Genomic DNA, 1,055,286 nt, shown 5'->3' on the forward strand with positions numbered 1-1,055,286 from the left:
GACTACAGTCCGTGGGGGTCACAAAGAGCTGGACATGACTGAGCAACTAAGCACAGCACAGCATGACCCCCTAAGGTTTAAGCCTGTTCTGGTAGGAAAAAAAAACTTGTATACTACTTTTCAGAACTATCATTTAGTAAACTAAATACTCAACATCTAACTGCAATATTATATATATATACTTAGATATCTAAAATTTGAGAAGTACAGAGACCCTACAATTAGCAATAGAAATAGGATTCAAACAGAGCTTTGCTGTTACCGTTACCAGGTACCTTTTATATCATAGGGTCTCAGTATTAAGACATTACTATTCAAGTACCTGTACTTAGGAAGGATGATTTGGGGATAGTCTAAAATCATAATTTCTCTGAAACTGCTAGCATTAATACAAATGAGCAAGTCTGAGACTTTGTGTCTAATGCATTAAGGTTTTTCTTAATGGAACAGAACTAAGTTTTTCTCTGTGACAAGGGACCTAGTCCTGTTTTAGTACTCCACAACCACTCATAAGTACAAAACTAACAAATCCTTAACTCATCTCTCCAACAGGAAGAAGAAGCTCTGACATCCATTTTCAGAACAACACGGCTAGCATTTCTAGCAAGGGTCCCTTGATTCTACTCCAAGCCATTCAAGACTCTTCAGAAAAGCTCCACAAATATTCAAGTGAGTGGAAGGAGAATATCTGAACCACTGGTCAAACCAAAGCTATTTGTACATCCCTACTTAATTCCTTACTGGTTTGGTCAATATGAACCTCAAAAGGAATTACCTAGTTTTCTCCCCCTATAGCTCAAGACTAGCAGTCTTTATTAGGATGTAACATCACTTGGCTTCAGCATACTAACCTACGTTTCCATCCTGCAGGGTCTCCTGTAGACTCTCAAGCTTTGTGGGTGGCTGGCCTATCTGGAATCTTAATCGTTGGAGCCTTGTTCATGTCCTACCTGGCCATTAGGAAATGGAGATGAGTTGCTCAGCCCAAATGTGTTAATAAAACCAGATTGCACTACTAGTCTCCTCAGCTCCTCATTTGACAAGTAATCTCTTTAGCTCATCTGCTGTTGGCCTCCCCTCCTTCCAACTTGTAATCTCTTCAGCCCTTCCATCTTCTGAATAGAACATTTCAGTAGAATTTCCTAGTTGGTTAACAACTCAAGCAGAACCTACAAAAATCTCAGGCTTAGCAGACATATTTACAAGCTTATGAGGGTGTAAGACAGAACTCTTCCAGAAAACCAAACTGAGGAAGAACTAGTTTAGACTAGTCATGAATCTCCTAGACCATCAGTATTCTGACTTCAGTATGCATCAGGGTCAAAGGAGAGTTGGTATAAACAGATTACTATCCCCACTCCCAGACTTTGACATCTTCAAAGAAGTTTAAAGACTATTTGTCTTATCTGTTGTGCCTTAAAATCTCCCTAAACTGCAGTGGCCTAACATTAATCATTAAGTGGGTCTGGGCTGAGGCTTATGAACTTGCATTTGTAAACATTCCTCAGGTGATACTTAGCTTTCTAGTCAAGCATCACACTTCAAAAACTAATGTCTAGGACAATGCCTAAAAAGCAGCATCAGGTCATGGATTGATCAATTGGAAGTAACTTGCTCAAAAGAGGCTTTGGTTTGAGCTAGAACCAACAAGTAATTTCCCAGTTTAGTTCTTAAGATGAATAGAAAAAGGGGAAAATGAATTATTGTGACTTCTCTATGTAGACATCCTACCCAAAGGACTCCTACAACTCAGCAGTCCCCAACCTTTATTTTTAATTGGAGGATAATTACTTTATAATGTTGTGTTGGTTTCTGCCATACATCAACATGAGTCAGCCGTAGGTATAATATGTCCCCTCCCTTCCAGCCCCCACCCCATCCCACCTCTCTAGGTTGTCACAGAGCACTGGTTTGAGCTCCTTGTGTCGTACAGCAAATTCCCTCTGGCTATCTATTTTACATACAGCCATGTATGTTCCAATGCTACTCATTTTGTCCCACCCTCTCCTTACCCCATTGTGTTCCCAAGTTTCTGTTGTGTCTATATTGCTGCCCTGCAAACAGATTCATCAGTACCATTTTTCCAGATTCTGTATAAAAAATACAATGTTTCTCTTCTTTTTTTACTTCACTCTGTATTTAGTTCAGTAGCTCAGTTGTATCTGATTCTTTGTGACCCCATGGACTGCAGCATGCCAGGCTTCCCTCTCCATTACCAACTCCCAGATGTTGCTCAAACTCATGCCCATCAAGTCAGTGATAGCATCCAACCATCTCATCTTCTGCCATCCCCTTCTCCTCCTTCCTGCAATCTTTCCCAGCATCAGGGTCTTCTCCATGAGTCAGTTTTTCTCATACGGTAGCCAGAGTACTGGAGCTTCAGCTTCAGCATCAATCCTTCCAGTGAATATTCAGGGTTGATTTTCTTTAGAATTGACTGGTTTGATCTCCCTGCAGTCCAAGGGACTCTCAAGAGTCTTCTCCAACACCATAGTTCAAAAGCATCAATTCATTGATGCTCAGCTTTCCTTATAGTCCAACTATCACATCCATACATGACTACTGGAAAAACCATAGCTTTGACTAGATGGACCTTTGTTGGCAAAGTAATGTCTCTGCTTTTTAATATGCTGTCTAGGTTGGTCATAATTTTGCTTCCAAGGAGCAAGCATCTTTTAATTTCATGGCTACAGTCACCATCTGCAGTGATTTTGGAGCCCACACAGGTTCTGTATCTTTAACGTTTTTGGTACCAGAGACCATTTCAACGAAAGAATTTTTCCACAGACTGGCATCAGGGGATTATTTTGAGATGATTCAAGGGCATTATGTTTATTGTTTATTGTGCACTTTATTTCTGTTACATCAGTTCCAACTCACATCACCAGGTATTAGATCCTAGAGGTTGGGGATCCCTGCTGTAACTAACACTGCTGGCCAAAGTCTGTGGATCTCCTCTCTTCCCAGAGGAAGGCTCTGAAAGTATGCCTCCATTAAATAAGATGCCACCACTTATCTTCCTGGAGCAACTTCCAGGTCTTTTTGAAGTATGTTGTTGATGAGCACTGGAGTTGTTTCTAGCCTGGGGTGGTTGGTAATAAAGCTGCTATGAACATTGGGGAATTCATCTTTCAGTGTCCTATGTTTTTGCCTTTTCATACTGTTCATGGGGTTCTCAAGGCAAGAATACTGAAGTGGTTTGCCATTCACTTCTCCAGTGGACACATTTCATCAGAAGAGGTGGCAAGAATACACAGAACTGTACAAAAAGATCTTCATGACCCAGATAATCACAATGGAGTGATCTCTCACCTAGAGCGAGAAATCCTGGAATGTGAGGTCAAGTGGGCCTTAGGAAGCATCACTACGAACAAAGCTAGGGGAGGTAATGGAATTCCAATTGGGCTATTTCAAATCCTAAAAGATGATGCTGTGAAAGTGCTGCACTCAATATGCCAGCAAATTTGGAAAACTCAGCAGTGGCCACAGGACTGAAAAAGGTCAGTTTTCATTCCAATCCCAAAGAAAGGCAATGCCAAAGAATCTTCAAACTACTGCACAATTGCACCCATCTCACATGCTAGTAAAATAATGCTCAAAATTCTCCAAGACAGGCTTCAGCAATACATGAACCGTGAAATTCCAGATGTTCAAGCTGGTTTTAGAAAAAGCAGAGGAACCAGAGATCAAATTGCCAACATCTGCTGGATCATGGAAAAAGCAAGAGAGTTCCAGAAAAACATCTCTTTCTGCTTTATTGACTATGCCAAAGCCTTTGACTGTGTGGATCACAATAAACTGTGGAAAATTCTGAAAGAGATGGGAATACCAGACCACCTGACCTGCCTCTTGAGAAATCTGTATGCAGGTCAGGAAGCAACAGTTAGAACTGGACATGGAACAACAGACTGGTTCCAAATAGGAAAAGGAGTACATCAAGGCTGTATATTGTCACCCTCCTTATTTAACTTCTATGCAGAGTACATCATGAGAAACGCTGGGCTGGAAGAAGCACAAGCTGGAATCAAGATTGCTGGGAGAAATATCAATAACCTCACCTATACAGATGACACCACCCTTATGGCAGAAAGTGAAGAACTAAAGAGCCTCCTGATGAAAGTGAAAGAGGAGAGTGAAAAAGTTTTCTTAAAGCCCAACATTCAGAACACTAAGATCATGGCATCTGGTCCCATCACTTCATGGCAAATAGATGGAGAAACAGTGGAAACAGTGTCAGACTTTATTTTTGGGGGGCTCCAAAATCACTGCAGAGGGTGAATGGAGCCATAAAATTAAAAGACACTTGCTCCTTGGAAGAAAAGTTATGATCAACGTAGACAGCATATTTAAAAGCAGAGATATTACTTTCCCAACAAAGGTCCATCTAGTCAAGGCTATGGTTTTTCCAGGGGTCATGTATGGATGTGAGATTTGGACTGTGAAGAAAGCTGAGGCCAAAGAACTGATGTTTTTGAACAGTGGTGTTGCAGAAGACTCTTGAGAGTCCTTTGAACTACAAAGAGATCCAACCAGTCCATCCTAAAGGAGACCAGTCCTAGGTGTTCATTGGAAGGACTGATGCTGAGGCTGAAACTCCAGTACTTTGGCCACCTGATGTGAAGAGCTGACTCATTTGAAAAGAATCTGATGCTGGGAAAGATTGAAGGCAGAAGGAGAAGGAGACAACAGAGGATGAGATGGTTGTATGGTATCACTGACTGGATGGGCCTGTGTTTGAATAAACTCCGGGAGTGGTGATGGACAGGGAGGTCTGGTGTGCTGCAGCCCATGAGTTTACAAAGAGTTGGACACGACTGAGCAACTGAACTAACTGATGAACATTGGTAGCCAAACTTCTTCTTTTGTACAACAACTTTGTACCATTTCCTGCTTGGAATCAGAATGGCCTTGTGTGACAATTACCATGGTAAACATTATGGTACTGCTGGCACTGGGTTATAAGAGATGTCACAGCTTCTGCCTTGGATCACTTCCTCTGGACAAGCTAGCCACAGTAAGGATGCTGAAGCTGCCCTGTGGAGCGGGTCTGTGGCTCCCTGGCTAACAGCCATGTCAGTGAACCTCCAGTGGTAGTCCCCATCTAATCAAAACCTTAGGAAAGACTACACCAGAACCACCCAGCTGAACCATTTCTGAATACCTGCTCCACCACAGCTGATGAAAGATTACTGTTGTTATGCCATCACAGTTTGGGATTTTAAGATAACTAAGACAAAGTCTGGAGAAGGCAATGGCACCCCACTCCAGAACTCTTGCCTGGAAAATCCCATGGACGGAGGAGCCTGGTAGGCTGCAGTCCATGGGGTCGGGAAGAGTTGGACACTACTGAGCGACTTCACTTTCACTTTTCACTTTTCACTTTCATGCATTGGAGAAGGAAATGGCAACCCACTCCAGTGTTCTTACCTGGAGAATCCCAGGGACGGGGGAGCCTGGTGGGCTGCCATCTATGGGGTCGCACAGAGTTGGACACAACTGAAGCGACTTAGCAGCAGCAGCAGCAAGACAAAGACTTTCAACTTCTTAGATGTAATGTCATCTCTTGAATACCAAGGAGCAGAAGTGTTCAAAGCGTATTAACTTTATAAGCAACTGCCAAACCATTTTCCAAAGTATTTCTAATGTCTTTACATTCTTACTAGGTTTCTAAAGAGTTCTAATAGTTCTAAATCCCTTAAGGATAGGCTTAAGATTCACTCCCAACTTCTTGTTGGGAGGGAAAATTTGGTAGAGTCAGGTATTGGCTCCTCCTTAGCTTTTACCTACTTCAACCTATGGGGGCCCAGACGTGTCTCACTTCCTCTCTGTCATCACTCAAGTTTTTGACACTGCAAGTTTAACTGCATATTTTGTTAAGACTGTTTCCTCTTCTTCAGTGTTTGCAAGCTGAGGGGGTGGGGGGTTGCTGCTTGTGTCTAAATGGCCAACAAGCAAGGGAGCTTTTAAGCCAATGAGATATACTAGAATTCACAAAAATTGCACAGCTGAGCGACAAAATTAATACCTTCAGTTGTACAGATGAAGATCTACTGGTCATCAACCATTTAGAGACTAAAGAATTAGGAAGTTTCCTTCATTTTCCAGGGGGACAGTTTTCTTAGGGTGAGTCTAAGAAAACCCAAAGCAGCTGGCAGCAGGCTGAAAACAATATCTTGACAACAGATCAGATCAGATCAGTCGCTCAGTCGTGTCCAACTCTTTGCAACCCCATGAATCCCAGCACGCCAGGCCTCCCTGTCCATCACCAACTCCCGGAGTTCACCCAGACTCATGTCCATCAAGTCAGTGATGCCATCCAGCCATCTCATCCTCTGGCATCCCCTTCTCCTCTTGCTCCCAATCCCTCCCAGCATCAGAGTCTTTTCCAATGAGTCAACTCTTCCCATGAGGTGGCCAAAGTACTGGAGTTTCAGCTTTAGCATCATTCCTTCCAAAGAAATCCCAGGGCTGATCTCCTTCAGAATGGACTGGTTGGATCTCCTTGCAGTCCAAGGGACTCTCAAGAGTCTTCTCCAACACCACAGTTCAAAAGCATCAATTCTTTGGCGCTCAGCCTTCTTCACAGTCCAACTCTCACATCCATACATGACCACAGGAAAAACCAGAGCCTTGACTAGATGAACCTTTGTTGGCAAAGTAATGTCTCTGCTTTTGAATATGCTATCTGGGTTGGTCATAACTTTCATTCCAAGGAGTAAGCGTCTTTTAATTTCAAGGCTGCAGTCACTATCTGTAGTGATTTTTGAGCCCAGAAAAATAAAGTCTGACACTGTTTCCACTGTTTCCCCATCTATTTACCATGAAGTGATGAGACCGGATGCCATGATCTTCATTTTCTGAATGTTGAGCTTTAAGCCAACTTTGTCACTCTCCACTTTCACTTTCATCAAGAGGCTTTTTAGTTCCTCTTCACTTTCTGCCAGAAGGGTGGTGTCATCTGCATATCTGAGGTTATTGACATTTCTCCCGGCAATCTTGATTCCAGCTTGTGTTTCTTCCAGTCCAGCATTTCTCATGATGTACTCTGCATAGAAGTTAAATAAGGAGGGTGACAATATACAGCCTTGATGTACTCCTTTTCCTATTTGGAACCAGTCTGTGGTTCCATGTCCAGTTCTAACTGTTGCTTCCTGACCTGCATACAGATTTCTCAAGAGGCAGGTCAGGTGGTCTGGTATTCCCATCTCTTTCAGAATTTTCCACACTTTGTGATCCACACAGTCAAAGGCTTTGGAATAGTCAATAAAGCAGAAATAGATGCTTTTCTGGAACTCTCTTGCTTTTTCCATGATCCAGCAGATGTTGGCAATTTGATCTCTGATTCCTCTGCCTTTTCTAAAACCAGCTTGAACATCAGGAAGTTCATGGTTCACATACTGCTGAAGCCTGGCTTGGAAAATTTTGAGCATTACTTTACTAGCATGTGAGATGAGTGCAATTGTGTGGTAGTTTGAGCATTTTTTGGCACTGCCTTTCTTTGGGATTGGAATGTAAACTGACAGTCCCATAAATTGAAACATGATTTTATGTTCATGTGTCAGGAAGCATTTAACAGGAGGCTTCCTGTGTGCTGTTTTGGATCTATCATGAATCCTCTGTTCCTTATTAATTCCTGAATATTCAGGGATTAAGAGGGGTGGCAAACTGCTCCCGGGGCTGAGGAATGCATGAATTTCCTTCATTAGTTTTTCCATACAGTGATAAGTACCTATTTATGACCCTCTTCCTTTTTATGAACCATACGGTAAAAGTGATTATTTACAACCCTCTCTTTTTGATATGGATTGCCTTATGTTTCCTTGATAATTTGTAAGTCTGGACTTTTGATCTTTATCTTTGCTGAAAATAGCTACCTTGTAAGACAGTATATACAGTGTCAGACTTTATTTTTTTGGGCTCCAAAATCACTGCAGATGGTGACTGCAGCCATGAAATTAAAAGACGCTTATTCCTTGGAAGGAAAGTTATGACCAACCTAGATAGCATGTTCAAAAGCAGAGACATTACTTTGCCAACAAAGGTTCGTCTAGTCAAGGCTATGGTTTTTCCTGTGGTCATGTATGGATGTGAGAGTTGGACTGTGAAGAAGGCTGAGCACTGAAGAATTGATGCTTTTGAACTGTGGTGTTGGAGAAGACTCTTGAGAGTCCCTTGGACTGCAAGGAGATCCAACCAGTCCATTCTGAAGGAGATCAGCCCTGGGATTTCTTTGGAAGGAATGATGCTAAAGCTGAAACTCCAGTACTTTGGCCACCTCATGCAAAGAGTTGACTCTTTGGCAAAGACTCTGATGCTGGGAGAGATTGGGGGAAGGAGGAGAAGGGGCGCCAGAGGATGAGATGGCTGGATGGCATCACTGACTCGATGGACATGAGTCTGGGTGAACTCCGGGAGTTGGTGATGGACAGGGAGGCCTGGCATGCTGTGATTCATGGGGTTGCAAAGAGTTGGACACGACTGAGTGACTGAACTGAACTGAAAAGAAGACAGTATATATACCCACACTATGTTGAATAAAACACCCTTGTTCCATCAGATCTTGGGTGCCTGTGTCTTTCTTTCTTTCTCTCTCTCTCTCTCCGGCTATTTCTCTGGAGCATACAAACCCGTCGTGCTGACTCTCCTGCCTGGGCTTCTAAGACCCCCTCAAGAAGGCACACTGTGCCTTCTTGACCCCCTCAGGAGGGTGCCCAGTGCCTTCGTGAGCGACGCAAGCTCTGTGTCAAGAGCTTTATTGGTTTTCTGCTTAAATCAAAGAATATCAGCCTCTTTCTCTGTCTCTTTTACTTTCTTATTATCAACTCTGGACCACCAGGTTCTGGTCCATTAAAAGACCTCAACATTCATGTTCTTAATATTCAGTGAAATAAGCTCCCTTTCATACTAGGGATTGACAGTAGAGGACTGTATTTTAGCAAACAGGAAACTTATGGATGTGTCCTGGGAACAGGAGAAGCAATAGGAAACCAGAAGTTCGATATCACAGTAGCTATTCAGGTGGAATCCTGTGATTTTTAATAGAGAATATCAGCCTTCTGCTACTTCCATCTTCACCCAGAATATTTAGAACAGGATATGGCATGACTGTTTGCCAGACATTTAATCTCTACAGATTCAACTGTCTCACTTCTGAAATAAGGACTAAATTATTTCTTTCTACCTTTGAATTCTTCATTCTTAGAATATTCTTGCTAAGTCACTTCAGTCGTATCCGACTTTGTGCGACCCCATAGACGGCAGCCCACTAGGTTCCCCGTCCCTGGGATTCTCCAGGCAAGAACACTGGAGTGGGTTGCCATTTCCTTCTCCAATTAAGAATATTCTTAATCTCCAATAATTTTCCATTGGTCCTTATTCCTAGCTCTTCCTTGGAAATTCTACTTCCCTGATTCCTTGCTCAAAATTTTCATGCTGTGAGCTGGTGATGTGCTTTTGTCTTTTAGACCATAGTATACTTCTGTCTTCTGAAAGCTAAAATTTAGCTTTTATTTAATATTAATAAAAGTCTCTGCATGCCTTACTGCAATAGCCATAGGCCAGAGGGAGCAGAAATTAAATAGTTCTACCACTTACCAACTTCTCACTTTTCCCAAGAAGTATTGCTTTTTCATCCTTGCTAATTTGAGACTGAAGACATTGCCACAGAAAAATAAATCACCTTCAAGCACACCCCAGTAGCCCAGTTCAGGTGTTGAAAAGTGGCCAAATCAAGTGAAGGCTCTCATTTTAAGCAAAGTGATTAGGAAGGGAGGGGGCAGAGAAGAAAGGACTGACTATACAAAGATTTATGGCTGTAAAATAAATAGGTTTCAATGAAATTGGATAAAAAATGTTATATATACAGAATTTTGTCTTTTCATCTCAGTAAAGGGTTGGATCATAATAGCTGCTTCTTCAAGTGTACCAGGTGTTCTTATTATGTGCCTGGTCAGTTAATTTGTCCCCTCATAGCATAGAAATGCTGCTGTCTCAGAAGGCTGAATTTGTTTTACATGTGTCAGAAAAACCTATGAGGTTAGTTTCAAATAAGGCATCCACTTTTTACCCTTGGCCTTATTGTCCTCTGTGGGATAAATGGTAGGAATTAGGGGACAAGGAGTGGATGGAGACCAGGAAAATGAGAGAGGTGCCAACCTATGGAGAGAGACCCACATGTCCCCCAGCCACAGATTCCTCACCATGGTGAAGGTATACATGAGAAGCAGTCCTGAGACTGAGGAGGTGGTTGTTGGGAAGTCTGGTTCCTGTTGCCAGTGGCCTTCATGGCTGGTTGTGCTACCTAGACTTCATCAAATTCAGACTTTCATCCAAAAAATTCCCTTGTCCTTGTCCAGGACAAAAGCCCTGGCACAGACCAGGAACTGAATGAATCACACCAAACTATGTCATAATTTAACCAGATTTAAAGAAGTCTTGAAAATTCCCAGAAATTGGATGGCCAGATTTTAACGAGAACACACTGATCTCCCAGCACAAAACTCCTGACCTGGCAGGCCTATTAGGGCATGCAGACTGTCTGCCTCTTCGGCAGCCCCTGGTGGTTCACAGAAATGACAAAAGCTTCATGATAACTAAGGACTGTCCCTTTGCACATACTTAAATGTCTTTATCTTGTGATAATTAGGAAAGCCACAGACTTCAGATTTCTCATTAAAACACTCACAACTCTTTTCTCCCCTTGAGGAAAAGTACTTAAGCAAGAAATAAAATTGCCACAACAAAACAAAACAAAAACACAAATCCAATGGCAACTGTATCATGTTTCTCTCTTCAGAATCCTAGCCTTCGGTTCTCATAGTTTAAAAGCTTTCAGTTCAGTTCAGTCGCTGAATCATGTCTGACTCTTTGCAACCCCATGAATCACAGCATGCCAGGCCTCCTTGTCCATCACCAACTCCCAGAGTTCACCCAAACCCATGTCCATCGAGTCAGTGATGCCATCCAGCCATCTCATCCTCCATCGTCCCCTTCTCCTCCTGCCCCCAATCCCTCCCAGCATCAGAGTCTTTTCCAATGAGTCAACTCTTCACATGAGGTGGCCAAAGTATTGGGGTTTCAGCTCAGCATCAGTCCTTCCAACGAATATCCAGGACTGATCTCCTTTAGGATGGACTGGTTGGATCTCCTTGCAGTCCAAGGGACTCTCAAGAGTCTTCTCCAATACCACAGCTAAAACGCATCAATTCTTCACCGCTTAGCTTTCTTCACAGTCCAACTCTCACATCTACATGACAACTGGCAAAACCAGAGCCTTGACTAGATGGACCTTTGTTGGCAAAGTAATGTCTCTGCTTTTGAATATGCTATCTAGGTTGGTCATAACTTTCCTTCCAAGGGGTTAGTGTCTTTTAATTTCATGGCTGCAATCACCATCTTCTGTGATTTTGGAGCCCCCCAAAATAAAGTCTGACACTGTTACCACTGTTTCCCCATCTATTTCACATGAAGTGATGGGACCAGATGCCATGATCTTAGCATGATTTTTCAGGATTTGAAATAGCTCAACAGGAATTCCATCACCTCCACTAGCTTTAGTGACATATAACTCACATTCAATTCATCCATTTAAATTGTATGATTATTCAGTGGTGTTTTTTTTGGATATTCAGAGCTGTGTAACTATCACTACACTCAATTTTAGGAAATTTTATTCATCATCCTCAAAGAAACCCTATTAGAAGTCACTGCCAATTCCCACCTCTCCCCAGTCCCTGATATCCACTATCTATCTCTGTAGATCTGCCTGATTTGGAGCATCTCACATAAATGAAAGCATATAATATGTGGGCTTTTATGACTGACTTATTTCATTGCATGATGTTTTCAAGATTGATTTATGCTACGAGGTGTGTCTGTACTTCAATCTTTTTTGGGTTGGATAATCACGATGGTGTGATCACTCACCTAGAGCCAGGCATCCTGGAATGTGAAGTCAGGTGGGCCTTAGGAAGCATCACTATGAACAAAGCTAGTGGAGGTGATGGAATTCCAGTTGAGCTATTTCAAATCCTGAAAGATGATGCTGTGAAAGTGCTGCACTCAATATGCCAGCAAATTTGGAAAACTCAGCAGTGGCCACAGGACTGAAAAAGGTCAGTTTTCATTCCAATCCCAAAGAAAGGCAAGCCAAAGAATGCTCAAACTACTGCACAATTGCACTCATCTCACACGCTAGTAAAGTAATGCTCAAAATTCTCCAAGCCAGGCTTCAGCAGTACATGAACTGTGAACTACTAGATGTTCAAGCTGGTTTTAGAAAAGTCAGAGGAACCAGAGATCAAATTGCCAACATCAGCTGAATCATGGAAAAAGCAAGAGAGTTCCAGAAAAACATCTATTTCTGCTTTATTGACTATGCCAAAGCCTTTGACTGTGTGGATCACAATAAACTGTGGAAAATTCTGAAAGAGATGTGATGGGAATACCAGACCATCTGACCTGCCTCTTGAGAAACCTGTATGCAGGTCACGAAGCAACAGTTAGAACTGGACATGGAACAACAGACTGGTTCCAAATAGGAAAAGGAGTACGTCAGATCAGATCAGTTGCTCAGTCTTGTCCGACTCTTCTCGACCCCATGAATTGCAGCACGCCAGGCCTCCCAGTCCATCACCAACTCCCGGAGTTCACTCAGACTCACCTCCATTGAGTCAGTGATGCCATCCAGCCATCTCATCCTCTGGCGTCCCCTTCTCCTCTTGCCCCCAATCCCTCCCAGCATCAGAGTCTTTTCCAATGAGTCAACTCTTCTCATGAGGTGGCCAAAGTACTGGAGTTTCAGCCTTAGCATCATTGCTTCCAAAGAAATCCCAGGGCTGATCTCCTTCAGAATGGACTGGTTGGGTCTCCTGGCAGTCCAAGGGACTCTCAAGAGTCTTCTCCAACACCACAGTTCAAAAGCATCAATTCTTTGGTGCTCAGCCTTCTTCACAGTCCAACTCTCACATCCATACATGACCACAGGAAAAACCAGAGCCTTGACTAGACGGACCTTTGTTGGCAAAGTAATGTCTCTGCTTTTGAATATGCTATCTAGGTTGGTCATTACTTTCCTTCCAAGGAGTAAGCTTCTTTTCATTTCATGGCTGCAGTCACCATCTGTAGTGATTTTGGAGCCCAGAAAAATAAAGTCTGACACTGTTTCCACTGTTTCCTCATCTATTTACCATGAAGTGATGGGATCAGATGCCATGATCTTAGTGTTCTAAATGTTGAGCTTTAAGCCAACTTTGTCACTCTCCACTTTCACTTTCATCAAGAGGCTTTTTAGTTCTTCTTCACTTTCTGTCATAAGGGTGGTGTCATCTGCATATCTGAGGTTATTGATATTTCTCCCAGCAATCTTGATTCCAGCTTGTGTTTCTTCCAGTCCAGCGTTTCTCATGATGTATTCTGCATATAAGTTAAATACGCAGGGTGACAATATATAGCCTTGACGAACTCCTTTTCCTATTTGGAACCAGTCTGTTGTTCCATGTCCAGTTCTAACTGTTGCTCCCTGACCCACATACAAATTTCTCAAGAGGCAGGTCAGGTGGCCTGGTATTCCCATGTCTTTCAGAATTTTCTACAGTTTATTGTGATCCACACAGTCAAAGGCTTTGGTATAGTCAATAAAGCAGAAATAGATGTTTTTCTGAAACTCTCTTGCTTTTTCCATGATGCAGCGGATGTTGGCAATTTGATCTCTGGTTCCTCTGCCTTTTCTAAAACCAGCTTGAACATCAGGAAGTTCACGGTTCACATATTACTGAAGCCTGTCTTGGAGAATTTTGAGCATTATTTTACTAGAGTGTGAGATGAGTGCAATTGTGCGGTAGTTTGAACATTCTTTGGCATTGTCTTTCTTTGGGATTGGAATGAAAACTGACCTTTTCCAGTTCTGTGGCCACTGCTGAGTTTTCCAAGGCTGTATATTGTCACCCTGCTTATTTAACTTATATGCAGAGTACATCATGAGAAACGCTGGGCTGGAGGAACACAAGCTGATATCAAGATTGCCGGGAGAACTATCAATAACCTCAGATATGCGGATGACACCACCCTTATGGCAGAAAGTGAAGCAGAAGTAAAGAACCTCTTGATGAAAGTGTAAGAGGAGAGTGACAAAGTTGGCTTAAAGCTCAACATTCAGAAAACTAAGAGTGTGGCATCTGGTCCCATCACTTCATGGCAAATAGATGGGGAAACAGTGGAAACAGCGGCTGACTTTATTTTTCTGGGCTCCAAAATCACTGCAGATGGTGATTGCAGCCATGAAATTAAAAGACGCTTACTCCTTGGAAGGAAAGTTATGACCAACGTAGACAGCATATTTAAAAGCAGAGACATTGTTTTGCCAACAAAGGTCCATCTAATCAAGGCTATGGTTTTCCAGTGATCATGTACAAATGTGAGAGTTGGAATATAAAGAAAGCTGAGCGCCAAAGAATTGATACTTTTGAACTGTGGTGTTGGAGAAGACTCTTGAGAGTCCCTTGGACTGCAAGGATATCCAACCAGTCCATCCTAAAGGAGATCAGTCCTGGGTATTCATTGGAAGGATTGATGTTGAAGCTGAAACTCCAGTACTTTGGCCACCTGATGTAAAGAGCTGACTCATTTGAAAAGACCCTGATGCTGGGAAAGATTGAGGGCAGGAGGAGAGGGGGACAACAGAGGATGAGATGGTTGGTAGGCATCACTGACTCGATGACATGGGTTTGGGTAAACTCCAGGAGTTGGTGATAGACAGGGAGGCCTGGTGGGCTGCGTTTCATGGGGTCACAAAGAATCGGACACGACAGAGTCACTGAAGTGAACTGAATGTCCCATTGTTACTTTTTGTGTGTCCATTTATCATAGGCACTTGGGTTATTTCTACCTTTGATTATTAAGAGTAATACTGCTACAAAATTGTATACAAGTCGTTGTTTGAACATATGTTTCTCTCTAGGTTATAGACCCAGGAGTAGAATTTCTGGGTCATGCAGTAACTCTGTGTTTAAAATTTTGAGAAACTTTGGAACCACTTTTTAAATTGTTCCACCATTTGACATTCCCGCCAACAATGTATAAGTGTCCCAATTTCTCTGCATCTTCACCAACACTTACTATTTGTCTTTTTGTCTCATATTGCAAAGTAAGATGAAAATGATTTTTAAACATGGAAAAAGGGAAAATAAAGGCACCCATAGTTCTACCAGTAAAAGTACTAATATGTATGACCAAATTAGAAAAATTCAAACTGTGTAGAAAAGCACAAATAAAAGGTACTCCCATTCCCTATCCCAGTCACTCCCGCTGAAAGTGAGTATGTCAGGCCAGAAGAAAGAAGCCTCGTGTGTACATGGTATACTTTTTATTTGGTATGTTTGATTTTGTTGTTGTTGTTCAGGCACTTAGTAATGCCTGACTCTTTGAAACCCCATGTAGTGCAACACACCAGGCCTCCCTGTCCTGCACCATCTCCTGGAGCTTGCCCAAACTCATATCCATTGAGTTGGTGATGTCAGCCCCTTCTCCTCCTGCCTTCAATGTTTCCCAGCATCAGGGTCTTTTCTAATGAGTGGACTCTTTGCATCAGGTGGCCAAAGTATTGGAACTTCAGCTTCATCATCAGTACTTCAAATGAATATTCAGGAATGATTTCGTTTGGGATCGACTGGTTTGATCTCCTTGCAGTCCAAGGGACTCTCAATAGTCTTCTCTAACACAACAGTTCAAAAGCATCAATTCTCTGGTGCTCAGCTTTCTTTATGGTCGGAGTCTCAAATCCATACATGACTACTGCAAAAACCATTGCTTTGACTAGAAGGACCTTTTCTGGCAAAGTAATGTCTCTGCTTTTTAATACACTATCTGGCTTTTCTTCCAAGGAGGAAGCATCTTTGAATTTCACGGATGCAGTCACCATATGCAGTGGTTTTGGAGCCCCCCAAAATAAAGTCTCTCTGTTTCCATTGTTTCCCCATCTATTTGCCATAAAGTGATGGGACTGGATGCCATGATCTTAGTTTACTGAATGTTGAGATTTAAGCCAACTTTTTCACCCTCCTCTTTCACTTTCATCAACAGGCTCTTTAGTTCTTCTTCGCTTTCTGCCATAAGCGGGGTGCCATCTGCATATTTGAGGTTATTGATATTTCTCCCAGCAATCTTGATTCCAGTGTGTGCTTCATCCATATGGCATTTCATATGAAGTACTCTGCATATAAGTTAAATAAGCAGGGTGACAATATACAACCTTGACATACTCCTTTCCCAATTTGGAACCAGTCTATTGTTCCATGTCCAGTTCTAACTGTTGTTTCTTGACCTGCATACAGCTTTCTCAGGAGGTAAGTAAGGTGGTCTGGTATTCCCATCTCTTTAAGAATTTTCCACAGTTTGTTGTAATGGACACAGTCAACCAGGACTTTCCTGGTGGCTCAGATGATAAAGCGTCTGTCTAAAATGCAAGAGATGAGGGTTTGATCCATGGGTCAGGAAGATCCCCTGGAGAAGGAAATGGAACCCACTCCAGTACCACTGACTGGAAAATCCCATGAACAGAGGAGCATGGTGGGCTACAGTCCATGGGATCACAAAGAGTCGGACACTACTGAGTGACTTCACTCACACAGTCAAAGGCTTTGATGTACTCAATAAAGCAGAAATAAATGTTTTTCTGGAACTCTCTTGCTTTTTCAAGGATCCAATGGATGTTGGCAATTTGATCTCTGGTGTCTCTGCCTTTTTGAAATCCAGCTTGAATATCTGGAATTTCACAGTTCATGTACTGTAGAACCTGGCTTAGAGAATTTTGAGCATTACTTTGCAAGTGTGTGACATGATTGCAATTGTGCAGTAGTTTGAACATTCTTTGGCATTGCCTTTCTTTGGGATTGGAATGAAAACTGACCTTTTCCAGTCCTGTGGCCACTGCTGAGTTTTCCAAATTTTCTGGCATACTGAGTGCAGTACTTTCACAGCATCATCTTTCAGGATTTGAAATAGCTCAACTGGAATTCCATCACCTCCACTAGCTTTGTTCGTAGTGATGCTTTCGAAGACCCACTTGACTTCACATTCCAGGATGTCAGGCTCAGTGTCAGGTCAGTGATCACACCATCATGGTTTTCTGGGTCATGAAGATCTTTTTTGTATAGTTCTGTGTATTCTTGCCACCTCTTCTTAATATCTTCTGCTTCTGTTAGGTCCATACCATTTCTGTCCTTTATTGTGCCCATCTTTGCATGAAATATTTCCTTGGTATCTCTAATTTTCTTGAAGAGATCTCTAGTCTTTCCCATTCTATTGTTTTCCTCTATTTCTTTGCATTGATAGCTGAGGAAGGCTTTTTTATCTCTCTTAGTTATTCTTTAGAACTCTGCACTCAAATGGGTATATCATTCCTTTTCTCCTTTGTCTTTAGCTTCTCTTCTTTTCTCAGCTACTTGTAAGCCCTCCTCAGACAATCATTTTGCCTTTTTGCATTTCTTTTTCTTGGGGATGGTCTTGATCCCTGCCTCCTATACAATGTCACAAACCTCCATCCATAGTTATTCAGACATTCTGTCTATCAGATTGAGTCCCTTGAATCTATTTCTCACTTCCACTGTATAGTCATAAGGAATTTGACTTAGGTCATACCTGAATGATCTAGTGGTTTTCCCTACTTTCTTCAATTTAACTCTGAATTTGGCAATAAGGAATTCATGATCAGGGCTACAGTCAACTCCCAGTCTTGTTTTTACTGACTGTATAGAGCTTCTCCAGCTTTGGCTGTAAAGAATATAATCAATCTGATTTTGGTGTTAGCCGTCTGGTGATGTCCTTGTGTAGAATCTTTTCTTGTGTTGTTGGAAGAGGGTGTTTGCTATGACCAATGCATTCTCTTGGCAAAACTCTGTTAGCCTTTGCCCTGCTTCATTTTGTACTCCAAGGCCAAACTTGTCTGTTACTCCAGGTATATCTTGACTTTCTATTTTTGCACTTCAGCCCCCTATAATGAAAAGGTCATTTTTGAGGGTGTTAGTTCTAGAAAGTTTTGTAGGTCTTTATAGAACCATTCACCTTCGGCTTCTTCAGCATTACTGGTCAGGGCATAGATTTGGATTTCTGTGATATTGAATGTTTTGCCTTGGAAACAAACAGAGATCATTCTGTCATTTTTGAGATTTCACCCAAGAACTGCATTTCAGACTTTTGTTGACTATGAGGGCTACTCCATTTCTTCTAAAGGATTCTTACCCCCGGTAGTAGATATAATGGTCATCTGAGTTAAATTCGCCCATTCCAGTCCACTTTAGTTCACTGATTACTAAAATGTCAATGTTCACTCTTACTATCTCCAGTTTGACCACTCCCTATTTACCTTAATTCATGGACCTAACATTCCAAGTTCCTATGCAATATTGTTCTTTACAGCATCAGACTTTACTTCCATCACCAGTCTCATCCACAGCTGGGCATTGTTTTTGCTTTGGCTCTGGGTCTTCATTCTTTCTGGGGTTATTTCTCCACTCTTCTCCAGTGGCATATTGGGCACCTACCAACCTGGGGAGTTCATCTTTCAGTGTCCTATCTTTTTGCCTTTTATATTTTTCATGGGGTTCTCAATGCAAGAATACTTAAGTGGGTTGCCATTCCCTTCTCCAGTGGGCCACAGTTTGTCAGAACTCTCCACCCTATGAACCTTTTGTGGACAAAGTATTGTCTGTGCTTTTTAATACACTGTCTAGGTTTGTCATAGCTTTTGTTCAGGAGCAAGTGTCTTTTAATTTCATGGTTGCAGTCACCATCTGCAGTGATTTTGGAGCTCATGAAAATAAGTCTGTCACTGTTTCAATTGTTTCCCCATCTATTTGCCATGAAGTGATGGGACCAGATGCCATGGTCTTTATTTTTTGAATATTGAGTTTTAAGCCAGATTTTTCACTCTTCTCTTTTACCTTCATCAAGAGGCTTGTTAGTTCTTCACTTTCTGCCATAAGGGTTGTGTCATCTGCATAACTGAGGTTATTGATATTTTTCTATGCAATCTTGATTCCAGCCTGGCATTTCACAGGATGTACTCTGCATTTATGTTAAATAAGCAGGGTGACATATACAGCCTTGATGTATTATTTCCCCATTTTGAATCTGTCCACTACTCCTTGTCTGATTCTAACTTGCTTTTTGACCTGTATACATGTTTCACAGAAGGCGGATAAGGTGGTCTGGTATTCTCAACTCTGTAAGAATTTTCCACAGTTTGTTGTGATTCTCAGAGTCAAAGGCTTTAGCACAGTGAAGCTGAAATAGATGTTTTTCTGAAATTCTGCTTTTTTTTTTTTATGATCCAATGGATGTTGGCAATTTGATCTCTGGTTCCTCTGCCTTTTCTAAATCTAACTTGAACATCTTTAAGTTCTTGGTTCACATACTGTTGAAGCTTAGCTTAGAGAATTTTGAGCATTACTTTGCTAGCATGTGAAATGAGTGCAATCTGTGGTAGTTTGAACAGTCTTTGGCATTGCTCTTCTTTGGGATTTGTGTGAAAACTGACCTTTTCCAGTCCCATGGCCACTGCTGAGTTTTCCAAATTTTCTGGCATATTGAATGCCACACTTTCACAGCATCACCGTCTAGGATTTGAAATAGCTCATGTGGATTTCCATCACCTCCTCTAGCTATGCAGTTATATACCTGTATATGGTATCACTGTCATCTCTTGCTATACGTATATGTCATCCGTCTCTTGTCCAGAAGGCCTGTAGCCTCCAAAGAATAAGGACGTGTCGGCTCAGGATAAGCAGCCAGGCTTCAGGAGTCCTGGAGGGCATAGCGGTGCCTTCTCCCTTTGTGTCTTCCCTTGGGCTCATCAAAGTATTCTGCATGTAAGAAAAAACATTTCTACAAGCTGGCTTTTTATTTAACTGTGGCAGGAAGAAGACCCTAGTGTATGTGTTGGCTTTCTTTTTCTGCTGAGCCTCCTAAAGTAAAGCCCAAGGGGTGGGGAAGCTGAGCCAGGGTCAGTGGTCCTCTTATGTGCCTGCATTGTACTCTGCACTAGGCGATTAGATCAGGCTCCATGCTTTTGATAATGCCTGCATGCTCTCAACCATATCTCCTTCAAATAGATTTTCCTGCAAGCATGCTGTTTCTGGCATTTGCTGTTGCCCAGGAAGCTACAGGGACAGGTGATAGGAAAGCATTCATAATTAAGTTTATTCATAATGATGGCTAGGGAAGAAGCTTTCTGTCAAAGGCACATTTAAATTCGATGAGTCAACCCTTTTTGCAATTACCATGCAGAAAAGCTTAATATAATCTATTGAATTGGCCTCTGTAAGATGACACAGAAACCCTTAGACACCTCCGGGATGACTCGATGCCCTTGGTGTGGGACAATCAACTTAATGTTCTGTGTTTCCTGGGAATGAACTTTCCCTCATTTCACCCCATAGTCTACATTATAAGATTCCCTACGCTGTCAAGAACCATCTTCTTTTAGGCAAAATATGGAAACAATTGAAATAGTGTAGCACAATGAAAGTACTTCCCCAGCTCAGATATGATAAAAAAAAAAATTAGTAGAATATATTAATGGAAAAGTGGAAAAAGCATAAAAGCAGTGGTATTTAAATATTATGATTGTAATAAATATTTATTTCATGCTAATGATGCATTGCATAAAATAAAAGACAAAATGAGATGCAGAATTAATCATGTGTCTACCCTGGTGATCTTAGCTAAGTGAAAAGTTATTCTATGAAACAGATGATGTGGAAAGGAAAAGATTAATTTGTGCATTTTAACCTCTGAAATAAGTGTTTAGGAAGCATAAGATAATAAAAAAGTTTAGCATATATAACATTCCAGACACTGTGTGAGCAATTTCCATGGATTATATAATGCTTACAATGCCTAAGAAGTATATGTTTAATAAATGATGATGACCATGTGATAATGGGGCTTCCAAGGTGTCACTACTGGTAAAGAAACTGCCTACCAATGCAGAAGAAGCAAGAGATTGGGGTGTGACCCCTGAGTTGGGAAGATCCCCTGGAGGAAGAAATGGCAATCCACTCTAGTATTCTTGCCTGGAAAATTCCATGCACAGAGGAGCCTGGCAGTTACAATCCAAGGGTCACAAAGAGTCAGACACTACTGAGCAACCGAGCACATGGTAATAGTAATGATAATGTTAATATAGAGAATATCTACCATTTTGTGTGCACTGTGCTAAGCTCATTAAATATATCATTATATTTAGTTCTCATAACTCTTTTCTACATATTGATGTAGTTTGTGATATCACAGTTGTTAAATATATAGACACAGACAAAAATAGCAAAACTTTCTATTTCTAGTATGCTGCTGCTGCTGCTACTGCTTTAAGTCACTTCAGTCATGTCCAATTCTGTGCGACCCCATAGACAGCAGCCCACCAGGATCCCCCGTCCCTGGGATTCTCCAGGCAAGAACACTGGAGTGGGTTGCCATTGCCTTCTCCAATGCATGAAAGTGAAAAGTGAAAGTGGACCTGAGCAAGATGGCGGAGGAGTAGGACAGGGAGAACACTTTCTCCCCCACAAATTCATCAAAAGAGCATTTAAATGTCGAGTAAATTCCACAAAACAACTTCTGAATGCCGGCAGAGGACATCAGGCACCCAAAAAAGCAACCCAACTCTTCAAAAGGAGAGCGACTGAACAAGTGAGCCTAAAAAAAAAAAAAGTGTCCTCCACCGTCCCCTTTGTGTCAGGGCGGAAACCAGACACTGAAGAGACAGACCAGCAAACAGAATAAGTTATAACAGAGGGAAACGCCTTGGAAGCTACAGAGAGAAATACAGCTCCACCCACCAGAACACAGACACAAGCTTTCCTAACCAGGAAACCTTGACAAGCCACCTGTACAAACCCACACACAGCGAGGAAATGCCACAATAAAGAGAACTCCACAAACTGCTAGAATACAGAAAGGACACCCCAAACTCAGCAATTTAAACAAGATGAAGAGACAGAGGAATACCCAGCAGATAAAGGAACAGGATAAATGCCCACCAAACCAAAAAAAAAGAGGAAGAGATAGGGAATCTACCTGATAAAGAATTCCAAATAATGATAGTGAAATTGATCCAAAATCTTGACATTAAAATGGAATCACAGATAAATAGCCTAGAGACAAGTATTGAAAAGATGCAAGAAAGGTTTAACAAGGACCTAGAAGAAATAAAAATGAGTCAATATATAATGAATAATGCAATAAATGAAATTAAAAACACTCTGGAGGCAACAAATAGCAGAATAACAGAGGCAGAAGATAGGATTAGTGAATTAGAAGATAGAATGGTAGAAATAAATGAATCAGAGAGGATAAAAGAAAAACGAATTAAAAGAAATGAGGACTATCTCAGAGACCTCCAGGACAATATTAAACGCTACAACATTCTAATCATAGGGGTTCCAGAAGAAGAAGACAAAAAGAAAGACCATGAGAAAATACTTGAAGAGATAATAGTTGAAAACTTCCCTAAAATGGGGAAGGAAATAATCACCCAAGTCCAGAAACCCAGAGAGTCCCAAACAGGATAAAACCAAGGCGAAACACCCCAAGACACATATTAATCAAATTAACAAAGATCAAACACAAAGAACAAATATTAAAAGCAACAAGGGAAAAACAACAAATAACACACAAGGGAATTCCCATAAGGATAACAGCTGATCTTTCAATAGAAACTCTTCAAGCCAGGAGGGAATGGCAAGACATACTTAAAATGATGAAAGAAAATAACCTATAGCCCAGATTATTGTACCCAGCAAGGATCTCATTCAAGTATGAAGGAGAAATCAAAAGCTTTTCAGACAAGCAAAAGCTGAGAGAATTCTGCACCACCAAACCAGCTCTCCAACAAATACTAAAGGATATTCTCTAGACAGGAAACACAAAAACGGTGTATAAATTCGAACCCCAAACAATAAAGTAAATGGCAACGGGATCACACTTACCAGTAATTACCTTAAACGTAAATGGGTTGAATGCCCCAACCAAAAGACAAAGACTGGCTGAATGGATACAAAAACAAGACCCCTACATATGTTGTCTACAAGAGACCCACCTCAAAACAGGGGACACATGCAGACTGAAAGTGAAGGGCTGGAAAAAGATTTTCCATGCAAATAGGGACCAAAAGAAAGCAGGAGTAGCAATATTCATATCAGATAAAATAGACTTTAAAACAAAGGCTGTGAAAAGGGACAAAGAAGGTCACTACATAATGATCAAAGGATCAATCCAAGAAGAAGATATAACAATTATAAATATATATGCACCCAACATGGGAGCACTGCAATATGTAAGACAAATGCTAACAAGTATGAAAGGAGAAAATTAACAATAACACAATAATAGTGGGAGACTTTAATACCCCACTCACACCTATGGATAGATCAACTAAACAGAAAATTAACAAGGAAACACAAACTTTAAATGATACAATAGACCAGTTAGACCTAATTGATATCTATAGGACATTTCATCCCAAAACAATGAATTTCACCTTTTTCTCAAGTGCACATGGAACCTTCTCCAGGATAGATCACATCCTGGGCCATAAAGCTAGCCTTGGTAAATTCAAAAAAATAGAAATCATTCCAAGCATCTTTTCTGACCACAATGCAGTAAGATTAGATCTCAATTACAGGAGAAAAACTATTAAAAATTCCAACATATGGAGGCTGAACAACACGCTGCTGGATAACCAACAAATCACAGAAGAAATCAAAAAAGAAATCAAAATTTGCATAGAAACGAATGAAAATGAAAACACAACAACCCAAAACCTGTGGGACACGGAAAAAGCAGTCCTAAGGGGAAAGTTCATAGCAATACAGGCACACCTCAGAAACAACAAAAAAAAGTCAAATAAATAACCTAACTCTATACCTAAAGCAACTAGAAAAGGAAGAAATGAAGAACCCCAGGGTTAGTAGAAGGAAAGAAATCTTAAAAATTAGAGCAGAAATAAATGCAAAAGAAACAAAAGAGACCATAGCAAAAATCAACAAAACCAAAAGCTGGTTCTTTGAAAGGATAAATAAAATTGACAAACCATTAACCAGACTCATCAAGAAACAAAGGGAGAAAAATCAAATCAATAAAATTAGAAATGAAAATGGAGAGATCACAACAGACAACACAGAAATACAAAGGATCATAAGAGACTACTATCAACAATTATATGCCAATAAAATGGACAACGTGGAAGAAATGGACAAATTCTTAGAAAAGTACAACTTTCCAAAACTGGACCAGGAAGAAATAGAAAATCTTAACAGACCCATCACAAGCACGGAAATTGAAACTGTAATCAAAAATCTTCCAGCAAACAAAAGCCCAGGTCCAGACGGCTTCACAGCTGAATTCTACCAAAAATTTAGAGAAGAACTAACACCTATCCTGCTCAAACTCTTCCAGAAAATTGCAGAGGAAGGTAAACTTCCAAACTCATTCTATGAGGCTACCATCACCCTAATACCAAAACCTGACAAAGATCCCACAAAAAAAGAAGACTACAGGCCAATATCACTGATGAACATAGATGCAAAAATCCTTAACAAAATTCTAGCAATCAGAATCCAACAACACATTAAAAAGATCATACACCATGACCAAGTGGGCTTTATCCCAGGGATGCAAGGATTCTTCAATATCCACAAATCAATTAATGTAATACACCACATTAACAAATTGAAAAATAAAAACCATATGATGATCTCAATAGATGCAGAGAAAGCCTTTGACAAAATTCAACATCCATTTATGATAAAAACTCTCCAGAAAGCAGGAATATAAGGAACATACCTCAACATAATAAAAGCTATATATGACAAACCCACAGCAAACATTATCCTCAATGGTGAAAAATTAAAGCATTTCCTCTAAAGTCAGGAACAAGACAAGGGTGCCCACTTTCACCATTACTATTCAACATAGTTTTGGAAGTTTTGGCCACAGCAATCAGAGCAGAAAAAGAAATAAAAGGAATCCAAATTGGAAAAGAAGAAGTAAAACTCTCATTGTTTGCAGATAACATGATCCTCTACATAGAAAACCCTAAAGACTCCACCAGAAAATTACTAGAACTAATCAATGACTATAGTAAAGTTGCAGGATATAAAATCAACACACAGAAATCCCTTGCATTCCTATACACTAATAATGAGAAAACAGAAAGAGAAATTAAGGAAACAATTCCATTCACCATTGCAATGGAAAGAATAAAATACTTAGGAATATATCTACCTAAAGAAACTAAAGACCTATATATAGAAAACTATAAAACACTGGTGAAAGAAATCAAAGAGGACACTAATAGATGGAGAAATATACCGTGTTCATGGATTGGAAGAATCAATATAGTGAAAATGAGTATACTACACAAAGCAGTCTATAGATTCAATGCAATCCCTATCAAGCTACCAACAGTATTCTTCACAGAGCTAGAACAAATAATTTCACAATTTGTATAGAAATACAAAAAACCTTGAATAGCCAAAGCAATCTTGGGAAAGAAGAATGGAACTGGAGGAATCAACCTACCTGACTTCAGGCTCTACTACAAAGCCACAGTTATCAAGACAGTATGGTACTGGCACAAAGACAGAAATATAGATCAATGGAACAAAATAGAAAGCCCAGAGATAAATCCACACACATATGGACACCTTATCTTTGACAAAGGACAAAGGCAAGAATATACAATGGATTAAAGACAATCTCTTTAACAAGTGGTACTGGGAAATCTGGTCAACCACTTGTAAAAGAATGAAACTAGACCACTTTCTAACACCATACACAAAAATAAACTCAAAATGGATTAAAGATCTCAACGTAAGACCAGAAACTATAAAACTCTTAGAGGAGAACATAGGCAAAACACTCTCTGACATACATCACAGCAGGATCCTCTATGACCCACCTCCCAGAATACTGGAAATAAAAGCAAAAATAAACAAATGGGACCTAATTAACCTTAAAAGCTTCTGCACATCAAAGGAAACTATTAGTAAGGTGAAAAGACAGCCTTCAGAATGGGAGAAAATAATAGCAAATGAAGCAACGGACAAACAACTAATCTCAAAAATATACAAGCAACTCCTACAGCTCAACTCCAGAAAAATAAATGACCCAATCAAAAAATGGGCCAAAGAACTAAATAGACATTTCTCCAAAGAAGACATACAGATGGCTAACAAACACATGAAAAGATGTTCAACATCACTCATTATCAGAGAAATGCAAATTGAAACCACTATGAGGTACCATTTCACACCAGTCAGAATGGCTGCGATCCAAAAGTCTACAAGTAATAAATGGTGGAGAGGGTGTGGAGAAAAGGGAACCCTCTTACACTGTTGGTGGGAATGCAAACTAGTACAGCCACTATGGAGAACAGTGTGGAGATTCCTTAAAAAACTGGAAATAGAACTGCCTTATGATCCAGCAATCCCACTGCTGGGCATACACACTGAGGAAACCAGAAGGGAAAGAGACACGTGTACCCCAGTGTTCATCGCAGCACTGTTTATAATAGCCAGGACATGGAAGCAACCTAGATGTCCATCAGCAGATGAATGGATAAGAAAGCTGTGGTACATATACACAATGGAGTATTACTCAGCCATTAAAAAGAATACATTTGAATCAGTTCTAATGAGGTGGATGAAACTGGAGCCTATTATACAGAGTGAAGTAAGCCAGAAGGAAAAACACCAATACAGTATACTAACGCATATATATGGAATTTAGAAAGATGGTAACAATAATCCTGTGTACGAGACAGCAAAAGAGACACTGATGTATAGAACAGTCTTATAGACTCTGTGGGAGAGGGAGAGGGTGGGAAGATTTGGGAGAATGGCATTGAAACATGTAAAATATCATGTATGAAACGAGTTGCCAGTCCAGGTTCGATGCACGATACTGGATGCTTGGGGCTAGTGCACTAGGACAACCCAGAGGGATGGTATGGGGAGGAAGGTGGGAGGAGGGTCTAGGATGGGGAACACATGTATACCTGTGGCGGATTCATTTTGATATTTGACAAAACTAATACAATTATGTAAAGTTTAAAAATAAAATTTTAAAAAATAAAGAAAGAAAGAAAAGTGAAAGTGAAGTCACTTAGTCGTGCCTGACTCTTAGCGACCCCATGGACTGCAGCCTACCAGGCTCCTCTGTCCATGAGATTTTCCAGGCAAGAGTACTGGAGTGGGTTGCCATTGCCTTCTCCTCTAGTATGCTATATCCTACAAAAGAGAAAAACTTTTACTTATCTACACAAAGGTCTCTTTTTAATTTATCATGGGAGGTTTACAAAGATTGTTTTGGTTTCTCATCCATCTGAATGAGAGACACACTCATTTGTGAAAGCAAAAGTAAAATTCATTGCTCACCTATATTTTCTTAAACACTCTGTGCTGGGCTCTGTGTGAGGGAGATACTAAGGATCAGAACTCAGTGTCTAAAGAACAAAAACATATTATATGTGATACAGAGATAGAGACAAGAAAGGGCATTGACTATGGCCACATACAGGTACCAAAGTATGAAGACATTGTGTAAGCCTGGGGTGTCTCTTCCACCAGCCATGAGGAGAGTTTAAATGCAAATTTATTGAAATAAAATTAAAAATACAGTTCCTCATTTATACTAGCCACCTTTCCAGTGCACAAAGCACACCTCCCTCCTCACCACTGGGCTGGGTATATAGCCTAAGCTAAAAGAAATGATCTCATTCTTCTGGACAGGGACAGTTATGGGGTCATTGTTTGACTCAGGAAGGGTCACTTTTCCATGACTGATCCAGGTGCACACAGACAGTTGTTTTGTCTTCGGAGAGCAGAAGCTCTGAGAATCATATTAGCCTAAATCTACTACAGGCCATCACTACAACCAAGTGGAGAGAACGTGACAGAGAACTCCGTCAAATCTAAAAAGAGCAGAGAAAGGAAGAGGGAGGAGGCGGAAGAGAAGGAAGAAGTGAGAAGAAGCTTTAAAGTGATTTTTGTTTGTACTTCTGGGCTCACCTGTACATGAAGTGCCAGCCTCATAAACAATCTGCTTCCACTTTGCTGGAAGGAGTCTAAGTTAGTTTACTTCATTTTCAGCCAAAGGACTTGGCTGAAATTCATTTTCTCCACATCCTGAAGCCAACTAAGTACAGGGAAGAAAATTAGCTGATAATGTAGTTTATACCAAGTTGTAAGTTACTCACAGCTCAGTGTTCCATCTGCTCACTAAAATGTCAGATTTTTGAAAGGACCCTGAAGAGTTGATGCCCTCTTTCCATAGTACTCTATATTACCTGCTTTTTCTTTCTTTTCTTCATACTCTCTTTTCCATTAGGAATTAGTTTTTTAGAGCAGTTTAGATTTATATAAAAATTGTGGAGAAAGTATCAAGAATACCCCTATACTCCCTCCCTCCCCAACAATTTCCCCACTTATTAACATCTTGTATTAGTGTGGTGCATTTATTGCAATTGATGAACACATATTGATATATTATTATTAACTTCATGACAAATAGATGGGGAAAAAGTGAAAACAGTGTCAGATTTCATTTTCTCAGGCTCCAAAATCACTGTGGACATTGACTGCAGCCACAAACTTAAAAGACACTTGCTCCTTGCAAGAAAAGTTATGACAAACATAGATATTGTATTAAAAAGCAGAGACATCACTCTGTCAACAAAAGTTACATCTAGTCAAAGCTATGGTTTTTCCAGTAGTTGTGTATGGATGTGAGAGTTGGACCATAAAGAAGGCTGAGCACTGAAGAATTGATGCCTTCAAACTGTGGTGCTGGAGAAAACTCCTGTAAGTCCCTTGGACAGCAAGGAGCTCAAATCAGTCAATCCTAAAGGAAATCAACCCTGTATATTCATTGAAATGATTGGTGCTGAAGCTGAAGCTCCCATACTTTGGCCACCTAATGTGAAGAGCCAACTCTTTGGAAAAGACCCTGATGCTGGGAAAGATTGAGGGCAAGAGGAGAAGGGGGTTACAGAGGATGAGATGGTTGGATGGAATCACTGACTCAACGGACATGAGTTTGAGCAAACTCAGGGAGATGGTGAGGGACAAGGAAGCCTGGCGTGCTGCAGTCCATGGGGTTGGAAAGAGTCAGAAATGACTTAGCAACTGAACAATAACAATGATAATTTACGTTAGGGCTTCCCAGGTAGCACAGTGGTAAAGAATTCACCTGCCGACTCAGGACACCCAAAGGACTCAGGTTTGATCCCTGGGTGGGGAGGATCCCCTGGAGGAGGTTCATGGGGTTGCAAAGAATCAGACATGACTGGGTGACTGAGCACACACACATAATTTATATTATGGTTCACTCTTATTGTTCTACATTCTAAGGATTTTGACAAATGCATGATATTGTGTATCCACCATTATAAGATCACACAGAATTAATTTCACAGCCCTAAAAATCCCTTGCTTCACTTATTCATCCCTTTCTTCACTCAAATCCCTGGTAACCAGTGATCTTTTTACTGTCTCCATAGTTTTGCTTCTCCAGGATGTCATGTGGTTGAAGTCATGAAGTACAAAGAGTTTTCATATTGGTTTCCTTCACATAGTAATATTCATTAAAGTTTCCCCATGTCTTCTCATGGCTTGGTAGTGCCTGTTTTAATCACTGAATAATATTCCATTGTCTGGATGTATCACAGTTTCTTTATCCATCCAGCTACTAAAGAACATCTTCTAAAGCTGCTGTAGATATATGACCTCTTTCTGTTATGGCTGCCTATCCTATTTTGAAAGCTGCTTCTCTTATTTGAAGAGCAACTCAGATGTCAGCTGCTTGACAAAAATTTCCCAGCTCCCCTGGATGATATAAATCACAGCAAATCTACTTATAGCATTTCTTACATGCTTCTATAATAACTCTATTATCATATTATTGGATAGTTTCTTTGTCTCTACTCTTTACCAAGTGATCTCTTTTGTGATGTCTTACTCTCTACTCAATTACTTAGTCTTTACTTCAGTTTCCTTGTCTGTAAAATAAAAATTGTCAGAATTAAATACATAGTTATAATATATACATTATATATATCTATACATTTTGAATATATATTTAGAATAATGTCTGACACACAATGTACACTATATAGGTCTTCCCTGTAGCTCAAATGGTAAAGAATCTGCCGGGTTTGATCAGACTTGGCAGACCCAGGTTTGATCTGACCCCAGTTTGATCCCTGGGTTGGGAAGATACTCTGGACAAGGGCATGACAACCCATTCCAGTATTCTTGCCTGGAGACTCCCATGGACAGAGGAGCCTGGCAGGCTGTAGTCCGTGGGATCACAAAGAGTTGGACACTACTGACCGACTAACATGACTACATACACTATATAAATTTTATTTCATTTATTTTTCACTACACTTGGGGCATGCAGGATCATGATTCCATGACCAGAATTGAGTCTGTGTCCACTGCAGTGGAAGCCCAGAATCTTAACCACTGGACCACAGGAAAGTCCCTACAATATATAAATTTTAACTGCTACTAGAGCAACCATCAGAGAAAGCAATGGCAACCCACTCCAGTACTCTTGCCTGGAAAATCCCATGGACAGAAGAACCTGGTAGGCTGCAGTCTGTGGGGTCGCTGAGAGTCAGACACGACTGAGCGACTTCCCTTTCCCTTTTCACTTTCTTGCATTGGAGAAGGAAATGGCAACCCACTCCAGTGTTCTTGCCTGGAGAATCCCAGGGACAGGTGGGCTGCCGTCTATAGGGTCGCACAGAGTCGGACACCACTGAAGCTACTTAGCAGCAGCAGTAGCAGCAGAGCAACCATCGGAGAAGGCAATGGCAACCCACTCCAGTCCTCTTGCCTGGAAAATCCCATGGACAGAGGAGCCTGGTAGGCTGCAGTCCATGGGGTCGCTGAGTCAGACATGACTGAGCAACTTCACTTTCACTTTTCACTTTCATGCATTGGAGAAAGAAATGGCAACCTACTCCAGCGTTCTTGCCTGGAGAATCCCAGGGATGGCGGAGCCTTGTGGGCTGCCATCTATGGGGTCGCACAGAGCTGGACAAGACTGACACGACTTAGCAGCAGCAGCAGAGCAACCATATCAGTTCACTTCAGTCACTCAGTCGTGTCTGACACTTTGGTACCCCATGGACTGCAGCACACCAAGTCTCCCTGTCCATCACCAACTCCTGGAGCATGCTCAAACACATGTGGTCATGCCACATGTGCCACATGGATGGCCATGCCATCCAACCATCTCATCCTCTGTTGTCCCCTTCTCCTCCTGCCTTCAATTTTTCTCAGCATCAGGGTCTTTTCCAATGAATCAGGCTATTTTCTTCACATCAGGTGGCCAAAGTATTGGAGCTTGAGCTTTAGCATCAGTCCTTCCAATGAACATTCAGGACTGATTTCCTTTAGGACTGACTGATTTGATCTCCTTGCAATCCAAGGGACCCGGAACTCTCCAACAACACAGTTCAAAAGCATCAATTCTTTGGTGCTCAGCTTTCTTTATAGTCCACATCTCACATGAATACATGACTACTGGAAAAACCATAGCTTTAACTAGACAGACCTTTCTCAGCAATGTAATGTCTTTGATTCTTAATATGCTGTCTAGGTTGGTCATGACTTTTCTTCCAAGGAGCAAGTGTCTTTTAATTTTGTGGCTGCAGTCACCATCTGCAGTGATTTTGGAGCCCAAGAAAATAAAGTCTCTCACTGATTCCATTGTTTCCCCATAAATTTGCCATGAAATAATGATCTTAGTTTTTTGAATGTTGAGTTTTCAAACAGCTTTCGCGCTCGTCTTTCAATTTCATCAAGAGGCTCTTTAGTTCCTCTTCACTTTCTGCTATAAGGGTGGTGTCATCTGAATATCTGAGGTTATTGATATTTCTCCTGGCAATTTTGATTCCAGTGCATGCTTCATCCAGCTTGGCATTTCACATGATGTACTCTGCCTATGAGTTAAATAAGCAGGGTGACAATATACAGCCTTGACCTACTCCTTTCCCAATTTGAAACCAATCCATTGTTCCATGTCTCTTTCTAACTGTTGCCTCTTGACCTGCTACAGATTTCTTAGGAGGCAGGTATGGTGGTCTGGTATTCCCATATCTTTAAGAATTTTCCACATTTTCTTGTGATCCACACAGTCAAAGGCTTTGTCATAGTCAATAAAGCAGAAATAGATGTTTTTCTGGAACTCTCTTGCTTTTTGGATGATCCAACAGATGTTGGCAATTTGATCTCTGGTTCCTCTGTCTTTTCTAAATCCAGCTTGAACATCTAAAGTTCACAGTTCACAAACTGTTGAAGCCTGGCTTGGAGAATTTTGACCATTACTTTGCTAGTGTGTGAGATGAGTGCAATTGTGCAGTAGTCTGAACATTCTTTGGCATTGCCTTTCTTTGTGATTGGAATGAAAACTGACCTTTTCCAGTCCTATGGCCACTGCTGAGTTTTCCAAATTTGCTAGCATATTAAGTGCAGCACTTTCACAGCATCATCTTTAAGGACTTGAAATAGCTCAACTGGAATTTCATTACCTTCACTAGCTTTGTTAATAGTGATGCTTCCTACAACCCACTTGACTTCGCATACCAGGATGTCTGGCTCCAGGTGAGTGATCATACCATCAGGGTTATCTGGGTCATGAAGATTTTTTTTGTATAGTTCTTCTGTGTATTCTTGCCACTTCTTCTTAATATCTTCTGCTTCTGTTAGGTCCATACCATTTCTGTCCTTTATCGAGCCCATCTTTGCATGAAATGTTCCCTTGGTATCTCTAATTTTCTTGAAGAGATCTCTAGTCTTTCCCATTCTATTGTTTTCCTCTATTTCTTTGCATTGATAGCTGAGGAAGACTTTTTTTTATCTCTCTTAGTTATTCTTTAGAACTCTGCACTCAAATGGGTATATCATTCCTTTTCTCCTTTGTCTTTAGCTTCTCTTCTTTTCTCAGCTATTTGTAAGGTCTCCTCAGACAATTATTTTGCCTTTTTGCATTTCTTTTATTGGGGATGGTCTTGATCCCTGCCTCCTGTACAGTGTCATGAACCTCTGTCCATAGTTCTTCAAGCACTCTATCAGATCTAATCCCTTGAATCTATTTCTCACTTCTACTGTATAATCATAAGGGATTTGATTTAGGTCATACCTGAATGATCTAGTGGTTCATTACTGTTCAGTCACTGTCAAATGCTCTTGGCCAGTACCAATTTGTAGTTGACAAGCAAGTGAAAATTTGTAGTTGACAGTGTTAATCCCAATCTCCTAGTTCATCCCTCCCTGCTTTCCCCTTTGGTAACCATAATCTTGTTTTCTATGTCTGTGCTTCTATTTCTGTTTGGTAAATAAGTTCATTTGTATCTCTATTTTTTGGATCCTGCATATAAGTGCAGAGAAGGAAATGGCAACCCACTCCAGTACTCTTGCCTGGAAACTCCCATGGACAGAGGAGCATGGTAGGCTGCAGTCCATGGGGTTGCTAAGGGTCAGACATGACTGAGCGACTTCACTTTCACTTTTCACTTTCATGCATTGGAGAAAGAAATGGCACCCCACTCCAGTACTCTTGCCTGGAAACTCCCATGGACAGAGGAGCCTGGTAGGCTATGGTCCATGGGGTCGCTAAGGGTCAGACACGACTGAGTGACTTTACTTCACTTTTCAGTTTAATGCATTGGAGAAAGAAATGGCAACCCACTGCAGTGTTCTTTCCTGGAGAATCCCAGGGACGGGGGAGCCTGGTGGGCTACCATCTATAGGATTGCACAGAGTTGGACACGACTGAAGTGACTTAGCAGCAGCAGCATATAAGTGAAGCCGTATGATATTTATTTCTATGTTGACTTACTTCACTTAGTATAATAATCTTTAGGTCCATCTATGTTGCTGCAAATGGCATTGTTTCATTCTTTTTTATGGCTGAGTAGTATTCCATTGTGTATACGTACCACATCTTTTTTATCCATTCATCTTTTTTACCACATCTTTTTTATGATGGACATTTAAGTTGTTTCCATACATTGGCTTCTATTAATAGTGCTTCTGTGAACACTGGGGAGCATGTATCTTTTTGAATTAGAGGTTTTTTTTTTTTCTAGCTATATGCCCAGGAGTGGGATTGCTGGATACAGTAACTCTGTTTTTAGTTTTTTAAGGGATAGCTATTTCTAAGGGTTGTTGTGGAGTTAAAGGAGGAAGCACCAGGCAGAGAGATGGCCACAAGTTCCCTTTCTTTTCCTTGTTCACCTGATTTGCCAGGACAGGAAGATTCTGAGGATGCAAATATAGCTCTTGCTTCTAAGAACCCACTCATTAGTCCAGCTGGGTTTCCAAATGTACCTCTGCCTCATTCACAGCTGACTTTCCTTAAGGTTTGCTGCTGCTGCAGCTGCTGCTGCTGCTGCTAAGTCGCTTCAGTCGAGTCCAACTCTTAGCGACCCCATGGACTGCAGCCTACCAGGCTCCTCTGTCCATGGGATTTTCCAGGCAAAAGTACTGGAGTGGGGTGCCATTGCCTTCTCCATAAAGCTTAGATATAACCAATTCTCAAAAGTTGAGTCAAAGATTAAAATTTTAGAAAGATTAAATTCCTTTGAGCCAGAATAGCATTTGAAACTTACTTTATAAATGAGTTTGATTCCTCAGTAGTGACAGTCTCTCCATCCTCCTTCCCTCCCACAGTTCAGTAGATGATGTCTAACTATCTGATCTTGCGAAGTTATTAAATATACATTTGCTAAAGTCATTCCCTTCTACCCCGACTCTCTCTGGAGATTTTATCCTAATTACCGACTTGCTTTCCTTCATTAGACTATGATTGGTTTGTGAATTTTTTGTTTTGCTAACATGTCTAAGTAACTGGAGGGCTCTGGGAATTTTGTGCCTGGATGTCAGTTGTTTTTTTCCTCTTTCCCTCCAAAGGGATGAATTGCAAATACCTGCCACCTCTTCTCAGCCTTCATGGATTGGGCCCAAAGTCAACCAGCAGTCTTATCAGTGACAAGGTTTGTGCCATGCAGCAATGTTGCCTGCACCTAGATAGGGGAGATGAAGGAGAACACCAGGTTTGCCAATCTGTAGCTCAGATCATGCTTTGTTCTTTAGTAGGAAGTACCTGTGAGCACTTGAGACTCCTGCCCTCAACTGTTCTCTTCATGCTGGTTCTCAGGGATCAGCAGGCTGCTCTGAGAATGGACCTTTGGAGGGGGTACACTTGAGCAAGCAGGTAGAAGAGGGGTCACAACTATAGTTGGTCTCAATGAGCATTTTGGAACTTCATAAGCAATTTGTGCCTTGGCCTGGGTTCTCCTGAAAGCAAAGACTGAGACAACATCCTCTGGCCAGGCAGTTTGCTTGTTGGCAGGGCATAGAAACCGAGGAAGAGGAGCAAGGGACCAAGAGGAGAGAAACAAAAAGATCAAGAGGTGATGCATGAGGGTGTTGCCATGTTAGCAACTATTCCGACAGATGGGCTCCATGTCCTGGAATTATCTGAGGAGCTTTCTGACATGTGACTCCAAGCTTTCTCCCGGGGTGTAAGAAAAGACATTATTTATCCATTGGCTCTGATTTCCCTGTCAGTCAAGGTGGGGTCCCTTAGGACAAAACTCCTTGAGTTGTACTTTTGAGCAGCACATGCATGAGTAACCCCAAAGGTGATGGGAAACCTCAGGCATGGCCCACTGTAGCCCCAGAGAAACCGAGGAAGGAGACAAGGGATGCACAGCACCAGCCAGACCCAGCACTGTTGGGGCAGCAGTCCAGAGCTGGCTAAAGGCCTATATGGAAGTACAAGGATCCCACTAGTCCTTTTAATTTTCTACTCTCAATCTCATTTCACAAATGGCACAATGCTTTCTCAAATCCTGTATCTGATGCTACTCATTTCCAACTGAAGGTTAGAAGGCAAATTAAAGGTGATTCCCAGCACTGTTTAATGATACTCTGGGTGCTGTCAATTATTTTGAAGCACATTGTAAAACTCTCCAAAATAATTCAAATCTGCATATTAACATACCCTAGAATATATTTCAGAGGAGTATTGAGGTGGGAAGGGCTGCATATTGTTAAGTCAAGCTGTGGTGAGATGTCCCTGCTCATAAAGCTTTAGAAGAGCTTAAAGAGCAACACTCATCTTGACACTGGAGCTGAGTGACTTCAAGTCCTCAAAGGTGTAGGCGGTGATGATTCAGGATGTATTCAGCAAAATAATTTCCTCCAATAATAGAGGAAACCATTGTCTGATCCTGAAGTGTCTCAAATGTGATTCAAATGGAGCATCTTTATATCTTTTCAGTGTAACAAAAAGTAAATTAGAGTATAAATTTAAATGTGCAAAGTCCTAGAGAGCAGGGAGTTGATTTATATACTTATCACATTGTGACTAATCATGTATTTGAAGGGCATGGGGAAATTATGCTAAGACAGGCAGGATGCAAAGGCCAGGGTGTCCTCAGAAGTCAATTACTTGAGTCTGGTTCAAAATCACATCATGGTAACTGACAGCAGGAGGTTTCTATTCAGATCTGTAGGGAAACCATGACCTTCACCATTTAAGTTAAGGAAAGAACACTGTGCATTACCCTGAGGAGAAACACCAGTCCTCTAGCTGGTAGAAAGGTGAGCTACTGGGCTCACATGGCTGTAGTCTTTGACTGTGATTTCTCATTCTGAGGATGTTTTCAGGAAGAAAGCATGACATTGGGACAGCATGGCAGGATATTTGCCTAAAGAGTGGGTCTAAAGCCTTAAAACATACATATATTTCAAGCGTGTTACAATTTTTGGAGAACAGGCCTTTTGGAATTTGTCTCTGCTATTTCTAATCCAGAGCAATGGGAATTTGGGCAAAGTCACTATCCCAGACATTACTGTGGAGTATCAGTGGAGGCATGAGAAAGAGAAAGGGGGAAGGGAGATCCAATGAGAGAATGTTCCAGTGAAGTAAGTTGGTATGGGTTAAAGATAATGTTGGAGACAGGATAGAAACTAGGAAGGACCGTTTATAAGACTAGTCATCTTTAGACTGTGTGGGAAGTGAAGACAAAATATTTTGAGAGGGACAGACAAAGTCAAGGCATTAAGAAACAATGGCAATTTATGAAGTTGATTTTAGAGGCTGAAGCAATATATTGGAAAGGTTATGTTAAAGGCACATTGGTATGAGTGAGGGATTTAGCTGCAAGCTATGGATATATTTGGCTGCAACTCAATAAAAATTATTAAGGATAAGAAAAGAAAGCCATGACTTGACTCTTCTGTTCCAATAATGACTGAAAAGTTTAACCTTTGCAGTTCTGGAATTGAAGACACAGCAAAAGTGCAAGGCTGAGCTTGACACTAACACAAAGAGATGGGGAAGGAGAGAGAGGAAGAGAAAGAGCAATGCTCTGGAAGGCATCCACATGAAAGCAGCCTGCCAATGTATTTATAAATGTGATCAACTTCCTTCTCTAAATTCTCATCAAGGCAGATTAAAACATTTTTAATGTAAGATACTTTATAATTGGCTTGGGAAAATTAGGTGGAAGGCAAATGCAAATCAGATAGGAGACAAATTCCAATTAAAGAACACAAGAGAAACTTTTAGATGTGATCAGCTTCCAGTAAGCAAATGAAATGATAAATGAACAGAAAAGATCATAATCTTTCTCTTAAATGCCAAAGGAAAGTGTCATCTTGAGGTTTATCCAATTTATTACAATCCCATGGTGAAGATTGCTATAATGCAGAAATCCTTGCCACAATTATATTCTGCAGTATTCTAAACTACTGAAATAACTGAAAACACTAAAGAGAATTCAATGTATTTGATTTACCACACCCCTAAAGCATGGATGCAGAATATTAACAAATATGATAAAGACTAATAATATTTGCTGAGCATTGTTCAGACACACAGTAATGTTGGGTGCTTTATCTCATTTAATTCTCCTGACAATGCAATGAGGTATGAAACTGTTATCCTCATTCTACAAGGGGAAAAACTGAGATGTAAAAGAGTTAGAAAATGTGCCATATTTGGTTTTGTTCAACCCTGTATTCATAGTACCTCCTAGCCTAGTGACTGGCAAATAAAGAAAGGCATTTAGTAACTATAAGTGATGAGTGAATGGATGAAAAAATGAATTGGTGATGCCTAAACTCATATCCTGAGCTGCCTAAGGCCAAATCTTTAAGAGTTCTACTTTATTGTTTATTACTAATAAGACTGTGAAATACAGTTTGAAATTAGTTTTATAATATTAATAACCTTCAGCAACCACCAAGACAAGTAAATCACATCCTTTCTTTGGCATTTTGATGGCTAATCTGATGGGATATCTACCAAAACAATTTAAACACCCCTGGAGAGAGTAGACAAAAGTTGCAATTTAGCCCTTTCTTCATTTTCCAAACCCAAAATTTATCCCTAATTTCAGGGTAGGCTAAAAAAAAATTCCAAAAAAATAAAATGTACATTAACAAAAAAGTGAAGTAGCTGCCAAAAAACACCTATCCTCACAAGTAAACTCCAAAGTATTCAATAATCAGGTAGATTATTAGAGCCTAAAAAGAGAGAGAGAGAGTTAGAGGGAAAGAGGGAAGGAAGGAAAGAGAGAGAAAAAGAGAAATCCTGCTTACAGGAGACAACAGTGAAGACCTTTCAGAGAAGTTTCAAAATACTGAGAAGAACAAAATCAAAGTTGTGCAACATAGGTGATCCATGTCATGTTCACCACAGCAAAGAGAAACCTTGTCCCACATTCACTTGTGAATCTCCTTCAATTCAGTAATCGATTGTCTCAACCTGATGCAACATGATTGTACAATAATTATATTAGGAGCAGAACACGCTGTGCTGATTCAAACTAGCAGCAGCATCAAACACATCCAGCAAGAGTGTTTTGCTGATGCTCCTCACTTGTTTCCTCTGTTAGTGATGCCCAGGGACACATCCAGCCTGAAAATTGGTGCTAATATAAAAGCTGAGTATGTTTAGCTCGATTCAATTGCTTTTTCCTGGCTCTGATTATACCTTGCCTTCTCCAGTGGTATTAATTAGGTTGCAAAGTTACACTGCCATGGCTGAAACAATTTCAGTATGATGGAAAGTTCCGCCAGAATCTTGATCCAGCATAAAAAGTTGGGTCTGACAGTGAAAGGCCCCCCAGATCCAAAGCCTCAGTGAGATTAAACCAAGGCCCATTCAGTTGGGTGCTATGCAAGGAAGTCAGAAGACTTAAGTCAGTCGAAAAGTACTTTTGTAAAGGTGGAGCATAAAATTCCTCTCACAGCACCAACTCAAGAGGCAAACATTCATGTAACAAACACTTACTGAAAAGCTGTAACTTACGGAAAATTGTTCTAGGCAATGCTGAATAACAGCAGAGTAAGGCAGCAATGCTGACTTTCAAGAGTTCACCATCTAATAAAACAAAAGAGATTTGCTTTTTAAAAAAGCATTTCAGTAAAGTGATATTTATTTATTTTATTTTATTTTTTAACTTTACAATATTGTATTGGTTGTTTCTTGTGGGCTATCATGATCATCTTCACTGGAAAACAAATAAAAACACCAAATGAGATACAAAAGCTGATTTTGATTTAAAAAATTTTTATTAAAGCACAACATACTTAGAGAAAAATGTGCTAATAACTACATAGTTGAATAAGCACAGAGTGACACAGCAACCTCCCAGATCAGCAAATGTAGTCCTGTGTACATTGCAAAAGCCAGCCTGTGCTCTTTCTTAGCCACAAGCCACCTCTTCTTCCCTCAAGTGGACTTTAAAACCATAGGTTACTTTTGTATATTTGTTATGCCGTATTTATTGCTTTTGGATCTGACTTCTTTCATTCCACTGTGAGATTCATCCATATTGTTGCTTGTGTGGTAGCTCATTCATTTGCATTGGTGTATAGTAGGTCATTGCATAAATATGGCATATCAGTATAGAGTTTGCTCACTGAATTATTGAGGGGTATTCTCCTACTGTATGGTCAGGCCACTCAAGGTGGCTGTTCTCTTGATTTCTGCACATCCCTGGCAGACCAATGTCTGCTTCACCTATACCTACTCACCTGACTGAACTTCCTAATCAGTAAATGCCTACCTACCTACTTATCCCAGCTGTTGATTGTTCTTGTCAAAGGGGTGTTGAAGGGTGAGCACCTCTGATGGTTTCCCTGGTAACTGATGACCCAGCTTGATATCAATACCACCTGTAATTGGCAATCTCCCCTTCCCCCTGGAGCAGAGATTGCTGTACTGTCCTGCCTTCTGTGTCCTTCCTGCTGTCTGCCACACACAGTGGGGTATTGCTCCAAGATCCTGCTTCAGACTGTCGAGCTCCCCCTACTCATTAAAGCAGTGACATCTCTGTCACTGACTGGGTTCTTTCTTCAGTCTTGAGGTTGGTTGAGCACAGGACTCGCGGTCCTCCAGTTGAAGCCCAAGAGCTGGTGGACCAGCCAGGAGACGGAAGAAACTCCTGTGAGCGCCAAGATGTTGAGAAGTAAGGATGGGAATGAAAAGTTACAGGGGTCTCCACTAACATTTGGGGCCTGAAAGTTTGCAGGGATTAGCCCAGAGTGACTGTCCACTAATATGTGGGACCCCCAAAGTTACAGGAATAACTGCAGTGTGGCCGTCCAATAACGTGGTGCCAAAAAGTTCCAGCGAAAATGATGTAAAAGGGAAAGTCGATCAGTTGTGTCTGACTCTTTGCAACCACATGGACTCACCAGAATACTGAAGTGGGTAACCTTTCCCTTCTCCATGAGATCTTCCCAACCCAGGGATTGTACCCAGGTCTCCCACATTGCAGGCGGATTCTTTACCAGCTGAGCCACAAGGGAAGCCCAACAGTTCCAGAGGTGATCCCAAAAGTTGCCGGGGTAACCCCAGGGTGGCTGTCCATTAGTATGGGGGCCCTGTGGTGGCTGTCCTTGATAAGCGGGGGCTGCCAAGAGATTTAAAGAGCAGCATTACCCTAATGTCTCTGCTGTTGAATCAAAGTGAGCCTTTTTATATTTGGTTAAGCTAGATTCTATGGGGAATGGGTCTTTCTTTTCTTGTGCTTTTGAGATGTAAATGATCCACCTGGGCTCTCAGAAACTTTAATCAAATGTGATCTCTAAAAGTGAGGGGAAAAGAACTTCTAGGTAAACTCTATAGGAATGATTGTTTGGGGGACTGTCTATCTAAAATCATCTCTCCAGATTTTGGTAACTTGAAATGAAACTAAGTTGAAATGAAGAGAATTCATTGACTATCTGTATCATTTCAAGTAGAATAAAATATTGGAACATTAATTGCTGGGCAGTCTGTTTACCTACCTTATCTTCTTGGGAGAGTTAGACTAAAGCATAAGTTTTCCAATCAGGAAGTGCTGGTATGACAGTTTAAATCACTTACTTCTTGGTTTTTGCCTGAGATTAAAAATTTTAAGGGTTATAAGATTATAACCAGTCATAATTCTGGTTATTATAACTAAGTTTCTTTATTAAGTAAATTGTAATCAGGTATTTAATTCTGATGCTTTTGCAAATGTGCTTCATCTTCAAGAAGATTCATATGAAGGACCTTTGACCAGTATGGGTCTTCAGATTATGCCTCTGAACTGGGTAAAAAATTTTAAAGTCCTAATGGAAAACCTGATGCCTTCATAAAAAGTTAACAAAAGGATTGTTTACCGAGTGAACTGGTGAATACGGTTATAATTTGTATGGTTTTAGTCTGGAGTGTTACTGATTTTGTTCTGTGTTCTCCTCTTCCCATCAAGTTAATTGTGATTTACAGCAATTTGATAAATCACACCTGTGAGTAGCATTGAAACTTTTTTTTTTCTCTCTCTCTCTGCCTGGTCCCTACATAGATTTGAGACTCTTGTGTTCTGAGCAGCCTCATCAGGTAAGTACGAATGAATGTTTCCTGACACGTACAGAAATCTTGATATTTTGGAGAACTCCAGAGGTGAACCTGATGGCAGGCCTTTGGCATTGCTTTCCTGGCCTCCAGAGCCCTTTGGGGAATTCAGTCTGAGATTCCTTCTGAAGAATTCCTCCACAACCAGTTGGAGCCAATTGACCAGGCATGTTTTAAAGACAAATTAGCCTTAATTTGCTGTGTTTGGTAGACAGTAAGGTAGTTTTAGAGAGGAAAGTATTGTTTCAGTGGATATTAAATTCTGGTTTTGTTCATTGAGATCTTTATTTATGAAAGTTTCTGCATTACCATATTTTTACCCTGGAGGGGAAAAGTAACTAATAAAGCTGTCAGAGTATAACTGCTCATGATGTGTGACATGACTTGCTTTTTGTCTGCTGTTAAAAGTACATGTACAATGCTTGTGTGACAATTGGCTATATATGATAAGATGCATGATCACCATATCTGATTAGTTTTCCCCAGTATGGATGAGTAGGAAAATATAAAGGAGGCCTAGTACTGAGGGACATGAGCTATACCCGGGGCAGGCAGCTGAACCATCCCAGCTTCCAGGGACAAATATTTTGATCATCAGTGCTTTCTATTAAATTCAGTTCAGTTCAGTTCAGTCGCTCAGTCATGTCCGACTCTTTGCAACCCCATGAATCGCAGCACACCAGGCCTCCCTGTCCAGCACCAACTCCTGGAGTTCACTCAAACTCACGTCCATCGAGTCAGTGATGCCATCCAGCCATCTCATCCTCTGGCGTCCCCTTCTCCGCCTGCCCCCAATCCCTCCCAGCATCAGAGTCTTTTCCAATGAGTCAGCTCTTCTCATGAGGTGGCCAAAGTACTGGAGTTTCAGCTTCAGCATCATTCCTTCCAAAGAAATCCCAGGGCTGATCTCCTTCAGAATGGACTGCTTGGATCTCCTTACAGTCCAAGGGACTCTCAAGAGTCTTCTCCAACACCACGGTTCAAAAGCATCAATTCTTCGGCACTCAGCCTTCTTCACAGTCCAACTCTCACATCCATACATGACCACAGGAAAAACCATAGCCTTGACTAGACGAATCTTTGTTGGCAAGGTAATGTCTCTGCTTTTGCATATGCTGTCTAGATTGGTCATAACTTTTCTTCCAAGGAGTAAGCATCTTTTAATTTCATGGCTGCAGTCACCATCTACAGTGATTTTGGAGTCCAGAAAAATTAAGTCTGACACTGTTTCCACTGTTTCCCCATCTATTTCCCATGAAGTGGTGGGACCAAATGCCATGATCTTCGTTTTCTGAATGTTGAGCTTTAAGCCAACTTTTACACTCTCCCCTTTCACTTTCATCAAGAGGCTTTTGACTTCCTCTTCACTTTCTGCCATAAGGATTGTGTCATCTGCATTTCTGAAGTTATTGATATTTCTCCCAGCAATCTTGATTCCAGCTTGTGCTTCTTCCAGTCCAGCATTTCTCATGATGTACTCTGCATATAAGTTTAAAAAGCAGGGTGACAATATACAACCTTGACGTACTCCTTTTCCTATTTGGAACCAGTCTGTTCCAGTTCTAACTGTTGCTTCCTGACCTGCATACAGATTTCTCAAGAGGCAGGTCAGGTGGTCTGGTATTCCCATCTCTTTCAGAATTTTCCACAGTTTATTGTGATCCACACAGTCAAAGGCTTTGGCATAGTCAATAAAGCAGAAAGAGATATTTTTCTAGAACTCTTTTGCTTTTTCCACGATCCAGCAGATGTTGGCAATTTGATCTCTGGTTCCTCTGCCTTTTCTAAAACCAGCTTAAACATCAGGAAGTTCACGGTTCACATATTGCTGAAGCCTGGCTTGGAGAATTTTGAGCATTACTTTACTAGCATGTGAGATGAGTGCAATTGTGTGGTAGTTTGAGCATTCTTTGGCATTGCCTTTCTTTGGGATTGGAATGGAAACTGACCTTTTCCAGTCCTGTGGCCACTGCTGAGTTTTCCAAATTTGCTGGCATATTGAGTGCAGCACTTTCACAGCATCATCTTTCAGGATTTGAAGTAGCTCAACTGGAATTCCATCACCTCCACTAGCTTTGTTAATAGTGATGCTTTCTAAGGTCCACTTGACTTCACATTCCAGGATGTCTGGCTCTAGGTCAGTGATCACACCATCGTGATTATCTGGGTCGTGAAGATCTTTTTTGTACAGTTCTTCTGTGTATTTCTGACACCTGTTCTTAATATCTTCTGCTTCTGTGAGGTCCATACCATTTCTGTCCTTTATCGAGCCCATCTTTGCATGAAATGTTCCCTTGGTATCTCTCATTTTCTTGAAGAGCTCTCTAGTCTTTCCCATTCTGTTGTTTTCCTCTATTTCTTTGCATTGATCACTGAAGAAGGCTTTCTTATCTCTTCTTGCTACGTTTGGAACTCTGCATTCAGATGCTTATATCTTTCCTTTTCTCCTTTGCTTTTCGCTTCTCTTCTCTTCACAGCTATTTTCAAAAGGGGAAATGATGGGAAAATCTGCATATATTGAGGTATAGGGAAGTCAGAAGGCTTGTGCATTATTTAAGTTAAATTTTAGTGATCAGAGCAGCCTATTTAGACATGCACTGTGCATATACTTTGTCCACTAAGGAAGGGAATGCATTTGAAAGTCAAAACTTAATAGTTCTGGTTTCAGACATTGATGGTAAAACAAGATGGACATTGCAGTTGTGATTGTTTGTTTTTGACTTGATTCACTGTCTTTATTTTTTAATCAAAGTACAATTGATTGACAATGTTGTGCTAGTTTCAAGTCTACTGCAAAGTGATTCAGTTATATAAATAAACTTTTGCAGGTTTTTTTTTTTCCTTTATAGGTCATTATAGTTCCTGTGCTATACAGTAGGTCCTTGTTGGTAATCTATTTTATATATGGTAGTGTGTATATGTTAATCATAAACTCTTAATTTATCCCTCCCCACTTTCTCATTTGGTAACCATACATTTGCTTTCTATGTCTGTGGGTCTTTTTCTGTTTTTAACATTAAGTTCTTTTGTATTTTTTTTTTTTTTTTAAAGATTCCACAAAAAAGTGTTTTCATGTGATATCAATTTTTGTCTTTCTGGCTTAGTACACTAATCTCTAGGTCTGTTCATGTTGCTGAAAATGACATTATTTCATTCTTTCTTATGGCTGAGTAATATTCTATTGTTTACATATGTCACATCTCCTTTTTCTATTCCTCTGTCAATGAACATTTAGGTTACTTCTATGTCTTGGCTGTTGTAAATCTTGCAGCAATGAACATTGAGGTGCGTGTATCTTTTTATTGGGATATAAGTACTTTACAGTATTGTGTCTGTTGTACAACATCGTGAATTGGCCATATGTATACATATATCCTCTCCCTCTTAAGCCTCCCTCCCACTCTTTCATTGCACCTGTCTAGGTCATCACAGAGCAACAAGCTAAGTTCCCTGTGCTATATACAGCAGCTTCCCGAGAGCTATCTGTTTTACACGTGGTAGTCGGAGAAGGCAATGGCACCCCACTCCAGTACTCTTGCCTGGAAAATCCCATGGACGGAGGGGCCTGGTAGGCTGCAATCCATGGGGTCGCTAGGAGTCGGATACGACTGAGCGACCTCACTTTCACTTTTCACTTTCATGCATTGGAGAAGGAAATGGCAACCCACTCCAGCGTTCTTGCCTGGAGAATCCCAGGGAAGGGGAGCCTGGTGGGCTGCCGTCTATGGGGTCGCACAGAGTCGGATACGACTGAAGCGACTTAGCAGCAGCAGCAGCAGTGTATACTCTCTCAATTCATTGCCCCCATCCCCTCTGTGTCCACAAGTCCATTTTCTACGTCTCTGCCTCTATTCCTGCTCTGTAAAAGGTTCAGTACCATTTTTCTAGATTCTATATGTATGCATTCATATACAATATTTATTTTATATAATATTTTTTCTCTTTTTGACTTCACTCAATATGACGGGCTCTAGATTCATTCACATCACTTTGCCTCAATTTCATTCCTTTTTATGGCTGAGTGATATTCCATTGTATATGTGCACCACACCTTTTTTATCCATTTTATCTGTCAGTGGACATCTAGGTTGATTCCATGTCCTGGCTGTTGTAAGTTTTGGTACAGTGAACATTGGGATACGTGTGTCTTTTTGAGTTATGGTTTTCTCAGGATATATGCCTAGTAGTGGGATTGCTGGGTCATTCTTTGTTTAGTTTTTTAAGGAACACCCAGACTGTTCTTCACAGTGGCTGTACCAAAGTACATTCTGATGAACAGTGTAATAGGATTCCCTTCTCTCCACTCCATATCCAATATGTATTATTTGTAGATTTTTTGATGATCGATGGCTGTTCTGGCTGGTGTGAAGTGATACCTCATTGTAGTTTTGATTTGCATTTCTCTAACAATTAGTGATGTCGAGCACTTTTTCATGTGCCTCTTGGCCATTTGTCTGTCTTCTTTGGAGAGATATCTATTTAGGTCTTCCATCCAGTTTTTGATTGGATTGTTTGTTGTTTTGATATTGAGCTCCATGAACTGTATATTTTGTAGATTAATCCTTTGTCTGTTGCTTCATTTGCAAATATTTTCTCCCATTCTGAGGGTTGTCTTTTTGTCTTGTTTATGGTTTCTTTGTTGGGCAAAAGCTTGTAAGTTTAACTAGGTCTTAATTATTATTTTTTGTTTTTGTTTCATTATTTTAGTAGCTGAATTACAAAACATCTTGCTGTGACTTATGTCAGAGAGTGTTTTTCCTATGTTTTCCTCTAAGAATTTTATACCATTTGGTCTTATATTTAGGTCTTTAATCCATTTTGAGTTTATTTTTGTGTATGGTGTTATGTAGTATTCTAGTTTCATTCTTTGACATATAGCTGTCCATGTAGCTGTCCAGATTTCCCAGCACCACCTACTGAAGAGGCTGTCTTTTTTCTGTTTTATAGTCTTGCTTCCTTTATCACGCGTAGATTGTGACCATAGGTGTGTGGGTTTATCTCTGGGCTTTCTATCCTGTACCATTGGTGTATACTTCTGTTTTTGTGCCAGTACCATTCTGTTTTGATTAGTGTAGTTTTATAGTATGGTTTGAAGACAGGAAGCCCGATTCCTTCTGCTCCATTTTTCTTTCTCAAGATTGCTTTGTCTATTTGGGATCTTTTGTATTTCCATACAAAGTAAAAAACATTTTTTTTCTAGTTCTGTGAAAAATGCCATTGGGGATTTAATAGGAATTGCACTGAATCTGTAGATTGCCTTGGGTAGTATAGTCATTTTGACAACATTAATTTTTCCAATCCAAGAACATGGTATATTTTCCCATCTGTTTGTGTCATCTCCGATTTCTTTCATCAGTGTCTTACAGTTTTCAGAGTGCAGTTTTGCCTCCTTAGGTAGGTTTGTGCCTAGGTATTTTATTCTTTTTGATGTGATGGTAAACAGGATTATTTCCTTAATTTTTCTTTCTATTCTTTGTATCATAAGTGTATGGAAATGCAACAGATTTCTGCATATTAATTCTGTATCCTGCAAACTTACTGAATTCATAAGCTTTGGAATTCATCCAAAACTCTAGAATCTTTGGGTTCTTTTATTTCTTCTCTTATTGCTGTGGCTCAGACATGCACAACTATGTTTACTGGAAGTGGTGAGAGTGGGCATCCCTGTCTCATTCCTGATCTTAGAGGAAATGCTTTCAGCTTTTCACCATGGAGTATGATGTTACCTGTGGATTTGTCATATGTTGTCTTTATTATGTTGAAGTAGGTTCCCTCTTTGCTCACTTTCTGAAAAGTTTTTATCATAAATGGGTGTTGAATTCTATCAAAAGATTTTCCTGCATCTATTGAGATGATCAAAATTTTTTTAACTCTGTTGAAGTGGTATATCACACTGACTGATTTGTGGATGGTGATACCATCCAACCATCTAATCCTCTGTTTTCCCCTTCACCTCCTGCAATCAGTCTTTCCCAGCATCAGGGTCTTTTCCAATGAGTCAGGGTCTTTTCTTCACATCAGGTAGCCAAAGTATTGGAGCTTCAGCTTTAGCATCAGTCCTTCTGATGAATATTCAGGATTGATTTCCTTTAGGATTGATTGATTTGATCTCCTTGCAGTCCAAGGGACTCTCAAGAGCCTTCTCCAACACCACAGTTCAAAAGCATCAGTTCTTTGGGATTCAGCCTTCTTTTCAGTCCAACTCTCACATCCATACATGATCACTGGAAAAACCATTGCTTTGACTAGATGGACCTTTGTTGGCAAAGTAATGTCTCTGCTTTTTAACATGCTGTCTAAGTTGGTCATAGCTTTTCTTCCAAGGAGCAAGCATCATTTAATTTCATGGCTGCAGTCACCATCTGCTGTAATTTTGAAGCCCAAGAAAATAAAGTCTGTCCCTGTTTCTATTGTTTCCCCATCTATTTCCCATGAAGTGATGGGACCAGAAGACATAATCTTAGTTTTTTGAATGTTGAGTTTTAAACCAACTTTTTCACTTTCCTCTTTCACCCTCATCAAGAGGCTCTTTAGTTGGAAAGTGAAAGTGAAGTAGCTCAGTTGTGTCTGACTCTTTGCGACCCCATGGACTATAGCCTACCACACTCCTCTGTCCATGGGATTCTCCAGGCAAGAGTACTGGAATGGGTTGCCATTTCCTTCTCCAGAGGATTTTCCCGATGCAGGGATCAAACCCAGGTCTCCAACATTGTAGGCAGACACTTTACCGTCTGAGCCACCAGGGAAGCTGGACTTGATACTAGTTACCCAAGTAAGAAATCTACCTCCAATAAAAGTCAAAGTAGGTGAGCACATCCTGATATTTCTGCCACTAGCTTTGATGACCCCAGAGAGAGCCACAGTCACTCCTCACCTCCCCAGGAGACCATCAAGCAGATAGATCTGATGCAGGCTCCTAGGAAGTCACCACTTTAGACTTGAGTCTCGTCACACTTGAGACCTTGTATATGCCCTCCAAGTGTGGAGTCTCTATTCTTCTCAGTTCAGTGAAGCTCTTGCATTCAAGCCCTGATGGCTTTCAAAACCAAATGCTGTGAGGGCTCCTCCTTCCAATGCCTGACCCCAAAGCTGGAAGTCTTGACATGGGGTTTAGAACTCTGTAAGAGAACTTATGCAATATTATTATTCTCCACTTTGTAGGTCACCCACTTGGTGAAGGGTGGTGTGGGATTTGATTGTATTGTGAGTGCACCCCTCCTGCCATCTCATTGAGGTTTCTTCTTGGTATTTGGATGTGGTATTATTAGTTCCAGTCTTTTTTTAATCAGTATTGTTCAGCAATTAATTGTAATTTTTTGATGTATTCCTGGGAGGAGGTGAGCTCAAGGTCCTTTTACTTTGCCATCATGTCTCCAATCTAGTAGATGTGAATTTTTTGGACACATTGTCTTGTATAAGTGAAAAATTGGGTTTTCTATACTATATTGCCGGAGAAGACAATGGCACCCCACTCCAGTACTCTTGCCTGGAAAATCCCATGGACAGAGGAGCCTGGTAGGCTGCAGTCCATGGGGTCACTAGGAGTCAGACACGACTGAGTGACTTCACTTTCACTTGTCACTTTCAGTTCCATGCATTGGAGAAGGAAATGGCAACCCCCACCCCAGTGTTCTTGCCTGGAGAATCCCAGGGATGGGGGAGCCTGGTGGGCTGCTGTCTATGGGGTCGCACAGAGTTGGACACGACAAGCGACTTAGCAGCAGCAGCAGCATACTATATTGCAGACCTCCTCAAAACCACAAGGAGCTGTGATACTATCTCGGAATGCAATTACTGCTTGTATTTTGCTTAATTGTCATGATCTCCCCTGTGTTGTGCCTGTTAGATGTCTTACATTTCGTCTCTGGCAGGAGGGAGGAAATCTATCTGGGGACTGAGTAGCAACACTGGTCTCACTACAGTGAGTCTAATTGCTGGGTCTACAGCGAGATGCTGTAATCCTCTGGACTTCCATGAAAAATTGACCTGGCTAATGACTATGTGAGGAAGCTGACCATGGGAGGAAAAAACCCTCACCATCTACCTGTCCACATGGCAATACATCAGAAAGATTCCTGTTGGTAGGCGTTTCTCTACAGCTGACAGCACATAGCACCCATGGGCTATGCAGTGTGGAATGGACTAGACTGACTTCTGGACACACCAGTCCAACTAGTGGGATTAACTGTTTTTGTTGTTGTTTAGAAGGACCTAATCAGTCCACCCCTAATGGCATGCAGCATAACTTGGGGTGGCAGACTGTGACTGCTGACTTGTGCCTAGGCCACCAGAATGTTTCTTTTGGAACCAGGGCCTTCTTCTCCCCACGGGGGTGGCTCTGCCCAACCAGTGCCTGCTTCACCTACACCCTACTCACATGAATGAACTTCCTGTGTACTTGCCCTCAGCCCCAGCTAAAGATTGCCCTTATGAAAGGGGCAGTGAGGGGTGTGCCCCTCAGCTAATCTCTTTGGTAACTGATGAGCCAGTTCAGTTTAGTCACTCAGTCGTGTCCGACTCTTTGCGACCCCATGAATCCCAGCACACCAGGCCTCCCTGTCCATCACCAACTCCTGGAGTTCACTTAGACTCACGTCCATTGAGTCAGTGATGCCATCCAGCCATCTCATCCTCTGTCGTCCCCTTCTCCTCTTGCCCCAATCCCTCCCAGCATCAGAGTCATTTCCAATGAGTCAATTCTTTGCATAAGGTGGCCAAAGTACTGGAGTTTCAGCTTCAGCATCATTCCTTCCAAAGAAATCCCAGGGCTGATCTCCTTTAGAATGGACTGGTTGGATCTCCTTGCAGTCCAAGGGACTCTCAAGAGTCTTCTCCAACACCACAGTTCAAAAGCATCAATTCTTTGGCGCTCAGCCTTCTTCACAGTCCAACCCTCACATCCATACATGACCACAGGAAAAACCAGAGCCTTGACTAGACGGGCCTTTGTTGGCAAAGTAATGTCTCTGCTTTTGAATATGCTATCTAGGTTGGTCATAACTTTCCTTCCAAGGAGTAAGCGTCTTTTAATTTCATGGCTGCAGTCACCATCTGCAGTGATTTTGGAGCCCCCAAAAATAAAGTCTGACACTGTTTCCACTGTTTCCCCATCTATTTCCCATGAAGTGATGGGACGAGATGCCATGATCTTTGTTTTCTGAATGTTGAGCTTTAAGCCAACTTTTTCACTCTCCACTTTCACTTTCATCAAGAGGCTTTTTAGTTCCTCTTCACTTTCTGCCATAAGCCAACCTGACATCATTTCCCTGCATAAATGGCAATCTACCCTGCACCAGGAGCAAAGACTACCTCCATACCCTGCCCAGCATGTGCCACACACGAAAGGGTATTGTTCCAGGGCCTTACGTGTAAATCTCCCCATCCATTAAACCATTGACATTTCTCTTGCTGACTACAGACTCTTTGTTTGGTTTTGAAGCTGGGGATGCACAGGGCTTAGTCCTTAGTCATGCGTAGTTCAGCCCAATACCCACAGTGCTTAGCTATTATGGAAAATTTTTCTATGAAAATTATTATACTTTTTGGTGTACATATGTCACAATTGGATGAATACCAAGCAGTGGGATTTCTGGTTCACATAGTATGTATCTGATTACCCTTAGTAGATATCACTACACAGAAAATTATCTTATTAAACACCCTTTATTAATTAGCAAGAACGTAAAGAATAGTCAAGGGACAAAGTTTCCTCCCTCCCATCCTTCTGTCCTCCTCCTTCCCTTCCTTAATAATTCAGCCTAAAAACCAGTAGGTGGGGCATCTGACAGGAAATGGCAATGGTAGCAACCTGGTCTGTGGTGTAGGAATCTCAGAGGAGTGAGGAGCGCAGCTTCATGGGAGAGTGAGAGTGAACATGGAGGGGAAGCCAGGAGAGGGCTGCTGAGGGATGAGAAGGGTGTCCAGATTGGAGGGAAGTGACAGAGCTGGTGGCAACAGTGACTGGGTATGGGTGGCTGCACAGTAAGAGCAGCCCAGTGAAGATATCAAAGGCTGAGTGAGATATGGAGAAGGGACTAGATGCAGAATGATGTGGAAAAGGCAGTTTAGTTACACAGATGGAGTAATGGTCCAGTGAGTAAACTTGTTCAAGATAAAGGGATCCAGGTTTCTAACTATTGGAGAAAGGAGTTACAAATATGGAACAGGAGAAACTAGATTGAACTCTACGGTGTTGAATTGGACTTGGAGATATCAGTGTATATGGTCTCAATACATAGAAATAGATATAAAATAGATATAGATGTAAGTGTGTATATATGGAAACATACATATTCCTCAGCTCAGTGCCCTGTGACTAGGAATAATTTTATATCTTCTTTGTCTCTCTGGGTGCCTTTTATTTTTTCTTGCCTAGTTTTCTTAGCCAGGACCTCTTAAATAAATAGAATAGAATAAATAGAATAAATTTTGAATAGAAATGGTGAGAGCAGATTTTTGTTATTGTTCCTGATGTTAGAGGGAAAGACTTTCACCAATAATTATGATATTAGATGGATTTTTTATTTGTTTTTTGGTAGATGCTATTATCAGGTTGAGGAAATTTCTCTCTTTCTTGTCTGTTGAAAGTCTTTATCATGAAAGGGTATTGGGTTTTGTTAAGTATTGTTTTTTTTTTTTTGCCTCTATTGAGATGATCATGTATATTTTGTGCTTTAATCAGTTAAAAAATTAACTCTCTATTTTCAGTCTTTTTTCCCTTTGTTTTATTTTGGGTAATTTTGTTTTGTTTTGTTTTGTTTTTTACTATTTCTTCAAGTTCACTTTTCTCAGGCATTCCAAACTTCTGTTAAAGTGTTAATCCCATCTCACATAACTGTCATCTCAGATACTGTGCTGTTGTATTATTTTCTCTCTACTAGTATTTGTTTTCTATTACTATCATAACAAATTACCACAAATGTGGCATCTCGAACCAACAGTCACTTATTACATCACAGTTCTATAGGTCAGAAGTCTGTGCCCCATGTGACTTGGTTAATTCTGTGCTTTGTGTCGTATAAGGCTGAACTCAAGGTGGCAGCAAGGCCGTGTTCCTTTCTGGAGGCTCTGGGGATGAACACATGTCCAGGCTCATTCAGGTCATTGGCAGGAAGTTCTGTGCTGCTGTAGATCAGAACTTCCTGTTCCCTCGCTTGAGTGATTCTCGGCTTCTAGAGGCTACCCACATCCCCTGTCCCCTGTCCCCTTTCCTCCATATTTAAAGCTAGCAACAGTGGTTGAAGTTCCTATCACACTTTCAATCTCTCTAACATTGCCTTCTGACTCATGTCTTTTTTGCCTTCAGCCTGAGAAATTTTTTTTCAGGTACTTCCTTCCCTAGCTTCAGAGTTTTCTCACTTGTGTTGATCTCTACTCAGCTGAATATGAGAAGGGTACCCTCCACACACTTGTAGAGCTCTCCATTTCTCCCTCTTTCTGTACGTTTCTTTTTATCTGCTTCTCCTTCCACAGAACACCAACCAACTTTGGCCTCCCCAGAGTCCTAGCAATGTCTTGTTAACTTGGACAAGGTGTGGTGGTGGTTGTTTCAAGTAAGAGAAATTAACCAACATTACCTTAAATAGTGGATTGATATTTACTTTGAAATGAGATACAAAAAAACTTAAATTTTTATCACATAATTTTTAAATTGAGGTATAATATACATATAGTAAAATGACAAATCTTAAAAATATAAGTTGATGAATTTTTACATATGTATATGCCTATATAACCACAACCATGATCAAGTTATAGAACAATTTCAGTATCTTTTAATATGCCTGTTTCACAACTCTGTTTCCTTTTGCTACACATAAGATAGCTGTCTGCCCAATTTTAAATTTTGTTTTTATTTTATATTATTATATATTTATAATATTGTTTTAATTTCAGGTATACAGAAAATAGATTGTTATACATACGTCCATTATTTTTTCATATTCTTTTCCCATATAGGTGATTACAGATTATTGAGTAGAGTTTCCTGTGCTATACAGTAAGTCCCTGTTGATTATCTATTTTTTATATAGTTGTGTGTGTATATGCTAATCCTAAACTCTTTAATTTTCCCTCTCCCTACCTTTCTCTTCATAATCATGTTTGTTTCTAAGTCTGTCTGTCTGTTTCTATTTTGTAGATAAGTTCTATTGTATCATTTTTTTAGATTCCACATGTAAGTGATAACTATATTTGTCTTTCTCTGACTTACTACACTTAGTACAATAAACTCTGGGTCCAACCATGTTACTGCAATGGAATTATTTCATTCTTTACTATGGCTGAGTAACATCTCATTGTATATATGTCATACATCTTCTTTATCCATTCCTCTGTTGAATTTAAGCTACTTCCATGTCTTGGATATTGTAAACGGTGCAGCAGTGACCACTGAGGTGAATGTATCTTTTTGATATTATTATAGCTTTCTGCAGATAATATGCCCAGGAGTGGGATCATATGGTAGTTCTATTTTAATTTTCTTAAGGAACCTCCATACTGTTCTCCATAATAGTTGTACCAATTTACATTCCCACCAATAGTGTAGGAGGATTCTTTTTTCTCCACACCTTCTCCAACATTTATGTTTGTGGGCATTTTGATAACGGCCATTCTGACTGGTATGAGGTAATCGTGCCTCATTGTAGTTTTGATTTCCTTTCCTCTAATAATTAGTGAGGTTGAACATCTTTTCATGTGCTATTTGACCATCTGGATGTCTTTTGACAAATGTCTATTTTTATTGTTTTTTTTTTTTTTTCTATATTGAGCTACATGAGTTGCTTAAATATTTTGGTGATCAATCCCTTGTTAGTCACATGCTTTACAAATATTTTCTCCCATTCTGTAGGTTGTCCCTTCATTTTGCTTATGCTTTCTTTTGCTATGCAAAAGCTTGTAAGTTTAATGAGGTCCTGTTTGGTTATTTTTGTTTTTGTTTTCATTATTCTAGAAAATGGATCCAAAAAGATATTACTGTGACTTATGTTTCTCTAAAGGTTTCATAGTATCTGGTCTTACATTTAGGTCTTTAATCCCTTTTGAATTTATTTTTGTGTATGGTGTTGGAGAATGTTCTGATTTCATTCTTTTACATGAAGCTATCCATTTTTCTCAGCGCCACTTATTGAAGAGACGTTCTGTTTTCCATTGTGTGTTCTTGCCTCCTTTATTGTAGATTAGGTGACCAAAGGTGCATGGGCTTATCTCTGGACTTTCTATCCTATTCCATATCCTGTTACTCTATATGTCTATTTTTGTGCTAGTGGCATATTGTTTTGTAGTATAGTCTGAATTCAGGGAGCCTGATTCCTCCAGGTCCTTTTTTCTTTCCCTGGGTTGCTTAGGCTATTTGGGGTTTTTGTGTTTCCATATAAATTAAAAAATTTTTTTGTTCTAGTACTGTGAAAAATCCTATTGGTGATTTGATAGGAATTGCATTGAATCTGTAGATTGCCTTGGGTAGTATAGTCATTTTGACAATATTAATTTTTGTAATCCAAGAGTGTGGTATATTTTTCCATCTGTTTGTGTCATCTTTGATTTCTCTCATCAGTATCTTACAGTTTTCAGAATACAAGTTTTTGCCTCCCTAGGTACTCTATGCCTAAGTATTTGAACTTTCCAATGTTATGATAAATGGGATTGTTTCCTTAATTTATCTTTCTGATCTTTTCTTGTGAATGTATAGACATGTAATAGATTTCTGTATATTGATTTTTTATCCTGCAACCTTGCTGAATTCATTTATGGGCTCTAGCAGTTTCCTGGAGAAGGCAATGGCACCCCACTCCAGTACTCTTGCCTGGAAAATCCCACCATGGGGTCGCTAGGAGTCGGACACGACTAAGCGACTTCCCTTTCACTTTTCACTTTCATGCATTGGAGAAGGAAATGGCAACCCACTCCAGTGTTCTTGCCTGGAGAATCCCAGGGACGGGGAAGCCTGGTGGGCTGCCGTCTATGGGGTTGCACAGAGTCGGACAGGACTGAAGTGACTTAGCAGCAGCAGTTTCCAGTAGCATCTTTAGAATCTTCTATGTATAGTATCATGTCATCTACAAACAGTGACAGTTTTGCTTCTTGTTTTCCAATTTAGATTTTTTAATTTATTTTTCTTCTCTGTGTGGCTGTGGCTCGGACATACAAAACTATATTGCATGTACCAAGAGTAGACATCCTTTTCTTTTTCCTGATCATAGAGGAAATGCTTTCAGCTTTTCACCATCGAGTATGATGTTAGCTGTGGATTTGTCATATGTTGCCTTTATTATGTTGAGGTAGGTTCTCCTTATACACACTTTCTGAGGATATTTAACAAATGATGTTGATGTATATTTATGGCTGATTCATGTTGATGTATGGCAGAAACTAACACAATATTGTAAAGCAATTATCCTCTGATTAAAAATAAATTTATTTAAAGAACACTTTTTCTGTATCCGTTGAGATGATCATACGGTTTTTTTCACTCAATTTGTTTTTTTTTTTTTTTTTCCACTCAATTTGTTAAAAGCTTTTCTGCATCTATTGAAATGATCATATGGCTTTTGCTCTTCAATTTATTGATTTGGTGTATAACACTGACTGATCTACTTGATCATGGTGTATGATCCTTTTAATGTATTATTAGATTCAGTTCACTCATATTTTGTTGAGGACTTTTGTGTCTGTATTCATCAGTGATATTGGGCTGTAATTTTCTTTTTTTGTGGTATTATTTTGGTACCAATACAAATACTAGACTTTGGTATCAAGGTGATGGTGATTTTGGTATCAGGGTGATTGATGGTGGGCTAATAGAATGTATTTGGAAGTAGTGTTCCTTCTTCAATTTTTTGGAATAGTTTCAGAAGGATAGGTGTGAACACTTCTCTAAATATTTGGTAGAATTCACCTGTGAAGCCATCTGGTCCTGGATTTTGCTTAGGGGTTTTAAAATCACAGATTCATTTTCAGTGCATGCCATTGGTCTGTTTATATTTCCTGTTTCTTCCTGGTTTAGTCTTGGGAGATTGTATCTTTCTAACAGGTTGTACATTTTATTGATGTATAGTTGCTTGTAGTAATCTCTTATGATCCCTTGTATTTCTGTGATGCCAATTATAACTTCTTTTTATTTCTAATTTATTGATTTGAGTTCTCTCCCTTTTTTCTTGATGAATCTGAGTAAAGGTTTATCAGTTTTGTTTATCTTTTCAGTGAACCAGCTTTTAGTTTCATTGATCTTTTCTATTGTGTTCTTCATCTCTGTTTCACTTATTTCTGCTTTGATTTTCATGATTTCTTTCCTTCCTCTCAGTTTAGGGGCTTTTTGTTCTTCTCTCTAGTTGGTTTTAAGTGTAAGTTTAGGGTGTTTAAGGTTTTTTTTTCCCCCCTTAGGTAATATTGTATCTCTATTAACATCCCTATTATAACTGCTTTTGCTGTGTCCCATAGGTTTTCGATTGTTGTAGTTTTTCCACCTATCTTTCAGTATTTTTTAATTTCCTCTTTGATTTCTCGATTGTTTAGTAGCATATTGTTTAGCCTTGCATGTCTGTCCCTTTTTGCAGTTTTTCTGGTAGTTGGTTTCTGACTTCACAGTATGGTGTAAGAAGATGCTTGATTTGATTTCAATATTCTTAAATTTACCAAAGCTTGCTTTGTGGCCCAGCAAACCACAAGTGATCTGTCTTGGAGAATATTCCATGTGCACTTGAATGTATATTCTGCTGTTTTTGGATGGAATGCTCTATAAATATCAATTAAGTTCATTGGTCTAATGTGTCATTTAAGTCCCGATTTCCTCTCTGGATGATCTGTCCATTGATGTAAGTGGGATGTTAAAGTCTCCCATTATTATTGTGTTACTATCAATTTCCCCTTTTATGATGATTACAAGTGCTTTATATATTGAGTTCCTCCTGTGTAGGATGCATATATTTATTTTATTTTATTTTATTTTGGTTTGCATAAACTTTATTATTTTTTTTCACTTTTTTGTTTTTTAACTTTACAATATTTTATTGGTTTTGCCATACATCGACACGCATCCACCACAGGTGTACACGTGTTCCCCATCCTGAACCCCCCTCCCATCTCCCTCCCCATACCATCCCTCTGGGTCATCCCAGTGCACCAGCCCCAAGTTTCCTGTATCCTGCATCAAACCTGGACTGGTGATTAGTTTCTTATATGATATTATACATGTTTAATGCCATTCTCCCAAATCATCCCCCATCTCCCTCTCCCACAGAGTCCAAAAGACTGTTATATACATCTGTGTCTCTTTTCAAGAAACAAAGGGATGGATGCATATATTTATAATTGATATATCTTTTTCTTGTATTGATCTCTTGATTATTATATAATGTTCTTCTCTGTCCCTTGTAACAGTCTTTATTTTAAAGTCTATTTTGTCTGTAATGAGTGTTTCTGCCTCAGCTTTGTTTTGATTTGTATTTACATGGAATAACTTTTTTCATCCCATCACTTCCAGTTCGTATGTGTTCCTAGATCTGAAGTGGGTCTCTTGTAGAGAGCCTATGTTCAGGCCATTTTTTTGTATCCATTTAGTTGGTCTGTGTCATTTGGTTGGAGCTTTTAATTCATTTCTGTTCAAGGTAATTATCGATGTGTATGTTCTTACTTGTATCTTGTTACTTGTTTTGCATACATTTTGGTAAGTCTTTTTATTTCCCTTCCTCTTTTATTCTCCTGTGATTTGGTGGTATCTTTAGTGTTGTATTTAGATTGCTTTTTATTTTCTTTATGTGTATCTATTGTAGATTTTTGATCTGCAAGTGCATGAGGTTTTGATATAACTGTATATCTACAAGATTGCTCTAAGTTTCTGGTCTTTAGTTTCAAATGCATTTTCAGTATCCTATTTGTACCCTGTTCTCATGATTTCTGGTTAAGGTGTCGTATTTGTGTATGGATGATTTTCTACCATTACGTATGGTATGCCTTTACTGGTGAGCTTTCCCATTTCATAATTTTCTAGTTTCTAGTTGTGGCCTTTTCTCTTTTGCCAAGAGAAGTTCCTTTAGTATCTGTTGTAAAACTGACATGGTACTAAATTCTCTTAGCTTTTGCCTGTATGTAAGGCTTTTGTTTTCTCTATCAAATCTGAACAAGAGCCTTGCTGAGTAGAGTATTCTTGGTTATAAGCTTTTCCCTTTTATTACTTTATATATATCTTGCCACTCCCTTCTTGCCTACAAACATAGCTGATAGTCTTATGGGGAATCTCTTGTATGTTACTTGTTGCTTTTCCTTTGTTGGTTTTAATATTTTTTCTGTCTTTAATTTTTGTCTATTTGAGTAGTATGTGCCTTATTGTGTTCCTCCTTGTGTTTATCCTTACTGGCACTCTGTGCTTCCTATAATTTAGTTGAGTGTTTCCTTTGCCATGTTAGGGAATTTTTTGGCTCTTATCTCTTTAAGTATTTTCTCAGGCCCTTTCTCTCTCTCCTCCTTCTAGGACTCCAATAATGTGAATGTTGGTGCATGTAATATTGTTCCAGAGGTCTCTTAGACCATCTTCATTTTTTTTTTTTCATTCTTCTTTCTTTATTCTGTTCCATGGCAGTGTTTTCCACTACTCTTGTCTTTCGTCTCACTTACTCGTTATTCAACTTCATTTATTCTGCTATTGATTCCTTCCAAAGTACTTTTCAGTTATTATGTTGTTCATCTCTGTTTGCTCTTTAAAGCTTCTATTTCTATTAAACATTTCTTGTGTCTTCTCAGTCTGTACCTCCATTCTTTTTCTGAGATCTTGGATCATCTTTTCTATTGTCTTTACCCTGAATTCTTTTTCAGGTAGATTGCCTATATCCACTTCACTTAGCTGTTCTTACAGGGTTTTATATTGTTCCCTCTTCTGTAACATGTCTCTGCCACCTCCTTTTGTCTAACTTTCTGTGTTTGTGATCTCTGTTCCTTAGGCTGCAGGACTGTAATTCTTCCTGGTTCTGGTGTCTGCTTCCTGATGGGTTAGATTGGTCCAGGGGCTTGTGCAGGCTTTCTCTTATGATGGACTGGTGCATGCCCACTGGTGGGTGGAGCTGGGTCTTGTCCTTCTGGTGGGCAGAGCTGTGTCTAAGGGTGTGTCTGTAGGCAGCTGTGGGCTCGGGATGACTTTAGGCATTGTGTCTGCTGGTGGGTGGGACTGTGTTCCTGCTCTATTGATTGATTGGACTGAGGCATCCTAGCACTTGAGCCTGTAGGCTGTTGGGTGGGGCCTGGTCTCTGTGTCAAAACTACCACCTCCAGGAGAGCTGATGCTAGAGAGTTTCCCCTGGGGTGTCCACCAGCAGTGTCCTGCAGTGAATGTAGAAGACCCTTGCCTTCCCAGGAGACCCTGAAAGACCTGAAGATAGTTCTGATCCAGGCCCCTATGGAGTCATTACTTTGCCCTGGGTCCCATTGCACATGAAACCTTGTGTGTGCCCTCCAAGTGTGGAGTCTCTGTTTCCCTCTATCCTGTGGATCTCCTGCTCTCAATCCCTGTTGGCATTCAAAGCCAAATGCTCTGGGGGTTCCTCCTCCTGATGCCAGAACCCCAGGCTGGTGAGCCTGAGAGGCTCAGAACTGTCACTCCTGTGGGAGAACCTCTGTGATATAATTATTTTCCAGTCTGTGGGTTGCCAACCCACCAGGGGATTGGAATGTATCCTGAATACTGCCCTCCTACTATCTTTTCATGGCATGACTTCTTGTTTGAGTGTACAATATCTTATTTGGTAGGTTCAAATCTTTTTTGTTGATGATTGTTCAGCAGTCGTGAATTTTGATGTGCTCCTGAGAGGAGGTGAGCTCAAGTCCTTCTACTTCACCATCTTGTCTCTTGTCTAAAATTTTAAATTCTTCTAGATAATTCCCTGACACTAAAAACCCTTGAACATTAGTTTGAGAAATGCTGATCTCTAGGAACAAATTCAAAGTTCATTACCTCAGGACAGTTATGGATTGAGTTGTTTCTCTAGCTCCCCATCTCTAACCTCAGAATGTGGTCTTAGTTGAAGAGAGTCTTTGTAGTGGTAATCAAGTTAAACTGAGGTCATTGGGGTGGGCCCTAATCCAATGTGACTGATTGCCTTATAAAAACAAGAAATATAGCCAAAGACACACACCCAGGGAGAATGCCACATAAAGGTTAGAGTTGCTTTGCCACAGTCAAGGATCTCCAAAGGCTTCCAGAAAACATCAGAATCTAGGAGAAAGGCATAGGACAGATCTCCCTTACAGCATCCTCTAGAACTGAGACAATAAATTTGTTTAAGCCACTCAATTTGTGGTGCTTTGTAACAGAACATAATATGAATAAACTGGGCTTCACTCATAGCTCAGTCAGTGAAGAATCTTCCTGCAATGCAGGAGAACCCTGATTCAATTCCTGGGTTAGGAAGATTCCCTGGAGAAGGAAATGGCAACCCACTCCAGTATTCTTGCCTGGAGAATCCTATGGACAGAGGAGACTTGCAGGCTATAGCCCATGAGGTCACAAGAGTTGGACATGACTTAGTGACTAACCCACAAGGCATTCAATATGTTTCTAAATCAACAAACTATAAATATGTCCATTTTCTACAAATTAATTGATAATTTAACAAAATTATAACCAAAACCTCAAAGGAAATGTTTTGGAACTTGAGAAAATGATTTAAAGTGGTATCTGAAAAGAATTAAAGCATTAGAAATATAGGGAGGTTAGAGAAAAATAAATTATGATAGAGGGCTGACTTTATTATTATTAAAACATACTTTAAAGTTTTAGTAATTAAAATACGGTGCTAAGGTAGAATTTGTTCAAATACTTATTATTGCCAGTAACAGAAAGCTACTTCAAATTAGTTTAAACAGTAATGTCATTGTTTAATATAAATGAAAAGATGAATGGCAGGCTTCCTGTGATGGTTTAATTTAGAAGCTCATGATGACATCCAGGATTACAGCTCTGTTTCCCTGTTATTCTCTCTTCTGCCTTTCTCCTTCTGTCAACTTTATTTTCAGACTGTCTTCTATACAGTAGTAAAATGAATATCTGACCTGCTAAAGCTTAATGCTTGTCATTCAAATCCAACAGGATAGATAGATTGATACATACATATAACTATCAAAAAAGAAAGTCCCAAGATTACTGCTTTTAACCACCTACCCTGTAACAATCACACAGTCAGTGATATAATTACTTCATTGCTGACTCTCTTTGAACTATATGAAAAAGTTCTTAGGCAATGAGAATTAGAATCAGAACAAAAGGACACTTGAAAATAATAGGGAAGAAACAAAGTTTGTTAGAATTCACTAGTGAAATCACCTTTGAAGGAATGTTTTTAATGACAAATTCAATTACTTTGGTAGATTAAGGGCTTACTGACATTTTCAATTCATCTTTTCAATGTGGTATAGTGTTTTTCAGGAATCTGTCCATTTCATTTTAGAAAAAGGCTAAATTATCAAATTTATTGCTCTACAGTTGTTAATGTTCATTATGTGTTTAATATCTGTAGTATCTTTAATGATATCTTCTCTTTTATTCCTGAAATCAATAAGTTGTGCTTTTATTTTCATGCTCAAGTAATAATACTGTAGATTTGTCAACCTTTTTATTCTTTTCAAGAACCAATTTTGACTTCATTAATCTTTTCTATTTTTCTGTTTTCATTTTGTTGATTTTAGCTCTTGTCTGTCTTATTTCATTTACTTTGGATTTAGTTCTCTTTTTTAAATTCTAGCTTCAAATATAGAAACCTGCACAATTGATTTTAAACTTCTCCTTTTTACTAATAAAAGAATTTTAAGCTAAACATTTAACTACATTCCATAAACTTTGTTCAACTTTAATTATCATCTTTTCTTGAAATACTCTGTAATTTCTTTTTTCCTTTTAAAAGTTTTAATTTCAGCTATTAAAAGGGGAGCAGGACTAAAAAAGAGGGAGCCGCACTAACAACAAAAAAGAGAAAGTAGTAAAGTCCTTATGTTAATAATTTTGGTCCCTGGTCACTAGTTCCTAACTGGCTTTTAGTCTTTGATTTTTATATTAGGCTTGGGAAGAAAGGGGTCATCAATCCCATCTCCTCATCTTCCTCCCAACTTAGAGCTTTAACCAAGACCTTGCTGTTTCCTCTTTTCACCATGGTTCCTTATCCAGTACTACAGCCAAAGAAAACATTCAAAGCAAGTGATCACTGATTGACTTCCATCTGAACCTTAAACCTGAATGGATTCAGTCGTCCTAGGAAGCTAACACTCCTTACCCTTTCTGGTTCTCCCTCAGAAGAGCGATGTGTGTGCACGCTGTTGCCTCAGTCATGACTGACTCTGCGTTTGTGGTCTCTGTAGCCTGCCAGGCCCTTCTGTCCATGGGATTCTCTAGGCAAGAATACTGGAGTGGGTTGCCATTTCTTTCTTCAGGCAGAAGAGCAATAGGAACCCTAGAAAAACCAAGCATGAAATTTACATGAAATAGTAAATATACAATCTAAATATTCCCTTTTACAACCACAGAGAATGAAGTAGAAACAAACTATCAGAATTACAGAAAAAATAGACTATTTTAGATTTGCTTAATTATTCAGAAGTTTAAAGCACCGAATTTTACAATTATGAATACACTGAATTGATTAAAATTTTTTCCTTGACCTTGGAAAATCTTTAGATTTAGGAGTGCTGATTATCTCCTGTGAAATCTCATTTCATTATTTCGGGAAAGTTTATAATATAAAATCCCTTTCTTCGAATTGTATTTTTCAGTTCTTAGCATTTACTTTGAGTTTTAGAATTCTGTCATTAAGCATCAGGTAAAGTAATCTAGTCTTAGCCAGTTTAAATGACATCATCAATGTAGATTAAATGTGTATCACTAATAAGTGTTAGAGCTGGGGCTGGAATCCAGGTCTCTTGACTCCTAGGCTACTGCTTTTACACACTACGCTTGAGGACCAGTACATCATAACATCATCAAGTAATCTTAGGCTCTCAGGGGCCTCAAGATCATGTAAACTCCTTAAATTATAATCCGTGAACCACTTGTATCAAAACACTGTGCATTGGCAGAGATTGGGTGCTGATTTTAAAAGCAGATTCCCTGACCTTATCAGACCTTCCAAATCAGAAGGGTATGGCTGAGGAATTTGATAGATTTGTAAACTTATAGCGGAGAAGGCAATGGCACCCCACTCCAGTACTCTTGCCTGGAAAATCCCATGGACAGAGGAGGCTGGTAGGCTTCAGTCCATGGGGTCACTAAGAGTCGAACACGACTAAGCAACTTCACTTTCACTTTTCACTTTCATGCTTTGGAGAAGGAAATGGCAACCCACTCCAGTGTTCTTGCCTGGAGAATCCCAGGGATGGGGAAGTCTGGTGGGCTGCCATCTATGGGGTCGCACAGAGTCGGACACGACTGAAGTGACTTAGCAGCAGCAGCAGTAAACTTACAGATTCTCAGATGATTGTTATGTACCTATATTGAGCATACTTTTCTAGGAATGCTGAAAAATTACAGTCTCTACTTAAAATCTTCTCATAAGGGCTTCCCTGGTGGCTCAGTGATAAAGAATCCACCTGCCAATGCAGGAGATACAGGTTCGATCCCTGATCCAGAAAGATCCTACATGCCTCTGCACCACAACTGTTGAGCCTGTGCTCGAGAGCCCAGGAGCCACAACTATTGAGCCCACATGCTGCAAATACTGAAGACCACGTGCCCTAGAGTCCATGGTCTGCAACAAGAGTAGCCCCCAATCACCACAAGTAGAGAAAAGCCCCCGCAGCAATGTAGACCCAGCACAGGCAAAAATAAAAAAATTTTTTTAAATTCTCACAGGAAGCACTTTACTTCTAAAACTATCATAGCCCACTGTTGGGGAAAAGCATTAAAAAGCCATTGGAAAGATGAACAAAATCCCTGTTTTTATTACTTCTAACAGTTGGTTCTAGCTTCTTGAAACAAAACAGAATAGATTTTTTTTCCCCCTGGAACTTAAAATTTTCAAATTCAGTAAACAGACTCTCTGTACTTTCATTCAAGTAATCGATCATACCATTCTCTTTGTTGGAGAAAATGGAAGTAAATTAAATGTTAAGAAAATTTTGTTCTCTTTCTGGACCTGCTAGCATTATGCCACATTTCCCTAAGATTTGAAGCTATTTTTTCTCATTCATTTTTGATTATTATATATTTCAAATGTATAACATTCCAACAAAAAAGTTACAGGATGGACACTTGTATCAGACCCAGATCTCATCTGCTTCCTTGGATCTCTTCCATGCCACCTACTTCCTGGCCTCCAGCCACTGGCTATCCCTTAGCCTCCCCCACCAGACAATTTTGTTCACGTTCTTGTGGTTCTACTGCCTGGGGCTGTAGCACCCAGAGAATGTTGGCTCCTTTTCCTACTTACAAACTTGGACCACCCTCCCATTGAGAGTATGGATCTGTTGCCCAGAGTGTCCTCTTAGAGGAACCCTGGTGATTCAGTGGAGCAGGTGTTAGGAGGAGCTGATATGTCCCAGGCTGAACTCTGACCAAGGAGGACAGGGGATAGAAGAAAAGTAATGGATTCACTGCCTGCTCTATATTCTCTCATCAACTATTACAAGACAAAATTTCCTTTACAGAATGTCTTGTGAAGTCCTGGTGGGCCAACTACACAGCACCTGCCCAGCTGCTCTCTTGCTCTTTGTGACTCATGGCAGAGTGGAGCCAGCGCATACATGGATTGATGCATTGCTGCGCAGCCGTCCTTTACCCACTCTTACTGCTTGATTGCCCCAATAAAACATAATCACTTAATATCCTTGTCTCAAGCTACATTCTAAGACAATACCATGTTGGTGCAAGCCAAGATAAACAAGAAATAGTTCCTTTCATAATATTGTACCTTAATGAATGATAGTGTGTATAGCATTTTGCCTCTGCTCATTTAAACTGAACTTTCATGACAATTTCATATGCAGACAGTCACTTCACGATTTATACTTTTTAAGCAAAATGATAGAGTTTCTATCATTTACCTCACCGGTGAGAAAACTTCTTGAATAATTGTGTTTCTTCTGTATATAATAAATGATGAATAAGCTGTCAATCTATACATTTTTATTAATTTACATCTTGCCAAACCTTCTGCTCAATTCATCTTTTTAAATTTTATTGAAGTATAGTTGATTTACAATGTGTTAATTTCGACTGTACAGCAAATGATTCAGTTACACATATATATGCATTCTTTCTCATATTCTTTTCCATTATGGTTTATCAAAGGATATGGAATATGGTCTCCTGTGCTATACAGTAGAACTTTGTTATTGATTCAATATATAATATTTTGCACCTGTTAATCCCAAACTACCCCCTTTAAGGATCACTGCCTTGTTGTGGCAAAGGGGCTTGCATAACTCAATGAAACTATGGGAATAGAGGGATAGGGAAGCCTAGCGTGCTGCAGTCCATTGGATTGCAAAGAGTTGGACAGGATTGGGCTACTGACCAGCAATAACAACAATCCCAAACACCAAATCCATCCCTGTCTTACCCATCCTCCTCCAACCACATGTGTGTTCTCTGTTAATCTGTTTCTGTTTCACAGGTAAGTTTATTTGTGCAATGTTTTAAATTCTACCTGTAAATGATATCATATGACATTTGTCTTTCTAACTTACTTAGTACATTAATCTCTAGGTCCTTCCATGTTGCTGCAAATGGCATTATTTTATCTTTTTTATGGCTGAGTAATATTCCATTGTATATATGTACCACATCTTCATCTTCTTTATCCATTCATCTGTTAATGGACATTTATGTTGCTTCCAAGTCTTGGCTATTATAAATTGTGCTGCAGTGAACATTGGGGTACATGTATCTTTGTGAATGATGGTTTTCTCTGGATATATGCCCAGAAGTGGGATTGCTAGAGTCTAATGGCAACTCTATATTTAGTTTTTTGAGGAATCTCCATGCTGTTTTCCACAGCAGGGGCACCAATTACATTCCCACCAACAGTGTAGGAGGATTCCTTTTTCTCCACACCCTCTCCAGCATTTGTGATTTGTAGACTTTTAAATGATGGCCATTTTGACCAGTGTGAAATGGTGCCTCATATTAGGTTTGATTTTCATTTCTCTAATAACTAGTGATGTTGAGCATCTTTTCATATGCCTGTTGGCCATGTATATGTTTTCTTTGGAGAAATGTCTATTTCAGTCTTCTGCCCATTTTTCAATTGGGTTGTTTGTTTTTCTGTGGTGTCCTATGAGCTGTTTATTTATTTTGAAAATTAAGCCCTTATTGGTTGCATCATTTGCAAATATTTCCCCCCATTCTGTAGGTTGTCTTTTCGTTTTGTTTATGGTTTCCTTTGCTATGCAAAAGCTTTTAAGTTTGATTGTTTCTCATTTGTTTATTTTTGCTTTTATTTTTATTGACTTGGTAGAATGACCTCAGAAAATATTGGTACGATTGTCAGAGAATGTTTTGCCTATGATGTCTTCTAGCAGTTTTATGGTATCATATTTTATGTTTAAGTCTCTAAGCTATTTTGAATTTATTCTTGTACATGGTGTAAGAGTGTTTTCTAGCTTCATTGATTTACATGCAGCTGTCCAACTTTCCCAGAACCACTTGCTGAACAGACTCCTTTTCTCATATTGAACTGTTTTGGTTGCTGTAGATTTGTAGTATTGTCTGAAGTCTAGGAAAGTTATTCCTTCTGCCTGGTTATCCCCTACCCCTCAGGATTACTTTGGCAATTCTAGATATTTGTTCTAGTTCTTTGAAAAATGTCATGCGGTAATCTAATAAGGCTGGCATTAAATCTTTAGGTTGCTTTGTATAGTATTGCCATTTTAATAATATTAATGTACTTTCTATTTCTTTGAATCAACTTAGTTTCCTTTATTAATGTTTTATACTTCTAAGCATATGTCTTTCACCTCCTTGGTGAAGTTTATTCCTAAGCATTTTTTGATGAAATTTGCAAAGGGATTGTTTACATTCCCTTTTTGATATTTTGTTTTCAGTATAAAATTTTCTTTTTTGATAATCTCTTTGTCTGATTTGGGTATCAGGGAGATGGTGGCTTCTTAGACTGTCTCTGGGAGTGTTCCTTCCTCTTTAGTCTCTTGGAAGAGTTTGAGAAGGATGGGTATGGGTTCTTCTTTGTGTGCTTGGTGTAATCTGTGTACCAAACATTGTATGTGAAGCTATCTGGCCCTAGACTTTTGTTTGTAGAGAGGTTTTGGGGTTTTTTTGTTTTGTTTTTTTTTTTTTTTAATAACAGATTCTATTTCACTGCTAGTGACCAGTCTATTCAAATTATCTGTTTCTTCTTGACTCAGTGTTGGTGGGTTGTGTTTCTAGAAACTTGTCCATTTCTTCTATCTTGTCCAATTAGTTAGTATATAATTATTGATAATATTCTCTTATGGTGTTTTGTATTTCTGTAATATTGGTTGTTATGCTTCCTTTCTCATTTCTTATTTTGTTTATTGGGGCCCTCTCTTTTCTTCTTGATGAGTCTGGCCAGAGGCTTGTCAATTTTGTTTACCCTTTCATAGAACCACCTCGTAGTTTTACCATTTTTTTCTATTTTTTAATCTTTTATTTATTTCTTCTCTGATCTTCATTATTTTCTTCCACCTGCTGACTTTTGATCTTTTAAAATTCTTTTAGGTGGTATGTTAGGTTGTTTATTTGAGAGTTTTGTTGTTCTTGAAGAAAGTCTATACTGCTATGAACTTTCTTCTATGAACTGCTTTTGTTGCATCCCATAGATTTTTGTATGGTTGTGTTTTTATTGTCACTTGTATCAAAATACTTTTAAATTTCCTCTTTGATTTCACTGTTGACCCATTAATTTTTTCACAGGATGTTGTTTATGGTCCTCGTGGTCATGTTTTTCTCATTTTTTTTTTCTGTGGTTGATTTCTAGTTTTATGCCATTGTGGTTAGAAAAGATGCTTTAAATAATTTCTATACTCTTAAATTTGTTGAGTCTTGTTTCTGTGCCCTTATATATGGTCAGTCCTAGAGAATGTTCCATGTGCACTTGAAAAGAATGTTTGTTCTAGTTTTTTTGGGGATGTAAGATCCTGAAAGTACCAATTAAGTCTAACTGTCCTATTGTATTATTTAGGATCTCCATTGCCTTACTGATTCACTGTCTTGAAAAATCTGTCCATTGATGTGAGTGGGGTGTTAAAATATCCTACTATTTTGTATTCCCATCAATTTCTTCCTTTATGTCTGTTAGTATTTGTTTTATATATATGGATGTTCTTATATTGGGTACGTATATGTTGACAAGTATAATATGCTCTTCTTGTATTGATCCTTTTAACACATTATTGACCAGAGACATATTAATATGTCTTTTGCTATCCAAATGCTATTGACTAGAGGGTCACCCTGCTTATTTAACTTATATTCAGAGTACATCATGAGAAACGCTGGGCTGGAAGAAGCCAAGCTGGAATCAAGATTGCTGGGAGAAATATCAATAACCTCAGATATGCAGATGACACCACCCTTATGGTAAAAAGTGAAGAGGAACTAAAAAGCCTCTTGATGAAAGTGAAAGAAGAGAGTGAAAAATTTGGCTTAAAGCTCAACATTCAGAAAACTAAGATCATGGCATCTGGTCCCATCACTTCATGGGAAACAGATGGGGAAACAGTGGAAACAGTGTCAGACTTTATTTTGGGGGGCTCCAAAATCATTGCAGATGGTGACTGCAGACATGAAATTAAAAGACGCTTACTCCTTGGAAGGAAAGTTATGACCAACCTAGATAGCATATTGAAAAGCTGAGATATTATTTTGCCAACAAAGGTCCATCTAGTCAAGGCTATGGTTTTTCCTGTGGTCATGTATGGATGTGAGAGTTGGACTGTGAAGAAAGCTGAGTGCCAAAGAATGGATGCTTTTGAACTGTGGTGTTGGAGAAGACTCTTGAGAGTCCCTTGGACTGCAAGGAGATCCAACCAGTCCATTCTGAAGGAGATCAGTCCTGGGTGTTCATTGGAAGGACTGATGCTGAAGCTGAAACTCCAATACTTTGGCCACCTCATGCGAAGAGTTGACTCATTGGAAAAGACTCTGATGCTGGGAGGGATTGGGGGCAGGAGGAGAAGGGGACGATAGAGGATAAGATGGCTGGACGGCATCACCAACTCGATGGACGTGAGTCTGAGTGAACTCCGGGAGTTGGTGATGGACAGGGAGGCCTGGCGTGCTGTAAATCATGGGGTTGCAAAGAGTTGGACATGACTGAGTGACTGAACTGAACTGAGAGGATTTCAATATTCACTTACATAACAAATGGCTGGCCACAGACATTAGTTTCTGCAAAAATCCCCCAGTCAATAATGTGTTAACATTATATAGTATCTTGCTTTATGTTTCCTTATGGCCTATGTTTTAAAGTCTATTTTGTATGAATATTGTGACCCCCTACTTTCTTATCATTTCCATTTACATGAAATATCTTTTTTAAACCTCAGTTTCATTCTGTGTGTGTCCATTGCCCTAAGTGGGCCTCTTATGCACAGCATATTGTAGGCTTTTGTTGTTGTTGTTGCTGTTAACCAATCTGTCACTCTGTCTTTTAATTGGAGCATTGAGTCCACTGACATTTAAGGAAGTTATTGATAGATTTGTATTTATTGCCACTTAAATCTCTCTTTTTTTTTCCCATTGACTTTGTATATCTTCTTTTTTCCTTCCTTTTTGTTTTTCCCTTTATGGTTTTGTTTTCTTCTATACTATGCTTGCATTCTCTTCTTTTGTTTTTTTGTGAATCTGTTTTATGTTGTTGATTTGTGATTATCCTATTTTTCAAGTATGTTAACCCATTGCTGCATTTACTTGCTTTAAGCTGATAGTCATATAGGTTCAAACACATACTAAAAAAAAAGTATACATTTCTTACTGTCCTCCCCAACATTTTATACTTTTGATGTCCTTCTTTGCATCTTCATGCTTTTCTTTTTGCTGTTCATTTTGGTTATCATCACTTTTACAATTTTTTTATTTTAATTTTTTAATCTGTGTACTGTCTTATTTAAGTGATTTACTTATTCACTCTATTTCTTAAACATTCTTACTTATTTTCTATTTTTTTCATTTCTTTTAGGATATCTTTAGTATCTCTGTAGTCTTTATTTTTTGCTTGTCAGAGAAATTCTTCCTCCTTCTGTTGTAAATGATAAGCTTGCTGAGTAGAGTATTCTAGGTTGCACATTTTTCCCTTTCAGGATTTTGAATATATCTTGCCATTCCCTTCTGGCATGCAATGTTTCTGTAGAGAAACCAACTGACAGCCTTATGGTGGTTACCTTGTAGTTAACTCTGATTTCTATTGTTGGACTTATAAAACTATGTTGAAAAAAAAGTGGAGAGTGGACATCCTTGTCTTCTTTCTGATCTTAGAGGAAAGGCTTTTAGTTTTTCACCACTGAGAATGGATTTATCATATATGGCCTTCATTATGTTGAAGTAGTTTCCCTCTATGCCCACTTTCTGGAGAATTTTTATCGTAAATGGGCATTGAATTTTGTAAAAATCTTTTTACACATTTTTTTCAGATGATCATATGATTTCTAGTCTTTAATTTATTAATGTGGTGTATCATCGATTGATTTGTGGATGTTGAAAAGCCCTGTCCTTGCTGGGCTACATCACTTTGTATCATGGTGTATGATACTTTTAATGTATTTTTGGATTTGGTTTGCTAATATTTTGTTTCAGATTTTTGCATCTGTGCTCATCAGCGATATTGGCCTGCAATTTGTGTGTGTGTGTGAGATATCTTTGGTTTTGGTGTCAGGTTGTTGGTGGCTTCATAGAATGAGCTTAGGGGTGTTACTTCCTCTGCAGGTTTTTGAAATAGTTTGAGAAGAGTAGGAGTTAACTCTCCTCTCACTGTTTAGTATAATAGAATTTGCCTATGAAGCCATCTGGTCCTGAACTTTGTTTGTTGGAAGTTTTTTAAATCACAGTTTTAATTTTAGTACTTGTGATCTATCTGTTCGTATGTTCTGTTTCTTCCTGGTTTAGTCTTGAAAGGTTGTACCTTCTAAGAATTTGTCTATTTCTTCTTGTTTGTCCATTTTATTGGCATTTAATTGCTTGTAGTAGTCTCTTATGATCCTTTGTATTTCCGTGATGTAAGTTGTATTTTCTCCTTTTCCATTTCTAATTTTATTGATTTAAGTTCTCTCACTTTTTTTTCTTAATGAGTCTGGATAAACATCAATTTTGTTTATCTTCTCAGAGAAGCAGCTTTTAGTTTCATTGATCTTTTCTATTGTTTTCTTCATCTCTATTTCATTTATTTCTGCTCTGATCTTTATGATTTCTTTCCTTTTACTAACTTTGGGTTGTGTTTGTTCTTCTTTCTCTAATCACTTGAGGTATAAGGTATTTACTTGATATTTTTCTGGTTTCTTGAGGTAAGGTTGTATTGCTATAAACTTCCCCCTCAGAACTATTTTTGCTGTGTCCCATAGGTTTTAGATTCTTGTGTTTTTGTTCATTTGTCTCAAGGTATTTTTTATTTCCTCTTTGAGTTCTTCAGTGATCCATTGGTTGTTTAGTAACATTGTTTATACTTCATGGGTTTGTGATTTTTACCATTTTTCCCCTATAATTGATTTCTAATGTCATAGAGTTGTGGTTGGAGAAGCTACCTGATATTACTTCAGTTTTCCTAAATTTACTGAGACTTGACTTGATTTGTCACTCAAGATGTGATCTAACCTGAAGAATGTTCCATATGCTCTTGAGTAGAAAAGTGTATTTTGTTACTTTTGGATGGATTGTCCTATAAATATCAATTAAGAATACAACACTGTTAAGTAATTATCCTCCAATTATTTATTGATAATAAAAATATCAATTAAGTCTGTCTGGTCTAATGTGTCTTTTACAGCTTTCATTTCCTTATTGACCTTCTGTTTGGATATCTGTCCATTGGTGTAAGTGGTTGTTAAGTCCCCCATTTTTTTCCCCTTTTATGGCTCTTCAGTTCAGTTCAGTTCAGTTCAGTCGCTCAGTTGTGTCCAACTCTTTGTGACCCCATGATTCGCAGCACGCCAGACGCCCCTGTCCATCACCAACTCCTGGAGTTCACTCAGACTCATGTCCATCGAGTCAGTGATGCCATCCAGCCATCTCATCCTCTGGCGTCCCCTTCTCCTCCTTCCCCCAATCCCTCCCAGCATCAGAGTCTTTTCCAATGAGTCAACTCTTCCCATGAGGTGGCCAAAGTACTGGAGTTTCAGCCTTAGCATCATTCCTTCCAAAGAAACCCCAGGGCTGATCTCCTTCAGAATGGACTGGTTGGATCTCCTTGCAGTCCAAGGGACTCTCAAGAGTCTTCTCCAACACCACAGTTCAAAAGCATCAATTCTTTGGCGCTCAGCTTTCTTCACAGTCCAACTCTCACATCCATACATGACCACTGGAAAAACCATAGCCTTGACTAGATGGACCTTTGTTGGCAAAGTAATGTCTCTGCTTTTCAATATGCTATCTAGGTTGGTCATAATATGTTGAGGTGCTTCTATGTTGAATGCATGTATATTTATAACTACTATGTCTCCTTCTTAGATTGATCCCTTGGTCATTAGGTAGTGTCCTTTCTTGTCTCTTATTAAAATCTTTAAAGTCTATTTTGTCTGATATAAGCATTGCTACTCAAGCTTTATCTTGATTTCCATTTGTATGGAATATGTTTTTCTATACCATTGCTTTCAGTCAGTATGTGTCTCTAGGTTTCAAGCTGATCTCTTATTAGAAAGAGCATATATACAGGTCTTTTGTATCCATTCAGCTAGTCACTATCTTTTGGTGGAGCATTTAATTCATTTACATTTAAGGTAGCTATCAATATGTATGTTCCTATTGCATTGTTTTCAGTGTTTGGGGTTTGTTTTTGTAGCTGTTTCTCATCTCTTTTTGTTCTCTTGTATTTTGATGACTAGTGTTATGTTTGGGTTGCTTTTTCTTTTGTGTGCATGTGTCTCTTGTACTTTTTGGTTTGCATTTCCCATGAGGTTTTGGTAAAGCAGTCTATACATATGCAAGATTGTTTCAAGTTGCTGGTCTCTTAATTTCAAATGCAATTCTCATTTCCTGCATTGTACTCTCCTCAAGGTTGCTGGTTTTGATATCATATTTATGCATGGATGGTTTCCCACTTTTACTGTATGTTTACCTTTAACAGTGAGCTTTCCCATTTGTTATTTTTTATTTCTAGTTATGGCCTCTTTTTTTCCCCCTTCCTAGAGAAGTTTTTTAACATTTTCTGTAAAGCTGGTTTGATGGTGCTGAATTCTCTTAGGTTTGGGTTTTCTGTAAAACTTTTGATTTCTCCATTGAAGCTGAATGAAAGACTTGCTGTGTAGAGTATTCTTGGTTGTAGATTTTTCTGTTTCATCACTTTAAAGATATCATGCCACTTCCTTCTGCCTGCAGAATTTCTGCTGAAAAATCAGCTGATAACATTATAGAGATTCCCTTGTATGTTATTTGTTGCTTTAAAAAATGTACTTATTTTTGGTTGTGTTGGGTGTTTGTTGCTGCATGCGGGCTTTCTCTGGTTGTGGTGAGTAGAGGCTACTCTGTGCTGCAGTGCACAGGCTTGTCATTGAGGTGGCTTTTCTTGTTGTGGACACGGACTCTAGGCACATGAACTTCAGTAGTTGCAGTATGGGGGCTCAGTAGTTGTGCCTTGTGGGCCCTAGAGCTCGAGGGCTTCAGTCGTGGCGCAAAGGCTCAGTTATTGCAGCTTGTGGGCTCTAGAGCCTGGGCTCAGTTGTGGTACTTGGGTTCAGTTGCCCCACAGCATGTGGAATCTTCCTGGACTGGGGATCAAATCTGTGCCCCATGAACCCACATCCCCTGCGTTGCAGGCAGATTCTTATTCAGTGTACCACCAGGAAAGTTCTCTTGTTGGTTTCAGTCTTTTGCTTTGTATTTAATTTTTGTTAGTTTGATTAATTTGTGTCTCAGCATGTTCCTCCTTGGCTCAGATGATAAAGAATTGCTTGCAATGCAGCAAACCTGGGTTTGGTCCTGGGTTGGGAAGATCCCCTGGAGAAGGGAATGGCTACCTGCTCCAGTATTCTTGCCTGGAAAATCCCATGGACAGATGAGCCTGGCGGGCTACAGTCCATGGGGTCACAAAGAGTTGGACACAACTGAGTGACTAACACTTTCGCTTTCATCTTCCTACTTAGATTTATCCTGTATGGGACTCTCTGTACTTCCTGGACTTGAGTGACTGTTTACTTTTCCATGTTAGGGAAGTTTTTGACTAAAATCTCTTCAAAGATTTTCTTAGACCCTTTCTGTTTCTCTTCTGGGCCTGCTATGAGTTGAATGTTGATACATTTAATGCTGTCCGAGGGGTCTCTGATACTGTCCTCATTTCATTCTCTTTTCTTTATTCTTTAATGCAGCAGCGATTTCTACCATCTTGTCCTCCAGCTCACTTATCCATTCTTTGGCTTCAATTATTCTGCTATTGATTCCCTAGAGTATATTTTTCACTTCATTTATTTTACTGTTCATCTCCGTTTTTTCTGTGTTTCTTCTCGGTCTTTGATAAATGTTTCTTACATCATCTTCATCAGTGCCTCCATTTTTTTTCTCCAAGACCTTGAATCATCTTTACTGCCATTGCTCTGAATTCTTTTTTCAGATAGATTGTGTTTCCTCTTGATTTAGTTCTTGTAGGTTTTTATCTTGCTCTGTTATCTGTAACATATTTCCCTGTTGACTCATTTTGTCTAACATACTGTGTTTGTGGTCTTTCTTCCACAGGCTGCAGGATTGTAGTTCCCCTTGCTTCTGGTATCTGCCCCCCCCCCAACCCCGGTGGTTGAGATTGGTCCAGAGGCTTGTGCTGTAGCCCCTTGATAGGGGGTTTGACTGATGTGGTGACCAGAGCCTGCCCTGGATATTGAGCAGGACCTTCCCTTTGCTCTATGGTTGTCACCACCATGTCAGGGGTAGGTCTGCTCCCTAGTTGCTGATCTGTTTCTTAGCTGTGTTTCTGATTTTCAGTGCAAGGTGGGCAGGATTGGAGCACTCCCACTGGGAGAGATGTCACTGAGTATTCCTCTTCTGAAGCTGTTCTCCTGGGAATGTACTCTGTTGAGTCCCCTTTGCCCACCGTGCAGGCTCACAGAGTACTTGTTGGCACTGCTCTTGGTCTCACCTTAACTCTGAGTATGCTGGCAGTTGGCCCTGGTAATTCTCAGATGTTATTTTCACCAGGCCTCCGGGGCAGATCCAATGTATTCAAGCCCCAGGACTGCAGTACCCAGGCACCTGGGTCTGCTATGGGAGCTATGGAGGTAGCTCAGACTCTAGCTTGATCCAACCCTCACATGTAGATCCCCACAGCTGCTAAAGCCAGGCACATCTCAGCAGCAGGAACACCTGTCCATTTAGATGTTCTGCAGGTGCTGAATTTAAAAAACTGTCAGCAGAGCTGTAACTCTGCAGTTCACACAGCCATAAGGAAAATTTTTAACTCTTCTTTAGTCACAGGGCTCCTGGGGCTCAGCTGTGGTTTCAGCCCACCTCTGTGTGTGTTCCTTCCACTGGAGTCTGCTCTATAGGTTGCCAGAGCGCACAGGCTGTCAGGTAGGAGGAGGCTAAGGCAGTAATCAGAGCCAGTGGGTCACCCCGGTGGGAAGATGCTGGCAGTAGTAATTGGAACCCATGAGCCTGTCAGTCTAGAGGGAGCCGAAGCAGTGATCGTGAAGCAGGTCACCAGGTAGGAGGGGAGGGGCCAAGAGGTGATGATAGGGGCATGCTAGCCAGTTCCAAAAGGAGACTCCCTCCCTCAGTGCCCTTGCTGGCACATAAGGAGAGAGAGATCGCATTGGTGGCCCCACTTTTTGCACATCACTCAACAATGGCACCTTGCTTCTGTGTCAGTCTATGCTTCCTCCACAAGCATTCCTGGCTGCAGAGCTCCTCACTCCCATCCCCTCAGGCCGCCCCCTCGCTGCCAGCGGCCTTCCCCTCCGCAGGTCTGCTCTCCACACCCCACGTGGCAGCACCCAGCTGCCGTGTGCACCAGACGACACCCAGCTCAGTTTGAAGCACACAGAGCTGTAGCGCGGACTACCTGTGTAGGTCTCACTCTGTCCTGACTGCCACAGACAGGTGGCTGTGCTCTCTGCCAAGGTCCTGATGCTCCCCTTCTGTCCTAGCTGATCTCTCTGCTTGTGAGGGGGTGTCACCCAATGCAGGACCCTTTCCTCACCTTCAGTGTCCCTCCAGGGATGCAGGTTCCATCCTGCTTCTCCTCTTCCTTTTCCCTTCTTCATTCTGTCCTACCAGGTTATTTGGGGGTCTTTCTCATCCTTTTCAATGTCCAGGGTTCTCTGCTAGTGTTCAGCAGGTGCTCTGTGAAAATTGTTCCCTTTGTAGATGTATTCTTGATGACTTGTGAGGAGAGATGAACTCCCCACCCTCCTGCTCCTCTGCCGTCTTGAGGATCTCATGTCAGCTTTTATAATTAGTTATCATACAAGTTAACATTCTCATTACATTTAAAGAGCACTGACTTTGACAAAAGCCAGGTCTTAGCCAGTATGTCACCTAGCTGTGTAAACTCAGACAAGTTGCACCTTTCTGAACCATAATTTTCTCATCATGAACGAGGAGCTGTGGCCACGCATGCTTTCCTGCCAGACACTCATACAAGATTCTGAGAGCAAGACGGAGATCAGGGAGGACAGTAAGTATCCAAATTCTTCAGCACAAACTGGTTATTTAAGAGGTGGACTGGGGTATTGGGAGGAAAAAAGGAAAATAGTGACTATGGATACTCAGCTTTGGCTCCATGAAGTTTCTTTGTCCTTTTTGAATAAGAGTTTCAGGTTCTGAAGAGGCTCACTCATGCACTTGGCCTCTTCCGGCCATCCAAGGTCCACTGTGCCCTGTGAAGATTCGGGGAGAAGGGTAGCTTGAATTCTAGAGCGGTGCACCCGACTAGTGCCCCCTTTAGTTCTACTGTGGTGGAAGTGCTGAGAAGGACCTAACTCGGCCCTTGCACTTGGGCAGTACTTAATCAGAGGGGGACCTTTCTCTCTGTGTTTTTAGAAGAATAAAATCTCCCAACTGACTCTGAATGGGGCCCGTTTCTTAGCTGGGAACCAGCAAAATCCAGTTTCCATATTCTGAAATCACCATCTGGACTTGTCATAATTAGGTACTTAATGAGCTCACTGGTTTTGCCATTCACCAAAATGTGAGGATAGGAAAGGTCTACCATAAGTCATTTCAAAGGAGCTGAGCTTAGCCCCATTTCAGGTGCAACCCTGATTCTCAGGAGGGCTATGGATAAAAGCTATGACCCAGAGGGATGGTATGGGGAGGGAGGTGGGAGGGGGGTTCAGGATGGGGAACACGTGTACACCCGTGGCAGATGCATGTTGATGTATGGCAAAACCAATACAATATGGTAAAGTAAAAAAAATAATAAAAAACAAACAAACAAAGAATATGTAAAGTAAAAAAAAAAAAAAAGCTATGTCCAAGTTTATGATGTCATTTTTTATTGGAAGATAATTGCTTTACAGTGTTGTGGTGGTCTTTGCCATACATCAGTGGGAATCAGTCATTACTGTGTGTGTGTGTGTATGTGTGTGTATCCCCTCCCTCTTAAGCGTCCTCTCCCCGAGCCCCCATTACACCCCTCTGGGTCTTCACAGAGCACCTGGCTGGACTCCCTGTATTGTACAGGAGCTTCCCAGTAGTTGTCTGTTTTACACATGATGTTACATATATGTCAGTGCTACTTTCTCAATTCATCCTAGCCTGTGATATCTCTTAATAGAGTTTAGCCAGGATTGTATTTATTTTTCTTTCTTTTTTAATTGTAATATTGTTTTCAAGTGTACAGCAGAGTGTTCAGATATATATAGATAGGTAGATATAGATATATATGTGCTTCCCTGGTGGCTCAGCAGTAAAGAGCCTGCCTACCAATGCAGGAAACATAGGTTTGATCTCTGGGTAGGGAAGATCCCCTGGAGAAGGAAGTGGCAACCCACTCCGGTATTCTTGCCTGGGAAATCCCATGGACAGGAGCCTGGCAGGCTACAGTCCATGGGGTTGCAAGAGTTGGACACAACTAAGCAACTGAGTGTGCACACACATACACATATAATTCTTATTAAAAAGTATTGATCATAGTTCCCTGAACTATCCAGTAGGTCCTACTTGGCTATCTATTTTAAATATAGTAGTGTGTTTATGTTAATCCCAAACTTCCAATTAATTGCTCCTACCCTCTTTCCCTTTTGGTAGTCATAAGTATGTTTTCTATGTCTATGGATCTATTTCTCTTTGGATATTAAGTACATTTGTATCTTAGAAAAATAAAAGGTTCCACATATAAGTGATAACCTATAATATCTGTTTTTCTCTCTGGCTTACTTAATATGGTAATTTCTAGGCCCATCCATGTTGCTGCAAATGGCATTATTTCATTCTTTTTTATTGCTGAGTAATATTCCCTTGTATATATGTGCCACATCTTTAACTATTCACCTGTTGATGGACACTTTTTAGGTTGTTTTCATGTCTTGGCTAAGGTAAATAGTGCGGTAGTAAACACTGGAGTATGTATCTTTTTGTGTGGTTTTCTCCAGGTATATGTCCAGGAGTGGGATTGCAGGATCATATTGTAGTTGCATTTTTAGTTTATCAAGGAACCTCCATTGTGTTCTCCAATTGCTGTACTAATTCGCATTCCCACCAAGATTGTAGGTGGGTTCATTTTTCTCCACACTCTCTCTAGTATTTGTTATTTGTAGCCTTTCTATAATGGCCATTCTGACCAGTGTAAGGTGATACCTCACTGTAAGTTTGATTTGCGTTACTCTAATAATTAGCAATGTTGAGCATCTTTTCATGTGCCTTTTCACTATCTTTATGTCTTCTTTGGAGCAATGTCTATATAGGTCTTCTGCACATTTTTTCATTGGATTTTTTTTTAATTGAGCTGAATAACTGTATATTTTGGAGATTATCCCATGTCGGTCACATCATTTGCAAATATTTTATTCCATTGCATATGTTGTCTTTTTGTTTTGTTTATGGCTTCCTTTGCTGTGCAAAACTTATACGCTTAATTAGGTCCTATTTATTTTTTGAAAGAAATCAAAAAGATGACACAAATATATGGAAAGATATAGTGTTCTTATGCTGGAAGAATCTATATTGTCAAAATGACTAAAGTGCCCATGGCAATCTACAGATTTGATGCAATCCCTATCAAATCATCAGTGCCATTTCTCACAGAATGAGGACAAAAAAAAAATTTTTATAGAAACACAAAAAGACCCCAAATAGCCAAAGCAATCATAAGAAAGAAAAATGGAGCTGGAAGAATCAGGATCCCTAAATTCAGACTATGCTACAAAGCTACATTATTCAAAATATTACCAAACTGGTGTAAATAAAAAAACAGAAATATAGATCAGTGGAATAGGATAGAAAGCCAGAAATAAACCCACATATCTATGATCAATTAATCTACAACAAAGGAGGCAAGAATATACAGTGGAGAAAAGAGTCTCTTTAATAAGTGGTGCTCCAAAAACTGCACAGCTACATGTAAAATAATGAAATTAGAACATTCTCAATCACCATGCACAAAAATAAACCCGAAATGGATTAAAGATGTAGATATAAGACCAGATACTACAAAACTCCTAGAGGAAAGCTTAGGGTTCTTTTTAAAGTAGATTTGACCTTTCTCCTTTTCCCACTGATTAAGTCCTCCAGCTAGCATGGAGGTGGTAGCAAATGATTAGGGCAGTAGAGATTTGTTATATGACCTTAGCCACAAAAGAGGGGCGATTATCACTTTGTAAAAACTGTAAGGTCTGAACTGAGGAATTATTTTCTTTCCTAATGCCATTATTACTTCCTGAGCTCTCTGGGTCCATGTTGGAAAGGCTTCACCAACCTATTAACACTTTGACAACCAGGAAGTATTTCTATCTCTGAGGATGGCATCTGTGAAAAGTCTATTTGTCAGTTTTCTACCAGATAAATTCCTCTTCTTTGGAAGGACTGGAGGAAGGGTGGAGACCTAAGCTTTCCCCCTGGGTTGTTATGGTAGTATATATTACAGGCCTTTGTGATTTCTGAGACAGTCTGAGAAAGCCTATGCTGGAAAAACTTCTTCCACCAGGTTAGTGAAATCACCCCTCCCCAGATGAGAGGAGTCATAGAATGCCTTTAAAATTGTCCACTGTAATGCTCTGGGCAGCATTATTGTTTGTTCCTCAGTCCACCTTTCACTGGGGCCATTTTGTATCCCCTAGTTCTGGCCTCGGAGAAGGCAATGGCACCCCACTCCAGTACTCTTGCCTGGAAAATCCCATGGACGTAGGAGCCTGGTGGGCTGCAGTCCATGGGGTCGCTGAGGGTCAGACACGACTGAGCGACTTCACTTTCACTTTTCACGTTCATGCATTGGAGAAGGAAATGGCAACCCACTCCAGTGTTCTTGCCTGGAGAATCCCAGGGACGGGGGAGCCTGGTGGGCTGCTGTCTATGGGGTCGCACAGAGTCGGACATGACTAAAGCGACTTAGCAGCAGCAGCAGCAGCAGTTCTGGCCTACTTCATTTCCTCGTTTGTATGCTGGGCTGGTGAAAGCAGGTTAGTACATGAAGGAGTAAGTGGCCCAAGTTGAAGGGATTTTAAGAGCTGCTCTCTACTGTCTTGTCGGCCAGGTTATTTCCTGACACTGTAATTTTCCCTTCTGGCGTCTCTTACAGTGGATAACTGCCACTTTCTTAGGGTCTTGTTCTGCCTCTAGGAGGTCTATGCGAACTCCTGGCAGTGCCGGAGGGGAGAGCCCCGTGCAGTCAGAGTCCCCTATGTTTTCAGATGGCAGCATGAGCATGTAACACAAAAAATGCAGACTTAAAATTTGTCTAATGTTGATCCTCTTGTCTTTTCCTAGGTTTGGAGCTAAAACTTGAGCTATAAACTTGGGTTTGTGTGTGTGTGTGTGTATGCGCGCGCCAAGGTTTGAGGTGGCAGGGCATCAGTCTCTGTGAGCTTGTAGAAATCTATTCTGGCATACCTGGATTTCCGGATGCCATCATGTATGTAGCTAACTTCCATCAATACACCAGAGAGCATCAGGGTCCTCCAGGGGCTGGTCCCTAAGATCAGGTCTGCTGGAATATTGTTCGATGGTCTCAGTACAAGAATGAGACAGCTCCTCTGGGCTTTCTACTTGCAAAAATATAGCTGGATTTAAGGCATGTCGTACTGTAAGGGTCACCTCACAAGAGTCAAGAAGGAGGGCTTGATATTTTGTGAGGCAGCCTCCAGTCAGCCCTGTTGTCCTTCAATGTCTAATATTCCCTGTACCTGTGTAGGGTGGAAACCTCAGGGCTTGACCCTCTTGTGGCCTCTTCAACTAGCATAGCTGTGGCTGCTATGACTCTCAGACAGCCTGGCCATCTGGGGGCCCCTGGGCCCAGTTCCTTGGAGAGATGCTACTGGCCATGGAATTGGCCCTCTTTTGGGTGAGAATTCTCAGTGTTATTCTGCTTTGAAGTCAATAGAGGGCTTGTTAAGATCTGGGATCCCTAGGGCTGGGCCACTAGTCAGGGATGTCTTAATATAATCAAATGTTCTTTTATAAATTCCTTGTCCAATCTAGAGGTTCTATGTCTTGTCCCTTCAAGGCCTTATGGTGGATTTTGTTTTTATTTTTTGACTGTGCTGGGTCTTCATTTTGGGATGCGGGCTTCTCTAGTTGTGGAGCATAGCAGTATGTGGGATCTTAGTTCCCTGACCAGGGATTGAACTCAGGTCCTCTGCATTGGGAGTGAGGAGTGTTGTCCACTGGACCACCAGGAAAATACCCTCATACAATGGTTTTTCCTTGAGACCAAATCCAGGGATCCAAATCTTATAAAACCCAGCCATTCCTAAGAAGGGTCTAAGCTGTTTCTTTTTTTGTGGTGATTGTAAATGGACGATTGCTTCCTTATGCTTCCTTATGCTGGGTTGTAAGGGTGCACTTCCCTGGGCTTAGAACATGTCCCAGTGAGGTGACTGTCTGGGGGAAAGTTTGGGCTTTTAGTGGGGATACTTATGCCCCTTGGAGCCCAGAAAATTGAGGATACAGAATACAGTGTGTTGGCTCAGAGGGCAAAGTGTCTGCCTGCAATGCAGGAGACCTAGGTTCGATCCCTGGGTCGGGAAGATCCCCTGGAGAAGGAAATGGCAACCCACTCCAGTATTCTTGCCTGGAGAATCCCACAGATGGAGGAGCCTGGTAGGCTACAGTCCATGGGGTTGCAGAGAGTCGGACAGGACTGAGCGACTTCACTTTACACTTTACACAGTGTTTTAGTCTGAAGCTTTCTTTGAAGGGCTACAGATAAGGAGGTTATCTACATATGGTGATAATGGCCCTGTATCTAACTTTCAGTCAGTTCAGTTCAGTCACTCAGTCCTGTCTGACTCTGCGACCCCATGAATCGCAGCACGCCAGGCCTCCCTGTCCATCACCAACTCCCGGAGTTCACTCAGACTCATGTCCATCGAGTCAGTGATGCCATCCAGCCATCTCATCTTCTGTCATCCCCTTCTTCTTCTTCCCCCAATCCCTCCCAGCATCAGAGTCTTTTCCAATGAGTCAGCCCTTCGCATGAGGTGGCCAAAGGACTGGAGTTTCAGCTTTAGCATCATTCCTTCCAAAGAAATCCCAGGGCTGATCTCCTTCAGAATGGATTGGTTGGTCTCCTGGCAGTCCAAGGGACTCTCAAGAGTCTTCTCCAACACCACAGTTCAAAAGCATCAATTCTTTGGCACTCAGCTATTGCATAGGAACATGAAATGTCAGGTCCATGAATCAAGGCAAATTGGAAGTGGTCAAACAAGAGATGGCAAGAGTGAATGTTGACATTCTAGGAATCAGCGAACTCAAATGGACTGGAATGGGTGAATTTAACTCAGATGACCATTATATCTACTACTGTGGGCAGGAATCCCTCAGAAGAAATGGAGTAGCCATCATGGTCAACAAAAGAGTCCATAATGCAGTACTTGGATGCAATCTCAAAAACGACAGAATGATCTCTGTTCGTTTCCAAGGCAAACCATTCAATACCACAGTAATCCAAGTCTATGCCCCAACCAGTAACGCTGAAGAAGCTGAAGTTGAACGGTTCTATGAAGACCTACAAGACCTTTTAGAACTAACACCCAAAAAAGATGTCCTTTTCATAATAGGGGACTGGAATGCAAAAGTAGGAAGTCAAGAAACACCTGGAGTAACAGGCAAATTTGACCTTGGAATACGGAATGAAGCAGGGCAAAGACTAATAGAGTTTTGCCAAGAAAATGCACTGGTCATAGCAAACACCCTCTTCCAACAACACAAGAGAAGACTCTACACATGGACATCACCAGGTGGTCAACACTGAAATCAGATTGATTATATTCTTTGCAGTCAAAGATGGAGAAGCTCTATACAGTCAACAAAAACAAGACCAGGAGCTGACTGTGGCTTAGATCATGTATCTAACTTTAGCTCCCTTAATTCCAAGACCTTGCCAGGCAGGTGTGGACAATCCTGGAATCCATGAGGAAGGACATTATAGGTATATTGTTGGGTTTCATCAGTGTCTGTGTCAGTCCATTCAAAAGAAAAAAAGGGGGTACTTTCCTGGTAGTCTTGTGATTGAGAATCTGCCTTCCAATGCAGGGGACATAGGTTTGATCCCAGATCCTGGTCCAGAAACTAAGATCCCACATGCCAAGGGGCAACTAAGCCCATGTGCCACAACTGCTGATTGCCACAACTGCTGAGCCTGTGTGCTCTAGAGCCCAAGCTCTACAACAAGAGAAGCCATCACACTGAGAAGCCTGCTCACCACAACTCGAGAGTATCCCTTCCCCTGCTGCAACTAATGAAAGCCTGCATGCAGCAAGAGCCCGTGTACTATAACGAAGACCCAGCACAGCCAAAAATCAATAAAATTAAAAAAAATTACATGTGGACTTTCCTGATGGTCCAGAAATTAAGACTCTGCACTTCAAAATGCAAGGGGGAAGAGCTTGATCCCTCCCTGATCAAGGACTAAGATCTCAAGTGTTGCAAGGTGTGGCCAAAAAAGAAAAAGAGTATTGAGAATCAGGGTAAGCTGGCATGCAGAATGCATCTTTACGAGCAAGGACTGTAAACCAGGGTGTATCCTTGGGTATCTGAGTAGGGTTGTATTTGGAGTGGGAACAACTGGATGAAGAGGAATTATAGCTTCACTCAAGATTCAGAGATCTTGAACCATTCTTTATTCCCCACTAGGTTTGAGGACAGGTAGATTGACATGGCACCAAAAGCCTATATTTGATCAATTTTGAGATCAGGGTTGAAGGCCTTGTCAAGCTGCTGGTTCTATGGAATATTGGTGCCTGGAAGAGAAGTTACTAGTTTTTTTCAAGGTGCTTTTTATAGGGATGACAAACTTAAACATCCCTGGGATTCTCTGATCCCAGTTTTTCAATTTCTTGGGGAATATTTTGGGGTGGACTGTCCATGTCTTGTATAATCCATAGCACAGAGAAAAACATTTCTTGCTTCTGGTTTTCATGGAGAGTTAGAGTCACCCTCAGGCTGAGAGAAAGTCCCTTCCTAATAGTGGGCTGGGACATTCAGGCATGACAAGAACTTGTGAGTTATAAGGGTCTTTCACCACGCACAAGATAGAGGGGTAATGAAATGTTTTAGCTTTTATCTTCCTCCTACCCCAACAATAGAACAGGTTTTGGGAGCAAGGGGTCCAGTGTGAGAAGTCAGGATAGAGTATGTGGCTCCTCTGTCCCCTGGAAACTGGATAGGCTTACCTGCCATTTCAGTGTTGTTCTTTCGCTAAGCTGTGTCCGATTCTTTGCAATCCCATGGACTACAGCATGCCATGCTTCCCTGTCCTTAACTATCTCCTGGAGTTTGCTCAAACTCATGTCCAGTGAGTTGATGATGCCATCCATCCATCTCATCCTCTGTTTCCCCCTTCTCCTCCTGCCCTCAGTCTTTCCCAGCATCAGGGTCTTTTCTAGTGATTTCACTCTTCGCATCAGATGGTCAAAGTATTGGAGCTTCAGCTTCAGCATCAGTCCTTCCAATGAATATTCAGGGTTGATTTCCTTTAATATATACTGGTTTGATATCCTTTCAGTCCAGGGGACTCTCAAGAGTCTTCTTCAGCACTACAGTTCAAAAACATCCATTTTTTGGTGCTCTGCCTTCTTTATGGTCCAACTCTCACATCATACATGATTACTGGAAAAACCATAGCTTTGACTAGCTGGACCTTTGTCAGCAGAATGATATCTCTGCTTTTTAATATGCTGTCTAGGTTTATCATAGCTTTTCTTCCAAGGAGTAAGTGTCTTTTAATTTCATGGCTGCAGTCACTATCTGCACAGATTTTGGAGCCCAAGAAAATGTCACTGTTTCATATTTTCCCCATCTATTTGCCATGAAGTGATGGAACTGGATGCCATGATCTTAGTTTTTTGAATGTTGAGTTTTAAGCCAGCTTTTTCACTCTTCTCTTTCACCTTTATCACATTCTTCAGTTCCTCTTCCCTTTCTTCCATTAGAATGGTATTATCTGCATATCTGAGGTTGTTGATATTTCTCTCAGCAATCTTAATTCCAGTTTGTGATTCATCAGTCCCAGCATTTTTCATGATGTATTCTACATATAAATTAAATAAATGAGCAGGGTGACAATATGCACCCTTTTTTGTTTTGATGGCTGCTGTCATTCCTTTCATATGTCACACTGTACCTTCCTTTACTCCTCAGCCTGGTCTCTCTTGTTAGAGATGGTGAAGGCTGTATCAGTAAGAAGGTTACAAGGCATTTGGTGCCCCATAGCAAACTTCTGAAGCTTCCTACTGATGTTAGGGGCTGATTTGCTAATGAAGTGAGTTGCAAATACAGGGTATCCCTCAAAAGTGTCTGGGTCTACATCTGTACAGTTTCTGATGGCATCTCCCAGTGAGGCCTGAAATAGGGTTGGATTTTCATCTTGATCTCTTTAACTTTAGCATGGTTAACAGGTTTAGTTATGCATCATTTCTTCCCTTCCATGAAGCAAAAGATCATATGGTCCCTTCTCATGATTCCAGGCAGCCTGGCGGATAGTCTTATTGGGATCCATCAGAGGCACTGCTGTCATGCCCACAGGGCACTGGTGAGGTTGGGTGACATGTCATCCATAAGCATATGTTTGAACCTGTTCCCAAATATAGGTCTTTCCTCTGGCACAGCAGTGGGAAGGGACAATATCTAGGTCCTCCAGGTAACATCAAAGGATAGAGTTAGTCCCCGGAATTTGCCAGTGAGCCAGCTGGGGTCCTCTGAGAATCAGCCTAAAAGACTGCTGCACTGGTTGAGGTTGAACAGAGAAAAAAGGGGTGTTCAGTTCAGTTCAGTCACTCAGTCATGTCCGACTCTTTGCAATCCCATGAATCACAGCGCGCCAGGTCTCCCTGCCCATTACCAACTCCCGGAGCTCACTCAGACTCAGGTCCTCGAGTCAGTGATACCATCCAGCCATCTCATCCTCTGTCGCCCCCTTCTCCTGCCCCCAGTCCCTCCCAGCATCAGAGTCTTTTCCAATGAGTCAACTCTTCACGTGAGGTGGCCAAAGTACTGGAGTTTCAGTTTTAGCATCATTCCTTCCAAAGAAATCCCAGGGCTGATCTCCTTCAGAATGGACTGCTTGGATCTCCTGGCAGTCCAAGGGACTCTCAAGAGTCTTCTCCAATACCACCATTCAAAAGCATCAATTCTTCAGCACTCAGCCTTCTTCACAGTCCAATTCTCACATCCATACATGACCACAGGAAAAACCATAGACTTGACTAGAACAACCTTTGTTGGCAAAGTAACGTCTCTGCTTTTGAATATGCTATCTAGGTTGGTCATAACTTTCCTTCCAAGGAGTAAGCGTCTTTTAATTTCATGGCTGCAGTCACCATCTGCAGTGATTTTGGATCCCCAAAAAATAAAGTCTGACACTGTTTCTACTGTTTCCCCATCTATTTCCCATGAAGTGATGGGACCAGATGCCATGATCTTCATTTTCTGAATGTTGAGTTTTAAGCCAACTTTTTCACTCTCCACTTTCACTTTCCTCAAGAGGCTTTTTAGTTCCTCTTCACTTTTTACCGTAAGGGTGGTGTCATCTGCATATCTGAGGTTATTGATATTTCTCCCAGCAATCTTGATTCCAGCTTGTGCTTCTTCCAGCCAAGAGTTTCTCATGATGTACTCTGCATATAAGTTAAATAAGCAGGGTGACAATATACAGCCTTGATGTACTCCTTTTCCTATTTGGAACCAGTGTGTTGTTCCATGTCCAGTTCTAACTGTTGCTTCCTGACCTGCATACAGATTTCTCAAGAGGCAGGTCAGGTGGTCTGGTATTCCCATCTCTTTCAGAATTTTCCACAGTTTATTGTGATCCACACAGTCAAAGGCTTTGGCATATTCAATAAAGCAGAAATAGATGTTTTTCTGGAACTCTCTTGATTTTTCGATGATCCAGTGGATGTTGGCAATTTGGTCTCTGGTTCCTCTGCCTTTTCTAAAACCAGCTTGAACAACTGGAATTTCATGGTTCATGTATTGCTGAAGCTTGGCTTGGAGAAGTTTGAGCATTACTTTACTAGCGTGTGAGATGAGTGCAGTTGCGCAGTTGAGGTTGGACAGAGAAAAAAGGAGTGTAGTCCTTGGGAATTCCCTGAGGCCCACCTGCTGCTTCCTGAAGGGGGCAGGGAAGCCCTGGCTGCACTTTGGTTTCCAAAGAGTAAACAGGCTTATAAGGCAGGGAGGATATGAAAATGGTGAAAGAGTGCTAAGGTCTTCTGTCTGGGGCTCGTGTTCCTCTGGAGATGCCACTAGAGAGGGCTTTTTTGCAGCATTCAGTGGTCCCAACTGGTAGAGGGTCCATCTAACATAAGACTTGCAGAGCTCTGAGTTCTCTCTTAGGGCTATAAAAGCCTGAATATAGAAAGTTCTGTCTGTTTCCCCTTCCTTTTACCATAGATGTCTAACTGTAGGGTGATATTATAATTGAGGCTTTCATTTTCTGGCCAGGCTTCATCATCTTCAAGATTATAAATTCAGCCAAGCTATGTTACAAAAGAAAGTGAGCTTTTCTTATTTTAAAGAATCTAGATAAAACTTGTCCCAGGGACTCAGAACTACCTGAGGGGTGAGTCCTTGGGGATGGAGGAAGTGTTTCCCATTGCTCCTTCAGGAAGAGGGGGCTCCCGTAACAGAGAGGAGCACTAACATTAGGAGATCCAGAGGGCATTTTTGAAGACAGGATTGGCTCCAGATATCCCCATCCACTTAGTCCTGTTGACACTGGCCGCAGCAGGGCTTAGCTTCTCCCCCATGTGGTGGTCCTACTGGCCCCAGCATCCTGGGGTCTGTGTCCTACCCTGGCACCTTCAGTATCCAAGATGAGTGACCTTCCTGAAGACTTCTCTATACTGGATCCTATGGCCATTTATTAACCTCTGTGTTCTGGGGTATGTTCTAGAATTGTTGTTGCTGTTCCATTGCCCAGTCATGTCCAACTCTTTGCAACCCTATGGACTGCTGCACACCAGGCCTCCTTGTCCCTCACTATGTCCTGAAGTTTGCCCAAGTTCACTTCCATTGCATTGGTGATGCCATCCAGCCATCTCATCCTCTGATGCCCTCTTCTCCTTCTGTCCTCAATCTTTCCCAGCATCAGGGACTTTTCCAGTGAGTCAGCTATTCAAAAAGATGACCAAAATATTGGAACTTTAGCTTCAGCATCAGTCCTTCCAATGAGTATTCAGGGTTGATTTCCTTTAAGATTGACTGGTTTGATCTCCTTGCTGTCCAAGGGACTTTCAGGAATTTTCTCCAGCACCACAGTTTGAAGGCATCAATTGTTTGGTGTTCTGCCTTCTTAATGGTCCAGCTTTCACAACCATGCATGACCACTGGGAAGACCATAGCCTTGACTATATGTACCTTTGTTGGCAGAGTAATGTCTCTGCTTTTCAACACCCTGTCTAGGTTTGTCTTAGCTTTCCTGCCAAGAAGCAATCATCTTCTGATTTCATGGCTGCAGTCACTGTCCACAGTGATTTTAGAGCCCAAGAAGAGGAAATCTGTCACTATTTCCACCTTTTACCCTTCTATTTGCCATGAAGTAATGGAGCTGGATGCCATGATCTTGGATTTTTTAATATTTAGTTTTGAGCCAGTTCTTTCACCCTCCTCCTTCACCCTTATCAAGAGGCTCTTTAGTTTCTCTTTGCTTTCTGCCATTAGAGTGGTATCATCTACATATCTGAAGTTGTTGATGTTTCTCCCTCCTATCTTGATTCCAGCTCAAGATAGGAGCTCATCCAGCCCAGCATTTCTCATGATGTGCTCAGCATATTAGGTTAAACAAACAGGGGGACAGCAGACAGCCCTGTCGTGCTTCTTTCTGGATCTTGAACCAATCAGTTGTTATATACAGGGTTCTAACTGTTGCTTCTTGACCTGCATACCTGTTTCTCAGGAGACAGATAAGATGGTCTGTCATTCCCATCTCTTTAAGAGCTTTTCACAATTTCTCATGATCCACACAGTCAAAGGCTTCAGCATAGTCAATGAAACAGAGGTAGATGTTTTTCTGGAATTCCCTAACTTACTCTATGATCCAGAAATGTTGGCAATTTGATCTCTGGTTCCTTTTCCTTTTTGAAACCCAACTTAGACATCTGAAAGTTCTTGGTTCTCAAGTCTAGCATGTAAGATTTTATGCATGACCTTACTAGCATGGGAGATGAGTGCAATTGTCCGATGGTTTGCACATTCTTTGGTACTACCCTTCTTGGGAACTGACCTTTTCCAGTCCTGTGGCCACTGCTGGGTCTTCCAGATTTTCTGACATACTGAATGCAACATCTCAATGGCATCATCCTTTAGCACTTGAATAGTTCTACTTGAAAGTCCATCGCATCCACTAGCTTTATTAACAGCAGTGCTTCCTAAGGCGTACTTGACTTCACTCTCCAGAATACCTGGCTCTGGTGGCTGACCTCACCATTGTAGCAATTGGTGCATTTGGATCTCTTTTATACAGTTCTTCCATGTATCCTTTCCATCTTTTTTTGATCTCTTCAGTGTCTACTAGGTCTCTACTGTTGCTGTCCTTTATTGTGCCCATCTTTGGGAGAAATGTTCCCTTGATATCTCCAATTTTCCTGAAGAGATCTCTAGTCTTTCCCCTTCTGTTGTTTCCCCTTCTTCTAGAATAGACATCCTCATAGTTCTAGGACCTATTTAGATCCCAGCTTTTTTCCCAGAAGAGTGGCAAATTTCTGGAAATTGGCCATTAAAGCAGATGGTTTGTGAAAAAGCCTCTCTTTTCCCTTCCCTTTTGTGGGAGGCACCCCTGGACGTCAGTGCCACCCTTTCACCACCCCCTCTCACAAGCACTCTGTCTAGCTGGTGGTGGGGCTGGACACAGGCAGGAGATATCATGGTCCAAGGTGGAGGTACTGTGTCTGCACGTAGGGGTATGAAGAGCCCAACATCCCTGCAAGAACACTCCCCAAAACACTCCCAATTATATGACCCTGGGGAGGTCAGCATGGCAAATGTCACTGCCCAGGCATGTATCCCTGGGGTATAACCATGTATGGACCCTACGCTGGCACACACTGCCCTGTCCCAGCAGTGTGAGGTGGATGGCACTGGGGCAGGGACAGACCCCCATCACCTGGTGGACCACAGAGAAGGCTGGCTGAACACAGGGTGGCTTGCAGAAGCCAGTGGCAAAGGATGGCGGCCCAGATGCAGTCCCACCACCATGGGGCAGGACTGCCCCCCTTCCCAGCACCAGGGGTTTTGCACACAGACTACCCACTGGACAAAAGAGCTCCTGAAGGGCTGCAGTGTGAACTCTCTTACACTCTAAAGTTGCATTTGTATTTCCACACAGTCGCACCTGATGACAGTTAAATGGTGGATGAGGCAAATCCAGAGGGTCAGGCTCCTATGGTTTAGGTCCTTAACTACCTGTGACAATGGTTGGAAACCTTCCTGACATGCCTTGCACATAATGAGAGGTATAAGACCCAGTGAACTCCAGGAGTTGGTGATGGACAGGGAGGCCTGGCGTGCTGCGATTCATGGGGTCGCAAAGAGTCGGACACGACTGAGCGACTGAACTGAACTGAAGACCTAGTGGCAAGGTTAGAAAATGCCTGGTAGATTTTTTCCCCATTTCCAGTGCAGTAAGGCATGAAATAAGAGTGGAAGTAAGAGTGAGATAGGGACACAGAGAGAAGACAAGGATGTTCAGGCATAGGTGAACCAGGAATAAGCTGCAGGGAGGAGGCAGTGTTATGCTTTTTACTGTGTGCCTAAAACCGTTGTGTGGAAACTGCCTTGGGGTTGTGTGGACAGACCCATCGTCTCTCTAATACGTCCCATGACCCAGTCATCTGGATCAGAGTGTTCCATTGATGAGTTCCCTGATGGTTTTAAATGCTTGATTCACGCCTGCATCTTTGCAGCAACAGGTCTGAAAATGGGAAATTAGAAAGTGAGGGGCAGGGAGAGGGGTAGGATGGTGGGAGGTAGGGAGGAGAAATGAATGAATGGCAGGAAGTAAGACAGCACCTGTCAAGTGCAAGGAAGGCAAGAGGCTAGTTTCTTGTCTCGCAGAAAGAATTCAGAGACAAAACAGGCAGGTCAAGAAAGTAAAGCGAGGATTAATTTACATGATAGTATGCCCTCAAGGAGGACTTCCCTGGTGGCTCTGACAGTAGTGTCTGCCTACAACGTGGGACACCCGTGTTTGATCCCTGGGTTGGGAAGATGCTCTGGAGAAGGAAATGGCAACCCACTCCAGTACTCTTGCCTGGAAAATCCCATGAATGGCGGAGTGTGGTAGGCTACAGTCCATGGGGTCACAAAGAGTCGGAAATGACTGAGTGACTTCACTTCACTTAATGCCCTCAGGGGGCTTCCCAGGTGGATCAGTGGCCAATGCAGGAGCCACAGGAGATGCGAGTTCAATCCCTGGGTCAGGAATTTCACCTAGAGGAGGAAATGGCAACCCACTCTAGTATTCTTGCCTAGAGAATCCCATGGACAGAGGAGCCTGGCAGGCTGCAGTCCATAGAGTCGCAGAGAGTCAGACGTGACTGAGCATGCACGCACATCTCTCAAGCGGAGAGCAGGCTGGCTCAGCTGAGTGGCTGCCATGTTTCTCTGGCAAACTGGTTATGTGGGGCATAGAAATGAAGAAGTGGACTATTCATTTGGGAGGGAGGGTTTTGGGGTTTGTTTTTACTGATTTTCATTCCAGCTCCATCTGCCTGAGGGGAGGAAGGATTTTTGTTTTATTTGACCTTGATCGGAAGTGTCATGGCATTGGTGCATGATGGTGCATGCTTTTATCTGCGAGGCTAATTTTATTGTAATAAAGGCATAGTGAACAAAAGGTTGTATTTGGGCACTGGAAATTCCTGCCTTTTCCTACCTTTCTTTGTCTGCCTTCAGGACACTCAGGACAGGCCACACACCCCAAAATGTATGGTTTCCTGTCATTCTGGAAGTTCCTGCTTTTCATCTACCTAAGGATACTTGTTGTTTATAAGATGTGGGGTTTCCTGCCCTTTGGCCCATGGCCCCCTATTCTCTGCTTGTGGCTAGCTAAGTGCTTGCTTTGGCACTACGACTGTTTATTTTATGGAGTAGGATCAAGAGATGTTTCCCAAAGAAAAAGAGTGGTGGGAGGAGTAGATAGGAAAGGGAGAAAATGTTGCGAGTGCAAGTGGAGATGTGAAGGTATGATATTACAGCACTCTTTGCGATTTTTTGAATATTTGAAAATTTCTAAAGAGATTACATTTCTTGAGTTTGAGTCAGGTAGCCCTGAGTTTAATCAGAGAAACAGAGAGTCCCAGTGTGTTTGTAATTCACGCAACATTTCCTGGGAGAATTAATAATAACGCCAAGGAAGAAAAGCCACCCTCCCTCCCTTTGAGGCCTTGAGAAGGGAATAGAGAGATGCCCTCCTCTAAAGGTAGGCCACTGACACCACCAGTGACAGTTTCTAAAGTGAACGACTCAACTACTCTCCTCTTCTTCCAAGACTGATGCCAAGAGGCCACTAGTGGGAGGAAGCTTCGTTTCCTGAATTTAGCCTCTTTCTCTGATTCTCCCTGAGTACTTGTCTGTCACCTGCTAGGGTTCTAAAGCCAGGAGCAGTCAACCAGGGGAATCTACAAGAATCTGCAGTATCCAGGTAACAGCTAGGAATTTGTTCACTCACCTCTCACTTGTACTGTTGTTTCATGTAAACACTGACTTTGGCAAAAACAAAAGATCTGAATCTATCAGATTTTATATCCCAGAAAAACATTTATTCCTCTCCACTGTGTACTTCCTCTGAAGTGTTTTGTGGCAAAGGAAACGTGGTCTTGGATGTCTCGCAGAGCTGATGTCATTTATTTTATCCAAATTCCTCAATACATGGGGTCACCTCCTAAGCAGGATTGGGGATGGAGACAGTACAAATTGACTCCTTCTGTTTAATGAAAATGTTACTGAGAGGTTTAGTATGAGCTTCTCCAGAATGTGTCACTTTGATGTGTGAATTACTTTGAGCTAAAGTCAACCAAGCCTCAAAATACACAGGAAGAGCTTTTTTACCTTCCCCTTAAGAGTCTAAAAGAATTCATATTGAAGACCTGGTCTAGGAAGAGAACTGACGCCAGGCATAACTATAAAGAGTGTGGGCCAGTGTGGGAAGCTGGAGGTAGCCTGGCAGGACCCGTTTGTTCAGTCCCCTTTGTGTCCCATTGCCTATACCTAGTGTGACAATCCATAGTTTATCAAATATTTATGCACCAAATATTTGCTCTTCCCACTTTCCTGTGAATTAGTTTCTTTCCCTTTGAGAGCCCAGACCCCTCCACACCCCTTCTGAGCTCAGGAAGGTATATAAGCCTCAACTGCCTTTCGTGTCTTTTGTGAGGCTCATATACATACAAAGTTTGTTTTTTCTCCTGTGAATCTGTCTTACGTCAATGTAACAGCCAAAGAACCTAGAAAGGAAGAAGGGCAAAGTTTTCCTCCCTTACAATATCAGAAAAGAAATGCAAAATCTAAGTACTATAGCTCTGATGTCTATGAGAGCTCCAATGAGCTGAAAAATGACAGTTGATACCCAGCACCATGCTTCCTACACGGCAAATGTTCAATGAACAATTGAATGTTGAATACATCACTAACTTGTGGGCCAGTCCTCTTTCAGATTAAGACAGAAAATGAATCCCTGGTTACAGTGTGGAAACAAATTTGCCCTGAACAAGGAAGAGCTGTCTAAAATGAAAGAAAGCTGGATAAAAATTAAACTAACTTGGGAGACGATGGCATCCAGTCCCATCACTTCATGGCAAATAGATGGGGAAACAGTGGAAACAGTGGCTGACTTTATTTTTCTGGGCTCCAAAATCACTGCAGATTGGTGACTGCAACCATGAAATTAAAAGACACTTACTCCTTGGAAGGAAAGTGATCACCAACCTAGACAGCATATTGAAAAGCAGAGACATGACTTTGTCAACAAAGGTCCGTCAGGTCAAGGCTATAGTTTTTCCTGTGGTTATGTATGGAAGTGAGAGTTGGACTGTGAAGAGAGCTGAGTGCCGAAGAATTGATGCTTTTGAACTGTGGTGCTGGAGAAGACTCTTGAGAGTCCCTTGGACTGCAAGGAGATCCAACCAGTCCATCCTAAAGGAGATCAGTCCTGGGTGTTCATTGGAAGGACTGATGTTGAAGCTGAAACTCCAATACTTTGGCCACCTGATGCAAAGAGCTGACTCATTTGAAAAGACCCTGATGCAGGGAAAGATTGAGGGCAGGAGGAGAAGGGGACGACAGAGGATAAGATGGTTGGATGGCATCACTGACTCAATGGACATGGGTTTGGGTGGACACCGGGAGTTGGTGATGGACAGGGAGGCCTGGTGTGCCGTGGTTCATGGGGTCATAAAGAATTGAACACGACTGAGCAACTGAACTGAACTGATTTTTCTGTCATTGGTGATTTCTAAGAAATCTGGATGACCCCAAAATAAAGACATGATGGGGATGGGGATAGGTGATTCAAAATGCTTGACAGCTCTGAGGTTCCATAATCGTATGTGATGAGAACCTGCTTAGTTACAGGGAAGTATGATGGGCTTTAAGGCAGTGTTCAGATTGCCCTAGACACACTCAACTGAAAGTTCAAGGCTTTTAGGATGAATCCCAGTTTATAAGTGAAATGGAAAAAGAAGAAGGTGAGAAAGTTAGTTAAATAGTTTAATCAGAGCAGTTTTACAATTCTAAAATTAACAAGCAGACTTGTAATAAAAGAGCGCCAATATTTGCAAAATGACCTTGCTTCCATTCTGAATCTTTTTATTTGTAAAGATTCACATCACATTTAAAAGGACTCAAAATGGAGTGATTGATATTATCATCCATGTTTTTTGATGCAACTGGTGAAATCCCTGAATGGATATTGCTTCAGCTTTGATATTAAAAAAATGGCCTGAAAAGAAGTCCTTAATCCACAACTGATCACAGGTGGCTGAAAAGAAAGAGAAAAACCCAAAACTACTGTCAAGTTCATAATGTATCATATGTGGATGACACTGGCTCCAAATACACAATTAAGCCCACAACACTTTATTACTATGAATATAATTATCATGAAAATTCTCTCACGTGGATCAATTTGCTTCTGAAAGTTTTCTTGGTTTGTTTAAACTTGCATAATAAACATGCAATAAATTATTTCTTTTGAAAGTGTATTTTTTGCAGTCTTTTTGTTTTCATACAAAGATTTCATAAAGTTGCAATATTGCATCAGAGCATTACCAAAATAAGAGCAGGAGCACAGGGGGAGGGGAAGTGGGAATTTGGATGAATGAGAAGAACCTCCTCTCGTCCTGAGACAGGCCACCCGTCTTTTTCAAAAGGTGCACACAAACTGCTTTTCTTACCCTCCCCCACCGAAGAAAAGCATGAAAAAAAAAAAAAAAAAACCCTCACAAAAGTCAATCTAACTAAGAAAAAAAGTCGACATAAAGAAAATAAAGATTTTTTTTTTCATGCACATATCTTCTGCATAGCTCAACCCACATATAGTAAGGCACTATTTCCCTTCGTAACTGGTGTCCACAGCAATCTGTTAAGTGCTACAGTGCTCTGTGACCATTAGAGAGTTCCTTTCCAGATGGTGAAATAAAGAGGCTGAATGAGTGTGGCTGCCACGCTTCCCTGTGAATGTCCAGAGTGCAAGCAGATTTCCAGGAGTCTCAGAAGGAAATCTGTCTGTATAATAATGATTGAGAATCTCCAGAATGTTTTTCTTTTCAAAATTCCTATTTTTTCTGTGTATGAATTTAGATTATTCTTCAAGAAAATACCCTAGGTGGGGGGAAAAGCAGAGTCAGGTCTTCAGAAACACAGCTCCCAACGCTGGCAGTTCACAACATCAGCAAGATGTTTCCAAGAGAACAGAGAGAGACAGTCTAGAAACAGAAGGACAGAGACAAAGAGAGAGAGTGTGTGTGTGCATGTGTGTGTGTTTTGGTTTTTGGAGGTGATCTGGGACTGAGATTAATTTAGCTGGTCTTCATACTGTTTCCGGAAACAGTCTCCGGCTGGGAAAAATTCCCAGCACCTTTCTTGATACATCTTCCAAACATAAGATTCCTGTAAAAGTAAAGGCAATGTGTTAACAACATGTCTTTCCTTAGGATCTGTGTGTTACCACAAAATACAAGATAAAGAGAAACTCAAATTTGTTATTATATATATCACAAAGTATCATGGTGTATTACATATAGTTATATTAACTAGAGAGTCTCAGATTCATTTAGATGATGCCTAAATACTCCAGGTTGTTTCTACTAATAATGGATCTTCATCCTGACCATAATAATGATAAAAAACTATTTGTGATATATGATTTTGAGAATTCCTTAAAATTAGTATTATTAATTTCACCATTCAAACTATTAACAACAGGAGGTGAATATTTGAAGAGGGAGAATTTCAAATAGCTTGATCAGAACCTTAAACATGTCATATGCAATTATTTCTTTTTATTATTTTTTTTTACTTGAAATATAGTTGATTTACAGTGTTGAGACAGTTTCAGGTGAATAGCAAAGTGACTCAGTTACACACACACACATATACGTGTGTGCATATATATGTCTGTGTATTGTTTCCAGATTCATTTCCCTTATAGGTTATTAGAAAATATTGAGTATAGTTCCCTGTGCTGCACAGTAGTTTTGATTGTTTTACATATGGTAGTGTGTAGATGTTTACTCTTGCCTGGAAAATCCCATGGATGGAGGAGCCTGGTAGGCTGCAGTCCATGGGGTCGCTAAGAGTCGGACATGACAGCGACTTCCTTTTCACTTTTCACTTTCATGCATTGGAGAAGGAAATGGCAACCCACTCCAGTGTTCTTGCCTGGAGAATCCCAGGGGTGGGGGAGCCTGGTGGGCTTCCGTCTATGGGGTCACACAGAGTCGGACACGACTGAAGCGACTTAGCAGCAGCAGCAGCAGCAGTGTGTATATGTTAATCCCGAACTCCTAATTTATCCTTCACCCCTCTCCCCCTTTGGTAACTATAGATATGTTTTCTATGTATGTGGGTCAATTTCTGTTTTATATATAAATTTATATCATTTTTATAGATTCCACATTTAAGAGATACCATATGATATTTGTTCTTCTCTTTCTGACTTCACTTAGTATGATAATCTCTAGGTTCATCCATGTTGCTGCAGATGGCATTATTTCATTTTTTATGGCTGAGTAATATTCCATTGTGTTTGTATGTGTGTGATACACATACAAAGGTTGTTTTCATTCTTGGCTATTGTAAATAGTGCTGTAATGAACACTGGGGTGCATGTATTTTGTCAAATGAATGGTTCTCTCCAGATAATGCCCAGGAGTAGAATTGCTGGATCACAGAGTAGCTCTAGTTTTAGTATTTTAAGAAACCCCCATACTGTTCTCCATCGTGGCTGGACCCATTTACAATCCCAACAACAGGGAAGGAGGGTTCCTTTGTCTCCACGCCCTCCTAGCATTTATTATTTGTAGACTTTCTGATCAGAGTCATTCTCACCAGTATGAGGTGATACCTCCAATGAGGTATCATTGACTTGCATTTCTCTAATACTTAGCGATGTTGGGCATTTTTCACGTGCTTTTTATGGCTATCTGTATGTCCTCTCTAGAGAAATGTCTATTTGGGTCTTCTGCCCATTCTTTGATTGGGTTGTTTGTGTTTTTTGGAAATTAATCCCTTGCTGGTTGCATCATTTGCAAATATTTTCTCCCAGTCCACAGGTCATTTATTCATTTTGTTTATGGATCCTCTGCTGTCCAAAAATTTAATTAAATTCAACTTATTTATTTTTGTTTTTACTTCCATTACACTAGGAAGCTGATCCAAAAAGACATTGCTGCAATTTATATCAAAGATTGTTTGGCCCATTTCCTCCCCTAGAGATTTACAATGTCAGGTCTTAGATTTAGGTCTTGAATCCATTTTAGGTTTATTTTTGTGTGTAGTGTTAATGTTCTAATTTCATTCTTTGACATGGAGCTCTCCAGTTTTCCCAGCACCACTTATTGAAGAGAATGTCTTTCTCCATTATGTATAGTGCCTTTCTGTAGATTAATTGACCATAGGTATGTGGACTCATTGGAAAAGACTCTGATGCTGGGAGGGATTGGGGACAAGAGGACAAGCGGACGACAGAGGATCAGATGGCTGGATGGCATCACTGACTCGATGGACATGAACTCCGGGAGTTGGTGATGGACAGGGAGGCCTGGCGTGCTGCAGTTCATGGGGTCACAAAGAGTCAGACACGACTGAGCGACTGATCTGATCTGATGTGGGTTTATCTCTGTGTTTTCTATCTTGTTCCATTGGTCTGTATTTCTATTCTTGCACCAGTAGCACTGTTTTATTGTAGCTTTGCAGTATAATCTGAATTCAGGGAGTCTGGTTCCTTGAATTCCATCTTTTTGTCTCCAGATTGCTTTGACTATGCAGGGTCTTTTGTGTTTTCACACAAATTAAACATTTTATTGTTTTAGTTCTTTGAAAAATGCCACTGATAATTTCAGAGGGATTACGTTGAATCTGTAGATTGCCTTGGGTGGTGTAGTCATTTTGACAATACTGATTCTTTCAATCCAAGAACATGATACATCTTTTCATCTGTTTGTGTCATCTGTCTTTCATCAGCATCTCATAGTTTTTAGAATAAAGGTCTTTGCCTCCTTAGGTGGGTTTATTCCTAGCTACTTTTATTCTTTTTGATGCAATGGTAAATGGAGTTGTTTCCTTTTATTTTTTGTCTTTATGAAATTTTTATTTTTCTTTATTATAGCTGATTTACAGGATTGTGTTAGATTCTGCTGTACAGCAAAGTGAGTCAGTTTTACATATGCTCTGTGTGCTCAGTAGCATCTGACTCTTTTGCTACCCCGTGAATGCCCGCCAGGCTCCTCTGTCCATGGGATTATCCCAGCAAGAATACTGGAGTGGGTTGCCATTTCCTCCTCTAGGGGATCTTCCCAATCCAGGATCGAAGCTGTATCTCTTACATCTCCTGCATTGGCAGTCAGACTCTTTACCACTGAGCCACTGGGGAAGCTCTCATTTTACATATACATATATTCATTCTTTTTAGATTCCTTTCCCATGTATATTAGAGAGTTTCAGGTAGACTTCCCTGTGCTATACAGTATTTGTTGATTATCTATTTCATTTATAGTAATGTATATATATCAATCCCAATCCCAATCTCACAATTTATCCCACCCCCCTTCTCCCTACTTGGTAGGCAGATTGTTCTCTACATTTGTGATAGTATTTCTATTTTGTAAATACTTTCATTTGTACCATTCTTTAGGTTCCATATATAAGTGATATCATATGTTTGTCTTTCTCTGGCATACTTCACTCAGTATGACAATCTTTAGGGCCATCCATGTTGCTGCGAATGTCATTATTTCATTATTTTTTAAATAGCTGAGTAATATTCCATTGTATGTATGTACCACATCTCCTTTATCCATTCCTCTGTAGACGGACATTTAGGCTGCTTCCATGTCCTGATGATTGAGACAGTACTGCAATGAACACTGGGGTACATGAATGTTTTCGAGTTAGGTTTTCTCTGCATATGTGCCCAGGCAATGGATTGCTGGATCATACGGTAGATGCATTTTTAGTTTTTTAAAGAAACATCCATAGTGTTCTGTACAACGGCTATACTAATTTACATTCCCATCAGTGTAGGAGGGTTCTATTTCTGAACACCCTCTCCCACATTTGTTATTTGAAGATTTTTTGATGGCTGTTCCGAATGGTGTGAGGTAATACCTTGTTGTAGTTTTGATTTGCATTTCTCTATTAATTAGTGATGTTGATCATGTTTTCAAGAACCTCGTGGGCATCTTATATGTTTTCTTTGGAGAAATGTCTGTTTAGATCTGCCACCCATTTTTTGATTAGGCTTTTTTCCCTTTAGTTTGAACTTCATGAGCTGAATCCCAGGGACAGGGGAGCCTGGTGGGCTGCCGTCTATGGGGTCGCACAGAGTCAGACACGACTGAAGCAACTTAGCAGCAGCAGCAGCAGCATGAGCTGTTTGTGTATTTAGGAGATTACTCCCTTGTCAGTTGCTTCATTTGCAAATAGTTTTTCCCATTCTGTGGGTTACCTTTTCATTTTTATTATGGTTTCCTTTGCTGTGCAAAAGCTTTTAAGATTAATTAGGTCCTGTTTATTTTTGTTACGCTAGGAGGAGGACCAAAAAATGCTTTCTGTGATTTTTGTCAGCAAGTGTTGTTCCTGTGTTTCCCTCTAAGGGTTTTTACAGTATCTGGCCTTACATGTAGATTTTTAATCCACTTTGAGTTTATTTTTATGTGTGGTGTTTTAATTTCATTCAATGGTAAAGAGTTTTAATTTCATTCTTTTGCATGGAGCTGTTCAGTTTTCCCAGCACCACTTATTGAAGAGACTTTTCTCCACTGTATATTTTTGCCTCCTTTGTCATAGATTAGGTGAGCATAGGTGCATAGTGTTTTGTTTTTTAATTGGAATATAGCTGCTTTACAATGTTGTGTTAGTTTCTACTGTACAGCAAAGTGCATCAGCTATATATACCTCTTTTTTGGATTTCCCTCCCATTTAATTTGCCACAGAGCACTGAGTGGAGTTCCCTCTGCTAAACAGTAGGGTCTCATTAGATATAACTAATTTAACTAATTTTATACATAGTATCAGTGGAGTGAGAAATAGATGGGGAAACAGTGGAAACAGTGTCAGACTTTATTTTTCTGGGCTCCAAAATCACTGCAGATGGTGACTACACCCATGAAATTAAAAGACGCTTACTCCTTGGAAGGAAAGTCATAACCAACCTAGATAGCATATTCAAAAGCAGAGACATTACTTTGCCAACAAAGGTTCGTCTAGTCAAGGCTATGGTTTTTCCAGTGGTCATGTATGGATGTGAGAGTTGGACTGTGAAGAAGGCTGAGCGCCGAAGAATTGATGCTTTTGAACTGTGGTGTTGGAGAAGACTCTTGAGAGTCCCTTGGACTGCAAGGAGATCCAACCAGTCCATTCTGAAGGAGATCAGCCCTGGGTGTTCTTTGGAAGCAATGATGCTAAAGCTGAAACTCCAGTACTTTGGCCACCTCATGCGAAGAGTTGATTCATTGGAAAAGACTTTGATGCTGGGAGGGATTGAGGGCAAGAGGAGAAGGGGAGGATAGAGGATGAGATGGCTGGATGGCATCACTGACTCGATGGACGTGAGTCTGAGTGAACTCCGGGAGTTGGTGATGGACAGGGAGGCCTGGCGTGCTGTAATTCATGGAGTCTCAAAGAGTCGGACACGACTGAGCGACTGATCTGATCTGATCTGATCAGTGGAGTATATATGTCAATCCCAAGCTCCCAATTCATCCTACGCCCCCTTTCACCTTTGGTGTCCATATTTATTCTCTGTATCTGTGTCTCTATTTCTGCTTTGTAAATAAGATCATTGATATCATTTTTTTCAGATTCCGTATATATGCATTAATATGTATTTGTTCTTCTCTTTCTGACTTACCTTACTCTGCATTGACAGTCTCTAGGTCCATCCGTGTCTCTACAAATGACCCAGTTTCATTCCTTTCTATGGCTGAGTAATATTCCATTGTATATACATTACCACATCTTCTTTATCCATTCCTCTGCTGATGGACATTTGGTGTCCTGTCTATTATAAATAGTGCTGCAGTGAACATTTGGGGTACATGTATCTTTCCGAATTATGGCTTTCTCTGGGTATATGCCCAGTAATGAGATTACTGGGTCACATGGAAGTTCTACTTTTAGTTTTTAAGGAGCCTCCATACTGTTCTCCACAGTGGCTGTATCAATTTATATTCCCACCAACACTGCAAGAGGGTTCTCTTTTTCCTACACCCTCTCCATCATTTATTGTTTATAGATTTTTTTGATGATGGCCATTCTGATTGGTGTGAGGTTATGCCTCATCATAGTTTTGAATTGCATTTCGCTAATAATTAGTGATGTTCAGCATCCTTTCTTGCGTTTGCTGGCCATCTGTATGTCTTTGAGAAATGTCTATTTAGGTCTTATGTCAATTTTTTGATTGGGTGTTTTTTAAAAAAATATATTGAGCTGAATGAGCCGCTTGTATATTTTAGAGATTAATCCTTTGTCAGTTGCTTTGTTTTCAAATGTTTTCTCCCATTCTGAGAGTTATCTTTCCATCTTGTTTATAGTTTTCTTTGCTGTGCAAAAGGTTTTGTGTTTAATTAGGTCTCATTTGTTTATTTTTGTTTTTATTTTCATTACTCTAGGAGGTGGATCAGAAAGGATCTGCTGCAATTTATGTCAAAGAGTGTTCTGTTTATGTTTTCCTCTAAGAGTTTTATAGTTTCTGGTCTTACATTCTTTAACTTTATTATAGCTGATTTACAATATTCTGTTAGGTTCTGCTGTACAGCAAAGTGAGTCAGTTTTGTATATGCTCCATGTGCTCAGTAGCATCTGACTCTTTTGCTACCTACCCCATGAATGCCTGCCAAGCTCCCCTTTCCATGGAATTTCCCACGGAAGAATCCTGGAGTGAGTTGCCATTTCCTTCTCCAGGGGATCTTCCTGACCCAGGGATTGAACCCGTGTCTCCTGCATTGCAAGCAGGTTCTTCACCACTGAGCCACCAGGGAAGCCCTTTGTACCGGCCGCACACTGTTTATTGTCGCTTTGTAGTACAATCTGAAGTCAGGGAGCCTGATTCTTCCAGTTCCATTTTTCTTTTTCAAGATTGCTTTGGCTATTTGGGGGTCTTCTGTGTTTCCATACAAATTGTAACATTTTTTTTTCTAGTTCTGTGAAAAATGCTATTGGTAATTAGATAGCGATTGCACTGAATCTGAAGATTGCTCTGGGTAGTACAGTCAATTGCACAATATTGCTTCTTCCAATCCAAGAAAAAGGTATATCTCTATTTGAGTCATCTTTAATGTCTTTTATCAATATCTTATAGTTTTCTGCATGCAGCTCTTTTACCTTCTTAAGTAGATTTATTCCTAGGTATTTTATTCTTTTTGATGTAATGGTAAATGTGACTGTTTCCTTAATTTCTATTTCTTACCTTTCTTTGTTAGTGTATAAGACTGGAATAGATTTCTTTGCACTAATTTTGTATCCTGCAAGTTTACCAAATTCATTGATGAGCTCTAGTAGTTTTCTGGAAGCAACTTTGGAATTTTCTATGCATAGTATCAGGTCATCTGCAAACAGTAACAGTTTTATGTCTTTTCCAATTTGGATTCATTTTATTTTTTTTTCTTCACTGATTGCCATGGCTGCTGCTGCTGCTGCTGCTGCTAAGTCACTTTAGTTGTGTCCGACTCTGTGCGACCCCAGAGACTGCAGCCCACCAGGCTCCCCCGTCTCTGGGATTCTCCAGGCAAGAACACTGGAGTGGGGTGCCATTTCCTTCTCCAATGCATGAAAGTGAAAAGTGAAAGTGAAGTCGCTCAGTCGTGTCCGACTCTTTGCGACCCCATGGACTGCAGCCTACCAGGCTCCTGTGTTCATGGGATTTTCCAGGGAGACTACTGGAGTGGGGTGCCATTGCCTTCTCTGGATTGTCATGGCTAGGACTTCCAAATCTATGTTGAATAAAAGTGGAGAGAGTGGATATCTTTATCTTCATGATGTTAGAGGAAATAGTTTTTCACCACAGAGAATGATGTTTGCTGTGTTTGTTGTATACGGCCTTTATTATGTTGAGGTACATTTCCCCTATGCCCACTTTCTGGGGAGTTTTTTTTTTTTTATCATAAATGAGTGTTGAATTTTGTCAAAAGATTTTTCTACATCTATTGAGATGATTACATGGTTTCTGTTCTTAAATCTGTTAATGTAGTGTATCACACGGACTGCTTTGTGGATACTGAAAACCCTCTGGCATCACTGGGATAAATCCCTTTTGATCATGGTGTATGATCCTTTTAATGTATTGTTGGATTCAGTTTGCTAGTGTTTTGCTGAGAATTTTTGCATCTATGTTATCAGTGATACTGGCCTGTAATTTCCTTTTTTGTTCTATCTTTGAATGGTTTTGGTATCAGGGTGATTGTGTCCTTATAGAAGGCGCTTGAGACTGTTCCTTCCTATGTAGTTTTTTTTTTTTTTTTTTTGAATAGTTTGAGAAGAATAGGTATTAACTCTTCTGTAAATGTTAGATAGAATTTGCCTGTGAAGCCATCTTGTCTTGGACTTTTGTTTATTAGAAGTTTTTGAATCACAGTTTTAATTTCAGTACTTGTGACTTATCTGTTCATATTTTCTATGTCTTCCTAGTCCAAGCTTGGAAGGTTTTACTTTTCTAAGAATTTGTCCATTTCTTCTAAATGGACATTTTATTGGTATAAAGTTGCTTGTAGTAGTCTCTTGTGATCCTTTGTATTTCTATGGTGTCAGTTATAAGTTCTCCTTTTTTCATTTCTAATTTTACTGATTTGAGTTCTCTCCCTTTTTTTCTTGATGAATCTCCCTAAAGGTTCATCAGTTTTGTTTATTTTCTCAAAGAAGCAGCTTTTAGTTTCATTGATTTTTGCTATTGTTTTCATCATCTCTTTTTCATTAAATTCTGCTCTGGTCATTATGATTTCTTTCCTTCCTCTAACTTATTGTTCATCTGTTCTTCTTCCTTGGGTTGCTTTAGGTATAATGCTAGGTTCTTATTTCAGATTTTTGTTTCCTGAGGTAAGATTTTATTGCTATAAACCTCCCTCCTAGAATTGTTTCTGCTCCATCCCCTAGGTTTTGGATTGTCTTGTTTTCATTTGTCTCCAGTATGTTTTTATTCCTTCTTTGATCCATTGGTTGTTTAGTACAGTACTGTTAGTTTTCATGTGTTTTTGTCTTTTACAGTTATATTCATATAATTTATTTTTATCTCATAACCTTGTTGTCAGAAAAGATGCTTGATACTATTTCAATTTTTTTAAATTTACCAAATTTGTGCCACAAATTTCTTTGTGGCACAGAATGTGATCTATCCTGGAGAATATTCCATGTGCACATAAAAAGAATGTGTTTTCTGCTGCTTTTGGATGAAATACTCATAGTACCAATGAACTACATCTGGTCTAACATTTCATATAAGGCCTATGTTTCCTTATTGATTTTTGGTCTGGATGAGCTGTCAATTGATGTAAGTGGGATATTACAATTATTGTCTTACTGCCATTTTCTCCTTTTATGTCTGTTAACATTTACCTTCTATACTGAGGTGCTCCCATGTTGGGTGCACGGATATTTATAATTGTTATATCTTCTCGATTGTTCCCTTGATCATAGGTAGTGTCTTGTCTCTTGTAACAGTCTCTATTTTAAAGTCTATTTAGTCTGATGTAAGTATTGCTACTCCAGCTTTCTTTTGATTTTCATTTGCATGGCATTTTCCATCCCCTCATTTTCAGTCTATATGTGTCCCAATTTCTCAAGTGGGTCTCTTGTAGACAACCTATATAGGCATCTTGTTTTTGTATCCATTCAGCTAGTCTGTCTTGGTTGGAGCATTTAACCCATTTATAGTCATGTCAGACTCTTTGCAACCCTATGGATTGTAGCCTGCCAGGCTCCTCTGTGGGATCCTCCAGGCAAGAATACTAGAGTGGGTTGCCATTACCTTCTCTAAGGGATCTTCCCATCCCAGGGATTGAACCCGAGTCTCTCATGTCTCCTGCATTGGCAGGCGGGTTCTTTACCACTAATGCCGCCTGGGAAGCCCCATTGATATGGCATTCTTATTACCACTTTGTTAATTGTTTTGAGTTTATTTTCTTCCTTTCCTCTTTCGTTCTCTTTGATTTGATGATCATCTTTAGTGTTGTGTTTGGATTCTATTTTCTGTGTGTGTGTATCAGTTATAGATTTCTGATGTGCAGTTGGCATGGGATTTTGATATAGCAGTCTTTGTGTGTACTTGATTAAATTGCTGATCTCTTAATTTCAAATATCCTGCATTTGTACTCTCTTCCTCCCACAATTACTGACTTATATGTCCTATATGTGTGAGAAGTATTTCCTACCTTTATTATATGTTTGCCTTATTTGTGAGCTTTCCCATTTTGTAATTTTCTTGTTTCTAGTTTTGGCCTTTTCTTTTCCACCTAGAGAAGTTCTTTTAGCATCTATTATAAAGCTGGTTTGGTGGTGCTGAATTCTTTTAGTTTTTGCTTGTCTGTAAAGCTTTGGTTTCTCTCCATCAAATCTGAATGAGAACCTTTCTGTGTAGAGTATTCTTGATTGTAGGGTTTTACTTATCATCACTTTCAATATATCACACCACTCCCTTCTGGCCTGAAGAGTTTCTGCTGAGAAATCAGCTGTTAGTACTATTATATAGAACCCTTTTAATTTGTTGGTTTCCCCTTGTTTCTTTTAATATTCTCCTGCCTCCTGAGGAGACCCTCCAAAACTAGCATGTAGGTCTGGCCCCGGCTCCGATGAAGTCACTGCTCTTGCCTTGGGTCTGATGCACATGAGACCTTGGGTGCACCCACCAGCAATGGTGTCTGTTTTTTCCAGTTCTTTGGATCTCCTGCACTCAGTCCCTGCTGGCCTTCAAAGTCAAGTGCTCTGGGGGCTCTTCTTTCTGATGCCAGACCCTCAGGCTAGGAAACCTGACATCAGCTCAGAAGTCTCACTCCTGTGAGAGAACTTCTGTGATATAATTGTTCTCCAGTTCCCATGTGGGTTGCCCACCTAGGGGTTATGGTATTTAATTATATTGCAAGTGCCCCCTTTATACTACTGTGGTTTCTTCTTTGTCTTTGGACACAGAATATCTTTTTTGGTGGGTTCCAGGCTTTTCCATCAGTGGTTGTTTGGCAGTTAGTTGTGATTTTGGTGTGCTCCTGAGAGGAAGTGAGCTCAGGGTCCTTCTTCTCTGCCATCTTGTTCCAGGATATGCAATTATCTTCAAATGACAGTAATACTGTTGGATGAAGTTCACTTGACATAATCTGCTATCTTATTAAGCAATCAAGTACATTATAATTATCAAAACCCAAGCTCGGCATTTTCAGCTAATAAATGTTCAATTCTAATTTTACTTTTTTCTACTATGGCAATCTTTGTATACTCATCCAGAACAAAAGGGATTTTTATACTAAGATACCATGACCAATATCTGAGAGTAATTCTGATATTAATGTTTAATGTACACGTTTATTCCAGCAAGCAGAGATTCTTTTATCAATGTTTTCAGATAATGTAGCTCAGTGTTTACGTACCTGGCCTGTGTGCTCTGTTTCATCTTTGTTTATGAGATACATCAGAAAAAACCTACAGATACAGAGAGAGTAATCAGAAACGGATTGTATGGAAATAGCATAAACAGATACCTCTGATCTTGCTATGGGCTAACTCTTTATGGCAGAGCATAGAAATGTGTCAAACATGCAGGGCAAAAAAAAAAAAAAAAAAAACAAGAAATGCCATGGGGACCAAAAGCTTATCTTCTTTTAAAATATTTTTTCAAAAGAGCTAAAATGTATGCACTGGTCAAGTTATACTTCTTGGGAGCTGCTTTATGCCAGGTTTAGTGCCAGACCCTGCCTGCAACTATATCCTATTTATTCACTTATGAGGCAGGAACTGCAATCCTCATTTGAAAATCAAGGATTAAAAAGGTTAAATAACTTGTCTAATGTCGCATACTTTTGAATCCCAAAGTCCACTTCAATGCTCTTCTGTATCTCTTCTTTTAGATATTAAAATCAGGTTAGAAACAGATTAAGAATTAATATTGTACCAAAGTACAGTTTCTGGCTAGTCTTGAGTAATAGCTAAATTTTTATGTATTAAAAAAATGTAACTTTTATCTGGGTTTTCTAACAGTGCCTAAAGAGCTCTGTATTTTCTCAGAAAAGAAAAATGAAGATTCACATATCTCTAAGGAGCAGATGGAACATTCCTGTTCGAAATAAGAAACACAGACAAAGCTCTCTGAGAGACTTGGTACACATTTTGCGCATCCTTTCCACCTTTTCATTTCATGTTCTAGAAGGTATCATTCACATGGAGCATTGCAACTTCATTTCCTAAGTTAACCTACTCTTGAGGAAAAAGAACCACTAGCTGTGGGTGTTTCCCTCCAGGAGGCTTATAAGAAGTCTGAGGCCGGTGGTAATGAGAGGGGTTCTCTCTCGTTTCTCCAGCTTGCTGAGTTGAGGGATGCCTGGGTATCAGGAGGGGTAGGGGAGTGAGTCAGGTATACTCACAGATAATTGGCCAAGTTGTGTTCCTGTAAAGTGTGGGTTTCAAAGCCATGTGGCACGGTGTCAAAGTAATCATTGCCTATCCCACAGATGAAGCACTTGGTCTAGAAGACAAAGGCAAATATTCAAAGGTCAGAGTTGAGAAAGGAAAACATAACTCACCACTCGGGGGCAATTACTTGATTTACTCAGTCTACATAGAAGATCATCCCAGAAGGCCGCACCAAGTACTTGAATACCAGTTTAACCGCTGTCACAACTATGTCTTACTGTGGCATTTCAGTGACATAGGAACCAGCAGAAAGAAGCAACAGAGGCAGAAAGAGTACAGGGTGATGATGGCTGAAAAGCAATGTCTTCTTTTTTTTCTCCAGCCTGAGTGAGCACACCCAGGCTTGGTGATCACTCTTGTTTATGACACTGGCTCAAGTTTATGACACTGGCTCTAGCTAGGCATGACTAAATGTGTCCTCAGTTGAAAACACAAAATTGGTACCTATCCTAGCCATGTCTGATGACCAAGCTGGGTGGGCAGAGGACACCAAACCAAATACCAAACTATGAGGTATAGAATCAACAAGTCAGAGAGGGTCCACCACGTGCCAAGTACACAACCAGGGGCCATGTACTGGGATGACAATCTGCTCTAGAAATAGGATGCCTTCTCTCCCCGCTTCTCCCATCCCATCCATCTCTCTCTTCACTTGCTAGGTCTGCCATCTGCAGGCCCAAAACCCAGGGAGAAGCAGGCTTTCCATTTTACCATTAGCACTGCCTATGTATCAACTCAAATGAATTCAATAACTATTGTCCTCATGCAGCTCCAGATGCTCATCATCCCTGCAAATCAGAAGCTATTTTGTACCACTAGAGGCATGTTTATGATGCCCTAGATGCTAGAATCAAGATTATTAAGATATTTTATAATTCTCTTTGCTTTACTGATCAACAACTGCTGATGACAGAAAGGCTCCATTCAGAGGTCCAGTCTTGGACACCATTCAGTGTCTCTTATATAAATAGGTTCTCACTTATCAGCTTTCCCCAGGAACCTGCCCTTCCTCTGTTACCTCCCTTGGTCACTCTGTGTTTAACTGAGCCACCATGCTTCTTTCTAGAGGCTCATGTCAGAACCTCAGTATCATTTCTGCTTGCTCCAAAGTTCATCCTCTGCATATGGCCAATCACCAAGTTCTTTTCATGCCAGCTCCAAAGTGCTCCTTGAGTCCATCTGGTTCCCACCTCCTCAGTGGCACTTCTTTAGCAAGAGCTTCATCATCTCCTACCTAGAAAATGCTGACAGCTGCTTCCCTGTTCCTGGTCATGCCTTCATTCCCTTTTTAATTGATATTTTTTTTTATTGTAAATCTGATCACGTCACTGCCCTGCTTAAAATCCTTTTCTGTTTCCTAGCTTGTAAGTTATACTGTAAATTTCTCAAATGCGTTTTTAGGCTCTTAATTAGTTGGCCTTCCTTGCTAGTCCCATTATTAGAATGTAATACTTCATCCTGCACCAATTATGCTTCCAAGGGAAAAATCTGCATATCAAATTCCCGAAAACCAGTGTCTTGGTATATAGAACCTCAGGCAGTGACATCTCACAGAATCCAGGGGGCCTAGTGGGGCACATAGTAGGGGTGAGAAGGTTCCCTAAACTATCCTGCGCACTCTCTCACATCCACATCTCTGCAATCATCAGGCCTCCGTTTGTGCATCTCTTCTTTTAAGAACTTCCCTGATTATCCAAGATGAAATGAGACACAAGCCTCAAGGACCCCAGTACTCAGGGTTTCCTCCTATAAGTGCTCATCACACTGCTCTGTGATTGCCTGTTTACTAATCTGTCCATGAATCCGTCATTTAGAATGGATGGTCTTCCCACTCCTGGAGGGGTGGATGCTGCCATATTACTGTCTGTATGTATCTGGAGCCCACCACCTTGCTCAACTACATGTATTGCCTGAACCAAAAACAGGCCAATGAAGTTACACATTTTTCATGTTCCTCCCCCTTCCTCCCACTGCCATAATTCTTTGATAAAGGCAGTGAAGACAGAGTGTCCACAACAAAAATGTAGAGTGAGAAACAGACTTACCTCCATGTCTTCTTTGACCTGTTCCTGTTGGTCTCTTAGTTCCCCAAAAGCATCGATGATTAAACCTAGTGTTAAATAAAGACAGGATTTAATCTTTAGCAACCAGAAAATGATTATGAAATTTACAGCCCCTTGGCTAATCCTCCTAAGGGACAGGACCATGTACAGCTACTCTGGGAAATCTACACACTGGATACTCCTACGAAGGCAGTAGCGTTATCTCCTTGGGGTGGGGGGCAGAAATACATGCAGTTACCAGGCCACACACTATCCAAAAAGGGGTTTAAAAACGAAGCAACAGAGCAGGGAAACCTTTGGTTACCTTGGCATCGATAAATGGTATGTTCATGCGAAGAAAGAGCAATTGAGATTTATGGTCATAAAGTATAGAAAATCCCACCAATGAGTTTTCAAGTGCTAATTTGCAAGTCAAACATGTTTAATTCATTGTGAGGAATTTGCCCCAAATCTTTTTTTTTTCCCCACAAATTCCTTATCGATAATCTCCCCATAACGTTATTAACTGTGGCAATCAGCCAACTAATGGCTTCCTTCTGCTCTGTCCCATTTTCTCCTGTGACTTGCCTGACTGTACACTGTCTTCCAAGTGTTTTAAGACTGCCTTCTTATAAAACACATTATTGTTGCACTCAAGAAGGACATAAAGGAAAGAAAGACATAAAGGGGAAGATCATAAATCCTTTAAATGTGTTCCTGTGCTTTACTAAAAAAAAAAGGTACCATATTTGACTGTGGAATTTAGAGGATAATGTGTCATTTATAGACATTTAATTCAAGGTAGGAAATACATAAGCAGAAAAAGACAACATGAATGATTTTTCTAAGGGGAAAAAAAGTTACCTTGGAATAAAAGGAGGGGAGAAAAACCACCCAGTCCAAGTTACATTGGGGTGAAAGAAAAAACGAGGGGGTCAACATGGTGCTGTGGTGGCATGTGAGGGGTTGGTCTCCAGCCCTGTGGGTTTGGATTCCCAACACTTTGCAGCTGGGCACTTCAGTTGAGTTACTTGACTTACTATGGCTCAGTTTCTTCAAAGATGAAGAACTCTGCTCATGGGGCACATGGAACAGACATCATTTTTAGAGAAATATTTTCTATAATCCATGGCTTAGAGCTTTATATAATTTCAAAGATGTTTGGAATATAATAGACCCAAAGATGTTCAATGGCTCGCCCACTGTTAGTTGTAAAGGATGTCAGTGGCAGGGCTGGAAATCAGACCCAGGAAAGTGCTCTTTCCATTATGTTATTTGAAAGGAGTTCAAAGAAACTTGTATTCATCTCTTCCCCAACCCCCAGACCAAGGTCCACTACTCTTTGTTTTTCCCTCTACAGATTTCCAATGAAGAAACACTGAAAGGAAAAGTTCTATTTGGCTTTTCTAGGGAACACTTGAGGAGAAGGCAATGGCACCCCACTCCAGTACTCTTGCCTAGAGAATCCCATGGATGAAGGAGCCTGGTAGGCTGCAGTCCATGGGGTCATTAAGATCGGACACGACTGAGCGACTTCACTTCACTTTTCACTTTCATGCATTGGAGAAGGAAATGGCAACCCACTCCAGTATTCTTGCCTGGAGAATCCCAGGGATGGGGGAGCCTGGTGGGCTGCCGTCTATGGGGTCACACAGAGTTGGACACAACTGAAGCGACTTAGCAGCAGCAGCAGCAGGAAACACTTGACAGTCTTACCCTATCTGTAATGTCAGCTTCAACAATAAGTAGGTCAGATTCTAGATCTTCTTGACATTCAGTGAGCTTACCTTGTATTATGGCCAAGAGAATGACAATTACAAAAAAGAAGAAGGTGATGTCAAAGATGATTCGATATATCTCATACTCATCACCAGCTGGATCTTCGATTTCATCACCGATACCCCCTCCAGCACGTACTCCAACATACATGTGGAACATATAGCACTGGAAAAGAAAGGAATGGCATCACCGCCTGGAGGATCATTGCCCATTTTTATACTCAGCACACCTAAGGTTCTCTCTAGCTCCTAATCTTCACACTGGAAATGATGAGAATCTTTGCCTTCTACATCATCTCTTTTTGCCTCAATATTTGTAATTGTGATGCAAACACTTGACTTTGCTGTCTTTTAAACAAAACTCTGTACTGCATTCTCTGCTTAGCATCTGCTGATACACTTTGCAGGAAATGCATCTGGCATTAAGATCATACTAGGGGGCACAAAACTATATTTAATTGCAGTGTTCAATTTTTTTTGAGCATAACAGACAAAGGAATGGGGAAGTAAAAGTCCAACGTATAACTGAATAGAATGTTAGAAATAAAACAAGGAAAAAAATCAGACTTATCATCCCCTCATCTATCATATGTGAAACATAATGCAAAAAGGTTTTTAATTTCTAGAATAAAGAAAAATGAGAGAGGCAGGGAAGAAACAGCATCTCATCATTAACACTGAAATTTTAAAGTAACCAACAATATGTACTGCTGCAAATGTCACTGCGAAAAAAAGGTGTAGCAAAATATTTGGGGCAGGGTTTCTCAGCCTCATCACTATTAACATTTCAGACCAGATAATTCTTGGTTGTGGGGTTCCCCCCCCTATATTTCTGGTCATTTCTTCTCAGCCCCGTCGGCCACTTCTTCCTCATCTCCCTATCTCTTCATAAATTAATCCTCAGGATTGGGTTCTCTGACTTCTTTTTTTTTTTTTCTTTTAGGACATTCCCTTAGGAAACTTTTCTAGTTTCATACTTAAGCATCATCTGTGGTAATTATAAAATATTTCTGTTTACACCTCAGGTCTCTTTCCTGAATCCCAGACTTGTATCTCCAACTTATTTTTCATTTGATGTTTTATGATCTCATTTCATTATAATTAGTCCCATTATAAGAAGAATTACTTGGGTTGCTTCTTTGTCATCTTGCATCTTGCATGAGTGCTCAGTCGTGTCCAATTCTTTGTGACCCCAGGGACTGTAGCCTACCAGGCTCCTCTGTCCATGGGATTTCCCAGGAAAGAATACTGGAGTGGGTTGCCATTTGCTTCTCCAGGGCATCTTCCTGAGCCAGGGATCAAACCCATGTTCTTGCATTTCTTGCACTGGCAGGCAGATTCTTTATCACTGGCACCCTGGGGAGCCTTCTATCATCAGTGCCTAAATAATGTTCAGCACATGATAGGCCCTTAAAACTCACTCGGGATGACTGAAGAGTGAAAAATTATGACTAGTCAGTTGTTTCCTGGAGAACAGCTCAGATACACCTCAAATTCTCAAGTAGTTTTACAGAGCACCAAATTCAAGCAAAGAATACAAGATAACACCAAAATGCTCATACAGATAGCCTGATGAGACCAGTGGTGTCTAAACTTAATTCCACATCCACATCTCCCAGAGGTTTAAACATTCCGAATTCCTAGTATCACCTACTGAATTAGTCTCTGGAAGTAAGATTTGAAGACACTTTATTTTTTTCTTTTTTTAATTTTTTTTTTTTTTCTAATTTTATTTTATTTTTAAACTTAACATAATTGTATTAGTTTTGCCAAATATCAAAATGAATCCGCCACAGGTATACATGTGTTCCCCATCCCGAACCCTCCTCCCTCCTCCCTCCCCATACCATCCCTCTGGGCCGTCCCAGTGCACCAGCCCCAAGCATCCAGCATCGTGCATCGAACCTGGACTGGCAACTCGTTTCCTACGTGATATTTCACATGTTTCAATGCCACTCTCCCAAATCTTCCCACCCTCTCCCTCTCCCACAGAGTCCATAAGACTGTTCTATACATCAGTGTCTCTTTTGCTGTCTCGTGCATTGAAGACACTTTAAAAAAGCCTCTGGGGAGATGCTCCAAGAGGTTCCTCAGTGTGGGTGAGTGAATATGCCCTGGATGTGAGAAACAGGCCCAGGCCATCTTGGCTGTGTGTTCAGATGTACATGTATTTCTTCTAAGTTGATTAAAGTGGTTTTGGAACTATCAAGTACCTCAAAGAAATGTACTTCACTGAATAATTGTCAATCATGCATAAAAAAGAAAGAACTGTTTTTGGTGCAGTGAAGGAAAGGCTTGCAAAAACAATTGTTTTCCAAATTCCGAGTGGCCTTTCAGTTGTTCATTTTGGTTAAACTGTCAAGAGATCTCCTATTGTTGTTCAGTTGCTCAGTTGTGTCCGACTCTTTGCGACCCCATGGACTGCAGCACACCAGGCTTCCCTGTTGTTCACCAACTCCTGGAGCTTGCTCAAACTCAGAACTCAAGTCTATATTGATGGAAGACCACACACAATTTGCATTCTTGATGGTAGTGGTCCTGTATATAATGAATAGATAACTGAAAACCTGGATGACCCAGAGAAAGAAGAAGGAAGCTTCTTCAATGATTTTTGAAATCTACATGACAAATTTTAACCTCCTTTGAAAAGGATGTTCAATGCCTTTTTGGAATAAGGCAGTATTTTCCACAGTCAAGCTGCTGCCTGGCCAAATTCACCAACAGGGATGTTATTAAAGAATGTCTTCATTGGACTGTAGGTTTTAGAACACAAAGTAACTGACTCCTTTAGAGTTTAGGTTTAGAACACAAGAGCATTGATACGGTTGTCAAGACAAGGAACTGTAATTAAGGTGGGGGGAGAACAAGATGGCAGAGGAGTAGGTAGACATGGAGTACATCTCTCTCCACAGATACATCAGGAATACACCTTCGGACACAGAAGTGCATGCAGAACACCAGCTGAGAGCAGAGGAGGAATACCTGACCAGTGGAAAAGAATATATACAGCCACGCAAAACTCAGTAGGATGAAGGAACTAGGGGGAAAAACAGGAGTGTTAGTAGGATTGGACCTGCCCTTGGCGGGTGGAGGAACTGAAGCAGGGGGTCCAATCCCCACATCAGGGCAATTGTCTGAGTCAGAGGAGAAACATTTAAGGTTGAGAGTGAAACAGCTAATCTGTGGCAGCCTAAATGGAATGAAACTCACACAGTCCTTGCTGCAGCCATACATACCCTGGACAGGAACACTGGTCCCCTGGAAGGCACAGTGGCTGGGAGGTGGAGTTTAGGGATTGTGGAGCAATCCCAGTGGTAGGGCTGCTGTTGACCACGGAGAGATGGATTGAGGGGATGTGAGGGAGGAGATCAGGGTAGGAAATGCCGGTGGAGGAAAGCCAGGCAGCCATGGAAGCAAGGGGATACTGCTGAGTCATGCATAGGGGGTGGAACCGTCACCATAGCTTCTCTCCCCACAGGCTAGCACCAGCAGCTGAACAATAGAGAGGTTAGCCCATCAATTGCCTGATGCACTGAACTACAGAGCAGGACTCCACCCAGGGTGCCCCTTTAAGTTCCTGATGCTCCGTTCTACAGAGCAGGACCCCAGCCAGGGGGGCCCCCCTCTATATGCCAATGCGCCGAACAACAGAGAAGGACCCCAGGCAAGGGAGCCTTCTAAGCAGCTGAATGCGCAGAGCTACAGAGAGACTGGTCAAAGAGGCCTTCTGATTGCCAGCTACAAGAGGCTCAAAAAAGACTGATAGGGCCATAACTCCCGCAGGGGAGGCAGTCCATGTCCCTGCACACTTGGTGCCCCCAGGGTCCCCACAAGCCACGCTCAACTCTCACTGGGGCAGAGCTGCCACAGGCAAAAATGTCTTGCATCTAAGCCTGCAGGGTCACTTTGGTCATGTCTGACTTTTTGTGACCCTGTAGACTGTGGCCTGCCAGGCTTCTCTGTCAGGGAGGGGGGTTCTCCAGGCAAGAATACTGGAGCGTATTGGCCAATACTGGTTGCCATACCCTTCTAGAGCACTATATTTCCTGCTGACCTAGCTTCCAATCCCCCTGAGTACCTGGTGCTGCCAGAACCTGTGTGACCCAAGCAGCTGCACCATCTCTACATCTGGCCCCCACAGGGGCAAACACATGTCCTCCAGGGCAGCCTCAGGAGCAAAGCCCAGTGGATGACTCACATGTAGAGGTAAAAATAAAACCACAATTGAAACCAAGGGGCAGTGTGGTTAAGGAAGAAGATCCAAAACTTTCCCACCAGCTGTACAAGCTGCAGAATAAATCCACAAGATCAACTAGGCAGACTCTGTGTCCAAGGAATATATAAAAGGCCATTGAGAGCTCCCACAAAAGAAAACACACTAGTTCTGATAGCTGTGGACATTGGAGGCAAGAACACACAGGAGCAGGACCAGATTAGAATCTGAGCTGCCCCCACAGCAGGTCCAGAGACCAGCACAGTGTGGGATGGCGTCCTAGGGAGGTGAGGTGGACTGTGACTCCCAGTGAGGGAAAGGTCTCTGACAGCAGTGACTCAAGAAAAACATTTATTATTCTAATTTTTTTACTTGTTCTGTGGATTTTTTTGGATTTTTTTTTCATTTCTTATTTTCCTTTTTTCCCCTTTATGTTGTAGTTGTCAATTTTATTGGCACTAAGAAATCCAATTAAGCTTTTTGAGCTTTTTTTTTTTCTCAGTCATATTTTTCATTTTTGTTATAAACCCCTGCCTCTATGTTGGGCTTTTGCAGTTCTATGGAATTTTCCTTTTTTTTTTTTTTTAAGTTTTTAAACCTATTATTATTTTTTTCTACATTTATTCTTTGTTTGCTTTTCCTACTATTCTTTTCCCCTTGCAGTTCATCTTTAACATATATAAATCTTCTTTATCTACCTCTATTTAACTTTACATATCTATTCTTTCCTTCTTTTCTTTCTCTCCTTTCCTGTCAACATATTTGTTAGGTTTATTTTCATTGCTTTATACCCCAATTGGCACCTAGCTTTTGTTTTGTTTTCCAGTTTGTGCTTTGGTTAGTTTTGTTATGGTAGATACAATTTTTGGTTTCCTTTGTTTGCTGGGTCAATCTATTGCACTTTATTTTTGTTGGACTGTTTTGATTTTATTTACGAGTGTGTGTGTGTGTGTATATATGTGTGTGTGTGTGTGTGTGTGTGTATTGTCACACATTTTATTGTTGTTATAAACCTCTGCCTATGTGTTGGGATTTTGCAGTTCTGTGGAGTTTTCCTTTTTTTTTTTTCCTTTTTCTTTCTTCTGGCTTTTTTTTTTTCTTTTCTTTTTTAGTCACTTTAAATTTTAATTTTTTTAAACCTATTAAATTTCTTCTACATTTATCCCTTTGTTTGCCTTTCCTGCTCTTCTTTTTCCCTTGCATTTAATCTTTTATGTATATAAATCTTCTTCATCTACTTCTATTTAACTCTGCATATCTATTCTTTCTTTCCTATCCTCTCCACATATTTGCTAGTTCTCTTTTTATTGCTTTATTTCCCACTTAGCACCATGCTTTAGTTTTGTTTTCCAGTTTGTGCTTTCGTTCTTAACTGGTAAACATAATTTTTTATTTCTTTGTTTGCTGAGTCAATCTACTGTACTTTATTTTTGTTGGACTATTTTGACTTTGCTCATGGGCATATATATATATATGTGTGTGTGTATTCCATTATTTTAATTATTTGCCTGATTTTATAACTGCCATTTGTCTGGGGTTCATCTTTGGTTTCTCAAATTGGATATTTGTTTTAATCTCACTAAATGCCATAACAAACCACTTGTGCAACCTTCTTCCTGACCAGAGATCAAGCACTGAGCATTTGCAGTTGGAGTACTGAATCCAAGACCCTAGACTGCCAGAGAACTAACCCTAGGGAGCATCAAATAGTGAGAACTCACACAAAGGAAACCGCGTGAATACAAGACCCAGCATCACCCAACCACCAGTAGCACCCTGTGCAGGACGCCTCATCTAAACAACAAACAAAACAAAAATACAAACCCAGTCATCAGAACACAGGATTACCACCTTACTCAGCCTTGCCCATCAGAGGAAAAACAAACAAATAAAAAAAAAATCACCACAAATCTACCCTATATGAAGCTTACACAAACCACTGTATCAACCTTAGGAGGGCAGAAACCAAAAGAAAGAAAGAATTTAACCTTCTTCAAGGAAACAATTCAACTTTCCTTGAAGTCTGGAAAAGGAGACCTCAAACAAAATAAGTTTAAAAAAAATGAAAAGGCAGAGAAATACTGCACAAATGAAGGAACAAACTAGAAACACAGAAGTCCAAATAAATGAAGAGGAAATAGGCAAACTACCTGAAAAAGAATTCAGAATAACGATAGTAAAGATGATCAAAAACCTTGAAAACAAAATGGAGAAATGCAAGACTTACTCAACAAAGATCTAGAAGACCTAGAAGAATAAACATAAAGAGAAAAACAACACAATTACTGAAATTAAAAATACTCTAGAAAGAATAAATAGCAGAATATCTGAAGCAGAAGAATGAATCAGTTAGCTGGAAGATAACATGATGGAAATAACTTTTGAAGAGCAGAATAAAGTAAAAAGAACGAAAAGAACTGAGGACAGTCTCAGAGACCTCTGCTGCTGCTGCTAAGTAGCTTCAGTCATGTCCAACTCTGTGTGACCCCAAAGACGGCAGTCTGCCAGGCTCCCCCATCCCTGGGATTCTCCAAGCAAGAACACTGGAGTGGGTTTCCATTTCCTTCTCCAATGCATGAAACTGAAAAGTTAAAGTGAAGTCACTCAGTCGTGTCTGACTCTTTGCGACCCCATGGACTGTAGCCCATCAGGCTTCTCTGTCCATGGGATTTTCCAGGCAAGAGTACTGGAGTGGGTTGCCATTACCTTCTCCCAGAGACCTCTGGGACCATATCAAATGTACCAACATTAGAATTATAGGGGTCCCAGAAGAAGAAGAGAAAAAGAAAGGGTATGAGAAAATTTTTGAAGAGATTATAGTTGAAAATTTCCCCAACATGGAAAAGGAAATAGTCAAATCAAGTCCAAGAGGCGCAAAGAGTCCCATACAGGATAAACCCAAGGAGAAACACACCAAGACACATACTAATCAAACTACTACTACTACTACTAAGTCGCTTCAGTCGTGTCGGACTCTGTGCAACCCAATGGACTGCGGCCCACCAGGCTTCTCTGTCCATGGGATTCTCCAGGCGAGAACACTGGAGTGGGTTGCCATTTCCTTCTCCAAATATGCTATCTAGGTTGGTCACAACTAATCAAACTAACAAATACTAAACACAAAGAAAGAATATTAAAAGCAGCAAGGGAGAAGCAACAAGTAACATACAAGGGAAACCCCATATGCTTAACAGCTGATCTTTCAGCAGAAACTCTGCAGGCCAGAAGGGAATGGCAGGATATATTTAAAGTATTGAAAGGGAAAAGTCTACAGCCAAGATTACTGTCCCCAGCAAGGATCTCATTCAAAATTGATGCAGAAAATAAAAAGCTTTTCAGACAAGCAAAAGTTAAGAGAATTCAGTACCACCAAACCAGCTTTACAACAAATGTTAAAGGGACTTATATAGTCAAGAAACACAAGAGAAGAAAAAAGATCTACAAAATCAACCCCAAACAATTAAGAAAATGGCAATAGGAAAAAGTATATGAATAATTACTTTAAATGTAAATGGACTATATGCTCCAACCAAAAGACACAGACTGGCTGAATGGATACAAAAACAAGGCCCATATATATGCTGTTTACAAGAAACCCACTTCAGACCTAAACACACATATAGACAAAAAGAGGATGGAAAAACATATTCCCTGCAAATGGGAAGCAAAAGAAAGCTGGAGTAGCAATCCTCATATCAGACAAAATAGACCTTAAAATAAAGAAGATTACAAGAGACAAGGAAGGACACTACAAAATGATCAAGGGATCAATCCAAGAGGAAGATGTAACAATTGTAAATATCTATGCACCTCAATACATAATAGGAGCACCTCAATACATAAGACAAACATTAACAGACATAATAGGAGAAACTGACAGTAACACAATAATAGTAGGAGACATTAACACCCCACTCACACCAGTGGACAGATCATCAAAACAAAATTAATTAGGAAACACAAGTCTTAAATGATACATTAGATGAGATGGATCTCATTGATATCTTCAGTTCCATCCAATGCAGAATACACCTTCTTCTCAAGTGCACATGGAACATTCTCCAGGATAGACCACATCTTGGGTCACAGATCAAACCTCAGTAAATTTAAGAAAACTGAAATACTATCAAGCATATTCTCCAACCACAATGCTATGAGACTTGATATCAATTATAAGAAAAAAACTGTAAGAAACACAAGCATATAGAGATTAAGCAATGCATTTCTAAATAACCAAGAGGTTACCGAAGAAATCAAAAGGAAAATCAAAAAGTTTCTAGAAACAAATGACGATGAAAACATGACAACTCAAAACCTATGGGATGCAGCAAAAGCAGTTTTAAGAGGGAAGTTTATAGCAATACAATCCTACCTCAAGAAACAAGAAAAACATTGAATGGACAAAATAACTTTACACCTAAAACAATTGGAAAAAGAAGAAGAAAAAAAAAACCCTGAAAGTTAGTAGAAGGAAAGAAATCATAAAGATCTGAGCAGACATAAATGAAAAAGAAATGAAAGAAACAATAGTAAAGATTAATAAAACTAAAAGCTTATTTTTTGAGAAGATAAAATTGACAAACCTTTAGCCAGACTCATCAAGAAAAAAAGAAAGAAGAATCAAATCAACAAAGTTAGAAATGAAAAAGGAGAGGTTATAACAGACAATGCAGAAATACAAAAGATTATAAGAGACTATGATGAACAACTATATGACAATAAAATGGATAACCTGGAAGAAATGGACAGATTCTCAGAAAAGTTCAATCTTCTAAGACTGAACCAGGAAGAAATAGAAATTATGAACAACCCAATTACAAGCACTGAAATTGAAGATGTGCTCAAATATCTCCTAAAAAACAAAAGCCCAGGACCAGATAGCTTCACAGGAGAATTCTATCAAACATTCAGAGAAGAGCTAATGACTATCCTTCTAAAACTCTTTCAAAAATTGAAGAGTACAGAACACTTCCAAACTCATTCTATGAGGCCACCATCACCCTGATACCAAAACCAGACAAAGACAACACACAAAAAAAGAAAACTACAGGCCAATATCACTGATGAACGCAGATGTAAAAATTCTCAACAAAATTTTAGCAAACAGAATTCAGCAACACATCAAAAATCTCATACACCATGTTCAAATTTGGTTTATTCCAGGGATGCAAGGATTCTTCAATATACACAAATCAGTCAATGTGATAAAGCATATTAACAAATTGAAAGATAAAAACCATATGATAATCTCAATAGATGCCAAAAAAGCCTTTGACAAAATTCAGGACCCATTTATAACTAAAACTCTTCAAAAAATGGGCATAGAAGGGACCTACCTCAACATAGTAACATATGATAAGCCTACAGCAAACATTATTCTCAATGGTGAAAAACTGAAAGCATTGCCCCTAAGATTAGAACAAGACAAGGGTGTCCACTTTCACCACTGCTATACAACAGTTTGGAAATCCTAGCTACAGTAATTAGAAGATAAAGAAATAAAAGTAATCCAGATCAGAAAAGAAGTAAAGCTCTCACTATTTGCAGATGACATAATACTGTACATAGAAAACCCTAAAGATAGTATCAGAAAATTACTAGAGCTAATCAGTGAATTTAGCAAAGTTGCAGGATACAAAATCAATATACAGAAATCACTTACATTTCTATATACTAACAATGAAAAATCAGAAGGAAAAATTAAGGAATCAACCCCATTCACCACTGCAACAAAAAGAATTAAATATTTATGAATAAATTTACCTAAGACAAAAGAACTGTATACAGAAAATTATAAGACATTGTTGAAAGAAATCAAAGATGACATAAACAGATGGAGAGATATTCCATGTTCCTGGGTAGGAAGAATCAATATTGTGAAAATGACTATACTACCAAATGCAGTCTACAGATTCAGTGCAATCTCTTTCAGATTACCAACGGCATTTTTCACTGAACTAGAACAAAATATTTCACAATTCATATGGAAACACAAAAGACCCTGAACAGCCAAAGCCATCCTGAGAAAGAAGAATGGAGCTGGAGGAATCTTCCTTCCTGACTTCAGATTATACTAAAAAGCTACAGTCATCAAGACAGTATGGTACTGGCACAAAACCAGAAATATAGACCAATGGAACAAGATAGAAAGCCCAGAAATAAACCCATACACCTATGGGTACCTTATTTTTGACAAAGGAGGCAAGAATAAAAAATGGGGCAAAGATAGCCTGTTCAATAAATGGGGCTGGGCAAACTGGACAGCTACATGTAAAACAATGAAATTAGAACAATTCCTTACACCATACACAAAGATAAACTAAAAATGGATTAAAGACCTAAATGGAAGAGCAGAAACTATAAAACTCTTAGAGGAAAACATAGGCAGAACACTTGATGACATAAATCAAAGGGAGATCCTCTTTGACCCACCTCTTAGAGTAATGGAAATAAAAAGAAAAGTAAACAAGTGGGAAATGATTAAACTTAAAAGCTTTTGCACAGCAAAGGAAACTCAAAGCAAGGTGAAAAGACAGCCCTCAAAATGGGAGAAAATAATAACAAACGAAACAACCGACAAAGGATTAATTTCCAAAATATACAAGCGGCTCATACAACTCAATACCAGAAAAGCAAACAACCCAATCAAAAAGTGGGGAAAAGACCTAAACAGACATTTCTCCAAAGAAGACATACAGATGGTTAACAAACAGATGAAAAAATGCTCAACACTGCTCATTATTAGAGAAATGCAAATCAAAACTACAATGAGATATCACCTTACACCAGTCAGAATGACCATCATTAAAAAGTCTACAAACAATAAATGCTGGAGAGGGTGTGGAGAAAAGGGAACACTCTTGCACTGTTGGTGGGAATGTAAACTGATTCAGCCCCTATGGAAGATGGTATGGAGACTCCTTAAAAAACTAGGGATAAAACCACCATATGACCCAGCAATCCCACTCCTAGGCATATACCCTGAGGAAACCAAAATTGAAAGAGACACATGTATCCCATTGTTCATTGCAACACTATTTACAAAAGCTGGAACATGGAAGCAACCTAGATGTCCATCAACCAATGAATGGATAAAGAAGTTGTGGTACATAGACACAGTGGAATATTACTCAGCCATAAAAAGGAATGCATTTGGATCAGTTCTAATGAGGTGGATGAACCTAGAACCTATTATACAGAGTCGGAAAGAAAAAGATAAATATTGTGTTATAATGTTATATACAGAATCTAGAAAAATGGTACTGAAGAATTTATTTACAGGGCAGCAGTGAAGAAACAGACATAGAGAATAGACTTACGGACATGGGGAGAGGGGAGGAGAGGGTGAGATGTATGCAAAGAGTAACATGGAAACTTAAATTACCATATGTAAAATAGATAGCCAACAGGAATTTTCTGTATGGCTCATGAAACTCAGACAGGGGTCTGTATCAACCTAGAGGGGTGGAGTGGGGAGGGAGATGGGAGGAAGGTTGAAAAGGGAGGAGATATATGTATACCTATGGCTGAATCATGTTGAGGTTTGACAGAAAACAGCAAAATTCTGTAAAGCAATTATCCTTCAATAAAAAATAAATTAAAAAAAACCTTTGGATACTACATTAATTTCTTATAACTATTTGTCTAAAACAGTGCTTGAAACTGTTAACAGTGGATATGTGGGAAGAGAAAGTTTTATTTTCCTAATATACTCTTACATACTATTGGAATTATTTTTACCATATGAATTCCTTGCTTTTACTAAGAAAAACTGGGGGCTATATGTTTTTCTCCAAATCTATCTTCACATGTGCTTAACTGTGGCCACATGGAACAGAATTACTATTGCAGCTGCTCACTATTTAATGAACCAGCACAGTCCATCCATTACTGGCTTTTCCATCCTTAGCTTTGTTTGCAATCTGTCCCTCCCCCTTGCCTGGGCCTCAGTTTGGACAATCTACCTGCCTATCGTCTGGCACTTCTCTGTGTCCGATTCTGGCCCTTTAACTCCTCACACTAACACCTATTGTGAGTCAACAGTGGATCAACTGCAGTTCCCCATTCAGGTCCTAGAATCACAGCTCTCCAAGGCCTGCCTGTTTGACATGTATGTGACTAAGATCATCCAGCTAATTCCTGCTGATAAAGACTTTGGATTACAATTTGGCTCCCCAAATAGAGTTTTTCTATGGGAAAAAGACTATCAGCTTATTATTTGAACTCTTAATGAGTGGAATGTGAATACTCTGACTCATATGTCTGACTCAGGAGTCTGGTTAATATGAGTCTGTCTTCAGGTGAATGATCCACTTTTACTTTCAAATATTAAAATTGAAAACAAGACCATGGGATGAGGCTAAATTACTGAGGTAAATATCTTCTTTTTAGATTTCTCTTCAGCCACCTAGCCTCTCCAGCAGTATCCTTATCTCACTGCTCACCTTCATTCTATAATAGCACTAAGAATTTTAAGGAGGGGATTCTACCATATTTCATTAAAATAAAATATGGCCATTCTGTGAAAAGACAGGTAGCGTTTTGTGGATGTGATCTATTAGACTCAATAAGATACCAAAGTTCTTAATAGGAAAACAAGTAAAATGCGCAATTCACCAATGGAATTTTGATACAGATTTTCCCAGCATTCTCCTTCATTATCGGAAGTTACCACCAGAAATATCAGAGAGATGGCTGCTGTGGTAGAATAGAAGGAAATGTGGCGATCACCCACTCACATGGGGTGAAAGGCTTTCAGCTTTCAGATTATCATTCTGCTCCTGAAAAGGGAAATTCTTTCATCTACCTTCCTTTTCAGAGAATCAGCTTCAACCCGATAATAGGAGCTGGAGGGGCAATGCTGGGCAGCAAAAAGATTTACTACTTCAGAAAATCTGAGTAATGAGGAAGGAAGATCCCTGGTGCTACACAGACCAGGCCAGGGCAGTTGTTATTCTCGGGATTTAATGTTCAGTGACTTTCCCCCTTGATCTGCCTCCTAAACTGATACATTCTGGGGTTAATCATTGTTTATGTTGCCTTTAGGGAACACTGGAAGAGGAGCAGTTTCTAGTGAGCTGGTGGTTTGATCCCTGGATGGGGAAGATCCCCTGGAGGAGGGCATGGCAACCCACTCCAGTATTCTTGCCTGGAGGATCCCAAGGAGAGAGGAGCCTGGCAGGCTACAGTCCATAGGGTTGCAGAGTCAGACAGGACTGAAGCGACTGAGCAGGTCCACACACACGCACGCAAGATCCTTATAAGATCTTTATCTTAGAAAAAGAAAAAAAGCAGGGCTAGGGACGAGTAACAGACACAGGGAGAGAAAAAGAGAGACTGCCTCTAGAGAAAAATTATTCCTTGAGAAGATAAGGTAAAATAAGTAATTTAGAACAATTACCTAAGCAGGTTACTTCCCTAGGAGTAGACTTTTTATCTCAACCACCTAGAAAGCTTTTTCCAAAATACATGGGTCTTTATATCTTCCTACAGTTTCTGACTCAAGGGATCTGGGGTTGGTCTTGAAGACCTATGGATTTACAAAGATTTTTCCTGGTGACTCCTCTAGTCATTTGAGGCTGAAAACCACTCTTTTTGTGATGAATGCCCTCATATATGACATGTCAGTCTCCCTAGCTACAATCTGCTTTTTGCTCTGAACTTTTAAAACTTTAGATTACTTTTCACTTTCTCCTCCTACATTCATGGCAAAGAGGTTCAAATTCTATCAGGTTACTCCTGGTTTAATTAGATTCTCTGGCTCAAAACACCATGATCCTAAATAAATAAATAAATAAGTAAAGAAAGAAGGAGAGAAATTTAAGTATGAATCATCACTAAGTCTGCAAAACTGCAGCCGCAGTGCCACCTGCTGTACGTTATGAAACACTGAGTGAGTTAAATCCTTGGGAAAACCTGCAGCGTTCCTTGAGACCCAAAGAAGGGACTTGAAACAACAAAGGAGATGAAAACTCAGGGTGACAGCAATAAAACAGGATGTGAGTGAGGAAAACCTATCGCAGGTGAGCATACGAGATTTCACCTGTTGAAAAAGAAATGCGAAGGAGACTGGCATAAAGAAAGGATTCTCTAGGGGAATTACAATAATTAAATCCAACCACTTCCTACTCTGTAATTTTGTCTTGCTAGATATTTGGTTTTACTAAGCCTCCACTTTTAATAAACTCTACAGCTGTTGGCTTCTTCAAAATCTACCTGCACAAGCATTTCTAAGAGGCAAATTAAAAGGGGTTTTCAGATCTAAAGAGTTTCCCTCATAGCTCAGCTAGTAAAGAATCCACCTGTAACGCAGGAGACCCTGGTGTGATTCCTGGGTTGGAAAGATCCCCTAGCGAAGGGAATGGCCCTGGAGAAAGGAAGGGCAACTCACTCCAATATTCTTGCCTGGAGAAGTCCATGGACAACTGAGCCTGGCAGGTTACAATCCATGGGGTTGCAAACAGTCAGACACAACTGAGCGACTTTCACTTTTTAGATCTAAAACTGAAAGGTTACTCTAGATAATGTGGCCTCTGACACCACAGTTATTAAGACCAATCAGCTGGATTTGAATGTGTGTGAAACTACTCAGACTCTTGTCTGGTTCAACTGATTGACAGCAGTAGGTAGTTACAAGACAGGTAGGAACTGAGGTATGGTTTGTATCTTGGAACTGAGTTTTCTTCTGTAAGAAAGAAACACCTAAGATGAAAACTATGATGCCTCCAACCTCGCCTCAAGTCCAAGGCAAGGTACATTTACTCTTCTGTATAGAGACAGAAATACCTACAACAGAGTTGGTCAGAGGTAGTCTATATGGACAGAGATTGTTCAAAATGAACAAAATCCTGGCTGTAGCTCAGTTCCAAGCCCATAGTTGAAAAGATCAACAAGCCTATTTCCTCATCTGCAGGTGAGGCAAACTCCTCTACCTTCTTTATACCTATGTCATGTCATTGGGTAAAATCAGTCAGATAAAGGCAGTGGTCTTCCTAACCCACCTCTTGTTCAAATAATGCATGGATTCTTCTCATAATAAGTCCATTGACAAAATTTACAAAAGCAATGGAAATTCATTCTGAGAGCAAAATTCAAAATGTAGTCATCTAAGGATACCATTAGCACCACTTAATTAGGGTCAAATATGACCCATGATGTGACAAGGAGGGTCCAGGATATTTGGCAGCAGGGGTGGGAGGTGGTCTTGCTGTGGTGGGAGAGGGGAATCTAAGTCATATATTGTTCCCACTCTGTGACAGGCCACTGCATATCCCCGTCTGAAACCATTCCTCCTTTCCATCAATCTTGAGGGGTTCACTGAGCATCACACCCGCTGGGACTGAATGACTCCAGAAAAACTTTATGACCCGAGGCTTGTGAATTTTGAGATTTAGAACCACTGTGGTGTTTCTCTTGGAATATTAATGAATCTCCCCTGGGTCAGTGTAGGCACAAATGCCTGCCCTTGATACTTATCCTCTGTGTCTTGTTGCCTCCATCAGTCCTCCGCTCCCCTGCCTGCCTCTGGCCAGCCGCTACCCCAAGTCTTCAGGGTCATGGGATACAGACAATGTGGTTTTAAAGGCAGCCCACAGAAGAGGAGTTGAAGGATCTCTAAAGTACTTTCCTCCCTGGGCCTGGAATGGCAGGGTAGGGATGTGGAGAAGCAGAAAGGAGGTGTTAGCAACTCTGGTGAAGGTTATTACTAGTGACCAGGCAGTCTGCCAGCGTATAAGTTTTCTCTCTCCTTTATCTGTGTCCCTAATTCCTTTAAGAACCCTTGTTAACAGTTTCTTATGTATCCTTCCAGAAAAATCATATACATAGTCCGACATATCTAATATATACATTTTTGTGAGTGTGTGATGTTGTATGTTAGGATTCTATCACAATACTGTTCAGGATCTTGCTTTTTTTCCCCACTTAAGTATAATTTGTATGTCTTTGCATATTAGCATATTCAAACTTATCTATTATTTGAAAAAGCTACATACTTTTCCATTATATGGATCTACCATGTTTAATTAGGACCCTATAGATTATAATTTATATTATTTTCAATTTGTGATAGCAACTAATATCCTTGAATATACAGACATATTTATGAATGAATTTAGATCAGTTAATAGCAGTGGGACACGAGTATAAGTCAAAGATTAATGCACTTAAAAATCTGATAGTCATTATAAAATTTCTCTAAAATTGTTAATTTAACTTCCTACTACTGCTCATGAAGATGCCACTTTGTCAATCAACTCAATAACTCTAGGTATTAACAGTCTTCAGGAGGCAACTGATTGTTTTGATTTGCATTCTTAAACTTTTGATAGAGCTGAGCATCTTTCCATATTTACAACCCCAAATTATTTTACAGTGAAGTATCTAGTCATATAGTTTGCTTGTTTTTCTTCTTCTGGATGTGATTAAGACTTTATAAATTACGGAAACTGGCTCTTTGTTACAGCATTGTGTTTTTCTTAGCTTGTCATCTGCCTTTGAAAAGAAACTTTAAGGAAAATCTTAAAGTAATTTTCTGTGCTTGCATGAGTCCTAGGTTTTATGTCATACAAACCCCTTTCCCCATTAAAAAATTGTTATTATTTCAAAAGTCAAATCCTGTTTTAACTTTCATTCATTTTTTCTTTCTTTTGCACTGAACTTTATCTATTGATATTTCATTTGGGATTTATTTTGATGTAAAGAATTTAGCTGTCATTAATTTTTATCAATTTTCCCCCCAAAGCATGTCCATAGTACTTACTTCTACCACTTATTGAATTATTTTTCATTTTATAATTTCTAAAGCCACTTTTATCATTCTTTTAATTTCCATGTGTATCTAAATCTATTTTTAGACTATTCCATTGTTCTGTCATTCTCTAGTAAGAAAATTGTCTTCATATGCTAATAAAGTAATGCTTAAAATTCTCCAAGCCAGACTTCAGCAATACGTGAACTGTGAACTTCCAGATGTTCGAGCTGGTTTTACAAAAGGCAGAGGAACCAGAGATCAAATTGCCAACATCCGCTGGATCATGGAAAAAGCAAGAGTTCCAGAAAAACATCTATTTCTGCTTTATTGACTATGCCAAAGCCTTTGAGTCTGTGGATCACAATAAACTGTGGAAAATTCTGAAAGAGATGGGAATACCAGACCACCTGACCTGCCTCTGGAGAAATCTGTATGCAGGTCAGGAAGCAACAGTTAGAACTGGACATGGAACAACAGACTCATTCCAAATAGGAAAAGGAGTACGTCAAGGCTGTATATTGTCACTCTGCTTATTTAACTTATATGCAGAGTACATCATGAGAAACACTGGGCTGGATGAAGCACAAGCTGGAATCAAGACTGCCGGGAGAAATATCAATCACCTCAGATATGCAGATTACACCGCCCTTATGGCAGAAAGTGAAGAAGAACTAAAGAGCCTTTTGATGAAAATGAAAGAGGAGAGTGAAAAAGTTGGCTTAAAACTCAACATTCAGAAAACTAAGATCATGGCATCTGGTCCCATCATTTCATGGGAAAGAGATGGGGAAAGAGTGGAAACAATGGCTGACTTTATTTTGGGGGGCTCCAAAATCACTGCAGATGGTGATTGCAGCTATGAAATTAAAAGACGCTTACTCCTTGGAAGGAAAGTTATGACCAACCTAGACAGCATAGTAAAAAGCAGAGACATTACTTTGCCAACAAAGGTCCATCTAGTCAAGGCTATGGTTTTTCCAATGGTCATGTATGGATGTGAGAGTTGGACTATAAAGAAAGCTGAGCGCCAAAGAATTGATGCTTTTGAACTGTGGTGTTGGAGAAGACTCTTGAGAGTCCCTTGGACTGCAAGGAGATCCAACCAGTCCATCCTAAAGATCAGTCCTGGGTGTTCACTGGAAGGACTGATGTTGAAGCTGAAACTCCAATACTTTGGCCACCTGATGCGAAGAGCTGATTCATTTGAAAAGACCCTGATCCTGGGAAAGATTGAAGGTGGGAGGAGAAGGGGACGACAGAGGATGAGGTGGCTGGATGGCATCACTGACTTGATGGACATGGGTTTGGGTGGACTCTGGGAGTTGGTGATGGACAGGGAGGCCTGGCGAGCTGACGTTCATGGGTCACAAAGAGTCAGACACGACTGAGCGACTGAACTGAACTGACTGAACTAGTCTTTTATAATGTTAGTAGTTCTTTCTCATTATTCCTTTGAGATGTTTATTTTTTCCTAGAGTAATTTTAGCATCATTATATCTGTCTCTTTAACTTATACCAACCTCAGTGGTATAGGTGTCTCAATTTGGAGCTCATTTAAGGATTCATCTATTTCCAGGTAAAGGTTAATATTTTGTCTAATTTTTACTTCCTAGTCTAGGGTCCCATGTATGTTAATTTCTGATTTGCCAGTATCCAAGATGCAGGTTACAGAAGAGTGACAAAATAATATAAAAGCTTTAACATCTGTTGATTTTAAAGTCAAGAGCAAGAATAATTTAAGCCAGGATACTCAATATAAAAAGTATTTTTGGACATCAGTAATTTCAGCTATCATTAAGGTGAACAAATACCTAAGCCTTCAACATGTTCTACAAGGAAAAAACTTTACCTGCTGTCCTAGAATATATGAACAACAGGTTAAAGGGTTTATATTAATTCCTCCAGTTCTAAGGACTTTACTTGATATTCTATTAATTATCAGGCTGATGCAGCAGATGTGCAAAACCAGCAGAAACGCTTCATGTTCCGCAAAACATGAAAATCTTTAAAAAGCCACACAGCTTTTTGCTGTATACACTACTTTATATTATGCACTCTTAAAGAATAAGTATACAATTCCTTGAATTGAGTAAGCAGGAGAATTTTTTCATTCATATGAGATCAGAGTGTGAACTTACCGTTAGCATGTCATCACACTTCATGTCTGGTGTATCGCCATCTTCACTTTTATTGTAGAATTTTCGGAAAAAATTGAATGCCACGACAGTATATAGGTATACAACAACAGCCAATAAGCCAACAGTTAATACAAGCTGGAAAGCAATGTGACAGTGAAAATACATTAGAAATACAAATCAGTGGATTAACTGACTAAAAGCTAATGGAATCCACACCTTATAATCATCCTTTACTTATACACTCAGTGGGGAAATCTATTTTCATGGTCTGTTTATTTTATCAAGTTGTCAGATTACTTTATGTAAAACTTGACTACTTGATTGACTAATAAATGCTTACTATCACTGGAATATGAATAATTGCTGATTTAATGTCCTATCCAAATTCAATTTGGATAATTATTAAAATTTATTTTAATAAAATTTAATTATTTAAAATGATTAATAATTAATAAGCAGCTTCATTTTTCTATTATCTAAATATTTGGTGGTAGATACTATACTAAATACTTTCTTTTCATAAGGTCTATTCCTTTAAATAATTTACATTCCTAATAAAACTATCTCATTTTTTTGTTATGATAGTAAGAGGGTTGTAAATCATGTTTTCCTTCAATAACATCCTAAATTAAAATAGGAATTTCTTTAAAAAATTTTTTTAAATAAAATAAAATAGGAATTTCTTCTAACACCTGGAAGTGCATAACTGTTAATAGTATGTAATATAAATATTAAAAAAATAAAACTAAGAAGTCTGGGTTTGTTACTCTAAAGCAGTGATCAAAGGGAAAGACTCCTTTAATTATATATTTACTTTTTTGGCTGTGCCACATAGCATATAGGATCTTAGTTTCCCCACCAGGGATTGAACCCACGCCCCCTGCACTGGAAGATCAGAGTCTTAACCACTGGACTGCCAAGTAAGTACTGGGAAAAACACTTTAAAATAGTGTTAGTTATTTGGTATTAAAGGCTAATTTTCTCATTGTATAAATAAAATTCACAGTTTGAAAGGTCTTCTTAAAGCTGTATGTAATTTTTAATTCCAAACTATACACTATATATATATGCATGTATATATAAACACATTTTATAGAATATGTATATATATGAATATACACATAATTTGTATATGAATATTTTGGGGGCTACCCTGGGGGCTCAGATGGTAAAGAAACTGCCTGTATTGTGGGAGACCCAGATTCAATCCCTGGTTTGGGAAGATCCCCTGGAAAAGGGAAAGGCTACTCACTCCAGTATTCTTGCATAGAGAATTCCATAGAGAGAGGAGCCTGGGGGGGTTGCAAAGAGTCGGACACGACTGAGCAACTAACACTTTCACTTTCATGTATATTTTTTAAATGTGTTTTCCACCAAGCTGGTGAAAATACTTTTCTGGTTCCATCACAGAAATTCTAAACACACTAAAATACATTATTTTTTATGTCAACTTCCTCTGATTACAACATACCCCTTATGTTGTGGTGGCATATATTAAGTCTTTGAAAAATCACTTTATAATTATCTGGAAAAAAAACATGTCTTAATAGAGGGCTTAATTCACTCCTACCAATTAAGTACAAAGCCACTGTAAATTTTACATGTTTACTATAAGACCAAGCTCTCTCTCTGCGAATGGAAATCTGATACCTCAAAAAGAGAGGGAATAGAATTTAGAAACAAGCAAAAGTTTAGCAATTGAGAATAGTGCTAGATTTTTTTGTGTGAAAACACTCCACAAATTCAGCATCTCCAATTCTTTGAATATGCTTGGAGCTCAAAAGTAATCTACTAACTTTTCGAATAAGCTTAGTATAGTTTTTGTCACTGGATTTATGCCATGCCATACATACCATACTCATATTCAGAAACTAGAGTGACATATATAAGAACAGTATGCTGAAATTTAGAAAACTGAAGGTCATGATAATGTGAATTTAACTGTGGACATAGTTCAAGGTTTTAGGAAGGGCACCAATTTTAAAATATGCTGGATTATAAAATTCTGGAAAAAGAAGGACTCTTTTATTCCAAGTAAATAACATAGAATGTGTTACCTCTCAGTGGACACTTGATAAATACAGAATGAATTGATAAGTTTATTAATAATGAAAGTTTTAACAAGACAAGTGTGTTGCATTAGAACATAAGCTGATTATCTGAAATTAAGCCAACTTTCCTCTAAGTAAGCATGACCTTGTCAAGTGTGAAACATTATTATTCATTTTGCCCAATATAAAAGTGGAGAAAAGAGCCCAAGAAGATCTGGTTTAAAATACTGTATTAAATTACAGATGCAGCATCTGTTTTATTACTAATGCAACTAGTGTGTTAGGATATTGCAGCATACTTTGTTTTCCTCACAGTATCAAATACAGCAGATATCATATTAGGAACAAAACAGTAACTGTTTTCCTGAGAATTTACTGTGCCAGGGCCTGTGCTAAGCCCTCCACGTTTATGTTTTTATTTTAAATTGTCACAAAACCCTGGTAAGGTAGGTACTTTTGTTGTTTTCATTCAAAATGAGGGAGTTGAGATTTAGGAATGGTAAATCATTTATCCAGGGTCACAAAGCTAAATCAATCAAACCAAGACTTGAACGTAGGTCTAAGGGACTCTCAAACTACAAATCCTTATGGTTTCCAGGAGAAAAAGTACAGCTCCTCTATCCACAAAAGCTTTAAAACTGTACACTGTCATTTGAGGTTTGGTTTTACTTCTGTTGGAATATTTGTTAGTTTTTCAGTTTTTGCAGGGGAAAGAAAAGATAAATTTTTACCTGTTTGCCATTGTGAGTTACTGATGACAAGATGGTTCTTAACGTCTTGAATCCCATAGCAATGTCCAGAAGATGAGCAGCAAAAAAAAAGTTGTTGTAGTGTCCAAGAATGGACATGGTCATATACCAGGCAAGGTAGAGGAAGGACTATTAAGATGAAATGAGAGAAAAGAATGTCAGAAAATGGAATATATATTATTGTCAAAAGCTACTCTGATCTCATTCTAACTGCTCCATTGACTTTATCTTTTAATTATATATTCATATAATTCCAATTAGTTATATGAGTTCGTGTATTTTAATTTAGCTCATTCTGCAGAGTTCAATGCCATCCATTCTCTCCTTTACACCAGAGTGGTTGTTTTTATTTATTCTCCCACAGAGAAAAATGAATTGACTTACTATTCAACAGCAGCTTCTATCAGCCTCAGCGCTACTGATAGTTTGGGCCGGTTAATTCTTTGACACGGGTGCCATCGTGTGCATTATAGGATGGTTTGTAAGCAGCATTCCCGGTCTCTACTCACCAGCTGCCACTAGCATTCTCTTTTCCCAGTCATGACAACCCAAAATATCTTTATATGTTGCCACGTGTGGCTGAGTTGAGGTGACCTTCTTTTTATTCAGGGAAGCTGCTTCCACTGTTAGATGAGAAGTTAGCTGAAAGACACCTTACTAGCAGCTGACAAAAGATATTTCAAGACGAGTTTGAGCTCTTTGGAGGGTTCTCTAAGATACCCAGGATTCTGGGCCATGACTGGATGAGGCAGGGGTGGAGACAGAGGTTAAGAGTATGCGGGAGAGGGGTGTCACAGGTCTTTAGGAGAATGGAAGTAAGGGTCACTATAAAAGTCAGTGCTAAAATTGGAGTGAGATTTTTTGAGACTACATGAGATGTCCAAGGAAGAAAGCACAGAAGAGAGAACAGCAGAAGGCCTTAGGGGATGTTCTTACGTTCCTTTCTGAGTGGATGTGAGAAGATGGCAAAAAAATTAAGAAGCAAGAATGAGGGGATGAGCTGAGAGCTACAGAAACAATTGTAGTCGATGTATTCAGCCATGTTTCACGATTCTCTCTCGCAACTCCCTGGCAGCAAATAGTAGCATTAAAAACAATTGACTGTAACAGTTATTTAAACTGAAAATTCTAAGATTCAAAAATGTCAAGCTATTGAACCAATGAGATACTATAATGTGATTCTCTGCCTTGACAGCTGGTGGCTTTTAGTCATGGGTGATTTTTTTTCATAATATTTGTACATATATGTGGGTCCTATGGTTTAACTCATAGGCTCTTTGATAAAAGGAAGATCCATCAAGAAAAAGAATACAATAATGTACTTAACTTGGCAGAAGCAAATGGATTGCAATCAATGTTAAGAAAAACTTTAAAAAACGTATTTAGAAGTTTCTAACATCTGTAAAAATTTTGAAGAATGCCATTGTTCAACTAAAACTTGAATGAAAATACACGTGAATTTTCATGTTTCATTTTCTTGTGTAAATATATTTTCATTTTAATCTTTCAGCTATTGAAAGAAATGGAATGAGAGATGGGCTGATGAATCATGTATTTCTATGGGTTTTTCTCAGATATGGTCAGTATTAAATGAACTGATATTTGAATAACTTTCTTAAGTAGCCGTCGAAAATTTCCACCTGCTGAAGCCCAGTAAACTCATCTAATCAGAGTGCGTTTTACTTTGTGGTATTGAAGGTAGCTTACGTTGTCAGTGAAAACGACTCCTAGTTTCCACATCTGATACTTCACATCAATAGAGTTCAGTCTGGAAAAACAAAAGAATTTGTAGATATGTACATGAAGCAAAGGCTCACAGGCTTGCAAGAGCCTGCTGGCATTCACTCCCCATGGGATGGGGTAGGGCTGGCAACCATCTCAGAAGATGAGTTCTAGTTCAGGTGCCCGGGGAAGAGCTTGAGAGCTCCGTTGGACAATGTATTCCAGAGTTTTGTGATTTTTTTTAGAGGAATCTTAGAAAACAAAACAAAGCATCAGTATATCTTCTATTATTTAAAAATAGCTTTTTTTGACCTTTTCTTTTCTCTACATTAAATATAAGATAAACACTTTAACACTTATTCCTAAAAATTGTACAAATTAACCAACATAGGTATATCAAGACTTTCCTCCCTAACTTTCGCTATACATTTGTAACTGCGTACCAACAGAATTATTTTTAGTTCAACTAATAAAAAACCTGCATAAATAGCCACATTTACTTTATAACTGTAATGATTTTGCCAGTGAAAGGGCTTATTGGTTCTATTTTTGTTTCCTTTTGATTTCAAAAATGCCCCTTCTCATATCCTTCTCTATCCAAAAAGGAATTTAACCCTTCCCCTTGGTTCCCACAGCACTTTGTAGTCACCTCCCTTTATAATCATATCCCACAGTTTTGTAGCTGTAGGTGTGTATGTATGTACATGTATTTACACCTCTCTCACTAGTCTCTAAAATACCCATCACCAAGCACATTATATGATACAGTCAGTGTATCATATAATATTGAATAATGTTGAATGAATGAATTGCAACATAAATATTTTTGATCTTTGCAGAATAAAATAGACATGTATTAAAATATACTTTTTAGCTTTCTTTTTTCAGAACTTGCACTGGTTTATAGGGCTAGAAATTATAATTTTATTAGCCTTCCCAACATTCTAGGAATTGATATAATAATACGATGTAATTTTTAGTGCTATTTTCAAAAGGGCTCCTCTAGAGATACTCTTTTAGTCTTTAATTACTTTTTTAATCATTTCTTTAATTAGGCCAATCTTAAGTTATAAGTGCAGTGATACATAGTTTATCATCTAAAGTTGATTTCATAGGAGGTTTTTCCCCTTGGAGTTAAGGTTTAATTTACTTTAGCCTAGACTCTCTGACTTTTAAGGAAATAAAACTGTCTTTGAGTTGTACTTTTGTGATTTTAAATAATCATTTTTAAAGTTTCATGAATATTTACAATAGGTTTCAATATAACAATACTTTTTCTTAAAAAGATAAACAAACTGGGAAGTTTGCACGAGAGCATAATTATATTCCATGAAAGCAATCCTAAATAAAATAAGGGTTTTATCAGGATGTCTGAATTTCCCATGGTAGTTTCGTGATTTAAACATTTATTCTTATGATTAGTTCTTTTCTATCCCTATCACTCGTTAGGGTAGCAAGTCGCTACCGACTGCATGAAAAGCATTTTGTAGTACACAGTCCTCTCTTCTCACCAATGGTGGCAGTCATGCTCTTTGGGCAGAGCTGACTCCACCCTCAGGGATGCAGCACAGCTGATCTAGACCAGTCACGGCCTCCCCAGCCACAGGACTTGGTTCAGAGGTAAACTAGAAGCCGGAGAGCTCTGAGATATAAGCTCCACTCTCACTCCATGAAGACACATGGTGAAGAAGTATGCAGGCTTTCTGGCTGTTGGAGGCCATTCTACCCCAGGAGGTAAGTTAGCCACCTATTTAAATGGGCACATCTGTCGCTGCTGTTGTTTAGTCGCTAAGTCATTTCCAACTCTTTTGCTACCTCATGGACTAGCCCGCCAGGCTCCTCTGTCCATGGAATTTCCCAGGCAAGAATTCTGGAGCGGGTTGCCACTTCCTTCTTCAGGGGATCTTCCTGACCCAGGGATTGGACCCATGTCTCTTGCATTAGCAGGTGGATTCTCTACCATTGAGCCACCAGAGAAGCCCAAATGTGCACATACCAAGCCCTATAAATTTGACTGATAAATACATGCACATGTAGATACATGAATCATCCTTGTATGCAAATGTTCACATTAATATTCATATAGAAACCAGATAATCTTTTAAAACTCCATCTTTTTAAACACTTTAATAAAGGAACACTACATGTAAATTTTTTCCTAGTAATGTGTGTTACTCACTAGCAAACTGTAATTATATTATCCCTATTTAATGGTATTAATAAAGTCCACATTAATTTATTGGTACTTTTCTAGCAGTCAACCTGCAAATATTTACTACGTAAAACAGTGGAAAATTCCACTAATTTACAACTGTTCATAGTAAAACAGTAGTCTAAACTTTTCTGTTTTTTCAGACTTATTTTCCAGAGTCACAAATACGACCATGTAAAAATGCATAATTCAGTGAAAGTGAAAGTTGCTCAGTTGTGTCCGACTCTTTGCGACCCCAAGGACTGTATAGTCCGTGGAATTCTCTAGGCCAGAATACTGGAGTGGGTAGCCTTTCCCTTCTCCAGGGGATCTTCCCAACCCAGGGGTCAAACCCAGGTCTCCCGCATTGCAGGCAGATTCTTTACCAGCTGAGCCACTAGGGAAGCCCATGTAAAATGCATAATTCAGTAAAACTATTTAATTCTACCTTGCTTAGCAGGGATCTGAAAATGTTAGTGGGAAACTCAGCATACTTTTCACCACTATCCTTGTTTCACATGATATTCTAACATAAAGGTCTTAATGCCTAAGGGTTATCAACTGTGTTTCTTCTTATATATAGTGATTTGGTCTTTAGGAAACATATTTGTTTTCTTAAAGTACCAGATAATACTTTAAACTTAAGTTCATCATTTCTGTTACATATTTGCTTATTGAACTACTTTTCAACTGGGTTCACGTTATTTTTAAAGACTCAACTAGCTCTAACCAAGGCTTCAGAGAGAAAAAAAAAATGACCAAAAGGATAGGTCAGCCAAAGTGTCTTTTTTAATGCTAACTAAAATATTTATCTAAGACAATCTAACACTGCTCTACAGAACCTTAAATATTTATGTTTTCAAAGAAATCATCACATACCTAGTTGACTGACACCTTAAATACACCTAAATAAGGGACGGTAACCACTGTTTTTTCTAAAATTGTTGTGACTACAATAAGAAATTACTTTTTAAAAGCATGTGGGCTTTACATTTCTTTTCAGATTATAGTTGATTAAATTCATAAAATAGAAATATATGTATATATACACATACTCACACTACACGTGTGTGTGAAAGTCAGTCTCTGGTGAAGTCAGCCAGTTTACATTCTCCTAGTTATATCATAACATTCCATGCAAATACTATATAAGCGTGCCTCATTTTAATGTAAACTTTCTAAGTAATAGTATGATGACATGGTACCAAGTCTTTGCTATTTAAATAAAATATAACAATTATAATAAAAGGATATGAACTTTGAACATTTCTAATAAAAGGCCTATATTACTCCTTTTTCCAAAATAAGAAAATTAACTTCTTTTCAAATAGGAAGCTTTAAGAAAACATAGTCAAATATTATGTTTTTGTACCTCTGACTTTGACTTAAGTGACATTTAGGGGTAAAGAGGCAAATCAAATTAAGAACATAAATCTTTTTGTCTTGCTTTATATAAATAACAAAAAAAGACATGTTCAGAAGTTATAGATTATATCTAATGATTCCAGAGCTCAGAAGTACAAAAGCAGATTTTGTATATGTACTGATTCGCTCATCTCTCTGTTCTTCTGACACTGAAGGAAAGGAAATCAATGCACTAGCAAATTCAGAAGTGTATTCATTTTTCCTCCTTTCTACCTACATCTTGAATAGAGCAGAATTAACACTCACACAGCTGACAGGGAGCTGTCTTTCTTTGGCTTCTTCTTTTCCCGGGCATCACTGAAGTCCAAGGCAGCTTTGTCCATGCCGAGTAACTCGCTGATTCTGTCTCGGCCATAGAACTCTCCATATTTATCCATAACCTGGGGCAATAATAAAAGCATTTTACAGACCTCCACCATCAAGTAGTCTCATCTATGTACGCACATACAAACATCAGAGTATTTTAATACATAATACATGTCTTACTTTCAAGTTCACTTAAAAATCTAACTTACAGCTCATGTTCTCTGATCATATTGTTAAGGTCTAAGTGAATTTAACAGCATTTATTTATTTATTTATTTTAATTTTATTTTATTTTTAAACTTTACATAATTGTATTAGTTTTGCCAAATATCAAAATGAATCCATCAGAAAGATGATAACAATAACCCTGTGTACGAGACAGCAAAAGAGACACTGATGTATGTATGGGGCATTTATTTATTTAGGGCATGCTGCACAGCATGTGGGATCTTAGTTCCTCGACTAGGGACTAAACTTGTGCCCTTGCATTGGAAATGTGGGGGTCTAAGCACTGGACTGCCAGGCAAGTCTACTTAAAACATTTTAAATAATACCTAGCTGAAGAACATGATTTCTAAGGCAAGAGGAAGGTATGCAGATAGAAGAGGATGGGTTGAAGGAAATGGGTAAAGGAGTGGTGGGAGGTAATGGAATAAGGTAACTTCTACCAAATTCATACTTTATGTCGGGAATTATGCTAAGAATTTTGACTTGTTTTCCATCATGGGGCTCTTTCAATATGGAAGTTTCCTCTTATTAGCATCCTGCTCTGCAGACAAAGAAATTGTATCTTAGAGAATGTAACATGCCCAGGGTTGGTCAGCTTGGCAAAAGAGTGGATGAGGAAGCATCCAGGCAAGGCTGACTCAGCAAAGGTCTCCTGCATAGAGCACAGCACGCCACTGGGATGGTCACGACATGCTGGTATTCCCTCTGTGGTCTCCACCTGAACCTGAAACCTTGTCACATCCTCAGGTCTTCAGTTAATTCTGGTATAGATGCTTTATCCATCTCTAGAATCACTTCTTAGCAACCCACCTTGATTTCCTTGCCCCTCTGTCCTGTCACATTTGCCTGGCTTTGCCCAAGTACTGGGTTTTTAATCAATGCTTGGACGTGGGCTCACAGATCACCTGTGAGCTCAGTACCTCTGTCTCTTATATAGCAACTCTTGGCCTAGGGTTTATGTACCAGGAGGATCCTGCACATCAGTGAAAATGAGGCAACAGCAAAATAATGAAAGAAATCCAGAAGGAGAGAGAACTGGCAGCAAAAGAGGGAAAGAAAGCAAGGAAAAGGGATTTAGGAGAAGCAAAGGCACTGGGAACCAGAGGGAAAGGAGGGGGGATGTTAAAAGATTAGAGTAGGTAATGGAAAAATACATAAACAGAAAGAAAGGATTAGCAGAAATTTAAATAAGCATTTTTGGAATGTGTACAAACAGGTAAAGTGAAATAAACATAAAAGAGCAATGGTCATTTAAAGTCCTATGAATGTATACTATTTAGGTTCATTAAAACAATTTGTTTTGCATTATTCTCACAGTACTGAAAAGGGGCTGGGCTGATCTGAGTGGGAGTTCTTTAGGGGTTATATTCTCACCCAGGAGGACAAACTGGACCCCAGAGCAGGAACGCCATGAAGAGTCTTAGCCACAATTACAATTTGTCTACTTATTTGACTCTAGATATATCATTTCCTTTGGAGATAACTTTTGCTTCTTTATATTATTAAATAATTAATATGAATAAAATATTCAAATCAAATATGAATAAAATATTCAAATCTTTTTTTTTAATTTAACCTGTGGTGGGTTCATGTTGATGTATGGCAAATCATCTATTTTAAGTTACTTAAAAATGATTCTTTCAAAGCTCTGGCCTAATTTGGATGACTCATCTGCATTAGTGCAATGCTACTACTTTGCGGTCACTAGGAGACAAAAAACTTGCACCAAAATGAAAATCAGCAAACATTCTGGTCCTTCCAACTAGAAAGTCTTGAGGGGTTTTTGTGTTGTTCTGTTTTCTTTAATGTGCTTCATTTTAAATGATGTACTTGATTTAAATTATTGGCAAACTCTCTTTCTCCCCTCAGACTGGTAACAAAAAATTTGCAGCTCCTCATCACCAACCACCCTCTGAGTCCCACTAAACTGGTGGAATCAAAGGGGGAAAAGATCACTCCATTCAGCGGATATTTGTGGCCCTTCTACCTCAGACCATATATATACCCTGGAGCTACAGCTCATTATGGTACATGGCATGAATTGATTCAGCTTGGCAACTGGAGGGTTCAAGGAATAAGAAGGAGCTGCAAAATAATGTTTACTGTATTTTACAATGTACAAGTACTGTGTATGCCTTGTTATATTTTCTTTAAAAAGTGATCTACATTAAATAATGTGTGGTAGGAAGAGCATAGATAATCCTTGACTCTCAAAATCAGAGCTGACGGTCTTAACTATCTGTCTTCTTCCCACCATCCTATGACGCAGTGTGCATCAGAAGAAAAAAACTATCAAAAAAAAAGGTCTTTGAAGTTTATATAAAGTAATACAAAATGTAGTTGTCTGTTGTTATACAACTTTACTTCTTTATTGTAAGGCAGGATTCTAGCCCTGGTAACTTAGCTGTCTTATCAGAAAAGAACCTTCAGTCAGGTACCCAATCTCAGAGAAAATTCTTACCAGTTCTTTTTAATGTACAGGCTGAGCACTGTTTAATCACCTGAGTCAGAGGATGGGTGGATGAGCAATGCTTATTTAATTTTTAGCTGCAGAGTATGGATTTCTTATGAAATTTTTGAAACTCATATTCAATCCTATTTCCATTTTGAAATGACATTGACAGATAAAGCATACCTCAATATCTCATTCTACATATGAGCCACAGCAAATTCAAATCTGAATTACACTTTAGGAAAAAATAGAAAATGTAAAGTGCTCTAAGTAGTATTACCTTTCTTTTAACAAATTTGTCCCAGTAGTTGTTGGGAAATGACCTAAAAGATATAAAAGCACAGAAGTAAAATATAGTATCATTTAAAAAAATGATAAATAACAATATATTGTTTGGAATAAACAAAATCCTAAAAATAATATGTAAACATGTTCTTTCATTCACAGAAATTACAATGCATTTTTCCCATCTTATTCTATAAATTTTCTATAAGAATATTAAATATTATTTAAAATGTTAATATATCCATGTAAATCACAAAACATATGGACTAATATTGTTATGGATAAAAATATGAACATGTTTATTAATAAGGAGTTATATTTTTATTTATGTACAATATGTCAATATATACATTTCTTTGTCAATTGTCTTTAAAAATTAAAGTATCTAAAAATCTGTCCTTGTTTCTCCTATGAAGTTTTAAAAAAAAACTCATTCCCACCTTGAGAAAACTCAAGGAAACTGAGCATATTATCATCACATGATCCTGGCATCTTAAGAATTCACCTAAGGGGACAGACTTGATTGGATTTAGTATTAATAAATAGAGTTGCTGAACAAAATATTGGGCTTCCCTGGTAGCTCAGAGGTTAAAGCGTCTGCCTGCAATGTGGGAGACCCGGGTTCGATCCCTGGGTTGGGAAGATCCCCTGGAGAAGGAAATGGCAACCCACTCCAGAATTCTTGCCTGGAGAATCCCATGGACTGAGGAGCCTGGTGAGCTACAGTCCACGGAGTTGCAAGGAGTCAGACACGACTGAGTGACTTCACTTTCAAACAAAATCTTCACTTTCAAACAAAATATTGAGCATTTAGAGTAAATGTTTATATGGCTATGTGCTATGGCGGGTCGCTCAGTCGTGTCCGACTCCTTGCAACCCCATTGACTGTAGCCCACCAGGCTCCTCAGTCCATGGGATTCTCCAGGCAAGAAGAATACTGGAATACTGGGGTGGGTTGCCATTTCCTTCTCCAGAGGATCTTCCCAACCAAGGGATAGAACCCGGGTCTCCTCCATTGCAGACAGATTCTTTACCATCTGAGCTACAGGGTTGCCCTTCAGATGTTAATAACACACATGTAAATCATCCCCATTTGAACTTACTAGAAATCATAACTTTTTAAGAATAAAAAAACTAATTACAATTAAAAAGAATTTATTTCATTAAAGTAGTACAACGACTAGAAAATATTGTATCATTAATACCTCTAATAATGTAAATTAGACTTCAATGATGGATTTATATCTGAAGCAACAGCTAGTCATTTGGATTTTGATCTTGTAAGGCTAAATAATTAGTACACAGAAAAAGCATTTATTTTTCTGTCATATTTTACATGTCATAATGCTTAGCTAGGTATACGCCAGACTGCTGGATGATACCAATTAAAAATTTCCAACTTAGATTAAACATGTGAAATTCAATATTTTTGCCTTTAATGCTACAACCCTTTCCTTAATGAATACTTTTGGCTTCCTCTATGCTTTTCTGTGAGATAACCGTGCATTGCAGGTTGTATACACACTTCCCTGAACACTGACTAATGGACGTTAAGTTCCATTACTGCCGTGGAAATGGACCTAAAGCCATTTTTGATGGAGGAAATCAGAACACAGAGGGCAAAAATTGATGGCATCCATTAAGAGGATGATGGAGCTCAGTCATTTGATTTTCTTGGCTGAATATATAACTATTACTCACTTCTGCTAAACTTTTGACAAATCTGCAGGAACTCTGGCCAAGTATTTTACATCCTGAAATTTTCTGAGCACAGAAATGTCTCATCTAATTCTTTACTCACTGTGTATTGATTACGAGTCTATCCCACTGGCCTTTAATATCATCTTCTGAAGGCTGTTCTGTAATATAAAGCCCATCAAATTCCAATTTTCGAGCTACTTCCTTCTCTCGCTTAAAAATAACCAGTGGGACCTACATTTGAAAAATAAACATGTTAAAATTAGTTTACATTAACCGGCATCTCTTGTGGTCACTATCAATACAAAACAGCTTCTGGAAAGAAATATTTCCCATGTTACTTCCAGGAAAGTAAACAATGAGTGAATACGAACCAGCCATGTTTAGGCAGAAAGAGGCATCTAGAGGTTTTAGAAAAACAGAAGATAGTGCAGGTATATGTATGCATATGCTTTTAAACACAGAGAGGTTCATAGATAATTTGCATTAATGAAATAAATTTTAAATATTGAGAAAAAGATTATATAAAATTTCTTTTCTTTTGCATATACTATATATATAGAGATGTAATAAAAGAAAGCACTGTTATAATGTTCCAAAATGCATACTTTTAAAAATTTTTAGAACTTTGAAAAATCTTTTTAATAACTGCCTGTTCAGCATGCCTATATATGCTATTTTGAAATAAATTTTAATTTCAACATCAGCAAAAATGTTTGTCAATTTGCCAAAATGTCTCCAGAATTTACTGACACTCTTTTCATATGCACAGAGTTTACACAAGACACAGATGCAAAAAAGATGCAAATATTGTGGAAGTACCTAAGAACACCCCCCTTCCCTCTCATAAAACAAGGGAAGGAAAGGGAGGAACAGGTATTTCTGAAGAAAACTTTACATTCTAATCATTTACTCCAGACCCTAGTTTTTCAAAACTCTTGTATAAGTTTCCCAATCGGAAGCAGGGAACAGTGAAACAAAAGCCCTGCAGCATAACAGTGCCATGTTAGGAAAAAATAAAAGAGGTTTGCAAAGGTTTGAAGCTCTGAGCGCTTGGAGAGACAACCTTGAGTTCTATTCACCAAACTATACCACTCCCTTAAAGGGTCTAGGAATGAAGCTACACTGTTTTCTGGGTGATGTGTGACAAACTGTGAAGCATTTCTGCCAAGGATGGTGAGAAATATGTGCCTAGTAGCAGAATAACTGAAACGACTCGGAGGTCAAATATGATCTATTTCTAGAATTTTTACTACACTGAACATTGCTAGTTACATAGTGGGTTGGTCACTGCTGTGCTGTCAAGTTATAGGTGAAATTTTCCATATGTGAATAATTACTGTGGGGAAAAAAAAAAAATTCAATGTGACAGCTACATCCCCTTCCCAGGGCAGCCTGTAGCCAGTAACTGGTCAACACAGAGCTCTAAAGGCCAGGCTCCAATGACCCCAGCCCAGGACCACCCTGAAGGGGTGTCTCAGCTTCAGAACAGAGGCTGTGACATGCCCTGTTGGGTCTGTACTGTAGCCCCACTGCTCTGTCTTCCCCATGCTGCTTCTTCCCTTTGCCCCTCAGGTGTTGATGGAACAGTCCCTAAGAAACTATGTGTCTGCAGTTTTCATCTCAGAATCTGCTGCCCCAGAACAGCATGCATGCACGCAGACACACACAAGTTCCTTGGTGGCTTACTATCTTACTTTCAAGCAGTAGTATCCAATGATACAGAAGAAAGAGATGACCGTGTGCAGAATGGCTAATATCCGCAGTGTGGGCTCCATGTAGCCACTGCTCTCCTCCAGCACATAGTGCACTGCGATGATTCTAGGCGAGCTGCTGTCCAAGCTGCTAACTCTGGCATTTTCACTTGAACTGCGAGTGGGTAGTTCCTTTCCTTCAACCACAGAAGAAGTGGAGACCTGATTCAAACCATTTAGAGAACAGTCAGTTCATTTTCTCTAAGAGATCAGGGTAAACAAGAAACAATGGAAACTCAGCCTTATCAGCAAATAGCTGGATGCGAAGCCACTGCATGATGAAAAGACTAAAAGCATAGGCTGAAAAGACAGCTTTTCAAAAACCCAGCACAGGGAACTATATTCAATATCTTATAATAACCTATAATGAAAAAGAATCTAAGAAAGAAAATATATGTGTACACACACACACATAAATGAATCACTTTGCCAAAAACTGAAACTTAGACAACATTGTAAATCAACTAAAATTCAATAGAAAAAAATGGCAAATAATGATCATATTTTAAAAATTCCCTCTAGTCTAACCAGTTACCAGGGTTAAAATGCATGCAGGGGAAAATTATATGGCTAAGCTGTCTTGTCAATGATCAAAAGAATTTAATGGAATACAGGTATGCCATACCAAGATACATGTGACACATTCATACATGTGACATATCCAGCAAAATCTGGCTATAAGTACTGTGGGCAAACCCTCTAAAATCCCATATTCTTCAGTGGGGGCATTTCTCAGTGCTAAGGAGCTAATCTAGTCTTGCTGTCCTAGACAGTCAGCGATGTGCCTGAGATTCAGGTTTTCTCTTTCATCAAAATACATTTCAGAAAAGGTGTTCATGTGCTTACTAGTGGATCTGTCAAATCATTACATTCAATTCAGTCTATTTGTAGTTTCATATTGGTTATTAAAAGACTAAGGCATACGTACCTTATAAAAGAGCAAGATGAAATTGATCGCAAATGCGACAAATAAGGCTAACATTCTCATGTTGTAGAAGTTGCGAGCAAAATAGTTCTGAAGGTGAAAAAAATTATTAAAAGGTCATTGAATCAAGAGATTTGAAATTTGCAAGCAATTGAAATAAAGCATTCATACATTTACCAAAAACTATTTCTTGACGGGCTACCATTTATTAAGTCCCATATTTGGTGCTGTCAACATAATAGTGAATAAGCAAACTTAAACCATCATGGAGTAGACAGATAATAAAGAAGCACACTCACAGATGAAAAATAGCCTAACTTCAGGGAATGGTAAATGCTATGAAGAAAAATCCACCAGACTAAGGACTTAGGGAAGAGGGTACTATCTGGATGGGTGGTCAGGGAAGGTTCCTGGGAGGTGACATTTGAGCTGAGGCCTAGATGCCACAGGGAAATAATCAAGTGAACATCTGTGGGAAGGGAACATCATAGAAAGACCTCGGAGAGCAAAGGTCTTGAATTCTGAGTGATGCTGGTGTGTTTGATGGATAGTCAGAAGGTACCACAGTGAGAAGAAGAGAGAATGGGAAGGAATGAGGTCAGAGAGGTTAGAAGGGGACATCGTTCTGTAGGCCTTTGATAAAAAGTCTGTGCTTTGGGCTGTGGATAACGGTCACTACACAGATGTTATGTGTGTAAACATTTATCCAGCTGAGCTGTACAATTGAAGTCTGTAGACTTAACTGTTGCTTGTAAGGTGTATCTCAATAAACACAAAAGAAATGTTAAAAAGAGAAAAAGTGTTGCTTCTTACAGTGCAGTGGTTCAGCGTCTGATTGCTGGGACCATACTCCCTGGGTATGAAGCCTGACCCCACCACTTCCTCACTGCAGGATGTGGACAAGAGACTTAATCACTCTTGTAAGCATCACTTTTCTTATTTGTAAAGTGGGGATAACAACAAAATCTGTTTCATAAGTTTGTTATGAGGATTAGATAAGTTACTACAGAGGAAGGTAATCATTAATTTTATTATTATACCTGGAATTACTATTTTACTGTAAATGAGATGGCAAGCTCTTGAAGGAGCTGAAGAGGGCTTGATGTGATCAGATAATGATTTGGAAAGATGATTCCAGCTACTGTGTATAAAGTAGACTGGAGGCATGGAAGGCAGGGGACCAGTTAGAAAGTTACTGCAGGATGCAGAAAGAGGATGTTGGTGGTGGTGGTTTGAACCAGTGGTGGCTGTGGAAATGTTAAGAACCAGGAAAATTCTGGATATATTTGAAAGAGAGAGCTGAGAATTATTCTTGGATTTATCTGAGGTAGGAAAAAGGAAAGGACTCAAGAGATGGTAACTTCTGTATCCTGGGGTCTGAGCAAGTAAGTAAATGCTTGGTGTCATTTATTAAGCTATGGGGGAAAAGTAAAAAACACTGATTGGACCAGAAGTGGGTTTAAGTGAAAAGATTTGGGGACATACCAAGAATTTGTTTTAATATTAAGTGCAAGATGACTGCTGCTGTTGCTAAGTTGCTTCAGTTGTGTCTGACTCTGTGCGACCCCATAGATGGCAGCCCACCAGGCTCCCCTGTCCCTGGGATTCTCCAGGCAAGAACACTGGAGTGGGTTGCCATTTCCTTCTCCAATGCATGAAAATGAAAAGTGAAAGTGAAGTCATTCAGTCGTGTCCGACTCTTCGTGATCCCATGGACTGCAGCCTACCAGGCTCCTCCATCCATGGGATTTTCCAGGTAAGAGTAATGGAGTGGGGTGCCATTGCCTTCTCCACAAGATGACTAGAAAGTATCTATCTGGATATATCAGGGGCTTTAGCATTATAAGGCCAAATCAGAATGATACTTCATTAGTTATCCCTCTCCACAGACACACCCGACTTGGATGGTGTCATCTCCCAACATATGATCCTAACTGTTCTGCCACCATTTATAGGACCAAACTTGGCCACCGCATCCAAACTGGGTCAGTCACACTGGTTCTCCTTAGAAGGTAGGACTGGGTTATACGGGCTGGGTTAGTGACTTTGGTTATCTGAGCTGGGAGGTCACAAAGACTGGCATCATGAGAGGCACTGTGGCACCTGACTGTGGCCATGATTAGGCTTGTGCATGCAAACAGGTGTGCAAAGAAAGTGATGGTGCAAAGAAAAACAGAAAAGAAGGCACCTCTGGGACAGAAGGATGGGGGAAAAAACCTACATTACTTGCTTTGTTCAACTGTGGTTACACAGACTCTTCAGGAACCCACTGGGGCTGCTACAGCTTATCACAGCGCCTGTACAACCTCACACCCTAGCCAGACCACACGGGCAGCCATGGCCACTGTGACAACAAACCAAACCACGGATTATCCAGAGTTACCTCAAAAACATTTGCATTCTGTCTACTCTTTATTAAATAATACAGGAAACATACAATGTAGTTTAAGAAAGCATGCTGCTGCTGCTGCTAAGTCACTTCAGTCGTGTCCGACTCTGTGTGACCCCATAGACGGAAGCCCACCAGGCTTCCCCATCTCTGGGATTCTCCAGGCAAGAACACTGGAGTGGGTTGCCATTTCCTTCTCCAATGCTGAAAAGTGAAAAGCGAAAGTGAAGTCGCTCAGTCGTGTCCGACTCTTCGCAACCCCATGGACTGCAGCCTACCAGGCTCCTCCGTCCATGGGATTTTCCAGGCAAGAGTACTGGAGTGGGGTGCCATTGCCTGTAAATTATTTAAAATATGTCATATATATAAACATTTATGTACAAGCAGTTAGAATATATCATGACTGAGAACAATCCATTTTCCTTATAGGTGAAGTTCTATACTATATGAGTTTTTGGTCTTTTTTTTTTCCTCAAAGGTTAAATGATTTTGCCTTTCAAATGGCTTTATTATGGAGTGTTGTTCTTAATTTCTAGGTCTGACATTTTTGGTCAGTACCTCATGTAGGTTTATTTGAGACATTCATCTCCCAATCTTTTCCTATTTATATGATATAAATATATAATATTTATACACATATACATACATACTCATATAAAAGGTCTTTTAGACAAAATTTTTAACAATTCCATCCTGTATGAATAGGAATAGAGAACTACATCTTCTTTATTTTTTTTCCACATATAAGCAGATATTTTATTAACTAAAGGAACATTTCTGAAAATGTTTAGGATACTACATAAAGAACTATCTTCTCCCTCTTCTTTCACTTTTTTACTTATTTCCATTTTAAGAATAATTTTGAATAGATCATCTTATCATTGGAGAGTTGGCTCACTGCATTAATATTTTTATAACTGGATTTTTAATAAAAGGGCAATTCAAGAAAGATTGACTAACCCCACTCTGAAACATCAAGATGAATTACCTGTCCCCTAGAAGATCTGTTTTGCTATCATGTATTGCAGAGCCTTACATAGTGTCCTGCAAAGAGGGAGCCTTGGGGTATGTTAATTAACTTACCCTTAAAATGTCCTTTTGGGAAGATGCTGGCAGTCACTAAGTCACGTGGTCTCGGGTCATGTGAATGTGTGCAGAGATTATGGGTTTGACAATAGGGAGCCATGGACCAAGACACTGATTTTAACATATAAACACTAAGATGAGCAAACACAATATACGTTCAGGGCTGACTAGGTTCCCTGATTACCACCCGAGGGAAGGTCAGTGGGTATTTACTGCACCCGAATGATTATGGTCTTACAATGTATCAAAAACAATACTCATTCTAAAACATCTTACTAGAAGTTTCTGTTGATAGGCTATGATTTTCTTCCAGAATGCTGACTCAGGAACTTCTGGCTCTCCATATCTGTGTGTGTGGAGCTGCCTCAGTTTTTGTTTACCCTTGTCTTCTTTGGCTTTTTCTTCTTTTTCTCCGTCTTCTCCTCTATGAATGCAAATGAGTGAAATATAAACCACCCAGACACCAAAGAACTGAACAAGTTTTATGCCAAAATATATAAACATACAAGTATTCAAATCATAGTATCAGTTTAAATAACTGATACCTCTTCTAATTTTAGAATTAGGGGTAGAATTTCTGGCTTATCATAGCCTCCTGTATATTGATAACTCTGTGAAGTTCCACTCTATAGGACATCTTACAGGCTTCAATTTTCTTTGTATCTCTACCCAGCATATTGCTTTCCAAGTGTACAATGAAATAGTTAACTGAAAAAGGAATAATGGAGACTTTCTTTTGGTTGTGACTTTCAACATACCTTATTTTTCAATTCTGATTTTAATGTTCAGTCTCTAACACTGACTAGCTATCAGGATTTAAAATCAGAGGCATATGCATTTGGTTGTTGACAGATATAGACAATGTCAATATGTTAATTCTGCAGACAATAATGGAATTGGGAGCACTGAAATTTGATACCTAAACCTCTCCGGGTACAAAATACCAAGCCTTCATGGAGATGTATTTATGTACATATGTAATCATATATATGTAAGCCACATAACATAACTCATACTTAACCCATATGAGGCTTTTCCAACATTATTTTTAACACTTAAGAGTCGCCACTGAAATGACTGTCAAGCTCTGTTATGTTTGTGTGTGTTTCATTGTTATAGCCCTTTACGTGGCCATTTTTACAACTGACCCAACAGTGCAAGATCGGTGACAATGAATGGCTCCGACTGTGAAGAATAGACAACAGTGACCCTCAAATGAGGCCTAATTCAAACGAACCAATGGTAAAAATACACCTTTGAGACAATAAAGGAAGCTTGAAGCCTAATATTTAGCAGCTATTAGACAGTATTTAAAGAATTGCAAATTTTGTTTAGTGTAAATAGAATGATAAATATGGTTCTTTAAACAGTCTTTAGCTGTTCAAATTAGTAATAACTTAGTAATTAGTATACAAGTTATATAAATTAGTAATGTATACAAGGTGCTTACAGGTGAAATGACATGGTGACTAGTATTGTCTTTAAAACAACTTGTCCCACAGAAGGCCCCACAATGTGTGTGTGTGTGTGTGTGTGTGTGTGTGTGTGTGTGGTGGGGATGGTTGGCAGAAGAAAACCTACATGCAACAAGGTTAGCAAAATGATAATAATTATTAGAACTAAAGTGAAAGTCGCTCAGCTGTGTCCAACGCTTTGCGATGCCATGGAATAATATAGTCCATGGGATTCTCCAGACCAGAATACTGGAGTGGGTAGCCATTCTCTTTTCCAGAGGATCTTCCCAACCCAGCAACTGAACCAGGGTCTCCTACATTGCAGGCAGATTCTTCACCAGCTGAGTTACCAGGGAAGCCCGTATTAAAACTAGGTGATGGGTTTATGGCTGTACATTATAACAGCCATTTATACATTCTCTCTTTTGTATGAGTTTGAAAATTTTACAGGCTTCAAGTATCTTTGTGTCTATATATTGCATATTCCTTTCAAAGTGTATGATAAAATATTTAACTGAAAAGAGAATAATAATGATGACTTTTTTTGGCTGTGACTTTTCAACATACCTTGTTTTTAAATTCTGATTTTAACGTTCAGTCCTTAACAATGACTAGCTGTTAGGGCTTAAAACGCTTCTAAATTTTCTCAAATATCTTAGAAATTAAAAAATATGATTTTCCCTGCAAAAGTGTTAAATTACTCAAAAGGTTAACTCTAGTAATGTCAAGCATGCATGTGAAAAAGTTGAATAAAACTGTTTCCCCATGAAAATATTAGAAAAAAGAATTATTTCTGAATTATTCACTTTAATATTATTTTAATTTTATAGGTATAACTAAATTAACACAATTCTAAACCAACATTTGTCTAATCTAGGGGGGAAAAAACAGACAATGAAAACAGGCCAAAGAAAATAACAGAAAAGAGGAGAAAAATAAAGTGCCATGCAAGAACAGTGGTACTTATGCAGTTAAAAATTTGCTTTCCCTAATTTTAAAAATATGCATATAAAACTGTGCAAACTTGGGGAATGATGTAGGTTTCCATTGTTAACAGGAAGCCAGTTTTATAGGAAATTACACATTTTCATTGTTTCATATGCAGCTCTTTATGTCTTAGTAATGCATTTATAACTGTGTTCTCCATAGCACCAAGACTGTAGGTGAAAACGAAGCTTCCTAAGCTCCACACCAGCCCTGCTGACTCAGAACCTGTGCAGGGGCCCAGGAAACTGTGTCTTTAACAGACTCTCCAGGTGGTTCTTCAGCAGGTGGCCCTGGGACAGTGTGTTGAGCACCACCACTCCCTAAGAGTCTATGCGATGGCATTCAGAATGCCTGTCCCCTCCCTTCTTTACAAGGACAGAATAGAGGCTCAATTAAAAAAAACTGCAACAGTCATCTTGCAGAGAATATCACATGGAATCATAAAGTCGTTACTGCTGAGAAACACACAAACAAAATCCTCATGGAACCAGAAAGAGACAGGAGTGCCCCCCACACCCCTCCAGGTAGGTGTTTACACTGATCCCCACCCACTGAGGATGAGGCCTTCCACTGAGATGACAGGTGTCACCTTGCAACCTGAGATTCTCTCCACTGCATCCCCGAACGGAGAGGATGTGTGAAAGACACTGACACAAAGCAAAGGGCACAGAAATGACACGTACTCAGCTTTCTCGGGTTCGGATTTGCTTTCTTCTTTTTCTTCCTTTTCTTCTTCTTTTGCCTTCTGCTCCTTGGATGAGTCCATGGGAAAAGAGAAGCGGGATAACACATCACTTTTGAATGAGTTCAGGAAGCTCTGTGACCCTGTGTCAAATTGTAACCTATAAATGTTGCCCTCCTGCCTCAATCGAGGGGATAAAACTGCCACGTGAGCCCTTCCTTCTGCTGGTTCATGCATTTCCCCTTCCCCACACTCACCTGCCAGGCCAGCAGGGAGCACCAACTTTCTAAGCTCCTTCCCACTTATTTCACAACTACCTTCTTTCCCTTATTCACCTACTCAAATCTTACTCATCCTCCAAACCAGCATAAGTCCCACTTCTTCAGTCTCAACCAGCTACTCCAAGCCATACTGAGCTTTCCATTTTCTCACGTAATCTCCACAGTCTGCGGCCTATGCTACTTACCACTTAATGATTTTCTAATTTTTTTCATGAGTGGTTTATCTTTCTAATAAACTCTTTAAGGAAACTTGAGAGCAATGATTACATCTTACATTTCTTTTAATTCCATATGATACCCAGGGGGACCAGACACATGGCCAATCCTCATAAAATATTTGTGGATGGAATGATTATTGATCAACTGCCTAATATCTTGAGAGTGAGTACCAGAGTTTGTACCTTCATAGTTTAATGAAATAATTTGTAAAGGACCTTCAAAAAGCCGGCTGGCTCTGCCTACTAAAAAGCCATTACTCTTTGGCAAGTCATCTACTGAATACCACTCTGGCACAAGTAAAACAGCTGATGTCAAGTTATCATGCCCACCTGAAGTCCAGAGAGCTGCTGTGATTGGAGGTAAGTTACCTGGAACTTTTCTTGCACCTCTGGGATGGGGACGGGGTTGCTCATGAGGTCACTCAGGCCAGCATTGGGATTGTGAGGAATCAGTTTGTACTGCCCTCCTTCTCGCTTCAGGTCCAAGCCAAAGATATCAGAAAGCAGGTCACTCTCCTCTGACAGTTCCTTCAAGTCCGTCAGGTCTTCAGAGGGCAGGGCCCCTTCCAGGGTTTTCCTCTCCCCCTCCTCCCCGTCTCCTCGAACCTCATCTTGTGTGGGGTCTGGCATGTTGGCCAAGAGCTCCGCCACTTTGATCTTCTTCGCACCTTCGACCAGGCTTCCTCCCAGCAGGAGGCTGCCGATGATGCGAGAGAAGCCTCTGAAAACGCTGGCTACAAAGTGCAGGAGGCTCATCAAAATACTCCAGTAGGATGTAAAGAAGGCTGTGATCATGTCCTTCACTGTCATCTTCTTCACCTTCTTCATCTGCTTCTTCAAGCTTTTCAGGCTGAGCATCCGCATAAGGGTCAAGATATTGTACCTGAGGGCAAACAGGGCGGACTTGACCGTCATGATGGAAAAGAAACCCATCCTTGGACCCTGCTCCTCCGGCTTCTCCTTCTCACTTTCCTCTTTATTCGCTGACCTCTCATTCAGATCTGACTCTGATATCTGAGCCGCCAGCTGCATCTCAAAGATGGTATCCTCGCAGAAGTTCACGAAGAGCTCCATCTTCTCTTTCTCCCCTCCTTCATTGACCACGTCAAATATAAATTGCCTTTTGGATTCCTTGACCTGGGGCTTTTCCCACTGGGTTCGGCTGGACTCACTGATTTCAAAATACACCCTCTCGATGCGCTTGGCACTGCCCATGATCTCGATGCGGCCCAGGAAGGGCTGGAAGTAATTGAGCACGCTCTCGGCCAATTCCAGGAAAGTCTGCAGCCGGGTGTCATTGGGCATGTGTTCGGAGAGATTTGTCAGAAGCACTGCCACATTGAAGCCAATGTCCTTGGCAGGCTCGTGGAACCGTTTGACAAATTCTTCATAGTCCAGGGTTTCATTTTCATCTGTCTCTGCACAGGACAGGAGAAACTCAGTCTCGGACTGGGTGTAGTGTTTATGGCTCTCCATGGCTTTGTGAAAGTCCCTCTTGGAAATAACTCCCTTACCATCGGGGTCATACTCTTTGAAAGTATCAGAAGATGTCAAGTCCTTGAGCTTTAAGAACATGTCAAAAAACTTGAGAATCATCTCCACGTTGTTGGAAGATTCCACGAGCATATCAACCATCTGTTTGCCAATGGTGCCATTAACAACATTGCCTGGGGATAAAGAATTGCATTGGCTCAAAATGAACATTCCCAATAAAACCAGTGTCGATGGCAGATAGGAGCCAATGTACGTTGAGTGTGTGCTCAGTTGTTGTACCCTGGTCCAACTGAGTAAGTTGCTTCTAACTTGAGCAGATAAATAGTAAACATCTTAAAATGTCTTAAATAAAAGTGCCTATAGAGAAAATAACAATATAAATCTTATATGACACCTGAATCAAAGATAGCTCTTTTCTCTTCCAATGTGTGAAGGAAAAGATGGATAATTACTTGTAAACTCTAATTTTAGAAAGTGATTACATGAACACATGCAAAAGCATATTTACAAAGTAATTAGACTAATGCATGTAAACAATATGTGATGAAAGGCTGACATTTTTTCCCTTTAATTGATCCTAGAAGCAACACACTTTAGGATTTTTTAAAAAAAAGAAAAAAGGCAGACGTTTATATTATCCAAAAGCCTGAAACAGAAATCCAGTCTCATATTAATAATAAAAATGAGTGTTTGCCTAGCCCTTTGGGGATAAAAAAATCACTGCTCACAGACATTACACCTAATTTCATGTTCATACCTGAAAATACCTGTGAGACAGGTAGTTTTTATTATTAATTATGATTTTACTATTGAGGAAACTGTGTTTAGCAAGGTTAAATTAAATTGTATGCTGTAAAATGATTATTGAGAGCTAGGGCCAGGACTTCAAACGGAACCACTGAGGGCAAATTAGATGTTCTTTCTGATGTAAAATGTAAAAGATCTCCTTACATTTCTTCATAGTTCAGAATGTTTATAGCTAGAAAATGGCATATTATGAATAAGCCTGAGAAAATGAGATATTACCCTAAATTATAGAGTCATCATTCCTTGAACAGAATGTGATATGTAACACAAAGACGGGCATCAGAATAAAGATACATGATGATGGGTTTGTGGAGTTCATCTGTGAGGCAGTAAACACCAGAGTTAAGAGCATGGGCCCAAGGGCTTTCCTGGTGGTCCAGTGGTTAAGATTCTGCCTGCTAATGAAGGGAACACGGGTTTGATCCCTGGCCCAGAAGATCCCACATGCCTTGGGGCAGCTAAGCCCATAGGCCACAATTACTGAAGTGGTACACCTAAAGCCCATGCTCGGCAATGAGAGAAGCCCCCACAATGAGAAGCCTGAGCCCTTCAACTCGAGAGTAGCCCCCACTCACCCCAATTAGAGAAAGCTCACAGGCAGCAATGAAGACCTAGTACAGCCAAAAAAAAAAAAAGGCATTGGCTCAGGAGCCATGCTGTTGGGGTTTGAATCCAGATCCCACCATCTGCTGGCACAGCAACCTGGGCAGATTTCTTAGCCTCTCTGCACTATTTGCAAAAGAGTGATAATGATACTATCCAATTCACAAACCTGGTATTCAGATGAAAAAGTACTTAAACGAGGTTAATTTTAATTCATTATTCCTTCAGTTATTATGTCTGTGTTGCTACTATTTAGACTAAAACTTGAATTGAGGTCCTGGGAAAAGGATCTATGGTTGGAGAATACAGAGTGGCTGCCAACTAAGGGTTTCAAGCAAACACTGCATCTTTAAAGTTCTAGAGCAAGGTGTGTCTACTACCTTTATTAGCTAATGCAGGGCAGACTAAGTGAGAGAGAGAAATTAGAAGGACTAAAGAAAAAAAGGATAGGGAACATAATAGCAAACATTCTATAGTGGCTCTGGTCACATTCACATGGTTTCACAGAATGCTCGCAGAAGCTGTTCTGAGCTCCGTCTCATAGAGGAGGGACGTGAGAAACGGAGACATTACTCATGTCAGGGTCACGCTGCCTGGGTCAGAAAGTGAGATGTGGGTGCTGGTGGCGGATCTCAGAACCTAATCTCTTACCCACTATATTTACTGCCTGAGATAGAAAGAAAACACAGTAGCAAAGGAAAATAAGGTGGAAAGAGAGAGAATGAAAACCCAAGAAAGAGGCATGGAGTGGGGAGAACTTAGGCTGCCACGAGCCTTGGTGGGTGGGATGCTCTCTACTGCCTTCTCCACCTGCAGAAATGTAAGGACCCACAGGAGCTATAAGGCAGTCAGCTCAAAGCAGCAATTTACGCATTTGGAGTGTCCTCAAACATCTGTAATCCCTACTGCTTACAAACAAAATGACAACAAACAAAACCCTCTTTAAGGTACTCTCTGAGGAGCATACCCTTTAAGGTATCACTGTGAAATGAAAAATACCACTATAAAATGAAGTACTACTGGTTTCACTCCATAGCTTTGTGACCTGAGATTGGCAGGATTTTTTTTTTTAATTAAAAAAAAAAAAAAAAAAACTAACTTGAGAAAAGAGTAGTCAAGCCAGCAATAAGTCTGAGGTATCTGTCCCATTTTGGCACTGATATTTTATCCTTTGCAGCAGGCTGACTCCCAGAGCAAGCATATATGGAATCCTTCAAAGAATAATGGGGATTTGAAGATGTAAATCAAAACTACCTTCCAACATGGACAGCAACATGACCACCATGTCCTTCTGAAGATCCATCAATTCTTTCAGTAGCTCAATTTGACTGGAGTCCTGAAAGTATTAACACAGTGCATTTGAGATAACATGAGAAAATTACACAGCAAGAATGTCATACTTATTCTCACAAAAAGAATACCTTTCTACCAATAGCAGACTTTACAGCATTATACAGCTAAAAAGAAGCCAAATAAAAATCTGCAGCTTATTAAAAATACACACTTCAGAATGAAAGAGTATTTACTGTTGATTTCAACTCATATTTTTTAAAGTATTCGTAAGGACAATGAATAAATCTAACAAGAGTATGGAAGAGCTAAACAATGGTGGAGACCCTCGGGTCAGGTAGGCAAGAACCCTGGGCATCTTTCTTCTCCTTGAAAACACTAGACTTGTCTTTTCTTCTTTCTAACTTACTACACTGAGATGCTATACACGTTGTAAAACTAACTTATTCTGGAAAACACAGGCATGACAGTGATATGAGATAAACTCACCCGACATAAATCTAGCCAAAAAATGCACACAAGTATCTTATTTACCAACTTGATTAAGCTCTTGGGTATTTCTCTGTTTAAAATTTTCTGGTTTTTTTGTCTTTGATTTTTCACCATGAAACAAAAAATTTTATATAGATATGTTGTGTATAAACATCACTATGCTTAGATTCATTGCCTGAAAACATGGAATATTGATATCTGCATTATAACCCCATGCGTCACCAGAGTTTTTTATTTTAAAACTATACTTTTTTCAAAAAAAATACACATATACCTATATATATATATGCACACACACACCCACAAGGTATTGTTTTATTCACATGAATTTTTCTACACAGGAAGCCAAATTTCAACACTGTATGAAGGATGAGATGTATTTCTTTCTAAATAGTTGGTACCTCAACTAGGTCTATAAACTGTGAACAACTGTTAGGTAGCACTGCTAGATGTTAATAAAATGATGGAAATACATCCAAATAAGAACTCTCTTGTGATAAATTTGGTTCATGTTGATTTTCTTTACTTACTAAAATGTCACTAGCAATTAGATGAAACAATCATGATATTTCCTTATTTGGTAGAAGTTACCAATAACCAGATACTGACAAAGATTCTCTCCTTGACCAAACTAGCCAACTCCTCTGGGCCCTCTTCCCAAGTAGGCTTTAATCTTGGTTTATAAAGCCTTGAACAACTGGGAGATGGGATTAGCAGATGCAAACTATAGGATGGATAAATAAGATTCTCGTATGTAGCACAGGGAACTATATTCAATATTCTGTGATAAACCATAATGAAAAAGAATACTAAAAAAAGAATGTCCATATGTATATAACTGAGTCATTTTACTGTATAGCAGAGATTGATATAACACTGAAAATCAACGATTTGTTGTTGCTCAATCGCTACATTGTATCCAACTCTTTATGACCCCATGGACTGTAGCATGCCAGATTCCCCTATCCTTCACTATCTCCAGGAGTTTGTTCAAATTCAAGTCCACTGAGTCAATGATGCTATCTGTCTCATCAGCAAATCAACTACACTTCAGTTAAAAAAAAAAAAAAAAAGAGAACAAAACACGACATGGTTTCTAACAGCTCAAAGCTACTTCACTAGGAAGACCTCAACCCCTCTTAGGGTGCTTGCCTGAGAAAACTCAAGGCTGCCAAAAAAATTTATTATTTGTTCCAGCCAACACCTGAGGATGCTAGAGTCTGTCTCCCAGGCTCTGTAGGAGGTAGAATCCTAATGTCAATACTTGCCAGCTAGCAGACACAGCTGGCCCATCACGTTTACACTGACCAGCCTTTTATAATTTTTCTCTTCCCTGAGCCCTGATCATCCCCTCCTCCTCCCATCATCTCTGTACAAGTCCAAGTTGAGTTCAGCTCACACTAGATTTTCCTCCCTACAGTGACAGTTATCACTGATTAAATCTGTTCTTGCCACTTTAACCTGTGCCTGGCTCTATTTGACAATATTTTCCAGATTGGAGGGCAGGGTGGAGGTGTGAGTTTCCTCACTTTGCTGGAGGCAAGGAGACTCAAGGAAGAGATGGACACATAAATGAAATTGTGGGGGCTGGACAGGTAGTCCTTTGACTTTAATCTAGCATTCTCTCCTCTCTTGACACCTGACAGATATCCACACTCAACAGATATGTCAGATCTCAGGACATCCCAGTAAAATTCCCTGCATCAAAGGGACATATTTACTCAAGATTCATATTTAGAGTTTTTCTATTCATGTATCTCTGACTCCACATGCAATACAGGGGTGAGAAAACAGCATGCTCATGTTTCCAAGATGTGCTCCCAGATTAATATTAAGCATGGTGAAAAATCTGTTTCTTCGTCATTTGCCTAACTGTACTGCTATTTTTTTCTCTTTGACTTTCGAAGTTAAATGTCCGGTTAATTGGTGAATGTCATCTTTTGAGAACAAATGCTTGTTTATGACCCTATAAGAAAACTGTCTCTCCTTAACGAGGGATTTGCAGCAGATTACAATCCTCTTCCAATTATATGTATGGATGAGGAAAATTCCAGCGAGTAATCATTGAAATGTGGGTCTATGAAGGATTGTAAAATATACAGTGTTTGGTGACTATACTGTTTTATTTCTCCATTACAGTCAATTCCTTTATCTTTTATTCTCAAATTTGAATAACGGCTCCCACCTATTGTCAGTTTGCATAAAATTCTTTTATTAAAAAAAAGGATTAAAAAAAAAGTCATGTAAAAGATTTATAAAGAAGTCATCTAAAAAAGATAACATTCTGACACAGGAAAGTGTGTTTAATTTGCCAATGATCACAGTGTACAGTGTCTCACCTAGGCTGACAGAGGACAGTGACTTTACCTGAGACAGCTTCATCTGCATGTGGGCAAATACATGAAGAAAACCCACCACAGCATCCCAGAGCCTGCTGTGAGCCAAACTCTGCTGGTTGCCAGTGCAAGGACCCTGGGCCAGAAACAGACAAACAACAGTCATTCCTGATAAATTAACTGCCAAATTAAACTTTACAATAATAGATTTTACTTTAGCAACAAGTGACTGGAAGAGAGGACTGCATTGAAGATACTGACAAGATGTCAAAATGGAAGCTTCACTTAAGGACCTAGAGCTGAGGATAAAAGATATAACTGAGCCAGGACCCTATGCTGCTGCTGCTGCTGCTAAATTGCTTCAGTCGTGTCCGACTCTGTGCAACCCCATAGACAGCAGCCCACCAGGCTCCCCCGTTCCTGGGATTCTCCAGGCAAGAGTACTGGAGTGGGTTGCCATTTCCTTCTTCAATGTATGACAGTGAAAAGTGAAAGTGAAGTCGCTCAGTCGTGTCCGACTCTTAGCGACCCCATGGACTGCAGCCTTCCAGGCTCCTCTGCCCATGGGATTTTCCACGCAACAGTACTAGAGTAGGTTGCCATTGCCTTCTCCGAGGACCCTATGGGGCCCTCCCAAAACAGACCTCCACTCAAGTCCTCGGCCTTCCTTTTATCTGTAGGAAAACTTTAGTCAAACAATAAATTTAATCAAAGAAGGGGAAAAATGCAGAAGGAAAGGAAAACAGGCAAGACAAAATAATAATACTTTAGCCATTAAACAAAGTCAAAGACCTTTAGTTCCTTCTCAAGGTCAACAGATAATATTCTGAGCCATGTCCTCTGAGCTGTTTGGCAGAGACTGAAACTCCTACCAGGTGGGTGAAGTTAACTATATACTGCCCACCAACATGTAGACCCAGACAGGTTGATGATGTTGACTCCCAGTGACCTCACCACTAGCCAATCAGAGGAACGTCCATGAGCTGATCACACACTCCACAAGCCCCCTCTCATAACCTGTCCATGAGTTGATCACACACCCCACAAGTCCCCTCTCTCAACTTGTCCATGAGCTGATCACACACCCCCAAGACCCCTCCCTCATCCTGTCTTTCTAAAGCTTTACCAGCAAGCCTTCAGGGACTTCAGGCCTTTTAAGTTCTAGCTGTCGTGGACTCCTTATTTGGTGCCTGCAATAAATGCTGCACTCTCCTTCACCAGCACCAGGTGTCAGCAGATTGGCTTTATTGCACACAGACAACCAGACCCTAATTTGGTTCAGTAACAAAGACAGTAAGTGCCAAGCATCTTCATATTTCAAAAGTAAGGTGCTAGATTCAGTACCTGTGAAAGGAAACTAAATAGATCTTTCTAGCCTTAAGACATAAAGGTGTTGAAGTTGAAAAGGGACAGACTTTGCAAAGTGCTCTCCAACCTCCACCCCCGCACGGTGGGTGAGGACCGGGCTACCCCTGCCTTCCTTTACATGGGGAGAGAGAGGAGGCCTCAAGAGAGCCATCAGGAGTGCGTGACTTCTGTCTTCTGAAGTTGGGCAGCTTTTTGACATAAGAGAAGCCATTTTGGCCTGAGCCATTTTTGTGATCTCAGCCTGGTCACAGTGCTTGCCCTTGGATAGATCTCAGTAATCAATGATCTTAGGGAAACAAAGGAACTGAGGAATAGAGAAAGGGCAGTCAAACAATAGTGCAGTGAAAACAGAGTTTTAGTTCCTCCTCAAAGGAGGTACATAATCTGATACAGTCCTTGAGTTTTGCAGGAGCTAAGGCCCTCACCCAGGTGGGGGACAGAATGATGACATCCCTCCTGACTCCAGTCAACTAAACTTGGACTCTGTCAACCTCTGTCCGAATTCTTCACTGCTGAAGCCTCTTCATGAATATGCATGTACCCTTAGCTTAAAACTTTCCCAATTTTGCTGTTTGGAGAGACACTACTTTGGGAAAGAACCCTAGTGTTCTCCTTACTTGCTGCAAGTAATAATAAATCCTTCCTTCCTCCAATCTTTGGTTGTATCTATTAGCTCAACATCCATCAAGAGAAGAACCTAGTTTTTGGGTAACAGCCTGGTATTAGAAAGTGTAAAAGATGGAAAGTAACAAAAAATTGATTTCTTAAGTGGGAGCTATTCTGTCCAAAAGGACTTTGAAATATTGCCAAGCAAACTGTCTCAAAGGGTAATGTGATTTTCAGAGGTGGATGGGGGCCACCAGATGCACAAAGATTGTGGAGTAATTTGAAACTGGAAGGGAAAAGACACCTTTCCAGGCACTGGAAGCAGTAGGAGAGCCAAGCCCCCTCATCAGAGGAAGAATATAATACGCCACCCAGGTGGCCAGGCCACAGTGCAGTCCTGAATTCCACGTGCCTAGAGGAAAACCTCCCTCTCCTTACTCTTCCTCTTCACAGCTCCAACCCCGAGGAGGCCTAGGCTGGCTCACGGGGGGCAGAGGAGGAACAGACACCCCTTGGAGAGAAGGCAGAGAAGCCCAGAGCCTACTCCTTGCCCTCCACCCTCAGCCCACAAGGCCTTTTCAGCATAAAATCAGGCATGAGGGGCAGTGTTTCTTTGAGGGGGAGTTTTAAATTGGGTAAGAGTTAACTGATAGTGTCACCATACAATGACTGAAGTGAGACAATTTTTGTGACAAAGTGACTGAAGGAATTTTATTTATCTGAGAGTGGCTGGTGCACAAGATCCATTCAAAGAGGGGTAAAGAAATGGGCTACAGAGCAAGTTTGAAGAGACGGGGGGAGAAGGGATCACTTCACTTAGAGGTTAACACGTTCAGTGTACCTGGCCAAACTGGTTTTACAGCGTACATCAGTCCTGTCTGGCTTCTGCGTCAAAGCAACAGATTCTCAGGATTTCACTGTGGTCCCTTGTTGGCAATGTGCCCTGTGCGCTTGCTATAGAGAAGAAGCCAATTCTGACTCCATGTTGGAACTGTTTCTTTGACTTGCTTTTTGTTGCTTTTGTTATTACCATCATGCATAATGGCCTGCCTTAAAGGACCCTGACCCTCTGCTGCTGCTGCTGCTGCTGCTGCGTCGCTTCAGTCGTGTCCGACTCTGTGCCACCCCAGAGACGGCAGCCCACCAGGCTCCCCTGTCCCTGGGATTCTCTAGGCAAGAACACTGGAGTGGGTTGCCATTTCCTTCTCCAATGCATGAAAGTGAAAAGTGAAAGTGAAATCGCTCAGTCGTGTCTGACTCCTAGCGACCCCATGGACTGCAGCCTACCAGGCTCCTCCGCCCAATGGGATTTTCCAGCCAAGAGGACTGGAGTGGGGTGCCATTGCCTTCTCCTGACCCTCTGCCTGACTGTAAAGTAAAATGCCTTTGTTCAACTCAAAAAGAGATAGTGTGACACCACCTACCTCTGAATGGAAGAGATTAGCACATCCCTTTCAAAGGCTGAACCTTCCTGGAAATGTTGCCCAAGACTGAAGACCCTTTTACTTTCCTTCCTCACTGCCTCTCCCTCTCTATTCTGCCTTTTGACTTTAGTTCCTCATTGTTTCTTTCTCTCTTTCTGATTCTATAAAAGAACCTGTCATCCTGACCACAATAAGATGGTTACTTTGAGAAATTAGTCTGACATCTTCTCAGTCAGCTGGCTTTCCTGAAGGAGGAAACAGAACAGGCTGTATCTTGAAAGCAGGACTCCATCTTGGGCTGGACTGTGGACTTTGAGCTATATGCCCAGTATCTATGGAAATGACATACTAATGGAAAACCAGACCCCCTCATTTATTCAATGCCTGTAACATAAAATCCTTGCTACTATTATACAGAGAATGGATCAACAACAAGGTCCCACTATATATAGCACAGGACACCATGTTCAATATACTGTATTAAATCATAATGGAAAAGAATATGAAAGAGTGTGTGTGTGTGTGTGTGTGTGTATGCATGTACATATATATCTATATGTAAATATATACATATATGTACATATATAAATAAATACATATGTGCATATATACATATATACAGGTATACGATATATACATATACATGTACATATACATATGCACACATGTACATATATACATACATACATATATGTATATATATACACATGCACATATATGCATATATATATATATTATATATATATATACAGAAAATGCTGAAGAAGCTTAAGTTGAAGTTGAATGGTTCTATGCAGACCTACAAAAGCTTCTAGAACTAACACCCAAAAAAGATGTCCTTTTCATTATAGGGGACTGGAATGAAAAAATAGGAACTCCATAAACACCTGGAGTAACAGGCAAATTTGGCCTTGGAGTACAGAATGAAGTAGGGCAAAACATAACAGAGTTTTGCCAAGAGAACGCACTGGTCATAGCAAACATCTCTTCCAACAACACAAGAGAAGACTCTACACATGGACATCACCAGATGGTCAATACCAAAGTCAGACTGATCTTATTCTTCACAGCCAAAGATGGAGAAGCTATAGAGAGTCAGCAAAAACCAGACCAGGAGCTGACTATGGCTCAGATCATGAACTCCTTAGTGCCAAATTCAGACTTAAATTGAAGAAAGTAGGGAAAACCACTAGACCATTCAGGTATGACCTAAATCAAATCCCTTATGATTATACATTGAATGTGACAAATAGATTCAAGGGGTTAGATCTGATAGACAGAGTGCCTGAAAAATTATGGATGGAGTTTTGTGACATTGTACCAGGAGGCAGTGATCAAAACCATACCCAAGAAAAAGAAATGCAAAAAGGCAAAATGGTTGTTGACAAGGCCTTACAAATAGCTGAGAAAAGAAGAGAAGCTAAAGGCAAAGGAAAAAAAGAAAGACATACCCATTTGAATTCAGAGTTCCAAAGAACAGCAAGGAGAGATAAGAAAGACTTCCTCAGTGATCAATGCAAAGAAATGGAAAAAAATAGAATGGGAAGACTAGAGATCTCTTCAAGAAAATTAGACATACCAAGGGAATATTTCATGCAAAGATGGGCACAATAAATGACAGAAATGGTATGGACCAAACAGAAGCAGAAAATATTAAGAATAGGGGGCAATAATACACAGAACTATACAAAAAGGATCTTCATGACACAGATTATCATGATGGTGTGATCACTCACCTAGAGCCAGACATCCTGGAATGCAAAGTCAACTGGGCCTTAGGAAGCATCACTATGAACAAAGCTAGTGGAGGTGATGGAATTCCAGCTGAGCTAAATCCTAAAAAATGATGCTGTGAAAGTGCTGCACTCAATATGTCAGCAAATTTGGAAAACTTAGCAGTGACTGCAGGACTGGAAAAGTCCAGTTTTCATTTGAATCCCAAAGAAAGGCAATGCTAAAGAATGCCCAATTGCACTCATCTCACACGCTGCAAAGCAGCCAGGCTTCAACAGTACGTGAACTGTGAATTTCCAGATGCTCACCCTGCATTACGAAAAGGCAGAGGAACCAAAGATCAAATTGCCAATATCTGCTGGATCATCAAAAAAGCAAAAGAGTTCCAGAAAAACATCTCTTTCTGCTTTATTGACTATGCCAAAGCCTTTGACTGTGTGGATCACAATAAACTGTGGAAAATGCTGAAAGAGATGGGAATACCAGACCACCTGACCCACCTCTTGTGAAACCTGTATGCAGGTCAGGAAGCAACAGTTAGAACTGGACACGGAACATCAGACTTGTTCCAAATTGGGAAAGGAGTATGTCACCCTGCTTATTTAACTTATATGCAGAGTCCATCACGAGAAATGTTGGGCTGGAAGAAGCACAAGCTGGAATCAAGATTGCTGGGAGAAATATCAATAACCTCAGATATGTAGATGACACCACCCTTATGGCAGAAAGTGAAGAGGAACTAAAAAGCCTGTTGATGAAAGTGAAAGAGGAGAATGAAAAAGTTGGCTTAAAGCTCAACATTTAGAAAACGAAGATCATGGCATCTGGTCCCATCACTTGATGGGAAATAGATGGGGAAACAGTGGAAACAGTGTCAGACTTTATTTTCTGGGGCCCCAAAATCACTGCAGATGGTGATTGCAGCCATGAAATTAAAAGATGCTTACTCCTTGGAAGGAAAGTTATGACCAACCTAGATAGCATATTCAAAAGCAGAGACATTACTTTGCCAACAAAGGTCTGTCTAGTGAAGGCTCTGGTGGTATTTATGTTTTAGTTCTTTTAAGAAGCCATTTGCTGTTTCTATAAAATTCACTTGCTTGTGAATGTCAATCAATAAGATCAATCAATCTTATTATTTAATCAGGACAGTTCACACCAAACGTGGTATTGCTCTCTTTCTAGACACTGATGAGAATATTAAGGCAGTAATGGAAGCCAAGGAGATCAGGAAATAGGTACATGAATGGTCTGGACTGGATTTAAAACTTCACTTGTGTTTGAATAAAGAAAAGTTATAAGAATTATCAAGTGTGGCTTTCCCATTTTGAAATGCTAAAATAAGAATCCTCTTCCCTGCCCAAGGAGAAAAGAGAAAAAGTGAGATCCTTCCAAGGTATGAATACAGAGGAGAGAGTGAACCTAGGGGAGGTAAGGAGTAGCCATGCTTCCATCTTTCCTCCGCACCACTCAGCCCTGGTGGCTTCACTCGGCCATGAAGAGTTCTCTCATTCAGTCATTCTACAGATACCTGCAAGTATGCCAGGCTTTGGAGACACAATCTGTTATTTTTACTTAACCTTTTCCCCCTTAAGACTATGTTTTGTCTGACAAAAGAAACTGTAAGTTTCTTCCTCCTATTTTATTTTTGTACATGACACTTCAATCACAGTGATGGAGTCAGAGTAATATCAGCCATGGACACAAGTCTTCTAGAAAATGGCAAAGTTTTGCTTGCTGAAGAAAGAAGAATTTTATAAACTCTTTTAAGAATCTGTAGATCAAAACTAGAAGTCTACCCCAAGAAGAATATAAAGCAAATCAATGTAAAAAATGTATATTATTCATGGGACTTGAAAATTTTACCTATAATTATCACATTGTATTGCCATTTAATATATTTACATATACACACATATATGTACACACACACATACTGTGTGGACAAAGAATGCAGCCTGCCATTTAATTAAACAAAGGATGCTGTTGCCATCAGCCCAGCAACCACTGCAGCCACCCAAACAGTGTACCTGAGGGGATTCAGGATGGAGAAAAGCAGGATCCAGGCCCTGAGAGTTAAGGTGCATATCAAAGGAATGATTTCAGGGAGCCCAGACTCTTGCATCTTCCCATATATAGAAACGCACAAAATTCACTAACTTCAGATGTCTGGTTTTCTTTACTTGTAATCTTTTGATGTTCTGACTACTTTATTTATTTATTGCAAAAACCTGCATATTCTGGCTCCTCCCTTACCTTTTAGAACAGTTGCCCAGAGCTGAGAGGCTGCTCCTGGGATTAAGTCCTAAGTAAGTCCACCAAATAAAAACACAACTTCCAACTTTTAGATGGTGCAATATTTTTTTTTTTTTCAGTTGACAACACACACACACATTACAGTGAAGTTTTTAAATGCTTTTTTCCTTTTTGTAAGGTTTCTAAAAAACTCCCTCCTCATTTTCACAAGAATACTATAAAAAGTGGCTTAAAGTTCTGCCCTTTCTCCTTCACTTCTCTCTCCTTCTTCATCGATATTTATTGAGTGCTTAATATATACACTAGGTATTGGAGATACGACACATTCAACCTCATGGTTCATGCCTTGGTATCTCATGATATCTCAATCCTAAAAGTGGTAAGGCAAGTTCATTCCATATAACTTCACATCTGATTTTAAATGACCCATTGGCTAAGATTCTACAGAAGGCGTCATTAGAAAATGTGGATAAGAGCAGGAAAATAGGCATGCTGCATTTTTTTCCAAGGAATTTAATGCTAACCAGTTGACTCTTTTTTCTCATTCTTTTTCAAATAACAGAAATGTTTAAAAGTTTACCTGAATATACTCTGTAAGAGTGTTAAAGACTTGTTTTGCCACTTGAATAGCTTTGGAGAAATTCCTTTGTCCTTGTTCATCAATGACATCTTTTCCAGAGTAATACCAATAGAAATCACTAATTGATTCCTGAAAAAAAAGAGATGATAGGATTTAGGATTAAGGAATATTCTGAAGCTATCAAAGACCTGTCCAGTTTTGGACTCTTTAAAGGAAATCATTTTAAATAACAGATTGGAAGCAAACAAAAATATCTGTGAAATAAACACTATTTTCAATGATTTTCCTAAACATAAAATATGGCAAATCCTCCCTAGATATAAATAACATCTGGAGAGAAAATAAGCAGAAAACTTAGCTTTAAAAATGACTTTTTGTCTCTGATGACCTTGAAATTCACAAACATAAGGATTCATAACACTAACGCATATTTATCCATAGAGTATTTAAATATTACTATGTGAACACAGAAATTAGACAAATCATAGAATATAAACATCTAGTCTACTTTTTCTCCAGTAAAGCCAGTAACATTTCTTTAATGAGAATTTCAGAATGTTCCTGACTTGTATAAAGGCCCTGGAAGAAACTGGCTGGATTCCTTATAAATACTGACAACAATTGTAAATAAACATCTAAATATGATCGATCTGTCCAAACAGGATGTTTTCAACAATGGCTCACATTTTAAAGGAATTTTAGTTGCCTAAATGAATAATATAATTTGGGCTACCATGTAAACCACATTCAGGTTTTGAGATATGATTTTGAAAGTTACAGATACATTTCAGCAAAGCTTCTTGATATATTTGCTTCAGAACTAGCCTTTTTCTCCATTAGTTTTAGGTAAGAGTGTTGTGCTTTTACATATTCAAAGATTAAGCAAGAAACAGAGAGTTTGTGATTTTAAATGTGCTACACCTGATTTCCTTCTAAATAAAATGAAAAATAAAAGTATAACATTTCATTAAGAGACCTACACCTTCAGATTCAGTTCTAGTAACATGGAGAACATTACTAGAGTATTGAAGATATTTTTAAGTGATGGAGTGTTAGGCTGAATTTTTTCATCAGACATTTGGAGAGCTGAAAAGAATTGACCTTAGTCTCTTATATTTAAGCGTATGTTAGGTAGTTTGAAAGCCTTTCTTTCCCATTTTTAGTAATGTTTCAAATATTCTTCTGCCATTTATTTATCAACCACAGAGGAAGGAAAAGAACATGTTCATGCTTTACAAATTGAAAAGGAATTTAAAATGCCATCAAGCTAAAAACTGCAGGGAAAAAAAATATTCCCACTTATAGAAAGAGCCAGAATCAAAGGCAAAGACAATAGTGGCGGTTTTAGTCTAATATTTGGGGAAAGACTGTGATCAAAGAAAAATACCTCAATAAGTTTTGACCTCATAAGTCAAAACACATTATACCATGTCAGTTTCACAACTGCCATAACATGACAACTAGCCAACATTTTAATTTGCTACTAATATAAAGCTACATACCTGAACTCTCAGAAGGTAGTCTACAGTAGAGATGATTATGTTGACAGTTGTATTATTGCCAGTCTGAGTTCTCAGATAATTTTGAAAATCTACATAAGATCAAAAGATGTTATTAAAGTGCATTCAAAAATTTAAAATGAATTCTTTGAACAATTCTAAGAGCAAATGGTGTCTACACCAAAATCACTGCAGCTTCTGTAGTGTTATATCTGATAGTTTGAACACTGAATAATTTATATTTTCCATAAAAAGTGAGCACCTCAAAAACAAACCTAGGTGCTTCACATAATATCAATATTTAAATTTCACCTAAGAGGTTTGTTAACACCTGTGTCCTGATTCCTCGCTCTAGAGCTCTGGGCATGTGAATGACTGAAAAGGACTTCCATCCTGTAGGATGGAGTAATTAAATGATTTATTCCATAATCTCTTGTTAAGAAAAAAAAAATCAAGATAAAGCTGCTGCCTTCACAGATGCACAAGCCTGATACATATGATCCATAAACAACGGATGGAAATACATCATGGCAAGTTACATAGTGAAGTAGATTCCCCCAGTTAAAGAGAAGAGGTAAAAAAAGAAATAAACCTACATATGTCTCCATAGCTATTTATTGTATTTAATCTACATCTTTCTTCACAATCTGAATCCTTCTATCAGCTGTCTTCTCCAGCATGAGAACTAATAAGAGTTATAAAATTCATGTTTTGAAAGTCTAAATTGTGAACAAAATTTCTTGAGATTTTCTTTATATCAAATATGCACATTACATTTTTAAAACCTAAAGATTGTCTTCAAGCAAGTCAATTTTAATTAAAAAATAGCACATATGTGTAAAATGTACAAACCAATGCTATTCTAGAGCTTTGCTTTTCAAATTATTGATTGTACCCATATGCCATTCATATGGGCTTCCCTGGTGACTCAGATGGTAAAGAATCTGCCTGCAATGCCATTCAAGTAATAGTGTATTAATTATTCCTTTAGAAAATTCAGCATTACTGTAATTTTATCAGTAAAAAAAAATCTCTCTTTAGAATATCAATACCTTAAAAGGATTTATTTAGAGGGGGAAAAAAAGAATTAAGTGAAATCACTAGCAAAAGACTTTGAAAGACTCAGTGACATAGAAAAACCCCAGGGCCAATGCTCAAATTTCAAGAACCGTTTCTCGACCTAGGAGAAGCAGAATAATTAGAACTAAGAGGCTCCTGTTATTACTGGCTTCAAAATGCTTATTGCTGGGTACCATGAACGGTCTGGGGTCTCACAAACCTGAGTTGTGTCCCTCACAAAGCAGTTGCAAGAAGCGGAAGAGGTCACAGGTGAATTCGTCATCCTGCAGAACCTTTTCTCCTGCAGGAAGTCCAGAGGGACCCGATGTTATCAACCACTTTAGCCTCAACCTCCCTTTGTATCCCCACCTCCATCAAACTTGCATGTTCATCTAGCATCATCTGAACCAAAAACAGTCACAAATCATAGCCACTTTTCTATCTGAAGCTCTTAAGATCATGCGCTTGACAGATAGATGCACTTTTTCTTGGTAAGAAAAGAACATTTGACTCTTAAAAACTCAGATCTCTCTCTGTTAAAAGTAGCAGCATGGGTTTGGCAACATTTTAGAAACAACCTGAAGAGGTTTAGAGATTTGAACTTTTCCCCCTTTCTATCTTTCTTTTTGTGTAGGATCTCTGCATCTCTTACAAATGTGAAAGTTAAATCTGCTTTGTTCCTAGAGTCTAACCAAATGTTTCAATACAGAGGCATTCGGTATATATATAAAACAGGGCTAAAAGTTTCTGGTATTCACATATTAATTAAAGGATTTCTGTGAAAATTCTAAATGACCAGAAAATGTTTCTTAACTCATTTCAATGAATTCTCTCATGAGCTTGTCCAAATAGAGCGCTCATTGGTTGTAGCATTCCACCAGAAGAGGAAGAACTGGCAAGCAGACCTAACTCCAAATATCAAACCAAAAGAAAGACTTTGCTGACTCCTGCTAAGAGAACTAAACCTAACAAAGCAATGTGCAAAGGAGGACATCTCAGAGCCATTGGAGGTGTTCTGCATCATTCAACACTAACTATACGTGTGGGGGGTGGCCAGCATGAAGCCTTAGGAAAGGGTTCAGATATTTCACCTCTATTTCAATTTAAATGTACCTTGATCACAAGTTACTCTGAAAGCAAAAACACAGAGAAGGAAACAAACAAAAAACCAGCACCACACAAATGAAAGTTGAGTTTAAAAGCATAGAGTGTCCATGAAAAAAACACTGTCAACATTATGAGTGTATGCTCTGGAATCTCAATTTGTTTAGAAAGCAAAATGACAAAAAACAAAAATGTTGTTTGGCAAGTGAATGAATATACTCATGTATTTAAAAAAATAATAATAACTTTTCAGACTGGAAATACTTTGGGCTAGGAAAGAAAACTATGCAATGATCATGTGTTTACTGGAACTGAAATTATGAATGATCATAATGATAGAGAGATGATGGACTTACCAGTCTGCAGTCTGTGACTTTCAAAGTGAGAGGCTTCATATAATGGGAGGGTTAGGAAGCAAAACCATTTTGAAAACTAATATAAACATTAAAAAAAGTACATAAAATCACTGTACTGGTTTCCCTATGAGCCTGCAAGATATGATATTTGGTGACCAAACTAAGGTCACCATGTCTATAAATGTGACATGGCAAATCTAAATGTTTAAATGTGTATTGTTTTGAATCTCAATACATGGCTGATAAGCCCATTTCTCAGTGTTTACATTCATGACAGGATAAGAAAAAAGGAACAGTCTAGACTAATAAACAAACTAAACTCTTCACTGATGACACTTTGTATCATTTCATGAAGATACTTTAAAATGATATTTAAATTAAAATATTATGAGTTAGTTACATAGACTTATTGACTTTTTCCTTGTTGAACCCATCTAAAATGTTTTGTTTTTTCGATTTTCAGAAAATTGAATCAATAAAACCAAGGACATACTATCAATCTTCATAACTTTAATGTGGAATAAGTAACCCCTGGTAGAAAGTATTCAGAAAAGTTAACACTGAAATAAATTAACATGTAGTCTACAAGTGTACCTAGAAATGCTCTGTACAATGCACATTAATTTATAACGTAACATTTTATTTTTTGTTGGCATGCACAGTATCTTTTAGACTGTACACGGAAACACACACAAGTGACTTCACTTACGGTGGACACGCTGCACACAGCAGAACAAGAGAGAGAAGGGAGGGGAAAGGGGGCAGGTCAAGCCTTCGTTCACCATCAGGCGGTACAGGTTATTGACTAGAGTACTGCTGCTTAATGAATACATTCCTATCTGATTAAAATGCTGCCATTGCCCATGCTGCCGGTAGGTGGTGCAGGAACAAAGACGGAGGATGGCTTTATGTCTGCAGAAGGTACACGAGCACCAGTCTACTTTGGGATGTGCGCAAAAGAAATTCCATTGTAAGATGGAAACTAAGGTTAATAAGAAATAACGAAATGGAGTAAAATGTAGTTGAAAGTGCTCTTACATTTTAAATATCTTATTTGCAATAGCTGCATGATGGCCAAATGTAGCTATTGTGAAGGGCACTCCTTTGGTTTTGTTTTCAATTATAAAGGGCTTATCATTTCTAACACTTTAACAAAGGGGAAAGTTATTTCAATACTGTTGTGATGATGAGTTTGTTCCTTGCGCTTTAGGTTTCTCATCTATAAAATGAATGGAAAATGTATACTGTATACCTCACTGGCTCTACATAATCTATCTGACCCTTTTTTTTAATCAATTGTGGAAAGGTTAATATTATTAGGAGCAGTGGCAATGACACTAAATAAAGATGGGAACAACATGCCTATGTGATAAATACAGTTATGTGAACTTAGGTGTTAAGAATGTTTATATTTTCAAAAAGTTGCCTGAATTTTAATGGACCAAATATTATAAAAAATATAAATTTTCACCTGAAAATAATATTAGGTAGACCTTATTTATTCAAGCTACCAATAAAAAGTAATTCCTCTTTTAGAGATACAATAAAATTAAAATACTTTAAAAAGCTTTTCTACTCCCAAATGGTTTATCTAATTAAAAAAAAAGTACACAAAGTTTTGCTTAAGTTCAATTAAAACAAAGTTGTTTTTACTTAGACTGTCCATAGATATAGCTCAAAATTTGCAGACCTAGCTCCAGAAAGATTTGTTAATAATTAATTATCAATAACGGTTACTAAAATTAGTGAAATAAATAAAAAGATCACTAAATATATAAACAACTGCATAAGCATCAATAGACTCCAGAAGACTAAGATCTCCAGTGTTGTAGGGTCTTGCTATGTCAATATCTCTATAATGTGGAGATAAAAAAGTGAGTAGTATGAAACATGAGACTGGCTGCATTGAACAATTCCCTAAAATCTACTGTTAAGTGGATCTCCAGAGCCCCCATTGCCATGGAGGAAATAATTCTGATCACAGATCTTTAGAGAACTTAAATATTTACTTTGTATATGGAAAAACTGAAGGATAAAGGCTAAAAATACTTTTAAATAGTGAAAAGTTAGGTATTTAATTCCATGTATGTAGTTTTAGTATCATTGCTTAAATGATCTAAATATGGCTGCTTAAATAATATTACAACTCAACTAGTAAAGAATTAAAAATTTATGATTTATTCATTTGGTCATGTTTTGTGGCTTTGGGGATCTTAATTCTCCGACCAGGGATCGAACTCCTGCCCCCTGTAGTGGGAGCACAGAGTCCTAACTACTGGGTCACCAGGGAATTCCCCAAGAATAAAAAACTTGAAAATGGATTTATAGCTAGCATTTAGTGACTATAGTGTGCTAGGCATTGTGCTAGACATATTTTCTCATCATTTCATTCCATGTTTGCAATAATCCTAAAATGAGGTGATATGACCCCATTTTGTGGTTTGGGAAACAACTGAGAAATAAGTAACTTGACTACTGTCGTAGAGCTATTAACAGGCAAAAGACTTTAATTGAGTAAACTTCAAGAAACACTCATTATGTGTCCCCTGTGTGCTAGGCACTTTGTGAGATGCTGGGGATAAAAAAGACTAATGGACACAATTCCTAACCTCAAGAAGGTCACAGTCAGGCAACAAACAGGTAATTTCTACACTGTGGTCTCTCTAAATGCAGGGTGCCATCGTTCCTCCACTTCATAAAGTTCACATCAGTAATCAATCTTTGACTAACAATCATTTTGCTTATTGTTTATCTTCAATTGTGGACTCCTAACTTGTTTTCAATTTTAGAACCCAGGGAAAACCATATTTTAGACATGTGGCTTTGGAAAAATCAATTCACCTTTCTGACTCTTTTTACATCATTTTGATATGGGACTTAAAAATCTCCTGACTTCCATATTTCATAGGGCTGCTATGATAATCAAATTGGTTCAAACAAGTACAACTGCTTTGAAATATGCAAAGCACAATAGGAATCAATGTGAAGTTTTAATAGCATGAAGTAATTTTAAAAGCCCTAGATTTCTAAAATACAGAATTCCAATGGGTTGTGAATATAATAAATCAGTTATAATTTGATTAAATGTATTTATTTAAGGTAACAACCTAACACTATGTATAAAATGCATTCCTAGATAATAAAAATGATCACTGTATGAAATAAATTAGATAATAGATAATATGAATAATAGAATTAAAGGCTGCTGCTAAGTCACTTTAGTTGTATCCGACTCTGTGTGACCCCATAGACGGCAGCCCACCAGGCTCCCCCGTCCCTGGGATTCTCCAGGCAAGAACACTGGAGTGGGGTGCCATTTCCTTCTCCAATGGATGAAAGTGAAAAGTGAAAGTGAAGTTGCTCAGTCGTGTCCGACTCTTCGTGACCCCATGGACTGCAGCCTACCAGGCTCCTCTGCCCATGGGATTTTCCAGGCAAGAGTACTGGAGTGGGGTGCCATTGCCTTCTCTGAATTAAAGGCTAGCAGTGGAGAAAAAAATCTTTTGCTTTCAAACATGATTTCAGATTGTTTTTCTTGTAGCCTTTTCTCTTCATTTTTTTTCCTTTTTTTCTTTAACTGAAATATATATATATAGTCTATTTGGTATCTTAGCACTACTGAGAATGAGAAATCTGTGAATTTTAGTTAGTAGATTCTACTGGAAGCATTTTGAAGAGTGAATGTGGGAATTTGGATTCCAAGTGAATCAACACACAAAACATAATATCACAGAAGTGTTACTTATATAATGGCTCTCCAAGGTCTCAGAAAGAAAGTGCAAGTTCCCTGTCAGGGTAAAGACGGTCCTTTAGGGTCTCCCACAAACTACCTTTCCATCCTCTAGTGAGTTCATTTCTTTTCAATCACACCAGGTTAGTTACCGTTCTCCCATATGTTTTGTACCTTAAACTTGGCATATGGGGATCTCTTTCACTGGGATGCTTTTCTTTGCCTTCTTATCTACCAGATAAACTTCTACTTCAGGCTGTGTGTTACACCTATGATGATATACTTCCCCCAGCCCTGGCAGCTAAGTATCAGCTCAGTTTTCTTTTAAACAGAGGGCATTGCTCTGAAGTTGCTTATTTCCAAGTGTAAATGGCAACCCACTCCAGTACTCTTGCCTAGAAAATCCCATGGATGGAGGAGCCTGGTCGGCTACAGTCCATGGGGTCGCAAAGAGTCGGACACGACTGAGCTACTTCTCTCTCTCTCTCTCTCTACACAATATTCTGGATTTCCTATATAAATCCAAGGTCTAGGACAGTATCTAGCACGTAATAGCCACTCAAATTTAAATGAGTGCTTCAAAGTTTAAAAACTGTACAAGGATGTTTAAAAAAATCTATTTAGTGCCATGAACCATAGGCTTTCCTTGAAGAGAATATTTACACAGGCATGGGAGAGTAATATAGTTAGGATCCAGATGGATACCAGGATCTACTGGATTCCATGTGGGAAAGTACCCTTGGGACAATCTGGGGTGGAAGATAGCCAATAAATAATTAAGCACTAAAAACACTAAAAAAAATCAGGGTGGTCAATATTTAAAGATTTCTACAATTATCCTTTTGATTAATTAATTAAAAGGAAACCTTTTCACTCAACTTCACATAAACTTCATGAGGTCACTATAAATATATAGGCAAGAACCTCAATGCAACACATTACCAAATACAGGTGGAAATGGAAGAAGCTTAACTTGTATTAATGTTTTATATAACATTTTAGAAAATCAAACAATTTCTGAGGAATCAGATCAGCTTGCAAATTTTAACTTGTTTATAAAGTCAAGGATCCCTGCAAAATGATTAAAAATATAATGCAGTGTCTTTGATTATATTCCAAGAAGACGTTTGAAAGAAGAAAAATTGCACTTTCAAGCTCATCATGAATTTGTAATGAGGATAAATGTTACTGAGGAGAAACAAATCAAAAATCCAAGGATGGAATGAAATTTCAAAAATTCATAGAAGTTTTTGGTTTTGAACTTCATTTCATATAGTAAAATAAAAGACATAGGACTAAAAAATATACAGAGAAGACAACACTGAGCACATCACAAAATCTAAACACATCTGAAGAATTTGCTTTTTTTTTTTAACAAGGGGGAAGTCCATACTCTTGTATTGAGTGGGCCAAAAATTTCCTTCAGGTTTTTCTGTAAGATGTTATGGAAAAACCAGGTAGGACTTTTTGCCAACCCAAGACAAATGAGGGAAATTTAATAAGGTGGGATAAGGATACATGGCAAACTTACATGACAATGACAGTATAGAAAAAGGAGTGTCAACAATTAGTCCGATAGCCTTACACAGCTGTCCTTCTGTAATTGTGGATACAGGGCTATGACCATGCTATGCCATTTTATATAAGGGACCTGAGCATCTGTGGACAGGAAGAGGGTCCTGGAACCAATCCCTCATGGATACTGAGGGACAGCTGTATACAAACCTCAAAGGAGCATATATTTCCTAATGTTATCTCAATCCAGATGGGGAATATCATGTGTAATCATAAAAAGCTTAAAAGTGGTATTAAAACGTTAACAGTGGATTCAAAAATTGGCAATAGATGGGTGCCTTTGAAGGGAGACATTAGGGGGCCAATAATTCTAACCTAAGCCAATGTGCTGGACACAAAATAAGTCCCTCAAGGACTACTAGAGACTGGAAGGAAAGGGAATTGGCTTATGGAATTGGCAAATTAAAGAGAAAAAGAATGCCTGCATTTTAGCCTTGATCCTGCCACATTGCTGTGTGACCCTGGACAAGCCGTAGAATCTCACTTTGCCTCACTCTATAGTATAAAACAGGGAAAACACCATGGGAAAGTCATGGGTATGAAAAAGTTCATGTATTTAAGTTCCATATTTTCCATAGTGATATAATTTATGGTCATTTCATCATCAGGAACAGATTTATCTTAAAAAAGGCAATTGGTTAGGATTATTTTCTCAGTCCTGAGCTTATACTGCGTAAGCCTCAAGCTCTGAAGCCAATGAGATCACTAACGGATTCAGATTTTTCAGTCTTTTCTATATTTTCCAAGAGGGATGACCTAGGTTCTTTCTCCTATAAAGGGTACATACTTTTCTTAACAGTTGCAGAATCTTAAAAGAATGGCCACGTAACAAAAATTTTAAAAATATGCCAAAGATAGAGTCAGTATAGGTGTTCTCAATCTGGGAAATAGTATAGTAATCATTAGAGCCAATGAGTTGTCATTGCACAGTCTCCTAAGAGGTCTCTTGATGCAGGCAGCAGTGTGTATTGAGAAAGCACAGCTTAATCTCTGAAGCCGTGTTGACACACAAAATACTGTTTAAGAAAATTTCATCCCTTCTTTATCACCATCATATGTCATGCCTTTTAAAGACTACATTGCAATATTAATGTCATCTTTGTTATTATGCTAGGCTGAAGAGTAAATACTTGCTACTGTTACTAGTGTTCTTTAAATTTGATCTCAAGAATGAAAGTTCATTTCATGTTAGGTTTTTAATATATGATATTTTCAAAGGCATAGAGAAAAACTCTGTAAATCTCTTAATACTTGGAAGTGAACTGGCGGAGTCCAAGGGCTAAAAGGAGACTCTACCATCCACCACCCACCCTGGGTCAGCACTGACTTTCCCATGCACCATTTGGTGCAGCCATAAAGCCACAGTATGTCCAAAACAGAAACGCCACAGGGAAACTACTGCACACATTCACTCATTTACACAATAGCTGCAAACACTGGGTCCACCAGGACTTCTTTTAAATGAAAGAACAGAACCAAACAAATCCAAGACCATCGTTTAAATGCTTGTTGCCCCTTCATGTCTACTATGTTAATAACTACACATCCTCATAGGAAGAAAAAAAAAAAAAGGAAAGCTTGATACATAAGTTTTAAAAGTAAAAGGATGCATAATGATGAAAAGTAAATCATCTACTTGCTAAAATGGTCTAGAAAAGGAAAAATGCACAAAAACTGTCACTATCAAGACTGTACATCAAGCTAACAACAAATAAAGGAGCAAATAAAGAAAAGGCAGTTCATTTTTAATAATTACCACGCTCATGAGTGATGACTGAGGAAGGGAGAATATACATGGACAGTTGTTGAAAGGAAAGGAAATGGGGAAAAAGAAAAGAAGTTGAGACATTGTTTTTGTTTTGCTGTTTGTAAGGAAATAAAATATAAACGTGTTAATCAATTTGGGCAATAACTTTTGTGTGCATCTTTAAAAAGAATAAACTAACCAAACCAATCTCATATTGAGAGACAGGATTAATTCTTACATCAAGATGGCTGCTCTTATCAAGTTATTTCTGAATTGGGACTCACAAGTGTTATTCCAATTCATATCTGGTTGATAAAAGTCTAGGAGGCCAGGAAAATAAACCTGTGTGGTCACTATTTCTCTGTGGGAGCTGATGTAAAGAGTGACACAGAACGATGAATGGAATTATGTTCAGAGCCTCTGGTCCATTAGGTAAAAACTGCAAGGGAAAATAAAATTGATTTCTAATTCCAAAACAGGGAAGTCAGACTTTAGATAGAGAACTGACTCATTTTTAGGCACTTTACAGCTGGAAAAACCCTAGGACTTCTGTGAAACCTTAAAGGCAATGCAGTTAATGGGATGTGGGCTTTGTAGTGGCTCTGAATTCTCCAGACAGGTCCACTGGGCCAGGAGTTGTAACAGGTGACACAAATGTTAGTAATGAAGATATTTAGCTTGATGTTCCTTTTCAGAATATCTATGTAAGTTCAGAATTCTGCTAGTGATTTTTCTTGAAGGTAGCTAACCCAATTAAATAACCAATAATAATCAAGTATTAACTTGATGTCTGAACTTCTACATTCAAATGCCAAGCAGAAAAGAAAATTACACAGGTGGTATAGAAGCAGCAGCATTAGAATATGGATAAATGATCATCTTTAAAATACAGGAGGAAAAATGCGACTAAATTATTTTTCCTGTTGTGAGAACAAAAATATACAGAGATAATTAGAAAGATTTGTTAATTCTAAACTATTTCAGAAAGGCAAGCAGACTACCAATGGCAGAGGGGAGAAAATTTATTTTTTTGCAATAAGCGTAGTTTTTTAGAAGACCCAATGTTCTAAAACTAATAATACATTGATAAGATGACAACTCCAAACCAGACAAAACAAACAAAAACAGATAAACACACAGGGCCTTACTCAAACTAAAATAACTTAAAAATCAAACACAAAAGAATAAAAACAAATCAAAACCAAAAATAGAGATGATACTTTTTTCTTAATAGATACCAAAATGAATGTGAAGCAACAATTATTTCTGCTTTAAATGCACAGTGTGCTAAATTTTCTAGTTTATACATCTATTTAAAGAGAGAAAAACTCTATTATGTGGGCTATTTTTATGCACACGTACATTAAATGATCAAAGTTATTTAAACACAAAAATTACTCTTTATTTTCTTAAACAATTTGTACTTGCAAAGACATACGGATTTATCAAATAGAAGGATAACTGAGCTAAAAGGGAAGATTAGTAAGAATACTGATGGCCTGAAGGCTCTGAAAGCGTTACTATCCTAAGGAGATAGAATCTAGAAACCTGACAGTTTGCTAAAATGGCCAAAGGAAGTCAAACATTTTCTAATTTGGCTCATCCATGCACTTTTTAATTTTAGATATAATTCTCTGATAAGGGTTCTTTATTTACTACCCAGCTAGGGGAAAGGTCACAGACAGTGGGTCTGGAATAAAAAGGAGTCAATTACCAACATGGAAGGTTAGGTTTGGGGTCTTGGATGTGACCTACGTGGGTGTCTAACTATGAACTTTTAAATGAGTCACATAAGCATGGTGTCCATTTAGATAACCTCACATCTCTCTGTACCAGAAAGGTAATTTCAGGGAAGAAGTGGGGACAGGTATCTTTTTAATTTAAGTGAGCAGTACCTGATCCTTCCTCAGTCACCATCCCAAGTCCTTCAGCTTTGTTTTGTCGCTCAAATGCATTTAGGTCGAGGACACTGCAATAACAGGGAGAAAAACATTTAGAGGACTAACAGAACCTTTCCTTTCTTCAGAAGGGCAAATGTGTATCACGAAGTGTGAACCGAATGTTATTATGCATTGAAAACATACCCTGACTCAATGTCTACCAATAGAGTTCTTTCGTAGCAGACTACCTTTCCAGGGACCACACTGAAATGATCCATGTGAAAGTCAAATATATGGCATAAATGGGTTTCAACTTGGGAGAACATTACAAAGTCAGCAGGCATACTGAACTATAATTATAATAATCATGTTTTTCCAGTTGGAATAGCTTATCACATTAAGTATGTGTCAGGTTCTTTAGTCAAATGCTATCTGAATGATTTTAAATACTGTAAAAACTACAAAATGATCATAAATTATTTGGTTAAGGATTATTGTAGGGAAGATGAGAGGTGATCTCAAAGCTCACAGATAAAATGAAATGGAATTTTATGGTTTTCAAAAATCATATAGTATTCATTCTCAAATATGGAGAATATACATTAATTCTCCAAGGTCCTTATTTAAGTACAAGGAAGACTATTTTAAGACATTATTAACATGGAACAAGTTAATAATGCTGTTATTATTAACACTTAACAGCAAGATAGAATATAAGACACTTGCACATTTTTGCCCCACTTGAAAGTGTATTTAACCACTAAAAAATCTTCTGTGAACACAACATTCTAAAACAACTATATACTGCAATAAAAATTAAATTAAAAAATTGTTTCAATAAAAAAATTTTCTGTGTATACGTACTGTCAGTAATGTAAAACAAGTACTTTTAAAGATACAACCACTGAGTGGAACTAAAGCCAGGAAAGCAGGTGCTTACCTGCATGACTGCATCAGGCCAGCCAGGCTCTGAAAGAAGCCCACGTCCTTTTTCTCCTTGAGGTAGTCAAGCATTTTCTGCAGTAAACAGATAAACCACATGGTCACTGAACACAAATCTTATTTTTTGTTAAATAAGAAACAACAAAACATTCTTTCTATGCTAAAATAAAGATAAATATCAGTGCACACAAACATGACCATGAAATAGTGACACGCGTGTCACATCAAGAGGCTTGCACATTTCTGCGCATGTGCAGCAGGACATACCCATGGCTTTGCCTTACAAAACACCAGGAGCAGCATAAATATCGGGGAAAATAGAACTCTTAGTTCTCTTCAAGTCACTCTGTAAGTATTTGCAGATTCAGATACTTAGTTCAAGTTTACTGGGAACAAGGCCCACCTGAATGCTATTCACAGATTTCACTACAAAAGTGAGCTCCAATGCAAGTTTGATGAATGACGCAGGGCACTCAAAGCTGGTGCTCTGGGACACACCAGAGGGATGGGGTGGGGAGGGAGGTGGGAGGGGGATTCAGGATGGTGGGACACATGTATACCCATGGCTGATTCACATTGATGTGTGGCAAAAATCACAATATTGTAAAGTAATTAGCCTCCAATTAAAATAAACAGATTAATAATAATAAAAAAAAAAGTGAGCTCCTTAAAAGCAGTCATCCAAGAGCTCTGGGAGAAGGCAATGGCACCCCACTCCAGTACTCTTGCCTGGAAAATCCCATGCATGGAGGAGCTTGGTAGGCTGCAGTCCATGGGGTCCCTAAGAGTCGGGCACGACTGAGAGACTTCACTTTCACTTTTCACTTTCATGCATTGGAGAAGGAAATGGCAACCCACTCCAGTGTTCTTGCCTGGAGAATCCCAGGGATAGGGGAGCCTGGTGGGCTGCCATCTATGGGGTAGCTCAGAGTCGGACACGACTGAAGCGACTTAGCAAGAGCTCTGACTACCATATGCTGCTAAGACAGAAATTCAGTTTCCATTACCATGGTCTCTAAACTCAAGGAATGGTGGGAATCATTTGACTATTAATTTTTCTCTGTTCTCAGAATGATGTCCAGATTCTGTAGTCAACATATTTGTTAAACATAAATGTAAAAAATACTAACACAATGCACTGCTGTGAGTATATTGTTACATGCCATAGGGAAACAGCTACTTCGAATGTGAATAGGATGTGCTCTAGGTTTCAAATAAGAAGTACATTCAAGATGATAAGAGAAACACTAAGAAGATAAAGACACTGATCTTCTCTGAATCTTAAATCACTTCAGTTCAGTCACTCAGTCGTGTCTGAAAATAGCGGGGAACAATTCCTACTACCAGTGCTATTTAGACAGGGCTCAGCTAAGCAGTCAAAATGGTGGTAAGTAATCTTTTTCCAGAAATTAGAGTTAAAGGTAATATAAAACTAAATATGTGAAGGCTGCATACACATCCACAAAGTGCAGTGTGTGTGTGTTTGCACACATATGGATACACCTACACATGCGTGCTAAGTCACTTCAGTCGTGTCCGACTCTGTGTGACCCCATAGATGGCAGCTCTCCAGGCTCCCCTGTCCCTGGGATTCTCCAGGCAAGAACACTGGAGTGGGTTGCCATTTCCTTCTCCAATGCATGAAAGTGAAAAGTGAAAGTGAAGTCACTGAGTCGTGTCCGACCCTCAGCGACCCCATGGACTGCAGCCTTCCAAGTCCTCCATCCATGAGATTTTCCAGGCAAGAGTACTGAAGTGGGGTGCCATTGCCTTCTCCACACATGCGTAGACACATACAAACACAAACACATAAAAACATAGCCGTTTTGGGGTGTGTGTGTGTGTGTGATAACTTACTGGTATAATAAACATGAAGCAGTTATTAATCATTGGTCTTTTAAAACAAAATAAACATGGTTTATATGGCAAAGGAAGGTATATCTGAAGGTTTAGAGAGAAGATGAAAAGATCTATACATACAGTGAGTATATTTATTACATGATTTCCCAAGGTTCCTTTTGACTCCAAGGATTATGGATATATATATTTATATATATATATATATATATATATAATTAAGATCTTTTGAAGTAATACATAAGCTAAGGGAACCTATTTCTTGATCAGTATTGTGGAGAGATTAGATAAGTTTTCTTTATTTTTCCTTACATTTTAAAGAAGTCATATAGTCTTTTACTAGGGAAATCAAAAAAGAAAATCTGTAAATTGGATAGGAAAAAAATTCACTTTTATTTTTATTAAATTCTAACTGAAATTTCGGAGAAGGCAATGGCACCCCACTCCAGTACTCTTGCCTGGAAAATCCCATGGATGGAGGAGCCTGGTAGGCTCCAGTCCATGGGGTCGCTAAGAGTCGGGCACGACTGAGCGACTTCACTTTCACTTTTCACTTTCATGCATTGGAGAAGGAAATGGCAACCCACTCCAGTGTTCTTGCCTGGAGAATCCCAGGGACAGAGAAGCCTAGTGGACTGCCCTCTATGGGGTCGCACAGAGTCGGACACGACTGAGGCGACTTAGCAGCAGCAGCAGCAACTGAAATTTAGCATTCCTTTCAACAAGTAATCTAAGCAACAAACACAAGTAGGATTAATAATGGCTATGATTTTGTTACCAATAAAGATTTTGGATATTTTCCTATCACATTACAGTTGTTATAGCTACTTAAAAGTATTTAATCTTTTCTTCTCAATAATTATTAGACTAAGCACTAGATCTTTTACTTAATGAATTCATAACGAAATAAACAACTTTATATAACATTTTGATAACCACATTTCAATATACTTTATTTCTTTTGTCAACCTGTGTAATTTTACTTCATGTACTTACAAACATTACACCAAGAAGAGGCCAGAGATTTCAATCCAATTATAACATGTAATGATTATATTTACAGTAAAAAAAAAGCACACAATTTGAGAACAAGGTAAAAATGAATTTTGCAGTTCTTCTACTACTAGTTTGGCCAAAAATATTGTTCATATTTTCTTATAAGATATTACAGAAAATCCCAAATGAACTTTTTGGCCAACTCAATACTTCACCTAGTTCAAAACTTAGCCAATCCAAAAGAGGCCGTCAACATTTTCTGTTTTTCTTTTCTTAGACTCAAAGGTCTTCTCGGAGCATATTCTTGGTTTTGTCCCACTGTAGTGATTCCCACCTTAGTGATTCTGAGGTTCACAACAACTTGAAGTCAAACATTCTAAGGTTCTCACTAGCCTTCCTGTCCTTCAATGAGAGAAGTCCTTTACCTGCCTCACTATTACTTAGCCAAGAAAGAATAGTTCTTAGTTCCATGTCCATCAACTGTTCTTTCTCATATACAAGCCAAGATATAAAAATAAGAGTTTTAGAATAACACAATCTGAAGTTTATATTATATTTTACTGTTTTTCAATGAGCATAAGAATTTTTTCTGTGCTCAGAGCCACACTGTCAGGTGTGGCCCCAGAGTCATGAAATACATGCTTATTAGTCTGTTCCTGTTTTTTTTTTTCTCCTAAGTCGCTCAAATATATATATATTTTAGTGAAGTAAACTTGATTTACAGTATTGTATTAATTTTTGCTAAATAGCAAAGAGACTCAGTTATACATACACATACCTTTGTTTTATATTCTTTTCCATATGGTTTATTGCAGGACAGTGAATACAGTTTCCTGTGCTATACAGTAGGATGTTGTTGGTTATCCACTCTGTATATGATAGTTTGCATCTTCTAATCCCAATTTCTATTCCTTCCCTACTCTCCTCCCCCTTGGTAACCACAAGTCTCTACATCTGTGAGTCTGTTTTCATTTTGTAGATAGGTTCAATTGTGGAATATTTTAGATTTCATATATAAGTGAAATATGGTGTTTGTCTTTCTCTTTCTGAGATACTTCACTTCTTATGAAAACCTCTAGTTGTATCCATGCTGATGTGAGTATCATGGCATTATTTCATTCTTTTTAATGGCTGAGTATTATTCCATTGTGTATATATGTACCACTTCTTATTTATCCATTCATATGTCAATGGGCATTTAAGTTGTTTCCATGTTTTAGCTATTGTAAATTGTGCTGCTATGAACGTAGTAATACATGTTTCTTTTTCAATTATAGGTTTTTCTGAATATATGTCCAGGAGTAGGATTGCAGGATTATATCTTAATCCTATTTTTAGTTCTCTGAAGAACCTCCATACTGTACATACTTTTCATAGTGGCTGTACATTCCCACCAACAGTGTAGGAGGGTTCCTTTCTCTCCACACACTCTCTAGCATTTATTATTTATAGTTAAGTCACTCAGATACTCTTATTCTAACAAACTTACAGATCTTTGCATTCAGTTGTATAGAGACACTGCATTATCAAATCCCCAGTCCTGATAACGTCTAACTTTCAAACTGAATATAAAAACTTGGTTGGGAAGTGATTTTCTTATTTTAGGAGAATAGAAAGATTTATAACTAGAAATAATTCTGAACAGTGCATCCTATTTACATGTTAACCCATGAGCCAGCTTCATACTAACTATTAACTAAATCTCAAGAGTCAATTCATGGGAGGTATAACACTATAAAACATGTTCCTAAACTAGGCTGCCTAGGGAAGGAAATTCATATTTCACTATTAAAACACAACAGCTGCTTTATGCTGACTTAGTCACATGAAATGCAGCATTGCAAATGACGACACCACATGACATGACTTCAGACTTCTAAAGAGAAACATTATCTATTGTCGTACCTAGAAGCTGTGTTTATTGTGCTAACTAGAAGATATCTGGATACTAGGACAAGACCATAAAATAAAGACATATTTTACATAGAAAGTGAAAAAAAAAGTACAACTAATTGTTCTTTTACGATGATTGTTCAACAGGATGACTATATGGTCCATCTATTTGAAAAGCACATTATGTGAAAGGCTTAATGACATACCTGCTGTACTGTAGAGTTCCCTCCATTTAAGATAGCAATTCCAAGTTTCAAAGTAGCAGCCACCATGGGTCCAGTTTCACCTTAAAAATACAAAATATAGTGTTCCTTGTATCTCTTCACTTGCTACATTAACCAATTATATCTCAAAATGTGCACTTTTAAAGTCCTTATCAGCTTCCTACAAATGTGTGTCATGGTGGAGGAGGACAGACTGATGTATATACCAAAAAAAAATTAAGAGTCATAATGCATATTTTGCCATCAATGTTTTTACTAAATTCTGTGTAATATGTCCATGAGTTGAAATTACATGAGAAAGCAGAAAAAAAGAACAGGCAGAAACAAATGATTTTGAAATACTGATACTTAAAATTATTAAAATGTAAAACTAATCATGAGTAATAAAATAACATTGAAATGAACATAAGCCACTTAAAATTTTCTCCTTCCTCCCTCAAGTATGTTTGAACAACTTTTATGATTTTCATTTCATCACTTTTATCTTCATGTGTTTGTAGTAATGCTTTATTAAGATGACTAGTCATAATTTTGTTATTCAAGTAATAATTGACAAAATTTAAAATCCAACTTGTTGTCTATAATTTAGCATATTATGTTTTATTTTTAATGTAATTCACCTCCACTTATCTTAGAAATGAAACAATCCTTATATTTGGAGAGGAGTGTTTAATATCCACTATTACTTTTCTATTCCATTCAAATTAGAATAAAAAGTTTTCATAAATGGAAGAAAAAGCAGCTTGAACTGGCTGGCTATTGACAAATGCAATAGCACTTCAACTGCTAAAAATGACTCACGTTAAAAATCTAAACATTTATATCAAGGGTCCTGAGGGCCACATCCAGCTTGGCACCTATTTTTGTAAATAAAGTTTTACTGAAACAAGGCCACACATTATCTCTAGATGGCAGACACTATGGCAGAGTTGAAGAGTTGCCCCTGAGACCCCAATGGCTTGAAAAACTGAAAATATTTACTACCTGGCCTCTCACAGAAACTGTTTGCCCACCCCTGATTTACCTGATCAGTTTGTTAGCATTGTGTCCCAATATAATTTCCAAAACTTAATGAACAGAAACAAAATAGATCTTTCAGTAAGACTCTGATTGAAAATAATTAACATTGGATTGGGCAAAAGAGAGTTGGCCTTTATGAATTCACCTGACTTCATCATAAACATGAAATTCAGGGATTAAATATATCAGTATAATACAAATAAGGGAGCTCCCAGGAAAATCTGAAGAATCAACCCTTCCAAGGTAGGGTAATGAGCCTCACCTTTGCTGGCACTGATGGTCTGCAGCACCATCTCAGCAGCACCGCGGTCATGGAGCCTGGCTTGTTGGTATAGAAGCTTTTGCTTTTCCATTTCTTTTTCCTGAACACAAATCCCAACCATTTATGTTGCGACTATCATTAAGCAGAGTAGCTTTCTATAAACCATATTTTCATCATCTCTTCATGTATGGGCTCTATGACAACATTATGGACCATTTCAACACCAACAATGTTATTCAACAGATGTTAACATAGTCAGCTCTTGATTTTTCCCTTTATATTTCTTGTGATAGACTTTTGGTACTTGTTTATCAGGATGAATTTTCTTAATTTTAATGACTGGATTAGTCCAAAGCCTGTATGATACTTTTGAAGTACTATACTTCATCATTGAAACTTGCACTTTCTGAATGATACATTTGTGCATCAGTTTGTCATGTTTTTAATCATCTCCCAAGTCATGGCCATAACTTGATACTGCTCAGCAAATGGCTTGAGTTGCAAGTTATCACTGAGTGACAGAAAAACATCAACTGAGGACGTGTTGGAGTTTAAGCAAAATTGAAAGCTGATATGGATAAAAAGGTAGGCTTCAACTAAGTAGTGAACTTATGATAACAGATCTCCCCAGTTCCCCCCAAAGAATAAAAGAAGCAATGTGCCTTTATATTTTGTATTCTCAGGTGGTAACAAACGATACTGCATGGTACTGCTAGAGCAATGGCTGGAGATTGTTCTTTTCTACTTAAACTACCACTGAAAATATACAGAAGGAAATCAAAATAAAATATAAAGGCACAGCAAGTTCAAGACTGGTAGGATCATTCACTTGAGCTATTCAGTTCGCTGGAGAATTGAGACGGAACCAAGCAGTATAAGTTGCAGAATGAAAGTTGCATAGAGCCCTATGACAGCGCGTCCATCAAATGGCGTGGTAGAGAAGCTTAGTCAATGGGACATGAAACAGTCAATTAGTATCATGTCCATAAACACAACGGCCAAAACATATATGACCTAAGAGCAGGAAGAGCTGCAGCAGAAGTAGCCAGAGTGACAGCTTTGCTGCCGTAAACTTTCCATCCAAAGTACGGAAAATAGACACTGGAAGATGGAAGAGGTTTAAAAAATGAAGGCTTGCTAGTTACAGAATATGAAAAAGAAAGTAAACTAAAAGGAGGGGGGGAAGAAATGGGCTCAAACAAATGAAAAAAGAAACCTTTAAATCAAAAGCAACCAACACAGACATTTATGCTGTTACCAGAGAGTTCTCGCCGAGGCTGGCAAATTTGTCTCTTAAATCTTTGATAATATCGTGCTGCGAAAACAAAATTGATCAGGGTTTTTTTCACACTATATAAGAGCTCCTGTGATTAATTTTATTTTTTCTTAAATTATGTGATAGGCCTAAATGGAAGCAGAGAAAAGAAAAAAAAAAGGCAGCTTTGCTTTATATGTAGCCATGCTAACATCTAAAAGGTTTGCCTTCATGTTTAAACCTCTTCCTGTGAAGTCAAAAACAAAACGAAAACAAAACCACACAGACACACAAAATCATACTGTAATTACAACACAGTTTGAGAAAAACTGAAAGAAGACCCTTTTGTCTGCTCTTCAGGTGTTTTATAAAATTAGTGAGCAACATTTGATTCTTCCTTTTAGACCCAACAATCTTTGACTTTCCTCCCATTGCCAGAGCTATTTATGGAACTTTTACTTCCCAGTTTTCCCTTTGTGAAAGGCTTTGCCCGGAAAACAGTGATAAGAAATTATTGGCTTAAGGAACTGCACTATAATTTTTATCAACTAAAGAAGCAAGGGAGCTAGAAAGAGTGATTCTTCTATTGACTTAGTAGAACATACAAAGATAGTCATCAAGACATCCAAAGAAAATGGAAGATGCCAGCATGCTGTATATTCTTGAGGAAAACAATAACAAAAAACAATGGCCATTGGTGCTCCAAAAGTAGGTAGACCAACCCAAAGATCTGCCAGGGCCACTTGCACAATAGATTCTAAAGTCACAACATCCTCTTTAGTAACTGAAATCACTCATGATGGGTAGACCCTACAAGCACCAAGAAAGACAAGGTATCAAATTGCCTTCTTTACAAACTTAACTCCCTGAGCAAAGATTACTCATTTTTCTCATATAATATATAAATTCCAACAATAATGCTTTGGGGGAAATTATGAGACTCATTTGAAAAAAAGATGTTGAGCAAAAAAGATATGCTGATCTAGAAGTGGGAAAATTATTTCATAAAGAGGGATCGACCACTCTTTTGAATTTCTTCTGTTAGACTGAATTGGAAGCTCTCTCTTCAGAACATCTTTAATATTAGTTATTTTTGTACTTTGTTGTCCTTTGAGGATTGCTTCTGGGTATATAAAGCTCCAGGAGTTGGTGATGGACAGGGAAGCCTGGAGTGCTGCAGCCCATGGGGTTGCAAAGAGTTGGACATGACTGAGTGACTGAACTGAACTGAACTCTGGATGTATAATTTAATCTCATTAGAAATTTGATCATGACATAAAAAAATAAAACTTTGAAAGGGAAAATAGAAAGTTTTCATGCAATAAAATAATGGACTATGTGGAAAAAAGTCTTCCATTTTATATCTACTGCAGATTAGCTTTTCTAAGCATACTGGAGACAGATCTTTTAAAAGTATCTTACTTGGGGAAAACAGCAAGTATCTACTATAGCATTTCTCCAAGTAAGATACTTTTAAAAGATCTATCTCCAAGGAATCCTACTTTTTAAAAATAGTTTTAAAAAGTAGGGTTCCTTGTCCCTTTCCACTTCAAATTCCATTTGACCTGCCTAAGGGTGTTATACATGCACTATACCTTCAACCTATTGTTTCAGTCTTTAAATTATTCCAAGGTCACAAAGGAAGGTTAGGGAAAAAAAAAAAAAAAAACAGGAACAGCTCCACAATTTGAATTTTCCCTTAGGCAAAAAGTTCTGATCACCAAAAGCAACCAAGCATTATCAGCTCTTTTCTAAATAAGATTGTTATGAGTTTTTCAAGGTCAAGGGTGATCATATCTCAGACCTATGATAAAATCACAGTCATTGAATGGAAGTATTCAACATCAAGATTTGCTTCTACTATAACTGAAGTCTGTAATAAAATTGCTAATAATCCTCCACTTTGTCTTAAGAGTGGCTCAAGTCTTTAGCACTTGATGGAGGGGAGGGAGGGAGGAAGGAAGGAAGGAGAAAGATCTGAAGGAAAAAAAAGCCATTCGATTCTTCAGAAATTTGCTTTATATGAGAAAAAATATTGAGATAAGAATAAATTAGGGAAGTGCGTAATCACCCAGCGCCAGCGCTGGCCGGCGCTCGCGCCTGACACTGCTCAGGCGCTCAAAAAAAAAAAAAAAAAAGAATAAATTATACCATCCCTTGCTTCTTGATGGAGAAAACAGTTTATCCCCACAATAGAGATGAAAATATGATGACAGCAAAGAAATTCACACTGTTTCTGAAGGACCCTCCTGATTTCATGGAAATCACAGTTTGAGGACAACAATTCTATAGCCTATGCATGCTACTGGCTTGCATTTTGTTGCATTTTCAAGTCTTCAGCAACTAGTGAAAAGGTTTTCATATGTTTTCGTCTTAAACTGAATATGAAAGCTGATTATAAGTGGAGAGAAATTTCCAAGAGATGAACCCTTTCTAAAAAAGTCATAATGTAGTAATGTTACAAGTCAATATTAAATCATCTTATTTGGCATCTTAAATGTAGTCATAATCTACAAGGTGATGTTGAGACTTAGTATTTCAAGAAGAAAACATCAAAATACAGAAGATTTAATTAAATAACTAAGAGGACAAAACTGAAAGGCAGTGAAATAATACTAATAGTTTGGTTTACAACATAAACAGGCCAACTCAGACTAACGAAGAAACAAAAGTGATAGGTAACAGTCACATTTCCAGAGATTCACCTAATTCTGTTCTGTATTCCAGCTTCCAAAACTATGGATTAGCCATATTCATATATGGGTGACTCCCAGTGCTAGGGAAACACTTAAAGATTATAATTTTACTCAACAATGGATGGTTCCCCAAATTTTTAAGTTTTCACTTTTTAAAAAACCAAATGTACATGGAGGTTTCTAGAAGTAAAGCTTCATGAGGAAAAGGATCACTGCTTGTTTTTTTTATATTAAACACGAACCAGTACACATACACTGAATACCCAGTAGCTCCCTGCACATTAAAGATGTTCAAGAATGCATAAATGAATGATGGAACTGAATAATGTGATATCATTTAGTATGCTAAATTAATCCAAAACTTAACAAACATTTTCTTTTATCTGAAGAGCTACTAAGTTAGTAACGTGAAAAGTTTAGTTTCCTTTTAGTACATGGTCTATGAAGTTGAATTATGCACACACAAAAAAAGAATAATTCTCAAACTGTAGTTTTTAATTCATTTAGCAGCTTAATTTTTTCCCTGTACCTTTCATTACTACACATCCTCTTTGTTGCTGAACTATCAAATGGTACAATAATCTTCCAGAGTTGTTCTCAATAGGATGGTAAAAGTTTGTAATGTTCTCTTTAATTTAAAAAAGTGTCTTTACCCAAAATAAACTTTGTTTAAACACCAAAAATTTACCAATATACGATCAGAGACAACAAAATCACTAAACCAGAAAAATTTAGTTCAGATAATGTGTTGGGAGGCTCTGAAAGTCAGACTTTATGCTTTACTTCTTCCTGTATCAGATACACTTGCATTTCTTAGAATATCATTTTCACTAGATTTGGCATATTTAGAACTAATTAATACTACCGTGAACTTCCAGATGTTCAAGCTGGTTTTACAAAAGGCAGAGGAACCAGAGATCAAATGGCCAATATCTGCTAGATCATTGAAAAAGCAAGAGAGTTCCAGAAAAACATCTATTGCTGCCAAAACCTTTGGCTGTGTGAATCACAATAAACTGTGGAAAATTCTGAAAGAGATGGGAATATCAGACCACTTGACCTGCCTCTTGAGAAATCTGTACGTAGGTTAGGAAGCAACAGTTAGAACTGGACATGGAACAACAGACTGGTTCCAAATAGGATAAGGAGTACATCAAGGCTGTATATTGTCACTGTGCTTATTTAACTTATATTCAGAGTACATCATGAGAAATGCTGGGCTGGATGAAGCATAGCTGGTATCAAGATTGCCAGGAGAAATATCAATAACCTCAGATATGCAGATGACACCACCCTTATGGCAGAAAGTGAAGAAGAACGAAAGAGCCTCTTGATGAAAGTGAAAGAGGAGAGTGAAGAAGTTGGCTTAAAGCTCAACGTTCAGAAAACAAAGATCATGGCATCTGGTCCCATCACTTCATGGCAAATAGAGAAACAGGGGAAACAGTGGCAGACTTTATCTTTTTGGGCTCCACAATCACTGCAGATGGTGGCTGCAGCCATGAAATAAAAAGACGCTTGCTTCTTGGAAGAAGTTATGACCAACCTAGACAACATATTAAAAAGCAGAGACATTACTTCACCAACAAAGGTCTGTCTACTTAAAGCTATGGTTTTTCCAGTAGTCATGTATGGATGTGAGAGTTGGACTGTGAAGAAAGCTGAGCGCCGAAGAATTGATGCTTTTGAACTGTGGTGTTGGAGAAGACTCGAGAGTCCCTTCGACTGCAAGGAGATCCCACTAGTCCATCCTAAAGGAAATCAGTCCTGAATGTTCACTGGAAGGACTGATGTTGAGGCTGAAGGCCACCTGATGTGAAGAGCTAATTCATTTGGAAAGACCCTGATGCTGGGAAAGACTGAAGGCAAGAGAAGGGGACGACAGAGGATGAGATGGTTGAATGGCGTCACCAACTCAATGGACATGAGTTTGAGTAAAGTCCAAGAGCTAGTGATGGACAGGGAAGCCTGGCGTGCTGCAGTCCATGGGGTCACTAAGAGTCAGACACGACTGAGCAACTAAACTGAATACTATGCTGGGCTCAGTTGGTAAAGAATCTGCCTGCAATGCAGAAGACCTTGGTTGGATTCCTGGGTTGGGAAGATCAGGCTGGAGAAGGGATAGGCTACCCACTCCAGTATTCTTGGGCTTCCCTGGTGGCTCAGCTGGTAAAGAATCTGCCTACAACGCCGGAGGCCTGTATTCCATCCCTGGGTTGGGAAGATACCCTGTGGAAGGGATAGGCTACCCACTCCAGTATTTTGTCCTGGAGAATTCCATGGACTGTCTAGTCCATCGGGTCATAAAGAGTTGGACATGACTGAGCGACTTTTACTACTATGCTAAAGCTATAAACCCAGCTGAGTTAAAATGATTTTCTAATTCAAAATCCTATTGACAAATTTATAATATGCAACAAAAAGCTCCAGTAACCAAGTACAAAATGAAAGGAAAGAATGAGTAACTCTAATATCAGAGGTTATCAAATTAGCAGTGTTATGCTGATTTATCATTAGAGGGCATGCAGTTTGTCCTGAGTACCATGTTGACTTAAAACAGCCTTCATCTACCTATTTGTTTGTTTAAGCCTTAAAAGCACTGGATACTGCCTTGACTACAGAGAATAAGTGCCTATGCAGTCTACTAAGAGTGTCTGACAAAGGAGAGAAAAAGGATAATAAGGTGACTTATGACCTCCCATAAGTGCAAACAGCTGACTCATTGGAAAAGACCCTGATACTGGGAAAGACTGAAGGCAGAAGGAGAAGAGGGTGACAGAGGACAAGACAGTTGGATGGCATCACTGATTCAATGGACATGAACTTGGGCAAATCTGGGGAGGTGGTGAGGGACAGGGAAGCCTAGCGTGCTGCCGTCCATGGGGTTGCAAAGACTTGGACACAACTTGGCAACTAAACAACATGACCTCCAATCACAGGAAGGAATGGTTAGATGAGAAGGTGCCAGAAGGTTGGAATAATTAGAAGAAGCAGTTAGAAGAAATTGTATCATAAAATGATCACAGCAACTCATTATTTGGATTTTGAGCTCTCCCAATTCTAGTAGTTCAAGTATTAATATTTACAATTCTAAGTTTTCACAAATGGTTATTAATCCCACCCCAGACTAACTCTTAGCTACACTTTAAGTACTTGACACAGTCTCAAATTCCCTGCCAGGTGTTCCCTGCTTAGCTGAGAGAAGGATTTTTCTTGAGACTGTCTTGAGGATTCACAGACCATCCATTCTTCAAGACACCTGGTGCTTATTCTACATTAAACTATCCCATGACGGCATCTATACACCTGGACTTTATTGTATTAATTCTCAAATAATTACATTTACTGAATTACCAAGGACCTTTTTCATTATATCACACATTGTTATTCCCAAGAAGGTCCTCCGGAAGAAAAATGCTTCAGGTATTCTTTTTTTTTTTTTTTTTTTTCCTGAAACAAGAAGATTGTCTCTGTATTTTATTGATAAAGCAAATTTTTACATTTATATGGTTTTATGTTGACTCCTAGAAACCCTGGCATCAGTAGTACTAACAACCTGCAGCAAATTAGCAACACTGTGGCATGAACTTCTGGATTACTCATATTCTTAGAAGACCCCTAAATGCTTTCCATCTCCCAATACATTTTTTCCTTTATCTAACTGTATTAGGTATAATTATGTGGTATTTTAAATAACAAGCTAGGAAGTGATAGAGATACATATACATGTACAGAAGCTAGACATTTCCTATAAATCATTTTTATTGTGAAATCCCTACACTAAAAAAAAATGGAGTTTTTCTTTTTCATTCCTTCAGAAAAGATCAGAAGAAAAATAATCAAAATTTGCATGCTTCTAATTGGTATTTATGCACCTAGAAATCTATAAGAGTTTTGAAATTGTCCTGAAAAATGAAAAGAACTTCTGCAAAACCAGCAAATCAGACAGTTTTAAAGGTGGATATTACCCCTTAGAAAATAGCTCAAAGCTTTCAGTCCAAAGATGAAAACGCTGAGGCAATTAAATATGACCTGCTGAAGGTCATCTGGTTAGCATCCAGATGAGAACCCAGATCTCCTACCTTATGAGGTTCTGCACTCACTATGCTGAAAAATTTCCTCTGTGGACTTCTCTGGCTTGATTTTAGTAAAGAAGGGAAATTCTTTAAAGGGAATTCTAAAAGGAAATACAATGATATATGATAATAGCAAATACTTAGAGCTTGCTATGTGATATGCAATGTTCTGAGTGGAATATGTATATAAATTAACTTAATCCTCATCACAATCCTATGAAGTAGAGACCTTAATTAGCTCCATTTTATAGATAGGCAAATTGAGACTTAAGATTACATATCCATATGGTGGAGCTGGGTTCAAACACAGGTGGTCCATTCAAGTGTCTATGCTCTTAATGATTCTGCTGTATCTCATTCCCTGTACATAACGTGGTCAAGCATAAGCTTCAACTGAGATTACGATTATTATTATTTTATTTTATGTGATATTAGAGCATAGTGGATTAATCATGTTGTGTTAGTTTCAGGTATACAGCAAAGTGATTCAGTTATACATTATCTATTCTTTTTAAAATTCTTTTTTTCATTTAGGTTATTACAGAATATTGAGCAGAGTTCCCTGTGCTGTATAGTAGGTCCTTGTTGGTTATCTATTTTAAATATAACAGTGTACACATGTCAGTCTCAACTGGGATTATTTTTAAAAACAATAGCACATGAAGTCAAATTATTGTGCATATCAAATGCACAATTAGCTGCACAATTAGATGTTTAAATATGTGTTGTCTACATATCATAGGCTCTTTAGGGCTACACATTCGTGTGTATAAATTAACATATACAATTTAGAGGACTGTGCTTTGGGGGAATTTTCCTTGTATCAGGACCAGTACTCTAGCCTACCCTAAACCCCCTTCTCTCTAAGTCTTAGCAATTTGTCTTGCTTCTGAAGTACAGTGGCCCTAGAAACAGTTTGTACCAGTTATTCGTTTATGAAAGCTAACTCTTAGCACCATGACCACTGTCTAAGGAGACCACATACTGATGGAAATGGAGAGACAGCAGTGCCTGGACACCCAAGAGGTTGAACCCAAGTTGGTTCTGGTTTCCCCAGGGGTCTGCCTTCTGGAAGAGCTGATTAATATCAGGAGATAAATGAACAAATTAACACCCTGTGACCAGAAGTGCCCCCTTTTGCCCAGGAAGTACCATTCCATGATGCATATGGCTTCTTCAGGGCCATCTAACACAACCAAGCAAATAGCTATACTGCTGGTTTGCTGTGGTTAACTAGTCAGCTCAAGAATGCATCACTGTGTTCTCTCTGCCTCCAAGTATCAGTTCTCTCTTTCCTCACCCTTACTTCCCTAAGACTGTTAACAACTCCAACAAAGTGCTAGCAAATAACCTCTTTGCTCTGTTTTCTACAGAACCTGGGCTAAGATGGGAGGGTATTACTTGAGATCAACAATTTCAGTATATAAAAATGGAGTTGGCAGACTGCAACAATAAGCATGAGTATTAGAGAACACTGGCCATGATAATTCCTTCCCCCTTTCCCTTCAACCGTTCAACAGTATGACAGCAACTCAACACTCTAGAGTCCATATGTTGATACCACAGAGCTTCTGAGGAAGAAACTAAAGAAGTATAAACTTTCTTAATAAAAGAGATAATTATTTCCATGTTTTATAACCATAGATGTATCTCAATTTTTAAAATATTTAATAGTTCTCTTTGGTTAAGATTCATGAAGTTATTATAATTTAAATTACTGTGCTCTTATAAACAGGAGTAAATAAGCCCTTCAGAGATTAAATTATGAGTAGCTATTGGAAAGGGAACATCTTATAGTCAATTCCTTACCCCCAAAATGAATTCTATTCAAAATTAGAATCATTGGAGGGGCCAAATAAAAGTGTTTTTATCATGGTATTTAGCTATACAACATCGGTCCTTAAGACATTTTAGACCTAAATTGATTCCTCCACATGTAATCATACATTCTTTGGAATGTGAGCTGGGTATTGCTCTAAGTATTGGGTGGGTATGATTTCGCTTTAGTTATATCTGAGGCCCATCAGGGAGAAAACACAGATTAATCTAAATTTTTATTACAGAATATCAACTCTGCCACAGCCATATTTGGCACTGAAGACACAAGGAATTCTCCTTAATCAACAGTACAGAATAATAGGACCTCAGGGACTCACCAGAGAATTCATCTGTGAAGTAGAAACTGGGCATTTGCCAAAGGATGATGCAACTTGCTTAATATTGTACTTGAGAAAGATGGTCTAGAAAGCGAGTTAATGGTCCATTCCTCTAGATTACTTAAGCTTCACTGTCATTAATCTAGGTTTTTCCATAACTAATAAATCTATATTATAGCACTTAACATTCCACAGAAATGCCTTCATTGAATTATCACTGAACGCTGCACCCTCAGATTTGAAAGAATGGTAATAGGAGAAGTAACCATTGGAACAATGTTTCTGTATGTTTTGAAAAATCTTAATTTAAAAATGTGGTCTGCTCTGTTACCAAAGTTTCTTGTTGTTCTAGGTGAGAAAAACCCGTCATGCTCAGAAAAGTTACTTGACTTGAAACATTATTATTTCTTATTATTATGTGTTTCGCTTATGAAAAATTCAAAGGTCAGAAAAGCTCTGGACTGTAGTAATTAACACTCTGGGTCATTGCTGAAACATTTCTTTCCTTTCAGTTAATACTGGCTTCTTTATCAGATTTAACTATCCCTTTGTATAGTTTTTGGAGAAGGCGATGGCACCCCATTCCAGGACTCTTGCTTAGAAAATCCCATGGACAGAGGAGCCTGGTGGGCTGCAGTCCATGGGGTCGCGAAGAGTCGGACACGACTGAGCGACTTCACTCACTTTCATTTTCACTTTTATAGTTTTAATATTAAAATAGCCTGAAGTCAAAGAAATATATAACTACTAATTATGCAATAAAATTTTTAATAATTAGTTGTAGGTAAATATACATATATTACAGATTAAGCTGGGAATTAAATTATCAACTTAAATCAGGCAAGTTTTAACAGGATCTCATCAGTAAAACACATGTGACGGAAGAAAAGGGCTGGCTAATACCAGGCACTTTAGCCTCTACTCCTTGTTTTCCATGTTTCTTGAGCTTTATTTAGTTTACTTTATTCCTCATGGAAATTTTCCTTATAATGCTACCTTTTTAATCTACTTCTTTCTTCTTCTCAGTATCTTTGTAGACAGAGAATTTAAGTAGAAAGTACAGCAAATATTAATAATCAGCCAGTTATTGGGATAAAATTCAATAATCACACACACTATGTTATTCCCAGATTTATTTAATATAATTTGTTTAAAGAATTACTGAAACTACCAAATGACCTTTCAAATTCATTATAACTTAGATGAAAAATTCCACTATCTGACTATAGCTAAATGATGTTAGCCAACCAGACATCTCAATGTAAAAAGTCTAGGACGTTACTAAATTTATAAAGAGAAAGTAGTAATTCAGTTGTCTGGCCAAATTTTTTCAGTTGTGTTATTTGTATCAGAGAGTCAATTTCAGACAAAATTATCTTCATAGGTTGTTGACTCTGTCAACTCTCTGAAAACCATGATCCTCTATTTTCAACTTGGGAAGAGTTCAGGCTGTTTACTTACATAGTATATATTTTACAAATAGATTGTTACACATATTAGGCATAAATGATTACAGTACAAAATTACATGAAGAATGAGTAAAGCACTGGTTACCAAGTGAAAATTTCCAAATCTTGTCTATTGTGTTATGTATATGAATATATGGCAACCACCAGTAACTTTAAAATCCTCTCTTCTGCTGGGACAGTCATATCTGGTGGCCTCTAGCTCCTTTGGGGGGATTAATTACCAGGTTTCACCATTATGTGAGCTTCTCTCCCAACATCCTAAATCCATGGCATGTAGCCCATTCTCCCAGGTGGGGCTCCACAGTCTCCTGATTTCTTGTTCTCAGTATGACCTGAATCCTACACTCTAAATGCTAAGATTCCACTACCAGTTATTTCCAGACTTTTTTTTTCTGAATAGGGAACCTTTCTAATGTCAGCAAATTTGATCCTATTTACCAAATTGTATTTGCTTTTAGTTCTTCCTGAAACTACATTCCTGTTCAGAGTAAAATGGTTTTCTTAACCAGCAACACTTTCTTATCCCAGCCTTCCTTATCCACCCCCACTCCATGGATGTCAATATATACTCTGGGGCATGAACTGCAATGGTGTCTAATGAAATCAAATCTTTGGTGAATGTTAAGAGGTCCCTTCATATTTTCCAACCCTCAACAAGTCACAGGAATTCTGAGATCATCAGTGATAAAACTATAAAAATCCACCAAATCAGGATTATATCCATTATACCTACTGATAATTTTATGCATATTATATGCCATTAAATTATATCCATTTGATTGGAGCTAAATCTAGTAGCATCTGCATGAAGTCAAATTTTAAAATGATATAACAATATATTTCTCCAAATATAAGTGAGTAAAAAAACATTATAATTTGTTTCTTAAAAATAGATTCTTTATGACATTCTAAATTCACTTTAACAGCAATAGTTCACTTTATAAAATAGAAGGCAAAAAAGGACACTCTACACTCAGAAAAGTTTTTTTTTTTCTTTTCTTTAACTAAAGTCATTATAGGCATTTTCTTTTTGGGATGTTTATGACCGATAATCGGAGAAGGCAATGGCAACCCACTCCAGTACTCTTGCCTGGAGAATCCCATGGACAGAGGAGCCTGGTAGGCTACAATCCATGGGGTCCCTGAGAGTCAGACAAGACTGAGCGACTTCACTTTCACTTTTCACTTTCACGCATTGGAGAAGGAAATGGCAACCCACTCCAGTGTTCTTGCCTGGAGAATCCCAGGGATGAGGGAGCCTGGTGGGCTGCCGTCTATCGGGTCACACAGAGTTGGACATGACTGATGCGACTTAGCAGCAGTAGCAGCAGCATGACCGATTTTCTGACTAAACAGTCTCATGAAAATAAAATGTAAGCTTAACAGGGTTCAAATGAAAGGCAAATTTTTGTGATTCTAAAATATTTTCTCTTAGCAAACTTTCCACACACTTAGCTCTTCAGAATATTCAGAGATAGAAAAGGTCATCTAGCTCTTTCCTATAAGGAAATACTAAGTCAACTCTGAAATCATGGAATATCCTCTCTAATTACCAGTTGAAGGTATTTCTAGCACAAAGGAAAAGAAGATTATGTCTAATTCCACCAGCAGTACCATATATCATATCTCTTTTCTAGAAATGAGACCAGTATAAAAACTCTCAAAAGGGATAAGGCATGAAATGTTACAATGAAAAGTCACCAGCTAAAATTTAATCACCTAAAGGGTAGACTTTTTCATCTCAGCACAGTACTCAGTTCAAATGCAACATGGAGGATAAAATTTCAAATTATGAGTCATTTAAATTGCAAGAAGAATAAACTTATGTCAAGGAAGGGATACTGAAGAGACCAATTGCATTGGAGCTACAAACTTGGTACAAAGATTGCGAGATCTTTTTTTTTTTTTTAAACAAAAGAATCCAAGATGTTGGGTCTAACAAAGGTAAATGTCACGAGAAACTGAAACTCAGACCCAGACAAATACACACATATATATAGTTTTACCTTGCTGCGTTGGGATCCTGTGACCTTAAGGAAGGATGAGGACAAGAAGCAAAATCGCAATAAACAATTGCTCGGAAGACAACCGATAAGAGTATATATGGTGTGCACTTCAGAAAAATAGTATGACTTGCCGCTCACAGCTCATTCTAATTTAGCTCAGTTTCTTATCTTATTGAGACTAGAACACACATACATTAGAAAAGATTATAGTGTTATCTAGGAAATGAATCTTAAGGCATTTTTTCTCAGCCAGCAATAGTCATGGGTGATTCTCAAACTAGCCTGTTCTAGCATTTTTTTTTGCACAATGACTTCAGGGACGCAATGCCACAGGGATGCTCTCTTCCAGTTGTTCCAGAAAGGAGTCCTATTCGGTATCTACTCCTCACCTACACGTTTTCTGTGGGTCCACTTTAATTAAAGACTTACAGCTGGCTACTAATATATTTCCAAACTTTCAGCTCAAAACAGACACGTAAATTAAAAGCAGGAAAAAAAAAACAAAAAAAGGGTCTACTCTATTTCATTTAATTTCTTTTTGAAAATTAAAAAAAACAAATAAATAAGGAGAGTGGTAGTTAGCAACAGCTAGTCTTTCTTAGATATATATATTAAAAAAAAAAGTGCAGCCTAAGCCAAGGGGGGAAATAATATTTGCTTTCTTTTTGGCTAAAGAATATTGAGCAATATTTCAAAGTATAGGAAATTTAAAAGCTGAGAAGGTTTGAGGGAAAATCATGTAATAGAGCATAATTCTAGGAATAGATGCAATCCTGCCTCATGCAAGCAGACTGCGTGCCACCATTTACATATGTGCAGGGAATGAGTGACCTCACTGGGCAGAAGTCGAAAGAGGCCAAATCTTTCGGACTTCATTGATTCAGAAAAGAGTTCACACCAAGGCTTTAATTAGAAACTTGATGTTGGGTTGCTCTTCCATAAATATTTTTCTCCCATGGCTGCTGGAAATTTCAGACCCCATCCTTCACCGAGATGAGAACAATGCGAAGCAACCTCATCTCCAAGGGCTCTCAGGAACACTCATCCTGAACATATGGGCTTTCTTTAATTCTTTAACTAGCCTACGTTCCTTGGCCTTAACTTCAGCAAATGTTAGGACTCAAATTTGTCCATCCAGCTTCTGACATGCAGTTCCTTGACACAATAAGCTGCAATAAGCCATGAAGCAAGAAACATAAATGTCAGTTATAAGCTATGAAACAATGTTTCAACATAGATAAAAGACAAAAGTGAAAGATCCATCTTACTTCAAAACTCTTCACTTCCTCTTCCCCATCATCATCTTCCTCATCATGACAACTCTGATACATGTAAAAAAAAAAATTGAGAAAAGGTCAACATGATAAGAATATGCTGAGACAGAAAATATAAATGAATTAGCACAGAATAATAAATCACTTGTGTTACTTTATCAATATTATTTGAATATATTCATTATATGTAATAAGCTTACATGACATGATCAATGAATTTGTGAACTAAAAGAAAACTATACTGTGCAAATACTAAATCATCAATTTTATATATATCATAGAGATACTTATGAGGTCTGTATCATACTGTACATACTACTTATTCATGCATTTTCCTTGTTGAAATCAAGTTACAAACCTTAGACAACATCACTGTTTTCTCCTCTTTTATGCTTCCATTACAATGTGTTAATACAAACATATTTAATAGCTACGAATTAAAATTAACAGAAAGCAGTGTCTGTCTATTAATTAAAGTGAATCTTGTAATCTATTTTTTTTGATAAATTCATTTTTTGTTATATTTGGTCTATAGGAGGAAAGTAAAATTCCAACTGCTACCAACATCCTTCGTTTACAGAAAAATTATAAAACTGACCATTGAATTATTTTATTTTTCCAGAAATAATAAAGGAGCTGTGCATATATTCTTAATTAATTCCCACAGCTGAGAGTTCTGGTTACTAAGGAAGAAGAGCTGTGCGGTGGTTAGGAACATGCCCTGAGGATGCAGAGTGCCCAATTCAAATTTTGATGCTGCCATTTAAGAGCTGTTTAGTCTAGGGCAAGTTCCTTTACCTTTCTGAGTCTCTGTTTTCTCATAATTAAAGTGTAAATAATAAAAACAGTAACAAGATTCCTAACAGGATCACATGATTTAACATATGGACAGAAGTTCCTAACACTGTACAGGAGGCAAGTGATCAAGACCATCCCCAGGAAAAACAAATGCAAAAAAGTAAAATAGTTGTCTGACAAGGACTGACAAATAGCTATGAAAAGAAGAGAAGCGAAAGGCCAAGGAAAAAAGGACAGATATATGCATTTGAATGCAGAGTTCCAAAGAATAGCAAGGAGAGATAAGAAAGCTTTCCTCAGTGATCAGTGCAAAGAAATAGAGGAAAACAATAGAATGGGAAGCACTAGAGATCTCTTTAAGATAATTAGGATATTTGGGAACTTTTCATGCAAAGATAGGCACAATAAAGGACAGAAATGGTATTGCACCGAACAGAAGCAGAAGCTATTAAGACATGACAAGAATACACAGAAGAACTATATAAAAAAGATCTTCACAACCTAGATAATCATGATGGTTATCATGATTAGACATGATAGAGCCGGACATCCTGGAATGTGAAGAAGACAAATGAGCCTTAGGAAGCATCACTATGAACAAAGCTAGGGGACGTGATGGAATTCCAGTTGAACTATTTCAAATCCTAAAAGATGATGCTGTGAAAGTGCTGCACTCAATATGCCAGCAAATTTGGAAAACTCAGCAGTGGCCACAGGACTGGGAAAGGTCAGCTTTCATTCTAATCCCAAAGAAAGGCAATGCCAAAGAAGGCTCAAACTACACAATTGCACTCGTCTCAGATGCTAGCAAGTAATGCTCAAAATTCTCCAAGCCAGGCTTCAAACAGTACTTGAACAGTGAACTTCCAGACGTTCATGCTGGATTTAGAAAAGGCAGAGGAACCACAGATCAAATTGCCAACATCCGCTGGCTCATGGAAAAAGCAAAAGAGTTCCAGAAAAACATCTATTTCTGCTTTATTGACTATGCCAAAGCCTTTGACTGTGTGGATCAAAACAAACTGTGGAAAATTCTTCAAGAGATGGGAATACCAGAACACTTAACCTGCCTCCTGAGAAATCTGTATGCAGGTCAGGAAGCAACAGTTAGAACTGGACATGGAACCACAGACTGGTTCCAAATAGGGAAAGGAGTATGTCAAGGTTGAATATTGTCACCATGCTTATTTAACTTATATGCAGAGTTCATCATGAGAAATGCTGGACTGGATGAAGCACCAGCTGAAATCAAGATTGCTGGGAGAAATATCATTAACCTCCGATATACAGATGATACCACCCTTATGGCAGAAAGCAAAGAAGAACTAAAGAGCCTCTTGATGAAAGTGAAAGAGGAGAGTGAAGCAGTTGGCTTAAAACTCAACATTCAGAAAATGAAGATCATGGCATCTGGTCTCATCACTTCATGGCAAATAGGTGGGAAAACAGTGGAAATGGTGACAGACTTTCTTTTTTGGGGCTACAAAATCACTGCAGATAGTGATTGTAGCCATGAAATTAGAAGACACTTGCTCCTTGGAAGAAAAGTTTTGACCAACCTAGACAGCATATTAAAAAGCAGAGACATTACTTCACCAACAAAGATCTGTCTACTCAAAGCTATGGTTTTTCCAGTAGTCATGTATGGATGTGAGAGTTGGACTATAAAGAAAGCTGAGCACCAAAGAATTAATGTTTTTGAACTGTGGTGTTGGAGAAGACTCTTGAGAGTCCCTTGGACTGCAAGGAGATCCAACTAGTTCGTCCTAAAGGAGACCAGTCCTGGGTGTTCATTGGAAGGACTGATGCTGAGGCTGAAATTTCAATACTTTGATGTGAAGTACTGAACACCAGATGTGAAGAACTTATTCATTGGAAAAGACCCTGGTGCTGGGAAAGACTGAAGGTGGGAGGAGAAGGGGACGACAGAGGATGAGATAGTTGGATGGCATCACCTACTCAATGGACATGAGTTTGAGTAAACTCCAGGAGTTGGTGATGGACAGGGAGGCCTGGCGTGCTGCAGTCCATGGGGTCACAAAGAGTGAGACACAACTGAGCGACTGAACTGAACTGAACAAATATGAATACTATTTAAGCAAATGAGAATATGAATACAAAACATCTCTTAAGGATATAAAGTTGTACCTTCTCTCAAACACATCATCTCCTATATGTATTTTGTTACTTTCAGAAATACTGGGTATGAATAAGGTGTGAGTTGAAGAATACATTTAGAGAAGTTGGCATTTAGTAAAAGATGTGTTTGCTCTTATACAGAGAAATTTGGGACTCTTAGATGACAGGTATTTCAAAACAATCCTTTGTAAAGAGTATCATAAACCGTTTAGTTTTTTTTTTTTTTTTTTTTAAGAAAATGTAGTGAGATTTGCTTTTAAAAAGGTTAAAATTTGTAATGAAAAATAATCTATTAAGCTTGAACTACAGAATTCAACAAATCCATAAGCTAAACTTGTACTGATTGGCATGGGAGCCACAAGAAAACTACAGCAGATGTCTAGCACTTTTTAATGTACTTAAGAGAAACTGAAAGATTTACAGGCATAGGAGATAAGTTTTTCAACAGCAAATTGCATCCACGTAATATGATAATGCTAGATAAACTGTAGGTTGTATTAGATGGTCCTGAAATACAGGACTCAATTTTCTGGATCAAACTGATCATTTCTAGGCAAGGAAGAGTGATCCTGTATGCCAGAAAGGAAACAAAAGTAAATAAAATCCATACATAATGGGGCAGAAGCATGACACAGAGAATTTGAAGAAAAAAATTAGAACCAAAATAGAAGATACGTCTTCAGACCATTCAGATATCTAGAGCAAAACTCAAAACCAGCAATGAGAATTCATAAGCATAAAGTTTACATGGGGTACTTCTCACCACCACCATCTGCTGGAAATTTCATTCTGCAAAACAAGGACATTTCATATCTTTTTCACTTGCCTTCCTGATTATGTCACTCCTCAGAAGACAGAGGATGCAAAAAGAAATTTTCAGGTTGAATTTCAAACTGAAATCCATTTTGGATGGATTTGGATGAGGTAGAAGAGAGAACTTTCATAACAAAGTGACCCTTGCATTTTATAATTTTAACCAATGAAGAACGAAACACTGGGCATAACTTAATGTGTATCTTCCAATAAATTAGTAAGAGCAAGAAGAGACAAAGTTTTTGTTAGCCAGAAACTCAAAAGAGTGTTTACTTTATGATGTTATTATTCTAGAGACTTCCACATGGTTATCTTGTTTAAACTGGTAAAAGCAGTCCATTTGGACAGAACGGCTTCAGAGAGTTTAGAAGGGATGCTGGGATATAAAGAGACATTCTGAGAATCAAGCACGAGTGATCACAATGAGGAGAAAACGAAAGGGCAACAGCAAACCAACGTGGATGAACTGGAAATTTTCCAAGATGTTCACAAGAACAAATACATACGATAGAAAGAGGGTGTAGGGAAGATTAAAACAAAACAAAACAAAACACATTAACACAAGGTTTAAAATAAAGCGTGGCCTGAAGAATACAAAGATTTAAAATGAATTTTAAACATACAGCCAAAGGAAGGAGAACAAGGAATACTAAGTTATGATTTAGTGCAGAAACTGTAGTAATAACAAGAGAAAGTGCAGAACTACTCGTCAGGGGTTTGCTTCAGACTTAACCACCAAAGAGAAGTAATTTTTAAATGTGAAAATTACCTACCCAAGAGAAATGAAAGCTAAGACCCCAATGAAATGTCATACCACATCCACCTTGTTGACAAAAATTGGTAAAACATAAAATATCAAATACTGGAGAAGATACGTATCACCAGAATCTCTTTTAAATGTAGCAAGGAGGAATGTAATTTGGGGCAGTAACTTTGGAAAACGGCTGGGCATCTTCTCAAAATTCAACATTCATACATCCTATGACCCATGGCTTTTGGACATGAATAAAAATAGGCATTTCAAGCCCATTTTCACATCAGCAAAAACAAAGATTCAACACAAAAGGTTACAAACAAAAAGGTAAATGGATAAGCTATTGCGTAGTTGCACAGGGAAATGTAAGTCAAATCAAATGATCTCCAGCCACACGAAAGCATAGGTGTATCTTAGAAAACGACAGTGTAACTATTAAGTACCAAAACTTTACTCATAGCATCATGCGCTTTTAAAAGTTAGAACAACTAAAATCTTTAAAAGTACATAATTATATATATATATATACACACACACATATATATATAATGTACACACATATATATAAAATGCATGTTTACACGTAATAGGGCTTCTCAGGTGGCTCAAGGATAAAGAATCTACTTGCCAATGCCAGAGACACAGGAGATGTGGGTTCAGTCCCTGGGTTGGGAAGATCCCCTGGAGGAGGAAATCTCTATTCACTCCAGTAGTCTTGCCTGGAGAATCCCATGGACAGAGCAGCCTGGTGGGTTACAGTCCATAGGGTCTTAAAGAGTCAGACACACCTGAGTGACTGACAATGCACACGTATATAATATATATAGTAAATTCATATAACTAATGAAAACTATGTAAAGCTCCTCTGTCCATGGAATTCTCCAGGCAAGAATACTGGAATGGGTAGTCATTTCCTTTCCAGGGAATCTTCCCAAGGATCAAACCTGGATCTCCCACACTGCAGGTAGATTCTTTACTGTCTGAATCACCATGGAAGCCCCCAAAGGAAAGCGAGGTTATCCTGAACAAGGGATACAAGATGATGATTTCCTCATATGGGGAGGCAGGGTATGGGTTAAAGAGAGAACCATTTTAATTAAGGTAGGTAATTATAAAGGTCTTAGCTTTTCTTACATCACTACAAACAAAGCTAGTGGAGGTGATGGAATTCCAGTTGAGCTATTTCCTGAAAGATGATGCTGTGAAAGTGCTGCACTCAATATGCCAGCAAATTTGGAAAACTCAGCAGTGGCCACAGGACTGGAAAAGGGCAGTTTTCATTCCAATCCCAAAGAAAGGCAGTGCCAAAGAATGCTCAAACTACCGCACAATTGCACTCATCTCACATGCTAGTAAAGTAATGCTCAAAACTCTCCAAGCCAGGCTTCAGCAATATGTGAACCGTGAACTTCCTAATGTTCAAGCTGGTTTTAGAAACAAGAGGAACAAGAGATCAAATTGCCAACATCTGCTGGATCATGGAAAAAGCAAGAGAGTTCTAGAAGAACATCTCTTTCTGCTTTATTGACTATGCCAAAGCCTTTGGCTGTGCGGATCACAATAAACTGTGGAAAATTCTGAAAGAGATGGGAATACCAGACCACCTGACCTGCCTCTTGAGAAACATATATGTAGGTCAGGAAGCAACAGTTAGAACTGGACATGGAACAACAGACTGGTTCCAAATAGGAAAAGGAGTTTGTCAAGGCTGTATATTGTCACCCTGCTTATTTAACTTATATGCAGAGTACATCATGAGAAAAGCTGGGCTGGAAGAAGCACTAGCTGTAATCAAGATTGACAAGAGAAGTATCAATAATCTCAGATGTGCAGATGACACCACCCTTATGGCAGAAAGTGAAGAGGAACTAAAAAGCCTCTTGATGAAAGTGAAAGAGGAGAGTGAAAAAGTTGGCTTAAAGCTCAACATTCAGAACACTAAGATCATGGCATCTGGTCCCATCACTTCATGGGAAACAGATGGGGAAACAGTGGAAACAATGGCTGACTTTAGTTTTTGGAGCTCCAAAATCACTGCAGATGGTGACTGCAGCCATGAAATTAAAAGATGCTTACTCCTTGGAAGGAAAGTTATGACCAACCTAGATAGCATATTGAAAAGCAGAGACGTTACTTTTGCCAACAAAAGTCCGTCTAGTCAAGGCTCTGGTTTTTCCAGTGGTCATGTATGGATGTGATAATTGGACTGTGAAGAAAGCTGAGCGCTGAAGAATTGATGCTTTTGAACTGTGGTGTTGGAGAAGACTCTTGAGAGTCCCTTGGATTGCAAGGAGATCCAACCAGTCCATCCTAAAGGAGATCAGTCCTGGGTTTTCTTTGGAAGGAATGATGCTAAAGCTGAAACTCCAGTACTTTGGCCACCTCATGCAAAGAGTTAACTCATTGGAAAAGACTCTGATGCTGGGAGGGATTGGGGGCAGGAGGAAAAGGGGATGACAGAGGATGAGATGGCTGGATGGCATCACCGACTTGATGGAAGTGAGTTTGAGTGATCTCCAGGAGTTGGTGATGGACAGGGAGGCCTGGTGTGCTGTGATTCATGGGGTCGCAAAGAGTCGGACACGACTGAGCAACTGAACTGAACTGAACTAGCTTTTCTTGTGAGTAGGGAGTTTAAGGGTAGTTACTACAGTATTAGAAATTGCTAAGTAACTACCAATAATGGAAATTTCCCTGGTATTCTAGTGTTTCCAATGCAGGGGGCGTGGGTTCAACCCCTATTCAGGGAACTAAGATCTCACATACTATGCAGTGCTGAGGGGTGGAGAGGAATTTAAATAAAAAAGGAGTCAATAATGGGAGTGTATCATTGATCCAGAGTTCTGATTAACCCAATTCTGGGCTTTAGTGATTAAAAAAAAAAAAAAAAACAATGAAAACTGAAATTTTAGAACAACCAATTAAGATGTGAATGCTGCCTTCATAAAGTCCTACAATACTGAAGAAAGACAGGATGACTTAAGTCTTTTGAATAGAGTTCAAGTGTCAAGATTCAAGTCAAAAATCATCATACGTGAATGTAAAATGACCACTAGTAAATTCTGAGAAACTATGAAGTCCAAGAGAAATTTTCAGACTCCTGGGATGCTGACTATCAAAGTGAAGAAAGGCAGCCTCCCGAAACTACTTACTAAATAGTTTGATGTGAATCACCAAAACTAGCAACTTAGGGAGACACTGGGATAGCACACTTACCAAGTCTGTGGGTAACATAAATGTAAAGAGATATTTAACAGTGCATGAAAGAACTGAACTTTAAAACTATTTTGGCCTTGGACAATGGTTCAACTCCAATTAGAGAACTGATGAGTTAACTAAAGCCTACATCAACTGTCAAAATAGAGATATGTATGATAAACCTCAAAAGAAATTCATAAATGACCTGGAATTGAGGTGAAAAGGCAAGCTCACAATGAGAGAAAAAATGCAACCTGGCTGTCAAAAAACTAGTGAGTTCTTACAATCTCTTGTAAATGTATAGAATCCCAGGGCAGAATAAGCCAGGATAAAGTCCCACTGTGCTCTACACAGGTAAACTCATAGCCGGCACAGTGTTCAGATAATTTCTAGGGGCACACATCTTGATAACTGATTGAGAGAAGAATGAAGAAGTGATGAAAGCTTGGCATTCCGGGGATACATTAAACAATAAATGGAGAGATTAATTAATTTTGATGGGAAAATCTTGAAGAAAAGTGAGCATCAATATTTGAACCTTTCTCAAAAGAGATTAGATTTAAGTGTAGGATGGAACCAGGACAAGTGTGGGGTGGGGGCTGACTCTTCTCCCGTCACAAGGAAGAATTTGAAGATCAGGAATCTATTACTCTCAAAACAGGAGCTTTTCCCTTTTCAGACCACTTGCTCATTGCTTCATCAGCTGAAAGGAAAACAGCCCACAGACTACTTTACAATCCCCTTACTTATCAGCTCCCTCTTGTCTCATTTCCTTATTTGTCTTACTCAGAATCCAAGATCCAATGCCTCAGCCAGTCTCATAATGACAGAAAAAACCCCTATGATCCTCTGTCCTTCAACAACAGTCTGGTAAAAACTGCCATCCTTGATGAATCTAACTTCTTGCCTTCTCTGACTCTGCATTTGGTTCTGGGAACTGCTAGGGAAAAGCCACCCAACCAGGAAAACTGGTACTGCCCAAATTTATATAAAGCAACATCAGTGAGGCTTTCCACACTGTCTGGGAGTTCCATTTTAGTTTCTAGTCAATACTCAGTACCAATTTCCATAGAAGGAAATATCTTTCCTCTTTCATCTTTTAATCGTGTTTTTTAAAAATGTATCTTATTGAAGGATAGTTGATTTACAGTGTTGTGTTAGTTTCTGCTGTATAGCAAAGTGATTCAGTTACACATACACGGCTTCCCAGGTGGTGCTAGTGGTAAAGAACTTGCCTGCCGATGCAGGAGATGTAAGAGGCAAGGATCCGATCCCTGGGTGGGGAAGATCCCCTAGAGAAGGGCATGGCAGCCCACTCCAGTATTCTTGCCTGGAGCATCCTAGGCATGTGGACTGGCATGCTACAGTCCACAGGGTCGCAAAGAGCTGGACATGACTCAAGTGACTTAATACAACTATCCCAAACTCCCAATCCATCCTTCTACTTTCCTGAAAACCACAAGTCTGTTTACTATGTCTGTGAATCTGTTTCTGTTTTATAGATAAGTTTTCTGTGTCATATTTTAGATTCCATATGTAAGCAATATCATACAGTATTTGCCTTTCTCTTTCTGACTTACTTAGTATGATAATCTCTAATTCTATCCATGTTGCTACAAATGACATTATTTCATTCTTTCTATGGCTGCTGCTGCTGCTGCTAAGTTGCTTCAGTCATGTCCAACTCTGTGCGACCCCATGGATTATAGCCCACCAGGCTCCCCTGTCCCTGGGATTCTCTAGGCAAGAACACTGGAGTGGGTTGCCATTTCCTTCTCCAATGCATGAAAGTGGAAAGTGAAAGTGAAGTCGCTCAGTTGTGTCCGACTCTTTGCGACCCCATGGACTGCAGCCTACCAGGCTCCTCTGCCCATGGGATTTTCCAGGTAACAGTACTGGAGTGGGGTGCCATTGCCTTCTCCCTTCTATGGCTGAGTAGTATTCTATTGTATACATACACACACACACACACACACACATACACACACACACACATATATGGAATTCATCTTTTTTATCCATTAATCTGATGATGGACAGTGAGATAGTTTTCATCTTATACACTATGGCTTTCAAACCATTAACTGGACATGAAATCTATTGAGAGAGTCATGATCTCAGAGATCTTTTTATTTAAATAGAATAGAAAATAAACTATATACTTCTCATAATATAAATATAATTTCATGATGATTTTCTTTAAAGGTATCTGCTTTTATGTCTCCATAAATATACTGGTAACTGTATTACTGACTGTGAGTGGGAAGCCATGACTTTTCCCTTATGCTCTCTAACCTGTCCTGTCACCATGCTCCTACCTGTTCAAAGCCTTATTTCACAAATTATTCCCTCTCTATTCTTTTTGATCCTTCCCACCAGAATAGAAGCATGGTAACATCTATTTTTCTAAAACGTTAAAAAAAAAAAAAAAAGGCAAACAGGCAAAAATAATCCCCCTTCAACCTTATAATTCCATCTAGATGTTTATCACCTTGTATCTTTCTCCTCCTTCTCGGTCTTCTCAATAAAGAGACTTATGCCACATCTACTCACATGGAAATCTCTACTTCCCCACAATACATACTTGGACATCAACGTTCCCTCAAAATTCTCTGCATCATGGTCACATGATGTCCATGGAATAAATCCTGTGGAATCTTCAATCCTTACGTTCAGTCCCTCAGCAGAGTAAGACCTTGTTGACCACACATTTCAACAGTTCCTATGTATGCTCAAACTTAAGATTTTCTCCTATTTTTCTGGGGAGAAGTCCTTTTGTTCTAGCCATCTCTTAAGCATTCATGTCTTTAAAGGCTTGGTCCTATGCTGACTGTTCTTCTCATGCTTCCTTTTCTGCCTAAGCAAGATTATCTACTACTATGGCTTCAGTTTCCTTCTAATGCTGACCAACAACAAAGCTATATTTATAAGCCTTCCATGAGATACAGAATGTCAGAAATGACTATCTTACCACACACTGGACATTTCCACTTAGATGCCTCACAGGCATCTTTAACGAACATGTTGAAAATTTAATTTGCCATCCTGCCTCTTCACTCTAAGCCTGCATTGATTCTGGTGCTCCGCACCTTAGCATATTGTACTGCTGTCGACTCAGATGCCCAAGTCAGAAGCCTCAGAGAAACCTGACTCCTTTTTTATACTCATCGCCTCATTCATCTCCTTGTTCTAAGATTAAATGAAATAAGCACCCAGTAAATACTTAGCTACTACTATTTTTGCACGGTCAACTCATCATTCAATAGTCAAGGACTTCCTTAAAACTCAGTGCTATGCAACCTACTCCATATACTCCTAATTGCTCCTCTACCATTAAACTTGTCAGCATCTTTTGGGTAATCATTTGTTCAAAGTTTGCCCTTTCCATCAGATGATGAAATCTAAGAAGACAGGATGTGTGTATTTCTCTCTGATTCACCATATTATCTCCAGTATCTTAATGCCCAGTGAATATTTGTTGAATAAATGAATGTTTGGAAAATTAGTGAGATTCCCTTAAATAAAATGTTAAATGAAGAAACAATGATTATCTGTCAAAAAAGTTAGAACAGATATTCAAGTAACAAGTGAAAAGTTGAGATTAATGCACTTACGTTTTCTAAAATTTAAGAATTGTTTATTTTAATTGAGAAATATGTAGATTTTTATATTTTACCATTAAAATCAAGAATTTATTTACCTTTGCCATAATATCTGCATAAGCCATATATAAAAAATCTTCCTCCAGTTTGCTATGAAAAATAAGAAAAAAACAACAGTTTTTAAGTAGGTTAGTTACACAAAAAATTACCATCACTATATAAAATAACCTTCTTTCAACAAGTGTGTCTTTTTTTAAATGAAACAAACACAAAACTTAGAGCAATCATTCAAAAATATTGTAGAATCAGAAAGCAAAGATATCAGACTTCCTCAAGAGTTGGCCCCATCTTACTTTACAGTCTAATATAATAAATATGTTTGTGTGTAAATAAACAATTTACTGATTTACACACAAATGTAGTAACATTAATATTTTCTTAAAAATACAAACATTGAAACGAGAAAATTTACATGATGTCAGGTATCTTGACAACAGAAGTGATATCTGACATTTGTTCGAAAGACTACCCAAATTATTATGACTACATAGTGAAAAAATATCATGGTCATAAAAGATTCTTAAAAATTAAGACAGGTTAAAATCTATTTATTATCTTCTTTTGAAAAAGCATGAAAATCACTAATTCACTGAAGAAAGACTTCCATCAAAAAATTCCTGTTTGCAAAATTATCTTAGCAGTTTTAAACTTACAGCCATCAGAAAAGTCCACTTATGAGAAATACCTCATTACCTGACAATGCCAGACAGGGAGCTGCTCTATGCTTAGGGATGAGATGATTTTGTTAGTTAGGAAATAATAAGAGAGAGAGAGAGAGAGAGAGAGAGAAATAGTGAGAGAAAGATGGATCACATTAGCTAAGAGGGAGAAATGTACATTATTATGACATGCACAGAGGTCAGATGAACTCGTCAAGATACATGTGAATAGGGATTGATAATTAAATTCTTTTCCTGCTTTGCCTAGGGCAAAGCTGGCTTTCTTTCCCAAGACAAGGAAGCTGATGAAGGTTTTGAAACCTCTGCAAGGTCTCATCTACAGAATGAATCTACGCCGTGCCCCTATCATGGGCAGGTGCTGGCACACTTTAATTATCAAGCTTATGAATGCATTTCTTATTTAATTCCATAGAGGTTTTACCCTCTGTGGTTTTCATGAATTCAAAAGAACAAGAACCAAGAAAAATGAAGAAGGCCTTTAAAACAGATCTCAAAGAAACTTCGCATTGAAGGGATGGCTTAGCCATCTCCTGAAGTTTCCTGACACTCACTGGACAATGGAGATAATCTATACAGGATATTTGGGGTCACCGGTGGTCTCCAACACTTTTGGTATTGAAATTTACTTTGGGCTCTTTTGTTTTAATTTCTAAAGGACATTTGTGATAAAGAAAAGATTATAAGAAGATTCGGAATCAACTCAACCAGCTAATTACAGTACTATTAAAAGAATTAGAGCTAGGTAAATATTCATCTTTGATAGGTAAATATTAAAGTCTGAAGTTGAACGAGTGTTGATTCATACATGTATACCAGACTAGTCCTGTGAAATGAAACTCGTTCAGTCATCTCCAACTCTTTGCAACCCCATGGACTGTAGTCCATGGAATTCTGCAGGCCAGAATACTGGAGTAGGTAGCCATTTCCTTCTCCAGGGGATCTTCCCAACTAACTTTGAACAATGTTCTCTCCTCTCAAGAAGACGATGAAATTGAAACATGAACATGTGACGAACAGAACATTCAGACATGGGTTTCTGTGTGTTCCTCCTATGTCTCCTGTGAACTCCCCAACCATACCATTTCTCCGTTAAAGCTGTTCGACTAAACAGAAGGATCAGCTGATGAAGAGGATCAACCCTCTTAGTTCCTTCATCTTCTTCTGGAGGTTCTGCTCCAGGTTTCTATAAAAAAGTCAAATTCATAAAATTTCACATTAAGGTGAAATGTTCACTCAAACCCAGGAGCATTGTGAAGGCTTGGAATAGCAAATAAAAAGAAAGTCTTTTTCTTCCTATTGTGGTGCATGTCTGTGTCTATGTTATATGCATTGAACCTGGACGTGTGTATTATATTATCGATGCAAAAGTATACAGTTTTAAAGAAGAAAGCTGGGACTTCTATGTCCCAATACAGGGGACACAGGTTTGATTCCCGGTTAGGGAACTAAGATCTCACATGCCACACAGCACAGCCAAATAAAATAAAAATAAAACAAGTTTTTAATTTAAAAAGTTGTTGAATAATGGGACAAAAAAAACATTGTGGGAAAGCATGATTTATATCATTTTAAAAAAATTGAATACTATTCTTATAAGCAGCATCATAACTAACTGAAAAGTGAACTGCTACATGGATTTCAGCAGCTCTAAGGAGATCTCAAATACAAAAAATTGCAAAAAAATGCTGTCACTCCATGTATAAAAATTTAGTGCACCTAGCAAGGCAAACTGTTCTATCAAATGAAACATTTTTGTTGCCTACATAGACAGAGATAGGTAAAGAATGCTGAATGAGTTAATGTTTGAACCACTTACATGTTATTCTCATTTTTATTTTTAAAACTTAAAAAAAGTAATTTCATTTATTGAACAATTACCATAAGGAAAATTATTAAGCATTTTTTACTGACTCAAGAATGAATTAATCCTGTTTGTTGAATGGCTAATGAATTTTGTATCTCTATTAGACTTACGCATTCAAACTGATATTTTTTATATGTAAGTGATGTTCTTTCTTGGATTTAAGGCTTAATGTTGCAGCTAGTATGGTAAATCTGCAAGGTTAAAATATTCTAATATTCTAAAGGTTTGATTCTAAAGAAAAATGAAATTCACTTAAAGTATATAGGATCATTGTACAGCAAAAACTAACACAATAGTGTAAATCAACTATACCCCAATAAAAATAATAACTAAATAAAATATATGGGAATAATCAGGGTTAAGGTTTTATGAATTAGATTAGTTTGTGCATCACATTCCCTGATTATTTGTGTGTTTTTTCAAAAAAAACTTTAGACCAAAGTTTTAATTTTGGAATTATGGAGCCTCTCAGTCTACAAAACGCGGTGGAACTACATGCTTGTAAATTCCCTGAGAAGGTGGTTCTTGATCAAATTTTTAAATAGAGCCACAGTTTATAAAAAATTGAGACAATGGCTCCCTTGAGTGAAGCATTCTCAGTAGCACAAGCGTCCTTATCAGCATGGTTGGATGAAAAATTCCACTTCTCCGTTTATTCTATATCTACTGTGACTTTCTGCTCTTCCTGCATCTAATCTATCATTCTCTGCCCTGCATATGTTTAACAACCAGCCACTTTTCATTGGCTTTTGTTAAACTTCACCTTATTTTTGGTGAATCATTTTTTATGGTTCAGCTTTTATAGTTCTATCCTGGTTCTGAGGTTGTTTGAAGTTCCTTTGAGGAATAATTTAAAAGAACAATAGAGTCAAAATTTACTTAAATTCTGAACTACTGGCTGTTGATGAGATCTCTTTGAAATAAGAAGAGTGAATTTTCCCTAAACATTGCATGCAGTAACAATCCAGAATAAAGTTTCCTAAGCCCCACAGGCTGCAATATTGTTTCCTTTTCAATGTTATAAGATAAATGGCTCACACCAATGTTATTCCACCAAGCCCAGACCTTCTTTCATCTTCTAACCCAGCAAAAACATACCGCTAAGTCTTCTATCAATTTATCTTCAAAGTAATGTTCTTCTGTCTCAATCCAAGACTTTTCATATCCCTGAAGAAAGAGATTGACAGCCCGATGCCTAAAAGGTAAGCACAATTTCAAGAGCTTTTTAAAAAATAAATTGAAAAGGCACTCAGTAGCACTTAATCACTGGATTATCTGTGCATAAAAGAATAAATAAAAATAAACTTTCCAATCTCGACTGGAGAAGCAAGACATTGCAGTAGATAGAGAAAGCTTTCTCAGATCATACTGACCTGGATTCAGTTATTTCTAAGTTTTGTAACATTTGTAAACTTTGTAACAAAGTTTTTAACATTTGTAAACAAAGTAAACTTTGTTAACTTTACTTCTCTCATTTATAAAACTAGGATAACCCCATCTATGCTTCAGTTTTGTGAGACTCAAGCTGAGATAAAGAACATAAAACATGTTGGATAGACGCTCATTACATGGTAGCTCTTATGACATAAAGTGGCTCTGGATAAACAGTCGTGAGCTTCAAGAGAGGAATTATTCAGTCTTCCTGTTAACATCAGATACAGCCTCTGAGGATTACAAAAGTAAACGTATTAAGGGAACTTTATGGGAGTATATATCCAAAGATTAAATCCTAGAATACTGATGAAAATAGTTGCCTATGAAATAAAGAAGACCAATAAAGACTAAACTCATCTTGAAATTGATGCGATATATGGCTAAGGTTCCACTCTAAGAAAGTCACATCAATAAGGGAACATAAGAGCTAAATGTTAAAATGAGATGGTGCCATTGTAGAGTGGAATGCTACAACATTATCAAAGGTAGACTAAGGAATCGTGAGACATAAACTTAGGTTTATGAAGGGCCTTGAAATCCAGAGAGAAGAACTGACCAGGCACCTGGAATGGCCAGAACTCACCATCAATTCTTATACAAGAGAGAAGCTCAACTCTACTGGTACATCAGAATCCCCTGGGGAGTTTTTACACAGTACACATGCTAAGCCCTCAGATAGTCTGATTCAACAGGTTGAGGCTTGGATACTCCTCAAGTGAATCTGACTGTATTTCCTTAAAGCACCAGGTCTGAGAACCACTGGAATAAGGAATACAATTTTGAATATGTTATATCAGAGAAAGTGGAATAGCAGACTCTGTTGTATTGTAGAAACTAACTTGTAATCTGCTAGTTGATGGAACTGGATGTTGAGTCAATAAAGTGAGTTGAAGAGGTACCATGAAGGGTAATGTATTTGCATTATTCCCATAAGTTAGTTCCCTATCAATTCTTTTCCCCAAAGATGAAATAATCACAAAAGTAACAAACAACGATTAACGTTGTGTTATGTTCAGTTCTAAGCATTCTGTCTACCTCAACCCATTAAATAACCTAAACAACTCTATGAGGCAAACATTATGGTACAGTTGAGAAAACTACAAAAAAGTCAGGAAAGAACCTTGACCAAAATCATGCACTCATAAGCTGTGAGGTCAGGATTCAAATCAAGGCAGTCTGACCCCAAAGACTGGTTGAAAGTCACTTAGGTGTGTCCAATTCTTTGTGACCCCATGGACTAGACAGTCCATGGAATTCTCCAGGCCAGAATACTGGAGTGGGTAGCCTTTCTCTTCTCCAGGGGATCTTCTCAATGCAGGGGTGGAACCCTGGTCTCCTGCATTGCAGGTGGATTCTTTACCAGCTGAGCCAAAGGGAAGCCCAGGAATACTGGAGTGGATAGCCTATCCCTTCTCCAGAGGCACTTCCCAACCCAGGAATTGAACCAGGGTCTCCTGCACTGTAGGCAGCTTCTTTACCAACTGAGCTATTAGGGAAGCTGATTTCTCTATCCTGCCTCAAATATGTGAGCAGATCCTCCTAATTATTTAAAAGTAACAGATAAACTTATAGTTACCAAAGGGGAAAGGGTGGGGAGGGATAAGTTAGGAGTCTGAAATTAACATATATATGCTATTATATAGAAAACAGATAACCAGCAAGGACCTACTGTATAGCACAGTATCTATCTACTCAATATTCTCATAACCTATACAGGAAAAAAAATCTGTAAAAGAAAAGATAAATGTATAAATCCTTTTACTGTACATCTAAAGCACAAATATACTTTAATAAAAAAATACAATCTATTCAATAATGACATTACAGGCCAATGAGAATAACCAACAGGAAAAAAGGAAGTTAAGCATTACACAGAAGAGGAAATAAATCTCCTTCATCCTTCTCTTGGACTACTATATCCATGTCAAGGTATATGCTAGCCTCCTATCACTTCTTAGAGGAAGAGTAATTTTAATCTATTAGCAACATTAAAGAAATTCTGACCTCGGCAGATTATATAAAGGAGCCATCCGGAAGCAAGCAACCACGGCTCGTTTCCTCTGCTTAGAGAGCAGTTTGTGCCACACGGCCTTTTTTGATCTCTGAGGATGCTCAACCTGAGGTAGAAAGACAGAGACATACGTATTTAACCCCCCAAACATCTTCAGGAACGTAGTACTAAACAGCTGTACCTTTTAGCTAAAAACTTTTAGATTTTCAATTTTCCAAAAGTATCTTACAATTATTATGAAAATATCTTCAAAGTCACCCAATGCTACATTTGAAATAGTTTCAGATGTTATGTATTTTCCTTAGAAAAAACATCATATTTTCCCAACAATGTGTACTTTAGAAGCTATATCATTTTTAAAAACCAAAGAAATATGAAACCATCCTATATGAAATAATTTTGCATCCTTTTTAAAATTCAGTTATGGTACCAAAACATAAGTAAAGAAAAATTAACCTACCCTGGCTTATGCATTTTCACTAATTTTATCCTAAGAGCTACAACAGTAAATATAAATAGAGGCAGTTAAAGAAAATTCTAACGAAGTCTACTGTTTCTTAATATATTTAATAAGATGGAGAGAAGATGACAAGTCTTTGTGAACACATTAGTAGAAGTGAGTAAAAGAATTTAATTTTGAAAAAATGTTAAACTATATAATTATTTTGTTAGATAGGGACAAATGAGAATTTACAAGTTGCAGTAAATGATGCAAGCAAGCTATGTGTTTAGCTAATAGCATTCGGAATTTCAAGGAAGAGATTAATCATAAGTATTAGAGAGAAAAAAATCCCAACATGGAATTCTACATTCATTAGTAATTTCTAGGCAATTGAACACTGTACTTCCCAGATTGTAATATCTCCGGCGCATACATGTAGATTTCTGGAAGAAATAAAAATGTTATGTTAGCTAAAAAAAAGTAAAACTAAAGGTATTATCCTCTGCAGTAAAGAGTCAAAATATGAATGTAATACTAATGCCTGAAGAAAACATTTAGAATGTTTGGATAACAGTGGTTTGGAAATTTTAACAAAGCAATTTGTGTAATTTGAAAGCACTTATTTCTGTGATCCTCTTTCCTCTATAAGATCAAGAAACACTTTCTGATAACTATCCAGTTAGTTCAGTTTTCTTCTCGGTTATGTTAAGCAAAACAAAGCACTGTTAAGACAGTGTAGGTGAAAATAGAATCAAGGATAATGCTATTCCCAGAGAATAAGGCATTGTGAGCAGCATGGGTAACACTCAACAAACATAATTAAGTACCTAAGCCCTGATGAACATGTTGGAAAAGGTCTCCGCTGTCATGAAGGCTGCCATTTGGCAGAGCATTTTAATACCCAAAGGAAAGACCTTAAATAGTGAATTTTCCTATAAATGAAGTAAATAGATGTTGGTAAGATCTGTGATCCAAAAGCGAACATCAAGATGTGTCTTGCAACTGTTTGAATGTCTGGCTGTGCTGATGCGTTAGCTTGTCTGGTGTTTGAGTATTAGACAATCCCAAGGAGACAGCTCACTCTTCTGAGAAAGATGACCAGATGTACAGTACAAAAAGTCACTTGCATGGGTCACTGGCATTTGAGATAAATTAAGTCTTTTCTGTGCATCCACCGCTTTTGCAAGTGAAAATATTGGTTAGCAAGTGAAAATATTCTTAGCAAACTATTCTATGACTCACGAATTAACATAAGAATAGAGAGATGAAAGGAATGAATTCTGCACACACATATTTCCCACTCATTTCTGTTTTTTGATAATTCATGAGTTCTTTTATTCATATCCTTAACATTTTTGAAGAATACTTGGCCATTTAAATCTGACCTGCTTACCTTTTCCTAGATATTCACACATCTTAAAGATTTACACAGGGATCACCCTCATCACAGCTAGAGAAAGTCTGCGTTTCTTTTATTCTCTCTTCAGTACATTCTGTATCCTAGCACATCTAAATCATTACATAGTTAACTATGTGTCTGTATCCTCTCCTAGAGCACCAGCCACTTGAATTGAGCAACAGAATTCAAGCCCCAGGACCTGCAGAGTACAATGCTCTCACACGGTAGTGCACACAATAAATATTCACGGGATAAATAGTTGCTCAGTAAAATGAATCTCATTACTGTGCAAATGATATCATTCTTTATGTCACATGTATTTATGAATATATAACACATGACTATAATAAAACATAGAGTTCAATAAACTTCATTTAATGTATCTAAAAGCCATTCAAGGAAACTTAGATATGTGCAAGAAAACCAGGAAGAATTAAAAACTCATGAGAGAGTAATGCCATTTAACTGGTGATGCTAGTGGTCAAGAACCCGCCTGCCAATGCAGGAGAGATAAGAGACGCAGGTTTGATCCCTGGCTCAGGAAGATCCCCTGGAGAAGGGAATGGCTACCCACTCCAGTATTCTTGCCTGGAGAATCCCAAGGACAGAGAAGCCTGGCAGGCTACAGTCCATAGGGTCACAAAGAGTCAGACACAACTGAAGCGACTTAGCATGCACAAGCATATGTAGCACAATCTCCTTTAATATGTGTATCATTTCAGGTACACAATTCTATGACTTTCTTTTAACTTTTCTATTTTTAAAAATTTTTGGTCAAGCTGCGTGGCATGTGCGATCCTGGTTCCCCAACCAGGAACAGAACCTGTGCCCCCTCGAATGGAAGCACAGTGTCTCAACCACTGGACCACCAGGGAATCCTCTATGACCCTAATATATCACTTAACATATCATTACCTCAAGTCTTGTCATCTGCTGATATATGATTATTTATATTTATTTAATATTTCATGACAACATTTAGGGAAACATTAAGTTGCCTAAATAATATTATATTATCATATTATATTATTAATATTACAGTGTTACACAGTGTGAATACATATTGATAGTTATATGGCATAAGAGTATCCTAGCTTAATTTCATGGGGTATAGTGATAAATTGCATGGCTTTTGAGAATTTATTTGCATTTCAGTAAACAAGAAGGAAATTAACAGATACTGCATTAGATGATATCTTTAGTTATTTAACTGGCTAGGGCAGAGATAGGAGATCATGAGATAAAATAGGAATCAAAGAAATATATTTATTATTGCTATTCTAGTGTGTTCTACAAAACATTCAGATAACAATATCCTGAGATGACACAGGGCATTTTATTATTTTATGTGCTTAAAATAATATTTTAAACACATATTTTATGTGTTTAATGTAAAATAACTGCCCCTCCATGTCAGGTGGGTATTGTCACGGAGACGCAGTGACAGCACACTTCTGAGTTTGCACTAAGCACCTTCAGTCTGGCGTTAGTGGTTGAATGGGTCTCATGAGAAACAGAGAAAGTCTCTGTGTTGTGTAAGCTAGAAGATTCCTTATACAAAAACACAATCCACCAATTGATAACATTTCAGATATTATTGGTTTAAGAATTCTTGAGCGAAGGTAATAAATAAGAAAATAAGACACACAGTAAGCTTTTAGTTTAAAATAGAAAATAACTGAAAAATGATATAAAACATTATTCTCACATGGTTTTAATATCAATGCATTGCTGCTGCTGCTGCTAAGTCGCTTCAGTTGTGTCCGATTCTGTGTGACCCCAGAGACGGCAGCCCACCAGGCTCTGCCATCCCTGGGATTCTCCAGGCAAGAACACTGGAGTGGGTTGCCATTTCCTTCTCCAATGCATGAAAGTGAAAAGTGAAAGTGAAGTCGCTCAGTCGTGTCCGACTCTTAGCAACCCTATGGTCTGCAGCCTACCAGGCTCCTCCGTTCATGGGATTTTCCTTTTTGCTCTTCTCTAAATGTAATGTATTGCTGATCCTGAGAAAAATCAGCTCAAAAATATTAAAATGAAGGGTTAAACAAGTGACCTTAAATTCAAATATGAGACCAGGGAAAGACAGTATCTCATACATGTTGCTATGAGCAGTAATGAAAAATAAAGGTATAAAACATTTGAAGTCAGGAGTAACTCCTGAAATTTTTGTTAGAGTGGTTTAAAATTAAGTATATAATCCTAATTATCTGTTTAATTTTAGAAACATTTTGGAAAAGACAATAAAACAGAGGCCTTGATCTCCTTCAATACATTATCTATCAATGGTTACAAAAATTATAAGCTTGGAAATAATGTTGATTAGATACTAAGCACTCCCAAGTCACAGGTTATTTTTAATGAACATGCTGAACACGTATGCTTTTTGGCTCACAAGTTAGCACACGTCCTTTAAAAAAACATTCTTACAAGGTTAATCCAAATGTGACTGAATCAACACAAAAGCTAACCTGTTCAAGATGAAAAAGTACATTTGCTATATCCAAGACCCTTTCCACTGTCTTCTCAGGATCTGAAGTGTCTTCTGTCCTATTGGGTAAGTCTTTGTAAAGAGCCATTTGCCATCTAATAGCAGGATCCTCCAACTGCAGAAAAAAGAAAACCATTCAAAAAATACAGAGGAAAGAGAAGAACACCCATTTCTGAAGAGTCAATCTATAGCTACATATAGAGCACAGGCACAGGGTGAAAACATGATGCAGAGATCAAGACAGAAGTGCCTTGTACTCATGAAACTTGTCATCTGGTAAGACAGACAGACATCAAATAAATGTTTACAATGGTACAGGGCTGCTAGGAAGAAATATAAGGTACCTTGGGGACTTAACCCAATCTATTGTGGTTGGGAAGATTTCTCTAAACAAGTGAAGTTTCAACTAGGATTTAACGATGAACTGAAGATCATCAGGGAAAGAAAACAGGCAAAAGCTATTTTTATTTTTTTCTTTTCCTTTCACTCAAATCAGTGAAAGATTTATTTTAGAGGCAATGATATAGGATCAAAAGGACTCAACAACAGAGCCTAGACTCACTGAAACTAAGATACCAATGAATATAAATCAATGAAGGCATATCGAATCATATTTTGATAATCTATGGACTCTAGGACTCTACTTTTTAATACTGTCAAATTTCTTGAGTTAAAGATACAATGGAATTCTGAAGGTTTTTAAGAAAGATTATTTTAAACCATAGAAATGGACAAATACAAGCATCTTTCCAGGGATAGATCACTTCAAAGAAATAATTTAGAATAACTATGTCATTAAAAACAGGCAAAGCAATACTTTTATGTTTCTCCTCCCATTAAATATTTCCTTTCAACATGGGAAATGGAGAAAAATGAAGAAGAATTAGATCAACAACATCCAAAGCTTTACAACTCCTAGCCAGAGAAAGCAGAGTCTGAATGTTTCAAAAAAATAACTTTCACATAGTCGGAGACAGAATTTTGTACACTGAATAACTTGTCAACACCTATTTGTCCTTTGATAAAACAAAATGTGCTTTATTCATATACTTTTTTCATTTGAGGACTATTGGACGTACAGATTTTATTCTTTTAATATAAAATTACCCCCTCTTGTCCCCAGGATTACCAGTCCTACAATTTTAAGACAATGTGTTCAAGAAGGAGCTGAGAACAAAAGAACTCATTGTTTGTAAGTCCATATATATGGGGGCCCAACCCTTAGTATAAAAAGTATATAATGAAATGTTACAAAGAATTATTCATTATGTCTTTACTTTCAGGTTCCATTCATTGGGAGATGAAATACTGATTATACATGTTCATCCTTCTCAGCTCTTCTCTTTCTTCCTGATACCACAATATACAGCATACCTTGTCCAAAGTATTCCTATAAGTAACCGCTAGAATAGAATGGAAGGATTTCCTCCTGCTTATCCAAGACATAACTTTTTATTTGCTGTTTCCTGAGAGTGGCATACACACCTCAGAGGTACTGAATATTTCCTGTCTCTATTTGAGACCATGGTTGTCAAAGAATGGGCCCAAATTTCCTAAAAATCTTGAGATCCTTTCAGGGACACATGATCTCCTCAAACACCCATGTATAAACTTGAGGTTAAGCTGGAGGCTTTATAAATATTTTGAATAATCTTTTTGATTTTATCTGCAAAGACATCATGCTCATATGGGAATTAACCTCCTACTCTGTTAAAGTTAAAATTAAATGAATAATGGACTTCATAAACAAGTGCACATGAAATCTGTCCTAAATAATTTCTGTGCATTGCAAATATTGCAAAACCATGTCACACCTTTATCACATTATATTCTGAAGTGTTAAAAAAATGAATATGGTTTGGATCTTTGGAAATAAACATTTTAATACCCAGATAGGGATATATTATACTGTAATCAATTCTTTTTGACATCTGGACATTTTCATAATTTAAAAAATCCTCAGGAGGGACATCTGAATAGAAGCAAATAGTTGAGTCAAAATAATTAACTGCAAGACTTTTCATATTAAATAACTGGTCCAGTAAACAAATGAATAGTTTATCCACTACTATGAAAGCATTTCCAAATAATGGTAAATACTTTGACTACAAAAACTACTTACAGCAAACATTTTACCCACAGTTAAAAAATAGATGTTATAATGGTTTCCATTCATGTTTCTCTTCTAAATGTACACTGGCTTTCCTATTACAGTAATTCTTACTATCTCCTATGTGCTAATGACTCTTAAACTTATTTCATTTTTGAGAACTAGGTGTAAAATATCAAATTTTCATAGACAACTGTCTCCATGTCACAAAAGTCCTCAAATTCAGCTGTATGAAGGAAATTCCCAACCTTTATTTCAACTGGTGCCACCTTTTTTTTTTTTTTTTTAACAAAGTTTGACAGTCTTTGGTGATCTACTTTAGAAATACATCATTTGTTATCTTAAGAGTCATTAATTCATAAGGATTTGCAAGCAGAATAATGAATAAAATGATATATTTTCACTACCTTACTTGTTAAAGTAACATTATTTGTAGTATTTCTTCTAAAGAGAGATTAACTATATAGTTTATAGGTGCTAAGTATCCTTTTGAATAATATTGGGCTTACCTTGCCTTGTAAGTGAATATTACTGCGGATTATATCTCGAACTTCATCCTCAGTGTCTTTCTGTCAAGAAATAAATGTTACCTAAAAGAAGTCTTATAGTGCATCCATGGTCACAAGTCAATAGAAGTAATTCCAACTTCTTTTGAAATAGTCTATGTCTGAACAAACATCTCTATAGGATTTAATACATGCCATAAATCTGGGGGATTATTGCTCAGGTAATTCTTTGATATTGCTGGGACTTGAAACAAGACAACCGCCTAACTGAACTTCACTAGATTTAATGCAACTGAATTTCCAGGTCGCAGGAAGTAGAACAGAGGCATCTTCCTTTAGGTTCAAACATAAGGAGGTCTCCAGTATTCTCTAAAATCTCCATGAAGTCATTTTAGCCAATAACATCTACAAATATGCAGTAATCATGAGGAGCATACCTGAGAAGCAAATATTAAAAAACAGCCAACGGGCCTGCATCCTTGTAGCCCCCTTGGCCACAACCGCCCCTCAATTTGCTCACAGTAGGGCCTCAAACTGTGGATATATAGAGAGGTTCCTCAGTGTGGGAGGGAGAATATACCTTTTATTTTACATGTATATAACATAGCATGCCTATTTTCAAAAAACTGCATTCTCTCTGTATAGCCATAGAGGAAAGTTGAAGGCCATCAAGAAATCTTGAGAACTTCAATCTTGATGCTCACAAAGGAGAAAAACTGATTTAAAAGTCAACATCTTATCCACCCACGATCAGCATAACACATTATGCATCTAACCTAACACATTATGCATTTATGAAAAAAATACCCATCATAAATCTGCAGATACCTCTCATCACAAATTTGATATAGGAGTTCATAGGAAATCCATTTTTTCCCTCATTACTAGCGACTTGTTGCCATCTTTCCATTTTGTGTGTGAATATACCCTTCAGGTGATTAACATAATTTAGAAATAAAAACAGCCTCCAAAAAAAAATATTAGGCCATCTCTGTGTCTGAGTCCTAGGGCCTGTATAGAAAAACTGGTTAATAAAGCCTTCAATGGAAAGAAACATGGGCACAGAACAGTGAGACAAAGGAATCCAAACACTTGAGGAGCTGGAGGTCAAATGATCTTTCCCAATGGGAGGAACAGGAGCCTTACCAGACTAAAGCGATTTTTGGCCAGTGCAATGAGCTCCTGGTCCCCAGGGGCACAGATGTTCAACCCAATGGGCAGCAACCGTTTCAGAGCGGCCACAATAAGAGATGTCTGCATGGAATATCGGTCCCCTTTGCGCTTCATTTTCTTCCTTTCCTGATCAGAAACAGCTGCCTATGGAACAAAGATAAACATTGGAATCTGCAACAATTTCTTGTCTCAGGATTCATGAGCCTTTTCTAACTGACTGTGGTTTTCATCTTCCTCATTTTCTGCTGGTCCCTGTTTTTGAAAATCCTACTGAGGATACCTCTTCTCTTTCTTTTCAATAGTCCTATTTCTCAGATTCCCAAGTCACTATAATTCCCCCATAGGCATTTATATATTTTTTAAGAAAAAAAAAAGGGTTATTACTTTGTTGGTTTGTTTTTGTTTTTAGTCTGGCCACACTATGTGGCTTGAAGAATATTAGTTCCCTGGCCAGAGATTGAACCTAAGCCCCTGCCAGTGGAAGCGTGGAGTCCTAACCACTGGACCAACAGGGAATTCCTCTATATAATTTCAGAAGGAAATTGCACATTGTAATTTTAGAGAGGCATATGGATGTATGAAAAATTCATGGTAATTTCAGATACTGTGTGTTATATAATTATCAATGCTTAAGAGGAAAAAAATGTAAGAATAAATAGTTTTTACTTTGACAAATGCTTGCTTTGTCACACACACACACACACAGCATATATAAAACTCTCAAACATTTATTTGCCTTTTACATAGGCTGAACACTTGTCTCCCCAAGGCCTTAATCCCCATCTAACAGAAAGAGACATATTAATAATATACTAATCAGTGTTACTTAAATATTTAGGATTATCTCTGGATGACTTGCTTATAGCTGAGCACAGGCATGATACTTAAGTTCCCTTGTAATTCTGTTGAAAACCATGCCTGTGCTAGGGTTACCTCAAACTAGAGAGTCTAATTTTCACTGGGTAGTGAGGATCCTTTTTCTATATAGAGGGCACGTTGGAAGACTAAAATTAAAACAACTGTCCCATATGCCCTTGTTCATATATGTTAAATTTCTTTGTAGCAACAAATCAAACACTAAAGATACTTTTATGATAATGATATGGTATAATAGTTTTGAGCTAAGAAAAAACAGAAGAAAATTTAACATACAAATGATCTGTCTTGCCCACAAGAAGGCAAAATATATCACAACATGATACTCAAAGAAGGTTTTTGCATAGTGAAAGTTTTGAAACAACTGAAATCATGTAGTGACAGTAGCTGATATGTTAATAATATCATATATATCATACAATGTATTATATCATTATATATATAGCATATATTGATATATATATCAAATCTATAAAATCTGAACCATAGTAATAAGAATCATATTCACATTCCAAAGAGATGTACTTATAGCTTCAGTCATGTCCAACTCTTTGTGACCCTACAGACTATAACCTGCCAGGCTCCTCTGTCCATGGGGATTCTCCAGGCAAGAATTCTAGAGTGGGTTGCCATTTCCTACTCCAGGGATCTTTCTGGTCCAGGGATCAAACTTGTGTCTCTTACGTCTTTTGCACTGGCAGGCAGATTCTTTATCAATAACGCCACTTGGGAAGCCCACTTATTGCATAGATCCCACATTCATCTGTACCAATTTGTTAGAGATTATTAAGTTTCATTTAAAAAGTACAATGAATAGTTATTTGTACTCTTAAATTCATTAATCTATAAAAATAATGAATTAGTGGTTTTGAATGAGCTCTTTGCTAAAAGGAAACATAGCCACAGTGATTAAAATAATCAACCCACATGAGGAACCTCCATCCTAAAAATTAAACAAATTATGCAAACATATTTCAACCCAACACTGGTAATTCAGTCTTAGAAAAACAATATTACTAAATATTAATACATTAAAACCTACATTGTATTGATGTTGAAATTTTCTTTGATTTTAACTTCTATAACTCTTTCAGCTTTATGGTTGCATAAGTAAATGGAACTTAAACTTGGTTTGATATTTATAAATATTTAGGTGACGTTATAATAAAAATAATTTAAATCAACAGTAAAGGCAAGTCTACATTGTTCAATTTTGAGAAATAGTAGAAAAATTAATTCCGCCTATGCTCAAAATATTATGTAATCTTGTTTTCTATACTGCAGGAAATCTGTAAACCGAAAAGAATAGTTAATATATCTTTGAACATTTATGGCTGATAACAGTCCACTGTTGGTATGAAGAAATTAAATATACACAAAACCAAATATCCTCATGGACATCTGTATGTGTTGGTTTTGCTTCTTCAGTGCCTGTTTCCTCCCCAGACTTTGGAGCTCCATTAGGGAACTGGTCAAACCTATTTTGTTCCTTTCTGTATATAGAACTAAGCACTGTGCCTGACTCATAGGAGCTGTTCAATAATTTGAACAGAACTGCTATAGTTACTGAATGTGCATATTTTATTTTCAATCCATCACCTAACATTTGAATCAGACATGAATACACAATAACGTGGTCAATATGTAGGTACTGATGGAAGAAAATTTCAGATATTGAGATCTGGGGAAGTCATTCTTAGGTCACACATAATTTAACTGAAATTTTACACTAACCAGAACAGCTTGTTTTGTGACCCGCCAAACACTCATTGCACATCTGCTTTAACCATTAAAGAAAACAATACATTTAAAAAATTAAAATAGAGTAACAGTTGTTCAGGCATCCAAAATGGAGCTCAGTGGCCACTGTGAGTGTGGTTGGAGACATGATCCTGCATTACTGAGAACCTGAATTTTCTGAACTGTACCAGACTCAAGGACACCACCAGCCACCCTCAAAACAAGATCTGCTAGCAGCTTCCAGCTATAACCTTATAGTCTCAAGACCTCCTCTGGTAACTATGCAACTATTTCAGATCCAAATCAACCCTTACTTAACAAGCACACTTCTTGCCAGCTCCAATCATAATTCTTGACAAACAACTTAAGTAATTTTCTGGTGTTTGCCTTTATTAGTCTCCTGCATTTTGCAGTATGGCAGAACACACCTCTGATGAGTGCTTCTTGAATCTGTGTCTCCCAGGTTACAGTTCTGTTTGGCTCTGATAAAACTCTTGTTTATTCCTATTATTAGACTGTTTATTGATTATTTCTGTCGACAGCATAGTTAAGGAGGAAAGTAGGACAAACAAACTCTGTCTTAAATAAATCTGTGTGTGTATTTCTATCTTTCTCTCTCACACACCACAGATATAGCTCCAACAAATTCACCTAAAATGATCTAAAATTTAATAGAGGACCAAGAAAAAGGGAAGAATTTTCTAGTAGTTGCCCAATGAAATGGCCTACAACTCTCCCAAAGTAGACACAAACAAAATGATAGATTATTTAAACATTTTTAGATATATGAAGTATAAAAGTGACACTATACATCATAAAGACAAAAGATACAAGTTTTGGTGACAAAGTGGAAGAAAGGGAACCCTCGTGCACTATTAGTGGGAATGCAAATTGGTTCAACCACTGTGGAACTGCATGGAGGTTCCTCAAAAAATAAGAAAACTAGAATTACCCAAGTATTATGGCCAATTATCTATATACTGGCCTCTCTCTAGGCTACAGATATTTTGCTTTAGGTCAAACTGAGCTTCCCTATCCCAGATCACCTTACTCCACATTGGTCTGCTGGCCAACTTACAGTCTTCTTATAGTTTTACAAATGGTACTCCATACACATAGTGATTATCCCTGCTTGAGGGACTAGCTGAAGACTTGATATGTGACAATTTGTCTCTTGGTTGGTATTTGTATTTGGTCTCAATCTCTGTTCAGAAGAAGTTCCTGACAATCTATTTCAAATATGATAATATGCATGTTTCAATGCTATTCTCTCAAATCATCCCACCCTCACCTTCTCCCACAGAGTCCAAAAGTCTGTTCTTTACATCTGTGTCTCTTTTGCTGTCTCGCATATAGGGTCATCGTTACCATCTTTCTAAATTCCATATACATACATTAATATAGTGTATTGGTGTTTTTCTTTCTGACTTACTTCACTTTGTTTAATAGGCTCCAGTTTCATCCACCTCATTAGAACTGATTCAAATGCATTCTTTTTAATAGCTGAGTAATATTCCATTGTGTATATGCACCACAGCTTTCTCATCCATTCGTCTGCCGATGGACATCTAGGTTGCTTCCATGTCCTGGCTATTGTAAACAGTGCTGCGATGAACACTGGGGTACGCGTGTCTCTTTCAATTCTGGTTTCCTCGGTGTGTATGCCCAGCAGTGGGATTGCTGGGTCATAAGGCAGTTCTATTTCCAGTTTTTTACGGAATCTCCACACTGTTTTCCATAGTGGCTGTACCAGTTTTGCATTCCTTTTTTCCCTCACCTTCTCTAGCATTTATTGTTTGTAGACTTTTGGATAGCAGCCATTCTGACCAGCGTGAGATGGTACCTCATTATGGTTTTGATTTGCATTTCTCTGATAAGGAGTGATGTTGAGCATCTTTTCATGTGTTTGTTAGCCATCTGTATGTCTTCTTTGGAGAAATGTCTATTTAGTTCTTTGGCCCATTTTTTGATTGGGTCGTTTATTTTTTCTGAAATTGAGCTGCAGGAGCTGCTTGTGTATTTTGAGATTAGTTGTTTGTCAGTTGCTTCATTTGCTATTATTTTCTCCCATTCTGAAGTCTGTCTTTTCACCTTACTTATAGTTTCCTTCATTGTGCAAAAGCTTTTAAGTTTAATTAGGTCCCATTTGTTTATTTTTGCTTTTATTTCCATTACTCTGGGAGGTGGGTCATAGCGGATCCTGCTATGATTTACGTCAGAGAGTGTTTTGCCTGTGTTTTCCCCTAGGAGTTTTATAGTTTCTGGTCTTACATTTAGATTTTTAATCCATTTCGAGTTTATTTTTGTGTATGGTGTTAGAAAGTGTTCTAGTTTCATTCTTTACAAGTGGTTGACCAGTTTTCCCAGCACCACTTTTTAAAGAGATTGACTTTTCTTAATTGTATATTCTTGCCTCCTTTGTCAAAGATAAGGTGTCCATAGGTGCATGGATTTATCTCTGGGCTTTCTATTTTGTTCCATTGATCTATGTTTCTTTCTTTGTGGCAGTACCATACTGTCTTCATGACTGTTGCTTTGTAGTATAGCCTGAAGCCAAGCAGATTAATTCCTCCAGTTCCATTCTTCTTTCTCAAGATTGCTTTGGCTATTTGAGGTTTTTTGTACTTCCATACAAAGTGTGAAATTCTTTGTTCTAGTTCTCTGAAAAATACCATTGGTAGCTAGATAGGGATTGCATTGAATCTATAGACTGCTTTGGGAAGTATACTCATTTTCATTATATTGATTCTTCTGATCCATGAACATGGTGTATTTCTCCATCTATTTGTGTCATCTTTGATTTCTTTCATCAGTGTTTTATAGTTTTCTATATATAGGTCTTTTGTTTCTTTAGGTAGATTTATTCCTAAGTATAGAGACTCCCCTGGTGGCTCAGATGGTAAAGCATCTGCCTACAAGGCAGGAGACCTGGGTTCAATCCCTGGGGAGGGAAGATCTCCTGGAGAAGGAAATGGCAATCCACTCCAGTATTCTTGCCTGGAAAATCCCATGGATGGTGGAACCTGGTAGGCTACAGTCCATGGGGTCGCAAAGAGTCGGACACGACTGAGCAACTTCACTTTATTCCTAAGTATTTTATTCTTATCGTTGCAATGGTGAATGGAATTGTTTCCTTAGTTTCTCTTTCTGTTTTCTCATTGTTAGTGTATAGGAATGCAAGGGATTTCTGTGTGTTAATTTTATATCCTGCAACTTTACTATATTCATTGATTAGCTCTAGTAATTTTCTGGTGGGGTGTTTAGGGTTTTCTATGTAGAGGATCATGTCATCTGCAAACACGGAGAGTTTGACTTCTTCTTTTCCAATCTGGATTCCTTTTTTCTTTCTGATTGCTGTGGCTAAAACTTCCAAAACTATTTTGAATAGTAGTGGTGAGAGTGGGCATCATTGTCTTGTTCCTGACTTTAGGGGAAATGCTTTCAATTATTCACCACTGAGGATAATGTTTGCTGTGGATTTATCATATATAACTTTTATTATGTTGAGGTATGTTCCTTCTATGCCTGCTTTCTGGAGGATTTTTATCATAAATGGATGTTGAGTTTTGTCAAAGGATTTCTCTGCATCTATTGAGATAATCATATGGTTTTTATCTTTCAATTTGTTAATGTGGTGTATCACATTGATTAATTTGCAAATACTGAAGAATCCCTGACCTCTTATGGCCTCTCTCTATGCCTCTGTTAACACTGGGCTAAACTGACAACATAATGACAAAGCAAAATGATTCACTAACAGTTTTCAGTTCAAAATACCCCTATGAAATGTATACTCTTAGTACACCATCTTCCAAAGGAGCAACTCCTCACTCTTCAGGCTTATTGTCTTCCCAGAGAAAAGAAAATTTATCATCTTTTTTGAGAGTTTCAATAACACAGACACACAAAATAATAGCCCATAGCAGTCAGACAACTAGGGATACAAAGCTTCAACTAGCATTAATTTTAAGTTCATGTCTAGTAGTGTCAAATACATGGCATTTACAACTCTAAATAAGACTAGAGTATTGGGTGATGCTGTTTTATTTTCCCAGTGATCATCAATGGAACAAATCAGATGGACTCTTGGGGTTCACTGGGGTACCATCTCCCTTCTCCCAAGGCATCTCTCTTGAGTAATTTGTTGAGTTGGTAGAGATTGATATCCTTGGCTAGAGTGCCTTACTATTTTGCATATTTGACTATTCGCTAGCATACCTTGTGCACTATCCCATGTAATATATTCATCTTCTTATTTAGTTCTAATACAAACAATAAAAGCACATATTTTTCAGTGTTTTTAAAGGTCTTCTGCAGAGCTGGACATGACTGAGCAACCATGCGTACATGCCAATCCCCAACTTGAGTGACAGAGAAAACAAAAATTTCCATTTCATGTGTGAGAATTTTATATTTATCCATGTGGTTCTTTCTTAAACAATGCAGCTAATTATTTTGAGGTGTATATATGTACATATATTTACTCTTGATGAATATATATCATTGACTAATTATAGGTACATCATATTGGTTGGCAATTTTGTGAATGTGTATATGGCAACTCACTCCAGTACTCTTGCCTGGAAAATCCTATGGACGGAGGAGCCTGGTGGGCTGCAGTCCATGGGGTCGCTGAGTCAGACACGACTGAGCGACTTCACTTTACTTTTCACTTTCATGCATTGGAGAAGGAAATGGCAACCCATTTCCATTCCAACCATTCTTGCCTGGAGAATCTCAGGGACGGGGGAGCCTGGTGGGCTGCCGCCTATGAGGTCGCACAGAGTTGGACATGACTGAAGTGACTTAGCATGTCTATTAAGCATGCCTTATTATTTTGATGCTTTGATATCTTTGGCCTTACTGATCTTTGATTGCTCCTCCCAGAGCTAGTCAGTTCCTAGAGATACAAAATTACTTGCCTGTAAGCACATCTTTCACAGACAAACCAGTCAATCCAGAGTCCTTGTCCTCCAATCATCTCCTTTACCTGAACCCCAGTCCACCTGCCCTCATCACCAAGGACCAGGCACCAGACAACTAGGAACAGTCCCTACACCCCAGAGCCCACTGAAATTATTCAAACCATCCAATTCTAAACCTTCTTACCCTACGATGCCTGCTCCTTCCCACAGAAACCATAAGAAAGGTTCCTGTTCACATTCTCCCCTTCATCCCTCTGCCTCATGACTTACCCTTCTGCCTCCAGGGAACTGTGAATAAAATCTTCTTCCTCCATGACAGTCATTTCCATGTCTATATATCTTACCACACCTGATTACAAGTCCTAGGTATCCTTAAATCTGTGTGGGTGTGTGTTTAGTCAGTAAACAATATTATCAAATCTATCAAATTCCAGGTATAAACCTTCAAAAGATCTAAAAAATATCAACCTATTCAATGAATGAACATAATATTCAAACATTTTCTAGAACATAAAATGGATTATAGTCATACCTTGGACATCTTTGACTTGGTGTCCATAATAAGGAAAGACATATTGTTGATTTCATTCTGCACCACAAAGTTCTGCTCCTCCCTTTTGAAATTCTGAGACGTTCCAAAGGAGGTTTCAATTAAAATCACAGAGATAAGAAGTTCAAATAATTACAGATTACACAGGACCCCAAAGTTTCTACCAAGATAAGTAGTAATTTAATATATAAGATATAAAGAAAGGAAACAAATAGCTGTTGAATATCCAGTGAGGGTGCCTGGCTGGGAACAACAATTCTGGGAACTAAGATAGAAATATGAATGTTTTAAAGATGGGAAAACTAAGATTTAGGAAATTTAAGTAACCAAGTCACACAGCTACCAGGGGATAAAATGAACACTCGAACTCCAACTACTTGATGAAAAGCACATGTACTGCTTTTGGAATAAACACAGGTTTACTAAGGGCGTGCACAACTATAACACAACTTTCTGTCAGATATTTTAACTACTTTTTCATGTACCCTAACATTATTTTATTCACTTTAAATTTAGGAACATAAAAACACCAGGAAAGTCAAGTGTTTAAGCACTGGTAGTAGTTAAAGCAAATATAGAATAAAAGCAGAAACCACAGAGTTTTAAAAGAGAGGCTAACAATATAACTGTATGTCCTTCTTTTTTAAAGAAGCATAACCTGAACAAAACAGCTTCATAGTAAGCATCTACATATATTAATAATTAATAAGCAATTAACGATTTCTACTGAGGACAGAGAATAGACTAAGCCTCAATTTTCATCCAGCTCATATTAATATTCTAATTTTACTATTAATCTTATGGATACTTATATAGTTTCACCTTTAAAAATCTGAGTTAAAATATATATGGGGAAACAAACAATGAGACTTTATTTTGGGGGGCTCCAAAATCACTTCAGGTTGACTGCAGCCATGAAATTAAAAGACGCTTGTTCCTTGGAAAACAAAATTTTTTTTGACCAACCTAGACAGCATACTAAAAAGCAGAGACATTACTTTGCTAACAAAGGTCCATCTAGTCCAAGCTATGGTTTTTCCAGTAGTCATGTATGGATGTGAAAGTTGGACTATAAAGAAAAGCTGAGCACTGAAGAATTGATGCTTCTGACCTGTGGTGTTGGAGAAGACTCTTGAGAGTCCCTTGGACTGCAAGGAGATCCAACCAGTCCATCCTAAAGGAGATCAGTCCTGGGTGTTCAATGGAAGGACTGATGCTGAAGCTGAAACTCCAATACTTTGGCCACCTGATGCAAAGAACTGACTCAATGGAAAAGACCCTGATGCCGGGAAAGATTGAAGGAAGGAGGAGAAGGGGATGACAGAGGATGAGATGGCTGGATGGCATCACTGACTCTATGGACATGCGTTTGAGTAAGCTCTGGGAGTTGGTGATGGACAGGGAAGCCTGGTGTGCTGCAGTCCATCGGGTCACAGTCAGACATGACTGAGTGACTGAACTGAACATGTTTGTGTTTTAAATATATTCATGAAATTAAAAAGCACATACTCAGATTTTTTATTATTCTTAAAAGTATCATTGGGCATTCATCTAAAAACCTACTGATTATGATAAATCAGTTATGATAACTCAGGGCAATTAAAAATCATTGTGACTGAGGATAAGTTACAATAGTCAACAGAAGGCTTACACTGCCTCAAACTCCCCAGAGAAACCTTGTCTCTCTCCTCACCAGTTTAATGATATTTATGAGACAAGCTTGAGAAACTGTAATAGGTATTAACTAAGGGGATTGGGAAATTGATTAAATTTTGTAAGTCCTTAACATATATGAAACAGTAAGCATTGTCAATATTTTTCTACTTACATGGGATTTTGACCAGTAGATAAACACCTCAGCAACCATGCGGAAAAGATCTTCTGCTTCTTGGTTAGGCTCTTTCAGCCATTTTGCCCTGGAGCGTATAATAAAGTGGTGCCTCAGTTACTTCTTAAAGTTAATTAAAAAAAAAAAAATCACCTCTCAAAGTTTGAAACCAAGTAAACTGAGGGCAATCGTGCTTGCTCACAGAGCTCAAAAATTGTTCAGTGTACAGTTGTAACCTTTAAAATAATTTAAACATTGTAACTGACAAACTACTAGCTTTCACATATGAGAGGTAGACTGCTCCAGAATGGGATCTCCCACTGTAATTTGTGCTTGGCGAAATTCACTTATGTACAAACATCTGGTAATGTCATCCTCATGCAAAATCTCATTGCTAAGTAGTGAATGAAGCAATTCCACTGGGACATATGAACCCAGTAAAGTTATGACTGAATTAGAGACATTAAATCACTTTTGAACATTCTACTTCAGGGGTCCCCAATCCATGGACGGTTAGCAGTCCATGGCCTGTTAGGAACAAGGCTGCAAAGAAGGAGGTGAGCTGCAGGCAAGCGAGCAAAGATTCATCTGTATTTACAGCTGTTCCCCATCACTCTCTTTATCGCCTGAGCTCTGCCTCCTGTCACAGCATGAGTGGCATTAGACTCTACTGTAAACTGCACACACGAGAGATCTATGTGTTTTCTCCTTTTGTGTTGTTGTTGTTTAGTCACTCAGTTGTGTCTGACTCTTTTGCGACCCCATGGACTGTAGCCCACCAGGATCCTCTGTCCATGGGATTTCCCAGGCAAGAATACTAGAGTGAATCGCCATTTCCTTTTCTAGGGGATCTTCCTGACTCATGGATCACATCCATGTCTCCTGCATTAGCAGGCAGATTCTTCACCATGGGAAGTACCCCTTATTTGCAGAAAAACAAACTCAAGGCTCCCAGTAATTATGCCTCATGGTGAGTTTCATAATTATTTCACTATATATCACAAAGCAATAATAATAGAAATAAATGTAATGTGCTTGAATCATCCCAAAACCATCACTCTCAACCCAACCCCAGGTCCATGGAAAAATTATTTGCTATGAAAGCAGTCCCTGGTGCCAAAAAGGTTGGGGACCGCTGGTCTACCTGTTATAGTCCACAAATCTAATCAGGAGCGGATAGAAGGCATAGAGATCTCTGGCCAGTGTGGTGAACTCATCTAGGATGAGAAGTTCGGCTTCAGACATATCTCCCCTGGCCTCAGATTTCAGATGGTCCTCTTCTGATACCACCATTGCTGCCTTTTTCTTGAGCTTCTCCATTAATGGCAAGAAATGAGTTTTCAAGAGCTGAGGTTTCACTTTATTTATAATAGGCTGGGAAAACACTGTTTGAAGAAAGACATTAATATGCTGTTCTGCATAAACATTCATTAAATGAGGATTAGATGGTCATTACAATTGTAGCATGATTAAGCCTCCCTCTCCTCCAGCACATGGCTTCCTTCAGAATTCAGCCCATCCCTCAGCCCCTTTTCTAGTCCCAAACCTAATTACATAGCTGCTGCTCAAAAATGATTACTGAATTGAATCTGACGTGCTTCCTTGTTTTCAAAAAAGAAATTGGTAGCTAAATGAGAATTAAAAAAAAAAGACATTCATTCACTTTGAAAATCAATTACTTTCCCACAAAGAAGAAAAGTCCCCCAGTGGAAAAAGTCCCCTGGGCCCCTCTTTTTTTTTTTTTTAAAGAAGAGATACACATTGAATAATCCTGAGACCACATGTCTACTACAACATAACCACTATGCCATGACACTTTAACTGTCTTCATCTTTGTTCCAAAGGAAGAGTTAGATTACATATAATATTGCCTTTTTATTTAATAATAGTTGAAGCTGTTAACAACAGTTTTAAGCTTGATTGGGCCATTTTTTTAATTTAATTTTTATCTTATATTGGAGTATAGTTGATTTACAATGTTGTATTACTTTCAGGTGTGCAGCAAAGTGATTCAGCTATACATATACATATATCCATTCTTTATCAGACTCCTTTCCCATATAGGTTATTACAGAATACTGTAGAGTTCCCTCTGCTATATAGTAGGTACTTATTGACTGTCTATTTTATATATAGTAGTGTGTACACGTTAATCCCAAACTCCTAATTTATTCCTCCCCCCCCAACCCCAGCAACCTTTCCCATTTGGTAACCATAAGTTTATTTTTTAAGCCTTTTTTAAAATGAATTTTTTTCCTGTAAGTGTAATATAGATGCAATGGGGAAATGTATAAAAGAGAGATGTTAAAAATGAACCAAAATCACCCTATCCAAATTAATAAGACATTGGTGTATTTGGGGGGGGGATTCTGCCAATAAACAACTTCATATGTATACTTTCAAACTCAAGTTTTTAAAACTCTTTTAATCCTCCATGATATTCTGAATATTCTCTAAGTCATAAAATATTGAAATCTTAACATTTAAAGAAAGCATAATACTCTGGAATATGGATATACACAACCTGTTTAACCATTCTCTAGTGCCTGGTCACTCAGATTGCTTCCAATTATTCAATATAAATAGTGCAATCCTCCCTGACTCCTGCAAAGATAGATTACTAAAAGTGGGTGAGTTCAAAATCCAGTTTTATTTTTCTCTCTGTCTACAGAATCATTAATTTTGATTGCTGTGTTTTAATTAATCTTAGCAAGATTAATCTTCATGAGATTGGTCAAATTAAGAAAATGTTTACTCACTTAAATGTACTAACTATATGGAAAGTTACACAATGTCTGATTAAATCTAGTTTTTGGTTTTTTTTTTAAGAACAGCAAACAGCATGAAAGAAATAATCAAGAATATTTTTTGAGTACAGAAGCAAATATTAATCAAGACTGAGAGAGGAAGATTCTAGTCTTCTGTACTTTGAACCTTTCTGAAAACAAAACGTAAATGGCACATTGCTTCTCAGTCTTACCTGCTAACCTCTTCATCCAGGCTCCCTCATCAATACCCAAGTTATTATATATGATTTTCAGGATATTGCCCAGCAGCGTGTTCATGTGCTCTGAGTTCAGAGCTGTACAGCACATCTCAGCCCTTCCCGGATTATTCTCAGGCCCATGCTCCCACCAACGAGACATGTAACTACAAAGCATGGGCAGGACAACTTCCATCACGTGTGGCATCTGTGTGTAGCGAATCCCGGACTCAGCCAAGTCCACAATTTCTTCCATGAGCTTCTCCAAAGACGGTATATTTGGACAAACATCTTCCACGTTAGCAGGCAAATTAAGAGCTAGAGAAACACACATACAAATGACACGTGTTCGGTCAAAGAAGTGACCTGCCAGCCACGTGGCCACTGTTAATAACAGACATCAGCAACCATTTCATGCTGAGCTTCAAAATTCAGCCAGACCTGGCATGTCTTCAGCTGGATCCCACTCCCTCTTCTCATGGTAGCTATTTCAAACTTTCTTTGCCCCCAAGTCCCAACTCCACCACCTGAAGATCAGCAAATGACCACCCCTTGTACTTCAGAGCAAACAGGAGTATCAGATGTCTCTCCCTCCAACTGCCTGCTCTCATGTGGCCAGGATTTGTGCATCTGGTTTCACATTCACCTCTATTCCCCTTTTCAGAGGAAGGAGTTCTGAGGTTCACTGTTCCACCTGTGACCTGATGTCAAGCCTACACTCCAGCAGATGCCTTGCTCAGGATTGCATCTTCAGCTCCTTCTCCATTGTCTCCTCCCTAGCAGCCTATACATTTGCTTAAGTCTCTCCCAGACTGTTCACTTTTCAGATGCTCTCCTAGCCACAGATGTGAATGCTCTGCTTTCTACCACTAAACAATTTTATTTTTTTAATCCTTATCTAAAGTAAAACTTCACATCACTGACCAAAATTCCCTTTTCCTAAAATCCCCCTTTCCTTAACTTCAATGCATTCAGTCTTTCTTGACTCTTTTCTAAATTTTGCCAGTCTCTTTTTACTAAATCTTTTCACCTTGCTGAACTTTTATATGTGGGTTTTCTTTAGAGATTTGTGTTGAACTCACTTCTCTTAGCTTGTATGTTTGCCTAGGCAATTCTGGCCATTCCTTTGAGATTCTGATCAGGCAAATTAACTCTCAATCCCATATTTCCTAAAGCTTTGTGTGAGTATGTGCTTCATAAGGAATGTGTCAAAAAGCCACTGCAAAAGGGTCTAAATTAAACTTGACCCTTCCTCTCCAATCTAGCTCTTCAGCCTGTACTAGTAGTATCTCGGTGAGGACAAGGTTGTCTGGCGAGTCACCCAGGTTAGAAACCTGGGAGAAATTCTAGGCTGGGAGGCTCCTTCATCTCCTATAGGAAATGCTTGTATCTCGAGGATTTCTCATAACCTCTGCACTACAAACTTCATCCAAGGGGCCTTATCCAATCAGATCTCTTCTGAATTACCACAATCATTTTCTAATTGGTGACACACACTACTCCATCTCTCTTATTTCTATCATGATGTTTTGCTGCAATGCAAATCTACTCATGTTACTCCACTTTTCAAAGCCAGTGAAAGGGTCCTATTGCACTGGTACAGTCCCCATTCCTTACCTGACCTGGAAAGCCTGCCTCACCTCTTCTTGGTTTTCCAATACTTACCTCATCTTTTCTCTTTCTTCCCTGAAAGCTATCACCACCTCAAAGTACTTGAAGTTTCCCCTAAGTACCAGCGTTGCAGTGTCCCTAATTTCAAGGCTCATATTGTACCAACTTTGCTAAGTCTTCCCAGGTGCTCTTAGCTCAAACTGCTTTTTCACATCCCCAGTGTTCTTTATTGTGAATTCTATCACATATATTCATCAGTTTTCTCCCTTGATGCATCTAGAACCTCCCAGAGGAAAAGAACCAAATCATATTCATCTTTGTATCCTGTCTCCTCCACCTACCAACAATCATATGTTGAATGGCTTGAGTAAAAAGTGAATGAAGGAGAATCACTAAATGCAGTTCCTTTGCTTTGTTATGAAAATGATGTATTATAAGAAATAAACAGGTAAATTATTGGCTCTGTGTATTTGCTTATCTGTAATGAAATAGCAATCTGTTTCATGCTTGATTCATTGCAAAAATATTAAAGGATCAAAAATCCTTAATAAGACAACAAGACATGCTTACACAGATAATAATACAAATTCAATTGTGTTTTACTGTTTACAAATATATTATGCAACTATCTCGAAAAATATCAGTAAGTTATAGTCAATATATTTTCCTTTAGCTTCCTCTCTGTGATATGAAATTAGAATCACAAACTAGGTAAAGTAAATGATAATTATTCAGCTTTTAAAAAGCATTCTTACTTGAAAAATTCACTATAAAATTAGTGTAACCAGTAACTCCCATACAAACATGAATTACACAAAATGATCTCATTAACTAAATGATCTCATTAATTAAATGCATATGTCTCATTAACAGAGATGCATGCATTTGTGAACAGCAAATATTCTTGTCCAAGTTTGGGGAACTCAACATCTACTTCTGTTTAATTGACTATGCCAAAGCCTTTGACTGTGTGGATCACAACAAACTGTGGAAAATTCTGAAAGATGGGAATACCAGACCACATGACCTGCCTCTTGAGAAATCTGTATGCAGGTCAGGAAGCAACAGTTAGAACTGGACATGGAACAACAGACTGGTTCAAATAGGGAAAGGAATACGTCAAGGCTGTAGATTGTCACCCTGCTTATTTAACTTATATGCAGAGTACATCATGAGAAACAGGCTGGATGAGGCACAAGCTGGAATCAAGATTGCTGGGAGAAATATCAATAACCTCAGATCTGCAGATGACACTACCCTTATGGCAGAAAGTGAAGAAGAACTAAAGGGCCTCTTCATGAAAGTGAAAGAGGAGAGGGAAAAAGTTGACTTAAAACTCAACATTCAGAAAACTAAGATCATGGCATCTGGTCCCATCACTTCGTGGCAAATAGATGGGGAAACAGTGGACACAGTGACCAACTTTATTTGGGGGGGCACCAAAATCACTGCAGGTGGTGACTGCAGCCATGAAATTAAAAGATGCTTGTTTCTTGGAAGAAAAGTTATGACCAACCTAGACAGCATATTAAAAAGCAGAGACATTACCAACAAAGGTCTGTCTACTCAAAGCTATGGTTTTTCCAGTAGTCGTGTATGGATGTGAGAGTTGGACTATAAAGAAAGCTGAGTGCCAAAGAACTGATGCTTTTGAACCATGGTATTGGAGAAGACTCTTGAGAGTCCCTTGGACTGCAAGGAGATCCAACCAGTCCATCCTAAAGGAAATCAGTCCTGAACATTCATTGGAAGGACTGATGCTGAAGCTGAAACTCCAACAATCTGGCCACCTGATATGAAGAACTGACTCATTTGAAAAGACCCTGGTGCTGGGAAAGATTGAAGGCAGGAGGAGAAGGTGATGACACAGGATGAGATGGTTGGCTGGCATCACCGACTCAATGGACATGAGTTTGAGTAAGCTCTGGGAGTTGGTGATGGACAGGCAGGCCTGGTGTGCTGTAGTCCATGGGGTCCCAAAGAGTCCAACATGACTGAGTGACTGAAGTGACTGATTGCAAGGCTTTTGGAAAACAACTAATATACAATATAGTTTATCAGACTTAGAGGACAATACTGTTAGAAAAAAATCACATGAAATAAAACTGTCCCAATAAGATGGATCTAGCAAGTGAACTGAGAGAAAAGCAAAGTATGAATCCATGCTGCTGCTGCTGCTGCTGCTGCTGTCATCTCAGTCATGTCCGACTCTGTGGGACCCCATAGATGGCAGCCCACTTGGCTCCTCCATCCCGGGGATTCTCCAGGCAAGACCACTGGAGTGGGTTGCCATTTCCTTCTCCAATGCATGCATGCATGCTAACCCGCTTCAGTCGTGTCCGACTCTGTACCACCCCATGGACAGCAGCCCACCAGGCTCCTCTGTCCACAGGATTCCCCAGGCAAGAATACTGGAGTGGGTTGCCATTTCCTTGTCCAGTGAATACATAATCATAACAAATAAGAATATTGTACATGTGCTGACTACCTATAAGAGATAACTGAATTAGAGTGACCTATTTTTTCCATACTGCTGATTATTCTGTCTTATTATTAAGAGGGTTAACTTGTCTGTGGTTCATTAATTTAAAAGAAATGAATTTTCTTTCAGAAAAACAATGGAGATAGTATACAACACTCCAAAAACTTCCAAATAATAAGACTTAAGAACAAATAGCTTTGGAGATAATAAATTAAAATAGCCCATTAAAAAATTATGGTTGTAAAATACTACAAATGTCATTCAGTTTTAGCTTCAAATATCAAGTACCACACATGCTTCTGTGCTACCTGCTCTCTCTCTCGAAGACTTTGTATTGTAGATGGAGTAAATATTGTGCTTGTCCAGGTGAGTTTCCAAAAATGCTACAGGAAAGGCACCAGCAAAAGCAGCCAGACATTCTCCCAATGCAGAACGTTGCCTGTAAATGGAAACTTTACATTTTTAAAGTCTGCTAAGTGAATAACTGAAGAAGTTATATTAAAATTGGCAAAGTCAACCTAAAAGAAAGACAATCATAGAGCTACTGATAAAAACTACCCCTCAGATCCAACCTCTATATTGTAAATTATCATCTGCTTTCCATAGCAAGTTTCCTACCATTTTTTTTTTTTAAATCTAAATCACCTGTCAGCTTAAGAGAAGTTAAAAACAGTACAGCCAAAAATATCAACAACAACAATCACACTTATAAATGCCTCCACGAGTTTGGACATTTCATTTGGTTTCCTTTTCTTTCTTTTTTAACACAGTGTTCTAAGGAACAATTCTTGCCATATGAATAAATGGATTTTGATAAAAAAATTTAAAAAAATAAAGTACTAATACTAACACACATATAACTTTCTGAAAGTTTGCCATATATAATTAATTTCAGGGTTATATAAATAATGTCAGGTTATTAGTTATGAAATAGTAAGATACACTAGATGCTAAAGACTATTGATAACACTTAAAACTGATTTATTCATTTTCAAGAGAAGGTGGTGCCTTGGGAATCAAACTGTGATCAATTTATTTAAGAATTCTCCTGCCACTGATATATTTAAATTCTCTCTCTCCCTCAGTTTTCTACTTAATCCAAGGCTTTACTGGCACCTTAAATGTTTATTAAATATAGAATAATATGAGAGTTCAACAAATTATGAACTCTTTAAATGACTTGGTATATATATTTAATTTAAAAGTCAATAAAATGGATTGAGTTAACAAGATAACATAATTCTCTTGGGTAGTTTTAAATTTCTTATTAAAAAATAATAAATAATGCTTGATTATTTAATATTTTAATTAAAACGACTAGATAGGTACTCTGCTAGGAGAAAATATCCCTTCACAGAAAGAAACTGAATAAGGTAAACTTCAGTTTACACATTGAATAACATTGCATTACTAAAAATAAGACATCAAGCAATTACAAAGAGCACAGGCTTTTATTCATACAGATCCAAGACCTGATCTTACTCCTAACGCTGCGTCACTCACTGTAGGAAAATTACTTACACTTTTCAAGTTTTTCTTTCCTTACCTAAAAATGAGGACAGAATTGCAAAATATCTAGTACACGATATGGGTTCAATAAATGTTTTAAAATAATGAGACATACTTTAAGAAGTTAATAGCCTAAAATGTTTCATGTATGACCCCAAGGTAGGTAACCAATTTCCTGACATCTGATTCAAAGCGTGAAAGCAGTAGTTGTTCAGCTGTGTCTGACTCTTTGCGATCCCATCCATGGACTGTAGCCCACCAGGCTCCTCTGTCCATGGGATTCTCCAGGCAAGAATACTGGAGTGGGTGGCCATTCCCTTCTCCAGGGATCTTCCCAACCCAGGGATTGAAGACTGGTCTCCCGCACTGCAGGCAGACTTTTTACCATCTGAGCCACCAGGATATTGAGCTAGTCCTTTTATTTCATTAATAATTCTTCTGAATTACTTAATGATTCACTTTAAAATACCAATTCAAATAGTAATTCTCAGATTAATTTTGATCATTTGTGTTGTTTTCTGGAAATAGCAACATTTCTTTTAAATGATTTGTATAAAAATAACATTTTTATAACATTACATTTTTTAGTATACCATCATTTTTTCCAAATACCTTTTATTCACCTTCAAATTTTTATTTTTATATTCGCCCAGAATCACTCTACAATTGTGAAGTTAACTGAATAAAATGCACATATACCTTTTTTTTAGACTCTAAGAGAATGATCCAAATTTTATCAAGAAAAATATCCAGGCAAGAACAGCAAAAAACAATAACGGTAAGTGCTGAGGTATAAGAGAATAACTGCTGAGGCATAAGAGAATTTTGACTACCATGTATTAAAATAAATTACAAAATACTAATAATTTAGGCTAAACAGTACTGCTCTTATCATTCAAAAAATCAAATAATAGAAAAGAATTCTAGAAATGTATATTCTAGAACACATTCTATAAATATAACCTATCATATTTAGTGTATGATTGAGTTTATTTTAAATCAGTGAATAAAAGGAACATTTAATAAATCATTATGTTAGACATGATGGATGATTTAAAAATTGAATTTAAATTCTACATAACAAACGCCAAACAGAAACATGAAATTCAGATGCATTTCTAGTAAATTCTCTTCTTAGCCCTGAGATAATCATTTCAGAAGAGGGCAACAGAGGATTAGATGGTTAGACATCATCACCAACTCAATGGACATGAACTTGAGCAAACTCCGGGAGGTAGAGAAGGACAAAGAAGGCCGGTGTGCTGCAGTCCATGGGGTCGCAAAGAGACACAACTTAGCAACCGAAGAACAACAAACGATTTCGGATATTCTCTGCCTTCCTCAAGCTTCTCACGCTTGTTTTTTCAACCATGATTTGGCTAAAGACTCCAGTCGTATTTCAATGAGACAACAAAAGTTATTAGACACACACCTAGACTTACCTCCTACTTGTTTCCTATTGAGTAAAGTTTTGAGTCCAAAGAACCATGTTTTAAAAAATACATTCCTGACGACCCCATGTAATTCTCCGAATTGCGTGCTCCTCACACACAATAACTTGCCACTATAACATTTATCAGTTTATTTGTTCTGTTTCTTCCACTTGACCTAAGCTCTTTGAGAGCAGGGATCTATCTGTTCATTGCTGTATCCCAGAATCTGACATTTAATAAATATTTACTGAATGAACAAAAGAATTAAAAAGTAAATCTAGACAAATGAAAACATGAAAAACCTAGGAGAACAAATATTTTAATTTCTAGTTGTTAAGGTACAGTATAAACTTTTTAAAATCATGAAAATAAGAGGAAGACACATATGACGTAACTGGTAGATTTGATTATATAAAAGTTCAAAACTCTCATGGCATAAAAACTATCTGTAACATTATGTCTTATATATAAGCACTATAAAGGGATAAAAATGTGAAAAATCATAAAAACAGGAGAAATGACAGACAAGAGGTTAATAATTAATAAATAGAAAGGTTATTACTGATGAGTAAGACAATAAACTAATAGAAAAATGGACAAAAAATTAGAAAAGGCAATTTATCAAATAAATAAAAATGGCAAAGTAAACATAACAAAGTAGCCCATATCGAGTAATCAGAGAAATGCACCTGAAAATAAAAATGATATCCCATTTTAACTATTAAATTTATAAATAGTAAAAAAGAATAATCAGAAATGAGAAACATGTGAGGAAGTAAGAATCCTCTTGTGCCTGGAGCCGGCATATTGCATATTGAGTGCATATTGCATATTGAGTGCAGCACTTTCCACAGCATCATCTTTCAGGATCTGGAATAGCTCAACTAGAATTCTATCACTGCCGGTAGCCAGCGTGAGGAACTCCGCCCATGACAAAGGTCATGAGGAAGGAGGCTCGGCATACACAAAGGCGGGATCGAGCCTCAGGAGTCTCCCTGGAAATTCTCGAGCATCTACCCCCAAAACCAGAGTCTGCCTACTTTCTGCTTTGTGCTCTCACCTACACCTCTGACTTTACGGGGGGCTGTCCCCCACTACCTCTCTGAAAAAAGAGTTAGCTTACAGCTCCAGTTAATAATTCCTGGGTGTGACAGTGTTTAACCTACAAACTCCTTTGGAAATCCTCTAGCCTGCCTGAATAGGTTTTTCCGGCCACATGTGATTGTTCAGAGCCTCCCAACTGTGAGAGGCAAGAGATGTTCTAAACTGTCTAAATACAGATTCCTTTGAGCAGTTAAAAGATTGATCAGAAATTGTATTGGTGAAGGGATTTTCACTTGTTGGGCCAATGTTTGCTGCTAAGTCTCCATATCCCTTACCTGCTGTGTCCCTGGCAGTGTATTGATTAATATAATTGGTGTAAGTAGTAGCTTTAATGTTTGTAACCTGGGACCCTTGAGTTAATTCTTTTTCTTGTTATAGCCCACCACACCTTTGCTCTGTAGGAATGCAACTTTATCTAATGCTTTTTGGGAGGGTGGCTCCTGACCAATCACCTTTAGAGAAAAATAAGTTTTCTGAAGAGAAGGTCTTAAAATGTTAACAGGCCTCCGGGCGACCCAGAAGATGATGCAAATCACCTAAGCTTTTGCATATGATAAGTTTGCAGGAAGAAAGCCTGGCTTGCAGCCTGACTCTACCCCTTCCCCCATTATCCTCTATGCATAACTTAAGGTATAAAAACTACTTTGGAAAATAAAGTGCGGGCCTTGTTCACCGAAACTTGGTCTCACCATGTCGTTCTTTCTCTTACCTTCTGGCTGAATTATTCAGCCTCTTTTCTACACTGAATTTCCTCACTGAGCTATCCTTATTTCAGCCTCTTTTCTCCACTGAATTTCTTCACTGAGCTATCCTCATTCTATTACTCTTTATATCCTTAATTAACATTTAATTAAGCAAGTGTTTCCTGATCCTCGCCTATGCCGTCTCTCCTTCGAATACCCTGGATCAGCCGGGGCTGGTCCCCGGCACTCTTGCAAACTTTATAGTATAAAATGAATCAGTTTTTTAAAAAATAGTAAAATGTGTATCATAAACCTTTAATATGTGCATACTTTTTAACCCAGATCTCCAAATTCTGATAAAGGAAAGAAAATAAATACACACAGAAAATTGTGAACATAGATTTAGCATTATTTATGATAATGAAAAGAGAAAAGAGGCTATATGTCAAAAATGAAGGAACATTTCAATATATTATGATACTTCCTTAGGATAAAATATATTTTATAGCCACAAAAAATTATTTAAAAAAAGATTAACTTAAAATGCAGATAAAACTTCAAAAATATTTAGAAAAAAAGCAATTATTTTTTTACATTGATCTACTTTCCTATATACTGGTAATTGCAACTTTACCATTTTTAAAAAGTTTTAATATTTGGTAGGCCACATGCATATCCATTTATTATTTTATTTTTCTCTCTCAAAATTGTATATGCTAGTCTCATGCATTTATTCTTCCTAATGAACTTCTGAATTATTTTTTCAAGTTCAGTAAAAAAGCAAATATCTACTTGAAATTGTATTATAATTAAGATTAATTTGAAGAGAATTTACATCTATTCAATATTCCTCTCTCAGAATACCTTTGATTTATTTTTACTTCATTTATTGGTCTTTTATTAGCATATCTTTTTATTTTAACTGGTAAAAAAAAGTCTTCTTTTTCTTCTCTCTTCCATAGAAATTTTTTACTAAAGTTACCAGTGATCTCTTTGCTTCAGTTCAGTGGGGACACCTTATCTTACTTGATCTGTCCACATCCTCTGACCCTACAAATCTTCCCCTCTTGAACTTAAGAAAAAATTAAACTGGTTTAATAACTACCCATATTCAGTCTTTTATAAGATTCATTAATGCTGTAAAGTTTAAACTTTATATTAAATATGGTCTTTACCATTATTGCTTTACATTTTTCATTCATAAATTGGCATTTATTATATTAATAAACATATCAATCAAATTTAGCATTTAGCTTAAAGATTGCCTAATTCCTCCCAAGGAATTCAACACATCAATCTGGTTGTTTAGTTTATAACTAAGGAAAAAGTTATAAAATGAAACCCTGGAAATGAATAATTATAACATCTAAAAAAACTATTAGTAAGAAGTTAAACTCTTAAAATCTTACCTTTCCACATAAATACTCTTGCTGGTTCCCAAAGCATACAAGCTAGTCAGAATTCTATAACATGACACCTGTACATCTTCCACTAAGGAAAAAGAGAATTTCATTTAAAACACTTGTTATCAATACACTGTCCTGAGAAAGTTTAGGCTAAAAACAAAATTCTATATCAAAGACATACTAATATTTTAATATTTGACAAAATATAACATATAAAATTATATTTAAATTCATGATTATATTTTAAAATACAAAATTTAAAAATTATATTTAAATTACATTTAAAACTCTTTTCTCAAATAAAAGTCTTTTCTTGAAGGAGCTAAAAGCATTCTAAAGACTCATGCTCTGATTATACAGACAAAATATTATCAGGAACAATTTATCATTTTTCTTTAGGCATAAGAATAAGGATTTCTTCAAGAATAAAACTAAGCATAAGAATATCTGGGAGGACAGGTCCATTTTGACTCCTGTTTCAAAGGTACATAAAGACAGTATCTTTTATTTTAACTCTCAATGAACAAGAATGAGAATGCTGGAGAATGGGGTGTATCATTTATTTCTGAAACAACTTAGAATTCCAAGCATAAGAAAATTACTCTTGTAGTTTCTAAAGTTAGAAAATAAAACTTCTAAGATGATCTCTGATTCAATAAACTGTTCAACAGGCAAAGAAATATAAGAACCTTGGATTTCTAATGCCATCTCTGTTACCACTTTCTGGAGGACACACCATATCATGAATGGAGAAGTCATTCTCCTCCCCATACTTGTTTCTATGTCAATATGGGATGGGAAGTAATGTTCCCACTGGTTCAAGTAGTGTCAATATTTTGAAACTAGTCTTTGTGCCATTCTCTGATTACCACAATGGTTTTTACAGAACTTTACCTGGGAGACCTACACCATTTGAGAGTCTGAGTGGGTGGGTCTGTGGGCAAGACCCACTTGACTGCTAGATACGGGCTTTTATCTTCCTTCATGTTCATACAGGCAGAAGGGAAGGAACTTAGGTCATGTGTTCTCTTTCCACTCAAGCTTCGGCATTCTGTGGCTATTTTTAATAACTACAGAATTCCAGACAAAAACAGCAGATGAAATCCCCTATGAAAACAGACTGAAATCTATAAACCAAAGACATTTGAGCCACCCTGGTAGATCAATTATTTAGATACAGACTTTGTCTCAGCAGTCTTCACATATTGGTAGGAGAGCTTGCACAAACAATTTGCATCAACTCAGAAATAATTTGAAAACACTTAATGCTGCATGTCCTATGGTGAAACTGCATTAGAAAATTTCCATGGAAAAAGACATCATAAAAAGAGTAAAATTTGGAACTTGTATGTCAACAATGTAGACTATCTATAACCACTACCTTACTGGTCTCTCCTGTGAATTCATGATCTATAATAATGGTTTTGTAACTCAAATGTCAACCTCAAGTGTTCTTCCAAAAAAAAAAAAATTTAAAGCAGTGTTTGAGTAATCTCTATGATGTGGCTGTTACAATTTCCGATTGTACCATTTAGATAATGAAACTCTAATAGATTTACATACATATTAGATCTTCTCCGAATTGATGCTGGCCAATATGCTCAAATAATGATGACAGCATTGGTAACAGTGCCACCGTGGTATAATTGATAATCTGAGTAACACCTTTGGGTTGGTTTCGGGTGTGAGTGAACTGGCCCTGCTTAAGATTCTCCATCGTCTTCTCCAGATCCTCTGCGGCATTGTCCAGGAAGGCTCTGAGTGCACTTTTAACACTCTCCAGGCCAGTCTTCATCACAGTCCTAGGGAGCAAAGAAGGGACAACTTATACCTTGTGGTAGGAGCACAGAAAATACAAATAAAACATGCTTTTAAATCATGTTTATTTGTTCATGACAATAGTCAACTTAATTTTTTTAATCCACTTTCAAATAACATTATTTTTCTTATATACTTGAAGTTATAGTAATATCACTCCATACATGCATAATCTTTCCTAAATGCCTTTAGAGTCAACTTAATTAGGATCTTGAAGCAAAATGTAGTTTTTTTTTTTTTTTCTAAACATCGTCCCTACTCTCCCGACCCTCCCTGTGGCCGCACAAATGAGGAACCTTAATCCCCCAACCAGGGATCAAACCCCAAACCTGCCCTCTATGTTGGGAGCCCTGAATCAACCACTGGACTGTTAGGGAAATCCCAAATGGCTCCCAAAGTTATAATGATTTATGCTTTTCAACTGTGGTCTCAAATTTTGAGAATACTTATTTCATGACTAACAAAACTTAGGTCCTGAGCCAGTTTAGTTCACCTCAGATCCAACAAAACTAGACTGTTTTGTGAGGCAATGGGTGTGAAAGAAACATTTAATGGCGGTTAAACCAAGTTACCAACTGATAGACATTTTTTTTTTTTACTTTTAACGGTAGAAAATCCGTTTTTTCTAAATACGTCTCTGAAGACTGAACTCTGTATGAAAGTGACATGCTAAAAGCCACTATTTCACGTAGAAAATCAAGGTGCATAATTGTATCTTCTTTCTTGTTTTATTATATAAAACATCTCAAATAAAATCTTAAACATTAAAATGAATAATTCAAGGTATCACTGAATATTCTCTGTGGAAGACTTTTAGGAACTTTTATTTAGATATATCCTGGATAATTAATGAATTAAATGAATGGTTTAATGGCTGAATCAAGCTAACCAAATTGGTTTTGTATTTGGATTTCTGGTCATGGTGATATTAGGGCAGGGTAGAAAGTGCACGGACTTGGAAATTGGCCTACTTCCACACTTATTATGGAATCTTGAGCTTCACTTTACTCAACTGTAAAATAAGAATAAAACCCTCATGTTTCCTATAAAACTAAATATTATAACAAAATGGAGTACAACTACCATGCTTTGAAGTTAATAAGCTGTCTAGAGTTGTAGCTCATTATTTTTACCTCACATGATATAGTCCCAATGCAACTCTCTATTATATACCTAGCCACTACAGAAATTACTTGAAATTTAAATAACAATCTGTATCTGATTATATATAAAAATAATATAACGCTCTTGTATTACTGGGCTTCCCTTGTAGCTCAGTTAGTAAAGAATGTGCTTGCAGTGCAGGAGACCTGGGTTCGATCCCTGATTTGGGAAGATCCTCTGGAGAAGAAAATGGTGACCCACTCCAGTATCCTTGCCTGGAAAATCTCATGGACAGAGGAGCCTGGTGGGCTGCAGTCCACAGGGTCACAAAGAGCTGGGCATGACTGAGCGACTAACACTTACTTACTTGTATTATTAATTTATAAAATATTTTCTTTTTCACCTGAAGTCTTCATTACAATTCCAACGAAGACACTAGCTTTTTCTTCAGATTCGTATATATCATTTTTACACTCATTGACTGAGATAAAAACATATCCATTTACCTTGCATCCAAAGTCTGACCCAAAATATGAAGACAGTTGACAATTGATGTTGCATCGTTCCCTAAAGAGGAAACAAATAGCTGTATAAACTGCTCTGAGAAATTCTCAATGTTCCTCTTTCTATTAACGCTTGTGTTCCAAAAAATTAGTCAAGGCACAACTCAATAAGGATAACTCAATTCAAGGGACTTTTTGATAATCAAGTTTAAAATCATGCAGTTTTTCTGCTTAAAAGTGGTTATGCAAATGTAAGTAGAAAAGCAATAAAGCATGTTTCATCAAATAGCTGACATACTCAAGAAGCATTCAAAGCACTGCACCATCCAAAGAATTTTAACTGGATTCTTCAAACATATCCCCCTCCCAATACCAGTTCACATTATTTTAAAATCATATTGTATGTCAACTTTTTAAGTCAGCCGATATCCTCTGTGAAATGAGGTGAGTTAAAGTCTAATAAAATTTAATTCCCTTTTAATTACCCCAAGTATGTCTGCTTTCTTATTGCATTCAACAGCATTAAGATGAATTATTTTGCCTGAATTTAACTGCATTCACATGAACTAACATGCCTGAATGTTGTTGGTCTTTGGTGAAAAAGAAGTACCAAACCATCATGTAAGAAAGTATCAGAGGCTGAAGAAGTTAGACATTACTTATGAGATATCTAAAATGGGGCAACTCCCCTTGAAAAATAAGATGAAACTTATTTTATAGGAATATTTCATCACTAAGTACAGAAATATGAATCATATAATACATATATTTTACTTTATGATAAGGATACAATAAAGAAAATATGAATCCAAAGTAACAAAGTGACCACACACAATATAGTCTGACACTGATCACTTCTTCATTTCATGCTTTCCTACATGTAATATACACAATAATTTCCTGGTCCTTAGGTTGACAACTCTTATTTGAATGTGAGTTTTTAAAACATTTGAGTATACTATACTCTTTATACACAAAAGTACCCTAAAATGAATGAATTAAACATACATGGAAATTAATAATTTCCTTAGTGTGTGGGCATTCCAGTTTAGTGGTATAACACAAATACGAAAAAATAAATTAGGTATTCATTGCTGAGACTCTTGAGTTCTTTCAGTAAATGTTCCATTAATCTCATGCTTTGAATCTCAGAACTTCCAATAATAATGATGACAAAATCCATAGAAGGGCAGAATTTGTCATGCCCCTGTCTATTAACTGGTGGCAGTGCTAGGGCTTCTACTATAGTCCTTAGAAGTATTTTTCATTTAGTTATTCATTCACTCAATAAATACACGATAAATACCAGGTACTCTTAAACTTCCAGTAATAAGCTAGAGTTATGGTACTTGCATTTTAATGGGGGACACATAATGAACTATTAAGCCAAAAAAAAAAAAAAATCAATGTTACATAATATATAGCCAAGGTAAAAGTATATATAGCAGGGAATGGGGATGAGAGCAACTGGATAGAGTAACAGGGGGAGTGGTCATTGGGTCCTCCCCAAGGAGATGGCATTTGAGCAGAGATTTAAATGAAGTGAAAGGACAAACCATGTATATATATGGGAGAAGAGCCCAGGTGGTACAAACAGATGTGCAAAGGCTCTGGGGCAGAAAATGAACCTACTGATCCTGGCAAGGAAGTCAAGATGGATGCTGTGGACAAATTCAGGAAAAAGAAGGAGAATATATGGTGGAGACAAGGGAACCAAGTTCTAGAGTATCACAACCAGAGCAAGCACTTTGGACTTTTTATTTTTTTAAGTGCAATAGGAAGACATTTTGAACAGAATGTGAGCCAATTTATACGTTAAGAGGATTAATTCCAGTGTGCCAAATTCTGGGAGGGCAAGAGTAAAAGTGAGTTAGGAAGCCCTTGCAGTAGTCTAGAACCAGTAGATTGAAGATGGCAAATTTGGCCTGGGATATTATTGGTGAAGCAATTAAGAACGTATGTTCAGTTTTTGCTTATGTGTTGCAAGTTGGTGAGAGGGAAAGGAGACAAGGATAACTCCGCAACTGTTTGGGTGAGCAAGTGTCTGAGCAGTTGGGTGAATGGTGGTAGGATTCAGTGATGTGTAGAGAGTACAAGGTGGACGTCAGAGAATGCAAGGGGATGGGAGGGTGGGAGTTGGGTATTCTGCTTTCAACAGGTGAAGTGCAATGGGCCTATTCATCTCAGCTTGAGATATGGAATAGGCAACTGATACAAAAATCCGGAGTGCAGAGATGAGATCTAAGTTGCAGCTGTAAATCTGGGTCTCCTAAGCATATGGACATTTCTTTGAATCATGGGGCTGAATGAAATGTTAGCATGAACATAAATATAGAGGCAGAAAGGTCCAATAACCTCTAATGTTTGGAGGTAAAAATCATAAGGAGGACGCAGCACAGAAAATGACAGAGCGAAGGCCTGGGAGGGAGAGGGGATACAAAGCGATGCCTATGAATCTAATAATGCAACCAAAGTCAGCACCAATTCAGAGAGGCTGGCCTCTAACTCTTTTCCTAAAACTCACAGTTATATTGTCCCTTTATACAGATGATCAGTATCTGTACTTCATACTGAGCCTGGCAATGCCTTTTTCCAAAAGGAGGCTCAGGGCATTTTAAACGTCTATTTGTATAAGCTTGTGAGGTGTGATTTTTGTTTGCTTTGTGCCCTGATGTAGCCCAGCACCTAGACTAGTGCCTGACCCATAGCAGGAGCTCAATTAGTATCTGTGGGATGACAATGGATGTAAGTATGAAGAGGAAGAAAGGGCACCAGTGGCTAGACAAGTTCTGTGGGTCCAGTGAACATCTGTATGGTGAATATGAGATTTCTGTGATTATCAAAGTCACAAAACTATAAGCTCAGGCAGATATACATTTTCGGACACTCCAGATCAGAGAGTACAACTTTAAATGGAAACAGCCCTCCATAAAAAATGGTGGGGAAAAGACCCTAAGGAATGAAAGAAAGTATTAACTGAACTTTAGTGTTATAATGTATGGACCAAGCAAAAGAATCAATTTCATTGGCATGTATAGATGCCTAAACTAATGGTTAATCATGAAGAGATAAAGTATGCAGTAAGACTTTTAAATAAAATAGCAACCTGGATATTGTCCTTCTGAAGGAGATATAGATCACCATCATCAGGAATGTCAATCACACTATTAGTAAGAAGCAGAGGGGCTAGTTCAGAGCATAGTAAGATGTTAAAACTTTAAGGTGATGACTGTATTTTCACATACTTAACTGTATGCAATTTCTTAACTGCTCTAAGTAGTATAAAAACCAAAAGTTTGATACTTTCAACTGGTGTTTTTTCCAAGTTCAAGCTACTTCCTCTGTCTTCAAACATAACTCTCGTACTTCTAAACAATACTTACGGATTACCTAATATCTTTAAGATTATGTGTTTGTGTGTGTGTGTGTGTAACAGCAAAGATACAAAGGTACAAAATTAAAATTACAGCTCATAGAATCTAATGACAACATACAGCAAGCATAGGGTTTTTAAAAACATTGTTAGCAACTCATAAAATAAAACAACCCCCTAAATAATAACAAAGCTAAAGCTGTTAGAGTCAAAATATCCTTTTTGCATTTTAATCTCAAACTGTTTTGTGGTTTTAAATATAAGGTTTCTACAGTTCAGGAGTTTTCAATGGTATCCAAAATTTGATACATGTAACTGCTGCTGTTTTATAAACTAATATACTGAGAATTCGCAGAATGTTGACTTCCTCCTAGGAAAACAGTCAACAGTTATTCTAATTTTTATTCTTCTTTACTTTCCTAACATGGCTCCTGATACAATATCTCATTATACTATCTTCTCTGAAGAGATGATTAACCTTAGAAAAATCTTTATTAAGAAGATGAAATAAAATTATGCTAAAAGGTAAAAATTTCTCTCCAAATTATGAGTAGGAAGAAACTGAAGCATGCTGAAGATTTCATTACTTCCAAAGTCTGTGATATTGAAAAGATTAAAATTACTGAGTCCCTAACTTGGTGAAAAGTTTCAGTTCAACTAGAACATATATTGCACATGCTATTCTTTTGCTCAAAGTCAGGAAATCCTCTCAGAGTGGCATATTGAAATGAAAGAAGTATCTATCTTCTGATATTATGTTCATTGAAATGTCTGAGTCTGATATTTACTCTCTATAAGAATTAGGCTATTTTTAATATAGCAAGTTTCCTTTATACATTGAAACTCTTGCTTTTCTCATACATACTGTCCTAAAACTACAGAATCTTTCAGTCACAGGAGTTAGACATGACTTAGTGACTAAACCACCATTCATCATTAAGAGGATCCTTAAGGTCTTAATGTGACTGAAAGATTCTGTAGTTTTAGGACAGTATGTATGATAAAAGCAAGAGTTTCCTAATGTATAAAGGAAACTTGCTATATATGCAAAATAGATAATCAACAAGGACCTACTGTATAGCACAGGGGACTCTGCTTAATATTCTCTAACAACCTAAATGAGAAAATAATTTTAAAAAGAATAGATGCATATGTATGACGGAATCACTTTGCTGTAGACATGAAACTAGCACAACATTGTTAACCAATTATACTCCAATAGAAAATAGAACTTTACATGTATACCTGTGGCGGATTCATTTTGATACTTGGCAAAACTAATACAATTATGTAAAGTTTAAAAATAAAATTAAAAAAAAGAAAAAAAAAGTAGCAGATTGTGCTATTTTTAAAATTTAATTTAAACCATTAAATTCTTAGCATAATGACATACTCAGTTCTCCCAGAGCACTATCCTCAGGGATTCTTAGTGCTTCAAATGACTTTCATTTCATTATATGTATCCTATTAAACAAACATATACACAATCTGAACCTTTTTAGGGACAATACAAACATTAACAGTCGTTCCTCAGTATCCACAGGGGACTGGTCCCAAGACCCTCCCCAACACCAAAATCCAAGGATGCTTGAGTCCCTTGTATAAAATAGCATAGTATTTACATTTAACCTACATGCATCCTCCTTTATACATTAAATCATCTCTAGATTACTAATAATAAAGAATACAATGTAAAAGTTATGTACAAATTTGTTGAGGTATGGTGAATTCAAGCACTACTTTTTGGAACCTTCTGGAATTATTTGTTTTGAGTATTTTTGATCCCTGATTGGTTGAATTCATAGATGCAGAGCCTGCAGATATGGAAGGATGACTGTAATATTTTCTAATATCTCCTGATACAAGAAAACTCTTCATTTAAATACAGAGTTTGGGGTGGGGGGGAGGTCAAGGGGAATCAACATAAACTTAATCCACTAATTTTTTAATCAGAGAGAGATATCAATGGATAGAATTCATAATATTACTCTATTTACTATTAAAACTCTTTTAAAAACAATATTAAGATTTTGGCACCAGTTTAAATCAGTCATACTCACCCTAGAGGGAGAAAACTTGTATTTTAACAAAACCTGTTGCTTCATTTAAACATGTGATAATACTTGTCCAATATTCATGAAGCTAATATTGGAGCTGTATTAATGATGTGAAAATGTTGAGTTCTAGGGTTATTGAGGTCAACCAGAAGAAATATTGCTGATAAGAAATATGTTGATCATGCTGCAAAATGCTTGCTCTACTCCAGGCATTCCTAGAAACCTATTTGTCATCAAAGCTGGAAATTCTCCAGTAAATCCTAGGACTCTGGACTAACTGTCTTGCTAATTAACTGTCTTGCTAATGTGTTAAAAACTCAGCAGAAAACAGGAAAGTAGACAAAGCCTCTAAATGATAACTATTTTGTGCCAGCCTTCTTGAATAGTTACTTGAACTGAATAGATCATTGTTAGTAGAGTTTAATGATCTTGTTTTAAGAGTCATTAGTTACAGTGTTACTTCCTTTTCAATGTAAGTGCTCTAAGTGGAAGGCTTTAAGAATTTTTTAAAAATGTGATTCTCACCAATTGTGAGATAAGTGGATACTATATTTTTCTTATTCTCAAGGAGAAAAAAATGTAAAGTTTGGGCTATTTGTGAAGGTAAGAAAATTCCAAACTGATAGCACTTATCTCATTGCTAAAAGCATCTGCTTACTTATCTACTCTTTAGACTGTAGTTTTCTTAAAGGTAAGACCTGGTTGGTTGATTCATTCCATCATAAGATATTTATAAAACAGCCACTATGTGCCAGACTTCCTCCTGGGCTCTGAGGATACAAAAATAAGCCTTCAAAGAGCTGAGTTTTGCACCAGAGAGAAAAATTAATCTAGTAACTCATCACTGAGATGAAGGAAAAGTACATAGAGCTAAGAGAATGTTATAATAGTAGAGCGAGTATAATCAGAGAGGTCAGCTATGATCTTCCAGAGATACTTCCAGAGATATCTTCCAGAATACTACTTAGGTTGAAATCTGAACGGTGGATAGTTCATCCCATTATAGGTGTGAGGGACTGGAGAGGGGCATATACAGGATCCCATTACAGTCAGTAATCACAGATGGTGCAAATGGCCTGAGCAGATATGAAAATGACACTTTCAAGAAGCAGAAGGAAGACCACTTAAGCTGAGGCATCGTGAGGAAGCAAGAATTCTCTGGGAAACAGGGATGGAGGGGTACACGGAGGGCAGACTATAAAACACTAACCAGATTAAATGGCCAGATTAAGAATTCTGATCTTAATTCTAGAGAAATGGGAAGCCACTGGCTACACAAGAGTATATTCAGTTTTGAGATCATTTTTTGCTTTGTCTTGTTTTTTGGAGGGGAGGCGAGAGATGATGGTTTTGGAACACAGTTTAGAAAGGCAAGAGGGAGTTCTGAGAGCAGGGTTAGTATGTTCTTAGAGGCATGCAGGTGAAAGCCACCTGTATATTGGCTTAGGTTGGGAGTAGTAAAAAGGTAAAGAAATCTTCATTTTTCTATCCTCAGAGCCTAAGAGAATGCCTCACACACAGAAAATATTTACTGAATGAATGCAGAAAATGAATGTCATTAAGGCATTTGATTTACTTCCACATGGAAAAAGAAAGCCGTGAAGAAGTCCTGTGTCACCACGCTATTCCTGTGGAGTTATGGTTGCCAGATTCCACTTCCTCTAAAAATAACTGAGAGCCTTAAATAGGCTATAATAGCAGAAGTTGAGGATTCTCTAATTGCCTTAAAATTAGTTAGTTAGATATTCAGAATTTCCACTTAGCATACCAAATACCAAATGTTGCTCAGTCGTGTCTGACTCTTTGCTACCCTATGGACTGTAGCCTACCAGGTTCCTCCGTCCATGGGATTTTCCAGGCAAGAATACTGGAGTGGGTTGCCATTTCCTTCTCCAGGAGATCTTCCCAACCCAGGGATCAAACCCAGGTCTCCTGCGTTGTAGGCAGATGCTTTACCATCTGAGCCACCGGGGAAGTCCAAAGTGAGGGACTTAGCATAAATGAGGGAAAATGGAGGCATTAAAAGCAGTATTTCATTAGTCAACAATGTGTCCCTGAATATGGCACATGGGGTCCTTATACCTTGTCAACCTGCCTGGGTCTTAGCCAGTTCTAACTGATTTTCCAAAGTACAAGAACTTATTTGTTCCAAAATACACCAACTTATAATTACTAGCAAGCATTTCAGAAGTCAAAAGGGAAGACTACATATAAAACTGTTGCTATTTAGTCGCTAAATTGTGTCCAACTCTTTGCGATCCTATGGACTGCAGCCTGCCAGGCTCCTCTGTCCATGGGATTTCCCAGAAAAGAATACAGGAGTGGATTGCCATTCTCTTCTCCAGGGGATCTTCCCTACCCATGGATTGAAACCACATCTCCTGCATTGGCAGGTGGATTCTTTACCACTGAGCCACCAGGGAAGCCCTATGTATAAAACAGATGCTATTTTACTTACTATTTTTTCCATACATTATTTTACAGGTATACCAGAACTACTGTTATGCTGGGAATATGGCTTGTTCCCCTTTTTAAAAATCCTACCTTTTTCTAAGATAAAATGAAGTGGTTTAAACACCTTTAAAAGCATATATGAGGCATAAAAACATGACTCATCTCTTTAATTCTTAGTGTGCTTCAATGTATAGAAAATATTTTAAAGTAGGTAAAAGATAAAGCAAATATAGAAGTTTAAATTTGGGGAATCCTCATTTTATATATCAGAAAATTTTCTGAACTAGAGATGAAGTTTTAGAGATATAATCTGGCAGCCACCTTGGAATAAATATTCCATTGCTGATCAAACTCAGCTTCCCACAATTACCACCATCATGACAAGAGTTTTGCCTCCTGGTGTTTTTTAATGCTTCCTTCTTATCACTAATCGCACCTTCCTGACATGTTTCAGGTTAATGTATTTCTTTCTATATGTTTTGCTACTTGACACAACCCCAAGTATTTCTTTGTTAAATTCAACTTTCACTTCTGTCTCACTTTATTCTTAAGTTAGGCCGTGAACAATTTTTTGAACTAAGTACAGGAAAAACATTTTGATCATCAGTAGGTGTCTCCCAGAACACAGAAAAAAATAATGTAAAGATAGGGTGAAAGAAAAAAGTAAGAGATTAATATGTCCATATACAAAAGACCACTGTATATATGCTGTTAGGTCTCTTTTTCTTTAGGAAAATCCACAATGGTAAAATTGATACATCAAACGGTCAATACTTGGGACTTCCCAGACAGTTCAGTGGTTAAGACTCCATGCTATCACTGTGGTGGGGCACAGGTTGATCCCTGGTTGGGTAACAAAGATCCCGCATGCCCCATGATATGGCCAAAAGATAATAAAAGTTAATTTTTTTAAAGTAAATACTTGAATTATACCACTTCTGCTTTGATGTGAAAATGCCTAGATTTTAAAGATTTCATGGTGCATGCACTTTAAATAGCTAACTGCCCTAGTTTAGCCTGTATGTAACTTGAGTCATCTAAATATAAGCTGTACAAATAAGGCTAAGAATACCTTAGACTTGAAAGTGGTATGATTACAGTTTACAAAGCACTTTAACATTCATCGTCTCATATGAGATTTTATATATACAATAGATCTCTAAAGTTAGTAGTTATTTTAATCTAGTTTCAAAATGAAAAAAATAAAATAAATAATTATCAAGAGAAGTCAAGTCCCTTGTCCAGATCATTCAACTGGTTCAGTTACAAAGAGGGGACTTACATACAGGTTTTCTGATCAAAGTCCATTATTTTCTTCAGGACATCATGTTAATGTCTGAAACCAAGCTATAGCTATAATATGTAAAGTTTACAAGTCTAAGACCTAAATGCTAAAATGTTGACAAAGCTATATTAGAGTACTGTTGAATAATAAAGACTTCTTGACCTTTGTATTGTTTTATAAGCAAATGCCAAAGCGAATTTGAAAAAATAATGTGACATTAATAAAATGCACATTAAAGTATGCTTTCCAGATAAAGACACACAGTAGTTCTCCAATAAATTCCTGTTAAAAATAAAAAATAGTTATATTTAAAGGCAAAAGGATATAATATACAACGCCTAGATGAAATATTAGAATCACAGATGAAATGAAGGTCAAAATCCAGTTCTTCTCCTCTGATTATTACAACAAGTTACAGTATGTATTTATCTTCCATTACTGAGCCCTTAATATATTCAAAGGGAATAAAGGAGATTAAACAACAGGCAAAATTAATACATGGTAATGAAAGTCTACATTAGTAGACCACTAGATTAGTTTAAATATAGTTCCTTTGCAGAGGGCTATAAATTGCAAAATGGCACGAGGTGGGCTTCTGGGATGCTGAAAATGTTCTATGCCTTGAACTGAGAAAAATGGGCAAATATATGTAAAATTCCATCAAGCTATGTCATCATGCTGCTCTTAAGATTTGTGTACTTCACTGTATATATGGAATACCTCAAAAAATTTAAAATGTGAAGTTATAGCAAAATGTAACATTGGAAACCAAGAGGTTAAAATATGTAAGATGCTAGAGATAAACAACAGAAAGTATTATGGGGTCCCCACCAGAGGTAGATATAATTAGACAGTATTCTCTGAAGACAGATGGAGAATTCTTGAATACATAATTATTATGAAAAGGTTAAAGAGTACATGAAAGTTCTGTCTGAATAATTTACATAGAAGTTTTTCTAAGTTGAAGAGAAGTCAAAACAAAAGGCTGTCAACTGGAGATCATTCGGAAGGCAATTTCCCCATGAATTTTGGATAACTGAAACATTAATGCAAAAACCTCAGCAATTTATGGGAATCATATCTTAAGAGTACCCAAACGTTGGATATAATAATATTAGAAACCAAATGCAGCATTAAGTAGTCATATCCAGAAGCTATCATTTCTCAAACAAATGTAAAGAATGTAAAAATTATTTGCATATATACACACACACACACACATATACATGTACCTATTTCTCAGTTTATCCTTTGTGGCTTTTATAGAAATAACATAATCCTTAGGGTTTTTGGTGAATGGACTAGGACTTATAAATCTCTAAACACACTCAATGTTTTCTTACTGAAGTCACCACAACACTGTCTCAAAATCTAGAGAGCCTTGGGCTAAAATTTGCCTTGGCAGTTTATAAATGCAGATGCAGGAAAGTGTAAAAAATAAACTGCCAACTGCTATAGAGTCTTAAAGCCCCACTGCAAGGAGAGTCTGTGAAAAGTGAGTGACTGCCCTGCATGGCTACTGGAAAGCAGGGTTTGGGAACATGAACTTCAGCTACATGAATTCTCAGAAATGAACAAAAACTGACTACTGTGGGGTTTGGAGGTACCAGAGAACTTGCTTTTGGCAAACCCAGGCCTGTCTCTATTATGAAGTTCCAATGTCTGGAATACAGTCAACATGCAAATTTGTAGTCAAGAGCACTGAAAAAGTAAGTACAATTAAAAACTGTGGATGGGTATTTAATCTATCAGAGATAAGCAAACACAAATTCAGAGGCCCAGTTTTGCTTCACCCCTCTGAAATAAAATAAGGTAGAAACTGCCGTTTTCATTCATTTGATCTTTAATAATATAAGTTTGTGATTTTCAAGTGTGCTTTGGACTGGTATACAAAGTTACGGTCTTCAATTTTACTATAGGTAATGCTACTCATAAACAACCTTGAGGACCTTACCTTGGCCTATGACGACCATGCATGCAGCCATGCAAACATGCATTCATGCAACATAGCAGCACACAACACAGTGCAAAAATGGCAAAGAAAACCAAGTGATGGCCATGCTAGTATTTGTTTAAGGGTCTCCTTACCAAATAGTGAAATCCTATGCCTGACAAGAACTCCAAGTTTGCAGAATAGGCTGAAGACAAAAGAAAAACAAAAGAGAAAAGGGAAAGGGGGAAGGGAAGGTAGAAAAAACAGGGAGAAATTAAATTCAAATGAAATAAAACAAAAAAAAAAAAAAAGAAGAAGAAAAAAAGAAAAATAAACAGCTGATATATGAGCCGGAAAAAAGCAACATGATGTCACGCAGAAAGAATCAATTCTCTGAGCAGAATGTGGAGTAAAGGTATTAAATAAAGAGTCTTTGAGTGCATATCTTTAACAAACACGGTTAAAAAAGCACATATTATAAGTAAAGGAACCAAAAAAAATCGAAAGCAAAGCTAATTAATATAAAAGCAATCTATACAAACCCCACAAAAGTATAACTACAGAAAACCATAAGGAAAAAAAATTAATTTTATCTGTACCAAAGTACTACTGAAATTCTAGAATTTTTTGTGGTTGTTATGGGCATTATTTAACAATGGAAGTATGGTGCTTTGTGCACAAAATGCTACTTTTAGTATGCTTTCCCATTTGAACTTTCCTTCTTCTAGACCTTGACCATTATCCCATAGACATATACCAAAGCATCCAGTGAATTTCACACAATGAACTAGAAAGAGAATTTAAACCATTTATAATCACTCAAAGAAAAACATTACAGCTGTTATCACTTAAAGGATTTTGAATGCTAATACATGAGTCAAAAATATATCTCCTCTAGAGTGAGTTCCCAGGTCTCTGTGCCCTTCCTGGTGCTCACCAACAGAAGACTCCAAAGAAGGGTGCCCAGCACTCAGCATGATGACATTGCTGTGCACCAATGCTCACATCAGAACCCAGAATCTGGGCAGTACCTGGTCTTGTCCTGTCTTGTCTGTCACCAGGCAGCCTGGTGACTTTCTTGTTGGGTCCTATTTTTAAGAACATCTCACTTCCACATTACAGCCCCTTCTAAATATCCCTCAGGATTCAGCTCAGGACATGTTTACTCCAAGAAGCCTTTTCTAACACCTGGGAGTGCTCCTTTAGCACTCCCAACCCAGGCTCACAGAAGTCCCCTCCCAGCCAGGGGCCATTTGCAAATATCTATCATGACACTTAACCTCCATATTTATACACGTGACATTATTTTCACATCTATCCACACTCTTCTGAACTCTCAGACACACAGGTGTTCCACAGTAGAACTTGCCAAAGCTCTAATTTTGAAAATCCACTTGTATAGCACCACCTACACTGAGCCTGATTTTTCCAGTCATGGTAGCAGCTATGTCCTGACAACCCTGTCCTCTCTTGCCATCTTTGCCATCACTACCAGGATACAGATATACATGCTCAGTCCTGGGGATATAGACTATGCCATGGAATACAGTGCTGGCAACTGCTCATGGCAGAATGGGAAAAAGGAGACAGAATCACCTTTTTCATGTTGACCACTTTCACAGTACGTTTTGCCCATTATTTCTCACTTTAGTAACAATGTGATATAATTTATTGGTGAAAGGTAATTATATAGGGCATAGGGTAGCTTTTCCAAGAAAATATTCATCCGCAAGTGCTTAAATGACTGAAGTCTTAGGAAATCTCTTACCAGTGCTCATTTTGTTTTTTTTCAATGATCTTGTCAAGTAGACATTAGACACAAGATTCAACCTTAGTCCACTGAGCTGCATTATCTATCTTTAGGCTCTAACTGAAACGAACAAAGACAATAAAACAAAAGCACCTTTCTCCAGGTATCCTCATTCACTGAGCTTTCTCTGTGTTAAGTCATTAAGGCTCTGTCTCTGGGACTTCCCTTGTGGTCTAGTTAAGACTCCAAGCTTCCACTGTAGGAGCCATGGGTCTGATCCCTACTTGGGGAACTAAGGCCCCATATGCCAAGTCACACAGCCAAAAGAAACCCCACAAGGATACGTCTCCATCTGAAGAGAGTGTTTGCATCTTAGAATTGCATACATTTTGGATTATTGGAAACTATTTTAAGCGGCATCTTTTACCTGTTACTCACCCTCTCTAGTATTAGGGTGAAACATTCTGAGATGATGTTGAGTTTTTAATACGCAGATCATGTTGTAACCTGATTAATCTAAACCTGGGATGTTTTGTGATGATGGGAAACAGAATTGCTCTGTATCCCATCCCATCAGATCACATTTACGTCTGAGAATCTGTCACAGAAAAATGACTTCTTATGATATCAGCTGTTTCCTAACCCTGTTCGTCGCTCAGTCATGTCCAACTCTTTGCGACCCTGTGGACTGAAGTCTGCCAGGCTCTTCTGTCCATGGGGATTCTCCAAGCAAGAACACTGGAGTGGGTTGCATTGCCTTCTCCGATTCCTAATCCTAGTTATTCCTAATTAGTAACAGATGTGTCACCAGAGAGACATACAGATACATGTTGGGTTGGCCAAAAAGTTCATTCCAGTTTTTCAAGACATATCATATAGATGGGAAAACCTGAATGAACTCTTTGGTAAACCCAATGGAAAGCTGCTGCTAAGTCGCTTCAGTCGTGTCTAACTCTGTGTGACCCCATAGACGGCAGCCCACCAGGCTCCCCCGTCCCCGGGATTCTCCAAGCAAGAACATTGGAGTGGGTTGCCATTTCCTTCTCCAATGCATGAAAGTGAAAAGTGAAAGGGAAGTCGCTCAGTCGTGTCCGACTCTTAGGTCCTCAAAAAAGACAAATCATATCTCTCCCCTCCTGTGCTATCCCCTTTCAGGGTGTAGTTCCCGTGTAAACTCTAGGTCTGACTATTATCAGTGCTAACCTATAGTTTCTTTAAAGCACTTTCCATAATCTTGTTACTCCCTTTCCCTGTACCCTTCACTACTAACATACTTAAGAATTCAAAATGCATCTGCAGCTTCCTCCCTGACTCTCTGCCTTGTGAGTGTCCTTTCCACCCCTCGTGGCTTCTCCTTGAAGTTCTCAGTACCCTCCAAATAGTTCATCTAATAACCTCTTTTTCAGCCTCCATCCTGCAGGGCTTTCCACAGTCTCAGCATCATTAACTACTCACCTCTGTGAAACCCTGGTCTCTGTTTTACAGTATTATTTCCCACTTCTTTGCTAATGAGTTGTTCTCTCTGTTCTTCAAATATCCACTTCTGAAAACCCTCCAAGTGTAACAATTTTCCAAGTTTTTGTGTTCAGCCCTTTCAGCTTCTCCCCACTTTTCTCTTGGTTTCCTCTTGCTTTCCAAGCTTCAATCATTAGATGGGTATAGATTGTCCCCAAATACGTCATTTCTTGCCCTGATCTCTCCAATACCAAACACCTATTTCTCACTTCCTGCTGTACACTTCCAGCTAAAATGACCTGTTAGCACTTACTTCTTCTTCCAGAAGCACCGGTTTAAACAAACTCAACCTCTTCTCAAAACTGTGTTGTGCTGTGCTAAGTTGCTTCATTCATGTCCAACTCTGCAACCCCATTGACTGAAGCCCACCAGGCTCCTCAGTCCATGAGATTCTCCAGGCAAGAATACTGGAGTGGGTTGCCATTTCCTCCTCCAGGGGATCTTCCCCACCCAGGGATTGAACCCATCCCTCTTACGTCTCCTTCTTTGGCAGGCGGGTTCCTTACCACTAGCGCCACCTCAGTTCAGTCGCTCAGTCATGTCCGACTCTGTGTGACCCCATGGACTGCTGCATTCCAGGTCTCCCTGTCCATCACCAACTCCTGGAGCTTACCCAAACTCATGTCCATTGAGTCGGTGCCATCCAACCATCTCATCCTCTATCATCCCCTTCTCCTCCTGTCTTCAATCTTTCCCAGCAACAGGGTCTTTTCAAATGAGTCAGCTTTTTGCATCAGGTGGTCAAAGTATTGGAGTTTCAGTTTAAGCATCAGTCCTTCCAATGAACATTCAGGACTGATTTCCTTTAAGATGGACTGGCTGGATCTCCCTGCAATCCAAGAGACTCTCAAGAGTCTTCTCTAACACCACAGTTCAAAAACATCAATTCTTCAGCACTCAGCTTTCTTTATAGTCCAACTCTCACATCCATACATGACCACTGGACAAACCATAGCCTTGACTAGATGGACCTTTGTTGGCAAAGTAATGTCTCTGCTTTTTAATATGCTGTCTAGGTTGGTCATAGCTTTTCTTCCAAGTGACAAGTGTCTTTGAATTTCATGGCTGCAGTCACCATCTGCAGCGAGTTTGGAGCCCCCCAAAATAAAATCTGTCACTGTTTCCATTGTTTCCTCAAAACTAGTTCTTCTGAAGTATCTTGCTTTCATTAGTCACACCAGCATTGTTCTAACCACTCAGTACAGAAACTTCAGCCCCACGTTGGCCTTCTCTTGTTTCCCTGCCACAAGACTCATTACTGAGGCACGCTGGTTTCCTCCTCCTGTGTTTCTCACACCCAGCCTCTTTCTGTGTTAATGTCTCCTCTGCATTCCCAGCACTTTATATATGGCTCCAATGACACTCATCACAACGTAGTATACGGCCTAGCTCTATATGTATGTGTCTACTCAGCTGAACTTCTAAGTCCATTAAAGCTAGAACTGTGCCCTCGTACCTGTGTGTTTATCCTCAGACCTAGGATAGCATCTTGTACCCAGCGGGCATTCAGAACACTTGCTGAACAAACCCAAGGGTAGCACCACCTACTGGAGGCATCTCTTCTGTTACAACAGCCTGCATCCCTGTCATAGCTCTGAACGGCTGCTGTGGTCTCCTAGCCATGCTGCTGCTGCTGCTGCTAAGTTGCTTGGGTCGTGTCCGACTCTGTGCGACCCCATAGACAGCAGCCCACCAGGCTCCCCTGTCCCTGGGATTCTCTAAGCAAGAACACTGGAGTGGGTTGCCATTTCCTTCTCCAATGCATGAAAGTGAAAAGTCAAAGTGAAGTCGCTCAGTTGTGTCCAACTCAGCGACCCCATGGACTGCAGCCCACCAGGCTCCTCCGTCCATGGGATTTTCCAGGCAAGAGGACTGGAGTGGGTGCCATCGCCTTCTCTGCCTAGCCATGCTACTCTTATCAATCCTACTTTTGCTGCCAGGCTGTTCTCAATTCTTCTATTTAAAAAGCATTAATGTCTTCTTAGTGCTCATGAATTATTTTAAAAATGTTTTTTTTAAAGAAAAATGACATTTTATTCTGGCAGTTACTATCAATTACAGTGTTCCATAAGGAATCTATATAACCTACACTTCCCCTAAATGACCCAGCTTCTACTCTTTATGTTGTTTTCTAGAAAATATCCCCCTTTCTTAATCTCTGATCTGCATGTTTCTAAGATCATCTTTGACTGTCATGACTTCCATACATCTTAGCCCATCCATACCCATCCAAAGCAGTCTTACTTTATTTGGAATCCCATAGCACTGCCTGGCTTTCTGCTACTGGAACTATATGTATTCCCATACACTTAGCCACTGCCATGAACACTCCTGGAGTGCCGCAGAGCAATAAATGCTTGATATATAATTTCTAGTGCCAGAAGGTATTCAAACAACTCATGGGAACAACTTGGTTTTAATTGTGGAAAAGTTAACTTAGACCCACTCAACTATAGCTACACACAGCTATTAAATCATGGCAATGCTTATTATGTGTATGAAGCTATGCTTGTATGTTCACAGTAGCAGGGTCAGTTTTTTTTAATCTATTTCATTCTTTTTTTTTTTTTTACTTATTTTAGTCACTAAAGTAATACTTAGCTGAAGTGGTACAAAATCAGATTTATAAATTTCAGTGATTCCACTTCAACATGCCAAAGAAATTGTTTGTTTTCATTAATGTGGCAGTGATGTTGGTTATTTTAAAACGTAGTTTTATGATTATTAAGGTAAGATTTTTTTCATTTTAAAAACTTAGAAAACACATAAAAATAGTAATACAAAATCTACATGTACTACATAAAGAAAACTACCATTAACAATAAATTTATCCCTTACCACTACTTTTCTATACCTAAAAATATAGTTTAAAAAAAAATCCAGATCAATACTATTTGAACATGTATTTTATTTTTTAAATAATTTCCCTAAGTTGTCACATATTTATATCCATCATCATTTTAATGACTGGACAACATGTACCATAATTTGCTTATCATCACCTTATTCATTTTTCCACTCTGAGTTTTTTTTCTCTCTGAGCTTAAGTTCAAACTATGTTTGGCACAAAAGTACTATAAAGAAATCAGTTACTTTTCCCATTATATCTCTCATTTCTGTGTGTTGGAATTTTAATGGCATATATTTCTTTTGGAAGTGCTCAGTGGAGAAGTAAAACTTATCAACCCTCTTTCCAAGAGGTGAAGAAAAATTTGAAGATGAAATCATTAAAAACTGGGGAAGTATTACTATAAGGGCCCCAAACTACATCAGTGGAGGCTAGCACAGACTCATGCTGTTCTTCTGATTTATTATATGAGGGATATATTTGGTAAAGGAAAATTAGTTACTTCTATAGTTAGTGAATTATTCTCAGAGTAAGACTAAAACTGAAATGACGATAACAAAACCCAAAAGGGGAGGGGAAAGAGCAGAATTCACACATTTTTTTTAATTTCCCCCCTATATTCTCTAATTATATTGTGTTCACTTATGTAACTGAATGTCATTAAATTAACACCACCTGTAAGAACAAAGTTTCTGTTACAAAAGGCTAACTGGCCAGAGACGACCAGGTGCCTGTGCAGCTGCCTTGGTGTTGGTGTTTAAGGTAACAGTGCACTGGTGTTCTTCTACCTACAGTGTGCACTCAACTGTCCACAGGGGGACACGGGGCCAGCGATGTGGATGAGTGCATGTATGAACTGAGGCGGGAAGGGTCCCCCTCTCTCCCAGAGAAGACGGAAAGAAGGCCAGGCCCAAGTGGGCAAGGGATGAAATTTGTATCTTGGAAAATAGTTCTTCCTTCTCTTTTCTTCCGGTAACACAGTTTGTGTAAACAAAGTAAGCCACTGGGATGGATTCTCTGTTATCTTTATCAGCTTCACAAGAACCTTATTATTTGAAGAAGTTTGGAAACTTTTTTAATGCTGTTGCAATCCTACATCACATAACTGGCTACTTATTGGTTGGTAAAACAGGCAATAAACAAACTCAAGAGATGAGCTTAAAATCCCACCCCCAGTGTTATGTAACAAAGGAATCTTATTTATTCTTTACCCTCTGGTGGCAGGCTATATTCAATCTCATCTCATTCTGTTCAATAGGCTGATATTGCACTGCCATCCAGCATATTATTAAAGTCAAGTCCATGCTATGACTCTAAAACTGCTCTAAAATGTCTTAAAAAAAAAAAGAGGCTTGTTTTCTAAGCAAGGTACTGTTGACAGATACATAGACACTGTGAGATAATAAATGCATATTCTTTTAAAACATTAAACCTGTGATAATTTTGCTAAACAGCAATAGATAGATAAAAAGAAAGTGAAGTCCAAGGAAATCCTATATTCTGCTTTATACAGGGGACTCATTTTCACAGAAATTTTTTTTCAATACAATCTATAAGCTTGGTATAGACTCCTGAGCAGTGTAATACAGAAGCAGACTTTCTCAGGAATTGATTCTCATGCATCCTAACTTCTGGCAGAATTTTTAGGACTCAGACTTGAAATTGCCAGCAGAATCACAAATCTAAAGAATACTTAGGTTTAAACATAAATGAGAAAGCACTGCTAGGATGTAGCTTGAGTGGTGTGAATGGAAAACCTCAGAAAGTATATATGTTTACATCATTTTATTCCAGGATAGGTCATAATTTTTTTCATTTAAAATTATAATTACTGTAAATGAGATCTTGCCCTCCTGAAACATACAGGCCGGCAAAAATATTAGATTTGAAAAAATTTTAATGAAACCAATGTTAAGAGCATCATTTATCAAAAATACTAATATACTAATGTATCTCTAGCCTCTACTTGTGGATTCTGAACTGTGTATTTTATTCCCTCAACTCAGTATTATATTTAGCAGTAAAATATAAGAAAATTCAATACCTAGAACACATGTATTAACTTGCCCAAACCATCATCTTTGTAGTATTTGATTCCCAGGGGCCAAGGAAGATGGGTGAACACTCTGCATGCTCCTACTTCAAGATCCTGAGATACTCTTTCTCAAATGCAAATACACTTAAACAATAGTCTTTATTTTTATAGCTGTTTACCTAGTCACCATTTCTTTCTCTTTGTTTGATGCATGTCCTCCAGAACAGAGAGGTCTGCTTGCTGCAGATAAGAAGTATAAACGGTGGTTTTTGAAATACTGATCAATTAAAGGAAGAACGACCTGAAAGAAAGGAAAAGAAAACAGATCTACACAGTGGAATCTTTTGGGGGACCAATGCATGCTGAGTCTTTGGTGCAGCCAGAGCTCTGTTCACATGCAATGAGTCCCCAACATTCACAGCCATGCCAGTCAGCACCATTTCAGAGTATCCCTCTCTGCTCTCTCCAGTCCGTGCATGTGTGTGTGTGGCGGGGGAGGGGGACGCAGGAGTAGGTTGGAGTGGGGTGTCATTATGAAAAACACACTGAATTTTCAGTGTTTGAAATTAGTCTCAATACATTCTCAAATGAAATAGTCTTAATATTTTCACACACTGCAGTTTCGTGCCCAAAAGATTCAAAGGCAATCAAGGATGACCTTCTATGGAGTCTCTACTATGTCTGAGGACTGTATCTGACATGCTATAATCCCATGTGTCCCAGTGACCACTTTGTATGGTAGGTGTTATCAACTCTGTTTTCGAGGTTGAAGATGGAGATGAAGATAACTTGAGATGAAGACAGTGAATGATTTACTCAGACACATCGCCACTTACCGACTTACAAAGTTCTTCATCCCTGGCCTTGATCAAAGCCTACCTCTCAATTCTGCACTCTAATCCTGCTGGCCTTTGTCCAATCGCCCCTCCCCCATCCACAGGCTGTATACATGCCATGCCCTCTGTCTGAAATGTCCTTCCCACACCCAGTAACCACCGAGTCACTCCACCCCTCCTGCAGGCCTCAGCGCAGCAGCACTTCATCAGGTAAGCCTTTGCTGGCCTATCACGGACATAAACTCCCCATATCCTCTGGTCCTCTAACATCATTTGCAATTTTATATTTTATTTGTGTGACTTTGGATTAGTCTGTCTCCCTAAGAGTCAATAAGGTGCATGAGAGATAAAAACATTTGGGGGATTGTTTAAACCCCTCTCTTGGCCTCTATGACCCCTGCTTGCTCTGTTTCATTTATCACTGATTCACTTGTGCCTAGGACTCTGCTGCAAGCCTGCAGCAAGCATTAGATATATATTCATTGAAGAAATAAATGAAAAAGGTGATAATAATAGGCATTATCAGTATTTAGACTCTAGTCTAAATCTAATTTTTTCCTACATGGTATATTTTAAATAATATATTTATTATTTTTTAATAATAGGAATACACAAGTTTCCAGTGATCTGCCTAAAAAGTTGTGACATTGCCTGAACTTAGCAACTGACATATAATAGGTACTCAGTAAATATGTGAATGAATGAATCACAGAGTGAGTAGAAATTAAGCCTCATTAGGCATCTGCAAACAAAATCACTAGGAGTGCTGAGCACGCTGGCAATGGTATACAAGAATGTAGTCTAAATGCATGATTAGAGGTCATGAATACAGCATTTCTTGATCACTGGTTATCAAGGAGGATTACACCCTAGTAGAATAGATACCTAGCAATGTGCAGCCTAAGACAAACTTCAGATGACTGATACGGACTTTGGGTGCTATACTGAATGGAAAGAACAGACAGGAGAAATTTCCCTTATAATAAAGAATAACAATTCTGAAAACAGAAGCCAAATATTAATCAATCAAAATAACATGCCATTTTACAAATGACCACATACAAGTACTTTGAAAGGAACCTGACAAAAATAATCAGGTCTTCAGGTTAACTAAAACATGTTGTAAATAGGAAAGCATCCCAAGGGAATTCTGTCTTTGTGACACTGAATCTACATCCTTGTAGGCTAATGCATGACACAGACCAGACACACAGTAAACAGTGAGTAAGTGAATGGACCCAACGTGGAGACTCTGCAACTCTTCATCTCTTTCCTGTACTGGCTGAAAGGAAGTCAGGAATGTTTCAGACATAGAGCAGAGTTTTGCTGAATTCATATTAAGTGGAATAAATAAAAATGATAGGCTATACTCTAACCACGAACAACTGATCCTGTCTGAGCTTCAGTTTTCCTTTTCTGAGTAGGACTCAGGCTTCACAATAAAGATTCTATACTGTAGGTTATAATATAATCATTAAAAATTAACTCAGGCTTTTCCTCTTTAATGAAGAAATATGCATCTAAAATTTTAAAGTCAGATCAATATTCAAATGTTAGGAAGTAGCTATTTCTCCTTTATGTCATATGATGAAGCCAAAAAGAGAGAACTTTGAGTCAAACTTCATAGAGAACAAAGTCATTTGAGGAATACCGTACAGAGAGCAGAACAAGTTATTTTAAGTATGACCAAGGATGCTGGGAGCAAATTTATCCTACATGATTCATGCAGTTATTTTCGTGCCACAGAATATTTACTAAGAGGAGAATTCATATTTGTAGACAAGTGCATTCTGCAAAGAGGCGACTATCTAAAGAGTATATTTGGTAAACAAACATATTGAAGGAAAAACAAGACAGATTGTATACTGTACTTTAGCAAAGAACTTGATTTCTTGTTCATAAGGGAAATGTTCTCCTTTGCTTCTGCTGCCACCATCTGTAGACATGAAGAGTTTTTTAGGTACATGTTGCACTTCAAACACTGCAAAATATTCACCCAAAACGCAAAGTTTAGAACACACTGCTAAACGTGTTACCCTCCTAAACTGAACACAAAGAGAGAAAGGTTAACCTTAGCAGTGTCATTAATGAAAAAAAAAAAAGATGAAAAATGTACCCAAGTCAAAATAAAAAAGCTTTTGAGACAGCCCACACATGTGGTTACAATCACAAACTTCCGATAAAACTCTGAGATCTTATTAACATGTACTGAGAAAACTGGAATAAAGTAAAAAGTCCACATTTTTAGCAGTAAAATCCCACATTTTATTTCAGTGAGAAAGAAGCTCACAGGGGTAAGAAAAGTGAGTAGAGAAGTGTTTTTAAATAAACAAAATTCATTAGATTTTAACACTAGTCTCCAATAAAGACAGTTACTTCTTGGTGTGACAAAGCTAAAGCTATTAATATTAATATGCCAAAGGAAAAATTGCAGGAAGCCAGTGCCTGTGATGAGGGGGAGGACTACAATTAGAATACTAGGTTGGAAAATTAACATTCTGCTAAAGAACAAAGAAGTTCACCAATGTCCAAAGATAATCTCCACAAGCAAAGGAAAAATCCCCAAAGTTTCCCCATGTATAGAAAATGAGTTCAAGGTTAAGAACTGATTGACCTAATGTATTTAGCTTAAAAGGTGGCATTTCCTCATTCCCTCATGCATACAGAAGAGATTTCATGCATACTGAAGAGGTAGTAATAAACTATAATAATCACAATGATATGCAGAACAGATTGGAGAGCTAAGAATTTCAGAACTGGATATAAGGATTTAGTAAAATTTGGAAGCAGAGCTTCCATATTTTATAAGAATCAAACTGACTTTTCCTTGAAAAAGTTCTTTTGCAAACAGAAATAAAAACAATTCGAAATAGGCTTTTAAATTTTTAAAGACACAAATCTGGCATAAGTTTTAGATAACCTAGGTAATATTTCGTAAAATGAGACAATGATCTTCCCATGAATAAGTAAAAGAAAATTATGTATTTTTAACATTTAAGAGTTTCATTTTTTAAATGAACTTGGCACTAAATCTCTCTCAAACATTTGCACAATGGTTCGATCTACCTAAGAGGCTTCTCAAATAAATGTTATTCAGACAGTATTTTGTACCTATCTAAATCTTACCACACTTCAAAGCATTAAATAGGAAATATTTTTCCATTAATTACACATTTTAATAAAAATGCTTATGCAGACACTATGAAAGGATTTGGAGAGAGTATGATCTATGATATAACACAAAAATTAGAAAAGGCACATGCATATTCTTATCGGCACCATGAGTCTATGTTTAAGAATTGCTATATTAAAGATGTGTTGCAAAGACAATAAAGTGAAAAATAAAAGGAGGTATCATAAAAATTTGGGATTTCCTCTAACAGAGTTCTTATACATAACTTGCTTTGCGGTCACCTGAAAAAGGAACGACTAACATCAGCAATTGTAAACAACCAAACAAAAAACTAATTTTGTTGGGCTCTATACTAATCTAACCTTATTTGTCCCCAGAATTCTGTTTATAAGACCTTCTCCTATAGAAAAAAAGAAATGTGTGAAGTAGGTGAACTTGCCCTGTAATAAGCTTCTCACCACTTCTTAGACAGAAACACTGTCCCAGCATGTTTAGTCAGAAACTGGAATATAGCACGACTAAAGTCTAAACAAATTTCATCCTTCAAAGTTCTGTTTCTGTTATCCATATGGAGGCAAGAGAAAAGTTTGTTTTTCTTGTTCCCTTCTCCAAATGATCACTCTTTTTTCCCCTCTTCTCCTTTCTCTGGTCAAAACGAAGGCTGGATGCCAGAATTGCTGTTCATTCATATACTCTTAAATGTGGATTAGAAATGTCAACATTTAAGTTTGTGCATAAAAGCTTCAAAAATTCACCATGGCCTCATACTTGTTCTTTGGTGAAATATCATTGAGGGTAATTTGGCTATTAGTCAGGATGACTACCATATTTTAAAAAAATACTGATGGATGACATACAAAGAGATTGCATATTATGGATTAGTTTATATAATTGGTCTTTATGAAAAAGTTGGTGAAGAGATCAAAAATATAGCATTTGTACTGTAGATAAGGAGGCAGGTTGAAAGACAGGAAGGTTATTTAAGAGACTGATGCTCAAACTGAATATCTCTAATCATATCTGGGATCCAGGGACCCAGCAACAAGAAAATATCAGAGCTCAAATTTCTATAAACTTTAATCTGATGCTATGCTGAAAACTAAGCATAAATCCTAAGATAACAGCAGCAAAAAGAGCCCCTGGTTAGGAGGGATCTTTTGCTGATGTATTGCTATGAGACCTAGGACTACGGACCCCAAGGAAAGGGGCTGAAAACCAAAAGAATGTGGGTTAAAAAAAATAAAAATAAAAACAGAAATACAACCCTAAAAGTGGAAAAGAAAATAAGATGACCACCAGCAGAGCACACAGTTTTTCAAAAAGGATAAAACTCTACTCTTTATATCTAATACCAACCAGTGGCTGGAAGGGGATCTGACACAAAGGTAAGTCATTAACAACTTGAATTTTAATTCAACAATGCTGAGGACAAACACAAAATAAGAGAAATGAGAGGAGGCTGTCTTGATGATCTGATTCAAATCTACGATTTAAATTAAGGAGTTCTTTTTGTACTTAAATGTCACTGAGCCAGATGGGGAAGAGGTCTTTCCTTTCACCCTAAGAGGATAATAAAGTATTCGTATTGCTGATACTCTAGTACAAATGTGTGTTCCTGCAAAGGCTAAACTTGAGGGCTTTCCATTGTCTAGACATTTGGAGAATCCAAAGAGTTTTAGTTCCTTTTTTAAAAGAGCAGAGCAATTAATTTCATAAGGAAGGATTTAACTGTACCTTAAAATTTGATGTCCATCCAATGTATCTTTCAAAATGAAAAATCAATGCCAATATACATTTTAAGGAGAAAAGAATTGCATGTTAGAATTTTTTTTAAAGTTCTCAAAATTTACCCATCCTTAAAAAATGAGTTTTCCTATTGACTTTTAGACTCAAGTTAATATTAGGATTGATATAAAAATGTTTACACCATCAGGGAACAGACCATAAGCATCCCAGTGGTCTATGCTGTTCTAGATCCTGATGTTGTAAATAACAAACATAACAAAAACTGGGCTGTTAGTAACAGGACCATGGTACCTACCAAACTCCAGGATATACTGATGGGCCTCGTCTACATAGCGAATGAGTTGCTGAAGGAAACTATAGGCAAACCGTTTCTCAATAGAAGGTGTGTCCAGTTCCAGGTCTTTGAACCCTCTAGGATGGCAAAAACAAAAAATGGAAACCAACATCTAAGAAAGATTATTAGAAGGCAAGGTAAAAACAAAATATATTTTGTTAAATATCTACATACAGAGAGGTATCTTAACATTTTACATATAGCAATATATACATTTATACACAGATATTGATACATTTGCAAGGTTAGCTAATATTTTATAGCTAAAAATAAATTAAAAAAATACTTTGCATATGATAAGAAGCTGTACTTAATAAATATTACTACACAATAAGATATTGCATTTAAAAATACAGAGTGTCATTTCTGCCTAGAGATTTTGCCTAAATGATGAATGGAGACTTGACATAAAAAGTGTAGGGAACTCAATTATATGGCAGCTAAGGGCATTAATGTTTTCAACATGTATATTTTGAACACACTAAATAGAGCTCTGACATTTAAAGAGGCCATGGAGCTCATTTTCAGCATTAAATCTGACAGGGCTAATTGAATATTCAGTCTTATAACAAGTTTTATAACAGTCTTATAACAAGTCTTATAACACCTACTTATAACTGGAGTAGGTGTGCCTTTACCTGGATACAGCGTAGCCATTGATCTGCAGGAACTTGAGGATGTCCTGTGCTTTTTCCCTATCCTTGGCTTTCTCTTTGGCTGTCAGTGTATCATAAGGTACCAGTAGGGGATGGTTTCCACCTCCTAAGAGGATGTCAAGATGAGAATAGAGCATAGTATTTAGAAAATAATCTGAAATGAGATATGGGTGCATTTGGGCTTCCCTAGTAGCTGAGATGTAAAGAATCTGCCTGCAATTCAGGAGACCTGGGTTCAATCCCTGGTTGGGAAGAATCCCCTAGAGAAGGGAATGGCTACCCACTCTAGTTCTCTTGCCTGAAGAAGGACAAGAGGAGCCTGGCAGGCTATAGTCCATGGGGTTGCAAAGAGGCAGACACAACTGGGCAACTAACACTTTTACTACTTTTACAATAGAATTTTCACTTTCACTACAGAATTCCTGGTATCCTCTAAATATACATAGGATACACAGGACTCATCCAAGACTTTCCTGTCTAGTGCCTTTAATGCTCCAATTAATTTAGAAAACCTGTTCAAAAAAAACTATGCATATGCTGTCTAAGATGCAACTAAAATATGAACATAAAGACAACTGTAGTATCAAGTGCCAAAGACATCTACAGTCACACAAGAAGGAAAAAGAGGCCATGTTTTCCTTCCTACTCGAACTCTGAATGCAGAGTGTACTATGCACTAAAATTTGCACAGCCGGATCCAGTAAAATTACAAGGCAGGTTTCAAGCAAAATGCTTCATTTTCTAATGCACAGAGAAAAGAGAAAAAAATTGTCTTAAATATGTAATTTTCACTATGCCTTCCAGATCAGAAAGTACTTTATTGTCTTTGTTGTTGTTGTTTAGTCACTAAGTCTGACTCTTTTGTGCCCCATGGACTACAGCCCTCCAGGCTCCACTGTCCATGGAATTCTCCAGGCAAGAATACTGGAGTGGGTTGCCATTTCCTTCTTCAGGGGATCTTCCTGGTCCAGGGATCAAATCTGGGTCTTCTTCATTGCAGGCAGAGTCTGCCATTGAGCCACAGGGAGCCTACTTTGCAGTCACATATTTCTAAACACACAAAACTCAGATTGTTAAGGTACAAGTTGATTGCTGTTAATTATCTAACAGAAGTAGCATATGTAATTGATGGGCTTGGAATTCTGGCAAGAATCTAAGTTTCTAGCATACCTCTTCTGATAAGAAATACTAAAAGCATTCTTTTAGATTTAAAAATTCTGGGAAGCGCTTAAATTTTTAAAAACCTGACCAAGAGAAAACCATTTATAAAATTATAAATTTTGTAAAAATGTTTGCAAAAATTATAAAAATTTCAAAAGATCATATCCAGATGTAAAGATGGGTACAAGGAGTACTATTAGAGAAGCAGCAAAAAGAATAGCTTGGTATGTCCCAGATTAAAAGTTTACAAAACACGTAAAGGAATATATTTTATGTGGGATGCTGAAATTCCTTGAAATATAACTGCTAAGGAAACTCCAGAATAAAAATAACTGAAATGACTATTTTGTTTGAATTACAATGAAACATAAAGCCTATGAAAAGTCCAAAGGGGTTAAGTCAGGAGTTCCAGAACAACCATAAATGTTGAATTGACCCTCAAAAAAGAAAAAAGCAAACAAAAGGACAAAGGAGAATATGCCATGCTCTCCTAGAGCATGCTTGGACTGAGAGTGCCATCTACAGAAATATAATCACGCAATGAACCTTCTGACCATTAGGTGACACTATTTGATCGCAAACACAAGGGGCAGTCAGCTGCTACTCCACTGATATGAAGCATATTAAGAAGCCGTCACTTATTTTACAGTCTGATACAACTATAACTGTCAATAGACTACAACTGTCATACAATAATACTAATAAACATTTGGGGACCAGCAAGAAGGATATGGAATAAATTACTAAGCCCGCTGAGGACAAATCTGACTTCTAGCATATTTTATGAAAAAAAGTTATAATGTAAATATTTAATTTAATCACCCTGCAGTTATGACCTATTTTTGAATGCAGTTCTTCATTCCTAGGGAAACTAACAACTTAATTCGTAATCCCCAATGATTTAGGGATCAGACAGTAACAGATCATTTTGGGAAAGGTAGAGAGGCAAGGGAGGTGGGGGGAAGGGGGCAAGAGAAAGAGAGAGAGAGAGACAGGGAGAAAAAGAAAAAAGCTTAAACTTTAAAAATCCTAAGGACACAAAGGGATTCCCTTGCAGCTCAATTGGTAAAGAATCCTCCTGCAATGCGGGAGTCTGGGGTTCAATCCCTGCATTAGAAAGATCCCCTGGAGAGGGAAATGGCAACCTACTCCAGTATTCTTGCCTGGAGAATCCCATGGAAAGAGGAGCCTGGTGGGCTACAGTCCATGGGGTCACAAGAGTCTGACACAAATTAGCAACTAAACCAAGGACACAGAGAACCTTCAGCCTTAGATAGGGCAGATACTTAAAGTCAGCCAGCAGACTTGAAATTATGTCCTTTGCTGTGCCACTTAGCTAAAGGGAGTGGACTACCTTGATCTGGCCCATTTATAAAAGATACCGTGTGGAAGGGAAGTAAAGAAACTAGCTACACTTGAGAGGTGAACAAATGTTTAGTAATTTCTAGGATTCTGCCTCAAACATACAGCACCGGCCGAGTGCATTCATTCATGCGAAAGGGTCAAAACTGCTTGATACCTCTGCTTTTCTTGGCTTCATGACAGATCATCAGAGCCCAAAATACGTGTTAGTAGGAAACAAAGAATAAAAAGGAATGCTAGCTGTTTCCATTTTTCACTAACTGGGGAGCACAGATAAAATTTCTTGGACTTTCACTCCTTTATTCTATTCCTGATATACTCCTTAAACTGCCTGATTTCCCCCAACTCTGCTAGATTCTTCAAGGAGGTTGGGAAAGCACTAAGGAACAGACAATCTGGGAGAGTAGAAGAGGAAACTTTCTCCAGATTTCTCTAAAGTGGATTCGTCTTCTGTACATAGATGTAGGGATGATAAAAAGGGCCCTGGGTGGGGCCAAAAGAAAAGTGGGTGGCTTCAACACTGATTTTCTTAATTGCCCAGGTGTCTGAAAGACTAAAGGGGTATTTCAAGTTGTTTCCTTATTATCTCTCTCAAACATCACACACACACACACACACACACACACACACACACCATCACCATGCCCTCCCCAAGAGCTACATGCAGTAGGTGACAGGCCCCTGGTACACTTCCACTCAGATCTTCTTAAAAACAGAAGTAGAGTTGTCAAGATACGAGTTGGCTTTCTCCAGGAGAGAGACAAAGTGGAGAATAGACACCTGGAGTTTCTGTTCTAAAACTGTCCCACAGTCTCAAGCCTCTCTGGTTCCAAGACTCATTTCTCCCTTCTATCAGCCGCAATACTTAAAAGCCAAGATCCAGTGTTCTGCATTTCAACACCTGTCCTACTAGTCTGCTGTTTTAATGCTAAACAACTCACTGTCTCCTTTGAAAGGAGTAAGAATACTAATTTTGCCACCTCATCTTTTACCCTTTGCTGTAACTATGTTCGTGTTTCCACACAGTGAATTTGAATCAAGACAAGCTGGATGCAGAGGTACAGATGCCTCATTTACAAGTGATGTCCTTCAAAGAAAACACTGATGACAGGGCACTTAATGGCTGGCTCAGAAATTAAAGGATAATGATGACTTTGTAGCGCACTTACTTAGAAGGGAGTAGTAAGATAGCTGCTTATTACTTTTTTTTTTAATTGGCGTATAGTTGATTTACAATGTTATGTTCGTTTCTGCTGTATAATGAAGTGAATCATCTGTGTGTGTGTGTGTGTGTGTGTGTATGTGTGTATACATACATATACCCTCCCTCTTGGACCTGCCTCTTACCCTCCCATCCCACCACTCTAGATAATCACAGGACACCAAGCTGAGCTCCCAGCAGTATACAGCAGCTTCTCACTAGCTATCTATTTTGAAGTGAAGTGAAGTGAAAGTTGCTCAGTCGTGTCTGACTCTTTGTGACCTCATGGACTATATATAGTCCATGGAATTCTCCAGGACAGAATACTGGAGTGGGTAGCCTTTCCCTTCAGGGAATCTTCCCAACACAGGGACTGAACCCAGGTCTTCCACAAAGAACCTGAGGGCAGATTCTTTACCAGCTGAGCCACAAGGGAAGCCCAGCTATCTATTTTACATATAGTCTGATTAATTACTTTTAATCATAACCAAACCATAGTAATTGAAACATACTTAGAAAAGAAAAACTAAATTTGTCATGTAATTTGCATATGGAACAAAGAGTAACTTTGTCAACTAGTTATGTGGACAATGCCCCAAGAACTTTACTAAGTGAAAATACTGTGACTCTGCTCTCCATCCATCCTTCCATCTATTCATACATCTATCTGTCAACCAAAGAGCTGATCATTCATTTTACAAACATTTATAGGATGTTTCTAGAAAAATGGGCCTAGCCCTAAGCCAAATTCTGGAAGAGGCAATTTTGGTACATGAAATTCTCTCTGTTCATTCCTATGACCAATTCTAATTTGTGTGATTCTGTTTCCCAGTGCTTAGTACCTGGTACTATCCTCCAATGAAACCTATTCCTTTCATTATGAAATATTCTCACTCTTCAAAATGATCTTCCTCCATACTTTTACCTATATCAATAAGTAAGAAATAGAGCTTCCTGGTATCCAGAGCTATACAATAAGGATGACAAAAATCATAAAAGTTACAGCCCTGAGCGTGAATTATATTTTCATTGGGGAAAAGAAACCCACATAGAAGATAATAAGAGAACACACACAAACATAAACAATATGCATATAATCTAATGCTGAATAAATAACAATGAAAGAGATGATCAGTATAAGATGCATGTAACCGAACAAAATATTTACACAAATATTACATACTTATTTTTGAGAAATATTATTTTCTTAATAAATTAAGAAAAGATTTTAGAAATGACTAAGGGAATATTAGGTCATTTTAGTATTCAACAAAAACAGCAGGAAAGGGCAAGCAAAGGCATGTAAGAGACAGTACGCAACTGGACTGAACAAAACAATGAGGCCGAGGATAGGAGATACAATGAAATAAGAGAAATATTTAGGCTGGGGTGGAATCATTGAAGGAGGTCTAATTAATTAAAAGGATGACAAATATAGATATCTACAGGCTAAAATGGGCAAGAGAAACCATTTGATGGGCCATCAAAATTCTGAGACATCAGGAACTATATACTAGCAATAAGGAAATCAGGAAATAGCATTTCCACCTTGAAACTATTATAACTATATTTGAACCATTCTAATAAACTAAAGATATAATGAGCTCTTGTGCCAAAAAGACTACTTTATCCTTATCGTACGTTCATAGACTCAACCTCTGGTCATTTTTTAACAAGGATTTTAAAAAATATTACCTTTGGCCTCCAGTTCCAGTTTCTTTTTCTTTGCCCATATATTATGGTAGTTTTCTGCCATCATTTCTGCCATAGCCTTAAACAAACAAAATATTTTGCAACTAAGTTATACTTTAAAAGGATACTAGAAAAAGATAATTTTTGTTTCCAATATGTAATAACAAACATGTTTTAAATGAGTAAATTATAGTGTGTTAGTGCTAAAATACATCTAAAAGAAAATTATTTATAATCTGAAATTTCAAAGGTTTCTAATGATCTGTGAAATTATAAAGTAGTAAATAGCCAGAGATGATTCGATGGGAAAGGTCATTGTTCTTTGAAATGTTTAAAGACACGTGTTTTATTAATTTAATAATGAAACTTCAAACTAGCTATAGACTTTAAAAATATGTCGGTTTACAAGTTTTTATTTCAATTTCTAAAGCTTTACAAGATGATTAAACCTTACTGAATGAACACTGAACACAGGGAACATCCAATGAACAGACTGAATGAATGTCTGTCCCAATCCAGGTGAGAGACCTTGGAGGCTCATTACTTTTTCTGTGGCCTTTGGACTTTGACAAGATTACCTCTAAGATTCCTTTCACTTAAGACAAGTTTACTATGTCATTTTAACACATTCATACCAGAAAATGACAAAAGGGAAGCCCAAGATTTAATAATCTTAGATTTTTATCTTTGTATACTTACTTCTCTAGGAATGATACTAACAATGCCAATATCATTGTGTGATCATTATATTGACCTGTCAACTTATGCCCCATGGTAACAAATTTTATCTTTTCACTCAAATCAGGCATTTCACAGTAGGCTCCTTATTGACAAAAGAGAACTATGGCAGGAGCAAGCAAAATGTTGTCAGTTTGGTTAAATAAACAACTTATGGAGAAGACTTTTGAGAGTCCCTTGGACTGCAAAGAGATCCAACCAGTCCATCCTAAAGGAGACCAGATCTGGGTGTTCATTGGAAGGACTGATGTTGAAGCTGAAACTCCAATACTTTGGCCACCTGATGCGAAAAGCTGACGCATTGGAAAAGACCCTAACGCTGGGAAAGACTGAGGGCAGGAGGAGAAGGGGACGACAGAGGAAGAGGATGGCATCACTGATTCAATGGACATGGGTTTGGGGGGAGTCCGGGAGTCGGTGATGGACAGGGAGGCCTGGTGTGCTGCGGTTCATGGGGTCGCAAAGAGTCGGACACGACTGAGTGACTGAACTGAACTGAACGGCAGTCTCCAACCTTTTTGGCAGCAGGGACTGGTTTCATGGAAGAAATTTTTCCATAGACTCAGGGGGTTCAGGATTATTTAAGCTCAATACATTTACTGGGTACTTTATTTCTATTATTATTATATCAGCTCCACCTCTAATCATCAGGCATTAGATCCCACAGGATGGAGACCCCCGACTTATAACACATATTTTTTCATGAGTAATTAAAATGATCTTTGAGCATTATAAATTACTGATTTAGTTTCTTCTTCTTCTATATAATTATATTAGGGTTTTAAAAAATAGATATGATCTTTAAAGAAAATATATTATTTGAAGGAAACACCCTGAAAAAGTTCTATCAACTTTCACAGCATTAAAAGCTTAGAGTACATAATCAATAAATTCCACGGACCTTCTCTATGATCAGTACATTCAATAATTCATGCTGTAAAATACATGCAGGAAATGCATGTACACTTTTTAAAAATGAAATTTGCAGAATATTTTTAAAAGTACTTACGTGCAGATCTCTGGATAGTGTAACATTGCTCATGTCAATGGCTCGTGGGCTGTACCCATGGGCGGCATCTACAGAAACCTAGGTAATTTACAAAAAATAACATCTCATGAGAAAACCCAGTGGAGAGAGATTTAAGAGTTACTTTGAAAGTATAAGGCAAGTAAATTCTCAAATGCACCATCTCCTCAGATAAAATGGGCTATAGCTAAACAAGCAGATTTTACAAATGTTATCTAGCAGATTAAATTATATTTGGGTGTCTGACATTTATTTCAGGTTGAATAATACATCCCAATATCTTAGGGTCTGCCAATCCAGAGAGTTAATGCTCGGGATGTGCACGATTCTGAAATATTACTCAAGTCAAAGGATAATTGATTTCTTGAGTTTCTTATAAATTCTTATCAGCTGTAGTGAAATTTACTTCTCCTCACACAAATACAAGCTAATCAGAGATCAGTATTTATAAATGTCTTTATAGGCCAAATAGCGAAGCCCAGGAAAGCAACCACTCCAAAGAGGACGGTGACTGGGGATCATCTTTGGAAACCAAAATTGTGCCTAACACAAAATCTAAAATCAAAAGCATTATCTGCTCCTTGCTACCACCCGCCCAGTACTAACCTCATTTCACATACCATACCCAACCTGGTTGCCCAGTCCAGACCCATGGCAACCACCTCTGATTATTCCTCCTCAATTGCTATTATGGATCAGTCACAAAATTCCATCTCTTCTACCACAAAAACATCTCTGCTATACAACCGCTTCCCTCCATATCCACTGTCTTTGCTCTAACTTAGATATTTAATGTTTTTGTTTTGTGGGATGTATACAACTTCTTCTAAGGAGTTTCTTTCAGCCTTCTATCTCACCCTTCTTTGATTCCTTCTCTACTCTATTGTAAGAAATATACTTCCAAAAATATTTATTGTGTTATTCCCTGAGTTATAAGCCTTTCCACAGCACAGTAAAAATCTGCAGGCCTGGACTAAGTCGTATTTGTCTTAGTATTCCCAGAGTCTGGCACAGGCCATCTTTCATCAAATTAGGATTATAAAATGATTGCCAATCTCACAGATATTGAGATAGAGCAATCATATGTCTTACAACTAATAAAAAAGTATTAGACTCTCTGCAACTTTTGTTGAATAAATGAATAAAATACAGCTGATGTCGATAACATTATTTGTTCCTAAAATAAAATTCTTAGTATTTAATATCCTCTTAGACCACGTTGCTTATATAACTGAAATGTATATCCTCTTGGTTTTACATTGAATTATTGAGACTGATTTAAAGAATGCAAGTAGACATCTCTTTATTCAGAGAGAGATTCTTTTAAAAGTTTTCATCACCTGTTTCTCCTCTTTACATATGCAGAAATCAGAAGACTGGCCAATTTCTTCTATAATCTCAAGTTACCTGGAATATGTACCCATTCAGAATTTAATTAACTCTAGTCTTCTTAGCAATAATAATAACAACAAATAACAATCACCATGTGAATGGTTATATGTAAAGCGTATAGATTATTTCATTCAAATTTTAGAACAGCTTTGAAAAGGAGATATTGCTATTTGCCACTTTAAAATGAGAAAGAAAGTGATTCAGAATAATTAATTTTAATGACCATGATGTGAATAGTAAACAGCAGAATCAAGGTTTTAAATTAATTATATCTGATGCCAAAACACTTCTCCAATATCTTAAAATGGCCCCCTGTGTCCTGCCTGATTTGGCTCCTGAGACCTCTCCTCCCATCTTGCTGTTAGTCCCTAGCTCCAACTTTACCGCATTCTTTGCTGTTTCTCACAAAGTCAGGCTACTCCCACACCTCAGAGCACGCGCATGACTTGTCACATTCTTCCCCTGGATATGTCTAACTCTCCCAGCTCTATTCAATTTATCTTCTCCATGAAATCTATTCTGATAACACCATATACAATTGCAACTCATCCCCACAGGTTATTCAGCTCCCTCCTCTACACTCATAATCTGCCTTTCTATGCAGGTTTCTTTTTCCAAAATATTGATCATATTGTGATATAACATGTAATTTACTTAAATCTATTGTTTACTTTCCCCATAAGCAGGAAACTCCGTGAGAGCAGAGGTGTTTGTCTATGTTGTTCAGGGAACTATCTGAAAAGCTTAGGACAGTGCATGGAACATAGAAGGTGCTCACGAAATATCTACTGAAAGAATGAATGAATTATTCCTCTGTCCTAGCCTATATTTTAGTTCAAGATAGGTAACAAAGCACAAGCTGGAATCAACATTGCCAGAAGAAATTTCAATAACCTCAAATATGCAGATGACACCACACTTATGGCAGAAAGCAAAGAACTAAAGAGCCTCTTCATGAAAGTGAAAGAGGAGAGTGAAAACGTTGGCTTAAAACTCAACATTCAGAAAACTAAGATCACGGCATCCAGTTCCATTGTTTCATGGCAAATAGATGGGGAGACAATGGAAATAGTGACAGACTATTTTTGGGGGGCACAAAAATCACTGCAGATGGTGACTGCAACCATGAAATTAAAAGACACTTGCTCCTTGGAAGAAAAGTTATGACCAACCTAAACAGAATATTAAAAAGCAGAGACATTACTTTGCCAACAAAGGTCTGTCTAGTTAAAGCTATGGTTTTTCCAATAATCATGTATGGATGTGAGAGCTGGACTCTAAAGAAAGCTGAGCGCCCAAGAATTGATGCTTTTGAACTGCAGTGTTGGAGAAGACTCTTCAGAGTCCCTTGGATAGCAAGGAGTTCCAACCAGTCCATCCTAGAGGATATCAGTCCTGAATATTCATTGGAAGGACTGATGCTGAAGCTGAAACTCCAGTACCTTGGCCACCTGATGCGAAGAACTGACTCACTTGAAAAGACCCTGATGCTGAGAAAGATTGAAGGCGGGAGGAGAAGGGGATGACACAGGATGAGATGGTTGGATGGCATCACCGACTCAATGGATGCGAGTTTGAGTAAACTCCAGGGGTTGGTGATGGACAGGGAGGCCTGGCATGCTGCAGTCCATGGGGTCACAAAGAGTTGGATACGACTGAGTGACTGAACTGAACTGAACTGAGGTAACAAATTTTATTCATCCTCTTCTCCTTCTTAGGTTAGAAGCTTATTTTAAAAATTTGTTTAAATAATGTATATTCTACATGCGTGATAAAAACTAGATACAAGAAAATAAAATTGGGGGTAAAAAGTAACTATTAAGAGCCTATGGAACACACCTTAAATTGCCAGAAATGTCCTCCTTTTCTGCTGACGTGACTATCAAGTCAAAATTTACCAGTTTAGCACCTCGAATCAGATCTCCCCACTTCTAATTCTGTCAGCACTTTTACACTCATTCTTTTTTATTTTATTAAAGTATAGTTGATTTACAATGTGGCACTAATTTTGCTGTACAACAGTGATTCAGTTACATACACACACATTTATATATATTCTTTGTTCACATTCTTTTCCATTATAGCTTATCCCAGGATACTGAGGATAGTTCCCCGTGCTGCACAGTAGGACTGTGCTGTTTATCCATCCTGTCTGTGTATAATAGTTTGCATCTGTTAGTGCAAACTCGCAGGCCTTCCCTTTCCCACTCCTTCGCCTTGGCAACCACAAATCTATTCTCTATGTTTGCACATCTGTTTCTGTTTAATAGATAAGTTGATTTGTGTCATATTTTATTGATAGATTCTACATATGGGTATTGGAGAAGGCAATGGCACCCCACTCCAGTACTCTTGCCTGGAAAATCCCATGGACAGAGGAGCCTGGTGGGCTGCAGTCCATGGGGTCGCAAAGAGTCGGACACGACTGAGCGACTTAATTTTCACTTTTCACTTTCATGCATTGGAGAAGGAAATGGCAACCCACTCCAGCGTTCTTGCCTGGAGAATCCCAGGGATAGGGGAGCCTGGTGGGCTGCCGTCTATGGGGTCGCACAGAGTCGGACACCACTGAAGCGATGCAGCAGCAGCACATATAGGTATACACTCTATTCTATATTCTATCAAGTTATTGGCTTTGTCTATGCCCATATATTATCTTAATATGCAAATTATAAAATTGTAATTGAGTAGTAAATTTCCTGAAATCATGCTTACAATGATCATAATAAGGTCCAATGTTGACTGCAATATATGCTCACCACACTCTTAAGTGATTTGTAAGCATTACGACGCAATCCTCACAATAATCTTGTAAATTAGATGCTCTTTGCTGTTTTATTTTTAAAAGGAGAAAACTGCAGCACAGAAAGGTTAAGCAGTGTGCCCAAGCTCATAAAAAAGCTATCTACTCAACGGTGAGGCCAGGATTTCAAACCCAGATCTTGCTGAGTTAAATACAGGCCACTTCTGCCTTGCAGACACAGTGCTGAGTCCCAGGAGAAATAAATGAAGCGTACTGGCTCAGAATCATGTCAACAAGTGATTTCAATTCATCCAAGTAGATAGTCCTTAATATAAAGTGATGCCATCAAAAGTGTTCCTTAATTTATTCAAGAGTGTACCTATTACATAATAGAAAATATCTTTATAATCACATGGGAAATCAATACTGGAGAGAGGAACGACATTAAGAAGCTTAGCAAGATGATAACTGAAAAAGATGATAATACTGTAATGTTAGTAATTAAGAAATGATAATCCATTTTAACATTTCAAATTATATTGGATTATGTTTCAATAATGTTAGGGTGAAAATAATGACAAGGATTATAAATATATTTGCAGCATTTGCTGCTTTCTGTTTCTGACACTGATAAAAATATTCTTTCTTTACTAAAAGTCAAAGTACCACAAACACAAACAAGCTCTTTTATTTACCTTTGAAAAAATGCTTCCTGACATTAAAAATATGTAAATAATAATGGTAATCATGAGTTACCATCTACTGAGGTAAACAGATTAAGTAATATGCCCAGCAGTTTATTTCCACAGAGTGGAAGTCCCAGGATTGAAGCCTACCTCTAGGGCTGTCCCTCTTAATCCATACGTCTAGCATAGGCACCTCCTAATATTTTTGAATGACACAGGGGGTTTAACAATATATGTCATATATCACACATGTCACTGAAAATCAGTAAGACTTAAGTGATGGTTATATGGGTATCATATAAAATCATATTTATTGAGGGCTTAATGGGCACTGAAAACTACATTACGAGCTAAAGGGGAAGTAAGGAAAAAAGGAAATAAACACAACATAGCATTTTTTAGCACTCTCGAGAAAAGTTTAATTCAGCAAAACAATAAATTTTCCTGGGGTTAAAGAAAAAGGTAATCCTTTTCTGACAATGGATTGGTTATAGTTTATACCGTATAATTTACAGAGTCTGTAATGACTTTCAATGTTTTAAAATCAGTTTCTTAAATCTGGGTTAAGATTTTATATCTGACATGACCCAGAACCATTTTGGAGCTTGTTATGTTTCATCGTCAGTTACCGGGTTTTTTTGTTTGTTTTTTTTCAGGGGTGTTTGCAAAAGTATGCAACCCATAAGTTACGTTAATCTTCAGGTGAGCATGGCTAAAATCATAGAATGACCCTTTGCTTCTCTTCCTTTGTTGTTATTTGAGAAATATTCTAGAGACAGGACAGGGAGAGGCTACTTAGCAGTCGGCCCTACCCACTCCGACGGCAGTGGTGAGAAAACATTTGGCAAAGGCAGCAACAAGAGAATGGAGTTCCCCTCATTCTGCTGCAGCCCCTCCCTTGCCTTCTCTGGGCTGTGCTCCAGCATGCTATATAGGCCCAGTTTTTTTCTGGCTAAGAGAAGGTCTTTTTTCTTATCTGCCTTCTACCATTTCTACTCTTTAGTACTGGCTCACAGAATTGGGACCATTATTATTTCAAAGGGCATGCTCTCATTCAACACATGCAGTTTTAAATTAGAGCCCATAATTTTTGCTATCAAGAATGGGGGAGAATCTGTTTCCTGGCAAAGCTTCACATCACTTCCATTATGTAATAATTTCCTTATTTCCTATACAATTTAGAGGGGGAAAAAAGAAAAACCCAGATAATTCCATTCTCTGCACTCTGAGTACCTTGTATATATCACTAGCCTAAATCTTATCATTGGAGTAGGTTTAACCTGATTGTCTCTAACACCAAACTGTGAGTCTTTTGGAACACAATCAGATCTTATTATCTTTATATTCCTATGGCCCAGGACTCAGTTTGTGCTCAATATTTGTTTAAACAGATTAAAACAAAATGGAATTTAGTTAGAAATATGTGCAATCATGATAACAGGAAAAGTATGCTTTTACAAACCTCTATGTTCATGATACTTAAGAGAATTTGATGTAAAATATGCATCTGGGCTACCAGATGGTGCTAGTTGTGAAGAATCTGCCTCTACTAGCAGGCAGACTAGGAGGAGACACAAGAGACCCAGGTTCGATCACTGGGTCAGGAAGATCCCCTAGAAATGGAAATGGTACCCCACTCCAGTATTCTTGCCTGGAAAATTGCATGGGCAGAGGAGTCTGTTGGGCTACATTCCACAGGGCCACAAACAGTCGAACATGACTGAGTGACTGAGCAGAGCAGGCCCAAATCAGAACTTAAATCTATTTAACAGTATATTTCAAATGTGAAGCATGCGAAACACATGCTTTGAGTGTCTTCATTTTCTTTCTTCAAAAATGTTATCAATATAAATGGCAACAAAAAACACAATATTTTGGCTAAACCAAATATAGTAACCCAAGCAGTTTGAAAGAGACAAGGTCAGGTTTAGCTCCTAGAAGAAATCAAAGAGCCAGCTGGTATCTGGTCAAGGAGAGGTTCTCTTCCAACAACAGAGACAACTCTACACATGGACATCACCAGATGGTCAATACCAAAATAAGATTGATTAAATTCTTTGCAGAAGATGGAGAAGCTCTATATAGTCAACAAAAACAAGACCTGGAGCTGACTGTGGCTCATATCATGCTGCTGCTGCTAAGTCGCTTCAGTCGTGTCTGACTCTGTGCGACCCCATAGACGACAGCCCACCAGGCTCCCCCATCCCTGGGATTCTCCAGGCAAGAACACTGGAGTGGGTTGCCACTTCCTTCTCCAGTGCATGAAAGTGAAAAGTGAAAGTGAAGTCACTCAGTCGTGTCCGACTCTTAGTGACCCCACGGACTACAGCCAACCAGGCCCTCCGTCCGTGGGATTTTCCAGGCAAGAGTACTGGAGTGGGGTGCCACTGCCTTCTCCGGCTCATATCATGAGACCTTATTAAAAAATTCAGACTTAATTTGAAGAAAGTAGGGAAAATCACTCAGGTCATTCAGGTATCACCTAAATCAAATCCCTTATGATTATACAGTAGAAGTGACAAACAGATTCAAAGGATTAGATCTGATAGACAGAGCACCTGAAGAACTATGGATGGAGGTTAATAACACTGTACAGGAGGCAGTGACCAAAACCATTCCAAAGAAAAACAAATGCAAGAAGGCAAAGTGTTTGGTACTTTGCCTACAAAGGTCCATATAATCAAAGCTATGGTTTTTCCAGTAGCCATGTATGGATGAGAGAGCTGGACCATAAAGAAGGTTGAGTGCTGAAGAACTGGTGCTCTCAAACTGTGGTGCTGGAGAAGGCTCTTGAAAGTCCCCTGGAGAGCAAGGAAATCAACCCAGAAGATTCACTGGAAGGACTGATGCTGAAGCTGAAGCTCCAATACTCTGGCCACCTGATGCAAAGAGCTGACTCACTGGAAAAGACCCTGATGCTGGGAAAGATTGAGGGCAGGAGGAGAAGTGGCAGATACAGGATAAGATGGTTGGATGGCATCACTGACTAAACGGACATGACTTTGAGCAATGCTGGAATATAGTGAAGGACAAGGAAGCCTGGTATGGTGCAGTCCATGGGATTGCAAAGAGTCGGACACAGCCTAGCAACTCAGCAACAACAAAGGTTCTCAAGATCAAGGCTGTCCTTACTGTGCCCTCTTGAGCACAGAAGCCCCACAGCCACGCTCTGCTCAGTTGACTGACTTCCTTGACTCGGCCCACTAACAGTGTGCTCTTTCATTCCTGCTCTGCCTGTCCAGTTGTATATCTTCCCTTTGCAAGTACATCCATGGAAGCTTTAGATCCAGAACTACTTCTGACCACTCCACTAGCCCCTAAGAACCAATCTGCAGTTCTTATTGGCAAGGAGACAAAACCTTAATAGACAACCTAATTGTAGGTAAGGAACTTATTTATTAACATACCTTCAAGACTTTATCACCAGGTACTCCTTTATATACCATCAGGAGAAGTACAGCCTGACAGATAAACTCCAAGGCCTAAGCTTACTTAAGGAAAAAGTAGACTTTCTAAACTTTATATTAGTCTTCAGAATTTTCAAATTAGTTGTTGTGGAAAACACAATAATTAAATGAAATACTCAAATTATTTTAAAATGACACAGACATCACTGTGATATTTACCTGACTTGTCTGAGAAATACGACGAGTACGGTTATAAAGGGCCATGCTGTCTCCCTCTCGGGTCCTTTCAATTCTCCATCCCCAAGCCAGCATAGTTTTTAAAGATTCTTTGATTGGCCAGCGATAAATTTCTTTTTCCTAGAAAGAAAAAAAAGATAAAAGGATGGCATATTATGAACCTAAATAAAAGTTTAAAATATTTAACGCTTTGTTCTGAAATACTCTACCTTCACCTAAACATTTTTGATTAGCACTGTTTATTTAAAAATAAAAAAGGAAAGTAAAAATTCTGAAGAGCAGAATGTGAGCTGAAATCTAGTTTGACTAATGATGCTAAGAGGGATCCTGGCTTACTATAGCATGAGGTTAATTTTCTTTAGTTTCCCTAGAAAGCAGGATCACTATTAGGAAAAAGTTCCAGATTATATGACATGTGCTTGACAGCATTTCTACAATCTGAATAAACAGAGAAGTAACTTATTCTATAAGCAGGGAGCCAGAAAATCCTTTACAGTTCATTTGTCAAGATACTGCTTTTCCCCCAACAGAGTAAAGTACATGAAAACATAAATAATAAAAATACTAAAATATATTACTTCATTATAACTTAACAAAAGACTCTTTAGATTGATAAGAATATTTTCTAAAGTTCTTAAATATATAGAAGAGGAATAAAAATTTTTAAAAAACAGAAAAATATTACATAGAAAGGAGAATAACCAGTTAAATACTGACAGAAAATTGGATTATGAAGAAAAAGAAGACAAAAAAAATGTAAAAAGGAGACCTTTGAGAAAGGGTATAAATAGTATGTATAAAGAAGACATTTTAATAAGAAATTTACATAGCAAAAACTTCCACCCCCAAATTAAAGCTACGTAAACTTAAAAAAAGTCACCTTTTCAGATAATAGTTTATATGGCTTCATTAATGGTTGAACTTTAGATGAGTCTGAATATATTTCTCCATAAATCCATCCATTTGCCAACTAAAAAAAAATCAAAATTGTTTTACATGCATTAATTTTAGAGTGTAGGTGTGCATGTGTTTAAGTATGTACTTGATAAATTTAAAATCAACCAAGATAAGCATTAAGGTTTGAACTTTTATCCAGTATAAGTCAATATAAAGATTTTCATCCTAGTCAATATTATTTTGAGTGATCACCTGGAACAATTTTTTGTTTGTTTGTTTCTCAGACCAATTTTGTTTGTTTGTTTGTTTCCCCTCACCACAGGGAAAGTGGTGAGTCATAACAACTGGACCACCAGGGAATTTCCCGGCATACATTTTTTTTATGCAGAGATGAATAGCATCCAGCCTTCCTTAGACAGATCTGTGATTATGTCAATCGCCCTCCCCTAGGAGGCAGCTACAGGCTGCACAGCCAATGTGATATTCATTTTAGCTCATCATGTTTAACTAAGGACCTCAACCTGTGACACATATATGTGAGACACTCATTTTAATCTGAAGTGGCTGTTTAATTTGGAAGCCTCCCTAAATAGTGCTATTTGTTTTGCTATTCCTATGTTCAATGACCTATCAACACATTCGTCCCACATGCTTTTGCCCATATAATCTGGCACACTTCACTGTTTCCCTGTATGTCAATGGAATCTGAATAACTAGGCTGAAACAGCTCAGGACCGCTTTCCTGTAAACTTCCTCTCCATCACCACCCCCCAACAGCTTAGTATCTAATAGAGTCTTTAAATAGGGCAGATACTTTACTCTTACTGACTCACCTACTAACATGGTTAAATTACTGAACAAAGAATAAGTCACATGCTTAACAAAAATGGGGTTTCTTAGAGGAAGGAAGGGACTGGTTGGCCAGGGCAAGGATTGAAACTGGGTAATACTGAATTGCCACGTGACACAAACATCTTTTGGAACTATTGCTGTTTGATTTTCCCTTCAGCAAAGCAGTGTATCCTCATTTTAGATTCCTGCATCATCTCAACTTAATTTCTCTGACAAACCTATTTTAACCATCTTCTTTCAAGTTTTACTAGGCTCAACTGAAATGTGACAACTGTGCACGATGTTTCCTCTAGAAAAAATCTCATAAAAGTATGTAGGACTTGTGTCAGACATTGGGGCTACTTAGTTATCTCATTCAAGTCGCTCCTCTTTTATAGACAATGCAAATAAAACATGCCATCTTGCCCTGTAAGGGAAATGAAGATCTATTTAGTGATAAGAGATGCAACTGAAGACAAGAAGATGTAAATAATTACTAAATTCTGATTAAAAATTTTCAAGATCTTTTTGTAATGTAAAATTACACATAAAAGGTAAAGTTTTCTTAAAAGATTTCTGGATGCAGAGTCACTATGTCTTACTGAATTTGTCTTCCCGAGTTTATTTTTGTGTATGATGTTAGGAGGTGTTCTAATTTTATTCGTTTACATGTAGCTGTCCAGTTTTCCCAGCACCATTTATTGAAGAGGCTGTCTTTGCCCCATTGTATTCTTGCCTCTATGGTCAAAAATAAGGTACCCATAGGTGCATGGGTTTATTTCTGGGCTATCTTGTTCCATTGGTCTATATTTCTGGTTTTGTGCCAGTACCATATTGTCTTGATGACTGTAGCTTTGTAGTATAATCGGAAATCAGGAAGGTTGATTCTTCCAGCTCCATTCTTCTTTCTCAACACTGCTTTGGCTACTGAGGTCTTTTGTGTTTCCATATGAATTGTGAAATTTTTTGTTCTAGTTCTGTGAAAAATGCCATTGGTACTTTGACAGGGATTGCGTTGAATCTGTAGATTGCATTTGGTAGTACAGTCATTTTCATAGTATTTATTCTTCCTACCCAGGAACATGGAATATCTCTCCATCTGTTTATGTCATCTTTGATTTCTTTCATTAGTGTCTTATAATTTTCTGTGTACAGTTCTTTTGTCACCTTACATAAGTTTATTCCTATATATTTAATTCTTTTTGTTGCAATGGTGAATGGGATTGACTCCTTAATTTTTCCTTCTGATTTTTCATTGTTAGTATATAGAAATGCAAGTCATTTCTGTGTATTCATTTTGCAACTTTGCTAAATTCACTGATTAACTCTAGTAATATTTTGATACTATCTTTAGAGTTCTCTTCTTCTCTTGGCTTCCCTGGTGGCTCAGATGGTAAAGTGTCTGTCTACAATGCAGGAGACCTGGGTTTGATTCCTGGCTCGAGAAGATCCTCTGGAGAAGGAAATGGCAACCCACTCCAGTACTCTTGCCTGGAGAATCCCATGGACAGAGGAGTGTGGTAGGCTACAGTCCATGGGGTTGCAAAAAGTCGGACACGACTGAGCTACTTCACTTTCTTTAGAGTTTTCTATGTGCGGTATCATGTCATCTGCAAACAGTGAGAGCTTTACTTCTTCTTTTCTGATCTAGATTCATTTTTCTTCTCTGATTGCTGTAGCTAGGACTTCCAGACCTATGTTGCATAATGGTGGTGCAAGTGGACACCCTTGTCTTGTTCTAATCTTAGGGGGAATGCTTTCAGTTTTTCACCATTGAGAATAATGTTTGCTGTAGGCTTATCATATATGGCCTTTACTATGTTGAGGTAGGTTCTTTCTATGCCCATTTTTTGAAGTTTTCATTATAAATGGGTGCTGAATTTTGTCAAAGGCTTTTTTCTGCATCTATGGAGATTATCATATGGTTTTTATTTTCAATTTGTTAATATGGTGTATCACACTGACTGATTTGCATATATTGAAGAATCCTTGCATCCCTGGAATAAACCCAACTTGATTGTGGTGTATGAGCTTTTTGATGTTGCTGAATTCTGTTTGCAAAAATTTTATTGAGGATTTTTGCATCTATGCTCATCAGTGATATTGGCCTGTAGTTTTCTTTTTTTGTGTTGTCATTGTCTGGTTTTGGTTATCAGAGTGATGGTGGCCTTGTAGAACGAGTTTGGAAGTGTTCCTTCTCCTGTAATTTTTTGAAAGAGTTTTAGAAGAATAAGCATTAGCTATTCTCTACATGTTTGATAGAATTCTCCTGTGAAGCCATCTGGTCCCGGGCTTTTGTTTTTTGGGAGATTTTTGATCACAGCTTCCATTTCAGTGCTTATAATTGGGTTGTTCATAATTTCTATTTCTTCCTGGTTCATTCCTAAGAATCTAAGAATCCTAAGAATCTATTTCTTCCTGATCATTCCTAAGAATCTATCAGTTTCTTCCAGGTTATCCATTTTATTGCCATATAGTTGTTCATAATAGTCTCTTAAAATCCTTTGTACTTCCGCATTGTCTGTTATAACCTCTCCTTTTCATTTCTAATTTTGTTGATTTGATTTCTTCTCTCTTCTTGATGAGTCTGGATATGGCTTCTTCTTTGGTTCTTCTTAAAGAACCAGCTTTTAGTTTTATTAATCTTTAGTATACTTTCTTTTTCACTTATTTCTGCTTTGATCTTTATGATTTCTTTCCTTCTACTAATTTTGGGGGCTTTTTTGTTCTTCTTTTCCCAGTTGTTTTAGGTGTAAAGTTAGGTTGTCTATTTGATGCTTTTCTTGTTTCTTGAGGTAGGACTGTATTGCTATAAACCTCCTTCTTAGAACTGCTTTTGCAGAATTCCATAGGTTTTGAGTTGTGTTTTCATTGTCATTTGTTTCTAGAAATTTTTTGATTTCCCTTTTGATTTCTTCAGTAACCTGTTGGTTATTTAGAAACATGTTGTTTGTGTTTCTTACAAATTTTTTCTTGTAAATTATATGTAGTCTCACAGTGTTGTGGTCAGGGAAGATGCTTGATACAACTTCAATCTTCTTAAATTTCCTGAGGTTTGATTTGTGACCCAAGATGTGGTTAATCCTGGAAAATGTTCTATGTGCACTTGAGAAGAAGGTGTATCTTCTGCATTTGGATGGAATGTCCTGAAGATATCACTGAGACCCAGCTCATCTAATGTATCATTTAAGACTTGTGTTTCCTTATTAATTTTCTGTTTTGATGCTCTGTCCATTGGTGTGAGTGGGGTGTTAATGTCTCCTACTATCATTGTGTTACTGTCAATTTTTCCTTTTATGTCTGTTAGTATTTGCCTTATGTATTGAGGTGCTCCTATGGTGGGTTCATAGATATTTACAATTGCTATGTCTTCCTCTTGGATTGATCCCTTGATCATTATCTAGTGTCCTTCCTTATCTCTTCTAATCTTCTTTATCTTAAGGTCTATTTTGTCTGATATGAGGATTGATACTCCAGCTTTCTTTTGCTTCCCATTTGCAGGAAATCTATTTTTCCATCCTCTCACTTTCAGCCTACATGTGTCTTTAGGTCTGAAGTGGGTTTCTTGTAGACAGCATATATTTATATGGGTCTTGATTTTGTATCCATTCAGCCAGTCTGTGTCTTTTGGTTGGAGCATTTAGTCCATTTACATTTAAAGTAATTATTGATATACATGTTCCTATTGCCATTTTCTTAATTGTTTGGGGTTGATTTTGTACATCTTTTTTATTCTCTTGTATTTCTTGACTATATAAGTCCCTTTAACATTTGTTGTCGGAGAAGGCGATGGCACCCCACTCCAGTACTCTTGCCTGGAAAATCCCATGGATGGAGGGGCCTGGTGGGCTGCAGTCCATGGAGTCACTAGGAGTCGGACATGACTGAGTGACTTCACTTTCACTTTTCACTTTCATGCATTGGAGAAGGAAATGGCAACTCACTCCAGCATTTTTGCCTGGAGAATCCCAGGGACGGGGGAGCCTGGTGGGCTGCCGTCTATGGGGTTGCACACAGTCGGACACGACTGAAGCAACTTAGCAGCAGCAGCAGCAGCAGCATTTGTTGTAAAGCTGGTTTGGTGGTACTGAATTCTCTTAACTTTTGCTTGTCTGAAAAGCTTTTTATTCCTGCATTAATTTTGAATGAGATCCTTGCCAGGTACAGTAATCTTGGCTGTAGATTTTTCCCTTTCAGTACTTTAAATACTTCCTGCCATTCTCCTCCCGCTTGCAGAGTTTCTGCTGAAAGATCAGCTGTTAAGAGTATGGGGTTTCCCTTGTATGTTACTTGTTGCTTCTCCCTTGCCGCTTTTAATATTCTTTCTTTGCATTTGGTCTTAGTTTGATTAGATTGTATGTCTCTTGGCATGTTTCTCCTTGTGTTTATCCTGTATGGGACTCTCTGTGCCTCTTGGACTTGATTTGACTATTTCCTTTTCCACGTTGGGGAAATTTTCAACTATAATCTCTTCAAAAATTTTCTCATACCCTTTCTTTTTCTCTTCTTCTTCTGGGACCCCTATAATTCAAAGGTTGGTACGTCTGATATTGTCCTAGAGGTCTCTGAGATTGTCTTCAGTTCTTTTCATTCTTTTTACTTTATTCTGCTATTCAGAAGTTATTTTTACCATTTTATCTTCTAGCTCACTGATTTGTTCTTCTGCTTCAGATATTCTGCTACTGATTCCTTCCAGAGTATTTTTAATTTCAGTAATTGTATTGTTTGTCTCTGTGTATTTATTTTTTAATTCTTCCAGTTCTTTGTTAATTGATTCTTGCATTTTCTCCATTTTGTTGTCAAGGTTTTTGATCATTTTTACTATTGTTATTCTGAATTCTTTTTCAGGTAGTTTGCCTATTTCCTCTTCATTTATTTGGACTTCTGTGTTTCTAGTTTGTTCCTTCATTTGTACAGTATTTCTCTGCCTTTTCATTATTTTTTTTAACTTATTGTGTTTGAGGTCTCCTTTTCCCAGGCTTCAAGGCTGAATTCTTTCTTCCTTTTCATTTTTGCCCTGATAAAGTTGGTCCAGGGGTTAGTGTGAGATTTGTGCTGATTTTTTGTTTGTTTGTTTGTTTGACCTCTGATGGGCAAGGCTGAGTGAGGGGGTAATCCTGTCTGCTGATGATTGGGTTTGTATTTTTGTTTTGTTTGTTATTTAGATGAGGAGTCCTGCACAGAGTGCTACTGGTGGTTGGGTGATGCTGGGTCTTGTATTCAAGTGGTTTCCTTTGTGTGAGTTCTCACTATCTGATACTCCCTAGGGCTACTTCTCTGGTAGTCTAGGGTCTTGGAGTCAGTGCTCCCACCCCAAAGGCTCAGGGCTTGATCTCGAGTTTTGCATGGTTCTATATATTCTTTCCTCTGGTCAGGTACTCCTGTCTGCTCTCAGCTGGTGTTCTGCATGCACTTCTGTGTTTGAAGGTGTATTTCTAATGTATCCATGGAGAGAGATGTACTCTACATCCAACTACTCCTTCATCATCTTATTCTCTCTAACACTGTGCTTTTTATGAACACAAATATTCTTATTCATAGGTATATCCTATGTACATCCATGGCAGAGCTAAATATTATATTAGCAAATCATAATTAAATGTTCTTTCCTAATCTAATGCTCATACTTGAAAGTAGAAAATTGGCATGGTCAGAAATATGTGAGCCAGAATCAGTCATTAGGCACATTCATTAATGATTTAGAATGTGATGTTCTTTTACCTTATCCATTGACCACTTGTCATGGGCATGTTCTGCATATTTGTTAATGAAGTATTCCAACTTCTCAGGAATTGTAATGCTATGAGAAAAACAAAGAAAAGAGGCTTGATTTTCATAGAATTTTCAGGGAATCATTCATAATTTATTCCACAGCTTATGACTGTTCATATCTCATTCAATGCAAAACTGTTAAAAAATTGGTTTAACAAGGTATTACTTTTCCATATGGTAGAAACAGTATGAGAAAAGTCAAGCGAATAAGGTTCTATCTGCTCATCTTATATTTATTCATACTTTATATCTTAATATAAATTATATACAATAAAAATTTAAATAGTATGAAAAAAATAATTTAAATGTATGCAAGAAAAGGACAATAGATTGCACCAATTTTTTTTTAATTTGAATGAAGATATAGTTAGATAAGGAGCTTAAAGACATACTTTACTCTCACATTGGTCCTTTGAAGTTATTCTTTTTTGATTTTAATCTCTTCTGCAACAACTATAAATGGGTAAAAGGCTGCTAAAATCTGATTTGTTACATTTTTTAAATGTACTAAAATTAATTTTAAGTTAATTGAATATAACCAGTGATGTGTTAATGATTTTAAATAATAATGATCTATATATAAATTCTAAGTGTTACTAATATGAACAATAGGGGAAAGCATTTAATCAATTCTTGCTTTATGATTTTGATAACATTTCTTCTTGAGTTCTTTCATGTTTAAATAAATATTTAATCTCTCAAACAGACATGAAGTCCATGCAGTTGGTGACCAAGTCTGATGGTAAATATAAGACTTGGTACTATTACATATATCTATCAATGAAAAACTAAGTATGCATATAATTCCATTCACTGATGAAAATAACTTATTAATGCAGTTAACTTTGAGAATAGAATTATAAGACCTGATATAATGAGGTTTACTGTTCTTTTCTCGCATGTTATTAGTTGGTAACTGAACTTTATTACACACATTTAAAAAACAATACGTAAAAATCATACAGATGTAGACACTACTGATATCACTATGCAAACCTAATCTGTTAAGAGGTCCCCAAAGGGGTAAACTGAGGTAAATTAATATACATGCCCAGCATTTACTCATTAATTGGATTCAATTAATCAACATCAAAGCCATGACACAGTTCTGATGTTATTTGAAAATTCTGGATTACATTGTATGTTAGCAAACCACAAACTTACCCACGTAGGAATGTGAACATGTGACATTTTGGTTTACTTACTTTAGAAGAGATACAAAGGATCAATCAATCACATAAGCCAAATACTGGGGGGTAGAGTCTTTTCTCACAGGACTGTCATCAAATACCAAACATGCAAATTTAAGGCATTATCAAACTAACGGCATACCACTTGGGTCAAAATTTTGATCTGGTTATGGAAGCTAAACCAGCTGGGGGGACACAAGAGGCCTGAAAGTTGAACACCCAAGTAAATTCAGATGCTGGGGATGATAACCACCAAGTGACTACCTTGCTAATACTGATCTTGCTGAGTGACTACAGAATGGATAAGACAATGTGGCACGAAGAACAGCCTCTTTGCAAGTGGGAAACCATGATTCTACTCAAAGATGGTAACAAAAACAAAAGTGCTGAGACCTCAAACACCTAACATACCCAAACACCTGATCTGCAGAACAATTTACACAACCAGGTCCATGGAAGAACTTCATAATGTTAGGTAACAGTGTATCTGTAGTTGAGATTGTCACACTGCACCCTCACTGCACGCTAAATTTTTCAGAGATATTCTCATTTGATATTCCGTTCACTTTCATGCTGTGTTTTATGAGGCTGAACACTGACTGCTAACCCCAGGCCTGGCTGAGATGTAGTGATGATGAATAATGCCCCATTGCTCGTAAGAAATAGCCTTGCCTGCATGCTGGAAACATCCTAGTCAAAGACTCTACACAGAGGTTGACTGAAATTACTAATTTAACATTTAGGGTAGAACTTCAACTAAAAAGATAACTGATATCCTTTCTTGATTCTCATGATTATAGATATAACCATGTGGTTACATACAGAGAATCCTGGTGATGTTAAGAGTGTATCTCTTAGGAGGTACATCTTATCAATTTCTGGTATTCATGTAACCATTAGTATTACTACTATCATTTCATCAAGTAAAGGGACCCCTATTAAAAGGATACCAATTCAAAGGGGGCATGGATGAGAGAAAGTTCACTTTAGTACCTTATTCAATTTCAGACTTCACACATCATTTACAATAAAAATCTGCTGCAATAGAAAGAGTCCATACTTTGAGGTATCAACAGGTTGTGGATTAAAGTTCCCTTCAGAATCCATTGATGACTGTTTTTCCATCATACTGACATAATTTGACTCCATGTAGTCTGGAGGCAAAGCTCCCGCAACTGCACTCAGGCAAGGCAGTGCCAGTTTGAAAAGTTCTTGTTCATATTTCTGGGAAGAAATGGAGGACCAAAAAAATAAATATCCCATTACAACTTGGCAAAAGTTGTCAACATGAGCACTGCGACTGACACGATGTTGTAAGAGAAAATCTGAATTACCTTCAGCTAACTCAATTCCCCCAAAGATTCTTTTTCTAGAAAACGGAAAGTGAAAGTGAAGTGTGAAGTTGCTCAGTCATGTCTGACTCTTTGTGATCCCGTGGACTATAGTCCACCAGGCTCCTCTGTCCATGGGATTCTCCAGGCAATAATAGTGGAGTGGGTTGCCATTTCCTGCCCCAGGGGATCTTCCCAACCCAGGGATCAAACCCAAGTCTCCTACATTGCAGGCAGATGCTTTAACTTCTGAGCCACCAGGAAAGCCCCAGAAAACGGAAAATATGGCCTTAAATCCCACCAAACATAAGAGAAACTGAAGCTTTTTACTGAAGTTGTAGCATAAAAAGAATAAAATCTTTGCTTCTCTAAAAGTTTGTTTTCCAATATGTGAAGTGAGGTGAACTTGAATATTCAAAGTGTACAATATGCTTTTACAACATAAACATGATTTCAGTCGAGGAGTACATTAGTTATAGTTTATCACAGCTAGTTACAGATTATTGCTGTACCACAGTATAAAGACTATATATGAAAACTACCTAAAGGATAACACCCAGAGAGTAAAAAATTTTAATTTTATACCTTGCATTTCAAGGTATAAAAAAAATTCTGAACAGAGAAACAACTTTTACAGGAAAAATGTATAACCAAAACTTCCAGGGAAAAGTATATTAGTTATATAGTTAAACTGTATTTACAGATTTTTAAAAAATCAAAAATAATAATTATTTTAAAGTTATCTCACTTTAAGTGCTTTTAAAGTGCAAATTCTTCTAAAAATACGTTCTACATGTTGTTTTAAAAGGACTCTCAGTTTCCCAAACACAATTCAACAAGAAAAAGCATTCAGATGTAGCTACCACATGTTGTCACAGATAAACTTCCTTTACTATGTAGCAAACTTCTGTTATACTAGTCCAGTCATCTGATAATGTCTATCTGGGAATTCAAACTGATTTTGATTAATGATTTAAGCATAAGCATAGCAAGCATGTTCTGATTTTCACTGAAATACTATGCTTCAGTTTCCTGAAAAGTGTACAAAACCATTCACCGCAAATATGGCAAATATTAGAGGATGTCATGTACTTAAAGCAAGAGTGAATGCAGACACTTAAGTCACCATAGCAGCAAAGTGTGAAAAGTCAATAAGGCTACTGGAATATTATAATTTTATGGGCTTTAATATTTAACATTTTTACATTTGACAAGATTTCTTCAGGCTTTATAAGATTGGGGAGGTGACTGATGAGGAAGGGTTTGAGTCCAAATAAGTCCAAATATACCAGAAACTGATCAATCCATGTGAATAATTTGCTAAAATGCTTAGCCATTTTCAAGTCAAAAAGTGTTGTAATTACAAGAAACATGTTACCATCATGACTATGAAAAGTCAATATAAATTGCATTCTCAACATTTGTTATAAAGAGAAAAAAACAAAACTATGTCAAGTCTTGCTAAGTAAAGGCAGCATCTCACTATTCTACTAGGAACACTTTCTTATCAAGGACCTATGGTTCTTCAATTATTTTATGATACAAATACATCCACAAAAGATTAAATTACCTTCTGAGACAGGGTAAATTACCTTTTGAGACAGGGCATCAAAGATGCCCCAGAACAGCTTTCTTGACAAATGAAGTTCTTCTTCTGAGGCAGCTCCAAAGTTGCCCCACCCTCCAGGCAGGCAGTAATATTTCCAGCATCTTTCATAATGATTTGTCAGCAGCTAGGTAGGAAAACAATTATAAGAGCACTGAACTAAAGACACTTCATTTTTTTTTTTTTCCATTTCCTCCCAATGGCATTCTAATGCCATGTAACAAGGCCAAGTGAAAGGAAACTACTCAATTCCATATGAATTCTTTTGGAAAACATTATTACCTTATATAGGATATCTCTTTAAGATTTAACACTGATTACAAGATAAAGACCAAACACCCAATTTCACAAATTATCTCGAAAAGAATTCTTTAGGAGGTTGTTTGGCTATCTATGTACTGAGATCTACTTTAGTTGCTATCATTTACTCATAATTTTATGACTTGTTGTCTCCTGGAATCCATGCATTTAACAAACTGATTGATGTCAGGGTGATCCAAAGGATACAGCACCTAAAATGTGCATTCTCAGGGGACAGTACCTCTGGATATTTTTGCTTCCTCTCTGCCTATCCTTAATCATTACACTTCATGATTCCATTATTTAGTAACTCTTTGGATAATGTATTCGTGATTAATAAACTAGGAAATAGTCACAACTAATTGCCAAATTAATAAAATGATCTTTATAAAGAAACTATATATTTTGGACTCTTACCTATATCTAAAAAGGAAAATAAACCGATAAGAGTTACTCCTATTAAAACTAACTACATATCTTGCTGTAGACATATTTTTTCTCACTTAGTATCCTTCTCAGTTACAAAACACACAATTTAGGAATCTCAAATGATGAAATACCGAGATGTAATTTGCTTGGAATAACATAGAACTATCTATAATGCAAAAGAGTTTTATCACATGAAGCGACCCTGTATCTTTTTTTAGGTATCTTCTAGCTCATTTGTACCAAGAAAATTCTATGTGACAAGCATTATCCCAGGTTAAAATGGGATTTTCAGCAAGGACAGAATTTACTTTGCAAAATTCATTAATTTGCGTAGGTTTATTAAACCAAAATTAATTTTCATAGAGAAAGACTGTTTTTGTTAAATACCTTGGTATGTTTAGTGTAATGGCAGCTCGAAAAATAGCAGCTCATTTTTATCTCAAACCTCTTTGTATAGCACTTATACTGTGTGGCCATGAGAAAAAAATATAATGCTTACCAGGTGGCAGAGCAGAGTGGTCATCTATAAAAAGTCCATTACAGGACAATGACCTCCATGCACAGACCATGCCACTAGATCATTTATTAGTATACACCTTTTTGGAAGGAATGATGCTAAAGCTGAAACTCCAATACTTTGGCCACCTTATGCTAAGAGTTAACTCATTGGAAAAGACTCTGATGCTGGGAGGGATTGGGGGCAGGAGGAGAAGGGGACGACAGAGGATGAGATGGCTGGATGGCATCACTGACTCGATAGATGTGAGTCTGAGTGAACTCCGGGAGTTGATGATGGATAGGGAAGCCTGGCATACTGCGGTTCATGGGGTCTCAAAGAGTCAGACACGACTGAGCAACTGAACTGAACTGAACATCTTAATCCTCAGTCGGGATTGGGATATTCAACGACAAGAAAATATTCCAAGTCAATAAGACAGAATGAGACTTGATCATTTCCTGTACAGAATAATAAAGCTGGGAAGCAAATACGTCAGGGAATTGTCTATACTCTATGGTAAACCGCAACTGCATATACATAAGGATTATTTTGAACCTTATGAGATGATATTTGGAAACTGTCATTTGATTACAGACTTAGAAAATGTTGTTTTTAAAAATCTATTCTTAATGACATGAGGTTGTTAATACTTTAGGCCAGGCCTATTACCATGTTTCCATGGCATATAAGAATATATTGGCTTGAGAATATATTGGCTCATCTTTTTCTTGTGGCCTGTTTTCTTTCCACTGATTTCTATTTCCACTGACATACAGTAAACCAATCTTAGGATTTCTCTGGCCTTTTATTACTTGTTTATTTAGGCTGATATACACACAAATACAACTTATATGTCCATTTCAATAACTGGAAGAAATTTTCCAGCATCCAATATTAAACATGATGAATTTAAGAAATGTACATATTGTAATAGGAAACAAAGTCAGAGTACCCAGTAATCAAATAACTACAAACATTTCCTGTACTTACCTTAAGAGGCATCTTTGCATGTTCATTTAATAATGGGACATCAAATACTAATCTTCTGAGTAAGTGTTGCATCATAGAAGGTCTCAATTGGCTGGTGGAACAAAGCTAATTTTAATAATGAATATCTAATAATGTTTAAACTAAGTAGATAATTCATTAAACCAGATTATACACCCCAAGAACCTATATCTACACTTCTCTTCAGATGATGTTAATTTTAGGTGTTCCTAATTCAAAGATTAACTGAGAGTTATGTAATTTCATAAAAGGTTATATTTCAAACTCATCTCTAGCTCCCTGATCTGAAAATCAACCTTCATTTGCTACAGCAGATGTTCCTTTTCAGCCCCTTCTCTTCTCACCAGTCATAACCACAGAGCCCACTGTTCCTATTAATTTAGTAAATGCTAGTCTCTCTTTTCAGTGGGTGCGAAGGGTCTCAGGGACTAGATCAGAAGCAGAAAGAGGAGGGAGTGTAGGAGCAAGAGGAAGAGAAAAAGACTAAGAAATTTTGCCAGAGGAGGAAGGGAAAGAAAACTAACACCCTATGACCATTTATTATTCTGGTAATCCCGAGTGCTTCACCTCATTTAATATTTTGAAAAAATCAGTGAGACAGGTTTTGATTCCATTTCACAGAATTGTAGGGTCGGGGAACTAAGATTATGAACTAATCTCTAACGTCTCTCAGTCCCATCTGGCTCCTACACCCATACACTCATTCCATTGTGAGTGAAAACCCTTCTTTCACCGATGTTCTGGACAGACTGCAAGCTTTCACCTCCGAGAGCTCCTGTCTATTAGAAAGAAACCAGTAACCTAGGTAGGGGTCTAAGAAATTGTCACTTGCACTTGTCAGAACTTCACAAGAAGATAAATGTTTCTGGATTTCATAGTAAGACCCTTGATTTTCATCACTGTCAAACATAGGTCATACTTTCCTATTATTACTATAATACTAGATTTTTTTTTACCTTTAATAAGTCTCTTTTTTCTCTTTTCTCTTCTAGAAGAGGAGTTAAAACCATTACACACAGTTGAAAGGTTAATCCTACACTAACACAGAAAGGGATTCCCCATACAACCACCTCACCCACCAACATCCAGAACAGCATCATCAGTCCAACACCATATTCAATGGCTAGATACCTATAGAGTCTTGGAGGAACACTCCTGAATTTGATCAGGAGCAAGAGTGCTCTGGTAAGACTCATAACTCGGTACACGACAATGACTAACGTGAATTAATTTTTTGGTCTGGAAATTGTTGCTAACATTCATAACAATCTTTCAAGGACCACAGAGTAAATTCTCTCATTTAAAGAAACATGAAATCGATTTCACAGTCCACTTACCCACAAATAGAGAGCAAACACACTTCTATGGAATCCCGTTGAGCTTTGGTAAGTGAGCAGCCCTTAGAAAGCCTGTACACAGTGTGAAGTAATGAGTCAATGAGAGAAGCATGGTGCTCGGTGCCAGCAAAAAGAGGAGCACACCTTGTTAACAAGGGTAACACGGCTGTGCACAGGTACCGATTGAGCGCCAGGGCCATGTCTGTAGCACTCAAAGCAGCCTGGAAGGGAATTGGAGAGGAGACTGTCATTTGCGTTGGTCAGGAGACAACTTTCAAAGGGATCATATGTGTGGACATGTTATTTCACTATCCAGAAATTTACAAAAGTATGTAATATAGAAATGGATTCCTCTGTTATAGCTTTAACTGTGGTTCATATACTTTTTTTTTTTACCACTAAAAACAACAGATTTTCAATTGCTCATCAACAGATAAAAATGAATGAAATAATATCTATCTCTGCAAAAAGCCACAGAAGTTCATGTTCTATAATAAAATGTCAAAGGTAGAATGGATGAAAGATGAAAGATGCTAATGATATCGAAGAGTGGGAGAGTCTCCCTTTACTAGGAGAGGACAAAGAAAGGAGTTTATTATCACAGTAAATTTCAAACACTTTATACTCATGTTGTATATATACTCATCGTATTTATACTCATGTCAATCAGAATCAACAATCAAAGGTTGATTGTTTTACCATGTTATCATCTGTGATACTTGGGTTCAGAAATTCACATGAACACAACCAAAAAAAGAAAAAATAATTCAGTTTCATTTTTCTGATTCTCCTCTCACGGTTTTCATGTGGGAGCTATTGCCAACTCAAGATCTGATTTCCTCTGATATCAACAAGACATATAATTGAGAATAAAACAAGGTATTATTACAACTACTAGAATAACATTTAGCATTCCAGCTTATTTTAAAAATGTTTCAAATAGTAGAACATTTACACTGATGTTGGCAGGTTCTTGACATGGGCTACTGATCTCACAAAGCAGATTTTAATCTATATGTACATTAAAAAATGAATACGCCAGAGTGATACTGTAGTTGGAAAGACTTAACAATGCTCACTAGACCTTTTTAATACTTTAATTGCTTTTACTGAGATGCACAATTATTTATGTGGACTTAGAAGTTGAACAGGAACCACTGTGACCGCCCTAATTAGAGTTATATAAACTTCTTACTGTCTTCCATTGCACTGATAAGAATTTTTACTGTCCTCTTCAGGTTGTACATTTTCTCCACTATTCAGTAAATTCCTTGAGGATATAGTCTATCTTATTTTCTATTTACTCTCTGCTACCCTAAAAAAATTGGCACTTGATAAACATGTGGGGGCAATGAATGAATGAATGACTATATCTGTGAAAGAATATCAGATGGCAGAGACTGAAGAGTTAAAAGTTGCAGAAGTCATCCGTTCAAATCATTACCGTGTCTAAAGAAGCAGCAGCCCGGAGATCTGGCAGAAAGCCAACCTCGAGAAGATGGAGGAGGAAATCTTGAACCTCAATTCCATAGACCCTGTCAAGGAACAAAACCATGGCTGCCTTGTGGTCTGGACAAAACCCCGCAGACATGTCAGGCTCCACCACATTCCCATCTAAAAGAGAGAAGGTGATACACTGTTGTTAATGGCCATGCCATCCATGAAAATTGATGACAACTGGCTACTTTCCAGACTGCTCATGTTGTAAATAAAGTTACCAGTTGAATGTTTTTCTGTTCTTCTAATACATTCAAGCAAGGGCAGGAAATATGGCAGTGCACTGTAAATCCATGGTCATTTAAATGCTATTTTAGCATCCATTTGTTAATTGTATATGTGATTAGGACAGAGTATTATGCCAGATTCTGAGAAGGAAACAAAATGCCATCCATAATCCAAATTATAAAACTAGGGGTAAACATCCTAAAAGCTAATATGTAAAGCAAGGTTTGCAGTCTTTTCAAAGCAAGAGCCTCTTTAAAACATTAAGACTCACGTACTCTATGTGATAATCATGGTACATTTACATCATTTACATATATATGGCTTAAAGAATTATAAAATAATGAACAAAACTCTATGAACCAGTTTGCCTTTCAAATGAAATGTTTCATTAATCATAATAGCATTTAATACCATGTAAAACAATCCCAGGGACGGGGAAGCCTGGTGGGCTGCCGTCTATGGGGTCACACAGAGTTGGACACGACTGAAGTGACTTAGCAGCAGTAGCAATAGCAAAACATATTTGAGAGCCATATTATTTTCTCTATCAACAGTCAACACTTGATGCCTATACAGTGGAGTGAATTCCTTAGTATAACTCCATAGATTCATAGATGGGATCACCGAAAGGAAGAATTAGGGAATTATGTGCCAATTCAAAATACTGGAGAACAAACTTGTTTTCTGTTTGACGATGGGATAGTTATGCCAAATTGCTGCTGAAATACACTGAAAGAGTCCACAAATTATATCACAGAATTTTTAACACTGATGCACATGTTGAAAAAAAGCAGTCCCCTGAGAAAGATGATACATGACCATCCCAACCTGAAATAACAAAGTCACAGCATTTTTGTTTTCATTCATACTCAATGACTGAGTCTGATCATAAAAATGAACAAAAGGTATTTTAAAGAAACTTGGATTGAAGGCTAATACCAAAGTATTTCCACGCCTTACAACAAACAATATAACTAATATCTTCCTTCCTGTAATTATTAATACAAGAACAACAACTCTTGACATTTGTGTTGTTGTCAGTTATTCTGTTAGGAATGTTCCAGACACAATCTCATAAAATGTTCACAAGTATGAAGGGGTATTATTATTATTATCTTCCTTTAACACAAGATAAAAATCAATTTTCAGAAAAGTTAGCTAACTTGTCCAAGGTTATGTATCTAGTCATTGGCAAACTTTAAACTAAGTAAAATTGCATTTAAAAATCCACCCCAGGTCATTTAATCCCTACATTAAATCAGCAAGCTCTAATGAGACTGAATTGGAGTAAGAAATGCCAGCTGCACGGCTTTACTCTGCGGTCCCTTCATTATTCATCCACCTGAAATTATTGGCTCAGACAATCTGTGGAAATCTGCTCTGACCAAGAGCTGCAGGAAAAGAACATCTATTTTTGAGATTAGATACCTGACCCTTACATTTTCTAAACTCCTCCTTCTTTCATTATCATTTTGGGCTAGGATAAGTATAATAAAAATTTTTTAAACTGGTAAAAACTGGTCCATCAAAAAGTCTATGAACCATAAATGCTGGAGAGGGTGTGGAGAAAAGGGAACCCTCCTACATTAGTAGGAATGTATATCGGTGTACCCACTATGGAGAACAGTGTAGAGGTTTCTTAAATAACTAAAAATAGAACTACCATATGACCCAGAAATCCCACTCCTGGACAAATCCATAATTCAAATATATAACACACCTCATGTTTGGAGCAGCACTATTTATGATAGCCAGGAAGCAACCTAAGTGTTCACTGACAGATGAAAGGATAAAGAAGATGTACTACATACAAACAATGGACTATTAGCCATAAAAAGAATGAAATAATTGTTGCATTGGAGCAACATGGATGAACCTGGAGACTACCATACTAAGTAAAGTAACTCAAAGACAAATGTCACTTACATGCAGAATCTAAAAAATGATACAAACCAACTGATTTTCAAAACAGAAACCAACTTAGAGACTTAGTAAACAAACTTGGGGTTACCAAAGGGGAAAGGTGGGGAAGGGAGGGATAAATTATGAGGTTGGGATCAATATATACACATTAGTATATACTGGCTTCCCTGATGGTTCAGTGATAAAGAATCTGCCTGCCATGCAGGAGATGAGAGTTAAATCATTGGGTTGGGAAGATCCCTTGGAGAAGGAAACAGTAACCAGTTCCAGTATTCTTGCCTGGAGAATCTCTTGGATAGAGGAGCCGGGCAGGCTACAGTCCATAGGGGTCACAAAGAATCAGACATGACTTAGTGACTGAACAAAAACAACTCCTATACACAAAATAGATAATCAATAAGGACCTACTGTATAGCACAGGGGACTCTATTCAATACTCTGTAATTACCTCAATGGGGAAAGAATCCTAAAAGAATATATAAATATATGTGTGTGTGTATAACTGAATCAATTTTCTATACTTTTGAAAATAACACAATATTGTAAAGCAACTATAATATAAAATAAAAATGTTAAAAAATCTCAGACTTAGGAAAACAATGTATGAAAAAGGCTTTAGCTTTATATACTAAATACAAAACAGAAATTATCACTGATAACTGGTGATGCTTAAAGAACCAACTGATATGCCAATGAAACATAAGAATATTGATGGTTTGAGTTTTAAAGTTGGTTTAAGGTGTAACACAGCAAAACAAAGACATAAAAGTTTCTCTCTACTGTTCTCCATTTGTTGTTATTTAGTCGCTAAGTCACACCAACTCTTTATGACCCCAGAGACTATAGCCCTCCAAACTCCTCTGTCCATGGGATTTCCCAGTCAAGAATGCCAGAGTGTGTTGCCATTTCCTTCTCCAAGAGATCTTCCTGAACCAGAAATTGAATCTATGTCTCCTGCACTGGCAGGCTGATGCTTTACCATTGAGCCACCATGTAAGTGCAACATTCTCAACAGAGGTTAAATAAAAAATGCAGAACAATGACCAGTAGATGGCATTTAAAAAATTAACTTTGACTGTGATTATGATAGCTCGTACACAAAATTCTATAATCCCAAGTTAGGCAATATACTTCATTGTCGTTATCCAGTCGCTCAGAGTTGTATCCGACTCTGTGACCCCATGGACTCCAGCACCCCAGGCTTCCCTGTCCTTCACTATCTCCGGGAGTTTGCTCAAACTCATGTCCATCAAATCAATGATACAATCCAACCATCTCATCCGCTGTCATCCTCTTCTCCTCCTGCCTTCAGTCTTTCCCAGCATCAGAGTCCTTTCCAATGAGTCGGCTCTTCATATCAGGTGGCCAAAGTATTGGAGCTTCAGCATCAGCCCTTCCAATGAATATTCAGGATTGATTTCCTTTAGGACTGACGGGTATGGTCTTCTTGCGGTCCAAGGGACTCTCAAGAGTCTTCTCCAATACCACAGTTCAAAAGGACCAATTCTTTGGCACTCAGCTTTCTTTAATGGTCCAACTTCCACATCCGTACATGACTACTGGAAAAACCATAGCTTTGACTATACAGACCTCTGTCGGCAAAATGATGTCTCTGCATTTCATTATGCTGTCTAGGTTGGTCACAGCTTTTCTTCCAAGAAGTGTCTTTTATTTTCATGGCTACAGTCACGATATGCAGGGATTTTGGAGCCCAAGAGAATAAAGTCTGTCACTGTTTCCATTTTTTCCCCCATTTATTTGGCATGAAGTGATGGGATTGGATGTCATGATCTTAGTTTTTTGAAGGCTGAGTTTTAAGCCAGCTTTTTCACTCTTCTTTTTCACTTTCATCTAAAGGCTCTTTAGTTCCTCTTCATTTTCTGCTATAAGAGTGGTGTTATCTGCATATCTGAGGTTATTGATATTTCTCCCAGCATTCTGGATTCCAGCTTATGATTCATCTGGCCCGGTATTTTGCATAATGTACTCTGCATATAAGTTAAGTAAGTAGGGTGACTACTTATTTGAGCTATTTCAAATCCTGAAAGATGATGCTTTGAAAGTGCTGCACTCAATATGCCAGCAAATTTGGAAAACTCAGCAGTGGCCACAGGACTGGAAAAGGTCAGTTTTTATTCCAATCCCAAAGAAAGGCAATGCCAAAGAATGCTCAAACTACCGCACAATTGCACTCATCTCACACGCTAGTAAAGTAATACTCAAAATTCTCCAAGCCAGGCTTCAGCAATATGTGAACCATGAACTTCCAGACGTTCAAGCTGGTTTTAGAAAAGGCAGAGGAACCAGAGATCAAATTGCCAACATCCGCTGGATCATGGAAAAAGCAAGAGAGTTCCAGAAAAACATCTATTTCTGCTTTATTGACTATGCCAAAGCCTTTGACTGTGTGGATCACAATAAACTGTGGAAAATTCTGAAAGAGATGGGAATACCAGACCACTTGATCTGCCTCTTGAGAAATCTGTATGAAGGTCAGGAAGCAACAGTTAGAACTGGACATGGAACAAAAGACTGGTTCCAAATACGAAAAGGAGTACGTCAAGGCTGTATATTGTCACCCTGCTTATTTAACTTATATGCAGAGTACATCATGAGAAATGCTGGGCCGGAAGAAGCACAAGCTGGAATCAAGATTGCCGGGAGAAATATCAATAACCTCAGATATGCAGAGGACACCACCCTTATGGCAGAAAGTGAAAAGGAACTAAAAAGCCTCTTGATGGACGTGAAAGAGGAGAGTGAAAAAGTTAGCTCAAAGCTCAGCATTCAGAAAACGAAGATCATGGCATCTGGTCCCATCACTTCATGGGAAATAGATGAGGAAACAGTGTCAGACTTTATTTTTTGGGGCTCCAAAATCATGGCAGATGGTGACTGCAGCCATGAAATTAAAAGACGCTTCCTCCTTGGAAGAAAAGTTATGACCAACCTAGATAGCATATTGAAAAGCAGAGACATTACTTTGCCAACAAAGGTCCGTCTAGTCAAGGCTATGGTTTTTCCAGTGGTCATGTAAGGATGTGAGAGTTGGACTGTGAAGAAAGCTGAGCACTGAAGAATTGATGCTTTTGAACTGTAGTGTTGGAGAAGACTCTTGAGACTTGGACTGCAAGGAGATCCAACCAGTCCATTCTGAAGGAGAGCACTCCTGGGATTTCTTTGGAAGGAATGATGCTAAAGCTGAAAGCCCAGTACTTTGGCCACCTCATGGGAAGAGTTGCCTCAATTGGAAAAGATTCTGATGCTGGGAGGGATTGAGGGCAGGAGGAGAAGGGGACAACAGAGAATGAGATGGCTGGATGGTATCACTGACTCAATGGATGTGAGTCTGAGTGAACTCTGGGAGTCGGTTATGGACAGGGAGGCCTGGCGTGCTGCGATTCATGGGGTCGCAAAGATTTGGAAACCACTGAGTGACTGAACTGAACTGAACTGAAGTAGGGTGACAATATACAGCCTTGACATACTCCTTTCCCAATTTGGAACAAGTCTGTTGTTCCATGTTCAGTTCTAACTGTTGCTTCTTGACCTGCATACAGGATTCACAAGAGGCAGGTAAGGTGGTCTGGTATTTCCATCTTTTTAAGTATTTTCCACAATTTGTTGTGATCCACACAGTCAAAGGCTCTAGTGTAGTCACCGAAGCAGAAGTAGATATTTTTCTAGAATTACCTTGCCTTTTCTATGATCCACCAGTTGTTGGCAATTTGATCTCTTGTTCCTCCACCTTTTCTAAATCCTGTTTGTCCATATGAAAGTTCTCAGTTCGTGTACTGTTGAAGCCTAGCTTGAAGGATTTGAGCATAATCTTGCTAGTGTGTGAAATGAATGCAACTGTGTGGTAGTTTGAACATTCTTATAGCTCATATTTCTGACCAAAAAAAAGCATAACTTTATTATAACACAACAAGGTGGAACAGGAAAGAAACTAACTAGAAAAATCTAAAAAGTTAGTAAAGAGAGAAGAAAGAGGCACATTGCAGTTCATGAGGTCGCAGAGTCGGACACAAGTTAGCGACCAAATAACAACAATAATAAAAGATAGTTGGAGTAAAGGAGGTCTATTGTGACTTTCGGAGCAATTCTGAAAGAGATATCTGAACACTCATACAATCCTTGTTCTTAGTTCCTCGTTATTATTAATTTCAAACGTAACATCTAGCGTTTCTTTATTTCCTAGTCTGTGTCACTGGTATTATTCGTATATTTTATCCTAAGTGTATCAATTTTGTGGCTCAAAATGTAGGGGAAAGACAAAATATTTTAAATAAGTAAATGAACATGAGTTAGAAGTGAAGTGAAAGAGGTAAATGAGGACAGTCTCCTTAAAACAAGAAAAAGAAACTGCCTAAAGTGGGGAATGAGAGACCTGACAAAACACGGTCCACGTGAGAAGAGAATGGCAAACCACTTCAGTGTTCTTGCCTTGAGAACCGCATGAACAGCATGAAAAGGCAAAAAGATAGGACGCTGAGGGATGAACTCCTCAGCTTGATAGGTGCCCAAAATGCTACTGGAGATCAGTGGAGAAATGAGTCCAGAGAGAATGAAGAGACGGAGCCAAAATAAAAACAACACCCAGTTGTGGATTTGACTGGTGATAGAAGTAAAGTCCAATGCTGTAAAGAGCAATATTGCATAGGAACCTGGAATGTTAGGTCCATGAATCAAGGCAAATGGGAAGTGGTCAAACAGGAGACAGCAAGACTGAACATCAACATTTTAGGAATTAGCTAACTAAAATGGAGTGGAATCGGTGAATTTAACTCAGATGACGATTTTATCTGCTACTATGGGCAAGAATCCCTTAGAAGAAATGGAGTAGCCATCATAGTCAACAAAAGAGTCCAAAATGCAGTACTTGGATGCAATCTCAAAAACAACAAAATGATCTCTGTTCATTTCCAAGCCAAAACCATTCAGTATCACAGTAATCCAAGTCTATGCCCCGACCACTAATGCTGAAGAAGCTGAAGTTGAACGGTTCTATGAAGACCTACAAGACATTCTAGAACTAACACCCACAAAAAATGTCCTTTTCATTATAGGGGACTGGAATGCAAAAGTAGAAAGTCAAAAAATACCTGGAGTAACAAGCAAATTTAGCCTTGAAGTACAGAACGAAGCAGGGCAAAGGCTAACAGAGTTTCGCCAAGAGAACACACTGGTCATAGCAAACACCCTCTTCCAGCAATGCAAGACTCTACACATGGACATCACCAGATGGTCAATAATAATATCAGATTGATTATATTCTTTGCAGTCAAAGATGGAGAAGCTCTACACAGCCAGCAAAAAGAAGACCAGGATCTGACTGTGGCTCAAATCATGAAGTTCTTATTGTCAAATTCAGAATTAAATTGAAGAAAGTAGGGAAAACCACTAGACAACTCAGGTATGAATGAAATCAAATCCCTTACGATTATACAGTGGAAGTGACAAATAGATTCAAGGGATTAGATCTGATAGAGAGTGCCTGAAGAACTATGGATGGAGGTTCATGACATTGTACAGGAGGCAGGGATCAAGACCATCCCCAAGAAAAAGAAATATAAAAAGGCAAAATATTTGAGGAGGACTTACAAATAGCTGTGAAAAGAAGAGAAGCAAAAGGAAAAGGAGAAAAGGAGAGATATGCCCATTTGAATGCAGAGTTTGAAAGAATAGCAAGGAGAGATAAGAAAGCCTTCCTCAGAGATCAATGCAAAGAAATGGAGGAAAGCAATAGAATGGGAAAGACTAGAGATCTCTTCAAGAAAACTAGAGATACCAAGGGAACATTTCATGCAAAGATGGGCTCGATAAAGGGAAGAAATGGTAGGGGACCTAAAAAAAGCAGAAGATATTAAGAAGAGGTGGCAAGAATACACAGAAGAACTGTACAAAAAAGATCTTCACAACCCAGATAACCACAATGGTGTGATCACTCACGTAGATCCAGACATCCTGGAATGTGAAGTCAAGTGGGCCTTAGGAAGCATCACTATGAACAAAGCTAGTGGAGGTGATGGAATTCCAGTTGAGCTACTTCAAATCCTAAATGATGATGCTGTGAAAGTGCTGCAATCAATATGCCAGCAAATTTGGAAAACTCAGCAGTGGCCACAGGACTGGAAAAGGTTAGTTTTCATTCCAATCCTAAAGAAAGGCAATGCCAAAGAATGTTCAAACTACTGCACAATTGCACTCATTTCACATGCTAGTAAAGTAATGCTCCAAATTCTCCAAGCAAGGCTTCAATAGTACATGAACCATAAACTTTCAGAATTAAAGCTGGTTTTAGAAAAGGCAGAGGAACCAGAGATCAAACTGCCAACATCCGTTGGGTCGTTGAAAAAGCAAGAGAGTTCCAGAAAAACACCTACTTCTGCTTTATTGACTATGCCATAGCCTTTGACTATGTGGATCACAACAGACTCTGGAGAATTTTTCAAGTGAGGGGAATACTAGATCACCTGACCTGCCTCCTGAGAAAGTGTATGCAGGTCAGGAAGCAACAGTTAGAACTAGACATGGAACTACAGACTGGTTCCAAAAGGAGTATGTCAAGGTTGTATATTATCACCTTGCTTATTTAACTTATATGCAGTGTACCTCATGAGAAACGCTGGGCTGGATGAGGCCCAAGCTGGAATCAAGACTGCTGGGAGAAATATCAATAACCTCAGATATGCAGATGACACCACCCTTATGGGAGAAAGTGAAGAACTAAAGAGCCTCTTGATGAAAGTGAAAGAGGAGAGTGAAAAAGTTGGCTTAAAAGTCAACATTGAGAAAACTAAGATTATAGCATCTGGTCCCTTCACTTTATGGTGAATAGATGGGGAAACAATGGAAACAGTGAGAGACTTATTGATGCTTTTGAACTGTGGTGTTGAAGAAGACTCTTGAGAGTCCCTTGGACTGCAAGGAGATCCAACCAGTCCATTCTGAAGGAGATCAAAACCCTGGGATTTCTTTGGAAGGAATGATGCTAAAGCTGAAGCTCCAGTACTTTGGCCACCTCATGTGAAGAGTTGACTCATTGGAGAAGACTCTGATGCTGGGAGGGATTGGGGCAGGAGGAGAAGGGGACGACAGAGGATGAGATGGCTGGATGGCATCACTGACTCGATGGACGTGAGTCTCAGTGAACTCCATGAGTTGGTGATGGACAGGGAGGCCTGGTGTGCTGTGATTCATGGGGTCGCAAAGAGTCGGACACGACTGAGCGACTGATCTGATCTGATCTGATCTGAAAATCACTGCAGATGGTGACTGCAGCCATGAAATTAAAAGACACTTGATCCTTGGGAGGAAAGTTATGACCAACCTAGAGAGCATATTAAAAAGCAGAGACATTACTTCACCAACAAAGGTCCGTCTAGTCAAAGCTATGGGTTTTCCAGTAGTCATGTATGGATGTGAGAACTGGACTATAAAGAAAGCTGAGTGCCGAAGCTTTGATGCTCTTGAACTGTGGTGATGGAGAAAACTCTTGATAGTCTCTTCAACTGCAAGGAGATCCAATCAGTCCATCGTAAAGGAATCAGTCCTGAATATTCATTGGAAGGACTGATGCTAAAGCTGAAACTCCAATACTTTGGCCACCTGATGAGAAGAACTGACTCATTGGAAAAGACCCTGATGCTGGGAAAGACTGAAGGCAAGAGGAGAAGGGGACAAGAGAGGGTGAGATGGTTGGATGGCATCACCGACTCAATGGACATGAGTTTGAGAAACTCTGAGATTTGGTGATGGACAGGGAAGCCTGGCGTGCCGCAGTCTGTGGGGTCTCAAAGAATCGGACACAACAGAGTGGCTGAACTGAAAGTGGGAAAGAGAAAAAGCTAGGGCACAATTTTTAAGCTCCAGCTTTCCTTAAAATTAGAATGAGTATTCAGCTGGTATGACTTTTCTGTCATCTGGAGATGTGAGTGAGTAAGGTTAACACATGAAACTTCAGTTCCTAACAATCACACAGCTGGCATGTAGGATAAGCATCTTCCATTACACAGCCATCTCCTCATTGTAGATTTGAGTTATTAACAGCTTATTTTCCCTGGGCATAATTCTTGAAAGAAAAGGGCCATCACGTGTACTTCCTAACTAATCAAATTTTCGGTCTAAATTCATCAGTTCTGTTCAGTTCAGTCACCTAGTTGTGTCCAGCTCTTTGCCACCCCATGGACTGCAGCACACCAAGCCTCCCTGTCCATCACCAACTCCCGGAGTTTACTCAAACTCATGTCCATTGTGATGCCATCCAACCATCTCATCCTCTGTCATCCCCTTCTCCTCCTGCCTTCAATCTTTCCCTGGCATCAGGGTCTTTTCCAAAGAGTCTGTTCCTCCCAGTAGGTGGCCAATGTATTGAGTTTCATCTTCAACATCAGTCCTTCCAATGAATATCCAGGACTGATTTCCTTTAGGATGGACTGGTTGGCTATAAAAGCAATATATAAATGGGACTTCTCTGGTGGTCTAGTAGTTATGAATCTGCCTTACAACACGGTGGACGTGGGTTCAATTCCTGGTCCAGGAACTAGGCCCCACATGCAGTGGAGCAACTAAGCCTGCACATCACAACTATTGAGCCCATGTGCCACAGCTAGACAGTCCCAGCACCGCAACCAAAGATCCCACATGATGCAACAACGATCATGCACCCTGCAACTAAGACCTGACCCAGTCAAATAAACAAACACTTTTTTAAATGACATATGTAACAATATCCGATAAAGTCTTTAAAACTGAACAAAACTCCAATTGGAATAAGGGAAAATGAAGTATAATTTGGATCTAACATATCTTTTAGGTGCCTTCAGTAACTGCTTATATCTTTTTATATTAGGCAGAGTGAATTATAATACCAAAGGGAATTAGGCCTTGGGCCCAGACCATGTGCCATTTGTGCTGTAGTCTGGGGCATGACAGAGGCTCAGTGGGAGCGAGGACTGGGACTGTATTATCTATCCCCTCACTCCATCCCTTCTGGGCTGCCCCCTCCCATTCTCTCCTTAGACCCGGGCAGGGGCATGAGGAGCCATAGCTTCTGGGTATTTATATGCAAAGTCTGTTGATTTTATTTTGTATGTTTTTGAATTAATGCTGTAAACTAATCATGTTGCTGCTGCTGCTAAATCGCTTCAGTCGTGTCCCACTCTGTGCGACCCCATGGACGGCAGCCCACCAGGCTCCTCCACCTCTGGGATTCTCCAGGCAAGATCACTGGAGTGGGTTGCCATTTTCTTCTCCAATGAATGAAAGTGAAAAGTGAAAGGGAAGTCGCTCAGTCTTGTCTGACTCTTAGCGACCCCATAGACGGCAGCCTACCAGGCTCCTCTGCCCATGGGATTTTCCAGGCAAGAGTACTGGAGTGGGTTGCCATTGCCTAAGAAGCTTCTAAACCGAAAATGGCATGTGGTAAAAAAATAATAAATGTTGGGTCAAAATAGGGAAAATGAAATCTTTTTAAAATATGTTCTCCTTAGTCTTAAAAAGACTACTTCTTTGAACACACTGGGGATTTTTAAATCCCTAAGTCAAAAGCTATGACCATTGTTTTAGGGGGAAAAAAAGCATTATGAGAAAGTGACCATGAATGGGACTTCCCTGGTGGTCCAGTGGTTAAGACTTTACCTTCCAATGCAGAGGGTACAGGTTCGATCCCTGGACAGAGAGCTAAGATACTGTATGTCTCATGGCCAAAAACCCAAAACATAAACAACAGAAGCAATACTGTAACAAGTTTAATAAAGACTTTAAAAATGGTCCACATCAAAAAAAATCTTTAAAAAAACAGAAAGAAAATATCCATGAAAACTATCAAAAAGAGTGAATTAAAGTATTGCTGTCAAGAAAGACAGGAAAGAATGGAGGACCCAAGAGCTCCAGGAGAAATATTAGACAGACAGTTGAGGTGTCTATTTCCTTTTCTCTGGAAACTGCAATGTCACATGAAAAAGAATAAAATCCCACTGGAAACATAGTTGTTTAAAAACAAGGACTACAGAAAATATTTTATAGAATAATGTACTTTGTGGTTCATTTTTTAAAAGAAACTTATGTAATTGTACTACGCTGCAAGGAAAGAAACTGCGAGTATTAATGACATTATTGAAAACAACACATCATCCAATGCCCTGTACTCTGTCACTCAGTCGCGTCCGACTCTTTCTGATGCCATGGACTGTAGCCCACCAGGCTCCTCTGTCCATGGGGATTCTCCAGGCAAGAATATGGGAGTGGGTTGCCACGCTCTCCTCCAGGGATCTTCCCAACCCAGGGATTGGACCCAGGTATCCTGCACTGCAGACGGACTCTTTACCATCTAAGCCACCATCACGTCATCCAAAGTCCTACTGAATTACAAAGAATGGAAGATGGCCTTACCTTTGGCTATTGTGGGCATCTGAAAAGCGATGCTGATCACTCCCACCAAATCTCCCAATGGAATCAGAGATCTCAAAATAGACCTGATTCTGATGGCTTCTCCTTTGGCAGCATGAATCAACTACAGGCAGAAAAACAAAGCAATGAAGAATATTGTGTGAAATGAATGTTCTAATTGTATCTGAAAAAGTGAAAGAAAGGGAATCTAAGTCTGAAATAATTTTCTGTTAATTACACACAAAATTACATCTCTTCCATAATAGAACCACTCTATGATCCAGCAATTTCACTCCTGGGTATATAGTCAAGGAAAAAAACACTAATTTGAAGAAATATATGTATCCAAATGTTTACAGCAGCAATATTTATAATTGCATAGATACAGAAGCAACCTAAGTGTCCATCCACAGATGAATGGATAAAGCTGTAGTGTATATATAATACATAATAAGATATATTATTGTATTATTATTATATATTATATATACCCAGGATACTCTAGATCGTATTATCCTTAGTGAAATGAGTCAGACAGAAAAATACAAATACTGTATGTTATCACTGCATGTGGAATCTAAAAAAAACACAAATGAACAAATATAACAAAAACAGAAAGAGACCACAGTTATAGAGGAAAAACCAGTGGATACCAATGGGAAAAGAGAAGGGTGGAGGGGCAAGAGAGCATGAGGGAATTAAGAGATAAAATTGTTACATATAAAATAAATAACATACAAGGATATATTATATAGCACAGATAATATAGCCAGTATTTTCTAATAACTTTAGAGTGTAACCTGTAACAATCTTGAATTACCATGTTGCACATGTGAAACTAATACAGTAAAGTAATTATACTTTAATTTTAAAAATTTAATTAAAAATAAATAATGAAGTTGAATGTCTCTCAGAAATTGCCACTTCAGGCTTACAATTTACTTGCCCACACCAGTTTCATTGACTTCAACACACACGAATCATATATTGCAGTCCAGGCCGACAGGTACATCCATTAGAACAATAGATTTTATCCTCTTTGGGGTATTAAAATACTGGATTAGCCAAAAAGTTCACTTGGATTTTTCCATATCATCTTACAAAAAAAACCCAAATAAACTTTTTGGCCAACCCAATATTTTAGGCCCGATAGGTCTGTGAATGCTTACCCCCCAAAGTTACATATACATATCTATCCATAAAATGAGCAATCATACAAAGGGAAAAATTATTATCTCTAGGCTCTGAACACATACTAATATTTATGACTTCTTTAGTCTCTTCCTTGTTTTGTGATGAAAATGTAAGTGCATCTGTACCTATAGTCTACACTGATTTCTTCCAGGAATGGGTTTATAATGGGGGAAAATGATGATCATGGATGATAGCAGGTCTGTTAGACCTGGGGTCCCCAGTCTTCTACCAGTCCGTTAGACACCAAGCTGCATGGCAGGAGGTGAGAGGAGGGGCAAGCCAGCGAAGTTTCATCTGTATTTACACTTGCTCCTCAGTATTCACTTTAGGTGTCACTGTCTCCCATGACCCCAGGATGGGACTGTCTAGCTGCAGAACAAGATCAAGGCTCCCACTGGTTCTGCATTGTGGTGAGTTGTATAATTATTTCCTTATATATCAATGCAATAATAACAGAAATAAAGTGTACTATAAATGCAATGAACCTGAATCATTCCCGATCCATCCCTCTCTCCCCAATCCATGGAGAAACTGTCTTCCGCGAAACCCATCCCTGGTGTCAAAAAAGTTGGGGACCACTGTGTAAGACCTCCACTGGCTAATAAAATACCTATGAAGAATGTGGATCTGTCATGGTTACAGGTCTCGGCCAGTCTCTAAAACAGACTGGACACTTCCAGAGCCAGGGAGTCATTTGTTCCTTCACTGTAGGGTGTGAAACACAGCTCAATTTCTAACACCTAGGAGACCCCTCAATTAATGGTTGCTGAAGATGAACAGAGTTCAGAAATGCCAAGATTAGCTCCTTATTAAGTCATTTAGTTTTTCTTCCCTTTAATATTGTAGAATAAGAATCTTCTATTTACTAGCATTATTTCTCTTGTGATTCCTTTGATCATCTACTTTAATAGGGAAAGAACACATATTGTCAGCATAAAGGTTTTTGTCTGAAATCACTACCAACACACAATTTTTTAACAATCAAGTCCAATTTACTATAATGAAAAACTCACTGGCGGCAAGTTTGTATAAAAAATCAGACTCCAGGTTCTCCAACATTCTAATATTTCTTCACCCTGCGAATCCTCTCTATTCACAACAAAAGATTACATCCAAAAGCAAGAATGTTTTAACTTATGGGTGTGAGAGAAAAAAGACAGAAACAAACAAAGCCTGCCTGAAACCAAACATTTGAAGGGTAGGGAGAAAGGTGATTTAACAGGCACTCCGGCTTCATGCTCAGAGCAGTTTAGAAGTGTATCTGCCTTCCTCCATAGCACTGGTCCATCTGCTACAACCTCTGGTTGTTTCCCACCCATCAACAGATCATGAAGCTGATTTCATGGACCCTGGCTAGTATTTTTAAAATTAATACAATGGGGAAAAAACAGAAAAAAGTATAAAATATCAGAATGTATCACAGAGAATCATTCCACAAACTTCAATTACATTTTGGTCAGAAAGTTTACGAAAACACTAAGCAATACCTCTTTCCTTTCCCATAGCAGCTCCTTCAAAAGGACTAAATACTATATAGTAAGGAAATAATTATTGAGCGGAGCGGTGCTTTATACATACAGTAAAACAGGAAAGGACATTATATAGGAAAAAATATGCTCTTTCCCTCTTAGAGTGTGGGAAGTCTTATATGAGTTTTAGAGATACATTAGAACTGACTATTCTATTAATGAATCATACTGAAATCTCATTACTAATTTTTATAACCAAGGTATTTCCAACTAAACAAACACTTGTTCAGCAATTATGCTACAGCTATTATTTTTAATGGAGCATGAAGATTACTGGTTTTGGATGTTTTGTGCTCTTCATCAGCGCTGGATCTCTTAACAGAGAGAGATAAGCCAGGATTTTTGCTCCTGGACTCCAAGACACTTACATGCATTTCAGGAGCACATCGTCCTAACAGGTCAATTAAAGCTGAATAAAAGGTCATGATGGCATTTCCCATGTGGATGGTATCATCCTCTTCCTCTTCTGTATCACTTTCATGGATTTTTCAAAAGAAACAAAAAAAGCAAACAGGATAATAAAGTAACATTTCAATTTATTACATATTTCTCAAACGAAAGGGATCAGCATGGTAATAAATTCTGCCTCCTCTGACACTTTTCACATATATGTTTAATAAATAGCTTATCATTTCTAAAAGAAAAAAATGGGTTAAAGATATGATTTGAGATTCTATCGCCAAGAACACATGTGTGGGAACTTTAATATTAAATATCCTTCAAAAGGAAAAAGTAGACTTATTAATTTGATGGTTTCTGCTTACTTCTACTGACAAACAGGATATTAACAAAGAAAATAACTGATGGATGGAAATGGTAAATTTGATTTTCTATACAACACACAATTAGAGAAAGGGTGATAAAGATCTGTCCTACAAGACTCCCAGAACAGTGGTTTTCCCAGAGTACTTCATAAACGTGATTTCATTTACTTACCTTTCTGTTTATTCTGTCCAACTACCCGCTCCCAAGTACTATGATATGAAAAACATAAATATTTCACTATCTCATTGATGAGAGATAAATCTGGATGGCCCTGGAAAATCATCTCATTCTTCCCTTTGAAGGCCTGGCAGACAGCTGCCGCAGCTGGACTTAACTCTCTGCAGAGTGACAGGAAGACTTGTTGACAATATTGTTCCTGGCCTGCAAGGATGTCTTCAAAGCTCTCAAGTGTACACCCACTCTCATGACATTTGACCAGCAAGCTCTTGATGTACATTCTACTACTTAGAAAAACTAAGAGATCCCTAGTTGGTCAACAACTAACTGATAAATACATAACATGATTTTGGAGTGCTCCCATCCTGAAACACTTGCCTTAGAGTGAATGGAACACTTATCCCAGAACTTTAAGTGGGAAAACCAGGATTTGCAGGACAACTTCTCTGCTTGGAAATTTTCCTTCACTAAGCCTATCTGTTATATCTCTACCAACAGTGTTAGTAGTGTGGTTACATGTCCCCCAAGCAGGACACTCAACTCCACAGATTAAAAGAACAGGAAGCTGGAACTTTCCCGGTGGTCCAGTCATGAAGACTCCACACTTCAACTGCAGGGGAGACAGGTTCCATCTCTAATTGGGGAACTAAGATCCCAAATGTCATGTGATGTGGCCAAAAAAGGCGGGGACAACATGCCTGGGTGAACTTATTGCTGGAAGTGAGTTAACAACATATACTATGGAGAAATGTGAGTTAGTCACTGCCTCCCATTATCATCACCAAGACCTAAACAAAGCCCTTTATTCCTCAAAATGACAACATCTCCTTTTCTTTACTTTGCCAATACACCCGTTTAATTAAGTCCCCATTCTCTTGCTAAAGGCCTCTTTCTCACTTACAATTATCATGAAAACTCATTCCAGCTATCCTCCCAGTAAACTCTAACTTTAAAGGTTCATCTGTCATCTTTTGTAATAACTCACTATGCCATAGAGCCTTAAGAAAATTCACAAAATACATCTCCTTCTAACAGTCTCAATTTCTTTTTACTAAATCCACACAATATTCCTGATGTCTCTTTGTTCATTCATCCTATTCCAGCAGCAAATTCCATCCCTTCTCCCTAAACACCTTTGATTTTCAGGGGGAGAAATCCTGAGTATTGGAGTATTATACTACAATTAAGAGAACAAAAATTGATTTTGTAAAACTAAAAGTCAAGTAGTATCAGTGAATTTTAAGAGTGTGTATATTTGACCTACGGGGTTTTGCTGGATCCAGTAGTTGGTGAGGGACCATCTCTAGAGGGATCCTCGGCTATTTTTATGGCTTCTTCCATGGCTGCAAGCAGGCCATTCCCACCTTCCCCCCTCAAGGCGGGACCGAAACACTCAGGCCTCCGGATGAGCAATCTCACCACTACATTTGCATTCTCCTCCACGCTTTCCCCTAGGATCAAATGGGAAAAAGGAGGAAACAAGCATTGACTACATGGAAGTTCAGAGGAAATAACATTATAGTAATTCATTTACATTTGAAGAAAAATAACTAAAATCAAATAAGGCAGTAGCAGAGCCAAAGTCCAATCCAAATGACTAGGGTTCTATACACAAAACACAGGAAAGCTCTTTTCTTTCACTTAACATTTTCAAAGTAAAGAAAAGCATGATGGAGACAGAAACTATTTATTTTTGTTAATTTGCTACATGGAGTGAAGATTGTAGCTATTATTAGAATCTAATGATATAAAGAGCTAGAATCTAAGTGCCTAACATTTTTAATTTAATAATGAAAGCCTAGCATGTATCAAAAGAAATATTTTAAAATAAATGATTACTGTGAAAAAACTTAATGATTACAAAATAGTCAATTTCTTTATTACTATTTACTTCCTTCATGAAAATGCTGGGATGCCTCATTATTTTATACCCTTTATTTTTTTTTTAAGTTTTAAAATAATGTTTTTAAAAGACCCTGTGAGATTCATCCTACCATTACAGAAGACAGCAAATCTGAGAAAGTCAAGATATCTCTCTCCTTCAACTGGATTCCACCCAATGTCTGGATAACCCTTTGACACTAGCATCTGGCAACTCTGCAGTCCACAACCAGCCAAATACCGAACCACCTACAACAGAGAAGAAGATAAGTATAAGTATCACCCATGGGGTGAGAACTCATTTAGATGCTTGCACTAGACATGGTAAATCATATCCTCAAAGGATGGTTTAAAAATCACTTGCAAAAACAAATTCATTTTAATCTCATGACCATCTACATGAACCCCCTGTAATAAAACCACAGAAATCAAGAAATACTGATAAATCATAACAAGGTGTTGTCACAGTAAAAATGCTTACAAAGGAACTTCATGAAAGAAAAATATCCCTAAATTTCGTATCGTCTGAGACTTTTACCCACAAGAGTTATAATATTGATAAACTTCGAAAATGCCTAATGATCTCTGGCCCAATGTAAAACCTGAATCCATCTGAGATATTGCAAGTTCCACCTGAGATATAATGATGTTTTAAAGAAGTTAATTACTCCCAAATTAAAGTATCAGTTTAATGGGGGGATGGGTGTGTGTGAGAGGACACCCTAGAGAAGTAGAGAAATCTAAGCTTAGAGAAGCTTACAGTCAAATATCCTTAGGTTCAAATCTGACCTGAATTAGGACTTAGTCTATCATGAGCCACGTATCATGGCTTAGTGTCCTGAGCCATGGGTTAACTATCTATAAAGTTTGGGGTGACACTCCCTATCTTTCTGTATTGTTAAATTTAACACATTAAAATTTCTGGTTAGCTTGGTCTTTTAAAATATTCCATCTTATGTGAATATTGATCCTCTACAAGATTTCATCACAGAACGAGTTTTAAAAAGAAATCCCTAGGGCAGATGGTAAGAGAAGCAACTTATCAAAAAAAAAAAAACACCAAAAACCTACATCCAGATCAGTCACAAGAGAAGTCAGTCTTATATAAGACAGCTAAAAATATTTTACATCATCCTCATTGAGGTATAATTTATGTACAATAAATTCATCTATATAAAGTATAAATTCAATGAGCTTTGAGAGATTTTTCCATCTGTAGGAACACCCACAGTCAAGATGCAGAGTGTTTCCATTGCTTCTCAGATCCTGTGCTTTTTGCAGTCTATCCCTCCCTACAAGCCCAGGTCTTGATCACCTGTGTTCTGCCACTACAGACTAGTCTGCGTGTTCCAGGACACTGATACATGCAGTCACACACTGTGGTCTTTCTGAGTCTGGCTTCTTTCACTCAGAATAATGACTTTGAGATTCATTCATGTTAGAATACATGTCGGCAATCCATTCCTTTTTAGAGCCTAATCATGGCATTTTGCTACTTATGGAAATACCCCAGGTTCTGTTTTTTTTTTTTTTTTGACCAGCTGATGGACATTTGAGTTGTCTCCAGTTTTGGGCTCAGGTAAGTAAAACCATTATCAATATTCATGTACACATCTTTGTAGAGACATACATTTATATTTCTATTGAGTAAATACCTGGTACTGGAAAGGCTACACATATATTTATGATAAGTGAATATTTAACTTATTAAAAATAATGCCAAACTGCTTTCCAACTGACTAACCATTTTTCATCCCAACAGCAATAGATGAGTATTCCAGTTGCTCCAAAGCCTACTCAGCATTCAGCATTGTCTACTTAAAAAAAAAAATACTAGCTATTTTATCCATGTGTAGATTAAAATATTTCGGATTATATAAGGGAAAAAATTTTCCAGAGGTATTCAGAGATATAAAGCTGCATGATGCTTGACTAGCACATCAGAAGGATTTGAGGAAGAATCCACTTTTTAATGCCTTCAACAGCTATGCACTGACTGGGAAAAAAGCAGAGAGTGACAGAGAAAAAAAAAAGCCCTGTGCTCATTGGCTTTACATTATACAAAGAAGTAGATTTTGAAAAATACATATAGATTTTAAATATAATTTTAAACCATAAATATTTAAACTATAGCACAGATACGGAAGGGTAGAAAGGTGACTTTGGAGCAATGACTGGAAGGATGTCTGGAAAAGAGCCATGAGGACATCTGGCGAAAGAATACTACAGATGGAGCGAACAGCAAGTGCCAAGGCCCTAGAGCAGGCGCAGACCTGGCAAGTTCCAGTCACAGCAAGGGGACCATTGTGGCTAGAGCACCAAGCACTGGAGAGTGGCGAGAAACGAAGTAAGACAATACGTGATAGATAGGGTAGGAACTATTCAAATGCCTTTTACCGTCACTCAAGGTGAGAAAGAAAGTCTAGAAGGTTCTGGGCAGAAGATTAACATGAAACTTTGAAGAGACACTCTGGCTGCAGGGGAGGCTCAGGTAGACTATTTAGAATGGAACTGCAATTAAAATATGGGGGAAATTTATCCGTATTTTGGTAAACATACATATGGCTTACTGTGATTAGAGGGCACAGCCTTTAGTATACTAGTAATACCTTGCAGTGTGATATGCAAACTTGTGTGATATAAATTATATACATGAGATGTTAAAACAACCTTTAAAGAAAGTAAAAATGCATCAAGTAAAAGTGACAGCAAATTATTGTAAAAGGACATAAACATCCAAGAATATAAAGTTGATTCTCTTTCCAAAGAAAAATGCATGTGATTGGAGAAAATATCTTAAATTTCTTGTTCTTTATAACTTAAAATTATATTACATATAATAGTATGTATTATATATAATAACATATATTGTATTAGTCACTCAATTGTGTCTGACTCTTTGCAACTCCATGGACTCTAGCCAACCAGGTTACTCTGTCCATGGAATTCTCCAGGCAAGAATACTGGAGTGGGGAGCTATTCCCTTCTCTAGGGAATCTTCCCAACCCAGGAATCGAACCCACGTCTCCTGCAGCACAGACAGATTCCCTGGTGTCTGAGCCACCAGGGAAGTCTATTACATATAATAAGTGTAACATATTTATAATACATAGTATATTATAGTTATAACAACATATAATTATAACTATTTATAGCTAAATATCTTGAGAAACAACTATAAACAACTGTAACTCACACAAGCACAGCAGTAAGAGATTGTGCCTACCTTTTCCAGATCTGGCTCCCGCAAAGCTAAAGCTAGTTCATTATTATCCATCACCGAGGCTGCTGCCACATCCAGTGGTGTTGAACCTCTCATAGCTGGTGAGGCTGTTAATTAAAGCAAAGATGGAACAAAACCTGAATTGTGCTGTAACTCTGAGTCCCATATAAAAACATACTTTCACATAGAATTTCATTTCTAAATATAATGTACACTGTACCAATCCAAAATAATTTAAAGTTTAGTTTTAAAACCCAGTTTGTATATCCCTTTTATCTTAAAGATTCAATGAAAGTCATACATTTACTTACCAAGACCAACACTGCTGTTTTCCAGTAAATAACTCAGATGATCAAACATAGCTTTCTGATTCTGCCTGCTTATACGACAGAAGTAACAGAGAAAACGGCAACAGTTGGCCACCATCTTCGGAAAAGTGATTTCCTACATAAAGAGCATTTAGTTAGCTGGGAAAGTAAAGGATCTTTGTTAATAGTGAGTTCTGAAGTTGAGGTCTCAGATTGTGCAATCATGTGTGCCCACGTCTACCAAGCCTCGGGTACTGAAGACCTCTGAATGTCCAGATGAAGGCTCACCTAGTCCTAGAGCTACCAAAAATCAAGCCTGGCACTAATAGGAAACCTAACTATTGTCAATGGTCTGATATGGAATTAATCTACAGCCCTATACTTAAAGGTAGCATGAGCCTACTTTAGGATTCAGGCAGGCTCAACTGTGATTCTTGACGCCCACTATTAGCTGCGCTTCCTTGGAAAATTAAACCATCTCACAGATTTTGTTCTGCAAAATTGGAATAAGATGGATAATAATATTTACTTTAGGCAAAGGAAGGACAGTTCAATGAGGCATTTTGTGAAAAATACCCAGTTTAATATTTGGAACCACATAATAGGATGCTCTTATCATCAGCGTTGTTGTTGTATTATTATTAAGATTCCAGGAAATTCAGATCTTCCCTGACTGGCACATGACTTGTCTCCTGTGATGAACACCCTTCCTGGAAGGTCTGCCTGCTAGGCCCCAGCAAACATATCTCCCTTGACATCTAGATCTTAATCCCCAAAGACTCCAAGTTCTTATTAAACAGAATATTTTATAAATATCTTTATAAGTTTGCCTAACCAAGAGTCTGAACATGAGAAAAATGGACTCAGGAATTCAGTGGAACCAACTGTTGTCTGAATCAAGGAAACAGGTCTGGATAGCATGTTTTTGTTACAGACTTTGAATGTGATGGAAATGTATTTAATTTTATAAAAATTAGCATACTATTAACTGTTATAGTTTCTAAATATCTTCTAAATGAGAATTATACAGAAAATAGCAAGTTACATGGCATTAGATAAATTATTAGGCTTCCCTGGTGACTCAGATGGTGAAGAATCTGCCTGCAATGCAGAAGACCTGGGTTCAGTCCCTGGGTCTGATCCCTGAGTCAGGAGATCCCCTGGGAAAGGGAATGGCAACCACTCCAGTATTCTTGCCTGGAGAATTCCATGGACAGAGAAGCCTGGTGGGCTACAGTCCATGGGATCACAAAGAGTCAGATACAACTAAGTGACTAACATGTTCACTTTTTCAAGCAAATTATCAATATCAAAGGAAAAAACTTCAGTCAGAACTCTTTATCTGCAGGTTACACATCTGCAGATTCAACCAAAAAGCAAAAATTACAGAATGTTTTAAAAAGCAAAACCTGAGTTTGCTATGTGCCAATAACTATTTAGATAGCATTTATATCAGGTATTATAAGTGATCTAGATACGATTCAGAGTATATGAGAGAATGTGCATAGGTTTTATACAAATACTATGCACTTAACCTAAGGGACCAGAGAATCTGTGGATTTTGGTATCTGCAGTAAGGTCCTGGAACCAATCACCTGTGGATCCTGTGGGGGTGACTGTAGAAGCACAGCCACCTCTCAATCTGTAAGGGATTGTTTAAAAAAGAGTCCTAAGAGGATTTGCAAAATCCACATCAAGAATACACAATGAATGTACTCTAGGAGGTTGTAGTAAATGGCATCCCAAGAATTAAAGGGTTTCCTTTACCTTGGACTCTCCACCTCCAAGGACATTCACCATGACCTCCATCACTGTCTCATGCATCCCAAGGGCCCTCATGAGATTAGGATGCTGGTAAAACACTTTATTGTTCATGATATCCCTAGAAAGGACAACACAAGTATAAGCGAAGCAAAGAGTTACAACAAAATTTAAACAAAAATTTATCTGAGATCATGATAAGTATTTTGGAAATAATTACTGGCATGTATGGACAAGTAAGAGAAATCATCACCAAACCTTAAAAGTAAATAAGGCTAATTGGGCTTTCCTCAAAAATACAGAAAGTTTTCCAAAGATATTATACAAATTGTTTATTCTTTTTAATTGCAAGAAATGTACTAAATAAGTAAATATTGATTTATATGACATAGATTTTGGGACACTTATCATTCCTAATTCCATGGATATCCAAATTCAACCTTATTTTGTACAGAAATATGAAGCAGTGTTATTCTTACATTCTTATGAAAGTTCCTATATTAATAATTGCTGTATAAGTATCTCTCCTTTTCACATACACTGTTTTTAGAACTATATTCATCATTTGTATGTTTAAGAACAGTAGTGTTATTTCCTGCTACATTTATCTTATTATTCTTGTGAAATTCTTTTAAAGGCGATGTATTCCCCAAAAGACACCAAACTAAACTGAAGTCCAGGTACAAGTAATCCTACTTATTAAAAGAGACATTTAATTTAAAGAAATGGCAGAAAATGATACCTCAAATGTTTCATTATTATTGCATTACATATTATTATAATATGTATATAAAGGTATTTTTAAAGATCTTAATGTTTAACAACCATAGCAAAAGAGAGCTCGGTTAACTTTTACATATATCAAATCATGCAAGAGTCTTTTCCATAAAACATTTTTCTGTCAGAATCAAAGCAAGAAAATAACATACAACTGACAGGAAACTTGAAGCTTTCCTTTTGAATCTGATTACCTTAACTGAGTTACTCAGCTATTCATTTAGTCATATTCTGGCTATACCAAGAAAGTGGAATAGTATGATTATTTTCTTTTAGTTTTAGTTCTTCACTTTTAATTTATTAATCACTTTGTTAGGTTGTGTTTATGAAGACAGCTTTTAGGTAGCACTACTCAGAAAAATGACTTGGGGGCCCAGGGCTAATTGTGTGTGTGTTCAGCTCTCAGTCGTGTCCGACTCTGCAGCCCCACGGACTGTAGCCCTCCAGGCTCCTCTGTACATGGAATTTTCCAGCCAAGAATACTGGAGTGGGTTGCCATTTCCTACTCCAGATCTTCCTGACCCAGAGACTGAACCAGTGTGTCCTGTGTCTCCTGCGTTGGTAGGCAGATTCTTTACCACTGTGCCGCCTGGAAAGCAACCCAGGGATAAAATAGGTCTGATCTATTTCATGCAAGGACAAATAAGGTAAACGCATCCTTTCCTTCACAAATAATAGCAGCGTATTTGCCAAGACAACCTCAACTCTCAAACCACAGATGTAATCATGAGATTTGTCCTCCTGTTAATTCAAATCCTTTTACATGACCTAACTTTGGAAGGTATCTAATTGAAAAATCTCATTTGCTTTTAGTTCAAGGTAAATTAAATGGATCTTTAATTCTACCACCAGCAGGCAGGTTGTCACTCATTAAATGTGTCACTTTGGGATCTTTCTAATCTGACAAAAAAGTAGCATTTTATCTTGTTTCATAATCATTTTGAGTTTTATCCCTATTGAGTGATGTATATGTTAATAGTACCTCTTACTGTTACATGGTCATTTAGGAAGAAAGTGCTCTCCATTTCCTGGAAGGCTTCCTTTCTCATTTAATTAAGAAGACTTCTCACCAGACAGCTCCCTCAGGTTAGATTTAAGCACTAATATTCCCAAAAAAGGCTCATGCACAGACAGTCATAAATAAAGAACATAAAATTAGCTTATGTTGTTTCAGTCTGTTTTCCTTCTTTGTCCCAAAAGTACACTGATTTTCAGCATGCAATCATTATAAGGATTTCTGATATATAACCTCTCCAGTTTATGGTTTCAAATATTTAATAGTCCCAGAGGAAATATAAGGTTCTGAATTTTAAATGTACATAAATATCACATAATTTGTGTCTTTCCATACTTTGTTTTTTTCCTCCCCCCTCAGAATAAACTTTTTAGCCAGAGAAAACATCGGTTATTCTGTTTCCTTAGTTGTTTTTCAAGAGCCAACTCCAAGGTTTTTTAACCCTATTTATTGATTACTTGTAGATGGTAAAGAGTCTGCTTCAATGCAGGAGATTCCTGGAGAAGGGAATGCCTATCCACTCCAGTATCCTTACCTGGGGCATTCTATGGACAGAGGAGCTTGGCAGGCTACAGCCCACAGTGTCACACAACACGACTGAGTGACTAACACACACACACACACATTGTTAGTGTTTTATTTTACCTATGTCACTGGATATCATTATCTCTTTGATCTGTTATTCATAGAACCAAATTAGCTTTTTTGGTAGTGAGGGGCCTAAGTATTTGTCTTTTGCATCACTTTTCAGCATTCTACATTCCAGATTTTTACATCTTTACATTTAGGTATTTCTTTCTTATGAATATCATACAGCTTAATTTAAGCTTTTGTTTTTCTCTGGTTATTTTAATTCTCTTATATTTTCTTTTTTAAAGATTTTTTTGATGTGGACCATCTTTAAGTCTTTATTGAATTTATTACAATATTGCTTCTGTTTTATGTTTTAGATTTTGGCCATGAGGCATGTGGGATCAGCTCCCCAACCAGGGCTTGAATCCACAGTCTCCGCACTAGAAGGTGAAGTCTCGATCACTGGATCACAGGGAAGTGCCTCTCTCGTATTTTCTGATTCCCAAACCATGAATGCTTACATATATGCATATATGTGCCAGTAACATACTCACTGAAACAAATTACCTCCCACTCTTCTGAATTCCATTTTCTTTTTCATTATATACTTACAGCCTTTAGAAGGCCTTTCAATGAGGGACTATAAGTAAACATTCAGAAATTTCTTTGTTTTGCCCTTACTCTTGAATATGGAACATAAACTCCAGTATTCAAATCCACATGAAGCACAAGCTTATGATGATAAAATGTTAGTTGAGTAACACATTCTAAATAAAGGGTTATTATTTTGTGGTCTGTTAGAACTTTGTGACCTTTTGTTGAATTATGATCACTGGTTTTGCAGTTGAGAATGCTAAACGTTGTTTCAAGTGTCTGGGCTTTTCTACTTGCTTTCAAAATATTCTGTTTGTCACTGGCTTTATGGAGTTTCACTACAATCTACCCAGCTGTGGGTGTGGAAGTATGTGTACTCTAGGGATAGCTAAGTTCAGGTTTGCCTTCAGTTCTGAAAACCTCTAGCCAATAGCTCTTCCAAGTTCTCCTGCTATAGTTCATCTATTCTGTCTTTTCCACAAACCCTACTTGGCATATGAAGGATCTTCTTATACTATTCCCCAGGTTTCTTAACTTCTTAATCTCCTCAGACCTATGATTCTATTTATTAATTCTCTTCTGTTTTATTTATCTACTTATCTATTTATCTACTTATCTACTTATCTATTTATTTTGATACTTTTATTAATCACTGCTCTTAATGCCAATTATTATATTTTTCACTTCTAGAACTTCTCTGTGGATATTTTTCAATTTTTCATGGACTTTTTGTGTGTCTCATTTTGAGGATTTCATTTGTTTCTTAGCATTTTTAAACATTTTAGATATAGTAACTTTGTGTTATCTTTCTGGCTTTCACGATTTGTAGTTCTTGGGGGAGGTGTTCTAACTCCACTCTTCATTGTATCTGCAGACCTGCCGACGGTGGACTGTTTTCTTAGGTGCTCTGCACTTTCCGACTAGGGGCTAATCTTTGGTAGCATGGAGGCTTTTCCTGTTCACAGTGAACTGAGTTGAGAAAGCATAGCTTCAGGCCAAATTTTATGTTTTGTATTTTCTCAGCTAGTGGATCCTTAGACTATGCATGCGGCGTAAATGTTAACCCTGTCTAAGGTAGCAGATGTCAATTGCTACATATAGGATGGATAAATAAAAAGGTTGTACAGCACAGGGATCTATATTCTAATATCTTGTGATAAACCATAAAGGAAGAGAACATGAAAAAGATAACAAAAACATATCTATATATATAGAAGATATATAGATATATCTGAGTGTGTATATATATATACATATATATATATGTATATATATCTGAATCACTTTGTTATATACCAGAAACTGAGACAACTTTGTAAACCAACTATAATTCAATAAAGAAAATGTTAACCCTGAAATTTACATAAAGTACAACCTATGATGTTGAATTTTCTGAATAGCTGTTTCATCCCCCGTTATTTCCTCAGGAGACATGGAGAAACTTCTTTATTATCTCCTGCCGGTAATATTTGTACCCCTATGGATTTTAATATGTTTTCATTAATCTGTATTTTTATATGTGATTTGATATCACTGAGAAACTAATAAAAAAAAAACAAGATATTTGTTATGTACCACAGTCACCTTGGCATCTAGTCGTAAAATTAGTCATGCATTATTATTGGGCAATTTTCCTATTTAGCTTTGAAACATAATCTCTAGAAAACTGACAATCTCATGATCATAAACTCTAAATGGTGTATTTATGCTAAAGTGCCCACTGTATTATTACTGGGATAAACAATTAGAAAGAAGACATTTATAAGTCAAAGGTTATAATATCAATAGTTAAATAACTTACCCTAATCCACGAATCATAAGTTTCTCTTCCTCTTTGCCCATTCTCACACTTAGCAGAGAACGAATCTGACCAAGAGATGCCAGCAGATTGATGGTATCCTCCACAGAAACACCATTTATAGTGTAGGTCTTTGGCAGAGCCCGTACCAGACCCCCAATGCCATCATACTGTCGATGGAGCAATACAAACATGGCCCTCACCAATTCAGGGTCTTCAATAACAGACTCTTGAGCCCATCGGACCATGGTCTCAGAAATCAACTGCTGAAGAGTGGCTGCAAAGTAATCATGGATAATTCTTAAGAAAGGAAAATAATAAGGCAGATGAGATGGGCATTTCAAATGCATATTTCAGATAACCCAAAAGTGAAAGTGAAGTCACTCAGTTGTGTCTGACTCTTTGCAACCCCATGAACTGTAGCCTACCACGCTCCTCAGTCCATGGGATTTTCCAGGCAAGAGTACTGGAGTGGGTTGCCATTTCCTTCTCCAAGGGATCTTCCCCACCCAGGGATCGAACCCAGGTCTCCCACATTGTAGGCAGACACTTTACCATCTGAGCCACCAGGATATAACCCAAACTGCCATCTATATTTGTACAAGAATTGAAAAGGAATAATTTTTTGAAAAAATATATTCTTTAAACAATTATCAGTGACAGTATGTCAATAAAGATGAGTTAACAGGTAATCAAGGATAAAAATACACAAACTTTCTTTAAAAATTATTCTTATAACTAAGGCATTTAAGCTATTTCAAAATTATAGCAGCTTTTCTAGAACTACTATTGGCAATCCCTAGGGCAATCAATGGGTTGTCTTATTACTTTTATTTTCTTTGTTTCATTCATTTCCTCCAAAAAGATTTGACATCATATATCCTTATAAAGGTCAGTCATGGTCATTCAAGGAGCTTCTTTTTTAATCCAACTGTATCCTCATTTAAGTACTTAGTAGTAGCGACCTCATGAAATTACATTTCTATTTCAATTTGTATCCCTAATTGTCACTTAAAATGTCTTCAAAGGATTTGACTGTAAAGCTGTATTAAGTTGAAAAGTTATCCCATACATAGATGATTACTTGCAGTGTGATCAGCAATAACACATTTAAAAGCAACAGAACTTTCAAACCTCTTAAAATATATAGTAAAATTATCAAAGCTAAGTAGGGTTGATGTGACTGACTTATGTTGTTGCTGTTGTTCAGTCACCAAGACGTGTCTGACTCTTCGTAACCTCACAGGCTGCAGCATTCCAGGCTTCTCTGTCCCTCACCATCCCCAGAGTTTGCCCAAGATCATGTCCAGTGAATTGGTGATACCATCCAGCCATCTCATCCTCTGTCGCCCTTTTCTCTTTCTGCCTTTAATCTTTCCCAGATCAGGGTCTTTTCCAATGAGTCATCTGTTCACATCAGGTGGCCAGAGTATTGAAGCTTCAGATTCAGCATCAAACCTTCCAATGAATATTCAGGGTTGATTTCCTTCAAGATTGACTGGTTTGATCTCCTTACTGTCCAAGGGACTCTCAAGAGTCTTAATTCATACAGAGGTACTAAATTCCTATCATCAATACACTGGCTGATTTCCAAAAGAAACTGCTAATCTGTTTTAATCTATGCCTTATTAAAGAAAAACACACACACACAAAGCTCAGATTACCATCTGAGAACCTGCCCGTACTGCAGGAGACCCGGGTTTGATCCCTGGGTTGGGAAGATCCTCTGGAGAAGGAAATGGCTACCCGCTCTAGCATTCTTGCCTGGAGAACTTCATGAACAGAGAAGCCTGGCAGGCTACAGTCCAATCAGGGTTGCAAAGAGTCAGACACACTTTACTTTTCACCAATTTTAACCAAATATAAAATTTAGATAAAACGCCAATATACTTCTACATATCTCAAAACCATGTAGTCATTGTTAATAGGTCAAAATCATGAACCTGATAATAACAAAAAATGCTTCATAAGAAACTCTGAACTCTGATTTGGAAGACCTGACTCAAATGTGGTTGTGATACTGAAAAATAAATTTAGAAGTAATTATATGGATAAAAGGTTTGCATTGTAAGTTAGTGGGACAAAAGACAAAATTTGCATGAGTTTGTTTTTTTCTTTCCATAAAAGCTGTTAATAAACTGACACTGCCTCTTACATGAATGGAGTCTCAGAAGTGAGACAGTAAATCAGCTGATCTCACAGACCTACTTCATGAACCCTTTCTGAATGAGTATGCAGGTCTGAGAGACCCGTTGCCTCAGTGTGTTTTCTTTGGTTTCACAGAGTATCAGCTATGATATCAGCTATGACTTTTCAGTTAAATAGGATGTGGATGAATCAGAAATGCATAAGGCTCTAGAAAATATTTCCAAACCAAAATATAGTTACAGACAATATCTATTTAAACTTTAAGAAAAGGCTTATTTAACTTGATGCAAGAATATTTGAAGGTCAACAGCAAATATTTAAATATGAAGGCTAAATTACTCATTTTATACTTTCTCTTGATAGACTCTGATCCAATTCCTTTTTTAATTTATTTGTCTTAATTGGAGGCTAATTACTTTATAATATTGTAGTGGTTTTTGCCATACATTGACATGAATCAGCCATGTGTGTATATCTGTTCCCCTAAATCTTTACTTCTCTAGGGATAGCCCATCCACCCTTAGAAAACTGCCATCTCTCAATCTGTTCCTGCAAATACAGTCTGATGCTGCTATCTACCTCTGGTGGCTATGGGGATCTACTTAATGTGATTCTTGCAAGTTGCAAATTCAATTTTCTTACTGGTTCGTCTAGTATGATATTTGTTCAAACAATGAATAAATGCCGTGGTGGAGTCATTCTGGCAGTGCCCTTTTATAGCTTACATGACTTCTTGGAGTCACTCTCAACTGGCTTTTCCGCTTGCTTCTTCTTCAGGTATGTCACCTTTTCTACCAAGGACAGCAGGCGTCCTCTAATAGTTAAATCATTGTTTCCATCCAGAGACCTATCTTCATCCAGCTCAATTCCTAGTAGGAAGAAGACAAAGAGAAATAAGAAAAGAACAAATAATGTTTAAAAAATACATTGAGGGGAAACAATTCTCAGGTTTTGCAATTTTTTCCACTCATAGCTTAAAGCAATGCTACCATGCCTAAAACATCTGAGGAAACCAAGTTAAGTGATCTTTTCCACTAGCATTCACAGGTAAGATTCATTTATTGCTCTCTTTTTCTGCTTTCTCTTTTCCCCCTGTTTTTGTGAGACTGGAGCTATCAGCAGCTAGCACAAAATATAAAGCCAAGCAGAGAGCAAAAAGACTCTTCTAGGAGTTAAAATCCATTCTACTACTTAAGCTAACCTTAGGCATCTCTTGACCATGGGCACTGTCTAGACCTATGGTTCTGCTCTCCCTAAACACCCTGCTGGCTTTTTATCCTCCTTACTTGCCTCCAAAAATATCAATGATATTTTAATAATTTGAGAGACAGAGAGTACATATATAGTTAGATATCTAAAACTAAGGAATATTTTATGTCTGAAGCAATAATTCTACCATATTAGAGTATCCCTTTATTTATAGCATATGTGTATGTATTTATTTATAGTATAACCTTCTGGCAGTCATTTAGTGGTTCCTCATTCATAAGCTGAATTAATATACTTTTACTGTCTTCATTAAAATAAAATACCACTTAAGATATGGCTAATTTGTTTTCCTTCATTGAGACACAGACTTATTCACATCACCCCATAAAGAGAGGAAAAAACCAACTGACTGGATTCAGAACATCCAATCAATTCCATTTTTAAAGTTCTTAGAATCAAAAGAGGGGCATGTGCACTCAGTCGGGTCCAACTCTTTGCAACCCCATGGACTGTATAGCCCGCCAGGCTCCTCTGTCCCTGAGATTATCCTGGCAAGAATACTGGAGAGGGTTGCCATTTCCTCCTCTAGGGGATCTTCCTGGTCCAGGGACTAAATCTGTGTCTCTCGCATTCAGGCAGATTCTTTACCACTGAGTCATCTGAGAAGCCCCCAAAAGAGGGAATAATTGCCTTCATAGATTTGGGCTACTGACCTACAACTTATTAAAGGAATTCTTTAGACATTAATTCCAAACATGCCAGATTTCCCAGGTCAACCCTTACAAGGGGCCCCTCAACCAGTTGAAATATAACAGTCTATGAACAAACTTCTTTAGACTAAATCAACTTAAAACTCCCCTCTTTGACAAAAATACCTGGCTACATGTCCCCATTCCCTGGGCCACTGAAGAAGAAGAGGGAAAAAGAAAAGAATGTTGGTCATGTTCTGCTTGGTCTTAATGCCTTTCTGATCTCTATATCCCTCAAGACTTCCCACATCAGAACTTTTGTACCAATATATGTGTACTAAAATATATACTCAGTAAGAGTTATAGGTCAAGAAGACCCTACCACAATGTGTCATCAAATCTTCGTGAAAATCCAAGAGTTGGTCTCGGATTTCTTCAGGACATGGACATTCACTTTTGTCATCCTTAAAATTGAGAAGCATATTGATCTGAAAGTTTAGAAAAAACAAGAGGAAGAACTAGAGTAAAAGAAAAGTGAATCTAGGAACAGCATAATAAAGAAAATTATAAAAATCAAAAATGTTCAAACTCTGCTTTTGAGTATTCATGGACTCGTACCCAACAGATGAAAAATCATTATCTATTGCTCAATCCAACAAATAACACAATCAAATAATTCAAAGCTTAACATGCTAAAATAGTCATATTATTTGAGTCTTTCTCAATTTCACAAAATGTTAGACATGTGTATACTTAGTGTTCTTAAACCGATTAAGATCTAAATTTACTTTAAAAATTGTTATTATCCTTCTAGATTTTTCTAGTTAATTTCCATGCATTATGGACTATTTTAAAGAACTATTTGTTAGAAGGATACAGAAAAGAAGGAAAACCGAACATAACTGAAGAGCTATATAATGGATCAGTATGCCTTTTCTAATATTAATGGTTCAATTGAACAAACTAAGACATTTTCTTCCGTTTGTTTTAATTTTTAGATACAATAGTATTAAATTCATGAAGGAAGAAAAGTCTGTTCCATAATTTTCCTTTATGAAACAACTGTAAGTTTTCCTTTTAGAGTTTTATGTATGTAAATTTTTGTTACACTATTATTTTGAGAAAATTATAGATTCATATGCTATTACAAGAAATAACACAAAGAGATCCTTGTGCCCTTTACTCTGTTACCCCACTATAGTGACATCTTGCAAAACAGTAGTACAGAATCACAACCAGGATACTGGCTCTGTTACAGTCAAAAGAGAGACCAAGTTCATCACTTCAGGACCCCTCCTGTTAACCCTTTTATAACCACACCCTCTTCACTCTTGCTTGTTCTTCATCCCTAATTCCTATCAACCACTAATCTGTTCTCCATTTCTATATTATTGGCATTTCAAGAACATTATACAAACAGAATCATACAGTATGTATACATACATATACATACATAATACATACATGTATTCCCATATAATCTTTTCGCCATCTGTAGTCTGTAGAGATATCACATTTCATTTCTGATTTGGTAATTTGTGTCTTCTTTTTTACTTTGCTAATTCCTTTAGAATTTTATTGGTTTCACTAATTTTTAAAAATAACTAGCTTTTGGACTCACTGATTTTTTTAATTGTCCTCTTTGCAGTTTCATTCATTTCTCCTCCGTTCTATATTACTGCCTTCTTTTCGCTTCTTTTAGGCTTATGTTGTTCTTTTGCTAAACTCTTGTGATGGCAGTTTAGATTATTACTTTGAGTCTTTTGCTCTTTTATATATAAGTATTTAACGCAATAAATTTCCCTCTCACACAGTTTCGGCTGTTTCCACAAAGTCTGGTATGTCATATTTTCACTTTCTTTCAGTTCAATGTATTTTTTATTTTTTTCTTGAGACTTGTTCCTTGAACTAAGTGTGTCGTTTGGTTTCCAAGTGTTCAGAGATTTGCCTGTTATGTTTCTGTTACTAATTTCTAATTTGATTCATGGTCAAAAACCATTCTGTATGAAAAAAAATCAATTCTACATTTGTTGAGGTTGTTTCATGGCTCAGGCTATAATCTATCTTTGCAAATGTTTCAGACACTTGAAAATAAAACTGTATTCTATTATTGGGCGGAGTGCCCCATAAATATACAAAGATCCTGCTAGGGATAACACTGGCAGGATCTCTTCCATTCTTGCTGATTTTCTGTCTATCTTGTCCTTCAAATATTTAGAGAGGGGTGTTAAACTCTCCAACTACAACCCTGTATTTGTCTATTTCTCCTTTCAATTCTATGTTGACTTCACATATTTTGCAGCTCTGTTGTCTAATGCATGCACGTTTGTCTTCTTGGTGACTGATCTCTTATTCTTATATAATGTTTCTATCTACGACAAATTTCTTTGCTCTGATACAGTCATCTTACTTTCTTTTAATTAATTTTTCATAACATATCTTTTTTCATCCTTTTTACTTTCAACATATCATTACATTTTAAGTGAATTTCTCAAAGACAGCATATAGTTAAGCCAATCTGTTAAAATTCACTGTCAATCTCTCTTACTTGCTGTATTTAAATTATTTATACTCATGAATTTATTGGTATGTCTGTCATTTTACTTGTTTTCTGTTTGTTTTCTCTCATTTATTTTTCCAAAGTGCTGTGGGTTCCCTGAACTATTTTTAGGATCCTATTTTGAACTATCCATGGTATTTTTTAGTGTATCTCTTTGCATAGCTATTTTAGTGATTACACAGGATATTATATTAATATATACATAATTTATCTCAGTCTACTGGTATTAACACTCTATCAGTTTAAATGAAATACAGAAACTTTATCTTCCTTTATGTCCCTTATTCACCAGCACTGAAAATACAATTGCCTTAAATATTTAGTAAGCATACATTTAGAACATACCAGAGTTACCATTTTTGCTTTGCCCATCAAACATAATTTAGAAGGCTCAAGAGAAGAAAAAAATTGTATTTACCCTTATTTTAACACTTTCTGTAGGGTAAGGGAGTTAGAGAAGGCAAGGTTCAGAAAAAGAACAAGACCAGCACTTTACAGGAACAGATCACCTTTAATGAGGCAAGAAGGGGCAGCAGTCAGATTGGCGAGCTGCTGCACTAACCCAAGAAAAGGGTAAGTATATGTAGGCATATATGTGGAAATCCACTCTCTTAAGGGGGCCCATTCTTCTCCAAGGTTGTTCAGAGTAGTTATCTCTTTAACCGCTGGGGCAAGGAATTCTGGAGATCAGCCAGAAGCCGGGACCAGCTGGGAGCTAGGCTTAATCAACCCTAATGTCCATTTTTTCCTTCAGGTGAGAGAGTTCTTTGTTTTGCATAGAATGGTAGAGAGGGCCCAGAGAGGAATTTTAACCTTAGGCTATTTTGAGCCTTGTAACTTTCCTTCACTGTATGTTATTTATTTCTTCTTTCCAGATTTTTCAAATTTTCTTCTTTTATCCTTTCCTTTCTGTTTACAGAACTTCCTTTAGGCATTCTTCCAGGATAATCCAATTCGGGTAGTTTTCCTTCATTTGAGAAAATCTTGATTTCCCCTCAATGCTGAAGGATATTTTCATTGCATATCGAATTATGGTTGACAGGTCTTTTCTTTCAGCATATGAAACATGCTGTGCCACTTCCTTCTGTCCTCTGTATTTTCTGATGAGAAATTCGTTGTCACTTGACTTGTTTTTCCCTTTCAAATGTCATTTGTTTCTCGGTGCTATCGAGATTTTTCCCTTTCATGTTCAGAAGTCTCACTACAATATGCTTTGACTTACACTTGGGGTGTATCCCATTTGGAATTTACTCAGTTTCTTTGGAATCTCTATACCTTTTGCCAAATTTGAAATCTTTTCAACTGTTATTTTTTCAAGAATGTTTTCGTTTCACTTGCTCCTATCCCTCTGGAGATCTAATGCCATAAATGTTAGACCTTTTGCTATATTTGCACTGGTGCCCCAGGCTCTATTTTTTCACTTTTATTTTCTATGCTGGGGGCTAAATAACGTCTATTCTCTCTCAGTTCAAAATTTTTTCTTTTCTTTTTCCCCTCCACTGTGCCGTTAAATCCATCTGTTGATGATTTTTAATTCGGACATTGTATTTTTCAGTTGTAGAATTTCCATTTGGTTCTTCTTTGTAGCTTCTATTATTTTTTTGCTGAGACTTTTTTATTTTTGTCATCATAGAGTTGGTATCTATTGATTGCCACTTTTCATTCAAGTGTTTGCTGGATCTTGATGTGATGAGTGGTTTTTAATTGAAATCTGAACATTCTTGGTAGTACACTATGAGACTCTGGAGAGGGAAATAGCAACCCACTCCAGTATTCTTGTCTGGAGAATCCCATGGACAGAGGAGCCTAGCGGGCTACAGTCCATGGGATCACAAGAGTTGGACACGACTTAGCAACTAAACCAGAAGACTTTGTTTCTTCTTTAAACTTCTGACTTCTTCTGATACCATTACTGCTAGGTGGCATACAAGTCCATTTCTCCACCTCCCTGAAGGAGAGAGGAGACCTCATTTCTGCTGGGTGAGGCTGGGAACAGCGGACCTGAATTCACACAACCCTGGCTGGAAAGGGTAACAGCGCCTTGATACGCCTCCCTCTGTGGCCTTATGGACCCTTTGGAAGGGATATGCCTCATTACCACTCAACCAGGATAAAGTCTCAGCTGCTCAGGGCCCCAGCCGGAGCACCTGTGTACAACCTGGTGAGAGCAGAAGTCTAAGCTGTCCACTCAGTGTCTGCTGCTTTGGGTCGGGGGTGTGGCACAAGATTACTGTGGTGGTCGGCTGGGTAGCATGGTCATTACCTACAAGTTTTCTCTCTTGCCAGAAAAACAGTTTTTCTGCTTCTTTGGCTAGACAGAGAAGGTACTTGTTGAGGCTTTTCTTGGTGTTTCTGAGTTGTTGGCTTCTTTAGCTCCAAGTTTGTGATAGATGAGGCAAATAAAATAATAATAATTACCCAGGGCACTCACCACCAAGTCATTCCTCAGCTCCCAAGTTCCATAGCCAGTCTTTCTTCTGTCTTTCATAGTCTTCTTATGTTTTCTTTTGTGTAATGTCCAGGGTTATAGTTGTACTTAGAAGGAAGAATAGGCAGAGGTATTCCATCTTTTCAGAAGCAGAAGTTTCCCAATAGTATTTTAACAAATGGAGTTACTCTGGGAGAAGCTGGATTTGTTCTCTGCTCAATAAATGTTATTTACAGCAATAAACAAAATTCCATGTCCCTTCCCTCAAAGATTTTACATTCTGGTGAGAAAAAGATAAATTCTACAATTACTCCCTAAGTACCTCCATTCAGAGCTATCTTGGATACAGAGGGAAAGAGCAAGGTAAGATATTGAAGATGAGATCTGTATAAGCTATACCTTTTGACCATCATAGCTACTGGCTGAGCCATAAAGTTCATTTGGGTTTTTCTGTATCATCCTATGGAAAAACCCAAATAAACATTTTGACCAACTCAATACATTTTGGTAATTTGTCACAGTCAGAGACGCATCCTGAGGCAGATGCCAGAAAGCTCACAGCCCTAGAATAGCTCATTCTTGGATTTAGGCATAGGCTTCTGACTTGGCTGCACCCTAGGGAGACCTGGGTTTGGAGGTGAGCAACCAGAGGAAGACCCACAAAGAGGTGATCAAGATTCCTGCAAGACTGGTGGCAGTGACATGGAGTTCTTTTAGGAGACAGAAAATGAAGAGTATTAAGTGTTAGAACCTGTCAAGGGTTCCTATTAGCTGGCATGGTGCTGTGCCAGCCAATGAAGGTCCCCCCTTTCCCCTTTGCTTGGATACTTTTCCTACTTGAAGAACTTCAGAATCTGGCACACTGGCTTCCTCCAAGGGTCCATAATATGCTTAATACCTTTTAATAAGTCTCTCATTTGTTTAAACTAACCAAGTGGATACTATTGGTGAGACCTATGAATACTGACACAATGAACTTAGCCAGTGTAAAGAAAAACAGGAAAAAAAAAATACACTTGCAACTTCTGGTAAAATTCTGCAACATGTCAAATATGAGTGAACTAAAACCCAAAGGAAGGAAGGAAGACTTTTCTGTTCTTTCTTATACCTGTTCTTGAGGCGGGGATCTGAATTCCTTTGTTTTCCTGGCTGTGAGTGCAGCCGACATGTTTAAGGCTTGCATAACTTCATTATATCGGAATCGTTGATTGTCTTGGAGCTTGGCTACAAAGTCATCTGAAAAGGCCACAATGGCTTCTATCCGGTGCCGGACCTGGCAGTCACAGAGGTATTGAAGTAGCAGGCACATCTAAAGAGATGATTTAAAAGACACCAAGTTTAATTTCTGAATTTTTCAATAGTTAATATGTATCAAATCAAAATTTGTGACAGACACACTTAGTTGTCAACTCATCTCCTTTATTAACAGAATCCTGATTTTATGTAGACAGCAGTGTGCTCAGTCCAGGGGATGAAATACAATTTGTCTAAACTCAAATGGCAAATACCCTTTGATGTCCCTTTGATGAATACTCACTGGCCATCCTCCTCTGCAGCTAGAGGGGCTATAGCAAATGAAGTAGATAAGGAAAAGTTTGCAAGGGGTCTTCTGGGAAAGCATTTTCACCATTAACAAAAGACTAGAATATCCTATTTTCAAAAACTGGCTAATGGCAGGATCACTGATGGAAGAAGGAGGTAACACACTTTAGGATAAAAACCATAAACTGCAGATCACAGAAAGATATTACAGTCTGGGTTCCTGATGACACCATTAAACTACTACGTTCATTCTAGAACCGTCTACCTCCAGACTCTGCATGTACGTTAACTAAGTGGTTCATCGCTTATTCATTAAATAGTCAGTTGGGTATTTTCTTACCAGAAGCCAAGAGGATTTTTAACTGATACAGTGCATCATAGAAACATGCCTTCCAGAGAATGTTGGGCCCAAGTTTTGGGAAATATTTAAATACACTTTATACCAACTGTGATATAAATGCAAAGTAGTGTTAGAGGACTTTAAATCCTCATATTCCACCATCCTAAATATAGCCATTTCTGTCAATGGTACCTGTAAGCTAGCCCTAGGGTTTAAGCCCCTCTCTCCATCTGCTTTGTCCCACTCCAGTGGAAACACTGTCTTCTCAGCCTTGACCCTGCATGTCAGCCTCCCGACTAGGTGGGCTCTGGACCACCCTCCCTTACTCCCCTTATCTATCTTCCTCACAGTAGCTATGTTGAGATTTTTTAGAATAGACTCATCCTGCTAAAATTCTTCAATGATTTTAATTGAACTTAGAATAAAATTCAAAATTTACCATATGGCTGGCTTTAGCAAAGAGCTAGACTCTGTATCAACTGCCTTCCGCCCATCTCACCCTCCCTCCTCAGCTCATCAAGCTGCAGCCACGCTGGTCTCTTCTCACCTCAGAGCCTGTATGACAAGCACTCTTCCCCTCCTTCTTCACAAGTGTTAAACTTCTGCTCATCAACCTGACCTCAGCTTAAAAGGCCTCAGAAAGGGCTCCTCTCACCTTTCTCACAGTATTCGAGTTGAAATTTTCATCCTTCTAGAAATCCAATCATTTCCTTCCAAGCATAGGGATGGTATGGGGAGGGAGGAGGGAGGAGGGTTCAGGATGGGGAACACATGTATACCTGTGGCGGATTCATTTTGATATTTGGCAAAACTAATACAATTATGTAAAGTTTAAAAATAAAATAAAATTTTTAAAAAAAGATATTCTAACAGAAATACATAAATATGTATTTCCCCCAGGGACAATAATCTTCCTTGAGCCAGCACCCAGTGCCTGGATCAGACGAAGATGTCAATCAACGCTGACTGAAGAAGAAAGAGCAGAAAAGGGAGTCAAGGATGTAAGCATCAAACTGATATTAATGGAAGCATCTGAACTGAACCAAAGAAGCATTAGGAACAAGTCTCTCGGACACCTGGATGAGCACAAAGGCAGGTAAGGTCTTTGTTTCCTTAGAAACATCGATAGGAAGTAAAATCTTGCCATTTGAGAATAGACACACCTACTGGTGAACAAGTATCCTAAGGTTGGAAGGGTGGAGGTTGGGTAGATAGGGGTATGAGAGCCTTGCGTTTCAGGCATTCCAACAGAATGTCAGTGAACCTACAGAAACAAGGAGAAACACAAGGAAATTGCTAATGAACAAGAAGGAGAAGTGTAATAGGGAAAAACAAATCTGACTCCATATTGGATCCATTTCTTTAACCTTTACACTCTATTGTTTTCACTACAAGTTAATTGTAAAAGGAGCCAACCATTTTGACACCAGGGACCAGTTTTGTGGAAGACAATTTTTCCATGGATAGGGGTAGGGGTGGTGATTCAGGGATGATTCAAGCGCTCATATGAGAATTTAATGTCACCACTGATCCGGCAAGTAATGCAAGTGAGTGATTCAGGGCAGCTGTAAATACAGATGAAGCTATGCTTGCTTGCTGGCCTCTCACCTCCAGCTGTGTGACCCAGTTTCTCACAGGGGGTTAGGGATACCAGGCTTACAGTGTACATTATAGCCCATCTCCAGGGTCCTTGCCTCCCATGCCTGAACATTAAGCTAAACTATCTTTGTTTATGCTCACAGGAAACATCCCGACCAGGCCCATCTGTGAATGGCTGCAGGAAAGAAGAAATTGACATATCCCAGGCTTCCCTGGTGGCTCAGAAAGGACAGAATCTGTCTGCAATGCAGGAGATGCAGGTTCTACCCCTGGGTCAGGAAGATCCCCTGGAGAAGGGAAAGGCAACCCACTCCAGTTTTCTTGTCTGGAAAATCCCAAGGACCGAGGAGCTTGTCGGGCTACAGTCCATGGGGTCGCAAAGAGTTGGACATTACTGAGCGACTAACACACCCACATGTCTCCCAAATGTGTCCAGAAACAGGAAATACTTGCTATAACTTAACATGTTTTTTTCACTTAACCTCCACATCTCTCCCTATTTGTTCTAAAAAAGAAACTAGCATCCCAACCTGGGCAAGATGGTTCTTTGGGAAACAAGTGCACCATCTTCTCAGCCTGCGAACTTTCTGAACACAGTCACTAGTCCTCATTCCAACACCTCAACTCCCAATTTACTGGAAGGTCATATAGGAAGAAGATGAGCTGGGGCTGTGTAACACTGGCAGGACAAAAACCCATCTCCTGTGCTCCTTTCAGACAGGCACATACATGCACACACACACAAATATACACACATGCATTCAGAGAAATAGTGACATGCCACATTACATATGTGTATGACAGGCCGACCCATACTTGACCAAGAAAATTTTGCTCTGATAAAAATTTGAAATGTATCTTTTACTAACTATGGTCAATTGACCTGATTAGAAAATTAATGGATTTCATTCCAAATGCCAGAAAATGAGATGGGCATGTTCCCAAGTACAACAAGAAGCTGGTTAAATTTATGAAGAAATATAAAATTACCCAGGAACACAAGTACACACACACACACAGAAAGAGACCAAGGTCAATGTTAATAGGTTGTGAATTCACTGCAATCTTTTTTCTCTGTTTACCTGCAATTTTACTGGCTCTGGCAGTTTCATTTGGAGCAGGCCCTCCTTGGGCCTCTTAGCCCCTTTGTTTTCTTCCTCAGCGGCTCCTTCCAGCTTGGAGTCTTCCACAAAGGGTTCCTTCTCCGCCACCTCGCTCTCCTCCTCCGGGCTGGCGGCTTCCTTGAACACACTAGGCTCAATCAACTGCAAGACGTGTTTCAAGTCCTCGTTGTGGAAGACACCCATGATGAGCAGGGTATAGAACAGCTTGATGAGAGGGACGAAGAGGAACTCAGTGGTGCCCCCAACGGGGTCTCGGGCATGAAGGCTGCCCTCTTTCACGGCTTCTGTCAGCATCTGTATGGTCTTGGCCTTCAGGATGTCCAGCGGGAACTCTGGGCTGTACTGGTAACCCTCGGTATTAATGCTGACAAAACTCGGGGAGGAAAACTGCATCCGCGGCCTGAGGGAGGTGCTGAGGCCGATGCCCGGGAGCCCGTGCTTTTTCTTCTCATCCGGGAAGAGGGTGATGCTCTTCGTCTCCTCGGTCATGGGGACGATGAACTCGTTGTTCATCATGAGCCTGGCGGTGGCGTAGGAGCTGAGGTGGATGTCAATCAGCAGGTCGTAGTAGCCGGCGCGCAGCAAGCCGGGCATGTACTTGTTCTCGATGGCGTAGAGCAGCTGCGGCTCGTCCACGTGGCTGCACAAGGCGTGGGCCACCCGGTGGTTCCCGAGCGCGCAGACGGCAGAGTAGAGCCGGAGAGTGTGGTAGTGGAATTTCAGTAGTTCCTCCTGCTCTGTCAGTTCCAGTATGTCCACAGATCTGGAGACGGGAGAAGTTAAGCACGGACATTGAAAACGGGTCTCCGTCAGAGAAGACTGCCTATCTCCTAGGTTTCACAAGTTATAGAAACAGACACTTAACTAAGCATGTGTAAGTGTTTATTTAAACATCTACTTGTATTTTCTGTATCCCCTTTTTATGGCTTTTTTTTTTTTTTTTGGTTGTTGTTGTTTTATTTTTGTTTGTTTATTTTTAGGCTGCACCATCTGGCATGCAGGATCTTAGCTCCGGGACCAAGGATGGATAGATAACCTGTGACCCCGTCACTGGCCCCCCATGAAGTGGCCCCTTCACTTCACTGTATCGTCAAAGAAGTCCCTAAGGTAATTTTTTTAATTTAGTTTTTTTATGGTATGTTTGATGACAGCACAGTGTTTTTTTAATCAATTCTAGATATTAAAAAAATTTTCTTCCAGATATAATTTTATGTTGAAAATAGTGCTTGGAGCTTTCTTCATGCCCCATCACCCCAAGATTCTGGGCATCACTTTTATTAATAGATATCTGGGTCTCAAGTTGAGCCTGGGGACTCCCCTCCTCTCAGAATTTTAACACTCTTTGGAAAATGCGGAATCTCCTTTTCCAGTTTGGCTAACCAGCTTCAAGAAGCCAGAAAACTCTGCCTTAGGCTGACTTGTCTCTGACTTTAGGATCAGCTATTAGCCTAATAATAGTCACAAGTCAGTCAATTTCACCAGTCAGTAGGTGAAACGGAAGGATAATTCTTTTGACATAATTGCCTACTTATGTGTCCTTCACAGACCCAAACATATGCCACCCAAATAGTGCCACCCTATTTCCACCAGGTATGTGCTGCTCATGAAACAAACACTATCAGAGACATTTTCACTTAGGAAAGTTTCTTTTGGGAATTTTGAGTTTACATCAGATCATTTTGCTCCTGCCATACATCATCACCTTTCAGTGCAATTAAACTTTTAACATATGGCCAGAATATGCCTAAAGTCAAGTCATTCCTTTTAGAAGATAGTCTATTTTAAAAGCACGTAATTTCTTTAGAGGTACTGTTTTCAAAACTATTTAAATTACATAGATTGTTCACAGACAACACTATAGCATTAAAGGTAGAAATTTGATACATTCATAATCAAGGAACTACTCATTCATCTCCAAAGGTGCCCTTGGTGAGACTGTAATCTAATCTCATCAGGACAGGGGCTGTTATACACTTTGCTTATTAGTATTCACCCAGCACCCAGCCTAGCACACAACAGATAATGAGCAATTATCTGTGATTCTTTATCATTAAGCTTTGTCACTATCTTTAGATGCCCTGTCATCCTGTCCATACTTATCCACTGTATGTGTCCTTTTCGGGTCATAGGCATTCTGTTAAAAGCCGCTGTGACGTGATGCTGCTGACTTATTCCAGACCCCACGTTCTGACTCATAGAGTAATTACCTACCCGTGTAGCACCTAGGCTTCCAGGAAACCACACATCTGCTAGGCCCAGCTACTAGCACCTCGCTCTTGGAAAGGTATGATTGAGTGTAGTAGAGGATTCCCATATTTTATCTGGGCTCTTCAGTCTCCCAAGAAGACTGTTACCTCACCCCTCAGCCTGGCTAATGATTAAAATATATAAATCCATTCATTGTAGCAACACAGAGTACCTACACTCTAGGTTCTTAGTGAAATCACTTAGAAATGATTTCTCTGGTTCCCTCTCTACTATCTTACAATTCTGTGATACTCTCTTACTCTGCTGCCTTAACTCAGATGGTGGCTGTACCTGTCTGAATTTTTACTTGCTGTTTTCTCATCAGCAAAACAAGAATGAGGAAAGAAATCACAGACTACTAAATCATACCTTTAGCAGTAATACAATCATTTTCTTTCAGTAAGCAAGGAGTTGAGATATAGACTGAAACTTGGAAAGTGCAAAATAATGTCTGCCTTGCCACATATTAGCATTTTATAAAGCCCATTTTGTTTCCCCAGCAGCACCCCTGAACTCCTGGGCCAGGGTCTAATTTGATAGGTCCCCATTGGACAGTAAGGGATGTTTGGGCCTGACCTGTTCTCCTCTGGGATGTGAAGTGACATGAACTGCAGAGGCTCCACGCACTGCACCAGCCAGCCCTGGCGTTCACTTATTCGAGAGACGTCTACCTTCAAGAACTGGTTGGGCATTCTGCTCCACAGGACATGTGAGAGAAACTGCACATGGAGACGTGGGGGACACTGTGGCACAGGATTTTTGTGCTCACTCTTGAATAATCCCGCTGAGAGAGGCATCACATTCTAGGAAATGGGAAAGCAGAAAAGAATGAATGGATAACACACTCCTTGGGGTCAAAAAAGTAATGACTAGAGTTCTGTGCAGGAAAGAGATAATGAAAGATACACTGTGTGTTGAGCAGAGTCAATACAAAAACTCACAAATTGGGTTGAGTTGTTCCTGAAAGGACCAGCAGAGAAAATTTGAGGATCTTTTCTCCCCCATACTAAGAGCTACACGGAGAAAGCAAGAGCAGCAAGTATAACCATGTATCTGTTCTACATCTTTACAAAGCAAGGACCTCAGGGCACCTGGCAAGGCTTCAGCTGCTTTGATCCAAAGGTCCTGAAAGATGGGTCACATTCACTTGGCTTTCTTCCTCTCTTCTTGTCTGTCCTTTGTCACCCGCCTCATTCATCCTTAAACTACTTACTACCTCACTCATCATCAGGTTTGCCAGGTTTGAGTAACCAGAAATATAAGAGAGACAGCTCAACAGATAAACATGACTACTCAATAAGAAAAGAGAATTAACCAGGTATGAACCAACACAGCTTCTTTCTCCACCTTCCTCCACCTCCAATACATACCTTCAGCCATCCCAATTCCTGCACTTCGGTCTCAGGGAAAGAAAAGTCTCTATTTTGCCAAAGCTTATTCATTCATTTTTGACCATGATACCACCCTGCCTGCCTCTTCTGGACCAATAAAACGATGAATTCATCTTTCTGCATTACCTTTGGTCTCTCCCTCTCCTCTAGAACCTTCTCTACTGCATTATTTACACTTCCTCATCCTCAAGCTACTTTCCTGTTCTCTTCTGCGAATGGGGAAGAGAAATGAGCACTTGTATCAGACACTGAGAATGTATCAGTGAACAAAACAAACTTCCTACCCTCATACAGCTTCTATTTTTTATTAGAGCTAGAAAACAAACAAAATAATCAATTAAATAGTTTATTGGAAAAAAAAGTCATGGAGGGGAAAAAAGAATGAGGATGAGAGAATCAGAATGCAGGACAGCAATAATAAACAGAATTATCAGAATAGGTGTCACTGAGAAGACATTTAAAGACAAATCCAAAGAAGAACCATGTGGATATGCAGAGAAAGAAACTTCTGTGCAAAGGAATCTGTGAATGCAAAGGACCCAAGGAGGGAGTTTGCCTGGCAAATCTGAGGAAGAATCAAAGGACAGTGTGGCTGCTAAAAGAGGAGATTAGGAGAAAATGAAGTCAGAGGGCAGCAGGATGTCAGGTGGTTTAGAACTTGTGAACCTTCATGAGACCTCTGAATTTTATTCAGGGAAATAGGGTTTTGAGCAGTGAAGTGACATGATCCGATTTTCATTTTAAAATAATGACAGTCACTCAGGTGGTTCTATGATAAACAGATGGGTGATGATGAATTAGAGGCTACTGAAGAAATCCAGATGGGAAATGATGCTGATGGAAAACAGCGTGGTGACCGGCAGGACTGATGGTCAGCAGGTGGAGGATTCACTGGGGGATAGAACTAGGATGCAGAATGCAAAGGAAGGAAGCCAAGGGTGACTCTAAGGTTTGGGGTCTGAGTTATTAACTGATAGAACAGGAGGACTTAGGTAGGTCAGGAGGAGGCGGGTAGTGATGGTCAACAGTCCAGTTGTGGACATATCCATCCAGTATGTGATATTTATAGTGAAAAATGGAAAATGTCAAATAAACCAACATTAGAGTCTGGGTTCTGGGAAACTACCACTTTTCTGTCCAATTTTAACTTTCTTTCAATTGTCCAAACTTGCTGCCTTTCCTTCATGTTCAAACTTGAATACTATGAATTGAATAATCTTGAACTGAATAACATAGCTTCTTCCATAATTTATTGAAATTTTTTGAAAGGTCACTAAAGCCCTCCTACTTAACCAAAGTCACAGATTCCTTTAGTCCATATTATATTGACTTTTCTGTGGCAGCTGGAATCTCATTTTACAAAAGCAGAAACTGAGTTCACACGGTTTAAGGAACATGTCCAAGGTAACCAAGCCAGCATGGTAAAGTTGTCTATTAATTTCACTGTGAGTTGTGCCCAGCATCTCAATGTGCACAACTGCAAATTTCAACTAAATTCCTTTTCCCAAATTTCAACAGGCTCTTTTGCTTGTTGTTATGCATTAGTATGCATTGTCTGGCCCAACTAAAATTATTTAAATTAATCCTTTTGGGATTAACATATACCCAATACCATATGTAAAACATATAACTAATAATGATGTACTGCATAGCAAGGGAACTGTACCCAATATTTTGTAATAACCTATAAAGAGAATCTCAAAAAGAATATGCATATGTATACCTGAATCACTGTGCTATGCTATACACTTGAAACTAACACAACATTGTAAATAAACTATAATTAAAAAAAAGAAACATCTCCCCCTCCACAAAAAATAAATAAATAAATAATTCTTCTGATGAACTGAATCCAGTTCATCAACAAATTCTATTTATCTAATTTATTGACAAACTCAATTAATTCCTCCCCTAAAACATCTTCTCATATATCATTCTATCCCTATGACTTTCATGAATCTTATCATTCTTCTCCCACATGGACAGAATCAAATTGTGATATCTAATTATTACTGCCTGCTCTCATTTTTATGAGAGCAGATGTTTTCCATATTACTACCAACATATTTTTCCAAAACAGGTTTGATTTACTCAGTCCCTTCTTTCAAACTTCCAGTGAATCGCCACTGTCTATGAAATACATGTCAACTTCTTAGTGTGGCAGTTAAAGCTGTTTCAACTTGAACTTGGTCTACCTTCCATCCATATTAATCTCTGGCCACATCCCAGAAGCATCCTTTGATACAGTAACACTGAATTCCTTAACCTGCAGCATTTTTCATGCCTTCAATTTTTTATTCTTTCACCTTCCGTATAGAATGCCTTCTCCAAGCAAACATACCTTAAGATCTGCTGTTCAGCTGTTAAAAATCAACCTAAATGTCACCTCCTCTTTCAGCTGCACCTGATCCACACCATCCTACTTAGCCATTTTCTCAGTTATGTTTCCAGAGTACTCAATACCTGCCACTCTTCTAGCACTTACCAGTATGTAGCACATTTCCAGCCTTTCAATCCCATTCACTAACTCACCTGTGAGTTCAATGATTACTGACTTGTATATAATGTGGCATATTTGTTCTCTGTAAGCCTAGTTTTATTGAATAATTTATTTATGATGACCAAAGAAAACCCTTTCTAATTAATGATGTTACCCTAGTGACCTGAACAAGAATTACAGAATTTTCAAACATGGCAACATTTTCTTAGAGAGTGATTTATATGATTAATATCAGTACTAATAAAGAAGTGAATTCATTTAAGAAGTATATGCTATTTCCTAATGGAAAATAACCCAAATATAATAACAGGAATGGGTCTTTCTTACCTTTATTCTTCCCAACTCAAACTGAAAAACATTAGGACTTGTAGCTTGTGCAAAAACTGCAGGAAATAATTTTGTGCTTGGTTCCACCTTAAACAAGCAAATAAATTTCATAATATTAATAAAGGAAGAAACACAAAGAAAATATACTTTCTTCATAACTCTTAAAGGACACTTTTACAGAAAAAGACTTTTCCTTCCTCTCATATGGATATTCTCTTTCAATAACTGTTTGGAGTATTTCATTTCAGGACTGTGTGAACATTTTTGGAGAAATATACTGCTTACTCTGAAGGACTTGTGGCACGGTTATTATTCAAAGAAAAGTAAAAATACAGAATCAAATCATTTGTGTCTTCTGTCTTTCTAATTTGCTTTTTTTTTTTTAATCTTTTTGGCCACACCGCATGGCATGTGGGAACCTAGTTTCCCACCCAGAGATCAATCCTGTGCCCCGGTATTGGCAGCATGGAGTCTCAACCACTGGACCACCATGAAGACCCCGCCACTTCTAATTTACTTTTTGGTATTGCAAAATGTGTTTTCCTCTCTAACGAGGACAAAGGGTTCTTCTTTGGAGGCACAAGGCCATCTGTGACCACACACCTGATAATAGGTGCTCAGTTCCTTGCCGTTGGCCGTGAAGGTGAGCAGCCCACTGGCAGCATCCACCACGCAGCCAATCTCCAGGCCGTTGTTGTTCCGTCCTTGCCCCGGGCTCAGGCTCTCACCCGCACACACCATGTAGCAATTGCTGCGTTTGATGCTGAATTGCAAAAAGACATATGTATCTTTGTACAAGCAAAGACAGTGTGGAAAGCATGGATATCTGGCAGACTAAACCTAAGTTATGCTGTGCAAGCAACAAGCTCATGCTGAAATGGGACAGGTGCACAATGGGCCCGATTCTATGATTCTGAGCAAAATTCCACTGACTTAGTGGACATTCTGAGTCAGGTCTTCCAGTCTCTCAATTCACACCTAATGAAGACAGGTCAACTGGCAGGAACCAAGGTTAAGAACTGACCTGCACCTTCCCTCCAAAAACTCAAACCAAACTGGACCTTTTTCTGAGGTTCAAAAAAGTTTAAATATATAATAATCATCCAAATTGGTAATTTTCATTCTCATAGTTTTTATTTTAAACCACTTGTTCTGAGATGCTGCTGCTGCTGCTGCTAAGTTGCTTCAGTCGTGTCCAACTCTGTGCAACCCCATAGACAGCAGCCCACCAGGCTCCCCCGTCCCTGGGATTCTCCAGGCAAGAACACTGGAGTGGGTTGCCATTTCCTTCTCCAATGCATGAAAGTGAAAAGTGAAAGTGAAGTCACTCAGTCGCACCAGACTCTTCGCGACCCCATGGACTGTAGCCCACCAGGCTCCTCCAACCATGGGATTTTCCAGGCAAGAGTACTGGAGTGGGGTGCCATTGCCTTCTCCTGTTCTGAGATGAGAAGCAGCCATTTCCAGACACTATAGAGTCCTAGGCCAATTCTACATGAGCCGTCAATGACTCAACAGATGTAAACTTTGGCTAAAATTAAGCCCCTGGATAATTCCTGGTGATCTGTTATGAGAGACAGACTTAAGCTGGGATGTGCACCAGATCCATGATGTTAACAATAAACCCCACCTGAGTTTCAAGCTCACCACAACCTTTATCAGAGATGGTAGCAAACTTAAATTCTTTGAGTTTTACTTTGTTTTCTTTCTCTGCCACTACACAGCGCATGTGTGAATGAGGCTAGAAGAAAGGCCAAACGCAGACAAGCAGTAAGAAAAGAGTAAACAGGCCGAGATAAAGTCAGTTTCTGAATAATCAAAAGTTGGCTGTGTTTCTATGCCCTTTTTACATAAGTTTCAACAACCTTCCTTAGCCTGTATTTCCTACACCAAAATCATCAATCACATAACAGGGGGCCCCAACCGCTGGGATCTAATGCCTGGTGATCTGAGGCGGATCTGATGCAATAATAATAGAAACAAAATGCACAGGTAAACATAATGTGTTTGAATCATTCCCAAACCATCCCCTACCCCTAGCCCGTGGTAAAATTATCTTCCATGAAACTGGTCTTTAGTGCCAAAAAGGACCACTGATGTTATCACATCCCTATTCTGAGTTATCTCCTTTCATTGTCCCCATCTATGAAAATCAATATACATCCATCAGAATATGCCTGGAAACAGGTAGTTTGGGCCCCCCTACTGATGTACAATACTCTTCATTGGAGGATTTTTTGCTAAGTCCACTGTCTCCAGTGCTAAGTTCACTGTGGTTCAAGTGTTACAACCTGAAGGCAGGAGAGGGAGCTTCCGGTCACCAAAAATAATGACACAGGTAGAAAAGTAATATTCTAGGGGAAGAGAGGCTCTTCCTTTGAGAGCCATCACAGCAGATCAGAGAGGATGCATAGGCACAAAGGGCAGACGCAACCGGCCAGGTCTTCTCTTGTCTTATTCTGCAAGGAAGATAGCCTTCTTCACTTTTTTGAAGGTTTGGTTTGAGTTTCGTTTGTTTTACAAATGAGAAAGGATGGCACAGAAAGTGTAACTGACTTACCCAAAGCCACACAGCAAGTCAATGGCAAAGCTGAGGAAAGAATCCACTGCTCCTCAGTTGGAGTTCAAATGCGTCCATCTGGTCTAATCCACTAGCCCACACTGTCTTCACGGTTTTCTCCCCACCACCTAACCAGTTCCCAAGATACAGACCAGACTACAGGCTAAATGCCTCACATCCACCTGTCTCTTAAATCCTGGAACGAAGGCTAAGTAATGACAACCTAAGTTGTTAGTCATGTCCAATGCCACCTGAAGGAACATATGGTTAGTACCCCCAAAAGATGCAATGCTCTTACTTTATATGAGTTTGCACTTGTAATATACTCAGATTCCACACTGGCTTGTTTGAATAATAAAAAGGATACTGACGTTAATGGTTTGGTTATATTGTTCCTATAAATAGAATATTATTTTATGTATAAAAATCCAAGCGAAAACGATGCCTAGGTTTATCAACATTTTTATTAGATATCATTTATGTAACAAAAAATGGAGGAAAAACCAACCTTTCGTGCACCTTTCCTTTTTCATCTCCCAGAGTCACGGTCACTGTACGAACTCTGTCCAAGTCAAAGCCTGTATCATACTGATGGAAATCGGATGTGATCCAGCCCACCCAGACATTGGCAGGTTCTTGTCCAGGAAAGATTCTCACTGAGTAATAGTACTGTCGAGATAGCAACACCAAGTATTGGCAAAGCAAAAAGAAACAAAACTTTGACTTTCAATGTCTTTAACTTGCCTAAGAAGACATGTCTTGCAAAAAGAAACAAAACTTTGACTTTCAATGTCTTTAACTTGCCTAAGAAGACATGTCTTTATTTAAAATCATTGGACCTATTTACAGCAACATCAGTGCAACTAAAGATTATCATACTCAGTGAAATAAATCAGAAAGAAAAATAAAAATACTTTATGATATCACTTATACATGGAATCTAAAATATGATACAAATGAACCTATCCATGAAACAAAAACAGAAACTCAGACATAGAGAACAGACTGGTGCTTACCACGGGGGAGAGGGTCGGGAGAGGGATGGGCTAGGAGGCTGAGGTTAACAGACAGAAGCTTTTATACATAGAATGCATAAAAAACAAGGTCCTACTGTATAGCACAGGAACTTATATTATCTTATAATAACCTATAATGGAAAGGCATCTGAAAAATACAATATATATATATATATGTATAACTGAATCACCTTGCTGTACATCTGAAATTAATACAACATTGTAAATCAACTATACTTCAACAAAAAATAAAATAATAGTATATTCAATTAGGCTATAACAACAGCAACAAAACTCAAAGCTTAAAGCAGTAAAAAGAAATGTAACTTCACCTAATTTAAACAACATAGGCACAAAGGACTGAGGTGGCAAAATAAGAAAAGTCTTGAAACAGAGATCCGAAATTATTTCAGAAATAATGGGAAAAAGAGAAAAGACTATCTTGAGCAAAGATGATCTGAACCTTTTTATCAAAAATACTTTCAAGTATGAATGTATGGTGATGTGTATGTGTGTGTGTGTGTGTGTGTGTGTGTGTGTGTATGTATGTATGTGTGTGTATGTGTGTATATATATATCTATATAGATCTATATATAGATATATATTATGTTTACGTAATAAAATCATCAGTCCATTAGGCAGGTAAGCTTTGAATTCTTCAAGCTTATTCAAGAACACTAATCTACTCTAGAGTTTTCATACCTGTTTTAGACTTGTTTCATATTGTTTTATACCCTTAATATGCTTTGCTTTAGCTATCACTAACATAAGATGCTTAAAATCACCCCTTAAAATCACTTTGAAATAGTTCAGATCTAATATGTGAAAGTCAAGTTCAAACACGGGGAACTTTACAAGGGACACAGCTATGTATATTTTTCCATTTGGAATTTTATGAGGAGTCTTTTAAAATTTTTAAATCGCAGACAGCACAACTTGATGTCTAACAAAGTATGATAAATGGTCATGTAGATACATCACTGAGATGAAGGAAACTACAGAGATGAAGGTGCTTGGGAAACTTAGGTGGCAAATTAAAATGTTGCCAAGAAAGAGGATAGCAAAACCAGGACTGAGGGTGCCCTTAGGTGCTATTTTTCCTCAAGTAGCTTGCATAATACAGGGCATCCAGTCCCATCATTCAGGCAAATAGAAAGGGAAAAGGTGGAAATGGTGGAAGATTTTATTTTCTTGGGCTCCAAAATCACTGCGGACAGGGACTGCAGCCATGAAATTAAAAGATGCTTGCTCCTTGGAAGGAAAGCTTTGACCAACTTAGCATATTAAAAAGCAGAGACATCACTTTGCTAACAGAGTTCCGTATAGTCAAGGTTATGGTTTTTCCAGTAGTCATGTACAGATGTGAGAGCTGGACCATAAGTTCAATTATGACTGAACTTTGGCGGAGCATCAAAGAACTGATGCCTTCGAATTGCGGTGTTGGAGAAAACTGAGAGTCCCTTGGACTGCAAGGAGATCAAACCATTCAATCACAAAGGTAATCAACTCTGAATATTCATTGGAAGGACTGGTGGTGAAGCTGAAGCTCCAATACTTTGGCCACCTGATGTGAAGAGCCGCCTCAGTGGAAAAGACCATGATGCTGGGAGAGATTGAAGGTAAAAGGAGAAGAGGGTGGATGAGACGGTTAGAAAGTATCCCCAACACAATGGAGATGAGTCTGAGCAAACTCGGGGGTGATAGTGAAGGACGGGGAAACCTGGTGTGCTTCAGTCCATGGGGTCACAAAGAGTCGGACAGAACTTAGTGACTGAACAACAACAACAATCACCTCAGAAAATACATGCCTTTCAACTTTTTGGTCCCTAAAATATAAGTGAATAATTATTTTAAAAATACACTTGTAAAATAGTGGGCTACCCTGGTGGCTCAGATGGTAAAGAATCAGCCTACAATGCAGGAGACCAGAGTTTGATCTGAATCAAAGTGAACTGTTTGAAATGCAAAGCATGATCACACACAGAAATAAATGACAAAAGTGGGAACCTCATACCGTGGACGTTTGCATCAAGTAATCATAGTCATCCCTCTCATCTGCAAGGACATCTTCAGTGAGTCGTGCAGAATGGCTGGTGCTATAATCTGGCTTTGTTCTTCGAAGCAAAAACCTGAAATATATTAGAGGATTAGGAATAAGCAACTTTAAAGTGTTTTGCCTATCTCAAACATAAACATATAATTAACTTAGTAGACTGGTTGTCAAACAGTATGATTAACCCCCAAGAGGGTATCGGACAATATCTGGAGATATTTGGGGTTGTAACAACTGGTGGAGTGTGCCACTGGCATCTAGTCATGGAGGCCAGGGACACTGCTAACCACCTATCAATGCAAAAGGCAGGCTCTTACAATAAATAATTATATGACCCAGAGCACTGGCAATAGTGCTGAGGCAGAGAAATTTGCATTTATTGTAAGAAAGGATGCTAAAGCAATTTGCCTTCTTCTCCATTAAAAAATACTGTTAAAAATAAAATACTAAAAATGCTATTTAGAATATAAAGATAGAATACTTCAACCAATGCTGTAAATGGAAACATCTTAAAAATTAACTCTAGGGAGCAAGTATTTACAAATCATATATCTAAAGATAGCTTAGTATCTAGAATATATAAAGAACTCCTACAAATCAGTAACAAAAAAGCAAATCACCCAATCAAAGAAAAAAAAAAATGGCCAAGAAGTTGAATAGACATTTCTCTAAACATGATATACAAATGACCAAGAAGCATATAAAAAGATGTTCAACATCACTAACCATCAGGGATATGGAAATGAAATCCACAATGAGATATCACTTCACACCGTTTAGGATGGCTACTAGCAAAAAACCCAGAAAGTAACAATGGTTGACAAGGATATGGAGAAGTTGAGACCCTTGTGCAGTGGTGACGGAATTGTAAAATGTTACAACTATTACGGAGTACAATAATTTTTTTTCTCAAGAATTTAAATACAGAACCACTAGGCATCCCACTTTTGAGTATATATCCAAAGGAACTGAAAGTAGGGTCATGAAAAGCTATTTGCACATCCATGTTCATAACAGCATGAATCACAGTAGCCAAGAGGTGGAATCACTCTAAATGGCCATCAGTGGATGAATGCACAAAAAAATGTGGTGTATATACACACACTGGAATATTGTTCAGCCTTAAAAAGGAAGTGAAGTCTGACATATGCTGCAACACATATGACCCTTGAGGACAATATGCTACATAAGTCAGTCACAGAAAGACAAATACTGTATGACTTCATTTACATGAAGTATCTAAAGCAGTCAAGTTCACAGAAACAAAAAGTGGAGGTGAGCAGGGGTTGGCACAGGTTGGAAAGGGAATGCTGTTACATGGGTGTACAGTTTCAGTTTTGCAAACTAAAAATGTTCCAGAGATCTGTTTCGCAACTATGTGAATACACTTAGCACTACTGAACTGTACACTTAAAAATGGTTATGATGGCAAATTTTAGTTTTGCCACAATAGAAAAAAACTCATAGGAAAAGTAACTCTTGAGATAGATTGTTAGTGCTAACAAATCAGAGGGCAAACAGGCTGCTTTATTCTTCTGTGGAATCCCTGGTACATAAAGAAGGAAGAAGAGGTGGAAAAAATTGACTTTGGACATCCCTTACCCTCTACTGCCCTCTCCTGTGACCCCACATAATCACTACATATTTAAAATCATTAAAAAAATTAAAATTACAAAAGCTTTAAAAATCATTTTGCATATATCAATGACCTCTGTTTCAGACGAGAGGGTTTTTCCTGAGCATAATCCTTGTGGTTATTAAACTCTGGTTTTGTAGCTTCTTTGTCTCTATCTCCTCGATCTGGCACCAGATGGCCGTGAGCTGTCTTCATGAGAACCTCAAAGTCTGAATCCACATCATAATCCTCCAGATCATTCTTGGGCCCAAAGAGCCCGGTGCCAGGGATCCCTCCAGCTGCAGTCTTGGAGAAGACCTCTGCACACTCGATGGGCATGCTCAGACGATAAAACATGATATCCGTGCTGCTGTTCTGAGAGCCAAAGGACTTCTGAGTGACTTTTAAACACGGGGAACTGTCTATGGTGCCATCTATTCTGGTCACCTAGCAAATGAAGAAGCAATCATTCAGATGCTCAGCACTGTTGACTTCCTGATTCCAAAACCCCTTTAAAAGTGCATCACACCTTTAAAACTCCAGACATGGCCTACTCATGGCATAATTTTATAAATGAGATCATTAAACATAGGGATGGCTGTGTAAGGATATGCTCACAGTTCTGCTTCTAACTCAGAAGGACAATCTGGGAAATTCACGTTACAACTGTATATACTCAGATTGAGCCTGCCATTGCCGATATATGTATATATATTAAAAAAAGAATTGCATACAGTTGACCCTGAACAATGAAGGTTTGAACTGCTTGGATCCACTAAGATGTGGATATTTTCAAGGGGAAACACTACCAAGGGTACTACATAATCCACGGTTGGTTGAATCCGCAGAAGCAGAGGACCAACTATAAATTAAATGCAAATTAACCACAAAGTTATTCCAGGCTCAACCACAGTTAATCAGTCTAATCAGCCTCTCACACAGTACCTAAAATCAGAGGGTAATTCTATCCTTAGATTCGCCTATAATGGAACATTAGAACCATTATTTTAAGTAAATGACAGTAATTGTCTAAGTAGGAACTCCCACTCCTGGTTTTGGCTGATGGTCCAAGTTTTAAAGAAAAAGCAAACCTCAATATGTTCATGGTTTGATGGAACTTGGAGAAATTGAGGAAGCCTCTTGCTCAGCCACATGGTAATATCCCTATTTGTGTTAACGGCAAATGGTTCATAGCCCTCTTGTAAGCCACAGATGGTGAAATATTTCAAGGTGCTGACATCCTTTCCAAAGTTCAGCCTGCCCACTTGAGCCACTCCCAGGCTACACACAGGTATGAATCCTGGGAAGAAAAAAATACACATCAAAAATTTTAGGATCATTCATATAAAATCCTTTCAGTATGGAATTACCAAAAGTATCACTCCAGAACTCTTACCTTTGTGAGAGCTGTCACCCCAAGGCAAAAACAACAAACCACAGACACTGTCTTTTTTTTTTTTCTTTTAATTGGAGGCTAATTACTTTATAATATTGTGGTGGGTTTTGCCATACATTTCACATGAATCAGCCATGGGTGTACATGTGTTCCCTATCCTGATTCTCCTCCCACCTCCCTCCCCATCCCATCCCTCAAGGGTCATCGCAGTGAACCAGTCCTGAGCGCCCTGTCTCATGCATCGAACCTGGACTGGTGTTCTAGTTCATATATGATAAAATACATGTTTCAATGCTATTCTCTCAAATCATCCCAGCCTCACCTTCTCCCACAGAGTCCAAAAGTCTGTTCTTTACATCTGTGTCTCTTTTGCTGTCTCGCATATAGGGTCTTCAATGTGAGGATCAGAAGACCAGTATTTGCCCTTGGCATTGTATTTCAGTAAATGTGGGCTCTGGGTAAGTGCCTTCTTTCACCTTAAACTTCTTCTGTAAAATGAGATAATGGCTAAGCATCCCCCAAGTCCTCCAGGGATCTTAGTGAGCAAAGTCCCCACCCCACAATCCCCTAGTTCCGAGGTGCAGCTGACTCTTTGCACGGGAATGTGAGAAAGAAGAGCCAAATTGTGCTACAGGGCCTGAAATGTGTAAACACAAAACACAACTAAGCTATACATTTCTTTACATATAATGCAAAGAAAAAAAAAAAGAATGTTGGAAACAACATTTTCAAAGGTTTTCATTCACTGATAGCTGCTTTTGATCTTTGAAGAGAATTTTGTCTGTTTTCTTTCCTAGAGTTTCCTAGATCTAAGCATCAAAAATATACATATAAATAAAAATTTTGAAGTAGTTGCTAAAATCCTGCCGAAACTCATCTGTCCCATTCCCTTCAATATCACTGTTGGTATAGCTTAAGACGGGTAATGCATAATTAACATAAATAAGATATGAAATCAAAAAGTAAGTTAAAAGTTAACAAGAAACTAAATCAAAAGCAACAGCAATGAGAAATGAAGAAACAAACATTTTAATGTGTGGTAGGGTTAATCTTTCCACTATTAAATAAAGAAGGGAAACCCCATTAATTATGTTAATTTTTTAAATTCTTTGAAATTAACTGCCTGGTAAGGGGCTGAGATGATGTATTTCAGCAGATGCAGCATTTATGTACTCTCAAAAACCTCAAATATGCAGATGACACCACCCTTATGGCAGAAAGCGAAGAAGAACTAAAGAGCCTCTTCATGAAAGTGAAAGAGGACAGTGAAAAAGTTGGCTTAAAGATCAACATTCAGAAAACTAAGATCATGGCATCCGGTCCCATCAGTTCATGGCAAATAGATGGGGAAACAGTGGCTGACTTTATTTTGGGGGGCTCCAAAATTACTGCAGATGGTGACTGCAGCCATGAAATTAAAAGACGTTTACTCCTTGGAAGGAAAGTTATGACCAACCTAGACAGCATATTAAAAAGCAGAGACATTACTTTGCCAACAAAGGTCCGTCTAGTCAAGGCTATGGTTTTTCCAGTGGTCATGTATGGATGTGAGAGTTGGACTATAAAGAAAGCTAAGCACCAAAGAATTGATGCTTTTTTTTTTAATAGATTTTCTGATTTTGTTTTGTTGATATTGTATTTTTTTTTAATTTTATTTTTTAACTTTACAATATTGTATTAGTTTTGAACTGTGGTGTTGGAGAAGACTCTTGAAAGTCCCTTGGACTGCAAGGAGATCCAACCAGTCCATCCTAAAGGAGATCAGTCCTGGGTCTTCATTGGAAGGACTGATGTTGAAGCTGAAACTCCAATACACTGGCCATCTGATGCAAAGAACTGACCCATTGGAAAAGACCCTGATGCTGGGAAAGATTGAGGGCAGGAGGAGAAGGGGACGACAGAGAATGAGATGGTTGGTTGGCATCACCGACTCAATGCACATGGGTTTGGGTGGACTCTGACAGTTGGTGATGCACAGGGAGGCCTGGTGTACTGCAGTCCATGGGGTCGCAGAGTCAGACATGACTCAGAGACTAAACTGAACTGAATTTCTTTCTGCTATACTTTACATGAAATTTCAAACAGCCAGCACAATAAACAAGGTCAGTATTGGGATGCAGACTACAAATGAGATGCTCTAACTTGTAGATCAAAGAAGCAGAGGATCCCATGAACAAAATACCAAATTTCTACCATTATGATGTCCACTCCTTTCCTTGTTGAAATTAGCGGCAGTGAAAGCATTGTATTGGGCTTCCCACGTTGCCTAGTAGTAAAGATTCTTCCTGCCAATGCAGGAGATGCAAGTTTGATCCCTGGGTCAGAAAGATCCCCTGGAGGAGGAAATGGCAACCCACTCCAGTATTGTCTGGAGAATCCCACAGACCGAGGAGCCTGGCAGGCTACAGTCCAAAGGGTCACAAAGAGTTGGACATGACTGAGCAAGCCCAAAAGCAATGTATAACTCCAAACAGCACAAGACAATAGAAATAACATCTGATAATTCATAAGGATTTCACCCAGTGTGTATCATCAGTGTATACTTAAATAAACGGTAGTATCCTGCTACCAACCAGGAAGCATGAACACATCCAGCTGGGTTCAAGGAAGTGTGAATGATGAGCTTCTAGTTAAAATTAAAAAAGCCACAGCTGTGTCTGTAGCTGTGCCAGTTCTTGATGATGTAGTCAAGGAAATAAGCGTCCCCAGAGGAATCAAAAAAAAAAAGAATAAATACAATAGATCTGAGAGAGTTTAAACTACATGGGCACAAACTGGCAAACCTAACTAGGGGATATCAGGATAGAAATATCTCCTCTGATGCTAAACATTTCTTTCTTTCTAATCACTTTATGTGTAGATGGAGTTACTACCCTAAAAGTGAAGTTATTGAATACCTAAAAATATCTGTATAGATATCGGGTATTTATATATTAATATCTGAACTTTCCTGTATGTCTGATATGTATGTAAACATTTGCATGTCTGATGTTTTCATCTAAAAAATCAAGTACTTATTGCTGTGTCCAAAGATTTATTTCCTAGACTGTTAACTATGACTATATTTAGAATCCTAGAATATTGTTTGGACAATAAGTATGTTTTTTCTTTTCCAAGGTATACTACTTAACTTTTGAAAATCTGTTTTACAAAGGTTCATTAATATTTAGGAAATAGTCATAGTAAATATTACTTCAATAAAGAAAGAGGCAACCCATGGATTACTTTTAAAGATGCAAAAACACAAGAAGGTTTTTTTAATCAAAAAAGTTTCAGAATTTTGGAAGTTTTAATACTTTTTTCTCTTTTTATGTCTCTCAATTTCATAATTTTTAAATGAATATATATCTTATTATGAAAAGAAGTGATAGTGTGTGTAAAAATATTCATTTAAGAAAATGGGATACAGAAATGTGGAAGAATGATGGGGATGTAAGATGGTTCAAATACATGTTCTTCAAGTTACTGAAGTTCAAATTCTCAATGCTAGTGAGTTTGCACTGAGCTCAGTACCAGAAATCCTGCTGACAAAATTATACTAGTACAAGAGTGATCAAGTGTAATTTAGTAATTTGCATTACTAACTGTACCCAATATTCTGTAATAACCTATATGGGAGAAGAATCTGAAAAAGAATGAATATATGTATAACTGAATCATTTTGCTGTATACCTGAAACTATCACAATGTGTAAATCAACTATACTCCACTAACTTTAAAAAAAAAAGACACTTTCAACTATTCATTTCTTTATTCAAGTTTTTTGAGCAGCTACTATGTGCCAGAAACCAGAAATGTTAAGTGACTAACACAGACCCAGCTAAAAGGTTCTCACAGTCTAATATGATGGGGAGACAAGTGAAGGAGTGAAGCCAAGATAGCCCACTGACCCATTGAGAAAGAGGGAGTGACAAGAGACCAGGAAGAGTAGAGAGATGAAGTCAGGAAGAGTTTGCAGAAGACATATCATCTAGTAGAGGGCAGACAGGCAGTACTAGGAAGTGACTAAAAACAGAGTTTGGAATCCAACGGACCTGGATTCAAGTTTCAGCTCTACTGCTTCTTGGCAAGTTACTTAAACTCTCCAAGCTCTAATCTTTGCTTCTGTAATATCTATGCAATACGGTTATGGTTTTACACATGTATACCTGTGGCAGATTCATTTTGATATTTGGCAAAACTAATACAATTATGTAAAGTTTAAAAATAAAATAAAATTAGAAAAAAAATAAAAATAAAAACAAGATCTTGTATGTATAGTACTTGACGTGTATGTTCATTAAACTAATTTTAAATGGGAAAAAAAAGGTAAAAGAAACTAAATAGCCATAATAAGAGCATGGTTAATTATGATACACACACAAGATTAAATAGGTACAGTCACTAAAAATCATGTTTAGGACTCACAAAAATAAAACTGTAGAGGGAAATAAAACTAACCTGGCAACACTGTAAAAAGGGTTATTCCAGGTGAGGCATATACAAGTGTTCACTGCACTATTTTTGCACTTCTCGAAAAGGCTGATATTTCTTAAAATACAAAATTAGTAAAAATATCAAAAGTTATGCTTAAAATGTTTTTATGCCTTACGGCAATATTTATCAAATTAAGGTGGCAAAAGAAAATTATTTTTACACCTCCAACTTTTAAATGGGAGAAAACACATTAAAAATCAAATTTCTCTGTGGGTAGTAGAAACATGATTTTAACCATTTTTATTATAATCCTTTATATTTTACAAAAGTTCAAAAATGTATTAATCTTATGAAAGATAAATGAAAATAATTTTTCATCAGCTTATAGCAGTAGGGTTTTTTTGTTTTGTTTTGTTTTGCTTTAGCATTTTGGTCTCCTTTAGGGGAATATACTTGTGAAAGTACATACACAAGTAGAAATTATGCTATTTCTTTCTCTTTTTAATTTAAATGAGGTAGAACCTAATAAAAATTAAATTGTATTCTGACCTCTGAAGATGCAGCTTCAGTAGCAACTATGACAATCCCCTGGAGAAGGAAATGACAACCCACCCCAGTATTCATGCCTGGGAAATCTCACAGATGAAGGAGCCTGGCGGCTACAGTCCATGGGGTCACAAAGAGTCAGACACGACTTAGCTGCTACACAGCACAGCATGATAATAAAACAGTGGTTATTTCTAAAAACTATGTGTTTAAAACGAGCATCTTACAGCAGGAATGACTAGATGATAATAGTATCAGAGCAAACAGAGAGGAGAAGAACTCCAGGTACTTTTCAGTTGCCAGGCCTTGGTCACTTCCATGTGGCCAGTGTCCTGCAAACAAATGCTTACCACACAGGGCTCCCTAACAGCAGCTAATTCCCTGAGTGTTTATCTAACGCTTCATCTCAGTGACCATTAACAATCATTCATTGAGACAAGAATCATTATTATCTTTTCCCAGTGACTGAATTCCAATCTCAGTTTAAATCACAACTAAGTGGTCAGAAAAGAACCCCAGGGGTGCCAGATCTCAGAGTCCACGCCACCTCATGCGAAGAGTTGACTCATTGGAAAAGACTCTGATGCTGGGAGGGATTGGGGACAGGAGGAGAAGGGGACGACAAAGGATGAGATGGCTGGATGGCATCACTGACTCGATGGACGTGAGTCTCAGTGAACTCCAGGAGTTGGTGATGGACAGGGAGGCCTGGCATGCTGCGATTCATGGGGTCGCAAAGAGTCGCGACACGACTGAGCGACTGATCTGATCTGATAAATTCCCAAAGAGTAGAGATTTTCGGTTTCACGGATCATACAGTCTCTGTCAAAATTACTCAAGCCTGAGTTGCAGTGCAACTACAAATAGTCTGTGAACAAAGGGGCATGGATGTGTTTAAATAAAACTTTACTCACAAAAACTGGAGACAGGGTGGATGTGGCCCTCAGGCCTTAGTCTGCCAACTCCTGCTCTAAGTTTTCAGCATTCAAACACTGTATCCAGTCCCTCCATTTGGCAAATATGTAATGTATACTGACCACATGCCAACCACTGTTCTATGCATTGGAGATACAGTTGTGAACAGGACAAAAAGGAGCCCCTGCCTTACCAAATCTTACCTTTATGTAGAGAAGGCAGATAATAAGTAAATAAAGAGTTATCAATATACATAACATCAGGAAGTCCTAAAAGTTATCAAGACTGATGTTTTACCATAAATAACAGAAGTTGATAAATGACCTCACTCTTAATAATTGTCCACAGTAAAACATGACAGTTGAAGTTCAATTCTTTAATAACGTGAGGTGAGCTGAACTCAAAAAGATTCCAACCCAATGAAACAGATTTCCACAAATTCACGCACACACCTCCCTCAGCACAGGTAAAATATCAGTCCTGCCTTTCTGTCCCCTGTGTTCTCCCTCTTCTATTCCAGTTACCTTAACTGACATCCTGCAAATAACAAAGTCTGATGTATCTAAAGGAAGTTTTCTTCCTGGCAGTGGGTCTTAAATTAGTACACATGAGTCCAGTTGGTTACTTGGGCCTGTGCCAAACCCACCCTAACTATTTGTAAATCTGTTAAAACAGTAGCTACAACTTATGGCTAAATTGCTTCCTCCACCAGAAGACAGATGGCTTCAGCAAATTTTAACTTTCTCCCTCGATGAGCCACCTCACTCCTGAGCAGAGGGGTATGCTGGGAGCATGCAAGTCCAGCAAAGAAACTGGCAGTCACAAGGGTGTGGGGGCGGGATGTGGGTGTAAAATCTGTGGTGGGAGCCAGAATTAAAAGAATATAAAGTAGATCACAAGCCTACCAGCTTTTCCTAAGAATACACAATTTCAGATTTTGGAATTTCTGAAATTCAGGTAGAAATCCACATTTATAACCTAAACTAAACAGACAAAAGCAGACAAAAATGGCTAATATTATACTAATGTGTAGATCTGAATTATTTGATCAGAAGGAAAGGCAACATTTACTAATGGTCTACCATGTGCCCAATTATATATAGCACCTTTCCATCTATTATTAAATATTAACCCCATTTTTCAAGGTGAGGAAACAACTAAGATGTTAAATTATTCTGTCTAAGGTCCTATAGTTAGTTAAATGGAATGCTAAAATTTGACTCAAGAATGCTGATAGGGAATGTAAAACAAAAATTATTTGCCTTAGATTTCTGAGATCTTTAGAACTTTGAAAGAGGTATGAAAAGACCGTTTCCAATTAGTGTTTTTTTTTTTTAAGGAAATGAAAACAGAAGACTATATGCCCAAGACCATATAGCAAGTATTATTTTTCAGAACTGGATCTAGAAGCCAGGACCTGATATTTGTTGCCTCTATTCCATTTTGGCTTTGAAAATGATATAAGAAATCATGCTACGTGAGGTCTTAGGGAATTTCCCATGATGCAAATGCATCTTTAGTGCAGGACATCGTAACACCAATGCTGGCACAACAGGGACATTCCCATACCTTCTTCCTGGCTCTTGATTCAGTAGGATTTTTATTTTTGACTTTGAAAGCCATCACAGGGCTTCCCTGGTGGCTCAGTGGTAACAAATCCACCTGCCAATGTAGGAGACACCGGTTTGATCCCTGATCTGGGGAGATCTCACAGGGTTGCAGAGATACTTAGTCTGTGTGCTACAACTGTTGAGCCTGTGTTCTGGAGCCTGGGAGTCCCAACTACTGAGCCCACATGCCCTAACTACTGAAGCCCGTGCACCCTAAAGCCTGTGCTCTGCAGCAAAAGAAGCCACCACAATGAAGCCCACACACTGCAAGGAAAGAGTAGGCCCTGATTGCCACAACTGGAGAAAAGCCTGCATAGGAACAAAGACACAGCATTGCCAAAAATAAATAAATAGTAAAATTATATACCAAAAGTTCAGGTTTTTTGTACCATCTTACAGAAAAATTGCAATGAACTTAAAAAAATAAATAAAACCATCCCATTCTCTCCATCAGTTAAAATCCAGAAAAAAAGAATGTTTAATATACACAAGGTCTGACATCCTTTATCCTGACTCCTTGACCTTTTCTGTATAATTTAAACCCTAAATCTTGCTGTTTGGCTTTACTGTATTTACAAATAATAAGCTTCTGGTGTTGTACATCTATATAATTCCTTCTAGTACCTCCAAGTTATATTAAAAATATGCAAAACTTCCAATTTTCACAGAGGTAATTATGTATACAAGTTATTTTATTAACCATCCACCAACTTTATTCATTCTCAAAATGCTCTGTAAGGTAGAAATTTCCTCTGTTTATCAATATATAAAATTTAACTGTCAACTAACTGGTCAGCTTAGGTTAAATAGTTTGATTTTCACTGAATTAATCAATCATTTCACAATGAATTTCCCCAAATGACATGCTGTTTAGATTATATACACACAAGCTCAAAATACATACTAAATAATAATCTGAAAATTTACTGTAAAGATTAAAAATCTTACATTTAAAAAACTTTATTTTTTGGCCACAAGGCATATGGATCTTCCCTGACCAGGAATTGAACTCATGTCCCCTGTGTTGGAAGTGCAGAGTCTTAACCACTGGACCACCAGGGAAGTCCCAGAATCTCCTCAGTTCTTAAAAGTATTCCATGCAATGTACAACATATTTTAAGAGTTATTCCTGGAAAAATCCAGAGTTTCTAGGATACTGTTCCTTTTTGATTCTAGACAAAACTATGAGACTGTTTATGCTAGTTTCCAACATCTTCATATTCTTTAGAGTTTGTCTATCACTTTATAACTAAATGTCCTTATCTACACTCAAAATATCTAGTGTCCCAATCCATTATCTCAGCTGTTTGGATTGCCTCACTGCAGTGACTCATAGTCCTAATTTCTTCCTTCTTTCAACAAGCACTTATTTTTAAGAGGAAAGTTAAAAAAAAAAAAAGTGAAAGTTGCTCAGTCGTGTCCCATTCTTTGTGGCCCCATGGATACACAGTCCATGGAATTCTCCAGGCCAGAATTCTAGAGTGGGTAGCCATTCCCTTCTCCAAGGGATCCTCCCAACCCAGGGGTTGAACGCAGGTCTCCCACACTGCAGGCAGATTCTTTACCAGCTGAGCCACCAGGGAAGCCCAAGAATACTGGAGTGGGTAGCCTATCCTTTATCTAGGGGATATTTGAGACCCAGGAATCAAACCAGGGTCTCTTGCACTGCAGGTGGGTTCTTTAGTGGTGAGCTATAAGGGAAGCCCTATTTTCAAGTGGGGAGATTCCCAAAAATGTTACTTTCCTGGGTCTGTTGTGAACCTGGGTCCCAGTTCTGTATCAAGAACAGGCTGTACAGGTTGGTACCAGCTACAGAAAGGACACATGTTATGATGGAGTCAGAAAGGCAGTAGGTATTTGGGACAGGACAGACTCAACCTTAATTCACACCATGTTGATAGCTACACTGGATGAGTCATACATACCCACCAAACAGTTTGTACTTCAAATGAGAGTAAAATAATATTGTAAGATAGACTGCTAACTTTCTCTACTCTTTTTCTTTCTTTTTTTAAGGCAACATAATAAAATCAATAATGGAAAGCTATTCCTCCCTTTTCCTTTAGCGGTTCTTTCTGCCTAAAGCTATGCAGCTATTTTAATTATTAAAAATATTCTTTCTGTTTTCTCCCGAGGAAAGGAATCCCATGCAGTCTCAGCACCAGGAATTGAATTTTGCTCACTGTCCTTTCAAGTTTTAGATACAGAATCAAAAGCACCCTTTCTGGATTTGATTATAATCATTACAGGTATAAAACCTGAGGGCCCAGAGGTGATTAACAGAAGAGCTGACAGGCTTGAAAAAGCTCCAGTGTAATGAGACACTTACACAAGATACGTACTCACAGCCTGCTTTGTAAAATGCAGGGAATCTCTAAACAAGATAACTATTCTTTTACCATCTGGCAAGATGTTAAATAATTCTCTTCCTTGCTTTAAATTAAGGATATGATTAACTCTTCAAACTACTGGTAACATGAAGCTCTTAACATTAAGTGTAAATTAAGAATGGTACTAGGGATGTAAGTATAGAGGGGGGTCATGTATTCATTTCCTAGAATTGCCACAAAAAAATACCACAGACACTTTCTTTACTCATTCATCTATCCACAGGCATTTAGGTTGCTTGCAATTGCATCACAATACCACAACCTAAACTGCATTTGCTGCTAAGTTGCTTCAGTTGTGTCCGACTCTGTGCGACCCCAGAGACGGCAGCCCACCAGGCTCCCCCATCCCTGGGATTCTCCAGGCAGGAACACTGGAGTGGGTTGCCATTTCCTTCTCTAGTGCATGAAAGTGAAAAGTGAAAGTGAAGTCGCTCAGTCGTGTCCGACCCTCAGCGACCCCATGGACTGCAGCCTTCCAGGCTCCTCCGTCCATGGGATTTTCTAGGCAAGAGAATTGCAGTGGGGTGCCATTGCCTTCTCCAAAATTGCATTTAGGTTGTGGCTATTGTGAGTAATCCTGCAGTGAACATGGGAGTACAGGGATCTCTTTGAGATCCTAATTTCTATTCCTTCTGGTCTATATCCCAAAGTGGGATAGCTAGATCACATGGTATTATATTTTAAATTTTTTGAGGAACCTCCATACTGTTTTCCATAGCAGCTGCACCAATTCTCATTCTCACGAATAGTGTACCAGGGACTCCTTTTTCCCATACTCTCACCAACATTTGTTATTTTTAGGGTTTTTTTTAACATATTTTTGCAGGTGTAAGGTGATATCTCATTGTGGTTTTGATTTGCAATCCCTGGTGATTAGTAACATAGAGAACCTCTTCCTATTTATTCAGTTTCTTTGCTTATTCTTAAAATGGGTTATTTGGTTTTTGTTGGTTTAGGGTTTTACTAATGAGCTGCATCACCAGATGGTCAACATCGAAATCAGATTAATTATATTCTTTGCAGCCAAAGATGGAGAAGCTCTATACAGTCAACAAAAACAAGACCAGGAGCTGACTGTGGCTCAGATCATGAACTCCTTATTGCCATATTCAGACTTAAATTGAAGAAAGGAGGGAAAACCACTAGACCATTCAGGTATGAGCTAAATCAAATCCCTTATGATTATACAGTGGAAGTGAGAAATAGATTTAAGGGCCTAGATCTGATAGATAGAGCGCCTGATGAACTATGGACTGAGGTTCATGACACTGTACAAGAGATAGGGATCAAGACCATCCCCATGGAAAAGAAATACAAAAAAGCAAAATGGCTGTCTGGAGAGGCCTTACAGATAGCTGTGAAAAGAAGACAAGCGAAAAGCAAAGGAGAAAAGGAAGGATATAAGCATCTGAATGCAGAGTTCCAAAGAACAGCAAGAAGAGATAAGAAAGCCTTCCTCAGAGATCAATGCAAAGAAATAGAGGAAAACAACAGAATGGGAAAGACTAGAGATCTCTTCAAGAAAATCAGAGATACCAAGGGAACATTTCATGCAAAGATGGGCTCGATAAAGGACAGAAATGGTATGGGCCTAACAGAAGCAGAAGATATTAAGAAGAGATAGCAAGAATACACACAAGAACTGTACAAAAAAGATCTTCACAACCCAGATAATCACGATGGTGTGATCACTCATCTAGAGCCAGACATCCTGGAATGTGAAGTCAAGTGGGCCTTAGAAAGCATCACTACGAACAAAACTAGTGGAGGTGATGGAATTCCAGTTGAGCTATTTCAAATCCTGAAAGATGATGCTGTGAAAGTGCTTCACTCAATATGCCAGCAAATTTGGAAAACTCAGCAGTGGCCACAGGACTGGAAAAGGTCAGTTTTTATTCCAATCCCAAAGAAAGGCAATGCCAAAGAATGCTCAAACTACCGCACAATTGCACTCATCTCACACGCTAGTAAAGTAACGTTCAAAATTCTCCAAGCCAGGCTTCAGCAATACATGAACTGTGAACTTCCAGTTGTTCAAGCTGGTTTTAGAAAAGGCAGAGGAACCAGAGACCAAATTGCCAACATTTTGCAAACAAAAAGCAAGAGAGTTCCAGAAAAACATCTATTTCTGCTTTATTGACTATGCCAATGCCTTTGACTGTGTGGATCACAATAAACTGTGGAAAATTCTGAAAGAGATGGGAATACCAGACCACCCGACCTGCCTCTTGAGAAACCTACATGCAGGTCAGGAAGCAGCAGTTAGAACTGGACATGGAACAACAGACTGGTTCCAAATAGGAAAAGGAGTAGGTCAAGGCTGTATATTGTCACCCTGCTTATTTAACTTATATGCAGAGTACATCATGAGAAATGCTGGACTGGAACTTGTGCTTCTTGTGCAATCAAGATTACCAGGAGAAATATCAATAACCTCAGATATGCAGATGACACCACCCTTATGGCAGAAAGTGAAGAGGAACTAAAAAGCCTCTTGATGAAGGTTAAAGAGGAGAGAGAAAAAGTTGGCTTAAAACCCAGCATTCAGAAAACGAAGATCATGGCATCTGGTCCCATCACTTCATGGGAAATAGATGGGGAAACAGTGTCAGACTTTATTTTTGGGGGGTCCAAAATCACTGCAGATGGCGACTGCAGCCATGAAATTAAAAGACGCTTACTCCTTGGAAGGAAAGTTAAGACCAACCTAGATAGCATATTGAAAAGCAGAGACATTACTTTGCCAACAAAGGTCCATCTAGTCAAAGCTATGGTTTTTCCTGTGGTCATGTATGGATGTGAGATTTGGACTGTGAAGAAGGCTGAGCACCGAAGAATTGATGCTTTTGAACTGTGGTGTTGAGAAGACTCTTGAGAGTCCCTTGAACTGCAAGGAGATCTAACCAGTGCATTCTGAAGGAGATCAGCCCTGGGATTTCTTTGGAAGGAATGATGCTAAAGCTGAAACTCCAGTACTTTGGCCACCTCATGCGAAGAGTTGACTCATTGGAAAAGACCCTGATGCTGGGAGGGATTGGGGGCAGGAGGAGAAGGGGACGACAGAGGATGAGATGGCTGGATGGCATCACTGACTCGATGGACGTGAGTCTGAGTGAACTCCATGAGTTGGTGATGGACAGAGAGGCCTGACATGCTGCGATTCATGGGGTTGCAAAGAGTTGGACACAACTGAGCAACTGAACTGAAATGAACTGAATGAGCTGCAGGAATTCTTTATTTTGGATTACCCTTTATCACATATGTGACTTGCAAATATTTTCTCCCATTCCATAGGTTGCTTTTTCATTGTGTTAATAGTTTCCTTTGTTGTACAAAAAGTTTTTAGTTTAATTCTACTTATTCATTTTTCCTTTTGTTGACTGTTCCTGCTGAATAAAATCATTGCCAAGGCCACTATGAAAAGCTACTCCTTTATGTTTTCCTCTTAAGAGTGCTAAAGTTTCAAGTCTTATGATGAAGTCTTTAATCCATTTTGGGTTGATTTTTATGTATAGCCCAAAATCATGTTGTACACAGTCACAGAAACATTTTCTGTATGGTTCAGAATTACATAAGGGTCCAATTTCATTATCCCAACACCAGTTATAGAAAAGATGAATCTTTTCTGACTCTATGTTTTTGGTATCCTTGTCAAAGATCAGCTGATTATATAATATGATCAATCTTACAATAAATTCTATCTCTCAATAAAGTTTAATGATTTTCTCTATAAAAGTATTGTATACCTTATTAGAGTGATACCTAGTGACTACTGAAAACTCCTAATATTACTGTAAATGGAGTTTTCCATTTAGTGTTGCAGGTTTTCTGTTGGTGTAGAAATGATAGCTTGCTAAATCTTCCAATTATTCCTAGTAATATCTGTAGCTTCTTTAAGGGCAGCGGTCCCCAACCTTTTTGCCACCAGGGACCAGTTTTGTGGACATCAATTTTTCCACAAAAAATTGTGGAAAAGGGAGAGGGTGGTTCAGGCAGGAATGAGAACCATGGAGAATGACAGATGAAGCTTTGCTTGTCTGCCCCATCGCTCACTTTCTGCTGTGTGGCCTGGTTCCTACCAGGTGGTGGACTGGTACCAGTCATGGCCTGGGGGCTGGCGACCCCTGCTTTAGGGTTTTCCCTGCAAATGATTATCTGCAAATACAGATTGTTGTTCCTCTTATTCCAGTTCATAACATTGCCAATTTCTTTTCCTTGTCATATTAAAAGTTTGAAAATCAGTTCAGGAATAGACACTTTTTAACACAAGACTATACTAAAGTACTAAAAGAGTTTATAAATACTCTATATTTAAATTTTTCTTACATCTACCCATCTTTATATCTGTGCCATACTTGACTTGGGATATTTTTCCATCTTCATAACTTCTTCTTATTGCTATAGAGAATGTCAGCTCAGACATAAATATATTGGCTAGTAAAGCATCAAAAGAACAATGTTGTTAAGATATATAAAAATATATTTATTCTCCACTAGCCCTGTTCTTGTCCATTATGGTAAGAATTACTTCCACTGGTCTCCAGAGGAAGTGCATCAAGAAATGCTCCATATAAAAATTATCACTTAAAAAACAAAAAAACTTTAGTCCCAAATTTGATATGGAATAAACTCTGCCTTTGGTAAGATGAAACAGACTCTGGATGAGTCAGGAGACCTCCTTTCAGGTCCCTGCTATACAGCACGCATCTTAGTTTGATTGGCTACTAGGCCTCTGTGAGTAGAAGTTAGAACATCTGCTATGTTATGAGAAAGACGATTTATGATAAAAAATAACTCCTGATTAGTTAACTGGATATGGATAGGGGGAATATATCTAAAGATTCCTGATGAAGAGACATGCTTGAGGTGGAGCAGTGAGCATGCATAAATTCCTGTTCTATTCTGAATAGACAGGCACCAAGGATGCCTTTTGATAGGAAGTTCAGCTGAAACTAAAACTGTATTGGTCAATTAATTTGTTTTCCATTGCTGTGAAACAAATCACCACCAATAGCAGTTTAAAATAATGTCCACTTATTATTTCCTAGTTCTATAGGTCTTCCCTGGTGGCTCAGATGGTAAACAGTCTGCCTGCAATCCAGGAGACCTGGCACGATCCATGGGTTGGGAAGATCCCCTAGAGGAGGGCATGGCAACCCACTCCAGTATTCTTGTCTGGAGAATCCCTATGGACAGGGGAGCCTGGCGGGCTACAGCTCACAGGGTTGCAAAGAGTTGGACACAACTGAGTGATTAAGCATAGCACAGTTCTATAGGTCAGCAAGTCTAGGTACGGCATAATTGGGGTTCTCTGGTCAGTGTCATAAGAATGTAATCAAGACACTGACTGGACTGCGTTCTCATATGAAGCTCAGAGTTCTCTTCCAAGCTCCTTGGTTGTTAAAGTAATTCAATTCTCTGTAGTTGTGCGATCAAGTTGTATGATCAAGATCCCCTTTTTCTTGTGAGTTAGCAACCATGGGCTGTTCTCAGATTTGCACCATGTGGTCCTCTCATACCAGAGCAGTTTATTCCTTCAAGTCTGGGAGATTTTATCTCATACTCTGAATCTCTCCAACTTCAAGAAGCACCCAACCTCTTTTAAGGGCTCACTTGATTAGGTCGAGCTCATATGGTTAATCTCTGCTGGGTTAGCTTAAAGTCAACAGATTACTCGCCTAATCACAAAGCTATACCTCATCACATTCAGATTCTGCCCGCACTCAAGAAGAGAGGGTTATACAAGGCATGTCTACCAGGGAGCAGGACTCTAAGTGGTCCTCTTAGCATTCTGTCTGCAATAGAGGGTATTGCTACCTCTTTTCCTGGTCTCTTCCCAAGCTTGATCCTGAATGTTCGTCAGTCTAACGGTGAGAAGAGACAAGGAAGAACGCACAGAAAACCTTACCAGGGACAGCAACTGCACTTGCCAGCACTGTTCCTCAGCTGACATGATAGCCAGAGGACTCTTTGAAAAATGAAGATTCAATTAATCTCTTCGTTTTATCTACAGATGCTCTGAAGCGATGTTTTTTTTTAATCCAAATCGAAGGAAGAATCCTAAAAGAGGATCTGCCACATAGATGAAATAGTTTTTAAAGTCTGAAAACTCCACTCCAGGACTACAGCTCTGTAACACTCTTGATCTTAAGCATGTAAGTCCTGGTCCTTTGAGGGGAGTTAAAAGACTAACAGATCTTGTTCTTCTACCAGAGGCCAGTATGTCTCAGCAATCTGTTCTTTGTTCAAATCACATACAAGCTTTAAGGTCAAGTCTGTGGTCACTGAGGGAGAGTGCAGTTTCTCTTTGGGAAAGAGATCTGTAGCCTTTTAGAAAAGCCTCAATTGCACCTTTATGAAATAACCAGATCCTCACCTTGAACTAACTGGATGGCTATATCTCCACCTGGATGTAACTGGATAACCCCATCAGTCTTTCAAAGATTTTTGTAATTTTCCTTTTGATGTTATCTAGAAACAGTTTATACTGGTCAAGCCATCATTTCAGCTATGTAAACTATACAAAAGGCAGAGACATCAAAATATATTTAGCCGTGTTGTCTACTGAGCTGATCAGATAGGGATCTGCAGAGTGTGCATATGCATGTATGTGTACATATGTGTATATGTTTTATAGAGAGAAAACTTTCTGTCCATTTTATTACATAGTCCTTTTGATTGCTTTACATGTGACTAAGCTATTTCTGCAGAAACAAAAAGAAATTATGGGATCTTTAAAAACACCAAATCAAGCACGGGACAGACACAAAGACAAGGTAGGTATAAGAACAATCTGAAAAAGAGCACTTATGAACCTTTTTAATACTTTAGCAACCACAGCATATTCCGGTTGACCTAAATTAAAGGTTTTTTTAATATAATCCTTTGAGCTGTAGACATCCCGAGGGCTCACTCTCAGTGGTGATGGGTAAGTTAGAGAGCTCAACTCAGGGCCTCATATTATACTTTTACCCAAAGCAGTTCCATTGCAGTTTTTTAAGAAGCTATGTATTGAGTAGAGTGTACTTTGTAAAGGGCCATTTGGGAAAAGAATTTTTAAAAAGGGTGGATCTATGATTCATTTTGCTGTACACCAGGAACTAACACACCACTGTAAATCAACTATACTCCAATAACAATTTTTTAAAAAGAAGCAGCTATGTAAAGTAAATTGGAAGGGAAAGGGAAAATTCCACTTCCAAAAAAAGCATTTGAAAGTCACAGGCATGGATAAGCTTTGTAGTCCTTTTAATGGCAGAAAGTTTAAAATTATGACTAGCCCTTACAAAGTTAACGGTCATGGCTAAATAAAACTTAACACCTGCTTTGGAGACCAAAAGGATACTTTCTAACACATCCAATAATAATCCAATGAATGGACCACAGAATTTTAAGATAATTCATCAGAAAGCTCTTTATAATTCTAACATCATTCTATGAATCTATGTGGTATAAATTAAACATGCAAAATCTACAAAGTCATTTTAAAAATTTAACTTCAAAATAATAAAAGCATAATATGCAAGCATTTTAAAATAACAATTATAGAAATAAAACCTCAGGTTATATCCATAGTACTGGACAGTATGGACATTACACAGAAAAAAACACCCTCTCTCACCTTCCCTGTGATATGCTGATACTCATATCCCAAAAACAAAACCAGAGGAGGGGAGATAGGTGATGGAAGGTTAAGGGAAGAATGGGAGCACCCTGCGGGGCTTCTGAGCTGGAATCCTTTCCTTGTCCTTTATTTCTTGTTTGTACGAAATAGACTGTGGCCTCCTTGAACTACCCCAAGTTCCAAAGGGCAGATTCGAACAGTTGCTAATCAGGAAAGGGAGGGGATACAGAGACAAAAGAGGAACAGCCAAGAAACAATAGTGTAGCCTTGGGACAGGGTCCAGGTTCTACCTCAAAAGACACACGTAAAAATATCTTTCAACTCTTCACAGAACCAAAACCCCCAGCAAATGGAGGATGCCAGCATTCTGCACTCCAGATTAAAGGAACCAGAGATACTCATCAGATTACCTGAGATCAGATTGAAGAAATTCAGGCGCTATGCACACACACCCTGATCTCAGGAACCCCACCCTATAACCAATCACCATTAAACTCCTCACCACATCCTCCTGATGGAAGGAACCCACTGTGCCCCCGCTTTGCTTGCAAAGCAATAATGCTATTTTCTACTTCACCCCAAACTCTGTCTCAGAGGTTCAATTTGGCACCAGCACAGAGGCCAAACGTTCAACATCAGTCTCATCCACTACCCAGAGATACAGGTATTCAAAACAAGTTATAAAAAGGCAAAATTCCTACTATTTTCACAAATCTATGTTTGAAATCTATGGTCACACCCGCTCAAATCCCTGGGTCATGCCTGCTTGAAAAATATGGCCTTACCTGTTCAATTCCTGGGCCAAGAACATTCCTTGGAGGAGGAAATGGTAATAAGCTGCATTATTCTTGCCTGGGAAATCCCATGGACAGAGGAGCCTGGTAGGCTGTAATCCTTGGGGTCACAAAGAGTCTGACATGACTCAGCACACCTGTTCAAAAGCTCAGTTAATGAATAACTATAGAACTTAATGCAAATAATGAACTGGCTAAGGTTTTTTAAGGATTGGTGAGAAATTTATAGACTGTTAAAAGTATTGATTGAGGTACATCTTAAAATCCAAGACTATATATACATAAATTAATATAGTCAAGTAACAATTACTCAGTTATATCCAACTCTTTTTGACTGCATGGACTGTAGCCCTCCAGGCTCCTCTGTCCATGGGATTCTCCAGGCAAGAATACTGGGGTAGGTTGCCATGCCCTCCTCCAGGGGATCTTCCAGACCCAGGGATCAAATCTGTATCTCTAACATCTCCTGCATTGGCAGGTGAGTTCTTTACCACTGGTGTCACCTGAGAAGCCCCAATAGGATCTATTCAGTCATTTTGAAAAACAAAAAACAGTGTTAGGTTATTTTGTTTATATGCTCTAGATTAACACCATTCAATAGAATTTTTGTTGATGATTTAAATGTTCTGTATCTCTCCTGTTCAATTAGGCACCATTAACCACAGGCTCCTGTTGAGCATTTGAAATGTAGCAAGTGCCATTAAGAAACTCAAGTTTTAACTTTATTTCTTCTAAATTAATATAAATTCAAAGAACCTCATGTTATGACAGTGGCCACCCCATTGGAAGTACTGTCCTGAAAAACACCTACCCTCTCATTTCTTTTACAAACAGCTTTGACTTTCTCTTACAACCCTTTTCAAGGTCATCTCAGAGCCCCACAGGCAGAGGTATCTCTACCTTGCATTGTGCTTCCATGGAATTTTCTGCATTTATTTTAGAACTTATACATGGAATAGAAATTGTGCAGGTGCAAACTTGTCCTGCTAAACTATTGTCTGCATGACGGTAGGACAATGTTTCATTCCTGTCGTCTCAGAATTCAGCAGAGGGCCTAGAAGGCTTTCGATATATTTTTTGAAATGAAAGAAAAGAAGCTATAAGCAGCTGATTGAACAAAGAAGTTCCAAATGAACATTTAACATGTGTGGAAAACTATCCTTTGCCTGCCATTGTATTTTCTTATTCGCATTCATAAAAATCATTTATGCCTTAGCAGAATCCTAGCTCTGAAATACAGAGTTTCTGCTTAAGTCATTTCAAGGCTTTTGGATCCAATAAGCCTTATGGGCACCATTGTGGTTTACAGCTGCAACTCATTTGCTCGCTCACCCTCAAACTGAGATGGCTGGTAAAGAGGCATCAGAACAAAGAGCTTCCCTGTATCCCAACCTGAAAACGACACAAGATGCAGTACACTTACCATCACCAACATCAAAGTCCTTGAAAGCCAGCTCTGAACCGGAATCATCAAGAAGGATTTCACCATTCAGTGTGAACATCATGGTGTGTTCTGTCATGTCAACCATACACCCCACAACGTCGCCAGCTTGCCAAGAGCGCCCATAGTGCTCATTGCCCTGGTGCCACCGCTGGGCCTGGAGACAGAAGAGTCACTGTCACAGAAAAAGCCAGAACAGCAACCGCCCGCCGCTACTGGCACGATTCACAGCAGCCCTTGTACGAACGCAGCAGGTGGAAGAAATGTAGTCAGCTCACCTGTCTACAGCAACTCGCTAAGTGATGTGGAGGTACCCAGGGATTCTGAATCCTTGACATTAACATCATATGTCACTGAATGTTGAGAAAAACTCAAATGCTACTTCATGATTTAAGAGTGTATTATTTTAAAAAATCAAACCCTATATCCTTTCTGTTAAAAGAAAAACTGTGTCTTTCGAAATTTATTTTTCTCACTACAGTGAACACATCCCAGGATATGAGTTGTTTTTCTCCACTCCCCCAAATACAGGGAATTATGAACAGAGAATCAGCTGGGAACCGATCGTTGAAAATTACATTCCAATTTTCAACTCTTTCAAAATAAAATTCCATTTCTTGGAACCAGTGGCACTCACATTTTAGCTAAATAGAAAACTAGAAGCATTTTAGTATATACTAAAATGAGAAAGGGTTTGAATCAAACTTAAAAATATTCTTAAGATATTTACTGAAATAATAAGCCAAAAATTGTATATATATGTCAACACTGCTTTATCTGTAACACAGGCGAAATCTCATAAATACATTTGAAACATAGTCTTGATAAATGTGACCTTTGAATCTGTAAGTATATTCCAATGATTCACAGATACAAAATTATAGTATTTTATCAGATAAATCTTTTTATTTTCCCCTATGTATCATCTTCATTGTAAACTGATATATAACAGAATATATTCACCATTGCAAAACAATGATTTTTCTAAAGTATAATACACTGTACTTTTTAAAAATTTATTTAACCAAATTAAGTACCAAAAAGTGTTAAATTTTTCTATCTGATATAGAAAATAGGACTCAAGAAATGTAACATTTCAGAACAAAATGGGTCAGTTGCCCTAGAAGACACAATACTGATTTCTAGTCCAAAAATGCTTTCCTAGACACACACCTGGCTACCCAAATGTCAAATATCTTCACAATTGCTGATTTATTTTAATTTTCTTTCCTTTAATTAGGAAAAAAGCTCCCTCCAAAGGAATACAAATTTACTGAAGAAAATTAGCAAATTAAAATAAGATAAAAGAATAAAATATCAAAAACTTTATAAACCAAAACTGACTATTATTTTCTAGTGTGGTTATGTCCATATATACATATTTTTAATTTTAAAATATTTTATACAGAAAAAGTAAACATTCAATATTTATATAATGTACAAATAAACAATGTACAAAAAAAAGAAGAAACTTACCAGCTTTCATCAAACTGAAAAAATTAAAATTACTCATAACATTGAAAATGGAAACTTTTGGTGATTATAAACAACAAACAGCATTACTATGGCTATTAAATGTTTATATATATCATTAATTATTGCTTGAGGATAAATTCCTTCTATGGAATTGCTATGTCAAATGGATATATTTTGCATTAGCATATAGACTTTTAATGCTTTTGATAGATGAGGGATTCATCTTTTTTAGATGACAGAGAATATTTTACTTCTTAAATTTTGAATAGTCTTGAATTTTCACAGGGTGAGGGGTCTCAAAATGTCTCAAAATGTTTTGAGACTACATAGACAGAAGTTCTCCTAGAAACTATTTTCTGAGTTTGGGTTCAGGAAAGCACAATATTAATATTACGTGTGTGTGCTCGGTTGGTGTTTGACACTTTGTGACCCCAAGTACTGTAGTCTGCCAGGCTCCTCTGTCCATGGGATTTCCCAGCCAATGATACAGGAGAGGGTCCCCATCTTCTCCCCCAGGGCATCTTCCCGACCCAGGGATTGAACCCACATCTCCTGCATTGGCAGGCAGATTCTTTACCACAGAGCCACCTGGGAAGCTGGACCATGAAAAGGAAAACCAGTGGAAGTGCAGTGAGGCAGTGTGGAGCTCACAGCGTGCTGATGCTTAGTGCACAGTAGCCTACAAAGGCAGGAACCTACAAACTCCAGTGTCTCGTGCCCAGCAAAGCGGACTCACCTTGAAGCCATCAAAAGCAAAGGCACGTTCATCTGAGCCAAGCTCCTGATCAGGTTGACACCCTGGCCTGCTCCAGCCAACTCGCATGTCTCCAGCAGTGACCGCCTCGAATTCAAAATACCACCTTCCAGCCTTCACAGCATATGTTTTCTCAGCACGGAAGATGCGGAACCTCTCTCCCGTGCCGCTGCACACTTCAGCTCTGGCAGCTGTGAATGGAAAGGGGTTCTGGTGATCACTGGATGGGAAATTGAAAGAGGAGGGCAGACACCACATAACCTACAGGAACAACGCTAATGACACCTTCTCATCTTGATTCACATGTAACAAAGTGTTTTCACATCGGATGGAACCAGCTGGATCAAGTGCAGAGTATACAGAAGGCCTGCCTTTGGAGTCACTGGTGGTTAAACTTCACTAACTCTGTAAGAGCAGATGATGTTAAGTTTTTTTTTTTTTCCTTTGGAAAAAAGTTTATCAGATACTTGGTGGTTTGGTAAGGGAAACCAAAATGGTGCTGGAAAATGAGATGCACTTAAGGGCATGAATGGGAAGAAGACAATTAAAGAGGTCAACATGGTGGGAGAAGAGGAGGGTAGAAGGAATGAGGAGAGTAGCACTGACATATATATACACTACGATGTGTAAAACTGGCAGCTAGTGGGAAGCTGCTGTATAGCACAGGGAGGTCAGCGTGATGCTCTGCGATGATCTAGAGGGGTGGGATGGGGGTGTCATATGTAAACATATAGCTTACTGGCTTCATTGTTCAACATAACTAACACAACATTGAAAAGCAATTATACTCCAATTAAAAAAAAAAAGAAAGAAAGAAATAGACATTTCTGGGTTGGAGAAAAGAGGGAAGAATCAGCCAGGAAGTGAGGAGGAAAGAGAGAAAACAACAAGAAAGAGATCAACATTCACAGAGAACAGTAACCACTGATAAATTTCACAGACAGAATGGCTAAGCGCATTAAGTCTTCCTCTAATCTACATCTTCACTGTTATGTGCTACACATACCAATGCTGTGTTTAAGAGATTTGAGGAAACAACAAAAGAGTCAAGTCCAACATCAGGATTAGTGCCGTGTGAAGGGCAAAAACATCTGTAGGAAATGAGATGTACATGAGATGGATGTGCCAGGGAAAACTTCAGACCAGGGAACCTGGAGCCAGGATAACTTTAAGATCGTCGCTTCCTAGGAATTCACAGTGCATGAGGACATCGGTCCCCCGAACAGATATCAAAGGGTATGGTCAGCTTGGTGAAGATCAAGGTTAAATACAGAGGAGGAAATTTAAGTGACTTGACCTACATCTCACAACTAACAAACGGCAGAATCTGGGAGCTGCCAAATGCTACAGACTGTGTTCTTTCCACTCTGCCTCTAGCAGCTGACACGGAATTAGTAGATACCAGCTACATATTAGTTCTCATCTGTTCTCAAGTTAGGAAAGACCTTATAACTAATAAAAGTTTAATAAGAACTGAACTATTAATATGGCTAAATAAATAAAAACAGTCAAGATAAGCTCTGCTGCTGCTGCTGCTGCTGCTAAGTCGCTTCAGTCGTGTCCGACTCTGTGTGACCCTATAGAAGGCAGCCCACCAGGCTCCGCCGTCCCTGGGATTCTCCAGGCAAGAACACTGGAGTGGGTTGCCATTTCCTTCTCCAATGCATGAAAATGAAAAGTGAAAGTGAAGTCGCTCAGTAAGCTCTACAGGTTGCCAATTAACACACAGTTAGATCATCTTTAACAATTTAAGATTAGATTGAAGAAAAGAAAAATGAACTAAAGAGGTTCTAGGCCATAATAGGGGCTGGTTTAATGAAAGGATCAGTTATTCTTTTTTGATGATTATATGATGATTATAGGGCATATAGAGGAACTATATATGATAAACCTTTCAAAAACTGTGTTAAATCTCTGAATAAACAATATTTTGTTTCTTCCCCTCACCTACATACACACACATGCTCACACCTAACAGCCTAGTCTGCTCCAGGCAAATCTCCTGTGTCCAACAGTGAAGCCTCAAAAGTCACACACTCGTATCATGCAAGACACTCAAACATCTTCCTGAAAAAATAGATGCATTCAGGTCAGTCGCTCAGTCATATCCAGCTCTTTGAGACCCCATGAACTGCAGCATGCCAGGCCTCCCTGTCCATCACCAAATCCTGGAGTTTACCCAAACTCATGTCCATTGAGTCGGTGATGTCATCTGACCATCTCATCCTCTGTCGTCCCCTTCTCCTCCTGCCCTCAATCTTTCCCAGCATCAGGTGTTTTCAAATGAGTCATCTCTTTGCATCAGGTGGCCAAAGGATTGGAGTTTCAGCTTCAACATCAGTCCTTCCAATGAGTATTCAGGACTGATCTCCTTTAGAATGGACTGGTTGGATCTCCTTGAAGTCCAAGGGACTCTCAAGAGTCTTCTCCAAAACCACAGCTCAAAAGCATCAATTCTTCAGCACTCAGCTTTCTTTATAGTCCAACTCTCACATCCATACATGACTACTGGAAAAACCATAGCTTTGAGTTTAAAAATGAGGCATTTATACTACTCTATACAGCAGACTGGAGAAGGCAATGGCAACCCACTCCAGTACTCTTGCCTGGAAAATCCCATGGACGAAGGAGCCTGGTGGGCTGCAATCCATGGGGTCGCTAAGAGTCGGACACGACTGAATGACTTCACTCTCACTTTTCACTTTCCTACATTGGAGAAGGAAATGGCAACCCACTCCAGTGTTCTTGCCTGGAGAATCCCAGGGACGGGGGAGCCTCGTGGGCTGACGTCTATGGGGTCACACAGAGTTGGACACGACTGAAGTGACTTAGCAGCAGCAGCAGCATACAGCAGACAGCATGTACAACCTTCTCTGAAAAGAAAAGGCTTGCTTTTGATACATTCAAGTTAGGAGTGGAAAAGGACTTGAATGAGAAAAACCTTCACCTTTACCTTCTCGGTGAAGGGTAAAAATTTCTCACATCTATTATTTAGAAACTGAAATATTTTTGAAAGATTGAATAGTAAACTACTTTTCAAGGACAAGAAAATTTACTATTAAGAAGATAATTCTAAATGTCATAGTACTAAAAAAAAAAAAAAAAGGAAACGACACATTTCCTGTCAGTGTCTCCCCAAAACAGAACACCGATCCATTGTTTCTTTAAGCCATGCTTGTAATCTTCCTGAAATGCATCATGGAGGTACAGAATACGATCAAGGAACTACACAAACCTTGGGAGATTACGTGTCAGCAAAATAAAATGCCCTCACATATTTATCCTTATTTTTAGTGATGCTGACATTTGTAAATACAATCATACTTATTACATTCTCATGTGGACTAACAGATTAAATTCCCAATTTCCTAAGTATGGAATATTCCATTTTTTAGAAATCTAGATTACTGAAAAATTCATGGGTCCTTTTTCCTATTTTAAGTTTCCAGGATCGGACTCCACAAAATGCAAAGTGTGCTCAAAGAGCCAAATAAATTTTAATATTAGTTTAAGTCCAAATACATTGGGAAATCTGATACAGAAATATAACAACTACATAATTTCCTTAAAATCCTACTACAAATTTCTCTTGATATTAAGATTCAATATTAATCTTCTCTACTAATAAAGGTAATAAAAATAGGGGGAATATAAAGAAAATCTGGGTCAGTAAGAGGCAATGATGAAGAATTTGCTCATCCTGGCATTTTTCTTCTTGACCTCAAGCTGCTGTAGTATTCTTTTTCTTATTGAAGTATAGTCTATGTACAACACTGTATATATGTCCAACAGTGATTCACAATTTTAAAGGTTATACTCCACTTATAAAAAAATGGGCTCTATTCCCTGTGCTGTACAATATATCCTTGTACCTTATTTGATACATGTAGTTCGTACCTCTTAATCACCTACCCCTACACCTTGTTCCTCCCGCCTTCTCTTTCTCCACTACTTTGCTCTCTACTTCTGTGAGTATATTTCTTTTTTAAAAATATATTCACTACTTTGTTCAGATTCCAGACATCTGTTGTTGTTCAGTTGCTAAATTATGTTCGACTCTCTGTGACTGTGTATAGTACACCGGGCTCCTCTGTCCTCTGTATCTCTGGAGTTTGCTCAGAATCATGTCTATTGAATTTGTGATGCCATCTAAGCATTTCATCCTCTGCTGCCCCATTGTCCTTTTGCCTTCAATCCCTCCCAACATCAGAGTCTTTTCCAATGACCCGACTGTTCGCATCAGGTGGCGAACAGTATTGGAACTTCAGCTTTAGCAACAGTCCTTCCAATGAACATTTAGGGCTGATTTCCTTTAGGATGCACTGGTTGGATCTCCTTGCAGTTCAAGGGACTCTCAAGAGTCTTTACCAGCAACACAGTTCGAAAACATCATTGATGTTTGGCATCGATGGCATTCTTTGGCACTCACCTTTCTGTATGGTCCAACTCTCACATTCATACATGACTACTGGAAAAATCATAGCTTTGACTTTCTGAACTTCTGTTGTCAAAGTGACATCTCTGCTTTTTAATATGTCATCCAGGTTTGTCAAAGACATCCCAGAAGCAAGTGTCTTTTAATTTCATGGCTGTAGTCACTGTCCACAGAGATTCTGCAGCCCAACAAAATAAAATCTGTCATCGCTTCCACTTTTCTATTTGCCATAAAGTGATGGGACCAGATGCCATTATCTTAGTCTTTTGAATGCTGAGTTTTAAGCCAGTTTTTTCACTCTCCTATTCCACCCTCATCGAGAGGCTCTTTAGTTCTTCTTCACTTTCTGCCATAAAGGTGGAGTCATCTGCATATCTGAGGTTATTGATATTTCTCCTGGAAATCTTGATTCCAGCTTGTGATTCATCCAGCCTGGCATTTTGCATGATATACTCTGCATAGAAGTTAAATAAGCAGGGTGACAATGTACACCCTTGTTGTACTCCTTCCCCAATTTGGAACCAGTCTGTTGTTCCATGTCCAGTTCTAACTGTTGCTTCTTGACCCACAGACAGGTTTCTCAGGAAACAGGTAAGGTAGTCTGTTACTCTCATCTCTTTAAGAATTTTCCACAATTCATTGTGATCCACACATATGTGATATCACACAATATATGTCTTTCTGACTTATTTCACTTAGTATAATGCCCTTCAAGTGCATCCATGTTGCTGTAAATGGCAAAATTTTCTTCTTTTTATGAGTAATATACCATCACATGTCTATACCAATCTTCTCTATCCATCCATGTGTTGATGGACACTTAGTGTCACGGACTGTAGCCCACCAGGCCCTTCTGTCCATGGAATTCTCTACCAAGAGTACTGGAGTGAGTAGCCAATCCCTCCTCCAGGGGATCCTCCCAACCCAGGGATTGAACCTGGGTCTCCTGCATTGAAGGCAGATTCTTTACCGTCTGAGTCAACAGGGACACTTAAGTTGCTTCCACACTGCAGGCAGATTCTTTACCAGCTGAGCCACAAGGGAAGCCCCTAAGTTGCTTCCATATCTGGGCTACTGTAAATAATGCTGTTATGAACACTGGGACGCTTGTATCTTTTTGAATTAGTATTTTTATTTTTTCAGCTACATACACCAGGAGTGGAATTTCTGGGTCATAATTGCTGCACTATTCTTACATTCATTGATGGCATTCAACTGAACTTGAAGTGAACATGGTGTTCATAGATATCATCATGCAAAGGACTTGCACGCTTCACGGATTTTCCTCCAAATGTCCATATGACTCAGTTTATATTCTAATTTTCTTACATTAGTATAGAGTAGCTTGCAATCATGGTTTAAAGAAGAAACAGATCAGTATTATGTTTCTTGATAAAATCACTAAGTGGAAATCTGAATCCACAGGCATTAAAATATATATATATATATATATACATACATATACATACACACCCAGGCAATCTGCAACAAATTTCTGTTGCATATCCTAAAACATTAAGCAGCTGAACACAAAAGTAGGCCCTATAAGTACCTGCTGAATTGAATCTAAGAACAAAGACTCTCTTGAGCCCTGGACACAGGAACGCTGGCAAATAGCTAATCAGCAGCATCACTGTCAAAATACAGAACTTTTCTCCAAACATGCAATTGTTATTCTTTGCTTGAATTTAAACACTCTATATTCATATATTTCTAGCTCATGTAATATGTTATATAAATGATTTTTACACAGTTATAATAAGTGCAATAGTAACTGACATTTTAAAAAATGAACAGCAGATAAATTCCCATCGTACTCTATCAAGGCTACTCAAAGAAAAAATTCAGAATTTAGGCCTTTAAAAACCACTTTAAGATTAAGGGCAAGGTCTGATAATATACTGTGTTCCTTGTACCCCAGAGATCCTACCACCGAGAAGGCAAACACCAATGACCATTCAAATAGGACCTGCAATAGCTACTTACAATGGCACCCCACTCCAGTCCTCTTGCCTGGAAAATCCCATGGATGGAGGAGCCTGGTAGGCTGCAGTCCATGGGGTTGCTAAGAGTCGGACACGACTGAGCGACTTCACTTTCACTTTTCACTTTTATGCACTGGAAAAGGAAATGGCAACCCACTCCAGTGTTCTTGCCTGGAGAATCCCAGGGACGGGGGAGCCTGGTGGGCTGCTGTCTCTGGGGTCGCACGGAGTCGGACACAACTGAAGCAATTTAGCAGCAGCAGCATCTAAACCATACACTAAGAGACACACCACTAGAGGGCAGTCAAGATCTAACTATAGATTAAAAGTATACATTATTTATAATAAACTGGAAGGCAGGCTAGTCTCTTGAAAATTTTACACTTGTCTAGAATCCTTTAGGTATATCTACTAACTAATTTTTAAAAATCATTGATATTAATCAGTCATTCTTTTAACTTCCTGGTATAGTCTCTAAGTAAGCAATTCAAATCTTGATAAAGCCTTGTAATGAATAAGCATAAATGACTTTTCCAAATATCTTAAAATATTATTTAGGACAATTCTCCAAAGATAGCACAATTTCAACACTCAGTTCATATTCATCCTGGAATACATAAATCAGCATTCTGCTGACTAACAAAATAAATTATAACCCTGATGAATTACATAAGGTCCAGGATTCTGGTCATCTGATGTGAACAGCCAACTCATTGAACAAGTCCCTGGTACTGAGAAAGACTGAGGGCAGAAGGAAAAGAGGGTGTCAGAGAATGAGATGGGTGGATGGCATCACCAATGCAGTAATAAACTTGGGCACACTTTGGGAGATGGTGAGGGACAGGGAGGCCTGGTGTGCTGCAGTCCCTGGGGTGCAAAGATTTGAACATGGCTGGGCGACTGAACAACAACAGATTCAATTTTAACAAAAATATCATGCCCTAAGGTAAGGTACACACTCTATGTTCAAAATGGATAACCAACAAGGACCTACTGTATAGCACATGAAACTCTACTCAATGTTATGGGGCAGCCTGGATGGGAGGGGAGTTTGAAGAATGGATACATGAAAATGTATGGTTGAGTCCCTTTGCTGTTCATCAGAAACTACCACAACATTGTTAACTGGCTATAACCCAATACAAAATAAAAAGTTTAAAGTTAAAAAAAAACTTATGCTGTTAATTTTTCTGATGTCAGCAAAACAGTATAGCCAATTACAAATGAAAGTTTTAAATCTTATCTTAGTGATCACCAGACATTTTGCTTCATTCCATAAACCATCTCACATCTATCTTTTCATTTCCATTTTTCACCATCCTTGTTCTGAAGATCACAATTTTCCAAAAGCCTCGCAACTGGTCTCTCTATCCAAGCACTCTCCCCCTCCAATCTGTTCCTTTCCACTGTCGTCATAGTTTAGTGCTACTGAACACTCTAACCACAAATCAAACTTCTGCTTTAAAACTTTCTGAGGCTAGAATTTCTCATACAAATTTACCATATTTCTTAGCTGGGATTTTCAAAATATTCCGTATTTTAGCCTAATCCTTCTATTTCCAACTATTGCTGTTCTGTCCCCACTTACACTCTGTATCTTAGCCTAACTTGACAATCAATTTTCCCTCATCTCTTTCTGTATTCAATTACATCAGGTACACTTCCCCTCCGGCAAGAATGCTCTTTCTACCACCAATCCCTATTTAGTATTTTGATCTCTGTAACAGTGAACTCAGACATCATTCCTCTAATTGGAAAATGAATCTTTCTTATGTATGTTCCATAGATTTCAGTGGCCACACATGATACACAGAATAAACTCTAGAGAACAAGTTAAGAACATTCATTAAACAAGTAACAACAACTCTAACAACAATTACAACAAACATAATAACAAATCCTGGAGGAAGGGAGAATCCAGAGCTGCCTCATTTTATTGTTTAAAATTTTCAATTTTCAACAAAAATAGTGAGACATGCAAATAAGAAAGTATGTTTTATATATATGGAGGGGAAAAGTCAATAGAAACTGTCACTGAGGAATCCCCCAGACACTGGACTTTTAGACAAAAATGTTAAACTAGCTATTTCAAATATATTCAAAGAATTATAAGAAATCTTGTCTAAAAAACTAAAGGGAAGTATGAGAAAAATGTCTTATCAAATAGAGATTATAAATTGAGACTGAAATTACTTTAAAAATAGAAATTCTGGAGTTAAAAATTATAATGACTGAAATTAAAAATTCTCTAGAGGGGCTAAACAACAGGTTTGAGCTGGAAGAAGAAAGAATCAATGAATCTGAATAAAGATCCACTGAGATTATTAAGTATGTAAAGCAGGAAAAAAAATAGAAGAAAAAAAAAAAAAATAAGCAGAGTCTTACAGACCTGCCAGATGCAGTAAGCCTAACAATGTACACATAATGAAAATGTCAGGAGAGGAGAGAAAGAGGCAGAAAGAATACTTAAATACTGACAAAACATTTTTCAAATTTGGTGAATAAAATTAATTTACAGATACAAGAAGCTCAACAAAATCCAAGTAAGATAAACTCAAAGAAACACACAATGCATATCATAGGCAAACTTCTGAAAGAGAGAATCTTGGAAGCACGGAGAAAGCAGCAGCACATCCCATACATGGATCCTTCATAAGCGAAACAGCTGATGTGTCATTTGAAAACATGGAGACCAGAAGGCGATGGGATGAATATACACAGTGCTGAAGGGAAAGTCAACTGGAATTCTACATTCAGTAAATCTTTGTTGTTCTCTCCAAGGCTTCTAACATACAGCATCACCCTTTCACTTTTCCCTCGTAGCAAATAACCTCACTTAATATTTCGACAGAAAATTCTTACTAAACAGTAACAGTTCCCCCAGCTTCTTGATTTTCCATAACAGAGTTTACTGCATTTTTTAAATCCTTACTGCTCCCCCATCAAGCTTAGCGGTGTATGTATTCTTTTATATAAGGCCAAACCTTTTACCTGTGTTGTAAATTTCATTTCCCCACCCCTAATCATCCTCAGATCATGCTTCATCAAGTTCCTCTCCTTTATTTTCAACCTCTCCTTTCCTCTGGTTCTTTTTCTTAGAACCAGAAAGCATTTCTTAAAATTGTCTAACTGTGGCGGATTCATTTTGATATTTGGCAAAGCTAATACAATTATGTAAAGTTTAAAAATAAAATAAAATTTAAAAAAATAAAAAAAGGAAAAATGTAATCCTCTCTTTCTCTCTAGCAAAGGTCTCAGCTACACACATACACACGTGTGTGTGTGTGTGTGTGTGTGTGTGTGTGTGTGTGTAAACTGAGTCTTGGTTGCTGTGTACAGATGTCTCAAACACAACTCAAACTGAAATTCAACATGTTTAAAACCAAACTCAGAGTCTCCTCAGTTTCCCATCTCTGACTGTTCCAAAACCATTCCAGACACCTCCTTCATCTTTCTACTGATTCTATTTCTAAATGTCAAACGAGTCTGTCCTATTCTTTCTATGCCCAGTACTGGTTAAGTTCAGGCCAAAACAAGTTCAGAAGTGTCAAAACACTCCTCATCAACAGCAAACTATTGTCCCCACCTTTCAGTTTGTTCATATCCAGCCCATTCTCCAAAGAGAAATGGAGTGATTGTTTCAGCAGAAAAACCTTCTGTTTCAGTCTCTGCCTTCTCTCCTTCATCTCCTTCTACTTCTCAAACTCCACTTGACATTCAGCCATGCAAAGCCTGCTGAAAATTCCCAGGTGCAGTCTTTCCTTGATTGCCAAGACTTCACACACTATTCCCTCTGTCTGAACAAATGAATCTGACTGATTCCTACTGATTCTTCTAAGTAGATGGTTTCAGAACACATCTCCAAATATTTTGTCACACTTCTCTTCAAAAACTGTGGGCTTAAGTGTGAGATGCATTTAGTGACTCACTTCCAACAAACAGAATATGGTAGAAGTCATTGCAGTATGCATTGAGGCATCTTTCTTGCACTATCTCTTAGATTACTCACTCTGGGGGGAAGCCAGCTGCTACATGAAGGCACTGAAGTATTTCTGTGAGGAGGTCTTCATGACAAGGAACTTAGATCTCTTGCCAATATACAGAGAAAATCTGAGTCCTTTAACAAACAATTATGCAATTGAACTGTCTTAGCAGCAAGTCCCCAAGCCCCACTGAAGTCTTCAGATGACTGCATCCCTGGTGGACTTGACACAAACCTCAAGAAAGGCCATGATCCAGAACCACCTGACTAATCCACTTGTGTGTATGCGCTAAGTGGCTTCAGTCATATCTGACTCTTTTGACCCCATGGACTATAGCCCACCAGGATCCTGTCCATGGGATTCTCCAGGCAAGAATACTGGAGTGGGTTGCCATGCCCACCTCCAGAGGATCTTCCTAACCCAGGTATCAAACCCACGTCTCTTATGTCTCCTGCATTGCCAGGCGACTTCTTCACCACTAGCATCATCTGGGAAGCCCAAAGAATCCATTCACAAATCCCTAAAAGATAGAAACTTTGAGATCAACAAATGTTTGTTGGTTTAAGCCATTAAATTTTAGGGAGGGATTTGTTACACAGCAGGAGATAACTAATACATCTCTTTAAGATTCCTCTGACAGCTCAGTTAAACCACTGCTGGGATACTTGGGGATTAATGCTTACATCACACAAAAGTGTGAACAATTTAGTCTATCTTCCCTGCCTATGATGAAATCTACCTGAGGGCAAAACTTTTTCATTCATTGTTGAATTTAAGCACAGTAGATGTTCAATAACTACCTATTAAAATCAAATGGAAATGAGGATGATTTGAAATATGAAAGTAATATGAACCCAAAAATGGCATATCTGATTTGATAGACAAGAGATTGAGCAAGTTCTGGGGGTTGGTGATGGACAGGGAAGCCCGGCGTGCTGCAGTCCATGGGGTCACAGAGTCAGACACAACTGAGAGACTGAACTGAACTGAACTGATGCTGCTTTTCTTCCTTCTTGAAATTCATATAAGTCACAAGAAAGTAGGGAAGCATGACATACTAATATATTGCTTCACTGATGTGTTAAGCAAAATTATATTACACTTGTAAATAATATGTATGTAAATATGTATGTCATCAGAATAACATCCAGCATCCAGGAAGCCTTACAAATAGTTGAGAAATGAAGAGAAGAAAAAGGCAGAGATATTGCTAGATATTTGTCGTATGCATATTAGGTATATACCTAATAGAGTAGTTGAATCAAATATTTTTAAAGCATGGAAAATACTGGAAAATGGTATACTATCACAGGCATTCTTAATGAATATTTGTGTGCTCGATATATCCAACTGTTCATTAAAGAGTGAGTTTAATAGGTAGTTACAAAAAAGGTTTGTAGATTTTTGAAAGTAGGAGCTCTTAACACTATTACTAATGATTGAAGTTCTCCATAGGATACCACAGTCACCAAAAAGATGTAAGACAAAGACACTTGCAATTATGAGGGTTTACTCATAATAATTCATGAGTGGGTATTTGTAAGTCTTCCTCAGACAACCACTTTGGCTTATTGCATTTCTTTTTCTTGAGGAAGGTTTTGGTCACCACCTCCTGTACAGTGTAACAAACTTCCATCCATAGTTCTTCAGGCACTCTGTAATCTTGAATTGATTACTGGGAATAGATTGGGATCCCCTTAATAGAATCCCTTGAATCTATTGGGAATATACATAAATGTCTGAAAGTGTAGCCAAAAAATGACAATAATTTATCTTTGTGCCAAGAGAACATGCTGATCATAGCAAATATCTTCTTCCAACAACAAAAGAGATAACTCTATACATGGACATCACCAGATAGTCAATACTGATCAGATTAACTACATTCTTTGCAACTGAACATGGAGAAGTTCTGTTTATAGTCAGCCAAAACAGCTCTATACTAGAGCTGACTGGCTCAGGTTATCAGCTGTTTATTGCACAATTCAGGCTTAAACTGAAGAAAGTAGGGGAAAGCAGTAGGCCATTCAGGTACAACCTAAATCAAATCCCTTATGATTATACGTTGGAGGTGATGAATAGATTCAAGGCGTTATGGAGTGCCTGAAGAACTGTGGATGGAAGTTTGTAACACTGTACAGGAGATGGTGACCAAAACCATCCCCAAGAAAAAGAAATGCAATAAGGCAAAGTGGTTGTCTGAGGAAGCCTTACAAAGAGTTGAGAAAAGAAGAGAAGAAAAAGGCAGAGGAAAAAGGGACAGACAGATCCAACTGAATGTAGAGTTCCAGAGAATAGCAAGGAGAGATAAGAAAGCCTTCTTAAATGAACAATGCAAAGAAATAGAGAAAAAACAATACAATGGGAAAGACTAGAGATCTCTTCAAGAAAACTGGAGATACCAAGGGAACATTTCATGCAAAGATGGGCACAATAAAGGGCAGAAACAACAAGGACCTAACAGAAGCAGAAGAAATTAAGAAGAGGTGGCAAGAATACACAGAAGAACTGTAAAAAAAAAAAAAAAAAAAAAGTCTTAATGATCTAGATAACCACAATGATGTGGTCACTCACCTAGAGCCAGACATCCTGGAGTGTGAAGTCAAGTGGGCCTTAAGAGAAGCATTACTACAAATAAAGCTAGTGGAGGATGGAATTCCAGCTGAACTATTTCAAATCCTAAAGGACAATGCTGTTAAAGTGATGCATTCAATACACCAGCAAATTTGGAAAACTCATCAGTGGCCACCGGACTGGAAAAGGTCAGTTTTCATTCCAATCGCACAGAAAGGCAATGACAAAGAATGTTCAAACTACCACACAATTGAACTTATTTCACATGCTAGCAAGGTCATGCTCAAAATCCTTCAGGCTAGGTTTCAGAAGCTCATGAACTGAGAACTTCCAGATGTACAAGCTGGATTGAGAAAAGGCAGAGGAACCAGAGATCAAATAGCCAACATCCGCTGAACCATAAGATAACCAAGGGAATTCCAAAAAAAAATCTACTTCTGCTGCATTAACTACACTAAAGCCTTTGTGTAGATCACAACAAACTGTGGAACATTCTTAAAAGAATGGGAATACCAGACCACCTTACCTGTCTCCTAAGAAGCCTGTATATGAGACAAGAAGCAACAGTTAGAACTGGACATAGAACAATAGATTGGTTCCAAATTGCAAAAGAAGTACACCAAGGCTGTATATCATCACCCTGCTTATTTAACTTATATGCAGAGTACATCATGAGAAATACCAAGCTGGATGAATAACAAGCTGGAATCAAGACTGCTAGGAGAAATATCAACAACCTCAGATATGCAGATGATACCACTTTAATGGTAGAAAGAGAAGAGGAACTAAAGAGCCTCTAGATGAGGGTGAAGAAGGAGAGTAAAAGAGATGGCTTAAAACTAAATATTAAGAAAACCAAGAAGATGGTATCCAGATCCATTACTTCATGGCAAATAGAGGGGAAAGGGGGAAAGGTGGAAGTAGTGACAGATTTCCTCTTTTTGGGCTCTAAAACCACTGCAGATGGGACTGCAGCCATGAAATCAGAACATGATTGCTTCTCAGCAGAAAGGCTATGAAAAACCTAGACAGTGTGTTGAAAAGCAGAGACATTACTCTGCCAACAAAAGCCCGCAGAATCAGGGCTAAGGACTTCCCAGGGTTCACATGCAGTTCTGAGAGCTGGAGTATAAAAAAGGCAGAGCGCCAAAGAATCGATGCCTTCAAACTTTGGTGCTGGAAAAGACTCCTGAGAATCCATTGGACAGCAAGGAGATCAAACCAGTCAACTGTAAGGGAAATCAACCCTGAATACTCATTGGAAGGAGTGATGCTGAAGCTGATGCTCCAGTATTTTGGTCACCTGATGCAAACAGCCAACTCACTGGGAAAGTCCCTGATGCTGGGAAAGATTGGGGGCAGAAGGAGAAGAGGCATCAGAGGATGAGATGGCTGGATGGCATCACCATCGAACTTGGACAAACAATGGGAGATGGTGAGTGACAGGGAGGCCTGATGTGCTGCAGTCCACGCAGTCAGAGTCGGACATGCCTGGGCGACTGAACAACGATGACACATGATAACTATATATAAATATTCACTTGTTACACATAGTAACATTATATAAGCAATCATTACTATTTAAGGTTGAATTTCTATGCAGAGATACTACACTAAAAATATTAGTCATTAGAGAATATTCGGCATAGATCTTAAGAGTTTTCTACTAAGAAATATAGGCACTGCAATGAAACACACAACTGATGTCATTTTTGGCAATTTTAAAATATGGATGTTAACATAACTCAAACCACAGGAGCAAATGATTAAACCACAGGAGCAAATGATTAAGGGGTTGACTATCTTAAGCCATATTCTTAAAAGGTATTATTCAAAGGAAATGTGTTCTTCATAAACCCTTTAAAAATCCATATATTCAACACATTTATTGAGTGTCTGTTCTAGAGTTTTTTCCTTAAAGCAAGATATTGCACTAATTAATTACTATGGCCTATATGTGAGAGTCTAAATAATGAAGATTTAGAAAACACTAGCTCATCATCCTAGATTTACAGTAAGTTCCCCACATATGAATGAGTTCCATTCCGAGAACATGTTGACAAGTTTAATTTGTTCATAAGTTCAACAAAATTAGCCTAGGCACTTAAGTAACACAGTCAGCTATATAGTATTGTAATAGGTTTAGAATACTTTTCACATGAATAATACATAAAAATAAACACAAAAAATAAAAGACTGTCACCCTTACGTTACAGAAGTTTGGAAAGTACAGTAGTGCAGTACAACAGCTGGATACAGGGGTTGGCATCAAGTGAACAGGCAAGAAGAGTTACTGCTGGAGGAGGGCGAGGAAGTAGAAATGCTGGAGCTGAAGGAGCGTCAGTGATAGGAGACGGAGGGCAAGCTGCCGCGTCACGCATGCCTGACGTGACTGGACATGTGAACCCACATCCACAACTTTGAAAGTTTGCAACTTGGGGATTCATATGCAGAGGACTTACTGTCCTCCCATCAACAACTACAACCAGCTCTTCTGAAAGAGAGCTGGTGAGGTGAGTGGGATTGAGGGGCAATATAAGAATCACAGAATGAACTGTGTCCTCAGACTCTTTGAGAAGGTAACGTCATTTCTTCCCCTCTGCAGAATCACTGAGGTCCTGAGTCACTCTGCTGAGAGATGATCTAGCCCTTTAAGTGTCCTTCAGGACAAAAGTTCCCTAAACTCCTGGCCTGAGGCACAGGCTTCAAATAAAAGACTCTTATCTCACACTCCCTTTTATTCATGCATCTGGCTTTAAAGAATTTACAGTGTGATTTTGCAACGAGAGGAGAAGAAAGTGAAATGGAAATACCATGATCTTGATCAGGTGCCTCCAGGTTGTAGCCATATCCCAGCAGTGTGCGTACAGCCTCACGGAGGCTATCCTTATTGGATTTCTTAGTTCGGTCATCTAGAAGGGCATAGGGAACAAGCCGAGGGTTTCTTCTGTTCTTTACATCCTACAGGAAGGAAAAAGAAATGTATGTGATCATCAAAGGACAACCAACAGCATTTGGAAATGACACAGCCACCAAATACATCAAAATATAAAGTGTCTGAAGGTAGATATTGTACCTTCCCTTTGTCTTTCCAGGTTGTAGGAGTTAGTGAAATACTCCCAGTATGAAGAATCTATCAAGTGAGTCACTGATCAATGTAAATCAGGCTCTCTCCATGAAAAGAAAATGTAAAAATAACAGCAATAACAAAAGCCAACTTTAATGATCTCAATAACCATCATCCATCTGTCAAGATCACAAGGCAATGGACTAACTTAAGAGAACCTACCATTTCCTTGCCAAGTTGGCTGACAGGTCTTTGTTACAAAAAGAGCCTAATTAGTAACCATCATCTCTCTGACTTTTGAGTCAATGTACCACACAAGGCAGCTGTCCCTTCCTCAGAGAAAAGTCAGTGTGTGGATGGCCACCTCACGACCTCAAATGGCTTAAAAAAATAATAAACTGACTCCATCAACTGGTAAACCTGGTAATAGTGGGAGTATTAAAAGAACTACAAACCTCACAATTTGTCTTTTATAAAAGAGGCTCCAAGTTTAAAGCATGATTAAAATGGCAGTGACCAAGCAAGAAGGCAGGCTATCTTATCATCTTAACAAAAGGATAATTTAAGAGTAAATACAAAATCTGGGCCGTGGAGATGCCCCAAGACTGCGAGTCTTTCTAACACTTAAGAAATTACTTCTTTGCATTCATTCACTGCTGCAGATTTTATCAAACTTTCCATATTCCAGGAGGCATGCTGCTGCTGCTGCTAAGTCGCTTCAGTCGTGTCCCACTCTGTGGGACCCCAGAGACAGCAGCCCACCAGGCTCCCCCGTCCCTGGGATTCTCCAGGCAAGAACACTGGAGTGGGTTGCCATTTCCTTCTCTGATGCATAAAAGTGAAAAGTGAAGTGAAGTCGCTCAGTCGTGTCTGACTCTTAGCAACCCCATGGACTGCAGCCCACCAGGCTTCACTATCCATGGGATTTTCCAGGCAAGAGTACTGGAGTGGGGTGTCATTGCCATCCACCAGGAGGCATATTCAATCTCAATTTATCTTAGCATGAAGAACAATTTGAAGGCTGTATATATTCCCAAACATTCTCCAAAACATATAAGCTATTTGGTGGACAGCATTTGTTCTGGTTGGGGAGGAACAAGGAAAAGTGTTTCCCAATTTCTTCTTCCCCTTCTCTAGCAAATCTGTAGTAATACCTTATACTGACTACCTGACCATTTGGACCAGTGTTCAAATCATCTGGGTTGCTTACTGGGGAATCCCACTCCAAAGCCACCCCCAAAGAAATAAGCACCATAAACAGCTTCAAGCCACATTACCCAGCACCCCTCCCTTTCAAAATGGTTGCTGCCCCCTAGCTTTTCATAGAGAAGAATTCACAGGCCTCTGATGAATCACACTTTCTGGACATAGTGTTCTGGGGATCTGATTATACAAAGAAGCTGCTCCAGGGGTTTCCAGGCACATGAGTGCTTGAACTCTAGTATGCTGGAGACACAGAAGAAATTCAAGCAAACGCCTGCTCTCAAGGAGTTTACAATCCCATGATGAACCAGATTATTTTAAATAGAGGGTGATGAAAAATTAAAGACAATGCTCATTCAGATAATCCAGCAAAACTGTGTTCTGTCAGTGGGGAATGTGGTGGAAGCTGGGAGAAAGGGTGGACACAGTTCCAAAGAGAGCTTTGGCCAACTCAGACAGAACCCTGTGCTTTTACGAGGAGGATCCACCTTCACATGGAAGAGATGGAGCGCAGAGGGGTCCTGGTTTGTCCTACAGACTCATGTGGTCTGCAAGGCAAGGGAGCACTCCTTTGGCAAAAAAAACAGTGAGGACCCCCCAATCCCCCTGTGGCATATGGCTCAGGTTCTCACACACACACACACAATGCTGAAGCCAGCTGAGTATTGATAATCCCCTCAGTTACAACAACTTTAATTCAATGCAAGAATAGCTTATTTTATGAAGTATAGCAAGGCTATGCAGTTTTCCTTAGCCTTTGAAATGACAAAAGTTTGTGGGCTAAGAAGAATTTTGGAAATATCAAATCGACATTTAGTCTTTATCCTGTTGTTAAGTAACAATCCAGTTTAGTCCTGAAAAGCTTTAAGTAAAGGTACTGCCCACCATGAGCTGCCAAGAAGCACTGTGACAAGAAAGAGGAGAATTTGAGCTCTGGAGGCAAAAGGCTTGCTTCCCAGCCTGGTTCTGCCACCTGGGTAGCACTGGACAAACTGCTTTCAAGTTCCCTGTGTTAACACATGTGAATTGCTAATAAAAATTGTTCATCCTTCATGGAATCATTGTAAGAAAATACACATAAGCCTCTCGACATAGTGACTGCCATTTAATAATAATAGCAGTTTTCTGAACTATCTGTTAGGTGCTAAGCCTTTCTCATATATGTTATATATTGAAATTCAATAATTTAGTGAGGAGGAAACAGTGGCACAGAGAATTTAAGCAGCCACTCCAAGGTCACACAGTCACTAAGAGACAAGGCTAAAATTTGCTCTGTTTTGCTGTCCCCATACAGACCCAATGACTGTTAGTTATTCTCATGAGTGCGACCATTAATAGAGATCCATGGACTTTCCTGGTGGGCCGGTGGTTAAGAATCTGCATGCCAATGCAGGGAACATGGGTTTGATCCCTGGTCTGGGAAGATCCCACATGCCACAAGAAAACTAAGCCTGCATGTCACAACTGCTGAAGTTTGTGCCTCTAGAGCCAGTAGTCTACAACAAGAGAAATCACTGCAGTGAGAAGCTTGCACACTGCACTGGAGAACAGCACCCACGTACCATAACTACAGAAAGCCCAGGCACAGCGACAAAGACCCAGAGCAGCCACACACAAAATTTTAAAAAACTTTTAAAACCAGAGGTCCATGATTCTGAAATCTAGAACAAGAATCTTTTTTAATTAAGCTTAATAAAAACTCAGTTGGTGGTAAAAATGACCTGCATTGATGGAAGGCTGTTGATTATCTTTTTTTTATCACTCTTGGTTTCATCAGTCTACACTGCTGAACAAAGAATAATTTATACATAGTCCGCTGCTCTGCTGAGGGCACTGTGGAACAACCTCATTTTACCACCATTTGAAAAATCTGGATTATGAAATTCATCTGGCCCAAGGGGCGTTAAATGTGAAATTATGGACCTCTCTTATTATTAATTTATCTTGATGTTCTTGTATTTTACGTACTTGTCTTAAAATACAATCTCAGAGAAATGTCACAAAACCACATTATTAATCATTGGTCTGGAAACATTCACTGGCTGCCTCGTGATAAAAACCAGACTTGAGGAGGTCTGACTTCTGGAGTCCAGCAATAAACAAGTGCTTCAGTGCATATGTACATTAAAGATATCTATATGATGTGAGTTTCAATGTAGTCATTATTTAATCTCTTCTGTTACAAATTATACTAGTCCCCACTTGAGTCAATCTCAGAGCATGTGCTGTAGAGCTACGGTCTCACATACCTGTTGGATCCCATAGGTCCAGCCTTGTCGAATTCGATCCCGAGCCCACACGTTATGAGCATTTTCTGCCAACTTGTCCACCATAGCCTCCTGAGATGGGGTGAGTTTAATAAAGCTCAGGTCCATTGGGGCAGGCTTGTATCCACTTGTCAGTTGGTAACTACAAAGCAAAGCCAAAGATATAGACAATAGGCCTGTCCAAAAAAAATCAAGGTTGAGAAATTCCTATATTGATATTTTAACTCCAATTGTTTCTAATTTTTATTGTTCCATAGACCACAATGGGCTTCCCTGGTAGCTCAGCTGGTAAAGAATCCACCTGCAATGCAGGAGGCCCCGGTTCAATTCCTGGGTTGGGAAGATCCCCTGGAGAAGGGATAGGCTACCCACTCCAGTATTCCTAGGCTTCCCTGGTGGCTCAGATGGTAAAGAATCCACCTGCAATGTGGGAGACCTGGGTTCAATCCCTGTGTTGGCATGATCCCCTGGAGGAGGGCATGGCAACCCACTCCAGTATTCTTGCCTGAAGAATCCCCATGAACAGTGGAACCTGGAGGGCTACAGTTCATGGGCTTGCAAAGAGTGGGACATGACTGAGTAACTAAGCACAGCACAGCACAGCCCACAGTGGTGACCCGTGGTGATGTGCCTGGTCAGCAAGCATGGACCCCTTTCACTTAAACTAAAAACTCATGAGGTGGAAAAACCACGTGATCTTTATGTTTTCATTTTTACATCACCAAAACAGAAATGAAGCAATACCTCTCTCTCAAATTTGAGGAGAACATCCCAAACAGTTGATGCTTGGGTATAGCATAAATCAAAGTATCAGTAATTAAATTATTTAATGAATTTCTCTTTCTATTAAGTCCTCAGGTTTCAACATTCATATCTTATATTCATGTAATATTTATTTCAGAAATCTGTGTATCCTTTCAGACACAAGCTGTCCATTATTCTACAGGGGAATTCTAACACATTCATACATTATTTTTCTATTGCCATTCCAAGTTACATAATTTTAGGAAGCCTCTAGATAAGACAAAGACTAGAAAATACCAGGCATGTAATCATCTAAAATATGATTAAGGCCTGGATTTTAGGGAATGCTTACCAGAGGCTATTTCCACACTTTGAGCTAGAGAAGAAAGGTATCAAGACAAGTATAATTTTTAATTTGGGGGGAGAAATAGAAAATGGAAAATATAAAATATTTTCAGACTTCCCTCATGGTGGTCCAGTGATTAAGAATCTGCCTGCCAATGCAAGATACAGGTTCCACCCCTGTTCTGGGAGGACCATACACAAAGGTATCAAGACAAGTATACTTTTTAATTTGGGGGAGAAATAGAAAATTGAAAATATAAAAATTTTCAGACTTCCCTCATGGTCCAGTGATTAAGAATCCTCCTGCCAATGCAAGATACAGGTTCCATCCCTGTTCTGGGAGGACCATACACATTGCTGGGCAACTAAGCCCGTTTGCCACAGCTACTGAGCCTATGCTTCAGAGCCTGCGAGCCCCAACTACTGAAGTCCATGTGCCGTTGAGCCCATGCAGCCAAAAATAAATAAACAAATAAAATTTAAAAAATAAAGAAAACATAAAATTTTGCACACACGTATATTAGGGCAATATGACTGCTACACTACACACACACACACACAAACACACAGAGAGACATCTGCCTCACCTATTAGAGAGATTGGCACAAAGCCTACTGTACAGCTGGTTCTCTTTCATTCTCTGTCACTGTTTTGTCCCTTACCATCAACTATGCCTTGGGGTCAGGATCTGCTTCTGATGCATTTTTCTAATTATATTATACTTAGAAGAGTGCCTGGCAGAGAACAGCCTTTCAATCTACAGTTTTCAAAAGGACTCACTTTATGTACAAAATGAATATAAAAAGATACGCATCTTCACCTCAAAGATTCTCCTTTGGTGCAAACAAAGTAAAGAAAATTTGCCAGATGATTATGCTAAGTTAAAAAAAAATGCCCAGAACATGAGAAAATAGTCTAACATAAAACTATAAATAATCTTTATTCTTCTAATTATTCTGGCTTATGGCTAGCCAAATTAAAAGGTGAGCTCCTTAATATCAGGGACAAAACCTAAGATAGTGCCTGATATGTGGTAGATATTCAATAAAAACCTGCTGATTGAATCTGTGTATGACAGAAATAAATAGTTTAAAGTTGAATAAAGTTGACTTTACCTTAAATAACTTCTACTTCATTGTAAGACATCTTGCATTGTAGAAAAGATTTATGTATAGCCAGAACTCTTAAAGAACATTTTGTTTTGTTTAAGTAGATCAGATTGGTCTAGCAATTGCAAAAATTGTGGCTAATTATTACCTATGTCACTTCATTTGCATCCACAGTTTAATTTATTGACATGAAATTTTGTTGTTTTAAATCAGAACTCTGCATGTTTGGGTAATTAACAATACATTTTATTTTTCTATAAAGAACCCACGTGGGACTTTTTAATCACTCATACAAATCACTGCCTTTTATAGAATCTGTATGTTTAAAAGGACAAATCTGTCAACTGTAAGCACAGTCTATACTCAAATTCTTGGAAAACATTTTCTTCAAGAAAGCACTCAATACATTTCAAATGTACCAAGAGGTGATCAAGCCCACCATCATCTAATTTCCAAGTTTAACATTATTTGCTGGAAGAAGAGTTGGGGGCAATGATAAAGAACTTGGTCTTTTGTACTCAACCCCTTTCCACTTCTGTTGCTCACCCCTTTCTCCTGAATTTCCCCAATATCACCCAGCACATAATTCTTTCTTCTCTAATTTTCCCATGGTCCTGATCCCTCCTAGCTGTAACAGACATGGTCAAGTTTTGTGAATCAATTCTGTGAAGAATTGATTACAGCCTATGCCACCTTACTGAGTGATATATGTTTTCTAAAAAGAGGAAAGATACTCCTCTTGTGATCAATTCCAGTAGTAGACTTGTCAGCAATGTCAAAGGGAGAGGAATTTTTGAAGGGTATTTTCCGTAAAAACTTACAGATAAATTCTACTAGTCTATAGTAACTACACATACTATTGTATGTCTGTAGAGTAGAATGACATATGCCATATGTACATGCCATAATTTTGGAATAAGCATTTCTCTTTACTTTCTAAATTTTCCTCTCACTATATACAATATCTATTAGAGTTGCTATAATTTGAAATCACAATGAAAGCCTATGGAGATTCATTTGCATCTATTGATTTGAAATGACCCAATAATTAGTTCACATTCATTTTTAGATGTAGACTATAATTCATTGTACCAGCTTTCCTTCATAGTCTTGTGTAAGAAAGAATTTAAAGTTTCAAGTAGTTCTTTTAAAAGGCAAATAATCCCATTCAAATTAAAGTTACTAATACCCATTTCACCTGAACCTTATTTCCACACTGTTGTACTTCGTCTTTTACAGTAAAAAATAAATACAAATATCTTTGAAATTAAGACTTCAACCTCAGTATGTTAAAAATGGTGACATCATGAATGCTTTTATTAGTAGCATCAATAATGACTTACAAAATCATTCATAGGACATGACAAAGTAAGAATCAAAATCACTATACGAAAATGAGATTTTTAAAAGTACATAAGTGTACTTTAGCAAATCATGTCCATTTCATCTTATTAATACAATCTAATTAGGTACATAAAGATCACCCAACTACTAATAGAAACTATTTTCTTTTTGCGATTAGAAAAGGACAAAGAATGAAGCTTTTGAATAAAATGCAATCGAAGTGAATCTTGGAAGTTAAATGATGCCAAGTAAAGTTTCAGATTGATTTCCAGAAATTCAAAAGAAATAAAGGAACAATGGCTACAATTCTTGGGAAATGGAATTTTGTAGCCCAAATACTAGGGAAAAGGCATGTCATTAATAATTACACTAATAATGATCTCTGTTCATTTCCAAGGCAAACCATTCAATATCACAGTAATCCAAGCCTATGCCCCACCAGTAACCCTGAAGAAGCTGAAGTTGAATGGTTCTATGAAGACCTACAAGACCTTTTAGAACTAACACCCCAAAAAGATGTGCTTTTCATCATAGGAGACTGTAACACAAAAGTAGGAAAGTCAAGAAACACCTGGAGTAACAGGCAAATTTGGCCTTAGAGTACAGAATGAAGCAGGGCAAAGGCTAAAAGAGTTTTGCCAAGAGAACGCACTGGTCATAGCAAACACCCTCTTCCAACAACAAAAGAGAAGACTCTACACATGGACATCACCATATGGTCAACACCTAAATCAAAATGATTATATTCTCTGCAGCCAAAGATGGAGAAGCTCTATACAGTCAGCAAAAACAAGACCAGGAGCTGACTGTGGCTCAGATCATGAAATTCTTATTGCCAAATTCAGACTTAAATTGAATAAACTTGGAAAACCACTAGATCATTCAGGGATGACCTAAATCAAATCCCTTATGATTATACAGTAGAAGTGACAAATAGATTTAAGGGACTCTGATAGACAGAGTGCCTGATGAACTATGGACGAAAGTTAGAAAGTTCGTAACACTGTACAGGAGACAGGGATCAAGACCGTCCCCAAGAAAAAGAAATACAAAAAGGCAAAATGGCTGTCTGAGGAGACCTTACAAATAGCTGTGAAAAGAAGAGAAGTAAAAAGCAAAGGAGAAAAATAAAGATATAAGCATCTGAATGTAGAGTTCCAAAGGATAGAAAGAAGAGATAAGAAAGCCTTTCTCAGTGATCAAACCAAAGAAATAGAGGGAAACAATAGAATGGGAAAGACTAGAGATCTCTTCAAGAAACTTAGAGATACAAAGGGAACATTTCATGTAAAGATGGGCTTGATAAAGGACAGAAATGGTAGGGACCTAACAGAAGCAGAAGATATTAAGAAGAGGTGGCAAGAATACACAGAAGAACTGTACAAAAAAGATCTTCACGACCAAGATAATCACGATGGTGTGATCACTGACCTAGAACCAGACATCCTGGAATGTGAAGTCAAGTGGGCCTAGAAAGCATCACTACGAACAAAGCTAGTGGAGATGATATAATCCCAGTTGAGCTATTTCAAATCCTAAAAGATGATGCTGTGAAAGTGCTGAACTCAATATGCCCACAAATTTGGAAGACTCAGCAGTGGCCACAGGACTGGAAAAGGTCAGTTTTCATTCCAATCCCAAAGAAAGGCAATGCCAAAGAATGCTCAAACTCCCACACAATTGTACTCATCTCACATGCTAGTAAAGTAATGCTCAAAATTCTCCAAGCCAGGCTTCAGCAATATGTGAACCGTGAACTTCCAGATGTTCAAGCTGGTTTTAGAAAAAGCAGAGGACCCAGAGATCAAATTGCCAACATCCTCTGGATCATCAAAAAAGCAAGAGAGTTCCAGAAACACATCTATTTCTGCTTTATTGACTATGCCAAAGCCTTTGACTGTGTGGATCACAATAAACTGTGACAAATTCTGAAAGAGATGGGAATATCAGACTACCTGACCTGCCTCTTGAGAAACCTATATGCAGGTCAGGAAGCAACAGTTAGAACTGGACATGGAACAACAGACTGGTTCCAAATAGGAAAAGGAGTATGTCAAGGCTGTATATTGTCAGCCTGCTTATTTAACTTACATGCAGAGTACATCATGAGAAACGCTGGGCTGGATGAAGCACAAGCTGGAATCAAGATTGCTGGGAGAAATATCAATAATCTCAGATATACGGATGTCACCACTCTTATGAGAGAAAGTGAAGAGGAACTAAAAAGCCTGTTGTTGAAAGTGAAAGTGGAAAGTGAAAAAGTTGGCTTAAAGCTCAACATTCAGAAAACGAGGATCATGGCATCTGGTCCCATCACTTCATGGGAATTAGATGGGGAAACAGTGGAAACAGTGTCAGACTTTATTTTGGGGGGCTCCAAAATCACTGCAGATGGTGACTGCAGCCATGAAATTAAAAGACGCTTACTCCTTGGAAGGAAAGTTATGACCAACCTAGACAGCATATTAAAAAGCAGAGACATTATTTGCCAACAAAGGTTCGTCTAGTCAAGGCTATGGTTTTTCCAGTGGTCATGTATGGATGTGAGAGTTGAACTGTGAAGAAAGCTGAGCATTGAAGAATTGATGCTTTTGAACTGTGGTGTTGGAGAAGACTCTTGAGAGTCCCTTGGACTGCAAGGAGATCCAACCAGTCCATCCTAAAGGAGATCAGTCCTGGGTGTTCATTGGAAGGACTGATGCTAAAGCTGAAACTCCAATACTTTGGCCACCTCATCGAAGAGTTGACTCATTGGAAAAGACCCTGATGCTGGGAGGGATTGGGGGCAGGAAGAGAAGGGGACGACAGAGGATGAGATGGCTGGATGGCATCACCGACTCGATGGACGTAAGTTTGAGTGAACTCCAGGAGTTGGTGATGGACAGGGAGGCCTGGCGTGCTGCGATTCATGGGGTCGCAAAGAGTCGTACACCACTGAGTGACTAAACTGAACTGAAAACATACTTAGCTCATATTAAAGACATCTATGTAATGTATCCTACCTTTTCAAGCTTTCAGGGAAAATTCTGCCAGAATCAGTCAATAGATCTCTTCTGTCATGTATTTGTCTAGTAGCTGTAGTTTTTAACTTCCTTTACTTTCATACTCTAAGATGCAAAACCATCAATCTTTTTGCAAAATTAGGTTATGAGGAATATATGGTACTAAACAAATACATTCAGTATGGTCATTTTCAAAGTATCAGAGTTCTTTTGTAGTTACTAGCTGTTAGTTTTATTTGATGTGATATATAATAAATTTTTTTTTTAGTGAGATTAACAAATCACATAAACACTCTGAGCATCAGTTTCCTTACAGCAAAATTTCTTTTTAAAAACTTCTTTGCCTGGTGAGGGGGAAGGGTTGGGGTGGGGGGGAGGACTGACTAACTTCCAGTTTCATTTGCATTGAATTATCAAAGATGTAAACAAACAACTGATAACACTTGGCCCCAGGGGTGAATGGTCATGTGAAGCAGCAATTCAATTCTGTGCTTCATTCCCACCTGATCCACATTTTTTCCCCAAGCAGGAATTCCTAATGAGTTTTTTTTTTTTTTTTTTATTGTGTTCAGTATAATATCACTCAAGGGCCAATTAAAGTAGTGCAACAAAAACAGGGCAGAATACCCAAAACACTAAGGATAAGCCTTTTCTGTTTTTCCAGCCTCTCCCACCTCTCAAGCTTACTTGTTTAGTATGAATCAGAGTAAATGAAGCTTGGAAGTCATTACATTGTGAAAGATGCACAGTAAACATGAAAAGATTATGTCCAAGTTCAGTGGATGTTAGCTGCAAATTTCAAAACCAAATCAGACCTCCAAGTACCTTGGAAAAAATAGGAAAATCTCAGATGACTGCATACCACAGATATTCAGAACAAGTTTTGCTAGAAGCACAGCTACTAAAAATGGTGCTGGGCTGACATTCTTAAAGAAAGGAGACTGAAAATATTAAAAAAAAAAAAAAAAAAACCTCCAGAAAACAAATACAGAAGAATAATTTCAGTTGAGAAATTAGAAAGGATCTGTTTCTTCTACTACTTCGCTTCTTTCTCTTTACATATATTTTTTTAAAACAATTTATTTATTTATTTATTTGGTTGTCACTAAATGGAAACAGTGACAGACTTTATTTTCTTGGGCTCCAAAATCAATACAGATGGTGACTGCAACCATGAAATTAAAAGAAGCTTGATCCTTTGAAGAAAAGCTATGACAAACCTAAATAGCATATTAAAAAGCAGAGACATTACTTTGACATTACAAAGGTCCATCTAGTCAAAGCTGTGGTTTTTCCAGTAGTCATGTATGGATGTGAGAGCTGGACCGTAAAGAAGACTGTGTGCTAAAGAACTGATTCTTTTGAACTGTGGTGTTGGAGAAGACTCTTGAGAGTCCTTGGACTGCAAGGAGATCAAACCAGTCAATCCTTAAGGAAATCAACCCTGAATATTCATTGGAAGGACTGATGCTGAAGCAAAGCTCCAATATCTTGGCCACATGATGCAAAGAACTGACTTATTGGAAAAGACCCTGATGCTGGGAACCACTGAAGACAGGAGAAGAAGGGGAGTACAGAGGATGAGATGGTTGGATGACATCACCAACTGTATGGACCTGAGTTTGAGCAAGCTCCTGGAGTTGGTGATGGACAGGGAAGTCTGGTGTGCTGCAGTCCATGGGGTCGCAAAGAGTCAGACACGACTGAGCAACTGAACTGAACTGATTTGGCTGCACTGGGTCTCAGTTGCCGTGGGATCTATTTCCCTGACCAGGGACTGAACCCAGGCTCCCTGAATTGGGAGCTCAGAGCTTAGCCCTTGGATTACCAGGGAAATCCCCATTTTGCTTTTAAATAAACATGTAATATGACATGCCCTGTGCCTCCACCATCTTTAATCCCTTTTTTACTCCAAGTTCTTCTTTGTACTCCATATCCCCTTTGAAACAAATCAAGAGAGGATCATTTCAAGAAAGATCAAAAAAACCATTCTTGGCTTTTGGGTTTTTAGAATAGGCTTTGAAAAGTCACACAAAGGACAACAGTATTTAGAGAAAGGCCTTCTGATATGAATAGCTCTACTTTTGAATATTAAAAGAGCAAGAACCTGATGTGCTAGATGAAGGTTTCAGAGCCTAGAGGAGGAGAGAATTAGAGGAATTCAGCGTTCTCAACCTGCTTGCCCAGATGGAGACCAGATAGATCCCACAGTCAAGGGAGCTTCTGGCTTACTTACCAGATTAGACCCAGGAGAATGGTCAGTTTCCAGAATCTCCCACACCCAAACCCTTGTGTAGCACAGATTCAGGAGAACAGATTTGGCACCAAACCAAGACTAGGCTGCCAGGCAACTTTCCCTCCTCCCTCTGCCAAGAGACTAAAGTCCTCAAGTTGCCGAAGACAGTATTCCTAGGTTTCCAACCTCCAAAAGAGGCCTGAGTGGAGGTGAAAGCACAGCAAGGACCTGGAGGACTCAAAAGAGACGAGGAAGAAAGATTCAGTGTGTGGTCCAAAGATCAGTCAGGAAAACATGCATCCCAAAATGAGGCAGGAGATAAACGGACCCCAAGCTGAGTAGCTGGAGTTCGTCCCCTGTGGACAGATACTTCAAGATGAGGACAACAGCAGGAGAATATTTAGAGGTGCTGAGCCCTGTCCAGATAAAAGATAAAGAGACTACAGTTTCCTCATTCTCAAAGTCAAGGAGACCTTCCCGACTATATATGTATAGAAGGGCTCCGTGCAGATCAAAAAGGAAGGGCTATCACGCCATAGTCAGTGATGTTACCCTGCCCACTAGAATCCATCTTGGCTAAGAGATGAGCACACACACACAGGAGGATCCTGAGAAATACTACAGATGGACCCAGAGCCAGGCAAAGCAAGAGGACTGTCCAGAGGAAACCCAGAAGAAATGCTCCATAAAAGTGATTCAAACTACCCAGAGGGCACAACTCTCTGAATCTGTCCTGTGAGTATATTCACATGTACCTTTTTTCTCCTAATAAACACTTGGTTTCACTACTTTCTGTCTCTTTGTGGGGATTCATTACAACAAAGCCGATGGGTCAGGGACCCTGTCACATTGGTCACTGGTCTGGTGGCTAGAATTCAGTGCTCTCACCACTGAGACCTGACTTTAATCCCCGGCTGGGAAAGCAAAATACTGCTTCAAACAGCTGTAGGCGAAGGCCACTCAAAATCAGTAAGATGTCAGAAGAGGTAAATGCAGACAATTCATAAAGAATCTCCTTTGACCAAACCTGACTCAAGCTCTTCTGAATCCTCTTTCTGACCTGGCTTCTAATCGTAGGATTTGATCTTGTTTTGCTTAGTCTAGTTTTAGCAAGACTCTTGCTTAGGTCAGTTTGGTGGAAATCCCCTACTCATGATATCTGATCACATTCCTCATCTGCCACCTTTGACATCCTATCACTCTGATCTGCCATTAGCAACAATCCTACAAATTTTGTTTTACCAGAATCCCCCTTTTCCTTGATGTTACCTCTTAGTAATTTTTCATCCACTGACCCCTAACTCTGGTCCTGTCTACAAATCCCCACTTGTCCTTGCTGTTTTGGGTTTGCCAAAAATTCATTTGAGTTTTTCCATAATATCTCACGGAAAAACCTGAATTTTTTGGCCAACCCAGTGTATGACTACTGAGGTTTCTCTTCCCCTATTGTAATAGTTCTGGAATAAAATTTGTCTTTATGCCTTTAACTTCTGTCTGGCTCTGGTTTTCTTTGATGTCTTTCAGTTCCTGACAGCAAACTCAAAAGAGAATGCCCAAGGACCCAATGTTTCCTCCCCATCAGGTGAGTGTCCCAAAGATACACAGCCCTGGGAGTAAGAGGGAAAGCTTTGAATTCGAACTTAACAACAAAGATTTATCCTGTACTCAAATGTTTCAGGTCCTGTTCTGGGAACTAATGATACATCACTGAATAACATGGATAAACAATCTATTTTTATAGATAATTATGTTTAGATGAAGACCAAGGCAGTAAGCAAAATAAACATAATATAATAGTATGTTAGACGATATTTAAATACTATCAGAAAAAAATCAAGTAGAAAAGGGGACAGGAGAGAAAGCACAATTTTAAATAGGCTGCAATTTTAAGGAGACAGAGAAAGAGTGCTTTCAGAAGATGACCTTTGAAATCAAAACATAAAGGTGAGAATAAACACAGAAAACTGTGATTTCAATTAAGTTTGCACTGAACAGACTAGGACTAGGTTTTCACTAACAAGCTGCAATCTGGCTGCAAGGCCCATTGGGTTTAAATAGGAAATTAAGTCCAATGAGAACAAATGAAGAACATTACATGCTGGCACATTTTAAAATTTGTGGTCTGTGAAATTTACTCACTACAAATAAAAAGAGTATATAAATATTTCTTTCTTCACAATCACAGTGCCTCATACTTCTGGAAAGAAAATCCAGCTGCATTTGTAACACTTTTTCATTTAGGTAAATATTTATAGACACTGAATTTTGTGTGTGGGCTCGTGTCTATATGCACTACATAAATACGGGTCTGCATATTCTGGCTCCATCTAAGCATTCATTTCTGAAAGTCATTTAAAATGTATACACATACATGAACACCGAGAATATCATTTTTAACCTTGTATCTGCCCCAATACGCCTGAGAGATACCAGTTACACTTCAACTTCACATCACTATAGTGGTTTTACATCATCAGAGTGAGACTGTGGTGCAGGAGGGAGGGAATTTAGCACTAGTCTTAAATACTTCTCAAATAATTCTAATATACTTTTTCATAACTCAGCACTATCTCTTACTTCCCAGTGATATATAAAGCAACCAGGTTCTGACCTACTACATTTGGGGTTGACTTAACAGCAGATAATTGCTAACAAAGTGTGAATAACAGGCGTTGGTACTCAGATAAGAACTGCACTTTCATTTAAACTTTCAGATTTTAAAAAAATTCTCAGTTACTCAGGGATATAGATATTGTGAACCACAGTATCTGGGAATGTGTTCCTTTTCAGTTGTGTTTTACTTTATTCCTTCAGCAGTTGGACTCTGCTCATCAAACTCTGCAGTGGGTCAAGAGTTAATTTTATAACCAATGTGGCAAGATTTACAAACTTAAGAATAGACAGTAATGTGCTGTACTATTCAGTTGCCTGCTGGTTTGTTGAGAGAGGAGGGTGAGGAGGAAGAGGGAGAAGAAGGAAAACTACAATGAATCACATATTCTGTAAAAGTCCTCACAGATTTTTAGAGAGATGATCTGTATTATCAGGGAAAAAAACCAACACTCAGATTGCCTATTTTCAAAAAGGGAACGAAGCACATCATTCCAACTACAGTTTGAATCTACATGTGTTGTTAAATCTGAAATGGATCTCCTGTAGGCAGTGTACAGTTAGGTCTTTTTTTTTTTTAATCCATCCAACTGTTCTATACTTTTTGAATGGTGAATTTAATCCATTTACATTTAGAGTAATTATTGACATGCAAAAGCATACTAACGCCATCCTATTAATTGCTCTCTGGTTACTTTTTATTTCCATTGTTTCTTTTTCCTTCTGTCTGTGTCAACATCCATAAATTATTTTCCATGTTGGTATGCTTTGTTTTCTGTTTCTTGGTCTTTGTGAATCCATCCTAGGTTTTCCTTTTGTGGTAACCTTGCAAATTACATAAAATATCATACAGGTAAAATAGTCCATTTTAGGCTAATAGCAACTCACCTATAAAGGATCCAACTTTTTCTCCTGTCTTTTACATTACTGATGATACAATTTACTTCTTTTTATGCCTGCATTCATTAATAATTTATATTTATGGTACTATAATTCTTTTTACAGGCTTTCCTTGTAGCTCAGTCGGTAAAGAGTCTGACTGCAATGCAGGAGACCTGGGTTCGATCCCTGGGTCAGGAAGATACCCTGGCAACCCATTCCAGTATTCTGCCTGGAGAATCCCATGGACAGAGAAGCCTGGCAGGCTACAGTCTATGGGGTCACAAGAGTCATACAAGACTGAGACTAAACACACATAATTCTTTTACTATTTTCTTCCTTTAACTTTTGTACTACAGTGAAGTGATTGATACACCACCCTAATACTTCTCTACATCAGACTGTCTTTGTTTCTCTAACACCAGTATAGTGTGTATTTTTGTATGTTGTTTTGTTGCTGATCAGCATCTTTTCATTTCAGCTTGAAGAATTCCTTTCAACATTTCCTGCAAGGCAGGTCTATTGGTGGTGAACTCCCTCAGCTTTTGTCTGGGAAAGGCTTTACATCTCCTTGATATCTGTAAGGCAACTTTGTTGCATAAAGTATTCTTGGCTGGCAATTTTTATTTCTCAACACTGTGAACATGTCATTCCATCCTCTCTTGCCCCATAGAGTTTCTGTTGAGAAATCAATTAATAGCTTAATGGGATCCCTTTGTAGGTCACTTTCTTTCCCCCTAGTTTTATGTAGGATGATTTCTTTCTCATTGATTTTTGACAGTTTCACTGTCATGCATCTTGGAGAAGGTCTTTTTACATTGAGATAATAGGGCATTCTTTTAGCTTTATGGATTTGTATGTCCAAGTCTTTCCCCAAGCCTGAGATGATCTCAAATATAGTTTCTTTAAATGAATTCCCTGTCTCCTTCTCCCTCTCCTATCCTGAAACCCAATTATTCAGATATTTGTGTTTCTGATAGAATATGATAGTTTTTATAGGCTTTCATCATTCTTTTAATCTTAAGTGTCCCCTCCTCTGGTAACTGTATTATTTCTTTATTCCATCCTCTGGGTCATTTACTCTTTCTTCTATTTGGTCTGCTCTGCTACAGATGCTGTTACATTTGTCACTTGATTCATTGAATACTTTAGTTACAGTGTTTCTGTTTGTTTCCTTTTATACAATAGGCCCCCTACATATAAAAGAGTTCTATTAGGAGTGAGTTTCTAAGTCCAAAAAACTTAGCCCAGGTATCTATCTAACACAATCGCTATATGGTACTGTAATAATATTTGCACACAAATAATACATGAAAAACAAACACAAAAAATAAAGAAAAGATTTTTAATCTTACAGTACAGTACCTTGAGGGCTTCCTAGGTGGTGCTAGTGGTAAAGAACCTGCCTACCAATACAGGAGACATGAAACACAGGTTTGATCCCTGGGTCAGGAAGATCCCCTAGAGAAGTGCATGGCAACCCACTCCAGTATTGTTGCCTGGAGAACCCCATAGACAGAGGAGCCTGGCAGGCCATGGTTCATAGAGTCATAAAGAGTTGGACACAACTGAAGCGACTTAGCAACCAAGCATGCACAGTACCTTGAAAAGTATAGTAGTCCAATAGTGGGCATACAGGGGTGGGCGTCGAGTGAACGGGCAAGAAGAATTACTGACTGGAGGAGGGAGAGGGGGTAGGAGACAGTAGAGCTGAAGGATTGTTAGCAACAGGAGACAGAGGGGAGAGCATGCTGCAATTTCACTAATGCCTGACATTTGATGGCACAGGTTCTGGTTCCTTGCTGGAACTAGATACACATCTGCATCTTTGAACATTTGTAACTTGAAGGTTTATATATGCAGGACTTACTGTATATGGTTTTGGTCTCAAAAATTAGTCATACACTTTATACAACTTTGTACAATGTGTTTTTAATACCTTTCTTAAAATGGAGGACCTGAGTAAAAATGTTTGTTGGCCTAAAGGATCTGCTAGAATTTGCATTTGCATAGCAAGCACACTATTTATACTTTATGTTTATCTGGGGTGACGGAAGAAAATTATGGAATAGCTATGTGTACCCTGGTTTTCCCATGTGGCTCAGATGGTAAAAAACCCGCCTGCATTGCAGAAGACCTGGGTTCGATTCCTGGGTTGGGAATATCCCCTGGAGAAGGGAAAGGATACCCACTTCAGTATTCTGGCCTGGAGAAGTCCATGGACTGTATAGGCTATGGGGTCGCAAAGAGTCGGACACGACTGAGCGACTTGCACTCATTCACTCATGCGTACTTTGTTTTCATCTCCATGATAGTAACTTGGCAAACTTCCAGGCATGCTATTTATGAGACACAGGCCCCAAAAGAGTGGTTTGAATACTTAACAAAAAAGTAACATAATGAAACAGCTATAATTCATTAAGCACTTATTTAATCCCTAAAACTTCCCTTATTAATACCTGTGAGGGGGTAAGAAAGCTGAAGTTTTAAGAAGTTAAAACAAGGTCACAGAGGCTGCAGTACAGTAGGCAAAATAATTCCCAGAGCATCCCATGGCTCAGTTTTCTCATCTTAAAGTGGGCATGGTAACACTGACTTCATAACTCCTCCTCAAATAGACTTTCTTTGTGAAAATGAATAAAACGATACATTTTCTGATGAAAAGTGGGAAACCACATACAATAAGGATGTGGACACGTGTGCTCACACACACACAAGGAAAATAACCTACTCATAACATACTATCAAATATTTTGTGAGCCTGTTTCCCCTTTGGGCACTGTGATGGAAACTCTCACCCCACCACCATAAACTCGATGAAGCCCCTACATTAATGCAGCATGTTTCAATGCTGAATCTGAATTTTACAGCTTATGTGTAAGCAAGGAATCTAGGATTCCACTGCGAGTCCTGTGGGTGCAGTCACACTAAAGTAAAGCATGGACCATCTAACATTGCTCAGACATTCAACTTACTTTTTTGGCAGCTTCATTTTTTTCACTTTTTCTTCAGCATGTTCATCTGATATACCCACATGACATCCTAAAGCCAACAACGTCCTGGAAAACAAAACCAAACATAAGTTGCAATAATCCCTTCCCTGTGTCCACAATAATCCAATGTAATAGCAGCTGGGAATGAGGTACAACAGTCCCCCTTATATTCAGAGAGGTCTTTTGCTTTCAAGCAAAAGGAAAGCTTACTTGCTTGTAAATTATTTACTACTGAGTAATGAGTAGGACATTTGAAAATTTAACGTTTCAAAAACAAAAAGGAAAATATTGAAAAGTCTCTCTCCAATCCTGTCTCTGCAACTTCTGTTCCTTTCCCTAAAGGAACTGGTTGCTACTAATTATTGGCTGACCTGCTAGAATCTATGCATATTCTAAAGCAGATTTGTGTGTGTGTGTGTGTTTGTGCATGTTGGTGCTTTCCTTCTACTCAATGGTTAGCTGTAAGAGACAGTTTTCCATAATTTTCTATCTTGACTTCACAATATAATTTTGATACACAATGTGACTTTGATCACTATCCTTCATATACAGCTGGTTTATTTTTCAACAGTTCTGAAGTGTTTCATTCACTGGATATGTCACAGTGTTTAACCCAATTTTCTGTTCATAATTTTTGTTATTACAAACAGTGCTGCAATGAATAACCTCATACATTGAACATATGCACTATAACTTACAGAATGTAGTACAGAATGAAGCAGGGCAAAGGATAATAGAGTTTTGCCAAGAGAACGCACTGGTCATAGCAAACACCTCTTCCAACAACACAAGAGAAGACTCTACACATGGACATCACCAGATGGTCAATACCAAAATCAGATTGATTATATTCTTTGCAGCAAAAGATAGAGAAGCTCTATACAGTCAGTAAAAATAAGAACGGCAGCTGATTGTGGCTCAGATCATGAACTTCTTATTGGAAAATTCAGACAAATTGAAGAAAGTAAGGAAAACCACTAGACCATTCAGATATGACCTAAATCAAATACTTACAATTATACAGTGGAAGTGAGAAATATATACAAGGGATTAAATCTGATAGACAGAGTATCTGAAGAACTATGGAAGGAGGTTTGTGCACAGGAGGGAGAGATCGGGAACATTCCCAAGAAAAAGAAATGCAAAAAAAGCAAAATGGTTGTCTGAGGAGGCTTTACAAATAGCTGTGAAAAGAGAGAAGCAAAAGGCAAAGGAAAAGAGGAAAGACATATCCATTTGAAATGCAGAGTTCCAAAGAACAGCAAGGAAGAAAGTCTTCCTCAGTGATCAATGCAAAGAAATAGAGGGAAACAATAGTATAGGAAAGACTAGAGATCTCTTCAAGAGAGTTAGAGATACCAGGGAAACACTAATAATAAGCAAAGATGGGCACAATAAAGGACAGAAATGGTATGCACCTAACAGAAGCAGAAGATATTAAGAGGTGGCAAGAATACACAGAAGAACGGCACAAAAAAGATCTTCACAACCCAGATAATCATGATGGTGTGATCACTCACCTAGAGCCAGCCATCCTGGAATGCGAAGTCAAGTGGGCCTTAGGAAGCATCACTACGAACAAAGCTAGTGGAGGTGATAGAATTCCAGTTGAGCTATTTCAAATCCTAAAAGATGATGCTGTGAAATTGCTGCACTCAATATGCCCACAAATTTGGAAGACTCAGCAGTGGCCACAGGACTGGAAAAGGTCAGTTTTCATTCCAATCTCAAAGAAAGGCAATGTCAAAGAATGCTCAAACTACTGGCCAATTGCACTCATTTCACACGCTAGTAAAGTAATGCTCAAAATTCTCCAAGCCAGGCTTCAACAGTACATGAACTGTGAACTTCCAGAAGTTCAACATGGATTTTAAAAAGGCAGAGGAACCAGAGATCAAATGGCCACATCCATTTGATCATCGTAAAAGCAAGAAAGTTCCAGAAAAACATATATTTCTGCTTTATTGACTATGCCAAAGCCTTTGACTGTGTCGATCACAAACAAACTGTGAAAAAATTATTTAAGAGATGGGAATACCAGACCACCTGGCCTGCCTCTTGAGAAACCTATATGCAGGTCAGGAAGCAAGTCAGAACTGGACAGGGAACAACAGACTGGTTCCAAATCAGGAAAGGAGTACATCAAGGCTGTATATTGTTACCTTGCTTATTTAACTTATATGCAGACTACATCATGAGAAACGCTGGGCTGGATGAAGCAAAAGGTAGAATCAAGATTACCAGGAGAAATATCAATAACCTCAGATAGGTAGGTGACACCACCCTTATGGCAGAAAGTGAGGAACTAAAGAGCCTCTTCATGAAAGTGAAAGAGGAGAGTGAAAAAGTTGGCTTAAAACTCAATATTCAGAAAACTAAGATCGTGGCATCTGGTTCCATCACTTAATGGCAAATAGATGGGGAAACAATTCGAAACAGTGACAGCCTTTATTTTTTTGGTCTCCCAAAATTATTGCAGATGGTGACTTCAGCCATGAAATTAGAAGATGCTTGCTCCTTGGAAGAAAACTTATGACCAACCTAGACAGCATATTAAATGCAGAGACATTACTTTGTCAACAAAGGTCCATCTAGTCAAAGCTACAGTTTTTCCAGTAGTCATGTATGAATGTGAGAGTTGGACTATAAAGAAAAATGAGTGCCAAAGAATTGATGCTTTTGACCTGTGGTGTTGGAGAAGACTCTTGAGAGTCCCTTGGACTGCAAGGAAATCAAACCAGTCCATCCTAAAGGAAATCAGTCCTGAATACTCACTGGAAGGACTGATGCTGAAGCTGAAACTCCAATACTTTGGCCACCTGATGCGAAGAACTGACTCATTTGAAAAGACCCTGATGCTGGGAAAGATTGAAAGCAGAAGGGGACGACAGAAGATGAGATGGTTGGACAGCACCACCAACTCAACAGACATGAGTCTGAGTAAACTCTAGGAGTTGGTGATGGACAGGGAGACCTGGCGTGCTGCAGTCAATGGGGTCACAAAGAGTCAGACACAACTGAGTGACTGAACTGAACTGAAATGTAACCTTCATCTGTAGGATAAATTCCTAGACAGGCAATTACTGGGTCACAGGGGATATACATTTTAGAGTTTGACAAATATTGTCAAATGTCTTTAAAGCTGGTAATCATTTATATTCTCATAAGTAAAGGATGACACTGCCTATTTCCCATGCCTGTTCCAGCAGAGTTGTCCATTAATATGCTAATGAGATCTCATTTATAGTTTTAATTTGCATTTTTCTTAATACAATTGCATTTGAGTACCTTTTTCCTCTGCTTTATGGATATCTGTACTTCCTTTCTTCTATGAAAATATTCCTTTTTCACTTTTCTGTTAGATTTGGGCTTTATTGTTGCAGTTTATAATCTCTTCAAAAACACAAGTTAAAAATATTATATAATACTTAGAGATTGGGCTTCCCTGGTAGCTCAGTTAGTAAAGAAACCACCTGCAATGCAATTATCTTCCTGCAATGCAGGAGACCTGGGTTTGATTCCTGGGTCAGAAGTATCTCCTGGAGAAGGAAATGGCAACCCACTCTAATATTCTTGCCTGGAAAATCTCATGGACAGAGAAGCTTGGCAGGCTACAGTCCATGGGGTCACAAAGAGTCTGACACCACAGAGCTACTGAACCACCACCAGAAAGAGATTACCCATTTGTTAAATTGTTTCAAGGAAATATCCACGCTTTTTAAACAAGGATCTGCTGCTGCTGCTAAGTCGCTTCAGTCGTGTCCAACTCTGTGCGACCCCAAAGACGGCAGCCCACCAGGCTCCCCCGTCCCTGGGATTCTCCAGGCAAGAACACTGGAGTGGGTTGCCATTTCCTTCTCCAATGCATGAAAGTGAAAAGTGAAAGTGAAGTCGCTCGGTCGTGTCCGACTCTTAGCAACCCCATGGATTGCAGCCTACCAGGCTCCTCCGCCCATGGGATTTTCCAGGCAAAAGGACTGGAGTGGGGTGCCATTGCCTTCTCCTAAACAAGGGTCAGGGAGGCCATATATTGTCAGGAAGCATTTAACAGGAGGCTTCCTGTGTGCTGTTTTGGATCTGTCAGGAATTCTCAGTTCCTGATTAATTCCTGAATACAAGAATTAAGAGGAGAGGCAAACCTCTCCAGGGGGCTGAGGAATTCAGGCATTTCCTTCATTAGTTTTTCTACACTGTGATTAAGTACCTTCTTCCTTCTTGTGAACCATACGGTAAAAGTGATTGTTTACAACTCTCTCTTTCTTTAATATGGATCGCCTATGTTTTCTAAGTCTGGAATTTTAATCTTTATCTTTGCTGAGAATAACTACCTTGTAAAACAGTATATATGCCCACACCATGTTGATTAAAACACCATTGCTCCATCAGAGCTCTGGCCCCCGTGTCTGTCTTTCTCTCTCTCTCTCCCTCTCTTTTTCAGGCTGATCCCCTGGAGCGCAGAGGCTCTCTGAGTTCACTTTCCTGCCCGGGCTTCTAAGACCCTCTCAAGAAGGCGCTCTGTGCCTTCACCCCATCGAGAGGGCACCTGAGGCCTTCGTGAACAGAGCAAGCCCTGTGCAGGGGCTTTATTGGCTTTCTGCGTAAACCAAGGAATATCAGCTTCCTTCCCTCTACTTTCTTATTGGTTGACTACGGACCACCAGGTTCCAGTCCATTAAAGGACCTCAACAATATATATTAAGACTAAGCCTTTATTTCCCAGATGGATACTCAGTCACCCATAAAATACTTACTGAATAATCCATTTAAAAAATTTATTGGAGTATAGTTGCTTTACATGTTAGCTCCTGCCATACAGCAAAATGAATCAGCTATATGTATATGCATAACCCCTGTTTATTGGATTTCCTTCTCATTCTGGCCACTATGGAAAATAGTATGGAGGTTTCTTTAAAAAAGTAAAATAGAACTTCCATATGACCCAGCAATCCCACTCCTGGGCATGTACCCAGAGAAAACCTTAATTCCAAAAGATACATGCACCCCAAAGTTCACTGTAGTGCTATTTACAATAGCCAGGGCATAAAAGCCACCTAAAGGTCCATCAACAAAGGAATGGATAAAGAAAGTGTAATATACATATAGGGAAATTACTCAGCCATAGAAAAGGAATGAAACTGTGCCATTTGCAGAGACACGGATGGACCAAGAGACTGTCGTACAGAGTGACATTAGTCAGAAAGGGAAAACAAATATCATATATTAATGCATATATATGGAATCTAGAAAAATGGTACAGATGAACAAGTCATTTTTAACACTGATTTGAAATGCTACTTTTCTGATATACTTAAGCCCCCTTATGCTTTTAAATCCTTTTCTGGACTTTCCAGTCTAGAAAAATCTCCTTTTTACATAATAAATTGGGATTCCAATTTGCCAATAACAGTGTTTCCATTGGTTAGACACTCCATATTGTTTTTTTTACTCTCTTTAATGAATTACCTTTTGTTGATTTTCCCAAGAAAGGCCATCATCATTCACATTTAGAGTTCATCCTTAAAAGTCCCCAGACTTAGGCAGAATAACATCCTTCAGTATTCCTGATAATGAGTGGTTCTACCTACTTCAATAGAATAAGATGCAATGGCATAAACTTTTTGGATGACAATTTCTAATGTCTGGTCAGTTCCAAAAGGAACAGTCAAGTATCTAAAATCCATTTATACTTATCCTCCTTAACATTTAAAAAAGTGACAATCTGGAGACAGATATAGATACACACACTTAAATATCCTGTTATTAAGTTAAATTTTAGATTATATATGGAAAAAGTGAGATTGACTGTTAAACTGCAAGACCAGGAACTAACTGAAGCTGTACAGTTTGTTAAAACATGTGCCAAATAAGGGGCTTCCCTGGTGGCTCAGTGGTAAAGAATCTGCCTGCTAATGCAGGAGACATGGGTTTGATCCCTGATCCAGGGAGATCCCACATGCTGCAGGGCAACTAAGCCTGTGGACCACAACTACTAATCCTGTGCTCTAGCGCCCAGGAAACGTGACTACTGAAGCCTGTGTGCCTAGAGTTTGTGCTCCACAAAAGAGAAGCCACCTCAATGAGAAGCCCACACACCACAATTAGAGAAAGCCCATGCAACAACGAAGACCCAGCACAGCCAAAAATAAATAAATGAAATTATTAAAAAAAAAAAGAATGTGCCAGTTAAAATGAGATAGAAACGAGATAAAATGAGCAATAGAAAAATAGAAAATTGACTCAGAACAAAAGCAGGTTATGCTTGTTCAAACACTGCCCAAGGAACAGAAAGTTCCCTACCATCATCTTCCATACATTTACCTACTCAGTAAGCATCTTTTGAATTCCACTGTGTGCCAGGTCCCGTGCTAAGTTTTGGGATAAGCTAATAGGCCAATGAGGACCAAGACAAAAGTTAATTATAAGGCAGTGTCTTGCTTGTGGTGACAAATATATAGGGGTATGAAAGGGTCAAGCAGGATACCAAACCAGCTCTTATGGAACTCAAGGGTGACAATAATATTGAGATTTATCTCAAATCCAGGTTACTAAACTTCCAAGTACCTGCCTACCAAGAAATCTGATTAGAACATAGAAACCCCCGCTTAATACATTAAGTAAGGTTAATGACTATCGTTGAATGACCGTCACTACAATCCAGTTTTAGAATACTTCCGTTACTCCATCAGATTCTCCAAGCCTGTTTGCAGTCATTCATCATTCCCACTCCAAGCAATCATTAATCTGTTTTCTGTCTCCATAGAATTTCCTTTTCTGAATATTTCATATGAATAGAATAATAGTAAATCTTTCATGTCAGGTTCCTTTGACTTAGCATGATGTCTTTCAGGTTTATCCATGTTTTAGTGTATATTAATAGCATATTTCCTTTTATTACTCAATAGTATTACATTGTATGACTGTACCACATTTTGTTTATCCATTCATCAGTTTATTGAAATTTGCAGTTTCCAGTTTGGGGCTGTTACGTATGATGATTCTATGGACACACTTTGATGAACATTCATGTACAAGTCTTTGTGTCAACATAGGCTTTTATTTCTCTTGTGTAGGTATGTAGGAGGGGAACTGCTTTGTTGTTGTTCAGTCACTCAGTCATGTCTGAGTCTTTGTGACCCCATGGACTACAGCACACCAGACTTCTCTGTCCTGCACCATCTCCCAAAGCTTGCTCAAACCCATGTCCACTGAGTCAGTGATGCCATCCGGCCACCTCATCCTCTGTTGTCCCTAGTCTGTCACTGTTTCCCCGTCTATTTGCCATGAACTGATGGGACCAGATGCTAGGATCTTAGTTTTTTGAATGGTGAGTTTTAAGTCAGCTTTTTCACTCTCTTATTTCACCCTCAAAGAGGCTCTTTAGTTCCTCTTCACTTTCTGCCATAAGGGTGGTGTCATCTGCATTTCTGAGGTTATTGATATTTCTCCCACTAGGCTGTATCATAAATTTATGTTTAACCTTTTAAGAAACCACCAAGTGGCAGGGCCATTTTACATACCCACCTGAAATACATGTAGAGTTCAGTGTTTTTCTACATTTACAACAATACTGAGTGTATCTGTCATTTTGATTATGACCATTCTAGTATGTGCGGTTGTATCTCATTATGATTTAATTTGCATTTTCATAATGACTAATGATGTTGAGTATCTTTTCATGCATGTATTAGGCATTTACATATCTTTATTAAAATATGTTCTCAAATGTTTTGTCCATTTTTAACTGGGCTGTGTGTATTTTTATTATGTAACTGTAAGAGTTACCTATATATTCTGGGTACAAGTTCTTTATTGGCACATGTAAGATTTACCACAAATCCAACAAATGTAAACTTACATGATTTATAAATAATCTGCCACTCTGTGCCCTATGTCTTCATTTTCTACATGATTTCTTTTGTAGTACAAAAGATTCTACTTTCAATGAGATTCGAAGTACTGATTTTGTTTTCTTTTACAGATATTTTTGATACTATATCTAAGCACTTTATGTCTAATTCAAGGAGATTTTTGAATGAGAACAACAAATCTTTTAAGAAATCTATGTAATACTATTAACCACACCAAGTTCTTTGAGTAAGAACTCTTTTGTCTTTATATGATCTTTTTTAAAAATTGGGGTATAGTTGCTTTATAATGTTGTGTTAGTTTCTGCTGTACAACAAACTGAATCCACTATATGTATACATATTTCCCCTCCCTCTGGAGTCTCCCTCCCACATAACCCCCATTCATTCAATCTATCTGGGTCACCACAGAGCATTAAACTTAAAAGCTTTTGCACAGCAAAGAAAACCATAAATGAATTGAAAAGACAACCCTCAGAATGGGAGCAAATATTTGCAAATGAAGCAACTAACAAGGGATCAATCTTTAAAATGCACAAACAGCTCATGAAGTTCAATATCAAAGAAACAAACAACCCAATCAAAAAATGAGTGGAAGACCTAAACAGACATTTCACCAAGGAAGACATATAGATGGTCTTTAAGTAATCTTTATTAAGACAATTCTATTTGACTTAATACTGTTCAATTCACACATTTTAAATGGTTTTAAGGTCTGCAGAAGACTGGGAGAGAGCAGTGTGGGCTGTGAAGCTTGTGCAGAGGTTAACAGACAAGAACAGAGTAGGGGAAGTGGAAAAGGATGTGCTAGGGGTCAGCTCTCCATCTGATTCCTCTGTCTCCCACAGTAACTTACATATGCATTCAGTACATCTTGACTATAAGATTAAGGGGCAATAATAGGCTCATGTGGCATTTTATTACTTCAAGTATAAGGCCACCAACAAGAAGAGGAGACAGATTGGCACAAAGCCACAGAGAGAACAGAAGGCACCCTGTTTCTATGATAAGCATTTGCTATGTACAAGCCTGCCTAGAGACTGAGTTTATTGCTTATGTGTTGCTTCATTCATTTGACAAATATTACTGAGCTCTGTGTAAAGTTCAGATGATGGTGACTAAAATCAAGTGAGATGCCTGCCCTCAAGAAACTTAGGTCTGGGACTTCCCTGATGATCCAGTGGTTAAAAATCTTCCTTGCAATGCAAGGGGACATGGGTTTGAGCCCTGATCAGGGAACTAAGATTCCACATGCCTCAGAGCAAGTGGGCCCTTATGCTGTAACTACAGCGCCCTCACACCACAATGAAAGATCTGCAACATGCAACAAAGATTGTGAATGCTGCAACTCAGCCAAAGACCCGACTCAGCCAAATAAATAAATGAATAAATTAAAAAAAAAAAATTAAGAAACAAAAAAACTTATATAATAGGTCTGGTAGAGTACAGCAGCCATCCTGTGATTATACATAGAAAGATTCTCTGCTGAGAGATACCAAAGGGCTGAGTGCCTGTCAAAGGGGGCTTTATTGAGTCAAGCAGCTCAGCAAATGCTGCCTGAAGTGACCTGAGATATAAAGGATAAGAACAGGGCCTGGAAGAGAGCATTACACAAAGCGGACACAAAGGGGAAAGGAACATGCAAAGAGGCAAAACAAAGGCTAGTGTGATATCAAGCAAGGGAAAATAAAAGCAGCCTCCTATAAGATGATGCTGGCTGGAAGGGAAGGACCTTGAAGGACCATTCAGCAAATTAGGGTATTGTCTTCATCTCAGGAGCAATAAGAAGGAATTCAAATAGGGAGAATGGTATAACCTAAATATTTAGAAAAAGTTCAGCAGGCTACAGAGGGCAGAATGGTAAGAGAAGAGCTAGGTTAATATTTCAACTGTATCTGTTAGGATAGTTTTATAGTTTCAGGTGGGGCATAGCGGTAGCTAAGGCTAAAGACATGGAAGCAACCTAAATGTCCATTAACAGATGAATGGATAGAGAAGATGTGATACACACACACACACACACAATGGAACAGTTACACAGCAATAAAAAAAAGGATGAAATAAGCTATTTGCAGCATCATGGATGGACCTAGAGATTATCACACTAAGTGAAATAAGTCAGAAAGAGAAGACAACTACCTTATGATATCACTTATATGTGGAATCTAAAATATGACACAGAGGAACAGACCCACAGACATGGAAAACAAACTTATGGCTAGCAAAGGGGAAAGGAGGGGAGGGATAAATTAGGAGGTTGGGGTTCATGTATACAAAATACATACAAAATTCATGTATACACTAATACATACAAAATAGATAACCAATAAGGACCTACTTATAGCACAGGGAACTATACTTAATATTTTACAGTAACCTATAAGGGAAAAAAAATCTGAAAAAGACTATATGTGTGTGTGTGTGTATGTGTGTAGATAACTGAATCCCTGTGCTATACTCCTGAAACTAATACAACATTGTACATCAATTATACCTCAATTTTAAAAAAAAGGCAGCTTAGGCTAGGGTGGTACAGTGCTGCTTTGAAAGAGGATGTCAGAATTTCTGCAGTGCTGTACAATGTACAGACGACCATTCAAATCTGGACGTTAGCTGTCTTCGTCAACAATCGGCCAGACAAAAATCACATAAAGTGCAACAACAACAAAAAATCATATTCACATGAAATCACTACAAATCCAAAATAAGGAATATTCTGAAATAATCAGTTGCTTATTTTTTACTTGGCACTCCTCAGGATTTAATGAGTAAAGTTGCTAATCTCCCCCATAGTTTATATAAAAAAGAAAAAACATCTAAACTCTATAGAGTGCTTATAGACATGATGGTACTAGAGGCTTTATCAGTTGGGTGTCATTTAGTCTTTTTACTACAATTTCATGAAGTAGATATACTAATATCCTCGTTTTAAACTGATGCTATTAATAGAAAGTCTAAGGTTCAGAGATACTAAGATTCCCTCTGGAGAAGCAAGTCCTTAAATCCTAACCATCCAATCATCTAGATTCCTTGTTCTTACCCAGTCTGTTCTAGTGCCTGTAACTAACCAAGTGAATAAAAGAAACACAGAAAGTACTATACTTTCTTTAAACTACTGAAATTGGGCATAGTTTGAATTTTGGATAATAAGAGCTCTATTTTAAATTTTAAAGAAACAAGTGAAATGAGTTCATCATAACACCATGTAAATATTAAGAATGAGTTCTTGCAAAGGTTTATTAGCATTCACCATAGGCAACAGCACCATGTGTGCAGTCTTATGATTAATCAAACCAGCCACCAGGAACTGAAAGGAACGAGACTGAGTTATGTGTAGCAGTCAAAGGCTCAACATGCCAAATGTGAATATGCAGACTTCTACATTACAAGTTACCCAGGATTTGCCTAACTGGCTTAGCTGTCAATTGTTAAAATTACAGGGAAGGTACCACAAATTTAATGAAATTATCTTAGGCCATGAACTTTCAATAAAAGCATTTTGTTTTAAGAGATGGATAAATAACGGGCTGTCATGAATTACCAAGCTAAATGTACAAGCCTCACATCAAGATCACAGAGGAAGACAGGAGATGCGAAAAGGAGGTACACGGGTCTCAGTGATGTGTTCTGTGGTCCTCATTACAGAAAAGCTTCGTCATTAGTTACCTGTAGTGGTTTCTACATTTACTTGATTTGTATTCATATATTCCTTTCCCTTTTAAGTTACTAGTAGAGCCTAAACTCCAGAGAAGCCAATGACACCCCACTTCAGTACTCTTGCCTGGAAAATCCCATGAACGGAGGAGCCTGGTAGGCTGCAGTCCATGGGTCGCAAAGAGTCAGACATGACTGAGCAACTTCACTTTCACTTTTCACTTTCATGCATTGAAGAAGGAAATGGCAACCCACTCCAGTGTTCTTGCCTGGAGAATCCCAGGCATGGGGGAGCCTGGTGGGCTACCATCTATGGGATCGCACAGAGTCGGACACGACTGAAGCGACTTAGCAGCAGCAGAGCCTAAACTCAAGGCCCTATTTACTTATTTATTTTCATAATGAAAATCACTACATCATCTTTGCAGATATATACCTGGACTGGAGTCGTAGAACTTGAAACAGTGTTTATGTTCTAGATCTTTGGTAAAATACTTTCAATAGAAATAGCTCTTTTCACTTAACAGAACTGAAACAAAACAAAAATAGGAAAAAAAGTATTGTTTCATTCCTAACATAAGCAGGTATTAGGATAAGTGATCTACTGGAACAAATCCAGTTCTTCAAGTCCAACAAGGATAGAAAAGCACAAAACTATATACTCAGTAGGAGAAGGCAATGGCACCCCATTCCAGTACTCTTGCCTGGAAAATCCCATGGACAGAGGAGCCTGATAGGCTGCAGTCCATGGGGTTGCTAAGAGTCAGACATGACTGAGTGACTTCACTTTCACTTTTCACTTTCATGCACTGGAGAAGGAAATGGCAACCCACTCCAGCGTTCTTGCCTGGAGAATCCCAGGGACGGCAGAGCCTGGTGGGCTGCTGTCTCTGGGGTCGCACAGAGTTAGACACGACTGAAGCGACTTAGCAGCAGCATATACTTAGTAAGTACTTCGTAAGTACTTGCTATTTGACAACTGTCTAACCATTACTGAGTTAGTGAAAGGATCCCATTTTCTGATCATGTATCAGCAAGTCTTATAGTGAAAAACAGTTCTAGGTGGGAAGCTAGAGAAACTGGACCCCTGTTCTAGCACTAACTGTCAAGGCATTTGACAACTCCATGAGAATCCTCAGCTGTGACATCACTGGTAAATCTGAAATAATAACACACAGCCCAGGGTGTTATTAGGAAGATTAACCCAATATCTGTAAGTGAAAAGAAAAAGCTCTAAATAAATACATATAATAATCAGTATAAAGTAGCACATGGTATTACTACTAACACTAATAGTGCATGTCATTATTCAAAGCTCAACGCAATACCTTAAGTGGTATAAAAATTCTGAAACAGTCGTTTTCATATCTTCGCTTATCTTGTCACACACCAGTAACAATTTATGACTGACAATCTCGGAAGTACTGAATACAATGGCAAAATCCTTATATTCCCAAATACCCACAAACATCCATAGAGTACCCTTTAGGAAACACAGAGAGCACAAAATCATGAAGTAACATGCTCAATGCCTAGTCCAAAAAATACTGATTGAATCCACCAATGCATTATGAAAAAAATCTAACTGGAGCTAAAATAAATTAAACTGTAACATCGACACCTTGTTTCCTTCAGGGAATACAGAGAGGAAAATGAGAAATTTAAGAAACTCACTTCAGGGTCTCAAGTGACATCTGTAAATTGTAATTGCGTTCCTGTTCAGGCAGCTTGGAGAACTCCACCAGACACGGGTGCTGTCTCTTATTGTCATCTCTAACCTGAAACAGAACAGGAAATCAGCATATAACAGTTTCAAAGATCATATACTAGTGATGGTTATCCCATTGCATGGAGGAACGTGAAGTGGGAAGCAAGAAGGGAAACTGAGACCCTCATCCCAGCAAGGCTGCCTCTGTCATCCCTCAGGCATGGCTAATGCTCAAGGTCAGTGGTAAACCTGGCATTGTCTGGGCTACCTCACATCTTCTCCTTGCCACCATTCCCAGTCAGTCCCAGCTTCACGTCTGCTCTGCCCTGAAACCTCCATGCCCGCTCTCACAGCAACTTACAGCCTTTGCTTCAACCTTACTTTCTCAATGCAGCTTGTCCTGCCCACCTTCCTAATCTGCCAATCTGCTACTCATCCTATTTTTTTTTTCCATAACAGTTACCACTGGCTAACAGATTAGGGTCTTATTTATGGGATTGTCTGTCTTCCTGCAACTGCAAGAATGAAAGACCAAAGGAATAGGGACTGGCCTCTTTTGTTCTTTAATAATGTATTCTCAGCACCAAGAACATGCCTGGCATATGGCAGGCAAGCAACAAATGCTTTGTAAACTGAAAGGAACTCTAGGTAAGAAGGTGTAGTAATAACTCAGTTGTTACTGTTACATGTTTAGATACAGATTAGAGACATCAATTAACATCATGACTGATTGATACAAACTCTTGGTGGTGGTTCCTTCCAGCTGTTCATTTCATCCCATGTAAGTTACTTCTGCTCTCACAAGTCACTCCAGTGCCTTACCAAAGCCAGGTAATATCCCACAGATACTTTTCATTTTAATCCTTGAAAGTGCGAGCAATCAGAATAAACTAAATTCAAGATTTTGGGACTGAATTAATGCGAAAGATGTTCCATATCCTTGCATTAGTAATTAGATTTTTGTCTTCTTAGAGGCCTAAATTACACAAGCATTACTGCTGTGGTGACACCTCAATCACAGCCATATGCTCTCAGGGAACAAATTACTCCCTGCGAATAATTACCAGGTTTTATAAATGCCACAGAAAAAGTAGGAAAACACGAGCAAGAATTTTTTTTAAAGTATTCAGGAGCTGACAAGTTAAAAACAAGATAGTTATTCTTTTCTTTCTTGATCATTGCGAATGAACAGGACTTAAGAGCACATAGCTTATTTACTTAAGGGTGTAAGTGAGGAAATGAAGCCATGAGTTACAAAACCAAACACTAAATGCTAAATATAAAGGTAAAAATGAATGTGCCCAAGTTCAAAGACAATTTACTCTCTATCTATATAATTTCCACTTACTCTCTACACCACAGAGTAACTGTCCCCATCATCCTCTTGGGTGCCCAAGCTAAAACAAGAAATCTATCCAGATTTCCTTCCTTCTCTTAACCACTTCCCATACTTGAACTTCAAAACAGCTGCAGTCATCTCTCTCCATTCCTCCTGCCAGCACACAACTGGGAGCCTCACCACCTCTCACCTGAGTCTGCTCCCCGACCTTTTTCCTGCCTCCAGGCTCACTGCTCTTTCACAGGAACAGCAGAGCTCAGATCAAGTCTTTACCACCCTCTGGAAGCTTTCCCTGATTTCACCAGGAGAGCTGTAAATATCTCTCACTTACAGTTAGCTTACCCATCATAGTTCTTAGCTTGTAATTGTGTGTGTGTCTATTACTCAGCTAAACCAGAAGCTCTTTAAAAAGGCAAACTCACTAAAACAAGGTCTTTTCAATCTGAGGACCACAGTACCAAATACAAGGTCAGGCAAATAGTATGCAAACGGGACAGATGAAGGCTTGAATGGATCTGCCTGATGTTTTTCCATAAAATAGAGCTCCCAATCAAAAAGCGGGAAAAAGACCTAAACAGACACTTCTCCAAGGAAGATATCCAGATGGCTAACAAACACATGAAAAGCTCAACATCGCTCATTATTCGCAAAATATAAATCAAAACTACAATGAGATATCACCTCATACTGGTCAGAATGGCCATTACCAAAAAGTCTACAAACAATAAATGCTGGAGAGGGTGTGGAGAAAAGGGAAGGCTCCTGCACTGTGGGTGGGAATGTAAATTGCTACAGCCACTATGGAAGACGCTATGGAGATTCCTTTTAAAAACTAGGAATAAAACCACATATGACCCAGCAATCCCACTCCTAGGCATATACCCTGAGGAAACCAAAATTGAAAAAGACACATTCATCCCACTGTTCACTGCAGCACTGTTTACAATAGCTAGAACATGGAAACAACCTAGATGTTCATCAACAGATGAATGGATAAAGAAGTTGTAGTATATATACACAATGGAATATTACTCAGCCATAAAAAGGAACACATTTGAGTCAATTCTGATGAGGTGGATGAACCTAGAACTTATTATACAGAGTGAGGTAAGTGAGAAAGAGAAAGATAAATATTGTATTCTAATGCACATATATGGAATCTAGAAAAATGGTTCTGAAGAATTTATTTACAGGAAAGCAATGGAGAAACACACATAGAGAATAGAATTATGGACATGGGGAGGGGAGGAGAGAGTGAGATGTATGGAAAGAGTAACATGGAAACTTACATTATCATATGTAAAATAGATAGCCAACGAGAATTTGCTGTATGGCTCAGGAAACTCAAACAGGGGCCGGGTATCAACCTAGAGGGGTGGGATGGGGAGGGAGGTTCAAAAGGGAGGGGATATATGTATACCTATGGCTGATTCATTTTGAGGTTTGACAGAAAACAACAAAATTCTGTAAAGCAATTACCCTTCAATAAAAAAAATTAATTAATTTAAAAAAATAGATGCTCCAGTGAAATACACCCCAAAGACATTTAAAGAAACTAATTTCTTTGCAAAAAATAAAAACAAAAATCCATAATTTATTCAAGAGTTCAAATTACTCCAAAGAAAGACACAGTTGCTATACAATGGAATATTAAAAAGGAACCCGTTTGAGTCGGTTATAATGAGGTGCATGAATCTATAGCCTATTGTACAGAGTGAAGTCAGTCAGAAAGACGAATATTGTATATTAATGCATATATATGGCATCTAGAAAGACGGTACTGATGAAGCGATTTGCAGGGCAGCAGTGGAGACGCAGACACAGAGAACAGACTTGTGGACATGGGGCAGGGGGGAATGAGAGCACGGGATGAACGGAGAGGGCAGCATGGAAACAGATCACTCCCACATGCAAAACAGCAATGGGAATTCACTGTATGATTCAGGGAGCTCAAACAGGTGCTTTGTGACAATCTGGAGGGGTGGGATGGAGTAGGAAGGAGGGTCAAGAGGGAGGGGACATATGTATACCTATGGCTGAATCATGTTGCTGTATGGCAGAAAGCAATATAATATTGTAAATCAATTATCCTTCAATTAAAAATTACTAAATTAAAAAATAAAAGGTTACTGACAGACAGGAAAAAATAACAACAAAAAACATGGACCTGCACTCCTTAAATGGATGAGTTGTATAACATGTGAATTACATCTCAATAAAGCTTCTAAAATATTAACTCAGAGAAAAACTGGAACACACCATTTAAAATGTTAAAGAATTTATGGAATTGGTCTCAGTAAGATGTGTACCTAAGTCTAGAATAACAGAGATGATAAAGTCAGGGATCAAAGACACTGATCCGAAAAGAGTTTTAGGAGAGCCCGAATCAAAGAAGACACAAGGTCAATTATGAGATGGAAGGACAATGTGAAACCTCTTCACATGTCAGTCTTAGACTCTCCTAAATTACTGATCTGACAGGACACTTGTGGTTGTGCTTGCCCAGAGTAAGACCTAAGACAAAAACCATTTCATTCTTTCAGCAAGTATTTGGTCTATTCCCTGTCCCAGGAAAGGTGCCAGGTGCCAGCACCACAGCAACAGACTAAGTGCTTAATCTCCCCACTGGAGGCATGTAAAACCCGATGTTGCTGTCATCAGTCTCAGACCAGGTAAAGCGTAACTGGCCACAGTCAGTTTGGCTCAGAAGCCCTGTGCTCCCTTTCAGCATCTGCAAACTAGTAGCAATAAAGGTATGGTGTGGAAATGAACTGAATTTAATTGCAAGAATAGATAATAATGAGACCTTATATTTCCTCTTTTTTTTAGAAGAAGAAACATAAGGAAGTTCATTGTAGAATGCAATCATTTAGGCAACCTATAGAAGCTTGCAATAGAAATCATCTGTTTTGAGTGTAAACCTATTAAACAATTCCTGTTACTATGCTTTTTTTTGGCAGGGGGGAAGTTATTTGTTTGCATGAGATCTTTTTAAATCCTAGCCTGTAATTATCTTTCTCTGAATTTTGTCTGTAATTCAAATCTTTCCCTATCTCGAATCTTGTGGTAAATTTTGTCTGTAATTCCTCTGCCAATTGACTAGGAATACTTTTACAATATCTCACCTCTTACTGACTTTAATTAATGATAAATATCTTATTTAACACTCATTCACTTCCTCAATTTTTAAAAGTCAAAGAATATTGCATAAAATCACATACTTAATAAGGTACTTTAAGTGCTTGCTGATTTGACAACTGTCTAATTATCATTGCGGAGAAGGCAATGGCACCCCACTCCAGTACTCTTGCCAGGAAAATCCCATGGGCGGAGGAGCCCGGTAGGCTGCAGTCCATGGGGTCTCGAGGAGTCGGACACGACTGAGCAACTTCACTTTCACTTTTCACTTTCATGCATTGGAGAAGGAAATGGCAACCCACTCCAGTGTTCTTGCCTGGAGAATCCCAGGGATGGGGGAGCCTGGTGGGCTGCCGTCTATGGGGTTGCACAGGGTTGGACATGACTGAAGTGACTTAGCATAGCATAACTATCATTGAATTAATGAAAGCATCACATTTTCTGATCATGCATCAGCAAGTCTTATAGTGAAAAACAGTTCTAGACTAGAAGCTAGAGAAGTTGGATCCTAGTTCCAGCACAGTAACTAGCTGTCAAGGCATTTGAATCATTGGCAGTGGCATCACTGGTAAGCCCTATAACACATAGCCCAGGGTGCTATTAGGAAGATTACCCCAATACCTGTAAGTGAAAAGACAAAGCTCTAAATATATAAACATACGAATTAGTATAAAGTAGCATGGTATTCCCTGGTGGCTCAGTGGTAAAAAATTTGCCTTCAATGCAGGAAACACGAGTTTGATCCCTGGGTCAGGAAGAGCCCCTGGAGAAGGAAATGGCATCCCGCTCCAGTATTCTTGCCTGGGAAATCCTATGGACAAAGGAGCCTGGCTGGCTACAAGTTCGTGGGGTCGTAAAGAATCAGACGTGACTTAGCAACTAATCAACAACAAGCATGGTGTTACTACTAACACTAATAATAAATGTCATTATTCAAAGCTTAATGCAATAAATTATGACTGGACTGAATACACTCATTTCTATATTCAGTCAAATATAAGTGTTATAAACTTTGGGATAGTTGGAGTACTGATATCATAAAAGTGAAAGCACTGCCAGAGTCCTGCTAAAAAAAGGTGTATAATACACTGGTATTACATGAGACCTGGAGAAGGAAATGGCAGCCCACTCCAGTATTCTTGCCTGGAAAATCCCATGGACGGCAAAGCCTGATAGGCTACCGTCCATGTGGTCGCAGAGTCGGACACGACTGAGTGACTTCACTTATTACATGAGAAGTCGTTTTGGTTTTACCTAAATTTTATTGATAAACTATAAACTAAGTTCTCTAAACAATAATCATTTGGAAACATATGCAATGATTCTTTCTCAGCCTGTCTTCCACTTATGAAACCAACTATGAACCTCTGCCCTGAGAACTTATACTACTAAATACAACTGGGACTAAAAGAAATATCAGAGGAGGAGAGTAAATTAACTTCTTTCCTTCCAGTTTCAGTTTTCACTTTCAGTTTCAATGAAATATCTTCCTAATTCCCTAGAAATCAATGCCTATTGTCTGTATATGTTAACTTTGATTTAAAAAATGTAACTTTCAACCTGAATATTAATAACTTTTGAATTGTCTAGGCAACTAAGCCATCCTTCAATGACCCCACCACTAACGTCATTCCCTCTCATAAAGAAAAACGGCACACAAAATAAAGCTTAGGGTGAAAAAACTCAATCAGATCAATTTATGTCATCATACAGCAGGATGAGTGAGAAGTAATATTTTCAGAAAGATATATTAACAGAATCTGAGAACAAATTTCAAAATTACGTACCGGACCATACTGCCAGCCAAGTTCAATTTTATTCATCACCCAGAGCTCATGGATATTCTCTGCCAGTTTTTCTCGTATCCTCTCCAGGTGGGGAGGCAACACAATCTAAAATTTAAAAAAGAGAAAAAGAAAACACACATCAGAAACAAATGCAAGAAAATGCAATGTTAACTGTTCTTACTGTGAACTGAACTAAATAAAATCGTCTCCTCAACCATTAAAATGTAATCATATAACTAGGTTCTAGATAATCCATTCTAAATTTATAAAACCAGGTATCTACATAATTATTAGGTAAATTTGGGGAATTTAGGAACAAAATTTAGAAAGAAAGAAAACAGAGTACTACTCAGGACAGCCATCATTAAAAAAAAAAGTCAATGGATATGGGATAATCACTGGAATACGCATTATTTAAAAAAAGAAATCACTCAAGACTTCTTAAACCAACCTGGCCAGCATTCACAGGCCAGGAGGAAGGCAATTCAGTGTCCAAAATATAATCCACTGAGTTTAGAAATATCTGATGGCAATGATTTATATCGTCCCTTAACTCTTACTTTCAGTGGTTTCTAAATATAAGCCTCAGGGGGAAAAATCTGAACATGTTTCCACTAAAAAGGGGAAGTTTAATGGCCTCTTCATAAAGAACACAAATGACTTTCAAGGTGAGGGGTTGGCTGTGCATGTCTGGTGATGCACAGACATTGCCCCACAGTCAGTCCCTCATAAGAGATAGCAGGCAACTGCCTACAATATCCATGGATGGGGTGGAGTTTCCATGGGGAGCAGACCAGCATTGCCTCCTTCCCTTAGAAACAAGAGATTATCCAGGTCTCAGGAAATCCTAATGCCAGTGATACCATGGAATCCCACTGTCTGTTCCAGTCCATTTCCATCCTCCAATCATGTTTATTGCTCAACTCTGAAGGCACCATATCCACTCTGCCTTGTTCCAGCCATGGCAACACAAACTGAATGTGAGCCATGAACAAAGTATGCTTATGTTATACATCATATAAAAAGCTGGCAGGGAGAGATAGGAAATACGTTTCAAGGCATTAAACCAGAGAGGCATCTGAGGCCTGCTCTTAATTCTATATCAGACTTCAGAAGCAATGCCTCTGATCTTTGAAAGTTAATGAACAAACTATGAATATCTAACCAACTGGACTGAAGTTACTTCACCATCAAAATAAAATAATATTTAATTCAGTGTCAGTGTCAGGATAATTTCACATCTATGCAAGAGAAGAGCATGAATAATGGCTAACATTGCTTGGGTGCCTATTTGCAAAGTATGGTGCCAATATGTTCTTTATTATACATTGAACATACTCTTAGCATTCCAGTCAATGAGATGAGTAATTTTTTCAAGTCTCAGAGCATGCACTGGATCCAAGACATTTTGACTCTAGAGTTTATGATCTGAATCCCTACCTGAGATAAAAGTCAGTTAAATCACTTTAAAGTGCCAACTGTATATAGAAAAGAAGAAGAAATTTAAAATTCTACTACTACCTTAGGTAAAAAAACACTCTAAAATTAGTAAGCATTGACTTAGGTTGCGGTCCAATTGTACATTATAAAATCAATTTAGTGACTTAAAAACACTTTAAAAAAAAAAACAGACTCAAAATGAGTAAGTGGACATGGTAAAGGTAAGCATTATTTTATGAAACTTGCTTCACTTATACATATAAAGTGTATTACTGTGAAATGCATTCCTACAGGTTGCAGTCCAAGGAGTCTGAAACCCACTGCATGTAGGAATGGCTGCAATTCAAACGTTGCCATCACAGCTGATGATCTGGTACCTGGCTGGTGTCCACTGGGATTGGTGTGAAGGCAGCTTGTGTCAGGGAAACCGTGGGGCCCAGGAGGTCCCTCGTGTAAGTCCTTTCTTGCTTGTACTCTCGGCTGTGCTCCACTTTCAACTTCTCTTTTGGCAGCACAGCTTCATAACAAGGAGCATACCCAGGTGGAGGAAGGAATTTAAATTCTCCATGTCTCCCCCCAAGCAGAAAGCGTACTCTAAAAAGGATGCATGTCAGGGTAAGTTATATCTCTGGCATACAGAAAAGTTTCGTAATCAACAAAATTCAAGGAATAAAGTCTTAGTATAAAATTCACTTTATCAGAAGTCACATCTTTTCCCCTAAGAACCATCATAAAGTCAGTAACTGAGAGATTAAGAGCCTCTAATCATAAAAGTAAAACCTGATTAAATTATGTTAATTGCTCAGCAAAAACTTATCACTCTCTGGAGAAATAATAAAAGTACATACACCATATTCCTATGTGAATGAAATACCTGTCTGTAGTATTTGGTCATTTAATACCGCAAGGTGCCCAAATAACCAACAGAGAAAGACAGACTTGATCTAAATACCTATATACCAATACTTAAAATTACAGGGCTGGATGAGATCTGATAAAAAGAAAAAAGTCACCTTGTAGCACTCAACTTCCCTGTGAAATTCCTTAGGGGAACTCATATGACACTTCCTGATACTGAATTATCATTTTAATTACTCTTTCCATCTGGTAGTAGCAAAAAAGCAAAGGGTTAGAGAAAACCACCTTGACCCAGCTGATCATAAGCAGATTATTTACAAGTATAACAAGTAGAGGGTGACAAGGAAAGGCGTCATCTTGACCTGATCACCCAAAAACGTATCATTTCTGTAGAAATGAGAGGATTTGGAGTAATAGAATGAGAAGAAAAATGAATGAAAATAAATATGAAAAAATTAGTGACATTTTTAATTCAACATTGTGTATTTACCCTTAGTAAAGAAAAAAGTAAACTTAAGTGGACTGGAAATATTTCTGGATGCTGGATAGAGTAAGATATATTAGACTGAGTTATTTAAATGGCCGGATATATGGACAAAACACTCAGCCTCCTGAGATTCCCCTCTTGAATTAATCTTATCTCCAACCTTCAAGGAACAGGTTGCTTGTTACTTCAAGGAACATTTTGCTACAGGGCAGAAATGCCCTGTAGATGGATGCCCAGGAGAGCAGGTTAGTAAAGCGAGCGTGATGGCAGTGCAGAGTCTTCTGTGAAAGAATGGGAAATGAGAAAGCAAACAGACCAAAAAACAGCGATACTAACTTGATTCCTGCAGAGAAACTGACAACTGGAAAGAAGAGGCCATCAATGTTGAAATTCTCAAACATGCCTTGAACAGGTTGTCCATTAATTCGGAAGGAGATGCTTGGGGCACTTAGATCTAGACAGCAACTGATGACATCATCAGTTCTCAAGAGATGCTGGTTTGGTGAGCTGACCGTCCGGGCAATACAACCTGTGGGGAAATACATTTAAGGAGGATGATGTCTTTTTATCTCAGAGAAAATCATCGTCAGAGATTAAGTCAAAGATTTGAATAGGCAGTGACAATGAATAGTACTGTACTACAATAAATCTTGAATACATATTCACGTTATATGTCAGATCTTTAATCAAAAAAATGTTGCTTTCTTTAGGAGCAATGCTACTTTTATTGTAAAATGGACCTTCTGATATGCAGAAAATTTTGCATGCAGATGGACGGCATTTGATACAGATATCATCTTAGAGTTGATAACATAATGATGTCAGGGGAAAACCTCTAGGAAAAGACTTGAAGTCAAATACCTACTTTACCATCAGCAAATTACTTAACCTCTATAAGCCTTGATTTCTTGTAAACCAAATGCCATTGCTTTGCAGAGTTGTTATGATAATTAAATTAATGTTATACAAGAACAGAGTCTCAGACATGGAAGGTATTCACTTCAGTCCCCCATCTCAAAGATTAAATTTCCTTTATTTTATAAAATAAAAACATAAAAGGATACAGAAGAAAACAGAAAATATGATCATCTGTGCATTGTTTGTTGAGAGACAATATACATCAATTGGTTTGTTTCTGTTCTATAATTTATTTCCTACAAGACCTTGGTTGGCTTCTTAAGTAGGAAACAGCAGGATACACATTGAGGCATGAAAATGATACTGGATAAATGTCATTTCTTGCCCTGGCCAACCTATGATCTACACTCACTCTTGACTGTATCAGAACTTCTTGGCCTATGAGTCCTGTGGGCAAACTGGAAAACAAGAAGATAAGATTCTCCCAAACACACATGCTCACAAATCTGAACATACAGTATTTTTCAATTTGAGCAAAGACAAAAATAGATTTGATGATGCCAGCTTTGAATTTTTTATAACACCTATTTAAAATTTCTAGCATGTCCAGATTTTTATCAACAATATGTTCAAATGCCAATAGTAGGGCAGATCTACATTATAAAATATGTAGATTTTTAATTTTACCGATATTCAAATTTGCAAGTGGTAAATTCATTATGAAGTGGTCCCTCTAGAATTTCCTAGATATAATAAAGGGAATTGTTTAAGAAAATCATGCAAAAAGCAACAGAACTCACAAAGGTCTGTATTTCTGTCTGTATCAAGATGTGTAGCTGATAATGTGGTTATACAGATATTTGTTGCTATTTACTCATTAAGTCATGTCCGACTCATTTGCGAGCCCACAGACTATAGTCACCAAGCTCCTCTGTCCATGGGATTTCCCAGGCAAGAATACTAGAGTGGGTAGACATTTCCCCTCCAGGTAATCTTCCCAGGGTTACCTGGTAGATTCTTTACCACTGAGCCACCTGGGAAGCAGTCAACAAATATTTACTATAATCCAAGTATTCTGTTCAGTCTGAGGAATGAATATGCTAAAACTAATGACTGTCTAAAAGTCCCCATGGTAAACTGTTTTGTAATGCCTGAAACAATTAGGTTAGAAAGAAAAGATCACTAGCAACCAAATTAGCCCATGGTTTCAGTGGCACTGACACTGCTGAATCTGCTAGAAGCATTCTCAGGTTGCATTTATGACTTAATAGGTGTATCAAATCAATATGAGAACTACATTCCTATTTCCAACATTAGCCAGAAAGGAAGATGGCAGTGGGCTTTTCATAGGTCCTATAAGAGAATCCTTACCTTTCTTTCCTGTACTATTCTCTGACATTCCTTCATTCTGTTATACCTAAATTCTTCAAAAGCACCGAGATTTTTTTCACACTATTGACCCTAACATACAGAAGATGTGGATGCTGGAAACAGAATCATTATTCCCCGAAGAGGAACACAGCAATGCCGTGCAAAGTTTAGGGTGGGAAGAAGAAATGAAAACAGATACCAAAATTTTTGCTGATGAACCAAACTCTGGTACCAAGGAACAACTCTACTCTCCAATCACAAAAAGCTGGTTTTTTTTTTTCCCCCCAGAAATCACAGATCCTTAATACTTTAAATTCTACCTTAAATATTAGAAAGAAAAGGAATAGGAGAGTGAACCTGAGAAGATTATGTGACTTAAAATGAATTTAACCATGGTAACTCAGTCAGAAGCCAATTAATTTAGATCTGCCTTTATTGATCATGAATCTAAAATTAACAAGCGATCCCAGGAGCTTAAGAGAACACAGCTATCAACTACAGGCATGGTAGAGCACATATTTTCTTGCCATTTGGAAAAATAGTCAAGTATGTTCTCTTGATATAAATTCAAGTTTCAAGATGATTTTCTCCTGAAATTCCACAAACTATCCTCCTTTCTGTGATAGATTCACTGAATATTTTTGTTGCTCCTATCATTCTATTTAACAGATACTTAGTCATAAAAGGCATATTGGACACAGTCCAATTCCGGAAGCTCTGGGTTCTTCCCACGTATTGATAGAAAAAGCTTCAAACTAAATGCAAACTTCACCATTTAGTGAAGTGACATTATATGGCTGAAATTAGATGCAATGCAGCATTAAAAGAAAAAGAAAAAAAACAGAGTAGTGTTTTGTTTTCCCCTAAATTCTATGTAATGGGAAAACAAGTGAACCTGTTTCATTCATCCACCTGAAGACGCATTTTGTGTGCAGTGATGTGTGAAGGTACAGAGAGAGGATGACATCTAAAGGATAATAGTTGAAATGTATTATAAAACAGACATTAATTCTATTTATGTTTTTCAGGTCTTCCGAAATTAGGGCTCTTTGCCTTTTCGGTCAGTAGAAAAATTTTCGAACGAGCATTGTGACTCTTTCTGACCACCACAGTACACAGTGTATATAAGATGTAGCACATTGTAGCCTAGGCCCCAACAGCTTAGACAAAATATCCAAAATACAGCTTCATCTCTTCCAGGCTACTGAGCTGTTGGCACTGAATAAAGGGAAGATTTAGTAAACATTACTGTTCAACACAAATATAGAGTGCTTTCATTTATAAACCCCCTTACCACAGACTCAGGCTTTAATTAAATTTAAATTAAAATACCTTTTCATAATTTATGATTTATACAGCATTAATAAATGAATATCATTTGATTTGCCCATAAGAGGTAAAGTTCAACTTTTTGTAATGTAAGAAACCTCTGCATATTTTCCGTAGGTTGTGTGTGCTCAGTCCAACTCTGTGATCCCATGGACTGTAATCCACCAGCTCCTCTGTTTTCCAGGCAAGAATACTAGAGCAGGTTGCCATTTCCTACTCAGGTGACCTTCCCAACCAAGGGATCGAATGTGCATCTCCCGATTCTCCTGTGTTGGTAACAGTCTTTACCACTAGTGCCACCCGGGAGACCCCTTCTATAGGTTAAATGTGTTATAAAACCAGTTTGGATTCATTCTAAATGCAGCTTTATGAATATAAGCATAAGTCTGCAGGACGCTTGGGGCTGGTGCACTGGGACGACCCAGAGGGATGGTATGGGGAGGGAGGAGGGGAGAGGGTTCAGGATGGGGAACACATGTATACCTGTGGCGGATTCATTTCGATGTTTGGCAAAACCAATACAATATTGTAAAGTTTAAAAATAAAATAAAATTAAAAAAATAATTAAAAGCTAAACTTTTAAACAGAGCCAATGAAAATAAATCTTTTTAATAAATCAGAAAACAGTATATTTTTATATATTACTAATTTTTAATATATGTCCAATCATTAAAGCTTAGGGTTGTTAGCTAGTGAAATGAGCTATACATTTATTTTTGACAGCTCCACACTTCTGAAACAACACATCATTTGATTTTGGACTGTTTCTTCATAATACATTTAATAAATTACCCATTCCTGACATTAAACTATCAACCAAGAGATGAAACTTAGTCTTTTTATTATGATTATTGTCCAGGATTTTTTTTTTTTTTGGTTCCTGTTTATACTGGAAGCTAAAGCTTTGCACGTACCAACTAAAGCAAGTAGGAAACATTTAAGTTTTTGCATTCAATTAGTGAATCAGAATGCCACTTCTGATATATATCATTCATACACAATGAAGTCTTTTGGAGAGGTACTATAATTGTAAGAGTCTTCTTTTTCCTCTAGTGAAATTTTGCTTTTGACTTACCACTTTCATCATTTTAGTGCTGCATTTTTAAAATCAAAGTATCTGACATGAGCAACACAAATAGGTTATGGAAATGTACAGAAAGGGCAAAAGATTTCCTTCGAGAACACTGTGAAGGAAAATGGATGGTACTTACCTGACCAGAGGTGAAGGCCATCAAATCCGTAGGAGAAGAGGTCATCTCCGACACCATTTCCACCCCACTCTTCACCCCCTCCAGGGTAGGGTGAGTACCCCTCTGTGGAAGCCCAGCCCACTCGCAGGTGAGTGGCTTCAGCAGTCACGAATGGCTCAGTGTGGTCCACCATCAACTCATAATACCACTTCTTATACTGTGCAGATCCTTCACTGACACCCAGAAAAATATTGGGTCTCATGCTTTGAAGAGATGGGAACAGTATATGAGAAAATCCAAATAAATCTTTCATTGTCTCAATTTATTACATCATGCTATCCTGAATTAGTCCTGCTTTTCAAAGATACATTCCATTGACCAAGAAGTTTGTTTGGGTTTCCAAAACATTGTACAGAAAAACCCTATTGATTTTTTTGGGCAACCCAATGTTTCCTTAAGTGCAAGAAATTATTGAAACAATCACTGAAGTCTACTGTAACAGCCAAACTTACAGTTAATGTTCAGTGACTTATGTTTGCTTTGGGGAAAATTTGGCTACATCACTCAACAGTCCACTACATTTTTTCTTAACTGTTCTTCAACCTATTTTCATATCATAAATCATATTTAAGGGGAGACACTCAGGATAGCATCAGGCCCCAGAATTAATGGGGTTATTATTAATCCAGGACATAGAGACATTTTCCTAAGCTAAGCTTTGTGTCATACAAGGTTTGAGGCTGACGCAAGTCATAGCCTTAGTGAAGGAACCAAAGTGACTAATCATCTTTGTTATTCTCTACGTCTCGCTGTGAAGAGTCTCTAGTTAGTTGTATTTTAATTGCAATTTATGAAGAGATCCTAACCCTAAATTAACATTAGGGATTAGAAAAAGTCTCGGGAATGCCACTCATTAACAACAGGTCTAGTATAGAAAGAACAATAAAGGAAGTCTCAAATCAATCTTAAAAAAAATACAATATATTTGTGTTTAAAAAAAAAACAAACACAGAGGAGAAATACATTCTAAACCCCGCATTTTTGTTTGAAACATGGTGAAGTAGCAAGTATTTCCTGGAAAGCTGCTAAAAACTGTGCTAAGTGTATCAAAGTCATTGCTATCACACATAATGTCTTCTTAATTATATTCAATATTATCATTATTACATATGGAAGGCATTATAGCATGGTGGTTAAGAGCTCAATCTCTGGAATTAGACTCGAGTCTCATTTTCAGTTCAAACATTTTAATTTATAAAACACAGATAATAGTAATACTTCATGCACACACAAACAGTGTAGAATGCTTATAAAAAATCTGGCATTGTGGCTGGCACAGAGTACCCAATGAACGTCTGACACCTTGGAAAGTAGATCTAACTGGAAATGTAGTTTCACTGATTTGTGGAATTTATTGTATTTTGGATATCTGAATTCTTGTTATACAACCAATTTGGTGACATGGTCTATCTGAACCTACCTGCTCACGTGGTTCACAAGGCGTGTCTGCAATAACAGGTCTCTTCCTGGCAGAAGATTGTCACAGATGAGATGCTGGTTAGAACGGACTGCTACTCCATGGCAAACACAGAGAGAGCATAAGACATCCAGAACCTGAAAAGTGAAATCCCTTTCAGCTGGCTCTCATTCCCTTTTCAGATTCAAGCATCAGCAGTAATTTCCACAAACAGAAACACATTCCCTCCAGGTACCTCTGACCCAGTCACTTTAAACCTGATAGCAATGTGTCCACTTATTTTCCACTACCTGAGAACTGCTCCATTCTCCCACTGGTGCTATGCATAAGCACTACATAGTATTATCTGATGGAAATTAAAAAGTAAAAAACATGAAAAATGTGACACACCTTTTAAAAATTATCTTTTTAAAGAGTATGTTTGAAATTATTCCAGAATTCATTTCAGGCAATAAAATGGTTCACTTACCTTGTGATTTCTTCCATGCTTGTCTAAAAGTGAGATAATGGATTTTATATGGCCTTCTTTAATAATATTTAGAGCTTCTGGACTTTCTACTAACACACAGTGTAAAACTTCAAGAATACCTAAACAGAAAATAAAGAAAGGGGGCAATATGATTAATTAGTCTACAATGATCAGTGACTTTGCTCCTCTCTATGTGTTTATTGAGGTGTTGACTGAACATAGTACAATTATGAGCTCAATGCGTTTGTCTCCGAATATCTGTGATTAGGGACAGCTGGTGTCTGGGAGGCAGGGTTGGTAACCAAATATGATAACAAGTGAGAACAAGGCAAATATACAGTGTTCAGCTAAGTAAGCAGGTAACCCTGCCTATAGAGAAATGAAAGGAAGTAACATTTAAGTGGGGCCACAGAGAACTCATGCACGACCATTTTCCAGACAGGAAACATGGGTTGACTGAAGTCTTGAATGCTGGGCAGAGCTGATGTGCCTGAGGTACAAAGCCAGTAGGAGATGGAACAGGTAGATTATGGCCAGTTTAGGAAGATTTCAGACGCTAAAAGCATAATTCTGCAGCAATGCATCTAACCCATGGAGATCATTACATTCTTCTGGAGATTTAAAGTCAAAAATGTTTCTTGGTTTACAGAACAAGAGAAATATACAAGATTACACAAAAAGAAAAATACAGTATTTAAAACCTGAATAAGAATGGTGATATTTTGGGGCAATAGTCATCAGAGAGGACAAAATAGAATATATATTTTCTTACAGTTTAAAACAGAAATTAGAAATAAATCTCATTATCAGAAATTTTCGTGTGAAATTGCAAAGCTAAATGGGTCCATGTGTATTTATACTTTCAAAGCAAGGCTGCTTGTCAACAGAGAGAATGTAGCTCATTTGCAGCAATTAAACATAAAATTAGAACCTGTGATCACTGTCTGAGCGCTACATAGTACTAAAAAGGATCTCAAAGGAACCTTGTAGAAAGGTTTATTCGTTTCAAATGGAGATCACTTTCTTAGAACAGAAATGTAAAGTACTCAGGTGTACAAATTGTATAGAAGTAATTCACTATAATTGTCACAAATGACACTTGATCTGAACCCCAATCCATTACAAGGGCTGTTAATGAGAATTTCTTCACCAATGACTTAATTCTTCAAAATATATAAATGTAAATTTGGTGAAAAAAAAATACCCAAAAAGGTTAAATTAATTTTTGGTGTGGTTCAATATCTGTTGTTGTATACCAAAAATCCATTGCAGTTGAAAATCAAAGAAAGTAGAAAATAATCATACAATACACTAATGGATAAATTAAAGAAGATTTTTATATAAAGTTGTGGAAATTATTTCTGCTATTAAAAAAGTAAGCAATAAAATAAACTCCTTTATTCCAAGCACAAAGAAACTAAAATAACAGAAAGGGAAAAGCATTTTTAATAGATTAGTCATCCTGATGTCATATGTCATTCTGATGTTTTTTGTTTTCTTCCTATTTCATATTACTATAGAGCACATGGCTGGCTATATTTATAAATAATGTTGTACTGTGTATACACATCCATTCATTGACACATCTTCTTGGCAGTAAAAGTACGACTCTGTAGCATCCTAACCAATGGAGCTCATTCACTCTCCTGGATGTTTACAGTAGAAAATGTTTCTTAGTCTCCAAAGCATGAGAAACATAAAATAATACAAAGGGTGCCTTTGCACTAAAAAGGCAGAGTTGAGTGGCTACAGCAACAAAGCCCTGTGATCCCAGAGCCTAAAATATTTACTATCTGGCCTTTTACATAAAAAGTTTGCCAATCTCTGATATAAAATGTAATTATTAAGAAAAAAAACAGGTAGTAGATTTAAAAAATCAATTATTTCTGTAAATAAACATTCATGAAAGCCAATAGCATTTATACACCTAAGTATATTAGAAAAGATTAAAGACTAAATTTTTGGAAAGAATGGCACATATCAAAAATCCAAGAATAGCAATGTGAAAATAAATCTCTGATTTTTCTCATGTTCAGCCTATTTTAATGGGTTTTCAGAGTTTTGAGTTTTTATCAAAAGTTTTTTTTTCCAATGGAGCCATATCAGATCCAACAAATAAGCAAACAGTTGAAAAGAATTAACTGCCACTGAGAAATGAAATTTTTCCTGCCATACCAATAAATAAGGATGTTACAGTCCTCAGCAATTCCAGCCCTCCAAGATGAGCTGGTGAGCCCTAAGGGCACTTAGGAAGGAGAAGAATATCTGCAATACAACAGCCATCAGGCTGCAGCCACTCCCTAAGGTGAGCCCCAAGGGAGCTCAGGATGTGAAAAACCCAGATAGGTGAGGTTACATATCAAAGGAATGATTTCATTAGCCCAGACTCTTGCATCTCCCCATATACAGAAAAGCAGTAAATTCCTTAAGTTGGTATATCTGGTTTTCTTTCATTAACAATAATCTTTTAATGGTCAGACTGCCTGCCCTTTACTATAAAACTTTTATATAACCTGGCTCCTCCCCTTGCCTCCTGGGAGCACTTCTCTCAGAGTTACTTGAGATGCTGTCTCCCAGGCCTGAAGTCCTACAAATTCCCACAGAAGAAAACATAACTCAACTTCTAGGTTGTCATTATTTTTTAAGTCAAAACCTCTGATTCTGAAAATAAAAAGTGGAAGAAAACAGTTTTTAATTTCAACTGTTGGAATAAAATGCAGGTAAACTTTTTTTTTTTTTTATAATAAGAAATTTCTAAAGGAAAACAAACTAGAAACAGCAAAAGAATAATTTTCAAAAAGTCAAGACTAGCAAGACTGACAGCAATATGCGCCTATATAAATCATGCTGATATATGCCTCAAAAGCCTGTTTAAAAAACGAGAGAAACAATGCTAAACAGTATAATGGGAATAGTTGACTAAAGACGATTTAACATTTAAATTTTAAATTCACTGAATAAGACCCAAGAATGGCAATACCACATAAAACTTACGGTGAGCTTCTCAAAGAAAAACTTGAAACCTTGGTAGATTATAACAGAATTATCTGAATGAAAGAATTATGAGTATGCCACACGGTGTTAAAAAAAAAAAAACAAACACCCAAATACGACAAAAACTTTATTTTATAAATTTAATTGAAGAGGAAAAGTTAAAATTTTACTTCCTTTTGCCTCTGTAACTCACCTTGCCCTTTGCAAAGTCTGAATCATGTAGGTCACATAGTCTCAGAAAGTGGGGACTTGCCATACGAGGAACTGGAGTTTATCTCACTCACCCTTGCCCTGCTCTTTGCAATCGCCCAGCCCCTGCAAACCTGCTTAATCATACCTGTCCAGGCCAGGCATCACCCTCCCCATCTTAACCACTGTTCTCCCACGTGCAAAAACCCCTTAGTTTAAACCAGCCTTAGTTTAAACCTCTTAGTTTAAAACCCCTTAGTTTAAAACAACTGGTGTTGCCCACTACAGTCTGTCTATAAAAACTCCGTAATCCCTTTGTTCGGGGCTCAGAGCTTGGAGTGTTAACTCCTCTGGGCCTGCCGGCATAATAAACCTGAGTTCTCCAACTCTCCAAGTGTGGTGCTTAGTTTCTCCAGTACTGGTTTCTGCAACATTCCTGGAGGCCCCGGAGAGATTCCAACCATGCCGGGCCCTTGAGCAGCCCGACTGGTGGCTCAGCCTGGCTGGAGTGAAGGAACCCTGAGACAAACGAGGAGGCGTACCACCTGATGGTATTCAGGGTCTCTTTTGGACCAGTGTTCTGACTCTCCCGACAGCTGCACCCCAACTGGACTCAGTAGAGGGACGGACCAACTCGCCAGGAATGGCCACGGGATAAGGTGAGGCTCCGGGGCCGCTCCCCAAGCAGGAACCTATCCCAACAACTGATTACCTCCTTGGGGCTCGCAGGAAGGGAGCATCAGATAGGGAGACCTGGGGACTCAGGAGGAAGAGAGGCATCATGACTGATAACCTCCTTAGAGCTCCCAGAAAGGGACCAACTGCTAAAGAAACCTATAGACTCAGGAGGAAGGGAGGCATCATGACTGATAACCTCCTTGGGGCTCCCAGGAAGGGCCCAACAGTTAAGGAAATCTGGGGACTCAGGAGAAGGGAGGCGTTGTGATAGTCTCCGAATGATTGTGAGTGCCTGATTGTTTGAATGGAGAGAAATTTTTCTTTTTGGAAACTACAAAATCAATTCTTCTTTTTTTTTTTTTCTAATTTTATTTTATTTTTAAACTTTACATAATTGTATTAGTTTTGCCAAATATCAAAATGAATCCGCCACAGATACCAATTCTTCTTGCATATGCAATTAAAAACAATTAGCTTGTAAAAAGACCTGCCCAGGGAAAAGCTTGAAGTTAACCCTTTCCATGTCCTTGAAATACACAGCCAGCTTTGCCTGAGACCTCACCTTGGGCAAATTAGAAAGTGAAGTGGGAAAAAAAAAAAAAAAAGGTTGGGGGGGAGGTGTCAAAGAGGTATTTTAAATCTCAAACAGAAAACTGTAAGATCTCTGTCAGTCTGTCTGTCTGGATTTATGTATGTCTCAGTATATGTCTTTTTTCTGATAATATTGTTGAAGTTGTAAATGAGTTCTAATTTAATTGGCCTAAAGAAAAGTAAGCACTTACAAATCAAACAATTCTAAATACAAGAAAAATTAACCTAAATAAATTTCAAATTCAAGTGAATTAGGAAATAGTCAATATTAAATATCAATATTAAATATTAGTATTAATGTTTGCTGATCTAATAAGAAAGTAGGATGTATGTTTTTAATAAAGAAGATATAAAAAATAAAATTACATTTTATAATGGGAAAAGAAAGTAGGTCTGACTTACGGGTGGCTGTTATAGAAAGTGATTAAAAGGTTTGTGGAAGGTGAACCATGAAAAAGTTTTGCACATGGTTAGGACTGACTAAGTTTAAAATAAATTTAATTAAGCTTACCTAAGTGAGTTTAAAGTAAGCTGGTGCAAAAACCTAAATTCGGCCTTTCTCTTTGTTAAGAGGACATACTTTCTTCAGATGTTGAAAGCTTTTAATAATAGATTTAAGTTTTTTACCTCTTAATTGCTCTGTTCTATATTTACCTTTGAAATCTTTTGTTAACTTTGGCTAAGTAAATAACTATGATTTCACAGTAACTTATATGATCCTATGTGACTGTTATAAACCCTTTTGATATTTACGGACAAAACTTCCTAAATAACTTGACTGCTAGCTAACTTTGGGATGCTTCAGAGGGCCCCTGAGACATGCCAAAGACCTATTAAGCTACCTGGGTTCATTGAATATGTTAAATTACATGGGAAGTACTGTTAAAGGGGTGAAAAATCTTTTCAGGTTATGCTGTATGGTTGATGTTACTAATGTAGATATTCTAAAATTATGTGAAATTCATATAGATCTGATATGCCCTGATAAAATATGGTCACATAATTCTAGTTATCATATTAAAGTGTTATAACCAGGTTTCTTTGTCAATTGCAATAGAATCAGATTTTAAACATGCCTTCTATGGTTTTACTCTCATGCCTTTAGAAGAATACTGCTAGTTCTTCAAGATTTATGGAAAAGACTTTCTAAGATTAAACAGATAAAAAAAAAATTTGTTATTAACAGTAAGCTAGTATCAGACTGGAATTTGGTCTTCTTTCTGTTTAGAGAACAAAGTTTTCTTAAAATGCAGGTTTCGATAACAGATTATGAATTTCTTTGCCTTTAAGTGATATATATGCTTTTAAAGTCTTTTTGTTTCTTTGGTAAAGTAAATAAACATTGTTTAAGATTATGGTACATGTAGACAAAGCTCATTCTGCTTCTACAAAAAATAACCCCGCACAGTTAGACTTTTGCTATCTTGATGTCCTGAAAACATGGCGATAGTCTGCTCTTAAATCAGGAAATTAAAAATGGATAAAAAACAGCTGAAAATCAAAGAGCCAGGGCTATGGAAAATCCAAGACAGCTGCTTGGCTTTTCCCAGCTCCCTGACAGACCTCATTTTTATTTGATGGGTTAAAGCCTTACCTGGCTACACTGTTAATACCCTCACAGTGAGTTCTTCAAAAAAAGAAAAAATTCTGTTTCACTAAACCTTAAGTTCTAGTTTCGTTAATTAAAGTCTGTGCTTACTAAGACTCACTTGTGAGATAGTTTCTTGTTATGTTCTATTGCTAAAAGGTTTAATTAAATTATTAAAAAGAATACTCTTAAAATTGTTTCTAAAGCTTATCTCAGTCTTTGGATAAAGGTCAGATGCTCCATGATATACAACCAGGAGATTAACACTTGGGTGGCTCAGAGGTTAAAGCGTCTGCGTGGAATGAGAGAGACCCGGGTTTGATCCCTGGGTCGGGAAGATCCACTGGAGAAGGAAATGGCAACCCATTCCAGTACTCTTGCCTGGAGAATCCCATGGAGGGAGGAGCCTGGTAGGCTACAGTCCATGGGGTCGCAAAGAGTCGGACGCAACTGAGTGACTTCACTTCTTCACTTCACTTCATAATCATTTAACGGAGACAGATGACCTGGTGTATACTGTGCTATACCTAGTGGAAGTTCTTGACTTAAATCCTTGCTTGTGAACTTACTTATGACTGCTAGCTATATTATTTTCTATGTAGCTTGTTTCAGAAGATTATCTCTTATGTTACCAAATGTGTGACTGAGCCTGTGATAAAATGCTGATATGTAGTTCCCTATGAGATCAATAATTATAATAATGTAACTCTAGATATGGGAAGAAGCAACAAGAGAAAATATTTTCTTGGACCAAGAAGTTAGTAAGACAGGTGTGTTCCAGAGACTTTTGCTACTTACAAGGCCTGGTCTAGTGATAACACATTGAGTGGTCTGTCAATGGAATCTTCGTTAGACCTGGGAAAGAGCCTTCCCAGCACTGCGGGACACAATGACCATGAAATGCCCCCAAACATGGTCAAATATGTGGCTATAAAGGGGCCCTGCTGACTGGAAGTTAGCCCTTGACAGCTACCTCTACAAAGGTTAAGTCATGACCACTACAAGATGCTGACCTTCAACACCCCCTTGAAAGGAGTTCAGGGTGGAGACAAGAAATAAGGCACTCTGTGCTCTGGGAAAATCCAGAAAAAGAGGCCTCCAGATAGTCAGATGTTTTCAGGTAAAGATTTGTATGAGTCCAAATTCTTGCATCTTCTCATACCTAGAGAAACACTAATGTCACGAACCAATGTCTGGACCTGGTTCTCCTAGCTAGCACCTCAGCAGCTTTCCTACATCTATTAATCTTTGGGCCATATATCTGTAACTTTCTTGATAAGTTTGTTTCTCCAAGTACTAGTATGACAAGAATATCCCCCAGCCAACACCCAGACAGTGCTAGAACAAGCTGCCTTACTCTGTGGACTCTCATTGCCCTCCGTAAATGAACCCCAAGGTCCTCAGGCTATTCTCCCTTTGAGATCTTATATGGGAGACCACCTCCAGTGATTAATAAAGCTCAAGGGAGACCACCAACAACTAGCTGACCTGGAGATGTCCCAACACCTCCAGGCCCTGGGAGAAGTCTTCCACCATATCGCCCGAGAAACCTGAGAAAGGACACCCATTCCACCAGGCAACTGGGTTCACCCTTTTCAGTCAGGACATGAGGGATGGGTTAAAGATTGGAAAAAGGAACCACTTCAGCCAGTTTGGACAGGCCCTCACATGGTCGTCCTAACGACCCCTACTGCTGATAAAGTTATGGGTGTCGTCCCTTGGATCCACCACACCAGAGTCAAGAAGACAGACTTCCTGTGATGAGGACACCTGGAAAGCAGTTCAGGACCCCAAAAACCTCAAGGGCTGGTTCCAAAAATAATGACCCTCACCCATGAAGGATGCTGAGCCCTGCTCTAGTCGCTCCAGGAGCGGACTAGTCAACACACCGCAGAAGCTTAAGGATTCTACAGCCTTGCTCCAGCCACACTCCAGCAGCTGGCTGGTCAACATGTGGTGGGAGCTTGAGGATCCGGCTATCAAATTATCAATGGATCATAAAAAGGAGAGAGGAACTAGCAAACTCCTGGGGCAACTGGAACAATATCTGGAGCTGAACATTGTGACTCCTCCCTTTAGCCAGTCCTCTCTTCATGTTCTTTGTGGCAGTCTTGTTTGGCCCTGTATTCTCAATGCAATTACCCATTTCACAACCTCTCGGATTGAATCCATAAAGTTACAATGGTAATAGCTCAATATAGCTCCTAAATGGTGGGGAGCCTTGCATATCCTACCAAAACATGAGATGATGCTTTCTACAACAAGTGATAGAAGCATCAAGAGAGGGGAGTGAAGAGGAAGAGTTAAAATTTTACCTCCTTTTGCCTCTGTAACTCACCTGCCCCTTTCAAAGTCTGGATCACGTAGGTCATGTAGTCTCAAAAAGTGAGGATTTGCAATACTAGGACCTGGAGTTTATCTCACTCACCCTTGCCCTGCTCTTTGCAATCGCCCAGCCCCTGCAAACCTGCTTAATCATGCCTATCCAGGTCAGGCATCCCCCTGCCCATCGTGACCACTGTTCCTACAAGCATGAGACCCCTTAGTTTAAACCAGCCTATTAACAGCTAGTGTTGCCCACTACTGCTACTGCTAAGTTGCTTCAGTCGTGTCCGACTCTGTGCAACCCCATAGACAGCAGCCCACCAGGCTCCCCCGTCCCTGGGATTCTCCAGGCAAGAACACTGGAGTGGGTTGCCATTTCCTTCTCCAATGCATGAAAGTGAAAAGTGAAAGTGAAGTCACTCAGTCATGCCCGACTCTTAGCGACCCCACGGACTGCAGCCTACCAGGCTCCTCTGTCCATGGGATTTTCCAGGCAAGAGTCCTGGAGTGGGGTGCCATTGCCTACTACAGTCTGTCTATAAAAACTCTGTAACCCCTTTGTTCAGGGCTCAGAGCTTAGAGTGTTAACTCCTCTGGGCCTGCCGGCATAATAAACCTGAATTCTCCAACTCTCTGAGTGTGGTGCTTGGTTTCTTGAGTACTGGTTTCTGCAACATAAAAACTTTTATAGAAATAATTTGTGAAGTTTCTAATAATGACACAGAAATGTATAATATAAACTTTCAAGACTAGATACAAAACTGGATATATATTAGGATTGCAACTATGTAAAGTATATTTATTGGTATAATAATACATACATTTCAAAAAACATCAGAAGTTATCACATCAGGATGTTAGTGTGAGTTATTGCTGGACTATGTACAACTCAGTTTGAACTGGCAAGCCCACTTCTATGTGGATTTTTTCCACTAACTATGTACTACGGTGGTACATGATCCAAGGCTGATTTAATCTGTGGATGCAGAACTGCACATACAGAGCCAATTGTAAAGTTACACATGGATTTTCAGTAGCACAGATAGTTGGCAACCGTGAGCCCCAGGATGTTCAAGGGTCAACTGTTCTTCTCTTCCAAAATTTAGTCCACTCAATGAAAGGAGCACACAAAACTTTTAAAGTAGAAAATATTTCTAGGTTCTGGTTCAAGCTAGTGACATTGGCATGCCTGGCATGCTGCAGTCCATGGGGTCGCAGAGTCAGACATGACGGAGCGACTGAACTGAAACACTAAAAGTGACGTTGGAAGATCCTGAACTCACCTCCTCCCGAGAACACACCACACCTACATGTGTATATGGAACAGTTTCATTTAAAGGAACTAAAAACCTGAGTGAGTCCTACATACCAGGCAAACATACACAAAAACCCATCTTGAATCTGGTGTGAAAGGCTTTTACACGATCTTGCTATAAACCCTACTCCCAGAGCCATTTGCCTTAAAATGTTTATGGCTGTAACTTCCTGAATTGTTTATATTGTCATGAGCAAGAAAAATCTTTGAGGATGTAACAAAGTGTCTGGAAAGAACTTAATGATACTGGAAACATCCAAGTGCTGGGATGGGACAGTATGCTTCTCACAGTGTTTCCTGCAGGTGAAGTATAATGGCTCAGTTTGCTTTTTATCATGAGACTTACATGCTTGTTACTTGGCTTCTAAAACTAGGAGAGCTCCATCTGGGATCAAACTTAACTGCCCTACTTTCTGATCATGGCTCATGCCCAAGGCTTTCCAGGATTGAACCAAATTTGTTGAGAGTCTGTACGGAAAAACTGGAAATAAGCCACAGAGCAGAAGTCTTGTATTTGGCCTAACTTTGCCTACCAGGAAGAATCTAATCAGGAGATTTTACCCAGAGTCACTGGTAAACTTTCACCAGTCCATTTCAGAGAAGGAGTGAAAAGAATCAGACTGGTAGCGACTCTAACACAGAAGACCCTCTGGAATCAGTTGTGAGAAATAATACATGCAAAGTTTTTAGAACAGGGTTTGGATCCAAGTATTGTTATATAAACACCTGTTACTATTTTATGGCTGTAACAAAATAACATAAAAAACAAATAAAGTGAAATAAAAAGGACTAGTAAGGAAACATTATAAACTATGTTTCCCTTTAAACAGAGGATAAAAATTAAAAAATAGAAAAAAGTAGAGAAATGCTGAATGTACAACTCTGATTAGAAGAAAATTTCAGGAAAAAATAAAAACCCATTGATCAGCAGCAACACAGAAAAGCTCATGTGTAAATCAACTATACTTCAACAAAATTAAAAATAAAAGGTGAAACTTCATTTCTGTCCATGGCAATGGGACAGAAGTTCAGTACCCAAGAGGACTAGGAACCAATCCTGTAAAATGTAGAGATCACTGTGATTTTGTTTTTAATATGCAATTTTTATTAAGTGAGTCCTTCCTGGATTATACAGCTATTGTAAGAAAAGATTTCCTCTTTTATTTCTCTAGTTAACCAGGATTCTGTAGAGTAGATGAGTCTCAGTCGTTCAGCTGTGTCCAACACTTTGTGGTCCCATAGACTGTAGCCCACCAGGCTCCTCCATCCATGGGATTCTCCAGGCTAGAATACTGCTATTTCCTCCTCCAAGGGGTCTTCCAGAACCAGGAACTGAACCCATGTCTCCTACATCTCCTGCATTGGCAGGCAGACTCTTTACCACTGTGTCACCTGGGAAGCCTGGATTTTGTGGAATGCCACCCTAAAAGACTACATGCAGGGAGAAACAAAAACAGCAAAAGGAGTGAACACTCCCATCTTCAAACCAACTATGGAGACTCTAAAGAGGCAGGATGGAAATCTGAATTCTAGGAACTGCCCAAGAAAACCCCTGGGAGACAAAGGCTGTCTTGAATTGGTGGAGATACTGGCTGCAGCCAAGTACCCAGGATAGGTGGGACAAGTCTTAATATAAGGCTGCTGTCAAACAACTGCTTACCCTTGGCTGCAAAATGGGTAGCAGCAGCCCAGGAGGCTGGAGCCAGTATAATTTTAGGAGAGTACTAGAATCCTCCAAGGACAGGGAAGCAACCATAAGAGGTGCCAACTGACCACCCGCCCTTGGGAATTCACCCTTTCACATACTCCTCAACTAAATTTTTAGGTGGCTGGTTAGTTAGAGCCTAGGGAGACCACTTCTGTATATACGCTCCTTTATGAGGTGTAAAGACCTGGCCATTTTTCTATAAAGGCCATCTTTCTAAAGGAGCCCCTAAAGTCAGGAACAAGACAAGGGTGCCCATTCTCAACAATACTATTCAACATAGTTTCGTAAGTTTTAGCCACAGCAATCAGAGAAGAAAAATAACTAAAAGGAATCCAGATTGAAAAAGAAGTAAAACTCTCACTGTTTGCAGATGACATGATCCTCTACACAGAAAACCCTAAACACCCCACCAGAAAATTACTAGAGCTAATCAATGAATATAGTAAAGTTGGAGGATATAAAATTAACACACAGAAATCCCTTGCATTCCTATAAACTAACAATGAGAAAACAGAAAGAGAAATTAAGGAAACAATTCCATTCACCACTGAAACAAAAAGAATAAAATAATTAGGAATAAATCTACCTAAAGAAACAAAAGACCTATATGTCAGTTCAGTTCAGTTTCTCAGTCATGTTTGACTCCTTGCAATCCCATGAATCGCAGCACGTCAGGCCTCCCTGTCCATCACCAACTCCCGGAGTTCACTCAGACTCACATCCATCGAGTCAGTGATGCCATCCAGCCATCTCATCCTCTGTCGTCCCCTTCTCCTCCTGCCCCCAATCCCTCCCAGCATCAGGGTCTTTGTCAATGAGTCAACTCTTTGCATGAGGTGGCCAAAGTACTGGAGTTTCAGCTTTAGCATCAGTCCTTCCAATGAACACCCAGGACTGATCTCCTTTAGGATGGACTGGTTGGATCTCCTTGCAGTCCAAGGGACTCTCAAGAGTCTTCTCCAATACCACAGTTCAAAAGCATCAATTCTTCGGCGCTCAGCTTTCTTCACAGTCCAACTCTCACATCCATACATAACCACAGGAAAAACCATAGCCTTGACTAGATAGACCTTTGTTGGCAAAGTAATGTCTCTGCTTTTCAATATGCTATCTAGGTTGGTCATAGCTTTTCTTCCAAGGAGCAAATGTCTTTTAATTTCATAGCTGCAGTCACCATCTGCAGTGATTTTGCAGCCCCCCAAAAATAGAAAACTATAAAACACTGATGAAAGAAATCATGCTGTTGCTGCTGCTGCTGCTAAGTCACTTCAGTCGTGTCTGACTCTGTGTGACCCCATGGACTGCAGCCTACCAGGCTTCTCCGTCCATGGGATTCTCCAGGCAAGAACACTGGAGTGGGTTGCTATTTCCTTCTCCAATGCAAGAAAGTGGAAAGTGAAAGTGAAGTCGCTCAGTCGTGTCCGACTCTTAGCAACCCCATGGACTGCAGCCTACCAGGCTCTTCCATCTGTTGGATTTTCCGGGCAACATAGATGACACAAATAGATGGAGAAATATACCATGTTCATGGATCAAAAGAATCAATATGGTGAAAATGAGTAAAGTACCCAAAGCAATCTATAGATTCAATGCAATCCCTATCAAGCCACCAACGGTATTTTTCACAGAACTAGAGCAAATAATTCCACAATTTGTATGGAAATACAAAAACCCTCGAATAGCCAAAGCAATCCCGAGAAAGAAGAACAGAATTAGAGGAATCAACCTTCCTGACTTCAGAATATACAACAAAGCTACAGTCATCAAGACAGTATGGTACTGGCACAAAGACAGAAATATAGATCAATGGAACAAAATAGAAAGACCAGAGATAAATCTATGCACCTATGGACACCTTATCTTTGACAAAGGAGGCAAGAATATACAATGGAGAAAAGAAAATCTCTTTAACAAGTGGTGCTGGGAAAACTGGTCAACCACCTGTAAAAGAGTGAAACTAGAGCACTTTCTAACATCTTACACAAAAATAAACTCAAGATGGATTAAAGATCTAAATGCTGCTGCTAAGTCACTTCAGTTGTGTCTGACTCTGTGCGACCCCATAGACGGTAGCCCACCAGGCTCCCCCGTCCCTGGGATTCTCCAGCCAAGAACACTGGAGTGGGTTGCCATTTCCTTCTTCAATGCATGAAAGTGAAAAGTCAAAGTGAAGTCGCTCAATCGTGTCCGACCCTCAGCGACCCCACAGACAGCAGCCTGCCAGGCTCCTCCGTCCATGGGATTTTCCAGGCAGGAGTACTGGAGTGGGGTGCCATTGCCTTCTCCAATCTAAAGATCTAAATGTAAGACCAGAAACTGTAAAACTCCTAGATGAAAACATAGACAAAACACTCTCTGACATAAATCACAGCAGGATACCCTGTAACCCACCTCCCAGAGTAACGGAAATAAAAGCAAAAATAAACAAATGAGACCTAATTAAACTTAAAAGCTTTTGCACAATGAAATAAACTATAAGCAAGGTGAAAAGACAGCCTTCAGAATGGGAGAAAATAATAGCAAATGACGCAACTGACAAAGAATTAATCTCAAACATATACAAGCGGTTCATGCAGCTCAATTCCAGAAAAATAAACGACCCAATAAAAAAGTGGGCCAAAGAACTAAATAGACATTTCTCCAAAGAAGACATACAGATGGCTAAACAACACATGAAAAGACGCTCAACATCACTCATTGTCAGAGAAATGCAAATCAAAATGACAATGAGGTATCGTCTCACGCTCATCAGAATGGCTGCTATCAAAAAGTGTACAAACAATAAATGCTGGAGAGGGTGTGGAGAAATGGAAGCCCTCTAACACTGTTGGTGGGAATGCAAACTAGTACAGCCACTATGGAGTACAGTGTGGAGATTCCTTTAAAAACTGGAAATAAAACTGCCTGCATTTCAGTTCAGTCACTAAGTCATGTCCAACTCTTTGCAACCCCATGAATCACAGCACACCAGGCCTCCCCATCACCAACTCCTGGAGTTCATTCAAACTCATGTCCATCGAGTCGGTGATGCCATCCAGCCATCTTATCCTCTGTCATCCCCTTCTCCTCCTGCCCCCAATCCCTCCCAGCATCAGAGTATTTTCCAATGAGTCAACTCTTCCCATGAGGTGGCCATAGTATTGGAGTTTCAGCTTCAGCATCAGTCCTTCCAATGACGACCCAGCTGGCCCAGCTGGGCCAGCAGTGTAATCCCACTGCTGGGCATACACACCGAGGAAACCAGAATTGAAAGAGACACGTGCACCCCAATGTTCATTGCAGCACTGTTTACAATAGCTAGGACATGGAAGCAACCTAGATGTCCATTGGCAGACAAATCATAAGAAAGCTGTGGTACACATACACAATGGAATATTACTCAGCTATTAAAAAGAATGCATTTGAATCAGTTCTAATGAGGTGGATGAAACTGGAGCCTATTATACAGAGTGAAGTAAGCCAGAAAGAAAAACACCAATACAGTATATTAATGCATATATATGGAATTTAGAAAGATGACAACAATGACCCTATATGTGAGACAGCAAAGAGACACAGATATAAAGAACAGACTTTTGGACTCTGTGGGAGAAGGCAAGCATAGGATGATTTGAGAAAATAGCATTGAAACATGTATTTTACCATATGTGAAATAGATGACCAGTCCAAGATTGATGCATGAAACAGGGCACTCAAACCCGATGCACTGGGACAACCCTGAGTGATGGGATGAGGAGGGAGATGGGAGGGGGTCAGGATGGGGGACACATGTACACCCATGGCTGGTTCATGTCAATGTATGGCAAAAACCACAATATTGTAAATTAATAGCCTCCAATTAAAATAAATAAATTTATTAAAAAATAAAAAGCCAGTCATGCTCTCAGCCTAGTCACTTTCAGTTTTCCTTCACACTTTAATGCCTATTGTTAGAAATAAGTTATGTGGTTAAACAGTAAGTATGGGAAATGATTATAAAATAAATTCTATGTGGCAAAGTGGTAATTTTTCTCTAATATGAGACAGTTGAACATTTATATTTCAAGAACTATTTTCTAGAAAATTAGTTTGCCATCAATCCCATACACGGGCTTGTAGAAAGGCATTGTGAAATAGGATCAAGACTGTGGATAACCCAGCAACTTGAATCATGTTTGCATTCAGAAAAGAACGTTCTTGTTCATTTGGACTTTACTTTGGGAGAATTCGTTTTTCATTTTTCACATTCAAAATACAGGAAGCCCTCCAAATCCAGATTCCCCATTCTCTTCCCTCTTTTTCCTTTCCAGTTACAACTTAATGCTTTACTAAATACTGTAGGCTGTATACGGACTGTTTTAGTGTCATTCAAAAATGCCTAATTTTTGACAAGAGTCTTAGCTAACTATCAAATTAGTAATCTTTAACTTCTAATGCTGCTGCTGCTGCTAAGTCACTTCAGTCGTGTCCAACTCTGCGACTCCATAGACGGCAGCCCACCAGGCTCCCCCGTCCCTGGGATTCTCCAGGCAAGAACACTGGAGTGGGTTGTCATTTCCTTCTCCAATGCATGAAAATGAAAAGTCAAAGTGTAGTTGCTCAGTCGTGTCTGACTCTTAGTGACCCCATGGACTGCAGCCTACCAGGCGCCTCCATCCATGGGATTTTCCAGGCAAGAGTACTGGAGTGGGGTGCCATCATGATTTCAAACATTTACAGTGACTATCATTGAAAAATATAGATTCTGTTCCCCTATATTTAGTGACCCATCAGCATTAAACATCATTTACATATCTTGATGACCCAAGATCATTATTAAAAACATCAATCACTGTAATGTGCTCGAGGTGAAATCTCTGGATGCAAATAAATGATCACTGTGTGGTATTACAGAGTCAAACACGTATTGATCCCAAAAACTATCATAGAAGATTTTCTTTAAAAGGTCTCCAATATCACCGTGATTCTGATTCAGTGTTTCTTATATGGTTCAGGTACATGATCTCCTGGGTTTAACATAGCTGACTTTCTGCAAAATCAAAGGCTTTCAATCAAGAGCTAAAGACACTTTTTTATGGCTATCTCCTAGAAAATGGTCTCTTTCTCTGGTATCACTGGTGTTGCTTGGATTGCTAGTATCAGTTTAGAAGGTTAGCTATATCTACGTCCCTAATACTGGATCTCATACAATATCCTGTGAGCCCATACTCTTTCTAACTCAACTGATTACACCTAAGTAGATAGTAAGGTGGAGGAGTTTCCTAAACACAATCTTCTGTGACAAATTATTCCAGCAGCTACAAAGCTTTTCCTTTGAAAAATGACTGGTTTACGCTCTGTAAGAAATAGCTATAACATCTTTGGATGCTTTAAATTGCCATGCTTCCAGGTAACAAAAGCTGTACTGTATGTCAGCACAAAACTCTGTCAATTCAGGACCACTCTCAGCCCCTTATTTTGCTTAAACCCAGAAGGAACACCATTCTTGGCACTTGCTAAGTACAGGAGGAATTAGCAGGAATCCACAAGAAGCCCACTTTGATCCCTGCAAAACTATCTGGGGGAACAGACTATATAAAAAATAAGAAAAAAATAGTCAGCCTCCTGAGCAGCTGATTGTTCTTAACCACCTTCTGAAAAAGTATCTTAAGGGATGAAAAAAATTCTAAAGAAACACCGAGCCTGAGTGGATTACATCAACTCAATCAACAGTATTTTTTATACAAATCTTGTCTTTTCAATTAAATTTGGCCCAGGCACAGAATCACACAGGAAGTTTGGGACATTTTCTAATTTATGCCCCTCCAGACACAGAATCACACATGAAGTTTGGGACATTGTCTAATTTATCCCCCCATACCCCACCAAAAAAATGCATAATGGATATTCTTATAAACTGATTAGACAGTCTAATAAGGCTTTATGCAGTGGTGATATTGGGCAACTTTAGATAATGCAGAACATTAAAAAAGAAGAAAGCTGCCTATTTCTATCACAATGAAATAGCAGTTGCCTGGGTAGTGGATTGGAGAAGGAAATAGCAACCCACTCCAGTGTTCTTGCCTGGAGAATCCCATGGACGGAGAAGCCTGGTAGGCTGCAGTCCATGAGGTCGCACAGAGTCGGACACGACTGAAGCGACTTAGCAGCAGCAGCAGCAGGATACTGGATGCTGCCCTGGTCAGACTCTCACCTTCTCTATTTGGTGAACGCTGCCTACTTTGAACTGCCAGAGTCTGCATTTCTTTGTTTTAAGATTTGCTGTGACTCCAGCAGCACCTAGAGGAGCCGTACAATTAATGTCCTCAGGAGACAGCGCCACTCAACTACAGAAGACAAACTGGTTATGAATACTCCAACTCCCTCGCCTCTCAGGTGGGATAATGTTAATGCAGGTGTTTGCAGAATTCCCCCTCACACCAGAAAAACAAAAGCCTCAAGTACCCATGGGTGTAACTTGCTTTACCAACATACCCTCTCTACCTGTCTCACGTCCACTCAAATCGCAAATAAACTTGCCTTTCGATCCTTGTCTCAAGGTCTACTTCTGGTGGAACCTAAACTAGGTAAGCTTTTTTCATTAACACATCCTCCTGCTGACTCTTCTCAAGACTTCACAGCTTTCTACTTAAGTGTGCACAAGTTTATTTTGAGTTTTGTCCACTGCCCTTTTCTGAAGGCAAGTGACAGCTGTCAGACCCCCAGCTCTGCTCTGCTGCTCATATTCTGATACAGAAGCTACTAACACAGTTGGGAGACTGACAAGCAGCGGGGCATGTGTGTTCAGCAATCCCAGATAGAGAGAAAATAAGATGATGCATGTGGAAGCACTCAGTAAACAATACAGCATGACTGAAATACATTTATATTATTTCTGTGTGAGGACACACATATATATGCAGAGCTTTATTGTTTCTGTCTATTTTAAAAACTGAGCAATGTTCTACTTCCTCTAGGGGGGGAAAAAAGAGTTCACTGAAACTTGTACTACTCTCCACAGTAGAGAAAAATATTTGTTTTTCACTTGTTTCGTGAAAAATATTTTAGATACTTAAAATATAGGAGGCTATCAGGCATAGTGAACATATTAATATTTCAAGCCTGATATGAGGGAGCTGGTTTTCATCTTGGCTATAAAAGTTAATTCCAGCATTTCAAAGCAGTCATTGCAAGGTTTTGTGCCTCAATTTTCTTCCTCCAAAGTGAGAATGTGAGGGGAAGCATTCTCTAAGGACCCTTCCTACTCCTGACTTTCAGTTTGCCTTCTCTGAGCACAAGGCTTCTATTTTAAGTAGAAATATCTGCTACTAGCAGCTGGATTGGGAAATGATCACATCAAGTAGGGATGTGCAGCCAATAGATCCGTGCCTTTAACTGACTGAATTGAATACTAAACAGTGGACTCTGTGTGGCTGAGCTTGAAACCATATACCAGTCTCGATGTCCCTGTTCTCTGAAGTAAAAAGGCTTTTGCTTTAGTCTCTCAGGCCTCCATTAAGTCTTAAAAGAGTTAATGATTAGGAATCAAATAGTATTGTCTGTAACTAATGTATACTTGAATGCATTTTTAAGGTTAACTTAATATATATCCTAAAAAGAGATTGTATTTTTTCCACCTCCGCTATACAGTGGACCCTCACCAGCCATCCAACTTCATATGTAGTAGTCAGGTCAATCCCAATCTCCAATTCATACCCCTCACAGCTGCTTGGTGTCCATACATTTGTTCTCTACATCTGTGTCTGTATTTCTGCTTTGCAGTAATAGATTCACCAGCAAAATCCAAATTCATAAAAGCACACTGGTAAATGTCAGAAGCCAGAGGCTAGGGGTGGGGTAGAGAGGGGAGATAGGGAGCTAAGTGTTTAATGGGGCAGAATTTCAGCTTAGGAAGGTGAAAAATTTGGGAGACAGATGATGGTGAGAGTTTTACCATTTGTATGAAATTAATACCACTGAATTGTACAGTAAAATATGGTTAAAATTGTATATTATGTGACTTTTAACATTAAAAAAATAGTTAATGATTCAGAAATGTGAAGATGTTAAAAAAAAAAAGAATAGCATTGAATTGGGAAACTGGTAACAATTTAGACGACAAATCCTTCATATGGCTGAATCACCAAACTCCCAGATCCCAAAAGATAAAGACCTGACATACATTCCTAAGTTGTTTTTACAGGAAGCAGACACCAACCAGATGAAAACTGCTGACCACAATCATATAGACTCTATACTGTTTGAAACAATAAGGTTGATGATGCTGGAAACTTCGCCTTGATGCCAACCAATCTGACAACTGTGCATGAGCTGATCATGCACTCTGCAGCTCCCACCCCCACTTTTGTTGATGGCTTCCCTGAAAGCCATCACACTCACACTTTGGAGTGTGAGCTGCCCATTCCACCAGCCTTGCATCCTGCAATAAATGCTGGATTTATTTAATGTTGGTTCAATCCAACCCAGTGTCCATAGACTGGCTTTACTGTGTGAGGACAAGTGGACCCAAGTTTTGTTTGTTAAAAAGGTCAAAGGATACTCTGCTCTGTTTTTTCCTTCTCTTTCTCCCCTTTTCCTTTGAGTTTTTTTTTTTTTTTTTTGCGCATATTTTAAAAAGTGAAGCAACGTATAGAACTCATACTTCATGCTGAAGGTTGCTCTGTTCCTTTCTCTTTCTACATGCTCCCTGGGCCAGTGAAAGACACCAGCATACTCTTTTTTGTATACACTGGAACTTGCCAATAACTCTAGATGCTTTGAATCAAGAATTTATCCATTTTTGCAATCCCTGCCATCATCTTACTACTATCTGATCACTTCCTCATAGTAGCTATTCAGTTTTTCCTTAATGAATATATTCTATATTGATTCATAGTCATCTCACTCACACTGTGGTACCCTGAAATCTTTGTCTCATAATTATTATACCTTTTTATCTCAACAATCTGCTTTTTTATTTTTGTCACCCAATGATCCAGCAATGCCTTAGAACTCAGTGTTACTCAAATTTCTCTTACATTAGATTTCTAAGTTATTCAATCTTAAACTGTGAAATTCTGTTCTCTGACTTAAAACCAACCTCCTTTGACCACAACCATCTGTACTTCTATCTCTCTAGTCATTCAACTTCAACAAACATGTCCCTGAATGGGTCTCTATCATACACAGCCATGGAATTATTTCTGTATTGAGAAGTATTTTCTTAAGTGAATTTAACCATTCATTCAACAAATGCTATAAAGTACCTACTAGGTGCCAGACAGTATGGTAGATGCAAAGAACACAAAGATGAATAAAACTGAGCCCCCGACTTGAAGGAGTTCACCACTAGTATAGGCAATGGAGAGGAAATATAAGTAACAGAAGTGGGCATTAGTACTATAGAAGAGCAACTAATGGAATACTACGTGAACTGACGTAGGAGCAAGAGACTCAGCTTGGGATGTCCTTGAGGCAAACTGCTGTACCACAGAATGCATGCGTACATCTCCACATCATCAATACAAAAATAACATTCTTGTTAGACACAGACATATCTGATTGTATGGTCTTTAACTATTTTACAATGATGCAGACTTTTATTTGTATTTACTAAAGCCCTTTAAAATAAATTAGTGACTGAATCTCACAAATATACTGAATGAAAGAAACCAGACACACAAAAATTTATTCTGCATGATTCCAGTTACACAGAGTTCAAAAATTGGCAGAATAAATCTATGACATTAATACTTAGGTGCTGGGGCAGAGGAGTGAATGAGTGGAAGAAGGTTCTGGAAGAAGGTTCCAGGGTATGTTTCTGATAGGTGATAATATTCTGTTTGTTAACCGGTTGTTACACAAATACATCCTATTTGTGAAAACGAACTGATCTGTACACTTATATTTACAAACTTTTCTATAGAAATACAAATTTCAATACAAAGTAAAAGGAATGAAGACTTGGAATAGCAAGTTAAATGCTATTAAATGCTAACAGTAAATATCTCTGGTTGATGGGAACATGATTAACTTTTGAAAAAGCATTTCTATGCTTTTGTATCTTCCAACTTAGTAACAATAATCACATATTATGATTTGACTCTGAATAAAAATACTATTGTTCAAAAAAATTAAAAAATAAACTATTATCCTATATGATTTAGAAACCCATTTTTTTTCCCCAATCTGTCCACATAATTAAAGAAAAATTTTAAATGGGAATTCCAAACCAATCTATTTTTTTTCAAATTAAATTCACTTAAACTAAAAAACAAAAACAATTCACCCAAACAAATATTTTTATCTGTAGAGTATTGTAAGGTGCTAAGTTGGAAAAGGAAATGGTAACCCACTCCAATATTCTTGCCTGGAGAGTTCCATGGACAGAGGGGCCTGGCAGGCTAGAGTCCATGGGGTCACAAGAGTCGGACACCACTTAATGACTAAACCACCAATGTATTAGTACATTAGGAAGAGTTGATTTGAAAAATAATGAGAATTCTGGCACTTCCGTGGCTTTCTGAACTTCATTCTTTTATAAATGTAAATGATGAAGATACTCTTACATTGCTTTTCAGAAATAATTAATGAAAATACCAATGATTTCAGCCATCAGTAAAAATTGAATCTGTTTGTATGTCTTAAATGACATAAAATAGAAAAAAAGGTATACTATATCATAAAAAGGAGATATTGGAAAACATACCAGAAGAAGCTTCCAGTCTTTCCAGTCGGCTGATTAACCAGTCAAGGGAGCCAGAAAATTGAGCACAGTTTTTACGATTTCCTCTAATTAATGCCGCTGCAAAAGAAAAAGCAGATTTTACGGTTATGTGATTTTCTAATTCAAAACCAAAGTAAGCCCATAGTAGGCACAAAATATTGGATCAAAAACATAATACATTAATTTTATACCAAAAACACATACAAATACACACACACACACACACACAAACACACACATACACATAAAATTGAACTGATATTTATTAATGGGGACTGTAAAAACACTGCTTATTAGAAGAAATACATTTTGAGAAAGTAACATTTCATATTTCAAGTAATAATGAAGGGTAATGTAAAAACTAGTCCTGGGATTTTCCCCACTTGGGTTCTAATACTCATTGCTTTTAATTAGCTTTGAAAAATTATTTAATTTCCTTAGAGTTCAATTTTCTCACCTATATAATGAAGAAGTTAAGAGAACATCAGTTTTTCTGAAAAAGTAGCACAAGATACTAGAAGACACAACAGGTAAGTGTAACAAACCTACAAAGATGTATCATCAAATTTTTGTAGGAAAAAACAGGGTGTGAGGGCAGATGGCTAATGAGTTTGAAAACCTTCCCCCCACCCCACATCTCTTCTTTCCATTTAGAGATTCACAATGCATATGAAAGACTCTAGAAACTACTTTCTGCAGTAAAGTTACCTATTTCAACTTTTTTTTAACCTAGTAGTATCTTCTACACCTCTCGAACCAAAGAACCCATTTTATCTGAAATGCCTATGTGACCTTTATGATATCTTTCAACCTAATTGATATACTCAATTTAAAACTCATTTCTCAGCAAAAAAAGACACAGATGTATAGAACAGTCTTTTGGACTCTGTGGGAGAGGGAGAGGGTGGGATGATTTGGGAGAATGGCATTGAAACATGTATAATATCATATAACAAATGAATCACCAGTCCAGGTTCAATGCAGGATACAGGATGCTTGGGGCTGGTGCACTGGGATGACCCAGAGGGATGGTACTGGGAGGGGGGTTCAGGATGGGGAACATGTGTACATCCATGGTGGATTCATTTGATGTATGGCAAAACCAATACAATATTGTAAAGTAATTAGTCTCCAATTAAAATAAATAAATTAAAAAAATAAATAAAACTCATTCCTAAATCATTCAGTTATTTTAAAGGAAATATGGTAAATATTTTATGTAAGTTCTACTCTTATGCCCATAAGATTGTTCAGAAACTGTATAACTGCTTAAAAATGGCAAATGATGTTTTTTTTTGTTTGTTAGTTTTTTTGTTTTTCACTTTTTTTTTTTTATTTGCTACTCAGTTTATTTTTTTTTAATTTTACATATAATATATTTAATGTGAAAAAAAAATATGTTCCTATAAGAAAAAAATCACAATTTTAAAATCTGGTAGTGCCAGGAGGTAGTTTAAAGAACTGAAGTTTGAGAATGCCACCTGTTCATCTCCTTGTTAAGAGCAACAGGGTTCAATGAAACTAAAATACTTCATATTTCCTCTTTTTTCCTCCCAAAAGCTGTTACCTGGCCTGAGAGGAACAAAAGCAATAATGACACAAAAGACAAGAAGGCTTAGGTTTGTTCAACTACATAAGAAAAGCTCATTTGTGAATGCAGCCCCATAACATTTGTACAAATATTACAAGGTGATGCATTCAATAACATTTGTACAAATATTACAAGGTGATGCATTCAATTACTTAGGCTCTTCTCCAGCTCTGGAACCAATAAGAGCCAGTAACCAGAGTTCCAAAGAATAGCAAGAAGAGATAAGAAAGCCTTCCTCAGTGATGAATGCAAAGAAATAGAGGAAAACAATAGAATGAGAAAGACTAGAGATCTCTTCAAGAAAATTAGAGATACCAAGGGAACATTTCATGCAAAGATGGGCTCGATAAAGGACAGAAATGGTATGGACCTAACAGAAGCAGAAGATATTAAGAAGAGGTGGCAGGAATACTGAGAAGAACTGTACAAAAATGATCTTCATGACCCAGATAATCACGATGGTGTGATCATTCACCTAGAGCCAGACATCCTGGAATGTGAAGTCAAGTGAAAGTGAAAGTGAAGTCCCTCAGTCCTGTCCAACTCTTTGCGACCCCATGGACTGTAGCCTATCAGGCTCCTCCGTCCATGGGATTTTCCAGGCCAGAGTACTGGAGTGGATTGCCATTTCCTTCTCCAGGGGATCCTCCTGACTCAGGAATCGAACCTGGGTCTCCCGATAGGAAACATCACAATGATCAAAGCTAGTGAAGGTGACGGAATTCCAGTGGAGCTATTTCAGATCCTAAAAGATGATGTTGTGAAAGTGTTGCATTCACTATGCCAGCAAATTTGGAAAACTCAGCAGTGGCCACAGGACTGGAAAAGGTCAGTTTTCATTCCAATCCCAAAGAAAGGCAATGCAAAAGAATGTTCAAACTACCATACAATTGTACTCATCTCAAACACTAGCAAAGAAATGTTCAAAATTCTCCAAGCCAGGCCTCAACAGTACAAGAACTGTGAACCTCCAGATGTTCAAGCTGGATTTAGAAAAGTTAGAGGAACCAGAGAGCAAATTGCCAACATAGGTTGGATCATCAAAAAAGCAAAAGAGTTCCAGAAAAACATCTATTTCTGCAACACTGACTATGCCAAAGCCTTTGACTGTGTGGATCATAGCAAACTGTTAGAACTGAATATGGAACAACAGACTGGTTCCAAGTCGGGAAAAGATTATGTCAAGCTTGTATATTGTCACCCTGCTTATTTAACTTATATGCAGACTACATCATGAGAAATGCCAGGATGGATGCAGCACAAGCTAGAATCAAGATTCCCAGGAGAAATATCAGTAACCTCAGATATGCAGATGACACCATCCTTATGGCAGAAAGCAAAGAAGAACTAAAGAGCCTCTTGATGAAATTGAAACAGGAGAGTGAAAAAGGTGGCTTAAAAATCAACATTCAAAAAACTAAGATCATGGCATCTGGTCCCATAACTTCATGGCAAATAGATGGGAAAACAATGGAAACAGTGGCAAAATTTATTTTTTGGGGCTCCACAATCACTGCAGATGGGGACTGTAGCCATGAAATTCAAAGACGCTTCCTCCTTGGAAGAAAACTTATGAACAACCTAGACAGTATATTAAAAAGCAGAGACATTACTTTGCGAACAAAGGTCCGTCTAGTCAAAGCTATGGTTTTTCCAGTAGTCCTGTATGGATGTGAGAGTTGGACTGTGAAGAAGACTGAGCACCGAAGAATTGATGCTTTTGAACTGTGGTGTTGGAGAAGACTCTTGAGAGTCCCTTGGACTGCAAGGAGATCCAACCAGTCAATGGTAAAAGAAATCAGTCCTGAATATTCATTTGAAGGACTGATGCTGAAGCTGAAGCTCCAATACTTTGGCCATCTCAGCGAAGAGCTGACTCATTTGAAAAGACCCTGATGCTGCGAAAGACTGAAGGCAGGAGAAGAGGACGAGAGAGGATTAGACGGTTGGATGCCATCACTGACTCGATGGACATGAGTTTGAGTAAGCTCCAGGAGTTGAATATGCACAGGGAAGTCTGGCGTGCTGCACTCTGTAGGGTCACAAAAATTCTGACGTGACTGAGTGACTGAACTGAATTGCTATTAACAGAGTGAAAAATGTTAACTAAACATTCCTTCCAAAACATTCAAAGAGAATATAAAAAATAAGTAGAACAGAAAAAAGAAATAGAGCAATAAAAGTAGACATTAATAAGTTAGAAATAAAAAAATAAGTTAGAAATAGTAGAAGTGATCTATGTAATAAATTGAAATAATAGGACTGATCAACACTCTCAAGGACTCCCTCCCTTCAAAATATAAGCTAAATGCCAATAACTTTAATCAAGAAAAAAAAAGGACATAATTAAGAGGAACAGGAATCATACACAGCCACTTATTGCTGTACTGAAATTTTTAAACATTTAGAAAAAGGATGACTTTCAAATAATTTTTTCATGAAAATTGACCCAAAGAAGAAAATCTAAATAGAATAACAAACAATGAGTAATATTTAGAAGTATGTCAAAGTCAAAAACATTTTTTCTAAATTCAGGAAATAAGTCACTGCTATGTTAAACTGTTCCAAAGTAAAGAAACTAAGAAAACCCTTCCAATACATTTTATCAAGACAGCATAACTTTGCTATCTACACCTAATAAAGAGGGTATGCATATCAGAAAACTAAAGGAAACTCTTAGCTATGAATACATATCCCCAAATCTTATACAAGGAGGCAATTTATAAATAACTATCAGTCCGTCTAGGCTAATAGTCAAGGCTATGGTTTTTCCAGTGGTCATGTATGGATGTGAGAGTTGGACTGTGAAGAAAGCTGAGCACTGAAGAACTGATGCTTTTGAACTGTGGTGTTGGAGAAGACTCTTGAGAGTCCCTTGGACTGCAAGGAGATCAAGCCTATTATTGGTAAAGGAAATCAGTCCTGAATATTCATTGAAAGGACTGATACTGAAGCTGAAGTTGCAATACTTTTGCCACCTGATGCGAAGAACCGACTCATTCGAAAAGACCCTGATGCTGGGAAAGATTGAGGGTAGGAGAAGAAGGGGACGACAGAAGATGAGATGATTAAATGGAATTACTGTCTTGATGGACATGAGATTGAGTAAACCTGGGAATTGGTGATGGACAGGGGGGCCTGGCATGCTGCAGTCCAAGGGGTTGCAAAGAGAGACTGAACTGAACTGAACACACTACTGATTCAGTTCAGTTCAGTCGCTTAGTTGTGTCCAGCTCTGTGGACCCCATGAATTGCAGCACGCCAGGCCTCCCTGTCCATCACCAACTCCTGGAGTTCACTCAAACTCAGGTCCATTGAGTTAGTGATGCCATCCAGCCATCTTATCCTCTGTCATCCCCTTCTCCTCCTGTCCCCAATCCCTCCCAGCATCAGAGTCCTTTCCAATGAGTCAGCTCTTCGCATGAGGTGGCCAAAGTATTGGAGTTTCAGCTTTAGCATCAGTCCTTCCAAAGAACACCCAAGGCTGATCTCCATTAGAATGGACTGGTTGGATCTCCTTGCAGTCCAAGGGACTCTCAAGAGTCTTCTCCAACACCAGAGTCCAAAAGCATCAATTCTGCAGGGCTCAGCTTTCTTTATAGTCCAACTCTCACATCCATACATGACCACTGGAAAAATCATAGCCTTGACTAGACGGGCCTTTGTTGGCAAAGTAATGTCTCTGCTTTTTAATATGCTGTCTAGGTTGGTCATAAGTTTTCTTCCAAGGAGCAAGCATCTTTGAATTTCATGGCTGCAATCACCATCTGCACTGCTTTTGGAGCCCCAAAAAATAAAGTCTGTCACTGTTTCCACTGTTTCTCCATCTGTTTGCCATGAAGTGAAGGGACCAGATGCCATGATCTTAGTTTTCTGAATGTTGAGTTTTAAGCCAACTTTTTCACTCTCCTCTTCAATTTCATCAAGAGGCTCCTTTGTTCTTCTTCACTTTCTGCCATAAGGGTGGTGTCATCTGCATATCTGAGGTTATTGATATTTCTCCCAGCAATCTTGATTCCAGCTTGCTTCATCCAGCCCAGCATTTCTCATGATGTACTCTGCATATAAGTTAAATAAGCAGGGTGACAATATTCAGGCTTGGTATACTCCTTTCCCAATTTGGAACCAGTCTGTAGTTCCATGTTCAGTTCTAACTGTTGCTTCCTGACCTGCATACAGATTTCTCAGGAGGCAGGTCAGGTGGTCTGGTATTCCTATCTCTTTAAGAATTTTCCACAGTTTGTTGTGGGTTCATTACTCCAATGAGAGAGAAGTATGTTAGAATAAGTCAAAGGTGAAACATATGATGATCATCATAGACTCTGAAAATGTATGTACTTCAAAAAAAAAAAAAAAAACTTAACTCTGTTAGAATGCCTCTGCAACATTATCCAGACAAGTGTACATGTGTGTGCACGTGCAGAGTATGTTTTACAGATAAAGTGTGATCTACTAAATTCAGCAAGTTAGTCTTGAAGAAATCAGTTAAGGGAGTTTCTAAAGTAATGAAAAAGTATACAGAGAAATGCAAGAACACTCTTCCTAACACTGTTTATAATAGCAAAGCTTTGAAAACAGCTTGAATGTGGGCTAAATAAATGATGACACATCCCATCAGTTGGGTGGAATACATGCACTAAAGCCTGATGACAGCTTAGAGTTACTGCCAAGGAAAGATGCCCACAATATAGAAGTCAGTGGAAACAAATGCTATATAAGGATATGGAGAATATGAGCCCATTTTGATGTAAGTATGTACACAGAATGAAGGAATATAATTTTTTAGAATATTCCTTAGACGGTAAGAGCTGATTTTTTGAGAAAAAGCTTCTGGTAGGTGCCTGGGATAGACAGAGACCTTAATTGGTAAGTGTGGGACTTCTTGGGTCAAAGGGGGAAATTTTCTTATTCTATAGCAGGGGGAAAGGATAGCCCTGGTGGTCCAGTGGTTAAGACTCTTAAGACTCTGCACTTCCACTGCAGGGAGCAGGGTTTCAATCCCTGCTTCAAGAACCAAGATCCCACGTGCCACATGTGTGGCCAAAAAAATAAAAAATAAAATGGGGGAGGGGAGATGAATGAAGTTAGGAGGAAAAAGTCATGCCCTGTGATATGATCCTGCACAAGGACTTTCTGAAGGCGTAATAAATTCTATAAATAAAAAAATAAATAAATGACTCACAATTGTTCAATAGAATGGAAGTGTATATGAGTGAGGGGGTGATAGTCTGTAACTAAGATACTATGTAACCTCAGAGAAACATTAGATAATAAGAAAGAAGTATGAAAGTGGGAGACAGTGTAACCAAATAACCCCCCCAAAGTGTACAGATATCAAAGGCAAGTCTTAAGCCCATCTCAGCTCATGAAGCTGGAACATGGACCAAGCCAACGAAACCTCAGGGATCAGGCCACAGCTGAAGTCCAATAGCAGGGATTTGCTATTGTTTGTGTGTGCATGTGGATGCGTAAAGTGGTTTACATGTGTTTAATGCTATAGTGAAAGTGAAAGTCGCTCAGTCATGTCCGACTCTTTGCGACCCCGTGGACTATACAGTCCATGGAATTCTCCAGGCCAGAATACTGGAGTGGAGTGGGTAGCCTTTCCCTTCCCCAGGGGATCTACCCAACCCAGAGATCAAACCCAGGTCTCCTGCACTGCAGGATTCTTTACCAGCCGAGCCAAAAGGGAAATCCAGAGAGCCGCTCTCATGTCCAAAGAAAATGGCAAATTTACAAGGTGCTTCTAAGTACAGAAACAAACAAACTCAAGACAAATGTTGTTTCTTCAAAGTAAGACATGCATGCTATACCTTAAAATACTCTTGTCATTGTTGGCTAATTGGCCTGAAGGAAAGTTAAAACCTTTCACCCATCAGACTACTTTTCCTCATTTATTTAAGAAATATTAACATAAGTGCATCAGGCGCTATGGTTGGCGCTGCAAATATAAGTTTAAATAAAGTGTGAATATAATACAATTGTCTGCAGGTCTTCTTTGAGTACATTTTAAGCTCCTTTAGATCAGATACTCTGTCTTACTATAACCTTGAGCATTCTCTGAAACTTACCATGTATGTTATCTCTTAAGGAATAAATGGTATTTAGTCTCTTATGGAGTAAGATCAGTGGTTAAGTACAGTAAAACTTAAATACTATAAGCACACTTTGAACTAAGTTTCATAAAGGACATGCATGTTCACTGAATTTTTTCTGATGTTGACTGAATAAAAAAAAAAAAAACTATATGGGGAAACAACAGAAACAGTGACGGATTTTATTTTGGGGGGCTCCCAAACCACTGCAGATGGTGACCACAGCCATGAAATTAAAAGACACTTGCTCCTTGAAAGAAAACTTATGACCAACCTAAATAGCATATTCAAAAGCAGAGGCATTACTTTGCCAAAAAGGTCAGTCTAGTCAAAGCTATGGTTTTTCCAGTAGTGATGTATGGATGTGAGAATTGGACCACAAAGAAGGCTGAGCGCCGAAGAATTGATGCTTTTGAACTGCGGTGTTGGAGAAGACTCTTGAGAGTCCCTTGGACTGCAAGGAGATCCAACCAGTCAATGGTAAAGGAAATCAGTTCTGAATATTCATTGGAAGGACTGATGCTGAAGCTGAAGTTCCAATACTTTGGCCACCTGATATAAAGAGCCAACTCATTAGAAAAGACTCTGATGTCGGAAAAGATTAAAGGCAGAAGGAGAAGGGAATGACACAGGAGGAGATGGTTGGATGGCATCACTGACCCAATGCACATGAGTTTGAGCTGGTGAGGGCCAGGGAAGCCTGATGTGTTGCAGTCCACGGGGCCACAAAGAGTTGGACATGACTGAACAACAAAAATCTTTAAATCTTTAAACTGTTATCCAATCAGAATATGAAATACAAGTAATACTTGAAGGTATTGAAAGACCATTATTAACAATATTCTACATTGCTTATTAGTATCCTAACATCTCCATGTCCTCATGCTTTTGTATTTTAAACTCTAATTCAGAATTTCTCAAAATATAAAATCAGAAAATTACAGATGGATTAGAAGATTTATAGAATTCCAAGAAAACGCTCACTTTAAACAAAATTCTGTAAAGTAATTATCCTTCAATCAGTTCAGTTCAGTTCAGTCACTCAGTTGTGTCCGACTCTTCGCGACCCCATGAATCGCAGCATGCCAGGCCTCCCTGTCCATCACCAACTCCCGGAGTTCACTCAAACTCACGTCCATCGAGTCAGGGATGCCATCCAGCCATCTCATCCTATCGTCCCCTTCTCCTCCTGCCCCCAATCCCTCCCAGCATCAGAGTCTTTTCCAATGAGTCAACTCTTCACATGAAGTGGCCAAAGTACTGGAGTTTCAGCTTCAGCATCATTCCTTCCAAAGAAATCCCAGAGCTGATCTCCTTCAGAATGGACTGGTTGGATCTCCTTGCAGTCCAAGGGACTCTCAAGAGTCTTCTCCAACACCACAGTTCAAAAGCATCAATTCTTCAGCGCTCAGCCTTCTTCACAATACAACTCTCACATCCATACATGACCACTGAAAAAACCATAGCCTTGACTAGACGGACCTTTGTTGGCAAAGTAATGTCTCTGCTTTTCAATATGCTATCCAGGTTGGTGATAAGTTTTCTTCCAAGGAGTAAGCGTCTTTTAATTTCATGGCTGCAGTCACCATCTGCAGTGATTTTGGAGCCCAAAACAATAAAGTGTGACACTGTTTCCACTGTTTTCCATCTATTTCCCATGAAGTGATGGGACCGGATGCCATGATCTTCATTTTCTGAATGTTGACTTTTAAGCCAACTGTTTCATTCTCCTCTTTCACCTTCATCAAGAGGCTTTTTAGTTCCTCTTCACTTTCTGTCATAAGAGTGGTGTCATCTGCATATCTGAGGTTATTGATATTTTTCTCAGCAATCTTGATTCCAGCTTGCGCTTCTTCCTGCCCAGCGTTTCTCATGATGTACTCTGCATAGAAGTTAAATAAACAGGGTGACAATATACAGCCTTGACGTACTCCTTTTCCTATTTGGAACCAGTCTGTTTTCCATGTCCAGTTCTAACTGTTGCTTCCTGACCTGCATACAGATTTCTCAAGAGGCAGGTCAGGTGGTCTGGTATTCCCATCTCTTTCAGAATTTTCCACAGTTTATTGTGATCCACACAGTCAAAGGCTTTGGCATAGTCAATAAAGCAGAAAGAGATGTTTTTCTGGAACTCTCTTGCTTTTTCCATAATCTAGCGGATGTTGGCAATTTGGTCTCTGGTTCCTCTGCCTTTTCTAAAACCAGCTTGAACAACTGGAAGTTCACAGTTCACGTATTGCTGAAGCCTGGCTTGGGGAATTTTGAGCATTACTTTACTAGCGTGTGAGATGAGTGCAATTGTGCGGTCGTTTGAGCATTCTTTGGCATTGCCTTTTGTTGGGATTGGAATGAAAACTGACCTTTTCCAGTCCTGTGGCCACTGCTGAGTTTTCCAAATTTGCTGGCATATTGAGTGCAGCACTTGCACAGCATCATCTTTCAGGATTTGAAGTAGCTCAACTGGAATTCCATCACCTCCACTAGCTTTGTTCATAATGATGCTTTCTAACGCCCACTTGACTTCACATTCCAGGATGTCTGGCTCTAGGTCAGTGATCACACCATCATGATTATCTGGGTCATAAAGATCTTTTTTGTACAGTTCTTCTGTGTATTCTTGCCACCTCTTCTTAATATCTTCTGCTTCTGTTAGGTCCATACCATTTCTGTCCTTTATTGAGCCCATCTTAATATAATAAAATTTTAAAAATTATTCAATAAATACTATCTGCTTTGTATCAAGGACTATTCTAGGTGCTGGAGACACAACAAAAAACCAAACTATATTCCTTCTTGGAATTTACATTCAAAACCTAGAAATACTATGAGAACAGGCCTTAAACAACACTGACAAATGGGGAGGAAATAGAACTAGAATCCAGAAGGATATTTAAAATGTTCAGGTGCTCTTAAGTCTTGTCAACCATAAACAAACCAACAAAAAACCCATCAGAATGTTGTTGGAGAATTTAAGACAGTAGTCTGTGAGGGCCCAGAGCAGGCTGCGCCAAAATGTGCCTCCATGGATGATTGAGTATTTTGAATTAAAGTTACTTAAGAAATGGCCAAAGCAAGATGGACACTCTGATTCCCCCATCTGTCTCCCTAAAAGCAGGAAATAAATCTCTCACATGAAAGATTCACCTCCATTCCCTGCATCTGGAAGTAGAAGGGCACCCTTATTGCCAGAGATGGGGAATTTGCTATCTTCTCCCCTCTCTCTACCCTGAGGGGTGAGAACAGCAACTTTCTTATATAATATTTTAAAATATTAATTAATTTGGCTGCCCCAGATCTTTGTTGCAGCACATGGGATCTTCAGTCTTCACTGTGGCATGCGAGATCTTTAGTTGCAGAATGTAGGATCTACTTCCCTGATCAAGGATAGATCTCGTGCATTGGAAACACGGAGTCTTAATCACTGGACCACCAGGGAAGTCCCCAGCTTTCCTGTAAAGGAGACGAAAAGGCTCTTCGTGCACACACAGCTCACAGTGGAGCCAAGACTTAAAGCCAGACAGTTTTGATCCCTGAGTCTGTGCTCAGGTCCTGAGCTATGCAGCCCCCCTCCCCCACAATCTTTTCCTGCTGGAATTCTGTCTAGAAAGTTTAGAAGGGCAGGGTCATGGTAGTATACAAGCAAATTAAGAAAACAGGAATCTCACAAGCTTGATTAGATAATGAATTCCTATCAAAATTAATGACTTTCATTTCATAGCCATGAGATCATTACCAAGTTGGAAAAAAAGTAATGTGTCTTGGTAATGAAATGTCTTTTTAGGGTTTCCTGAGAACAAGATGAGAAAAAACTGTAAGTATGATTGCCAGGGTAATATCTGGTTTGAGTGTGTTTGAAGCCAATGCCCTTCTTTTCTACCCCTTGACTGCCTTCCCACAGTGTTTTAGGGCATTTAGGAAAATCTGTGTCCCTAAGATACTGGGAAAATACTCTGGATCTGCAAAAATCTTTCCTTGCTCTACCCTTCCTCAGTCTTTAAAGATTCAGAAACTGGTAACTTATGCCTTCCTAAAAGAGAAGATGTCTACCCTGTTTGTTTTATACTCTGAATTTTCATAAAATGAGTATTCACAGAGAGAGTTTACCAAAGAGCATTTTTTAGACATTTTTAGAAAATTATCCTGGCTTGTAAGCCTCCTGCAGATTAATTGTGTGGATGCCAAAAAAGATGTATGAAAGCATGTCCCAGTGATGCTTTTCAAACTATGAATATCAGTGTCTGTAAGATCCCCAGGTCTTCCAGATGGCAATCTACTTTTGTCATTCTGTATCTAAAACACATATTAAATATATTCACATCAAATTTTTAAATTGTTATAGATTATCATTCCCTCCATCTCCCTTTTCTCTCCAAGCTAAACAAAACTGCTGAAGTAAAAGAAGGAAAAGGTGTATTTTATACATAACTACACGAGAGACTCTACTGTCTACCTTTCTGCAAGAATGAGGAGGAGGCTTAATTAAGCTGAAGTTACTGATGGTTAAACCAAACTTTCTGATAGTAGGGTAAAGAGGAACAATGACATAAATATATTGTTGAACTCAAAGTATTGCTGACAATCGGAGAATTCTCCAGCCAAGGCAAAATAAACACTTACATATACAGGTTTACCTATTATATGATTACATCAACTTCAGTAAAAACTATTGGTGTCAAATGGTTCTTATGTCAAATAAGATTTTATTCACTATTTTTTCCTGGTCATGAAATCAGTGTTCACTATAATAAAAACAGAAAATGAAGAGTAGTCAAAGTGACAAATCGAAGTTGAACAAAGTGACAAATCTCATAATTCTATTCACCTGAACCAACCATTACTATGACCAACCTAGATAGCATATTCAAAAGCAGAGACATTACTTTGCCAACAAAGGTTCGTCTAGTCAAGGCTATGGTTTTTCCTGTGGTCACGTATGGATGTGAAAGTTGGACTGTGAAGAAAGCTGAGCACCAAAGAATTGATGCTTTTGAACTGTGGTGTTGGAGAAGACTCTTGAGAGTCCCTTGGACTGCAAGGAGATCCAACCAGTCCATTCTAAAGGAGATCAGCCCTGGGATTTCTTTGGAAGGACTGATGCTAAATCTGAAACTTCAGTACTTTGGCCACCTCATGCGAAGAGTTGACTCATTGGAAAAGACTCTGATGCTGGGAGGGATTGGGGGCAGGAAGAGAAGGGGACACCAGAGGATGAGATGGCTGGATGGCATCACTGACTCGATGGACGTGAGTCTGAGTGAACTCCAGGAGTTGGTGATGAACAGGGAGGCCTGGCGTGCTGCGATTCATGGGGTCGCAAAGAGTCAGGCATGACTGAGCAACTGATCTGATCTGAACCATTATTAAACCATGTGTATACTGAGAAATATTCTATTTATATGCAGTTACATAAATATTCTATCTTTTAACTCAACTAGAAAGAATAAATTAGCTTTCTTTTCATTATCAATTATCTAGCATTACACATTTCTGTTAATCTATTTTTTTCAACAATAAAAGTAATACATATAACACTTCCCCGAGTGATAAAGAGTCTGCCTGCCAATGCAGGAGACATGGGCTCAATTTCTGATCCAGAAGGATCCCACATGCCATGGAGAATGGAGCCCGTGCATCACAACTATTGAGCCTGTGCCCCAAAGCCTGTGTCCCACAGCGGGAGAGGTCGCCACGATGAGAAGGCCTCTCACAGCCAACTAGAGCGTAGCTCCCATTTGCTGCCATCATTTAAAGTTCATGCAGCAATGGAGAACCAGCACAGCCCAAAACAAATGAATAACACATGCAGACAGATTAAGAACATGTTTATTATTACACAGAGACAAGTAAAAGAACTCTCTCCCAAGGAGCAGCTACTGAACAGTCTTCTGGGCATCCTTTCAGAAATATCCACTGTATACACATGAATGTATCTTACTCTACATATTTTTAATTGTATGTAATTGGAATCTAACTATACATACAGTAAGCATCTTGCTTTTTTTGTTTTTTTACTTAATATCATATCCTACATTGCCATACTAAAAAGATCAGCAGTCTAGCCTGTTTCATACAATTTTTCAAATGGTATACTTTTCTCAATTTTCAATGATAACACAGTTTTATACTCTATAGGTATATTATTACTTATATAACCAATTCCCTGTTGATAGAAAAATTGTTTTCAATTTTATGCATTTATAAATAATTTTTCAGTGGATATCCTTTCCACACTTGTAGAAATATGTCTCTAGACTGTATTTCTTAAAGTGGAAATTCTGAGAGTAAAAGGACATACACATTTAAAGTTTTGTATATACTGTTGACTGAGGCTTGCTTGGTTTTTTAAATTTTCATCAATTTATACTCCCACCAAGAAGATCCTACTCAACATTTTCCCCAATGATGGGTATTACCATTTTGTCTATGCCAATCTAATAAATGAAATATGATCTCTGCTTATTTTAATTTCCAGTTCCTTATTTGTCATGTGGAAAATCTGTTATTTTATTCATTGTTCTATACAGTGTCCATTGGTGTTAGTGGTCTGTTTTTCTGTTACATGATATTTTCTTATAGATTTATGAAAATTATATTACAGAAACTAAGCCTTTGTCTTTCATATAGACTGCATATTTTATTAAATTCCCACCTGTTTATTTTTAATGATATTATTTATCATTAAAGGCATTAAATGCAGTAACTACACAGCACTGTGGCTAGCTTTGCTATTTATACCACCTGTCTCTCTCTTACTCAACCATAAGATTCATGACAGCAGAGAATATATGCTGCTCACAACTGTACCTCACTTCCCAGATTAGAATATTTCCCATATCAGGCAGCCAATTAATCTCTGATGAATGAATGAAGCTTCTATTGAAACCCACATCCACTGGATTCCACGTTCCCCCAACAGGACACAGTCTCTGTTACCAAGGATGCCCCTTCAGAATACTGTATAAGGAATTAAGAGGCAAGACACTTGGGAAAATATGCAAAAGGGAAAAGGAATATATATATATGTGTGTGTGTGTGTGTGTGTGTGTGTGTGTGTGTGTATGTATGTATATATTCAGAAGATCCTTAATTTTATATATATATATATATGCACACATATATATCTTCAGAAAAGCTTCCTAATTATATACACATACCTACACACATATACACACACAGGAGTAGCAGATTAACAAAAATCTTCTCAGGAATAGCAGTGTGAAAATATAAGTTATAGTTAAGAGTGTGTGTGTGTGTGTACGAGTAGAAAGTATATTGAGAATTTATGTCTCTTGTTGCATGAAAAAATCAATTTGAAAGCCACAAAACATGCATTGCCTGAAATCATTGTATGCTATCTTAGTTACATATGTTGTTATTATGCTATTATTTTCCATTACGATGTGAGTTTTAGGGGGTTCTAGTTATGTCAGTTTTAAGTCCCTTAAATGGATTTAATGTAGCTCCTTTAAATCCTCCCTTAATCAAAAAGGATGCAAAGAATTAAGGAAATAAATGCATATATTTAAGAAATACATACCCTATATATGCATATGTAATGTATAGCATATATTACAAATAAATATACATTTACTGCATATAAAATCTCTGATACAAAATAATTCTAGACAGTCTGAAAGGACAGTGCTGGATTAGAGATAAAGACCTAGGTAGGACTGAGAGACTACAGATAAAATGACTGAGGTCACAGGGGAACGGGAAGGGACAGACCAGCCATGGGGCTTGAGGATTTCAAGAATACTCAAGTATTCTTCTTATTCTAGAATATGAAGTTGTATTTCAAGTATCGGAGAGTCAATGAAAATGCTGACTGTGTGTGTGAGGGCTTCCTGGAGTCTGAAATAAATATTGGTGGAGACAAGAGGAAGAACTGAGAAATTAACCAGAAACCTATAATACCAGGTTCTCAACACGATCTTGAGGTTTACATCTCAAATATCTATTGAACACCAGCTATGCACCAGACGTGTAGGCTACCAGTGTATGAGATGTGTGATGCTGTGTTCAGAGAATGAGTAAAATAATAGAATATAGCATTTCAACCTGGAGGGAACTACAAAGAAAACTTTGTTTCCTCCATCTTTGATAAAGAAACCAAAAGGAAGGTGTAGCTGCAATAAACATGGGGCTATGACCTTCTATCAGTTGATCTGGAACTTTCTTGCTATACCCAACAGTTACAAGTAAAGTTTATTTTCAAAGACACATTTAAAAGGCAAAAACAACATAAAAAATGAAGAAGTGGAAGAAGAGAACATTACTATGAAGGAGAAGATGACAACAAAAGTATCCAAAAGAGTTGCTTGTATATTTTTGAGATTAGTTGTTGGTCAGTTGCTTCATTTGCTATTATTTTCTCCCATTCTGAAGGCTGCCTTTTCACCTTGCTAATAGTTTCCTTTGATATGCAGAAGCTTTTAAGGTTAATTAGGTCCCATTTGTTTATTTTTGCTTTTATTTCCAATATTCTGGGAGGTGGGTCATAGAGGATCCTGCTGTGATGTATGTCAGAGAGTGTTTTGCCTATGTTCTCCTCTAGGAGTTTTATAGTTTCTGGTCTTACATTTAGATCTTTAATCCATTTTGAGTTTATTTTTGTGTATGGTGTTAGAAAGTGTTCTAGTTTCATTCTTTTACAAGTGGTTGACCAGATTTCCCAGCACCACTTGTTAAAGAGATTGTCTTTAATCCATTGTATATTCTTGCCTCCTTTGTCAAAGATAAGGTGTCCATATGTGCGTGGATTTATCTCTGGGCTTTCTATTTTGTTCCATTGATCTATATTTCTGTCTTTGTGCCAGTACCATACTGTCTTGATAACTGTGGCTTTGTAGTAGAGCCTGAAGTCAGGTAGGTTGATTCCTCCAGTTCCATTCTTCTTTCTCAAGATGGCTTTGGCTATATACAAGCAACTCCTCCAGCTCAACTCCAGAAAAATAAATGACCCAATCAAAAAATGGGCCAAAGAACTAAATAGACATTTCTCCAAAGAAGACATACAGATGGCTAACAAACACATGAAAAGATGCTCAACATCACTCATTATCAGAGAAATGCAAATCAAAACCACAATGAGGTACCATTTCACACCAGTCAGAATGGCTGCGATCCAAAAGTCTACAAGCAATAAATGCTGGAGAGGGTGTGGAGAAAAGGGAACCCTCTTACACTGTTGGTGGGAATGCAAACTAGTACAGCCACTATGGAGAACAGTGTGGAGATTCCTTAAAAAACTGGAAATACTGCCTTATGATCCAGCAATCCCACTGCTGGGCATACACACTGAGGAAACCAGAAGGGAAAGAGACACGTGTACCCCAATGTTCATCGCAGCACTGTTTATAATAGCCAGGACACGGAAGCAACCTAGATGTCCATCAGCAGATGAATGGATAAGAAAGCAGTGGTACATATACACAATGGAGTATTACTCAGCCATTAAAAAAAATACATTTGAATCAGTTCTAATGAGGTGGATGAAACTGGAGCCTATTATACAGAGTGAAGTAAGCCAGAAGGAAAAACACCAATACAGTATACTAACGCATATATATGGAATTTAGAAAGATGGTAACAATAACCCTGTGTACGAGACAGCAAAAGAGACACTGAGTCTTATGGACTCTGTTGCAGAGGGAGAGGGTGGGAAGATTTGGGAGAATGGCATTGAAACATGTATAATATCATGTATGAAACGAGTTGCCAGTCCAGGTTTGATGCACGATACTGGATGCTTGGGGCTGGTGCACTGGGACGACCCAGAGGGATGGTATGGGAGGGAGGAGGGAGGAGGGTTCAGGATGGGGAACACATGTATACCTGTGGTGGATTCATTTTGATATTTGGCAAAACTAATACAATTTGTAAAGTTTAAAAATAAAATAAAATTTTAAAAAAAAAGTATCCAAAAGAAGTGAGAATATATGATAAGAATAATATGTTATGCTAAGCCTGTGACATAAATCACCATGTTAAAGCCATCAACCACATTATGAATGTCTGTAAAGAGCAAAGAGGAACACAGAATAAACTACTGCAATTTTTGCTGAGTGTATGCCAAGCGCACCTGGAAGGTGCAGATACAGATCTCCACAAGCTTAAAGGAGATCCCTAACAAGATGGAATGGTGAGAAGATGGGCTCATGTGGGACGAACTTCAGAATCAAAAAGGAAGTATTTAATATGCATCCCTTTAGAGTCCCCTCGCTCACAAAACTATACCCTAGACGACTCTCCTCTTTTAATCAAAAGTCAATCTACAGCTACGGCCATCTTTCATGCTCAGAAATAGATTTAAATATTAATACTAAACATCGTTTGCTTTAGTGCAATAATAAAACATGAAAAGCCTCAATTAAGGAGCAAGTTATAAAGCTGCTGTAACTGTTACAGGATCATGTTGAATAGACAAACTCAGTTGCCTTGAAAAGCCAATCATACTTCTTACCCAGCAACTCATACAGAGAATTCAGAATCGATTTCCAAGATTCCCCTGCTTCTCTCCCAGCAACATCAGCGAAGTGTGCAGCACTGCTATACACATGCAGCCTGTCTATACACTCGAGCACAAGGTTGATCATTCCCTGGAAAGGTAGAAAGACAACCATCAGAAACTGTGATTCGGCTCACAGGCAAAAAAAAAAAAAAGAAATTGTTAAGTTGATTTTTTTTTTTTAAACGTCTGGCTTAAAGTAAGTCTGTTAATCATAAAGAACATTGAGATCATTTATTCAAAGAACAGGAAGAAACACACTTGCATGTGAAATAAAATGTTCTTGAACTATTTCAAATGGTTTTTAAATCCTGAGTGCTATTCTCAAACAGAAACAGAACTAATAAAAATATGTATTTCTTACTTACTGCAATAAATTGCAAGGTTTAATAGTAGGTTGATTAACCACATCAAAAAAGCATTCTACTGTGAGTGAAGAGGTTCAGAGAGTGCCACCCCAAAATAAGCCACTTCAGCATAAGGAATATTGGGGCTGAAGGCCATTGAGAAAAATCAGACACGAATAATTCCTACCCTTCTCCACTCCACCAGAAGGACAGGAGGACGTCTGAGACAATGCCAGTCTATTATCAGTCCAGAGCCTGCACAGAATAATCTATGCATCACACCAGTCATTATTATCCATTAGTTTCCACCTTGTATTTACCTTCTGACAATTTGTTGCTCCCAGAAGCTCAAAATTCCTTTCCTTTGTCTTATCACTTCTCTACAAATTTTTTTTTTTTTTTTTTTTTTAATTAGCATGCTACATAAACCTGAGTTCTAACCACTTGTGAGACAGGCTGGGACCCGGGACCCTCTGCCTCAATGCTTGCTTGCACCTGGACACACCTCTTCTAGACAACAAAATACAAGGAAACGGTATGGGACTAAAAACAACTGCGTACATGCACAGCCAGGACAAATTCTAGACAAAAGATACAAAGAGACTGAAAAACTCAACTGCCACTTTTGAAGAGCCTGAAGCAAAATCAAGGTGCTGCACATGTCCCCTACATGTAATATCACTTAAGAGGAGGGCAAACCATCTAAGCCAACCCTCCCACCTGACTCCTGGATACAACGCTACCTTGCCCCATGTAAGGAATCAGGTTGTCCCCCTCCTTCATGGAGTGAGCAAACAAAGGAATCTGTTGCTTGTTCTCCCTTCCCCTGTGCTACAGCAGGGACCCCAATAAAGCCTTGCCTGAATTCCTCGTTTGGCCTCTGATCAATTTCTACTGACTGGGGAAGGCCAAGAACTCTGGTTGGTGATATTTGGAGTCACTCATCACTGAATACTCCCATGTACACACACAATGCATACATTAGTAAGCTTCTATTTGTTCTTCACTTGTACATCTATCTTTTGTTGGTGCAACCTGCAGGGCCCCAACCAATGAAGTCGAACAGAAGAAAATGATTTTTCTCCTCCCCCACATAAACATAAGAGGAGATCCTTACTCTTAGGGAAGATATTATCACCACCACCACCACCAATCATCATCATCACTTTTTAACAGTAAATTGAAGATGTACTAAATACAGGAAAGCTCATGGAAAGATATTTAAGGCAAATCAAAAATTCATTATAGAAACTTTGTAAGAAGCTATCTACATTTCAAATTATACTTTTATTATTATTTCTAGATCAAGATTGTCAAAATGAGGCAAAGCACACGAATGGAAAAGCTATAAGGAGCTGACAAATTAACTTACTTCACATCAAGAATTTAAGAGGCACTATGGCCCTAAGACAGAGAAGGCAATGGCACCCCACTCCAGTACTCTTGCCTGGAAAATCCCATGGACAGAGCTCTGAGCCTGGTGGGCTGCAGTCCATGGGGTTGCTAAGAGTCAGACATGACTGAGCGACTTCACTTTCACTTTTCACTTTCATGCATTGGAGAAGGAAATGGCAACCCACTCCAGTACTCTTGCCTGGAGAATCCCAGGGACGGGGGAGCCTGGTAGGCTGCCGTCCATGGCGTCACACAGAGTCGGACACGACTAAAGTGACCTAGCAGCAGCAGCAGCAGCAGCATGGCCCTAAGAACACTTCTAGGTTCCCATCCAGAGTGTGTTATATGAGAAACTGAAAAAAAAAAATACAGTAATCCAAATCAATATTTTAAAATTTCACAGCTCAGTATTTCATTCTAGTTCTTATAGATATAAAATGAGTGTGGTATGCCCAGCAGTTTGGCATGTACAAAAATAAATAACTCCAGGCAACGATTCCATATTGCTGTTATATATTTATGTTGACATTTCCTGTGCTTTCTTGATATTATGGTCTCTAAGTGGGTTATTTCTGTTGTACACAGTGAAAAAAATTCTCAAAAATTAGTTATCAGTTTCAATGGCTTTTGATGGAAAATTAGGAAACAGCTTTAAAACTAGAAGAATATAGACCCGGGGACTATGGGAGCTCAGTAATCTCCATTACTCTTTTTTTTCTCTTAGTTACTTTTACTCAGAAAAATGCACTGATCCACATAGTCCATTAGTACAGGGAGAACTGAGAAGAAAGGGAACAGAGGCTGATCTGCTCGATCTGCCAGCTCAACTCTGACACCCTCCCACGGAAATTCTTGAATACTAGTTCTAACATTAGCGTTAGGACCATTAGATACATCACACGGTCCTTTTGTTCCTTGCCTATAAATTATGGCTTAGCAGTGGAACTTCTGTAAAATATAATCATATATAGAATCTTAACACATACAAAAAAGAAAAAGAGGGATTGCTCTGTCTCAGCAGGGAGCCTAGAGCCGGCCTCCCCAGGTGGCCCTCTCCCAGACAGCTTCCATCCCCAATACAAAGCTCCAGTGAGTCCTGAGGCATTTCCGAGAAGCCCCAATGAACCCGCTGTGTTCATTTAGACAAATTGAGAGTCTCTTTTTATATGATGACCATAAAGTAAACTATAGCACAACAATGATCAGAGTGAAGGCTGAGCTGCTGCTGCTGTCGCTTCAGTCGTGTCCGAAGGCTGAGCAGACAGTGAAATAAAAATGCCTTTTGCCAGAGGAGTGAAGAGTGTCATCTTTTAAAATTAATACTTATTGAGAGAGTAATAAAAACCATTGCAGGATTCCTCCAAGGCCTGATTCTCTTCTTCCCTTGTACAGTTGCACACCTGTTCATATGTATCTCAATACGCAGATAAGTCAAACAGATAGAGAATGTCCCCCACCAAGAAGTGTTTCCCAAAGACAGAAATGAGTGTTGGTAGAAACTCACCTCTTCCTGGAAGAGATTCTGCCTATTCTTCAGAGCTCGTAATCTGTTCTGCTTATCTTCATGCTCTAAATGCTCATCTGGTGGGTGGAAGTAGCCAATAAGGTCCTGCAGACTCAGACTTACAGACTCTATAGGTAAGTCTACTGTGGAAGCTTTCACCTTTTTGCTGAGAGCATCAAGGCCCCTAAAATAAATAACAAATATTTCTCCACATCAGTGAACCACAATTTTATTACTTTTTAATCTATAGATGACTGAAGCTTTACTTTCTCTCCTTATATGCCTGTAAAAGGAACAGTAAGAAAGGCCCTATGTTCTGCTTAGTTGCTGTCATGTCTGATTCTTTTGAGACCCCATGGACTATAGCCTGCCAGGCTCGCCTGTCCATGGAATTCTTCAGGCAAGAATACTGGAGTGGGTTACCATGCCCACCTCCATGGGATCTTTCCAACCCAAGAATCAAACCCAGGTCTCCCACATTGCAGGTGGATTCTTTACCATCTCAGCTACCAGAAAAGCCCTAGAAAGGCCCTAGTTTTTCTCAAACAAAAATAATATTTTTTAATTAGAAATGTTATATTCTATCAAGTATATATAATGCTATGTTAAAGGCACCAGTATCAAGAAAAACTCATTTAGAAGAAAATCTAAAGGATCTGGATAACTGATACCTACAAAACCATAGTCTAAATAATTAGAAACCAGTTGATTTTCATTTTAAAGCATAACATACTTTAAGTATTGAGATGCAATTTCCCAGGTTTCTAATTCTGAAATTTACTTGTTTTTGGCATAGGAACTGTTTACTGCTATCCCATCACTAATACTCACTGTCATCCTGCCCAATTTCTGCCAATTTAAAATTTATCCTCATGATAAAAAATTAGAAAATTCACTCAATCAGAAAACAAAATATTAACATGCTTTTCCATCGTCTGAAAGAGATGTATTTTAAAAGTAGGATAAGAAACAGCATCAAGTTGTATTTTCTAGACTTTGAAAAAAATATGACTGCAATTTAAATGTGATAATTTGCTGTGCTTTGAGACTCTGAATTTAAAACTAATAGCTGTGTATGTATCCTAAAAGAATTTTAAACAATAGTGTTTATAAATAAAAAGTATTTCAAAATACAATGCTTAGTAAAAGAATACCCAACAGCTAGCATAAAGAATGGAGAAGGCAATGGCACCCCACTCCAGTACTGTTGCCCGAAAAATCCCATGGATGGAGGAGCCTGGTAGGCTGCAGTCCATGGGGTCACCAAGAGTCAGACACAACTGAGCGACTTCACTTTCACTTTCCACTTTCATGCATTGTAGAAGGAAATGGCAACCCACTCCAGTGTTCTTGCCTGGAGAATCCCATGGACGGAGAAGCCTGGTAGGCTGCAGTCCATGGGGTCGCACAGAGTTGGACACGACTGAAGCGACTTAGCAGTAGCAGCAGCATAAAGAATGGGAGAATGCCTATACTATAGTTGATACAGCAATATTCATATTGGTCATGAGAAAACTTGATGCATAAAAATATTACACTTCCTTTCCTGCCCTCTGCATTAGCAAAACTATAAGACAATATTTTATTCCAAGGAAATATGTCTTTTGAGTTATCTGACTGTAGTGCAATTTATATTAAAAAAAAAAAATTGTTGGTTCAGTCACCAAGTCATGTCTGACTCCTAGTGACCTCATGGACTATAGCACGCCTGGCTTCTCTGTCCTCCACTATCTCCCAAAGTGAAAGTGTTAGTCACTAAGTCATGTCCAGTTGTTTGCAATCCCAGGGACTATAGCCTATAAGGCTCCTCTGTCCATAGGAGTCTATAGGCAAGAATACTGTAGTGGGTAGCCATTTCTGTCTCCATGGGATCTTCTGACCCAGGATTTCAACCTGGGTCTCTTACATTAGCAGGCAGATTCTTTACCCTCTGAGTCACACAGAATTACCACTATCTTCCATGGTTTGCTCAAATTCATGTCCATTTAGTCAGTGATGGTATATAACCATCTTATCCTCTACCTCCCCTTTTTCCTTTTGCCTTCAATCTTTCAATCATTAGGGTCTTTGCTCTTCACATCAGGCGGCCTAAGTATTAAAGCTTCAGCTTTACCATCAATACTTCCAATAAATATTCAGGGTTGATTTCCTTTTGCAATGACTGGTTTGATCTCCTAGGAGTAAAAGGGACTCTCAAGAGTCTTCTCCAGCATCACAGTTCGAAAGCATCAATTCTTTGGCACTCAGCCTTCTTCACAATCCAACTCTCACATCCTTACATGACTACTGGAAAAATCATACCTATGACTATACAGACATTTGTGGGCAAAGTGATGTCTCTGCTTATTAATAAACTGTCCAAGTTTATCATTGCTTTCCTTCCAAGAAGCAAATGTCACAGCTACAGTCAACATCCACAGTGATTTTGGAGCCCCCCAAAATAAAATATGTCACTGCTGCAACTTTTTTCCCTTCTATTTTCCGTGAAGTGATGGGACCAGATGTCTGATCTTAAGTTTTTTGAATGCTGTTTCAAGCCAGCTTTTCCACTCTCCTCTTTCACCCTCGTCAAGGGGCTCTTTGTCCCTCTTCACTTTCTGCCATTAGAGTGGTATCATCTGCATATCTGAGGTTGCTGATATTTCTCCCATCAATCTTGAGTCCTGCTTGTGATTCACCCAGTCTAGCATTTCACATGATGTACTCTGCATATAAATTAAATAAGCCAGGTAACAATATACAGCTTTGTTGTACTGTTTTCTCAGTTTTGAACCAGTCAGTAGTTCATACCCACTTCTAACTGTTGTATCTTGACCTATATATAGGTTTCTCTGAAGACAGGTAAGGTGGGGTCTGATACTCATATCTTTAAGAATTTTCCACAGTTTGTTGTGATTTACACAGTCAAAGGCTTTAACAAAGTCAGTGAAGCCAAATTCGATGTTTTTCTGGAATTTCCTTGCTTTCTCAGTGACACAACAAACAGTAATTTGACCACTGGTTCCTCTGCCTATTTGAAACTCAGTTTGTACATCTGGAAGTTCTCAGTTCACGTACTGCTGAAGACTTGCTTGAAGGATTTTGAGTATAATCTTGCTAGCATGTGAAATGAGCGCAATTGTGTGGTAATTTGAACATTCTTTGGCATTACCTTTCTTTGGGAATGGAATTAAAAGTGACCTTTTCCAATCCTGTGGCCACTGCTGTTTTCCAAATTTGCTGACATGTTGAATGCAGCACTTTAATAACATCGCCCTTTAGGATTTTAAATCGCTCATCTAGAATTTCATCACCTGCACTAGCTGTGGTTGTAGTAATGTTTCCTAAGGCCCACTTGACTTCACAATCCAGGATGTCTGGCTCTAATTGACTGACCACACCATCGTGGTTTTCTGAGTCATTAAGATCTTTTTTGTATAGTTCTTCTGTATATTTTTGCCAATTCTTCTTAACTTCTTTTGCTTCTGTTAGCTCCTTACCATTACTGTCCTTTATTGTGCCCATCCTTGCATGAAATATTCCCTTAATATCTCCAATTTTCTTGAAGAGGTCTCTAGTCTTTCCCATTGTATTGTTTTCCCCTATTTCTTTGCATAGTTCACTTAAGAAGGACGTCTCATCTCTCCTTGCTATCCTCTGGAACTCTGCATTCAAATGGGATTATCTTTCCTTTTCTTACTTGTCTTTTGCTTCTCTTCATTGCTCAGCTATTTGTGAAGCCTCCTCAGACAACCACTTTGCCTTCTTGGGTTTCTTTTTCCTCGAGATGATTTTGGTCACTGCCTCCTGTACAAGGTTAAGAACCCCTGTGCACAGTTCTTCAGATACTCTGTCTACCAGATCTAATCCCTTGAATCTGTTCATCACCTCCACTGTATAATCACGAGGGATTTGATTTAGGTCATACCTGAATGGCCCAGTAGTTTTCCCTACCTTTCTTCAATTTAAGCCTGAATTTTGTAATAAGAAGCATCTTTGTAACCAAAGATGGAGAAGCCCTATACAGTCAGTAAAAACAAGATCTGGGACTATGACTCAGATCATGAGCTCCTTAAAAAAAGTAGAAAAAAAATGTTTTAAAAAAAATTTGAACTTACGATGCTCAAAACATAATTTTAAATATATCATCATTTACCCTAAATATTATTTTGGAATATTTGACTTCAACCTTATAAACAGCTAAAATAGTTAAACTGCATGACTATCCTAAAGTTTCTATCTGAACTTCCAAATCAGATACATCAATGAAATTCATCTATTACCTTGTCTTGTTATCTCTGTAAGTTCTTTCTATGCTAAAAAAGCAACAGAAATGACTTGGCAGGAGAAATTTTTTTCTCCCTTTTTAAAATGAACACATATATACAATGAAATATTGCTGTTTTAACCATTTTAACCCACTAATTCTAGTTGAATGATAAATATAACAAAGTCAAATTCAAATCTCACCTACAAATGTAAATAAAATTCAAAAATAACTCAAATATAATATCTACATTTTCAAATTTAAAGGGAAATAATAGTAAATGTCAGTTTTTAGATTATTAGGTTGAATATATCTGCTACAAAAAATGTAATCAATTAATTGCTTTCTAGGAGAAACTTGTCAGAAAATGCTGTCCAAGACTCTTAAAATTGTTAATGATGCAAAGTTTTAGAACTTCTATCCAATATAAGGATGCTTTTCATCTTAATTTATCAAGGACAAAAGAAAAAAAAAAAAAAAAAAAAAAACTAGGGGAAACCAAAGGTGGGAGAATCACATTATGTCAAAACAAAAACCAAAGTTATGAATTCCGTCCCTACATTTCATAACTTAAAGATTAAACCATATTACAAACAGATTTATCCCTTGTCCCACAGGGAATTAATACACTTAAAAAAAATAGTCCAGAAGAATAGAATACATTCCCCTGTACACAGAAACAAATGCACACGTCCACCCTCACAAACACTCCGCGACCACTACCTTAACCTTGGTGACAGAGACCAGAATGATCACAGAAAATACACTACATTAGAAAAACACAAATGTATAAACACAAAATAGATTTTGACTTTCACTCTACAAAATAAAAAAGGTCTGTTTACATATTTTACGTAAGGCTTTTAATACTATATGAATCTATATTAATACAATGAATATCTAAAAAATTACCTTGAAAAATATCTGAATATTGTACAGATATTGCAGTTTTAAATATTTTTGGTGATTTTTATGGAGAAGGCCACCCCACTCCAGTACTCTTGCCTGGAAAATCCCATGGACAGAGGAGCCTGGTAGGCTGAAGTCCATGGGGTCATGAAGAGTCGGACACGACTAAGCGACTTCACTTTCACTTTTCACTTTCATGCATTGGAGAAGGAAATGGCAACCCACTCCAGTGTTCTTGCCTGGAGAATCCCAGGGACGGGGGAGCCTGGTGGGCTGCCATCTATGGGGTCGCACAGAGTCAGACACGACTGAAGTGACTTAGCAGCAGCAGCAGCAGCAGTGATTTTATGAATGTGATAGAAGGATCAAATTATATTACTTAACATAAACATACCCTTTACAATTTCTATAATCATGTAAAATTTTTCCGTTTCTAAGGGATATTAAAGAAGCTAAATTAAATTATATCAGGCTACATTAAAGCTATATAAATTCAGGAATTCAAATAATTCAGTAATATTAACAAGCACATAAATAAATCTATATATACAGATATACATATATAGACATGATGAACAATATAACCAGCAGGTAAATATTCCAGAAAGAAGAGGGGGAAAAAAGCTAAATTAAATTTTAATTTTAAAAAAAAGTGAATACACAATTAAGGTTAGGTAAGTGTAAAAAAGAGGGAAACAGACTCATCCTGTTCATCCATGGCACCTGTTACATGATCACAGTAGAGAGAAATTTTAAAAGGAGATGCTGGGTAACTCAGGAAAAGACAGTAGCTTAGTGATAGGCTTGTGGTGAGACATCAAAAGGAGAATAAATATAAATACAGAAGTAGAAAATATTAGACTACATTTGCCAGAGGAAACATGGAATCTCATCCTGAAGTAAGAATTATATGTGTCAACTTTTGAATTACTTTTGGACAAGATAAAGTGAACAGGGACAGCATTTACTCTCTTCTAAAACAATTCCTCCCTCCCTCCACCCACCAAGAAATACCAGACAAAATATTTGGGGAAGAACACATTTCAAGACACTGAAAATCAAGATACAAAGGATAGATAGGGTAACAACCAAGGTGAGCTGTACAACTGTTTCAGTTTGCCTTAGAAGAATTTCTAAGCGAAGATGTAGGTAGATAAGGGAACCCAAGTGAGGCACAGAAGACTCGCTGAGTTGAGGAGACATTCCTGAGAGTCTGGCATACCAAGGCGGCTAGAGTTTGCAGGACACAGTACCAGAGCGGAGACAGCTTTACAAGAGCGGACTCTAGAGGACTAAAGAGGATCCCTTTCAAATATTCAGCCGACTACTGATCAACATGTACACATGAGAAAACTGCCTTCAGCAGGGAACAGAATCCCCCAAAATGATTAGAGATCAACCCTTACACAGGTTCTGAAGTCAACCTCCTTCCATCAGCCAGACTAGAAGTTCTCACAATTCATGGGGCACCAAGCTGAGGATACAGATAGGCTTGCTTCAATAGCAGAGAATAACTAGCCCTAGATTCAACCCTGCTCTGCTCCACCCCCAAAATTCAAAAAGCAAATTCCAGAAGAATCAAACTTGACTGAGTAACTTAACTGCCTCCCAGAAAAATCTTAAAAACATTGACAGGAAGACAAAAATATACAGTACCCAACAAATTTACAATGTCTGACAACCAAACAAAAATGACCAGATACATAAAGCCTAAAAGATAATCATCAGTAAAAAGAAAAATCAATGAACCAAAAAAACTCAAGAATATTATACCCAAGGGGAAAAAACCACTTAAAATAAGAACATTTCAGAAACAAGTACAGTGGCCAAAAGTGCTCATCTCCAACTGACCTGCACCAAAAGAAATGTAAAAAGAAGAACTTTGGGAATAAAGATAAACTACCTAAAGGAAATGCAAATCCTCAATAAAATAATGAAGACAAAACAACTGAAATGGTAACTCTGGGCAAAAATTGTTAAATGTTTTTGTGTGTATTTAAATCTCTTTAAAAAATATAACCTTAAATAAAAATTATAAAAATGTAGTTTGGGGTTTATAATATCAATAAAAGCCAAATGTATGACAAAAACGTAACAAAGACTGGGAGAGAAGTATTCTATTGAAATGTTCTTGCATTATTCATAGAGATAAAATGACTTGAAATTACAAGTTAATGACATGTGCTAAAAATCTTAAGCAACCATGAAAATGACAAAACATTATAACTAATAAGCCAATAAAAACAAGATTAAGATAGAATTGCAGAAAATATTCAAACAACACAAAAGAAGGCAGGAAAAAAAGGAAAAGAGACAAAGATCACATAGGGCAATACAAAAGGAATAATAAGATGGCAAACAAAACTATATATCAGTAATCATACAAATATAAATGGACTAAATTTTACAGTTAAAAGGAAGTGATTGTCAAAGTGGATAATAATTCAAGACGTAACTACATACTGCATAACAGAAATGCCCTTTAAAGATGCAAATTAGTTAAAAGTAAAAGTTCTTTAAAAATTATACAATGCCAACACCAAGAAAAGCAAGAAAGCAGGAGTTCAATATTAACATCATACAAATTTGATGTCATAGAAATATCAGGGATTTTAAAAAGGTAATTTCATAATAAAGGCAGCAGTTTATTATATTCTAAATTTTTATGAATCTAACAACAGAGCTTCAAAATACATGAAGAAAAAAAAACAGAACTGCAAGGAAGAAGTAGAACGATCCAATTATAGTCAAAAATTTCAATACCCTTCTCTCAAAAATGAATAGAACATACACACTGAAAATCAGTAAGGAAACAGACAATCTAAACAACATTATCCAGAGAAGGCAATGGCACCCCACTCCAGTACTCTTGCCTGGAAAATCCCATGGACGGAGGAGCCTGGCAGGCTGCAGTCCACGGGGTCCCTGAGGGTCGGACACGACTGAGCGACTTCACTTTCACTTTTCAATTTCATGCACTGGAGAAGGAAATGGCAACCCACTGCAGTGTTCTTGCCTGGAGAATCCCAGGGACGGGGGAGCCTGGTGGGCTGCCGTCTATGGGGTCGCACAGAGTCGGACACGACTGAAGCGACTTAGCAGCAGCAGCAGCAAACAACATTATCAACCAGCTAGATCAAATGGACACTTGTTAGTACTCTACTCAATAAAAGGAGAATGGGCACATGGAACATTAATTTCCCGTTGCACACAGAATACTCAGCAAGACTGAACATTTCCTCAGAGAGCAACTAACAGCAAACATTATGAAAATGTCTGAAAGGACTTGTGACTGAGTTGATTCGTATGATCTTGGTTACAAAGCTAACAAAAGAGGGATCCATTCTTAGACTGAGTTATAACACTGTTCCTGGTTCAGTAACAGTGAGCGATATAATTTTTTCAGGTTGAATTGGAGTAGTCATGCCTGCCTCTACATCAACCCCTGCACATCCTCCAGTGTACCTAAACCATCTCTAGATTACTTAGGACACACATTACAATGTAAATACTATGTAAATAGCTCCAGCCTGCAGCAAATTCAAGTTTTGCTTTTTGGAACTTCCTGGGCCATAAGTCACATCTGGATAAATTTAAAAGCACTCAGTCTTTTAAGTATGTTTTCTGACCCCAAAGATATTAAATTAGAAATCAGTAACAGAAGGATCTTTGGAAAATCCCAAATATGTGGAAGAGGAGGGCATGGCAACCCACTTCAGTATTCTTGCCTGGAGAATCCCCATGGACAGAGGAGGCTGGCAGGCTACAGTCTATGGGGTCGCAAAGAGTCGGACATGACTGAGCAGCTAAGCACAACCTAAATATCTGAATACTAAACAACCTATTGGTCAAAGAAGCAATTAAAAGAAAAATTAAACACAGCACAACAAAAAGTGACAGGGAACAATAAGGACAGATATTTTATCACTAAAGGACATAGGAAAGGTGTCAAATTAATGATATCAGCCTTCATCTTCTGAAACCAAAAAAAAGAAGAGCAAATTAAACCCAAGGGAAACAAAAAAGAAAGCTTACAGATCAGACTGGGAATGAGATAATCTTTTTAACTGATTATCCCTCCCTCAATTCCAGGATCTCCCTCAGATATCAAAATCTATGCTCAAGTCACGTATATAATAATAGTATAGTATGGGAGGGATTGGGGGCAGGAGGAGAAGGGGACGACAGAGGATGAGATGGCTGGATGGCATCACTGACTTGATGGACGTGAGTCTGAGTGAACTCCAGGAGTTGGTGATGGACAGGGAGGCCTGGCGTGCTGCAATTCATGGGGCCGCAAAGAGTCGGACACAACTGAGCGACTGAACTGAACTGAACTGAACTGATGGGTTTCCTGGTGGCTCAGAAGATAAGAATCCACCTGCAATGCAGGAGGCCCAGGTTCAATCCCTGCATTGGGAAGATCCCCTAGAGAAGGAAATGGCTACCCGCTTCAGTATTCTTGACTGGAGATTCCAATGGACAGCGGAGTCTAGTGGGCTACAGTCCATGGGGTCACAAAGAGTTGGGTATGACTAAGCGACTGAGTATGTGTGTGTGTGTGTGCGTGCATGAGCATACACACATATAATTATTACTAAAAAATATTGAGTATAGTCCCCTGAACTATCCAGTAGGTCCTACTTCTTTATTTTAAATACAGTAGTGTGTTTTTGTTCATCCCAAACTCCTAATTAATTGCTCCTGTCCTCTTTCACTTTTGGTAGTCGTAAGTTTGTTTCTATGTCTATGGATCTATTTCTGTTTGGACATTAAGTATATGTCTGTCTTAAAAAAAAAAAGATTCCACATATAAGTGAAATTTCACTTTCATATAACCTATTAATATTCTTCTGTATGCTTTAAATCATCTCTAGATTACCTACATAATACTATGTAAATAATTGTAAATACAATATAATGTTATGCAAATAGTTGCCATCATGCTTCACATTCAAGTTTTGCTTTTTGAAACACTCCGGAATTTTTTCCTAATATTTTTGATCCATGGTTGGTTGAATCTATAGATGCAAAATCCTTGGATATAGAGAACTATCTAAAGTTAAATATGGGTTATATAACTAACCTATTTTATCAAGAGAAGTCTAATGAATGAATTTCATTCAAATAACCCAAATAAAAACTGAATTTTATTATGAAGCAGCAAATACTTGGTAAGTACTTTTGCCACAGAACCCAAATTTCGCATGTTTGGTTCTCTAATCAATTAAGCAAGAATTAAGATTCTAAAATTAATCTTCCATATCACAGGTTCTTTAAAAAAAAATATGAGTACTCTTGAGCAAAGAACAAATGTGTGAAAGTCAATCACATCCAAGATGAATTATCCTATCTTGATCAACATAGAAAACGTCACTTAAGGCATAGCATCACTACATTAAGTCTGAACACTGATACAGCAACTTTCTGACCAAATATACTTTAAAACAAATAATTTTTTTCTGTTATTAAGCTAGCTCTTTCTTGCCAAATGGAATCTCAACAGTGCCTCTGAAAACACCACACAAGTCACACTGTAATAAAAACCTCTACAGTTGAAGAAGTCAGTACTGATGGATAGACTACACAGAAAATAGGCTATTTTAAAGATTTATGGTTATTTTCTTCAATAGAACTGATTGGGCAGTATTAAAGAAGAACTATGGAAAGAACAAGATGGAAAAAGTCTAAGTAAAATTGATCCTAAATAAGTTACAATTTCACAGTTAAAGTGTTGTTATAAAAAATAAGAATCTGATGATGCATACTCCAGCAAGCATTACTCCATCTGAAAAGGGTTAGGATTTATATGAGACAGAGAATTGAGATAAATACTAGGGATATGATGAAGCTGAATGCTGTGCACATGCTTTGATTTCATGAAAGTATGCACAGAATGCATACACAGTGCAATGGTTTATAAAAGAAGCAGAAAATAATTAACATTCATATAACCTTAGGTGGTAAAGGTCTTTTATATGCTGTAAAACCAAGACATGATTTATTGAGCAAACCATGATGGAAAAAGCACTTTAAGATCTTTTCCAAACCAAAAAAATGGAGAAATATTTACAATTTATATAGGAAATTAATATCTCTAACACAGAAAAAGCTCATAATGGCCTAATACAAATATTATCAAATAATAGGGCAAATCACAAAGAAAAAATAAATGAAGAAACCTGGCCAAAAATTATGAGGTATACTCACTGTTTTTTTAACAATTTGCACTTATGTGCAAATTGTTAAAAAACTAAATATCATTGTAAATAAATATGTGGAGAAGGAAATGGCAACCCACTCCAGTATTCTTGCCTGGGAAATCCCATGGACAGAGGAGCCTGGTGGGCTGCAGTGCATGGTGTCTTAAAGAGTTGGACATGACTGAGTGACAAACACTAACAAATAAATATGTATATACTATAAATATATACATGCGCACATGCACGTTCAGTTGCTTCAGTCATGTCTGACTCTGCGATCCTACGGTCTGTAGCTCTCCAGGCTCCTTTGTCCATGGGGATTCTGCATGTAAAAACTGGAATGACTTGCCGTTTCCTCCTCCAACGATCTTTCCGATTCAGGGAACAAACCTGTATCTCATGTTTCCTGCATCGGCAGGTGGGTTCTTTACCACCTGTGCCACTTGAGAAGAGCTTATACACATATATATCAGTTTTTCCCATCTTTAAATTGGCAAGTGTAAAAACAGATATAATACCTATCACCAACCAGAGTATATCTTGGGATAAGGTTCCCAGAAAACACTCTGGACACAAGTTAGACTTACTTTTGTAGATATGCAATTGTTTCCATTATTACATGGGAAAACTTATTTATTACAAGAATCACTTTAAAAAAAGTTCAAAATTCACAAAGTATCTAGGCAGTACCACTCTCAGTGTGAAAGAGCTAGCACAAGGGTATGTTATAGAATAATTCTCACATACAGCTAACAATTATAAGTTACATATACAATTCCTAAAACCACAGTCGTTTCTTAAAAAATCATTTAAAGGAAATATACTCAATACTCTATAATAATCTATAAGGGAACAGAATTTGAAAAAGCACAGATATATGAATATGTATAACTAAGTCACTTGGCTGTATACGTGAAACTAACGCATTGTAAATCAACTATATTCCAATTTAAAAAAGAAAAACACAAAATTATCTATCTAGCATTTCCTAATGTGTTCAGCAGAATTGCCAAACTGTATGAGATTTACCAACATAATATGTTTTAGAATTGTTTATTTGTAATATGAAAATGAAACTGAAATAAAGTATCAAGCAATCACAACAAAGAAGGAAAATGTACCTAATAAATCTATTAAAAAGGAAGACTGTGCTCCGGATGACACGTGCTGTCCGAGATTCTTCATGCTGAGATCTGGATAAATTTAGGCCATCATCCATGTGTCCTTCATGATGCATAATAGCCTGCATGAAAACAAAAATAACTCCATTACTCCCAACATCCTTTTTTCAAATGGGTGTTAGGAAGATGTGCACTCAAAAAGGTGAGCCGTGACAATAAACAGAGTCTAAAGACAGGTGAAACAGGCTGTACGCAGTCATGGTCAGGTAAAGTGATATGCACATGTTCCTGTACAAATTCATCCTTCAATATATTTATTCAGTTGTTGCTTTAAAGATGAATCAATTGTTGTTTAAACACAAATCAATAAATGTATTGATTTGAAAAACAAATATTAGAGTGCTTTCACATATCTGTATTCAATAATTCATCCACAGTCTAAACAAACTCTGAACAAAGAAGCAAAGGAAAACATTACATGGAATACCAGTTATACAGTAATTCTGAACATAGCAGGGTTAATTTATCAGCACTGAGCAATGCTTCTACGGAGAAGGCAATGGCACCTCACTCCAGTACTCTTGCCTGGAAAATCCCATGGATGGAGGAGCCTGGTAGGCTGCAGTCCATGGGGTCGCTAAGAGTCGGACACGACTGAGCGACTTTACTTTCATTTTTTACTTTCATGCATTGGAGAAGGAAATGGCAACCTACTCCAATATTCTTGCCTGGAGAATCCCAGGAATGGGGGAGCCTGGTGGGCTGCCGTCTATGGGGTCGCACAGAGTCAGACACGACTGAAGTGACTAAGCAGTAGCAATGCTTCTAAGGTATCTCAGTTCTTTTAAAAAATGTATTTTATTGTATTATTTCTTTTGTTAGGCTTTATATTTCTGAATATACAACATAAAGAGATAATTGAACAGCTGAATGAATTTTACAAAGTGCAACAACTGTGTAACACCCAATCAAGAAAGAGAATGTTACAGCACCTTAAAACCTCCTCTAGTGTTCACTTCCTGTCCCTGTTTTCCAAGGTATTTCCCATCTTCAGGACTTTCAACAGCAAAGATCACTTGTGTACTGTATGTAAATGGAACCATCGTGCCTAACTCCCTTCAGGCAACACCAACAGCAAAAAGTCTTCAGAACATTTAACCAGATAAACCGAACGAAAATTAGCAACTAAAACTAATATCACAAACTACCTAAAAAGCAATGTAAAGAGGATTTTCCCTATACCAAAATCAATGAGACAGAGATTCAGTCTTTTTTTCTATTCAAAGTTTTTTTTTCTTTTTGCCATTCCACAGAACATCTGGGATCTTAGACTAAACCAAACTGGGTTTAGTCTATGAATATAAGGATTCTTAAGTATTGTGATGTCTTCTACCAGATATTGAACCTTTGCCCCCTTACAGTGGAAACTGGGAATCTTAACCACTGAACCATCAGGGAAGTCCCAAAGTCAATTCCAAACCTTAAATGCATTCACTGACAAAGAAAAAATGACCATAATGAAGCAATGTATTACTCTTTTTAAGACTCTAAAAAACAAACAAACAAAATTAAAAAGAGGAATTAAATAAGATAAAAAAAGAATTTAATGAACTAGAAAGAAAATGATATAGTAGGTAAGGATGAATAAACCCCAAATGTTTATTTTTTGAGAAGATAAATGAAAGAGATTAACCTCTCACAAAGCAAGCCAAAGATAAAATTGAAAGAAAGAAATAAACACAGGAAATATGATATAAGATACAAAAGACATTAAAATTATAAAATATAATAAATCAATGCCGTATGAGACTTAATGCCCCCTCCAATTTTTTTTTAAGAACATAACTGACTACCCCAGAGGACATGGATGACTTTCTAGCAAATTTAAAAAATCATCAAAAGGCATATCCTTAATGTAGAAAATTTGATGATATCAACTTATTTAACAGAGATGGGAAAGGAAATTTAAGATCCAATATTTAAAAGATCATAGGACTAGACAATTTCACAAGTGAGCTCTAATGAACCTTCAAAGAAAACATATTCTTTAAATAGTAAACTAGTAAGTGAACAATGACTGCTGCCTATCTTTACAGTCTGTCACCTATGAAAGGTCTATATTTTCTAATGGTTGAAAAAAGACAAAGGAAAGAATACTTTGCAAAATTTGAAAATTGTTAGAATTTCAAATTTCAATATCCATAAACAAAGAAAAATTAATGCATAAATTTATCAAATGAATATATGTGGCAATTCTATGTAAGTTCTAAAATAAAATATAAGTAGAAACCAATAAGATTTAAGAAGAAGAATAAACTAGGCCAACCTGGGTTTAGTCTATGAATATAAGGATTCTTAAATATTGTGATGTCTATTCACTTATTTATCAACAAAGTAAAAGACACTAAAGCATGATTTTTATCTCCCTTCAACTGATAAAATTTAGCAATCATATCTAATTTTATTAAGTCAGATAAAGTGAAATAGCAGAATATTATTTAAGTATATAAACTAGTTTAATTGTCTACAGGATGCAAGAAGGCATAACTTCAGTGAAAGAGGAGTGAAAATTCACAATCAGAAGTCATACTGAGATGAACAACCAGAATAGATGAAATGACAGCAAGCTGAGATAAGCGTGACTTGGGTGTGATAATGAAAAACACAAAAAAAACTAAAATTTCAACCCTTTCATGGTTCACAGCCTTGTGTGGCGAAGGGGCTATGTAACTCAATGAAGCTATGAGCCACGCCCCACGCAGGGACACCCAAAAGCGATGGATCAAAGTGGAGAGTGCTGATAAAACACGGTCTCCTGGAGGAGGAAAGGCAACCTGCTTCGGTATTCTATCCAGAGGAGCCTGGCAGGCCATACAGTTCATGGGGTCGAAAAAAGTCAAACAGGACTGAGCAACTAAACGACAACAACAAAGCAACATCTAAAACTGCTCACCATACAAAAACCAGAGAGCTTCTCAGGGTGGGACTGGACCTCTAGCATGTAAATAACATAGCAAGTGGCTGAGAGTGTTAGCTACTTGTTTTGGTCTTGCATTTGTAGTTTTCAGTCATTAAGAATGACTGCCATAGACAGTGTTTTTGTACATTCTTACCTTACGTTGTATGGATCCCATTCTCACCGATTTCACATCCACAGACTGGTAAGTCAGCCACAAGCCTGTATTGATATGCTGTATATAACATACTGAGTCTCCATATTTTATTTCAGAGGTTCCCATGCCATCAACTTCTTTTCTCACTCCTACATCCAATTTTTCCTGAGAGAGGAAAAAAAAAAGATAAGCAAAGGCTTTTAAAAAATATGGGTTTAATATCAAAAGAACTTTGCCTTGTTGTAAATCATGTCCCTTGAAAAATGTAGCCCTCTGAAATGATAATGGTCAAATGTTCTATTGTAGCAGTTAAATCTCTAATGGAAACTGAGTAGGAGATTGCAAGGATAAATAACATACTCCTGAATTATTCATACGGGTAGAAAATTATTTCGGCCATAACACAAAATTTTATATTGCTTCATGGCAAACTCCAAACTGGAGACCTTAAAATCAGTAATTTAGGTTTCATATTCTTTCTAGATTATTATTTTTATGATTGATGACTAAGAGTATAGGTTGGGGGGATAGAAAATTCAATTTTGAGCCTAATCTCTGCCACTTAGTACCTCTAAAGTCTTAGGATAACTTAATTAAACCTTTTAAGCCTCTGTTTTCTCATCTGTAAATAAAGCTAACAAGAGAACCTCCCCCACAGTATCAGAAAAAAATGAGATAATGAATGCAACACTTTCAGCACAGAATCTGTGATAAAATAAACACTTTAATAAACTTTCAGGATTTTGACCATGAATCTGTTATTTATAATGGTAATGATTAATTTTGTTTTAATGAGGGTGTTAGGAATAATGATGATTTCTTTCAAACACTAATCAAGGGTATAATTCAGTTTCAATATGGTTTTTGGACTACAGAGCTCCCTATGCTAGGAAGAAACAATCAATCCTCTGATACCAACTAAATATTTCCTTTCAATCCTTATTTATTTTAATGCTTCTTCCTTCAATTTTCCCTTCCATGTTTCATTCTGGTCTTCAAAAACTCATTATATCTTGAAGTTCTGTATAATTCTTAAAATAACAAGAAAAAAATCTAATACTCTTTTGGTTACAATATCTTTTGTGGTTCCTTATTGTCCTTGTTCTAATTTTCTTGTTAAATTTACTTTTTGTCTATCTCTTTGGCTGTTACAGCATTGTTTGAAATCAGTACTAGTTATATAAATGTTTCTGAAAATTAGGTTGGAGTCAATTTTATGTCTGTTAAACCACCAAAAGGAACAATTCAAGTAAAACAGAAATTTTGATTTCTTATGGCATTATTGCTGCTGCTGCTGCTGCTGCTGCTAAGTCTCTTCAGTCGAGTCCGACTCTGTGCAACCCCATAGACGGCAGCCCACCAGGCTCCCCCGTCCCTGGGATTCTCCAGGCAAGAACACTGGAGGGGGTTTATTACACCACACTAATAATTAAGAACTCCAAAATAATTAAGGACACTCCGTCAACAATTGAAAATTAAAACTTAAATGAGTTTTGATTCTTAATGCAAAAAGGGTCAAGGTCATATAAGAAAGTGAATGCAATTATAAGTTAAGTTGATTTAACCATTATGCAAATAACCTGAAACACTATTGTAAGAATAAGCAATAAAACAGATAATAAACCATTCCAATTTCATTCTATCAAACCAGATAAACTACAAATCTACTTAAACCAACCCTCTAAATAGAAAAATTAAATTCTAGGGAAAATATATAACAATGCAATTATCTCCTCAAAATAAAACAAGGAGCTTCTAACATGCTTTTTGTTTTTCCTTTATCCCAGGAAATCGGCTTGTAGTCTATTTGCAGGTTTGAGGATTGGGCTTTGAAAAAGTGCAGCTGCTAAGTGCAAAGGTAAGCTGTGCTTGCTTTTTACTGAAGTGCTTCACATCACTCTCTGGATTAGAACTTTTAATTCCAAAACTTCATGATGACCATGTTTTTGTAATTATTCTGATCCTCAAGTCAAGTAAGAATTACTAAAGTGACATTAGAGGAAAAAACAAAACAAAAATAAAACACCTGATTATTTGCTGTTTAAAAGAACAAAAGCCAGTCATGTCCTTTCCTTCTTTTATTTCCTATCATTTTCTGTAGCTCAAGTTTAGGAGACATTCAGGTAAAAATAATCTCTATGATCTGACCCATCACCATGTTAAGAACATGGCAGCTGGTAAAAGCATCTAATGGAAAACTAGTCTATCTTACCAGAAATAAAGTGTCCAAGTTAGGTGAGAAGTCAGATTCCTAAAACCCTGTATTAGCTAACCTATATCTAAATTAGTGATCTTTAGTTTTAGCATTACCTTGATATATTTTATAAATCATCTATATTTAGTTTTCTTTTCAGTTATTCTGGCTTTGGGAAATGATTGTAGTTTAGTTAGGCTAATCATCCATAGACAACAGTTAGAAAATTGGAAAAAAATATTTTTTAGAATCTGTGGTTGGGCATTTCAGAGACCAAAAGCAGAAAGTGAACATCAGACTTCTCTATAAAGACAAACAGTACCCAAGAGATTGGTAAGATGTAGCCTTTGCCTAGGGGCATGCCCTGTGCAATTTGCTTGGAGCTCAAGCAGAAGAAAAGCTGCTGCCGTATTTGATACTTAAGGTATCAAAGGACACAGTTTCGGGCTCACAAGCAGACAAAAAAATTAGACGAGCTAAATCCTGGATGAGAAAAGTAGCCACAAAATCTGTTTATGCAATCTGCCAATTCTTGTTAACCACTATACTATGCAAACCCAGGGGAGACCTAGTAAATAGCAGCAGCTAGACTCCAAAATAACTGAGCACAAAAGTACAAGCAACAGCCCACTGCTAAAGAAAGAAGAAACTGGAGCTGCAGTTCAGCAAGATTCACTGCCTGAAAAAACCAGTCACTCTTCAGAAAAAATAAAATAACCCCAATCCCAGCATTCAAATAATCCTACTCATGAATGCTTGGAAAATCTAATTTCCGAATGAATATTCATATGGTTCTAGAAGTTTAAAAGATAAGCCTGAAAAATAAAAAGTGATGTTTTGGCATTGGGTATGTCAATCTGGCTCGTGACCAAGTCACAGCTATGTCTGAGTAACTGTTCTCCTTAAATTATATATTTATTTTATATATAATATTGGAGATTAGACTCATTAGCAGATTTAAACTAGTCCTAATAGCATTATGTTTTAATTATATGGACCAGGTAGTTCAAAGAGATTCTTCTAGCATTAACTGAAATTTTCCTTAAATGTCCCCAAATTATTCTGTCAAGTGGCTGAGAGAAAGAAGACAAGGGCCTACATCCTTAGATGATGGAGTATTTTGGTATAAGCCAGTTCTCCTTAAGACAAATAGTGGCTAAAGTTATGAGAGTTAAAAGGTCAAAACTTAATTTATTTGCTTATATACAGGGGCACATTTTGGCAAAGAATAGCTGGTCACTGTGAAATATGAGTCTAACAATACTACAGGTTAAGAGAAATTGCTGGGACGGACGGGCCAGGCCAAGCTTAGCCCATCCAGGGCAGAATTGCAAAAAAAAAAAAACACACACCTGACTTTAGTCCTGATGTTCAGAAGCTTCATGAGGAAAAACTCCAGCAGGTGGGTTTGTGGAGAGAAGGGCTTTAAAACTTTTCCTGTATTGGGAGGTGTAAGCAGCTTGCAGAAGGCCCTCTACTGTCTCTTCACTAACCTTAAACCAGGTACCCCCACGCTCTACTCATTTTTGGCCCTAGCTAACCTTTCAAATCTTTTCATCACACAATAGTTTGCAACTTGTGGGTTCTTTCCCTAAATCAAAGAAGCAGAAATGAATAAGTAATTAACAGATGACCAGATCACTTCCCTAGCATCCCCTTCAGAAATCTCACAAATAAACTGTGTGAAAAGGCAGTATCTAAAGAAAGATCATGAGAAGCCCATGAGCCTGCACACTGTGGGGGATGGCCATGACTCTGACCCCCCATCTCAATGATTCACTAGATTACTTCCTTCAGTTCAGTTCAGTTGCTTGGTCGTGTCCGACTCTTTGCGACCCCATGAATCGCAGCATGCCAGGCTTCACTGTCCATCACCAACTCCTGGAGTTCACTCAGACTCACGTCCATCGAGTTCGTGATGGCCATCCAGCCATCTCATCCTCTGTCATCCCCTTCTCCTCCTGCCCACAATCCCTCCCAGCATCAGAGTCTTTTCCAATGAGTCACCTCTTTGCATGAGGTGGCCAAAGTACTGGAGTTTCAGCTTTAGCATCATTCCTTCCAAAGAAATCCCAGGGCTGATCTCCTTCAGAATGGACTGGTTGGATCTCCTTGCAGTCCAAGGGACTCTCAAGAGTCTTCTCCAACACCACAGTTCAAAAGGATCAATTCTTCGGCGCTCAGCTTTCTTCACAGTCCAACTCTCACATCCATACATGACCACAGGAAAAACCATAGCCTTGACTAGACGGACCTTTGTTGGCAAAGTAATGTCTCTGCTTTTCAATATGCTATCTAGGTTGGTCATAAGTTTGCTTCCAAGGAGTAAGCATCTATTAATTTCATGGCTGCAATCACCATATGCAGTGATTTTGGAGCCCCCCAAAATAACATCAGCCACTGTTTCCCCATCTATTTCCCATGAAGTGATGGGACCAGATGCCATGATCTTCGTTTTCTGAATGTTGAACTTTAAGCCAACTTTTTCACTCTCCACTTTCACTTTCATCAAGAGGCTTTTTAGTTCCTCTTCATTTCCTGTCATAAGGGTGGTGTCATCTGCATATCTGAGGTTATTGATATTTCTCCTGGCAATCTTGATTCTAGCTTGTGCTTCTTCCAGCCCAGTGTTTCTCATGATGTACTCTGCATATAAGTTAAATAAACAGGGTGACAATATACAGCCTTGACATACTCCTTTTCCTATTTGGAACCAGTCTGTTGTTCCATGTCCAGTTCTAACTGTTGCTTCCTGACCTGCATACAGAATTCTCAAGAGGCAGGTCAGGTGCTCTGGTATTCCCATCTCTTTCAGAATTTTCCACAGTTTATTGTGATCCACACAGTCAAAGGCTTTGGCATAGTCAATAAAGCAGAAATAGATGTTTTTCTGGAACTCTCTTGCTTTTTCCATGATCCAGAGGATGTTGGCAATTTGATCTCTGGTTCCTCTGCCTTTTCTAAAACCAGCTTGAACATCTGGAAGTTCACGGTTCACATATTGCTGAAGCCTGGCTTGGAGAATTTTGAGCATTACTTTACTAGCGTGTGAGATGAGTGCAATTGTGTGGTAGTTTGAGCATTCTTTGGCATTGCCTTTCTTTGGGATTGGAATAAAAACTGACCTTTTCTAGTCCTGTGGCCACTGCTGAGTTTTCCAAATTTGCTGGCATATTGAGTGCAGCACTTTCACAGCATCATCATTCAGGATTTGAAAGAGCTCAACTGGAATTCCGTCACCTCCACTAGCTTTGTTCGTAGTGATGCTTTCTAACGCCCACTTGACTTCGAATTCCAGGATGTCTGGCTCTAGGTCAGTGATCACACCACCGTGATTATCTGGGTCGTGAAGATCTTTTTTGTACAGTTCTTCTGTGTATTCCTGCCACCTCTTCTTAATATCTTCTGCTTCTGTTAGGTGCATACTATTTCTGTCCTTTATTGAGCCCATCTTTGCATGAAATGTTCCCTTGGTATCTCTAATTTTCTTGAAGAGGTCTCTAGTCTTTCTCATTCTGTTGTTTTCCTCTATTTCTTTGCATTGATCGCTGAGGAAGGCTTTCTTCCTGGTCTCCCTTTAAAAGCTTTCACTGCTATGCAGAATCTTCAGAAGTGGTTTTGGGGTTTGCTGAGTCCACCATCTTCCCAGACAGCTAGTTATTCTGATTCAAGGCAACCTTTCTCTGTATCAGCATTTGTGACTATTGATTTTGTGAGCAGCAAGCGGCAGACCTGATTCAATAACAGAGGGTCTTTGAGGAGCTTCCATGGGGACAGTGAAACAAGGATACAGAGCCTTAGGAGAAGCCCTCTAAAATCTTGTACTATATTTTCTCTCCCCTGGAGTGTGGACAGAACCAATGAACATGATGGGGAATCACTTCTGTGATTAGATTGTGTTACACCACGAAGGCGAAAAGACTCAGCAGACGTAGTCAGGGTCTCTATTAAAGTGACCTGGAACAAATAAAATGGGAGGCTTCCCAGGCTGAGTCACACTTAATCGGGTGCGGTCTTTAAAAGAGGATTTAGGCTTTCCTTAAGCACAGAGACTACAGTGAGTCCCATGGATTCCATTCTGCTTACAATCTTCCTCTTCAGGACATTCGCACTACAGACTCCTTGGCCAGCTTTCCAATCTCAGAAAGCAAGTCCATATAAAACATCCCTTCATATATATGTCTCTCATTCTGGCACTCTCTCTCTGGTTAAACTCTGACTGATATGCTACTACTAAGTCACTTCAGTTGTGTCCGACTCTGTGCGACCCCATAGACGGCAGCCCACCAGGCTCCTCCGTCACTGGGATTCTCCAGGCAAGAACACTGGAGTGGGTTGCCATTTCCTTCTCCTATGACTGATATACCTCATCTTTTTTTTTTTCATTTTTTTGTTGTTGTTGTCGTCTTTTCTTACTTCATTTTTAAGGGCGTTGTTTTCTTTCTAATTTTACTAGCAAAATCTGTTCATTGCCGACAACTACAAATACCTAAAGGTATCAAAAATTAATGATCACCTATAGTCCTCATCTCTCCCAGACATAACCATCATTAACATCTTGTTGCATTTCTTTCCAGCATCTCCATTTTTAAACTTGAAGTATAATTGGCCTACATTATGTTAGCTCCAGGTATACAACACAGCGATTCAATCATAATGCTATACATTACAAAATCATCACCATGATGTCGAATTACCATGTGTATTATCTAAGATACTGCTGCTGCTGCTGCTGCTGATACTACAATATTATTAATTATATTCCCCATGCTGAACATTTCATTCCTATGACTCATTGATTTGTAACTGGAAGTTTGTACCTTTTAGTCTCTCTCCCTTCTGGGAACCAATAGTGTTTGTTCTCTGTATCTATGAGTCTGTTCTGTTATGCTTGTTCATTGGCATTGTTTTTTAAATTCTGCATACATATATATATATAAATATATAAGTGAAATCGTACAGTATTTGTCTTTCTCTGACTCAGCAGCATACCCTTATGTCCATCTATATTGTTGTAAATGGAGAGATTTCTTTTTTCAGATGAGTAACATTTCATCATATATATTTGTATGTATACCATATCTTCTTTATCTATTCACCTATCGATCGGCACTAATCAATCTTAATGTAAATAATGCTGCAATGAACACAAAAATGCATATATCCTTTCAAATTAGTGAAACACCTCATCTTAACCACAGATGGTTTCACCAAGCTCACTGTCAGGCTTAATGTTCTTTTTTTTTTAATTTTTTTAAAATTTTATTTTATTTTTAAACTTTACAATATTGTATTGGTTTTTCCAAATACGAAATGAATCCACCACAGGTATACATGTGTTCCCCATCCTGAACCCTCCACCCTCCTCCCTCCCCATACCATCCCTCTGGGTCGTCCCAGTGCACCAGCCCCAAGCATCCAGTATTGTGCATCGAACCTGGACTGGCGACTCGTTTCATATATGATATTATACATGTTTCAATGCCATTCTCCCAAATCTTCCCACCGTCTCCCTCTCCAACAGAGTCCATAAGAGTGTTCTATACATCAGTGTGTCTTTTGCTGTCTCGTACACAGGGTTATTGTTACCATCTTTCTAAATTCCATATATATGTGTTAGTATACTGTATTGGTGTTTTTCTTTCTGGCTTACTTCACTCTGTATAATAGGCTCCAGTTTCATCCACCTCATTAGAACTGATTCAAATGTATTCTTTTTAATGGCTGAGTAATACTCCATTGTGTATATGTACCATAGCTTTCACTGCCTTCTGATCCAGCAATCCCACTGCTGGGCATACACACTGAGGAAACCAGAAGGGAAATAGACACGTGTACCCCAATGTTCATCACAGCACTGTTTATAATAGCCAGGACATGGAAGCAATCTAGATGTCCATCAGCAGATGAATGGATAAGAAAGCTATGGTACATATACACAATGGAGTATTAATGCTCTTTAAAATTACCATAAAAACTAGAACAGAATTTCTCTTATCTTCTGTAAAAACATAGTGGGCATTACTTTCTATTATGCTATCAAAACCCTTTGAGAAACACCACTTGAATGCAAGAATTTATTCTGAATTTAATCCTGATTAAAAGCAAAAATCCATCTGCATTGATAAACAGCATATAACTATTTTGATAATAAAAAAGCCCAAGTTATCCATTTTGATTTTAATTTTTAGATATTTAATCAGTCACTAAGCAACCATAATATACAGGTGATCACAGATGAGCAACATTTTTTTTTATCTGCTGCTGCTGCTGCTGCTAAGTCATTTCAGTCGTGTCTGACTCTGTGCGACCCCATGGACTGCAGCCTACCAGGCTTCTCCGTCCATGGGATTCTCCAGGCAAGAACACTGGAGTGGGTTGCCATTTCCGTCTCCAATGCATGAAAGTGGAAAGTGAAAGAAGTCACTCAGTCATGTCCGACTCTTAGTGATCCCATGGACTGCAGCCTACCAGGCTCCTCCATCCATGGGATTTTCCGGGCAACAGTACTGGAGTGGGGTGCCATTGCCTTCTCCCTTTTATCTGCTACTCATTACTAAATCACAAGTTTTATCATTAAAGGGGGCTTTAGATTTACTATTAATACTTAGGTTCAGAGTCTAGATCTGCCACTTAACTAATCTAAGCCTAAATATAGTCATCTACATAAGGAAGATTAAAAACAGTATCTAAGCTTTATAGGTTTGAACTAGGATTAAATATGGAGAAGGCAATGGCCACCCACTCCAGTACTCTTGCCTGGAGAATCCCATGGACGGAGGAGCCTGGTAGGCTGCAGTCCATGGGGTCGCTAAGAGTCGGGCACAACTGAGCGACGACACTTTCACTTTTCACTTTCATGCACTGGAGAAGGAAATGGCAACCCACTCCAGTGTTCTTGTCTGGAGAATCCCAGGGACAGAGGAGCCTAGTGGGCTGCCTTCTATGGGGTCGCACAGAGTCAGACACAACTGAAGCGACTTAGCAGCAGCAGCAAGATTAAATAAGAAAACACATAAAAAGGACTTAGCACATTACTTGGCACATTATAAACTGTTAGCTTGACTCTTATTTTTATTGTGTGGGTCTATACATTTTAAAGCATCTTAAACATTTTTTGAGCCAAGAATAAAAATCTCAAATAAAAACATGCTAAAACTATGTCCTAAAAATATTTTGTTCTATTTTTACAATTTGCTCCATAATCCTTGTAATCTCATTGGAAGTCTTATTTGAGGTTGGTATTCCATCATTTCAATAGCCAAAGGTTTCTATTCATGGTTCATGAAAGGAAAAAGACTGGATAAAATCACCCACAGAGGAATATTTCAGTGGTATTTTAAGCTAAAAAAAAAAAACGACATCTTGGGGGCAGTGTAATACAGGGTAATTGTCAACCTACCTTATGATAAAAACTGACATTTCAATACACTAATGTAACGGTTTAAAATTCTAGGAGTAGAGAAAATGAAGAAAAGGTCTATGAAAACCTGCATGAATCAAACTGAATTTTTCATGATATAAAATGCTTTCTTTAAAAAAAAGACCAAGGATTTCACAATATATATGTGCATCAAAACATCACATTGTAAATCTTATTTTCACACATTATTAAATGTCAGTTATATCTCCCTAAAGCTGAGGGGGGAAAAGGGACAACATCAGTGATATAAATTGTCTTTCACTTTATTGTGTTTATTCTGAATATATCCAATCATCAACAATTGTTGATTATTCTGCAAATCCTGAATATGAGAATGGCTAGTGAGTATTCACATTAGTACAAAGATATCCCAATGACAATTTTAAAAATCGCTGCTTATATTAAATAGCAGAACAGGTTTTTAAAGCTGTTCTCAAAATTTTAAGTAAGAATGATCTTGAAGTGAAGTGAAGTGAAAGTCGCTCAGTCATGTCGAACTCTTTGGGACCCCACGGACTATACAGTCCATGGAATTCTCCAGGCCAGTATACTGGAGTGGGTAGGCTTTCCCTTCTCCAGGGGATGTTCCCAACCTAGGGATCGAACCCAGGTCTCCCACATTGCAAGTGGATTCTGAGCCACAAGGGAAGTCCAAGAATACTGGAGTGGGTAGCCTATCCCTTCTCCAGCAGATCTTCCTGACCCAGGAATTGAACTGGGGTCTCCTACATCACAGGTGGATTCTGTACCAACTGAGTTACAAGGGAAGCCCAGAATGATCTTAATGTTTTCTTAAAAAAAAAAAAAAAAAATATATATATATATATATATTATATATATGTTTTAAGAATATACTTTCAAAGCAGTTTCACACAATCATAGGTAAGGGAACGCTAATGTAAAATAAGGGTCCTTAAGAGGTGATTTTTCACTTCAGAATTTCTAAAACCATACCCTTTATTCTAAGAAAAAGTTGGCATTTTCAACTGTTCTAAAACAGGTTTAATTTTTCACCAGTAATAAAAATTTGGCTTACAACATGGTAACTGTGTCAACCAATAGTCATTTATTAATTGTATACTCAAAGTACACCAAGAATCAAAGAAATATCTTACACACATATCTTTGCCTTCCAGAAATATAAGTACTCATTATTTTCATTGGATATAGTACAGCAAAAATATGTAAAAATGTAGCAAGCATTTTCAGCTTGTCAGTGGCATTAAGGGAAAACAAGAATGAGATACACCTTTAAGAAAACGTGATTATTTATTCAAAGGCCAGGGACCATGACCAAGTATGATGCTTAACAAAAGGATGAAAGAAATCCTTTACCTACATCATCTTTTCTAAAACATTAACCGTATAAAAACAGTATTTTATTTTAAAAACATATTATGTCATCTGTAACTATGAACTGTACTTTTACTCTATTTTAGAGTAAAAAAACTGTACTTTTTTTTTAGAGTACTTTTAGTACTAAAAGTACTTTTATTTTAGAGTAAAAAAACTGTACTTTTACTCTATTTTACTCTATTTTAGTTAGTTATTTTAGAGTTAAAAAAACTGTACTTTTTTTTTAGAGTACTTTTAGTACTTTTATTTTAGAGTAAAAAAAACTCTACTTTTACTCTATTTTACTCTATTTTAGTTAGTTCTAAGTTCAATGCTTTTTTATTATGCAATTGCACCTTTCATCATGAATAATTTTTAATTTTCATAATTAGCCTTATTAGTATAAAAATATGTATATAGTTGTTAAAGACTGAAATACATACACTCAATAGTTGTTTCTGAGTGATGGATAGTACACAATTTTAATTTACCCCTCCCATATTTTTGCATTATTTCTTTTTAAAATCTTCTATAATGATTACACATTATATATAATAGAACAAAGTTATTTTAAAAATAATAGACTTACTGTCTTGACTTCATAGAAAACACTTTATTACGTTATCTGTCAGTGATTTTAAAATGAAAATTCTGTGATTTTAAAAATAAGATTTCCCCAAAAAATTAAAAATAGAGTTTCCATGTGCTCAATTGCTTCAGACATAACGGATTCTTTGAGACCTTATGGACTATAGCCTGCCAGGCTACTCTGTCCATGGGATTCTCCAGGCAAGAATACTGGAGTGGGTTGCTGTGCCCTCCTCTAAGGGTTCTTCCCGACCCAGGGATCAAACCCGCATCTCCTGCATTGCAGATGGATTCTTTACTGCTGAGCCACCAGGGAAGCCCCCAGAGTTACCATAGCATCCAGCAATCCCACTTCTGGGTATTTAACCAGAAAAACTCTAATTCAAAAAGATACAGGGACTCCTATTTTCATAGCAACACTGTTCACAATAGCCAAGATATGGAAACTACCCAAATGTCCCGCAACAGTTGAATGGACAAAGAAGATGTGGTACACACACACACACACACACTGGAATACTACTCAGCCATAAAAACAATGAATGCCATTTGCAGCAACATGGATGGCCCTAGAGATTATCATACTAAGAGAAGTAAGTCAGAAAGAGAAAGTCAAATACCATATGATATTACTTACATGTGGAATCTAAAATATGATACAAATGAACTTATTTATGGGACAGAAACAGACTCACAGACACAGAGACAAACTTACAGTTGCCAAGGGGGAGGGGTGGGGGAGGGATGAAATGGTAGTTTGGGATTAGCAAGTGCAAACTATTATATATAGGATGGACAAACAATAAAGTCCTACTGTGTAGCGCAAGGAACTTCATTCTAAAAATCATAATGGAAAAGAATATGAAAAATAATGTATATGACATGTACAACTGAATCATTTTGCTGTACAGCACAATATAACACTAAGTCAACTATACTTCAATACAATAAATTAAAAAATAAAATGTTTTCCTTGATTTCACCTGTTTTCATGACTCTCAACCATGTTATATACAAATTGATCGTGTGTTATTAGCAACCTGTGTATTAGAGTGGTTCCATGAATGTGGGCTCCATACAGGAGACCAGTTTTAGAGAAATCAAACAGTTCATTGGGTTTTCCAGGTGGTGCTAGGGGTAAAGAACCCACATGCCAGTGCAGGAGACTTAAGAGACCTCAGTATGATCCCTGGATTGGGAAGATCCCCTGGAGGAGGGCTTAGAAACTAACTCCAGTATTCTTGCCTGGAGAATCCCATGGACAGAGGAGCCTCGCAGGCTACAGTCCACGGGGTTGCAGAGAGTCAAACATGACTGAAGCAACTTAGCACACACATATGCATGCCAACAGTTCATTAAAAGGCAATATTGAAATTCCAGTTCCCTGTGCTTTCAATGTCAGCTATGACAGTATAAAATCACCAAAAGCCAGAAACAGAACCTCTGAGCAGAGACCACAGAAGAATCTGGTCAGTAAAAATTCTTCATATGTAAATCATAACGCTGACAGAACAAAAGCAGAGAGATTTATGGGGAAATGTTTCAAAAGCTATTGCCTTGTGCGAGAACTGTTTTGAGATTTTAAAAATATTCATAGCTTTTGAGTCAGTATTTCTGCTTCAAGGTCTCCCCATGAAGAAAGAAATTTAAAATGTGCACAAAACTTATGTCCAAGTATGTCAGTACAATGGTTGAATTTTTTAACTGATTTTTTTTGTTACAGAGGAAAAATGGCTATCATAACAGTCAAAACAACCAGAGATTTTTTTTAAGTTAAATAAAAATGTTCCCCTTGCACTCATATTCTCATATATCTTCCCTTTTGATCGGTTTTTTAGGTTTATTTTTTATATTTTATTGAAGTAGAGTTGATTTACAATGTTGTACTAATTCTCACTGTACAGCAAAATGATACAGTTTCACCTATATGCACATTTTTTTCTCAAATTCTTTTCCATTATGGTTTATCACAGGATATTAAATATAGTTCCCTGTTGTACAGTAAGACCTTGTTGTTTATCCATTCTCTACATAATAGTTTGCATTTGCTAATCTCAACCTCCCAATCCTTTCTTCTCTCTCCTGCCTCCTCCATTTTGATCTTTCTAAAGGAGTCAAAATTAAAAGATTAGTGTAGATTTTTCACATCTAACATATTGTCATATACAAACACACACACTGGGGTCTTTTTCTTCAGTTAAAAAAAAAGTAAGATTTTAAAATTGCTTTATAATTTGCTTTTTTTTACTCAACAATATTATGATGGATATCTTTCCAAATCAACATATTCTCATGGCTAATGCCACTAAGTTACCAACTCTATTAATATTTGTTAAACATTTGAGTCTTTACCAGGTTTTTTTTTTTCCCCATGGCAAGGAGTGATAAAGGTAACGTGCACAATTTTATTTTATTTCTATAAGAAAACCCCTCTCATTTAAAATGCACTTATATAGAATGTTGCTAGATCAATGGAGGCGTGTATGCAAGACATTTTGAAATGTTAATATATGTGTCTGTTTTGTATTTGCATTCCCACTGGAATAACCCAGCCCCTGCTTTGCTCAGTTCAGTTCAGTTCAGTTCAGTTCAGTCGCTCAGTCATGTCCAACTCTTTGCAACTCCGTGGACCGCATGCAGCTCACCAGGACTCCATCTCCATCACCAACTCCCGGAGTTTACTCAAACTCATGTCCATTGAGGCAGTGGTGCCATCCAACCATCTCATCCTCTGTTGTCCCCTTCTTCTCCCGCCTTCAATCTTTCCAAGCATCAGGGTCTTTCAAATGAGTCAGCTCTTCGCATCAGGTGGCCAAAGTAGTGGAGTTTCAGCTTCAACATCAGTCCTTCCAATGAACACCCAGGACTGATGTCCTTTAGGATGGACTGGTTGGATCTCCACGCAGTCCAAGGGACTCTCCAAGAGTCTTCTCCAACACCACAGTTCAAAAGCATCAATTGTTCGGCGCTCAGCTTTCTTTATAGTTCAAATCTCATATCCATACATGACCAGTGGAAAAACCATAGCTTTGACTAGACAGACCTTTGTTGACAAAGTAACGTCTCTGCTTTTGAATATGTTATCTAGGTTGGTCATAACTTTCCTGCGAAGGAGTAAGCGTCTTTTAATTTCATGGCTGCAGTCACCATCTGTAGTGATTTTGGAGCCTAAAAAAGCTAGAGGCATTCATTTACCTCCTGGAGAAGTAGGACTGTTATAGTAGAAAGAATGAAAAGAGAAAGATTGTGGAGGTATTCAGCTTTCTAGAGTAAAATAGGATTTCTGAATACTATAGGAATGTGATTGTTACAGAAATAATGAAAAGAGAAAAATGAATTTCAGATTTCTCCAGCAGTAACAGGAACTGAGGAGACCACAATTAGACAATAGTGTCAGGCAGCTGCCTGGGAGCCTGTAGAGCGAGTAGGAGAGTGCTTCACTACATGAGGTCCTGGGGAACTCTGACAGCCTTGGGGGTGAATCTGACAGCCTTGGGGGTGAATGAGTGACTAGCCAGTCCAGGGTTCCAGACCTGGAGATCAGGCCTGGTTATTGAAACCCACCCTGGGTAGTGGTTTGGAGCAGATAACCTCATGTTTACCCAGATAACCCAGATAACCTCATGTTTACCAGCTCTTCTATACACCTAGCTAAGTGACTATCCATAGAAGGTAGGCAAGTGACTCATCTCTCCTGCCTTTAGTTTTTCCATCTGTAAAATGGGGATCCTGTTTCTCAGTGAGATCACTTATGGAAAACACTCAGATCAAATTGTAGACTTACCGAGAATCACAGAACGGTAGCAATTATCATCTTTAAAAGGTGAAGGATTTAGGGAAGAAGGGGTCCCTGCTTCCCAGTGCCCTCAACAAGATTTAGGAAGGCATGGACTATCAGCATCTTCCCTACCCCTAGTTGAGATCAAGTGAGCCCTCATACGTTCTGGGTGAATAAATGTCCACTTCCCTTCTTTTAGACTTCCCTTTCTTCCACTACCTTAGTTCAGTAAATTTTATTACAGTTGAATGTTTGGCTTTTTACTCAGAAATATCTTGTTACTCAATTTTGAAATTTTTAGAAAATATTATTTGACTTATCTCTGTTTTACTGGAAGTAATCAGAGCACCTTTTACTTTTTGTCTTTCGCCTCCAGTTTTTGTTAGATATATATTTACCTTTTAAATCCCATGTCTTGAAAAAATTTCTAATATTATTTCAATGTGATATGCCTGTTCATATTTTTCCCCTTCTCTGGGATTTATTTCAGAAGATATATTTTGCTGGGATGTCATGCATTTCTTTGCACTTTTCCAATTTTCTGCCATCTTTTTTTCTTGAAAAGGGCTTTCACCATTAGATAACTGATCATCTTTGGCAGGTTGAATTTTTTGTCTTTCTGGACTGAGGGATTATCAGTGGACAAACTAGTAAATTCCCAAGTCTTGAGGAAGAAGCCCACTGGCATCAAGTCTGTTCACAATGTGATCAACTGCACACTCCAACTATAGAGACAAGGAGCAACTAACTGCCCATCTGAAGTCCACCCAAGCTCTCCCCCTTCAGAGCTCCCCCGTGAGTCCCAATAACAACTACAAATGCTGATCCTGTCTCAGATTATCCACTGGAACTGACCAGCCTTGTCTGTTTCCACCAGAATGAATAGGGACCTACACTGGCTGTCGTTCCTGGAAAACTTGGGAGAACTCATCAAATCAGAAGCATCTTCCACCATTCTGTGTCTTCCAAAGGAAGAGAACTAAGAGCATGGCATTAGGGATGTAAACTCAGGCTACCAGCTTTTCAGAGTTACTTCTGGTCTTGTTCAAACATACCTTTATCTGTAACACGGGCATATGCACCTCTGGGACAAAGCTAACCAGTAATTCAATACTGTTTCTAACACAACGACCAAATTTCACAATAATCCTTAAATTAAGGACATAAATATACAGTTATCTTAAAAAGGCACGCAACAGACACTTGGCATGTGTCAAGTGAACAAGTGATTTTCAGCTATTCCTGAGACACTTGACTATTCAGGATATGTGCTGTTTTGCTGAGGCATGGTTAGCAATCCACTGCATGCTGGGATTGGTGAGCTGGGAATCTCTTAAGAACCCGTCTGCCAATGCAGGAGATGTAAGAGACCCAGATAAGAGACACAGGTTTGATCCCTGGGTTGAGAAGATCCCTTGAAGCAGGAAATGGCAATCCACTCCATTATTTTTGCCTGGAGATTTCCATGGACAAAGGAGCCTGGTGGACTACAGTCTATGGGGCCACAAAAAGTCAGACACGACTCAGCTACAGTCTATAGGACCACAAAGAGTCAGACACGACTCAGCTCACACACACACACACACACACACACACACACACACATTAGGTACTGAGAGAGTCTAACTGTGCACCAGCATTTCAACCTGACTTTGATGTGCACTTATTTTGTCTATTCTACTCAATATCTACTTCAGAGGAATTCTCGTGAAAGAGCTAAGGACATTCTTAGATGTTTTGTCCTTACACGGGATTCAACAGACGTAAGAAGAAAGGTCTGTATGGAAGAGCACATGTGTAACCGAGCCTGTGAGGAAAAGGGTCTGCTGATGTGCCCCTTACAGTGTTATGCAACAGCAGCACAAGGTCTGTGCTTACTGCATTGTCAATGCCTAAGAAAACTAAAAGGAGTTGGATGGATATGCTACATGAAAATAACCAAAGAACGATAAACCAAGTGAAACACCTGGGCAGGTTTTAGTGGTTTAGGAAATGGGTTTGACTGAAGAGGAATGAATAGACGAGAAACTGGGAATTTAGAAATTTGTGTAAAACATACATCATTTTCCTTTGTATTTCTAACATCAAAGGAAATGCAGTGGGAAATCCAAAATTATATCTCGGTCTTACCTTGGAAGATCGGAAGGTAAATGCAGTTGATTTGACATCAGCTTTTTCTTTGTCCATGAGTAGAAGGCTTTTGTCTTCCATGAGACTCAAGTATTTTCCTGTTGTGACATGGCGTAGTCGAAAAGGTTGTCCCCACCTTATGTGGCTTCCACTCCACCTAATAAAAAATGTTAAGACTTGATCCAATAGCAAACACAATGACAGGAGAAACAACAATTAAAATGTATGTGTCAGACAATGAACAAGGAGGTTTGACATATACTGTCTTCTTGAGTGTTTCCAAAAACCTTATGATGGTGGTATATTTTTATTTCACAAATAACAGAATGGTTATTTGGAATGGTTATAGGTAATATTCAATGTCATGTAGATAATAATAAGTAGAAGCAAAATTTATCTCAAGGTCTTCTGACATTAACTGTAATACTATCCACACCAAACACTACTAAGATGACTAAGAACTTGTGTTTTGAGTTAATTTCTAATCACCAGTCACAAATAAAGACATTATGAGATTAAAATGACACTTTAAACTCATAAACTAGGACTGACTAGTTTTTTGTTGGATTTGAACAGATTTTAGGCAAGTGGTATTAAAGTCAATGCCTAATTATGTTAAACTGGAATTCATATATACAAACTGAATTAGATATTTATCTGAAAAAAAGAAATCTCATCCTATGCTTTAAATTTTAATAATATGGAACAATGATGTCAATAAAAGCCAAGGAACAAAAGAGACAAATGAAGAAACTAAATTTGAATAGTGGTCAAGAGAAAAAAAGGCAAGAAAAATTACATGCAAAACACAGAAAATGCTAACTAAAGTTGCATAAAAAAGATAAAAAGCAAAGTTGTGATCATCAAAATCTGCTTTTAAAAATAGTGGATTTCAGATAGAGAAGAAAGGAAAAATGAAGACACAGACCATTCTCGCATTGTACAGAACTGTGTTAACTGAAAGCTGTACAGAACAGAACCTTGCCCTATGATAAAGAGTGGAAAGAAGGTTCCAGTCATGGAGACTTAGAGTTATCATGCTAGTGTGCAAAGCAAGGACAGCCTCTTATCAATGATGAGAAATGTGCTAGAAATCAAATACTTTTTTTTTCAATAAAGTAAAAATAAAAAAGAATCACCGTGCCCATAAAGCCAAGAAAAAATAAGATGGTAAAATTGCTATCAGACAAATTAAAATTCAAGGCAAAAAGTATAAAGGAGATATTATTGTTGTTATGGAGTTATTAAGTCATGTCCAACTCATTTGTGATCCCATGGACAGTAACCTGCCAGGCTCCTCTGTCCATAGAATTTTCCCAGGCAAGATTACTGGAGTGGACTGTCACTTCCTTCTCTAGGGAATCTTCCTGAGCCAGGGATCAAACTCACACCTTCTGCTTGGCAGGCAGGTTCTTTACTACTGAGCCACCTGGGAAGCCCATAGAGAGGATACAGTTGATTACTTTACAAAGAGTAGGATATACTCTAAAAAGAATGTACTATGTCATGAAGCTTCACATGCCAATGGCAAACAGAAAATGAAACACAAGACACACAAGCATAAATGTTTAAAAGATAATTACAGTAGAAGCTCTTACCACTACAAAACGAATCAAACCGATAAAAAGTAAATATTCGAGGATTCCAGCCTGACGTGCTGCAATTCATAGGGTCGCAAAGACTCGGACATGACTGAGCGACTGAACTGAACTGAACTATGATTTATTAGTTAATAGACTTCTTTTCATACAGAATCATTAAAAACTTTTAGATTCTATAAATTACGAACACTATTTTTATTTTTTTTTAGATTTGCAGTAGATTTATTAATGCCAATTTTGTTTCAATAAATTATCTTTAAGTCAATTTTATGCTGTTGTTGAACTATAAACAAAGCGGAGCACCGAAGAATTGATGTTTCTAAACTGTGGTGTTGGAGAAGACTCTTGAGAGTCCCTTGGACTGCGTGGAGATCCAACCAGTCCATCCTAAAGCAAAACAGTGCTGAGCGTTCACTGGAAGGACTGATTCTGACGCTGAAAACTCCAATACTTTGGCCACCTGATGCAAAGAGCTGACTCATTTGAAAAGACCCTAATGCTGGGAGAGATTGAGGGCAGGAGGAGAAGGGGACGACAGAGGATGAGATGGTTGGGTGGCATCACCGACTCAATGGACATGAGTCTGGGTAAACTCCAGGAGTTGGAGATGGACAGGGAGGCCTGGCGTGCTGCGGTTCATGGGGTCACAAAGAGTCGGACATGACTGAACAATTGGACTGAACTGAATTCTGTTTCCCTAACCTGGATTTTTTCTTAACCTTAAGCATTAGCCTGGAAAGTTAATACTAGAATGATACTGTAATAAGTTCAAGTTTTACATGGAAATGTTTATAAAGATAATTACTTTGGATAAGTCCTCCTACTAAAATAATAACCATGTACCAATAAATCCTGATAATAACACAGTAGTGCCTTAAAAATGAAATTTAAGTTTGTTTACCAACAATAGCATGTTAAAGCATTTCTACTCTGGTAATAGAAAAGTTTTGTGTATTCCCCTCATAAAATTAAGTATACTATTAGCAGGTGCTATAAAAAAGCAATTATTTTTAATACCATTCCATTATTTCAAGGAGCATTTGAAAATTTTATCAAATAATGACTCATCCTAATTAGAGAAAACAACTTCATTTTCAAATAGTCCGTAAGTATGTCCAAAGACAGACTTTTCACCAGAACTTCTAGACAGTATTCTGAATACCATGTTCAAATCTATTTGGGCTCAAATCTCATAGGTTTCATACACATAAGCACACTTCTCAATCCACCAAGGGAATTCTGTTAGAATTGGAATGAACTTGCCCAATTCTCAAACATTGTGAAGTCTAAGCACATTTTCTTTAGCTCACAAGCGCTCAAATTAGCTCATCTCATGTGTCCATAGTCCAAAAGAAAAGAGGACAAGGCCAGGAGAATCAAGGGCAAGAAACTAATATTTCAGTAAAAACTGGAAACAGTCGAAATATAGTAGTTATATAAACTAGTTTCCTATGTTATATTAGACAACTGTTCCCAAGGTATTATCTACATTTACTTGTAAATATCTCAAAGGAATGAGGATGTTAATTATTAAAAAAATTTGTAAGATAAAGTAGAATTGTAAGTATACATAATGTGTATTATAATTGCAGTGATCATTTCTATTACAGAAGCCAATATATATCCTACATATAATAGTCTTAAACTTTGCATTGGGGTATAATACAGGAATGTGTTTTCTATTACATTTGATTCCCCAAATTAAAGCTTACTTCATTAAAAAGTTAATGATACTGAAAAACTTTTGACACAATGTTATTTGTATGAGATTGCAATATAAAATATATAATTACTGGACTACATAAATTGTAACAAATATATAGTTTGGCATCTCACTGGAGAAAAAAACCATATGGTATCCCAAAGATTACAATATAAACATTGACCTTTGGAATACAGTTCTGTTATACATAGAAGCAGTAATTTGAATATCACTTTCAAAGTAAAAGAAAATAATGTGACCACTGAATATAAAAAGAACACATGCTAATTAAATGCAATCTAATTTATATATTTACAGTGATGCCAAAGGAGGTCAGAGATGCAACCAAATCTTTAAAAAAAAAACTTCAATGAAGAAATCCATTCGGATACTTTCAAAAGTATTTCTGTAATTATAGCTCATCAATAACATTGCTGACAATGAAAAGGAAGTCTCGTCAGGCTTTCAAGAGCTCTTATCCTTTTTTTTTTTTTTAAATAAGCAATAGACAGATTTAGGACCTGGCTTCCTCAAGAAAAAAAAAAAAAAAAACAAAATAATTTAAGTACACAATCACGAAGGGTAGGTAGATCTACAAATGTGAAAAAACATCTGAAATCTGTTTTATAAAGGCCCTATTTCATCTCTAATTAAGCTGTCATTTTTAATAATACACAAGGCAAATTACAGAAATATATGTATATATTTGGAATTCCTTTCCCTAGATTCTCTATATAATTTATGAAGCACATAAAGGCTATGAGCTTTCTTTCTTTTGCTTTATAAGTCATCTCTTCTATTTCCATCCCATTAATAAATTCACTATCCATAAAATTTTACTTTTAAGTTCAAGATTTATCAGTTTTAATATTTCAGTGGGTTTGAGCAACTGTGAATTTATATAGAAAGAAACTTAGTATTATCAATTAATTGATAACTAACATTAATATAGAGCACTTTTTAAAAGTTGCATACTTACAATCAGAGAAAATATAGAAATAAATTTAATTTACATGCATATTTTTGTTGAGTAGGAGTAGATAGAGTGAGCAGAAAATCAATCATAAAAAATCTCATTGGGGTAAAATTGTGTCATGGGAGAATAAACTAATATGATTTCAATGAGAAAGATGAACAACATATTTTTTCACTGTTAAAGAGACCATGTTCAAGCATTTTTAAATAAATAAAGATGGGTATTAAATTGCAGCAGTACACAAGGTCAATGGGATATTTTTATGAGAGTAGTTTACCCATGTTATCTTAAAATGTCACTACTTACAATACACTGTAAGTTATATTCTATGCATCTATTTAAACTGATAATGAAAAAAATTCTATGTTGAGCCTAGCAATGTTCAAGGAAATACAAAGTTTTTGAAATTATTACACAGAGTACATAAGCAAAAAAAAAACCCTGAAGACCACTGAACTATTTTAATCATTAATCTCAAAATATCAAGTTAATAAAATGCAGCAATTCTATAATAAGACAGTTCCCTACACACATCCATGGAAGTCTATTACCCTAAATCAATAAATTTTTAAAGTGTAACATAACAGGGAACAAATGCATTGAAAACTCTGTTTTCTGGACAAAAATGACCTTCTAATCTTTTCTTTTAATTTGATTGATATTTAAATTCTATTTAAAATAGTTCAAAATGACACCTTTATCATCAGTATTGCATTTACTTAGAGTAGCTAAAAGTCAATCTCTGGACAGCTTTTTGAAGTCACCAGAAAAAAAAAAGATAATCATTATTTGTATAATGAATACACAGTGAGTCTATTTTCAATTCACATTTCTCACTCAGTTATCAAGCTAGTTTTAAGTAAAGATAGTGACTGCTAGTGATGACTCTCACACCTCATTTGGGTTCAAGTTTCCACTGGTTTACATATGCCTTTGTAATCTGAAATGTGAAATGTAATCTGAAATGTGATTCAGATCAAGCCTGGATCTGAAATGTGCGACAGGCCTGCAAACAATTTGTCCTGACTCCAAACCTTACGTCACTCTGCACTAGGAGCTCTTCCTGCCAGGAGAGGCACAGACTGGGATGAATCGATAACACAAAACCAAATGAGGCTAAAAATAAGCAGATGGTATAAAACCATTGCTTACTACCTGGTGAATGGAGGCTAGTGAAAGGTAAATAATTGCAGGGGAAGGTAAAAAATGAGTGTTTCATCTACGTGTTGTTGTTAGCATGACCATTTTGAAGAAAAGTTCAAGACCACTAGATATATGGGGTTGGCCAAAAAGTTCACTGAGGCGTTTCCATAAGATGTTACAGAAAAACCCAAACGAACATTTTGGCCAGCCCAATCTTTTGTACCCAAAGCATCGGGATGTATTCAGATGTTCTACTTACGCAACTCTTAGTGTCTCCAGTCGCCACAGGGAACGTGCGTGAACCGATACAGCACCACCTTCGTAATGAACAGTTCTGTTAAAAAAAAAAATATATGAATATAAAAAGCCCAATTTTAATGTCGTATTCTTAGATTCTACTTTTCAAGTCAAATAAGAAAGAAAGTAAATGGGAAAGCTTTGGATAAACAGTGAAAGCTATACTTTTTGGTCGGAGAGAATATAGCTGGAAATATAAATAACAGTGATAACAGTGATCTGAATAAACAATTGATTTAAACACATTTCTTTGTCCTTTACTCCCTGTAATCCCATTCATCCTCTCTCCCTCACCCTGGCCATTGTTTTTTCTCTCCCAGTGAATACTTTCACTATTAAACTTAAATCTATAAAAATACTCTGTTCTGAGTTTAAGTGCTGTTGAGGGTAATATATTATAGCTTCCCAGGTGGCTTGGTGGTAAAGAATCCACCTGCCAAGCAGAAGATGCAAGTTTGATCTCTGTGTCGGGAGGATCCCCTGGAGAAGGGAATGGCTACCCACTCTATTTTTCATGACTGGGAAACCCCATAGACAGAGGAGCCAGGTGAATTACAGTCCACAGGGTCACCAAAGAGTCAGACACAATTTAGCAACTAAATGACAACAAAAAACAGTTCTCTTTTTTTTTCCTTATTACTATTTATTTATTGGAAAGAAAAACTGTATCATTTGTCCTGGAGTACTTTCTACCTTCTGATTTTGCTGATGACATCCTCACAGTGTTTTTTTTAACATCTGCCTCTAAGTTGGTAGTTAGATTATAAAACCTAGAAACTTGCTCATGTTCAAGATTGAAATAGTTTGCCAAGAACACTTCAGAAAATGGTGTTTGCCTTCCTATTACATCACATCAGGAGGTAATAATGACTACTTTTTAACTTTTTATAGTAACATTAACTCAAGATCACCCTGATCCATCCATTAGAACTTAAGAATCTTAGGTACCTCAGTGACCAGGTTCCTCAGCAGCAATTTTCAATTGTGGTTGTGAATATAATCATAGGGATAGCTTTTAAAATCCTGGCATATTGCCCTTAACACTGGCCAAATTAAAGTAAATTTGGAATCCCCAGCTGGTCGTAAGAGGGAGCCACAGTTGGGAAAGTACTGTCCACCTCAGTTTCTACAAAGTAGCACTACTGACACTTTGGTCCGGGTAATTCTCTGCTGTGAGGGGCTATCCCGTGCACTGGAGTAGGGTATTTGACACATCCCTGGCCTCTATCAACTACACGCAAACACAAGCCATCCAAGTCAGGACCCACAACTTGAGTTACAATTTGTATGTGATCACCCAAGTTGTGACAATCTAAAATGCTTCCAGATAAGATGAAATGTCTTCTGGGGCCAAGATGACTCGTAATGTCAAAACACTGTTAGACATCAGTAGTTCTCAATCTTTAGTGAATACTGGAATCATCTTTCAAGTTTTTTAAAATACAGATTGCTGGAGGGAAGCAACCTAAATGTCCATCAAAAGATGAATGGATAAGGAAGTTGTGGTACATATATACAAAGGAATATTACTCAGCAATACAAAGGAACAAAATTGAGTCATTTTTTTTAGTGATGTAGAGGGACCTAGAGTCTGTCACACAGAGTGAAGTGAGTCAGAAAAACAATATGTATATTAAGGCAGGTATACGGGACTCTAGAAAAATGTTACCAATAAATCAACTTGCAGGGCAGGAATTTGACACCGACATAGAAAACAAACATGTGGACACAAGGGAAAGAGAGGGTGGGGCAAATTGAGAGAATTAGCACTGACATATATATACTATGGGCTTCCCTGGTGGCTCAGACAGTAGAGCATTCATTCACCTGCAATGCAGGAGATGTGGGTTTGATCCCTGGGTTGGGAAGATCCCCTGGAGAAGGGAATGGCAACACATTCTAGTATTCTTGCTGGGAGAATTCCATGGACAGAGGAGGCTGCTGGGCTACAATCCACGGGGTCCCAAAGAACTGGACATGCCTGAGCAGCTAACACTTTCACTTTTTTATCTACACTATCGTGTAAAATAGATGTGGGAAGTGGGAAGCTACTGTATAGCACAGAAAGCTCAGCTTGATGCTCTGTAATGACCTAGAAGGGTGGGATGGGGGTAGGTGGCGGGATGCTTAAGAGGGAAGGGATTCTGTGTATACAGATTGCTGATTCACTTCACTGTACCAAAGAAACTAACACAACAGTGTAAAGCAATTATAACCTGGTAAAAATATAAAAACACACAGACTCCTGGGCCCCCAGAGTTTCCAGTTTAATAAGATCAATAATTTGTATTTTTAACAAGTTCCCAGGCAATGTTGGTACAGCCAGTCCACACTCAGAATCACTGGACTAAAACCACTATTTCATTAGAATAGTGATTCTTAGTATTGGTTGTGTGTTATAATCACATGGAAAGCTTTAAAAACTCCAGACAATTCTCAGACCATTAAATTAGAATCTCTGGGTATGTACTTGAAAGGTAATGAATGACAAAATATAGATATATGTTCACATGCATTTGTGTACAATATATATTGTACATAGTGATAGATACACACAAACATAGATTTTTTTTAAATTTGTTTCTAATTGGAGGATAATAGCTTTACAATATTATGTTTGTTTCTCCCAGACTTTTTTTTTTCACAGACATTACATCATTTTATTCATGAATATATCAGCAAGCCCATAGTCTTTATTTATTTATTTTTTAACTTTTCTGGTCACATGGCATGAGAAATCTTAGTTCCCTGACCAGGGATAGAACCCACATCCCCTGCATTGGAAGCACAAAGTCTCAACCACTGGACCACTGGGGAAGTCCCAGCCCATAATCTTTGAATAGCTGTTCCATGTTATTGGGAAGGAAGGTTGAGTACTGTGTGTAGAGTGGATGGAGAAAGAGACCCTCTAGTGAACTGACCTTTAATCACCTTTCCATTATTTCCCAGCAATTCTGCTCTGACTCAAATTTGCATGCCCTCCTCAACAAGTCATATGCTGTCTCCCACTCAGCACCTGAACTCGCTTTCTAAGTTTGGGCTGTCCATCCCTATGTGATTTTTGATGAAAGCAGAGTTTTATTCCTTCTATGGAAGTTTAAAAAGTTAAACTTAAGGGAAAAAAAGGAAGAAAAAGGTTAAACTTCACTTCCCTTGATCATGGGCTATGACCCAAGCTCAGCCATTTGGATTCTCCCAGACTTTTAATAAAGATCTCATACTTGGCCATAAGAAAATTTTATAAGATTTTTTTTAAGTGTAGCTATTTACTCACATATTTTCTGATCATAACAAATAAAATTTGGGAATAAATACTAAAATGATGAAGAAAAGAACAATTCAGGAAAATAAGAAACTCTCCTAAATTACTTAAGGTCAGAGAGGAAATAGAAATTATACCCTAACTAGAATATAATTAATAAAAGAAAGCTTCATAACACATTTATGATGCAAGGGTAAACTTTTAGAGATGGTAGCCTACAATCCTTAATTATTGAAGAAATAATGAAATCCAACAAACCAAAGAACTGTCTGAAGAGATTAGAGAAGGCAAAGGCACGTGTGCAGCTTTCTGTTCACTAACTCTATTGAACTAATGAACCAAAACAATGTTACAGATAAAGAGAAAAAAGAAAGTGTTAAAACTACTGGACAATGATATTATTTGTAACAAAATTTTTAAAGAGTCTTCTACTTCATAAATCAGAAGTCACTGAAATTTCACTGAATAGGAATTTTTAAAATATGCACACCTGTTAACCAACAATATGTGCCTTGTTCAATAACATTTTAAAAAATTCCAGGATTCAGGCTGTAAATTATGGCCTACATAAAACATTATCCTCCAATATAACAAACTTCATTAATGAACTCATATTTCAGGCTGATCACATAAAACTGCTCAAAGAAGTCCTTTAAAGTTATTCTTTTAATAAGGACAAATTATTCCTGTCATCAATTCCACTTCTCATAAGTGTTATAATATTGTTCACTGAATGAAAGCAGTGAGCTATTTTTGTATTTTCAGCTATAGAATACTCTTTAAGCCTTATCTCAGATGTCAAACCACTTATTTCTCAGCAAAAAGCAGGCACTTTGACAGTCAGGATAGCTCAACTTCAGAGTCTGAGCCCCAGAAAAATCTAGCATTAGCATACAGATAAAAGCATAAGTCCTTACAAAGACTTCACAGCCTGACAGTTTGGCATTTATCAGAATGTATTTATACCAAACTTTTACAGGATACACAATTCCAATTAGTGGGCTTCAGCACAGAATCATAAAACACATTGTTAACAAAAGATTCAAGGCTGAAAAGAGACCCCTCCCTTCTGCAGAGAAACTAGAAACACCCAGAATAATTTGATCAAATAGTTTTATCAAATATTTGGGTACTTGGTGACCCACACAAGTTGACACACAAAATTAAACACCATAATAACTAATTCAGAGAAAATTCAATTTATCTATCTATATTTCTATATCTATAATTAATATCCACATTGCAAGGGATTCCTATTTTCCTCTCCAAGATAATGATAGACAAATTCACAGTGTTTCACAACAGGTCTATGTGCAGGTCTATGTTCCAATAAAACTTTATTTAGAAAAACAAGTAGTGGGCCAGATTTAAGCCACAAGTTAAGAGTTTGCTGACTCAATCCAAAAGATCATACCCATATTATTGTTAATTTTAATCTCAGAGAGAGGCAGCTATATGAAATTCAAGGTCTAAAGTTTTTGTAATTGTTTTAGTCAGGGTTCTTCAGAGAAATAGAATTATTCATATATATATATGCTCATATGTACATATGTATGCATATATGTATGTGCGTATAAATATATGCACCTATGCTGCTGCTGCTAAGTCACTTCCATCGTGTCCAACTCTGTGTGACCCCATAGACGGCAGCTCACCAGGCTCCCCCGTCCCTGGGATTCTCCAGGCAAGAACACTGGAGTGGGTTGCCATTTCCTTCTCCAATGCATGAAAGTGAAAAGCGAAAGTGAAGTCGCTCAGTCGTGTCCGACTCTTAGCGACCCCATGGACTGTAGCCCACCAGGCTCCTCCGTTCATGGGATTTTCCAGGCAGGAGTACTGGAGTGGGGTGCCATTGCCTTCTCTGATATGCACCTATATATACATATAATTTTATATAAAGAGTTTACTATAAGGAGACTGTTCATGCAATTATGGAGGCTGACAAGTTTTAAGATAAGCATGCTGGAGACTGAGAAGAGCTGATGATTTAAGTTCCAGTCCATGTCTGAGAACCAGCAAAGCCAATGGCGTAGTCTTAGTCCAAAGATCACAGGTTCAGATCTCAATTCAGTTCAAAGGGAGGATAATATTGATGTCTCAGCTCAAAGACAGTAAGCAGAAAGAGTTCCCTCTGATTAATAAAGAGTCAGCCTTTCTGTTCTATTCAGGTCTTTGCCTGATTAGATTAGGACTACCCACATAAGGGAAGGCAGTTTTACTCTTCTGAAAATTTTAATGTTAAACTCATCTAAAAACACTCGCATGAAACACCCAGAATAATTTGATCAAATAGTTTGATCAAATATTTAGGTACTTGGTGACCCACTCAAGTTGACACATAAAATTCAGTTCAGTTCAGTTGCTCAGTCGTGTCCAACTCTTTGCAACACCATAGACTACAGCACACCAGGCCTCCGTGTCCATTACCAACTCCCGGAGTTTACCCAAACTCATGTCCATTGAGTCAGTGATGCCATCCAACCATCTCATCCTCTGTCATCCCCTTTTCCTCCTGACTTCAATCCTTCCCAGCATCAGGGTCTTTTCAAATGAGTCAGCTCTTCACATCAGGTGGCCAAAGTATTGGAGTTTCAGGTTCAACATCAGTCCTTCCAATGAACATTCAGGAATGATTTCCTTTAGGATGGACTAGTTGGATCTCCTTGCAGTCCAAGGGACTCTCAAGAGTCTTCTCCAACACCACAGTTCAAAAGCTTCAATTCTTCAGTACTCAGCTTTCTTTATAGACCAACTTTCACATCCATACATGACCACTGGAAAAGCAATAGCCTTGACTAGCTTTGCTTTTTAATATGCTGTCTAGGTTGGTCATAACTTTTCTTCCAAAGATTAAGTGTCTTTTAATTTCATGGCTGCAGTCATCATCTGCAGTGATTTTGGAGCCCTGCGAAATAAAGTCTGCCATTGTTTCCACTGTTTCTCCATCTATTTGCCATGAAGTGATGGGACCGGATGCCATGATCTTTGTTTTCTGAATGTTTAGCTTTAAGCCAACTTTTTCAATCTCCTCTTTGACTTTCATCAAGAGGCTCTTTAGTTCTTCTTCACTTTCTGCCATAAGAGTGGTGTCATCTGCATATCTGAGGTGATTGATATTTCTCCCAGCATTCTTGATTCCAGCTTGTTCTTCATCCAGCTCAGCGTTTCTCATGATGTACTCTGCATATAAGTTAAATAAGCACGATGACAATATACAGCCTTGACATAATCCTTTTCCTATTTGGAACCCGTCTGTAATTCCATGTCCAGTTCTAACTGTTGCTTTCTGACCTGCATACAGATTTCTCAAGAGGCAGGTCAGGTAGTCTGATATTCCCATCTCTTTCAGAATTTTCCACATAAAATTAAACATCACAATAACTGAAAGAAAATCCAATTTATCTATCTACATTTCTAAGTCTGGAATTAATATCCACATTGCAAGGGATTCCTTCTTTCCTCTCCATGATAATGATGGATAAATTCACAGTGTTTCAGAGCACTTGAATTATCCCCCTAAAAATTTCTGTTTGATCAGTAAAGCATGAGCAATAGTACTATCTTCTGCCTGAATTACAAAAACAGCAGTTAGGTTGTTTTCAATTTACCTTTGTTTCTTCAACACAGGGAAGCCCTAAATTTAGTATATTATTTTAACACTGAACAACTTATAGTCAATTATTACTGCAATACCACAGACATCACCTTTTTTTCTTCCAACTGAAGTTCTTTTTTCTTAACATTTACCATATGACCTTAAAGCATAGGGATAAGAAATGTTGCTATTAGAATTCTATTTTTGAACACATTTTGGTTTCATTTTTGTCTTAATAGAGGCTGGAGTGTGTAACAAATCCTCAACAACAAAAGAAGAACAAAAAAATAATACAAGGAAATTTACTCAATCATATTCAATTTTGATAATGAATCAGTTACACAAATTAAAAAGAGAAGAGCAGTTTACTGACTTCCGAAGATTGCGTTGCCATTTCAAATGTTTATAATATGTTTATGTAGAATTTAGTAAGGACAAAAAAAGTCATTATCATTGTATTTTAGTTACCACAATGCAGGACAGTAAGAACAAATAGCAGAATTCTTCATTTTTCCAAGCTTAATGTTCAATAAATGAATGACAGACCACAGAATTAACTTCTTTTAAAAAATGATTTTTTTAATGCTACAAAATAGATTTTAAGACACAGTTGGTATCCACAGGAACTACCACTATGTTTTATGTTAAAAGAAATGTACTGCTTTAATATAAGCATGTAACTAAAATGATTGCTTTTCTCTCTTTTTACACACAAGTTTATAAATTTAAAATATCATTGAATATTCATACAATCCATCACAGCCACAGGCTAAAGAATAAAAAACAATACAGTTCATGAACAAATGCACAAGGAATTTGAGAGAATCCAACATCCATTCACAATGAAACCTCTGTCAACTAGGAACAGAACGGAACTTCCTCAACTTGATAGAGATTACATACAATTAACATCTTACTTAATAGTAAGAAAGATATGGGAATACCAGACCACCTGACCTGCCTCTTGAGAAACCTATATGCAGGTCAGGAAGCAACAGTTAAAACTGGACATGGAACAACAGACTGGTTCCAAATAGGAAAAGGAGTACGTCAAGGCTGTATATTGTCACCGTGCTTATTTAACTTCTATGCAGAGTACATCATGAGAAACGGTGGGCTGGAAGAAGCACAAGCTGGAATCAAGATTGCTGGGAGAAATATCAATCACCTCAGATATGCAGATGACACCACCCTATGGCAGAAAGTGAAGAGGAACTAAAAGACTCGACGAAAGTAAAAGAGAAGAGTGAAAAAGTTGGCTTAAAGCTCAACATTCAGAAAACAAAGATCATGGCATCTGGTCCTATCACTTCATGGCACATAGATGGGGAAACAGTGGAAACAGTGTCAGACTTTGTTTTTTTGGGCTCCAAAATCACTGCAGAAGGTGATTGCAGCCATGAAATTTAAAGAGGCTTACTCCTTGGAAGGAAACTTATGACCAACCTAAATAGCATATTAAAAAGCAGAGATATTACTTTGGCAACAAAGGTCCATCTAGTTAAGGCTATGGTTTTTCCAGTGGTCATGTATGGATGTGAGAGTTGGACTGTGAAGAAGGCTGAGTGCCGAAGAATTGATGCTTTTGAACCGTGGTGTTGGAGAAGACTCTTGAGAGTCCCTTGGACTGCAAGGAGATCCAACCAGTCCACCCTAAAGGAGATCAGTTCTGTGTGTCCATTGGAAGGACTGATGCTACAGCTGAAACTCCAATACTTTGGCCATCTCATGTGAAGTGTTGACTCATTGGAAAAGACCCTGATGCTGGGAGGGATTGGGGACAGGAGGAGAAGGGGATGACAGAGGATGAGATGGCTGGATGGCATCACCGACTTGATGGACGTGAGTTTGAGTGAACTCCGGGAGCTGATGATGGACGGGGAGGCCTGGTGTGCTGCGATTCATGGGGTCGCAAAGAGTCGGACACGACTGAGCAACTGAACTGAACTGATCTAATGGTAAGAAACTAGACTATTTCCCCCTAAGATCAAGAACAAGGCAAGAATTTCCCCTCTTATCATTCCTTTTCAACACTGTACTAGAAGTTCCAGCTAATGCAATAAGAGAAGAAAAGGAAAGAAAAGTTATGTGGATTGGAAAGGAAAATTGTAAACTGTTTTTGTTATTAGATGACATGATTATCTACATAGAAAATTTTAGAGAATCAACAACAAAAATAAAACTCCTGCAACTAAGCAGCAATTATAGGAAAGCTGAAGGATACAAAATTAAGGCACAAACTGGACTTCTTACACACCAATGACGAACAGCAGGAATTTGAAATTAAAACACAAGACATTTATATATCAACCAAAAAGAAAATGTACATTTCTTAGGTATATAACAAAATATGTACAAGATTTTTTCCTAAATGGTCTATGTTTTACATTTATGCCCATGATCCATTTTAATTAGATTTCATATAAAGTGTGAGGTTTGGACTGTGGTTCATTTTGGGTGTGGGCATATGGTTATCCATTTGCTTCATCTAAGTGTCTTGAGTCAAGGGAAAAATCCCTTCTTCTCTTCTTTTCCTGTTCTCCCTTGTGTGTAAGACACTAAGCCTAATGACTTCTTTGGATTTAGTCTTTAGGGAATAAAAGTCAGGAAGGGTAGTACCTTGTAGAAAACTTAAGCTTTCTGCCAACTCTCAAATCTTCCCTGAGAAGAAAAGTGCACTGGGACTGCTAGTTGCTTCAGTGGGAAAAAATCATGGAAAAAGTACCAGGAGAAAACATAAACTAACATCACAAAAATTACCTCACAGGCAAAAGTTCTGCATGCTGGCAAGTATATGAATTTTCTCTGAAGAAGCTATAAGATACATCAGATTGTCAAAATACCCACAAACCCCCCCACTATTTTTTTTTTAATCACTGTCTTTAAGCCTCAGATTCATGCTATAGGAACAAGGATTCTTCCCTGTAGAGTGATGTGAAGTTCAGATGCTTCCTCTTAGCCAAGGATGTGGGACTCATTGTCCTCAAAATAGTGTTCTATTCACTCAGGTTGGTAGGCTGGTTTAGTTATGATGGCATTTCTTCCCCTCCTGGAATTGCAAGTGGATAATAATCTTTTAGGAGTCACCAAAATCATACAAATGAGGGCATCAAACCCTCCTAAGTTAATCAGAGTGGTTCTCAATGCAGGCATCCCACTGCTCTTCTTAAACAACCTACAAGAAAGTGCATGACTTTTTTTATCCAATTTTTTACTTTCACAAATACAAGATCATCAGCACTTGTGTGCAGACTCCCATATACACAGAACTACATAAAAGGGGTAAAGAATGAATAATACAATCCTGGATGAAAACTAAACAGAAGAGATGAACACACACACACCAATAAGGACAGTATGTGACACAGGGCACTTATCTGGGGCAGTTAAAGACAAGACAATTCTACTACCAACACATCTTCAACCAAATTAAGTTCCATGTAGTAATGTACTACCAGACCCTAGATACTGAGGATTCATCTATGAATCCTTGAAAAACAGGCAAATCACTCACACACAATTTCCACTGAGAGCTGACACTATTTGAATGGCAATTTCAAAGTAATTATTGGGAAGAAAAGTTTATTTACTTATAGGCTAACAAAAGTATCACCTCCAAATTAAGTTCCGTGTAGTAATGTACTACCAGACCCTAGATACTGAGGATTCATCTATGAATCCTTGAAAAACAGGCAAATCACTCACACACAATTTCCACTGAGAGCTGACACTATTTGAATGGCAATTTCAAAGTAATTATTGGGAAGAAAAGTTTATTTACTTATAGGCTAACAAAAGTATCACCTTAAAATCAAGGGCAACAAAGATTCCTCCTTGCCTGAGCTTCCTCAGTGGGTAAAATAGTAAGATATGTTTTCCAACCTAAGCCACCGTCTTTTGACCGGAGCCCTGGACATACCTCTAACCTCACCCCGTGTAAGGAATAAGCCTGACCACCTCCCAACAACAAAGCAAACAAGGTAAACCGTTACTTGCTCTTGTTTCCTCCTGCTACTGCAGAGGCCCCAATAAAGCCTTGCCTGAAAAAATTTTTTAAAAGATATATTTTCCACAATCTCCTACAATCTCATTTTATATAGTCAGCACACACACACCAAATGCCTAGAACCTACAAGCCCTCAATAAACATTAAAAGAATTGAGTCAAAGTGACTGAAAGACAGATCTACAATTAAAAGATAATTATATATTACGTCAGTAGAATTTCTGCTTGGACCCCATCTACTATGTATGTGCCTATGAGAGTGTTTGGCTGATCAGCTCAGCCCCAGGCAAGTGTTAAGGCAAGCTGTCAAGAATCTCTTCATCTAACAGAGAAATCAAGAAGTATATGCCTATACAGCACTTAAAGAAGTATTGCATATTTACTCAAGGCTGAGTTTGTGAGATTTCTATTGAAGTTGTTTTACAAGCAGAAAGGTCATGTTTTGACATAACGCATCTATATAAAATGTAAATGAATTATTGTGGATTAAAAACAATAACATCCTTACACTCTGATTCCATATTAAAAGAATCATATAAATACAACTGGAGCAGGAAAATAACAAAATACACTCTGCCACCTTTACTTTTCGGTCTATACAGAATAAAATACAACCACAAAGTCGTGGAAACTAAAAAGAAGAGGAAGCTTGTCTTTTCTTTTCTTCCTGAAAGATATTGCTTACACCTGGATTAAGTTAAAAAACTAAATGTGAACCAGTGAAAATGGTCTTAAATTTTCACTGAGAAAATAACTGGGAGATTTCTCTTTTTTTCTCAATGTTGATGTTTAATCTATTGTCTCTTGCAATTCACTCACTTTCAGTGAAAACACTTCAATTGCTTTTTAATTTTTACTGAAATCGAATGGCTCCAATATTTATATTTTCAATCCTTTGCCTTCAAAGTCTGTATTTTTAATTATTTTAAAGAATTAAAAAAATTTTTTTTTGGTGCTCTGCAGCCTGTGGTATCTTAGCCCCTGACAAGGGATAGAACCCACGTCCTGCATTTGAAGCCAAAGTCTTAACCTCTGGACCGCCAGGGAAATACCAAAGCCTGTGTTTTTGTAAATACTGTCTTCTAGCCCAGTCATTCTCTGAGAGTTTGACTCTAGACCAAGTCAGGCTCCTAAAGGATGACAGGCCAAAGCAAGATCAGGTTGCTCTCCGCAATCAGCAGGGAGGGTAAGTTTAGTTCAAAGACTGAAGTTCTTTCCGTGGAGAAGAGACAAAGAATCGAGAACAGCTCCCCTTCATGTGCTTACTCTTCTAGTAAAACTATTTGACAAACCTGTCTTATTTCCAGACCAAGGCTAAAGAGGTATGCACAGGACATGAAGGAGTAGAGAAGAAAGAAAAGTTCTTGTGTGATAACCTGACCATTTTGGAGCAAAACAGAGCAGCTTTGGAAGCTTGCTCCAAGGTAGTGACTGAGGACATACATACCCTGCAGGATATTAGTCATCCAATTGTGTACTCAGATATAAACCACACATCTTCTGCTAAGCCAGAGAGACATTTAATTCATTAGATCACACCCATCTCATGCCTTAATCAATTATTTACCAAGTAAAGCTCATTAGGTCATATATTAAAAGGGGCATGAAGGTAAAAATATTCTCATGCATACACACAGCAAGGCTTTTGCCTGCCGAGTCACTTCTGGAAAGCAAATGTAGCATTTATCTCCAGACATTGTCATAAACAATGACTTAACAGTTCTGCATTTGAGAGCAAGAGGACAGAGCAAGTATCACATGCCAACAGTGATGCCTGGTAAGATTGAAACAAGACAACCTCTCTTTCACCCTCCCTCTCTCTCCCCTCAACCCCAAGACCACACACATCACTAGGTGTGCTTTATCTATGCACGGATGTATACGTGTGTGCATTTATAGACCAGCATTTTAAGCTTTTATTGTCAAATATCCCCACTAGGATGTAAACTCCTTGAGAAAAGTGACTTGGTATCTTTTAGATACTATTATAACCCCAGCACCCAGAACATGGCAGTCTTTTCACAAATTTTTATTGAGTGAATAAAACTACTTATGAGCTATGTGGTAAAACATGTTTTAACATATCAATAATACTTAGCAAAAAAGAGTTCCCCTAACAATGGTTTGCACATTAGAGATACCAAACAATAATTCTGAATAATATTCTAACTGATCCCTTTTAAAATCTATTCATTTAAAAGTATGACATAATTCAGAAAGTGAATATTTAAACCATTAGTAAAAGTGTGTACACATAAAAGAAATGTGTTTGTTGATATTTTATTATATTCACATAAAAAATGGACAGAAGTAAATAAGGTACAATCCAGAGACAGAATCTAGAATACAAAATATCCTCATGTAAAAGATTTCATGCTTGAAATAAAAACTGGCAATCAAATTTCAAGCCTCAAGAATGAAATCTTACTTTAAAAGCAATAATTAAAAACTGTGTTGCATCTGACAAATCTCTTGCCAAGCACCTGAAATTGTTCATCCTTAATTTATTCTATCTCACTATTTGAAGAGTTTGAAGAACTAAGAAACTACAATTCTACAGTTAATCTTCATTGCGTTCCTGCCTTTCACCTGAATGCTCCCAACTCTCATTGATGATACTTTTATGACTCTTGTTGTTCAGACAAGTTGGATACTGGTAGTTTTAGAGCCATGTATCTTTCTGAAAAATTCTCAAGAAATTTAAAATAAAACCACAGTGATGGTTTATTTTGCAAACATGTCAATATTCAATCCATAAAAGCAACATGAACAGGAAGCATGGGGAAACAAACAAACAAACAAACTATATATATATATTTTTTTTTAACTTTGGTAGGCCTCATTCTCCAATTCAATTACACTTAATTGAATGGGACAATATATGCTCTTCGTTCTAGGACTCTGATTAAAACTCCCATGAGAATGCACAGGAAACAACATACATATACAAATTTAAATGTGAATAGGATTTATCCATCAGATACAGAACAGATTTGTGACTGCCAAAGTGGGGAGGGTAACAGATGGAAGGATTGGGAGTTTTGGATTAGCAGAGGCGAACTAATATATATAGGATGGGTAAACACCAAGATCCTAATGAATGGTATAGGGAACTATATTGCAATTCCTGTGATAAATAATGATGGAAAAGAATATGAAAAAGAACATATGTATGTATAACTGAACCACTGTGCTGTATCCCTGAAATTAACACAACAATGTAAATCAACATACTTGAAAAATTGTAAAGATAATATAAAAGATCAATGCATCAGTATTTAGAACTGCAGTACTCATCACTGAATTGCATCTTAAATTGTTACAAGTAAGAGTTGTGTTATGTATATTCAAAAACTGTCAGTGGAACAAGGCATGAGCAGATAGAGAAATATACTTACTAACAAGGATTTACAACCAAAAATGGTCCTAAATTGCTCAGAACTAACTGTAATTTACAGTGATCTCCTTAATCAATTCAACTACTTCTCATAACAAACTGTATGTGACATTAGTTATTAAACTTTAATAACAGAATATAATTGTGTATCAGTTCAGTTCAATTGCTCAGTTGTGTATGACTCTTTGTGACCCCATGGACTGTAGCATGCCAGGCTTCACAGTCCATCACCAACTCCCAGAGCTTGCTCAAACTCATTTCCATCGAGTTGGTGATGCCATCCAACCATCTCATCTCATCTTCTGCTCCTTCCTAACTTCAATCTTTCCCAGCATCAGAGTCTTTTCCAATGAGGCAGTTCTTCACATCAGGTAGCCAAAGTACTGGAGTTTCAACTTCAGCATCAGTCCTTCCAAGGAATATTCAGGACTGATTTCCTTTAGGATGGACTGGTTGGATCTCCTTGCAGTCCAAGAGACTCTCAAGAGTCTTCTCCAACACCACAGTTTAAAAGCATCAATTCTTCTGCGCTCAGCTCTCTTTATAGTACAACTCTCACATCCACACATGATTACTGGAAAAATAGCTTTGACTAGACAGACCTTTGTCGGCAAAGTAATGTATCTGCTTTTTAGCATGCTGTCTAGATCGGACATAGCTTTTTTCCAAGGAGAAACTGTCTTTTAATTTCATGGCTGCAGTAACCATTTGCAGTGATTTTGGAGCTCAAAAAAATAAATTCTGTCACTGATTCCATTGTTTCCCCATCTAGTTGCCATGAAGTGATGGGCCTGGGTGAAAATGATCTTAGTTTCTTGAATGTTGAATTTTAAGCCGGCTTTTCACTCTCCTCTTTCCCTTTCATCAAGAGGCTCTTTACTTCTTCTTCACCTTCAGCCATAACAGTGGTGTCATTTGTGTGTCTGAGATTATTGAGATTATTGAGAAGTATTGATACTTCTCCCAGCAGACTTGATTACAGCTTGTGTTTCATCCAGGCCAGCATTTCCCATGATGTAGTCTGCATAGAAGTTAAATAAGCAGGGTGACAATATACAACCTTCTTGTACTCCTTTCCCAACTTGGAACCGTCCATTGTTCCATGTCCGGTTCTAACTATTGCTGCTTGACCTGCATACAGATTTCTCATAAGGCAGGTAAGGTGGTCTGGTATTCCCATCGCTTGAAGAATTTTCCACAGTTTGTTGTGATACACACAAAGGTTTTCGTGTAATCAATAAAGCAGATGTTTTTCTGGAACTCTCTTGCTTTTTTGATGATACAGCAGATGTTGCCCATTTGATCTCTGGTTCCTCTGCCTTTTCTAGATCCAGCATGAGCATCTGGAAGTTCAAGAATCATGTACTGGTGAAGCCTGGCTTGGAGAATTTTGAGCATTACTTTGCTAGGGTGTGAGATGAGTGCAATTGTGTGGTAATTTGAGCATTCTTTGGCATTGGAATGAAAACTGACCTTTTACAGTCCTGTGGCCACTGCTGAGTCTTCCAAATTTGCTGGCATATTGAGTGCAGCACTTTCACAGCATCATTTTTAAGGGTTTGAAGTAGCTCAACTGGAATTCCATCCCTCCACTAGCTTTGTTCGTAGTGATGCTTCCTAAGGTCCACTTGACTTCACATTCCAGGATGTCTGGCTCTAGGTGAATGATCACACCATCGTGGTTATCTGGGTCACGATGATCTTTTTTGTATAGTTCTTCTGTGTATTCTTGCCACTTCTTAATATCTTCTGCTTCTGTAAGTCCATACCATTTCTGTCCTTTATTGTGCCCATCTTTGCATGAAATGTTCCCTTGGTATTGCTAATTTTCTTGAAGAGATCTCTAGTCTTTCCCATTATATTGTTTTCCTCTATTTCTTTGCATTAATCACTGAGGAAGGTTTTCTTATCTCCCCTTGCTATTCTTTGGAACTCTGCAGTCAAATTGGTATACCTTTCCTTTTCTCTGTTGCCTTTAGTGTCTCTTCTTTCCTCAGCTATTTGTAAGTCCTTCTCAGACAACCATTTTGTCTTTTTTGTATTTTTCTTGAGAATGGTCTTGATCACTGCCTTCTATACAATGTCACGAACTTCCATCCATAGTTCTTCAGTTACTCTGTCCATCAGATCTAATCCCTTGAATCTACTTGTCACTTCTACTGTATGTTCATAAGGAATTTGATTTAGGTCATACCTGAATGGTCTAGTGGTTTTCCCTACTTTCTTCAATTTAATTCTGAGTTTGGCAATAAGGAGTTCATGATTTGAGCCACAGTCAGTTCCCAGTCTTGTTTTTGCTGACTGTATAGAGCTTCTCCATCTTTGGCTGCAAAGAATATAACCAATCTGATTTCGGAATTGACCATCTGGTGATATCCATGTGTAGAGTCTTCTCTTGTGCTGTCGGAAGAGGGTGTTTGCTATGACCAGTGAGTTCTCTTGGCAAAACTCTGTTAGGCATTGCCCTGCTTCATTTTGTACTCCAAGGCCAAATTTGCCTGTTACTCCAGGTACCTCTTGACTTCCTCCATTTTCATTGCAGTCCCCTGTGATGAAAAGGACATCTTTTTTTGGTGTTAGTTCTAGAAGGTCCTGTAAGTCTTCATAGAACCATTCAATTTCAGCTTCTTCAGCATTACTGGTTTCAGGACAGACTTGGACTACTGTGATACTGAATGGTTTGCCTTGGAAACGAACAGAGATCATTCCGTCATTTTTGAGATTGCACCCAAGTACTGCATTTCAGACTCTTTTGTTGGCTATGAGGGCTACTCCATTTCTTCTAAGGGATTCTTGAACACAGTAGTAGATATAATGGTCATCTGAATTAAATTTGCCCATTCCGGTCCATTTTAGTTCAGTGATTCCTAAAATGTTGATGTTTACTCTTGCCATCTCTTGTTTGACCACTTCCTATTTACCTTGATTCATGGACCTAACATTCCAGGTTCCTATGCAATATTGCTCTTCACAGCATCAGACTTTACTTCCATCACCAGTCACATCCACAACTGGGTGTTGTTTTTGTTTTGGCTTTGTCTCTTCATTCTTTCTGGAGTTATTTCTCCACTCTTCTCCAGTAGCATATTTGGCACCTACCTACTTGGGGAGTTCATCTTTCAGTGTCATATCTTTTTGCCTTTTCATACTATGTATACATATAATTGATGGGCTTCCCTGGTGGCTCAGAGGTTAAAGTGTCTGCCTGCAATGCAGGAGACCTGGGTTCGATCCCCTGGAGAAGTAAATGGCAACACACTCCAGTATTCTTGCTTGGAGAATCCCATGGGTGGAGGAGCCTGGTGGGCTACAGTCCACAGGGTCGCAAAGAGTCGGACACGACTGAGCGACTTCACTTTCACACATATAATTTCATACATATAATTGTATGAATTGTGTATAGCCTGGCTATAAGAGTTATGAGTTAAAAGAAAGGTCTACATATTTCCCTGGATCTTCTCCAACTCTCATACTGCTGTCCAAAAGTCAATTTTTACTTCTTTTAAAAAATGAATCAAAATATATTTTTTAGGTTGTCATTATGTGTTTCTCATACAGAGTCCTACCAATTAAAGAAAAGTTGCCTCCTGGCTGTGCTTTCCTTTGCTGCCCCCTCATTCTGTAAGACATTGAAATTGATGTACGGTAAGGATAGAGGGAGAGAAAGACATTTCTAGACAGAGGTGTGAGAGAAAACAGTGCTCTGTAAACATAAAATTTAAGGACTACTTTTATCATTATTTGCAAGTAATTGCTCAATTTCACTGTATAATCAAGATACAGGTAACCCTCCTTCTTAAGCAAGATCCCTCATGTTCCTGCTACCTATTTCTGACTTATTTTCTCCCTCAATTCATGACTTGATATCCATTATCATTTAATTTTACCCATGTAAACATGCTGTACAATGGGGCAATAGAAATGTGTTCTTACTGACATCACTACCTAAAGAGAGCAATATGTTGATCTGAATGTATGTTGAGATTAATTTGACACAGAAATAATCAACATTAAATCAAGAATAATACTGCAAGTACATTTAGAATGGATAAACAACAAGGTCCTACTGTATACACCACAGGAAACTATATTGAATATCCTATTATAAAATATAATGGAAAAAATATAGAAAAGAATATGTATATATGTATACACAAAGTTATATGTATATAACCGAGTCACATTCTTACAGAAAGATTGGCACAACATGTACATCAACTATACTCTAATAAGAAATTTAGAAAAGAATAATTCCAGGATGGGGGAGTAGTCTTCAATAAGGATGCAATGGAAAATTGGACCCAGAACAACATCAAAATGTCTTTGACATTTCCTCAAGTTTTCTCAGAAATGATTAATAACCAACAATCTAAAGAATTAGCAGGAGACATTATCATTCTAAGTGAACTAAGTCAGACAGAGAAAGACAAATTTAATAAGATATCCCTTATATATGGAATCTAAAAAAAAGATACAATTGAAGTTATTTACAAAATAGACTCACAAAATAAACTTATGGTTACTAAAGGGACAAGGTGGAAGGTGGATGGACAAATTAGAAGGTTGAGATTAACACACACACAATATAAAATAATCAACAAGGACCTACTGTATAGCATAGGAAACTCTACTCAATACTCTGCAATAACCTACAACGGGAAAAGAATCTGAAAAAGAATAGATACATATATACGTACAACTGAATCACTTTGGGCCATACCTGCTAACATGACATTGTAAATCAACTATATCCCAATATAAAATAATAATTAAAAAAATAAAGGACTCCCTTCCAACAAAAAATGAGTTAGCAGGAAATCTGCTCTGTAAGTATCATGTTTCATAAATCACATCTTTAACATACAGATTCTCTGGAATTCCTGGTAGTCCAGGAGTTAGGACTCTGCTTTCACTGCAGGGGGCATGGGTTCGACATAACTGTGCAATACAATTTAAAAAAAAAAAAATTCTCTAATATCCAGGAGAGATGGAAAACTGAAGTCACTGCCAGTGAGCTTAGTCCAGGAAATCTGGGATGTATCTGATGCTGAATATTCTCATTTGAAAATGAGAATTAAAACTCTACAAAAACTACGCTCATCCATTCCTGGGTTCTAAAGCTGATCAAGAAAGAGGGGTCCTTCTCCACCACATACATGCCACATTCAGTTCAAAACAGTAGAGGATTTTCTTTGATATAGTTTAGCTTCTCTTTCTCTAAAATCTACGCTCTACCATTCTTTATGCTTCCATATCTGACTAAATGTTGTTCTTCTAAATAATAGTGATAACAGTAACAACAAAAGCAACAATACATTTGTTGATCTCTTAATATGCATCAAGATTTTATGTGCATTTTCTTACTGAACCTTCGCAACCATCCCATGAAGTAGCAGCTAGTATTTAAACTGCATTTTATAGAGGAGAAAAATCATGTTTAAAGAAATTTAGTCATCTTCATGAGTCACACAACTAGTAAGGGGCAGAGGAGAGGCCCATGCCTAGGTCTGTCTAATTCTACATCCCTAATCTCTGCAGTAACTGTACAAACAGTAGAAGGGCTCAAAAAATCACTTGGCTTAAGTGCTTGATTTAACAAATCAGAAATTAAGACTCCAAAGACTATGGCACAGTGTCTCTTTGCTCCTAAGTCTCTATGATTATATTATAGCATTGAACACATCTACACCAACAATCCTCCTTTGGACTCCATAACTTCCCTGGTTCTCCACTTAACTACCATTCTGGCTTTCTAGCAACTCTCCTTTGCCTGTCCATGTTCTAAGTGTCAGCCTTCTCTAGGACTCCATCCTCAGCCTCCTCTCTAGTTTATCTATGTCAAGGTTTTGCAAACTGCAAAAACATTTTTTTAATTGGAGTATAATTGCCTTAAAATATTGTGTTGGCTTCTGCTGTACAACAATGTGAATCAGCTATAAATATACATATATTCCCTCCTTTTTGAGCCTCCCTCCCTCCTCCCCGTTCCACTGCTCTAGGTCATCACAGAGCACCAGGCTGAGGGCAGCTTCCTGCTATCTATCTATTTTACGTACTGTAGTATATATATGTTAATGCTACTCTCTAAATTCTCCCCACCTTCTCCCATGTTATATTCATAAGTCTGTTCTCTATGTCTGCATCTCTATTCCTGCCCTGCAAATTGGTTAATCAGTACCATTTTTCTAAAGTCCCATACAACCTTCTTCTCTTTCTGACTTACTTCATTCTTATGACAGACTCTAGCTTCATCCACATCACTACAAATGGTCTAATTTCATTCTTTTTTATGAAAAGAAAGAAAGAAGTGAAGTCACTCAGTTGTGTCTGACTCTTTGTGACCCCATGGACTGTAGCCTACCAGGCTCCTCCATCCATGGAATTTTCCAGGCAAGAGTACTGGAGTGGGTTGCCGTTTCCTTCTCCAGGGGATCCTCCCAACCCAGGGGTCGAACCCAGGTCTCCCGCACTGCAGGCAGACGCTTTACCATCTGAGCCACCAGGGAAGCCCTATTCATTTTTATGGCTGACTAATATTGCATTGTATATATGTAACATAACTTCTTTATCCATTCATCTGTCGATGGACATCTAGGTTGCTCTTAGCATACTTTTTAAAGCTATGCCCAAGTTGCTAAACATACCCCTTTAATTACAGTTCCTTCCTCTCTATATAGGGCTTCCATTCCTTCAACTACCCTACACGCACTTGTGATTCATATCCAACCCAAGTTTTGTCTAAGTTAAAGATTCAAAAATTCCAATTTCCCATAAACCCTTTATTTCCCATGACCCTTTGTACTCACCAGTGTCCAAAATCTCATTCAGTCCTTCATACCATATTTGTATATCTCCTACGATCTTTAACATCATCTCTCTTCCTTTGAATCAGCTCACCGTTAAATCTGATACACTCTCAGCGACCACATTGAGTTCATCCTTAAACCAGTCAATCAATCTGACTTGAAATATCTCTGAACCAGGCCATCCTATTCAAATGGCCACTGTCCAAGCTAAGCTTTTCCTTTTCTCTCATATGAATTACTACATCAGCCTTCTGATTTAATTGGATTGGTTTCCCCAATCCACAATCTCTCTACCTTTGGTCTAAGTTCCTCTCGTTCATCAGAGCAACACTTTTCAAAGATATTGACTATGTTATCCCTGCTCATCCCCACACACTCCTTCCCAACTCACTCAGAGTAAGAGCCAACCCATGGTTATTGCACTAAGGAGCCTTCAAAAGCTGATCCAACTCCTCCCTCCTAACTAGCTTCTATCTTCCTTCCATCCTGCCCCTCATCACTCCACAATAATTACTATTTCCAGGACACACTTCTGTTCATATTTTTGTTCGGAATTAATCCCTCAAAACAACAGCTTTTTGAAGCCCCTCTCATTTTCACACAAAGCCTTATCCACACCATCAACATCTTCTTCCTAGCCTGCTTTAAGCAGCACTTTTTAGTTTGTGGAATTTTTTCAGGCTCTGCATTTCACACTTCACCATAACTAGCTCTGTCTGGCAAGAGAGGTTAAGACTAGTATCCAGGTCTCAGACTGATTTTTCCCAAAGTTAAACAGCTAGTTAAATGATTGCTATTAATTTTCTAAATGTTTTCATTTCTAAATATGCATATATTATTAGAAATCTCCACCAGAAGACTTAAAGCCATGTAATAAATCACCCAGATCATGCCTTCTCTCACAGTAATCTCTTACACATCCTACCATATCCATTCATTAATTTGTGAGGCAAATGAAACGTTCAAATCATCCTAAATATTTTTATGCTTTTTATTACTTGTGCATTTTTTCCTGTGATCCAGACTACTTCTATCTTGGCCCAGTGCAAAATAATATTAACACAAGAGCAGTATTAAAATCACATAAAATATTAGGGGAAATGATTAATTTTTTTACTTATGTCAGGTGGCACTGGTGGTAAAGAGCCCACCTGCCAATGTAGGAGACATAAGGGATGCAGGTTTGATCCCTAGGTCAGGAAGATCCCCTGGAAGAGGGCATGGCAACCCACTCCAGTATTCTTACCTAGAGAATCTCATGCACAAAGCAGCCTAGTGGGCTACAGTCCATAAGATCGCAAAGAGCTGGACATGACTGAAGCAACTTAGCACACACATCAGTCAATGGGAGGTAACAGAAAAAGGTCCTAAACTTCTGGGCACTTTGAGAACTCTGACTTTGAAACTGAATTTGAGACTAAACATTCCAGAAAGAGAATTCATCAAAAAAAAAAAAAAAAAGAACATTTAATGAAGCCCTAAGTAATTAAATGTGTTCACTCTTCCCACTCAGTTTCTTGTATTCAATGCTTCTAACCATGGTTTCATTATACAAAAATTTTCAGCAACTCTACTGATAGGCAGTGAAAACCTAATATGAGAAAAAAATTTCAGAGGAAATCAACAAATGGATCACTTCAGTGGACAGACAAACCATAGTGGCCCACTTTCTATTACATGAATGGCCTGAACAGACCTATCCTTAATTTATAAAAATTGTATCAAAACATGAAAATGAAAGGCTTAAAGCACTGGGCCCAGGTACCAACCTCCGCTGCTCTTCACCGTGTTCTCCTGAAGGGACAGTGAGGCATTCATCCATGTGTCCATGAAGCAACCTGAGGACGTCACCACCAATCAGATACCCTAGAAGGATCGAAACGCAGTCACATTTGAATTGTCATCACTGGATATCGAAAGCTAAACAGATCATCTGATCTGATCTCCTATTTTCATAGACAGAGACACAGAAGTCTGGTAAGGAGTAAGTACTGAACTGAAATCACAGAGATGAGTGGGGTCACCTGCCTTCCACCCCTGAACCCTGGGTTTCCAAGTCCCACAGTCAGTGATATTCCCACTACTATACGTGACCTCAGCCTCATAAAAGCCTCCACTAAACATACAGGCCTGAATAGGCTCAGATTTAAACTTATGTAAGTGAGAATAAGCAGAACAAACTGATACATCCAGAGAAAACCCTGATGCCCAAGCATTGCTGTGATCCAGCACTAAGTCACACACCCTGAAGATAAGAAATCTTGACGTTAGCCTAACCAAGCAATACCCTGAGGCCAAAACATGGAGAAAATAACCCCTAGAAAGCTAGCGCTTAAAGTACACACAGGAATAAGCTAAAGTTGACAATAGCGTAAAAATAAGGAGAGCTAAATCTTAACACAAATTTCACTTTTAAGTAGCAATTGAAATAAGTTTCTTAAATGTCATGTATCTTCATTATAGAATATTTTGACACAAACAGCTCTAATTTATTTGCTCACTATCACAATTCCAAAGAAGACTCTCAACTCTGTATCAGGGACCAGACTCCTAATGGAAGTGGAGTCTTTACCTTGGGCTGCTTCACTTCCTGAGCTGATGGGGGCCACGCTCCAGAGGGTCTGCTGGAAAGCAGCATCCACGTGCAAGCTGCCGTTACCGTAAGACAAGTGCTGCAGTAGAGGCAAAAAGAGGCATCACTACAGGCTCTGGGCACATCTTAACATGCAAGTGTTTCTGGCCACTCTAACTGCACACTGCAGATTTGGAAATGTCCGCAGAGAACCTCTGCTTCAATCCTGTCAATGAAACATGAAGGGACTAGCAGAATGAAAGTTAAGAGTTTATATCTGACTTTGGGTATTTATCAGCTTCCTTCTAAGCATTACTACTCAAGTCGCCAATCGGAAAACATACAAAGTAAAGTAATAAAATAAATTTGTGAAAATGGACTACTCTGTTGTAAAGGCTTACTGTACAGACAGAGGGCACTTATCATTAAAACTACAATTAAAGTTTTACATATCACACCATGACAGTGTTTTGACAGTGGAGTAGGTGAAATCCATAGGACTGATATGTCTCAGTTTTACAGGGTCCTTTAGGAACATTTATCAATAATTTGACATAATAGCCATTAGATGGCAATACTTCCTAATAGGTATCAAAAATCAGGACAGTCAATGTCCTTCAAAATTCATTCATTTTAAATTTCAGATGTTCCTGCTTAAAATCAAATGTATTAAAAGATGGTCATATTTTACATCTTTAAGAGCCATAATTGATGAACTCTGAAATGATAAGTAAAGGAAAACAAAATTATGAGTACAATCAAATGCCTTGCTTATTTCATTAATCATTACCTGGCTACTGCTGGAACAACCACCTCTTCTCTCAGAGTCATCTCAGTAAACATCACCAACATTCCTATAATATTCCTGCAACATTTTTCAATTTTGACAACAGCTTAAGCTTTTAAAGATTTTAATTGCACTAGAACTTTTCCAGCAATCTGACTCTCCGAGTTAAATAAAGAGCAGCCACAGCATGAAAAGTCACACTGGTATATGTCACAGGTCCTTTTAATACCCAAAGGTCTCTTGTAAGTATACAAATATTTATTATATATATAATATTTATACTAAATATACTAAGTCACCAGGACAGATAGGTACTTCATTTTCTTTCTCTTAAAAACAAAACCAAAGAAATTTGTGACATTTGACATATATGTAATTATCTAGAAAGTAATTTTTTCAGTCAGTAAGATTAAGGGTGAATGCATCAGATTCAGCAATAACATGCTCTTACCCCTCACCCCACACCCTCCTATTCACCTGAACCTGTCACTCTTAAGCAAACTTTCAGCTGACATGCCTTTACTGAATTAATTTCTTCTCTGATATGTTAAAATTCTTTAACTGTTTACAAAGAAATCATATTCCAGCTGCTCCCACAAACAAGAAACATATATTTTCCTACATATCCTTCATCATACAACATTATCCTTTAGTGTATTTTTCTTTCTCCCTCTTGTAAGCTATCTGGCACAGGCTCACAACTGTATTCCTCGCATCCAGAAGGGTTATTAATAAAGAAGTAAGTGCAGAAGCCAATCAGACTTTTCAGATCAAAGTAGCATAAACTTTAAAGACTATATTTTAAATTGTTTCATAAACATTCTTATTTCAATGACCAAATCCAGAATAACAGCAAAATAATAGAAAAATACATACCAAAAAAACTCCATAAAACCGTATGGAATTTATCAAACCATCAGAAGATGATTCAAAATATCAATGCTTGTATTTTCACTTTTGAATTCAAGCGAAAGTTCATGCCACATTATAATACATAGATTTGTTCATTCATCCAGGTTCACTGAATATACTATGCATAAAGCATTGTGCTACATATTAATAGAACAAATTCCCCACCCTGAGGGTGCTTGCAATCTAGAACGAAAGGTAAAATATATGTACAAAATACTGTGAGTCAGTATTTTTAACACATTAGCTGAACTGTAATTACAGTGCTACAGGAACTGAGACATGAGACCACTTGGACCTGCCTAATCAGAACCGAGTCTATTGTCCTGGGCCTTGAGGACAGGTGGCGTTTCCACAGGAGAGACTGGATTCAGGAGCCAGTATGATCATTTCGCCTGAACCTCATATTGAAATACTTAGAGACGCTGTCTCCAACAGTTTGCACATACATTGAATTTGGGTATCTGTAGTCATAATGTTAATGTGCTAAGTGTAAATATACTAAAAATACCAAAACTTTTCTAACCTAGTTCGGAGATTTTCATTCCTAATATTCCAGAAACCTCATAGTTGGAAGTTGCCTGGGCTTTTTTTTTTTTTTTTTTTTTTTTTGGCCCTCTAAGCTCTAATAAGGGAAATAGGATGCAAAGAGGCAGAGATAAAGGAACGTAAGCACAGTAAAGAGTTTCATCTTTGGGGCATACAGCATATACTTAGAACCAGATTGAGACATATGCCTACAGACAAGGCAGGTGCCAGATCAAGGACCTTATTGGGAATAAGGAGCCACTGCAATGAAAAAATAATGGAGGAAGGAGTACTACAATGTAATTTTCAAATCATATCTAAGCCTGAAAGTCAAAGTGTTAATTGCTTAGTTGTGTCTGACTCTTTTTGCTACTCAATGGTCTGTCCATGGAATTCTCTAGGCAAGAATACTGGAGTCGGTAGACATTCCCTTCTCCAAGGGATCTTCCCAACACAGGGATCGAACTAGGGTCTCCTCCATTGCAGGCATGTTCTTTACCGTCTGAGCTACTAGGGAAGCCCAAGATACACAATAAATATAAGCATAAAAATAGGAAAATCTCAGCCTGTTGGAAAAATTTTTTTAAAAAGTCCTTAAGATCATATTACACCATTTCAAGTTATCTAAATAATGTCCACTCTTCTCAAAGAAATATTCTCTAGGCATAACTCTTTCGGATGCCTCTATTTAATTTTGCCACTTCACCAAGAAAGGGAAATCTGCATGAGAACCACACTGTTTGTGAATTCACAGGTCTGTGATGTTAAATATTCAGAAAGCAGTAACAGTTTCAGTAAGTAACACTAAGATGAGTTACCTTAAAGCAAAAACAGATGCCCAAGGTTGAAAGCACAGTTGGCCTTAGGCTGAAACATGTAGCTGCTCTCAAACGTACATACCCTCCAGGGCACTGGAGGGACTTGGGAGAGTCGTCTGCTCCCTTCTGTCACCCTGATTCGCATGTGACTCGTTCTCACAGACACACGAATCATCTGAGGAGCTTGCCCAAAAAAGGAAGATTTGGGGAATTTCCTTGGCAATTCAGTGGTTAAAACTTCACCTTCCAATGCAGGGGGGTGCAGGTTTGATTCCTGGTCTGGGAGCTACGATCCCATATGTCTCATGACCAAAAAAAGCAAAACAAAACAGAAGCAATACTGAAACAAAATCAATAAAGAATTTAAAAATGGTCTATATTTAAAATCTTACTAAAAAGACAAATTTGAATTCATGAGGTGGGGCCAGAGGGGCGGGAGGGGAGGGGGTTGGGCAGCCAAGGCCACTAATCCAAGAAGCAAGCTTTGAGTAACAAGACTTTGTATGATAGACGCACACAATCTCAGGCTTAGAGAAGATGCTATAAATCCCCTCCCAGGGGTTCTCAACCTGGACTCCACTTTGATACTTTCCGTTTCCTTTGTAATCCAGTGTATATATATTGTATGCATCTTTAAAGCTAAGGAGACAAGGAATATCTGACTGCCCAAAAGCTCCAAAGCACAAAAGTTTTTAAGAATATCCAAATTCAACCTTTATCTGAGGCCTTCATTCACTCATTTCTCTCTCATGAAGGGCCAGGCACTTGGGCCCTAGTGACATGACACTCTGGAAAAATGATCCTCCAGCGACAGGGAACACAAGTAAATAAGATGTATCACCCTTCAGACTTCATTTTGTTAATTCTGAGAAAAAAAAACTGAGAGACACAGTCTATGTTTTCATTACCTGTGCCACAGAGGAAAAAAAAAAAAAGGCGATTGCTGTCTCTCTAGCTATCAATATTTTTATGCAACTTGAGGCAACTCAGTAACCTATATAATCAAACCACCTAGCATTTCTTATCAGAAATAAAGAGGTTGGTATGAGAGAGGAAATTTTTATGAGCCTTAGAATAGCTTTCTTTTAAGCATTTTTCATCACTCTTTCGATTGTGAGGTTCTGCTTTTCGCAATTTACTTTTAGACAGTTGTTTGGTAATATTTTCATGGATTAAAAACAATCTGTTTCTATAGGTGACAGAGAAAATTATTCAAAAATCAATGTTTCAAATGAGAGCAATCCAATCCATGGGTTGAAAATTCATGTGCATACCAGGGTGGTTTTATCTCTAACACAAGCAAGAGTTGTTTTACATGCTTTACTTTATTTTGTGCAGTTTGAAATAGATTCACAGTAATAGCTATTTGATCATGTTTCCTCTCTTTTAAATTGTATTGTTCTCTTATAATTTAAGCTGCTTTGCTAAAGCCTTCTTTTAAAAAAAAGAAATCATTTCAATGGGGAAAAAGAATTCCACACCCCACCCCACACCCCTGCCTTGGATATTCCTAAAAAGAGGATGAAGGTATCATTTTTTATATTAAAATATGAAACAGCAAGCTTGGAAAAACACTATTTTGGATAAGGGGTTTACAATCTTTTCTGGAGATAAGACCCTTTATTCCTAGGAAATCCTGTAAGGAGGTTCAACCCTTTAAGCGGAAGGTGGAGCACCCCAGGAGAAGCCTGGGGCTCCAGGAGTCCAGCACAGTGCCCTCTTCCGTCCAAAGACAGAAGAGAGAGAAAAATCAGTCCTTCGATCAGTTTCAATTTACCATCCCAACGGATGTAACCTTGATTAGAGCAGCAAGTAAACAATTAGATAGTTTAACCTTAGCTTAACAATCACTGTTAGTGAAGGGAAATTAGACAAAGGCCAACTGACAGCAATGACTTAAAAAAAAAAATCAAGACTGGCAGTGTTTATTTTCAATGTGTGTGTTAGTCGCTCAGTCGTGTCCGACTCTTTGTGACGCCACGGACTGTAGCCCACCAGGCTCCTTTGTCCATGGGATTCTCCAGGCAAGAATACTGGAGTGGGTTGCCATTTCCTTTTCCAAAAAGGCTGATAAAAGTGTGTAAAATCAAGATGAAATTTATTTTCAGTAGTTAGTTATAACTGCTGTTTTCAGTCAAATTTCTCAACTAATTTTTAACCATATCAGAACCTTCTCAGTATATGACTCTTGCTTACACACAATAGACCTTTATTTAAAATAAACTGTTACATCAGAGTCTGTTTACTCTTCACTTACCCTCTTTCTCTTCTTCTGGTTAAATATCTGAAGTTCCTTTAACTATTCTTAATAGGTACAAATCTCCCAGGTAAATAATGATAACAATTTTTAGATGTGTCGTAGAGCTAAAAGTTTTGTCTGGATTAAGCATTCTATTCTCTTAATATCCCTGTGAATGGAGCTATTACCTGGATCCAAAAGATGAAGAAACAGAGAGTTTGAAGAGGTTATGTGACTGGCCCAAGCTCATGCTTATTGGGCTCTGTACTAACAAATAAGTGTGTGTATGTGAGAATATATGCAATCCATTTTCAGTTATTCAGTTTCAGTATGTGGATTATTTCAGCCCTACTGTTTATTCCAACGTCTTTTATTGCCTCACTTTTTACCCTTTCACTTGCTCCAGGTCCTTCTAACTAAGCACCATGTGGTCCTTGAATCCATGAACATAAGACTTCATATTCTTACTATAATCACCCACGTGGAAATGGCAGGTAATAATTAACTATGCCTAAATCCATTCAAACATCCCTCAGCATCTCTAACCTCAACTCGAACACTAAGTCTTAACAGTATTCTCCTTTAGTTCCATGGGCTTGGTCTGTTTTTTCACTACTTTTTCAAGGGCAGAAACCATGTGTAATATGTGGTTGTTCCTCTGGTTTCCATTATTATATGTGAGGTCCACAGAGATAATCACTAAAATTACTGACTTTGTCACCAAATGAAAGTAATTGAAATTTTAACAATCTGCTTGGTCAACTATCTGTAGTTTTTTGTTGTTTTTTTTTTTTTTTTTAAATTTACCTATGTTTTAATTGAAGGATAATTGCTTTAAATAATTGTATTGTTTTCTATCAAACCTCAACAGGAATCAGCCATAGGTATACCTATATCCCCTCCCTCTTGAATCTTTCTCCCATCTGCCTCCCCATCCCACGCCTCTAGTTGATACAGAGCCCCTGTTTGAGTTTCCTGAGCCATACAGCAAATTCCACTTGGCTATCTATTTTACATATGGTAATGTAAGTTTCCATGTTAGTCCGTCCATACATCTCACCCTCTCCTCCCCTCTCCCCAAATCCATAAGTCTGTTCTCTATGTCTGTTTCTCCATTGCTGCCCTGCAAATAAATTGTCCAGCACCATCTTTCTAGATTCCCTATATATGCATTAGCACACGATATTTATCTTTCTCTTTCTGAATATAAAAGTTTATCAGAGGGACAATCCTGGAAGTGCAGTGGTTGAGACTCCACCCTTCTATGCAGGGAATGCAGATTTAATTCCTGATTGGGGAACTAAGATCCTGCCTGAAGGGCAGTGTGGCCCCCCCAAAAATATATTCTTTTAAAGGGTTATGAGAAAAGGAGTTTAAATAAACTGGTTAAAATGTAGCTTGCTCTGTAAATGTAATTAGTCATGAAGTTCATTTATTTTCCAAGGTAACAGAAGGGGAACCTCATGCATTACAATTACTACCACTGTTTGTACAGTGGTCTTTAATTCCAAGAATGTTCAAATTTATCCTCTCATTGCTTCATCACAGTAACTGTGGTGTTAGGGATAACTGTCACCATTTTGCAATAAGGAAGCCAGAATTCATGGAACTATGTGATTCAAGAACTAGTGGTAGAATGGACACTTAAAAGCCCTGACCTCAGTGAGATTCTGAACTTTCTACTCCTTCTGTGCATACTGATGCCAGCCTGCCAAACTCTGCTCGGTAGTGGAAAGAACAAGCCGTACAGCAAAAACATGCACAAATAGAAATAGTTATGCACAAATAGAAATAATATATGTGCAGAATTTATAAAATCCCATGGACGGAGTAGCCTGGTAGGCTGCAGTCCATGGGGTCGCAAAGAGTCGGACATGACTGAGCGACTTCACTTTCACTTTTCACTTTCATGCATTGGAGAAGGAAATGGCAACCCACTCCAGTGTTTTTGCCTGGAGAGTCCCAGGGACAGCGGAGCCTGGTGGGCTGCCATCTATGGGGTCGCACAGAGTCAGACACGACTGAAGCGACTTAGCAGTAGCAGCAGCAGAATTTATATACTGAGAAGCAGGCATGAATTATTTTTATTACTGCTATTGGTTTCCAAGTAAAACGACAATTCGAAATGTCTACCTCCTGATCAAACTACATCACCATCACATACACAGCACAGGAACACAGCAAGGGCTTAATAGAAGATTATTTGACAAGCTGGCACACTTGCATGGTCCTAGAAATGTGCGTGGTGTCTGTTTCCACCTATACTGGTTAAAAAAAAATGAGAGGGATGCTCCAGGCCTCCCTTTAGCTCTGCATTATAGCTGCTGCATTTAATAGTTCCTGTCAGTTACATGAGGCCTCATTTCACCACTTCCCTGTCTTCCTCATTACTTCTTCCCTCAAAAGCAAGTAAAACTACATCCTTCCTCCTTAGCAATGTTTTGAAAATTGGAATTAATTGTGTTGGTTAGCAAAAACTTACTTAACCCACAAGACCCACTCTATTTAGAGCCTCATAGAGCCAAGCGGTACCAACTACTTTCTTAATTCAAAATCACACGCAAATATTTTGATTTAAGGAAATGGAAATAAACTCATGCTAACTGATAGAAAGTGTAATTGCAACAATGCTCTATTTCTGATTTTTGTTTCAGTCATCATACACTATGATGTCTGGGATTTTTTTATGTGGATGTTCATGTAGAGTTTATAATACCCCATTTTATATTTGTTTACTTTCACTTTAAAATAAAAAATATTTTGCCCTGGTATCTTATACACTTCCACTGATTGCAATCTTTTGTGAACTTCTGCATATGATTATTTTTACCAAAAATACAATTTACTAAATAAGTTAAATTAAATAGATATTGGCCTTACCACAAAAATAAAAAACACCTCCTCTGATTAAACATAAACTTCTTTCTTTAATCTTTCATTTCCAGCCCTTTTCCTCTGGAACAATGCAATGTCAGTGAGAGAATTAAACTGCATTTCGTTTATTTCTCCTTTCTTAGCATGACAAGGGTTTCTCCTATAATAATTTGCTTTCATAAATATCAAAATAGGTAATCACAGCCTCATTAATACAGCCTTCTCTTTGGGCACAAAATAACGTCTATGGAATTTCAAATTCCTGATTGGATTGCGTTTATTGCTATTAATAAAATACTCCAAGAACAGTCTCTATCAATGTCATGAATATACATATCCAGGGCATGAGGGAAGTCTGTGTAAATAATCCTGCTAAGCCACATTTTCACACATCACATCATTCCCTTTACTTATGGAGTTATTTATAACTCATCAAATAGAAATACAGGTTTGTTTCTACGCAATTTTCCTAGATACTGGCAATCTCAGCTTTAAAGGGATCATTTTATTGACCTGTCGCTTATCTGATTCCCAAGTACACGATCTCACTTTCCACACTTACCAGGTACCTTTCAGAGGACACGCTCACTAAGATGAGGTCATCTCCAACCCGCACTTTTTCTCCTTCTGAGCGCTGCTTAGAGGCAGGATGAATGATCCACCAACAAGCTTCACCTGCACAGTGATTGACAAGTGAAACACAAGGAAGGGCCTCTGAGTTTAAAACTTGATGTTCTTGGCCAGTGACTCCAAAATAAAAGAGGGAAATGAAATAAATCTTCAAAATTAGTCTCCTGAAAATAAAACTGTCCTGTTTACACAAACTTTAGAAATTTGAAATTGAATGCAAATTCACCTCACAGACCATGCAAATCAAAAGAATTAGGACAAATTAGCTTTAGAATCTAAAAAAGAGTGAATATATGCTTAAATGATTCAGTGTGCTGCACACCCGAAACTAACACAACATTGCAAATCAACTGTACTTCAGTAAAAATTTAAAAGGAAGAAAGGAAGGGAGGGAAGAAGGGAGGGAGACACAGTGACATGCAAAGATTCTTCTCACAGAAAGTGACTGTGACATTTGGGGAAGTGTGGGGTCTCTTTCTCCCACGAAGAACTGCTTTGAAGGGATATTTATTTATGCCAACATAAGACCAAATTCACCAGCCACACTGATCCAACTTCGTTCCTTAGACAATCACATGTCATTAAGCAGCTCACATGGCTCCTTCCAATTATATCCAGTTTTTTTACCATATGATTTTCAAAAGGATTTGGGGTTTTGTTATGTGACAGTTATATTGTGATAATTAAAAAGCTTCTAATTTGGGTGGATAGTGATTCAAAATGAGCACAAATATTGTCACTTAAGTTTTACTAACTACCCTATGCCTTATTTTAAAATGTAGTAGTTTCTATTAATCTAGAAGTAAGATAGAAGAGAATTCTACAGAATTGTCTGGGATACATTATAAAAAGATACATTATTAAGCTATCTGAGTAAACATAAAATTAAATAATTTCTTCTAGAACAAGTCAAGCATAAGCCTCATGAACCGTGTAACCATTCTCCATTCTTCGGTCCCATCACCAAGGATACAAGTGTAAGCACGCAATTCTTCAATCTGTTCATGGCTATTTTTAAACCTAAATATAAGTTCTATTGCAAAATGAGAATAGTTTTAGTAATGCATTTGTGCTTGTGTGCTAAGTCACTTCAGACGTGTCCGACTCTTTGAGACCCTATCAACTGTAATCCACCAGGCTCCTCTGTCCATAAGATTCTCCAGGCAAGAATACTGGAGTGGGTAAGCCAAGCCCTCCTCCTGGGTATCTTTCTGAGCTAGGGATCAAATCCACGCCTCTTACATCTCCTGCATTGGGAGGTGGGGTTTTTTTTTTTTTTTTTTGTTGTTGTTGTTGTTTTTTTACCACTAGTGCTACCTGGGAAGCCCCATCTAATAATTATCACTCTCTTTCTCTGTGCCTCCAACTATTATTTCTCCGTAACACTTATGTTTAGGTTTTTTGTTTGTTTATTTGTTTTTTACTAATTACCAAATGCCAGAATGTAAATTCTACAATAGTAAGGCATTTGTATGTTTTATTTACTAGGGCTTTGTCAGCTCCTACTAGCATTTTGGAGGCATTTGCTGAATATTTTCTTACACAAACCAGTCTTACTTGACTGTCACCTTGCAGAATTCCATATCTTCATTCACTCAATTCACATTTTTAGAGTTGTAGGAAGTTTTTCATTCGTTCACTCAAACATTGATAAAGCACATGCTTTGTCAACCACTGCTTTAGTAGCTGGAGATATATCAACAAATATGGGAAAAAATGTATCTGCCTTATGAGTTTCATTCTGATTGAGGCAGGCACACAACAAACAAGAAATATAGTAAATAGTTTGGTAATTCACAATTAGTACAGAGTTACAGGGAAAATAAAGTAGCATAAGGGAATTAGGGCACAGAGACGAAGATGGCCTTGTTTGGTGAGTTTCACTATTATATAATAGTATCAATGAATGAAAACAAGTTATAGATCATGCACATGGTTTTACTTGTTTTGAGAGAGAGAACTGAGGACGTTTTTCCACATAACTATGTGCGGAAGTAATTACGGTGAAAAAACTAAAAAAAAAAAACCAAAACACAGAGGAATGGCTGAGAATATATAGAATTAAATAAAAATGAGAGGAATATATTTATCTTTTTGGTGCCTGGGATTCTCAGAATTCCCTGTATAAGGTGATGTGTTTGTCTATTAAAAAGTTAATTAGGTTGGTAAATAGAACTTTATTTTATCCATTTGTTATTGGTCACATTTTTAGAGTATGGGAAAGTATTTCAAAAAGGAGGGCAGGTGTGAGTTTCATGTCACCTATAAAAGCAACAACCTGATACAAGTTGATCTATTTCCTTCCATTCCTTTTTCTACTTGGTCCTTAATCTTTAATTCCAAAGGCAGACATGCTCATTGTAAAAAATAAAAGAATCAAATCATACAGAGGTGGATATAGTGTAAAGTCTTTAGAGCACTGAGAAGAAAAACACAATAAAATCTATACTCTCGTATTTTGAGTCTTCAAAAGGATAAATATACTAATATATGTAAATAAATAAATAAATAAATAAATAAATATATATATATATATATAGTTTGATGACCCTTTTCGTTTTCTGTCTTTTTGGTTGAATGTTGACACCGATTATGTTGTATTTGCACACTTAAAAATGTTTTTAAGATGAAATATAAAATAAAGAAATATGCAATAATACTTTACAAACTAATCAGTGCACCTTAATATGGTTATCAGACAGCAGAGCATGTTGTTAAGTACTGTTTTCCTACCCAACTCCATCAAAAGAATAAAGTTTAAAGTCTAGTTTGCAAATCAAGATAATTATGTCGGGATGACCTTCCAACAGAAACAGTGCACATTTCCTCCTTCTAATAAAACCCTTCCATAGTTAATCACTGGTTTCATCCTGAAACCGTTCCTAAGAATATCCAGCCAATACATCTTCCATCAGGTCTCATGATGTCTCCCAATCCAGTTCCTGCCATGCTCTTCTGAACACAGCTTCATTGCAGACCAAGGTGCTCACCTGTTGTATCCTCTTGCAAGCCAACATCAAAAGCCAGCTTATCAGTTGAAGACCGAGAGGTGGACAGGCAGCACAGATACTAAAAGACACAGAATCAGTAGTTGTCACTAAACATATCCCGTTCTTTCCAAGTCTAATTCTGAGCACTTAGCATTCACTGGGAGCAATGTTCTAGAGGAAATGTGGGGTTTTTTTCCCACTCAGAAAAATATTGCAGAAATATGTCCTGTAGACAAAACAAGATGAGTAACTGGGGATATGTCTCTACATCTCTCACTTTGTGTGATATTCATGATCATAAGCAAAAGAACAACCTGATCTGTCAGAAATCTTTATTTCAAGCAGAAATTTGAACACTATTCACTTTTATCTTCTAGTTTTATTTTCAAATTTTTAAACTCTTTAAAATTCATCTAGAATTGATCGTGGCATGTAGCATATTCCTCACTGCAATGAGGCTTTATTGGGTGTATACCTATGTGTGCTTACCCAGGAAGAATGCAACTCTGCCCAACACCATCATCTCTGACTCCTCTCCCTGCCTCAAGTTTTCCTAACTGGATATTCTTGGACATAAAGTTTAGGATCATTTTTCTGGCCAACTCCCCTACTCCCATGCTAACCTCAAAATCTACACTAAGTGCTACAAGACTGAGAACACAGAGATGAATCTAGTATGAGCTCAAGATACACTGTCATCTACCCCAACCAAGTGCAGTGCTTGAAAGAACAGGAACTATGCCGACAGGACTCAGGAACAGCTCTGGGGATTAGGCCAGCCCAGACTTCCAGAATCACTGGATAAGTAATGCAAGACCTAGACAATCCCTACAATGGAAAAGGGTCCACCCAACTCAGTGGGTGTCTGTGAGTGTAAGGAGGCAGGTGATAAATGGATTGGGGATAGAAGTCAAGTGGAATTTGGTGCCATGAGGGTGTAAATTCAATGAACCAGGAGAATCTGTTCCCTGACTGTAAACCACTGACTCCCAAAGATATAGAAAAGATGCTTCAAAGGTCCTCAAACATATTCCTAGCTAGTTAGGAGTAGGAGTCTAATCATAAGACATTGTGGTCTCTGAGGTTTACAGACTTTAGATCTAGGCATATTAAATATCAATGTTAATTTGAGGAAAAGTACCAATATTGTAATACTGACTTCCTGGGGGAAAAAAAATGTACAGTGATCCCTATTAAAGTGTTCTGTGATATTTTCCAATAATATTACAGTACCAGGCTCTGGAGTTGTTAATGTACATTCTCTCTTCCTTAAATGTTCACTGCAACTGCTAGGTACAGACTATAATTATTCAACTAAATGTTAATTAAATTTTATATGGCAAAGACTAGTCTTTCTTACTATATCTAGCACCCAGAACAGTATCTAGCACACAAGAGGTGCTGAATAATATTTACTGACTGAATGAGTAAAATTTTCAGTTGCATTTACAGGCTTAGAGAGGTTCAGCAAGGTACCCAAAGGAGTATAGCATATAGGAAAGTAAGCCTGAACCCAGATCTACCAACCATGTTTAGGCTCTTTCCCATCTACTATGTATAGAGAGGGTAGTTATTTAAAAACAGACTCTCATATTTATTATTTTATGTGTTCTGATTCCTGAAAGTGAAGTTCTTCCCATGGAGTTTTAATGTATGAGTGCTATATGCAAAAATGCTATTTTTATACATTTGTCTTGTATCCAGTCACTTGAAGTGTTTTCCTTTATTTTACTTCATATCTTAATAAGTCAGCCAAGATTTCCAGAACAATGTTAGACAGCATATTCTTGGAGTTTGTTTTTGTTTTGTCAAGAATGGACTTAGTGTTTGACAATTAACTATGAAGTTGGCCATTGATTTAACACAAATATTTTCCTCATCACTGAGGAAATAACCATCAATGATCAATTTTTATTAGGAATTGGTAGTTTTATTAAAAACTTGTTTCATACCTGTTAAGATGATCACATTTTTCTCATCTTACTTACTAATGTGATGTAGGCCATTAATAGCAATGACATTATTAAGTCATCATTAAAATCATATCTATACTTTTCCTATACTTCTCTTCCTGTACTTTTCAATTCCATTAACCAGATTTTTCATATCAGTATTCCTGATGATAAAGACATGATTTTTTTTCTGTTTTGAGGGGTATTGCTATAGAGACTATGCTTAAGTTTTTGCTCAAAAACAGTCTACATATTTAGGGAATTATCTCCTTCTTAAAAGTAGTGATTATTTTATATTTCTAAGTACTGGACTATCATGTAGTCACTAAAATAAATCTGATAAAAATTTAAATAACATAGATAGTACTTGTACTGTGACAATATGTTAAAAAAAAAACCTGTATAAAATTTGGTTATGTAACAAGATATCAGTTATACAAAAAAATTAAGAAAATATTGAAAATTTTTAAACAGTTCCCAAGAATTTTCTGTCATTGGTGTGATCATGAAGATTTCATTCTTCTGTAATTTCCAAATCTTACAGAATGAATATGTATTGTTTGTACAACTTAATAAAGCTTTCAAAAGAAGAGAATGCTTATATATTTTATAATACTTTAGACCTATAAGAATATATATACACACATATATAAATGATAATGAGTAAACTGTATCTGAGAGGAACCCAGTAGATAAATGGATAACTGGGTGTAAGAAGGAGCTGATATGGGAAAAAAAAGAAACTCTCCTCCTAAACCTAGTCTTTCAAAATAAGATACAAAGACAGAAGTCATACAGTGATAGAATGTATGGTCCTTAAAGGCCCTCTAAGCGAACCATCATATTATAAATGAGAAAATAAACAGTGTTCAAATATATTAAAAAACACATACAATTCAAGCTTATTAAAGCCATCAATGAAATGGGATTACCAAATATTTCTTTGCCCTGTATGCACAAATAGATCAGCATGACCATAGGGGAGATGAAGTCTCCACATGTACTCACCATGCCACTGTAGGAATGCCGCAGCAGTATTGCATGACCGTAGAGGAGCGTTCGGTGGCCACCACCTTGAGCAGTCTGCATAGAGCAAAGAAAGAGTCCGCAAAGAAAAAAAAAAAAAAAGTAAACTTAACTAAGTGTATAAAATGCTCTCCTCTTCACATGAATAGTTTAATGGGAATAAAATAAGAGCTAGTGCAAATGTAGTAGAGAATCCTCTTCCCAATGCAGGATAAATGTAAGGGAAATGGGTTTGATTTCTGGGACAGGAAGATTCCCTGGAGGAGGAAATGGCAGTCCACTCCAGTATTCTTGCCTGGAAAATTCCACAGAAAGAGGAGTCTGGTGGGCTACAGTTCATGGGGCTGCAAAGAGACAGATATGACTGAGCATGCATGCACACAGATGAGCAAAGTGCTATGCAAAGAATCCTTAAATTGGGACAAAGCTACCAAGGGAGTAGCTGGGGGTGGGGGAGGGGAGAGCTAGCAGTTTAATTAGTTCTTGAAGAATGAACCTGAGTTCAAAAATATCGTGATTTGTAATTACTGATTCCCAGTTGTTTATTGTCTGTATTTCCCATTACACTCTGGTCCATGTTGAATAGGGACTATGGTACTTCGGGCACCACGGGATCTCAGGTACTTTGCAAAATGCCTGGTACATAGAAAGGACTAAATAAGCATTTCTTCAATGACTAAGTCTGATTAAAACACAAAGATCATCGAATGAATCTTCAGGCCTAAAAACCTTTCCTACCTTCCAAATGTTTCTAAGAAAAACATCCAAATTCCTTTATATGAGATAGAAGGTGGGTGCTCACTCATTCAGTCATGTCCAACACTTTGTGACCCCCATCGACTGCAGCTTGCCAGGCTCCTCTGTCCATGGAATTCTCCAGGCAAGAGTATTGGAGTGAGTAGCCATTCCCTTCTCCAGGGGATCTTCCCAACCCAGGTATCGAACCAAGGTCACCTGCGTTACAGGCAGATTCTTCACCGTCTGAACTACCAGGGAACCCCACATGAGATAGAAGAGTGCTTCTCAAATTCTAGCATGCTTAAAAATCAGCTGGAGAGCTTGTGAAAACACAGAACCCTTGGCGTGTCCCTGAGATTCTGCTCCAGTAGGTCTGGGATAAACACAGAGACACTGCATTTCAAAAATTTCCCAGTGGTGCAGGTACTATTGTTTTGGGGACAACATTGAGTAGCATAAGCATCAAGGACATTCAGCCCTTTCTAACCTTGCCCCCAAATCCCTTTGTGCTCCAAAGAGACACGCTTTCCCTGCCCTGAGCTTTCTTGCTGCTCTCAACACAATACCAGCGGCATGTGTGGATAAGTGCCTTAAAAAACAACCGCAGAGTATTAAGAAAGAGGAAGAGACACCCTGATTGAAGGACTGGGTCACAGATCAGGTTAAGATCATGGGAAGTAGAGAACATTATACTAAGGAGTTTTTACCTGTTTCTATAGGGAAAAGAGATCTTTAAGGATGAGTATGAAGATACTGACTTAAACATACCTGTGGTGGATTCATTTCAATATTTGGCAAAACCAACACAATATTGTGAAGTTTAAAAATAAAATAAAATTAAAAAAAAATAAAAATAAAAAATGGCTAAAAGGAAAAAAAAAAAAACACAAAATTCAGGTAAAAAGATGAAAATAAAGCTCACCTAAATTCCTGAGGAAATCACTCTCAATATTTTTTATCTTATAATCTTTTTTTCTCTATCTACATGTCAAAATAAAAATGCAACTGTATAAGAAACACTTTAATAAAATGCAGTTAAAAAAAAAGTACAGAAGAAAGCACTTTAATATTCAATATCATTATACCTTTTTTACTAAAAATATATCTCCTTCCTATTATTTCAATTAATTTCTTCTTCAAATTTATTTTTTTATTGAAGGATAATTGCTTTAAAGAATTTTGTTGCTTTCTGTCAAACTTCAACATGAATCAGCCATAAGTATACATATATCCCTGACCTTTTGAACCTCCGTCTCATCTCCCTCCCCACCCCACCCCTCTAGGTTGAAACAGAACCCTTGATTGAGTTTCCTGAGCCATACAGCAAATTCCCTTGGGCTATCTCTTTTACATATGGTAATGTAAGTTTCCATTCTACTCTTTCCATACATTTCACCCTCTCCTCCCCTCTCCCCATGTCCATAAGTCTATTCTCTATGTCTGTTTCTTCATTGTTGCCCTGTAAATAAATTCTTCAGAACCATTTTCCTACATTCCATACATGTGCATTAGAATACAATATTTATCTTTCTTTTTTGGACTCACTTCATTCTGTATAATAGATTCTGTGTTCATTCACCTCATCAGAACTGACCCAAATGTGTTCCTTTCTTTGGCTGAGTAATACTCCATTGTGTATATGTACCAGACTTGTTTATGTATTCATCTATTGATGGACTTCTAGGTTGCTTCCATGTTCCAGCTATTGTAAATACTGCTGCAGTCAACAATGGGATACACATGTCTCTTTCAATGTTGGTTTCCTCAGGGTATTTGCCTAGGAGTGGGACTGCTGGGTCATATGGTGGTTTTATTCCTAGTTTTCTAAGGAATCTCCCTCCATACCCTCTTTCATAGTTGCTGCTGCTGCTGCCGCCAAGTCGCTTCAGTCGTGTCCGACTCTGTGCGACTCCATAGGGATTCTCCAGGCAAGAACACTGGAGTGGGTTGCCATTTCCTTCTCCAATGCATGAAAGTGGAAAGTGAAAGTGAAGTCACTCAGTCGTGTCTGACTCTTAGCGACCCCATGGACTGCAGCCTACCAGGCTCCTCCATCCATGGGATTTTCCCGGCAACAGTACTGGAGTGGGGTGCCATTGCCTTCTTCCTCTTTCATAGTGGCTGTTATCAATTTACATTCCCACCAACAGTTCAAGAGCGTTCCCTTTTCTCCACACCCTCTCCAGCATTTATTGTTTGTAGACTTTTTGATGAGGGCCACTCTGACTGGTGTGAGGTGATATCTCATTGTGGTTTTGATTTGCGTTTCTCTAATAATGAGCAACGTTGAGCATCTTTTCATGTGTTTGTTAGCCATCTGTATGTCTTCTTTGGAGAAATGTCTGTTTAGGTCTTTTTCCCACTTTTTGATTGGGTTGTTTGCTTTCCTGCTATTGAGTTGTATGAACTGCTTGTATATTTTGGAAATTACTTCTTTGTCGGTTGTTTCATTTGTTATTATTTTCTCCCATTCTGAGGGTTGTCTTTTCACCTTGCTTAGAGTTTCCTTTGCTGTGCAAAAGCTTTTAAGTTTAATCAGGTCCCACTTGTTTACTTTTGTTTTTATTTCCATTACTATAGGAGGTGGGTCATAGAGGATCTCGCTTTGATTTACGTCATCAAGTGGTCTGCCTATGTTTTCCTCTAAGAGTTTTATAGTGTCTGGTCTTACATTTAGGTCTTTAACCATTTTGAGTTTATCTCTGTGTATGGTGTTAGGAAGTGTTCTAATCTCATTCTTTTACATGTAGCTGTCCAGTTTTCCCAGCACCATTTATTGAAGAGGCTGTCTTTGCTCCCTTGTATATTCTTGCCTCCTTTTTCAAAAATAAGGTACCCATAGGTGCATGGGCTTATTCCTGGGCTTTCTATTTTGTTCCATTGGTCTATATTTCTGTTTTTATGCCAGTACCATACTGTCTTGATGACTATAGCTTTGTAGTACAAGCTGAAATCAGGAAGGTTGAGTCCTTCAGCTCCATTTTTCTTTCTCAAGACTGCCTTGGCTATTCAGGGTCTTTTGTGTTTCCATATGAATTATGAAATTTTTTGTTCTAGTTCTGTGAAAAATGCATTGGTAATTTGATACGGATAGCACTGAATCTGTAGATTGTGTTTGATAGTATAGTCATTTTCAGAACATTGATTCTTCCTACCCAGGAACATGGAATATCTCTCCATCTGTTTATGTTGTCTTTGATTTCTTTCATCAGTGTCTTATAATTTTCTCTGCATGGTTCTTTTGTCTCCTTAGGTAAGTTTATTCCTAGATATTAAATTCTTTGTGTTAATGGTGAATGGGATTGATTTCTTAATTTCTCTTTCTGATTTTTCCATTGTTAGTATATAGAAAAGGAAGTGATTTCTGTGTATTGATTTTGTATCATGCTACTTTGCTAGATTCACTGATTAGCTCTAGTAATTTTCTAATACTATCTTTAAGGTTTTCTATGTACAGTATTATCTATACTATCTACAAACAGTGAGAGCTTTACTTCTTCTTTTCTGATCTGGATTCCTTTTATTTCTTTTTCTTCTAGGTTTGCTGCATTTAATTTCTTAAAATAACTTTATTTATAGATTATGCTTAAAACACTTCCAAACCATTTAAAAACTGATATTAAAAGGCATTAAAATTATCAGAAAAACTGTTTTATCAAAAAATGAAAATAACTTCATGCCCTGAATGAGAAAGGGAAAAATCGACTTTGCAAAATTACATTCCTACTAAGAATGAGGACCTGTTTAGAGAGTACTTTAATTTTCTATAATACTTTTGATTTATTGTGGCCAAGAAAAATTGATTTACCTTGTCTGATCTGTACTACTCGATAGGACCTTACCTTTTCCTATCATATATATGTTCCAGAGCTACAGATCCAGTTGACATTTAATGACACTACACAGTCAAGGTACTTTGACTTGTCTTCTTGACCAAAACAAGGTATTTCTAAATGAAGAACAAGGCTTCAGGTTTAATTAGAATAGCATTGAGTGCTCTTTTTTCTATAAAGCTTCGCTATGCACTTCATATATTCATATGTACGTATAAACTGTGCTGTGCTTAGTGACTCAGTCATGTCCATGTCTTTGTGACCCCAAGGAACTGTAGCCTGCCAGGATCCTCTGTTCATGGGGATTCTCCAGTTAAGTATACTGGAGTGGGTTGCCATGCCCTCCTCCAGGGGATCTTCCCAACCCAGGGATCAAACCTAGGTCTCCCTCATTGAATGCAAATTCTTTACCATCTGAGCCACCAAGGAAGAGCATGAATACTGGAGTGGGTAGCCTATCCCTTCTCTAGTGGATCTTCCTCACCCAGGAATCAAACTGGGGTCTCCTGAATTGCAGATGGATTCTTTACCAACTGAAGGTATAGGTTAGCCACTCCATATTTTTAAAATATATGTGTATAATATAGTTGCTTATTAACATATCTAATGCAATTGCTGTTTTAAAATAATTTAACTTATTAAGTATATAACATCTATATATTTTGAGGTTTCCCATTTTAATAATATTTTCTGGACAAAAATGCTGTGCTAATCAGTTTAGCTCATTTCTTGCAATTCCAGGCTTTTGTTATTCAAGAGGTCTTTTTTTAAAAAAAAAATCAGACTCTACAGGTGAACTTTTCTATATTCCTTGACTGTTATAAAACACGATTTCAGAAGAAACACAAGGAGATCTTAAAAAGAGCTTACTGCTTAGGTAATACTAAGCTATTCAACTAAAGTTTAAAACAATAGACAACAACAAAAAGAAATCCGCCTTAGAGCACTTTCATAGCACTCAGATACTAAAGCAGAGAAGCTTTTACGTTTTGGCTTCAAACACAAATAATAATAGCTGGGCAAAGAGTGGTTCCAGGGAGAAAAACAAGTATCTCTAAGGGGAAGCCTATACATCACCTGAAAATCAGTTTCATGCAAACGTGAACACTACTAACTAGATAGGAGCAGCACAGAATTGCTGATCTTGGCATTTGGTCCATCTGCAGGTCTCTAGCAGCAGAAACTAGGCAAACATGCCTGCCATCTTCAATAATGAATCATATAACAGATTCACAGGATGATTATAATAATTAATGAGAAATCTGGCTTCAGTGCAAAATCAATATGCCTGACTAAGCCAGTTGACCACTGTCAAGATAGCCACTTAGCATCGGATGGCCAGCATGTGATGGTGACTTAATGAAAAGTCTCCAGAGGGAAGAGACCAGGACCAGGACAATTCAGTTCAGTTCATTTCAGTGGCTCAGTCGTGTCTGACTCTTTGTAACCCGTGGACTGCAGCACGCCAGGCTACCCTGTCTGTCACCAACTCCCGGAGTTTACTCAAACTCATTTCCATTGAATCAGTGATGCTATCCAACAACCATCTCATCCTCTGTCGTTCCCTTCTCCTCTGACCTTCAATCCTTCCCAGCATCAGGGTCTTTTCAAATGAGTCAGTTCTTCACATCAGGTGACTAAAGTATTGGAGTTTCAGCTTCAGTATCAGTCCTTCCAACGAATATTGAGGACTGATTTCCTTTAGGATGGACTGGCTGGATCCCTTTGTTGTCCAAGGGACTCTCAAGAGTCTTCTCCAACACCACAGTTTAAAAGCATAAACTCTTCAGCACTCAGCCCTCTTCATAGTCCAACTCTCACATCCATACATGACTACTAGAAAAAGCATAGTTTTGACTAAATGAACCATTGTTGGCAAGGAAATGTTTCTGCCTTTTAATATGCTGTCTAAGTTGGTCATAACTTTCTTTCCAAGGAGCAAGCATCCTTTAATTTCATGGCTGCAGTCACCATCTGCAGTAATTTTGGAGCCCCCAAAAAAAGAAAGTCTGTCACTGTTTCCATCATTTCCCTATCTATTTGCCATGAAGTGATGGGACCAGATGCCATGATCATAATTTTCTGAATGTTGAGTTTTAAGCCAACTTCTTCAATCTCCTCTTTCAGTTTCATCAGGAGGCTCTTTAGTTCTTCTTCTCGTCTGCCATAATGGTGGTGTCATCTGCATATCTGAGGTTATTGATATTTCTCCCAGCAATCTTGATTTCAGTTTGAGCTTCATCCAGTCCAGCACTTCTCATGATGTAGTCTGCATATAAGTTAAATAAGCAGGGTGACAATATGCAGCCTTGACATACTCCTTTCCTGATGTGGAACCAGTCTGTTATTCCATGTCCAGTTCTAACTGTTGCTTCTTGACCTCCTTTCTCAGGAGGCAGATCAGGTGGTCTGGTATTCCCATCTCTTGAAGAACTTTCCACAGTTTGTTGTGATCAACACAGTCAAAGGCTTTGGCATAGTCAATAAAGCAAGAGTAAATGTATTTGGACCTCTCTTGCTTTTATGATGATCCAACAGATGTTGGCAATTTAATCTCTGGTTCCTCTTTGCAGCCAAAGATGAAGAAGCTCTATACAGTCAGCAAAAACAAGACCAGGAACTGACTGTCGCTCAGATGATGAACTCCTTATTGCCAAATTCAGACTTAAATTGAAGAAAGCAAGGAAAACCACTAGACCATTCAGGTATGACCTAAATCAAATCCCTTATGAATATACACTGGAAGTGACAAATAAATTCAAGGGATTAGATCTGATGGACAGACTGCCTGAAGAACTATGGACAGAGGTTGGTAACACTGTACAGGAGACAGTGATCAAGACCATCCCCAAGAAATGAAAAAGGCAAAATGATTGTCTGAGGAGGACTTACAAACACCTATGCTATGCAATGAGGAGAAGCAAAAGGCAAAGGAGCAAAGAAAAGATATCCCATTTGAATGCCGAGTTCCAAAGAACAGCAAGGAGAGAGATAAGAAAGCCTTCCTCAGTGATCAATGGCAAAGAGATAGAGGAAAACAATAGAATGGGAAACACTAGAGATCTCTTCAAGAAAATTAGAGATACCAAGGGAACATTTCATGCAAAGATGGGCACAATAAAGGACAGAAATGGTATGGACCTAACAGAAGCAAAAGATATTAAGAAGAGGTGGTAAGAATACACAGAAGAACTATACAAAAAAGATATTCATGACTCAGATAACCACGATGGTGTGATCACTCACCTAGAGCCAGATATCCTGGAGTGGGCCTTAGGAAGCATCACTGTGAACAAAACTAGTGGAGGTGAAGGAATTCAAGCTGAGCTATTTCAAACCCTAAAAGATGATGCTATGAAAGTGCTGCACTCAATATGTCAGCAAATTTGGAAAACTTGGCAGTGGCCACAGGACTGGAAAAGGTCAGTTTTCATTCCAATCCCAAAGAAAGACAATGCCAAAGAGTGCTCAAATTACTACACAATCGCACTCATCTCACACCCTAGCAAAGTAATTCTCAAAATTCTCCAAGACAGGCTTCAACAGTACATGAACCATGAACTTCCAGATCTTCAAGCTGGATTTAGAAAAGGCAGAGGAACCAGGACCAGGACAGTACTAACTCATCACTGTTCAGTGCCAACCAGCAGAAATAGCTCCTGTTACAAGGAAGCATCTGGCTGGTTCTAGGAAGTTATTAACAGTGTGTGTCCAGGTCTGAAACCCAAAGCCAAGTCATGATTGAAAAGTGAAAGTTGAATAAAATTTAGCATCCTTTTCCTTGTAAGTGGCTTAAATTAACTATAGTTGAATGCATATGCCTTCACTCAGTTAAATTCTAACCTTTCTAGATGATTCAATGCAGGTATAAAAATAAGTCATTGGGTTAAAAGACCTTGCAATTAAAAGAAATCACAGCCTAACTAAATTATTTTAGGTATGCCACCTGGTTTAAACTAAATGGACATCATTTTTCTATTGGCATTGATTTTTGTATGAATCTACACATGAAAGAACTTGAGGTACATGCTTCAGGGAACTATCCCATTCACCATCCTCCAAGGAAGCATAGATATGAAACTGACAAGATATTTGGATAGGGGTGAGATGGTATTAATAAAATGAGTACAATAAATGCAGATTTAGTGAGCAAAACTGCTAATTTTTAAAAAACCAAACCCAAATTTATTATTAATATTTGCAAAGAGAGAACATATTCATGTTTCCCACTATTGATGACATTTTCCAACCAAATCCTTCGTTTCATGATTTTCATTGAGCAGTTCATGTCTTCTCTTTGCAAGGTAATAATATTTTTTACTGAAAAATAATAGATGGAACTATTTGAAATTCTAGAAAATGTTTTGGGTCCTTGTTGACAGGGACTTCAAATAAAGACTGTGCTCTGTCATTCTATTGAAACTGTTAAATTCTTAAGGCTAATGAATAGATCTATGTGTCAGTACAATGCCCCTCTTTACAGTTTGGTTAAATAAGAATGTAACTCCACAGACAGACACAGATACTTTGCTTTCTTTTTTTCTAAGGAACCATTTAAACCTACATTCAGAATTTTAATTTCATACTTCTCAGAGTTTCCATCTTTTGAAGTGATATTCTTTTAACACCTCAAAATACATGAAGCCTTCATTACCTGAACACAACTTCTCTATACATTGTTCCTCAGCTTTTAAGAAATAAAAAATAAATTTTGTTAAAGTTCTAGGGAAATGTGGTAGGTATATAAAAATGAAAACATTTCTACATTTTGTCTCAAACAACATTCTGCTGTTCCACTTTTCCCCTACATGTGTCCTTCAATGATATGACCATGGATTTTACTCTACAATTTTAGTTTGTCTCTTTTTAAAATGTTTTCATTTTTCTAATTTGATAGAGGAATAAAAAGAAGCTGAGGGGCTCCCCTGGTGGCTCAGTGGTAAAGAATCTGCCTGCTAGTCCAAGAGATATCAGGGCCATCCTTGATCTGTGAAGATACCACATGCCACGGAGCAGCTTAGCCAATGCGCCACAATTACTGAGCCTGTGCTCAAGAGCCTGTACTATAGAGCCCAGCGGTAACTGAGCCCACATGCCACAATTACTGAAATCTGTGTGCCCTAGAGCCTATGCTCTACAACAACAGAAGCCACTGCAAAGAGAACTCCATGCACTGCAGCTAGAGAGTAGCCCCACTTGCTGCAACTAGAGAAAGCTCGTGTAGCAACAAAGACTCCGCACAGCCATAAATAAATAAATAAGAATTTATTTATTTTAAATAAGTGAATTATTTTCACTTCTCCTGGAGTAAGTAATTCACTAGGAGTTTCTTGGTGTCTCTTATAATTTTCCAGTGTATGAATTTCCTATTACTTCATGCAAGAGTGCATAAACATGTAACAGTCTATACAGCCCCCACAGTAAAAATTCTAAATGGAGAGCTATAGAAAAAATAACTGCTTCAACGGAAGAAATTCCTGACATTGGCTAAGTAAGACTTAATATGTCACAATGTGACCCAAAGATATAAAATGTCATTTTTAAAAAATCTAAATGTGGGATGTACTTACTTAGATTTAAAGTTCTAAAGTTTGGTTTAATTTTTTAAAACTTGAAAAATTGAAGAAAAAAGCCACAAATTTAAAAGTTAAACAAATGTGACTAACCAGACATAAAACATACAGAGTAATACACATACAGGAGATGATCCAATGTCTTACCTTCATCATGAATTTCTGTAGGGGCATAAGGAAAAAAGAGAAAATATTAAATACACAATATTTCAAAGACATTTTAAAACCTCCTATTTATAAAGACTATATTGTTGTTAAGTACTGTAACATGAATAATAAACAAAAAATTTCCACTGTGTTGTCACAGCAAAACTCAATGTCAACTACATGCTAGAGAAAAGCTGTAGCAAGCAAAACTCTCTTTTAATATGTTTCTAGATTAGTTCATTCTTTTTCCGTGAAAACATGCTGTTTGACTTTAATGCGTGATTCAATTTACAACATTTCTAAGCATCTCAAAAAAGGTATACTCTTAAAATTATACTCTGAAAATGGTCTAGATTTTTTTTCATCTGTTACATAAAAACACAGTAATATAAACAGCAACTCAGCTATTTTACTTGAGTAAAATAGTGGGTTAGAAACAGGTACAGTAGACAATCAATTAATATGCTGTGATGGGCTGCCCATATTTCATGCAAAAAGTGACCAAAAGCAATTCCTTAGGCACTGCATATTATTATATGTGAATTTCAAAGAAACAAGTCACACAATTTTTCTTTTTCTCTTGACTCAGCCACCTCTAATGATTTATAACACCCCCTTTTCATCTACAAAATATAACATGTACATATATTCCTTTCTTTTTCTTAAGATTCATAAAGTTTCTTTGACTTCTTATTCCTGGGAGAGATACACAGATGAAAAAGAGTGAAAAAGGAAAAATATTTTATTTGACAAGTTAGGGCACCATGTAGTTGCCAGGAGCATGGAAGTCCTACAGAGGAAAACACACACATACCCACATTAGTTTTAAAGAAAACAAGGGAAAGTTTTCTAACACAGAGGTTAAATACCACACTTGCTTCCCTGAAACACACAGACATAGTAATATGTATATGACTAAATGGCAATTCTATCATGATTGATTCTTTCATTTTCAGTATTATAATTTTAAGGAAAAATTGTAAAGAACCATTTCATTTTCATCTCAGAAAACACAGCCTGTGTAGTTACATTTTTGTAGTTAATATTCATGGCAAATAATATCCTGGAACTTATTTTCCATGTTGAAACTGACTAATCACATGCCTACAAATGACCACCAGTGATACAGAATATCACTGAGGAATTACAAAAAATCATTTTAAGTCCTAATTCAAAGAAAAACTTCAAAATCATGTTACAGAACATGGTTTGTAATAGATATTTTCTTCATGAGATTTTTGGTTTTTTAATTTATCTAAGTTTTGGAGATATTTCTTTCAGAAATGGTCTCAGCTTGTTTTTGTCAGTATTTAGGTTGAACTACTTCAGAATTGTAGCAAATAGAAAAAAGTGGTCAATTCAGTTTTTTAAGACTGCTCGTCATAATTTTTAGCTGTGTGTGAAGGCAGCATGAGCAAGCCAGGGAAGAGAGTAATCTGTATAAATGATTAAATAAAAATGAGCCCTGTAAATAAGCAAAAGCTGAAATAACCATCATACAAAGAGAAAGAAGAACAGATGTAACAGACACACATTATTTTCAAAAGATAAGAACATGAAAGGTTATTTCTGGCATTACTGACATTAACTTTTTGTACAAATCATCTATTGGTTCATTTGGCTTATTTCTTTATGAGATATCCAAAAGGAATCATTCAGGGCAAGAAAGAAAGTAAAACACAGTAAAATATAAAGGACAAATATATTATTTTAATCTCAATGTCAATGGCATAAGTATGATAAAAAGCAACAGAAAAAGAATAAAAATAAAAATTCCTTACAAGTTGAAAATGATAGGAGAAAAAAAAGAAAACTCATGAATGATAATACTGAAACAAATAGCTTTGATTTAGGTGAAGAATTATCATTTTTATGCATGCAGTAAGTGTAATTATTTAAGATATAAAATATTAGACAACATATGGAGATGGATGACTATAAAGACAGAGGCCAGGCATGGTGCTTTCTGTCTTAGAAGAAATTTGAGGATGAAAATCAATTGACACAGAAACACAAAGAGGGAAATTTTAGTTTTTTAGGGTAAAATTCCAAGTGGCAGCAATTCAGTGCCTCAGGTTTAGTTTAATTACTCCAGAATGGACAAGTCAGATGAAGTGTCAAATGTGAGCAAGAGACGGGGACATATTCCGTCTTCCCATTATGCTATATTAACATGAAAACCAGGAAGAGACACAGCAATTCTTACATTTTAACTCAAACAAACATTGCCCTGGGAGTCTAATGGATGATAAAAACAGGCAGGAGCCTTTGATCTATAAGCTTATAAAACTTGATCTAGTAGATCTAAAAACCCTAAGGGATTTTCTTAGCATATGCCAATGAGTACAAGTGGAAAAACAAATCAAACAGCAATACTTTATTCTAAAAATTGCAATCAAATATCAGAGTTCAAGAGAATGCATAATTATATTCAATCTGTTACTGATACAAAAAGACACAGTGATGTACAAAGTTTTTCTACCATAATTATGCCTTTCACCTCAACACTGGATTATTTTTAACTCTTATTTTAGTTTTGTGAGATGATAACTGATTATAAAACGTAATACCTCTATAAATGGAGTTTTCTTAGAAGTTTTAAAAGAACCTTTACTGAGATGTCTTCTTAAAAATTACACAGGTAAGGGATTAGCAACAAAATTAACATAGGAATATAAAGTGGAAGTGACAGATTCAAGGGATTAGATCTGATAAAGGAGTGCCTGAAGGATGGAGGTTCATGACATTGCAGAGGAAGCAATGATCAATACCATCCCCAAGAAAAAGAAAAGCAAGAAGGCAAATAGTTCTCTGAGGAGGGCTTACAAATAGCTGAGAAAAGAAGAGAAGCTAAAGGCAAGGAGAAAAGGAAAGATATACCCATCTGAATGCAGAGTTCCAAAGAATAGCAAGGAGAGATAAGAAAGCCTTCCTCAGTGATCAGTGCAAAGAAATAGAGGAAAATAATAGAATGATTAGAATAACAGAAAGATTAGAGATCTCTTCAAGAAAATTAGAGATACCAAGGGAACATTTCATGCAAAGATGGGCACAATAAAGGACAGAAATTGTATGGACCTAACAGAAGCAGAAGATATTAAGAAGAGGTGGCAAGAATACACAGAAGAATTGTACAAAAAAGATCTTCATGACCCAGATAACCATCACTCACCTAGAGCCAGACATCCTGGAATGCGAAGTTAAGTGGGCCTTAGGAAGCATCACTACAAACAAAGCTAGTGGAGATGATGAAATTGAGTTGAGCTATTTCAAATCCTTAAAGATGATGCTGTGAAAGTGCTGCACTCAATATGCCAGCAAATTTGGAAAACTCAGCAGTGGTCACAGGACTGGAAAAGGTCAGTTTTCATTTCAATCTCAAAGAAAGTCAATGCCAAGGAAAGTTCAAACTGTCACACAATTGCACTCATGTCACACGCTAGCAAAGTAATGCCCAAAATTCTCCAAGGCAGGCTTCAACAGTACGTGAACTGTGAACTTCCAGATGTTCAAGCTGGTTTTAGAAAAGGCAGAGGAACTAGAGATCAAATTGCCAACATCCGTTGGCTCATCAAAAAAGCAAGAGAGTTCCAGAAAAACATACATTTCTGCTTTATTGACTACACCAAAGCCTTCAACTGTGTGGCTCACAACAAACTGCGGAAAATTCTTCAAAAGATGGGAATACCAGACCACCTTACCTGCCTCATGAAAATCTGTATGCAGCAACATACAGTAAAATCTGTATGCAGAGAAATCTGTATGAAGCAACAGCTAGAACTGGACATGGAACTGGTTCCAAGCTGGGAAAGGAGTATGTCAAGGCTGTATATTGTCACCCAGCTTATTTAACTTCTATGTAGAGTACACAGAAATGCCAGGCAAGATGAAGCACAAGCTGGACTCAAGGCTGCTGGGAGAAATATCAATAACCTCAGACATGTAGATGATTCCACCCTGATGGCAGAATGTGAAGAGGAATTAAAGAGCCTCTTGATGAAGATCAAAGAGGAGAGTGAAAAAGTTGGCTTAAAACTTAACATTCAAAAAACAAAGACCATGGCATCCAGTCCCATCACTTCACGGCAAATAGATGGGGAAACAGTGACAGACTTTATTTTCTTGGGCTCCAAAATCACTGCAGATCGTGACTGTAGCCATGAAACCTAAAGACACTTGCTCCTTGAAAGAAAAGCGATGATAAACCTAGACACCATATTTAAAAGCAGAGACATTACTTTGCCAACAAAAGTCCATCTAGTCAAGGCTATGGTTTTTCCAGTGGTCATGTATAGATGTGAGAGTTGGACTATAAAGAAAGCTGAGTGCTGAAGCATTGACTTGAAACAGCTGTGGAGTATCTATGAGAAAGGTCCTGGAACCCTTCTTAATTTAACCAAGCAGACAGCAGAAGGAACCCCGAGGCAGGCTGGTAGGCAGAGGGTTGAACTGTTTTCTGTTATTCTTCAAGTGACAGAAAAAGGGAATAAATTCTACCTGTGACAGCAGACTTTCAAAATTCCTAGAGCAAGTGCATAAGATTTGACCTCTGTGGGTTTTCAAAGAAAGAAATAACTCAGATCTAAAATTTACTGAGACCTACACATAAGTTATAAATTGATTCACTTGCAAAACTCAGCAGCATGATCGTCAGCTCAGTGTTATCTCCAATACTTTCTCATAACTAGAAAGCAACCACTAACTTAAAGATTTGCAACTAAACATAGCAAGAATAAATTTTGAGATGAGAAATTATTATGAAAATGAGAGAGAAAAACTACACAGCAAGGCAGGATCAAGAAAGCAACCAAATGCACAGAGGAAAAATGGGAATACATCTAGATGATAGTAAAAAGGGGTTTTATTCATTTACACATTCTATTTCTAAAGGAATTAAAGTTTCTTGAGTGGTTGGTTTAAGAGATACTGGTTTGGATACAGCACAGAAATACTGGAATGTAAGTGAAGGGATAAAAAGATGAGAGAGGGACTTATCTTAGGATGGCTGATCTTGGGGAAGGAGCACACAAAGGTGAAACACACATTCTTAGAAAGAAACAGGCTTCCATTTCCAAGATAAGAATTTGGATCAGAATTTTAACTACAGGCAAAGAAGAGAAGACACTGCAAAAGGAAAGGATTGAACAAAATTAGTAATAGGCTAGTTATGAAGAAACAGATGAAGAATTAAAATTATTTCCAGAGTTATAACATCGAATTAGTAGTTCTCCAAAATCCACACAAGGGTGTCATCATCAGGGAAATGGTAAATTTAATAAACAAAACTTCCCTTAAATAAAGGGCTGAAATAAATGAAAAAAGAGCAAAGAATCACACACACACACACACACACACACACAAAAGCAGGTGGACATATGATTGGGAAATAACTGAAAGGCTACTGAAAAGACAGCAAACGTCTCAAAATGTTGCCTGAGGAGAAAAGCATCCCAGAATCAAGAAAAACAATGAAAATAAAATGAAGCCATCAGTTAATCCAATCTTAGCTGATTCATCATATTAAGTCACAGAGCAAACAACAAAGCAATACAACAATGAATGGCCTCACTGTTTTGCTCATTTGGAAAAAAAGTGGATCCAGAATGTCAGTGGTGGAAAAGGAGATTCTATTTTCCACTCAGAATCACAAGGAGTTCAGAATTAGAAGGCTCTTTCCCTGTCTGCCTGCCTCCCTTCTTTCCCTCTCTTTCTTAACAGTTGAAGAAACTGAAACCAACAGTAATAACATAATTTAGCCACATTACACACTTTGTCACTCTGTTGGTCTCCAAACTTATCCTCCAGATTCCTGGCAACTGTTAAGTTTCCTTGTGATATTTTATCATTCACCTTCACTTTTTAAGATTGTATGAATATTTAAAAAGTCTTTTTCTATAGCACGTGGAAAAATATAAGAGTTAAACAATAAGAAGTTAAGATTAATTGGTCAAGATTTTTCAGTAAAAGATATACAATATTAATAATACAAGTCTTCCTGTTGGCCAGGAAGTCTTCCTTTCAATGATCATAATAACAAAGCCAATTATATAGAGATGATAATGTTCACACTAGCAAGTAATGCTCAACATTCTTCAGGCTTCAACAGTATGTGAACCATGAACTTCCAGATGTTCAGGTTGGATTTAGAAAAGGCAGAGGAACCCGAGATCAAATTGCCAACATCTGTTGGATCATCATAAAAGCAAGAGAGGTCCATAAAAACATCTACTTCTGCTTCATTGACTACGCCAAAGCCTCTGACTGTGTCGATCACTATAAACTGTGTAAAATTCTTCAAGAAATGGGAATACCAGACCACCTGACCTGCCTCCTGAGAAATCTGTATGCAGGTCAAGAAGCAACAGTTAGAACTGGACATGGAACAATGGACTGGTTCCAAATAGGGAAAGGAGTAAGTCAGGGCTGTATATTGTCACCCTGCTTATTTAACTTATATGTAGACAACATCATGCGAAATGCCAGGCTGGATGAAGCACAAGCTGGAATCAAGATTGCCAGGACAAAGTTCAACAACCTCAGACATGCAGATGACACCACCCTTATGGCAGAAAGCAAAGAACTAAAGAGCCTCTTGATCAAAGTGAAAGAGGAGATTGAAAAAGTTGGCTTAAAAGTCAACATTCAGAAAACTAAGATCATGGCATCTGGTCCCATCACTTCATGGCAAATAGATGGGGAAACAGTGACAGACTTTATTTTCTTGGGCTCCAAAATCACTGCAGATGGTGACTGCAGCCATGAAATTCAAAGACACTTGCTCCTTGGAAGAAAAGCTATGTCCAAACTGCTGCTAAGTCACTTCAGTCGTGTCCGACTCTGTGCAACCCCATAGACGGCAGCCCACCAGGCTCCCCCATCCCTGGGATTCTCCAGGCAAGAACACTGGAGTGGGTTGCCATTTCCTTCTCCAATGCATGAAAGTGAAAAGTGAAAGTGAAGTCGCTCAGTCGTGTCCGACTCTTAGCGACCCCATGGACTGCAGCCTGCCAGGCTCCTCCATCCATGGGATTTTCCAGGCAAGAGTACTGGAATGGGTGCCATTGCCTTCTCCACATCCAAACTAGACAACACATTAAAAGCAGAGACATTACTTTGCCAACAAAAGTCCATCTAGTCAAAGTTATGGTTTTTCCAGTAGTCATGTATGGTTGTAAGAGCTGGGCTATGAAGAGGGCTGAGCACTGAAGAGTTGATACTTTTGAACTGTGGTATTGGAGAAGAGTCTTGAGAGTCCCTTGGACTGCAAGGAGATCCAACCAGTCCATCCTAAAGGAGATCAGTCCTGAATATTCACTGGAAGGACTGATGCTAAAGCTGAAACCCCAATACTTTAGCCACTTGATGCGAAGAATAGACTCACCGGAAAAGACCCTGATGCTGGGAAAGATTAAAGGCAGGAGGAGAAGGGGATGACAGAGGATGAGATGGTTGGATGGCATCACCAACTCGATGGACATAAGTTTGAGCAAGCTCAGGTAGAGTTGGTGATGGACAGGGAAGGCTAGGGTGCCGCAGTCCATGGGGTCAAAAAGAGTCAAACACGACTAAGTGACTGAACTGAAATGAATGTTCTAGTAATAGAGAATATTTGACTAGATCCCATTTTCAAAGAAACAAAACTAGAAATTTAGAAAGTTCCAACTGAAGATTGGTAAAATACGTATTAATTACAACATAGCAGTTACTTTGAATACTAATAGTACCAGCCACACCAGGAAGCCAAACAAAAAGATTAGAGGCAACAGCAAACATGCAGCCATTCAGATCACAATCTCTTAGAAAACACATACCCATTTTTCTACATCAACCTTCTGTGGAAAGAAAAAGCCAAGATAAATAATAAGCAAACAAATAAAAAGCTAGGAAGGTTTTAATTAGTGTCACTTAAATAAACTGAAATGTAGTCCCTGCACCAAAACCTATATCCAATTCTGAAGGACAGGTAACAGTATTCAAACTTTTAATTTACAGCATTTAATCTCAAGCACACAAAAATATTTCAATTCATTTAGTTATCAGAACTTCAAAAGGCTTTGGGCTGAATATGTACCAGGTACATGAAATAAAAATAACCTAATTTATTCAAAAGCAAACGTGAACATTTATCACATTCTCAAACCTACAAACCTTTGATTCAGGAACCACTGTTCTCCTCTAACTAAAAGAATCTATTTAATAAAAAAGATCCATTTAGAAATACAGCATCTAACTATACATCTCTGATATAATAAAATTTCTCTTAGCCAAATCTTTCCACTCTTATGTAAAAATTCACAATATAACAAATGGTATATGCTACCAAATAATTCTGAAACTGCATCAAAATTTATTTTGATAAATAAAACATATTTATTAATGAATGTATGTTAGTCTCATAACCATTATGTGACTCTTTAAAAAATAAGTGAATATAATTATATCCAAAGTATAAAACAGAACAAATCACAAAGCCGTATGTTAACAAAAACTGCCTTATCCTGTTCAATCCATCAAAATTTTAAAATCTCAACACACTCACCTTAAAGGTTAAGTTTCCATGACCAACCTCCCTTCTTTAGCACATATGATTGGTAATCAGTGAAACTTGAGGTGTGCTTCAAACTCCTCATTCATTTAAGTTTATCTGCAATTTTTTTCCTTAGAAAATTCATTAATTGAGTCAAAAGCTCACACTACCTAGACAGGAATAGTTGCCATAACTAAGAACCTCCATTCCTTAGTAAACAAGCTTCAAGAAGGAAAGATGCATAATATTCACATACATACTAAATATTTTTAAATGTTATAAACTGATATAAAAATATCAACCTAAGTATACAGGTAGGATTGTTTTGAAGGCCCAGTGAAATTCAATAGATTCAACTAATTACTTGTAACAGAGCATTTTGGCTTCTTCAATAATTTACTTCATCTTCAGAAAAATCTCTAAGCCTACTCCCAACCTTTGAACTTAAGAATACATTGTTATTTAAGAAAGAACACTTTACTGAATGAAAAGTCCTGGTTTTCACTATATACTTTCAAGACATTTAGCTGTTATCTAAAGTTCAAGCCCTTATTTGAAGCATGAAACCTATTAGAATAATGAATATATTTCTTTAGATCCTGAGTCACAGGAAAGCAATCTAATCATGGCAAGTATAATGTAATTATTACTCACTTTTCTACCTTTAAAAGAACAAATTCTTATATTTATGCCTTTCATTGAAAATAAGGAAACATGAAATGATTTCCCTTTCATGTTTACCAGGAAAATAGGATATGTCATATTTTTCAATGATTAACAAAGACACTGCATTATCCCATCATTATTTTCACATCTCAGTTTTAACACACACACACACACACTTGCATCAGCACAAAGATAAAGTGCTGTGGGATTTTTCTAGAAGAAAGAGAACCTGTAATCAAGAGTCATAGTTACTAGTTATTAGTAATAAACAGTCTTTAAAGATCTGTATTATAAAACAGAAAATGTCTCTTAAGAAGCAGGAATTAGTTAGCAATAATATAACAGACTCAGTATCCAAATAGCCAAAGAAAGGCATAGCAACAGCATGTGCTGGGGGTGAAATTTCAGCTAAACATAAAAGACAAGACAAATGATCCAGAGTTAAAAGACTGACAAAGTGCAAAAGTTGTAACTATGCATAAGTGATGCAGAGAGATTTCATGACACTTATGAATGTTAATAAGAACTATTTAATTAAATGCCTACTAACAGTGAAAAATGGAATGATTTATATGTAGCTCATCATGGAAGGAAAATATAAATCCCACAACGAACTGGACCAATTTTATAGTTTAAACAATTATCAAATCCATAGAGCACATAAGATAAATGAATATTCCAATAATTTTTTATCCAAGTATGAGGGACTTTTTAAAAATTATCAACTCCATTAATTCAGAGAAAATAAATATTTTACCATCTGTAGAAAGCTGCCTTACATATTTTAAGACCAAAAATGAGCAATATTATTTTCAAATAAAAACAAAATTTCCATTAAAGAAAATAAAACAGTCATTTAAGGAACAGCTTGATTTAGCAAAAAGGACATAAGAATATAATACAAAAGTAGTTAAATCTAAATTTTATTATACCATCATACAAAAGTTGAAACATCCACATGACATCTCCATTTTTGTATTCATATTTTAGTCAATATGTACAATTAGCATGTTTCAATAATTTTATATATGTTTAATGAACATATAAATTATAAATTAGGGTACATAAATATGAACTACTCAATAATCTATAAAAACAAATTTGGTTGATTCTTCCAAGTTGCTTAACTTATTTTACTGTTTAAGGTAAAAAATGTTATCATTATTAAACCGATAGGTCATACAATTAGAAGTTACTATGTGCCAGACTTTGAGCTAAACACTTTACATGTAACCTTACTGCCTGCATTTTATATATGAGGAAACAAATGACATGCAAATGCGTCACAAATTTTCCTCAACAACAACAAAGTTGTTGGAAAAAAACGATTGGACTTGATCTTGAAATTGGGTTTGTAACTTCAAAGTTGCATTCTCCTAAGCACTTCTTTGTATGCCAGTACCAAGATACCTCATCTTTTTGCTTCTCTTTTGCTTCAAACTTTTAGTCTCTATCTAATTTGGAATTTTTCACCCAGTATCTGTTATGGTGAAGTGTCACCTAAATATAGTGTGTTAACATCAAGATAAGAGAATGTAAAATGAACATATAGATTCTTATGATATCAAATATTTTAGTTAGTTTCAGTTATTCAAACAGTAGGTCTGCTTTTTCACCTAGATAAAGTTCACCTAGATAATTACAACACAACAATAAAACATCCATCATGAATATAAAATTTTTAATATCAAGGTATAACATAAAAAAAGTATTTGAAATATTTAATACATGCCTGCAATCCATTACCCTTTTTAAAAATAGACAAAAGTGAAAAACAAAAAACTACCCTATAAATAATTCTCCACTGCACATGTTTATTATTAAGATTGAGAAGAAGAACATGAGAAATTTGCACAGTGTGTTCAAGGATTCAAAAGACAATAAAGTCATTTCAATTTTTTAAAGTAAAATTACAGTTTGGAGGGCTCACATTTTTAATAAATATAACAAATTCAGAAAAATATATAAATCCTGAATATGTAACTTCATAAAACTTTCAGTTCAGTTCAGTCGCTCAGTCATGTCTGACTCTTTGTGACCCCATGAATCACAGCACACCAGGCTTACTTCATAAAATATATAACTTCATAAAACTTCAAGTCAATAAACAAACCCATGTAATCATCACCCAGATCTAATAATAGGACAGAACCTACAACCCAGATGCTGCCTTCATGCCCTCTCCAAAGGCAACTACTATTCTATCACCATTGATTATTTTTCTAATTTGGAAATACAGCCTGTGTTCTCTTTTTATCTAGCTTCTTTAGCTGTCATTAGGTCTCTAAGATTCATCATGGTGTCGCATGTAGTGGTAAGAAATTCATTTTCTCTGCTTATAATATTCCACCATATGAATATGTCACAATTTATTTACCCATTCAACAGTTGAATGGGCTTCCCTTGTGGCTCAGCTGTTTAGGAAACCACCTGCAAGGCAGGAGACCTGGGTTCGATCCCTGGGTTGGGAAGATCCCCTGGAGAAGGGAATGGCTACCCACTCCAGTATTCTGGCCTGGACAATTCCATACACTGTATAGTTCATAGGGTCGCAAAGAGTAGGACATGACTTAATGACCTTGACTCACTGAACAGTTGAACATTTGGATTGTTTCCTGCTTGGGGCTATTACAAAAAATGTTGTGGTGAGCATTCTTGTACATATCTTTTGGTGAATATAGGAATATATATATATATCCACTGGTATAGACCAAGAGTGGAATTTGTTGATCATGGATTTATAAATGTTTAGCTATAGTTGATACAGCCAAAGAGATTTCCAAAATGGTGGCATGCATTTAATTCTCATCAGAAGTATATTAGTTTCACTTGCTCCCCGTCTTGCCAATACTTGGTATTACTAGTCTTTTCAATTTTAGCTCTTCTGGGGAATGTGATACCTCATCACAGTTTTCAGCTGCATTTCCCTGCCATTTGATGAAGCACTTTTTTATATGCTTTGGAAATTTGGAATATCTCCATAGTGAAATATTTGTTCAAGTCTTTTACCCATTTTTTGCTATTAGTTGATCTGTTTTTGTTCTTAGTGATTTGTCAGAACTGTTCATGCTTTCCAAATATCCTCTCCATGTCTGTGTCCTGTCTTTTCCATTTTTTAATGGTAACTCTGAGGACAGACATTCTTAGTTTGGGCATAATTTCTGAATCTTTTCCTTCATTGCTGGTGCTTTTTGTCCTGAAAAGACCCTTCTACATTATTTTTGAGACAATTCATTATCTTAACTCTTACCTGAGACCTACAATCTGTTTCGTATTGATTTGGGGAGTATATGGTACTATGGAGAGAATTTAAATTCATTTTCCCTTCATTTATCTATTCAATTGACCTGATTATCTTTAACAAAAAGATAATTCTTGAGCCCACTGCACTGCACTGCCACTTCCGTCATAAGTCAAGTTACTAACTTGTAGAGCTACTGATGAACTCTATTCTATTCTGGCCTATTTTTCTATTCCTGTTATCGTAACCACTATTCCATCAAAATAATTTTTGATATCTGATAGCCAAAGGCTCCAATTTTGTTCCTCAACATTACATTTGTTAATACTGACCCTCTTCACTTCCTGTAATATGAGAACAGACTTACAAATTATCATGCACACAAAAAGAAAACCTGTTGGGATTTTGATTTTGATTGCACTGATTAACTGATAAACTTAGAGAGAACTGCCATCTTTATAATATACTGCCTTCCAACATCATACATTCCTCTTTATTTTAGGTCATCTTTAGTTTCCTTCAAAATGTTTTTCAATTTTCAATAGAAAGGTTTGCACATCTTTCATTATAATTATTCTGAGGTATATGTTGTGGAATTATACTAAGATAAGTGAACTCAGTTTGAAATTTTTATTTTATTTTTGCTAATATATAAAAGGTAGCTGAAAATTTATACTGAGTTCTAACTTTGCTAAATACACTTTTTAAATCCAAAAGTGCCTACCATCATTCCTTTATTATACTAAAATAATTCAATATTTCACTGGTTTTCCATTTTACAGTTTCTATCAGATTAAAGAATTTCTTACCTTACAAATTTACTAAGTTTGCAACAAATTATTTATGTTTTAAATGTTTTGACGGTATCAATTAAAATACACAATCTTTCCCTTTTCGTCTTTTAATATGGTCAAAGATGTTAATCGGTTTTGTGGATACATTAACTACTTTTGAATCCCATGTTAGCTATAATATGCTATAGATTTTATATATCCATAAATTTGATTTACTAGTATTTTACAGAGGATTTCTGAGTCTATTACTTTGATGAATATTAACATATAACAACTTTTTTCTGGCAAGATCTTTCTCATGGTTTAGGACCATGGCTATGTTGACATCATATAATTAGTTGAGAAGGATTCTGAAACAGGTTAAGATTAAGGTTATCGCTCTCTCAAATGTTTTTTAGAATTGACCAGAGAAGCCATCTGGGTCTGGACTTCTTCATGGTAATGTGAATTTTAATAGTACTTATTTTTTTAATATTTTAAATCTGAGATATAATTGACATAACTTCATATTAAATGAATGATTTTATATTTGCATATATTGTGAAATGATCATTATAATAAACCTAGTTAATATCCATGACCACATACTTACAATTTTTTTCTTGTAATGAGCACTTTTTAGATCTACTATCTTAACTTTTAAATACAATGTTATTAACTATAGCAAACATGCTGTACACTATGTTTCCAGGGATTACTTACTTTATAACTGGAAGGTTGTATATTTTGACCACCTTCACCCATTTTCCCTCTTCCAATACCCTGCCCCTGCAACCACCAATCTGTTCTCTGGAACTACGGGTTCAGTTTTTGTGTATGTTTTTCTGATTCCATACAAAAGTGAAATTATACAGTTTTCGTCTTTCTCTATTTCACTTGTTCCAGCATAATCCCTTCAAGGTCCATCCATATTGTCAAAAATTATTTCTTTTGTGGCTGAATAATATTCCACCGTGTGCATATACCACATTTTCTTTATGAATTCATCCATGGGTGTTCCATGTCTTGGCTACTGAAAATAATGCTGTAATAAATATGGGGAACACATATCTTTCCAAGTTAGTATTTTCCTGTCCTTTGGATAAATACCCAGAAGTGGAATTGCTGGATCATACAATGGCACCCCACTCCAGTACTCTTGCCTGGAAAATCCCATGGACGGAGGAGCCTGGTAGGCTGCAGTCCATGGGGTTGCTAAGAGTCGGACACGACTGAGCGACTTCACTTTCACTTTTCACTTTCATGCATTGGAGAAGGAAATGGCAACCCACTCCAGTGTTCTTGCCTGGAGAATCCCAGGGACGGGGGAGCCTGGTGGGCTACCATCTATGGGGTCGCACAGAGTTGGACACGACTGAAGCGACAGCAGCAGCAGCAGCACAACAGTTGAATTGTAGCTTTTCAAGGATCCTCTGCAGTGGATGCCTGAATTTACATTCCCACCAACAGTGCACAAGGATTCTCTTCTCTCCACATACTTGTCAACAGTTGGATTTTTTTTATTACAGCCATCCAACAGTCAAAAAATTAGATTTCACCAAAGTTTTGATTTGCATTTCTCTGATGATTAGATCTTGAGCATCAATTTATGTATACTTTGGCCTTTATATATCTTTAGGAAAATACCTATTCAGATTCTCTGCCCCTGGTTTAATCAGATTGTTTCATTTTGTTATTGAGTTGTATGTGTTCTTTAATATTTTGGATATTAACACCTTATCAGAGATGTAATTTGCAAATATTTCCTCCTATTTCATAGGTTCCTTTTTCATTTTGTTCATGATTTCCTTTTCTGTCTGAAAGCTTTTAGGTTTGATGAAGTCCCAATTGTTGATTTTTGCTTTTGTGGTCTTTGCTTTTGGTATCAAATCCAGAAAACCTTCACCAACACCGATGTCAGGAAGCTTACTGCCTATGTTTTCTTGCAAACGTTTTATGGTTTCAGGTCATAGAACTTCAAGTCTTTAACCATTATCAATTGATTTTGTGCATGGTATAAAATAGGGGTCCCTTTTCATTCTTTTGCGAGACTCTGTGCAGTTTTCTCAGTACTATATTTTGGTTTACACTGGCACCTTTGTTATAAGTCAATTGGCCATCTATGCATGGGTATACTTCTGGGTTCTCTGCTATGTTCCACTGATCTATGTGTATTTTTTTTTTTTGCTAATACCATACTCTTTTCATTACTATAAGCACAGAATATCTTTCCATTTATTTGTTTCTTATTCAATTTCTTTCACCAATGTCATAGTTTTCAGTGTAAAGGCTCTTCACCACTGTGGTTAAATTTATTCCTATTCTTTTTGACCCAATTGTAAATGGCACTGTTTCTTTAATTTCTCTTTCTGATAGTTTCTATTAGTGTAGAGAAATGCAACAAATTTTTGTATATTGATTTTTTTTTAACCTGCAGGCTTACTGAATTCATTTCTCTATATAACATCATATCACCTGTGAAGTGTGATAATTTTAATTCCTCCTTTCCAATCTCATACCTTTTCTTTTTCTCTGCTTAAGACTTTCAGTACTGTGTTGAATAGACATAGGAAGAGTGGGTGTCCTTGTCTTGTTCCTGATCTTAGAGGAAAAGCTTTCATCTTTCCACAGTTGAGTACAATGTTAGCTGTGGACCTGTTAGATATGACCTTTAGAAAGTTGAGGTATGCTCCCTCTACACCCACTTTATGGAGAGTTTTTCAATCATAAATGGATATTGAACTTTGTCAAATGGTCTTTCTGCCTCTGTTAAGATGGTCATGATTTTTACCCTTTGTTTTGTTAATGAGGTGTATCACACTGACTGATTTGTGGATGATAAACCATCCTCACATCACTGGAAAAAACCCCAGTTGGTCATGGCATTGATCCTTTTAATTATTGTCGAATTCAGTTTTGTACAGAATTTTCTCCTCTATATTCATCAGAGGATATTGACCTATAATATTCTTTTCTTGTGCTGTTCTTGTCTGGTTTTGGTTTCAGCTAATGCTGGCCTCAGTGAATATGTTCAGAAGTATTTCTCCTCTTATATTGTTTCAGTTCATTTGCGTCCGACTCTTCGCGAACCCAGGGACTGCAGCGCAGCAGGCCTTCCTGTCCACTGCCAACTCCTGGAGTTTACTCAAACTCATGTCCATTGAGTCGGGGATGCCATTCAACCATCTCATCTTCTGTCATCCCCTTCTCCTCCCACCTTCAATCTTACCCAGCATCTGGGTCTTTTCAATAAGTCAGTTCTTCGCATCAGATGGCCAGAGTATTGGAGTTTCAGGTTCAGCATCAGTCCTTCCAATGAATATTCAGGACTGATTTCCTTTAGGATGGACTGGATGGATCCCATTGCTGTCTAAGAGTCTTCTCTAATACCAAATTCAAAAGCATCAACTCTTCAGCACTCAGCCCTCTTCACAGTCCAACTCTCATATCCATACACGACCACTGGGAAAACCATAGCTTTGACTAGACGAACCCTTGTTGGCAAGGTAATGTCTCTGGCTTTTTAATATGCTGTCTAGGTTGGTCATAACTTTTCTTCCAAAGAGCAAGCATCTTTGAATTTCATGGCTGCAGTCACCATCTGCAGTGATTTTGGAGCCCAAGAAAATAAAGTCTGTCACTATTTCCCCATCTATTTGCCATGAAGTGATGGGACCAGGTGCCATGATATTAATTTTCTGAATGTTGAGTTTTAAGCCAAGTTTTTCACTCTCCTCTTTCATTTTCATCAAGAGGTTCTTTAGTTCTTCTTCACCTTCTATTGTTTGGAAAAGTTTAAGAAGAATTGGTATTAATTCTCCTTTAAATGTTTAGTAGAATTTATCACTGATGCCATCTCATTCTTAAGCAACGTAAGACCACAAAGTTCTCTCTGCCATCAATTTGTGAGAAAAACTCACCATAAATTTAATTAAACAAATGAAGTCACCAAGTAAGTCCAATGATGCACTGAATTATACTTTAGCCCAATTTCCTTTATTTTGATTTTTGTATTAGACAGAATGTTATTTTAATTTGTCAAATAATGTCAAAAATTGAAACAGACTTATACAATACAGTAAACTTGGCCATCTCCCACAATATTATGTTTAACTTAATAAGGAAAAGATTTAGAATTTTCACTTGGAAGTTTAAATTTTTTTCTTTTAAAATTTAAACTGAGTAATAGAAGACAAAGATCTACTGCTTCCTAAGTTATTCTTTTTTTAGAATAGAAAAGATCCTGTAATGCTCTTTACATTGCTTTCTGAATTTGTCCAAATTGTGAAGAACAGTATATACACTCTCTAACTCAAAACTACCAATATCTCCATTTTCAAGCATAGAATATATTAAAATGGGGCTTGTACATAAAGTTTAATGTTAACAAATTCAAACTGATGGGTGCTAAGCAAATATAGTAATTCTCTTCTGCGTAAGCTCTTACCAGAATTACTAAGTTTGATTAAATACCACAAGTAAATCCATCTGGGAAAATAAATATTTAAGAAGAGTACGAACAATTAGTGAGGGGAAAAAGAGAATATTATTAAATATTAAATGTTTAATATTTAAATATTAAAATGTTCCTAAAATACAGTGATTAAATCAATACTGTTTTGGTATAATAATAGACAGACATGTGTGACAGAATATTCAGCTTAGAATAACCCATCTGGGAATGTATGAACTTAATGTATGACTAAGAAAGGCATCACAATAAATAAGGAAAGGAATCATCAGTCATGAAAAGCGATGGGCATTCTTCTTAGCCACTAGGGGAAATAAAATCAAGTTAAACAGTAATCTTAAATGAACTCTGGATGGATCTACTATGAATAATAATAAACTCAAATAAATTCTACATCCATTCACTATTTAAAAAAGGGATGGGTATAACAAAGGGTGTACAACGATTTAAACAAAACAATTCAGTGCAATGTCAATCAAAATATCAGCAAGTTATTTTGTGGATACTGAGAGAAACTTACTGTAAAGTTTCTATGGGAAAACAAAAGACCCAGAAAAGCCGAAACAACATTGAAGGAGAAGAATAAAGTAAGAGAACTGATACTGCCCAACGTTAAGACTTAACTATAAAGTTACAGGAGTCAAGAGAGTGTGGTACTCATGAAAGGACAGACAAATGGACCAACGGAAAGAACAGACAGCACAGAAACAGACCCGCACAAATGGAACCAATTTATCTTTCACAAAAGTAATTCAATGAAAAGAGGACAGTCTTTCACCAAGTGGTGCTGGAACAACTTGACATCTGTATACAAAAAAGAAAAGAAAGAAAAGAAAAAGATTCTAAGATACGGATTTTAAAACTTTCACAAAAATGAGCTCTAAACAGGTCACAGCCTTAAAATAATATATGAACTATAAAACTCCTAGAAGATAACATGGGAGGCTATCTGGGTGACCTTGGGTTTGGTAATGACTTTTATAGATATAATGACAAAGCATGATCCATGAAAGGAAAATTGTTAAGCTGGACTTCATTAAAATTAAATCTTCTTCTCTGTGAAAGACACGGGCAGCCAAATGAAAAGTCAACTCACAAGTGGGAAAAAAACTTTACAAAATATATATATTATAAAATTCTCATATTCAAAATATACAAAAACTCTTAAAATGCAAAAATATGATATACAATAGAATACTATTCACCCCAAAAAAGAATGAAATAATGCCATTTGCAACAACATGGATGGACCTACAGAATATCATACTAACTGAAGTCAGAAAGAGAAAGATAAATATAATATCCCTTATGTGTGAAATCCAAAATATGACCCTAATGAACCTATCTACAAAACAGACTCACAGACACAGAGAACAGACTTGTGGTTGCCAAGGGGAAGAGGGGATGGGGAGGGATGAATGAGAAATTTGGGATCAGCAGATGCAAACTATTATATAGAGAATCGATAAACAACAAGGTCCTACTCTATAGCACAGGAAACTATATTCACATCTGTGATAAGCCATGATTGAAAAAATATGGAAAAGAAAACATAAGTATACATGCATGTGTGTGTAGAGGCATCCCTGGTGGCTAAGGGGTAAAGAATCAGCCTGCTAAGCAGGAGATGTGGGTTTGATCACTGGGTTGGGAAGATCCCCTGGAGAAGGAAACTACAGCCCTCTTCAGTATTCTTGTCTGGAAAATCTCATGGACAGAAGAAACTGGCGGGCTGCAGTTCATGGGGTTACAAAACAGCTGGACATGACACAGTGACTACAGAACAATTACACACACAGACACACACACACGTACATATATGTAGAACTGAATCACTTTGCTGTGCAGTAGAAATACGCCATTGTAAATCAACTATATTTCAATTTAAAAACTTAACAATATGAAAATAAACAATCCAATTTAAAATTTGGAAAAAGGTATCATCAATAGACACCTCACAAAAAAGATATCAGATGCCATGTAAGTATATGAAAAGATGGTGTACATCATATGTCATCAGGAGCTTTTAAATTAAAACAACAGTAAGATACAACTACAAAACTATGAGAATGGCCAAAATCCAAAACTGATACCACCAAATGCCAATGATGAGGTGCAGCAATAGGAACTTTCATTCATTATTAGCTGGAATGCCACGAGGTACACACTCTAGAAAAGTCAGTATAGCAGTCTCACAAAAATAAACACAATTTCAACATATGATCCAGTGATCTCTTTCCTTCATATTTACCCAAAGGAGCTGGAAGCTTATGTCTACATCAAAGTCTACACGTGAGTTTATAGCAGCTATATTCATAATTGCCAAAACTTAGAAGCAATCAAAATGTTCTTCAATAGATAGACAAACTACTGTATATCCAGGTGATGGAATATTGTTGTTGTTAACTTACTCATTCGTATCCAACTCTTTGCAACCCAATGGACTGCAGCACACCAGACTTCCCTGTCCTTCACCATGTCCCAGAACTTGCTCAAACTCATGTCCATTAAGTCAGTGATGCCAACTCAGTAATAAACAGAAATGAGCTCTCGAGCTAAGGAAAGACATAGAGAAACCTTAAACGCATCACACTATGTGAAAGAAGCCAGAATGAAAAGGCAGCATACTGAACGATTCAAAGTATATGACATTATGGAAAATGGTAAAACTATTGAGCCAATAAAAAGATCAGTGGTTAGAAGGGAGGAAGACATGAAAAGGTGAAGTTCAGGGGACTTTAGTGAAACTATTCTGTCTCATACCAGGAATAGTGGATACAAAACATAATATATTAACTTTAAAAAAAAAAAAATTGGCCATGCTGCATGGCATGTGGGATCTCAGTTCCCTCACCAGGGATCAAACTCTCATCCCATGCATTGTTAGCACAGAGTCTTAACCATTGGACCATCAGTGAAGTCCATGTCAGAATTTTTAGATTGTACAGTACAAAGAGTGATAATGTAAACTGTGAAGTTTAAATAATGATTTGTCAATATTGGCCCTAATGTAAACCATGAACTTGGGGTGGTAATATTTGTGAGTTATAACAAATGTACCACATTAATGCAAGATTTTATAATAATAAGGGATGTGGGGGAAGGAAAAGGCTATGGGACATTTTCAAACAATTTTCTGTAAATTTGAAATTGCTTTCAAAAATTAAGTGAAATAAAAACATTTTCAGAAATTAAACACATATTCTAATGTAAAGAAATTATATATAATGTATACCCAATTATTATGAGAAAAATGAGGAAAAAATTAAAAATCCAGTGATATGGATCTCTGAGTAAAATATTACTTCTGGCTGGGAGGATTATGAAAATATTCAAGGAAGACACTTTCTTGGACATAAGCATAGAAGGACAGGGTAAAATTCTGAAAGATGCAGAACTGCAGGTTGAGGAATTAAGTGTGGTAAGAATATGAGAAATGTATCAGGGGAAAATAGAGCTTATTCAGGGAGTGAATCCAACCTGATAGAGAGTGGAGAGTATGAAAAACTAACTAATGGATAAAGAAGATGTGGTACATATATTCAGTGGAATATTACTCAGCTATCAAGAAGAATGGCATAATGCCATTTGCAGCGATATGGATGGACCTAGAAATTGTTACACTGAGTGAAATAAGTCAGACAGAAAAAGATAAATATCATATTATATCCTTTATATGTAAGATCTAAAAGGAAACTATACAAATGAACTTATTTACAAAACAGGAACAGACTTACAGACTTATCGTTACAGGGCAGGGGAGGAAGGATGAGAAGAGATAGGAAGTTTGGGATTGTACAAATTGTACATTCAATCTGTGTACATACAATTGGGATTGTATGTACATGCCGCTACATTTAAAATGGATAACTGACAAGGGCCTATTGGACAGCACAGGGAACTCTGCTCAATGTTATGCGGCAGCCTGGATGGGAGGGGAGTTTCTGGGAGGGTGGATGCACATGTATAGGGCTGAGTCCCTTTGCTGGCTACCTGAAACTATCCCAACACTGTTAATCTGCTACACTTCAATATAAAAGTTTAAGAAAAAAAGAAAAACTAACTAAAGCTAGACAGAGAAACTAAAACCTCAAGTTCCTTCATAAAACTGATTGTTCACTTGGCAACAATTAAATTAATGAAATTAGGAAGAGTCTGCTCAGGGAACAGCTTATTCAACAGTTACAGGCAAGTTAAATACCTAGAAAGAAGCCATAATCAAAACAGTCCTCAACAAAACACAACCAGAGTCATCTAATCATCGGCTGAATCCCCTGTTCACAGGTTTCTTCCTAAGCAGTTCTTGAATTATTTTCAAAGGAACTACAAACTCTTTATGGTGAAACAAACTACAAATTTACTGAATTTAAATACCTATGTAGCATTGACCTCAAATCCATACTGGAGGCATAGAGATTATATCTCATGAATAAATAACACAATATCACTCATTTTCCTATTCATAATTGTTGGACACACTAATACCATTAGAAATAAAACAGTCTCCAGGCCATGGGTGTGTAAAGAAAATCTCAGTTTTTATCTTTTCCCTGGCATCTTGTTTTTATTTCTTCACCCTCCTCACTCAAACATTTATAGTTTATAAGGCACAGATTCCACTTATGTCCTATTCTGGAAAAAACATTCCTAGCTCTTTAGGATCTACCTCACCAGTTACTGTTCACAGAACTTGGAACACAGTTATTCATCATAAGTCTACAGAACAAACAACCGCAAGTAACTCCAGCGAATGAAGTATTAAATTTTGTGGCTGACCATTGCTTCTTCTATTGTCTCTGCTGTGATTTCTCTCTCACTTCTCACTTCCTTTACACTGTCTGATCTCACTGGGACACTTCTCTCTCATGTCAGATCATGCAGTGATTTCAGTAGGTTCTTCTTATCTCACACCAGGCTCACTGCCTCCAAAACCATGGATATCAGTTGCCTACAATGCAGAGCGCATTCTGTGTGCCTTTGGTGTGCTGTTCTCTGTACTCTGTCAATGGCCTAAGGACAGTTTCAAGGTTTCCTATTCCAATAAAGAACTCGACCCCAGCTCTGTTGGGGTCTTAAGAGATAATTGCTTCACTGTTATCTCAGAAGTCACACCTGGTCATATTGCCCATATTGGCCTTTCCTTGTCCAGATGGTCCATCTGGTCTCTAAGCTACACAGAGCCCCCTGGATTCTGTCTTGCTCTCACAGGTCTGAGGTTAGTTGCAAAAAAGTATAGATTCTACCACTATGCAGCTACAAGTCAAAAGTTGCTTGATTTCCATGTAAGTCCTTAAATCTGAAATTATATGAAAGATTCTGTATGTATAGAAATTATCCTTTTTTTTCCCCCTGGGGAAGAGGTTTGTAATTTTTATCTGATTCATCAAGATACCACAACAGGGGATGGCCAAATAATTTCTCACCTGGACTGGAGCACCATGGACAGTGAAGGAGGGATAACAGGAATTGAGTTGTGACACGTGTTAACCTGACCTGGGCAGGCAAACAAGGATGCATATTGTTCTAACCCCCAAAGTTTACCCTCACTTCCTCTTCTGAATAGAGTTCTTTTCTCTCAGAGTAGAGCAGGGCAAGGAGAAACATAGCTGTGCTTAACAGTCAATGCTATACTTAGGTTCAAAACTGCTACTATAATAGTAGGCACAGAATTGTTGGTTTTCTTTTCAGCCCCTTAATTCTTAGGTTTATAATACCTATCTTTCAATGTCTCAAGTCAGCAAATATTTACTGACTGTTTCATTACATGCTTTGTCCTAGGTGTTCATGCTAAAGCCAGTGAACACAATAGATCAAAAGCATTGCATTTGATCTGCATTCATGGGATTTACACTCTATCAGAGATGAATAGTTTATTTAAAAATAAAAATCACCCAGAGAAAATCATAAATCGAAAAGACATACGCACGCCAATGTTCACTGCAGCACCATATACAATAGGCGGGACATGGAAACAACTTATATGTCCATCAACAAATAAACGAATAAAGAAGATGTGGTACATATGGAATATTATCAACCGTGAAAGGGAACAAAATCCAGTCATCAAAATCCAGTCCATCATGGATGGACCTAGAGACTATTGTACAGAGTGAAGTAAGTCAGAAAGAGAAAAACAAATACTGTATATTAACACATATATATGGAATTTTTTAAAAAATGGTGTAAATGATCTTATCGCAAAGTAGAAATAGAGACAAGTGTGTGAATACCAAGAGTGAATGGGGGTGGGATGAACTGGGAGATGGGGACTGACATATACACACTATAGAAACTATATATATAAACTATTAATAGGGAACTGGTGAGAGCCTACCGTAGAGGACCGGGAACTCTACTCAATATTTGTGACCTAAATATTCACCAAGCTAAGTGAATACAGCTATATCCACACAGCAGTATGCACTTAGCTGTATCATAGAGACTAACACAACACTGTAAAGTAACGATACTCCAATGAAAATTAATAAAGACAAAAAATAAAAACACAAATGCACAATATTAATATGACAGAAGGAAAAGAAATGTTTTGGAGAAAACTCAAGTGAGGTAAGAAATGGTGCTAGTGAGGTTATGCGGGAAGTGAGGATAAGTAGCATGTGATAAAAAATAGTTTAAAAGGATATATTCTGTCAAATTAGACTGCAATTTTTTAAGAAAATAAAGTTTACTTTAAGAGAATAAAAATTAGAAGTTGTTTAGTTCAACAGGTCATGAATATCTTTAAATTACTGGTAAATTCAGAATCTATCACAAATATTTGATAGCAAGTGAATTAAGCAAGTATTTACACATGAAATTTTTTTTACTTTAAATACAAAAGATCTGAAGAAGATGTTCAAATTGAATGACAGTAATGTAATAAAATAATCTATACATTAAAGAGTCATAATCTAAAGCAGTGCATAACTCTGGCATGGTGATTCGATTACATGCTGGTGATTCAATTACATACTGACCTCCTTATTGAGTTTGGTGCTGGTATCTCTGGAAACCACATCATTCAAACACATAGAAATATGTAGTATACTTTGCTTCAGAGTAGGAAGTTGTCTTTTTAGAGACAAAAAGACAATAAAACAAAGTGTCTACAAATAGAGGGCATATATTTCAAACATAGACAAATGTCCACATTCTTATAAGTGGTAGACAAATAGTTGCTGCTCAGTGAATACTTTTAGCTATGAGCCTTTTAAGAAGTTATAATCATGTTCACCTTCTAAATCACTGCACTAATTTCACAGATGAAAGACAGGTACATGGTTATATACAGAGGCTTTAGACAAGATGCTGCCTAACGAACACATTAGTCAGTAATATGTTGGTTCATTTAATAGCATCACAGAGCCATTCCCAAAGCAGTATTTTACCAGGGATGCTCCTGAACAGCAAGGTATATAGTACCCAGCTTCTTAAAGTAAAATGGTATTAGTAGTTAATTGGGAATTTCAGTTTCAATATAAATAGCTAGTAACATCATTTTGTCTATAATATAAACAGACTAATCTGTTGAGTTTTTCATTGTTTTTAACCTGTAGAAGACCTCAGCCATTTATGAAGGGATGTGTGTCTTTATACAGGGGAGGTAGTGCTGGGTAGGTAATTAAGACTTCCCTCCTCTGGACTCTCATTGGACTTCAGTATCAAAGCATATTTCACCCATGTTCAATCATTATTTACTTTTACTTTTCACTATTAGATCACTAAATTCCTCACAAACAAGGTGCATTTTTATTTATTCCTGCATTACCAGCGTGGAATTCACAATAGCATCTCAACGTACTTTTGTGGAACAAATACTATATGAATCAGTTGGGTGAAGAAGTAAGCAAGGGTTTAACATTCCCCAGATACAGAAACAACTGAGCACAGACTTTGATTTTTCTTTCTGGATAAGGATTTACTGACAACTTGCTACACCTAGTTTGGCTCAAGAACCTGGAGGATCCCAAATATAAATAACTTTTTCGAAATAAGGCTTAAGGAGGATAACGCCATGTCTGCTCAACATTCATTTACATATATAACCCTGCTCTTTCTTCCAGAAAAATCCCTAATTTTGTAAAGGTGTCCTCTCTCCCCTCTAAGCCAGTTGTGTTGGCCACAGTTCCTCTTGCTTGTTAATATTCTGGGCAACGACTATGTGACAATGGATATAAGGGGAAGTCCATCAGGTGGTTTCTGGGAAAATCTCATTAGTCTCATAAATAAAAGCAAAGAAAGTCAGCTGCTTTGTGTGCCTATGGATGATGCTGAATTTGGGTATCATTCCTGAAATTGCTGCAGCCCTACTGTAACTAGAGAAACGAAGAACCAAAGAACAAAGCCAAGAGAACTAAAGAAAATCTGTGCCAGAGCCCTAATCAATTAAGCCTGGATTCTCTTGCTTTTTTAGTGTCTTAATATTTTTAAATGGAATATAATAGCTTTACAATGTTCTGTTAGTTTTTGCTGTACAGCAAAGAGAATCAGCTATACTTAGACATGTATTTCTTCTTTTTTGGGTTTCCTTCCCATTCAGGTCACCACAAAGCGCTGAGGTCCACTGTGCTGTACAGTAGGTTCTCACTAGCTGTCTATTTTATACATATTAGTGTACATATGTTAATTCCAATCTCCAAATGCCAAGTGCCACATCCCACCCGTCTTCCACCTCGGTATCCATACATTTGTTCTCTATGTCTGTGTCTCTATTTCTGCTTTGCAAACAACTTTCATCTACACCATTTTTCTAGATTCCACATAAATGTATCAATATGACATTTCTCCTGACATCACTCTGTATGACAGTCTCTAGGTCCATCCACGTCTCTGCAAATGGAATAATTACATTCCTTTTTATGGCTGAGTAATATTCCATTGTATATTTATATGCCACATCTTCTTTATCCAATCCTCTGTTGCTTCCATATTTTGGGTACTGTAAACAGTGGTGCAGTAAACCCTGGGGTGCATGTATCTTCTTGATTTATGGTTTTTCTCCTGATATATGCACAGGCATGGGATACCTGGTAGCTCTATTTTTCATTTTTTAAGGAACCTCCATACTGTTCTCCATATTGGCTATACCAATCTACATTCCTACCAACAGTGTAAGAAGGTTCCCTTTTCTCCATACGATTTCTAGCATCTATTGTTTGTAGATTTTTTTGATGATGACCATTTTGACTGGTTTTAGGAGAAATTCACTGTAGTTTTGGTTAGCATTTCTGATATTTTTAACCATATATGATTAAATTATAAAAGATGATACAACAGTCCATGGAAAAAAATTTTTATACATGATGTTCTAGACAGATATAAACCAATATTAGCTGTGATTATCTTCAGGGGAAAAATGGACTATGAAGAAACTATCTTCAGTTTATACTCTTTTATATTACTGTTATGAAACCAGAAGATGGAAACGGCTCTGAAATTTAACCTTAAGCTGAAATTTAAGCTGAATTTAAACTTAAGCTGAATATTGCATGCATGGAGGGCACCACTTTTTCCTAGTTTTATTGAGATATAATTGATAAATATCATGGTATAAGTTTAAGGTGTATAGCATAATGATTTGACTTACAAATATTATACAATGATCACCAAATAATTTTAGATAGCATTCATCATCTTATGTAGATAAAATGAAAAGAGAATACAAAAAAAAGAAAAAAAACATTTTCCTTGAGATAAAAACTCTTAAGATTTAATCTCTTAACATTTTTCTTATATATCATATAGCAGTGTTAACCATGATGTACATTAGTCACCATGATGTACACTACATCCCTAGTACTTACTTAGAACTGGAAGCTTGTAATTTTGACCCTTCCTCCAATTTCCCTCTTCTCCACCTCTGATAACCGCAAAGCTGATCTCTTTTCCTGAGTTTCCTTTTGTTGTTGTTGTTTCAGATTCCACAAATAAGTGAGATCATACAGTATTTGTCTTTCTCTGTTGGACTTAGCTAATACCCTGAAGGCCCATCCATGTTGTCCCAAATGGCAGAATCTCCTCATTTTTATAGCTAAACAGTATTCCACTGTACACAGGTAACACAATTTCTTTATCCGTTCATCCATCAATGGTTGTTTCCACTGTCGTGGTTATCATAATGCTGCTCTGAAAATGGGGGGTGAATATATCTTTCCTCATTAATGTTTTCATTTCCTTTGGCTATATTCCCCAAACTGCTGGATCATACGGTAGTTCTATTTTTCATTTTTGAGGATCCTCTATACTGTTTCCCACAGCGGCTCTACTAGTTTACAATCCCACCAAGAGGACAGGATTCCCTTTGCTCTGCAACCTCATCAGCATTTGTTATCTTTTGTCTTTTTGATGATGACCATTTTAAAAGGTAGGAGATGATATCTCAGGGTGGGTTTGACTTGCATTTCACTAATGACTAGTGGTGATAAGCATCTTTTCACGTATCTGTTTGCCCTTCACACATCTTTGGGAAAATGTCTATTCAGTTCTTTTGTCTATTTTTGATTGCATTATTTGGGGTTCTGCTATTGCTATTTGTTATTTTGGAATTGCATAAGCTTGTTATATATTTTGGACATTAACCCCTTATCACATACTGTGGTTTGCATAATATGGTTTCGCATCCCATATGCTGCCTTTTCGTTTTGTTAATTGTTTCTTTTGCAGTGCAGAAGCTTTTTAGTTTGTTGGAGTCCCACTTGTTTTTTTTTTATTTTGCTGCTTGTGCTTTACGTGTCACTAATGACTTTCAGCAATACCAATATATAAAATTTATTGATTCCTTACCATAGTTCAGAAGGCATCTTCCTGACACAAAAATAAAATTGTGAGTGTGGTTATTATTTTTCTTTATCAAAAAGGAGCCCTGTTCAGTCTTTTGTCTCTTCAGAGGCAGATTTCTACTGCACTGAGAATATTTAAAAGTATAATCACAGTTTCATATCCTAATTGTTTGAGTCTGTGTTTTAAGGAGACTTAGAATGTAGAGCAGTAACATATTTGAAATGATGAACAATATCAAGTGTTTAAGTAAACTTCATTTTTCTATCCAGTGAATCATTAGCCCAATCATCTGAGTAACTTATTTTTAATAATGTGCAGAACTTATTATTAAATGTTAGAACACCATCTATCTTATATGAACTATAAGCAAGACGTGGCAATGCTTCCTTTTTCCTTCACACTACTCCAAGTCACTTTAATCAAGAGAAAGCAAACCGAAAAATAATCAGTATGAAAATAAAACTCAACCAGGGTAGATACAACATTAATTATTAATTTTTGGTCCTTGGCCTACATGCCCAAGAGCATGAACAAATAAGTCTTTTAGATATAGTGAACATGTACCAAAATCTACTTAAATACAAAAGAAATATTGAGCACCACTTTTGGAATGACAAATAAATACTAAAAACTCTTTAGAGAATAAAGTCTTTTGAATTTAAAATGTGTGTGTTTTATTATTAATTAATTCATTCTTCACTATTAATTCCTATGTGTGTGTGCATGTATATATACACACACATAGGATAGACTGACATTAATATTGATAGCTTTGCAGGAAAGCCAGGCTCCTACGGAACCAAATCACACTTTTCAGTCCTTATTCAACTAGGTATCTCTGATTCTCATCTCATCTTGCAAACAACATCTTACTCAAACTGTGTTTCCATGATGTAGAAGGGCAAATAGGGGCACCTCAAGGCCATCTGCATCCTAATACACACAAACTATGAATATATACCGTTGCTAGCTTTGAAGATGAAAGAGGGGCCACCACCCAAGAATAGACGCTAGAAAAGGTAATGAAGTATAATAGATTCCTCCTTAGAGCTATCATAATTAATGCCGTCCTGCTGACACCTTGATTTAGCCCACTGAGACTAATTTTCAGAATTCTTATCTGAAGAACCGGAAGATAATTAGTTCATGGTGTTTTAATCCATCAGGCTTGGAGCATAATTTGTTAACAACAGCCAGAGAAACTAACATATATGTGGCTTCTGTAGCTATTTTCTCTTGGCTTTCCCCTTATCGTCCCGGTTCTTTCTAGCCAGAGCTTTCTATGGGATGCTCCTCCTCTTGTTCCCACTGGTTTAGTATTGATATCTCCTTAGGCTCTCCCACTGCTCCCCTCTTATTACATGAATACTCCAAAGTAAAGAGCTAAAAAGCATAGACTTCAGACTCCAATTGAGATTAATTTGTATCCTAGTTCACTTACTAAATAAGTAAACTTTTCAGATAATGTGGTTTTCCATTTTACAGAAATTCCATTTTGTTACTTGAATCATTTTTATATGTTGATTTTTGAATTCTTTTGTTGACAGTAAACGTACTTTCCTTGATTGCACTGAATATAGCCTTAATAGCTGCTTTAAATCTTCATCTGCTAAGACTGTCCCTCTGTAGTTCTTGGTAGTCATTTACCTTGAGATTGGGTCACATTTGATTGTTTCCTAAGCAATTGTGAATTGTGTCCTGTCCTTTTATATTGTTGCAGTTCTACTATACACCGCCGAAGAACACTGATGTATTTGTTTTAATGAGCAATCCACTTGGTAGGACTCAAACTGCAAACTGCAAAATGCTTGGTGGCAGTGCAGATCTCAGAGCAGTAATAACGTTAGCAGCGGTAACTGAATTGACGTCTGTCCCCCATATAGATGGCTAAGCATCAGCCAGAGACCCGGGCAGAGTTTATGCACAAAATGTGGGTCTCCCTCTCTCTGGATTTCTCTTTTCTAGAACTACTCCTTGACTTTCAAAAGGCCCTGAATTTTGTCTTCGGAGAGACTGTGCTTGTTCTTTCAAAGTTTTAGCGACCACAATCTTCAGGCTAAAAACCTTAAAAATGTAAAACCGATCGGCCCCAATTCCATTTTCCAAGGCTGGCTTCTCTCCAGAATCTTCCTGCTTTTGTTAAACTCTCTGGAGCCCTCAGGCAATTGCTGTTTGCTTTGCTTTTATTATTTGGACCAAATATATGGTCTGGAGAAGACATTTGCATCCCAAAGCAAATACAATAACAATAAGATATGGGCTATAATAAGATATGGGCTTCTCAGGTAGCGCTACTGGTAAAGAAATAGCCTCCCCATGCAGGAGACATAAGAGAGGTGGGTTCAATACTGGTTCTTGAAGATCCCCTGGAGGAGGGCGTGGCAACCCACTTCAGTACTCTTGCCTGGAGAATCCCATGGACAGAGGAGCCTGGCAGGTTACAGTCCATGGGCTCACAGAGAGTCGGACATGACTGAAGCGCCTTAGCATGCATGCACAGCACGGCTGTAGTGTGCTTCCTATGTGCTATGAATGTTCTATACACTTCATACTGACTTATTGGATCCTCACAACAATATAATGGGAGGACACTATTATTTGCCCCCACTTTACAGATGAGAAAACAAAGGTACAGAAAGTTTAAGCAGTTTTCCAAAGATTACCAGAGTTTCTCTATAATCTATATGCCTAATCACTATGGAATATAGCACACATCTTGAACTTCAACTTCTGCTCTTGCATTTATATAAAATGATCTTAAATGCAATTACTCGCCTGAAATTATTACTTCATTGTTTGATAAACGTATTTTTTAAAAATTGATTCATGGTGCTTTAATGTTTATAAAATGTATTTAAAAAACGACACCTCATTTACCAGTTAATTTAAATGGCTACTTCATGATGCATTTTGAATACTTTCAGAATACATGCTTCTAAAAAAGCAGAGGTTTTGTTAAGAGAGTGGCACAATTGTATTAATAATACTCCCTATTCTATAACTTCATTTTTCATAAAAACTGAAAGTGTCACAGTCTGATATATCTCTCTATTGATAACTAAGTCTATTGATAACTGTGGCATTTTGTAACTTTAATTACAAGATTATATAATTTAGAAATATGAAACACTCAGGATTTCATATAAAATAATAAACTATTTCAGTAAATTTAAACATAAAAATCACATTAAGAATATCCCTGAACATGTTATGTATAGTCCTCTGGGCAAGTACCAGTTTCTAATAGAATTCAAAGAACAGCATAATGAGATTAAATTGTTCCCTGGAGAAAAAATTTAAGTGACTTTTATATTAATAGCTTTAATATTATTTCCATTTGTCTTAGAAATGATGTAGTAATAGAAAGTCCAAAGAAAATTCTAAAGAATGCCAAGTTCCCCAAACTCAATCCCTTCCTTCTGCTAATACAATAATTATATCTACTCTTCTATGATAACACACATCATACGGCACTATAATTGTCCTTCTATTCTTGCTTAGACTGTGAATCCATTGATGGCAAAACTCACTTATTATTCATCTTTCTACCCACAGAGGTTTATAAAGCATATCTTCTAAATATTCAAAGTTTGCATTAAATATATGAATGATTAGAACTGACTTATTCATACTAAGCAATATTTATAATTACATTGTAATTTTATAGATATTTAAAGCATCATTTGTAATTTAAATTATAGGAAACTACCAAAAAAAACCCTACCAATTACCTATAGTAATGAGGAAAATACGACATGAATGAATGATACTAATCAGAACCATTGAAATTAAAAATTTTAATCTACTTCCCCCAAAAAGCAGGATATAACGGACAAATACTGGTTTAATTTTAGTTTTTGTTTCTTGGTTCAAGCTACTAATAGTCTAACAATAAGGCACCAATAGTCAAGCGGCTACAAGCAAAAGTCAGAAGGGAAAGGACCCTACAATTCTCCTGCTGCTGCTGCTTCAGTTGTGTCTGACTCTGTGCAACCCCACAGATGGCAGCCCCCATCCCTGGGATACTTCAGGCAAGAGTACTGGAGTGGGTTGCCAGTGCCTTCTCCTACAATTCTCCTAGAAACAGCTAAACCAAAAGATAGAAAGGACAGTCAATGTTATTTTTGTATATACCCTCCTAAACACTAATACGAGTAAGTCACTTAATATATTCATGATGTTAAAACAAAAGCAATGCATTGTCAACAAGTGAAACTATTAAAAATAGTATGTGAAAAAAAAATCAATAAATTTCACAGATTGTAAAACAGAAGCCCTTTCCACTATACCGTCTCACTTCTCAATTCATATCTGTGCTTCTATGAAACAGAATCCTAAGTTAAACTAGATATTACAAAAATAAACTTAAATGGAGAAAGAGTTCATTGAAAATGCTTCTGAATTAAGGTATAATGAAACAAATGGCCAAAAGCATAGGATCATCTACATTATTAAACTTTATTAACTAGAACACACACAAAAATGAGCAAATATTATCACTGACATATATTATAATGTCAAAATCATAAAAAATCATCAGATTTAGTGATTATTAAATGATAGTATATAAAGCATATTTAGCATCCATTTAACAGTGGCTGTTTTTATTGTTTTATTTATTCCTTTTCTCATACCTATATATGCCTTTGATTGAACTGCTACTAATCCCTGACTGCCTTTTCCCTGGCCTTGGCAGTTTGCTTCTCTGCAACCGTGGCTCTTTCAGGAATCCCTTCCCCCTCCCTCCAGTTTCCCAGCCAGTGATCCTGCCAGTTTGATGATGGCACAGTTAGGTTAAAATATAGTCAGTGATACTTATTTGTGTGTGTGATCTAGTTAATAAGATTTAATAATTTAGATGGTCCTATGCTTTTGGCCATTTGTTTCATTATACCTGAATTAATTCAGAAGCATTTTCAATGAACGTTTTCTCCATTCAATTTTATTTTGTAATATCTAATTTAATTTAGGTCTCCATTTCACAGAAGCACAGATATAAAGTAAGAAATGACATGGCATAATAGAAAGGGCTTTGGTTTTACAATCTGTGAAATTTACTGATATTTCTTTTTTTTAAATACTATTTTTCACTAAATTTGATGACTGGGGCTTCCCAGATGGCACTAGTAGTAAAGAACCTGCCTGCCAATGCAGGAGATGTAAGAGATGCAGGTTCCATCCCAGGGTGGGAGAAGGGCATGGCAACCCACTCCAGTATTCTTGCCTGGAGAATCCCATGGACAGAGGAGCCTGGCGGGCTACAGTCCATGGGTTCACACGGAGTCGGACACGACTGAAACGACTCAGCACACACAGACCTGATGATAAAGACTGACCTTCCTTAAAGCCACAGAGTGAATATGTGGCACAACGTATTCTTAACCAGTTCTCAAATTCTAGAAAACCTAGCTTTTAGCCCAGATATGGATGTGAGAGTTGGACTGTGAAGAAGGCTGAGTGCCGAAGAACTGATGCTTTTGAACTGTGGTGTTGGAGGAGACTCTTGAGAGTCCCTTGGACTGCAAGGAGATCCAACCAGTCCATTCTGAAGGAGATCAGCCCTGGGATTTCTTTGGAAGGAATGATGCTGAAGCTGAAACTCCAGTACTTTGGCCACCTCATGTGAAGAGTTGACTCATTGGAAAAGACTCTGATGCTGGGAGGGATTGGGGGCAGGAGGAGAAGGGGACGACAGAGGATGAGATGGCTGGATGGCATCACTGACTGGATGGACGTGAGTTTGAGTGAACTCCGGGAGTTGGTGATGGACAGGGAGGCCTGGTGTGCTGCGATTCATGGGGTTGCAAAGAGTCGGACACGACTGAGCGACTGATCTGATCTGATCTGATATCAACAATATGCAAAATAAATCTGAAGAATGAGAGGAGATAGAAGTAGATACAGAAGCAGACTAGTGATCTAGAGCCACCTAAAACCTAGGGGGCAGGGAACAAAAAATTAACAGAAGCAAGGAAGTGCATATACAGAGGATACAAGAAAATTTGGCCAAAAGGGATGGGCATTGATCCTGCGGTCATTTTCTCCTTGTATTTATTTGTATTGTCTCCACTCTCAGGATTTTAAAGGCCCTGTGAGCAGCTATTCATATAAAGCTAAAAAGCTCTTGGCCTGTTTTCTACTGGTATGCTTTAAATAAGAAAAAAAGCTGAATTATGTTCAATGGAATTACATACTGATCTGGAATTACATATAATTAAACTGATCTGGATCACTTTAATCATACTTTTTTTAAAAAGCAGATATTTTAGAAAACCTCTTTTAATAAAATATTTCAGAAGGCTTCTTATGCCACTTATACTACTAGTTCTGTCTTCCCTGATGGCTCAGCTAGTCAAGAATCTGCCTACAATGCGGGAGGACCTGAGTTCGATCCCCGAGTTGGGAAGATCACCTGGAGAAGGGGACATCTACCCACTCCAGTATTCTGGCCTGGAGAATTCCACGGACTCTATAAAATCCATGGGGTCACAAAGAGTCGGACACGACTGAGCGACTTTCACTTTCGTTTTGTGTTCTAGTTATTTTACTAATAAGCCACAATAATCAATTCTGTGGAATCAAAGCTTCATTAAATTAAGTAATATTTTTCCTGTTTCATCTTACACATCTGTTTTTGTTATCAATAACCTTCATGATGTGTTTGACACAAATGATGTTGGGGATTTCCCATTAAATTTCCTGCAACTTTATAAAAACCAAGCATTTACTTGGTGGGACCTAAGAATACAAGGCAAATGGTGCTTAACCACAAAAAAGAAAAGGCATGGTTCTAAGTGAAGTTTTTTTTCATTATCATCAAGTGTGTTTGTATTGCTATGTGGATAATAAATAGTATCAGTATTAACAGCATTGAATTACATAAGGAAGTTTAGAATTTTTTTTAAAAAAAACAAGGCTTCTTAAAGTTGATCATAAGAGAGTGGGGGAATTAAGTAATACACAAGATTCTTTATGATACACTCTTTAACGTGTAGGGAGAGAAACAATTTCTAGCACTGACATATATACACTGCTACTGCTAAGTCATTTCAGTCATGTCCGACTCTGTGCGACCTCATAGACAGCAGCCCACCAGGCTCCCCCGTCCCTGAGATTCTCCAGGCAAGAACACTGGAGTGGGTTGCCATTTCCTTCTCCAATGCACGAAAGTGAAAAGTGAAAGTGAAGTCGCTCAGTCGTGCCCGACCCTCAGAGACCCCATGGACTGCAGCCCACCAGGCTCCTCCATCCATGGGATTTTCCAGGCAAGAGTACTGGAGTGGGGTGCCAACACTACCATGTGTAAAACAGATAGCTGCTGTATAGCACAGGGAGTTCCGTGAGACCTAGAGGGGTAGGATGAGGGTGCGGTGGGCACAGGGAAGTGTGAGGGAGGCTCAAGGAGGGCACATATGTATACCTAGAGCTGATTCATATTGTTGTACAGCAGAAACTCGCACAACACTGGAAAGCAATCACATTCCAATTAAAAAAATAAAGCAGATGCTCAAAAAATTAAAAAATAAACATATCACAAAAAAGAAATGATTTCAAGAAAATTAGCATCTCCTTGCTGACATACTTCATCCAAGACAAAGTGGATCTTTCTTTATAAGCAAATCTACTGCATATAACTTATTGTTAGAAATGACAGTTTGTTTGCCAAAAGTATTTGCTACTGATTCCCATGAGTTTAAAGAAGACACATGAGGGGCTAGTAAAGAGGGTATGGATATCTATGGAGTCCAAAGACTTGACTCCTAGGAGTGCCAGCAGCATCCACTGAAGACATGTAATCAGATACGATCTTTCGCTGTTTCCACCATTATGATGAAGATGGTTGTTAGGTGGCAAACTAGCTCTCCTAGTGAATAACCTCAGCCCCAAGTCCCTGCTGCTGCTGCTGCTAAGTCGCTTCAGTCGTGTCTGACTCTGTGCAACCCCATAGATAGCAGCCCACCAGGGACTGTGAAAAGTTAAAGTGAAGTGGCTCAGTCGTGTCCGACTCTTAGTGACCCCATGGACGGCAGCCTACCAGGCTTGTCCGCCCATGGGATTTTCCAGGCAAGAGTACTGGAGTGGGGTGCCACTGTTCCCTAATTCTGACCAGCCCATGACTCCTCCAGAATACCCCCAAATTGCTCAGACTAACCCCCAAATCTTGCCAGAATCTTGACTCAATCATTCCAGCTGAGTTCCACTCTGAATAATTGATGCCTGTGCCAAACTAGTTATGAAATATTTTGAATATCACTCTTACATCTCCTGCATTGGCAGGCAGGTTCTTTACCACTAGCACCATCTGGGTAGCCTGAACATCACTCCCAGGTACAATCAAAACTCTCTTATAGTCTAAGAAAGCATTTTCTTTCCCCCAAATATAATATCTTCTGAGTCACTGGACAGTGGTTCTTCCTAGTGTGAAAGTGAGATTTGGCTCAATGAAATATTTTCCTTTTCTGAAGCTGTTTTTTCTCAATTTTCATTTAAGAATGAATGTCTAATGGTAGCTACACGGGGCTTTATAAATGATTTTCCACATATCACATAAATTATCATGTTATCTCTGACAGAAGCTTTCTAGAGGAGAACAACTCAAAATTAAGCTAAATAAATATATTTGGGGGGCAGAAATTCTAACTAATGAGTATCTTCAATAAGTCAAAAAATAGTATTTTCAACACGTTCTATATACACAGATAATTTGAGAGCTTGCCTAATCCATTCCCCAGATTCTGGGGAGATAAAACCTCTTATCAAGAGTTTAAATTTAGAAAAAGCAGCTTAGCAACCTGAAAATTTTATGGTAATTTTATCATAAGTTGGTATCTACAAAGATAAGTGAAATGACAATACATGCTTTTCTAGATGCTCATGCAAAAGGAAAAGAATTTTCCTTCATAAAGACAGATTGGAATTTCAAAGCAGATATGCCTCAGTGAGTGGAGAAGGCAATGGCACCCAACTCCAGTACTCTTGCCTGGAAAATCCCATGATCGGAGGAGCCTGGTAGGCTGCAGTCCATGGGGTCGCTGAGAGTCGGACACGACTGAGAGGCTTCACTTCCACTTTTCACTTTCATGCATTGGAGAAGGAAATGGCAACCCACTCCAGTGTTCTTGCCTGGAGAATCCCAGGGACAGGGGAGCCTGGTAGGCTGCCATCTATGGAGTCACACAGAGTTGGACACGACTGAAGCAACTTAGCAGCAGCAGCAGCAGCAGCATGCCTCAGTGAGGTTTAAAACCCAAGAGGGGTTGGTTATCCAGGTAGAAACAAAACTAGTTGAATTGAGAAAGGCTTTAATTCAACCCTACTCCAAAAGCACTGCATTAATATAAAGAAAAACAATTTTTTAAACTTCATGTAGTTTAATAGTGTAATTTCAAACTGTTGTAACCAAAAATGTACTTGAAAAATTAAATATGCATAACATAGTTGGATCTTTTAAAAAATAAGCTGTTACTCTAATATCAAAGAAAAATCACTAAAGTGTCTCTTCCATATATACATACATGTGATATAGTATTAACATTTTAAATTAATTTAAAATTAACGCACAAGGCAATTAAAGTCCTACCTGTGTGATACTAAAATTTAAAAAACTACAAGGCTAATGAAAATATATCACATCAGAATTTATCATTCATTTTCTGTTAAATGGTTTATTATCATTTTTTAATCTCTTTACGTATCCAAACCACAGCAATGATTAACAACAAAAACAGCAACACATGGACCAATAATCGCAAATAAATATGTTCAGTTCATTCCTGGAAATAGTATAGTTTATTAAAATATATACTGCAGTAATTACAGCAACAAGCAAACACATACATAGGAAACAAAAATTTGACCAACACCCTCCTGCTTAACTCTAAAATTTAATGAATTAGCTAAGAATGGGTAGTAGCCCAGAATCACTCAACACAGAATGGAACATAATTTAAATTACCAAATAAGCTTTCAAAGAAAAATGTCTGCATTTGGCAACAGAATAAAAATCTCAATTTTCAGAAGAAAATGATTAGCTATTTGCAAAATTACAACTGATTAAAGCTGTAACACCATAATTTTGTTACTTCAAATATATGAGTGCCATGAAATTTTACTTGCCATAAAGAAGCTTAGAACATAGTCACATGGTTAGAGGCATTTGAGAAGGAAATAAAGATTAATGACAGCCATGCATAAAGCAATTAATTGAAAGAGTCAAAATAACAGCTCTGAAAATGTAAGAAATGCTCAAAGAAAGAGATTCTGCTTTAACTACTGAAATAAGCATGAGGTTCAAGGACACAGATTACCCTATGGATGGGTTTGTGGTTTTTTTTTTTTTTAGTTATTTAAAACATCACCAGATCTCCTGGATAAAGCAGAAAGGCAAACTTAAGAAAATCAGAACTAAACAGCATTGACTTATTTCAGTCAAAAGAACATCTCCAAAACCTGTGAAGAAATCATTTATATAATAGCTGAGTTCTTTAAAATACTGCCAGCCTACATAAATTAAGTACTTGCCCCTTCAGACTTTTCCACAGTGTTAGCCAGCATCTCCTGCAGGGCCCGGACAGACAAGGACTGCTCCAGCACGAAGGTGCAGATGGAGAGGTCTGGAGGGACATTCTGTGAGGAAAGAGGGAAAGCCACCATCACCATCACCATCACCATCATCTTCAGTTCATCCAGACCCAAACTTACCTTGTGATACTTCAGCTTCTTTCACAGAAAGAGAGAATACTTGTAAGTTCTCTGACATGAGCTCCCAAATCATCCAAATATACTCTCTACACCACTCACACTTAAACCGTGTTTTAACTAGTGGATAACTACAGCTACCATTTACTGAGTGCCTACTCTAATTAGGCACTGCACTCAAAGCTTTATCAATAACACTCATGGTCATCTACAATAACATTACTGGGTGGATAAGAAACTAGAGAAGTTATGTTACTTTTCCAAGTCACTATTACTAGATTTTTCAAGCTGGGACCAAAAAGCCAGATTTCTCTGACTCTCAAGCATTCATTTCTAATTTATCAAGTAGCTTGTTGATAAAAACTAAAAGGACTTCACTCAGTAGTGAAGTTCAGTTCAGTTCAGTTCAGTCGCTCAGTCGTGTCCAACTCTTCACGACCCCATGAATCGCAGCACGCCAGGCCTCCCTGTCCATCACCAACTCCCGGAGTTCACTCAGACTCACGTCCATCAAGTCAGTGATGCCATCCAGCCATCTCATCCTCTGTCGTCCCCTTCTCCTCCTGCCCCCAATCCCTCCCAGCATCAGAGTCTTTTCCAATGAGTCAGCTCTTCGCATGAGGTGGCCAAAGTATTGGAGTTTCAGCTTTAGCATCAGTCCTTCCAACGAGCAAATATAAAAATGAATTGGTATAAAATATTCATTTACATAGGCTTGTTTTTATCCACAAACAATTACCCTGTCTTACTCAAGTTGGATATCATATCTAGCTTCTAACTTTGTATGCAATAGTTTGACTTTTATTTGGTGTGTATGTATTGCTTTATTTGGTCAATCCTTTTTTTCTATGTCCTTCCATAAACTTCCACTTCAATCAAGTAATAACCCCATAAATTCTGAAAATCCCAAAAAGTAACTACCAAGGAGACAAATGAAACAGGGTGGGAAGTGACTGCCAAGTTAGACAGTACTATCCCAATCAGGAACAAATATGTTATCAATCATGCACACCTTTGTTTTAGAGAAGCAGGATCCAGTAGGCAATGCAGCTGTTCAATTAAGATGTTCAAGCTAGCATTTTTTTTTTTTTTTTTAGTGTGTGAAAGGCATGGATGGATTTTATTTATTACCCTATATCTACAATTTAATTTGAGGTAAAATATAAGCAACACATAAAAATGCCTATTTCTGCTACCATGTAATATAATTCTCCATTGTGAATATTGTGATAAAGCTAATGAAAACTCTATGCCATCACATACTCTAGCTCTTCGTATAGCTGGTATTTTACATCTCTTACTGTTGGTGAAATCTCAACACATGTAAGATTCTCCTACAGATGACGCAGAATGTCAGAGGGTGCCTGGTCAGCTGACGGATCCCTCGCTGCCCACACTGGGGCCTCAGTGTCACCGGTTCAACCGCAGAGTAAAGAAGGCAACGAAACCCCCCTCCCCAAGCTAGCATTTTCTTAACAGAAGAACATTATAAATACACTAAACACAAAACACAAGCAAGAATATGTCTTCCTAAAAAGAATATTAGGAGGATAAATTGATAACCTGATTCAGTGCCTCAATATTACAATATTACAATTTAGTGTTGAAGTATTTATTAAATTGAATCACTACCAATAAAAATATCCTTATCAGCAGAGAATGATGCTTTCAGGTTTCAAGGAAAGATTAAGTACTAGGGTTCTAGGAGTTTAAATTATTTTATGGAAAAAAGAAACATAATCACTAGGTTTCCTCATACCCCACAAGCCTTCTTGGCACCCATGTTTTGTTTTTGAATAAACTTTTCTGAATTCTTCTACCCTTTATCACATGTTTCTGTGCGCCTCCCTTCCAGCCCAACTTTCTTTCATTTCTCCTCAGACTATCTCGGATGGTAGTCAAAAGAATCTCTCAAATCTGGGTGCAGCCACTGCTTTTATACTCCACAGTAATTGAAAGAAGTTTTCCTTACTGAGGTATGGGGAAGTCATTCTGGTTTATACAACATTTGTCTTGCACTTTATTTTAACCAGAACAGCTTGTCTTATGGTCTACCAAACAGGCATTGTACATCTGCTTTAACCATTTTTAAAAACTGCATTTACCAGATTGCTTAGATAAGGATAAATGTCCATTTGGAAGACAGAGATAAATGTCCCCACTTCCTACATTCCTAATGCCAGTACTCCTTCAGTGATGAGCTTTGGGGCCCAGACACCAAGGTTCACGCTGATTTGCTACGTTTGAGCTAATCATTCTCTTTAGAAACCTAGAAGGGGTGTATCCCCCGTCATCATATTTGGTGTTCGTCTTTTGTTCTGAGAAGATATAAAACTGTGGTTCAGGCATTCAAAATGGGGCTAGTTGGCCACTGTGGATGTGGTTTTAGACACATTCCTGTATTACGGAGGACCTGAATTTTCTGAACGGTATCAGATTCAGGATGCCACCAGTCATGGTCAAAACAAGATCTATTAGTAGCTGCCAGCTGCACCTTTATAGTCTCGTGGTCTCCTCATGTAACTATTCAACCATTTCAGCCCTTAACCAATCCTGGTTTAACATGCATCCTTACCTTCTGCCAATCCAATTATAACTGACAAACTTATGTAACTCTGTGGGTTTTGCCTATATAAGCCTCCCCTACTTTGTAGTCTAGCAGAAGACAGTTCAGATGCTCCTTGAATCTATGGCTTCCAAGCTATAGTCGTCAGTGTGACTCAACTACAACTCTTATCTACTTCTATTATGGACTGTTTACTGATTATTTCCATTGACAGCAGTCAGCTAGACAAGGGCTTTCCAAAAATCCTCAGATGAAAGACTGGAAACTAGGAAACAGACTCTCTTCCACCCTGAAATTCAGGATAAGGTCTTTTAAATTTAATATTCTCAGTTATAACTATATTAATAACAATTTATCACACTAAAACAAATGCTACTGGAAAAAACTGATGTTTAATCCATTCATATCCACTTAAACTCTGAGAGTTTGGAAGTTACATTTTGACAAATAGCACTGATAAAGAACTATGTTAAGAAATGGTGTGCGGGTGAACTAATGTCTCAAAAAAAAAAAAGTCTTGATTTGCAGTGGTGTAAATAAAATACTGTGGTATAAATACTCCAATGATGGCTGATTTCAAAGTATCAAAGTTTACTAATCAGCTCACATTAAATATGTAATAATCAGCTCTCAGAAATCTGTAAGAGCCATTGCCAACTTACCACTGAACTGATTTCAGACACATATTCATGAATTACTTTAGCATCAGTATAATAGTTAAAAGACTGGATTCTATAAACAGACAACCAAAGCTAAAATCTAGGCCTTACTACTTAAGAGCTCTTAACTTTTATAATCTTTACTTTCCTTCCCTGAGAAATGGGATAGTAATTATATCATCCTCATAGGGATGCTGTGAAAAAATAAATGAGATGATCTAAGCAAAGACCTTATCGTAGTGTTAACACCATAACAAGACACAAAATAAGTGAGCTACTGTCATTAGTTTTGCATACTGTCATTTCTCCCCATTTATGGCATTTATGAAGCACCACTCATTTCTTAAAATTGGTTCTTAAGTGAACTCTACTTTAGAGAAATAGTGTTTGAAAACACAAAGTATTAACTATGCACCTGTTCATAATACCTAAAGTGTTCCGGTACTTTCAAGAAAAGGCACTTTCTGGTCATATTGAAGAGTTTACATCTTGGGTATATTTAAATTGTTTCCTGTTTCACTTTAATCAAAATGTTAAAGTATGAATCACTGAAATATCTTACATTTATTTTAAAGAAACTTGAAAATCACATGAATTTGAAATGAAATAATCCTGCCAACCAAATTCATATTTTTAGACTGGCATGCTCATAACAGATAGCGAGAGTTAACAGGAATAAATGAACAGATAATCAGCAAAGGAAGTTCTCTCACACAAACTCTAGGCTTTTCTTGCTTCGGAGCTATCTTTCTCTCCCTCTCTCCCTCTCTCCCCCACCCCCCGCCTCCCCGCCACCCACAACTCCCCACAAAACACACAAGGGTAACAGAAAGGCTGAGCAGTGTAGAAACAAAAAATGTTTACCCCTTACAGGAAAATTTTGAACAATACAAATGACAGCTTTGCACTATTATCTGTTTCTTTTGCTCTGAAGAAAAAGGTCTGGTTGTTTTAAGCAAAAGAATCATTACCAAAACTTGTATACTTTTTAAAGTAAACTACTAAAAATATTCCTTCATTTAGATGTATATTTCTTCAAATAACCCTGAATTTTTTAAATCATACTATCAGCCATGAAATTAAAAGATGCTTACTCCTTGGAAGGAAAGTTATGACCAACCTAGATGGCATGTTCAAAGGCAGAGACATTACTTTGCCAACAAAGGTTCGTCTAGTTAAGGCTATGGTTTTTCCTGTGGTCATGTATGGATGTGAGAGTTGGACTGTGAAGAAGGCTGAGCGCCGAAGAATGGATGCTTTTGAACTGTGGTGTTGGAGAAGACTCTTGAGAGTCCCTTGGACTGCAAGGAGATCCAACCAGTCCATTCTGAAGGAGATCAGCCCTGGGATTTCTTTGGAAGGAATGATGCTGAAGCTGAAACTCCAGTACTTTGGCCACCTCATGCGAAGAGCTGACTCATTGGAAAAGACCCGGATGCTGGGAGGGATTGGGGGCAGAAGGAGAAGGGGATGACAGAGGATGAGATGGCTGGATGGCATCACTGACTCGATGGACGTGAGTTTGAGTGAACTCCGGGAGTTGGTGACGGACAGGGAGGCCTGGTGTGCTGCGATTCATGGGGTTGCAAAGAGTTGGACACGACTGAGTGAATGAACTGAACTGAACTGAACTGATAGCATTTATATTAAGACCTTTTACCACTTCCCCAAAATGAAGTTGTCAGAGGAAAATAAACGGTCTCATCCATGAATTAAACACCAACTAAATGGCCCCAAATCAAAATGACTCCTAACATCAAGCATAAGAGATAAAGTAAAACAGTCAATATATCTGTACTGGGAACTTCAATTCACAAGCATTTGCAAGTCACCATCTTTTCTTTAGTTTTTTTTTTTTTTCCCCCCTCAAGTCTAATTACTGCGAAAATTAATTTTTAGAACTTCAGTTTTAAAGAACTTTACTTGCCCTTTCAATGAGTATGCTCCCAAATCATAAAATAAATCCTTATGCAATATATGCTTTACCTTCTAGGTGCTTCAAAACAGACCGCATGGGAACATGAAAGAGAACTACCACTCAATCTGTACACCTACCTGCCTCTTAAGCATTACACTTATTTGTCATACAAAATTAAACCAGAGAAAAGTATATACTTCAGTCTGTCTTAATGTCGATCTAGGCTGCCCAGAACCCAAAGCAGGCAGACAGTAGGTTCATAATGCTTTTCATATAGAGACAAGATCAATTTAATCAGGATAGGAGTTCTTTGGCAAAAGTAACAAACAAGCAAGCAGCATGGCTGTGTACCTTTTATTCTTTTTAAAACACAAACTGGTCCCCATTCTCCTCCACCTGACAAATACGACATGATCTTACGGGACAAAAACAATTTCCAAGAATAACCACAACAGAGCATCTGGCTTTGTTGGCACTGGAGAGTGAATGTAAAATCAATTAGGTTTTTAACTGAGGTATACATCAAACCATCTGGCATCCATGGATATATCTGCCTAACTCATGTACAAGCCTATTGAAACATGTCACTGCCTTGACTTAACTGTAAGCAATAATTTGGGACTAAATTAGCCACTGTAGGGGGCTTCCCAGGTAGCTCAACAGGTAAAAAATCTGCCTGCAATGCAGCAGACACAGGAAACAGGTTCTATCCCTCGGTCAGGAAGATCTCCCGGAGAAGAGAATGGCAACCCACTCCAGTATTCTTGCTTGGAGAACCCCATGGTCAAAGGAGCCTGGCAGGATACAGTTTACAAAGTCTTAGAGAATTGGACATGACCAAAGCAACTGAGCACAGGCCACTACAGACTACCTCTCTTGTTATCACCATGTAAAAATTGCATACTAACAAACCACTCCATTTAAAGACGTTGATTCCTTTGCTTATATTTTCTTCCTTAGTGTGAAATATCCAGCTCCAGGTATCCATCAATGGAAAACAATAAAATCAAATATAAAAGCATTTTTGGTGAAAATTCAAATACTGAATTTTTTTTTTTAATTCTCACTTTCTAAACTTAATTGTTCATAAACTCCCTTCTACATAGGAATTGGATGAGGTTTTGGATGTTTATCTTTCCAAGCCTTTTTCTACACATTTACATACAAATGCATGTTCACATAGAAGTATATAGATTGGGGACTTTCTCAGTGCCCCATTGTTGAGAATCTGCCTTGCAGTACAGGAGGTACAGGTTCGATTCCTGGTTGGGGATTGAAGATCCCACATGTTGTGGAGCAACTGAGCCAAGACCAAAACTCTGAGACCACATGCTACAACTTAACAGCCCACATGCTGTTAGAGTTCATGCACCACAAGAAAGCTCCCTTATAATGCGACAAAGATCCCATATGGTGTAACTTAGAAACTAGTAACTGATGCAGCCAAATAAACAATGTTTTTTTAAAAAAATAAAATTCTTAAAGAGATGGGAATATCAGATCACCTTTGTGCTTCCTGTGAAACCCGTATGCAGGTCAAGAAACAACAGTTAGAACCAGACATGGAACAATGGACTGGTTCCAAGTTGGGAAAAGAGTACGTCAAGGCTGTATATTGTACATCAATAAGCATGTACCATGCTTATGTAACTTATATGCAGAGGACATCATGTGAAATGCCAAGCTGGATGAAGCACAGCTGGAATCAAGATTGTAGGGAGAAACATCAATAAATTTAGACAGGCAGATGACACCACTCTTATGGCAGAAAGCAGAGAGGAATTAAAGAGTCTCATGAAGAAGATGAAAGAGGAGATTGAAAAAAGTTGGCTTAAAATTCAGCATTCAAAAAATGAAGATCATGGCATTTGGTCCCATCACTTCATGGCAAATGGATGGGGAAACAATGCAAACAGTGACACACTTTATTTTATTGGGCTCCAAAATCAATGTGGATGGTGACTGCAGCCATGAAATTAAAAGATGCTTGCTCCCTTTAAGAAAAGCAATGACAAATCTAGAGAGCAAATTAAAAAGTAGAGATATTACTTTGCCAACAGAAGTCTGTCTGGTCACAGCTATGGTTTTTCCTGTAATCATGTATGGATGAGATAGTTGGGCCATAAGGAAGGCTGAGTGCCAAAGAATTGATGCTTTCGAACTGTGGTGCTGTATAAGACTCTTGAGAATTCTCTTGGGCAGCAAGGAGATCAAACCAGTCAATCCTAAAGGAAATCAACCCTGAATATTCATTGGAAGGACTGATGCTGAATTTCCACTACTTGGGCTACCTGATGTGAAGAGTCGACTCACTAGAAAAGACCTTGATGATGGGAAAGACTGAAGGCAGGAGAGGGGGATGAGAAAGGATGAGATGGTTGGATGGCATCACTGACTCAATGGACATGAGTTTGAGCAAACTCCAGGAGGGAAGCCTGGACTGCTGCAGTCCACGGGGTTGCAAACAGTCAAGACACGACTGAGCAACTGAAAAACAAAGACTGGCTTTACCCATTAATGGGCTCACTTTATGTCAATTACATATTTTAACTTACTAATATGTATTGAAGATCACTGTTAATAGATCTCTATTTACTTCATTCTTCATGACCCCTAAAGAATCTAGATAAACCGTATTCCTCCTGAAGACTGGATCAAAGACTGGTTCAAGTTTAATACCATGCAACATTGTTATTTAACTTGGATCTTCACCCTCCCACCCTGCACCACCAGCCTAAAACAGTGACTTACAAAAGAAAGTGCTCAATGTTAGATGAGTTGACCTCAAGCTACGATTTTACCTCTTTCTGGAAAATTATGCAAATGTCTAGACAGGAACACAGTAGTTACAGCCCTAATGGCATATCTTTACTTTGGGTTTTTGTTTTTTTTCATAATCTTAGGATTCTAATATGAAAACAAGCAAATTTACCTTTCTGTGTCACACAATTAACTGAAGTCATGCACCAAATAACCTTCAGAGTAACACAGAGATTTATCAAAATGTATTTTGAAAATTAATGAGGTATTAAATTTTGATAGTTTAATAGCATAAGGAAACAGGCAGGGCACCATACCAAAGAACATGGGATTCTGACTCAATGCATAACCAGGCAAAGGACTCTAGGTAAATCAGCCTGAGTTTCCCCATCCCTAAGTGGCAATATACTCAACTATGCTTCAAAGAACAGTTCTGAGGCAAATAAGAAAATCAATGCACTGCAAACAGAAAATGTCGATAAAATCATTTTCTCAGCCTAATTAAAAATGTATCTCACAATGGAAACTCAGAAACACAGAGATATAAATTAAGACAAAAGTTGATCTTCTACCAAGAAATGTGAAGACGGTGTTCTCTGGAGTGGAACAGATGGTCTGAAGTTGACGCAGGTTTGTTTTTTCTCAGCCACCCATCTGCTGAGTGGCCTTTGGCAAGACACAATAACCACTGAGGCCAACTTGTCCACGAACTATGGAGATATCAGATTTCTCTAAAAAACAGAGTTGTCATTACTCTTGTTTAAGTTGCTATCTGAAGACAAGAACCAAGCAAAATTACATCCACCATATGGGGCAAAATATCCTCTAAAATGTTTACATATCCCACAATTCCAACATAATTGTGGTGCTGTATTCCACTGACTTATTAATACATGGAATACTGTAGAAAAGAAATATCAAATTGGATATAAGGGAAATCTTAGTTCACATTTTCTGCTTTATGTTTTCAAAATTCTAATCACAACATTTCCCCAGACTAGCAAAGTGAATATCACCAGACGTTCACACATTCCATAGGAGTCCATAGTTCTGGGCAGTTTTCTTGTCATATTCTTTTTCTCTTCATCATTTTGCACCAAACATTAACAGAAGATTTCCTTAAAGAAGGATATATGTACCCTGTTTCAATCACAGGATAAATTCTTTCTGAGATCAGCTTTTTCAAAGATAAGGTTAAATGTGACAGTAAGAGATAAAACTAATATGTCTGGGTTTCCACAGGTCTCAAGCCTTTGGATCCCTTCAGAAAAGCTCAAGTCATTCCAAGTGGCATTGTTAAGAACACTGGTCCACAGGGGAAAGGCTCTATTAGCAGGTAAAGCAGGTTAACTGACAGTACACCACCAGGATAAAGAGTCACAGCCTGCAAATTTAGCAGTTAACTATGAAACTCCCTAGTGAATTAATAGGGGTCCATATGATTTGCTCAGTGTTCATATTTTCTCCTTGGCATACATCTTTTGTAATATAATCTTATTAAACATAATATTAAGTAGATATGTCAGTCTACCTTATTTTTCTAATTATTTTAACATGTAGCTGACTCAAATATGACAGTGCAAATCTAGAGATATCCTAGTTTGACATTCTACCCTGCATGACTTCTTTTGTATATTGTAACAGGAATGTTGTATTAGGTCAATCATGTTCACATGTATCTTTTTATTTTTTAAATTATGGAAGTATGATAACACATTTTCAGGAGATTTGGAAAATACAGAACAAAGTTACACATAGTTTTACTATATATTACAATTATTTTTTAATAGATAAATTAAGATTTTTGGAGTTTCAATATTAAACTCTCAAAAATTAATAGAATGAATAGACAAAAAAGTAGAAGGATATAATAGACCTGAAAAGCACTATGAACCTATTCAGCACAATTAAGATTTATATAATTTTCACACAACAGCAGGATATAAATTCTAAGTTCCCATAGACTACAAACCAGGAGACACTGGAACTATAACCAGAGATATAAAACAAGATGCAAAAATTTCATGGTCTGAGGGTATTGAAATCATACAGTCTGTTCTCTTATCACGGCTGTTCACATGTATCTTAAGTAGAAGTCACTGTTGGTGAGAACCACATATAAGGCATTTTGAAAGCAAGACATTCAAAGAGAAACTGAGGAAAGACTTCTGCTATGAATTAAGCCTCAAAATGATATGCAAGAGTCTATTAAAATTCACATGTGCTACTAATGATTCATTGGATACGGCCTCCTGCTTTCAAACACTGATAAGTCAACCCTATATCTGTCACAAGCTCAATAAAAACTTAATAAACCAACTCTCCACACTCTAGATAATGGCCCACTTATCTAATTTACATGTAAAGCACATAACTTCCAGTCATATATGTCAATGATGTTCCATGAAGTTGGGCTCAAATTTGAGAAATCTGATGTTAAAAAGCTATGGAGCTTCACCATTAAATTCAGAGTTTAGAGCTGAGGAACCAGCTAAATAAATGGATGAATAAAGAAACCACAAAAACAAATCAATCAGTGGAAGTACCCACAGATTACTCTGGAGCAATGTTTCAGTCTATTCAAGAGTCTTTTTTAAAGAATTAGCGAAATACATACATGTTTATTACACATGTATACAATAAATAATTGGCAGAGTCATGATATCAAGTATACAAAAATAATTATGGCAGAAATAACATATGTCCTAAGTATTTGTCAGATATCAGAGTCTGTGACATCTCAGCCTTGCTCCCTGAAAGAACCCAGTGTGCCACAAACAATGATCAAACTTGGCAGATTCCCCCACCGAGAATTTCCAATGATCCATAGAGATGTTCCTGTGGAGATTTGCAAAAAAAAAAAAAAAGAGAGAGAGAGATTTGGGTAGAACCTATTCATTAGCTCATTTCCTGAAATATTTGGGAAAAAAATAATTTTTACTGTAACCTGGCCAACCTAATCATCTGACATATGACCTCTGTCACAAAATCCATACCACCTTATCTCAAAATCTGCTTAAAGAATAGGGAACAACTCACACTACCTTGTGGCTAAGGGCAATCAACAGGTTCTAATTTAGCTAGAGCATTAAAAAAATCCAAAGGAGGGTGGGAAGTGAAAACAATAATCATGGCTTCCACATCAAGTTATGCAGGTGATGAGATGATGTCTTCAAATTTAATTAACAATGTAATACAGTGCAAATTTATTCAGGCATAACCATACAGCCATCTCACTCTTTGCAGGCATCTCATTCTGTGAAAGTGTGCTGGATAATTTCATCTAAATTAATTTAAAATGGCAAGGGCTAACTTAATTACTCAGCATCAGTCTGAACAAATTAAACTGGAATCATGTCAGTAATATCACTCAAAATCTCAAAACCGAAACTCCAAGCAGACTCAGATGGAGACAGTCAACGCCTCGGAATTCCTACCAGGAACTCCACTTGCACGGATTTTCTACGTAGCTTTAAGAACGTAGGAAATAGCCATGTAGACACAATTATGTAAATATATATAACTTGTCAAGTGCCCTCTGTGTGCTAAGTCCTAAATCTCATCAAAACTCTACAAGTATTACTATCACTTCGGAATTGAGTAAATGGTGACTCAGAAAATTAAATGACTTGATTTAAACTAGAAACTATTAAGAGGCATATTTCCTTAGCCCAAAACCCATATATCACATTGTCCCCGTCAAGGTACCCTAATTACCAGCTTTTTTTTTTTTTCATTTTGTTTTCCTGTACATTTGTCATAACAGTTTTATTATCGATAAATCAAACCTCAATGTAACAGTGCAAACACCCTAGAAGAACCCACACACAGAATTAAAGCCACAAATACCCCCAAACTCTAAGACTTTGGCTTAAGGGACAGTTCCTAAGTTCATTACCCAGTATGAGCTTCTTGGGAAAGTACTAGCAAAAGCAAAAGTGTATGGCATTAAAATAGTGATCCTCCTTAGGTGATGCCCTGTGGGTATATCTGGATAAAGGGATTATTCCTTTGTTGCCTGAAGATATGAGGCATTATGTCAACCGGTGATGTAATACTTTCTGATTGAAAAATCTTGACAAGAGAGAGGTATATAGTACAGTTAAAAAACAAGTAGATACTTCAGCTGTGTTTGTGATACCTAACCTGAAATAATGTTAGGTGATCTGGACATACTCAAGAGTCCTATTAATCCATGTAATTTACAAACATGTAGCTTAAGATAAAAGGATACCAATACAATTTGAGTAATCAAAAATTCCATTCCCCCCAGCACATAATTTAGACCAGAAGTGGGCTACTGGTAACACAAATAATACTTTAAGAATGATAACTACAGCAGCTGTGTATATGATGTATGAAAGCTGACTTATGACACTTTCTACTGACACTTTCTATGTTCAAGGATCAAATTGGGAAAGATAAAAAGATTTATAAGCTACATTTTTTAAATCATCCTCACTCAGCTGTAAGGAGAAATTCTCGTAATTTCTTTTAAAAATGTAGGCAAAAGTATAACCTATACTTACTGAGAGAAAAAATATTCAAGAGAAGTGGTCAGTGAGTGTCCCCAGACGCTGGAGTTAGCAGATAAAGACTTCAAAGAAAACTTTAAACATAAATATATTTAAAGTCTGGAGAAGAAAATGACAACCCACTCCAGTATTCCTGCCTGGTGGACTACAGTCCAAGGAGTCACAAAGAGTTGGACACAACTTAGCGACTAAGCAGTAACATATTTAAAGAACTGAAAGAAAAAAAAATGTTTAAAGAAATAAAGTATGATAATAATGAATCAATGAATAGAAATGTTCAATAAAGACATATTAATTATACAAATAGGAATAAATGGAAATTCTATATTTGAGTATAATAACTTAAATGACAAATATATTAGAGGGGTCCAGCATCAGATTTAAAATAAAAGGAAAAAGTGAACTTCAGTGAACTTAAAGATCATTCAACAAAAATTATTCAATTGAAAGTATACAGTGGGAAAAAACAATTAAGCCTCAAAACCCTATGGAATAATATCAATGTAAATGTAATGGATTCCCAGAAGAATAGGAAAGAAATAAAAGAAAAGAAAATATATTTGAATAAATAAAAGCCAAAAGCTGCCAAAATTTAATGAAAAACATTCATACTGCTGAAAGTCAAAGAGAAAAACAAAAAGGAAATATTTAAAGCAGCAAGACAAAAAATTACTCATCACAATATGATTAATTGCTGACTTCTCATTTGAATCCAGAAAGAACAGACGGCAGTTGATGACTTATTCAAAGAATTGAAAGAAAATAGTTGTCAACCCAAAATTCAATATAGAGCTAAACAATTTTTCACACATTAATTAAAATGAAGACATTCCAAGATAAAAAATGATGGAGAATTTATTGCTACCACAGTTGCCTTACAAGAATGTCCACTCTCACCACTTTCATTCATAATAATACTGAAAGTCCTAACCAAAGCAAGAAGGAAAGAAAAATAAAAGGCACTCAAGCTGAAAAGAAAAAGCAAAACTCTTTCTATAAGATGACCTAATATTATACATCAAAAACCCTAAAATGCACATCAAAACTCTTCTAATAAAGAGAAAGATAGTCTAGGCTCAAAGATTGGAAGAAGTATCTTATAAAAATACTTACACTACCTAAAGCAATCTCCAGGTTCAATACAAGCACTGTCAAAATTCATCCATTTTTCACACAAATAGAACAAACAATCCTAAAGCTTATATGTAACCACAAAAGGTCTCAAATAGCCAAGGTTATCCTGAAAAAGAAGAAAGCTGAAGGCTTCATGCTTCCTAAATTTAAAGTACATTACAAAGTTATAGTAATCAAAACATGAAAAAGACACATAGACCAATAAAACATTACAGAAATCCAGAAATACATCCATGCACATGTAGTCAATTCATCTACAGCACTGAAGCCAAGAATACAAAATAGGGAAAGGATAACCTCTTCAATAAGTCGTGCTAAGAAAATTGTATGGTCACGTGTAAAAGAATGAAACTGAACCACTATTTTACTCACCACACATAAAACTCAACTCAGTTCTAATGAGGTGGACGAAACTAGAGCCTATTATACAGAGTGAAGTAAGTCAGAAAGAAAAACACCAATACAGTATACTAACGCATATATATGGAATTTAGAAAGATGGTAATGATAACCCTGTATACGAGACAGCAAAAGAGACACAGATGTATTGAACAGTCTTTTGGACTCTGTGGGAGAGGGCGAGGGCAGGATGATATGGGAGAATGGCATTGAAACATGTAAAAGATCGTATGTGAAACGAATTGCCAGTCCAGGTTTGATGCATGATACAGGGTGCTCGGGGGCACTGGGATGACCCAGAGGGATGGGATGGGGAGGGATGTGGAAGGGGAGTTCAGGATGGGGAACACATGTACACTCATGGCGGATTCAAGTCAATGTATGGCAAAACCAATTCAATATTGTAAAGTAAAATAAATAAATTAATTAATTTTAAAAAAGAGGAAAAAATAAATAAAATGAAAAAAAAAATCAACTCAAGACCATTTAAAGACCTGGAGGTAAGACCTGAAGGTGTAATACTCCTAGAAGACTATGGGGGCAGGGGGGCTCCTTGACATTAACCTTGGCAATTTTTTTTTTTTTTTAATTTGACACCAAAAGCAAAGGCAACAACTAAATAAGTGGTGCTACATCAAAGCAAAAAGCTTCTACACAGTAAATAAAAACACCAACAAAAAGAAAAGGTAAATCATATCTCTGGCAAGGAATAAATACCCAAAATGTAAAATGAATGTATATAACTCAATAGCAAACAACCTGGTTTAAAAACTGGCAGATAGAGTGAACAGACATTTTCCCAAAGAACACAAACAAATGGTCAACAGGTATAAGAAAATGTGTTCTACCTCACTAATTATCAGGAAAATGCAAATCAAAACCACAATGAGATATTACCTCACACCAGTTAAAATGGTTATTATAAAAAATAAGATAAGAAATAACAAGCACTCAGCTGGACATAGAGGAAAGGAAACACTTTAACACTCTTGTAGGAACTTAAATTGGTGTAACTACTATGGAAAACAGTATAAAGAAAAATTAAAAATAAATCTACCATATGATCCATTAATTCTACTTCTGGATACAGATCTAAAATCTTCAAAGAGATTTCTGCAGTCCTATGTTCACTGCAACATTTTTTAAAATAGCCAAGATAAGGGAACAATCTAAGTGTCTATCAATGAATAAACGGTAAATGGAGAAAGATGTGAAAATATATATATATATATATACACAAATACATATATACATATATATATGTGTTTATACACACACACACACATACACACACACACACCAACCATGGAGAATTATTCAGCCATGAGAAAGAAGAGAATAATGCCATTTATGACAATATGGAGTTTGAGGTGGTTGTGCTAAATGAGACATCAGACAAAGAAAAATAGTATATGATATGAATGTTTTAAAAAGCCAGAGACTCAGAAACAAGAGACTACAATGGTGATTACCAGGGGAAAGGAGGAAATACTTGTAAAGGGTACAAACTTCCAGTTTAAGGTGAGTAAATTCTGAGGATCTAATCTACAGCACAGCAATTCCAGTTAATAAAACTATATTATATACCTTAAAGTTGCTAAGAGAGAAAGTGTTAAATGTTCTCATAAAAAAAGAAAAGTAATTATGTGAGGTAATGCATTTATACATATGTACATATATAATAAATAGACATATATATGATAACAGTACAAAGTGAATGAAGCTATGTGGAGTAAGGTTTCTATATTTTGCTGGGATTAAATTAGTATTAATCTGAAGCAGACTTGGAAGTTACAATGATGAATTAAAATAAGGCATATTATAATCCCTACAGTAACTATTAAGAGCACAGCTGAAAAGATATAAACTTAAAAAAAAATGTTTTTAAAATGCCACACTAACTATTAACAAAAGAAAAATCAGAAACAGAGGAACAACAACAAAGGAGGCATATTTAAAAAAAAGTCAGGTGTGAATCCAACCATCTCCTGTTTATTTTAAAAAGAAAATGTATTATATAGAATGGAATATTATTCAGTCTTTGATGTATGGCAAAACCAATACAATATTGTAAAGTAATTAGCTTCCAATTAAATAAATTAATATTTAAAAAAATAAAAAGAAATGCTAACATTCAATGACAACATCAATGAACCTGGAATTATGCTGAGTGAAATAAACTGGATTTAGAAAGACAAATACTGTATAATCTCACTTATATGTGGAATCAAAAGCAGTCAAAGTCATAAAAGAAGTGGAATGATTGTTGCTAAGGGGTGGGAGTTAGAGGAAAAGGAGAGATGTTGGGCAAGGAGTACAAAGTTGCAGTTATCCAAAATGAATGTTTCTGCAGATCTAATGCACAGCACAGTAATAGTTCATAATACTAGATTACACACTTGAAATTTACTAAGATAGTGAATCTTAAATGCTCTCAGCACCTAAAAAGCAATTTAACATGTGAGTTATGGATATGTTAACTAGCCTGATTGTTGTAACATTTCACATGTATATATGAAAACATCACATTTTATAGCTCAAATATCTATACTGTTTGTCAATTACAACCTCAATAAAGCTGGGGGTAAGGGAATCTCATTGTCTAATAAATTAAGACCTATCTTCCCTATCTGGTATTCATGCTCTGGACCCAACCTAATTTTCCAGCCTACACTAAATGCTTACTGCTGCTGCTGCTAAGTCGCTTCAGTAGTGTTTGACTCTGTGCAACCCCATAGACGGCCTCCCACCAGGCTCCCCCGTCCCTAGGATTCTCCAGGCAAGAACACTGGAGTGGGTTGCCATTTCCTTCTCCAATGCATGAAAGTGAAAAGTGAAAGTGAAGTCGCTCAGTCATGTCCGACTCTTCGCGACCCCATGGACTGCAGCCTACCAGGCTCCTCCGTCCATGAGAGTTTCCAGGCAAGAGTACTGGAGTGGGGTGCCATTGCCTTCTCTGAAATGCTTACTACAATACAGTAAATTAGATAATTCTCTATTTTTCATAAATACATCTAATTTTCTTATCTTTGGCCTTTGTCCAATTTCTACTCATCATTCAACTCCAACCTCAACTACAATCCCATCCATGAAGCATCTCCTGATGACCCAAATTGCCACGTATTATACCTATTTGTATACAACATATCGTTCATTCTACTTTGTAACTTAATAAGACTGTGTTACCCTCCGTAACACCTTACTTCTTATGTGCTTTGTTGAATATTCTTAATAGTCTTAAAGAGATGGGAATACCAGGCCACATTACCTGCCTCTTGAGAAATCCATACACAGGTGAAGAAGCAACAGTCAGAACCAAACATGGAACAACGAACTGGTTTGAAATTGATAAAGGAATACGTCAAGGTTGTATGCGGTCATCCTGTCTATTTAACTTATATGCAGAGTACATCAGGCAAAATGCCCAGCTGGATGAGGCACAAGCTGGAAACAAGATTGCTGGGAGAAATATCAATAACCTCGGATAAGCAGACGACACAATCTTCATGGCAGAAGGCGAAACTAAAGAGCCTCTGGATGAAGGTGAAAGAGGAGAGTGAAAAAGTTGGCTTAAAATTCAACATTCAAAAAATGAAGATCATGGCATCTGGTCTCAGCACTTCATGGCAAATAAATGAGGAAAGTATGGAAACAGTGACAGACTATTGTCTTGGGGTCCAAAATTAATGCAGATGGTGACTGCAGCTATGTAATTAAAAGATGCTTGCTCCTTGGAAGAAAGCTATGACAAAGCATATTCTCTAGCATACCTAGACAGTGTATTAAACAACAGAGACATTACTTTGCGAACAAAGGTCCGTCTAGCTATGGTTTTTCCAGTAGTCATGTATGGATGTGAGAGTTGGACCATAAAGAAGGCTGAGTGCTGAAGAATTGATGCTTTCGAACTGTGGTGTTGGAGAAGACTCCTGAAAGTCCCTGGGACTTTCAGTCAATTCTAAAGGAAATCAACACTGAATATTCATTGGAAGGATTGATGCTGAAGCTCCAATACTTTGGCCACCTGATGTGAAGAGCAGACTGACTGGAAAAGACCCTGATGCTGGAAAAGATTGAGGGCAGGAGGAGAAGGGGGCGACAGAGGATGAGATGGTTGGATGCTATCATCGACTCAACGGACATGAGTTTGAGCAAACTCTAGGAGACAGTGAAGGGCAGGGAAGCCTGGCATGCTGCAGACCATGGAATCACAAAGAGTCGGACAACATGGAGCAACTGAACAAGAAATAGTGCTGCCTGTGCCTCATGTAAATGTCTACTGAAGAAAAACAATTCTGTGACATAGTACATCTACCATCTCATTGCAAACAGAAAAAAATTTTGTATATAAGTGAAAAAAATATTTGTATATAAGCCCTAGGAATATTTTAAAATTACTTTTTAAATATTGACTGATAAGTTTTAAATAATGAAGGGTATGAGTTTTCAATAATACAGGTATGACGCTTCAAAGATAAACATATGTTAAAATAATGTAAAAACTAACATTTTGATATTATGATGACCTAAAAATTCGAATTTATGTTGACTGGAAAAAATGTCTTCATAGGATTGAATATTAAGCAATCAGAAATATCTATACAGAATTTAATTTCATTATTTCAGGATCCTTTATTATAGGAAATGAAATAAAATTGATACGTACCCAATCCATTCACATGCAAGTTACTGACCTGAAAGATTCATTGGCTTTTTATGGGAATAAATTCTTTACTAATAAAAATTACAGGCTTGTAAATCTTTTATTTGGCAAGTACCATAATAGACTTGAAGGTCTGATGCCAGATCTAATCCCAGTAAAGAGACTTAATGATAAAATCACCTCATCAAAATAACCATCCATCTATTTCCTACAAGCTAATCCCAGTTTACATTAATTTCATCCACATTAACCACAGCTTATGTTTATACCCATAAGCGGTTAAAGAATGAATGACCTACTTAAATGTTGGTGTCTGCTGAAATGCATCTTTGTTAGACTGATCTCATTTCCTGCAGAAACCAATTTCACTTTCTTTATGACAGAGCACCAGATCATAATGATAAGTGAAAAGCAAGTAACATCAAGTACCACGGAATCCAGGAAAACCTTCATCTCTGTTCAACAAAACATTCCCTTCTTTAAGCATTAAATCACCCAAACTTTTACAGGTTATACCTGTAACACTAAACAACTTAAACAATTCACACTGAATTGATATACACTCAATAAAGGGCCGGAGAAGGCAGTGGCACCCCACTCCAGTGTTCTTGCCTGGAGAATCTCAGGGACAGGGGAGCCTGGTGGGCTGCCGTCTATGGGGTAGCACAGAGTCGGACACGACTGAAGCGACAGCAGCAGCAGCAGCAATAAAGGGCTTCCCCAGTAGCTCAGTGGTTAAAGAATCCCCTGCAATGAAGGAGCCGCAGGAGATGCAGGTTCAATCCTTGAGTTGGAAAGATCCCCTGGAGGAGGATATGCAACCCACTCCAGTATTCTTGCCTGGAGAATCTGATGGGCAGTATTCTCCCCTGGAGAATCGCATGGAAAGAGGAGCCTGGCAGGCTACAGTCCATGAGGTCACACAGAGATGGACACTACAGAAGTGACTCAGCACAAACACATGTACACATCTTCAATAAAACTAGCAATTAATTTGTCATAGTATACTCAAATTCAGATTAGCAGTCTGACCACCTGTAAGGCTAGTATCACATTTTACCTATATAACTTTAAACCTCTAGCTAGAAACAGGTTTTTAAAGGATAGTAATAAAAATTCAACTTCTTAAAGTAAAGCTTTATTTTCAAGGATGCCTAATTGCGATGTGCAAATCTTTCAAACATGTTATAAAAGATTAAAAATTAAAATTGTATTATGTAAAGTTTAAAAATAAAATAAAATTTAAAAATAAATAAAATTAAAATTAATAACAAAAATAGCATTTTCTATAGTACAAATCTGTTTTATTATAATTGCAATAGAATACATTATTTTTTGCTTGGGTTATGAATAAAATATCACTAAATATGTTTCCTTATTTTTAAAATCTTAAGACTGAAATTCTGTGAAACAATAATATGAAAGGCTGGCTTTCAAGTTCAGTTTCTCCCAATAATTTGTTTTAATGGCTTTCAAAACAGGAAAAACATGCACAGATCCAAATGAAAAAGTATTTCTGTTTTTCATTCTAATCCACCAATTATAAAAGGATTTTTGTGGAAATTTAGCTAGTAACTCTCCATATTCCCCGTCGTCAACCAGTTCTTAAACTAACTACACATTTTTTTATATTTTTAACAAAAGTATTCAAATTTTAGTTTACCTTATTTAAACAATTAGAAAATTTTACATTCATATTTTTTAAAGTCTGCTTATGTCAAAGCTTATATACCTGACAGATTTAGATAATTTTCAGCACATACTGATGCAATGTAAAAACATATTCAAATATCCATTTTCAAAATGTTCTCTCCATGATAAGATTACTTAGAAAGCAGGTACTTTTTCATTGTAAAAATGTCATCTTCACCTTGGAAATATCTCCAAGGGAACTATGTCATGAAAAGCTCCTGATTATGTCACTGCAATTCTGGAACAGTTAAATTTTTGTAAAAATAAACATTAAAATGAAGCAAATTCAAATTAAATACTTTGCCACAAAATTACAAGAAGACTGTCCATAGTATAAATATAGTATAAACAGTATAAATGAGATGTGCACATCTCATTTTAAAGAATCGTGAAGAATTTATATTGTAGCTCCAACTTCTTTGCTGCAACAGTGTGCCTACGAAACCAAGTATGAATCAATTCCATGTAAGGATTCTGTGAATTTAATTCTGTGAATTTACCCAAGATTCTCGATATACCCAAGATTTGCCCAAGTGTTTTCCCCCCAAAATGTGACATTTTGTCTTTTACTATTAAAGAAGACAAAATAAGAAGCTGCTAAATATTTTTAAGGGATATTTGAAGTCATGAAACTCAAACTTCATGTTCTAAATATTTAGTTCTTAAATATCTTACTGCAATGATGACATACTCTCATTACCTTATATTAAAGGAACAACTGATCCACAGAGTAAGATTTGCAATTAACAATAATGTAAATCCCTACATATCCCCTGATAGATTTAAATGGTTTGAGCCATTTTCTTTTCAGATCTGATTACTGTCATTGTTTTGCTCTCATAACACAGCTAGCAAAGAGTTTATGGAAATAAAAATATCAGCTATTCTATTTTTTTTTCATTTGTACTTAACATTACTAGCATAGTTTTCAATTTGTGTCTCTCTGCAGAATACCTTAATGCCAGTTGAGCACTTTTCAAGCTAATTTAAGCACAACTAAAAGATTTATAATAATGATGCTAAGAATAAGACTCATCTAGTGCCTATACTTACCCTTTCTTTAAGCACTTGATATTTATTAACTCAATTCATCTATAAAGGTATATAAGATAGATATCTAATAAACTAAATTAATGTTACGTTATGAGATAATGTATCAAACAAATCTTAACTGTGGGACACCCACTCATCTCCAGGATACCTTGCATTCATTAAGCAACAAATGATGATGATATGAAACCAAATGTCATTGAGACCAACAGAGGGAGAAACAAATTGTGTCATAATTATTAGTGAAATTTCATTGTTTTCTTTCCTGTTTTTGGCTAAAAATAGTATTAAAAATGTTACATTATCTTTCCACACTCCATTGAATTGCCATATCTAACCCCTAGAGGCAACACTTTAGATTGGAGTCTACCACAAGAAATATTAGGAGTCTACTATTCTGTTATTTTGTAGACTACAATAGAATAATAATACTGGGCAGACAGTACAGTTAAACTGAAAGGTCATACTTAAGATAACTACTAAAAATTTAAAAATAACTTACACACATATATATATTATATAGTAATAAAGTGTATTTAGTACTGGGAATAATAATTTCCATGATCTGTGTAAATATCACAGAAATGGAATAGACTCTGGTTAAAGCACTGGATATATCAGGAGTCATGAAATTTGATAGAACACTAACAAATAAGGAACAAATTTCAAAGGAGTTTAATAAATAAGACACATGAAAAACTTCAATAAGCAAATAAACCAACAAATATACAAAGAGGATAAAATCATAATGAAGGTATTATGACAGTAATTTCAGATTTACTGTAGAAGTTTTCCTTCTATTCCACATATCTTTTTCACCATTATACTTTGAAAATCAAGACCAGTATTCCCTGCTGCTTTTCAGTGTTTTAAGAATACCTATAAATTCACTAGAGTCAAATGCTTAGCTCATGCCAAAGATAGTTTATCACACGGTAGTTAGAAAGAAGTGTGTAGGATCCTGACTTGGCTATTTAGCCACTGTGTGCAGGGCTATGCTTAGTTTTTCAGTCGTGTCCGACTCTTTGCGACCCCACGGACTGCAGCTCACCAGGCTCCTTTGTCCATGGGCATTCTCCAGACAAGAATACTGGAGTGGATTGCCATGCCCTCCTCCAGGGGATCTTCTCAACCCAGGGATTGAACCCAGGTCTCCAGCATTGCAGGTGGATTTTTTACCATCTCAGCCACCACGGAAGCCCCAGCTGCTGTGTGATCCTGGATAAATCACCTAAACTCTCTGAACTTCAGATTCTCCTCAGGATGAAAAGTGTATAATACTTAGGAGAATCTCTGATAATCATGTGCATATTAAAAAATGGTAATTGTGTTATGATTCTAAAGCTTTTAAGGTAGAAAAGAAGATACTGTCTGGATTCAATTACAGTAGACAAAATGATATCTTAAGTTAGGGAAAATATAATAAAGAAACTGAATATGTCTCATACTGCTATTTTCTTAGGTACAAGTTACTGAAAATGTTGGGACGTAACTCTTCATCTCATAAGGATTAAATTTATCTTCCCACTGATTAAACTGTATATTTTTACTGTAATGAGGTGATATAATAATGTAGAATGGATACCAAAGAAATGATGATGAAAGTTTTAGTCTTAAGTTGACCAATATAACGACCAACTCTTATTAAGTTACTTAATCTAAATGCCTCAGGTTCCTCACAAGAAACAAGCAGGAGGGGTAAAATCATTTTAAAGTGATTTCAAGTTCATTTTCTAAATGACAGTCACAGTCACCACTTGCTTGGTTTGGTCACATCCTTAACAGATCTGTTTCTGCAGTTTTTAATACAATGGAAACAATTTAAATCATGGAAACAAAAACCCACACAGAAAACCCAAAGCATTAGATAAAAGAAAAGGGCAAATAATTACTTTCGGTGTCAATCAAATGAAGCATAACCAAGAGAACAACGTTAAATAGTTATCCTCCATTTTCATTAATTTCAAAAGAAATCCATTTAAATGTCCTCAACAGGTTCACATGCAAGTAAATGGAACTTGATATTGTAAAAAGATTAAATGATGGAAGAGCTCACAGACTCTTCATACACAAATATTTAAAATAATGCTATAGTCTAGTTGTAGGGAAAGTCGCCCAGTTGTGTCCGACTCTTTGCAACTCCCTGGACTATACAGTCCACGGAATTCTCCAGGCCAGAATACTGGAGTGGGTAGTCTTTCCCTTCTCCAAAGGATCTTCCCAACCCAGGGATCAAACCCAGGCCTTCTGCATTGCAGGTAGATTCTTTACCAGCTGAATCACAAGTGAAGCCCAAGAATACTAGAGTTATTAGCCTATCCCTTCTCCAGCAGATCTTTCTGATCCAGAAATCGAACCCGGGTCTCCTGCATTGCAGGCGGTTTCTTTACCAACTGAGCTATCAGGGAAGCCCAGTGTTAGGTTACGATAATTGACTGTTAAGTCATCGACCAATCTGAGGATTAAAAAACTGTGAAATTATATAACTGAATGTTTAATAAGCACAAATATTACCTTAAATTCAGACACAGCATAATTTAAATTTTGTGATAGGACACAAGACCTCATTAGGTTAATTCTTAGCATGGTAAATAGATGATCAGATAATTATAAAAATAATCCCATTAGCTACTGTATGACTATTCAATAGTCCAGTCTTAGCAAATATTTTAAGCTTCTCTCCTCAGATTGAGTCGTTAATTTCCTTATCCACATAGTTGCTCTCCTGCTTGCTAATACAGCAAAGATTAAGAGAAACCTTTTCATTTATTACTAGCATTTTCTCTAGGTTATAGCCAAGTTTTCAGACTGGGCCTCAAGCACAGTTTTATTAAAAAGGTATCATATACTCAATATTATATAAAGAAATGCATGTTTTAAAAGAAATGAACACTCATGAATCATCAAGCAATTTAAAAATGTTAACACAACAGTATGAGTAATTTTGAAGGTCCCTATATCCCTCTACTCAATATCTTCTTGTTATTGTTTATAATATTATCACAAATTTATGTATATACTGTTTAAATTTGCTAGGATTTGCCTTTTATGTAATTCATATGTATTCTTCTATAACTTTTTTTGGTGGAATATTATATTTTTGAGAATCATCTATGCTGATGTGAATAACTATAGTTCATTTTTACTGCTATAGAGTACTCCATGTATAAAAATTGTTTCCATTTTTTTTTCTTATCAACAATACTGCAACAGATGTTCTTGTATGTGTTTCCTTCTGCACCTGTGCAAGAAATCTCTCAGGAAAGAATACTTTAAATTACAGTGTATGCATATCTTCAAGTTTATTAAATAGCCAATTTTCTAGTATACATTCCTACTAGAGGTGAGTGGAAATTCCTAATGTTTCACATTCCCACCAACAATATGCCCAGTGTGTAAGATGATCCTTTATTATGCTTTTCATTTTCATTTCCCCAATTAATAATGAGGGTTGAGAGTTTTCATGGTGAGCCGGTGGTAAAGAGTCTGCCTGCCAATGCAGGAGACGCTCCATCTCTGGTCCAGGAGGATCCCACCTAGCACGGAGCAACTAAGCCTGCGCACCACTACTGAGCCTGTTCCGGAGCCCAGGAACTGCAACAGTTGAGCCCACATGCAGCAACTACCGAAGCCTTGTGCCCTAGAGTTCATGCTCTTCAACAGGAGAGGTCACCACAATAAAAAGCCCAAGAACCACAACCTCAGAGAGGCCTCCAGGTCACCACAACTACAGAAAACTTCACGCAGCAATGAAGACCCAGCACAGCCACAAATAAACAAATAATGAGGGTTGATGATGTTTTTATATTATAATGGCCCATTTGTATTTCCTCTTCTGGGAAATGCCTAGTCACATGTATCTGTTTTCTCTTTGGTCGTCATTCTCATATTTATTGATAGCAATATTCTATGTATTCTGATACTTCTAGATTTTATGTTTCATGTTTTGGTATGCAACAAACCAAATAATATTTGTGGGTTTTCCTTCTATGGTCTACACTTTTTACTTAATTGGTAAAATACATTTCCATAAAATACATAGCACTTTAATGGTTGATGTTATTTTCCTTTTTCATTATATCTATGTATATCTCTATATATAGATATCTGAATAATATACATATAAATATAAACCAAGAGAAAACCTTCATCACTTTTATTTTGAAACTTGATCCCAAGTTCCCCACACCCAGAAATGGAAGAGGGCATAAAGTATAGCCAAGTAAACTTAAGGGGCCATGGAAACATCTATTAATAAGTAGCCTTTAAAACAGGCAGCACTTTTTTTACACATCTTCTGGACGCTAAGCTTATGCACAGAGATTCAGGATAATCAGAGTGGAGATTTTTCTCTTTTCTTAACAGTAACTTATACATGTGTAGCATGTTAGCTATTTTCAGTGTTCTTTATATACTTTATATGATGCTCAGAACAACTAAACTGGATGAGGAAAAGAAATTATTGTTGCCACTTCTGAACTGAAAAAAATAAAGTAGGTGAAGGGATTTGCCTAAAATGGGAAAACCTTGGATGCAAGTCTAGGGCTCCTGCCCTTTAGTCCAGGCTGCCTTTCTCAACACTGTACTACTTTTCAAGGTAAGGAATAAACTGTCAAAGCTGAGGACATGGGGACATCCCTGGCAGTAATGTGGTTAAGACTCTGCACTTCTAAGGCAGTTCAGTCCCTGGTCAGGGAACTAAGATCCCACATGCTGGGGGGCATGGCCAAAAGAAAAAAACTTTAATTAAAAAAAAATAATAAAGTCCCAGTCTTTAAAAGAAAAAGAAAACAAAAGCTGAGGAGACGGCATTTTTTTAAAGTATGACTCGTCAGTGTAGTCAACTTGTACTTACTGACTATGAAAGGGTTATATTGTCCTCAGAAAGAATTCTGCTGTAGAGTGACAGCTGTGAGAGGGCAGAGAGAGAAGTGGAGCACAGTCATCCGCCCCCTCCTATACCACACACACTTAGTTTCCTGTTCAGTCAAGATTTTCCCTAAACACAGATCTCTTACCCATCACAGAAAATTTATGCAAAAAAAAGTAAGACATGCTGATGGTGGTTGAGATTATTATCTAAAAACTAGGAACATACACTTAGATAAAGGATACTTAGATGTGGCCTCATGAGTCTATGTTCCCTAGCAGTATGATAACCACAAACAGGGCATTCCAAATGTATCTGAATAATCACCAAAACTGTTTTTAAAACTTGCAGACAAAGAATGTCACCTGCTGTATCGGTAGACAAAGGGTGTTGCTGCCATCAAGACATCAGCTGTTGTCATACGAAGTAAAGTAAATCAGAAAGAGAAATAAACATATCAACACGTGGAATCTATAAAAGTGGTACAGATAAACTTATTTGCAAAGCACAAATAGAGACAAAGATACAGAGAACAAATGTTTGAACAGCAAGGGGGAAAAGGGGGGATTGGAAGATAGGGACTGAAACAATTGAATATGCAATTGATACTCTGTATAAAGTAGATCACCCCAGTGAGAACCTACTGTATAGCCTACGGGACCCTACTTGATGCTCTGCGGTGACCTAAATGGTAAGGAAATTCAAGGAAGAAGAGATATATGTATACATATTAAGTGATTCAATTTGCTCTTCAGCAAAAACTAACACAATTGTAAAGCAACTATACCACACACACACACACACACACACAGAAAGACATCAACTTCTGCAGTCATCCCCACCCACCAACACAACCCTGATGGTGCACGAACAGGGGGTTTAAGAGAAAAAAAAAAAAAAAAGATAGTATAGGTCCTAAATATCTAAGATGTATATCAAAATAAAGATTTCAATGAGTTCAGAGTCTTTTATTTTCCTATGCATAGAACAGCACTAAATTCATTAACATGTCTGGTTTTTCTTTAACAGCAATTTTTTGATGTTCCAACTTCTTGGTTTTTGTTGCAAGAACTCCCATATATCCTGGCTACTTCCTTACCTCTCCATAACAGTCCCACAGAGCTATATGAGGCTACCCCTGGGCTTAAGTCCTCAGCAAATCTGCCAAATAAAACATACTTCTCAAATTTTAGGTTGTTTAGTTTTTTCAGCCAACTGGGGAAAATCTCTACATAGTGTGTTTGTGAAGACTATCATTAAGTCATGTGATGGGCAAGAAAAAGTAAGGAATAGGCACATATGTATCTGTAGTATCACAAATGCATTAAATTTTCAGGTAATATAAACACAGCTTTTTAAAAAAAAACTTTTTGTTTTGTATTGGAGTACAGCCGATGAATAAACAATAAACATTGTTTATTGTTCACAGCTTTAAGTGAACAGTGAAGGGACTCAGACATACATGTACTGTATCCATACTCCTTCAAACGTTTTTTCTTTAAAAAGAGACACAGATGTATAGAACAGTATTTTGGACTCTGTAGGAGAGGAAGGGGGGGGGATGATTTGGGAAAATGGCATTAAAACATGTATATTATCATGTAAAAAAAATAAAGAGTATGAGATAAAAAAATAAATAAAAATTCCAAATCAAAGGAAAAAAATAATAAAAATAAAATTTAAAAGGATAACCACAGGACCATTATTGTACAACTAAAAACAAAAGAATGCTTGGTTATTAAATAAGAATCAAACTCTTTGGAAATTTAATATAGTGATATTCACATTCATCAGGGGTAGGAGGAAAACGCTCATTGTATTTTTTGAATTTTGTCCCAAGTAAATATATCACTTATTCAGAAAACATATATAATTCAAATCTCTATGCCTTACACCAAAATTCACTCCCTAAAGGTTAAGAACATAAAAAAACACATAGAAATTTTTATAATTATCTTATAGGAAAGAATTTGTAAAGACCTTCCTAAAGGCAGAAATATTAAAAATAAAATAGTTTACTAAACACACTTTTTAAACTTCAATATAACAAAAAAAATTATAACCAAAGCAATATGTTAACAAGAAAACTGAAAATTTTAATATTTATATGGTAGTGTGTGTTTGTATATGCTGCTGTCGTTGAGTCACGAAGTCATGTCCAACTCTTTGCGATCCCATGGGATTGTCCAGCCAGGAATACTGGAGTAGGTTGACATTTCCTTCTCCAGGGGATCTTCCCAACCCAGGGATCAAACCTGAGTCTCCTGTTTGGCAGGTGGATTCTTTACCACTGAGCTACCTAGGAAGCCTGTGTATTTCTGTATGTGTGTGTATAAATGGTAACTATTCACCCAAAAGAAAAACACTCTAATAGAAAAAAAAAAAAAAGGCCATAGATATAAACAGGGAATTCACACAAACACAATAAATATGAGACATGGTCTACCTGATCAGTAATAAAAGAAGTACAATTTTGCAAAACAGAGAACTTCTGCCTTTCAGATTAGCATACTTCATATTTTAAATAAAAATGTTTGGAGGGGGTGCTGCTAAGTCACTTCAGTCGTGTCCGACTCTGTGAGACCCCATAGATGGCAGCCCACCAGGCTCCCCGATCCCTGGGATTCTCAAGGCAAGAACACTGGAATGGGTTGCCATTTCCTTCTCCAGTGCATGAAAGTGAAAAGTGAAAGTGAAGTTGCTCAGTCGTGTCCGACTCTTAGCGACTTCATGGACTGTAGCCCACCAAGCTCCTCCATCCATGGGATTTTCCAGGCAAGAGTACTGGAGTCGGGTGCCATTGCCTTCTCCGTGGAGGGGGTGAGAGAATAGGAAAAATGAATGTTCAGAAACATAGCTCATAGGATTGTAAACTATCCTAGAGGGTCATATGGTAGTTAACTATCAAAGGCCCTAAAAATTGTATGCCTTTAGCTTAGGAATTCCGTTTCTAAGAATTTATTTCATGAAAACAAATGAATACTGCCCAGAGATACTAATAGTTCCATGTGATATTCACTGCAGTGATGTTTATAACAAAAAATAATAGAAAACAACACATAAGACAGAGCTGGGATTGTAAATGAAGAACTTTCTGCCTTCAGCATCTGTGCCCCCTGACAAAGTTAGGTTCCATTCTCTTAGTCTAAAAGTCTTCCTGTTATGTCCTAACCCTGTTGCAACCAGCATATAATGCAGCTACTTTCTGAAGGAGACTCTAGCTGACCACCCTATAACAGGGGAACAAGCTGTGTAACCAAGGGGGCCTTGTAAACACAATCAACCACTGTAAATACACTAAGAATGGTATTCTAAGCCTCTCTTAGAATCTGTTAGTGTAATAAATGCACCTTCGTCCATATTCCTGAAGCTCTTAAAGGAGATATGCTTTTTTTAATTTCTTACTGTAACTGTAGCCACACTGATATATTTTCTATCATATTAAAAACTTATGTTGGGACTTCTCTAGAGGTCCAATGGTTATGACTTTGCTTTCCAATGCAGGGTGTGAGAGTTCGATACCTGGTCAGGGAGCTAAGATCTCATATGCCTCAGGACACAATGACATATCACGAATGACACGATGAAGACCCCACATGTTATAACTAAGACCCAATTCAGTCAAATATGAATAAAAATTTTAAAAAAAGACTCTGTGCTCTCAATGCAAGGGGCACCAGTTCAACCCCTGGTTGGAAAACTAAGAATTCACATACCTCACAGGGTGGCAAAAAAAGATAAAATGAAAAACAACCCTGTTATGTATTCAATTTAATCAGTGTTTAAAGAACATATGGTAATTGACTGGTCACTACAAAGTTAGTTTATATTTAAATCAAAGTCATGTTTCACAAGAAACATTTTCATTTCCTGTAACATTTAAATGTTTGTTACATATTTCCTTTGGGGAACAGAAGTTCTTATCAATTCAATTAGACAAATATTTAGTGAGTAATTACTATGGAAGTTACTTCATGGCAAACAGATTGGGAAACAATGGAAACAGTGACAGACTTTATTTTGGGGGGCTTCAAAATCACTGCAGATGGTGACTACAGCCATGAAATTAAAAGATGCTTGCTCCTTAGAAGAAAAGTTATGACCAACCTAGATAGCATATTAAAAAGCAGAGATGTTACTTTGACATTACAAAGGTCCGTCTAGTAAAAGCTATGGTTTTTCCAGTAGTCATGTATGGATGTGAGAGTTGGGCTATAAAGAAAGCTGAGCACCGAAGAACTGATGCTTTTGAACTATGGTGTTGGAGAAGACTCCTGAGAGTCTCTTGGACTGCAAGGAGATCAAACCAGTCCATCCTAAAGGAAATCAGTCCTGAATAATCATTGGAAGTACTGATGCTAAAGCTGAAACTCCAATACTTTGGCCACCTGATGCGAAGGACTGACTCATTTGAAAAGACCCTGATGCTGGGAAAGACTGAAGGCGGGAGGAAAATAGGACGACAGAGGAGGAGATGGTTGGATGGCATCACCGACTCGATGGACATGAGTTTGAATAAGCTCCAGGAGTGGGTGATGGACAGGGAAGCCTGGCACGCTGCAGTCCATGGGGTCATAAAGAGTCGGACACAATTAAGCAACTAAACTGAACTGAATTACTGTGCGCCAGAAACTCTAGTTTTCCATTAAATTCACTTCCATTACTTATAAGACAGTTACAAAGACTTGGTTATACCTTGGACTGATAGGCAGAAAATTCAACAGGTAACACTGGTGCCATGATGTCATTAGGACTGAGAGAATAAAGCTAGAACTCACCAGCAAGCTCATAAATGTTTATTTTATCAAAAGTGTGGAAAAGTCACATGTATCTCTTCTGAATTGAAAGTGTTAGTCGCTCAGTCATGTCTGACTCTTTTCAACCAGATGGACTTTAGGCTGCCAGGCTCCTCTATCTTTGGAGTTCTCCAGGCAAGAATACTAGGGTGGGTTCCCATTCTCTTCTCCGGGGATCTTCCTGACCCAGGAATAGAACCTAGGTCTCCCACACTGCAGGCAGATTCTTTCCCATCAGAGCCACCGGGGAAGTCCTTTATCCCTTCTGGCATCAATTAATTCTCTCCCATCACTCTAACTAATATCTGATGATGAACTGTTAAGAGCATTATCAGAAAAGTTAGGAGAGAAGCCCCTTTTCTAACTCAACATTGAAGATGTTGTGTGAGTTGCCAATGACTCATTGATGACAGTCAGTGAACAAATAGGATCACGGAAAAGTTCACAATGGAGCAGGATTATACTCAATATGTTAGCAACAAGGGTAGCATTTAAGCCTCACTCATTTTTAGTAGGGGGATTCCCTGATAGCTCAGTTGGTAAAGAATCTGCCTGCAATGCAGGAGACCCCAGTTCGTTTCCTGTGTCAGGAAGATCCGCTGGAGAAGGGATAGGTTACCCACTCCAGTATTCTTGGGCTTCCCTTGTGGCTCAGCTGGTAAAAAATCTGCCTGCAATGTGGGAGACCTGGGTTCGATTCCTGGGTAAGGAAGATCCCCTGGAGAAGGGAAAGGCTACCCACTCCAGTATTCTAGCCTGGAGAATTCTATGGACTTTATAGCTCATGGGGTCCCAAAGAGTCAGACACAACTGAGCGACTTCCACTTTCATTTTTAGAAACAGGAGATCAGACAAATATTAAAATTAACATATATGTACATTAACTGGGATACAAAAGAAAATACAACTGATGCCCCCCAACCTCACAGACAGCCGTGTTTAACAGACTAAGAGTTTGCAGAAAATGAAGAGTACAATAAAATCAAGCAAGAAAAACACTAACAGAAGTAACCAGATTGCCAATCAGGCAGAGGAAACCTAATGTCTCTATTAGTTAGACGCCTTCTCCCAAACTAAAACAACAAGGAAGAAATCTCTTAAATATTCACTGTCCATATTTCACCTTATTATAATTTCTCAATAATCCTCAGTAAGCCTCCCCTATGTGACACCTCTTACCCACAATACAGCCAAGGCAAAGGAAATGCTTCTTGTTTGATGACTTGCTCAAATCCAAACAGAGAGGAAGTGAAAACCTTCACCTAAAATCCAGGTCTCCCAAAGTCAAGGGCAACACCCTCTCCTCCAACCTTGCAGATGTGAATGCCATGAGTCAACTGTACTCTTTGACCAGAAAATAAATGTTGAGAGGTGGCCTCTCAGCCAAAGAAACTATTTTCCAAACATTATTCCAGGCTAAACCTTTGGCTTGTGCTTTCCATCCTAGCAATTTAAAACACATTATGAATTTGTCAGCAGCTCCACAGCCCTTAGCATAATTAAAACCCATTAGTCTGGTTCACTGCATAACGGCACCACATGTGCTGTGAAAACATACTCACCTAAAAGCTCCTAGGAGGACATTAAACATTCACAACCCACAATGAAAACTTAGCAGAACATGTCAAAGGATAAAACTTTTTATTAGCAGATGTGGTAACTCACCACTCAGGAATACTATACTTAGGTTCAGCCAGTACTAGTTTATGACTTTGAACTATTAGAGGTGGGGGAAGTATCTGGAATGCCTCAGAAAAGCTTTTCTGGTTCTGAAAGCCACCACATCATGTCATTACAATGCTGAGAATTTCCTACCGCAGAATTCTGAAACAAGTAACATGTTCAAAGATCCACCCTAACCTAATAATCTCATTTTGTATAATTCCTTCTGTTTATTATTAACCTTTCACGATTTAAACCTTATTCTTTTCTTCCATACTCAGAGTAAGTTTCATCCCCAGATCATTTCCTTCAGCAAAAGATCACCTTCTGAAAGTCACATTAGGTTAAAAACATTCTGACCAATGATTACAATTCCACCAGCCGACTAAAGAGGAGGAAACAGAAAAGTTGACAATATTTTAAGAATTTAAGCTAAGACCAACTCTGAGTTTAGAGCAAAACCTATGTAGATCACATGATAAAAAAAAAAAAAAACTCTAAGAACTGTACTTTAAGTGTTTATGATTTTGACTAAAAGAAATATCTTTTTTCCCCAAAATTTTAAAGGGGTTTTCAGGTTTTATTTATACCCATAAAGGTTATATGAAAACCCCAATCACTGAAATGAAATGAAACCACAATCACAGGAAACTAATCAAACTGATCACATGGACCACAGCCTTGTCCAACTCAATGAAACCATGAGCCATGCCACGTAGGGCCACCCAAGATGGACGGGTCATGGTGGTGAGTTCGGACAGAATGTGGTCCACTGGAGGAGGGAATGGCAAACCACTTCAGTATTCTTGCCTTGAGAACCCCGTGAATAGTATATATCTGAGCACATTTATGCAAATGCTGAATAGTTTATCAGAGGCACTCAAATATGACACAAAAACAAGATAAAAGTGAATCTTACAAAAATATTTTTCCTTCTATCTATATGAAAATTATCGTCATTCACTCTATTACGTTGCTGTTATACTGGTGCTGATGGATGCCCTCAAGAAAACAGAATGAAGCCAATCAAAGATTAAGAATTCTGATTCCCTTAGATTAGAAGAATTGAAAAGCAAAACTTAAAATAACACTGTGTCACCAAGTCAGTCACATATTACATCTGTAAAGTCTAGAACAATGGCTCTTAGTATTTTTTTTTTTCTGGTCACAGACCCCATCATTAACCTGATGAAAAATGTATGTATTTGTAATTGTGGCTACAACTTCCACAGATTTTGAGTCCTCATAGGTCAGCCCTGGATGATTAGAATCCCTGCTAGGAACCATTTCCTCCTGAGGTCAGGAATCTCGCCTTTATCTTTCTGCTTTAGTATGCAGCACCGCACCTGCATCCAGATGGTGGCAGAGTTGATGAATGAATGTGTGCGTCCGAGGTCAAGTGACCACAAAGAAGAATTTGATTGGTTAAGAGAATGATATAATGTGCTCCTGAAGAATAAATGATTCAAAGGCATCAGAAGCATCATTGTTTTACATATACACGTATATGTGTGTGTGTGTGTGTGTGTGTGTTACTAAACTTGGGGCTTCCCAGGTGGCTCTAGTAGTAAAGAATATGCCTGCCAATGCAGGAGACAAAAGAGAAGCAGGTTTGATCCCTGGGTTGGGAAGATCCCCTAGTGGAGGAAATGGAAACCCACTCCAGTATTCTTGCCTGGAGAATCCCATGTGCCGAGGAGCCCGGCAGGCTACAGTCCACAGGGTTGCAAACAGTCAGACGTGACTGAAGCAACTTAGCACACAATTATTAAATCTGTATTTGAGTGCTTCCAATTAATTACAAATACTTGTTTCATATTGAGAATTTCACAGTGAAATTCTCAATATGAGTTCCAGAATACTTTTTTTAAACTAAGGAACTTCAAAATTAAAGTTATTGTTGATATTTAAGGGTGCTTCAAACCTATTCTAAATCAAACCATTATTATATACTCCCAACTGATGTGATTCTCCTAAAAATGCTTTAAAATTGTTTGAAGTACTTATTTTTCCTGGGTTCACCCACATCTTTCAACCTAATGCCTCCCTTTACCTTACTTTTCTGTAGGGAGGCTATTTTAAAAATGACATGTGATTTCAACCTATATGTAAGTCATCAGTCAGTGTTAAGACACACTGAAAAGTTTAAGCCGTGTCTGTTCCTGCAGTTTGGTAGAGCAGAGCACAAAGATTACTTCCATCCCTCCTCCAGTTATTTAAATCTAAGGACCAGCCTCATGGCTTTGTCTTCTTTTATTCATTTCCCTCCTTTTCTTTACACATCAATGTTCATCCCCCCTCACGTATTTCTATTTCCAGGATAGAATTTTCTATTAGTTTCCTTTCTCTTTCCTCTCCCACAGAGGAAATAGGACTATTAATTATATCTTTCATTTTATCATTTGTATTTCTTGACAACTGTTTTGTTCCCTTCACATTCTTTACTTTTTCCAAATATGTGCATTTCTTCAATAATTTCTAAAGTTGTGATTTTATTTTCATGTTCATCATTCACTTTTCCAGCAATAAAACAGCTACCACTAAAATTCAACTATATATGGCATTTACATTTTAGTCTTCTATGACTTTGTACACTATTAAACTCACAGCTGTTCTAGTTTGTTTCAATGAAAAAGATACCAAGAAAGATATTTATATTCTTAGAAGACCGGAAAAACTATCTCCTTTGCTGAGCCATTCTTCTCTGATTTACTCAACATGAGAGCCCTTTCTTCTACATTCACAAATCCCTCGGGGGATTTTCACCCAAACTCATGGTTTTGAATATCACAATATAACCCAATGACTCTCAAATCTATTAATATGTCATGAGACGTGATCTCTCCTTAGGACTCCAGGCTGACATTAAGCTGCTTATGTGACATCTCTACTTGATGTCATAAATCCAACATAGTCAAAATAAAACTCTTAATATTAATGTCTTCCTTTCTCTATGCCTTCCACCAATCTTCCTCATCTCAACAATATACTCAAATACAAACATCTTTGATTCCTTTTCCCCCCTTACCTCTCAAACCTAATGCAATAAAGATTCTGAATCCAATTACTCCTATTGTCTTTACCCAAATCTTGTTCCCTAGCTTGCAAAGCCCATGATGGTCTGGTCCTTGCCTATCTCTCTGACATTTTATCATGTCACTTATCCACTTGACCTGCTAGATTCAAACCATACTAGCCTCTTACTGTTCTTGCAACAGTCCACGCTCATTCTCACCTTAGAGTCCTTGAACCATCCCATCCATCTGCCTACACTGCTCCTTCTGCTACATCCAAAGTTCCCTCTAGCTATTCACAGAGAAGTCTTCTATGATTAAACCAATCTAAGAGAGCTATCCTCTCAATTACCACCACATTATCTTCCATAGCACATATCGCTGCTATTGCTGATTGTTAACTAAATTGTTTATTTTCTGTCTTCATTCACCAGAATGAAAGATCACAAGATGAGAAACTACTTCAATCACCACTCTATCACCACGAGTCCAGATATTGCTGAGCACAAAGAAGGCACTCAATAAAGTGTTAACTAAATGAATGAATTTAAAGAATTTAAACACAATTAAATTCTATGAATTTCATGGCATTGACATTTTTCCGTTTTACAGAAAATTATCACATTTACTGAAAAATCTCAAGCAGACATTCATTTTAGACAATTTTCATGGAAATTCTTGGCAGTAAAGAATATTAACATATTACACTACAATGTTTAAAATGTTCCAGAAATTATAGTACCTCCAAACTCTACCTGGTGTTAATTATACAGGATAAATTATGACATTTTCAATAATTAAACGGAGAAGGCAATGGCACCCCACTCCAGTACTCTTGCCTGGAAAATCCCATGGACGGAGGAGCCTCGTGGGCTGCAGTCCATGAGGTGGCTAAGAGTCAGACACAACTGAACGACTTCACTTTCACTTTTCACTTTCATGCATTGGAGAAGGAAATGGCAACCCACTCCAGTGTTCTTGCCTGGAGAATCCCAGAGACAGAGGAGCCTGGTAGGAGGCCGTCTATGGGGTCGCACAGAGACAGACACGACTGAAGCGACTTAGCAGCTTAGCAATAATTAAAATGCAAACAACCCATATTTCAATGTTGCTTCATATTATCTAAGATACTATATGTTATATTTCTCTGAGTTTAAGGAATTTAATTTCAACTTCATGTGAATTTTGCTAGCAATGTGAAATATACCATCAAGTTCAGCTATAGTTTATTTTTTTCCAGTTTTTCTGTACCCCAACCCTCTTGTACTAATGCAGATTAAGACTTTTCATTGCACTATACTCAAGATGACTCTAAGAAGTAATCCTCCCTCCCTTCTTCTGGCTTTTCTGCCTCCATTTTTATTCCAAACACTGTAAGCACAATTTTTAGAAGAACATTTTTTTAGGTCATTTCCATGTCCAGTCCCCCTCCCCACCTGAAAAGTCCCATACTCTTTAATACTATTTCACTAACTCTTCACACAAAGACTTTGCACCCTAGGTTAATCAACCCTTCTTAAAATCTCCAACACATAATTCAGTGGTTGCCCACTTGTGAGCCTGGGATTAGGGATTATAAAAAGGAATAAGTGTAACCACTATACATTTCTGATTCTAAATAACTTACACATCTTGGACATGTATGCTTATGCATATAATTGTGTGCATAAGAATTGCATATACTGTATTTAAATGTATTTTATTAATCAAATAAAACATTTTATTTACATATCCAATAGTGCTTCTAAATTCATAGTCATGTTCCATCTTCATAATAGACACTTTAAGCCACTATGAGCTTAAAGTCCTAAAAGTTCTTTTGAAATTTAAAGGTGGCTCCATACTTAAGTTTTATTATATTTTATTTCATTGGTTGAATTTATAATACAAATACTATGGTGCCAACCCATGTGCCTGTCACACCAAAGCAAGATCAACAAACACTGCCTTAGAAGTCTCCTTAATAAAGTAAGCTTTAGCTTTAAACATTAATGAGCCATTAATTTCATCCAACTAAGGTAAATAATATTTGTATTTTAATTCAATTCACTTTTTACTCATCAAATATTAAGTAAGAAAACGTATTAAAGTTATTTCTAAAAGCCTCTATCATTTTACCCAGCTAGGTCTGAAAATTGCCAATACTATATAATATACTCATTAGTATTGAGGAAAAATTACTTGAGCATATCTCTACATCAAAAATGAATAAAAAAATTAAACTTGAAACAAATTTTTAGAAAACAGGGCTCACCATTTCTTATGGGTAGATCCATAAGGACAGCCATCAAACTGAATACTAGTAAACTCATTACCTTAATTTACTGATTTTAAACTATTTAACTTATTGCTTATTCATATTACCTATTTCACTTTATCTGAAATAAAAAGAGGAGACATTTAATGCAGAGGAGACATTAAATGCAAGCAGTCAACTCCTTGAGTGAAATGGAATATATTACATTTTAAATATGTAAAATGGCATTTTATAATGTCAATATTAAAAAAAAAAAACATATCTCAGAAGTTGACTGCATTCTAAAATCATTCCAAATGTGTCTGATTACCTTTAGTAAACCGACTTAAACCTTAAGAATGCATCTCAGATAGTAGGTAAGTATATATTTATGAGAAATGAACCTATTACTACATTTCTGTGTTTCTCCAAAGAGCAAACCCAAGGATAACACAAACACATTTAGGTATTGTTCCTTTCTTAGGGGTGAACTATCCTCTGTGTACCTCTAATTATGCTTTCTGTATAGCCACGGTCTACTAACCTCCAGGTTCTTCCTCCAAATAACTGGACTTACCCTGCAGGGTTTGACTTTGGCATCTCTTTATCACTGAGCAAGATGACCTTCCTATAGTTCCATAAACATCATGTACTGGACCCTAGAAAGCACTTATGACACAAAAATAAAGACTGACTTCCTGTCTCCACATGCGTGCGTGCTAAGTCACTTCAGTTGTGTCCAACTCTTCCTAACTACGGACTGTAGCCCTCCAGACTCCTCTGTCTATAGGATTCTTCAGGCAAGAATAGTGGAGTGGGTTGCCATGCCTTCCTCCAGGGGATCTTCCTGACCCAGAGACTGAGTCTGTGCCTCATGTCTCCTGCATTGGCAGGTGGGTTCTTTACCACTAGTGCCGCCTGGGAGGATCAGCTCATTAGCTGTGAGCAATTAGCTGGAAGCAGACTTGACATGTGTCTCTTTAAAAAAAAAAAAACACTCAAAAAGGAAGTCAGTCCTCTGTACTCTTTTCTTCCCTGCCATGGTAAATAAAGTCATTCTAGAGGTGGAAGGGTAGTTACCTTGGGCTACTACATGACCAACTGGAGTCGAACTCCTAACCAGTGTTGGACATGTACACGAATTAAACCACTGAGGTTTGGGGGTTCATATTTTTTTCTTACAAAAGCATAACTTAGCTTATCACTAAGCTTATCAACTAACCCAGGATGGTAAATCAGTTTCATTTCAGGTGCAATTGATTGGCGGCAGCTTCCTGGAACAGGGCATTGAAAAAAATATTGAGACACTTTGGAAAAATTAGAAATGAATGCAACACACGGTCAGCATCTCATAAGTATGGGAGACTGGATGAATCCTGAAATCCGACTTAGGTCATATGTTTTATGAAAAATGAGGCTTATGCACTTTAGTTACTAATGGCCTGAACAGTGAGCCCAAAGCATAGCTGGTTATTTCTCGTAGTTGCAATATTGTTCTCTAGTACAATATAGTTCTCTAGTACAATATAGTTCTCTACTTCTATATTCCTCTTCACCAAGTTGAATGTCTTGCTGCTGCTGCTGCTGCTGCTAAGTCGCTTCAGTCGTGTCCGACTCTGTGCGACCCCACAGATGGCAGCCCACCAGGCTCCCCTGTCCCTGGGATTCTCCAGGCAAGAACACTGGACTGGGCTGCCATTTCCTTCTCCAATGCAAGAAAGTGAAAAGTCAAAGTGAAAGTGAAGTCACTCAGTCGTGTCCGGCTCTTAGCGACCCCATGGACTGCAGCCTACCAGGCTCCTCCACCCATGGGATTTTCCGGGCAAGAGTACTGGAGTGGGGTGCCACTGCCTTCTCCTACTCCCACACTAAACCATGAATTACAGTAATTTCCAGTAAGGCAATTACTGCTGCATGCTTCTAAGGCATAACCTTGAAAATGTAATTCTAACAAGACAAAAAATTATTATTCATGACATCAAATCCCAGTTTAATTACTTGAGTGTTTACTGAGCATTTTTTAAATGTCCTGGCTATGAATCAACAATAATCTTCCATAAGCTATTTTCTAATGGAAACTTCAGAAATGCAAAATAGTATAAAAGTATTACAATAAACAAGAAATGTTTCAACACCCAGCTAAGAGATAAATTATTACAAATACAGATGAAATCCACCAGGTACCCAGCCCAGACTTTATTCTGTTTGTTCCCCTAAAGAACTAGTAGGTTACACAGGAATAGTAGGTTCCCCTACAGGAGTGGGAACACTTGTCACAATCAGTGCATCTATACTGAAATGCTATCTTATCACCAGAAGTCCAGAGTTTACACATTAGAGTTCACTCTTGGTGCTGTACTTTTTATGAGTTTTGGCAAATGATTTGTATCCACCATTACAGTGTCATACAGAGTAGTTTTGTAAGGGAACCACTGACCAAAATCACCTGCCTTGGCCAAACATGATGATAACCACTTGGAGGAGTTGTCTCGCAACAGGGGGTCCCAGTAAGAAACATGGTCCTGCTGCCAAAAATTAACGAAGAATTTGGGAGCCGTCAAATGGAGGGAGGACACGCCAGCCTGTAATACGTCCTACCAACTTTCGAGAACTCTTCACGCTGCAATCCGTCTTGGCTGAGAGATGCACATGCCAACAAGAAGGCCCTGAGTCAGACCAAATACAGGCCAAGCAAGATGACTGGCCACGAACAACCCAGAGGCTAATCTCATTACCATAAAATCTGAGACTGAGAGCTACAAGCTATGTGGCAAAGCAGTGTTCTTCAGGTCCGTTACCCTGCTGCTCTCTGCCAGGGTGTCCCTTCCCAATAAAGTGTCTTGCTTTGTCAGCACGTGTGTCTCCTTAGACAACTCATTTCTGGAGTGTTAGACAAGAGCTCACTCTAAAGCCCTTGAAGGGCTCCCTCTTGCAACAGTTCCACTGCCCTAAAAGTTCTCTGTGTTTCATGTATTCATCCCATCCTCCCCATAACACCTGGCAACCACTGATTCTCTTACTGTCTCCATAGTTTCGCCTTTTCCAGAATGTCATATAGTTGAAATCCTACAGTAGGGAGCCTTTTCAGATAGGCTTAAACATTAATTTCTGGCAGCAGGAAGACTATGTCTATGCATTCACTGGAAGGTAAAATAGGATTAAAAAAAAAAAAAGCCAAATGAATTGGTGCATTGTCAAAATAGATACATCAGTATTAATTAGGTCATCAGTCCAAAGAAGGAAAATCAGTTAAAAAATCAACCAACATTTATTAACCATCTACTTCCTGCAAAAATGTATTATGAACTTGAGATGTAAGATGGATGGGATATTGCCTCCTTCTGCAGGTTTTTTCCTGGTTATTAATCAATAGGTTCAAAAAGAAAATGTAAAGGGCCAAGTGATTTAGCAGCAAGAGGGTCAGTAGAAGGAATATATGAGTAAGAGAGAAAGGAAGAGAAAGGGAGGGAGGAAAGGGAGGAGGAGGTGGACAGGGAGAGAAAGAAAGGAGGGAAGATACTGAGAAAAGAAAAAAAGAGTGATCTTTTCAGAGAGGAGGGGATGCAAATAAATACAGGAGAGCTTCACATATTTGAGAGCTGCCTAAAGGCTGAGCAGGCTTCCTTTAGGTGAAGAATTATGCAAGGATGTTTCAGGTAGAGAACTGAGCATATTCAAAGGCAAGCTGTCTTTTAGTAAACTCAATCAGGCTGGAATGACTATACCTCCAGGGAAGTTTATGCCTGTCTAAATATACAAATCAGTACAAAATGACAAAGACTCACTCTTTGACCAAATTCTCCCCAGGCGCCTCTATATCCTCTTTTCAACTAGGCCTCAACCTTGGCCTGTAAAAATCAAAGACTCAAAGATGATTTTGTTCATCCCTGCCCCCACCAAACTCACATTCCTGCACTGGGCATGCAGAGTCCTGACCACTGGATTACCAGGGAAGTCTCAAACACAGTTTCTAATGACTCAGTGCCACTCTAGACCCCCTAAAAGGGCCTTCACATGAAAGCTCAGGGCTACTAAAAGTATTTAGTTTGTTTTAGCCAACACCTGACAATAGATCCCACCACCCTTTCTTAAAGCATATACTAAAAGATCTCACAAATATGAATCATTCTTCTGTCCTTTTCAGATATACTAGTATCTTCAACAGCTCAAGACTACATTTCTCAAGTACCTGAAAGCTATCCCTTTGAAATGCAATCATCAGAAAGGATGACATCCCTGTCTCCCAGTCTCTCTGGAAGTAGACAATCCTGCCTTCAGTACTTGCCAGCTAGCAGACACAGCAGGCCTAATCAATATTTACACTGAAAAACCCTTTGAAATTCTTCACTTTCCTTACTCAATTGACACCCTATGTGCCCCTATCTATTGCCTCATCCTCCTCTTAAAATACCCAGAAACAGAGAGAATGAGATGGCGGAGGAGTAGGTGGATGTAGAGTACATCTCTCCCCATGGATACAACAGGAATACACCTTCAGACCCAGAAGTGCATGCAGAACAATAGCTGAGAGCAGACAGGAGTACCTGACCAGTGGAAAAGAATATATAGAACCACGCAAAACCGGTAGGACAAAGGAACTGGTGGGGCGGGGGCGGGGAACAGGAGTGTTAGTAGGACTGGACCTACCCTCGGCGGGTGGGGGAACTGAAGCAGGGGTCCAACCCCACAGGGGGGCAATTGTCTGAGTCAGAGGAGAAACATTTAAGGCTGAGAGTGAAACAGGTGATCTGTGTCAGCCTAAATGGAATGAGAATCAGACAGTCCTTGTTGCAGCCATACATAGCCCAGACAGGTATGCAGGTCTCCTAGAAGGCACAGTAGCTGGGAGCTGGAATTTAGGTATTGTGGAGCAATGCCAGGGTGAGGGCTGCTATTGACTGTAGAGAGACGGATTGGGGGATGTGAGGGAGGAGACTGGTGGGAAATGCCAGTGGAGGAAAGCCAGGCAGCCATGGAAGCAAGGTGATACTGCTGAGTCACACGTAGAGGGTGGAGCCATCACCATAGCCTTTCTCTCCCCACATGCCACCACTGGCAGCTGAACAACAGAGAGGCTGTCCCATCAAACACCTGATGCACTTAACTATAGAGTCGGACCTCCCAGGGTACCCCTTTAAATGCCTGATGCGCTGATCTACAGAGTAGGAGCCCAGCCAGGGTGGCTCCTCTATATGCCTGATGCGCCTAACAACAGAGAACGACCCCAGGCAAGGGAGCCCTGTAAGTTCCTGAATGGGCAGAGCTATGGAGAAAGACTGGCGAAAGAGACCTTCTGATCACCAGCTACAAGAGACTCGAAAAAAGAGTCTAAGAGGGCATAACTCCCACGGCAGAGGCAGTCTGTGTCCCTGCACACTTGGTGCCGCCAGGATCCCTGCAAGCCAAGCAGCTGTGCCACCTTCATGCTCAACTCTCACTGGGGCAGAACTGCCACAGGCAAAAAAAAAAGTCTTGGGTCTATGCAGGCAGGGTCACTTCGGTCGTGTCCAACTCTTTGCAACCCTGTGGACTGTGGCCTGCCAGGCTTCTGTGTCAACGGGGTCCTCCAGGCAAGAATACTGGAGCATACTGGCCAGTACTGATTGCCAAACCCTTCTAAAGCACTATATTTCATGCTGCCCTAGCTATCAACTCCCCTGAGTACCGGGTGCTGCCAGAGCCCCTGCAACGCAAGCAGCTGCACCACGTCCACACGTGGCCCGCACTGGGGCAAACGCAGGCCCTCCAGGGCAGCCTCAGGAGCAAACCTTAGTAGACGACCCGCATGCAGAGGTGGAGATGAACCCACAATTGAAACCCAGGGGCAGTGTGGCTAAGGAAGAGACCCAAAACCTTCCTACCAGCTATACAAGCTGCAGATTAAATCCACACCATCAACTACGCAGACTCTGTGTCTAAGGAATATGGAAAAGGACACTGAGAGCTCCCACAAAAGAAAACACACCAGTTCTGATAGGTGTGGACATTGGAGGCAAGAACACACAGGAGTAGAACCAGAGTAGAATCTGAGCTGCCCCACAGCAGGTCCAGAGACCATCACAGAGTTGGAGGGCATCTGAGGGAGGTGAGTGGACTGTCACTCCCAGCGAGGGGAAGGACTCTGACAGCAGTGACTCAAGAAAAATATTTATTATTCTTATGTTTTGAATTATTCTGTAGATTCTTTGGGATTTTTTACATTTTTTCTTTTTTTTTTTTTTTTCCCCCGCTATTGTAGTTGTCGATTTTACTGGCACTATGAAATCTAATTCAGCTTTTGAGCTTTTTTTTTTCTCAGTCACATTTTTTACTGTCATAAACCTCTGCCTCTACATAGGGCTTTTGCACTTCTGTGGAGTTTTCCTTTTTTTTTTTTTTTTTGCTTTCTTCTTCCACTTTTTTTTCCTTTATTCTTTTTTAATTCTAATATTTTTAAACCTATTATTATTTTTCTACATTTATTCCTTTGTTTGCTTTTCCTACTATTCTTTTCCCCTTGGAGTTAATCTGTAAGGTATATAAATCTTTTTTAAGCACCTCTATCTAACTTTGCATATCTATTCTTTCTTTCCTTTCCTCTCAAAACATTTGTTAGTTTTGTTTTCATTGCTTTATTCCCCACTTGGCACCTTGCTTTAGTTTTCTTTTCCAGTTCGTGCTACAGTTAGTTTTGTTCTTAACTGATAGATAAAATTTTTAGTTTCTTTGTATGCCAGGTCAATCTATTGTACTTTATTTTTGTGGGACTGTTTTGATTTTGCTTATAAGTGAATATGTACATGGGTATGAAAGTGAAAGTGAAGTAGCTAAGTCCTGTCTGACTCTTTGCGACCCCCGTGGACTGTAGCCTACCAGGCTCCTCCGTCCATGGGATTCTCCAGGCAAAGATACTGGAGTGGGTTGCCATTTCCTTCTCCAGAGATCTTCCCGACCCAGGGATCAAACCTGGGTCTCCCACATTCCAGGCAGATGCTTTACTGTCTGAGCCACCAGGGAAGCCATATATGGGTGTATTCAGTCACAATTTTTATTGTCATTATAAAACTCTGCCTCTACGTTGGGCTTCTGCAGTTCTGTGGAGTTTTCCTTTTTTTTTTTCATTCTTCTTTTTTTTTTTTTTTTTTTTTTTATAATTTTTAATCCTATTATATTTGTTCTACATTTATGCCTTTCCTACTGTTCTTTCCTCCTTGCGGTTAATCTTTAATTTATATAAATCTTCTTTATCTATACCTGTTTAACTTTATATATCTATTTGTTCTTTCTTTTCTTTCTTTCCTTTCCTCTCAACATATTTGTTAGTTTTGTTTTCCTTGCTTTATTCCCTACTTGGCACCTTGCTTTAGTTTTGTTTTCCAGTTTGTGCTTTAGGTAGTTTTGTATCTAAGTGGTAGATATAAATTTTGATTTCCTTTGTTCACTGGGTACTCTACCTTATTTTGGCTGGACTGCTTTGATTTTGCTTATGGGTATGTAAGTATATGTGTATATTCCATTATTTTAATTATTATTTTCCTGATTTCATAATGGCCATTTGTCTGGGGTTCGTCTTTGCTTTCTTGTTTGGGGGCATTTGTTTTAATATCATTTAATGCCAAAACAGAACACTTGTGGAATCTTTGTTCCTGACCAGAGATCAAGCCCTGAGCCATTGGAGTGGGACCACTGACTCCAAAACTCTAGACTACCAGAGAATTAACTCTGCTGCTGCTGCTGCTGCTGCTAAGTCGCTTCAGTCGTGTCCGACTCTGTGCGACCCCATAGATGGCCTCCCACCAGGCTCCCACGTCCCTGGGATTCTCCAGGCAAGAACACTGGAGTGGGTTGCCATTTCCTTCTCCAATGCATGAAACTGAAAAGTGAAAGTGAAGTCACTCAGTCGTGTCTGACTCTTAGCGACCTCATGGACTGCAGCCTACCAGGCTCCTCTGTCCATAGGATTTTCCAGGCAAGAGTACTGGAGTGGGGCGCCATTGCCTTCTCCGGAGAACTAACTCTAGGGAGTATCAAATAGTGAGAACTCATACAAAGGAAACCACGTGAATACAAGACCTGGCATCACCCAACCACCAGTAGCACCCTGTGCAGGACCCCTCATCTAAATAACAAACAAAACAAAAATACAAACCCAATCATGAGCAGACAGGATTACCACCTCACTCAGCCTTGCCCATCAGGGGAAACACAAGAAAACAAACAAACAAAAAAACTCAGCAAAAATCTCACTCTATAGGAAGCTTACACAAACTACTGGATCAACCTTAGTAGAGCAGAAAACCAAAAGGAAGAAAGAATTCAACCTTGAAGCCTGGGAAAAGGAGACCTAAAACACAATTAGTTTAAAAAAAAATAATGAAAAGGCAGAGAAATACTACACAAATCAGAGAACAAACTGGAAACACAGAAGTCCAAATAAATGAAGAGGAAATAGGCAAACTGCCTGAAAAAGAATTCAGAAAAATCATAGTAAAGATGATGAAAAACCTTGAAAACAAAATGGAGAAAATCCAAGAATCAATTAACAAAGACTTAGAAGAATTAAAGAATAAACATACAGAGACAAAAAATACAATTATTGAAATTAAAAATACTCTAGAAGGAATCAATAGCAGAATATCTGAAGCAGAAGAATGATTCAGTGAGCTGGAAGATAAAATGGTATAAACAACCTCTCAAGAGCAGAATAAAATAGAAAGAATGAAGAGAATTTAGGATAGTCTCAAAGACCTCTGGGACAATATCAAAAATGCCAACATTCAAATCACACAGGCCCCAAAAGAAGAAGAGAAAAAGAAAGGTATGAGAAAATGTTTGAAGAGATTATAGTTGAAAATTCCCCCAACATGGAAAAGAAAATAGCCAATCAAGTCCAAGAGGCACAAAGAGTTCCATACAGGATAAACCCCTAGGAGAAATATGCCAAGACACATATGAATCAAACTAACAAAGACTAAACACAAAGAAAGAATATTAAAAGCAGCAAGGGAGAAGCAGCAAGTAAATACAAGGGAAACCCCATACACTTGACAGCTGATCTTTCAGCAGAAACTCTGCAGACCAGAAGGGAACTGCAGGATATATTTAAAACACTGAAAGGGAAAAATCTACAACCAAGATGACTGCACCCATCAAAGATATCATTCAAAATTGACGGAGAAATAAAAAGCTTTTCAGACAAGCAAAAGTTAAGAGAACTCAGTACCACCAAACCAGCTTTACAACAAATGTTAAAGGGACTTATATAGTCAAGAAATACAAGGGAAGAAAAAAGGTCTACAAAATCAACCACAAACAATTAAGAAAATGGCAATAATTACTTGAAATGTAAATGGATTAAATGCTCCAACCAAAAGACACAGGCTGGCCGAATGGATACAAAAACAAGACCCACATATATGGTGTCTATAAGAAACCCACTTCATACCTAAATACACATATAGACTGAAAGTGAGAGGATGGAAAAAAATATTCCCTGCAAATGGGAAGCAAAAGAAAGCTGGAGTAGCAATCCTCATATCAGACAAAATAGACCTTAAAATAAAGATTACAAGAGATAAGGAAGGATACTACATAATGATCAAGGGACCAATCCAAGAGGAAGACATAGCAATTGTAAATATCTATGCACCCAACATAGGAGCACCTTAATACATAAGGCAACCACTACCAGACATAAAAGGAGAAATTGACAGTAATACAATAATAGTAGGAGATTTTAGCACCCCACTCAACCAGTGGACAGATCATCAAAACATAAAACTAATAAGGAAACACAAGTCTTAAATGATACATTAGATGAGATGGATCTCACTGATATCTTCAGGACATTCCATCAAAATGCAGACGAATATACCTTCTTCTCAAGTGCACATGGAACATTCTCCAGGATAGACCACATCTTGGGTCACAAATCAAACCACAGTAAATTTAAGAAAATTGAAATCATATCAAACATCTTCTCCGACCACAATTCTATGAGACTACATATCAATTACAAGGACAAAACAGCAAAAAACACAAATACATGAAGATTAAACAATACACTTCTAAATAGCCAACAGGTTACTGAACAAAATAAAAGGGAAATCAAAAAACCTCTAGAAACAAATGACAATGAAAACACAACAACTCAAAACCTATGGGATGCAGCAAAAGCAGTTCTAAGAGGGAAGTTATAGCAATACATCTTACCTCAAGAAACAAGAAAAACAATGAATAGACAACCTAACTATACACCTAAAGCAACTGGAAAAATAAGAAAAAAAAAAACCCCTCAAAATCAGTAGAAGGAAAGAAATCATAAAGATCAGAGCAGAAATAAATGAAAAAGAAATGAAAGAACACCAAAGATTAATAAAAACTAAAAGATGGTTCTTTGAGAAGGTAAACAAAATTGGCAAGCCTTTAGCCAGACTCATTATGAAAACAAAACAGAAGAAAATAAATCAAGAACATTAGAAATGAAAAAGGAGAGATTACAACAGACAATGCAGAAATACTAAGGATTTTAAGAGACTATTATGAACAACTATATGGCAATAAAGTGGATAACCTGGAAGAAATGGACAGATTCTTAGAAAAGTTCAATCTTCCAAGACTGAACCAGGAAGAAGTAGAAATTATGCACAACCCAATCACAAGCACTGAAATTGAAACTGTGATCAAAAATCTCCCCAAAAACAAAACCTCAGGACCAGATGGCTTCACAGGAGAATTCTATCGAACACTTAGAGAAGAGCTAATGCCTATCCTTCTAAAACTCTTTCATAAAACTGCAGAGATAGGAACACTTCCAAACTTATCCTATGAGGCCACCATCACCCTGATAGCAAAACCAAACAAAGACAATACAAAAAAAGAAAACTACAGGCCAATATCACTGATGCAAAAATTCTCAACAAAATTTTAGCAAACAGAATTCAGCAACTGTATGAAACAGTTCATACACCATGATCGAGTTGGGTTGATTCCAAGAATGAAAGGATTCTTCAATATATGCAAATCAATGTGATATACCACATTAACAAACTAAAAGATAAATACCATAAATAGATGCAGAAAAAGCCTTTGACAAAATCCAGCACCCATTTATAATTAAAAATCTTTAAAAAAAAAATGGCATAGCAGTCAGAATGGCTGCTGTCCAAAAGTCTACAAGCAATAAATGCTGGAGAGGGTGTGGAGAAAAGGGAACCCTCTTACACTGTTGGTGGGAATGCAAACTAGTACAGCCACTATGGAGAACAGTGTGGAGATTCCTTAAAAAACTGGAAATAGAACTGCCATATGACCCTGCGATCCCACTGCTGGGCATACACACCAAGGAAACCAGAATTGAAAGAGGCACGTGTACCCCAATGTTCATTGCAGCATTGTTTATAATAGCCAGGACATGGAAGCCACCTAGATGTCCATCAGCAGACGAACGGATAAGAAAGCTATGGTACATATATACAATGGAATATTACTCAGTCATGAAAAAGAATACATTTGAATCCGTTTTAATGAGGTGGATGAAACTGGAGCCTATTATACAGAGTGAAGTAAGCCAGAAAGAAAAACAGCAATACAGTATACTAACAAATATATATGGAATTTAGAAAGATGGTAACGATAACCCTATATGTGAGACAGCAAAAGAGACACAGATGCATAGAACAGTCTTTTGGACTCTGGGGGAGAGGGTGAGGGTGGGATGATTTTGGGAGAATGACATTGAAACATGTATATTATCATATGTGAAATGAATCGTCAGTCCAGGTTTGATGCATGAGACAGGGTGCTCAGGGCTGGTGCACTGGGATGACCCAGAGGGATGGGATGGGGAGGGAAGTGGGAGGGAGGGTCTGGATGGGGAATACATGTACACCCGTGGTGGATTCGTGTCAATGTATGGCAGAACCACTAGAATATTGTATAGCCTCTAATTAAAATAAATAAATTTATATTTTAAAAAAAGAAGCAGCAAAAAAAAAAAAGATAAAGTTAAAAAAAAAAGGGGGGGCATAGAAGGAACCTACCTCAACATAGTAATGGCCATAAATGATAAGTCTAGAGCAAACATTATCCTCAATGGTGAAAAACTGAAAGCATTCCCCCTAACATCAGGAACAAGACAAGCGTGTCCACTTTCACCACTATTATTCAACACAGTTCTGGAAGTCCTAGCTACAGCAATCAGAGAAGAAATGGAAATAGAAGGAATCCAGATTGGAAAAGAAGTAAAGCTCTCACTATTTGCAGATGACATGATACTGTACGTAGAAAATCCTAAAGATAGTATCAGAAAATTACTAGAGCTAATCAATGAATTTAGCAAAGTTGCAGGATACAAAATCAATACACAGAAATCACTTGCATTTCTATACATTAACAATGAAAAATCAGAAAAAGAAATTAAGGAATCAGTCCTATTCACCACTGCAACAAAAAGAGTTAAATATCTAGGAATAAACTTACCTAAGGAGACAAAAGCACTGTACACAGAAAATTATAGGACACTGATGAAAGATGACAATAAACAGATGAGAGATATTCCATGTTCCTGGGTAGGAAGAATCAATATTGTGAAAATGAGTATACTACCAAACATGCAATCCCTATCAAATGGCATTTTTCACAGAATTAGAACACAAACTTTTCCAAATCATATGGAAACACCAAAGACCCCGAATAGCCAAAGCAGTCTTGAGAAAGAAGAATGGAACTGGAGGAATCATCCTTCCTGATTTCAGATCATACTAAAAAGCTACAGTCATCAAGACAGTATGGTACTGGCACAAAAACAGAAATATAGACCAATGGAACAAGATAGAAAGTCCAGAAATAAACCCATGCACCTATCAGTACCTTATTTTTTACAAAAGAGGCAAGAATACACAATGGGGCAAAGACAGCCTCTTCAATAAATGGGGCTGGGAAAACTGGACAGCTACATGTAAAAGAATGAAATTAGAACACTTCCTAACATCATACACAAAGATAAACTCAAAATGGATTAAAGACCTAAATGGAAGACCAGAAACTATAAAACTTAGAGGAAAACATAGGCAGAACTCTCGGTGACATAAATCAAAGCAAGATCCTCTATGACCCACCTCCTAGACTAAGGGAAATAAAAACAAAAGTAAACAAGTGGGACCTGATTAAACTTATAAGCTTTTGCACAGCAAAGGAAACTCTAAGCAAGGCGAAAAGACAACCCTCAGAGTGGGAGAAAATAATAGCAAATGAAACAACTGACAAAGGGTTAATTTCCAAAATATACAAGCATCTCATACAACTCAATGCCAGAAAAACAACCCAATCAAAAAGTGGGAAAAAGATCTAAACAGACATTTCTCCAAAGAAGACATACAGGTGGCTAACAAACACATGAAAAGATGTTCAACATCTCATTCTCAGAGAAATGCAAAGCAAAGCCACAATGAGATATCACCTCACACCAGTCAGAATGACCATCATCAAAAAATCTACAAACAATAAATACCAGAGAAGGTGTGGAGAAAAGGGAACTCTTTGAACTGTTGGTGGGAATCTAAATAGATGCAGCCATTATGGAAGATGGTATGGATATTCCTTAAAAAACTAGGAATAAAACCACCATATGACCCAGCAATCCCACTGCTAGGCATATACCCTGAAGAAACCAAAATTGAAAGAGACACATGTATCCCATTGTTCACTGCAGCAGTATTTACAATAGCTGGAACACGGAAGCAACCTAGAGGTCCATCGACAGATGAATAGATAAAGAAGTTGTAGAACATATACACAATTGAATATTACTCAGCCATAAAAGATGGCAACCCACTCCAGCACTCTTGCCTGGAAAATCCCATGGACAGAGGAGCCTGGTAGGCTATAGTCTATGGGGTCGCAAAGAGTCGGACACGACTGAGCGACTTCACTTTCACTTTCACTTTCAGCCATAAAAGGGAATGCATTTGAGTCAGTTCTGATGATGTGGATGAACCTAGAACCTATTATACAGAGTAAGGTAAGGCAGAAAGATAAATATTGTATTCTAATGCATATATATGGAATCTACAAAAATAGTACTGAAGAATTTATTTACAGGGCAGCAATTGAGAAACAGACATAGAGAATAGACTTATGGACATGGGGAGAGGGGAGGAGAGGGTGAGATGTATGGAAAGAGTAACATGGAAACTTACATTACTGTATGTAAAACAGATAACCAACACAAATTTGCTTTATGGCTCAGGAAACAGGGGCTCTGTATCAACCTAGAGGGGTGGGATGGGGAGGGAGACGGGAGGCAGGTTCAAAAGGGAGGGGATATATGTATACCTATTACTGATTCATGTTGAGGTTTGACAGGAGACAACAAAATTTTGTAAAACATTTACCCTTCAATTAAAAAATAAATAAATTTTAAAAAATGTACCCAGTTACATCCGTACAAACTGACATTGAATTAAGCTCACACTGGGCTCTCCTGCCACGTGCAGCCTCTGCGGTGAATCTGTGTGTGTCAGAGGTTAACTCCAGGTAGGTTTTTCTCCAACTGGTTCCATCTGCCTTAGAGTTAGTGGGTATTTCTCCCAGATTTTTGATTCAATTGTTTTTAAGTCTAATATCTCAGTGTTTTTATGAAGTTTTCATTTCATCTCAAGAAACACTGATCAGAAGCTCATCTCTGACCACAATGAGAATTCTTTAAAATCTTTAAAATATTCCAAGAATGGTTTTAGCTTCTATGACAATTTATTGATGCTATATTACTCACATAGTCCATAAAGTGCTTCCTACTTAGGGGATTTCAATTATATCATCTTTGTCCTTGTGAAACACCACCCTTTCCTAACTGGCAGCAGAATCATTGTACGTTTAAAAAAATAAATTATTTCCACACAGCTTACAAACTGTAATTTAGGAAACACTTCCATTCTGGCCAATATAATTATCTACTGAAAATATTAGATTCAGTAGACAAATGTCTACTGCAAATTAGACATTTTCTTATAACTTCTATGAGAACTTTATGCAATCACTTATTCTTTATACACTGGGTATTCATACATCATTATGGTATTTCCTTTCTGCCACAATTACCATGTATTGTGCTTTGCTTCAATGTATTGGGGAAAAAATAATTACATAACTAAAACACAAGGTTTTAAGAAACAAATATGGCTATTAATAATATATGCTTTTTCCTAAACAACCGGTCTTTCTTTTACCTCCCTTTTGCTCAAAATTCTGTGAATATCACAATGAATAACAGAATAAAAGAGCAATAATATCAATATTTATTTTCCTATAATGTTTTATTCCTATAAATTTTATGAAAAGACTAAAAAGTATCTGATATTTATGTTTCATAAACGATTTTTAAGGTGAATGTTTCTCATATCATCCAGCATTTATCATATACTGACATTTTTATTATTCAAAAATTCTCACTTGCATGAGAACAGTTCATCTGGAATATCGCAACTATTATGCATCATTAATACACTAATGCATTATTTATCATTGTGAATGATATTTTGAAATGAGAGTCAGTGAAGATAAAACATTGCTCTATCATGTTTCATTATGGGAAGAAATACTTTTAATTAAAATGATGTCATAGAAATTGGAAGAGACAGAATTCTTGATATTGTTCTACCCACCAGTAGGGAAAAATCAACAGTGTTATTTCATAGGTACAGTACGTATAGAACAGTCATAGAAACAGAGAACCATTGGAGTGCTGGGCTGACATAAATCTTAAAGATCCTCTTACTGTATCTGCCCTGAGTCCACAAAAAAAGTAACACCAGAAAGTCATGTGTGAATATCATTAAACAAGAATCCTGTTTTTTTTACGAATTTTCTTTTTTGAGGGACCACTTCATTACTATTGATAAATGATTGGTCTAAGACAATCATTGGTCTCCTTTGAACTTAACATAAATTCGAGTTTGTATGTGTGTATGGATGTGTACAAAAGCATCATTCCATAGATGTGGAAGTTTCAGTGTACCCTATAACTGGTCTAAATATATGAAGGCTGTTGATACACTGCTTTAGTAACCCACTATTTTATAGATGTCTCTGATAAATTCATTTCGGGTAGTTTTTCCATTGATTCATTTGAGACTCAGATATATCATCAAATCATCTGCAACTAGAAATGTAATATGCAAACTTAACTCTATATGCCTAATAACAGTGGCTTGTTCCTCCAACCCACACATGCATAGCAGAGATACTGAAACTGAGCATGTGTGTTTAACTTATATCCACCTCAAACCACTAGCATCTCCCCTGTAAATATAAGGTGCTAAGTTTTGAACTGAAGTGTGTGAGTATATGTGAGTGTGTGTGTGTTTGTAAAATAAATGTTCAGGAGATATCCATCAATTCTTATTTTATTGTTTTTTGAAAAATAGATTGTAAGTTTTGTAAAGTGATTTTTCCCTATCTTCAGAGATGTCAAAAGGATTTTTCTCCTGAGCTCTACAAATATGAAGAATTACACTAATTGAATTTTTGGTATTGAGCCATTCTTGAATTCTTGGAATAAACCCCACTTGGTTATGATGTATGTCTTAAGGCAACACTGTTTTCTGTTAAAACATTTTACTTTGGATTTGTGAGTCAATATTCATATTTTAAATTATTCTATAATTTTCCAAAATAATTTTTTAAGATTTTAGAATCCATGTTATATTTACTTAACAAAATAAATTTGAAAATTTCCCACTTTCCCTATCTTTGGAATAATTTAAGCTGTATAGTTAAATTGAGGTTTATCTAATCCTGGTGCATTTTTTATCAGGAAATTCTTTTATTTATGACAATTAGTCTGTTTAGGTTTTCTGTAGTGTATTTAATTTTTAAATCTAGTTGCATATAATTGAGCAAATAGTCCTTTAGGATTTAATTTACTAAATTTATACAAAATTTTGACTGTTCTCCGTTTCATATCCTTATGTAACCTCTAATGTTTTAATATTTGTACTTTGATTTTTTTCAAGAAATCAATTTTAAATTTATTTTTATCTTTATTAATCCTATCCTGTTGCTTTTTCTTGTTTACTTTGTTCTTCTAGTTTTTATCTGTTGCTTAATTCATTTTATTTTCTTTTTAATTTTTATTAATACATGCATTTGATGCTAAAAGTTTTCTCCTGGTAACCTTCTTAGATATGCCCACATATTCTAAAATATCATGTATTCATTTTTACTATATTCAAGACTTTGACCTAACATTTATTTAATAATGTAGTTTGCAATTTTCAAGTAGAAGGAACATAAAAGTCCCTTTGGGAGCTTTTTTTTTTTTTAATTTTTAGTTTTGTTTTTAGAAGTCCTGTTTGTTTTATTGCTGTTCTTTGGAATTGACTGAGCTTTTCTTTGTGGGCTAAAATGTGGTCAATATTCTTTAATGTTGTATCATGTTTTGATATGAGAGTGTCATGTTGGTCTCATAAATGAGTTAGGAAATATTCCTTCTGCATCAATCAACTGAAGAAGATTATAAAGAATTAGTATAGTGTCTTCCTTAAATGTGTGATAGAATTCACCAGTGAATAATCCACTAGGCCTGATGCTTTCTGTCTGGAAAGTTATTGAATGAATTCATATAAATATATTTGGACACAGTATTACTATTATTATTTTCAAAGATCTGCTAAGGAAATTAAGAATAAGAAAAATAACACTTTTTATTTTCACTTATTCATTCTCTGGTGCTCTTGCTTTCTTGCTAAAAATCTGAGTTGCTGACCTATATATTTTCCTTATTACTGAAGAACTTATTTAACATTTCTTACAAAGCAGGTCTACTGGCAAAAAAACTCCCTGAATTTCTGTTTATCTGAGAAACTCTTTATCCAATCTTCATTTTGATGGGTAGTTTTGCAGGATACTGAATTCTAGGTTGGCAGAGTTCTGTTGTTGTTTTCCCTCAACACTAAATATTTCACGACTGTCTCTTCTTGTTTCCAATGGTGTTTTGAGAAGTTGAATGTAACACTTATCTTTGCTCCTTTATAGGGACATTTTTGCCTCTGGCATCTCTCTGGACTTTTAAATTTTCTGTACACTGAAAATGATACGCCTACATGTAGGGGTTTTTCATTTATTCTTCTTATAATTTTCTGAACTTCCTGTATCTGTGGCTGTCTGACATTAATTTGCCAAAATCATCAGTCTTTATTATTTCATATATTTCTTCTATTCCTTTCTTCATGATCCTAGAGAACTTTTGTAGTTGCCCTATAGTTCTCAGATACTCTATTCTGTTTGGTTTTTCTTTCAGTAATTTTTCTTTTTATCAGTCTTGCAGGCTTCTTTTGAAGTACTCTCAAGCTCAGAAATTGTTTGCTCAGAAAATTCCCATTTATTCATAAGCCTATCAAAGGCATTCTTGATTTTGGTTCCAATGTCTTGGATCTCCAGCATTTCTTTTCCATCGTTTCCTAGAATTTCCACCTCTCTGCTTACATTGCCCATCTGTCCTTGCAGGCTATCTACCTTATCCATTGGAACCTTTAGCACAGTAATCATGTTTCTTATAAATTCCTGGTTTAAAAGTTGTAAGTCTAATGGATAGATATTATTCTGTTCCTTATCCTCTCTCTGACACAGAAAATTACATTGATATACATAAAGGAAAACTGTAAATGATTATATGCTGCTGCTGCTAAGTCACTTCAGTCATGTCCGACTCTGTGCGACCCCATAGACGGCAGCCATCAGGCTCCACTGTCCCTGGGATTCTCCAGGCAAGAACACTGGAGCGGGTTGCCATTTCCTTCTCCAGTGCATGAAAGTGAAAAGTGAAAGTGAAGTCACTCAGTCGTGCCCGACTCTTAGCGATCCCATGGACGGCAGCCTACCAGGCTCCTCCATCCATGGGATTTTCCAGGCAGGAGTACTGGAGTGGGGTGCCATTGCCTTCTCCGAAATGATTATATAAATAAATGTAATTAAATTGCTCCACTTATATAGTATATATAAATTATACATGATTATTTATAAATTATACATGATTATATACAAATTATGTATGATTATATATAATTATATTCATATATATAACTATATATATGTGTGTGTGTATATAGTTTAAAAGCAAAGAGACAAATAAGGAGCAGAATTAAGTCTACAGGCAACAAATAAACAGATAAAGATTGAAACGACCTTTCTTGTATCCTTAGGAAAGGAGGGCGGGACAGCATAGCTTTTGTAACTTCATGGTCCTATAGCAACTTGTTCTGCTGTTTTCACCCACTGGACAAAGCAAGGACTTTTTGATATGAGATCTATTGGTTGTCTCCCTGCCCTACTTTTACCTGGCCCTTCTCTAGCCTTTGTCCCTTCAACCTTGCTCCATCTGAACTGGATTCCCAACAATTTTCCCTCAGAGGAGGACTCGGTCATTGGAAGAGCCTTAGTGGTTGGTTTCACAAGTCTACAGGCCAAGATTGCTCTAGAAACTTCCCTCCTTATCACAGCTCCTTTGCGTCTTTCTAGTTTTAGCTGCCAGTTTCACGTAGTCCCCCATGATTTCTATTTAATACTTGTTACCAGTTTCCAAAGATGGCAGAAATCACGTTGTCTTCCCTGTACTTCCTCCTCTTCACTTACTGCCACCAGATTTGGGATAACTTGTCACCTAGGTTTTCTTAGATATTATATTGTCTGTGGGTTTCACGTTTTCCCATCAGCACACATCTGTTTTTATGTAGAGATTCAAAGAGAGTAATAACTATGACTCTCTAATAACTTCTAATTTCTCCATAAACTTTTAATAATAATAAGGTGGGTATCTCTGAAAATCACTAAAATAAACAAAAATGTCTTTCATATAAAGAGTACACAGTAAGCATCCATAATTATGAATTACAAATAACCAATTAAACATATCAGATATAATGTTTACATTTTCTGCAAGAAAATATATGCTAGAATTATGAAACATTCTCTTTCAGGAAGAGATTAGCCTGAATAAGTATCTTAGGAGACTGAAACAGTCTTTTGAAAAAGTAAGTCTTGCATTTGATTAGAAGTTTCTGTAGCTTAAGATATTTCTGGGATCATTTCCAGGAACACATACATAATTTACAGTGACTGACCACTCAATGCTAACAATAATTCTGTTCTCCCAACCTTTATAATAAATGCAGGAGAACCAATTTGAGAGGTAAAAAAAGGCAATCTCTCATTTTCTACCAATGAATGTCAAATTCAAATGCATCTGCATGAAACAAATCAGTATCTAAAGTTTGATAGTTTAAACAGGAAATGAAATCTACAGCTTTGACTCTTTGTTATTATAAAAAATTAGAAGTGTATTTTATAAAAGTATGTCCTAAGACTAGTGGTTCCCTTTCAAATTTAATAATCTATTAAATGTTATAAATCACTTACTTCTGCTTCATACTAAGAAATAAGAACATAAATGATCTATACCCAGTGTCCTCAGAGAATTCAGAAGCTGCTACATGTAGCTGGGAGTATGCTGCTGCTGCTGCTGCTAAGTAGCTTCAGTGGTGTCCAACTCTGTGCGACCCCACAGACGGCAGCCCACCAGGCTCCCCAGTCCCTGGGATTCTCCAGGCAAGAACACTGGAGTGGGTTGCCACTTCCTTCTCCAACCTTTATAATAAATGCAGGAGAACCAATTAGAGAGGTAAAAAAAGTATACATACTTACAAATTCAGGGAGAGAAGGTGCTGTGGATATTACACAGAATTAAGCCCAACTGACAATATAATAGCAACATAAACAAATCATTTGAGAAAAACAGTCCATAAGAGGGACTGTTGTAGATAGACTTTGGAGAACAAGCAGTATTTAACTGGCAGGAAAACTAAAGGAAGGATATACAATTTAGTGAGAACAAAGTAAAACGGAAGTATGAAAAAAGCAAAACAATACGGACATAATAGGGAATTGTCAAGTAATCTGAGTAGGGGAAAGAAAAGAGTATTTATGCTGTAACAAATATAAAAAAAAGCTCAGAGCGGTTTACTAGACTTCAATTGCTATTTTACTCTATGCTTGATAAACAATTTCAGTATCTCATCCTAAACACAAATTTTCAGATAAACCAAAAAGAATAAGGGAGCACAACAAGAACAAAACAAATGGCTGAAATGGTCAGTGCATTATGTCATCAGTCACAACTATGAGCCAAGTAGCCCTTGATGTACATAACTGTGTAAGTTTTTGCTGAAGTATCAATGATTACAGTACTATATTTATTTCAGGTACACTAACAGAGTATATTAAATAGAATGTTCTGCTTATGTTCACTTCTAGGATTTTATGGCTTCAGGTCTAAGATTTAGGTGTTTTATCCATTTTGAATTTATTTTGTATATGGTATATGGAAACATTCTAATCTCATTCTTTTACAAGTAACTGTCCAGTAGTCCTAGCACCACTTATTGAAGACACTGTTTTTAATCCATTGATATTCTTATCTCATTTGTCATAGACTACTTGACAGTAGGTGCTTGGCTTTATTTCTGGGCTCTCTATTCTGTTCCATGCTGCTGCTGCTGCTGCTAAGTCGCTTCAGTCGTGTCCGACTCTGTGTGACCCCATAGACAGCAGCCCACCAGGCTCCCCGTCCCTGGGATTCTCCAGGCAAGAACACTGGAGGGGGTTGCCATTGCCTTCTCCAATTCATGAAACTGAAAAGTGAAAGTGAATTCACTCAGTCGTGTCTGACTGCTAGCGACCCCATGGACTGCAGCCTACCAGGCTCCTCCATCCAAGGGATTTGCCAGGCAAGAGTACTGGAGCGGGTTGCCGTTGCCTTCTCTGATTCTGTTCCATAGCCCTATGTATTTCTTTTTATGTCAGTACCATGTTATTTGATTACTGCAGCTTTGTAGTATAGTCTGAAGTCAGGAGCATAATACCGCCAGCTTTATTCTTTTTTCTCAAAACTGCTTTGGGATTGTTTCCATGTACATTTTAGGATTATTTGTTCTAGCTCTGTGATAAATGTCATGGGTATATGACAGGGATTCAGTTTAGTTGCTCAGTTGTGTATGACTCTTTGCGACTCCCAGGGACTGCAGCACGCCAGGCCTCCCTGTCCATCACCAACTTCCAGAGTTTAGTCAAACTCATGTCCATTGACTCAGTGATGCCATCCAACAATGTTATCCTCTGTTGTCCCCTTCTCCTCCTACCTTCAATCTTTCCCAGCATCACGTGGCCAAAGTATTGAACTTTAGTTTCAGCATCAGTCCTTCCAATGAATATTTAGGACTGATTTCCTTTAGGATTGACTGGTTAGATCTTTTAGTCCAAGGGACTCTCAAGAGTCTTCTCCAACACCATAGTTCAAAAGCATCAAATTTTCGGCACTCAGCTTTCTTTATACTCCAACTCTCATATCCATACATGCTGCTGCTACTGCTGCTGCTGCTAAGTTGCTTCAGTCGTGTCCAACATGACTACTGGAAAAACCATAGCTTTGACTAGATGGATCTTTGTGGGCAAAATAATGTCTCTGCTTTTTAATATGCTGTCTAGGTTGGTCATAACTTTTCTTCCAAGGAGCAAGCATCTTTTAATTTCATGGCTGCAGTCACCATCTGCAGTGATTTTGGAGCCCAAGAAAATAAAGTCTGTCACTGTGTCCACTGTTTCCCCATCTATTTCCCATGAAGTGATGGGACCAGATGCCATGTAGATTGCTTTAGGTGGTAGAGACATTTACCAATATTATTTCTTCCAATTTATGAATGAAATATATTTCTTTGTATCATCTTCAATTTCCTTCAACAAAGTTTTATAGTTTTCATGGCAAAGGTCTTGTCACCTCCTTAGTTTATTCCTGGGTATTTTATAATTTTTGATGCAATTTTAGACAGGATTGTTTCTGTTTTCTGTTTCTGACATTTCATCATTAGCAAATAGTAAGCAGGGCTAGAGTGTTCACTGGGCTCAGGCCGTGGCATGCAATAGCGAAGGTGAGGGAAACCAAGCAGCCATCTCCACAGTTTTCAATCTGCCCTCTCCACCCCGCTTTAGGAGCAAGCTAGCGCATGCCCACAGCTCATGAGCAAAATCTGGGCTTCCCATAGCCCTCCTGTGAGTCCCACCAGCTCTCCAACCAGCAAAGAAACTCAAGTTCCCTGTGCCAGACCCCTGGGCTGGGACACGCAACATGTGGCTAGAACTGCTCACTCCCCGAGACAAATCTCCACCTGTATAATTTCTCTTTTCCTCTGAGTCCCCTTCTAAAGGCACAGGTCCCAACCTGATCACTTCTCTTCCCTTCTTACAAGATTCCGTGTGGATCTTTCTTACATCCTTGGTTGTACAGGACTCTAAGCCAGTTTCTAGTTAGTTTTCAGTGAGAAATGTTCCACATTTAAATGTATTTTTGATGTGCTTGTTGGGAGAGGTGAGCTTCACCTCCTTCTACTCCATCTTGGTGGATCTCAATATTAACTGGATGCCTGGCCTATTTCAGTGCCTTGACTACTACATGCCACCCCTACTAGAGAATCGAGAGAATTCATTTTTAGTACTGGAAATCAGCTCTTATATTAAAGACCAAGGCAACGACAGCCAGTACTGTGAAAAATCAAAACCTAGCTAACTGGCCTGCCTGGTTCTAGCCACTACAAAATACCAGAAACCACAGGGAAAGTACTAAATATTAAATTCTTGATATGCTTTCTAAGAAGAATATTTTTCACAACTGATACCTAGCAGAGTAATTTTCACAAAGAGAATGCTCAATAAACATTTGTCAAATTAAAAATAAATCAAGGCAGGGCTATAAAATGCATAATGTTATGTCACCCATCATTGTAACATTAGTAACATGACTTGGCACTAAATTATTTTAATAAATCATATATAGACATTGTTCCATTGTTCACAGAATAATCAAAGGGGTACTGTGTCATTAAGAATCAGGGATTCGGGTTTCCTGGGCTTGGAACGGAGACTAGGTTTGTGGCTGGGGTTCGGGCTGGTGTGGGGCGGGCGCATCGGAAATTGATGGCGATTTCCGAAAGCGCGCCAGTCCCCGGCAAGGGAGGAGGGCGCCCGGCTCCGTGGCCCGGCCTTCTTTGGGGGCGGTCGTGGCGTCTCAGCCGAGCTCATCTGCAGGGGTGGGCGGAGAGCATCCAGGTGGTGGTGAGATGCAGACCATTTAATTTGGCAGAGCGGAAAGCTAATGCCCATTCGGTAGTAGAATGGGATCATGTGTGGAAGGAAGTCAGTGTTCGAACTGGAGGACTGGCGGACAAAAGCTCAAGGGAAACATACACTTTTGATACGGTTTTTGGAGCAAATACTAAACAAATTGACATTTACCGAAGTGTTGTTTATCCAATTCTGGATGAAGTTATTATGGGCTATAATTGCACTATTTTTGCATATGGCCAAACCCACGCTGGAAAAACCTTTACAATGGAAGGTCAAAGGCCCCCTAATGAAGAGTATACTTGAGAGGAGGATCCTTTGGCTGGTATAATTCCACATACTCTTCATCAGATTTTTGAGAAACTTACTGATAATGGTACTGAATTGTCAGTAAAAGTGTTGCTATTGGAAATCTATAATGAAGAGCTCTTTTATCTCCTTAGTCCGTCTTCTGATGTTTCTGAGAGCCTGCAGATGTTTGATGATCCCCATAACAAGAGGGGAGTGATAATCAAAGGTTTAGAAGAAATTACAGTATCCAACAAGGATGAAGTCTATCAAATTTTGGAGAAGGGGGCAGCAAAAAGGACAGCCAAGCAACTTTGATGAATGCCTATTCTAGTCTATCCCGCTCAGTTTTCTCTGTTACAATACCTATGAAAGAAACTACAGTTGATGGAGAGGCGCTTGTTAAAACTGGAAAGCTGAACCTGGTTGATCTTGCAGTCAGTGAGAACATTGGCCATTCTGGAGCAGTTGACAAGAGAGCTCGGGAAGCTGGAAATATCAATCAGTCCCTGTTGACTCTGGGAAGGGTTATTACTGCTCTTGTAGAAAGAACACCTCATGTTCCTTATCGAGAACCTAAACTGACTAGAATCCTCCAGGACTCTCTTGGGGGACATACAAGAACATCTATCATTGCAACAGTTTCTCCTGCATCTCTCAATCTGGAGGAAACTCTGAGTACATTGGAATATGCTCATAAAGCAAAGAACATACTCAATAAGCCTGACATTAACCAGAAACTCACCAAAAAAGTTCTGATTAAGGAATATACAGAAGAGAGAACATCTGAAACAGGATCTTGCTGCAACTCGTGAAAAAAATGAAGTGTACATTTCTGAAGAAAATTTTAGAGTTTTGAGTGGAAAACTAACTGTTCAAGAGGAAGAAATTGTAGAATCGGTTGAAAAAATTGCTGCTATTGAGGAAGAGCTAAATAGGGTTACAGAATTGTTTATGGATAGTAAAAATGAACTTAACCAGTGCAAATCTGACCTGCAAAGACAGACACAGGAACTTGAAACCACTCAAAGACATTTGCAGGAAACGAAATTACAGCTTGTTGAAGAAGAATGTATCACCTCAGCTTTGGAAAGTACTGAGAGACTTCACGATGCTGCCAACAGGTTGCTCAACGCAGCTGAAGAAACTACAAAACATGTATTTGGTCTCCATTCTAAACTGGATCGTAAGAAGGCAGTTGATCAGCATAACGCAACAGCTCAAGACTTTTTTGGCAAAAACTTGATTCAGTTCAGTCGTTCAATCATGTTCGACTCTTTGCGACCCTATGAATCCCAGCACGCCAGGCCTCCCTGTCCATCACCAACTCCCGGAGTTCTTTCAGATTCACATTTATTGAGTCAGTGATGCCATCCAGCCATCTCATCCTCTGTCATCCCCTTCTCCTCCTGCCCTCAATGCCTCCCAGCATCAGAGTCTTTTCCAATGAGTCAACTCTTCTCATGAGGTGGCCAAAGTATTGGAGTTTCAGCTTCAGCATCATTCCCTCCAAAGAAATCCCAGGGCTGATCTCCTTCCTGACTGGTTGGATCTCCTTGCAGTCCAAGGGACTCTCAAGAGTCTTCTCCAACACCACAGTTCAAAAGCATCAGTTCTTCGGCACTCAGCCTTCTTCACAGTCCAACTCTCACATCCATACATGAGCATTGGAAAAACCATAGCCTTGACTAGATGGACCTTTGTTGGCAAAGTAATGTCTCTGATTTTGAATATGCCATCTAGGTTGGTCATAACTTTCCTTCCAAGGAGTAAGCGTCTTTTAATTTCATGGCTGCAATCACCATCTGCAGTGATTTTGGAGCCCCAAAAAATAAAATCTGACACTGTTTCCACTGTTTCCCCATCTATTTCCCAATGAAGTGATGGGACCAGATGCCATGATCTTCATTTTCTGAATGTTGAGCTTTAAGCCAACTTCTTCACTCTCTTCTTTCACTTTCATCAAGAGGCTTTTTAGTTCCTCTTCATTTCTGCCATAAGGGTGGTGTCATCTACATATCTCAGGTTATTGATATTTCTCCCGGCCATCTTGATTCCAGCTTGTGTTTCTTCCAGTCCAGCGTTTCTCATGATGTACTCTGTATAGAAGTTAAATAAGCAGGGTGATAATATACAGCCTTGACTTACTCCTTTTCCTATTTGGAACCAGTCTGTTGTTCCATGTCTGGTTCTAACTGTTGCTTCCTGACCTGCATATAGATTTCTCAAGAGGCAGGTCAGGTAGTCTGCTATTCCCATCTCTTGAGGAATTTTCCACAGTTTCTTGTGATCCACACAGTCAAAGGCTTTGGCATAGTCAATAAAGCAGAAATAGATGTTTTTCTGGAACTCTCTTGCTTTTTCCATGATTCAGTGGATGTTGGAAATTTGATCTCTGGTTCCTCTGCCTTTTCTAAAACCAGCTTGAACATCTGGAAGTTCACGGTTCACATATTGCTGAAGCCTGGCTTGGAGAATTTTGAGCATTATTTTGCTAGCGTGTGACATGAGTGCATTTGTGTGGTAGTTTGAGCATTCTTTGGCATTGCCTTTCTTTGGTATTGGAATGAAAACTGACCTTTTCCAGTCCTGCGGCCACTGCTGAGTTTTCCAAATTTGCTGGCATATTGAGTGCAGCACTTTCACAGCATCATCTTTCAGGATTTAAAATAGCTCAACTGGAATTCCATCACCTCCACTAGCTTTCTTTGTAGTGATGCTTTCTAAGGCCCACTTGACTTCACATTCCAGGATATCTGGCTCTAGGTCAGTGATCACACCATCGTGATTATCTGGGTCGTGAAGATCTTTTTTGTACAGTTCTTCTGTGTATTCTTGCCACCTCTTCTTAATATCTTCTGCTTCTGTTAGGTCCATACCATTTCTGACCTTTATCGAGCCCATCTTTGCATGAAGTGTTCCCTTGGTATCTCTAATTTTCTTGAAGAGATCTCTAGTCTTTCCCATTCTATTGTTTTCCTCTATTTCTTTGCATTGATCACTGAGGAAGGCTTTCTTATCTCTTCTTGCTATTCTTTGGAACTCTGCATTCAGATGCTTATATCTTTTCTTTTCTCCTTTGCTTTTCACTTCTCTTCTTTTCATAGCTATTTGTAAGGCCTCCCCAGACAGCCATTTTTCTTTTTCATTTCTTTTCCATGGGGATGGTCTTGATTCCTGTCTCCTGTACAATGTCACGAACAGTTTGTTTAATAATATGGAAGAATTAATTAAGGATGGCAGCATGAAACAAAAGGCCACGCTAGAAGTTCACAAGACCTTGTTTGGTACCCTGCTGACTTCCAGTGTCTCTGCATTAGACACTATTACTGCAGCAGCACTTGGATCTCTTATATCGATTCCAGAAAATGTGTCTACACTTGTTTCTCAGATGTCTAATATGATATTGAAAGAACAGTCATTAGCAGCAGAAAGTAAAACTGTACTTCAGGAATTGATTAACGCAGGAAAATATGAAAACAGGAAGGTCTGGTTCCTTCAGAAAATTGCAAACAAAATCCCTCTCCTCGGACTGCGCATGAAGAAGCTCGGCAGCAAAGCCCAGGGCTCGGAACCCTGAAGCTCCCCCTATCTGCGTCTTGCCACCACTTGGACGTTCTTCCCTTTTCCGTCAGATGGCTGGATGGCATCACCGACTCAGTGGACATGAGTTTGAGTGAACTCTGGAAACTGGTGATGGACAGGGAGGCCTGGCGTGCTGCGATTCATGGGGTCACAAAGAGTCGGACACGACTGAACTGAACTGAAGACAGTGCTGTGGAAGCACAGAAAAGAGAGGTCCAAAGCAAGCCCCTTTCTCGGAGGAAGCATCCAGAATTGTCTTGAAGAATACTTAGGAAATGTTAAGGCCACCACAGGTACTAAATCGTGATGAAAAAGACACTGAATGTTACTTTAGGACTATGAATTTATCCTTTGAGTGATGAGAACTCGTCCCTGCCAAATGATTCCAAGCAAGAAAACAAGGTCAGATTTGCGTTTTCCAACCACGGTCCTGCAGTAGCTGTTGAAGGCTCAATCTACGTGGCTCAGCATCCCGCAGGCCTCTCAAGGAGTTTGTGCAAACACCCAAAGCCGTCAGCCTATAACTCCCTGCAGGTGACGCTACCCAGCTCCTCTCGCGCTCAGTGACTGCCTGCTTCCGTAGGAGTAGTACTCTGGGCATTTTGGCAGTGTTTATGGTTACTCGACCTGATTAGATGTGGGTCGCAGACCCAGGAAATAAAGAATCATGGGCCTGTGCTAATAAAAATAATAATAATAATAATAATAATAATCAGGGATTCAAATCAAAAGACTGAGGTGTTAAGTGTGAAAATTTGCCATTATCAATGCTGTGGCATCAAGTCACAGGAAGCCTCTGGTCTAATACCTGTTGTCTCTCAGCCATCCATGCCCTCAAGTGTACAGTGAACAGAACAGCAATAACTATGCATAGCATACTCTTATTGTGACAATCAGATGTGATCATGCATGTCAAATGACTCTGTAAACTAAAAAGTGCTACCCAAAAGATTAATAAACTGACTGTTTTCTGGTTGACTGTCTACCTGCAGAGGTATCTGCCTTTCCTCTCTTTCCTTTATTCTATACACTCTGATCTTTCAGCACACCCTCTAAATCCTCCAAGCATATTCCCAACCCCTCACTAAGTTTCCTCACCATCACTGCTTCTCATCAAAAGACCCAGCAGTTGCCCTGCAAACTTCTGCAGGCACCTTCCACTGCTCTGCCCACTTTTAATCTTAATCTTTCCACATTCTCTAATCCAGTGGTCCCCAACCTTTTTGACACCCAGGACCAGTCTCACAGAAGACAATTTTTCCACCAACAAAGGGGCAGGGATGGTTCAGGTGGTAATGCAGGCAATGGGGAGGGCTGGATGAAGCTTAGCTTGCTCACCCACCACTCACCTCTTGTGGTGAGGCCCAGTTTCCTGAGAGGCCACAGACTGGTCTGCAGACCAGGTGTTGGTGACCCCTGCTCGAATCCACAAAAAAGTCAAATCAATCTTTTAAATATTACATAGAACTGCATTGCTCACCTGATCCAATGGCCTCCTTTCTTACTAGGAAAAATATCAACTATGGGGTTGGCCAATAAGTTTGTCTGGGTTTTCCCATAAGATGTAACATAAAAACCCAAACATTTTGGTCAATCTAATACTAACCAAGGGCTGGTAGGCCCTTCACCTCCCCTCACTAGTGGCCCCATTCATGGTACCAGAGCTGCAGTGCCTATTGGTCCTTCCTCCAAGAGACTGTCAGCACATTCTTAATGAGGGGCCCTTGCATTGCCTGGTCTCTCTTTCCAGAATGGTCAGGAACTTACTGCCTCTCCCTTTCTCACTTCACTCAGCTCAAACGTCACTGTCTCAGAATGGCCTTCCCTCCATACTCTTTGCAAAAGTCCTTACCTCAGCACTCTCCACCCTGTCACTCTGCTTTTCTTCAGAGCCCGTATTGGTTCTGAAATTATTACCATGTTTACTTATCCCCTGGGATATAAATAGCATGGGAGCAAAAGACTCTGTCTCTTCCTCTTAACAACTGCATCTGAGTTATTTACATGGATTAGGGGCTCAACTGAAAAGTGCTTACTGGATAGTGAAAAGACTGTTCAATTTCCTTTAGTTGATGTGTTCCGCAGAAAACCGAAGAGTGCCCACAAATAACTTCAACGCCACTATTAAAACCTCAATGTTTGAATGGACTGAAAAGGCTTTACCTCACCTTGGAATTCGAAGTGGACTCCAAGAAGCAAAGTCTGTTGCCAAATCCTTCTGCCGCCAAGCATAGTTTCTGTTGTTCTTTGTGGATGGTCGCGGTACACTGCAGGACCACTTCATCATCCTGCAAAAGGAGAAAAACAGGGAAACAGTGAGATTTGGCATGACTCAGCCAAACTCAGATCTCGAAATTGTTATTTTAGTGCATTTTAAAAATCAAAGCAAAGTGAATCTAAGAACTGTCCTTCCCAAATCCGCACAATCAAGTCCTAGAGCATTTTTATTTATCAAAAAAAGACAACCGGATAAGAAAGCTGTGGTACATATACACAATGGAGTATTACTCAGCCATTAAAAAGAATACATTTGAATCAGTTCTAATGAGATGGATAAAACTGGAACCTATTATACAGAGTGAAGTAAGCCAGAAAGAAAAACACCAATACAGTATACTAACACATATATATGGAATTTAGAAAGATGGTAACAATAACCCTGTGTACAAGACAGCAAAAGAGACAACGATGTATAGATCAGTCTTATGGACTCTGTGGGAGAGGGAGAGGGTGGGGAGATTTGGGAGAATAGCATTGAAGCATGTATAATATCATGTATGAAACGAGTCACCAGTCCAGGTTCGATGCACGGTACTGGATGCTTGGGGCTGGTGCACTGGGACGACCCAGAGGGAGGGAGGGGAGGGAGGAGGGAGGTGGGTTCAGGATGGGGAACACATGTATACCTGTGGCGGATTCATTTTGATATTTGGCAAAACTAATACAATATTGTAAAGTTTAAAAATAAAATAAAATAAATAAAATAAAATAAAAAGATAACCGGGTGGCAAGAGTCGGAAAAAGTTACTACCATTGAAGAAAATTAACAGCTTTTTGCAATCAACAGAGGCAACCTGAATAGAAAATGGTAAAATACAGGATTTCTATGCTAGAGTTCTTACACACTGCTTTAATACGTCAAAATTATCAAGAAATGCTCTGACATATTCCTAGGACATCGAGTATCATCAAAAATAGAACAGAGTCTACTAGCAGGCTTACAATCACATTGTTCCAAAACTGACTCAGGAAAACAGGTCAGTAACAGAGCTTCTGGGTTCAAATCAACCCAAAAAATCATCTTAGTTCAACCACACACTGGCAACTTGATCCTCTGTGAAATAATCCTGGATTGCTTAAAAATGTACAGAGAGGTGATTTGTTAGTTCAGTCCTCTGAGACCCAACTCTTGGTTTCCAATCAATTAAGTTCACAGAATTAGAGGAAAAACTATACAAGGGAAGGATGATCCACAGGATGACTCAGTACAGGCAGTATGAGCACAGCGAGAAGCATGGGCTTTAGAATTTGCAATAGCTGGGCCCCTATTCCAGTTCTGCCATCGACAAAGTGAGGAGAGAAGTGAGATAAACTTCCACCGTGACTGACATACAAAAGGCCCTACATCAATAAGACATGGGAGATGGCATTATCATCTTTAAACAAAATATATCAATTTAACAGGTGGGGGCAGGAGGAGAAGGGGACGACAGAGGATGAGATGGCTGGATGGCATCACTGACTCGATGGACGTGAGTCTGAGTGAACTCCGGGAGTTGGTGATGGACAGGGAGGCCTGGCGTGCTGCGATTCATGGGGTCACAAAAAGTCGGACACGACTGAGCAACTGAACTGAACTGAAGTGATAAATACCTAAAAAGTCTAACCATTTATATTTTGATATTTCAATCTCAAAGAAACAGTATACCTAACAGAGAAGTAAAAACAAACAAATATACTCATCAACCCTTTTAATTAGAATCAAGGTGAAAAGGGAATATGAGTACATGCTGGAAGACCCGTGGTAGAATGGTAGAGAAGAGGTAATGTGACAAATATTTAAAAGCAGAAAACAAGCCCTTTTGGTTAACCTGAGGAAAATGCTATATCCATTGGGAAAGTACAGCTCTAATTTAAAAACCTTTATCAATGCCATGTACTTGCTTTATTTCCTGCGTGGTAGCAGCAGTACCTAATAGCTGGCTTATAGCATCAGTCATAGCCAAGTCCAATCTCTTAATAATTACCTTCCAACTATCCCCCCAGTGCTCATTAATTTCCAGTGAGCATTCAATTGTTGCATTTCAAAAGTCAATTGCTTTAAAAAAAAAAAAAAAAAAGGCTTATTTTCATATAATGAGTACATCTGAAGATTACATCATGTTCAGCATGGCTATAATAAAAAATAATGAAGTATCTTTGTTGCTTATATAATCTGCAAGATCAAAGATACATTGTGTTTGCCAAATAGGTGGTGTTAATAACAAAGTGCTGAATTGTGCTGATGTGTTCAATGCCTTCCCAAATCCCCAATGTCTTTGCTATCTTGTCTCACTGCCTCTGTGGAGTGAACACCAGCATGGAAACTTGGGTAAGACAGACTTCTTTGGATACTAGAGGTGATCTAAATACCAGTTAGGGGTCTTCCCTGGTGGTCCAATGGTTAAGTATCCACCTTCCAATGCAGGGGATACAGGTTTGATCCCTAGTGGGAGAACTAAGATCCCACATGTCACAGGCAACTAAGCCTATGTGTTACAATTAGAGAAGCCCGTGCACTGCAACAAGAAAAGCCTGTGTGCCTCAACAAAGAGCCCATGCAGTCAGAAATCTTTAATAAATATCACTTAGTAAGTAATTACTGCAGTGGACTAATTAAAGACATTTTAAGAATGGGAATAAGAAAATACAACAAGGTACAGGGCAGGTAAGAATAAACAGTGATACCCAGTAAGCTCCAAAAGAAGAGAAGGCACATCACATTTACCAAAAATATAGCATGTATCAGTCCTGGCATTAATTTAACCCTCCCAATATTCCAGCAATATACTGATCATTCATACAAACAAGCAGTTGAGGAAACAGTTGAGGAAAACGAGGCTCAAAGTAACCTGTCACTCACAAACGGCTGATCATACTTATTTCCAAGAATTGGTCATGAAACCTAATTTAACTGAAAGTCCCCAGCCCCACATTGGTTCTGAAGGCTCAAGTGACTTTTACTACTTCTGTTATCTAAAGATGTACTTCTCTATCTTTAACATGCATCCTCTCACTCATGGGTCTTGGGTAGATTCTGCATTTCTAACAAGTGCTCAAGTATGAGGGAGATTCAGAATGAGTCCCAGAAAGGACCCTGATCCCAGAAAAGATGTGATAAGTCTTTTATAAGAGTTTGGAGGCAATCAGTAACAGTCAAATGTAACAGTTAAAATACGTCATGGATTTTGGACAGAACTAGAAATGAGAGCACATGTAGAGATGCTCATTAGTATGTGGTGCTGCTGCTGCTGCTAAGTCACTTCAGTCGTGTCCGACTCTGTGCGACCCCATGGGCTGCAACCTACCAGGCTTCTCTGTCCATGGCATTCTCCAGGCAAGAACACTGGAGTGGGTTGCCATTTCCTTCTCCAACTTACATAAGGGAAAGGAGTAAAGTACTGAACTGTTCCATCAAACCAATAAAACCAGCTCACTGTGCAGTTTCCTTCCGATTTAGTACCTCGACATTGTGTGATGTAGCGCTTAGTCAAGAAATAACACAATTCAGGGAGCTCCACCACACCACCAACAAAACAGCCTATGACTACAACTTTCAACCATGATCCAACCTTGATGGATAGAACCTAGCTTGACACACACAATAAGATTTTCCCCAGTTTCTCTGGAAGCTGTGGGGTTCCTTTTTGACAAAAAGTAAAATCGTCTCAATGCACGGTTTTTCTCCAGAACCACTGAGGTTTGAGAGCCTACTGACTATGCATTTGAAAAGTTTTGACAAGTAGCTTTATTTTTAATTATTATAACCAATGTACAATAAATAAATCTGGCTATGGTTGACACATACATATGTGTATCGGATATTGGTACACACACTCACACACGAAATCTATCCAAAAAGAAAGATTAAACAGTGCCCGAAACTGATTGGATCCAGACAGTTAACACTGCTCAGGTAACAGAACAAGAAGGATACATTAAAATATGACTTTGGGGGTCATAAAGCATCTTCTAAATCAGTCTTTGCTACCCAGGCCTTGGGGTCCAGACTGCTAACTTAACTATCATTTCTTGTGTTCATATTTTGGTCGCATGTGCCCTTGGTGTGCCTCAACCTGTAAAAACTAAAATCACCCTTCAATACTCACCACCTTTTGGTACCTAGGGCAACAGATTTTGATTCAACTCACAAGAAATCACATTGCAGGAAAAAATTCTACAAAAATGAATTGTTCTTCTGTTTCATTATTTCACTTTCTTAAATTTCAAAGTCTGTTAACTACTCAACCATGAATGACTAGCCTTAGAAGATACTAATATCTTGCTGTTTCCAGAAATACTTGAACCTACACCAATCCCAAAACAAACATGAAGAAACAAAATTACTAATCTTGTTTTATAACATTCTGAATAATGAATTGTGAATAAAGAAATCTTTTAGAAGAAACTTCATAAACAATTAGATAAATGGCAGAGCTTAAGAGACATCCAGCATATAGTCACCAAGTCCTGTGACATCTGCACCATCAGTATCTTTCGACTCCATTACTCTCTCACCACCTGAGCTACAATCAGCTCTTACTTAGACATCTTCAAAATCTTCAGAACAGCTTTCCACACTGCAAACTCCCTCACAACAGTGCTTCACCTTGAAGTCTCATCATCAGCCCAACCATACTGTTTCCTGGCTTACAATCTTTTACTGGCTTCTCACTTGTCTAAGGAAAAAGACTAAAACCAACCTCTAGCCTAAAAGGCTTTGCACTGCATGGTCTATGCAAGCCCAACATTTCTTCCTACCAACCCTCCTTCATTCCTATGCTCCTACATGACTCTTGTCATTAAACCCATTCTCCACCCTCTAGCTAAGACAATCATCTTTCATATATCAATTCAAACATCTCTTCCAGAGGGTAGCCTTCCCTGACCCACCAGGCTATGGCAATTCCCTTGTTTTGTGTTCCTATGGCACAATTTTCCTTCCTTCAGTTTCCTCGATTGTTACTATGCATTAATGTATGTAATTATAAGAGTATACAGTGTCTAACACTGTGCCTGGCAAATATATACAATAAATGATTATTTAACATAATCCACTTTACGATTATTCAGAAACATGAACTGCCATGCTGACAACTGGAGTTGCTTTCTAAAATTACCAAGGTAAGAAACTATTTAATTTCCCAAATTAAGGTGAGCATTATACAATCCCATTAAATGATTTCATAGTTACATGTGCCAGGAAATAGGGCATTTTGGGAGAAAATCACAGATCCTATCACATTCATGAGAAATTTTAATGTATCACAAGTGTACACTGGATCAATGAATAAAAGCAATTGAGTCCTTCATTTCCCCCTATTTCCATATAAACACCATAAAAATTAGACTACAACTCTTTCCATATATAATCTAAGCTATCCAAGCATAATGTACTTTTGAAAAGTCCAAAAATGCTTTTAATAACTCTGGTCATTAAAAAGTCCCTTATCACACCAAGTACTTTCCTTAGGCTCTGATTAGGCTTATCTTTCAAAATGTTTATCCAGGTTTAAACCTTCCATAACTGATCCTCTCCTTTAGTTACATCCTGATAATTTTGCCACAGTTAGCCCTAACTCAAAAAGTTCACCATGGGTAGTGTATCCAATGCTATCTGTCAAGCAGGTCAGATAAAACTCTATGAAAACCAGGTATCCAATGAAAATAAACAGCTTAGTTAAAACCTGAGGGAATCATAAGACCATTCAATTTACACCTCTGCACATAGTAAATACTTCATAAGTATATGTTGGATTGAATTCCTTTTGTTAAATGCTCCTGTATTTTTCCTGTGATCTTTCTTACAGCTCTTAAGTGTAGAGATCAATTATTTACAGGGGGGAAAGCCAGCACTACAATACTGCATTCCAGGCAATTTTACAATGAGTAAATAAGACATGATTTCTATAACAAATGCTGCCAAGTCTGCTGGAATGGTACAAGATGGAAAATAATTATCAAATAACACCACCAACAGCTTCTTTCAAACATTCATAACTGAAATATTTTCTGAGGACATAATGTATGCTAGGAAATGTTCTAAGCCCTTGAGAAAATTTAGTAAATAAATCAAAGAACTCTGAACTTATTAGGCTTACCTCCTGGCAGGGAAGAGAGACAATAAACAAAAAGACAATAAGTTCACGAATTATGTTAAAGGTGAAAAGTCTGTGGGAAAAATGGAACAGGAAAAGGGGATCGTAGTGATGCTGCAGTGGGGGTGATTAAAATTATGAATAAAGTTATCAGGCTTCACTTGGGCAAAGACTTGAAGCAGGGAAGAGGAATCAGTCACATGAGTACTTGCAGAAGGGGCATTCCAGGAAGAAGGAAGGCCTGTGAAAGTCTCTCAAGCAGAAGTGTACCTGGCACGTCCAAGAATAGGGCCGATGTCATTGCAGATGGAATGGAGTAAGCCAGCGGGAGGATGGTGGGAGATGAGGATCCAGATCAATACAGACCCTGAGCCCAGTGTAAAGCCTCTGGCTTTTTCTGAAGGACTGAGGAGCCTGTGCTATGTACTAAATGCAACCTACAGGGAGGTGAAGAAGAAGCAGGGTGACCTCACAGGATCACTGCAACCATTTAGCGGACGTGAAGGTGACTCAGACCACAGTGGGAACAGTGGAGGCAGAGACAAATGATCAAATCCTGGATATGCTTTGCACTGATCTAGGGTCTATTATGTTCCAGAAGCTGTGATAAGTAGTCACAAGTTTATTTCATTTGTTCCATCATCATGTCTACCTTTTCTAGCCTATTGCCAAATAAAATGTTAACTGTACTATTTTGTTTTCTTACAGCAAATATGTAGATAGCAGAACAAATAAGCTAAGAGAATCCAAAGAAAACCAACCCATATCTGTGATCTCACATTGAGTCTATATTTATTCATTTTAAAAATGCAGGCAGTCCTCATTTTGCACATTAGTACAGGACTCTAAAAACTGACTATGCAAAGCAATATCTGGGACAATTACTTATGAATTGTTCCTTGATCTTTAAAATTTTTCATTCAAACATTAAAACTCTCCCCAGTATCAGTTATGAAAGTACAAAAAATAAAATAGTAAAACTAATATTGATTTCAGTTCAGTTCAGTCGCTCAGTAATGTCCGACTCTTTGTGACCCCATGAATCGCAGCACGCCAGGCCTCCCTGTCCATCACCAACTCCCGGAGTTCACTCAAACTCACGTCCATCGAGTTGGTGATGCCATCCAGCCATCTCATCCTCTGTCGTCCCCTTCTCCTCCTGCCCCCAATCCCTCCCACCATCAGAGTCTTTTCCAATGAGTCAACTCTTCGCATGAGGTGGCCAAAGTACTGGAGTTTCAGCTTTAGCATCAGTCCTTCCAAAGAACACCCAGGACTAATCTCCTTTAGGATGGACTGGTTGGATCTCCTTGCAGTCCAAGGGACTCTCAAGAGTCTTCTCCAACACCACAGTTCAAAAGCATCAATTCTTTGGTGCTCAGCTTTCTTCACAGTCCAACTCTCACATCCATACATGAGCATTGGAAAAACCATAGCCTTGACTAGACGGACCTTTGTTGGCAAAGTAATGTCTCTGCTTTTGAATGTGCTATCTAGGTTGGTCATAACTTTCCTTCCAAGGAGTAAGCGTCTTTTAATTTCATGGCTGCAGTCACCATCTGCAGTGATTTTGGAGCCCCCAAAAATAAAGTCTGACACTGTTTCCACTGTTTCCCCATCTATTTCCCATGAAGTGATGGAACCGGATGCCATGATCTTCATTTTCTGAATGTTGAGCTTTAAGCCAACTTTTTAACTCTCCTCTTTCACTTTCATCAAGAGGCTTTTTAGGTCCTCTTCACTTTCTGCCATAAGAGTGGTGTCATCTGCATAATTTTGGTTTAGCATGCTGTAATTGACTACAATAGAAATATGGAGAATGGAAAGTGTTTTATTTCTTCAGAAAACACTTCTCAAGAGTAGTCTGAACAGTGCTTGCTTTATCCTTATGGTAACTGTCCCTCGGGAATGTACATTTCTTCAAATGTCATGGCCAGTGGTCATAATCCCACATTTTTCCGCATTTTCAATGTTATAAAATATCACAGAGTTCTTTAATATGAACATCTTGTCACTGTCACTTCCTCTGGGACATCTCCATCCTTTTGTCACATCTGTTTCCCTCACTTATGTCAGTAAACTCACCTTCGCTCCATTCTCTGGCTGCATGGCTGTATATTCTCAAGCAGCTACAGTGGCCACACTCCTGCATTCACATGTTGCCTCTACAACTCTGTGTTCAATCAGAATTTTCACCACCTTTTGTTTCACTACTGGACCTTCATCTTGTTAGGCAATTCCCATGTATCCATCTGTGTAAAATGTCCTGGGCCATGATCACAGGGAGACAGGAGGGAACACAGCAGCACAGTTGCTGTCTGTGTGTGAAACAGAGAACAGACATGCAGTGACCAATCACCACAGACTCAGAGAAGCGATGTGATTGGCCATGGATCACAACAGGCATCTGGTATCTAGCAGGAATTCACAAACTCAAGAGCCAGCAATGGAGTCTGTACTTTATGCAATGACTCATACTGAATAAATCATAGTAAATGAATGAGCCATTAAGTTGGGGTATCTGTACTATTTAGTTCAATGATGCTAATGGCAAGTTGTATAAATCACAACCATGCCAGGTGCAGGCCACCTATGTTTATTGACAACCTGCTAAAGACAAAGCAATTGGAATATAATATATTTTGAATGCAGAAGTTGGAAAAAACTGCTGACAACTTATAAAAGACCCTGATGCTGGGAAAGACTGAAGGTGGGAGGAGAAGGGGACAACAGAGGATGAGATGGTTGGATAGCATCACCAACTCGATGGACATGAGTTTGAGTAAACCCCGGGAGATGGTGATGGATAGGGAAGCCTGGCGTGCTGCAGTCCATGTGGTCACAAAGAGTCAGACGTGACTGAGTGACTGAACTGAACTGATTGATATTATGTTTATTAGTATGAGTAGGTGACATTATTATGGTTACTTTACAGATGAGAAAAACAGCCATTGTGAGAATTAATCATTTGCCCACATTTACCAGAAAAGTGGTTGAGCAGAATTCAAACCTGGGTCCACCTGACTCTGTGTTACACTCCTAACCTTTGTGCTATACAGCCTCCTGCAATGATACAAAAGAGCCGCACTAACAGTCTAGCTAGGAATCTACCCAGAAAGTAACCCTATTATAATCCCCTGGTTCTTTTTTATCAAATGCTTTAACAATGAGGCTATAGGTAAAGTGAATATAGTTACTGTATGTATCCAGAGTTAATTGTGTTAAAAACAAAACCACATGAAAAGTTTATATAAAATAACAAGCTAAATTTCTTTGAAAAGAGGAGTAGCCAGCAATAGTGAGATGAGAAATAAGGTTGTCTGTATCATTAGTACATAATTAAAATTTAGCCAATAATTAAATTTTAGATTGAGAAAGGGCTATCCAAAGCAGTGCTACTTAATGGGTTTTTAGGTAAGGGGAGAGAAAGGCAATGTAGAAGAGAAAGATCAATATAGACAAAAGAGGAGGAAGGGATCTTGGTAACTTCCATGTTAGAGATGGAAAAATAACTATTTTCTAGGCTACTGTAATGTATTAATATCTGCCATATCCTTTGAAACTCATTAAAATACTTGATAAAATGAAGTTGTTGGCTTAGAACTCAGCAGAGCATCTTTCTTTTCAATTACAGCTGCCCCACATTTCCTTGTTACTTTAAAACTTAGGAAAGAGGAGCTGCAGTAAATCAAGATGGCAGAGGGTCATGGCCCCAGGGCAGGCAAAGGAGGCGGCACTCTGCAGGGAGCTTCAAAACTGTAATGAAACCACCCACAAGGTTGGCCTGATTTTTAGGACCACTATGTTCAAATGATTCTAAACATCGTAGGGGAATACAGTTCTATCCACTTGGATCACTGCTCCTTTTACCACACTCTTTCCTCCACATGTAGATCACACATAGAGTTGCTAAAGCATCAGGAAATCTACACACATACACACTCACATACACATGCACAGAAGCTGGTATATTAAACAGCACAACTAGATACTGCACAAATAATTTTGGATGAAGACACAATCCTATAATCTGATTCCAACGATAGAAGAACAGATGTAGGTTATGATGTACCTGTAAGACCAAACAAAAAAGCCATTTCAGTATCATAATATGATATACCCCATGTATTCCCTAGTGAAATTCTATTTCAAAATATGAAAAAACCCTGAAACTTCCCTCATGAATATCACCTAGGATACAGAGATGGCAAACTATACTTTTTAATAAGACAGTAAGGAAGAAGAAAAAGTTTCCCAGAGATCATGAGGTAAAAAATAATGTCTTTGTTCCTACATTATAAATCCTTGAAATCAGTTTCTGAAGTATTCCAAATATTTTTTTAAATGGAATTTTAAAATGATAAAGAGTCTATAATCGCTTGGATAACATATGAGGTCATGAAGGTAGAATCACAAAAACAGAAGCAGTTACAAAAATTAAGCATTTAATTTGACCTTTGTAATGCAAATTGACATGCAAATAAAAAAATCGTATCTAGAAAGGCTGAACATACTTCAGACACTCTCGGTAATTGTTTTAGGTGAGATAAAGATTAAGGTTGACACACAACGTCACTAACAATGACATCAACATGAAGGTATCCTTACCACTTTTCCACTTCAAAAATAACATGCATAGTATCTACACCTGTGTTCCCAGCCCAGATTTGCTCTGAATGTCCTACTTGAAGATGACCTCATATAATAAGGCTGACTTTGTTAAAGTTCACCTGAATACATGTGCTGAGTATGAGACTGTCATTCGGACTGTCATTCCTGCCTACATGGAATATAGCCACAGAAACAGCTAGTAAAGAAAGGAGTGCTCCTATTTGTACCTACAGCATTGACATCACACAGAAAGACAAGGAGAGTAACTGAGCTCTCAATAATGTCTCCGTGTCACCAGGAAGATGCTCAAGTATAAAGTATTAAGAGACCAAAGGGAGTGCCAGATGCGCTGGCCCCTTAGGAGTCATTCTGCAACACACAGCAAGTCTTAACTATTGTACAAAGTGTTATTGAGATATTATGCTTCTATGAAAAATTAAATGTATTTATTCATATTACTTTCAAATATTCAGTAGCTATACAGAGCAGATGAGACCCATATTTAAGTATAAATATATGTGTATACTCTACATAATATATTGGTTGAGATTGCATGCATATTTTAGAACATTCAAAGTCCTCTTTCTCTTCCTCTTCTAAGCAGAATGGCAGAGACCTGAGGGATAAAGCAGGACAGCTTCTCAAAGATCCATGCCATACTTGGATTATAGAAACCATGGTTAAGTCCTGAAGAGAAAACAACTGTATATAAATTACCACAACATTTTAAGGATGGATAGTGAAAAGACTGTTAAGGAAGAATGCTGTAAAGATGAAGAAGTAATTTCAGAGGCAATTTTCAAGATCTGAATCTATACATCAAAAACTGTTTCAAGATAGGCAATTTCTGGCTCTTGAGAACACTACCCTTTCTTGATTACATATATAGAAAGACTCTACCTTGCTCTCAAATGTACAAGTCTATGACCTCCAGTAAGTGTATTTTTCCTGTACTGCACAACATGGACAAATGTTTAAGACTAACCAAAAAAATAATTAACAATGGTCTGAATATATATACAATTATACCATCCACAGAAGAATAAACATCAAAGAGTTTTTAGTAAAAATACTGAGTATGAGAAAATATTACTCATAGAAACTGTTCAATCTTTTTTCTGGAATATGTTTTGATATGTCTCTCCCCACTTGCATGTCTGTGCAAGGGTTCACAGCCCAGAATGCATGGATGTAACATTTATTTATGGATTCATAGAACTGCTTTTGAAAAACACAGTGAGATGAGTTTGCAGTTTCAGACTCCAATTTACTTTTGTCATTGGCAATCTTATTAAATTCTGTTCCTATTAATTATAATTCTTTAATTCAAATGGAGATTACTATCCAGTGCACCAAAACATGCATATTTTTATATGCTTTCAGTAAATACCTCAACTTTTCTTGCAATTTGTAAATATTTCCGCTGAGGGCTTTTCTCTGACCTGGGAATGAATCAATGAACCAACAAATTATATCTGACCATTAAACGGTTTCTGATAAGAGTCAGGTTGTACATTTGTACTCTAGAAAGTGAGTATAAGCCAAATAGCAAATTTCAGCTTTTCTGTTGCTTTCACTAAGCTTGACACCAGTATTACACAGATCAGCAAAAGGTTACTTTATACATGAAGCAAAGTCATGATACAAGTATTAGGACCAGCCCTTGAAAAGCTTAGTATTGAACTCCCAAATGCCAGTTTACAAAGGCTCAAATATAATGGATGGAAAACATAAAAGTTACCCCAATAAAGTGAGACACACAAAGTATCTGTTACAGAAATATCTGTGCAAAAAGAGCCCACTAGCGCCCAGTCAGAAACCCAGGATCTAAAACCCCTGTTCAACACTTCTAGCTGTGATCCTGGAGAAGGCAATGGCACCCCACTCCAGTACTCTTGCCTGGAAAATCCCATGGACAGAGGAGCCTGGTAGGCTGTAGTCCATGGGGTGGCTAAGAGTTGGATACGACTGAGCGACTTCCCTTTCACTTTTCACTTTCATGCATTGGAGAAGGAAATGGCAACCCACTCCAGTGTTCTTGCCTGGAAAATCCCAGGGATGGCAGAGCCTGGAGGGCTGCCGTCTATGGGGTCGCACAGAGTCGGACACGACTGAAGCGACTTAGAGAGAGAGCTGTGATCCTAGGTGATTTACTTATTATTCTGTCTTCAGTGTTTTCATCTACTAGATGAAAGTCACATAATGTTATATAATAAGCTTTCTAATAAGAGTTAATATGATAGTAAGTTATATAGTAAGAACTAAGTTATGTGATTATTAATAACTTGTCCACTATACATAACTATTCCTTAATCACTTGTAATATTAAATAATATAAATTAAGTATAAAGCATTACTTTAGCTTTTTGGGGTTGTTTGTTTATTTTTGCCAGGCCATGTGGCTTGTGGGATCTTAATTTCCTAACCAGAAATTGAACACCCTGGGACCTTGGCATGAAAGCACCGAGTCCTAAGCACTGGACCACCAGGGAATTCCCAGACAGTATTACTTTTGGACTAGACAGAGTTTAAATCCCTGATCTCCAGCTTTCCTTTTACAAGTCACTGTGATTGTATCTTCATCTATGAAATGAGACAACACCTACCTTATAGGATTGCTGCAAGAGATTAAATTAATCAAGAATATAATGTTTACAAAGTGAACAAGAAAGGGTGCCCAGAATATAAAAGATTAGTAAGTATTAATTCATCATTCCTATTTTTCTAAGCAGTAAATTTGCTTATTCACGACATAACCAGAACATAGCAGAACAAGTTTTCACACATGGGGCTTATGCTCAGGAAGAGATAAATAAGTAAATGAATGATTTATAAAATTTAATATCAGATAGTGATAAAAGCCAATACAAAAGGACAAGGTCAAATGTTCAAGAGTAACGAAGGGGATTAAATTAGAAGCTGGTCAGATTCGTACTCTCTGATAAGATAACAATGAACAGAAATCAAAATAAACCTGGGAGAGACTCCCCTGGTAGTCCAGTGTTTAAAACTTCATGCTTCCACTACAGGAGGCATATGTTCGATCCCTGGTCTGGGAACGAAGATCCCGCAGGCCATGCAGCATGGCCAAAAAGAACAAACTCGGGAAAGAACATGTAAAATATTTCAGGCAGGGAATGGCAGCAAACACAGAACCCATGCACTAGGAAAGGGTCTGATGAGCAAAGGGCTGTGGGGAGAATAGAAGAAACAAGAGTGGAAAATTAGTAGAATTAGATCAAGAGGGGCTTGTAGGTCATGGGAAGGCTTTTGGAGTTTAGTCCACGTATGATAGTAGCAACCTATAAATTTAATGCAATCCTTATCACCATTATCCAACATTTTTCACAGAAAATAATCCTAGAATTTATATGGAGTCACAAAAGAGAATTACCACAGTAATGCTGAGAAAAAAAAAAGAACAATTCTGGCGGTATAACCCTCCCTGACTTCAAACTATGCTACAAGCAACAGTAATCAAAATAGCATGGTTTTAACACAAAAAACAGAAACATATATGATGAAACAGAAATAGAGAGCCCAGAAGTAGACCATACACCTACAGTCAATCTACAAAGACAAAGGAGACAACAATATAATATAAAGATAGCCTCTTCAACAAGTAGTGGTGAGGCTGCTGGTCAGATACATATAAAAGAATGACACTGTAAAAGTCTCCAGTACCATATACAAAAATAAACTCGAACGGGTTTAAAGATCTAAATGTAAGACATCATAAAACTCCTAGAAGAGGACATAAATGAAACATTCTTTAATATATTCCATGGCAATATTTTCTTAGGTCAGTATCCCAAGGCAAAAGAAATAAAAGCAAAAATAAACAGATGGGACCTAATCAAACTTAAATGCTCTTGCACAGCAAAAGAAACCACTAACAAAATGAAAAGACAACCTATGGAATGGGAGAAAATATTTGCAAACAATGAGACCAACAAGGGGTTACTATCAAAACATACAAACAACTTATACAATTCAACATCAACAAAACAAACAACCCAATCAGAAAATGTGCAGAAGACCTAAATAGCCATTTTTCCAAAGATTTACAGACAGCTAACAGGTACATGAAAAGATGCTCAACATTGCTAATTATTAGAGAAATGGAAATCAAAAACCGCAATGAGGTATCCTCTTATATAGGTGAGAACGGCTATCATCAAAAGCTCTACAAGTATTAAAAGCTTGAGAGGATGTGGAGGAAAGAAAACCCTCATTCGCTGTTAGTGGGAAATTGGTACAGCCACTATGGCAGAGTATGAAGATTCCTTGAAAACTTAAAAACAGAATTACCATATGATCCAGCAATTATACTTCTGGGTATATATCCAACACAAACTCTAATTCAACTCTCCACCATGCCCTGTCCCACTTGGGTGGCCGTACACGGCAGGCTCATAGTTTCATTGAGTTAGACATGTAAAAATATGTGTAAAAATCAAAGAAAAAAAGGTGAACCACAGTGGGGGAAAAAAAAAAAAAAAAGATATCTTCACCCCACTGCTCACTTATACAATAGCCAAGACATGGAAACAACCCAAGTGCCCATCAATAGACTACTGGCTTAAGAATGTGTTGTACGTATATACAATAGTGTATTCATCATAAAAAAAAGAATGAAATACTGCCATTGGCTGCAACATGGATGGACCAAGAGAAAATTATGCTTTAGTGAAATAAGTCAGGCAGAGGACAAATTCTATAAACTTACATGTGGAATCTAAAAAATAATACAAACGAATCCTATACAACACAGAAACAGACACAGAAAACAAATCTATGGTTACTGAGAGAGAGAGAGAGAACAGGCAAAGGACAGACTAGGAGTATGGGACTCACAGAGTAAAAACTAGTACACACGAATGGATTATGCAACAAGGATTCACTACATAGAACAGGGGATTATACACCATATCTTATAATAATCGATAATGGAATAATACAATATGCAAGAAAGAATCGTTATGCTGTGCACCTGCAACTAATACAATATTGTAAATCAATAATCCTTCAATAATCAATCAATCAGATGGTATCCATGGAGGGTTGTAAGCAGAGGAGAGATATGACTCATTTTCATTTTAAAAGAATCACTCTGTCTGCCATGTTGGGAGCACAAATACCATTTGAATGGTTATCATTACAGCCAAAGCAAAAGATGATGGTGGTTTCTATTAAGAGTGTTGCCTGTGAAAGTGCTGGGAAGTGGTTAGAATCTGGATATAACTTCAAAATAGAGCTGACAGGATTAAGCATGGAGATACAGAAAAGAATGATTTTAAGGTTTCAGGCCTGAACACCTGGTTAAACGCTGGTACCATGTCATGAAACACAGAACACTAGGGGAAAGGAATATTCAGCAAGGGAGGGGCTTGTGAATGCAAGTTTGGACATATTAGGTTTCTGATGACTTTCATCCAAATGAGATCTCAAGTAGGCAGCTGAGATATAACTCAAATTCAGGGAAGATGCCATGGCTGAAGATAAGTAGTCAGCAGTCACCAGTATTAAAATGTATTTAAAGATCATCATACTTGTCAAGGGAAATGAATGGATAAGTAATAACTAGAGAATCCGAAGATGAATCCTGACCCTGGTGCACACTGATATTACGAATTTCAGATGAGGGAATTCAATAAAGGAGAATTATAGTGAATTATAGTTAATGGGCTATAAGGGAGGAGGAAAATCAGGAGCCAAATGAAATAAATGTGTTACAAAGGAAAAATCAGTCAACTAAGCAGAATACTGTGCAGACGCTAAGTGAGAAAAAGGCTTAGAATTACCATAATGGTTGGCAATGTGGTGTTCATTGGTGGTCTTGCCAAAGGTTGATGCAGTGGAACAGTGGGGCTCAGATTCAGAATAGAGGGGATTTAACCTAGTTCCAGGGCATGAAGAGACACAGACATAGAGAAGACATGTGGACACAGGGCGGAAGGGGACACGGGGCTGGAGTTGGGGGGGGGGGGGGTACTAAGAGGGAGAGGAGGGATGAATTGGGAGACTAGGAATGATATATATACATATACACACACAGTACCATGTATAAAACAGATAGCTAATGGAAATCTGTATAGCACAGGGAGCTCCTGGTGGCTCAGATGGTAAAGAATGTGCCTGCAATGCACAAGACCTGGGTTCAATCCCTAGGTCAGAAAAAAACCCTGGAGAAGGGAATGGCAAGCCACTCCAGTATTCTTGTTTGGAGAATCTCATGGACAGAGGAGCCATGAGGTCTCCAGACAGAGTCCATGCGATCTCCAAGAGTTGGACACGACTGAGCAACTAACACACAGGGAGCTCAGCTCAATGCTCTGGATGACCTAAATGGGTAGGATGGGAGAAGGTGGGAGGTTCCAGAGGGAGGGGACATATGTGGACGTGTGGCTGATTCACTGCACAGCAGAAGCTAACACAACATTGCAAAGCAACTGTTGTTGTCCAGTCATGTCTGATTCTTTGTGACCCCAGGGACTGTAACACGCCAGGCTTCCATGTCCTTCACCATCTCCCAGAGTGTGCTCAAACTCATGTCCATTGACTCAGTGATGCCATCCAGCCATCTCATCCTCTGTCCAAAGTATACTCCAATTAAAAAATAAAATTAAATTTTAAAAAGAGAATGAGAGGAGAGGACATGGATAAACCAATAGGAATAGACAACTCTTAAATTGTGCTAAAGAGGAATAGAGAAATGATACAGTAACTGGAGGGGAATATGGAGTTAAGGAATGAAATACTGAGGAGCTTCTGTAATATTTCAGGTATTCTTCTCAGCATTATGGAGACTGGTGATCAAAACAGACAAAACTCTTAACTCTCCTGGGGAGGTGTAATAGGAGAAACAGACAATACACAAATATGTAGATACATAGGTTGGGGAAATTATATAAAATAAAGCAGCCTAGGACAAAGAAATGATGAGCACTGATATTTTAAATGGCTGCACGTGGAAAATGCCATTTGTGTGAATGAAGTGACAGAGCAAGTCATGAAGATAGATAAGAGAAGAAAGATGCTCTTGATATATGTTTGAGAAATATATTATCATACTGATAGGAATAATCCTGAAAAAAACCAGTAAAGTAAAAAGGCTTGTAATTCAGGGAGAGATGGGGTCAGTGACTCTCCACCTGGCATCGAGAGCACAGGTGGAGGTAGTGGCCTCAAGTAAGAGGTGGAGATCCTGGAAGGGTGACTGACGCAATGGTGGGAGGATGCAGAAGTTCTCTTCCAAGGGCTTCAGTTTTCTCAGGGAAATAAGGTCATTAGCAGCTGGAAGCAAGAGTTTGAGGAATGCAAGACGGCGTGCTTGGCTGAATAGTGAGGACAAAATGCACTATGATTGTGGACACAAGCTGGACATGGTAAGTCAAGAATTCTCAAAGTGCTAGGACACGTATCCTCAAAGCACTCAGGGTCCATTAAGAAGAGAGTACAAGTAGATAGTTGATAGCTGATGCTAGAGTAAGTGTGGACTACAGCACCATGAGTAAAAAAAGACCAAATGGAAGAGGCGCAGACAGACACCTGGATAAGTCATACTGGGAGTGTTGTGATGGCTGTTTCTCCTTCTGTGCCTTAGTCTAGCTTTAGAAAAAAAATTTTTTTATTTTTACTGCAGGATAGTGGCTTTACCATGTTGTGTTGGCTTTTATTTCATAGCAAAACGAATTGGCTCTATGTTTACATATGTTGTTTAGTCACTAACTTGTGTCTGATTCTTTTGAGACCGCGTGGAGTCCTCTGTCCATGGGATTTCCCAGGCAAGAACACTGGAGTGGGTTGACATTTCCTTTTCCAGGGGAACCTCCCGATCCAGGGATTGAACCCAGATTTCTTGTCTGGCAGGCAGATTCTTTACCACTGAGCCCCCAGTAAGCCCATGTATATACATATATCCTCTCCCTTTTGGATTTGCCTTCCATTTAGGGCACAGCAGTGCATTAAGTAGAATTTCCTGTGCTATACAATATGTTCTCATCAGTTGTCTATTTTATATATAGTATCAATAGTTTATACACATAAATTTTTAAATTGAAGTATAGTTGATTTACAATTTTTCAGGTGTACTGCAAAGTGATTCAGTTATATATATATACACACACACAGAGTTTTTCAGATTCTTGCCATTGTAGACTATTACAAGGTACTGAAAATAGCACCCTTTCTTTATAGTAGGTCCTTGTTGTTTATCTATTATATACAGTAGTGTGTGTTAAATCTATCTTCTAATGTAACATTTCTTTAGAGCTCTTCCCTGCTTTCTGCCCAGTTTACTTCATCCCAGTACAATTTGAGGTGCATTAGGAAACGCTGTTACAGTCACCTAAAAAAAGGTACACAGGGTCAAAGTATAAATTACCCTCTGTAAATCTTGAAGTAGACAGATGGAATCCCTCATGGAGACCAGGACTTACACATTCATCACACTTTCTCTTTACATCTGTCTTTTCCTGGACTACACTCCTCACAGACAAGGACCATGTTTCATTCTTGTGGCACTTGTCAGCAATCACACCCAGAACATAACAGATGCTCAACAAATGTTTGATAGATGAGTGGAGGAATCAGAAGGTACAAAATATTTTTTTTAATCTCTAGCAAACATTAGTTAAAGAGAAATTCCCTCATTTTCTAGCTGCTTAACCTTGGAATAGTCTACCTCATGGAGATTCAGGTATTGCATTCATTAAAAAAAAATAAAAATGACCCTTACCTTTATCATTGAATTATTATAAAGATTCATTAAATGAAACACATGAAGTCCTTTGCAAACTGTGAAGTACCATATAAGACTTGGCTATTACTAACATCCACATAACCGGTAACTTGGACTAGCAACGCAGGTCACAAACAAGGTCATCACGAGTTTTAGCAGCACGCGAACCAGTCAAGATCTATCAGCCCTGAGAACCTTGCACTAGGTCAGTATCATCCAAAATTGACAGACACTCCTGCTAAGCAACACAAAACTTAAAAGAAAAAGTAAAAAGGTATTTACTATAAGAAATGCATAAACCACGCTGATTAGGACAAAGAAAGTATTAACTTCCCAAAAGTACTCATCAAAAATTTCATCTAGAAAAAAGTGGCACCTTAAGTTCCACTGGTTTCTGATATATGATGAAGGATGTTTCATTCAGCAGCTTTTTAAATCTCCAGATTTTCAAAAATTATCTAAGAGGATATTCACTGTCTAGTCACCTTTGTATGTCATTTAAAAATCCAAACTGGATTTTTTAGAAATTTCTCACTGTTAAAATAGTGTCACAACTCTATCTTCTTAAGTCTTATTATCATGAAAACTGGGTTCATTCCTTCCTTGCTTTACATGCCTCTCAGAACAAATATGCAGTTACATTAAAACATCCTTTTCTAGCAAAAGACGTAATGACTATATTACAAGCAAAAACTAAATTTTTTTTAAGAATAAAGAAAGAAGGAATATCCTGCCTGGGATTCTCTGGATGATTATTGATAAGGAGAAATAAAAACAAAGAAAATATCATCCCAGTTCTTATGAAAGATATCTTGGCAAAAGATGATTTAGTCAAATACTGACTGAATACTGACAACCTGAATAAATGGATTTTTCCAAATTATGCATCACCTTCATATGATTCTAATCAGATTCTACAAAAAGCCAAAACACTGTGATTTGTAGTCAAGATTTGGGAAGTATTATGGAAACATTTGAATTTTTGGCTTATTCTTTCCATATGTCAATTACAGTGCAACTTTTCAACTTTAAAAGACCCATCTAAGATATCCTGGACTCTATTTTCTATTTTTGCTTTTAACATAACCAGCAATAGGTTTCCCTTTCAAAACAATCATTTCTCCCCTTCCCCTCCACTGCTACAGGTTCCATCCACCCTTCTCCAGCTACCACAATACCCTATAGAGGGGTCATTGTTTTGCAGAATGTCTCTCTTTAAAGAGCCTCTTGATGAAGGTAAAAGAGGAGAGTGAAAACCCTGGCTTAAAACTCAACATTCAAAAGACTAAGATCATGGCATCTAGTCCCATCACTTCATGGCAAATCGATGGGGAAACAATGGAAACAGTGACAGACTTTATTTTGGGAGGGCTCCAAAATCACTGTAGATGGAGAAATCAGCCATGAAATTAAAACATGCTTGCTCCTTGGAAGAAAAGCCATGTCCAACCTAGACAGCATATTAAAAAGCAGAGACATTACTTTGCCAACAAAGGTCCATCTAATCAAAGCTATGGTTTTTCCAGTAGTCATGTATGGATTTAAGAGTTGGACTATAAGGAAAGCTGAGCGCTACAGAATTGATGCTTTTGAACTGTGGTGTTGGAGGAGACTCTTGAGAGTCCCTTGGACTGCAAGGAGATGATCCAACCAGTCCATCCTAAAGGAGATCAGTCCTGAATACTCATTGGAAGGACTGATGCTGAAGCTGAAGCTCCAATACTTTGGCCACCTGATGCAAAGAACTGATTCATTTGAAAAGATGCTGATGCTAAGAAAGACTGAAGGAGGGAGGAGAAGGGGACGACAGAGGATGAGATGGTTGAATGGCATCACGATTCGATGGACATGGGTTTGAGCAAGCTCCGGAGTCGGTGTTAGACAGGGAAGCCTGGCGTGCTGCAACCATGGGCTCACAAAGAGTCAGACACAACTGAGCAACTAAACTGAACTGAACAGAGTGCAGAGCACTCCTGATTAATCTACAATGGCCAGCTAGAGACAGCTTATCCAGCAATCATCAGAGCCCCCTTACCTGATCAACTGAGGAAAGAAGTTTCTTGTGCAGCTGAACATAAAGAAACTACTAGAAGCATCTCAAACGTTCCATGACCTCTGAGTGTGCTTCCTTCCTAAAGTTTCCTTCACCCTGTGGTTACCGTATGTCTTTTATTAAAAATTATCCCTGACAGGAGCCCTTCCACAATGAATGGGCCAGAGAGGGAGGGTGGTGAGCTGAACATCAAAGTCTGTGTAATTTAAAACTCTATAGCCAAAGGAAATTACGAAAAAAGTGGAGCTGCAGATCAAAAGCTGATTTTACAGAAACAATTTTTTTTAAGACACTCAAATGCTCCTTCTTCCTGTGTTATTTAATAGTTTTGAGGTCTTTCTCTTTTCCCTTCTTCTGAAACAATCTCAGAAAAAAATCAGAAAAGATAGTTATACAACTATGATAAATTATGAATCATTGAAAGTTGTTTTCTTCCAAATTAAAATAAAAAGGAGATAAACACAACAATTAAGCAAATGCCAGTCCTAAACAAGATAAAATTCAAAAAGGTGTCTTTCAACTAGTACCAATAATCACTTGCACAATAATACATAGGCCTGCAAAAAACAGAATCATAACAAGGATAACAATTTATCTCCCACTAAAATTGACTATCAAATGTTTTAAATTATCCATTGCTTTGTTGAATTTATAAATTGGAGAAGGAAACGGCAACCCATTCGGTATTCTTGCCTGGGAAATCCCATGGATGGAGGAGCCTAGCAGGTTACAGTCCATAGGGTCGCAAAGAGTCAGACACGACTTGGCGACTAAATAACAGTTGCTAGGCTGAATTTATAAATTAAGCTAGTGGTCACTGAATCACAGAATCAAACTGTTAGAAGCAAATATCATTTAAAAAGTAAGAATCATCATGTTTACTCCTGTTTTTGAGGGAAAACCAATCAAATAAGAAGACAAAAGCTGCAAATGACCAAAGCAAAAAAATAGGAAAATAGAGGAAGTTTCAGGTATTTTGAAAATGAGTAAGAAGTTATCAATATTACTTAAGGAGTCAAATATTTCAGAAATAATATTAGTATTCAAAAAGCAAATATGTCTGCCTAAAATTGAATAGGATTGACAATTCCATAATGCTGCTGGCATAGAGGGGGTAAACTGAGTGAAAAAAAGCAGTAAAACAAAGAAATAAAACAGATTTAAACATTTATGGTAGGGGTTCTCTGGTGGTTCAGTGGTAAAGAATCTGCCTGCCAAAAGAGTTCAGCTCAGTTCAGTCGCTCAGTCATGTCTGACTCTTTGAGACCCTATGTATCACCAGGCCTCCCTGTTCATCACCAACTCCCAGAGTTCACCCAAACTCATGTGCATCAAGTCAATGATGCCATCCAGCCATCTCATCCTCTGTCGTCCCCTTCTCCTCCTGCCCCCAATCCCTCCCAGCATCAGGGTCTTTTCCAATGAGTCAACTCTTCGCATGAGGTAGCCAAAGTATTGGAGTTTCAGGCTCAGGCTCAGTCCTTCCAATGAACACCCAGGACTGGTCTCCTTTAGGATGGACTGGTTGGATCTCCTTGCAGTTAAAGGGACTCGCAAGAGACTTCTCCAGCACCAGAGTTCAAAAGCATCAATTCTTTAGTGCTCAGCTTTCTTCATAGTCCAACTTCTCACATCCATACATGACCACTGGAAAAACCATAGCCTTGACTAGACAGACCTTTGTTGGCAAAGTAATATCTCTGCTTTTAATATGCTGTATAGTTGGGTCATAACTTTCCTTCCAGGGAGTAAGCGTCTTTTAATTTCATGGCTGCAGTCACCATCTGCAGTGACTTTGGAGTCCAAATAAATGAAGTCTGATGGGACCAGATGCCATGATCTTCGTTTTCTGAATGTTAAGCTTTAAGCCAACTTTTTCACTCTCCTCTTTGACTTTCATCAAGAGGCTTTTGAGTTCCTCTTCACTTTCTGCCATAAGGGTGGTGTCATCTACATATCTGAGGTTATTGATATTTCTCCCGGCAATCTTGATTCCAGCTTGTGCTTCTTCCAGCCCAGCATTTTTCATGATGTACTCTGCATTGTGGATGTGACTGGTGATAGAAGCAAGGTCCAATGTTGTAAAGAGCAATATTGCATAGGAACCTGGAATGTTAGGTCCATGAATCAAGGCAAATTGGAAATGGTCAGACAGGAGATGGCAAGAGTGAATGTTGACATTCTCGGAATCAGCGAACTCAAATGGACTGGAATGGGTGAATTTAACTCAGATGACGATTATATCTATTGTGGGCAGGAATCCCTTAGAAGAAATGGAGTAGCCATTATGGTCAACAGAAGAGTCCACAATGCAGTACTTGGATGCAATCTCAAAAACGACAGAATGATCTCTGTTCGTTTCCAAGGCAAATCATTCAATATCACAGTGATCCAAGCCTATGCCCCAACCAGTAACGCTGAAGAAGCTGAAGTTTAATGGTTCAATGAAGACCTACAAGACCTTTTAGAACTAACACCCAAAAAAGATGTCCTTTTCATTATAGGGGACTGGAATGCAAAAGTAGGAAGTCAAGAAACACCTGGAGTAACAGGCAAATTTAGCCTTGTAATACAGAATGAAGCAGGGCAAAGGCTAATAGAGTTTTGCCAAGAGAACGCACTGGTCATAGCCAAAGAAACTTGGGTTCAATTCCTGATCTGAGAAGATTCCACATGCCTTGGAGCAAATAAGCTCATGCTCCACAACTACTGAGCCTGTGCTCTAGAGCCTGGGAGCCACAACTACTGAGCCCCGGTGCTGCAAGTACTGAAGCCTGCACACCCTAAAGCCTGTATTCTGCAGTTAAGAGAAGCCACTGCAATGAGAAACCCACACAGAGCAAGTAGAGAGTAGCCCTTGCTTACCTCAACTAAAGAAAAGCCCAAGCAGCAACAAAACAACCTCAGAAAAAATCAGGAAAGACATGGTTATAGGACTATGATAAATTATGAATCATAGTTCATAAATACATAAAATAAACAGATACCCAGCATAACCAAAAATACATAAAGTTATATTAAAAAAAAAAAAAAACTCTTGGTAAAGGGTCTGCTGCTGCTAAGTCGCTTCAGTGGTGTCTGACTCTGTGCGACCCCATAGGCCATCAGGCTCCACTGTCCCTGGGATTTTCCAGGCAAGAACACTGGAGCGGGTTGCCATTTCCTTCTCCAATGCGTGAAAGTGAAGGGGCCTTTCACATTAAACACACTTCTGCGATCAAATAAAGGTCCAACAACTACTGATTGATAAACCTGTTTAAGAATCTATGAAGCAAAAGAGATATCCTCAATTAAAATTCATCTGCAGATTTTCTCTAATCAGCACTGCCCTTCTGCAACATTATCTCTATCGAAGTTTCTCCTCCCACTTTGATACATTATTTAAGACTCTTCAATCACGACTTCCCTGGTGGTCCAGCGGTTAAGACTTCACCTTCCAATGCAGGAGAGCGTGGGTTGATCATCTTGTTGGGAAACTAAGATCCCACATGCCTGGAGGCCAAAAACACAAAACATAAAACAGAAGCAATATTGTAACAAATTCAATAAAGACTTTGAAAATGGCCCACATTTAAAAAAATCTTAAAACAAAACAAACAAACAAACAAAAAACAGACATCAAATCTGAGCCTGAGTTTGTAGAAAACATTTTTCAGAGCTCTGTGATTTCCATCTATTTAGATGCTTGAATGAAAATGAGCTTTCCCCTACACATGCTAACCCTACCGTTAGCATGTTCTTGGACCCTGACAAATCAGGAAATACAGCTGAATTTTATTTCCACAGTAAAAGGTTCGTGTTTGCCTGCACAAGCTTATGTAGAAATTGTCTCATAGAGCTGTTCAGTTCATGGTAAGCTCTGCTCTGACCAAGCTCCAAAGTCCAAAGAGAGACATTCCAACAGAACCAAACGGGCCTCTAAAGAGGCCGATCGTAACACAAACACAAGTTATCTTTCACAAGCGCTGACAAAACATGAAACACTGAGTGAATATATGACCCAGCAATCTAATTCCTGGGCATATATCCAGACAAAACTGTAATTCAGTAAGATACATGCACCCCAAAGTTCACTACAGCACTATTTATTATTCAAAAAGATGTATGTACCCCTATGTTCATAGCAGCACTGTTCACAAAAGCCAAGACATGGAAACAACCTAAATGCTCATTGGACAGATAAATAGATAAAGAAGAGGTGGTACATACATACAGTGGAATACTATTCAGCCATTAAAAGGAATATGCCATTTGCAGCAATGTGGACCTAGAGGTTATCATACTAAGCAAATAAGTCTGAAAGATACAAATACTGTATGATATCACTTATATGCAGAATCTAAAATACAACGCAAATGAACTTATCTATGAAAAAGAAACATTCACAGACATAAAGACTTGTGGTTGCCAAGAGAAAGTGGGATAGGAAAGGCGTGGATGTGGAGTTTGGGATTAAAAGGTGCAAACTATTATATAGAGAATGGAGAAACAACAAGGGCCTAATGTAAAGAACAGGGGACTAGATTCAATGTCCTGTGATAAACCATAATGAAACAATGTGAAAAAGAATATATATATATATATATTCAGCTATATCAGCTGAATCATTGTGCTGTACAGCAGAAATCAGCACATTATAAATCAACTATACTTCAATAGAATTTTTTAAAATTAATTTTTCAATAAAACCATGAATCCATTGGTTTTTATGAGACAAACATACTTTTAAAAGCCTTTGCTATAAATGGCTTTGAAAAAGGGAGCCTCTATTGGAACTAGTCAGATCAGACTGGAAACACTAAATGTGGAAAGATGATTTTTTTCTAAATACCACCTTATGCATGAGCGTAAATGGGTGGTAACATTTTAGCAGAAGGGAGCGGCAATCTGTTGTTTGGACAGCCCAGTCATCACTGCCGCTTTTCTGGTGAGATGCTGATATTCCTCTTCGGAGGGACTTTCTTCTCCCAGACGCTCAGTCCAGGTGGTTGGGTAGAACTGATTCTGTCCTTTCTCGCCTCTGAGGGGCAGGGGGCACACGCATAACCAGGACCTTCCATCTTCCTAGTGACATGACCCAAGTTGGCACAGTGACACTCAATCCCAGCAATGGAACTCTTAGGAAGGAGACATCTCTATCTGCCAGAATCAAAGGTAGTAGAATATGGGCCTGGAGCTGCTGGTGACCATGCTGTCACCTCGTGGAAAAAAAAAACCTGTCTGCATACAAAGCCAACCAAGAAGAAAACAGAGCCAAGAAACAAGAGGATCCCTCGAAACAGTATCATTTGAATCCCTGGAAAGTGCTATGCTTGAATTTAAATCTACCCTGAACCTTTCAATAACATGAGTCAACAGCACATCCCTCCTGTATTTTGACTAGAACCAGTGTGAGGGGGATTTCTGCACATACATCCCAAAGAGCTCCCCCAGGAACCTGAGTAAATCAATACTGCAAGGACAACACTAGAACGTGAAACTGGAAGCACTTCAAACTTCAAGCTTTTTCAATGAAAGGAAGTCATTTTCTGTAGGAAATTTCCATGGGGACCTTGTGCTGAAGTGATTTCCATGAGGTCACTACTCATCTTTAAGACGTCATGGTATTTATCTTCTTAATCCCTTATGGCATTTAGTCGCTCAGTCGTGTCTGACTCTTCATGACCCCAGGGACTGTAGTCCACCAGTCTCCTCTGCCCATGGGATTCTCCAGGCAAGAATACTGGAGTGGGTTGCCATGCCCTCCTCCAGGGGATTTTCCCAACCCAGGGATTGAACCCAGGTCTCCAGCATTGCAGGGAGATTCTTTACGATCTGAGCCACCAGGAAAGCCCACACTTCACAGTAACAGGACAATGGTGACTTCACACTAGCAGCAGAACATCGAAGCTTCTCAAAAAATTCAAGACTCAAATTCTTTTTATGATACCAGAAAATTAAACCCCAGGTGAAAACAATGACTGGAAGAGGCAAAAACTTGTGACGTTTTTGTGTGCTGAAGCACTAATGGTAGCTTTAATGAGCAGGCAAATGATCTTCTCTAATGATAAAATCCTAAGAGAGAAAGAGAAAAATGTCCTTTTATCCAAACTCCCTCCCTCCAAGCTGGGAACATTTAAATCTTAATTATTCCTCAGAGTCCTTGCACTCATGCCGAGTACACCGATGATGAAAAAGTGACATGTTCTCATGACACATATACTACATTGTAGAGCAACAGCTAAGAAAAGAAAATTAAGAGCCTTGTTCAAGTGCATTGCTGCATGAGCACTGAATGCTGAGCACCTCCCGACTGGATATGCTCAGAAACATTTTTCAAAAGAATCAAAACACATATATTTCCATATATGGGTAAAAGTTACCCCATCTTTTGCATTACAAATTTTTGCATTTATATATGTCTATTTGAAAGAGGAAGCAAGAGAAGCTTCACTGGGAAAAGTGTATTAGGTTGATGGTGACATGCCTACCTAATTGATTTAGATCCCTTTATTGTTATTTTCCCAATCAACTTACAGATGCTAGTCAGTAAGTTAGAGACTATCTCATTATCCAATTCAAAACAAAGTTGAACATTAATTGCAAAGGTCAGCTGCAAATATATTATAGATCCTTGGTGAATCACACGTCTGTGATCAACCTGCATATTCAGGGCAGCTACAAATCAAAATAACAGAACTCTAGTACAGCCCCTCTGGCCAATGGTTCCACAGTTCCTCCTACTGGAGAAGTTCAAGACCAGATGATCAAGAGAGAGATTAAAATCGTCAAAATTCGAATATCAGTATTTTCCCTCTCTGAACTACAGGGTCATCATAAAACCACAGGAAAAAAGGATACTCACAAGGCCTTCAACCGTTCCACTCCTACTTTTAGAAAAGGACCACACAAAAACATCTTAGACTGCAGATCTCCTCAAAATAATACCTCAAAGCACTCCATTCCATTTTCTACCACCAAAACTATCTTAAATTACTTAAACTCAATCTAAGTTCTTTCTGTCTTGTTGACTGCTCAAAGGATTAAAAAAAATTGCTGCCTGCTATCTTAATTATTGTATTGTTTCTTACTTTTAATACTGAAAAGAACCTCAGACTTCTTTTCTCTACCATTCACTATGCATGCAACCTTGGCTATATCATTGAATCTTCCTAGATCTAAATTTCCTCCTCTACAAAATAAAATATTAGGACAAATCTGAGATTCTTAAGGCTTTCCCTAAGTTAAAGTTCATCATGTAACTGTGGATTGATTATTGTTCCCTACACTCTGTTCTACCTCTTAAACACATGCCTCATTTGCATTTTTCCTAAATCCCTGACTCTTTCTTGCCAATCCCAAGGGAAAAAAATGATAATAATAAAGTAAAAAGTTCAATACAAGAAAACTTCAATGCTATTCAGTGATCTCCCAGGTCACAATAAACACCCCTGGAGAACAGGAGGTGAGCTAACTCAGCAAATAGTAAGCTTCTAAAACACAGCAGGTACATATCAGGGGTAATAATAGTCATCCCTTTGTCATTAGAAATAACTCTCTCCAATTTTTTTTTTTTTTTGGGGGAGCTTTGCTCTTCAACTGGATGAAAATACAGATGTTTCTAACATGTCTTAGCTTATGGTATGTGCCAGGTTTAAGTTCCAGAAATGAAGTACACAAAGAATTACTTTTTTATGAGATATACTGGGGAAGAGATCATTTCAAAAACCAATGATTTATGTACTAAAAACAATGTTTTATGGGAAAATATATAAACACAACCACTGATAGAGTGGATGCTTTAAGTGCAATACACAAAGGATTGCAGGTTAGGGTTATAGAGATTACTCCAAACATGAAATTCACCCAAAGATGAGCTGTTGAAGCAAAGAATTAAGTCAAGAAGTTCACAAAATGATGCAGGATGTCATTGATGTGGCTTGTATTATAAAAATAAGACCTTTAATATCTAGTAAAATCCTTTTAGTATTTTGCAATAAGCATATAGAGATTTAATTATTTTGTAATGAGATACAGAGATTTGATGGCTATCTTATGGCAAACTATTTTAATAATGTGGGGGAACTTAAAGATAAATTATTCATATTTTAAAAAAGGAAATATTTCAAACTTTCTATTTTTATAATGACAACTGGCTGTCAACAGTATGCTATACAACCAATTTTTTTTTTAACTTTTTTTTTTTGTATTTTATTAAACCCTCAAATTTCTCCAATTTGTAAATGAGATTTTTGGTGTTTTATTGTTGTTGTTACTTTTGAAAATGGATGTGTGATAAGATGCTGTGGAGGAGAAGGAAGAACTTTGTGCACGTGAGATCATGGTAGTTCCTCAGAATATGCTGGAATGAATGAACGGTTGAAAAAATTCCTAGTCCCAGAATTCAAAATAACACTGGGACAAAGGCAACTGTGTGCTGAACACCAAGGTTTATTTCACTCTCCCACTCAAATATACATATATACGACACACTAAAAGTTAGCATGTGCCAATTTAAATAATGGCACATCTATACCCCACCCTTTGCCCTAAAAACTATCTTAATGGAGCTGGTGCCCAGCCTTAAAGGATGATGGGGAAATAGCTCAGCAGTCTCTCATTCTCTTAGTCCCTTGTTACTTTGATGGCATCAATAATCATAACTTTGTTATCTTCACATCTGCTTGGGGAGCATCTATGTTCCAACTGCAGTAGCCAAACTCAAACTTTTCCAACTGTTTAAAAAACCAGACCATAAGTAGCTCACTCCACAATCTCTACTCGGAAGGAACTGTGCCCCAGTTCAGGTTATTCCGGGTTAATATCCAGGAACCACTTTGAGAAGCAGCTGTACAGTGGACAGAAACCATAAAACCAAGCAAGATAAAGAATCTGACTGCTAATGTCGAAATCATAAACTGCATGGACTCCATATGATCTTATCAGACACTCCCAATTCCACTTTTGGCACTGCTTCCAGGAGGTTTGATGTCATATCAAGAACAAATGTCCATCACTGACCAGGAGACAGTGAGTCAGGAAAGCCTAGATAGTGACTTCCATACAACACAAAGGGGCTTTGGCTAAAAGTAGGAAAACTCCTTGTGTTTACACAACAGCTCTCTAGAACCATTAATTCTGCATTTTGCAAATACTATACAAAGAGGAAAAGTCAACACATATGGACTGGGGTAGAGGAAAGAGATCTAATGGTAACATCTAATCCTTTATCAGTCAGAATTGTGGAGAGTATACATGGGCTTCTAAATCAAGCCCTTTCAGAGAAGATACCAAGTGGACCCTGAATCTCAAGGAGGGCTAAGTAGTGCTTTCAACCACCTCTATCATTAAGAGTAGAGAGGATATATTTTTCACAGCATCCATAAGCTACTTAAAAAATTAACGAGACTCTTGAGCATTTTTAAAAATTCACAAAACTAAGCTTCTTCATGATAGTGATGAACATCTACCTCAACTTTGAGTCCCCTACATTCACTCCAATTTCAAGAAATAAGTTGCTGTGGGTTAGTCAGTGTTGCTTGACGCAGGAGATGCAGGTTTGATCCCTGAGTCAGAAAGATCCCCTGGAGAAGGAAATGGCAACCCACTCCAGTATTCTAGACTGGGAAATCCCATGAAGAGAGGAGCCTGAATGGCTAGAGTCTATGGAGTCGCAAAAGAGTCAGTCATGACTTAGCAAATAAACAACAGTAATGTGCTGTGGAAAATTCTTCAAGAGATGGGAATACCAGACCACCTGACCTGCCTCTTGAGAAATCTGTATGCAGGTCAGGAAGCAACAGTTAGAACTCAACATGGAACAACAGACTGGTTCAAATAGGAAAAGGAGTACATCAAGGCTGTATATTGTCACCCTGCTTATTTAACTTATATGCAGAGTACATCATGAGAAACGCTGGGCTGGATGAAGCACAAGCTGGAATCAAGATTGCCAGGAGAAATATCAATAACCTCAGATATGCAGATGACACCACCCTTATGGCAGAAAGTGAAGAGAAACTCAAAAGCCTCTTGATGAAAGTGGAAGAGGAGAGTGAAAAAGTTGGCTTAAAGCTCAACATTCAGAAAACGAAGATCATGGCATCTGGTCCCATCACTTCATGGGAAATAGATAGGGAAACACTGGAAACAGTGTCAAGACTTTATTTTTTTGGGCTCCAAAATCACTGCAAATGGTGACTGCAGCCATGAAATTAAAAGACGCTTACTCCTTGGAAGGAAAGTTGTGACCAACCTAGCTAGCATATTCAAAAGCAGAGACATTACTTTGCCAACAAAGGTCCGTCTAGTCAAGGCTATGGTTTTTCCTGTGGTCATGTATGGATGTGAGAGTTGGACTGTGAAGAAGGCTGAGTGCAGAATTGATGCTTTTGAACTGTGGTGTTGGAGAAGACTCTTGAGAGTCCCTTGGACTGCAAGGAGATCCAACCAGTCCATTCTGAAGGAGATCAGCCCTGGGATTTCTTTGGAAGGACTGATGCTAAAGCTGAAACTCCAATGCTTTGGCCACCTCATGCGAAGAGTTGACTTATTAGAAAAGACTCTGATGCTGGGAGAGATTGGGGGCAGGAGGAGAAGGGGACAACAGAAGATGAGATGGCTGGATGGCATCACTGACTCAATGGACATGAATCTGAGTGAACTCCGGGAGTTGGTGATGGACAGGGAGGCCTGGCGTGCTGCGATTCATGGTGTCGCAAAGAGTCAGACACGACTGAGCGACTGAACTGAACTGAATGTGCTTATCAACGCACCTACCTACAGTTAGAACAGTCAATGGTTTAAAGAGTTATTAACACATTTAAACTGAAGTTTGCATTTGCAAAATTTCTAAACAGGTTACACTTAAAAGGGCATATCACTCCAAGGTATACTCTAAAATACATATGTAAATAAGATACGGTGTGTGTGGCATGTGTGTGTGTATATATAAAAAATGGAATATTAGCCATAGAAAATGAAATAATGCCATTTGCAAGCAGCATGGATGGACCTAGAGATTATCACAGTAAGTAAATCAGGGAGAGGAAGATAAATATACAGTATCACTTATATGCAGAATCTAAAAATTATACAAATGAACTTATTCACAAAATAGAAACAAACACAGAAATCAAACTTACAATTACCATAGCGGATGGAGTGGGAGAGATAAATTAGGAATTTGGGATTAACATGTATGCAATACTATATATTAAAAAATAGGTAAATAAGGACCTACTATATAGCACTGGGAACTATGCTCAGTATCTTATAATAATCTATAATGGAGAAGAATCTGAGAAAAAGTAGACACAAAAGTATATGTATAACATAATCACTTTGCTATTCACCTGAAACTAACAAAACATTTTAAGTTAGTTGCAACTCAATACAAAATATATAGAGAATAGAAAAAAAATTTTAAGTATATAAAACTACCAAGATGGGAACGGCAAGACTAACAGCCATCACACTTGAGTAATGCTTCCACGTGCTAAGTTTTAGGCAGGTAACATGAATAAAAATGCAGTAAAGATTAATCAGAAATTTATCCAATGGAAGGAGAGTACAGAAAGTCACCTAAAAAGGCTCCATCAGCAACTAATACAAAATCACTGAATAAGACCAATAGGAAAAAAAAAGAAAGAAAAAAGCTCCTTATGTACCAAAATTATAATTTGTGTCATAAACTTCTTTCTCCAAAAGTACAAAAAATTATGTTCAACCAATAGAGTTATACTCAGACAAGGGAGAATTTCAAGATGGATAAAGCCATCTCGACCCTCTAAAAAAGTCCAAGTTCCAATCTAGTAATATGTTCTTACAGCATAAATAAGTACATTTGGGGCATTAAAATTAATTGGAGCCCACTCAAACAGTAATATACAGTATTCACAGGAATATTCACAGGGCTTCCCTGGTGGCTCAGTTGGTAAAGAATCTGCCTGCAATGCAGGAGACCGAAATTCGATCCCTGGGTCAGGATGATCCCCTGGAGAAGGGAATGGCAACCCACTCCAGTATTGTCTGGAGAATTCAATGAACAGAGGAGCCTGGTGGGCTACAGTCCATGGAGCTGCGAAGAATCGGACACGACTGAGCAAATAACATACATACACACACACACAGGAATACAAGAATAATCTCAGAGCATTTCTTTTTAACACATGTGCCTTCCTAGCTGCAAGGTGGTGTTTTTCCAATCTTCACACTCTTCTGTAAGTTTCCTTCTTTCTCCTTCAATATCCTAGCCTGCCATGAAAGGTAAAGAAAAAAAAACAAAAGATTCATGGCTTACCCCAAACATACTGTGAATGATGCAGTAAATAAAAATACCTTCTGTGTTGAAATACATCCAAAAATTATTTCCTATTATTCCAGCATTCAAAACTTTCTCGCCTCTCTTCAAATCTTCTCATATACTATGGTCTGATGTGTTCCCAGAAAATTCATCCAACTACGCTGGCACGGCACACTGATCTCACAATTACAGCCTCCAATATCGTGAGAAATAAATGTCTGTGTTTATAAGCTACCCAGTGTATGTTATTTTATTATGGCAGCCCAGATGGACTAAGATATCATATGGAATACAGAGGTTGCTACCTAAAATTAATTAGACCACATCTTATTTGGCACCTCTTGCAGTAAATAGGCCTCATCACAGTATTAACCCACAGGAATCCCAAAGATGCTAAGAAATTGGTCCACCACCACCTGGATCCTTGGCAAAAGAAATGGGTATTGATGGTGGCTCCTTTGAAAAAGTCAAGGGAAACAAGACTGGTGAGAGGGGGATATCCTTCACAGTCCAGTGGTTAAGACTCCTCGCTTCCAAAGCAAGGGGTCAGAGAACTAAGATCCCACGTGTAGTGCAGCACAGCCAAGAAAATATTTTTTTAGTTGAAGAAGAAAAGATTAGTGGGAGCTACAAAGACTGAATGACATGTAACTACTAACTTAGGCCATGACCACGATGTTAATGACACAAGCCTCATGCGGGACACTTAGGTCTGTGTTGCTTGGCTGTGCATTCTCCTAGTGCCACATACATCACCCTTCACTGGGCAACATGGAGAACCGCTTTCTGTACTTATAACCTCATACTATATTCTGTAGAGATCAACAAAGTTTCAGCCTCAGGGGAAATTTATATGGGTAAAACAAAAAGGTATGATATTAATTAATTAACCATTTCCACTCCCTAGTGCTAATAACAGGTTCTCCAACATGAACTCACAAATATTTCATCAACATGAATTATATTTGTTCAAGAAGTTTTAAAAAGCACTCATTCACTTTACCCACTGCTGTTCAGAAAGGCATTTAACTGGCTTAAAAAATAAGCAGGAAAAAGCAGATTTTAAAAATGACCAACATATACAATTCTTTGCTTTTTTTTTAATATAAAGCTGATTAGAGACAAAACAATTCTATCAGCCACATAAACAAATCTCATAATCCCCAATCATTATGTTAAAATCAAGTTCATCTTAAAATTACCATGGATTTAACTTGTGTACAAAGAAAACCAAGTGTGCCCTAAATTAAAATCAATCATAATTTTTGGAGCAGCTTTTAAAAAATAAAAACATCTCAGTAAACAATTGAATTATATTAAGCCAACCATCAGAAGTAGGACTAAATCCACATTTGGTATAAAAATAAGCTCGCTTTTTAAAAGCTGAGTATGTCTCTACTTTGAATGACAATTCCTTAAAAATATGTCCATTTGAAAAAAAAAAAGTAAGTATAATTCTGAGAGGCTTCTTTATTAACTTCAAGTGACTATAGGTTGCTGCTTTTATTGTATTTTTCTAAAGCTATTTGCTGTTACATGATTTGATAAGTCTAAAACTACAATTGTGATTTATAGAGGAGAGATTTAAGTTAACACACTCAAATAAATCAAGTTGTATTAAGGATAATATCAGAAATATTTATTTTAAAAGGTTTTGAACCGATCACTAAGGTTACATTTTCCCTCTCTCTGCTTATGCCAACCACAATTTAAGTTTGATTTTATTCAATTCAGTTTTTCATTTGGCCTAAATAAAAGACAGTTGCTTTTCATGATTAGTTTCAGTTATTTTTCTTAGAGCAATATAATATTTCAACATTTTGTCTACCTATAAAATTAACAAAATATATTAAGACACTAAAGAAAGGATCTAGATTGCATTGTCCAGGCAGAGGGCAGAGCTGTATAAAAAATGAAAGGTATCTTGCTAGACTACTCCTCTTATATATAAGAAAAGAGAGATGGCACTGGGGAAAGTGCTCTGTGACACCCAGCAAGTTCATCATTTGCCTGGTGTGTGGGATGCAGAAATGGTGATTAGGTTTGGAACCCATGGAGGTACACCGAGGCACTTCAGTTTACATGATAAGGCTTAGCCATAAGAAAGAAAGAAATAATACCATTTGAAGCAACATAGATAACCTAGAGATTATCATACTAAGTGATGTAAGTCAAAAAAGAAAAACAAATATCATATGTTAATTCATCTATTTGGAATCTAAAAAAAAAAAAAATGGTATAGAGGATCTCATTTGCAAAGCAGAAATAGAGACACAGATCTAACCATAATGTTAATTTTTTGCTAGATTCCAGACTTGATCAACTCATATCTCTAACATTAGAGGACATCCCTTTCTCACCATTCCAGAGGATTCTCCTTGACCAGATGCTACTGACTGGGTGTACTCAGAGACCCAAACACAGAAACCACCTGAGAAGGTGCAAAGAAAACCAAAGCTCTCACTGACGATGCAACAGAGAATAAGCACATGTTCTGAAATCATTAGGACCTCTGAAAGCATGGCACAGTGGTTAACAGTGAAATATCTACAGCTTCAATGCTATACTTGAATCCCTCTTTGCCAATTATAAAACTGAGGGCAAATTTCTTAACTTCTCTGGGCCTCAGTTTCCTCACCTGTCAAACGGGGATAACAATAGCAATTCTTATGATTATTAATATATGCAAACAGAAAGAATAATGTCTGAACACAAGCTAAGTAAATGTTAGCTATTACTGATACTACCATTTTTCTTATTTCTTTTTCACCATTATTACTATTTTCATCACAAGATAAGACTTGAGAAGAAGTACTCATCCATGACAGGTTAGATTACATTTTGTAAGTTCATATCTGTAGTAGAACTCCAAGAAAAAAATGAACTCTGATGAACTTGACTAAAAAAAACATTTGTGCCTTACAACAAGAAGGCTTTCTTGTACCTCAGATGGTAAAGAATCTGCCTGCAATGCAGGAGACCTAGTTTCAATCCCTGGGTCAGGAAGATCCCCTGGAGGAGGAAAGGGCAACCCACTCCAGTATTCCTGCCTGGAGAATTGCATGGGCAAAGAAGCCTGGCGGGCTACAATCCACGGGGCTGCAAAGAGTTGGACACGACTGAGTGACTATCATACACAAACACACACACAAGAGTACACCATTTGATACACACAAAATTCTTTGCATTTCTGTTTTGTTTACTTGTGTGTCTACTCTTGTCTTTTGTGTCAGTAACTGCTCCTCAGTGGCTACCCAAATTTGTGATGTGGGTGAATCTGCCTGATGATAGACTGATAGGGGCAAATCTGTGGTGTGGCCAATTTTTTTCTGGAAGACAGAAGAAAAGTCACACGTACATCCTTTGCTCAGGGTTTTTATGACCCGAGACAAGTTACTTCTCTCTATTACATACCGTAAGAAAATAGGAGGGGAAAAGTAAATTTTGTTACTTGACTCACCAGAGTACATCTTAACTGACCAAATGTGCCTACAGCTAAAATATGAACTCCGAGAAGAAAGTTAGGTTCTCAAAGACCTTTCATCTTATTAGGAACCAAAATGGACTTTATGCCTTAACTTAGCATTATTCAGGAACGCAGGAGACATTAGAGCCCTGTAAATGGGGCTCTAAAACCAACACTGGGCTTTAGGACACAGGTTATCTTAAGGGGTCAATTTGCTCTGGCAGCAAGCACCCAAAACCTAGGGTCAGATGGAAGATAGGCAGATAGGCAGCACAGAGACATCCCATTTATAGAAAAGCACAGAGTGTTTTGAGTTACTTTTGGAAAAGTTAATCCACTCTGTCCTCATGAGACAAGGCACATGCCAGAGGTTCTAAAATTCTCATCTTCTAATCTAGAGAAATGGGTGCTATAAACAGAGGATTAAGCAAAATGTTGAACGCTGTGGATATTTTCATTTTCTTAATTTTTATCTATTATTATACTATAGTTCTCGCCAAACCTGTATCATTTTTTAAGGTTAAAATATATATATTTTTTAATATAAATTTATTTATTTTAATTGGAGGCTAATTACTTTACAGTTTTGTATTGGTTTGGCCATACATTGACATGAATCCACCATGGATGTACATGTGTTCCCCATCCTGAAGCCCCCTCCCACCTACCTCCCCATCCCATCCCTCTGGGTCATGCCAGTGCACCAGCCCTGAGCACCCTGTATCCTGCATCAAACCTGGATTGGCGATTCATTTCACATATGATCTTTTACATGTTTCAATGCCATTCTCCCAAATCTTCCCACCCTCGCCCTCTCCCACAGAGTCCAAAAGACTGTTCTATACATCTGTGTCTCTTTTGCTGTCTCGTATACAGGGTTATCGTTACCATCTTTCTAAATTCCATATATATGCGTTAGTACACTGTATTGGTGTTTTTCCTTCTGGCTTACTTCACTCTGTATAATAGGCTCCAGTTTCATCTACCTCATTAGAACGGATTCAAATGTATTCTTCTTAATGGCTGAGTAATACTCCATTGTGTATATGTACCACAGCGTTCTTATCCATTCATCTGCTGATGGACATCTAGGTTGCTTCCATGTCCTGGCTATTATAAACAGTGCTGCGATGAACATTGGGGTACATGTGTCTCTTTCCCTTCTGGTTTCTTCAGTGTGTATGCCCAGCAGTGGGATCGCTGGGTCATATGGCAGTTCTATTTCCAGTTTTTTAAGGAATCTCCACACTGTTCTCCATAGTGGCTGTACTAGTTTGCATTCCCACCAACAGTGTAAGAGGGTTCCCTTTTCTCTACACCCTCTCCAGGACTTACTGTTTGAAGACTTTTGGATCGCAGCCATTCTGACTGGTGTGACATGGTACCTCATTATGGGTTTGATTTGCATTTCTCTGATAATAAGTGATGATGAGCATTTTTTCATGTGTTTGTTAGCCATCTGTATGTCTTCTTTGGAGAACTGTCGGTTTAGTTCTTGAGCTCATTTTTTGATTGGGTCGTTTATTTTTCTGGAATTGAGCTACTTAGAGTAAGGACAGGGCCTGAATGCCCCCAGGGCAATCTGAGGGAACTAACTTCAGATAGCAAACCTGTTTCATTTTAAACCAACTTGTACATGTAAAAAAGGAAGACCTTAAGTAAAATGTTGACCAGAAGTAATACAGACAAGCCTACCTTTTTATTTATCCTGAAAACAATAATTTCAAGTACGCATATCACAAGTATCATTAAAACCTTAAATATAGACTGAAAACCTCAAGGAAGAAGAAAAACATTTCTTTGGAGAGTACTACCAAATATCTGAGGAAAGAGAAGATAGATATAGCCAAAAGAAAGAACTCCAGATAGAAAAAATAAGAGGTATAAGTATGTTTCAAGAACGATAACATTTACAGCAGCTCTCTGGATTATTTTTACACCAACATATCCACTGGCCCTAAACTTCCATTTTGATATGTTCTGGAAAATGACACAAAATGTCACATGAATGTAGTAGTCCCAGGATAAAACAGTCACACAGGTCTTCCTGTAGCTACTTCAGTTAAGTTCAGTTGCTCAGTTGTGTCCAACACTTTGCAATCCCATGAACTGTAGCACATCAGGCTTCCCTGTCCATAACCAACACCCGGAGCTTACTCAAACTCATGTCCATCAAGTTATTGATGCCATCCGACTATCTCATCCTCCACCGTCCCCTTCTCCTCTCACCTTCAATCTTTCACAGCATCAGGGTCTTTTCAAACGAGTCAGTGCTTTGCATCAAGTGGCCAAAGTGTTAAGAGTTTCAGTTTCAGCATCAGTCCTTCCAGTGAACATCCAGGACTCATTTCCTTCAGGATAGACTGATAGGATCTCCTTGCAGTCCAAGGGACTCTCAAGAGTCTTCTCCAACACCACAGTTCAAAAGCATCAATTCTTCAGCTTTCTTTATAGTCCAACTCTCATATCCATACATGACTACTGTAAAAACCATAGCCTTGACTAGATGGACTTTTGTTGCCAAAGTAACATCTCTGCTTTTTAATATGCTGTCTAGCTTGGTCATAACTTTTCTTCCATGGAGAAAGCATCTTTTAACTTCATGGTGGCAGTCATCATCTGCAGTGATTTTGGAGCCCCAAAAAATAAAGTCAGCCACTGTTTCAACTGTCTCCCTATCTATTTGCCATAAAGTGATGGAACTGGATGCCATGATCTTCGTTTTCTGAATGTTGAGCTTTAAATCAACTTTTTCACTCTCCTCCTTCACTTTCATAAAAAGGTTCTTTTGTTCTTCTTCACTTTCTGCCATAAGGGTGGTGTCATCTGCATATCTGAGGTTATTGATATTTCTCCCGGCAATCTTGATTCCAGCTTGTGCTTCATCCAGTGTGGCATTTTGCATAATGTAAACTACATTAAGTTAAATAAGCGGGGTGCAAATATACAGCCTTGATGTACTCCTTTCCTGATTTGGAACCAATCCGTTGTTCCATGTCTGGTTCTAACTGTTGCTTCCTGACTTGCATGCAGATTTCTCAGGAGGCAGGTAAGGTGGTCTGGTATTCCCATCTCTTGAAGAATTTTCCAGTTTGCTGTAATCCACACAGTCAAAGGCTTTAGTGTAGTAAAGAAAGCAGAAACAGATGTTTTCTGAAACATTCTTGCTTTCTCGATGACCCAATGGAAGTTGGCAATTTGATCTTGGCTCCTCTGCCTTTTCTAAATCCAGCTTGAACATGTGGAAGTCCACGATTCATGTACTGAAGCTTGGCTTGGAGAATTTTGAGCATTAATTTGCTAGCGTGTAACAAGAGTGCTATCGTGCGGTAGTTTGAGCACTCTTTGACATTATCTTTCTTTGGGATTGGAATGAAAGTTGACCTTTTCCAGTCCTGTGGCCACAGCTGAGTTTTCCAGATTTGCTGGTATATTGAAAGCAGCACTTTCCCAGCATCATCTTTAAGGATTTGAAATAGCTCAACTGGAATTCCATCACCTCCACTAGCTTTGTTCGTAGTGATGCTTCCTAAGGCCCACTTGACTTCACATTCCAGGATGTCTGGCTTTAGGTGAGTGATCACACCATCGTGGTTATCTGGGTCATGAAGATTTTTTTGTAGTTCTTTGGTGTATTCTTGCCACCTCTTCATATATTCTCCTTCTATTAGGTCCATATCATTTCTGTTCTTTATTGTGCCCATCTTTGCATGAATGTTTCCTTGGTATCTCTAATTTTCTTCAAGAGATCTCTAGTTTTTCCCATTCTATTGTTCTCCTCTATTTCTTTGCATTGATCACAGATCAAATGTCAAAGAATGTTCAAACCATGGCACAATTGCACTCATCTCAGATGCTAGTAAAGTAATGCTCAAAATTCTTCAAGCCAGGCTTCAGCAATACGTGAACCGTGAACTTCCAGATGTTCAAGCTGGTTTTAGAAAAGGCAGAGGAACCAGAGATCATATTGCCAACATCTGCTGGATCATCAAAAAAGAGAGTTCCAGAGAAACATCTATTTCTGCTTTACTGACTATGTCAAAGCCTTTGACTGTGTGGATCACAATAAAGTGTGGAAAATTCTTCAACAGATGGGAATACCAGACCACCTGACCTGCCTCTTGAGAAATCTGTATGCAGGTCAGGAAGCAACAGTTAGAACTGGACATGGAACAACAGACTGGTTCCAAATACGAAAAGGAGTATGTCAAGGCTGTATATTGTCACCCTGCTTATTTAACTTATATGCAGAGTACATCATGAGAAACGATGGGCTGGAAGAAACATAAGCTGGAATTAAGTTTGCTGGGAGAAATATCAATAACCTCAGATATGCAAATGATACCACCCTTATGGCAGAAAGTGAAGAAGAACAAAAGAGCCTCTTGATGAAAGTGAAAGAGGAGAGTGAAAAAGTTGGTTTAAAGCTCAACATTCAGAAAACTAAGATCATGGTATCCAGTCCCATCACTTCATGGCAAATAGATGGGGAAACAGTGGCTGACTTTACTTTTGGGGGCTCCAAAATCACTGCAGATGGTGACTGCAGCCATGAAATTAAAAGATGCTTACTCCTTGGAAGGAAAGTTATGACCAACCTACATAGCATATTAAAAAGTAGAGACATTACTTTGACAACAAGGTCCATCTAGTCAAGGCTATGGTTTTTCCAGTGATCATGTATGGATGTGAGAGCTGGACTATAAAGAAAGCTGAGTACTAAAGAATTGATGCTTTTGAACTGTTTGGAGAAGCCTCTTGAGAGTCCCTTGGACTGCAAGGCAATCCAACCAGTCCATCCTAAAGGAGATCAGTCCTGGGTGTTCATTGTATGGACTGAGGTTGAAGCTGAAAGTCCAATACTTTGGTCACCTCATGCGAAGAGTTGACTCATTTGAAAAGACCCTGATGCTGGGAAAGATTGGGGGCAGAAGGACAAGGGGACGACAGAGGATGAGATGGTTGGATGGCATCACCGACTCAATGGACATAGGTTTGGGTGGACTCTGGGAGTTGGTTATGGGCAGGGAGGCCTGGCGTGCTGCAGTTCATGGGGTCGCAAAAAGTCGGACATGACTGAGTGACTGAACTGAACTGATCACTGAGAAAGGCTTTCTTATCTCTCCTTGCTATTCTTTGGAACTCTGCATTCAAATGAGTATATCTTTCCTTTTCTCATTTGCCTGTAGCTACTTAGCCTCCCTTTTCTATGATTCCTACCAATGGTTATTTGTAAACCTCTCACACTGTCTGCTCTGGAGCAAGCTGTTGCTTACATTTCAAGCATCTGTCTTACCCAAAAAACAGAACAAACAACAACAACAAAAACCCACAAGTAGGGTGCCTAACGTTCAATTAAAATGTCACTTATAAAATGGAACACATAATTCCCCCAGGGTCCAGGCTGAAATGGCAGGTACTGACTCGCTGACATGGAAAAGAAAACCCATGTCTGTGCTGAACTTGACCACCACCCAGAAAAGGTCACTTCAATGAGCTACTTGAAAAACACATAAAAGCATCTCCTTCCTTGTTAAATACACAAATGCTTTATATGTGTTTAAATCAAGAAATAGGTAAAGTACCAGCTACTGATTCTAAATAAGAATATTTATCTACTAAAATGAACAGTAAAGGATTTTCCTTTTTAAACATGGGGAGGGAGGAGGGAGGAGGACTCAGGATGGGGAACACATGTATACCTGTGGTGGATTCATTTTGATATTTGGCAAAACTAATACAATTATGTAAAGTTTAAAAATAAAATAAAATTTTAAAAAAAATAAAAAAAAAAAAAAAACAATTGATAGTGTAACATACCTAAATCAATATAGGTGTTATCAGCAAAATGTATGGGATGGCCAGAATTTTCCCAGGATTTTCCACGCCCTTCTCTTTCTAAATCATATGTTTCTGGTATAGACTAGCTCTATTGCTTTTTAAACTTGCCTCTGAATCTACAATTATCTTAAAAATAAAACCTGGATTACAAATAAATCAATCAATCACATTTTCTCCCATCATCATAATACCTATAAAGTATACTGTGTAAGAAATGCCATGGCTGTGACCGAAGCAAAGTCAAATTGTTATTTCTACTACTATTTTCTTTAAAAAAAAATATATCACCCTTCTTCTTGCACATCTCATAAACTAAACATCTTAAGTGAGCAAAAGTGAGCTTTTGTTTTACTGTTTCATCAAATCAAGTCTTTCATTCAAGTCTTTCACTGAACAAAATAATAATAAATGAATATCTTTCCAGTAAAGCAATGGGTTTAAAGACTATAAATGTGCAAGATATTTATGTTAGCATGGAGGCATATCTCCAATGTTGATGAATGAAAGAGATAAGCAGACTAATTCACTGGACCACTTTCAAATGCTGAGAATGGTTTTGTCCTCTGAGGTGGTTTCTCCAACCACTACTTCTTGATAATATTCACTTGACATTCCTAGATGCATTTCTTCAACTATAAAGGACTGAAGATATTGCATATGGAATATACAGTACAGTGCAGGACACAACTGGTGTTCAATAGTACATAATCAGTCATACATGCTATGCAGCACATAATCACAGTTGTAAGCACACACATATGGGGCAGGTATGTCCTGGATCTGCTGCTCAGCACAATGCTTTCCACGTGGCAGGTCTCAAAAGATAACTGTTGAGTAAATGGAAAATAGAGATTCCAAGATTGTTTAAAAATCACACAGTTTTAAGAAACTAAGCATAAGTAGCGACTGGAACTTATGGCCCTGGTCTCCTGATTCTTCACACTCACGGTGAGTCCTTGTTCTGATGCTGGCCTTTGGTGCCTGGCTCATTTAACAACTGTGTGAGGTAGGTGCTGTTTATACATGAGAAAATTTATATGTGAGAAAATTTATACGTGAGAAAATAAAAGCTGAGAAAGGAGATAAACATCTCTTCCCTCCTTTTGCCGTTCTACAAGATCTCATTTTTGTGCAGGTATTTCTGTGTCTCAAGGGGTCACCCTACTCCAAGGTGCAGAGATTGTTTTCACCTTGTCAGAAATTATTACAGAAACAGGCACTGGACCATTTTCTGGTTGAAGAGATCTAAGAGAAATATCTTTGGGAAAAGGATTCTGGGAAAATGTTCTGCTCTATCAGGAAAGGGTCACAAGATGAAATGGTCTTTTTTCTTCCTCTGGTCATTGTCACATCCGGATATGATGCCCAGCAGTCCTGCAGCCAACTTGCTATGAGTTAATAAATAGGCTAACATCAAGTATGGCAGATGAGAGATGGACTACCTGGATCAACCAACTCTCAATGGGCTTGTTCTGTGGATTTCACTTAGTAATTCCCTTTGGTATAAGGTATTTGAAAATAAGGTCTCTTACTTGTAGCCAAAAGCACCCCCAAGTGTCTCCTGCCCAAAGTTAGACAGCACCCCATTCACACTCAGGTCTCTCTGAAGCCCTGGTTTGTTCCACTATTGTTACACTTCATTATTGTTACACTCTGGGTGTGCCCCACCCAGAGTTCATGAGACAAGAAAGCATTATGTGACTGGTCCCTTCTAGATAGTTCACATACATTATGTAATTTCATCCCCATAGCCTAGCCTTTGAATCTAGGGCTCAAATACCAAATTCACCATCATGAATTGCCTTTTGCAGAAGGCTAGATTTTATTAAAGTAGAAAAAAATTTCTTTTAAGAAGCCATCAGTTGTATCAGAAGCCTTGACTTGCAAATCATGGCAGAAGGAAATTGTGCTTAGGAAGTGAAATCTGTAACATCTTGGGTAAGTTATTCAACCTCCCGGAGCCTGCATTTCCTCACCCATAGAATGCCTTCCTGGAGAAGCTCATGTGAGACAGCAAGTGTTCAATACACAAAAAATACTCTTAGTTAACAGCCCTCCTGCATATAGGTTTCTCAAGAGGCATGTCAGGTGGTCTGGTACTCCCATCTCTTTCAGAATTTTCCACAGTTTATTGTGATCCACACAGTCAAAGGCTTTGGCATAGTCAATAAAGCAGAAATAGATGTTTTTCAACAGTTAGAACTGGACATGGAACAACAGACTGGTTCCAAATACGAAAAGGAGTACGCCAAGGCTGTATATTGTCACCCTGCTTATTTAACTTCTATGCAGAGTACATCATGAGAAACGCTGGCCTGGAAGAAGCACAAGCTGGAATCAAGATTGCTGGGAGAAATATCAGTAACCTCACATATGCAGATGACACCACCTTTATGGCAGAAAGTGAAAAGGAACTCAAAAGCCTCTTGATGAAAGTGAAAGAGGAGAGTGAAAAAGTTGGCTTAAAGCTCAACATTCAGAAAACTAAGATCATGGCATCTTGTCCCATCACTTCATGGGAAATAGATGGGGAAACAGTGGAAAAAGCATCAGACTTTATTTTGGGGGGCTCCAAAACCACTGCAGATGGTGATTGCAGCCATGAAATTAAAAGACACTCACTCCTTGGAAGGAAAGTTATGACCAACCTAGATAGCATATTCAAAAGCAGAGACATTACTTTGCCAACAAAGGTCCGTCTAGTCAAGGCTATGGTTTTTCCAGTGGTCATGTATGGATGTGAGAATTGAACTATAAAGAAAACTGAGCACCGAAGAATTGATGCTTTTGAACTGTGGTGTTGGAGAAGACTCTTGAGAGTCCTTGGACTGCAAGGAGATCCAATCATTTCATCCTAAAGGAGATCAGTCCTGGGTGTTCTCTGGAAGGACTGATGCTGAAGCTGAAACTCCAGTACTTTGGCCACCTCATGCGAAGAGTTGACTCATTGGAAAAGACTCTGATGCTGGGAGGGATTGAGGGCAAGAGGAGAAGGGGATGACAGAGGATGAGATGACTGGATGGCATCACCAATTTGATGCATGTGAGTTTGAGTGAACTCCAGGAGTTGGTGATGGACAGGGAGGCCTGGCGTGCTGCAATTCATGGGGTCGCAAAGAGTCAGCCACGACTGAGCGACTGAACTGAACTGAACAATCCTCCTGAATCTATCCATAGTAGCATTGGAAAAGAATCCATGAGCAGGGAAACCTCTGAGTGGTTACTTGTTAATCCTGTAAACATAATCAATAAATCACAGTTTTCATTCAGCAAGGGTTCCTCTTACTGTTTATCCACCAAAATGAAAAATAACCCTTAATAATCTATAATCTTATTTATCTTTTGAGAGATGACAGAGAATTCTTAAACCCTATTGATGTTTCCTCAATGGAAGAACAAAGATGAAAAATGAATGTGTAACAAAAAAATCCAACCAGCTTCTAAATAGCTTCGAAATATTAATAGGAGAGTCACCCTGCATATCCAGATACAGATTTCATAGGCGATCAAGTTATTAGTCACTAAGTGATTTTAAATTCTGCCATTAATTACCTTTCCCCCATTAACTATTATTTCACATTCTGAACCCCACAGTAACAAGCCCTCTGAGCCAAACCAACACAGTGAAGTCTCTGTATGCAGACCACCAGTCTCAAAGTAAAAATCCCTTCTCTCCCTCAGCAGGTACTCATGGTGCCTCAGAGAGAACAGAGGTCTCCTCCAATGGGCACAGGGGAATGGGAGTCAGCACTCCCTGTCCCCATTTAATCATACACGCACGTTCAGTCATTCAGCTGTGTCTTTCTGCTACCCTATGGATTGCAGCCCACCAGGCTCCTCTGTACATGAGATTTTCCAGGCAAGAATACTGGCGTGGGTTGCCAGACACTGCTTAAGTACCAATACTGTGCAACTCTATCAACTCAGTGTTCTTATTATTCCCATATGACAGAGAATAAAACAGAGGCACAGAGCAATTACAAGGCCAGTGTTGCATGGTTAGTATGTAGTATGCAGCCAGGATTCAAGACCAGGCCAACTGACACCAAAACCTCAACTTTAAATGACTGCCCCCTTGGTAACAACTAGTCAGTATCCCAAACTCAATCTTCCCATCACTTAAGGTACATTTCACTTTCCATCTGCTGTCTTAAAAAAATGTATCTTTTTGACTCTTAACATCAAAAAGACAAGTAGCTCAACAAGTCACCTGAAGCCTGAATCGCCAAAAGGGAAAAGGTTTGTGTTTTTATTTAAGTATAGTTGATTTACAATGTTATGTTAGTTTCTGGTGTATAGCAAAGTGATTCAGTTATAGATATATGTCTGTGTGTGTGCTCTTTCTCATATTCTTGTCCATGATGTTTTATCACAGGATACTGAATATAGCTTTCTATGCTATACAGTAGACTTTTGTTTATCCATCCTATATATACGCTGCTGCTGCTAAGTTGCTTCAGTCGTGTCCGACTCTGTGCGACCCCATAGACGGCAGCTCACCAGGCTCCCCCGTCCCTGGGATTCTCCAGGCAAGAACACTGGAGTGGGTTGCCATTTCCTTCTCCAATGCATGAAAGTGAAAAGTGAAAGTGAAGTCGCTCAGTCATGTCCGACTCTTAGCGACCCCATGGACTGCAGCCCACAAGGCTCCTCCATCCATGGGATTTTCCAGGCAAGAGTACTGGAGTGGGGTGCCATTGCCTTCTCCATATATATATATACATATATGCTAATTTGCACCAAAAAGTTTTATTATAATGTCACCAGGAACTAGCAACACACAGAACAGAGAAAGAGAGCAAAAGATCACCAAACATTTCTTTGAAAGAAAAACCAAGCATATAAGACACATCAGTGTTGGACTGAAGATGACCTTTTTAAGGTCACTTGTCTGCTCAGGATGCTCAGTGAATTGCTAGTCAAGTTCCCCACCCCATTGGGAAAGGAGCCTCCCTGGACAGAGGGGCAAGAAGCCTTATTCCACCAGCCCACTGTAACAACTCTACTTCCTATTAGAGACTACATACTATACTATCCAGTAGGGAATTTCAGGTACCCTGAAGGAGCAGGAGAGAGGTAAGATAGAGTCCTCCACTTTCACAAACAGTAAGTAAATACTCACTGTGCACAACGCATTAGGCCACCAAACACTGGGCGTGCGCTATGCCGAAGCCTAGAGTAAATGCTTCAAATCACAGTATCTGAATAATATACTGAATTCATTACAAGTTTTAAAACATAATCAATTTAACCCCAGCACCAGGTTTATAATCTTTATTTTTCTAGGTTATATTTTAGATTCCTAAAATATTTTACCATTTTATTGATTTTTTTAAATAAGCAGAGAAATTTTTGTTTTGAAAGCTAATAGTCAAGGATAAATTTGCATTTAATGTACCTACTGAAACAGGTGTATACTTGGAAAAGACTGAATTCACAGTAATTCACATGTCATATGAAATCTAAATTCCATCTATAAATCAAAAAAGTCTTCCAAAATCAAAAGGGAATTTAAAGGCAAGATGTTCTAAAGTATGATCCTACTGGACTAATAATTTTCAGCCCATGTGTTGTTACAGGATTTGTATTGAGGATGATATAATTTGTTAAATACTTTTAATTTATATTTAACTTGAAATACTAGCTTATTAACTTGCACGAACTGGAGTGCCAATAATACTATTATGAGATGACATAGGGACAGGTCCAAATTTTTAATTCCTTAAATTTTGTGACCTAACACAATCTTAAAAATATAATTACTAGAATATATTCAGAGGATTCTCAAGGAACAATCTGTAAAGTTCAGTCCATATTTGTACTAAAATGTTACTCTATAATGTTGCCACTATGGAGAACTGCATGTAAGTTCTTAAAAAACTAAAAATAGAATTACTATATGATTCTGCAATCCCACTCCTGGGCGTATATCCAGAGAAAACTCTAGTATGAAAAGATAGATGCCTCTCAATGTTCACAGCAGCACTAATAGCCAAGACATGGAAACAATCTAAATGTCCATCAACAGGTGAATGGATAAAGAAGGTGTGGTACATGTACACAATGAAATATTACTTAGCCATAAGAAAGAATGAAATAATGCCATAATAATGCAGCAACACGGATACACCTAGAGATTATCATACTAAGTGTAGTCAGTTAGACAAAGACGAATACTATACGATATCAGTTATTTGTGGAATCTTTAAAAATTAAACAAGTAAACTTAGTTATGAAACAGAAATAGACTCGCAGACATAAAAAGCAAACTTACGGTTACCAAAGGAGCTATACCTGAGTGGGGGTGGAGTGGGTAAATTAGGAGTTTGGGATTAATATACACACACTACTATATATAAAATATGCTATGCTAAGTCACTTCAGTCGTGTCTGACTCTGTGTGACCCCATAGACGCCAGCCCACCAGGCTCCCCCGTCCCTGGGATTCTCCAGGCAAGAACACTGGAGTGGGTTGCCATTTCCTTCTCCAATGCATGAAAGTGAAAAGTGAAAGTGAAGTCGCTCAGTCGTGTCTGACTCTTAGTGACCCCATGGACTGCAGACCACCAGGCTCCTCCGTCCATGGGATTTTCCAGGCAAGAGTACAAAAACCTACTGTAGAGCCCACGGAACTATAGTCAATATCTTGTAATAACCTATAAGGGAAAAGAATCTGAGAAACAATATACATGTATGTTAAACTGATTTACTTTATTGTACACTTAACTAACAACATTATAAGTTATCATACCTCAAGTTAAAAAAATAAAATGTGACTCCACTAAAATATGAACTTTGGCAACATGAGACTGCAAGTAAATAGTATGAACCCCTCAAACTGTTTGTTGTTATGAATTAACAAAGAAGCTCTTTATCATGGAATGCACCTGCAGTATCCTAAGAACTGAGCTAAATGGTTTACATGTACATCTCATATAATCCTCATTTTAAAGATGAAGATATAGCAACTTCCCAGGGTCACAAAACTAGGAAACCCATATCTTCCAGCCTTCAAAACCTAGTTTCCCTCTTCATCTGTGTATGAATATAATAAAAATGTTTTAATATGTTTACAATGATTACCATATATCAAAAATGCCCACTTAGGAGGCAAATACAGTCAGCCCTTGGTATCTTGAGAGAGACGGATTCCAGAACCCTCCCTCTCCCAGATACCAAAATCTACAGATGCTCAAGTCCCTTACACAGCCTGCACTCTGTATCAGTGGGTTCTGCATCCATCCCATTCAAACAACTATGGATCCCCCCAAGTTTATTCAATCTGCAGATGCAACACTGGCTGATACAAATAGGAAATATGGCAACATAAATATGTGAAGAAAAGTATTCCATATGTTTTCAGGAGTACCAGTAAACAGAAATCCTCATTTATAGCACCTTACTTTTAGGAAAAAAAGACCGATAAGTAATAAATACATGCTCCTGAGAATGAGATTCAAATATCTTGAGAGCCATACACATATCAGTGTTAATCCATATTTAAGAGGCTCAGAACTCACAAAAACAGCATTCTGAAATATTCTAAAATATATATTGGTTTTCTGTACCAAATATGCTTCTAACTTGTAAGCTTACAAATTATCAAAAATGATTATATGTTTGAGAGTAAGATGAGCCCTGGCTATTTCATTTTCCAAATTTAACATCAACTATATTTTCTCTATCAGCTTTTGATTTTCACATGAAAAGGATTTAAAATGGGAACAATATGGAATAAAGGAAAAAGGTCAATGGGAAACACTATCTAACTTTTAACTTCCAGTTAAATCTTTACATAATAAATGGAAACAAATTCTGGAGAATATTATACAACCAAAAATATTAAATATGTTCAGAGAGGCAAAATAAAGGTCTTATAAATACAAGAGTAATAATAATCCGACAAACACAGGGGCCTAAAATGAGCCTGAAGAAAGTGCCAGTGGGAAGAGTTGGCAAGATGGTAACATACTAGAGACGTTAGTTTAATTTTAATTAGTTAGTATGGCATACTTTAAAAGTGATGTTCTCTTTTAAGCACTGAATTATAGATGCCTAGGAAACCAATCAGATCTCGAACAATGAAGGTTGATGAACCAAAGGCTATCTATGCACTTTACAAGGAAAAAGCAGTATTCCACTCAAATCTTGCCAGTGCTACGTATTTTCTTCCTGGAAAGTTTTTCAAATGCTTATGGGAAGGAAAAAAAAATTGTTTTCAAGGTTTCTTTACCCTGGGATTGCTGGCTCAATTCCTGGGCCCAATGGAAGCATAATGGGTGCCAGCACTAAGATACCAGTCTTGTTTACAGAACAGAAGGAACTTAACCCATATTCACCCTCAGCTTCCCTGAGTTGACTTCATCTAATGTGCAGAACACATCGCTTGGGCTATTTTCTTTCTCCTGCTCAAAAACTGCAAATCCTTGTAAAATTTCTAATGTCAAACTCCTTGGCATACATGTTTCAAAAGACTTTAAAAAGTGCATGTTTTTGGTCCAGCAATGCTATTTCTAGGCATTTTTCTTAAGAATTTAGTATGTTTAAACAGGAGCATATAAAAAGATTTTCCCTGTAATATTATTTATAATGGTGAAAAATTACAAACTCTTAGATGTTCATTAGTAATTTTTTTTTTACCTTTCATTGACATATCATATTTACTGGCAGAATGGAATTTCAGTTCAGTTCAGTCGCATCCGACTCTTTGCGACCCCATGAATCGCAGCACACCAGGCCTCCCTGTTCATCACCAACTCCCGGAGTTCACTCAAACTCATGTCCATCGAGTCAGTGATGCCATCCAGCCATCTCATCCTCTGTCGTCCCCTTCTCCTCCTGCCCCCAATCCCTCCCAGCATCACAGTCTTTTCCAATGAGTCAACTCTTCCCATGAGGTGGGCCAAAGTACTGGAGTTTCAGCTTTAGCATCAGTCCTTCCAAAGAACACCCAGGACATCTCCTTTAGGATGGAGTGGTTGGATCTCCTTGCAGTCCAAGGGACTCTCAACAGTCTTCTCCAACACCACAGTTCAAAAGCATCAATTCTTCGGTGCTCAGCTTTCTTCACAGTCCAACTCTCAGATCCATACATGACCACTGGAAAAACCATAGCCTTGACTAGACAGACCTTTGTTGGCAAGGTAATATCTCTGCTTTTCAATTTAAAGGGATATTAAAAATACCAAAGGCAGCTCTGTTTGTCCCAGACCAAAAGTACTGAAAGATTCTAGGACTCACTTTACATTTCCCCTTTGCAACCCCAAGTCCTGGCAGGCTCCCAGCGCCTTTTATATGCTCCCTTTATGAAGAAGACAAACCTGCAACATTCATGTCAAAAGCTTGCTTTTTGTAACCCTCTAGTATTATAAAAGTATTTTATAAATCTATAGTATAAAAAAAGAAGTATGGGGGTATTCATCTCTATATTATAGAAATAAATTGAACTTAATTTTTTCCTGTATTGTTTTTACTATTTCCTGAGCTTTTCCCAAAGAACATTCTTTGTAAAAAAAAAAAAAAAAGAAAAAAACAAAATACACTGTAAGAAACAGTCAATAACAGGACAGATGTCTGCAATTTTTAAATGCTTAGTCATCTGCCAAACAGATTTAAGATGGTACTATCATAACATTGGCAAATATATTTGATCCTCTGTGCAAATCTGACTTCAATTATTTTATCTATTTGATTTCTCTCATCTAATTAACTCCATTTGTTTCCATCATCAATTTTCTCTTAAGTATGTTCCACATAAAAGGTGACAATTCCCTCAAGTGGATCCTACTTATCAACGATCCTCAGGAGTAATAAATCACACTAGATGGAGTGAAATTAAGGGAGTGAGTCACTAAGAATAATCTTTAAACACAAATGCAATTATTCAGGACACGTGGAAAGCACTTTGGCATTCAGGTAAATTAAGCATGGTGGTGTTGATATTTCTTAAACGTGGGGCAACCACGGTTCAGAGGCCTGTTAAGTGGATAAATGATAAAGCAAAGAATTAATCCACTGCAATGAAACTGTCTTCTGGAAAATAAATGATTCATCACTTTGACTTAAAAATTTGTACGATGGTGACTTCCCTGGTGGCCCAGGGGTTGGGAGCCCACTTTCGGTGCAGGGGGTGTGGGTGTGATCCCGGGTTGGGGCACTTAGAGCCCACATGTGCACCACAGCTGGAGAGAAGCCCATGCACCGCAGTGAGACTCGACACAGCCAAATAAATAAATAATTTTTTAAAGAAAAAGAAGAGTTGGTACAGTGGCGGAAACACCCTCAGACTTGGTAGAGAGAAAACCAGATTTTCATCCCAGCTGTACTACTCACTAACTATGATAACTCTGGCAAGTTAAAGGTTTCATTTCCTCACCTGAAAATTAACTCTGAAAACAATGTCAGAAGTACAGGTACAAACGCACAATTATCTGTCTAAAAAGGATGACTCAAAAAGCATAACCAATTCCTAGCCTCTGTAGCATCATTGTAGAGTAAATTGATTTAGTTGTATACAGGTAGAGAAACGGTGCCAGCATGGCCCCAGGTCCCTGAGTCCATGCCACAGGATGGCACTGCTCTTGAAACAGACCATAGTGAGCCTAGAGGTCAGTCATCTCTGGACCAGATAAAGTTTCTATGCTCTATTCCAATAGGGAAGAGATGCACAAATTCATCCCAGGCTGTATCGTCGTCCAAGAATGCCATTCGATAACCTTAGCAGAATCCAAGGCCACGGGTGAACTCAAACATGGCACTGAATGAGACCTGCTCCCTCAGTAGCGTGTGTAGGATGAAAACCATGTCAATAAACTCCATTTGCTCTCCCACAGTTCCCAGCAGAAATATCTAGGACAACACATAAAGGCTGCAAAGAGAACAGCACTGGAAGATAAGAAAATCAACTACGTAGTTTTCAGCCTCTGAGGAATTATCCAGAACCTTGGTCCAGGTAGTCCTCGTCCTGCCTTGCTCAGGCTGGACTGCTGATCCCAGAGCCTGCTTTCAGAGGTGGTGGAGCAGTTTCCTTCATCCAGCAGCCCTTAGCAGGCATCAGAACCTCTCTGCACAGACTCTCCTAAGACTGTCGCAGCCCGGGATGCTTATGGCAGGGGGAACTGAGACTGGGGAAGCTGATGTACCTCAGGACAGAAAATAATCATGAAGACAGGGGGGAAAAACAAGGAGCAGGCGTGCACCCACGGGGCTGGGGGAAATGCTGACTCAGTGCAAGGTCAACCACTCATGCTGGACATCAGAAACCAGCCAGCGCTACACTTAACCAATTTCACTTCCAGATCTGAGGGAAAGTTTTAGGATCACTTAAAAGCAAAGAGACTGCTGGTAAAAGATGGGCTCTTTTAATTCAATGATGGGCACACAGGGGGAAATGGAGCCCAAAACAAGACTGTGACACACAATAGAGAATCCCCAACATTTCAGAAGGAAAACATACTATTAACAGAAATATGGGACAGTCATGGTAAAACCATTTTTACAAAGAGTTTATTGGTACAGAAGTGATATGAAATAAAAAGTGAAGAAAAACAGGATATGCATGATATGAGTAAGATGATTCCAAACTTATTTTTAAAAAGGAAAGAAAAATATACACAAAATAGAGAAAAAAATAAAATATATTAAATATTAGTAAGCAGTTCATTTCTGAATAGCAGAATTCTAGGTAGATTTTGTTTTCTTACATAATTTCTTTATATTTCCCTACACATTTTCTCCATGTTAAACACATTCCTAATAAAAATATCATTATAAATTAAGAAAAAAAGAAGTACAATCTTTCAGAAATCCTAAGGATGTTTCAGGTGTAACACACGCCCCTCTCTGGCATTTTTAATTCACTTTGATTCATATTTCCAAAAAAAAAATATATAAGTAGCAAAATTAGAGCATCAGAATAAAGCTTTAATATATGTAAACACATACATATATGTAATTTCTAAAGACTTGATCATTTGTAATATAAAATAAAAATTTAAGATGATGGCATTTCCAAAAGCATGTCCATTCAGCAAAATGCTCTGTGTGCCTCTGTGTGCCCGTGTGTGTGTGTGTGTGTGTGTAGCATCTAAAGAAGCAAGTACTACTCAGCACTTCTAATCCAACCACTGTATTATTCAAGCATTTTTCAAAAGAAATCACATTACATATGCATCTCAACACATTTTATGTAATAGAATACATTTTTTTTCTTTTTTTTTTCAAAGTTATCATTACATTTTAATGGCTACAAAGAATGCTAGATTTAACATCTGTCTTCAGGTTTTGGTATGGACATACATTTTCAAAGGAAATGAGACACTTACAGAAATGGTAAAGGCTTAACCATCCTGGGATGAGATATGAAGAAACAAGGTAATTTATTGGTTTGGATTAGATTTTGGTTGCAAGAGAATAGTTCTGTAAATCAAACACAAATTATTATTATTAGTTTTTTTTTTTTTTCCTCATGGCAGATCCTGCAGATGTTGGTCCAAGGGCTGGTGTGCTCTATGGAACCAAGCATCTTCTTTCTTACTAATCAGACATTCAGGCCTCTTCTGTTAAGTGACCATAGATGCCCCAAAATTTGCTTGAACTCCAACCTTCATATTGTCATTCATTTGTCATCCACTCCCAGCTCAGAGCAGAAAAGCCCTCTCAGCCTGGTCTTCCCTCTCACATTCCACTGTTCCTGGGCAGGCTGTCTTATGTGTCCTGGAGAGGCTTCTCTTCACTCTAGATGGGCCTGGGGGTGTTTCAGGGGAAGTCCCCCAACATGTCCTTGTTCTCATCTAATCCCAGCACTGCCCACGTGAGAGTCACTAAGCTACTCTGTGATGACTGCACAGAGAGGATACTTGTTCAATACTGTGTTTCAATTGAGCAAAACACACACAAACACCCATACAGAAGGAAATCACTCAGCTCCTCATGATATCATAGTCCTGGACATTCAAAGTCATCACTGCTGTAAGCAAACAGTGGAGTCAGCATACTCCGTAATGATGGCACCTGGTTTTGTCACTGGCTCAATGGCTCCCAATGAGAACTTTGATTCGATTAGCTACATCACACATATTGTAATACAGAAAGACAACAATCATTGCAAAGATGCACACCTATGTGCACTAGTAGTGCTTGCACTAGAGCCCTAACATGTGAGCTTCTGCCCATGGTATTCACTGCCCAACCTAACATCAGCTCACCCCAGGCAGTAAAGTTGGTGAAGACCACCTGGGTCTCACTTTGAGCAAATCTGAATCTTTGTATCTTTCTTTTAAACCTTATACTCTACAACTGTGTTCAAAGATCCTATCTAAGGTAAAAAATAAGAAAAAAAGTAATATTCTGTAATAGATCTGTAATTATGTAGAAAGCTGAAAAGGAGGGGACTCTTTTAGAGTGTTGGGACCCTATAGTGGAAGGTGGGGAGAAGGCAATGGCACCCCACTCCAGTACTCTTGCCTGGAAAATCCCATGGATGGAGGAGTCTGGTAGGCTGCAGTCCATGGGGTCGCTAGGAGTCGGACACAACTGAGCAACTTCACTTTCACTTTTCACTTTCATGCACTGGAGAAGGAAATGGCAACCCACTCCAGTGTCCTTGCCTGGAGAATCCCAGGGACAGAGGAGCCTGGTGGGCTGCCGTCTATGGGGTCGCACAGAGTCGGACATGACTGAAGCGACTTAGCAGCAGCAGCAGCAGTGAAAGGTGGATTTATATATATATATATAGCTCATGTTTGAAAAATTTTGAATAGATAATCATTCAGTTGGGTGAAATAACAAACTACTTCACAAAAACCATTTTTACCATAACAGCTATTCCTACAGGATTCATCAACACTGATCTTTCAAATGTTTGGCTTCATCATGAAAATGCAATGTCCAGGAAAAGCATCCAACAGTGAATTGATAGTTCAAATAAAAGTTTTTGGAATAAACTAACGTGCCTCATTCATAACAGAAAAAGAATGGACACTACCTAAATAACTCACAGTAAGGGAATAATTTCATAAAATAAGGTACGTCTACTTGAAACAATATTACTTAATATTTAAATTATGAGACAAATATAATAGGACATAACATTAACTGTAAAAGTCAACATATGCAAATATCTATTATTATTACACCTACATGAACTATAATTAAACACACATGCAAAATACAGCTGATCTATTAGGGTGAAAGGACTGTGGAAAACTTAATCTTATAAGAAAATGTTCATTATTGTACTTTATAAAGTACCATTTATAAAGTTGTTCCCATGGTAACAATTTCATTTAGAAAAGTTTCACACTCACAGTATTACTCTCCTCGCCCACCTGCCTGCTCCCTTCTCTACATTTCCCTATCACAGAGCTAAGAGATCAGAATTGAGAGAAAACCTTTGAGTAGGAATTACATTCAAAAGATATAGATGGCCAGGGACCTACCTGGTGGCCCACTGGTTAAAGACTGTGCACTCCCAATGAAAGGGGCATGGGTTTGATCCCTGGCCAGGGAACATGCCATGCACTTGGCCAAATAAATATCACTGTTTTAAAAAATCTATTTAAAAAAAAAAGATGTAGATAGCCATCTTCAAAATTTCTAAATGAGTGATATTCAGTGCAAGTTTCTAGTTAAAAAGTTATTTTTTAAAGAATACTCATGCTTAAAGGAAACTCTGTGTATATTTTGCAAAGGAAATGGACTAGGGGAATATCAGGTTGTGTGATCATCAAATCTGTTGAAGTCTTTTATAAGCAAAATCTGGTGAGAGAAAGTGTTGCAAATAAAAATGAGTAACAAAGATATGAGAGTAGAGTATCATCAGACACAAACAGTAGATCCATCAGATCAGACACGTCTACTTTGAGAACAAATTTAACTCAAAATTTATAAGTAAGTATAAGATTTGGATGATGTTTGGATGAAAAACTTTTCTTATATATGATGAAATTGATAATAGTTAACAGTACCACCTCCTAGGTCTTACACTAAGGTTTTTTTCTGCCCCAACTCCTCTCTCCAACTCCTCTATTATCAATGTGTCCTTACACTCAAGTTTATCCAGAGCTGCCCTCTCCTAGAAAATCCAGACAAATTATGATAACTATCTGTCAATCATCTAGCAGGTGATTCAACAAATCAATAGATAATGATGAAATAATTCAGATAGATCCAATGGTGTTTATCACACTAATTCTGAATATACTCTATCTTCCCATCCACCACCTAATAGATAATGTTAACACAAACAGGTCTATTACAACACTTGCCCATAATCTAGCACCAGAGTCATCATGTAACCAAGGGAGGATTTAGACATCAGAGCCTCCAGAGTCTGCCATGCAATGAGAACCGTACATGGCAAGCTGGATCTTCCTGTAAACCTCAGTGAGGGTGTTTGGAGACAGGGGGACAGGAGGTTGCCAATAATGTCAGTATGTAGAAAGGGGCTTGCCCAAATTATTACAAACACTGAACCTATAGACTAAGAATTACTTCATTTTTAGTGCATCAGCTTTTAGGAAAAGGACATCCTAATCATGTTTGCATGTAATATTCCTCTAAATAGCCATAAAAACAAAGGAGATTTCACAGCAAGAATCACAAAGCTATTTTTGTCCAAACTGACAAGTGTGCATCTCATCTGAAGCTACAAATCAACATATCTGTCCAGAACTATTAGGAAAAATAACAGACAGCCGTCAAGACCAATTCTGCCAGTGAAACAAGACCTTGAATAACAGCAAGGGCAGTGTCAGGACCTCACAGTGACACTGATAGTCTACAGAAGAAAACAGGCATCCAGTCAGGCTGATTTCTTTCCTTTGGTTCCTGGTGACACAATGACAGACACAGGTCACACATGCCTTGGTCCAGTCAATTTGAATTCCTGGCTAAAAGAGGCTTATTTGAAACATACAACTCAAGAAAATGCTACTCTGATATTACTTATCGTGAAAATTACATCTTTCCATAACTGTTCTCCTGTATCATTAAACTCCATGTAGGAAGGCTGGGGAAAAGGAAGAAAAATGATCAGAGGTGGGAACCCTACACTGATCACTCTTACATGGTTGACACACAGAGAGTCCGATTCCTGAATGATTGACATCACCATATTCCAAACTGCAACCAATTCAGGGAAGAAATATTAAAAGAAGTAGTCACAGAATGTGTAACTTTAGCAATGGTTGGAGAAGTGAGGTTCCTCTGAACCAAATTCAGAGAAAGAAAAATTCAAAATTATATTCACACTATATAACAAAACTGCTGTTTTCTATAGTTTGTTTCTTTTCAGCTTCTTTTTGGAGAGGAGGGATGAAGAAGTTATAAACCCAAAATATCATACTGACAAATATTTAAAATATGTCCCAGAACAACAAAAGTCATGCCCTAAAAATCTGCAAAATTTCCACTTATTTTCTAATGAGTATCTATTGCTACCTCAGTCATCTAAAAGATAACACTGAGAATAAGTGGTAAAGAATAAAACAGAATAAACCAAAAATAAAGAGGCACAGTGATTCTGCACTGCTAGGATTCAAATCCTAACTCTACCACACATGAGCTCTGTGACTCTGGGCAAATTACTTAACCTCTCTGGTTTCCTTATCGTTGAAAGAAATATTATAGTAACAGGCCTATTTCATAGGGTTACTAACCAGATAAAGGCATTATCAGTTGCAAAACACTTAATACAGGTATACAGCAAGTGCTAGAGAAATATGTATTACAGGACTTCCCTGGAAGAAGTCCCTTCTTCCCTAGAGGTTCAGAATCCACTTGCGCACGCAGGGCATGAGTTTGAGCCCTACTCCAGGAAGATTCCACATGCTGCAGTGCAGCTGAGCCCATGTGCCACAGCCTCTGAGCCAGCACACTAGAGCCCTCTAGCCACAACCAAGACCATTTGCCTAGAGCCTGAGCTCTGCAGCAAGAGAAGCTACCACGATGAGAAACGCATGCACCACAGCTAGACAGTGGCCCCTCCACACCACAATTAAAGAAAGCCCTCAAGTTCCAACGAAGACACCATACAGCCCCCCAGAAGAAAACATTTCATTTCATTTAAAAAGACTTTAAGAAATATTTATGACAGTCACCAAAAATCAGGTCATTAACAAAAGTTTCTGGAGTAAATTCAAATTAGCATAATTTTAAATTTAATTATTGATGTAGCTATTGATATATTACTGAATTTTTACTAGAAAATGATTTTATGTTGCATTTTTCCATGAATCAGAGATGACTGCAGACATGAAATTATTTTTCATGATCCCAGAGTTGAGAGAACCCTAGAACTGTTGCGACCCTGTGCTGTTCTGTATTGTTATTTCTCAAGCCAAAAATTTCTCGCTTCAGTTATGGAAGCAAAATGTCCCCAAAGGCAAAGACCACATCAGACTTTCTTTTTATAAACTCTGCAGAACTTTGCAACCTACTAGGCAGGAAGTCTGCATTGGAGAAGGAAATGGCAACCCACTCCAGTGTTCTTGCCTGAAGAATCCCAGGGACGGGGGAGCCCAGTGGGCTGCCATCTATGGGGTCACACAGTCGGACACGACTGAAGTGACTTAGCAGCAGCAGCAGCAGCAGGCATGAAGTCTGCACTCATCAAGTTAATTGGATTAATCTGACAATTTTTAACCTTACGAACCTGGCATTTTTTTTATTAATTCAGTTTATTAAATTCTTAGTGTAAATATAGAAAACTTGGTCAATCTTGTTTGGTTAGACTATAATCCTTCAATTTGTTGAAAACTTTCTTAGGGCATAGATGAACGACCATTTCTTCAGAAAGAAAGAAAAAAGCAAAAATACTTCCAGAAATAACTTCTACAGTAATTTTCTGAATCCTTTTCCCAGTTTTCCAAGACCTAAATATTGTGGATTACAACATAAATTCTGGACATTGGCCCATTCCAAAACAACAGGAACAAATCAGTCCTCCAAGCTGAAAACCTACTCTTGCCCCATTTTTCAATACTTCTCAGAGTGGGAGCCTATTTGAGAAAACAGAAGATTTAGTCCTTATTTATAAATGCTAAAGAGATAGAAACTAGCACAGAAAAAAGAATTCTAAGAAAAAGATTCTACCCTCAGAAAAATGTTAATGTTATATTCAAACATATTTAATAAATATCATTAAAAATCTAATTCCCAGAAGTTTCCTGGTGGTCCAGTGGTTAGGACCCTGTGCTTCCACTGCAGGGGGTACGGGTTAGATCCCTGGTTCTGGAACTAAGATCCTGCAAGCTGTACTGCATGGCTAAAAAAAAAGTATTTAAAAAAAATCTGATTCCCTTAAAATGCAAGGATTAAGCACACCACATTTCATGAAAAGGCAATGCTGTTCAGATGCTAATACATTCATATAATGACAGAAAATGCTAACACTTTTGTAGACACAAAACATATAGTCCTATAGTAATAAAAAATATATTTATTACAGATAGGAACAAGTGAATCATTTCATTCGCAGGCAATTTGATGAGCAATGACTCATCTGCAGTACTTTCTGGAAACTATTCTATCAAAAACTCTGAAATGTATGGCCATAACCTAGACTTAATATATGACCTAATAAAAGTCATTACCTCAATACAATTCTCCTGTGAAATCATATACTCTAATTTCCCCACTGGACAATCTTCCTTCTCTTTCCCACTGCCTCTTTGCCAAAAATTTGTCCAGGAGTATCAGACAGTGTTCCTGACTTCTTTTCCTTCTTTAAGCAGCAACCCCACTCACACATGATTGATCAAATCAACTATACTTTAAACCCAGTTCCTTCAGTAATTCTCTACTTCCCTTGTCCTTCTGCTGCAACCACCTTGCATCTCACATCCTCAGATCAATACAGCTACTTGAATTCTTGTACTTCACCCTCAAACTCTAGTTCTGGAGCATTACTGCATATAAGTCATAAGAGTCTGCTATGCAGTGCTCCAAGAAATCTAATTTTCATCTTAGCTGAAGTGGATTACTATTTCTCTTTCTGTTCCCCCAGCTACAATTCTAGAAATTGACCATTCTAGCATTCTATTTAGTCCTTATCATTCTCATTTCTACAAGATGACATTACGTTCCATCTCATCATCAACCCCAAGACATAGCCACATGTCCAGGTATACACAAATGCATCTTTTAGAAATTTGCTTGATATATTATGTTTTTCCACTTTCCTCACTGAGATAAAAACAGTCAAGTCCTTTTCATCTGAATCTGAGTCTTTACATCAGTATTGTTAGGTCATTACATAATTAAGGGATATACAAAGAGATTAAGAGAAAAAAATATATGGTTGAGCAATAAAAGCAGAAGTGTATTTAATAAAATTCAAGACCAATTTAAAAAACAACTCAGTGAAGTCAGGATGAATGGGTACTTCCTTAATCTGAGATGTTATCAAACATAATCGTTAATGTATATTTACAATGTTCCTCATGAGCCCTGTACTAAAAATCTGAGCTTCTGCAAGGGGACAAGAAAAAGAAAAAAAAAAAAGGTATGAAGATTACAAAAGACAATGTTCACAGACAATATGATCAGCTACAGAATCTTTAGTCAACTTACCTAAATGAGAGTTCAGTAAAGTGCCTAATATAAGATGAGTATATAAAACAATTTATTTCACACATACCAAGAATAAACAGAACATGAAAATTCTAAAAAGGTTTCATTTACTACAATAAGAAAAAATATAACTACCTGGTAATACATGTGCTGCTGCTGCTAAGTCGCTTCAGTCGTGTCCGACTCAGTGCGACTCCATAGACGGCAGCCCACCAGGCTTCCCCATCCCTGGGATTCTCCAGGCAAGAACACTGGAGTGGGTTGCCATTTCCTTCTCCAGGTAATACATGTAACTGACTGTATTTTGGGGGCTCCAAAATCACTGCAGATGGTGACTGCAGCCATGAAATTAAAAGAATCTTACTCCTTGGAAGGCAAGTTATGACCAACCTAAACAGCTTATTAAAAAGCAGAGACATTACTTTGCCAACAAAGGTCTGTCTAGTCAAGGCTATGGTTTTTCCAGTGGTCATGCATGGATGTGACAGCTGGACTATAAATAAAGCTGAGCACCGAAGAATTGATGTTTTTGAACTATGGTGTTGGAGAAGACTCTTGAGAATCCCTTGGATTGCAAGGAGATCCAACCAGTCCATCCTAAAGGAGATCAGTCCTGGGTGTTCATTGGAAGGACTGATGTTGAAGCTGAAACTCCAATACTTTGGCCACCTGATGCGAAGAGCTGATTCATCTGAAAAGACCCTGGTGCTGGAAAAGACTGAGGGCAGGAAGAGAAGGGGACGACAGAGGATGAGATGGCTGGAGGGCATCACCGACTCAATGGACATGAGTTTGGTAAACTCCAGGAGTTGGTGATAGACAGGGAGGCCTGGCATGCTGCACTTCATGGGGTCACAAAGAGTCGGACATGACTGAGTAACTGAACTGAAACTGAAATACATGTAACAAAGGATATCTACGTGTTTCTGAAGAGAATTATAAAACTTTGAAGATATATATTAATGGGAAGCAAAATTTATGGGGAGAGATACCATATTTACAGATGGGAAGACTCAATATTTTAAAGATATAAACTTTTCCCAAATGATTCATAAATTCAGTATCATTCCAATTAAAATACCAAGTGTACCTCATAGACTTTGATGAGCTAATTCTTAGATCTACATAAAAATCCAAAGTGTCTAAAATAGCTATAGACATGTTAAAAGGAAGACCAAAGTAGAAGACTTAGTATAAAGCCAGAGGTAAGACATTGATGATAATGGCACAGAATTGGGACAGATTTGGTAGGACCAAAAGAAATCCACAAGTACATCAGAAATTTGAAGTATGTCAAAGCTGACACAATAATTGTGGTAAAGATGAACAACAATAAATCAGTATTAATATGGAAAATAGAAACTTGCAAGAAAAATTCCAGATGAATCAAACACATAACTGTGAAAAGCAAAACTTAGAAGATAATACAAGAAGGAGGAAAAAAAATATGACTTCAAGAGTATAAAAAATATATATATATATATATATCTTTAATAAAAGAAAAAGCACAACGTCCATAAAAAGGAAAGGCTAAAAATTCCAACTTTATTAAAATCTTAAAATTCTGTGTATTTGAGTCATCAGTCCAGGTTCGATGCACGATACTGGATGCTTGGGGCTGGTGCACTGGGACCTGGGACGACCCAGAAGGAGGGTATGGGGAGGGAGGAGGGAGGAGGGTTCAGGATGGGGAGCACAGGTATACCTGTGGCGGATTCATTTCGATATTTGGCAAAACTAATACAATATTGTAAAGTTTAAAAATAAAATAAAATTTAAAAAACAAACAAACAAAAAGAACATTATAGGGCTTCCCTGGTGGCTCAGTGGTAAAGAATCTGCCTGTCAATACAGGAGACATGGGTTCAATCCCTCATCCAGGAAGATCCCACGTGCCTGAGAGCAACTAAACCCTTGTGCCACCACAATTGAGTCTGCACCCCACAGCCTGGGAGCCAAAACTGAGCCCACATGCCCAAAACCGCTGAAGCACAGGTGCCCCAGAATCCATGCTCCACAACGAGAGAAGGCAACGATATGAGAAGCCTGCACGCTGCAACTGGAGGAGTCCCCTGTGTGCTGCAACTGAAGAGAGCCTGCACAGCAACGAAGGGCCTGACGGCCAAAAATAAACATAATTTTTAAAAAAACAAAACATCCTAACATTAAAAAGCAAATAAAAGACCGGAGGAAACACCTACCATACAGAAAAAAATTATATCCACAATATAAAATGAACCAAGGAAAACAGCTCAATGATAAATGGACAGAGAATATAAATAGGTAATTCACAGAAGAGGGAACCCAAATGTCCAATAAATATAAAAAAAGATATTCAAGCTTGTTAATCATCAGAAAATTTAATTTTCAAATGTTGTTACAGTATCCCTTAGATTGGCCAAAAAAAAAAAAAAATTTAACTCAAAGTCTGATAATTCAAACTATTGAGACTCAGGAACTCATTCACTATAGACAGAATTAATTGGAATAATCGTTCAGAACTGTAATTTGTCATAGTTGCAAAAACTGAAAACACATAAACCCTCAGACTTAGCAATTCCTACACCAAGTTTATGCTCTAGACAGCCCTAGACAGTTTCTCTAGATTTGCTCAAAGTGATATGAGCAAGAATTCTAACTACAGCAGTGCCTCAAACAACAACAACAACAAAAAAAAAAAAGTAACACCTGAAAATAATATAACTACATAAAGACAGGAGAATGGATTAATAAACTGTGGAGTATATATGCAATATGATTACAATGGAATATTATACCATATATAAATCATTGAATCAACCTAGAGAAATCTCAGAACAATATTGATGAAACAAAGTTACAGAAGATGAAATATATCATTTTATCATGTTTTAAAAAATACAAAAGAATATCATTTATTGCTTATGTATGGATGGAAGGGAAACATGCAGGAAAATGACAGATATTCAAAGGAGAAAGATTCTCTCTGGGCAGGCAGGGAAGGAATGAAGCCCAGGAGGAGCACATAGGAAGTGTCAGTAACATGTGTAAGTTTTTTCTTAATCTGAGTAGTGAGTACATGACTGTGTGTTATAATATTCTTCATGTTTTTTGGTAAGCCTAAAAAAATGATCAAATTATTTTTAAAGTGTTTAAAAAACAGAGAAATTTGAAGATAGAATACATGGGTATACTTTTTTAAATGGAGGCATTTAATTTTATGTAAATTATACCTCAATAAAAGTTTCTTTCAAAAAAGGAAAAAACTTACAACCTGTGTTTAAGGAATTGTGGTATAGAACATGATCCAAATATTTTCAATGCATCTCCAATCTCTTTTCCTAAAGACAGAACCTACACCAGATATGGGTGAAATATTTTAAAGTAATAAAAATGAGGAATAATTTTTAGAAGTAAACAAGAGTTCATTTAGAAGAACTATTTTTAGTAAATTAAATTTCAAATTAGTAATTTAGATAAATTAAACTTATAAAGTTTACATTTATTAAAGTATATTAACTTAGTAATTAATAGAGAAAAGAAGTGAAAGGCAAAGGAGAAATATACCTATCTGAAGACAGAGTTCCAAAGAAGAGCAAGGAGAGGGAAGAAAGCCTTCTTAAGCAAACAAAGCAAAGAAAAAGAGGAAAACAAGAGAACAGGAAAGACTAGAGACTTCTTCAACAAAATTAGAGATACCAAGGGAACATTTCATGCAAAGATGGGCACAATAAGGACCCATTTTATTATGTTAGGAAACAGCAAGGACCTAACATGAGCAGAAGATATTAAGAAAAGGTGGCAGAATAATAACCCAAATAACCATGATAGTGTGATCACTAACCTAAAGCCAGACATCCTAGAGTGTGAAGTCAAGTGGACTTTAGGAAGCATCATTATGAATGAAGCTAGTGGAGGTGCTGGAATCACAGCAGAGCTATTTCAGATCCTAAAAGATGATGCTGTTAAAGTGCTACATTCAATAGTCCAGCAAATTGGAAAATCCAGCAGAAGCCACAGGACTGGAAAAGGTCAGTTTTCATTTCAGTCCCAAAGAACGGCAATGCTGAAGAACGTTCAAAGTACTGCACAACTGCACTGATTTCACATGCTAGCAAGGTCATGTTCAAAATCCTTCAAGCTAGGCTTCAAGAGAGTATGCAGAGTACATCATGTGAAATGCTAGGCTGGATGAAGCACCAGGTGGAATCAATATTGCTGGGAGAAATATCAATAACATCAGATACGCAGATGACACACTTAAGGCAGAAAGTGAAGAAGAACTAAAGAGCCTCTTGATGAAAGTGAAACAGGAGAGTGAAAAAGTCGGCTTAAAACTCAACATTCAGAAAATTAAATCATGGCATCTGGTCCCATCAATTCATGGCAAATAATGGGGAAACAATGGAAACAGCAGCAGACTTTATTTTCTTGGGCTCCAAAATCACTGAAGATGGTGACTGCAGCCAATAAATTAAAAGACTCTTGCTCCTTGGAAGAAAAGCTATGACCAACCTAGACAGTACATTAAAAAGCAGAGACATTCCTTTGCCAACAAAGGTCCATCTAGTCAAAGCTATCATTTTTCCAGGAATCATGTATGGATGTGAGAGTTGGACTACAAAGAAAGCTGAGCACCAAAGAATTGATGCTTTTGAACTGTGGTGTTGGAGAAGACTCTTGAGAGTTCCTTGGACTGCAAGGAGATCCAACCAGTCCATCCTGTAGGAAATCAGCCCTGAATATTCATTGGAAGGACTGATGCTGAAACTGAAACTCCAACACTTTGGCCACCTGATGGAAAGAACTGAATCACTGGAAAAGCCACTAATGCTGGGAAAGACTGAAGGCAGGAGGAGAAGGGGATGTCAGAGGATGAGATGGATGTATGACATCACCAACTCAATGGACATGAGTTTGAGCAAGGTCCGGGAGTCGATGATGCACAGGGAACCCTGGCATGCTGCAGTCCATGGGGTCACAAAGAGTCGGACACAACTGAGCAACTGAACTGAACTGAGGCTTCAACAGTACATGAACCGAGAACTTCCAGCTATAATAGCTGGATTTAGAAAAGGCAGAGGAACCAGAGATCAAATTGCCAACATTCATTGGACCATAGGAAAAGCAAGGGAATTCCAGAAAAACATCTGCTTCATTCAGTTCAGTTGTTCAGTCGTGTCCGACTCTTTGCGACCCCATGGACTGCAGCATGCCACGCCTCCCTGTCCATCACCAGCTCCTGGAGTTTACTAAAACTCGTGCCCACTGAGTCAGTAATGCCATCCAACCATCTCATCCTCTGTCCTCCCCTTCTCCTCCTGCCTCCAATCCTTCACAGCATTAGGGTCTTTTTAAATGAATCAGCTCTTCACATCAGGTGGCCAAAGTATTGAAGTTTCAGCTTCAGTATCAGTCCTTCCAGTGAATATTCAGGACTGATCTCCTTTAGGATGGACTCGTTGGATCTCCTTGCAGTGCAAGGGACTCTCAAGAGTTTTCTCTAACACCACACAGTTCAAAAGCATCAATTCTTTGGCATTAAGCTTTATTTATAGTCCAATTCTCACATACATACATGTCTACTGGAAAAACCACAGCCTTGACTAGATAGACCTTTGTTGAAAAAGTAATGTCTCTGCTTTTTAATATGCTATCTAGGTTGGTCATAACTTTCCTTCCAAGGAGTAAGCATCTTTTAATTTCATGGCTACAGAAACCATCTGCAGTGATTTTGGAGCCCCCACTGTTTCCCCATCTATTTGTCATGAAGTGATAGAACCGGATGCCATGATCTTTGTTGAGCTCTAAGCCGACTTTTTCACTCTCCTGTTTCACTTTCATCAAGAGGCTCTTTTTGTTCTTCTTCACTTTCTGCCATAAGGGTGGTGTCATCTGCATATCTGAGGTTATTGATATTTCTCCTGGAAATTGTGATTCCAGCTTGCGCTTCCTCCAGCCTGGCATTTCGCATAATGTACTCTGCATATAAGTTAAATAAAACAACAATATACAGCCTTGACGTACTCCTTTTCCTATTTGGAACCAGTCTGTTGTTCCATGTCCAGTTCTAACTGTTGCTTCCTGACCTGCATACAGATTTCTCAAGAGACAAGTCAGGTGCTCTGGTATTCCCATCTCTTTCAGAATTTTCCACAGTTTATTGTGATCCACACAATGAAAGGCTTTGGCATAGTCAATAAAGCAGAAATAGATGTTTTTCTGGAACTCCCTTGCATTTTCAGTGATCCAGCAAGTGTTGGCAATTTGATCTCTGGTTCCTCTGCCTTTTCTAAACCAGTTTGAACATCTGGAAGTTCACAGTTCACGTACTGTTGAAGCCTGGTTTGGAGAATTTTGAGCATTACTTTACTAGCAACTACTCTTTACCAGCTGAGCCATGACTGTGTGGATCACAACACTGGAAAATTCTTCAAGAGATGGGAATACCAGACCACCTGACCTGCCTCCTGAGAAATCTGTACGCAGGTCAAGAAACAACAGTTAGAACGAGATATGGAACAACAGACTGGTTCAAAATTGGGAACTTCACGGCTGTACATTGAAGGCAAAAGAGGAGACCAAAAAAGCTGGCTTAAAATTCAACATTCAAAATACGAAGATCATAGCATATGGTCCCATCACTTCATGGCAAATAGGGGGAAAAAAATGGAAACAGTGACAGACTTTATTCTCTTTGGCTCCAAAATCACTGCAGATGGTGACTGAAGCCATGAAATTAAAAGAGACTTACTCCTTGAGAAAAAAAGCTATGACAAACCTAGAGAGCATATGAAAAAGCAGAGACATTACTTTGCCCGCAAAGGTCCATGTCAAAGCTATTGTTTTTCCAGTACTCATGTACAAAAGTGAAAGCTGGACCATAAAGTCGGCTGAGTGCCAAAGAATTGATGCTTTTGAACTGTGGTGCTGGAGAAGACTCTTAAGAGTCCCTTGGACTGCAAGGAGACCAAAACAGTCAAGCCTAAAGGAAACCAACCCTGAATATTCTTTGGAAAGACTGATACTGAAACTCCATTACTCTGGAGTCTTATGGAAAGAGTCCACCCACTGGAAAGACTCTGATGCTTGGAAAGATTCAGGGCAGAAGGAGAAGAGGGCAGCAGAGGATGAGCTGGTTGGATGGCATCATTGGCTCAGTGGGCATGAGTTTGAGCAAACTCCCAGAAGATAGTGAAGGACAGGGAAGCCTGGCATGCTGCAGTCCATGGGGTCGAAAAGAGTCAGACATGACTGAGTAACTGAACAACAATCAGAAAATGTTTATTTCTTTGTTTTTCAAGCCAAAAGTTTTTCTCCATGTAGACAAGTCCCAGGAGCCAATCATAAACATTCTATCGTGCATGACCACAGATAATAGTTTCACTAAAAGACTACTGGATTAGAAATGAAGTCTTTTTGTTCTAATCTAGCTAACTAGTAGAATTTTGTAGAAAATCTAATAAGCTAATGTGTATGACAACATTTTGAAAGGTATGAGCTATATAATTAAAAATATAAGGCAACATTATTATTATAATAAAGTCAGATGAGTATGTTTCCATGTGTTATTCTACCCAAGCTATCCAAATAAAAAATTTTTTTTTCATTTTTCCTTGTGTTGGTCAATGTATTCAATATGGCTAAAATGCAAGTAAAAATAATTTGTTATTAGAACATTAAAAGTCTACCAAAATTACATTTTACTAAGTATTCTTAGATCATAATACACTCAGTTGTTTCTTAAGCTGCCATTTATTTTATACTTGTAATTAATTATTTCTTAGCTTATCATGACCTCTGCATTATGAAAAAGGAAAGCACTGTTCTGATATCCTTGAAAGATGAGCCTTGAGATTGGAAAAGAAATGAACAGATTCCTTTAGGTACCCAACGTAGTACACAATCTGCCAGACAAGAGGTACTATTAGACAATTAGCTACCTGCAGACTGAAATTACAAAGAAATTCTCCCAAAGAACTGTTTCTGTTTCTTCATTAATATTCACAATTCAATAAGAAGAAGCAGAGTTAACACTTGATGACTGCTTTTGTGATCGTATACGAAGCCCTTGTGGTCTCATGTATTACCTGATTTATTCCTCACATTCACACAGTGAAATGGGCAATATTATGTCCTTTCACAGGTGAGGGAATGGCATAGAGAGATCAAATAGCTAACTAAAGATTACATAATTACAAGTAGTAAATTTGGAACCAGAATGCAGATCTGTCTAGTGCCACATCTGGTATTTTTAACCACTATTCCACACTGCCTCAGTACATAAACACGAAAGTATAAAAGGCAAGAGAGTCCACTTCTTAATTAAAGACTGACGGCGACCTATCAGATTCTAATACTGGTTCTAAATGCCAGAATTTTAGGTGACCTAATTTTTAAGTCAAATAAATATTAATCATTGGAGTTTGAAATTCAGCCTTCTGTATTTTTCAAATTTTATATAATGGGCGCATTAAACTTTATTGTAAAAATAAACATACTGGAAAAATAACAAGAAAATGGGTTTATATGTATGAACCTAGCAGCTTAAATAATCATTCAAAAGAGTTCAAAGTGTTGGGAGACATTTTTAAATATTTATTCACAAATCAGATTTAATTCAGACATGTAGATAACTTCATAGGTGCCAGGCTCTCCATGAGGCACTTACTTGTGCAAACACCATCTTATTATGTGCTTACCAGGAAGACCTCTAGCTATGAAAAAACGGGGGTTCAGAGGATTCTCAGAGGAAACATGATTCCAGCCCCATGCTCCTCAGCTGCCTTCCAATTATATCAAAGAAAGTATCAAAGGGGGACAAGATGGTGTTTAGAAACTAGAAGCTTCAAGTTCCTGGCTCTCCTAGACAGATTCAAGGAGTAGCAGAGGTCCAGGAGTCAAGACTGTGCTTCCACTGCAGGGGGCACAGGTCTGATCCCTGACTGGGGAGCCAAGATTTCTTACACCCTGCGGTACAGTCAAAAAAAAGTGGAGGGAGAGTAGCAGTGATGCTCTCTCATCTTTGTCTCCAACAACTGACTGTGAGTCCTGCTCACTCTCCCTAATTCCATATACAAGAAGAATGTGGTCCTGCCTCTGTGTGGGCAGGGTCAGGGTCTACGTGAATGGTCAGTATTCATTTCCTTAACTCTCCAACCTCAGCACCTGCCTGCCTAGTGCCCTAGACCCCACTGGTACCCTGCTGTTTCTGCCAAATACATCCTCTTTTCCAGGATTCGCCACACACACTTGATCTTCCAGACTTCTCTCTTCTGTACAGTAATTTCAGGGACAGGCACAGTGGCAGTCTGAGCTCTGTGTCTCATTCACATATAATATACAGTGGGTGGGCTTCAGAGGAATTAGGAATCGTTCATTCATTAATGCTCTTGACTTTGTGCCTGAAAGAATTGTCACTGCCACAAAACCTTCTTCTCTGGATTTCTATTCCAGGTCCCTCTTAGCCAGCCCTGCTGGTGTCTGGGATAAGAAAGGGAACTCGGCAGATGCCAAGAAACTATAAAGTCATATCTGTATGCTGCTAGCAGTGCCATCAAGGTCAAGAGAAGGAGAAGAAGAAATTAAATGCATTTATGCAAAGAATATATTTGAGAATGTGGAAGAAAGACATTTCCAAGCAAAATTTGTTTTTGAGTGCTCCAATCTATGGCAAGTACTCAGAGAGATTAAAAGGATTCTGCTTGCTCAAAGTTTTGGAGAAAAAAATAGAAGTTAAAGATGGCATAACAGTTATGAAACAATGTCTGGCTCAAAAGAAAGACAATCTCTTCATTAGAATTTTTCATTTAACTGCCAGAAATACAGTGAGGGGGGGGGGAGTGATAGAGAGGTAATAAATACATTCTTCTTGACTTTGATCAAAGTCTTAATGTCAATGATTTTGTTTTAGAATGTTTTATAATATATTTGTGCTTTTTAAAAGTATTTGTCAGCTTTGACATGAGAAGAAAACACACATTTCACTTCCTCAAAGTTCTAAGAATTTCTAAAAAAATAAGAAAAATAAGAACCAAATACAAATAATAAATGTAAGGGCCAAATACATTGGCAATTTACAACAGCTTCTTCCCTGTAAAGCAATATTCAATACCTAGCACTGAAGGAAATGAGGCTACTGATCTGTGGAGGGCAATGAATTCCCTCAGGGTTGATCATTTTAATCAGTTAACACTGTCACTGTGCCTAGTTACAAGGAGTCATTCAAAAATGTGCAAGACACTTTTCAAAGGCAGAGAAAGGCAATTTTAGGAGAAACTCCAAACAGGTACTGTCTTATGGACAGAGTTTTGGATTTGAGACAATACAGAACAATGCCTGCTTCATCCACGCCATTATGTTTGGGTTCTAAATAACAAATAATTTAATTACATATACTATCTACACTACTATTATAGCTAATGTCTATTAATGACTATTCTTTTTTAAATTTTACACTGAATATAGTTGATTTATAATTAGTTTCAGTAGCACAGCAAAGTGATTAGTCATATATATACACATATATATACACATACACACACATATATACATATATACACATATGTATACATATATACTCTTTCAGATTATTTTCCCATATAGGTTATTATGGAGTACTGAGTAGAGTCTCCTGTGCTCTACAGTAGGTCTTTGTTGGTTAATTACTTTATATAGTAGTGCTGTATGTGAATCCCAAACTCCCAATTTATCTACACACACCCCGCCACCTTCCCCTGCTGGTAACCCTAAGTTTGTTTCTGGGGTCTGTTTCTCTTTCGTACAGTTAGTCTTCATTTGAAAAGGCACACTGAAGTGGAGTAAGATAAAAAAATCAAGGAAACTGGCTTTTATAAGTTTTACTTACCTTATTACATTGCTCTGTTCTAGCTGAGAATAATTGCCCTTGGCCTTCCTCCCTTTTTTGAATTTTAAGATGATTAGTGTCTTCCAAGATTGTTTGACTTCCATGTAAAGCACTGTCCAAAGGCTAATTAATTAGCTGAGCAGTTGAATGTGCAGCTTCTGTAACATAAGTGAGTTCACAGAATTTGGGATGACTAACCGATGTACTGGGAGAGGGCAATGGCACCCCACTCCAGTACTGTTGCCCGGAAAATCCCATGGATGGAGGAGCCTGGTAGGCTGCAGTCCATGGGGTCGCTAAGAGTCGGACACGACTGAGCGACTTCACTTTCGCTTTCCACTTTCATGCATTGGAGAAGGAAAGGGCAACCCACTCCAGTGTTTTTGCCTGGAGAATCCCAGGGACGGGGGAGCCTGATAGGCTGCAGTCCATGGGGTCGCACAGAGTCGGACACGACTGAAGCAACTTGGCAGCAACCAATTTACTAAACACCCCTTGAAATGATTTTGTTCAGTCAAGTTTTGCCTCTGCCCTCTGGAGCCACGAGGCCTTGGACAATTCACCCCATTCCTCAAAGTTTAGTCTCTTCAAACTGAATATTCTACAGAAACTCCTGCCTCATCTGTATCACTGTGGTGTTGGCACAAGGCAATGGAAGAAATTCAAAAGCTATGGCCATAGTTAATCAGGGACTTGCATACACAAAGTCCATTTATTCTCACTTAAGGCATCTGACACAGAAATGGAGCAGACATTACTCTGCAAATAATAACCACAGGGCAACAACAACAGAAAAATCCTATTACCTATTTCTTCCTCTATAAAAAATTGTATCAGTCATTTGCTCTTTGAAACTGTTAACTGAGAATGTCTCACATAATGCTAACAGTTGTCAACAAGCGTAATTAAATGCTCCCTGTTTCTACCAATAAATCAGATCAGAAGTGGTTAAGACCATCTTTTCATCAGTTAGAGCTGGAGAATACTTGCTTATTGACTGTACTGCATGGTTTGATTGTGCTGCCCCTTTAATCTGGCCTCGGTCAGAACACTAACATGGCAACACAAGCTGCCCTGAAGCAAAAGAAACGTTTTATATCCAAGAGCTCATTTTCTTGTTAAGACTGGTGAACAGTTTTGTCTGATAAAATCTAAGGCAGTCAAGATTCAATGCATGCCCTATCAAAATCTCAATGGTATTCTTTTCAGAAAGAGAAAAAAAAATCCTAAAATTCATATAGAAACTCAAGAGATCCTGAATAATGAAAAAAAACTCTGAAAAAGAACAAAAAAGGAGGCCTTGCATTTCTTGATTTCAAAACATACAATACAAAGGGCATCAAGATGGTGTGATACTGGCATAAAGACAGACATACAGATCAATGAAACAGAACAGAGTCCAGAAAAAAAAAAAAAAAAAAAAAACCTTTGTGTATATGGTCAAATGATTTTGAACACGAGTGTTCACAATAGGAAAAAAAATAGTCCCTACAACAACAGTGTTGGAAAAACTGGATATCCACGTGACCACCTGCAAAAGAGCAAAGCTGGACCTCTACCTTATACTATATACAGAATTAACTAAAAAGAGCTAAAAAGTAAGACAAATAAATCAATATACAAAACAGAGTCACGGACACAGAAAACAATCTTACTGGTTACCAAACAGAAAAGGAGCAAGGGAGGGACAAACTAGGAGTATGGGATTAAGAGATACAAACTACTGTATATAAAAGAGATAAGCAACAAAGATTTAGTTTAGCACAGGGAATTATATCCAACATCTTGTAATAACATAACAGAATATAATTTGCCAAATGTAAAACTGAATCACTATGCTGTACACCTGAAACTAAGGCAATATTGTGAACCAACCATGTCCTCAGTTGCTCCGTCGTGTCCGACTCTTCGCCCCACTATGGACTGCAGCCCATCAGGTTCCTCTCTCCATGGGATTTTTCAGGTAAGAATACTGGAGTGGGTTGCCATTTCCTCCTCCAGGGGATATTTCAAACCCAGGAATCGAACCCACATCTCCTGCATCTCCTCCATTGCAGGTGGATTCTTTACCATTGAGTCACCAAGGATGCCCCTATACATCAATAGAAATTTTTAATAAATACATCAATAAACATGGATGAGAGAGCTACACTAAAGACCTAAAACTAAAACCCTCCTAGAGGAAAATAAGAGGAAAGTTTCATGACACTGAATTTGGCAATGATTTCTTAAATGAGACATCAAAAGCACAGGCAACAAAAGAAAAAAATAAACTGGAGTGTATCAAATTTAAAAACTTCTGCTCATCAAAGGAAACAATCAATAGAATGGAAAGGCAACCTATATAATGGGATAAAATATCTGTAAATCATATCTCCATTAAGGGGACAATATCCAGAATATATAAAGAATTTCTACAACTGAATGTTTTATGTTTAAAAATTTTCACAATAGGCAAAAGACTTAAATAAACAGTTCTCCAAAGAAGATGAAAAGATGCTCAACATCACAAAAGATGAAAAGATGCTCAAAACCACAAAACAAATACAAATCAAAACCAGATGAGGTACCACACACACCGCTACAGATGGTCATTAACAAAATAACAAGTGTCAGCAAGGATATATGGAGAAATTGGAACCTTTGTGCACTGTTGGTGGGAATGTGAAGTGGTGCAGCCATTATAGAAAAAAATGTGAGTTCCTCAGAAATTTAAAAATAGAATTACTATACTATCTGGCAATCCCACTTCTAGATATTTACCCAAAAGAATTCAAAGCAGGATCTTGAAGAGATATTTGCACTCCTGTGTTTATGGCAGCACTATTTACAATACAAGAGATGGAAGAAACCCAAATGCCCACCAAAAGATGAATGAGTAAAGAAAATGTGATATATGCATACAATGGAATATTATGCAGCCAGAAAAAAGTAAATCCTGTCACACTATACAACCTAGGCAAGCCTGGAAAACATTACGCTAAATAAAGCCAGTCACAAAAAAGCAAAATACTCTGCAGTTCCATTATACACCTAATGTCAGCAAAATCATAAAAACAGAAAGCTGAAACATGATAGCCAAGGAGGTGGGAGGAGGTAAAGGAATTAACTTTTAAAGGACATACTGTTTCAGTTTTGTAAGATGAAAAAGTCCTGGAGATCTGTTACGACTATGTGAATATACTGAACACTATTGAACTATATATTGAATAATGATGAAGATACACATTTTAATGTTATATTTTTATTGCCATAATAAAAAATGGAAAAAGCCAAAATGCAAAATAAAAACTTAAAAGGCAGTTGATATTGAGACTAAAGAATAATACTGCCACACTAGACTCCCCAGAAAAAAATCACCTAATAATTCATTTTAAATAACATAATGATAAGTGCTAACAATTAGTGAGTATATATACCATGTGCTATGCTAGGAGCTTTACATGTATTTTCTGATTTAATAATCCCAGTAGTTAGATCAGAAATACTGTCTCCATTTCCTGTAAAGTACTAAGGCTTAGAGAGGTCTCACTCTGACAAGAACCAAGTGACTCCCAGTCTGTACTGCTGAGTGTTGTGTTGTACGTCACATGACCTCCTCACCTTCTCTGAACATTTACCCAAACCAGAGAATAAAATCCTCAAAGGATACCATCTTTTCCAAATCAAACAGCAATGAACAGCCCAAAAAGCAATGCTGAGCTTTAAAAAACTGAAGCGCAGTGTCCCATGTGAATTTCTCATTTTTATTAGCGAGAGCTTACAATACCTACCCCAGGTGAGGAGTCCCTCATCCTTCTTTTTTTTGAAAAACCTTTTATGTTGGAGTAAAATTAACAATGTTGTGTTAGTTTCAAGTGTACAGCAAAGACATAGATGCCTTTATCAAATTCTTTTCCCTTTTGTCTTATTACACAGTATTGAGTATAGTTAGTTCCCTGGGCTACATCAGTTCAGTTCAGTACAGTTCAGTCACTCAGTCGTGTCTGACTCTTTGTGACCCCATGAATCGCAGCACGCCAGGTCTCCCTGTCCATCACCAACTCCCAGAGTTCACACAGACTCACGTCCATCGAGTCAGTGATGCCATCCAGCCATCTCATCCTCTGTCGTCCCCTTCTCCTCCTGCCCCCAATCCCTCCCAGCATCAGAGTCTTTTCCAATGAGTCAACTCTTCACATGAGGTGGCCAAAGTACTGGAGTTTCAGCTTTAGCATCATTCCTTCCAAAGAAATCCCAGGGCTGATCTCCTTCAGAATGGACTGGTTGGATCTCCTTGCAGTCCAAGGGACTCTCAAGAGTCTTCTCCAACACCACAGTTCAAAAGCATCAATTCTTCGGTGCTTAGCCTTCTTCACAGTCCAATTCTCACATCCATACATGACCACTGGAAAAACCACAGCCCTGACTAGACAGACCTTTGTTGGCAAAGTAATGTCTCTGCTTTTGAATATGCTATCTAGGTTGGTCATAACTTTTCTTCCAAGGAGTAAACGTCTTTTAATTTCATGGCTGCAGTCACCATCTGCAGTGATTTCGGAGCCCAGAAAAATAAAGTCTGACACTGTTTCCACTGTGTCCCCATCTATTTCCCATGAAGTGATGGGACCGGATGCCATGACCTTCGTTTTCTGAATGTTGAGCTTTAAGCCAACTTTTTCACTCTCCTCTTTCACTTTCATCAAGAGGCTTTTGAGTTCCTCTTCACTTTCTACCATAAGGGTGGTGTCATCTGCATATCTGAGGTTATTGATAGTTCTCCCAGCAATCTTGATTCCAGCTTGTGTTTCTTCCAGTCCAGCATTTCTCATGATGTACTCTGCATATAAGTTAAATAAACTTCTTTATTTAAGGGTGACAATATACAGCCTTGATGTACTCCTTTTCCTATTTGGAACCAGTCTGTTGTTCCATGTCCAGTTCTAACTGTTGCTTCCTGACCTGCATACAGGTTTCTCGAGGCAGGTCAGGTGGTCTGGTATTCCCATCTCTTTCAGAATTTTCCAGTTTATTGTGATCCACACAGTCAAAGGCTTTGGCATAGTCAATAAAGCAGAAATAGATGTTTTTCTGGAACTCTCTTGCTTTTTCGATGATCCAGCAGATGTTGGCAATTTGATCTCTGGTTCCTCTGCCTTTTCTAAAACCAGCTTGAACATCAGGAAGTTCACGGTTCACGTACTGCTTATTATACAGTATTGAGTACAGTTAGTTCCCTGTGCTACATAGTAGGTCCTAATTGGTTATCTATTTTAAACATAACAGTGTCTACATGTCAATTTCCAACTCTCAATCTATCCTTCCCCACAGTCCTCCCCTCTGGTAACCATAAATCCACTCTCTTAATCTGTGAGTCTGTTTGTTTTGTAAATAAGTTCATTTGTATCATTTTTGACCTAAATTTCTAAGTAAATGCGAGAAAACCATCTTTGGGGAAATATATTTACAGCAGAAACAAGCTCATTTAGCGATCTTGCACAGACAAATCACAGCAGGCATATATCCTGACATCCCTTTATTGAGAACAGCAGTCAATGGGTCCCATCGATGGCAGGTTTCTCATCTCAAATTAGCTGCTTACAGACTGGGGACCATGAGACATGGCCAGTACTGCTGGCTCAGCCACATAGCTTTAGTGATCTTGGCAAAGGGAAGAATTTAAATTCAAGTATGAAAAGAAAAGATTCTTCAGATGTATGCATAACGCAACAGACAGCAAAGAGCTTTAAGGTTTTTCAAGAGCAGGACAACTAAAAGGCAAATCACAACTAAAAATTCAAACACAAGAAATCCCAGCCTTCATAGACAGTCTGGAGAAGACCTTGGGTTCTTAAAATAATCCCCCAAATCTCTCAACCCATAGGAGATTGTACAATTTTTCATCTGCCTTTTGCCAAGGGAGCAATTTCAAAGTGAAAGCCTCTATGATCTTCTTATCACTGCATTTCTATTACAACTCTAACCTGAATTCAGAGGGTGGGGCTCTGAAGGATCCACTGATTGACTTTGTGAACTCAGCATGGAGCCAGACTTCAGAGGGTTGCAGCAAGCTCTGGCTCTAGCTTTTGGAGGTGGATGGAAAGCTGAGCTCCCTTCCCCGGGTCCCCCTCAGAGCTCCTCAAAACCCTGCAGCGGCAGAGATGTAGCATCAGAGCCGGGCTCTCTGGGGGCCTCGTGATGCGGCTGCGTCCTGCACAGCCTATGAGTTCTACAGTCATTTGACGCACGTGTGTTTGGCTGCAAACTCATTGCAGATTTCGGCGACACAACCACAGGAAAAATCATTACTTTTTAAAAAAAAATAAAGCCTTTCCCCTCTGTTTTCAGCAGTAAATCAAGACAATGCAATTTCTGGGGACAGAAACGAAAGAACACAGTGACACAGGTCTCTTATGCAAGTAGGCCTTACTGTGCTCCTGTTGCTGCTTTAGAAGCAATGGCCACAATAATCATCCAGAATATAGCCTTCAATCTTGGTAATCAAAGTTGAAATCAGACAACTATAAATCAGAGTTATCTAACCAAACACTGAGCATTGCACATACCTTACAAGTCAAAAATTCAAAAAAGCATCAATATTCAGAGCCTCACACTCCATATGGTTCAGTTAAACTGAAATTGATGCCACTGCAACAGTCTGACAGTGGGATCCAAATTTCCCATCACATAATAATAAGGATCTCAGAGAACCATGTATTTGTTTTTACATATGTAACCAGGTATGCTATAGAAGAGGCAAACATGACTATGCTTGCATTAAAATAGTTCTAAAATGTACTAACTGAGTTAACAGGAAGACTTTGCCACAGATAGTAATTATGTCTGGAAACTATATACAAAGAAATGCAATATAGAAAAAAAGTGCTTTTCTAATTCACAATGATCAAGTCCTGCAAGACAAGTGCTCATCTCCAATGAGGATGCAAAATCAAGATGCATGATTTGCCCAAAAGAGGGCTTTGAATTTCCAGGGGGAAAGCAGCTCCCAGGCTACAGACGCGTGAGGTGCTAGAGCTACAGTGCGTAGACCTCTGAAACCTAAGAAAACAAGGGCCTGAGACCCAGGCAGAGATTTTTGCCAGGACGGTCCTGGCAACGAAACCCTCTGACCAGGCACCAAAGGAGTAGGCACTGCTGTTTTCCCAAACTGTACAAACTTCAGGCAAACTGAAGACCACATGACACAGCTGTTAGAAGCTCTGCTGCGTCTGACCGTGGTACAAAGCAGCAGCAAAAAGAAGAGCTGAATGCTGATGTCTCCTTAGCTTTCAGCAGCCTTGGCATCACCTGTTATCTACAGAATCCTAATTGTCCCAGGAAGATGAATATTGACCACTGCCTGTGAACTTCCACTCACGATATAAACAGCCATGAACTATCATGCACCATCATGCACCTTCCCAACTGGACCCTGAGTTATGGAGGCAAGCAACTGTGTCTTCGGCATATCTGGATCCCCAGTGTGTATGGTAAGGACTCAGAGGTGTGTTGTTTCTTCTTGGACTGAGAAAGGGTCTGAGACACCTCTTCTGAAGTCAACGGGTACCAACCTAAGGATGAACCACAGGTGAAGAAGCTGGTGATGGGGGATCTGTGGCGTAAAGAAGTGCCCTAGGGTATGATAACCAGCTCTGTTTAGATAAACAGAGCATGTCTTGGTCCATTTGAGTTGCTATAACAAAGCACCTAGAAGTTGCTAGACTGAGTGGTCTGTAAACAACAGAAATTTACTCTTCATGGTTCTGCAGGCTGCACGCTCAAAGTCAGCTGACAGGAGAGTTCTGATGAGAACATTTTCAGGTCACAGACTGCTGACTTCTCACTGTGCCGTCACATGGCAGAGAGCAGAGGAGCTCTAGGGCCTCTTTTATAAGGGCACTAATCCCATTCATGAGGGCTCCACCTTCATGACCTAATCACCTCCTAACACCATCCCCTTAGGGATAATGTTTCAACACAGGAATTTTGAGGAGGATGCAAACATTCAGCCCATAACAGGGCACAAAACCTAACTAAAGTAGATTTGGAGAAATATGCCAAAATCTAAATATATTATGCTAACTATACCTGTCAAAGAGTGATGGTCAGGACTTCTTTGCATAAAGACTTCTTCAAATGGGAATACAGTAGGTTCTACTCACTTCTAATCAAAATTAAAAAATAAAAAAACCATAAAGAAATGTATGAGTCTGGAGAAACAGAAGCAGTGTCAAATGATAAACAATAATGTACAAAAACAAGATTGTGAACATCAAAGTTCATTTACGGACTACCATCAAACACCAATGGCACTTCAGAGATAGCTGAAGTCAACCATTATCTAATTTATAAATAAAAGCAGATTACATAAGTATTATTTTTGTCACAAACTATCTGTTCTGCAACCATGCCTATAATTTAACAAAAAAATAAATTATGTAAGCCTCCAGGAAAAAAAAAAATGCATCCTTGTTGAAATTAATGGTTCCTGGAAAGTTGTTCTTTTCTTGTAAATTGTATTCCATAATTTGAGAAAACCTGCATCATCTAGAGTAGATAAAGCTGAGCTGGCATCTTCCCATCCCATAATTGGGAGAAAGAGGAGGAGGCTCATGCCCTTCCAAGACTGCAGCAAGATGAATCAGCCATCAGTCACCTGCTCAGCCCAGTCCCGTCTGCTCCTTTGCATCCAATACCCTTCTTCAGAGCCATGGAGTCTTGGAATATAGGCTTCTTCTGGAGACGCAGGTTGCCCATTGAGACCACACGCACTGTGCCAGGCCAGTTTGCCGCAGTATCCCTGATGCCCCAACACCCCATTCCCAGTACACCCCCTTCAAGGCACTTCCAGAAGCTGAAAGTGACACAGGCTGCTTCCTAAAACAACAAATTTATGTGAAAAGGATGGTCATAACCCTGATCCATTTAACAGCAAGATCGTACAATGTCTAGAACTTCCTTCCTTAAGTATCTGGGGTTTCAGAGTTCTCATCACTGACTCCCCCAGAAAACTGGTATGCAGAATGAAGCTTTATATTCAGTTGTCAAACTCAAAGGGATCATGGAAAATCTGACTAGTACAAGCCACCCTCTTTTACAGAGAAAAGCCTTCCCCCTTCTCTTCCACCCCTGCCCCATGTCACTGGTATTTTAGCAAAGGAAATAAAGAATGAGACATAATACTGGATCTGAGTTCAGGAAGAAAACTGAAAGGTCACCAAGTCCATCCCCCTGTCTCTCCATCAGCCCAAATCTCAACTGTAACATTTTACTTTCTTTATAAGGTTACCTCAATAGTGTCTCCACAACTCGTTTCTATGTATATCCCTTGCCTGCACTATGTTCAGTTCAGTTCAGTTCAGTTGCTCAGTCCTTTGCGACTCTTTGCGACCCCATGAATCGCAGCACGCCAGGCCTCCCTGTCCATCACCAACTCCCGGAGCTCACTCAGACTCATGTCCATCGAGTCAGTGATGCCATCCAGCCATCTCATCCTCTGTCGTCCCCTTCTCCTCCTGCCCCCAATCCCTCCCAGCATCAGAGTCTTTTCCAATGAGTCAACTCTTCGCATGAACTGGCCAAAGTACTGGAGTTTCAGCTTTAGCATCACTCCTTCCAAAGAAATCCCAGGGCTGATCTCCTTCAGAATGGACTGGTTGGATCTCCTTGCAGTCCAAGGGACTCTCAAGAGTCTTCTCCAACATCACAGTTCAAAAGCATCAATTCTTTGGCGCTCAGCCTTCTTCACAGTCCAACTCTCACATCCATACATGACCACAGGAAAAACCATAGCCTTGACTAGATGAACCTTAGTTGGCAAAGTAATGTCTCTGCTTTTGAATATGCTATCTAGGTTGCTCATAACTTTCCTTCCAAAGAGTAAGCATCTTTTAATTTCATGGCCGCAGTGGAAATATTTAAATACCTGTCCCTTCATTTGGTACTTGGTGGTTTTCACTCCTACGTCTTTCCTAAAACTGCCATCAAAAGGTCACCTCTGGCCTCCCAACTGGTAACTCCACAGGTCTGTTGGTAGTTCTAAACCTAGCAGACTTCATTCAATCCTGTTGGTTGCTGCCTTAATAAACTGAGTATACATATGCCCTCCTCTAAATTTTTCTTTCCTGGTTCTATTGCTTTCCCTCTAACTTATCTTTCCCAGACCATGTTCACAGGTTCTCTTCCACCACCAAACTTTTAAATAGGAAGTGTCTAGGATTTCATGTACCAAGAGGACAGATACATGCAAAGTAGATTCTGCATGCAAAGGGTTAAGAAACTAGGATGATATATTTTTGAAAAGGAGAAGAATTAGTGCTGATTGTTCAAGTCAGTAATTCTTCAGCCAACTTGTTATGTGGGGACTGATTCAGAAGCACCAGAGTCAGGATTTTTCCATCAAAGAAGAGCCACTTGCCTTCAATAGGATCTGTGTGCAGTAAATTGAATCGCAGTCTGGTTGACCCACTAATGTTTTCACTTATCATACTACAGAGAGCGTTCAGTTTTCATGGTTGTTTCCTGAGATAATAAGTGTATTCTAAAAGATAACACTAAGGTCATTCATTATAAATTCCTCCGTATCAGGTCACTACTTAGCACCCCTTGATGGAGTGTCACTGGATTTAGAATAAAATTTACACTCCTTATGCTGCTCTGGAATGCCTAATGTTGGGTCTCTGCCTACTTTCCAAATCTTCTTCTCTGTGGGTCCCTCAGATACACCCATCTGAATCTAACCTCCGAAAACAGAAAGGTTAGATAATAACACATGTTCACAATTTGTGTTTCTTCCAGTAAAAAATAAAGGAAAGCAAGAGAATGAAAAAAAACTAAGAGCAAGATGGCAGCAGTTTCTAGGAGAGGGAGGTGACTCCTGGGAAGGGATGGGGAAGAACAGGGAGCTTTATTTTGTGTTTAAGCCACATAACCTCTGCTGGGTGTACCAAATGTGTCATAATTCAAAAGGCAAGTCTGCAGTGCCACACCACAGATGCCAGCAACCCAACTACAATTTACTGTGTACCAAATTCCAGGGATAATAAGCCACTGCTCTTTGCTGGCAAGATCCTGACTCTAGTCCTTCTGGATCAACCACTACCTAAAAAGTTGGGTGTTACAGAATTACAGATTTGAATAAAATTAAGTCACCACTAACCCTTCTCTTTTTCAAAACTACATCATCCAGTTTCTTAATGCTTTGCATACAGAATCTACTCTGCATCCATGCAGCCTATGTATGAGACCTATGCTTACACTCAGTAGCCATCCTGCAGTGGTTATTTTTCTAGAACACTGAGGCTGGGGGGCTGGCTGGCTTGGTGTTCCTTTGTACCACACTGTTCCTAGTTGAGGCATACCAGAGCCAACTACGCAAACACAAGCCCCGGCAGTCCCCAGCTCTGCCACATTATCTAAACCAAATCCCTGACACAGCCTGGCAGTTCTGACATCCCTTGACTGTCTCTTGAGGAATCCCTGGATGGGAAAAAGCCCTCCAGAGCCCCCACCGTGAATTCAAATCTTGGCTCCCCTGCTCACCAACAAGTTTGACCTTGTTACTCAAGAACTTAACACAGGAATAATCACTGGACTCTCTCTCTCAAGCTATTGTGATGATTAGATGAAATAATTCACAAAAGCATCTACAGCAAGGTCAGCAATACTTCTTATTACTATTACTGTTGATGTGGTGGTGGTTTTTATTATTACTATTATGATCATTATCATCATCTGACATGACAGATGATGATGATGATGGTGGTGATCTGATCAGACCAGAAAGACAAAGCAGAAAAACAAGAGTTGCGCTAAAACATCAAGAGTTGGAAAAGTAAGTCCCAGAAGACAGAAAGTCGAGTTGTGTATTAGAAATGATGCGGCGAAGGTCAGTTACCAGAGGACAATCAATAGAGAAACCAAGGTCCAAAAAAAAAGTAAAACTCAGGCCACACAGAGGAGTTCAGGGTCTACCGTTGAAAGAGGAGGGGAACAGACAAGGGCTAAGAGGCTGGGGTGGGCAGTCTGGAATCTTCCACTGTCACTCCAACAACACACCTGTGCTATTCTCACACCCTCCCCCCCACCTCTCAGCCCCATAAGAGTCTTGCTTTCTAGATCAGGGGACTGAAATGCAGCATTAATCCATGACAAGGATGTGGCTCAGTAAGCTGGATCCCCTATCAACAGACCGCCTAGAATCAAATCTGTATCACCTGCAGTGTCACAGCCCTGAAACTGGTTAGAAAGCCAGGGTCTGGCCCTTTACCCTATCCTCCAGTGCACAAAGGACATTCCCTTCACTCTCTTCTGCTGCTTCTTGGTCAAGCAAGCAGAATTCAGTCCCAGCACAGAGCTCTGTGAGATAATGAGAATCAGGAGACCCACAATGAACGGGAAGAGCTGCCTACCTCTCAGTACCTCCGTCTATATGTCCAGTCTCAGAGCCCATACAGTGGTTGGGGCAGCTGGTGAGAGTGGGAATTATGAGGGCTCTGGACATCAAGGCATGGAGCCCAGATCAGACACCTGGGAGCCATGTGACCTCCACTAAATTATTTATTTCCCCCTTGAGTCGGTTTTCTCAACTATAGGACAAGAGGAATAATCCTATCACTGAGATGTTAGAAGTTAACTGAAATCATATGACAAAGAGTTTTAAAAAGTTAGAATCTGTAAGTTCTGATAAATATTGGCTCTTCCTCTCTGCTTCTCCCTCCTCCCCTCTTATGGGGGATCAATGCAAGAGCTTTTGAAGGTTATTCCTGGTCTCCTAAATTTAGAGAATTTCTGAGGTATTACAAGAAGATTCTAATACAAGCTTCTAAATTTATTGCTAAATCTTCAAAGTTGCCTATAAAAAAATACAATCAGAAAGACTGGGTTAAATATGATGTGATTAACCTCATCCACAGAGAAGAGTTTAAGTGAATCTTTGTCCAATTAGCTTTATAAGTATATCTCTTAACTACTGGAAATATTTCAAAGGATGAGTGAAAGCGATGTAGAAATCCAAGTCCTATTTCTGTTCCTCTGTGACTTGCAATGGGGCAGAGATAACACTTGATATTCTTAAAGAAAGAAGAACATGGGCTGCCCTAGAAGATATCACATCACAATGCCTACTATAATTCAGGCAGGATAGTGTTGAAACAGGACAGAGAGACTTAACAGAATAAAGCTCAGAAACACGCAGGCGACAAGGGTGGCAATAAGCAAAGACAGTCTATTGGATAAATAGTACTAGGACAAAACGTACATACACAGTGAAAAATAAGGCATCTACCTGAAACCACAGAGCACAGACTAATAAAAACCGATGCTTATTAAGACCCTAAGGTTGAAAGCAGAACTTCAAAGTTTGGAGAAGGAAATTTTTAATAATCTTTTTATAACCTTGGAGAAGAGAAGGTTCTAAAACGAAATATAAAAAAGTTCTAAATATAAAGAAAAATGACAGACATATTTTCCTCCTATAAGAATTTAGAGTTCCTGTTCACCACAGTGCTCTAAAGAGAGTGTAGAAAAGACAAGTCATAATTGAAGGAAGACAGATATTCCCAGCATGTCATGGGCAAAGAACTGGCTCTTGAAAATATAAAGAAAATAAGGAAAATGACAACTGAATAGACAAAGCATTTCCAGAAGATGAAAGATAAATAGCCAATAATCATTTGAAAAGATACTTGGGCACATCAGAAATCAGAAAAATGCTAATTAAGGCCATAGTGAGATTTTATTTAACAACCATAATTGGCAAAAATTAATGTCTGATGATATCAACTATGGCAACGATATTGGACATGCAGAATTCTTACATCTGAGAGTACACATCGTAAAACTCTGGAAAACAATTTGGCTTGGTCATATAATATATTGTACATTTGTGACCCTGGAAAACATTTACCCAATATATAAACATTATATATGTACAACATTACATATATATATATATATTATATATATATATATCTTTGAAAACTTGGGAAAACAACTTGCCATTATCTTATGAATATGAATATGTCCATACCCTACAACCCAGTAATTTCCCTTCTAGGCATAAATCCTAAAAAATTCTTGCACCTGTACATCAAAAGACATACACAAGATGGTTCATAGGAACTATTTTTAAAAAAAGAAAATCCAATTTCCATCAGTAGCAGTTTGTATACATTGCTATATATATATATGCATATACTTATAACTGGAATATCATACACTTGTGAAAATAAATAATCTATAGCTATGAGCATCAATGTGGATCAATCAGAAACATAATGTTAACTGAAAATAGCAAGTTGCAATAGATTACATTTATAGCACGAGAAATCATTTTTAAATTTAAAAAAAAAGCAAATAACTCATATGTGGCTTTTAAAAACAGAAAAGCAAGTGAACAAGAACAAAATTCAAGATGGGGTTATTGCTTGAGAACTCGTGTAACAGGGAAGAACAAATCCGATTCCATATCATATCTGTTTCTTTTACTCTAACCTTTGTATTCTATTGCTTCTAATACAAATTAAGAATGCTGCTTATTGCCTGAAATATACAGACTAGCCCATTCTCAAGGCTCTGACTTTTAAAGGCATAACATTTTCCCATTTATATGGCGATAAAAAGTTGCAGAACAGAGGATCACATTTGTCGTCTTGGAGGTTTACAGAACATTTTGACCTATGTGGACAGATGCAAGAACAAAGGATTCCCACACCAACAAGTTTGGAGCAACCATAGCCCCTCTACTTTTGGTACAAAAGAAGCCTGAATTCTAACTTGGGGAAGATGGCTCTTTGGGACGTAGTCCATCATTTTCTCAGTCTTCTAGCTTTCCAAATAAAGTCACTGATCCTTGCCTTTACGACCTGTTTCTCAACGTACTGGCCTGTCATGTAGTAAGCAGTATGAACTTGGACTCACTCAGTAACACTAGGAATTCCAATCAGGAAAATGCTCACAGGGAACGAGTGAAGCTGAAAATGCTTCTTACCCAGAGGAGTGTCTTCACACACTTTCAGTTTATTCCTAGCTTTTATAATCTATATAACTGTAAAATGACTTTAAATATCTGAATTTTAATAACTTTGAAAAGAATTTTAAGATCAAATTTGCTATGTAGGTTGCATCATATTCCAAAATCACAGAACAATTCTAAAGTAGACAGCTGACTTTATAATGTAGGGCTTTCCTGGTGGCTCAAACGGTAAAGAACCTGCCTGGGTTTGCCAGGGTTTGATCCCTGGGTAAGGAAGAACCCTGGAGAAGGGAATGGCTACCCACTCCAGTATTCCTGCCTGGAGAATTCCATGGACAGAGGAGCCTGGCAGGCTGTAGTCCATGGGGTCACAAAGAGTCAAACATGACTGAGTAACTAATGCCTTCATTTTTTTTCTTTTTCAACCAATTCAGAAGGATCCAGACAAAGACAGTGGCAGCAAGAGAGCTTAAAAATACAGTCAGAGCCAAAGCCAATTTCCATGCTCTGTGAGATTCATAAGAAGGTACTATTTTGAAGGACAACCCATCTTTTTATCTACAAAAAGATCTAGTCATTCTATCTGCAAAAGCACTGATAATCTCAGTAAATATCAATATATCATTTCCTCCCCAATAATTAAACATCTGACACGTGTACCTGTCCCCATTATTAACTTGTTTCAGGGACACGATTTTCTGGAAATACTGTGTGTTCTTGAACCTTCTAATAAGCTTCCATACAAAGTTACAGAACATATTCACCATACACACAGCAGCAAAATGCAAATGAAGGATTTTCTATCCACTCTATCAAATAAAGTGTCAATATTTTCACTGCCATCCCAAGCAAAATGCTTAATGCCTGCAGTGTTACAGATTTTTTACTTTTTAAAGAACACATAGTTCACGAGGTACAGACAGTACTGACAGTTTAATCACAAGCTCAGGAAAGCCAATGAAAACAATAATGTTCATGTAGTCCTAACAAAACCCATGATACTAAAGTTTGGTTTTTTTAACCAGCAAGATTTCCAAGTCAAAACCAAGGGTTTCCTTATATGAAACAATACTCATTGCAACTAGGTGACAGAACCCAAGAAAATAATCTTTCAATGACGTTTTGTGAATTCATAACTATGGATGTTTATATTTGATAGTGTATTTGAAGTAAAGAAGGAATGGTTGTCAATTATAATTAGAGAAAATTATTTGAGAAAATTTTACAATGTGAATATGAGTGATAAAACACTGGCCGTTTGTCTGAGTTAACAGGAAATTATCATAATTTAAAAACGAACTGTCTAGCCCATCACATCTACAGTGTGCTTGATACTGACAATGCCAGTGCTGTGGGGTGGGAAAGCAGAAGGCCCGCTATGGGTTTTCCAAATTATAGCAGTCAATATAGGAAAGAACTTTATTACAGTCCTGTCTGTAAATGAGGAATGTAATGAACCTGGGACTCAGCGGAGGCTGTGCTGGCTGGAATTGTCTTAGCACGCTCTGCTGGCAATCAGAGATAAGTTTAGTTTCAAAGTCTCTCAAAATTGTACATAAGGTATGCCATAGTAACATACCAAAGGAATCATATCAGTAGTTCAATGATCTCCACTAAAGTAAGTACAACACAATCAATTTCCAAATATATTCCAGACGCACACATACACATGAACACATGGGTATGTAAGTATGTAGGTTCAGAGAGCCACACGCTGAAAGCATATAAGTCACATATGTAGTTATAGTGAAAGTGAAAGTCGCCCAGTCGTGTCCAACTCTTTGCGACCCCATGGACTATACAGTCCATGGAATTCTCCAGGCCAGAATACTGGAGTAGGTAGCCATTTCCTTCTCCAGGGGATCTTCCCAACCCAGGGATCGAATCCAGGTCTCCCGCATTGCAGGAGGATTCTTTACCAGCTGAGCCACAAGGGAAGCCCTGGGGTTACAGATAAGACTTTAAAAGTAATACAAAATGTCATAAAGGCCAAAAAAGAAAATAAATCTCCTAGAAAACTGACATCTATAACAGCAGGCTCCAGAGTAACCATTTTTGCTATTCTAAGATTCACTGTAAGAAAAATAACGAGAAGAAATTATTTCTGAAAAATACATAAAAGAACTCAAGAACTAAAGCATATAATTAAAATGCCCTCAGGGGACACTATCTAGATTGAATGTGACACACAGAGATTATACAGAACATAATAGAGCTATAAAATGTAATGCAAATGAGACGTAACACTTTTAAATAAACAGAAAAATATGAGCCTTCAGATTAGGAGTATTATAAAATTTGCATACTCAAGTGCTATGCATAAGCTCATGATTCATTTGAAGTTATACATTATTAACAAGACCGAGGCTTTGCAATCGTAAGGCTGACTCATGATAAGACACTCAAAATCTGGAGAAAAATATTTGTTAAGAAATGCTGCAAACAGAAAACTTTATTAACAAAGTGTTTTTCTTTTTTATCCTTCATTGGATATCCACAAACTTACATAACTCAGTGACTTGGTGTTTTTAAAATATGGAGTTGATCACATGGATCATCTTTCCTCACTAGTAACTGAAATCCTTTACAAATAATCCTGAATCCTGATCCTGGGTCATTGTTGGAGTATTTATAACAGTGGAGTCCAAAAGAGTTCCATTATGAAAGTATTCCTAAATACTTAGCATGATTTAAATGTATTCCCCACACTCTCCTGACTGCTCTTTGAAAAGACAATAGGTATATCAGAAAGAAGATGAGATTGGAAATTTTCAGATTCAGCCTAAGGGGGAATAAAGAACTAAATACATAATTGCAACTGACCGTTTTGAGTGCCACCACAGAAGACACTGCATTGCAGGGAGGAAGGTGCTACCTCCACCAGGCAATAGGGTCAGCGAAGACTGAGGTTAAGGGCAGGGGGCAGCAGGTAGGCAGTGGAAGAGAGAAGGTCCATAAATGGGAAAGATCTCTAGAGAGAGTAGGAGCATCCAGAATCCAAGGGAGCCCAGTTTGGGAGGCAGCGACCAAAGATGGTGCCTTAGAGCTGGGCAAGAAGCTAGCTCACAAAAGGAAAGTCAGGTGGATAGTAACAAGAACATACTGGTTGTATACAATTTTTTTTAACATTGCCACTAATCTGAGGACAGATTAAAAGTTAAAAACCCTTGAGGAAAACTCTGAGCCGTACTCAGATTTATTATAAATGCACCACTCTCTAAATTCATTTAATACCTTGTTTAAATATTAAACTAGAGTGAATGAAGAAAAATGAAATGTTTTTAATTCTTGTAATATCATAATCAAGTATCCTTGGAATTATCTCTTCTAAATTAAATAAAATTAAGTACAGTAATCTTTTACCATCAAAGGTCAAACATTCTTTTAATGAGTCTGGCTGATTTTTCAATGCCTAAACAGGAAATGGAAAATCATGCATAAAAACTGTTTTTGCACATTATATAGACAGGTATTTAAGTGTGTGGATGAGCCAGCCTATATATGTGGAAAATTTTTAATGCAGAAAAAGAGACCAATCGCTCTCACTACTGCATGACCTAGCTGCTGTCTCCTGTAATTCTGAGCTGGTGGTCAGTGGGTCCTCTCAAAGAAGTAACCATCACAATTAGCAGATGCAAACTATTATATATAAAATGGACTCACAACAAGCTCCTGCTTTGTAGCACTGAGAACTATATTTGATACCCTAGGATAAACTATAATGGAAAAGAATATGAAGAAGGATATGTGTGTGTGTATATATATATATAGAATCATTTTACTGTATAGCATAAATTAACAACACTGTAAATCAAATATATTCAATAATTTTTTAAAAAGAAGTAACCACCACCATATCGCTAGTTAACAGTCAGGGAGAACTGGCGTGATTTTTACATATATCTCCTGTAACGCTTCCCAAAACCCACTGAGATGGATTCCATTTTGTGACTGTCCTTGTTTTACAAAGGAAGAAACTCAGATTTGGACACATTAATTTTCCCAAGGCACAGAGCTAATGAACAACCATGCCAGGCCTCCAACTGTCTTCAGCCCCAAAGCCCAACAGAAGTAGTCAGCTGCAAAACAGCTGACTTGCTAAGGTGTTCATTTGTTAAAGTGCTTTCGTTGTTAAGGTGCTTCGTTTTTATTTTCAGAGTTGCATCTAACCCTGTCTGGATGCACTGAGCTGCTTAGCCAAAGGGTCATTAGTTGAATCTATAGCAGCTACAGCAACGCACCTGGTTCCCAATTAATCTTTCCACATCTTTCTTTCCTCATCTGAAAAGCCGGGTCAATAACACCTTAGTAGTAATAATAACAATCTTAACATGTTTCTATGAAGATGAAGTGGTTGATATGATTAACCAGGTGCATACCAGCCGGGCGCTCATATTCTCAGCCTTCTGGCATTTGATATCCCAAGCATGTGAAAGTAAGCAAACAGCCTTACAGAGGATCTAACACCCACCCCTCTGTGGATATGACATGGCACATACAAACCACTGCTCCCGAAAGCGGAAAGTCTGGGGTCCTCAAGAACCTCCATGGGTGCCCCAGTCACACCCCTACCCAGACGGTGACAGCACTTCCTCCTCCAACATTCTACGGACGAGTCCTTAAAGAAAATAGGTCAATAAAACTGGTTTTGCCAGAAGCATCCGAGGGCAAAAGAAAATCTGGTATATTTCTGAAAATATGTTCTTGCTTTTCACATATCTTTTTATACCTCCTAATACAATTATTATATTTTGCCACTGGCTTTATGAGGATGTGGTACTCATTGGAGCACTGGCTTTCCTCTTTAAACTAAATAGGTATTGAAGACAAAAGAGCACAGTTTGTAAATTACCATCTCTTCTGTTTCCTCTGCACACTGGTCTATGAACTAGGTGGCATTAATTTTCTGGATCTCACCTCTGACCTCTTAATAATGCTGCTCACATGTGGTAACTAGTTGGCACATTGCTCCCTTGCTAACAATTAGGTTAATAATAAAAAGATAATCTGTATGAATCCAAACCTGGGAAGCATAAAGAGCTTCCCACACCCAACAGCAAATGAAACTCAAAGTCTAGGGAGAGAACCTACTGATTAAATTCATCTTTTATGACCACACATTAAGAACCAGATTAAAGAGGAATAAGAGCTCCTTAATGGGAAGGATGAAAGAGTGGTTTAGTAGTAGTGTAGTGTTAGTCACTCAGTCATGTCTGACTCTTTGTGTCCCCGTGGACTGTAGCCTTCCAGGCTCCTCTGTCCATGGGATTCTCCAGGGAGAATACTGGAGAGGTCTACCATTCCCTTCTCCAGGAATCTTCCCGACCCAGGAATTGAACCCGAGTCTCCTGCATTGTGGGCTTCCCTCATAGCTCAGCTGGTAAAGAATCTGCCTGCAATGCAGGAGGTCCAATTTGATTCCGGGTCGAGAAGATCCACTGAAGAAGGGATAGGCTACCCACTCCAGTATTCTTGAGCCTCTCTGGTGGCTCAACTGGTAGAGAATCTGCCCACAATGTGGGTTCGAACCCTGGGTTGCAAATATCCCCTGAAGAAGGGAATGGCTACCCACTCCAGTATTCTGGCCTGGAGAATTCCATGGACTGCACAGTGGTCACAGTCAGACACAACTGAGCAACTTTCACCACTGCATTGCAGACAGATTCTTTAGCATCTGAGCCACAGGAAGCCCGAAATAGTGGTTTAATTATGTCCGAATAGCAGAGGCGAGAGCATTTAAGCCAGACTCTGATTAACTTACTACTCTCTTCTCAAAGGTCTGCACAAGTTCAAGGGCACAGCCAAGCCAACCTGCTGCTTAGCAGACACTGATGTGAACATCAACAGAGTCTGGTTCGGGGAACACGATGGAAACAAAAATGAAAGGCTTTTCACCTCTTGGGAGCAAAGCAGCGAACTCATGAGTCAAAACATTGCTAGTCCAGCTAAGAAACTACTTGTGTTTGCACAGAGCCCTGTGGCAGTCAACCTGTTTGGGAAGCACAAGCACATTCCTCATCGACAGCACAGAGAGCCTTCTGAAGAAATAAGGCAAGTGCAAACGAATCTACCGCAGGCTCTTTCTAAACCACTACGCTGAATAATTAGAGAAACTCTGATGAAAGCTGGTTTTGAATAATAACTTCCAGGGGAATCTTTTGCTCTTCCCTAGATAATAACTGATAATATTTTGATAATAGCCAATGTATCAATATACAATACCTATGTCAATATCTATGACAATATCAATACCCGTGACTTTCTAAAGCCTAGTAAGGAAATGAGTATATGCCAGTGATAATATAAACCACAGGCATCCTGATCCTGGTATTAACATCACTGCTGTATTTTCTCTGGAGGCGGTCAGCACAGGACAGGCTTCGTGGGTTGTAAACTGTATGACCCACAGACGTGATCATCGGTTTCACTTTTTTGGCAAGTGCTTCATTCCACATTTCATATTGTAATTAACATTTTAAAGCATTACATTTTAAAACTATTTTTTTTTAATGGGAAGACCTATTTTCAATGGAAGTCCTCCCATTTTACCTCTCTCTCCTCTTTACCATAACCAACACCCTCCAGAAACCTCCCAGAAATCCTAGAACTACTTAGATTAAAACTGCTGCTGTGATGCATTTGCACACTCCTCCTCCACCGACACCAGGTCCTACACCTACTCATACTCCTACCTCAGTTCCTACTCCTGTTTCCACAACTACTCCTACTCCAGTTTCTACTCCTTTACCTACTCCTAATCTACTGCATCTAAATCTACATATCTACTTCTCCATCTAAACCTGCACCTACTCCTGGTCTGCACCTCTATCTACTCCCACATCTACACATAACTATATATGTAATTATACCTATACTTTCCTGATGCCTCAGACGGTAAAGAATCTGCCTGCAATGTAGGAAATGAAGGTTTGATTCCTGGGTCGGGAAGATCCCTGGGTCGGGAGATCCCTGGAGAAGGGAATGGCTACCCACTCGAGTACTCGTGCCTAGAGAATTGAGAGGAGCCTGGCAGGCTACAGTTCATGGGGTCACAAAGAGTCCCGGTATCATTGAGTGACTAACACTTTCACTTTCACCTATACCTTTTCTTCCTTTTACATCAACACCTACTCCTCATCCTGTATCTAGACCTTTATCTATAACTACCTCTGCTGCTGCTGCTAAGTCACTTCAGTCGTGTCCGACTCTGTGCGACCCCATAGAGGGCAGCCCACCAGGCCCCTCCGTCCCTGGGATTCTCCAGGCAAGAACGCTGGAGTGGGTTGCCATTTCCTTCTCCAATGCATGAAAGTGAAAAGTGAAAGTGAAGTCGCTCAGTCGTGTCAGACTCTTCGCAACCCCATGGACTGTAGCCTACCAGGCTCCTCCGTCCATGGGAGTTTCCAGGCAAGAGTATCTACACATATACTCACACCTACTCCTACACATACACTTATACCTACAAGTATTCTGTTTTCTAGAATGACTTTTAAGGCAGGTACTACTGTGCTTTGCGTCAGCTGTATCTTCATCCTGCTCTACAACACTGCAGTTCAACATGTGACCATAAATCATATACGTGCCTTTCTCAATCTGTAGGATAACAATCTCTTTTCATTCCTAATCTCTTTCTTGTATCATTACAAAGCACTTTAACAAATATTTATTTTAAACATTAAAAAAAAACATAAGCTTGTGATGAGGGTGAAATGAAATATATATTTCATTACCAAATTATTTCTCTTTAGTTTCATTTTATAATTAGTCCACCGGTCTTCTGAGTCACTGGCACCCCCAAATCACCTGGCAGAGACGGATGAGATGCGCTATGCGGGTTCAAGTCCTCATCTGAACCCTGCGTCCCGCCACCCTCCCCCTTATGCACTAGCTGCACTCCTGCCACAATGCCCTCCCACCTGCCAAGCTTCCCCGCCTAAGAGCTCGGCCCTGGCTGCTTCTCTGTGTGGAAGGCTCTTCCTCTAGTTCTATCCATAGCTGGCGCCTTTCCATCATTCATGACTCGACCCAAGTGGCACATCCGCAGAGAAAGAATAATTAGACCAAACCTGCCTAAAATGCCCTCCCTCTTACCCTCAAATACCACATTGCTGTCTTTCCCATTACTGTGTGGTTGTTTTCTTCTTTAAAACAACATCCCTATCTGAAATCATCTTGCTTTTATCAGTATCTCTCCATCTTCCAAGGTACGCTTCATGAGATAAGGATGTTTATTTTGTTCGCCACTGAATCCCCAGCACCTAGAATAATGACTCTACACAATAAGCACCAAAGGAAATGAATAGAGGAGGGAAAATATGTCCAAACTATAGCTAAATCAATATTAAATAGCTAATTTTAGAGGAGTTTTTAGATGTGAAGTTTTATGTGGTGTCTAAGGGCTCATAAAAGATACAGGTTTTAGTAGTACCCACTCTTAGAAGTTTCACTAAACAACGTGTCATTCCTACAGTATGTGAATTATCCATACAACAAAAACTTAGGTAGGTACAAATGGTACAATTATTTCTAGGGCTCCAAACAGATCTGTTTGCTTTATCATTTATTGCTTAACATATTCCAATTATGCTATATGTTTAGAAATGTGAAAGTAAAATTCCAGTCATATTTATTTTTAAAACAGGGCGAGAAATTAGAAGCATATTTCACCTGGCAAGAAAGCAATTACTGTGCAGCAGCCTATTCACACCATAAGCCAAAACAAAAACGAAATGATCTTTTGGTGTTTGGGGGAAAGCAATTTCTAAGTAATAGATGACATTTAGAAATGATAAATGCATGTTCACACTAACTACAACTTGGTAACAATTTAATATTTTATGTAATCACAGACATCTCATTCGATCACTATCAAAAGAAAAAAAGAAATCACCATGGCCTACCAAAGCTAGTCGAAGTTTCCTATTATTATGGAAAACCCAAAGATGAAGAAAAGCAAGTCATAGGATACAGTATCTCAAATGAAACATTTAATCAATTCTTTTCTTTTTGGTTGGTTACCAAGAAAAAAACAAAAACAGAAAAATCAATAGCCAAATTGTTTCCAATGCCATACACTCCATGGGAATGAACTTAATAAAACAGACTTAAATATTCCTAGTATGTGTAGGTCAACATCCTAAAAGATCAAAAGCCAAAACTCCTTGTGACCATCAAATTAAATCAACAGCCAGTGTAGAGCATTTACCATCTGAAAGTAGGCTGTATCTAGTGGCAGACAGTTCTGTTGTTTCGTGTAGTGGCATTAAAAAAAAAAAAAAAAAACTAAGAAAAACAGATCACTGAAATCTAAAAAATTACTCCCATCCTTACATTTTCCCCAAACTATAATCCACGTATTATGCAGTACACAGTTCTTCATTCTCCAAAGAAACGGATGTTTCTCTCAGAGAAAGGATCGAGAATACGTGGCATAGATGAGCAGAAGGCTTGGAAATCTATGAAGTTGATAATCAGTCTCTAAAGAAATAATAGACTCTACTTTTAACAGGCAAGGATAAGAGAAGACATGTAACACCAAAGTTCATAGGCCTCAAATAATTGACCCCCAGGAAAAACAGGATACCAAAAATGCAGCTATGAAGTTCTCAGACCAGTCTCTCCCTCTGCACCCCCAAACCCATTTTTCTTAAAGCTTTCTCCCAAACAAAACATCTAACGAGTAATGCCCAGGAAGAGAAGGTTAGCAGTGAGGTTAGCAGTCACCCTCTGCTTGGCAGCTGGCCTGGCCTACCAATCCCATATGGGATCCACATAGAGTGTTTACAGGTAAACTGAGTGAGATGGAAGGCCATCTATAACAGCCATAGGTTCCAGCCTGTGCTAAGGACCAGGTCTACTGGTCTCCTGAGATCAGGGTCCCAATAAATCAGTTTCCTTTGACTGGGTATCCAGGAAAAGAAGGGACTGTTATTGCTGTTTTGCTTTTTTGTTTGTTTGCTTAAGAAAAGCAAAAATGATCTTATTTGCAAAGCAGAAATAGAGACACAGATCTAGAGAACAAACATATGGACACCAAGGGGGAAGGAGGTGGGGTGGGATGAATTGGGAGAGTGGGAATGACGCATACACACCATTGCTACTATACATAAAATAGGCAACTAAAGAGAATATAGTGTATTCCTCAGGTAACTCTACTCAGTGCTCCGTGATGACCTAAATAGGAAGGAAACCAAAAAAGAAGGAATATATGTACACAAATAGCTGACTCACTTTGCTGTACAGCAGAAACTAACACAATATTGTAAAGCAACTATATTCCAATAAAATTTAATTTAAAAACAGAAAAAGTCTGCCTAAACTAGAATCCCAACTTTCCCCTAAGGGCTCATGACATCCTAGAACTACAATGATTCCCTTCCAAATGCTGTAACATAACCGAGAATGATCATGTTATCATATTCATCAAGTAAAAAATTATAGCAGACAAAAGAAAATCCTCACCATCACAGCCACAAATATTACTCAGCAATATTGCTGAGTCTTTACTGGAGACAGAACTCCTGAATAGTCTTTGTTCCTCTAAGAAAAGCTGGACCATTATTGTTTGATGTGAGAACCACTACTCTCACCATTCATGGAATTTTTATTAGAAGGTAGGAAATTCTGAGTGTTCACATATCATTCTGGTTCCTCCCCACTGACAGGAATCATCATGCTACTCTTCTCTGTTCTCCAGATTGAGAGCCGACCCCTGGAAATTGCCAAGAGGACAGACGTCTCAGCTGCCAGCAGGGAATCACCCAAAATGTCACTGCAGTTATCTGCAGTCTGTTTCATCAAATATTCAACAAAGCACAACTCTGGAAATCAAAAAGCTTTGGTTATGACATTTGGAAGACGATCTTAAATGCTAACTGTTAATAGCTAATCTACAGTGAAGAGGTGGGTTCTGTTAGTATATCTGCTGCTTCATTATTCTTCAGCATATTTTTGTTCAAACCCAAACAAAACATGTAGCCTCATCTCATGAAATTTAATGGCAAGTATACTCTCTGGTCGGAGAAGGCAATGGCAATCCACTCCAGTGTTCTTTCCTGGAGAATCCCAGGGACGGGGGAGCCTCGTGGGCTGCCGTCTATGGGGTCGCACAGAGTCAGACACGACTGAAGCGACTTAGCAGCAGCAGCAGCAGCATACTCTCTGGTGACTACTGATTTTCTTGTTAAGTTGTGCTGTACAGAGATTGAACCGAAACCCTAAAACTTAACAAGTACACCGATATGCTTCTATTTCCTTGCCGCTAAACTGGTGGAGGCAATAGAAATAGAGGAAAACAATAGAATGGGAAAGACTAGAGGTCTCTTAAAGAAAATTAGAGATACCAAGGGAACATTTCATGCAAAGATGGGCTCAATAAAGGACAGAAATGGTAGGGACCAAGTTATGACCAACCTAGATAGCATACTGAAAATCAAGACATTACTTTGCCAACAAAGGTCCATCTACTCAGGGCTGTGGCTTTTCCAGTGGTCATGTATGGATGTGAGAGTTGGACTGTGAAGAAGGCTGAGCGCCAAAGAATTGATGCTTTTGAACTATGGTGTTGGAGAAGACTCTTGAGAGTCCCTTGGACTGCAAGGAGATCCAACCAGTCCATTCTGAAGGAGATCAGCTCTGGGATTTCTTTGGAAGGAATGATGCTAAAGCTGAAACTCCAGTACTTTGGCCAGTTCATGCGAAGAGTTGACTCATTGGAAAAGACTCTGATGCTGGGAGGGATTGGGGGCAGGAGGAAGAGGGGACGAGAGAGGATGAGATGGCTGGATGGCATCACCAACTCGATGGACGTGAGTTTGAGTGAACTCCGGGAGATGGTGATGGCCAGGGAGGCCTGGCGTGCTGCGATTCACGGGGTTGCAAAGAGTCGGACAGGACTGAGTGACTGAACTGAACTGAACAGAAGCAGAAGATATTAAGAAGAGGTGCCAAGAATATACAGAAGAACTGTATAAAAAAGATCTTCATAACCCAGATAATCATGATGGTGTGATCACTCACCTAGAGCCAGACATCCTAGAATGTGAAGTCAAGTGGGCCTTAGGAAGCATTACTACGAACAAAGCTAGTGGAGGTGACGGAATTCCAGTTGAGCTATTTCAAATCCTGAAAGATGATGCTGTGAAAGTGCTGCACTCAACATGTCAGCAAATTTGGAAAACTCAGCCATGGCCACAGGACTGGAAAAGGTCAGTTTTCATTCCAATCCCAAAGAAAGGCAATGCCAAAGAATGTTCAAACTACCGCACAATTGCACTCATCTCACACGCTGGTAAAGTAATGCTTAAAATTCTCCAAGACAGGCTTCAGCAATATGTGAACGGTGAACTTCCTGATGTTCAAGCTGGTTTTAGAAAAGGCAGAGGAACCAGAGACCAAATTGCCAACATCCACTGGATCATGGAAAAAGCAAGAGAGTTCCAGAAAAACATCTATTTCTGCTTTATTGACTATGCCAAAGCCTTTGACTGTGTGGATCACAATAAACTGTGGGAAATTCTGAAAGAGATGGGAATACCAGACCACCTGACCTGCCTCTTGAGAAACCTGTATGCAGGTCAGGGAGCAACAGTTAGAACTGGACATGGAACAACAGACTGGTTCCAAATAGGAAAAGGAGTACATCAAGGCTGTATATTGTCACTCTGCTTATTTAACTTATATACAGAGTGCATCATAAGAAACGCTGGGCTGGAAGAAACACAAGCTAGAATCAAGATTGCCAGGAGAAATATCATTAACCTCAGATATGCAGATGACATCACCCTTATGGCAGAAAGTGAAGAAGAATCAAAGAGCCTCTTGATGAAAGTCAAAGTGGAGAGTGAAATAGTTGGCTTAAAGCTCAACATTCAGAAAACGAAGATCATGGCATCCGGTCCCATCACTTCATGGGAAATAGATGGGGAAACAGTGGAAACAGTGGCTGACTTTATTTTTCTGGGCTCCAAAATCACTGCAGATGGTGACTGCAGCCATGAAATTAAAAGACGCTTACTCCTTGGGAGAAAAGTTATGACCAACCTAGACAGCATATTGAAAACCAAAGACATTACTTTGCCAACAAAGGCCTGTCTAGTCAAGGCTGTGGTTTTCCCAGTGGTCTTGTATAGATGTAAAAGTTGGACTATAAAGAAAGCTGAGCACAGAAGAATTGATGCTTTTGAACTATGGTGTTGGAGAAGACTCTTGAGAGTCCCTTGGACTGCAAGGAGATCCAACCAGTCCATCCTAAGGGAGATGAGCCCTGGGTGTTCATTGGAGGGACTGATGTTGAAGCTGAAACTCCAATACTATGGCCACCTGATGCGAAGAGCTGAGTCATTTGAAAAGACCCTTATGCTGGGAAAGATTGAGGGCAGGAGAAGGGGATGACAGAGATGAGATAGACGGATGGCATCACCAACTCAATGAATATGGGTTTGGGTAGGCTCCAGGAGCTGGTGATGGACAGGAGGCCTGGCGTGCTATGGTTCATGGGGTCACAAAGAGTCAGACCTGACTGAGGGACTGAACTGAACTGAAACTGGTGTGAGAGGCAGCAAGTGCTCTGAGCTCAATGAGACCTTCTGGAAGTCAGTACAATTTGTAACTAGAATTGCAATTGCTCTATTGTGTCCAGTTGCCAACATGAAATTTAGGTGTGCCAGAGAATTATTTTGTTTTCTTGAATACTCATACCATGATTCAATGACATAACATGTCTAAAGAATAAATAAAACATATTGTAGATTTTACCTGCTTTTCAACAATGAATAGTTACATTCATTCATTTTAAAACATAGGATTAATTTTACTTACTAAAAAAGTTTTTCCAAATAATTTGAAAATCTGGGCTCCAGCCCTGAGAGATTTCAGTCTAAATATCACTGTAAACAGTAGCAAGTCACATATTTCAAAAAGATCATCCATGTGTACAAATGTTACATATGCATCAGAAAACAAAATGTTTAATTGGCTTATCTTTCTGCCTCCAAAAACATTCATGCAGAAAGTATCTCTCTTATTGCTGGTGCTGCCTAATATTATTTTCAGGAGGCTGCTCACAAATAATTTCAGAGAAGCAGAGGGAAGCCAGCAAAACCTTCAGGTCAGATGACAGGAAACTGTCCTCAAGAAGCAAAATTTCCAGATTCAACTGAACTTAATGGGACAAGCCCCATAGGAACACACGTCCATAACACCCACAGACGATACTTGCCCTGCCGTGGTAGGCAGAGCACTAAGATCACCATCACACAATTTTTCATTTTGAAGTTTCAATAAAAAATGAAAGATGAGCATTTAAAATGAAGTCAAGCACATTGCGTAATGGAGGGATAGGCAGGTCATTATTTACCCCAATCTTAGGGTTTCCCTGTAGCTCAAATGGTAAAGAATTTGCCTGTAATGCAGGAGACCTGGGCTCAATCCCTGGGTCAGGAAGATCCTCTGGAGAAGGGAATGGCAATCCACTCCAGTATTCTTGCCTGGAGAATCCCATGGACAGAGAGCCTGGCAGGCTACACTCTGTGGGGTCACAGAGAGTCAGACGTGGGCAACTAACACTATTATTATTACGAAAACCAGGGCCCAATTTTTGACAGTCTCAAAAATCTGTATTTCACAAATCTGTTTCTCCAGTGTTTTCAGTGAAGCAAATCAAAAGCAAACAGATTCTCATTCACTTTAAGAAATTTCATCCTTTTTGAGTTCAGCAGGAATTTGCATATGAATTTGTCAATAATTCTTAAGCTTGGTCTCCTGAAAATCTGTTTCATTCTTTGCTGTCACTGATTTTTCAGCCATCTATCATTTTACCTGCCTCTTCTGCCTTGCCCATCAGCACCCTCGTTACAGGCATAAAAACCAAAATGAGTAATAAATAACATGAGATATAAAAGCATGGACTTTGCAAGTATTTCTCTGAAATACATTCCTACAAGGAGGTGGATTATTAAATCCATCATAGCAGGTACATGGGATATGGACAGGAACTAGAGAGGGCCCCAGTGATTCTGGAAAAAGGACAAGATTGCCTTTTGAGACTGAGCATAATACATACACATTGCTATACATAAAACAGATAACCAGCAAGGATCTACTGTATAGCACAGGGAACTCTACTCAGTATTTTGTAGTAACCTATAAGGGAAGAGAATCTGAAGAATAAGCACATAAGGACATAAAATATCAATATATACGTATAAACGAATCACTAGGCTATACACTGAAACATGATATTTTAAATCAACTACACTTCAATAAAAAATAACAAAAAGAAAGGAAAGCAAGCAAGTAGCAGAAACAAAATTGTTAACAAAGACAAGCAAAATCAACTCAGAGAGCTCTGGCCTGCACTGGGTTGCATTTACAAACGTTTAAAAATAAAAAGCTTATGTTAAAAAGGTAGAGAGTCCTGGGAGGAGGAGGGCCTGAATTCCAAGCTCCTCAAGCACTCCAGTGTTCTTGCCTGGAGAATCCCAGGGACAGGGGAGCCTCGTGGGCTGCCGTCTATGGGGTCGCACAGATTTGGACACGACTAAAGCGACAGCAGTAGCAGCAGCAGCAGCAAGTGCCCTTTGGCGTAACAGTTATCAAGTCTTCGGCCTGCCAGCCCACATAAGCCAGCAAGCTGGCCACTCGCTGTCACAGCTTCCCACTGTCACCTTCTGCTCCTCATCATTATCTACAGCTTTCCTGGTCTTTATTTTTGCCTGCCTACGCTCCCTCACCCAAATCCCTCTCAGCACAATGTAGAGCATGTGTCCTGTCCACACTGTACCCTAAGAGCCAAGAAATACTGCTTGATGAACAAATAAGCATGGCTCACCCAGGTTACAGCCCAGCCACTGCAAAAACCAGCCCCACTGACAAAGCATTTCTCAGCATCAGTTAACAAATCAGTGCTCGAGTATTACTTCTTGGTTTGGGGAGCTTTCTGAATTCGAGGCAGGGAATCTGATTCACTCCAGGATGTGAATGAAATTACTTTTCCAGTCCAGTAAGAAACAGAGTCTGACTTCATCTCCTCCTCCCTCCATCAAAAACCTGGGTGGGACCTCCCTGATGGCCCAATGGTTAAGACTCCATGCTTCCTCTGCAAAGGCTGCTGGATAGATCCCTGGTCAGGGAACTAAGATCCCACACGCCTTGCAATGTGGAGGGGGAAAAAAAAAACCTGGGTGGGTAGGAGATTGGCTAAGACAGTCCCTCTGCCCCTTAGCTTGCCTCCTCCATTTTGTCTGTGTTTTATATCCAGTGGCCTGAAAGTGAAAGTGAAGTCGCTCAGTTGTGTCCGACTCTTTGCGACCCCATGGACTGTAGCCTACCAGGTTCCACCGTCCATGGGATTTTCCAGGCAAGAATACTGGAGTGGGTTGCCATTTCTTTCTCCAGGAGATCTTCCCGACCCAGGGATTGAACCCAGGGTCTAACATCTAGGAATGCATTACCCCTTTACGGAAACTTGTTATGGTTCTACATGTACAAATAATTAAGTACAAATTACAATGGTTTAGAATTTAATTGCAAAGAGCAATTTTTTTCTTTTATCAATTTTCAGAATCAAATTTTAGTTCCTCATTTCGCTTTCTTTACCGTCTATTGGGTTGGGGGGGAATCCAAGTTTAAGCCCATCACCTTGAGCCTGCAGAATTTCACCTTCCTAGAAAAGAACTACAAAGATCAATGAGAAGCTGTCAGTAGACATTAGTAAAACAGACAACTCCATTACAAGCAGAATGAATGAACATCCAGACGCTTAGAACTAAATTCTCAAACATCTCTTCTGCTTAAAAAAAAAAAAATCCACAAACATTTCTTCAAAGTCCAAAACAAGCACAGAGCCAGAAACAAACAACAACAACAAAAGACATTAAATTTCGACATCTTCCAGGGTGGCATAATCTGAGTAATCCATTAGAAAAGAGCATCACTTGGTATTATTGACCAATAGAACTTAATTTAGAAACAATACTAAACACATAAAGAAGAAATGTAACGGAAGACCATAAAACACTTGTTGAACTAGATTGACACATTGGAAAAATATTTTCTCTAAAAAATGGACAAACTTTTGTTTTCAAAATATATAATTAATGTGTATACTCCAGATTCTAATGAAATTAATGAAATATATACTTGTTTTCTAAACTGGACAGTATTAAGGGCTTCCCAGGTGGCTCAGTAGTAAAGAATCTGTCTGCCAATGCAAGAGACATGGGTTTGAGCCCTGGGTCAGGAAGATGCCCTGGAGAAGGGAACGGAAACCCACTCCAGTATTCTTGCCTGGGAAATCACATGAACAGAGGAGCCTGGAAGGTTACAGCGCATGGGGTCAGTCACAAAAGAGTCATCACAACTTAGCAACTAAACAACAACAATACCAGTATTAAGGTATACTTCTTCAGTATCGGGACAAGTAATCCAAAGATTTCACTGTTTATATCATATGCATTTGTCAGATACAGATTTCAGGGATTATAACATTATTCTATTAACCTGTCTTATTTATCATTCCATTAGTAAGTCATGGTCCCTGACCTCAAATATTTAATCTGGAGGGGAAAATAAAACTCATACTCACATAGGAAGCAATCAGTGAATACTACAAGATGATAGAAAATTTAGTTTTCAATTGCAAATTAATAATTTCATAGGATTCTATTTTCATTAGGGGAGGATTTCACGGTGATTGATATGGGCGTTAAAACATAGCCTGGATTTCTATATTTTATTTCTCTGTAAGACTGAAATTTTCCAGAAGGATCTATCTCCACAAGCTCTTTGCATCCCTGATTTCCAGTCCTTGCTGAGTACACAATCAAGAAAGTATTTAATGAAATAAATCACAAGTGCCACAAAAATCTCATCAAAGCACTGATACGGAACCTCTATCTGCATATTTTATTAATTTTTTTTTTTTTAGTTTTCTGAATGTTGAGGTTTTTTTTTTTAATTTTATTTTATTTTTAAACTTTACAATATTGTATTAGTTTTGCCAAATATCAAAATGAATGAAACACAACTCTCCTGTCCACTGGATCACCTTTTCCTTTCTAGGTACAGTGCCCTCAGACCACATTGTCCTGGGCCCAACATGATAATCTATGAATTAGTTCTTGTTTCTCTTCCTGCTTTTTTCTCAACACTTTCTACCACCAATGAATAACCTGGATTACACATGTACAAAGAGGATGCTGCTCTCTGCCAAATCACATCAAGTCTGAGGGAAAACACATGTCTTCTAAGATTGGCTACCACCAGGCACATCATATAAACTCTTCAGAGCTCCTTAGCCTCATCTTAGATACACAGGATTAGATCTATTTCTTATTCATTCATTCATCCATCCATTCACTCATGCAGCTGGCTATCATTTAAATCTTTTGTTGTTGTTGTTATTGTTGGCCATGCTGCCCAGAATGTGGGATCTTAGTTCCTCGACCAGGGATTGAACCCACGCCCCTTGCATGGAAGCATAAAGTCAACAAAGGGCCCTGGAGTCAATGCTATGGTTTTTCCAGTAGTCATATATGGATGTGAGAGTTGGACCATAAAGAAGGCTGAGGACCAAAGAACTGATACTTTTGAATTGTGGTGCTGGATAAGACTCTTGAGAGTCCCTTGGACTGCAAAGAGATCAAACCAGTCAATCCTAAAATAAATAAACTCTGAATATTCATTGGAAGAACTGATGTTAAAGATCCAATACTTTGGCCACCTGATGCAAAGAGACAACTCATTGGAAAAGACCCTGATGCTGGGAAAGTCTGAAGGCAAAAGGAGAAGGGGATGGCAGAGGATGAGATGGTCAGATAGCATCACTGACTCAAGAGACACAATTTTGCACAACTCCGGGAGATAATGAAGGACAGGGAAGACTGGCGTGCTGCAGTTCATGGAGTCATAAAGAGTCAGACACAGCTTAGTGACTGAGCAACAACAGTAATGTGTAAAATACTCTCTTGATTCCAGGTGTTTATTCATCTTGTTCTCTCTCATTAATGTCCTTTCCTTTACCCTTATGTGTTCAAATCCTGTCAATCTCTTTTAACTCATATGATTTCAAATCCTTCCCCTCAGTATTTACTAAAGACTTAATCTGATCTCTGTTCTAGGACTACAGAGGGGGCTTCTCCACACCTTCAAGATCACCATTTAGTGTGGAAATAAGTGGGCAACTGCAATTTACCATCCAAGAGAATATGAATTAGCTGGACATTAAATAGGAAATTGTGCCTTTTTTAAAGCCCCAGCTTTGCAAACTCTGAGTCAGGAAAATCAAACAGGGTTTTAAGATGTCTCAGATTCTTTAATGTAAAATCAGGAGGTGAATATGAGTGTTTCCTAGACATTTCTGATTTATTAAAGTTAGAATATAATTAACATAAATTTTACCATTTTAACTATTTTTCAGTGTACAGTTCAGTGACCTTAAGTATATTCACAATGCTATGCAACTATGAACACCATCCACTCCAGAACTTTCTGATCATGGGTTTTGTGGAGAATACTACCAGTGTAAGGTGCCAAAGAACATATTTTAGTGCCACAAAGAACTATGTGGCATGGTATCAGGGCTATGGAAGGGAATACATAGGAGGCTGTGAGAACTCAGGACCCAAGCCATTACTAAAGGACTAGGGCAGGTCTCTCGAACACAGAAAGGCCTAAATGTCTACCCAGACATCTGCAGCCCAAGAGTTAGGCAGAATTGATAGACGTAAGCAGTAAAGGCCCACCTTGAAACAGATATTTCATCCTCAGGCCCATGAAAATCACTCAGAGGCCCATCATATAAGTAAATGCCTGGTTAAATGTCAAGGAGACTGGCCAAGGAGAAGAAAACATGAAGCCTGTGCTCCTTTCCTCAATGCAGTGGTGATGGTAATCTTTTATAACTCCTGGAGACATGGAATTCAACTTCTGCTCTCAGCCGGGAGGAGCAGCCCCAGTATCAACCATTCGCATTCAACCCAATCAGATCTAGAACTCCGTAAATCATCATAAAATAGCTGGCCATGCATGAAATACTAAAGCATGTAGACATAAACCGCAGGCACATTTACATGGACATTTACATTATTAGCCAGTGGACCATCAGGGAAGTCCCAACTAACACATTATTATTAAAAATTTAATAAATGTTCTTCCACTACAAAACTAGAAATACCTACCTAAGTTTCACATCAAGCCATTTATTCTTCCCTTCAATAAAATTCTAAAATCAAACCTAATGTCCTTCCTCTAGTTTCACATATTTCGTATTTCACTGTCTGATCATGGTTGTTCATTTCTTTCACCTGTTGATTTGAGTCCCCCCTCCTTTTTTTAATCTGGGAATTTGGTTTGAGAAAACAGAGACAACTGTAAATCCCAAAAGGCATAAGGACCACTGAGACTTGGAGTCCAACTGCTCCCCCATCTCCCACCATGACACCTGAGACTTAGTAAATGCAGTAGGAAAGCATGAACAGTGATAAGTATTCGATTTCACTCTGAAAACCAATAAGAACAAAGTCTAGGAAAACATATACAAGCATAATATACTTTAAACTGTGCACATTATGTACACTGAAGTCTATAAAATCTCTCTAGAGATAGGAAGAAGGTTTAAATCCACACAGGTCATTACTAAGTTCTTTCATTTAAACGCTATATTATTTTCAGAAAACAGGATAAGCAGTTCCAAAGTATCTCTCTGGCCAATCAAAAACTGAAAATAACTTTAATGTGGAATCTAAAAAAGTTTAAAATTTGAATAAAAACAAGCTCATAGACCAGACAACAGATTGGTAGTTGCCAGAGGCAGGGGGATGTTATGTAATGCATGGTGACTGTAGTTAATAATACTGTACTCCTACTTGAAAGTTGCTAATAATAGTAAATCTTCAAAGTTCTCAGCACAAGAAAAAAAAATGTTCTAACTAGAAATGATGATGGGTGTTAACTAGACTTGCAGTAGTGATTATTTTGCAATACATATAAATACTGAATCTTGTGGTATACCTAAAACTAATATATGCCAATTATATCAAAAATAAAAATCCTAAATAAAAAAAAAAGAATAAAATCAACTTCATAGAAAGCTATACACTATATTTCCCAGTTGTGCATATGCTGTGCATATTAAAACACTCTAAAAACTTCCACAATAATGAAACATCGATTTTTTTCTCTAGGGGGAAAAAACTGAAAATAAGCTGCAACTCACTTTCCTTAGCCCATAGATCTTCAGCCTCACACAGAGGATAACGTCATACTGGAATAGCTGGATAACTTCATCATCAAAACTCTGCAAGTCTAAATAGATCTCAGGCTGCCCACCAGCCACATTTTGCTCATGGATCTTCAGAGAAGCAAAAAATCACTCACTTATTACTGGGTGAGCTCTCTTGTATCATTGTAAAGTAACAATGGAACAACAAAGCAGCTAGGAATGTTCAGAAATACAAAGCTAAATTGAAGAGAAAGCCAGAATCTTTTTCGCAGAGAACACCGCAGAATTCATAATCTACAATTCCGGTGACTGCTTCCTTTCAGGGCAATAATAGGAGATTAGCAATGTTCTCTTGGGACAGCAATGTCACTGAAAGCCCCTTCTCAGGCTGCAGTTTTTACTCCTACTCATCCTTCTCTTATATGGTATTTATCTCCCCAAGGTTACCCACCCATTACATCTACTATACTGTAGAACAGAAATTTTTTAAAGCCATTATGGAATTTTTCAAACAAGAATATTTTAAAAGGCATCATTATTTTCATCTGTTTTTTCAAAAACACTCTTTGCCCAGTGATGAAACAGTATTTCTATAGTAGAAAACTACTTCTTTATTTCCAATACAAACATAGCCTTGGGGTTATTTAAATGAAAAATATGCAACAACTCACAGAAGATTCACCTAAATTTATGATGTTCATTTTCTACCCATGGCCTAAAAAATGGTTTTGCACATTGTCTACACACTTATTGGAAAAACTATAAGATATTTATTGAGTTGTGGTTTATAACCTTCCAGAATCACCAAAAAAAATAAAACAATGCTCTGCATACATATCCGTCGGTCTCTAACTACTCCATGCCTGCTGACTCAACAGTAAATTCATTACTCCAAATGCATTGCATTGGCACACCAGAATTAATTCACATAAATATGATCACCTAATTTGAACTGTAAGAATATGGATGGGCAGCAAAGGCTCAAAGCTTAAAAAAAAAAACCCACAAAACAATTGTTTTCAATTAAAGAATTCTTAGGAAAAACACTGTCCTTCTTCCAATCCCCTACCAACTTGTTCCTTTCCTCCTATATGCCCTGTCTCCACTTACAAAGTCGTCATTTACCCACTTAACAATGCTAGAAGCCTTTATCTCATCCACAATTAATTCTCCCTCCCTTAACATGTCTTCCTGAAGAAGGAAATGGCAACCCACTCCAGTATTCTTGCCTGGAGAATCCCATGAACAGGGGAGCCCAGTGGGCTACGTTCCATGAGGTTGCAAAGAATTGGACATGACTGAGCAACTAACACTCTAACATGTCTTCAATTAAATTCTTAACCGTCCAACTTCTGTCCATTCTTGCTCCAAATAGTGTCTCATATCTGTCTACTTTTTGTCCTGATGTTCTTCCACAAAAGGATCCTAAATTATTCACTCTGATTCCAGCCATTCCACATACACCCTAAATCACCTTTCAGAAATGCAAACGTGATCCAACACCTACCACAGTGCCCACTATAAAAGTCTTTAGTAAACTTATGTCCTTAAGTCCTATAAAAGTCCTTAGTAAACCTTATGTGCTGGGTCAATGGCCATATCATGGCCCAATAATTAAAAATCCCTGTCTCCACATCTAGCCCACCTCCATTTCCTAAAGAACTTGGATTATAAGGACCACCCAGCTTCATCAACAACTTGACATTCTATTATTACACACAACAATAATACAGCAATAGAGATCAGGCATGTTGTACTGAACATCACACACTGAATTTTTTTTTAAATTTCACCTTGAAATTTTTTATAATTTCTATCTTCACTTAGTAGGTGAAAAAAGACAGAAAGCAAAGACAGAAAGATTTCAAGTAACAAAACTAGAATTTAGGTCTTTCTAACTGAACTCTACAACCCTGCCATTATCCTGCTAAAAGCTTGGTGGTAACAGTAAACACCATTTAATTTGTTATTTCCAAATAACCTGTAGAAGCAATCATTCAAGGGGCATTTTGAGAAATGTCTTATGTATTACTGAAAGTCATTTTCATGAGAGTCAAAACACCAAAGTTTGGGTGGCTGCCTCTTTTAGGATAATTATTTCACTCTGGTATATCCATCACTAGAACAGGCACAAGCTCAGTTTTTAAGTAAGTAATAATACCTTTCAGAAGAAGCATGCTTTGGTCCCTGGACAGTTCTGTCAACTGCAGGATTGCATCTGAATATTAATGTCTTTATATACCAATTTTAAAATTAAAATCAGGCAGAGTACAATCTTAATGCAAAATTCAATAGCCCCAAAAACTATTTTTCCGACAGCACATTATTCCTAGATCTACAATTAATCAGAAGTAAAAATCAAGATGAAAATTAACCAACCCAGTTTACTTTCTCCTGTGATCCCTATTTGCTTCAATCTTGCCTTCAAAATCATGACCCTCCAATCTAAAAGAACAGAGATCATGTAAAACTAAAGCCACTGAGTTAAACCCTTGCCCCTCATGTTAGAGAATCAGAATTCTCTTCTTCTAGCAGCATATGGAGTTAAGTAGACCCCTGACAATCAAAAGGAAAATTAAACACTTTGAAGCCAAAATCTATGGGATTTTGTATTAATTCCTTCAGACATGAAATCCAGGAGGATTTCCAGAATCCTCCAGTTGAAAGACTCAAGAGTTTCATCCCTGCATTTTTAAATTCCCCAAATCTCTTATTGAAAATCTGTAAAATGTATCATAGATTCAATTTCCATTTTCTACTGGTAATGTTTTTCTTTGACAGAATAAAGAAGATAGCTGTTTAGATTATGTTGTTTTAAAAAAAACAAAAAGAAAAAACTTTCCAACTGCTAATACAAGAAAATAGCCTGCCTGACCTATACTCAGGGGCTTTCCACATGCTGATGTTCTGTAAGTACTGAGGATACAAACTCGAAAGACTTGGTCCCAGCCCCATCCTGAGGCTGGCTTTCCAAGACCCTTCCAGCCTACGACCTGGCTGCACCACTAACACTGCTAACCTGAGGGCCAAGCGACGCCCAGCACATGGAACATCAGTAGATGTTGCTTCTTGACACGAGAGTAGAACAACAGGAGTACTTCTTGTTGTAAACTGAGCCTTCAAATTTGTTACATAACACAAAGTCCCACAAATGAGCTTTCTTGAGTGAAAAACAGGCCCATGTACAAATCAAAATGCTAATGTCTCTTACATTCGAACATATTGGTATCTGGCTTTCTCACCTAAAAGTTCCCAGAAGGACACCGTTTCGATACCACTGAGGTTGTCTGGGCTTCCTTTCACATGAAAACAAGCTACTATGATAACCTAAGGCCAGCCATGAAATAGCTTGATGTTCCAATTCAGTTCCTGGAGAAGTCAGAATAAAAGTTAAAGCAGTTCATAAATGGTATAAATTCTGTAAGAGAGGTGGGGAAAACTTTCATTTTATTTCTATCTCACAGGAGAATAATAATACCCTCTGCTAAGTCGCTTCAGTCATATCCGACTCTGTGCGACCCCATAGATGGCAGCCCACTAGGCCCCACCATCCCTGGGATTCTCCAGGCAAGAACACTGGAGTGGGTTGCCATTTCCTTCTCCAATGCATGAAAGTGAAAAGTGAAAGTGAAGTCGCTCAGTCGTGTCTGACTCTTCGTGACCCCATGGACTGCAGCATACAAGGCTCCTCCATCCATGGGATTTCTCAGGCAAGAGTACTGGAGTGGGGTGCAATTGCCTTTTCCAAATAATACCCTCAGGTTCCTTGTAATGAGAGCTAACAATATTATTCTGCTTCTGTCTTGCACTCTTCCCCTCAGTTTCAGAAAGCTGCCTATGATTAATCTTAAGCAACTGTCATTTTTTTGTTTATGGTACTTCATTGGCAAGTATGTTTGGGAGACCTAACAGCTAAATCTCACCAAAACAGCCTTATAAACTAACTCTCCATTTCAAGTACTTCTCATATGGCCCTACTCTAGCTCCTTTAAAATTTTCTTGCAATTTTCAAATATCTCAAGAATACAGACAAGCATAGAAAATAATGTAAGTGGCATCTTTCGAACAGACTACCCAGATCTAAAAATAAAAAAATAAAAAAAAAATGTGTCCTCTATCACACATGGTATCAATTATTGCCTTCGTTTTGGAGGTACTATCTCACGGTACGTTTGACCCTCTGAACACCACTAATGCTTTGAACAATGCTTCCAACTTGATATGCTGTGAGCATATCCATGGGATTTTCCAGGCAAGAGTACTGGAGTGGGGTGCCATTGCCTTCTCTGGAGTAGGGTACTAGATATCTCCAAATTCTGAAAAATAAGGCAACCTTATCTAGAGCTTACAGAATAAGACAATTCCAATGTTGCGATTCATGGGGTCGCAAAGAGTCGGACACAACTGAGCGACTGACCTGATCTGAATGACAATAAAAATAATTTCTACCGTTTAATAGTTACTGCATACTGGGCTTTTTTATATTCATCATCTCTATCTTTGTAACAATCCTAAAACATAGGCATAATGATCATGTTTATGTAAGGAAATGGAGGTTCGCAGTGAACTGTCCAAGAATACACAGTCAGAACCAGGATTCAAACACAAATCAGTTGGCTTCAAAGCGCATATTTTTTTTTTACACTCTTCCATGATAGAAATGGACCATCCATTTTCCAATAAACTCTGGCTTGCAATAAGCATACCACATACACAGATTTCAATGGAAACCAATCTTCAAAAAAAAGGAAATTTAGACAGGAGAAGCTATTTTGTATTACCTACCTATCCCACTGATTATTATTTGACTCTGAACACTTAAGGCAAACTGCATGTACATGCCCACATCATCTCCACCACAATCCATGTGTGACCCAATACATGGTAAAGTTCAGGAGAGAACCAGCCTGTTACAGCAAATTTTCAGATGACCCAACCACAGGGCTTGCTAACTATAATTAAGTCTGTCCTGAATAAAGCCAGATAGGAGTGACATAAGAAGGCCAAGGTCAAGGCCAAGGAAAGGAGCAGAAGTGTGTTTAAGGAAATACTGAAACTGGCCAGCATCATTTGCTTGGTTATTATCCCAACAGAAGAAGATTTTGCAATAGCTACCTACACGTCTCTGCTCTCTTCGGGTACAACTGATTCTCCGATGCCACAGGGTTCCAAGATTCCAAAATGTCCACATATTCAGGACACAAGGACTATGTACCAGAATGCCATGAGGATGATACACAACAAATTAGGAAATTACTCCCCTAATCCAGGAGCTCATTTTACTGTTTATTGTGTAAGGGCCAGAAACCTCATAGTGAAGCTGCTCACAGTGAAACATAAAAACGTGATCAGCAATGAAATCTCAAAATTCCATGACTGCTCCTAAACAAATCCAAACTGTTGAAAGCATAAGATGGATATTGTTTGAGCAAGAGGAAGATGGATTCATGAGGAAATGAAGTTTAAAATGAAAAAAAATCAAGAAAGAACACCCTAAACAGATGATTTGTGTGTCTGTCCCACCCGTCTCCATGCCCTGGTAATGCTGTTCTTTGTGGGGTATTGTTAGTGTTACCAGAATAGCTGCAGACTCCTTTCCTCTCAAACAGGAATACAGAAATTTATCAAAATTAGCAAGACCAAAAAGGCGCTCACTGTTTGTTCGATTATTACACTAAATTTAAAATGCTCTATAAGTCTTTTTATCTCTCAGTCAAAAAGAAATATAATTCAGTACGCCATCCATCTTTTCTGGCACAATATATTATTACATAAAAAGGGTTTCCTGGAACTGCAAATCTGTATTTTAAAGTTTCTGGTTGACCCCAAAGACTTCTTATTCTTACTATGAGTTCTGTTTAGGCATTAATCATCCCCATCCTAGGAAAAAAAAGGGCATTTACAGCCCCCCAAATTTTAAAGCTTGTATAAAATGAAAGGCAAATTCAGATTTTAAAAGATTATGTTTGATGCTAAACTAATTATAAATTGGTGATTATTCTAGAATTGAAGGGGAAAGAACTCCAAGAGAAGGTATGCCTCCAAATCATTCTCTTTTTTCAAAGATTTAACATGATATATCTCTATTTTAAAACTCAGAAATTAAACTACTAGAATAGATGAAGGGATTACTTAAGATGTGTTCTGGAAATAGATTAACACATTCTCCAAGAGAAAGAAAAAACTGGCAAAATGACCATTCAAACAAGTCCAACTCCCAGAAAGGTTCAGAAGTGTTTTTACTGGTGGACAGAAACCAGCTAAAGAAAAAAAAAAAAAAATGCGTTTTAAAGGGATTTAAACTGTCTCGATTGTCAATGAAAATAGCTGGCAATACAGCACAGTGCTATGGGAAGAAACGCATCTTATGAACAGTGGGAATCGTTGGCTCCGGGAATGCTGAATGCTATGTTATCTACATATTTGCTGAAGTGGGTTCCCAGGAGAATCATCTCAGTGATTCTTGGAACTTTCCCACGCATTCCTCTCCATGTCAACTTAACAACATTCTTGAGGACACAAACCACACACTCACTTCAGCAGCACCCCTTCCCAGCACCAATGTATTCTTTGGATAGACAATCCACAGCCTAGAGATGTCACATTAAACTGAAACGTGGAATTAAAAATAGTGCAATCCTTGAAGTTAGATTCTAAATCATACTCGGACATCTCCCTACAATTTCCAAATTCTGCCCTCTGATATATTTTTTCCTTCATTCTAAAAAGACGGCTTTTTTTTACAAAAAATTCAACAATTGATTGCATTTTCATTCCACCAAAGACAACACTGCGTATCAAATTTGTTATCCAAATGGATGCTAACCTCCAATCTCTCCTCAGTCAGTTATGATTGATCTATTATCAGCACACCGATCTTGGCAAATTTCACTCTAAAATTCTCATCAATACTGACATTACCTTGTTTACTAAACATTCAAAGCTTTGAACATGATTTTTGTTTACTCACAGTGGCAGCTGGAAGAGAAAACCACTTCAGTTTTAACTAATAATAGATCTTGACAGTCAAAACCCCCTACATTTAAAAATACAGATGAGGCATATAATTTCTTCCTTAAAAATTCTATTTTTAGACTAGCAATCATCAGTTTCCTAGTGTCCTCATTTTTTTTTTTTTCCCTTTACTGCCTTCACCAGAATGGAAAGCTAGTGTTCTCTGGTCTATTTAGAAAAGCCAGATTCGGGTCACTAGGGTTCATATGTATAGCAGGTCTAGACACAGCGTGTGTATAAAGGAGACGCAGCCAAGGGCCTGCGCTCGTAGAGCTCACAGTGCTGCAAGAGGGCAGGAGGCAGACAGTTAGCACGGAAACACACAGATAAATAAGGTATTTTCAGATGCTTAAGTGCTGGAAGGAAAATAAAATGTGGTGCCCAGCATTCCAGTCCTGGTATACACCAGAGATGCCTGCGTATGGCACCAGAAGACAGACCAAGAAAGTTCATAGGTTATCACAAGACAGTGAATCCACAGGAAGGAGAGTGAATAAATACATGCTTCTAAGTACATGTAATGGGATATTAGCAACAGGCAAAAATTAATGTGCACAGGTGCAGGCAACACTGTGAATCCTAGGAACATGATGCTTAATGAAAAAATGATACAAATGAACTTATTTACAAAATAGAAGCAGACTCACAGATCTCAAAATCAAACTTAGGGTTATCAAAGGGAAATGTAGGAGAAACTGATAAATTAGGATATTGGGATTAACATCTATACACTACAATATATAAAATGGATAACTAACAGGACCTACGCTATTCCACAGGAAACGCTACCCAATATTCTGTAACAACATATATGGGAAAAGAATCTGAAAAAGAATGTCCAGGGCTTCCCTGGTGATTCAGTGATAAAGACTCTGCCTGCCAATGCAGGATACCGGGATTCGATCTCTGGGTTGGAAGATCCCCTGGAGAAGGGAATGGCAACCAACTCCAGTACTCTTGCCTGGAAAATCCCAGGGACAGAGGAGCCTGGTGGGCTACACTCCATGGGGTCACAAGAGTGGAACATCACTTAGCAACTACACCACCATCAGCACACATACACATATACATTTATATAACTGATTCACTTTGCTGTATACCTGAACTAATGCAACATTTTAAATAAACTATACCTCGATAAAATCATAAAAAATAAATAAAATGATGTAAATTTTAACAAAAGAAGAAAAATAAACACAATACTAACTGGAAGAGACTAGTCCCAAAGGACTATAGTGCACCTTTTTTAAGTCCAAAAATAAGCAGAGCTAAACTGTTAGTTTAGTTTAGAACTACTGGTTAAGAAAACATGCGCATGTGGTACAAGCAAGGAAATAATAAACAGAAAATTCAGGAAAGACAGAAATTCCTCTGGGAGGAATTCAGGGGGTCAAATAGAGGAAACTCAAGGTTAGTTCTCAAGCTGAACACCAGGTACACAAATATTTACTTTATTACTAGACTTTATAACTTAGGTATGTGTTACATACATTATTGTGTATGTATCAAATATTATATTCAAAAAGCTATGAAGGAAGATAAGAGTCTAGAGCAGCTAGGACTGAACCATGATTTAAAGGCAAATGGAAAGTAAGAAGTTTAATTTTCACTGTTAAAAATAAGGGAAGTGATGTCCTCTTTCCTTTTTCTTCAAGTATTTACTTTGCAAAATTTGTAACTGTGGGTTTTTCTAGCCTCTTTGAAATATATATAAATTCTTTTAAAGGTAACTAAGGCTTCTGCCAGCTTCCTGAGCCAGGAGTCTTTCTTAAGGACCTAAGAACCAACTCTTTGGAATGGAAACATCTCCCGGTTTCTGTGGGAGGGTAGGAGTCACACTTATCTGGGCTGCACCAGGCTCCCAGATGCAAAATGATCTCCTGTCATACAGAGAGAAAAAACTGCTCCCAGATGCAAAACAATCTCCTGTCATACAGAGAGAAAAAATTTTTCCTGAGTGCCTGAAACCAATTAATTAACAGTGACAGTCAATCCAATGACCAGGTGAGCTTAAGATGAACTGTGTGTAATAAATGGTACCCTCAAATCTTCTTACCTGAGGACAAGTTACTGTCTGTTCTGAGAACATGTTTGCAGTGGGTTGTGTCTACTTGGCTACATAAAAGGGTGAGATTTCTTTGTCCTTACTAACTCTTAGCAGATAGCCTATGAAGCTCTTCACATTCTGGTTTAATGCTTGTGTGGGTGCTCAGTTGCTAAGTCATGTCCAACTCTTTGCAACCCCATGGACTGTAGCCTGCCAAGATCCTCTGTCTATAGAGTTTTCCAGGCAAGAAAACTTGGATGGGTTGCCATTACCTTCTCTGGAGGATATTCCCAACTCAGAGATCAAACCCTGCATCTCCTGCATTGGACAAGCAGCTTCTTTTCCACTGAGATACCTGGGTTTAATGCTTATTCAAATAGTAAAACTGTTTTCTCTGTTCCCTTTGTACAAAGGATTTCTAGGTTGAAAGCAGATTTGAGTGAATTCTATTTCCCCGATAGTACTTGGCAAGGGGTTATTGAATTTGGGTCTTAGGTCGGATTCCCATGGAGCAGATCCTAGAAGGAGGAGTCATGTGCAAGAGGATTAGTAAGGACATGCTCCCAGGAAGCTGGTAAGGTGGTCAATAGCAAAGCAGAGATGGGGGGAGGTGGGTAAAGGAAGCCAACCAAAGGGACCACGGAACCCAACATCCCTGATTTCACAGGGGAACTTGGGAGTGTAAATTCTGCCTCAAAAGGGTACTGTCTTTCATGACCACACAGTGGATCGTTTTCAGGGGGTCTAGGCAACAGACAGGCACATAAACTCACAGGCACTGGCTCTTCAGCCAAAGCAGCTATGGTAACTAAAGGAATCTCTCCCAAAGAAGTGCTGCAGGAGTCCACATCAGGAAGCAAAAGCTCTCCCATGCTGAGAGAGGTAAGCTTTAGAGAAAGGTAGTGAGTCAAGGCAGAACCAAATGAGATCAGACACACAAGCAGGACCCAGAGGCTTAGCATATGTGAAGGAGTTTGGGTTTTATCCTAAATGCAGTGAGAAGCCACTGGAAACCTTGAAAGGAATGAGTTGATTTATGTTTTACATAATGATTTCCATTTTTGAACCATCAAATCAGAACAACAAAACAATAGGGAAATGTAGTTACTCTTGTGCCTCAGCAGATTTACAAATGTCTTGTCACAGACCTAGAGAGTTATTCTCCAAGACAAACTGTGAATGTTAAATTTAAGAACATCAAGGAGCTATAGAACCATCCCTCTTCAAGGAAAAAAGAATCCGGAACACAGTCTCAATCTATTTAGAGCTGGTGGGTGTCTTCACCGGCAAGGAGCTGGTAAGAGGAAGAGGCAGAGAGAAATCAGCAGTCCCACTGGTCCTCATATATGTGGCAGATAACAGAGGCAGAATGCCTATAACATCCTCTCCCCAGTCTCAGCTTCCACTGAAACAGGGAGAGGATAAATTGTCAGTAGGGAGCCTCTTCTGTGTGTCTGACCTTGAGCTCAGTTGTACATTAGGGAAGAGTTTTGTATTCTCTTACAAGTTATAGTCACTAACAGGATTTAAGCCTATAAACTTAAATTATACATAATTGCCCATCTCTGGGAATCCGGCCTCCCAGGTAATGAGCATTAAGCTAAAATACCTTTGTTTAGCTCACAAGAAACCTCACCAAGCCCACCAGTGAATGACTGCAGACAGGAAGAAATTAACACATTCCCTTCAGAGGCAGACAAGAACCAGGAAATGTTTGACTTCATTCCCTCCTCTTTAAGTACAAAAGGAATCTGAATTCTAACTCAGGCAAGACCCTTCTTTGGGACATGAGTCCACCATCTTACCAGTCTACTGGCTTTCAGAATAAAGTTGCAATCCCTCACCCCAGCAACTTGTCTCTTAATTTATTGGCCTGGTAAGACAGGTGAGCAGCACAAGCTTGAACTCGGTAACAACAGAACAGATGAGACCAAAGACCCCATGTTGAGAAACCTCTTTACTGCAAAGATCAGCACACTCCTCCCCATCATCACAGGGCAGTGGGAACCCTAGCAGTGTGGTTTCCTCCACATTCTATGATGTACCCGAGAAATCTGAGTATTACTCTTAATCCTACCACATTGCTTTCTTCCTGGAGTTCACACCCAGAAATACTTAAATTCACCTAAGATATATGGAGCATGAGGCCATTTTTCTAATGCATGGTTCAGCCTTGTGTGGCTTTCTTTTGGAGAAAATATGGCATTGAGACATGAAATACTGCAAAGACACAGCATTCCACTCGGTGTCCACATCCAACACTTGGCTTTCTTACAAACACCTGAACAATTTTCTGACTACACTAGAGTGTAAGAAACATAAGAGAGAAGGGAGCTTGGAGCCCTCAGGGGCGCACATCTCTCCTGTAGGTTGCTGGCCCATCCTACAGGCCCATAGGCTAAGGACAAGACTCAGAGGATCAGTCAATGCAATGCAGGGAGGTTAGGGGAGCTAACTTGTAAGAAGGTATCACCATGAAGGAGCTTCTTAGATAAGAGTATATCTGATTAGTCTCCTGTAAGAAAGGATCTTACTCTCACCTGGAAAATCCCATGGATGGAGGAGCCTGATGGGCTGCAGTCCATGGGGTCACGAAGAGTTGGACACGACTAAGCAACTTCACTTTCACTTTTCACTTTCATGCATTGGAGAAGGAAATGGCAACCCACTCCAGTGTTCTTGCCTGGAGAATCCCAGGGATGGGGGAGCCTGGTGGGCTGCCGTCTATGGGGTCGCACGGAGTTGGACATGACTGAAGCGACTTAGCAGCAGCAGCAGCAGCAAGGAAGGATCTGATGGCAAATTCCACAAGTGCTCAGGGTTTCCCTGGTGGCTCAGACAGTAAAGAATCTGCCTGCAACACGAGAGACCCAGGTTCAATCCCTGGGTCAGAAAGATCTCCTGGAGAAGGAATGGCTATCCACTCCAGTATTCTTGCCTGGAGAATCCCATGGAAAGAGGAATCTAGCAGGCTACAGTCCTTGGGGTTGCAAAGAATCAGACACAATGGAGCAACTAACACTTTCATACTTTCCGAAAGATGTAAAGGGGGCTTTCCAGGTGGTGCTAGTGGTAAAGAATTCCGCCTGCAGAATGCAGGAGACCTGGGTTCAATCCTTGAGTCGGTAAGATCCCCTGGAGGAGGAAATGGCAATCCACTCCAGCATTCTTGCCTGGGAAATTCCATGGACAAAGGAGCCTGATGGGCTACAGTCCACAGAGTCTCAAAGACTTAGCACAAGGATGACCCCAAGATATAAAGGGTATATTTAAGTCACTAGAGGTCACCAGGCAGCAGGGAACTGGGGATGCCTCCATCTGAAACAATTTGGAGGGTTGGATTAAGAAAAAAATTGACTAAAAATATTTGATAAAACTCAACCACCGTTCCTAATTTTAAAAAAATTTTTTCTTAACAAGGAATAAGAGAATTTCCTTTACCTGCTGAATTCTATCAAAAACCAACATCTTACTTAGTATGGTGAAAGATTAGAAATTCATACCCCTTCAAGTGAAAAATAAGACAAGGATTCTCAGCAACACTGTGTCATTCACCATGGTACTAGAAATTCTAGAAGGTATAATCAGGCAATAAAAATGTGTGCATGCTTTATTACTCAACCATTCCTAAGCATGTCTGGAAGATGTTCTCATTCTGTGCCCAAGGAGACACGAACAAGACTGCGCACTGCAAAACTGTTTTGTAAGAGAAGTTTTTTAAAAGAAAATAATCTAAATGTCCATCAACAGAAGGATATTTAAATCTTGCAATCTATTTCTACAGGAAAGAGCAATATAGCACGAGTTTCCAGCACCTTTCTTTTGAAATATATCTATATACATATTGAGAGATATATAGATATACCTTAAATTCAAATATTTAAAATCATCCTACACACTACAAGAAATTCTACCGGCTAGGAGGGCCTACTTTCAAACTATTTATTTGGAAAAAAAATCTGAACAAGACCATCTCTAACAGCCTCCTCCGCCTGCTCCTCTATAAGAAGATTATAAATGGTCCTGTGGGTGATGGGATTTTGTGCTGGGGTGTGTCAGACACCCTCAGATGCAACATCAGCGTTGTATGCTTTCTGAGAGAGAATTCAGGTTCACAAAGCACGGTGGGAAAAAAAACCACAACCTCATCTGTGATAACTGACTTAATAATAAATCTGCATGTGCTTATTTTAAAAGTTTGCGTATCAGTTCAGTTCAGTTGCTCAGTCGTGTCCGACTCTTTGCAACCCCACGAACCGCAGCACGCCAGGCCTTCCTGTCCATCACTAACTCCCGGAGTTCACTCAAACCCATGTCCACTGATCAAGTTGGTGATGCCATCCAACCATCTCATCCTCTGTTGTGCCCTTCTCCTACCACCCTCAATCTTTCCCAGCATCAGGGACTTTTCAAATGAATCAGCTCTTCGCATCAGGTGGCCAAAGTACTGGAGTTTCAGCTTCAACATCAGTCCTTTCAACGAACACTCAGGACTGATCTCCTTTAGGATGGACTGGTTGGATCTCCTTGCAGTTAAGGGACTCTCAAGTCTTCTCCAACACCACAGTTCAAAAGCATCAATTCTTCAGCGCTCACTTTTCTTTATAGTCCAACACTCACATCCATACATGACTACTGGAAAATCCACAGCCTTGACTAGACGGACTTTTGTTGGCAAAGTAATGTCTCAGCTTTTTAATATGCTGTCTAGGCTGGTCATAACTTTCCTTCCAGGGAGTAAGAGTCTTTTAATTTCATGGCAGCAGTCACCATCTGCAGTGATTTTGGAGCCCCAAAAAATAAAGTCTGACACTGTTTCCACTGTTTCCCCATCTATTTCCCATGAACTGATGGGACCAGATGCCATGATCTTAGTTTTCTGAATGTTGAGCTTTAAGCCAACTTTTTCACTCTCCTCTTTCACGTTCATCAGGAGGCTCTTTAGTTCTTCTTCACTTTCTGCCATAAGGGTGATGTCATCTACATGCCTGAGGTTATTTATATTTCTCCCAGAAATTTTGATTCCAGCTTGTGCTTCCTCCAGCCCAGCATTTCTCATGATGTACTCTCTGCATATAAGTTAAATAAGCAGGGTGATAATATACAGACTTGACGTACTCCTTTCCCAATTTGGAACCAGTCTGTTGTTCCATGTCTGATTCTAACTGCTGCTCCCTGACCTGCATGTAGGTTTCTCAAGAGGCAGGTCAGGTGGTCTGGTATTCCCATCTCTTTCAGAATTTCCCACAGTTTATTGTGATCCACACAGTCAAAGGCTTTGGCATAGTCAATAAAGCAGAAATAGATGTTTTTCTGGAACTCTCTTCCTTTTTCCATGATCCAGCAGATGTTGGCAATTTGATCTCTAGTTCCTCTGCCTTTTCTAAAACCAGCTTGAACATCTGGAAGTTCATGGTTCACATATTGCTGAAGCCTGGCTTGGAGAATTTTGAGCATTACTTTACTAGAGTGTGAGATGAGTGCAATTGTGCGGTAGTTTGAGCATTCTTTGGCATTGCCTTTCTTTGGGATCGGAAAGAAAACTGACCTTTTCCAGTCCTGCGGCCACTGCTGAGTTTTCCAAATTTGCTGGCATATTGAGTGCAGCACTTTCACAGCATCATCTTTCAGGATTTGAAATAGCTCAACTGGAATTCCATCACCTCCACTAGCTTTGTTCGTAGTGATGCTTTCTAAGGCCCACTTGACTTCACATTCCAGGATGTCTGGCTCTAGGTGAGTGATCACACCATCATGATTAACTGGGTCGTGAAGATCTTTTTTGTACAGTTTTTCTATGCATTCTTGCCACCTCTTAATATCTTCTGCTTCTGTTAGGTCCATACCATTTCTGTCCTTTACTGAGCCCAGATTTCCCTTGGTATCTCTAATTTTCTTGAAGAGATCTCTAGTCTTCCCTATTCTATTGTTGTCCTCTATTTCTTTGCATTGATCACTGAGGAAGGCTTTCTTATCTCTCCTTGCTAGTCTTTGCAATTCTGCAAAGTTTCCTTTTCTCTTTGCTTTTCTCTTCTTTTTACAGCTATTTGTAAGGCCTCCTCAGACCACCATTTTGCTTTTTTGCATTTCTTTTTCTTGGGGATGGTCTTGATCCCTGTCTCCTGTACAATGTCAGGAACCTCTGTCCATAGTTCATCAGACACTCTATCAGATCTAGTCCCTGAAATCTGTTTCTCACTTCCATTGCATAATCATGCAAATAGTCAAGCACAACTTTTTATTCTACTTAGCTGGCACATATCAATCCATCAAATTTTTTTGGATCAAAGTAAATAAATACTCATGTGCAGCTTTAAACTAAAATAATAAAGTATGGAAGTTATGAAATATAATCTAATCTAGTGATTCATAAATTACATTCTACAAAAGTGCTTCAGGCTTCTATGAACATTTGGTTCTAATTTCTCCTAGTAAATTTCAAATGTATCAAAATTCTTATTAAAAAAAAATACACGTCCAAATGTATATTGTAATCAAGCAAATGTATACTGTAATTTTTCTTATCTCTAGCTTTTGAACTAATCTAACTCAAACACACACACAGCTTTTTCCTCCCCAAGTCTGAACTTGGGAGCATCTCTGTACACATGTTTCGAGCTATAACATCACCAAGCCATGCCTGCCAGCCAGCAAGTTCCACTTGTCAAGGCTGCCATACTTACAAAGAAGTACCAGAGTAGTTGAAATTATTAGAAAATGTTAGTGCTTTTTGCTCTTATTTATAAAAAAGGAATATAAACAGAAATATTTTGAAAACACAATTGCTAGTGATAAGTGAGACAGAAGGTCATTAAGTGTTAGGCATATACGATTCATATTTAATATAAGTGTACAACTGACTGGCTTTAAGTATATTCACAGTTGGGCAACCATCACCACCCCCCAAAATGAATACTGTACCCCTTAGCTGCCACTCAAACTTCCCATCACCCTCTGGCCCTGGCAGCCACTAATCTACTTTCTATCTCTACAGGTGTGCTTACTGTAGGCATGTCATATATGTAAAATCATACAACACAGGGTCTTGCGCGTCTAGCTTCTTTTACTCAGCACTGTATTTTCAAGCTTCAGCCACATTGTAGTATACATCAGTACTTCATTCTGTTTCACAATGAAATAACACTCCACTATGTGGATATGCCACATTTTGTTCATCCATTAACTCATGGATACTTGGGCTGCTCCTACGTTTTGGCTATTATGAATAATGCTGCTCTGAACATTTGTGTGTAAGTTTGTGTGTAGATATATGTTCTCATTTCTCTTGTGTATATAGCTGGGAGTGTAACAGCTGAGTTGTATGTTAAGTTTATGTTTAAACTTCTAAGGAACTGTAGAGCTGTTTCCAACAGCTTCATAACTTTACATTGTCACCAGCGTGTGTACGGGTTTTGATTTCTTTCTGTCCTCACCAACACACATTTGTCTTTTTTAGTAGGATTAACCTAGTGAGTGTGAAGTAGGATCTCATTGTGGTTTTCATGTGCATTTCCTTAATAATTAAGGATGTTGAGTATCTTTTCATGTGCTCATTGGCTACTGCATATTCAATTTTTATACACCTTCAAAATAAGATTACATCCAAAAAGGGGGTCTCCTAATTACATTTTTTTAATTTATTTTTTATTAAAGGATAATTGCTTTAAAGAATTTTGTTGTTTTCTGTCAAACTTCAACATGAATCAGCCATAGGTATACAAAATTACAAATTTTAACACACCAATATTGCCAATGTGCTGATGTGTTCTCATTTACTGATTTCATAATGAGTATATTTTATAAATATGAACTTACAAAATAATACTAGTTTCATAGGTGGTTCATAAACAACTTTATCTTTAAAAAGGACTATGAAACCACTCATGAGTACATGCTCAGTCATGTCTGACTCTTTGTGACACCAAGGACTGTGTCCGTTGGCTCCTCTGTCCACAGGATTTCCCAGGAAGGGGAGTGGAGTGGGTTGCTATTTCCTCCAACAGGTGATCTTCCTGACCCAGGGATCAAACCTGCGCCTCTTGCATCTCCTGCATTGAGCAGGCGGATTCTTTACCAACTGCACCACCTGGGCCCACTAATCTAATCAAAGCTCATATGTTTATTTCTCCATACAAATATCTAAATGGCAAAACTAGATTGGGATGGAGAAATAACAATAATAATAATAATAATGTCTTATCTCTGAGACTACCTACTCTTTCTATCAGAATTAGATGAATAAGAACAACAAAATAAATAAAAACACCTTAGGGATACATCGTACCATACCCCAACACAAAAGTGGTAAAACTAGGAAGTTAAGCAAGAAACGATTATCACTAAAGTCCAGTGGAGAAGGAAACGGCAACCCAATCCAGTATTCTTGCCTGGGAATCCCATGAACAGAAGAGCCTGGTGAGACACAGTCTATGGGGTTGCAAACAGTCAGACGTGGCTTAGCCACTAAACCACCACCACCAAAGTCAGGAGGGTGAATATCCAGGAAGGGTATAGCACACTTAGGGGTTTCTGTAGTGCCCCAACAATGTCCTATATCAGGCATTGATTAAACAAGTGTTCACTACTTATTTAATTGCTAAAAGACTTTATACATCACAATAAAAACTTAAACAGAAATTTTTGCTCATGCAAACTTCCTAGTAATTTAGAGATTTTACTTTAGAAAAGAAACTGCTTAAAATCCTTAAAATCCACTCAAAGTTGACAATTAAAAAGAGAAAATTATCTTCCTTTGATCCTTCAGGCTTATTTGGAGACCACATATACATCTTATTCTATAAAGAGATTGCTTTAAAACAATAATCCATTTTTCTAAATAAACTCCCCTTTGGTAAATATCATTTGTTGCCATTTTACTGAAAACTATGTGAACTGCAAGATCATAAACTCCTTGATATCTGTCAACTCTAAACTGAGCACGACCCCAGGAATCACACCTGTTCCCTCTCTTCATTGAGAAATCATTACCAGCAGAAAGGACATCTCACACTAGCCACTAAAAGCCTTACTATTTACACTGCTTAGCAGCCCAGAGCCTGCTCTCTAGTCAATTATTTCAGAGCTGAGAACTAACTAGAGGTCAGTCCAGCAAAACAAACACAGGCTACAAGGTACTAAAAATAATGGCAGGCAGAAGTGATGCTATGCTCCCCAGGCAGAGCCTACTACCGGCAAAGAATTGCTCTTTAGCGGAAATGAAATTAGAGGTTATAATGAAGACCCCTGCCCCTCCGGATGTACACACAAAATTTTGTTACTTGGTCATTCACGAAGCAAAGTAAAAATTTGCAAGATCCCTAGTACAGACTGTTAGCATTAGGTTAAAACCACTGGCTGGCAGGATCTAATGGAGAAAGAAATGGCAACCCACTACAGTATTCTTTCCTGGAGAATCCTGAGGACAGAGGAGCCTGGTGGGCTGCCGTCTATGGGATCACACAGAGTCGGACCCATCTGAAGCAACTTAGCATGCGTGCATGCATTGGAAGAGGAAATGGCAACCCACTGCAGTGTTCTTGCCTGGAGAATCCCAGGGACAGAGGAGCCTGGTGGGCTGCCATCTATGGGGTCGCACAGAGTCAGACACGACTGAAGCAACTTAGCAGCAGCAGGATCTAAAATATTCTAGAGAGGTCTAGAATATTCTACTCAGCATCCTTTTTAGCCACCAATCTATACCTCTGATGCACTGAGAGCCGTAACTTGGCTTTCACACTGCAGTATATTTGAACAGGCAAACCCTCTGCCTCCCCTCAGGATTTCTCCCTCCCACACACAGCCTGCTCTAGAAAGATCCAATGCGTAGAGCACACATCCTAAATAACTATCACTCTGCAAGATGCCAGGCCTGCCCAGGACCTGCCAGAGGAAGCAGAGTGAGTGCGTTACAAACTTCTTGGGAGTCTGACAACCCATATGGTAGGGAAAAGCAAGGGAGAGAGAAAGAGGGAAAGGTTGGATCTAGCCCTGGAGCTCACCGAGGCCCTCCTGATCAGCATGGACCTTGTTACACAGCCCAGGTGACGGCAGGAAACAGATGACAACAGGAATAATTCAAGGTTATTGAGCGCTTTATATAACTCTGCCCTGCACCAGATATTGTTCCAAGAACCTCTGCGTTACAGCATATCACAGGCCACATCACTTTCTTTTTTTGGCCCTGCCAGGTGACATGTGGGGTCTTAGTTCCCTGACTGGGGATGGAACCCATGCCCTCTGCATTGGAAGCGCAGAGTCATCACACCAGAACATCAGAGAAGTCCCTCCACATCACTTTTTACATGGCAACTGCATTCTAGACACATCGCAGAGCATTGCTTCTACTTCACTGCACCAAACAGCATTAATTAAATTCACTTGGCAAAGCTGGTGGTTTGGGTCAGGGTAGAAGGGTAGTTTGTCATGGACGTTCAAGTTACGTAAGTTATTTGTTTGCAACCCTCCTTCCCAAGAACCAAGAGGAGCACGCAGCACAAACTGAGTGGGGCTCCTGTTGCCCACCCTCTGCCGGGGAAGCTTCCCCAGCACCACCAGAACCCAATGACCAAACGGAGAAGCCATTAAAGCTAGTTCACCTGCAGGTCCCACCTCCAGGACAGAGGCTCTGCTAGCTCTCTGCCTCAAGCTGTCTGTATTCAGTTTTGGAAAAAAGTGAAAAAGTTTTGGAAAAAGACTGTATTCAGTTTTGGAAAGATCCTCCAGAGGTATCCATACAGGTAAAGGCTTTGAAAGCAAAACCTGTACCAAAGACAAACCCATCAAAACTGAGGATCCCCCATATGCCATCAATCCAAACTCAACGTAAAATACAAGCGGCAGGATGAACCTGGCTGAGACAGTGCCTTTGGAATTGGTCAGCCAGAGAGCAATGAGAAACCTCGGTTCCCCATGAAGTTCTATTAAAGGAACTGTTGTCGTTTTTTTTTACTTTCCTCTGTGGTATTATACCACAAAGACAACTGAGAAGTGACGCTACATCATCCTTGGCTGCTGTTGCTAAGATTTCTTGGAGATACCTGAAATAAACTGAATGTAACTGAGTAACCTTACATAAGGCACTGAAAGCATGAGTCATCTACCAGGGAGAGCCTGCATACTAAATATGTTGCAAACAGCTTACTTGGGAAGGAAAAGTGATCTAACTTTTCTGTTTTCCAAACTCTGCCTCCACTTTTCAAGTTCTACTTCATTATTTCTATGTTTCATTCCGTGATGAAATACAGTGGAGAGCAAAGTGTTCAGAGCCAAACTACCTGGGTTTGAGCCCCAGACCTGGTCTTTTTTCAGCTCTATAACTCAGTTTCCCCATCTGTGAAAGAGGGATGATGATAAAACTATCACAGAATGTCCTGAGGACTGAAGAAGTTTACGAGTGTGCAGTACATAGAACAATCCCCAGCACTTTTTACAACTGTTCACTAGCATACTGTCACCGATATTCAACTCCAAGTGTCCAACACACAGTGAAGCCAAGTGATACCAAAACCTCAGAGTTCGGAGCAAAGAAAGGTTTACTGCAGGCCCTTGCAAGGGAGACGGGCAGCTCAACCTTAAAACATCCAAACTCCCAGAAAGTTCTCAGCAAAAGCCCTTTTCTAGGAAAGGTGAAGGAGGGGCGTGGTTGCTGCTGCTGCTGCTGCTGCTGCTGCTAAGTCGCTTCAGTCATGTCCGACTCTGTGCGACGCCATAGACGGCAGCCCATCAGGCTCCCCCGTCCCTGGGACTCTCCAGGCAAGAACACTGGAGTGGGTTCCCATTTCCTCCAATACATGAAAGTGAAAAGTGAAAGTGAAGTCGCTCAGTCTCGTCCATGCATTGTTATTGCAATGCAGGAGATCCCAGTTCAATTCTTGGGTTGGGAAGATGCCCTGGAAAAGGATATGGCAACCCACTTCAGTATTCTTCATTCCTGGAGGATCCCCAGGGACAGAGGAGCCTGGTACGCTACAGTCCCTGGGGTCACAAAGAGTTGGACACGACTGAGCACCTAAGCACAGCACAGCACGTCAGATCACAAGTAAAAGAAGTAACCTGGGAAACACATCCTAAACCAGTGGTCTAAATCACACAGAATAATGTCTGAGAAAACTTTTGATTTCTAAAACTTTTCATTGCTTCCCTTCTAATGATCTTGTTCTCCATTAGATTCCATGCTCCATACCTAGGGTCACCCCTAGGCCTTACTAAGTATAATTCCTCCAGAACCTCAGTTTCAAGCATCCCACTTACAGCCCTGCTAGTACTCTGTGACTTGTGTGACCCTTGACATCTACAATCCCTGATCCTGCCTCCATCCACTGTCTCTCAAGCCCATCCCCACTCCTCCAAAATCCTCTCTCTGCTCATCACCCAGCTTCAGCCTATAAGCCACGATCACACTCCTCCCTGGTATATACCCTCACTTCCCTGTTCTTTCTACCTTCCCTCTCCCTGCCTGACAAGATCATCCCTGGGAACAGCCCAAATGTACCTGGAACACCGCGTGGGACCAGACGGAATCACTGAACTTGTCCCTGTTTAATCTCACATCATCCTAAGCTATTTCACTTTTCCTCTCTCTTTATACCTCCAGCATCTTCCCAGATCTTACTCTCAATGGAAGACCAGGCCATCTATTTCATTAAGAAAACAGAAGCAATAGGAAAAACCACACAAGCTCCCAACACACTCACTCACCTAGCCGTATCTGTGTCCCTACTCCCTTGCCTTCTCCCCAGTTTATATAAATGACTTGTACTCACTCCTGGCTACGGCAAATCAACCCTCAGCTAGAAACACACAGCCCTGTCCCCTCCTTTGTCCTATTCAATGACATTACTCCTCTATCTCCTGCATCATCAAGTGTTCCCTATCGACTAGACCCTTCACATTAGCATATGTATGCGCTTTGATTCCTTCTGTCTTAAAATTCTCTTGATCCTGCTTCCCAATCCAGTTACCATCCCATTCTTCTCCTTCCCTTTAGAGACAAATTTTATAAGAATTGTCCACACTCACTACTCATTCCACTGCTCTTGTACCAATGTAAATAGTTCAAAAAGTGACCCCATGTCAAGATCATGAAGAAGCTCCACAGTGATAAATCCAATTCTCAATCACCATCTTTTACTTCACAGCATGGCAAAGTGGTCAGGAGTCTAGACTCTGGAGCCAGCCCACCTGAGTTCAAATCTTGGCTCCCCCACTTACATCGTGGGTGATTCTGGGTAAATCAGTTGATCTCTCATCCTTAAAATGATTCCCATTGTGGTGGTGGTGGTTTAGTTGCTCGAGTGCAACTCTTTGTGACCCTGTGGACTGTAGTCTGGTCTGCCAGGCTCCTCCATCCATGGGATTTCCCTGGCAAGAATACTGGAGTGGGTTGCCATTTCCTTCTCCAGGGGAACTTCCCTAATCAGGGATTGAACCCGGCTCTCCTGCATTGCAGGCAGTCTCCTGCATTGCAGGTGGATTCTTTATTGATTGAGCCACCAGGGAAGCCCTCCTTCAAATGAAGGTGATAATAATATCTCACAGAAATCATTGTTAGGATGAAATTAGCTGTTGCATGTAAAGAGTATAGGAAAACTGGCTCAAACTATGTGACTAACATCAGCGACATCTTCTTTGCAGGATTTTCTTCAGTAGGTTTTCAGCACACCACTATCTCTTGCTTTTCCTCCAGCTGTCTGTTGGGTCCTCTTCATCTCCAGGATTCCACCGTTCATCGTCTCATTTCTTTCCTCAGTGCTCTCCAACAAGCCTAACGCCCTAATGCACATCTTCAGCCCAGGCTGCTCCTCTAACCTCCAGATTCATTAATATCATCTATGTTTTCATTCTGGCTTTCCAGGTGGTACTAGTGATAAAGAATCCGACTGCCAATGCAGGAGACACAAGAGATGCAGCCTTTATCCCTGGGAAAGGAAGATCCCCTGGAGGAGGAAATGACAACCCACCCCAGTATTCTTGCTGGGATAATCTCATGGACAGAGGAGCCAGATGAGCTGCAGTCCATGGGGTCACAAAGCGTCAGATATGACTGAGCAACTGAGTACATGTGCATGCACATGTTTTCATTCAGTCATATTTTTAAGCATGTTATTTTAGGCCAGGCTAGTCACAGAACTATGGTGCTAGAGAAGATTCTTGTGAGTCCCTTGGACCACAATGAGATCAAACCAGTCAATCCTAAAGGAAATCAACCCTGAATATTTGCTGGAAGGACTGATGCTGAAGCTGCAATACTTTGGCCACCTGATGCAAAGAACCAACTCATTGGAAAATACCCTGATGCTGGGAAAGATTGAGGGCGGGAGGAGAAGGGGGCAACAGAGGATGAGATAGCTGGGTGGCATCACTGACTCAATGGATATGAGTCTGAGCAAACTCAGGGAGATAGTGAAAGACAGGGAAGTCTGGAGTGCTGCAGTCCATGGGGTCACAAAGAGTTGGACATAACTGAGCAAATGAACAACAAGGCATTTTAAAGCCTTGTTAATAAAGAAATAAACAGGAGAAAATAAAACGAAAAAAAAAAGAATCCTGCTTCATGGGGCTATTGGATAAATGAAGGACACAGTAAGCAAAATGAATGAAACACATTATGGATTAAAAATGGAGAATGCTTATAATCATTCCACTTCACAGAAGGTGCAGCACACTTCTCTTTGCAACCTCCTGTCTGTGCTATTGGTGTCACGAATTTTACTTCTATATATGCTACAAACCCCACAATACACTATTGTTGTTTTTCTTCAGACAACCAATTACTGATCAAGAAGAGCAAAAATTAGAGGGAAATGTCTGTTTTTATTTACCCACATTGTTACTATTTCCAGCACTCTTTATTTCTGTGTAAATTGAAATGCCCATCTGTTATTATTTTCTATCTGCCTGATGAGCTTCATTTAAACTTACACTCATTGTCTGCTGGTCATGAGTTTTATCAGCTTTTGTCTGAAAATGTCTTAATTTTATCTTCATTTCTGAAAGACATCTCGTCTAGGTAAAGCATCTGGGTTGGCAGGGTTTTTTGTGTGTTTTTTTTCTTCTTTCAGTACTTTAAAGTTATGACTCTGCTGTCTTCTGGCCTGGATAGTTTATGAGAAGGCAGATGTTGTTATTACCTTGATTCCTGTGTTGCAATAGTCCTATTTTTTCTGTTCACTCTCAAGTCTTTCTCCTTACCTTTGGTTCTGAACAGTGTGACTACTACATGCCTAGGTGTCTTTTCCTACATACTTACTTTGCTTGAGGCTCTCTAAACTCCTTGGATTTGTGGTTTGTTGTCTTTCATTAACTTTGGAAACGTCTTACCCATTATTTTTAAGCTTCTTTTTTTTTTTTTTGCATCTTCCTCTCTCTTCCCTCTATGAGTTCACCTGTATGTGTTTAATATGTGTCTTACCTATCTCAGATATGCTGTTCTCTTTTCTTTTTCCATACTTTTCATTCTTTGTGCTCTGGTTTGACTTTCATCAGACCTACCTTCAAGTTTACTGATCCTCTTGATGCCTCTCAAGTGTCCAGTCTGCCGATATGCTCATCTGCATTAGTTATCTATTGATGTGTATTAAATCAACCCAAAACTAAATGACTTAATGCACAGTCTCTGTGGATCAGGAATCTTAAAAAACCATAGCTGGTGGTTCTGGCTCAAGATCTCTCATGAGGTTGCTATCAATGTCATGAAACCATATTGTGGCTTCTGCCTTGCTCTCTGATTGGTTCCATGTTCTAGGGGAAGCCATCCCACCTCGTGATGAAAACCTATTCAAGCAATCTATACAGGGGCCCATGTAAAGAGGAATTATAGTCTTCTAGTTCCACTAGAACAACTAGTTCTGTGTGAGTTCAACACACTAGTTCAACAACTAGTCCTGTGTGAGTGAGTCAACTTAGAAGCAGATCCTCCAGTGCCAACCAGTCCTTCAAATGATTACAGCCCCTTGCATGCACTGATACAAACAAACAAAAAAAATTCATACTTAAAACAGGCGCTTGTCTGTTTTTAACCATTCTGCTATTACATCTGTCATTTAAAGAACATTCCGAGGGCATTAACTAATTATCTTTAATAGGAGGGCCTATCTTTAATAGTCTGTCATAACTTTGAGCCTATTTCTTGTTCTCTGAGATCTACTTTTCTAACAGACAAGACAGCCACTCCTTCTGGTGCTCAAAGCTTATTCCCTGGGTAACTCTTGATAAGGACAACACTATTCCTTGTATTTCATTAGCTAAGAACCTCATAAAGCCAACACTGCTACAGCACACCTAAATATCCTATTTTTGGTTTTTAAGGGCCACATGAAAAAAACTTTGCACTTACTGAAGAATTACTGCCAAGGACATTGTTTACATTACTCACTGTCCTTATATGAAGTCCCATGAGAAATTCCTCTAAGAATTTAATGCCAAGAAAAACAAAGTGTCTCTAAAATAGATCTGTGCTTATGGTTAGATATTTGCTTCCTTTGCTTGATTGTGATTCATTATTTAAATTTTATTAATGTTAACTTATGCAAGCCTCTGACTGATAGCTACTCCAAATTCTTTGGGAGAAATATTAGAAACGTCAATTATTAGATACACAAGACATACCACAACTAGGGTGAATAACTGTCCTGGTTTGCCCAGGACTGGGTATGTTAGACATGAGACATTCAGTGCTAAAACGTGGACAGTCTATGCGGACTTCTCAGACTCTGCACTTCCAGTGCAGGGGGCATGGGTTCGATCCCTGGTCAGAGAAATAAGACCCTGCATGCCACGTGGTACAGCCAAAAATAAATAAATAAACGAAACCTGGAAGGTCTCAGGCAGACCTGGAGGAGCTGGTCAACCATAGCACAAGGGAAAAATGCAACAACTTCCAGAAGGGATCTTAAAATTCATTCAATCAGATTCTCTCCTATAGCAGTCAGGCATGCAGTCCTGCCAACACCTTGATTTCAGTGAGACCCATTTCAAACTATGGAATTACAAACCTGTAAGATAACAAATTTGTTTTAAGTCACTCAATCTGCGGTCATTCCTTACAGCTACAATAGAAACCTAAGGGTGTGAACTCCCCATCTCAGAAGGTAATCAAGCAGAAGTTGACTGGGCTATTGTGAACATACCACAGAATTGGGCCCTAAACTGGGAGAGAAGTTATAACAGGTGACCTCTACAACTCCTTCCAACCCTAAGACTCTGTAAGTAAATATTTCCTATGAATTTCCAGACATAAGGTGGCTGAGAGTTTTAGGGCAACTCATTACAAATGGCCATAAACCAGTGACCATCTATGAGTCAACACTCACTGTAACTGCTCTCCATCTGTAGAATCCTTGCTCTCTAGAAGTATTTCACTTGACATCATTATAATGACACAATATGAGATGATTATATAAAAGTTCCTCCTTGGAAGAATGATTATAGCATTAAAATATGGTTTGCAGCTCTGGTAGGCCAGGGCTTTAAAAACAGTGATAAAAATCAATAGAGAGGGTCTTCATCAGTATTTATAAATAACAACAATAGAATCAAATACAAAAAAAATGAAAAGTTTTTCACAAGGGTTTGTGTCAGTTCTCTGTAAAGCGTGTGTGTGCGTGCGTGTGTGTGTGTGTTTGTGCACTGAATCACCATGAAAAATGTTGCTCTCACTTTGGGTCACAGCCCCAAAAGTTTGAAAGTACTGTACTAGAGTGGATCAAAGACACGGTTTAGTAAAAAAAATTCAGTTCAGTTCAGTCGCTCAGTCGTGTCCATACACACACACAAATTACACTATTATATACAACTGTTACAACACTGACACTTGTTCATTAAGTAACTTCCAGAAGATACAAAAGTCTTTTCATTGCAGACTCTCTAGAAAACTTAGTTTAGCTCTTACATACATAAGCTTTTCACTTTAAAAAACATTTAAAGAGAAAACCTATTAACTTTCAATAGAAACTATTTGATAAAGTGATGGCACATTCACAAATAGCTCAAACTTGGCTGCAATTACAAAAATGGCTACTTCTGCAATCCCTATCAAGTATCAGGCAGCAGGCCTAAAAGTTAGCTAACTGCTCCTCCTATCATTTAATGAGGATCATAGAATTTGCTGAATAAGCCTTTGCTCACCCTACATATGCCATCATTTTTGTGCTTGTTCCCTTTTAGCTTTCATCTTTTGAAAAGGAAAGGTCATAATCCTGTTAAGTCCTTCCTTATTTAGAAACTCAACAATCGTTGCAAATCAGCAGAAAGTTGATGTGAAAGGACTTCACTGCTAAAATGACTCTCTTCTCTCAATTTCTTCCCTCCTGACTGGGATCATCACCATCAACATCAACATCCCTGACCTTCAACTGCAACCCCATTTTTCTGGCAGCTAACATGAATGACGGAGAAGGCCATGGCAACCCACTCCAATACTCTTGCCTGGAAAATCCCATGGACGGAGGAGCCTGGTAGGCTGCAGTCCACGGGGTCGCTAACAGTCAGACACAACTGAGTGACTTCACCTTCACTTTTCACTTTCACGCATTGGAGGAGGAAATGGCAACCCACTCCAATGTTCTTGCCTGGAGAATCCCAGGGACGGCAGGGCCTGGTGGGCTGCCGTCTATGGGGTCGCACAGAGTCAGACACGACTGAGGCACCTTAGCAGCAGCAGCAGCATGAATGAATCCTAAATTTTTCATTAAAATGATCAGCTTATCAATAACTCATTCAAGGCACTGATGAGAATGTTGACCCCCAAAGGGACTAAGGCAGGCTTCCTCCTGGAGGGTCACCAACCCGCCAACTACTGCTTTCAGGGAACAGCCAATGACAAACTTCTTTTGTCTCCACATTAACGAGCCACCATCCAACATACTTTCTGTGGTTGTCATTGTTTAGTCACTCAGTCTTGTCCAACTCTTCGTGAGCCTATGTGCTGTAGCCCACCAGGCTCCTCTATCCATGGGATTTCCCACACAAGAATACTGGAGTGAGTTGCCATTTCCTTCTCCAGGGGATCTTCCCCAACCAGGGATCAAACCCAGGTCATCTGCATCTTGGCAGGTGGATTCTTTACCCCTGAGCCACCTGGAAGCCCATCCTTTCTCCAACACCTCACTCCTTTTTTCGAAAAGGGTACCAAAAGGCCTTATCAAGTATAACATGTCCAAATCCATACATCCCATTGCTACAGCATTCAGCAAATGTTTCCCAAGGTAATGATGCTACTTACAAACCCAACAGGCTCACCCACCATGCTTGTTGGAGTGAACCCACGATGGGCTTTTGGTGACTGATGTTCTCATAGAACATACATTTATGTTAACACTGATTAACAGTCCAGAATTCATCTGAGACTAAAACTAAAGTTTAAAATCTAAAGCTTGTGGGACTGTTCTCTGTCCTCTGCCACCTCTTTCTATAGCTCCTCAATGACTAAGGACAGTGATTCAACAATCACAACACAGACTGGAAAAATTCTAGGAATTCATTTGTTCAGGTCAGGAAACCAACTCATTTGGAGTTCACTTTCACCTTGTTTGTCCTGGGCTTCAAATCTCTTATAAGTAAGCTTTTCCAGCCTTCTCTTTGACCAAGAAAACAAAGGCAGCAGAGGAGTTACATGTTTTCTCTACCTTCAGGGACTCAAACTAAATGAGATAATTTTTTTAATTTTTACTTCATATTGGGGTATAGTTGATTTACCTTATAAGCAGAGTACATTATGAAACACGCTGGGCTGGAGGAAGCACAAGCTGGAATCAAGATTGCTGGGAGAAATATCAATAACCTCAGATATGCAGATGACACCAATCACCCTTATGGCAGAAAGTAAAGAGGAACTAAAAAGCCTCTTGATGAAAGTGAAAGAGGAGAGTGAAAAAGTTGGCTTAAAGCTCAACATTCAGAAAACGAAGAGCATGGCATTTGGTCCCATCACTTCATGGCAAATAGATGGCGAAACAGTGGAAACAGTGGCCGACTTTATTTTTCGGGTTCCAAAATCACTACAGATGGTGACTGCAGCCATGAAATTAAAAGACGCTTACACCTTGGAAGGAAAGTTATGACCAACCTAGACAGCAAGTTGAAAAGCAGAGACAGTACTTTGTCAACAAAGGTCCATCTAGTAAAGGCTATGGTTTTTCCAGTAGTCATGTACGGATGTGAGAGTTGGACTATAAAGAAAGCTGAGTGCCAAAGAATTGATGCTTTTGAACTGTGGTGTTGGAGAAGACTCTTGAGAGTCCCTTGGACTGCAAGGAGATCCAATCAGACCATCCTAAAGGAGATCAGTCCTGGGTGTTCACTGGAAGGACTGATGTTGAAGCTGAAACTCCAATACTTTGGCCACCTGATGTGAAGAGTTGACTCATTTGAAAAGACCCGGATGCTGGGAAAGATTGAAGGCAGGAGAAGAAGGGGACGACAGAGGATGAGATGGTTGGATGGCATCACTGACTCAATGGACATGAGTTTGAGTAAACTCTGGGAGTTGGTGATAGACAGGAAGGCCTGGCGTGCTGGGGTTCACAGGCAAAAAGTCGGACACGACCGAGAGACTGAATTGAACTGACAGTTGATTTACAATGTTGTATTAGTTTCAGGTGTGCAGCAAAGTAATTTAGTTATACATTTATCTGTTCTTTTTCAAATTATTTTCCCATTTAGGTTATTACAGAATATTGAGCAAACTTCCCTGTGTGCTACACAACAGGTCCTGGTTGGCTATTTATTCTACACATAGCAGTGTGTACATGTCAATCCCAATTTCCCCCCTGTAACCATAAGCCTGTTCTCTATGTCTGTGAGTCTGTTTCTCTTCTGTAGATAAGTTCAACTGTATCATTATTTTTGAGTCCACATGTATGCGATATACAGTATTTGTCTTTCTCTGACTTACTTCACTTAGTGTGGTCATCTCCAGGTCCACCCATGTTATTGCAAATGGCATTATTTCTGAATGAGGGAATTTCTGTAAAACGCCAGCCATAGTACTTGGCTCTAAGCTAATACTCAAGAACATTTACTTTCTTCCTGTTTCACCAGGAGCTGAATAATTGCTCTTCATTTTTCTCCTTGACCTAAATACAAACCCCAAAAGATGGTTCTTGTGGCTTTGTCTGCATTTTGCAAACTTCAGCAGCCTCACCTCTCTGAGTTATTCATTCTTTCTGTTGCTACATTGCAACAGTACCATGCTTTCTTCACAGCACCTGTAGGTGTTACAGTCTTCTTACTAACTATGCATACACACACACAAACAGAGCAGTTTAAGTCTGTAGTGTGGGTTCCAACAGGAGAAGGAGGCGCCTCCTTTTTCTTTGCCCTTCTGTCTAGGAAGGTCACTGGCTTGGCTGCAGCCCACAGCATCAGGAGGGGTGTGCCTGGCACGAGGGCAGAGAGAGCAGCACACAGAGCCAGGTCACCTGGCAATCAGTGGGCTCACAGATGCACCACACAGACCGTTCTCACAGCCACTCAGAACTCCATTCTGGAAAGCCTCGTCCCTCATCAGCCGTTATATATTTCAGAAAACCAATCATGGAAAACAACAACAATGGCAACAACAGGAATAATACAAATCTGTATAAAGCACACGGAGCTTCATAGCAAAGCTCAGGGGGTAAGTTCTGCCACTGTTTACCTTTTACCAATGAGTCAACTGGAGAAGGCAATGGCACCCCACTCCAGTACTCTTGCCTGGAAAATCCCATGGGCGGAGGAGCCTGGTAGGCTGCAGTCCATGGGGTCGAGAAGAGTCGGACACGACTGAGCAACTTCACTTTCACTTTTCACTTTCATGCACTGGAGAAGGAAATGGCAACCCACTCCAGTGTTCTTGCCTGGAGAATCCCAGGGACAGAGGAGCCTAGTGGGCTGCCGTCTATGGGGTCGCACAGAGTCAGACATGACTGCCGTGACTTAGCATAGCAATGAGTCAACTGGGGCTTAAAGAGCTTCAGAGACTTACTTAAGGTCATGGAGTCACTCAGTGGAGGAGCTGGACCCAAACCAAGCTCAGACCCACCTCAATGCTGTACTTTTACCATTCATGAGCACTGACAAGATTCCATGTGTTAAACTCCTTACAAGCACTGCCTCTTGTCAGACTCATAAGGACTTTGCATTTTAAAGATGAATCAGCTACTATTTTCGACAGACATTTAAGTGGAACTAAATATCCAGTGTTTTTGGAATTCAAAGTGCAATTCCTGACCTTCGTAATTCCTTGGGTACTTAATGATGGGGTGTTTAAATAATATAAGAACAGGGCTTCTACATGTCAGACAATGGAATACAGGCCATGAAGAAATGACCTCATTAATCCTCCCAATGTCCCTATGATGAAAAAACTTTTATTAAACCATTCTATAGATGAGGAAACTAAAGGTCAGAAAGGCCGATAAATCTGTTGAAGGATACAAAGCAAGGGATTCCTTAGTGGCTCAGACGGTAAAGAATCTACCCACAATATGGGAGACCTGGGTTTGATCCCTAGGTTGGGAAGATCTCCTAGAGAAGGGAATAGCTACCCACTCCAGTATTCTTGCCGGGAGAATCCGATGGACAGAGGAGCCTGGTGAGCTACAGTCCACGGGGTTGCAAAGAGTCAGACATGACTAAGCAACTCACACACACATAAAGCAAAGTGGGATGACAGGACTCAGAGACCATAAATATAAACATTACCCTGGCATGCCCTCTGCTTTTAAGAACAAGTACATGGATGTTTGGCCTAACACATCTGCCTGTATTCTTGGGGAAAAGGTGATGCTCTGTCCTTTATTACAACATGTTAGGATAAATAAGTAACATCACTTACTAACCTATAGAAGGTCAGATCAGATCAGATCAGTCGCTCAGTTGTGTCCGACTCTTTGCGACCCCATGAATCGCAGCACACCAGGCCTCCCTGTCCATCACCAACTCCCGGAGTTCACTGAGATTCACGTCCATCAAGTCAGCGATGCCATCCAGCCATCTCATCCTCTGTCGTCCCCTTCTCCTCTTGCCCCCAATCCCTCCCAGCATCAGAGTCTTTTCCAATGGGTCAACTCTTCCCATGAGGTGGCCAAAGTACTGGAGTTTCAGCTTTAGCATCATTCCTTCCAAAGAAATCCCAGGGCTGATCTTCTTTAGAATGGACTGGTTGGATCTCCTTGCAGTCCAAGGGACTCTCAAGAGTCTCCTCCAACACCACAGTTCAAAAGCATCAATTCTTCGGCACTCAGCTTTCTTCACAGTCCAACTCTCACATCCATACATGACCACAGGAAAAGCCATAGCCTTGACTAGACGAACCTTTGTTGGCAAAGTAAGTGTCTCTGCTTTTGAATATGCTACCTAGGTTGGTCATAACTTTCCTTCCAAGGAGTAAGCATCTTTTAATTTCATGGCTGCAGTCACCATCTGTAGTGATTTTGGAGCCCAGAAAAATAAAGTCTGACACTGTTTCCATTGTTTCCCCATCTATTTGCCATGAAGTGATGGGACCGGATGCCATGATCTTAGTTTTCTGAATGTTGAGCTTTAAGCCAACTTTTTCACTCTCCACTTTCACTTTCATCAAGAGGCTTTTTAGTTCCTCTTCAATTTCTGCCATAAGGGTGGTGTCATCTGCATATCTGAGGTGATTGATATTTCTCCCGGCAATCTTGATTTCAGCTTGTGTTTCTTCCAGTCCAGCGTTTCTCATGATGTACTCTGCATAGAAGTTAAATAAACAGGGTGACAATATACAGCCTTGACGAACTCCTTTTCCTATTTGGAACCAGTCTGTTGTTCCATGTCCAGTTCTAACTGTTGCTTCCTGACCTGCATACAAATTTCTCAAGAGGCAGATCAGGTGGTCTGGTATTCCCATCTCTTTCAGAATTTTCCACAGTTTATTGTGATCCACATAGTCAAAGACTTTGGCATACTCAATAAAGCAGAAATAGATATTTTTCTGGAACTCTCTTGCTTTTTCCATGATCCAGTGGATGTTGGCAATTTGATCTCTGGTTCCTCTGCCTTTTCTAAAACCAGCTTGAACATCAGGAAGTTCACGGTTCACATATTGCTGAAGCCTGGCTTGGAGAATTTTGAGCATTACTTTACTAGCGTGTGAGATGAGTGCAAATGTGTGGTCGTTTGAGCATTCTTTGGCATTGTCTTTCTTTGGGATTGGAATGAAAACTGCCCTTTTCCAGTCCTGTGGCCACTGCTGAGTTTTCCAAATTTGCTGGCATATGGAGTGCAGCACTTTCACAGCATCATCTTTCAGGATTTGGAATAGCTCAACTGGAATTCCATCACCTCCACTAGCTTTGTTCGTAGGGATGCTTTCTAAGGCCCACTTGACTTCACATTCCAGGATGTCTGGCTCTAGGTCAGTGATCACACCATCGTGATTATCTGGGTCGTGAAGATCTTTTTTGTACAGTTCTTCTGTGTATTCTTGCCATCTCTTCTTAATATCTTCTGCTTCTGTTAGGTCCATACCATTTCTGTCCTTTATCGAGCTCATCTTTGCATGAAATGTTCCTTTGGTATCTCTGATTTTCTTGAAGAGATACCTAGTCTTTCCCATTCTGTTGTTTTCCTCTATTTCTTTGCATTGATCGCTGAAGAAGCCTTTCTTATCTCTTCTTGCTATTCTTTGGAACTCTGCATTCAGATGCTTATATCTTTCCTTTTCTCCTTTGCCTTTCGTTCTCTTCTTTTCACAGCTATTTGTAAGGCCTCCCCAGACAGCCATTTTGCTTTTTTGCATTTCTTTTCTATGGGAATGGTCTAGAAGGTCAACTAAGTTCCAAATATGAGCAAAAGTGATCACAGGTGAGATCCAGTGAGGAGATGTGGTTCTAGGAAACAGACCTTAGGGATCCAGTGACGTGGTGGTGGAAGGCAGGGCTACATTTCAGGAACATTCCTTCTCTCACCCTGACTTCAACCCATGAAACACGCACAGAACAGCACCAGGCTCACAGGGACCAATCCAGCATTCCCCTCCATTCATCGGCTGTGTGTGGGTCTCCCAAACTGACCATCCTGATAAAGAGGGACTCACTGGACCCTGGATGTCCCTCTCTGGACACAAGGAGTCCGGCCTGTCACAACTAGCCCATTCAGGGGCATCAGGATGAGACTCAAGATGACAGTACAGGCACACACGCGTTTTAACAAGCACCCACCGTCTTGGTTTGCCAGGGCAGCCAGAACAAAGAACTACAGCTGGCTGGCTCACACAACAGCAATTATTTAAGTTCTGCAGGCTGGAAGAGGTCACAGTTGGCTTCTTCTGAGGCCTCTCTCCTTGGCTTATCCATGGCCTCCGTCACCCTGTGTCTTCACAGTCTTCCCTCCATCTGTATCTTAATCTCCTCTTACATGGACACCAACTCTAATAATCTCATTTTAGCATAATTACCTCTTTAGACACTTTGTCTCCTAACACACAATTTTGAGGTTAGCATTTCAACATACGAATTTGAGGAGACAATTCAGCCTGTAACACTCACACTGGAAACAAACTTCTTTACCGCTAGTCGGAACAATTTAGTGCTAAATTCATTTTCACGCTTTTTACATGTGAATTAGGTTCAAAAATAGTAATGAACTTAGGCTCCTTTAAATATTTAACCATAACTAATTGAATAATGCTAATAACAAGTAGAGAGTAAAATAATGCCATTTGCAGCTACATGAATGGACCTAGAGATTATCATACTAAGTAAAGGAAGTCAGACAAGAAAGACAAATACCATCTGGTATCATTTACAGGACTTCCCTGCAGTTCAGACAGTAAGAATCTGCCTGCAATGCAGGAGACCTGGGTTCAATCCCTGGGTCGGGAAAATCCTCTGGAGGAGGGAATGACAATCCACTCCAGTATTCTTGCTTGGAGAATCCCATGGATGGAGGAGCCTGATGGGCTACAGTCCATGGGGTCGCAAAGAGTCGGACACAACTGGGCGACTAACACTACATGTGGAATCTTAAAAAATGATACAAATGAACTTATTCATAAAACATAAACAGACTTACAGACATAGAAGACAAAATTATGATTACCAAAGGGGAAAGGGGGTGGAGGAGGGATAAGTTAGGAGTTTGGGATTAGAAGACACAAACTGCTATATATAAAACAGATAAACAAGGCCCCATTGTGTAGCACAGGGAACTATTTATATTCAGCATCTTGTGATAACCTCTAATGAAAAAGAACAAGCATATACACACATATATATAACTGAATCACTCTGCTCTACACCAGAGACAGAACACTGCAAATCAACTATACTTCAATTTAAAAAAATCAAAGAATCCCTTTTAAAGAAATGCCTGGCTTGACCATGTGTAAGTTGGGCAAATAGCTCAGAGAGGAAGATGCAAGCTGTGTGTGTATTTGGAGCAAGAAAGACCCCAAATGGGCATTATGCCCAGGGCTACCTGTTCTGACTGAGCTAAGGGCGCATGCTGAGTTTTCATTTCACGTCAATAAAAGTGTTAACTAGCATATCAGGACTTCCCTAGTGGCTCAGTGGTAAAGAATTCACCTGCCAAGGCAGGAGACTCAGAAGATGTGGATTTGATCCCTGGTTCAGAAAGATCCCCTGGAGAAGGAAATGGCCACCCACTTCAGTATTCTTGCCTGGAGAATTCCACAGACAGAGGAGCCTGGCGGGCTACAGTCCATGGGGTCAGAAAGAGTTGGACACAACTGAGTGACTAACACACACACACACCCACACACACACACAACTAGCATATCAATATTATAGCTTTAAGAAGTATTCACTCTTACATCATCTTAAAAATAATGCCCTCAGAGATGTTGAAACTGACTGATGGAAATTCACCTCTTTATCACACAACAGGTATTTGTTGATCTACTGAATTCAACCGTCCAGCTCTCTATTCCTCTGCCTGCAAAATTCTGGTTCCTCTCTCTTTTGTCACAAGTGTGCTACACAGCTTCTCTACCCTAGTCTGTGGCAGCTTAAGTCACTCCACAAACATTTATGAAGGGCCCTCTCTAGACCAGGAACTGTGCAAGGTGCTGGGTGACGCATTCGTTCGCCCTACAGTCAAGAGGAAGGGAAAAGGCCCCTTTCCAAGCTTATAAAAGCTGAACCCCAGAACTGATCAGTACCTAAAGATCGAGGATTTATTCTTGATTCCTGCAGAGTACTATGTCTTAGACACGGAAAGGGGTAGCACATTCTGCTGGGATGTGTGAATACAGCTCCTGGTAAGATTCTGTGAAGCTTATTTAATAAATATTTATATAATGCTAAGGTTTGTCAGGTTGGGCACTTAGGGATAAGAAAGCAAACCACCAAGACACGGGATTAAGAAGAAACCTGCTAAACACAAGAATGAAACAAATTACACAATGAACCATAAACGAAATAGGAGACAGAAACTCGGTTGTTATTTTTAAAGTCAGCTGCGTGTCATGAAAGAATCACGGCCCCCAGTCCTGAGAGGCTTACAGCCGCCTCCTCGAGAGATAAAGGCACCTGGATCCCCAGCAACGTGAAACTAATTGTGATGTTATGGAGGCTGGAAAGGTGAGCCCTGCATCAAAGGAAGAAAACAGTAACTCATTTAATCCTCTAAGTTTGCCGGAAGGGGTAAGCCATGAGCCAATTTTGTTGTTGTTGTTGTAGCTTAGACCGAAAAGGAGAGTTGGGGTTCTCCCTGGCTAAGGCATAGGCTAGGCAAAAACAATTTTAATGGAAATGGTCAATAAACTTTAAAAAGGAATCACTCAAGTGAAACAAGAAGGGAACAGCTGGAAAGAATTGACTCACTGGGGCCCGACTCCCCTCCATCCATGTATCACCTCCTGATCATCCACTGGGGGTCACCCCACTTCCAAGAGAATTATCAACTGCGTGTCCATCTGCCAGTGCAACAAGGGGGTGCCACAAAGGTTCCTGACACGGTGCCCACTTTCGTGGAGCTCGCTGTGGACTAAATTACATTCCATCATCTTGTTTTTACAGGCTCTCAGACAGCTCTCCCAGGAGCCAATGCTAGAGTTCTGACAGGGCAGAATCAGGCTGCAGGCAGGCAGGCAGGTTTATCTGGCCTCAAAATCACAAGTTTTCTGTTACCCTGAATGGTCCCCAACAAGAAGGCAAAAATGACCAAAACACTGATAGCATCCCAAGGGCGGCAGTCTCCTCCATGTGACACTTCTGGCTTCTGTCTCCATTTCCTGCCCTGAGCACCCTCCACACCCAGGACCTCAAACCTCCACGTTCCCTCAAAATCTACCTCTTGGGCTACATTCTCAAAGCAAGAGCCACTGCCTAGGACACCCAATTCTCTGTCACACAAGGATGGCTCTGTGGGAAGTTGGCAGAGGAGAGGAGAGAACTATCATTTCCTCTGAGAAGCAAAGAGATTGACCTCTCCTCCATCCTCTGCGACTCTCTAGAGAAAGAAAAGAAAGCAAAATACAACCATTGGCATGGGCCACCCTATAACTAATTCAACAAGGACAGTGCTGCAAACATCCTGCTAACCAGACTTCTTTCCCTCTCTCAGCAGCCTGACCAGTGTCAGAAATCTCACCAAGCAGACATGCATTTATTCCGTCTCACGTCCAGCCTCCAAGAAACTTCCAGGACACAAATGCTCCTGAAAAGGACTGAACAGCAAAGGGACAAATGTTGGGCTCTGCATCCAACGCCTGAGACCCATCATCACATTGACCTTGATATAAAGTCATTTAATCCAGAGTCTACTCAAGGCTATGGTTTTTCCTGTGGTCATGTATGGATGTGAGAGTTGGACTGTGAAGAAGGCTGAGAGTTGGACTGTGAAGAAGGCTGAGCGCCGAAGAATTGATGCTTTTGAACTGTGGTGTTGGAAGACTCTTGAGAGTCCCTTGGACTGCAAGGAGATCCAATCAGTCCATTCTGAAGGAGATCAGTCCTGGGATTTCTTTGGAAGGAATGATGCTAAAGCTGAAACTCCAGTACTTTGGCCACCTCATGCGAAGAGTGGACTCATTGGAAAAGACTCTGATGCTGGGAGGGATTACGGGCAGGAGGAGAAGGGGACGACAGAGGATGAGATGGCTGGATGGTATCACTGACTCGATGGACGTGAGTCTGGGTGAACTCCAGGAGTTGGTGATGGACAGGGAGGCCTGGCGTGCTGCGATTCATGGGGTCGCAGAGAGTCGGACACGACTGATCGACTGAACTGAACTGAATCCAGAGTCTCCATGAAGGGAGGCTACACAAGCTAGCTTGGGGGGCGTGAAAAGCAGATAACACATGGAAGGACCCTGCAGCACAGCCAGCAGCTCAGCAGAAAGCAGGCAGGTGTTAATGGATGCTGACTGGCCATCCCAGTTCCAATAAATCAAGCTGAAAGCTGGAGTCCCCAACAGAAGGTTCCAGAGCACTGGCCCCCAGAAAAAGGAATGACGCTGTGAGACACGGAGAAATGGAGGAGCAGAGCGAACCTTGGAAGTTAGGAACTGCTAACCTAAACGAACTGAATCTGCCAACTTTGCCGAGAGCAGCAGTTTTCAATGTGCAGCCAGACCAGCGGCATCAGCATCATCTGGGAACTTGTAGAGACTCTTCAGGCCCAGCCCCAGACCCACCTGGTCAGAAATCTGGGTTTTCCTAAGCCTTCCAGGGGATTCTGAGGCTGACTTATTTTTGAGAACCATTAGCCAGGAAAGCCAAGTTCACAGAACATGTAGTTCTATGGTTCTGTAGTTCTAGAAGGAAAATTAATACAGGACATAGCACAATCCAACATTTCTACTGTTGAAAAGCACAGCCAGAGGATTAGACTTTCCAAGTGTAGCACAAAGGGGGCAGTCGGCCACGTGTGTCTAGGGACCAAACACTGGAACCTGTTATAGGAGGCAGTGCTCTCAGAGCCAGGTCACATGCTTAGTAAACACAGTGAAACAGAGCAGTGTTGGGGGCCGGAGTGAGGTACTCCGCCCGTGACAAAGGTCATGAGGAAGGAGGCTCGACATACGCAAAGGCGGGATCGAGCCTCAGGAGTCCCCCTGGAACTCCTCGAGCATCTACCCCCATTACCAGAGCCTGCCTACTTTACTACTTTGTGCTCTCACCTACATCTCTGACTTTACGGGGGGCTGTCCCCCACCACCTCTTTCGGAGAAGGAGTTAACCTAGAGCTCCAGTCAATAAAAACTCTTGGGCGTGACAAGAGTGTTTTAACCTACAAACTCCTCTGAAGGTTCTCTACCTGCCTGACAGGCTCGTCCAGCCATATGTGATTGCTCACAGCCTCCCAACCGTGAGAGGCACGAGATGCTTTAAACCTTCTAAAAACAGATTCCTTAGAAAAGTTAGAAAACTATTAGTATAAGTATAATGGGCTGATTAGAAATTGTATTGGTGAAGGGTTTTTCATTTTTTGAGCCAATGTTTGTTGCTAAGTCTCCACATCCCCTGCCCTTACACACATTAATGAATATATAGAAGAAATAAGTATTAACCTTTGATATTAATCACGTTAGACCTTAGGCTGTAAATTCTTTCCTGAGAATAACTAAAACCCAACACCCTCACCCTATTAACTTTATTTGGGTGGTGGTTTTTCAATTAACATTTAATTAAGCAGTTGTTTCCTGATCTTCGCCTCGCCGTCTCTCCTTGAATACCCTGGATCAGCGGGGCTGGAGAGGCGCAAATCAATCAAAGTTGTGGCACTGCTGGCAGAGAGGGCCCCTCCTTCTGTCTATAAAAGCGCCTGGCTGCAGGCACTCCCATCCACAAGCCCGCATGGAGGCCATTCCGCATGACCCATGGTCTCGGCTGATTTTAGGGTCTCAAAGCAGATAATCAGTTACTGGTTTTCAATTTTCCAAAACCTACAGTTACCATCACAGACAAAAATCAAGGCACAAAAACAAAATCACCCGTTTCAAGGCAATTTTCTCTTCAAGCAAATTTATGCCTGAATTTAACTGCACATAATTTGCCAGCTTAGAAAAAGTTTCCAATTTAAAATATATATAAATTAGAAGTGCACAGACATTCCTCTAGACCTTTCTTTGCAACCGGAGAATCTTTGTTGTTGTTTTTAGTAGCTCAGTCATGTCCAACTCTTTTTCAACCCCATAGACTGTAGGCAATGGCACCCCACTCCAGTACTCTTGCCTGGAAAATCCCATGGATGGAGGAGCCTGGTGGGCTGCAGTCCATGGGGTCGCCAAGAGTCGGAAACGACTGAGCAACTTCACTTTCACTTTTCACTTTCATGCACTGGAGAAGGAAATGGCAACCCACTCCAGTGTTCTTGCCTGGAGAATCCCAGGGACGGGGAAGCCTGGTGGGCTGCCATCTATGGGGTCATACAGAGTCGGACACAACTGAAGTGACTTAGCAGCAGCAGACTGTAGCCCGCCAGGCTCTTCTGTCTATGGGATTTCTTAGGCAAGAATACTGGAGTGGGTTGCCATTTCCTACCCCAGGGGATCTTCCTGACCTAGGGATCGAACCCATATCTCCTACACTGGCAGGCAGATTCTTTACCAGTGGGCTACCCCCTGGGAAGCCTCTGAGAATCTATTATTATTCCAAAATAATATAATTAGTTGGGTTTTCCCACTGGTTATTTTGTTGTACAACACACACACAGGCCACACAATCCCAAGAGATTGGTCTATTCAAGACTCTGGCACGTAAGCCTCAAGGGCAAGAGACCACAGACTAAAATTTTTAGTGATTTCAGAATTAAACCCACTTGCTCAGGCCTGTGTAGAACAGTGGAATCGCCAGTGTGGGCCCCACAGAGATAAACCAGTGAGTAGATCCTTGTTATCACCATCAGGCACACACTCCAGATGCTCTCTGGAGCCAGCACCCTCAAAACACAGCAGTAAGTTAGAAAGAGAAAAATATCATATATTAACACATACAGGTAGAAAAACGGTACATATGAACTGATCTGCACAGGAGAAATACAGACATAGATGTAGAGAACAAATGTATGGATACCAAGGTGGAAAGTTGGGGGGGATGAACTGGGAGATTGGGACTGGCATATATACACTATTGATACTATGGATAATAGGTAACTAATGAGAATCTACTGTATAGCACAGGAAACTCTACTCAGTGCTCTGTGATGACCTAAACAGGAAAGAAATCCAATAAAGAATTGATATATGTGTACATATCGCTGATTCACTCTCCTGTTCAGCAGAAACTAACACAACATTGTAAAGTAACTACACTTCAATAAAAATTAAAAAAAAAAAAAAGTAGGCTTTCCCAGAAAAAAAAGAAAGAAAGAAAAGAAAAGAAATTACAGACAACAAAAGATAATACTGCAAAAGTCCTAAGACCTGCTTCACAGATTTTCCTGGCCATGCATATCATCTGAGGTGTTGAAGGGAGGCGGCTCACCGGGAGGAGGGCTTCTCCCCCCATACACACCCCTGGTCTCCCCAGGTCCTCCCCTCACCCCGCTACCTCCCGCTTCTGGGGAAGGAAGCAGCTTCTCAAACCGACATACCAGGGAGAGTTCCTGCAGGCAGTGGCGGGCAGGGTGCGGTTTCCCCGGCTCCCTCTGGAAGTGAGCTTCTGCAGGCTCTGCTACTGCTCCAGGGCCTCGGCCATGAGGGAAGGGTCAGCTCAAGGTTCTGAGACAAATCAGCCTCCATCCACGAACGCAACGAGCAAAACTCCTGGGCTGCCTGACTTGACAGCCTCACAGTCCAGCCTCTGGTAGGGAATAAGTGACGTTCTGACCTCTTTTTTGCCCTAGTCATTGTTTCTCTTCTTGGTGTGCTCAGAACCTGGGCAGCTATGAGGACCAGGCTCCCTGGGCCTGGTGGGATACCTGCCCCAGGTGTGTCTAATGATGCAGATGGCCGCCCCACCCACGCCCCGAATCGCCAGCTCCATGAGGCCACATCAGAGCCCAGTGCTTCCACAAAGAGCCCAGGAGACCCTTGTTATCTGGACAATTAGGGAAACATTGTCTGAAAGAATGTTCTAGCATTGTGTTCCCTGTGATGCCAAATTGGAGTCTACGGGGGCCAGTTTCTGCAGAGGTTTGCAGCACTTTCTAGAAGTTTTGCTCTAATCACACCTATGGGAGAAAATTACAGAGAAATTACAGAGACCAGGAGCTCAGGACTGGAACATTGCATCTGAAGGTTAAGCAGCCCAGCAAAGGAGTAGAGGCTTTCCAAGGATGACTCCTAAAGAATAAAGGAAGGTTAGGGAAAGCACAGGGGCTTCTCCGGGGGTTCAGATGGTCCAGCTAAGACTCCACCCACCCAATGCAGCGGCCTGGGTTTGATCCAGGGAATTAGATCCCGCATGCCCCAGTGAAGATCAAAGATCTCGTGGGCCACAACTAGGGCCTGGTGCAGCCAAATAAATACACACATTTTTTTAAAGGTAAAGGAGCAAGTTACCGCCCCTGCTTAACGCCCTGCAACAATTCCCTGATCACTGCTAGCAAGAAGGCAAGTCCTTTCAACAGCCCTCACAGTTTTGCTGCCTCTGCCCCAGCCCCTCTGACTTCCCCCTGCTGTCCTACCCTGCTGGAACTCTCCAGGCGCATTCTGACTCCAGTCTTCGCACTGGCCGTTCCTTCTACCTGGAGGCTCCTGCACTGATCCCCTCCCCGCTTCAAGACTGCTCAGACGGCATCATCCAAAAAAGACCCACCCCAACGACTGCCTTTAAAACCATCCCTGGTCCCTTGTTCAACTCCTTCATCCTGCTCTACTTCTCATTTTTTCCCCAGAGGACCTTCTAACATACCATGCAATTCACTCCCTAGGTTGATTTTTTATGTCTCCCCCACCACAGGGCTTCCCAGGTGGCTCAGTGGTAAAGCCCTGCCAATGCAGGAGACATGAGTTCGACCCCTGGGTCGGGAAGATCCCCTGGAGAAGGAAATGGCAACCCACTCCAGTATTCTTGCTAGGAAAATCCCATGGACAGAGGAACCTGGTGGGCTACAGCCCATGGGGTCGCAAAGAGTCAGACATGACCTAGCGACTGAGCACGCATGCATGCCCTCACCACAATCTAAGCTCTGTGAAGGCAGAGGACCTGTTCAACACAAACACTAGAAATGTGCCTGGAACACAGTGACCACAGCAGCTGGGCTGGCTCGGCCTCCTGCTCCTCACCCAACTGTGTTTGCCAGAACAGAGAATCTTCAGTTGGGAGGAGGGCTGATGTGCAAGCAGAGGGCAGCCACCATTACTTGAGATGTTATTTGCAAGGTTCCAGAAAGAGCTTCTGCATCAAAATGCCCTCCCACCCCCACCTTAAAAGTCAGCCAGCATGCCTGAATTTGCCAGCATCATCCCCAAACCTCAGGAGAGGGCCTGCAGGGAGGAGAAAGCATGGTGAGACCTTCACATCATTAGCATCTGGGCGTGAAGCAGTATATTCGAATATCCATCACCCAAAAGGGCTTCCCTGGTAGCTCAGATGTTGAAGAATCTGCCTGCAATATCGGGAGACCCAGGTTCGATTCCTGGGTCAGGAAGGTCCCCTGGAGAAAGGAACAGCTACCCACTCCAGTATTCTTGCCTGGAGAATTCCATGGACAGAGGAGCCTGGTGGGCTAGAGTCCATGGGGTTACAAAGACTTGGACATGACTGAGCAGCTAACACTTTCACTTTCAAAAGTAAACCTAGAGAGGGCCTGTCATGCCCAAGCACTGTGCTTAGAAACTCAGAACTAAGTTAAGGGGCGACTCCATCCCTACCAAAAAGGATGCTGGGCTCTCAGCAGAAGACAGAAGTGTGTACACAGACAGCTGTGTGCTCAAAGCTGCAGGGAAGACGTGCACAGCCTTCCCTGGAAAGACAGACTGGAGAGAGGAGAGCTCCCTTCTAGTCCATGTGAGACACGCTGAGGGGCCAATCTGGTGGGCCAGTGGTTAAGAATCAGAGAGGAGAGATGGCCTGGCAAAGAAAGGAGGAAGAGGGAACAGCACCTTCAAAGTCACAAAACTGTAAAAGGCACAGCACATGTAAACAGTGGAGTTGCTAAACTCCTTGGGCTGGAGCATTCCCAGCAAGGGGCAGTGAAGAGGTGGAGGGCGGGGGAGATGCTTTGTCTTGTGGGAGGGGGTAGGCGGCAGGAGTGAGGCTAGTGCAGATTTCCAGGAAAATGGCCCTTAAGGCAAGCAGTGGAGGTGCCCAAGGGAAGAGGCCGTGCTGCCAGGGGCTGTGATGCAAAGGCTCTGGGAAGTGAGAAAAGATAAGGAAAGGGTCTGGAGTGTGGGGCAGAGCTCCCAGAGAGCTGGGACAGCTGGTGGCCTCAGAAACAACCACGGATCACTGAGAGTGATGCAAGAGAGACTCAGCCAGACTCCCCCAGGTCCGAGCCAGAAGCAGGCACCTTCCAGTGGTGACAGATACTGGTTGGTCCCTCCAGGTCCTACTACAACAAAAAGTGGGGTGGAAGATGGACTGGAGAGAGGAGAGCCCCTTCCTAGTCCAGGTGAAACACACGGAGGGGCCAACATGGTGGTCCAGTGGTTAAGAATCTGCCTTGCAAGGCAGGGGTCGCAGGTTCAATCCCTGGTCGGGAACTAAGATCCCACACCCCACAGAGCAACTAAGATCCAACACAGCCAAATAAATAAATAAATCTTTTTTAAGTGAAGTTATGGCCACAGGAGATTAAAAAAACCTTAAGGAACCTCAGCCCAGGATGATGGAAGCAAGAAACGCCTAGATGACCACAGAGAGACAACCAGACCAAAGGGAGCCAGGGTTCATGGTTACAAACAACAGAAAACCACTGAGTTGGAATGCTGGTGGGCGCTCCCAGAATTTTAATGGGAGAAGTGGAGAATCAGACTTGAAAAGTGAGCAGGAACCAAAGGAAGCTGGCAGCCAGAACAAGGCCCATGGCCAAGGCCCACACAGGAGCAGTTAGGAGAGACCAGCACCAACACCTGAGTTAGCTCTGATCTGCCCCCTGGTCAGAGTCTAATCAGGTGTAGCCAAATGGGTCCCATGTCATGGGCAGTGATATTAACCTACTTTCCTATGTGTGCAGTAAGTGTAAATCTCCTGAATGTATCTGCATTAAGAAGGAGCATTACTATTAACAATAGAGAAGATATGGAAACAACGTAAATGTCCATCAGAATGGATTAAAAAAAAATGTGATATACACACACAGTGGAATGAAATAGTGTCATTTGCAGCAATATGGATGGACTTAGAAATTATCATCTTAAGTGAAATACGTCAGAGAAAGACAAATATCATCTATCACTTACAAGTGCAATCTCAAATAGGACACAAATGAATCTATCTATGAAACAGAAACAGATTAACAGACACAGAACAGATTTGTGGTTGCCAAAGGCCAGAGGAGGAGGGAGAGGGATGGATTGGGAATTTGTGGTGAGCAGATGCAAACTATTATACAGAAAATGGATAAACAACAAGGTCCTACTGTATAGCATAGGGGACTATATTCAATATCCTGTGATAAACCATAATGGAAAAGAATATGAAAAAGAATGTGTATATATGTATAACTGAATCTGCTTTTCAGCAGAAATTAACATTGTAAATCAACTGTACTTCAGAAAAATAAATCCAAACAGAAAGAAGAGGCATTAATCATATGTGTGTATATGTGCAGGGTGGGAGGAAGGGACAGACATCTCTTTTGACCTTCCCGAGTACTTCTCCAGGCTAAGCAGTACCTACCACTCTCCCCTAAATAGAGCCTCCACTCAGGCTGAGTGATCTAGTCCCTCTGCCAACCCTTGTTCCTTCTGGACATTCTCCCCACCTGCCTGTCCTGCCCCCTACCTGCCTCCCTTCTCCTGCCGCTGTCCATCTTTACAGGCTCATCTCAGGCCCAGTCTACTCAGCCCCTCTAGCCCAGAGCTCCTTGACCTCAAAATTCCTACAACACTCCCAGTCAAGTGACCCAGGAGAGATTCATCTGATACCACCTTATTTCAGTAACTCACCTCTGATGAATACACAGACTTTAAACAAGATTGAAATCATAAACACAGAAATCATCTTCCTTGTCTTTCTTCACCTTAGCTTAGAAGACATCTCCATAAATGTTAAGTGACTGATAAACCAAAACAATGAAAAACAGAAAGAAAAAAAAAAGAAACAGATGAAAAATGCGTTTTGTGTTAATTCTTTAAGAGCTTCCCTGGTAGTGGGGCAATAATTACTCAATTAACAATGAGGTACCTGCTGTTTTTGTTTTTCTACAAATAAAGGTTTGCAATATTTACAAACCTGTCTGGAGATCCATTTAGCACTTACTTGATACTGCCTTATACTATTAATTACTCTCTTCTGCACATATTGATTTTAAATGATTGAAAATATTATACAAGTAAGAATTCTCACTCTCTATGTGTGTGGTGGGAATGAGGGTTGATTTGACCTCTTGAGCTCAATGTCATTTGCCTGGCTGTGGGGGAGGGATGGATTGGTAGTTCGGGGTTAGCAGATGCAGACAAGTATATAAAGGAGAGATAAACATAAAGTCCTTACTGTATAGCACAAGGAACTATATTCAATATTCTGTGATAAACCATAATAGAAAAGAATGTCTCTATGTATAACTGAATCACTTTGTACAGCAGAAACTAACAACATTGTAAATCAACTACACTTCAATAAAATAAATTTTAAAAAGTAAAAATTATTTGACTGATTACCTAAAAGGATAAAAAATACATTACAGGTAAGTTTGTTTTCTGTATAATCACTGCTCTAAAGAGATAGTTTCCCTTGCTAATAGTAAGACCACATATTATTGCACCTGTACAAAAAGAAAAAAAAAAATGGCTGGGGGCCTCCATGGTGGCTCAATGGTAAAGAATCCACCTGCCAGTGCAAGAGACACGGGTTCGATCCCTGATCGGGAAAGAAACTATGCCACAGAACAACTAAACCTGTGCACCACAAGTACTGCGCCTGTGCTCTCGAGCCCAGGAGCCACCACAACTGAGCCCACATGCCCTGGAGCCCAGGCTCTGCAACAAGAGAAGCCAGCACAAATAGAGAGCAGTCCTCACTCTTCCCAACTAGAATCCAGCTCGAGCAGCAATGAAGACCCAGCACAGCCAAAAATAAATAAATAAACACATTTTAAAATATATATATATTAAAAAATATGATGGCTGGAATCTAGTCAGTAATTTCCCGGAGGCATTAAAGGGATGGTCTATGAAAATTAAAACGGCCAGAGCCAAGCATCTAAACTGCTGATTCATGGAACCTGGGACTTAGAAGTCACATCAGCTCTGCCCATCAGCTAAAAGGGAGGGCTGTCCCTCAGATGGACCACTGGGTCCTTAGGAGATATCTCAATCTTAGCAGCACTAAAAGGGAAGCTTCCTGGACCCCACAAGGAAGCGCCATCACGCCACACCCTGAAAGACCCCCAACATCAGCTTAGGAAGTGAGACGGCCAACAAACCATCTGAACAACCACATCTGGACAGACCCAGCAGGGCAGATGGAATCAGACTGGGGTAAGGGGGAAGTTCTCAGGGCTGGAGAGAAAGGATGAAAGGGGGCACTGACAGAGCCACAGGTGAAATGATCTCTGTTTTCAGGGGCCAGGATAACCTCAGAGGGACTTCAGGGAACCCATACAAAAAAAAAAAAAGAATCAGTGGCTGAATTGAAAATCCCACGAATTGCAAGCACACATAAGCCTCTCTGGCCCTGGCTTCTGCTCACTCAGCAACTGCCCATTTCAATTCTGAATCAAAACTCCTCAGATGCCCGGACATGGTAGGAGATACTCAAGGAGTAACGTTAAGGATGAAAGAAAGAAATGCAGGCTCTTTAATTTGGTCTATTTCCTTATCTGCTTTTCCACCTTCTTTTTTCTACTTTCAAACCATCTTCCCAGGCTTCCCAGGTGGCACTAGCAATAAAGAAACCACCTGCCAATGCAGGAGACATAAGAGACGTGGGTTCGATCCCTGGGTCAGGAAGATCCCCTGGAAAAGGGCATGGCAATCCACTGCAGTATTCTTGCCTAGAGAATCCCATGGACAGAGGAGCGTGGTGGCTACGGTCCATGGGGTCGCAAAGAGCCTGACAGCACACACGCACATCATCTTCTCACCCCTTATTTTTTGGAAAGGTAGTCCCAACAGGGACCCAAGAAGAATGGAAACAAACCTATTTTAACGTAAGAGGTGAGTGAGGGCAGGCAGAAGAGTGCAAGAAGGAAGGTGTGAAGTTGGCAGTGACTATCAGTCCAGAACTAAGGCTGAGAGCAGGCAGAACTGGGGCAGGTATATCCCAGACCTAAGCATGGCTCTGAGGCCAAGGAGCTTGGGTTCACATCCCAGTTCTGCGTTTTTTTTTTTTTTTGCCTTCACTGCACTGCATGTTCCCGACCAAGGGCTGAACCCTAGCCCCTTTAATTGGAAGAGCAGAGTCTTAGTCACCAGACTACCAGGGAAGTCCCCCTAGTTCTGCTTCTTATGGGCTGATTCACCTGGGGAAGTTTCAAAATTCCTCTCTGCCTCAGTTTCCATATTTGTAAAATGGAAAAAATAAGAGTGCTTACTTTATATTTGGGGGCAAATTAGGAAGTATTTAGAATAGGGACTGGCACTGAATATCCACCTCTTCCTTCCTTGTTTCTTCCTCCCAAATAAATACCAAAATGTTTTTCAAAAGAAGGTTCTACTGATCCACCCCAGGGCATGTGGTACTAAACAACTTCCTAGTACAGAGTAGGATTTTTAGTTTATGTGTGTGTGTGCTCAGCTGTGTCCAACTCTTTGGGACCCCATGGACTGCAGCCCACTAGGCTCCTCTGTCCAGGAGATTTCCCGGGCAAGAATACTGCAGTGGGTTGCCATGTCCTTCTTTAGGGGATCTTCCCAACTCAGGGATTGAACTTGGGTCTCTTCCATTGCAGGTGAATTCTTTACCTACTGAGCCACCAGGGAAGCCCAATAATTCATCCTTATAAATTTGTGCCCTGTCCTTGGATTCACCTTGAAATCACTGAGGCTGGCTGGCCGTCTGTGGACCTGAAACACAAAGAAAACAACCACTCTGCTGACCAGAGTGGCTGAGTAAACCTAAATAGTAAATTTACTGATACTGCATTTTCTGCTTTTGTATTATACTTACACTCATATCATATTTTCTGGGGTTCTTCCTTAACGGTCACATTCTTTTCTCAGTGAAAGATGACTATTAAGAACCATTCATCTGGGACTTCGCTGGTGGTCCAGTGGTGAAGACGCTGTACTCCCAATGCAGAGGGTCCAGATTCAATCCTGGCCAGAACCAGATCCCACATGCTGCAACTGAGAGTTCCAGTGCTACATCTAAAGATCCTGCATGCCACAGGTAAGACCTGGTGAGCAAAGTAAATTTTAAACTTATTAAAAAATTTTTGAACTTTGAAAATCCATTAGTTTATTGGGGGAGCAGGGGCTATGTGACTCAGAGTACGAGCAGGTGAGGAACTCGGGATTCCTTTGGCATCGTATGTAATGGCGTATACTGACCTTTTGTTGAATGTAACGGCACACTGACCTTTGGCATCGTATGTAACGGAGCATACTGACCTATGCCATCAGATGTAAGGGGGCACTGTGATATTCAGGAGCAAAGAAGGCTGAGATGTGTCTTAGGAAGACACTCCCTTGGGTCCTGCCTGAATATTTAGCAGGGTCTGCTGCTCTAAGCCTCATGAACTTCTTTCAGTCAAGACTGAGTCACGCACCGGCCCTTCTGTGTTCAAGAATCAGATCGCACAAGTGACTTTCTCTTCCAAATTGTCTACATTTTGAAGGTCTTAAATCCCCCTTTCATACCTGAAGAGTTGAATGTTTCCCACTGTGTGGGAAATGAGCTGGGAGTAAAAGAAATCATCAGAATCAATTTTGATTTTTATATTCAAGTACAATTTTAATGTGTACATTTGAAGACAGAAAACAGTAAAGGAAAGTGCACTGGAAATTCAAATCACGATCCAAGGTATTTCTCTGATACACAAATGTGCATCAATAAAAAGCAATGCAGATGGATCACAGGAAGGAAGTCCAGCTTCTCAAAAGACAAGTCAGACTAGCTTAGACATAAAAAGACTTTGCCAACAGGGCTCTAGGCAGAGACAGGAATACTCAACACTGGAGAAAGCAGAGTGCATGCCAATGTTAGGAATATGAGCAACTTGAGGCTCAATGTCTGCAAAGATCACCAGCCAACCAGATCTTGTGACAGATCCCATCAGCCTGTCAGGAATATGCCAAGAGATCAAGCCCTGAGCTTTTGGAGTGGAAGCACTGACTCCAGGACCCTAGACTATCAGATAACTAACCTGAAAGAAAGTGAAAGAAAGTCACTCAGTCGTGTCCAACTCTTTGCAACCCCATGGACTGTAGGCTACCAGGATCTTCCATCCATGGGATTCTCCAGGCAAGAATATTGGAGTGAGTTGCCATTTTCTTCTCTATAACTAACCCTGCTGCTACTGCTAAGTCACTTCAGTCGTGTCTGACTCTGTGCGACCCCATAGACGGCAGCCCACCAGGGTCCCCCGTCCCTGGGATTCTCCAGGCAAGAACACTGGAGTGAGTTGCCGTTTCCTTCTCCAATGCAGGAAAGTGAAAAATGATAGTGAAGTCGCTCAGTCATGTCCGACTCTTAGCGACCCCATGGACTGCAGCCTACCAGGCTCCTCCGTCCATGGGATTTTCCAGGCAAGAGTACTGGAGTGGGGTTAACTTATGTGTCTCCTTTTCCCAGGCTTCAAAGTTTAATTCTTTCTTTCTTTTGGTTTCTGCCCTCCTAAGTTTGGTCTAGTGGTTTGGGTAAGCTTCATATAGAGTGAGATTTGTGCTTTTTTGTTTGTTTGTTTCTTGTTTTTCTTCTGATGAAGGCTGAGTGAGGTAGTAATCCTGTCTGCTGATAATTGGGTTTGTATTTTTCTTTTGTTTGTTGTTTAGATGAGGCGTCCTGCACAGCATGTCACTGGTGGTTGGGTGATGCTGGGCCTTGTGTTCAAGTGGTTTCCTTTGTGTGAGTTCTCACATAGATGGCTTCATAGGAGAATTCCATCAAACATTTAGAGAAGAGCTAATATCTATCCTTCTAAAAATCTTTCATAAAATTGCAGAGGAAGGAACACTTCCAAACTCATTCTATGAGGCCACCATCATGCTGACACCAAAACCAGACGAAGACAACACAAAAAAGAAAACTACAGGCCAATATCACTGATGAACACAGATGCAAAAATCCTCAACAAAATTTTAGCAAACAGAATTCAGCAATACATCAAAAAGCTCATACACCATGATCAAGGTGGGTTTATTCCAGGAATGCAAGGATTCTTCAATATATGCAAATCAATGTGATATACCATATTAATAACTTGAAAGATAAAAGTCATATGATCATCTCAATAGATGTAGAAAAAGCCTTTGACAAAATTCAGCCCCCATTTATGATTAAATCTCTTCAAAAACTGGGCATAGAAGTAACCTCCCTCAACATAGTAAAGGCCATATATGATAAGCCTACAGCAAACATTATTCTCAATGGTGAAAAACTGAAAGCATTCCCCCTAACATCAGGAACAAGACAAGGGTGTCCACTTTCACCACTATTATTCAACATAGTTCTGGAAGTCCTAGCTACAGCAATCATAGAAGAAAAAGAAATAAAATGAATCCAGATTGGAAAAGAAGTAAAGCTCCCACTGTTTGCAGATGACATGATACTGTACATAGAAAACCCTAACGACAGTATCAGAAAATTACTAGAGCTACTCAGTGAATTTAGCAAAGTTGCAGGATACAAAATTAATACACAGAAATCACTTGCATTTCTATATACTAAAAATGAAAAATCAAAAAGAGAAATTAAAGAATCAATCCTATTCACCACTGCAACAAAAAGAATTAAATATCTAGGAATAAACTTACCTAAGGAGACAAAAGAACTGTACACAGAGAATTATAAGACACTGGTAAAAGAAATCAAAGATGACATAAACAGATGGAGAGACAGTCCATGTTCCTGGGTAGGAAGAATCAATATTCCGAAAATGACTATACTATCAAATGCACTATACAGATTCAATGCAATCCCTATCAAATTACCAATGGCATTTTTCACAGAAGTAGTACAAAAAATTTCACGATTCATAGGGAAACACAAAAGACCCCAAATAGCCAAAGCAGTCTTCAAAAAGAAGAATGGAGCTGGAAGAATCAACCTTCCTGACCTCAGATTATACTACAAAGCCACAGTCATCAAGACAGTACGGTACTGGCACAAAAACAGAAATATAGACCAATGGAACAAGATAGAAAGCCCAGAAATAAACCTATGCACCTATGGGTACCTTATTTTTGACAAAGGAGGCAAGAATATACAATGGGGCAAAGACAGTCTCTGCAATAAATGGGGCTGGGAAAACTGGACAGCTACTTGTAAATGAATGAAATTAGAACACTTCCTAACACCATACACAAAGATAAACTCAAAATGGATTAAAGACCTAAATGTAAGGCCAGAAACTATAAAACTCTTAAAGGAAAACATAGGCAGAACACGTGATGACATAAATCAAAGCAAGATCCTCTATGACCCACCTCCTAGACTAATGGAAATAAAAACAGAAGTAAACAGTGGGACCTGATTAAACTTAAAAGTTTTTGCACAGCAAAGGAAACTACAAGCAAGGTGAAAAGACAGCCCTCAGAATGGGGGGAAATAGTAGCAAATGAAACAACTGACAAAGGATTAATTTCCAAAATATACAAGCAGCTCATACAACTCAATGACAGAAAAACAAAGAGCCCAATCAAAAAGTGGGAAAAAGACCTAAACAGACATTTCTCCAAAGAAGACATACAGATGGCTAACAAACACATGAAAGGAAGCTCAACATGGCTCATTATTAGAGAAATACAAATCAAAACTACAATGAGATATCACCTCACACGGGTCAGAATCAGTTCAGTTCAGTTCAGTCACTCAGTCGTGTCCGACTCTTTGCGACCCCATGAATCGCAGCACACCAGGCCTCCCTGTCCATCACCAACTCCCGGAGTTCACTCAGACTCACGTCCATCGAGTCAGTGATGCCATCCAGCCATCTCATCCTCTGTCGTTCCCTTGTCCTCCTGCCCCCAATCCCTCCCAGCATCAGAGTCTTTTCCAATGAGTCAACTCTTGGCATGAGGTGGCCAAAGTACTGGAGTTTCAGCTTTAGCATCAAGGGAATGCTCTTGCACTGTTGATGGGAATGTAAATGGATACAGCCACTATGGAAGATGGTATGGAGATTCCTTTAAAAACTAGGACTAAAACCACCATATGACCCAGCAATCCCACTCCTAGGCATATACCCTGAGGAAACCAAAATTGAAAGAGACATGTATCCCACTGTTCACTGCAGCAATATTTACAATAGCTAGAACATGGAAGCAACCTAGATGTCCATCGACAGATGAATGGATAAAGAAGTTGTGGTACATATACACAACGGAATATTACTCAGCCATAAAAAGGAATACATTTGAGTCAGTTCTGATGAGGTGGATGAACCTAGAACCTATTATACAGAGTAAAGTGAGTCAGAAAGAGAAAGATAAATACCGTATTCTAATGCATATATATGGAATCTAGTAAAATGGTACTGAAGAACTTATTTACAGGGCAGCAATGGAGAAACAGACATAGAGAATAGACTTATGGACATGGGGAGAGGGGAGGAGAGAGTGAGATGTATGGAAAGAGTAACACGGAAACTTACATTACCATATGTAAAATAGATAGCCAACGGGAATTTGCTGTATGACTCAGGAAACTCAAACAGGGGCTCTGTATCAACCTAGAGGGGTGGGATGGGGAGGGAGACGGGAGGCAGGTTCAAACGGGAGGGGATATGTGTCTACCTATGGCTGATTCATGTTGAGGTTTGACAGAAAACAACAAAATTCTTTAAAGCAATTATCCTTCAATAAAAAAATAAATTTAAAAAAAAAAAAGGAAAAAAAAAAGCAATGCAATATAATGGCAAATACAACTGGGGCATCCACTAGCCAGGAGATCACAGAATGGAAATCTTGGTTTGTCCGTCTGCACATGTGCAGCCCAGCTAATGACTATTAACATCCCTGGTCTTAGACATACATGGAATATTATCATAGTCGGTTTAAAAAAATAAATTTCCAGAAGGAGTAAACTAAAATATTTTACTTAAACCCATATCCTCCCTGCCAAAAGAATTTAAAGTTGCTTTAATTGTATTATAAAAGACATTTTCAAAAAAAAAAAAAAAGACATTTCCTTCTGTCTTATCCTTTGCAATCTCTTATACCAGAGTGTCATGAGGATCCCTGAAAAACAGAAATAAGGATTAAGAAGAAATCTATGTAAATATACCAGAGACCCAGAGGCCAGACTTCCAAAATATAATTCCTTCTTTTTTAACCTGATTTAAATAATGGAATAGATTTCAACAGTCACCCAATAAGAGAAAGTCAGTCCTGTCATCTGGGGTTCATTTCCTTATTAACAGTTAATACACAAGAACAAAGAAACCAGACAGGATAGATTCTCCCAGATTCCTTAACTCAAAAAGCTCAGCCTCTTCCCAACTCTAGGCATGTACCATTTTTCAGAGTTTAGCACTGATGGAAAAGGGCAATCTGGCAGCTCTAAAGAATTCCACTCTATTTATTTATCTACATAAGGGACATAGTTTGGATCCTTTATACACCGGAATACTTGAATCATACGGGTTGGAATACAAGTCATCCAGAAGTTGAGAAAGAAAAGAAAATATATATTCAAGCTAAAATGGATCCAATTTTAAGAATTGGCCCCAATTTTAGTAAAGTTTTGAACAAACAGGCTGGACTAAAATAGAATAAAGTCACAGGGCACGTGAAAAGCTTTCACTTGGAGACACTACCCCACAGCAGACTGCAGGACAGATCTTCCATCAAATTCCTTCTGGGTGGAAGTTTAGAACACAGCTTAGGAGAAAGGCTTTCTGGACCACAGCCTGTGGATTTAAAGCGGGCATGAGACATTGCACTCTAGTGGCAAGGTCACAAAAGACAAGTTCCAAACAGACTGGAGAGCTCCGTCTGTTCCTATGGAACAATCATCTCCTGGCCAAGTGGTGAACTCTTTTTTTCATTATTTTTAAGGATTTTCTTGAGGTGGGACATTTTTAAAGTCTTTATTGAATTTGTTAGAATATTGCTTCTGCTGTTTATATTCTGGCTTTTTGGCTACCAGGCATGTGGAATCTTATAGCTGCCTGACCAGGGATCAAACCCACATCCCTTACTAGACAGCCAGGCAAGTCCCTAAGTGGGACTTAAGTAGCCTTTGTTTTACAGTTAATTATCTTCAATTTTTTTTTTTTTTTCCTGAAGCAGGTTACAGATGGTAAGACAACTAGCATAAAAGTCAAACTCCTCCCAGATACAATTAGAAACATGGTTAGAAACATAAGAAACCAATGTATTAAATATCTTCCTTTGCCAAAGGCAAAGCTGCTCAGGGAAATTAGAATTGAGAATAATGTAGTCCCAAATATTTGTTTCAGAGGCTGTAAAAAATCCATTCCCAAAGAAAGAAACCATAAACTCCAACTGTTCACTTCTGTTTAAAAAAAAGAAGAAGAAGAAGAAAAGGTTCACAGTTTAGAAATAACACATGTACACCCATGGCTGATTCATGTCAATGTATGGCAAAAACCACTACAATATTATAATTAGCCTCCAATTAAAATAAATAAATTTTAAAAAGAAATGACAGGGAAGAAGCAGGAGTATCTCAAGTATAATGACAAGAGCTAGAAAAGAGTTCCATGTGATTTAATCCCAAACAAAACAAGTGCAGGAAGAGACTTCCCAGCATGGCAAGTGGACAGCAAAGGGCACTGTTCCTTCAGTGGAAAGTATTTGAAACAGGGCATTGCTTAATGTCATAAACCAAAAGGTCTGTCCCTTCTGTTGCAGGAAGAGACTATCAAATTCGGTTTTTATTCTTTCATCCCATAAATCCAACACTGTGGAAGTCTATGAAAACACAAAATAATTTTCAGGATTCCAGGAGCCATGACCTTCACCATTTTCCCATGACAGTTTATAAGTCCAATGCTTCATGATAATTTATTTGAAGACACAGACCTCTGCACGAAAAAGGAAAACTATTCTAAGTACAACAATTCATGCGAAACCTAGTTCTCAGGGCACATGCTGTCCCTCCTGCCCACAATGCTCAGGGTTCAAGGTCAACCCCAAGTCTACTTCCCTGTATATATGTAGCTGACACCCTTATCTCTTGTGCTAACTCCTCTTGCCTGAGTTGTTGCCTGAGCCAGACTAAACCATGCAACGAGTGGCTTATTTCATGTCTGTTTCATACCCATCCTGTTTTCTGATTGGTCTCCTTGGTATATAACTTCTCCCAGCTGAGAACATTGTGGGGCAATGGTTAGTTGTTAAAATTTCCCAAAGTGTTCACACACAGAACACAAAAGGTTAGCTCTTTGATCTCCAGTTACCAGCCAGCGGGCTGCACTACAGTTTGCCGACTGGGCATTTCCTTTTAGTGAGCAAGAAGATTTCAGTGGTCCTGCTGTCAGCTCAAAGTATGATAAATAAGCCTTTCATTTTCAATAACACGTCTCGGCTACAGAGTGATTTCAGGCATGGTCCTAGAAAAACGTTACACTTCTCTTCCATGCGTGGAAGAAAGAGGGACCCTTAATTTCTAGGTTGAAAGAGGGCTGCACGGCTCCACAGAAGCCGCTGTGGAAGTATGTGGTACAAGCTTAAGAGTATTTACAGTATTCAGTGGGAGACCAAATTCTAGAATTATGCAGTGTTCAACTCTGACTTACATAATTCCAAGTTCCACAGCTGAAGCCAAGGCTTGGCTTTCCTTAACAAGACAAAATGATTAAATATATAAACTAGATCTTAGATACTCTTGATACACCCTTGTCTCTTTATTGTCTCTAAAACATTGAAAAAAAATAAATACTGGCAGAAGAGGCTCACTACCTGTATGGTGTTATTTCTAACACTGTAATCTCCTAAAGGCATGCTCCAGGGGCAACCCCAGCTCACTTGCCATCCTGACTGTATGTATATGGTTCTCTTTCTGGGTCTGTTTCTTCTTTCAGCCCCAGCCTCACAGTGGGGTCTCTCCTGCCCCCCAAAACTTCCTTTACATAATGCCCTCAGCTCGACCCCCTCAGGTGAGCCCCTGACCCACTCCACACTGCTGCTCTCCAACTAAGGAGAGCTGGACCACCACTCTGCTTCCTTTCTCCACTGCCAGCCCACTGAAACCACCTGTCCAGTCTCTGAATCCACAGGGTGGGAAAGAAGAACAAGGGCTGTGGAGTGAGACAAGTCTGAAGGGAACTCCACCTCCCCCATCCTTTCTCTAGAATTTGGGGTGGAGGGTATTTAGGAAAGTGAGAAATGTTCGTAGTATTTCTAACATTTTCATTTGCAACTAGAATCTGAAGAATGTACTTAAACCCCTCTGATTCTCAGAAGTCTCACCTACAAAACTAGGATAACATTTAACCTCACGAAGTTGTCTGAGGCTCATGCAACATAAGCCCTATGCCATGCTTAGCACGTCATAGGGATTTAGTAAAAGGCACCCGGGAAGAACTCAATACATGGCATCTGAGGTTATGTGCTACTGTTGTTTGGAAAGACAAAAACAAATGATGTGTTTCTAAAACTATAGGATGCTTGATATAAAATGAAGTCACTCTTAATTAATATGTACTGGGCACCTTCACCACTATGGTTTGATGTTTGCATTCCCTTCAATTCAGTTTGAAGTCCTAACCCCCAAAGGTGATAGTATTAGGAGGTGGAGGTGATCAAGTCATGAGGGTGGAGCCCTTATGAATGGGATTTGTTGTTGTTGTTGTTGTTGTACAGTCTCTAAGTCATGTCTGACTCTTTGCCACCCCATGGACTGCAGCATGCCAGGCTTCCCTTTCCTTCATTATCTCCCAGAGTTTGCTCAGATTCATGTCCATTGAGTCAGTAATGTTATCTAGCCATCTCATCCTCTGCTACCTCCTTCTCCTTTGGCCTTCAATCTTTTCCAGCATCAGTCTTTTCCAGTGAATTGGCTCTTTGCATCAGGTAGTGAAAGTACTGGAGCTTCACCTTCAGCATCAGTCCTTAGGATTAGCACCCTTATAAAAGAGACTTCGGAAGTTCCCTCAGCCTGTGACAACCCAGTGAGTAGGCGCTACCTATGAATCCGGAAGCAGGTCCTCACCAGACACCACAATCTGCAGAAGCCTTGATCATGGACTCATCAGCCTCCCAAACTGTGAGAAGCAAATTTCTGTTGTTTATAACCCACCCAGTCAGGAGTGTTCTGCTATAGCAGCCGGGATGGACTAAGTCTTTTACATTTAAGAAGTGTTATCAAGAAACAGTAGGAGTGAAGAGTGACTCTTAGGAACTGGAGCTTCAAGAGCAGCCAGAGTCTTGACAGGCAAGGAATCCCTGTGGTCAAAGAGAGAATTCAGTTCTTCTGCTGAGTGAAATTAATTGTAAGGACATCCCTGTAAGTGAGATAATTTGTGTGTGGCTTGTGTTTGTCCCGAATTATCCTCAAAAAAGGAAAAGTTACCTGTATTCCTTGCTCATAAGGAATTAATTACCTAGTAGGTCTGTGACATACAGAATACACTTTAAAAAGTGCACAAGAGCATTTAGAGATCATACAGAAGTTAAAGCACAAACTCAGTACAGCTGAGGACCCACAGAACCAGTATTAGGTGGCAACTACTTGCAATAACAAAAGAACTTTCCACGGGGTTCCTGTATGTAGCAAGCTTTCTCCTAAGTGCATTTCAGCTGTATGTTGGTTTTTTTGTCATTCAATTCACCCTTTCAGGAATAGCCTATCTGTAAAGCCAGCTGTATTCTTCTCCATGCAAAGCCACAGAAGTGGAAGCAGAAGAATCACAGAAGGGGGTTGCCCAGCTCCCCTGTCCCACCAGCCCCTGAAAACACAGGCTCCCCCAGCTCTCCCTGCTGTTGACCAAAACTCATCGACTCTTGTCACCACCTGGAGTTCACAGATTCACCCTGCAAACATCCAGGACCCCTGCTTTCCCAGCTGCTTCTATGTCCACACCCTGCCCTGCCCCAACTCTGGTACAACACACTTCAAGTTGAACTGGTCTGTTGTGGCATGAGGAGGAGAATCGCAGAAAACCATCACAGACAAATTATCCATCTTTCAGGGAAGGCATGACAATCAGTGTTGTTCAGCAAAAGAACTGAATCATCTCTCTGGCCACTGGGATTCCCTGCCTGCCAAGACTCTGGCTGGTCTTGAAGTTCTGATTTCTAAGAGTCACTCTGCCCCCTGTACTCCCCACTCCAAACCCCAAAGCTGATTTCTACTTCCACCTCCAGTACAAGACTGAGCACTCCCCCCAGAGCCCATGGTCCTGGTGAAGCAAGGTGATGTTTCTATATAACCCCTGACCTCAAGGCTGACATTGCTTTCTTTCCAGTCACCGAAGCCCAGCTCAGAGTCAGCCCAGACTCCCTACAGAAGCTCCCTGGGGTGGTCGCTCCATCATGTCTCTCTGAAGTGCTTTTGATCTCCCATATCCTTCATCTCTCTCCTGACTGACTGCCCAGGCAGTTCCATGTCATGAATGAATCATATACCCTCTTTTTATGTTCTGAAGTCTTAAAAGTCTCAGTTTTTCTTAGCTCCCTCCCCAGGGCACCAGCATCATAGGCTCCAACTGTAATAGGAAAGAACAAATCTGACTCCATATTAGATCTGTTTCTTTCACTTTAACCTCTGTATTCTATTGCTTTTGCTACAAGTTAAGAATGTTGCCTACAGGGCTTCCCAGGTGATGCAGTGGTAAAGAATCCACCTGCTAAGTGGGAGATGCCAGTTTGATCTCTGGGTCAGGTAGATCCCCTGGAAATGACAATCCACTCCAGTATTCTTGCCTGGAAAATCCCATGGACAGAGGAGCCTGGCAGGCTAGTCCATGGGGTCTCAAAGAATGGGATACGACTGAGCATGCACACATATCCCCACCAAGAAGGTTGCCTATAGTTTGAAATATACAGGATAACCCATTCTCAAAGCTTTGAGCTTTAAGGGTATAACACTTTTCCATTCACAGAGATTAAAAGTTGCAGAACACAGAATAACATTTCTCTTGTTGAAGGTTCACAGTAACATCATGACCAGGCCCACATGGATAGCTGCAAGAACAAAGGATTACCATACCAAGATGTTTGCAACAACCAACCACACCTCTCCCTCACTTTACATTTTGCTAAAACCCTTTGGGGAGTCCAGGGCTTGGAGGGACATGAACCACCTGTGTGTTCTCCATGCACTTTCTGCAATAAACCTTTCTCTGCTCCTATTGTTTGGCCTCACCGTGCGTAGGCATGCAAACTTGCGTTCACCTTAACACTAACATCTAATCCAAAGTCACTACACATTTCTTAAAGAGCCTCCAGTCTCAGCTGTCGGATCATTTATACTCAAATTATCTTAGAGAACAGTGCAGCCTAATATAGTAGCCACTAGCCTAATGTGGCTATTTAAATTCAAATTGCTATTGCTATTGCTAAGTCACTTCAGTCATGTCCGACTCTGTGTGACCCCATAGACGGCAGCCCACCAGGCTTCCCCGTCCCTGGGATTCTCCAGGCAAGAACACTGGAGTGGCTTGCCATTTCCTTCTCCAATGCATGAAAGTGAAACGTGAAAGTGAAGTCGCTCAGTCATGTCCGACCCTCAGTGACCCCATGTACTGCAGCCTTCCAGGCTCCCCTGTCCATGGGATTTTCCAGGCAAGAGTACTGGAGTGGGGTGCCAATGCCTTCGCCGAAATTCAAATTAATTCAAGTTAAATAAAATTTTAAAATGCAGGCCTTCAGTGGCATTTGCCACATGTCAAGGACTTAATAACCACAGGAGGCTAGTGGCCACAGTACTGGACAGTTCAGATAAAGGACATTCCAATCATCACAGAGAGTCACAGAACATTGGAATAGACCCATATACTGCTGCTCTGCCATAGTCACATGGAGGGAAGAGTCCAATTTGGTTAAAGTGGGATTTATCCCAAAATGTGAAGGAAGAGAGTTTTGAACTAGGTTTTTAAATCATTATAACACTATTTTATGTCTGTATGATATTTTGCATATATCAGGATTTTTTACCTATATATTTTAAAGAACACGATTTCAAATGGAGTAACATTTTCTATGGCATAATCACACACACAAAGACACACATGAGGAAATGCAAAGCCTGAGAAGTCAGCAGAACTTCTCTCTCAAGAAAAAAAGTTTCTTTGATTTGTAGGGCTTTTAAGGTTTCAAAAAGGCCAGTTAGATTCTGTCTAAAGACATTTCAACTTCCTTTTATATTCCTTAATTTGACCTTAACAACACTCTATGCTGCTTCTGGATGACACTAAAACCATTGTCAACCCAGACATGGACAGACCACATCCCAGTACACAAATCTTAATGGTCCATCTTTTCTATAAGGACTCCCTTCCCAGGAAATCAGTATTATAAAGGTGCTTCAGGACATTTTAATAAAGCAGCTGTCATTTCAGCTATATTCATATGTCAAATCAAGACCAGAGAGGGTGAGGGAAAAAACAGTACAAAATAAAAGGAAAAAAAATACATATACCAAAAACATATCTCCATTTTTAATCCATCCCCTCTCCATATTTCAATCCTCTTAGCAAAGAACCAAAGTACATTTAAAAGTCAAATCACAAACTGCACTTCACTTGAAGATCAGAGGAAACAGTCCTTTTTAACCAAAGGTACACAGAGTCTCAGCCATTCAAGCAGGTGGCATTGACTATACCTATTACAATATCCTACTTCTGTACCCAACTGTAAGTTTTCACTGTCTCTGTGGCAAGTCACCACAAACACCATCACTTAAAGCAATGCAAATTTATTATCTTACAATTCTGGAGGTTGAAAGTCTAAAATGGGTTGGCAGGGCTGCGTTCCCTCTCAAGACTCCAACAGAGAATCTGCTGGCTCACGGTCCCTCCATCTTCAAAGCCAGCAGTGCAGCACATTCTAATCCCTCTCTCTCCAGCTTCTGCTTCCATTATCACATCTTCTCTAACTCTGATCCTCCTGCTTCTCTCTTATGAGGAGCCTTCCAATTACACTGGACTCACCCAAATAATCCAGGATAATCTTCCTACTGTTAAATCCTTAACTTAATCACATTTGCAAGATCCCCTTGGTCTATAAGGTAATATTCACAGGTTCCATAGATTAGGACATGGATTTTTGGGTGGGGGCCATTATTCTGTCTACCATATGCTACCTAATTAAGAGCAACCTTCTAAATGATATGGATTAATTATAAATTCATTATATAGTCTCACCAACTGAAGTTTCATATCTGCATTACGTACTTGAATATCGGAGAGCATACAATGAGAACAGTTACAAAATAATGTTAATTATTTTACTAAACTATTGACAAGTCATCTTTTTATATTTCTTAATAAGACAATATGCAATTATCATTTGCAAGAACTAGTGTGGATTTCACTATACCTTTGAGGGACTTTGGTGATAAAAAATCTGAGGTTGTACATAAACTTGACATGAGATATTTTAGTTCAACTCACTTTTAGCAGCTTATTTCTTTAAAAGCATTACACTTTTTGTTATTTTTTATTAACTCATTACCTCCAAGTGACAAATCTGAACTAGGACTAGACTGAACAAATTATTTCCAACATAAATATATTCAAAAGGAATGAAACAGCACATGGAAATAAATGACTATTGTTTTCACATTTATTGGTGTGCTTGGTCACTCAGTCATGTCCAACTCTTTGCAATCCCATGCACTGTAGCCAGCCAGGCTCCTCTGTCCCAAGGGATTCTCCAGGCAAGAACGCTGGAGTGGATTGCCATGCCCTCCCCCAGGGGATCTTCCCAACCCAGGGATTGAACCCAGGTCTCCTGCATTGCAGGTGGATTCTTTACCATCTGAGACACCAGAGAAGCCCAGCTTATATGGAAATGCAACTAAAAATTTGACAGAGCAGTGAGAGAGAGGCCCCAAAGAGAGGGGATATATATATACATATAGTTGATTCATGTGGTTCTACAGCAGACCATAACACAACATTGAAAAACAATTATGCTTCATTTTTTTAAATTTTTAAATAAAAATCTGACAAATGCCTGAGAAGAAGTTGGACTTATTTTCATATATGCCAACCAAGATGTTAACTTTCTTCATGTACATCTAAGAAAAATTAGTCTGAGATCCATTATGGAATAAAGTTTCCTATTTAAGAATGGGTTAAGTGGAATGCAGATAAAATGAGCAGAATGAACAGAGATCCCCTGAGAGGTCTGAAGTACTTAAAGGGAAGACTCAGCTGGTGAAAAGGGCACAAAACAAGAGGGTGCTTCTCCATGCATTTGGGGCTATTTTTAACCCATGGATGAGCAGTTCAGCTTCATAGGATCCACATAGGTTTGGTTGGCTCAGTTCAGTTCAGTTCAGTTCAGTCGCTCAGTTGTGTTCAACTCTTTGCAACCCCATGAATTGCAGCATGCCAGGCCTCCCTGTCCATCACCAACTCCTGGAGTTCACTCAGACTCATGTCCATTGAGTCGGTGATGCCATCCAGCCATCTCATCCTCTGTCATCCCCTTCTCCTTCTGCCCCCAATCCCTCCCAGCATCAGAGTCTTTTCCAATGAGTCAACTCTTCCCATGAGGTGGGCCAAAGTACTGGAGTTTCAGCTTTAGCATCAGTCCTTCCAAAGAACACCCAGGACTGATCTCCTTTAGAATGGACTGGTTGTATCTCCTTACAGTCCAAGGGACTCGCAAGAGTCTTCTCCAACACCACAGTTCAAAAGCATCAATTCTTCGGCGCTCAGCTTTTTTCACAGTCCAACTCTCAGATCCATACATGACCACTGGAAAAACCATAGCCTTGATTAGATGGACCTTTGTTGGCAAAGTAATGTCTCTGCTTTTCAATATGCTCTCTAGGTTAGTCATAACTTTCCTTCCAAGGAGTAAGCATCTTTTAATTTCACGGCAGCAATCACCACCTGCAGTGATTTTGGAGCCCAAAAATTAAAGTCTGACACTGTTTCCACTGTTTCCCCATCTAGTGATGGGACCAGATGCCATGATTTTAGTTTTCTGAATGTTGAGCTTTAAGCCAATTTTTTCATTCTCCTCTTTCACTTTCATCAAGAGACTTTTTAGTTCCTCTTCACTTTCTGCCATAAGGGTGGTGTCATCTGCATATCTGAGGTTATTGGCTAGATGGGAGCAAAAAAAAGGCTTTTCCTGTTATAGTATAAACGCAGGCAAGAAAGGGTTATTCTGGCTTTATAAATAATAGAAATACTTAACTGAAATTCAATGAAAAGCTGTCTTCCAACACTGTCCTGTTACCTCTTTCAAATGTAAGATAATATGAGCCTTATCTTGTATTATCACATGACAGCTTAATTTAAACATGTCTAAGTACCATGAGAAAAACATTACCTACCACAGATTCAAGACTGGAGAGAATTAACTTGAAGCATAGAAAACTTACTTCACCTCCTGAATGTTTTCTACAACATAAAGCCAGTGCAGGTTAATTTGTGAGTTCCTAGTGTCATCTTTTGCAAGTAATGGAACCCCAAAACATGAAAGAATGATAAGTCATTGATTCACAGCCTCAGAAAAATCAGGTACAGCAACGATGCCCCTGGTTTGGGTTTTAGTTTGGTTTTATCTTGTATGGCACCGGAGTTTGGGGTGAGAGGTTGTGAAAAGCATTTATTTCAGCAGCCATCCAACATCTACTGACATGTTTGTTGAAGGAACCTATGAAGAGGGTCCACTCTTGCAAGCTAAGTTTACGAAGGAAGGGACAAGACAGGTACCTGCTCCCCATCTCTCCTGATCAGGCACTGAGACTTAGAAGCAATGCTCAAAAAGCATGAGATGGTGGCCAGGAGGACCTCACTAACTATCTGCATTTTGCCCAAATATCAAAGGACTGCACATGTGCCAGGCACATAAGCCAGGCAAGGCTTTGGACATGGCTCCTCCCAAGCACCTTTAAGTTGGGAAGGATAAACTCAGTGAGTAGCACGTCTCCCATCTATTTACATCAATCTCTAGCGTTCTCTGGAAAACTGGAAGAGCAAACATAGCCATCACCCCATTTCTAAATTTGAAGGTGGACATACTTCTCAGCCGGTGCCAAAAGATACTGAATATACTACATACGAGTACATATACAGAAGACTTAAGCCAACATGCGCAGAGAGATAGGGGGTGAAGAGTGTCTTTTTTAAAGTGCTCTAAACATGGATGGGGGCTTCCCAGGTGGCTCAGTGATAAAGAATCTGCCTGTCAAACAGGAGATGTGGGTTCGATCACTAGGTGGGGAAGATCCCCTGGAGAAGGAAATGGCTACCCACTCCAGGATTCTTCTCTGGAAAATCCCAAGGGCAGAGGAGCCTGGCGGGCTACAGTCCATAGGGTCGAAAAGAGTAAGACAGGACTTAGCGACTAAAGCAACAACAACAACGAAACCTGGATGGACCCAGAGAAGGTCATACTGAAGGAAGGAAGCCAAAGAGAGAAAGTCAAATATATGATATCACTTATATGTGGGATCTTTAAAAAATGGTACAATGAGCTTATTTACAAAGCAGAGTCACAGATGCAGAAAATGGTTACTGAGGGAGGGGAAGGGGGGAGGGCTAAATTGGGAGACTGGGATTGACATGTACACACTACTCTATACAAAATAGATAACCAACAAGAGCCTATTGTATAGACTCTACTCAATACTCTGCAATGACCTATAGAGGGAAAGAATCTAAAAAAGAGTAGATAGGCGTGTTATGTGTAACTCAATCACTTTGCAGAACAGGCAGAAAGTAGCAGAACACTGTAAATCAACTACACTTGATTAAACAAAAAATTTAAGAAAACCTCATAGACTACATGAGGATCTCAAACTTTCATTAAGGCTCCTTTGTAAAATACAACCAAGCCAACTGTGGTAGGAGGAAAGTGAGAAGAGAAACCCAAGATGGCCACCCCGATGTGGAGACAGACACCAATCCTGCCAGCACCTCAAATCTGAGCATGTGGGGAGATGCAGTTCAGTCTCTCTTGTGTGTGCTGGGTCTCTGACAAAGCACGCGGATGCCATTTCTGCTTTACTGACATCTCCATGGGTTGAAAAGAACGAACGCATCCTGGCGCATCTGGTATGAGGAATAAATCTACATCCACAAATGGTACTTGAAGAGTGAATCATTACTCATTACACTTCTCACACGGTGCCTCTCCATTTAAACAAAAACACTTACATTTTTTTATCCTGATGTCGCTAGACTATAAAATCAGATGATTCATCACAGGTAGGTAACCAGGTTTGCAAAGCAGCAGAGGAAAACCAAATGAGCACAGACCATAAACCTGGGATTGACGCTGTTATCAGAACAGTGGGTGAGAGAGATGCTGCTGCCAATACATTCCATAAAAACCAAGCCTGAAGAAAGAAGACTGGTCAGTACATTGCTCTCTTTTCTCAGCTGGTTCAGGTGCCATTCGGGAAGCAAAAGTTAACATGTCAGGGAAGAAGAGAAATCTGGCAAAAGGTTCTCCCTGAAGCCATTCCTCTTGCAGGGAATCCAAGCTGTAATGTGAAAGCAGCCCTCCTATCTTTCTCAAGTTCAAGTTGAGAATAGTGTTTTCATGGCCACTGGCCACAAAAATACACTAGGCAGCCTGACAAGAAAAGAATTCACATACCACAACAAGCCATAGACACTATAATTTGAGCTTTCTAGGTATAAACACACAAATACAGGCAAGTCAAACTTTTCCACGATCAGTATTAACTTGTGCATTATTACCAAGTCTATCTTAATTGAAAAGGCATAATTGTCACTGCTTTCAGACAACCTGGTTTCACTGCTGCTGCAGAATCAAGGCCCTACATGTTTACACCTCAAACCATAACACCGCCCATGACCTCTCCTCCCAAAGCCCCTATACTCCCAGCATCACAAGATGAAGTGATGTGGCCCCACCCGGTACCTCATGCCACCCCACCATCATCACCACCCCGCACAGGGTACCAGTGATATTACAGGAAATAAAATTCCCCTAAGCAAGGCTTAGCTTGAATCAGCTAACCAACAGGCTTAAGCTCCCTCTTGAGGTCAGCACTCCTTCCTTTTCCACCAAGAAATCTTAGTAAGATAGAGGTAACAGGAATGGAGGAAAGGATGATCCATCACAGTAGAGTTTAAAAATCATGGTTGCTAAGATGGGAAGTGTTATGGACTGAACGGTCTCTCCAAAATTCGTATTTGAAGCCCTAAACCTCCTGGACTTCAGAATGTGAACTTATTTGGAGACAAGATCCTTAAAGAAGTAATTAAGGTTAAATGAGGTCATTAGGGTGGGTCCTTAATCCAATGTGACCTGCGTCCTTGTAAGAAGAGAAAAGTAGGACATAGACACACACGGAGGAAAGGCCACGTGAGGAGGCAGTGAGCAGACAGCCATCGACAAACCGAGGAGAGAGGCCTCTAGGGAAACCAAACCTCCCAATATCTTGATCTTGGGCTTCGAACCTCCAGAGCTGGGAGAAAAGAAGTGTCTGTTGTTTAAGACATCCAACCTGTAGTATTTTGTTATGGCAGCCCAAGCAAACTAACACAGGAGGGGCAAAGCATCTTAAAGTATCACAAGTTGAGTCTTCCTATCCATTTCCAGACAGCGGTCTTCCCCCTGGTGATCTCTCACCTCAAGTCCCTAGAGCTTGGGAACCTTATACGGTCCCACAGCGGAAATTAAGTAACAGAGTATTTCACTGCAAATGCTTTTGGTTCCTGATATTAGGAAAGCAATCTGATTTAAAACACACACACACACACACACAATGACGCTACTCCAAAAATTCAGCTGTGGAATATCCCATGGCTTCAGGCTACTGTTCTTTGCTTCCTTCTCCCCTTTCCAGCTCCCAGAAACAGAAGAGAAGATACTTAACATTTACTGAGCAAGTTAAGAATTGCGACAAGCCAACTCATTGGAAAAGACCCTGATGCTGGGAAAGACTAAAGGCAGGAGGAGAAGGGGGCGACAGAGGATGAGATGGTTGGATGGCATCACCGACTCGATGGACATGAGTCTGAGCAAACTCTGGGAGACGGTGAAGGACAGGGAAGCCTGGTGTGCTTCAGTCCATGGAGTCTCAAAGAGTCAGACATGACTGAGCAACTGAACAACAACAAATCTTACTAAGTAGACTTCATTTTGTGCAGAAGCGAAGCAACTCAGAGGCTAAAGCAACTTTTCCAAGAGTGGAACCAGAAACGTAACTCATATTTCTAAATTCAAAGCCCTTATTTTCCCCACAAAGCCAGTTTCTTTCCTGCAGTCAAGATGGTTGAATGTTTTATAAAATAGTTCTGTTAGGGGCACAGGAGGGAGCCACTGTAAACACTCTCCTAATAGCCCTAGAGATTAATTTTAAATTGGTATTAATTAGATGCTGTTTACTATCTAAGCCTGCAGAACAACTAAAATTTCACTTCAATTTTCACACATCATGCTAAAACTGAGCATAAATGACAATTAACACACTTTAGTTATTATGGAAAGATAAACCAATGAAATACCTACTTTTAAAATTTAGCATAATGACTCTAAGAGGATAATGTGAGTTCTGCGCTTTATATCATTTTTTTTTCAGCCTCTGGGGACACAGCTCCGGTGACCAGGCTACGCCACGCTCACGGAGGCCACGTGCCATGAGGCGGCCCGCCCTGCCCCTCCAGGCAGGCGCTTTTCACACTTTCTGCCTGGGTGTAGCAGATGAAATCAGCAGTTCACTTCACCTTATAATGAGCCCAAATCAGCTTAATTTAATTTTCTTTCCCAAGAACTGAAAAGGGATGAATATCTTCAGGAACTGCCTGACTATAAGCCAAGTCCACAAGCGGTAAAACTGGGAACAGCGAAGATGCCCAAAACTACAAGACCAGCTCCCAGGGACAGAAGAGAGGTGAGAAAGGATGAAAACAGAGCTCCAACTCCTCCTGGCAGCAGGGAGAGGAATGGGGGTGGTTAAAGGACGCCCTCCCCCACTTTTCCATTTGTTCCTGGAAAGGCTTTCCCTGCCCATGAATAAAAGCAACAACCACCTTCATGTTCATCAATAGCTCTAATATGCCCAGTCACCTTGCTGCTTGGAAGAATTATGTGCATCGTTAAAGCTGCTGGCCCTTCCCATGTGAGTGCCATCCATTTCCACCATACTCTCAGCTCCCAGGTTCTGAGTATTCACAGCTTTTGGCTTACACAGCACCAACATACCCTTCCTGATTTAGAAACTTAAAGGCAACATTAGAAGCCAGGAAAATTAAAGAAGCATGGACAAAAGTGAGAAGCCAGCTTCCTACAGATGACTCTGACTGGGGACAAGCTGAGGGTGAGGTAATAACGGGGCATCTGGTGCAATGGTGAAGAGGTGCCAGGTAGTCCTCAGCACAGCGAGCTGGTAGCAGGCTGTGAACAAATGGGAGGATGCGTGGGAAGATGAGGAGGACGACGGACCAGATTCTTGGGTATCCACATGCGGGCAGTGGGAGAACCCTGGAAGCCAGGGGAAACCAGGGAGGGTAGTGAGATAACCACTGTTAAGAGGCCACTATTCAGTGTGGCCCGTCCTGCGTGTCTATGGGAACTTGAGGCTGGTCCCCACTGAGATGTGCTGTAAGCATAAAACATACACTCACAGGCAGAGAGAGCAGACTTGTGGTTGTCAAGGGCAAGAGTCGGGGGAGGGATGGACTGGGAATTTGGGATTGGCAGATGCAAATTAGAGTAAGTCCCCCTACATACGAACCTTTAAGTTGTGAACTTTCAATGTGTTTGCAAGTCCAGCAAAGTTAGCCGAGGTAGGTACCCAACTAACACAACGGGCTATATAGTACCCTATATAGTACCCTACTATGACAGCAGCCTCTATCAGGCTATAATTCTGGAGGGCTACAACTCACTCTGTGTTAGTCGCTCAGTCGTGCTTGACTCTTTGCAACCACATGGACTGCAGCCCGCCAGGCTCTTCTGTCCATGGGATTCTCCAGGTAAGAATACTGGAGTGGATAGCCATTCCTTTCTCCAGGGGATCTTCCTGACCCCAGGATCAAACCCCAGTCTCTTGCATTACAGACAGATTCTTTACCATCTGAGCCACCAGGAAAGCCCACAAGTCACTATGAACATTCACAAAAAAAAAAAAAAAAAAAAGACACCAGTAGTTATGCAAAAAAAAAAGAAAAGATGCAAAGTAGTTATTTTCCTCTGGCAAATTGTTGAAACATCCAACCTTCGTTTCATAAACAACTAGATGCTATTCGAGCTTTTGTAATCCTCTCTCCCTTGCAAGAAGAAGCAAGAATTAAGGTCATCTGACACTGCTAGTGTGGATGGAAATATTAATTTCACATGCAAATTGTATCACGAACTTGCCCTATTAAATTCCTCAAATAATGAACTTTAACAATAGCAGAGTCCAATCTGACAGTCGTTCCACGTAGCAGAAACTCACCGAGAAACTAACAAGCACACAACCCACACACATCTGTTTACCCAAGCACTTGGTGGTACCCTTATGGCACTGCGAACTTGGAAACACTACACGATTGCACAAGGGGCGATTTACATGGCAATTATCTCTTTGGTATAATACCAATATAATTTTCCCCCTAATTGGAGGTACTTAATACTAGGGGTTTTTTGAGGGGAATAGGACGAAAATTTTATTTTGTTTTACATCAGACCATACTCGATTAACATTATGTTAGTTTCAGGTGTAGAGCAAAGTGATTCAGTTATACATGTCGCTCAGGCGTGTCCAATTCTTTGTTGGACCCAGTCACATGGGTTGGGGCCTGGCCTGCCAGGCTCCTCCATCCATGGGATTTTCCAGGGAAGAATACTGGAGTGGGTTGCCATTCCCTTCTCCAGGGGATCCTCCCTACCCAGGGATCGAACCCAGGACTCTCACACTGCAGGCAGACTTTACTGTGAGCCACTAGAGAAGGCTATGCATAAATCTATTCTTTTTCAAATTATTTTCCTATGTAGGTTAATAGAAAATATTAAGCAGCATTCCTGTGCTTTACAGTAGGTCCTTGTTAGCTATTTTAAATACAGCAGTGTGTACATGTCAATTCCAAAACTCTCTAACTATCCCTACCTCCCCCGCCACCATCTCCCACTTAATTCAGCTCAGTTCAGTCGCTCAGTCATGTCCGACTCTTTGCAGCCCCATGAATCGCAGCACACCAGGCCTCCCTGTCCAGCACCAACTCCCGGAGTTCACCCAAACTCATGTCCATAGAGTCAGTGAGGCCATCCAACCATGTCATCCTCTGTCATCCCCTTCTCCTCCTGCCCTCAATCCCTCCAAGCAACAGGGTCTTTTCCAATGAGTCAACTCTTGGCATGAGGTGGCCAAAGTACTGGAGTTTCAGCCTCAGCATCAGTCCTTCCAAAGGACACCCAGGACTGATCTCCTTCAGAATGGACTGGTTGGATCTCCCTGCAGTCCAAGGGACTCGCAAGAGTCTTCTCCAACACCACAGTTCAAAAGCATCAATTCTTTGGTGCTCAGCTTTCTTCACAGCCCAACTCTCACATCCATACATGACCACAGGAAAAACCATAGCCTTGACTAGACATTCGTTGGCAAAGTAATGTTTCTGCTTTTTAATATGCTATCTAGGTTGGTCATAACTTTCCTGCCAAGGAGTAAGCGTCTCTTAATTTCATGGCTGCAGTCACCATCTGCAGTGATTTTGGAGCCCAAAAAATAAAGTTTGACACTGTTTCCACTGTTTCCCATCTATTTCCCATGAAGTGATGGGATCAGATGCCATGATCTTAGTTTTCTGAATGCTGAGCTTCAAGCCAACTTTTTCACTCTCCTCTTTTACTTTCATCAAAAGGCTTTTTAGTTCCTCTTCACTTTCTGCCATAAGGGTGGTGTCATCTGCATATCTGAGGTGATTGATTTTTCTCCCGGCAATCTTGATTCCAGCTTGTGCTTCTTCCTGCCCAGCGTTTCTCATGATGTACTCTGCATATAAGTTAAATAAGCAGGGTGACAATATACAGCCTTGACGTACTCCTTTTCCTATTTGGAACCAGTCTGTTATTCCATCTCCAGTCCTAACTGTTGCTTCCTGACCAACATATAGGTTTCTCAAGAGGCAGGTCAGGTGGTCTGGTATTCCCATCTCTTTCAGAATTTCCCACAGATTATTATGATCCACACAGTCAAAGCCTTCAGCATAGTCAATAAAGCAGAAATAGATGTTTTTCTGGAACTCTCTCGCTTTTTTGATGATCCAGCAGATGCTGGCAATTTGATCTCTGGTTCCTCTGCCTTTCCTAAAACCAGCTTGAACATCTGGAAGTTCACAGTTCATGTAGTGCTGTAGCCTGGCCTGGAGAATAATTCCACAAGATAATGGGGCAGTGCAAGCAAGTGGCACCAACAAATTAAAACAGAGGTGCACTGACAGTAACAATGTTAATGTTTCATTTCCAAGTCTCTAGAAATACTTAGCATGAAAGTTCATTGATGTCTCCTACCAGAGATCTCTGTTTTAAAGCAGAATAGTGGAGCTATTAGCAGACAGGCTCTGGCACAGGGTGAAGTCCTGAAGTCCGAATCCAAATGAAGAGCAGTGTTATTTAGCTTCCTTGTGCTTCAGTCAAAATGAAGATAAAAAACAGTATAGACGTCACATGTCCTGTGAAGAGCAAATCACTTAATACACAAATGTAACAGGAAGAACAAATCTGACTCCATATTAGATCTGTTTCTTTTACTTTAGCCTTTGTATTCCATCTCTTTGCCTGTAAGAATGTTGCCTATAGCCTGAAAGATACACATCAGCCCATTTCCAAGCTCTGACCTTTAACGGTATAACACTTTTTCATTCTTTGTAAAGATTAAAAATTGCAAGGACAGATTGGGAGTTTGGGATGGACATGTACACACCACTGTATCTAAAACAGATAACCAACAAGGACCTATTGTATAGCACAGGGAAAGCTGTTCAACATTCTGTAATAACCTAAATGGGAGAATTTTAAAAAGAATAGATACATGTATATGCATAACTGAATCACTTTGCTGTACACCTGAAACTAACACAAGATTGAATTAATCAACTATATCCCAATAGAAAATTTTAAAGAATTTTTAAGTCGCAGAACGGAGAATAATCTTTGTGTTGTTGGAAGTATACAGGAACATCATGACCTGACCTAGGTGAACAGCTGCAGGAACGAAGGATTCCCACACCAAGTCTGGAGCAACCAACTACACCCCTCCTCTTTTGGTATAAAATAAGCCTGAACTCTAACTTAGGTAAGATGGTTCTTTGGCACATAACTCTACCATCTGCTGGTTTTCTGAATAAAGTGGCTATTCCTTGCCCCAACAGCTCTTGATTTATTGGCCTGTCTTGAGGTGAGCAGTCCACGCTTGGACTCAGAACTAAAACACTGATTTACAATAGGACCTGATGCCTACTAAGTCTAAATGATGTCACCCACTATTTCAATTGATTAATGCTTATCAGCACCTTGATCAGATGAAACCAAAATCCCAGATGGTGACTTCATAGACACAAATAGTGTGTGACCAGGACTGGAAGTTTCACCTCTAAAGAGGTCTTTGTCTCCATTAAAAATTCACAGTGATCTTGGGGCTGTTAATTCTTCCCTTAACAAAGATCCTGACAATTCCTGCCTTCCAGGGAGTATTTCCAAATAGCACCTGGTGGAGTTTAAAAGAAAGAAGAACTAACCAGTGGCAGCCAGGGGAGGAAAAGCTGCTCTGTGCGAAGAAGCTGATGATTTTCCACGAGTAAAGCTTCTGTGTCTTTAGCTCTTGGATGTCTATCTCCTACAACATAAATAATGGGAGCCTCTGGGAAGTACGAGATTCCTAGTAAGACGGGACTTCACAGGTGGTCCAAGGATTAAGACCAAGCTTCCACTGCAGGGGAGGTTGGTTCAATTCCTGACTGGGGAAAAAGATACTGCATGCTGAGTTGCACAACCAAATAAAATAAAAATATTCCTGATAAGAGCCAATAAAAATATCTTTCAGTTCTGATGGGTCATTGGGGCTGGATCTCACAATGAAAGATGTGAGTGACATATACATTATATATGTACAACATGCATGTAACATATATTTTGCACATAAATTGAAAAAGTTTTACACTGTCATGAGGAATTTTATTTAGTAGCCAAGTTTATGGCAACCCACTCCAATACTCTTGGCCTGGAAAATCCCATCGACGGAGGAGCCTGGTAGGCTTCAGTCCATGGGGTAGCTAAGAGTCAGGCACGACTGAGCAACTTTACTTTCACTTTTCACTTTCATACATTGGAGAAGGAAATGGCAACCCACTCCAGTGTTCTTGCCTGGAGAATTCCAGGGACAGAGGAGCCTAGTGGGCTGCCGTCTATGGGGTCACACAGAGTCGGACACGACTGAAGTGACTTAGCATCCAAGTTTAAGCAACAAACTTCAAGTGTATGTGCGTGTATATATGTATGGGTTGTTGTTGTTCAGTCACTCATTTCATATTCAACTCTTTCGATCCCATGGACTGCGGCACACCGGGCTTCCCTGTCCTTCACCATCTCCCAAAGTTGGTTCAAACTCATGTCCATTGAGTCAGTGATGCCATCCAACCATCAATCTTTCCCAGCATCAGGGTCTTTTCCAATGAGTCGGCTCTTCACATCAGGTGGCCAATGTATTGGAGCTTCAACTTCAGCATCAGTCCTTTCAATGACTATTCAGGGTTGATTTCCTTCGGGATTAACTGGTTTGATCTCCTTGCAGTCCAAGAGACTCTCAAGAATCTTCTCCAACACCACAGTTGGAAAGCATCAATTCTTCAATGCCCAGTCTTTTTATGGGTGTGTATATATGCATATGTGTATGCACATATGCATGTTTAAGGGGAGGGACCTCTCACAGGTCCACACTGTCCCTTTATAATCTGCAGTCCCAGGCTTCCCAGTGGCACCAGTGGTAAAGAACCCACCTGCCAATGCAAGAGACATAAGAGACATAGGTTCAATCCCTGAGTCAGGAAGATACCCTGGAGGAGGAAATGGCTAGCCACTCCAGTATTCTTGCCTGGAGAATCCCCATGGACAGAGGAGCCTTTCGAGCTACAGTCCATAGGGTTGCATAGAGTCAGATACAACTGAAGCAATCTAGCATGCATGCATGCTAAGATTTCCAAACACAAAGATGAAAAGACAATATAATCTACAGTCCTAACCTGAAGTAGGGGCCTTGGGTGGCAACACAAGAGGACTGAGGAGCACAAACCTGTGGGCATCCTGGACCAAAGCAAAGGTCGATACATCACACAAAGGCTCAGGGCCTTTGTTGACATTCTTTCCCATAAACTGAATTTCATACTTGACTTGACTCTCTTCCGAAGGTAGAAAAAAATACAGGAGCAGAAGGGGTGAATAAGAGAATTATGAAACACATTTTCCAAAATTTTGCATATAGCCTCAGATTTTAAAATCACAGCACTACCATCCAAGCACAAAACCTAAATCATCAGGGTTGATTCTTAGGTCTCTAGGTCAATGATGATGATAAGACTTCCATACACCAATCTATGAACATGGTTCTCCAATGCAGCATCAGCTCTGACCCCACGTCTAAGAACTGCCCTACAATTCCAGCTTTATCAGTATCTCTACCTACACATACACCAGCCTGAAAATCAATGACATCATCCTGACTTGCAAATCACCTCCACCCACTGATGTCCCTCTATTAATAATGTAACAGGGAAGAATAAAATCTGACTCCATATTGGATCTGTTTTTTTACTTTAACTTTTGCTTTCCCTTGCTTTTGTTATTATAATCACACATAAAGGCTCGCCTCTGGGAACCCTGCCCCTCTGCCTGAAGGTGTTCAGTTGTGAATGGCTGCAGGAAAGAAGAAATCAACACATCCCCTCCCCTATGCTGGCCAAACCAGGAAGATATTTTGCAAAATCTATGGCTTTTTTACTTCACTTCCTCTCTTCCTCCCCCTATCTGTTCTATAAAAGAAACTAGCATCCAGACCCCAATAAGATGGTACTCCAGGAGTGTAGTCTGCCATCTTCTCAAAGGCCTGGCTTTCCAAATCAAGCCACTAGTCCTCGCCTCAACACCTCATTTCCCGATTACTGGCCTGCTGTGCAGTGAGCAGACAGCGCTTGGACTCAGGAACAATAATACAATCATAGTTCCAGTCACACAAACGTAAAACCTCTTGAATCATCTCTGATAAACTGTTCTCAAATGTCCAGGAACAGGTCAGACTCTAAAAAGGCAAAAAGATGGCTGCCTTGGGTTAACACTGGTCACAGCTGAGATGGTACTTGACTGTGCGTTGTACTTATGGCTCGTTCATAAAACCGACCATAACACACACCATAAATCTATTTGTGTGGGCAGAGGTTGTGGTAAGGGCAGAGTACATATCCAGGTTTTGTAAAAAGACAGAAGCAAGTGACTCTGGGTGAATACAAATGACGTCATGGTGACTCCTGTTCAAGGTCGGTTCAGTTTCAAGCAGCCTCTACGTGTCTCCCTCCGTGGCCACACCTTCCTCCCTAAGCATCTATCGTTTCCTCACCCTCCTGACAACTGTCACAGAGTTTAGGGCAGCACTGTCTGATAAATTATACACAAGTCACATGTATAATTTTAAGTTGTCTGGTAACCACACTGAATGGTTACCAAAGAGGGAAAGGGGGAAAGAGACAAATAGGAGCTTGGGATTAAAATATACACATTACTATATATAGAATAGATAACTAACAAGGACCTATTATATAGTACAGGGAACTATACTCAATAGCTTTTAATAATGGAAAAGAATCTGAAAAAAGAATATATATATGTATAACTGAATCACTTTGCTGTATACCTGAAATGAACACAACACTGTCAACGAACTATATTTCAGTAAAAAAGCTTTTTAAAAGATAGAAAGAAAAAAGGGAGCTAGATTTGGAGATTATCATACTAAGTGAACTAAGAGAAAGACAAATATATCATATCACATATATACAGAACCCAAAAAAATTTTTTTTAATGTTACAAATGAACTTATTTATTACAAAACAGAAACAGACTCACAGACTTACAGAATGAACTTATGGTTACTGAGGGGGAAGGGCAGAAGGGAGGGAGATATATATAGCTGACTCACTTTGCTATATACCTGAAACTAATACAACATTGTTAATCAACAGTACTTTAATATAAATTAATGTGTAAAATTTTTATTCAACTATAATTGATTTACGATGTTGTGTTAGTTTCTGCTATACAGCAAAGTGAATCAGTTATACATATATCAATACATATATCCACTCTTTTTTAGATGCTATTCCCATATAGGTCATTACAGAGTATTGAAGAGAGTTCCCTGTGCTATACAGTAATTCTTATTAGTTATCTATTTTATATACAGCAGCGCACATACGTCAATCCCAATGTCCCAATTTATCCCTTCCTCTCCTTCTCTCTCAGTAACTGTAAGGTTATTTTCTACATCTATGACTCTGTTTTGTAAACAGGTTCATTTGTAACCTCTTTTTAGATTCCACATGTAACTGATATCACATGGTATTTGTCTTTCTCTATCAGACTTACTCTGTTCAGTAGGACAATCTCTAGGTGTATCTATGTCACTCCAAACGGCATTTCATTCCTTTTTATGGCTGAGTAATATTCCATTAAGAAACAAAGATAAATGTACTCAGCTCAGGCAGTAAAGAATCTGCCTGTAGTGCAGGAGACCCGGATTTGATCCCTGCGTTGGGAAGATCCCCTGGAGAAGGAAATGGCAACCCACTCTAGTATCCTTGCCTGGAAAATCTCACAGACAGAGGACCCTGGTGGGCTGCAGTCCATGGGGTCGCAAAGAGTCGGGCACGACTGAGTGACTGACACTTACTTACACTAATGTTCACTGCAGCACTATTTACAATAGCCAGGACATGGAAGCAACCTAAATGTCCACTGAGGGAGGAATAAAGAATGGAAATGAATTTTAACCATATATTTGATATCATCTAATACATTTAAAGTAGTATCATTTCAACATGTAATCAATATTGAAAAACCACTAATGAAATATTTTACATTCTTTTTGCCACACTAAGTCTTTGAGATCTGGTATATATTTTACATTCACAAAACATGTCAATTCCCATGAGCCATGTTTCAAGTGTTCAAAACCCATGTGTGGTGAGAGGGGCTACCGTGGTGGACACTGCTGCTGCTGCTGCTGCTAAGTCGCTTCAGTCATGTCCAACTCTGTGCGACCCCATAGATGGCAGCCCACCAGGCTCCCCCGTCCCTGGGATTCTCCAGGCAAGAACACTGGAGTGGCTTGCCATTTCCTTCTCCAATGCGTGAAAGTGAAAAGTGAAAGGGAAGTCGCTCAGTCGTGTCCGACTCTTAGTGACCCCATGGACTGCAGCCTACCAGGCTCCGCCGTCCATGGGATTTTCCAGACACAAATCCCTCCAAATACTGATTTCAAATATAGCCCCATGTGTTCCACAGGCCCCTTCTCTTTCTGAGATTCTTCGTTGGCCCTTGCCTGTTCTCTCCACCCACGTTCTATGATGCAGTTGGACTAATCTACCCAAAACAATCTGGCTCACTTGCCCAAAGTATCAGCCATATTTGTACCATCAACACTTACCACAGACCAGACATTCAATGAATGTTAAATAATCAATTGATTAAACACACCAGGATGAAACCCAGGTCCCTTAAAATGACATTCAGGTTGAGCCTTTAACTCTCCCACCTTCTTCTTTGTACATCCTCTACCCTCATTTCCAAAATTTCAGTGAAGGTAGAATGTGAACGTTCCGTGTCTTCAGGAGTACCAGCTCCACTACATGGTGAATATATTTAAATATGTTTGTGTTAAAATGCTCTGATACAGGGACTCCCTGGTGGTCCCCTGGCTGAGACTCTGCCCTCTCAATGCAGGCGGCCAGGTTCAAGCCCTGGTCAGGGAACTAGATCCCACCCGCCACAGCTAAGAGTCTACGTGACACAACAAAGATCGAAGAGCTTGCATGCTACAACTAAGACCCAGTGTAGCCAAAATAAATAACTTTAAGGACTTTAGAAAAATAAAGTAAAACGCTCTGATACATACTGCAAGGAAAGGTCAGACCCCTATCAGTTGTTAAGATTAAATACAACTCTCCAAGTACATTCAGAGCACGTAGCAAGCAGCTTCAAAGCGGATGCTGTAGAAAATCTCTAACCATGCCCACTGGCATTCACTCCCACTCTTGCTGGTTGGCACACTGATGGAAACACATGTCTGATGCTACCTGGTCACAACCTCATGCCTCCTTATCTCTACTCCACCGGGACTCCCCTCACCTGTCTCTTTCACACCCCTTCTCCCATCTCAGATGCCAGGAAGACCACCCTGACTGATGAGAAGTAGAATTTCCTAAACTGCATGTGACCTTAAAAGTGGCACAATTCTCCTGGCATTGATTACACCCACTCACCAGTGTTAGGTGGCCAGTTATCTCTCTGCCCCTACAGCAAAGATCCTTGAAGGCAGGGACTCTATTTCCTACAGCTTCCAATTCCCTAGTGTGATTTCCTGCTGACAGATGGACGAACAGAATGTGCAGCCAATTTTGCTTCAGGTCACACAGTGTGCAGGAGAAAACATAAAAAATGAAGAAGTAAAAAGTTCAACGCAAACATAAGTATGTAAAATCATCCCACAATGACTTCATCATGCAAACACGTTTTCCTTCTTTGTGGGTCATGAGTTTATAATAATATGATAAGCAATGGAAAACAATTAAAAATTTAGGATGAGGAGAACAGAGGAAAATGTTTACTAACATCATGCCATATTCTACGTTCGTTTCAATGTTGAATGTAAATGTTTAAGAAAAGCTTACTAATAAAAGCATAGTTAGGGGAAACCAGTATTCAAGTGAAAAATCATAAAGTAAAACATATGCTCTGAACAATGGCCTAATAAAATAAGCTGAAATAAATAACTCTTAAAATAAAACATCATTTTAAAAGTCTAAATTCTTGCTTGACACTAGTTAGAATTTAAAAAAAATGGACTTTGCCAAAACATTGAAGGAAACCATTCAGTCCTGATAATTCAGTACTTCACTTAGGTTTTTAAAAAACGGTGAAAGTCAAAAGTATTGACTGGTAAAAAGCATCATCAATGATTTTCTTTGAGAAATATTTCTCTCTTAAGTTAAATATTATATAAACATTCCTGATTTCTCTAGACTACTTTAGCCATTTGGATGACAGACATTAATAATTAAGTCCAGTACAAAAGTACGCTCTGTACCCATCATACAAGCTATAAATGTCCAAGTTGTTGCTCTTATTTTGAAATGTATTATATACACTAGATGCAAATAAATTTTTAAATTATTAAATCCTCAAGGACTTCCCTGGTGGTCCAGTGTTTAAGACTTTACCTTCCAATGCAGAGGGTGCAGGTTCGATCCTTGGTCAGCAAGCTAACATGTCTTGCAGCCAAAATAAATAAATAAAACAGGAGCAATATTGTAACAAATTTAATAAAGACTTTAAATGGTCCACATCAAAAAAAATTTTTTTAATGTTAAAAAAACCATTTTATTTATTAAGTAAATAAATAAATTGCTAAAAGTTAAATTTATATATTAATACACATTTTAAAATCACCCTGTTAAAATCACTCTCTTTAAATTCCATTGCTAAATATTTGAGTGGTTCTCTTTATTCTTCCTCCTGCTTCCTCTTTATCATCACAGAATACAACCAGATTATCAGGAAAAGATGTATAACTGGGATAGACTGCAATTTATTACATAGCTTTTTCTAGAACCAAGAATACATTTACCAACACTCCATTAAAAATAAAAAATCACAGCTCAAGATCATACATCCTAAGAAGCCATTTTCTCCCATCCATCATTACATTTTTCTTATTTTAATAAGCTCTTTTCAGAAAAAGATCGTTCTCCTAAAGTGCCTATAACGCTAAATTTTAAGAGGTAAGGTATGAGAGATGTCTCCATTGTGTATATTTTTTCTTCAACTGGCTCACCTAGGAGCAGGTTACAAGAAAATGTCAGTAAAAGGTCACAGCACAAAGAGATTCTATTAACAGTAACAGGAAGTTCATTCTATACATCAAAAGCCAGAAAACAAAATCAGGGAAACCACTTATGCACAGAGTATTTGGGTGAATAAGAATTGATTTAAATATTGGCTTCAGTCATAACAGAGTAAGAACTTTCCTACAGAAATTCCCGTACCCAAGCCCATTTTTGCAAGTCAGGGCAAATGTAGTTATGATAGAAATATAGGGTAGATGACACCAAATTAACAAATGGGAAGCCTTTTTTTAATCCCTAAGAATAGAGAACATCCAACCAACAGCAAAAACAGAGAAACTGTTTATGCAATTGGCTACATTGGCAGAGGACAGAAGGACAGCCAACATAATTTTATCCATCATAATACAAGTTTCACCAGCACATGTGAAACAACAGTGATTTCAACTGTTCTGAAGCCATGTTAAAGGTTCCCGATGTATAAAACTAGTATTTTTGCCAAGACACAAATTTTCCTGACTGGTAAGTGAGATCCAGTCAGTCACCCAGTCTCTGTCAGTGCAGTTTTGCTGTAATCACCATACTGTATATGCTGATTTTCAAGAAGCAATAAAAAAGAGAAAAAACAAAAAATTTTGTTTTCCTGAGAAATGAGAAAAATGGCCCCAGAAAGAAAGCCAAGTATTGTGAAGAGATCTTTTTTGAATTTGTTACAAATAACAAATTCAATTCAACATTTTATGCCTTACTTTATCCAAAACTTTTAACTTTTTGGTTAAGAAATATATATATTTATAATATTATATAAATAATATGTTATATATATAATAGCATATATATAATATGTTATATTTTATATATAATAAGAACATATATTATATATAAATGGAATTTTCCAAGCAAAATACTAGAGTGGGTTGCCATATCCTCCTCCAGGAGATCTTCCTGACCCAGGGATTGAACCTGCATCTCCTGGGGCTCCTGCATTGACAGGTGGATCCTTTACTGCTGAGCCACCTGGACTGAGCCATTATATATAAATATATATAATATGTTTATCAGTTCAGTTCAGTTCAGTCGTTCAGTCATGTCCGACTCTTTGTGACCCCATGAATCGCAGCACGCCAGGCCTCCCTGTCCATCACCAACTCCTGGAGTTCACTCAGACTCACGTCCATCGAGTCAGTGATGCCATCCAGCCATCTCATCCTCTGTCGTCCCCTTCTCCTCCTGCCCCCAATCCCTCCCAGCATCAGAGTCTTTTCCAATGAGTCAACACTTCACATGAGGTGGCCAAAGTACTGGAGTTTCAACTTCAGCATCATTCCTTCCAAAGAAATCCCAGGGCTGATCTCCTTCAGAATGGACTGGTTTGATCTCCCTGCAGTCCAAGGGACTCTCAAGAGTCTTCTCCACACCACAGTTCAAAAGCATCAATTCTTCGGCACTCAGCCTTCTTCACAGTCCAGCTCTCACATCCATACATGACCACAGGAAAAACCATAGCCTTGACTAGACGGACCTTTGTTGGCAAAGTAATGTCTCTGCTTTTGAATATGCTATCTAGGTTGGACATAACTTTCCTTCCAAGGAGTAAGCGTCTTTTAATTTCATGGCTGCACTCACCATCTGCAGTGATTTTGGAGCCCAGAAAAATAAAGTCTGACACTGTTTCCACTATTTCCCCATCTATTTCCCATGAAGTGATGGGACCGGATGCCATGATCTTCGTTTTCTGAATGTTGAGCTTTAAGCCAACTTTTTCACTCTCCACTTTCACTTTCACCAAGTTCTGCCATAAGGGTGGTGTCATCTGCATATCTGAGGTTATTGATATTTCTCCCAGCAATCCTGATTCCAGCTTGTATTTCTTCCAGTCCAGCGTTTCTCATGATGTACTCTGCATATAAGTTATTTAACTAAAATAACTTAAATAAACAGGGTGACAATATACAGCCTTGACGTACTCCTTTTCCTATTTGGAACCAGTCTGTTGTTCCATGTCTGGTTCTAACTGTTGCTTCCTGACCTGCATACAGATTTCCCAAAAGGCAGGTCAGGTGGTCTGGTATTCCCATCTCTTTCAGAATATCCCACAGTTTATTGTGATCCACACAGTCAAAGACTTTGACATAGTCAATAAAGCAGAAATAGATGTTTTTCTGGAACTCTCTTGCTTTTTCAATGATCCAGCAGATGTTGGCAATAAATATGGTGGTGGTTTAGTTGCTAAGTTGTGTCCAACTCTTGTGATCCCATGGATTGTAGCCTGTCAGGCTCCTCTGTCCATGGGATTCTCCAGGCAAGAATACTGGAGTGGGTTGCCATTTCCTTCTCCAGGGGATCTTCCTGACCCAGGAATCGAACCCAGGTCTCCTGCATTGCAGGCAGATGATTTATCAACTAAGCTATTAGGGAAGCTCCATATAAAGCCCCAAAGCCCCATATAAAGCCCCATATATAGCCCCATATATATATATAAATATATATAATACATTTATATTATATATAAACATATATTTATATTATATATAAGCATATATATTATATATATAATATATAAGTGTGTATATTATAAATATATATTTTTCTCAACCAAAAAATGCAAAATGATTAAGCCATGGAATGTTGAATTTGTTAGTGACTTAGTTGTATGATGTGACCAATTACACCACAAACAGTATGTAGAACAAGGCAGTGGAGGTTCATTGTCACCATTAAGGAGAAAGGATGTGAAATTAACATGTTTGCAGGTTAAAAAAAACTCAGTTAAAGGAAATAAAGAAATACGATGCACTGAGTAAAACATGGAATGTAAACAGAAGTAAGTTAGGCAGGAAGAACCTTCATAATGGCACAGTAAGCCAAATCCAAGACACCTGGTGTAATGGTCATGGATTGCAAGACCCAAAATAGTCAAGATGCCTATTCGCCCCAAATTTGTACACAGGTTTAATGCAGCTCTTTTCAAAATCCCAGTGAGACATATTGGTAAATTCAGACAAGACTATTCTAAAATGTATATGGAAAGGCAAAGGAGCTACAATGATAAAGCAATGTTGAAAAAGAGGAATAAAGTGGGAGGAAACATTCTACCTGATTTCAGTACTTATTAAGTGGCTATAGTATTCAAGACCATGTAGGAGAATTACCTGGTGGTCCAGTGGTTAAGACTCTATGTGTCCAGTACAGTGGGAACAAGTGTGATCCCTGGTCAGGGAACTAAGATCTTGTATTCCACCAAAAAATAAATTGGAAAAAAAAAGGGACAGTAGTATTGATGAACAGACAAATAGATGATGGAGCAGATTATAGAACCCAGAAATAGTCCCATACAAATATGGCCAAGTGATGAATCTGCATCTAGAAAATGAATCAAATGCAAATTTTATTACAAAAAATGAATACTGAAAATTCAAGAATTCAGTAGATGGGTTCAGCAGCTAACTGGACAAAGCAGAAGAGATTTGCAAACTGGTAGAAAGGTGAGATGGAAATCTCCGTATTGAAGCACACAGAGATAAAGGAGCAAAAATACAGAAGAGAATACAAAAAAGACAGGGATAAAAAGAGCAAAATACAAACGGAGTCCCAAAAAGTGGAAGAGAGAGAAAATGAGACAGAAGCAACTGTTTGAATAAATACTGGCCAAGAATTTTCCAAAAGGGATGAACAATATCAAGCCACAAATCCCAAACAGAATAAAAAGAATGAAAATATCTCCTTTAAAAATTAAAAAACATTAAACACATTTAAAAAAATAATAAGACTTACAGCTGATCTCTCAAATAGAAACAATGAAAGCCAGAAGAGCTGAAAGAAAAACCACCAGCAGCTGTCAATTCTATACTCAAACAAGGAGAAATAGATGTTTTCAAACAAAAACTGAGCAGATTTATCATTAGTAGACTCAGGATAAAAGAAATCTTACGAAAGTTCTTCAGACAGGAGAAAAATGATCTCACATGTAAGCATGGTAATGCAGGAAGGAATGAAAGGTACTAACCAGTGTAACTTACTGGTAAATCTAAAGAATAGTGACTGTTTTAAAAAAAAAAAAAAAAACACAGTAACAAACTTGTGGTTACCAAAGGGGATAGTATGGGAAGGGTATATAAATTAGGAGTTTGGGATTAACATATACACACCACTTTACATAAAACAGAGTTCCCGAATTACAGGTGCGCTGGCTAGGAGGGCTCCCCCAAGTCTCCACCTCTGGGCCCTGGAGCTTTGGGTTTAGAGGCTCAGAAAAGTGATTTAGCCCCTGGCAGCCACCATTCTACTCTGTTTCCATGAATACAACTTTTTGAAATTCTACATACAGAGAATCAATGGCTCTTCTAAGGGGAACCTGTGCAGTGAAAATGATCACAGGACTGGAAACTGAGAACTGGATGCTCACTTTCATCTCTTCCACTAAATTACTTTGTGACACAGGAGATCAAGCCCTGAGCCTTTGGAGTGGAAGCACTGACTCCAAGACCCTAGACTACCAGAGAACTAACCCTAGGGAGTATCAAAGAGTGAGAACTCACACTAAGGAAACCACTTGAATACCAGACCCAGCATCATCCAACCATCAGTAGCACCCTGTGCAGGACACCTCATCTAAGCAACAAACAAAACAAAAATACAAACCCACTCATCAGCAGACAGGATTACTCCCTCACTCAGCCTTAGCCATCAGAGGATAAACAAACAAAAACTTAGCACACATCTCACCCTATATGAAGCTTACGCAAACCACTGGACCAAACTTAGGAGGGCAGAAACCAAAAGCAAGAAAGAATTCAGCCTTGAAGCCTGGGAAAAGGAGACCTCAATCTCAATAAGTTTAAAAAAAATGACTAAATGGCAAAGAAATACCACACAAATGTAGGAACAAACTAGAAACACAGAAGTCCAAATAAATGAAGAGGAAATAGGCAAACTACCTAAAAAAAGAACTCAGAATAATGATACTAAAGATGATCAAAAACCTTGAAAACAAAATGGAGAAAATGCAAGAATCAATCAACAAAGACCTAGAAGAATTAAAGAATAAACACAGAGAAATAAAATGGGCTTCCCTGGTGGCTCAGCTGGTAAAGAACCCACCTGCAATGTGGGACATCTGGGTTCAATCCCTGGGTTGAGAAGATCCCCTGGAGAAGGGAACGGCTACCCACACCAGCATTGTGGCCTGCCTGGAGAATTCTATGGACTGTATAGTCCATGGGGTCGCAAAGAGTTGGACAGGACTGAGCGACTTTCACTTTCACTTTTCATATATAAAACAGAAAAACAACAAGGACCTACTGTAGAGCACAGGGTTTAATATCTTGTAATAACCTATAATGGAAAGAATCTGAAAAAGAATAGATATACATATACATATATATGTATAAATGAATCAGCATTCTGTATATCTGAAGCTAACACAACATTGTAAATTAACTGCTTCAATTTTTAAAAATGGTTTTAAAAAGCTTGAGCATATGTATACTCTGGTCAGCAATTCCACTCACAGATGTACACCAACTAGAAAATACATATATTTAACAGGTTCATTTAACTATTTAATATTTTAGAATACCAATACCAGTTTTATTCCTAATAGAGAAAGCTGCAAACAACTGCATGTCTATCCACAAACTGTGACATTGTTACTGTTGCTGCTGTTGTTGAGCAGCTAAGTCATGTCTCTTTGCAACCCCGTGGACTGCAGCACACTAGGTTTCCTCTCCTTCATTATCTCCTGGAGTTTGCTGAAACTCATGTTTATTGAGTCAGTGATGCTATTTAACCATCTCCTTCTCTGCCACCCCCTTCTCCTTTTGCCTTCAATCCTTCCTATCATCAGAGTCTTTTCCAGTGAGCTGACTCTTTACAACAGGTGGCCAAAGCATTGGAGTTTTAGCATCAGTTTCCAATGAATATTTGGGTTGACTTCCTTTAGGATTGACTGGTTTGATCTCCTTGCAGTCCAAGGGACTCTTAAGAGTCTTCCCCAGCCCCACAGTTCAAAAGCATCAATTCTTCAGTACTCAGCCTTCTTTATGGTCCAACTCTCCCATCTGTACATGACCACTAGAAAAACCACAGCTTTGACATACATGAATCTTTGTCACCAAAGTGATATCTTTGCTATTTAATATGCTGTCTAGGTTTGTCATAGCTTCCTTTCAAGGAGCAAGCATCTTTTAATTTCATGGCTACAGTCACCATCTGCAGTGATTTTGGAGCCCAAGAAAATAAAATCTGCCACTATTTCCACTTTAATGATGGGACCAGATGCCATGATCTTAATTTTTAGAATGTTTAATTTTAAGCCAGCTTTTTTACTCTCTTTACCCTCATCAAAGCACTCTTTAGTTTCTCTGCACTTTCTGCATTGGAGTGGTATCATCTGGGTGTCTGAAGCTGTTGACATTTCTCCTGGAAATCTTGATTCCAGCTTGTGATTCATACAGCCTGACATTTCACATAAGAGATGTGGGTTTGATCACCTGGTAGAGAAGCTCCCCTGGAGGAGAAAATGGCAACCCACTCTAGTATCCTTGCCTGGAGAATCCCATGGACAGAGGTGCCTGGCGGGCTACAGTCCATGGGGTCACAAAGAGTTGGACATGACTGAAGGGACTTAGCACTGAAGCATGCACATTCTACTTAACTCCACGGACATAATCAGATATATAACACATAGTCCTTGTCTGCTAGTAGCTCTTCCTAAGACTTAATTTGCCTCTCATAGACTTTTTTTTCCTATTAAAGTTTTAAGTACATTAAAAAAAACTTTTAAAATTAAAGTGTAGTATAAAACATTCATGTACAGTAAGGTACGTATATCTGAAAAGTACAGCTTGGAGAACTTCTGCAATGTGAACACATGTGTGTTACCACCACTCAGATCAAACGTAGAAGCCTCCCTCAGACTCCTGCCCAGTAAGTACCTGCATCTCCAAAGGTACCAATATTCTGACTTCTAGCAAAATAGATTTGTTCTGCCTGTTTTTACAGTTTATATAAGTAGGATGATATCATATATGCTCTTTTGTGGTTGTTTTCTTTGGCTTAATATTGTGTCTGTGAGATGCATCTGATGCTGGCTCATAACTGTCATAGCTCAATGCTGCAAAAGTAGGAAGAGACACCTGGAGTCAACAGCAAGTTTTGCCTTGGAGGACAACATGAAGCAGGGCAAAGGCTAAGGAAGAGTTAAGAGAACACACAACACAAAAGATGACTCTACACATGGACATCACCAGATGGTCAATATTGAAATCAGATTGATTATATTCTTTACAGCCAAAGATGAAGAAGCTCTATACAGTCAGCAAAAACAAGACCAGGAACTGACTGTGGCTCAGATCATGAGCTCCTTATTGCAAATTCAGGCTTAAAATGAAGAAAGTAGGAATAACCATTCAGACATTCAGGTATGACCTAAAACACTTTATGATTATAAAGGCTTCCCTGATAGCTCAGTCTGTAAAGAATCTGCCTGCAATGCAGGAGACCCCAGTTCGATTTCTGGGTTGGCAAAATCTGTGGGAGAAGGGATAGGCTACCCACTCCAGTATTCTTGGGCTTCCCATGTAGCTCAGCTGGTAAAGAATCTGCCCACAATGTGGGAGACCTGTGAGACCTGGGTTGCTACTCACACCAGTATCTGGCCTGGAGAATTCCATGGACCGTATAGTTCATGGGGTTAAAGATCACCACTGAGTGATGGAGAATGAAAAGGCTACATTCACACTATGGACAGTTCATAATTAGAAAAACTCCCAAAGAGATAAGACTTTTCAAGCTTAAAAATTGAAAGAAGGATCAAGGGAGAAAGGGAAAGATATACCCAACATTTCAGAGTTCCAGAGAAAAGCAAGGGGACACAAGAAAAATGAACAATGCACGAGTAAGGAAAACAACAGAATCAGAAAAACTAGAGATCTCTTAAAGAAAATTGGAGGGATCAAGGGAACATTTCATGCAAGGATGGGCACGATAAAGGACAGAAACAGTAAGGACCTAAGAGAAGCAGAAGAGATTAAGAAGAGGTGGCAAGAACACACTGGAGAACCATACAAAAAAGGGCTTAGTTACCAGGATAACCACGATGGTGTGGTCACTCACCTAGAGCCAGACATCCTGGAGTGTGAAGTCAAGCAGGCCTTAGGAAGCATTACTACAAACAAAGCTAGTAGACGTGATGGAATTCCAGCTGAGCTTTTTCAAATCCTAAAGGGTGATGATATGAAAGTGCTGCACTAAATGTATCAGCAAATTTGGAAAACTCAGCAGTGGTACTAGTGGTAAATAACCCACCCGCCAAGGCAGGAGCACCACCTAGGAAGCCCCATCTGGGCTAAAGGGGCCAAGGAAGCTGCAGAACAGGATGCTGCAAAGAAAAAATAAAGTGCTGCTGGCAACCTGTGATTAAAAAATACAAAAGAAGAAAGGTTTAAGATAAGCTCATATTCCCTCACAAATACTTGACACACAGAAGGTAATAAATATTAATCCATCGTTGGTAAATGCAGGAATATGCATACATAGATAACTGTGGTCCCATCCAATACATTCATAATATCACCATTCAATGAAAACATCAGTTTAACATATGGTCAATCCAATATTTATAGCCTTCATAATGAACTGGAGAAACCACAAATCAATTAAATAAAAATGTAGTTAAATAAAAATGAGAGCCTGAAAACTTTTTAATTCATCACCTACCTCAAAAAATATAGCCTCTGTCTCTTATAATTTACAGTAACTTCTCTTCTCTCTTCCTCACCCACATGAAAAACGGTTACACTTGTGATATTTCAGTTCATGACACAGAAGAATCTTATCAAAAAGACTTGAGCAATCATTTTCCCCTACCCATAAAAATTGGCTGAATTTATCTAACCTTAAAACTAGACTCCATTTATCCACAGTACCAGGCCCTTCCTTGGAAGTTGTCCTGCTAAATTAAGCAGAGTTCTTGACTCTGATGGTCTGAACAAGCGGAAGAGGGTGCCATTATTCACTTTCTCTTTTACGCAAAGATCTGCAAATCCTTCTCTTTGATTTATTTAGCAGGCTCTTTTGGTCAGACTTTAGTTTGCTCCATTATTCATATCAGAAGGCAACAGCATAAACCATCACTAATGCTAAGATCTGAAAATCCATTTTCTGTATCCTGAGTCTATCCTCAGTCATCCAGCTTGCCTACATACACACCACCCCCTTACAAAACTCTGGGCTTCAGACTGCTCACATGTATAGAGAAACAGAGACATGATGGCCCTGCTCTGTCCCTACTGTGCCTGCATGAAGCCGGTGTCCTGTACTGAATCATTGGTACAATTCTCTACCAATGGCTTTGCTGGGGGCCTCTCCAGAGTCATACTCATGTTTGTGAGATCTTATGCCCGATTTCTTGTTCTGCCCACCAAATGAAATTCTCAAAATATTGTTCTGTTGAAAAAGTCCTTGGCAGGACCAAAACTGAAGATGTTCTACTAACAGTAGACATAATATTGTTATCATTCTACAATGAAAATGTTGGGAAGCTGTCTCACCATCTTCTAACTTGTGCTTGAGTGTTACCACCCTCATCTCCCCTTCTTTCAACCAGGATCGTAAGCAGTACAACCAGGCAAAAAGATGGTAGAGTCCCAGGAGTAGAGAGGAAGAAGTCTCTAGACTATATGGCCCAACGCCTCTTTTCCTTCCATGAATTTCAAAAATCCTCTTCTACATTTGCACAAGAGTAATTTCCTTCTCTAAGAAAGGAGGCAGAACTGGATAGGTGTGATTGGGTAAGTCTGAGTGAGAGCCCATTCTAACATCTAATTCTGGCACCTAGAAGAGTGAAAGGTAGAGTCCTTGACCTTCTAAACTATGAGGATCTCCCATGCCTAGCAAATCCTGGCAGTCCTGGGCCTAGCTGGGCAAGACCAAGAAACAGATAACATGACTGAACACTTCACCTAGTGCGTTACTGGTTGAAGAAAGTTCTTTAAAAAGTACAGACTATGTAAATTTAACTAACATTTGGCATACACATATACATTACATACCTGTGTGTGCTGCAGTGTGCTAAGTTGCTTCAGTTGTGTCCAATTCTGTGCGATCCTATGGTCATAGCCCACCAGGCTCCTCTGTCCATGGTATTCTCCAGGCAAGAATACTGGAGAGGGTTGCCACGCCCTCCTGCAGGGGATCTCCGCAACCCAGGAATCGAACCCATGTCTCTTACATCTCCTCCATTGGCAGGAGGGTTCTTCGCCACTAGCACCACCGCTAGAAAAGGTAAGATGTGCTGTATCTAACTTGATAGAGGCAAAGGTGATATACTTTTATCTTAATTATGTGTCTGATACATGGTCAGCATGCAGTGTGGCTAATTGAGAAGATCCTATCTCAAAAGGAGTTTTCTTTTCAGACCTTCTTGTGCGCAATGATTGAGGCCCTGAAGAGATTAAGACAATTCTTTGTTGTTAAGTGCAGACATCTGTTGAAAGCTTTTACTTTTATATCACTGATGTTAAGTACGAAACCAACTGGGATTTGCATACTTAAATGCTATATATACTTACTGCTCAAATTTTTTTTCAAAACAGATCTTTGCAAGCTATAAATTGTATCTGTGGTGTGCTGCCAATTAAATTAACATGTAAGCTTTATGGGAATTAAAATATCTCAGAAAAATGTAAATTGCTTAATTCTCTGAAAAATTACTGAAATTGACATAGCCAGCTAAACTACATATCACAGTAGGAGAGCCAAGGGCAGTTGTTACCAGAAGAACCATTTTGTCTTCTAAGATATTTTGACATGTTCCCCTGAACTGAGCTGTCAGAAAACCGTTCTAGCATATTCCATTTGCTGAAAATTATTTGTGAAAACGTACATAAGCCCTGCAATCTTTTTGAATCAGTAGCTATGGAAAAAAATAAATAAAGCCACTAGCGAGATGAACTTCTCCCACTCGTCCTAATGGATATGCTAGGCTGGATTATTTAATCACCAGCACCATGCAACATCCAAACAAAACACGCCCAGCTTAGGATCAATGAAGCTCTAAGTTTAATTGCTTACTGCAAGGTTCCCAGCAGAAAATGAAAGCTTGCGAAGCTAACCTGAAACCAAATGAAGATAGTGTGTGCGCTCAAATGAGGCAAAGTAGTAAGTAATTCTCTGCTAAAAGAGAGGATGTGTCCATGTATTTGTGTGCACAATTATGGCAGCAGGTGGAGGGCGGGGCAGTCTCTAGCCTGACCCGTATCTAGGCCGTTGCTCCACTGAAACCATCGATGGATTACGGGCTCTCCCATAAGGAAAAAAAGGGGGGGGTGGCGGGAATAATCAGTAGCTTTCTGTCAACCCTGCTTCCCCCTCAAGCTACCACCTCTCCTCCTCATCCTCCTCATCAATCGATGATATCTACCTGTGTCATCTAACTCTGCTTCCCACGCCCTCCTTGTCTGAGAACCCATCCATTTCCGTGGCTTTGCTCTCACACCAGTGGTATCCAAATCTTAGGTCTCAGCGAGGCTGTGAGGGAGCACCTGTTCCCGGCCTCTCTCCTGGCTTATAGAGGCCCTCGGCATCCCCCAGCTCAGAGAGGCATCGCTCCAATGCATCTGTCTTCACGTGGTCTGCTCCCTGTATATCTCCACATCAGCTTCCCTCTGCACGTGTCTCAGTCCAAATTTCCCCCTTTTTATAAAGACACCACGTCATACTGGAGTAGAGCCTACCCTTGCTGCTGTGCATGCTGAGTCATGTCCAACTCTTTGCAAACCCATGGACTGTAGCCCAGCAGGCTCCATGAGATTCTCCAGGTAAGAATACTGGAGCAGGTTGCCATTTCCTCCTCTTGGGGATCTTCCTGACCCAAGGATTGAACCTGCGTCTCCTGTGTCTCCTGCATTAGCAGGCAGATTCTTCACCACTGCACTACCTGGGAAGCTCCAGAGCCCACCCTTATGACCTCATTTTAGCTTCGCTACCTCTGTAAAGACCCTGTCTCCACATTAAGACCACATTGTGAGGTCCTGAGGGTTAAGACTCCTATTGAAACATTTGGAGAGGGATGTAAATCTAACTATAACATACCTTAAAATCAGGATGTCTCAAACTAACCCCACCACCTTCCCCTAAAACGTGCACTTGGACCATGTTTGTTTGAGTCTCCCAGGCTCATCCCTATCTTTTGCTTTTCCTCACATCGAATCTGTTATCAGTCAATCCTGTACACTCTTCCTCCAGGACAGCATCTCTTAAGTCTTCCCCCTCTTTTTCATTCCCACAACCACCACACAAATTCAGGCTGAATTACCTTGCACTGAGTACATGGTGACTGTCCTTAATAAGCTTCTTAGCTCTGGTCTCTCTCTGATCTCGCTATATCCCAATTTATTTTATAAATTGCTGCCACATTAATCTTCCTGACAGACAGCTCTGACCCATTTCCCTCACGAGAGAGGAGGAAAAAAAAATAATAACTTCAAGAGCCTTTCTTACCTTGTAAATTCAGTATAAATCCCTGTCCCTGGTGGTCTCAAGTTCCCACCCTTCAGGGATTAGCCCAGCCCACACTCTCACATCATCTCTTTCCCAAACATGGCCCCATGTATTTCCGGCTGTTTCCATCAGAATCCTGCCAAGAAAAGAAACAGCAATCTCAAAGGGCTTCTTTAAAAGGCACTGAAGGAAGAGATCAAGGAGTGAGCATGGAGGGTACTGGAGCCCAACAGAGAGGGAGAGACACCCAGTGACCAGCCACAGTGGGAAGCTGGTACCAGGCCTCCATCTGAAGCAATGAGCAGAAGTGATGAGAGCTCCCTGGCACCCAGCAGAAACAAGCACCTCCTGGACACAAAGAGGTCAGAGACGAGTGAAAAAAAGCATCGAGGATGAGCAAACAGAGAGTACCAAGCCACTGCCTCTACTTACATCCCTTCTCCCCTGGGATCCTGTCTGCCCATCTCCCCAGACTAATTCACCAAAATCCTATCCATCTTTACGGGGTATATGAGTGACATGAAAGATAATTCTTTCCTGGGAAAAGCAGCACTCAAACAAAAACACACATGTGTTTAAGATTTACTGAATTCATAATTAAATGAAAGCACCAGTGTGACATTGCCACATGTTCAAAGGAAAATCCAAAGAACATATGAATATATGCATCCATCAGGAAACCCGAAATGAATGTGCTTGCTGCTGCTACTGCTGCTAAGTCACTTCAGTCATGTCCGACTCTGTGCGACCCCATAGACGGCAGCCCACCAGGCTCCCCCGTCCCTGGGATTCTCCAGGCAAGAACACTGGAGTGGCTTGCCATTTCCTTCTCCAATGCATGAAAGTGAAAAGTGAAAGTGAAGTTGCTCAGTCGTGTCCGACTCTTAGTGACCCCATGGACTGCAGCCTTCCAGGCTCCTCCGTCCGTGGGATTTTCCAGGCAAGAGGACTGGAGTGGGGTGCCATTGCCTTCTCTGATGAATGTGCTTGCTGAGTGCAAAGCTGCTCAGTATCCACACCTGCATGCCACCAGATACAATCTGCATTTTCTCTGATCAAGAATCCAAGATCCAGGAACCATTACCATCAGTTTTCTACAACTTAAAGAGTTGTAAAATAGCTCAAAGTTGAACGAAAGGTAAAGATAACTCAAGTGAGGGACTGATGGAGAACAGGGAACCCATGATTCTTTTCATTATTGGCCAAATTTAGTCTTTCACAATCTTCCCTGACTACTGGAAGGGAGGAAGAAAGGAGGAAAGGAAAGAAAAGGGTTTTGGCATCAGAAAGACCTTGGGCTCACCACCACCATCACTTACTCATGAACTGACCTGAAGTAAGTAATTTCACTACCTACAGCTCAGTTTCTTGATCTGTACAATAGCAATTAACTGCTTTATGGACTAAATGAATTGCTCTGGGAATCAGATGAATGGTGGCAATCCTGAGCCAAATAAATGGTAGCCAACATACCTGACGGAGAAGGCGATGGCACCCCACTCCAGTCCTCTTGCCTGGAAAATCCCATGGCTGGAGGAGCCTGGTAGGCTGCAGTCCAGGGAGTCGCAAAGAGTCGGACTGAGCGACTTCACTTTCACTTTTCACTTTCATGCATTGGAGAAGGAAATGGCAACCCACTCCAGTGTTCTTGCCTGGAGAATCCCAGGGACGGGGGAGCCTGGTGGGCTGCCATCTACGGGGTCGCACAGAGTCGGACACGACTGAAGTGACTTAGCAGTAGCAGCAGCAGCAACAGCAGCAACATACCTGAGGTCCTTTCGTTTTCCATCACTACAAATCATGGAGTTAGACCAGAAGCTCCTTTTCAATCTGAAAACTGTGTGACTGTAAATGCTGTCTCCTCCATGAAGACTTAGACCATCATCATTACCAGACATGGACCCCTGCTTCCTCAGCATCTTCTCCCATACCAGTTCTCTGTCTCATGTCTACTTTGTAGTAGAACATTTACTCTCTCCTTATTCCCCGTCCAACCCACCACACATAAGAAACTCAGGCCAAGGGGGAGAGAAGGGATGGATTGAGAGTTGGGGATTAGCAGATGCAAAGTATCACACACAGGAAGGATAAACAATGAGGTCCCACCGTACAGCACAGGGAACTGTATTGAATATCCTGTGATAAATCATGATGGAAAAGAATATGAAAAAGAATGTATGTATGTATAACCGAGTCGCTCTGCTATACAGCAGAAATTAACACAACATTGTAAATCAACTATACTTTAATACAATAAACTTTAAAAAAAGAAACCCAGGAACAAGCTCAGATATTTTGGAGTTCTAGCACACAGAATGGCCCCTGGTACACAGTAGGTACTCCACAAATATTTCAAAATGAACTCAAAGAAAAGATTAATCAAAACCACAGTGAGCTAAATAAAAAAAAGGAAGATATGTACAATGGCAAAAAAAAAACAAAAACAGAGAACTATCACATAACCCCACTAGAATGGCTTTTCTCAAAAAGATAAGAAATAATAAGTGTTGGTAAAGATACAAAGAAAAGAAAACTCTTGTGCAATGTTGGGAATATAAGCTGGTTCAGCCACTACGGAAAACAGTACTGAGAATCCTCAAAAAAATTAAAATAGAAAGAACTACCATATGATCCAAAAATCCCACTTCTGAGTATTTATATGCATGAGTCAAATACACACACAATGAAATATCATTCAGCCATAAAAAAGAATGAAATCTTGCCATGTGCAACAATACAAATGGACCATGAGGGTATTAAGCTAAGTGAAATAAGTCAGACAAAGACAATACTGTACGATCTCACTTATAATGAGAAACTAAAAACAAAAACAAAACCACCAGACTCACGGAGAACAAATTGGTGGTTGAAGACTTGACTCATTGGAAAAGACTGTGATGCTGGGAGAGTTGACTCATTATCTGATGCTGGGAGGGATTGGGGGCAGGAGGAGAAGGGGACGACAGAGGATGAGATGGCTGGATGGCATCACTGACTCGATGGACGTGAGTTTGAGTGAACTCCGGGAGTTGGTGATGGACAGGGAGGCCTGGCGTGCTGCGATTCATGGGGTCGCAAAGAGTCGGACACGACTGAGCAACTGAACTGAACTGAGGGAGGAAGGGGGGGTGGTGGCAAAATGGATGAAGGAAGTCAAAAGGTACAAACCTCCTTGATTTTAGTTATGAAATAAATAACTCCTAGGAATATAATACTAGGGGCTTCCCTAGTAGCTCAGACGGTAAAGCATCTGTCTGCAATGCAGGATACCCGGGTTCAATCCCTGGGTCGGGAAGATCCCCTGGAGAAGGAAATGGCAACCCACTCCAGTATTCTTGCCTGGAGAATTCCACGGGCAGAGGAGCCTTGGCGGGCTACAGTCCATGGGGTCGCTGAGAGTCGGACACGACTGAGCAACTAACACAGGAATACAATGTAAAGCATGGTGATTATAGTCAGTATGATATTACTGTATTGTGTGTGTGAAAGTTGCTAAGACAGAAGATCTTAAAAGTACCTGTTGCTGTTGTTCAGTCACTATGTCATGTCTGTTTGCAACCCCAATGGACTGTAGCACACCAGGCTTCCCTGTCCTTCACTATCTCCTGGAATTTGCTCAAACATGTCCATCGACTCGGTGATGCCATCCAACCATCTCATCCTCAGTCACCCCCTTCTCCTCCCGCCTTCAATCTTTCCCAGCATCGTGGTCTTTTCCAACGAGTCAGTGGCCAAAGTATTGGAGCTTCAGCTCCATCCGGTGGCCAAAGTATTAAAGCTTCAGCTTCAGCATCAGTCCTTCCAATGAATATTCAGGGTTCATTTCTTATAGGATTGACTGGTTTGACCTCCTTGCAGTCCAAGGGACCCTCAAGAGTCTTCTCCAGCACCGCAGTTCAAAAGCATCAATTCTTCAGCACTCAGCCTTCTTTATGGTCCAACTCTCACATCCATATATGACTACTGGAAAAACAACAGCTTTGAGTAAATGGATCTTTGTTGGCAAAGTGACATCTTTGCTATTTAAACGCTGCCTAGGTTTGTTGTAGCTTTTCTTTCCATAAGCAAGCATCTTTTAATTTCCTGGCTACAGTCACTGTCCATAGTGATACTGGAGTCCAAGAAAATAAAATCTGTCACTGTTTACACTTTTTCCCCATCTATTTGCCATGAAGTGATGGGACTGGATGCCATGATCTTAAGTTTTTTGAATGTTGAGTTTTAAGCCAGCTTTTTCACTCTCCTCTTTCATTCTCAAGAGGCTCTTTAGCTCCTCTTCACTTTCTGCCATTAAAAGTGGTATCATCTGCATATCTGAGGTTGATATTCCTCCAGCAATCTTGATTCCAGCTTGTGAGTCATACAGCCTGGCATTTCACATGATGTACTCTGCATATAAGTTAAATAAGCAGGGTAATGATACACAGCCTTTACATACTACTTTCCAAATTCTGAACTAGTCTTTTGTTCCATGTTCAGTTCTAACTGTTGCTTCTGGACCTGCAAACAGGTTTCTCAGGAGGCAGGTAAAGTGATCTGGCATTCCCATCTCTTTAAGAATTTTCCACAGTTTGCTGTGATCCACACAGTCAAAGGATTTAGCATAGTCAATGAAGCAGAAATAGATGTTTTTCTGGAATTCCCTTGCCTTTTCTATGATCCAAAGGACGTTGGCAATTTGATCTCTGATTCCTCTGCCTTTTCTAAATCCAGCTTGTATATCTGGAACTTCTCAGTTCATATACTATTGAAGCCTAGCTTGAAGGATTTTGAACATTACCTTGCTAGCATGTGAAATGAGTGTAAAAAAGTTCCTATCACAGGAAAGATCCTATCACAGAAAAAAATATAAAATCTTTACATATGGTGATGGATGTTCAACCAAACATGCTGATCATTTTGCAATATATACAAATATCACTATCATTATGTTGCATATCTAAAACCAATAAAATGGTATTTGTGAACTGTACCTCAGATAGACAGACAGACAGATGGATGGATACTAAAGCAGCCTCACAGGGAAAAAAATAAAGAAAAGACAGGACACTGGAGCAGAAAGGGATGGGACCACAATTATTGCTTCTCCTTTCCCAATTCATTCATCCTCTTTTGCATGAGTAGGACTCAAGCTGGGCTGATATTTGCAGGCTTTCCTGAGCGATGCACTTCTCTGAAGCAGCAGCGAGACTTTTAAACTCAGTAATAATACCCCGTCTTCAGGAGATGATGGTCCCCTTTACTGTCACAAAGAGGACAGCAGCAGAACTGGAGGCTTTAAGCTTCTTTGACAGCCATCAATCAGAAACAGTTCATTCCAGCTTTTCATTTGCCTGTGACTCAAAAGGAAATGTTCTCCTGACATGTCACTGAACCTACAAGCCAGAACTTGTAAGCCGATCATAACTCCCAACAATGGGCACCATCTTAAAAGACATCATGTCAGATGTGTCCAGGACCAAAGGGGATGGAGGGAATATTCTATAACGAGAGAGATAAAAGAGTGCCGAGGATTCAATTCAGTGAGTGTGGGCGAGTGTCTGTCCCTGCTAACGTTTTCAAGTACCCTAATCATCCTTCAATGTGCTGTTCTTCTCTGAAAGGACTGTGTTCTACCCAATGGGATCATAATTGTACGTGTCCCTGAAGTACTTTATGATCAAAATTTGGTAAAAAGAAATATGGAATATTTTGAAATATTCCATAAAATAAATATGAAATATCTTTCTTTCGTGTGTGTGACCAAAATTTCCACATGAAAATGTCTTTGTGTGTGTAAAATAAACACAGACTTTCAGTTCAGTTCAGTCGCTCAGTCATGTCCGACTCTTTGCAACCCCGTGAATCGCAGCACGCCAGGCCTCCCTGTCCATCACCAACTCCCGAAGTTCACCCAAACTCAAGTCCATCGAGTCAGTGATGCCATCCAGCCATCTCATCCTCTGTCATCCCCTTGTCCTCCTGCCCCCAATCCCTCCCAGCATCAGAGTCTTCTCCAAATGAGTCAATTCGCATGAGGTGGCCAAAGTACTGGAGTTTCAGCTTTAGCATCATTCCTTCCAAGGAACACCCAAGGCTGATCTCCTTTAGAATGGACTGGTTGGATCTCCTTGCAGTCCAAGGGACTTTCAAGAGTCTTCTCCAACACCACAGTTCAAAAGCATCAATTCTTTGGCGCTCAGCCTTCTTCACAGTCCAACTCTCACATCCATACATGACCACAGGAAAAACCATAGCCTTGACTAGATGGACCTTTTTGGCAAAGTAATGTCTCTGCTTTTGAATATGCTATCTAGGTTGATCATAACTTTCCTTCCAAGGAGTAAGCGTCTTTTAATTTCATGGCTGCAGTCACCATCTGCAGTGATTTTGGAGCCCAGAAAAATAAAGTCTGACACTGTTTCCACTGTTCCACCCACTGTGCCCTGCATCTGCCTTGGCTCCCCAGTGAGAGTTAAGTTCTTCTTCAAGAAACTGGCAAATACTGACGATTGCCTGGTGACAGTAGGTGCCAGGCACTGTTGCCTAGTGGAGGTCTCATCTGGGCACACGTGTTAGTGGTTCTTGCTCTGTGGACAGAACTCTGCTTGGATAATGGGCACGGAGGCAACTCTGAACACCCCAAGTCAGTAACATGGAAAACTTCAAGTTTCGATTTCCAGAAGAAACATCATTGTAGGACTCTTACTGGGCCACTGGAAGCAGGAAGAGCAGCTTTTTATCTGGGCTTTGAGGCCAACTATCTATAATGTTTAGGAAATCCCAGAAATATGGGTAAATTCTTTACCAGCCCAAGGAAAAAAAAGGGAAGCCAGAGAAGCACTTTAAAGCTGAGATGCTGGAGAGCAAGACATCACTACGAGTTTAGTTGCTGATGCTGTGATCCACAAAGATGAAAATACCCAAAGACCCCCAGAATCATCCAAAGTATGCATGTCCAATATTTGTTCACAGAATGTATTATTAACATATGATGTTCTATGCTTCTGCTAAAGGGCCCTTTATTTGTCTATGAACTTCTAAGCAGCCAATGGTCATATGAAATTTTTTTTAATCCACAATAATAGCTGATGTGCTTGTTATACATAGCGCATCATAGGTACAAAATATATATTTGTTGAAAGCATAAGGGAAAAAAGATATAGAAGAAACTATCCTTCAGCTTCTAGATTTTGAATCTAATGCATTTGTTTGACTGTTTATTACAAATAAATGACAATGGATGATATTGTGGGGAAAAAAATGTGATGGCCAGTCCCAGGGCAAGGTTTTATTACACTCATTCTTCTAAATGGTTTGAGTCTGGCTGACCCCAGGACTCTTCACAAGACAATGAGCCGCTCAGAGGTAAACAATTCCCCGTTTTTTAGTTCCCAAAAGAATTTTTATGGGACCCTCACCAATCCCAAGGTTACCCAATCACTTAATGGCCAAGTCCCCATCCCAACATTCTTCCCATAATTAATGAAGACGAAAATAAGTGGATAAAATCTCTCCACTAGATGCTCCTGTGATGCCCAGGAAATCACCTCACCATCTAGAAGCTTCTCATTTGAAGAACAGATTGTGAAATGAACCCAGGGTCTCTCCTGGGCAGCCCCTATCACTCAGACTCACTTAGCCCTTCCTCTATTCCCCTTCTTGCTTCGTTCACGTGTCTCAGTCACTTTCCTCTCATTATTTCCTCACAAGGGTGAGACCTTGCATGATGGGGAACCCAAGTAAGGTGTCAAGAATCAGATTATTCTGATTCAAGGAGAGAAGTCAGACTGTGTGTACCCGGAATTCAGAACCAAGGAGTGGTGGCAAGGAACACAAGGGGGTTAAGGGGATGCAAAGGCAGGAGGATTCAAGGTGAGCTGCAGTGGCTGGGAAAGGGGGAATGACGAGGGCTAGCACAAGTGCTGGGGTGTGAAAGAAATCTAGACCTGAGCTAGGTGGCCAGGGAAACAGTGACAGGAGGTGATGACAAATAAAGAATGAGAGGAACAAAAAGAACTGAACTAATGCGCTTAGTATCTTTAGGTTTTCAGGAAATTTTTAAAAAACTTTCATGAGCCCCTAAACTAGGTCCTGGTGGACTCAGGTGCTTTTCTGGAGATTAGGATCACTCTGGTATGTTTAAGCCAGACCCACTGGCCAATGCACAACCACTGGGAAGAAGAGCCACTGGGGGACAGAATGCACACATACTCAGGATGGTGTGTACAGAGTAGGAGGGGATGGTGTGTACAGAGTAGGAGGCCTGTTAAAACAGGCCGTAGGCAGCTGGAAATGAGAGTCCAAAGGCCAGCAGATCTGGGAGGGTTTCTTCTTTGCAAAAAAACAGCACTAGGAAAGTTCGTGTCATTCCTTTGGCTCCCAGAGCTGGATGAAGCCACAGTTACGCTTTTCAAACTCTATTACCCCAAGGATCCCAGACCGTGAGGCACAGATAAGCTCACGAAGACAGAAGAGTGAGAACTAGAAATAGGACAGCATCTTTGGGGACAACTGAAGATTTGGAGTAGACAAAGTGAAAAGAACCCCAAAAAAGTGTGACTGGAAATCTACAAAAATAACTTAAAATGTATCCTAGCTCCAGAGGCAGACAGAGGAGCTTTCAAAAGGAGAGCCAGGTTGGTAGAGTTGGTGAGGTCTCAAGGAACAGGATTGGGGGGAATATTTAGATTTGGCACAGAGGAGGTTACTGTCATATCATCTACTCAAGTGATTTTAACACAAGTGAGCTAACACTTACCTGGAGTGGTGGAGACAAGCAGTGGGTGAAGACCACATCTTAAGGAGTTGAGCGGTGAAAGAAGGCTAGGGTCAAACAAAGGAATTTTAAGACAGAAGAACTTAGCGTGATTCAAGATTGACCAGAGGGAACAAGTGGAGAGGGAGGCAGAGAAAGGATGGAATGCATGCAAGATGCCCATCGTGGACCAGCGAGCAAGTACTGTACTGAGATCTGAGACATAAGCGGGATTGCAACTTTAGAAAGGAAGAAAGAAATGTCCTTGTCAGCAGCTAGGACAAGAGGCCAGATTTAGACAATGAACCCTGTGAAGGCGACAATAAGTCTAAAATGGAACAGGTGGACTTAGATCTACTGTACAAAGAATGCTGTGCTAATAATCCAGAATTATGAGCAATTCTTCAGAGATTGTCACATACTTTGCCTTACTCTAATGCTGCTATCAGAGAAGGCAATGGCACCCCACTTCAGTACTCTTGCATGGAAAATCCCACGGATGGAGGAGCCTGGTAGGCTGCAGTCCATGGGGTCACAAAGAGTCGGACATGACTGAGCAACTTCACTTTCACTTTTCACTTCTATGCATTGGAGAAGGAAATGGCAACCCACTCCAGTGTTCTTGCCTGGAGAATCCCAGGGACGGGGGAGCCTGGTTGGCTGCCGTCTATGGGGTCGCCCAGAGTCGGACACGACTGAAGCGACTTAGCATCAGTAGCAGTAGTAATGCTGCTATTATGGGCTGAATGTTTGCATACCCTCAAGTCTCCTGTGTTGAAATCCTAACTCCCAAGGGGACAGTATCAGGAAGTAGGAGAGGTAATTAGATCATGAGGGTGGGACCCTTGTTAATGGTGTTAGTACCCTTACAAGAAGAAATAGACTCACAGACTTAGAGAATGAATTTATGGTTACCAGGAGGGAAAGGATGAGGGGAAAGGATAGTTAGGGAGTTGGGGATCAACATGTATACACTGCTGTATTTTACATGGACATCAACAAGTATAGCACAGGGAAACTCTGCTCAATGTTATATGGCAGCCTGGATGTGAGAGGAGTTTGGGGGAGAATGGATACATGTGTATGTATGGCTGAGTCACTTTGGTGTCCACCTGAAACTATCACAACACTGTGAATCTGCTAAACTCTAATATAAAATGTTTAAAAATAAGTAAATAGAAGAAACATAAAAGAGATGATTTTTCTCTCAGCTATATGAGGATACAACAAGAAGACAGGCATCTCAAACCAGGAAGAGAGTCCTCATCACGTACTAGATCTGCCGGCACCTTGATCTTGGCTCCACCAAACTCCAGAACCATAAGAAATAAATGTTTGTTGTTTAAACCACCCAGTCCCTGGTATTCTATTACAGGGGCCTGAACCAAGACAGTCACTAATCTGCAGTGTGATGCTGGGCCAAACCATTTCACCTCTCTGAGCTTTTCTTTATCTGCATAATGACAGGGGAAGGAGACACAGGGAAAGACAGGGTAATGTATTCCAATAGTCTCTTCCTACCCAAGTATCTCGGCGTTTCTACATGTGCTTTTTCCATCTAATTGTTCCATGCCAGCCTCTAAATCTTTGCTTTGCAATTATAATTGCAGACCACTTATTTTCCTTACACTGAATCCTTAATACCTAGCATCATGCCAGGCACATAGAAGGTATTCAACAAACGTTTTTTTAAATTAACAAAATCTCCATAATGGCAGAGTTTCGGGAGACAAATGCGTGCCTTGTCATCACTCCCTCTTCCCCAAGGGCTATTTACAGAAGCACAGTCACCCAGAAGTTGTAATCCTTTCTCTGGCCATTCAGCCTTGATAAAAACACTTATCTAAAGCCAAAGGACAAACAAGATGGAATGTCAAGTAAATTAGTGCCCTAAGTGTTTCAGATCCTGCCCTTCCTGCCAATGTGCACACACCAATTTCTAGATTAAGAAAAATAAGTGAAAAAAATAAGCCTGGGTCGGCTTTCCAACAGTTCCTTGGGAAAAGAAAAGAAAAGAAAATACCACAGCGCATACCTACTGATAGCTCCTCATGCCTTCATTATCAAGGGAGCAAAAAGTGCTCACCCAGAATCTGGTTTGTACTCTGTGACATTCCCATAGCTAAGAAAACTGACTGTGTCTCCTCTTCGCTGTAAACCAAAAACACACTTCAGCAGCTGATAAAGCAGGCTTTCTCTCCTGGAAAAGACATCCACCTAAGATCTGAGTTTTAGTCTTGGTTCCACACGGCTGAGCAGCTGACTTTGTACAGTTAACCTGCCTGGACCTCTATAAACTGGGGCTACACATTCTAGTCTGATCTATTTCCCTGAGTTGTACACTGGCATTTACACGTTATAATCACTCTTGTGGCTCAGCTGGTAAAGAATCCGTCTGCAATGCGGGAGGACCTGGGTTTGATCCCTGGGTTGGGAAGATCTCCTGCAGAAGGGAGTCTACCCACTCCAGTACTGCAGCCTGGAGAATGCCGTGGACTATACAGTCCCTGCAGTCACACAGTCGGACACAACTGAGCGACTTTCACTTTCTTTCACCATTAATTGCTGAATCCTTTCTGAGAAGCTTCCTATCAACAGCAAGTCAGATGTGGAAGCATTGAGAAGAAATTTATGGTGAAATATTTCATTCTGCAAAGGAAGACACATTCCTATCGGAAGAAATTCTGCAACCTGGATTAAGTCTGAAGTCTCAACCTTTGCATAAATGCAAAACTACAATACACAGCACACCCCCAGAGTAACTCCTCTGTGCTTACACAAAATGAAAGAAAAGCGAAGCACTTAGGAAAAATCAACTCCGGTATTTTACATCATAGTTTGCTTACAGTTAAGGGATTTCATCATCGCTATTCTGGTAAGCTAAGGATATTTTTAAAATAAAATAAACAACACGTCCCAAATCATGGTTGTGTGTGGAAATGATAGTGAATAAAATCCATTATGGGCTGAAGATGTATTTCACGATAGGATTCTTCTAAGTGTCCAGCATGTTCAGCGTTTACATGTATATATTCTTAATTTCTCTCACAGATAAACATATCATAGTAGGCTTGCTTCTAGCTGGTGGGAAAGCCACTGAATGGATGATAATCTTTCATCTGTGTAAGCGTTTAAAAAGAATATTAGCAAACTCACAACTGCATAATGGAAAAGAGCTAGGAGAGAGACCAACAGGGGCTAAACAGTGACAAAACTCCCCTTTACAAATGAAGAATTAATTAACTGATTAATTAACAGCAGCAGACATAACTCAGGGACAGAATCCATTCAAGGCTTTACTTTTGCTTCTTTTACAGTGATCATAAACCTCTGCAAGAAGAAGACGGAAGAAGAAAATCTTTCTGTGGACACCAAGATGCCAAAGATTCAACAATGCACTGCTGTGCTTGAATAAAAATCCAAGAAAATATTTAAGGTGCTCTACTCAGAATATACGATATGTCTGGTCAAATTCACCATTATGGCCTTTTAATGACTAACAGTTTGACTTTTTTTTTTTTTTTAAGCAGGACAGTTATCCATAATCTGTAACCATTTTATGTAGATGCGCAGGTTGTTAATACTCCCTGGGCTACCAAAAAAACAGAGAAAAAAATGCTCCCCCCTCAAAAAGGGTAAGAACTACATTCTCTCCATTCCTACTTCCATTAACATTTCTGAACCAACAACATTCTCAGATTAAGAGAATAAAATAGAAAGGAGCAAGGGCAGACAGAGGAGTGAGAAAAGGTTTGAGAGATTCTGTATTAAAACTAAAATTTAGGGGGAAAGGCATGTTTTCCATTTAGATGTTCATGCCACACCACACCAAAAAAATTCCCCTGCTCCACCAAGCTACCTCCTTCAAGGTCATTTATCATCAGCACAACAGCCTACGGATGTTTTATTAAAAGAAAAATCCCAGCCTAGGACTGCCAGATCTCTACCCAGGACCCACTTATCAAAGGTGTCGCTGGGGCTGACAGGCAGCTGTCCAGGGGCACAGACTTAACATTACTTTATATGTACAGAAGCCCATCAGCAAGCACATTACCTCGGTCCCCATTAAGTATTCTGATAACACCACCTCCATGAGCTCCGCTTAACATTTAAGCCTACAGGAAGGCCTTGAGTGCACAGAGCCTTCCAAAATTTTCTAGCTAATTTTAACCCTATGGAGTATGAAAAAAATTGAACTTAGAGATTACACTGCAACTAAATATTTTACCCACCCAAACAAAAGCTTTCACGGTACTGAGAAACATCTTTTCATGTGGCTTTTTATTAGTTATTAGAAAACCATATAGACAGTTTTCCACTAATAAATAAATAAATAAATAAAGGTAAACTGTCTCACTAGTAGGCTTAAAATACTCCTGATGAGCAAGGTTTTCCTGAACTGGTTCTTTAGAGCTGGGTGGTGGAGCAGTAGTACCACCAAGAGCATATGTAATGGTGCATGACTCGCAGCTATTAGATCAAATCACTGGCCAATCTGACGTGTACCCTGGATTTTATTCTTTCTAAAGCCCCTACCCCCCAAGCAAAAATGAGTGCAAAAAAAAAAAAAATTAGAAGAGCTAAATGGAAAAACAGGCCACTTAGAACGCTCTTGGACAAATGTACTGTTTTCACTCGTTCAGGACCCAAATACATCATCTAGGCTCTTTTTGCACCCAGAAGTTGCTATCTGGTTAATATTTCAAAACCTAAGTCTCGCTCTAATTGTGTGTGACTGTGGGGTAATTGTAAGTGGGCAGCGACAGCTTTTTCACTGTTGGGGAAAGAAGAGACTGGAGAAGCTGCAGTCTTTGGCGGGGGGATGGGAGGTGGAGGGAATCCTGGAAGGGAATATCCTTCGGAGAGGAGGAGGCAAGTGCAGGGAAAGGAAAGACCCAATGGATGCTGTAAACGCTAACCCGGCGATTCTTAACCAGAAGTTACGACATTTTCTTTTGCCAAGGGGCTCTCCAGTCCCAGCTTCGAGGGGACCAAAGCCTCACCCAGGGAAGTATCTGCAGCGTTCGGACAAATCAGCGACAGGAAGGAGCAGTGCAAAGAGGTACTTAAGGAGAAAAAATTTTATTAGTGTGAAGCCAACCTTTCCCTGCTGCCACTCAGTATGGAAATTCCGGACAGCCTCCCTGCCCTTACACACACGAACACACACACACACACACACACACACACACACACACACACACACTTTGCTGCACTCAGTGTTCAATAAGCCAACATTTAGAGAACGACGCGTTCGCGAGGTCCCCCGCCGCCCCCGCGTGCGCGTGCACAGACACTCACTTCCCATCCCTTCCACGTTCTGCGAGCAGTCTCAGCACCACCAACGGCCCAAACCCAGGCACCTCGATGTCCACGGAGACGACTCTCCCTCCCCTGAGCAGCACCTCGACTTGGGGGCAGTCTCAGGACACGTCCTGCACCCGCTTCCCCGACCCCCGCCACGCCAACTAGGCGAATCCCCGGGTTGCGTGACTGCGCGCGGGTCTAGCCCGAAAGCCGAGAAACCGCGCCGCAGCGGAATTCCGGGCAACAACCGCGTCCCCGCCGGTCCCCGCTCCCCACCGGCCACTCAGTCTGCACTGTGCCCCCGGCTGCCCCGAAAGTCCCAGCCTTGCCGACCGGTCAGGCTGGATCGGCAGCCCCCGGGTCCCCAGACTCCCGGGGCTCCGAGGCTCCCGATCTCAGCGCCCCGGGACCAAGCCAGTGCGCCGCCGGCCGCTCTTCGCGCTCCGGCCACGCTCCGTCTCCGGGCTTTACACACGGGCGCACAGACACGTACCTCCCTTCCCTCGCCCCAGCACGCACACCTGCGCCCCCCGGGAGTTGCCCGCCTCCTCCCGCATCGTCGGAGGCAGCCCCCTACCCGCCCGCGTGTCCCACTGCCGACTGCCGGCCAGCGGATGCCCCGGCTCCCTCTAGCCGCCCCCCCTCCGGGGGAACCCGAGACGCGCGGCGCTTACAGTTCGCAGGAATTGGATCTCATCCTCGCCCTCGCCCCCATCGGCCATGGCTCTGCTCCTTCTTGCAGGGGCCGGCTCCCGAACCCCGCGGAGCCCGGCGTCGCTGGCGGTGGCGGTCCCTCGCTGTGTCCCCTGCTGCTGCTGTTCCTGCTGCCGGGAGCCGGGGGCGGGAGGGGTCCGAGGCTGCTGGGTGCCGAGCGCCAGGCGGTCCCCGCCTGCAGAGCGGAGGAGGAGGCCGGCGGGCGGGGGCGGCGGAGGCGGGAGCCTCCCTGCGCCGCACTGTGCGGGAGGAGGGCGACCCGGCCCGGAGGACGCGGGCAAGCGGCCCCGCAGCCCCGCCGCGCTGGCTTCGCGCGCCCCGCCTGCCGCAGGCGGACTGCTCGGCCCCGGCTCCTCCGAGCGAGTGCGCTGAGCTGGCGGAGCCCGGGTGAGTGCCGCGGTGGGGGCGGGGAGTGGGGGCGGACGGGCGGGGAGGAGCTCGCCGGCTCCCCTCTGCTGCAGGTAATCCGCAGCCCGCTCCTCGGGGCCACCAAATCCGAGGCCCAGCGCCGCTTACTGGCCGCTCCGGGTATCGGAGCCGGAGCGCACCCGATGAGCGCGCAACCTTCCACCTGCGCCCTTCTGTTTCCCTGGGCTCCTGCACCTGCGGCCTCTGACCTTAAACCTGCGCTCGCGATTCCTTCTCCTGTGGGAGCAGAAGGGACTCCCACAGTACTTTCCGCGGCACTTCAGATTTCAGGCAAGAATCATCTTTCACCCGGATGCCCGGAGCGGATCACCTCCAAGTAAAGGTGATTTTTAAATTTAGATTAGCTCTATTCCCCGATCATCATGAGAATTCTTTAGGATCTAGTGTCGGTGCACCATGCTCCTCACAGATCAGACACACAAAATGCATGATACATAGAACTGTAACAAACTCATTCAACAAATACATGATGAATGCCAGTGCCCGATACTGGAGTATAAAATGACCGGACGGAGTTTATTAGAAGTGCTTAACTATGGATTGCGATAAGCTATGAGATATCAGTATGAATCATTGAGGCCGTCTAAATTCGGAATTGGTACTCTCTGTCCTCACTATACAGCCATTTACTTCTGAAGAAAGTCGAGCATTGTAGTTCCCGCAATCCTCCGTGCAATTACCCACCAAATTGCCGTTTTAACAAACTGCTGTAAGAAAACGCAGGGTCTGAGACAATTTGGACAGGAAAGCACTTATCTCTTGTTCCTAGTGCACGATCCCTTCATTTAAGATACTTTAAGTATATGCAAACCAAAGACTGCAAATGCCAATCCTCCAAAGATGCAGACGCTGTCGGGTGAAGGTTTCTCATCAGTTTACCTACATTGCACATTTTGCAGCATGTAACTAGTTACTAAAATCTGCATAGTAGATTCTATGCACCTTATATCCTATTTTCAGCTTTCATGAACTCTATACTTACTGAGCCAGTTTTGCATATTTCCAGTAGAATGAATAACATAAAGAATATACCTATAAATACTGTCCCTCTTGGTGAGATTAGCAATGCTCTGCTCTATCTTATGATACTAACCATATTACCAAAGTTTTTGACATATTTTTGTATATTGACCCATAATGACTAGCCAATTCTTTCTTTTTCTTAAGATTTTTTTTAAATGTGGGCCATTTTTGAAGTCGTCACTGAATTGTTACAATACTGTTTCCGTTCTTTGTGTTGTGGTTTTTCCACCAAGAGGCATGTGAGATCCTAGCTACCCCACCAGGGATTGAACACACACCTCCGCATTAGAAGGCAAAGTCCCAACCACTGGACCACCAGCAAAGTCCCAAAGACTAACCAATTCTTAAAGCATAATTTACATGAATGTTTACTCCTCAGTTCAGTTCAGTTGCTTAGTCGTGTCCGACTCTTTGCGACCCCGTGAATCGCAGCACGCTAGTCTTCCCTGTCAATCACCAACTCCCGGAGTTCACCCAAACTCATGTCCATCGAGTCGGTGATGCCATCCAACCATCTCATCCTCTGTCGTCCCCTTCTCCTCCTGCCCCCAATCCCTTGCAGCATCAGAGTCTTTTCCAATGAGTCAGTTCTTCACATCAGGTGGCCAAAGTATTGGAGTTTCAGCTTCAGCATCAGTCCTTCCAATGAAAACCCAGGACTGATCTCCTTTAGGATGGACTGGTTGGATCTCCTTGCAGTCCAAGGGACTCTCAAGAGTCTTCTCCAACACCACAGTTCAAAAGCATCCATTCTTCAGCACTCAGCTGTCTTCACAGTCCAACTCTCACATCCATACATGACCACTGGAAAAACCATATCCTTGACTAGACGGACCTTTGTTGGCAAAGTAATGTCTCTGCTTTTTAATGTACTGTCTAGGTTGATCATAACTTTCCTTCCTGCTGCTGCTGCTGCTGCTAAGTTGCTTCAGTCGTGTCCGACTCTGTGCCACCCCATAGACTGCAGCCCACCAGGCTCCCCCGTGCCTGGGATTCTCCAGGCAAGAACACTGGAGTGGGTTGCCATTTCCTTCTCCATTCCTTCCTAGGAACCACTAAATACACAATCAGGGAATCTCACAAAAAATAAAGTTCTGCATGAGAAATGGTTTTATTCTGAAATTGGCTCTTCACTTTATGTTAAATAGTTTGATCTTCCAAATTGGTGACGTATCAAATAACCTTTCCCAAGTATTTTATGCAAAGCTATGCATAGACAGTTTCCTAAACATCCATAGTTTATGTGCCTTCTACACATATGTTCAGTAAAATACTATAAAAACTCTAATTCACCAGGTTTTCATTTTGGCATTTTAACTAGGCTGTAAACTTTTCTAACAAGAACTATATTTAGTATTTCACTACTTCTCTCAACATAAGCGATACATAATGCTAAATGGCCTAAGTACCCAATGATTATCATTCACCATATAGAGTCTTCAACAGAAATAGAGAAGAGGATGGTTATAAAATAGAACATTTGAAAGAGAAGCACGTATCCCATTGTTCACTGCAGCACTATTTACAATATCTAGAACATGGAAACAACCTATATGTCTATCAACAGATGAATGGATAAAAAAGTCGTGGTACATATACACAATGAAATATTACTCAGCCATAAAATAAACACATTTGAGTCAGTTTCTAATGAGGTGGATGAACCTAGAACCTATTATACAGAGTGACGTGAATCAGAAAGAGAAAGATAAATACCGTATTCTAATGCATATATATGGAATCTAGAAAAATGGTTTTGAAGAATTTATTTACAGGGCAACAGTGGAGAAACAAACATAGAGAATAGACTTATGGACATGGAGAGAGAGGGGGAGAGGGGGACATGTATGGAAGGAGTAACATGGAAACTTACATTACCATATGTAAAATACAGAGCCAACACGAATTTGCTGTATGGCTCAGGAATCTCAAACAGGGGCTCTATATCAACCTAGAGGGGTGGGATGGGGAGGGAGATGGGAGAGAGGTTCAAAACGGAGGGGATATATGTATACCTATGGCTGATTCATGTTGAGGTTTGACAGAAAACAGCAGAATTCTGTAAAGCAATTATCCTTCAATAAAAAAATAAATTCATTCTTTCTGAAGACCTGCCTCTTGAGAAATCTGTATGGAGGTCAGGAAGCAACAGTTAGAACTGGACATGAAACAGCAGACTAGTTTCAAATAGGAAAAGGAGTACGTCAAGGCTGTATATTGTCACCCTGCTTATTTAACTTATATGCAGAGTACATCATGAAAAACACTGGGCTGGAAGAAGCACAAGCTGGAATCAAGATTGCCAGGAGAAATATCAATAACCTCAGATATGCAGATGACACCACCCTTATGGCAAAAAATGAAAAAGAACTAAAGAGTCTCTTGAGGAAAGTGAAAGAGGATAGTGAAAAAGTTGGCTTAAAGCTCAACATTCAGAAAACTAAGATCATGGCATCTGGTCCCATCACTTCATGGCAAATAGATGGGGAAATAGTAGAAACAGTAGCAGACTTTATTTTGGGGGGGCTCCAAAATCACTGCGGATGGTGATTGCAGCCATGAAATTAAAAGACGCTTACTCCCTGGAAGGAAAGTTATGATCAACATAGACAGTACATTAAAAAGCAGAGACATTACTTTGCCAACAAAGGTCCGTCTAGTTAAGGCTGTTGTTTTCCCAGTGGTCACGTATGGATGTGAGAGTTGGACTGTGAAGAAAGCTGAGTGCCGAAGAATTGATGCTTTTGAACTGTGGTGTTGGAGAAGACTCTTGAGAGTCCCTTGGACTGCAAGGAGATCCAACCAGTCCATCCTAAAGGAGATCAATCCTGCATGTTCATTGGAAGGACTGATGTTGAAGCTGAAACTCCAATACTTTGGCCACCTGATGTGAAGAAATGACTCATTGGAAAAGACTGTGATGCTGGGAAAGATTGAGGACAGGAGGAGAAGGGGACGACAGAGGATGAGATGGTTGGATGGCATCACCAACTCAATGGACATGAGTTTGGCTGAACTCCGGGAGTTGGTGATGGACAGGGAGGCCTGGCATGCTGCAGTCCATGTGGTCGCAAAGAGTCGGACACAAATGAGCGACTGAACTAAAAAAATACATAAATAAATAAACAACATTTTTGTGAACTGTAAAGCACAAAAATAGAATACTGTAAAGTTTATGGGCCTCTAGAGTACATCATGAGAAACGCTGGACTGGAAGATTGCCAGGAGAAATATCAATAACCTCAGTATGCAGATAATACCACCCTTATGGCAGGAAGTGAAGAGGAACTAAAAAGCCTCTTGATGAAGGTGAAAGTGGAGAGTGAGAAAGTGGGCTTAAAGCTCAACATTCAGAAAATGAAGATCATGGCATCCAGTCCCATCACTTCATGGGAAATAGATGGGGAAATAGTGGAAACAGTGTCAGACTTTATTTTTCTGGGCTCCAAAATCACTGCAGATGGTGACTGCAGCCATAAAATTAAAAGATGCTTACTCCTTGGAAGGAAAGTTATGACCAACCTAGATAGCATATTCAAAAGCAGAGACATTATTTTGACAACAAAGGTCCGTCTAGTCAAGGCTATGGTTTTTCCAGTGGTCATGTATGGATGTGAGAGTTGGACTGTGAAGAAGGCTGAGTGCCGAAGAATGCATGCTTTTGAACTGTGGTGTTGGAGAAGACTCTTGAGAGTCCCTTGGACTGCAAGGAGATCCAACCAGTCCATTGTAAAGAAGATCAGCCCTGGGATTTCTTTGGAAGGAATGATGCTAAAGCTGAAACTCCAGTACTTTGGCCACCTCATGCGAAGAGTTGACTCATTGGAAAAGACTCTGATGCTGGGAGGGATTGGGGGCAGGAGGAGAAGGGGATGACAGAGGATGAGATGGCTGGATGGCATCACTGACTCAATGGACATGAGTCTGAGTGAACTCCGGGAGTTGGTGATGGCCAGGGAGGCCTGGCGTGCTGCGATTCATGGGTTTGCAAAGAGTTGGACACGACTGAGCAACTGATCTGATCTGATCTGAATCCTCTATTAAGTGTATAAATACATGTTTGATAGTGATCCATATTTATTTTTTAAGGAAAACTGAAGCAAACATAGCACCCAAGTGGTGGTGAGTATATGGGTTTAATTTTACTTGGGATACTCTGATTTTTTAATATATTTTATAATCATAAAAATAGAAATAACTTTTAGGAGAAAACTACTAAAGCTGTTAAAAACTATGGGAAATTTTTACTTACATACTGTATTTAAAACACTTTTTAAAATTTGACTATTCTGGTTGGTTTCATTTGTGTATAATTTTCTATTCTCTTCTGATCAGTTGTAGCAAGAAAAAATTTTTTGATGGAAAGATCATAGAATGATAGCATGAGAACTAATCTCAATTTTAAATATGACTTTTTTAAACATTTTGTATTAGAGTATAGCCAATGTATAGAGTATAGCCATTGTGGTAGTTTCAGGTGAACAGGAAGAGACTCAGTCATACATATACATGTATCCATTACATACATGTACATACATACATACATGTAGCCATACATGCACATATATCCCAAATCCTCCTCCCATCCAGGCTGGCACGTAAAAATGAGCAGAGTTCCCTGTGTTATACAACAGGTCTTTATTGGTTTTTCATATGAAATATAGTAGTGTGTACATGACTTCCCCAAGTCCCTAACTATCCCTTCCCTCCAGCAACCGTAAGTTCATTTTCTAAGTCTGAGTTTCTGTTTTGTAAGTGGAAACAAATATAATTCAGATACAGCTTAACGCTTATGTTCCATGTCTTTAATTCTTATTATAGACTTAAGTTACAAAAGATTAGCAGTATACATTTTCACAGACGCAGAAGTCTGGTTCATAAAATAGAAAAAATATTTTGTTTATGTAGAACATTCATAAGTGTCCAATAGTTGATATCTATGAGATTTGTAATTTTTATAAAATATTTCTTTTTTAAAAATGCATGTTACATGTAATAGTCTATTTTGCTTTTTGCTACTGAAATTTATTATCTTAGAATTGCTTTATTGGAACTGATGTTGTGTTTCCCATAACACTCCATTTCAGGTCTTTATTAATTATAATATAACACAGTTTAGAGGATAATGTTTCCATATTTGTAGTCCAAATTTAGGGAGTGTTTTTCTCTATGACCCATTTTATGTCCTATAAGAGAAGGGGAGAAAACCATATTTCTTTTTATTTTTTAATTAAGTTTTTTTTTCTACAGTCACCTAATTAAGAATGAGCCAGCACAGCTCACTGTTCACTTGGCAGAACTCTAAACATCCTTAAAGGAGAAAAAATTGAAACAAATGTAAAGTTTTCATTTTGCCTTCCAATTTAACAAAGCTTACTGGTGATGTATACAGGCATTAGAAAATTACCTTGTTCTTCAAGGTTTCTATTAAAATCAGCTCTCAGCTTCTTTCCTTAAGGTCATAAAAATTAAAGACCTTAACGTGGAAGTGAGCGTCTCTGGGATTTCAGTAGGTCGTTATAAATTTAGGGTTGGAGAGGGCCTCTCACCTTAAGGTTTAGCCCTTTCTGCATTAACTCAGATTTCCAGTTTCAATATTTCCAGAAAAGGTTTCATAGCATTTCTTCTAATCCCCTCTCAGAATTTAACAGACCAAAATTTCAGAAAATGGCCCCTTTATTTACATCTTTATTCTGTGTATTCTAAAATACTATAGTCCCTATGTGTACCTGAACCAGAAAATAAACCCCAGTAGACACCAGGTACTCACCGCAAGCTGGCCTCCGGGGGCAACAGAGCTGGCAGTGACATCAAAGATAATGATGGTGATGGTGACGATAAAAGATCAATGACTACTGCACTCGGGCACCTTATTTTTATTGTTTCTTTTCATCAGCAACATCATTTTAGAGAAAAGGAGGCCAAGATTTACGAAAGTTAAGTAACCTGACCAAGATCACAGACTGCTACATGATAAGGCAGGGGTCTGAGGAGGCCAAACCTCTGCTCTTTTTAACTGTTTTGGTCTGATACTCCTCCCAGATCCCAGGGTGGAAAACAAAGAAGAGTCTAGACTAGCAGGAACTAAAAAAGGCTCTGGCAGTCCCAGGAGATTTATTGCTGGTTTCCAGCCAACGTTAAGGGTCCTGCTAGCTCTTGGAGTGCCAAGTAAATTCTGGAGGAGACAAGGATAACTATATGCTCAGAAATAAAATCCAACTCATGACCTTCCCCATAGTTTGGATATTTAGGGGAAATCTGTTTTTGAAGATTTGGAAATTATTCATCACCATCTCATCAGCTCCCTAGATTGAGCTTAAGATTATGATCTAAAAATTATGAACTTCCAGACTATAATGAGTATTCTGATATCCAGGGTCAGGATTGAACTGAATATGGATGACAAAAAGTGAAGGCTGACCCTACATGACAGGAAGTTTACTAATCAATCACCTTCTCTATTGAAAGAAGTGCTCCTGAGGAGGTGTGGACGCCCTAAAGACATTCCTAACCCAAATCACCTCAGTGGCTTCACAAGTAGGTCACTGTGAGTACTGCATACTCCCTGAGAGCAGATCTTCCTCCTGGTTTGACTATTTGTCTTGTACCATAACTCGGATCCAAAACCTACATCCTCTTTGATGCCCCCACCTAGTATGGGCTAAATGTGTGTGTGTCCCCAAAATCCATACATTTAAGCCTACCCCCCAAGTGATGCTATTTGGAGGTGGGACCTTTGGGAAGTAATTAAGTTTAGACAGGTCATCAGGGTGGGGCCCGCATGATGGGATCAGTGCTCTTATAAGAAAAGGGAGAGAAATAATAAATAAATAAAAGGTCATACAATTACACAGTGAGATGGCAACCGAATACAAGCCAAAAGAAAAGGACTCAGAATGAACTACTTTCAAGCACCTTAATCTTGGACTTCTTAGCCTCTAGAACTGAGAGAAATAATTTTCTATTGTTTAAACTATGCAGTCTATGGGGTTTTTATTAAGGCCATTCAAGCAAACTAAGGTATTTCCTCACCTTCACCACCCAACATCTCTTATGGGTAAAAAGATGTTTTCCTGATTTTTATCTTTATATCCCAAATTATTTCACTAACTTTGCAACCAGTCTTCCTGGGTTTTGTCTTTTACTGCTGAGTCATCTTCCAGACTCCCATGGAGGTAACCTCCTATAACAATGTTTCCATCTTGTCACTTTCTGGCTTGGAATTGGAGCCATTGAAGAATGGCTCCCAGACACCTACCATATTACATTCAAACCCCTCAGTTTGGCATTTGTGACCCACTGAGATACAGCCTCCTACAAACCTTTTCAATATTTATTTCCAAGCATCCCCTTCTTTTTGGCTCCAAACCAAACTACTGATTCCCAGATAAAATGTGTGCATTAATCAACCATGCTTTTTCTTATGCTGTTTCTTCTGCCACTGGGGCCAGAAAATCCTGTCAATATCTGTTTCATCCTCCAAGGAGTAATTCACAACCTACTTCTGGGCTTTGGATTACTCTAGCCAGAGAATGTAACTCTCTCTGGTGAAACACAGCCCTTCATCCTACGTTGCCCAGGATTATAGTTATGTGTCTAAGACTAGTATCCTCCCAAATGCACTAACAAGCATCTGGAGGCAGACATAGTGTATCTGCTTATCATGCTCATTCTTCCTAGGTAGCAATTAAGAATCAATTTCTTCTTAGATGCAAAGTGGCTACTAGTTAGTACTACCATCTTTAAAAGTACTTATTTGGCCGTGTCGGGTCTTAGTTGTGGCACGTGGGCTCTTTGATAGAGCACGTGGGCTTCTCTAGTTGTGGCACAGGTCCTAGAGGATGGGACTCAGTAGTTGCAACATGCAGGCTTAGTTCCCTGACAAGGAATCAAACCCGCATCTCCTGTACTGGAAGGTGAATTCCTAACCACTAGGCCACCAGGGAAGTCCCACTGCAACCATTTGCACATGACTTTCCAGTTTCACTTTCCTTTTAAGAAGATTCTATCTTTTAAAACATTGTTTATTCTTCCATCTATCACTTCCTCTACATGGACATCACTTATTAACTGCTCACAAAACAGGAGTAAACCCAAAACCTTTATGAATACAGAGTCTATTCTAGAATACAACTCATCCTTCTAGTGCCTTCTAGGTTTTCATGTAATAACACAGGACAATAGTAGGTTCTTTGAACTCACTCTTCATTCATTCATTCAGTCCATCAGCAAATATTTATTGAGCACCTACTATGTACCAGGCACCTACATAGCACCTACTATGTCCTAGTGAATAAAGCACAGGCCCCATGCTCATTGGGCTTATTCTAGGGGAGGAGGTAGATACATACAAATAAATATATACATCAAGTGCATTTGGTGCTATGAAGAAATGTAAAGCAGGGTAAGGGAATCGAAAGTAGTGAAAGGGAGCGTTTTATAGATATAATAGTCAAGGAAGGCATCTCTGATGAAGCTTCGCATCATGGCAGTAAAGACTTGAATCAAGTGAGGGAACAAGCCTCATGGGATCTAGAGGAAGAGCATTCCACATAAAGGGACTTGGTATATGAAAGATCTGTGAGGTTAGATGGCAAGTTCAAAGAACAGCAAGAAGGGCAGTATTATGGGCAGAGGAAGGGAGCGGGAAGATGGTGGGCAAGGAAGTCAGGGAGGCAGTGAACACAATACATATCCTGCCTCATTCCAAGTGGGAAGAGCCATCACTTCTTTTCATGAAAAGGTTTAGTGTCTGCTTTGAACAAGATCAGGTGGGTATCCATTTTAACATTTACCCTGAATCTCCCTGCTCTATACATGTCAAATTTCTGGCTATTGGAATCTTCCATCTGAATATCAATTCTCTTTATCTGCTGAGCTTTTCTAGGAAGTCCAACTGGATGGATTATATTTATTCCTTGTTATACTACCCTTGGTAAATGGCCAAAACAAACAAACCTATGCATTGTTCCTGTCCCAGGAAATAGGGCATAAATGTGGGCTTTGAAGCTAAATAAACTCAGTTCCAATCCCTTCTTTACCATTTACTATGAAGTAACCTGACTGTCTAAACCTCTGTTTCTCCATGTATCAGATGAGGGCAATACCTCATAAGATTGCTATGAACATTAAAGGAGATAATGCATATAAATTGTGAGCACAATACCTGGAATATGGACTCATTAAATTGTGAGTGCCTGTGTATGTAATTTACATTTAGAATTGTTAAATTTAAGACTCAAATTACCTATGTTGTCAAAAATCAATCAGATGATATGCTTAGTGAAACAACTTCAAAAATAAGAATTTTTTCTTATTAGTAGTATAAAGAGTTTCTCTGGAAAGTTTTCATCTATGACACAAATGTACTAACTTTCCCCAAACAGTCCATTATCTTTTAGAATTTTTTTTAGCTACAAGTAATAAAGACCTGAAAAGAAAGACCTTAAACAACATGAGGAATTTCTCTTGTGTAACACCGTCTAAAATTAGACAGTCCAAAACGGGTACAGCAACTCCACGATTTTATTAATGTGCCATCCTTCTTCTATCCTTTAGCTCCATCATCCTTAGTTCATGAAATAAAGTCTCATTGCTGCAAAATGGCTGTTCAGTACCAGCCATCAGGTCCAAGTTCAAGATGGGAATGAGGGTGTGTAATAGGCCAAAAGCCATTTGAATCAATCTACCATTTAAGAAACTTTCCCGGGATCCACACCAAAAATCTTGACTTCTATCTCATTGGCCAGAATTTACTTACCTCTCTTTATAAGAGAGGCTATGAAATACATGTTTTAGCTGGTAACATTGCAGTCCTCAAGATAATCAGGGTTCTGTTGGTAAGGGAAAAAAAAAAAAAATGAAAGTGAATATTGAGCAGGCAACCAGCAGATTTGGCCTCAACCTCCATACAAAGAATCCTCCTGCAATGCAGGAGACCCGGTTCTATTACTGGGTCGGGCAGATCTGCTGGAGAAGGGATAGACTACCCACTCCAATCTTCTTGGGATTCCCTTGTGGCTCAGCTGGTAAAGAATCTGCCCGCAGTGCGGGAGACCAGGGTTCGATCCCTGGGTTGGGAAGATCCCCTGGAGAAGGGAAAGGCTACCCACTCCAGTATTCTGGCCTGAAGAATTCCAAGAATTCCATGGTCCGTGGGGTCACAGAGAGTTGGACACCACTGAGTGACTTTCACTTTTTCATACAATTGTCTTTTCATATGATATACGTACATAATGTTACAATTTTATGGTTAAGAGGGTGGTCTCAAGAATGTCTACAATTCCTTAAGAAAAGAAATATATTTTATGTCATCAAATCAGGTCATCATTTGCTTAATCCCTCAAATAGAAATTACTTTAGGTAATTCTCAAAAGCCTAAAAAAACTTCTGGAATTTAACTAAAATAGACTTTTCCCCGTTTTCATCACCAGTTTATTCATATTTTTCCTGTCATGCCTACTGAATGTATTTTACATATAATGTATTGGATTTTTTTTTCCAAGTTAATACCATATTCTAGCTTCAATTTGATCTGAACATAAGAGATCCACTTGTCTGGGGTGGAAGTGCTGGTGAGAAAAGAGTAGGTTACACACACATCCAACATCATAATACTTTTGGAAGAGTGTAAAATTCAGGAGCGTTTTAATACTGACCTCTACAGTGCTTAACTGGATACATATTAAATACGGTGTTACAATACAAGCAGATGTTTTTTTATTTTGTCACTGGATATCATGAACACAGTGAAATTTCTAAAGTTGATGGACAAAGAATGTGAGTTTAAGAAAAGGAGCTAGGTACATCATGACCAAAATGATTTGTCAACCTTTGTGATGTGATACATGGGCACAATTCTATACTTACACTTCAGGTAGCAGCTATACTGACCCAGTAAAAGAAGCTTTTTTTTCTTTTTGCACCTTGTGGCACGTGAGATCTTAGCTTCCCAACCACGGATCAAACCTGCGCCCTCTGCATTGGGAGCACAGAGTTTCAATCACTGGACCGCCAGGGAAGTTCCTAACAGGAGCTTAATTCAGCCATGAAGGATGAAGTTGCCAGAAAAAGCATCTCCCCTTGATATAGGTGTGCTCTAATGAGGGCTGAAGGCCATTCAGACCCACCCCTGAGGCCCAACCTAGGAGGTTTTACAAATGGTTAGCGAAAGTCACTCAGTCGTGTCTGACTCTTTGCGACCCCATGGACCATACAGTCCATGGAATTCTCCAGGCCAGAATACTGGAGTGGGTAGCCTTTCCCTTCTCCAGGGGATCTTCGCAACCCAGGGATCAAACCCTGGTCTCCTGCATTGCAGGCAGATTCTTCACCAACTGAGCTATCAGGGAAGCCCTTTACAACTGGTACTCTGGTGCCAATCCATCCATTCATTGACTCACTCATTCACTCACTCACTCACTCACTCAAGCATTCATTCATTATTCCTTACTGCCTGGCACTGGGCTGTCTCCTCAGAAAACAGAGGGAACCAGGCAGAGTCAGCCTTCCTGGAGCTTACTCCATGCTGTGTCAGGTACTTAGGATGGAGGGTGTTGAGGAGATAAATCAACAAGGGCAATAAGTAAGAAATGACTTGTAAACTGAATAATGAATCGGTATCATCCAGGTTTGTAGAGGGGGTAGGCATAGGAAAAACAGTGATCCTCATGATTAAGGAGCATAGGAAAAACCTTACTGTAGTTTCTTGTTTATAATTACATTGCTCAAAAACCTGTTATCAAGTGTCTACCATATACCAGGCACTGAGCTAGGTGCTAAAAACACAAATAAAACAAAACATGGGAAGATGATACTTTTTTGTCTCAGCTTCCACTAAGGCACCAGAGCCAAAACCAACAAAAGAAGTGGCAAAGACTCCCACATTTCAAGAGAAATTCTAGAACATCTACATAGGAATTACAGAGGAAGGTGCTGGAAACTGATTTTGAAGCCCTTAGTGCTAAAGGATATAAAAGGGCAGAGGTTTAAGGAGCTAAGAGAGAGACAATTTCTTTGGAGAAAACTGGACGGCTGTCCTATTTCTGAACCTACCCACCCAGTCTGGTGGAAGAGAGGCAGAGAGGAAAGACAAGGGCATTCCTCTCATCTCAAGCCATCTCATCTCAAGCCAGAGGCTAGATGATACTGCTCAGAAGGTGTGAAATAGGTTCCCTGGAGATTCCTGTCTGATTCCTGCCTGAGAAAGGCAAATAGTGAGAGACTTTCCCCGGGGGAGACACAGCCACACAAGCAGGTAACTGCCTATCTACAGACCACAGGTCTATTTTCCTGCAACTTAGCATCCTGTAGTAAAGGAGCCTGGAGAAATGCAAATCACACTACAATGAGGTATCCCCTCTCCCCAGTCACAATGGCCATCATCAAAAAGGCTACAGATAATAAATGCCGGGGAGGGTATGGAGAAAAAGGAATCTTTCTACTCTGCTGGTGGGAATGTAAGTTGGCATAGCCACTATGGAAAACTGTATGGAGGTTCCTTAAAAAACTAAAAATAGAGTTACCATGCGATCCTGCAGTTGCACTCCTGGGCATAAATTTGAAGAAAATAGGTTTACTTGGTTCAGACAGTAAAGAATCTGCCTACAATGTGGGAGACCAGAGTTCGATCCCTGGATTAGGAATATCTCCTGGAGGAGAGCATGGCAACCGACTCCAATATTCTTGCCTGGAGAATCCCAATAGACAGAAATGTCTGGAGGGCTACAGTCCATGGGGTTGCAGAGTCAGAGACAACTTAACAACTAAGCTCAGAAACTATGGGTTTCTCTTGTAGCTCAGTTGGTAAAGAATCTGCCTGTGATGCAGGAGACCCTGGTTCAATTCCTGGATTAGGAAGATCCCCTGGAGAAGGAAATGGCAACCCACTCCAGTATTCTTTCTTGGATAATCGTATGGACAGGAGCCTTGAAGGCTATAGTCCATGAGGTCACAAGAGTCAGAAACAACTTACTCAGCCACAAAAAGAATGAAATTATGCCATTTGCAGCAACATGGATAGATCTAGATATTATCACACAAAATGAAGTAAGCCAGACAGAGAAATATTGTATTATATCACTTATATGTAGGATCTATTTTTTTTTTAAAGGATACAAATGAACTTATTTACAAAACAGAAGTAGATTCACAGACATAGAAAACAACAAACCTATGGTTACAATGGGGAAGAGACAGAGAAAGGATAAATGAGGAGTTTGGGATTAACATATACACACTAGTATGTATAAACTCGGAGAAAATGGCAAACCACTCCAGTACTCTTGCCTGGAAAATCCCATGGACGGAGGAACCTGGTGGGCGGCAATCCATGGGGTTGCTAAGAGTCAGACACTGAGCGACTTCACTTTCACTTTTCACTTTCATGCATTGGAGAAGGAAATGGCAACCCACTCCAGTGTCCTTACCTGGAGAATCCCAGGAACAGGGGAGCCTGGTGGGCTGCCGTCTGTGGGGTCGCACAGAGTCGGACACGACTGAAGCAACTTAGCAGCAGCAGCACCAGCATGTATAAACTAGATAATCAATAAGGACCTACTATGTAAAACAGAGAACTATACTCAGTATTTTGTAATAACCTATAAGGAAAAAGAACCTGAAAAAAGAATAGATTGTAATACATGTAACTAAATCACTATGCTGTACACCTGAAACTAACATGAAATTGTAAATTAACTATGTGTGTGTTTCGTGGCTCAGTCATGCACAACTCTTTGCGACCCCATGGACTGTAGCCTGCCAGGCTCCACTGTCCATGGGGATTCCCCAAGCAAGAACACTGGAGTGGGTTGCCATGCCCTTCTCCAGGGGATCTTCCTGACCCAGAGATCAAATTCTGGTCTCCCACACTGCAGGCAGATTCTTTACCATCTGAGCCACCAGGAAAGCTCAAAATTAACTATACTTCAACAAAAAGCTTCTTTTTCTTTTTTTTGTTGTTGTTGAAATTAACTATACTTCAACAACAAAAAAAAAAACTAAAATAAAATAAAGGAGCCTAACCAACAGGGCTTCCTGCCCAGCACAAAGAGGTCAGAGATTGGGGGAGAGTGGGGAGGGGAGGAGAGAGCGTCCTTTAAGGAACTTCCAAGTGCAAGTAACTCAGCTCCATCCTTCCTACTCTTCTTCCTCAGCAACCCCCTCCAACCTGGAGGGGGAGAGGCTGCCTGTGGGGAGAAGGGGAGAGGAGGAAAGGACTGAAGTAGAGAAATGAGCAGCTAACCTCATGGTCCATCAGCTTGAGGCTTCTCAGCCAGCTGCCCCCACGCTCCTGGAGAGAGGAAACTTTTTAACGATGTTCAAAGTCGTAATTGTCACACGGGACTGTACTTTTGAGCATTGAACCAACACACTCCTGCAACTGAAAGGGACAGGAGAGTCCTCTAAATTACAGGGTCAAGATTTCATTCATGGAAACAGGCCCAAAGCAAGCCTTTAAATAGTTTTAAAGAGAGTGAGAAAAAAGAATAAAGTTGCTTTCCATAGGTCTCTAGTCAGCTCTGGCCTTTCAACATAACAGTTGCACAAAGATGTATGATACACAGCCTTGCCTTCAGGAAGCACACAAAACTTAACAGGAAAAAGGGGGTTAAATCAATTATAACCCAACATGCTAAATTTAGAGCTACAATTGTGGGGCATATGGAATAGAGAAAAAAGGAAGATAAATGGAAGTTTTCGATTTTTTGCAGATGTTGAAGTAGGGTTATCAGACAAAATACAGGCCCTCTGATGAAATGTGAATTTTAGATAAACAAAGAGTAAATTTGTTAGTATAACTTATGTCCCATGCAATATTTTTACTTGCTAAATCTGGTAAGGGTATGCTAAAGGGACAGAGATTGGCCCTGGGATCCCTCTTAATTGATGTAATCTGTTCTCCTTATTGCTCTTGTCCATCCTGGACTCTGGGTTCTACACACATGCCTGTCATACCTGGACCACAGCATACCTGCCACTTATCTACTGTTATATTTATAACTACTTCATTGAGAAATTGTGAGGATGCCAAGGAAGTCATCTCAATATCGTCTCTGTGCTGTGATTTCTCAGTGGTTTCTCTCCAATGCCAACCTCTCTGCCTAAATTCTGAAATTATAATCCAACTACCTACTCAATTAGGTGACACGGTGGTAAAGAATCTGCCTGCCAGTGCAGGAGATGCCAGGGACTGCAGGTTCGATCCCTGGGTTGGGAAGATCCCCTGGAATAGGAAATGGCAACCTGCTCTAATACTCTTGCCTGGAAAATCCCATGGACAGAGGAGCCTGGCAGTCTACAGTCCATGGGGTCACAAAGAGTCAAACACTATTGAGCAACTACGCACACACAACTACTCAATCCCTCCATGTGGATGGATAGCAGGCTATCAAATTCAGTGCCTCCCACACAGAGAGGGCAACTCCCAAATTTCTTTCCCAAACTTGTCCTTCTTAAGACTTCTCCCATTTCAGTTTATGGTTCTCAGTGGATCAGTCCAAAGACCCAGGAATCATCCTTGGATCAACTCTTTTTCCTTGTTCTCCACATCTTATCCATTGCCAAATCCTACTTCTAAAGATATTCCAGATTTGGTGCTCCTAACAATGCCCACTGGCGGCATCTTTGGCCAAGTCTCCCCCCTCTCCTCTATGTCAACAGCCTCTCTGCTTCCCCTCTTGCTCACTCTACTCCACCCTGTACCACAGCCGTGGAATCTTTTACAAACAAAAATTGGACTATGTCATTCCCCTGCCCCCAAACCCCTCAGCCCTCTTCCCTTTGCCCATAAAGAAAATCCATACTTTTGTCACATATCCTCAGGGTCCAGCATTCTCTGTCCTTTCTGGCTCCTCTCATCATACTTACCCTCCTCTTTATTCAGTGCATTTCAACCCCACTAGCCTTCTCTACCCATCAGAGAGGCCAAGGTCACCCACTAGCTGCTCCCTCCTATGGGGCACTCTCTCCTGGATTGATACATGACTGGCTACTCACCACTATTCAGATCTCAGCTCAAGCATCTTCTTCAAGAATCCCCCTGACCATTTCTAAGGCACCAGCCATCACCCCATCACGTCTTTCCTCATTCTTCTGCTTTATTTCCTTTGCAGCTGGTTATCACTACCTGAAATTATCTTATGTATTTTCTTTCCAAGCAGAAATCAGAATCCTTGCTGAAGTCATGATAACTAATATCTATTCCCTCCCCCTCAACCCAACAGACTTGTCATTCTGTCATAGGAAAGATAATTTTAGTTTGACAGGATTTGTTCTTTACAAAGCAATGCTGTTTACTATTGCTCTTATTAAAATATTTATAAAATAGTTTCACAATCATTTTCTTCCACCCTCTTTCCAGTTAGGGAGGTTATATTTATCAGTCTAAAGACATCTAGATTATTCTTTTCATAAACGTCTGACATTATTTTTGTTAATGTCCAAACTTATCCTCCACAGATTCTTTAACATGGAACCAATGCTTGCTCAGTACTTTAAACTGTAAATAACCAAACTTGTGAATACATATGACTCAGATTTTTTCCTTACTTTAGATTCAATTTATACCTCCAAAGTAAAACCACACAGTACTGTTCCAATACAGAAACATAGATGGATAGACAAGTTGATAGGGTTCTTTTTTAATACTTCTGTCCTATAGGTATCATTTAAAATTTTACCTAATAAACTGGGACTTTCTTGATGGTCCAGTGGTTAAGACTCTGCTTTCTGATACAGGGTGCCTGGGTTTGATCCCTTGTTGGGGAACTAAGATCCCACATGCCACGTGGCCAAAAATTAAGAAATAAATAGATTCTCAAATAAAATTGGTGGGTTCCTGACTAAAAAAATACATAAATAAATAAATAGAAATTAAATAATTGTGAAGGGACTTCCCTGATAGCTCAGTTGGTAAAGAAATCACCTGCAAGGAGATGCTGGTTCAATTCCTAGGTTGGGAAGATCTGCTGGAGAAGGGATAGGCTACCCACTCCAGTATTCTTGGGCTTCCCTCATGGCTCAGCTGGTAAAGAATCTGCCTACAATGTGGGAGACATGGGTTCAATACCTGGGTTGGGAAGATCCCCTAGAGAAGGGAATGACTACCCACTCCAGTATTCTGGCCTGGAGAATTCCATGCAATTTACCTAATAAGTAAAAATACTTTCGTTTATATATCTTATTACTAAGATATTTAGTCTTTCAATTTTCCTGTAGGAACTTTGCCTTAGTTTTCTCCTTTTACCTACTAACTTCCATCATTCTGCATGTTTCTCCTGGTAAACTGCCTCACTTTCATTCCTGTAAGATTCTCATTTATATTCCATGTACTAGAAAGTATTTTGCTTAGTCAATTTGTTTTCATTTTCCATTCTTCTGTTTCCAAGTATGGAAATTACTCTTTTGTTCTTAATAAAGCATATGCAAAAATGTCCAGTCTTCTTGCTCTGGCTTCAATTTTTATTTCTTTTTCAGTCTATAGTAATCCAATTTGCTTATCCTAAAAATGCATTTTAATTATTTGCTCATCAATCTTAATCTGTTTAGTATAAAATATCTTTAGATAGAAAAAAAAAATCCTTGTTTCCAACAATCAGCAGCGGCAAAAACAGCTTATTATTTAGGGAACTACAGCCTCATAGTAGGAATCATTTAACCCCAAATGGATGCTGGTCCCTTCACTGCTTCCCTAAATCAATCTGTCTTAGTTGGTTCAGGCTGCTGCCACAAAAACACCATAGATGGGGTGCTTAAACAACAAACACTTGTTTCTCACAGTTATGGATGCTGGAAGTTCAAGGCCAAGGTATCAGCAGATCCCATATCTCTGAGTGCCCTCTTCCTGGTTTGCAGATGGCTGCCTTCTCACTGTGTCTTCAAATAGTGGAAAGAAAGAGGAAGTTCTCTAGGGTCTCTTTAAAGGACACTAATCCCATCCAAGAGGGCCCCACCCTCATGACTTAATCATCTCTTAAAGGACCCTCCTCCTAATGCCATCACACTGAGGCTTAGGATTTCAGCACATGAACTTGGAGAGGAAAGCAAACATTCAGTCCATCACAAGCCTAAGACAAGAAGCACTTGGCAGCTATGGCTTCACAGTCTGGTGCAAACCTCCAGTCACTAAGATTCTAGGTCATTCTGGGCTCAGCAGCTTGGGGCCTGCTTCTGAATTCTATTCTGACCACTTCCTTGTCTCTTTCTAGACTGATATTGTGTCTCATGTTTTTCAGGCTCTACTCCGGCATGGGAGCTCTGCCTGAGACTCCAGCTGGCTGGTTGTGGCTGATAATCTCCCTACCTATGCTTCCAGTTGCTACCAACCCCACTCATTCTCTCCTCTCTCTTCTGTTAGAACTTCTGTTTATGTGTTGATCCTCTCCATTCTCTGTCTCCTCTCTCCACTGCACCACCCCCAATCCTTGGCAATACCACCACCATCACCTTTGGCTGGACTCTAATGCCAAAGAAGAGAAGAGCCATCAATCAGCTGGAACCATTCACCTCCAGTCTGCCTATGAAAGAGGCAATTTCTATTTTATTTAGGCAATTGAAGTTCTGGGGCCTCTGTGTCACAGAAACTTGAGCATGGCCCCTAAATTACCCAATCTCTTAATCCTAAATAAGAATTCAAAGCTATGGATAAGTAGATATTTTAGCAAAGCCACAACTAGAATAAACAGCAAAAAAGGACTTCAAAAATAAAAGAAAATACAGGGTGCAAAATTAAGCTAAATAATGACAACAACAGCAACAATAAACATCACACCAGAAATAAAATGTTGCACCCCTAAAACAAGAACGGGCACCTCTGCAAAAAAAAAAAAAATAACAAAAAATAACAAGAAAACAAGTAAGAGTTCTTAGAAATTCTAGCTCCAGTATCATTATCCACACTTGACAAAGAAAAGAATAAAGGAAGAGAATAACAACAACAACAAAAAAAACAGTTCTTAGAAATTAAAATGATAACCAAAATAAAAATTTCAATAGAAATGATGCAAGTGAAAATGAGATTTCCTAGAAGTAGAACAAATACAGAGATAGAAAATAGGAGAGAAATCGTGGGATGATTTGAGAGAATACAACTGAAACACATGCATTACCATATGTAAAATAGATGGCCAGTGGGAATTTGCTGTATGATGGAGGAAGCTCAAATTTGGTGCTCTGTGACAACATAAAGGAGTGGGATGGGGTGGGAAATGAGAGGGAGATTCAAGAGCGAGGGGGCATAGGTATACCTATGGCTGATTCATATTGATGTATGGCAGAAATCAACACAATATTATAAAGCAACTATCCTTCAATTAAAAATAAAAATTTAAAAAGAAAACAAAAGCAAAAGAAAACAACAAAAATAAAATTAATGAAATAAATTTTAAAAAAGAAAATAGGAAAGATGAAATTTCGACTCAAAAGATTAGGCATCTTGTTCAAAATAGTTTTACAGAGAGATAAATAACAAGGTCCTACTGAGTAGCACAAAGAACTGTATCCAATATCCTGTGATAAACAATAATGGAAAATAATCTAAAAGGATGTATATATATATAAAATATATATGCACATATATATTATATAATATATACACATAATATATATGTACATATATATTATATAATATATATGTATGTATAGCTTCCCTGGTGGTTCAGTGGTAAAGAATCCACCTGCCAATGCAGAAGATGCAGGAGACACAGGTTTGATCCCTGGATTGGGAAGACCCCCTGGAGGAGAAAATGGCAACCCATTCCAATATTCTTGTCTGGAGAATCCCATGGACAGAGGAGCCTGGCGGGCTACAGTCCATAGGGTCGCAAAGAGTTGGATAGGACTGACTGACCGAACACATATGCATCCAATGTATAACTGAATCACTTTGCCATACAGTAGAAATTAACACAGCATTATAAGTCAACGATACTTCAACAAAGAAAATTTTGATTAAAGAGAGAGAGAGAACAGAGAAGATAAAGGGGACAAATTATCAAACAATAATACAGAATTGAAGTAGAAATTCTGAAATGGATGACGAACCTTTTCTCTACTTTATATGTAATCTCTGTCTGAGCTTCTGGGAGAACAAAGTGTTTGCTATTTAATAAAATTTGCTGATTAAGTAGCCTAGGTCCCAGTGGGCAGAAAGTATTGGGGGAAACCAGCAGTTCAAACAGACCAAGCAGGAGCAACACACAGACTGACATGAGAGTTGCAAAACCATTGGGCAGCAGTAGATCCTTACCATGTAGCATCATCAATAATGGGATAGGTGGGGACCTAGCCCTGTTCTCATAATTAGAAGAGGCAGAATCAAGTTAGAACGTCAGTGATAACCCCTGAAAGGCCAGCAGGTTGTTGAGAGCTATCTACTTCTTTATACTCAAAGCATCCCAGTTCCTCCAAGACCCGGCACATAGGAGGAAGTTAACGGACATCGATTGAAAGAAGGAACAAATGAGTGACTAAGGAAACAAAGAACTCTCCTGGAATGGGTATTATCGGGGGGCAGGGTGCTGTTTGGAAGGAGGATCAGGTCATGCAGGTTAAAGATGTTTGTGCTCTTACAATTCAGCGGGTAGGTGGAAAGGCTGGACAGACAGAGGACAGGGGCAGAGTCAGACCACCGTGAGGCGGTAAACCCAAGCCCAGGAGGGCAACCTCCAGACTGAACAGGGAAAACCCTGGGGAAATGGAAACTAGGTCAGGAAGTGTCAGTGGAGAACTTCAATAGCCCACACATGGACTGGCGGACCGCCTCCTCTAGAGCAGGGGTAGATGAGGTTGGGATAAGCAGCAGTCATTTCAGAGCCCACAAGCAAAGGAAAGATACTGGGCTGTTCACTGAACTGGTAAGAGAAACGGGTACTGAGTAGCTCTGCACAACAGCAATCACAAGACTATTAAATTCAGTGTTCTGAAGACAGGAACAAACCAATCCCTCCCACCAGAAAACACAGCACTGACAGTGAAGAAAGCAGCCTTGGGGAAAAAAAGAGCAAATGACTTGCAGAAAATCTCTACCTTTTCCAAAGCACCTTATTAAAAACACAAGACAAATGAGATACATCAAAGTCCAAAAGATCATATTTTTTCAACAAAAATCCTACATGAATAGGTGACAGAGTGGTTTCTTTTATTTGTCTTTTTCTGGAAGATAACAGAAAAGGGGTGGGGGTGGGGAAACAGAAAAGAATCATAAAAAGGAAGAAGGAAGGAAGGGAGGGTTTTTTTTTTTTTTGCTAGGTACTCATTTAGGTTAATTACTCCTCTTTGGGGCATATAAATTACACAGAGAGAAATTAAGTTAATAATGAAACTAGCTACCATGTCTTGAGAACCACATGAAATGGGCCTGGAACTAGATACTGAAACGTGTTCCCTTCCCCTAATTAGATTTAAGTTGTGAGACATGTTGGATTTGGATTTAATTCCAAGGGCAATAGGAAACAGTCGAAAGGTCTCGAGCAAGGAAGTAACATGATCTGATTTTTTGTGTAATAAGAAACATCTTTTCTTATTTTTCTCCTTTTTAAATTGCTTTAAGTGATAGTTGGCTGTTTAAAGCAAAACTAAGAACAAGCTATTGTGGAGTTTATAGTATATTACAATGTGATGTAAAATGTTCGACAAAAATAAAGGATGGCTAGAGGCAGGGTGGGGGAGGGAAGGATGGAAGTTACTGCTACATGGCTCTTATCCTAAGCGCCAAATGCTAGGATACTATTTGAAGGTTTTTTGGCTTCCCACATGGTGCTAGTGGTAAAGAACTTGCTTGCCAATAAAGGAGACGTGAAAGATGTGTGTTCAATCCCTGGGTCAGGAAGATCCCCTGGAAGAGGGCACAGCAACCCACTCCAATACTCTTGGCTGGAGAATCCCAAGGACAGAGGAGCCTGGCAAGCTACAGTCCATGGGTTGCAAAGAGTCAGACACGACTGAAGCAACTTAGCAGGCAGGCATTTGAAGGTTTGAACTGTGATAAATTAAAGATGTATCTTTTTGATCCTAGAGCAAAAATCAATAAGTATATAAAAAGTAATAATAATAAAATGGAGGTATAACTAATAAGCAAAAAATGTAGGGGAGGGGGGAGAGTGAGAGAAACAATACAATAAGCAAAATCGATTTAAAGGAAGGAATAAAACAGGAAACAGAAACAAGGGAGAAGTTGAGACAATGTCATTGCTAGACAGAGGTTTAGGCTCTCTTAACAAGCCTGAGTCCCTTTGCTACTCCTGAGCTCTTCATACTGCATTTGTAGCTCTCCTGTTTGCCAGTAAGAGAATTTCTTCCAGGCTGGAGTTATATTAAACACTTAAGTTTTTAAATTAAAACAATAGTAAAGTGCCCTGACATTTTGTTCCTAGAGCATGTGGAGTAATATTTTCATAGTTACTCTGGCAACCACAGAGGCAAGAGTGGGCAGGAAGAAAGGAGCAGAAGGGCTGGCATGGGTGGCGGGGAGGTAGAAGGAGCACCTCGCTGTGGCGTGCTGGCTCGGGTCCTAACAGGACGGGGCCAGAAGTCCAGCTACTGCCCAGAATATGGCCCGGATCCCTGGCCTGAGTCATCATCCCGTGACTGGAGAAATGTTGACAGATTATTTTCTCATGAAACTAGCGATAAACCAAGGGATACAGGAATTAAGAGCCAGTTCTAAAAACGAAATGTTTACATAGGGCTAAACGTCAGCCTAGGAAGGGCAGTTGTTGGCTGAACCACTGTTTGTATACAATAGGTACAGGCATGGCCGTGTCCACAGATACTGATGTGCTGTCAAGGACGTGATTTTGCCAGTGGGACCAGGGTCTGGGGCAGAGTCTGAGCTGGGTTCCATTATCTCTGCTACCTCTGTGTTTATGAAACATGGCTCCATCAGTATTTCGTCAGCCACTACTGTGGACCCACTGTGCACAGCACTGAAGCAAGGGCTTTGGAAATATTTTAAAAACAAAAGCAATCAAACCAACAAAACCTCTACCCTACCCTGGCCAAGACACAATGCAAATAAGGCAAATAAACTCATGCTTATGTGACCCACACATTTTAACTCTTGAATCTTAAAAAAAAAAAAGTAATGTTAGGAAGAAAAGAAAATCCAAAACTCCTGAAGGAAGTCAACACATCTTAATATTGGGTTGACCATAAAGGCCGTTTGAATTTTTCCGTAACATCTTATGGAAAAACGTGAATGAACTTTTTGGCCAACCCAATAGTTCACAGTATTGGCTTGGCTCCATGTGGCCCTGGATGTGAATTTCAACTTTTACTTACTTTGTTATAGATCCTTGCCAAGTACCTATACTTACTGACCTTGATTTTGCAAATGTAAAAAGGAGAGGGACGTTCTTACCTCGTGAGTTTGTTCAGTCATCAGTTGGGAACCATTCAGTGGGATGCCTGGCTCTAACCAATTATCCTGGGTTTTAAATATGGGGTCGCACAGAGTCGGACACGACTGAAGCGACTTAGCAGCAGCAGCAGCAGCAATAACTACTATAACAAATACCTCATCCAGGGGGCAGAGAACACGGCCTGGGTAGGGTGAACCAAAATCTACTCCAGAGAATTCTCCAGTATTGGGAGGAAAAGTGGTGAGTCTAGGGAGTAGTTACTGCTGAAGGAAGCTGCCTGGTTTCCCCTAGGGGCCCTGCTGTCACTCAGGACCTCCTCTCACCAGCTTCACTCTGAATTGTGCTGTGATTCAAGAGGCGCAGAACTAGTGACACCTTCCTGCCTCGGGTGTGGATTAGTTGAGAAAGAGAAGCTGTGTTGGGCCTTCAAGAGAATGGTCCAGGGCCTAGCTGTAGGAAACTGTGCAAATGAAAAGTGGGGTGACCGGCAATGAGACGAGGAAACTTGTCACTGCCTCTGTAAAGCAGTAGAACCCACTTAGGCTGAAGTTGTTTCACCTCTCTGTTGGATTAGTCACCCAGTTCAAAGTATTTTTAAGATAGTGTTCTATTTATATACCCAACAGCTAAGTATGGACCTCTATGACTCCACAAATATTCAAAATTATTCCACAGAGACTAAGATGAAAACACGACTGATAAATGAAACCAGACCAGATTACCTCAACTTTCAGCTGATTGTATCTAGAAAGTAGACAATATTAACATTTAGATGACTTTTAATCACAGTCAGAACCAGAGAAAAAATTTCCATTTGTCAATCTCTTTTTCAAAAAAGAAAAAAGCCTCAGATATCTTGTAAATATTAATGTAAGAAGTGCTTCTGAATACAAATAATCTCTTTTTCCAAATGTGGTCAAATTGGTTATAAGAACAGCTAAAGTCAAACTAGTTTCCTTGAGTGTCAAATGATTCTCCTTGACTAATAGAATTGTCACATTGTCTGGTTAAACAAAGAAAATATCATAGTATGGGGCGTATGTGCTGTCACTTCTAGAATAGTGGCTTTGTGGAAAGAGAACTGGAGACCTGAGTCTAGTCTCCTGCTCTGGACAAATCAGTTAAAATGTGTTAAGCCTTCACCACAGCACAATTCAGAAGGGAATTGGGAAGGGAATTCAAGGGAAGACGAGGAAACCTCCTTTCCTTCAAGTGACTTAACATCTAGTCGGTGTCACAAAATTAAAACCAAAGGTCCAGAGGCACCCAGTAAGACCATTTGTAATGAGCTTCCACACTGATAGATAATTTGGAGAAATGGCAGGCATGAAATTTAAATGAGCAGGTTCCCAGCCTGGGTGAGCGGGTGGTCCTTGGTCCCAAAAATGGAGATAGTTGTCAGGTGACCTGGGCAGGGCCTTTCACAGAGATCTACTGGACAAATGAGGGTGGGAATAATTTCCCTCCTGCTTTATAGGACTGTTGTCAGATGATGTGAGAAATTGTTTTAAAAATAATTTTAGGGACTTCCCTGGTGGTCCATCAGCTAAGACTCTGTGCCCCCAATGCAGGGGGCCAGGGTTCAATCCCTGGTCCCAGAACTAGATCCCACATGCTGCAACCAAGAGTTCACAACCACAGCTAAAGATCCCACATGCCACAACTAAGACCCAGTGCAGCAAAATAAATAAATATTTTAAAAATAATAATGGGAAGTGAAAACACATATCTGACATAGAATCAGACAATGTTTTATTTGGTTTGCTGATGAACAGGCTGCTGTCCTTTTTGGTTGTAACTTCATTTCTCTATGCTTCATTTCAGACACACATTTTTTTTCTGACTCTAGATGACACCATTTGGGGGAACACGAACAATATATGCCAACACTTCAGCCACAGCCCCACTGCTAATGTGCTGAGACTCTTCTCTGGGCAGTGGCAACAATAACCACGTGTGAAGCCCTTTCTATTTGTAGCCTTATCACTTTGCCTGTGGATTCCTAATCTCAACAAGGTCTTCTCTAGCCCCCTATGGACAAAGTCAAGTTGCTCAGTCTAATTCCGCTACTTACCCGCAGGATAAAGACAGCCACTCAATGGATGCTGATTGCTGTTTGTGGCGTTTCTCCCTTCCCTGACTATAGTCCTCAGGTGGCTAGAGACTGAGCATCCTGTTTACCTCACAGACCTATTTTGCATAGACAAATTGACTTCCAACGACTAGATTGTTAAGTTAAAGAGCCTCTGGGCTTGTACTCGCAGAAGCTGGGGAAAAGAAAAAGACACATAAAGACAGCAGAGAGAGACAGGAGTGAATAACTGGAGTAAGAAAAAACAATACAGATGAACCTAGTTCCAGGGCAGGAATAGACACACAGACGTAGAGAAACAGACGCGTGGACACAGGGTGTGTTGGGGAGGGTGGGATGAGTTGGGAGATCAGAACTGACATATGTGCTGCTACATGTGAAACAGCCAATAGGAACCTGTGGTATGGCGCACGGGGCTCAGCTCGGTGCTCTGTGATGACCTAGAGGGGTGGGATGGGGGATGGGGCCAAGAGGAGGGAGGGGATATATGTATACATATAGCTGATTCATTTTGTCATACATCCAGAAACTAACACAATATTGTAAAGCAACTACACTCCAATTTTAAAAAATAGAGAAAAATAAGAACCAAGCCTTCCCTGCTGCATCCTGTATTTTGGTATCTCAACCCTCAGTAGTTCTTCTGTCCCAATTTCCCTTTCCTGTTATTGACATGAAGCCTGGAAAGAGGGAGGCAGTGGAGAGAGGGAATACAAAGACACAAAGGTACCATGCTGAGAGGCTTTAGGGAAACTAAGGAGAGCAGTGGCAGGCCCCTGACACCTTCCTGCTCATCCTGCTTCTGCTCTTTCCCTGTATCATTTCCAGTTAAGTTTCACCTTTCGCTCAGCTGCTTAAGCCCTTAGAAGGTGACTTCTCTAACCCCTTCAATGCTGTGGAGTTCAGCAGGGGATTCAAAAACTAAAGTCACTTTCACCTTTTCCTCTGTTCTCTTAGCGTTGAAGGAGTCTCAGACCACTGTGGAGTTTAAAACCCAGTATGTGTGCTGTGGCCTCAAAGAAGCTGAGACTCACTGCTTGAGGGGTTAAAAAGAAGTCTAGCTCAACCTTGCCTTGAAAAAAGAACTAAAGTCAAAGAAAAGACAAACATAGTTGCTTGACAAAACGGATGGGCTAGAAATTTCAGAATTGTCATAGCAGTTCATAATATTTGCACTACAATCTTCCATTTTCCCGAATTCTTAGTCCTCTACTTTTATGGCAAATCATTTACTGTCTGAGACATTTATTACCATCAGGCTACAGTGTTTAGTTCCCAAGAATGCTATGTGGATTAACAATACATGGTCACGTGTTTTCCTGAGAGGAATGACCTAAAGTGAACTAACAAAAAATTATTTATATCATGTTTAACCAATATTGGGTGCTATACACAAACTGGTATTACTAACACCAGTAATTATTGCATTACATATGTCTTGCTGGTGCTGCTGCTGCTAAGTCGCTTCAGTCGTGTCCGACTCTGTGTGACACCATAGACAGAAGCCCACCAGGCTCCCCCGTCCCTGGGATTCTCCAGGCAAGAACACTGGAGTGGTTTGCCATTTCCTTCTCCAACATGTGTCTTCAGTCAGTCAGTCAGTTCAGTCGCTCAGTCGTGTCTGACTCTTTGCGACCCCATGAATCGCAGCACGCCAGGCCTCCCTGTCCATCACCAACTCCCAGAGTTCACTCAGACTCACGTCCATCAAATCAGTGATGCTATCCAGCCATCTCATCCTCTGACGTCCCCTTCTCCTCCTGCCCCCAATCCCTCCCAGCATCAGAGTCTTTTCCAATGAGTCAACTCTTCGCATGAGGTGGCCAAAGCACTGGAGTTTCAGCTTTAGCATCATTCCTTCCAAAGAAATCCCAGGGCTCATCTCCTTCAGAATGGACTGGTTGGATCTCTTGGCAGTCCAAGGGACTCTCAAGAGTCTTCTCCAACACCACAGTTCAAAAGCATCAATTCTTCAGTGCTCAGTTTTCTTCACAGTCCAACTCTCACATCCATATATGACCATTGGAAAAACCATAGCCTTGACTAGACGGACCTTTGTTGGAAAAGTAATGTCTCTGCTTTTCAATATGCTATCTAGGTTGGTCATAACTTTCCTTCCAAGGAGTAAGCATCTTTTAATTTCATGGCTGCAGTCACCATCTGCAGTGATTTTGGAGCCCCAAAAAATAAAGTCTGACACTGTTTCCACTGTTTCCCAATCTATTTCCCATGAAGTGATGGGACCTGATGCCATGATCTTCATTTTCTGAATGTTGAGCTTTAAGCCAACTTTTTCACTCTCCACTTTCACTCTCATCAAGAGGCTTTTTAGTTCCTCTTCACCTTACATCCAAAAAATCTACATAACTTTTTATATCAGCTTAAATAATGATTGTTAAATTGCCGTGAGGATCCTAAAGCATTAAGAACTGTACGAAGAAAAATTCAGTGCTTCCTTCCTTTATATACTCAAAACCTAGCTACTAGCATTCTTAAAATTCATTTTCCAACCTTTTTATAAAATTGAAAGCCAGCACATGGCATGGAAAGGGAGAAATAACTTGAACTATAAACCGGGTAAAAATGAAGACAACCTTCCGAAGAATGGAGCAACAATGCCCTTTACAACAGTATGTAATTATGGCTTGGCTAGGAGAAGAAAAGCCTATCCAAGGCCACATATTCTAACAGATTTGGGTTTCTCTACACAGACCACTTTTTAGCAATAAGCCAGAAGCAGAGAATGTGTGTGTGTGTGTGTGTAAAATTTACTCATTCATTCACTTAATTAACGTTGATTGAGCACTAGTTTCTAACAGGCACTGGGGATAGAATAATCGATAAAAAAGACAAAAATTCCTGCTTTCATAATATTTACATGCTAGAGGGCTATACATAAGCAAATGTACAAGTCACCTAATTATTTATATAGACTCAAAGCTATATGTGTACTACTACTACTACTAAGTCGCTTCCATCGTGTCTGACTCTGTGCAACCCCACATACATATTCTAACAAGATATCTATTCCTTCCTATTTGCAGCAATATTTTAATAGTACAATCATTATAATCCATATTCCTAATTGTTTTCTGCTTCTATGAATCTTTCAACTTCTCCTAGGTGGGTACCCGAATAAAATGCTGAAAACATCAACCAAATCAGAAAAACAGCTCTCATATGCTGGCCCTTGAGTTAAACCAAGACAATATTCAAAAGTGAATTTGTAGTTTTAATTTCAGGATGGAAAACAAATGGAATGGAATAACTACTGTCCTCTCCCAAATCCCACTCCCTGGAGAGCAAAAGAGACAAAAATGGAACAAAAACAAAACAGTACAACAAATGGGGAAAGTTAGCTATCAATGAAGTAGAATTGTTGACAAATTCTGGAATATGGAATATTTGAACAGAAGAAAAAAAAGAGAGAGAGAGAGAGAGCAGAGGAAGTTACAGTCTGGAACTTGCATTAAAGAAGACTGATGTGGATGCCAGGGATACAGCTCCATCATGTCTCCAAAATCAAGAATTGATGGGGCAGGGGTGACACCTCCTAGATGGTGGAGTAGGAGACTCCAGTCACTGTCCCCCAAAAAGATCAACAATTATACAGCCATCCACAAATGAAAACACCTCTGAGAGAGCTCTGGAGTCCACTTAAGGAACCTCAGCAAGCAATACAAAGGAACAAAAACCTGAGAGTAACCACACAAGAAGAGAAGGAAGGAGCTAGCTTCTGCTGCATCTTCTCATCCTCCAAGCCAGCACTGCTTGTGCCAAAGAGTTCCCCTAACTGACAAAGGGAGAGTAGGGTGAGCGACCAGCTTCCCCAGCCTTTAGGGGCACAGCCCAAAGGTCTCACTTTGAGTTCACCCCACCCAGACTGGCCAAGCTGAGATGCAGAGATGGCTAGGAACAAGGAAGAAGAGCAATACCAGGATCAATTCCAAAGAAAAAGCGACCAGAGTTCCCAGGTATCTGCTCTGCAGAGGACCCCAGCATCTTCTGCCTCCAGTGAAACCAGCAACCAGCTTCAGATTTCACTGGTTTGGAACCATAGGTATTCATACCCACTAATCTCAGCTGCCTGAGTCCCTCTGTGCCCGCCCCTAAACCCACCCCAGCCTCCACGAAGACCATGTGCACAACAGCCAGCTCAGGCCTGTGGAAGGCCAAGATGTCAGCCGAGAGCCCCTACAGCCTCACTTCCTCCATTGCGCACTAGCACACCTGACACTTGGCACAATCTCCAAGGCCACGTGTGCACCGACGGCAAGATTTTACCACAGAAATGTACTCTGATAACCAAGGCCTACAAAGCATGTGTGGGCCAGGATTTGACCCCTTTTCCTGTCATTAGCCTATTCCACTGGGCTCATCTATAACTAGCTCCTCCATCTGCACCCCTACACACATCAAGCCCACTCTGCCCATTTCTGGCCTTCACTACTATGTACATGCTGGTGGGGAGATTGTGCGGCCAGAGGAGGGCACAATGATAGCCAGGGCCCTGCAACTTCCATAGGCCTGTGTCCTGTCACTGGCCTGTACCACTGGACTTACCTGCAGACAGTCCCTCAGGCTGTATACCTGCATGCTCCTAACTTGACTCCTGACACTAGCCTGCACTGCTGAGCACCCAAGATGAGAACCAGCATTCACAGACAGGATATCAATATGAAAACATTGGATTTGAACTATACTTTAGATGAAATGAACCTAACATACATACAGATCATCCCATCTAACAGCAGCAGAAGACATATCCATCCCAGGTACCCACAGACCATTCTCTAGGATAGAGCATATGATAGGTCACAAGACAAGATTTGGCAAATTTAAGAAGACTGAAATCACAAGCATCATTTCCAACCAAACACAATGGTATGAAACTGGAAATCAATCATAGAAGGAAAATTGGAAATTTTGCACATATTTGGAGATTAAACAACACTCTCCCAAACAACTAATGGGTCAAAGATGAAATTTTAAAAAATCTTGAAATAATAATGGAAACATAACATACCAAAACTTATGGGATACAGCAAAAACAGTGCTAAGAAGGAGTTGTATAATGATAAATGCCTATACTAAGAAAAAAGAAAAACTCCAACAATTCAAAGAACTAGACAAACAAGAACAAACCAAGCACAAAGATAGCAAAGGAACCCAAAATCTAGTAGCTCAATTAAACAACAACCATTTAATTTACATCTCACAGTCTTGTGGGCCAGGAATTCCAGCAGGGCTCTGTCAGACAGTCTCCTGTTCCACCTGGCAATGACTAAGGTCTCTTGGTGGCCCTCAGTTGGCAGGTGGCCTGATCTGAGATGGCTTCCATCATCTGTCCAGTGCTTTGGAGACAGTGGCTAGAAAGTTCACCTGGGACTCTGGATTGAACCCCCAGCACACAGCCTGTCCAGTAGGATGGATTCAGGGTCCCTGGACTTCTTATGTGACAGCTTAGGACTCCTTGAGATTGCCAGTCACACCTGAGACAAAGTGATCATAGACTGAGATTCATGCCTGGAATTCAACCAAAAAAGGACCCCAAACCAGGGGAAGGTCATGAGCTGAACCACAGAACCAAAATGGATAGAGGTGAGTGGATTTTTATTGTGCTAAAATATATATAACATAAAATTTGCCATTTTAACCATTTTTAAGTGCATGGTTCACTGGCAGTGCATACATTCACACTGTTGTGCAACAGTCACCACCAATCTTTTTCATCTTCCTAAACCTTTAAGTTTAGGGAATGTATCCATTGAACACTAACTCCCCATTCCAGCTCCTCCCCCAGCCCCTGGAAACCACCATTCAGCTTTCTGTCTGGATGAATTTGACTGTTCTGGGTACCTCATAAAAGTAGAATCATACAATATTTGTACTTTTGTGTCTGGCTTATTTCACTTAGCATAATGTTCTCAAGGTTCATCCATGATGTAGCCTGTGTCAAAATTTCCTTCCTTTTTAAAGATGAATAATATTCCATTGTATATATACCACATTTATTTAACCATGCATCCATCGATGGACACCTGGCTTGCTTCTACCTTTTGGCTTAAGATATTAAGAGATTAAATTCTTAGAGAAATGGGGATACTAGACCACCTTACCTGCCTCCTGAGAAACCTGTATGCAGGTCAAGAAGCAACAGTTAGAATTGGACATGGAACAACAGACTGGTTCCAACTTGGCAAAAGAGTATGTCAAGGATATATATTGTCACCCTGCTTATTTCACTTCTACGCAGAGTATATTATGTGAAATGCCAGCCTGGATGAAGCACACACTGGAATCAAGACTGCCAGGAGAAATATCAATAACCTCAGATATGCAGATGACACCACCCTTATGACAGAAAGTGAAGAAGAACTAAAGAGCCTCTTAATGAAAGTGAAAGAGAGTGGGAAAATTGGCTTAAAACTCAATATTCAAAAAACAAAGATCATGGCATCCAGTTCCATCACTTCATAGCAAATAGAGGGGAAACAATGGAAACAGTGATAGACTTTATTTTGGGGGTCTCCAAAATCCCTGCAGATGGTGACTGCAGCCATGAAATTAACAGACGCTTGCTCCTTGGAAGAAAAGCTATGACCAACCTAGACAGCATATTAAAAAGCAGAGACGTTATTTTGCTGACAAAGGTCCATCTAGTCAAAGCTATGATTTTTCCAGTAGTCATGTATGGATGTAAGAGTTGGACCATAAAGAAGGCTGAGTGCCAAAGAATGGATGCTTTTGAAATGTAGTGTTGAGAAGATTCTTGAGAGTCCCTTGGGACTGAGGAATCGAAAAGTGAGAAATCCAAGGTGAGAAACTTTAAAACAAATGATCTAGAAGAGTTCCTAACAACTATAAACACACACACACTCGCACACACTGCCTTTCATACATGCCCAACAAGGGCTCCCATGGGCAGCCTACAGTTGTATAAAGTGAGCAAGGAAGAGTGAGCATTCTGTTCTCATACTTGAACACATTTAAAATATTTTTCCCAACTCCCTTTGTGACCAAAGGTATAGATTTAAAAATCGTCTAGCTGAACCATTTACAATAGCCAAGACATGGAAGCAACCTATATGTCCATTGACAGATGAATGTTTAAGGAAGATGTCATATACAATGGAATATTACTCAGCCACTAAAAAATAATAAAATAATGCCATTTGCAGCAACATGAATGGACCTAGAGATTGTCATAATGAGTGAAGTAAGTCAGGCAGAGAATGAGAAATATCATATGACATATGATACAAATGAACTTGTTTACCAAAGAGAAACAGACTCACAGACTTTGATTATGAAATTCTGGTTACCAGGGGGAAAAGGTGGGGGGAAGGAATGGTTAGGGAGTTTGAGATCAATATGAACACACTCTTATATTTAAAATGGATAACCAACAAGGCCCTACTGTGTAGCACAGAGAACTCTGCTCAATGTTACGTGGCAGACAGAATAGGAGGGGAGTTTGGGGGAGAATGGATACATGTATATGTATGACTGAGTCCCTCTTCTGTGCACATGAAACCGTCATGTGCTAAGTCGCTTCATTCTTGTCTGACTCTTGGCAACCTCATAGACTGTAGATCGCCAGGCTTCTCTGTCCATGGAATTCTCCAGGCAAGAAATACTGGAGTGGGTTGCCATGCTCTTCTCCAGGGGATCTTTCCAACCCAGGGATCAAACCCACATCTCTTTTGTCTCCTGCATTGGCAGGCGGGTTCTTTACCACTAGGTCCACCTAGGAAGCCCTGAAACCATCACAATACTGTTAATTGGCTATACTCCAATATAAAATAAAAAGTTAAACAAATAAATAAACTTTACACAGCAATGTGAATATACTTAATGTTGAACTGTACAATTTAAAACGGTCAAGATGTTAAACTTTATGTTATGTGTATTTTATCACAATTTAAAATAAAATTTTTAAAAGTTATTTTTAAAAAAAAGAATGGAATAATGCCATTTGCAACAACCGGATAGACCTAGAGATTATCATACTAAGTGAAGTAAGTCAGAAAGAAAAAAAAAACAACCATATCATATCACTTACATGTGGAATCTAAAACGGGACACAAATGAACTTGTCTATGAAATAGAAATGGACTAGTAGACTTGTAGCTGCCAAGGGAGGAAGGGTAGGAAAGGACTGGGAGTTTGGGATTCAGTTCAGTTCAGTTGCTCAGTCATGACCGACTCTTTGAGACCCCATGAACTGCAGAACGCCAGACCTCCCTGTCCATCACCAACTGCCAGACTCTACCCAAACCCATGTCCATTGTGTCAGTGATGCCATCCAACCATCTCATCCTCTGCCGTCCCCTTCTCCTCCTGCCCTCAATCTTTCCCAGCATCAGGGTCTTTTCCAATGAGTCAGCTCGTCGCATCAGGTGGCCAAAGTATTGGAGTTTCAGCTTCAACATCAGTCCCTCCAATGAACACCCAGGACTGATCTCCCTTAGGATGGACTGGTTGGATCTCCTTGCAGTCCAAGGGACTCTCAAGAGTCTTCTCCAACACCACAGTTCAAAAGCATCAATTCTTCAGCGCTCAGCTTTTTTCACAGTCCAACTCTCACATCCATACATGACTACTGGAAAAACCATAGCCTTAACTAGATGGACCTTTGTTAGCAAAGTAATGTCTCTACTTTTTAATATGCTGTCTAGGTTGGTCATAACTTTTCTTCCAAGGAGTAAGCGTCTTTTAATTTCATGGCTGCAATCACCATCCACAGTGATTTTGGAGCCCAGAAAAATAAAGTCAGCCACTGTTTCCACTGTTTCCCCATCTATTTGCCATGAAGTGATGAGACCGGATGCCATGATCTTAGTTTTCTGAATGTTGAGCTTTAAGCCAACTTTTTCACTCTCCTCTTTCACTTTCCTCAAGAGGCTCTTTAGTTCTTCTTCACTTTCTGTCATAAGGGTGGTGTCATCTGCATATCTGAAGTTATTGACATTTCTCCCAGCAATCTTGATTCCAGCTTGTGCTTCTTCCAGTCCAGCATTTCTCATGATGTACTCTGCATATAAGCAGGGTGATAATATACAGCCTTGATGTACTCCTTTTCCTGTTGGAACGAGTCTGTTGTTCCATGTCCAGTTCTAACTGTTGCTTCCTGACCTGCATACAGGTTTCTCAAGAGGCAGGTCAGGTGGTCTGGTGTTCCCATCTCTTTCAGAATTTCCCACAGTTTATTGTGATCCACACAGTCAAAGGCTTTGGCATAGTCAATAAAGCAGAAATAGACGTTTTTCTGGAACTCTCTTGCTTTTTCAATGATCCACAGATGCTGGCAATTTGATCTCTGGTTCCTCTGCCTGATTAGCAGATGCAAACTGTTATTTGTCTGTATAACTGAATCACCTTGCTGTATACCTAACACACCATTGTAACTAACATACCATTGTAAATCAACGATACTTCAATAAAAAAAGAATCTTAAAAAAAAAATCATCTAGCTTAGATGAGATGGATGTAACCGATGGCGATAGCCCCAGATTCATAAGTTGTTCAAGCAGTGTTTACTGAGTGTCTTCTGTGTGCCAGCCATCGTGCTAGGTGCTCTGCCTAAACCTGTGAATGAATCAGACAAAAGCCCCAGCAGAAATATAGTTAAAAGTAAATATCATAATTAAGTGACTTATCTAATGTATTATATCACCATCATTGTATACATTAACTTATTCGTTTATTTATTTAATTACTCAACAAATATACACTAATGTTTTATCAGCAGGCCCTGGGGTAGAGGTGAACACAGGATACCATTCTATTCTGTTTCAGAGCTGAATTAACCAGCATTCTATGTGTGAAATATGGTGTGTTGTATTTTATTTTTTAGCACTGCAAATAGATGGGGAAACAGTGGCTGACCTTATTTTGGGGGGCTCCAAAATCACTGCAGATGGTATTGCAGCCATGAAATTAAAAGACACTTACTTCTTGGAATGAAAGTTATGACCAACATAGATAGCATATTAAAAAGCAGAGACATTACTTTGCCAACAAAGGTCTGTCTAGTCAAGGCTATGGTTTTTCCAGTGGTCATGTATGGATGTGAGAGTTGGACTATAAAGAAAGCTGAGTGCAGAAGAATTGATGCTTTTGACCTGTGGTGTTGGAGAAGACTCTTGAGAGTCCCTTGGACTGCAAGGAGATCCAACCAGTCCATCCTAAGGGAGATCAGTCCTGGGTGTTCATTGGAAAGACTGATGTTGAGGCTGAAACTCCAATACTTTGGTCACCTAATGTGAAGAGCTGAGTCATTTGAAAAGACCCTGATGCTGGGAAAGATTGAGGGCGGGAGGATAAGGGGATGACAGAGGATGAAATGGTTGGATGGCATCACTGACTCAATGGACGTGGGTTTGGGTAAACTTTGGGAGTTGGTGATGGACAGGGAGGCCTGGCATGCTGCAGTTCATGGGGTTGCAAAGAGTCGGAGATGACTGAGTGACTGAACTGAACTGAAATATATATATTTAAAAGCCATGAAATAAAGATTTGAACTAAAGAGAAGACTAACAAATCTGTTCAGTTTCTGGAAAGTTAACTGTAAAATAAATTAGAGTCTCCATGATAAGATGATTTAATAGCATTAAAAACGAGGATAAAATAAACTCAGTGCTCTAGCTGGGGCATTCATGCATAATTTCAGATTCATCCTTCAGTTATGTTGTAAGAGCAAGAGGCAAGACTTCCCAGAAGCCTGACAAAAATCACTGGATTCTAAAGTGTTTATACATATTTAGCATCTCAGTGATAACAACTCTCTTGCATGCTTTTCACTTCAGAATATTACTAATTTCTGGTCAGAAAGCATAGCCACAAAATTATACAGGGGAGCTTATGTGTGTCAAAATGATGAGAAATATTCTTTTGGGTAAAGTGATTTGACATTCCTTAAAGAATGGTATGTCATTCCAGAGCTACAAGAGAGAAAAGAACATTTATAAACTGTCAAGACATTAAAGAGTAGAAACTAAGACCAACCATCCTGTGTGGGTAAGAAACACAGTTAGTTCCTCCTCCAGCCCAGAAGGGGGCAGTGAGTGGGAAACTCTCAGAGCTGCTGCCATGCTCCCCTTTATGGCTCTGCTTGGAGGCCATCAGAGGCTTCCCCCACAAGGCCTCTGTCCTTGGAAGAGAGGAGCCCCAGACAGGCAGACAGGACGCTTTCATAGAACCTTGGCTCTCCTCCCCCAACTTCCCTTCTTCCCTCCCTCCAGGCCCTCTCAAGCCTCCTCTCTCTATCACAAAAAGCCACTGAGCATGTTATTGCTCCTGTTAGATCTCCGATGCAGCAGCTTTGAATAGTAGTGTAACTGCTTGACATTAAGCTTTTTGATTATAGTTTAAGTGCCTGACATTAAGACAATGATTGTAGAGGCGCCCCTTTCCAAAGACATCCACTTCAAATAAACACCCTGCCAGCTGTGGGACACAGCTCCCAGCCAAACCACCAGAAAAGGCGTTAGGCCAAGAAGCCCCCTCTCAGAAAACCCTGGGAACCCAGATACTTAATAGCGGGCCCACTTCTCCATGCCTGCATCCTCATTCCCACTCTTGGGCCTTAAATTAGCCAATAAAGAGTGTACTCCTTTAACCCTGGACACCCACCCTTGGATCCTGAAAAAGGCAGACCCCAGGTCCATGCTCTTTCTCTCTGCCTGTGACCTCACTATGTGGGTCCTGGATATGCCGTATACATTCCATGGCCTATGAGTAACAGATCTTGGTCCTCAAAGTTCCATGATGGTTGCTGAGGGGCGTCCTGCAATTATACTAAGAACCACAAGGAAGGGCTGGTCTAGCCACCACCTTGGCTCTGGAAATGCCAGTGGGAGTCACAGAGGCCCAGGTGAGCACCACAGACCTTGCTAGCTGAGAGCATCGCTACCTATAGGCTGAGAGCCACACAAGACAACTGCTGTATAAAGCACAAGGAGCCTCAGTCCCTTCCTGTAGCCTAAGCATCAGGGAGTCAGATCCCCAGACCCCCTTGAGAGCTCATCTCTCAAGTTGTCATAGATCCTAAATGCCTGAACAGGGAGAAACTCTGCTACTTCTGAGAGTGCTGTCTCCAGATGCAGGTTCATAATGAAGTCTCCACCAGTCCATCATGGAAGGAGAAAGAGGAGGGCAATTTGGTGGGTGTCTGTGGAAGGCGGCACTTTACAGCCAAAGACTGCCCTTTGCTCCATTGTTCTTAACCCCAGGGTGGTCCAGAGCTTGAGGCTGTTACTGCACGCCTCCCGGGGGCTCCACCCGTGTTCGCCACAGCGGTAACGGTGTTCCCAGGAGCCACACGGGCAGGCAGCCTGGCCTGCTCATATGGTGGCAGTGGGTGGGGCTTGGTTTTCTTCTCTCTCCTCTCTTCCCTCTCCTCCTCCTCATCCTCCTCACTGGTGATCAGAGGAAGACGGGAAGGATGTAGCTCAAGGGCCAGACTTCCCCTGGAGAGCAGAGACCCACTCTGGGGAAGCTGGAGAAAAAGGAGAGAGAGGATTAGTTTACATTGTTTCCCAAAGGGCAAATGAGAGAATAGACTTGCGGTTGCCAAAGGGGAAGGGGCTAGGGAAGGGATGGATTGGGAACTCGGGATTAGAGGGGCAGACTGGTACACAGAAGAGATAAACAACAAGGTCCTACTGCATAGCACAGAGAACGAGATTCAGTATCCTGGGATAAACCGTAATGGAAAAGAATATGTACACATGTGTAACTGTACAGCAGAAATTAACACAACATTGTAATTCAACTATACTTTGATAAAAAATTAATTTTTAAAAAACTGGGGGAAAATGAATATAACAAACTTAACAAAGCAGTCAAACAAAAACTCGCCAGGAATTCAGAAGCATAAGAAATGAGGCGATACAGGAATATAGACCTATGTCTCCTTTGTCCTATACAGAAAAATTTCAGCTGTAAGGCCCACCTGGATCCAGTAGAAGACACAAAGGTGAGTACTTACATTCTGAAGCAAGTCCTTACATATTTTCCTGACTACCTACTCACTACATTTGTCTTTCAAGGTCTAGTCTTTAAATTCCATACTGTTTCTATTCTCTAAAGAAGCAAGTCAACAGGGAGTCAGGGTAAGAGGTGAAAGGAAAAGATTGCAAAGCAGGATTCCTCGTAAGCAGTTAGTTGGGGCCTTTACCAGTGGGGAACTTGATAAATTATTTTCTCTGGGACTCCTTATTTGAGAAAATGAGGGAATTGTATTAGCTGATCTTCTTCAAAAGATCATTTTGAAGTCCACTTTGGCCTTTCCCAGCTACAGTCAAAAGGCCAGAAATGAAGCTCAGGGCAGTTCATACATGGAAGGGCTGTCATTTGGCTCCCCCGTCCCCCTTTCCCTATGCTCAGATGCCAGAGTCCTACGGAATCAACTTCTATGAGCTGTAACAATTCAGTCCACACGTTGGAGATCAGCACTCCCAGGGAAGATACCAGCAAGGCTCACATTTACCTTCCTCCATTTCCCACCCTATGGACAACTATTTAATGGCCACTTCTGTGTGCCAGGCTCTGGAGGAGATCCTGGGAACCAGACAAATAATGCAGATTTCTCTCTTTAAAGTTCACAGCCTAGGGCGGGGAATTCAAGGCCTGCATTGTCACAACAGGGCGACTGGTGCTTTGACAACACCTGAAGAGTGTGGGGCGGTCACCAGCACAGGTGTGTCGCCTGGCAACCGCATCCTGTCTAGCCCCGGGCACAAGACCCACATGACTTCTCAATAAGGGAAAACAATCCGATTATAGCAAACAGTGACGCACATCACTGTCTCCAGTGGTGATCTGGAAAGGTTAAAACTAGGCAGCTCTACCCAGTGAAGGAAACCAATAGGAATTCAAGGGGCAAGGGGGCCTTTTGCTACTTGGAGGAAGCCTTGGGCCACCTGGAGCCTCAAAAGTTCTCTGTTGGGAAAAGATCATCACCTCTGAGCCTAGGAGGGTGGGTGGGGCTTCATCTCAGGAAAGTCAGTGACAAGTCAGCTATTCCAGACATTGTCCACCCCACCACCACCACCTCCACGTCCCTCCTCCAGCACCACCTCCCTCCCCAATTCCTCTCAGCCACACCATCTCTGAGAACACAGAGGGACCACTGTATCCCCACTCCAGACGTCCCTGGGACCCTGGGACCAGTAGGCAGGGGAGCTCGACTGATAACTGACACTCAAAAGCATCAGAGAGTTGGCTGCCCAGCCTTCCCCCTTGTGGGAGGGATGGCCACCCGGGGAACATGAAACATTAATGAGAAGAATCTGAGCAGCTGGGCTTCTTTTCTCCCCAGACCAAACCCAATCAATAACATTGTCTCGGCTCCTGCCAATAAAAGGCAGGATAGAAGTGTGCATTACCCCTGGATGGCCAGAGAGCCATGAGAACTACAGAATATTTGGAGCTAGAAGGCCCCTCAAGGCCCGCTAACTGCACAGAGAGGGAAACGGGTGTTCCGAGTTTCAGTATTGTAGTCACCAGCACTGCAGGGTGAGTGGCAGAGTTTTGGTTGAGACCCACCCCTCAGGATAAGCTCTGACCCTACCAGTCAGGATCAAGAAGCCCTCCAGCCTCACAAAGCCCATGAGGAGGTGGGTCATGGGGTGACACGTGGCAGCTTTTTGTTTGAAGAAAAACCCCAAGGGGGAATAGAAAAAAAGCTAACCCAGGCTCACCCACTGCCTGTTCCTGCTTGGCCCCCTGGGCACATTGGTATCCTCTGGGCCTTGGGAGTAAACGGAAGAAAAAGACCTGGATTCCTGCTCGGTGGTGGTGGCCAGGAGGGCCTGGGAGGCACAGTCAGACCAGGGTGCCCTGGGACTGCTCCCAGCCTGCAGTTCTGAGCACTCTGGGTGGCAGGGCACGTCCATGGCCAGTCTGGGCTAATTCACTCACAAATGAGGAATTAATGACAAAACTCTTCTGAGCCATTTGAGTTTTCTAGGCATGGAGTCAGGTAGCCTTATTTAGTCTTATAAATTAAACTGTTTTTTAAATCCCGCTTTGGGAATTGACCATGCTTTGCAAAATGTAGATTTTACTTTTTTAAAAGTTTTAGGTTCACAACAAAATTGCAAAGAAGGTACAGACTTTTCCCATATGCCCCCTGCCCCCACACATGCACAACTGCCCCTCCCCTACTTGTCAACAATCCCCTCGCAAGGGTGGGACATTTGTTCGGGGGGTGGATCTACACTGGCCCATCAGCACCACTCAGAATCCAGAGTTTACATTAGGGCTCAGTGTTGGTGCTCTATTGAAGGTGATTTCTGAGGCTTCCCCGGTGGCCCAGACAGTAAAGAGTCTGACTGCAATGCAGGAGACCCAGGTTCAATCCCTGGGTCGGGAAGATCCCCTGGAGAAGTGAATGACAACACACTCCAGTATTCTTGCCTGGAGAATCCCATGGACAGAGGAGCCTGGTGGGCTACAGTCCATGGGGTCACAAAGAGTCGGACACAACTGAGTGACTAACACACACTCTGAGGCTTTTTTATTGAACCAGCAGTGTTTTCTTCCCCGTGAGTTTGGGGGAAATTATTTTTTTCTGCAAAGTGTTCTGATGGTGAAAGTTCAGCCCCGAAGTTAGAAAGAACACAGCACAATGGACCCTGTTCCCCTGCTCATGCCATATGAGGTCACCGAGTGCCACGGGATGCCAGCCATCCTGAGATCCATGGGAGAAATGAGGACAGTGACTTATTACAAGGGCCGCAGCCAGGGAGGGACAGAGGCCACCCCACAGAGGTGCTGCCTCCATGTCCAAGGGCTAAGAAGCTCTTCTCTCCTCGTCAGCTTTGTAAAAGCTTGTGAGCACAGTGCTGTCAGCAGGGCAATGGTGACAAAAGACGTAGAGCAGGTGACATCCATGAGAGGGGCCAGGCACTCCTGACACTGACAGCTCTGCATCTCCATTCAGGGAAGCTGGGCATGGGTCATGAAGGTGGGGTGACTGACTTGGCCAGAAAGACTGTCAGGAGGATACAAGGACATCTGAGGGTCACTGACGGTTTCTCACTGCTGGGCTTTTCATAATATTCCACCCCCAAACCTCTGCCTACAAAGGCCTCATCACCAATTACAATGAGTGATAGGTGACTCCCCACCTGTCCTGTGTCCCCAGCACACTCACTCCTCAGAGCACCTTGAGGAATCTGGAGCAGCTCCAGAGGAGACTGATGACCCCGAAACATCTATGTGTCTGTTCTGGGAGCTTGTTCATCCTACAAGAGAGAACCATGACCAGAGGCTCCATGATGGCCAAATACAGGGCTCCAGCCTGGACATCTGTCTCGCCTTCCAGTAGAAAGGCCATCAGGACTGTCCCATAAGGGCCCTCGGCCCTGCCTACCTCGGAGTTCTCTGTGATGTCATAGGATGAATTACAGAAGCACACGACCCAGAAGGGCAGAGAGGGGGTACTGGAGAAGAATCTGAGAAGCCTCGAGGGATGAACTGGTTGACGTAACCCAAGTAAAGACAGGTGGCTGGAGACTTTGTGACAAGATGGCAGTTTGATTTTAAAATCTACAAATAATATTGCTGGAGAGAGTGTGCAGAAAACAGAACCCTCCTACACTGTTGGTGGGAATGTAAATTGGTGCAACCAATATGGACAACAGTATGGAGGTTACTCAAAAATTTAAAAATAGAGTTGCCATATGATCCAGCAGTCCCACTCCTGGGCGTGTATCTGGTGAAAAGTATAATTCAAAAATAAACATGAAGCCCAGTGTTCACAGCAGCACTGCTCAGCAGAGTCAAAACATGGAAGCAACCTAAATGTCCATCAACAGACGAGTGGATAGAGAAGATGTAGTGCATAGACACAGCGGAATATCATTCAGCCACTAAAAAGAATGAAACAATGCCATTTGCTGCAATATGGATGGACTTAGAGATTACTATACTAAGTACATTATACAAAGTGAAGTATTATATCAGTGAAGTAAGTTAGAAAGAGAAAGACAAATAACATGATGCTACTTATATGTGGAATCTAAAATGTGACCCAAATGAACTCATCTACAGAACAGAAACAGACTCATGGAGCAGACTTGTGGTTGCCAAGGAGGAGGAGGTGGGAGAAAAGGGTTAGGAGGTTGGGATTAGCAGATGCGAACTATTATATATAGAATAGATAGACAATGAGGACTGACTCAATGGACATGAATTAGCAAACTCTGGGAGACAGTGGAGGACAGAGGAGCCTGGCGTGCTGCAGTCCATGGGGTTGCAGAGTCAGACACAACTTAGCAACTGAACAACAAAACCTATGTATAGCACAGGGAACTATTCAACATCCTGTGATGAATCATAATGGAAAACAGTTTATAAAAGAATGTATGCATATGTATAACTGTACAGCAGAAATTAACACAACATTGTAAATCAACTGGACATCTATTTTTTTTAAAAAGATGGCAATTTGAACCTACACATTTACCTTTGTTCCCATCTATAGTGATAGGAGGGGAATGTTGAAGGTAAAAACTCCCATTAAAAGGTGGGAGAAGAGAGGTAGCTGGAAGGCTGTTGGAAGGGTGGTGTAACTACACAGAAGACCTAAGAAAGCGGAACCTTAAACCACTAGTGAAGAAAGTTAAAAAACTTCCAGTTAACATCAGAGCATCCTCAAAGGCTCAGGAGCTGGTATCACTGGTTACCTCCAGACGACAGGGACGTGAGGGGGCTGAAGTAGATCTAAACAGAATGCCACCAAATCGCTTACTGAGAAGAGCCTGAGCTCTAGTCCCAACTCCCCACCTTAGAAAAAAACTAAAGGCTTTTCTCTGAAGAAGGTCTCTAGACTGGCGAATCCAGGTCCAGCCATGGGTGAGAGCACCATACTGAAAGCGAGGGAATTTAGGTGAGCATTTATTAATAGTTGTTGAGATTCCCAGCTCTCTTTCCCAAATCAGTTCTCAGGATACTGGAAGAAGAAGGCTGGAAGATGGTTGAGGAATCAGCCTCTCTGTAAGACATGCTTAACAGAGTCTCTCAATGAAAAAGCCAGGTACATTCCCTACAGTGAATCCCACAATTTCACAAGCCCCACCAACAAACCTAGAGCTGTCAATGGTCTTCTTAGTAACCCATTCTTAATGTGAACAACCAAGAGTCACTAGATATTTGATAAAAGCCTCTAGAAGAGGTGCAAGAAACCAAAAATTTTAGATAGCAGAAAAGAACTCGAAGGAAACAGAAGAGAACTTGAAAGAAACAAAGACTATATGAGGGGAATAAACTTTAACAATTTTTCTTTAATGTCAACAGAGAGAGAAGATAATTGCTTCCATAAAACAAAAACAAAATGTTCTCAAAAAGGAACAAGCAGATAATAAAAAATAACTCTTGGAAATTAAAAATATGAAAGCAAAAATGAGAAACTGAGCAGAAGCAATGAAAGATAAAGTTGAGGCAGTCTTTCAGAAAGTGAAGCAGAAAGAAAAAGAGATGGATTACAGGAGAGAAATGATAAGAAATTTGAAGTACTAATTTAGAAAGTCTACCACCCAAATAGCAGTCACAGAAGGAGAGAGAGGGGAAAAGGAAGAAATTATGAACAAAGTAATATAATTTCTCCAAACTGAAGGACATGAGTTTCCATTTGAAAAGAATTACCAAGGATAATAAAGTTGGACCATAAAGAAAGCACTGGAGAATTGATGCTTTTGAACTGTGATGTTGGAGAAGACTATTGAGAGTCCCATGGACTGCAAGGAGATCCAACCAGTCCATCCTAAAGGAAATCAGTCCTGGATATCCATTGGAAGGACTGATGCTGAAGCTGAAGCTCCAATATTTTGGCCTCCTGATGCTGGGAAAGATTGAAGGCAAGAGGGGAAGGGGATGACAGAGGATGAGATAGTTGGATGGCATCACTGGCTCAATGGACATGAGTTTGAGCAAACTCCAAGACTTGGTGAAAGACAGGGAAACCTGGCGTGCTGCAGTCCATGGGGTCACAAAGAGTCAGACATAACTGAGTGAACTGACTGACTGACCAAGGATAATATCATAAAATTTCAGAATGCCAAGGACAAAAAATGGCACAGAAATAAAAATGGCACCAGAAACTAAAGACAATGTCAAACTGTCTTAAAAATGTGAAAGGAATATTATTTCCCACATAGAATATGATATCAAGTCAAGTGATCAATCAGATAACAGGGTAGAATAAAGACATATTTCGATGAACAAAGTCTTAGAAATTTATCTGGCATAAACCCTGAGAGCATCAATTTGAGGACACTATTTGATTTTGTGTTTCATCAACACACTGAAATAAACCAAAAAAAAAAAGACAAGGGAAACAAGGAATTCAACAGGTTGTTGGATAGTGAAGCAAGATTCAAGCAAGTCCAACTAGTCACCAGGCATGGAACACAGGCAGTCAGTCCAGACCGGAGCGCATCAGAAAGAAGATGGAATTGATATAATACACGCTGCATCTAAATACGTTGAAGAGAACTGAGACATTTGGCACAGAGTTTAGGGTTACATTGATTAGTATTGGATTAGAGACAGAAACTAAGAAAACAAGATGATTATTTACTCTAGGGCTTCCCTAGTGGCTCAGATGGTAAAGAATCTGCCTTCAATCCAGAAGACCCAAGTTTGATCCCTGGATCAGGAAGATCCCCTGGAGAAGGGAATGGTTACTCATGCCAGTACTCTTGCCTGGAAGATTCCATGGACAGAGGAGCGCGCTGGGGCTACAGTCCATGGGGTCCCAAAGAGTGGGACGCTACTGAACAACTAACACTTTCACCTCCACTTTTCATTTACTCTAAGGAAAGCAAAATATTTTAGAGGAAAGTTGAAATCATTACAGTTTACTTCATGGCTCAGCTTGGAGTAGCATTTACAAGGTCATATTAAAGTAAACTCTAAATACTGATCTTACCAAAGTTTATAAGTAGATAGTTTTGGAAGTGAGGGTAGAGGAACCAAATAGGTGGATGTCTGTAGTGGAGGAAAGGGTGAAAGAGAGATATGTCCTTATCTTCCATAAAAGAATATAAATTGATATTATCCAAAACTGAAAAATCAAGAAGTTGCCCCATCTAACGTTATGAAGTCACATACCCAAAGAGTCATCTGAAAGAGTCGAAAGCATTATCCTCTAGGAAAGAAGGAAAGGAAAACCTCTGTGTTTGGCAGTAAGTCTTTTAAAATAATTGCTTTTAAACTATGTTGTAAAAAAAATTTTTTTTATAAAATAACAAAAATCAAGGCAAGAGAGTGCTGGGCAGGACATCTTCCACAGAGGGAATGGACTGGCATTGCCTTAGCATCATAGAATGTTCTGTTTGTTATAGGACTTAGGATACAGAGCAAAAGGCAGGGTCTTTTTTTCCATTTCATATTTAATACTTAAGTGCTTAAAGTGACATAAATTGTTTTTTGTTTCTGAATGAAAAGAAACAGATGGCTCTGTAAAAGTCAGAAAATACCAGTGTCCCTTTGATCTCATCCTAGATTTTTCTGCTTTCAGCTGAATCCACTGTTAACACTGAAGGATGCATTTCTGAACCTCATTCCAGATATCTGAAAGTAGAGGACATGATCACATACTTAATAGTGAAAGCACAATTTAAGGCATGTGTCCTTCTGACAAAGGGCAAATATTAAGAGAAAGTCACCATATTTATAAACAACATTTAATAATGTTCACAAGAATAGAGTTTGCCGCCAAATAGGAAAACTATACATTGTTTTGTTTCAAAAATTTACAAATTCAGTGCCTGAAAACTCCAACAGGCAAGCAGCAAGACTAAATGAGAGTCCCACTTCCATTTACACTGTGCAAAGAAAGCCCCAAGACAATGCCGCTCCTATCCTAATAATGAGAAAAGGTCAGACAGTCTACAAAACCATAACTTGTCTTGAATCCAGCAGAGAGAAAAGATTTCAAGGCAAACAAAGGCACTGAATTCCTCAAAGAATGACAAGCCCTTCCAAGAACAGCTGGGACAGAGTAACTCTTTCACCATTGAAAGAGCACATGAGGAAAAAGAGACTGAGTCAGAAGTGGGAACAAGAAAGCAGCTAGAAAGTGAACAAATCCCTAAAGGCCACGTGCAGCTAGTCCATCAGTTTAGAACTGGTAGCTCCAGGTGCACATACAGTTTGCGGGCATCCCAAGACTTTTCCATGAGTCTCCACTCCACTCCACTCATGGTTCACAAGTGACTGGAACTGACAGGGAACCCAGAGGACCTGGGTGAGCTCCCCTCTTTAGCACAGATGTGGCACGTGAATGCAGCTTCTAGAGGACAGGCACAAAACACCACCTGGTTCCCAAGATGTTCTTCTTTCGTGAAATAAAAGCCTTAAGTTGTGGGAAAGCAGCAACAGATCTCCCCTTTCCTCCCAGCTCTGCTGAGGAAGAGGAAAAAGAAATCTGTCTGCTTCTCGAGGACAGGGTGTGCGTTAGTCGCTCAGTTGTGTCCTCTTTGTGACCCCCATGGACTGTAGCCTGCCAGGCTCCTCTGTCCATGGGATTCTCTAGGCAAGAACACTGGAGTGGGTAGCCATTCCCTTCTCCAGGGGATCTTCCTGACCCAGGGATTGAACCCAGGCCTCCTGCACTGTAAGCAGATTCTTTACCATCTGAGCCACCAGGGAAGCCCATCTACTGTTCTATACATGAAGCCTATTATTCAATAACAAATTATAAGACACACAGTAAAGCAAAGAGGAAAAAAAAAAAACCATTGCTAGGAGACAAAGAAATCAGTAGAATCAGACTCAGAGATGACCCAGATGTTGTAACTCATAGACAGGGAATTTAAAGTAACTGATTAATATGTTAAAGGATCTAGTAGAAAAGGTGGAACAAGGCATAAACATACTGGAAATTTAAGCAGAGAGACAGAAACTGTATTTTAAAAATCAAATGGAAGTTAACAATGGAAAACACAACATCAGATATGAAGAGTTTCTTTGATGAATTTATTAGCAAATCAAACACAGAAGAAAGGAGAAAATTAGTGAACTTGCATTTATATATTTTTTTATTTTATTTTATTTTTAAACTTCACAAATTGTATTAGTTTTGCCAAATATCAAAATGAATCTGCCACAGGTATACATGTCTTCCCCATCCTGAACCCTCCTCCCTCCTCCCTCCTCCCTCCCCATACCATCTCTCTGGGTCGTCCCAGTGCACTAGCCCCAAGCATCCAGTATCGTGCATCGAACCTGGACTGGCAACTCATTTCATACATGATATTATACATGTTTCAATGCCATTCTCCCAAATCTTCCCACCCTCTCCCTCTCCAACAGAGTCCATAAGACTGTTCTATTTTTAAAAAATGATCCAAAATGAAACAAAAAGAGAAAATAGAGTTGAGGGGGAAAAAAAAGAGGGTCTCCAAGAACAGGTGGACAATATCAAATTGTCTAAAACATTAGAAACTGGAGTCTCAGGGGGAAAAGAATACAGATAAAGAGGTGGAAGAGATATTTAAATAGACAGTGAATGCCAGTTTTCCATTAATGAAAAAACAACCAACTATGACTTCAAGAAACTCAGAGAACTCAGGAAGTATAAATAAAATACTGCTACTGCTAAGTCACTTCAGTCGTGTCCAACTCTGTGCGACCCCATAGATGGCAGCCCAACCAGGCTCCCCCGTCCCTGGGATTCTCCAGGCAAGAACATTGGAGTGGGTTGCCATTTCCTTCTCCAATGCATGAAAGTGAAAAGTCAAAGTGAAGTCACTCAGTCGTGTCCAACTCTTAGAGACCCCATGGACTGCAGCCCACCAAGCTCCTCCATCCATGGGATTTTCCAGGCAAGAGTACTGAAGTGGGGTGCCACTGCCTTCTCCCAAATAAAATACACATACACACAAATACACATTGGGCATTTCAAGCTGCTGATAGATAAAGGGGAAATCCTGAAAGCAGCTAGACAAAAGGATGAGCCAGAAGAGGTAAAGAGGAAGCAGATCACAAGGAGTTTTATACCCTATATAAACAATTTGACCTTTTTTCCCCCTGATGACAAAGAGAAGCCACTAAAGGATTTTAAATAGAGAAATGATTTGAGTGAATTTACACTTACAAGGGGCTTCCCTGGTAGCTCAGCTGGTAAAGAATCTGCTTGCAATGCAGGAGACCCCAGTTCGATTCCTGAGTCAGGAATATCCCAGAGAAGGGATAAGCTACCCATTCCAGTATTCCTGGGCTTCCCTGGTGGCTCAGAGGGTAAAGAATCTGCCTGCAATGCGGGAGACCTGGGTTCAATACATGGATTGGGAAGATCCCCCAGAGAAGGGTATGGCTACCCACTCCAGTATTCTGGTTTGGAGAATCCATTGACAGAGGAGCCTGGCAGACTACAGTCCATGCGGTCGCAAAGAGCTGGACGTGACTAAGCAACTTTCATTTCACTTTCACACTTTACAAAGAACTCTCTAGCAGTAGTGTGGAGAGGTACTTGGAGGAGGCAAATCAGAAGGATGGATAAATGTATGGTGGTGTGTTTCCATAGTGAAATAACACAGAGCAGTAAAAATAAATGAACTAAACATATTACCATGGATGAATTTTATAAGCATAAGATTAAATGAAAATATCAACTTGTTTAAGAAAACATATGATACAGCTGAAATAAAGTTTTAAAGTGATACTGCTCAGGAATTAGAAACAAAAATAATCATAAAAATTTAAAAGTAAAATAGCCTGGGGAAAGAGTAGAGTATATAGAAGAGGGTAATCAGCCATAAGTATGCAAGGGTTTTAAAGATATTAGTGATATTTTATTTCTTATTTGCAAATCATATATTTGATGAAAGGTTAATATCCACAATACATAAAGAACTCTTATAGCCAAATAGCAAAAATCCAAACAATCTGATTAAAAAATGATCAGAGGATTTGAGTAGACATTTTTCTAAGGAAGACATACAGATGACCAACAGGTACATGGAAAAGTAATATCAATAATCATCTGGAAAATACAAATCAGAACCACAATGAGATATCACCTCTCACCTGTTAGAATGGCTATTATCAAAAAGATAAGAAATAACAAGGGTTGGCAAAGATGTTGACAAAAGGGAAAATTTCTGCACGGTTGGTGGGAATGTAAATTGGTGCAGCCACTATGAAAAACAATGTGGAGGTTCCTGAAGAAATTAAAAATAGAACTATCATATGACTCAGCAATTTTGTTTCTCTACCATATGATTCAGCAATCCAGTTTCTGGGTATCTATCCAAAGGATATGAAAACACTAACTCAAAAAGATGTATGCACTCCAACATTCATTGTAGCATTGTATACAATAGCTAAGACGTGGAAGCAACCGGAATGCCACTGATGGATGAATGGACAGAGAAAATGTGAGATACATACACAGAGAAGAGTGTCATTCAGCCATAAAAAATCAAATCTTGTCATTTGCAACAACATGGATGGACCACAAGGGCATTAGGCTAAATGAAACAAGTCAGACGGAGAAAGACAAATGCTGTATTATCTCATTTGATGTGGAATCCAAAAAAATAAAAACCTGAACTCATAGATACAGAGAACAGATTGGTGGTTGTCAGAGGTAGGGAGTGAGGGATGGGTGAACCGGTGAAGGTGGGCAAAAGGTACAAACTTCCAGCTATAAAATAAGTTATTTTTTATTATGGGGATGTTATGTACTGCACCGTGACATAGGTGATAATACTGTGTCATATATTTGAAAGTTGCTAAGGGAGTAAGGCCTTAAAAGTTCCCATCACAAAAGAAAAAAATGTAAGTATGCATCATGATGGATGTCAACTAGACCTATTGTGGTGATCATTTTGTAATATTTGTATAATAGTGAATAATTATATTGAAACTAATATAAAGCTAAATGTCAAATTATATGTCAACCCAAGAAAAGAAAAAGAAAAAGCAGGTTTAAGGTTTTAAACTTAAAAAAGAAAAAATGGACAAATAATTTAAATAAACATTTTTCCAAAGACATAAAAATGGACAAAGAATTTAGACCTTTTTCCAAAGACACAAAAATGGCCAATAAACACATGAAAACATACTCAGTATCATTAGTCGTTAGGGAAATGTGAATCAAAACCCCAATAAGATACCACTTTATACTCATTAAGATATCCAGAATAAAAACAGACAATAATAAGTGTTACCAAGGAGGCAGAGAAATTGGACCCCTCGTATTAATTGTAGGGATATAAAATGGCACAACCACTTTGAAAAACAGCAGAAAGTTCCTCAAAAAGTTGAACATAGACCCAATAATTCCACTTCCATGTTAGGTATATACCCAAGAGAACTGAAAACACTTCAGACAAATACTTCTACATGAATATTTATGGAGGCATTATTCATAATATCCAAAAGATGGAAAACACCCAAATGTCTATCAATGAACAGATAAGTAAACAAAATATGGTATATTCAAACAGTGGAATATGAGTAGGCCATAAAATAGAAATGAAATCCTGATACACACTGCAACATTGCATGAACCTTGACAGCATTATGCTAAGTGAATGTGAAGCCAGTCACAAAGGACTATCTAGTGCATCACTATATTTACGTGAAATGTCCAGAATAGGCAAATCCATAGCAACAGAAAGTAGATTAGTGCTCACCAGGAACTGGGTAAAGAAAAGAGTAGGGAGTGACTTCTGAAGGGTATGACATTTCTTTCAGGGTAATGAAAATATTCTGGAATTAGATAGGGTTGATTGTCATACAACCCTGTAAAAGTAGTAAAAAAACCACTAAACTGAATGCTTCTAAAAGGTGAACTTTATAGTATGTGAATTGCATCTTAATTCAAAGTAAATCAGTGAGAAGAAAATGTTGATAAAGATGACGTTAACAACTCTTTCTCCATAGCTTTGAAGGATGTTACGATACTGACAGAAAGACAAAGTTTGAAGACCGAAGAAAGGACTCAGATGGAGGAAGTGATGGGAAAAGTCCGTTAAAAGGCTGATGGGACGGAATCTAGACCAGTACCAGAGAAACTAACTATAGCAAGAATAATGCCTCCCACCCATGGGCAGGAGCGGTGAAAAAGAATGAGAACTGCAAGTATACAGCTGAGTGGATCTGTGGAAGGTCCAGAAGTTGAGAAGTTTGCCAAGACACTGTAGCGGCCAGATTTGATCTGGGGCTTGAAGGGAAGTGAGCTATCAAGGGTAATTGATAGATGCCTTCAAAGTTTTGAAACTTAGTGCCTGAAGAACACTGGTTAGAAAACAGAACTGCTTTGGGGGATATTGATGATGTCCATTTTGAATATGTTGAATTCAACGTATTGGTAAGACATTTGGGTGAAGATGCTTAGAAAGCCACTAGAAATTCAGGGTTTCAGAAAGTGGTCACAGGTAGAGATGGGTTCTTGGAGAGAGATACACACAAGTAACAGCTGGAGTTGTAAGAGCGAATCATCTCCTTAGGAAGTCAATGGAGAAGGGAGAGATATAGGCCAAGGGAAAAGGTTTGAGTAATGTGTACTTTTATGGAGAGAAGAATTCAGAGGGATCCATGGAGACTGAAAAGGAGTAACCCAGAATAAGTAGAATAATAGAGGTAAAAAGCACCATAAAGCCACTGAATGGAAAAGCTTCAAGGATGAACTGGGGTGTGATGGCATAAAATGTTGCTGAAAAGACAATAATAACTACTAGAATCCTATTGAAAAGTATGAGATCTTCAGTAATTCTGAAGCAACAGTTCTTTAGGAAAAGTTGGAGTGGGATTCAGAGTCCTGAGATCAAAGTTTAAATGCTGGGACTACAGAATGTGACAACTCACTGCTCTTAGCTTTACATGAGGACAAAGCCAGAAGGATCTTTTCGACAGATAACGCTCAACACAGTCTTACAATATGACTGTAGACTACAGGGTAGGGCACCACGCACAAGTATTTCAGCCTGAGAGCCAACATCAGACAAAAATATTCTCTGGGACTTCATAAAACAGAAGAGAATATCATTGCCAAAACGGGCTAGGATACCACATGGTCCTATCCTCTCCACATTTAAATAAGGAAAACCAAAAATCTTAATATGTGATTACGTTAATTTTCCTAAGAATCTGAAGCTTTCTGGTAGCAGAGCCAACTTCATAATTAAGGATCTCTGCTTTCCTTATTATTGTGTCTCCCAAGAAAATACCACTCATTTCTATAAAATAACCCCCAGTGCCCTTTAAGAAGTGAGAAGGGAAGGCAGTAGAGACACATGATGCCCAGAAAAATCTGTTTCTCAGGCTGGCCTGTTGGAAATCTGTTCAGCCTGTTTTGCAGAGGTCATCCAGCTGTGAAAGCAGATATTTGTTCCTTTTTGTCATTGATTTGGTGAGTCTAGTAGAAGATTCCCTTTCTTTCTCTCTCACAATGAATCTTACTGCCATGTGTCATCAGGATGCCAATAAATGACGGCATTCACCCAACAATATAATCAGATCACCTTTAGACAGTGCTTAATGCCCACCTGGAGGAATAAGTCCCTCTGTCCCATACCTGCTTATTTCACCCAAGATCAGAGCTATGTCTCAATTTTAGCAAAAGTCCTCTTTTTCTCTCTCTCTTTTTTTTTATAGTTCTGTAAGCTGTCTATACCTAAATTTTCTTGCCTTTACTTTTTAAAATAACTTCACTGAGATAGAACTTCACTGAGATAGAAGATATCAATACAATTCAATGGTGTTTAGTACATTCACAGAGTTATACAACCATCACCACAGTCAATATTAGAACATTTCCATCACCTCAAAAATAAACCCTATAGCTGTCATTCTCCTACCCCTCCCACTCCACCCAACCCTAGCCTTGAAAGTGAAAGCGAAGTCCCTCAGTCGTGTCCAACTCTTTGCGACCCCATGGACTGTAGCCCACCAGGCTCCTCCCTCCACGGGATTCTCCAGGCAAGAGTACTGGAGTGGGGTGCCATTGCCTTCTCCAGGGGATCTTCCTGACCCAAGGATCGAACCCAGGTCTCCCGCATTCCAGGCAGACGCTTTAACCTCTGAGCCACCAGGGAAGCCCAAGACCCTAGCCTTAGGCAACCATTAACCTACTTTCTGTCCCTATAGATTTCCCTATTCTGGACTTTCATGTGAATAGAATCATATAACATGTGCACTGTGGCTGGCTTATTTCACTTAGCACAACTTTTCAAAGATCATGATGCAGCATGTATAAGGACTTCATTTCTATTCTAAGACCAAATATTATTCCATTGTATGGCTATGCCACATTTCTTTTATCCTCCTGTCTGCTGATAGACATTTGGGTTGTTTTGGTGCTGTGCTGTGCTTAATTGCTCAGTCGTGTCCAATTCTTTGCAATCCCATGGACAGGCTCCTCTGTCCATGGGGATTCCCCAGACAAGCATATTGGAGTGGGTTGCCACGCCCTCCTGCAGGGAATCTTCCCAACAAACCCAGGTCTCTCTCATTGCAGGCAGATTCTTTACTGTCTGAGCCGCCGGGGAAACCAAAGAATACTGGAGTGGGTAGCCCCTCCCTTCTCCAGGGGGTCTTCCTAACCCAGTCAAACTGGGGTCTGTTGCACTGCAGGCAGATTCTTTACCAGCTGAGCTAACAAGAAGCCCTTGGGTTGTTTCTACCTTTTGGCTATTATGAATAATATTGCTGTGAACATTTGTGCACAAGTTTTTCTGTGGACGTGTTCTAATTTCTCTTGGGTATATGCCTAGGAGTAGAATTGCTGGGTCATAAAGTAACTCTACGTTTAATCATATGTAAGAACTGCCAGACTCTTTTCCAAAGCAGCTGGAGAACCTCTTTTTTAAAGCTGTAGATTTTTAAAAAATTATTTTTCAGATACATGTTTTGACAACTGGCAAAAATCTGGAGGAAAAAATAAAACTCTAAGCTGAAATAAAAATAAATAAATTTTTAAAAAGCTCCACACTGAAAATCCTATAAAACATCAAATAAGCTCTAAAATTAAACTATTAAAGAAAATATGGATGGATATTTCTATCATCTCCAGATAGTAAAATCTCTGTAATCTTGGTATAAAAAGGAAAAAAAAAGAATCATAATTTGACAATATAAAAATTGCTAAGGTGCTAAGTCACTTCAGTCGTGTCCAACTCTGTGCGACCCCATAGACAGCAGCCTGCCAGGCTCCCCATCCCTGGGATTCTCCAGGCAAGAACACTGGAGTGGGTTGCCATTTCTTTCTCCAATGCATGAAAGTGAAAAGTGAAAGTGAAGTCGCTCAGTCGTGCCCGACTCTTAGCGACCCTATGGACTGTGGCCTATGAGGCTCCTCCATCCATGGGATTTTCCAGGCAAGAGTACTGGAGTGGGGTGCCATTGCCTTCTCTGAAATATTAAACAATACTAACTGGCAAAACAAACACAATTTTTAAAAACTGAGACAAACAACAAACTAGGGAAATCTCCCCGTTATATATAATAATCTAGGACTGATATCCATAATAAAAAAGAGAGTTCTTACAAATCAATTTAATATTATCACCTAACTCCCATATGCCCTTGCTCAAACAGGGGGCCCATGATGACAGCTTAGGTCTTTGAATATCAGTTTTGTCTTAGCTTCCTGGGGCTGCCGTAACAAAGTAACACAAACTGGGTGGCTTAACCAATAGAAAAAAATTTTCCCTTTGTTCTGGGGACCAGAAGTCCAAAATCAAGGTGTCAGCATGGTTGGGTTCTGGTGAAGGCTCTCTGCCTGGCTTGCAGACAGCCACCTTCTGGCTATGTCTTCACACAGCAAAGAGAGGACACGCAACCTGGAGTCTCTTCTTATAAGAACACTAGTCCCCTACCTCATGACCTCATATAACCTGAATTACCTCTCAAAGTCTTCCAATACCATCATATTTGGGGTTAGGATTTCAACACATAGATTCAGGGGTGGGGGTGGGGGCACAAACATCTAATCCATCACACATGCCAAGTAGGGCTCAATCCAACCGTCATTTATTGAAATGTCTGGTATTTTTTCCTTGATCACTCCCTATGGGTTGGATGTGCCATGTACATCTGTCATGATGTTCTGGGTCCTTCCTTTTGAAGACGCAGATTCTCTTTCAGCTAATGGGTTTCAGATCCAAGATCTGGTCAGGTCTGGGAACAGGCAAGGAGTGTGATTTTTTTACTGGGATGGTTTCTTCCGATGGTATAAAGTGAGTGGTATCCTTGTTGTTTGCCCATCTTTTTTTCTTCCAGGGTCCCATGTTCCAGTAACCATCTCCTACCTCTCTTCAATCTACTTTTGTCACCAAAGCCTGCCTTATCTAATGATATGTCCAGATCTCCTTGATCAGACACTCTCATAACACAGTACCACATGTAATCAGTAAGTTCCTGTTGGGGAGCTAGGAGCTGCAAGATGCTGGGAAGACCTTACAGCCTCTTTGGGACATAGTCCTTTTCCCGTGTGGATCCAAACTGGTCACGTCTTTCTATCTGTACCCTAAAACTTCACTAGAGGTGAGCCACGTAGGAAGGCTATGACCCTGGTCGAGGCACTTCTCTTGGGGCTCAGATTGTCTGCCCACAAGCCCCTAGTGACTACAACCAAAATCCTTCCTCAAGTGGGGTTCTGGTGATGCATCTCCAGCTCTGTCACAACGTTTCATTGGAAGGAGTTTCCAGGACATTTTTCAAAGCAGAAACCCTCTCCTTGTATTTAATCTCCTCCCCATGGGAAAGGACAATATTCACTTCAGGGCCTCCTTAGGCTTAAGGCCTACCTTCTGCTCTTTGAAAAAGCTTGAGGGATAGGGGTAGGGTAGGATAATTGTTAGTTTTGAAATCCCACTAGGAGATTAAAGAGAGAAAAGGAATTTTAAGGGAGTTTGGGAGACTGTCCTAAGCTAATGACCCCTTAAGAAAAGAATCCAGTAACCTAGCAACAATCTAGTCTACCCTGAAGGTGGATCCAAGTGTCGACACACTCAAGCCACAGGTCCTGAAAACAGACAACAGATCTGGGATCTGAATCTTGTTACATGAAGTCAGAGAGTTAATGGTCCTTGAAGAGTAGCATTTCTGTACATGGCCAGATCTATACAGGTGAACAGTGAAAGAAAGGGGGAGAACGAGGACAGTATACCGAAACCTGAGATGAATTACCAGATGTTTAGTGCATGTCATCAGTTCAGTTCAGTCGCTCAGTCACGTACGACTCTTTGCGACCCCATGGACTGCAGCACACCAGGCTATTCTGTCCATCACTAACTTTAGAAGCTTACTCAAACTCATGTCCATTGAATCGGTGATGCCATCCAACCATCTCATCCTCTGGCATCCCCTTCTCCTCCTGCCTTCAATCTTTCGCAGGATCAGGGTCTTTTCAAATGAGTCAGCTCTTTGCATCAGGTGGCCAAAGTATTGGCGTTTCAGCTTCCGCATCAGTCCTTCCAAAAAAATATTCAGGACTGATCTCCTTTAGGATGGAATGGTTGGATCTCCTTGCAGTCCAAGGGACTCTCAAGAGTCTGCTCCAACACCACAGTTCAAAAGCATCCATCACCCTTTTGCTAATATACATATGATTTAAATAGCATCTAACAGTTCCAGATAGACCATATAGAGTTAAAGGAGGAAATAATGATGTAAGCCTTGATGTCTACCTAAAAATGAGGAAGAAGGTGGCCTTCTCCTCTCCCAGTGTTTCTTTGATTATAAAACCATAGCCCTCTTTGTTCTCGAGGCTGCACTACCTTGCCTGCCTGTTTGTATCTCTCACAAGCATCCTACGCTAATAAACTCATTCTTCACCTGCCACTTTGCCTCATGCTGAATTCTTTCTGCATTGAGACGAAGGAACCTGAGCTTCAGTTAAGACCTGATACCAAGTAAGTGGTTTTAATTAAAAGACAGTGGGTTTTGGATCTCCCCGATGATCCAGTGGCTGACTCCGTGCTCCCCATGCAGGGGGCCCAGGTTTGATCCCTAGTCAGAAAACTAGATGCCAGATGCAGCAACGAAGGTCAAAGATCCTGCATGCCACAACAAAGACCTGGCACAAAAAAATACAGCAGGTTCAAGGGCCCTCCTAAGTCAGAAATTGTGGGCTCAAGTCCCAGTCTCCAGCGCTCCTGGACTTGAGTTATTTCCGAGGAGGAGAGCAGCTTCATGAGGATGGAAAGCCACCTCTCTGTGACCACAGCACTTCTCTTCCCCTTCAAAACACTGGCTGTTCAACTCCCAGGACAGAAGCAAAAACAAAATCCTTAAGTCAAGATCTGGTATAGGGGAAGCAATGTGGGAGGCTGGATGCAAGGAAAAGAAGGAAAGAAAAGCCCGGTCTTCATCTCATGGGAACCCGCAAGCCCTCTGCGTCAGCCACATAGAAGCTGCTTAACAAATATTACTTGGTGATGATAATGATGCAGCAGTTCTCAACAGAATATATTCCCTTGTCACTTTTTCCTTGCTGCTCATAATTACAGAGAATGATCATAAAACACACACACACACACACGCACATGTATATTTTTAGCTTCCTATTGCAAAGCATTTGGCAAGCTGAAAATTCCTGCACCAGCCACCTGCAAGGACCATCTTGCAGCTCACAGGAATGCAGCCTGCTTGGAAATAGCAGCTGCTCAGCAGTCCAGGGCGATGCCACAGAGGAGTGCAGGCAGGACCTTGAAGACAAATGACCCAGCAGGTGAATCAGCAGGTGCAATTCTAAGTAGCTGAAATATATCAAAGAAGCAGATGATAGAAGCTGAGCAGCGGGAAAGGGACTTCAGAGTCTTACCTTTACCCAAAGAGTTCTGGATTCTCTTCTGATCCAAAATGCCCAAAACCTGGAACAGACAACTTCCAGATCTAGAAAACAATCAAAAAGATATTTTAATCCCAAATTCCTAAAATATACATATTAGTACATATAAAACAGATAACCAACAAGGACCTACTGTATCGCACAGGAAACTATACTCAATATCTTGCAATAACACATAATAAAAATAATCTAAAAGAGAATATTATATATATATATGTATATATGTATATTCTATCCATAATGGAAAAATCCAAATGAACATTTTGACCAACTCAATATATATGTATGAATATACATATATATAATTGTGTCTGACTCTTTGAGACTCCATGGACTATATAGTCCATGGAATTCTCAGGCCAGAATACTGGTGTGGGTAGCCTTTCCCTTCTCCAGAGGATCTTCCCAACCCAGGGATCAAACCCAGGTCTCCCACATTGCAAGTAGATTCTTTACCAGCTGAGCCACCAGGGAATCCCAAGAATACTGGAGTGGGTATCCTATCCCTTCTCCAGCAGATCTTCCTGACCCAGGAATCATACTGGGGTCTCTTGCATTGCAGGTGGATTCTTTACCAACTGAGCTATGAGGGAAGCCTACATATATATGCATATATATGTACACACACACACACACACACACACACACACACACACACACACAGGGCTTCCCAGGTGTGGCTCAGCTGGTAAAGAATCCGCCTGCAATGCAGGAGACCCAGGTTTGATTCCTGGGTCTGGAAGATCTGCTGGAGAAGGGATAGGCTACCCACTCCAGTATTCTTGGGCTTCCCTGGTGGCTCAACTGGTGAAGAATCCGCCTGCAGTGTGGGAGACCTGGGTTCGATCCCTGGGTTGAGAAGATCCCCTGGAGAAGGAAAAGGCTACCCACTCCAGGATTCTGGCCTGGAGAATTCCATGGACTGTATAGTCCAGTTCAGTCACTCAGTCACGTCTGACTCTTTGCAACCCCATGGACTGCAGCACACCAGGCTTCCCTGTCCATCACCAGCTCCCAGAACGTGCTCAAACTCATGTCCCTTGAGTTGGTGATGCCATCCAACCATCTCACCCTCTGTTGTCTGTCCATGGGGTCCCAAAGAGTCAGACATGACTGAGTGACTTTCACTTTCACACACACACACACACACACACACACACACACATATATATATATAAATTATTCATTCACACTGCTGCACAGCAGAAACTAACACAACATTGTAAATCAACTGTATTTCCATAACAATTTCTTAAATTAAAAAAATTATCTGTTTTAAAGAAACACACATCACACCCATCCAACACCAACAGTCAAGTCTACCTAGGGTCATCTGTGCCAAGGTGGCTGAATAGCTGAGGCTAGGACAATCAGGCATTCGTGAAAACAAACACAACTTCCATAGTTAGGGTTACACTTGCAACTTAAAGGTTGTAACCAAATTTGGTTGCAGATCATCACAAAATGCTGGCTAAGTTTACAATTGCTTGGAAAACTTGCTTTTACTGGACTTCACTAGTTCACTACCGTGGTTGCTGTTCAGTTGCTAAGTCATGTCCAATTTTCTGACCCCATGAACTGCACCAGGCTCCCATGTCCTCCACTATCTCCTGGAATTTGCTCAAACTCATGTCCATTGAGTCGGTGGTGCTATCTAACCATCTCAGCTTCTGCTACTCCCTTCTCCTTTTGCCTTCAATCTTTCCCAGCATCAGGGTCTTTTCCAATGAGTCAGCTCTTTGCATCAGGTGGCCAAAGTATTGGAGCTTCAGCTTCAGCATCAGACCTTCTAAAGAATATTCAGGGTTTATATTGATTCAAACAAATCAGAATTTAAGTCAGAATGACATTTTAGATCTTTCACTTCAGTGTCATGGACTGGGAGCCTCAAAAGACAAAGGTGAGCCAAAGGTGCGGTCTGATTAAAGCCAGAAAAAAGTATAAAAGCTGCATCTGTTCTTCTCTCTCCCTCTCTCTTTTCTCTCCCTCCCACTCTCTCTTTTCTTCCTTCCTCAAACATGTTTTGGTTATATTTTTTCTTTGACCTCTATAAAGTTAGACACTTTCTTTTGAAATATGGGAGTGCAAATGCTAAAAGTATCAGATCATTTTTGTCCCCATTTTGATTTTTAAAAAATATTGTACTAAAAACACTGGAACAACAACATAGGAAAGAAATGTTCACAACTGCATTATCCCATCAGCTTTATTTCTTGCTTCCTTCCATCATTGTTCATAGAATTGAATGCATGGCATAGCAAGAATCATATTTTTAAAAGTTTTATTGGAGTAGAGTTGATTTACAATGATGTGGTAGCTTCTGCTGTGCAGCAATGTGAATCAGTTATACACACTACACACACACACACACACACACACACACGCACACATATATCCACACTTTTTAGATTCTTTTCCATATAGGCCATTACAGAGTATTGAGTAGAGTTTCCTGTGCTATAGAGTAGGAAGAATAACATTATACATATCATTTTTCTCTTCTGCATTTTTCACTTTATTCTGAATCATCACCTTTTTTCTTGTTGCTTCAGCTCCCCTTCACCGCACATACTAGAGGATAAACTGAGTAGAAGCAGGTATTCGGTCTGTTTTGCTCACTGTTTCACTGTCTAAAATAGTGCTTGGCATATTGTAGGCATTCAATAAATATTTTTGAATGAATCATCATCTTTATGATTAGACTTTTTAACAGATGCTTAGATCCCATTGAGTAGATAATGTGGCTATTTCCTGCTGCTGAACATTCAGGGGGCTTCCAACTCTTCACTCCCACATGAGTAATAAAACAGCAGCTATCACCAGACCTATAGCTTTTTTCTTTTACTTGAGTTATTTTCTTTCTATGAAGTCTCATGAGTGGGGTCCGTGGTTGAAGTGACTTTAACATTTTTATGCTTCTTGACATGAAAAAGAATTTTCCAGTGTAGGCTGGAATGCAATGCCTGGGTGCATTATCAGATAGTTTTCCAGCTGATTCCTCAGGGTGAAGACCAGGTCTGAGGACCAGATGGGAAGTGATAACAAGACATTTGCAGGTTGTACATCCTGGGAGCTCTCACTGCCTTCAATCCTCTGTTTTAAAGTCACCAAAGGCTTTCCTGGTTTGTGTGTTCCCAAGTACTTCCTTAAAGCCATCAGTCAGTCAGTTCAGTCACTCGGTCATGTCTGACTCTTTGCAACCCCATGGTTTGCAGCACACCAGGTCTCACTGTCCATCACCGACTCCCAGAGTTTAGTCAAACTCATGTCCATTGAGTCGGTGATGCCATCCAACCATCTCATCCTCTGGCATCCCCTTCTCCTCCAGCCTTCAATCTTTCCTAGCATCAGGGTCTTTTCCAATGAGTCAGTTCTTTGCATCAGGTGGCCAAAGTACTGGAGTTTCAGCTTCAGCATCAGTCCTTCCAGTAAATAGTCAGGACTGATCTCCTTTAGGATGAACTGTTTGGATGTCCTTGCAGTCCAATGGACTCTCAAGAGTCTTCAACACCACAGTTCATCAATTCTTTGGTGCTCAGCTTTCTTTATAGTCCAACTCTCATATCTATACATGACTACTGGAAAAACCATAGCTTTGACTAGATGGACCTTTGTTGGCAAAGTAACATCTCTGCTTTTTAATAAGCTGTCTAGGTTGGTCATAGCTTTTCTTCCAAGGAGCAAGCATCTTTTAATTTCATGGTTGCAGTCACCATTTGCAGTGATTTTGGAGCCTCCCAAAAATAAAGTCTGTCACTGTTTCCAATGTTTCCCCATCTGCTTGCCATGATAGAGCCATCACCTCTATCTTATTGGGTTTAAATCATTAAGTGTAAGCCAGGAGCTGGATCCTGTTGAGCAGCTGAATCTGACAGAGAGTTGGACTGCCCAGATGCCTTTTGAAGCTCTTGGATTTCATGTGGGCTGGAGGCAGGCTTCACACAACTGCAACCTCCATCTGCTCCTCTGTTATGGGCTATCATCCTCTGTGTGGGCATTGCTTACTCTGGACAAGAAGTGTCTATGTAAAAATTTTGCCTTGCCACCTACTCCTTCACCACAACTGCACCTGCGCTCAGTCAAATCACCCATCACTCTACTAGCCTGTAGAGGAAATTCATACAGAACTTACAGTACAGTTCCTCCTATGAGTTGCCAGTTACCCTGAAATGGGCTGGGAAGATATTGGATATTCGTGTGAGAAACACCTGTTTGATTTCCAGCTCTGAGAAGCTGTAAGAGCACAAGGGAATCACTCACCACTCAGCATCCTCAGTCTCCCTTTCTGTCACATCTCTTTCAGAGATACACCTGCATCTCTCCTGGTTGGGCCAGAATTGCATGAAACCAGGTATGTGAATGCTTCACAAATTTGGAAGGAATGATGCTAAAGCTGAAACTCCAGTACTTTGGCCACCTCATGCAAAGAGCTGACTCATTGGGAAAGACTCTGATGCTGGGAGGGATTGGGGGCAGGAGGAGAAGGGCACGAGAGAGGATGAGATGGCTGGATGGCATCACTGACTCGATGGATGTGAGTCTCAGTGAACTCCGGGAGTTGGTGATGGACAGGGAGGCCTGGCATGCTGCAATTCATGGGGTCACAAAGAGTCGGACACGACTGAGCGACTGATCTGATCTGATCTGATGAGACACGGAGCACTGTTACCACTATGATGCCAACTGTGAAGTACACGAGAGCCCTCGGGCAGCAGAGGGTGTTGTTTGCCCTCCCAGCACCCATGCCAGGCTCCGTCCTTGCTCACTGAATCCCAGTTGTGTTCAGGCAGCAGGTGGCTTTCTGTCTGGTACCCTGGAATGATCATGACTGATTTTAAAGGAGTCATGGAAACCCTGTCGCTTCTTTGCTGGTTTGAGACAAGCATGTGAGCCAATTCACACTTATGACACCAGAAGTGAAGCATTGCAGGGAATGGTGGTCAGTCTCTCTGATGGGATATTCCTCACTGACATAAGAAGGGAGCCTTAGGAGGAAACACACTTCTCCTCCATCCGGCTCAGGTGTTGCCAAGAGAGGCCCTGGTGCTGGGCACTGCAGCTACCTTCTGGCACCAGAAAGGGAGAGCCAAAAGCAACACACAGGGGCTGATCCAGGGTCCTGATTTGGTTGAACCAGTGCATTAACCATCTCTGGAACTGCCGATATCCAGATTCCTTGTTATGTTCAATTTGCTGGGGAAAAAAAATCAGATATTCTCTTACCTAAAGGCATAAGGTGAGAAACATGATCAGGCTGAGGGAGTCCTGCCCAGCAAGCTTAGTTCCTTGTCTTCTTGCTTTTACCTACTTTGCTTGATTGTGGGTTACTCTGAAAATTACAATAATTAATAATTAATAAAGCTCTGAGGCAAAACCAAAATCATATGTGAACTCAGAAGTAAGTGGCTGCAGGGAAATAAAATGGTGATATGAGGAATGAGTGAGCTGTGGACACTGAGGGCAAGCAATGGACTGGGAGGTCTGCCACCACGGCGCTGAGGAGCAAGGACAGAGAACAGAGCTGGCAAAGAGAGAGTTAAGGGGAGACGGGGGCTAGACGGGAAACTCTGGGGAGGAGAAAGGCCTCCACCTGGAATGCTACTGCACACCCCTCTCTCTGCGTGAATGACTGGATGCTACTCCCAAATGCAACTCTTATTTTCTTGACGAGGCTGGATATTTTGTCTCCACGCTCATAGAAACATTCACTGGAACCTTCGGCTTTGTACGATGCTGCACCTTAAGTCATGGGACTGTGCTAAGTATACTCTTCGGCTCATGACATGTAACCACCCTTGGTCCTCACTTAGTCCTTTCTACTTGTGTTCCTTAGTTCCATTACGTAATAAACACTGCTAAGCCAATCTCACCCAAGAGTTAAAAATTAAAAAAAAAAAATCTACCGCTGATACACACCTATCTGGGTGCTTACCTGTTATCATCTCACTTTGCGGCTTGCCTTCTATGGGCAGTTAATACCTTGAATTTGTATTTATCATTCCTACCCTTCATACTTCTCTTTTGCTTTATCCTATATATGTGTATATATAAATATATAATCAACATGTTTTTTTAATTTTCCTGGTTAGCTAACATCACATAGCTAAGAGTCACCCAAGTTGTGGCATGTGGCTGGAGTTCAGCTATTTCTCTGTGGTATGACATTCCATTGTGTGGATATGCCACAATTAATCTATTTTCTTGTCAAAAGTCATTGGTGTTTTTTTTTTTTAAATATCTAGAACAGAAATTCTATGAACAAACTCCATCTTTAGAAACACAATCGAGAAAAATACCTTCAAAATACAGAAGAGGCAGATCTCAGTCACATATACAATGGATAAACAAATAACCAGGAGCTCTTTGGATAGTTAGACAAAGAATTTAACACATGAATAGGATTACTCAAGACTTAAAAAACTGTCTGTTTAAATAATTTGGGGTATATACAGTCAGTTGAAGTACATGAACAGCAATGAGAATAAATCTAAGGTTTCATTTTAAAAAGATAAAATGGAAATGTCGTTTATTTATCATTAGTTAGGCCAGTGATCCATGACTGCATTTTGCTGAAAACTAATTTATCTTGGAAAAGTAGGGCGTGGCTGTCACAGATGAAACGAGGAAGAAAATTGAAGCAGTTCTTGTTATATTTGGGTCAAAATATAGTTTGATCTCAATTTTCTAGGTCATCTAGGTAAAACTTGTCCCTGGGATGGAAAGGCTCAGTAATTACTTTATTTCACACTGCTTTTTATGATGGAAAATAAGTACATATTGGTTTTCCTCTGAAGGAACAACTTTGATCCATTTGAGCATTAATAGTGCATATATTATACATTAATTATTCATTCATTTTTTTAAATCAACAAGATGTATTGAGCACTGTTTTACATGCAGAAGAAAGGTATGTTCTGAAGAGAAATAGAACAAAGAAGGGAGAGAGGGTGGAACATCTGGGATAGCTTCTCTTAGAAGTGACATTGGAGGACATGTAAAAAGGATAAAAGAGGTGGGTATTTTTTTTTTTACATTTAAATTTATTAGCTTTTTTGTAGGGGCTTTCCTGGTGGCTCAGTGGTAAAGAAACTGCCTGCCAATGTAGGAGATGCAGGTTCAATGATCCCTGGATTGGGAAGATCTCCTGGAGAAAGAAATGGCAACACACTCCAGTATTCTTGCCTGGAAAATCCCATGGACAGAGAAGCCTGGCAGGCTACATACAGTCCATGGGGTCACAAAAAAGTTTGACATGACTCAGCAACTAAACAACAACAAATAGTTGCTTTACAATGTTGTACAACAAAGTGGCTTAGCTATAAGTACACATATATCCAATCCCTCTTGTCCCTCCCTCCCGCCTACCCCTATCCCACCTTTCTAGGTCATCACACAGCACCAAGTGATGTGCTAGACAGCAGCTTCCCACTAGCTATCTGTTTTACACATGGCAGTGCACATACTTCAGTCCCAATCTCCCAATTTATACCCCTGTGCCCACACATCCATTCTCTACATCTGCATCTCTATTCCTTCCCTACAAATAGGTTTCAGTTCAGTTCAGTTCAGTCGCTCAATCATGTCTGACTCTTTGCCACCCCATGAATCACAGCAGGCCAGGCCTCCCTGTCCATCACCAACTCCCAGAGTTCAGCCAAACTCATGTCCATCGAGTCAGTGATGCCATCCAGCCATCTCATCCTCTGTCGTCCCCTTCTCCTCCTGCCCCCAATCTCTTCCAGCATCAGGGTCTTTTCCAATGAGTCAACTCTTCGCGTGGGGTGGTCAAAGTATTGGTGTTTCAGCTTCAGCATCAGTCCTTCCAATGAACACCCAGGACTGATCTCCTTTAGGATGAACTGGTTGAATCTCCTTGCAGTCCAAGGGACTCTCAAGTGTCTTCCCCAACACCACAGTTCAAAAGCATCAATTCAGTGCTCAGCTTTCTTCACAGTCCAACTCTCACATCCATACATGACCACAGGAAAAACCATAGCCTTGACTAGACGGACCTTTGTTGGCAAAGTAATGTCTCTGCTTTTGAATATGCTATCTAGGTTGGTCATAACTTTCCTTCCAAGGAGTAAGTGTCTTTTAATTTCATGGCTGCAGTCACCATCTGCAGTGATTTTGGAGCCCAAAAAAATAAAGTCTCACACTGTTTCCACTGTTTCCCCATCTATTTTCCATGAAGTGATGGGACCAGATGCCATGATCTTCGTTTTCTGAATGTTGAGCTTTAAGCCAACTTTTTCCACTCTCCACTTTCACTTTCATCAAGAGGCTTTTGAGTTCCTCTTCACTTTCTGCCATAAGGGTGGTGTCGTCTGCATATCTGAGGTGATTGATATTTCTCCCGGCAATCTTGATTCCAGCTTGTTCTTCTTCCAGCCCAGCATTTCTCATGGTGTACTCTGCATATAAGTTAAATAAGCAGGGTGACAATATACAGCCTTGACGTACTCCTTTTCCTATTTGGAAAACAAATAGGTTTACTGTTCCTTTTTTCTAGATTCCACATATATGCCTTAATATGAGATATTTATTTTTCTCTTTCTGAGAGGTGGTTATTTAGAGGAAAATATTTTGAGGTAGAAAAAGACAAGCACAAAGATAGGGGCATCCCAGGGGCTCTGAAGAAAACAAGGGGCGTAGGAGGAAATGAGGAGGAGATGGCATCAGAATGAACACTAGGTTCTTGCAGGACTTGGTGAGGACCCCAGGAGGTTTCTGAGCAGGAGAAAGAAGTGATCTAATTTCCATCTTCAGAGGCTCACTTGGCCTGCCTTTACACCTGCAGTCAATGAAATGAAGGGGTGAAAGCAGAAGCAGCAGACCGAGTAGGAGACTGCTGTATAGTCCAGAGAAGTGATGCCTACGTTACTCTAGGTGATAAGAGATGGGACTGGGGGTATTTTTTCAATGTAGAGACCACAGGACTTGCAGATGGCTTAGTGAGGCGTGGGAGATGGAGATTCACTTACAACCGACAGGGTCACCCATGAGGTCTCTGCAACTTTAACAGTCAACACCTAATCCCAAGAAGTGGGTTTTCTCAAAAAACCTCCACCTTTATAGGTTCCTGAGTGAGGTCAGAGCATCTGAGTGGGAACAGGAAGCACCCCAGAGGAGACAGCCACTTACTTATATTCTGTGTTTCTTACTGCCCCTGCCCATGTTAGAAGCACTTAGAAGTGTACGTGTTTATTTAAGAAAACTTGGAAAACAGAGAAAGAAGAAGAATAAAAACAACCATCCTTCCACCACTGAGCAATTGTAAAGCCGTGTTGACATTCAATGTAGGTTCCTCCAGGCTTTGCAAATAGGCACTCACACTTACAATGATTCTCACATTAAAAAATGAGAGCAGGATCACACTCCTATGCAATTTTTTTCTTTTTAGCAATCTGACATCATCTCTATTTTGACAGTGATCCATTGCAGTTTTGCTTAAACTTGTCTCCTACCCAAAATTATCCTTATAATTTTTGAAACAAATATGAACTGGGAGATGATTTCACTCTCATTGATCTCTTAAAAATATGAAACTGACCTAACAGATTGACATTGTTCTCCACTTTAGTCTTAAAAGGGAGGGCATTCAATCATCAGACAGGAGAATGGGGCCAGGGCTCTCTAAAGAGCCTTAAACTCTTCCACGGTATGACTTTCAGACACAAGAATCTTGAGATATATATATATATGTATATATGTGTGTGTGTGTATATATATATATATATCAGTTCAGTCGCTCAGTCGTGTCCGACTCTTAGCGACCCCATGAATTACAGCGCACCAGGCCTCCCTGTCCATCACCAACTCGCGGAGTTCACCCAGACTCACGTCCATCGAGTCAGTGATGCCATCCAGCCATCTCATCCTCTGTCGTCCCCTTCTCCTCCTGCCCCCAATCCCTCCCAGCATCACAGTCTTTTCCAATGAGTCAACTCTTCGCATGAGGTGGCCAAAGTACTGGAGTTTCAGCTTTAGCATCATTCCTTCCAGAGAAATCCCAGGTCTGATCTCCTTCAGAATGGACTGGTTTGATCTCCTTGCAGTCCAAGGGACTCTCAAGAGTCTTCTCCGACACCACAGTTCAAAAGCATCAATTCTTTGGCACTCAGCCTTCTTCACAGTCCAATTCTCACATCCATACATGATCACAGGAAAAACCATAGCCTTAACTAGATGGACCTTTGTTGGCAAAGTAATGTCTCTGCTTTTTAATATGCTATCTATGTTGGTCATAATTTTCCTTCCAAGGAGTAAGCATCTTTTAATTTCATGGCTGCAGTCACCATCTGCAGTGATTTTGGAGCCAAAAAAAACAAAGTCTGACACTGTTTCCACTGTTTCCCCAACTATTTCCCATGAAGTGATGGGACCAGATGCCATGATCTTCGTTTTCTGAATGTTGAGCTTTAAGCCAACTTTTTCACTCTCCACTTTCACTTTCATCAAGAGGCTTTTGAATTCCTCTTCACTTTCTGCCATAAGGGTGGTGTCATCTGCATATCTGAGGTGATTGATATTTCTCTCGGCAACCTTGGTTCCAGCTTGTGCTTCTTCCAGTCCAGCGTTTCTCATGATGTACTCTGCATAGAAGTTAAATAAGCAGGGTGACAATATACAGCCTTGACGTACTCCTTTTCCTATTTGGAACCAGTCTGTTGTTCCATGTCTGGTTCTAACTGTTGCTTCCTGACCTGCATACACATTTCTCAAGAGGCAGATCAGGTGGTCTGGTATTCCCATCTCTTTCAGAATTTTCCACAGTTTATTGTGATCCATATAGTCAAAGGCTTTGGCATAGTCAATAAAGCAGAAATAGATGTTTTTCTGGAACTGTCTTGCTCTTTCCATGATCCAGCAGATGTTGGCAATTTGAACTCTGGTTCCTCTGCTTTTTCTAAAACCAGCTTGAACATCAGGAAGTTCACGGTTCATATATTGCTGAAGCCTGGCTTGGAGAATTTTGAGCATTATTTTACTAGAGTGTGAGATGAGTGCAATTGTGTGATAGTTTGAGCATTCTTTGGCATTGCCTTTCTTTGGGATTGGAATGAAAACTGCCCTTTTCCAGTCCTGTGGCCACTGCTGAGTTTTCCAAATTTGCTGGCATATTGAGTGCAGCACTTTCACAGCATCATCTTTCAGGATTTGAAGTAGCTCAGCTGGAATTCCATCACCTCCACTAGCTTTGTTCATAGTGATGCTTTCTAAGGCCCACTTGACTTCACATTCCAGGATGTCTGGCTCTAGGTCAGTGATCACACCATCGTGATTATCTGGGTTGTGAAGATCTTTTTTGTACTGTTCTTCTGTGTATTCTTGCCACCTCTTCTTAATATCTTCTGCTTCTGTCAGGTCCATACCATTTCTGTCCTTTATTGAGCCCATCTTTGCATGAAATGTTCCCTTGGTATCTCTAATTTTCTTGAATAGAACTCTAGTCTTTCCCATTCTGTTGTTTTCCTCTATTTCTTTGCATTGATCGCTGAAGAAGGCTTTCTTATCTCTTCTTGCTATTCTTTGGAACTCTGCATTCAGATGCTTGTATCTTTCCTTTTCTCCTTTGCTTTTCACTTCTCTTCTTTTCACAGCTATATGTAAGGCCTCCCCAGACAGCCATTTTGCTTTTTTGCATTTCTTTTCCATGGGGATGGTCTTGATCCCTCTCTCCTGTACAATGTCACAAACCTCATTCCATAGTTCATCAGGCACTCTATCTATCAGATCTAGGCCCTTAAATCTATTTCTCACTTCCACTGTATAATCATAAGGGATTTGATTTAGGTCATACCTGAATGGTCTAGTGGTTTTCCCTACTTTCTTCAATTTCAGTCTGAATTTGGTAATAAGGAGTTCATGATCTGAGCCACAGTCAGCTCCTGGTCTTGTTTTTGCTGACTGTATAGAGCTTCTCCATCTTTGGTTGCAAAGAATATAATCAATCTGATTTCAGTGTTGACCATCTGGTTATGTCCATGTGTAGAGTCTTCTCTTGTGTTGTTGGAAGAGGGTGTTTGCTATGACCAGTGCATTTTCTTGGCAAAACTCTATTAGTCTTTGCCCTGCTTCATTCCATATTCCAAGGCCAAATTTGCCTGTTACTCCAGGTGTTTCTTGACTTCCTACTTTTGCATTCCAGTCCCCTATAATGAAAAGGACATCTTTTTGGGGTGTTAGTTCTAAAAGGTCTTGTAGGTCTTCATAGAACCATTCAACTTCAGCTTCTTCAGCATTATGGTTGGGACATAGACTTGGATTACTGTGATATTGAATGGTTTGCCTTGGAAACGAACAGAGATCATTCTGTCATTTTTGAGATTGCATCCAAGTACTGCATTTCAGACTCTTTTGTTGACCATGATGGCTACTCCATTTCTTCTGAGGGATTCCTGCCCGCAGTAGTAGATATATGGTCATTTGAGTTAAGTTCACCCATTCCAGTCCATTTGAGTTCGGTCCTAGAATGTCGACATACACTCTTGCCATCTTTTGTTTGACCACTTCCAATTTGCCTTGATTCATGGACCTGACATTCCAGGTTCCTATGCAATATTGCTCTTTACAGCATCGGACCTTGCTTCTATCACCAGTCACATCCACATCTGGGTATTGTTTTTGCTTTGGCTCCATCCCTTCATTCTTTCTGGAGTTATTTCTCCACTGATCTCCAGTAGCATATTGGGCACCTACTGACCTGGGGAGTTCCTCTTTCAGTATCCTATCATTTTGCCTTTTCGTACTGTTCATGGGGTTCTCAAGGCAAGAAAAGTGAAGTGGTTTGCCATTCCCTTCTCCAGTGGGCCACATTCTGTTAGATCTCTCCACCATGGCCCACCGTCTTGGGTTGCCCCACGGGCACGGCTTAGTTTCATTGAATTAGACAAGGCTGTGGTCCTAGAGTGATTAGATTGACTAGTTTTCTGTGAGTATGGTTTCAGTGTGTCTGCCCTCTGATGCATATATATATATATATATATATATAGAGAGAGAGAGAGAGAGAGAGAGAGGGGTGGGGGATGGGGGGACTTCCCTGCTGGCTTTCAGTGGATAAGAATCCACCTGCCAATGCAGGAGACACAGGTTTGATCCCTGGCCCAGGAAGATTCCACGTGCTGTGGAGCAACTAACCTTGTGCACACCAACCACTGAGTCTGTGAGCCGCACCTACTGAAGCCCGCTCACCCTAGAGCCCACACGCTGTGGCTACTGAGCCCGCGTGCTGCAACTACTGAAGCCTGCGTGCCTAGGGCCTGTGCTCTGCAACAGAGAAGCTGCCACAACGAGAAGGCCACGCACCACAACTAGAGAAATCCTTGCACGGCAACACAGCCAAAAACTAAACTAAAATAAATAAAAAACAAACACAACGAAATTGTGCCATTTGCAGAGATGTGGATGGCCTGTCAAACAGAGTGAAGTAAATCAGAAATCACATATTAATGCACATACTAATACATGGAATCTAGAAAAATGTTATAGATGAACTTATCCTCAAAGCACAAATAGAGACAGACATAGAGAACAAACGTATGGATACCAAGGGGGTAAGAGGTGGTGATGGGAGGAAATGGAAGATTAGGATTGACATATATACACTATTGATACTGTGTATAAAATAGGTAAGTAACGAGAACCTATCGTATAGCACAGGGGACTCTACTCCATGCTCTCTGGTGACCTAAATGGGAAGGAAATCTGAAAAAGAGGGGATATGTGTGTGCTTAGAGCTGACTCACTTGGCTGTACAGTGGAAACCAACACAACATTGTAAAGCAACTTTACTTCACTTTATAAAAACGAAAACACCCAAATTTGGTCTCTCCCATTTCTGTCTAAATCATAAACCCATATAAAAAGCATTTATCTTTAAAATGAGAAATTAAGAATGGATTTTTTTAAAAAAACCAACACCATATTCTGAGAAGCTTTAAAGTCTAACAGTCTAAAACTTCCAGGCTCACAGCACTTGGGTTCCTCATTTCCTCCCTTTACTCTAATAGAAGCCTTTTCTCCCATCCGAGTACTAAAGTACTAACCTGGACCAACTGTGCTAAGCTTCTGAGATCAGATGAGATTGGGCACATTCAGGGTAGCATGGCCATAGACTAGAAGGCTTTTCTAACAACCAAAGCTGGTAAGAGCCCAGGGCTCAGCTCTGTCATATGACCTCCCTGGTGGCTCAGACGGTAAAGAATCCACCTGCAATGCTGGAGACCTGGGTTCAGCCCCCAGGTTGGAAAGATCCCCTTGAGGAGGGTATGGCAACCCCCTCCAGCATTCTTGCCTGGAGAATCCCCAGGGACAGAGGAGCCTGGCAGGCTACAGTCCATGGGGGTCACAAAGAGTCAGACATGACTGAGTGACTAAGCACTTGAGTGGGTCAGAGGCAGAGCTGGAAACAAGACAAAGTTACATTCCAGGACCTCAACCATAGGACGCCAGTAAGTCATTTCCCAGTAAATGTTGTTTCTTTATTAGCATTGGTCTTACCAGCACTAATTTATTCTTATATATGAGGACTTTATACTCCCTTGTGCATGCATGCACGCTAAGTCACTTAAGTCATGTCCAAAGCATTGTGATCCTATGAACAGCCAGGCTCCTCTGTCCATGGGATTCTCCAGGCAAGAATACTGGACTGGGCTGCCATACCCTCCTCCAGGGGATCTTCCCTGCCCAGGGACCAAACCCATGTTTCCTGTGCCTCCTGCATTGGCAGTCAGGTTCTTTACCATTAGTGCCACTTGGGAAGCCCTCTATACTCCCTTACTGATAAAAAAAAGTGATGCTTGCAGAGCCAATAGAGTTTTATAGCTCTGAAGATGTGGGCTTCTACTTTCCTTAATAATTTGTGGAATTTCATTGTTTGCTTTCAGTTCAATCCAGTTCAGTAGCTCAGTCGTGTCCGACTCTTTGTGACCCCATGAATCATAGCACACCAGGCCTCCCTGTCCATCACCAACTCCCGGAGTTCACCCAGACTCACGTCCATCGAGTCAGTGATGCCATCCAGCCATCTCATCCTCTGGTGTCTCCTTCTCCTCCTGCCCCCAATTCCCTCCCAGCATCAGAGTCTTTTCCAATGGGTCCACTCTTCACATGAGGTGGCCAAAGTACTGGAGTTTCAGCTTTAGCATCATTCCTTCCAAAGAAATCCCAGGGCTGATCTCCTTCAGAATGGACTGGTGGGATCTCCTTGCAGTCCAAGGGACTCTCAAGAGTCTTCTCCAACACCACAGTTCAAAAGCATCAATTCTTCAGCGCTCAGCTTTCTTCACAGTCCAACTCTCACATCCATACATGACCACTGGAAAAACCATAGCCTTGACTAGACGGACCTTTGTTGGCAAAGTAATGTCTCTGCTTTTTAATGTGCTGTCTAGGTTGGTCATAACTTTCCTTCCAGGGAGTAAGCGTCTTTTAATTTCATGGCTGCAGTCACCATCTGCAGTGATTTTGGAGCCCAGAAAAAGAAAGTCTCACACTGTTTCCACTGTTTCCCCATCTATTTGCCATGAAGTGATGGGACCAGATGCCATGATCTTCATTTTCTGAATGTTGAGCTTTAAGCCAACTTTTTCACCCTCCACTTTCACTTTCATCAAGAGGCGTTTGAGTTCCTCTTCACTTTCTGCCATAAGGGTGGTGTCATCTGCATATCTGAGGTGATTGATATTTCTCCCAGCAATCTTGATTCCAGCTTGTGCTTCTTCCAGTCCAGCATTTCTCATGATGTACTCTGCATAGAAGTTAAATAAGCAGGGTGACAATATACAGCCTTGATGTACTCCTGTTCCTATTTGGAACCAGTCTGTTGTTCCATGTCCAGTTCTAACTGTTGCTTCCTGACCTGCATACAGATTTCTCAAGAGGCAGATCAGGTGGTCTGGTATTCCCATCTCTTTCAGAATTTTCCACAGTTTATTGTGATCCACACAGTCAAAGGCTTTGGCATAGTCAATAAAGCAGAAATAGATTTTTTCTGGAACTCTCTTGTTTGCCTTAGGGGAGCTTAAACACTCAGGATGAAAAAAAAGCACTAAGTTCAGAGCTTCAATGGGAATACTGAATGAGTTATACCCATTATCACATCATTAAAGGTCTTCCCAGGTTCCTGGAACCTATCAAGACAGTGAGGAAAAAAATATTTGGATCAGTCAGCTATATGTGTTAAGCAAAGCAGTGGCTTTCATAGAAAACCAATATCTTCATAATTAGCCAATAAGTACAGCCTATAGAAAGACAGAAATCTTAGTGCCAATCCTTGTTCTGCCTTATTAACTGAGCAATCTTGAGTAAATTACTCAGTCTTTCTGAGTCTTATTTTTCTCTTCTGTAAAAACGAGAAGTTCTGATGATGAACCAAGGACATGCCTAGAGAAGTATTTAGCATAGTGTATAGTAATAATATAGTAATAATTAATAGTCAATATCTGGTAGATGCTGTTATTATTACTATTAATATTGTCATCATCATTATTATCTTCCTGTCATTATTCCAATTCACCCATCCTAAGTAACTGCCATCCATGCTGGCTTGTTTTCCAGCACCTTCAAGGATCAGTAGGCTAGCACATTATGGCAGGGTCTTTTAATCTTTCTATAGTTCAGTTTTTTTCTATCACTTCTCGGCTCATATAGTTCTTGGCTGACCTGAGTAAGCCAAACAAGCTCTCCTAGTTGTTCTCTGTGGCCAGAAAGGGTCAGCGTCAGTCTGTTTGGGAGTCTAGTTCTTTTGGAGGAATAAACAGCAGAGAATGGAGACACAGCTTGCAGTGAAGAAACTAGGCTCCACAGAAAGATATCTGAGACTGAATAGAAGAGCGAGAGTGGAGTTTTCCTAAGTATCAGGGATCTGGAATGACTGGATACTAACACAAAGGCTTGGGAGAGCTCTGTGTGCAAGCTTTGAAAAGGACATGCCCTCTGGCACAGTGTTGCATCTCAACAGCGCAAAAGAGGACTAAAAAGCAGAAGGTCCTTGTGGTAGGCTGGAAAATGGCTCCCCAAAAGACATCCAGGTCAAATCCTTGGAGCCTGTGAAAGTGAAAGTGAAAGTGAAAGTGAAGTCGCTCAATCATGTCCGACTCTTCGAGACCCATGGACTACAGCCCACTAGGCCCTCCGTCCATGGGATTTTCCAGGCAAGAGTACTGGAGTGGGGTGCCATTGCCTTCTCCATTAACAGTGGCTAGGCATATTATATTTACTTGGAGCTGGTATACTTGGTGACAGCCTTAGTGCCCTCGGACACGGTGTGCTTGGCCAGCTCCCCAGGTAGCAGCAAGTGCACGGTGGTCTGGATTGGAGCCTGTGAATGTTACCTTAATTGGAAAGAGGATCTTTGCATATGTGGTTAAGGATCTTGAGATGGGGAGATAATCCGAGACTATCATCAGTTCAGTTCAGTTCAGTAGCTCAGTCGTGTCCCACTCTTTGCAACCCCATGAATCGCAGCACGCCAGGCCTCCCTGGCCTCCCTGTCCATCACCATGGTGAGAGCTAAATGCCAACCCAAGAGTGCTTATAAGAGAAAGAGAGAAGACAGAAAAGAGAAGATACAGAGGAGAAGGTGATAAAAAGATGGAGGTAGAGACCGGAGTGATGCTACATGTCACGGAATGTCAACAGCCATCAGAAGCTAGAAGAGGCAAGAAAGGACTCTCCCTTAGAGCCTTCAGAGGAAACACAGTCCTGCCGACAGCTTTGTTTTAGGACTTCCAGTTACAAGAACTGTGAAGAAAACTGCTTTTTTTCTTAAGCCATCAAGTTTGTGTTAACTTGTAACAGCAGCTACAGGAAACTTATACAATCTTCCTTTCAATGTCCTGGGAAGCATATGTCTTAACCCTCAAGAACTCCTGAATGATCTTAGAAAGTGGTAGCCTCCCTCACAATCTTTCTTGCCCTCAAAACACACAATTGAGATTGAATTATTCACAAGCCTGATAAACAGGACTTGGAGCTAAACCTAAAAGTGATTTTAAAAAATAAACCTAGGTGCCTTTTCTTGGACCTAATTATTGTGGAGTAAACCCTTTCCTGCTGCATCCAGGGATGCTTACAAACAGGCTGCTGTCATTAGGTTTCTCCTCCCCTCCTGTCATTGTCCCTACCTCCACGGCTGCAGGAAATTCCAGGGAAATGGGAAGAAAAGCAACAGTCTCTTCCCAGGGATCTTAAGGTAGCATACCTCATTCCCAGAGGACCCCATGTATCAGGAAGTCAGGAATAGCTCCTCCTCCCTGCAAAGGGTAAGGCTTTTCTATGGAGTCAGTGGAGGCATACATGTTAGGAAGGTAACCCCATCTCACCTTGGTTCCAAATTCTCTAAGAAACTAATCCCGCCAGCTCTTTCCTCTCCAACCCAGCATCATCAAGGAAGAAACTCCAGGAGTTTAGGTGCTTGTGCTCTGATGCAAAGTCTGTGCAAAACCTTCCTCATTTATTAATTTATCAACATCCTGCCCACATCTCTACCCAGTGATCTTTGAAGCACTAATGCATTCTGTACAAAATTTACAATTAAATTAGTTTTCCTGGTTTCATCCTTTCTTGTTATTTCCTGCCCAGTGATCACCAAACATCCTAACCTTTTGGAGTCTGTCTTTGATCTCTCCAGTGATGTGAGCTCCTCTGCCGGTACCACCTACATCTACTCTGCCACTGATTCTCTTCTCAGGTATTTTTTTCTAAAAATGCCAAGTTATCCTAGACCTAAGCTAACAGCCTTATGAAACTCAGCTCAAAATCCATTTCTCATTTTTATTTCCTGGAACCCAGTGGCTGTTCCCTCACTTCTCATATCTAACTGGCTTTTTTCCCTGATGGGAAAAATCTTTACTAAAGTCTAAGCCCTTCTTCTTCACTGGAGCTTTTTGGCAGATCCTACTAGGAGATCAGAAAGCTAATTTTATACTCATTGATAGACCTTTCACTCTTTCCCTACCTAATGATATAAAGAGTAATGGCAACTTGAGCTGGTATGTCTTTCCTTCCTATAAATATAAAGCTCTTGAAATGAATATGGGAAAAATAATATGGAGATGAGAGGATGGGCTTGATACAAACCAGTGTGCCCTTACCCTTTCCCTTTCTTCCTCACGACCAGGAAGGTTGCATGTGGAGAGCTTCGCAAAGGAAGCAGACAGCAAAAGCAGTTTCTTTTCTTGATTTGCAACAGCTACCATTTGCACAGGATAACCGTGCACAGTAGATTTTGTTGAGGTATGGGGGGCTGGGAACTGGCTTGCATTGTGATCCAGTGCACCAGATAATTGGGAGTAGAATTTTAGACCCCTTTCTTCAGAGCTCCTCAGCTCTTCCCACCGTCTGTGGCCTTTTCTACCTAGGGTCCAGCATTCTGCCATATTTCTGGGCCCCGTCTTCTCTTCAGATCTTCTATATCCCTTCTTAAACACCTTCCACTAGCACTCTGAAAAAAAAAGTGTTAATTGGAGTCTAGGTTACTTTACAATGTTGTGCTAGTTTCTGCTGTATAGCAAAGTGATTCAGCTACACCTACACATATATGGCACCCCACTCCGGTACTCCTTACTGGAAAATCCCATGAACGGAGGAGCCTGGAAGGCTGCAGTCCATGGGGTTGCTAAGAGTCGGACACGACTGAGCGACTTCACTTTCACTTTTCACTTTCATGCATTGGAGAAGGAAATGGCAACCCACTCCAGTGTTCTTGCCTGGAGAATCCCAGGGACGGGGGAGCCTGGTGGGCTGCCGTCTATGGGGTCGCACAGAGTCGGACACGACTGAAGTGACTTAGCAGCAGCAGCAGCGTACATATATCCCCTCTTTGTCAACACAGAGCACTGAGTAGAGCTCCCTGTGCTATCCAGAATATTCTCATCTGTTACCTATTTTATGCATAGTATCAATAGTGTACATATGTCAAGCTCAATCTCCCAATCCATCCCACCACCGCCTCTCTCCCCTTGGTGTCCATATGTGTGTTCTCTACATCTGTGTCTCTATTTCCGCTTTGCAAATACGTTCATCAGTACCATTTTTCTAGATTCCACCTATATGCGTTAATATACAATATTTGTTTTTTCTTTCTGACTTATTCTGTATGACAGACAGTCTCTAGGTTCATCCACATCTCTGCAAATGACACAATTTCATTCCTGAAATTATATTTTTCCTATTGAAATACAGTTAATTTTATAATGCTGTGTTAGTTTCAGGTGTACAGCAAAGTGATTCAGTTCTATACACACACACACACACACACACATATTCTTTTTCAGATTCTTTTCCTATATAGGTCATTACAAAATATTGAGTAAAGTTCCTTGTGCTGTATAGTAGATCCTTCTTGTTTATCTATTTTCTGAATAGTAATGTGTACCTTCTATTCAGAGACTATCAAAGTGGCTTTATCTCTCTCTTATTCTATTCAAGTCATACTCTGAGAGCTGTCATTTCACAGGCCAAATGGTTTATCAGGCAGTTTTGCTAAACAATGTTTCCTCCCCTACAAGGAATTCTGCCCCCAGGGTGTGCCTATTTCTCATCACTTCATCTTCATGTTTCTGTGTTTGTGGAATATACAGTTCCCTTCTCCCAACTTTTGTTGCTTCCCCCTCTTATGCCAGAATGAGGAAAAGGGAAGCCTCAAAGTTTGTGACTGACTGACAAAAGCCAGGAAAGCAAAGAACTCAATAGATGTGAGCTGTGAGACGTGGAGCGGTACTAGACAATGAAATTTCTCTTATCATCACCATGAACACTCCACACCAGGGGCCATAGATGGGCCTGGCTCACCACCTAGGTGGGCCAGGTGGTCTAGCAATTAACTCGCTGAGTCCTCCTACCTTCTCACTGAGCATGTGAATCCCAGGTAGGGAGGGAGGGAAGCTGGGAGAGAAAGAGGGAAGGAAGGAAAAATGGGAGAGAGGAGGATAGGAGGGGAGGGGAGAGGAGAAGGAAGGGAGGAAAGAAGGATGGAAGAATGTCCAGAATTCTAGGGAGGCACTGAGCCCAAAGGAGAAAAACTGCACAGTAGAATAACATAGCTTTACTACTATGAAAATCCTGATGGGTTGTGAGAAGGAATTTTCCCGTTTCTGACATCTTGACATCCTGGGGCTGCAGGAAGAGAGTTATGACAACAAATTCCCTGAGCAAAGCAGACCGGAGAGGACGCTGTCCCTTCCTGTTGCGAATTTGTACAAACTAAAAATCAGCAGGAGGCCGGGCAAGCTTCGAGATCTACCTGCAGATCCCGACCTATGTTTAGCAGAGGTTCTTACATGGAACTCTCCCTTGGGTCACTGTGCCTAATCCCACAGTGGCTCCTGCATGCCTCTTAAATTACCCAAATGTGAGAGGAAAGTTGGGCTGGAGAGTGGGGCCAAGAGTAGACAGGAATTGTCTCTACTCTATACAACTCTTCTGTAAATCTAAAGTTATTTCAAAATAAAAAATTAAATTAAAAATCAAAAGTGTCCTTCCAGGGCTAAAACCCCATAGGATGCACACTGCACCTGGTCCTCTAAGACCTGACTGGCCTCTCTTTTTGATCTCATCTCCTAATTCTTTCCGTCTTAGTAACTCTGTTGGCCTTCTTTCTGTTCCTCGAATCTCAGAGTTCTTGACATGTAGGTTCTTTCCCCCTGGCATTCTCACATCTTCACAAGGCTGGTTCCACTGCTTCCTCTGGGTTTCTGCTCTAGCACTGCCCCCCCGCCCAGAGAAGCTTTCCTATGCAAAATAACACCCCATCTAATCCCTGTCACTCTGAATCCCTCAATTCTGCTTCATTTTTAAAATGACATCATCTTATAATTTTATATATTATTGTTTGTTCATTGTCTGTCTTCTCCATTTGACTTAAGCTCCATTAAAGCAGGAAATGTGTCTGTCTTCTTTGCTGCATCCAGAGCCTAGAAAAGTCCCTGCAGAACAGCTGTTTCATAAATATTTATTGACTAATAAATGAAAGAATGGAGACTTATGGGAAAATGAAGTGCCAGGAATGACCATATCTTTGAAGAAGAGGAAGTCTGGGCTGGGGTGGTAGGCTTGCCCTGTAATATCCTTTATAGTAATTTATAATGTCATAGGAATGTCCCCGGTGGTCCAGTGGCTAAATCCTGGTGTGAAAATCCAAGCTCCCAATGCAGGGGGTCCAGGTTTGAACCCTGGTCAGGGAACTCGATCCTGCATGATACAACTAAGAGTCTGCATGCCACCATTAAAGATCCCACATGCATCACCGAAGACTGAAGGTCCTTTGTGCTGCAACTAAGGCCCAGTGAGGCCAAGTACACAAATAAATAAATATCTTCAAAATGTAATATATAATGTCATAAACCCCCATTCATCTTTGCTCAGATCCTCTCAGAGGATAGGTTCCATCAAAGCAAGGCAATAGGGATTCCCCTGGTGGTCCAGTGATTAAGAATCTGCCTTCCAATGCAGGCGACTCAGGTTCAATCCTTGGTCGGGGAACTAAGATTCCACATGCCTCGGAGCAACGAAGCCCACGTGCCTCAACTACTGACCCCCGGGCCACAACTAGAGTGCATGCACCATAGCAAAAGACCCGACGCCACAAGGAAGATGCTGCACACTGCAGCTAAGACCCGAGGCAGCCGAATTTTTACAAAGGCAATAAACCAACCACAAGAAATAACAATGGAAAACAAGGGCATGGCTCAAGAAAGAGGATGGAGAAAACCAAACATGGGATACTAGGAGCCCCAGGGGAGGAAGGTCAATAGGACCCTCAGAATGATGGTTCATGGAGCTGATCAGCCTACCCAAACTGAAAGATGCCTACAGCAGGGAGTCATTCAAGGAGAACACATTGACAGACTATCTGATGCGGGTAAATGTTTTTTTTTTTTTTTTATTCTTTTATTTTATTTTATTTTTAAACTTTACATAATTGTATTAGTTTTGCCAAATATCAAAATGAATCCGCCACAGGTATACATGTGTTCCCCAGAACCCTCCTCCCTCCTGGATTACTAAACCAGCCCCAAGCATCCAGCATCATGCATCGAACCTGGAAATACATGAGCAAATGCGGGTAAATGTTTTTGAATAAAATTGCCACAGACAAAATTGGATTACTAAAAGTACTTAGAAAAATAAGCAAATGAATAAAAGTACTCAAAACAATGAATTAGTTATATATATATATATGAAAGTGACAATGTTAGTCACTCAGTCGTGTCTGACTCTTTGCGGCCCCATGAACTATAGCCCAACAGGCTCCTCTGTCCATGGAATTCTCCAGGCAAGAATACTGGAGTGGTTAGCTATTCCCTTCTCCAGGGCATCTTCCTGACCCAGGAATCAAACCCAGGTCTCCTGCATTCCAGGAAGATTCTTTACTGTCTGAGCCACCAGGGAAGCCCCTTCATACATATACATATCACGTTTTCTTTATCCATTCATCCCCTGATAAATACTTAGGTTATTTGTGTATTTCGGCTCTTGTGGGTACTGCTGGAATAAACATGAGAGTGAAGATATCTCTTCAGTGTTCTATTTTCATTTCTTTTGGATATATACCAGAATTGGGATTGCTGGATCGTATAGTAGTTCTATTTTTAATATTTTAAAAAATTAGTTTTATACTGCTTTCCATAGTGGATGCACTAATTCACAATTGCACTAACAGTGCACAGGGTTTCCCTTTTCTTCACATCCTCATCAATACTCATCTCTTGTCTCCTTACTGATAGCCATTCTGCTAGGTGAGAGATGGTATCCCATTGTGGTTTTGATTTGCATTTCCCTAATGATTAGTGATGTTGAGCATCGTTTCATGTACCTGTTGGCCATTTGTATGTCTTCTTTGGAAAAAATGTCTGCTCAGTTTCTCTACCCATTTTCAAATCTGATTTTTTTTTTTCTATTGAGTTGTATGAGTCCTTGTATATTTTGCATATTAACCCCTTAATGGATGTGTGGTTTGCAAGTATTCTCTCTCATTCATAGATCACCATTCCGTTTTGTTGATGGTTTCCTCTGCTGTACAGAAGCTTTTTCATCTAATGTAGTCCCACTTGCTTATTTTTGTTTTAGTTGCCTTTGCTTTGGTGTCCCATACAAAAATATCATTGCCAAAATCCAGGTCAAGGAGCCTACCAAAAATCACCAAGAGTCTCTTTCGTGCTACAGCAATGGAAAACTTTACTCAGTTCAGTTCAGTTCAGTTCAGTTGCTCAGTCATGTCCGACTCTTTGCTACCCCATGAATTGCAGCACGCCAGGCCTCCCTGTCCATCACCAACTCCCGGAGTTCACCCAGACTCACGTCCATCGAGTCAGTGATGCCATCCAGCTATCTCATCCTCTGTCGTCCTCTTCTCCTCCTGCCCCCAATCCCTCCCAGCATCAGAGTCTTTTCCAATGAGTCAACTCTTCGTGTGAGGTGGCCAAAGTACTGGAGTTTCAGCTTTAGCATCATTCCTTCCAAAGAAATCCCAGGGCTGATCTCCTTCAGAATGGACTGGTTGGATCTCCTTGCAGTCCAAGGGACTCTCAAGAGTCTTCTCCAACACCACAGTTCAAAAGCATCAATTCTTCTGTGCTCAGCCTTCTTCACAGTCCAATTCTCACATCCATACATGACCACAGGAAAAACCATAGCCTTGACTAGACGAACCTTTGTTGGCAAAGTAATGTCTCTGCTTTTGAATATGCTATCTAGGTTGGTCATAACTTTCCTTCTACTCCCATCTTATTTAGTCTCACAGCAGCTCCACACTCAGAGGACCCCTTCTGTTTCTTGAAAAACTATTCTTTCAGCTTCTGTGATGTTCTCCTGGGATGTTACTTTGTTGGTGACAGTAAGTGATAGGCTGAAAATAGCCTCCCAAATATATCTGTGTCCTAATCCCCAGACTCTGAATATGTTACTTTATGGGGCAAAAGTGACTTCATGGGTGTGATTAAGTTAGGGATCTTGAGATAGAGGAGATTTTCCAGGATTAGCTAAGTGAGCCTAAATGTAATCACAAGTGTCCTTATGGGAGGGAAGGAAAAGGGGAAATGACTACTGAAGAATATGGTGAAGTCACAGCTCAGCAAGATGCTACACCGCTAACCTCAAAGATGGAAAAAAGGACCATGAGCCAAGGAGTGCAGCTCTAGGAGCTAGAAAAAAACAAGGAAACAATTCTCCCCTAGAGCCTCTCCACCCAAGGAGTACGATCCAGCAGACAGTATGGTTTAAGCCCAGTGACACTGATTTGAGATTTTTGACCTCCAGAACCAAAAGAGCCTAACTGTGGGGTCAACACCATGTCTGCGGTAATTTGTTAGAGTGCAACAGGAAACCAGTATACTTGGAGTCACCCTGTGGCTTTCTCTTCCCCTGTAAGTCCTTTAAACTCTAAGTGCTACAGGGTTCAGCCCTGAGCCGACAACCTTTCCCATTACACTTTCCTCCCTGATGGTCTAGTTGATTCCCCACCCCCAACACACAAACTGTTGAATGAATTGATGAATCAGCTCCCCTAAGTGCTACCTGACAGCAGGCTTTCATATCTTGACCTTGGGGAATAGGAAGTCCGGTTTTTCCAGAAATATTTGGCACTAACTTGTAAAGGGATCTTGAGTAAGTCACTTTACCTCTCACTGTCCACTTGTTCCCCATGAGATATCGCTCACCTTCCCATCCTGAACTGGATGGACCACGTGCCTGTGAAGGAAGGCAGTCAGTCAAAAGAGCCTCAGCCTCACAAATACAAGATGTCTGTCTGCAGGCGCTTCCTGTGCAACGACTGTATTTATTCTAGAACCTAGAATTAGATTTAAGAATGCTCCCAGGAGGGCCCCGTGTTCTTCTGCCATCTGGGATCTTAACTGCCTGAGCTGGAGCCATGGGGATGAAAAACAGCACCGTTTCTAGAGTCCAGAGCTGCTTGTCCTTGAAAATTTCTGCCACCCAATTCCCTTGTCAAAGGGCTCAGTATTGAGACATTCCTGGTAAATCTTGAATGACATGGTCAGGATGCTGCCCAGCTCACCTAACATGTCACAGGAAAAAACAAAACAAGAGGAAAGTCTTCGACAAAGGGCACTGGTGTGAGAATGAGTTAGTACTTTGAGAGAACATCGTGTTGCACATGTGGCCATGTTGAGGGCACATCATCATGAAAAGGGGAGGTGAGAAACCCCCAGCTCAGCATGGCAAGGCACGCTGGAGCCCTTAGATGGATGGGTTGCATTATCTGCTGAAGATGGATTTGCAAGTGCAGAAACTTTTTACTTTATGTGGGATGTACCTAAAGGATGCACTGTTAGAAAACTCCATTTGAGAAAATGTTAATTAAAAAGGAGACACAGACATTTTGGACACAGTGGGGTAAGGAGAGGGTGGGATGATATGAGAGAACAGCATTGAAACATATACACTATCATAAGAAAACAGATAGCAAATGGGAGTTCAATGTATGATGCAGGGAACCCAGTCAGTGCCCTGTAACAACCTAAAGGGGTGGGGTGGAGATGGAGGTGGGAGAGGGGTCAAGAGGGAGGGGACAAATGTATACCTAATGCCAATTCATGTTGACGTATGGCAAAAACCATCACAATATTGTAAAGTAATTATCTTCTAATTTAAAAAAAAGATACTTTCCTTTTTTTCTTCTTCTAATCTTGCAAATATCTGTTCCTGTATTTAGACCCATTGCTCTGACTGTATGAAAGGCAGACCTCAAGTATGTAAAAGATCAGCCCTGCTGAGCATCATCTGATAAACATCAGCAGGATCTTAGGGACGCAAGCCAGGAGGCGGGTTCTTTGATGTCTGGCCTGCCAGGTGTGGCTTCTGCTGCTCTGTGTATCCATATGTTTGGATGGAATTAAGCTGCTTGGTTTGTGGATAAGCCTAAAACTCAGGCTTGATAAGGTCTTCAGTCTAGAAGTAGGACTTTTGGATCATTGATTTCAAGTTCCTATGACCTGAATGCAATATGTGAGCCCTTGTGTTCATGGAGACCTGATTTCCAATTTTGAATGTTTTCGTTCCTACCTTCCCACACCAAAGCCTCTCCCCAGAAGTAATAACCTTTGTTTCCCGAGCTTTGGGAAGCATTGAACCACTTCCAAATAGTCGTGGGGGTCAGGGGAGGGGGAGGCAGAGGAGTGAAAATAACTTAATGGTTCTGTGCTGAGAACAGGCCTTCTATTCCCTGAAAGATTCCTGAGAAAAAGACAAACAATTTGAAGTCCTGCTCAAAATTAGCTCCCATACGTCATCTTGTGCTTGTGTTCAGTCACTCAGTTGTGTCCAACTCTTTGCAACTCCACTGACTATAGCCCACCAGGCTCCTCTGTCCATGGGATTTCCCAGGCAAGAATACTAGAGTGGGTTGCCATTGCTTTCTCTGGGGAATCTTCCCAACCCCAAGGATTGAAGCTGAGTCTCCTGCATTGGCAGGTGGGTTCTTTACCACTGAGCCACCTAGGAATGATAAATTCAGTAGGGTGAAGACATTCTCTCCAGAGCATACAGTCTAGTAGGTTTTTTGTGAACTACTTTGTACAGATATTCACTCATTCATTTATTCAGTGTGTATTTATTAGCTTTCAAGACAGAGGTCCATAAGTAAATGGGGGCACAGTGCTCAGGGCCAGGGAGTCTTGGCTTGGGCTTCCTGGAAGGCCTGGACATGGTGGGGATTTTGAATGGCACCCCCAATGGCATGAAAGCAATAGGCGCTGGAGAGGAAGAAGGCGGAGAAGACAGGAGGAGAGTGGGAAAGCACCCAGTTGATGGCGTCTTCCTGGAGCCACGGCATCTACCGTGTGCGGATGAATGACATTCTTAAGTTTGTTTCCATTTGCTGAAGCTGCTCTGTAATATCAATAGGCCCTGATGCAGGTAAGCTGCCTGGTTTATGGATACACCAAAAACTTAGGAATCTTGATTAGTTTTCAGATCTACAAGCAGGGCCTCTGGATCATTTGTTTCAAGCTCGTGTGACCTGAACACAGTCCATGACCCTCTCTACAATGAGAGCTTCATGAAGGCAGGGACCAGCCCAACAAATGCAGATGGTACTCTGTGTCCACTTCCCTGTGACTCTTCTTTAAGGTAAGATCCATGTTCTCTCCCACACCTCCAGCAGCGCCCGCTCTGGCTCTGCATCCTTGTCACCCTCTGTCTCATCCTTGGCCACTTGTGGCCATCCACCATGGCCTGGCTGCTCCTTATCACATGTTCACTCAACACGAGATTTTGTATTTCCCCTACCATGAAAATTCTTCCCTAAGACTTTGATAATTTTCCCACTCAGGTCTCAGTCCCAATGTCTCTTCCTGGATTCACACTTCTGGAAATGGCTCTTCCCCTGAGAGCAACTGAGAAGACTGGTAAAGATAGAACTACATCTCTGTGGAAGCAGCAAAAATCTACTAAGGCTTAGAACTGCAGGTCTAAGAGGGAAGTGTGGCTATAGATGAGTCTGGCATCTGGGACCACTGTTTCTCAGAGGCATACAAGAATTTTGAACGTGGAAGTTGAGCACCTGACGAGCTGAGCAGAGTTCACATACCGAGAAACTAAAGATCATTTAAGAGTATATTCTTTCAGATACACGCCATTGTTCATTCCAACACTGTTTGAGTAGCCAGGACATGGAAACAACCTAAATTTCCATCAACAGATGAATGGATAAAGAAGATGTGGTACATATATATAAATGAAATATTACTCGACCATAAAAAGAATGAAATATGGAGAAGGAAATGGCAGCCCACTCCAGTATTCTTGCCTGGAAAATCCATGGACAGCAGAGCCTGGTGGGCTACTGTCCATGGTGTCACAAAGAGTCGGACACGACTGAGCAGCTTCACTTCACTTCTTTTCTGTGAACTCCTACTCACATTAAAAAAAATAAATAAATAAAAAATTTTAAAAAAGAATGAAATAACACCATTTGCAGCTACACGGATAGGACCTAGAGTTTATCATACTAAGTGAAGTTAGACAGAGAAAGACAAATATCAAATGATATCACTTACATGTGGAATCTTTAAAAAACAAGGATACAAAAGAACTTATTTAAAGACAGAAGTAGACTCACAGACAGAAAACAAACCTATGGTTACCACAGGGGAAAGGGAAGAGGGATAAATTAGGAGTTTGGGCTCAGCATATACAGACTACTATATATAAAACAGATAAACAACAAGGACCTACTCTATAGCCCAAGGAACTATACTCAATATTTTGCAATAATCTACAAGGAAAAAGAATCTGAAAAAGGATAGATATACATACAGATATGGAAAATGGAATCACTTTGCTGTACGCCTGAAATTAACACGGCATTGTAAATCAATGATACTTCAATTAAAAAATAAAATTAAAAGAGAGAAATTATAGGCTTCCTTCATTCAATTAAAAAATAATAACTAAAAAATTTAAAAGAAGATAATAATTTCTACTAACCCACAGCAATGAGCAGGACGTATCAACAAATCAGTCTTTTTATGTTTCTTCCTTAAAACATACACTGCTACTTTATGAATAGTTTTTAAGAAAGAAAGAGAGGGGGAAACACTATGGGCTTCAGAGGCTGCTGAGGAGGAGGGGCCTAGGAAATATCCTGAGCTATTAGTTACCTTGGGAATAAGTGTGAACCAAGAGACCAGGCTTCACAAGATCTGAAGGTCAGCTTCAAATAATTTAAATCCGTGATTCAATTAAGGCAATCTGGAATTACGAGTGCTTGTAATTTAGATGCCTGCCAGAAGCAGTACATCCTCTCTGGAAGACTATAACAGCATTAAAAGTCCCAAATTAGCTCTCTATATTTTCCTGTATAATATCTGGCACTTATTAAAACATAATTAGATGGTATGGTGATGGATGGAAACTAAATTTTTGGTGGTAAGTACACTGTAGTATAGAAGCAGAAATATAATGTGCATGTGAAGCAGGTAATTTAATAAATCAAACCTACCATTTATATATATATATATACACACACACACATATAAATATAATTAGCCATGTAGGAAGATAAAGCATGACCAAAAATAAAGGGAAAGATAGAAACAGACCTACAACAGGTCCATTTAATGAAGCAGACACAAATGTTAAAGTAACCTTGATAAATATATTTAAGAATGTAAAAGACAGGATTAAGAATTTTGATGAATAAGTGGAAATCATGATTCAAAACTATAAAAGATGAACCAAATATAAATTCTAATAGGGAAAACTACTATGACTGAGATTAACACCATATTGGATGGGTTTAACATTGGATTCAACATTAAAAAAGAGAGAATTTATAAAGTAAAAGCCAGGCCAAAAAATGTATACTTAGTATGAAAAACAGACAAAAAGAATACAAAAAATAAAAAACAAAAAGGACATGGTCAAAAGTTCTAACATAGTCAAACTTTTGTCCCAGATAGGAAAGACAGAAGGAATGGAGCAAAAGTAATGCTTAAAGAGATATTACTTAGCTGATGAGAACCCATGGCTGTGTGTGTGTGTGTGTGTGTGTGTGTGTGAGAGAGAGAGAGAGAGACAGGGAGAATTTCTATGGCCGTGGGGCTTCCCTGATGGTCCAGTAGTTAAGAATTCACCTTCTAATGCAGGGGACATGGATTTGATCCCTGGTAAGCAAATTAAGATCCCATATGACTTGGGGCAATTAAGCCCATGCTCCTTGGAAGAAAAGTTATCACCACCCTAGACAGCATATTAAAAAGCAGAGACATTACTTTGCCAACAAAGGTCCATCTAGTCAAAGCTATGGTTTTTCCAGCAGTCATGAATGGATGTGAGAGTTGGACTATAAGGAAAGCTGAGTGGTGAAGAATTGATGCTTTTGAACTGTGTGGTGTTAGAGAAAACTCTTGAGAGTCCCTTGAACTGCAAGGAGATCCAACCGGTCCACCCTAAAGGAGATCAGTCCTGAATATTCATTGGAAGGACTGATGCTGAAGCTGAAACTCCAATACTTTGGCCACCTGATGCAAAGAACTGACTCATTTGAAAAGACCCTGATGCTGGGAAAGATTGAAGGAGGAAGGAGAAGGGGACGACAGAGGATGAGATGGTTAGATGGCATCACCAACTCAATGGACATGAGTTTGAGTAAACTCCAGGAGTTGGTGATGGACAAGGAGGCCTGGCATGCTGCAGTCCATGGGGTCGCAAAGAGTTGAACATGACTGAGAGACTGAACTGAACTGCAATTACTAAGCCCATGCTCCACAAGAGAAGCCCCCATATGCCGCAACTAGAGAAAGCCAGCACAGTCAAAAAAAAAAAAAAAAATTATATGGCTGTGCAATATCATGCAGGAGAAAGGCTATATTGATCTCAGAATTTTAGCCCCCATCCAAAGTCCAGCCCCACCCCCCAGTCATCAGAGTCACCTACGTCTCCCTCTTATCCTTCTCTCAGTCTGGGATGTTTGCTGTGGGAATCAATAGTGCTCTCCACCAGAATTTCTGGTTCTCCTTCTAAGCACGGTAGGATTGCACTTCCCTGTCCCCTAGAAGTCAGTGGATTGCACTTCCCTGTCCCCTGGAAGTCAGATGTGAGCAGGTGCCTTGCCTTGGAAATGATATGTGACCATCGCTTGTCTTAAGGATAAATTCAACATATGTTCTTGTCTCCTTTTCTCAGTGTCAATATAGAGCCTCCATTAGCCCTGTTTCCAGGTGATCACAGAGGCAGAGCTTCCTGCTGATCTGTGAGGATCACTTTACACACATGAGAAACCCGTACTGTTTGAAGCCACTGAAATACTGGGGTTGTCGCCACCATATAACACAGCCTACCCAGGCACGGTATAACACTGCCTTTTCCATCTCGTCCTCACCATTTCCTTCCTCTTTCAACCCAAGCCATCAGGAGATCTTTTCTTTCTTTAATTTAGGCAATAGAATCTTTCTTTCCCTCTAGGACCTTTTCTATATATATATTCCATTAAAAAAATTATAGATTTGGCTGCACTGGGTCTTAGTTGACGCATGCAAGCTGAGTCACCCTGTGGTATGTGGGATCTTCGTCCCCTGACCAGGAATTGAACCTGCATCCCCTGCATTGAAAGGTGAATTCTTAACTACTGGTCAAACCAGGGAAGTCCCTCTATTCTTATTCCTATTCCTCTTTACTGAAGGTGGACATCCCTTTCATTTCTAAGAATGCACCTTTTATCAACTTCCTGTGTTACAGATAGCTGTAGCTTGACACAGCCATGGAAATGTCTCAGGCAAATGACTCAAGATCCTATCTTGGGGGAAAATCTAACTTCCTCATCTCTCTGGCTGTCTGAAGCCCAGCCTTCTCTGAACTTCAACCATTCTGCAGCAGTTCTGGTTGCCACTGCTGGCAGATGGAGAGGAGCTGCTCCAGGTTTTGCGTGCATGGGGAATTCAGCCGGAGGATCCTACTGGCAGAGGCCGCAGTCAGTTAAGGATTCTGGGCCATCACCTAGCAGGCTGCTGGCATGTGATAAGTGTAAACAAACAAACCACAGGCTTTGGATGATAGCTTGAGAACTGTATGAAAACAAAGCAGAAATCTAAAAAAGAGGGGATAGATGTACACATACAGCTGATCCACTTTTCTGTACAGCACAAACTAGCACAACATCATAAAGCAACTATCGTTCAGTTCAGTCGCTCAGTCACGTCCAGCTCTTTGCAAACCCATGGACAGCAGCACGCCAGGCTTCCCTGTCCATCACCAATTCCCGGAGCTTACTAAAACTCATGTCCATCCAGTCAGTGATGCCATCCAACCATCTCATCCTCTGTCATCCCCTTCTCCTCCTGCCTTCAATCTTTCCCAGCATCAGGGTCTTTTCCAATGAGTCAGTTCTTCGCAACTATACTTCAATGAAAATTTTTTTAAATATAAAAAAAAAGGTAATTTTTTTTCAAAAAGGATTATACTATAAGCACTGTTTTATAATCTAATATTTTAAACGTGAAAATATACTATGGCCACTTCAATGTGATTAAATATTCTTCTACTGTAAAAAAAAAAAAAAGAAGAAAACTGAGAAGAAAGAATCCTTCTTATGATGGCCTGGTTGTGTGGTGAGCATCCTGTTCCGTGAACAAGGACAGAGGCTGAAGCAAGAGGCTTCATCTGTTTTTTTTTTTAATGCCTGAAATTAGCAGCCTGGATGTGTATCTAGATATGAAAGGGCATTCCTCTCGGATCAGCAAGGGTGAAGGAAATCCTCTCTGATTTGCCAGACAAGATGATTTTGTGTTTGTCAAGTATTGTGTTTTTAAAAGCTCCAGTGGGTCTCTGAATTCTAGTGCTTACAGTTGCTAAACACACAGACCCATTTTCTACAAACAAGAGGATAATGAAAGGCTTCTGTCCTTTCCAGGCACGAGGATGAGTCACAGAGAGCGTCTGAGGAAGTCCAGTCTCCTTGGGGGACAGGTGGAGTTCCTCCCCCGAAGGGAACTGGTCCCTGCTGGGCTCAGGTGGCTGTTTTCTGCCTACAGTTCTATATCCCATCTCCCAGCACTCAGTCTCTGAATGCCCCACAGCAGGAACCCTGCTCTTTTCACACAAAAGTTCAAAATCCCCTTTCTTTCTCTCTTCCCCACGGGCACCTAGCAGCAATTTATCTCCACAGCATGCCACAGCTGGAGCACAGGAGGGGTTCTGACTCTGAGGAGTGGCAGCTGTTTTAGGCTGGGCCCTGCCCTGGAGAACACTCTGGCATCCTTACCTCCATGGGGCCACATCGTGCCTCTCCTTATAACACTCAACAGTTGGTGAGGATGGTGGCTCAGTTCTCCAGGCAGAACTGAAACAGCTGCCATTCGATGAACTATTTTAAAATATACTGGTGTTCCTTAGAGGCAGGGAGGTGAGACCGGTAGATTTCTTTGGAATCCGGGAAGAAAATGAAATGTGGTCTGTCTGCCCAGCACCAGCCGTGTTCGTGGGCAGAGCAGGTGGCTGCCTATATGTTGGTCTGTGAAGGGTGCCAGGAAGATTCCCAGCCAAAAACCCAACCCTCCCCCCAAGCACCCAACTGGTCCTGAGATGCTAAAATCTACCATCCTTCATTCCATCATCCTTTCCTTTACAGGCTTCCCTCCTTCTGCGTCCTCTTTACAAATGCAAGGAATTTTAGGAGACGAAGATCCTTTCTCATTAATTCTGTTCTGGACTGAATTGTGTCCCTCCAAATAACCCCCAGAACCTCAGGATGTGATGGTGTTTCAAGAATGGGCTTTCAGGGAGGTAATGAACGTTAAATAAGGCCATGTGGGCGGGCGCTATCCAGTCTGACTGGTGTCCCTCTAAGAAGAGGACATTTGGAGATACAGAAAGATGCCAGGGATGTGCATGAACAAGGACAACATGAAAAGGCTGCCAGAGGGTGGCCATCCCCAAGCCTAGGAGAGAGGCCTCAGGAGCCTACCCTATCTGCACCTTGATCTTGGACTTCCCGCCCCCAGAGCTATGCAAAAATAAATCTCTGCTGTTTAAGTTGCTCCATCTGTGGTATTTTATTACGGCAGCCCTAGCAAATGAATACAGTCCTTAATGTAAATTAGTTTATCCACAGAAACAGACTCACAGACATAGAGAATAGACTTCTGGTTGCCAAGGGGGAGAGGCGGTCGGGGAGGGGGATGGATTGAGAGTTTGGGATTAGCAGATGCAAACTATTACATGAAGGATGGATAAACAGCATGATTCGACTGTACCGCACATGAAACTACATTAAATATCCTTTTCCATAGTGGAAAAGAATATGAACAAGAATATGTATATATATAACTGAGTCACTTTGCTGTACAGCAGAAATTAATACAACATTGTCAATCAACTATACTTCAGTAAAATACATTTTTTAAAAATCCTTAAATTAGTTTATCCAACTCTCTTCTCTTTGCCAACTCATCGAGGTTTGGAGTGGAAAAGGGAAATAGGATCTTCCCCAGAAGAGAAGGTCTGGAGAAGATTCCTAAAGGATTATAAGGGAGTTGAGCAGGTGGGAGGCTGATGTCTTGGACTGGAAGGAGAGAAAGATAAAGCGTCACCGCAGAGCTTAGACGCAAACGTAATACCATTGAGTCCCGCTAAAGACAAACATCTTTGTCTTCCCAAGTTTGCTGCATCTGACCCTGTACATCTCACTGGCTCCCCCAAAGTGTACGGCTCACCGTTCCTCTCCACCCAGCCCCTACCCCAGTCTGTGTAATCTGCACTTTGCTAGGAACAAAGAGACAAACCACACTCCAACCCGTCAGGTTTGCATCGCAGCCTGCTGAAGCGCAGCTGGGCCACCCTGAGAGCCAAGGCTGTGTCTTAGTCCTGCTATAACCAAGCAGCACCCCGTAGGTCCTTCTAAGGCCAGACCCCTTCTCCTGCCTCTTGTTTGTAGAAAAGCTTTTGTGTCCCGGACCTCCCCTTAGCCACAAAAGGCTGGCTTAGGATTTGAGGACTGGAAGAATAGGAGCATGTAGTAATAGTATCAAAAGGTGCCACTGAGCCAGGAGAACTGGTAACAATTTAAGTAATTGATCAGCCATATAGCAGAATCACAGAATCTTTGGTCCTTCCCTGAAGGACATAGATAACAATGTCTGATACACATTCCTGATTTGCTTTACAGATATTAAAATCCTCATCAGATGGAAGAAATTAACTACATGATGAACATGAGCACATAGCCCCCCAGGCTCCTGGAGCCTAGGGACTGATGATATTACCTCTGTGACACCACCCTATGACCTTGCCAACCAATCAGAGAACTGTGCACTCCCTGTGCAGTCTCCCTCATCTTACCTTTAAAAACTCTTCCCTGAAATCCATCAGGGAGTTCCGGCCTTTTGAGCACTAGCTGCTCTGTACTCCTCGCTTGGCGCCCTGCAGTAAATGCTACATTTTCCTGCACTACAACCAGGTGTCAGTAAATTGCCTTTACTGCACAGGTGAGAGGGCTTCCCGGGCAGTGCTAGGGTAAAGAGTCCGCCTGCCAATGCAGGCAGACGCAAGAGATGCAGATTCGATTCCTGGGTCGGGAAAATCTCCTGGAGAAGGGCATGGCAACTCACTCCAGTATTCTTACCTAGAGAATCCCACAGACTGAGGAGCCAGGTGGGCTACAGTCTGTGGGGTCGCAAAGAGTCAAACACGACTGAGGCAACTTAGCACACACACATGGTAAGAGGACCCAAGTTGGTTTAGTAACATTCGTTTTAGTCCTTGTAACACCTAGTATCTATCCCTGGGTCAGGAAGATCTCCTGGAGAAGGGAATGGCAACCCACTCCAGTATTCTTGCCTGGGAAATATTCCCTGGATGAGTGGAATATCTACTGATTGAGTCAATATGACCCTGCTTTATTTCTTGCCAAAGTGAGGTCTGGATTAATTCAAAGCACATTCAAGGACTTACTCCAAATATCCTTCAAATTACAGCCTGAAGATCATCAGTGACCTGGCCACCCATCTGGCCAGTTTCCTCCTGTGTTGGTCAAGAGTTAGGGTGGCTGCTCAGCTGGCCCGCCTGCAACAGAAATTCGGTCATAACTGTGTTCGGAGCCACCCAATGTAGGCCCTTCACTGTAACAATAATCTGAAGAGGTTCTTCAACATGGGGCTTCCAGTGACAGCAACAAAGCTAGGTACTAAAGGCAGGGTCCTTTAGTATGCCTTTTAATAAAGTTATCGTAAGTGTACAGTCACACACACACACACAACACTCAACACTAAAGAACAGGAGATCACCGTATGGTTTTGGATACAGTTCTGATTCAGCCTCTGGATGAGGCTTTGTCCTCCTTCTTCAGTGAGGCCAGGACTGGCTCAGAAGGGCCCAGTGCTTGGTTTCCTACTCTACTCTATCTTGAAATTTTTTATAATTTTTGAACAAGGAACCCCACCCTTTCACCTTGCACTGGGCCTCACAAATTACATCCCTGGTCCTGAGAGAGGCCCCAATGTTTTTCTGTGTATGTGTGTTCAGTTGTGTCCGGCTCTGTGCAACCGCATAGACTGTGGTCTGTCAGGCTCCTCCGTCCACGGGATGTTCCAGGCAAGAATACTGGGGTGGGTTGCCATTTCCTCCTCCAGGGGATCTTCCTGATTCTGGGATAGCACATGATTCTTCTGTGTCTCCTGAATTGGTAGATGGATTCTTTACCACTGAACCACCTGGAAAGCCCTATCTGTTAATGAGCTGATATATAAATTGTAGAGAATTCTCAGACTTGGGGTCTGTAACTCGGAAGCGCACCCGGGGGTTTCTGCGGTCAGGAAGGAGCACTGACCTGAAAGCGGGTGCCTCCTCCTCTAGGAGGGCCCGAAGCTGCAGTGACTACGTCCAGCAGGGTAGCTAAACAGAAACTATGCTCAAGGTCACAGTCAACAGAGGAGGGTCTGGAAAGAGGCCTGGCCAGCACCGCAGAGAGTCTCACTGTCACTGGAGGGCCCGGGTGAGAAGCCAGGAAGTTTGGTGCAAAACTGCTGCAGGGCTCCTGGGAGCAGTGCGCAGACCCCATGGAGCAGGAGCTGCCCGAAACTGGTGGAAGGGTTCAGGGACCTGATCAACGGGCTGGGCTTAGGAGCCGACTCCCCTTCCCGCTGAGAAACCGGAAGAAAACTGGTAGCAGGGAACTCAGGAAGGGAAAGGACGGGATCTCTGTAGAGCCCCTTAGGGCCTGCCGGAAAAGGATCTAACCTCCTGGGTTAACTAGTGCCCTCTGGCGGCCGGTGCGGAAGAACCCAAACTTGTTACGGTGGAGCTGGCGGCCAGGAAGAGCCCAGTGACAGAGCCCAGCCAACAGGTGCATGTCTTTATGCAAAGTCTCGAATTTCTATCAACAGCATCTCCGTAGCTCTGGCTGTATCTGCTCTTATGTGCTGCAAATTTTGGCCAAATGGTCATCTTCAGTGTTTGTACTGCAAACTTCTCTCCCCAGCGGGGTAAAATCAATCTTTCTCCTCCTCCTCTTCCCCCTCTTTTTCTCCATCTCCCTTTCCCTCCCTGCCCCAGATCTTGTTGGCAATGAATTGTAGCCTGAAGGCTACCGGAAAAATCTCTTGACTCACAAGACCTATGTCCACCCACAGAGTGTCCTGCGCTTGTCACAACCACCCGCTTGGCTGGAGCAGCTGGCTTGAAAACTGCCCACCTTCTCCTCGTTGGGGCTTGCTGTTCAACCATTTCATGTCCATGTGTGTTATATATTCACTCCCACTGCAAAGACTTGCTTTGTATAAGAAATACAAATAGAGACACATGCATTATATTCTGGATTTATTCTCTAAGATTCCTGCCAGAATCTATTATAAATAAACCAAAATCTGATGGATAAAAATCTCCCTGAAAATTGTCTGAGATCTAAAGCATGTAGTCAACATATCCACACATGAACTGTGAATCAGTTTGGTAATTTGACCACAGCTCATGGGTTTTTTGTCCTAACTGGGTGCCAGGCACTGTGCCAACCGTACAATCACATCATCCTCACAACCACCTAGGAGGAATGTTCCTTAACATCTCTGTGTTATAAAAGAAGCAGCTGAAGCTCTGAGCTTGAAGGACTTGCCAAACTCTCATGGCTAATAAGTGGGGGGAGCCAGGACTTGATGCCTGAATCATACCTGTCTGAGCATCTCGACAGAGATGGAGGCAATCTCTGATTCAGAGGGAATCAGTCCCAGGGAGGCTAACCCTATTGTTACCCTCCCAGGACAAGCGCTTAAACCCAGCCATGGTAACTGGACCCGGAGCTGCTTAGCTCATAGGTTTTCTCTGCTGCCGGGTGGATTCTGACAGCTTATTACATTACCTTTATCTCTGTACTGTTTCACTGCTTCCTGGCATTGGCTGTGTGTTCAGGCAGATTTCCCTGACTGCTTTGGAAATGTGCTGCTTGAGATCATTGAATCAAAGGCAATGGTCCACAGCTTCTAGAAGGGAATGCCCAGTTGTCATTAACCCCTAGTTCTGTCTCTGTATGGACCTACCCACCGTTTCATGGTATCTGCTTCAATGACTCAAACCCTGGGGGTTGTATTTGGCTTGATTCACTTTCCAGTTTGTAAATCTGATGAGGCAGGCTATTGCAGAATCAGATCTCATTGCCTTAAAATGTGTTCCACTAGGGTGGTAAACAGTGTTGTGTCAGATCAGTCAGTGTATGTGTGCATGAGTGTGTGTGTGTGTGTGTGTGTCCTGCCCACCCCATCTTCCCTGTCACCCAGATTACAATCTGGGGTCATCTTCAGTTTGCCCGCACACACACACATACCACAAGCCTGCATCCTTTCCTCAGGTCCCCAAGTGTCCTTTTTGGAGTCTCCTCCTTTCCTCTGATCCCAAACTACTCTATGAGCCTCCTGCCCTATCTGCCTTCATCATATTAGGGCTGAATCAGCATCCAGAAATAAGGTCAGCCATGTGACAGGTCTTCTCAGAACCCCACAGGACTCGGTCCCTAGTCAATATTCAGTAGCTCTGCATCCTAAGTCCTGCAAAATCTGTCTCCAGATTTACCCCCCAACCCCATCACCTTATAATTCATCCCACTAACCTGTTTAAAACCAACATTTATTGAGCCTCTGCTAAAGCCAGGGACCCTGCACCTGGTAGGGCATGCTGGTCATGGGACAGGAGCCTGTGAAGTCATGGTCCTAGAGCCCCTTTGTCCTCCCGTGATTCTGCCCAGGGCTGGCTCTGTTCCCCCTGCTGTCTTTCTTGCCCATTAAAATCATTCTTATTTTTCAAGCCAGGGGTCTAGTCTCCGTGACATTGACCCTAATCCCTTTGAAATTCCCTCCTGAAGCCCAAGTACCTGGGTTTTAGTACTAATTTGCTACTAACTAGGTGTGTAAATCTGAGGAATTTAAAAAATCTCAGTCAGTTTCCTCCTGAAAAATTGCAATAATAAAAACACTTCCTCACAGAGATGTTGAGAGGATTATGTTACAATGGGTACAAATGAATACAAGTGAGATTTTGTCCTTAGAGTATTGTCCTTAAAGTAAGAGATGATTTTTAGAATCTTGGTTCCCACATGTTGCTTTGATGCTATTTACCCTCAGATCATTCTGCCTTCCCTTTCTATCTGCTTCCTCTAGTTGATTTTTAGTTTCTTGAGGCCAGAGGCTGTCATTTATCTTTGTATTACAGTGTCACTGAATAGCAAACTTTAACCATAGTACACATTTAATAAATGTTGGCTTACTTGAGTTTGATTGCTACACAATTATAGATATGTTGGGAAATTTTAAGGTCATTTTACCCATTTTCCTGCTTCAAGTAGGACTTTCCTAATTCTAGGTAGAGGAAAGTCTAGCCCATTGGCAATCTATTTCACTCTTTTTTGAAACAAACTGAAAACCTTAGACATTATTTTGTGCAGGCATAACAAATGAATGCCCTTTTATGTGCTGACTCCAATCAATTAATAATGTCTTACTTGAGTGTCGGTAGTGCTACAGTTGATTAGTCATGTCTGCTCCTTGTGCAAGTTGGGCAGTTAGTGATGTGCACTAAATCTTGCCCCAACTTAGTCCATTGTTCTCAGTTGCACACGAGGAAATGAATGTCCAGAGACGTTGGCCATCATCCTCAAGGCCACAGTGTTAGTCAGAATCAAGGTATAAACTGGAGGAGCTCAGGTCTTCAAACCCTGTGGACTTTGTGCATCGCCTGGTGTGAAAGTGTTAGTTGCTCAGTCATGTCCAACTCTTTGCAACCTTCAGTGTGTTTTAGAGAGACTGGAGTTTGGAAAAAAAGAAAAAGATTCAGTTGTGAGTCGACAGCCCACTTACCTGTGGATTTACCTGTCATTCTGTGGCCTGGGGATTGTGTCGTTGAATCACAGCTTGTGAGCGGCACTGGCCTAGGGGAGGAGTTGCCTGTTCAAACCGTGGGCATGTCCTTCTCTCACACCACCTGTCTCAACCTGGAATTGCCAGATGGAGCCTGCCCAAACCACAGGATGGCAAGGCTGAGTCCTGGCTACTTCAGAAGCAGAGAGAACTCAAATAAATACACGAGAATGTTAAACTCTTACAAAATAAGATTAGGTGCGTGGTATCCCCCTGAGGGAAAATATCCTCTTCTTCATAATGTTGAGTTGGTGATTTCAAATTCAAAATGGCATTATTGAAAGGAATTCTTGATGGGTTATGTGGCAGGGGTGCGGGAGGGAGCCAGGGATTATTCTGAAAGATCAAAAAAATTAAAAAGTTGGAGAATTTAGGATTTCCAAAGAAGCTGAAATTTCTAAAAGAATTCAAAATACATACTTTATGTCAATAGAATTTAGACTCTTTATATACAGACTAAAAGGAGATAGGGGAAGACGGAGGCACCAATACACACAAAAAAGAGCACTAAGAGGCCAAATGGGGCTTCCCAGGTGGCGCTAGTGGTAAAGAACCTGCCTGCCAAAGCAGGAGACAAAAGAGACTCGGGTTTGATCTCTGGGTGGGGAAGATCCCCTGGAGGAGGGCATGGTAATCCAATCCAGGATTCTTGCCTGGAGAATCCCATGGACAGACGAGCCTGGTGGGCTACGGTCCACAGGGTCGCAAAGAGTTGGACATGGCTGAAGCAATTTAGCACACTTGCACTCAAGAGGCAAAACTCATTAATAATCCGCATCTGCTCTCAGGAATAATTAATATTGCAGCTGCAGACCATGCAGTCCTATTGCTGAGTCATATTGTATTACAGTTCTTACCTCAACACAGCTTGATGCCAACTATCAGATGACATGCTTCATTGTTTATTTTAGTATGTAAACAGTAGTTTGTAGCATTGTGGTATATTACATCTGGAGAGGAAGTTAAAGATGATGGCCCACAGATGTCCCCAAAAGGTGAAAGTCCTTAGCTGAGGCCACACTGCCAGTCAAGGCAAAGTTCGCCCATAAAGCTAGGCGTCTCCATTCAAAATCTTTCTGCTATCCAGTATACACATCCCAGAGCTACACATTTTCCGTGGAGATAGGGATAGACCATCGAAAAGAAAATCTCCGAAGAAATTTTGTTCATCCCAAAGACCAATATTTACATCACCTGAATTAACAATTCTGTGTGTTACCTTTTTCCTTGATATAGCCAAATAATTTTCATGGACCCACCTATTGGGCCCCAGAGAGCTCTCCTAGCCTTCCTTGCAGGTAAGTGGAAGAACTGGCACTTGTTGATTGCCTATTTTGTGCCAGGGACCACCCATATTATCTTACCAAACCTCACCATTTATTTTTAATGACCTGATTCTTTGAGAGAGTTGGTCACTTACTCAAGGTCGTAAGACTAATTAATAGTGGAGATGGAATTTAAAGCCAGGTCTCCAAATCCTGTGGACTGTGTGCATCGCAAAGTGTGAAAGTGCTAGTTGCTCAGTCACATCTGACTCTTTGCAACCTCATAGACTATAGCCTGCCAGGGTCCTGTGTCCATGGGATTTTCCAGGCAAGAATACTGGAATGGGTTGCCATGCCCTTCTCCAGGGGATCTTCTCGACTCAGGGATCAAACCTGGGTCTCCTGCACTGCAGGCAGATTCTTTACCTTCTGAGCCACCTCCCTGTGGCGACCTCCTAAAACCTGTGTGGTTAAAGGACATTTGCTGTGTTCTATCAGAAAAGGCAGGGAGGGTGGGAAGGAGGTGGGAGGCAGAGTCAGGCACTCTCAGTACTCAGGTACTCATGTAAGATCTCAAGAGCATGACTTGTAAGTTTGATTCTCACCTTCCTGCTTTCTGCAGCCTTGGAGTCACAAGGAGCATGGGAAATGTTTATCTGACCTCTCCCCTGATGAACTGGAACCAACCATAAGGTGATGGTTAATTTTATGAATCGACCTGGCTGGGCCACAGTACCAAGTATTTGGTCATCTGTTGCGATCCCCCGTTGAAGGTATCTTTTTTAACTGAGATTTACATTTAAATCAGTAGACTCTGATTTAGTTAATCAGATTCCCACTCATAATGTGGGTGGGCCATTCAATCAGTTGACAGCCTCAAGAAAGAGACTGAGGGGCCCCAAAGAGGAAGGAATCCTGCTTCCAGACTGTCTTTGAGCTATAGCATCAAGTCTTCCCTGGGTCTCCAGCCTCCCCGCCCACCCTGAAGATTTCAGACTTGCCAACCTCCATAAGCTTGTAAGCCAATTCCTTAAAGTCGCCCTCTCTCTTTCTCTCCAACCCCACCCCACCCCAATCTATATCTCCTACTGGTTCTGTTTTTCTGCAGAACCCTTGCTCGTGCACGTGGAGTGAGCCCGCTGGAGCACCTTAGGTCTCCAGCAGAGGCCTCCTTGGAGCCTGCCCAGATCTCTCTTCTCCAGGCCCCACCCTGATCTCCATTTGTCCTTTCCTGGTTGGGGTGGGGGGTCGGGAGGAGGGCCACTTCTGCCCAAACCAGGGCTGTTTCTGCCTGTTCAGAGCAGCTGAGAGCACAAGATGGGGGGCTGACAGTCCAACTCCTCCCACAAGAAGCTCCAGCCCTTTGTATGTGGGGCTAGGGGGATGGTCTGTAACCAGAGATTCCATTTTACCTCTCCTGCAGATCTGAGCTTCTGCCCCTTGGACAGCAGAGGGGAGGGAACCCCAGAGGTTAGGGTGTATGACCAGCTCCTCAATCCACACCACTCACACATTTCTGGTTGCCAAAGGAGAAATATCAGGGTCCATATGAACCACCAGGGGGTGCTTCTTGGCCCCAAAGACATAAGTTCCAGTGGGAACGTGGGACCTGGAAGTCTCACGTGGGACCTGGGCCAGGGTTCCATCCAAAGCAACTTAAACCTCTTTGTTTCCTTCTCTGTGAAATCCTCTCATCTCTCCCTCTGTTGATTTGAAAGTCATCCATTACATTTCTAATCTTTTCATCTACAGAGTAAAGCAGTAAATTCAGTTGAACCATGTGAAACTGCCAGTACTGGGACATTTTTAATTTACAAAAACTGGGAATTTCATGTGGTCCAACAGGTTCCCCCAGCATAAACCAGGATCTGTAACACATTTCTTATCTCCCTCAGGTACACAGACTTTCAAGCCCCACTTCCTTCATCTCGACATTGTACGTTGAATATTATCTGCAAATTTAGGCCCATGTTTCTAATAAAAAGCTGCTTTTGGAGCAAGAGTAGCTTTACTTACTGTTTCTCACTGTTCTCTTGTATGACCCTTGCTGCTGCTGTGTTCTTCCATCTTCTAACAGGAACACAACCTTTAATAGTTTTTCAGTGGAAAATACAGGTGATGACTTCTCAAAGGCTTCATGTGACTTACAATGTCTTTATTTTGCTCCCACTTTTAAGTGATTATTTGGCTAGATATACAAGTACACTTCACACTTTTTCCCTCAGGTATTCGTCCCTCACGTCCTGACGTCCAAAGTTCCCAATAAAGAATCTGTTGCTTTTGCAAAATTGTTTTTGTGTTCAAGACATCCAAATAGTCTCTTTTCAAAGCTACATGTTCTTATTTCATAATCACCAGCTTTAGGGATGTGACACCTTCCTTTATTTCTTTAAAAATTGTGTTTGTTTTCAAAGGTTTTGTTTGTAATAGCTTTAATTCATGTACCCCTATGTTCATAGCTACACTAGTCACAATGGCCAAGACACGGAGACAATCTAAGGGTCCATCAACAAAGATGTGGTATAGATACACAATGGCCCATTACTCAGCCCTGAAAAGGGTGAAATAATGCCGCGTAGCGACACAGATGGACCTAGAGATTATCATTCGAAGTGAAGTAAGTCAGAAAGAGAAAGACAAATACCATATGACATCACCTATACGTGGAATCTAAAATATGACCCAAATGAACATATCTACGGAACAGACTCACATACACAGAGAACAGACTTGTGGTTGCCAAGGGGGAGCAGGAGGTGGGAGGCAAAGATTAGGAGGTTGGGGTTAGTAGATGCACACTGTTATACACCACATGGATAAACAACGAGGTCTTACTGTATAGCGCAGGGAACCATATACCAATACCCTGCGATAAACCATAAGGGAAAAGAATTGTTTAAAAAAGACACGGCCACTTCTTTAACAGAGCCAAGCCCAGCCTCAAGCCAAGCCCAGCCTCACCACCTACCACTTCAGGATGAACAACAGAATTTTCCTTCCACAGCTGATTAGAAAACAGAAGCCATCCTGTGAGGCCAGCCCCTGCCTCCATCCCTCCCTGGCTCCTACTCCGGCTTCCAGGTTAAGTTAATCTTAGTTGGTAGAGGCTTAGGAGAGAGCAGGCTGCCAACACGTAGCTCCAGGGAGGGGCCTGGAAGCTGGAACTTGATCTTTGCTCCTTATAAAGCTACACATCTTGTTCTGAAGCATAATGTTCGGATTTTTTTTTTTTTTAAAGCTTCAGAAAGGAAAGAGAAAGATAAAAAGAAAGGCAGGCAGGCCAACAAGAAAGAGCCATTTCCGTCTTCCTTCTCTTTTAAAACCATCTCTGGACGCATTCGTTGGCAGCCCTGCCAGCTGCTGAGAGTTGGCAGCAGGCTACAGTGAGGAAATCAAATCTCTGTTCCTCCAGAGATATTTAAATTGTGGCTTCACCTGAAAGAGGAGAGACAGCAGCCCACAAGGCAACCTCCCGCTTTTTACAGAGCTCTGAGAAGCAGCTGGGTCCTGTTTCTCAGGCCTTGACAACACTTCCTACTCCTTCCGCCTACAGGAATATTCTGGAAAAAGGTGTTAGTGCACCACCTCTCCTTCCTTGCAACCAGAACCCAGCGAGGTGCGTTCACTGGTGTTCTCAGTAGGCTGAGAGTGTCCCAGGAACTGAAAGGGGATGGAGGAGAATAGGAATCCTACCCTCGTGCATAATATTATAGCTGTCCACTGCTAAGAATACACTCTTCATAAGAAGACTGATAAATTCGGCTTATCTGTACACAGAAGGATACATTTACATAGCATGAACATAATACAGAATAGCCAATATATATTTTAAAACCAGAAAGCTGATTCAACTTTGTGTGGCAGTTTGGAAAACTCAGCATTCATTTTCCAATTAAATACATGATGTAAATACATATCAAAAGGCATGCAAGTGTTTTTAATCATTGACCCCAGAATAGCACTGCAAGGAATGTGCCCTAAAACCACCCATTCAGTGAGAAAAAGAGCCAGGATGTTCAATGATTGTTGTTGTTAAACTGCAGAACTGGATATTGTCAAATTGTGCCACAAAGAAAAATGGTTAATTAAGAGAAATCAGTGTGTTGTGACATTATGCAAATATTAAACAATGATCATGATTTACTATGATGTTATGGCATGTCAGTTGTGATTATTAAGTTATCACATGGGAAATATTTGTGATATGCTGTTAAGTGAAAGAATTGGAAAATATATCTGGTATGTGGCCCAGCCTGACTATTTTACAGCAAATTTTTCTGCAGACAGGCATGCCAGGAGGGTGTTGCAGAAAAATGAAATTAGGTGTTTTAAAGTAGTAGGAATATGAGCAAACGTTTTCTTTTGATTGTGCCATGTTATTTTATTTTTTAACTTCACAATATTGTATTGGTTTTGCCATATATCAACATGAATCTGCCACAGGTATACACGTGTTCCCCATCCTGAACCCTCTTCCCTCCTCCCTCATGTTATTTTTAAAATTAAAATGGAAACAAAAAGCAATGAAAATTTTAGTTAGCTCTCTGCATTGATGCATTAAAAAAAAAAAAACTTTTTAACTCGTAGGTAGTTCATCTAAGTACTAATCATTTCCATCCTTGGTTCTAGGGCCTGAAGAAAGGCTCTGTAGAAGGAAAATCAAACTGAGAAGCGTCAGGGAGGAAAGAAGAGAGAATTGAGGAAGTGGGGATGCAGGGGAGAAAATGGTAAGGAAAGATATCCAACTATCTCATCTTTGCTCTCTATTTGCTTTTAAAGTTTTGTCTTAAGCTGAGCTTATTTCTTTAACTCCCTCAATCGATTCCTCCCTCAAGTTTTTTTTTTTTCTGATTTCATAGCTACCTCTACCCATCCTGAATATCAGATTCTCTCTTCAATTACTATTATTGTAAACAAAGATCTGTGTGTGTGTGTGTACTTAGTCGCTCAGTTGTGTCCAACTCTTTGGAACCCTTTGGACTATAGCTCCTCTGTCCATGGGATTTTCCAAGCAAGAATACTGGAGTGGGTTGCCACCTTTTCTCCAGGGGATCTTCCCTACCCAGGGATAGAACCTGCATCTCCTGTGTCTCCTGCATTGGTAGGAAGATCCTTTACCCACTGAGTCATCAGGGAAGCCCAAACCAAGATCTATGGATTTTAGTAAATACTCATAGAAATCAGCCTGGCAAATGACAGAGCAAAATGAGTGTCTTCTTTTCAAAGATGACTGCCATCACCCATCAGTTTCTTGCAATAGAGATAATGCTTTAAAACTTGGCAACGGTTGTTCTCTTACCTTTCTAATTGCATGGCCTTCTCCCAGCTGGTCCAGAGCATCCAGGCACAAATTGGAAGAAGGAAATGTTTGGGGGAAGATGAACAATGTCACAGAAAAAAGTACAGAGAGAAAGACTTAGTTAATATTCAGCTTTTGACATGTAAAGTAGGATTAACTACTAAGGCAAGGTGTTGCAACTAGGCTACAGGTTTAATAGAGGATTTTTAAAATAGCTTCCTCTCATCCACTGGCATATTAACCATCAAGCCTGGATGACTCGGATCATAGAGTCATCCATCTAACGAAGAAAAGGCAAATCCATTCGTCCATAACAGTTACTGCGTGGGAATGACTTGAGAACCTGCATTCCTCTCTGGTAGAAGCAGAATATGACCATTGTAAGTTGAATTGTGTCCCCCCTCCAAATTCACATTTTGAAGCCCTAAAACCCCAGTTTATAACTCAGAATGTGATCTTATTTAGAAATAAGATCTTTGCAGAGATAATCATGTTAAAATGAAGTAATAGGGTGAACCCTGATCTAATGTGTATGTGTGAGTGGCTCAGTCATGTCCCACTCTTTCTGACCCCATAGACTGTAGCCCACCAGGCTCCTCTGTCCTTGGGATTTCCCATGCAAGAATACAGGAGTGAGTAGCCATTCCCTGCTACGGGGGATCTTCCAGACCCAGGGATTGAACTCAGATGTCCTGCATTACAGGCAGATTCTTTACCATCTAAGCCACCAGGGCAGTCCAATCTAACATGACTGGTGTCCTTTTATAGAAGGAAATCTGTGCAGACAGCTATACAAGATCATAGGAGCATGAAGATGGTTATCTAAAAGCTAAGGAGAGAGGCTGAGGACAGACCCTTTCCCAACAGCTCTCAAAAAGAACTGCTTCTGCCAACACCTTGACCTCAGACTTCTTCTAGCCCCCATAACTGGGAGACAATAGATGTTCTGTTGTTTAGGCTACTCAGTTTGTGGTGCTTTGTTATGGCAAACCTAGCAAACTGAAACAATGACAAAGGAAGAGAAAAAGACATCCCTTCTTTCCACTGTGAAGGGCCAGAGGAAGAAGAGGAAAGGGATGCTCCTCTGCTCTTCTGGTTTGGGGCTCCAGAAGAAGGCCCAGGAAGAGGCCTCCTTGGACCAGACTGTATGCTACCTTAGTCAAGCAGACTTGCCACACAGGATGGTCAGGTGAGCAGGCCTCGGGCACCTGTTGTCTGGGCTTTCCTCTGTTCTAGTGAGGTATGTTTGGAGAAGGCAATGGCACCCCACTCCAGTACTCTTGCATGGAAAATCCCATGGACGGAGGAGCCTGGTAGGCTGCAGTCCATGGGGTCGCTAAGAGTCGGACATGACTGAGCCACTTCACTTTGACTTTTCACTTTCATGCATTGGAGAAGGAAATGGCAACCCACTCCAGTGTTCTTGCCTGGAGAATCCCAGGGACGGCGGAACCTGGTGGGCTGCCGTCTATGGGGTCGCACAGAGTCAGACACGACTGAAGCGACTTAGCAGCAGCAGCAGCAGCAGCAGTGAGGTATGTTGTAGGGGAAGAAAAATAATTTTCATTTTTCCTCTACCCTTCTAGGTTCTAGGTTATGTTCCTGTAATAAAAAGACAGATTAGCAGGAGCAAAACAAATGGAAGCTTAGTAACAGGTGTACTGGATACCTCCCTGAAATGGCCCGAACCAAGCACCTTAAATATCATCTCCAGTTAAAGATGAAAGGAGACACTGGGGGTACAGGGCAGGGGATGCCGGTTATGGGAGGTTATCAAGCAGAGCACGGTAAACTGGGCTGTGGAAGTTATGCAGGTTAAGTTGCTGTCATCTCCACTGATGAGAGTTTCCAGATACTAGAAACATTATCTGGAATGTCATTCTCCTCTTCCTGGTACAATCTTACAAATGGAGGTGTCCCTTAGAAATATAAACATCTCTTTGCAAAGATTCGGACACGACTTAGTGACTGAACAACAACAACAACAAAAAGGTAAGTTTTCATTTCAGAGATTTTCCTATGTCTGCTGTTCCTTAAAAATAAATAGCTCAGGAATTCCCTGGTGGTCCGGTGGTTGGGACTCTGTAATCTCACGGCCCAGGGTCTGGGTTCGATTCCTGGTGGTGAAACTAGGAACCTAGTCAGTACAAGCCACACAGTGTGGCCAAAAAAGAAACAAACAAACAAAAACCAGCTCAAGTTAATCTTTATGCCAAAGAGACACATTTGGGGTGGTATATTTTATTCCTCTTCAATATACGAGACCCCCATGGCTGACAGCATCTTTAGGGAGAGGGGTGAGCAGAGGAGGTCCCAATAGCAGGGATGAGGAGGCTCTGAAAGGTTATCTCATTGCCCAGGCCAGCGGGAGGCACAGCCAAGCTTCAGAAGGGATATGTCCAGACTAGGTGCTAAGCAGATAGAGACCGATTCACAAGTTAGATTTCAGCTGCAAACAGCAGCAGCTCCCAGATGGACAAGAAACGTCACCCCCTCAAAGAAGAGAACACTGCTGAGCACCCCCGAAACCCTCCACACCACAAGAGAGGCATGTATGCCTCACTCGCTCCATATACTATCTTAGAGAAAGAAGGGGGCAGAAAATACATCTGAGAGTATGAGTGTTTTTAGTCAAGAAGCACTGGGCAAAACCAAATGATCAACAAGCCGGGATGGACATTTAATTATTTTTCCCCCCACACCACCAAGTTGCATTGTGAGTATAAATTCTCCAGTGTGTACACAAAATGCCTCATGATCAGAGGACTCGGGGACGGTGGGGGCAGTAGAGTGGGGCCGTTCAGCACCAAGGTCACCATTTCAACAGAACAACTTCAAGACACACACACACACCGGAGATGGTTACAGTGGCCCACCTTGTGCTTTCAGGAAGGGATTGGGTGCATTTGAAGATTCTCAAAGCATTTTGGTGTCACTAGCTTCAAGTCATGGGGTTTCACAGCCTGGAAGAGAGCTAATGAAAGTCAGTATCAGCTCCGCAGACCTGCTGCCACCCACCATCCAATCAACCAAGGCCTGTCCTGGTCTATCAGCCACAGTAGATTCTCAGGCAAGGGACTGGTTTGTCAGCGAGAAACTGTCAGGGCTGAAACTGAAGTGGGCAGAGTGGTGAAGGGCTACTGAATCCTGAGCTGGGGTGTGCCAGTGGGTAGGCTCCCCTGTGAACCTGGACATCATCCAGCTGGTACTCTTCCTACCTGGGATGAGGAAACCCCTCACAAGAGGAAACCCACCAACCCAAAGCCTTTTTAGGTTGAGGAGGCGAGTCTTTATGAAATGTTCACTGTAAAGAAATGGTTCTTTAGATTCAAAACCAAAGTGAACAGTGTGACGGAGATGGGTCTTCAGGAGTCCTGGGTATCACAGCTCTTAATAGAAGCTTTTCCCTCAATGCAGCCCCAAGAACTAACTGCCCATCACCCAGTCTCACTTCATAATAAAAGCAGCCAGAAGACATGGTCATGGGCTTCCCCAAAGACTCAGTAGTAAAGAATCTGCCTGCAAATGCAGAGGATGAAGGTTCGATCCCTTGGTCAGGAAGATCCCCGAGAAGGAAATGGCAACTCACTCCAGTGTTCTTACCCGGGAAATCTTATGGACAGAGGAGCCTGGCGGGCTGTAGTCCCAAGGGTCACTAGAGTCACAACTGAGTGACTGAGCAGCAGCAGACATGTTCATTAACCAAGTAATTACTAGAAACTGCTAGCAGTTCAAAAGGTCATTCTCAGTGGCTGGCACACAGAAGGAGCCTCTAAGACAACAGGTGCTTTTCTTCCTGGGCATTTGGACCTCCCCAAGTGGGAGGCACTGTGTGGGGCACGAGAGGGAAGAGAGTGACACGCAGATATTCAGACACAAAACCCGAGGAAAAGAGAAGCAGCCGTGCATACTGCAGTGATTCATTCACACATCCACTCAAAATGCATTGCTAGGACACTGGTCGGTGCCCGATACGATGGAGGTGTGGAAGGTACAACAGCAGGCAAAGCATCCCTGCCCTTGGGTAGCTGATGCTCTAGTACAGGAGACAGACTGAACCTATGTGGACTAGAATATCAGGTGGTGATGTGTGTTAGCCGAAATCTGGTTAGCAGGCTAGGTGGTGATGGGGTGGAGGAGAGAGGAGCTGCCCTTTTATGAGTCAGTAACGTCTCTCTAAGCGAGGACATTTGAACAGGGACCTGAGTCACGCTGGGGAGTGTGCCACAGGACTCTGTGTGGAGAACATTTCGGCAGGGGCGACCAGGACCTGGGAGGCTGAGAGCACAGTGGGAGACGAGGACAGACAAGCACCCAGGGGCCAAGTCACACGGGGTTTAGACCTGATTCTCAAGGAGAGAAGTCACTGAAGGGTTTTGAGCAACGAGATCGATGGATGAGATGTGGGTGTGAGAGAAAAGGGGGACAGGATTGGGGCCTGACCTTGGAGGGGCATCTGTTGGTGCGGGGATGGGTGGGGTTGGGGGCGTGGGTATAGTGCTTCCAGTGAAGGTCGTTGAGCATTCAGAGGCAGAGAGCGAGAAGGAATTACATCCGTGTCTTTTCCCACTCTTCTCCCCCTTCTGCACAAACTCCTCTTCCTTCATCGTTTGTCTTCATTAGCTTGTGCTCTCCTTGCTCTCTTGCTCTTGCATGCATTTCTCTTTCTCCTGTGGCATGAGTTTCCCAGGGACACACCTGCGCCCGTACCCCGCTCCATGGGGTGCCTCCTATGGTATTTTCACAATCACATAAGCAAATTTCTTCTTGCTGATGAAGTACAAATGTCAGAATTTGAAATATTCTTAACGTGAACACTGTTCCTCTCTGCACACAAAGCCCCTTCCCCAAATCTTCCAGATATGTTGCTAAGTCTTAAGGTTTTGAGGAAGACTTCATGCCCGCTGTCAAAGCATGAAGTTTAAAAGGAGGGAAGACAGGAGGACTAATTCCTTTCCCCCACCCACAAGACATCAGTCTTCTGATTTTCCTTCATCACCTGTTTCTGTATTTATTCCTTTATTCCTTCATCTCCATGTCAGCGTTCAACAGGAACAAGAGTGAGTCATGAAGTTTACTTCCATTTCCAAAACTTTGGAATGAAGAGAAGAGAAAAAAAATTTTTTTTTTTTTTTTTCCCTGAGCTCACAGTGTAAACCAGCCAGACGGGTTTGTAAAATGATCACATCTCTCGACACTCTGGCGGCTGATTTGCCTGGTGCTGGATGAGTGTCTTTTCCTCTCTTTCAGTCAACTCAAGTAAATATACAACACTCAGTCAAATTACATCCTTGAGCAGGGGGAGAGGCTTTGAGATGTTTTCTTGTTAACTATTTACCTTCATCTGTCTGTTCACAGTTTCGGAGACAGATCGCTCAGTCGTGTCCGACTCTTGGCGACACCATGGACTGCAGCCTACCAGGCTCCTCCGTCCATGGGATTTTCCATGCAAGAGTACTGGAGTGGGGTGCCATTGCCTTCTCCAGAACCATCAGAATACAGTTACTAAAAGGATTTTCAGGGGCCGGCAGGGGACAGGCTGCAGCTGGAGGCTTGTTACGTAACTTTTGTTACATGTCTCTTTTCAATTTCAAGGTGTTCAGCAGACACTGACTAATTAAGATAGGAATTGATTTATGTGCTTGGGTATCCCACTCTGCTGTGATAAGAATTACATGCTCTGAGCTGGAAAACATTCCTATTGCTTCTTTGGTAATGCTGAAGCCTCACTGGATGATAATGACAGTCCTCTGTTCTCAGTCTGTGATAATGCAGTAAATGAGAACATGATCCATGGAGCCTTCATGCTCACATAATCCTCTGAATGGAGGGACCCCAGACCAGTGGCTTCGACACATCTTGACCCTCCCTGGACACGTCCAGTGACAGCCAGTTCATGACTGTTGGGCAGCTGTTTGCTATAGTTCGGCTGGGTCTGAGTCAAAGGGATTTATTCACACAGGTAATTCCCCTTTGGAGGATCCCAGTGGGAGACATGTAACTCCAGGTGGTACCTGGAAGGACTCTCATCCAAATCTGTTCTTGTCCAAGTTCAGAACTCTCCCATCAGAGCTTGCTCTTTTGAGGTTAAGAGATTGTCATCATTTTTCTCTTTCTTATCTTTTAGCAACCATTTTGTGCCAGCCATTGTGTTATCCTCCAGAACCCAACTTCAATAAGATCTATATTTGTCCATCAGGAGCTTACGATCTAGTTCATTACATTTTAATTACTTTGAAATGGGCAAAACAGTATTGCTCATTTAAAATAAAGTTATACTTATTTGGCTGTGTCGGGTCTTAGTTTGTAGCACACGGCATCTTGAGCTGTGGCACGTGGGCTTTAGAGTGCTCGGGCTCAGTGGTCATGGTGTGCAGGCTTAGTTGCAGCATGTGGGATCTTAGTTCCCCAACCAGGGATCGAACCCATGTCCCCTGCTTTGCAAGGCAGATTCTTAACCACTGGACCACCAGGGAAGTCCCAGTGTTGGTCATTTATAACTTTCATCAGTCACACATTAATTTATTCAATGAAAATTTATTGACTAGAAGTTATAGTCTAGTAAGAAGACAATCCTGAATAAATCATTGTAACAGAAAGTTACAAGTGCTGTAATAAAGCCCCACTTAATACTCGATCCTTCTTAAGGTAACTGGGCAAGGAGAGCTTTAGAAATGTTACTGCAGAAGACCTAAGGGCCCTGAACACCTGTGGAGATGGAGAAGGATGCTGCCAGAAAGATCGTTAACTCTCTGATTCTGGTCAAGAGTAGCTCAGCCTGATGACAGCTGATTGACTCCAGGAGTCTTTGCACAAGAGCTATAATCATTTTCACCCGTGAAGTTGATGTGGCTAATGAGAGGTCTTGTGGTATTGCCTTAATGAGGTGAAACAATTAAGCTGTAATTAGCACATTTATTATTTTCATATGAATCAATGTTTCTAAAGCCCCTGAAAAGAATTTAATCTCAAAAATAAATTAAGCCCTTTTGCCAAGCCCCTTCATACTATTAAACATGCCAATTTTTTTTTCTTGGTATAAATCACAAACTTCATCCTTCACATAGTCCCAAGTATATAAACAGCCAGGCTAAAAGTAATTCTGTTTTATTGTAAATTGTTCCCTGGGCTTTCCTGAAAATCCAAAGGCATGGCAAGGAAGAGTAGATATCCTGCTAGAATCGAATTCTGATGAATCAGGATGAAGGAATTACGTTTTTGGTAAAACCGGAGATGATGCTTTCTGGCCAGAACTCCTGCCTGAACCAGCCCAATGCAGGCAGGCAGGCAGGTTTGTGTTTTCTCCAATCACTCGTTGCCTTTGCACATTCATCCATCAGGCTGAACAGAGAATCAATAACCAGTTGCCTAGCAGGATTTTTTAAGGTTATCACTCCCAATCCTTCATTTGATGGATGCTTAATGTTGATCATATTGACTGAGAGGTGAAGAGTTGCCTTCTACTGCAGGTTTGATGAGTTACCATTTTCTGCCAGATAAAGAAGTTTCTACAAAGGAAGAAAAATTACTTTTCTGGGATCTGCTCTTGCTCTACAGAAACAGAAATGTAGCTAAGAGGCTTAAAGTGGAAACACCAGACAATTCTGGCTGCTCCGAGGACAGTGCCTACTTCTGACAGAAAATTCCTCTTGTTTTGTGCATACATTTTGAAAATCACTGTTCCTTTTCATTGGAAAGAATTTTTAAAAGATATTTTCTTTGAAAATTCTAAAGCAAAGCAAAATCTGCTAGACACCTGGGTTATGGTCTTAGAATAATTCTAAGTAAGAATCAGAGTATACCCAAAGATGTAACTATCGAGATTCTGATTAATTTTACAATGAATTCTCATTTATCCAAAATGTTTCCAAATGTTGGGATGTTTTTTTAAAATTCAGATTAAAAAGAGATACCAGAGAGTGCCAGCTTTGGCGATGGTCATGCCTCCTTTCCATATTTGTAATTGCTTTCTCCAACAGTGAGAAATGTGTATTTTATTAACAAAAGTAGTTTTATTTCAGTTTTATTGAGGTATAATTGACAATTACAATGTATCCCCATTTCCCCCACTTCTGAGCCCTTGGGTACCACCATTCTACTCTGTTACTATGAGCCTGATCTTTTTTTTAACATTCCACCAGTAAGTGATATCATGCAGTATTTGTCTTTCTCTGCCTGGCTTATTTCACTAAGGATAATTTTTGTCTATGTTGCTGCAAATGGCAGGATTTCCTTCTTTTTATGGGTGAATAATATTCCTGTGTATGTGTGTGTGTATTCTACTCCTTCTTCAATCAGCGGAAACTTACGCTGTTTCCATATATTGACTATTACAAATAATGCTGCAGTAAACATAAGGACGTGGAGGTACATATATTTCTTCAAGGTAGTGATTTTATTTCCTTTGGCTGATAACCCAGAAATAAGACTGTTGAATCACGTATTAGTTCTATTTTTAAATTTTTTGAGGAACTTCCACACTTTTCCATAGCAGCTGTAGCAGTCTGCATCCCCTCTCCTAGTGTACTAGGGATCCCTTTTCACCACATCCTTGCCAACACTTCTTGTCTTTTTGATGCTAGGTATTCCAACAGGTACAAAGTGATATCTCACTGTGGTTTTCATTTGCATTTCCCTGATAATTCATGATGTTAAACACCTTTTTAGGTGCCTGTTGTCCATTTTTATGCCTTCTTTGGAAAGTGTTTATTCAGGTCTTCTGGCTATTTTTTAATTGGTTTGTAATTTGGATACTGAGTTGTTTGAGCTATTTATGTATTTTACATACTATTAATCTCTTATCAGATATATATCATTTGCAAATATTTTCTCATTTAGTATGTTGTCTTCCATTTTGTTGGTGGTTTCCTCCACTGTGGAAAAACTTTTAAGTTAAAGTTCCATTTGTTTATTTTTGCTTTTGTTTCCCTTGCTTGAAGAGACAAATCCAAAAAAAACAGTGCTAAAACTTACATAAAAGACTGTACTGCCTATGCCTGTACCTAGGGGTTTTATGCTTATTGCTTTACATTTTGGTCTTTAGTCCATTTAAAATTTATTTTTGTATATAATGAGAAAAAATGCTCTAATTTCATTTTTAATGTAGCTGTCCAGTTTTCCCAATACCAACTATGGAAAAAACTGCTGTTTCTTCATTGTTTACTTTGGCCTCTTTTGTTATAAATTAATTTCCTCATTGTTTACTTTAGCCTCTTTTGTTATAAATTAATTGACCATATGTACATGGATTTTTAGCCTTTTCATACTGTCTGTGGGGTTCAGGCAAGAATACTGGACTGGGTTACCATTTTCTTCTCTAGGAAATGGATCATGGATAAAGCAAGGGAATGCCAGAAAAATATCTACTTCTGCTTCATTGACTATGATGAAGCCTTTGACTGTAAATCACAACAAACTGTGGAAAATTCTTAAAGAGAAGGGAATACCAGATTTCCTTACCTGTAGTCTTACCTGTCTGTCTTACCTTACCTGTCTGTCTCCCAAGAAAGCTGTACATGGGTCAAGAAGCAACAGTTAGAAGTGAACACAGAACAGTGGGCAGGTTCACAACTGGGAGAGGAGTGTGACTAGGCTGTATCTTGTCACCCTGTTTATTTAACTTATATGCAGAATACATCATGTGAAATGCTAGGCTGGATGAATCACAGGCTGGAGTCAAGATTGCTGGGAGAAATATCAACAACCTCAGATATGCAGCTGATACCATTCTAGCAGCAGAAAGTGAGGAGGAACAAAAGAGCAAAAGCCTCTTGATGAGGGTGAAAGAGGAGAGTAAAAAAGCTCACTTCAGCCCCTATGGAGCCCTGCCTGGTACCCCGATGCCCTTCCCAGGGGCCCCACTGGACCTGGAAGCCAGGGCTTTCCTTAAGAAGTTGCTTGAGCAGAGCAAGACTTCTTCCTTGGTGGCAACTTCTCGCATGGTACCCCAACCTACCCTGCAAACCCTCTCAGCCTCCTACCTTGGGTCAACCATGTTCCTTGCCCTGGGGATGCTAAGCTTGGTGGCCGCCTGGAGAGACAGTGAGACCAGGGCAGGAGATGCAGACACCTGAAGTTACAAAGGGAATATTGGGCTATCTCCAACCAGGAAGCAATCCCTCACCAGAACTTGACCTGCTGCCACCCTGATGGTGAACATCCAGCCTCCAGAACCACATCAAGCCCTGAGCCTTTGGAGTGGGAGCACTGACTCCAACACTCTAAACTACCAGAGAACTAACCCTAGGGAGTATCAAAGAGTGAGAACTCACACAAAGGAAACCACATGAATACAAGACCCAGCATCACCCAACCACCAGTAGCACCCTGAGCAGGACACCTCATCTAAGCAACAAACAAAAATACAAACCCACTCATCAGCAGACAGGATTATCCCCTCACTCAGCCTTGCCCATCAAAGGAAAAACAAACAAACAAACAAAAACTTAACACAAATCTCACCCTATATGAAGCTTATAGAAACTACTGGACCAAACTTAGGAGGGCAGAAACCAAAAGGAAGAAAGAATTCAACCTTGAAGCCTGGGAAAAGGAGACCTCAAACTCAATAAGTTAAAAAAAAAAAAAATGATGAAAAGGCAGAGAAATACAGCACAAATGAAGGAACAACTTAGAAACACAGAAGTCCAAATAAATGAAAAGAGGCAAACCACCTGAAAAAGAATTCAGAATAGTCATAGTAAAGATGATAAAAAAAACCTTGAAAACAAAATGGAGAAAATGCAAGAAACAATTAACAAAGACCTAGAAGAATTAAAGAATAAACATACAGAGACAAACAACACAATTACTGCAATTAAAAATACTCTAGAAGGAGAGTATCTGAAGCAGAAGAACAAATCAGTGAGCTGGAAGATAAAATGATAGAAATAACTTCTAAAGAGCAGAATAAAGTAAAAAGAACAAAAACAACTGAGGATAGTCTCAGAGACATCTGGGACAATATCGAATGCACCAACATTAGAATTATAGGGTTCCCAGAAGAACGGAGAAGGCAATGGCACCCCACTCCAGTACTCTCGCCTGGAAAATCCCATGGATGGAGGAGCCTGGTAGGCTGCAGTCCATGAGGTCGCTAAGAGTCGGACACGACTGAGCGACTTCACTTTGACTTTTCACTTTCATGCATTGGAGAAGGAAATGGCAACCCACTCCAGTGTTCTTGCCTGGAGAATCCCAGGGATGGGGGAGGCTGGTGGGCTTCTGTCTATGGGGTCGCACAGAGTCGGACACAACTGAAGCGACTTAGCAGCAGCAGCAGCAGAAGAAGAAGAAGAAGAGAAAAAGAAAGGGTATGAGAAAATTTTTGAAGAGATTATAGTTGAAAATTTCCCCAACATGGAAAAGGAAATAGTCAATCAAGTCCAAGAGGCACAAAGAGTCCCACACAGGATAAACCCAAGAAGAAACACACCAAGACACATAATAATCAAACTAACAAAGACTAAACACAAAAAAAGAATATTAAAAGCAGCAAGGGAGAAGCAACAAATAACATGCAAGGGCTCAAGAGCTGATTTTTCAGCAGAAACTCTGCAGGCCAGAGGGGAATGGCAGGATATATTTAAAATACTGAAAGGGAAAAATCTACAACCAAGATTATAGTATCCAGCAAGGATCTCATTCGAAATTGATGGAGACATAAAAAGCTTTTCAGACAAGCAAATGTTAAGAGAATTCAGTACCACCAAACAAGCTTTACAACAAATATTAAAGGGATTTATATAGTCAAGCATATTCAAAAGCAGAGACATTACTTTGCCAAAAAAGGTCTGTCTAGTCAAGGCTATGGTTTTTCCAGTAGTCATGTATGGATGTGAGAGTTGGACTGTAAAGAAGGCTGAGCGCCAAAGAATTGATGCTTGTGAACTGTGGTGTTGGAGAAGACTCTTGAGAGTCCCTTGGACTGCAAGGAGATCCAACCAGTCCATTCTGAAGGAGATGAGCCCTGGGATTTCTTTGGAAGGAATGATGCTAAAGCTGAAACTTCAGTACTTTGGCCACCTCATGCGAAGAGCTGACTCATTGGAAAATACTCTGATGCTGGGAGGGGTTGGGGGCAAGAGGAGAAGGGGACGACAGAGGATGAGATGGCTGGATGGCATCACTGACTCAATGGACGTGAGTCTGAGTGAACTCCGGGTGTTGGTGATGGACAGGTAGGCCTGGTGTGCTGCGATTCATGGGGTCGCAAAGAGTCGGACACAACTGAGCGACTGAACTGAACTGAACTGAACTGATATAGTCAAGAAATACAAGAGAAGAAAAAAGATCTACCAAATCAACCCCAAACAATTAAGAAAATGGCAAAAGGGACATATATATCAATAATTACTTTAAATGTAAATGGATTAAATGCTCCAACCAAAAGACACAAGCTGGCTGAATGGATACAAAAATAAGACCCATATATATATGCTGTCTACAAGAAACCCACTTCAGACTTAAAGACACATGTAGATTGAAAATAAGAGGATGGAAAAATATATTCCATGCAAATAGGAAACAAAGGAAAGCTGGAGTATCAATCCTCATATCAGACAAAATAGACCTTAAAATAAAGAAGATTACAAGAGATAAGGAAGGACACTACATAATGATCAAGAGACCAATCCAAGAGGAAGACATAGCAATTGTAAATATCTATGCACCCAACATAGGAGCACCTCAATACACAAGACAAACACTAACAGACATAAAAGGAGAAATTGACAGTAACACAATGATAGTAGAAGACATTAACACCCCACTCACACCAATGGACAGATCATCAAAACAGAAAATGAATAAGGAAACATAAGTCTTAGATGATACATTAGATGAGATGGCTCTCACTGATATCTTCAGGACATTCAATCCAAACACAGAAGAATACACCTTTTTCTCAAGTGCACACAGAACATTCTCCAGGATAGACTACATCCTGGGTCACAAATCAAACCTCAGTAAATTTAAGAAAATTGAAATCATAGCATCTTCTCCGACCACAATGCTATGAGACTAGATATCAATTACAAGAAAAAACTGTAAGAAACACAAACACATGGAGATTAAACAATATGCTTCTAAATAACCAACAGGTTACTGAAGAAATCAAAAGGAAAATCAAAAAGTTTCTAGAAACAAATGACAATGAAAACATGACAATTCAAAGCCTATGCTGCTGCTGCTGCTAAGTCGCTTCAGTCGTGTCCAACTCTGCGCAACCCCATAGACGGCAGCCCACCAGGCTCCCCCATCCCTGGGATTCTCCAAGCAAGAACACTGGAGTGCACTGCCATTTCCTTCTCCAACTGATGGGATGCAGCAAAAGCAGTTCTAAGAGGGAAGTTTATCGTAATACAATCCTACCTCAAGAAACAAGAAAAACATCAAATAGACAACCTAACTTTACACCTAAAACAACTGGAAAAAGAAGAAGAACAACAACAACAACAACAAAAAAACAAAATTAGTAGAAGGAAAAAAATCATAAAGATCTGAGCAGAAATAAATGAAAAAGAAATGAAAGAAAAATAGTAAAGATTAATAAAACTAAAAGCTGGTTCTTTGAGAAGACAAAATTGACAAACCTTTAGCCAGAGTCATCAAGAACAAAAGACAGAAGAATCAAATCAACAAAACTAGAAATGAAAAAGGAGAGGTTACAACAGAAAATGAAGAAATACAAAGGATTATAAGAGACTATTATGAACAACTACATGGCAATAAAATGGATAACCTGGAAGAAATGGACAGATTCTTAGATAAGTTCAGTCTTCCAAGACTGAACCAGGAAGAAGTAGAAATTATGAACAACCCAATTACAAGCACTGACATTGAAGCTGTGATCAAACATCTCCCAAAAAACAAAAGCCCAGGACCTGACGGTTTCACAGGAGAATTCTATCAAACATTTAGAGAAGAGCTAATGCCTATCCTTCTAAAACTCTTTCAAATAATTGCAGAGGAAGGAACACTTTCAAACTCATTCTATGAGGGCACCATTACCCTGATACCAAAACCAGACAAAGACAACACAAAAAAAGAAAACTACAGGCCAATATCACTGATGAACATAGATGCAAAAACCCTCAACAAAATTTTAGCAAACAGAATTCAGCAACACATCAAAAAGCTCATACAACATGAGCAAGTTGGGTTTATTCCAGGAATGCAAGGCTTCTTCAATATACGCAAATCAATCAATGTGATATACCATATTAACAAACTGAAAGATAAAAACCATATGATCATCTCAATAGATGCAGAAAAAGCTTCTGACAATATTCAGTACGCATTTTTGATTAAAACTCTTCAAAAAATGGGCATAGAAGGAACCTCCCTCAACATAGTAAAGGCCATATATGATAAGCCTATAGCAAACATTATTCTCAATGGTGAAAAACTGAAAGCATTCCCCCTAAGATCAGGAACAAGACAAGGGTGTCCACTTTCACCACTATTATTCAACATAGTTCTGGAAGTCCTAGCTACAGCAATCATAGAAGAAAAAGAAATAAAATGAATTCAGATTGGAAAAGAAGTAAAGCTCTCACTGTTTGCAGATGACATGATACTGTACATAGAAAACCCTAAAGATAGTATCAGAAAATTACTAGAGCTACTCAGTGAATTTAGCAAAGTTGCAGGATACAAAATCAATACACAAAAATTACTTGCATTTCTATATACTAACAATGGAAAATCAGAAAGAGAAATTAAGGAATCAGTCCCGTTCACCACTGCAACAAAAAGAATTATATATCTAGGAGTAAACTTACCTAAGGAGACAAAAGAACTGTACACAGAGAATTATAAGACACTGGTGAAAGAAATCAAAGATGACATAAACAGATGGAGAGACAGTCCATGTTCCTGGGTAGGAAGAATCAATATTCCGAAAATGACTATACTACCAAATGCACTATACAGATTCAATGCGATCTCTATCGAATTACCAATGGCATTTTTCACAGAACTAGAACAAAAATTTCACAATTCATATGGAAACACAAAAGACCCCAAATAGCCAAAGCAGTCTTCAGAAAGAATGGAGCTGGAGGAATCAACCTTCCTGACCTCAGATTATACTCCAAAACGACAGTTATCAAGACAGTATGGTACTGGCACAAAACCAGAAATATAGACCAATGGAACAAGATAGAAAGCCCGGAAATAAACCCATGTACCTATGGGTACCTTATTTTTTGACAAAGGAGGCAAGAATATACAATGGGGCAAAGATAGCCTCTTCAATAAAAGGTGCTGGGAAAACTGGACAGCTACATGTAAATGAATGAAATTAGAACACTTCCTAATACCATACACAAAGATAAACTCAAAATGGATTAAAGAACTAAATGTAAGACCAGAAACTATAAAACTCTTAGAGGAAAACAGGCACAACACTCGATGACATAAATCAAAGCAAGATCCTCTATGACCCACCTCCTAGAGTAATGGAAATAAAAACAAAAGTAAACAAGTGGGACCTGATTAAACTTAAAAGTTTTTGCACAGCAAAGGAAACTCTAAGCAAGGTGAAAAGACAACCCTCAGAATTGGAGAGAATAATACCAAATGAAACAACTGACAAAGGATTAATTTTAAAATATACAAGCAGCTCATACAACTCAATGCCAGAAAAACAAACAACCCAATCAAAAAGTGGGAAAAAGACCTAAACAGACATTTCTCCAAAGAAGATATACCGATGGCTAAAAAACACCTGAAAAGATGCTCAACATCACTCATTATTAGAGAAATGCAAATCAAAACCACAATGGGATATCGCCTCACACCGGTCAGAATGACCATCATCAAAAAGTCTACAAACAATAAATGCTGGAGAGGGTGTGGAGAAAAGGGAACACTCTTGCACTGTTGGTGGGAACGTAAATGGATACAGCCACTATAGACGACGGTATGGAGATTCCTCAAAAAATTAGGGATAAAACCACCATATGACCCAGCAATCCCACTCCTAGGCATATACCCTGAGGAAACCAAAACTGAAAGAGACACTTGTGTCCCATTGTTCACTGCAGCATTATTTCCAACAGCTAGAACATGGAAGCAACCTAGATGCCCATCGACAGATGAATGGATAAAGAAGTTGTGGTACATAGACACAATGGAATATTACTCAGCCATAAAAAGGAATGCATTTGAGTCAGTTCTGATGAGATGGATGAAACTAGAACACATTCTAATGTACATATACAGAATCTAGAGAAACGGTTCTGAAGAATTTATTTACAGGGCAGCAATGGAGAAACAGACATAGAGAATAGAATTATGGACTTGGCGGGGGGAGAGGGTGAGATGTACGGAAAGAGTAACATGGAAACTTATATTACCATATGTAAAATAGATAGCCAAGGGGAATTTGCTGTGTGGCTCATGAAACTGAAACAGGGGGCTCTGTATCAACCCAGAGGGGTGGGATGGGGAGGGAGACGGGAGGGAGGTTCAAAAGGGAGGGGATATATGTATACCTATGGTTGATTCATGTTGAGGTTTGAAGAAGACAACAAAATTCTGTAAAGCAATTTTCCTTCAATAAAAAAAATTTTTTTTAAAGAAAAGGCATTTTAAAAAATAAAGAAAAAACTCACTTCACTTCAAACTCAACATTTAAAAAACTAAGATCATGGCATCCGGTTCCATCACTTCACGGCAAATAGAAGGGGAAAAAGTGGAAACAGTGACAGATTTTATTTTCTTGGGCTCCAAAATCACTGTGGATGGTGACTGCAGCCATGAAATTAAAAGAAATTTGCTACTTAGAAGGAAAGCTATGACAAACCCATTACAAACCTATTAAAATGGAATCTAATTAAACTTAAAAGGTTTTGCACAACAAAGGAAACTATAAGCAAGGTGAAAAGACAACCCTCAGGATGGGAGGAAATAATACAATCCCACTACAAGGCATATACCCGAAGAAACCAGAATTGAAAAAGACACATGTACCTCAATGTTCATTGTACCACTCTTAAAAAATTGTCTTTAAAATGAACAATCTAACCCAACATAAAACAATGAGACTTTTGCACCAAAAGAAGCAAGTGGGTTATGCTTATATGGATGTTCAAGTTCATAGGTATTCTCATCTGTATTCTATATATACCCTGTACCTAAAAAAGGGGGATTGAAAAATGTGCTTTTCAGCACTCTCATTGTCTGCAGATCAGAACAGCCTTTTGAAAAGTAATTTGGTTAAGCATACCAATATATAGTTTTCAATGTAATGTTTCTTTGAGTAATTTATCCTTAGGACATACTAAGAGATGTGGACAGAGGTGTAGTGTTCATTTAGTCTCATACTTTTGTAACCTACAATGGCAAAGTTAGCAAGAGCCAAATGTTCTATAAGGAGGAATGGTTTTATAAGTTATAGTATCTATTTAGAACAGTTTGTTATGTAGGAATAAAAAAAATCTTTGAAGACTTTGATTTAAAATAAAAATAAAAAATACTTTGATTATTTTTGATAATCAAATGTTGGAAAAAGTAATATAAAAATAGATATGTATAAACCACAATCAGATACCACTGTATACCCATTAGGATGGCTATTATCAACAATAAAATAACAAATGTTGCCAAGAAATTAGAACCCTTGTGCACTGGAGGTGATAATGTAAAATGGTACAGCTGAAAACAGTATGGAAATTCCTCAAAAAATTAAAGATAGAACTACCAAATGATTCAGCGATTCCACTTGTGGTTGTATAACAAAAGGAAATGAAAGCAGGAATGCAATCAGATATTTGCACACCCACATTCATGGTAGCATTATTCAAAATAGCCAAAAGGCGGAACAAACCCAAGTCTCTATCAATTTACAAATGGATATATAAAGTATGGTATATATATACAATGAAATATTATTCTGCTTTAAAAGGGAAGAAAATTCTGACATATGTTACAACATAGATGAACCTTCTGGACATTAAGTGAAACAAGTCACAATGGGACAAATACTGTATGATTCCAAATATTTGAGGTACCTAGAGGAGCCAAATTCATAGAAACAGGAAGTGAATGGTGATCGCCAAGGGTTGGGAGTAGGGGGAGAGGAAATGAGGAGTGTTTAGTGTGTATAGAGGGTCAGTTGGGGAAGATAAAAAAGCTCAGAAGATGGATGGTAATGATGGTCACACAGCATGAATGTACTGAGTGCCACAGAGCTGTACAGTTAAAAGTGTAAAATGGTAAATTTTATGTTACGCATATTTTAACAAAATGAAAAAAAACTGGTACATGCAGATATATATATATATATATATGTGTGTGTGTGTGTGTGTGTGTGTGTGTGTATTATGTATATATATAGGGGCTTCTCTGGTGACGCAGGTAGTAAAGAATCTTCCTGCAGTGCGGGAGACCCAGATTCAATCCCTGGGTCAGAAAGATCCCCTGGAGAAGGGAATGGCAACCCACTCCAGTATTCTTGCCTGGAGAATTCCATGGACAGAGGAGGCTGGCAGGCTATAGTCCACGGAGCATATATAATATGAATATATAGGTACATATACAGAAACATATAAGTCATATTAAAAAATATATGTGGTAAGTAGATTGATGGATACAGAAATTGATAGATTCATGGTATATTCATCTCCTTTCACCGCTATAACAAATAACCATGAACTTGGTGGCTTAAACAACACATATTCATTCTCTTACAGTTCTCTGTGTGGTCAGAAATCAGTATCACTGGGCCAGAATCAAGGTGTCAGCAGGGTTGCCCTCTCTCCAGAGGCTCTGGAGAGAATCCACTTCTCGTTTCTTTTGCAGCTGCTGGAATCTGCCTCTGTTCTGTGACTCACGGCCCTTTTCCTCTATCCTCAAAGCCAGAGGCACAGTGACTTGCTACAGTGGTGACTTTGCTTCCTCTTCTGTCAAATCTTTGCCTGGGTCCCTCTTCTAAGGATACATGTGATTGCACATAGGCCCCACTGGGTTATCCAGAATAATCTCTCTGTTTCAATGTTCTTAACTTAATTCCATCTTTTGTCTTATAAGGTAATATTCACAGGTTCTGGGATTACAACATGGATATCTTTTAGGGCTATTATCAATAACCTCAGATATGCAGATGACACCACCCTTATGGCAGAAAGTGAAGAGGAACTCAAAAGCCTCTTGATGAAAGTGAAAGAGGAGAGTGAAAAAGTTGGCTTAAAGCTCAACATTCAGAAAACTAAGATCATGGCATCTGGTCCCATCACTTCATGGCAAATAGATGGGGAAACAGTGGAAACAGTGTCAAACTTTAATTTTGGGGGCTCCAAAATCACTGCAGATGGTGACTGCAGCCATGAAATTAAAAGACGCTTACTCCTTGGAAGGAAAGTTATGACCAACCTAGATAGCATATTCAAAAGCAGAGACATTACTTTGCCAACAAAGGTCCGTCTAGTCAAGGCTATGGTTTTTCCAGTGGTCATGTATGGATGTGAGAGTTGGACTATAAAGAAAGCTGAGCGCCGAAGAATTGATGCTTTTGAACTGTGGTGTTGGAGAAGACTCTTGAGAGTCCCTTGGACTGCAAGGAGATCCAACCAGTCCATCCTAAAGGACATCAGTCCTGGGTGTTCGTTGGAAGGACTGATGCTGAAGCTGAAACTCCAGTACTTTGGCCACCTCATGTGAAGAGTTGACTCATTGGAAAAGACCCTGATGCTGGGAGGGATTGAGGGCAGGAGGAGAAGGGGATGACAGAGGATGAGATGGCTGGATGACATCACTGACTCGATGGACATGAGTTTGGGTGTACTCTGGGAGTTGGTGATGGACAGGGAGGCCTGGCGTGCTGTGATTCATGGGGTTGCAAAGAGTTGGACACGACTGAGCGACTGAACTGAACTGAACTGAATCAGCTTACCCACACATGGGTGGACAGAAGGAAAGAAAGAAGTAAAGATGATGAAAAGAAATATAATAAAACATTACTAGTAGCTAAGTAGGGATTATAGATATGAATTGTTCTCCTCTGCATACTTTTATATAGTTTACAAGCTTTTAGCAATGAACAAATTTTATAATGAAAAATGCTACCTATTTTTGGACTTCCCTGATGGTCCAGTTATTAAGATTCTGTGCTTCCAATGCAAGGAAACTAAAATCCCACATGCTGTGTGGCATAGCCAAAAAAAGGGAATAAATGCTACTTATTTTTAAGTGGACTTTAGCTAATTCAAACATAGCTTAGTGTATTTGAGGTGCTTTTCCAGGTGTGGGATGGATTTTAAGAACCTACCCATCATTCTCATGACTGGAATAATTCATTTGTAAAATGTCAATCCTGTAACAGGAACATTGTCTATAACTGTAAACCAAAATAAGTTTCCGACTTATGTCTATTCAATCTGGTCAAAATTAAAATGAAATTTCTATAAAGAGAAGATTAATATACAAAAACGTGAGGCTACATTTGATAAGATAACTTGACAAAATGCAAATCACCTTCTCTTAATCCACAGTGGCCTCGACTGGCACCCAGTTGGCTCATCCATGATATTTATAGCTCCCTCTGGAAAATTCCCAGTATCACCAAGATTCTGTTTCTTGTCCCTGAACTTCCCTTGTGCCTCCAGCATGCATAACTAGATTCACATACATTGTCTATAAATGAGGTATGTTTGATGTGGTGTTGTATTCATTTTTTCATAAAGCATGGAAAAACATCAAACATCTCCCAAGCGTCTTTCTTATCATTCATTAGTTAATGAAGATTTTTTGCATTAAGCCAGGCCCATGCTGGGTGCCCTCTGTGGAGGACTTCATCCCAGCTCTTGTTCTATCCTGCAAGGTGAAGGCCAGCATCACGGTCATCTTACAGAGAGAGAAGGTGCAGCCTACAGAGGCCGTGTACGTTGTCCATTGTCACCCAGCTAGTAATTGTTGGAAGTGCGGGGTTGGGGGAGGCGTGGGTGAAGAACATAGAACTTACATGACAGCTGATCTACACACTTGTCCACTGAGAGACAAAACTGTTCATCGCAGGTCAGACAGTTCATTAACAAACACCTAATATCTGTTCTCCTCAAACTCTTCAAAGTTTCGAAACACACAAAGAAAGCAGAGGAGATGGTTCTTGCCCTTTTCAATATCCTACAATCGAACTGGAGACATAATACATATACCCTATGACGGGAGTAGAGTTACAAAGCGATACTGTATACCCTAGAAAATGCCACACATGCGTGACAGAGGAAGGACCAAGATCTTCAGACTGAAGCAGTGATAAGTGTGGAGTCCTGCCCCAAGGCCACAGAAGCGGAGCCCAGAGCAAAGATCACCTCTGAAGCTGACTGAGTCCCATTGTAACCATTGCCAAAAGCCCTCCTGAACATCACTAGCAGGCTTCCTGACCCCAAATTAGGTAAAAATGCCCACCCCAATAGTCATCCTAGAGTGCTCTAACCTATCACCTAATGCCAACCTTCTTCAGGAATTTTCTTTGTCTTGAGGCCAAAAAAATGGCTACTAACCCATGAAAATCGACACCTCTCCCTGGTCTGTCAGGAGGTCAGCCTGCTGCACTCACAGCAACCTGCGACACATTATCTCTGCTCTTGGTTCTTAATAAACTCACTCCCTTCTGAAATGCCCTGTGTCTGGAAATTCTTTTCCAACCCATGTTTGGACTCTGCCTCAACACCAACAAGGGACTTTATAGCAGGTAGTTGGTAGTTAGAGGCATTTATCTCTACCAGGCATGTGAGGGCACAGGGGTTTAATGTGATAAGCCAGGGTTCTTCAGTTGATTTTACTCATCACAAATATCCTTGAATGACTGAACAGAAATGATGTTTTAAAGTAAGGTGGAACTTTTACAAATTTATGTTACCATGAAATGACTGACGTTTTGGCGCACCAAGTCTCAAAAAGCAAATTTTTAGAAAAGAAAAATAGAGGAAGACAAGAAGGGAGCTGTGATTTAGGGCAATGGCAGGAAGGCGCGGTGCATCTATAAATCTCTGAAGAGCAGTTTGTTGAATAAATGCTTTCCCTTTGGAAGGCAGATGTTTATTGGTAAATACTTGTCAACACTGTGGCTAGCTCATCTGCAAGGGGAGATGTCTGGGCACTTTTGTTCCCCAAAGACCATCATCAGATAAGGAGAAGGGAAACTTGATAGCAGGCTTCCCTGTGGCTCAAATGGTAAAGAATCTGCCAGCAAGGTAGGAGACCAGGGTTCGATCCCTGGGTCAGGAAGATCCCCTGGAGAAGGGCATGGCAACCCACTCCAGTATTCTTGCCTGGAGAATCCCATGGACAGAGGAGCCTGGCAGGCTACAGTCCATGGGGTTGCAAAGATTTGGACACGACTGAAGAACTGTCACACCACACCAAGCTTGACAGCAGCTCTTGGACCTGTATTCACAAAGCAATGCTGAGCTGACAATGAGCTGTTGTAGGCTCACTGCTAATCCCAGACCTTTCCTTCTAAGATAGAGTGATGCTTATACACACGTGATGCACACATGCACACACTCCTCTTATCTGATTCTGGCATAGCAATAAGATTAATGTTCAGAAAAAATTCTGTCCCCAGGGCATTGTACCAGTGTTTTCCACAGTCGAACTCAGCATACTGATTTCAATCTGGGTTAAGCAAGGAGAAATAAAACCAAGCTTGGATGATGAAGCCTAAAACTTGAGGTGGTTAGGGTGACAGAGTGTAAGGAAGGTTACAGTTCCCTAACTGCTGGGAGTTGCATTCAGAAACTGCAGTCAGATCTTGGCAAAGAGGCCAATTAAAAACATGGGTTACAGAGACATGGATGGACCTAGAGACTGTAGTACAGTGTGAAGAAGTCAGAAGGAGAAAAACAAATGTCAACTATTAATACACATATATAGAATCTAGAAAAATAGTACAGATGAACCTATTTGCAGAGCAGAAATAGAAACAAAGATGTAGAGGACAAATGTATGGACACTAAGGAGGGTAAGAGGGAGGGGTGAATTGGGAGATTGTGATTGACATATAGAGAAGGAAATGGCAACCCACTCCAGTGTTCTGGAGAATCCCAGGGACAGGGGATCCTGATATATGATTGTATATATGATTGACATATGTATATATGTTTGACATATATACACTATTCATATATATATATGTTTGACATATATATACTATTTATATATTTATATATATATATATATATAATAGACAACTAATGAGAACCTATTATATAGCTCAGGAAACTCTACTCAATGCTCTGCAGAGACCTAAATGGGAAGGAAATCCAAAGAAGAGGGTATATATTTAAACATATAGCTGATTCACTTCACTGTGCAGCAGAATTCAATACATTATAAAGCAACTATATCCCAATAAAAATTAAAAAATTAAAAACATGAGTGGTGAATATTCCTCAAAATAATATATTTGAATCTGCAGTGGAAGGTGTTCAAAACTTAAATGATATATGCACCACACCTTAGCCCCCAAAAGGAACAAAACTGAGTTAGTTGAAGTGAGGTGGATGAACCTAGAACAGGGTAAAGTAAGTCAGAAAGAGAAAAACAAATATCGTATATGAACACATATATATGAAATCTAGAAAAATGGTACTAGGGAACCTATTTGTAGGCAGGAATAGAGGCAAAGACATAGAGGACAGACTTGCAGACAAAGCAGGGAAGGGAGTAGGTGGGACAAATCAAGAGAGTAGCACTGAAGCATATACATTACCATGTGCAGAAGAGCTAGTGGGATGTCGCTGTGTAATACAGGGAGCTCAACTCTGTCCCAGAAGGGTGGGATGAGGGGTGGAGGTGGGAGGGAAGCTCAAGAGAGAAGGGATATATGTATATATATATATGGCTGATTCAAGATGTTGTACAGCAGAATCTAATACAACATTGTAAAGAAATTATATTCCAATAAAAACAAAACCTGAATGATACAAAGTACTGCTGATATAGTTGCTCTAAGCTCTGCAGAGAATGTCACTCTCTAGGAGGCCAGGGAATTTGACTCATTGCAACCTAGCCCTTAGAACAGGACCTGGCCCAATAAATGTTTGATAAATGAACAAATAGATGAATGGACTGAATGAAGATAAGTATCTTCCCTCTTGGGGATCTCAGCCAAAGCAAAAGGAGAGGTAATTTGCCCATCAGCATTTTCTCTAACAACACAAGCACTGTTTGAGCTCATGGGAAGAGAAGTTTACAAGGTAGATGTAAGTGGTTTTTCCCCTGTTATAGCAAATTTTAGCAGGACCTTGATAGCAAGGTTCCAATTAAATCTACAAAATAAGCAAGGTTTTTCAGATTCTTACCCGAGTCATCCTAGTGGCCTGTATTCATAAAATCAAAGTTGATTGGCCACATACCCATCCCACAAGAATAAGCACCCACATCTTTTTTCCTACAGAAGGCTTTGTCCCTCTAAATTCTTTCTACTCTTACTGCATTTCTCTGCTTTAAATGGAGCATTACTCTTTCCTACTTTCCCCCCTCCTCCCTGCCCTCAAGTATGCCCACAAATATTGGCTACTTACATGACCCAACCCTTTGTAAAACTCATTCTTGCTTCCCACCACCCAGAAATCTTAACATTCCCCACCACACACTTTGCGAGTCAAAATTTAAGGGTGGCATCTAAAGTCAAACCTCACTTTTCACTTAATCAAACCCAATAATTACTCTGCTTTCTGAAGTCAAAGCCTACTGCAAATTCAATACAAACCATCTAAAATTAGCATTTGCCTTCCCCTCAATGCCAGCGGTGCTGAGTGACTCAGCCCTGCCAGGCACCAGCCCCTTCAGCTTCCAGGGTCTGAGCTGACACCCTTGTCAGGACACATTCCTTGGTTTTGTAACCACGTTCCTTCTCCATCTTCCCATTCACCCCAGTGAACCTCCCTGACTTCAGCACCTCTCTCTCTAGTTTAAACCATGTCAGGCCTGGCTCTTCTGCCAAGGATGAGAGCAGACAAAGATAAACTCTGTTTTCTGACAACAGGGGAGGGAAGGATTTCTCTTCATCGACCTTCTGCTTAAAGGAAAGGAATCACACTATCATCCTTGGGGGGCCAGCCTTCAGATATAGTAATGCATATGGTAAAATGTACCTAATACTGAAATGCCACTGGATTTCCATGAGTCTTGGATGATGAAGAAGGAGGGTGAGGGAATATTACAATACTTACGACTCATCATTATGGATATCAGTGATCACTGAATTGTAGGCTTTGGAAAGGTCATTGATGAATGCAGATTTGCTTTCTGCTCTTGTTTCTTTGCGCTAGTCATGTACAGCCTGTCTCTGGATGCTGGAAGAGCTCTCTGGAGCTAGCTGCTTTTTAAAAAAAGATATAATTAACATATAATCTTGTGTAACTTTAAGATGTGCAATGTGTTGGTTTGATACATTTCTATAGTGTTATATGATTGCTACAGCAGTGAGCTAAGGCCTTTATCACATCACATATTTATCATTTCTGTGCTGAGAACAGTTATGTTTAGTCTCTTAGCAACTCTGAAATTTATAATATAGTATGGTTGACTATCGGAGAAGGCAATGGCAACCCACTTCAGTACTCTTGCCTGGAAAATCCCATGGATGGAGAAGCCTGGTAGGCTGCAGTCCATGGGGTCGCTAAGAGTCGGACACGAGTGAGCAACTTCACTTTCACTTTCATATGGTTGACTATAATCACTGTGTGTTGCCTTAGATCTTCAAAACTTATCTAGTTGCAAATTTCTACTTTTAAACATTACCCCAATTCCCACCCCATCCGCACCCCAGCCCCAGGTCCTGATAACAACCATCCAATTCTGTTTTTATAGAAAAGTTGTTCTTTTTCTGGGGTGGGGGGAGGATTCTACTTTTTTTTTGATTCCTCACATAAGTGATATCACACAGTATTTGTTTCTTCTCTCACTTCCTAGCTGGTTTCTTGGTGTTTAGTCCTCTAGTATGATCTCATCCATTCAACAAATATTTAAGTTTTCCACTATGTGTTTAGTAGAATTTCTAAATTTGGGTTCTGACATTGAGATGGGCTGGGACCTGGGACACTTTAATGCAGTGGTTGCATCTGGACAAACTACTTCTGGAGCAACAAAATACAAAGAAACTATAAGGGACTAAAAATAACTGCGTGCATATGCAGTTGGGGCAAATTATGGACAAAAAAAAAAAAAAAAAAAAAAAACACCCAATAACTGCCACTTCTGAAGAGCCAGGAGCAAAAGCAGGTGTCAGGAGTGAAAGCAGGCACGTGCCCCCTGCACTCACCACCACCAAAGGGGTGGGCAAGCCATCTAAGCCACCCCTCTGACCCGACCCATGGACACACCCTACCATCACCCCACATAAGGAACCAGCTCACTCCCAGGCGGAGCGAGCAAGGGAGCCTGTTACTTGCTGTTGCTCCCCCATTGCTGCAGCAGAGCCCCAGTAAAGCTTTGTCTGAATTTCTTGTCTGGCCTCTAGTCGATTTCTATTGACTGAGGAAGGCCAAGAATCTGGTTGATATCAGCATTAACTATTACAAATGATCAAGGAAGTTCACTGAGTACCTTATCTAATAGAATAAATAATAAACCTATGCTTCAACTTTCTGGTAAAGTTTTGGTTTTGTCCGTTTTCCCCACAATGGTTAATCGTAGCCCATGAAGTAGAAGTCTCACAAGGTCTTTCTCTGGTCTCATCTGTCTGTTGGATGATAACACACAAAATGAAGCAGGATTAGGTTTTTTATTTTCACCTTACTGATCATTTTTCTAACTATGAAAGAGAGTTTTACCCAAACTCATCCCTCTGCTAAGTGAAATGGACTCAAAAATTTATATAGGGGAAAAAAAGTTGTATAGAGATGCCCCACCTCTTTCCTTCTATAATGCAATTTTTTTTTGGGGGGGGGGGTGAAGGTAGGATGTATCCACTCATTAATATTTGACTCATAACTTTATTCAAGATGATTAATTTGAAGGCACAGTGGAGGGAAATAGAATTCTACAGACTAAGAACCAGTCTTGGTTCTACTAAAGACCAAGCTGGTCCTTCAGCTTCCTCAACAGGTTTAAAGTGCATGTGTTAGTATTTGCCCATAGCAATGTTAGGAAAAATCAGATGATGGCCAGATGGAAGGCTTTATATAAGACAAGCCATTGAGATATGTCTCAAAGCTAATTGCTACTTTTCAGTAAAGAGTTATGTTATTTTTAAAATAACCAAGTACTTTTGACACTAAGAATCTTCTCACTGGAACTTTTGAAATTTTCTTGATGTGCTCATTTCAGCAGAGTCAAATACCAGCAACAATCTATCATATCAGGCTAAACATTTCTTTACTTAATATTTTAAATTTATTGAAATGGCAATGCCACTAAGCCAAAGTATCACAACTGAAAAATTAAGCCAATTACACCTAATACCTTATTTTTTAAACTTTCTAAAATATAAAATGGTATTTTAGTTATATCATGTAGGAATGTTTAAGATGCTAACCAAAAATCTTCAGGGGCTCTGGAGTGATATACTTTATAGTTAATGATGTCCTTTATGCCGTAATCAACTTTGGACAGTTGATCCTTCTGAGAAAAGCAGAATATAACATTCATACATTTCCTTTTGTTTTTAACTTGAAAATTGTAAGTTTTGTAATCTTATTTGTATAGTTCTATTCTGGTTTTGTACCAGTATAGGTGAAATAAGCTTGAAGAATTTGTCCCTGATTTTATAACAATACACAGGCAAGCAGTGTTGTAATCAATAAAACTAGTATAACTCACACTGAGGGGAGATGGGGTGGGTGGGGTTGTCTGTGAGAATATGTGCCTTTTAAAGGGGTACAGGCTTGAAAGACACTGATCTATACACACATTTCCTTTTTAAAATAAATTTGTTACCTTTGAATCTTATCACTGATTTAACAGCAATAGTTACAGTTTCATTCTAAATACATTGAGGTTAGTATCTTAATAGCAATTAATTCTAAAGAAGAGTTAAAATAAAGACAATGGTTTTAATGTGCACTATATAGCTTATGTTGGCTGAATTTTATAGATTACAGTATGCGCTTCCCTGGTGGCTCAGCTGGTAAAGAATCTGCCTGCAATGCAGGAGACATAACATGGGTTCGATCCCTGCGTTGGGAAGATCCCCTGAAGAAGGAAATGGAAACCCACTCCAGTATTCTTGTCTGGAGAATCCCATGGACAGAGGAGCCTGGCACGCTACAGTCCACGGGGTTGCAAAGAGTCGGACATGACTGAAGTGACTTAGCACGCACGCATATGTAATTTAAAAATGAACCTGTTTTGTTCTCCTGTGTTTACATATACTCATGTATATGTGCATTTAAGTAAATGAAAAGGAAAGTCTAGATTTTTAGATTCATTATTCAAATACAATCATATTCAGAAGCCAAATTATACAAAACTAAAGCAAAGTTCAGGAAAAGCATAGAGTTTTGCAATATTACTCTGCTCTAGATTTCAATACCAGCCCTCTGTCACCAGGTTCTTGGATTTCTTTCAAATCCCCCATGAAAAGCAGCTGATCTTGCTCTAGGATGTAACAATCCTACACTTTACACTAGAAGGCTTTACACTAGGAGGAAGAAATCTTTTCATCACACTCCAGGAGAGGCCTCGTATATAGAAAGCTCCACCTCTGTATCACCTTCTTTTGCTTCTGCTAAGATCGCCCAGCCAACCTTCCACCATCAAAGGCTTGCATAAAACATACTTCTCCTCTAGGTTGAGGTGTTTTATGTTTAATCTCTGAGGAGAGTTCACCTTTGTTAATATCAATCTCTCCCAAGTTTCCCTCAGTCTTTCATCCCAAACACTATCCATAAATTCTGCATACATTGAGAGGAGACACAAATGGATTCAAAAGCCTTGGACACATTTACTATCTGTCTTGTGGGCCCGTTTTCAGCAGTGGCAGCTCAGATGTCTGAGTTGCTGCCACTTGGTCCCCATGTCTTCCCAGAGCTTAAAGTATTTTTCACTAATGATATTTAGCACTATTCACCAAGACAACTGAATTTCACATATTTTCATTGAAAACATGCACAAAATAAATGCCTATTCTTGTTTTTGGCCACACCAAATGGCACACTGAATCTTAGTCCCCTCATCAGGGACTGAACCCATGACTCCTGTATTGAAAACATGGGGTCCCAACCACTAGACCACCAAGGAAGTTCCAGCCTTCTTTTCTATAAAAGGATAATATCTCATGATTAAAGAGAAGTAACTATTGGAATTCTTTCAGATAATCTGGAATGAAATGTCACTTTATTCTGGTTTCTTTCTGGAAGAAATAAAACAGACTTGTAAAAAGTTCAAAGTCCTTTTCTCAGTGGCTGCAAGCTCCATACTCTGTAGGTTGCCATACGTATCTGCACGGTGGAAGACAGGAACTGTGATAAATACCATTCATGGGTCTGTCTGGTTTTTGTTTCTTCCACTTTATGGAATATCTACTCTCAAGGTTCTCAAAAACCATTTAATCTGTAATCCTTTCCTAGACAATAGTTCTAGAGATTGCTTGCTTTGTGAGTCTCCAAAAGAATATCATAACACCTAAAAGCAAGGCATGAGGCAAAACATATCTTTGAAAGTTACATTTGAAGATGGGAGAATGTAAATGAAATCAGATAGAAATTCTAAGTGTTGAGAAATGACACTGAATTTAGGGGCTAATTCACTTAAATGCAAAAAATTTTCATTCAGATTAGTCAAAATAGCATTTATTTCAGGCTGGATTTTGTTGCCAAGCTAATCTTTCTTACAGTATCTTCGTTGTAAACATTTGAACAGTGCAGAAAGTGAGACATACCTAAACCATGAGGTCCTCACCCCTTCTTCCTATCCCCCAGAGAGGTTTAAGAATTTTGTATATCTTCGTGGATATTTTCACTGCATACATTTCTTGAAAACACACACATTATCATAATATACTTTCTGTTCTGCAATCTGACAACACATGGAGCTGATCTATAGTAAGAAGCTGTAGTGAGGCGGTTTTCCTGCAGGGCTGCCAGTGTGCCATCTTTACTGGTAGTTAAAAAAATTTAAGTTGGGTGTGGAAGGTGCTAGGGCTCTGATGTCCCAGTCTCCTTCTGAGCAAAAGAAATCATCACTGCTTCTCTCTGCTCATTTAGAAAACTCTGTAGCAAACTACAGGGTGGGTGCTGAGTGAGACTCTGGGTACTCTGAGCCCAGTCAGAGGCATGGCCCCTGCCCTCCAGGAGCTTCTTACTCTGCTCTCCTGACAAACCACCGCCCCCAGAAAGCATCTGCTACTCTTGGAAGACAAACTTTACTGAGCACCTGTCACAAATCAAGAGCTGTTAGACACGGCATAGATGAACAAGGTTCCAAACCTGCCCTTCAGAGAGCAGGGTCAGACTCTAGTGGAGACATATACTATCGCTATCGTGAGAACACTGTGAAATATGCAGCCTGCTGTAAGGAGGTAAGACGAGATGTCATTTCACTTAGCTCTAAGGAGGAGGGGAGCAGAGGGTTGGGAAGCTTTCCTGAAGTTCAAAGGTGGGATAATTTCAGGCAGAGGGGACAACGCAAGCAGACACCTGCTTCAGGACAGGCGGGGAAACTGCAGCAGTTTAGGGCTGCTGAAGCATGTGCAGCAGGGTCAGAACACGGAGGTTTTTTTCACACGTGTGTCTGAGACACTGAGGGGTGGAGGGGGACTGGTTTAGGCAGAAGGATTGGTGTGGGCATAAAGCATCAGAGCACTCACATTTACAGCTAAAGGAAGCCGGGAAACTAACCCAGAGACTGTGGCAGGGGGTCCAGAGGAGAAATTATGATACTAAACCAGGCATGGATATTTAGTGGGTAAAACCATCTGGGTGTGAGAATGAATTGGATGTGAAGTTTGAAAGAAAAAAAAGACAGGTTTTGGAATAACCCCAAGGTTTAAAATGTTGGTGATCGGTAGATGATAGTCTTTTTTGTTTGTTTGTTTTTGCATTACCTGGTACTTACTCCTCAGGATAAAAGCCTTTTTCTATCTTAAACGCTTTCAATTCTATCTTCCCATCCCATCTTCTTAAGACAACGGAGTAACCTGCCTCACCTCCTATTGTCTTCAACCTAGTGCAGTGTGCCCCGGTACCCACAGCGCCCTCCAAATGCTCCACGAGGGTCACGCGTGAGGGGTCCTGTTCCCAGAGCTCTTGGCAGCAAGAGGCTCTGTGATCAGATCTTGAACTCTCTCTTCCTTCGCTTTGCCCGACGTGGCCCCCTCTCCTGGTCTCCTTTACTCTGCATGTCGGCTCCTCCACTGGCTCTCCCTCGTCCCTGGTCCCAGAATCAAGTTCATCTTCTCTTCAGATTCTCCAGATGCCATCCCATCCACACCTCCATCTCCGTGATGAAGATTCCCAGCCATTCTTCCAATTCCAAAGTCAGGTGTCCAAGTGTCCTAGGCCGTCAGGGCCCATTTGCCCAGAACGCCTCTCTCCTCGTCTACATTCTCTGCTTGTGCACAGGGTACCACCAGTGATTATCCTTCAAAGCCTTTATCTGGAGCCACACTTGGGTCTAGCTGGACACAGGCACAGATGCTCAGTTCTCAGCTCCCACCCCCCACCTTTGCATTGCTGTGTTCTTTGTCCTTCCTTCGTTTAAAAAACATATTTGACACATAAAAAACATCTACAAAGTCAGCACCCCACATTCTGGCTTATTATTCCATTCTTTCCTTTATTATTTTTATAATATGTAATACATACAGAACTCTGTAATATTAAGCTAGTTGTGAAGCATAATAAATAACCATAAACCTACAACCCCAAAACCTGAACATTACTAATAACCAGCGTCTAACCATGTGTCCGTGATATCTGCTCCCTCTGTTTCCCTCTCAGAGGTTTGTTTTGGCTTATCTTTTTTTTTTTTTTTCACACTTTTAGTTTTACCATTTACACATGCATTGAGAAGATGCTCTTTGGTTTTGCTTGGTTCTGAGCTCAATAAAAATAGTCTCAATCATATCCTGGGACTTTTTTTCTTTAATATTTTCAGAGATTCATTTTTCTTGTCGGGTATAGCTGTGATTCACTTATATTTTTACTACAGAATAATATTCCTTACTGTTAATACACCTAATTTACTTAAATGCTGTCCTGTAGACAGGAAGGCATTTCAGTTTTTCCAGTTATAAGTATCATGAAGACGTTACTATAAACATTTTTGTACATATCTCCTGGTACACAAAGGCAGGCGTTTACTGGATACATAGCTGGAAGGTGGACTCATAAGCTAGAGTCCAAAGTGTGCAAATGTTCAACTTGGTGAGGTGTGGTTGTTTTCTAAAGCAGGGGCGCCTGTTTACAGATCATGAAATGAGCTCACACGATCTTCTTTAGCACCTGGTGCTGTTAGATTCCTTAACTTTGTAAATCTTATGGATGTAACTTAACAAGCTCATTGTGATAGTAATTTGTATCTCACAAGGTTTCTATTGATTTATAAGCCCCATGTATTTTCTCTTCTGTGAAATGCCTCTTCAAGTCTTTTTCATTTTTTTTCCTTCTTTTTGGTTTTTAAAAATTACTCAAAAAAGCTTCATTTCTTAAATTTAGCTTTCTGACTCTCTGCTTGATTTTCTGCTCCTTGGTAAGGGAAGTGCACT

At 39.2% G+C, this 1,055,286-nt stretch overlaps 2 protein-coding genes and 1 pseudogene across 2 annotated transcripts in view; 2 read left to right on the forward strand and 1 right to left on the reverse strand.

Moving 5' to 3' along the window:
• ZP4 (zona pellucida glycoprotein 4) overlaps positions 1 to 1,003 on the forward strand; it is a 7,275-nt gene extending 6,272 nt beyond the window's left edge. The window contains exons 11-12 of the mRNA XM_005905232.3: positions 553 to 669; positions 871 to 1,003. Of these exons, the coding sequence (XP_005905294.2) occupies positions 553 to 669; positions 871 to 974 (221 nt within the window). The 3' untranslated portion in view covers positions 975 to 1,003. The remainder of the gene's footprint in view (positions 1 to 552; positions 670 to 870) is intronic.
• Positions 1,004 to 96,224: 95,221 nt separating this feature from the next.
• RYR2 (ryanodine receptor 2) lies at positions 96,225 to 915,833 on the reverse strand. Its single transcript, XM_070364567.1, has 106 exons — positions 915,449 to 915,833; positions 697,056 to 697,175; positions 628,740 to 628,844; positions 597,573 to 597,593; positions 589,762 to 589,776; positions 579,453 to 579,527; positions 576,493 to 576,571; positions 573,435 to 573,547; positions 564,718 to 564,817; positions 563,915 to 564,011; positions 541,043 to 541,117; positions 535,362 to 535,518; positions 517,914 to 518,078; positions 514,801 to 514,922; positions 502,322 to 502,505; positions 499,031 to 499,166; positions 480,862 to 480,957; positions 458,808 to 458,926; positions 458,342 to 458,475; positions 456,883 to 457,124; positions 452,450 to 452,642; positions 451,146 to 451,362; positions 449,329 to 449,433; positions 443,031 to 443,134; positions 429,820 to 429,903; positions 414,558 to 414,717; positions 410,852 to 410,999; positions 395,044 to 395,252; positions 392,814 to 392,988; positions 372,791 to 372,999; positions 371,794 to 372,146; positions 370,046 to 370,160; positions 367,523 to 367,683; positions 365,058 to 365,217; positions 364,455 to 364,541; positions 360,813 to 361,039; positions 357,948 to 358,752; positions 354,493 to 354,693; positions 348,779 to 348,884; positions 347,224 to 347,367; positions 344,354 to 344,627; positions 339,600 to 339,714; positions 337,836 to 337,968; positions 337,528 to 337,631; positions 334,415 to 334,550; positions 333,685 to 333,871; positions 331,847 to 331,952; positions 328,759 to 328,879; positions 316,160 to 316,329; positions 314,716 to 314,936; positions 313,361 to 313,451; positions 311,129 to 311,269; positions 309,266 to 309,429; positions 306,965 to 307,043; positions 300,396 to 300,485; positions 299,498 to 299,635; positions 291,033 to 291,110; positions 289,289 to 289,364; positions 283,852 to 283,975; positions 283,175 to 283,290; positions 279,872 to 279,936; positions 277,344 to 277,465; positions 269,172 to 269,221; positions 257,918 to 257,978; positions 256,053 to 256,291; positions 254,493 to 254,574; positions 248,663 to 248,793; positions 244,259 to 244,579; positions 242,423 to 242,663; positions 241,279 to 241,366; positions 239,433 to 239,525; positions 231,333 to 231,503; positions 230,190 to 230,249; positions 227,551 to 227,685; positions 224,090 to 224,126; positions 223,235 to 223,346; positions 220,895 to 220,991; positions 219,012 to 219,115; positions 217,291 to 217,342; positions 205,883 to 205,936; positions 204,615 to 204,638; positions 190,957 to 191,056; positions 189,657 to 189,736; positions 184,703 to 184,779; positions 183,778 to 183,851; positions 173,591 to 173,671; positions 172,315 to 172,403; positions 170,813 to 170,941; positions 162,876 to 162,980; positions 159,981 to 160,062; positions 156,192 to 157,489; positions 155,325 to 155,392; positions 152,477 to 152,624; positions 148,729 to 148,815; positions 147,744 to 147,962; positions 146,150 to 146,280; positions 144,344 to 144,386; positions 141,324 to 141,457; positions 137,447 to 137,507; positions 135,722 to 135,868; positions 132,940 to 133,074; positions 113,847 to 114,003; positions 112,063 to 112,127; positions 109,969 to 110,069; positions 108,979 to 109,030; positions 96,225 to 97,801 (listed from the first exon to the last, which is right to left on the reverse strand). Exons 1-106 carry the CDS (start codon positions 915,494 to 915,496, stop codon positions 97,706 to 97,708), a joined length of 14,928 nt encoding a protein of 4,975 aa, XP_070220668.1. The 5' UTR covers positions 915,497 to 915,833; the 3' UTR covers positions 96,225 to 97,705.
• LOC102280431 (kinesin-like protein KIF11 pseudogene) lies at positions 690,868 to 694,882 on the forward strand (annotated as a pseudogene).
• Positions 915,834 to 1,055,286: the final 139,453 nt, after the last annotated feature.

The sequence above is a fragment of the Bos mutus genome, chromosome 28 (assembly GCF_027580195.1).
Source record: "Bos mutus isolate GX-2022 chromosome 28, NWIPB_WYAK_1.1, whole genome shotgun sequence".
Taxonomy (NCBI): domain Eukaryota; kingdom Metazoa; phylum Chordata; class Mammalia; order Artiodactyla; family Bovidae; genus Bos; species Bos mutus.

Coding starts and splice junctions, on each gene's coding strand:
- RYR2 (XM_070364567.1), bottom strand. CDS start 915,496: ATGGCCGATGGGGGCGAGGGCGAGGATGAGATCCAATTCCTGCGAACT. Junction 314,937..316,159: donor CTGCTGCTTCTTTAGACACG/GTAATGATTTGA, acceptor ATTCCCTTCCAG/GCTGCTTTGAGTGCTACAGA. Junction 217,343..219,011: donor ACAGCTTTAACGGAGAAATG/GTATGGTTGGGG, acceptor TATTTTTCATAG/CAAACTGGAGGAAGATTTTT.